At 39.7% G+C, this 1,153,433-nt stretch overlaps 28 protein-coding genes, 6 long non-coding RNA genes and 5 other non-coding genes across 73 annotated transcripts; 22 read left to right on the forward strand and 17 right to left on the reverse strand.

Annotated features, from left to right (window-relative positions):
• The first annotated feature begins 42,022 nt into the window (after positions 1-42,022).
• On the forward strand, positions 42,023-53,463 carry LOC148649712 (endoribonuclease ZC3H12A-like). The gene is made up of 6 exons (XM_088602756.1): positions 42,023-42,211; positions 43,623-44,275; positions 47,381-47,520; positions 49,554-49,788; positions 50,387-50,493; positions 51,024-53,463. The coding sequence occupies exons 2-6, from the start codon at positions 43,818-43,820 to the stop codon at positions 52,091-52,093; spliced, it is 2,010 nt and encodes a 669-aa protein (XP_088458882.1). The 5' UTR covers positions 42,023-42,211; positions 43,623-43,817; the 3' UTR covers positions 52,094-53,463.
• A 12,003-nt stretch (positions 53,464-65,466) lies between these two features.
• On the reverse strand, positions 65,467-77,353 carry LOC148649713 (uncharacterized). Of its 8 annotated transcripts, none has more exons than XM_088602762.1 (9): positions 77,250-77,327; positions 75,919-75,966; positions 75,642-75,760; positions 74,691-74,784; positions 73,757-73,935; positions 72,790-72,925; positions 71,942-72,101; positions 68,373-68,612; positions 65,467-67,277 (listed from the first exon to the last, which is right to left on the reverse strand). In XM_088602762.1, the coding sequence occupies exons 3-9, from the start codon at positions 75,714-75,716 to the stop codon at positions 67,220-67,222; spliced, it is 942 nt and encodes a 313-aa protein (XP_088458888.1). In that variant the 5' UTR covers positions 75,717-75,760; positions 75,919-75,966; positions 77,250-77,327; the 3' UTR covers positions 65,467-67,219. The 8 variants fall into 8 exon arrangements, with proteins under 8 accessions (XP_088458888.1, XP_088458886.1, XP_088458887.1 ...); XM_088602760.1 differs by lacking the exon at positions 77,250-77,327 and adding an exon at positions 76,222-77,217; XM_088602761.1 differs by lacking the exon at positions 75,919-75,966 and having other exon boundaries at positions 77,250-77,353.
• LOC148649714 (uncharacterized) lies at positions 69,492-70,821 on the forward strand. Its single transcript, XR_015925915.1, has 2 exons — positions 69,492-69,631; positions 70,639-70,821. It is a non-coding gene; the product is annotated as an uncharacterized LOC148649714 (long non-coding RNA).
• A 107-nt stretch (positions 77,354-77,460) lies between the features above and the next one.
• Positions 77,461-85,999, forward strand: sf3a3 (splicing factor 3a, subunit 3). Its single transcript, XM_088602758.1, has 17 exons — positions 77,461-77,826; positions 78,636-78,683; positions 79,061-79,113; positions 79,486-79,591; positions 79,735-79,807; positions 80,150-80,241; positions 80,684-80,766; positions 80,906-81,044; positions 81,441-81,509; positions 81,601-81,668; positions 82,155-82,262; positions 82,533-82,602; positions 82,792-82,956; positions 83,395-83,505; positions 83,983-84,073; positions 85,110-85,165; positions 85,668-85,999. The coding sequence occupies exons 1-17, from the start codon at positions 77,731-77,733 to the stop codon at positions 85,743-85,745; spliced, it is 1,506 nt and encodes a 501-aa protein (XP_088458884.1). The 5' UTR covers positions 77,461-77,730; the 3' UTR covers positions 85,746-85,999.
• A 5,575-nt stretch (positions 86,000-91,574) lies between these two features.
• On the forward strand, positions 91,575-102,097 carry LOC148649716 (uncharacterized). The gene is made up of 9 exons (XM_088602768.1): positions 91,575-91,745; positions 95,697-95,762; positions 96,401-96,676; positions 97,109-97,170; positions 98,002-98,100; positions 98,188-98,350; positions 98,890-98,948; positions 99,704-99,802; positions 100,335-102,097. The coding sequence occupies exons 2-9, from the start codon at positions 95,738-95,740 to the stop codon at positions 100,611-100,613; spliced, it is 1,062 nt and encodes a 353-aa protein (XP_088458894.1). The 5' UTR covers positions 91,575-91,745; positions 95,697-95,737; the 3' UTR covers positions 100,614-102,097.
• Positions 102,098-104,250: 2,153 nt separating this feature from the next.
• Positions 104,251-135,539, forward strand: inpp5b (inositol polyphosphate-5-phosphatase B). 4 transcript variants are annotated; one of them, XM_088602769.1, is made up of 23 exons: positions 104,251-104,508; positions 105,163-105,242; positions 105,769-105,866; positions 106,847-106,876; positions 107,052-107,162; positions 110,435-110,599; positions 120,702-120,795; positions 121,210-121,380; positions 123,584-123,685; positions 123,972-124,086; positions 125,002-125,118; positions 125,841-126,028; positions 126,440-126,551; positions 126,865-126,974; positions 127,658-127,793; positions 127,921-128,031; positions 128,549-128,714; positions 129,148-129,383; positions 130,972-131,088; positions 131,532-131,616; positions 132,753-132,880; positions 133,340-133,451; positions 134,524-135,539. In XM_088602769.1, the coding sequence occupies exons 1-23, from the start codon at positions 104,452-104,454 to the stop codon at positions 134,619-134,621; spliced, it is 2,739 nt and encodes a 912-aa protein (XP_088458895.1). In that variant the 5' UTR covers positions 104,251-104,451; the 3' UTR covers positions 134,622-135,539. The 4 variants fall into 4 exon arrangements, with proteins under 4 accessions (XP_088458895.1, XP_088458896.1, XP_088458898.1 ...); XM_088602770.1 differs by lacking the exons at positions 104,251-104,508; positions 105,163-105,242; positions 105,769-105,866; positions 106,847-106,876; positions 107,052-107,162 and adding an exon at positions 108,965-109,345; XM_088602771.1 differs by lacking the exons at positions 104,251-104,508; positions 105,163-105,242; positions 105,769-105,866; ... (1 more) ...; positions 107,052-107,162; positions 110,435-110,599 and adding exons at positions 111,864-111,996; positions 114,952-116,318.
• Positions 135,540-137,558: 2,019 nt separating this feature from the next.
• mtf1 (metal-regulatory transcription factor 1) lies at positions 137,559-158,321 on the forward strand. The gene is made up of 11 exons (XM_088602773.1): positions 137,559-137,831; positions 139,661-140,131; positions 144,376-144,614; positions 147,420-147,551; positions 147,817-147,890; positions 148,535-148,668; positions 148,912-148,989; positions 149,117-149,219; positions 150,264-150,838; positions 151,194-151,260; positions 152,356-158,321. Exons 2-11 carry the CDS (start codon positions 139,709-139,711, stop codon positions 152,823-152,825), a joined length of 2,295 nt encoding a protein of 764 aa, XP_088458899.1. The 5' UTR covers positions 137,559-137,831; positions 139,661-139,708; the 3' UTR covers positions 152,826-158,321.
• A 2,041-nt stretch (positions 158,322-160,362) lies between these two features.
• Positions 160,363-161,658, reverse strand: LOC148649719 (uncharacterized). The gene is made up of 5 exons (XM_088602777.1): positions 161,435-161,658; positions 161,116-161,168; positions 160,966-161,027; positions 160,754-160,861; positions 160,363-160,671 (listed from the first exon to the last, which is right to left on the reverse strand). The coding sequence occupies exons 1-5, from the start codon at positions 161,497-161,499 to the stop codon at positions 160,606-160,608; spliced, it is 354 nt and encodes a 117-aa protein (XP_088458903.1). The 5' UTR covers positions 161,500-161,658; the 3' UTR covers positions 160,363-160,605.
• Positions 161,659-161,678: 20 nt separating this feature from the next.
• Positions 161,679-166,864, forward strand: yrdc (yrdC N(6)-threonylcarbamoyltransferase domain containing). The gene is made up of 6 exons (XM_088602776.1): positions 161,679-161,955; positions 162,658-162,853; positions 163,430-163,544; positions 164,183-164,302; positions 164,826-164,968; positions 165,810-166,864. The coding sequence occupies exons 1-6, from the start codon at positions 161,778-161,780 to the stop codon at positions 165,877-165,879; spliced, it is 822 nt and encodes a 273-aa protein (XP_088458902.1). The 5' UTR covers positions 161,679-161,777; the 3' UTR covers positions 165,880-166,864.
• A 741-nt stretch (positions 166,865-167,605) lies between these two features.
• On the reverse strand, positions 167,606-181,994 carry maneal (mannosidase endo-alpha like). The gene is made up of 4 exons (XM_088602774.1): positions 179,823-181,994; positions 177,717-177,826; positions 171,363-171,439; positions 167,606-170,549 (listed from the first exon to the last, which is right to left on the reverse strand). The coding sequence occupies exons 1-4, from the start codon at positions 180,328-180,330 to the stop codon at positions 169,913-169,915; spliced, it is 1,332 nt and encodes a 443-aa protein (XP_088458900.1). The 5' UTR covers positions 180,331-181,994; the 3' UTR covers positions 167,606-169,912.
• Positions 181,995-198,057: 16,063 nt separating this feature from the next.
• On the forward strand, positions 198,058-199,805 carry LOC148649722 (uncharacterized). Its single transcript, XM_088604929.1, has 2 exons — positions 198,058-198,184; positions 198,486-199,805. The coding sequence occupies exons 1-2, from the start codon at positions 198,127-198,129 to the stop codon at positions 199,748-199,750; spliced, it is 1,323 nt and encodes a 440-aa protein (XP_088461055.1). The 5' UTR covers positions 198,058-198,126; the 3' UTR covers positions 199,751-199,805.
• Positions 199,806-202,121: 2,316 nt separating this feature from the next.
• On the reverse strand, positions 202,122-290,072 carry LOC148649723 (uncharacterized). The gene is made up of 8 exons (XR_015925917.1): positions 289,966-290,072; positions 288,143-288,225; positions 287,475-287,591; positions 286,854-286,898; positions 286,295-286,332; positions 285,697-285,745; positions 285,162-285,236; positions 202,122-202,140 (listed from the first exon to the last, which is right to left on the reverse strand). It is a non-coding gene; the product is annotated as an uncharacterized LOC148649723 (long non-coding RNA).
• LOC148649724 (protein lin-28 homolog A-like) lies at positions 213,354-238,881 on the forward strand. 3 transcript variants are annotated; one of them, XM_088602780.1, is made up of 4 exons: positions 213,354-213,674; positions 215,148-215,323; positions 229,142-229,326; positions 231,684-238,881. In XM_088602780.1, exons 1-4 carry the CDS (start codon positions 213,665-213,667, stop codon positions 231,901-231,903), a joined length of 591 nt encoding a protein of 196 aa, XP_088458906.1. In that variant the 5' UTR covers positions 213,354-213,664; the 3' UTR covers positions 231,904-238,881. The 3 variants fall into 3 exon arrangements, with proteins under 3 accessions (XP_088458906.1, XP_088458905.1, XP_088458904.1); XM_088602779.1 differs by lacking the exon at positions 213,354-213,674 and adding an exon at positions 213,835-214,011; XM_088602778.1 differs by lacking the exon at positions 213,354-213,674 and adding an exon at positions 214,915-215,022.
• Positions 241,878-251,714, forward strand: pdik1l (PDLIM1 interacting kinase 1 like). The gene is made up of 3 exons (XM_088602781.1): positions 241,878-242,285; positions 244,883-245,185; positions 246,968-251,714. The coding sequence occupies exons 2-3, from the start codon at positions 244,901-244,903 to the stop codon at positions 247,706-247,708; spliced, it is 1,026 nt and encodes a 341-aa protein (XP_088458907.1). The 5' UTR covers positions 241,878-242,285; positions 244,883-244,900; the 3' UTR covers positions 247,709-251,714.
• mecr (mitochondrial trans-2-enoyl-CoA reductase) lies at positions 257,709-263,643 on the forward strand. 2 transcript variants are annotated; one of them, XM_088602785.1, is made up of 10 exons: positions 257,709-257,965; positions 258,459-258,556; positions 258,721-258,852; positions 259,645-259,788; positions 260,458-260,560; positions 261,880-261,982; positions 262,205-262,278; positions 262,724-262,784; positions 262,896-262,968; positions 263,266-263,643. In XM_088602785.1, exons 1-10 carry the CDS (start codon positions 257,787-257,789, stop codon positions 263,427-263,429), a joined length of 1,131 nt encoding a protein of 376 aa, XP_088458911.1. In that variant the 5' UTR covers positions 257,709-257,786; the 3' UTR covers positions 263,430-263,643. The 2 variants fall into 2 exon arrangements, with proteins under 2 accessions (XP_088458911.1, XP_088458910.1); XM_088602784.1 differs by having other exon boundaries at positions 257,711-258,043.
• On the reverse strand, positions 264,051-272,080 carry smpdl3b (sphingomyelin phosphodiesterase acid like 3B). The gene is made up of 8 exons (XM_088602783.1): positions 271,438-272,080; positions 269,924-270,137; positions 269,234-269,331; positions 268,150-268,293; positions 267,713-267,882; positions 266,294-266,474; positions 265,911-266,044; positions 264,051-264,978 (listed from the first exon to the last, which is right to left on the reverse strand). Exons 1-8 carry the CDS (start codon positions 271,505-271,507, stop codon positions 264,613-264,615), a joined length of 1,377 nt encoding a protein of 458 aa, XP_088458909.1. The 5' UTR covers positions 271,508-272,080; the 3' UTR covers positions 264,051-264,612.
• LOC148649728 (CTP synthase 1) lies at positions 273,369-284,363 on the forward strand. Its single transcript, XM_088602782.1, has 19 exons — positions 273,369-273,536; positions 274,727-274,907; positions 275,074-275,244; positions 276,078-276,178; positions 276,634-276,750; positions 277,040-277,123; positions 277,895-277,975; positions 278,497-278,648; positions 279,465-279,597; positions 279,955-280,043; positions 280,385-280,479; positions 280,786-280,848; positions 281,559-281,602; positions 281,747-281,843; positions 281,952-282,007; positions 282,637-282,733; positions 283,096-283,240; positions 283,328-283,420; positions 283,952-284,363. The coding sequence occupies exons 2-18, from the start codon at positions 274,742-274,744 to the stop codon at positions 283,410-283,412; spliced, it is 1,776 nt and encodes a 591-aa protein (XP_088458908.1). The 5' UTR covers positions 273,369-273,536; positions 274,727-274,741; the 3' UTR covers positions 283,413-283,420; positions 283,952-284,363.
• Positions 285,860-285,932, reverse strand: LOC148649729 (small nucleolar RNA SNORD99). Its single transcript, XR_015926262.1, has one exon. It is a non-coding gene; the product is annotated as a small nucleolar RNA SNORD99 (small nucleolar RNA).
• LOC148649730 (small nucleolar RNA SNORD103/SNORD85) lies at positions 287,233-287,310 on the reverse strand. The gene has a single exon (XR_015926251.1). It is a non-coding gene; the product is annotated as a small nucleolar RNA SNORD103/SNORD85 (small nucleolar RNA).
• LOC148649731 (small nucleolar RNA SNORA16B/SNORA16A family) lies at positions 287,741-287,879 on the reverse strand. Its single transcript, XR_015926250.1, has one exon. It is a non-coding gene; the product is annotated as a small nucleolar RNA SNORA16B/SNORA16A family (small nucleolar RNA).
• Positions 288,357-288,492, reverse strand: LOC148649732 (small nucleolar RNA SNORA16B/SNORA16A family). The gene has a single exon (XR_015926249.1). It is a non-coding gene; the product is annotated as a small nucleolar RNA SNORA16B/SNORA16A family (small nucleolar RNA).
• A 158-nt stretch (positions 290,073-290,230) lies between the features above and the next one.
• Positions 290,231-296,277, forward strand: LOC148649733 (synapse-associated protein 1-like). 4 transcript variants are annotated; one of them, XM_088602787.1, is made up of 10 exons: positions 290,232-290,881; positions 292,132-292,229; positions 292,622-292,684; positions 292,769-292,817; positions 293,013-293,086; positions 293,286-293,425; positions 293,766-293,896; positions 294,357-294,409; positions 294,526-294,682; positions 295,284-296,277. In XM_088602787.1, the coding sequence occupies exons 1-10, from the start codon at positions 290,719-290,721 to the stop codon at positions 295,409-295,411; spliced, it is 1,056 nt and encodes a 351-aa protein (XP_088458913.1). In that variant the 5' UTR covers positions 290,232-290,718; the 3' UTR covers positions 295,412-296,277. The 4 variants fall into 4 exon arrangements, with proteins under 4 accessions (XP_088458916.1, XP_088458913.1, XP_088458912.1 ...); XM_088602786.1 differs by having other exon boundaries at positions 290,233-290,881; positions 294,523-294,682; XM_088602790.1 differs by lacking the exon at positions 292,132-292,229 and having other exon boundaries at positions 290,231-290,881; positions 294,523-294,682.
• Positions 296,278-296,528: 251 nt separating this feature from the next.
• LOC148649734 (uncharacterized) lies at positions 296,529-299,544 on the reverse strand. The gene is made up of 2 exons (XR_015925918.1): positions 299,289-299,544; positions 296,529-296,852 (listed from the first exon to the last, which is right to left on the reverse strand). It is a non-coding gene; the product is annotated as an uncharacterized LOC148649734 (long non-coding RNA).
• A 523-nt stretch (positions 299,545-300,067) lies between these two features.
• On the forward strand, positions 300,068-310,875 carry LOC148649735 (ras-related protein Rab-39B-like). Its single transcript, XM_088602791.1, has 2 exons — positions 300,068-300,407; positions 303,468-310,875. Exons 1-2 carry the CDS (start codon positions 300,193-300,195, stop codon positions 303,889-303,891), a joined length of 639 nt encoding a protein of 212 aa, XP_088458917.1. The 5' UTR covers positions 300,068-300,192; the 3' UTR covers positions 303,892-310,875.
• Positions 310,876-312,355: 1,480 nt separating this feature from the next.
• On the forward strand, positions 312,356-317,534 carry rab42b (RAB42, member RAS oncogene family). 2 transcript variants are annotated; one of them, XM_088602799.1, is made up of 3 exons: positions 312,356-312,569; positions 312,666-312,910; positions 316,378-317,534. In XM_088602799.1, the coding sequence occupies exons 2-3, from the start codon at positions 312,696-312,698 to the stop codon at positions 316,808-316,810; spliced, it is 648 nt and encodes a 215-aa protein (XP_088458925.1). In that variant the 5' UTR covers positions 312,356-312,569; positions 312,666-312,695; the 3' UTR covers positions 316,811-317,534. The 2 variants fall into 2 exon arrangements, with proteins under 2 accessions (XP_088458925.1, XP_088458926.1); XM_088602800.1 differs by having other exon boundaries at positions 312,358-312,511.
• Positions 317,535-320,043: 2,509 nt separating this feature from the next.
• Positions 320,044-328,178, reverse strand: taf12 (TAF12 RNA polymerase II, TATA box binding protein (TBP)-associated factor). 6 transcript variants are annotated; one of them, XM_088602792.1, is made up of 8 exons: positions 328,019-328,165; positions 327,337-327,412; positions 326,310-326,396; positions 324,569-324,832; positions 324,023-324,100; positions 322,956-323,070; positions 321,522-321,610; positions 320,044-320,652 (listed from the first exon to the last, which is right to left on the reverse strand). In XM_088602792.1, exons 3-8 carry the CDS (start codon positions 326,376-326,378, stop codon positions 320,617-320,619), a joined length of 651 nt encoding a protein of 216 aa, XP_088458918.1. In that variant the 5' UTR covers positions 326,379-326,396; positions 327,337-327,412; positions 328,019-328,165; the 3' UTR covers positions 320,044-320,616. The 6 variants fall into 6 exon arrangements, with proteins under 6 accessions (XP_088458918.1, XP_088458921.1, XP_088458922.1 ...); XM_088602795.1 differs by lacking the exon at positions 326,310-326,396 and adding an exon at positions 326,048-326,139 and having other exon boundaries at positions 328,019-328,163; XM_088602796.1 differs by lacking the exon at positions 326,310-326,396 and having other exon boundaries at positions 328,019-328,163.
• A 1,221-nt stretch (positions 328,179-329,399) lies between these two features.
• On the forward strand, positions 329,400-329,537 carry LOC148649738 (U11 spliceosomal RNA). Its single transcript, XR_015926259.1, has one exon. It is a non-coding gene; the product is annotated as a U11 spliceosomal RNA (small nuclear RNA).
• A 2,412-nt stretch (positions 329,538-331,949) lies between these two features.
• LOC148649739 (discoidin, CUB and LCCL domain-containing protein 1) lies at positions 331,950-357,467 on the reverse strand. Its single transcript, XM_088602801.1, has 15 exons — positions 357,232-357,467; positions 348,944-349,165; positions 347,237-347,374; positions 342,674-342,725; positions 342,349-342,421; positions 341,568-341,701; positions 341,417-341,454; positions 340,776-340,961; positions 339,460-339,581; positions 338,662-338,821; positions 337,586-337,678; positions 336,823-336,916; positions 336,645-336,682; positions 335,913-336,044; positions 331,950-333,675 (listed from the first exon to the last, which is right to left on the reverse strand). Exons 1-15 carry the CDS (start codon positions 357,329-357,331, stop codon positions 333,212-333,214), a joined length of 2,046 nt encoding a protein of 681 aa, XP_088458927.1. The 5' UTR covers positions 357,332-357,467; the 3' UTR covers positions 331,950-333,211.
• A 1,588-nt stretch (positions 357,468-359,055) lies between these two features.
• On the reverse strand, positions 359,056-359,704 carry LOC148649740 (uncharacterized). Its single transcript, XR_015925919.1, has 2 exons — positions 359,565-359,704; positions 359,056-359,272 (listed from the first exon to the last, which is right to left on the reverse strand). It is a non-coding gene; the product is annotated as an uncharacterized LOC148649740 (long non-coding RNA).
• Positions 359,640-371,131, forward strand: gmeb1 (glucocorticoid modulatory element binding protein 1). Of its 3 annotated transcripts, none has more exons than XM_088602802.1 (10): positions 359,640-359,774; positions 362,343-362,495; positions 362,921-362,979; positions 363,841-363,962; positions 364,337-364,440; positions 364,694-364,845; positions 365,439-365,552; positions 366,449-366,586; positions 367,090-367,212; positions 367,635-371,131. In XM_088602802.1, exons 1-10 carry the CDS (start codon positions 359,656-359,658, stop codon positions 368,540-368,542), a joined length of 1,992 nt encoding a protein of 663 aa, XP_088458928.1. In that variant the 5' UTR covers positions 359,640-359,655; the 3' UTR covers positions 368,543-371,131. The 3 variants fall into 3 exon arrangements, with proteins under 3 accessions (XP_088458928.1, XP_088458930.1, XP_088458929.1); XM_088602804.1 differs by lacking the exon at positions 359,640-359,774 and adding an exon at positions 359,832-359,966; XM_088602803.1 differs by lacking the exon at positions 359,640-359,774 and adding an exon at positions 360,256-361,254.
• A 1,604-nt stretch (positions 371,132-372,735) lies between these two features.
• Positions 372,736-379,314, forward strand: LOC148649742 (uncharacterized). The gene is made up of 2 exons (XR_015926229.1): positions 372,736-373,385; positions 378,230-379,314. It is a non-coding gene; the product is annotated as an uncharacterized LOC148649742 (long non-coding RNA).
• Positions 379,315-386,890: 7,576 nt separating this feature from the next.
• On the forward strand, positions 386,891-607,912 carry LOC148649743 (receptor-type tyrosine-protein phosphatase U). 3 transcript variants are annotated; one of them, XM_088602806.1, is made up of 31 exons: positions 386,891-387,175; positions 454,384-454,512; positions 502,047-502,318; positions 513,523-513,604; positions 520,482-520,597; positions 524,149-524,323; positions 532,078-532,371; positions 544,155-544,469; positions 550,047-550,156; positions 553,753-553,954; positions 558,835-558,937; positions 559,461-559,734; positions 565,323-565,359; positions 572,326-572,464; positions 575,293-575,322; positions 575,504-575,661; positions 576,042-576,229; positions 580,549-580,621; positions 580,937-581,013; positions 584,103-584,120; positions 586,623-586,659; positions 588,549-588,646; positions 589,410-589,526; positions 591,261-591,415; positions 592,563-592,698; positions 595,254-595,403; positions 599,470-599,784; positions 600,811-600,936; positions 602,781-602,938; positions 604,981-605,116; positions 605,578-607,912. In XM_088602806.1, exons 1-31 carry the CDS (start codon positions 387,106-387,108, stop codon positions 605,638-605,640), a joined length of 4,353 nt encoding a protein of 1,450 aa, XP_088458932.1. In that variant the 5' UTR covers positions 386,891-387,105; the 3' UTR covers positions 605,641-607,912. The 3 variants fall into 3 exon arrangements, with proteins under 3 accessions (XP_088458932.1, XP_088458933.1, XP_088458935.1); XM_088602807.1 differs by lacking the exon at positions 584,103-584,120 and having other exon boundaries at positions 386,893-387,175; XM_088602809.1 differs by lacking the exon at positions 575,293-575,322 and having other exon boundaries at positions 386,894-387,175.
• A 431-nt stretch (positions 607,913-608,343) lies between these two features.
• LOC148649744 (uncharacterized) lies at positions 608,344-874,136 on the reverse strand. Of its 2 annotated transcripts, none has more exons than XR_015925921.1 (4): positions 873,961-874,136; positions 841,346-841,478; positions 665,573-665,673; positions 608,344-609,514 (listed from the first exon to the last, which is right to left on the reverse strand). It is a non-coding gene; the product is annotated as an uncharacterized LOC148649744 (long non-coding RNA). The 2 variants fall into 2 exon arrangements; XR_015925920.1 differs by having other exon boundaries at positions 841,346-841,502.
• A 46,912-nt stretch (positions 874,137-921,048) lies between these two features.
• Positions 921,049-928,369, reverse strand: paqr7b (progestin and adipoQ receptor family member VII, b). The gene is made up of 2 exons (XM_088602810.1): positions 928,037-928,369; positions 921,049-926,944 (listed from the first exon to the last, which is right to left on the reverse strand). The coding sequence occupies exon 2, from the start codon at positions 926,904-926,906 to the stop codon at positions 925,848-925,850; it is 1,059 nt and encodes a 352-aa protein (XP_088458936.1). The 5' UTR covers positions 926,907-926,944; positions 928,037-928,369; the 3' UTR covers positions 921,049-925,847.
• Positions 928,370-931,488: 3,119 nt separating this feature from the next.
• Positions 931,489-936,502, reverse strand: stmn1b (stathmin 1b). Its single transcript, XM_088602811.1, has 5 exons — positions 936,374-936,502; positions 933,932-933,975; positions 933,522-933,697; positions 932,993-933,184; positions 931,489-931,964 (listed from the first exon to the last, which is right to left on the reverse strand). The coding sequence occupies exons 2-5, from the start codon at positions 933,945-933,947 to the stop codon at positions 931,905-931,907; spliced, it is 444 nt and encodes a 147-aa protein (XP_088458937.1). The 5' UTR covers positions 933,948-933,975; positions 936,374-936,502; the 3' UTR covers positions 931,489-931,904.
• Positions 936,503-953,714: 17,212 nt separating this feature from the next.
• Positions 953,715-985,146, reverse strand: LOC148649747 (cAMP-dependent protein kinase inhibitor alpha). 4 transcript variants are annotated; one of them, XM_088602815.1, is made up of 3 exons: positions 984,854-985,146; positions 955,641-955,801; positions 953,715-955,223 (listed from the first exon to the last, which is right to left on the reverse strand). In XM_088602815.1, the coding sequence occupies exons 2-3, from the start codon at positions 955,780-955,782 to the stop codon at positions 955,141-955,143; spliced, it is 225 nt and encodes a 74-aa protein (XP_088458941.1). In that variant the 5' UTR covers positions 955,783-955,801; positions 984,854-985,146; the 3' UTR covers positions 953,715-955,140. The 4 variants fall into 4 exon arrangements, with proteins under 4 accessions (XP_088458941.1, XP_088458940.1, XP_088458942.1 ...); XM_088602814.1 differs by lacking the exon at positions 984,854-985,146 and adding an exon at positions 976,970-977,396; XM_088602816.1 differs by lacking the exon at positions 984,854-985,146 and adding an exon at positions 958,803-958,996.
• On the forward strand, positions 983,367-995,459 carry LOC148649748 (serine incorporator 1-like). Its single transcript, XM_088602812.1, has 10 exons — positions 983,367-983,540; positions 986,092-986,253; positions 987,021-987,208; positions 988,156-988,235; positions 989,042-989,179; positions 990,119-990,288; positions 990,405-990,495; positions 991,243-991,390; positions 992,079-992,285; positions 992,856-995,459. The coding sequence occupies exons 1-10, from the start codon at positions 983,502-983,504 to the stop codon at positions 992,992-992,994; spliced, it is 1,362 nt and encodes a 453-aa protein (XP_088458938.1). The 5' UTR covers positions 983,367-983,501; the 3' UTR covers positions 992,995-995,459.
• A 13,950-nt stretch (positions 995,460-1,009,409) lies between these two features.
• On the forward strand, positions 1,009,410-1,123,874 carry hivep3b (HIVEP zinc finger 3b). Of its 5 annotated transcripts, none has more exons than XM_088602818.1 (9): positions 1,009,410-1,009,665; positions 1,039,852-1,039,933; positions 1,079,834-1,079,916; positions 1,101,857-1,106,714; positions 1,107,465-1,107,610; positions 1,116,423-1,116,598; positions 1,117,372-1,117,473; positions 1,120,747-1,121,462; positions 1,122,195-1,123,874. In XM_088602818.1, exons 4-9 carry the CDS (start codon positions 1,102,395-1,102,397, stop codon positions 1,122,987-1,122,989), a joined length of 6,255 nt encoding a protein of 2,084 aa, XP_088458944.1. In that variant the 5' UTR covers positions 1,009,410-1,009,665; positions 1,039,852-1,039,933; positions 1,079,834-1,079,916; positions 1,101,857-1,102,394; the 3' UTR covers positions 1,122,990-1,123,874. The 5 variants fall into 5 exon arrangements, with proteins under 5 accessions (XP_088458944.1, XP_088458945.1, XP_088458943.1 ...); XM_088602819.1 differs by having other exon boundaries at positions 1,039,875-1,039,933; XM_088602817.1 differs by lacking the exon at positions 1,039,852-1,039,933.
• Positions 1,123,875-1,139,303: 15,429 nt separating this feature from the next.
• Positions 1,139,304-1,146,236, forward strand: LOC148649750 (endothelin-2). Its single transcript, XM_088602823.1, has 5 exons — positions 1,139,304-1,139,553; positions 1,141,195-1,141,345; positions 1,141,918-1,142,031; positions 1,143,920-1,144,018; positions 1,144,606-1,146,236. Exons 1-5 carry the CDS (start codon positions 1,139,457-1,139,459, stop codon positions 1,144,712-1,144,714), a joined length of 570 nt encoding a protein of 189 aa, XP_088458949.1. The 5' UTR covers positions 1,139,304-1,139,456; the 3' UTR covers positions 1,144,715-1,146,236.
• Positions 1,146,237-1,153,433: the final 7,197 nt, after the last annotated feature.

A 1,153,433-nucleotide genomic window follows, 5' to 3' on the forward strand; every position in this document is an offset into this window, starting at 1 on the left:
ACTCTATGTGTTTCATACAGATCATGTATTTCCTCTTGGTGTAGCTAATCTTCAATGTGGCAAACATACGTCTTTTTTGTGTATGTCATTGAACTGCAACAAATAAATTCATTCTTGAATGGTAATCTTGTGAACATGGTATTTTTTGTTGATGGACACCACAGCTGAATTTGGGATATCTTGAAGATTGATTTAAAACTGTTGCTTGAGCTTCTGAGTTCAACAATCATTACCTTAGACCATTGCACGTTTCTCTGACTTTCTCAGTGAGGATGTGGGGTGAGTGCTTTACTGTTGTTTTCAGTCCTCTCTAGTACCCAGTAGCAATACAGGTGGCTTACAGAAGTTTTTATGAACTTTTTGAAGCTTTATGAAACCATCCATTGACTAGAAAACATTAGATTATTTCATTCACAATATTACTGCTCAACATTATTGCTATATATAAAAGGATCTGAATATTATTTATCTAGAAATGTCATTTTTGTCATAAAATGTAAATAATAAATTTGGAGGGGAACTGTTGTAAGTCTGCATGGCCGAAACATTGTGTTTTCTTTTTCCTCTTTTCAGCATGGAATAAACCTATTACTTTTTCCTTTGCAGCCTACAGTACGCATGCTGAGCCAGCTACCCACCTGTTATTATTAATACTTACATATTTATTAACAAATAAGTAAAAAAAATAGATAAATATGTTCGTAATCACAACTCCTGGACAGGCAGATTGCCCAGGGCATAACTCATTCTTTGAAATAATGAAAATCATCATCGCAATGTTCCTAATTACCAAGCTCAATACCTGCTGATATTATTATTTTTAAATTTGCATGGTCTACTTTGCATATAAATATGAACAGAGCTGTAAGTTGCAACCTTGTGCATCAACCTTAATCAATGTATACTTTAATATTAAAAGGTTTAATAAAACTTTTTGCCTGGTCCATCCAAATTTTGTCTTGATTCAGTTTTTTTCAGTTCTTGCTACAGTGCTCTAGAATTTGAGTGTATACTCTACTATGAAGGCACTAAAGGCGTTTAAATAAGCTCTTGTCAAGATCTTGCATGCATGAAGCCGATAAAACAAGCTGAAGAAAGTTTCTCGGTTTTGAGGGATTGAATCTTTAGTAACTTAAGTAAAAATGAGCCACATACAATCACAAAGCAATACTTCTGTTTAATGAAGGGAATCACACCACAAGAAGTTGAATGCTATGGGCGAATTATAGCTTTTTTTAATTTGGAAAGGAAAATGATGCAGAAATCATGTAGGTAGCATTGAGTGAATGAAGAACTTCCAATTTCCTATGTTCACTTCTTCGACCACCAGATGACACCTAAAAACAAATGTTGCAAGTTATCTATTTTGTATTGTGCCATTACGCAGTTGGCTTTGCCATGCAATCAAAGAGTTGACAAAAAAGGCTGCTTAAGTGCATATGAAGAGATTCACACAAAGAAGAAATTGTGCTTGATTATCCTAGCAATCACACAAATCAGGGTCACTAATTATAATCCCCCTGAAGTGCACACCTTGCACTTCAGCTGCATCTAGGATCTGCAGTGCCTCATTTCAAATCAATTTTGCATCCTTATAACAATCAGTGTTTCACATTTGCAAAACGATGGCTCAAAAGATAGTCACGGCAATACTCGCATAAACCGCAAACTGAAAACGTATAGTAGGGGATCTTCAGTTTCAGACTCAGTTTCAGAGGCGTTCACAGAATTGGTGTAACCCTACAAAACTGAGGTGGAATGTGCAAAAAGAGACTTGTTCTCTTGGCTGGAGAATCAATAGCCTTGTCTAAAATACGTTCTAAATGTACAATGGAAGCTACACACAAATCACAGTATCTCAGAGCCAAGGCGAAGAGTGTTGTGTCAGCGCTGTGCTCCCCACAGCTCCCCACACCCACAGAAGCAGAATGATGCAACTTACCCCGTCAGATGGTCTATACTTACATCCAACTGGGGTCATGCACTGTGTACTATATATACTGTAGAAGCTGATCCAATCCCAGGAAGTTCACAACACAAATACGTAATTCAACAGCGCCCCATTCTGTGACAGACTTCTTAGGTAAGTAGTCTAGAAAAAATCAATTTGGAATGATCATTCTCACATCCTAAATATACTTCATGCACATTATATAGATATAACTTTGATTGTTACACTTGAACACCCTTTTATTGATTTATGTTTTGCTTCATGTGTGAAGCAATTGCAATTAAATGTGTAAAAACAAAGGAAAAAACAAATGTTATGCTAAATTAAACCAAATTAAAAACTACATTATCAATTAAACAGTGAATTATAAGTACAGATAGAAGACCTCATGCTTGGAAGGTACTGTATTTCTGATACAATAGCTCTCTGTGCTGCATACAAAACAATCAACAATCATTTGCTCAGTGCCTCCAAAGTACAAAATAGTGTAAATAGTCTATGTGTCTACGTGATTGTCACTGTGCGCTATGCACGGAATGAAAACAAACTAACATTGCAACCAGTGATTGGATTGTTTTTGCCTTAAATGGCTTTGTTTCCTAGGGAGTTAAGGATTATCAACCCAGCATGGATTTAGTAGCCACCCTAAGTGATTCATTTACATGGCTCCAGCCATAAACAATTAATTACATTGCTTAATTCATTTAACCTAGCAGTTTGTCAATAAATCTGGTCCTTTGCCAAGAATATTAAGTGTCCCACATTGCAAGATTAACTGTCAATCTTCAGCAATAACAAATTGAATAATTTACTCTGCATCAGTGTAAACACCAAGATATTGACTGAAGGGGGCTCAACAAATTCAGATTTGGAAGGCAGCCTATTTAACATCATTATTCCAATACTTATGAAAAGAGGAATCATAAGTAAGCATTAGATTAGCTCTAGCTTTAGCCTGTCACCAACAGCCCAGTAGAACTGCCCATGACATTGACATAGCAGTGAATGATGATCCAGCTACCTCCGTTTGATTGCTTTCTTATATCTTTTATTTACACTCAAGCCGAAACTTGTTAGAGCATTACATTCCGTCTCTCCAGCCAAGGAAAGAAAAATAGAAAATTCCAAAAGGTTAATGCCGAAGAAGAAGAAGAAAGGTTTAACTCCAGTGCACAAGCAATATGGAAATGCACAAAGAAAGCAGTTTTTAATAAAAGCGTGGACAAGCCAAATTTATGATCTAACTTCTCGTTAACCATCCTCCATGAAAACATCTGCTAAGTGACATCTGTGACAAAAATGAAGCAGAATCTGTCAAAATTTAATTCATATGCCCTTTGATTGCAAACATAACCAGTTAATCATTGTGTGGCTACTGTTTAGAAAGAAACCAGCAATATTTCTATAAAATGGAATTGCAATAACGATTCTTTATTACATTAGATTATGGTATTAATATGTAATCATTATTTTTATATTTAGTTTCAATATTTAAGTCAAGGGTTATTGCACAGTCCAATCTAAACCTAGATAGAAACACAATATAAAGATTAGAACAAATAAGAAAACAGTACAGTGAAAACAAAATGGCTGGTATTCTGGTTGGCGATAAGCATCATTTCATTCAAAAGGTGAAGTACAGTACTGCATTTCATCCAAACAATCAAGCACATTGAAGATTGAGAACAGGAGGCAATTCTTTACACAAAGTGAGTAGAGAGTAGGAGGGCTGGAAAAAACTGAAAAGCCATGCTGTTGACATCACTGGGAACCTTTACCAAACTGCTGTGAGAGATCTTCTGTCTTAATAAACTACTCACTCCCAAACAAGCATTTTAGGTGCCTCTTCTTGTTTGTAATTTTCTAATTCCTGATATAAAATCAGGCTCCTGTTTACAAAAATAAATCAAGTTGCCTGTTGAATTGGTATTCTTCTCCTTCATCTCAACCTCATCTGTGTACGTGGCAGCGCTGAGTACAGGGGTAAACCCCTATCCTGTCTTGCCTCTTTCTTCAAACCCTAGGTCCAAGGTTCAACAAAGGACTCTCACAGCTTTTCAAAGATGGTAAGAAGACTTCCATTATCACGAAAGTATAACTTTAAAGCATTAAGCCACTAAATCTTTTCTTTAAAAGCAGTGCTTAGATCTTATTAACCATTGCAGAAAACAGCAGCAGGGTACTTGATCAGAGGTAATCTTTCAAGAAAAAAACTGCTCATTAAACTGTAAAATTAGTTTCTGTTCAGTAATGACATAAGGTATGGAGGAATCTGTACTGTACGTGGCTGGCTGAAACTCAAGATAAGGACAATTCCCTCTGATCCATAAATCTTACAATCGTCCGTACACTCAAACAGTCTCTTTGTGGACATTTCTGCTGACTTAGTTCCCTAAGAGTTTGGGGCAGGGCAGTCATACATAACCCTCTGTTGGAGGTAGTACAAGGACTTAATGAACACCAAGGTAATGAAGCGCAATTTGTAAGGAATCAATGAGCAGATCGCAGGAGACATTTTGCAAGAGTGTCAGGATGCCTTCACACTATGAGTACATGGTGACAGGAATAATTACAAAGCACATTATTCACTAAATTTACTTCTAAAATTGCTTGTTTACAGTACATATCATACCAAAATGTAAAAAAAAAATGAATCACCATGATTTCATGAGCTGCTGAAAATATTGCAGGAGAATGAGTACTTCAAATTACTTTCCATGATTAACAATGACAATTTCATGTGCATTATTTTTTACTTTAAATTTCAGAATATGGAGCCAGTTAGTCAGTTAGCTTAGGCAATTAGCCTGTCAGTTAGCTCATAGCAATATGCCATCTTGTTTTTATCCCAGTGTGAAAGAAAGGAAGCCCATTTTTATTTTTATTTTTCTATGTGGCTGAAGATTACCAGTATTCACGGAAGCAAAAAGCATTCTCTTTGACAACCTGTAAAAATGAGAGTATAAAAAGATATTTAAAAAAAGAATCATTGATCTGAACTATCGAAATCCTGGAGTTTTAAATAGTTGTGAAATAGCAATATATTAGAGAGAGTTCAATTTTGTACCCCCAAAATAAAACACTAGGAATACCACGCATGCAAAAGAATAAAAAAAATATTCTGTCTCCAATTAAACTTTTGATCTACTAAAAAAGCAAATTATCTGTCCCTATTGTGTGCCTTCCATTTCAATTTATTTTACATGAAATTATTGGTTGTACAACACAAAATAGAGAAGCAAATGGTGAAACGTTTTTTCTCAGCTCATCCGACTTTACAGTTATCCTCGCCGTTCAAGTAAATTCACAAGGGCCTTGGGCAGAACTCACATTCTTTTCTTTTCAAAGAAAAAACATTCAAAAGCCAAAGATGGTTAGAAAATACTATAATTACTGCACATTTAGCATTCAGTATAGTGAGAGAAATAAAAAAATGCAAACTTCAAATGGCAGAGAGAGAAGGAAGCATGGTCAATAATATAAATTTGAAAAGTATGATGCCTTCTGGTTTAAAAAAAATCTAGAGCAGTGCCACACCTGGAATTAATTATTCATTGTTTTTTTTTCTTCATTTATTGCTCTTGGGTGGGTAATAAAAAAAGTAAATCTTTCTATATTTTATAGACTGTATTTTTTGTTTCCAGACAGGCTCTTTCCAAACAATGTGTGCTCAAAACAAATAAATCACAAATAAATCACTGAAATATTTTATTGCAGTGGTCTGTGACACAGGTGTTGAAGAGTCAGCATTTGTCTCAGGTTTTATACGATTTATCATTCAAGTCGCTAGAGATCATTTTAATCAAGCCCGTCATGGCAATATCTATTTAACTGAAAAGTAAAAGGGGTTTTGTAAATTAATGGACCCAGGTAGCATTACTGAAAGCAGTCATGGATTGTCTTTTCAGATTGCTACCAAATAGTTTAAATTGTAGTGAATGTTACTGAATCCAGACAAGTAGAAAAAACATACTGTAGTTCTGATACCCGACATCACGAATAAGCATACATATTTGAAGAAAACGGAACTCCCGAAAGAAAAATGCCCCCAAAAAAGTAGAATGAGAAACATACAGATAGGTTTTTCCACATATCACAGGGCTTAGTCACAGGCTCTGGGAATTGGTCGTGGCTGCCGACAGGAATGAAGCGCAATTGACCCTTATTGATATTACAGTCAGGGATAGTACGGGTGCCTCAAAGTTTTGTGAAAAGTTCAGAAAAAGAACGAAAAGAAGAAGATTCATCTTGAATAAAAACAACATTGATTATCCATCCTATTAATCTTTAATGCATCTTGACCTTCACTTTTTTTTCACTCTTCTGTGAACACCAGTACTAAAAGAGAGAAGGAGGATTAAAAGGGTAAGGAGTGGAAGTTGTGAAAAGAATACGAGGAGTACCCCCAATGGTTGCCAGGGGAATATCAGGGAATTCTGAAAGATTGATGAACAGACAGGGGGCCTGGTATTTCTGCCAATCCTATGCCTTCGACATATAATTGGCCGAATCTTCTTTATTCTCCACTTTGCCATAGCAACTGTTAAAATAAGCTGCGACTGAATCCTGTAGCTTAATTACTGTTTTATAATTAATTATTTTGTTTCTCCCCTTAATATACCCAAACTTTTTTTGAATTCTGTATAACGAGACAATGGCCTTGTCAGCGTATACCGAAAGGGCAGAAGACTGTTGCTCTGTGTTTTGGTTGGGGTTATTTTTTTTAAAAAGAAAAAGAAAAAAAACTCAGGCAATAAAAACGTTTCAAAGACTTACAGAGACCCCTGCTGGCCGAATGGGTGAAAAATACCAAACGTTTCATCAGGGGATGTCAAATCACCCGTGAAATCGGACTGGCGTCAGTCCTGCTCTGTGAGTCACATTGAAAGATATCTCTGTCTTTTCTGAAAGGTTACCATCAGAACTCCATGAGAATGGACCCCTTCCCCATACGTTTCTTTTACATTAATGAGGTGATTTAATCAGCAATCAACAATGAGGGTTGTTCTGAAAACTTGAAAAGGACTGGATGTTCCCTTCCTCTGTCGCTTCAGAGCGTTTCAAATCCTCGTTGCCTGTATATTCTTTGAAACAGCCCCTCACTGTTTGTAGGGCTCATTGCAGAATCCAGCCAGCATTTTTACGGTTTATTTTCTGTGCGGTGGCTTTATGATCAGCGCTTATGACACTTCACGCCAAATGTGCACTACATATTTACCAAAAAGAACATACTGTGGACTGATCTTTTAAAACTAATTTTAAATTAATTTTGTCTGTGGTTTAATATAATTTAATGTTATAGTTAGTTTTGCTTCCTTCTATAAAGCTGAAAGCTGTTGTGCAGGAAAACTGGAGAACAAGTTTTGCTTTTGCTTTACAGTAAAATGTACTGATTCACACAGGAATATACTACATAGGAACCCAATATATAAAATATACTGTATGCCTGCTGAGAAATAGATTGTAGGTATTTAAAGAAAACAATTTAAAATTCAAAATAAAATATGAATGCAAAATCCATACCTATTGTCTTGTCAGGTATGCATAAATAGGTGTTAGTTTGTGCATCTTCTCCCAAATAAGCTGTTTTTGTTTAAAAAAAAACAATTTTAATGTTTTTCACTTCTAATCCTGACTACACTTGCTTTCTCTTTGAAGGTTCTCTAGCTACTGAATGTTCTTGAAAATGTATTTATCTCCTTAGGCTCAAATCAAATTAGTTTTATTCACCATTGATTTCTGTAGTTTCTACCATCCATGGCAAGTATTGCTATTAAAATCGATCAGTGAGTACATACTGGCATTTCAATAAAGATTTGTTTATGTTTTTCATTTTATATCTCAAGGGATGACCTGCTATCTCCTGATTATTTTTTTCTCAGCATGGTGTCTAATTAGTAGTCTATTATAACCCAGAGTAATAATTTGTTCAATTTTATGATTAATCCAAGCAAATGTGTTCGATATGCCCCCAAGCATTCTTATTTAAGTTTGCGAGAGATATGATGAGATTTCAAATACCAGTTCCTTTGCTATGCTACACAGATATGTTGCCTGTAGTTTTAAACTAGCAAGATTGAATAATTTCTACTTCAATATCTGAGTATCGAAAAAATAGAGCAATTCATTGTGTTTCACTGTGCTTTTTGTCCCCTCACGACATCGTCAAAGATTTTGACATTTTTCTGAGTTATTTAAAAAATGTACAGTAAATAATGAGTGCCAAACCTAGAAAAATACAGTATACCACCCCCCAATAGAATGGTGTGTTCTATTTCTGTATGAATGTTAAAAAAACATACAGAGAGCCCTCCAGATAACATAACTCTGCCCTTGTGGAGCTACAGATTTAAACAGCCATATTTTTAGTTTTTTCTTTTAAATTCGGAATCATCAATTGATCTTTTAATTCCGCCCGCTGCCACAGCGCTGCAGCTGGAATAGGAGGGGACAATCACCACGGAGACTTTCCTCAGAAACACGAACCATCAGAGTCTCCTCTCTGCTGGACACACTGCAGCTCACTGTCACCCCTGTGGCAGCTCCTGCAGGCCAGGGACGTGTCTTTTTCGCACCACTGCAGTACTCTCACACGCCAAAGGTACGCAGAGGCCATGACACAAATGCCGACTTTTTGAAGTTCATCTCTGTTTTCGGGGTTATGAAGCCCACTCATCAAGCCCTCCCGCTGCAGAAACAGTAAGGAGCTGTCACGTGGGGAATCCCAGTCTAAACTAGGAGATCCCTGCACTACACAGCTCCATCTGAACACTCTGAGGAAGACCCTTCTGGTTGAGCCACACGGGTACTCGCAAGACCTATTTAATTGTCCATACAATCCATGACAGTAAACCAACCTCTCCATTCTGATGAACATGAGGTGTCCATCGCCTTCCCCATGTTTCCTGTAAGTTATGGGCTTTTCACCTATACCTAAAGAACAAGACAAAAACTAGAGCCTTGTTTATAAACTGTGTTCCACATGATATTCCTTATACTGTATCAGATAAAAAAGGGAGTAGAAAAGAGTTACATCCCCCTGCAGCCATATTCTGTAACTTATATAATGATAGAGTAGGGGAATAAAGGCCCATAGAAATACACAGCAATGTCTGCGAAAAGAAACAAAATAAGCACCTGAGGATGAATATGACTAAGTTGTCAGCAGATATCTGCTCTCCTAGGGTTCAAACGCACGCATTTGCCTCATTTCCCCAGATGAGATGAAGGCATCCAGGGAAAGCAGTCTTCCATGATAAGGACACAGATATACAGATCACCTGCTAGTGCAGGTTGACATATCTTTACACACGTGTAAAAGGAAGAGTGGCAAACAGGCCGTCAGTGCATAAGCAGGCATTTGTTACCAAGGAGGTTTAAATCTAAAAAAAAAACCCTGCAACTGCTAGAAGAAATCTGTCAAACTCTCGTGGGATGTGCTGTGTTTGTTATTCATTCTGTGGTCCACATGTACTGAATTGTGAAATACTATTTGCAAGTAAGGAAAATAAAATGCAACAATAGACTTTTAATAGCAGTACTGCAGATTTAAGTGAGCTAAGCTCAAACGTCTAGCTTAAACAGAGCAAAGAGAGTTTTATTTCCCAACAAAAATATATGCGAGTAAGCCCCCTAAAATTATCTCTGTTCTTACAGCTCATTTAATAATATTGTTGATGATAATATATTTCCTATTGGTCTCTGTGGAATAGTTTTTTATTGTGCAGGCAATTCTGAATAACTTAGATTAATGAAGTTTTTTTTGTGTATTTCTTTTAAAGAAAGCTCAAAAGTTCAGTTTTACCTATTTTTGCTAGCTATTTTTTTCTTGAAGTATTATATGGATGGGTTTAGTGGAACGAAGGAGATGAAGATTCCTGTGGAAAAGCCCTGCAAAGCAGGCCCTTAGGCCTTTTTGCACTGTACAGTGCACGACAGTCTGCATACCAATAAAAGTAAGATGAACCACAAGTTCCAGGTTCCTTCTTGCAGAACCATCTTCACCGTCTTTTGAACCGTCTTCAGAAGGGTGGGAGTCTAATATAACTGAGTCCAGAGCTCAGGGGACAGGGCAGGATCCACAGCCTGCATCTATGATCTGCCTGAGACACCAGAGAAATAGAAAGCCACCTGAGAGGCTACACCTATAAGCGGTATTCACAGAGGTCAACAGGGTTATTAATGTATACATTGTGAAAAAAATGACCAGCAGCCATGTCACCCTTCAACTCACAATAGGCAACCCACTGAAGCTCAGCAGGTGTGAGCCTGGCCAGAATCTGGATGGGAGACCTCTTGGGAAAAACAGGTTGCTGCTGGAAGAGGTGTTAGTGGGGCCAGTAGGGGGTGCTCACCCTGTGGTCTGTGTGGGTCCTAATGCTCCAGTATAGTGACGGGGACACTATACTGTGCAAAAAGGCACCATCCTTTGAATGAGACATAAAATTGAGGTCCTGACTCTCTGTGGTCATTTAATATCCCAGGGCAATTCTTGAAAAGGATAGGGGTGTTACCTTGGCACCCTTTGGGTTTTCCATTGGCCTTTACCAATCATGGGCTCTTAATAATGGCCTCCCCACTGATAGCTGGTTAAATAGGAATAGATAGTTGAATGTGTAAATATGCCATAGGCAGTGGATGGGAACTCAAAGTTACAAGGAGCTCCCTGATTGGTCGGGAGGAAGAGGAGGGATTAAGTGGGGCCAGTTAGCATGCACCAGCAGACCACTGGGAACTTGACTGTCCATGTACACTTAATCCGTGCTGCCCAAGGTATTTTTAGGGCAGACAGCCATGGCAGTTCCCCTTTTTGTTTCCTCCATTTTATTTTTAGCCTGTATTTCCCTCAAAGAGGACACATGAAATACCTTCAAATAGAGTAAGCAGATAAATGGAGGTGAATATCTCATCCAATCACAATGCTACGGGAGACAAAACTCTCTCACAACTTCTCATTCCATCTTTTTCTGTGCATATAAAGCCAAAGTTAGCTGCTAACTAATTAGCTAATTAATATTCAGACTTATAACTAATTGAAACTGCATTCTCTTAACACAAACCCTAGCCTGGAAGGGTGTTCCTTCCAATAGATAATGAAACACATTTTTGTTATCTATTCCAGATTGTAAAATGTTTGAATGTAATAGCCCACTACTAAATTAGACTTTATGTGAGAAAGACAAAACCAGCTATTGATTGTGTTCTTTATCTTTCACTCAATCACAGCCCTCAGAAATGAAGTGGCCTACTTCTCTCATTTATATTTCTCCATAGATACAAACAACAAGTGACAGACTTCTATTTGCAAGTATTAAGTAAGCTTTAGCCACACTCACACGTCAGCACGCTGTTATCAATAGCATCGAAACGGGCTTTACCTAGAATTGTCACCTTATTTGGAGGAGTCAGCAGATACCTTGTAGTTCAATTACAGGGCAAGTACATTTGATTGTTAGAAGATGATTGGTATGACAGCTCTAATGATAAGAAAGGAGAAACGTTGTTCAACACAACTTGTTTTCTCTTTTTATCTCCTGTACAAGCAGAGCATCACATACAAAAAAATGCATGAAACCAGCCAATTGTTTTTTTTAACAATTCTTTTACTTCTATTTATCTAAACCCTCAACCCCATATGGGAGGCAACTCAATAGTGACAGAACAAAACAGGCCCCATACTGTACACGTCTTCCAGGGATGCAGAGTTTTAGCACAAAAATAAAAGGAACAGAAAGCTAACAGAAAAATATTAGCTCAAGCTCTACTTGATTGATGTTTTGCATAAAGCACTAAGCTTTAAGTTAACCATCTGCAAGGAAAAGCACATGCAGTAGTTCACTGAGCACTGTTAAGGTTACCTCACGGTTGTACAGATTATCTGATCTCCTGTTATCTCCGCAGTTACTTATAAATACGTCCCCGACAAGACAGGCAGATATCCAATTCTTTTGACAGATTCCTGCGTGGCAAACACTGGCCTGCCAGTTCCAACACCCGTTTCATTCACAGGGGACTATAACAGGTAGGGCAAATCAATTCTCCGCATTCTCTTTAGAGAACTTTTCTCTAGCTTCGCCCCAGAGAGTGGTGTCTTCTCCTTGCACTTCACTGTAAAGCTTCAGACAGATCTCCACAGGAAATGCACCTGTTTAAATGTTTTCCCAGCATGGGATTACACAGATTTATACACAAATCTACTAGAGCATCTACATGCATTCACAATTAGGGATTGTGTCTTAAGCAGCAGGTTAAAGTCAAACATCCTATGATGAATACGAAAAATAGGCGCACATTAATTTTGTTACAAGTTATTTTTTTTTCTTAGAAATGATAGGGCTACACATGGACTTTGTCCTTTAGTACAGTTTTAACAACTTTCTGTAATTATGAGTATCTGTATTTCTTTAAATAAAGTTTTACACGTCTGAACACAGCTCTGAGGCACTGATCTTAATGCCAAATACCAAGGAAGTCAAAAGCTCCTAGCTCTTGTACTTTGTATTCCTTTTCTCTCAGTTATGGCACAGCAACAAATGCCTCTTTCTTAGAGATCCAAGGTTTGGATGTATTTGTTCTTTAAGAATTAAGAAAATTGCTTTTCTTTGCCAAAACTGGTACAACAGAGAATAATAAGACAGAGCAGGTACCACTTATGAGTATCTAAGGTACTCTCTGGAACAATCTAAAATGGATGGCTTTCTTTCCTTTTCTTTCATTATGTATCACTACAAGAAGCATACTTTACAGTACATCCTTTTAAACACAATTACAAAGAAATTTCAGCAGGAATAATATACAAAACAGGATAAAAATACCACAGTGTGTTTTTGTTAATTCTTCATGTGCCAGATTAAGCACAGTTTAGTCCATTTGTTTTCTTTTGGGATGCATTTAATTTCCATTGATTTATGTGTCAGGTCAAAGTTTACCATTCATTTTTAAGTATTTGCACATTTTGGGTTTATTTAACCTGTAAATGCCCATGAAATCCGACAAGAATTGATGTGGGTCTTTCTGATGAGAATTCATTTATTCTATTCATTTGTATCTCATTTCTGCTCCATTTTCAGTTTTAAGCACTGTCTTTATTTATTTACAGTAGTTTGATTAGGTTTTAAATTAGTCTGATTTAACATTTTCCCCTCATCCAATATCTGAAACCAAGTCATACAGCATATACTAGCAATGTTACTCTAAACCAGTTTTACAACTACTAAACTTTCATAAAATATATATGAGATATTCTTAATTCATTAAAATCTCCTGTATAATTGTTTACATGACACATGTCCACATCAGTTTCTAAATCCAAATTAATTATATAAACTACATGCTTGAACTTCATGTTTCTATTATAGAATAACAGTTTTCATTTTAAACATTTAAGACCATAATTAAAAAAGAATGTCTTCCTTCCACAATACATACCCAATTTAATTGCCTACAGTGGGGAAATAAATTGAACAGTCCATGCGAAACGGAAGGAATGACATATGCAATTCTTGCATTTTATATACAAGCAAATGTCACCTATAATCAAGAAGTTTGTTTAATTTTTTTATTTAGCAAGCATAATAATGCAATTCTATTTTAATTGGACATTGTTCAAATGACATATCAATCTGTGAAATACACCAATATTGCATCTTATAATTGCCTAAAAGACAATAACCTGAGATGCAAATAGCATGCCTTATATCTGAACATTGTGCAGAAATAGATTATGTTTTCAAGATAAGCACAGTGGCAGATCACACGGTGCTTATTTCCAATACATGAACTATTACATCATTCAGATTTTTGGAAGAACTGTTGTTTTATTATTTTAGTCACTGAGTCAACTCATAATGAATACAGGTATGTCCACTTTCTAAGTAGACTATATAACACTCTCACTGCCAGCCGGTGACGAAACATTCTCTCGCAATCTGAGAAAAAGTGCCACTTTGTGTCCATCTAGCCTTATCCTGCCAGATTTCAGCAAGACTGGGGCTTGTCTTCAGTGGGATTGGAGTACACTGAAGGAAATCGTGTAAATGCTGTTATCAAACCAGTAGGCAGCAATCTTCCTTTTGGTCCAAAACTTCCAAACCAAATTGCAAAATGCTCCGGTATGGTGTCCTGGGGGAATGTATTGTAGAAGTGACCTTAAACTGAGGTCCTGACTACATTGTCATTCAAGACCCCAAGGTGAGTATTAACTCTACTGCCCAAACTAATTCTGCTCTGGACTTGCAAAATTGGGCCTAGCCATAAAGTTTCCACCTAATGTAATATGGTGAAGAAGCTACTCGTTTCTTTCCATGCTCTACTGTATGGTGGTACTGTGAGGCATAATGCAGCTACAGTAGCTGCTCTGCTTTAATGAATGATGCTGTTCCTCCAACTTATATGTAAAGTGCAATGGGATTCTTGACAAGGAAAAGCACTATATTACCTTATACAAATCAAAGGAATTGATATGAAGTTCCAGAACTATCTTTTTCATCCATTTATTCATTTCTGAACCAATACATTTCAGTAGGACACACGCTGGCATAGATGTATTTTTTAAGACAGTACAATGCAAACTTGGGGGAAAATGCCTCCAATACAATTGTGCTTTTTGGAGATTTTGTTAAGCTTCCTAATAAAACCTTTGTGATTTTTTTATGAACTAGAAATGTCAGATGCTGTCAGGTCACTTAACATGTTGTTGTTTTTCACTGCCTAAGGGGAGTCTTCAACATACCTTTCAAATAAATGTCAAGTGAACCTGAATGTCACAAATAAATCAAATAGGCATGCTTGCAGTGCATGATGTATTGTGGTGGACCTAGCAGGGAATGACCAAAAAAACACTGTGTCCCACAATGACACTCTCTTTTACCTACTTTTCCAAAGGGTTAACGTTTAAGAATTTAGAAATGATGAGGATATATAGGATATTTTTCTTCATCTTCATTCTTCATTTTAATTCTTTGATCTAGAATGAAGCATAGTTATTGATAAACAGTAATTGATTATATTGAAAGCTAACAATACGTCAGATGTCAAAGCTACCAAAATGTTTTGCAACAAAAGCTTGACCATTATCAGAAACGAAGCAGCAAGTCTTTTTCTTGGAATATTTGGCTCCTAAATAGAGTAGCATAGAAAGTATGCAGAGTCAGCAATTAGGAGTGAAAGATGAAAAAGAGGATGCAGGTAGAAAATACTGTATGGGGAAGTGCATTTGAACTGAGAACTGAGGGTACCTATTTTGAATAAGGGGCTGTGTTTGAGTCTGGAACAAGTTATCCAGCAGTGTTGTTGAAGTTGATACCCTGGCATCTTTCAAGAAACAGCTGGATGAAAGCATTGAATCATTTCATGCAACAACACATGTTAGATAGGCCATGTGGCCTCCTCATCTTCTCAACTTTCTTATGTTTCTCTTTTCTAAGAACAAACTTCTTTCACCCAACCTTGTTAAGAACCTTTTTTTTCACTGTGGCTGGAATGAGATACTGTACTCATTTAGTTGCATTTGCATCTTTCTTATGGACAGATGCACAGCTAGGTCACATCTTGTGAAAACTGGGACAGCATGGTAATATGTTTTTTCTTCTCTTCAAAACATGTTTAACTTGCCTGATCCTCTTTTCTTCAATACAAAAAAGAAACAAACACTGTAGAAAGCCCAGAATGTTATGTCTTTTAAAGGAAAACATTTTATGTTAATCTGTTTTGCTCTTGTTCCGCTTCTTACAAACTATTTTAACGTTGTTGACTCCTTGCAAGATTTTAGAAAAGCTCCCCAAACTGCAAAAGCTAGTCCTAAAAGAAACAAATCCTTAAGAAGTCCTCATTACTCATTCCCCCGTCCTGGGGGTTTCCTCTCCTGCTCATCCCTACTCTCTTTTCAAAGTCATCCTGTCCTTTTTGTACCATGAAGATACAAAACCAGAATACAGTGTTCTTTTTGGAACGCAGCAAGGTCACTTTCCATCTTCACTATTACCTCCTCTTGCTTGTACATTATGAATACTTTAAATTAATTTATACAGGAACTGGGCACAATGTCCTAATGTCAGGTTGCTTTTAGCATGCCTTCTCAAAACAAGTAGACATTTCCCTGACTATCATATTTATAGCCTCCCTCTTCGGTTTCTGTTTCTTAAAGTACAATGTAACTATTCTCTTCATTACACATTTTTGGTTGGGTTTTTTTTTTTACTATCTACAAATTTGGCAAACACAGTGAGAATACCAATATTAATAAAAAATGAAAAAGCAGTGTCAGATTCCCATCAGCGAATTGATTATCAAGCGCTCATAAAGTTCGAACATTTTCAACACTCCAACCATCTATCCACTTTCTAACCTCTTCATGTCACGGACGTCCAAAAGGACTAACCGTGGGGAGCAGGAGAGCGGAAAAAGACCCATATGCGTAGCGGCGATACGGGAAAAAGGCCCGGGCTCATAGTGCAAAGAGTTCAGGAATGCCGTATAGAAACCTATGCCCTCAGGGAGCGGACGTGGGGCGCCCTGGTGCTAGGCGGGTCTCAGGACATCCGAACGTCAATGCTGAGCGAGGACAGAGTGCAAGACCCGGAAATATATAGCCCAAGGGAAAGAGAGGGACAGGAAGGACAGAAGACCGGAAACTAGGGACAGGACAGAGAAGGAGCGCCCTCTGGCTGCAGAGGGCGTGACAGTACCCCCCCCTTCATGGGCGGCTCCCGACGCCCATACAAATAAATAAGCTGCACAGCACTGGGGGGAGGAAAAACCTCATTTAACTGAAAGGAAACCTCCGGGAATCCACGGCTGAGAGCTACCCCTTCCTCCGGGGTATACACCTTTATTGGGTGGAGGAAGGGGGGGTAGAGAAGAGCTCCGGAGACTAAAAACAAAAAAGTACACAAGCACAAACCCAACAGACAAAAACCTGGGAAAGACCAGGGAGACAAACCACACTAGACAGAACACAAGCACAAACCCAACAGACAAAAACCTGGGAAAGACCAGGGAGACAAACCACAAAAGACAGATAGGAACCAAAAACAGGTAGGAACCAAAGTTCCGAGACACAGAGAGCAGGGGGGGCCAAAAAGGAGGGGAAACCAGGAAGAAAAAAATCAAAACAAAAAGGCAAAAAACAAGAAAAAAAAACACAAAAACCCCGGGGAAAAATACCGCAGACTGGGCAAATGGCACGTTCACATTCTAACGCTGATATCGGAGTGAACAACCTGAGGAAAGCCAGACCGAAGTCCGCTCACAGACACAGATGCCCGGAGTGATATCCAGCGAAAAGAATGGAGGAACGGCGAATGGGCACGTTCACATACTAACGCTGATATCGGAGTGGGCAACCTGAGGAAAGCCAGACCGAAGCCTGCTCACAGACACAGATGCCCGGAGTGATATCCAGCGAAAGGCATGGAGGAACGGCAGAAAGCTTACCATTCTATCACTGATATCGGAGAGAGCAAGACCAGGAAGAGCCAGGCACGAGAACCCGCTCCAGACACAGAAGCTCGGAGTGATATCCAGTAATGAGAATAGGCAAGCCAGCTCAACATTCAATCACTGATATCGGAGTGATCTACCCGAGGAAAGCCAGGTACAGGACCCGCTCACAGGCACGGAAGATCGGAGTGATATCCAGTGATTAGAATAGAGGAACTGAAAAAAAAAAAAAACAGCCCAGAGAAAAAAGAAAAAAAAACTGCGGCAAGACACACAAAAAAAAGCGCCGCTCGCGGGGTCAGTAGGTGGCTCAGCATTCTGTCACGGACGTCCAAAAGGACTAACCGTGGGGAGCAGGAGAGCGGAAAAAGACCCATATGCGTAGCGGCGATACGGGAAAAAGGCCCGGGCTCATAGTGCAAAGAGTTCAGGAATGCCGTATAGAAACCTATGCCCTCAGGGAGCGGACGTGGGGCGCCCTGGTGCTAGGCGGGTCTCAGGACATCCGAACGTCAATGCTGAGCGAGGACAGAGTGCAAGACCCGGAAATATATAGCCCAAGGGAAAGAGAGGGACAGGAAGGACAGAAGACCGGAAACTAGGGACAGGACAGAGAAGGAGCGCCCTCTGGCTGCAGAGGGCGTGACACTTCATCCAGTTCAGGATGGAGGGGGAGCCGGAGCTTATCTCAGCAAGTAATTGGTGGAAAGTACAGCACACCCTGGGCATGGCACCAGTCCACCGCAGACGCAGACACAGACGCAGGCGTACAGTAGATGCGAACCAAGGCCAATCCCAGAAGCCACTTACCCTACGTAGTGCTCTAGGGTTCACGTGGGTATGCGCCCTCGCCGCTGCCGCCTCAGGTCGGCCACCCACAGCTGGGGACTCGAATCAAGGCTTCCGGTGTCACTAAACAGGGACCCAGCCAGCTGAGCTAAAGGGAGATCTCCCCTCAGCCCGCAGCTGAGGTCCCTGCTATTCACAGGGAAGGGCGGTGACGTCACAGCGCTGGTAAGCTGGCTCACACAACCTGTAAAGTCGGCCGTATGCGTTTCACCCTACCAGTATGTCTTTGGACCATGAGAGGAAACCGGTGCCCTTTCAGTACTCATCCACTTAAAATTATTCCACTGGGGTTTCTACAGGGAAGTAGAGAAGTTTAAAAATGGATTAGCAGCTTTAGGCAGGGAACTCCATTAGCGTGAGGAATATGTGATGGACCAAGTAGAAGTCAATTCAGCATTGCAGAAGAGGAAGATAACAGGTTTCTGCTGTAGAGCTTTCTTCAGAAATGTTTCTTCAAAAAGTTCTACTTCTCACGTGGAATTGAATTCTACTTATCTTCTGTTTTAAAGTTTTCTTTGTACTCAATGAGAATTTAGAGATACATAACTCAATACAAGATACAAACGGAGGGCGTCATTAAGCTCATCTTAACTGGTTGGTAGTAGATAAGCATTCCAAGGAATTTACTCTGCTGTTTCTTGAAAAAAGTCAGGGTGTCAGCAACATGACTGGTTAGCTTTTTTCAGACCACATCTGTAAAAAAGTGCCCAGTTTCAGAAGTTCGAAACACTTTCATCAAGTATGATGAAAGGATTTTGAACACTCTTCACTATTTAACACATACTATAAGTCTTTCTCGAGCTCCACAAATTTATCTGTATTATACAAAATGCCCAATAGATGGCACTTGTGTGCACATTGTTATTTTCTTAATTACACAGCATTACATTTCTGAAGTAATTATTGGGATTAAAATGTTAATGCTCAAATAACAGAACAGACCAAATTATTCTGATGAGATTAACATTTTGGTCTGTGTATTTTTTTTTTGCGAAACAACAATTTCTCATTTTCGGATGCAATATTGTAATAATAAAAAACGGTTAAACTTTGGATAGGAATCACCAGCAAGTCCAGGATATTCGGATATTTGTTTATATGCTTCACAAAAGGGTTTAAAAGCTTGAATTCGGTACCGAGAGATTTTTAAAGGTTATCCCTTTAAAAGAAAACTACAAGTGCTTCCTATGGTAAAGTGAAGTCTGCTGGGATGGAACATTTGCCTTAGGGTGGTGGGAAGATGATGTCTACATAAATATTGTGTCTCCTGCTGCTAACTGATATAAATCATGCATGTCATGTTTTACCCAGAAGCTAAGATGAACTGCATGAGGGCCCTGCTTGATCTCTGGTATATACTTTGTTCCAGTTCTGTTGAATTTTATATGAAGAAGATGTGTTCTTCACTATGGAAGAGGATTCTTTTCCAAGCCCAAGACACCACTGTCTGCATTTGTCAAGAGCCTCTGAGTATACTTCACAGCCTCTATGGTTTTAGGTAATGAATCCTGAGCTTAGGGTAGAGGTGTGTCTGTACAAACTTTAACCGAGCTGAGTGCCCCATCTGCTCTGCATTTAAGATAAACAGCTATAGCTGTACTCAGGAACAAATTCCAAAATGCTAAAATTTCTGTAAATATTGCTCTTGAGTAACACAAGAGTACTTAATTATCCATCGAATATGGCGTTCTAACTTCATTGTGTTTCTTTTATAGCTCTTGTTTTAAACATCCTTAGCCAGTGATTCATACACACGTTACAGCTCTGATTTTGAATGTGAAATAAGCTTGTCTACATAAAGTATATGCCCATAAGAGTCTGTTGGGTATTTTTTAATCCTATTTGTACCTTATTGACTGAAGGAATTAGTTTATTGCATACCAGACTGCAGGCAATGATGGGGGACCAAATCTTAAAGTGATCACAGACTTCAGTAGAAAAACAATTGAGCCAGAACGATAGTAATGGAATGCTCTTATTTTGGTGACACGGGATTCATATTGAATTAGTGTGGAATAAAACTATGACTCACCAATAGGGCTTGTTGGTTTGTAAAAGATTAAGAAAACTAAAAAAATGTAGAGTCAGCTTTAAGGGCCTGAAAGCGATTTCTAACCCAATTTCTTTGTCCAATATTGTTTTCAACCCCATAGTGTGTTAATTTAAGCAGGTCTAATGATGTCCAGTCATCTGGCAATGCATTAGTACAAAGAAACAATTCAAAGTAATAAGATTATTACCACTTCCAGGATCTAAGATGCATTCTGTGCTAAAGGTAGGTGTGTAATTCAAGTCTTGCAAAAATGCATTGCCAAAAGGCCAAGTAGCATACCCTTCGAGACCAAATCAATCCAGGAATTTGCCCTCCTTGACAAGGCTAAAGAGGTCCAGCTTGCTTTGAGTCTTCAGTCTGATTCTGTGATCATCTTGGTATAAATGTAAACCTTTGGGAGAGGAGCTTTTTCAGCATGTACTGAATATTAAATGAATCCAATGGGAATCTGGCAGAAGTAGCGAAACAGATTTTTCTCTGACACACAATTCCATTCAGTCATAAATGTAATAAGAATGTACTGTATGTTCAGAAAAAAAAATCTGTCATGTTTCTTACTTTGTGACAGTTGACATACATATGCTTGATATATACTGTACAGTGTGTATTATTGCTGAAAGAACAACTGGCAGAAGTGAGTTTCATTAAAAATCCAATCAGGAGGAATGAAAACATTTTTTCTATTATCTGATCTGGTTACACACAGTGAGAGGATCAAATTAGAAAAGAAATGATAAAAAGCTTAGCATACTGTATGAAAATGTCAGTTCAAATTCTTCTGTCATATAGAATTTACAGTGTAACCATTAATGCAGTATTCATATAAGATTTCTCAATTTTCTTCTGCCTTAAAGAGTATAGCATTGCATTTAATTGTGTTGGCCACCTAACGTGTTGTCCATTAAAATATAAAAGAGCACTTGTATCAAATCATTCCTTTATTCTCATTTATAAGGGAATATAGTCTGCAGACATTAGAAGTTTTCATATTATAGCTGTTGCAGTGTACCGTTTTATTATACAGTACCAGCTGGATGAGTTATAATTATTTATGAAAATTATAAAAAATTATAATTGTCCCTCTGCTTTTGTCAATAAAGGTTTAGTCTTACAGGTGTGCCTTTCTGTGTATGGAGTTATACATCAAAATGGATTTCCTTTGCAATAGGAATTTGATACACATACACACTGCATCCAATTAAAGAAGACAGAAGATTTTCATAGAAAAAGCCCTACAACAAACTGACATCACTAGTTTCTACAGTGGGATTTGAAGTTAAATGAACATAATCTAAATTAAAGAGGTTGTCAAAAGATACGCATGTTTGCATCTTAAGGGCTTATCTTTAGATATTGTGAACAAATGAGAGACAGGTGTGGGCTTTACCAGTAATCAGCACACCACGACTTTTAATTTAGTCTAGTTAAGACTGGTTTCAGACGAGTAAACACTGCTTACAAACCAAATGGCTTCAATAAAGTGATATTACTTTCTGTGCGTTTAAGCAAGTAGAGATTTGTAGCCACTCAAAAATAATGAGATATGCACTGGTAATGACAACGGCAAGAAGCAACATCTACAAATGGCAAACAATGTAAATGTTTTATGTTGCTCTCGTCTAGACGAAGATCCAGATGGACAGGACTCCCATGTGCACCGCAAGGAACTAGGAAACGCTGGATAGCAGCCATCCTAAAAGTGCTAACATGGCAGGCCAGACATCTTGTCCTAGTGTATTGTCCTAAAGCCATGCTTCAGAAAGGGATGTATTTCATTCTGGAAACAACAACAGACCGCACATTACCATGGTGCAAAACCTTCATACATCACCAAAGAGGACACTTTCACTGCTGGCATCCAGCAGAGTCCTCCCAAAGTGTTGCTGACACCTCATTCTGTTGCATCTATGACGATTGGAGACACTGCCCTGCTTACAATGATAGTTGTACTGTGGATGCACTGGCACGTCTGTTGCAGTGTAACGGGAAAACGATCACGGAAATGGTGGAAGTATGACACTGTTTCGATCTTGGTGATCCTGGTGAGTGACCTGTTATTGAATGTCTTGCCTGGTTAGTAAGTGCTGGATGTGAACACCCCAGACAGTGAGACCTTATGCAGAAGTACTGCATACTTCTATGGGTCAAAGAGTATTGTTCTCTTTGGGCGTATAGGTTTCTCTGTGTATTTTTCTTTCTTGATGTTTGCTAGATTTGGCTTTCAACAGGTTGAATCACCATCAAAGGTGTCCATCAAGTCTCTCACAAACCTGTAACAAGGTGATTCAGTACTTTATGCAACAGTCAAAGTCACATGAAGTTATCACAGTCAGGCAAGAATGACCAATTCATCAAAATGACACTAATACTGAATCAATATCCAAAGTCCATACTTTGCTTTTTTAAAAACATCCATTAAAATGACATTTCTTTAGATCTTCAGTATATGTGTGTTTTACTATTAATGTTGGAACTACATGAGAGAAAAAGTCCAAGAAAATTGTAACCTGTAATTTGGTAAAAGTAACACATCCCAATGATGTTCAGACCAATAATCAAAAAGAGTGTGTGTGTGTGTGGCTGTTTCTATAGAAAGTATATAAAAGAATCTCAGTAATCTAGGCCATATGGACAATCATTTGCCACTAGATGAGTTCAAGTCTTGGTATGACCAGATGTTGGTATCAGAGGGTCTGCAGAATAAATAGCATTTCTCCTGTACCCTGAAACACACCGACCTGCACATATGAGAATGAAAGTATTCATTCAGATTTCTCTATAAGCTGCAAGTAGACAAGGCTTAGAAAACAACTACTACAATAAATCATACACGGATAACGTCTGATCATTTCATAAGGCAACTGTGAGAACATCATTTTCTGAACAGGAATTAAGGTGTCTGTGTGTAGGAAGGTTTGTTAAAATATTTTCTCCAGGTACAATTTAAAGAGAAATAAACAAACATCAGTTAGATGCCTGCAGGCCACTTTCAGGTTGAGTTACAGAGGATCCCACATTCTGTACTGCAGCTGAAGCATAAATGTTAATAAAAAAATCAGATTAATATTCCATAAAGAAAAACAAGAGAAGCTTACCACATTTGACTACAAACAGAAATGAGATAAGAAATGACAGAAATGTGTTAGGATTCCTGCGAGAATACAATCTCAAATCGCTTTAAAAATAAGATTAATAATGAAAAATTGAAAGGTGGGATATGAATCAACAGGCAGAAACCGCATAATAAAAGGATTGGCATTTTAACTGTGGCATTCTAGAGGAAAAGGCAGACAATTACCATTCTGTTAATGCTGGAGTGTCAAGGGTGTTTTTCAGGAGTTAGAATTAACTCTCATAAACTCAACAGTGAAAAAAGAAATCAAGTGTTTGCCACCACACCCATCTTTTTGTACAAACTGTCTTTAAAATGTACAATACATGCTATATCCCTGAATTTACAGCACAGCCCAATCAGTACAATTGTTATTTTTGGCTTTAACCAAAATCAATATCTTAGGCTTTTGTTTCCAAATATTTTACCTTGAAGGGTTATTATCCCCACATGACTCCTAAATGTGCCAGAAATTCACATTGTACATTGGGGACAAAGCTTTTTCAGGGGCCAGCCCCTTGTCTTTGGAATACTGTCCTGACCATAGCTTCTGTTGCACTTCTGTTGATGGTTTTAATTCTTGTCTTAAAAAGTACATTTGGCCTTTAATTCTTTAACTGTTTATTTCTTTCTCAGTTTATACCTGGTTTTATTGTACATTCTTCACACTGTACTGTTTGATATTGTATAATTTTATATATAGTGCCTTGAGAAAGCTCTGTATTCTTATCAAGCACTGTTCTGCACAGATCAATGATACAGTATGTAAGAATAAAATTGATTGACGGATTAATTAATTGAAATAGGGGGTTAGGGGACAGTGATGGGCTGTGTAGTGATTCTCTGACTCTTAAGAGATGTCATTTGGGATCTATCCAGTGCGAAAAGCATCAAGAGAAAAAACAAACTGCAACAGAGAAAGCCAATACTGACAACAATTCAGCCACAATCACATGAATGCCACAAGGCAAACCACAAGGCAGACAGAGTGAAAGGCCAAGAGAGACCTTCTGGAGCCCCAACACAGGAGAATAAATTAATAGACATTTTGACCTGTGGAGAATTACAAAGACAGGGAAAAAAAGATGAAAAGGGACAAAAATAGCAGCAGGCCTTTGTTAAGCATTTACTATTTTAGGTATCCTTTTAAAATAAAGGCATAAATGGAATAATGATTTGATATTTATATTTTATGGAAATCAAAGAGATAGAAACTGCCTGTTTTGTTTCATATCATGTTTAAGCAAGGGAGAAACCTATTACTCAATTCATATTTATTTTCCTGGTGCTTTAATCTTCTAACATCTGCAGGCTTCTCCTCCCTTGTTTCTTTCATTACTGTATGTGTAATCAACAAGGCTAAATATTGCATTAAAATAAGAAGATTTCTCAAAGATGAGAGGTCCAAAATCCCATAAAATGTTATGCTGCCTACAGTTCCACAGTTTCTTGGCCCTGATGACTGCATGTTACAGGTCTCAGGCAGAACTAATGTTACGATTAAATTAAAAGAAAACGCAGGATGGAATTAACCAGGGTGGCTGGTCTTCCTCATTTATGCTTTTCTGTGACTTTTATAGCTCCATTTCTGCATCTAAACTCCACCTAGTGACAAACACATACAGTACTGCAGTTTGTAGTTTTTAACCAGTATAAGGTTCACAGCCGTTTGTCTCAAAATCAAACCTATTGAAAAGAATATACCTTTGTGCCATGCTTACAACCCACATTAGAACTGCATTTTAGAAATCTGGACGTTCTTTTGGAAGAACGGAAAATCAATAAAAGCCAAATCACTTCTTTAACAAATTTAGACATGAACTATATCCAGAAATGAGACCCAAGCAAAATACCCCAACTTCTTTCAAGACCCTTGGATCAATAAGTTAAATCCACAATCCACAGTTTGATCACAATTTCCTTCTCTCATTTTTAACTCTCCTAATGTTCTTAACTGCTTAAATGATATAATTTCTGGTTTATTTGTACACATTAGAGAACTAGAACACATTTGAAACGTGGCCCTCCAAAAATGGAGCAGTGCTCTTTTGGTTATTATATAATTATGTAACATAATACATGTAATGTAATAATGTAAGCTACTGTACTGTATATCACTGAAGACTAAAAATGGGAAAAAAAATGTCCCGCACTCACTGAAAAGCAGGCAATTTAAAGACATTTCTCTTTTAATCTTTTTGACAGCATCCGAAAGGCAGCTGTTAAGGAGCCTTAGCCACAGTTACAATCTTTTGCATTTCTACAGGTACTCTAGGGCCTTATAAATTCAGGATACGTGCGAGGCGTTAAAAATTGAAGCTTCAAAATCAACCGCAAAGACCCCATTTTGCGAGAGCTAGTCATGATAGTGTACTTACACACTTCCACAAGCAGCACTCACAAATGGAAAATGGAGAGCATTTCGTATTGCTGCTAAGAGTACAGCTGTACCTCATGTACTGTCTATTGTACTCAAAATGAGCAAGATCTAATTGCCCTTCTGGAAAAAAATGGTGCTGCCAGACCTCATGGAATTGTACAATTGTGTGCAGGAGTCCTCAATTAAAAGAGAAAGAATTAGTGTCAATGATTCCCGCCTTCGGCTATCTCACTCCCAAAGCGCTGGTTTTAACTTTGACAGCTCTTGGCACCGTGGTTTTATTTTTTACTCCAGGGCTATAATTTGCCATGATAAAAAGTTAAATTAGTATCCTTCCCTAAATGTATAATGTGTGCCCCAATCAGGATCGAGGGCAGTCCTATAGACTCATAATCCGGAAGCTTAAAAACTTGGAAGCAAATTTGTCAGGAGCCGCAGAACAAGGACTGCACTAGGCGGAGCACCTTGGCCAGCAGCCAGGAACCACACGGCACTTCATCAAAATCACAGGCCCAGCAAGAGCAGTTGTCCGAACGGCTGACCCCCTGAACTTCCGTGGGCGAGCTCCGGAGGCAGACCTGCCACCCTTGTTGAGGGGAAGTTTTTATATGATCAGACTCCTGCATAGGTGACATTTTGAAAACACCAAATCTACAATACTAGAGCTTTTAAAGCTCCACTGAAATAACAGAATAAACTGAGTTAAAGAACTTGGTGCGCACACATTCCTTCGTATGCACAGTTCCACATGCAAGTATTGGCCTCTTTATCTCAAGCAAGGAAATGTTTCACTTATTCAAACACTGCTACGTGCGCTTGGCTGCAAAACATGCTACTACCTACATTTGCAACTCTTAAAGAGAACTGTAAGAGTTATCACTGACGGATTAGTATAGTTCTAATTTTAATTATTCAAGTGTAAAAAAAGTTACTTAATTTAATAGCCTTGTTACAATAAAAGGGTACCATTATACAAATTTTACACCTGTAGTAATTTGATGGATTTGTCTTGCACTTAAGAACTGAATGTTTGTGTAGGTTACAAAAACGAAGCCTAGAATTCGGTGTAGAATTCTCCGTAGCAGAAGACCTCTTGGTCTCTAGATGTAGTGGAGTTTGCTGCTGTCTGTAAAAGCTCTGCGTATGCCCTTACTAGCAGCTGTCATCAATTCCTGACAAGAAGAGGAGAGCTTGCATTTGGAGAGCCCACCGTTGCTACACCAAAGTGACATAGCAATGAATATTTGTAAAATATTTATAATGATATCTAATATGTACATTATGCCAGGTTCCTTGAAACACTGATTCAGTGACAATTAATGATGATGTAATGGATCACATTCAGAACACTTACACTTGAGCTTCTGATAAATAAGTACAAGGAAGATGTTGTTTTAGCAGCTGTACAAAGCAGAGCAACTGGACATATTCCTGGTCTGAAGGATATGTCATATGCAGATGTACTAAATGAACTGAACTTTTGTAGTCTCCAGCCGAAAAGATTACATAAGAACTTGATTCAGATATTCAAAATCCTGTGAGGCATTGCCCCACGCCAGCTTCTTCAAGATCAGCAGAGCAGAAAGACCCCGTGGGTGCAAGTGGAAATAAAGTTTCAAGCTCTTTCAGACATAAAACAGGAGACAGTTCCTTACATAAAAGACTGTGGAAGTCTGGAAGCCCAAGTCATTTGACTGAAGCTTCTTTGGATACTAAGTTCCTAGCAAGCAACTGAACAAGATGGGCCAAAATGCCTCCTCTTTTTTGTAAACTTTATTTTTCTTACAATTTAGACAACAATACCTATTAGCTAAATCAAATGTTGTTTCGCTTGACCACTTTTTCCATTATAGGACGAAAACAGCTGAAATATGCACATTAGAACAGCACATTTAGAACTCTTTGGATGACTGATTCATTGGCAAGACAGTAGCACCTGACAAGTCACATTGCAGGCTAATTGTTGGGCAGTATACTGAGGACACCCACTGGTGCCTGGCCCGTGTCTGCATTGTCACAATGGGAATCTCAGTCACAGCTGAAAACAGAACATAATCTTCTAAGCCCTAAAAACATCTCAGGAGTTACAACACATTCACATGCTTCTTTGTCAATATTTGCCAAGGTCTTATGAAAAGCCTCAGGCCGATTCTGGAAGAACAGGTACCTTTCTTGTTCCTGCAGGGTAAGGGAGCATTTCATGGCCAGCTGTCAGTCATACAACAGATACTGGCAAAGATAGTGAACGAGAACATGTTTTATTAATGATATATCATGGAAAAGAACAAAAGCCAATGACTGGAATTAAATCTTAACTTAATAAAGGATATAATAAGGCTTGGGTAATGCTGTGGTAACGTCTCCTCTTTCCTTTCAAAAAAGCGTGTTAATCCCTTCAAACTATGCACTCTGTATCAATATTACAACAATCAATTAACAATCCACAAAGGCGGTAAAATTCTCGTGGTGACTGATGTTGCTTCAGCAGTTTGACATGCAGTTTTGGAAATCCCTTTTGCCAACATGCATTAACAATATACTAGACAGACAGATTTCTATGTAGCCAGTACAATACCCCACAAAAAGCAGAGAAATACAAATACTACACACAAACAGAATGGACAGTTTCAGCACATCTTCTCCACTCTGCTGTCCGTTTGTTATTTCACTCTTTCTGGACACTGAATTTAAAATGAGACACACTACTCCCAGAGTTTCCAACTGTGAGCTCCAGATTGCGAGAGGTTAAATCAAAAACTGACAGCCTTTCCCATCACTGTAACTTGCCGATAGGTTGAACATCTTTTGAACACAGCCTACAGAGAGCACGCTTCTCCAAGCATTTTCATCGTCCTCCATATTATGATGTTCTGTGTATGTAAATTATTCTATAATATGACCACAATATAAGATATGCATTTATGCAAGTTAATAAGAGTTTTTTTCTCTCTCTTTTACTAAGGGTTCCCGTGTGAAAAGAGTGGCACCGGCTTTAAAAAAGAAAAGCAGTGCACAGAATTTCAAGGAATGCTTATTGTTCATTCTTTTGAGATTTCAAAAAAAATGAAGTGTTTTGTTGTGATCTATGTAGGACAAGTGTTGAAGTCAGGAAGTGAAAAATGAACAAGATGAATGCTGTGGATATGTTAATCTGAAAGTCCTCTTTGTGTATGTGAGCCGTCCTATCGCACAAAGGGCGGAACATTCTTGGCTGATTTACTTTAGATTCAAGCCGTGAGTAAATTGGAAATCATGAATCATTTTGACACCGGCAGTCCAAGATGGATTACCTGTGTTAAGGAGCCTTTTCTTTTCTCTTTCAGTGTTTTTCAGAATCATAAGAAAATTAATTTTCAAGACAGACGAGTGATTCAAGCTTACCACTAAAATTAGAAAGAGACTGAATCACAATGCGTGCCTTTGCACTACAAAGAATGTTTATCAATGCTAGGGTCTCCAGTGACTGTGAAATGAACTCACTGCCTCATGTAATGCAAGGGGCTGGCTGAATATTTTATCAGCTGTCGTAAGTTAAACTAACCTTGTAGAATTCAGAAACACCCATGTGCTAAAGAGAGGTTATTTCAGAAATGAAATCAAAGGACACACTCTAGTTCAATGGTTTAACTCATTTAATAAGAAATTGTATAAACTGTACATCACCGGGGAGTGGCTCTGTCTTGAGGTAACAAAATAAGATTTTTTAAATAAACTAAATTGCTGCTTAATATCAAATAGATTCACCTTCAGGTTTTAAAGGCTTTTGATGTCAAGTTAGTTTACTAATGTAATGTAACATCAAAGTTCTGGAGTACCACGTCAATGATCCAGAACAAGGCAAAAAGAGCAGCAGGTAACTTTAAATTTACTGAACCAATAAACAAATATATCAATCTGTCTTCAGAGAACTTGTGAAGTGATACTTTGTTATACCACATTTAATGATTAAGTATTTTCTAGATATATAAAAGGTAAAAGAAAGGAGCAACATGTGGCAAAGAGCTGTCTCTTATTTAACGTCATATACACAGTTACATTACAATGAGCTTTACACCTTTCAGGTGTATTGTGAGTTATAATAGCGCGCAGTTACAATCAAATATTGGAATGTGAATATTAGCTTAAAACCAGAGTCACATATAAAGTCAAATTTGGTGGCCAGTGACAATTGTCTCACCCTGATCAGAGCACAGAAGCAGGGCACAGTCAGAGTTAATTTTTAATTTCATATTAACAGTTTCCAAAATATAAATACAATAAATACAATAATATAATGCAAATATGCATGTTTAAGGTAGTTATTAAACTAATATGGTAAAGAATAATTTAAAAAAACAATGTGTACTATATTTCTGCCTCTGTATGAAGCAGTGGTACAAATTTGTCATTGGGTACAAAGATAGGAATCACATCCTCACCCTGTGCTCCACACACCTGAATCCACCTCTGTTGGGTTGTTCCTATGTGCTGTCTTGTCTACAGCATGTACAGTAATTTTTTTGTTTGATGGTGATGTTTTTACTCTATTTTGATACAAATTATACTGTGTAAAAAAGGAACTTCCAAGGTTTGGACTGGCTACAAAACACATCTCTGAGTGCTAAAGAATATCCCTGTAAAATTGTGCAAACTATCCAAGTTGGCAGCTCAAATCAGAAATAAAAAAGAGATTTATTGAAAGCGCTTTGCATTAGTGAGAAGAAAGAACAATAGGAGAGAGGAGAATTAAAATAATAGAAATAACAATAAATCAAAATATTGTTTAATTCCCAAAGACAACAGTCATGGCAAAACATACTCTTTTATATTTTAGAAGACATCAGAGGGATTACCCTTAATGGCATTTTTATTTATTTTGTAGTAAATTAATTTTGTTAGTTTAATTAATGTGGAAGGCATAGAAAGTGGACTTTTAAAACGGAGGCTTTTTCTTTTGTCACAGCTGGTGAGTTTTCAATGAAACAGTTTTTTCTTTCCTTCTTTTTATATGCCTTTGAACAAACAATTCACATCACAAGGTTCTGTTGTTTAATCTGCTGAATACCAAGTCAGTTCCAAATGTTAATTGGTTCAACTTAGTTCTTTGAACCTTTCAATAAACATACCACATACAGGACCTCCATTTGAAAGCAGTAGTTTTATTTAAATGGGAACACTGTCCTTCATGCTTGAAGGCTAGATTTTACAGCATGTTTTTCTGAGCGCTCCAAGATGTCCAGCAACTTTGCAAGCTACACTTCCTGCATGATTAAGCGAACCCTAAGGAACGTTTATCACAATAAAATAGTCACAGGTTTTACAGTTTATGTGCCAAATTTTACCATGGTTATCCATTCCATTACTTTGCTTTGCTTTAACAAAATGCAATTATTCGTGGCCATAAAACCTACCACGTTTTCATTTTGTTTCACTTTGCTTTTACCACAGTATTTTTTATAAGGTAATTGTTTTGAAAAATGGTTGTGCCTGAGACAGGGAATAAAACACAATGGAAAATAATTGACAATTTGTTATAATGATTGTTATGCGTATAACAATTTCCTGCTTTGGAAAATAAAACATACTCTAGATTTGCTATTTGCTTTAGATGTGCTAGGAGATATTATAAAAGAAAATAATAAACCATAGAATGTTTTCTTTAAAAAGGCAAGTTTACATTCTAAAGCTTGCTAAAGAAGAACCTGTTCTACTCCTGAAAATATAAGCAGTTATTCAAAGATGCAGTCCTATGTTAAATGTCCTAGAAGAACAGGATATTGTAGGACCTAGCTGATACTTGTATATGTACAGTATAAACTGTAAATAAGGGCGCTGAATATTAAAAGCTGGTTAAAACGTAAATGAGTTGCAACAGCGGGATTTGATGCAGATTTCTAAAAGCACCCTGAAGAATAAAATCATCCCTTAATCATTTTACTTTATTTTTTTTAATTCATTAGATTACAAAAACCAAATGGAAACCGAACCTCAGGATACTTTCTTTTCTGTTCTGTACTACTGTACATTCACATAATTAGGACACAGAATGAGAAACATTTGGGGTGATTATTTCAAAATCCAAACATTTGTCTGTTAACACTAACTTTCACATCCCACTGTTCATTTCCACTACAAAGGCAACAGGGGCATCGCTCTACAGCGAGCAATTCAACAGAAATTGCAATTTTTATGACTAATTTGACTAAGTTCATAGTGTGGTATAGGAAATCCACTCCAGCCTCAATTGAAACTTAGCAAGACCCTTCACAGGCACTTTTTTTTACCAAACCCACGTGTGGGCTGATTTGTTTTGGGGATGTAAATTCTTACAATATACCAAGGATAAATAAAAGTAAAGAAAATGTAAAAAACACATGTAAAAGGTAATTCACAGCCAACACACAATTACAGTAAAAGAAAAAGCAGAAACCGTTTGTTAAACAGCATTGATTATCAGGTTTGATTACATTCAGGCGATTTCTTTCACGCCTACACAGAAAGATAGTGCTCGCTTGGCATTTAGTTGGAATAAAGCTGAAAAGCACCATCAGTATGAAAAACTTCATAGACTTGACATTTCTAAAGCAAGGTTACACGCACCTACACACTCCTTAAAGAGAGCATACAACTGAAGGAAAGTGGAAATGACCCTGTCACCTGCTTCCCATTATGAGCTGATGCACCAACTGAGCCAGAGTACACTTTAGTGCTGTTCCAGGTTAGACTCAGCTCAGGGAAATAATATTTCCTTGGGAAGATGTTGAGGTTTTCAAAGGAGCAATTGAAATTTCTCTGACCAGCAGCTTTTTTAAAACGAAAAATTGACTAGTGACTACAAACAATCTGCTTCTTCTGCAAAACAGCCTTTTATTTTTAAAAAAAGAAGGTTTTTCAGTCAGCAATGCAGGCTTTAAAAAGGTGAAGGTTGTGGGACCCCAAATCCAAGTGAAATGTCTTATCCCTAAGCTAGGTACTTGCTCACTCAAGATGATTTGAGTGAGTACAATGTTCAGCCAGAAAAGTGAATACAAATGCAGGTTGAAATGCGTGAAATAATGATCCTAATTAATATGTTTTTGGAAGCAGAACCCCAATGTGCCCAATTGAGAGCATGTTTACCCTGCTGTTGACAAGAGAAAAGATGGTTCCAATCTTGCCTTCCCACCAGCTGTCTTGTGTCTTGTCAATTTACTTTTTGTAGGGAGCTTATTAGCTGTGCAACTAAAGATAGAACCAGCTAACCAGTAATTACCATTGCAGACGCAGACTTCTTTTTGTTATGTCCCCTGAAAAGATAAAAAATCATCTGCTAAGACTTCTCTTTTAAGTATTAAGGCATTGTTCTTTTTTGCCTTTTTATTTTATTTATCCAACAACCTTTACTTTACTGCTAGCATTGCCGATTGCAGCTCACAAATTAGGACTTTTAATGGGGTCTTCAAATTTTATTTTCCTAGAAAAAAAAATAAGAGTAAGAGAGACTGGCCCTGGGCTCAGTTCCGGTCCTGAAGTGTGACGTCTGATTGTTTCCCCCATTTCTGCATGGGTTTCCACTGTGTGCTCCAGTTTCTTCCCACTGTAGGTTAGTGAAAACTGGCCCTGTTGTGTGTGGGTTTGTGTCTGTCTGTGTTCGGTGATGGACTGGCACCCCATCCAGTCTGCACCCTTCCTTGTACCTGCTGATAGTTTCCTCCCAAGACCCTGAACTGGACAAAGCAGAGCTGTTACAAAATGGATGGACGACTAGGACGGTATATACAGTACATCCTTGATAACTGGAACCGAGACACAAGCTACCTTAGGTTCCTGGTGTTCGTCAACTGGGAGTTAAAAAGGCAAATATATCATGAAAAAAAACACAAAAAGGGAAATGAACCGTTTATTCACGTATCTATCTGCTACAAAGCTATTTCCCTGAATTATGAACTTGAGCTTTTTCAAAGCCTGTGTTTCCAGGTTATCCAATCGATATTGATTTTTCATGAATAATATAGTGCGTTGCAATGTATTTGCAGTGTTGTGTTTTTTAAATAAAAATGCAATTCTCATACTTGTACATTATAGGTATATTTAGTGTGTGTACAATATTTTTATATTCTTAGACATTAATTATTAGGATTCTATTAAAAATAAGACAATGAAGAGACGAATCTGTTACATTCACAACATAGTATATATAAATGGTTCAATTTGAACTGTATAGCAAAACTAAAAAAATGGACATTAAGGATTATGAATTTCTGTTTGTTTGTGCTTGCCAACCTTCCTTCATGTCCTGCTCTTATAGCCAAGATAATTATTTTTAATTTATAGGCTAGGACACCATGTAAACATCCTGTCTGGCATTTTTTCCCTTTCAAATTTCAAGGCTAACTATAAACATCTATTTATGAACACACACTGTATACACACATGGTTCTGCAGATGAGACTAAAGTCTCAGTAAAAGTATAAAATGTGTTTTACTTACAAGTATGACATTGTTGAATTAAGGTGTAAATATGAGAAATAAAAGCTCTGCATGCTGACAAACTAAAGGAAAAAAACCATCTAAATAACTTGCTTTGGAGTATTAGAATATAATAACTTTGACGTCATTCCCTTCAGCATAAACTCACAAAGACCGCAGTTCTGGAATCTGTGCTCCCAAAGGTCACAGAGATACAGGTTGCATAGGGCTGTTTCACCTTGTTGAACTACAGAGAACCCTGTTGAGAAGACCCCCTGACTCTGTTTGAGTTTGTTACCTCGGGCTGCAATACCTCTGCAACACTAATCAGGCCCAGCAGGTGAAACGAGGATTTGACTGTGCAATAAGGCCTGAAGGTACTCCCCTGTTCTCAATCTAATTGTGCGCAGAAGTTCAAACTGGACAAGTCAGGCGAAGGGAGGAGAAACTACAAGGAAGTTAAATTTGCTTCTCCAAGAACAGAATGGAATTTTGTCTTATTCCACACTACATCCACACCATAAAATATTCAGAGGATATTCCTTTTGTGCTTCATGTGTTGGCCAGATTAAGGGGTAATTTACTGGCAATACATTACAACCATCATGTTCACTTACAGTGTCCAATGTTCCTGCTTTTCAGGCAGCAATCTGGTACAGTATTTAGATGATTCCAACTTTCTATTAGAAAGAACTTGAGTCTGCATTCCATATACAAAATTGTAGAAGTGCTATATTATTGCTCTATTTCTTAAATGATTTCTTTGATGTCAGTGTAGATAAATGAGTACTCCATCAACTTTAAAAATCTCTTCCTCATCCATCTTGGAGTTTTGGTCCAACATTAGGTGAATTACACTGATTTTCTAACTGCTGCATGAGTGCAACTTTTACCAGGATCCTTCCAACTAAAAGGTCTTAAAAGCTAAGGTTCAGGAGCGGTATACATGCTGTATGAGTCTTTTCATTCCATGCTACCACAGCATATATATACATGATATATATATCGCGAGCAACCAACACAATGGTGTGTTTCATTTCTTACAGAAAATGTTATTTTGTGGAGACAACTAGCAGAGCCACTTCACTGTCTTTCACTGGCAGAAGGAGAAATGATATTGCTCTTCAAACAGCTATACGCTAAAGCAGATGAATAGAAAAGTAAACAAAGTAAAATTAAACCTTGACAGTAAAACAGGCTCCTGGTGTTTTAAAATAAAATACATACTATATAGAGTATATCTTTTAATTGGCCACCAGCAAAAGATTAAACCTTGGACTCCACTAGGTACAATGTAAAGATGAATATATAAAGATGTCCCTGAGTAATTATGGAAGGCTAGCTGTTTTATTCTGCTGGCAACCCGCAGGTACAGCTGTGAGTGTTGACAGAGGTCAAAATGCAGAAAGGTGTACTATATAAAAACTCTTGACTAAATCTTCATTTAACCCTCGTCTCGCAAAAGAAAGAAAATTAGTATCATACAACCGACAGCCTTTGTCCCCCCGCCAAATAATTACCACATTTACAAAGAGATTTCCAATAGTAACCTGGGCAACAAATAGAGGAGTTTGATTTTTCATAGAGGCACCTATATTTTGAATCTTCAAGGACTGCATTTTGGTCCGTCAGTTCTTTCCTCATAATCAGCATTAACAATCAGTCCCAGCATGCTGTGTATGCATTGAATCTGTTCCATTAATAGCAATTTTCAAACCGCAGTGTATAATCTGACTTTCGCATTTGTTGTATTTGGAAGGATATCTTCCTGTCAATGTCTTATATACATCCTATTTGTTGATAGATCACTGTAATATTTCTTTTGTTTGCAAATGTTATTGTTTTGTTTGTGGATTCTTGCCACTTTCAAATTTTTTAAACATTTTACAGGTAAAATTACTGCTGGAAACAAATGTTTTGCTTCCAAGAAATTGCACCATATTCAGCAGAGCTTTGTTCTGTACTGCGACAGCATTGTATTTATTGAAAAGATAAAAAAAACGGTTACATTTTTCTAAGATTATAATTATACCCCATTTTTTCTGTTACAAAATTTGGAGTTCTTTTTTTTTTATTTGCATTAACACTGAAAAGAGAAAACAACAAGAAAATAAATTGCACAGACTGAAATTGCCAACCAAATAAATTACATGTGTACAGCTCTTCATGTACCTTTATAAGTAGCAAGCCTCTTTAGGACGAAACATCAAACTAGACAGGTTTCACCAAAAGGAAAAATAAGATCACAGTGACATCTTGTGGAACATTTGCAAAAGCAGTCACAGTATTTTGAATATTTGCTCAGTATTTCAATTTGCTCATTCACTTGTCATACTAGCCTACTAAATCTCATTATTCATAGCCAAAAGTAAAAGTATAAATTCTATTTAGTTATACTTCCTAATTCTGATAAATTATTTAATGGCCAAAATTATTATAGCACTTAAATTATTAAACAGGTTCTGATTTTATTGATGCTTATCAAACCATTTCCCCTGGCAAAAAAGATGATTTGCCTGCAAGATGTCAAGAAAAAGTGAAAAGTCCTACTTTCCTTATCTGATATTCATTATATCTTCCATTAATTTCTGCCATCTCCCTATTCTTCTTTCATCCTGCCATGAGAATACCTAGGACTCGTCCTGTTTTCAATTGGATTCTCATTCTAGGACTTTCATTCTTATGTGTTCCTTAATATAACAAGCTTGTATAAAAACTTCCAATAGTTTATTAATGTAGTAGATCCCTCTACCCAGCAGAGGGAGCTATTTGGTGAAAACATTTCTTACAGCACCTGTTATTATGGAGTCTAGGAGGGGACATCAAATTCAGGTGGCCCCAGGGTATCATCTGATGCAACCGACTTCATATTTGGTGGGAAATGAGGCTGAGGCTCTGTATGTCACAGCTAAACCCATTTCCTATTCAGAGGCTAAAATGTATTGCTTCGGAGACCTGGAGAGGACACAAATCGAAAAATAATATATCTCATGACCACCAAAATAGAAGCAGCCAAAGAGGTGACTTCTTGCAACAAAGACCAAGCTGTATACCAAAAACAGGTGATAGAAGATATGTTATCTGTTCATTTCTTTCTCCATAGTAAATGATTCTCCATTGGATGGCAATAAATATAGCCACTGGATTCAAATACTCAACTGCCTTAAGTCATTGAACCTGACTCTAATAATGGGAATTTTGTCTTTTTTTTTAGTTTTTTGTGACTCAGAGCAGGGGTCTCTAGCCATTGGCCTGGAAATCACCAATTCAGTTAGAGTAATAGGCCTCTCTTGGGAATACTTGTAAGCTTTTGATGAATTATGTATAGAATGCAGGTTTTCGTGCACACTGCTTTGATGTCAAATTGCCATTTTCATTAATTAAAAAATTAATTAATTTCATTTCATTAACAAACTACAAGGATGTTAATGAGTAAATAAGGTATCAAGAACTCCCATGGTAATACATTTTATTCTTTCAGAGCTATAGATATACTCAATAACAAGGGGCACGGTACTCTTCACTTCGACATTCCTGCCTCCTTTTCAACCAAAGGAGATTTATTTCAAGACCCTTGTTTAATTGTGGTCCCCCTCACTCAAGTAAAACATTGCTTTTTTTAACATAATATTTTTTTCTTTTTGTTCAACAACTTCCTTACCTTTAAAGGGTGTGTACAACTATTTTATAGAAAAATTAGCTGTATTAAATGCAATAAGGAAGGCAATTAAGATTTTGCATTTTAGCCTGGTAGCAATTCTGAATTCACTTCCTCTTAACAGTAAAACTAAGTAAAAAGCACAATGTAAAAATTTCCAGTAAACACCCTGCTGTTGGATTGAAGCAGAGCAACTTTTATAATGAGCTGTTTTGTACAAACATGTTCATACATGTGGAGTTGTGAGCTCTATAAGAAACAGACATTTGTTGAATACTGTGGATCAGTCTTTAGCAGACCTTCTGGTATTGTGAAATGCAACTAACCAGTATTTGGTATTGTATAATGCCATGCTAACATATGAAACCTGCATACATCTTAAATAAGACAAACATCTAAAATAATCGAAACATGCTTAAAATATTTAGCTTGTAATACAATTTATATACATACAATAATGCTTATTTTAATAACCTAATCATCTAGGCATTTCCCCAATAGGTCCTGTAATTTCAGACTAACTCCGCATTTGATATTCCAGTTTTTTGGGGTACAGGTTCCTAAAAATGTGACATCAAATTACAGTTTCTTGAAGTGGCCATTGCACAGTGGCCTCTTGCACTGAATAAATTGATTAACTTCATGAATGGTATATGCTCTGTCATGTCTAGTCTCTAGTAATAGCCAGACTGTCCCCCAATCCCACTCACGTACATATTCACTTCCCCCAGGTAACCAGGATCTCATAACTTCACTATCACTATCCAAGAGGAGCTCATGAGGCCCAAAACCAAATGCAGCATCACATCTTCCAGGGCTCTCATTCTGTGTTCAGGCTGTGGCTGGTCAGACCCTATATATTTTCAAGACTATGACCTGTGTTAATATGTGGACTAATGAGCAAAGCAGTCAAGCTGGTGACAGGCCTGAAACACCCCCAGATAACCGACACAGACTTCAACACAAAGAAGAGAAATGATCGCACAGTGCTCCTTGCTGCACTGAATTAGCACCTAATGTGTGTCCGGACTGTGAGTAACTCTTTTAGTGCACCCCTCACTGTACTGATTGTATTGTATGTATTGTACTATTACTATTATTATTGTATCATTCGTTACACTGTGGCTGTGTTGTCTGTGTTAAGCTGCTGTTGCACTGCAATATCCCTCACGGGATCAATAAAGTATCTATCTATCTAAAGTAGGTGCTTTCGAATCTGACGACAAGACCAGCACAGATGTAGGCTGAAATTGGAGAGAAACAAACTGAGAATGCAACTCTCTGATATTTCTTTCTGGATGCACAGTCTAAGCAGATAAACGGGTCTCATTAGAGTGTTATTGCAAAAGCTTGCACCCACAGAGCATTATCACGTTTGTTTCGCTTCTTGAAAGAAGAATTGACAAAGACCACAGTTATTGAGGGGAGCAGAGTCCTGGGGATGTTCACACTGCTAGCGTTAACCACAGAAGAAGAAACAAGATGACATGGAGAAAATGTCACAGTGTTGTAGTGACATCATGCATCCATAAAGAAATCAATCAAATGACCATGGGAGTTATAGGAATCTATTCATGTTGTGGGCAGTGTTGAAATTTAACGCTTGAAAAAACTAAAAGAGTCTTCAGTTAGATGTACATGTCGGTCTTATTCATCTTAACATCTAAGCTTAAAAATACCAGCACTGTATGAAAGATTTAGTTACATAAATCTAATTATTTGGAACCATCAAATATGCATTGTGATACATCCACTCAGTTTTTAAGGCTCAGATTCCCAGTGGTAACTCCCGTACCTATACATAATGAGGAGAGGGGAATGATGGAGAAGGACCTGCAGACATGTGCCTTCAGCATTTGCCATGCTGAAAACTCTGCGGTGCTTTAAAGGAGAAATATTGCCACAAGGAGGAGCAGCGCCTTTCTCACTGATGTCGCTGCAGGCCTGCAGTGCCTGCTGAGTCACAAGAGCCTCTGGCCCCTTAATGCCCACTGTACCCATGCGGCAATCTGCCAATTGGGCACCACCACCAACGGCAGTAAAACGTTATGCTTAATAAAATGGAGAAGAGTTTACGTTTTTCCACTAATTCAGGACCTTGTCAGCCTCAGAAAATTAGATTAAAACACATGAAAGGTCTTGCAAATAAACCAATACTAAATGAGCTTGAATGACTCATCCACTTGTTTACCACCAGATCCATTTTATTCTCTATTATTATTATTGTTGTTGATGATGTTATCACAGACATTTTTCCCCTTTTATTAAGTTGGCTATTTTTCTAGTGCTATCTGAGTGATGCCCCAGATTTGGGCTCAAGAAGCTCAAATCCATAGCCACCACCTCATAAAGGTACGGTCACAGTAGGCACTATTTGCCTAAAACAATAAATACTGTACATACATACATACACACGCAATGTATCATTACAATTCAGTGTGGAATGATTTTTCTGCTGAAAAACTTAATCTTTAAATGAAATCTCATTCTTGGCAAACACACTGTCGCCTCCAGCAATAGAACATCTGAATGAAATCTTGAGCACCTTTGACAGAATCCACCTCTGTTTTAACAGCTTTTAACAGTGTTAACAGAACTGCTAGTTCAGGCCCTGGAAGTGTTCCCCTTCCAGGTTGGCCAGTCTCCCTGTTATAATCATGCCCTATAACAAACAGGTGAAAGGGTGCGATAGATAGATAGTTCAGGTGGGTAGCTGCGTCAGCATGCGTAGGCTGCAAAGGAACAAGTAATAGGTTTATTCCATGCTGAAAGAAAGAAGAGAGAAAACACAACGTTTCGGCCGTGGAGCCTTCTTCAGGTGTGCCTCCTTCAGCTCCTTTGCCTAGCCATCCATTTTCTAACAACTTCATCCAATTCAAGGTCGCAAGGGAGCCTTAGCCTTCCTTGGCAAACATTGGGAACGGCAGGGTACATCTTGGATAGGACACCAATCCATCGCAGGCCAGACACAGCCACTCCCTCACTAACAACAGGAACAAATTTCCCAAAAGCCAGTTAACCTACGCAAACACGGGAAAGTCCAGGTCCGGAATTGCACCCACAGCCCCAGCACTGCGAGAGCCATGCTAATCACTGTGCCACTGTGCCACCACTACCTTTGTCTAGTCCAGACTAAAACTAACCTGTACTGAACTTGTGACCAATCACCTGTGACATGTAACAATATCATATGCTATTTGTATCCATCACTGCTGTGACTTGTTTAAAGTCTAACAGGACCTACAGTACCTTTTCTAAATCTATACTGTCTACCTCTAAAACCCTGTTACCATACTGATGATGCCCTAGTTTAATTCTAATTCTTGTTTCTATAACCTTACATGTAATAGAAGTCAGAAGACCTATTGGTCTTTTTTTCATCCTTTTTAAGAATAGATTAAATTTCAGGAAATTCCAATTATCTAGTTCATGGCTATTACCCCTGTCCTAAAAAGACAACTGGAAGAGTTTAATTAATAGTCCATGATTAACATCTCTTCATTTTCTAGATTAAATTGGTAGAATATCATCAGGCCCTAGAGATTCGTTAACCTTAATTTCTTCAGATTCCTATAATACATCGGTCTCAGTGCTAATACTATTTTATTAAGAACTTGGTCTTTACTCAGCCTAGAGCGCATTGTCGGTTTCTTTTTTGGTAGACACCTGAGTGAAATATTTATTTAACACTACATTCATTCATTTATTATAAAATTAGCAATAATAATAATGCTCATTTCATTTTAATATGAAAACTGTGACGTGCTGAAGTGTTAGTGTATTTGGCGTTTTTGTGCGCTCAACTCGAAAAAGAAAACGTGTACCTGTAAATCGTCGGCAGTTTTAATTTCTGACAGATTTGTAGAAATTTGCTTAAAACTGATTTTTCCCTCTTTCTATTGCAAGGGTGGTCGTGTCAGCAATATGACTGAAACATATCTTGTTTCAAACAGGAGGAAACCAAAAAGCTACAGACAAGGCCCTTGTCTACATGCTGTACTGTAGAGCTTGAAGTTTCACAATACCTACCCACTCTTTCACAAAAGAAAAAAAGAGAAGGCTTCTACCTTTGCTGTTCACAACGCGGCCTTAATAATTATCTAGCTTACTTCCTTGTGACTTTGGACAGGCTGTGCTTACAGTATTTCAAACCAGGAAGGAGACTGAATTGTTTAGCTTACCTTCCTGGCAACCCTATGATGTCACATCAGCCAGGTATGCTATAAAGGCAGAGAGGCGAAACGGAATAGACTTTATACTGTACTTCGTAACTGGAATGCAAAAACACCTACAAGCGAAAAGAAGTAACAAAAATGGAGTTCTGCCATTCTAAACAGGCGGCGGTATGTGTTTTTGGTTTTATTACTTGATTTATGCATGCCTCAATCAAAAAACAAAAAACATACATAATTAATTCAGGAGTTAAAATAAAAATGTTCGGTTTGACAGTCAAAGGAAAAGATCCGGGTGTTAAAATAAAGGAGGGTGTCGCCCGTCCGTCTTCGCATTAGGTATTTCATAAACCAGTAATATACTACAAAAGCAAAACTAGCTCGATCGGATTTTGTTGAACAGTACGTGCGCCCTAAGTAGTACTTTATGGTGACGTTAGGTTAGTGTTCTTATCCTTCCAGTTGTACTTTAATTTCCGTTTGTGCGGCTTCTTCCATTCTAAAAAGGTTTGTAGTACTCATTTCAATTCAATGACAATTTCTGATTTAAACAAGTATCGGTTAGCTGGACGATTGAGGCTGTGTTTTTATGCCGGCCTGTTTTACCCGAAGTTAAATATTTCAGATGGGTGTTCTGTCTAGTTTGGATTACACAAAACGCCTTATAAAACACCATTCGGCTAATAATGTTTAGTTATTATTATTTCTTAAATTTAAGACAGCAGTTCTGTTGCATTTAAAATAATGCTAAATTATTTGTTATACCCACAGAACGTTAAAAATAGTCCAAACAAGTGTTATTGGTGTTTTCATTTATATATTCGTGTCACAGATTTTCTAGAAACGCTTTTCTCAGGTGGTGTATGATTAAGTGCATACTCCATTCATGTGGAACTTTGTTTAAGTTGTGAAAGGTGTGTGAAGACAAAGGTATTTTTCCTAGTGAATAATTTCTTATTCACCTACTCCCGGCGGCACATCTTTGTTTCACAAGTGTAAACCCCCCCCCTGCAAATTACGTGTAGTGGTTCTTTGAGAAACAACACAGATAAGGCCCAGTAATTAAAATAAATGTTTAATGTATGATAGCTGTATTAACTGGTTATCTGTGTTAAATAGATATTCATCAGATTGTTCACAGTCAGGTCTTGCACTGTGATTTAGAGAAATTCTACTTGAATTGCAGTTCTGCTTTAAGCAGTCAGCACTCTGTCATAATGGGAAATGGTTTAAAGTGGTCCTTTAAATATTTAAAATTTAAGGGAGCAGCACGTATGCAACGTGATATGCTTCTGCTCCTCAGATTGTGGTTAAGTGGTAGTGTAAATGTTTTGACACTGTGGGTTAAAGACGTGTCCAGTACCATCTTACACTGTGGAGCAAAATCCGAGACACATTCTAAAATGTTTTATTTTTGCCTCTTTTAGAAGAAGGTGTTATTATTTCCCTGCCCCCAGGTATGAAGTCAACAGTGAGGCCAAATATTCACAGACTTAAAAAAAATATCTCAATCAGATAGCAATGCAACTGTGCTGGCATATTGTTACTATTTTACATAACTTTCTTCAACCTTTTTTTATAGGAACTAGGTGTTACCCAAGTGATCATCATGAGGAGGAAACCATGAAGCTGGATGGTTCTCAACGTAAGATAAGCCCTTTAGTGGATTTCCCCCAGATGGTCTGGGAATTCAGAAGAAACACAACTGACCTCTGCTGAGACTTGCCTTTCCTTGTGAAACTCAGGTGTTCATGGACCATATGTAAATGAAGATCATATGCTGTCCTTAAACAGCTTCCCGTCTGCAACTAGACATTCCAAAGGCTCCCACGCCATCACCAGGATGGACAGAGGCGTCCACTATCCCTCCAGGGAGGAGAAGCAGGGCAGTCCAGATGTGGCACACCTGGAAGCCAGCGAGTTTCAGATGCAGGTGGACTTCTTCCGCAAGCTGGGCTACTCGGTGGATGAGGTGGTGGCGGTTCTTCACAAGCTAGGCGTCAACGCCGACACCAATACGGTGCTGGGTGAGCTGGTCAGGTGTGGGGCCACAGCGTCAGAAAGGGAAGGGGTCACCGGATCCCCCACTGGCCCCGTCTTAGTTTCTCGAGGGGGCAGCTCAGCCAGAACCCCCTCCAGCCTATCAGCCTCCCCACCGCCACCCCCCGAAGAGGACGAGGAGGAGGGTGGTCACTTGAAACCGATCGTGATCGACGGAAGCAATGTTGCCATGAGGTGTGTAGGTACCCATTAGTCCTCTTCAAATCTTGTTCTTTCTACAGAATTTAATTACACTTTATTTCACAGTGTGGGTGTTTGATTCTTGCCGCGTACAGTGTGGTGACATACCACAGCAATAATAGTGTGAGAAAACATTTGACTTCACAGTGGAATGTGGGAAATTCCTCTCTTCCATCATCATGTGCAACAGTTTGTCGATGACATTTTTAGTGAATGCACATTCATCAGGTTCACATTGTAGGCTGTCTGATCACTTTATTTGCTTCTACATTACTAGGCACTTATTTTGGTTGACACTTTGGGCCAACGCAGCTTAGATTTGTACCATACGTTACTGTTAAACATGCTGTTATAAGAAGGGCAAACAATAATGGCTTTCTTTACAGTTTTACTTCAGAAGAATATAAAGCTGTTCTGTTTGTGCTAGGTAATCAAAGTGATGGGCACCCAGTGCGTTATTGAGAGTCCCTGTTATTTTAGGAATCCTTACAGCCTTTGGCAAGCAATTAGAGTGGACAGGGGTAATTCTACGGTTTTAACAGCTCACAAAATTTGAAATGATTTTAAGCTGTCAGAACACAATATTCAAGATTCCCCTTATAATATAAAAGTGTTTCCTACTGTTTTGGTAGACACACCTCAACAACTTACAGGCACCTGTCTAGAGCAATTAATGCCCTTCTGTAGGTTATTTTATTTTTCATCTGTCACTCAGAGTGCCAGGGTATAAAATTAAACCATCAATCTTTCTAATTCATTTACCATATACTGTATGTCTTTACTCTGTTGTATCTTTATCTCTACGGTCTGCTTTTGAGATATAAGGTTTTACTCAAGTCAATACCCCCAAAAACGATAGTCAAAGGATCAATGATTGAGTTTGTTCTGTCGTAAAGATTCATGAGGTTATCTTCAGTAATAATTGTAAGGTAGTAGCCAAGGGCCGGTCTAAAGGTGAAACAGAACATTACAAATAGCACAGGAAATTTGCTTTCCTTCCTTCATCTTTCCACCTAAAGATTGTTTTTGAATAATTTTCTTGGTAAGCTGTATGTCTGTACTTAATTCAGTGTATGCAAATCTCAATGCAAATCAAAGCACGACTTCCTCCTTTGGGAATTTTCAGAATGGACAGTAATGGCTGAACAGGCTTGGCAGTATTGCCCTATTGTGAAGTCTATAGGCGCTCAAGGAATGAAGCTTGCTGACATTTCTGAGAAGTAGATATTTTTCTGAACATCACTGGTGTATCGGTAATTTGAATTACAGTGTATTTTGTTTTTAAAGACTAGCGTGCGTTTATACAAACATGGTATTCAGAATTATACTCTGGTCACTGAGTTAGTGGCATATTTATATGGTCATATGACATAACCTCATAAGATGTGCATCTGTGACAAATGTACAAATGTTCAAAGATTTATTTTGTCATTATAAAAATACATTTGAAAGAGTGGCCCACGTTCTGTTAACCAAAGCTTTTGGTGACAAACCAGTTTTTTAGCTTTGCAAAACTGAAAATTCTAGTTTGGTCAGCAGTCAAAGAGGAAAATTTTATACCCCAGCATTCCGTAGTTTAGTCAAAACGTTTCAGCTACTGTCTCTATCGGATATCATGTTTGTATGGGTGGCAATCTGGAAGAACACACTGTGAAATGAAGTATAGCCCATTACAGAGAAAATAATATTGCAAAAGAGGATGTTTCAGTGCCTTTAGATTTTTATTAATAGTAAAAAGGTAAGATAAGGCATGTACTGTATATAGTCGGAATATAATAGGTAAAATATAATACTGTAATGGATTTTGTATTATTTTTCAGTGCGAAAGATATTGTGTATATAACCTTTCATGTGAGTTATATTTCTTTAATTTGTAACTTAAAAATCTAAATTAATATTACAGCTTCTTTTTTGCGCTTGACTAAATGTCCATACTCTGAGTTAATGATACTGTGAATTCTCTACATACCATTCAACCATTCATTGATTTCTGCATTCACACAATAGAACCAATGATAGGAATTAAACAAGTTCAGATTTTCATTTAATTGTGATTTAAAAACTAAAACTTTCTTTTTAGACTTTACTTTTAGACCTTACTGTCTTTAAAAATAATAAAAAAGCAATGAAAAGGTGTACAACTAATTCTTGCAATGTTAATTCTTTTCTAAAAATTGCAGTTAACCCTGCAGTATGATACGGGAATACCTTAGGAGTGTTCTCTTCTTTCTGCTTTCTGGTTAACTTTGAATTTGTGATCCATTAGAAACTTTTACTAATTCACAATCTACAATCTACAAAGTTTTTTGTATTTTTAAATTTATTTGACAGATTAATTCAGGAATAGTTTGGTGTTTTTTTTGGTGGTATTCATGTGTTGTTTGTGTTATATTTGGTTTTAATTCAATATAGAAAATTATGATGGTTTTTAGAATTTCATGTTGTGATTAAAAACAAAGAAGCCTTACCTGATGTATAGCATCAAAAAAGCAGAATATGCTAAAGTTGTTTCCTTGTCTGCTAAAACTATACCTTTTCAACTCTTTATTGATGTATACATGAAAGTGGTGTTTTAGGATGATTATGTTTTGTTTTCTTATAACAGAGCCTAAAATGTAAATTCTTAACTTTTTCTTATACTGCTGTTTTTGTTTTTATTAGAATTGACAGTTGTTTTTGTACATTGTGTACCCGTACCATTTAGAAATTGTCAGTTGTACTGGTATGGTGGACCTTCAAGGAAAAAGCAGAAACCTGATCAAGTAGTATTGGTGGAGTAGAGGTTTCTTCCCTCTGCACCACAGTTTCTGTACCAATGCCCTAGTTTAGTGAGCAGGGACACTGTGCTGTTGAAAGTGCTTCCCTTTTGATGAGATATTATCATGAACAAGGCTCAGCCTCACAGCTACTGGATTCTAAAGTTCGATAATCACATGGAGTGAGCACCTTTCCTGTCACACTGGGCCTTGGGCAAAGTCATCCCTACCGTAATTAATACAGTTCTGGCTTTAGACATTATTTTTTAAAATATCTGTTTTAAGACTTCATTTCTCACTAGTCTGTTTCAAAACTAGTAATCATAGGTGTTTTGTTTTTTAGCCATGGAAATAAGGAGGTGTTTTCCTGCCGGGGGATTCAGCTCGCAGTGAACTATTTTCTGGAGCGGGGCCACAGCGACATTACAGTATTTGTGCCTTCGTGGAGAAAAGAACAGCCCAGGCCTGATGTACCCATAACAGGTAAAGAATGGAAATGTATATGGAAAATATGTTTGGTGACTAATTCCTATTTTACATACACTAAATTGATGCATTTGAAAGTGTTGCTCCTAATAGTACCAATTTGCATCCATACTTGAAATTCCTGATCCACTCCACGTTCTATCTACATGCACATGAAAGATTAACACAAATAAGGCTTCTGGTTTTTACCATTTTCTTCATACCATGTTCTTTTCATACCTAATTACACAATGACCATTAACCGAGTCAGAGTTTAGATATTTTCACATGCTAACTGCGTGAGTTGTTAAATTAGGAAAAACAGAAAAGCTGTTTTTTTCTGATCAAAACGCACAGAAAAGATGCTACAAAACCAATTGAAAACTGTGCAGTGCTTGTAATGGTGCCAGATGTAAAGTGAATTATGTATAACTTCTGGATTATACAGGTTACTACACCTGTTAATCTAGGTTATCAAGTGAATCACAAATTATCTCCCGTTACAAGATGGTCCTGTTAATGTGACTCACTGCTGTTGTCAGAAGTCTAAATGTGTACACTCAATCACCAGAGGCATTAAGTGATTTTATTTCTAAAAGGCAGCTGTATTTTTTCTGAAATGACCAGTACATCTAAAAACTGTATTCTTTGCATTTTCTAATGCCGAATCAGGATAATATGTTGCACAACAGAGGAATGAAGGCCTGGATAATTATTGCTTTTCTGATGTAGCTTCACATGTACGATCGGCTTGTTGGTAGTATGCATAGAAAGACATGACAGAATGGCAGAAATGGAAATTAAGCTGTTTAAAACATCTTTTGAAGCCCTGTTATAGTTGTGCAGACTTGTCCATGAGTTTTACTTTTTGAAGTCAATCATTTTTTTCCTCCTGCATTTATTCTTATAAATTGATCCTGTTTATTAACTTGACTCGTTCTGATCACTTAAACAAATTACACTGAAACCCCTCTTCCTCTCCACTGTAAAGATATATATTGTTAAAATGAAAAGCCATTAAAAAAAAAGGAGCCTGATTTTCCATGTGGCAAACTGTAGACAAAGTGCCCATCTAATCTTGATTTATTATAAAATAAGCATGTTGCCTTTAGGGAAGATCAGGCCCAACACATATGCAATAAAACAGTAAAACCTGACTCGCACAGTTCCTGATACATCCTGAAACATATCTTCACACAGAAGGCTGACATATGCATAACTGCTTCAGAATACTGTGCAAAATGTCTGAAGTTAACCTACAATGAATGGCCAGGCACCAGTGTCAAGGAGAGCAAGGCAGGTCCTGGCCCTCTGAGCTTGAAGGCTACTGAAGGCCGCCATCCACTTTGTGTTTTTTTCTACCTGTACAATACTTGTATTCTTCTATTTATCTGGCTTTATTTCCCGGTGTTTTTTCAGCAGGTATTTCCTGCTCTTTATGGCACTTTGTCAACCCTTTATTAAGGGTTGAATGTGTTATTACATTATAAAAGGTGCAAAGATCACAGCAGTACTTTGATAGGGGAGTTGACCAAGCTTTTGAAAGTGTTTATGAACCTTTGAGTAAGTGAATGATAAACCACTTGAATCCCTTTTCCCTGGCTTCTTGCTGCACTAATGGAGATACCTGCAGGTTATGACTGTCTTGTCAGGGTTTTTTGTTTCAATATTAGTTTTCTAAAGCTTCAGCAGCTGGACCATGTAGTTTGGTTTTCCTGCCCTCTGAAATCAAATTCTGTGAGCGAGGGTTTGAAAGGGTAAATGTTCTACAGAACACCAGGAAGAAAGGAGACCGAAACGCAGCTGGGAAAGCCCCACAAGGAAATAGAATTTCAAATGTGATTTATCTGCTGATCGCTTCATACCTACCTCTTCTCTGGGGAATTTTAGTATAAAATCTTTTTCATTTCCTCATTAAAAGGCGACGGCCAGACTGTCCTGAGATGGCATCTTTCAGATGCATGATGAAGAATAAGATCAGGATATGCATAAACAATGTTTTTGTTCCAGGTTTCATGGTTCCACTGTGGTTCTCGTGTTTTTTTTCCTAGACCAGCACATCTTGCGAGACCTGGAGCGGAAGAAGATTGTGGTGTTCACGCCCTCCCGCCGGGTGGGGGGGAAGCGGGTGGTCTGTTACGACGACCGCTTCATCGTCAAGCTGGCTCACGAGTCCGACGGCATCATCGTGTCCAACGACACCTACCGCGACCTGCAGAGCGAGCGGCCCGAGTGGAGGCGCTTCATAGAGGAGCGCCTGCTGATGTATTCCTTCGTCAACGACAAGTGAGCGAAGGCGCTGCCCGCCTTGCGGCCCAGCATCCCCCGGCTGTGGGAAAGCGTTATACAATGTTGCTGATTTGAGCCACATATTCCATTACGTTTTAAACCCTCCACCCATCCAGTGTGTGATTGTGTTGTTAATCAGCTTGTCTCGGCGTTGCAAGCGTGGGACAGATGGTGAGGACCACGCGTGTCTTCCCTCAGACTACCTTAATCGGAGCCAAGCGCCAGTTTATGCTGCCCATTTTTATAGAGTGAATGATTGTGTCAAATACTGTTCAGCCTAGCTCACTGTACTTTACTCTTTGACAGTTTTTGTTTTTTTTTCTAGATTTAAAAAAAATGTTTAATTAAGGACCATGTTTACACCTGTTGCTTTCATTATAAGCCTGCAACACACTGAATATGATAAGTCACCTATACTCTGTTATCTGCTAGTCTCTTATGCTATTTCAACATTTCTTTGTCATTTCGTGATATGGAGATGCTGACTTCTTTTTCGAAAGAGTTTGACCGAGCATCTAGCACATGGTAAATTTAGGATTGTAGAAAATGATTTTCTGTATGTTTGTGAGCCTAAATGTTTCTCTCTTTCACTCAGATTTATGCCTCCTGATGATCCGCTTGGACGCCATGGTCCCAGCTTGGATAATTTCCTCAGGAAGAAACCCCTGGTCCAGGAATTAAAACGACAGCACTGTCCATATGGTAAGACCCTTCAAGAGCACATTTCTGAACACAGCTCAAACCTGATCAAGATGTTAGCACTTGGATAATTATCCCTCGCAAATTGTGAACATTTTGCTTGTAAATTGAATTCTATTGAAAGACATTTAAAACATATCAAATGTTATTGGTTCTAGTACCAAAACATTGATTGTGTTTTTAATTCTTCTATATATAGTTCATTTTTTTTTAAAAGCTACCTAAGTACATTTCATCTATAAAAAGTAGAAACTGAATATTGTTTTCTGTTGCCACCTTTCTAATTTTATTTAACTATTGGCAAACTCTGTTTCCACACCTGAAGAAGGCTCCACGGCCGAAACGTTGTGTTCTCTTTCTTCTTTTTTTCAGCATGGAATAAATCTATTACTTGTTCCTTTGCAGCCTACGCATGCTGACGCAGCTACCCACCTGAACTCTGTTTCTGTTGACTCTAGCCTGACAACACTGCAGAGTATTAAAGTACCAGATCACTTAGTTTGTGTTCATTGTATGCTTTTGCTTCCTTATAGGGAAAAAGTGCACATATGGAATCAAATGTAAGTTCTATCACCCGGAGCGGATCAACCAGACCCAGCGTTCAGTGGCGGATGAACTCCGGGAGAATGCTAAGCTATCAGCTGTGAGGGCGGGGACTCCTGCCAGCTCCCTGAAGGATGACAAGAAGCCAGCCTTGTCCCACAAATCCCCGCATCCGGAACACAGCTCCGTGTTTTCTCTGGAACAGGATATCGAACAGAAGCTGACACTTGATCGACGCAACTCTTTAAGGAAGGGTCATGTGACTGAAAACGTGGTTGTGCTCAGAGGAATGCCCTCCGGCAGAAAGCCTTCCAAAAAGATCCCCTTTAGCCAATCAGAATGGTCCAGCCATCCATCTGCTACCAATATGGACTCCTTTGTCTTTAACTCTCAAGAGCATCTGGATTCAGGCCTGGGATCTTATGAGAGCCAGTATTCTGAAATGTCCAGAGGTCAGGCATGTCATTCCGAGTCTTATGTGACCGAACAAAGAGCACCCTGCTGCTGTCTGGGCAACAGGCAAGTCTATTTGCACTCTAACAACCCAGAGAGGCATGACAGCTACCAGCAGTACAGCTGCTGCTCTCATAAAGCAATGTCAGCTGGTGCAAATCTCCAGCCGTACAACCAGGATTTGTCCAGCTCCCAAAATCCCAATATTCTCGGACGTGGCCAGCACTGCTATTCAGCTTATGGGAGGCCTACATACCCAGCTGCTGTAAGTCGCTATAGCCTCCCGAATGAGTACAGCCCAGGTGTTGTCCACGCTCAGGAATACTGGTCCGATCCATTCCAAGTAGCTCCACAGTCTAGAACGGGCAGCCTTCAGGACCACAGAATGCCTCAACACATAACAGGTCCAGTATCTAATGACCAGCACCAGTGGCCTCAGCCTCATGGGAACTATGACAAGGACAGGGAGGAGGTCCGTAAGAAGCTGCTTGCCATCTTTAATCCCTATCAAGTAGACAAAGTTATGAGCATATTCCCTTACCTGCTAGATCCCCAGAGACTTGCTGCTGAAATATTAACCCTCAAGTCACAGGGTGGATGTTTTTGAACATCGGGTGCTTTGTCTGACCTTGGAATACCCCCTCTGCATTTCAGAGTGTCTCGGCATGTTTTTTTATCATAGTATTTTGAAGCTTGGGATTTTACTAGCATGTGATCTTCAGTTACCCCTTGCTTGAGATAGATTAGAATAGTAGATGCCTTCTAGTCTGAGGATTGCTTGCAGTAAGAGCAGGTCGTTGTATAAGAAGAGGCAATATTAGTGGGGAAATTTATCTTGCCATTCAGTTATATTTGTAGAATGTAGAATTCAGGTGAAAAATCACTTCCTGGCCTGTTATAAAAATAAATATAATGCTTTTACAGGAGCTTTTCTCGTAACCAGGAAATAAGTGGTTACATGTTGATACATATTGTATCTTTAATGACTTTATTCTTCATGAACAGTCACATTTGACTGGCAGAATTGTTGAAAACAGTTTTGGTGTGGTCTCTTTACAACCTGTGTTTGTGTACAACTACCAGCTATTTAATTTGTTCAGAAAAAGAAAAAAAATATTAAAAAAAAAACATTTGTCCCCTGTGTTCCTCAGTATTAAATAGCTAGCATATTTTGTATTATGTAGGAAGGCGGGGATGTTGGGTAAATTCATAGATTACATTTAGAGCTGTGGAAAATACAGTATGCTGCTTCACAAAAAAGTTCCCTTAGTTTTTCCTTTGGGAGGGGTAAATTTCATTTTCATAATAATGTGGTATCAAAACAAATCCTAAAAATTAGACATTTGCCTGTCTGTGAATCAAAGTTCTCTTGGCATAGGCTGATTTGGAGGTAATTAAGGAGCTACAGTATGCAAGACTCAGACTTATTTTGATTTTCGTAGCAAATGTTTTCTGCAGCAGTCGTGGTTACTGGGTTTTTCCTCAAGAATCATGTTGTTCACCTTTATTGGCACTGTGTGTCAAGCTAGAAGTTACCGGAAACAGTTACCTAATGAGGTAAATCAAGTAAATTTGTCAATTGTAAAGCATTACATGAAAGTAATGAGTTCGTATGTGTAAGCAAGCAGCTTTTTAATGTTTTATATACAGTATGTATACGGAGACAAGTGCATCATTATAAGTGTTTCAATGCTGTCAAAAACCAAATGTAAGTTTTACAAATCTTGAAAGAATGTTTTTGGATCATTTTAAAGTAATGTAGCTCTCTTGCTGTAGAGCACCTTATTGAAAACTATGCCAGTTTCTCTCCTTGCCATTGAAAAGAGATGCTACTTTAACATGTTTGACAAAAAGCATGCTCTTCACTTGTTGTTTTCTTTGAGTTTTATATTGATTGCTGACGTTACATGTTTATACATAAATGTTGTGACTTTTTGATGTTTTATTGGGATCTATCAATAAAGCATTAACTTCCCACAGGTGGTTATTGGCTCTACTTTGAAGCTAAAAAATATCATACTGTTGGTGAAAAAAGTTTAAAGTAAATGGAATTCAGTGTAGTGTTTGTATTATTAAACATTCAATGAAGGGTATGGTCATCATAGGCCTTTACAAATCCAGATTCTGCATTTCCAAATGCTTATAGTTGTAAGATTTAGGGGTGTTTCTGTATATTGTGGGATTTTGTGATGAGTACCAAAACAGGAATTCAGACTTCAAGTACATTTCAGCTTTATTACGCTGCTCAGGCATACAACCTAACCACTGATAAAATCCACACAGGTGACATCATTTAAAACAACTTGCAACTAGTTCCAACTAGTTTGTAATGTTCCTAAAATCCAGAACATGCTACAATATTAAAGAATTGTATTTTATATCATTTCAGTGCAGAAATCAGTTTTATGCCCCATTTTTATGTCCCAGTTAAAGAGGGAGCTATGATAATGATAACATTTCTAAAGATTGTTTTGGTGGAGTGCCTTCCTTTTTGAACTGGTTTTGAAGTTTGTTTACGTGGAATCACCCATGTAATCTAATGGATGGTTGTATTTTTTTCACATCTAAGAGCAAGCACACTACTTCATATTGAGTGTAGCAGAGTGACAAAAGACCTCATAAAAACAAATGTTTGGAAAACATACAATATAGACCTGAGGCCAAGGTTTGAACAGTGTTTCGGAAGTGGGGAATTTTCCAGTGCCCCAATGGATTAGTGAGGACAAAACAGCTGTTTTTTCAATGTGTCTCGGCAGCAGGAGTTTGTTCCGGTAGGTGGTATACATTTTGTGAACTCTCCCCAGTAAGGAAGCCTCTGTTACAGCTATAGGTCCACTCGAGAGTGAGCCTGTTTCACTCTAATGCACATGAAGGCTGGAATGTGTCTCTTAGTTTCTGTGGGTCTCCTGGACAGTGTCCAAGTACCCTCAGTGGTTCCTTGACTGCTTGTTGAAAACCCTGCTCGTCTGTCTTTTTCAGCTGGTCATCATTCATGACGCCCTTCACCAAGTAAAGCAAATCGTTCTGTTAGTGCCATAAATGCATGCAGTCACATTTTTTTTTCCAGACACAAAGCTGAAAACCTCTTTCAGCTGCGTGCCTTCACACGCAGACCAGCACCACCTCATGCAAGCACACAGAATAGCTCCGAGCATTACTTGTTAGTGTTCAAATTGTTTACCTTTTCCAAGACGGCAGAGAGAGTCCCAGAAAGCAGCATTCCAGTATCGCACGATTATCTTAGGAAAAGACCAAACTCATTGGTCTTAATAAGTTTTTTCAATTACATTTTCTATTATCAAAATTTACAGTTAATGTGATTCTGTAGATTAATATGATAAAACGTCTGGGTTAGTTTGCGTAGTGCAAAGTTTTCATTTAATATTTTTTATCCATCCTTTTTTTCCCATTTTTTTCACCAGATTTGTTCATTTGCAGTTTTCCTCATCTGATGCCAGGGGATGCTTTGCTAAAATACTTTCACAGAAAATGGTGGTCTTTTATTCCTATTATAGTTTCAGCAAGGAAGCATGTTGCCTTCACTCTGAATTGTACTACCGAGTAAAAACAAGTAATTGCTCAGCAGACTCTTGTCTCCACAAGAATTCAGAGAGACCAAGATGTGAAATGAGCTGTACAACATCTACAACTTCTGTCACATGCAACAGGTCACAAGTTTTTCATTCAGGCCAAGTAGAAGGGATTTATGTGACTTTCTGAGGTCATCATAGCAGGTGTCAGTAGCAAAGGTGTAATACAGTGCCTTGCGAAAGTATTCGGCCCCCTTGAACTTTTCAACCTTTTGCCACATTTCAGGCTTCAAACATGAAAGATATAAATTTTTTATTTTATGTGAAGAATCACCAACAAGTGGGACACAATTGTGAAGTGGAACGAAATCTATTGGATTTTTGAAACTTTTTTAACTAATAAAAAAATGAAAAGTGGGGCGTGCAAAAGTATTCGGCCCCCTTGCGTTAATACTTTGTAGAGCCACCTTTTGCTGCGATTACAGCTGCAAGTCGCTTGGGGTATGTCTCTATCAGTTTTGCACATCGAGAGACTGAAATTCTTGCCCATTCTTCCTTGCAAAACAGCTCGAGCTCAGTGAGGTTGGATGGAGAGCGTTTGTGAACAGCAGTTTTCAGCTCTTTCCACAGATTCTCGATTGGATTCAGGTCTGGACTTTGACTTGGCCATTCAAACACCTGGATACGTTTATTTGTGAACCATTCCTTTGTAGATTTTGCTGTATGTTTGGGATCATTGTCTTGTTGGAAGATAAATCTCCGTCCCAGTTTCAGGTCTTTTGCAGACTCCAACAGGTTTTCATCCAGAATGGTCCTGTATTTGGCTGCATCCATCTTCCCCTCAATTTTAACCATCTTCCCTGTCCCTGCTGAAGAAAAGCAGGCCCAAACCATGATGCTGCCACCACCATGTTTGACAGTGGGGATGGTGTGTTGAGGGTGATGAGCTGTGTTGCTTTTACGCCAAACATATCGTTTTGCATTGTGGCCAAAAAGTTCGATTTTGGTTTCATCTGACCAGAGCACCTTCTTCCACATGTTTGGGGTGTCTCCCAGGTGGCTTGTGGCAAACTTTAGACGAGACTTTTTATGGATATCTTTGAGAAATGGCTTTCTTCTTGCCACTCTTCCATAAAGGCCAGATTTGTGCAGTGTAAGACTGATTGTTGTCCTATGGACAGACTCTCCCACCTCAGCTGTAGTTCTCTGCAGTTCATCCAGAGTGATCATGGGCCTCTTGGCTGCATCTCTGATCAGTCTTCTCCTTGTCTGAGCTGAAAGTTTAGAGGGACGGCCAGGTCTTGGTAGATTTGCAGTGGTCTGATACTCCTTCCATTTCAAGATGATCGCTTGCACAGTGCTCCTTGGGATGTTTGAAGCTTGGGAAATCTTTTTGTATCCAAATCCGGCTTTAAACTTCTCCACAACAGTATTACGGACCTGCCTGGTGTGTTCCTTGGTCTTCATGATGCTCTCTGCGCTTTCAACAGAACCTTGAGACTATCACAGAGCAGGTGCATTTATACAGAGACTTGATTACACACAGGTGGATTCTATTTATCACCATCAGTCATTTAGGACAACATTGGATCATTCAGAGATCCTCGCTGAACTTCTGGAGTGAGTTTGCTGCACTGAAAGTAAAGGGGCCGAATAATTTTGCACGCCCCACTTTTCATTTTTTTATTAGTTAAAAAAGTTTCAAAAATCCAATAGATTTCGTTCCACTTCACAATTGTGTCCCACTTGTTGGTGATTCTTCACATAAAATAAAAAATTTATATCTTTATGTTTGAAGCCTGAAATGTGGCAAAAGGTTGAAAAGTTCAAGGGGGCCGAATACTTTCGCAAGGCACTGTATGTACAAGAAATCTAAGATAAGCAGTCTTATCACTATACCTTTTATGCTTACTACCAATTAATAACACAGATTCTTCTAGGTCTGAAAACTATCATTAACCTCTAACCTAATTTTTTGCTTTGTAAATCTATAATGCTTTCAGCTATCACAGTTTTAAAATTCTTTACAGTACAGTACTGATGTCAAGGCATAGTTTGCATTTTAAGTTACTTGTTACCTGTTCCAACACTAGAACATTGTAAACCGTTTCAGAGGCTTTAGGCTCTGCACATACTGTACAGCAACAATGGAAACCCAGTGAAAAGTAATTAAAGGACATACAGTAAGTGCAAAAGGTTCATGTTAAAGGCTGATGGCTTTTTGAAAAATACTTATGAACAACAGGGTGTGGAAAGCCAGCATAAAAACAAAAAATTGGAATTTTGTGGCACTGAAAGAAAATGCAAAACGTTTTTTTGAAATACTTTTTTTTGTTGTTGTTAGTTGTTGCAATATTTTAACTCAATTGCAATGTGCCGAGGCATGAACTGTTGAAATGGATGTATCGCTTGCCTTTATCTGTTTTTCTTTTGTGCCAATGAAACCATACAAGCCAAAACATGTATGGCTCATGTTATAACTTTCTCTCATTAAGTCAAGTATTTCTTCTCCAGTGTACTGTAGATACATTCTCAGCCATATGTCTGCAGTTTTGAGAAAAATCTTGCCATGGAGTGGATATTAGCTAAATAAAGGTATTTTTATATATCGGTATTACATCCTTCGCTTACTGATAGCAAGTGAGTTCTAAAAGCACTCATATTTTTTTTTCTATTTTCTTTTGTGTTTTTTTTTCTGAGACAAACATAGTCTGCTGGTCCGAGACATTGCTTTTTTGTGAATCATTTCTTATTCATCATTTCATTATTTCAAAATAAAACACGACCAAACTGACACATTTCCTCTTCAGTGGTACTCTCTTCTGAGCATCTTTCAAAGGATTGACTTGTTCCTAGGATTGATGTTGTCATATACTGCAGGTTCTGGGACATTTCCCTGAAATATGTTTTATCATCAAACAATGAACAATATGTTTCACTGTTGTACATGCAAATATCATCTAATACAGAGTTTAATTATTCCATATAGTTCTATTTTAAGTCATGCGTAGCTGTTATTTCTTTGAGTAAGGTATTATTTCATTAGTCTCCTCTTCTCACAAAAAAACAGCGACAAAGAAAGCATCTCACAATGTTTAATTTACATTTTTGCTTATCAGTGATTGCTCTTGATGCCAGGCTTGGTTTATTACATACAGTATACTGTAGTTTTCTAATAGTCATTTAATGCACAGTTTCACTTGTATTTCTGTTGAACAGTATCTTAATTACCTGAGCTTTGTGAAGTATTATCCTTATTTAGTTAAATGCATTAAGCATTAAACAGTAATGTCTACACAATAAAATTTTGAATAACCTCCAGGAAAGAGACTTGAATTTGCATTTTATAGCTGGAAAAAAACAGCTGCCCACAATTCACCGTTTTAATCAGCTGTTTCTAAGTTAAGAGGAACTTTTTATCATCAACAATTTCCTCCTAATGGGAATGTTGAACATATGTACAGTATGCAAATCAGGAAATCTTCTCCATTCATAAACTTCTGTTTGTTTTTCTTCTGATGTTATCTTTATCAGGAAAGTGCTTTTTTTCCTTGTGTTATGATGAAAAAAATAGCACAATAAGAAAAAAGTGATCCATGTGAAATGTAAGGCACAATAAACCACATCATCATGAAAATTAAATCTCATACATCTAAGAGAAAGCAATGCACAACTGCATCTACTCTGTGACAACTCCCAGTTTGATGTTACCTACCCTAAATACAGTATGTGGAGCCTTTTAGTGCAAATATTGAAGAATCTCACTGCAGGACAGTTTTGGAGAGTTGCCTTGTCAGGTCATAATTCTCCTTTTGCAGTACAAGGGTTGAAGAAGTAAGATAATTAGCAATTGCTTTTTTCAAAATGAGCTGACACAAAAATAATCATTAACAATTTGTAATGAAGAAGACAATTAGTTATTTATGGCAAGATATTAAATGATTTCATTGCAATCCATGATACAGATGGTTAAATTTAGTCATTTATGACTAAAATCTAAGTAGCCTTCAACTCTCGAATACCAGAATTCTCTTACTTGATCAGATTATTTTTTTTGGAAACATCAATAACTTACAGGTGTTATGATCTTTAAGATCAGGTGACCTATACAACTAGTTGGATTGTGATAGACTGTGCGGTTAGACCTTACAGTTAGTTGCCTTGCTCTGTGTGTTTTATGGGGTAACGTTTCTCAGAGTACTATCTCTTTTTGTATTTACCATGAACCTGAATACAAAACTACAGTATATAGTATAAAATATACTCAAAAAAATATGTTTAATACAAAACGTAATCGTTTTAAATCCTTTAAAGAAAGGCAGAGACTTGGTATAGAACCAAAGATGGAAACAGGACTTTCTGGCACATTAGACATTTTTCATATCAAGTCCTTTTTTATTATCTATTATTTATAATTATTTATGGAGACAAAAAAGACAAGTAATGCTTTGATAGATACAGTACCTTCACTGGATGTTCCAAAGGAGATACCTCCCAAAACTGTTTGAATTCATAAAGAAATATACAATAATGAGATATAAATAAAGGCCGAGAGATTGTTTGCTTAAGACACACACTGACATTAAATTCCGAGAATTTGGTGTTGGCGAATTTAGATTAAGTAAATGTATGATTTGATCAAAGCCAAAGCTGCAGTTTCAGCAGGCAAACCGTAAGAGAGAAGTCAGTAAACCATAGATTTGGAACAGCAGCTGTCAGAAATATTTACAGGTATATATTATTTAATGTCAAATGATTCTGGTACAACCAAGACATTTTCTGAAGTAGCTGTTATCATTAAGATATGGGGCTCCAGTATCTGAAACCTTTACGGAGTTAAATAGTGTGCGTGATTATTTTGTTTCATCTTGTGGTCAAACTTTTGATCAAGGCAGGGCAGAGCGGTGGCACTGTGGCTAAGGATCTGTACCTGTGGCTGGAAGATTGCCTGTTCAAATCCCAAGGCTGGCAGAGGAATCCTACTCCGTTGGGCCCCTGAGCAAGGCCCTTAACCCCAGCTGCTCCAGGGATGCCGTATAAATGGCTGACCCTGCGCTCTGACCCCCAGCTTCTCTCTCTGTCTGTGTGTCTCATGGAGAGCAAGTTGGGGTATGCAAAAAGACAAATTCCTAATGCAAGAAATTGTATATGGCTAATAAAGTGATCTTATCTTATCTTATAAGTTTAATATGGTGGTCCAGGTTATAAAAATATTAATTATCACATCGCAAAGCAAGAATTATATAGGATTTTTCTTTTAGCTCCTGACAGTTATTCATCAGCATTAGTAAAATATTATTAGTGTATTAAAGATCTTGATGTACTGTACTTGCTATAGAATATTCTGTTGTAGAGACAAGTGTGCCACTTACTATTCCACCAAAACTTTCAGCATTAACTTGGTTTTTCATGAAGATGTTTCATCCCAACACTGACCTTGTTTAGCTCGTGAGAGATGATTAGATCAGGGCAGAAGGTGATAATGCCACATCTGACTAGTGAACACGCTTGCACAAATGAATTTGTCTTGTGCAACTGCCAGTTGAGCATGTTCCTGTGATCAATTTAAAACAGAAGCAATATTTTCAGGAAGGTTACATATTCAGTTGGGGAGCAGGTTGCTTTTAATATGCCATTCATAAGACATACAAAAATACAGTATCTGCCACCAGTGATCAGATTAAATTTGGGGAAATTTAAGATTTCAAAACAGTACTGATATCTCCAGGAAATTACAAGAAGAACACAAATAAGAAATCATTTCTTCTTTTCTTTCTTTCACCTAAGAGTGGGTGGAAAACCAAAAATAAAGCACACTCCTTATTTTCTTTCATCTCTATAAATCAAGCTCCTTCCTCTGTGTTGTGAGAGTTCCTTTTTACTGTAATCACTTTATTGTGGAACAGGTGGAAAAGACGTCAGCTCTCCTGTGACTGGAAGTGCTCTGTTTGCAGTCTTTAGAGTTTTTCAAAGGTTTCATAATTTGGATAGCATAAAGTGACTGACATTTTTATTCTAGAAAAACTAGAGAGGTCTGGACGTGTTACAGCAAGGGGCGTTGAATGGTGCTCAGTGGGTGTGTATTCAAATAGGTCTGCAGGCTAAGTTTAGACTTGTTTGTGTTGATTCTGTGGGAGAGACATGTCACCCTAGAAAGGCTTCTCTTTAACCCTGTTTTTGTATCCAGGTGTTCTCTTACCTTCTGAACTTTAAACAAAGTGAATTTGCAAGGTATTTTTGCAGTTTAACCATATGGATAAATTATGTTTCTATTCTTCTTTCCTCTATGCTCAATTAATCGCCTTTTACTTTTCACCACAATTTCAATTTCTGCACAATTTATTCAAGAGACAAGACACACAAAAACTGAGAAATAAAAAAGCAGGCATGCAACAAAAATTAATCATTTAATGACTCTCAAAAACTGACGCTTCAATTTGACCTTTTCAGGTCCCTTCAGACGGTTACAGAAAGGTTTTTGGTCATATGACCTTTACCCAAGAGGGTGTTGGCTCGTACTAGATAAATAAAAAAAGTATGTTCATCAGAGAATAGATCATTATTTTAAATTAATTTATAACTTTTCCAAGGGAAGAGAGCAGTTGATTGCTTAATGACAGAAGGAGTTCTGTGACTCTTTACTCCTCCAGTCGAGACCTTCTAAACACTTTGGCACAGTACATTTCTGAGCTCTGAAATGCAACACGTGAACATTACGAAAAGAAAGAAGATGTAAATGGAAGAATGATGGAGTTAAAAGTTTGCATATAAAGGTCAAGTACTGTTTAAACAGATTGATACAATCAAAGGGGAAGCGAAGGTGCAGGATTCTTACCTCAAAGACACAAAAGAAGCTTTTATTCGCTTCAATAACACAGCTGACGAGGATGTGACAAGGTAACAGTGTGTGATACACAGCCAAGACACTTGCGTGAATCATAGGAAAGATGATAGAATCATCATTGTGGATTGCCATTAGCCCTGAGCCCTTATATGCTCAAACTGAATGCTCACAAAAAAAATATAGGTTACAATAAATTCCAAAGAGAAAAAACCTAAATATGTTGTAAGTATCGAGACCCAGCAATTGCAGCTGCAAGTCTTTTTGGGTAAGTCTCTACCAGGTTTGGGCACTGACAAGTTGTGTGCTTTCTTCTTAGCAGATCTTTCAAGTTGCTTGGGGATCAATTAGTACAGCATTTTACAAGTCTTACGACATTTTCTCAATAGGTTTCAGGTCAGCAGCTCGACTGGGTCACCCAAGGACATTCACTTTCTTATTTTTAAAACACTGTAGTGTTTTGGGCCGTTGGCCTGCTGAAAGGTGAAATTTCATCTCAGTTTTAGGTCTTTAGCAGACTGATTCAAGTTCCTTCAAGATAGGTTTGCATTTTGTTTCATCCATTATCCTCTCATTCTTGAAGTCACACTTTGCTTTTAGACCATAAAGTTCCAATTATGTCCCATCTGACCACAAAACCATTTGCCATATGTTGACTGTATCACTCAAGAATCACTTTGTTTCCAACTCCATTCAGGACTTTATATGGGTTTATCACTCTCTATGATACATGGCATGCATGTGGTATGGTTGATTCATGGGCATTTTCTCCCATTTCAGCTCTTGCACTCTGTAATTATTTCACTGTTGGGTCATGGTGCTATTCCTAACAAGTTTCCTGCTTGCCATGCTGCTCAGTTTGAAGGCACTGATACAGGCAGTGCTTATAAGTAGTATGATGCAATTTCATGATTGAGTGGACTGTGAGGCAGCATGGTAGTGCAGTGGTCAGCATAGCTGCCTCATTGCTGGGACCCTGGGTTCAGTTTGGGACAAGGGTGCTGTCTGCATGGAGTTTGTACCGTATGTTTTCCCCATGTTCACACGGGTATCCTCCAGGTGCTCCAGTTTCCTTCCACAGTCAAAAACGTGTTAAATGACAGAGAGTTTAGTTAATTAAAGTCAGTTCATTTCAGACATGATAGTGACAGCTTCAACAGACATTTCCAGATGCACCATTTTCTGTCTGCCACATGATTCTAACTGGTTTTAAAGATCCCTGAACACTGCATGCATTAATAATTTTCCCATTCGTTGTTTGACTTCCTTCTTCCAATCTTACTATATTTCTTCACATTTCTTAGCGTGGCGCAGCTTTAACGTTTTTCTACCCAGTAAACAATGCAAATTCTGTCTGACATATATACAGTAGATGTCCTGAATAGATAACCGCCTCCGTTTACCGTAAGATACCATTTCCAATAACTGCAAGGTTTTCAAAAAGCTGTATGAAAACAGGTATGTTGTTTTACATCTCAGCAATGGATATTTTTATTGTTTTCTGTACATTCAGTATACACATGGGGCAGAGGAGCCTATAATTTCTTATATCTCTCTCACGACAAATTTGTCCCCCTAAATACAACAAAGGAGAGTATTAAGTCAATGCTTGCAATAGTGTTTATCAACGAAATGATCAGTTATGTCCTGTTTATTCAGGGGTCCAAACCAAATCACAAATTCAATACAGCCACACATTGCAGACTCACTGCTTGAGTGGGTGTCCATTATGTAACAAAAAAAAATATGATGTACAAAAACCATAAAGTATTGATGGGGTCAAAGATTTAAGTTCACAAAGGCTCAAACCCGGCAACATTTGTCATTTAAAAAAGCAAGAATTTAAAAAAATATATATAGCAATGGGGAGATCAAGGAGTGATGACACTAGTGACTCAGTATTATAGAAACCAAGTCGGTATTTTCAAAATGTTTTTAAAAAGTACCAAGAGCTGGCTGTTAAGGTTCAGACTCCATGAAACAGGAAAAAATACAGTCCTCCTGGAAAGGGACAATTTAGAGTGGCAAATGAGACATAACCTGGCAGTCTTCGAATGTGGGAGGAAATTGGAACCCCTGAGAAAAACCCACACAAAAGTGGGAGGGACGTCACACATATGGTTGCTTCAAGCTGCAATTGGACCCAGAAACCTGGAGGTCTGAGACTGTAGTGTCAACACGGCAGAGGCATAGTGTTAAGTGCCTCTGTGCTGCCCAAGGCATGTCTGCCTACCACAGCTATATATTTGTTTATTTTGTGTGCAAACAATACCATCAAATTTGAAAAACACATTTGAAAAACAAAGGTCAATTAGAGAATTCTAAATGAAATGCATTCATAATGAATACATACACTGATATATACTGCATAAACACATACAGATATATGTGAGTAAAATAATACAAACATCTATGTGTATGCCAAATTACAGTAGTGTCCCTCACAAGACTGGAATTAAAGACCAGCAGATCGGCACCACCATTAGAACAATTCCTCTGGTCCTTCTGCAGCTAGGCTCCAGAACTACCAGTCTCAGTCATTCCCAATGACTCAGGGCCACTGATTACCTTTGGGTGTTAAATAGGTTAAAAAAGTGTGTGGTGGCTATATACAGTAGAAATGTGGTTCTTCTGCCAGCTGAACCACAGATATCTAAAGAGCAACCAAGAGTAACCATGTACTTTATTTGTTATCCCAGCAAGATAGCAAGAGATGTATCTTTAAACATGGCTACAACCCACAAATACTGATAAAGAACATGATAATTTGATTCGCCCTGGAGCTCGAGTAAAAACCATATGTCAGGAGATGGTTTCTAGAACTGAGCTGCCCCATCCCAGAAAGGTGAATTAAAAATGGACAATATGATATATTATTATTTACAGGTTTTCCCTGCAATAGTCTTTTGTAAAGGTTTTGCTCTTATTGAATAGTGATAAAAGTCAATAAAGAAGAGGAGTGTAACCCTCAAAATCTCAGGAGCCACAAGTCTAACACACAAGTAAGAATGTGGAAAAATAAGCTGTGGAAGTCAAAGCTGAAGAAAAAACCCAAGACTATGATGGAAGAAAGCAGAATAAAGACATAAATTATTAGGAAGTATTTCTTATCTTAACTGCAACAGTACAGTTTCCATTTGTGGTTATGTAAATCACAAAGCACATGCACATTTGGATGGAAAATGCAGAATATGGTCAGAATACCCCAAGGGCAGTTTGAGTAATCTCGCTGGGCACTTCCCATGTGTAGTTATTTCCATGTTATGTTATCACAGTCGCTCATGTTGGGGGACAGGGGAAGGCAAGAGGTAAGAGACTGTGTTTTTACAAAAGTTGTCAACAGAAAAAAAGGTCACAAATACCAATGATTCATGAGAAGCAAAGATGAAAAAAATAACCAAACCAGCTGCTCGTTATCTTATGGTTACTCCTGGTTCTGAAGAGCTCCACGTTCTATAGCAACCCCAAACTTTATTGCTAAATACTTGGAAGAAGCTGTAATTAGTCCAGTTAAATCCACAACAGTTCAATTAAGCCATTAAGATCTCAGGTGCAAAGAACACAGCATAAGAATTTGACTTTAAAATAACTAATTCATCAGTTTCATCATCATTATTAAATAACTTTATTGTCCATCCAAAAGGATGAAAATCTGACTCTGGCATTGCCATAAAAACTACAAACACAAATAATGCTCAACATAAACAGACAATAATCTCTACCATGTAACCATACATACACAGATGTCTCACTCTGCCCATATCACATTATCAGTACACTAACCCAATAGCTTCATACAAGAAACAGTCACTTAGCTGCATTTAATATACCGAATGCACAGGAACAAAGTTATAATCCGTTACAACGATGAGAGGATTGCTCTATTGTTGCCCCTCTTTGTTCATTCAAATACAAGACAGTTTAGGATCTTTGAGAAAAGACCCCCACTCCCTCTCTCCACCACAGACACACAGTTACAGTATGTTGCTCAGAGGGGTCCAGGCTTGACTGGCAAAAATGGGAGCAAACAATGGGATCTCTAATGCGTTGAGTGAATTTACAATGTGTGAAGATGTTTTCTTAAGGTACTAGCACAGATAAAAATAGGTACAAGAAATACAATGGGAAACATGTTTAAAATGATTATGAAATAGTCCAATGGTAACAGTTCAACTTTCTTTAGCATTCAAAATCACACAGAAGATATTCTTAGCAAATCATGCATTTATATTACATTTAATCTCACTGATTTACAGGTAGATTATAATCCTGATGCAGATTGCAGAAAACTATGATACCAAAAAGGAATGGAGTTAGCTCTCCATTTTATTATTCTGCAATTAATAAAAATATAACTTTACCTTTTATGTAAACCCCAATTTTGTGCCTATATTATTTAAAATATTTTAAGATCTAAATACCCTAGGCAAATAAATCTAAATAATTAAGCCATTTACCTTACACAGTGATTATATTTTGTATCTTAAATTTATTTTCACATATTGCCTGGAACGATTAATGGACCATTTTATGAGAATGCAAGATAAAAAACAGTATATAAGTCATCATAGTACTGCCTGAGCAGAGACAAAAAATGAATGCAATAGTTATAAATAATAATTTACAGTTTGTATAAGGAATGAAAAAAGTTTATGGGCTTTTATATTAGTTCTCTTTGATTATGAGATAAAATAACCTTGAACTTGTCTGGCATACAGAATGCTTCAAACAGGAAGGAAGTTTTGTTGATAAAGCAAAAGCGAACAGCAAATTGAGGACTGAATAACCTCAACCTCCCAGGGACATCTTGTGTGGCCTACAAAAAGCACAGCTCTGTTCTCATTCTACAAGAAGTATGCATCAGTGTAGTGTGCGGCTTGTTCTAATTCTAACCTCCACAACAAATAAAGCAATTCATAAAGAACTGCTTTCCTCTTCCATTATTTCTTTGTAGAAATTCAGGACCAGACTAATCAATTTGCACGATTAGTGCTCAAACACATCTGAAATATTTTCTTTTTTACTTCATACACATCATGCAAAGCATGAAAAGAGTCAGGAAGCAGACCTGATCAGATATGCCAGAAGTTACTAGAAATGTTGTTGCAGTGGTTAATAACTCCTTCATGTTTGAAAACCTGAATTGCGTTCTAAACTGCTTTCTCCATTTTACATTAGATGAGAAAGAACTGGTTCTAAATCTAGTTAAATGTCATGCTTTTTATCCATCACTACATAAAGGTAGTTTGTTCAATTAAATGTAGCCTTTGTTTGCTACATTGAAACCAGTGTCAGTCTGATCTCTTCTTCACTCTTCTGATCTGTCGCACCAGTAGTGTGAACCCCGATCTTTGCAGCAAGTTCACTCCCAAGCCATCAACAGCTTGTTGAAATTCACAAACACGCCATGACCAGGCTTACTGAAAGAAAAAAAACAGATTACATGCTACATGACAAGTGTTTGAACAATGAAATGTGAATCAACATTTTATTTGAGAAGTTTATTTATTTAAGAAAATGATGACATGTTGTAGAAATTCCCAAAGATCTTCACGGCAGCAACTAGATTTTCACAACTGAATCCTGTGGCTCATCCTTTTGGACAGACAATAACATTAAATAATAATAATGATGAAGCTGATGAATTAGCCATTTTTAAAACTGAGATCAAGGAAAGTCTTCCTCTCATCTGTTAACTGAGGACCTTGGCTAGTTTCTAGCAAGTTTGTGCCAGTGTGCTTATTGCCAGTGATCAGATTTGAAACAACGAATATGGCATCTGAGACACACCAAACATCCGATTTCTTATTTATTCTTCTTTCCTATGTGTTCTATGTTTTCTTTGAAAGACAGCTTTGCAAGAGTACTTCATCCTCTGCCCCTGTGGACTGGGGGACCATGAGAGATCCAAGTTAACTGAGATCAATTATTACTGTTCACATTATCAGGGCACTTGGCAGGGTAGTGATATAGTCAGGGAGTCCCATTAATCATTAGCTATTGAAGCAATGCACAAAAACACAAGGGTCTTCACCCTGGCATTTTGTCTACATGCGCTGTGTTTTAGGTGTTTCTGTATTGTAGCACATTACGTCAGCATCCCGAAACTTTCATGTAAACCTTTCGTGCTTGTTATTCTGTAGGTTGATTTTTCATGTTTAGTTTGTTTTTGACATGCAGCTCATTTATACTGCTTCATTTCAGAATTAACAGTGGCACTCAAGGCAGTAAATCAATATGGTAGAGGCTTGTCTAGAGTCTGTTGGAAAATCATATGGGCTCACCAGTTTCCTGACCTGGACTGGAGGTGTTTCACAACAACTCTATTGTTTTGCTTCCCAGAAGGCTTGGCAAACAGCCTAAAGCTAATATTGTATTATACTGCTGTAAATCTGGAAAGGATTTTTTATTCAGTAGAAACAATCCATGCCTCTGATACATTTAAGATAAGAGTGAAAGGTTAACTTGGATGCTACCACATTCATCAGTATAAACACAGATTTAAAAACACCTACCATTTAAAATAGCAGTGGCCCTCATACACTCCATCATGCTGTCCATATTCTGGTGTCTCCAGCTCTACTCCCACACAGAAATCCTGCATACCAGACAGGTATCCCAAGTACTGGATTGTCCCAGTGTTGATTCTCCCAGAAGGAAGCAGCAGGCGGACCCTGTGTCCGATTTGTAAATCCAAGTGGGAATGAGGAACAAACACCCTGTAAGGCTTTGTGTTGCTTCTTGTGGTTACTAAGCTGCAAAGAAAGCAATCGAAGCAGAAATGACATTTCTCTTGTTTCTTGCAGATTCCTTATGCTCTGCAACCTACTTGTCCTGTTATAAATTAACATTAGAAATGTATAAATTAAATTTAACTACAAAGAATCTACAATGTTCACTCCTTGTTGTCATGTACCAATATCACTGCATGTGTGACGACAGTAAGTTTATAGTGCAACTACCAGCACAGAGAAAAAAGGGAACTGTGACATTTTTCTGTGCATTTCTTCAGTGGTTTTCATCACATATAAGAATGCCAGCCATTCTCAGTACACTCCCCCAGCAAAACTGATAGTCCTAACATGATGTGCACAAAAAATAAACTGTAGGAACAACTGACAAAAGTAAACAGGATACATTCCAACTTTTAGACTTAAGTTCTGCCCCAGTGCCTTACTCCAAGTCAGATTAGGGTCAGATGCAGGATGGGAATTCAAGTAATATTTTGCACCAGACATTAAAAAAGAAAGTTCCTCTGGTTTGTCTTTGTTGCCTCATTTTGTTTACAGTACAGAGCAGTGAAAAGATTTAATCAGTGTTTGTTTTTTTTGGTTGTGGTTCAAGTTAAAAGTGTGAGGGACACAAATTTCTGCCAGGCATGAAAGCAGAGCTCTCTTAACAAAAGGGTTTGGGAGTGATTTATACAGGATTTTAAATAAGGGTTGCAGAAATAAAAAGAAACGTTAAAGGGTTAAAAGAGAAAGGATGTGTACAGGGGAAAGGAGATGAAGCAGGTGAGAAGCAGTTTCATAACAGCAACTGATATCTCTGTGGCGTACATTTTCTTGTGTCGCAATAAGGCAGGAAGGAGTGATAAAGGTAATGATTGCACTGAATTCTTGAAATATGCTACACTGTGCGGTCTACCTCACTTCTGCTTCTAACGCACACTCTATGGGTTTCTCTGCTAAACTGACATCAGTAGTTCAAGGTAGTAACTTCTCTACAGGTTAGTTTTTAACCTTGACAGGATAAACAGAGGAAAAAAAACTAGGTGAGTATGTTCATGCATGGGTGTGGGGGATTTCCAGTCCTAGAGAGTCAAAATCCAACACGTTGTGTATGGTTGCTGTTGTTTAGTCATTTAGTCGAGTCCGACTCCTCGTGACCTCATGGGCTTTAGCATGCCAAAGCTGTCTGTCAACAACTGCTTCTCTGAGCTCTACATATTCAGTACTTCAGTAATGCTATCTATCTTAACCTCTGCCACCCCTTCCTCTGTTCCCTTCCATCTTTCCCAACATCAGAGTCTTCTCCAGTGAATCCTGTCTTACTGGCCAAAGTGTATGTGTTTTAGTTTAACTATCAATCCTTCCAATGAACAATCTGTGTTTATTTCCTTGAGTATCGACTGATTTGATCTTGGAACTCTCAACAATTTGCTCCAACACCACAGTTCGAAAGCATCTATTTTCTGCCGCACAGCCTTACTTATTTTATAATTTATACTGTAATCCAACTATCACATCTATATATTACTACAGGGAAGACCATAGCTTTCACTATACGGCTCTTTGTTGACAATGTAATATCTTTGCACTTTAATATCTTATCCAGATTTGCCGTAGCTTTCCTCCCAAAAGGTAGGTCACCCTTACTGATCAGTTTAAAAAATAATGTCATTTTGCGATCAATTTATAATGCCTTTTCTTCAGTCAAATTGGGAGAGGACAGTTCTGGAAGCATGGTGTTCATATATTCATTGCAATGGATTGCCAAAACCTCTCTTAACATTCATTCAGCATGTGCAATAGAACTGAGCCAGCTTGATCACCTGTGGAGTGTGATGCGCTCAGTTACTACACTGTTTAGTTAGGAGGCAGTTAATCTACTATATGCTTCTATATTGTGTCATCATTAAATGTTGATTTGTGTAGGCTGGCCACACAGCAGACCCTGGCTAGTCCAGAGCTTGTTCTGCAGGGCGCGGTATAGACAATCAGGGATTGTCCAGCAGGAATCCGGCTTTTGCGTCTAGCTGTGTGCCACTCTTTGCAACAGGCTGTGCTGGCACATCTTGGCAGGACATGATGGATCACAGCAAGTGCCATGATGACAAACTGTATGGGCAGGAGATGGAAGGAGAAGCTCTGACAGAGGAACACAACTCTGGCAACCAAGGAAGACCTTCATATTCTTGAGAATATGCACCTTGTTGAATGCATTTCACAAAGGACTTACAGGTATGTAAGCAGTAAATCACCCCTAATTGGACACATGATCTGGTGACTGAGATTGGGTGTCTGTACACAAAAATAAAGAGACTTATTTAAAAAAACTAAATTATTCCTTTTATCTAAATAATACATCTTGCATTGCCAATTTATTTGACAGGCCTAGTGCTTAAATACATTTCAATTGTTTTGTCAGTTAATGAAGTTATATAAAGTTTCAGGGATTTGAGTACGGCTATATACAAACAGCTTTCAGAGGTTGATTTCCTGACAGGCCAAATGCAGCCCTCAAGTGAATTTTGGATGGTGGAGTACAAAGCTATTGGGAGTAGCACTAATACATGGGTGAAAAGTGTTACTGTATACAGTATATCACCCTTCAGTACTTTTGCTCCTACAGGAGTATAGATCCTCTACTGTCCTCCTCTTCAGGGATGTGCTCAGGTAGATCCCAGGTCTCCTTAGTATCCATGCATTGGAAATTTGACCAGTGCATAACAATCATGCTTAGCCTCTTACTTAACGGAAATACTCCTCATGGTGACATGAGTACAAGTTTTCCTATGTGATTATTTTGTTTGTTTGATATGATTGCTTGAGTTATATGATTGTTTGTCTTTAAGAAAAGAGTTCCAGAAAACAGCCGTGAACCTTTTCTGTGGAGGATGATTCTCTGGACTTTTCTCGATAGCAATTTCCATTTATTCTATTTTACATTCACATCACCAATGGACCCCACAACTTCTATGCAAGTTAAAATTCATATAGGTGAATAATGCCATTTTCTGTCAACATTTTCTTCAGGAGACAGTGCACATGTGTTGCATCAAAAAGCACATGTATATGCCAGAATTCTCAATTTATCACCACTTCCTTATCTATGCAAGCACAGCAGTTTACATAGATAACAATGTGGTTTTCCTCCGAATAATAATCCCAATTTAATCTTGTGGTTTAGTCTTTCCCATAGAAACAAAATATACAGTAGGACACTATGCAAAGTGATTACAGGAATTCTAGAACTTCGGCTGCTGTTATTGTTCCTTCTTCTCCTAAGAAACATGGTCAAAATAATTTAATGAATACATTAATTCTAAAATACTGTATTGTAAAACAAACACACAACCAACCTGCTGTTTCTGGAAGTAGACGACGAGGGTCTAGAGCTATTCGAAGAAGACCAGGAGAGAAGGCTCCCAGACAGGTCACGCTTAGAACTGGCAGACAGGTTTTCACTTTTCAGAGAAATCACATCTGTTTTCCTTTGGTGGTGTGGAAGAGGTTCCTCGCCTGAGAGTGATCAAATGCATTTCTCATACAAAAAAAAAAACACTGAACTGATTTTCAGTCAGTCACAAACAAAAACACGGGTGCCTGTCATTTGAAGCTTTGAAATTATTCTGTTGATGAACAAGTGGGTTTAACATACAGCAATGTGGACAAGTGGTTAAGTGTCTGGCCTTTGTGCAGAGACTTGTGGGTTCAGATCCCAGGTGACCACACTGCTGCTGTATCCTTCAGCATGCTCCTTTACCCAGATAGCTCCAGCAACCCTGCTGTGTAACATGGTTCCCCATTTTGTATGGGCTAAACAAGGATGGAAAAGTAGTAGCAGTAAGCTGCTTTGGAAAAAGATTTAGCCTGCTTTATAATAATGCAAGGTTTAATACGAGTCTTACAATGCATCTTTATTGTATTTCTGAAATTGAATCATCTCTCTCCTCTGGATAAATCAAAAGTAAGTATAATCGAGAACAAACACACAGAAGTAGGTAAAATTTTAAAGCATGCATATTTTTAATGGAACTGAAATAGCATATATGCTAAGACAACTGAAAGTGGTATAATTTAATGAGAGTGGACATTTTACATGCAGTGCATAGCATGAAAAATGTAACATTGTGGCTAACATGTTTAATGGATAGATGATTCATTTTACTGTAGTAATGTATGATCACTGTTTGCATTTTAAACTTACTTTGCTTACTTGCACAAGCATCAAGCATGCAGTGATTTTCCAGGTCAGATTTGGATGTCGTTATGTCACTCTCTATGAAGCCACTGATATCATCTTCGAATAGAGCTCCATTTCTTGCCAAGATTTCTGATATGAGCTGGAAAAATTGTAAAAAGTAGATTACTTGCCCATTTGAATGACTTTAGGATCTTGCTGTGTACATTTTTCTATATTGGTGTGAAAGTGTGAAATAGCTGCATGTTGCGGCTTGCTTCTGAACTCTCGCTGCCAAATTAAAAAAATGAAAGCCAAAACAAATATCGACATACAAGTTGATTGTTTTTTGGCAGACACACTGATTTTATTTCCCCCTGCAGTGGTATATAAATGTGTTATTATTTTAAATTAATTTTCCAATGTATTGCATGTTACTAAAACCACTAATGTACTGTAAAATACCACCAATCATTAAACCATCTCTAGGTTATCAATACTTATTAACACTCACAACTAACAACTACAGCAAAGAGTGTTCAAAAGTTGTCATATGAGAAATTCATATAAGAAAAATGGACCCTGTGAGGGAATTCATCTCCGATTTTCCAATAAATCCAATCTTGTATGATCATTTTGACAAATAATGCCTCATTCTACCTTACAGAAGAACTGCATAGAAATATTTTCCACATTTATTTACACAGGACAAGAAAATCTAGAAGGAAACGAAAGTACTTAATCCATCATAGAAGGTGTTCCTAAACTCTAGGTCTTTGGGTCTAGAATTCATTAAGGTTTTTAGTCTCTTTAAATCATCAATAGTATAAGAGTCAAGGGGAAGAGTAACCCTTCATTGGCTTAACCCTTCTCCTAAATATATAGTTGTTTTAACTTAAAGAGACTAAGAATGCATGCTTGCTTGTGAACCTGTCAGGAACCTTGCAACAGTCTTTATGGATGCATATTCAGATACCTGTGGAGAAGGATATACCTGATCTCTCAGTTCCAGCTGTTTTCTCTGCAGCTCCAGAAACCTCTTTTCCCAAACAGCTTTTTCCTTTGAAATCTGTGATTTCAATAGCTGAATTTCACTCTCAGCTTTGGATAATCTCTTGCGAACCAAATTACTGCAGTCATGAAGGTTTGACGTCTCTTCTGAGACTTCAGTATCTAGATGGAATGTTCAATAGAAAAAATGGTATAAGTGCACTTGGCACAGAGAAATGTGTTATTAGCAGACATCCCACAACCTCCAATAGGTATTTCAGTTTTTTTGCACTGAAGGGCCTCTGTTGTTTTACAGGCACTGATGTTTCCTACAATTTTGGGTTTTGTAAAGAATGCAGCACTCTGAAACACTACTCATTCAAGTTTAAAATCAAGATTAGTCATCTCAGACAAATTAATCTCCATTTTACAGAGCTCCAGTTCATGGTGAGCACCCTTTCAAATCACAAGCAAAGGTGGTGGTGTAAAGGTAAGATTTGTTTCTGAAAGTATAGATTGAAATATTGCGCTTTGAAGCATCTTGAAACATCAGAAAACTGTTTTCTGACATGTTATGCGCTCCCTCTGCTGGAAGTATGCGTGCATAACATCCTACGTCAAGATTACACTCGAGAGATAAAAACATTTTTATTTCGCGATTTAAAATTTCACCGTATTGTATTTTATAGTATTATTCCAGACTACATACTACAAAAAACATGGAACTTCTGCTGTAAGGTACATCCAGTAGAATAGTCTGAGCAAAATAAACATCAAAACAGCCTCAAATTAAAATGTTTCATTTCTGGCACCACTATTGAGGGTGTTCGTGGCGTAATGTAATAATTAAAGCCTTGCACAACGTATTAACCTGAAATATTACTGTAATTAAAAACTTTTTATCTTCTCATCAGGAAAAAAAATGATGAACCACAAACCTGTTTTTTCAAGCTTGGGGCTGTGAACTGTAAAATCTACAATCTTTCGCTTTTTACTGAGATAAGAAGACGTGATTGCTTGGAATGGGGTCACCTGGAATGAAAGACAGAAAAGTGAAAAACTTGGCCACAGTATGGAAACAACAGAAACGCCTAGTTATCCCTTCAAAGAGTTCCCAAGAAAACATTAGCCTATTCCGTTAAAATATTTAAATGAGAGTGATCGTGCTACACTTGGTACAAAAGAGATGGAACACATTTTACAAATATAGTACATCGAAAACTCTAAAATAAAACCTTTAGTCCTTTTAAATGGTTACATTTTAAGCAATTGAAGTCTAAAAAATTCCAACGAAATTAAAACTACATCAAGAATTCGTTATTGAAGTTTTTGTTTTTCAGTCTTAAATGATAGGAGGTTGGCAAGACTTGCATATTCATGTTAAAATTTATATAGAAATGCATGAATCTGCAAGTTCTACTATGTTTACTTTTCACATACTGTATAACAGTAAAGCTCATCAGTGAGCTCTGAATTCCAGATTATTTGTTTGCTTGCCCAACGATGTGAATGTGAAACCACAACGTTTGTTTAAATTACTATGGTTTTGTCATTCCTTTCTAGATATCATTTAGCACTGCATGTTCTTTTAAAAAATGTAATAATAGTGTTACTGGGAAGTGCACAGCAATAAAACATAGGCTTTTGGCTATAATTACATCATGCAGTCCTGTCAGCTACAGACTAATAGCTCTCATCCTACATAACTACCATACTGTATATAGCTTTACTTAATATCTGTCTTTATTCTTAAATAAAATCCCCATCAACACACCTGTATCTTGTTAAATGCAAACAGGCAATTAAATAAATACATAGGTTTTACTATCTTCACGTATGCTTTTATTTTGCTACTTTATAGTGTAGAGCCTGAAAGTTTTTTTACTTACCCACATAAATCTCCAGAAACATATCAGTCCTCTAAATGTCCAATCTAACATAGACCAGAACACACAGAAGACCATATTGAAGCCAGCTAGATCTGTGAACTACATACCCATTAGTGGAGCTATAAAGAAAAGGGATACAACAACAAACAGCTTCATCCAGTGGTGCAGAAATGTGGGTTAAGTCAGGCACTATAAGCTTTTAGCCTGCATGTAATTACCATTTATTTTTTAGCAACAACTTTAAAAAGTCAACGCTTGAAAACATTATTTATTTTACCCAATAGAGTCTTTGCTTCAGCCATGTTGCAGTGGTTTAGTTAGAATCCTGCGAGGGGACATATGAAACACAGTCTCTCAATGAGCATTTTAGCTCTCAAGGAAAATGAACATATCTAATTGATTTCACTACATTTACATATGACCAGCATACTGTATGCTGCCAGCAGCAGCCACTGAGGGCTCATGATTGAAGGACAGAGTAGCAGAACACATATAGTACAACTATTTTAGCCCTGCTGTCAGTTCTGCTAAATAATATCAGAAATCAGCATAGCCTAGTACATATTGCAGCTAATGCTACCTTTTAGTTCTGTGTCTTGGGAATCCTTAAAGCCTTTTCTAGAGAGATCCAATTGCTGCCATGTGGTGTGGAAGCCTTTTCTAGGTCAGAATGTAGTTACAGCCCAGGCGTGTTCCCTTGGCTATTGCCCTGTGTATAAATTCCCTGCTGTTGCTATGAGGGTTTGTTGACAGGTGAGAACCAATCCAGTTAATAAATCTAACCTAATCCTCTTAGCCATTGGTGCTGGACATCCAGTGGAACTCATACAAAAGTGAATTTGCCACTCTGCCCTAGTTAGCATGGTTTAAACCGTTCCTCTTTTGGTTATGTTTGAAAAGAAATGCCAGTTCTAGTTTTTCTAGACAAAACATAAAATAAGGTATTTGTTATTCTTGGAACACAGGACTAGTCCCAGAAATCACCCCCAGTGATTTTCAGATAATATACAAGATTTTATACAAAATCAAATCCTCACTGTTTACAGTGTTATTTAGATGCATATACTGTAAAACTGTTGCATACGAACATACTGTATTGCCAGGTTTTAAAAGGGCAAAGGTTTGAGTTGTTATTAGTTGACTAACAGTTATAAAGCAATAATTATTATACGTTCTGCTTGCTTCCACCTTTCTCATCTATACGACACACAAGGGTACAGTTATATTTCACAAAGAAGCAAAAAGATAGCACTGTAACTCTTGGTCTCTACTGTGAGGAACTTCCGTGGCGCATAATATTTAAATGTCATGCTCGTCCAGAACTTAAAAATCACAGTTGCTCACTAATCAACGTAATCAACTATTCCTGAGAACCGAAACGATTTGGTATTGTAACGCTTACGGGTTCGTGCAGGACGAAATTAATCGGAGACGGACTAGACACACAAACACCAATTTTTACTCTCCTTTACGTAAACACAGACTACTGGATTTACGCAAACATTACGGGACCAAGGGAACACGTACTCAGGGTTAGGGTGGTAACTCTTTAACAGACTCTACGCACTAAACTTCAGGGAACACTTTAACTAACACAGGTATATTTACATGAGTAGGGTCAGCTGCTGCTTACGGTTACGGACCCTCGGACTCCCCCGGCCTACAACTCCCAGCCTGCTTTGAGGTAGCCTCAACGCCGAGGTGCACTTCCTTCTCACCACCGGGCGATGTGTTTATTTGATATTGACAGTGTTTCGGATGAGTAAAATATAAAGTATTAAGTGCTGGTTTGAATATCTAAATTGAATTCATGAATTATTTTTTTTCCTGTATTAACTTTTAAAATAGCGGTAATGATTTTGAGAAGTTACGACTTGACCAACACAAAAATGGACATGACGTCCCGGAATCTTTCGACTGCGTTTGTTGTTTCTCAGTTTGACACCGGACACTTTAGGGAGATGCTTTCCGGTAGTCTGTGATGTGGTGCGTGTTGCATTCGCCTCCGTCTGTGTGTTGTGACTGTACGGGAGTGAAGCGGGAAAGGCCACAACTTGTCTTTTGTATTTGTTTCTTGTTTCATTAAAACATGGAGACCATTTTGGAGCAGCAGCGGCGCTACCATGAGGAAAAAGAAAGGCTCATGGATGCCAAGACAAAAGAAATGCTACACAAAAAAACTACGGTAACTTGCGCAGCACCCGCCTTTGAGTTAGGCCCGTGTTTGTGGACCCGCAGATTCCGGCAAATTAGGACAAACCTTTTTTTAGAAAAAAGAAATCAGTAGGACGGTTCTGTGTTGTTTATTTTAATGTTGCAGAATACTTAGTTTTAGACTGCATAAATAAATACTAGGTGCTTTAAGGTAAGAGATTTCAGAGGCGGTTTTCAAGTTGTGGTGCACTGTTGTTTTCAGTGTTTTTATTCACAACCGCATACTTTAACTAATTACCTGTTTGAATGTAAAAAATGTAACCGCTTTCCTTGTTTTTGAGGTATTGGGTTTCTTCTACGCGTGTGAATACGTTTTTTAAACATTTTATTTTTGACCATATGAAGCAAACGATCTGCTTGCAGTTTTTGATTTTCCTTCACCGAGATGGAGAGCTGCTTGTGAACTTGAATAGATGGGCTGATATTGCTTCACATGAGTTATATTCACCCTTTGTATTCTAGTGAAAAATTAGCAATCGAAAGTGGGATGCAGAAATAAAGTAGCCGGTGCCTTTTAACTTGCCCTTTCACCTATTTCTTTATTTAAATTATAGTCTTATTTGGAGGTGTAATTAAAAGTTCTTAGTATTATTACAAATTCTAGTAGTACTTTGGAGGATACAGTGACAGGTAACTTTCTGCTTCAAGCGACATAATTACTGTCAGTGATTTTGTCAACTGTGACGTTGGTCACACTCATATGTGTGCCGTATATGTATGGATTTTGGTAAAGTATACATTCTGATTTGTCACAGAGCTGATTTTCTCTTTCTTGTTTAGTTAAGGGACCAGATAAACTCAGATCACCGGACAAGAGCGATGCTGGATGTGAGTAATGCGTTTATTTCCTATCTTAAGTCCTACAGCCACGTCGGATATTTGCTTGATTTGAGGTCCTTTTTTATTTCATGGGTAATTAAATAACATCCAGGAATTGGATGCTTGGTGAGACAAGCTTGGCTTAACCTGCTTGGTTAAACCCCGTTCAGACCGAGAGAACCAAGGGGCAGCTGCAAGGTGGAGACGGGTTTGAGTTGAGTATATGTAGCGAGTTGTGTCATGATGATGGTGACTAGGTACAGCTCTGTGAGACTGACTTGTCACCCTTCCTACACTTCAGTTAATAACTTCCATAATAAAATATAAGATTGTACCTTGTTAAGTATGTTTTAGAAAATACAATAGCATTTTAATTGCTTTTCCAGAGGTACATGGAAGTGAGTGCAAATCTGCGGGATTCCTATGAAGATAAAGATGGGTGAGTCTGTGGATCCAGCAGTTATTTCTGTTGGTATTGATATAAACACGTCATTGCAGAATGATTAAAAATGCTGCATGAACTCTTACTTCAGATGATCTGATTTTCGTTAACGAGTAGATTGCCAAACTAAATTGTTCTGCTGTGCTCTGAACAAATCACCAGAGAGTACCAGATTCTCCAGTTGCCTGTTGGTAGATTTGTCATACAAAGGAATTAAAACTAACTTGCTTTCACATATTGAGCAGGTAACATTTTGAGATGACTTTATATAACCATGACATTAGTAGATATTTACAAATGCATTTCTAAATATTTGGGGTTTTTTTTTATTTGAATATAATGTTTCTTTCTGCGTGCCTGTCCTCACAGAATGAGAAAGGAGGAGCTCAGTGCTATTTCGGGACCAAATGAATTTGCTGAATTCTACAACCGGTTGAAGCAGATAAAGGAATTTCACAGAAAACACCCCAATGAGGTGAACTTACAAACAACACAACAAGGCATTTACCTGAGATTGCAGTTTAATTATGATCTAACGTTTCATATTAAACATGCTTTTCTGTTCCAGAACTGTTTATCCTTCTTTCTTAATCGTGTTAATGTTTTTTGATCATTTAGATCTGTGTTCCCATGTCTGTTGAATTTGAAGAGCTAATGAAAGCCAGAGAAAACCCCAGTGAAGAAGCACAGAGTAAGACGAAAATCTTTTGAGATTAATCCAATTATGATTTGGAAGGAAAGCAAATCCTTTTTACATGAATGCATTATCTAACTCCTTTCACAGTAAATCTTTTCTTAGATCTCTTCCTAGTCTCTTTCTTTAGTTTATTTTGTGACCTTGTTGACTTTTTTTTTCTAGTGGTATTTCTGCATTGTTAATGTCAGAGATGTAAACTTGATGAAGAAGGCAGAATTATGACTCAGAATAACAGTTATTTGGTGATGTTATCTTGAGTAACAAATATCTTAAGTTGTGTTCTAACCTATTGTTCGTTAAACACTCACTTCTTAATGTTTTTGTAAATATTGTTAGATTTAGTTGAATTCACTGATGAGGAAGGATATGGGCGATATCTTGATCTTCATGATTGTTACCTGAAGTACATCAACCTGAAAGGAGCAGAGGTAAGATCTTGGATTTAGCTTTATTTTGTTTCACTTGTGCACTTGGATATCATTAACTGCTGGATAAGGAAATAAAAATGGGTATTTGATCAGGATTGTCCATTTGGGTACGAATAGATCATTGTTCCTACCAAGAATCTGCTTTATGCATGGATAACTTTCAAGAAGTGCTTTGTGTCTTAGATCGATTTTCATTTAGTTGTCTTTTGTGTTGTCTGGGTTGCAGTGCATTGTAAATCTGAAGACATTGTTGTCCTGACTTTGTCGGTACCTTTGAGAATTTTGAGATTAATGTCTTTCAATATCGCATTCCATCAATCTCAGGAATATAACCACTCTGCATTTGCCTGCTTCCAGAGCCACAACCTTTTTTAAAGAGTCCATCGAAAAAGTACACAATTATCAAAAGGAGGTCTCACTAATGTTTCTTTTTTCTTTTTAGAAAATTGAATATATTACGTATCTGTCAACATTTGATCAGCTATTTGACATTGCAAAAGAAAGAAAAAATGCAGAGTACAAAAAGTAAGTCCAAGTTTGTTGCTTCACATTTTTCTCAGATCTGTAATCTTACATTAGTTTTATTCGTTGTAAAGATGTCATGACCGCCGTAACACAGCTGTCTATTCAAGAAACGCACTCAAATCTTTTTGTTCATCTTTAGGTACCTGGAAATGCTTTTAGAGTACCTTCAGGACTACACTGACAGAGTTAAGCCCTTGCTAGATCAGAATGAATTGTTCAACAAAATACTTAACGAGTTTGAGAAGAAGTGGGAAAATGGTACCTTTCCTGGCTGGCCGGTATGTTTACCAAAGTGCTTGAGTTCCAGAATGCTCACGTTAAAAAAAAAAAAAAAAAAAAAAACTTGGTGTACTGTTTTATTATTGTATTATTTTTGTGCAGTTGCACAACTATGACGGGGCTGCTGTTAAATGTTTTATCACTTTTTGCTGTTAGAGAAATTGCATATTAATGAACTGTAAACTGCTAATAAGTACCATTATCCAAATATACAGTTAGTTAATGGAAATAAAATTAAAGGCAATGTCACATTATGTAGTTTAAAAAGAGAAACTTCGGCCGTGGGCATGTAAATGTATTTGAGCGTCTGTGTGTTCCTGGTTGGAAAATAATTTGGGTTGTCGGCAATTTCCGTGGGAAAGAGTCAGCTCACTTCTGTTTTGTCTTCTTAACAGAAAGAGACTAGTAGTGCACTGACCCATGCTGGAGCTCACTTAGATCTTTCTGCGTTTTCGTCTTGGGAGGTAAGATATATTTTCCACGTGTTAGCATGACGTGTAAGTTGCCTTTTTAATTCCTTTCTTACACACAGTGCTTCTTCCTGTTCCCAAACAGGAGCTGGCATCTTTGGGGTTGGATAGATTGAAGTCTGCTCTCATGGCTTTAGGCTTGAAATGTGGAGGGTAAGTATGGTTAGAAAAATTAATTTGATATCCTAGCCATTTCAATGCACATCTTCGCTTCATTTCTATCAAAACCAAAATGTCATTGGCATGACTTTTCCTACCAGTCAATCAGATCGGAACTCTTTGGCCTCTGGTGAATGCTGCTGTACTTTTTGTCCTTTGATCCCTGGTTCAGACTTTAGTGGACACAAGTGTCATCATCCTTTTGTGTTGTATAAAACGACACACTCGTGCATATCCTTTGTGGTTTTATATATAGTCTTTCCTTGTGTGTGTGTGGGATCTGGTTGGTTTTGTTCCACTGTAGTAGAGCTCACCTGATGCCCCTCCATATTTGATCCTTATCCAGTGGTCTCCATGTCTATGCACCCGTCTCTCTTTATAATATTAGAAAAGATAAAAAAAATGACTGTTAAAAGGGTGTGAAAGTAATATTCTGTTGAGTGCGTTTTTATCAGATTACGGTGTTTATTTCTTATTAAGGACTTTAGAGGAAAGGGCACAGAGGCTTTTCGGCACAAAGGGAATGTCTCTAGAATCACTGGATCCCTCGCTTTTTGCCAAGAATCCCAAATCCAAAGGACCAAAAAAGTAAGAATCTTTACAGTTACCTATTTATTGAATATATCATGTTCAATTTGATATTGTTTCATATCGTATATGAATTATGTCATGGCAATGTAAAAATCAGAAAATAATACTGGTCAGATATTAATCCCAAATTTAAAGTGATTGGTGTGTCTGCTAAAAGCATGTTTTCCCACGATTCTTGACTCTCTTGTCTGATGATGTCTTTCACACCACAATTGTCATGTGGCCCTGTGCTGTTTCTAAAGTAAAAGATTCACATTGTTTTTGTAGGGACACAGAACGTAATAAAGAAATTGGTTTCCTTGAAGCGCAAATCTACGAGTACGTGGAAATCCTAGGGGTGAGTTGTTGATCGTATGGAGCTGTAGTATTATTACCAACACTGTTGCAGTTAAAAAGGATAATTAAATTGTTTGATACAGTTTTGATAGAAGCTGATGAAGAGACCCTTTTCTCACGTATGTTACTGGAGAGAAACAGCAAGTCTGGCAGTGGCCGGCACCTCACATGATCCTCACTGTTTCCGTAGGAACAAAGGCAGCTGACTCACGAGAACGTGCAGAGGAAACAGGCACGCACAGGGGAGGAGAGAGAGGAAGAGGAGGAGGAGCAGCTGAGCGAGAGCGAGAGTGAGGATGAAGACAACGAGATCATTTACAATCCCAAAAACCTGCCCCTGGGCTGGGATGGCAAGGTACACACCCTGATTTTTACCCTGGCCTTTACACTGTCCACAGCAGGTCCTGGTGACTTCCTAAGACAGGTTCCTAAGTCATTCATCTTTGATGTGTAAATGCCAAGCACCCTCCAAAATATGCCACTGCCTTAATACATTGAAAATACTGAAAAATATAGGTTTATAATTAGTGGTTAATATTACACCCACAGAAGCCTGTTTGTTTGGCAAAAAATACACAATTCACTGGTGTATTTCATCTATATTGATATTTTTATAGCATGGCTTACAGACCAAGCACTGAAAAAATCCAGTCCCCAGCTAGTGCAGATGTGCATGCCTGTCATCCAGTTTCTGATTTTAATGAAAGTGATATTTAATAATATCTTTTGAATGATCAAATGATACAGCTACGTGTCCTTTGAATTTTTTGTTCCTGTTTTTTTATGCTTTCAGCCCATTCCATACTGGCTCTACAAACTTCATGGTCTGAACATTAACTACAACTGTGAGATATGTGGAAACTACACTTACAGAGGACCCAAAGCGTTTCAGCGTCACTTTGCGGTAAGTTTTTACAAAAATGTAAAAAATGCCAGTAAAGGTAATTCTTTCTTTATGATGCGCAGTTTAAATTGTAGGCGATTATGTGTGAAATAAGGAAGTATAGGCTTGATAACAAGGAAAAAGATCATCTGCATTTGCAATTTTAAGATTTATTAATTTGTCCTTTCCAGATGCTTTGAATTGCAAATGTAGTAAAATTTGCACATTATATTCAGCGGTCCCTAACACAAGGTTAGCCATTCATCTTTTGTAAAGGAGCAAGTAAAGTTTATTCTTCTCTTTTCAGCCTGGAAAAGAAACACAACATTTCGGCTTTTGAGCTTTCTTCAGGTGTCCGAAACGTTGTTTCTTTTCTTCTCTTTTCAGCACGGAATAAACCTATACTTGTTTCTTTGCAGCCTACGCATGCTGACGCAGCTCCCTACTTGTATATCTTTTGTGTTTTTTAAATCTCCTCACGGTTTCCTTTGCCATCAGGAGTGGCGTCATGCTCATGGCATGAGATGTCTTGGCATTCCCAATACTGCCCACTTTGCCAACGTCACACAGATTGAGGATGCAGTTTCACGTGAGTAGAATATCTCAGTAAATCAAACAGTAAATCTCAGTAATTCTTAAAATCAAACTACATGTAAAGCAAAATGTTACTTTTTAACATCTTTTCGAAGTGGAGCCATTTTTTTGGAAGCAATGTTTGTAGGTGTGCAGATATGTAAATAATAGGTTATTTAGTGTTTTCAGGTATGTTTTTACTGACTCCCAAGTAACTCACTATTCAGAATTGTGCCAGTTCAGATCACTGGTGGCCAGGATTCCCCAGATGGCAGTGTGCCACCAGGATAGGGTTAAGATACTCTGCTTTCTGGCAAATAGTGTCTTCCTGCATCCTTCGTGCTGAGCGTCCAGGTCTTGCATAAATGTACTGTTTCTCCTATCAGAGCTTCTTCTGCGCTGGTTTGCAGTGTAATGCGGCCACTTCTCTTTTTAAGTGAAAAGTGATGAGTGGATGGCACTAGGCAGCTGATTAGTATTCATCATTGACAGGGATTTAGCCCAGTTTGTGCCCAGGAGTCCTTCACTTGATTAACTGGCTGTGCTCTGTCACAAATGCAGGACTGTTTTTATTGCAATTTCTTTCTTTTACTGCTGTTATTCTGCCTGTTGTGGCTTAAATTTTGTGAATTCAGTTCGTCCTTCCAATGGATATGATTTATTACTTGTATGTACTCTCAAATTGTTGTGAGCACTCATTTGAACCTAGTACTCTGTACACCCCAGGTAATGACACATATGAAGATCTAATTCTTTCCAGAGTGGATACAGCCTTTTGCTGGGTGAACGAGTTATAAAAAATAGTGATTCAGCTGAGTAATTTATGTAACGGTTAACATTGCCATTAAGAGCATTATGCAGTTCAATTTCTTTTGTGTTTTGAATGTTAGAAAATGCTCTATTTTCATTTAGATTAGAATAAGATTAATAAAAGGCTTAATTCTTAACTTTAGTGTGTCATGGTTTAATAATGAGACATCAAGCCATTTGAATAGACTGGCATTCTAAAATACATTTTAAAGACGGGATCTGCATTATTGTTTTTTTAATAGTTTGGGCCAAGCTGAAGACACTGAAGGCATCTGAAAGATGGCAACCAGACACAGAGGTGGGTTCATTTTTACAATGTTTTAATACTGATATGAAGAGCTCAGTCAGAGTAGCCATGGTATTGACACACAGACACAAATACTGTTTTTGTAGCCTAGATCAATGAACAGGTGACTGGTGTTGCTTGTTGGAGATTGATGGAGGGAATGTGATAGGGTGGTTGTGTAAGGTTAACATCTTGGAAGTTTGTATTTTTCTTTTGAAGTCCACTATACAGATACAACCCTGTATCCTTTCAGTTCCTTGAACATTTTTTATTTTATTAATTTGTTTTAAAAAAATGACCACTTATATATAGTCATGTATAAGAATAAGGGCACAAATGAGTTTATTGCATTATTCAGAGTCCCAGTATGGTATTCCCCAAATCCTAATTGTGTTCCAGTTCACATACAAGAGACAGAAAATTACAAAATCCAAACAATTCCTGTAACAACAGGATAGTGAGAAAAGAAAATGGCCACAAGATGGAGTTAACGGCTCATTGTTTTTATCTACAGGAGGAGTACGAAGACTCCAGTGGAAACGTGGTCAACAAAAAGACATACGAGGACTTAAAACGACAGGGTCTGCTGTAAGAATGAACATTGTGAAGGAAGTCTGTGCGAGATGAAAGGCTCTACCCTCCTGATTTTATCCCATTTCACAGCTGAGGCACAAATCTCATTGCTTTGCAGGATGTTTTATTTTTTACACCTTAACTCAGCTGTAACATTTTGTGTCATCCAATTACATAACATTGCTTTTGTTTAAATTCTTCATTGGCCAACTTTTGTTGAAAATGATCTTGTCTGTGATCTCACTGTATTTAATAAAATTGACAGGATTTTGATTTCCTGGTTTCTTTGTCGCTTACTATTCCTTGTGCAATGGGATTGGGGTTCTTGTTTTAATTGGTTGCATTCAGTTTAATACACTTCAAGCCAAACGTGTCCATTATAACAAACAGGTCAAATCCTGGTACAGTTGTATGAAAAGTAAAGATGTTTGGGGAAAAAAACAAGTCTTCAAATTCCACTTCTGGGATCCACACAAAATATGAAAACCAGAGAAATACAAAGTGATTTTTTTTCACTTATATGTTAATAGAACGAGCAATGCTTATTTAAAGAAGGAAAGGGAAAAGCATTCCTTTTCCTGTGATTGCAATTTATTTTCCTAATCCCTGAAAGACCTTGATTAACATACAAGAGAAAATAAAATATAGGAGCAAATGTCCCACCCAGTGTCTCAGAAAATTTATTTTATGTTTATATAGGAGAAAGTTTTTGTTTGTGTTTACTTTATCTGCATCATTTTAAATTGTACATTATGAAGTTTTCATTTTTCCAGGTCCCACCTTGATATCTTCAAGTAAATATCAAAATTCAGTTTTTTTTAGTTACTTGACATTTTGTAGTTGTAAGAAATGAACATGGTGCATGCAAGTCGGTGACAACAAGTTGATCAGATTTCTTTAAGAAGGAAATGATCAAAAGATGTTCTGGTCTTAATATTCTTTATCTATTCTAGAGCAGTTTATGAAAGTGCATTGCTGTTAATTTCTCATCCTTGTTAAAAATGTTACATTTTTTTCAGAAAAAGATCTACAGGAAAATGTCCTGTGTTTCTATTTTGAAATAATGTAGCTGTGCATGGTTTTTACAACTGCAGTACATGGATTAAATATCTTGCATTAATTGCATTCATAAATGTAAGCAATTTACTGCGCAAAACCACAGAGCTGTTATGTAGTTTAAAAGATCCCTTTTGTTAACTCAAAATGATCCGATTACCTTTGTTTGCAGTCTTTTCTGCAAATATTTTCTATTGTTCTGGAAGGATGGTGGCATAAATGTGTCATAAAGAACTGTGTTGTGTGTCACTTGTTATGAGTTAGAAATCCCCCTAACCTTCTCTTTACTTGTGCTTATGACCAACATAGGATTTCTTGTCCTGTGAAATTTGAGAAGCTATACAATTTTTAGAAGAGTGAGATATTGGAGGTTTGGATTGTTTGAAATAATGGTTAATATAATCCAGGATCAAACACAGGGTTTATGGTGAAACCCAACCTTACCTAAGAGAATTAGGTATAAAATTCTCTAAACACAATCCAACAGTCACTTTTATGTGGTTCTTTTTTATGTAAAATAGAATCTACTGTCTTATCCCATCACCACCCCCAAGTTGCCACATTCTGCACTTAAAGATTTTATCTTTCCTGGATTCCAATTTAGCACCTTTAAACAGAACAAAAAAAATGTTACTATAGTTGGATGACTATAAGCCTTGATGGTTTTAATTTGTTGCAGCACATAAGGATTACAAGATGTCTTGAGCTACTTTAAAAAGGCTGAAATAATCCCTAAATGAGAGAGCCAAAACTAACAAAGTGCACTTGTCCTTTGTTTACCCAGGAGCTCAAGTGTGGCATGTGTGCTTAGACCTTGAAGAGCTGTGCACACACTGGAGTTTCATCCAGCGGGTTCAGGAAAACCATGTAACATTTTTTTTCTGTTCTAATGAATGGCTGCCAGTCTGTCTTAGATATCGTTTACTTCTGTTGTAGCAAACAGCCTTTTAAAGACTTACATTTTTGTTGTGGCTTACAGCCATTGTTGAGGTGCAATCGTAACATGAGAAAGCAAGCTGAATTTCACTGAAATGTTGAATGTCTGTGACATATACTATGCATACCCTGCTTGTTAAACGAAGGAGATCAGTTTAGCATAAAAAATTGCTTCCTCTCTGTAGCTGAAAAAGCTATCTAACGTTAATATATCAAATCAGGAACTATTTTTGATGAATCTTTCTTTTCACTGAACATTGTTCTGACTAATTAGCATCTGTTGGTGTCTTAGGCCTAGGGGAGGCTTAGCTGTGTCCTCAAAGGCTCTACTGTTGACTAAAGGTAACCCAATCGCAAAAGCCACTATGATAGTGATTAATGGTTGCCATAGATACCCCTTTATGAAACCTGCACTCAGGCTGCGAGAACAAATGGAGTTCACTCAAAGTACAATAAGACCACACATTCCCCCAAGTGTATGGTTATATTCCTGTTTTTCTTTTGCCTTAGAAATTGAAGAAATTGTTTTTAAGTATACAAATCATACATTCAAAACAGCTAGCACCTGCAGGAAAGGTGACATTTGCATGATGATCCAAAGGGTTATCAAGACTGATAGAGTGATTATGAAAAACTCTGGATAAGCAGCGGTCATGGAAACGCCTGTGTGCAGAGATGTCTAGTGAATGCAAATCCTATTAAAACAATAGTCATAGGTGGAAGTCAATAGGTGCACACCACTTAGGCAGAAAATGTTTACATTTTCTGACAGGAGATCAAGTTCAAAAGACAATCTGTCCTGTTGGTATGAACGTAAGAAAATGAGCTTGGCATACACAGGATTGGAACAGGAAATTGATCAAGAATGTGCCTTTGGATTTTGTGCCTTCTGTCTGAGAAGTGCCTCTCTGTCTCCAGAACTTCACAGACAGTTGAGTGCTTCATGGAACTGCTCTGTCAATCTCTCCACCTTGTTCCATTGAAGTTGAGTAGCCTGTCTGCTTCCATCGTCCAGAGCGCCTTAAGGGAAGAGAAAGGGAAAATTTCACCATGGTTCCACAGCAATAAATTACATAAAAGGAAGTGATTCATACCTCCCACGTGTATAGTGTTGATGTTTTTCAATTTTAAGAACAGCTAAATTGACGTTATGTTTATTCTGAGCAAGTGGCCTTCTTAACCTCTTGATACAGTCTGCATGGGAGTTAAAGTTCACTGGATTGCAGTATTTTTTTAAAGGCAATGCATTTGTGACTGCTCATTTGCATTCTGATTTTTTGTCATTTGTAACAAGGTGCTCTGAAAAGGTGGTGTCAGAGCCCCTAATTTTTCATTAACCCACTTTTTTTCTTTGAATGAAAAATGGGTTCAAGGGTCAAAGGTCAGGCAGAGTGTATTCATCCTTTTGTGTTCTGCGTTGAAATTGGAGACTAATACATCCCCTCTAAAACCACAACAATCCACTGGAAACATCCATTTTGTCAATATGTACATTTAGGTAACCAAGTAACAAGATTACAGGTGTTTTAGACATCTTACTCCAACAAAAAGAATGTTGAGTGGGTATTTTTTAATAAGTGTTGATCTAAACTGCTACGTGGTGATGGTCAGCAATGTTTTCAAGTTGCAGTGGTAGTTTTGATTTATGATGAATGAGAAAGAAAGACCATCTACCTCACATCCCAAAACATGGATTAGATTAATTGAAGTAATCCGTTAGATTGTGTCCTGTAGCCTAGCTTCACAAAATGCAACTCTTCATCACTGCAGTGCTTTTCCTTCCATTTCAAGGAACGTGAAATTCTGAAATTGAATCTGCAATTCTCAGGCATTATTTTATTTTAATAATTAACATTTTAGAACATTAGTTAAAATAGTTTAAACTACACTGTTCATTTATGAGCAAAAGTCAATTAAATGTAGCAGTTGTAGAAAAGTCTTAAGTATTTGTCTACAGTATATGTTGATTTACTGTAGGACTCAGGATTACTTAGATTTGTAATGTGTTCTTTTGTTTTGTTGGCCTGTATCTGGAGATTCTTTCAATTTCAAAATGAAACAAAGACCATATCACTTGGAAATAACAGAGCAGAGTCCCGCCAGTATCTAGAACATGTTTTGTGTCTATGGCAAGCAGCAGGCCCAGTTCTAGACTTTTAACTGGAAAGTTCTGAGTTAAAATTCCTGGTTAGAATTCCTGTTGTTCCGTTTTGCAAGGTGACTCACCCAACTTTGCTCTAGCAAAATACTCATCTGTAGAAATGGGTCCTTTGGATAAAAGCATAAGTCAAACAGGCAGAACTTTTTAAACAAACAAACAAACAAACATGTATGACACTGAAAAACAAAAGATGTCCTGAAACAAATACAAGTTTTAGTAATTCAAAGCTTACGTACAGTCCACTGAAGTTCAACCACCTCTGAACACATAAACACACTGTAATAGGGGGTAAAAATTGACAGTGATTTCTAAAAATGCTTAATGCTTGCAATAGATTAGGTGCCCCCTGTGTCTTAGTGTGTGAGGGGGATTTTCACCATTATGTTCAATCTTCAGAGCACCAGGGTAATTTAAAAACAGCAGAGACTTTGTCACTAAGCACCCCTGTCAATCAGTGTCGGGCCCTTGGTGTCTCACATAACAGAGTATAAGGGGCGCATAAAGGGACAATTGTTGTCAAGGGGCTTTTATGTCAAATAAAAAGGTTTTTAATTTCACTTTGTTACGCTGAGAAATCATGAAGTTTGCTCGGAATTTGCTTTTCGAAAGCCTGTCCGCTTGCAAAACTGCCAGAATGTGTCATGGAAGGATTTAAAGCTGCTTAGTGGTGAGTAGTTTTTTCAGGATTTTTCATAACCTACAGACTTAACCGATTGTTAAACAGGAATCTGCTTGGTGAAATAAAGGTAAGAACAGCTCGAGCGTAAGGACAACCATTCTGCACAGGCACTGTCGGTGCGCTGCTTAAAATAAATGATGAATTGTACGGCATCCCTGTATAAGAAATGAAAACTGAATTCATGTAGTAAAGTAAGGTTACCTCAAGAAATGTAAAACTAAACTGAATAAGTTGACATTCGTTTAAAATTAGGAATTTGCCTAACATGTCAGGGTCATTTTGTCCTTTTTTTCATTTCATTGTTGTTGTTTTTTTTAAATTTGATACACACTCGAGCATTTTGTTTTTGTACAGGTAGATCTCAGACCCTTTTCTAGACTATTATTTTTGGCGAAAAAGCCAGGATTGAATGAAAAACGTAAGTTAGGGTTAACCCACTGAGAGATGTTAATATTATTGGGGCACTTACTGTTAAGCGGATGTCGAGAGGGATGCAATTAAAGCTGAAAGTAAATCAATTAATCATGTTTTGTTTTTTTAAATAAGTTTTGTATAAACAGGGATTTTGTTAGGATTAGACCTTTCTTAGGAGGGCCTGTCAACAAAGCAGAAAAATTCTATTACTTTCAAAATGTATTCTCCTATATTCCAAGAAGGGTTTTTGAGATTTATTTACTTCCATGGATGATGATGCAAGAAACAAACCCTCACTTCCAATATTTACTGATGTTAGCGAACTGTACAAACGGTCAGCATTCAGATATACAGTATAGCTGCTGTTTTGTAAAGGGACCTCGTTTTTGTTGACTTTAAACTGGAACAGGCTGCCTAGTTTTAAGCAGGAAGTTCCACTAAAGACAAATTAAAATTAATGCCATCTGCTAAAGAGAAACCAATACGTACAGTAGAGCAACTAGTCTCAAATGCTGAAATAAATGTTTAAAAAATATATAATAGCTCCTGTACGGTGCCCTCACCAGCCCGCCTTGATAAACTGTCTCCACCCTTTAGGTGCACCTTTTAACTGGTAGGAGCCACAGGTAAAGCCTTCTACTCTAATTAGTTTGAATTATCTGGATAACACAGGGCACAGACGGGAAAAGACAGAAAATCCACTCAGGCACTCTGCACACAGCCCAGAACAAATTGTCATCTTATCTACGGATTCTTCCAATACCAGCTCGCCGGTAAGCAGGATTATATAGTTTTGTATAATCGATAGGGTTTTCTGTTAGGTGTTTGCATAGTGTTTATATCCTGTATCGCAGAATCTGACATCTGTTCATTGTGTGTAGGTGAACCCACTAACAAAGTAACAGAACAGTAGAAAAGACAACAGTTAGTCTTTGCTTTTAGTCTCTTTTTAATATTTGTAATGTATTCGTCATTGTACTTCATTGCACAAAGCAGCTGTAGTCTTTAACAAGATTGTGGACTTGCAGAACTGCAGATTGGAATTTAACATTTGTGATATTTAGTTCTGTATGTAATGCATGCTTTGTTATTACAATAAAATATTTGGCTTTGTATTTAGCTGTAGTCAGTGTTTCTGGGAAAATGTAGGTTATTGGCTTATTAACCTTATTAATAATCTTTTTCTCTAGACTACAGAACCATGACGCTATACAGACAATCATCAGATATTTTACTCTTTAAAAAAAAAAAACTGAATTTAAAGAGCCATCTGGAATGCTCTTCCATATATCATGGACTACATTGTTTGAAATTCTTCTATGGCATTAAGTTTGAATGTTTGAATTTTAATTGAATGGTCCATGTATGTATGACCACAATAATTTGTGGAAATGAGTGGGTTCATCATATTTTGCAAATATGAATTATGTTTTTGTCACCTGCCTCATCTAAATTATGAACTTGAAATATACACTGTAGCTATGGTATTTCAAGTGTATTTCATGTAGTATTTTAACAAATCTTAGCTTACAGATAAATGCAAATTCTTCCACCATTGACTGGTTTTATACTGTGAAAAGAGACAGAGGCAAATTAAGTCAAATGATGTATGAAAATGAGCGCAACATGCTTCTTCAGCTTGTTGCCTGCAGCATTTTTTAATTATTATGCAAAGAATCTCCAGACTCTGATGACAGCTCAAGAGTTCTCGTCGTGTTTTTCTCTGAGTCTGCTTTGATGGGGTTTCTGAAAAATTGTTTTGAAATCTGGATTCATAGAAATACAACGTAGTTAACATAAGGTTGTGGCACATTAATCATTAATCGCTTAAATATGTAATGGAACGAATTACGAGTCATAACGTTCCTCAAAATATAGACATTTTCAACAGCAGCTTTGAGGGACTGAAACCTATGGCAACAATCACCATGACAACTGCTCTTGGTATCTGATCCCTGGTGAGCAATTACAGTTGATAAATCCCACTACCTGTATTTTTTTTGCTAGCTCATTGTTGTCAGCGTAGTTTCACACAGGATTAAACATCCTCAGGAGGATGACGAAAAACAAGCTGTAGGTTCCATAAGTGCCCGGGGGACTTTGGTTTGCGGAAAGTAAACAACGTCTTTCGATGGGACAATAAAAGAGTGTGGTGAGAAAGCAAGCTGGTCCTCTTAATTGAATATGGCATTTTCCATGTCTTAATATCAATAAGCAAATCTTACAGATGGCTGTTTAAACTTAAATCCCAATATTAATATCCAAAACCCAAATCAAAGACGCAGCTAGCAGGTTAAAAATCATGTTTAATGTTTTATATGAAAAGTTAGAATGTGAAAAGTCAGCATGTGTAAATATATTCTGAATAGTAGCCACACATAAAGGCTGAGTGGGCTAGAGCTTATCTAGGTTTGTAGATGTAAAACAGTCAGAGAACACATGATTATCCCCAGTCTATCATAGGGCCGACTCTCCACAATGCTGGTTCCCAGTTATACAGCTGGGTTGACTGGCAGTCCATCTGCTGCTGTACTTTATTCAACAGCAGGTGCAACAGCAGTGACTGGAATCCACAACCCACCAGTTGTGCGCCCAGAAATGTATCCATTATGTTACAGCTAAAAATGCTTTGAAAAATATAGGAAACTGACATGTGTGGCATCACAGTTAGAAACTTAATGCTATGGTACATAAAGAGAGGGTTATGTATTCCTTTTAGAACAACTGAAGTAGAATAATTTAAAGTAAAGAATTTAACTTCAGATTTGCTGCTTGTCCATGCCGTGATTGTTCTTTTCTTTGAAGTATAACACCATGGACAAAGCAGAATATGGAGAACCTCCAACTCTTGGTTGTCACAAAACAGCATCATTTTATTAATGCAATAGCACATTCATTCACACGAAGGTCCTCTCCTTCAAAGTCTTTTGCAGCAGAAGGGTTGCTGTGCTAGGTAAACCCAGTTTGAATTGAAGTTTCTGAAATGTTATGCACACTAGCACAAAAAGCTGTCAGTGAGTCAGTATCATACCAATATGCAGCATGACAGCTTCAGACAGATTTCTAGTGTGACCATATAATAAAGTTGTTCTCTAACCAACAAGTGTATATATATAGGCCTATATAATTTTCCCTTTAATTCAACCAATAAAGAATTTCTCGCTCTCTGTAAAGCATTTTGAGATCTGGGACAAATACAAACACAAGAAATGGGGGATTCCTAGTGACCTCTTCAGTCAAGCTGTACTCTTTCCATCAGGTTAAAAATAATTCAGCTTTGCTTTTTTGTGCTAATATTGCCTCTTCTTCCCCTTTTCCTAGTGTCCCGTCTAAAGATCACGACTGTTACTTTTCAGTTTTAGATACAGTATATGACATAGTTGGTGATAAAGTTACAGTATTTACGGCAACATTTTAAGAACTGAACACTGTTGGAAAAGCTTGTTTAAAATTAGAAACCTTTACACTTCATTTTTTATTAAAAAAAACTAGAATCACAACGTATTTGTTCTTTTAACTCACCTGAAAAGTTTGTAATCTTCAATGCTTAATTATTTCTGCTATCTGCTTATTCTCACTCCTCATTCCACAGGTACCTGGAATTGTGGAGGGGTCAGCAAATCTGACCAATAGTATTACACGTCTTTTATGTATGAACATTAAATCCTACATTGCTCCTTCCAAATTCTCAGAAAGTCCCATGGTCATTAATTCATTGTAATAATATATTTTTTTGGATTTGAAGCTAACTTGTTTCAAAATGTGCTTGCCTTGTTTGTTTGGATTTAACAACAATCTGTTAATGATACACATTTTCAATCTAATTCTGCTACCAAGATTGTATGTTGGTAGCAAGGCTTGAATTATTAAACCTTGCATTTCTGTGCTAACATTGCCTCTTTTCCAATCACGTGAAACAGGGCTCACCCTAAGCCATAGGATTGCTTCTCTTCTTAAAAAAAAACACCGGTTTTGCCCTATTTGGATTTAACACCAATGGTCGCAAGGATCTGAAAATGGGTTGCTATCCAGGGTCCTGAAACACACTTTTTCTATTAACACTTGTAATTCTTTTCCAGCAGTATTCTACCTTTACACTTTGATTTGTGTTTTTCCAAAATGTTGGAAAAATATTAGAAAAAATAACCCCATCTCCCCATAAAACTAGAAAACTGATCACTCAAATTAAACAAGTCTACACTTCTTCATTGATCCATTGACCATAATAACTGTTTCAAGCACATTTGTTTAAGAAAAAAAAATGTGCTTGACTTGATTGATTTGATTGTACTCTTGAGCTAAAAAATAAAGCAAAAACATAGATTATTGCACTGTATTTTATGACGATTTTTCATGTACATCAGGTTCTATTATTTTTTGTAAGGACAAAGTGATTTAAAAGGTGAGCTTCATCAGATCCATTGTTGCATTGCTAAAAATATATATTTTAAATCATAATATATATGTATATAATTGAGAATACTGTCGCTATTAGTTTAAATTTGTGTAAGATATGAGCCATAAGACCATTTGTTTGAAACATGTCCATATTCAGCATAAACGAGGTTGAAATTGCTTTTAGGATATTTCATTCAATATTCAATTTCTCTCCGTCTGTAGACCTGTAGTCGTCATGCACTTTAGAAAGAGATGCCTTAGCACTGGAATTGAAAATGGGACCATTATAGCATCATAGCTTGAAACATTATTCTTTTATTTTGCAGAATTGTCTCAGGGCTGTGATTTTACACATACTGGAACAAAAATGGCCCCAAAGCTGCTTTTAAAAGGTATTTTTTAATCTCTATCCTAAGTATCTTCATAAGTTGGGTCTCCACAAAGTTCAGAGAAAAGGAGTCATCCATACTTTCAGCATGTTCATAATGTGAGAGGTACTACATTATCATGTAACTAAAATGTTATACTAAGAACTGTGTGTGTTAATTATATAGAGGAATAAGATATATAATGTAAATTAAGTTTTCAGTTTTGGAGTTAGAGTGCCTATAAAATACATGGTTTATACTGTATGCAATATATGCTTGGGGCACTACAGCTGATACATGTTGCATAGAAATGAAATTAGTAATCAAGCATTATCAAGATATTCCTATTGCAGATAACTGAATAGGTTTCTCTGGAGTGGTTCGGTTTACTTCTGTTTTTATACTAAAGTTTTAATATAAGTATTTAAAAAAATATATTAATACAAATACAATTTCAATATTTAGTATGATCAATACCACCATATAAGCCCCATACATCACAGAAAGTTCTCAAATGTAAAGCAGTATTCAAACACTCTTTTCTCTACCTTAATGAATTACTTCTGTAATGCTCTTTAGTTTTTTAATAGTTTGGCTATACATGTTAAGGCTATAAGTATTAAAATCAGAATTAACACTAAAACTTTGTTTTTCGGTAACAGGCTTTCTTCTGCTTTTAATCACGCTGACAAGAAGCTCCATATTGGTGTCAGGTCAAGAAACTACAACTGCAACATCACTTAGCAACTCTACAGCTGATTCATCTACCCCAAACATAACATCTGCAGAACCAACAACATCTGGAATGAATGACTCCTCATCATCGAATGTTTCATTCAGCGCTACCACAGCACCTGGAGTTGGATCAATGGTCACTACCATTCCAACCAACAGCACAGGAAACACAAGTTACTCTTGGGCCACCACTGTTTCTCCAGGTGCACTTATATTTTCTAATATTAACACATATATAACACCAGCCAACATAGCCACCAACCACATACCAAAATAATTTAGCCTATAATATTGAAATTCTATATTATTCAGACTAGCAATATACAGCATGCCAAGTGTATTTGGTAACTACTGTTGCCCATTTTCACATAAACATTAATAATTAAGGTTGTAGGAATATGTAACAAGCTACTCTGCCACGTTTTTGAAGCCAAATTTACTGCACACAACAGCTGGATGAGTGATCTGACCGATCTTTAGATCAATTGTCTACTAAGTGCCAAACATGCTTGATAAACCGAAGGTCCTTTGTGTGTACTATTTTCATGTTCTTATGTTAAGTGTCATAAGGCATTGCTCTTGTTCTTTGTTTAATATTTTTAACTGAAGTCATTTCCATTTTGTTTTTATGGCAGTCTCTGGAATGACATCAGTTTATGCAAACTCCACTTCTGCAGCGAACAGCATGACTAGTTTGGTAAGTGCAAAATGAACCTATCCGTCCTCCTGTCGTTCCTGCCAAGCACTCATTCTGTCAGCACAGTTCTGTTTTTGATCATCTTTACAGTTCGTTCACCCCACTCTTAACTGCTTCGAAATTTGGTTTTCATTTAAAGGGGAAGTGCAGTCCCAATTTCTCAAACTAGTTTCTAAATCTCAGTAGCAAAATCCATTAATTGATGGTACTGTATCTATTTTTTTACAAATTTCATTTTTTTTTAAATTCGTAAACCCCTGGTCTCGCCATGGGTGAGAGCGAGATTTGAAGCGGCCCTTCCTGCTCACTAGTCACTGTAATGACTAATGCAATGTGATGTACGAGAGAATAAGTGCAAGTTGCACAGCACTTATTCATACAGTAGAAAGTATCCAACGTGATCTGCATGCAAAGTTAACAAATAGAGAATTAATAAAGAGAATTGTTTATATTGGATTAAAAGAGATGTACTCTTTCTAATGCCAAAATATAAAAATAACATTGCCTATTACCTTAAACGTTAAAAGGCTTAAAATTGCCTTTACCTTTAAATGACCTTTAATTTTGGAATTTCTATCTACTGAGTGTCTTTCCAGTTTGTTAGCCATTTTTGAGGTTTGGACGAAAGCCTGAAGGAGCCAGATCTCTACTACTGTGTATAACAGCAAGGAAATCCAAAGCTCTCACATCTGCATAAATTATTTCTCAATATTTACATCTCTTAAGATGTTTACAGACCAAGCAGTGTGTGTATTTTGGTCTTTCACATGTTACTGCACAGTGAAACAATAGTACTGTACTGTATATGAAGCTCAGCTTCTTCTTTTACAGCTCGCCTGTAAGTCTTTCAGCTGCAGCGCGCCAGATTGCTACACAATGTATATGAACGCGACAGCAAGCAACTGCTCTTCTGGCAATGCCTTCTGTGAGGTAAATACTGCCATTCTAATGTGTGTTACTTTGGTAGCCTGCCTCGGATAAGCACAGGATCTGCACAAAGATGCTTGTCTCCCACAGCTCAAACGGCTGAGCAGCAGCAACTACACCACGGGCTGCAGCACCACCTGCAACAGCACGTCCAGCAGGTGCGCGAATGAAACCCAGCTTCCGTGTGTTGTCGAGTGCTGCCGAACCCCCAACTGCCTGAACGGATCCATGCAGCTCATCAGCACCAGCTTCGGTACATCGTTTTTCGCGAGTTTTACTGTGCGCTATTGGTCATGAAGGCTGATGTTCCTCGGACACACACATGAGTGTACAAAGACAGGAACTAGGTTTAATGCTTAGGAAACAGAGGGGGGAACAACTGTGGTAGTGCAAAGTATTCTTAAAGCATTTTTCATTTTATACGGCAGGGATAATTATTAATTAACCAATTATGGTGACATTCTGTTGGCCATAGTTACCAAACCGCATTGCATTACCCAGCCTTCACTCAAGTAGTTGTCTCCACCCTATCTCTATCTAGTACTATATTCCAAACCATACAAAAGGCCAGCGGAATATAACTGATCCCTGAATTATACTCACTTGCTTTTTTAATGCAGTTGTAAAGGACAGAATAAAAAATGGTAAAAGAGGAATAGATTGAAACGAACCCTCATTATTAAATTCTGAAGAGCATAGCAAAAGAAATTTTCATCCATTTTCAATGACCACGTCATCCAGTACAGAGTCACGTTGAACTTAATTACACTTTATTTTTCTTTAATTTACCAGTGACTACACGTGCGCCAACAACCACCACCACTAACCCAACTACAACTGTTGCAAATAATGTAAGACGTTGCTTGTCATTTTTGTTATTGTGATAAGTGGTAGTAACTGGAACAGTCTACATTTTGCTCTGCTTTTTTTTCAACAGTACAACAGCTTTCAAAAATATCTTGTCTGGAAATAAGACCTATCAACATACAATATTCAATAGCATTCCTTTATTTGAATTAACAGAAAGTCACTTAAGAATGAAGAGCTTATTACTGTACATTGCACAAACATAATTCAAGCTTTTTTCTACCATTGCATGGAAGAAAACTGTCCAGACTGCAGGAATCCAGCCCAGTCTTGGCTCAGTTTATGATTACACTGATTTCTACAAACTACAAACTACCCCTGTAAACCAAATTTGATTGTTTTTCTTGACTTTTTGTGATAGACCTATGGCTTTTTTTCAACTTATCATTCAAAGATTTGAGAGCTGTCAAAGCTCTTTTCTGATCTATCTGGGTCAAATGTTTCCGTCTGTGCCAGTGATCAGCAATATTAGACTTGACGGTTTTTCAGGAAAGAACACTCAGGATGTTTATATTCCAGTTAGATGTATTCTTTTGCACTACCAATATTAAGAAGATAACCATAACAGTTTCTTTCTTTAATTAGAGTGCAGACTATCTACACCACATCAAAGCATACTTTGGTAGTTAAATATGAAACAGAGAAAGAGAAAAAAGCTCACAGGAAGTGAATGTATCTGAAATGATAGCATGATTTTTTATTTCTGTGTTCTGAAGCATTTGCTCTCTTAATTCAACAGGGCAAGAAGTGCCAGACCATGACCTGCACTGGTGAAGCCTGCTACAAAACACAAGCGAAAAACGACAAGTTGTGTCCCATCGGATATGAGTTTTGTGAGGTTGGTGTCACTTTTACTTGTAAATAAACATTTAAAATGTACGTCCTTCAACATCAGATACAGTCACCAAAATCTAGCCTGATCACTGACAAGCTTCAGAGACTCATATTTCTCTATCTGAGATGTTCCATTTTTCAAGCGTTTCTCAGGTAGCGTTTTCAGACATTGTCACTGGTTTGCAGGAATGAAAAATATAAAGACAGTCATAATATTACACATGCAGAAAGATATATGATACAACATGATATTACATCTGAAAAACACATAAAGCAGTTATTAAAGGAATATATTTAAGGATTTCTTATTTCTTGACTAAAACATTGATGTGAAAATGAATATAATAGGGACAAAAACTAAAGTTACTGTACATCCAGTTTCTATTTCTTAGCCCCTGCAGTAGATGGCTTGAGGGGGAAGTCTCTGAACATGAATGAACAGTGTAGTTGCAGGTTCACAAGGCAATTTGGAGACGATGCTATGGAGTGTGTGCAGACAGATGATCTTCTGGGGTTCTTGTGTTTTTCCCCTTCAGCTGAAAAAGACAGTTGCCAATGCTGTCATGACCTGGACCTCAGGCTGTAGCAAGGACTGCATCAAACTCCCCTTGATCGTCTGCACATCCACTACTGTGGACTGCCTTCAGGAATGCTGTAATGCAACTCAGAAAGAATCTTGTCTCAAGATGGATGGGTCTGTTAACATGCCCAATGGTGCCAGCACACTTTATATTCCTTCACACTTCATATTCCTGACCAGCTCATTCCTGATCTGGATTTTAAACAGTCAGCTTCAATCCCTCCTGATTCAGTAGGCCAGGAGAGAGTGTCGATTCTTTCTGTGGCATAGTGCGAACAATTCAAGTTGACTGACAGAGCAGGACATGTCCTTTGTACTGTAGTTTCACATGTCTGTTTTATATTCTTTTTTTTTGTTTGTTTCGCATGTTTGGTGAGCAAAGGTAACAGCTAAAGGGCACAACGAAACAGGAGTAGCTTTTACAGTCGCGTCAACGCTTAACGTTTTGCAAGAAACAACTCATGCTAAAAAAGACTTGATCTTTGTTATGGCTATACAAATTACACCTGTATCATGCATATTGGGCATTGCTGAAAAAAATATTGTTACTGTCATTCAAGCACTACTGTATGCATGCTGTCAGTTCTGGGGGATTTCTAAAGTATGTTTTGCTTTAGAAATCTATCTTTTGCTTTTAGATGTAATTTTATAAAATAATATTACATGAAGCCTTTTTTATAAACATGCACTTTCATCACTGAATTAAGAATTTCTGTCTTTACAGAAATATTACTTATGAATTAAAGTTGGGCCCATTGACTGCATTTCAATACTGACAGTAAATATTGAAAAAAAGACTCCTTTCTAGGCACAGTACAGTATCTTCAAAGATAGATATTCTGGCATGTATTTTATAGACAAAAAGACATATATAATTCATTGGAAGTTGGCAAGCAAAGTGCTTTCAAGTTGTTAATTCACCAGATGTACAATGCTTGAGTGCAGGTCCATTTCTATAGTCCTATATGCCCCAAGGTATTTATATCTCCTTCAATGGTAACATCTCATTACCTTCTCCGATGTGTGATGTATTCAAAGGTTTATCAGTTGTATTGTGCTAAGCTACATAAAACATTAATAATATGGTACACAAAAACAGTTACAGATATTGTTATACCTCTTCATGAAGTTCATCTTGGTCTATTGAAACTGCTAGTTTTAGCTTTAAGTATCCAAATGCCTCAATCATTTAAATTAAAATTTGTAAATAGTTTTCTTTGAAAAAATCAGGTTGTAAAAAAGGCTTAACAAAAATCAATTCACTTTTCTGCCACAACATCAATTATGTTTTTAAATAAGATTTATTTCTGTGTACTATATATATGTGATATTGTACATTAAAATATAGCAATATATAATTATATTTTCCCTTATGAATTATTGTGGTACAAAAAAGTACAACAATAAACATTACATTTTCCCCTTAACAATTATTTGAAGAGCAGTTTATTTTTTAAATTATATATCTTGTTCTTGCTTTTACTGCTTTGTAACATACTATACAAAATAAACTTTCAAAGAGATTATTCTATAATAAAACAAAACTGAGTAGTTTGCTTTGTGTGACTGATAAGCATGTACTGCATTGCCAAGTTTTTGTGACAGACTGTATGTGATGTAATACAAAAGACAGAGATATTTAACTATCACTTGATATTAATATCTTTTTAAATAGCATTAAATATAGCAAGAAGCATTCAATAAAAAAATATTCCAAAATTGTATTTTAGCTTTGTTCAATCAATGGGAAAGGTGCAGCTGTGGTCAAAAAATGAAACTCAATTCACTAATCAAATTCACATTCCAGCTCCAGGACTAGTACTGTAAGTGGCATTATACTGTATATAGCAGTGGATATACAGTACAGTATATACTGGGCTTAAGTCTTTAAATGTTATTTCAGACCTTAGTTCCAGAAAGACAGAAACAAGAAACTAAAATTCAGAGTTTCCTTTATTTTTTGTATTGTCATTGTGGGTCTTTATGTATTACTATTAATGCGGGGGCAACATCTGAGAAAACATCCTCAAATATAAATAACTCCTAGCAGAAAAGGTGAGAGGTATTCAAAATGGAAAGGTTTTATGATCCCAAAAGATTTCTTCAAGAAGTGGCCAAACCTATGTGTTTCAGGTCTACGTCAATAGCAGGTGGTGTTTAATTTTGCTGGAGAATAAGATAAGATCATTTTATTAATCGTATACAATTTCTTGCATTAGAAAATTGGTCTTTTCATAGACCCAGCTTGTTTTCCCATCAGACACACAGCCTGGGAGAAAAGCCTGGGGTCGGAGCACAGGGTCAGCCATTGTACAGCACTCCTGGAACAGCTGGGGTTAAGGGCCTTACTCAGGGGCCCGACAAACTAGGATTCCTCTGCCAGCCACAGGATTTGAACCAGCAACCTTCCAGCCATAGGCACAGAGCCACCTGCCTCCACTCAGTATAGAATAGCAAATCAAAATAGCTTGAGGGTCAAAGGGGAGGCCCCACAAACAGACACATTGGTTGGTGAACAAGGAATCCCATTAGCTTTAATTATCATCTAGACCCCCAACAACAGCAATTTCTTTGATTATGTGTTATGCAATCACAAAATCAAGTTGTGTCTTACTGTCTGTCATTCAGCTTTTGATGTCAACCTTTAAGTCTCTGCTTACTGCGTTTTTAAATTTTGTTGCTGTTTTTCATTTCTCTTAAGACAGCACCAGCCTCCTAGAGCTTGAATACTTAGCAATGACATGATTGACATGTCATCATCACACAAAAACAACCTTATTCTTTAACAGTGTCTATCGTTTTTCTGTGCATGAAACCCAGTTTGTTTTGCACAGGTGATCCTCACCAGTAGGGAACCACTTAATTACTCCTGAGTGGGAAGCCAGCTCATGGTAGCATGTAATAAACGCCTTGCCACGTGATTGGACAGGTGCTCTGCATGTACTTTTCCATGATCTCAGTCCAGGTGTGCAATGTGTGTCTGGCAATAATATTTGCTTACTTCAATTACATATGTATTCTCAATGCAAAGCATTGCAAATCATATATGAGGAATATAATAAAGAGTTTAGATTCCTTTCAGATTCCTTATTCCTATACTATTAGTAGTAGTAGTAGTAGTAGTAGTATGCTATTGTTAAAATGTTATGTTTGATTAGAAGATTTAATGTTAAGTTGGTAGACAAACTTCCACTACTGCTACGACTATTTGTCAGTGGGTGTAAACCAAATATAAAGTACATTGCCTTGTTATCTTACAGTTAATGCTTTCATTAAAGTCACACAACTGAATGTGACTCATTTCATTTCATTAATAATTTCATTATTATCTATCCAACTATTTGGCTTCAGATGTTGTAATAATATTACATTATTGTTGCTGTGATTTGCATACTGTTGGCCTAGTCATCTGTTATAAGATAATCATGTCCAGACTGCCTGAAGGCAGTTTTTTTTATACATGTATATGCTTGGTTATATTGATTTAAAACTTTTGAATTGATGACAGTTTCCTATTTAATGTCCTTGCAAAATTCATACTGTTTGTAGCTAAGGATTTCTGAGATTTCTGGTCCGAAAGTGACAGATACAATAGGTCAGAACGACAGTGCCACAGACCTCTAGTTACTTCTATTCTGTTTCAAAGTGATTGTTCTTCATTCTTAAAAAAAAAAACACAAACAGCCTTGACATTAACACCAGTGTTCTTTCAACGCTGCTCACCAACTCGCTATCTAATCACCTATCACACCTGGAAACGCCAACAAGTATTAATTCTCCTAAGCGCGTTTTGTAATACAACAGCTAATCCGCTTCGTGACGTCATACGAAAAATCCGAAATCTCTGCGTGGCAGGCTGGGAACTGCGCCTGAAGGGGAGCGGAACATCTGGATTGCCAGGCTGCAGTGCCCGAGCGCCTGATAAACTTTTACGATCGACTTCTTTCAGTTCTTGCGGTCGGTGCGGGGGGGGTTTCTGAAATAGTCAGGTATTACAAGTGAAACTGTTTCTCGGAAATAAAAAAAGTTCTTCCTCACCACAATAGTTCGCCTAAATTGCATTGCTTCTTAAAATGGATCAATCTGTCGCTATTCAAGAAACCCTGACCGAAGAGGAAAGCTGCATCATAGTATCCTTTGACAGTGTCGTTAAACTGCAGGACTGGAATGCAGTGCAGCATTCTATTGAGAAGCCGGGGCTGACGCAATCCCAAGGAGAAAGATGGTCGCCTTTTGATAGCGATATTGAATACTTGAAGCAGTTGACACTATTTAACAGAGGTTCCTTGAAAAGTTCTGTGTTAGGCCTCGTTGCTCAGCTGTTTGTCAGAATTGCTTGTCCGCTCTTGCAAAGCTATAACCGTACTTCAACCGTTGCGCTTTCAAACAAAATCGGGCGCAGGGAATCTGATTTGCACATTTTGCCGTCACAGTAGGAACGTTTTGCAGACCAACAGCATGGTTTTCACTATTTTGTTTTGTGAAGCAAACACGTTTAATTTAGTGGAAATGCCACTCAGAGCATGCTCAGAACGTTTGAGCACAGCACACTCACATAACGGTATACTGGAAACTATCCACGCGATGGCGATGTTACACAACTTCATTGCTTGCCGCCTGAGCGAGGATCACTCTAATGGGTGCTGTAATTTAGTCATTTGCATTTCTTCGCAAATTGCACATACGAAATAAATATACTTTTAATCACCGAGGAACTGTATTGATTAGTCGGGTGTATATTCCTTTATTCTAAAAGTTTCCCTTAACTGCGAAAATTAAAACATGCTGTCCAATGCCTTCTCATTGTGGACAGCATCACAGAAAGCAGACTTCTGGGTTTGGTGGAACGTGGACAAGAACATGCGTGAGTCTCCAGCCATCCATTTTCGAATTGCTTCATCCAGTTCAGGGGTGTGGGGGAGATAGTTAAACCTGGCATGCAACAGGCACAAGTCCATCAGAGGGCAAACAAAGACACACACATTCACACCATGGCTAGTTTTTTCCAGAAGCTGATTCACTCAGCAGCATGTCTTTGGACTGTGGAAGGAAACTGGAGGACCAGGAGGAAATCCACAGGAACACTGGGAGAACATACAAGCTCCATGCAGATAGCACCCCAGGTCCAGCATTGAGCCCAGAGCCCCAGAACTGCAATGCAGTGATGCTAACCACTGTGCCACAGTGTCACCTGCATGCATGAAACTTTTTTTTTACTGTAATAGTGCTTCTGTGTTACAGCATGAAAATTTTCTCTGAGAAATATTAATTTTATTCCATGCTGGAGATAATGCAAAGAGCACCTAACATTGCCATTTATCACAGCTTACCAAATGAGGATATTTCTTAAGATTTTAGTGCAATTTACCTGTTTGTTTTCATCCCTTCAGGTTATTTTTATTCACTCACAGAAGAATGGCAATAACTGGTGATGATATTACATTGGACAAAGTAGTGCCTATTACTGAAGATTTTGTAATTGAAGAAGGTATGTTGTTCTTTTCAGAAAGTGCGTGTATTTTTATTGCTTTTGGTTCACTGAACGTGGGCAGTCTTCCGTGTGGTCATTAGGTAAGTACAGGAGTTAGTGAATTTTGTTCCATTTTCTATATAATTGCTTGTACAACTTGTATTGGAATAACAAGTTATAAAAATAACAAATATCAAAGACATTGTGCAGATTTATTATAGTACACTAATACTATGCAAATATGTAAAGATTATATTGTGTCTCTGTCAACAATTTATTCTATTATTGAACTGAAGAAAAAAAAAACAGCCTGCACTGCTAAGACAATAGAATGGAAAATCGTAATGGATCTGAGCTGTACTGCACTCCTAATTTAAAACATGGCAATGTCCTTGCTTCAGTAACGGATACTGACAGAGAGCATTACTCTGGCTCTGGTGTGCCAAAATACCTAACGCTGATATCAAATCCAGCTTACACTCACCGGTATTGACCTTGGAGTGAAATCTACTCTTCTCCACATTTTTATTAAACAGTTTCCATTTTTCTAATGCAGAAAAAGATACTTCTAAAGATCCATCCACCCAACCAACTTTTTTTTAACTGCTTTATCCAGTATAGGGTCACAGAAGACATTGGAGCCTATCACAGCAAGTAACAGGAGCAAGGCAGGATACACCCTGGACAGGACACCAGTCCATCTCAGGGCACACACCTGCACTGCCACAAACACAGACACTCACACCAGGGCCAGTTTTCCCAGAAGCCAATACAAATAATAACCCACTAAATCAACTAACCCATAGGCAAAATGACTTTGTATAATTCTGTTTTCTTGAACTCACTGTGGGATCTAACTTTTAAACTGGCAAAACAACTTACAAACTGTGGCCTTAGCAATGTGTTGGTACTGTATATAGACATCTACCTGTAGTCGTGAGCTGCTTCCATATTTAAAGGTACACGAGTGTTGAGTGTTTCTGTTTTTCATCTTACAGTGACTTCTCCGGATGAACTGGCCATAGTTGGTGAGTTATCAGCACTGGTGTTTTTTAAGAACTTTGTGACTCGTACAAAGCAGTGGGCTCTCACATTCTGTCTGTCGTTTCCTCTTATTTAAACATTTAGACGTGCATGCTTTGAGCCTCTCGGTTAAAGGAGTTTGGAAACTCAGTTCTGACCATCTTCTCCACCCTCCCTAAGGCTCAGACACCACAGTAAGGGTTACGCTACCAGGACTGGAGCTGAGGCTGAGGCTGCTCTTTGGCTCCCATTCTCGGTTGTTTTTATACGAAGTGGACAAGGCCTGCCAAGGTAGGCCCTCCTTTTACTCGTTTCTTTTAAGGTGGTCTCTAATGTCAGTGGACAAAGGGCTTACGGGGTGCGGGACTCAGCTCGCTTGCGTATTTGTGTACAGTACGTGTGCTCATTCAGGAACTCATTCACTGCAAGGCAATATGTTTACCATATTCAGATTAGCTGGCTTGCTGATTTTCATCTGCAGTCCTGAGGCAGGTTATGATCGCTGCTATAATCCCTCAGTTCTCCCATCGAAAAACCCAGCCTGACAAAAGCACAGTCAGGGAAAGATGGAGAGTAGTAATACTGTGCTTAGTAAAATGGTGGCAAATTAGTAAGAATAACTGATGGGAAGGGTATTTGTGCCAATACCAAACACTGAAGGATGGAAGAAGAACAGAGGCCATGGTTTCAGCAACTTTGTGACCTAAGCTTTGTATTAAGGCCTTTTTAAAGGTGACCTGATCAGGCATTGTTCCACCTGGACCTCATTGGGTAAAAGTGCACCAAACAAGCCTTCATGTGATTGGCAAGTCGCAATGCCTCACTGCACAACCTGTATTGCTGGTCAGGGGGCTTAAAACAAATCCACAACTTTTTGTGAAAGTAAATAAGCTATAATTATAGTATTCTCATTCCAGAAAATGTTGCATTTCTTTTTTTCATCAGTATATATGCTTTATTTCATTTATTGAATTGGAGAAAACTGCATTTGTGTGCTCACAAACTAGGAAACTAGGCTATATTTTAGGTTGGTTTTTTATATATTATTTACAATGAAAAGAAAAATTCAATTAACGTAATTTAATATTTATTTAACAGAATAAATGGAACCTGTTGGGGGACATTCTTTACACATCAGAATGGAATTTTATAGGAAGGGCAAATGGTTACCTTGGTGTTTTCTACCTGTTCTTTAAACAAGAATTTTCATTGCAAAGTGGCGTTTCATTTTTAATGTTTCTAATATTTCAGAGTATGATTCGGGTACTGTGTTATTTCTATCAAACTGGAGTGTCTGAACTGTGAGCATTATGTATTAAAGCAAAAGCAGACACTCACTCAGGTAAATTAATTATATAATAACAGCAGTATTCAGAAAAAAAACACTTTTCCTGAGCTACTTCATGCCCTTTGAACTGTATAAAACATCTATTGAGTATTCTATGAACAATAAACATTAACTATCGCAGGTCAGCAAAGATAACAAGAAACAACTGTGTAACAACTACATGAAAGAGTTGAAGGGCACACTTATTGCTTGTACTGTTTGTTACTCCTCCTATAAACACCCTAATCTTTTGGACCCAGAGCAACCATATTGATTCATAAATGAAGGAATGAGGAAACAGCTTGTTTGAATTCTTGCAAATTGTCTCATTTACTCATGTCAAGTACCTGCTTAACAAGTTATACTGTATGTTCATTTACAGCACACACCACGTACTGTAAAGTGTTGTATACATATCAGAAAACTGGTGAAACATCATATATATTGAAATATATTATGAAATATGGATATAGTAATTTACCTGTAACAGTTCTTTGGTGGAATGGCATTTATTACTAAATCCTCTATTATATACAGTAATGGAAACTATGCTTAAGATCTTGGCTGGGAACACAACACGTGTTCAGTTTTAAACTTCTGGTCTGAATCAAGCTGACAACCCATTTTAGTGCAAAATATAGTTTTTTTACTGGTGCAACGGAGGTTTATTGGTGAGGAGACCACAGCAGTCAAACTGCAGTGAAACTGAAGAGAACGGACCAGAGAGGAAAGAGGAGAGAGAGGGGGTGGAGTTTTGATTGAAGCTCTTTCTGTTAGCTGCTGAAATACTTTGTAGAACACAGAAAATTTCCAGTTTACAGTTATGTTCTTTATAGTAGAGCTTCAGCTTATGGTTTTAGCTCCGATGTAGCTTATGTTTTCTTACCATTTGTTGGTGGAATAAGCTTGAGGAATCTGCTGCTGAGAAGAGCACAAAGAGGGGGTTGTATCAACAATGTGTTATTTATGACATTGGTACACTATTTTAGACAGTGGTGTACAACTGCACAACTCCTTAAGAAGGTTCCAAGGTAAAGCCTTAAGGTTTTGTTCAACATTTCCTCGATGGTATTCCTAATGGACTCCCACAACAAGGATATTGCTTCAGAAAGTGTGAGCAACAAGACGAATATCCAAAATGCACAGGGTAAGGTTAAGACTTGAACGGCAGGCATTCGTCATTGTGGTCAACTTGAAAAGGCAGGCCACTTTTTAAATGTGGTTTTGCTACTTAGTATTCAAAACAACATATCTACTAGTAAGGGGAAGTCAATGCTGAGTTTTAAAGTTATGAGCTGGCATTTTTGCAGTATACTGAGTATGAGTGTGTATGTGTGCTTGGGTTGTATAAAAGAATAGAGATTGATTACAGCTGTTCTGATATGGCTTCAGAACAGCTGGAGAGCAGGACAATGATCAACATGGTTAAAAGGCGATTTGTTCTGAAGGTTTTTTTTTAAATAAAGGGAACTAAAAAATAATAACATGAAGAGCATAAAAAGGTTACAAGCAAAAGTAGATTTGACTGGTAGCACCAAATATTTCTTCTAATGATCTTTTGAAAAATCAAAGGCAATGAATAATTAATTCAAAATACATATTTTTTTTAAAGTACATGTATCCTTTTTATTATCGACTAGACATCAACATGTAGTGTACTCAGGAAAATTAAATGTACCAGACACTTACCATGGTGCTGCTAGTGTGTATCGACACAACCATTGCCCAATCGTCTGTGAGGCCTGTATCCTTCACTTTCATTTAGTGTTTCTCAGGAAAATATTACAGTAGTCAGTAGTGCAATACCTGCATTTTGTAAACTAGTATGCAGAGGAAAGTATAACAGTTTTTTTCAAAGGCATACCTAATGCATATTATTTTATATATCATATAAAACTAGGTACATGTTATTATTATTATTATTATTATTATTATTATTATTATTATTATTATTATTATTATTATTATTAGGTGTCCAAATTGTTTAGTATTCTTATTCCTCTGTGTTTGTGTTTGTTTTATTAGGTTTATGTTGTCTACACTGTATAGCCAGATAGAATTCTGATGTAGATAGTGGGATTTAACAGAGGTCAATATAGGGAGGTTTCCTTCGTGAGCAGAGGATGTGTGTCAAAGTGTACATAATGTACATAACAATGTTACGTATTTAATTCTGCTGTGCACAGAAGAAAAAAAAACTGCTTCTGAGAATTGCTTTTCTTTTCCTCCAAAAAAGTTTGTAAGCAGTCATCCACAGAGACTCCTAAATCCCAGTTTGTGTGGCTGTCAAAATACTGCAGATCATCTAAGACTGACAATCCTCCCGGAAAGGAACAGGCTATCCAGACCTCAGCACAAAAAGGAATTAATTTCTCTAAAATTGGACCAGTGAAGAAATCAGGCAAGTAGAATGCTTGTTTTATTATCTGTAAATAATACTTTACTTACAGTAACTACAGACCTTGGTATACTTCAATCTCAAGGAGCTATTAATCACAAACAGAATTTATGCATGTTTTAATATAAAGAGCCTTTATTAGATATGTGCTTCTGTAGTTATTGATCTCAACACTCATGTTTGCCAAGCTCTTGCCTATAAGCACTGAAGATACTGTATTTGTTAATTGTTGGGACATCAGAATGTCTTCTGGGTGTGTGGAATTCATGAGGCAGGCGTTAAATGATAGAAAAGAGGCGTGTGGAATTCCACTTTGAGCATCTCAACAACAGTTCATTATGATAAACCATGATTTTTTGTATTTCTTTTATTTTGTAGCATTATGTGTGTTAGCATCTGATTTCAGATGTTTCAGCCTCCTACTGCTGTATGTTTTCTGCTTGTAAATGATGAATGTACAGTATACAGTTTATACTTTAAACTGCAGTTTCCAGAGCTTAGTTAACCTAAAAAGGTTAATATTCTTATAAATATTCAGCTGGTACCTGTTTAATGAAAGAAAGCTATTTTCCAGATCACTGTATTAAGATGTCAAACAGACTTTTAACATTTTTTTATTTGGAATACATACAATATTGTATTCTATCTCTGTGATGAGCTGTAACAGCTAATTCTTCTTCATATACAGTGCAAATATGTACTGTATTTTCACATTAGAGAGACAGTCCCACTCACACCACTTCCAGCAGTAACCTTTCACAAGAAGTCTGCCAACTAGGTACTGATCAGGCTCACACCTGCTTAGCTTCAGTGGACAGACAGTTGTGAGCTGCAGAGTGATATACTGTAGCTACTGGCAATAATCTTATAAACTTGAGGACTAAATAACCGTACATGCAGTGCAGTTTGACCATGTTCTGCATTTATAACATTATTGAATGTCTTTGGAGATGATGCTAATAGCTTTATGTCCGAGACTGCCTTTTATTGGTATTATTGCGTGTGCTATGGATCAGGAAGACGGAAAGGACCAGCAGAATACATTAAGATCCAGAAGGGTGAGGCAGGTTAAAATACCCACAAAACAGGCGTTGAAAAGTAGCTGATGCAGACTGGGGTTTATAAGAGAAGCCGCAGAAATGATCGGATGACACGCACACACTGAGCAAAGACTCTCGCCTGTGCACCGGGTTGCCATAGGTAAGGGAACGCGTTCTCGTGGGGAGTTCATCATGCATCCCGAGCCGGGGTTTGATTGGTCTGGTCTGTTTGAGCTTCATTTAGTCGCGCAACAAGAGAAAGAAAAAAAAAATCTTTGCATACGAGGAAATGGTCTTCGGAGCTTTACGTATAATGCAAGTGAGGGAGCTGGGCAATGTCTCATGCGATCAAGCAATCTGGTAAATAACCATTATGCTTTATTTGTTAGTTGACTTGTTGGTTTCACGGATTGTTTTTGAACAGCGTGCCTAGGGGAAAGTTCATTCTTGTCTGCACACCCTTTGGTCGTCGTAGGTGAGTAAAAAAAGGTGCTGTAGTACGCCGCAGGAGACTGTGAATATAGGTGTTTCGTTTTCATATATGGCATTAATTTGTTTCAAGAGCGCTTTCAGAATTCACTCAGCATTTTCTGCTCTTGACACTGTTAACTGCTTACCTGCCTCATAAGGGAATGATAGAAATATGAAGTTTTTCACGTTGCTGTGTACAGTACAGTACAGTCCAGTCCAGTCCAGTCAGTGCAAGCTGTTTTGATATAAAATACCTAAGAGCATTAGAAAGGTGACAAAGGAGAACAGACGCATCTGGCCACTAGACTCTTTCGGTTTTTGTTTTTAATAGCTAATTGATCCGAGAAAGTCATCCAGCTGTTCAACAACAGGGCAGGATAGCATGTTCCAGATCCCCCACAACCTTTTGAGTTACGAACTGTCTGCTTGTGTCTTTTCGGTCTTTTGTGTCTATTTTGATTTGAAAGTTTAAAATGTTGACTGTAAGGTCTTTTAGCATTTTGAAGACTTATTTTTCCTTCCCCTGTAGTCTCTGTTCTTTTAGCCTGTCAGAAGAGAACCTTCAGATTCTACCTATGCTAGTTTGCTTTCAAATGTTAGTATTTGAATACTGTACAATTATCTTACCTGCTGGTAAATTATGTTGCTATGGTCTTACTTTGGTCAAGTACAAGATAGTAGATATAACTTCGGCCTTGTACATCAGATTTAATCAGCATCCCTTGCTTTACTGTGATATTTATACTTAATATTTTATTCCTCAGGAATTCTTTAATTATATCACAGTCCACCATGGAGTTCTGAAAATCAGCTGTTTAGGAATAACTTATTTTTTCCCTTTTATCTTACAATTTGTCTTGCAGAGACAAGTAATACATCATTGCATTTCTCCTGCCAGAAAACCTGACACTATATCATACGCAAGATACAGATTAATTATGTTGTCTTCTACTGTAAAGTGCCTCACTGGGCTGAGTCAGCCCAGAAACTGCAAGTCAGCAGGTAATCTGTATTACAAAGTGTCTGGAGAAGTGTTTCAGAACCAGCTTAACTATTCTGATTAGGCTATCTTTTATACGCAAAAAAAATTCAATTGACCTTGATTTCATCTCCTGTAAGATGAACATACACTGTATACAGTACAGTACATAAAAAGGTGAAGTCCACTTTTTTTTTTAATAACATCACTTTATTAACCCTTTACAATTTCTTGCATTAGGAATGATCTTTTCGCAGACCCCAGCTTGCTGTCCATGAGACACACAGACAGGGAGAGAGCCTGGGGTCAGAGCGCAGGGTCAGCCATTGTACAGCACCTCTGGAGCAGTTGGGGTTAAGGGCCTTGTTCAGGGGCCCAACGGAGTAGGATTCCTCTGCCGGCTGCGGGATTTGAACCAGCAACCTTCTAGCCACAGGCACAGATCCTTAGCCACAGAGCCACCGCATCGCCCCTTCCAGAGCCATAGCATCTCAATGGGCCAGACCTCATCCTGGTTTCTATAGCGATAAATGGACTGAGGAGCACATGACTCCACCCCTGGATGGGACGCTGGTCCATGGCGGGCTTCACCCCACAGCAATGCTGATCCCCACTCACACAGCTGGGAGGACTTAACGGGGTTATAGTACCTCTCTCAAGGCACACCAGCTGAGTCTGCAGCGGGGACTTGAACCCATAACCTGTCAGTTAGGTGTCCAATGCCTTACCCTGTGCACTGCACCACCCCCATACAGTACATATATTCATATATATTTAAATATGGATGTAAATACCCATTTACCTTTTGTTACAGTGCCAATAAACAAATAAAAGAGAGTGCCACAATAGTCCTTAAGCTTAGCCTCGAGTAAACATAAAGTCATCCACTAAACTGGTATTCTAATTGAGAAGATCAGGGGAACTCCTAGTGCAATAATATTTTTGTTATAACAAAAAAGCTGGTAATTACAGAGACTTTGTTAATTAAAAAACAATATAAATAGGTCCATTTCTGGATTTCGGTTTTACAGCAGGAACATAGTTTTATTCTTTTCTACTTTTCTTTTCCCGGAGAATCGGTATCTTTGTTTCCGGAAATGTTACCACCCGACTGCACTGAAAAGATGGGCTGAATAGCTTTTCCGGTTGGAAGTTGGGGAAAAAAGAATAAGTGCCCGTTCTAATAATTTTTGTTCGTAAGAAGAACGGTCATCTTTGGCTTGAACATACTGTAGCAGCGGTATAAAATCTGAAGCAGATTATCAGAAGTGTTAGTTGGGTGTTTTTTGGTTTAGAAAGGGGTGGGGATCCATAGAGAGCTAGACTGGTCATGATGATCTTTTGGATTTAATCTACAGGTTTTAAGTGACTGCCTTAAAAACATATTCTGAAGTTCAAGGGAAAAAAAAATTCTGAGCTTCCTTAAACCAGTCTTCTCACTGGTATTAATAGAGTATCTTTTCAGCCCATCTACATGGGACTGTAAATTTAAATTTAAATACTTTAAATTGCAGCGATTTGTAGAAGTGTTCCAGCTTGTGTATATCAGCATGAAGCCCACATGATGTCTCTGCAGTTGCCTTAATTAAAGTCAGTGTGACTCCCACATGCAAAGATGTTCAACAAAAATGAAACATCTGTACCAATGAACCAAATGTACAAAGTGGTGTGGTTTTTACATTTGTGCTAAAGACCTGTGGCCTGCACTTGAGCTTTGGAAACTGGATTAAAAAAAACTTAGTCAGGTACTGTATATTGTGTTTTACTGATGAAAGCGCTTGCTTCTTAACAACGTACCAAACCGTTGATTTTGACACAGCTAATGTTTTGGCTATGTCTCTGATTGATTTATTCTGATTTTTCAGCCTCACGATGGCCCGCTTTAATGGCATTAACACTTCCTTGGTCCTCATGTTGAGAGACAACAGCAACAGACTCCAGATGTAAATGCCACTTATAGAATTTAACTCTAGACCTTTTGTTAGCTCCCTTGTGCATGAACTAATGATGCAGCAACAACTGGCTAAAAAGGGCTGTGATCCGTATATGGTTCACCCAATATAGACGTAAATACCCCCCTGATTAAAGCTGACTATTGCACTTTAACCTCACAGTCATTGTTTTATTTCAAATCCAATGTGCTGGAGTACAGAGCCACAACAACAAAAATTGTGTCACTGTCCAAATACTTATGGACTGCACTGTATAAACCTTTAAGGAGATGAAAAACTATTTTTACTCTGCTGAGGAGTGAGTTTGTATTCTTTGCATTGTACTATTACAGAATTGTGCTGCAACCAGTCCACTGATATTTGGTCATTAGTAGATTTAATTCAGTTTAGCAATTCATGTTCTGGCTGTGTGAAAGGGTCCTGCTCAGCTGTGTGTGTCATATTAGCATCAGTCTCACAGTGATTAAGTTCTCAGCTATCTGTTTAGGGTCACTATGTACAGTATTACATAATTGTACAGCTGACCTTTCTATGGAAACAATAATGGGGAAAAAAATAAGGAATAATATTTTTCTGTTAAGCAGCTTTCACTATATTAATACCAGTGGTGCAACAATTTAATAAGGGCTTTCATGCTTCTGCAGTGTCTCTTCTGTAACAAATTCTTTATCATAGAAGGCAAGTTTAAAGTTAGATGACAATAACACTTAGAGGAAGTGGTTTTCAAAAAGAGCTCACATGTACTTACTGATTAATATCTAAATATAATATTCAATTTTCTTTTTCTATTTATAGCAAAAGGAGACAAACTATATATTTTACTGTGAATTCTCAGATGGTAGCTGTTTTTCCATCTTCAGTTTTGGGAACTACTGTATTGTGCAGGTAGTTTAACACCTACATGTTTTGAAAGTAAAACATAGCTTTCTTTTAAATGGAGGAACAATTCCTACTGGAATTACTGGTTAATCAGATAGGTTGAAAATCCTTTTCCCCTAAATAATAAACTATGAAAACAAATGTAAAAGCAACAGGGTGGAGCTGTTTAGCTGCTGAATGGGGCAGCGTTCTTAAGCAGGAAAAAGGAAAAACATTTATTTACAGTGTTACAGTAAAGGGAGAAAACATGTTCAGCAAGAATTATATATCCTTTTTTTTCTCTAAATATGAAGACCTAGTGATACATTGTCAAGCAGAAGTTTCCCTTTATAAGCAATGAACAATGCATCTCATTTCCTTTGTAGAGAACAGGAATTTAGGTCTCCACCTAAACATTCAAGGTCAGTATAATAATAAGTAATAATATTTTCCCTGCTAATATTTCACTCTTATTTTCTTTCTCAGTGCATCCAGTTCTAAATAATTTTTTTATTGGTTTTCTGCTCCTTCAAATCTACAAAATAAAATCATACTTAATTAGATGTCATAAACGGTAAAAAAAGAAGAATTTAAATTAAGTGCTATAATGTTTTGTTTTAATTTTGTATATCTTTAAATTCTCCAGGAGATGGTTAAGTAAGATTTAGTATTAAAACAGGAGATTGAAACCTCTCCACAGTGTATTTCCACTGTGATTTAAGAGCCATCTTTCATTTATTGCGCTCTTAGCACTTGGACATTGTGAAAAAATATTGTCATTAATGAGGAGATGTACTGTGGAATATTTCACTGTTATAAATGCCTATGTTTTGTATGCCATCTCATTCCATTTCTGTGCACAAGGCAATTATACAATAGTTAATTAAGCTAATTAAAAGCATTTGCAGTATGCTAATTTCTGTTTCATACATATTCAGTAGGCTGATATACTGCAGTCCTCAAAATCGTGTTATATGTGTGCCCATATTTATACAGCCTGCAGTGTCTGTATGCATATATGTGTGCATTACATCTATGCACATATTACAAAACTATATGTACTTGTTTTTTAATTTATAAGCCTGTGGTTGAGTTAACCCAGTTGTAAGGCAGAGAGGCATCAGGGCCTCTTCGGAATGTGGATTGCTGAGACAAGGTGCCCATCTCTTTCTCCTGCACTGGGCAGACAAACGTTGGTAATGAACCTACCAGCACATCCTAGGGGGGCATGAGGAAACTGGAGTTCCTGAGAAAACAGGCTTTACAGAGAGAGACAGGCACCCCACCTTATAAACCGAAGCCAGGACTCTACAGCTGTGACACAGCGGTGCTGCCTGTGTGTTTGTTTCCATTGATTTACACACTAAATTTACACACTAAAAAAGGCAATTTGACCCCAAGAAATGGCACCTATCTTATCTTATTAAACAATGGGGTTTTATTTGATGGGTCGAAGGGTTTCTTTTCATTCGTAGATTTCTACATCTTCTCTGTTTATCAGTGCTAACTGTTCAAAATGTATTGAATAATGATTCTTCCTAGTTTCCTAGTGAGTGGTCCTGAAAATTCCACATGGATTCCCTCAGGATGTGTTGGCAATTCCTGTTTTCTGCTTTGTATATTACAGTATATATACAGGATTTAACTGAAACAAAATTGCATTTTCTCGTTTTTCAAAATCTCGGTTGAGGATTAAGTAATGAGTCTAAGATCCATGTCAGCACTTTTGCTTCTCGTGCCCAGCGGAGCTGCTGAATCCCAAGGAACAAACCCCTAGAAAAACAGAAGATTATTACAGCCTGCAGTCTTGCACTAGAAGAGATTGGAACTTCATACTGTGATAAAAGACAATATCAGAAGCTTCTTACAGAAGTTAATGGGATGCTTCTGAGGTGAATCACAGTAAACAGAGCTTATACCTGAACTTTTAGAGGTGGAGTAAAGTGAATGATTTTTTTTTACCTTGAATTACAGTACTCTGAACTCAAACACCAAGTGAGTGTTTATTGATTATACATAGTGTCAAAAGAAAACAACCCCCACCACCTTGAAATTCACTGTCTATCTTGTTTTGAACTTAAAAGGGTTTCTCTACAAGAGAACTGCAGAAACCTGTTCTGCTATCCTCATTTTTTAATGCAATTTCCTTTTTCGATAATCTTTTAATAAAAACGGTAAAGAAATTAATGTTCATTGAGTGTTTAATTCGTGTATACTGTATAAGTTTCTAGTATTTCTTATTTCCTTCATTTCATTCCTAACTTTGGAAAATATTTTTTTAACAGAAAACTACATTTTATATTGACTGCTGTAAAAATTAGGGTGATCCGAATACAGTTCTGTATCCAAATCCAAATAAGGAGGCCAAGAATGAAGAGATAAGGAAAAGTAGAAGAAGCTGAAGAAGCAAGTGATGGAACAACTAGGAGCGACTGATGCCAATCTGACTGAAGTGCAAGCCCTGTTGCAACATTTGTTCTCTCAGCAATAACTCACAATAATTACGTCACAGATTCCACTTGTTGCTACAGTGGATTTAGTTGACAAAGTTTTGTTGCAGGTGGTTTAGAGGAAGTCCTTTCTTTATTAAATATTTATTTCTTTAGTACAGGAACTCCCCACACTCCATTATTAATTCTCAGAGTGTTTTTTGACAGGACCTATCAGAAGGTCAGCATTTTCTCCAGGCCAATTACTTGCCTGTGCTTTTTAGCCGTTCCTCGAGTGTTTCTTGTATTTCTTGTTTTTGTCTTTCTCAAGCCAGTTTTGTAGACGCCACTGTCAGTTTCACAAAGTCATTTCCCAATTTTGTTGAAACTACGAAGGTAGTGTAAAGGGCTTGTATTCTTTGAATGAATCCTGTGATGGAGTATTTTAAGGAGGAAAGGTTTGTGTATGCAACATCCTAGAGGACAAAGGAAGTTAATATCTAACTTAATATACAGGAGTCAATAAAGGTTTCCTTCATGGTTCTCTTTCAGCTTCACTGAATAGTCTTAATTAGCCCCCTTTGGTTATTGTAGTGCCTGTGCTCATAAATGATTTGGATTGAAAGTCAGGAAGACACAGTTAAAAAAAGCGAATAAAACAAGATTAAACCAGATACTGCAGTAAATGGCATTTAACAAAGTTGGAAGAAAATCTGGTAGCCTGCTTCACCAAAAGCTGAAAGACGTCATGCTAAAAGTTGCTGAAGTCTTAATATTTACAGTTCCGGAAAAAAAAGACAGATCGGTTCCTTAACGTGTTATTAATACCCTAACACAGCATTGATAAAAGCGACATTTTGACTCTGACATAAACTTGTTTCACTTCATAATAGTATCTCGGCTTTCAGGTTTCACTACCAGAAAAAAAGTAGGCCTGTTCATAAAGATATACTCATTTCTGAGCTCTTCGGCTACAGTGGAAGCCTTGACTGTCAGAAACAGGATTCTTCGCTCCTTGTTTTATGGAATTCCAACCTGCTCCTTTAGGGAAGTGGAAGTGGAAGATCTGTCAACAAAACATTTTAATTGATAATTAGTAGGGTGTTTTAAGAAAGGTGAATTTTTTAAGAGTAGCTACCCCAAAAAACATATCCTAAGACCTTAAAACACCATGATGCAGTAGGTGTTGTAGAAATAACAGAGTCCTTTGTTACTGTACGACTTGTTCGCAAATCGGCTGCATACTTTTTTTCATTTACTGGTGTCTTCCATTTGGTTGCTTTCATTTTAAAGAGCTCATTTGTGTGCTGGGCAAGTTGAAACTAAGTCACGGTTTCAGCCTCTAACCAGCTTAGTGCATCTTTAACACTTTGCTAAACTGCCAGTTAAGCAGGAATGTGAAGAGATGGCAAGTGGAGATGAAAACAGTTATTAGTTTGTGCTCAGACACACACTGCTTTTCCTCCTGGTGCAGTCTATGAAGGCTTAATCTGTGTGTGGTGTCCTTATTGGCCAGTGGGCTCTGCACTGCAGCAGGGCTTTCCTCATTAACAGTCCTGGCTCTTGCAACCAAAGCTTGAATGTTTGTGTTAATGTCAGTATCTCTTTGCATTGTCCTAAATACTCAAGCCTATATCTAACATGTAACACACAACCGAGAAACTGTGGCATGCACGTGTTAGTGAAGCTGAGAACAAACACATTACTGTTACTTTTTCTCCCGTTGGCAAATGCTTCCTTTTGAAAAGAATGGCACGTGTTGGTGTTGCACAGGGTGAGGAGATGGCAGTCTATCAAAAATTGACAGGGTCCCCAGAATGACAGGGTCAAAAGAGGGTTTCTATTTCCCATGACGTGTTAAGTATCTGGCCTTTTAAATCTGACCATACAATTATTTAAAAAAAAACACGGAACATCCTAAATTAATGAAATAAATATGATAGTATCTTAGTGGGAAAAGCAATAATGAAGAGCTTTGTGAAAGCCAATTTCCTTTTCAATTCTTGCCAACAAAATTAGTTCTAATGCTGAATGTCTTTCCCTTTGCCAGTTCAAGGACAGTGGAGTACTGTTTGCTGTGACTCTCCCCCTGATAGGATGGCTAGATTGCAGAGCTGAGCATGATTCTATCTGCTTTATTATTGGTGCAGTGTTTATTATCAGTTATTAGTGTGTGGTTCCTATTGCATTGTTTGTGGATTTTGTTTGTGCTCTACAAATTCCAGTTCTTATGAATGCCGTCTATCCATTTTCAGTACTCTTGTCCGGTGAAGGTCGCAGCGTCTCCTCAGCCTGTTCCTCAGAAACAAAAAGATGTATCTGTGAGTTTGAAACCTTCATTTGCACATCTCCTGTTTCTGTCTCTCTTCCAATCAGGGAAATCCGTGGTGGATGGTAAAACACTGGGCACTGAAGAATTAAAGGTCATTAACCGAAATGAACAGACTGGGCTGGAGCACAATGTTGACAGGTAAGGCACAGAACCAATCAGCCATATTATTCTCCTTTTAACCATATTAGGAAAGCTTGGTGTCACCGATTTATTTTTAAGTCTTTGTTTTGTGTCATTCATAACTGAGTAACACTGGATATTTCTACTGGATATGAAAATTCTCTTTTTTTCGTGCAAACACTCTGAAACGAGATCCCTTATCTCTGTACCAAGGTTTACAGATAAAAATACACTGCCACTATTTTGGATATTGCAAAACCTGTGATATTTCTTTTTCTTAAGCAGGGGGGAAAAAACGGCAAGTACCAGTAAAATCTGCTCCTGCTTGAAGTCAGGATGCTAAGTGTTGCTGTTATCTTTAAACACTTGGCTTTGTGCAGAGTGTCCTGTGAATGTGTGTGATCACACTTTCTTGCTTTTCTTGTTTTGCAGGCCTGCTAAAGTGAAAGGAGAGGCAAGACACGATATGGTGCGCTCTTCCAGTCACACGCTGTCCAACAAGGCACAGATGCTGGCCATGCCGCGGTTCGGACTGCGCGACAACCTCATTAAATGTGAGCTCCTGAAAAATGAGGAGCAGTACACCTACATCAAAAACTTCAGGTGAGTTTTTTTGTGTCGGCACTACAGCAGCCTCCCAGCAGGGAATGTTCAGCTCAGCTGGAAGGTTCTTTATGTAGTCAGCTATAATACAACTGGAGCTGTTCCACTTGGCCAGAAACTTCTTTCATTAATGGAACACATGCTTATCGTCCTGGGTGCAGCTGACAAGGTATGTGACAAAGCAAAAAAAAGTGTGAAAAAAGACTGAGCCTTAAATATCTGTAAGTCTGAAGCAGGGCTATTTATACAAGCAATGAATTTAAGATGCTCTTTCGAACTAAATGGCCGATTCACCACTCTTTAATAAGTGAATGCATAGTGATCTTGTGTTAAAGGGACTTGACGACAATTTCCGTAATTAAAATTAATTTAATCAAAATAGTAAACAAGTTCTTTGTTACATTATCTTTTCTTACTGCTAGAATATGTTGAGTGTGGTTCTTTGAATTTGAAACGCCTACTGGTTGGAAAAATGGCAAAAGGGGTCAGGTAGTTTTGCGAAACGTTCACTGCTGCACAGTTCAGGGCCAACCCTAGGCAACATTGTGCCCTGCGAGAACTTGTATCCCCCCCAACCCTCTGGACGGTGCCCTCTTTTTGAAGATATGAAATACAGTAACCCTTCCTCGCCTGATTTAGGCAGAAGCATTTAAAATGAGGTCTCATCTCCGAATCGGAGCGTCTGGACAAATATGTGAATATGACAGAGGATTCGACATTGAATGAAGGTGACCCCAGCATTGCCCTGATGGGAGAGTCAGAATTCCTCTTGCCACTCTTGTCTACTGCTTATCTGCTCTCCTTTCTGTTTCATCAAGGCCCAGTTAATCATTACGCTGTGGAGCAACACAGACCTGCATTCTCATGCTTTGAACGGAACCTCTGCTTCCTGTTGGCCTGTTATCAGTGCAGTAGCTGCCTCGGGAGTGTGAAAGAGGTTGAGCTCATTTCATGCATCTCCCATGCCCACACAGGAAGTGATGAAGCATTGCTAAACGTTGAATCTGTGATCATATGGAGATTAGTAACTGTTTATTTAAATAATTATCTTTTTGAATTGAAGTGCTTACTGTGAGAAGCCCAAGTCTACAAATAAGCAAGCGTGATAATATTAAGTTTTCTTTATTTTTCCACAATGTCCTTTGAATGTTCAAGCTCTGCACACTTCTTTTCACAGCTTCACAGTTTGGTTGGGAAATACAGAAATAAAAACAAAAGAAAAACACTTTTACAATATGAGGAAACGTATATCCATATGGCTCCTGTCCCACTGGTCATCCTCTATTTTGATTTCTTAGGTCATCCTTTATGGAAGGAAAAAACAAAAAAAGGTCAAGTAAACCCTGCAGGGATTCAGATTATATGACATATGGCATCGCAAATGAAATCAGTTTTGTGACTCATTTCCCCATTCTGACGAATCTCACCTTGCAGGATGATTGCAAGCCAGCCATACAAACCTCCTGGAACCATTTTAGGAGCAGGACAGGCTTTGGCCTGTCTCTGGCACCCTCTACTGGGGAAAGTGTGAAATACTCTGCATAGCGGGCACAGTGGCTATACAAGAGCTACCTCACTTTAAGTGTGACTTGTGTAAACCAGCGTAATCCAGCTAGCATAAAGGTCATACACTTCAGGTGGAAAGACAGAACACTGGGTTTTAGTCCCTTTGATCGTGATAATGTGTGCATTTCCTGTTTCCTTAGCACACGCTTCCAGTGTCTCTAGTTTATATTTACAGGAAGTGGTTTGAAAATGTATTATTAGATCTGCTATGTAACAGTTCCAGCATCAGCATACCTGATGACACCAGAGTAGGGAATGTGGAAGTGAGAGAGTCTGGATATCACCACTCATTAGCTTTGAAACGCTAAATTTGGACTGATTGTAGAGATGCTTCTCTGCACTCTCCTCTAGGATTAATTTTTTCTTCAACCATGAACCCATAGACTCTCAATTACTATATGCCACAGCTATGCGTATTATTCGCTAATATAGTGTAGTTTTAAATTACATGCAATTATACATGTTAACATTCCACACTTGTATAGCATTCCACTGTAGCATTTGGCATGAGTATGTACTGTATGACACCTGATACTGTACTATAGCTAATCAGAATAGCAATATTAAATGTTGTTGTGCTATAAAATCAATAATGTGTGTGGGTCTGTAACTTCCTACTGCTTTCTTTCTACTTTAGTTTTTTTATAGGCACGTACAATGTTAATGGCCAGTCACCTAAGGAAACCCTGAGACCCTGGCTAAGCTGTACGCCTAACGCTCCGGACATCTACTGTGTGGGGTAAGTGTAAGATCTCCTTTGTACTGTATATGCTTAGCAAGTGAGTTGCTTGTTTCTGTTTTTTTTTTCCCCTGGTTTAGAAAAAGAATGGGCTACTTTGAAAGCCGTTGATAAACGTACAGCAGGTCGCCCAACTCATCAAGGAAATGACACAAAAAGTGCTACTGCAGCTGTCATGACACATCAAATGGGTGTAATAAATTACGACACTCCCGTTTAGCTACTGTACCTGCATTAATTAAAAATGTGATCGGTGTCTGTGTGGGGCTTTTCTCTTACACCCTAGCTTTCAGGAGCTGGACCTCAGTAAAGAAGCGTTTTTCTTTAATGACACGCCGAAGGAGCAAGAGTGGACAAAAGCTGTGAGTGATGGGCTCCATCCTGATGCCAAGTACGCCTTGGTGAGAGAACGCGCTTTCTACATGCAAGCCCTGATTATTTCACCTCTTCTGTTGCCCTGTTAAACCTTGTGAGGGGACATGCGGAATAAGACATTTTTGGTATAAAACAATGTAGAAGTAAGCACTGGTAATTTTATATGACCTTAATGTTTCTGAATGGAGGACTCAGGTGTCAGATTTCTTTTGAAAACCAGTTACCATACTAGTATTGTCCTTAATAAGTCCAATAGTTATTCAGATGCATTGTATGTCCATAATGTATCTTACTAAATAGTGTGCATTGATATTGAATAGATTTGTAATTACCATGTCAGAAAGCCTTGAAGAAACTACATTTGTTGGGATAAGATCCTCATATGGACTCAGAAAAGCAGTATTACAAAAATTTAAAAAAGGCTGCCGTGCCTTCTTTCTTAGAAATCTGAGGAGACAAAAGGTTTTGTCACTTCAAGTTCCATTAAGACGACAGATCATTTCACTGTTAGTTTTTTTTTCCTAGTGTTGTCACTTACAAGCTTTAACAAAAGTGTCATGTGAATAGAAAACCTTCCCATCGCTTCTAGAAATAGTTCCTCATTTTCTTTTTGTAAAACATCACACAGAAAGATGTTTTTAACATCTATTTCAGGGTAATTTGCAAATAATGCAGAATAGAAATTCTTAATTTCAGGGATTCTTGAAGAAGAAAAGATTTTCTATAATTGTTTTTTTAATATTTTTAATTTTTTTTTGTACTTTTCTTATTCTGGCTCAGCATATTTAGTGTTTTTGTCTCCAGTGAAAGATGTGGTGTTGATCTTGGGCCAGGACTATTTATTTAATTTTATAGATAACTGGAATGACTGTGATCAGAAAGTGAATCTTTCTTATACCTCAGCCTGAAAAAAGCAAACATTTTTTTCTCCCTTTTTTCAGATTAAGCTAGCCCGGTTAGTGGGGATAATGCTGTTATTTTATGTGAAGAAGGAGCACGCAGAGTACATCTCAGAAGTTGATGCTGAAACTGTGGGGACAGGCATTATGGGACGAATGGTGAGATGGACTGTACTGACCCTTGTACAATGCAGATGTCACACTTTCCTAGAACATGTGCTTTTGTCCCACGCAGTAAGCGACCTATGCCAGCCTTGCTTTCCTTGATGTGCCAAGTTGATGTATCTCTGTACCCAACAATATCCCTAAAAACCTGACTATACTCCTCACAGTTGGGTGCTTTGTGACCAAAGAGTCATATGCAATCCTCAAAATCTTAAACAGTAGTTCCCAAGGGATTTGAAAAATAAAATGTACTATTTTATTTCAATAGTATTTCAATTGTGCAACATATCAATGCTAGAGATGTATTCTGAACAGTTTACCTGTTAGAAAATACCAAAATTAAGGATGCATTTTCCTGTTAACTCTAATCTTGGTGTTCTACTGTGGCACATGAAGCACCTTCGTTACCACAAATAAGCACAGCCATAGTTTAGGTTGGCTTCCTGGTATCCACATACAGCATTTTTGCAGTTTTGAGAGAGTGATTCCATAAGCTGTGATGTTTATGCAGTGTTGTAGAGCCTGTTTCACATGCCATGGTTTTGTCATGGACAGGGAATTTTTGTGTATGAAAGGGGAGTGCTTGGGGAAACGAAGAGAGAGTTGCTGCAGACAGTGCAATCTCAGTTTCAGTAGTGCACCCTGCTTCAGCATTTACCACGTTGTGGATCTCCTGAAATTTCTCCTTGTCTGGGTGTTGTAATTGTTTCTCTCAGGGTAACAAAGGAGGAGTGGCAGTCAGGTTCAAGTTCCACAACTCCGACATCTGTGTGGTGAACTCCCACCTGGCCGCCCACGTTGAGGAGTACGAGAGGCGCAACCAGGACTTCAGGGAGATCTGTTCGCGCCTGCTCTTTCGCCAGCTGGACACCTCGCTGCCTCCCCTCACCATCGTCAAGCACGGGTGCGTTCAGCGCGAGCGGCAGGCGGCCATGTTTGTGAGCACTAACTGTAACAAAATGAAAGATTAAGCACTGTGACATAACCCTGTTTTGGGTGCATTTGTTTCTTCCCCTGCAGTGTGCTGTTTATAGCTTAGACAGAAAACACCCAAATGTCCTTTCTTTAGTTTTTAGGCAGATTTCCTAGTGATATTGTTTTCTGGAGGTATTTACCAGTAGCACATTTTAAATTACACTTAACTTCCTGTTTAGCCTCTTCTTACAAATAATAACTTGTTTCAGAAAAATTGAGAATATTAATACATACAGTATGTAAAAATAGTCAAAGTGCCGTCCAGCCCCCATGCTGTGTAAGTTTATTTGCTGAAACTTTCATGTCGGTAATTCCTCTCTCTTGCTGTGTTTATTCTCAGGATCGTTTTGTGGCTTGGTGATTTGAATTACCGCATATGTGAGTTGGAGGTCGACCAAGTGAAAGACTTAATTGAGAAGAAAGATTTTAAGGCTCTTCACAGTTATGACCAGGCAAGTGCTAGTACCACATCTTGTCTATCAAGCAGAGTTCACCATTGCAGCTGATGCAGCCTATAGACAAAATGTTTTGTCAACATTTAAAAAAAAATGAAAATCATCATGATTTTAAAATAATTTTGAACTGCAATTCATATACGATGGGCTTAATTGAGATGTTAATCATCATGAATATCTTAGTGATTGAAAGATGGCTACAGGAGACATACTGTATTTTGCAATGGATTTATTTTTTGCTGTTGCAATTCAGAAATTCAGTTTTGGATGGCTGATATAAGAATGTAACTGTACACCTTTGTCTTTGAAGCTGAAGAGACAGATAGATGAGAATGCTGTGTTCCATGGTTTCAAGGAAGGAGAAATTGCGTTCCAGCCAACTTACAAATACGACACTGGATCAGATCAATGGGATACCAGGTACACCGAAGCTAGTTTGATCCAAAACTTTATTTCTATTGTGATGATCATCACCCACTCCAACACTTAATAAGCATGTTCAGGTATTTCAACAGACAAAAGTTTTGTCTTTGATTATATGCAGAAAACAATTTTAAGTTGTCACATATCGAAAATCACATCTCAGTGTGATGGGCTACTCTGTTTTGCTGAAACCTGTTTGTTGTCAGAATGTGTCTGTCTCGAGTAGAAGATCATAAGGGAGGATACAAACTACAGGAAGCCTTTTGGCTCTTTTTCAGCTTTTTAAGAAGGATCTGTGTAAAGAGCTTTAGTTTTTATTTTCATCCATAAGTGTAAAGCCTTAAACAAATTTCTTTTTGTTTCAGTTATGTCCTTGTTTCACTGTTTATTTATCGATACCTTTCAGGATTTTTGTATGTCTATAACAAATTCCCTCATAATCTCTACTGTTGGAGACTGAAATGATTTAGCTCAGGAAGAATACCATGAATGAATAAGAATATGATTTGTGTCTGTATGTGTTTGCCTTTTAGAAATGGTAATTTAATGCAGGCTTTGGTATTTGCTGAAAGATTTCATCCTATTCTAAAGAAAAAAAAAATAGATGTGGACACAAACTGTTTTCTCCCAAAATAAATTACAATTTGGGTTCTTTCTGTGTGTGTGTTTTTCTTCTCCAGTGAGAAGTGCCGAGTGCCGGCCTGGTGTGATCGGGTTCTGTGGAAAGGCAAGAACATCAAACAGCTGGAGTATCGCAGTCACATGGCTCTGAAAACCAGCGATCACAAACCTGTCAGCTCCCTGTTTGAAATTGGGGTGAGGGGTCTGCAGTATAGTGCTGTGTGTGAGCATCGTTGTGCCAGCACCAAATTCTGCTGTGTGTTGCATTTGAAAAAGCTTGTGCATAGTGTGCTTATTTTAATAAGTAACTCTTTTCTCCTAGATAAAGGTAGTGAATGAAGAAGTGTACAAAAAGACATTTGAAGAAATTGTGAGGGCTATAGATAAGATGGAAAATGAATGCATTCCTTCAGTAACACTATCACAGCGAGAGGTAAGGTCGGGTTCCTTACAAGCAGTATTTCAGGGTTATAGCAGTAATGTGGTCACCTTGCTAACCTGTTACGAGGTCGTTTTATAAGGAATGATCAAAATGACTTCTGTTCTCTGAAGGATTCTTTGTTGGGCGGTGGATGAACTAAATGTATAGCAGTGCACTAGGACGGCATGGTAGCGAAGTGGTTAGCATTGCTTCCTCACAGCGCTGGAGACCCCTGGTGCCATCTGTGTGGAGGTTGTAGTTCTCCCTGTGTTGGTGTGGGTTTTCTCAGGTTTCACCAGTTTCCTCCCTGAAGACATACTGGTAGCTTGATTAGCTTCTAGGAAAATTGACCCTAGTGTATGCGTGTGCCCTGTGATGGCGTCCCATTCAGGGTATATCCTGCCTTGTACTCGTTGCTTGCCGGTACAGGCTTCAGCTCCCCTGCGACCCAGATTTTGATGAAACGCTTAGAAAATGGATGGATAGCGAAGCACTATAAAAACAGTAACTTGGGTAATTTTATTTATAGTTCTTCTTCAAGGATGTGAAGTTCATGGAACACCGTGCAGAGACATTGACCATTCACAATGATGGGCAAGTTCCTTGTCAGTTTGAGTTCATTCAGAAATTGGATGAACCTGCCTACTGTAAACCATGGCTCAGTGCGAACCCCTGTAAGGGCTTTCTAGCACAAGGTAAGCAATCGATCTGCACATTCCTTCTGATCAAAATTAACTGAGCTTACCCTGGGAAATTGGACCAAGTCATACTGCTAACAATATTTTTACATGGTTTATTTAATAGCTTTTAAGTTCAAATACTAAAACATTTTTGACGTTTTTAAATATTTAGTAAAACTAATATTTAATGATGAATGCATGTTTCTGACTACAGTTTCAATATTTATTTGTTACATCTTTAAGAAGAATAACAAGCTTAACAACCGATTAACATCTGTATGTGTAATGCAGTAGGTAAACCCTCATAGTCTTTAGAGGATTTAATGGTTAAAATATCTGAGGTTGCATATAAATGAATGCATTTGTTTAGTTTCCCATGAAAAGAGGGACATTTTAAAAATATCCCAAGAGTTGTTTTTTTTAATAATTGTGGGTCCATATTTCCTAGGTGGTGAAGTGCACATTGACCTTGAAGTCTTTGTAAACCGTTCGACAGCCACCGAGCTGAACTCGAGAGAGAAAACTCTGGAGGACATTCTAGTCCTTCACCTTCAGAGGGGCAAAGACTATTTCATTTCCATCACCGGCAACTATCTGCCAAGTTGCTTTGGGTCCTCCTTACAGCTGCTGTGTCACCTGAGAGAGCCCATACAGGACATGCCTCTGGAAACAATACGAGAGTTGGTGAGCCAACCAGATTAAAGCACTTTTTTTTTATTAACAAATTTAAGTGGTGTTTCTGAAGATGTTGGAAGAGCACAGAGTTCAAGAAAGTGATAAGAAGATAGTGGGAGATGTAATTCCCATATGAAGCTGGAAAATCAGTAGAAATACCTAGTCTTAGAAACTTACCATCAGCTGAATATATTTCAGTATATCTGTGCCTGAGATGTCTGAGAATTGTTTCTGCTAAGAAATTTCTAAGAAAGAAAACTAGCGTCTTTCATTGCGATCATGGTTCTGTAGTGCTTCAGGTATGTAATGTTACTCATAACCAGCCGTGATTAACATTAGAGGAACAAGTAAAGGTCAATTCCACATTCAAAAGTAGAAAGAAGAAACACGATGTGTTTGCTGTTGAGCCTTCTTCACATCTGAACAATGTTTTACAGTAGAGATTTTTATATTCTTTTATATATAATTGTTTTCTTAACATTATCCTTTAGTTTTATTCACAAAATATTTTGCTATGCTGACACTGTAAATACATACGTTTTTAACTATGGCATCATACATAATGTGTTTAATTGTAGCGTGTAGTCAGCCTGAATTGACTTTAACTATTGAACTTGAAATAAAGAAGATGTTTGTGTGTTTTGATTCGAAAAGGGACGTTTTGAAAAGGGGCTTTGACAAGCAGGCTCAAATCCAAGACCCCCTGAGTTCCTGCATGGCTGGGAAGCTTGAGTTGCTATGACTGTGCAGTAACCAAGCAAGACAACAAGATGGGCATTTGAATTGCAAAACAGCAGTCTAAGTGCAGCACCAGAATGTTTTACTCTGTAACACATTTTTTTAGAAGTCAGTTTCGAGACAGAAGGGAAGCGTACGCATGTCATTTCCTTAGTGACTTTTCCTGTGCCATGAACACATTCACAAATATGTTGCCAGGGGTATAGATACATGAAAGTGAAACATCTCTCATCAGAATCTTGGCTCAAGTGTTATTCTCAAGATGTTCTGAAATACTTTGAATTTTATACTTTTCAGTGCCTTCATTCCTTAAGGAGAACTTCCCTTCCATTGCCTGTTAAGATTTTCCATTATCTTGTCTATAGAACTGTGTTGCACATCTCTGCTAGAAAGTCCTTCTCTCAGGTTTCTAAGCACCCGGTGCTCATGATGAGTCATGAAGACACATCGTTTAGAGACACAAATTAATTGGTCCTTTGTCTTCTTGGCATCTTCATAGATGAGCAAGCAATCAAAATATTCGGTAACTTCAGGACAGTTTTCCCTAAACTCTTGCTCATCAGTGCATTGTAACTTAGTCTTCTATTTACTCTTGTTGCTTTATTGTCCTTCTTCTGGGCTGATAGCTACTATAGTGACTACTATAACTACTACTATAGCTACTATTCTTTAAAAAAGAATGAAAAAACAGTAAACACAGTTTACACTCAATTAGAGCCTTACGGCAAATTATATGAACATCACTTTCACAAAAAACAGCATAACAAATAAAGATGTTCTAGATTTTCGAAGGCAACAGAATTTGCTCTGATCTCTTTCTTTTTGTTCTTTTCTTTTGTTTTCGTTTTTGTGATTCAAGACCCTGATGTCCCAGGACTCCACAGAAATGAATAGTGTGATTGCTGAACCTCCCCTTGAAATTCCGAAAGAAATTTGGATGATGGTAGACCACTTGTACCGCAGTGCTGCCAAGCAGGTCAGGTTTGTCCTGCAAAAAAAGTGAGCTGCCTTCTATGGAGCTTTTAGGAATTTTGCTGTCTGGTCAGTCAAGGCTGTTTGCTGAACGAAAGAGTGTGTGTTTCTGGAGGGGTTCCCTATTGATTCACCAGCCCTGCGTTTAACTTTCCCCTACATCAAACAAACGTTTTGACTGTTCTTTGTCAACATGTTAATCAGACACTCATCAGACACATGATGCTTGTTGACAGCCAGCAGTATGAAGCAGAGAAATCGATGGCATGTTGTTGTGTACTGCCAAGGATTTCTGTTGAGGATTTTTTTTCTTTTTTTATGATTTAATATCCTTACAGTCTTAATACCTGAATATGGCAGGACATTGATATTTATATATAGCATAATATTGTATTTGTATTTGTGTCCTAATGAACTGTTGATTTCATGTCCAATTATCATTTTTAGGAGGATCTCTTTCAGCAGCCAGGACTGAGGTCTGAGTTCGAGGAGATTCGCGATTGCTTGGACACTGGGATGCTTGATTCTTTACGTATCCTCATTTAACTTTTTGTGTACCTTTTGCATTGTTGGTTGGTCCTCCTTATAATTACACATCTGTGAGAATTTCTTCATAGAATCTCCACACATCACAGAGTGAAGTTACAGCAGTACATCCACCACACTGCTGAGTTACCTACATTTTTATTTGACATCTTCTCACTGGTTTTAAGAGTATGAGTTCAGTGGTAGTCTGGAGTTCAAGGCTGAGAACAAAAATAACCAGTGGCATACAGTTTGATTATTGCATGCAAAAGATCTGCTGCGTCATCAAGACTTCTAAATTTGAGTTGAGTTTAGAGTTTAGTGTTATCTTAGTAACACATATTTCAACATGCAGACATTTCTGTAATGTATAAAAAGATACCTATCTGTACTTCCTCATTCTCCCCATGTGGGCACAGGGCTTGCTGTGATCTGAAACCTAGAGACACAACTGGTGATTCCCATTTGGAATTGATATATATTTTAAAAAATGCAATTGTACCTTTTTTAAAAAATCGGAAAGGTTTGTTCGTCCAGTGTAAGTTCACTTTTCATACATTACATAACTTCACTAGCTCGCCCTTATTCTTCGAGTGTGGAAAGACCATACTGTATGCTGTATGAAACAAGGACACAAGGGGAAATTAATTAAGTGCCTTCAGGACTGAAAATTGGAAAAACTACCAAGCCACTTTGCTGAGGCTGACTCCATGTGATCTTCAGAATCACGAAGAATCAGGGATCACTTTGGCTGCTAGACAACACTTAGCTACTAACAAGCAAGATCTGCAAAAGGTTCTCCTCGGTTTTTATTTTATTTATTTTTATATTCCCATAGTGGTTTTGAAAAATAATTTCTGTTTAAAAACTGATGGTTCACAGTTTGGTCTAACTTGCGAATTTGTTCAGTGCTTTGTGCAGGCCCTTCCACGTAGTTTCTGTGCAGACAATGGTGTTGGAAGTTCCAGAGCATTCACCATGAGGTATAAATATGTCACAAGGGGCAGCCTCTCTAGGCCTGTGCAGTGATCAACTGTTTCTTGAAGCTTGTGGGTGAAAACTTTGCTATACCAAACATGTGAACGTACCTGTCTCTGAGGACAAAAGGTGCCGAATTGTGCCCTTAACCCTGGTGTCCTACAGCGGGCAGTGCCCACTCAGTGGCTGAAGCTCTGCTCCTCTTCCTGGATGCCCTACCGGAGCCTGTCATCTGCTACTCCTTCTACCAGGAGTGTTTGGACAGCTGTACTAACGTTTTAATGTGCAAAAAGGTCAGCTGGCTCTTCTTCTGCTGTTGATTTCACCATCAGTCTAGTCATTGGTATTGTGTAGATCCTCTCCATTGCCCCTTTTAAAAATAGGTCAGACTGTCAGAGTCTGGGGCCTCCAGGCTGGTTGAGCTGGTGAAGCTGTTCACCTGAGCGCGGGTTGGTCTGGATGATCATGGGTTTGATCCCATGCTGTGTGTTGTTGTGCAGCAGAGTAACGTTCGTTGACCAAATCCTAGATATCTGGTAGTTTTGTGTTCTGTAAGAGAAAATGAAAAGTATTGTTTTAGATGTATGATGAACCACACATGTAAAAAAAGAGATTTATGTGTACAGCAAACACACAAATAAGGTTTATTTGCTTTTCGGTGATCTGAAGTTTTGCCGTGTAAACCACTGGGTAAGAGTATGAAAAAAATCCATGTGAGACTAATTCATTTTTATTTGTTGTGATTTCTTTAGGTCATCTCTAAGCTACCTCCATGCCACAACAATGTGTTCAACTATTTAATGGCATTTCTGCGAGAGTTATTGAAGAATTCTGCGTACAATCACTTGGATATCAATACACTCGGTAAGGAGGAGGGAGACAATAGATTTGGGTGTTTTATCTGTGTCATTTATCACAAACCAAAGAGTTTTTTAATTAGTGGATAAAATGATCAATTAAAGTGCTTACCGAAAGTGCATCAATATGAAAGCTTTTTGTACAAGCAACAATATAACACCACACAAACTGCAACTGATATGAAACTGCATTAAAAAAGTATAATTAATTCAAAAATATTTTAATTATGTAAACTACTTATTAATTCTTCATTAATTCTACCACCTTCCCTTGTGTGTTTCTAAGGTTTTATTATCGATTTAAGTCCTAAATGTATTTTGTCCTTGTGTTTTACATGCATGATTAAAACCTTGCACATCTACCTTCTAACATGTGAACTCCTGGAAACATTTTCTCAAGTGCTTTTATACAACACCATTAAAAGGCAACACATTTCACTTTCAAAGCAGATAATTGTCACTTTTGAATATGTGAAGAACCTATTACATTACAATGTGCTTTTGATATGATGAAGACTTTTGGACATAGGGAGAGTATAAAATATATTTCAGTTCTGTGGTAGAATTGTAGCTTTCAGGAGGTTCTGGGTTTTAAAAATATAGAGTTCCCCAGGGAAATTTTCTGGTGCAGTATTGGCCTACCTTTCCACAGTCTGTGCTGTGTAATAATACAAGAACTCAGGAGAGGAAATTACATTTCAAGAATGCTACAAATATATATATCAGTTAATATTTCTCTCTTAGAGCATGGTTATTTTTGTAAGGCAATTTTATTCTTGATTGCATTTTATATTATTTTTAGAAAAATGTATTCTATGGAAGGCCAAGAATTCTTCACTTCTGTAGAGGTTTTAGGTACAGATCTACTTGCAGAAAGCCACAAAGAAAACACTATCTGCACACTGACTTCAAAATATTTCTTATCATGGTTTAGTGTGGCTCAGGTATGTGTTGTTGTCCTATTAGCCAACACTGGCCTATCTGGCTCATTCTGTAAATGCTTGGCATTTGCATGAGGGATCAAAGATGACAGCATTGTAGACATTGATAAATTAACTTGTTCACCTCTCTCGCCCCAGCATCTATTTTTGGTGCCTTGCTGCTGAGGTCACAATCGAAACAAGACATCACGGAGAAGAAGAAAGCCCAGGAGTTCATTGCACATTTTCTCATTTAAGGAATCCTTTCCCGATTCCCTCAACATAGCAGCAGAGATGTGTATCTTGTAGTGCTCTGTACAGTATCTGATTTATTTTTTTATAAAGCAAAATTCAGAAATGCACAGAAGTCATATGTATAGTCCTTTTTTCATACCCGATGTTTCCCAGCCGAGCTGGGTTTTACAACGAGCTGTTTGTGTATTGCTTTAAACAGCGTTTAAAAAACTGACATTTTGTATGTTTTTTGTAGTAATTATTTAAAGGGTAATTAAAAAATGTTTTATTATTCAGTTGTTATTTGTAAAAAAAAATTTTTTGTATAAAGAGTGAGTGTTTTATTATAATATTGGGATTTAGCAGTTTCTCTTAAGATTGTAGAGTCATTTTCTAAATAAACTCTGCCCACAGGATTCTATGCAATTGGGAGATTATGCAGAGGTACCTGTGTGCTACCAATGACATGAACCCTTGTTTTTGGCTCTAGAAGGAGCCTGAAGCTGTGCATGAAAATATCATGTTCTACAGCCAGACAGTAATTATATGCTGTTTGTGTTAATCCCATAATGCAATCAGCCATTCTGTTTGAGGGAGTTATCTAAAGAACAGTTTGCTTACACAAATCCTGAATGGTTATTATATTGTATCATCGGTTATCATTCTATTCATGCCAACAAGTGTCAGATGCTCCTAGGGTTGAAGCAGTGTTTATTTTAACGGGCTCACTTGCCCCTTTTTTAACCCTCAAATGAATTTTAAATGTGACCAGAAAATTTTATCTTCAGTACATGAACATTAAAGATGGGGAACAAATGCTAGGATATTAGGGTTTAGCTCATTTCAAGCTGATAGAAATGAAATGTGTTAATAAACATTTGTGAAACCTAAATCTTGATCTTGGTGCTGTGTCCTACATAAAATTAAAATTGGTGAAGGAAGCCTTGTTTCTTCTGTCAGTGATCGGTTTATTTCATATTCTGAAGCCTGAGCTCTGACTTTTATTTACCTGTAGCTCGTAGAGTGTGACATTTGCTTTCATATCCGTCACAGATATTGCAATGGTAAGAAAATGCATTGGTCACCTACTGTACATCATGAGAATGCCTTTGCTTTTGTGTAAAATACACGTTGGGTGATGTAGCCATGGCTTTCCAGAAAATACCGATTGCGAAAAGAAAACTGCAGTGTTGTTTTTGGCTACCACTAGACTCTCGTCGTAGTATTTAATATCCAAGAACAATTTTTTCTTGCACGGCAAATGTGTTTCTAAATGAACAATATAACAACATACATATAACTAACAAGGCGAGGCCATTAGACCTATTTTGTTCCTTTGATTACTAAAGCTTTCCAACTGCTTCCAGGAAGATGACAGTCAGTTTTTGCACCTTTGATCAGCACTCAGTTCCAAACGCCGAGAGCTCTTGTTTAATGAAGCTACTCCTATTTCCAGTCCAAAATATTTTGTGCTCTTAATCTCCACTTCAATGTCTGTCATTTCATTGTTGATCTTTAATTAATCCCTTGGTCTCGCCAGATATTACATACTAGACTCAAATTCCTTGGCAATCTGTTGAAGACTAAAAATATTCACGTCTGATTCTTTTTTTAATTCTTACCAGGGTGGAAATATCCTTTATATATCAATGCTATATTCAAAATCAGTTCTTACCAGTGGATAGCACAATTTTAGAATAATTTCCATCCAGCCAACCATTTTTTATCAGATTCATCCAATTTAGGGTGCGGGGGAGTCGGAGTTTATCCCGGGCAAACAAGGGGAACAAAGAATACACATGAAATGGAGCACCAGTCCATCGCAGTAGAATGATTTCCTTCTGTTTAAATTCTAAACTTTTTTTCTATAAACCGAGGTATTCAGTCTTTACTGTTCAAATCCCCCCCACAGGTGGTACAAGGGGGAAAATGCGCATCAAATTCTATAAATATGACAAAAATTAAAGTTCTCTTCTGTACAGTATGTTTTGAGATGTTTGATGTCTGTTGTCGTGTGGTCTATAATTTCTCATTTGAGAACATTCAGAATGTTTCAAAAGGGGTTTGGGGAATTTTCTTGTGTGACTGCAATACATTAGTTTGTTGTCTGTCATTTAGTGCTGATTAACTAGACAATTATCATTTCTGAGTAAATAGGGACTGTGTGACCATGTGTTCCCTTTAACTGCAATCAGATTAAATGTAAAGTACATAAGAAAAAAATCATATTATTTTTGTCCTAATCTGATGTTCAAATAAAATGCTAAAAATTGTAGCCATTTTTCTTAAAGCATTGATTACGTTGTAAATTTGGTTGCTATTAAACGGTTGTTTAAAAAAATCCCGTGACCGACCCTTGGGTGAACCACCAAATCACGTGAGTAATGTGACGCAAGAGGCGTTTTTTAGAAAACGTTCAAAAGTCCCCCAGGGGGGAAAATACGTATAGTATTCTGTAAAAGATTAGTGAATATCAATTTAAAAGGTTCTGTTCTGTATGTGTCGAGATAGATACGATCTCTTTTATAGGCCTAAACTGAACTAAATTAAACTAAATTTAATTTGCAGATTAGCAGAGATAACCCTGACTACTTAGTCACATCTTCAGGGAATTGTTTAATTATAGTAGACAGTATATAGTGATAACAGTAATGTAAAACAATAATGTAAAAATAATGCAATTTCACTGAAAGCTATTGAACTATACCACAGTAGTCAGAGATGACTATAATTTTCGTGATAATGTTCTGTCTACAGCTATAGTATTAGCCGCAACATCCTTGCCTGTAATGAAACATGTGCATTATCCATAAACACATTATAGCTCTTTTTGCAATGAGAACAAAAACGTTTTTTTTTCCTCTCTGGCACAGCATGTGATAAAACCTTACAGGTGGATATAAAACACGTAGCGGTTACTATGACAACCGGTTAGTTTATTGGGCAGTGTTAGCCTTCTTCTAAAAAAAAGATAACGCTTTTAAAATGTTTCTCGGTCGATTAACAAACTTTCGGGCGAGTGCAGGGTTCTTTTTAAACGCGTGTTTATTTTTTTAAAGTTTTATTTCACTTGAAAGCGATAGCCTGTCAAACTCGGCCTTCCCAGGATGCCTCTGTGAAAAGGAAGCTGAAATGTGACGTTGTTGTTTTAATCATGGTGCCGCTTGGGAGGGGAAGAGAAGAAATCGCCAGCAATCCGAAAGACAGACCTATTCGGCGTCTCTTGAACACCGGTAAAAATCCTTTGCATTTCTGTAAAAGGGAGGCCGAAAAGGAGAATTTGATTTCTGTACTCCGGTCTTGTTTGTGCCCGATGTGACTCTCACGTTAAACGTCTCCAGCCAAACAGCCACTGAAATGATGCCGTTCATGTAGCCTTATTGGCCGAGCTTTCGTTAGCACATCTACAGTAACAATAAATTGTTTTGTGAAGGGTTGTTTGCTCTTTCTTTGCTTAACCGCCGTTTCATTTAGTACGGAAGTTGAAGTTGTTTCTTGACATCAGCGATCTGTCAGTTAGATTTTTGGATTCCCGCGAGTAAGATCTTCTCAACACCGAACACCCCAGACTAAGTGCACAGAAGGGAGCTCACATTATCCCCGATATTCAGAAAACTGAAACATTAAGCACTACGTCGTTAACAACACTGAATTAAGTAACGTTGCCTAAGTGGGTTACTGTTTGGAGCGTGTTCAACAGAAACTGGAAATACTGTATATATACTATACGTCTTACAATTTGCAGACAACCTAAACCTTCATCCATGTACACTGATGTAGGCTACTACTTCTGTCCAATTGATCTGAAATTCGGTATTTTTGTGTTGTCCTGATAAATGGTTTCTTCTTTTGATTTATTTGGGAGGGGGTGCTCCAAACTTCTAGCATTTTCGCCTGTAAAAGCAATCGTTAGTTAAATCTGGATTCCTTCAAGAGACGTACTGTGTACAGAGAGAAGGCTGATTTTTTCCTAAGCGAAATTAAAGTATTTCGTGTTTTTTGTTTTGGTTTATATTTTTGTATGTTTCGCTCGTGTTTTACGTGGGCTTTGAAACTTAGTTGCGAGTTGTACACAGGCCAGAAAAGCAGCCTTCCCTTTTCACTTTTTTAAAGAAAACATTCGTAAACCGGTTGGTAGGTTGGGAATACTGAGACTGAGTAGGTACTGTTGTACTCCGAATCAGTCGTGAGTACACAATCAAGAGCAAGAAAAAAATGATGACTTATTACGGCTGTGATCTGTTGCTTGATTGATCGGTTGGAGAGTTTGGAGGTCTTCACGTTCAGAGTTAAATAGGAATTTGTGGATCTGTGCGTATATTCCGAATGCATATACTCGAGGATTCGAGCTTCGGTTTACTGTGCAACAAGAATTTGAAATTAATATGGAATGAGAACATGTTCAGTTGTCAGTACTGGCAAGTTCCTTTGGCTGTGTTTTGCAGTTGCTTACAATGTGTGTGAAAGTTGTGGACCAGCTTTGATTTTGCCCAAAGCTTTAGCTGTGGTTGTCCTATTTACACTTTAAATACTCCGCAAATTGGTTCTGTGATTTGCAAAGTCACAATTCTTACACAGCTGTCCTGGGAATCGGTAAAAATGTATGTTCACCTTGATTTTCACATGCTTGATAATGACTACAAAGTCAAAAAACACTAAATCACAATTATGCAAAGTTTTGTTAAGTATGACAGTGAAATGTTCATAAAGCAATTTAAATTTTCCCTCTACTGGAAACTGAAATACTTAAGTAATACTTCAGTTTTGTGTTATTGTACTTATTCCTTCCTCTATTTGCATAAGAAATTTTATCCCTTTTGAGTTAGCCAACCTCAGTGGTATTTTGTAATTCTGTTGAAGTGTTTAATAAATTAAAAACCGAAATAAAGAACGTATTTCTGTGCTTACACCCTGGTTTCTCCTGGTTCATATTGGCATTCTCATGCTGTTTTGATGTAATTATTTTAAAAGGGCTGGATTTTCTTTTCTGGAAATCCTAATAATGCTTCAGATGAAAGTTGACTCCCAGCTCAGTCTTTTCTTCCTTTTTTTTTTTTTACAGAAAATTTCAGCGCTGTGAAAGTCACCTGGCACTGAGCGACTTCAGACCATGGGTGAAAATGGCCCACACAAGGACATCATGTATTTTGAGGTGGAGGTGGATGAGGATGAACTGACGCAGGAAGAAAAGATGGTGGGCTTCGATAAGAATGGACTGATGCCCTCCTCCTCTGGTACAGTTTATGATCGGACCACCGTTCTCATTGAGCAGGATCCGATAAGCTTGGATGAGGAGGAGGAGGATGATGGGCAATGTGGGCACGACAACATGACTTTTTTAGCAGAGGGATCGGAGGAAGGCTTGACTTTCATGGCCGATCATGATGGAATGTCACAAGGATATGTTCATCACACAATCTCACCTGATCAGATCCAGTTTACTATCAACCCAGGTTCTACTCCTATGCCAAGGAATATAGAGGGGGCAACCCTAACCCTGCATTCAGAATGTCCAGAGACCAAGCAAAGAGAGGTACATAAATCTTTTATTCTTTCTGTATCATTTTTCCCCACTTGTCCAAGTTCCCTATTAAAGGAATATGCAAGGATCCCTTGAGCAATGGTATCAACATTAAAATCATGTGTTTTTAATGACTGGTCTTTACAGTATTAATCGCATGCATAAAAAAATAAAATAATGAAACCAATAGGTAATAGAGTGTTAAACAGCCCGTGTAGGCTACAGTTGACTGGATATCACCGATCTTTTATAATTTTCTTAGGGGAATTTATTTAAAATAAAAAACAACTGATAGTCAATATTCAGATGAAGAACATGCTATGATTCCTTTTGTGCTTAGCTAACGCAGACCTGTTTGTAAAATTATGCAGCACTCGGAGTTGTCAAGTCATTTGCTTAAACCATGCCATAGGCACATAAGCAAATTCAGGAAAATACAGTAGCTCTCTATTACTTTCATTATAATGGAGGTGAATACAGAGGACATCTTGATATTAATTGGCTGTGTATTTTCTTGCGTGTTATTGGAGTGTCCAGAATATCAAACCACAAAGAAGCAATAATTAGAATAAAGTCTTACAAAAAGATCCCAGAAAATGAGTTCATTCTAAGGGGATAGTTAATTTGTTTTTGCTGAATGGAAAATGAAAGCTAGTGATTTGCATAGCTTGCTGTACGTCCCCTGGGCCCCCTCTGCTCTGCGAAGGTTTATGATGGATCTTCTGCCACCCTTTTCATGTAAACATAATGAGAAAAGGGATTACCGTTGACAAGTTCTCATACGTTAAATAATTATAAGCTTTTCAGTGACTTAACACTAGACTTTTTCCATGTATTTAGCACTTCACAGGCTATTGTAAATTTACAGTAGCTTTGTCTGTGAAGAGCTATTTTGTACTGTATGTACATGGTGTCCTGTTTGAATGTATATTGTCTGATTTTTTGCTTGGAGATCTTGCAGCATTTGATGATAAGATGTTCGATACCCAAAAAAGAAAAAGGTGTCGTCTTTTCGAGCCAGGGTTGATTGAGTATTTGGTTTTTGTGATTCAACAGTGTGTGCCGACTAGAAAAAAGATGGAATAGTTTTGTAGTAGGGTAATATATCCTACACATCTCCAAAAGAAGCAATTTCTCTGTGTTGATATTGTACAGGGATCATTTGTTTCTATAATTATAGAGTTGGCAGGCAAAGCGCAAATCTGCCTCCATCAGTATTTGTTAAATTGATTGGTAAAGTGTGTATTTCCTCCTCAGATCAGAGCAGTGTTGTTTCTTTGGTTAAGAGGCATTAGAACATTCACAGTAAGTCCTTTTCAGGGGAAACAAATAAGATGTCATAAAGGCTGTTCTTGTACTTAATTATCAGTCCCTCGTGTGTTGAATAAATGAAAATGTAATATCTTGCTCAGGCAAAATAAAAGTGTTTAGCATGTTAATTTTCATTCACCTTTGCACGGTTTTGCCTGGAACTTCATTGATGTTTGACGTTAAGTGTATGTGTTCCATTAAGATTTAAATCCACATTTATTTTTGCTTCTTCCATTTCAAGAAGACATATTGTCATTAATTGCAGATTTATATTTTTTAATCATGATTTTCTACTCATGTGCTTCAAAAATGTGTACTTTCAGAACTATAAAGATACTGATCTACCAAACACTGAATGGTCTGCTGAAGCTGTGAAACCTGATATATAGTCTTCATAACATTATAGGTCTTTTTATTTATTTTGCCAAGTATTCCGGAGATATTACAACACTGGAATCATATTCCGTGATTTACTCTAATTTATATGATCCACCTCTCCAGAATTCACCGAGATCTTTTAGTAGCTGAATTAATATCCATTTTCAATAATTATTTCAATAAAGATAGTCATGTGACCTTCCTCATTAAATATTTGCTTTATTGTCAGGGAAAATGTTATTGTAGTTTTATTACAGTATGGATAAAAACTCTTAGGTTTTCAAACCTACAATATCTTGCTTGTATCGGTTTTCAACATTGAGATAGAGTATATGGTTTAGTATGATAACTTTGATAAATTGTTTTTCTGTTTGATTAGAGGTAACAATTAGAAAGTTGAATTGAGTGTTACAGAATGCATGCACATCTATATTGATCCTACAGGTGCAGCTTGATAATTTGATGTAGATTTATCTAAATTATACTGGAGCATTCAAAGACTCTTAAGATTCATCCATTAGCAAAGACAATTGAGATCTTCAATGTAGCAAAGAAGGTGGGGGCTGTATTTTGTAGAGTAATGTTTAACTTCAATAGTTTCCTCCTAAATGTTACTTCAAACATTCTATACTTAAGATGTTATATGGATCATAGGATTTACAGCCAGTTAAACTGAAAGGAGACTTTTACAGGATAATTTCTTGCACTTTCTAGTTCCTACTCCTGCTTAAGATATATATAATGTATATTATCTGTGAGTAACTGATTTAAACTTAAAATGTCTGAAAGTTATTATTTCCATTTTGGCTTGGAGATTGAAATAGAACCATTTAATTTTGAACACACCTCAAACATTTATAATTATTAATGTATCTGTAAAATGGTCTTCTTGTGTCTTGAAAAGCAGTAGACTTGTTCAAACATGTTCATTGCTGGTTGATCTGGTAGGAAAGCAAGAGAAACCCTGGCATAGGTTGTGTATTTAACATTGTAAAATAGTTGGTTTTGAACCAAGACATTATTTGAAAGAAAAATTCTCTTATTGCTTAGTTGGATTGTAAAAGATCTTTTAGGTCTTCTCTCAAATTGATCTTAGTTTAATTTTAAGGATGTGAATAGTCATTTACTTGTGCTACATACATATAGATTGCATTCCAAACTTAAGAAATATGTCTCTCTAAATGCAAGGCTCTTTTTATTCTAGTGTATTTGTCACCAACATTCCAAATGCCTTAAAGCCTTATAGGATTAAATCGTTTTTTGTGGATTCAACTTTGAAGTTTTGGTTTTCGAGGTTATCCGTTAAAAATCCCCATGCTTAGAAAAAACCTCAACGTGCGGTTTGGGGGAGAATACTTTGCAATGAATCCCCAATTAGTGGAAGGATGTTGTATACTATCACAAATTGAGATCGCATATAGAGACTAAGAACTAAGAAGTACGTTTTTTTGTGTGTGTTGAAGTCTTCGAATACATGCATTAATTGTAGAGTGTACAGCGCAAAGAGTGTGATTTATTTTCAGCCCTGGGGTGTGCAGTTGAGAGACTGAAGCTATTGTTGAGAGCGAATCAGCTGGGTACCTGAAACCAGGCCAGCTCTCAGCAACTGAGCTTTCTGGAAAACTGCTGTGCTCTGTCCCTTTTACTCTGTCGAGAAGAGCTGAGTCATTAAATTCAAGATCTTTACAAATGTCAGAGCAAGTCTGAATTCTCATTTGCAACTGCTTTATTTCTCCTGTGCATAAATGTTTTATTAATCAGTTACTTAACATTATAGTAGGCCTACTGTGTGACTTTAGTCTCTGTACAGAGGATATCTAAAGCACGTTCATACTTTAATTAGACACTTAAGAAGTGATCCTGAAGTGTCCATTTTAAAAGTACTATTGAAATAATCAGGATTTAATATTTTTCAGGAAAGAATATTGTTCAAAACATAATTCTGTTACAGGAAAAGCCCAGAATGTTCTCTTAGGTAACCTACAGTGATAAGGACACGTTTAGGCTATTTGAGCTAATACAGTTTTATGGAAACCAAACCATCAGTTAGGAGTTATGGCAAGGCAGCCTTGAATACCCATTTCAGATCATGAATTGTACTTGATACTTTTTTCTGCTTTTATAATAATTTGATAAAGTTCTCATTATGTGCTGATATGTGTCAAAGGGTGCAGTTTGTTTTGTTTCAGAAACGTTTATATTCTCATGCATGAAGTGAGACAATTTAACCTACATTAAAAGGGCATTTATAATGTTTTACTATATGTTGGGAAGATAGATTTTAAAATTTACTGTTTACTATAGTTTCCTTTTATTTGCTTGCTTTGTCTCCAAGAAGACTAGTGGATAACATGTTTTTTTCCAGCTATATATCGAGTACCTTTATACTGTACTTCTCTGCATTTTTTTTAATACACACCACATTTTGACTTTGACTTTTAGTCCTTGAAAACTTATTCTTCTGAACAATAAATGATTTGTTGAAATTGTATGTCCTGTTTATTTAACTATGTACTATAATACATACTATATGTGAATGTAAAAAAAAAAATTCAAATGTTTTCCAGGTTAAAAGGTACCAGTGCATGTTTGAAGGTTGCACTCGTACCTACAGCACAGCAGGGAACCTGCGGACTCACCAGAAGACTCACCGTGGGGAGTATACATTTGTCTGCAACCAGGAAGGCTGTGGCAAAGCTTTCCTTACCTCCTACAGTCTGAAAATCCATGTACGAGTTCATACAAAGGAAAAGCCCTTTGAATGTGATGTACAAGGATGTGAAAAGGCATTTAATACACTGTACAGGTGAGGCAGTGGTGTGCTTCTGTCTTTGAGATTAGGATTGTGATTCAATGTAGGATGAACTGTACTGAATTCAGAATGCTGCTGAAGGGTGGAAGTGGTGCTTGTGATAGTCTCTTTCTGTATGTCTTGAACTTTTGCGCTTATATAATATTTCCTTTGAGTCTGAATTGGTTTTAGTTTACTGATTGTGAAGCTAAATGTATTGCAACATAAGTTAAGGCTTCATGGTAGGATATGGATGAGGGTTTTCAATCAAAATAAAGACTGAATGTTTCTGAATGCTGTGTCCAACCTGGAAAGGGTTCATTTGCTTTGTTTCAGGTTTTGTTTTGCTTAGACTCTGAACAAAGTTTATTGTACCGTTTTATGTTAAAAATGAATGAAAAGGGGGCCTATTCATTGGTAATGCTTAAGGCTCTATTGGAAGTACCTGTTAGCTTACTCTGAAAAGTGACAAAAACAGCTAATGACTGCAGTCTAAAGATTTCATATCTTTCTGTATAACCACCTATGTGTCTGTTGGTAGTTAATGGTGCGTGGTAGGCGCGTGGCTTTAAAAAAAAAAAGATCTTATCTCCTCGAAATAAATGTTTGCCTTATGATGGAGATGGTTGGTACGCATTTGAGAACTGCCCAAGAAGCAATTCAATCCGAAACCGAAATTTTAACTTCATTTTCCTCTAATGAATATCTTACTTCATCACTGTCAGTTTGAGTGAAAATACGCCAATGTGAGCATTAATGGCATTCTTAAGACTTTTGCTTTTTAAAAAGTTAATGGGAAGAAATGCTTAATGTCTTTATTTAGGTTGAAAGGTAATGAAAGTAGGTGCAGTGGTTTAAAGTGCCGTTGGTCATGTTCTGTACATGGGCACTCTGCAGTCACTTTTTATTTAACATGAAAACATGTTATAAATGATTTATAAACATTGTACAAATCTTTTATCTTCATAACAGTAGTTTATGGATGTTGCATTGCTGCAGTGCTCAAGACTACCATCTGATTTATAGGCTCAGCATTTAATGCAGTTTTAACTTCTAGCAGGAATCCTTGTCATTGTTTACTCTGCAGTCACTGAAGTGACTGTTATATTAAAGGGCTGGTTTAAACTAGACCAGATTTCTATCAGTTCCCTGCTTATCAAAGGAAACAATATAAGCCCTTTCTCCTATTCTGTATTTGTAATATTCTTGCAGAAACAAATCAGAAATTAAAATGCTATTATAAAGTAAAATAAGCCTGAACTATTACATAAAAAGAAAAAATAGTCTTTAATGCTTATTAATTTTTCAGTTTCAATGAATTCTTAATTTAATGTTTTTCTGTATTTTTCTTTTCTGTTTTTTGGAAATACTACAGAACAATTTTTTCCCCCCTCCATTGTTAGTCTTTATTTTGTACTGGGTATTAAAAACATTTCTTCTCTTTGATGCCTTCAGTACTTTAGTCCTAATTGCTTAAAACATTCACAGGCATATATTGGCATTGCAGTAGAGACAGAACATTGTGGAGCAATTGATAATGTGTCAGTTGTAATTCATCAGCAAAATCAGCCAATGCTATAGTGTGTTGTCCCTCTTAATCTCTTTCATTTCCCATATCAGAACCATGCGGAGCTGCAGTGTCATATTTCATTGGTTTTGAAAAGTAGTGATTATTAATTAAGCCTATGTACTTGAATTGGCAACAGTGGGACCTTAAAAGTTTAATAAGATTGAGATTCTTCTTCCCCTAAAAGCCCTTCATTTCCAATCTTGGAAGGAATTAGTCAACTTTTTTTTTTCCATTGGTTGTGAAAAGCAAGAGTCTCACTAGAAATGTACGCTTTAAAGGTTATGGTCATAAACATTGAAACATTGCTCCTAAGAGGGTCAGTAGCTTTTGTGATGTACTTGGTAAGCATCCAGTACTGATGTATGACCTTCAGAGACTGGCAAAAACCTTCAGAGCTGATTACTTCACACTTCATTAGGATGGTTACCTATCGTCATCAGGATTCACAGCCTTTGAATTCTGTTCTGCACTCTAGGGACTTACAGAATGGCATTCCAAGTGAAATAACTGCTTAAAGCAAAAGGGATTCGTTTGATAGTTTTCTTTCTGAAGGGGACTCAAATAATGTTCTTGATTTGATAAAACTGAGGAGGAAATAAAAGAGCTTACTGAATTATATCACTTGATAAAATATAGTATAGTTGCTCTGAAAAAACACATGTAACCCAGTTCAGGCTGTGAGCTTTGCTTTTGTATGCAATAGTGTGGTCTGTACCAAATATTCAACTATCCAAGTGAATCTGTATTGACAGTATAACTATATTACCTTGTGTTTTGTAATCTAGAATAATACATGGTCTATGTACAATTATCTGGGTAACCTTGACTGAGTGTTACAGAAAGCAGTTTCACATTTCTCCTTTAATCTTTGTTTCCCGATAGAATCATCTGAAATACTGTCACACCATTTTGCTGAATTTTACATGTATGTAATCCAAGACTTTCTGATGACTAATTGTCCTTAATCTGTTTGTTTCTACCTAAACATATTTGAAAGCATTGTGTAGAGCTTTGGAAAAGCCACCTGCATTTATGTGTACGTTTACACGATTATGCACAACTATTTGGACCATGTTTGTCGCAAAATGGTTTTAATTTAGTAATTATTTCAGAGGAAGTTAAATTTAATCCCAATTGTACTTGTAGTAATCCTATTTAGTAGCAATCATATTTGCAAGCTTTCCATTATAATAACAGTATTTAGCTGTGTCTATTTCAGAAAAATATGAATCTCACTGGTATGTTTACAGATTGAAAGCACATCAGAGACTTCACACAGGGAAGACGTTTAACTGTGAATCAGAAGGATGCACTAAGTACTTTACGACTCTCAGTGACCTGAGGAAGCATATTCGAACTCATACAGGAGAAAAGCCATTTAGGTAGGTGAAGGTTTGTTTTTGTGTGCTTGATTGAATTCTGCCTGTGTTTGGTAATGAACTCAAAAGAAATACACTGAATTAAAACCCTAGTTTATTGAAGTGTTAGTGAATGATTTTTCTTTTTTGTTGAAGAAATGCCTTATGTGATGGTCGGACAAAGACTATTTTCTTGGTTCGTTTTTTTTCAGAATGTGTGTCTGTTTTCTAAACGTTTGAATGAACACAGTGCCCTAGCAGAGTAATTACCTTGGTGTGGTCTTTCTAGGTGTGACCATGACGGCTGTGGAAAAGCGTTTGCTGCCAGTCACCATCTGAAAACGCACGTCAGAACACATACTGGTATGTTCAAGGGTGCTTTGTGGTGCTTTTGAAAATTGTGGTTCTATGTTCAGCTGTTTTTAGCCATTTCATGTTAGGTTTGAATGTTCTGCTGATCAGTGTACTGATTTAATAAATCATTATGATCTGTGAATTAGGAATTAAAATTGCACTCATCTCAGCACTTTGCCGTGTCAATTTATTTTCAGTACCTTTGCCAGTGCCTGTTTTTGACACATGTTCAAGTGCATTCAAAGCTGAGAAAAATAAGCTTTTTTTTTACAATGTTTATCTTAAAAAAATGTATACTTCATAAAGCATTTGCAAAATATGGGCATTGATTTTGTAAATTATGTTCTGCATGATTATCTGGTCTTAAATATGAAACCAGTGCTGCAATTGCATTCAGTCTGCATAACATTTAAGTCGGACATCATAATCTGCTGTCTCTTTTTCAGAAGTGGAAATTTCCATTTCAACACTAAGATGTTGCTTTGCGTGTTAAGCATTTCTCGTATTTCTGGAAATTTGATTAAGAAAAGGTCCCTACATTTTTGTGATGTTCCAAGTCTCATTTCCTTATTTAACCAATGGCATGTGCACCACTATGGAAGTCTAAACTGTTCTGTAGTGAGGTTTCAGGGTAAATGTTCTCTAACTTGCAGGTGAAAAGCCCTTCTTCTGCCCTAGTGATGGCTGTGAGAAGACTTTCAGTTCTCAGTACAGTCTCAAGAGTCACATGAAGGGACATGATAAAGGACAGCCTTATGGAGGGGCACTCAGTCATTCCTTGTCTGAAGTGAGTTTTCTTCCCCAAAGTTGATAATAGAACACATATTGGAGATCGGTACATTTATATTAGCTGGTTTAAGATGTTACAAGAATATAATCAAGTCTAAAAATTACAGATGCAGTCTTTTTGGCATTTCAATAGAAAAGTAACTTCTTAAACTTTATTTTGAGTTCAACAATTGTGTCTTAAATTGCTGTTGTTTTGACCCATTTTCATGATTCTTTTTTTTACCTTTCTTGGTTGTTACAGGATGCAAATCATTCACTTTGCCTCAGTGATTTGAGTTTAATTTCCACGGATACTGAACTGAGAGAAAATGCGAATAATGTAAGACTTATATTGTTTGTTTAAACTTTTTACAAAAGACTCTGTTAATGCACATAGATGCAATACTAATATTTTTTTAATTGTTTGAGAATTTGTTCGGAAAATTACTGTCCTTTTCTGTTTTCAGTCTCAAGGCCTCGATCTAAACAGTGTTACACCAGTGAGGGTATTTGAACTGATGTTTCAGAGTCCGGAAAACAGTGTTAGTCAAGATGATGCTCACCCAAATGGTAAGTGTGCCCGTATTAAACGTCTTACATTGGATATACATTTTTGATTAACAGTAGTACAAGGTTTAACTAGTATGCTAATAAGACAGTTAATGGCATTATCTTAAATAGAAAAATATTGGTAACTTAATGAAATTAGATTGAAACATCATTTTGAATTTTAAAAATAAAAAAAAGCATGGCGCACACTTTTGACTCCATGATAATTTTAGCAAATTATAGGTGTTTTGTCACAAAACAGCCTGGTGGTGTAATGGACAGCTGAATGCACCTGAAGGGTGATCCTTATGCAGGAGAAGAGGGCTGCTGATCAAGGAAAGCGATGTGAGACTACGGGACAAGAGCAGGCAGGCAGGCAGGCAGGCAGGTCACAGAGCTGTGGGTGCACTGTGGAGAAGAAAGGCAGAGGTACAAAAGGGAAAATCAGATAGAACTGTCAAGCAGGTGAGAGGCCCAAACACTGGAATCGGGCAATCCAGGTGAAACATGGGAAACGAAGCAGGGGGTCAACCTGGAAAAAGAGTAGAAGGCACTGGGGAAAAATCCACATAAGCACAGTAGAGACAAGCACCATGTCACTGACCCAAAGCCAAGACCAAGCAGTACAATATCAGCTAAAAGGGAGTACCCGCTCAGTAATGAGGTAAGTGCCATTTAGTTACAGGGCAGTAGTATTGACAACCTGCCTGACTGTTGCCATGGGAACAGGCAGAGTGGACAATGGATTGCGAGATTGACCGCTGGCCGTGGTGTTACATGAGCTGGAAAGACATGCGCCAAGACATTGACAGACTTCAGACAGTTAAAATGGTGTCAAGAGTGTATGTTCATTTTAGGCATACCAATAGCAAAACACTTGAACACTGCGATATTACATATGCCAGTTTTAGGTCAAAAATTTGATTAGGTAATGGCTTTTTTTTACCCACTGCGGCATGTAGTATTTGTAGTATTTATGTTTTATATGTTACATATAAGGCTTTATTTGATTTTTTTTTTTGCTTGCACTAAATTGAACGTTGTTTTTATTTGTTCTACTTACAGATGCATTGGCTGAAACCTTCAGTTCTGAAAGCGCACCTGCCTCTACTGCTCAGCCTCCTGCTGCAGACTCCAGTTCGCCCATGACTTTTCCCATGCCATATCCGTCATCATTGCAAAGCAATGCCCTGGAATCCTCAAAGCCAACACCTGCGCCTTCAGCACCCCTTCCGAACGCGTCTGTTGCCAACAGCTCACAGCCAGCTGTGTTTGGAACTCCTCCCAACGTGTTGCAGACACCAGAAGTGCCTGTCCAGTCCAATTCACAGCCGTACCCACCAATGCAGCCTGACTTCCTTCAGCCGACGACTCCTCTCTCTCAGCCTGGCCCCCAGGGGCCCCCCGCAGCAGCTGTAACTAGTGCCACCCCCACCACAGCCCCTAGCACAGAGTCGCTGCCAGCCATGGTGCAGACTGTGCCTTTAGCTGCAAACCCTGTCTTGACCAGTAACCCCACTATAGCAATTACACCCACCCAGAACACCACTATTTTGCAGCCAAGCATTATGATGGCAGATCAGAACTTGCAGTGGATATTAAATGGTGCAACCGGTGCACAGCAAAATTCAGAGCAAACGGTAAGTCTTGTGCTGTAGAGCCGTTAGATCATTCTTCTGCACTTGTATTAGAAACTGAAAAATTCCAGCAGAAGTACTCAACTTTTTAATTTATATTCAATTTGAATGGTCTATTGGCAACATTCTGTAAGCAGTTGGTTCTGTAAGAAATTAGTCATTCAAGACCTTAGTCCAAGTTTTAGGCTTAGCCATTGTTTCTTTAAAGAACATCTTGAAAATTTACTGGGCTAGTTGCATCGATTTTAAAACTTGGCTAACATTGTCTGATGGTATTCACAGAACTACAGATGTACAGTACTTTCATGGATTGTTTATATAGTTTTTAGTTTTAATATGCAGTATTTCTCCCCCCCAGCAACATCAAGGCCCTAAAGTTGAAAAAGTGTTCTTCACTACAGCAATACCAGTTGGAGGAAATTCAGGTATGTTCAATTTTTATATTTCTGTATAAATGATTTAGAGTTTCGTAATTACAAAGCGTGCATAGTAAAAAAATGTATTGACATTTTGTACGTGTGTATATTGAATTCAAAAGTTAAATACAATGGCAGTATTAAGTATTAATCTATAATATGAGGAACATAACTGTCATTTATGGCTTTGATAATAAGGAAATGTCAATATACGTTAAACCAGATTTTTTTTAGAGACAATTTCTCATTATACGGCATACACCAATATATTATACAAAAATAAGCCACTGATAACATAGAACTGTTTCCCAATATGGTAAATGAATTACATGTTTAAAAGGTATCAAATACCACTGAAACATTTGTGTTGACATCTTGTCCTCTCTGTACATGTGAAATGTCTTGAAATCCAAACCAGACTGACCCAGCAGTGATATCAGTTAAGCTTCCCCAGTCATGTGGTTACCTCTTTTGCCTTGTCAGTCATCTTAAAAGTGTGCCAGTTCAGCATTCTGCGGCGATGCTTTGTGTTTGAAGTAACAGAGTTTCTGTTCCTAGCCACCAGCTTCATATTCTAAGTCAGGCGTTCCCAGGGCTGGTCCTGGGGAGCCACACACCTGCTGCTTTTTAATATGAGCACTCGATAAAGTAATTGAACCCTTAATAGACCTTATAGGTGTGATTTGAACTTTGATTTCTTTCACTTCCTAAACAGGGCAGGTTGCCTTTTAACTATTGGGTTTCAGAAGTAACTTCAAAGATCTCCAAACCTTGAGGAAAAAAATAAATAAATTTCTTGGATCAAGTGAAGAGCTCTGCTGCAATAAAGCCAGATATATGGCCCACCAGGACTAGGCTTGGGAGTACCTGCAGTAAACTGTGCCTTTTTTCATTGAAATTGATATATCTACCTCTGTACATATTCTACATTTTTAAAACAACCTAGGTGTGAGGTTATTTTATGTACATAAAGGATTTTATGTGCATAGGTCATGAACTTTTCACTACCTTTAAACATTAGGATGAGTTCTTTTTGACTCCAGTTGGCTTTGTATTATTCCACTTCATGTAGCTGAGCTAATTGCTTTTTTTGTTTTGTTTTAGGAAATCCAGTTCAGCAAATAGGTCTAAGTCTCCCCGTCATTATTATAAAGCAGGAGGAGTCTTGTCAGTGTCATTGTGCTTGTAGGGACTCTGTTAAAGACAAGAACTCCAGCAAGAAGGACGGCTCGTCTGCACAGGCCCCCGTGCCAGCCCCTGCCCCTCCCCCCCCGCCCTGCTCTTCTCCTCCACCTTCTTCCCCTGCAAAGAAAAACGAGTCCCCTCAGAGTTCATCGGGGCAAGACAACCCTGCACCTCAGCCTCAAACGTTCCCCTCCACTTCCGATGAGCACGGAGGCCTAGCCCAGTCCCATGATGCCCAGAATGACACTTTGATCAATATGGACATGTCAGATTTCCTCTCTCTGCAAAGTCCCGAGACGCCCTCGAACATGAGCACTATTGAAGCACTGTTGTTGGTTCCTGACGATTTTACCCTGGGTGGGAGCAGCAGTGGCAACTTTTCCAAGTAATGTGTCTGGTTTGCCCTTCGGTGTTTTTGGAGGTGTTGTTCCTTTTTTTAATACAATTATTTTGTTCTCACTTGTTTCCCAAAGGCTAATTTTGTGTAGACATGTTTTATATTTCCTTATACATGAATGCCCATATTACAACCTGGACCATGGTGTTTCATATACAGTACATTCTGATTTACTGCATATGACTTAAATATACAATTTCCGTTAATGCAAAGTGTCACCTGAGGAATGCATTTTCATAGTGATTATTAACATAAAGCATCATCTTAACAAAGGTTATTGAGCTTCTGTAGAATGGAGAACAGGCCCAAGGTGGGAAAAGGTTCAATTCATAGTCTCAGGACTGTTGAACTGTTTTAAATAGAAGCACAAATCAGTCTCAATTTGTGCCTTTAAAAATGCATCGGACAACATTTTCATACTGGATATGCACTTTACCAGCTAGCTTAAATAAGCAGTTGATGAAAACCTTCAGTCAGAACAAAAAAGTCATCGTCCCCTTTCCATGACTTAAGGGAGCATCACTGAAAATGAAAAGTAGATGAGTGTGGCGAGCTGTAACTTGATGAACAGTTCTATATGAGGAGTGCTGAATTTGTGATGGTTCTGCCTGCTGTACTTGGGGAAACAGTCATTTTTTCCAGTTCTGTTATGTATTCTCAGGTTACTTGCAGTAAATTTGGCAATGTATGTATGCAAATAAATGGAATGTACTGTGGGCTTAGTAAACAATCAGCTGTATGGCCAAATTTCATTGGATAAAATATAGACTGGAACAACAATCTAATTTATCTCAAATTAATTTTTCTGTAAAATGTCATATTAAATATTAACAAGAACATTAGCAACAACCCAAAACCAATTCACTTTTTAAAGTATGGAATTAGCTTCTCCTTATTCTTTTGTAGCTTGCATGCTTATACAGCTCCCCACACAGACCTTTTATTAAGAATATGTTCTCAGTTTTCTTTTTAAAAGTTTTTATGACGTTTGGTCTTTGGTCCATAAAAATCAATTGTGTATAAATTAGACATCAATTTTACATCTAGTTTGACACCTGTAACTACAATATGACTTTTTAAACAAATTTCCAAGCCGATACAACCATTGAACAAAGGTGCATATTAAGGTTTCTTGTACATGTTAATTTATAAAGTTTCTTAATATACAGTACAACATATAACTTAAATTAAATCATATAACTTTCTGGACAGTTCTTTTCCAAATTATGGCCTCATCATTATTGGCAAAAGTCTAAAAGGTCTCATTTGTGTCTGAATCTCTGTAATTTTAACTATACCCAGTTTAATATATTATAGTGTTATTTTCTTGGTACATTTACTAGTCATATGATTTGCCCTGCATTCCTTCTATTTTCTTAAGATGGATTCATAGTTTTTATTCATAGTAGAATTTTTCTGAATAGGTTTCCCAGTTTTCTCATTCAACAGTTTCTCACTATATACATATTTATTTACTATTTCAATAACAAATACAAATTGTATTTAGGACATTTAAATGTACAGTAATAGATGGTACCACATACTGTGAGGGTGGCAAAACAAAGTTAATCTGGTGATTTTGTGACCACATTGCATTAATTTGGGTTAGATCCTAGAAATTTACTTTTAACTGTGGTTTTCACAGTTAAAGGAACTCTTACAAGTAATGTTATCTAGTTGGTTATGCAAAGTATGCATTTATTTGTATATGCATTAAAGGTCAATTTGAAATCAGAATACCTTTAGTAAATGTGTGCATTTAACATGCCAATTCACCTCTGGTCAAAGTGTTTTGAGTGTTTATTAAAACGTGTATATGCATAGAACTACTTAGAGTACTTATTATAAGAGATGAGAGCAAAATCTTAAATGAATGTAGAAAGCTAATTGAAACCACAAACTTAACCAGAATTTATAAGGTGAACTCCCTGGATTTCAAAATGTGAATATTAACCTTACTGTACAGTACCTATTTGATAAATCCTACTACAAAAATGTAACCAGTTTGGTTCTCCATTCACTCACCATTGTATTTATGGCACCTCTAAATGGGAGAGCCTTTATTTTTTATTCTTTCAAGGCCAATACATCATGGTATCACATGTATATATTATTTGCAATACATTGCATTACAATAGTGCATAAAATGGCTTATTGATACCAGAGATGTTAATGGCATGTACCTAAAACCACTGTTCCATGTTTTCCATCACTTGAGAACTATATTTGAGGCCAAGAATTACCAGAATTCCTTGAGACCTGATGTGGGACTTTCACATGAATCTGTTTTAAAATACTTCCTAGTCAGATCCTGAAGATAAGATTTAAATGTAGGAATTCTACATAAGGTTTCTGTTTTACAAACATACGATTTGTGCCTAGGATTCCACTTAAGTACTTAAGTGTCCCTTCTACCCATGCCTGATTACAATTTGCCATTTTTAACAATTCTTTATTAAATTCAAGATCTTTGTTTTTCTCTATCTTTTGTACATATCTAGTCTAATGTAATATTTTTAAACCTGGTACAAAGGGGATAAAAATAAGTTAATTGCAATTAATCATTACATGGTAAAGAAGTTTCATTTCAAAGTGCACTGCCAGTCACAATGTAACCTCGCATTTCTCGATAATATTTACGTTTTAACTTGGCATTTGACAAATTGCATGCTAATATTATGAATTGCTGAGGACTTCAGGTTACTGTTCAGTTTCTAAAAACTGTTCATTCCTTTGGTGGGAAATGATGCCCTTTTTATGTTATTTTTTTAAGTTTTTAAAAACAGATTTGCTATAAGAATAATCGCTATGCCCCAGTGTGACTACCAAACTGACCAAGGCATTCTCCTGTTGTTACTATTGTAGCAGGCCCATGCATTGTTTTCTTTTAAGTTATTCTGTTAATTTAACTGGAAACCTAGTCAGTCTCCTCTAGATATAAGAATCTATATAAACAATAGTGACTGTAGATTACAAGTATTGAAGTTTCTCTGATACTCTATTCAGTTTTGTTCTCATACAGTATGTTGTTTCAGAGAGCAATAATCTATGCAACCTTTTATAAACCACCAACTTGAAAGTTTCACGGATTGCATGCATCAAATTGTATGTTTAACTATTTGATACAGAAGTCCACTGGTAAAGAAAAAAATAAAAACAGGAATGTTAATTGGATGTTATTGTATATTTCTAAATATTTTGAACTACCTTTTGTGATAGTGGTACTTGAACAATAAGTTTTAAATGGTAATCATCTGGAAACTAATGAGTGAGTGTATGTTGCCAAACGTTTCATATAATTCCTATAGCCTGGGAAAAAAAATCAATGATGTTTTGTTGCTGACTGCAGTGTTTTCTCTCATTCACTGGAAATTCAAATAGATTGTTATTGAGATGCCTATCAAAGAAATAACGTGTTCTTTGCAAAAACACATTAAGGTTTAAATTTCTTTGAGATGATTATGGATAATTGGAAATTGCATTTGTATTATGATAGTCAAATGCATTGAAATTTGGTTCTAAAATACTATATTTCAATAAAAGGAATAGAAAATAATAAAGTGAGGAGACAGACTCTGAAAATGTGAATATTATAACCCACATTATTTTTTGAGGCATAAAAGTCCTAATACATTTTACTGACTGTGCAGCACTACCAGATTTCAGTCTACATTTTGATTTAAATTGATTCGGCTAAATTAGTTGCACACAGAAGTAATGGTATTCTATAAAAATGTTCTGCAATACATTTTCATGTTTAAGTAATTTAGCAGTAATTAATTAGCAGTAATCTTGATTCATTTGGTAGCTTTTTTTTTTGTCTGCAATTTAAGTTGCCTTTTTTCCTATGCAAATTTCATAATACATTGAATGAAGTGGTCTTTCCATAATGTCTTGTCATCATTATGTGAAGTGAATTACCAGATTTAAAAAAAGAAAGTTGTAAAGCTGAAGGTTAGCTAAGGCCAGTTCAGGAAAATATTGAAAGCAAAACTACACCCAGCACAGCAGTCAAAATACAGTTTTTACAATTCAATTGGCAACTGGAAAACCAAGGACAATACTTTAGCTCATTTGCATTTTTATTAGTTTTTGTAATTTTTTGGGTTGTTTACTTATTTTGTATTTTGTTGAGAGCTTCTGCATTTCTTCACTCTAGGAAAAAAAACAATGTGAGTGAATAGTAGTATAGTTTTGCATCTAAATGCAGATAAACACCAGAAAAAAGTATTACAGACTCAAAATCAGAACATTTTTGCTAGTGCATGTCTGATTCTGTATAATATTAAGCAAGATGTAGTCCACAGATAATGAACACTGTATCATATAAACAATTCATACTCACAGTAAGGCTGATTTTGTGTGAATGTAGGTTTGGACAATATTACGGATGCATTTCTTTTAATAGTGACACTGCATTTAGAAGTTTAAGATGTTTAGGACTTTGTAATGATAATGTGTAAATTACACCTTTATGAAGACTATCCTAGCACTCTTTAGTTTGACAATGTGTTATTCTGGAAAATATTTTCATTTATCTTACCTTGATTGGCACTTTGAACTGAATGAAAGTAAACTCAGATTAAGCTTAGATTTAGGGGAAGATTTAAACTTTATCTTCATTTGCCCTTCTGATCTTAATATTTACATATTCTTGACATTTTTCCATAGCCTTGGGAATATTTAGACATTTTCATAAGACATGGGATCATTTTAGCCAGTTTATAAGGAGGAAACAAGCAAACAAAAGATGTGTGGAAAATGAAATTCTGTTCTAAGAATTGTTTGAGTGTGTCTGAACCTTTTGATAGTTTTGTTTATGCATTTGTGGGACTAGTAAACTCTCCTGAGGAGATTTGTTTTCTATTTTATGTCCTTAAATTCACACATTTTCAAATGTCTTTCAAGTATTTATTGCAAGCCACAAAGTCAACACAATTATACAAAATCTACTGTATAGTCTTCATATTTAATTCTGTGATACTAATGTTTTCAAACCACCATTATTGTTCAGACATTGAGCTCAGTTTAAGATTAGAATAGATATTTAACACTGGTCATCTTGACGTATTCTCTAAAACTGCTGATGGCTAAAGATCATTTGGTTCAAATTGTTGCACATCCCTAATAAGTGGTAATTTGAAAGGGTTTTGCTTATTAATTTCTTAAATAGTTTTCAGCTTTGGAATAAAGGCATGGTGGGTGGCAGTATGTTCACTTCGTTGCTAATGTACAGGATGTGTTCTGATATTTTGAGTATGTCCTCTTCAGGCGTGAAAATAAAATACTTCCAACGGAAGAGAATGTCTCCAAAACCCAAAGAGTGAAGAAAAAAAACATGTAGAGGATTTGTATTTTTAAAGAATGTATAATGTGAAATTGTTTGCTTACATGCTTGTTTTGTATAAAGTAATATTGTATTATGATTTAAATTTAACATTTTTGGAACTGAAAGCAATATAATACTAATTAAATCCTATCTGACTTACCTACCTGTGCCTTCATGTTTAATTTAATTGGAGAATTTGTCTTCAGGCAAGTTTTCAAGAAGCAAACAAGCTGGAGAGCAGTAGCCTTGATAACCCACTGTACAGTCTTCAAACTGATATAAATGAGCTAGAAAACCCAGTGTGTGGCCTTCAAACACACATTCCCCTTCATGACTGCAGCAGAGCAGCACTCTTCTTTAATACTTTAGTGTGGGTTTTAAGGGGATCTGCCGGGCTATTTTTATATTTCGGGGTTAGAATGGTCATTGTTGAGTGCGTTTCAAACAAAGTGTACACAGTAACATATCCAATTTTTGATGTAGATTGGACGTTTTGCATTAACAATTTCCAGGTACACGCAGCACCATAGTGCCGTCATTGTCTGTGAAGCGGCCTTATTACATTGTAAACAAGCCGGCTTGTAATACAATAGAAATATTGCTCTCGACATCCAAGATGCTTTTGCCAAAAAACTCTAGTCACTTGTTAACTCTGCACACAGAGCACGCTGGATAATTTTCTTTGGTGAAATGTCTGCTGAACAGCCTGTACTTATTTTCTTTTACACATTACATTAGTCAGTCATTATGGTAACTAGGGAGCAGGAAGGGCCACTTCACGTCACAATTCTCACAAACCCTCACCACTATGGTGACTACTTTTGCAGTTCACGATTTTATTAACAATTTGGAATTCGTAAAATTTTGCAATACCATCAAATGTATTTTGGTACTGAAACTTGGAAATCAGGACTGCAGTTCCTCTTTAAAGCATGACAGAAGCTCATACCCTTCTACTCAAAATTCAAAAGTCTCCTCTTGCCAAGCAAGGCAGTAGCTTTATTTGTAAATCGAACGCACAGGTCAGGAGTACTGCTGCATCCCCACTGCATGGTCATTATAAGTTCAAGTTTATTGTCATTATACACAGGTACAGTATATGGTATAACGAAATTCTATTTAGCTAGCTCTGACGGTAAGCAGTACAAAAAAAAACCCAATACAATTGTATAAGAAAAGGAAGACAACAGGCAATGTACAAAACAACACCAGGTAACAGGTAATGTACAAAACACCCTCAGTTGTGCAAAATCATATATCAACAGAATGAAATAAAGGATAGAAAATTATGAGGAGTGAACTTCTTGACATGTGAGATAGATGTAGATTTCAATGTGTGAGTTTTGAGATCATAGGTGAGAGGTGAGGTGAAACAGGCTGGGAGTTTAATAGTTTGATAGTGCAGGGGTAAAAACTGTCTCTGAGTCTGGTAGTCTAGGCCCGAATGCTTCAGTACCATTTTCCAGATGGAAGAGGGTCAAACAGTTTGTAGTTGGGGTGTGTGGGGTCTTTGATGATGCTTAGAGCTTTACTCAGGCACCATCTGTCATAAATGTCCTGGATAGATGGGAGAGCAACCCCAGTGATGGACTGGGCAGTCTTCACCACCCGCTGTAGGGCTTTGAGGTCAGCACTACTGCACTTGCCATACCACACTCTGATGTAAACTGTCAGTGTGCTTTCTGTAGTGCGTCTGTAAAAGTTAGTGAGGATCTAGGGCATACCTTAACCTTCATAAGAAGTACACGTGCTGTAGCACTTTCTTAATCACACAGGTGGCCTTGAGAGACCATGTGAAGTCCTCGGTGATATGGACGCCAAGGAATTTGAAGTTACTGACCCTTTCCACTTCAGTCCCATTGCTGTGGAAAGGGGCATAACTATTTTACAATCAACGATCAGCTCCTTGGTTTTGCTGATGTTGAGGGTGAGGTTGTTGTCTTCCCACCACAGTGTAGGGAGATTGACCTCCTCCCTGTAGGCCCTCTCCTCATTGTCTGTGATCGGACCTACAACTGTGGTGTCATCTGAAAACTGGATGATGGAGTTGGTGTTATGTTTGGCCTTACAGTTGTGGGTGTAGAGAGAGTAGAGCAATGGACTAAGCACACACCCCTAGGGACACCAGAGTTAGTGTCCCGGAGGTATGGATTCCAAGCCTGACAGCCTGAGGTCTGCCTGTTGTTTGGTCCACGCTATGCCTGTGCAAAAAAACTTCATACAGCTTTCATAACCCAAATTTGATCAGAAGTCATCAGACTTGAGCAAACAGAAGGCCTAACATTCAATTTAAACAGGACAAAAAAAAAATATATACCTAGAGCCATACGTGTTCTTACTTTTAATTTTGCAAATAAAAGCCAATTATTCCCGACTTCCAAAGCCGTTTCAGTGTTAACATGTTCATGGATGATAACGCTCTTGTGTTATCCTGCGCTTGTCTTTAAGCTGTTGAAACGTCATCTCTCAGTGGCTTAGAAGCTCCAGCAATTTTTTCGAGTTCCTTTTTCTGAAAGAAAGAAAGAAAACGTTAGGCGTCCCCTTCGCCGACGGGAGAGTTTGCGTGAGGAAGGGACGGAGGCCGAACAAACCTCCAAAATGCCCTGGAGACTCCGCAGGTCTTCCACGAGGTCCTGACACACGTCCGTCAACGCTTTCAGCTCCACCAGCCTACCATTCAAGTCATCAAGGCACGGATCCTGAAGGAAAAAACAGGCATCCAGAGGGGACTGTTCTGGCGTCGCCTCTCTTCGGCCGGGAACTGGGCGTTTGTTTCGGAAATTTCTCTGGAAAGGTTACGGACCTTTAGCCACGAAGGGTCGCGTCTCTCGTTTCCACGCAGGTCACTCTCCGCGTTTTCCTCGCCTGGAGAAAAAAACGTGGCAGGTACCTCCATTTTCTAAAGTAAATGTTACAGTGTTTGCATCTTGCGTGACAGTATATTCAATAGTACCTGTTGCCATCGCGTGAGCTTGTCGGGGTTCAGACTTCCTCTTCGTTAGTCTCCTTTTTAACAGGTGATTCATTTTAATGAGCAACTAGTGGAACCAATAATGTCCGTTGATTCTGGACACACAACAGTCCACATCTCAACAAAAATGTAGTAATAATACAGAAAGGGTAGACATTTCTAAACTTTCTGTACAGAAAGGACAACAATGTGCTTAATTCGGCACTATCTTATGACAACGTTCCGAACGAGACTGAACACAATCATAATTGCCTCCCGTTACTACCAGTTCAAATTGAAATAAATGAAAAACTGTACCCACCGCATGCACAAGAGTTGAGGTCCTGAATGCCATAAGATCTTCGATATGCTCATTGAAGTCCACATCAATTAAAACTTGTATGACCTAAGCATGTTAACTCAGCTGTTACCAGGGTTCCGTGCAAAAGCAAACTATGCATAATGTATTAAAGTACTTCTCGGGTTATGCAAAAGTAATCGACGAGCTCTGCCCCCTGCCTCTTTAATTTTAAATTAACAGGGTGCTCTTTTAGAAGGCGTGACCCGGAAATAGCTTTCACATGGTTACATCAGATTGGCGGCGCTGCTGCTCTGCCGCACAGACCATGCTTTGACTGGGGAAAAGCGACGTTTGGGGGGTTTTCATGCAGGTTGTAGTGCGGTTTGCTGACAATATCAAAGCCTCGATACGTTCCTGCGCGTTTGCTGGGAGGTCGTTGGTAAAACCAGCGGTGATGTGTAAGGAGCTGAAGGGTAAAGTGCTGAAACTGGAGCCGCCGGCGAGAAACGGGCCCATGAGTTGCCAGGGCGATCTTCAGCAAGGTAACCTGGAAATGTCAGCATCCGTTTACCGTGGTCTTTATTGTTTTCCGTTTTTGACAGTGCCACTCATGTCACCGATCGTTAAAAAAACTATACAGTAACAGCGGCGAGATCAATTCGTATTTATTGATTTGAAGTTCATGTATTTATCGTCTTATAATTGTATTTGGCACTTCTTTTGTACTTGTCATGTCAGGTGGTCTCTAGACTATTATTTGAGTTTAATGAGCAGTGTATTGTAATATTGCGATAATTCATAGTTTTATTTTGCGTGGGGGAGTTGGAAATATATTTCACCTCCGTCGGCGAGGAGTCCGTATCTGTCTTTAGCCATATTGTGGATTAAACATTTTGTTCGTATCCATAGCTCTGTTCTTTTAAACAGTTTAGCACTGTCGGGTTTGTTATTTTATTTGTCCCAAACATAAAACGCTAAGAAAAGTCATACAGTCCTCAGCCACAACCCCCCCTCGCAAAGAACTCTGGTACATGTAGTTCTAAATTAAATGCTCGCCGATGAACTACCGCTTCTTTCATACTTTATCCAATAAACGCTTTTACTCGTAACATTTTCAGGAGTTTGTGCATCACTAAATTCAGACTTTTCACACACCCTTATCAGAAGGCAAAAACCGATTTAAAGTACTTGCATTTGACAATTCACTGTATAAAACCTATACTAAATATGTGTTTTTATTTTAGACTGGAAAAAAATTCTGGACACCACAGTTCATGTTCTACAGGCAGGACAAGTCGTGGCTGTGCCAACAGACACAATATACGGGTTAGCCTGTCTAGCCCAGAATTCAGACGCCATTAAAAGGGTTTATGACATCAAAGGACGAAATGGCGAGAAACCTCTTGCCATATGCGTGGGAGAAATAGAAGATATTTATAAGTAAGTTTCACAGGTGTCTAATTAATATTTTGAATGGAGAGCCTGTAAACTGTATGGGCATTATCATTTGTTTGTCTCATGACAAACTTAAACTTGAAAACAAAATATGTTTATATATACAATATATACAGGTGCTGTATAATATTACCGGTAAAAAAAAAATAGTTTTTTTGGTAGGTGTGCACTGCTCCAGTAGCAGTTTACTTGTCATTGAGTGTTTTGATTTAAATGTACGTCTTTGCCTGCTTATATTCCACTCTGACCTGTCGGTCAGTACTGGGTCATGTTTAATCACAAGTGAATGAGGGTGCTGTTGTATTTGCCATGGAAACGGGGGATAGGGGTTGTAATTGTATGGGTTATATCAAATAGACAGTAAGGGTGCAGATTGTTGCTGCTGGTGGGAATGTGAATGGAGCAGGAAAGGTCATGGAGTGTGATAGTTAGCATTGTTAGTTATTTGTGCTGTTTCAGAGAAAATACAGACACACTCTAGTCATCCTAATAGAGCTAATGTGAGCTCAGTGATGCATTTAACTTGTTCGTGGACAAGTAACCTGGCTGTTGGATTTTTAGGTACTGTAAGGTGTCGGTTCCTGCCCAGTTACTTAGAGACCTTCTGCCAGGCCCTGTGACATTGGTACTGGAGCGCTCCGGGGAACTGAACATGGACCTCAATCCATTCACTCCGGTAAGACGCACACAGTGTGGAGACCTTGCAGATGCCGTGCTGAAAGAGAAGTGGGGTTGCCATGGTAATTTTGAAATCATGTCATTTTAGCAGTAGAGTTTATTGTAATGGTGATGTTTTTTGCTGCAGTAGTCTTGACTTCGATAACTGTAACCTTTCTGTTAGAGATGTCCTTTTTTTAACAATTTCCTTTAACTACATTTCCACTTCATAGTCAATATTTAAAGGAGATTAAAAGTTAAGGCGTCCGCTGTTTCTGAAGGAACGCGCCTCTCGTTGTCGTTCTCCAGTGAAATTGAGCCTGCATTCGGGAGCTTTTCTCCACCTGTTTCTCTCTGTAACACCAGTATCCTATCTGTAAAAGGAGGCAGCTTCGAAGGAAGAGCTGGTTTTTCATTCTCTGTTCCTCAATAAATATTTTCCCTCAAGAATGAGGCCCACTCCACGATAAGCCCCTTACCTACAATGTGTGAACAGTTTTCCACCTGATCTACCGAAATCAAACGGCAACTCTTGAATCCAAATCTACAGCAAAAAAGGCCTGAGTCATAGCTACCTCCCTGGAGCTGTTGTGGCTGCAGTTGTTGGTTTTGAAGTATATTGTTTGCTCTTTTACTCTGCTTATCTTCCTTTTGCAGTTGGTGGGCGTGAGGATTCCCAACCATGCCTTCATGAGGAAGCTGGCCCAGCTGTGCAGGGAGCCTCTCGCTCTCACCAGTGCGAATGTCAGCACGCAGACCAGTACCCTCGTAGTGGATGTAAGTGCGGGAAGATCTCAGGCGGTGTTTTTAGTTGATGTAACCGTATGGTGTCTGTCAAGGTGATTTCTCTAGCCTGTGTTCCAAAATGCCTGAAGCAAATGAATTCTTGTCCACTGGATTGGTGGTAAAGAGCACTGCGTGTTTATTGGACTGAATTTCAAAAGCAAATGTGAACTCTATTATCCAGAGCAATGCAGCTGATGCACATTCCCATTATTATGACTGTGCACACATGAGAAAAAAGACAGTCTATTTTCTGCACCAGGGATGTCTCGTGCCCTGACGTACCTTTTTTTTCAGGTAATTATGTCTAGCTGTGTAGCTAACCCTAGTTTATATAACCAGTTCGCTGTGTCAAAAAGTAGTTGTTCTTTCTCTTGTGAACATTACCACACTAATACCCCTACGTACTGCATTTTAAGGTATATTAAACACTTGACTCGTTTTCTGACCATTCATCTCCTTTTTATTTGGCTTGTTTTGCAAGTGCTGCAGCGGTCATGTGTTATTTTCTTTGAAGGAGTTTTGTGAGCTGTGGCCCTGGTTAGCCCTTGTCGTGGATGGTGGGCCGATAGGTGACACGATGAGTCCAGAGTGTCGTTTGGGATCAACAGTGATCAACCTGTCTTCTCCAGGACAATACAGCATCATTAGGCCTGGCTGGTATGTAGTATGCCAGTAATACACTCAAATGTTAAATATACCTTATACAGTATTTGTATTTTAGTCCATTTGGAGTGCGATTCCTACTCTTCACACAACTCATTAATAATGCAAAATATCCATTTACTTCAACTGGTGTTGTACATATAGTATTATCAAGGTTTCAGCAAATCTTTTGGTTCCACCCACAATTTCATCTGAGTCAACATTTTCAACAGTATCAATATGTTGACATTTTTGGACTGATTTAGTATGTGGATAATATGTGTTGAGTGTGGGTTATTTAAGTTTATCTACAGAAAGCCAAACATGTTCTTTGGCCCAGTTAGTGCAGGTTTGGGTCTTGGTCATGTCACTGGGTTTCCAGTTACAATGTAGATGTATTGCACATCTGGCAAGGTTGAATTGGGATTGGACACAAAGGGTCTCTGATGTGCAACATTGTATTCTTCAGGTGCCTTTCTTTCATCCTTTTTTTATAATTGAAAAAAACAATTGTTTGTTTTTATTCTGAGAAGGGCTCGCTTTTATTACTGCAGCATCGAGGCTGATGCACTGCAGCTAAAAAATAACCTTTTCTGCTGCAAGGTTTTAAATAGGAGCTATAATTCTTCTCAAGGACTAAATGTTGGAAGCACTTCTTTTAAGTCAGGCAAAATGCTTTTTAACTGATGTATATTGCATTAGTATTAGCATGGGACGGGCTTTATCCTTTTGATGTTAATTGAGCCTCAGTAGGATAGTTCAGAAAAGTAGAGCTCTTTGGATGCATACCGTCTTTGTGAACTGTTAAAAGCTTTTTTTATTCATTAACTTCTTTTGTCTTCCACTTTTTTTACAGTGCACTTAAACCTACTGTTGAAATTCTAGAGAAAAAATACAGACTGTTGTTCGAACCTGCACATCGGTAAATATACCGGATCCACTTGGCTTCCTATGAGATGCAGAAATGACTTTTGCTAAGGTGTGTGCAGACTCTGGATTTCCTTTGGTCCAAACCTGTTGACATGGACCCCAAGCTGGGATACTCTACTGCAAAGATTGACTTCTGGCAAGAAGACATTTCATATGATTTTATACCGATGAATGGCATTACTCCATGTCAAAACGTAATCAGAAGTAATGTCCTCAAGATACTTACCTTGATACTTATCTTTAGAGCAAAATGTGATGTTTTGTGTAGCACAGACAAAATGTTTGTCCTTTCTTTTGTCTAAATATGTTTTTCCAGGGTCGTTTAAGGTATGAAAAAGGGTTTATAGAGCAGACCTAAGGATACAAGCACTCTGATGCAAAGATGAGTGAATACATGAATCCTAAGCATTCGTGGATTTTTTTTTCTGTTCAGTTTTCAACACTGAGCCAAGGTTGCGTGCAGTACTTGAAAGGATTCTCATGCTGCTTCCTAAATGCAGCCTGCTTTTTTTTTAAATTCTGCTGTTGTACTTAGTGGTGCATGGCATAATTCCAGATAAGACCAGCAGTCAATCTCTGAGCTACAAAAAACAGCTTGTTTGTGCCAGAATCTAAGGAACAAATAGATTAAATCCCCTAAAATACAAGTTCTTAAGATGAAAGAGCTTCACAAACACTTACAGTTCTCCTGGGAACTGGTAGTCTCAACCATATTGCTTTTTCATTATCCACTAGTTAAGCCTGTCATTAATATTTTACAGCCAAGGTGTTTTTAATTCAATGTGCCTCCTTTCACCTTTGTAACAATTAATTTGGTTTAGAACTCCTTTGGGATTATTTTCTCTCCCAGACGTTGTGGTTGTCCCTCCAATTTTAAACTTGTAAGTCGCCAAGATGGGTTACTGATAGGAATTCTGTCTTTTGGTAGCATTTGAAAGATTTTTTTATTTTGTGTTTTCCATATTAAAAGAATGACCTCTTTGTGCTGTAGATCATTTCAAAACCAACAGAACTTTAAGATATTTTGCAGTATCTTGTCAAATTCATTCTAGAATACGTTTTCAATAATAATACTGTACCACAGAGAGGGTTATTTGATATTAAGAGGATAATGGTAAATGATACACAGGTGGACTGGGCTAGTGAGACGTGGCAACCAGGCGTGCTGTTCACAGTCCAGTGAATGTTTATCAAATGTAATTGTACTGCAGTGCACAGTTCTTATAATAGCTATTTATATGGCCTACCTGATCTGAGCACCATGCATATCTCTCTTAAAGGATTTCCAGTATCAAATGCTACGTAGCTTTTCAAAAAAACTTGGTAGAATCAATTGAAACACAAGCTGAACAGGGGCATACCAGCCTGTATTTAATACATCTTTCTGAGCAACAGTAGAGTTGTAAAATAAATATACTCTTCTTCCGTATAAAGCTCCATTAAATTGAATTGGTATCTCTATGGTTTAAGTGAACACCAGTGTGTCTCTGGTAGCACAGTACCTACATCTGCTCTCGTAGTAAGAACTGTGCTTTGAAGCTGTTCTGGGTCTTCAGCCTGTAGTATTTCTTACTGGATGACTGGTTTGCCTTATCAGCAGTATCTTTGCAGACCAGTTGTCTGTCAATTATATGCTTGCTGGAGGAATGTACTGTATATATTGAATGACAGGGGGGACTTTATTCCAGTTCTTTCATAATGGTTAACTGACAGCAGACTCACTTTTTATATAGATTTTTAAATGAGACTTTATTTAAACTTTAACTTATTTTAGAGCTTAATCTTTTGTACATATTGGAATGTTTTGATCTTGTAAAATATTTTAATCAGAAACGTGCACATTTACTCCTGGGTTACTTTTCTTTCTGATATCCTTCTTTTTTTTAATGTTTTATTTCTGTGTCTCTTGTGGAGTAAGAATGATCACAGCAGAAAACGTGCTGTTCTTATGTTTTGCATAATGATATTCAGACTGACACATCCTTTTAAAGAACATTCTTGGATTCAAACCAGTGGCAAAATGGCACAAAGCAATATTCATCATAATAATCATTTGCTCTGTGACAGTAAAGTAATCACTCTTTCCATCTTCCTTCAAATATTTCTTCCCCTTGGGACTATCAGTGTTTTACTTGTTCTTTTGATTGATAGAAATTGCTTGAGCACACATCAGCAAGGAGATTGCATTCATCTAATTTTTGAATGCATAGTATATTTGGTCATTGCTAAAGAACAATGTAGTTCCCATAAATTTCATTTTTCATAAATTTCATTCATTCTGACAGCGTGTTCACTGAATATTTGAGAAGAGTTGTATGCTCTTCTCAAAAGTGCATAAAATAAATTATTGTTATGGTGTCGTACCTGTGAATCACCAGCAGAATGTAATCCTTTGGATGCACAAGATCATTAGAAGTGTAGTTGTTGTTATGCTGTACGGAATTTAGAATGATCTATTTTCCATTGCAAAAGTATTTTTTGTTTAATTTGATTGTACAACTCTGCAAGATAGGACTGCAAATGCCAGGAGCTCTACATGGAATCAAGAATTGAAGCTTCTATTTTATTAGCCGAGTACAAAATTGGCTGCATTGTTGTACTGATTTTCTAAAAGCAGACAGATGAGTGCACACTCTTTTATTCTTAAAATAACTACTCTCTTCACCTCTGCATGAAACTGCATATTTTCACAATGCCATTATAAATAGGTTACATACATTATAGCTTGGTTTTACAAATACCAATTTTCACCTCATTTAGGGATACAAGGTAAAGGCTTAGCATATTTTTGAGAAGTAATCAACAGTATCAAAATTCATGTCTTCTTTTCTGTGACCAATATGGCTGCCTGGATAAGGAATCCACTTTCATTATTTGACAGCAATATGAAAAAGAAAGAACACCCAAAAGTGGGTCTGTAAGTAGATGAGACAAAAGTGCAATGCATTGTGGAGATGTCGGGTGTTCTTTCTTTAGATTAGTAGGTAGAGGTAAAAAATATATTTTTTGGGGGGGGCAGCATTTGATGGTAGAGAAAAAACGTACATTTAATGGTTCTGATGTATCTTCTTCATTCCATGGTACTGAACAGATGAGGTGGAAGAGTCTGTCCCAAACTTAAGCATTTTAAACATTTACTCAGGCTTTAAAGCTTTGTTTTAGACTCTTACTCCTGAATCATCCTGCGATGTTCTTTCTGGTTATTCACCTTAATGACAATCTCTTCACCCCCTGATTTCAATTTGTCCTGGGTTAAGTATTTTAAATGTCAAGGGAAGGTAGATGTATATACAGTACATATGCAATGCAGGAATACATTTACATCTGTGTCGATTTCTGAATATGCACAGAATACTTTTTATATGTGTATGCTGTATCCTTGTTCATTTCTTTCCATACATTTCAGTCTTTGTGTTTTCGCCATGTTGCACACATAAAATACCTTGAATGAGATTAGTTGTTGGACATGAGAAGTTCTTATCCTGTGGATCTGATGGCGAGGTTACTGAGTAAACCAATGCTTTGCCATTATATCGCCGTCATTCAGCCAGACCTCTCTCAGTTCAGAAGCAGCAGTGAGAAAGCAACTTGTCTGTCAATATGACTGACTGTGCTGGTGCTGGTGGCTTACAAAGTGAGTTGTACTGCAAGCGAGGAAGAAACTCAGCTCTCAGGTTACCAAGCATTAGATCTGACTGGATATCTGATTTACTTAAGAAATGCAGTAAGGACACAGGAATGGATACAGCTGGATCTAAGTAGCCGCAAAGGCTTCACTTAGAAATGGAAGGTTCTGCAGCTGCAGGAATAAGATTGCAAAAAAAGGCTGGGGTCCCAATTGAATTGAAAACTAGTCCCACGTCATGCAGAGCCAGTTTTTTCCTAGGCTTTGATAAAAAAAGGCCTCCAAAACCATTTTCAATTGCCTGCACAATGCCATACAGCTTCTGTAATGAGCCAAATGAAAACAACGCCACTCTTGGTTTCACAGTGTAGCAGACTGGAGCTGCCCCACCGTGGCAGGATCCCTCACATGAGCCACTGCTCCTTCTCTCTGTTGAACTGCTCGGCCCACTTCCGGGTCAGTTCCAAGTACAAGTCGGGCTTGTGGGGCTGGTAATCCAGGTACATCCGCGTTGCCGTCTTCTTGGGCACGGCCTTCTCGATCTGTGTGCCTTCGTGCCACTCGTTGAAGGAGGTAATGGTGACGATCTCCGGCCGCACCATCAGCGCCGCTTGGAGCGAAGTCTCATAATACTTCCCGTTGACCCTGTTCCTGGTGTTGTGGTTGTTCCACGGCCGGATGCTGGTGTCGATGTAACCGGGGCCGACGCTGGGGATGAACATCAGGTTGTTGGCGTCGCAGAAGGTCTTGATGGCCTTCCAGTTTTGGTGGGAGGAGCCGAAAGAGAAGCCGTTGGACGCGAAGTAGGTGTACATGCCGTCGAAGCCGCTGGACAGGATGTCGTGCTTGTGCCGTTCCTCCACGATGAGGGCGATGAACACGCCGTCGTAGGGGGTATTCCGCAGGCTGTGGGACCCAGACACGGTCAGCAAGTCTGCCCAGGACCCAGGCTGGGTCAGGTAGGAGTCATAAATATAGAACAGAGGCAGGATCTTCCCCGTGCTGGTTTTGAATCTGTACAACGCTCCATGGTTCCCATACCTTTTAATGCACAGAAAAAGAAGAGGTCTATTAATTTAGTCCTGACTGGATAACTAGCTGGTTTCATTTACATACAGTACATGGGGGGTGAGTGCATCTGTGTCGAAAGCAACTTAAAATGTACTGTAAATTTTTAATAGCTTCAGGCAATAAAATTCAGGAGGAAATGCTCTTAAAAGGAAATCGTATTGAACTTGCCTGCTTGCCCAATTGAAGTGTTTTGTGTTTTTTTTTTTCCCCCAAGGTCACCACAAGGTGTTTTGTCATCATTTCTAGTTGGTTTTGATTTCTTTGTCTACCTGGGTGAATCTGGAGGTCAGTGACACACCCAGGACGTTCATGTTGTGCTAGCACAATAGCAGAACAACCAGGGCTTTCTAATTGCCTTTAGTTACTAAGGTTGGGAAAGACCGAAACCAAAGATGGGTTAAGAAGAATAAAACTTCAAACACTTGTCTAATTACATTTTGAAGCTGGAAAATGTAGCAGGCACCTCTTTTCTTATAAAGCTTAATTGCAACATACTGTATACCTGATCTAGAGTATTCTGTAACAAACAGCCTGCAGACTCTACTGATAGTATCAGTTCTACCCTTACCTGCTGTTCTGTTAATGAAATGTCAAATGTGAACCTTATCCATATTTAACCAGCTATTTTCAAAAGCAAATCTGCTGTTGAAGACAGTGTCTTACTTAATTGCTAAATAAGACAAATGAAGCTTATTTATAAAAAAATACAGTCTAGTATTTTTTTTCCCATAGTAAGTAGCCGATGACAAAACAAATAAGGAATCTAATTAAAGATTCACATACTTGTCTATGATGTACTTGATGTTGTCGTGAACAGTACGGTCAGTCCTTCCTTTGTACGGCTGGATGTGAAAGGCTACCTGTAAAGAGATTCCTCAGTGAGAGCTTTGACATAACTGAGCTGGAGTCCCCTGAAGTCCTAACAGAATTCTTTTCTAACTTGCAACTTTTCTAAGACATATTTCTTCTAAAAAAAGAGTGTAATTCCTTTGAAAGTCTTTGCATTTGATTTTTTTACCATACTTCATATTATGCTGTTTTTCTGTATGTGAATGCATCCTAAGTTAGGATTTCATTGGAGATCAGGCTTCTCTTTAAAAATAAATCATCTGCTTCATTTATAGGTAATCAAATCATAACGAGATCCCAGACGCTAGGGCCTATTTCCTAACGATTATATTGCAGTTGCAGTGAATTATGCCAAATATATATATTATTTTAAATGTAGCAGATTGTATGGTAATGGCATTTTGGCCAACCATTGATTACACCAGCTGTTTAACTTAATATCTCAGCTCAAGAGCCTCTCTACAAGTTTCTCAATCAAGTGCTGGGGAAACGCCCATTTGTGTGAATTCATTCTCTTGGGTCTTCATTTTTCACCTATAAAAATGTGACATTTAAGTGTGCATTATAATGAAATGATGATAGTGGAATATCAATTCATAGCTTTGTGTCCTTAAAGTCCCAACAGAAATATGTTTTCTAAAATATTGATCCCAGACATTGCTACAAATTAAAGTTCTCTATAAAAGAAACATACAAATCACAACGGCATGTACAAACAATACCATTTTTCAAATTTTCCACTCATTTTGCTCTTTGTCACTGAAGTTTTTGTTTAAAGGATAGCGCTATGTTCTACCAGATATTAAGAATTTGGTGTTAAAAGCAGAGTTTGTGTAGTGATTGCTGCCAAAAATTGATTGCAATTCTAAGAGGAAACATGGACTACTTCATGTGCTGTTACCTTTTGTCACTTACTGTACATATTTAGTCTTCAACATGCCTCTGTTGTGCTGCTAATATGAACCTAAATAATTCAGTTGCAGGCTTTTAACCTCTGTCTGGAAGCTTTGCCAAATTACCACATTACATTTTCAAGGTGTGTCATCTTTATCTGGGGGAAGTCATATAGGCTCTTTAACCACATCATCAAGACATTGAAATAATACAAATTGAATAGTTTCAAAGCCATGAGATGGGTTTGGGTTTAAAAATATTTTTTTTAATCTTTTGTAGTTTGTCTTATTTTTTTAAATCCTTTTATCTTCTACATTTCTGCTTTTTAACTTAAAACATACACTATACTTTCCCTGTCATCTTATCAGACATACAGAAATGAAGCCACTTTCTATACTGCAGTTTAATAATGCACGCCAGAAAAGGCAGCAACAACCTCTGTTTGATGGCAGGTTTTATTTTAGGGAAAATGCAGCAGACTCATTCATTGATTGTGTGTCAGAGTTTTGGTCTAATGCACATTAGCACAGCATTTGTCTGACGGCAACATTGGAGCAAGTCAAGTAAATGACCCTAAGAATTATTCAACCTTAAATTAAATATACTCTTCTCCCCCGAGGTAGAATCCTCCGGGCGCTGTTAACCAACAAGCATTAGCCTTCAAAAAGAGCCTGAAAGTACTCAAGTGGAATTCAAAAGAGCTGGACAGCAAGTGTGGGAATAAAACCATGTTTGCTTGCTTCCCTGCACAAGGAAACTGCTGTGGAAGAAATCTCAGTGACTGGCTCTGAAACACACTAATAATATAGGTCTGTGTTCAAAATGAAACCTTTTACCCAGTAGTTTGAAAGCCAGATTAATTTGTGGATTTTCTGCTCTTTGTATGCACTGCCTCAGACAAATTTATACCATCCTTGTATTGGGATATATTCAAGCGTACTAAACCAATTACTGTGAAAGATCATTGTTCTTAAACTTTCATTTGCCATGATAGAAAAATACTTGTACATCACTGTATTTATTCTCCTCAAGATGTATTATTTTAATATAGAGTTGGATTTTTTTTAAATGCCATATGTAGAAAAATGTTATGATTCAGAATAAACTGAAAAACAGTCGAGGGCCCACTTCTTTGTTTCTAACAAAGTGACACTTTTTATTTTTGTAAAAACAATCCAAATGCATTCAGAGAAGCAGGGGACCTGAACAATTGAAGTATGTTTTAAAGGGCTGAAGGCTTAAATCTGTGCACTGGAAAGATTCAGAAAGGCCCCTCAGGCTAATGCAATCATAGAAACATGCTGTTACTCGACGTGTTCATGCAGACCTTGAATGTTTCTAGATCTTTGCTCACACAACACACAAACAGATAATATATAATTAGAAGTGTGCCTGGAGACCACACTTCAAATATTGCTTAACGTAAAAAGTGGTTTGCCTATCCATGTTCAATTGAATAGTGTATTTCAAAATTAATGCAGTGGGGAATTCGAATCCCTGTTATGCCTTCCAAGCCAGAAGAAATGTGATTGTCTTTGGTGTAAACTACAGATGAGACAGGGTTAAAATCACACTTGGCTGAAAACAAAGACTGATTACAGGAAAGCTTGTAAAAGGTAGAAAATTGTGTACAAAGAACCTGTGCTTCACAAACAGTAACCGTAGCAACATGTTTTGTGCACGGCCTTGTCCTCGATTTCACAGCGTAGATGTGTAGTGGCTGAGGGAAATACAAAATGGGGGGGAATCTGTTGTGCTTATTTAGTTTAGTTAAATAAGAGTTGGGATATATTTGGAATACACCAAGGCAATATATTTGCAGTGGTAAAAAAGGAGGAAACATTAGAAATTAGGTTTTTGCTGTGGCATCGATAAAATATGGTGACTGGGAAAATGTTAATTTATCTTAACTTCAAAAGGTCTGGTAGGAGTATAAAACAACTCGTGTGGCAGAGATTTGTGTTAAAGATAAAAAAGATTGCACTGCTCTTTGAGTGTGTTATGTTAGTGTAGGAAATGTTTCTAATTGTTTAAAAAACTTAATATATTAATAGTGCCTTTTCGGTTACTGACCTCTCTAGTGTCTAACTTGCCCTACTTACTAGCTTAAGTATAAGCCTGTAGGGGCCTAATTGTTAGGGGACATAGGCAGCTATTTAGGCACCAAGCTTGCTGATAAGAGGCCAAAGCAGATCAGAAAAAACTGTCTGTCTGTGAAACAATTGCAGATCTTGGCCCTCCTGTGTTTTTTTGGGATTTTGCTGTACATTAAGACAGAAGTAACTTCTGCCAGAATATTCTTTAACACAGTAGCCATGTCCAGCCCTGGAAATGCACAGTCCTGTAAGTGTTTCTATGTTTATTTAACTTTCTGTTTCTTAAAAAAGTTTTGGGAAGCAAGGAACCAAGCAGTCAGTTCATTTCAGAATCTGAAAAGCTCAGATAAGGTGAAAACCAGAAATCCCAGGTGCATATGAGCACCAGTCAGTTAGAAATGACTCTTGCTGCTTAATTAGCCTCATGACAGCCATCCAAAGACCCTAGAATTTATTCATTCATTGACTGTTATTCTTCCCAGGTATTTAACAAGTGCAGTGTTAAAGGGAACTAGTACAATCTATTGGAATTTGCATTGCATAAGTTATCATTAGAATATCTTCTCAGAAACCTGAACGCACATTCTCAGTTACTCTTCAGTTCTGATGTCTTTGATGATGATGGTTGCCAAGACTTTGCGGGGTCTGAACACAAGATGAAAAATGTGCTGGATTCCAGGAGAGCAACAGCAGAACAAGGCACTGTGTCTTCCTGCTAATATACCTGCCCCTTCATAATGACTCCTAAGTGATATATAAATTAAGGACTGCATTTTAATTTGCCACCTCTCTAAGTGAGAGAGCTGAAGAGCTACTGAATTCAGCAGGATCATGTTTGCAATTTGAGATGAAAAGCGGACAATAACAACGGACTGTTTACAACATAGTCCATGGAAGAATAATAAACACTTACTCATGTAGAAATACACTTGTTCTCCCTCAGGGTGTTTCTTTGCATACTGAATCGGGACTAAAGGGCACTATAATACACACAGTGTAGATGAATTGAAATTATTACAGTATTTAGCTATGACAAGATAATTATTTCTAGAACAATATGAATAATTTAATTCTAGAATACAATAATGTATAGAATTGGGAATCATGAAATTCACATACACTGTTAGTCGTCTTGTTTCACAGCCTCAAATGAAAACCTAACTGCTTTTTTAAAATGCAATTCCTAAAATATACCCGTATAAATGTTGTCCTTTTTCTCCAGGGAGTGATATTTTAATATAAATTGCATAACAATTAATAACATGGGTGGAATCCAAAGTACCAGCTCAGCTGCACTGCAACTGTATCAGTCCTGCTGGTACTTTAGAGTTAAAAATACGGACGTAATGTTTGCCTTCAGTATTGTTCTAGTTTTATAATGACATGCCTGTGTTGTTTCTTTTTTTAGTCGCATGTCTCGCAAGCAGTTATGCAATTACTTTGTCAAAGATGTGACATCTCTTGACAGATAACAGGTTCCTTGCATACACCTGTCTGTCTTTCTTTCAGAAATAAAGTCTGACTGTTACAGCTGGACAGACAGGGCATCTGTGTTTTGAAAACATTCAGTTCAGTCATTGGCTGCAGCATCTAACAGATTAAGTTCAGAGAAAGGAAAAAGCAGCACATGATTGGTAGTTTTCTGTTACTAGTTGTGGTGCACTTGTCTTAACAAACTGCTTGTCTCAATAGTGCACATGTGTTTCTACATTAGAACCCCATGCTTTTCACCTTTTAGCCTTTATTTTGGGTGATAAATACATATTCAAATGGGGCTCTTTGACATTTCCTTCTGTTTAACAAATGTTTTCAATTCACACTGAGCTCCCAAGATTTGGACATTAAGGTGATTTCCAAAAGTCGGTGGTTGTTGGTGAATTTGTCATTAGAATTTGAATTTTAAATGCATTTTGATATTTGTTACCTTATTTCCTAAAATGTTACATGGAATCAGATGATTAATTATTTCTATCCCCCATGGAGAGAGAAGGAAAAGTAAAGAACTCTGTAATTAAAGTAATAACCAAACCTGCACTACAAACATTTTTCTTTCTCTTTCTCTTAGCTCATATTATAGCACTATTAATTACCATTTCCTGTCCAGCTGAATGCTTCCTAATGCCAAAATCACAATTAGATGTTCTTAATTCGTATCAAGTCTGATGTCGAGTGCCTTACTCTGTCTTTGAGATAATTTACATACTTTACGTCTCTGTTGTTCAAGACTGAAGCTCTGAAGCTGATCCTTGAAAACCCATTTGAAACTCACTTTGAAATCCTTAAAGACTGTAATATGTCTTTCAATGGTTGTCCGGCATTAAGGGAATCACTGCAATGTGAGTTGCAGTTTGAATGAAAGGTTTCAAGTGCATTGTACAAAGGTTTGCAAGGGTATGTTTATATACCTTCCAGTCTGCTAAATATATCTTCTATAAACTGCAGATTACATTGTCCCAGTACATTGTACAGCCCTTTCTTTCAGGTTCATCTGTACAATATGAACTCAGTATATGCTTTGTTGTCATTTGGAACCCTATGTCCTTGGACTGAACTGAAATTGATGCATTTTAAATGGTATGGCAGAAATTCCAGTATGGACTGGAATAATGATTCAGCCCTGAGAGGTATGTGCAAAAAGCAGGACATTTTTGCACCATCTGCAATTATAAACCTCACTGATTAGTTTTGTTTGCTTTTGTTAGATTGGTGTTTGAAAGTACATAGCACATTATACAAGTATTGTACTTTCTCAGATGTTATTTCAGGAATTATGTTATTTAATACCAATTATGGCCATGCACTCCTGGTGCACCTATAGGTTACTGTGATATATAAAGAATAACACTCCCATTTAGAGATGGACATTTAACTGAATGATAGGAAAAGGTTTCAGTGTCTTAGAGTAAATTGGAAACAAGGACTTTAAGTAGTGTTCCTTTGTTTCAGGGATTTCAATTAATTACCAATTGATTTTTTGTCAGCAAGCTGTGTTGCTTAGTCTAAGCAATGATGTCTTTTTGTAAAAATATGCCAAGAGTCACCACATTAACTACAACACTCCAGCTACCACTGCATGTTTTGTTTCCACTAAGAATAATGCATCTTCATGTGTAATGCGATTAAAAAAAAAACGACTGTCTGTTTTGATCAATAAGCATGCAATTGGTACAGTTAGGCCAGGGGCTGCATTCTGCTACAGTCACAACTCCCACCCTCTTACTAGCCCCACAGGTCTGGTGTGTACTTCCCTCACTCGACTGACAGTCCGCTCAAGCATGCTCTCATTCCCTTTATTTACCTTGATTCTGTGCCTCTGTGCAGCGTCCATTACAGCTGGCACCAAGTCTTCAGCTGCTTCTCCATTGTCATCAGCCAAGCCCGGTGGATACCAAGACAAAACCAGCACCCCTAAACGAACACGAGAGAAGCACGTTATGCTTTATGCAAACTGTAGATCTTAGCAGCTGTTCCAGAGTGAAAAAGGGGACCATGTTAAGGATCGTTACACATTCTTCATTTTCTGACTTGGAATGGAGGAATTGCAGCTTGTTAAAGGGAAGTCTGAGCTGTGGTTCTGCACTGAGAATAAATGACTTTCAGTTCAGTCAACTTTAAGACAACTCGAAAATTCCTAAACCAGTTTTACTGGATAAAACTCTGGGAGTGGGGAAAAAGGTTTCAATTGAGCAGGGAGGTTGCTCACTTACTGTAGCTGTACAACAAGGCTTAAACCAAAAAAAGTATGGAATAATACTAACTTGCAATTGCAGTATGCAAGCTCAGGGACACACAATGACTTTCAAAATCTACCAAAAATCTTCATAGAAATAAATCACTGCAAGTATGAATAAGGTGAATCTTGTTCTTGTGTTAGAAGGTGGAGAATCAACCTTTTCTTGGGCTTTACACCAGGAGTTATTTAAGAATGGAATTATCTTTCCTAAATTATTGGATATGGATTTGGAAAGTGTTTTAGAGCGCCTTTATTGATGCGGTTGCTTTCAATACGTGCGCGTTTTTAGGTTTACTTTCTTCAAATCACTCCTCATCTACCATCTGTCAAGACAGGAGTGCAGATCACTCAGCTGTGATCCTGCGGAAATGCATGACTTCACACATGGACAGATAATAAAAGAGTTGTGGCCAAAAACTGCTATTAAGTAAACTGCTTAAGTAAACCTTCTGTTTCCAGCACAAAATTCACTTTAAATTTAAGAGGACCCCCAGCGCTTTGTTAACAATATGGTATGTATCACTGGGCAAATTACTACAGCTCTTTCAATATAAGGGATGACATCTGAAAGAATACCAAGCACAGTGCTAACTCATCCAAACAAGGCCTTTGATATGAGTTCAGTTTACTTATACATGTTTCTGTCCTACAAGCTAAACTTGGCTAGGCTGTAAAAAAGAAATGCTTTTCAAATAAACTAATCATGATTGCAATGTATAAGAACCTAGAATTTAGATCTCTTGACCAGGTACAAAGGTTAAATCGACACTAGCTTTGTAACTCTCAGAAAAAGCGTCGTACTAAGGCACGTATTGTGTTTTTAAGCACTAGTTACGAATCGTACCCGTATTTTAACGAGACACGCAGTTAATAGGTCGGTCTGTAACTCATACACGCATACAGCACGGATTTGGCATTGTAGTGTTTCAGCTGAAATGTGGCGCAGAACACGACTGGAACACGGAGCTGTCCATCAGCACAGTGCTGAAAGTTCACCGGTAGTAACGCAGAATAAAACATATACGCCAAAAGGAATTAAAATCAAATTGATTTGTGCACTTTCCTACACCATTTAGTATAAATATATTAAATGCAAGCACAGAAAATGCAGTAAAATAAAACATTTATTTTTTGTTAACCTACAAAACCCTTGTGACCCTAATTGTTAAACCTTTGCAGTACGTAAACTAGAACGGAAACTCTAGAAGAGTTTCTTTTACTAGGATGTTAAAGATTTTCTTCTTCTGTCCATTACCCATTAATGCCATTTGTAAGTCCACGGATTTATTATGTCTTAGGGCGTGATTAAAAAACATCTCCGTGGGCAGATCCTTCTGGCTTGGTTTCTTCAAACCGCTTTCTCTCAGTTTGACTCCTCTGCCCAGTCTCATAGCGCTCCTGTTACTTTAAGCAAGCTTTTAACAGTCGGATCTAAATGGCGATCGATGAGTAACCGAATCGATGACACAGAGGTGAAAAGATTGCAACCGGCAAAACGTGTAAAGACTCTTCGGGGTCAAATAATGAACATAATCGATTTTACAGTTTTGTTGACATTCAGTCCTAGAATCTTATTCATCTTCTTCTCGTTTGGGATATATTTCTACGATATTTAGGCAAACAAACATAAGCGTCTAGTTAAATCGCCATAGATCCATCCTCATACTTCACCTGCTCCTGATGCCTCGAGCTGTTCCATATGCGATTCCAGAAGAACTGGATCCCTGGAACTGTAGGGTCCCAATTCCGGGTAGAAACTGGAGCCGATGTCTTCGGGGGGCGTGTGTCTTCCCTTCGGATAGCTGGCAGCAACTTTAGGGTCCCAGTGGGGCACTAGCACGTGGTCCCAGTGCAGATATTTTCCGTCTACTTTTGGATTTCCATACCACACGTAATAGAAGATATGGACATCGTAGAATATGCCTTTATCTGGGCTGGAATTCCACAAGGCGGTTTTAGCATTGCCCACCGCTCGCGGCTGAGCTGGAGAGGCGACCACTTCGTTGGAGATCGACCGCCGGTCCGCTCTGTCGCCAGCAACGGGCATTAACTCCAGTCCCGGGGCTAAGTCGGAGAACCCATCGCTAGGCTTCAGTGTCCTCAAGCCCATCATGGTACCGAAAATGAACAGCGTGAACAAGAAAAGAGCCACGCACGCTTTCTTGCGCAACCTGGCCATTCTCGGTCTCGGGAATCCGAGCGATCCGCTCTCTACAGCCCTTTTATCGCATTGGAGTACGTGCGAGCACTCCTTCTCTCTGGAAACGCAATAGCATAACTCGGAAGGTCACTATTAAGTGGCCTTAATATCTCAATTCTTGTTACCCTTGTTTATAAAGCAGCTGGGACAACCAAATTATCGCGCAACCTCCATCAAAAGATCTGGGGAAAAGTCGAGCGCAAAACTCAAGGAGAACGTGGATGGCGTCTATAAATATTATCTGCGGTAGTTTATGTAACGCACAGCATCAGTAGCGTTCGCGCTCGATAGAGGCATAACTTCCCCCCCCAAAATTGACAATATTCATTGTGTCATTCTGTGACATGCACTGCAGTTATCGTCAGCGCCCAAAGCTGAAATGAAAACTCCAGGACTTTTCCTGATGAAGTTACCGAACTTGGCACAGAAAGTAAAGGAGATCAACGGTGTACTGCTGCCCACCAACACAAGAAACGTAAGATCCTCAGCCACACTCTGACAGCATACCAGTTATTCCAAAATACAACAGCTTACAATATGACCTAACGGTGTTTGGTTTCCTTCTTTCTTTTCCACACGCAAAAGCGACGTTTTCGGTGTGTATGGCATCTACAGCTTACACTCTATATCTTTACACGTAACTTAAATGTACTCTTATTTTAAACTGTACTTTAAAAATCAATGGTAATAAAGTGACGAAATCACGCCACTTCATTATCTTGTTTCTGTACCTATCCATAGGTACATGTTTCATGGACCCCAATTAAATTAGCCTTCCATTCGTGAAGCGCCAGCCGCCGTCTAGCCACCTTAAAAAACGTTAATTGGGAGGAAAAAAAAGTCTCTGTGCTATTTAGCTATGAATAAAATTAAAAAAAAAAACTTTCAAGCCGAGAGCACTAGAATGTGTTCGGTGCTGATTTAAGAGTCGGGCAGCGGCCGTTGGTCGTCCAACGGTGCCACTCCGAAAGCCAACGCTGTCATCCACCTGCGTTTCCAGCGGTGTTCGGGGAAGCCAGCCGGTGCTCGGTGCTCGGTGCTCGGTGCTCAGTCCTGCCCTCTCCGCCTCGGCTCCGCGCAAACCTCCGGCACCGACTGCGCTTTACATTCCATCCGGATCCGGGGTGTTCCTTACATGCCTCCAGTTAAGAGCGTTTTGATGTCTGCGGGGATAATGTCGGCGCTGGCGAGGAGCTTGGCATTCGGACCAGCTTGTGTCTTGATGTCCATTTTCTCCACCAGGAAGGAGGGGCCTTTTCTTGCTCGCCGGTTTAGTGTGTGATGCAGCGGAGAGCGAGAGGGGGAAGGAGGGGGTGGGTGGAGATACTGCTTTTTTCAAAGCGCTGTCACGGAGGATAGAAGTGTCATTAATACATTCGATATTTGCCTTTTAATTATAGCTCGTTGAGTATGTTTACTTGTGAAGCTCGAATACCTGTTGTATTCAATTAAAGAGTATTTTTTGTGCCTATAAAAACATTACCAAGCTGCCCACCTTTGTTGTTCTGTCCTCCTCTCCCATGGAATTTCCTCTCTACCTTTTTGTACATATTTGATGTTCACATAAATGTATTTTTACACCACCTTGTCCACCCCCTCCCCCGTAAAAAAAATAATCCTCTAAACCAGCCTGCCAGTTTGGCTTGGGTAATTTCCCTCGATGATCTATTTCTAGCTGTTTAGGCATCGCATACTAACATGACTGTGGTCACATGCCAAGTAACACGTAAGATTAATAAAAGTACCGTTTTGCCAGTGCTCATACTGTAAATATAGACCGGGGTCATTTTAAAGACTGGTCTTAATTAAGTGTATAAATCAAATTAATATAATACATTATTTTTTTTAATCTTAAGTATAATAAATAAATTAAAACCTCTTTGAAAGCATATCTGCAGTCACGTTGTCACTGAGGAATTAGTACACAGATGGAGCACAATTAATGGAGCTTAAGTGCACAAGCTGTATACGTCTGTCATTCAATGTTGGATGATCTCCCATTGCATTCCCACAAAAAAGACATGGAGTAGGATTTTCCTCACATTATCATGTGCTAGAGAGTCCCTAGTAAAAACTTAGGGAAATATCTATCAGATTATTTTTCAATATCTACATCAGAGCTTAACAATGACTTAGTATTTGTGCACTGCAGCACTGTCAGTATCACTGTTCAAGGATGTCTGTCCCTGTGGATTTATAAAAAGAGAGAGACTTGTATATGTTGGTATTGTATTTGGAACTCAAAAACCTTCACCGTTTTTGCAGCTTAAAAATGTCTGGATAACTCACAAAAGCAACTTAATGTTAATGAATTATTTTTATTTAACATTTGATATGATGGATTTAACGGTTTCAAGTGTGCTTCAAACACAGCAAACTAATTTGCCGTTGAAATGATTACAGTCCTAATCAAGGTACATGTGTCATCAGTGTGATAGCATATTAAACGTTTAGTGTTGCATTTACAAAGGTAGTTCTACTCTTTTATCCCTGCAACTGTTATAATATCTCAAAAGGCACAGAGCTAATTGTTTTGAGGAGAATTCCCTTGACACTAGCTACTGCAAATGAGACGTGGGTGATGCAGATTAAGAAGGATATCTTAATGGCTGTCTACAAAGAAACAGCTTTAAAGAAGAGATTATGTTTCCCAGGGGAAATTATAGACATAGTTACCATATATGCAGATTCCCTTTTTAGTTGTACACTACAATTAAGTACCAATTGATCGCTGGGGCAATTAAAAAGTTCATCATAAGTAAGATGGCTCAAGTCAACAGTAAGCACTGGCTTTAGAAATAGTTTAGTGCTTTGTCTACATCGATTGAAATGTGCCTCCTGTGCAGTACTTTCATGTCACTCAAGGAGGAGGCTTGGGAATTCAGCTGCATGATGACACAGGACTGCACAAAAACTGATTTGAAGATTAAAATTGACTATTTACACAGCAAAAATGTTATTCTCATGCTCACATTAGATTTTAGTCAATATATTTTGAAATATCTTCCAAAGAGACGTTACATTTATGGAATTCTGGGAACTCCAAAGCCGAGGAGATTTTTACCATTGGCTCTATGACTGTGGTGAAGTGTTGACACATCATAGGAAACAGATGTCACGAAGCTACTCAGCCTGTCTCTCTCCTCCACTAGTTAGCAGCTTAATGATTCAGGAACCCCCATTAAAAGACTTTCACAGTGCTCCCTGTGACTCAACGTTCACGACATGACTTGTTGGTCCACTCCACACTCCCACAATTCCCCGTGTAAAAAAAAACATTCCTCTTATTCTCTCTCCCGTATTTAGCTACCCATTATTCCTGCCGACTTGTCCTGATCTCTGTGACAAATTTTTAACATTGTCTCCATGTACTGTGGCCAATTGCTTCGAGAATGTTGAGTATCTCAGTCACATTTTCCTGAATTTCATGGAGAGTGCGTTCAAAATAACATGGTGCAGACAGCAACCAGGATTAGTTTTACAAACCAAGGAGGTGCAGTGACAAATTAGTTTAGTATGCATTTCTGGAAGGAACACCCATGCATATCTTTACTCAGCCATCCATTAAAAATTTAGGAAGCTTGAGTTTCAAAGGCAAAGCTGCACAGGTGTAACTTTCTTCTTTTCCAGGACAGGAATCCGATCCTCCAGAGATGTACAGTAAGTTAATCTTCAGGAATGTATGAATATGAGAGTTGTGATGTTATACTTAATTTAAGGTTCAAATGTCTTCAGAAGTCCATACTAAGAGAGATTATTTTTTATGTACTGTATGTGAATGTCATTACACAAACAAATCAAATCAAATCAAAGTTTATTTATCAAATGCACAACAATACGGCATGCAGCAGTAGTTGCTGGCAATGAAATGTCTTTCATTGCCAGCAACAAAAGACAATTTGGTCAATTATACCTCTACAAGTAATGTAACGATACAGTTGCAAATAAAAAAAAGTGCATGCTTCAGAGTTAGGAATTGTTCAGCAATAACACAGTATGTTTGAATAAATAAGGAAGATTAAACATCAACTGTACAAAAAATACATTTCTCATATTTTTCTTTTTTATCATTGCTATTTCGACCATGAAAAGGAAGAAGAAAATACCTTGACCTTTCAATGAGCCAGGTTATATAGGTTTAGACAGGTGAAGTGAGACCTGCAAAAATAAGTGCATTCGATGAACATTTCCACTTTCTGCTAACTACTGTCCACAGTACTATCTGCTTCAGGAGAGGAATACTGTCGTTCAACAAATTCTATTCACAATACATGAAGACTTTTTCCTTGATCTAATCAATCCCCATAAAAAGTCTCTTGCTCCTATCTAGCAGCATATCATATAATATAAGTGAAGGAAATCATACACAAATGTATCTGTCCAGGAGGTTGAGAGTGATACCTCAAAACATCAGCATGAAATGGCTGCTTTCCAGATCACTGAGGAGTCTACAGAATGTGAGTGTGGGTATGCATTCATTCATTTTTCTTCTTAACTTCTTGTGTCATAGTTTAATGACATTATCACCAATAATGATAATAATAATAATAATGTGCAGTGATCGTTGCTCTGTTTTACATTTTTCAGTACGACAAGGACAGTTCTTTTTCCCAATATATGAACTTTTTAAAAGGACATTAAACAAAACACCAACCTGAGCAAAGTATACAGTATGCACACATACTCACACAAACATCTCAGGCTTCTTGCCATAGTGAAAGGGAACATAGGACATAGGATATATATGATGTTGACAATTTTCTATTTGTTTCCTCATGACTTAAGAATGTAAGGATAGTCAATTCATGTGATAAAAGGTACTGTCATTTGGCCTATTTAGACTCATTCAGTGAAGCTCTTAGATTGTATTTCCCTTGAAGGGCACTGCGGAAGATTGTAGCACAGTGCTTCCCAATAGCTATGAGAAAAGGCTGTGAAATGCAGTCATTTAAACAAATTCCACCATATTGTTTAAAGTAATGGATTTGAATATGACATCTACTGTAGCCTCCTTCATTCATATGAATTACTGGGAATGAAGCTGTTCAGAATGTATGTTTATATTCATTTCTATTTTCCAAAACGTAGCACTGTAAGAGCTTTTGTCTCAGCATTATCATGCAGAAAAAATCAGAATAACAACCTATAAAATACTGAAGTTGTTTGCCAGCTCTGCCTGTGTATTTCAGTTGCTTTGGTAGTGTTTAATGTGGTGTTTGCCTTGTATACAGCCTGCACACTAAATTAAACATATCTGATGCCTGTGTAGCAATGTAGCAATATTGTTTTTTTCAGTGGGGTGTATTGTTATTCACATGGAGGTCTTTAAATAATTAAAACGTAATCCCTGTTACCATTTTTGTCCTCCATATCCTAAAGATCTGTGAAGAACTATGCTTGGTTGAGCTGTCAGAATGGATTAAGTTAGCAAAATCATGGTGCTCTTTCAATGGGATCAGATTATTACTTTTTCACAAGACTTTGCTAGTAGTAATGTAGCATAATCCTTCTTTTCACAAAAGCAGTAACAGTTGTTTCAGCAGCGCTAAATGAGTAAATGACAGATGAGGATTTTCTTTAACTGTTTGCAGATATACTCAGAGATTAAATTAAATATATATACATATACATATTTATATAAAATATAAATGTATTACCTGCAGTGTTGCACAGTTTCAAAATGAAGCTACTGCATATGAGTGTCCATTAGTTCAACAGCATAGTTAATCATACAAATTCTTTTTTCATTGTTGTATAGCAAAGACTTCAAATTAAGATTTAAAATGAGTTTGATTTTGTATTATTTGAATTTTGAATTTAAACAAACACAATCTTGCAGAGTGTCGACATACCTTTGGAGTTTTGTTGAAGAAAGCCTGAATTTGATGCACTAGAGTGTGGTGGGAAACATCCTGTCAGAAAACAAGACTCTTCTGGAGCTACAGATACTGTTCAGCTTCTTATTCTTATTCAGAAACCCAGTGATTTGGGTTTTTGTATTCCCCACCAAAAGACATTTGTGTATCATTCTCCAAATTAAAGGCGTCTGTTGCCAAAATTATTAATTTCAAGAAATAGTCAAAGCTATTTAAAAAAGAAAATGCCAAATATTTAAAATTCCAAGACTCGCAATTGTACAACAATCCTACATAATATGGATTTCAGTCCATAACTAAAATATTTATTTTACTTGAAAATATTGACAGTAGTGTAATTTATTTACATCTTTTAGTTAATAAAGTTAATATGAAGTGGTATGTTCATCCATCCATTTTCAGAAAACATTTATTCCTGAGAAAGCTCTGACAATGCAGAGTTTGTCCCATAAGCACCTCGGTCTTCTCAGAAACTGTGTTATGAGTTTTTAAAAATAAATGGGAAAGTGTTAGGCACTCTATTGTCAAAACCCAAATCATATCATATAACCTTAATATCCTGACAGACACATTCCCAAGAGACAGGGCTGAATCAATAGTTAATTTTAGCACATTCTACAACAGCAGTAAACAATGCAGGTCCACAAAAGGTATAATTTTAAATTTTCCCTGACACATCCTTTTTATAACTGTTTGGATTTTTCAGTGCCTGTTTATTATTGTCTTTATTTCACTTTATCCAGGAAGCTTTGCTTTGAAACTTTGATTGGAAGTTGTCGCTTCTTTTCCATCCTCACAAGGCCTTTGAAATGAAAAATAGGGGTTTATATTAAATTCTCAATGAGGGATTTGAACATGTTGTCCTCAAAACTTTCTTCAGCAGGATATGTTTTTGTAAAACATTTTTGTAAAAAGTTTTATAATAAATATGCACAGTAAATCTTACGGCTGAGGGATTTACCAACGCTGTTGAAGAATCTGCCTAATATACAGTATTCCTGCTGAAGCCTCTCTTTAGATTCCTGGTGTCTGAGAAAGAATAATTTTCCCAAGTCTAAGTGCATGTCTGGCAGAGCATTAAGTGTGAGCAGCTTCAAGAGAAAAGCTGTACCTTTCAGACAGGGTTATGAAATCAGACGCAGTATCAGCATGAATTGATACATTTCAATGAAAGTATAGCACTTTAGAACAAATAAGGATGTGCCCTTGAAATATTACCCTATGATAAGGACTACACAAAATAATGCCTGTCTACTTTAGATTGCTTGCCTGGAACTTTTAAAAAGCAGTTTACTTACCTACAGAATTTCCATTTGATTTCATTTCTTACAAGTTTACAAGTTGCATGTGTTGTGTGTCTGTGTTGTTCTGTGTGTTGTCTTTATGTTTGGCACTCTGTTTTAGCTTAGTATGCTGGCTTCCCTTAAAAAACACTTTTTCAGTTTTGCACAACATTCTAAAGCTCATTGATGAAGTATTTTAGTCTCACAGTACGGCAAGTGCATTTCTGATGTGATTCCCCAAAGGATCTATAATTAAACAACATCTACCGTAGTCATTTAAAATATATATACTGTATAAGTAAAATATCATCCAAATCAATACACATACCTGTGTTTACAAATTATAGAACATATTATCTTTATACTGTTTTTTCTCAAAACAAGATTTTTTCCGTATTTCATCATAGTTTTTATATGATCCAAGGCTGACTTTACAAGCAATCTAACAACCCTATAAATCAGTGCTGCATTGACAGCAAGTGGTGCAACATGCAGTGAAGAGCAGGAACACATTTTAAATTTTAATTTGTCAGCCAAAGTGAATGTATTTTTAGATGGTCTTGTACTGGAAAAAGGTAGTTACTGTGGTACAGCATTTACAGGAAAACATGCTGTACATGGAAACTTTAACACTAGAATTGCAAGCAAAATTTTAAAATAGAGGGGGGACTGTACTTCTGAACTACAGTTTAATGCTTCTTTTTGTCAAAAGCATGTTCACCGTACAACGTGTGTGATCATTTCATATGTTATCAACGCATCATTTTATCAGATCTGTATTTTGCCTAATAGTCTTACAGAAAGAAAAATATCAAGACCTATCATTCGTACAGAATCACCTCTAATCTTCCACTTTCCATTTCACCACAGAAATTTCTTTCATATAACATTTTATCCTAAGTGATTTCGTCTATACAGTATATCAGTTCTTTAAAGATGGAACTGTTCAGTGTGAAAGCTATATCCATTACTTCCTGGAAATATTGGTTCATACACTAAGGCTTATTTGTATATATAAATATAGCAGGTCATAAAGGAAGGAGGCTTATAGAATGAATTATTGAATAATTTACAAGGTTAAAGAAAAGCAGTGAATAATTATCCGTGTCTTGCTCTGACTTGGGAGAAAATATGTAAAAACTAGTTTGTTCATGCTATGTATGTTTGAAAAGCACAGATTATTTCCTGAAGTCAGATTGTACTGTGCTAATTTTCAGATGAATATTCAGATAGCCATATGTTGCCAACCCAAAATATATGGCTATATACACTATGTAATATATAGGCAATATATGACAATATATGACCAGTCCAACCATGGTCCTGAAGAGCTACAGTAGTTTCTAGGTTTTCTTCCAGCTCCAAATGACTTAATTGGATCAATCAGTTGGTTAATTAAGATACGTTAATGTGCTGTCCAAGTGTTAACATGCTTATTTTGTCTGTGTGCATAACACATGCACACATCATATTATAATATAACTTAAGTATATTTAACGTAATTGTTACTGCTGAGCAAAATGCAGTTTTTGACTTATGAAAAGTGGAATGCATTTTAAAGATGGAAAAATGTTGTTCCCAGTTTTTTGTGGGGGATAGACAAGATCATACCAGACCAGGCAGGGGTAAGACAGTCTCTCCATTCAAGTTGTTGAATGAAAGGCAATTTTCTATTGTTAATCATTTAGCGTTTTAGAGAGGTATTCCATGGAAAGTAGGAACAGTGCCTCTTAAAGACTGCTACTTGTTCTTAGCAGGGGTAAACCTAAGGGAAACAATGTCAGTATGACCAGGCACAGTTAATGGTGACTTTTTACTTTATTGCTAATCTTGCATTATTCAGCACCTCCAGTTTGTGAGTATGTGCTATGAGCCAGCAAGGATGCTGTCAGCATGACAAATAATTTTAAATTCCATTAGAACCCCTGCAGTCACATCCCCTGGTGCAGGCTGGGTCTTTGACAGGACATATTTAAGAAATTCTTTGTACAAAAACAGAAAACTGCCTTGAAAATTATTATTTGTAACGTTTGGTGCTGGGTTTAATAGAAAGATTTTAAAACATTAAGTTTGGATGTTGGGATTGGGATCTACCAATCTTTTCTGAGGGACAACAACTAAAAGTTGTCTGTCCACTGAATCTCAAATGCCTGTACAAACTTCACACTTTAATCACAGGGCCCACTGAGCTGTAGCACTTTATGCTGGTGAAAGAAATTGTATAATAAAAAGAGAAAAGATGTTGTGTGGTTTCAAGGCATCTTACCACCACTGTTTTATTGAACAAAGGAAAAAACATTTTTATTTCAATCAGAAACAACAAAATCTCACTACACATAGTCTAGATTCTTTGTAAATGTAAGAGAGAATATATCTTGAAGCATACAATATACAGTAATGTTTTTGAAACAGCAAATAAAGATCTCAGGTAAGCGACACAAATAGTGATTTTGCTTGATGTGTCAATAACAAGTCCATACCAGAGCTTGTCCGGGTTTCTGTACATTTAAGTGAAGTAGAGAGCACATGACTCCCCTCTGGGATAGGACACTGGTCTGCCCCAGCAATGCTGGGTTCCACGACAGCTGGGTGGACTGAAGTGCCTCACTCAAGATACAACAGCAGGGGTTTCACCCCTTAATCTCTTAGTTACAGGTCTAGAGGCTTATCCACTACACTACCCCAATACAAAAGGCAGCTCAAGGTTAGTCATCACAGGTTAGTAGCACAGCTATTTCAGAGCTGATCTTCTACAAAACAGGGTAGACTGTGCTATGTGTGTTGTATTTGAAACAGACCATTGGGAGCTTATTAAAGAATTTATTAATATCTTTGGGGTGAAAATAATTAGGAATGAAGATGATCCACCTTGCTAGAATTTGGAAGTCTTTTGAGGTCAATATGTAAAGACCAAAATCCTGATCTGAATTAAACAAAATCAATTAGGAACTATAATGAAGAGGGAAAGTTAGAACACGCACTGTGCTCAGAGCATAATGTACTTTCTGGCTTTTCTTTATATTTTATTTTTTGTCATCAGACTCCAAAATTGTCCTTTTTGCACTCTGGAAGTAAAGATAATTTGTATTGATTCAGTCTCAAAAAACAGGTGGGTAGTATTCCTAGCAGCCTTCATTGATGCAGTAATGTGTGTTTTTTCTTTGATGTGCAAATTTTTTTTTTAAAAGGCCACTGGAAAACTGAAAATAAATGGCACAATCTCCAAGATAAGATGGGTTCCTGCTGGGGATGTGTATTTAATCTCTAGCTTTGGGTATCTAGACTTCATTGTATCTAAGTTTGTAACTAATAACGTGGGCTAACATAATTTTAAATTATGGTCATAATTTAAGGTACATGACATCCATTTTGGGGAAATAGGAAAATGTACTTGCAAATTATTTTCATTACAACCTGAATTTTGTTTGCCAACAACTATTAAGTGAAATTGCAATTTAACTATCATGTTAATCTTATGTCTTTTTTCTTTCTGCATTAGAAAGCAAGGAAGAGGTTAACACCCTTGTGTTTTAACATGGTGTAAAGGTGAAAATGAATAATAACTAGTGAAATTAAACAAAATGGAGAAATTGTTTGACCATAATTGACAGGTTTGAAAACAGATTTTGTATGCTTCAGATTAGAGGATGAAATACTTAGATAAAAGATATGACACAAAAAATCAAATCCAGGAATTGTCTTATACGTACATGATACAATCAATTACAGAATACCTTGTATAGACTGGAGTTTACAGCTACTGTATTCAGCTGGAGACAATGGTCACCACAAAGCACTGGAATGACCTTATGAGCCAGAATGCTTTATTATGGTATTTCTGCATTGGTAATTTTGTTTAATTGTTTTCAAAATAAAGAACAATACAAATTGTAAAAACATTCAATGTGATTAGTCTCTAAAAAAATGATGCATGTACATTTTCCAAAACACGTTATAATAGCTACACTGGTATTTATATGCACCAGGAAAAATATTTATTTTCAGGAGAATTACTTTGCAAGACAGAGGTATGATACATTGTCAATGTTCATTTTAAGATAATATACTGGGTTTATTTTTCAAAAAGAATGTCATTAGAAGATATATCTGTAAAACTGTTTAAATTGTTATTGCTATCTTAGGGGCAGAATTCCTAGTGTGTAAGCTCATACACCCTTCATTGTTTTCCTCCTGATTTAGGGGATATTCTTGGTGATACCATTTCTTAGAGAATACCTTGTAATATTACAGTTCTTTTTTACAACTAACAAATTCACAGTTCTCTGGCATTGATTGAAATACATAATAGAATTAATCATAAAGATTGTTACTAATAAACCAGGCACAGCAGCCTAATAAAAAAATCTACCATGTGTGCTAGAAGAACAAATGAGAACACTAAAAAGTCCCATCTGGTATGTGGAGAGATGAAACTGGTACCCCGGGCTGGGAACAGACAGCTGTATATCATGACACAATGCAGATCAAGGCAAACTAGTGCGTAAGACCAAAGCCATTTTTCAAGTTTAATCCTGAAGTATGTTTCTTTGAAAAAAATGTTATACTTTTTCTATACGTGTTTTTGTCTCATCCACTGCATTCAATGGATGTTTTTTTTTACTTTGTGTTTGAATGTAGTACTTCTCCCCCAGTCTTTGATGGTGTGGTGTTTCTTCCAGATCCCGTTCTGGTGCTTATTAATGTTTATTTAACCATCAGTAAAAAAAAAAAGTCTTTAAACTGGGCACCGATTCTACTCTTTTCAGCACACTGTCTTTTCAGTAAAACTGCCCCAGGTTAAAAAGGCCATTAAAACATAATTAACTCTGCAAAACGAGGCCAACATCAATGGCTTCTTCTTGATTTTTGGTGTATTATGCATGAGGTCATGTAGGGGAAATGGAAATACAATTCTAAAGCCTCCTGTGTAAGAAATAGTGCTTTTAAGTATGTTGGTCTTTGTGTATAAATTATATCCACAGCCACTTAAGCTAAAAAGTAACCTGTAATGTTCTTCGTTTCTATATTGTAAATGTTAACTGAATATTCTGTAATATTGTCTTGATTATATGGACTTCCTGTGGATTCACTCATGGAGTGGTATCTAGGAAGGAATCAATGATGTTGTCCATTAGGAAGCAATGATAAGTTACGTAACAAGCGCCTGTGAACTCACATCCATGGAATTGACAGGAGTCTCTTAACCTTGAGTTTAAAACTGGATGATTAAAACACTGATGTTATGTTGTACTCAAAATGGATTTAAAATCCAGCACAAGAGCTCCACACCAATGAATATCTGTCTCCATACTAGCCATTTGTACAGTAAGTACTCTATGTCTTTGAGTTTGTCTGGGGCTTTTCTTTTTTCCTATCAGTTACGAGAACACTTAAACAGTTAACAGCTTGCACAGCCATCTATGTTAATGTACTCATAAAAAAAAATTGAAAATGAAATGGCTATGTGCCACTCTTAAGGAGGCTCAATCTGCACCAAAGGCGTATATAAAATGGAATGTTTTATTCTGTTGATTTCATTCTTGGCCATGTCTGAGATACTGCAAAGACAAAAATCTGGGATAGCCATTACAGAGTGAACTGTTTCAAAGGAAGAAGCTTCTGTACACATCTCCCGAACAAGAAGACACCTCCAAATACTCACAGCTTGCAAACTGATTATCTCTTCACAATGCTATGATCCCAGTTTCATGTGACCACTCTCTCCTCTGTGACGGATCTGAGTGAGTGCTGCTGGCACTCAGCAGCAGTAGCTTTCAAATGACGGTGACATTAAGCCTTAAGGTGTTGATGCATCAGTAAAACTCAAAGTAATGTCTCAAGGGCCAGCAGTGCTGTTGAAGATATCCTGGAAGTACAAAGGACAGCGCAAAATACCAAACCAAGCTCCTATAATAATTGCAAAATTGCATGGGACTGTGTGTATGCATGCATTTATTATGTCCACAAGCAGATTCACTTTATCACGGCACTTTTGCCCTGCACCTTTGATACATTTTTTTTTATTTACAGAGGACACACTGTCTTCTCATTTAGGGGACCTTTCTTTTGACTGTGCCTTTATGAACTTTAAAAACTGACAGGGTCTAAATGAGACGGGTAAAGAGCAGTGCAATGGTGCCGTCGGTATGTAGCCTGGCAAAAGCTGCAGCCATTTAAATGACGGAACATTCACAGGAACAGCAAAGGCTTCTACCAGAATGTGACACAGAATGATATTAATTCATCTTTCAAAGCAAGCTGTTCGCTTTTAATAATTTTATTAAAAATTAAAAGAAAGTCTTTTGGGCTTCTGTGAAAATATCTAGTTATGGCCACTTCATGGCCGTTTTCTAACACACTTCTAATACAGGGGTGTGGAGGAGCCTGAGCCTAACCCGACAAGCAACAGGTGCAAAACCGGCTACACACAGGATGGGACACGCACACACTCACACCATAGTCAATTTTCCCAGAAGCCCGTTAACCTACGAGTGTGTCTTTGGACTGTGGGAGGAAACTGGAGCAACTGGAGGAAACCCAGGCAAACACAGGGTCAACAGACACGCTCCAGGTAGATAGAACCACAGGGATTTGAAGAGGAATTGAACGAAGGGATCATGACACACATTTACACATTCTCCTGCACAGTTACATACCTGGAGAACCAGCTACACTTTATTTTTTTTAATTCAAACAATTAGGCTCAGTGAGGATTTTCACAGTATAGTTTCCACGTTATGCTATCACTTGTAAGTAATGCATATAATACTAAAACGCACTGATGTTCTTTTCAAATTAGAATGTTTAGATGTGAGGATGGTAATCTTTTTATGGTTATGTTTCAACTGATGTCGTTATTTGTGTCCTAATAAAGTAGTCATTTCTTTTTGAGCCAATTCCCTGTATATTATGCAGGATATCATGACCTAATGGTGATAATACTATTACTGTGACACAACAAGGCAAATTGGTTTGGTCTTGGTGGACTTTCTGCAAAGATTCTAGATAAGTGGTGGGCAGAGAGATGAAATGAATGGTCTGTGGACAAAGGAGCTCTCTCTGAGCATAAGGCAGCTCCACATTTCTGCCATTGCCATTGTAGGTAATGGTAATCATGAGCTTTTATTTTTCCACTGGGCTCCGGAGCGTGGTACCTTAATACCACTATACTGTATAATTGTGGGTGTTACTTTGCTAGTAAAAGGGGAAGAAGCAAGCTATTTGACACAAGCTGGTAAGGAAGGGGGAAAGAAAATTTCTTGTTGTGTGTGACTGAGGTGGCTGGCTGACCAGCAACAAAAATGTATTTTGCATGGAGTGCCTTTTGTTTTGTTTGTTACTGAGTCACAGAATCCTTAAGAGCGCATAGAAAGAAACAACGCCCTGCCTGTGTTCATTACCAGCTTTGTCTGACCTTGAAATCTTCTTCCATTATGTTTTCGCTTTTATGGAAGCATAATTCATTCTTTATAGAATTAGAATTCATCATAGGTGTGCTTGAATAGTTCATAAATATTCAGTACACATTTGCATGAGAAACGGAATCCTGTTCTGGTCTGTCTGGAGTACTGTCAAAACATTTGTCTTCTCTAGTTACAATTTCACATCGGCTTTTCTATTTTTACAGTCTGAACAAGCAATGAGACTGCTGTCGGTGAAGTTAAAGTGGATTTTTCATGTTCTCCTCACCCCTCCTTAAGGTTGGTTGGGTAGAAGATAACAAGATGAGGGAACATGCTGCAATGAAAAGTGAAACCAAGGCTCCAGTGAGGAGTGTTTTGTGTGCCTCTGTTTTGTGGAAGAAGGTCTTTTTTCTACACGTCTGATTCTTCTCTTTTCCAACGTCCTGCTGTGGAACCACAGCCAGCGTCTGAGGGTGGGTGCTGAAGGCCGGGGTGGAACACAGGGAGGGAGCTGTCCTTAACCCTTCTGCCCCAGGAAAATGAACCTTCACGCAGGAGCAAACAGTCCTACAGAGACAGTGCGCCAGAGACCAATTCCCCAGAAGGAGGCCAAAAAATGTACTCAATCTCCTAAATAATAATAATAATAAATCCTTACACTTTTATAGGGCTTTTCTGGGCACTCCAGTCAAAGCAATTTACAGGTAATGGGGACTCCCCTCCACCACCACCAATGTGCAGCCCCACCTGGATGATGCGACGGCAGCCATAGTGCGCCAGAACGCTCCCCACACATCAGCTATTAGTGGGGAGGAGAGCAGAGAGTAATGAAGCCAATTCATAGATGGGGATTCTTAGGAGGCCATGATTGGTAAGGGCCAATGGGAAATTTGGCCAGGATGCCGGGGTTACACCCCTACTCTTTTCGAGAAACGCCCTGGGATTTTTAATGACCACAGAGAGTCAAGACCTCGGTTTTATGTCTCATCCGAAGAACGGTGCCTGTTTACAGTATAGTGTCCCCGTCACTATACTGGGGCATTAGGACCCACACAGACCGCAGGGTGAGCGCCCCCTGCTGGCCCCACTAACACCTCTTCCAGCAGCAACCTTAGTTTTTTCCCAGGAGGTCTCCCATCCAGGTACTGACCAGGCTCACACCTGCTTAGCTTCAGTGGGTTGCAAGTTGTGAGTTGCAGGGTGATATGGCTGCTGGCAATGAATGCTGGAAATAAATCTACAGTATATACATCACCTTTCCAAACACATGCCTGCAGAGACAGAGTAATTTGTTTCTTCTGGGGCTTTGGATGTCTATGTGTTTTGGAACGTCAATGTGAAACCGAAAAACAACCGCCCAATCCAAGTAGCAGGATAAAAGGATTTCTAACGATGTGCCGATTCAAGACATTTAAGAGCAATGATTCATGCATTGCTCACCGACTGAGTGCCGTCACCTTGTCAGGAAAAAATCGACAGAACTCAATGTACTCCACATCGTGCTGTGAAATTAGATGTTGAGCGCTTCACAATTAATTATCGTGAGATGAGCGGAAAATCCCAGCACATAATTAGAACAGAATTAATCATTGCTTAGCATGACAGAACACCTCTGCAGTCCATACTTGTGTTCCACTACATCAGGAGAGTTGGTACATAAAAAATGGTGTTTTGCTATTTAATTTAAAATCAATTACCTACTGTACTCTGTGTCTGTCTGCCATTTTTCCACAAACAAGTACAATTCCTTCTGCCCCCTTTTCAGTATTATTCACTTATTTTCTTGACAGGTGCTTCCTATTTCTGACATTGACACAGTATGCAGTGTTTTCTGGCTACGTCTTTGGCCTCTTGTTATGCTAACATCCTTATAACTATGTTAATTATATATATTTATGTATAATATATGTCTGTGTTAATTATATACTCTTTTTGAACCACAGCCTTTAGCATTTTATATTTTTTGCACATATTAATAGTGTAGCTGATCTCTTAGCGTCCATCTTAATGCACAATTAAAGCAACACCCCAAATATTTAAATACTATTTCTTTATAATATCTTTTTATATGTCACTGGATACAGAAAAAAAGTGGAATACGTGTAAGAACACCAGTGAAATGATTAAATGATTTCAATAATTTCCAAGGGCTCAGGAAACTCGAGTTTGCAGCAGAGCACTAGTGACATCTGGTGCATGTACACCCAGTGTACATGTGGCAATCTAGAAGGCAGGTTGTTATGCAGGAAGAGACCTCCACTGAGGTGTGAACTAGCGATGATATTGTGGATCTAAATTAGGTGTCTCCAGCCCATGTGCTGAAGACCCCCTCTCCAGTAGGTTTTATAGGTGACCATTCAGAGATCAAATTCTAAAGACAATTTAACTGTCATCAGCTAAATAAGTAAGTTGTTAAATGACACAATGGAGAAATCCTTTAGAACAACAACCAGAGGCCCCTTAATGGAATACATTGTTTAGTTGATCAATAATGTACAAGAGATCCTAATCTTTAGAGCACAGTAGATTTAGGGTGATCTGTAAGACCTCCTGGTGGGAAACCCCTAGCATGTTGGATATCTAGCATGTTGTTTAGTTGGAGTGATCTCTGCTGGTCGGCGACAGAGGTGCACTTGTGACAGTGAATATCTTCTGCAGTCCTCCTGCAGTAAGATGCCTGCACTGTAACAGAAGAAGCAGGAACACCAAATAATCACTGGGATACAGTATTTAATAACAAAGTCTGCAAGCAAGAATACAGTATGTGATGCATTGTAAGGAAATTCATATTTTAATTATGATAGCATAAGCAGGGTTTAAGGACAAGCTTTGACCATTTCATTTATTCTCTTTTAAAATCGCCATCATTTGCACACTACAGTATACATTTCTCAAGCTTCATATACTATATTAACCATAGAGACAAAGTAAATCAGCCAGCATTCAAAGCACCCTGCAACTCACAACTGGCTGCCCCGCTGAAGCTAAATGGAGTAAGTTATGGTGTGGTCTTTCCAAAGGCTGTTTCATTTTGAAAATCATCATGATGTCACAATGCATTCCATGATGTCACGGAATGCAGATGATAAAACATCTGATCTCCTAGGAAACCACATCAAACATTCTATTGAATATATTCAAATTGTGGGCAGACAGCTTGGCACAGTATTTCACACACAGCACTCAAGAGGACTGGCCTTTTCAGCCTCTAAAATGGATCACCCCAAAATCTTCACTCCAAAAATCCTTTACCAAAGGGAGGATTTCTCAGGTAAGAGCCTATCGAAGGATCTTAAATTTTTCAGAACATTATTTCTGTTTAAACTTAATGCACATGCACCTGCACCTAAAGTAAATTATGTACCTCCTCCAAACACCATTTTCATTTGCTGGATCATTTAATCAGGTTGTTTCATATGAGTTTATATTTCTGTGAGCTGTTGCCTCGACTTCAAAAGATTGACACTCCTTTATTTTACAGCTTTATGGAAATTAAAATTAAAGGTTAAAATCGGACTCTCGGTTATCCCATTAGTTTAAAAAAATGGCCATTGTTAATCTGCTGTTCACAGAGTGTCGACCTGCATTCCCGCTGCCACGGGACGTCCTGATACCAAGCTGTTGTTCAGCCTTTGATCCCTATCCTAGCAGCCCCAGAAGCCTATGTTCACCCCCTGGGATGTCTCTGCCACTCCAGCACAGTGTCGATAACGCTGAGAGCTGCTCTAAACGCTGCAGTCCTGCCCCCTTCCCAGGCCTGAATGGATCATGCTCTCTTCATCCGAACGACACCCACTTCATCCCCGTTCTGCCTTCTACCCCTTCCGCCCCACCTATCCCGGGAGCCCTGTCCAGCTACCCAGATCCCCTGGTCCCCCCGATCACGGAGGGAGAGAGGAGCCCCCAAAGCCTGAACCTGGATGAGGATTCCTGGATAGTCGTCTGTCTGGGTAACTCTGAGGAGCTGGAGCTTGTGCCTTCCCATGCCGAGTCCATGGAGATGACACCCTGCTCCCTGCCCACGGCCCAGTTCAGCTCCTGGGGCAGCCCTTCCTTCTGGAGTGCGCTGGAGGGTACAAGTCCGCCCTGGAGTCCAGGCCTCCATCAGGGAGAAACAGGAGGTATGTCCCAGGATACACTTGGATTCTCCCAGCCTCCCCTTGAGACCCGTTCCATGAGCGGCCCCGAGGATGGCCTAGCTCTGGGCATACGCCTGCTGGAGAGCGGCTCGGCCCTCTTCAGCCGGGAGAGGCCTCTCGCCTTCTGCTGGGACGGTGCCATCCAGCCTTTCGCAGACACGGACACGAATCTCTCTCCCTCGCGTGGCCTCGAGGAAGAGCCCCGGGAGGCTGAGTCTCTAGCCAGCAGCGTGGAGCTGGATCCTGATTATCCCGGCTCAGAGCATCTCGCTGCCTCCTTCATTCGCCCCCACTCGTTCAGAGAAGACGCGGCTGGCGGGACCTTGTACAGATGCAGCAGCTGCTTCCAGCAGCGGGGAAGCCTGGCTTCCCTGCAGGTGCATCTGGAACACAGCTGGATACACGGCCTCCCGTGTGGCTCTCTCTACAGGCAGCTCTATGAACTCCCCGCGACCGGCCGAGCTCCGGGGCTCCGCCCCCAAGGACTGGCAGCCGGGAAGCGCAGAGCAGGCAGAGGTGAAGAAGCCTCCTGCAAAAAAAGGAGGCTGAGCACAGAGAGGGCCTCCAGCTCCCAGAGCGAGGACAGCCCCCCGAGGAGGAGAGTGGTGAGGAGGAGCAGAGCCGAGAGGGAGATGGCCAGATTGAGGCGGGAGAAATTCCTGACCAGTTCTACCGGATCTGTCCAAAGAATGCCCTAAAATTTGCTTTGGCAACCTTTCTGCTGTTGGAATAAATCTAAGCTATGTAAATGTGCCTTTGTGCGCTTTGCTGGCTGAGCTTTTTCTTTTTGTAGAGGTACTAGGTCACAGGGGAGCTGGGGCAACAGGCACAAGGCAGGATACACCTGGGGCGGGACACTAGTCCATCACAGGGCAGACAAAGACACACACACACACACACACACACACACACACACACACACACACACACACACACACACACACACACACACACAATTTTCTCAGAAGCCAATAAACCTACATGTATGTTTTTGGATTGTAGGAGGAAAGCGGAGCACCCAGACAAATTCCACTGAATACAGGAAAAACATAAAACTCCATGCAGATAGCACCCCAAGGCCCCAGTGCTGTGAGGCAGCAATTGGCGACTGATGTGCCAATCATAACTCCCAATATTCCATCCATAATCAGAAAGCTCATTATTCCTGATAAAGGCAAGAGATGTGCAGACCCTGAAGGAAGGAAACTGCACCCAAGACGCATGCTGTACCAACCATCAGTGTGCCGAAGCCCTCCAATACAGTGAGACCCATTTCCATGTAAATAAAATAAATCATCCCTTTAATACCACAGAGCACGGCCACACTGTTATAAATACTTAAAATGCAACCCAAAGCTCTTTGCTGCATTTTACCTGAGGGGGCAGGCAATTATGCCAGCTAGATTATGGAAACAACCTGAAAGGACAGATTAAAATTTCCATCTTGTACCTTAAATGGGCGGTAAATGGTCAGTGTTAATAGTATGCATATTCATAACATTATACACTCCCCAGTAGAGCACCTCGCAGTCTTAGTGAACCTTTTTCTCTCCATTTGCGACGAGTTTGTCCGTTTGTGTCTACGTGGGATTCGTGTAGCAGTCGAGGAGGAGAGAAAAATAACCTCAGCAAAGATGTTTCGTATGATCTGATAGCTAAATTTCCTCCAGTAAAATTGATTTCAGTTTCACTTTCTGACATTAAGAACATCAACAGATCGAAGATATTCGGAAAATCGGAGAACAGTGACTGTATTTGGCGTCAAGAAACAATCTACCTTCTAACCACGAGAGGGAGCGCTAGACCTTCCGACGGTTTCCGGCCGCGGACCGAAAACAAAAAATATCCTGAATGTGGATGCTATGGTACAGTTACTGTACGTGAACGCCGCTAACTAATGAGGCTAGCCTTGTAGTTTAGGGCTTACGTTTACAGGCCGCTTTGAAGTTCGTGACTGCAATGTGCATACATTAGCTTCTCTTCAACAGTAACTCAACAGAACATGTTGTTGGAATGGAGCGGAAGTTAAACTTGGTCCTTAGTTTTAATTCAGCAGACGATTTTTTTTATCAGATAATAATTATTCATCTGTTCGTGAAACATGAAACTACCAATATATCTTAACTACTGTACGTTGTCGCAATTTGTTGTAGTTTTATCTGACCTCCTTAATTTTATTTCCTCTATGTGCTTGAAATCTGGCATTTTCCAATGGCAACTAGCTCATCCCATGTGAGGAATGTTTTTGTTTTCCACAGCAATGGGTTTCATTTAATTTTTTATTTTAACTTAATAGCAGAACGTCCTAAAGGTGGTTTATTATTAGCACATAACACCTACTGAATGCAATCAAGTACTGAAAAGGAAAAGACTTAAATCTACGTGTCCCTGGGGACCAATGGAGGCAGAGTTGTTCACTGCTGAACAGACTGAAATAGCCCTTATACAGTACTTCTGTAACATGAGAGTGTTGTTTTATAAGTTGACGGAGATTTAAGTGCAGCTGCAGAGAGAAAACATTCGATGTTGGTTCTGTGGGGAGGATGGGCAACGTCGGGCTGGTTGAAAATGAGGCAGAGCAAGCAGTCCGCTGCCCTGTTATCAGACCAGAGGCCATATGTATTCAGAGCTCCAAAACCATCCAAACCTCATCGGGCATGGCGCAGTCTTCTTAACGGTACGGGGGCTGCATGGGTTGTGTTGATCACGTCGAGCGCAGGATGCTCTCAAGAGAAGAAGAAATCTCAAGAGAGGGGGAAAAACTGCGGCTGGGACATGCAAAGCCAGCCTCCCTCAGGTCCTGGACCAATACTGATCTGGCTCATGCCAGGAAGGTCAGGCTGCTCTTCTCTCCCTGCTTCCCTGCTTCCCAGTGCTGTCCAATGTTCTGAAGCCGTCTGTCACATTGATTCAGTTCCCTTCTTGCACTGCGCACGAGGAGTGGTGAGGGGGGATTTTGCCAGTAAGTAAGCAATTGTCTTTTTTCCTGCTAGCTGCCGGAAACACGAGCTGGGGGGGGGGGATTGTAAGGTTCTCAAAAGATTAACTGGCTTCCCTGCTGAGACTGCCTTTTTTTTTTTTTTTTTTGCTCCTTTTCGTACGAGAGAAAATAAACATTGCGTGGCACTCTGGGCTTCAGCTACAGCTGTTTTCAGGTTTCATTGCTGGCAGGGCCAGGGTCGTACACCTCTGTTATCGATCGCGTTTCTCTTCTCCCCCAAACGGTTAGTCACTTAGCAGCATTATGAATGGGACCGGATTTGTTTTTGCATTGATCTGCCAACCAATCCAACAGCCAATCAATCCAGAGAGACGTTGCCTGGAAATGGCAGGAATGATTAAGATCAGGTTAGGCATGCTGCTCTTTGTCAGATCGCGGACAGGACTGGGAAAACCTTAAGAAAAATAAATGGCGACAAAAATTGCTGGCGTATTGCTGTTCTGGCCTATCTAGGGGTGTTTGTGATTGGATTGCTATAAATCCATCCAAGCCACTATCCTCTGTCCCTTATTGACTCCTGTGAGTCAGTGACATTTTAAAAATCCTGCATGGTAGGCCTTTCTGATCTAGAAAGCAAGGATTTTAAAGCCTGGAGGGGTCTGTGGAAGAAGAATCAGATTTGTATTCGAATTTTCAGATTCAAAGAGCTTTATTGGCATAACAGATTGATTACAATGTTAGGAAAGCAGCTATTATAACATCGTTTACAGTCATTGACAATACAAACATATCATTGCACATTTACTTACATCCCCTAAACATTATTGTGAGACTGGATCACCCTCTGCCCCTCCGGCTGGGGCAGGAGATCGCGAACTGGCCAGTAAGCTCTGTTGGATTTCCTGCCCTTTGCCCCCAGAAGATCGGAAGCTGATCGGATTCAGGCAGGTGTGGGAATTCTGGGATCATAGCATAATAGTGTGAGACAAGAAGAGCGCTTTTAAATAAGAGAATTGATCGGGGTACTGATCAGTATATCAGTGTATTGATTATTTACTGGTGTTCAGGGGTGGGAGGGCTTGAATTTGACAGGCTGTTATTCGTGGACGCAGGGCTGTTATCTGTTCTGGCCAGTGTGCTTGCCGGAAAGGGAGGGCTGCCCCTTTACATCGATTGCATAGGGAAAGCTGTTATGTAGTGTGAAATTGTGCAATGTAAGCAGACAACAGCACTCTTTAGCACTTCCTCCTGGCTTTTTTATTCCGATCTGCAGTGACCTGGACCTAAGCCATGCTTCCACACATTACCTGATGGCCACTTCATCATGTAAGACATGGTCATGACAATGTAATGCTATAATGACAGGTAAGCCTGGTCAGATCAGATTCACAGTGTGAGGTCATGGGCATACACATTGCTACTTTTCATACTTTTGTAGGGGGGTCAAACATTTCCCTTTGTTTCTGGTAATTTGTGTGAATCCAAATGACCACAATCATTAAATGTTGCTCAAACATTTTAAAAGCAGAGAAACATTTATTCAGACCTGTGTACAATGAAATTCTTTACCGATCACCAACGATGGGCTTATATTTTTCTTATTGTTTAAGTAAAGAGAAACTCCCATTTGTCCTTTGTAAGCTTTTAGTGAAAGCTTGGTCAACAAAAAATATACATGTGGGTTGTGACTGTTAGTACAAGAAAGGATTTACAGTTAAAGTACCTGTGACTGAAGAGTGCCCAGTTTCTTTCAACAGGCTGTTAAAGTCCTTTAGAGGTAGCTCTGATTAGACACCTAGGGAGACGTTCTCCTGAGCTGTAATATCTGAATCCTCGTTCATTGAAAGTGTAGGTCTTTTCTGAGCACGCGCTGCATTGTTTCCAAGCATCTCTATGTGACAAAGGTCAGGCAAAGGTCACTTCCTCTTTCTATAGGCAAAGAAGGACCATGAGTTGTCATGGAAACTGTTCTAAGCCTGTCATTTGTACAAAAGTGTATTAGTCCTATTTATCTCCCACAGGCAGAAAGAAGCCAGAAAGAATCTGTATGTTATATTAAATTTAAAATATTTTAACCCTTTAAAAATATAAGTAAAACAAACAAATGTAGAAAGAATTTCAGTGGTAGCATAATGCACATTTTAGTATCAAACTTCAATCTAAGTTTTGTTAGCGGATTTAAATGCTTTTAACACATGACTTAAAAAAAAAACCTTCGACAATGTGAACGCTTGGTCCATTGACAAAATAATGCAGGTTAACAGATTGTCTCATCTGGTTCTGGATGTCTGTCGGAATTGTCTTTGTGACTTTGTGACAAGCAATAGCTTGATTGAATGCTTAATAAAGATGCCTAGACAGTATCCCTGTATGCAATGTACGCCAAAAAATATATAATTATATATATTATTATATATAATATAATTAAGCCTCTTCCATTTCTTTCCCCCCTCCAACTAGAAAAAAAAACTAATTTTCGGTCAGCGTCGGTGATTGAAAAGAAATAAACTTTTTTGCAGGGCGAGGAAGCCCAGTGTTTTCCCTACAGTAATATATTTGAAACAGCGTAATATTCTTTAATAAGAAAAACAGATTTGGGCAGACGGTAACCATCGGGCATGTATCCCCCGCGACATCGCGGGCTCTTTGGTTCACGACCAGCAGCTGTGACACAGGTACAGCGGGGCTGACAGAAACGCCACTGCTAGCTCAAAAGTGGTTTCGGATTTGCGGAAAGCTTAAAACTTTCCTGGTCAAAATGTGACTCACGCCTGACTAACACAGCCCTGCGGGTTTCCCTAACAATCGTCTCCTTATGCCTCAACAGGTGAGTTGCAGCTCAGCCGACGACCGCAAGCCCTCTCCGAGGTGACGCATCGCCAGCAACTTACATTTTCCTTCAAAGCAGATGCGGCTTAATTGTCCTTGATTGTCTGAGGGGCTGGCGGTTCTACCTTTGGCACAATGGGGGGTGAAGACGCCATCTGCAAACTCAAACTTTGAGGTTTTACATTAATTAGTCATTAAAAGCGGAGGCGTACAGCGGCAGCAGCACGGGGTTAACGAATATCTCGGTGTATTATTGTCACATCAAATTCAAATCTGCCTGTCGTCTAGCTCGCCTTCTGCAGGTATAAAAGACGGCATCAAGAGACACGAGATCAAGAGAGGGAAGAAGACGGTTCTTCGGACTGGGGGGGAGCGACCGAATTACTTACTGGATTAGCTCTGTAATATTGGACAAGCAATTGCGTTTCCCTTTATATTGGTTTTACATATATTGAAAAACATTCTATTTTCTGTTTTCCCCGCAATGAAAACATCTGAAACTGTAGATTGCGTTTGTCACTGTGGAATAACCTGATCTTTGCGGTTCAGTCCCTTAAGAATCTTCATTTTGAGGCTCTGGTCTAGGTCTCCCCATATATTTTATCTTGCAGCTATGGGCCTGTGCTTTGGTGAGTACGTGCATCGCATATCTGTCTAATCAATCATCTATCTATCTTAACTGGACTGCAAAGTTAGCTACAGGATGGATGCTAACTACGACAACAGAGAGTGGTTTTCTCATTACTCCTCTCGGCTAGCTGTCTAAAAGAAGCGCACAGGCACACGAAGATGGATCGTTTAATCTATGTTGGGGTTTTTTTTTTTGGTTACAGGTTCGCATTCTTGGGGTTTAATGACTCCTGCCCAGGTGTGGCGCTACTACACCGACTCAGGTCAGTTTCTTAAAGCCGCGTTACTTTTATCGTGCGAAACACGCACGCAATCAGCGAGGATCTCGAGCGGCGCGTCACCACGACAGCACGCTCGCGTGCGCTGGGAGTCAAAATGCCTTCACGTGCCACAGCTAGGAGCACCAACATGCGGACGTGTGTTTCCAGGGATACGAGAATTATTCACATGCCCTCTCAACAATCATGAAAAAAAAAAACATCTTTCTCAACTTTGATCCATTTTGCATAGCATACTGTACTTAGGCAATTTAACTTTTTTACACAAAACAGCCCCAAGTAAAATATTTATTCGATTGCGAAAACCAAAAGACCAAAAGCAATTCTGAGTGAAGAGTTAGACGTTTTGATCAGCTTTCGAAGTCATAAAAATTAGGGCGATTTGGCCTTCTGGGAACGAAAGCGTAATTTTAAGTGTTTCATTTAGAAAGCTTCCTATTAAAGTATTGTCTGCAAAGCTGAATCACGAAGAGGAGACGTAGAACAATTGATAGCGCCGCTCGTTTTTCTTCGCGCAGCAGATATGGATTATCGCACTCAAGAGAGTTTGAAGAAAAGTTAGAAATATGTGTAAATATCGAAAACGTAATTCCGTGCCGCTCAAATTGCTGGAGACGTATGTGTGATGATTCTGTTGGCTTGAGATGAGGCGGTTTAGGAAGACAAAATTTGCTCACAGGGCTGTCTGCTCTTCTTCTTTCGCCTACTTAACATTGTACTTACAATGGCTATAGTAAATACGTAAATTTTTACAAAACGAAATGTGCTAAACTAATAATTTCCCAAGACACGACAGAATTAATTAGATTTTGCTTGATAGGCTATTTCTATATTTTTAGATTCGTTTTGTCTAACTTACGTTTTTGTACATATAAATTAAATTTGAAATACCTGAAATGTATTCAAAATAGCTGACGTTTTACTAATATTTAACTCTTTAACGATTCGATTTTACAGCGCGTTTCGGTATAATTTTATTTATAAAATATAATACATAGGATATTTTATATTTTCCATAGTATCGATCATGTTAAAGTAATGTAAAAAAAATCTTACTTTGGGGCTACGTGGTGATTGTCATTCGTTACTGATGTGTGTGTGAAGTGCCTGAATGCTCTTTTTCGGATGTTTGGATTTTTCAATAAATCAATTTATTGATTTCTTCACTGCACTGTTGTAAACATTTTACCATGAACATTTCTTCTGCTGTTTATCGTGCAATCATTATTTCGTATTTTTGATAGATTTGTCTGTAAACGACACCATCAAATAGTTTATTTCGTTTTGGACATAAAACTAGTTTGGATATTGATTTGTGTTTCCTTTTCCCCTTAATTACCATCTAGACCCGAATTAAAAAAGGATCGCATGTCAAAATCAATTGATACGAAGAAGAACATTTTGGCAAACAAATTATTATTCGTGCCAGGTTTTGATTTATTGGCGGCTCATTCTGAAACCGCATATTTTACGTGGGGCTACAAACAATGAATTCAATTTCTTGGGTTGTGATATATTAACTAACGCTTTTATTGTCCCTCATTTTCCAGTTTAAAGCAAAGTTGCATCCTATTTCATTTTTTGTCAACCACAAATATAATATTTTTCATACGATGCGGTAGTCCATTAATGACTTATCAGTTAACTTGTGGTTCTTTCATATAATTGGATATTCACTCAAAATGTTGTCAAATTTAAAAACGTGAGAACTGTGTCCCAATAGAAAAAGCAGGTTTGAGTGAAGAGTATCCCTTTTTGTAATGTTATGTTACGCCATTGACTGGTTTTAAAATGGCAGTGGTAACTGCTACAGCGTATTTTGCTGCAGATTTGAGATATAGCTAGTTGCATGATAATTAAAGCCGATAATTAATTTAGAACACGTATGTTCTAAAGTAGCCGATGAAAAATAAACGTAACAACCACTGCAGCAGCCAGAAGCGATGGAGGTAATCTTCCGTATTTAATATAATCGTGGAGCACACTGCGGTGGCTGTTTTGCAATAGCCTGATGGTTACAGAAAATCAAAGGAAGGATATATTGATTTCCTAGTGGCAAGGCTTAATACTAATCCATAATACTTCAGTACATGGGGTACTTTTGTTTAAAATGTTAAGTTCGGAACGGTCCCTTTTTATTTATTCAGGTACATCAGATTTGGTCAAATAAAAACCACTATTAATCCGCTTTCTTCCCGGGAAAGCAGTTCTCTTTTGGGTAGGTAACGAAATCAGACGATTTTTTCCCACTATGTTCGATTCTCAAAGCTCCTATGTCGTATCGGTAAAATATGTACATGAATATTTATTTTTGTGACGGCACCAGATACCTATTTAACGTCCATAACTTTTGAACATGGGCTTCTTATATTCCGTGAAGAATATACAACCAAGTTGCCCTTCGCTTTGAATGAAATTTCAAAGGTGTAGGACGATAACGTGGAAGGGATCTTGAATTTCAAATTGAGATCCAGAAAACCTGCTGGGTGACGATGTTTGCCTCATTTTTTCCGCAGTCCGTAACAGCGAAAATATTTCTTAACTGTGTTTCGGAAATTCGTTTCGATAAACTTGACATTATCCAATAACCGCCCTAGAGGTGCGATGGATTTATGAGACACCCAGTTTGTCAATGGCAGCACGGATACGCTTTAAAAAGTGATGAATTTGACACGTCGGTGATCACAATATTTAGCCATCTTCGGCAGTATACAGTTTCCCCTCGGAATTTGCTATTGCTGTTGCATAAAATTAATTTAGCCTGAGATTCCAAATCCGCAATCACATAGATGCCCTTACATTCATAAAACTGTTGTGTATCCGATTCGAAAACGATACTGCAAAGTGAGAAACTGTACTTTTCTCATTTTAATGTCTATTTGTTACATTAATATTTCAGCCATCCAGGGTGAAACAAACATAGACAAACGACAGAAATGTGTGTTTAAATTCATCTGTTCGAACAAAAAGGTCTGATCTCACTGTCAACGTAGATACGTACATAACTCACGTATTTCCCGCGATGTAAATTAACATCGAGATTCAGACTCTTACCTGTTACCACTGAAAACATGTTATTGTGTTTCAGGCTACCTTCTGTAGAAAACATTCACCAGTCTGCAGACATAGCCAAGAATGCCGAGACAGTGTTAAAAATGGTAAATGTTAATTGCATGGGACGTGTCACACTTGTCTAAAACACATTGAAAACCGAGACCATACCGACCTTACTCCTGATAACAACGAGCAGAAATATCAATCTCTAAACGCAGGTGCCTACTGAAATATAAGGCTCACGAAATGACCAGTGCTGTGTGAATTCGTAGAAATTTATTTATATTACCCCATTAAAAATTTCATGTGTTACTTTCCACTATTCAGTCACGTTTCGTTTCATGTAACAATTTGATCATTTTGTCGAGGTGGCCCGACTGCTTTTCTCAGTTTTGCATGTTGATGTTCGGCCGGCGTTCGCGTGACGCGCTCGATTTAACTACACAGAATGAAGCAGAAGTCTTACATCCTATTTCTTTAACGAAGTGATTTAATGTCTTACAATCTCAACATAATGTATCATTTGCTCCATCTTTTTATGGAAAAGAGAAGGAAAGGTAGCCTACATATTATGACTCGCCTATTTTTTATTTATAAAAAAAAACTTCATAAGTTAATTTTTGCATTTGGATTTTTTTTCCTAAAACATCAAACTGTGTAGAAAGTTGTGTAACGATCACATGTAGCCTTGTTTGCGTGTTAAACCGCAAAGTTTAATTCTTGGCTGGCGTACGATTACATAACACTTTGAAGTCAATAAACGCCTTCAGTTATGTTAGGTGGAAGAAAGAAATTAATGCATGAAAGGCGATATTTTAAATATTATGATTGTTGCATTAATAATTCCATTGCACGCTGTCAAAGCGTGTTATTACTTTTATTATTTTGCTACAACTTTCTCTGCAGTCTGTTTTAGGCCTAAATATTGGTCGAATATTCATTAAACGCCAAGACGCCTTCAATTCCACGTCTAAAAATAATAAAAGGGTATGCTGTATTGGCTCTCATGTTCTTCAGATCCGACGACAGGTAGGAACGGACGAAGCCCATAATCTTAGAAAAGACAAAATTACAGGTTTACAAAAGAAGCGATGTCGAGCTCATTGGAAACCGATACAACGCATGTTGTAAATCGTCCGTCTGGCTCACGGTGACTAAATGGAGCACCGTCAATCATTTTTAAGAGATTGTATCAAAATCTCTACACTGCCACTCTGAAACTTCATAATGCAGGTGCTGTGTTCTAAAACTCTGAATACTGAGAAAAGGTTACTCTCGCATTGTCTAGATGAAAAAGGGCAGAAGTGGGTCTAGAATTTATAACCTGGTCTGGGTCAGCGAGATACCAGTTTTCAATTTTTATAAAATCCTTGAGTTTCGTTTTTATGCTGATGAAATGCCAGAACATCAATTACTTAAACCATAGATAACAATAATAATTATTGTGCCTTTTTCGAAAAGCACACCGATAATGACTTCAGTTTGAACAGTTCTCAGGTGGTCGTCGTATTTAAGTGTCCACAAGGAGGCGGTACTCATGCACATATTGTCACGCGTGGATCTGATCGATACTGAAGGAGAATTTTTAATGCAGAATAATCAATATCCTATACAGTCTGTTTTAATTCCTCGGCTTGTTCAATCTAGAATTTGATCGACAACAGCGAGTCATATTGATGTATTTGTGTAATGTATGATGACCCTTTTAAAGAGGATACAGTCATTGAGATGCAGAATATTATACAGTGATAATCATAGAAAGTGTTGATATTATTCACTTAGATGTGCATGAAGAGAAATTGTATTAGTAGCGTTTTATCCCGCTTGAACACCATACTCTCTGTTTTTGATGTTGTATTTTCCATCGCTTAACACAATCGTGCATAATACACTTAGCAGTTCCAGATATTAAGCTTTGTAAGAGGATCTCTCTCGGGTATATACTTACATAATTGTTTCCTCTCCTAAATGTAAAGCACCTTGTTATACTTCGTATGAAAAGAGCTATATAAATGCAAGGAATCTTTATTATCGATTCAAAACCAGTCAGAACCAGACGTTTTAGCTAGATGATTTGACCCATTCACACCACATATATCAGTCAGAAGTAAAGCTGGAAAAGGCGAATCCTTGACTGAGAAGAATAGTGCGTAAATATTAAGCTCTTGGCGTTTTTTGCTTCCAGCTTTGACAGATTTCTGCAGAAACGCTGATCTTTTCAAAGCATACTATCAACAGATGAGCTTGATTGCCAAGAAGATACGCTGTTTCCAATGTGGTTTAATAATAATTGCTTACATTTTTATATAGCGCTTTTCTGGACACTCCACTCAAAGCGCTTTACAGGTAATGGGGACTCCCCTCCACCACCACCAATGTGCAGCCCCACCTGGATGATGCGACGGCAGCCATAGTGCGCCAGAACACTCCCCACACACCAGCTCTCAGAGGGGAGGAGAGCAGAGTAATGAAACCAATTCATAGAGGGGGATTATTAGGAGGCCAGGATTGGTAAGGGCCAATGGGAAATTTGGCCAGGACGCCGGGGTTACACCGTGATTTCAGAGTGCCCTCTGCTGTCTCAGTACATTGACTTCTTTGCTGCGGTGTCCTTGCCTGTAATTTGCAGAACTGGAAACGTTCGAGGTGATGGGTTCTGTGCAGCTGCGTTTCTCCCGGAAAGCGTGCACCCGCACCTATGAATATGAATAGATATCATATTCCCGGTTTATTCCCGGCATTGGATACATTTCTAGATCATTCGCCCTGTTTCCATTTAAAATACTCCCCGGAGATAACGGGTCTGGACAAGATGTCTTAGATCGCAGAAGAAGATTAAACAGCAAATCCTCTTTCTATACGCTTCTGTGTTTGTAATTGAGGCTTTGTCTCAGAAGCTCCGCTCTGTCCGGGAGTAGAAAAGTGAAAATCTCTGAGAGTTTTAACATTCTAATGTTGGCATTAAGGCATTTCGTTTTACATGTAAGACAGAAGTAATTTTAATTTAGCATTAAACATTAATTGTTGCAGGATACGTTTTTTTCCCCTTCAATCATTTTAATACGTTGTAAGCAAATCAAAATTGTATATTTAAATTCACAAAATTGTATATTTATTTGTATATTTACATTTAGCCTTGTAACAGCTGATGGTAAGGCCAGTTTTCACAACAAATTTAGTCTGTAAATTCGTTCTCTGTTCTACATTTAATACCGGTTATCCAGTACAAGCACTATAGCTTATATTATTTTGCTTATGAAGAGCTACAGGCGGTTTTTGAAAAGATGCTTCCTTTGTTTTTTCATTTTGCGTTGATCCTGGATATTTGTGTAATGCGATTTATAATCGACTGTTTCAAGTTGGCATAGGTATTTGTTTAGGCGCAATGTTGTGTGTTCATCTATAGATTGTGGCCACCTAATGGCAACCACGGCCGTGATGAAAACTAAGACAGTGATTGGATTTAGGCAGGAAACGCCCAAAAATCCCGATTTTTAACAAAAAATGTCATCTTTAAATATCGCGGTTGTTTTCGCGTTTCGTTGTGATTAGTATCGGTGTGCGGGCTGCGTGTGCGTGCGAGCGGGCTCTCTAATTTAACAATGCTCCTGCGGCCACTGTCCATCTCCAACGGGCTGCAGGAGAAACAGAGGGATTGATGACTTCTAACCCCCACGGGTCAGTGCTCGGCCCCTCCCCCAGAGCACCATCACAACAGGCAGCAGAATTTCACACGACGGGTTAAACCGTAGGCTCGCTGCGTCAGTCGGCGTTATTTTGAAAATCGCAGTTTATGAACAGACCGGACACCCCGATTTGTGGTGCAGCACTGATTACACTCCTGTATACTGTATGTCACCGATTTCCAGAAACAGACCATAGCGTGCAGAAAATATTCTGATTCCCATGTTTTGTTAAATCCGCTGTAACAACGCATTATTCTGTTGTGTAATTATATTTCAATTTTTCTCAAATTGTAGGACGGATTATTTGTTTTTTTTAGAATCACGTGCCGCAATTATATCCCACATTAATCGTCCTCTGACAATTTCGAACCGATTTCCTGCCACTGAGGGCACTCAATCCATCGATTTTTATTTCTGAATTCACGTATTCCGAGAAGCTTTACAAGAAGGATTAAACTATGTATACTTCTGTAGTGGGCAAAAACAAATTCTGTAATCAAACTGTTATGTAACATATTTCAATTTCATGCCCGTGTTTGTGTTCGGAGTCGATTTTTCTGTCTTACTCACACGAATAAGCATACCTGAGTCGACTTATAATGATGTGCTACCTTAAAAGGAAAATTCCTACTATTTATTTAAAAGAAGGAAATACACCCTCCCCTTTAGAAAAAAAAAACGTTAAGGTTTGGAATGTGGAAGGGCAAGGTTTAATTGTTTAAACGGCCTCTCCAGGACTGCCTAACTAAATGACCATCTACATTCAAATTGGTAAAAACTGGTTGGGGGGTGGAGGGGGTTGGTGCTGTCATTTAATACTGTCCGGAGGGAAGGGGGTGGGAGTCATCTCCTCCTCAGCTAGGTGGTCTCCGCCCGTGATTGGTCACTTCCAGATTTTGGATCCTTTCACTTTGGAATGTGTAATTTATCAGGGAAGAGATTGTAATTGAGAATCACGTGGAGCTGGACCGAAAAAGGTGGGGGGTTGGAATGCGCTGGAGAGCAGTGTGTGTGTGTGTGTGTTGGGCGTTGTGAAAGCTATGTGACCACCAAAAAAAAAAAAATACAACCTTTGGAGGAAGGACAAAAAACGTGCTCTTTCTCACAATCGCGTCCCAACAAAATATCAGGGCAAATATATCATACACTGCTGGAAAATTGCGAGGACACCAGAGACTCTGGATTTACTCGGCTATGGCAGAAGGTATCATTTGCTTTGAAAATCTTTATGGTTTGATGTCTGGATCTTTGGGGGAATATGAAAGGGGGGCTGGGTTTCCCCTCATTGTCTTTTAGATTTTGGGATTCTTCTTAAAATCCTCCCCCCTGGCCCTCCCACCCTCTTTTGTTGGGGTGAAGATGTTGCCAAAACCTTTTGTCTGGTTTCCCTTTTTTTCCCATATAACCCCTTTTTGATTTTTAAAGTGGTTTCGGGAAAGTGGAGCAACGATCAGGGGGGAGAGAAGGAATTTGTTCCTTGGGATTAAATTTTACTCTCGGAAAGGGCAGGATGGGCTCTGTTTCCAACCAGCAGTTTACAGGTTAAGTTTCTTATTAATTTAAGTAGGAGAGATGCACTTCAGGATTTTTAAAGATAACTTTTTTTTTTTTAGGAAGCATGATAGAATGAATGCTGGGCGCTTGACCCTAAACTGGGCTGGATTAAATCACCAGCAAACGAACGAATGAAAACGTTTCGTATCAATCACATTTTAGATATTTATATTATATAAATTTGCAGGGGTGACACTGTGTGTGTTCTGTGGATTGTATAAAATTTACCTGATTTTTTTAAAACATTTCATACATACATTAAGCTTTGCGTTGTAATGTATTTGCGTTTGTGCTTGTTTAGATATTTCTGTATAAAAGGGTGTATAATACGATGTGTTAAATGTTATCTTATATAATTTAAACGTTTATATATTGTTGCTATATTAGTACATTCTCAGAAGTTTAAAGTTTTAAACGCCAATTTATATTACATTTATTCAAAAATGTTAGGGCACTGGTTTTTACTTTTTTTTTTTTACTAGCTCAAAAATATTTGATCTAAATTCCTGGGTTGTTTAAAATCATTGGTACATATGATTTTCGTGTATAAATTTAGATTTGCATGTATTTTTTCGCAATCCGTTGTCCCTTTGCGGCGTTTATGGCCGGATTGGAACAATAGCTTCATTTCTACCCATAGAATTAAACAGCTTGACCCCACATGGGAATCGCGTTATCATTGCTGGTGTAATTGTAAGGTATCAATACTGGGAAATTTGGGAACGGGCCAGTGTAGTTATTAACGTTTTCATTAACCAGGTTCTGATGATGCACAATTTCAAGAAAACGTGGTGGGATTTTATTTTGCTTTTGGGATGGTTCTAGGTAATTTTCAACAAACCTCAGTGCAGAGGTGCTATTCATTTATGCCCACCAGCTTTCAATATCAGCCGCATGCTGAAGCTCATGCACACCTCTAGGTAACACGCTGCGTGTGTAGTGGCTAGACTGTCGCATGTCGGGTAGAGTTCTGAAGAAGCACACAAGCCGAGGAGAGAGTAAGAATTCACTATATTTTGTTGATTCAATTTGCAAAATGGCTTCCGAGCAGATGTAGCATTGTAAACCTGGCCTGTCGCGGTTGAAAAATAACGTCGCGTTTTAACCTGTCTGTAATTTCAAGGTGGCTGCGCGAAGACCGAAGACGAGGAGTCGCCGAGCACGGAGGAGGACTCGCGGTCTTTCCAGGGGAGTGGGGTGTGTAAATGGTTTAATGTGCGGATGGGGTTCGGCTTTCTTTCCATGACGAACAGAGAGGGTATTCAACTGGACACCCCGGTCGACGTGTTCGTCCACCAGGTGAGTACACCCCCTCCCAACTGTAGTGGACATAGACGTTGGTAAAACTGGGCCCGCGTACTGTTGTAACCTCCTTCCCGCCTGTAGGGAGGTATGGACTCAAGGTGTCGGAGAACACTAGTTTACCGCTGGACGTGTTATTTTAGGGTAAATCACGCAGTGGATTTCAGCAGAATCTACGAAGAAAAATGTCGGTTATATACCTTATATATGACACCTGAATAGTTAGTGTGTAAAGGGCTGTGTTATCATTTTTTCCCTTTTCACGCAGGCTGCAGTGATGTGCGAATTTGGGGTGTTAAATACAGATTCGTGGTGTTTTTTGTAAACGTTTTATTTTCGGAATGTTTCTTTGTGTCTAAAAGGGCCTGCTTCTTAAAGAAGGCCTTTAAGAATCGCAATGCGTTTTTCGCTCCTGTAGTCACAAATGGCTAACATAGACGTGTGGCATTCTTGTGTCTTTTTTCAAGCCCAAAACATGATTTCAGCGCTTCTCTAGTACGTGTTTAGTGCTTTTGAGTGTAGTACGGTGAGCAAAATTAATCGGATAGAGAACGGAATGCTATCCAGGATTCATAGCAGATGCTTTCCTCCATGAGGTTGTCAAGGCAATGGACTGCCTATCTTACCTGTAATGCTGTTTTTCAAAGAAAGAGGTCACGTTACCCCTCAAAAAGAGATGCATGTGGCTGCTGCATTTCACTGTTGCATTTTAAACACTGAATTCAGCTGTACTTATTAAAAACAAAGTCCAGTAGAGCACAACCTTAAAGATGACTACGTTAGACACTGACTCTGGTTTTAAAACATTTTTGTCTTGTAAGTATGCTTAAGTGGCAGCTATTTAGACATTATGGTAAAATGCATCTTGTGTAATAGACTTTGTTTCTAATTTAACATTTCTGCAAACACATGTATCAAGTAGAATTATCCAAGAGATCTAAATGACACGTGCATTTTTTTGACACTTCTCGTATTTTATATATGCTGTTTACATGTTTTGGTATTCTCTTTATCTTTTGATTAATCCTTCAGTTACTTATTTACTGATGAAAATTTAACATGTACCCTTCTTTTTTGAATTGGTTATGTGCATTATGTTTGCATGTGACCAGATTTGTCAATTGGTTTGAGGATTGCTGTTCCTTGGGATAAAAACAAATAAGTTATTGAAAAGTCATTGAAAAAGATCCCAGTGCTCTGTGTTTGGCAGTTTGAATACAATTGAGTTGCCAAGATTAGATTAAAAATCAGTTATTTCAAAAGAATTTTAATGAATGAAATACCAGCAGAAGGTACGTCTGTGCTCTCTTGACTAATGAAGACAACCTGGTTGCTATCCGTATGATTGAAGGCAACCTGTCTGCGAGAAGTTACCCAGAGAATGAGATGTTCTGCTTCAACAAACAGCAGATGAGTTCAGAATAACTAGGAAATGAGCTCAGTGAGGAACAGGCCATATTTGGCAAGTTAGAGTACCGCCAAACTAGCCCTGGGACAATCCATCTATCTCCTATTTCCTCCATCTGCATAATCATTTTCAGACTGCAGTGGCTACGGAATAAGAAAATACAGAAAACCAATGGGAACCCACTGCTTTGGAGTGGCAAACATGAGCTGGGACTGGATTTTTACGGCTCAGATTAGTTTTTTCACTACTGATGATGTCGTCACAGCAGTAATCTTTTTTCGGGGTGGGAGGAACCACAAGCTCAGACATGGGGTGTCTGTGTTTCGCTGAGAAGCCAGTGTTGTGGTTCACACTACTCCTCTGTGAATCCCCTCTAAAAGTTACGACTGATGCTGAGTGATTGCATGAAAATAATCTGTATGCTTCAAGGTCAATGAGGGGTAATACCCACTGCTGAACTGAAATTGTCTTCTGTGGGACAGACAACAATCTCAGGTGGCAGCAGTGTTTCATTTACCAGTGACTATTTGGCTCTTAGCAGACATGACAAAAGACAGGAGATGGTGAACATTATGCTGACTTTTGAGTCAAGAACACATTTGGTGCTGTTTGAAGGCAAACAAACGCCTCAGTGACAAATTAACAAAGTCCAGGAGCCATTTTCAATTTAATGCAGATCCAGAGGTTTTTTCAACAGGAAAATGCAAGCCCACACTGTACTAGGCTGATGGTGGCAAGACATCCAGAAAACTACGTCAAGGTTGTGTCATTGCCGGTTTTTTCTTTAAACTTGAGTTCAGCAAGTAATTTTTGTGGGGCAAACCCAGCCATCCATTTTCAGGGTAAAGGGGGAGCCACAACCTGTTCTGGGAAGCATTGGACACAAGGATACCCATCCATCACAGGGCACACACAGACACAAACACACACACAAGGGCCACTTTTCTCCCAAACCACTTAACTTACCAGTATGTCTTTGGATTGTGCAAAGAAACCAGAGCACCTGGGGGAAAACCATGCAAGCAAAATCCCCATGCAGAAAGTACCCCAAGAACTGAACCCAGGAGTGGGAGAGAAGATTCCTGTTGTGCAGCCCACTGAGGCAAACACATGAGGCTTCTTTCATTGGAATTTGGTTCTTACTGATTTTTGCCTGAAACAGAACAAGACAAGACACAAATAGAACAAAACGCAAGGCACTTGTTTTTAGTCAGGAGATGCTGGTGTCGTGGTCAGAAATGGAACTCTCTGATTTGAGTATTACCTTTTGTTTGCTTTGGTGCACCGAGAATACTTGGTAACTAAAGGCTGTAATAGCCTGGATTCAATCAAAACTTGACCCCCAATGAATTGTAAATAAGAAGCACAGTGCAGTGCTTAATCTATTGTTACAAATGGGGGGTTCTAAAAGTGGAGAAGAAGCAGGAATTGATCAAGTGGATTAGTCAGTAATAAAATAAATGATCATAACCCCCAATTTGTAAATTATTTCTCCAAAATATACCCGAGTGGTTTTTATAGTTGGAGGCACGTGAATTCATTGTTCTCTGGGACAGCTTTACTGAAAAAAGTAATAATCCAGGCACACTTGGATAAACGAAGATGTATTAACAATAACAATACAAACACTACATTACACAAAGCATAAACATACAACACACGTTTCTTTATATACACATTTACAGACAGGGCATTTCAGAGGCCTAACATCCTAATCACCAAGTATTTGACTCTTAAATAATGCCTACAGTGGTAAAAATAAGAGATAAGCTGCTATCTAAATAAAACAGAATTCAACACAACCTGCAGTTAAATCTCTCTCAACCCTGGAGTAGAGAGACACAAAATAAATGGGAGTCTTTCTACATATTCTAAAAATGCCCCCCCAAGCAGGAAAGGCCATCTTTAGCCGAGGTATCTTTTACTCAAAAAACCCAAGTTCCCTAAAAACACAGAATAACAGGCTGCCTCTAGCAAAGTTCAAATACTTAGTTCCAATCGGGTTTTATCTGGATGATCCTGAAGTTGGATCTCTCGTCTAATGCAAGCTTCAAGATCCAGCTCCTCCTCTCCTCTCACTCATGTGGTCTTTTCCTCTTCTTCTCCCTTTCTTACCTCCTGATCCGATTTTATACATTGTGTTTATGGACTCTTAATTGACACTTAATCATTTACCCTCAAGGTAAACTTTGTGATGTGCTTAAGTCATAGGCTCTGGATCCCAATAATCTCAGAAAACATCCCCCCTGTTTTGAAGCTGGGAATGTTAACACACTTTATCTAAACTCTTAGAGACGCTTCCTGGTCACCTTCAGTATAGCTAGTATTGTTATTGTTATTGTAAAGCAAGCTTTTCCTTCCCTTCAATGGAAACCATCTCATGTAATTGGTGAGTAGCCATCTGTATCATTTGTTTTAGAAAGATGATAAGCATTTATGATAGTAATTTTCAATGAATTCATTATAAAGTGTGGGTTTCGTGCTCTGTTCATGTTGATTTTGTCTGTTTAAGATCAGGAAATGGCTGTCATGCCAGCTCGCCTTGCGACTTCAGGGCACTGGGTTCAATTCAGACTTCAGATATCAATCTGCATGGAGTTTATATGTTTGTAGAGGTGGTTGCTCAGTTCAGACATGCTGCCTACTCTAAATGATGTATTTCTCCATCGGCTTGATGTGAGCAGGTATCCTAGCCAGGGTGTAGTGGCCTTGTACTCTCAGTCCCACCTGTGCCATGTGCTCTGCTGCAGTCCTCGCCAGTAGAAGTGGCTTTCTGAAAATGGATGGATGGAAGATCATAAGAAATGCTCATTGGGCTGCTAGTAACTCAAAAAGGAAAGATAGTGCAAGGTGGATTTATTTCTTATCCTCTAAGGGACATACACAAAAGGTTACCATAAGACTGTGTATTTAAGATGGTGCATTATAACCTAGCCTAGCTGGGACCCTTGACTGGAGTAAATCTAAACTTTTCCCGATTGGGAGCTCGAAACCTTGCACACCATGACAGATCACCGTTGAGTAGAAGCAATCAGAAAGTACAGCATGGGTGCTAGATTTATCACTTGCAGCTGGATAATCATTTTGTTTACATGTTTGAGCGACACTTCTGTTGTATTCAATGTAGTCCAAAATGGTTCTTTTGCCAATTTCTATAACGGCACCCCTGTGAAATGGCTTTTTGTCACCGTGTTACCATTCAGAAGGAAGGCGTGGCTTTGCTCAGTCAATCAATGTAGTTTTGCATTGTAACCATGCTGTCAGTTTTTTCCACTAGCCCTGTGTTCCTCTAGGGTGGTCACATCAGTGGGATGTGGACACATAAATCACAGATAGTGGATTCAGGTGTACCTCTGTGTGTGTGCTTACTGCGTCAGTGTCTTAACTTGGTGGCAGGTGAAAAGTGTTGAATACATGATATTGCTGTACTACTTGGCTGATAACTCTAGAAAATGCAGAATTTAGTTTTTTATATTCTTGTAAATAACTAAAGTGTGTCCATTGGACTTTTGTATTGGGGAACTTTGTATTCAGTCTGGCAAGATTTAGCTTTTAGAACTTCTTCTTTGGATTGGTTTGGTTTTTCATATCTGATGGTACTTAATACAAAAATGGATTTCTTATTACTCAGCCATATAGCTGCCTTGTGTCTATACTTCTATAAAACTTACACAGGCAATGTTTACCCCCTGCTAATTAGATTTTGAAATTTGCTAGTCTTCCATATACAGGTTGCATCACCAACAGCTGAAAGTGACTAATATGAAGGTAGTAACACTTAGCTGTGATGATGTTTGAAGGTGTGATAATTGTAGTCTTTGTTTAGTCTCTGGTTAGCATAATGTGCATGTTCAAAACCAGGCCAATACAAATCCAAATCTAGCATAAGATTACTTCCAAAGATTAACTCCCCAAAAACTTGGAATATGATCTCCAATGCTTTACAAACAAAACTCTGATGTCCTCACTGGAATTGGTTCTGAGCTATGCAGACCTGCTTGTACAAAGAAAGTGTCGTTGGCTGTATGGAAATGAACTCATTTTCTTTACCTTGAAGCAGAATTGATCTTGTGAACGTTGTGATGGAAGCACCATATTAAGTTATTTCATTTTATAAACAGAATAAAGAGAAGTCAAGTGTAATGACAAAACTGAAAAAAAAAGGTTTTCTGAAATTCCTTGATTAAGGCTTGCAATGCTCTCTTTTCCCTGTGTTCTTGTCCCTTGTAGAACTTTGCCTGGGACAAATACTACCGGTACCATTCTTCCCAAACTTTAAAAGAGGATTGGTTCGTTCTGCTGCTTTCAGAACAGTTTTAGTCTGCATCTCACTGCCACTTTTTCCTGTTTATTCTTTTCTTTTGAGGCTTAGCCACACTGGTTTGTCGCATCAACAACAGTAAACACAATAAAAACCCTGGAAACACCCTGATGCCGCACAGTGATGACGGATTGATAGACATTACATGAATATGTGTAGAGCAGTTGTGGTGCTTCCTGGGAGGGTTTGCAGACTGAAACAGGGCCTATCTATTCCACAAAGTAATAAAATGGCTTACGGACATTTTTGGTGTAGTTTAATAACGATTCTGTCGATACTATTTTTGTTTCCTCGTAAATGGGCTTGCCATAGGTCAGCACTTCCAAGGATCACAAGCTCCTGGGAAAAGCACTCTCCACTCTAATAGATGGGTGTCTCCGCTGCGACTAGGAACACATCTTGGGAGTTAAATCCCGTCGAAAGGGATGTTGCGTTTTTCCCCTTCTCTCTGAGAATGAGGCTTCCATCTTAAGAAAGCGTTATTCCCGTCTGATCAGATAAGAGCTGGCTGAGCAGAGATAAAGGGCCCCCCTGCCACTCACCCATTCAACTGGGGTTCCTGTTATAAAGTGATTAAAACATTTCTGCTGCCTTTTGTGAGTGCCCCCCCCCCCCAACACCTCCCACTGGTATCTATATGTTAATGGCGAGGTGGGTGATGATGGCATTATCTTGCTGAAAAGTCCTGAAACTCAGCGGACCTCCTGCAACCAACCATTTGTTTGTCAGCACAGTTTCCATCGCAGTTCAATTCACTTGCAAGTATTTGAAATCTGAGCGTTTGTTAAAACCAAAGTGAGGGGAAAAAAAGCCCTTCTTCTTCCGTCATCCTCGACACATTCTGGAATTAAAAACATTTTACCGGCCCTGTTCAGAAAGTGTCTGAAATGTAGATTCTACGTTTGGATCGTATGTAATACTCTCATTCTGTTAAAAATTCACTAGCTCACAAATAGGCAATTATTTTAAATGTTTCATTTTTAAGAAATGGCCATAATGTATTATGGCAGGAGTGTAAAAGTGTATGTTGTATCGACTCATATATCTTGTGTCAAAGGATATGCAAGTGAAAATAAGACTACATATGTGTAGGAGCCTGTGTACTAAAATTGGAAGGTGGGTATTGTCAATATACCGTGAAAGCTGTTCTTATGCTTCACTGTGATGGACAGCATATGGCTTTGCTGTGCTTCCTTAGATTTCAGTACTTTCGGCTGAAGTCCTTGTGTGATCTCAGTTTTCTGAATGAGCTAGTTTTCTGTGTGACGTTTCTAAGCTATTTGCCGGCGTGTTCTTAAAGGGAAAAATGCACACTTCTTCACAAAACCACGGCAGGACCTTTATGTGCAAATGAATCCTGTGTATAAGAGTACAATAGTAGACAGCTACCATTCAGGGCTGTGTTGCTGAAGACTGTAACCTTCCATGTATCATGTTAAAGAAACATTTGCAGTTTTAGCCTTAGGTTCGTTCTGTAGGTGAATCTAAACACTCTTCCACTATATGAGTATGTAAGGGTCCTCATGGACTAATGCTTTTTTTCTGCTTCAGAATTCTATTATGCATTAATCCTTAATTTACTGATTGGATCTGAGTGACCTATTGATCCATGACCTATTGATATATTCCAAATCATTGAAACATGAAAGTAAATGCAGCTAAGCATTTGTTTCAGACAATTTGGATGCATCTTAACCGTGTGTCCAGTATATAGCTTGCATTTGAAGGTGAGCAAAATGTTACTGAATTTTTTAGATGGTCATGGGTATATTTTTGTAATTAAAGACTTTTCTGATTGCTTGATAATTTTAGTGGGACGCTTTTAAAAAAAGTTGCATTTTTAAACTATGCTTGCCGACATATGAGGATCTGTGAACTGTGAAGATTTCAGTGGGGGGTGGAGTTTAGAAGGATGGTTATTTAGAATGAGATGAATGATTGTCACTTGGTTTCGATTCCATTTTGGGAACTTGCTGCTGTCTATCTTTTCCCGTTTTATCCTGATCATGTAAACCCAGCACAGCTTTCCTGGATATTCTATAGATGTAGCCTATGCATACTGATGCAGCTACCTACTTGAACTACTTTCCTGGTTATGTCTGATTCATCGTTGGTTATATGACGGCTGGTGTATTAAAATAGAAGTTTATCCTTTCCTCTACATTAATAACATAAGTTAGATTGACCGGAAAAGAATGTGAAAACACATGAAACACATTTCATTTCGCATTCAGTATGTGTACATATACCTATATGATATAATGGGTTGTGGGTATTATTTTTCACCTGTCTAAAAGACCAGACCAGCATGTTCTGAACATGTTTAAACACCAATTTTAAGGAAAAAGAAACAGTCATTTTTTTTCTTACCTCCTGCTTATAGTTTAGAATTGTACAATACAACAGAGCCCTGACAAAGTAAAAGAGCTCAATCAAGATTTTAAAATGATAGGTTTAGGTTGATGTTCGTTTGGTATCATAGCATGTATGCAGTGCATCACAGGCAAATACAAAGGGTCATTCAGATGTGTCTAAATATTGACCGAAGGGAAAATGGTTAGTAGGAGTTTGTACATACTAAATACATTTTACAAGATGTGCTCCCAACACTGTACCGTTTGTATTATGTGATGGAGATGTATGTATATATTTAATGTATGAGTCAGCAAAATTCAAAACAGCTATTCATTTTTTAATGAATAGCAGTGCATGACTTGATTGGTCTCCTCGCACAAAGTTTTAAGATCAGTGCATTGCAGACTGGTAGGCACATTGATACGCGTTATAATGGACTTATGAATTAAAGTCCGCAGAAGAACATTAACTCCTTGCATCCATGTCCCTTGTGCACATAGTGACATGCATCTCAATAGCTGCTTGCTGGGGCGTGACGAAACCCATTACTCACAGCCCCCTTTGTCATTGTCCCTTCCAATTCGCCTGCGTTTCTGCCTGGCGCGCCTCTCTTTCATCAGGTGGTTACTGTAGCTCTGATTTGGCATCCGCAGCTGCAGAGAGAGGGTTAACAGTTGCTGATAACTCTTTCTAAAAACGGAATGAATAAAGAAAGGTCACTGTGGTCCCGAGACAGCGGGGCTGTCCGTGAGATAAACCTGAGGTGTAGTAATTAAAGGCTTTCAGGTTCCAGTTAAACCTGAGGTGTAGTAATTAAAGGCTTTCAGGTTCCAGTTATGTGTTTGGCCTTTGGGTTCCTTATTAAACAATTTACTGCCCAGGATTCTTCAAAAGATCGTCTTGTGCCTTCCCACCTCCACTGGCAGCTTTTATTTCACGTTTTTTTTTCATTTTTCAGTGAGGTTTTCAGATGTGGCTCTGAGCCTCGACTCACATAAGAGCATCCAATTCTCACTGCATTTCGAAGACCAGCTGAGCTGCTCCATAGGGTGGATGAGCACTGCGTCCCTTTCCAGCTGCCCTTATTAGCTTCTCAAGTATGTTTGGTTTAACTGGGATATTTTAGATTGCCACAAGGTATTTGGCCTGGTCAACTTTTCTATCTAGAGAGTCATGTTGTCTAGAAATTTGTTACTAGAACCGATTTTTTTTTCTAGGAAAGTGGCACATGGGTAAAGGGGGTGGCATAGAGTTTGTATGTTCACCCAGTGTCTGCATGGGTTTCCTCCAGGTGCTCTGGCTTCTGGAAAGACATACCGCATGGTTAATTGGCTTCCGTAAAATCCTCCCAGGTGTGATGGGTGTGTTGATGTCTGTGATCGTGTCTGTGTGTGCACTGTGATGGACTCTCATCCTGTACAGGGTGTATCCCTTGTGCACGTCACTGATGGGTTAGGCTCTGATTGCCCAAATCAATGTTAATCCAAGTCATTATATAGTATAGTCTAAATATAAACTTTTGAATCTGGCGTGCTGACTCTTCTCTCGGCCCTCCCTTTACACAGCTGGGCCAGAGATGTGCCTCACGCAGAGAAGGGGGATTTGAAAAGGACAGGCACATTGTTGGTCAGGGAGAAGCTGGGACTGTGAGGTAGGCCGAGCTTAAAATTTCCACAATTCCAAATTAAAGAAGTGATCAGTTAACATTTGACCCCTTGGAAACCTCCCCCACTCCTCTTACCCCTTCACTCTCTAACCCCCCCTCCCCACCTCTTTCCTGGTGAGATTAATAATTCTCATACTGGTCCCTGGGAATGAAACCTGCAGGACCCAATGGACAATGCCCTCCATTGTCAGTGTGGAAGAGGAAATCCTGGAGCATGTGATCTGTTATTGAGTGGCAGGGCTCTGAATAAGGAGTGTGTGTGTAGGGCTGGGGGGTTGGGGGGGGGTGTTCATTCACAAAAACACTCTGAAGAAAAGGGAAGGGGCTGTCTTGGGACGTGTTCAAGGGGAATGGAGTTTGGGGTTGTCAAGCAATTGAGTTTGAGTTGCAGCTTGTACTGTGAAAGCACTTCAAAAGCCTACGTTTTCTATTGCAGTCTTGGTGTCTCAGCGCTACTTAAAGCAGGGTGGCTGTAAATTCACCATCCATCTTTCTCATAGACTCTCCTGTTGACACCAGCTTAGCATTAACTCGATGGTCCCAGTTTCCAGCCTTGCTGATCGGGCACATACAGGATTTTACTAGCCAGCAACCCACCAGCTTTTGAATGCAAAGACAAGGCAATGTTACCTTCAATAAAGTGAAGACTGTGCCCTTTAAGCACAGTCAACAGCACACAATAGAAGGGATATTTTTTTAAAAAATTTAGAATTGCTAGTTACTTTTGTTTTACCCACCTATGTTTTTTGCTTTTTGACTATGATGCACACAAGCTCATCCCGAGGCAGAATGAGGAAGCAGACAGGCAGACTCCTGATCTGCCCAGCTTTGTGCCTTTTGTCTTTTAACACATTATGGGCACACACAGTGCAAGACTGGTGGTGAGACGTGTCCCCCTTCTGACAGCACCCCGGGGCAGAAGGAGACTTGTAGGTAGCAGGGCCCTGGTTGACTGATGCTGCTTGAGCAATCCCAATCACAGTCGGCTAGTGACATGACCCAGGCTCGAACCTGTGATCCTACAGCTCAACCTGCAATTGAGAGAGTGTTCTTGCTAGTTGAGGTCCTTGGGAGGCCCCTGTACAGTATAGAATAGTTTGCACCCAGCTGCTAGTGCTGTTATTTCTTGCAAATTTTTTTTTTTAAATATGGACAAGTTTATAACTCACATTCTTGTTTTTTGGATCTTTTGCAAGTGTCTGTTCTAATTGATTTCTCCTAAGACGCTCAATGCCTCTTGTACACCAGAGGACTGTGAATTGTTTTGAAGTTTTGTTTCTCCTCTACTTTCCTCTAAAATCTTTAATTTTTGAGCAGCAGAGCCTTAAGTTTCCCATTTTCCAGGGCTGAAATTGAGAGCAAAATCATTTTGAAGAAAGCAACTTTATTTATAACACATTGTGGTTAATACTTTTCTTCTTTTATTAATTATTAATTTTATATCCAGACCTTTTGTTAATGTGTACTTAAAAGACCTCTGTAAAAGGTTAATTCATATAATGTTAATGGTAAAGTGCAATGTTGTTTATAAGTGAGTGACTTTGGGATAACAATGCTCGGATCGGGGACCCTGATATAAAGTCAGGATTGTATATTTTATCGGGATAGGTAAATTCGTTGTTTTAAAAGAACACCACCTTTCCTCAGATTATAAACAGCAAAAAGAGGATAGATAACTGCATACTACATACTTCTGGAAGTAAATATTCCATCATACTTGGAATAAAGACACATTAATAACAAATTTAATTTGAATAAAATCCAGGAACATCAATTGTAAGTTACTGAAATAAAGAAAAGTATGTGCCAAGAAGTCATTTAAATGCATAGGTTAAAACGCCAAAAATTATGCAAAAATTGGCATAACTGTTATATATATATATTACTGTTATACTGTGTATATCTCCTAGATTTATTCAATTCACTGCATTTTTATTTACGTTAACGTAAATGTGCAGCTTTCAACAAATTAGAATCCTGTAGGAATGTACATTTTCTTTTAAAAAAATGCCACATGCTCTGCTTATTAAAAAAGTGTACATATTTTACTTAAATGATGTTTCTGTTGAGCTGTTGCTCAGTGTAATCATGTGACTGATTCATAGGGAACATGTGGCTATATTAAGAGGAAAGAAGACGTTGGGGAGTGATTGCCAGAGATCATCGTCATCAATCACAAATCCAATTTGGAACACGCGTTTTTAAGCATAGTTGGGGGGAAAATGTATTTTTATCACTTTAGATCTCTTGATCGTAATCCAACAGAACGCAGATGACAACAAAGCCTTCAGTTATCCTAAAGTCTGCCTCAGGCCGATCAAGATTTTCCTGAGCTCAGTCTCGGTATGCCTGGAACAGCTTTTAGTGTCCGTCGTAAACGTCTGTGTGCTTGTCCCATGAGCCTGCTATTCTGAGTCAGCCACGCTGGCAGGACTTCTTCCTGAACAAAAGTAGTTATTATCTTTTTAATTTGCCACTACACATCCTAATAAATGTCGTCCGCATGATCCCCTTCCCCCTTCCCAGTTGACGCATATCCTTACCACCCTCAGATATGCACCAGGCCTGGCTTGAGCAGCAGAAAGCAAGGAAACAAGGTGTTGTACGTACTGTAATACGTTTCCACAGGCCATAGCCTCACAGTGAGCTATGAGACACCTTTTTAGGAACATGCCCAGTCTGAGAATCTTTCACTTGGAGAGAAATCGGCAGTTGAATCACAGAGAGTTATTGGGATTTCAAGATGGGAAAGTAGGCATTATCCAACTGGAAAAGAAACAAAGCTCTAATCTAGCTCTTCAAGGTGGTTTCCTTCTTGCACGTTTTTTTTGTAACGAGAGTATTTCAGGAATGCCCCCCCACCCCACCCCCCCCCCAATTCGTCTTTGTCCCTGGTCAGTTTTGGGCTTGACCAGATGGACTCCTTTTGCAATGAATTGGAGCCTGGTTGTGTGGATGGGGGTGGGAATGCTGCGATTGGTTAGGGGCAAGAGGGGGGAGCTGCTTCCTCAGGTCTGCAGAGCTCTGGAGAGGGGGAGGAGAGGGCATCACTGGGTCCTATTTTCTTTTCGGGACTCAAAGCATCCTAAGGATTTCCTCCTCTTTCATGGTTGGAATTTCATGCACGAGATTCCCGACCTGTACCATTTTTTCCCTTATTCCCCATATGTGAAGTCAAACAAGTCAGTTTGTCCTTTCTTTTAGAACTAATCTTCCTCTTCCAGAACAGCTTTATATTACAATACAATGAATATTATATACGATTGTTTTGCAACTGCAGTGCTGGGTCTTTTCAGATTTTTGATTTTTGTTTCTGGAGAACAGTTAATTCCCACCTCAGATTCTGCCCTTTTTACAGATTATTTAGGCAAACAGATAAATCGGACTGGTGCCTTTGCCTGCCAAGTCCCAGGACTGTGAAATATACCTGGCGTACCGTCTAGTTTGTGTCTTCAATTTGTGCCATGACACACAGGCATAGGCTTGTATAAGAAAAATAGGTAGTTATACACACCGAGAGTCTGATCTCCATCACTATATTGGCCAGGCTCACTGTGAATCTTTATCACTATAGGATGTACAGTAAACACTGAACACTTTTTACATTTATGAGCAAAATAACCCCAGTTTGAATTTTAACCTTTTGTGGTTAAAGTGGTATTGGATTTAAATATTCAAATATTGCATCAAAAGAAAATAAAAGATAACAAAGGAGAGAGACTTATTTTGCCCGTCTAGCTCATTGGTAAGAACTAATCTGGCCAAAAGAACTGATCTTTTAATGAAAGCATGGTGAATTATAAGTTGCGGTGAGAATGTCAAGATTCAGTTCAAAATGAAACATCCATAGCTCATGGAGCTCAGAGTACAGAGGAATCATTGATATGAAATTATGTTCCCTGTAATATAATGTGGTCTTAATCACTTTACCCATCATTCTGTGTACAGTGGTTACAGTAATGCTATTTTGCTTGGTTTAAGGCACTCAGTTAAATCAAGAAAAAAGCCTGCTGTTTTGCCTGCTGCCTGTGCTGGTGACTGACCGTCGTCCTCCTGTGCTTTCAGAGCAAGCTGCACATGGAGGGTTTCCGCAGCCTGAAGGAAGGGGAGGTGGTGGAGTTCACCTTCAAGAAGTCGGCCAAGGGTCTGGAGTCCCTGCGGGTCACGGGGCCAGGCGGGGTCCCCTGCGTGGGCAGCGAGCGCCGGCCCAAGGGGAAGAGCATCCAGAAACGCCGTTCCAAAGGGGACAGGTAACTCCCCCCGCTCCCAGTGTGAGAAACTGTGACAGAGGTCTGTGGGCTCGAGCGGGCCTGACTCCCGCCCCCATGGGACAGCTGGACTCAGGTGCATCCCAGAATTCAGAATGGTCTTGACTGCTCTTTATTGGTCATGTAATATTCGGAAATGGAGGAATCTGTCATTTTTTCCTGTAGGTGTCGAATGGCCAATTTTTCATATTTGTCTACTAAGTGTCCTTTTTTTTGCAAACCCTCAAATCGTCACTTTTTTAAAACGCATGGAAAAATCTCATGTGGACTATTTAAGTGTTTCCTGCAATTGAACAGTTTAGAGATGGTTTGAAATGAATATCCCAGCACCCTGTAGGTCTCATCTGGTCATTGCTGACTTCATTGAATCTAATTATTTACCTAAATTGATCAAAATGCCTGTTTCCCAAGTCTTTATAAAATAAAATGAGTATTGAAGAGTGACTTGTAGGACCTGCCAAATTATGGTTAGCCATCCGTGTAATACAGGTAGGAAAAACTGTGGTACGGATTTTAGGGAGGATTGGTAACAGAAATAACCCAGTTTTTACCTTTTGTGGTTTTTGTTATTTCAGAACAGATTTTCATCACCTCATCCTTAATAAAACTAGGGTATTGATGTCAACAGTATCACTGTGTCGCGTAAATGCAGAAATAAGAAAAGCCGTTTTGACGAATGATTTATAATCATCAAAGAAAATAGAAGCACATTTTTATCTTTCCCATTGTAATATTTAAGAAATCCTTATAACTGCCCCCCGCTCAATATCACAAACATGCTGTGGGTGTCGCAGGTCTCGTTTGAAAAAGATCCTGTCCATTTAATTAATGACAGATGTAGGTGCCTGAGAAAGGTCAGGGGTCACCACTGCCATAGCAACTGCAGAGTGTGTGTGTAGAGGGGTGGGGGTAGTGTGGGTCAGAGTTCAGAGGTCACGCTGCAGTACTGAGACAAAGAGAACTGGTCCCTTCCGTATGCATTCTGATCAATGACAACCTCGCTGCTTTGCCCAGCGAGGAACAAAAGGCAGCACTGAGCAGGACGCACCTAACCTCCATGTGATCAGCACATCACAGCTCCCAGATCTGTGGGCCATCCGTACGGCGAAGAGCTGGCTCCCACAGGACAAGTACGAGCAGCGCATCCTTTCTGTCCACTGCTGACAATTTTATTGAGATATTATTAACACCGGTGAACGCCAGGGTGGCAGTTTAGACTCGCCATGCCATTCTCGTGTACTGTACACCTGACACAGCCAAGGCAAAACAAACTTCACCTCCAAAATGGGTTTTCATGTAGATATACTGTAGATACTGGGCTTGCTTGCACTAATGTGTTCAGATATTCGACAGCCTGATAAATATAAATTCTGCATGTATAAAGACATTAATGTGACTGGGTGGTAGCTTTTATTTAACCAGTAATTAAGATTGTGAACAATCTTCAGACATAAATATGACAACTACATCTTCAAAATTGGAAATGGAAGAGTTCCCTACCCGTATTGTTTTAGCCCCATTTCAAAGGTCTAACAATTTATAACTAAAGCTGCTGTCAGTAATCACTCAGGATCACTGAGGTGTGCCATCAGTCATGCTCTTCAGCTCTGCACCATGTGATTTAGAAGAATAAAATGATACATGCAGTGCATTGTAGAATCACAGCATTTTATTTTCAGAGGGACCTGCACTGAAAAGACTGCATAGGCATTTTATTAGTGAATGTGTACTTCCATCTAGTGGTGTGAAGAAGAAAGGGAGTGTTTAGTAAACGCTGGTGGTTAATGTTTGTTCCTTTTAATGTTGTGTGTACAGTATTTGAAGGTCAGCTTTGCTTTTGTTGCATTTCGATTTTTAATCCTAAAGCATAACTTACGTAATTTGTCTTAATGAATTAGAATGTGTATAATTCAATGATTACTGTAACGAACATCTGATCTTAGAGACTTTTAAACTTAAATGGTACATGCTGAGTTTTAATAACGATTCAGGGATGTTCTAAGATGTTAATCAATTGCAACTACCATTAGTGTTGCTTTAAATATGAAAGCAGAAAAATGGCAGCTGCCCCCAGAATTTTGGCCTTGGGTTCTCTTCTTGTTTGAGGTACCTTGTGTATTGTGTTTGTGTGTTCTCCTATGGCTTTTCTCTGTGGGCTCGTTGTCCCTGTGTGTAGCCTGGTGTGTGCCCTGCATTTCCAGCATGAGCTCTGGGCTCATGACCCTTACCGAGGATAAGCCACTTTCTGACGACGGATGCCCAGTGTCTTCATTTCTGTCTTCAGTCTCTGATCTTTGAGGTTTGCATAACAGGGTCTGGTCTTGGTTCTTGTGTTGCAGGTGCTATAATTGTGGTGGGTTGGACCACCATGCCAAGGAATGCAAGCTCCCTCCTCAGCCCAAGAAGTGCCATTTCTGCCAAAGCATCTCTCACATGGTGGCCAGCTGTCCAATCAAAGCGCAGCAATCATCCCCGAGCTCTCAGGGAAGGCCCGCCTCTCTGAAGGGGGAGGAGGAAGAGCAGGGCCACGCCCCCCTCCCTCCAGAGAGCTCAGATTGAGCAGGGAAGAGCAAGGAGCAGGTGCAGGGCCAAGGAGTGTCAAGGTCCAATGGATGGATTTACCACAGTTCTCAAGAGATGAACACAGAAGAAGAAAGTTCCTACTAATTCTATAGCTGCTTTTGGAACTACCTCAGGTTTTTAAAATGAACAACAAAAAAGTGTTTACTGTGTAATGGTGTAACAGTCAGGAATAACCCTTCAGTCACACACTGTACAATCAGTTAGCCTGTATTCCTACTTGTTTACATACATTTGCTGTGTAGAGGAAGGCCGCATTGATATGAGTTGTCTGTTTCTTGTTCCCTCTGTGCTTCTAAGTGAATTATGTTTACTTTATTTTTTATAAAGAGAAGTTTTTAAACCCCTGTTTTTAGATTGGTTGTTTGTCCTGGTTTGAAATTCCTCCAACGTTTGTAAGTTTCAAATATAAGGTAGAGCTCGGGATGGCTGGAGACCAGAGGTCTTCTGTGCTGGATAGTTGGAAAGTTTAGATCTTTGGCACTGATTTACTTTTAATGGCTCAGTCAGTTCCTTCTGTTGGCACTTGATAGCTTTAAAGGAAACTTCATTTTTGCAGATCTGTTTTGGCACTGCTGTGTGCATTGAATTAGTCTACAGAAAGCATTAAAAAATAGTATTAAAAGCTCTTATTTTTTTTACTTCATTTAGTTTCTCTTCGAGTCAACAGTGTTTTTCAGGGATTTCATCCCAAACCTTTAGGGTACCAATACATTGGGTTCTGTTAACTGAGAAAGTGCACAAAAGAAGTCTTAAACCCAAAAAATTAAATGACCTAAATTATGCAATTTGCATCCAAACAAGTTACAAATAATCCAATTTATTTAAAGAAGTCAGTTAATATTATAACTTTAGACGGTCTGAAGTGTTGTGTACAATTGAGCCGAGATGAGAGAGATGGGCTGGCGTCCCGGGCTGCTGGGATAGGCTTCAGCTCCCCCATAATCCGTTGGGAAATGGATGGATAAAACAGATGGGAAAAATGAACCTTTGGTACACTGGTTTCCCCACTGTACTGTCCATGTGAATAACAGGAAGAGAAATTCTAAAAGGTTATGGTTTTCCTGACTGTTACACCTTTGCGATATGAATGATGAAGGTGTAGTTCGTGGATTGAGACAATTGTGAATGAATGTTTCTATTTTTCTTGGGAGGGGCAGGGGTGGGGAGGGGGGCATCGACCAAAGACGTGCTGTTTGTTGGATTTCCAGGGGCCAAATGAATGTTTTGAATGAGGCGGTTTACCTACCGCATGTGGCATTGCTTTAAACAGAACCATGCACAGTATTGCCAAGACTGGTGCCACAGCTCCTTTCCCCTTCTGATCTGCATTGCTCATCACATGCAGCACACCCTGCAGAGAAGAGCTGTAGGCTAGGGAGCCTCATGCCCTCCATTCACCAGAAAGCTATTGCCGGGCATCACCGGCAGGAGAGTCTTTGTGATTGGATGCAGATAAGCAGCCATGTGTTTTTAGTTTGACAAATGACAGGTATGACCATGGCTGAGTTTTGGCAGCAGACTCCTGAAGGCTGCTTAGGAATCTGACTGGATGAAGCCCTGTCGCATTTCAATTCTGTAATTGAAAGATTCCTACAGAAATCGTCATTATCAACCTGGAATGGGTGGGAATGTGGCAATCAGCTTTCCTTCTGGAAAAAACGTGGAGGAATGAGGCCAGAATGCCAGAAGTGGACAGAACAGTTAATGCCATTGTCCTAGCTGTTCTGTGCCATTAGTCATTCTGTGTATACCTGCTAAGAGCTGACAGTGACATGCTGTGCTCTCCTGCACGAGAAGAGGAAATGAGAGAAGTGCGAATAGTTTAGGATGAAAGAAGGGGTGGTGGCAAAGTTCGTTATGGACAGGAGCTGGGCACCAAGTTTTCACTTTTGTATATTGCCAAACAGCCTCCAGGGGGATTGCTGCATGTTTTACTCTCTGTGTTTTCCTAGGTTTGTTTTCAAAGGGCCTTATCCCAGATTGAGTTTATAATACAGAGCTTGTCTTGGATGGCTGGCTCCCAGTGACTAGGCACTCATTAAGGATAGTTTAGTCTTTTTTAAATCAAGGAGAAGCCAAAGACTTCCCATCTGTTTAGTAAGTATTTCTGAACCATTCACAACTTTTAAGTCATTATTTATTTGCTGCCATGCCTCAACAACTTCTCCTTATGTTTGACCTGTTGTCTTGTTCCACAGTTTGCCTTTTCCACCACATGATGCAATATGCTTGCTCGTGATTCAGAGCGGCATCCATTTCAATCTGTTTTTTACCTTCGATCTACAATACCGTTCTCTACTTGAGAGCATCGGAAAGTCCTTTTATCTATGCTAAAACCAATGCAATGTTACTCTGCACTAATCATGTGTAAGATGCATTTATCTTTTAATATAAAGTATTTGTTCTGTATTTTTGTATATTTTAAGATTGCCGAAGATCCTTATGACTGCAATGATGTTTTGTTTCTCAGGAATCATGAAACGTAAACTCAGGGATATCTCAAATTGGCTTCTGTGGTCTTGGGAGTTTTGGTAGGACTAGAAAGGGTGGATAAGTGATTGTCATACAGCTCCTGAACCTACCACACAACAGGCCAGTAGCTTCCGACTGGCTTTCTGCTAGCTTTCAGTGGTTCAGTGGAAAAATGGTAGACACTTTGAAACTGCCAAACAGCACCAGTAAGATGGAGTCCATATCTGAATCTCTGAAAAGCATAGCCATTCCTGAAGCAAATTAAGTTTGCAGACATAAACCAAGTTAACAGCCCTCTTAATTGGATTTGTGCGACAAACACATTTTGATCAAATGCACAGGTTTTGACAAACATTTGATTTTAAATAAGACAGCAGTTTTAGTTCTTACATGGTGAAACATTAACACCAGACAATTTCTGGATGTTTTATTCTGACACTGCGTGTAGAATATCACGTCTTACTTTGCTCTAATAACTAGGGGACTGGGGACTGCAATTCTGGAGTGTAATGTTTAACAAAAAAGCATGGTCTCCCATGTTTTTTTATGTAGCTTAAGGATGAACTTTGACCTAACCCACGCCATAAACATACTCTGTCTTGAGCACAGCTGTTCTGATTTGTGTATATTTATATTTTGAATGTAGTGTACTGGAAACAGGAATATATTTAAAAATTCCAGTTATTGAAAAGACTAAAAAGATCCATTAATAACTTAACATTTGCTTGGAAAAGCAGGCAAAATCTCCACCAGATAAGAATCGCTGCTGTGTTCTGGGAGCTAGGAGCTGTTGTCAGTAGTAAGATGTGTTTTCTGACATCCACCCTTTCCAATAGTCTCCTACACACAATGGAATCTCATAATTGTTCGGTTTGTATTTTGTGTTTTTGTAAAAAGTTAGGGACAAAAGAACCTGCTTGTATGCCCAAAGATGTGAAAAATCTTTTTTTTCAAAATCATATCTTGGTTGTGCATAGAAAAGTGTTGTTATTGTTTTTATTTTTTAAGAAGAGCAAGTGCAACAGTCAGCAGTCCTCAGTACAGCACACTTGAAAGCAGTGGCTAAAGGACTTGATTATTACAACAGGCTAAATAAGGTTGTAGGTGTATTTTTGTGATTTTGGACATATTTAAATAGAGCTGTGTTTATTAGTTGAAGCACGTATTGATTTGTCTAAGAGTTAAGATCTGTCATCTATTTGTACAGATGGTCCTTTTGTAGATATTCCTTGAAAGTAGTATTAAGCTGTTTACAGGCACAAATTTGCTTAACCAGACATGACAGTGCTTATTTCTTTGTTACAAATCAAATATTGCTGAATAGAAACAACACAATAAGTGCTAAATCTGACTTTAACTCATTATTTTAATTGGTGAAACTGATGCTCAGATCAGCTGATATAATCTTTAACTATGTATGTTTCTTCTCCTTATTTCCAAAATGCATCTTGGATACACAAGGTGTCTGGGGTTATGGTCAAAATGGTAATTTATTTTTATCTGAATGTTGTGGAGTTCCAGTTTCTTGAAAGATTACCAGGATACTTCCTTGGAATAATTTAAGATGATCCTAGTTAAAACCAGATTTAAAATTCTTATTTTAAAATTAAACATATAAAAAATACTCAACTCCCAAATTTGAAATCATTTCAGCTTTTGATGGGAAATACTCACTCTGACCACCAGGGAGCAGTATTTGTCTGTTTGCATAGTGTTCTTCAGTTTATCACCTTTTATCTACAAGTTATAGCACTGAGACATTTGAAATGAATGCTTAATAACCTTTTCTTTTTTAATATAAAATATATAATCTTTCGATATGCCTCCATATAATCATGATGCATTAAGTCCAGTGGATCTGTTGCACTCTGCTCTTGTATATGATTATTGTACAGATACTACTGTTCTATTGTATGATGTTTTTCCTCTTTTGTAATTCAGTCCTTAGGGGGATTAGAGTAGGTGCAGTTTTCCCACAGCGGGACGGAAGGGCAGCATAATTATGACTTGATGACATATTATTGAGAGTTCAGTGGAGACAGAACTAGAAAATATGGCATAGGCTCATCCTGCAAGGTATGAAGATTTTCCTAGCTTGGAAGGCCTTCTCAAATATAAATATGACATTTACAGTAAGATCGTAGTAAGTCTTGTATCAGACAAACTGTGCAGCGTCTTACCAGTGATTTAGGATGATTTAGGAATATACTAAACACCATGCTTCCCGATTCCTCCCGTTGTGTCCTAGTGTTGTGTTGTGGTGGTGGGTTTGTTTTTTTATTATAAATGAAAACAAGATGAAAAACCTTGTAAGCAATCTATACAGGTCTACCTCAGGATATTGTAGTGTGAATAGGGACAAAGGCAATTCCCCTCCATTGTAGTTACCCTTTGGGTTTTGCTGCACTGGGGCAGCCGGAACATTGTCCTTTTTTCCCGTGTAGAAAGTTTTGTTTTGTTTTTGTTTTTTGTGATGTCTGACATTTCCAGAATTGTGCAGCGCGGGTGTCGATGTGTGAATCTTCTTTCCTCCCTCGCGCTGGTGTCCACACACGCTGTGCCAGCTGTGCCAGCGCCGGTGCATGCAGTTCTCTGCCCAGATGGGTGGCCGTTGGTGTCGAGTTAGTCCTGCGTGTGTGTTCTGAGATGACAGAAGGCAGCCAGGTGTGTTCACTGCTGCTTGTGTGGCCAAATGCTGCCAGAGGCCTTCATCCTTTAGGTCTTGCTTGGTCAAGGGTACCCCCCGGGTCCCAGAATGGTTATGGTATTGGTTAGCATAGCTTTGTTCTCCTTCCTCATACCGATCATGAGTTATATTGACAGGAAGGAGGGGTGGTAGTGTTATCACTGCTAGCTTGCATCTCCATGTTCGCAGGCCTGACTCCAGAACTGGCTACCCTCCTGCATGCTCTCTCTGTCTTTTTGTGCTCCTTTTCTGAGCACTCGGATACCTTCCCAACTCCCAGCTGCTTGGCAGAGTGGGACTGATTGGCTGCTTTAAACTGTCCCTTCCAGTATCTGGTTCTTGCTTCCCTTGAGGAAGGGAAGTGAGCACCCCATCTCATTACTAATGACATTACCTTACAGTGGCTATGGAACAACTCTGTCCTAGGGTTTGGAACCAGAGTAGTTCCTTGTGGGGGGAAAAAAGAAAATCTTTCTGGACCTGGAAGGAGACTCGGGGGCTTCTTCCTCTCATTAAGGTTTTGTGGCTCCATCTCTTGTCAGATAAGAATGGTTTATACCCCAGGGGATTGTTCTACTGGCCAGGTCCAAATCAGGATTGTAGGGAATAAGGTGTTCAATGGGTGGTATGTTTTTTCTTATGAGTTAGTCTTAATAAAATATAAAGTTTATCCTGTTCTACATTTTTCTACAGCCTCAGAACACTAATGAAAATACTACCCTCTAGAAACCAAAGGACCCACGACAGCTAGGAAGATCTCATTATTCTTTTTTATCACTGGAAAAATCAGCTTAATGTTGAAAGTAAAGGTTGCGGACCCACAGTCAAAGACTTCATTTAGTGCACATGAAGGGAGTCTTCCTTACATTTCCCTTACTACTCGCCTGCGGCAGTCTGTGCTATAGCCATTTTGGGCTCTGGGACGACAGCTGGGGAAGCGTTCCTCGTGCTGAAGCATCAGTAGGGCTTGTGTGTTTCTCTTCTGGGCAGGGGAAGAGGGCAGATTGCCATTGTTTACAGAAGGAGAGGAGGGAAAAGGCTGAAGCTTGAATACAAAAGGGTTTTTGCTCCAATAGACATATTGGGTGGGGGTAAGGACAGTTCTGCTGTATTTCCTGCTGCAATTGATTGTGTGGCTTTTAAGACTCCTGTAAAAGAAGAAGGAAACCAAATCGCCGAATGCAGTGTCTGTGGTGACGTGCAATATGTCTGCCATGGTATTTGAGTTACCGTTGTGCTTTCAGATCCTCTACTTGCAGGGAAATAGATAACAGCCACACTCTCCTTTATACCCTGCTATCTGAACACCATACACACCAAAGTGTCATCTTCATTTTAAACAATACTCAGGGTTGCATATTAAGCACAACTTAGGAACACGTATGACTTGCACAGAGGCCCTTGTGTACGTGTAACTGTGCTTTTATTGTGTGTCTTTTGTTTTGTTTTTAAATTAGACATTTCATTCAGAGGTGTGCGTTCTATTGGTGTAAATGCCTAATATAAATCAAAAGATTGTATATAAAGTGACCGAAGAATGTAGTTATGTTTACTGCTATAAACCAAAGGTTTATGTGTAAAACTCCAGCTTTGGGGTGTTTTTCCTTTTAAACTCCTTTATAATTACCCACGTGTCAACCAAACCAGGTGGGTTTTGGGATTGTTTGGGTTTTTTATTCTTTTTTTTAAGTATTTGAAGCATGCATTACAAACAGAACTGTGATCACAGTGTTTCGTAGTGTTTAAAAACATCTACAACTTGCTTTCTAGTTAATAAAAGTATGTCCATATAAGAACCACATGTGTCTTTTGCCTTCATTCTAAAAGATCCAGGATATGTACTTTCTGTTTGGTGCTTCTTACTCTGGGGTTTTTTTATCTGCATGGGAAATTCAGAAATGGCCGTAGACTATCCTCAGAAAACCCCGCAATCTTTTCACCCAGGAAGGAAGAGAGTAAGCTCTTGTTTAATTCTCTGTAAACGGTAAAGAGTCCACCCCCTCCCCAGTAGAAGAGACTGAAAGAAGATTCACAGAGAATATTGCAGCATTCTGTTTAAACTGGCTTTCAGAAAGCTTAATTTAAAAAGTATTAAGAAAATAAATGCAACACAGTAAAAAATAAAGCTGTACACAGCATGGGTGCAAAGCAGTAATGTGAGCATCTTGGTGGTGTGTCTCCCATGTCTACAGAACATAAGTGCGCTTATCAAGTTACGGTCTGGGAATTGTTCGAATTTCAGGGATGCACTATAAAGGTGGAAGAAGGAAGCAGAGGAGAGCGGAGAGATCAACAGAGCTGTCTGAACAGACAGCTGGGGCAGGAGGGACACTGAGATTCCAGGAGGAGTGGGAGAGGAGGGCGGTGGTGGAGAGAGGGAGAGAGAGATGACGACAAAAGGGGGAAATGAGACGAAAGGGAGGCCAGACTCAATCAAGAGGTGATTGAAGATGATGGAGGTGCCTCCAGAAGAAGATGGCTGTGAGACAGTAACAGCGGGAGTAAGGTCTGAGCATCATCAGTACAAAAAGTAGACAAAACGTTTTGGGAAGAGATAAGAGGACCATGGCGTAAAGATTTAACAAGTTAACATTGTTGTCTGTGACGCCAACCAGAAGCATAATTTTAACAAGCCTTGCCAAACCAGCTGGCTAGCTAAAGTATCAAGGATATTAATATGTACCTCTCCTCTCATTATTTAAACCAGAAAGTGGTTTAATACTCATGTAATAGTTCAGTGTGTGTTTCTGTCACAATTCACTTAAAATGTATGTTATTTGTCTATTGCAATGTAAAAAATCTGTATACCGTGCAAAAAAAGAACTTGTTTTTATTCTATGTTGTGTGTTTTTAGAAAAAATCATACCGATTTTGAATATTGATTTGATGTTTTTGGCTTCAGTTTGATTAATTGATTATTTATGATTGACCGAGCGATACACTCGAGTGAATTTGTAGCATCAGCACTAAATCACTTTGTGACTGAGAGAATTGATTGGGGACAGGTGATGGGGGAGGGCTTAATGTGTTGAATGTCAGACCTGGTGAAAATCAAGAAAGAAAAACACAGAAAGAAACCAATATGTCCAACTTACCACTTAATGACACTTTCACATTCTTATTGTATAGGAGGCTGGACTATGTTAGTCCAGTGTTGCTCACCGACAGCCATTTCTAACCTGGCAAGATGTTACAGTCATATTCAGTCTGGCAATTACTGGTCACCTGATATGGTGACCAAAGAGCCACAACACTCCCCCAAGACTGATGTGAAGGTTGAAATATTGTAGCCTGGCCAGCAGTGTCTCTGCAGAACTCCACTTGGAGTGTCTCAAAGAAGCCTGACTGCACAGTACTGAGTGCTGGACATCCCCCGCTGCCCTTGCTGTGGGCCCTTCCTGACTTGAGAACCTCCCATTAGGGAAGCAGGGACAGCGCACACCCTCACACAACAAAAACTCTCGCAGCCCTCTCCAGGGAGTCTCCAACCAGTCCACGTTATGCACTACACATCGAGACTGACAAGTTAAATATCCATCCGCTTTCTTTATAGAGCAGGCGGTTCAGAATGAAAACTCTAGATGTTCGAAAAGCTTTATGCGCAGTTTCATCGGGGTAAGAGAGATGCAACGTCGGTTCTCTTGCGAAATGAGAATGTGACAGTTATGACGTGGATGCCCAGCTCACCAGACTGGAGAAGTGGGAACCACCAGTTTAAAAATTGTAATATTGTAAATCCAGGCTCTTTGACCCTTGACCCCTGTACTTCAACCCTTCCTGAAAGGAGAACAGGTTGGGATTGGATCTCTGGTGGGGTGTTTCTTCATTACTTTTTTGTTATTTTAAACATATGGAACGCTGATAGATTTTATGTATAGATTTAAATTGACGATTGAAGATTAGTCCCACTAAACATTTTGTGAACTTCCATGAACCCCTTTTTTAAGACACCAGATCTGAAATATATGTGTCACAGTATGACCATTCCAGTGTACATGAGCTGTTTCTAACATTATCAGGTAAGCCATTTTAGATTGCCTGGGAGGTTTCATATGTTTGTTTCTGTTAAGATTTCCCATTAAAAAACCTAATGTGAACTTTCTGTTTTTGGAGCGGCCCCTTTAAGAGAATGTTTCATAGGGTAAAAAATAAGGGGGGCGGTTGCGTCTTTCTCGTTAAACGTTACTTAATAGGTGTAAAGCAAGCAGCGTTTCTGTATTGCACTTCCTTTTTTATGTGAGGTTTATTGTTATCTATCTATTTAAATGAGGGACGAACCCCATTTTCTTCAGGATACAAACACTTCTTTCTCCTTTGTCACCCTTTTAAAATAAGCCTACCCGTCCCTGAGCCACTTGGAGCGAACCAATCCATACTTCTTAAGAGGGCTTTCAGCGCAATTGTTTTCGCGGAAAGTATATCGTGTCAGATCTTAGACAAGGATAGACCGTGTCATTAAGATAAAAATATTAATTATTACACTATTTAAATGCGGATCTATGTTTTGGGAAAGGATCCTTGAGCAAGGGAGTTCTTGAATGACTCCCCTCCGGACTTATCAGAGTGAGCGATGCCCGGCGCGTGCACCGAATTTGAAAATGGTTTCTTATACGAGCTCTGGCCGTGGCTGCGGGGTGACGTCGCCCCCTGCTATTAAATATACCATTGTAGTGTCTCTTCTTCTCGTGTGTCAGCTTGTCACTTGTATAGTTCAATAAAAAAAATAATATTTGGTCAAATATTTTGTCTTGGAAGGGGAGGGAGAGGGAGGGAGGAGAGATTTGTTTTGGTTGGGTTGGGTGATGGAGGAAAAAGGGGGTGGGGAACCCTAATCTGCTCCCAGATGTTAAATTGTCCTGAAACGTTTCTCTCGTTTTGAGAGGTCACTCGTCAGAAACAATCCTTCCAAAACACTGGGGAGTGGTTTTTTGTTTGTTTGTTTTTCCGTGTGTTTCAGAGCTACCGTCTCCTTCCCGTTAGGGTGAGCGGCGGCGGGCGGGCGGGCGCGCGCGCCGGGACCGGGAAGCTCCTCCGAAGCAGGTCCGCGAGCTCCTCTCGCTCACTCGCGCAGCTCGCTGGCACGGGAAGCAGCGCGAGAGCGAGCGCGAGCGCGGCGGTCTATAATGGCTGCCAGCAAAATCCACAGCGCGAGGGAGAAGGCAGCAAATGATCCCGTGAAAGAGAAAAACGTTTCGATCAGGTAACACCCTTTGGGGCGGGGGGGTTTATTTTTATTTGATCTGATGATTTGCCTTCCTCGTCGTGTGGCAGGTAGATGAAGACGTGCGGGTTATCCCCCACTGGTGTAAGAAAAGCTGTTGTCCAGGGACACGGGGGACAATAAGCAGTGGTTTCGGATCCATTAAGTGTTACACACAGTATTGTGTGCGAAAGAGCTGAGGGGAATTGTAGTAACCTTCGTATTTTTTCAACTTTCTAGATTAACGTAGTGTTCGCACGCAATCCAGGTCCTCGGTCTCCTTATTTGCGGTCTTTGTGAAGAGGGGCTCGCTTCAGTGTGAAGGAACATTGTTAGCAACACGCCTGTCGTCCCATTGTGTTTGTGTATTGCACTATAAAATATTCAGGAGCCACGTTTTGCTGCTCACGGATGGTGGCAGGCCTTATTTTGTCGTGCGGGCAAAACCTTGTTTTCTTTCTCGTTGGATCACAAATGCGCCGGCATCGCCTGGTGTTGTTGTGTCCATGTTCTGAACAGGGGTGCTAGGAGCAGCACTTGCACGGCTCACAACCACGCTCACGTCCCTGGCTCTGCTCGGGGTGATCGTGCGGCATGCTCTATTCTAGCCTGTGGTTTTAGTTGACAGTCTTGCCACCTGCGCGGCTGAGCCCGATCTGGTTCTGGTTCGGGGTGCACACACCGCAGGCGGGAGCTGCAGTCCACTTCGTGGGCTTACAATTCACTCTTCTGTTAATGAGCGGTCCATTACTGACAATACGACTGTGCTGGGTTTAATTTCAGAAACCTGACGTGATGGCTTATGCCTAGCTTACACACTAATATGACAGGGGCCATTGAGGTCGAACATGAGCTGAAGACAGTCTAGCCTCGCCGTGTAGGATACCCTTACCACTGTTCACGAGTAAAGACATTGTGCAGTCCAGTGTCCAGTCGGTGTTTTAGATGGGTAGCCCCAATGATAGGTAAACAGTGACAACAGTAACTTCACCACGTTGCACTCGAGTTTTCTAGAGTTTGGTGCCTAAAAAGGACGTTGAGGCGCGAAACAAAACTGTAGTAACGAGAGTTTCCAGTATTGACGTTTGTCACAAGCGGTGTGTTTTGAAATACGAGACGTCCCAGTGCATTACCACACGGTTGTGCTTCGTAGCTTCAATAGGAGCGGGATCTTCCTGGAACACTCCTGTGTGCGGTACAGAAAGTGAAAGCACTGGCTCGCCCTTTGCAAACTGGAACATTGCAACTGGATCTAGTTGAATAGAAAACAATAGAAGGGTTGCTTTCTGACGTTTGAAAGGAAATCGCAGAGTGTTTGCGAATGGCTGCTTTCGCTTGCATTTTTCAGTCGTGTTTTAAAAATTAAGTGCAGGGCACTGAGCTACTCCGTTTCAAAATCGAGCAAGGGCAGAAGCTGCATGCTCTTTAAGAGACGTTTACAACATCTTTGTGAAGGTTTTAAAGCTTTTAGAATAGTTTCCCCCTTTTAAAACAAAGTACGAGAGAAACCTGGACACAAGTCAGGATGTTAGTGTAGGATGGTGATAATGCTCAGCCTTTGGATAGGAGTATTACAGAAAATACCGTTAGTTCAGATTGTGAGTTGTTTTGTCTATATATATACCTCAGATGCTAAAAGAATTGCATTTTTTAACAGCATTACTGTTGGTTGACTAAATTCATGGGATTAGTCTTTATTCTCACTTGCCACTGAGAGCAGCCTTTGGTTCTATACAAGGTCCCATTTATTTATCTTGAGGCCCAGAACCTTACAGCTGAGACAGGAAGAGACCGAATTGCATGCCAAGAGAGACTGCTCTGCTCAAGTTGCAATCAAGGAAGTAGAGGCTGTGTACATGTGGTTATTTTGTACATCAGGTGCTTTTTGCAACATCACAGCCTGTGGATTGAAATGACAGTCCAGAATGTATCCACGTGCAAAGGTGAAAGCAAATTGTAGAGCTCGGTGTCAGACATAGGTTGAGAAAAGGAATTAACAATCAATAGCATTTTCTCTTAAATCTAATTTTACCATGGTATGAGACAAGCTGTTATAACGTACAAAGCTGGCTTAATTTTTTATTGTTATCCTGTACTGAGTAGCACTATGGGCCTAATATTAATATAATGAGATATGTTTTTCAGCACACTTTTAACAAGAATTGCTGTTAAATATTTTTTCTGGTTGCTTAAGATGAGGAAAAGGATTCTGATTTCACAGTAGGATACACCACAATTAATGCTTTTCCATTAATTCTTATATCTGAGCAGTTTTCTGCAAACTGTGTTGTACCGCGGAACTGTCAGACTCTACAGCAGAAGCAAAATAGTGGAGGGGGAAATACTGCAAAAATTTGATTAACCCAAGTGAACCCAAGAATAAACCCAAATTATATATTAAAAGGTTTAGTGGTTTAGGGAGTTAAAAGGTATATTTGGGATGATACCGTAGTTTAAAATATTATTGCTGACATCATCAAACTTGTTTTATGTACATTCAAATATTTAATGAATTCTCTGCTGCCCCTTTCATACTGCCAACTACGTACTGTCGATTTGGGAGAGCACTCTCCAGCTCTCTGTCTGCTTGGTTTCAGCGAGTGGGTGGCGAGAGAATGGTGAGCAGCCAGCCCAAGTATGAGCTCATCCAGGAGGTGGGGCGTGGCAGCTATGGTGTGGTGTACGAGGCACTGGTGAGGAAGACCGGAGCTCGTGTGGCCGTCAAGAAGATCCGGTGCCACGCTCCTGAAAACGTGGAGCTGGCCTTGCGGGAGTTCTGGGCTCTGAGCAGCATCCAGAGCCAGCATCCCAACGTCATCCACCTGGAAGAGTGCATCCTGCAGCGAGACAGCCTGGTGCAGAGGATGACGCATGGCTCCAGCTCCTCGCTCTACCTGCAGGTATGCGGCTGTTGGTTTTGTTGAGGATCGCCGGTTTCGTTATTGTCTCACGTTTGCCGTCCCCGGTTTAGTTTAAGCCTGACTATGTTTCCGCATGGGTGCCGTGGCACTGAAAACAGAATCATGCTTCCCCCACCGGGATGTGGGTGTGTGGAGTTTGTTGGAGACACCTGTGGGTTGCTGTATGACACCCACTGCTGCAATTTCCTGGGTTTATTCGGGGTCATGTCCTGCAAACATGCAAGGTTGCCGTTAACCTTGCATACAGCAAATGTGAAGATGTGACTCTTGATTTTTCCAGTGTAATTGTTGGAGAATACTGATATTTAATATTAATTGACTATTAAGAGATTTCCTGATCACCAAATCATTGAGGACCGTAAGCACTGCAATAATTTATTGTTTATATATATATTATTAAGATAAATTATTTATTTGATTTTATACAGGTATCTAATAGGCAGGTTTTAGAATCTCACTGAAAGTGTTTTTCCCTGGATGATGGTGTCAACTAAGCCAATTTTAATGACTTTATAAATTTTACCTTACCTTTCAATAGTATTAAATATTATTTATTAAATATATAAGTTGTATATAATCTGGGTCTTTTAATTAAGGGACACGTTTATTTGTATTAACATTTTACTGTGGAATTTCTTTACAGTATGGGTGTTTTTTTTTCCTGAGAATTTTGTGACCTGGACTATTTTTTTGTGTAGCACCTATACTGTACATGGTAAATTGCAGGTCGGAGCTTGTAGGTACTCACAAGCTACCGGATGCTTCTAAGTCAGCAGTTAGGATGCATCTCATTCTTAGCTCTGTCCTTGTTCTTTAGTTTTGTCTGCACTTCATTGATAGAGCACATTCCTCTCCAGTCCAGTGTTCACATGATCAGTGCTAACCACAACATTTACAGAGGAATAGTAGCAGATTTTGGAAAGGGTTTTCTTTTTTCATTTTTTTCTTGCATTCAAAAGGTCTCCACTCCTTGGGCTATTATGTGACGGGTGTTAGTCTGTGTGTCTCTTTGTGCTTTGGCTGGTCACCACTGTGCCCTTAATGTGGAGAAAGGTTGGGCACACCTGTAGGTCCAGCTGTTGGGTCAGGGCTAAATGCGAGTCAGGTGGTGCCCTTTCAGGAGTTACTGCAACGTCCTCCTGTTTAAACTGTTTTATCCTGTGCATGTAGCGTCTCCGAAGTAATAAATACATTGACATCTCGGTGAGAGTGCCTTTTAATTCTTGATTATGAAATCACAGCAGTGCATGAAAGCATTTTAAATAGCTTGTTAGTCACTTCAGTGCTTTGCCATGGCAGGAATTTTGGCAGCCATCCCAGGTTTCTTGGAGAAATGTTTCTGTTGGTGTTTTATGTAACTGCCTCAATTGTTTTCTAATGCAGACAATGCATTTCATTTTGTTATAGGCTTTTCTGTATAAAATGGATGATTTCCCCTCTTTTATCAATCCAAAATATTGAAATCTGCGTGTCCTTCATGTGACCTTTTTCTCTACAAATTGCATAGAATCTACTGTATTTAGCACTTGTAAGAAATAGAAAGCGTTATTTGCACTTCATCCTTTTTTGTGTGAAAGTTGCACAGCGCACTTTCATTTTTTCTGGAGGACTGTCATTGCTTTTTTAGCACAATGACCATGTTTTGTTCTGAGGCTGAGATTCCTTGCTGATAGCACTGCAAGCTATCACCTGCAATAAAATGAAATTCTTATATCTGTACAGGTAGTGTTGACAAATAACATCACTTTTTTTATTTTCAAGCTGGTGGAAACATCGTTGAAAGGAGAGATTGCCTTTGATCCACGTAGCGCCTACTACCTGTGGTTTGTCATGGACTTCTGCGACGGGGGAGACATGAACGCCTACCTGCTTTCACGGAAGCCCAGCCGTAAGACCAACACCAGCTTCATGCTCCAGCTGGGCAGTGCCCTGGCCTTTCTGCACAAGAACCAGATCATCCACAGGGACCTCAAGCCAGACAACATCCTTATCTCGCAGAGCAGGACTCCCACAGGCGTGCCTGAGCCTACGCTCAAAGTGGCAGACTTTGGCTTGAGCAAAGTGTGCTCATCTTCTGGGCTTAACCCCGAAGAGCCCGCTAATGTCAACAAGTGTTTCCTGTCTACAGCGTGTGGAACGGACTTTTATATGGCCCCGGAGGTGTGGGAGGGTCACTACACAGCCAAAGCAGACATCTTTGCTCTGGGTATCATCATCTGGGCCATGCTGGAGCGCATCACGTTCATTGACACGGAGACCAAGAAAGAACTGTTGGGGAGCTATGTCAAGCAGGGCTCAGAGATTGTGCCTGTTGGGGAAGCTCTCTTAGAAAACCCCAAAATGGAACTCCACATCCCCGTCAAGAAGAAAAGCATGAATGCCAGCATGAAACAACTCATTAAGGAGATGCTGGCCGCCAATCCACAGGAGCGGCCTGACGCCTTTGAGCTGGAGTTGAGATTAGTAAAAATCGCCTGCAAAGAATGTAACTGGGATACGTGATATTAAAGGAAACTTCAAGACGCACACTAAATAACTTTTCTGTGACTCCTGAACGACTTGTAGACAATGGAGCATCAGACATTTTCAAGAGAACAACACTATTCTAGGGTTGCCGTCTGAAACCAGGGATTCAATTTAATGAAAACTAAGTTAACAAAACTGTAGAAATAACTGCAGTGGTGGTCCATAAAAAATTGAATTTTCAAGGTTAAGTTCATGGTGGTTATTTGAATTTGCTTGGTGCATGTCTCACTAAGATCCACAAAGAACTTTGCTGCTGCCCTGCCTCTGAGGGCTTTCCCAACAGTGCTTGCTAAGGGTATAGTTTTTAAATGCTGCTAGTTCAAAGGAAAAACCACAGGGAACAAGATTCATTTGGATATTTTGAAATGCTGTTTGGACATTCAACTAGCTTCAGAAGGTTGCATATTGTTGCCTACACAGATGTGAACAGTGTTAAATTATTTTCTTCCTGCCAGACACAGCAGGCAAGCAAATCATTCTTACCAATAGCAACATATACACAACTGCTAGTTGGCAATTAGAAAATCCTTTTCATAGTTTAAAAGATAATCTAGCAACTTCCTATAATACACAGTAAATTATATACATGGTCAGGTTTTACAGATTAGAACATCTTAGTATTTGTGTAAAAATGCTATCTACAATTGAGAAATTAAGAGATTGTGATGCAATCAACAATTTCTGCCCAGGAATGCCCTTTCTGTGGGGGAAATTAATTCATTCCATATTTGTGCGCAAAGGGTTGCAAAATTTTGTCCATTGCATAAATATAAGAAGATGATATTCAGGCTGACGTTATTTGAAATAGTTTTTAATAAGGCTCAATGAATACATATTGAACAAATTAAAAAATATATACACAAATTGGATTCTCTATTGGGATTTTAAAGATCAGTATGATGCTTTTTTTAGCTCTGTTTTTGCTGAGCTGCTGATCTTGGCTAGGAGCCCTCAGGGAGTGCTGCCCTGGCTGTTGTACTGCCACAGGCTTTGCAGGATGAGTAGTAAGTAGTTAGAGTGAGTGAGCAGGTGGGCACAATCTGTGGCCTTTCTCCTGGCATCTTAGTAACATCAAGGACAGGTTTCTCACACAGCAGAGGAGAAAATAAATGACCTCCTTATTTAATTCTCGGTTACTCTTTATCTATTCTCTTAACATTCAATGCCCAATGCCATTTTTAAATCCTGATTTCAGTCCCTGCAAATCCATTGCCAGAAATGTGGGATTAGCATGCTGGCCTAAATATTGTACATCTTTCCTTCAGTCTTAATTTTTGTCTGCTCTAGTGCTGGTTCTGTACATGGGTCAGGTATGTGTAGGGTCAGAACAGGTTAATCAACATAATATGCTCATATTAAATGGGGAAAAAAATTGTTGGCCTCTGATAATTATAAAGTATGACAGACTCTAAATGTAGATCAGTCTTCATTCAGAATGGCTAGTGAGTCTGTATGTCTTGGAGTTTTCAAAATGCCTGCAGACATTCTTGTCATTTTGAAGTTATAGTAAACTTAAACATGCTGATGGTCAGCCAGGGAAGTGCCAATAAGGGCTAATACAGGGCAGGATCTGACATGAGGTTACACCAGTTCTTGTCCATTGTGGCTCTTTGCAAATCATCTGAGTCTTCTCAGAACCACTGTGGTGTATATTACACTTAGACATCTGTTTTATCTGCAATAGAAGGTTTTGATGCTATCTGCATATCATTTCTGCAGACTAGTCTGCTGGTTTTGAGCTTGCTAAAAGAAGAAAACAAGGTTTAACTTGGATATTCTTGACTTGTGTACCATTTCTGTTGATTCCATCGCAGTGCCCTTTACTGGTCAAAACTTAAGGTTACATTTTCAACATAGTAAATTTTACAAATTTACTTTTCTGCATCCTTTTGAAGGATAATTAATGTTTTGCAGATATGAGCCAAGGTATTTGCTTCCAAATGTTGATTTTTGAAGGAAAAATAAATACTTCAAATAGTTTGATCAGTTTGGCAGTCTGTTTTCCCCTGCTACGTGACGACACTTATTACCTATTTGCTCATCCCTCAGTAGTGCTAGAACTTTGTTTTTTTTGGTCCATGATGCCAAACCATTGCTGCTTAAAATCATCACTCTGTTCTTGCCTTTGCTCAGTTTGAAGCCAGTGGAAAACCCATTTCCGACTTAATGAATTTTGCCTTCCCTCAGTGTCACAGCACTTTACCCTGCTTCTGCAGTAGTCTCTCCACTCTCACAGGAACCTTCCACCTCATTGGCTGATTTTTTACATTACTTAGAGAAGCTGTAAATAGTCATTTGTTGTTCTGACATTAAAATGTTTGTAGTGTTTAAGAACTTCTTAATAACATAGATGCATGGATGTAATGCTATGCATAATATATTGCATTTCTCATACAGTGCATATGTATGCATAGGAAGGAGAATGTTGTCAATCCAGGTTTACTGGATACTGCTGAAACATTTAACTTGCATCTGCATGGTTCTGCAGAAGGCAGCTGACATTTATCAAACTCGGCGTAGTGCTTGGCTTTGTTCAGTGTTGGGAGCCTTACAGAAATACTGCTTGGCTCCATTTAAAAAATCCATTACAGAGATGATCTGAAATAACTGGGGAAACCAGTTAAGTCCCTGGGGATTTTTGTTCCATACCATGCAATATGTTTTTATTACAGAGGAGAGTAAGCTATAAGTAGTATTCAGTCATTTGCAAATATTTTGCAAGCACCTGGGTTTCACCTTTTTTCATAAAATATAATCTGTTATATTGTGGAATTTGCAGTCCTTCCCAGCTGTGTATGTGCTGTTACCCGATTTAATTTGTATTCAAGAACTAAATATTTAAGCTACTTTTACGTTCATGGGCAATAATTTAAATCGGATCATCACTTTTGTCAACTTTCAAAATGCCTCTGATGGAAAGAAATGGTCTGTACTGCAGAGTTCACCTTGATTGTCACATTACCTTCAAAGACGTTACGATATTACCCGAGTTACGAGCAAGTACCTTGCACAACGCATCTAAATTAAAGTAGGCAATGGGCAGTATGCACAGATTTTAACAGTGATTTAAGTGGTTTGATGTCCTTCAGCTTTAATGTTCAAATGTTTTTTTTTTCCTCTTATGCGAATCCACTTAATTGTGTAATGGCCAGTACAAAGATTTAAAAAAAATACACCTGTCTAAAAAAAATGCAGCACTAGAGCAAATTCCCCTATGCCCTCTAATTTTTTGCTAGAGTTTGATCAAATATAACTCAGTAAAGTGTTTTAGAACTTCCCTGGTCTTTTCTTCACAATCTACAAGGGTCTTTACATTGATGGTGTACTTTGTGTTGCTCAGATTCTGTGTTTGAACGGTGCTCCTTTGGAAAATAGGTGTATTTTTTTTTTTAATACGGCTGTGGTGAGATGTAAGATAATTTCCATTCCCCCCCCCCCCCGAACAGTCGTCGCCCCTTGAAAAACGAAGTGTGATAAGTTTATTTGAAGTGAAGTTTGTGATGGTGAGAAAAACAACCTTTTTCCAGAAGTCCCGGGGATTTGACTAGGGCTGAAGAGATTCGGTTTTTACAGGATATTGCTGTATGTGCTTTGATCCCGACAGACGTGGCCCCCGTATTGTTTATAGATCACGGCTGTGGAACAAGTCGTCTTCCCCGGCCACCCTTCGTGGGACACAGGGACGACCGTCGTCTTAAGAGGTTGTAACACAGGATTGCAGGGCTGCCGTGGGGAGCTGTCCTGTCCCAGTGAGAGGGAGCTGCCTGTAGTACTCTGAGCCCCAGGAGCAGCAGTGTAAACTGTGTTGCAGGGCAGAACAGCCACATCTCCCGCGGTTTAACTCGACACCCGGTTTATTTTTTTTATTTCAAGGTCATTGTAAAATATATTTTACAGAAAAGAATTTATAAAAAAAAGATGTAAATGATTGTGTAATTTATTGTTAAATTTATGACTTTATTAATAAAAGGAGAAAATCGTATTGTGTTTCTGTCTGTTGGTTGTCAACTTGAAGTGGAGATGGTGGGAGGGGGGCATGAGGGGCTTATAAACAGGGGATGCAGAAAGAATATGTTTTAAAATTGGCACTTGACCTGCTGTGCCTTACTTTGGAAATGCTTTAAAACCGATATATACCACTGGAGTTCTTTTGTGTTCTGACATTTAAGATATTAAGACGGGTGGTAATAAAGGGTAACATTCAACCAAGTACAGAAGTAAATTGTCCCCATAAAAAAAAAAAGTTTAAACGTTTGTCACAAGAGAACACTAGAATCGGAAGAACTCAACACTCTTGATGGTTATTTTAAACAGAATTCTACCACTTCATAGACAATAAAAACATATAAATTTATTCATAGTTCCTCTTTACAGACAGCTGGTTACTTTTAGCTCCCTTAAGGCTGTTTATTAGCAATTCTCACAAATATCAATGTCCTTGGGAGCTTGAGTGCTTTTTTTACCTTCTTAAAATTTGCAGACACTTGGGAACCCGCTTCTTTATTTATTTATTCCTCTGAGATGTCTTTGCACTGCAAAACTGAAATGTTTTGTTTGTCCAATAATGTACCATTAACCTCACTTCAAAGAGCAGCTGTTAAGAAATGTACCTCTTGCAGCCAGAGATAAGCTGCAGAATCGTTACTGAAACGGAGCACTTCCTTTTTCACTAAGAAGTATGGCTTGCAATGTTGATCTGCTGCCACCTGAATGTATGCAGGATAGTACTGGTATTGCTCATATCAGTAAAGAAAATTAAACAGGACGCCTTTAGGCCTTGACAAAACATTAATTATGCAAATCATGTACATAATGTAAAGCTAAGAAGTCTGAGTTTCTGTAAATGAACAAAATGTTAATTGTGGGAGCTGTAACTCTTAATATAGTCTTTCCCACCTTCGTACATCTCATTGGTCAACTAATAAGCTGTTTTGTCAGAAATTAATGACATGCAAGCTGTGGACGTGTGTGTGCCTTTGAAGAAATAAGTTAAATGTCTAAATAAGCACCAGATCATATCACCACTGGAGATCTAAAGCTCAGCTGGAATGAAAACCAGCAGAGCCTGAGTAGGCAACCACTGTCCCGAACAGAACACACGATGACACAAGCCAATGCAACATTTGTTCTTGTTTTAGGAAAAAAAAACACGTTAAAAATAGTTCAGTGACACGTGTTAATGTGAACTGGACTTTCTGAGAAATATTATCATAGATCCAGCTTTATTTCCACCCTGTTAGCTAGGGGGGGTCAGACAGTCACTGTACCAGCTGTGAGTGCCCTATTACAGAAGGTCAGGTAGACGGATAACCCAGTTTAAGCTCTGACTGCGTCACTGGAAAGCAGCCAGGGGGAAAAACGTGTGAAGATCAAAGCAGGACTGTAGTTCTCAACGTGATGGATTTACAGAAAGTTGTTATCCCTGAGCAGCAAGCAAATACAATGTGATGATGAAAAAGAATGTTTGTGGAAAGAAACCCTGGTAAACCAAGTAATCTGTGGTTATCCTGAACAAATCCTCTCCCATAGTAAATCAAACCAGACAATACTACTTGCCATTCATGCAAGACACAAGACCATCATACTCTGCTCTGTACAGTTTCCTTTTGGATTCCTTCCTTCCAGTGTAGCCGCTATAAGGGGCTACACAAGCTGCAGTTGCATGAATATATGAATCAACTGTTGGCTAAAAATTGTGTTGCTCACATCTGAGAAGCTCTACATCCCCCGAGCACTGCTGGCAGATGCTGCCCATTAACTGTGCCTGGAATGATGTTGCTCAGCGTGGGAGACCTCTGCCTGAGCTGTTCGGCAGGCAGCGGCTGTGCCAGCTACAAGGTGAATCAAGTCCAGCTGATTCTCACCACAGGAGAACAGCACAATGTGGAACAACCTGGGGAGATTTAATCACAAGAGCGCCGAACTGAACACCCGGCTCACCCCAAATATCACAAGCGGTGTTCAAATGAAACACTTGATTTCCTCTTCTTTAAAGGGAGAGCTGTGAGGCCCTTTGAAACAGTCCCTCTACATATCTAGATTGAAACAAGTGGAAGTATACAGCCCTTATAGCCCTGGTTTACACCATGCTCTTTACCCCCATTACACTTGAGGCAGGTGAAATGATGGTTGATGGAGACATTAGAGATTCCCTTGTATATTCCCAGAATATACAGTGCCTTGCGAAAGTATTCGGCCCCCTTGAACTTTTCAACCTTTTGCCACATTTCAGGCTTCAAACATAAAGATATCAATTTTTTATTTTATGTGAAGAATCACCAACAAGTGGGACACAATTGTGAAGTGGAACGAAATCTATTGGATTTTTGAAACTTTTTTAACTAATAAAAAAATGAAAAGTGGGGCGTGCAAAATTATTCGGCCCCTTTACTTTCAGTGCAGCAAACTCACTCCAGAAGTTCAGCGAGGATCTCTGAATGATCCAATGTTGTCCTAAATGACTGATGGTGATAAATAGAATCCACCTGTGTGTAATCAAGTCTCTGTATAAATGCACCTGCTCTGTGATAGTCTCAAGGTTCTGTTGAAAGCGCAGAGAGCATCATGAAGACCAAGGAACACACCAGGCAGGTCCGTAATACTGTTGTGGAGAAGTTTAAAGCCGGATTTGGATACAAAAAGATTTCCCAAGCTTCAAACATCCCAAGGAGCACTGTGCAAGCGATCATCTTGAAATGGAAGGAGTATCAGACCACTGCAAATCTACCAAGACCTGGCCGTCCCTCTAAACTTTCAGCTCAGACAAGGAGAAGACTGATCAGAGATGCAGCCAAGAGGCCCATGATCACTCTGGATGAACTGCAGAGAACTACAGCTGAGGTGGGAGAGTCTGTCCATAGGACAACAATCAGTCTTACACTGCACAAATCTGGCCTTTATGGAAGAGTGGCAAGAAGAAAGCCATTTCTCAAAGATATCCATAAAAAGTCTCGTCTAAAGTTTGCCACAAGCCACCTGGGAGACACCCCAAACATGTGGAAGAAGGTGCTCTGGTCAGATGAAACCAAAATCGAACTTTTTGGCCACAATGCAAAACGATATGTTTGGCGTAAAAGCAACACAGCTCATCACCCTCAACACACCATCCCCACTGTCAAACATGGTGGTGGCAGCATCATGGTTTGGGCCTGCTTTTCTTCAGCAGGGACAGGGAAGATGGTTAAAATTGAGGGGAAGATGGATGCAGCCAAATACAGGACCATTCTGGATGAAAACCTGTTGGAGTCTGCAAAAGACCTGAAACTGGGACGGAGATTTATCTTCCAACAAGACAATGATCCCAAACATACAGCAAAATCTACAAAGGAATGGTTCACAAATAAACGTATCCAGGTGTTTGAATGGCCAAGTCAAAGTCCAGACCTGAATCCAATCGAGAATCTGTGGAAAGAGCTGAAAACTGCTGTTCACAAACGCTCTCCATCCAACCTTACTGAGCTCGAGCTGTTTTGCAAGGAAGAATGGGCAAGAATTTCAGTCTCTCGATGTGCAAAACTGATAGAGACATACCCCAAGCGACTTGCAGCTGTAATCGCAGCAAAAGGTGGCTCTACAAAGTACTAACGCAAGGGGGCCGAATAATTTTGCACGCCCCACTTTTCATTTTTTTTATTAGTTAAAAAAGTTTCAAAAATCCAATAGATTTCGTTCCACTTCACAATTGTGTCCCACTTGTTGGTGATTCTTCACATAAAATAAAAAATGTATATCTTTATGTTTGAAGCCTGAAATGTGGCAAAAGGTTGAAAAGTTCAAGGGGGCCGAATACTTTCGCAAAGCACTGTATGTCCACCTTTGTATTAAAACTATGAAAACATCCCACTTCAGACGTGTCCGGTTATAACCACACTGTTTTCAAAGGGGCCTTTTGGACATGCATCCCATGAGTAAGACAGATGGGGTTTTTTCCACACCAATAATACCAAATGTTCACCTGATTGAAAAATAAAAAATAGATGAGAATCTGGATAATGACAATTGTACTACAAATGTTAAAAAACCGGTATTACTCCTACAGGTATCCTGTTCACTTTTTTATAATGAACTACTATTCTGACCACACCACAGCCACTTAAGAAATATATATGTATGCCTTTGAGAAACAGCTGTGACATTTTGTTTGAAAACGTTTGCTCAGACTTCCTGTTGGTGTTACTGTGGTAGAAACTTTACTATCTCTGTAGATCTGGGACATCCATCCCAGGTCCTGGAAAACTCCAGTCCAGTGGGATGTTGTAGGTCACTTCAATGACAGTTTCTTAAGGAACAGTTCTTTTGATCGATTAAACAGGTGATTTAACAGATCATTAAGAACTAACATCTAAGCACTCTTCAGTCTTCAAGGGCCACACTGCTCTTAATTGAACACATTCACTTGCTTGATTCATCGATAGTTTACAGGTGTTGCCAGTCTTTAAATACAGATCACCTATAAGATTAAGTGAATCGGGACTCTTGAAGGCAGGGATACATTTATTTCATAAAATAAATCCCCTTACTTAATGTGGTATTTGAAACCACTTGGTACATTGTTATTAACCAGGAACTTTTCGCTCTACACAAATATTATCAGCGGTATACAAACTGTTCAATGAAAAAAATCAGAAAAGCAAAACAAAACGTGTTTAATGTTTAGACGATAAATGCCAGCTATATCACCCTCCCACTCACCACCACCAGCCCAGTCTGTCCAGTACCTGGATGGGAGACCTCCGGGGAAAGCAAAGTTTGCTGTTGGAAGTGGTGTTAGGGGGACCTGTAGGGGGCGCTCACCCTGCGGTCTGTGTGGGTCCTAGTGCCTGAGTATAGCAGTGGAGACGCTATACTGTAAAAAGGCACCGTCCTTTGGATGACACATGAAACTGAGGTTCTGACTCTCTGTGGTCATTAAAAATCCCAGGGCGTTTCTCCAGAATGAGTAGGGGTTGTAATGGGTGTGGCCAAATTTCCCATGGGACCTTACCAATCCTGGCCTCCTAATAATCCCCATCTCTGAACTGGCTTCATCACTCTGCTCTCCTCCCCACTGAGAGCTGGTGTGTGGGGAGCATTCTGGCGCACTATGGCTGTCGTCGCATCATCCAGGTGGGAGTAAAATTGGTGGTGGTGGAGGGGAGTCCCCATTACCTGTAAAGCGCTTTGAGTGGAGTGTCCAGAAAAGCGCTATTTAAGTGTCAAGATATTATAATAAATACAAGAGTACCGTATTGAATGTTTCTTGGTCTTTAGTATGATAATATCGCCGCCCAGCGGACGTTTGACATAGCATGTACTTGCCACATTTTTCAATGTTATGCAAGTGACGGTTGCTGTTACATCCCAAAAATTGAGGTAGAGGTTATACTCATTATCCCATCTCCTTGCAATTAGCGCGATTAAGTTGCAAAAAATGCAGTTTTTGTCAAAAAGAGTCACCTACATGTTCACCATAATCTTTCAGAGACAGCAATAAAGTCTTTTATTTTTAATGCGCCCATTGCTTGGGTTACAAGTGCAAAAAATCAACCAGGTGCTTTCTGTAGCTGAAGTAAAACGGAAACAAATCCCTAAACACGAGAGGTGAAAAAGCGAATCTCGTTGCGCTTGGTATAGCGTAATACAGCACAACATTTTGCAAAATAGATCAAATACTACAAGCCAGATTCGTGTTCGCCATGTTTTTAAGTACCTGTTTTAATTCGATATTTTATTTATTTAGCTTGGTGTATCGGGTCCATATTGCCAACACATCTCATCTCCCATTAACGCGTAACTGGTGTAAAATACTCGTTATTGTGATGTTATAAAGCACATCAGTGGGTTCGCACGCCTGAAACGCAAGGAACCGTAATTATTATATTTGCGGCGCCTACAAAATTGAAATATAGCGACATTCTTAAATGTCCCTATATTTTGAAATGTACGGTAAAAATGGCTGTTGTCTGACCACCCCTAATATACTCGTTAGCGGATGAGGGCCAATCCTTCTGTAGGAGGCGGTATGGAAGTTTGTTACGACAGGAGGGAGTTTGGGTGACCTGCTCACCGGTGCACCATGGTGTTCTCTGCCTGTTGGAGTTTGTTGTGGAGGAGGGCAGGTATTTCACGCAGACGGAAAATATGCAGATTCGTAAGTGGAGCAAGTGTCTCCGAATACCATGTTTTCCGGCGGAGACAGCTGCCGAACAGCCGGGGCAGCAGCGACCCTTCTCGTTGTCCTCCTGCGGGCTGCAGGTACTCCTCCGCGGCTGCTGGGGTAGACTGCAGGGCGCTGGTCTACAGGAGCCACGGCGATCCTGCGCAGGCTGTCCAGTAAGCACTCATGCGCCACTTATCTGCCCAGAAAGCCAATATGAAAATAATAATCCAATCTGTTTTTTTTTAGGCATAATTTACAGATTTAATAAAACACATTTTAGTGCTCGTTAAAACGCGAAGCAACACCAGTCGGGGATTACACTGTATATACAGTATGTGAAATCATTTTATACAAATCATGTAAAAGAATCATTTCTACTGGCAGCGAAGAAATGAAACTCCTGATGAAATTATGTTGTGCATCATGTGAGAAACCCTTTTATTATCTTAAAAGAACCCGAAGACACGTGTTGAAGTGTTTAACGGGCGAAGTTCTCCCCTATACAGTATTTGATGGTGAGTTTATGATGTATAACCGCCTCCCAGAGACTGCTGAACTGGTGCTGTCGTACATGTTTGTCCTGTTCAGGATGGAGAAAATGAAACTCCCTGCTCTGGGAGACAGAAGTGTCCTAGTGAAGATGCTGGCAGCCCCCATCAACCCTTCAGACATGAATATGGTTCAAGGTAATAGTCTGGTCTTCTGATTTCTCTCTGGCCTTGACATGATTGAACTGGGGTGAAGCCCCTTCGCTGCACAGCTGGTTCTTTGTAAATGTCTGCAGTGCACTGTGTCCATCTCTCTCTCCTGATTTTGACCCTGTTCCCTCACTCACCTGGTCTCTGTGCAGGTACCTATGCTATCCTGCCCCCTCTCCCAGCAGTAGGAGGGAATGAGGGGGTTGGCCAAGTCTTGGAAGTGGGCGGTCAGGTGACCTCGCTGAGAGCTGGTGATTGGGTAATACCCAGGGATGCTGGACTGGGTGAGGCGGGAGTTCCTGTCCTGGGGGAGGGGTCTTGCCATTTTTATGGGCGGATCAATGATGGTGTTGTCTAGCAACCGTCAAGTTTCATTTGTGTGTGAATTTAGGTATCTGTTAATTATAGGATGACGTTCTTTGGAAAATGTCAGCAGCTATATCACCCTGCAACTCACAACTGGCAACCCACTGAAGCTCAGCAGGTGTGAGCCTGGTCAGTACCTGGATGGGAGACCTCCTGGGAAAAACTAAGGTTGCTGCTGGAAGAGGTGTTAGTGGGACCACTAGGGGGCGCTCACCCTGTGGTCTGTGTGGGTCCTAATGCCCCCGTATAGTGACGGGGACACTATACTGTAAAAAAAAGCTGAGAACTCGCTGCTGACTCTCTGCAGTCATTAAAAATCCCTGGGCATTTCTTGAAAATAGTAGGGATGTTATCCTGGTTTCCTGGCCAAATTTCCCATTAGCCTTTACCAATCTAATAATCCCCATCTATGAACTGGCTTCACACTTGTTCTCCCCACACTGAGAGCTGGTGTGTGCTGAGCGTACTGGTGAACACTGGCTGCTTTTGCATCATCCAGGTGGGGCTGCACACTGGTGGTGGTGGAGGGGAGTCCCCGTTACCTGTAAAGTGCTTTGTATGAAGTGTCCAGAAAAGCGCTATATAAGTGTAAGAAATTATTATTAGGAAATTGTTATACCGTCATTTGAGGACAGGGTGTTCATTGACTCTTGAAAAATCAGCGGATGTGTGTACTGAAACTCACAAGTGGCTGTCTGATTTTTGGACAGGCACATGGAGGACAGCTGCTGTGTTCGGTGAAGAGGACCTGATCGCTGTGCCCAGTGATATCCCAGTACTGTGTGCTGCCACTCTGGGAGTGAATCCCTGTACTGCTTACAGGATGCTGTCAGACTTTGAGACCTTAAAGCCAGGTAGTCTAGACTTTCATCACTGCATAGCAGCAGAAAACTGAACACCTCTCCTACCTTCCCAGGCCTGGAGGAAATAGGCAGTTTCCCCAGTTAACAAAGTAACTTGGTACTAAGTAGATCTGATACCCATTTAATGATAAGGTGTACACTGCAACAAGAAACTTCCATTACCTGTATATACACCTGTATACCTGTCCTTTAGGGCTCGGAGCATGTCTCAGTAATGAGCTGCACCAACTGTGCCCCAGTCTGTCAGTGTATCAGGTCCCACAACCGTGGAAGGAGCAGAGAGGGCAGGAGGCAGTGATCATGGGACAGTAGGAAAAAACAGAAATACCTTTCCAGTGAGCTACATTTATGTGAGCTGTGCACGTTTAGTTGTCATGCTGCACAATACTAAGGCGCAGGTCACTGGTCCTGATTGGCGCAGACGCCAGATGCTCGGCCATGTAAACTGCTCGGTAACGGGGCTGCGGATTGCGCGGTTTGCACAGAGGTGTGGGAGCAGTCTTGTTGGCGCAGTCATTTTCTGATATTGAGGAAAAACCCGAAGTAAAAAGGAGGGGGCGAGAGTTTTGTCAGGTTAAGTCCCATTAAACGGGTAGATCTGAAGCCATCAACGAGTCTCGATTTTTAAATCGGGCCACCATGCTCTCTTGCCCTTCACAGGCGATTCTGTGATCCAGAACGCGGCGAACAGCGGCGTGGGCCAGGCTGTCATTCAGATCGCGGCCGCCAGGGGGATCCACACCGTCAACGTGGTCCGAAGCAGGTAGCCCTCGGCTGGGAAGGGAGTTAAAGGGGTAGCTCACGCCTGGCGCGTTCTGACCAAAACGAGGCTCCTCCCAAGTTTTACTCTCAAGGTTGGAATTTTCATTCTGATAAATATGTGCTTTTAAATATGGCTACCTTAAATTGAAAAGATAAATATGTTGTACTTTGGCTCCTTTAACCTCTTTTTCGGAGGCTGTGTGTGAAGACCAGTAATTTAACGAGGAGTATTAATGTCAATGTGAGGTTCATATCATGTCATTTGTATTTAGCGTCATCTCCCTGCCACCAGGTGGTGCGCTAAAGCGTCCTGTAACACAGTAAAGTCTACTGAATTCTTCATTCTTTCTTCTAGTGAATATTGTTTTATTGGCAGACTGCGTGTCCTGTCTTTCTCAAGACAGTCCCATAGTAAAGGTTTATTCTAGGTGTCCCAGATTTACTAACAAATCTGTTTTTGTCCTGATTCTGGAAATAGAGAATGTTGTGAGGCCTTCTCCACAGAAACTAAGACAGAGGAGGAAAATAAAACCTGTCAGAAAGGCAGGAGAGCAACTCTCCCCTCCCCTGTGATTGCTGCAATGGCACCCACACCTTGAAAGCAACTTCTACCCTCTTCTCCTCCCTGCGTGTGGTCTGTTTTCAGCTTGGGGAAATATGGTCCATCACCCCCCTCTCTCTATATATAGATTTTATTTCAGTGAACATTGATGACTCTATCCCCACAGGAGTTTTTACTCAAAGCTTCCTTCTAGGAATGCCATCCAGAATCAGACGTGGTGTGGCCTGTTTGTAAAGCACTTCAGGTGAAAGTCAGTGCGACCCTGCCGTATCCTCAACAGTCCCCTTCTCCCATTTCCACAGCAGTGTCTTCTTTCAGAAGCTCTTTCTGAAGTAGTGGGTGAAGGCAGCCAGTGACTGCCTGAGCAAAATCACCAGCAGGGAAACTTGACAGGACACAAACCAGGAGAAACGAGGACAAGACAGGGAACTGCTTCTTTCCTCTTGGACCCCAGTAATGGAACAGCCTTGCTTCCTTGTCTTTGAATCCATGAGCTTGGTCTGTCCTGGTGTCACCAGTCATTCTGTTTCTTAAGCAATAAAGGGGTCCTGATATCATCTGCGTTTTGTTGGTTCAAATTGGCAATAGAATTGACGGGCACTGCATCTCAATTAATAGTTAAGGGAAACACAAGTGGGGCTCAGAATATATAGAAAATGTTCTACACATTCTTCAATGGAAGAAACTGAGTCAATGGAGTCGGATAGAGAGGTGTCTGTGGCCTAGTGGGTTGACTCGGTGTGTGTCCTCGACTCCAGGCCCGACCTCCAGCAGCTCACAGACAGGCTCCGGGCCCTGGGTGCAGCTCACGTGGTCACAGAGGAGACTCTGCGCAAGCCAGCGATGAGCGAGATCTTCAAGGTGGGCACATGGCTCATAGCCGAGCATTGCGGTTCTTTTAGGTCAGGGAGAAACTGAGTTTTTGCATGCATTCCGCCCGCTATTGTCCTTATTAAATAAATGGCGGATTTGGTTAATGCGTCTGTGTTGCAGGAATTTGAAGATGGATTCATTTATTGTGTGTTTTCGCTGAAGGTGTTGGCATTCTCCTCCCTTCAGTGTCCTCTTTCTCTCTCCCTCCAGAGCTGTCCTCGACCCCGCCTGGCACTGAATGGGGTGGGTGGGAAAAGTGCCACCGAACTGCTGCGCCACTTACAGTAAGTCCCACGGGCACTGTCCACCTCCAGGCCTGGGCAGAACTGGCAGGCCGGGGGGGTTGGGAGCTTGTTAGGGTTCGTGTACTTGTGTGCAAGGGAGAGGAAGTTAAGAAAATCGGAGTAGTTACAGATGAGAGAAGGCCAACAGGCCCATCTAGCCCGTTCGGTAGTTAGTAGCTCATTGAACCAAGAATCTTATTCTGTTTCCTGAAAGAAGCCAGGGCATCAGCTACAGCAACATGACTGGTCAGCTTGTGCCACTCCCACCACCCTTTGTGTAAAGAATGTGTTTAGTGGTTCACTTGAGGACCTAGTTAATATGCTTCTTTTGTTTCCTGCCAATTGCTTGGACTGCTCACGTGCGTCCAGCCTTGTCGCAGTGGCAGCAGCAGCTTGCTGCAGTGCATGGCCAAGGTGACGCGAAGCGCTGTCTCTGTGCTTGTAGGAGTGGAGGTACAATGGTGACCTATGGGGGGATGGCGAAGCAGCCGGTCACGGTGCCCGTGGTGAGTCAGTGCATCGTGGTGTGGGATGGTGTGGTGTGGGTGTGGCGTTCCACTGGTTGGGCTCGAGCCCTTTCTGTCAGCTGATGGCTCCTTTCACCCCTCCCTCCTCAGAGTGCCCTGATCTTCAAGGATGTGAGGGTGCAAGGATTCTGGGTAACAAAATGGAAGAGAGAACATGCTTGCGGTAAGTTGGGCGCTGGTCGTAGACGTGCACAGCACGTTCACTTGAAGAGGTCGTGACATCAGCGAGCACTAGAACGATGCTACAAAATTGCCCCCATGGCGAGGTAGTGAAAATCAGCGAGACCAGCACTGACTGGTCTTGACTGCATATGGCAACGCTCATGCTGTGTTCAAATATGTCATCTGCCTCGGGAGATGGGGAGCCTGGTTGTGTCACTTTTGCCAGTGCAGGCAAAAGCCAAAGAAAAATGAGTTGTTAGCCTAAGCCCAGGTATTCTCCTTTTTCCTGGCTCTGCAGATCAGGGGGCTCTGAAGGAGATGCTCTCCGAATTGTGCGCTCTGATTAGGGGGGGTAAGCTGTCCCCCCCAGCCTGCACTGAAGTCAGCTTCCAGGACTTCCGCACAGCCCTGCACAGCGCCATGGAGCCCTTCACCTCTGCCAAGCAGGTCCTCGTTATGTGATGCAAGGGTCCGGTTCAGCATCCGCACGAGGAGGAGCAAGGAATCCTGGGATGGGCTTGACAGTGCAGGTGCTGGCCTGCCTGACCCCAGAACTGCTCAGACGAATGGCAAATTTGCCATCTGTTGTAATATTGATAGACACCGCAGCTCTGTAACCAACAGGGAGGAGCACAGAAGCACATCGAACAATTAAACCGTGCTTTCTCTGCCCAAACAGGAATGTGCTGTTTTTTTCTATGGGGTTAAGCACCAATGGTAAGTCTGTAATCCAGCCATTAAAAAAGAGCCCAGGAGTTCACTAGTGTTTTTCTCTCTAAGAGTTTTATAGTACTAAGAAACTGACTGCAAAAGACAATGGAGGATGCTCTAATACTGTCAGTATTTCTATGAATTAAATTCTACATGGCGTACATAAAATACCAGGTGTACTTAACCCTGCCCTACATTCAATAATTAGGTTCTCAGATAAATATTTCCAGCCAGTGTGAATGGCAGGTAAGCTGTTGTACTGTACAGTTTACTAATAGGCTGTACTTGAGTTTAGTTCCCTCTTTCTTTAAAGAGCTGTCACTTTTATTAGCTGTTGACACCATCCAGACAAATACAGAGTCAGACTGTGTGTGCCCTCAAAGTATTAGCTTTTATCAGTTTATTGACCAGTCTTCAGCTACAATTAACACGGCACATTTTCACAAGGCAACAGTTCAGATCGCTTTCCTCTTCGGCTTCAGGGAAACGAGAGAGGGATCAAAGGTGAGAGAAGTCCTTATCTCATGTGCAATGTTCAATTTCTGTACTTGCCTTTCAAGTGCACCAGCTAAAGCTGAAATAAAACCCTGATAGTGGAAATAGTCTCTGGTGAACATTCTCCAAAGGAGCATCTACACGATTGTTGAAAGATGCCCTTTGCACAGGAATAAATGCAGCAAAACATTCCAAAATATGTGTTATCTGTGTAGCTGCGGGTGTGGTTTGGGAAAACTGGGAATCAGCCATGTGGATCTTAAGTAATTACATCTGCCACAAACCTAGAGAATAGAAAACTGGAAAACGGGATCCTGGGAGTTGTCTGTAGGCTGTGGCGTGAGATGGGATTGAAGAGTATGGGACTGCAGCTGAACGTACTTGTTTGCTTTGGTATCAGCTGTTAGTGCTGGGGTTCCTACCAGGGCTACCGCCTGGGCTACACCACAGCCCCCAGGAGTGTGACCGGGAGAACCAGCAGGAGGGGCGGCAGCCGCAGCCCCGCCGGAGACGCCCCCTCTACCGCCAGGCAGCGCTCGTACCCCAGGAAGTCCACCTCGCGGATGGCGCAGACGTGGTCGGCCCGGCAGGCCGCGTCGCAGGGCGAGATGTCGTAGCCGACGGAGTTGAGCTCGTGGTACCTCTGCAGGGCGCAGGGCTCCCGGGCCAGGCGCCGCAGCACCCCGTGCATGGCGGCCGGCGAGGCGCTGGGCGAGCGGAAGGCCTCGCTCAGCCGGTACTCCTTCTCCCAGCGCGCCCCGGCCAGGTTGGCGCGGGTCAGGTCCAGGTAATACGTGACCATGTCCTGGGGCGGCAGCAGAGGCAACAGGGGTCAGTGGCGTGACGCGACTTCACAGGCTGTCCAGTCCTGATCCGGGAGCGGGTCTACGGGTTTTCATTTCACCCCTTATCGGACCAATCTCAACCGCTCCTCCAGCTCTGCAGGGAGCTTGAAGACCTGCAGACACACTGACTGTCCCTCCAGGATCAAGACAAGTGTTAAAATCCCTTTTATGAAGCCATTTGGCTTCTCAGATTGCAATTCAAGGTGGAACAGAGCTGTAGAATCACAGACTATGAAGAAGGGGAAATGCATTACTTAAAACACCGCTGATACAACCCACCCTTTAATAAATGTGTAACAGTGTAATATATCAGTCATACTGATGTATTAAAGTGCAATAATAAGAGATAAGAGCGAGTTTATGGGCAAGATCAGGTGTCGGCAAAGTAGTTTCATCCAAGGGGTAGAAGAAGAAAGAGGCAAAAGAAAAATGGTTTCCGCAACATGAAGCACAGTAGTTCAAGATCAGGATCAGTGCAAAGTTTGAACTTCACCGAAACACAGGAACACGGGAAAGATTTCAAACGAGAGGAGGCCCTTTGGTCCATGCAACCCATTTAAAGTAGCAGCTTCATTCACACATGGCTCTTAGTTCCTGAATTGCCCTGACCATTGACATTTCACTTGAGATTCTGATGTAATTCTGAAACCAGTCACAGCAGGTTTGCTTCCTGTATTCATGGGTCTAGTTTGTGTATAAGTCATATCTTTAATTATAATTAATGCAAGGATCTTGTCCAGCCATTTCTTGAACAGTTTCAACCATATGGCAGGGCAGCTTGTTCCACTCTCTGGCCACCCTTTGTGTATATAGAAGGCAATCCCTAAGTGTTGGCTCTCAGCTGTAAATGCACTTCATCACAGTTGTTCCCCTCTGGTTTATGCTGAAATACCTGTACGAGCAGCGTGCTGGGGTCATACTCAAAGACTCGGATCCCTGGGTTGTTGGCACCATTCTTCACGCCGGGCAAAGTGGTCTTCCAGGGGGTGATTCCTGGAGCCAGGAACATGGTGCTGATAGGAGTCCCTGCGTAGACAACAGGAGAGACATGTTTCAGGAGCAACCAGGTCAGAAAAAGGAGAGGAACAGGGGAGGTGTTCTAACTGTTACCACATTGCAACTTTCTTGCTTTATTAAATAATAGTTCTCCAATTAAATTCTGTAATGAACATGCACGACACCTCTTTGAATCTAAACCTAAATCAAACTCCACCTAAACCCTGTCCTTCTTTATAAGAGCCATTTGTAAACAAAGGGAAAGTCTCGGCGCTGTACCATTGGAGTCGTAGAACATGCGGAAACTGTCGGTGTGATGGTGACCGAAGAACTGGCCGGCGATAACTCCGTGGTGCTTCTGGATGAGCTGAAGGTAGTACCTGTTGAACTGGGGCCTAAACCACGCTTTCAGACGCTTCTTCTCGAAGAAGCCCGGAGGCACGTGTCCTAGGATGTAGACCTGCGTGCACACGGAAGCAGGGAAGCAAATTTCAGGAATATAAAGGAATATATGGAGTGAAGACTTTCGGCAAAGATGTGTCCTGAACCTAGCACATGATGGGTACACTCGTACATCAAAACGTTGACCAACCTCTCGTATCTGGGAAGCTAAAGCTTTCATCATGTCCTCTGTGTGTAGTTTCAATTGGCAGAAGTATTGGATTTAATAATATCCTTTTACCTCCCAGAATAGATTCACCATAAACTCCATTCCATGATAATCTAAGCCAGATCTTGCTCTCTTTAGAACAATGGTTTATGTCTAGAAGAGTCTAATGAAGTCAGTTAATTGTTTAAATGCCATGTTAACCAGCAACTCACAGTTGGCAGCCCACTGAAGCTTAGCAGGTGTGAGCCTGGTCAGTACCTGGATGGGAGACCTCCTGGGAAAAGCTAAAGTTGCTACTGGAAGTGGTGTTAGTGGGCCAGTAGGGAGTGCTCACCCTGCGGTCTGTGTGGGTCCTAATGCCCCAGTGTAGTGATGGGGGCACCATACTGTAAAAAGGCATTGGATGACACATAAAACCGAAGTCTTGACTCTCTGTGTTCATTAAAAATCCCAGGGTTTTTTTCAACGTCAAGGCCAAATTTCCCATTGGCCTTTACCAATCATGGCCACCTACTAATCCCCATCTATGAATCGGCTTCATCACTCTGTTCTCCTCCCCGCTGTGAGCTGATAAGTGCTGAGTGTACTTGCGCACTATGGCTGCCATCTCAACATCCAGGTGAGGCTGCACACTGGTGGTGGTGGAGGGGGGTCCCCATTACCTGTAAAGCGCTTTTGAGTGGAGTGTCCAGAAAAGTGTAAGGAATTGTTTTGTTTGTTTGTTTTACTTGCTCTAATTGTGAAATATTTGTAATGCTAATTAATCCTAACTCTGGGGTTTACAGTACTGCCTGCACTTTTAATCATACAGTATATGATTGCTGAACATATTCTGTGACTGAGCCTCTACCAGCTATAGCATCTGATCATGAAACACATTTAACTGAGGCATTCAAAGTCCTGGCAGAGTCACAGTTCAACAATATCATTGTCAGACTCTGGACAGATCACAGAACTCAAAACTAGAGGGCTGCTTTTCTTGGGTCCATCAAAGAAAAATGGATCTGATGACAGTGCGAGACTTTCAAGATGTCACTTAGCAAACAAGCAACCAGTTATGTAACCAAACTTGTACTTCCTGTGCTGACCTTTTCTTGATCAACAGCTGCCTTGGTCAGTACATTGTCCATCCACTTGAACTGGCCAGCTGGGTCCTCTAGCTCTGCAGTCTGCGTGTTTTGGTCATAGTAGAGGTTAGTGTTGAGGATGATTACTCGCTGACCAGTACGGTTTAGCAGCTTCTCTGTGTAGTATCCACCTGATGAAAGAATGAGTTTACAGACAGCATGCTGGGAAATCCACATTTAACTTTACTTTGTTTTTAATTCCAGCACCACCATCCTGGCCCAATGTGCGACGCTAATTACTTAGTGCAACCTAATTTTGTAACACTAAACAATGAAAATCTGATTGAAATGCTAACTCTATTGCTGATACTGATCATTGCCACAACAGTCATTTCCATATGGGCTTCGAATCCCAAGGGAAGCGGAGCAGCTCCTCATGATGTCCGATTTCCTGGTACCTGTCCTGAAGGTGTGCAGAGACTCCGGTTCCAGCCAGGCCTGCCAGAGCTCGGCGGTCCTGTTGTACATGTAGTTGGGCCCCCCAGGCAGCTGGCTCTTGGGGTGGAAGTCATGGTTGCCCAAAGCAGAGTAGACTTTGGTATCTACAGCGGGCAAACAGAGACACTTAGCAACTCCAGGTTCACCAGACGCCATTACGTTTCTGCGTTCAGCCTTCAATTTATGTTCGCTTCAGTTCTCTCTCTGGCGGGCATCCTGACACATGGGAGGAAAGTCCTTAATTGGACACCTTGTGAACCAATGAAATCTTCACAATTACATTGCAATTACTATCTTATCAAGGGGAAGCCGAGGCACCCTACTCTGCCAGAGCAAGCCATGGGAGCTGACGTGGCTTGCTGGGACCCATGGAAAGACGTGCTGCCGAACTCTGATGTTGCCATTGGCTGTGTTCTTGTGCTGGAAGAGGTCAGCAAGTGACTGTGGAACAGCACGAGTATTTTAAGATTTGCTCAGAGGAAACTCTTATGGACCATACTGTGACACTGCTGACCGGGCTTCATAAGCCCTCCATCCAGCACTGTGCTTAAGACAATTGTGGAGCGTACTGTATCTGAGCTGCATTATGGTATGGTCTAGTCTCGCACCATCCATTCATCAATTCTTCCATTTTCGAACAGCTTTTATCCAATACAAAGTCCCGGGAGAGCTGGAGCCTATCCTGGCAAGCAACAGGACTCCAGTCCATGGCAAGATACATACAGACTCAGAGGTGCACACACTCTTGCCAGGATCCAATTAACCTGCCAGCATGTCTATGGACTGTGGGAGGAAACCAGCGCACCTAGAGGAATACCACATGAACACAGGGAGAACATACAAAGTCAATGGAGATAGTGGCCCAGGTCTGCGTCTTGCACTATTCTGTAGGAAATAGATCCTCTAAATAGGTACTATGCACTATGACTATTAACTGTACGGTCCAGTATTCCAGATGGAGGTCCAACAGTGATGTGTGTGTATATATATTGTTCTAGTTTTCCATGTATGGATAGACAATGAAAGCAGTCCTTGAGGACTTACCTGGAAACACTTGCCGAATGATGTCTGTGAGGTTACCAATGATGGAGAGGACAGCTTCTTCCCCCAGCTGCTCGTTAGGCACATGAGGTGTGTCATCCCTGTCAAGAACACACGCTCGTGAAAGGACTGCTCAGAGCTGCCCTTCTCTCCATCAACTGCCTTGCTCTAGTCATCCCAAACTAAAGAGAGAAGATAGAAGGGGCTCAACCCCAGCGATCTCTGCCCATCTGGCCTCACTGTTCCCCTGAGTGACTGTTGACTGCACAGCCGCTCTCGTTTCGTGATGTTTGCCTGTGTGAACGCCCCTGGAAAAGAGAGCTGAAAACGTAAACCTTTTCTCCTGCAAACTTGTTTTCTGTTCTCCATTTTAAACTAAACACATAAAAACAAGGCTTTTTGCTAAAGCCAAATAATGGGCTAACAGGGTCACTGATCGAGAGCTGGGATTCTATTTCAAACCCTTTGAAGTGGGGGAAACAGAAATACTTCCCATGTGCAGAAGGCAGCCTGTTTCGTACTGATTTTATTTTGCCCCAAAAAGTTTGATCACTTTCCGCTTTGCAGTGCCAGACTTCATAGTGCTCATGTGTTTTCTTGGAGAGGACAAAATTAAAGAATGTTAACTTGCTGGAAAGCACTAGGGAAAGACGAGTGGCTATTGGTGATGATTTCTGAAAGGTGCGTCCGTACCCAGTCCAGACAATAAAATCTGGGTCAGGCAGGATGTCTCTCATGGCACAGATGGAGGAGTTGATCAGAGCCCAGGGAGAGTCGCAGAGGTAATCCCCAAACTTCCCAGCATTCGGCACAGGTTGGGAGCCACTGGATGGACAGACGGTCTTGGGATCATCTGTCACCTTGTACTTTGGGTCCCAGTGGAGGTCTGTGATGTGCCAGAATTGACCTGAAAGACATTAACATGCAGAAGTCCCTGAATCCTAACCCCGGGCGTATCTGGTGTAAAGGCCCGTACCAATGGGAGGACAAAACGGGATTTTATTTTTCCCGAGAGTCTAACATTGCAAGAGACTTGTAGTTGCGTCGCTTTCTGTGAGCGGATTGTTCCCCGCCTTCCAGAATTCAGATGATGATCAGATCAGGCACCATCCGGCTAACAATGCAACAACCGAATTAACAATTCAAATGTAAATCAGGTCTAGCCATGTCGGAAAACTTTGAATGTAACTTTACAGGTCTGAGTTTTTATACACAGTCTCTTCATTTAACTTGTTAACGATATAGAAGAGGTGTGAATAAATTTTTAAACTTGTAGGAGCAAAACAGTACCACGTGAGCAACGTCCACATCTACCACGTTTCGCTCAGAGTATCCTTCAGCAAAAGCTGCACAGCTGCCAACTGAAGCGCTGCTGCAGTAATTCAGGACTTCCTGGCATCTCCAGCCATACAACAGAGCTGAAAGTGTAAGGCGAACTTGAAGAGAATTGTGAAAATGCGTCCACCTGTTCAAGGCTTACGCTTACCTATTTAGAAAGGTTGTTATACATTATCTCTGATTAAAGAGAAATATATAGCGATACTGAAACAGAAGTGTTGTAGCAGAGGCTAATACTGGACGTACGAATTGCACGATTTGAAAATAGTAAAACTGACTTGGATTCGTTTTGTGCTCTGAGCAACAAAATAAGAACAGTATATACTGTAGATGAGGCAGAAATTAAGAGACTGCATATACAGTAGCAATGTCATTAGCACACAGTGAATAATAATACACAGATTTTGAACATAATAAGTCTAACATCGACGCTTAGCTTTGTACCATACCGAATTACCGTAACTGACATCGTGTTATCCTGTTGAAAATATGATTCAATAGAATCTCAGTAGCTGGTATTTTAATAGCCAGGAAACAGTGCGTGAAACACCAATGCCCGGCTTATCATTGTTGCTAGCAAGGTGGACTCAAATATATTTAACACATCTAAAGAATATTTTCTCATTGCTTTCAAGATTCAATCCCACCATACATAGCCCTCTCTGGTTGTCCAGTACTCCCAAGAAAAACACATGTGAATATTGGCGGTGCTCTTAAAATACAAAATCCTCGCTTCTCTGTTACTTTCTTTGGGATTCGCACATAACTGCACAACTTGAAAACACAGTTTGGCATCAGGACCCTAATTGTCACTCTAGCTTGGAAACATCTGAACTAATTAGACAAGCAGGCTTTCAGATCTGACTCACCGAGAGCAGACAGTCCCCGACAGAAGCTGAAAAGTAGGCACAAAGTAATGCTTTTCCTCAATTGAGTCATTTTAGCCCGCAATGTCTCGTCCTGCAAAACGGAGCTCGGAGGACAGCCTTTCAAAAAGAAACGGGAACCGGTCGAACTTTTCTCTGCGCTCTTCCCCAGCTGCTATAAAACATGCATATCGAGTTATATGCAGAAGGGAGATAAGCCTCACGTGATTTCGAGTTTGATGTATTACAGCGGAGCTTTTAAAAATTGACTCTGGCCGTTTTCGCTTTATCTGAGCAGAGAAATAAAGTTCGTCTTCGTGACGTCCAGCAATAAAAGTTGTTATTATTTTATCCAGCCTTGTACAGTTTCGTCCCTAGCTAGAAAGGGAAAAAAATAGCTCGACTTAAATAGAACCACTACTTTAAAATTATGTACAGCGTAAACAGAAATGTAGCTGCGACCTTTATGGTTATGGAAGTATCTCCGACCATAGTATGTAGAATAACAGAGTAGGGTCTAAAAATACGAGACATGGTAATTGACATTTGGCATAAAAAATATATTTCTACAAATGTGTAATCTGAGATTCGTGGTTGCTTCGTTTCTCTGAATCCTTAATCAGCGTTTACAAAATCTTCACATTCTAAAAACTAATTGAATAAAAGCGTGACTGCGTAAAGCAAATTGTTACAGTGTCACCTAGCGGCACAGACTTGTGATTACAAGGAGAATTGTTTTCGTGGGAGGCCAGCTACTTCAGCATGTGCTTTATGCCTCTAGTTTCGCAATCGCCTCTTTAGTCCACCTGGATGATGTGACAGCAGCCATAGTGCGCCAGAACCCTCCCCACACATCAGCTCTCAGTGGGGAGGAGAGCAGAGCAATGAAGCCAGTTCACAGATGGGGATTATTAGGAGGCCATGATTGGTGAGGGCCAATGGGAAATTTGGCCAGGATGCCCAGGTGACACCCCTAATCTTTTTGAGTAGGATACAGTGGTTGGATAGGGGGAATATTCAAAGGAGAATTATACCTCACCTGTCAGTAATGTACAAATCCAGTATTTGGTGGCAGCGTTGCATTACTTGATACAAAATCAAGTACTGAATTGGTAATTGTCAGACAGGTCAAAGCAGAATCTTCTGTTGACCAGAAAGACACGTCCTGTCACCTGGGGGACTTCATAGTAATATGATACTGGCATTGTTTTGTTTTGTTTTGTTTTTTTAGAATTTCAGTATCATTTCCCCTGTCGTTCTTCTCATCTATGACTTTGTGTGTCTGTAACCTTTTTGTGCATACAATACTTGTTTTTGTGTGCTTTGTGTACTGTGTGACAGTCTGCGTCAGACTGTGTGTTGTAGGGGGTCCAGGTGCACACAGCGAGTTTAATGAAGAGCTGAGGGACTGTCCTGAAGAGGAAGAACACAGAGGAAGTAAAGACAGGAGTCCAGTACCACAGCTCTTGAGTTCTGCTTTAAAGCGGCTAGCACTTCTGTTTAATAACTTGCCTTTTATTACATTTTTGAAGTATTACTCTGTTTTCTTTATCATTTTAACATGAAGAGTTGTTTAGTGTTTACCTAAGTATCAAATTGTGGTGGAACTGGAGTCTTGCTTTCATAACTGTAAAAGACATGAAAGAAGAAACTGGAAAACACTGGCGATGTTCATTCATTCCTTGCTGGGCTACTGGGGGAAAAAATGTCTTTCCACGCACACCCGAACAAAGGTGGTTACTGCGATGGTGTGTGATCATCTATCGAGTCGGAACAATGTACTGTCGTCGGCTGGCGCTGCAGTTCTAGAGAGACCCAAACCGACCAGGCTCGCAGGTTTCCTGTCAGCGCCTCGCTTTCCCACGATGCCTTTCGCGCTCCCGGGAGAGACGCAGCATCCTGTCCCCCGTCTCGCGACGCTGAGGTGCTCCCCCCCCCCGCCTTCTCCCGCACACGTGGGGACCGTGTCCTCTGCTCCGTGTCCAACACGTGAACCGGGTCGGCCAGCCGGGACCTTTCTTCTCCGCTGTTCGGAGGCCGAGTGGAGCTTTGCAGCGCCCACGGGAGTACTGGTTTGCTGAAAAGCTGAGAGCGGTTTCCCGGTGAGTGATGGTCGTGCATCCAGCCTGACACTAGCGATCGGGACTCGGGCTTTTGTGATCGGGGATAGCCGAGGTGATGGCTGTGGGTTTTGCGGGGGTTTTAATTTTCCGCTTGTTCTACGTTACATTCTTTAAGGTTGAAAATAATGTGATGGTTCTGTTCGCACTGCTATTCATCGTATTTGGTTAACCATTTGGAGCCAAAATATTTGGCCATCTGTTTTTTTACGGCTGCTTTCCCACATTCAGCTGGTAATTATTTTTTTAAACCTTGCTGTCCATCTTCATTTTGCTTTACTTACATTACGCTTTACACACTACAAATAGTACTGATGATTTTTTTTGGCGCATTTTCATCCCCGCCATCTCTTACAACTCACCCACCACCATTTTCGCTCTTTGCTCTCCGCTGCTTATACTCGACCCTCATAAAGACAAAACGTGGGGCAAAAATGTGAGCATTGAAATTTTGATTGTAACATTTGAAAGCGGAAATAAATGACGCATTCTTTGGACGGATTCCGCGTTAAGGCTTTTGTTTTAATTTTGGTTCGCAGTGTAATGAATAAATTCACAGAGCGCTGATAATACCGGAGGGGACGTCCGATAGCAAGTCGAGGGGAACTTAAAAATCTGTATTAAGAAGATCGATATTATTTACTTAACGACACCACGCGAACGCGTGTATACTCGTGTGCCACGAGTTGCATTGTGAGTGTATCTGGCACAGGGAACGGACGTTAGGTAATTTTACTGTCATTTTAATTTTACTGTCGAATATTATGGCCCTGTGAAACATTATAAGACGATTTATGTTGGGGCCGGAGGTGTATTTTGAATTGTTTTGACCGGAACAGTCTGAAACGAGGTGACATAAGGACGTTGGTGTGGCACCAATTGCGAGCGAGCTCCGCTGTGTAGAGCCCGCCCCCCCTCCGGGTCTCGGCCAATGAGCTGCAGGCGTGGGGCGAGGAACCAGGGAGGACGTCCCCGTGAAGGCGCGCGGGTCCGTTGCGCAACGTGTCGGGTTACCGTGCCGGCGCTCAGCTCGGAAATGCGCCCCGGTTGCATTTCTGTCGTCTTCTGAGAGATGCCGGGGTCTTCGGTTTTTCTGGCGCTCCGAGAGACAGCTCGCGTATGGTTCATGCCGAGCGTTAATGCTACATCCCTTCTCTCGTTCTCCTCCCCAGGTTCTGCTGACCAATATGAAGTACATCCTGGTCACCGGTGGGGTCATCTCGGGGATAGGCAAGGGTATCATCGCCAGCAGCGTGGGCACGATACTCAAGTCCTGTGGGCTCCATGTCACTGCCATCAAAATCGACCCCTACATTAACATAGATGCAGGAACCTTCTCGCCCTACGAGCATGGTAAGAGTGAGTGTGCACTGGGGGCGAAGGGAGTGCTGTGTGCTGGATGACCCCAGGGTGACTGCTTGGCGGACAGATTCTGATTGGTCTTCGTGGCCAGAGGGGGGGGGGGGGTGTCGTTCTGTGGGTGTGCGTTCAACGTGCTCTGTCTGCGTTCTCCGCCCAGGGGAGGTGTTCGTGCTGGATGACGGAGGGGAGGTGGACCTGGACCTGGGCAATTACGAGCGATTCCTGGACATCCGGCTCACCAAGGACAACAACCTGACCACGGGGAAGATCTACCAGTCAGTCATCAACAAGGAGCGCCGGGGGGACTACCTGGGCAAGACTGTGCAGGGTGAGAGAGAGGCGGGCAGGGAGGTGCTGGACTGGAGGAACCACATGGGCACGAGTGGCAGGGGAGAGACTGGTGTAGAGGACGCTTGTAGACCGCGAAGGAACATTTAAACCTCAGGGAACACTGGAGACCATGGACTTGAAATAGTGTCTCCATTATTTTTTGAAGGATGTCGGTGTTAATAATAATTCCTTACATGGCTCCTTATATAGCGCTTTTCTGGACACTCCATTCAAAGAGCTTTACAGGTCATGGAGACTCCCCTCCACCACCAATGTGTGGCCCCACCTGGATGATGCGACAGCAGCCATAGTGCAAAAGTACACTCGCCTCGCACCAGCTCTCAGTGGGGAGGAGAGCAGAGCGATGAAGCCAATTAAAAGATGGGGATTATTTAGGGGTCCACGATATGTAAAGGTCAGGGGGAAATTTGGCCAGGACGCCGGGGTTATACCCCGACTCTTGCAAGAAAAGTCCTGGGAATTTTAATGACCACAGAGAGTCAGGACCTCGGTTTTACGTCTCATCCGAAGGATGTTCCATCGCTGCGCGTGTGTGAAACAAGCAAAAATCACAGCCGATCTTTCCTGATACAGAGACAACCTGCATTCCAGAGAGTTCCTGAAATTCGTTCTCCTCGTAAACCTGACTTTATTAATGGTAACTTGATCTTGTTACGAATGAATTGCTAGCTCACGCGGTGTGTGATGGTTTGTAAAGCCTGTTCCCCGAGTATTTAGTCACAGGAGTAGAGGAGTTACCTGTGGGTGGCCAGTGAACAGGGGATGGCCCACACTGTTTCAGGTCGAATGTCTTCTGTCTTCTTTCTTCAGTGGTGCCCCACATCACAGATGCCATCCAGGAGTGGGTGATGCGCCAGGCCAAGATCCCTGTGGATGACGATGGCATGGAACCCCAAGTCTGTGTTATCGAGGTACTGTACCCCTTGCAAGACTCACACGACTGCTCATCACTCAGTATTGCACTGGCCTGTTGCACTTTATTCCTTTATTCCTGCTGCAGTCTTATAAGAGGCCTAACAGATATCCATAATTGGATTGCAGGTAATACCTGTTGGCTCTGATAAACTTTTAGATTTGCGTGTCTGTCTGTTAAAGCATTTCCCAGTTGAGTGAGTTCCACACTTTCTACTCAGGCATAGGTGTGGGAGTTGAACAGCTAAGTCCCAGTTTTGACTGTGATGGGGTGTGTGGGGTGGTTCTGAGTTAGGTGATCCCACTGTGGAGGGCGCAGGTTAGGCTTAGAGGGGTCTGATGTATCTGGATGGCCGGGCTGGCGCTTCAGATTGGCTTTTGATTTTGGAGGCTGTGGGTTTGGGAGCTGGGTGTTTTAAGTGGAGTGTCTCATAAGGGCTGTGTGTGTTTTCAGCTGGGGGGGACGGTGGGAGACATCGAGAGCATGCCCTTCATCGAAGCGTTTCGCCAGTTCCAGTTCAAGGTCAAGAAGGAGAACTTCTGCAACATCCACGTTAGCCTTGTTCCACAGGTAAGAGACCTGCCTCGTCCTTAATAAACGAGCCCTGCTGGCGCCGTTTTCCCAGTGTTCGGGCTCCTGAATCCCCATGTGTAGCATAAGCTGCTTTCTGAGCTGTGTTGTCCTACCGGTTGGTGAAAAACACTTGCCTACCCCTGAAGCACACCAGATTTGATTATTTTCCAGCTCCTTTGCATTGGTTTCGATTCTCAGCTGGTTTTGATGGTTTTGTTGGCCGTGCGGTTCCTCGGCATGGTCAGGGTGTGCTTCAGGGTCCCAGTCTCGGTCCCTCTCTCCACAGCCCAGCGCCACAGGGGAGCAGAAGACGAAGCCCACGCAGAACAGCGTCCGAGAGCTCAGAGGACTGGGCCTTTCGCCCGACCTGGTCAGTCTGTCTCATTGTCGATGCACTTCCCTTTGTTTTCAAATGTTTTCTTCCAGTTTCTCTTTTTTCCCCTTTCTGACGACGTCTTCTGTTGCCTCATATCTTCCTTCTGTCCCACCTCTGTAGTCCGAAGGAGTGCTTTCCCCTCCTGTGATACAGTCATATAACAGTTATATTTAAACAGGCTAGTAAGTTCAAAATGTTTAAAACACATACATAGTTCAGCAGCAGTGTTACTGCTTCATGGCCTGATCTGGGTGGGGTCAGTATTGGACTACTGGCGTGGCAGAACCAGGTTGCTGCTGCGTTTTGGTGGAGCACTAGGAGGCGCTCTTTTCTCTGGACCAGAAAGTCCCAGCTCATGCACCGCTGTGGTGACTGAGGTTACTGGGTTGTAGAACACCATCCTTCAGCTGGGATTAATATTTTAAGTCTCGACTTCTGGGTCATTTAAGCTCCCTGTATCACTGCAAGAGCAATGGAGTTTAACCCCTGTGACCTGGCGATATCATTCAGAACCCATGAAAGAAATGGGTCTCCACCTTTGTATAAAGCTTTTTCTGGGATGAAAACCATTGTACTTCTTTAAGGAATTATTATTCATGTAACTTATTATTAAGGTAATCGTGAAAGTGATTTTTCATCAGAAAAATTCCAAACTGAGAGGATTCCGTTCAGTTCTTTTCTTCTGGGTAACGAGAGGAATCAAAGGGCATCAGGACTCGTTTTCCTGTCTGCAGACGGACATTTCTTTACTCTTGTCTTTTATAGATTGTGTGCCGCTGTTCCACTCCTCTGGACAATGCTGTGAAGGAGAAGATCTCCATGTTCTGTCACGTCGAGCCTGAACAGGTAGGCCACAGTTGTCCTGTTGTTGGTTTTAGTCTATATAATTGAGTTCGATGTTTCCGAGAGGCTTATATGTTTAATGGGATAATAGGTGGTTTCTCAATTTGGGCCTCCATGGGGCTTATTTTATGGAAGTCTGCGCCCACATTGCAGGAGGAACCTTAGAGTTAGGTTTGGCTGTGGCTCTTGGCCTTGGACGCATTAAACTGGCGAAACAGTGCCAAAAGTGCTATAAAAGAGCACTTTTAAAAGAGATAATGCAAGGTCAGCCATCACTGTGCAGTTTTCTAAGACTGGAAGCCTACGCTGTCGTTCGCTCTTGTGTAGTTTTTATTGCCGTGCGGAATGGATTTGAGAGAGGAAGTGAACACCCTTGCTGTTGAGAGAATGCAGCCGTGGCAAAACACCAGGCACAAAACCGAGCAGGCCGAAGCCTGTGTCAAGAATCCGGGCTATGCACGCAACGCAGAGCCTGATGCAGACGGTCGCCGAGAAGGCTGATGGCTGTGGCGTTGTTGTTCCAGGTGATCTGCGTGCATGACGTGTCCTCCATCTACAGAGTGCCCCTGCTGCTGGAAGACCAGGGGGTGGTCAGCTACTTCTGCGATCGGCTGGACCTGCCCATAGAGTCCCGGCCCCGCAGGATGCTGACCAAGTGGAAGGAGATGTCAGATAGGTGGGGTTCGGGGATGTGTTTTACCACGTGCTTGTCTGAATGACTTTCTTCAATAGGGGTGTGTCTGTTTTAAAACCACCTTTAAAGTTTTGGGTTTGTTTTTTTCATATACTGTGTTTTGGCATCTGAAGAATAAGTATGTATTTGATACTCCTTTACCATTAGAAATTATTTTTCTAAATATACAAAATTACAGGTAAGTCCTACTGTCTGGTTACCTGCATACCAGACAAATTTGATAGAAGTACAAAGTAAGGTACTCGGATGTCATCGTTAACATTGGGAGAAAAAGAAGATGAATTGAAACAAATTAAAATGGCAGCAAGGAGCATGTTTTAACCTGTCAGTCTTAAACATTTAAAAAAAAACAGGATTGTGGACTGCTTTGCATGTCTTTCATTATATATTTCAGTTAACAGCCATCATTGCACTTTGTCCTTCAGAGTAAAGTTAGGAGTTTTCTTATAGTCATGTCAGTATTTTGGACACCTTTTCCAGCCTGACATTTCTTGACCTCCTCACTCAGAATACTTAAAAACAGAAAATAGGCGGTGACACACATCATTCATATTGTGTAACCCCAGTCATGAAGCAGCATTACTGGAGAAACAGAAGCTGTACCCCATCTTGTTTTAAATTAAAACCTGCTCTTCTGAGCTGAAAAATGGTAAACGAAGGCATCTCGGTGACCTGATGTAGAGTCTTGAATTGCGATGTTAGGCTGTTTCCTCACCCCTGACCGGAGTATTTGGGATGCGGAGGGAGTGAATCTGTGACGTCTTGGATGTGACGAGAGATCCCATCTTTCTGCCCCAGGTCCGACCGCTTGCTGGAGAGCTGCTCTATCGCGCTGGTGGGAAAGTACACCAAGTTCTCGGATTCGTATGCCTCCGTCATCAAAGCTCTGGAGCACTCTGCCCTCGCGATCAATCACAAACTGGAGGTCAAGGTACAGCGGGGATACTAATTTACTCAAGATCACCTTGTGCCCATTTTATTACATTCTCTTCATGCATGTGGTCCCAGTGATTGGGCTCCTTTGTGTACCGGGGGACAGAGTCTTGCAGGCAGCATTGTTGCATCATCTGCATGCTGATCTGGTGGAACTGGATTGTCAGCTTGTGCAGCCTGTGGAAATGTAGCGCCAGCATCTCCGTTTCCCATAGGACTGTGTACACACTCCTGCGCTAGATGTTTCACGTTAGACCGATCAGGTCACACAGGCCGGAGTTTTTCTTGTTCGCAATGACTAGTCAGTGTTTCCCACCTCTCCTCACTTTCTGTTTCCTCCCTGCCTGTCTTTTAGTACATTGACTCTGCTGATCTGGAGCCTAGCACCCTGCAGGAGGAGCCGGTCAAATACCACGAGGCCTGGCAGAAACTCTGTAGTGCCAAGTAGGTCTCAGCCTCTGGCCTCTTCAGTAGTGTTGCTTTAATTGTCTGAACTCTTTGATACAAGTACACCTTAAAACCTGTAGCACAAGAAGCTATGCATTTCCAGTGTCTGCTCTTCCAGAGTTTTTAACTGTCTTGATATTTTTAACTAAACAAGGCTATGTTTTTGTATTTTTAGACATTCTGTGTATTTCTGTTTTATGAAGGCTGAAAGAAATTATTTTTGTATCAGCCAGAGTAACCGTCTCGCTGCAGTTAGCAGAAACCACTGTCTCGGGACTTGCAGTCCAGAGGAAACACCGCACAGACCCTGTTCTGACCCAAGTGTGTTCTGTGTTTAGTGGCGTCCTGGTTCCTGGAGGGTTTGGGGTTCGAGGGACAGAGGGAAAGATCCAAGCAATCAGCTGGGCGAGAAAGCAGAAGAAGCCGTTTTTAGGTGAGAATGGAGGACGTGGCTCTCTACTGGCATCAGCTCTGTGTCTGAGTGCAGGATGGCAGGTGGCACACATAGAGAGGCACTATGGAGAATCAGCCTGATGCTCGCACCCATCCTATTAAAAAAAAAAAAGTAAAAATCTGTGCAGATAGTATGAGGTGCAGAATTTAAGGGTAATCTGAAGTGTATGACTGTTTCTGTGAGCCTTTTTCTCAAATGCTTTAGTGTTCTTCAAAGTTCAAAGTAAAACACAATGCAAGATGTATTTTTTATGTCATTCTGTCTGTCCTGCGCCTGTGCTTGCAGGAGTGTGTCTGGGGATGCAGCTGGCTGTGTGTGAGTTTGCCAGGAACATCCTTGGCTGGCAAGGTACGTCCTCGAATGCCGCACACTCGGTATGGCTGCAGTTTTCAGAGTTGCGCAACACTTTCTCTCCTGCTGTAACGTCAGTTCAGCAGCTATTGTTTACATAACTCCTTCCAGAGGCTGAATTCTGGACTTGGGCTGGGGGAGGGAGAACAGTCCTGGAATGTAACTGACACATACTGTAACACTCCATACTGCTATCTTGTAAGCCTCCTTCCATGTGTTTGACATAATTCCTTGTGACAAAAAAGGGAATTGGGGAAAAAAATGCAGCCTTCAAAAACTTAATCACACTGAGCTGACAAAGGATGGACTTTGCAGAGCATTTTGTATAGTACTACTATATTAGTTCAGTGAGTCTTGCCATTGAGATTGAAGAGGTTGGTGTGAATTTGTTGTGATGCAGAATTACCCCACCATAATGGGCAGAGGAGGGCAGTGTGCTGGTGTGGATTGCACAGAGGTGGCGACACTCTGTTGTCAGTCTGTTCATTGTACAGCACTATTCAGTGTATGTTTAGCCGGAGTAATCTTTCATCTATGAAATCACAACTCTGGAGATCATAATTCCAGTTCAGCAAATTTTAACAGTGGGTGGTTTGATTGCACTAAGCTCAAGGGAAGCAGCAGTTCTTTTTAAATGAATACAGAATGTTGGCTTTGTGGTTTTTGCAGAAGTTCTTGATTTTTGTTTTGGTATATGTTCTTTACAGATGCCAATTCGACTGAATTTGACCCCGAATCCAAACACCCAGTAGTAGGTATCCCCTCTTCCTGATTCTGTCTTGTCGCCAGAGACCTTTCCTGCACATTCAGATAGCACACTACCATGTGGTCATCTTCCATTTCTTGGCATTTTTTAATTGAGTCATGTGGCTGACTTCTGATTGGTCTCTCCCAGGTGATTGACATGCCGGAACACAACCCTGGCCAGATGGGTGGCACTATGAGATTGGGAAAGAGACGAACTATCTTCAAAAGCACCAACTCCATTCTGAGTAAGAAACACAGAAACTACTATTTGTGCAGCTTGTCTTCCTGCTATATGTCACCTTGTGCTGTTTTAACATTTAAAAATTCCTGGACTCACAGATTTTCTGTTTTAGGAAGGCTGTATGGAGATGCAGAATATGTTGATGAGAGACACAGACATCGCTTTGAGGTACTGAATGATTGGTGCTGGCCCTGCTGATTCCGATTCAGATCAGGGTTTCCTGGTTTAGAAGTCACCATATGGTGAAAATAATCCAGGAAAAGCCTGGAAAAACAATTACCAAATGTGTATAAACCTAATAAAGGGTATGCACTGTTAAATTATCATGAATTGAAACAAAAATACCTTTTTATTTACATTTAGCATATTTATTAGTAAGATATACAGTAAAATTGTTTTGAGGATTTGTAGTCATGGTGGTTATAGGAAACTACAGAAAAAAAATCATGGAAAACTGTCCTTGAATTATTGTGGAATACCTGAGGCCTGTCTCTGTCAGGCTAGGGATGTCCATCCCTTGTCCTGGAGAACCAAAATCCAGCAGGTTTATAAGGCCATCCTTGGAACACATGATTTTTGACACATTTTTAATAATTGGTTCAATTAAGTTACAAATGATCAGTTGTGGTTCTTGACAGCGAGTGTTAGTAAATTTGTGATAATCTCTTAAGGGGTTAATTGTATATTAATCACCTGCTCAAGTGGTCAACTGGAAAGGGGATTGGGAGCCGATGATTTGAGGGTGACCCATGAGCCCTTCGGCTCCAGTGTTGGACACCTCCCTCTCTCTTCCCAAGGTGAACCCCGAGCTCAAGCAGCACTTCGAGAGCGGGGGGTTCCGGTTTGTGGGCCAGGACATGGAAGGCGAGAGGATGGAGGTCATCGAGCTGGACGGTGGGTATTTCCCGTAGCACTCCAAAATCAGAACGGAAGGGAACAGTAGGAAATGAGCTGCAGTCTGCTGTGAAAGGACTGTCCGGCAGTTTGTCTTCACAAACCACTGACCTTGGCTGCTGTGTTGAAGATTAGACTGCCTCCCTTGAGGAAACTGGACTGTTTACTGTGACCACATATTCTTGTGACTCAATGCTTCAAACTCCAGAACACGTTTCCTTCAATGATCTTTTCAGAGTCTTAGAGTACTGGTATTGAATAGTAATTACGAATACTCCTTGTCACCAATTGTCCACCCACAGTGAGGCGCACTGCGCTCTTGGGCTGCGCTGCATAAGCTTGCCTTTTTTCTCATTCCCCAGACCACCCATATTTTGTGGGGGTTCAGTACCACCCCGAGTTCACCTCTCGCCCCATCAAGCCTTCGCCCCCCTACTTCGGCCTGCTGCTGGCGGCCGCGGGGAAGCTGCAGAGCTACCTCCAGAAAGGGTGCCGCTTGTCGCCAAGGTAACCACGCCGCACACCATGTGCACAACTGGGTTGACACGTAGCTGGGTTGACACGGGCTCACGGGTCTCTCTCTGTCCCCCACAGGGACACTTACAGCGACCGCAGTGGGAGCAGCTCTCCTGATTCGGAGATCTCCGAGCTGAAATTCCCCTCCATCTCCCAGGACTGATGACAGAGGTACAGCACGTCCACTGCCTAACCACCCTGACCTGTCGACATGTGACTCCTTCAAACAGTGTCCAAATATCTCCAGCGCCTTTTTAAACTGAGCTTTTTCTATTTTTAATTTAGTTTTTGCTCCGTCTTCATTAAATGTCACCAACCAGGTGTTTGCTTAGTTTTGAATGTTTTTTTTGTCTCATTGAATGTTCCTGTTTGCCAATCATTGATACCTGGTACCTCTGTAATTACATCACCCTAATTTGAATATTTGCCCTTCATCTGTACCTTTTCTGTTCATCAGTTATAAAAAACATGCTTCCCTGAAAAATGCTTTTTTTAGATGGTTCCTAATTTGTGAAGTCATTTTCCTCCCCTGAAATTGCCAGCAGATTTGGTTTGGTGCTACTTAAGTTTATAAAATCTGTTACACAGGAGGGTTTATAAAACTTAATGAGATAAAAGATCCTGCCTGGTTGCTGATTTCTATGGCTCTTAACTATTCCTATTAGTTCATGTTGCACTTACATTGAAAATATTTTCTTCCAGGAAGAAGCTGGGAACTGTGAAAAACCTGACCCTCTGTGATCTTGGTCTTCAGGACAGAAGCCATTTTAGATTTTGTTTAACTACACCTAGCGATTGCACAACTTTATTCCCAAGGAGTTGTGATTATTTTGACTGGCTTGACTAGCCCCCTCCAAGGGATATCCGAAGAGCCCAACCAGTGTCATCACCACCTCCAGCAGTCTTACTCAGCCAAGTTTTGTTGGCACTGCGGGTTACTGGATGTAGCCGCCCTGTTCTGGATAAAACCACTTGCTTTTCATCTGTATGGCCTTGCATGTCTGCAAGTGTTTTGAGGACAGCTCCTGGAATGCTTATACATATGGGTGGATGGATCACCGAGGAAGATTTTAAAATCTTGCCATGGACCCTAATATAGTATTACTGTTTTCAAGTTCTGCAGTACTGCGTGTGGTTTTTTTGTCACTGTTGGTATTCTTTGGTTGTTGCTGGGGAGGGTTTTAATTTAGGGGTGGCTATAATGCAGTAGTCACATGGGACAACTCCCTGCATGGAAAGGTTTGGGCTAGCCCTGGTTCATGTGCTGTAAAAAACTGCTTTAGAGTTTGGTGGCACCTGTTAGATTAAGGTCCAGGAATAACCATGTCCTAATTCTGGAGCTAGGAATTTCCAACAACAGATCATGGTTCTGGATTCTTAAAACATCACAGGAGCATTTCAGCGTAACATGAATGAACTACTGTTTTTAAAATAAGTCTTATCCCCATAACAGTTTAGGGCACAGGTTAAATACCATCTTAAATCACTTCAATTCAGAGTATAGTCAGTACTCTAGGGGAAGACAGAGGAAATAAGTTTGACACTAAATCCAGCAACAGAAGTAAGTTTTATATGGAACTATTAAAAGTAGTGAAGGGCTGTGTTCCCATTAGTGCAGAACAGTTCCAGTTGATCACAAATACAGAAAAAGTAAACTCCTAAAAAGTAAAGAATGTACTCAAGTCCATATTCTACAGACACTGCAAAAAGGGACAATTTTGTTCTTAAGCATTTAATTGCAGCAACACATACATTTTTAAAAGCAATTACATGTTCAGGGACATTTTGTCATGTTAGTCTGAAACCAAACACTTCCAATTATACCAATGATCATTCATTTGCAACATCAAATCCACTGTAAGGAGTGTATCACTAGTTTTCAACTGGAAACAAAAAATCCCACATCTTTTACGCATTTAATTGTTTAATGACAAGTTCCAAAGGTCTCCATAAGTAAGAGCCATATCTTCATATATCACTTCAGAACCTGAAAAAAAAAAGCAATCCTTAAAAGAAAAGTGCAGTCTGCCCTGTCTATACAAACTCATTTAAGAAGCTGCCTTTGGACTTTTTTTCAACAAGCCCCACCCATCAAGAGAAGAATTCCACTGTCCCCCCCCCCCCAACATTAAAAGGCACCTGCTGGCCTTTCCAATAACCATGTCATTCCTGACAGCAGTGTCCTTTGTAAAACCCCTCACCCCACATCAAGATTACAACTAACATTCCAAGGGCACATTGTGTAGAAGCTACATTTTCAAATCTCGAAAATGTAGCAGCTGTTCAAGTTTCTGGTTCTCCCTTTGATTAGAAGACTTAAAAGGTTCTTTAAAACTGGTTATACTTTTATTTAGTCATTTGAATGTGTACCATTGTACATTAATCATGGTGAAATACAGTAGTTACAATCAAATCAATATTTAGAATTGTCACAAGACCCAACATACCTGGATGAATCAAGAGCCTGCAGGACAGATACCTCGACCAGTCTCCCACCTGTACAGAAGAAGCCAACTAGAGTAAGTGAGCTGTAGTGAGCTCCAGAAGAGCACTATTGCCCTTTTAACATTAATACACAGGCTTTCCTGCATAGTCGAAAAGCAGTTCTCCGGCTGGCCTCAGTCCCATATCCGCAACTGTCATTCCTTAGTCCAGGAGAAGTTAAGAATCATCACTGGCCAGCAGTGCCTACAGCTGCAGCTCAAGACTACAGCAGAGCCACCATGTGCAAGTTCATAGAAAATTAAGCTACTCAGCAAGGTCAAACTTCTCTTTAAGTTGGGGGTCTCCAACTCTGGTCCTGGAGAACACCCCAGTCTAGATGGTCTCATTGATCTAATTGACAGCAACACCTATAAACTACTGCTGAATTAAACATCTTTTATAAGAGCCATCTGATCTTTGAGGACTTCAAAATACTTTGATCATTGTCTGAGATGACCTGCTGGGTTACACACTTAAAACAATGGAATAGTCAAAGACAGCCCACAGGACTGAAGATCCCTGTTGTAGGTGTAACAAACCAAAGGCAGAAAAAATGCATACCTGCAGAACCACTCCTGCTGCACATCCATACAGCCAGCCTGAAGTTGGAAAACAAAAATGGAGAACTAGTTAAGACATCTCTACCGTACAGAAGTGACTTCAGCCCAAATTCACCACAGCCTTCTCAAGTTCTTCCTTGCTATGAAAGTGGGCTGATAAGAGAGCTCCGGAGTGAAGACAGAAAATGTCCTTTGGAACATAAAGGCTACAAATAGAGATGAGGCCATTAGGGCCATCTAAAATTTTGCGAGTTAATTGATCCAAGGATTATTTAAGATGTTGGAGAGTAGAGTGACCGCCCCAGACATGTCAGTCCAGACAGTCAAAGACCCCCCATTTCCTCTGGCATGCTCTTGGAGAACCAGGAGCTACGCACACAGCTCTGATCCTTGGAAAACATGCGTAATCTGACTTTTAAACCAGGATGACCACTAACAGCAATGTCATCACGAGTGGTTCTCTGGTCTGCCTTAAGTTTCAAGCCAACCAGTGTGAACAGTTAAATCCACTGTTGCAATCTTTTTTCAACCAACACTTCAATGTTGGTATGAACACTCACCATCTTACTCCTTCCTGATCAGATAATGAAGAGCAGATGAGTTCCCTGGGCAAGAGAAGATGCACAGAATTAATTTCACAGTCAAGCTCTGCACACCGTCTCTACACAGCAGTCCCAGTGCTCCTGTCCCAGGCAAGGTTCACATGGCCTGAACGTCACTGGGATGGACTGTAATAGACCTCAGCTCTCATTCAGGTGCTCATGGCTCTGGGGTTCAAGCTAAAACTCTAAGGGAGAATAACATCACAATCCGAGAAGCTTTACTCCCTGGACTTTATAGCGTGATGGCAACATATTAAAGATAAGCAATAACCTTGCCGAGACAGTCAAGCAAATTCAGTCTATCCGATGCCCATCAAAGTTAACCCACTTTTCCAGACCTGACTCAGTAGAGTACATAAAGATGTCATTATCGAGTCATGCTCTCAGTGAGGGCAAGTGTGTCATCACTGCCAGGCCTGGACTAAAAGGAATTAGCTCCCACTTATAGCCACTGCTTAGTCATGCTGCCCATAAAATGTCCACTGCTACAAACTGAGGTAAGAGAATGACATTCAACACCTCAGCAGGGGTCATAACAGCAGAATCACGGGTGACCACAGTGAAAATGCAGTAACTTACCGAACAAAGGAACTGGGCCTGGTGACAGTCACCCGCTTTCATGGTCATCAGTCTTATCAGCCCAAAGCGTCCATAACTGAAAGGTCTCAGAAATCACCTCCCTCAGCAAGGCTGCACCTATACAAAGAGAAGCACAGTGCCATGTAATTGTCAGGGTCAATCATGCCCTTGCCTTCACTCAAAAGGCTGAGTGAATCAACCAGATTAAAGGTGAGATGCCTGAAGTGTCCAGATCGCTACGCGTCCACAGGCCCCCGGTTGAAGACGCATGTCCTTTTACCACAATGTTGCTGTATCAGTCACCGTCAAACTGAACAGCGACCGTCGGCAGAAGAGTCACTTTCGGCTCCCCTTTGACACCGCCAGCTACAGGATACAGCTAGAGAGCCTTCCAACAGAGCCAGAACACGCACTGCGCAAGGCCCTCTACACACGTGAGGACTGCGAAGTCAAGGTGAGGGCTCAAGTCCCAGCTGGGACTCTGGGGATGCATCCTTGGCCATTGTACTTCCAAGGATACAAGATCAATTGGTCCCAATTGCCTGGCTGCATAAGCAAGTACTCCTATAAAGCAATGGCCAATAGACACCCCCCCCATCTAAGGACTTTTTGGCTGGTGTAATTAAAACCCTCACATCACAATAAACCACATTTTCAAAGGCTCTTACCTGCATCACTGTGGCTCCGCAGCCTGACTATACAACAAGATGACCAGGGACTGATAATCCCACATCGCAGGTCTCAAAGATCCCTGGTAAAAAAAGAATATTCCCGTTAAAAAGAGAATCATTGCCTGGCTAAGATGCAGCATTCAGGTGGGAAATTCTGAAGGATACAATTAGGTCTACAATACAGGAAATCTTAAAATGATAGAACAAAGTGAAGTGTCCTTTTCCAGTATGTTGCTGGTCAGTTACAAAAACTGAGCAGCGACCGTCAGGCAAAAGGTTCACTATTGGCTCCTTTTTGACCGCGTCATCTACGGAGAAAGACTGACACGGCTTCGATCAGGGCCGGAGAGACGAGCTCACAACATCGGGAAGCCCCGATCTCAGGCCGTAACAAATATCCGACCTGCCGCATTAACCCACCGGACAGCTGGGAACCCAAACCTCCCCACTGTGACAGCTGTCGCGTCCGGTAACGTATCAATTTCAGCATCCTCTGGTAACCTTCACCCTCATCCGTAATGCATAGCGCTCTAGGAGACTTCCCAGGGTCCTTAATGATACAGGCAGCTCCTGCGAGCTTGTTTGTGCATCTGCTTGTTCCGATAGATAAAAAAGGAACCCGCAGTGTGTGCATGTTTATCGGTATATTTTAAAAACGATCGCTAGGGATCAATGTAAAATCCGGGGGCGGAGCGGTGGCTCTGTGGGTAAGGATTTGCGCCTGTGGCTGGAAGGCTGCCGGTTCAAATCCCGCAGCTGGTAGAGGAATCCTACTCTGTTGGGCCCCTGAACAAGGCCCTTAACCCCAACTGCTCCAGGGGTGCTGTACAATGGCTGACCCTGCGCTCTGACCCCAGGCTCTCTCCCTGTCTGTGTGCCTCATGGACAGCAAGCTGGGGTATGCGAAAAGATCATTCCTAATACAAGAAAGTGTAAAGGGTTAATAAGTTCAGGAGGGTAGCTGCATCAGCATGCGTAGGCCGCAAAGGAACAATAGGTTTATTCCATGCTGAAAAGAAAAAAATAACGTTTAGGCTGTGCACCCCAAAAAGGCTCCACAATCGAAACGTTGTTTTCTTTCTTCTCCTTTCAGCATGGAATAAATGTGAAAAAAATACTGGTTGCCGCGTGATTGAGATCTTGAGTTCACTTCACCCAAAGGCCATGTGCGTCTTTCGTCCTTACGAGTTACATATAAAATGACTTATTCGTGCAGGATGAGAATAATCAGGGGTGTTGAGATAGGAGGAGGGGGTGCAGATTTCCAGGAGATACTGAACTGGATACGACACCAGTACTCCCAATACGTCCTCGCTTTTCGGTTTTGAGATCATGACGGCCACGATTTAGTGCATTACTGCATTGATATTTCCGACAAGACTTTAGAAAGTGAGCATATTTTCTAGACAAACGGTTATACAACGTGAGGGGGATACAAAAAAAATCTGAGAAGGCAAAGCTGAATCCAGCACGTGAATGACTACAGGGCCACACTATGCAAAATGCACATTTACAAAATGCACCCAGATATATTCCACAGAACATGCAGAAGATATTAAAAGACAAATTGCAGCAAAGCGTCTCCCAAGCTTATATTTAGTGGATAAAACCGACAGCTTTTAGAAGACATACAAAGCAATCATGGGACACTTGTACCTGCTCATCTTTTTACAAAATTAATGCGATTCTTCAACAAATACATACTGGTGATTTACCCTTATAGAGGAAGGAACACAACTATAAAGAAACAATCTAATATAAGCTCATAACACGCACGATGATCGCAGATTACGCACGCATACTTTTACAAAGTCACTCACCATGTCGCCTACGATGCAGCAAGAAGGAAGAAGGAGAGCCTTCCGTTCCTTTTAAAGCGTGAATTCCGGGGCTTTTCCCTCGTTCTGATTGGTCCACCGGTTACATCCTGTCACGGTGCCTGATGGGAAACGTAGTTTTTATGATCTCATGCGCTCCATACTTGTGTGTGTGCATGTGTGGGGTGGAGGTTACGCAATATACCATACAACCCTTTATTGTTAGTAGGTTTTCGCAACACGAGTACAACCGATGCGCAGGAAGTTCAGCCATGTGTGCCATTTTCTTTCTAAGAGCTTTTTTATCCGCCCGTTTTTTTTTAACTAGAAGCGTCTCACCAAATGACAGAAAACATGAATCATAGTTGCAACAAATACACGAAGCTGAAAACAATTAAAAAGGGCATTCATACTTTTTAGAGTTTGAATTTGATCTTACAATGTTGAAAGTATGTAATATTGTGGTAGCATAAAATTCAACACGTAACTAGTTTAAATATACATTTATAACTGTTGTTGTTGTTGTTGTTGTTGTTGTTGTAGCGGTGGTGGGAAATCAATAGTGTAATAGCTTCTCCCATCTTCTTGACAAGCTGGATCAATTTCGGCTGAACACACGTTATTTGAACTGTGCGGATTCGCACTCTTCCGCTGCAGCTGCGCAGTGGCCGGCCGGTCTCTGGGGTGGCTGTGTGTTACTTAGCAGCAGAAGTTTAATCATGGTGCTGGCAGTTGCTGGAGCTGAGTGACGGATAAATGTTCAAGTCTTTGCCTTTCGGCAGCTGGCTCCGCGCCTCCGGAGGAGACGGCCAGTCGGGGTCGGGCGGAGAGACTGTCCGGGGGGATGTCTCGGTGGATGAGCAGAGGAGGGGCGGAACACCCGCCGGAGAGGCGCAGAAGGAACCGAGGGCGATCGGAAGTAAGAAATCCCGTTACACTTTAGCTTGATAGCAGATCGCTTGGTGTTACATAACCACAGTTCTGTCTAAGCTAGTTAACATACACGACACATCATAAAAGCATCTAGACTGAAACATAAAGCATCATAAAGCATCTAGACTGAAACTTTGGTTGGGAACCGTCGGCATAAATAACTTCAGCACATATACTGTACAGTAGGTGTGTACACATATTTTCACCATTATGAAAGAGGCTTTCTTGACCGTGAGTTATCAAACGAAACAAGAAATCTCTGCTGCAAATAAAACCTTTTCAAAATGTTCTCTGTGTGTACCTTTGAGTGAAGAAACACGGCTTCAGTTGTAGGTGTTTTTGAAGGAAATCCTGAAAGTAGGAAGCAGAAATTCGGGAAATGCAATCTGGCGAAGACTTTGTGAGAAAAATTAGGATTCGTCTGTTTTAACTGTTTCGGGTTAATGGTTGTTCGAAGACTTTTCCCTTTACCTGACGGTGTTTTTGTATTTTTTTAAATCGTTTTCCAAAACTATTTTGTAGAGTGCAGAAAGAGATCCAGATGAATTCAGCCAAATTGCCACCACATACTGCACCCAGATCACAGCAGCTGAGGGAGAATGAGGCTGCTTAATACTGAGGAGGGGTTTTTGCAGGTGGTGTTGTGGATCAGTAGGTGGTAATTTGCACTCTGGTTCAGAACATCCCAAACCAATATCCCAGTACCAGGATACTGGAAACCAGGGACACTGGGCTGTAGCAAACATCCTTCAGCTGAGATGTTAAACTGAGGTCCTGACTGCTTGGTCATTCAAAATACCTTTGCATTATTCCTAACAGTAGGGATGTTAACCCTGGTGTCCTGGCTAAATTCCACTCTGGGATTGCACAGCCTGGGCTCCCTAAATGTCCTCTTATTCCAATAGGTGAAGTCATTTCTCACTATTCCACCTGTAGTGGAGTGGGGCTGTAGGTGGCTCAGCATGGCTGCTGCACATCACCAAGTGCAGCACATCAGTGTTGGTAAAGTGGTAAAGCACCTTGGGATGAAAAGCACTATATCAATGCAGTTAATTCATCTTATCACCTTTTATTGCAACCCCCAGTCTTCCATGCCGACAATACGCATGACAGGAAGTGCTGTTTTTCAGTGCTGTGTACTAGACAGTGGAGATGCTGTGCTAGACAGCTCGTTCTGCTTTAATGGACTCCTCCCTCTGACCTTTGGTTTTGGATCTTGTTGTCCTCTCTCCACAGCCTACCTGTTCAGTGCAGCCGCCTTAGCTTCCAGGAAACTGGCAGAGACAGCCCAGAATCTCCGCAGATCTGTGGAGGGACATCCGATCATAGACAGGGCGAGTAGAGAGATCCCCTCGCTGCTTCAGCCGTGCACGCTCACAGACGCATGGGGGAAACTGCAGAAAATACTTCTACCATAAAACGTTGTTTCCTCAGGTTGCGTCTCTGTATGTGATCAAGAAGGGCTTATGGTTGTACACTGCCTGCATTCTCCCCAAGCCAAAGAGTTCAGTTCAGACTCAGTTGTAGTTTTAGTGCAAAAGTAACAGGCTTTGGAGATCTGATGCGGTGCGTGCACAGAGAGATATTGACAGCAGCAGGCTACTTCAGTAATGGCTGCTGTATAGATACTGCATTTGCCTTTGACTTGGGGGTACTGTATTTCTACAGCTGGAAATTTGCATTTTCTTATACCCATTTTGGTTGTGTTGCGGTGTTTGTCTTTCAGACGATACTGGGGGATTTTAAGAAGGAGCAGGAGAGGTTCCTACAAGAAAAACAACAAACCAAAGTAGGTAAGCTTGGACACCACTCCATGAGGCCGCCCCGGGACAAGAACCGCCTGTTTGTCTCATGAGGACTTACCTTCTTCTAGCTCGTTTCTAGCATTGGAAAAGCACGGCTTTACAGCTTTACAGACCCAGGTAGGACTAGATGTTGATGCATGTTCCTACTCAGGATTAGAATTTAGAAATGGGTAAATATTTGGGGGAAAAAAAGCTTTAGTTTCCTTACGAGCCATGAATTTCAGGGAGAAGAAGTGTGTGACTACAGGACAGCAGATTCTTATGTCAGTGAGGCCTGTGTCTGTGAAGAGTCCTGGGTCCTGTGTTTTTCAGAGGCTGCCGTCCCTCCCTGGTCTGGATGCAGTGACGAAGAGACTGTTAAACAGCAGATCCTGGCTTTGTCCCTAGTAAGTTCTCAGATACACTAGCAGGTGTAGCCGTACGTTTAAGTAATAATCATAATTTTCTATCTAGTGAGCATGTGTTCATCCTTAAACATACGACTACCTTGCAGCCAGACTCTTTGCTCTTTTTCCTGACATGTTTCTCGCTCGGTCTCCATATTGTTTCTCCGCCCTCCTCTCTCCTGTCTTCCTCCCCGTCTAGGATCGGAGGAACTTCCTGCGTGACCCCCCGGCCGGAGTTCACTTCCCCTTTGACTCCAGCCAGGCCACCCCGGTGGCCATGGCAACGCTGCGGGAGGACAGCATGTTGAGCAGCATGCGCTTCGAGCTGGTGCCTAGACAGTGAGTCCCTCACACACAGACCATTGCCTACTGTCCCACGCGCACCAGTACTGTTCTTCAGAAGCCAACTCACCGCCCCTCAATCACATTCGTGCTCTAATACACGCAGTCAACCAGGTTGTAATCCTTTCCTGTACTGAGATTCGGACACCGTGCCTAGGGGGTAGTTGGTTTTCTGTTGTTTGTTGTTTGATTTTGGCAGCAGCTACCTTGTTCAATGTCTGATTAAATGATAATAAATACATCTCCATGATGGGTGTTGGAGAGACCAAAGACCTGCACAGTAGTAAGAAGCAGGACTGCTATGAATCTTACCCTGCCTCTCCCTGTGGCTCTGCAGGGTGAAGGAAGAGGTGTTCTGGAGAAACTACTTCTACCGTGTGTCTCTGATCAAGCAGGCAGCACATCTGTCATCCCTGACCCAGGAGCACAGGGAGACTAGGAGGCTCCCAGGCAGCCAGGCCAGCGCAGGTACAGTGCTCAGGGTCTTCACCTTGGCTGTGACTTACACATTCAGACTTGTACCACTGTTCAGAAAGCTCGTTGACAATGTAGAATGTCTTTCTTTTTGTTACTATTGTTAATGCTTCTAGATTTTCTTGATTGCTTTCCCCTTATCACACCTCCCTTTAATAGTAAATGTTAATGTATTTAAATAGGCTTAAGCAAGGAAACATACAGATAGAAAATGGATGATTTTTAATAATCAGTACTGAATAAGTTAGACCAGTGGCATTTAAGCTAATTTTTAGTGGCAAACACCCTGCCATGTAAAAATACTGAAGCACTCTTGCTAGTTATGGAGTCTGTGGCCTCACCAAATTGATCCCACTGGATGAGTTTTTAGAAAGCATGAACTACACTATTAAGAAAACCGTCAACCTTGAGCTGATCCACTCAGCCCATGACAGAAGTGTATTTTCTATTTCAGAACTGCCTCACCCTGTGCCCACAGCGTTTAGGGAGGCAGGTGGTGCTCCAGAGGTAAGGCTGATCAGAGACACAGCGGCCTGTAGTGTTGAACGAAAGGGAGGCCGGCGGCGGGGTTTTTAAGGCCCTGGCGCAATGAAAATATATTATCTTGAATTTCTCTCCAGCAGCCAGTCAGTCTGGACAGCCTGTCTGCCAGCCCTCCTGATGGAGAATTCATCAGTGACACTTTCAGAGCTACAGCCCTCAGCCAGGAGGATGTGATCAGGGCCAGGGAGCAGCTTGGCATGGGTGGCACAGTGGCCAGTCACACTGGCACAGACAGTGGTAAAGATACCTTTGTGTCTCATCGTTTCGATGCAGTACTTTACTCAGGCTTGCCCTCCATCAGGTCTAGCGAAATAGAACATAAGAAAACGTTCTGATGTTAACAGACCATTGAGCCATTCAGTGATTCCATCAAGCATGAACCTTCGTTTTTAAAGATCCCAGTATATTCACAATATACCGTATCTCGTTTATTCAGCCATGCACATAAGAAACAGTCTCAGTAAGCAATTGATATTGTTTACTATCAGTATTTGTTTTAATGATTTTTGCATTTTGTTTTCAATATTTTTCCATCCTGTGCTTAGAAATGTATAACAAGCTTGAATGGCCTGCATTTCCTTTGACCACATGATCGAACATAGATGATACATATTGATTAATGTAAATCCACAGAACAGAACGAGGAAATACCTTTCCCTTTGCACTATTACACAGCCTTGGTTTTAACTCTGTGAACTGATAGCAGCTGTATGTTATATGGCTCTCTTACCATGCACACTTTCGTACAGACACTAATCCCTCTTGTAGCAGCTCTGGGTTTCTTAAGGACTTCTCATGCAGTGGCGCCTGTGGGCCTGTCTGTCTCACCTGTCTGCAGGGGACATCCCGGAGTGGGAGCAGGAGCTGCAGAAGGAGCTGCAGGGCTTCGACCTGGCAGGGGAAGGGGTGCCCCTGGACGAGGACTGGGAGGTGGAGATTGAGGAGATGCTGCAGGGCTACGAGTAGCGATTCCAGGCCTCCACTGCGGCTCCCCGTTCAAGCCACGCACTGCACCTGTCCAGCGCCGGTCTGGACTCCCTGTCTCTCTGCGCTGTCTCCCTGTGTCACTGAGCCCTGAAAGAGGAGCTGCTTGGGAGAAGAGCTGCATTCACTGTCCCCCCACGCTCCGCACACAAGCACTGGCAGACAGGTTTTAAAATTAGACGGCTGCACACTCCTTAGGGAGAGGGGGCTTGGGGGAAGCTCGAACCCATGCAAAATATCCTGATGGTGTATGATTTTGAGGTAGATCAAAATCTTTTCCAGTGCATTTATGAAAGAGGTTCGTGAAGCAGACTTTATTATTTATCCTTATTATTCCACGGTGTTCCACGGTATATTTAGATGTAAACCAGTTAAGCTGTATAGTGGCTTCAGTGCGTTTTTATACACCTATACAATGCTCATTCAGAGTGCACGTATTACAATTGACTGTCCAGGTTTTCATGTATTATTTGGATCTTAATGGTTTTCTGTCATATTTGTTACATTTTTTTAAAATCTCCACTCCAGAAAATATTTTTCCACGGGAGCCATTGTAAATTTCCTGTGACTAGTATGCAGTGCTTAACAGTTTGCAGTTCGTACCCCAGAGACCACCGGAGCAGTTCTAACTTAAACTCCACTGCAGAAATGCTCACCTCTGTTTTTATTATAATACCATTACAGTTTTCTTCAAGAAGCAATAATCCTATCAGCATTCAGTCTGCCTGCTGTTGTGAATTATTTAAATACCTGTCAGTATTTCCAAAGCCTTGGAGTGTCAAATACAAAGTGATGCGTATGCTGTAAATAAACAAGCTTTAAAAATAAAGATTTTATATGAAAGCAAATTGATTCTTGTGTTAATTAAAGTTAAATGTGTCTGTTGATGAGCTTCAGATTATACAATTGCAAATTCAGTTTGATAATGATTTGGTGATAATGAGTTAAAGACTGGTAGCATAATTAAATGTCTTAATTAAATATATATATATAAAACTTAGTTTTAGCATGGTTGTGTTAAGAATTTCTATAATCAGATGGTTTATCTTTGGGATTTTTTTAACTAAAATGAGGCTGTACGTACAGTTTACAATTAATGTTGGTTGTCTGTGTTAGCTTTATTTTTTATGATATCCACCCAGTTTGAAATTGCAAATTGTTGCGTTTAAGGCTCATTTGTGCAGTAGCAGCTCCTGCACTCCTGCAGTCTTCACTGAGAGGTCACTGGGGTCACTGCCGGAATGCTGGAGACCCCTGGTGGACGACTCTCAGCCCTGTCCCAGTGGTGCTCGGATCATTGTGCATCGCTACCTAGAGAGTCCAAGTCATGGTCGGCTAGTGACACGACCCAGGTCAAACTAATGTCGTCGGGATCTCTGAGATCAATCTGCATGAGTCCGTCCGCTGTTTGAGGTCAGTTCTCCTACAATACAGGATAAAAAACACACAGTTTAATTAAAAATCTCTCATTGTCTTTCTTGCATTTATTTTGACCCTTTTACTACCACACTGTGACTACTTTTCAGAATTTGTTACTGAAAAACAAACTGAAACCCTATGCAATATACTCTTTTGTCATGAACCAAGTTGTCAGCCCTATAAAAAACAATCACTCCTCTTGGCAGATTTAAAACAAAACAGCTGTGCTTCATAGTCTTTCACTGATATCCCTAATTCTCCTGTAAGCTGAACAAACTATGCTATGCACCCCTGCCTACTCAAACATAACATTGGCTAATCTCATTCTTAATTAGCAGACAACCTGGCTCACGGCAAAAGAGTAGATTGCGTCTGGTTTTTCAGAAACAGATTTTGAAAAGTAGTCACACAGTTTGGTAGTAAAAAGGTCTGAATAAATGTCAGAGCGACAACAGGAGAGATTTTTAACTTGGGGGGGGAACTGTGTCTCAAGCATCCTACACCCAGATTCTGCCAACAACACTTAATCACCGCGACAATTACAGATTTTCCCTGGAACCTAATGATTTTCCTTGGCTGCTTTTTCAGGTCAGTGGAATAAACAGTAGCAGCTAAGGGCTTTCCTGGTCCAATGTCCAAAGGGCAACACATTCTGCCAAACATTCTGTGTTTTTTCTGTTTCCAGTGTCCATGCGTGTTCATGGCTGTGATTAGCATTGCCAAATAAAAAGACAATTTGTACCGAAGCGTCAGTATAAAGAGCAGAATGTAAGTGGTGTCGTGCATTAGCATTGTCTGTAGCCATATTCTTCCCCATTTGGTGCTTCATTATCTCATCAAAATGAGTTACAGCAAGAATTTTCAATATAATTCCCCTTGTTAAATTTTATTGCTTCTAAGTTGTCATATATATATATACATTTACGTGGCTGATGGGCAACGTGGGACCTGGGTTTGATTCTGTGCTTGCGGTTGTCTGTCTGTGTGGGGTTTGTCTCTCCAGGAAATGGAGAACAGCGACCCCATCTGGAAACAACAAGTGATGGAAGGAGATGAATTTGTGTCTGTACATAATCAACTAGTACCCAGCTGAAGCCATCAATCAGGGCCGACAGATGGGTTGGGGTGTCCCCAGTGTGCAATGGAGACCCATCTGTGAGAGGCGGACAGTCCAGTGTGTGAGCCAGCAGCCAGGATTCTCCATGGGCTCCAGGGACAGCTGCTCAGGAACTGAACTGTGACAGCACAGAAAACCATGGGGCTGTTTCTGTGTGTCAGGTCACAGGGTTAAAGCGTTTTGAAATCTCCACAATATAATCAGAATAAATGTGCTTTAGAAATCATACTCTAAAGTCAGAGCTGTATATCATTCTTCGCTGCACAAAGTACTTTTGATTTGAAACCTCCTCTGAAGCAAGGGTCTCATAGACATTTAGCACTTGAACAATTGTGATCTTTTTGTGGTTTTGTCTGCTGATGAAGGATGGGGCTGTGCTGAGGTCTAGAAAATCGACATACATCCTAGTTTCTGCTCTCTGGCTTCACAGATGCAAATAAATCCTGACTAATCTCTCAGACTAACCCCACTTATTAGGTGAAACGGCTAAAAATGCTCAGTAGTCATAAAATTTAATTTGACAATTGCACATAGCTTTTAACATCTTCTGGGTTAGTCTGCAATGGAAAACAAATGCGCTAATTTTATCCTGTAGCTTGGCTTCCTAGTCCTGGAGACCCAGTATTTACTGGTTTTCATAATTGGTTGCTTCCTTGAATCCTTTATTGCTAAACAAGCAAGCAGATCAAACAAGTCATCAATTAAAACTGAAGATTTAGAGTTCAGGTGGAATATTAGTTCAGAGTGGGGAATAACTGCTTTATAAAATGAATAATTTGATTAGTCCAACATTTGTAATTGTTTCTGCTCGTCTAAAGATTAGGTTTTGCGTGTCACTTCTTATAGGTAATAAAAAATATGTTTTTTTTTTATGTTTGGAACTCAGCAGCAGGAGCAAAGCTAGGAGATACAGAGGAAACACAGGCCTATGGAATCAGTGAAGGATGATGAATTGTCACCACGCTCATGCTGTATGTAAACCAGGGGTGACAAGACACTTCCTAGAAGGTTTAGCATCCCCTGGATTTTATTCCAACCTGGCCTTTCAGCTACAAAGAGGATCTAATTATTGAACTGCATGAAACATGGCTCTGAAGTGTTTTCGAAAAATATCTGTATCTTTAACAAAGTGTTTGGAGAAGTCAACTCTGGAAGACCTCAAGTAACATTCTGTAAATGTCCGACTAAGAAATATAATTAGGTTAATTGTGCAATTGACTATCGAGGTTGGGAGAAACGCTAGCAAGCCATGGAGGAAGTGAGCGTGGCACCACTGACCCATGCTAACAGTCACAGGACTCCGGATTCCCTCAATTTCAGTACCGTGGATAGCGAAGCCCAGTTTGCCTATTGTCAAATCCACAAACGACGCCAAAGACACAGGACAGCTCCATGCACTGGGTCTCCTGAAGGGTTTTTTCTACATACAGCAGGTCGCTCTCACACCAGGTAGGTATGACCTGTAATTGTGTCTAGAAAATAAGACGTATGTGTTTATGCAAGATTAACCAGAAATACTGTTCCTTAATTGGAAAAGTGCTGCTTTATGGGAATCTTTTATATAAACATTCTCTAAGGAACTTCTCTAAGGAAGCGTTTCTTGGAGCAATGTGCGAGAACTCTGTTGAAACAAACGCATAAATGTCAGAGAAACTCCAGTTCACAGCTGCGGGCTACACTGCCTTCTTGATCAACACTGTACCCATGAAACAACACGGCGGCCAATATACAGTAAGCGCTGCGAAGAAAAACACGCCGGGTAATGATAAAAGAGAGATTATACATAAGTAATGATAAAATACAAGGCCAGGAACGGCACTGTGCGTCATACAGTACATGCTAAATCACTTCAATACCCGTTACTATTCTGCGTTATGTGCGCATCACACTCGTGCAAAACCAGACGGCTTTTTCGTCTGTGACTGCTGAAAACCCGTTAGTGTGTGCTATACACGGCCTTGTCTAGCTTAGCTTTTTTTTTTTTCAGAATTGGCGAGGTTCTGTGAGATCGCGCTTCCTGAGCCACACGCACCTTCTCTCAAGATAAGCCCATGCAAGCCGTCACATGACTCCATCACTCTCACACACACACAGACACACACACACGCACGGTAGACTCCCCTTCCTGACGGAGCAGCCGCTGGCTTGGTGTAAACAGAGCAGGTGTGCGGGCGGCTTTGTTAAAGCGCCATCCCCGTCTCGTCACCCGCCTCGCCACAGCCATGCCATGGAGATTTTGTGGCAATATCAGTTCAGGATCATCCTGCTAGGAGACTCGACGGTGGGCAAGTCGTCCCTGCTGAAGCGCTTCACGGACGGCGTGTACAGTGATGTGGCTGACCCCACCGTCGGGGTAGATTTCTATGCCCGTTCACTGGAGATCGAGCCGGGGGTGAAAATCAAGTTGCAGCTTTGGGACACTGCCGGACAGGAGCGTTTCAGGTGAGAGATGCGCTAAACATCGAGCTGCCATTTACAACAGATATAAAAAACGAGTTCCCCCCCTTGTATATGTATTTATTTTAAATTGATCAAATAGCGACTGTGCTATGGGGGTAATTAAGGAATGTAAAACACAATAAAGGGGTATCCGTGCACAATAGGTGATGTGTAGAGGCGTGGTATGGTAAGTATTGAAGAATTGATGCAGCAACGCTCACTGCATATAGACATTATCAAATGAGGTCAGCGGGGATCATCGCTTTCGCTTTTAAATTTGACGTACCGCTGCTTGGTGTTTATCAGAAATTTTAAAATGGTGGTATCAGGATCGATATCACATCTGTGTCAAGCATATGTATTTACTTAGCGTGCTTGTGGTCTAAAATAAACAACGTTACCGCTGCAGTTCTGCTGCACATCGACTGACTGTGTACAGTATGTGCGCTCTGAAGTACAAAGGAGAAAGGATCCCAGAAGGAAGCTTACCTCCGCACACACATAAAAAGGGATCCGTATTAACTTGGTTTGCTACCGCTTCAGACACTCATGATCTCGGATCTAAATCCGCAGCCTGCAAGTAATCCCTAAAGCTCTCGGCTCCTTCAGTCCGTGCCGACACTGCACGCCGAGGCTGGTGCTGCAAACAGAGCGAGCAGCAGCAGCTCACAGCCGCACAGTGAGGTCGGTGTTATCAACGGCTTCCACCACCCAGACCTCTTTCTTCCCGTGACAGTTTTTTTTTTGCGAAATGTGATAATATCGCGTCTGCAGCAGTGATGAGAAGAAATACAGAGAAAGCTGAGTAACACAGTTACACGGATTTATTATTGAATGTACAAAACGTCGCAATTCCTAACATGACATAAGACATACATAACGGAGGCTTCTAGCATACGATATCAGCTTCCATTGGACAATTGCTGGTAGATATTTGGCCGGGACGTTTACAGCTGTCTCAAGCAATTTAAAAAAATGAATATATAAAATCAATTTTATAACATTTTATTTATAACATTTACTAGGTATGAAAAGTTAGCTTCCCAGTGCAACTACTGTGTTATTATTTAGAATTTCGATCCCAGTATTGAGCCACACCCCATGTGAAGTCACTTGTTACCACAAACTGCATTCAGACCACAGCTTCAGAAACACCAATTCTTTCCAGTTACTGCAATGTGTGCCTGAGGCACAACATGTATAAGGGTCTACGTGACCACTATTCTTTCAAATGAATTAGACCTTTTTTGCCGGTTGTGTCCAAAATCACAGCCCTTCATTATGTTCTTTTGGATATGAAGCTGGTTAATTATTTGACGGAATAATGCTTCGTATTCATGATGAAGGCACATTAGTAACTGCCCTTGAGGTTTTAAGTTTAATGCCACAGAGGAACTGCACATTCTGATAAAAATCAAGAGAGATCATGGCTCTGAATGCAGAACAACGTCTTTAGATAAGTGAAGCCCAAGTCAAGTCGTTTCATTGAGCACACTCCTGCCATTATCTACAACATGTACTGTAGAAACCGGCTTCCCCAAGTCTGTTGTCAGCTAAACACCTGCCTCCAAGAGAGAGCTTTGATAGACAGTCAACGCATGGGCCAGCAGCCTCTTTAAATCGCCTCGCTGTGTATTTGGAAGTGATTTGAATTGTGTGGCAATTAGCGTTGCTGCCTCACCGCGCTGGGGCCTTGGGCCCAGTGCCTGGGGTGGGGTGCTATCTGGACCCCAGTTTGTACATTTTTGTGGGTTTCCTCTGGGTGCTCTGGCTTCTTCCCACAGTCCAAAGACATGCTGTTAAGTGAATTGGCTTCTGGGAAATTGACCCTATGTGAGTCCTGATATTCTCATGCAAAGACAGGCTTTACATCAGTGCATCAGTGTGGCTTCTGAGAACGTTGACGTGCCAGTTAATCTCCATGCTTTCTGCATTCAGTCAGGATCAGAGTGTACACTTTCTCATTAGCCAGGACCCTAACTGGATCCTGCCTTTGGTCATTTGCCATGACCCTAAAATAGAGGAGCGAGGATGATAATGTGGAGAGGAGTTTCTGTTGCACACTGAAAGCTATTGCAATAGTAAAGTTCAATTCAATTCAATTCAATTTATTTTTATATAGTGCCTTTTGCAACTAGGCTGCCCCAAGGCGCTTAACAAAGCAAGTGACCATACATGTTGTGAATACAGAACAGAAAAGACCAGAAGACAATGGAGGAGAGGAGAGCAGAGAAAGGCAACAATGTAAAGTGCTCAGTGGAGATGTGATGTGTTGGACACATTAGTGGAGTACATGCTGAAGGAGAGCATTAAGGACAGTGGGGAGAAGAAGCTGACCCAATCAGCATGTATCAGTGAGACATGGCTCCCAAGAGAGACTCCTGGTGTGACCACACATCCAGCCTGTGATGCTGGGGATAAAGACTACATTCACAGGAGTGGATCTTAGTATGTAAAAAAAGCCAAGCAGTACTTCCACAAACTCCAAAAATCTTTCTGACCAAGAGATGACAAATACATTTCCTAGTGATGCGATTTCATAAGAAGGAGAGAAGGCACAGTTGAATGTGGCCCTTACTGTTCGTTAGAAGTGTGTGTTGTGTGTGTTAGTGGAGTAATCCTACAGTGCAGGGTGGACCTTCATGACAGTGTGTGGATTAAATATGATAGATGTTTTCTCGTCAAATGGTCAGGAAGTCCACTTGTTATGTTTGACTTGTGAAGTAAAAATGTGCAAAGCAGTAACATTTGACTACAAAGGAGTTTAAACAAGTGGCTTGGGGCCCCAGCAAGTCTTTCCGTTGGTGCTGTAGAAGATCTCACTCCAGACATTGCAACAGGCCCTGCCATGAAAATGACAGAGCTTGAATTGGTCCCTCTAATTTTAAACAGGCTTACAATCACTGAGTGAAATAAACCGGTAGCAATGAATAACTGTCATTTCAGAGGATTTTAGATAAAACAGGAAAGCAACACGGGGTTAGAAGGATTTGGTTGGGCACCATGTAGATCTGCCATCCTACAGTACGTCTGGATAACGGCTCTCCTCCCTTTCCTCGACAGGTCCATTACCACCTCCTACTACCGCAACTCCGTGGGCGGGCTGCTGGTGTTCGACCTGACCAACCGCAAGACCTTCGAGCACGTGCGGGAGTGGCACCGCGAAGTGAGCGAGCACATCCGGCCCTACCACATGGTCTTCATCCTGATCGGGCACAAGAGCGACCTGGCGGGCGAGCGCAAGGTGACCCGTGAGGAGGCGGAGAAGCTGGCCGCCTCGCTGGGCGTGCGCTACGTGGAGACCTCGGCCAAGAGCAACAGCAACGTGGACCGGGCCTTCGAGACGCTGACGCGGGACATCTACGAGCTGATGAAAGCCGGGGAGATCGCCACGCGGGAAGGCTGGGATGGCGTGAAGAGCGGCCTGAATGCTAAGATCCTGTACCCGGCCGAAGAGGAGCCGAGAGAGAGCAAGTGCCAGTGTTGACTCTCCCCTGCCTCGTTTCTGCTTCCCCGCCGGTTCCCATCTTTCCTCCTTCCTCATGGCCCCTGCCCTCTCTCCTCCGGGACCCAGAGCAGGTCTCCCTGCTGGCACTCCCAGCTCTGGGTCCTGACGTCTGGTCTCCTCACAGTCCAGCCAGCCTGGCCCGTTTCCCAGTCTGGTGTTTTGTGCACACAACCTCTGCAGCACACTGCCACTTGTGACCTGCAAAATGAACTTCGGCATTAAATCGCTTGAATACTGTTTAGCAACACCCTGACACTGGTACGATTGTTGCCTGGATATTTGGAGAGCTCCTTTACGAGTTATATCTGGATTCCCAGGCGGTTACTAGCCTTTTGTGTATTCTTTCACAAACTACTGTGCAAGAAGGAACCTGCATCCTGTCTGTGCAATTGCATCATTGTGGTGTTATTGGGCGTAAGCTGAAGTCCAATCTGTTGGAGTCATCGTTCTGCTTCTGTCCATTTTTCTGTCTTGAAGGAACCTTGTTCATGTTTCCCTAAAATAGCATTTTTCAAAGCAGAAAATATTTAGTTGTTCTGTAGAGGGGCGGCAAGGATACCAGATTGGTGCAAACTCTTTATTTTTGCCAACTCGACTGAATGAGTGCTTTCACATACAAGCCAAAATATCTTTTTTCTTTCATTAATGACCAGATTTCTCTTCAGTCTATGTCTTACTACGCACCAGACAGTGTATGTCTTATACTCCTTCGTATTTATATCCACTTCTCCTTGGGGTTTTGTTAGTGTACTTTACTCCCAGGCAGCCTGGTGAAGTTTGGGGATGTATACATACTGCAGTGGAAGGGGAATTGAGGTCGAAGCTTTACCCTTAACAGAATATACATCACATTTTGAAAACTTTACACCTTTATAAAGATGCTGCCACTGAGCAAAGTCTTGTGTGTGATACAAAAGGCCGTTTTGACTGACAGGAGAATGATGGGATGTGCCATATGAGGTAGTCCTGGGATGCACACCACAAATTTACCACTCCCAACCTCAGGAGCTCTATTTACAGAATGGTATACAATTTCAGTGGAAGACAATATCCCCTCCTTATCTGAATTGTTTCTTGCATGCAGCAGTCGTGTCTCCTCTGATGTAAATCCTCAATATTGGACCTCAATGACTATTACAGTACTCACGACAGAATATTATTAGGTGCTCATAGTATTTAGTTACTCAAGCCAATTAATGAATAGCAAGTAAAGTTCTGTAAAACTGTAAAACTGTTCCAGTAATTCAGGATGAGAAAAACGGACAGAACTTGATGAATGCTCCTGAGTGCAAGAGTCCAGGGCTCCAGGGTTATAAGGTTCTGTAATAAATTAAGCTTGTTCCATGGTCTGAGCTGTGAAAAATGTAATGGTGCCTATAGAATGTGGAGGACTGAAGCTCTGGAAGACGGGAGATGTACAGCAGAGATGTTTTTCTCTCGCCTTTCCAGGATTGCTCTCTGTTGAGTTAAGGAGTCTTGTCATGGAGCTGCTACTGTAGAGGCTGCTGTACTGTGCCTCTCACACCTGTTTGTCCTGCTCGTGTGACCACCCACTCCTGATTACAAGCTCCGTACCAGCTTACATGTACAATTTCACCCCCTTATTGAGTACATCACTCAATTCCCAGAACATCTCTTAAAAATCCAGCAGCATTTGTAATCCTGCAAGGCATAAAGCTTTGCCACCTGGCAATACCAAAATGGCATCCTAAGAGCTACCTGCCCAGTAGAAAACCCATTTGATGACCTAAAGATCTCGACTGTGCCTCAAGCAAGCACTGGTGAAAACAACATTTTAAAATCTCCCTTATACGCAAATTTCAAAGAGACATTACTCATTAACTAAGAGGTCAGTGTGGAAAAGGAGATTTGATGGATGATTGAAAAGGTCAAGTACTGTGAAAGAATGCAGAGGTTGCAACAGCTTATCACTGTTAAAGGATGAAGGGCAGTGATGCACTGTCAGCAGTCATGCATATTCAGTTTTGAAAGAATCTCATGCACTCAGACATCCACAGCCACCACTTGCAACCTAATTATTGATCTTTTATGGTTTTTTTTTCCTGGGAAACATCACATTCTATAGACTAATACCACTGAGATCAGAATGTTCTGTCCATTTCAGTCTGAAAATTGGTGCTTTCTTTTTAGATAGCTGCATCGTACATACTGCACATTATGAATTTCTACAAAGTCACATGGAACAACTGCTCAATGCACTTCTTTTTTTTATTTCTCAACTGCTGCGATACAGCTCAATGCTGTATTGACCCATGGTAATAGGACTGCAACTTTGTCCTCATAGGGGTGTTGGGAGAAAGAGACTTGCATTAGCCACCTGGAGCATGATGTCAAAACTCATGTGGAAGAGTAGCAATCTTTGCCATTCCTGAACTGGATGGTAAACAGCTGTGACTGTGATCATTCATTGTTCAGTAAGATAAGTGACTGCGTGTTCGTATTTTCAGTTTTCGAGGTGGCCAATAGGTGTTCACAGTAAATGTGTCTTGATAGTTAAGCACTGCCTGCACTTCAGTCAGGGCTCTTAGCTCTGTGCACTCGTCCTGAATGTCCTTGATTGTAAATGGACTGGATAGCACCAGCCAAGTGTGCTGAAACCTGGACCCCTCCCCCTTCAGAAGCACAACATGGGAGTTCACCTAAATCCACCAGGAGAAAACCTGCGAACCTCAGCATGTGTGAGGAAGGCTTTCTGGTACTCGACAGTAAACCCTTTTCCACGAGGATGATTGTTTTCTCTTGTGTCACTGCTCAGTCACAGCCCAGAAGTGTTTGTCCATGACAGAATGAGGTTTAATAGAGCACGATCCACAGTGAATTTATTTCCAGTGCTTAAAATACCTTTCTCTTTTCATTGCCTGCGAATTGTTCCATAGGTGCAAAGTCCAGGATAAATCACAACCTAATTTTTCATTCATTTACCCTTCAGTTTAGAAGGGAAAGAGAAATATGACAGAAACGGCAGGTTTTAATGCAGAGGAATTAAAGGGCTCAGTGATCTAGACAGAGGACAAGCCATTTTGATTTGAAAATGCAGAGTCGTGGCTCTCCAATTAAACAAAAATCAATCTTATTCAGAAAAACATGAAATCAGAAAGCCTCTCTCCTGCTGTTCTGTGTTGCTCCGCCTCCTCCCTCAGCATGATCCAAAATCGCCTCTGAAGAACTGGCATCCCTTGCTTCGCTTGCCATGAATTAAATGTAGTAACGGAGATCGCCACTCATTCACTCACCACTGCTCCTCGGCCAGGAAGATCAGTATCCCCCTGAAATAGGAGGAACCAGAGCCGGTGAGAAGCCAGAAGGGAGGCAGTGAACGGGTCGCCGGTGGCAAGGACGCAGGCACAGCATGAGAGCTGGCCGCCCTGTGTCAGCGCTGCCCTCCGCAGAGGGGCTTTCTGCTAGACAGGGATGCAGTCCACTGACTCACCGCCGAGCGCATTTTGCTGTGTTTTGGCCGTCGGGGAGCACACAGAAAGCGCCGGTTGCTTTTTCACTAAGACTCGGCTCTCATTGCCGGCTCCGCCCCGCTGTACCCCCCAGGCCTGCCCCCCCACCCCCGGCCACACGCCGGAGCTCATCCGCGGGAAGGCAGGTGACATCTCCTGTTGCCATGGCTGCGGCCCTCACAGCCAGATAGATAAAGCTCACTTTGCCTGGTGCTTTCAGCTCCTCACCTCTCACCAGCATTTCACAAAGACACCGCTAGGATTGTAGATGTTTTTAAAAGCAAATCGTTTCGTTTTTACTCTCAACGTGAAATCCTTTTCTTGTTGCTTCTGAACTAAAGTGACTGAATTATTTCTGCCCTGCGGGGGGCTTTGCCAGATTGAGGGGCATCTGAATAACTGGACACCCCCCAGCCTCGCACCCAAAAGGACTGAGCTGTTTCCTGAAGCTAAAAGACGTCAGCTGGATATACAGTTTGTGCGGTCACATTTACATGCAATTTATCTGACATTATTCAGATCAGCAGTGTCAAATTCTGCTCACGAAAGGCTGCAGTGTTTCAGGTCATTTCGCTGTTGCAATTGTTTGACCATTTTGAGTAAATTTAAAACTTTACTCCGGACAAAACGTAGTTTGTCAGGAACCTGTACCTCCGTCCTGTTTTCTACCAGAAACATGTAAAGGTCTTGATAATTGTTTTTACATCCCTCAAGAATCAGACTGAGATGAAAATAAAATAAGAGTCTGCAGCTCTCAAGGACGCTTGGTTGACAAGCCATGTGTAATAATGATATATACAGTGTATAGACAGTAACGAACATAACACCCATTGCTGTTATGAAAGACTGGCGGTCAGTTTGCACACATGGAGATGTCGTCAAGCTACTTTAAAGTTAATTTCCAGTCTTTAGAATCTGGCATCATCTTCATACCTCACCTGCATCGTGTGACAATCAGCTGTCTGCCGTGCTTCTTCTTTCACACCCCCTTGTGAAACGTGAGCCCTGCGATATGACAATTTAGCTCCAGAGTGACTACAGTCTCGAGCAGTCAAGTGTAAAAGTGCACATCCTGTGAGATATGACACAAGCGTCAGAAAAAGATCTTGTTCCACACGCAAGTTCCTATTATGTTTCAGTGCAGTTTTGAGACAATTGGCTGGAGCTTGTCTGAATTTGTTCAAATAAAGTTAAAATGTGAAACTGGAACAAAGGGTCTAAAAATCCTCCCTGTGAAAAGTTATATTCAAGTTGCCTTTCAACATACTGTATTTTTAAAACCTGATTTAGAACCGCCCATTGCTTTCTCCTTTGTTATACATTATTCTTGTTGGAAACAGCTGCAATGTCCTTCAGCCTGACTAAGGATGGTGTGATCCAGCTGGCACAGGAGAAGTAAAGACAGACATTCAACATCCTCTGATGCATGTGCTGTCAGATTAGTCACACCTTTTTTAATAATGTGGGCCTGGTGACATCTAATATGGGTGTAGATATATACTGTATGAGGAATTGGGTCTCATTTTCTTCGATATAATGCTGGGGGGCTGGCAAGCCCTGATTACAAATCAAGGTGGATTGAAGAAATGGAATCCAGACTCTCCTGGTTCTTTGCTTTTTCAGCTCCAGATGACGTATTTTGCACATTGTTCTCTTCCTGTAAATTTCGTTTCTGGATCGTTTTGCATGTCTTCTGAAAGAGTAGCTGTGGTTCTCGTGGTCAGGTCTTGTCCATTCCCTTCCCAGGGGGCTGTTATTGTTGTGATGAAGCCCAGCTGAAGATACTACTACACTACAGCCTGTTTCAGCTGAGTATCGCACCCTATAACATCACTTAGCAGGAAATACACTGGCTTCCTATCATATTCTGATTGAAAATGAATTAGCTGTATTACCTGACAATTTAGAAGAAATAATAAAACTATTTGTCCATTCTTATTTGGTGATATCCTTCTTTATAGAAGTGATTAAACACTCAGAAGTGGGTGGCATCTTATTATATTTATAAAAGTGGAGGGACAGAAAAATCGGACACGTGGTACAATTGTGAAGCACTTAAAGTTTTTAGGTGGTCTACTATAGTGAATGGTGTTTTCTCATAGAAAAAGCACCTTCTGATCCAATTATAGAAATTCGTACAGGATGCATTGACTATAGTTTATGCAATCTGTCAGCACATGGTGTTAGGATAACACTTTAATCCTTTAATATTTAGAATATTTTATAAAGCATTCCAAGCTTAAATAATCCTCATTTTTTAAAATCTGGCAATTGATAAAACTTCTTCCTTTAGGACAATAACATGTTGAAAAAGTTTCTGAATATTTAAGAATGTTAAGTAGTACTAGTTCTGTGATTAACAAGTGGCTGGTGTTTGACGCCCTCTTTTGAAATTCTAATAGAACTACAGCACCAAATGCGGTTCTAAATGTCATTGATTGGACAACAAAGATAGTGTTTTTACATGTCACATATAAAAAACACTGTTCAGGTTTACTGCGTGTGTGTCAAGCCGCGATGAAGTATGGGAATAAATATAACTGATGGTAATGAAGTTGTCTACAGAGACTTCTACTTAAGCTTCTTGAGAAACTATGTCATTTACCTTTACATATGGATAAATTGTACTTTATGGGCATACATAAAGGTTTCTGACACCTTGAATCTGTGAAACGACAAAAGCTAATTAATATTTTTTTTCCAGATTTTTTTTTTGAAAAACTCAAAAAGATTTACAAAACTGTAAATCTGTTAGACAGTGTTAACTAGATATTCATATTATCTTGCTGACTGCCAGTTTTTGCTTTCTGTCAATCATCTCTTGCTGTGAAGTGAACTGGCCACTCCCAGCGTTTATTCCACAGTGCTCTCCGTTCAGTGTTTGAGCTTTGTACTCCACTAAAATGATGCTGTGTCTTGCTATTCTCTTTGTAAAGTGTCTTAACATTTACCCTAAATTTCTATATGCATATTTCTTCCAGTTAAAACATTCAAAAGTAACTGCTTTATGCCTGTTAGGTCTGAGCAGACATTGCTTTACAATTAACAGAGATTTGAAACCTGTGTTAACTACCAGCTGATGCCGAGTTTAATATTTAATATTTATGTAAATATATTATTTATTAGCCTTTCATCCCGTATTTTTTAAAAACTGCAGTTAAGATCCGAAGTCATCATGATTTATTGTTATTACGTTCACTAAACTGTCTACATTTTTGTATTTCTATGACCATTTCTAACTCATCTGGCAATGCATTCTGGGATCAGTAGTTCTGAGATTGAAAAGGAGTGAATGGGGGCAAGCCTGGATAATTGATTAAAAAAAATCCCAAAATGCCAGGAACCAATTGGCCCGGTCCCAGAATATGGAAAAACATTTTTATAGGCAGGTGCTTTTTTATCATGTAATCTTCTCTGGGCTCTGTAAAATGTTGAGATACTTGCATTGTGATTTGATATGTGATGTACAAAGAATAAATGTTATTTAAGTTAACTGAATATGTGGTCTTGTATGTAATAAAAGTGGCATGTTAAGTCACCTGATGGCACAGCTTTTCAGCAATAAAACTTGGAAACAACCCTTGAAATAAGGAATAAACAACTCAAAAGTTCGTGACTACAAAACACTAAGCTGTAGACACTAGTGCCAAGTGGCACTAAAATGCAGAAATGTAATATTGGAACCTACAGAATTTGTTACGTTTTAATGCATCTCAGTATACTTTCTTTTTATATGGTGTGACATTAAATGCTATTCCAAGAGAAAGTACTGTAGAAAGAGTTATGAAACACTGTTCCACTGGGAGCAGAGAATTAGACTAATCTGCCTCACCCTTCTATATATAGATGTCAAGATAAGGCAGACAGAAAAAATAAGTCAGATTAGATCTCTAAATCCTAAAGTGCCAGTATCCACATGGGCAAACTAATTATATTTCCTCCTCTGTTTTTAGAAAGCGTGATTGAATCTAGATTTGAACCTGCACCAAATCTGAGTTAAATGTAAGGGCAGCCATGGTCAGAGATCTTGTACTTTCTGCAGGCTCCTGCAGTAATCTCAGCTGCTCAGCTGCACAGAGACGGTTTTCTCCCAAAGTTCAGTTTCCCTAGCGTTAGCAAATCATTCACACTAGGTACTCCCTCTTCAAAGGCGATGCAGTCATGCCTTGATTCAGCGTTTCCTGATTCCTAGTCATGTTGCTAACAGCGAGCCCTGGAGGACAGAGCCAACTCCAGTGACCTCTGCCTTCAAGGGGGGGCAGGCAAAGAAGAGTCTCTGTGGTATTTCAGAATGTATATCAACCACAGATCATTTCATCCTCCCTAAACCCCTGGAAGTGTGGATGGCAGTTTCATCTTCCTCCAAAAGGGGTATATCCTGCCCTTGAAATATCATCTGAGTTATTCTTATATGGCAGTGTTGCGCGATTACATGCAATGATAATTTTTTTTATTAAATCTATCTATCCTGATTAAGAAAGCTAAAAAAAAGTGACTGCAGAGTTTCCCCTTGATCAGAGGAAAGAATTCCCACCCAATAAACGTTTGACTACACAATCGACAGTTTTAAAGGGTCTGATCTGCAGATCAGCAGAGAAAACCTGCCCAGTGAGTCAGACCTGAAAAAAAAACATAATGCTGGAAGAAACCGAAGCTTGTTGTTCATTTCTGGCCAGCCTTGTGACCCGCGATTCTAAACTTCCACATTTTGAAGATACTGTGTAAAGTTTAGAGATGTCTGGAAGTTTGTGTGCGACCCAGCGCTGCCACAAACCACATGCCTTGTGAGTAACAGTTCTTGCTGGCTGCCTCCTCCTCCCCCCACTGCATTCTTCCACTCTAAACCCACTGCTGAGAGCCGGAAACTCTCCTATCTGGTCATGGAGCAGAGCTCTTCTCACCAGTGCAGGGCTAGCTGACTCCCCCCCCTTCGCCCTCTTTGTCCCCTCCCTCTCTCTCAGCGAGTGTCAACAAGTTGAGACAGGAGTACAAGTTTGGAAGCAACCTCCTCTATCTCTCCTCCCTCTCTGTTTTACAATAGACAGGAATGCACTAGGAAAAACTGGGGAATCAGCTTCCTTTTTTTTCTCACACGTATCAGCCCATGCTCAGATACTCTCCACATACTGGTGAGCAATTTAGGGAAGGAATTTCAGTTCTCCCTCCTACTGCTCCACTCACTCACAGGTAGTCATTCATGTAAGGGCGTTGCTTTCAGTGTTGCACAAAGTTGAGTGCCGTGGAGTTCCTGAAATATCAGTTCTTTTTTTCTTTTCCTGGAAGGGACAGCTCCTTCACCCAGCGGCAGCGGGCATGGAGTCACTGTGGCAGTACCAGTTCAGGATTATTATGCTGGGGGATTCCACTGTGGGCAAGTCGTCCCTGCTGAAGAGGTACACCGAGGACGTCTTCATTGAGTTCATCAACCAAACGGTGGGGGTGGATTTCTACGTGCACTTCTTGGAGGTCGAGCCAGGAGTGCGGATCAAGCTCCAGTTCTGGGACACAGCCGGACAGGAGAGGTTCAGGTAAGGGAACCGCTGGCCTGGCGTTAGAGGGGGCCCAGGGTCTAATCTTTTCCACACGGTGGAAATGACTCTGAGACAGTCAGCTGATGGATTTTGATGATGGATTTATATTTGGGAATTGTTTTATAGAAAAATGTCGCTTAGGCATGAGCAGCAAATCTAGCTTAATTTTCCATTGTTAAAATATGAGTCTAAGCATGTAAACAACAGTCCTACTGTTTGTAAACTAGCTGTTTTGGACTAGGGTCATGTAGTGTTGCTACACAGGTTGTTAATGTTGAATCACAGTTGCCTAACTATGCCACATCAATAGCCCTGGACAAACACAGTGCTACTGACAACAAATGCTGTTTTCATGTAACAAATCCTACACATGGTGCTGAGAATGACCCCAGCATTATTTGTTTGTCTGGTCATTATCTATTAATCAAAAACTGAGAACACTTTAACAAGTGCCCGAAAAACAGTCCATCCCTCCTGCTTAAAACAGAAACCTCTAACACTGCAAAACCCAGAAAGGAATGCCGTATGACCCCTTTGAAAACAGGGAAGAGATTTGTTGTGTGTATCTGCAATTACTGCATTATTTATATCAAAATAGAAACTGATCAAACTGAGACCATCATCATTGCCATGACAGTCAGGGTCAGTTTCAGACCCTTCATTTCTATGTTAAGAAACATTACAAAAACCATTGGTTAGATGCAAACATTCATGCATGTACATATATACTGTATATTAAAGTATATGGATGCCTCACTAATTTAATAGGTAGTCAGAAAATGCTAATTATGTGAATGTCTGAAGGTGACCTAAAAATATTATCAAAACAGACCAAACACAGTTCTATTAACACTGAATTTAAAAAGCTAATTCAGCTTACATAGAGCAGGAATACATTATTCTGGTGAAACTGTGTTTTACACTGAAGGGTTCTCCAATTTTTCTTTTTTGCAGTTAAAGGTAGCTGTACAAAATAGCTAAACAGTACTTCAAACCTCTATAGAACATATCAATATGTAGAACAAACAACTGTTTTTTTAAATGCAAACCAGATCTATTTAAAAATCAAACGTAACAATTTGCAAGTCACACAGTAGTCTCATGCCTAGTTTGAGTGTGATAATCCACTCCTGATAAGTGCAATCAATTCTGATTTCACAGTGCACCACCTCAGTGTTTTATGAGGAGTCAAGCCACAGCAAGAAGCAATGCTATCATTTAAGCAATTTATCAAGGTGCTAGGGAACCGGATTTTCAAGAATGTTTTTTTTGTTCTTGCCATTGATCGAGAGGGTTTAACACATTGATTGTAACAAATGATCAACGATGATCGTCATGAGCAGGAAAAAGAAAGCATTTAAAGCATTTAGCACAACAAAGCAGAGAGATCTCATGCTAATGTTCCTTGTTCCTTCAGTACAAAGAACATTCAAAGACATGAACTATTATTCTGAAGGACAGTTGATACCTGCCTGTCTGTCAGAATGCATTTTACATTGTGTGTTACTGTCTGGAGAGGTGACTCAGGGGGTGTCTTGTCTCACCTCTCTACAGTCAGCTCCTTACAGGATCCACCCTTCTCTTCATGACAATTCCTGCCCACTTAATGGCTGTTCTTTCTCTGTTGGGCCATCAGGCTCTCTCACATTCACAACCTGCAATAATGAGATTTTTTTTTGTTCTTATCAACTAAAAAGTGGATAGCATGGTGACATGGAGTTATGCCTCATGGAGCTGGGGGCCTGGGTTCAGTTCCAGACCTGGGGTGCTATCCTGAAGGGGAGTTTGTATGTTCACCCTGAGTTCATGTGGGTGTTCCTCCAGGTTTTCTCTGGGTGCAGTCCTCCCACAGTCCAAGGACATGTTGGGAGGTTAATTGGCGTCTAGGAGAACAGGCCCTGGTGTGAGTGGGTGTGTTTCAGTGTCTGCCCCGTGACGGACTGGCATCCTGTGCAGGATGTATCCTGTTTGTCTCTGTTGCTTGCTGGAATAGAAATAGGTGAGAATTTGGATGGAGCAGCTAAAAGTTATGAAAATAATCGCAAGCATTGGATGAACAACTAAACTATGTCCGATGTCTTGGAGCATATCGAAATCAAAGTTTGAAACAAATCCTTAGGGTTAGGATTTCTGCACTTTTCAAGTTCTTTATTGATATTAACACATGGTTTCCACACAGTCCTCCTGGTTTTTATAGCTCTCTTTAAACCAGCAGCTGCAGACGAGCTGGGAAAAGCTGCTGAAGTGCTTAATTAAGCTAATATCTTGTCCGTTTAGATCATTAGGCTTTCTGCTGCAATGAAAAGCTGCATGACACACATGGCTCTCTGGGACTGGCTTGGCATCTCATGGTATAGACACTTCCGTGCAGCTAGTTCAGATCTTTCTAATTACCTTTTATTTAAATCAATGTTTTCGATGCAGACCTAGTGTTAAGTCACAAGTTTACTGATGGCAATTTTCTGATTCATCATTCCAGGAAAACAATGATTACGATTAACAAATCAATGCAAGGCATTATCAATAACTTCATGACAGCTGATTATCATCATACAACCAATGTGCCAGGGAGCATTCGCCATATTGTTTCATTCCAATATGGATTTGGCACATGAAGTACTGAACTTTAAAACTGGCATACTGCCTTATTGGTAATGCGCTGATAGTGGCCCCTGTAGACAAAAGGCCCAAAACAGCATGAACATCATCTCTGCAATGCACAGTGATGTTGAGGATGCCTGCAGCCAGAGATAATGGGGGAAAGTTCTGTTTTTCCAGCCGACAAGAAAGGCAACTCTTCCTTCCGCAAGCTGATACAATTAAAATGGTTAGGCTAGAGGTGGAGCAGCTTAGATTCAGAAAAAAAAAGCTTTCCCTGTTCTGAGAGAACTGCGATGAGCTGCCTGAGAAACTAGAGCTCAGCTCCTTTCCCAGCACTTCTGCTCCCTGATTCACACAGCCAGTGTCAGGACTGAAGTAGGAGACTTGCTGTATTTCAGTAGGCTGGACAAACAGGAGCCGGTTCAGCTCTCAGGCACAGCTGATCAGGGGCTACCAGGTCGCAGCTGCAAATATGAACACCTTATATACAACCTGCGGGATACCAGTCCAGCTACCTTTCACTCGTCTTCTGTCAGTTTATTTATAATGCTGATTTCACTTCCAGTCTCAAGCCTCAAAAGGACGCGAGTGTCCTCTCTGCTGTGCTGTGCTGGCAATGACTTCTCTGTGATGAGCGATCCTAGCCTGAATTGACGGGGCTAGAGAAGAGGTGGCAGAAACCCGCGATGCGAGAGGGCTGCGATCCTGCTCGCTTTGCATGTTTCCCTCAGCACCTGCTTCAAATCTTTCCTTGTTCCATTTGGCAAACAATCGCACACACGATGGAAAAACTGACGGACTAGGGCTGTGGCACTGTGTTACAGGACTGGGTGTCAGGAGAGCTTCTTGCTTCTTTCCCGCAGGTCGGTGACCCGGTCCTACTACCGCAACTCCGTGGGCGGGCTGCTGGTGTTCGACCTCACCAACAGGAGCTCCTTTGAGAGCGTGCGGGAGTGGCACAGGGAGGTACAGGAGCGAGTGCACCCCCAGAAAATGCTGTTCCTGCTGGTGGGGCAGAAGAGCGACCGGACGGGGGAGCGAGCGGTGGAGCGGGAGGAGGCCGAGCTGTTGGCCCAGGAGCTGGAGGCGCCCTACGTCGAGACCTCGGCCAAAAGCGGCACCAACGTGACGGGGGCTTTCGAGCAGCTGACGCGGCGGATATACGAGGCGCTGCGCAGCGGGGACCTGCAGATCCGCGAGGGCTGGGACGGCATCAAGTGCTCGGCCCCGCGGGCCCTGGAGCTGCGACCCCCCGCAGAGAAGCCCCCCGAGAGCAACAAGCCCTGTCCCTGCTAGCTTCACCCTCTGGAGAAAACAAAAGAGCTAAGAACTCCGATACTCTCTGGGAAAAGGCTCCCGGAATGAAAAGCGAATTCCTCTAGAAAGCAGCAGATCCTTTTCCACCCGAATGAATTTGGACTTCAGTATTATACGTAATTTATTCGTTTTTGTGATATTTCAATCGATCGAAACCCCAAACCGAATCGATTTCATGATTTCGTGCTCCCATCAGTCTCCTCCATCCCTGCCGCGTCCGAGTTCTGCGAGACCTCTGCATGCTGATAATTTCATCAGGCGTCGATCTAAGGGACAAAGACTCGAAAACAAGTGGTAAACTACAGAGAACGAAATATCACGAGCATTGCAAATCTATACAAAAGTATGGAAACCTTCCATTGTGGTGCATTACGTTACTTTTATTTTGAATCCATTGTGAAAACTTGAAAATAAATTTAGCAGTCATGTTTAGAATGTGGAATCAATCTGGGTGATTCTCCAACTGCATCGATTACCAAACAGCTCAGTTTTACGAAACAGCCGGGCACTAGGGGAATATGTTCTTGAAAAGGAAAGAATTACCGTTTTCAAGGTTTTATCCTCACAAACTGACAGCCTGTGTATAATGGTCGCCTTGCAGGTCCATGCATCTTACGGGGTGTGCCCAAGGACATGTTGAGTTTTTATTTAAAGAAATGTTCCACTTCAATAATGAAAAATAAAACGATTTTTTGTCTCTCCACTTGCACTGAATAGTCACTCTACAGATAAAAGGTCTGTATCGGTCTCCTGATATTTGTTTCCAAGTTTCTTCTCCTTAGTGTTTCCTTCTGTGTGAAGTTCTGCAGCATCTGTGAGACTTGACAAAGTCATTAACTACATTAACTAAGCCCCAGGGAGCTAAGGTCTTCTCTCTTCACCATCACCATGAGCATGAAGGTGAAATGGACATAATTTGCCTTATTGATTTTTTTTCTTGAAGTTATTTTGTGTGCTTTAAATTATTTTTACCTTTTGCATTATCATATAAATCACACCTCTGTTATCAAATACCTACTTTTCATGGCAAACAATATGGTGCACCAGAGGAATACCTGTGTAATATGGGAACACCACTACAATACTGTGGCTGTTCAGACTGGGGTACAGCTCAACAGCAAGGGGGGTGCCAGACCTGAGACAGGGCATATATGAGAGACCACTGTGTCAGTTTCCTCTGGAGAAATGATGTCCGGTTGGTGTCTGTGGAGTGCAAAAAACTTTCCAATATTTCAGTGCTAGAGAGGCCACTATTATTTTCTGCAATAACACTTAACGATGCAGCAAAGGATGTTCTGATATGACAAAACCCTCTTTACTCTTACTGTACCACAATGTAGTTGACCTGAGTGTGCACATCTGTTTTCTGAGTGCCGAAACAACAGTGACATTGTTCACACAAAGCAACTTCCCCAACAGCACTGTACCCGCCTGCTACTGTAGTGTTAAAACACCTCTCCCTCTACAGTGATTTGCATTTTATTCAAAACCCAATTCAAGTCAGAGTATGTCTGTCAAACTGCCACAATGTTTAGAGGACTAAATTCAAATTCTATTTTCACACATAGAATAGGGGGCACTTTATATTAACCAAGAAACTCAAAGCATTTCTGTAAAACAGGAGAATTATCAATTGTTTACACATTCTTATAACAAACTGCTAAGTTTGCCTCGTTTTAAGAACATTGTGGAATGTTGGTTGACTTTACACTGTTTGACCACTGACATATATACCATAAATATACACACGCTCCAAAATATGTCTGAATACATTCTTATCATTAATATCAAATATATCCTTGATGCATAAACTCAACAGGCAGAACTTTTGCAAATATATTTCAAACTATTTTTTGTGCAGCCAAGATGGATGGACTGGAGATTAGTTACTATTTAGTAACCCTTCTAATTACACCCGACAGGATTTCCTGGCCATTTTTTCAAAATACAACAAGGACTTTAAACAAACATCCAAACCATCAATATACATACTTTCTCAATTTTAAAAATGAACTTGATACTGGAACCATGGAGACGGAATATTACTTCACCATTTGTTGCTAGCTATAAAACATTTAAGAACAGAACTAAATAAATATTACATCTGTAAATTAGTCTGTTAAGGGGTTATTGACATGCAGCAAAATCTAGCACCAGCTACAATATTACACTGAGATATTTCGGGAAATATTACACGAACGAAAATATATAAAATTGTTTTTCTCTACCTGAATATCAGGGGAGTGTTGAAACCCAATTGAAACAAAATTTCCATCTCAAATTCTGTGCAAGAAAAACTGTAATAAAAAGGCACTTTTTAAAAATTTAATTCCATATTCAAAAATACTCTCACAAAGCAAGAAAACTTGTAATTCCTGTGCACTTATTTTTCTAGCTCAGGTGCAGGTAGGCCCCTTTGACATTCCAGAGTTAGTTTGGAGTTACACTGTTGTTGGAACAGCTCTGGGACATCTACTGAAGACGTCAAACCCTATGATGGGTCAGGGACAACTTGCGTCATCTTACTTGATGAATCACAACCCTGATCTGGTTTTGGAATATCCTAAAATTGAACAGTATAGATAGGGGTATCAAATTGGATAGAACATCTTGTAACAGCACTACCCCATATCTGTACATATTTTAAGATTTTGTCACAATCCAAAAACTAAAATTTTCATTCCCGTATGGTTTTGAAATTCCACAATGCTTTCTTTTTTTTCCTATAGGCCCTGTCCCAGTGTCACACAGTATTTTTCTGTTGCACCTTGGATTAACTGGAGGCACTGCAATGTATGTGCAATATGGTTCAATTTCATATTTCAGTTACACAATGTATACCTATAAGTTCTACCTCTTAATTCTTTCAGCTCTACAGCTCAGGTTGGTGCTGTTATCTCTTTTCCTTACAGGCTAATTTGAAATTCTTCATTTGCCATGGCACCATGCTCTATCTCCTGGAAAGGAAGAGAGGAGGCAGTGCAGGAAAAAAAGGAGTGGCCCTTCAGAAATGTTCCAAAACAATGTCTGGTTATGAAATAAATGGCACTGTAGGAATGAAGGAGGTTCTGTCAAACCAAAAGTGCCGCTGTGATCTCCTGTGGCTTCACAAACAGCAGTGAGGCAGAATAATTCCAAGCACTTGTTGAAACGTTGCACAATATTTACATTGTAACCAGCAGTGCAATACACAAAAAAACATACAGCTGGTCTTCTTCTTTAAGAGTTTATTTAATTATTTTGTTATGTTACATGGAATATGTGGATTTCAATAAACTTAATTAAACTTAATAAACAAAAAGAAACTTCTTTAGGATTAATTCACGTGTATTTTTTCAGCACCAGTCCAAATCCCCTACAGCAGCACTGCAGAGAAGAGCCAAAGAGAGACTGTGATGAGTATGAATGAGGACACCAAAGTAAATGTAACTGCAAAGGAGAGAAAATTCACATTATACCTGGACTAGATTGATCCTTCCAGTAAACAAACCTGTGAGTTAACCTAAGATACCACATTGCTTTCAAAAGACATCTGATGATGAGTGATTCAGATCTTATACAAAGAAAAAAGTTACCAATTCGCCTCCTGCAATGGGGTTGTGCAGATTCACCGACCCCACCTAAAATTTATCAAGGCCTTGACATTTACATATATTTACTGTTTAAATGAGTAGGAAATGTCAGGATTCAATACCCTTATTTCACTTCTGTGTCATAACCCCAACCCAGTCCCCAATAAAAAAACAAAGTTCTGAAAGGTCTTCCTCCAGCTGCTTCAAGTCTTCCTATTTTTTGGTTGTTTTGCGGATCAGTGCCATTCTCTGAAACAAAGACATGATGAAGGATTAGAAAATCTCATCCGAACATCCCTGCACACACTATATGTACTGAACAAGTATTTACATTTCTTCTCCCACACAAATATATTTGTGCCATCCCCATATGTAAAGTGGTCTGAGAACTGACAGGAACCATAAATCAAAATCTTGACTCAAAGTTTGAACAAATATTGCTGAACAGGCATTAGGTCAGATTGTTGACGTAACTGCCTTCTTTTCTCTGAACTGGGAATCAAAAAGCATACTGATCTCATTGGGGAGCTCACGTTTTAATGAATGTCAGCATATAACCCATTCTTTAAACTAAAGAACAGATACTGTATGTCCCCTAAATAGAATTAAACTGTACAGTTATTAGGACAGTTTCTTCAGCAGCATTATAAATGAGATTGTAGTAGTCAGTATTAAATATTGATTACTTCAATGCAATTGTAAATTACAACTGCCTATCCTCCCCACCGATAGCTAATGTGTGGTGAGCGTTCTGGCGCACTATGGCTGCCGTCACATCATCCAGGTGGGGCTGCACACTGGTGTTGGGGGAGAGGAGTCATCCATGACCTGTAAAGCGCTTTGAGTGGAGTGTCCAGAAAAGCGCTATATAAGTGTAAGCAATTATTTTTATTAATATTAACTAAAAATTACAAATGTAAATGATAACTTCCGTGTAATTTTGTTCCCGAGGCTGTGATCAGATGATGAGGATAGGAACAGATATATTAAAAATGTGAGTTATGTGCCTCAGAGGAGTGCCACTTCACAAGTCAGTCAGAAGGAAACCAGAAGGTCTATATTTCTTAAACACTGCTGACACCCTGGGGACTAAAATGTGAGCACAAAGAGAAGCTGACCTGTTTGTGGGCCTCTGTAGTGCAGGCCTTTTTATAGGGCCGGATTTCATCTGATCCAAAGCCTGGGATCCACATGTTCCACTGACGCTCTACAGGGAGAAATCACAACAAAGACAAGGAAGGCATCAGAGCTGAACAACCTAACTCTCCTTCCCTTCCTGGCAATGGGCTTTACAGCGAATTTTCTGATCAAAATAGTCTTTTAAACTTAAAGCAAAATCCAAAGCCCACAAGAGTGGACTAACCAAGGTTACTTTGCTCCAAGCAACAACAAATGAACAAAGTACCGCCAGACAATTGTGGTTCATAGTTTATAATATCTTTAAAAAATATTACATATTTCTAAAATGCAACCTTCCAAATATCTTGAAAGGTCACTTTCACATTCAATACAAAACATGAAAGAGAAGGTGACGCAGTCCGAAAGGCAAGGGTAAATATACACAGCACCCAAATGAACAGGAGCACTGAAGGAAAAGTCACAGCACAAATAGACAAAATATCCACAGAATACAGAAATGCACTTCAAAAACGAAAAGTGTTTTAACCCAACAGGGCCTTGATTAGGGAAGAATGAAGTAACAAACAATATCTGTGTTTTTCTAACATACCTCAGTCAAATGTGTTTGCATTACTCAACTAGTCAAGACAATAGTGAATTACATGGCAATTTTGATGTCAAATTGAAGTTAATACCAATATTATCTATTGACACCTAAAGAAGCCTCCATAGCCAAAACGTTGTCTCTTCTCTTTTCAGCACGGAATACACCTTTACCTGTTCCTTTGCAGCCTACACATGCTGACGCAGCTCCCTACTTATCTACGTTGTTTACTTTAATAACCAAGACACCTGTGAACAGTTATTAACAATTATTTTCTTTGTTAAAATGTAAAAAAAGACATATGGCTTTTAAACCATACTTCAGTCTGTATCCAACTCTGGGTCTGGGGACCTAGAGCATCCCAGAAAAAAAAGAGTTTTACCTCAAACTTGGCAATGGGGACAACTGACACCGTCATACCATGGATTTACGGATTACGGCCCTGCAGTTCTCGAATCAACACTAAATTGACTGTAGATGTATTCATAATCACTCATTTGAAAAAAAAAAGACAAAAGGCTCCATTTTCGTGCTAAAAAAAGGCGCTTATATTTACAATGACTTAACAAGAATGGAAAGATTATAATCCTTAATGATCATTTTCACAGCTTTTAAAAGCTAACTTGTTACAGCAGCATGCTCTTAGAAGGCCCAATGCAGTGACACTATATGTAATATAGTGTATCTATATCTTTCTAGTATCATCAGTCTTCAAGTAATCTGAACCACTGACATGAATAAGAAGGGATACGAGAGGTGATACTATAAGAATAAAAAGCAGGTTGGCACTGTCCCTCACAGTAACATCTGGTGGCAGCTGTCCACTTACCCAAGTGCAGCTGCACATCTTTCACCTCCAGGGTGTTGGACTTGCGATGACGGGCGAGCTGGCAGGCGGCAGTCACTACACTCTCAATGAAGTCATCTGCAATCTGCAGCAGCATCTACGTAATGGGTCACAGAGATTAATCAGTGGCAGTGGCACTTCCCAAGGGCAGTACAAGAGATTCCGGCTAGAAACATGCATTCTTCAACTCTGGATTCAGAGTATCTGTATCAGCAAGAAGACATTTATCATGATGCCCTGCCATTTAGAAAATCTACCAAACCCCTGGTATCTTAATCTAACTTGTTCCATGTATTATCTAAAACCAATTTGCAATACAAACCAACAGAACCAGCATTAAAGACCAAGGAAAATCAAAAACACAATAAGATGCAGTGAAAGCAAAGGGAGCATCTGAATGAAGTTAAGCAGGTGTGAGCCTGGTCAGTACCTGGATGTGAGACCTAAGGTTACTGCTGGAAGAGGTGTTGGTGGGGCAAGTAGGGGGCACTCGCCCTGCAGTCTGTGTGGGTCCTAATGCCCCAGTACAGTGACTGGGACACTATACTGTAAAAAGGCACTGTCCTTTGGATGAGACGTAAAACCGAGGTCCTGACTCTCTGTGGTCATTAAAAATCCCAGGTCCTTTCTTGAAAAGAGTAGGGTTTTTACCCCAGTATCCTGGCCATACGTCCCATTGGCCTTTACCAATCATATCATGGCCTCCTAATAATCCCCATCTATGAATTGGCTTCATCACTCCTCCCCACAGAGCTGATGTGTGGTGAGCATTGTGGCGCACCATGGCTGCCATCACATCATCCAGGTGGATGCTGCACATTGGTGGTGGTGGAGGAGAGTCCCCATAACTTGTAAAGTGCTTTAAGTGGAATGTCCAAAAAAGCTCTATATAAGTGTATGCAACTATTATCACTATTAATATACCAAGACTTTTCAGCTCCACCATCAGCACAAAAGAAACCAACTTTAATGAAACCTGACTGCTAACACATGCAATCTTACAACTTTGTCTGAAACTAGTCTTACACAGGCACATGGATGGGACTCACCTCCTCCACATCTTCATCCAGCTGCTCGTTGGGGTCAATCTCTCTAACCAGGTCCTGCAGCTTCTTCTTGCTAAGCACCTGGATGTAGGACACAAGCACAGCTTTATCATCCAACTGCAGATGCTCCTCATTGTCACTTTGTGACTACATACTATAAAAAGGCTCAGGAAAAAGATGCAGGGACAGTTCTCTAGCCTTTTCTAGTACAGAACACTGAAATTTGATAGTGGGTTAATGCCTAAAAAATAATTTCCAAGACATACAAAAACAATGCAACATCATCATGAGCCAGAAGAGAGATTCCTGTCTGTCATGTCTGTCCTGTTACACAGTGGCTTAAACATTTGAGAACCTCATCTGGCCATTTTTAAATATGCCAGTGGATCATTTCCTGGCAAATAATGATATGTTAAGGAACTTAATCTGAAGGCTGCCAGAAAGATAGAAGAAATTAGAATCCCCCTACACACACAAAAACCATGGCAGAGAAGTATCAAAACCCATGCGTAACACATTAAACAGTGATAACAGACTGGGAAGGGGTACCTGTGTGCCCTCGGGGCTCAGTCTTCCAGGTATCTGGGTACTTGGGACTTTGCCCGGTACCACAGCTGCAGTGCTATTGGCCATGCTGGTGGAGAGAGGAGGGGTGGCAGAGGGCTCGGCTTTCACAGTGGTGGAGAAGTTAGAAAGGTTGGTTAAAGCCTGTGGCTGGTACTGGGTCATAATCTGCTGGGCTTTGGCCTTTAGATCATGAAGTTTCTCGAGGTCTTGAAGCTGTTTGGAGTTGTAAGGACCAGGTCCAATCAGCTGCAATTAAAAATGAAAAAAAAAAATCTGTAAACAGTGATATATCTTGGCTTAAAAATGGGAAGGTCTGAGGCTTCCCAGAAACATTATATAGGTTTAAAGACAAGCTGGTCTAAAGCAGCAGGGGGCAGTGATTAACTAAGAAAGCAGGGCAGTGTAGCATGTCAGCATTTTGCAGTGTTGGGGAGTATATAAAGAGTAAAAACATACTCTTTAGTAGAATAATGTGTGGGTGGAAGTTGGTGTTCCTATTGCGTATAGTGGGATCCTTAAAAACTCATGCTGGAGTCTTGAGAAACAATACAATAAGAAATAAAAGTAACCAGGCATAAGAGAAGACTTTCATAGCTGGTGTGACCATTCTGAAGCCCAATAAAGAAGAGTTTTTCAGAGCTATGACAGCACTACCCTGTGAACACGTGACAATGGAAGGAAACATTTTCTTTACGGTTGGCAAATAGTCATCAGAAATTAAATGACCTCATCAACAGGTCACCGCATGAGTCGAATGTCTTTCAAAAAATTGCTGCCAAATTTCCTAACAAGAAAATAACAAAACTACTGTTGCCATTTAGTAAGGCAGGATTAAAGTAGACAGGAGGTTGCTGGTGAAAGCTGTTCACTTAACAGACCTTTACAATAAATAAGCAAGTAATAGGTTTATTCCATGCTGAAAAAAAAGAAAGAAAACAACGTTTTGGCCATGGAGCCTTCTTTAGGTGTGTGGAGCCTTCTTCTCTTTTCAGCATGGAATAAACCTATTACTTGTTCCTTTGCAGCATACGCATTCTGACGCAGCTACCCACCTGAACTTCTAACAATACATGATCAATCTGTTTTATAAATAATTTTAAATGCCACAAATACCTTATAATTGCTATAAATATCTTACAAGAATACAGAATAACTTAAGGAAGAGACCTTTGAACTTTCTGCTCAAACACACAAATAAACCTACATAAAACTACAAATGAGAGGTTACTATTGGCCCCTTTGTCTTGCTTGGTAGGCTCACTAGTAGATAACCATTCCAAGGTCCAACAAACCATACAGTTGTTTGTTGAATGAAGCCAGGGTATCACCTTCAGAATCACCTGAAAATCATGAAGGTGTGCACTTAGATGGCTTTGTCAATGCATTTCTTGATTTTGAATATTTGTGCCAAGACCTTGCTTAGTCTTCACTGGTCATAACTAAAACGATGTTTTTTTTTACCTGGAGTAGAACATTCCTCTAAATCCAAGAACACATCTATTGTTCTCCTCTGCACTGATTCCAGAGAATCAATAATTTTGAAAACTGTTTGGCTGTTAGAAAAACAAGAGTGAATAATGAATATAAATGCATCCTACAAAGATAACCAGGTAAAACATACTGTATGCTTGGGCCAAGTGAGTGAGTTATGCATTGTAAGCTGATGCTGCACTCACAGCAACCTCACACAGCAAAGGTCAGCTCACACAGCTACTGTACTTACTGCTATCTGAGTGTCTAGATCCCTAATAACATCAGCTACAGCTGAAGGCCCAGTAATAGGGGAGGCCATTTCCACATGCTACTGTACCTGGAAACAAACAGCATGTTACTGTCACTGCACTGTCAATGCCAGAACAGCACACAGGTATATGAAAGGCTACATAAGAGTAGAGACCCTTCAGCGACATGTCTCTGCTCCTGTTCTAAGAATCACGCAGGAATGCTACTGCATGACACTGGCAACACACAGCTAGTTTGCCTTTGGTGGTGGTGGTGATGGGGTCATGTTTATATCACCATATTTTAACCCTTCTCTCTTAACCCAACTGTTTAAGTAACATACAAGCAGCCCTCCAATCTGCCATTGTTCTGTCTGAGGTCTGCTTGGTGATACATTCCTGGCACCTAACTAATCTTTTTAAATTAATCAGTGAAACAAGTTAAGACTCTCAACTCACAGGGCCTCTTTAAAAAATATTTCAGTTGAAACTAGATCCTAACTGTAGCCCTCCTGATGCTGCTCCAGCAAGCTAAATGCAAACCAAAGCAATGCTACTAAGACATTCCGTGAGGGCTGGGGTTAAGAACAGTTGTTTTACGGCTCTGAAGTCTAACTTTGAAACTAGTTACCTTACAAATAACACCTTTTCAAATGCACCGATGGTATTTGAAAATAGTTCCTAAAAAATATTTAAAAGCTCAACTGGAAACCCCGAAGAACTGATTTGGAGAGCTGCTACTCCAACATGTACAGTAACTACAGTCTACCAGTATTTACCTTCCCTTAAACGGACAACATTACAAGCAATAAGAGAGAACTCTGGAGGTAGCAGTGTGTACCACCTGTACTCATAAAAAGTAAAAGAGAGAAAAATAATCAACATACGATATCAAGTGTATTATTGGTCATTTGGGTGCAACATCCCTAAAGCATTTTACTTCTATTGTTTAAATTAGCTGAAATGGAAAATAATTCTCTCGATGTCAAAGTGGAGCCTAATTGCAACGACGAACACGTTAAAACTCACGTTTCTCAACAGTAATAACGGACCGATAAGCTTGTCCAACCAGAAGTGGTAAAGACGACATACATCATAGAAACATCTACGAAAATAACATCCAAATTAAAACTGCAATACACAAAAGAGGCATACATGCACAAAGACAGCGATAGGTTTTAATTGAACAATTCTCCCCATTACTGAAGGATTGCCAAAAAAAGTGGCGTTCCTGTGACATCTAAGAAATGTGCGCTGCATTGTAAATTTGTTCGAAATAGTGGTTTACGTTACGGTACTCTCGACAAATAAAACTATTTATTTCTCCCACATACCAGCGGACAAAATTAATCAAGATCTCCAAACCGCCGTAAACAATCGTCCGTCACACATCGGTCCTGTGTATTTAATGTTTCTACTGATTCTTCTACTGTCAAACCTATAACCAAACCGGACTGAGACAGCTCCGATCATGCGAACTGAGTAAAGCACGAAACACGTCAAACAGACATTTTTACAACGCCAAATGTTAGACTTTTTACATAATTTTAAAAAGGAAGGAGGCATTACGCTCCTTATGAAGCCGAAATAAACACGGGGTCCGCTATTTCGAATAGACGGTTAACTTGTATCTACTTAAAAGTAATTTTCCAAACGTTTCCCGCCGTCCGCAGTGCACACGGATTCACTTCTGAATTCGAATATAACTTACATTCCAATCTCAACTCTATCTCCCCATGTTTCACGCCTTATTTCTGGCTTTTAGATTATTTAGATGCCACCGACGTCGAACACCGTGACTCCCAGTATCAGCTTTGTGTTTCTTTGAACCAACTTCCTGTCTCTCCGGAATTACTTCCGGTGCCACTTGACCTCCCTAACGTCCATTCTGATTGGTTAATGGCGGGCGTTAAGGCTGTATCCTGTAACCAGAAGAAATTACTACGGTGCTTTTTTCGCTATATTATCGATGATGTACTCTTCACACATACTATTGGAAATAGTTTTAGTTTTAAGTGTGATTGTTTGTACGCTGCATTCTCCTGGTCTTTACTCCTTGATGTCCTTGATTTCGTGTTAAACCAGGCATTGTCAACCTTTCTTTCCACGTCTCTTTTTATATCCTCTGAATTAGACATCCAATCAAAACAAAAAACAGAATACATGTTCTGATTCTAATGTGATATAGTTTATAGTGTTACAAAGAAAACGGTTGTTTCTTGGAACTTATTTCAAACTGAACTGCGAGTGATTAGAACTCCCCTTAAGTGCCCTTGGAAGACTCCGCCGGAAAAGATAAACTGTTTAATAAACAAGCTAAAATTCCCCTTGTTTCTAAAGAACTAGGAGGTTTCCTGGACATAGTGTTGCAAACTGGACCAGAATCAACAGATCATTTTGAGACAAGACAGACCTTACATGTTACTTGTTACTGAACCAAACTAACGTGCAAACTAAGTAGAACTACATTTTATTACTTTATTTTTGTCAGAGGAAATAAATCATATCTGCAATTTGGGTGATTGCAAAATGAAACAGTGCAAATAAAAAAAATATTAAGATTCCATAATTAATATATTTATTAACAGAGTCTCATGATAATTAAGCAAATAATTATCCCCTGATGAACAAGAAGGGATAAGAATACTTATTCTTAAGAATTCTTATACTTAATAATATATTTATATTATTTTTATACTATTAATAGTAAGTTATCGCTGCTAGTCTTCATAGTTGTAGTTCTTAAAATGATCAACATTACTAACAAATATAACAGGATCACAAAAATGATAGTTTAAACGTTCACTGATACTGTGCGACCGACAATCTTGACTGAAGCCCCGCCTCAGAATTGTATGGTATCCCATGATGCCTCCATATTTGCATACAACTCTTCTTCGTTTTTTTTTAACAATGATATAGAAATGGCAGTATTTAAGAAAACACCATTTTGGCTTCAACAGCTGTATCTACAAATAGTTGTTTTGCATACAGTGTGATAGAAACACTAGTTTTGAGCTCTCGCACAATAGTCACCGCAAACCGCTTACTCATGCAAGGACAAGGGTACTCCACCTGCGGAAGCATTCGGTAAAAAGGGCTTGTGCTGTGAATTGCACAGGGACGGGGTGGGGATCTCGCCCCGTCTCTGCGGAATCGATATCAAGAGATTTCGGAAGCACAATTTTTGTGAATTTGGGCTGCTGATGATCGTTTTTCTTGGCGCCCTACATTGCTGTGTTAAAAACAGATGGAAGTAGTGTCATTAATTGTACGTAGTTGTGGAGCGTCATATTTATCGTGTCAACTCAACATTTGTGATGTGAGACGCTTTGCTGCTTAACCACATGGTGTCGACATACGCACGTGCAAGTAGAAACAGGTCTTCCTCAACTAATTTCAACCGATAAAAATTGAACTTTTCTAAAATGATGCGTAGTAGTATACACTATACTACTTATTAAATATTCAAGTTAAAAAGTTAACGGACTGCTAAATGCTATTTCTCTGTATAGCAGCACAGGGTATTTGGTAGAATTCCGGTCTTAGGGTGCTAACTGCATGAAATTTGAATGTTTTTCCCATGTTTGTGTGGGTTTTCACTAGTTGGTTTTCTCAGGTCGCTCTGGTTTCCTACCAACAGTCCAAATAAATAATAATAATAATAATAATAATAATAATAATTCCTAACACTTACGTAGCACTTTACAGTAATGGGGACTCCCCTCCACCAATGTGCAGCCCCACTTTAATAATGTGATGGCAGCCATAGTGCACCAGTACGTTTACCACATACCAGCTATCAATGGGGAGGAGAGCAGAGATTAAGCCAGTTCACAGAATGGGAGACCTCCTAATACTCCTCATCTATGAATTGACCAGGATGCCAGGGATACCCCTACTCTTTTCAATCAATCAAAGTTTATCAAATGCACAAAAATACAGCATGCAGCAATAAGTAGCCAGCAGCCATATCACCCTGCACCTCACAACTGGCAACCAACTGAAGCTTAGCAGGTGTGAGCCTGGTCAGTACCTGGATGGGAGACCTCCTGGGAAAAACTAAGGTTGCTGCTGGAAGAGGTGTTAGTGGGGCCAGCAGGGGGCGCTCACCCTGCGGTCCACGTGGGTCCTAATGCCCCAGTATAGTTATGGGGACACTATACTGTAAACGGTGCCTTCCTTTGAATGAGACATAAAACCGAGGTCCTGACTTTCTGTGCTCATTAAAAATCCCAGGGCATTTCTCAAAAAGAGTAGGGATGTAATCCTGGCGTACTTGCCAAATTTCCCATTGGCCCTTACCAATCCTGGCCTCCTAATAATCCCCCTCTATGAATTGGCTTCATTACTCTGCTCTCCTCCCCACTGAGAGCTGTTGTGTGGTGAGTGTTCTGGTGCACTATGGCTGCCGTTGCATTATCCAGGTGGGGCTGCACATTGGTGGTGGTGGTGGTGGAGGGGAGTCCCCATTACCTGTAAAGCGCCTTTAGTGGAGTGTCCAGAAAAGTGCTATATAAGTGTAAGCAATTATTATTATTATTAATTGCTGGTAATGAAATGTCTTTTCTACGAGCTCACTGGGTGGGGCTAAAAAAGTTACAAAATAAAGTTAAATCCTAATCGTGCAATAGAAATTGAATAAGATAAACTCAATATAAATAGAGCTGCTATATGTCCAGGGTGTATGCAATACTTTATGTCCAAGTAGTGCAGTATGCCAAATACAATAAAAACTGTATGTCCATGTCCATGGTTTCCTGAAGAAACTGCAGCTTGGCTATTTAGCAGTCTTATTGCCAGGAGGTAGAAGCTGGGATGACTGGGGTCCCCAGGAATGGACCTGGACGTCCTAAGACATCTAGCTGAGTAGATATCCTGGATGTTTGGTAGCTCTCAGTCGGTGATGAGCTGTGCTGACTTCTCCACCCTCTGCAGTACTTTGCCGATTTTTAATGATATTTTCTTACGAATCATACTGCTTCCAACAAAGTGTTATTTCTCATGATTACTAAGGGATGTGTAAAATTTAGCCTCCCAAAATATCCCCCTCAAAAGCACCGTGTCAATTTTAGCATGGGATTTCAATAACAAACAGCGTCGCTACCGCCATCCTGAAATTTCTGCTGTGGACGGAAATGAAAGACTACAAAACCTGAAGTTGTTTCTGGCAGTGTTCAATGAGTCCAAATTCAGACTTGTCCTTTTCTGTTTTCTCCTTTTCTTTTCCTTCTGCAGAATGGAATCTGCCCAAGGTGCTACTAAACCTTATTAGCTGTTATCCATGTTTTCATATTTGGACAGTGCGTTTTAGAGACTAGTTAAGATCTGTTTCTCTGGGGTTACTATTAAATATACGAAAGGTATGGCCACAGCAAACAAATTAAAGAGTGCCTCTGGGCTTTGGAGATGAATGCAACAAGTTTTATAATAATCTCATCACTTTGTTGAAGCACAGAGCAAACTCTTAGTCATATATAACTCCACAGAACATGCACAAAAAGAGTGGGGAAATTAGGTGTGTTGAGGGTTACATCATCTTAAAAATAGCTTCACACACTGAGTCATTTATTTTTAATAAGAACAGAAAATTGTTTTCAAAACCATATTTTTGTTTAAAAAAAGATCAAACAATCTCACAATTTGCTTGTAAGTCATTGAGATTTATTTTTTATATTTCATTTTTTTTTCTCTGCAAGGCCAGAAAGTGCACACTCTTGCCCGTGTGTCCAATTCAAGTGTAAATGTTGTAAGTGCAGTGTGCAGTGAGATAAAAAAAAAACACATTTTATTGCAGCTCAGCCTCGATCTTTCCCTTCATTTTGTACTGTGTTCAATTATATTCGAGATAAAAAAAATGTTTCAAAATGGGATTGCAGTAATCTCTCATACCTGGGATCGATGCTCGATGGTGTTTAAAATGGGCACATATGAAATGTGATTTGGATATCTGAAGCACTTCATTATACTTTTGTTGAGTAACTCCTAACACTTGTGCTGTACGACCCAGATTGCCCAAGATCTTATGAAATGTGTTCCATAGAGGCTCCCCAAAGTTCAATCTGCAAAGAACCAGACCAGTCCGCAGGCCTGACGGGCCAGTTTGCATGGTTTTGTTTTTGGCTTTTCTGACATGCTTTGGTACAACATTGGTACCGTTTCATGGAAATGCTTGGCACAGACCTTCTCCACTCCAATCCTTGAGGCTCCACAACATCGACTGGCTGTACTTAACAAGCAAGTGCAAATTCAAAGACACCTTTGTGAACTACTGGAATCCTCCTCTTCCAGTCTGGACCTGTCTGCTCTCGATTGTATTCTAGGTGTTCTCTACTGCCACAAAGCTGGGGATTAAATGAGAACATTATTGTGGTGATCCACGAATTACAAAAGCTTAACATGGCCTTATTATGGCACAAAACTGTAATACAAAAACTCTTGTATGCTTTTTGAAAACCCTGACACTTAACTGAACAAGGCATGTGTTCAATGTATATGATGAACAAGTATCTTTTAACCAATGGCCATGATGTGCCATTATAGTCAAATGGTTGCTTAATACAAATTTCATTGTGTGCCTCCTTTCACAGATACTGTACACCGGAGTCATTGAACTCCTGTCTGTGATTGGTGATCAAAGGGAGTCTTATAGTGGATCCTTAAAATAAAGTATAACAGTAACATATTGTGTGACTGTGGCCTCCTAAAGGGACCTTCACTGCTCTCTGATTGAGTCAGTGTATTCATGTTATCAGTATCGGTGAGGATACTCGCTGCACCTCTCTTATCAATTCCTTCCAGATCACAGGAGTGGCAGTAAGTGATCAGCAAGGCTGTGGTATTACAGCACATTTGAAGGTACAGCACATCAAGCCAGATTGGTCCATTACTCAACGTGCTGTCATCACAATGGCTCGTGATACATGTGGCCATGGGAGTCGCTGGGCACATGGCACGCTGGTTGTGGCTCAGCATATACCACGCTGGCTTTACGTGGGCCATTGGCAGAGGTCTGGGGAGTGCAGTAGCCGCTATGTCCTTGCTGTGCTGGCCGGTCATACTGAGGCTCCATGGGAGAGTCATTGGACGGCTCTTGGCTCACGAAGGGCCTAGGAGCCTGTGCTGGGGGCACCACTCGGATCACACAGATGTTCTTCTTGGGGCCCGCGGCGAAAAGGTCTGCAGACTGCTCGCTGAAGGGGGTGGCATATTCAGGCTCGGGGGGCAGGGGCTCAGCGTATTCGTGGATTTTCCCCGGGACGTCGTAATGGTTCAGGATGAGTGGGATTGTGTAGCCCTCATCAGCCGCAGGACGGAAAGTGGAGCCCAGCTTCTGTCCTGCTGCTATGAGATCCGGCTCAGCATAATCTGGGGACAGAGGCAAGGGGAAAAGAGAGGATGTGAGGACAGGAAGAGTACAACATGCTATAACTAATGGTCTGAGAGATGTGTTTCCTTTACAGTTCCATCAGAATAAAGACACATGTACATTTGTAAAAATCCTGACATAGACTAACTTCAGGCAGTTGCAACTTTGAAAAGAAAACTTCCTTGTTGCCTTGTAATGGGGAAGGATCCAAATCCCACTGGAGATCATTTTATCATAGATCATTGAAGCAGTGCGCTCTAGGGTTCATGCTGTGCTTGCTGTGCTCATATCAGCAGCTTGATAATGTAACTGGCACACAAGGCAGCTGAACTTGTACCTGGGCCTGCTGTCAGAGCCTTTGGAACTCAGGATAAATCATTTTAGAAGTATACCTGTCAATCCAGTTTATGGAATCATTTAGCTACACTGCTACCACTCTGGTATCTTGTTACCACTCTATATCTTGATATACTGTACACATATATATTTTATAGATGAGTATTTTGTACAGCTCAACATTTTTACTCAAGTAATGTTGGTGAAATACCCTTGAGCAAGGCATGACAGCAGCATCCCACCTGGGATTTGAACCCACAACCAACAGGTTACGACTCCACAACCCTTAACCCCCAACTGCTGTCAACCGAAGGTCATCCGATCTGAGAAGCTAAGTAAGGCGAGGCCTGGTCAGTATTGGGTAAGCTCATGACCTGCTGCATGACCAGGTTGCTGTTGTAAGTCGTACTAGTAGGTGTCCCTCTGGGTCAGAATTTCCTAACAGTTCCCTGGTATGTTGTCAGGAGGCAATATACTGTAGGAGATGCCATCCTTCACACAGGATTTTCGACTTTGGTCCTGTTTGGTCATTAGAGATCTCATGGTTCTCACTGCTAGGAGGAATTGGGACATTCACCCTCATGTCCTGGCAAAATTCCACCCTTAGATAGAACAGTCAGGGCTGGCAAACATTCCCCTTTAATTCATGGCTGGAGTATTTTTTATTATTAATTCATTTTTCTTCTGCTTTTCAATTGATTGCTCTTAGTCAATCAAGCTTATTGACAAACACTTCTTCACATCTTAGTAAAACTACATTGAGCAGGTACAGCATGTGATGATAATCAAAATGGTAAGTCTGATAGCCCATCAGCTGATACATCACCAGACTTTATCTGCTTTGATCTCAAAGTGGTTTATGTTAAGCTTTTGGTGAACTACTGCAACTGTTCAATTGGAAACCAAAATACAGCACCTCTTCTTGCAGTATGACTGCCTGACAGGCAGCCCCTTATTCCCACTTTACCTAACAGGAAGCCTTAAAGGCTAAGTAATTTTACTTGCAGAGGCTGAGAGAGGGCCCCGATTGTTGTAGCTACTGACCTTCTGTCCTATTTATCATTGCGTCTCTTATTGAGGTCCGAGCCTCTCTCTATACAGCCAGTGTCTGGGGGGGAACACTGCGTGCCTCGTGTGTGTGTCCTTTATTGGGCTCTAATTAAAGGCCCCTTTCAGAGCAGCACTGGGTGAATAAAGAAATGTTTATGCTACTCCAGGGTAATTGACGGGGCTGGGAGAGAACAGGCAGCCCAGAGAAAAGCTGTTCACTTGTCAAACTTCGTTTTTGTCTCGTTCAATGTCCAGACCAGGGCTGGGAGACAGAGAGGTGCTTAGAGTCCAGTCCAGACTATACTGCACGACTTGGCTGCTTTCCCTTGTCTGTCTCTTTCCAGTCCTTACTTCAATACGTCTAATGTACAGCAGGTCACCTTTTGTGACAAGAGCCCAGGTATTTAAGAAGTGACAGGAAATCCGTTGGTATTTAATCCCATAGACTGTCATTCATCAACAGATTGTCAGTAGTGGAACCAGTATTTAATGCCAAAACAACAAAGATCTACATCTGTGCTTGAGTACACATCTTCAGGAAGTATAGTATTCAGGGAGTAGTGTTATTAGCTATTCAGGTGACCTTAAATTATTGCTCATCGTGGCTAATATATCACAATTACCAACACCACATTCATTCAAAGGTTCCAACAGCATATACCCATCTTTCAGCATTGCAAAACACAGTTCTTTGAGGAAGAGCAAGCATTTTTTGCCCCTGAAATGACAGTAGGATATTTCATACTATACTGACAGGTGTACATGAACGTTTTAAAAGGTTCTTCTCACTAGATGATTGATGCCAACGGACAGCTGAGAGGCAATGGCAGCTCCTGAACTAATTCCTCACCTGTCAGAACAGCTTTGGCCAGGTCTTTGTTGGTGTCCCCCCTCTCCAGAGGGTACGCAATGAGCTCCGATTCAGATCGAGGCAGGTTACCGTGGAAGCAGTCTTGAGTCTTTCCCGCTGAACCTTGACAACCTGGAAAAGGAGATCACAGGAAGATGCAGCTTTGAAAAAAAGTTCTTGCTGCCTTGGGGAGGGATCAAAATCCCACTGGAGCTTTGGACAGGATAATTAACACTCTTCTCACAGTAGCAAATAAAAGAACATTTATTCACAGGCCATTATGTTATTCACGCTGGGTTATTAACCCCAGTGTCCTGGCCAAATTTTCCATTGGCCTTTACCAATCATGGCCTCCTAATAATCCCCATCTCTGAATTGGCTTCATCACTCTGCTCTCCTCCCCACTGAGAGCTGGTGTGTGGGGAGCGCACTGAGGCACTATGGCTGCAGTTGCATCATTCAGGTGGGGGTGCACACTGGTGGTGGTAGGGGAGTCCCTATTACCTTGGGAAGCGCTTTGAGTGTAAAGTCCAGAAAGTGTATAAGGAATTATTATTATTATTATTATTATTATTATTATTATTATCATCATCATCATCATCAGCAGCAGCAGCATCATCTTCATCATCATCGCTGGAAGAGCAGTGTCCTTTCCTTCTCTCAGAGGAAATGTAGGCCAGCAGCTCTCCCATGAAATGATTTTACAGGAAATCGATGAGAAAAACAGCCTACCTTTTACTAAGGAGCACTTCACTTCAGCAGCATTTGTTCTGGAAAAAAAAATTAAGAAAGGGTTAACATGAGGAGTCCTGGCAAGCTGCACAGCTGCAGGTAATTGAATCCACGCTGGTTTGAAGTCAGCTGGGAATGTGTTTGCCTGCAGGAATCAAGTCCCTTTCCTTTCCCTTACCTTCTCTTCCAGCAGATGCCCGCCAGCAGCAGACCCACACAGACTGCAAGAGCTACAGCTGCCCCCACCACCACTATCACGGGCCGACTGGACTCTGTGGGAATACTGGGATGTGAGACTGGCAGAGAGCAAACACCAGGCACAGCGCCCACTACGTGACACCTCAGTTGACACCATTCATTTTCCAGCGTGGGCGAGTTGCTGGCAAATCGAACACTCCACAGCAGAAAAAATCAACTGGGCAAACTTTTCCCCACAGTGGAACATCAGGCCCATGGTCTCAGAATACATGCACAGGATCTGATGTGGGTTCTGAGGTTTTTATTTCTATCAATACTGAAGGAAAACAGCTGAAGTTACGCAACAGATGAGACTGTCACTATAGTTTTCTTTATAAATGTTATAAAATGTTTTTTATTTCTAAAACACTCCTTTATTTGTCATTCTGCGAGTACTTTCATATGAGCACGACAGTAAAAATAGGGTTTACCAGGGTTTATCTTTGCCTTTTAAAGATGCACAGAGGGGGAATGAATGTTTCTCTTTTCATGGAAGGTGGTGTCAAAATCTAAACAATTTTAAACCACATTCTCCTGGTTAAATCCAAAAATAGGACACGTTTAGGGGGCTGTTCAATCAAACCACAGCCGTCAAACATCAGTTACTGGTTTTTCATCCTGTCCTTCAGATCTTGTGGTGACAGCATGCGTCCATTCGTCTGGTCTGTGTATAGTACTCTGCTCCAGCAAGACAGGGCTCTGACCTGAGTCTGGAGTCTTCTTGATTAAGGGGCCCTTGGATGTGGTCACTTCCTGAGGTGACATTGCTGTGCTGGTCACTCCTGGGGGGCTGTAAGCTGTCCAGAGAAGAAAGTATGTTAACAAACTGCCCAACACACAACCGTGCTTCTCTAATTCACACAAGCACGTGGTTAAAAAAGTGAGTAAATGGTTAAAATTATTTTTTTCAATGATTTCCTGTTGGGTCTGACTCTAGTCAGCTCTGACTCAATGGGTCTAATGCACAGCAGGTTTAGTCAGATCCAACAGGAATTCATTGAAAAAAAGAATCACCATGTCCTCATTTCATACCTTCCCCTTTATCTAAAATAGTTAAGTTCATTTATATGGCCGTATAACCATCTAAAGCGAAAGAACATTTAAGGGAAAACTGGGGGGAAATTAAGCTTAAGAGGCCCTAAAAGGTTCCAATGGAGTTGTAAACATAGGACCCAAGGTGATTTTATACAACTTCCTGCTAAACTGCAAGTATTTTAACTCAAGAAAACTTTGTTTTCTTGCCTTGTTTCTTACACAGCAGTTCTAATCCTTGTAAATTACTAATGACTGGAGTCTCTCATTATCGCTAATGAAGCAGACATACATGCCAAACATACACAGATAATTAGAATATCAAACGTCTAGGAATGCAAAAGAGTTTTATAGCTGTGGGTACTTCCAGTTCTTGTTTCCTGTTCTCTGTTTTCCACCAAAATGAAACTCGCCACAGCCTGAATGTAAAAACCAACAATTTGGGCACAGATTTAAAAGAAGATACCACTTAGTTCCTAAAAACAAGCAGTTTACATTGCAGGAACACACTTATGCAGTCAGTAAGAAGCTATTCTTTTAAGGGACGTTTTCTCAACCTTTTTAAACATGTCCACATAACAAATGTACTAAAACAAGCACATAAATGCTGTACAGTGCAGTACAAAGGTAAATATAAATATGCTCTAGACACACACACAGGGGACTGGCTGGAGCTAGATTCTGGAGTGGATTAAAGGATTGCGGAGGTGAGCATTCGCACATGGTGGCATCTCTCGGAGAGACTCACCGAAGGAGCGAGTCCGCAGCGCCGGGCACCCCAGCACACGCACCTGCAGGGCGGCCCTCCTGTGCCAGTCTCGAGGCCGGAGGAGAAGGTAGCGTGCCGCCACAGATGGGATGAGGCTGTTCTGCGTCTCGTGAATACTGTCCGAGTTCCCCTCGAACACCTGGCCGGGGCAGGGGGCAGGAAAGACAGCTTAGGGCAAGAAAGGGCAGTTCCGGTCCTTAAAAGCACATTTTGATTCAAAAGGAATAACGAACATGTTTCAGGCTGGGCTATGAAGAGGCCATTAAAGGCTTCTGTTATTGTAAATAAGGGGAACTGTGTGATGATGAATTAATTTTATAATTGGTGATGGGTGACAATTGCTGATTCCCACATGGGGTTTAATTAAGGGGTTTGTCTGATGCATAAACCATGCGCGTGTTGATAGTGGTGGCTGGGTTGTTTGCAGAAGACTCATTGTACAGCTTCAGAGATTCTCTGCAGCTCAAGACCCCTTCACTGGACTGTACATCCTCGTGTGTTTTTGTATAATCCTGGGTTAGGGTCTGCCACAGAAGAAAAACAAAAGGGATATTCAACCTGCAGTTCTGCGAGTTTGCTCCATTGACTTTGATCTTATCTGTAATTGATAACAGATCAATATAGCAATTAAAGTGGTGGTTGCACCCAGGTGCTGCAGGTGAGTAGATTGAAGATGAAGCATGGAAAAGAACCCCTACATTCAAGGAAAGAGTAACGCATCAGGGGGTTTACCGTAGTAGCAGAACCGGGAGATGCCACACTCTCAGCCCATCTTACCCTCTCTTCCTTACTGCCCACTGTCTTATACACTTTCCAGTGCTTGCGGTCTCTGCTGTAGTGGACAGTATAAGACTTCACATAGAAATCATTCCGGTCTTCTGAGCCCTTAGTGATGATACCTAGAAAAAAACTGAACCACCATTAGTACTGTCTTAAGAGCAGTTTTATTTGTACATTTTCAGCTTCGTCTACGAAATTTCAGCTTTTCATTTCATTCTGTAACACTATTCAGACATTTTGTGTTGGAGGCATGATGATTTACTTTCAGACCCGACAGGGTTCACTGTTTGTATTATTACTGCAAACAAACTTCCTAAGAAAGTGCTTGTAATTAAAAGGTCACGATGACTTTTCACACATGCTGCTTAATTTCGTAGTCCGTCCAGAAGCCTGGGGGCTTCTCCATTTAAAGTGATAACTATTGATTAATTAGCCGTTTTAATTTGTGCCTGCATGAGAGTTTGAATTAATTATCAAATGAAAACTTGCTTGAATGACTTCATTTGATCACAGAGGGAGGAACTGACTTGTTTAGCATTTAAAAAAAAGGGGGCTAAAAATTATACATTTAAAAAAATAGTAATGTCTTAATGCACAATAGCTGTGATATCTGTAAAAGGTGAAGGACATACCTTTTAATTTAGAAAGTGCTCACATGTATTAAACAGTTGAAAAGATCAAAATAAACAAATTATCACAGTCCATCTAGATTAAAAGGCAAGTTGTTTATTTGTTTCTTATTCTGAGTGCAGGAAAAATTTAAACTTGAAATCAAAGCACGTCATATCCACGCATACCCTAACCTGCCAAAATATTATGAATCCCCACCAAATAACGAGTATGGTCCCTGTGAGCAGCAGGGGCAGTTTGAACAGAAAGGGACATGTTTTATACCAGGTTAAGGAATACTTTCAGCCCAGTTCCATCCCACTTTTCAAGAATCACCTTCTGTTGAGGATATATGGAACTGAACTGCATTTTCCAGCTTTTCCACCAGTTTTCTACGGGAATGATATGTCTCATAAGTCTGTTATTAATGACTGTTTCATTCTCCTCAAGCCAATAATGTATTTGCAGCCAGTGGGAGAATCTATTCATTTGACTGGGACTTCCCAAATTTTAAGCCAGGTAGGGTTCAGGTGTCAATGATAAAGACTGTAGACTCGATTGCGTGCCTGCTTTTTAAGAGAAGTCCATTGGTTTTGGGCAGTGAACAGACAGATTAATAGAAAGATGACAATACCAGCAGATCAACAGACCAGACAAACAAATTCAACAAATGCACAGGCAAATGGGCAGATGGGCCTTCTGACCTGTGATGTTGCTCCTGTCTCTCAGGTCTAGTTCGAGCCATGGATCTGCAGAATCACTCTTAGGTGCCCAGATGCTACGAGTGCCCTTGTTTGCTGGGGACCACACAAAATGACGGCCCAGGCTGTCTACTTCCTCCCAGTAGGAGGAAGCATTAAAGAGGAACACATGTAGCTCATCCTGGCACTCTGCAGAGAGGAGGTAGGGATCACAGTCACAGTTAGAGCACACTTACACATACTGTATTATAATCAGCATGCAGTGAGTATTCCGGTACTGACAATTTTGTGGAATTGCGTGATTCATTCTGAGGAATGTTCTCATATACTGACACCCGCGCACAATGCTAATGTAATGGTCTCTACACAAGAGTGGGCATTAATAAAAGGACACAGACCCCAGAATAAGCAACCATGCTTGATGTTCACAGCACTTTATTCAGACACTGATTTCCCACTGATGTCCCATGAGGGCCCTTGACAAAAATCAGTTTATCACAGGAATCCACAAATCTCAAATGCTGTATCGACTGTAAGAAATAATAGCCGTATTTGCAGAGTTATGGCCCTCATTTTGGGCAGGTCAGTGTTAACAGTCAAGCTCTCTTTCTTGTGAGGTCTTGAAACAGCCCCTTCAGCCTTACCTCTGCTAAAGACGAGCCTCTTCTCAGAGAGTGAGCCCCTGTCAAGAGAAAGAAGCACCAGGGGTGTAACATTACTTATGATTTGCACAATTTCAGCGTCGATATGGAACAAGCACCTGCAGACTTGCAAAAGCCTGAAAATTGAACTCACGTTTTGGAAAGAACCCCGTTGGCAGAACTAGACTCGTACAGCGTTATGCTCTTCTCTCGGGACACAGTGATGGGACCCCCCAGCGAGTCGGAGATCACCCCCGCATGGACGGCAGCCTTGCAGAGTACGGAGGTCTGAGACAGAGACACGGGGGGCACCAGTGTCAGGGCACCTCTTCAGGTTTGACACACTGCGTCTATCTGCTGGACTGGGACAGATGTCATGAATTTGAACCTATGTATTTTGTAGAAAGTTAAAGTTTGAATTCCCATCTGGAAGGTTGTAGGATTGTGTCCCCTGTGCAAACACTATTCCCCAGAGCATGTTACTCCAATTTCTCCAGTCTACCCAGCTGTAAAAAGAGGTATTGGCATTTCTAGGGGTATATAAGAACTGACTATCATTCCATCTCCTAATCCTGAACTACTCAGCTTAAACATTACAGAAGCCAGGGTTAGGTCTGTCCTGATGAGCCTGTGGGCTAGAGTATGGATTCTTATTAGTTTCCCATGAATGGAAAAGGTTGGTAACACAACACCTTATTGCTGCATATCAAGCCAGTTCTTGAAGGCTGTTAGGGAACTGGGACACTGAGTGATACCCCCCAAAGAAACACTGGACTGTTTTTTTTTTACTTTAAGGAGAAGTTGACAAGCTTCCCAGTTATTTCTTGTATTACTAGCTGAGTATCTTGTCTTGCATGTTCTGCCTCTGCATCTCTTCCTGATCTCACTAGGTAGCTATGGGGAGGTTTGAATGGAAACAGAACTGATGGACTCACATCTCTGTAGCCCTGGACAGCTTGGCCCCAAATGTCCCCACTCACATCCCGGCAGCCCACAGGGCAGAATGCGCTGGAAAACAGCAAGCAACCAGAGATCAGCAACATTCACAGCCTCTCTACTCCAGGCAAAATCAGACTACCATTCCAAAGGGCCCAACACCACCCATAGCTAGGTCCCCAACAATCCACTGGATCCCCAAGAAACAAGGAGGGCATTGCAACAGAAGCACAGCAGTATCTTGACAGCATTTTCCATGAAATTTGAGGAAAAACAGCAGTCGATATGTTTGGTGCTATGTAGAATAAAGTAATCTCCACTCACCTGACCTGCGGTGTGCTTAGATGGGTTCCTCTCTCCATGCAGGAGATGAGGTCTGTAACCAAGCAAAGAGTGTTGGGTCAGTAAGCGAGCAGCTAGTTCAACTGGAAAAAGGAAAATGGTGGATACGTTTTTTCACATGGAAACGTCTGTACTCAAAACAAAGCTCAACCTTTCTTGAACCATGAAGTGGAAAGATGAGGATCACTTGACTCCCAGGTGCCTCTTTCAGCTGGTGAACCTTATTGAAAGGTAGGTGATGTGCCATTAAGGATAGGAGAGCAGTTTTATTTATAAAAGGAACAGCTAGGGGCCAGGACTATGAAAATGTTACTTGCTGAAACATTCTTAGAGGATTATTTTTTGTAAAACTTTTTGGATGAACCTTCAAAATATTGGCAGTAAGAGGATGTGGGGATTGATCTGTCCCGTGACGTATCAGGTCTCGGCTCCCTTCCCCCTTCTCCTGCCCCCTCCATCCCAGAGCTGCTATCCATACAGGGATGACTCACAACCCCTACCACAACCACAACTCTCCCCATGGGCCCACAGACAGACGGAGACAATGTGCAGACTGACACACCGCCCCACAATTATCAAACCTCTTGGCTTCCAAGGCCTTCCCTGATTTTAGCTCAACAGGAAAAGTCTGTGACAATTATTACAGTGCGCTTTGTCAGACAAAACCTCATCAGCAAAGCTGCACGCCAAGTGAATACCCACTTGACTAAGCTTTGAATCATTTGTTATGTTTATATTTTCTAATTTATAGACTGAACACATGTAGGAATGTTTATAGACTATAAATTAGTCTATACATTTGTCTACTTGCATTGGTGACTACAGTCTCCTAGTCTGATCACACACAGTTGGTCGAACTGTTAATGGAGGTCAGGGTTCAGATCTGGTCATAGCGGAAAAAGAGCTTAACCGTTGTGGGAGTTTATCTTGGCCCCTGAGTTTGAAACCTCTCAGTAAAGTATTTGGATGGTGCAACATTAATTCTTCTGCCTGTGCCATCCCCTTTCATTTTATGAACCCCAAGTGAATCCACAGGTCAAACAACATGCCTAGAAAAACACACACATTACTTTTCTCTACACATGAAAGACATGAATTAAGACATAACCGCAGATGTTCCTGACTTCTCCTTCCCTGCTGTCCCGCAGTTGCTGTGTGGATACTTGTGTGTGGTCAGGCAATAGTTAACCTGCTGTTCCTCAGCCAACAAAGTGCACATAGCTTTCCACCCACACAGTCTGGGATAGAGGCCTGGGGCCTCTCTGCATTCAGAGCAAGGAAGGCAGCCGGCATCCCAGATCTCTGTACAAACATCTCCACAGCTAGTTCAGCTAGCTCGGGTGATATGTGGGGGTTCCAAAAACTCCTTTTCCAAACCTTTATACTATAGAAAACAAAACCAAGAATACACCCTGGCTTTTTCGAAAAGGCCAGACAGCATTCCATCGGAATGTAATACGCTATACTGATGTTTTCTTGTATTTATTAATTGTAATGAAAACTTTCTATGATTATATGTGTTTCTTAAATTAAGACGCAGCATTATGGTTGTTGCTAACAGATATTGCTTAGCATTATTGCTTGGTATTCAGCAATAGGTTTTTACAAGGAGACAGGGATTTAAGCAATGAAGAAAAGACATTTGTATATATACGTGTGATGTGATTTCTCTAAAACAGCTCAAAGAAGAACACTAATAAAATGAAAATCAAAACTAAATAAAAGCAAGATGAATTTAAAAGCCATATGCAATTACCCAATGTATGTTATTTGTCGTCATCAGTTTTTAAATGGTGTTTTGGAAATGTTAGAAGCCAAATACCTGCACATAACCATATTCCACTACAGTTATATTAAATAGATACTATTTGATACTAGTAGGGACATGCATTTGCAGTTTGTGTCATTTTGAATTCAAGATTTATGATTCAATTCAATTATTTTTCTTTAATGAAAAATGAAATTAAAAATTGCTTTAATGAAAGGAAAGGTATTTTTCTTTAACGGCGCCTCTATCCTTTGATATAGCAATGCAACAGCCTTCTGACAAATCAGCCTATAAACAGACGAAAACAAAACACACCTTGACCGAAAGCAGAAGGAGCAACAATATTAATTATCATGACACTCTCTCTCTCTCTCTCTCTTTCTCTCCCTGTCGCTGTCTCCCTGGCTTCCTCCAGGCCCACAGTAAACAGGCAGACAGGACACAGCTGAGGACCTGCCCAGCATTCTTCTATCCGGATACCCTTGTGCACATGTGGAAAAATGCTTTTCATTCCAGAACATGGTTAAACACAATGTTGCCAATTGCACTGAACATCGTTTTCAGATACAGGCATGTGGCATCTTTCATACAAACACCAGCTGGACGTTGGCCCCACAGTTTGTCTGTCAATGGGAGAAGAGTCATGCAGTGTGCTCAAAGCGTATGGCTTTGCAGACATGCGTACGGAGGGACACTCCCTAACAACTGGAGATTCGCAGGGAAAACATACTTGTGTTTCCTAGAACTGGCCACATACAGAGTGAATATAGTTTGTTAAAGCTTCCTAATCCTTCTCAAGAAACAGTTCACAAGAATACAGAGAAATAGTTAATTAATTCTACTCTCTCCTACACCCACTTCTTGAAGGGTTCTGGGGTATCAATGTTTATAGAATTTAACAACTCTGTGTTTAGAAAGGCCTCCAGATTTCACTCTTAAAAGCACCTCAGCTTAGTTTCCTCTTGTGTTCCCTGATCCCTTATGTTAATAAAATAGCAGCCTCCTAACACTCCTGGCCCCATGTTACAGCCCACCGGGTCGATGACATCTCACAGTCACAGCACCAACATTTACTGGAGCTATTTGCACAGGTCCTGCTGTGATGATAATAATAATAATAATAATTGCTTACACTTATATAGCGCTTTTCTGGACACTCCACTCAAAGCGCTTTACAGGTAATGGGGACTCCCCTCCACCACCACCAATGTGCAGCATCCACCTGGATGATGCGACGGCAGCCATAGTGCGCCAGAACGCTCACCACACATCAGCTATCAGTGGGGAGGAGAGCAGAGTAATGTAGCCAATTCATAGAGGGGGATTATTAGGAGGCCATGATTAGTAAGGGCCAATTGGAAATTTGGCCAGGACACCGGGGTTACACCCCTACTCTTTTCGAGAAGCGCCCTGGGATTTTTAATGACCACAGAGAGTCAGGACCTCGGTTTTACGTCTCATCCGAAGGACGGCGCCTGTTTACAGTATAGTGTCCCCGTCACTATACTGGGGCATTAGGACCCACATGGACTGCAGGGTGAGCGCCCCCTGCTGGCCCCACTAACACCTCTTCCAGCAGCAACCTTAGTTTTTCCCAGGAGGTCTCCCATCCAGGTACTGACCAGGCTCACACCTGCTTAGCTTCAGTGGGTTGCCAGTTGTGAGTTGCAGGGTGATATGGCTGCTGGCCATATGTCATCATAATAGCTGTTTACCCACATGTATGCACTGCACAGCACATTGCAGGTTATAAGTAACATATGTGGTAAGCAAAAAAAAACCCAAGACAAACAGCAATAAAAATAAGTGGAATCAAAGAGGTAATTACTGAGGGGTGAGGGTTTTACAGTTCATCTTGTCCAAAAGCCAGAAAACAACTGCTTTGAAAAGGCACAGTACATATACACTATGACATCATGGTCTGAAGATAGGAGAGGTGCAAAGTTCTGCACTGTGCAGGTTTTCTTTTGCAGTGCTTGTTGGCAGAACAGTAGCAACACTGCGAGACAAGATAATTCAGCTCTCCTCGCCAACATGGTTGTCTTTCTTTAAGGTGGTAAGCTACATCCCTTACTAGTTAAGGTAGCTTGCCCAGTCCAGACAAACAGCCATATCACGCTGCAACTCACAACTGGCAAACCACTGAAACTCAGCAGGTGTGAGCCTGGTAAGTACCTGGGTAGGAGAGCTCCTGGGAAAAACTGAAGTTGTTGCTGGAAGTGGTGTTAGTGGGACTAGTAAGGAGCATGGTCTGTGTGGGTCCTAACGCCCACCGTGTAGTGACGGGGACACTATACTGTAAAAAGGCACTGTCCTTTGGATGAGACATAAAACCGAAGGTCCTGACTCTCCGTGGTCATTACAAATCCCAGGGTGTTTCTTGAAAAGTGTGGGGGTGTTACCCAAGCGTCCTGGCCAAATTTCCCACTGACCAATCATGGCCTCCTAATGATCTCCATCTCTGAACTGGCTTCATCACTCTGCTCTCCTCCCCACTGAGAGCTGGTGTGTGGGGAGCGCACTGGCACACTATGGCTGCTGTTGCATCATCCAGGTGGGGGTAAAATTGGTGGTGTAAAAGTGCTATATAAGTGTAAGGAATAATTATTAAGAAAACCTTACTCACTTCACACAGTGTGGACCCCCAGCCCCTAGTCAGAGAGGGCGGGGTGCCCCGAGTTTGACCCTGCAACATCTCCAAGGTGCAGTTTTTTGGCACCTTTGTAATCTAAAAGTGAATCTACACCCCCTCAAGAGAGACCCAGAGATTCAGATACCTGGCTGCTGGTCAGTGGCGTAGGACAGCACAAATCCTCGACCGGAGCGATGGATCCCGGAGAGGAACCGCAGTGTCGCCTCACTGGAGTTCAGAGCCACCTTCTTCTCCATCATGTGCATCGTCCCACACAGCGGCCCTGAACGAGGACAGGCACAGGGGCTCAGTTTCTGGATCACAAACACCAAGAGTGATTCCGCAGCACCGTTTGCACTGGGTAGGGCATAACATAAAGAAAGAGACTGGTGCGGTAGTGCATGAAATCTGCAAATAAACTGCAGGGGTGTTTGTAGTGAGCTAGACAGGGTACATATAGTATGTGTCAGAATTAAAGAACATACTATACACAGTATATTGGTTTATGGGAATGAATATGTATGTGTTCTTTCAATGTTATTTATAAGATATATCTTTTCTGTAACCCCGTAAGAAGGCTGATCACTAAAGGATAAATAAATATAATTCAAATAAATTTGTCATAAAATCTCTTTTTACTTTATTGATTCTGGATTGATTCTAGAAAATAGTAGTTTAAAATGGCAGACTTACATTTCGGATGCAAGGCGACAACAGAAATAATCTGCTGCCATACATACTGGAGTCTGAGGCATGTAGGAGCGCGGAGATGAATGGGAACACAATACCAGGAAAATCATATTTCCCCAATCGGTTTCCTGGAACTGTGTTCCCATCAGCTTTTTCGTTTCTTTTCACCTCAAACCACTGTATGTTCCTTTCTGTCTGGAAAGCCACAAGGTGGGCTGCATTCTGTGTCATTTGTCGTCGTTCTCTCTTCATTGTGAACTACTCTTATCAAAACAAATTTGGTCTTTTCAAAACACAAATTCCAGATATGGAAAGAGGTATAACAGCCCTCCTCTGTCCTCATGCATACTGAACACTTAGTCCTGCAGGAAACCGGGGGATGTTCCTACAGTAAATGCTGCACCCCCACAGTGCGATTGGGATTAAACCTATGTGGTCACCTTATTTGACCCTGTCAAACAATAGGAACATTTTGCAAATGTGTGTCGCTGAGGTTAAAGAGTGGGAAACTGAGGTCAGTCTGAGTGTCTGGGAATCAGGGAGGCAGCGTGGGATAGAGGTTTCACGAGGGGATCCCGGGAGAAAGGCAGCAAGCTCATAATCCATCTGTTAAAAATGTGTGCAGGAAATATTTGATGAGGCAAGCCTGTTTGGAATGTCCCTCTGATTGGCACAGCGCGCAGGATCTCAGACACTGCCACAAGTGGCTGTGGTGACAGTCATGCTCCATCTACCGCAGGAGTCATTACAGCAGAGAGCAGCAACGCCCAACACCACTGAAGACTTCAAGACCTCAGCTGCTCAGCTAATCTGCTTCTTCCCCATTAGTGAGAAGTAAGAATTCAAAATGTTTTTTTTCCGGCTACCTCTCAATGTAGTTTGATACAAGTGCGAGGTATCCTGCAAAAGGGAAACAGTTATTTAATTGAATTTGCTACCAATCTGGGTATAACCTGTAGATACACAACTTCAAATTGAAATGCACTACCCTGTTCTGAACGATCAGGATGCTGACAACAGGTAGAGTTTATATCATCCCTGCTTACACTTAGGTCATTTCAGTATGGCACTGTCCTCATATAACAAAACACTTGACTAAACATTCTGATCGGATTGCTGCAGGGCGAACGGCAGCGGAATGGCAGGGCACAGTGCCCCTTACCCAGGCTGGGCGCCCCGTTGGAGGGGATGATGGTGAGAGAGCCAGCGCTGCAGTTGGGGGAGTATTCTAGGTCAAAGTCCCCGAACACCAGGCGCAGCGTCCTCCCCTGTGCTGCCTGCAGACGCCACACGCACTGTGTCCCATTGGGGTAGGTGCCTGGGAAGTTTCGCGAAGCCAAGGTGCCACTCTGAGTGCCAAGCACCGTGTGCCCACAGCCATCGCCTGCAGAGGGAGGAAATGGCAGCTTACATGAAGAATTTCTTTGCATTGCCTTCCTTTACATTGCTCTGGTCTTCATTTTCCTATTCCATTTTTCTTTCCACTGTCATTCTTCTTCTACCATCTCATTCTCCCATTCGAATGAACTTATTGGCTGTAGCAAGTTCACTCCCACTGTGAGAGGAAGAGGGAAACTGGAGAATGATTCAAACTTTACAGAGGAAGGCACCCGAACTCAGAATCAGACCAAGGACCCTGTAGTTGAGAGGCAGCAGAGCTATTTGCCCTGTCACCATGCTGCTCTATTTCAATAACCATTCCATTTCAAGGTCACGGAGACACAGCTATCAGTCAGAACTTTTCCCAACTATAATATTTTTAGACAAAATATTTATGCCCAATTAATAATTTTTTTGAACCGGCTCATTTATTCGGGAACAAGAAATTATTTTCTGCTTCTATAAACCCCAGGTGTCTAGCTCAGTCGCACATATTTAATCAAAGAAGCCAAACTGAACCCTGTAGACTGCACTACTGAACTCATATACACTCTCCAAGAAATGTGGGGATGTTTTTTTGCGGGAGAGACAGCTGGTGCTGCTTACTAATCACGCTGAGTTAAAAATAATGAATCACACTGCTAGCTATATTAACTAATTCTTTTCAGGGTGGCCAAGATACCCGTGTATTAAAAGATCTGGTTAGGTGAGTAATGCTGTATTGCAGGGAAATTTCTGACACGATTATAAAATTACTGTTTATCCCAGTAGTCTGAGATCATAACCTCATTATGAAAAAACAACAAATAATAAGCTCTCCATCCCATTCTTATTTACTTACATATGTGCTGACAATATGGAATTGCTTCTGGCAATTTCACCCTTTGTACTTGAAATAAGTGCTTGATATGATTTCCTGTGCAGTTTATTCTGGATTCTTATTAGCTGTTCATCAACCTTGACTGAAAAATGGCTAATATGAGACTTAAGTCAGCATTCCTGTTCTCAAAGCAGAGTCTTTTTAATTTATCAAAAAGCCACTGCACACACTGCAGACAAACATTCCCACACTTATTATCTGTATTTGGACAAAAACACAGAACCCAGCAAACACCATGCTGTCCTAAAGCAGTCTGCTAATATCTTACAATTACACCTAATCTCTTCCTGGGTGTAACCCACAGTATCTGGCAATCTATCATATTAACAAGGGCCCTCGTGACCTGGTTGCAAACTTTATCCAAGACCAAACAAACATAGTCACAATGGGCTATAGTTATGGTACGGGGCTGTCATACTCCTGGAGTCTGAAGAGTGTTTCGTTGGATGTTCAATCTCAGGAGCTGCTGTTGCACGGCAACCCAGGAGTCCAAAATCACTCCAGCTTTACCCCATCTATTGACCATTCTTGCTCCCTGTAAGAAAAGCTTGGATTTGAACCCGCAATCACCGAAAAAAGTTTGGATGTACTTTCAAATATTTGGCAAATATTAGAATGAATGGGGTCCTTACTATGGAAAAATAAAAATAAAGTTAAGTATTGCATAATGACGTGGTTAGGGTTCAATGGTTTTTGCAGGTGTCTTGTAAGTAAGACCAAGCCAGAGTGTTACAAAACTGGAGCAGATTTTATTTTTGTCTAATAGCCGTGTTGGGATCTCCCTCAGGCTATATAAAGAGGTGCTGCCCTCCCCTTGCGGTTTTAAATAAAGGTGTTGTGAAGCATTTAATAAGTAAAAACTAAGCTGAGTCAGTTCTGTTCTGAGAAAACCCCTTAGCACGCTCAACCTAAATTGTACGTCCCGTCCTGCTGCGGTGGTTTTCAAAACGCTCCTTGTTGCCACCCAGAAGCCATCTATCAACCACTTCCCTCTGTTCAACTCATTAGAAATGCCAGAGCATGCCATCGCTACCTCCAGGTGCATCTAGCGCTTCAGCAAAGTTCCCAAGGTGCTTTACAAGAACAACACACTAGCTGTGACTGCCAACTGTTATATAGTAGGGCTCTACTGGCAGGGCAAACACCATTCTCAAAAATGGTCTTTATGAGTATACAGCAGTTCATAAATGGGTAGAGCAGGGCTCTAACTGCTGTGTAGCCCACTGTACACGCCAGGATTAATCTTTGGTTTAGCATAGAATTGTATATCCAACATAATAGAGGGCAGGGACAATACAGGGAACTAGTGTTCGTGTTGACACGTAGAAACTTGAGATTAGTCTGGGAGGCTTGTTTATAAAATAAGGGCATTATTGAATTTCAGTATCCAGGGAAGAGCTACGCTCAGATTAATGTCTGGACTACAGAGCAATAAAACATTGGAAAGTATTTCAAAGAAACATCTTTTTACAACAGAAAACAAAGAAAGGGGCAAGACTCTGAGCACTCTTCACTTGATCAGACTCTTAGGGACCTGAACTTGAAGGGAAGGGGGGGAATTAAAATTCCAAAGGGAAATCCCAGGGAAGGCGTGAGGAAGGAGTCAAGATTTCATCTCTCCTCGTATAGCGGGTTGTAAAATCTAGCCATTTTGCTACAGCCATGTCACCCTTTTACGGTGCTCTGCTTCATATTGTGTGAGTAATCTTCCACACCACTTCACAGACCATTACCTTCACCAGAGTCTAGTCAGATTAACAAGCGTGTTTTCTCCAGGGACACACGAGTGTATGGGAACAGACTGGTTGCGTTTTCCTGTATAATTGCTTGGACAGGCCTTTCTGCACTAGGAGTGTAATTTGTTCCAGCATGCACAAATGCCATGTGCTCAGCAAACAGGTCTGAGTTTGGGAGTCCGCGAGAGAGGTGGCTAACTGATGTTGGCCGTCACTGATCAAATAAAATACAAGATAAATCTTAGAGTATCTGTACTCCAGTGCGGCATTTGCTGGTCTTTTCTTTACTTCCAAATGAAACTTACCAAAAAGTCAACCAAATTACATTTCACTAGGGACATCGACATCAAAGAAATGAATGCTTTGTGAATGTCTGGAATATTTGGTGTGATAGGTTTAACCCCTTCATTAATGGGTAGCCTCCTGGCCATAGATTAAGAAGGCTCGAACCCAATTCAGGTACAGATGGGGTGGAGGACTGATGCTTGAGACGAATGTGGGGGGGGTGACTGTGTTTGACATACAGAGCTATTTTCATAATGATGGTGATTCGGAACAGCTTTGTGTGAATGACTTGTCATTGTTATTCTTCTTGAACTTCAGTTAGTAACTTCCACTTAGTCAGAAACAACACTTTAAAAATCATTTAATTTCTCAATTCTGTGTTTTTGTAGTCAGCTGCCAAACCCTTAATCCTTGTACTGAATGGTGGGAATCACCCTTTTTATATATTTCAAAAAGGTAGAGCAGGACTTCAGCCACGGAGGATGTATAAGCAAGTCTTCACAAGCTTTTGTCTTTCCCTGACAGGATGGGAGACTGTTTCCTTTCAGTGAAGGATAAGTTCACATCAATCACATTGCTCTAATGCATACTTATGAAGCCAGCTTCCGTAGTTTATGTCTGTGCAGTAATTTCCTTTTATATCATTACATGCTTGTTCCATTCTTTATTTTATCATTCTGTAGGTTTGTGAGAATTTCTTTCTACTTAGCTGACACTGCACCATACTAGCAAACTATGCCATCACAAGTAGATTCCAAACACTGTGTACGTGGATGTTTGGGATGAAGAGTATATGACAAAAAATAGTATCAAACTAGGACGAGAATTCCATTAAATATAAGATAGGCACAAACAAGATGCATGTCAAAACATAACTTCCTGTCATTGAATTTTGTGGAATCTGGAACACTTACCATGACAAAGCGCACGCAAGGAAAAAATCCTGAGGATTTTTTTCATCAAACAAATCAAAAAGGACGTGTGCAAAGAGGATAAACAAAGCCCATTTAAAGGATTCTAAATTAACGTTTGAAAAGACGAAAGAATACTTATGAACTTAAAGGTTTGACTTTTGTGGTCATCTTCTGCATCATTACAGAAAAATGAACACAGCTGGGCTGGCTGCACAAACACATTCAAAGTTCATTTCTGGTGGTGAGGCTGAGCGCATTTTTTCTGGACTAACTCCGTCTGTGAATGTGCCCACTGTGATTCACGACACTGTCTCCTGAGTGTTCTGGCCTGTTGCTCAACGCAATGTAAACATGTTGAGTTCCTGAGCAACCCCATTGTTGCTGCTGTTCCCATTTTTCTGCATGTGCCCAGAACACTGCAGACCAGGCCACTGCACGTTTGTCAGTGGGCTAATTTGCTCATATTCCAACAGTTAACATAATAACGGGACGTCATTGTGACACCTCTGAGGAGAGATTCTACACTCCCAGTCCTGCAGTGGGGCACAACCCTATGCAGAAGCAGTTAAACCACTCTACAACTGAAAGGTGGAAGGAGTTGCAGATTAAGATGAAATTAAGTTTATAATGGGTTCAGTTAAGTCATTGCCTTGGACAGAATGAAAACCAGGAGAAATGGTAAAACGCCAGGGGGGAATATGGACTCGATTCCAACTTGCAGCCTCTGGCACAGCATGCGACTCATTTTATAGGTCTCCTTTGATCATCAACAACCTAATACTAGGATCCAACTGAGCAAATTATCATTTCATTAAAGGACCTTATACCTTAGACTGAACTGAATGGGAAAGCTCCTCTAGTCTTTGAGGATGGGTGCTGTATCTTTGATGTACAGTACTTCAATGCCACAATATCTGTATATTCCAAATAAAGGTTTTACCTTTACTATATAATCCAATTCAGGAAAAAAATTGTTTTCAATTTACCTCATACTCGTGCTCTTGCGCTTTTAATGATTATATACAGTATATAAGGAATGCTGTGGTGTCTCAAAAGCCACATCCTTAGTTGGGTATCCCCATCTTAAAGTATTGAAGCCTTGACTGAGAGGCCCACACTCAGATCTCCTTTGGTGCTCATCACTAGCCTGGTGTCTCAGCTCCTTCACCTGCAGAACAGTCTCTTAAAGCAGTTTAATGTTGGTTGTAAAAACATACCTCTATCATGCACCCCACTGCAGTGATGGCCTAGAGTGGTCTTCAAGTGCCAGACTCCTTTTTATTTTATATCTACTGGCTTCAGTAAAACCTCATTTCTAAAGGATGTGGAACAAATAATAGTTCTAAGCAGCTCAAAGACTCTGTAACACTCTAAACCATAAAAAGGCCATGATCATTCCATGTTTTTTTTCATCTCGGGTTTTTCCCATCGCTGGTGTTCTTGTGAGAGATGACTAAAGAGACATTTTCTTTTCCAGTGCTATCTGGAGCCATCCAACACTCATGACAACCATCCCATAGTGATTCAGGGAAACCAGACAAATCCTGCATCCTGAGGGAAAATACAGCTCACATGCATCAAGAGAAGTGGCAAGACATCTGTGGGGGGAGAAGGAATGTGAATTCCTCCAGGTACAGTAACTTTACTTGTGCACTTCACTGTTGCATGCTGTTAATGAGGACTCTTCTGTTCACAGCTGGCATCGGTGCAACACACAGTCTACACTCACGTCCAAGACCCCACTTCCTGCTCACGGTCTGTGTCCAACAGCCCAGTCCGACATTTTCTGCAATATTTACTACTGTTGAAAATGTGCTTCTTGAAATGATGGAAAAGAAATAGTGCTGTAGCTCATTTTAGGGGGACATGCAGTACGTTGAAAAGTTACATAGTGACTCTGAACTCTTAGCCCAAATTTTCAGAATGAGTCAGAATGACTGGAAATGTACTGTATAAAGATCTAGACAGCTATGGAGTGCGTCATGTGTGTGTCCGGTGTAGGGGGTTGGTGGTGATGGAAGGAGACGTACATTTATGCGTTTGACACTGAGGAAACCAGACTTGGTCAACTTCCAGTTTTAGATTAAAGGTGAACTGCAGTTTCAATTTCTCAGACTGGTTATTAATTGCAAGTTACAAAATAACTTATTTAATGCCATCGCAAAATTTTACAAAATCTGAATTAAACACAAACTTGTGAACTCCTGGTCTGGCTACAGGCAAGAGCGAGAATATAATGTGAACTGTATGAATTGCATGAAGCAGCCCTTCCTGCTCACTAGTCACTGTAATGACTAATGTAATGTGATGTACCAGTGAAGAAGCTCAGGTTGTGCACCTGACATTTCACTGCATAAGTGTTCCTAGTGATCTGCACACAGAGGTAACAAGTGAGTAGCATTTGTCGGCAAAACTGTCTTGAGGTTGAGAGCAATATTGTTATATGGATTAAAAGAGATGTATTCACAAGCCAGCGTGTTTACAGTGTAATAAGTCTGCTTCACCTCACCGGAAGTTTAATCATTCAATACCATTTCTTTTAACAGGCCAAAACAACCAATGAATGTTAAGGTAAAACAACCGATTACTATAAAAGCACCTATATTACAATAAGGCAACTGTCTAATCAAACTTGTTTTTTTTTAACATGCGAGTTGACTGTAATTTTGCTCACATCAAATTTGGCACAACAGATTTTGTGGGTGCACTTAGCACCCAATTCTTCTTGAATGTATTCGTCACACAAGGTCCTATCCATAATTTCTGCGAGATTTTACAGTCAGAGCTCAGCCTCAACTGTACTGAAAGCATGAAAATCATTCTTAATTTCTACAACCATTCTCTTGCGTAGTAAAGGAAACGCATCATAAAAATAATAGTTTTAAGGGTTTTCCCCCATAAATTACTTAAAGTGAAAAAAGGAAAGGACTACAAATGTTGACGGAATAAAAAAACGAATCCCCAAAAATGATGCAATGCATTATGGTGAGGTGTATGAACAATTATCTAATATATACAGAATGCGCGATTAATAATTGCTGCATACAATAGATCGAGTCCTACAAATGCGCCATATATCCAGTTCAACCTATATTAAATATTAGTATTTTTGATTCGTAATTATAACCTGATATATTTTATTAACATTGCACCGAACGATGTGTTAAGGAGTGAATTGTGCATCACTTCAAATCAATACGCGCGTATCTTTGTCGTTTTTAGAAGATCTTACAAAATCTAGTGATATTCCTTGTCAAAACCAGAGAATTCCAAGCAGCGTGTTATGAAGCACTAGAATAGTTATTTGGCTACACTCTTGCACGTCCTACTGCTTTCTCGTTTTGCATTTTTATTTCTTTTTGCAGCTCGTATTCTTAGCAAAACAGCGATACAACATTATATTGCTCTTAGCCCTTGATGGCAGTAACTGTAACTGTTTTGATTGACAAAGCTTTATGTTAATTGGCAATACTAATCAGTTTATGTATTGGTGAAACAATATTCAACTGCTCTGCATCGTCTCCGATGCTCAGAAGTCATTGATATATATTGTTTGTATGAGCCAGGTAGGCCATTACAAATCCCTACAGAATAATTAATAAAGCAATCAATGGGAAAAAAAAGCAAAAGCGCTAAGAGAACCATTCGCGATCTGCAGACATTCTTGGTGGTGAACTGTACTGTACAGTATGTGCTGTTGTTCATCCCCTCCAAACTACAGTTTAGATTCCTCCCCAGAGTGCACGCAGTGCGGGCAGGTGTATTTGTCCTCACCTCAGCGACGCATGATAATTTACAGCTCAGATAAACACTGTGCTTCTGCAGAATATCAAACTCGTGGTGCTTATTTTACTCCCTTTCCTAATTCTCCTGAACAGTGAGAACCGTCTGTAAAATTATTCTCGGACAGCGAAAGGGCTGTTGTCGCTTTGCTATTTTAACACAGTTTTTTCTTATTTTTTTTTGTACTTGGACGCAATGAAAATTGTCTGAACAGTATAGACTACAACAGAAATCATATGTCAGTGGCGAACATACCCAGTATCCGAGAAGCAGTTATTCATTAACAGTACAGTTTAACTGCACTTCCCACAGAACTCACCCCGACAGGATAAAACACCGTACTTTTAGTGTTTGAAAGACGCTTCGGGAGAAAGGAAGAAAAATAAATGCCTGGTTTAGTCTTGAGCTGTTTGCTGACCATTTGAATGTGAAAATCGAGTGATAGGAACGTCCAAAAAAAAAAACGACTTACCTTCTTGCCCGTGAATTCCCTGAGTTTCAACAAATAAAATCAGCAAAAATCCGGTTACAAAATCGACAGTGTCCAAAACGCTTCCAGGTGTCGCATACATGGTGTAGATGAGCTATCTCCAACACCGCGACCCCTGCAAATCAGCCATCAGTTACAGTTTATTCTTTAATACAAGCCAGGTTGCAACTTTACTTGACACAAATCAAACAACCGAGGCGCTGACTACTTTCCATTGGCCGAGCGCGCAGCTAGCGCTCCGGGATTGGCTGGGGACGACGCCAGTCAGGCAGCCCAGTTCCAAGAACCCTTGTCCAAATAAGGTCGAGCCTCTGCGGGAATTTTGCTGTGTTACAAATTATTCCCCCGTTTTTTTTTGTGACATCATGGATAATTAGTCTCCGAGGGATGCGGGGGCAGCATGCGTTTAGAAAACAGTCATTGCTGAGCAGAGCCTCAAGCCCCCTCTCTCCCTCCCTGGACTCTTGAGTACAGTTTGATCAGAAATCCAGACAAACACTTGTTGCTCACTCTGTGAAAATTATCGCTCTTATCCTGCAGTGTAATGTATTGCTTCTCAATGAACTTCACTATCCCGGCTTAGTGGTTGCTTTTCTTTAACATTTTATTATGGTAGAATCGAGTTTATTGGGTGATTTAACTACATAACACCGTAACTTAATTACCGTAGATACATAATACAAATATGAACAATTGTGTTTTCTTTTTTCAGCAAGGAATAAACCTATTTCTTGTTCCTTTGTAGCCTACGCATGGTGACGCAGCTACCCAACTGAACTAATACAAATATTATTACTAAAGCTCGACAGTCTCTTGTACGCTCACATTCCGAAGACCTGCTTTCTTCTGAATTTGAATGCAAATAATATTATTGTTCATCTTCTCTTGCCAGTAGTGAATAACTGCCCTGCTGTACTGTAGATAGGACTGTCTTCTTTCTGTAAATAGCCCACACGCTAGAGCTAAGACCTCTGTGTCAGAGGTCAGACAAGTGCTGTGAGCCGGCCCCTTTATCAATGCAGCTAGCGGATAAAAATTGGCCCTCAAAAGCTGGAATAATGGTTGAAAGTTTGTATAATTTAGACGCATGCAAAATCGATGTGCACCTAAAATAGGAGGAATTTTGTTAAAATGATAGCAAAACTAATAAAACAATCTTGTCATTCTGGGTCCATACCACTTTTGTCTAAACAGTTTTGGCCCGTAATAAACTGGCTGAACTTACCAGTTCTAACACTGTAATGATACGAATTAATGACAGGTTTACGCCTCTCACGGATACTCCACGGTAGTAAAACTGAGTGCTCACAGTGTCTTAAATGAGTAAATTACAAATAGTATTACTTCCATTTAATAAATCTGTGTTAAACATTGATGAGATGGAGGGTGCAACTATTCGTAGTCACAGGAAGGCGTTCTTTGTGTGTAGATTGTTCTGCATGCCTGAATGAACACGGTTCTATCAGGATAAAGTGCTATGGAATACGATTTGACCAGTGCTCAAAGGAGTGCTATGTTTAGTGCTTTACTAACGTGTCAGGTCAAACTTTGTTACTGGAAGCACCTCCTGGAAGAAAATGGAAATTGATGCCAAATTTTGTATCCAAGAGCAAAACCCGAGTCCCACTAAAAATTCAATAAAAGCAACAGTGTGAAAAGCATTAAACAGCATTCTAATTGCATGCCTTTAATTCAGCAGACAAGAGAACACCATTGATAGATATACTTTAATGATAAAATATGCTTAAAAACGTACGTGTACTCCTGTTGATGGCTAAACAGCATTCGTTGAAAAAGCCTGACATCTGGCGGAAGGACTGATCATATTTTATTTGAAAACCAGTACATTCACCGTTTTTAATCGGAAAACGATTACTAATCACGACAGAATGCAAAGCTTGACAATAGTGTTCACATATAGTTAAGGTACAAGCAGTCTCGTCTCAGGCAGGATTAAAATGAAATAATCCACAGCGAAACCTCAGAGTTCCGACAGACGGAACTGAGTTGGGCTCATCTCACGCTATATCGAAAGGAAAAAATATCGATTAGGATTAGTATTACTTTACCTGTCTAACTTTACGTAAGAGAGAAATCAATGCTAACTTAATACTTAAAATTGAACGCGAATAACAACAGGCACTGGCAACATATGCGCGGTTGTATAAGATATTGAGTGATCTCCACAGTACGGCTCGTCAGCTGCAAATAAAATGACCGTAATGAATAACTAGCTATTGCATAAAACATAATGACTTGACGCACATTTTCCCAAGGCCATGTGTGCCTGTCTGGCGTTTCGCAAGCCACGATACCTTTGTGGGCATCCAATGTGCTAATGCGGTCTATTTTTGCAAACTTCACGCCCGCCCGAGCCGCCCAGCGCGGCGGCTGTCGGAGGGACAGATGGTGCACAGCCAGGCGCTGCTCCCTGCCTTCGGAGCAGGAAGTGTAGCCGAGCGGCACGGCGCATGCTCAAAGGGCTCTCCTGGAAGCTCCGGGGATGTGTTCGCAGCTGTAAAACGGTAAGAAAAGACACCGAGGGTCGAGTAAACGCGGCCCCGCCGCCTGCAGCGGGGTGCGAGGAGGCGGCTGCGGGGGAAGGGGGCGCCGGGGGAGGGCGGGGAAGAGGGTCTGTGCGGGGGTAATGCCCCGGGAGCGGCGCGGACGGCCGTTTGGAGCGGAGCAACGCCGTCGCCGCTGCGCTTGTTGTTAGTGTACGTGCCGCCGCACCGGGAGACGTCAGTTAGAGGGGGAGCGGAGGGAGAGAGAGAGGGAGAAGAAAGACGGAGGCACGTTGGCGGCCGGGGCCAGACAGGCAGCGCGCCGTGCGTTGTTAACCTTTGTTGGTAGTGTTACATTGTACAGTGTAGCAGGACGAGGGGAGGGATTGTGCTCGTCTGCCTTTCTCGCCCATTTGCTGTGCAACAGGAACAGTCTCTCCCCCACCACCACCACCACCTCTCTCTCTCTCTCTCTCACATGGGGATCTTGGCGCAGAGGAGGGCAGCGTTGACTAACCCACACAGCCCGGGCGCAGATAAACGCGAGCAATGTCTGGGTTAAAGCAACAAAAAAAAAAGAGAGAGAGAGGAGGAGGGGGGGGGGTGAGCAACGAGCAGCGAGCAGCGAGCGCGTCGTCGCACAAAAGACCGGCTGTTTTGGTGCGCTGCGTGGGAGACGTTGCCTGTTTTTCAAAACAAAAAGCAACAAAGTCACGTAATTTGAAAGTAACTGGAGTCCCCTCCCTTTTTTCGAAAAAAAAAAGCGTCTCTCCAAACTCGCTGTCGATTTTTGAAATCTGTGCCTTTTATGTTACACGCTGCAATTCGTATTGGCGTAGCCCACGGTTAGCAAGCCCGGTCTTGAATTTAGCAAGTTAGCACGGTGTCTTATGCTGGAGGAGGGATAAGGCATTCGAAGGGAGGATTGGTAGTGTTTAGGAGTTAAGCCAGATTCACACAGCTGTGGTGGGATAATAAATTTCACTTGTATTTTTCCTTTCGTTGATCTTGTCACCTGTTGCCCTCTGAGTCTGGTCTGGCTGGCTGGGCTCAGTTGCTGAACTTGGCAGGAGGTCAAAACGTGTTATGTTGCTTGGAGCGTTCTGCTCTGGACATTTGGCTTTAATAACAGCAGAAGTTAAGAGAGTGCTCGCTGGTCACTACAACTATTTTTTTTAATAAACAGAGGCTTCAGCCCATGTATATTGGTCTCCTAATTCCTGTCCCTGCAAAAGAACTGTTATATGTTACGATTCTTTATGTGCTCGACTGGAAAGTGTAAATGGTCAGGGTTTAAAAGAACAGGTAGTAAAGTCTTTTAAAGATCATAAGATCATAAGATATGGCCAGCAGCCATATCACCCTGCAACTCACAACTGGCAGCCCACTGAAACTCAGCAGTGTGAGCCTGGTCAGTACCTGGATGGGGGACCTCCTGGGAAAAACAGGAAAAACCTGTAAAGCACTTTGAGTGGAGTATCCAGAAAAGCGCTATATAAGTGTAAGCAATTATTATTATTATGTTTAATGTAGAAAGACGATGTCTTGGTAAATCGTTTAAAACTAATGAAGTGGAAAAGATGCTATAAGCAGTTCAGTAATGTCTCCATTTATGAAACTGTAATACTGTCTTACATAGTATCCAGGCTACCTGCCTGTTTGAGTTCTTGGAATGCTGTCTTTTTGTGCTTTGATTTGAAAACTAAATTGAAATGAGGCTTTAATAGGGGGAGTAGGGGGAGATAGTGATGCCATTTATGTAATTCATTTGGCTTCTTTGAATATATCACGTAAGCCTATATATATATTAACTGCAGTTGGTAGCTTAATAGATATAATACAAGCATCAATCATAGGGAATTGCAGGGAATACTAGTTAAAAACCTAGAAATGTATAAAATATAAGTCTTTATTACAATACAATATTTTATTTTACAAAAGAGGGTTTGAATGTAACCGACGAAAGGCCCCCAATTTGTCTTGTTTCTGTGAGTAGTGATGAACTCCAGAACAAGAGATGAACTTTTCTTTTCATCTTAGTAGCACGGAATTTGGTGCACATAAGAGCCAAAAGTAATTTTCTGATAAACTGCTAAGCTGAAAAAGAGCTGTTGCCATGGAGCTTACCGTTCTAGTGTGGAAATTAACAGCACTGAATAAACTTACATTCTAACCTGTTCAGTCACACAACACCCCAGTGTCACCTTTTACATCTGAATCTGACAAACCACCAAAGGAGTACTGTGAATAAATTATTTTGAAATAACCTGTCCTTTTTCTTCTAAGTGTGCTTTCATTTCGAACATGCTGAAGTCTGTTCGTAGTGCACTATGAAGTGTAGTGCACGATTAAGTGTTCTTGGACGACTACGGTAGTCCAGTCTTGAGGAAAAAAAGGCCTTGACCAGTATCTTGGCATCTGATTGGGACAGAAAAGGTTGCCGGCGTTGAAATGCTGATCCATTCCCTGCCTTTTGTAGTTCCTTGACGGCATGTAGGCCTGGAACTCTGCACACTGAGCTGCGCCGGTAGGTGCTTGCTGGGGAGACGGGTGGGTTTCACCGAGCGAGTCCTGTCGCTGTCCCCGCAGTGCCCTGCGACTCGGCCAGGCAGCCATGGCGAACACGGAGGTGACGGTCTCCATGGGCGACGTGGTGGTGGTGAAGGCGGCAGGAGAGGAGGCAGACCCCGCTGACAGCACCAAGACACAGGTCATCTTGCAGCTGCAGCCCATTCAGCAGGGGTAAGACACAGCGCCCCTCTCCATCCTGGGGAAGGAGGATCGGATCTTGTCCCAGACATCCACTAACAGTGTTTTCCTTCCATTTTATCGAAAATAATGACTGTGTTTTTTTCTATTCTAGGGGTGCCTATGTTGAATAATTCTCAAACAATGGAGGTTAAGAATATTAATAAAACATGAAGTGTTTTAAATGCCACTCATCTTTGAATATATATTATATTATGTATTTTTTATAGTGTGTACCATGCACTAGAATTAGGAAACCTGTTTTGTTCGGATTTGAGTTAAAACTGGACTGAAGTATGATTTTATTCATCACATGGTGTCAGATGTTCTGCATACAGTAGACCACTCCTAATGGAAGTGAAAACAAGGCACGAGGAGGGTGAAATGGCCTGATTTCATTTCTTGTTCCCCTTATTCAGGATATGTGAAGATTCAGCTGAAACTGATGCTGCTGTTGTGTCTGTAGAGACACATCCAGGTGGGTGATGTCATGGCTCTTCTGATCGGCTTTACTAATCTCATACATGCTGTTTTCCCCCTGTAAAACCCCTGTTTTAAAGAAGACACCCTTCTCTTTCTTCATGCACTATTGCTTTTGTCCTGTGACTTTCCATCTTTCTTTGTTAAGACTTTTGTTATTGGAAAATCCTAGAAGTGGTGACTAATATTTTTGGCTATTGTTTTACTGATAAGATCCAAGCTATTTTTTGGGATCAAATGCAAAAGAGATATTAAAAACAAGAGGAAGCAATTTGACGTATTTAACTATTTGGCTGCTTCTTGTTAATTGATCCAAGGACCTCAGTCACCTGTTTATTGTAGAAAGTTTGCTTAGGTATCAATTTTAACAGTGAGGACGAGACTTTCACAACCTTTTGTATAAAGAAACATGTCCAATTCTATGTCTTTGATTTAGTTCCGTGCTCTTACACTGATTTGATAGATAAGGCCATTTGGAATAATTTGAAACACTGACTACTTTTTTTGCTTCAGCTAAATGTATCAGAGCTTCTGAGGCATTTCCAACTGACCTATAAATAAACATCAAATAAAACATGAACATGTTTTACCTTAGATGCAAAACCAAAATAAAGACTTTGACTTATATGGTTCTGTAGTGTAGCACTTCTGTCTTTCTGATATACTGTAAAACAAAATGTATTATTCTATATCACCTTTATTTATCAGTGTTAAGGTATTTTTCAAACACAAGAAATACATACACACATAAGTCAAGTGATGAGAATGTAACTGGTGGATATAAATGTAAAATAGTCCGGCGGATGCCCTGAGGTGACATTGTGACAGAGCTGACCTTCTGATATGTCTGCTTGTGCAGATGAGCCACCAGCAGATGGGGAGGAGGTGGAGTTTGGCTACCCCATCACTTGTGGGGAGAGCAAGGCCGTGTTATTGTGGAAGAAGTTTGTATGTCCTGGAATCAATGTCAAATGTGTCAAGGTTAGATAAGATGCTGCTTCTTCTGTTTTTTTTTAATATTCTAAAATGGTTGCTATAGTCACAATGTCATAAAAATCAACTTAAATTAGCATTTTTGTCTCTGTTACACGTGAATTGCCTGTTTTAAACAGTGTGGCACAAAATACATATGAAACATTTGTGACATAACAGAGGCATGCAAAAGTGTGTCTTCCAAAACCTTGCCAAAAAGCTGCATCGTTCTCAGTTCTTGTTGGGTCAACAGTTGCAAATAAATATCTGATCCATAAATAAAACATCTGTGGCAGCCGATTGGAGTGGCTGGAAGTGCCTTTGTTGTTGTTTGTCAGATTTGTACCACCCTGCTCTTCTGATCGTGCTTTCTTGTGGTGCAGTACAATGACCAGCTGATCAGCCCAAAGCAGTTTGTACATCTAGCTGGAAAGGCCACACTGAAGGACTGGAAGAGAGCCATTCGACTGGGAGGGGTCATGCTCAGGTGAGCCACTGGGACATTAGCCTTCTTGTGGTGGCTGATCCAGCTACTCTATGAATCCAGGTAGTGTTTTTCCTGTTTTTTTCAGCATTATGTCTTGGTTTCCAGTGTCTCCTTGTCTTACATTGTCTCAGCTTTACCTCTGAAGCCGTAGTATGTCTATATAACTAAAGTCCCTCTATTCTCACCATATTTTCCAGCTCTGTACTTTGTGAAATTGATTCCCTAATGACTTTATTTTCCTCCTTGGCTTCAGGAAAATGATGGATTCAGGACAGATTGACTTTTACCAGCATGACCAAGTCTGTACCAACACCTGTCGCAGCACCAAGTTTGACCTGCTGATCAACAACACTCGGTTCCCAGGGCAGCAGACCAGCGTGGTGCAGACTCCCACCTCCCCACAAAGTAAGACAGAGACTAGGCTTTTTTAAAAACAAGAAGAAATCTTATTTTTGATGAATCTGTGCACTCGTCTCACTGTAATTAAACAGATTCTGAACATGTGTCCTTTCGATGAGGTGGAATTATCAGCAAGAAAAAAATGAAAATAGAAAAAAAGATTGTGATAATGGAGATAATGTTAAAGGTATCAGATGATACAGAGTATCACCAGGCTTGGAATTGTAGGACCTGTCCTTGTCCCATTTTGGGAGTTATTTGTGAAGAGCCCAGTTTGATAAGTACATGACTGTTGCTCATTGTTTCATCTCTTTCTGTGTCCTTTGCCAGCAGGCTTCTCCACACCTTCAAAGATGGTGTTTCAGCAGGTGGGGAAAAGTTATAACCAAGATAGAAACAAGCTACAGTACATGTTTTTCACAAACAAATAAATGGAGCATTGAAACTAACTCAGCCAATGGGCTGTTTTCTTCTTTAAGGAAATCTGTACATTTAAAGCTAGATTCTTTTGGGGATAGAGACCACAGTTCACTCTCATAACTGCTTGGAGGTTGGCCTTCCTTAGAGTTACTGGGCATCTGTCCTCTCCATTTGTGTAGGAAACGGGACCCAGGTGACACAGGAGGAGTCTGTGGAGTGGAGCCAGAGTGTGTCCAGCAGCATGGCTCTTGTCACTGAGCAGGAAAACAAGAAAGACACAGACGATATCTCTGGTGAGTCCACCCAGTCCTGCCCTGTTAGCACTGACTTCTTGAATGAATGCACTGCCAGCTGTTGAGAAACCTGTTAATCTGTATATAATCTGCCCCCACCCAAGTGTTTTTCTCCCTTGCTCTGCATTGCAAGTTTTCCCTGTGGGCATGAATTGGCAGCTCTTTCCTACTGTAAGGCAGCTCATTAACTTCCCAGCCGAATGCCTCATTACATCATGTGATTGTGTGCTGAGATATATATTTCATATGAAAGTCTGTAAAAATAGAAATCATTTCTATAGAACACTGATAATTCTCCTGAAGATAGCATGACAAAGCATATAATCGTTTATATTAATATATAGGAGACAGCGTGGTTCACCTAAATATTTTTTCTATGTGTTAAAGAGTAAAACGGTCTTCAGAAAAACTGAAGTGCAAGACAGTGCAAGCTGCTGAGTAAATACTGACTGTGTTTTTTGCCTATAACTGGCATTTGTAGATGCAGTTAAAAATAATGAATTATGTTGTGTGTACTGTCCTTTGCTGTTTTTTCCTGCTGAAGTCATTTTTCCATGATAATGAAGTATTGGAACCCTCAAAAAATTCCTCGAAAAGGCTTCTCAACAGTATTCTGGAGAAAATGTATATGATGACTTGACACACACAGTCACTTGACAGATGCTGATTTGCATTCCCATGCATCCTGTGTGGGAGTCCGTTACGAGATTGTCTTTCCAGAGTTTTGTTTCTCCTTGGCATGACATGCCAAATGTAAAATCAAACAAAACAACAGCAAACAATCTCTTCCGTCGCTCATTAGCACATGTGCAAACTAGAAATGAAAACCCCGGGAATGTTCAGGAGGTTTTACCTGCTCCTCTGAGGCTGTCGTTTGTGCTGCTCCTATCTCCCAGAGGAGACTCTGAGTTTCTGGAAGGGTATTGCGGACGTGGGGCTGATGGGGGAGGTGGTCACCAACATCCGTACGGAGTTGCTGGCACTGCTCAGAGGCGTGCAGCTGAGGAGTGGTCAGGCGGCACTACAGGAGCCAGGTAGGCACTGCCAGCTGCTGGCAAAAGCTGAAATGTAGCCCACAGTTTGCAAGATATTTAGCTGTTTTGCCAGGTATTGCACTTAATTGCTTTAATGCATAGAAAGGAGTAAGAAAAAAGACATTCTGAAGATAAGTGTGGGGAGATTAAGAAATAATCTGCATTCTATGCTTGTTTTATAATAAAAGGTGATCAAGTAGGCAAATGTAATGAAGGACTTGTTCTGGAATAAATTGCCATTTTTGGTTTTAAAAATATTTTGTGATAGTATATAGTTTTCATTATTTTTCACTAGAGTTTTTGCCTTCCAGAACAATATGAGGTGCTGGTGTCACTGTAGGACTCTGCACAATAGAGGATTTTCCTCAGTAATCCATATTGCTTATAAAAAATAAATGGCCTGTTTGGTGTTCTCGGTCAATTTGAGTTGTGTGCTATCAATGCATATTTGTGCGTGCATTGCCGATGAAAACCTCACTCATTACTCTGTGCCTTCCTGGCAGATGCAGCGGTGCTGAATAATCTGGCCCAGATGTTCGGGCTGCTGGACACAGTGAAAAGAGCTCTGGACAACCGGAGAAGCCAAACTGACGAGAGCCAGGAGCAGGTTCATAGCACACTGTCAGGTCAGAAGCTTGATGCTCACGCTCTGTTGCCATTGTTCAAAGATGTCCCTAGAACGGTTCATAAGTATTTTGCTTTTCAAATCTTATTTTGAAGTTTATTATTACAAGTTAATATTACCTCGCTTCTTGTTATGTTGTGTCCTCTGCCTTTTCTGATGATTCATTCTAATTCACCATTGGCCCAGTTTTTCACAGCTGTGTTGAGTGTTATGATTTACTTTCTGTCTGATAGCAGAAAACCTAGAATGAGACAGTCGTACAGGATAGATGTACAATAACATAATAGCAGCTGAATAATGCAATATCTTCCATAATGATGCTTCAAAAGCTGATACACTGAATGGTGTAATGATGTAGAGCCCAGGGCTTCGTGTTTGACTCCAGGCCGATAGCTGATCGCCGCTCCTCTTCCCCTACCCCAGATCTGGAGCGTCAGCTGGAGGAGCAGAAGAAGCAGACGCGGGAGTGGCGCTTGCGGCCGCAGACGCTGCAGAACGTGGTGCTCATGTCCCTAGGCTCCTCCAAACCGCCCCCCAAGCGCCCTCGCCTCCAGAGGCCAGCCTCCACCACCCTCCTCAGCCCCACCACCTCCCAGACGCAGCAGCAGGGCCAGCAGTCCCAGCAGTTCACCGTTCTCTCGCCCATCACCATCAATTCCATGGGGCAGCCCTTCACCGTGGCTGGCTTGCCGGTGGCCACGCTGGCCCAGCAGGCTACCCCCGTCACTCTCCATACCCTCCCGGCTGGCTCCCAGCTCTTCACCCGCTATACCACAACTTCAGCAGCACCTGGCACAAAAACCTTACCCGCCGACACCATCACCTTCCATCCTTCCTCCAGCCTGACGCTGCTCAGTGCCGCGGCAGTGCAGGACCCCGCTCAGCTTGGGGCGATGGTGAGCCCGGTGGAGCTGGTGGAGCTCTCCCAGGAAGACGAAGGAGGGACAGGGGAAGGGGTGGGTGGGCAGGAGGAGGAGGTAGTTGAAGGGGGAGTACTGGTCCAGGAGGGGATTGAGGAAGGCCTGGGGGAGGTGGAGGATGAGAGCCAAGCCCACACCACTGTCATCGAGATCGACCCAGCGCCTGAGCACGGAGAATCGCAGCACCACTCCGCCACAGTGATGGGGTTGGAGCTCGCTGATGGCACCGGGGAGGAAGGCAGTATAGTGGTCCAGGGGGAGATGGAGATGGGAGAGGGGGAGGGAGCCAGCTTGGTCGTCCAGGGGGAAATGGAGGAGGTGGAAGGAGAGATTGAACACCAAGAGCAGCTGCACGATGTGCAGATCGTCGTCATTGAGGAGGAAAATGGAGAGGAACCAGAGGCTAAGTGAACTCAGTGCTGAAAAGATCAGCAAGGATTACAAACCAGTAAAAACAAGTCCCAGTGTTTGGAGGTCCTTCATGTTCAATCTTTCCTCAATTAGGTGACCTGATTTCAAAATGCAAGACAATTTTAGTGCAGTCACCACCTATGGCATACAACCATACAGTAGCAAGACATCAGTCACCATGTGACAAAACCTTGAAGGAGGATTTATTGGGAGATCAGCTGTACCTGAGAATTACCCAGGGAAAGGGAGGGTCAGGACAGACAAAGTTAAACTGTACTGGATTTAGTTGTCCAAGCTAACCTGGGTTGCTTCTCTATTTTTTCTTATTTTTTTTTCTCTGAAAAAGGAAAAGGACTTTATAAACAGGTTCTCAGTTTTTGTATCACTGTTTTGTTTTCTACATTCTGAAATGTAACACTTCATTTTGAAGAATTGGGAAAGGATTTTTACAGGGCAAGACCATTGTGCTTGCTTAATAGCTTGTCCTCAATCATTTAAGTAACACATGGATATTTTGCTTTTAAGATTCCCCTTTTTTGCTATGAAGGTTTGGGTCAGGAGAGTTTACATGGGACAGAAAGCCAAAACTGACTTGCTGAGTGCATAAAATTACTGCCCTGGTAAAAATATCTTTATACTTATTTTACCATCTTTGTAAATAGTTTGAGAATTCATGTCCTATTTTCTAACACAGCATGAAATATGAGAAGACCTTTAGGTTTTTAGCCCCTTTTGATGGTAGTAAAACATGACATATTTCAAATCAAAATTTGGGATGTCAACCAGTGTTGTATTACACTGAGCTTTCCTTTACTTTTCATACTAAACCTTGCTATGAAATACTTTGGAGTGTAATGTTAAGAACACGTGAAATTAGTTATATTGCTAAGGGGGGTTTTTAACTTCCAAAGTACATTTTGCTACAACAGGCTGAGGCTGAGGCAGAGAACAATAGTATAAAAACGCAAAGTGAATGCTCATCAAAGCATTAGTTATTTATGTAAAATAATGTTCAATCTTTTTTGCTGTAAAGGCTTTCATATGTTTATTTTAATTTTTTTATAAAGATAAGGTTCAAATATGCCAAAAACAAGTACAAGGAAGTGGTATGGAAAAAAACAAACATTTTTAGTGGTGCATCTCTTCTTGTGCACATCTTTTCTGGTTGATTTTATTTAATTTTCATTTACTTTTGCTATTATTTAATCTTAAACCAGAGCTGTTATTCATCTGAAATGCTCAGTTTGTGTTTTTTGCCGGACCCAAAACCACAAGGCCCTAATGCCCTCTGGGACTGGAGCTGAAACTGAAATTTCAGGGATTAGCGTGACAGATAGGCAGAGCTGGATTTGGGAAAGATTCATTCAACTTAATCAGTGTTGCATTTGCACAATCTAATAGCAGAAAAATGCCCCTGTCTGTCCTGATAAAAAACAAATGCACATTTTCTATCATTGTAAATACAATTTTTTTTAAATACATTGGAGGGCTTAACACTTTACCCTTTTTTAAAAAGGGGGGACTTTTGAGTGTTTTTTTAGAAGACAAAAGGCTGGTGTAGAACGTGGCTGTGTTGACACTGCTTGCACTGGAGGCCCATAGGAGAACTGTCACTCATCACAGATGAATAATCACCACCAAAAGCTTTTTGATCAGGATTTGTGAGGTGAGGTGTCCAGTGCTCAGAAACAATAACCGAAATGGGTACATATCCAGAGAAAGAAACTGTGCTGTACATGGAGAAGCCCTTTCATCATGAAATGTAGTTCAGCTGTGTGTTAGTGCTTAAATGGGATCACTGTTTAACATATCCAGACTTAAAAAAAAAAAAGTTTGCTTCATGTCTCCAATTATTATTTTTTCATTTTTGAAATCCCCATTTTGGAATTGGCACCTGCTACCACAACACTGTGAATTCATTCTGCCATATACAGAGCAACAGCATCTTAGGTGACAGCTGGAGAGGCCAGGTGGGGAATTTCTCCAGTTCTGCCCGGCCTTAGGCTGCTGTCTGCAATCAGGAGATGCTATGGCATGATGGATGATTGTCCTTCTGCTTCGCATAAACAAAAGCAGAATGGAGCTGTGTTTATTATTTCTTAAGTCGGATACAGCCTGGATTCGAACATGTGAACTCCAGGTTGTAATATTACTGCACTCTTTGGGAAAGCAGGAGACAGTTTGAGAATATTCAAAATGTGAAATGATGCTTTCAGGGTAATATGGTAGAGTCCACCTCCATCTTTATTCACTTGAAGGAGGATTTATTAGGGAACCAGCTGTATCTGAGAATTACCCAGGGGAGGGTCAGGACAGACAAAGTTAACTGTCATTTACTGTAAATGAAATGCATTTAACATAATCTAGTGCACGTCTGTGCAGAATCTGTTTAAGCAGTAGATAATGTTGTTTCTCCTTGACACTACTATAAACTGAAGTACAGTAGCTTTTCAAGAATGTAACAAGCTTTGTAAGGGAATGTGATTGAGTTGCACTGTATTTGATCATCAAGTGAGTTTCTGTATCTCACAGCTAACATAACAAAGACTTGTTTGTAAAGCTCAATTAAAACCACATAGAGGTAAAAAACTGCATCTGTATTTCATTTAACTAAATTTGCTTAGCAGCTGCGTTAGATAAGGAAAGTTGTAGAGAAGAATATTGTTTCTCCCTTTGCAAATATGGAAATGCTGTTGGTGACAAAATTGCTTGATTTGCACATTAGTTATGTTGTATATGTAAGTAGAAAAAGTATAAGCCCACATTTCCTAAATAGGTCTTAGTCATCCAAGCCTATATACTTTAAAGCATATACCAGATTCTGGCTGTTGTTCCCTTTTTGTTAATCATGCTGTTAAGACTAATGTCTGATCACACACTATGGAAATGAGTCACACTCCATTTGAAGTTCATGTCTAGTCAGTGAACCAATTATTTTGCTAGCGGGGCATCTGATCCATCAAGTTGATGAGATCAAAGAATCTGATCTTTTATCTCTTGTAATTTGTCATAACAGCAAATTACATAAGTTGGTCTTTCACTACATCTTTCTTTCTTCTGTTTCCTCTAACTAAAATTGTTTCTGGAACACTGGCGTGACGACGGCAAATTTATTTTTGTAATGGATTATCTGCCTTTAAAGCTGTCAAGTTGAAGATGCTTCCATTTCTTCATTAATAGTTTTTTTTCTTCATTTCTGATGTATCATGCAGATTTCCAACCGTTCAACTCATGGATTCTCTAAAAGTGTTTCTGCTCAATAGATCTGAGCTGTGTAAATTTGCTCTAAGATATTTTGTACTTCATCTTTATCCGTCTTTAATAAAGATGAAAGATTGAAATAAATCACTGAAATTCCAAGTCAGGAATTCACCACACGCGCATTTGCTGGCGAAGGGCTCATAAAGGGAGAGTTTGTCTGGAGATGCCAGTTGCACTGATCTCAAAACTGAAGCAGAGACAGGCAGGCTGATGGAAGAGCATTTTTAAAATTAGAGTTCGAGATGAGCGCTGATGCAGCTATTTTGTTGCTTCTCTGCATCTTCATCAGTAAAATGCTTGGAAATCAAAGCGTGAGACCAGGTCGGATGTAAAAGGAATGCAATTGTAAACAATTCTTGTGAGCGGTAGATCAGTAAAAGAATAAGAGGAGAATGCTGTCCTCAGTTTAACTTGGCTCAGAAAGATGTTTCACCTACCAGCTGCATGGGAAAATTGGAATCTCTGTTCTTTAATACTCAGATATTTTCACGACCTCATCTGTATACAAATTTCTTATTTGGTTGAATTAACTTGATAACTCTCTCATTGGGTGTTTTCTTCAAAACAGAATTTCATTAGGGCCTCTGAGGTAACTAGCTTGACTGCTTTGGTGTTTGTTCTTAAATACAAAATTCTGAAGCCTCTGCTGAAACATAGTGACAGTTCTTACATTGAAAGTTATAGTGGGATGAATACTTTCAGACCTTTTATTGATTTTAAATTCAGCTTTACAGGTTGTATGGGGAGATATCTACACATTATCAACCACATTTCAGTAACAGTGATCAGGCTGTGCACATACTCTTTAGTAATCCCTGAAGCCAAAGAGTATTACTTTGTCTCTTCACCCATTGGGTTTGGTGTAGCAGAACTCACCTACATCCTACTTACAAGTGTGCAGGATCTTCTACACAGAAGGAGGTGTAACAGCTTGTTCTTTTTCTTGAAAATATGAACTGCAGCTGTATACTTTTACATTTCTTTGCATTTATATCACCCGATTTTTATTTTTTGTGCTATTCATTTTTGGCATTTTAAAACTTTCGTGTCAGACAACCTTGATACTTTTCCCCCCTTTAATTTCCCTTCTGTGTGAAACATGAGAGGCATTCAGTGTTTGAAGGAAAAAGCCTTTGGACTGCATTTGCAGCTTGATGTCACCAGGTGGCAGCACAGATTTACTTGGAAGAGAGGTTGGCAGCTCTGTAATCAATGGCTGTGGAATCTGGAGTCCCTTAATCTCCGTACTGCCATCCCTCATCTTTATTGCTGCGTATTTTTGAGAGCCCTGCTCCAAACTGCCTCGTCTGTCTGCGGGACTGAGCAGCACTGACAGTATGTCTTGGCCCCATATAATTATTTCTCTCTGATACGGATACCTAGGAGTGCGCTGGGGAGGATGCTGCAGTTACAGGGTGCCTGAAACAGTATTTATTTATTTTTTACCCGCGTGTGTCTTTATTAGCTTGCTGTCTTGTGCATCGCACTTGTCAACAGCCTCTGGCAGTCTGTCGAAGCTGGGCTACGGGAACAGGAAACTGCCTTCTTACCCTGGCTCTGGTCCAGCGCTGTAAATTGGCAGGTAGGTGAGGCAGTGCTTCAGTCCACTCCTGTGCTCTTTACAGACCGAAATATCACTAAAGAGAAGATAAAATTGACTATCTACCTTGTTGTGTCAAGCTTTGATACAAACACCCCAGCACCTGTCTCTAAGCATATTCGCTAAGGTTTTGATGTGTAGAAAATACAACAGTCACCATAAATTTAAGAATGATTAAAGATTTGTTTTGTCAGGTTAGGCATGAAACATTGGGATTTATACTCACTGGACTTTGTATTAGGAGCCTCTAATCAAACAGATAGAATCTCAGTGCCGACTGGGCTTGGGAAATAAGGTAGTGCATGAAATAGACGTCTTTAACCTGGCCTGAATAATCCCCAGATTGTGACCGGTCACCTTCATTACTACCTCAACTGCCTCAAAACCTCAGATGCACCTGCAAGGAGGATGAAATGATATGAAATATACTGAGCATCAAATGAAACTGTAACGTATCATAAGTGTCTACAAAACACATATACAGTTGTAACTGTAAACAAAACACACAATTGTAACACACTCTTGTACAAAATCTTTATGTGTAGCAGGTGTAAAAAGTAAAGACTATGAGCTCTGGAGAACACATGATTCCCTTTCGTACTGATGGTACTCTGTAGCAATTAGGGTTGGGTATCTGGTTCAAATTATAACAGCAGTGTCTGTAGCAGGGACTTGAACCCACAACCTCTGACTTGAGTGCAGAGACTTACACACTATTCTATGCCACCCCATGTAGATTGGTTGTTGTGTAGAGAGAAAACTATTATGTTAATGGTATAGAATTCCTTACAATGAGTAAGAATTGACTGGTGATGGAACTACAATACTTCACATATATTGTAACTCTTGATTGTGTCTAAGACTAAACTTCTGTGGTTTTACTTCCCAAAAGTCCCAAAAAGCAGATCATATTAATTCTATCTGCTTAAAGAACAAATTTCCAACTGTGTAATTTTTACTGTGTATATATATCAATAAAAGCATTTGAGTGTACTTGTCTGCTTCTATGCAGACTAGATATGGCACAGAAACTCCGCATTCATTGCTCAGAGATGAACTGAACAGGCAGTACCAGTATGCTCTGTATCTCTTCTCTAAAATCATGTTTGCTTCTTTCTTCTCTATACTGTACTTCATTTTTAAAAGTATCATTAATGAAAGCCAGCTTCTGCTTTCCATTTAAAAACACTGTGATGATATTAAAAAGAAACAATTTTTGGATGCTCGTCTTTTGACAAGCACTGTATATACAGTACTTGAAGGTCAAATACATTTTCTTTCTTAAGTGCAAAAGGTTTCTGATGTCACTGTGATTACTGAATGATCTTATATTTTGTATTTGTGGGGAAAATGTACCCCATTCCTCTACTGAGCATTAATGACTTTGGATTGATAGACATGGATTATGTATTATAACATTATTGAAGTTTACCTTCCAGAAAGAATTAGAACAAGGTGACAAACATGCTGTGGACGTACAGTAAGTGTATCCTGGGACTGACTTTATAAATTGAACTCTAGAGCTGTTTTCAGATGATAGATTAGATCTGATTGAATCGTCTTCTTGTGTCGATAGCAGAACCTACAGCACGGTCGTCTCAAGGCACTCATCTTCCTGCAGCCCTGCGGCTGTTGATCCCTCCTGTATTAAATTAAATCTCTGTTTGCTTTAGCTTACATTTCTGTGATTTTTAATTGAGATTAAATTAAATGATGTGAAGCCTAATTCATTACATTTGCGCCCAGCAGAAAGGAGGAGAAATGAGCTCTGCATAGCTGATCGTGTTAGTGGTGGTAATTGAAACTCCCCATGCAAAAATATGCCAAATCTCAGGTGTGTCTGATGTGCAGAAGGAGCATGCCTCTGTGTCTGATTAGATTTCTGCTCTAACTTGTTTCATATGTGCTCTTATCTGTCTGGTGTGAGTCCGAGCTGCTGATCCACAGGTTAAGACAGTGTACCAGCTGTATAGTACAGTAGCTGCAAAAGCAGCTATAATATCTGTTTAATGTACCTGAGGTCATTCACTCACTTGCTTACATTTATGAAACATGAATTTGACACAACTGTTTACTGAGCTGAACCAAGTTAAAACCAGTTTTTGAAAAAAAAAACACATACAAATTCACTTTTAGTCATCCCTAAACCCTCCTGGATTGCGGCTCATCCGATTGCTGTTGCAGAGCCTCAGTTTAATATTATGTTGTACAAGGGGACAAACTGCATTCCAGTGCAATGGTGTGTGTGTGTCCACTGCACTTTGGAGTGTAGTTGTTAGTGCAGCTGGAGGTTTGCAGAAGAATCCCTTGTTTTGAAATGCTGTTCTTGTATTCTTGCTGGTATAGGTAGTTGGCCTTAGAAACCATAACCCGGAATGAAGCAGTAACAGAGAAAGATACAGAATCACACATGCAGGAAGTCAGAGCATGAAAATATAAGGAGCACATACTGTAGGTCTAGGATTTATGACCCTGATCCCGGATAGCTGCAGTTTCTTTTCCTTTCCAGCTGAGTTCTGAATCTGAGAGCTAATCATGTGCTTGATTTAGTACAACTTTAAAGGTTTTTCATGTCTCTACTGTTACATCAGAGACTGCTTCCTTAAGGCGAAGGCTGCAGCCTGCCTGGCAGAAAGGCAGCGCTGTGCAGGGAAGGCTCAGAAAGGCACCACAGCTCCTCTTCGGACAGCTGCGAAGTGGCTGGGTCTGCGTGGAGCTGAACGTGGGGCGTCCGGAGGGTGGCAAGCCCTTCCCCGAGGCCTAGAGGCAGTGCAGGGTGAGCTTCTCCACCCTGCGGACTGACAGCAGGAGCCACCTCACTGACAGATTAAGAAGGAGATGCCTCCTGCCAAGCCTCAGTCTCTCTGCAAGCAGGGGGGCAGTGCTGGGCTGCTTGGAGTCTTCGCACTTCAGGGCTTCGCAGATGGAGATGGGGAACACTGTGCCTTTGGGTGATTATCCTGGCACTTTCATTTTCTGTATTTTCGCTTTTGGATGTGACAAGCAATGTATGGTGCCATTCGGGTGCAGTTTCATACAAATAACCCCCAAGATCCCTACTTCACACTCTCAAGGCATCTCCTTCTTAATCTGTCAGTGAGGTGGCTCCTGCTGTCAGTCCGCAGGGTGGAGAAGCTCACCCTGCACTGCCTCTAGGCCTCGGGGAAGGGCTTGCCACCCTCAGGACGCCCCACGTTCAGCTCCACGCAGACCCGGCCAGTTCGCAGCTGTCCGAAGAGGAGCTGTGGTCCCTTGAGTGTGACACTCAGCCTCTGCTACAGCCAGCGTCTACCATCGCGAGCGCCGCTTTCCCAATGAGAATGGCCTACCCGCTGTTCCACATGAATAGGTGGGCGGATGTTAATATCATCGGCTGTAAGTCATATCGTTCCTTCAGGCACCTAAGGGAGCAGAAGGATGCTTCACAAGGGCCATTTCAGTGGGAGTCTGTGCGCAGTGGCTATCTCTCTACAGAAGGAGATGAGCTGTTGAAGGCTCATCATCTCCTCAATCTGCCAAGACTGCAAAAAAAAAATACTGTGGCAACTTAGTGAGCTCTCTGCTTCAGAGTCTGGGCCTTGATTCCATCCTCTGGCATCTGTCTGAGTAGAGCTGGTTGATTTTTGCATAGTGCTCCGGCTCCACACCCACGTCTTTTCTGTTTGCAAATTGTCCCTGCCCCTGTACTCCTCCAATGTGCGGGTGTGCCATCTACAGTAGGCAGGGAACTTTTTCGTTTGCCAGATGTGGGCCAACCATGGTGAACTCTGGGCTTTTTTGTCATGTGACTCCGCAGTTGGTGAGCAGCTGGTAAGGACACACAAGAAAATACAGAAAAAAGACCTTGTACTTATGAGGGAAAATCAAGCAGTTTCTGTCCAATATATACTGCAATTATGTTAGAACCTCCATATTATTATTCTCCTGGTAGTTTAATACTTTTAGCAGCAATAGCGGCAGTAACACTAGTAACAATATTTCTGTTAAGGAAAACATAGGATTTTGAAATAGAAAGAAGTGCAAGCATGTTTGTTACGAGCAGCTAGTGGAATGAAGAGTTTAATCATTAATGAAAAATAACAGTGAAAGGGAATATATATTGATAGTTTGCATACACCCCTGCCCACTCACCACTCTTGTATTCTGTTATAAGACTTATATAGAGACCTGCCTGTTTTTTGTCCCATTTTTATTAGTAGTAATAATAAGAAGAATTACAAAATTCACAATGATGCTTGTTTTTCCCTGGTTTAGCACCTATCTTAGAAATTTCCATCTTCCAAAATCTTATGACTTGAAACTGAATGCCGGAAAACAAAAGCTTTACGCCATTTTTATCAGTCTTTTGAGCTATTAGAAAGATTGTACTCTATTGTACATTCTGTATAAACGTTTAGGCTGCCCTGCATTAACCTGACCTATTAAAGCCTGTGGAAAGACACATTATAATTTGCTGATCATCAATTAAATTTAAAAAAAGACAGAATTCAGCTTTTTGCAGCAGTCCCCATAACAATTCTCTTGTACACTGAGATCTTTTTAGCATTTGACAGATATTGCATCAGTGTCTTAAGTCACAAGCTCGGTGCGATCTTTAGATTGTTCTTTTGGGAATGAAAAATGCTCCAGAATGAAAAAGGCCTAATAAGTCAGGCAGTTATCGTGTTTTCTTGTACCAGTTTTCAAACTTTATTTCACCTTCTTGTGAGAGAGAGGAAATGATTCCTCAGAAGTTAATAACTCCCATTATGGGGTGCTTAAGAGGAAAATAGATCGATGAAAAGGAGAGATTAGGATTTTAATTTTTTTTTCTTCCTTTCATTAAGGACGGACTGCCATTGCTCGCTGGAGAGCATCTGCCCCTCTGACTCAGACATGACGACGTGCGCACAGCTTGGGGGCAGAGGAGAAAAAGGCAAGAAAGAAAAAAAAAGCAGGATTCTAATCAAACAGGAAAGGAAGGCCGAAGCCAGCTGAAGTGCGTTTTGTTCCCCTCAGCCGCTGTCCTCTCCACGCTTCACTGACATGTTCAGACGACATCCTTGTCTCTTTAATTAATTTCTGATATCTGAGCCTGAATCTCCTTCTCCTACAGAGAGTAAGCTCTGCCTGTATCTGGCAGGGCACGTGTGCAGACTGCCAATGCCTGGCATTACAGTGTGCTCTGTACAAACTATGGCATTGTGCCACTTTGTGGGGTGCCACCTGGCCTTATTATCCCAGGTCACTGGCATGGGAGAGATGCCACTATCTCCTGTGCTGCTGTATCTTTCTTCTGGATCTCTATAATTAAAGAGCTCGCCTATGGTGAGTATTGATGCAGTGCTATATGAATGGAGAGGCCCCCAAAGTAGTTAAACTGTTCAATTCCCACACATTACTGCAATGTATTTAACAATCTTCTACGAGACCATCTGCATCATAAGTGTATTGTACCTGTTCCATGTTGTGCATTGTGTTCTTCAGCAGCTACGTCAGCTGTCATAGCTGCTCAATTTCATATGGCAGCATGCACACACATTCAGATACATAATTTTGTTAAACCTGAAATCTGAAACTGAAAGTTGTTACTGTGTGAAGACTAAAATTGGGCTTAACGTATCCATAGAGCACAAACCAACAACAATCAGCCCTAGAGACAAATGCTTCTGCTTAAGAGGAAAGTCCCTGATCACAGGAATGCAGCCAGGGCGTTAAGGCACAAACAACAGCCATGAGTCCATCTGACCAACGGGAGGCATCTGTTCTAGCTGAGCCAGGAAAAAAGAGTCATTCCTAACTGGAGCCTACAGACTGAGGCCCACTGTTCCCAAACTTCCCAAACAGGAGTATGGCAGATCTTCTAGTGACCATCGCTGTTCTTCTGTGTGGTCACAAGTTAAAATAAACCCCCTTTTTTAAATTCACACAATGTGTTCTCTATTACCTTCATCATTCTTGTGTGTTAAATTTATTCTCTTCATGCTTTTTACCAGACCCGTAGGGGATTGGTATAATTACTCTCTCCTGCTGTAAACCAAGCTGTTTGAGAAGCTCTTTCTAACAGCGATTACTGCTCTTTACATAAGTAAATAAAGCCACTGCTCTGGCAAGGAGACGTGAAATGGTCTATCTAGGCACTACATTCAAGTTCCCATTATTTTACCACTATGACTCTGAAACACTTTTAAAGAAACTTTCTTTTTCCTAGCAAGGTTAGCCCACATTGAGACTGGTTTTTTAATGTTGAATCAGGAGAGACCCTCCCTAACAGACCTCACAGCTCTTGTCCACTGCCAAGGGGGAGATTTAGCTTGCAAGGAGTACCTCATATGGCAGAATTTATGGTGGCCATAAATTTACTTCAGCAAATAATTCTGTTCTTCTAATAGCAGAAGCTCTGAAAGCAGGCTTGAACTTGATAAATCAGTCTTGGGCTCAAGGAACACGTTTAAAAAGCATGGTGAACCATACTGCATTTATTATTAAACAGTCTGCCAAGGTTATGATTATTGCTGAAACCCTTTTCTGCCTTATGCTCCTTCAGATTTTTGTTTTCTGGCTGTGGTCATGCTGCTAATATGAGCCCTGGTGTTACCACCGGTGCTGTGCCCACAGCAAAGATCAGTCAGACCAGCTTTGACTATCAGTTAAAGGTTGTTGTTTGGTTCTTGTTATGCTTTCCGATAGGTTTCTGAAACCTCTAAATGCAGCCAAAGCACTATTTGGTTCTTTTTCACATTTTAGCATCGGTGGTTTTTCTTCAATTCAACTCAGCTCTGCCGCACAGCGCTGGAGACAGGATGACCACTAGCATGTGTCCCGAGAATCATCTACTGTCAGGTCCTGCTGCTCTCACCCACTGTGGTCCCTGTCCAATGGCAGCCGATGATGCCACTGTAGGCTCACAGGTGGCACTATTGTCGCTATTGCAGAGCAAGCTGATGAAAACGCTGTGCCCTGCCCCAATGGCAGCTATTCCCTGCAGTCCACAACCAAGTGTGCACTGCCTCTGGATCAATCCCCAACACAGCCCGAATGCAACCTGCCTGCTAGATAGTGGTCTTCACCAGTCGGGCCCTCTATGGTACCTGCACTTTAAGACCTGGAAAATGGTCAGATTATTCCAAACAGGTGATCAGCATTCACAAGTGGAATACAAGCAAAAGATTCTGGTGCCTTTAACCAGACACTATTTGTGTCTGGTTTATAAATAGTTAGGGTTGATGAAACAGGAAAATTGGAGAGCAAAGGATCAGAGCTCTCGTGTCCAAAGCAGCCGGATGCTGGTTCAGACACTCCATCCTAGACCTGTGTCTAGCGGCTCTGAGCCAGTGCAAGCCCAGCGTGGCCCAGTGTGGCCCAGCATGGTGTTTCTGGAGGGGAACACCACAGCGAGGGCCCCTTGCTGGTGGTGACAGCTCTGTAGCCTCTCCTTATCAAAAATCAAGCTTTTCACAGCAAGTCACAGAGAGAAAGGCTGCCAGGGAAATAGGCCTGCTGATGTACAGGCTGTGTCGGATGGAAAGAAAGATGAAGTGCCCTATCAAGCTGCTGTACCTGGTTTGCATTCAAATGCATCCTCTAGGCCTCTCTTCCTCTCTGCCTTTTCCTGGCAGTACTGTGCATGCAGGTATGCACATATGGTATCCATCGATATTCCTCTGCAACAGTGCTGTTGCAGCCACTGAAGTGTTGTGGCCTTTCAAAGCTTTCCTGTTTAAGTTTACCTGCTCAGTTTTATTTGTCCAAGTGACATGTTTTGCCTCAGCACCGTGAACTCCTGTATGCAAACGAAGGAAACTGAAGGTTGGAGAGTGTCTTCTGCTCCTCCTGCCCTGCCAAATACCTCCGACCCCCTCCAATGAGGGAGTGCTGTTGCTGAGCTCTTAATCCCTGGAAGATGGCCCTCGTCTGCAACGGAGGTCTTCCTGGCATGGTGAGAATCAGATCCAAACCATTTCCTCTCCTTAGGCACGTGGGCTACTAATGTGCCAAACTGTCGCAGTGACATTTCTAAATTCCTGGGGGGTTGAAGGTGATTTTCAATTAACAGAAAAAAGAGAATCGGAGAATCGGAAGCTAAACAGAGCTGCAGAGAGGCGCACTGCTGTCTCTCGCCACTGGGGCCCTGGGTTCAGGGTTGTGTGTCTCCCTCTGCTCGTGTGAGGTTCCTCCAGGTGCTCTGGTTTCCTCCCACAGTCCGAAGACATGCTGGTGGGTTCAGTGTCTGTGAGAATTGGGCCGGGTGTGTGTGTGTGAGAGAGAGTGTGTGTCTGTGTGTGCCCTGCGATAGACCGGCATCTCATCCTGGGTGTATCCCGCCTTGCACCCCTCGCTTGCTGAAATCTTCCCTCTTCCCATGCGATAGCGTCACAGGATGAATGGATGAAGTTAAATTCAGCGCACAACTCTTTATGGAAAGGTTCTTAATAATAACTGCAAAAGTAAGACTTCTGTGACTTCCAGTTAAAGCATCCCTGCATGTCACTAAGGCATGTCCTCTGTAGCTTGGATCAAGCCATTGTGATCGTTTCAGCAGACATAATTCTGGAAAGGATTACAGAATGCCAGGATGTGTGGGAGGAAAGCAAATCTGTGTTATGCCAGTGCATTAGCAAACCATTAGACGGCTGAGTGTGTGATATACAAATAAAATGTGCCAAATGTCTTGACTTGTCACCATTTCTCAGCTTGCTTTCAGGGGTTGTGTCAAAGGCTTCATATATGCAGGCTCTACTTCAGTACGTAAAATGTATAAAATACTATATAAAATCCTATTCCCAGCAATGACACATAATCTCAACAGGAACAAAAAGTAAAGCAATAGAAAATTGTAAAAAAAAAATTGAACTGCGCCATCAGGAAAATAGACTTAAAAACATCCATCTTCTCCAATTCCCGGTAAGCGAGTATGCCTTAAACGGACACTAGGGGGAGGTGTTTCCCAGACGATTTCACAGCATCCAGGAGGTTGCAAGAAAGAACGTCGTCGCCATCACTAATATTATTGCTAGACTTATTACTCTATAAATAGCTCCTTATAAGATACTTTATTAAACTACCCATTGTAAATAAGAGATTACGTAAAACGCGTTGTCGTTTGCTTTCTTCTGTATGCAGCCAAAAATGGAAAATACTTTTAGAATACTGCACAATTTATATCACTGTTTTCATTCATTGTACAGCAAGCCAATGCTAATAATCTTTGTGAATTTAAAATTTTATTTACTGCAATCATTCCACCTATTCTAAAACTCACCTAATTAAACTGTGAAACGGGAAATATCTAGTTGTGAGTAAATGTCCCTGTTTGCGTAAGTATGTCAGTAAATACTACGACATGAAACATTGTTATTTTTCGTTGAAAATTGTTGCAGTTAAAATGGGTGGTCGAACACGGTGAAGAGCAGTTTTGTTTTATTTATATCTTGTATAGGGATTTCGAGATTTAGAGTTACTTTTTTAGCTGATCTTAAAACATATGACTCATGCATATATGCATTCTTAACAAGGCGGTGTCCTGTGAGAAAAAAGGGGTCAGGGGCGTGATCGCTGAAAAATTAATCCTGCACAGTATTCTCTCAATAATTTAATTTATACTGCTAAGGTTCCTTCTGAGTAATATACGAGAGCAATCACTGGTCGCAGAGCATTATCTCATTTATCTTTCTTAAGCAAATGTAATGTTTGCTTTTTCAGGGTCAGCTTATATTGGTACATAAAAGTTTTTTCTACACTTATTTTGTCCTGTTCCTCTCGGCGCGACGGTGAAGTCGTGGATATATACAGTCCAACTTGAAACAAGGTAAGGTGAAGCAGAAACGGTGAAAACGCATTAATAGTTGAGCAAACAGCACGCCCCTTGGTATAACAGTGTGAAGGCCAAAGGTCACGTGCTTGAACCTAATAGTCAATGGGAGAGAAAACAAGCACTTAGCAAGCCTTATGTCAAATGTCCTCTTGTCGAATATAGTTGACAACATCCACACCGTGCAGACAGGGCACCAGCCTGGGTCAAGAGAACAACAGATCTGTGAAATACTGAGCAGCTCTGTGTTCGGTCTTTATTATGAACACTTGTAATAATGGTGTTTGTAAAGCAAAGTGCAGTTATTGCCGAAGGTTTGTTAACCATTTGCAAATGACAGAGGCCTTAGCCATCTGTGTGCATCACAACTAGCAAAGAGACGGGAATTTGAATTTATTTGCTGATTTACGGTTTGATCCTACCAGCGGTATTTACTGGGCACAGAAATACATATTTTGTCCCATTTTTTTCCGTTGCTCAGAGTTGTGCTGGCTCCATGAAAAGCATCACAATGTGGAAAATGCAGGGAACTATCTCAAATAATGCATTAGAGAAGCAGGGTAGATCTGAGCTTTCTAAATGAGGCATAAAAGCATTTTCAATAATTATTCATGTCTCTGGTTTCACGATGACTGTGGGAGCTATTGGAGGTTCGTGGTTGTGTGTTCACAGTACCTTTCAGTTGTGTGAAAGGGTGGAGTGGTGGCTCTGTGGCTAAGGATCTGCACCTGTGGCTGGAAGGTTGCCGGTTAGTATCTCGTGGCTGGCAGAGGAATCCCACTCTGTTGGGCTCTTGAGCGAGGCCCTTAACCCCAACTGCTCCAGGGGTGCTGTATAAATGGCTGACCCTGCACTCTGACCCCAAGCTTCTCTCCCTGTCTGTGTGTCTCATGGAGAGCAACCTGGGGTAGGTGAAGATGACAAATTCCTAATACAAGACATTGTATATGGCCAATCAAGTGATCTTATCTTATCTTGAGCGGCAGTCCCACTAAAAGAAAGTATCACAGTCTGAATTAATCCTGTGAAGCACAGTGGTATAATGAGTCTAGACTGCAGGAGCCCAGTGCCTGGTACTGACCTGCAAGAAAGCTCAGAGTTTAGCTGAATTCGATTTCATTCTTCAATGGTCAGCCTGCATGACGAAGTTAATATATTACAGCTGCCACTTCTCATGTCATAGAACTGCTCACTCCTACTGGAGTGACCTTGTGCTCTTAGAAGCTTGACCAGTGGACTTGAGACTATTACAAATTCACTAGAACCCCCCATTACCCCCCCCACCTTGTGCAGCAGGGAGGAGTAATGAGTAGGGTTCTGCTCCTGTGACTGGAATGTTGTGGGTTCAAATACAGCTGTTACACCCTGCAACAAGTTCTTTTAGTATGTGGCTCTATGAACAGGTGTAGATGTAAGTTGCTTTGGATAAAAAAGTATCAGCCAAATAAATTAAATAAAATATAAAATAAAGCCAAATTAATAAATAAATAAATCTTTATTCCCATACTCAGCACAGGGGTTCGTGCGTGTCTGTGTGAAACTGGCCCCCTACACCATCTTTTCTGAGCTGATGGGACATGTAACAGTGACTCTTTTCACAATCTATTGAAGGGGCTGTTGATATAGCCAGAGAGGCCTATTTGAATAAGGGCCTGTCTGTTTTTTTAGTGGAGTCATCGCAGTCTGGTTTTACACTGGCATTGTGGTGAGATGTGTAAAGACACCAGCCAAGCACATCTTTCGTGTGTGCTTTATCTGAAAGATGGGCTGTGTTTCAGGGTTCAAGTCCAGCTTTGCGCTTCTTGACCCAGACTCTTAGCAGATGTCATAAGTCCGCTCCACAGCAAGGGAACCAGGTGAGTGATGAGCCTGGAGGCTAAAGTCCAGCCCCACCCCCCCTGCCTACCCCAGCTGTGAAGGTAGCCTAATTTAGGAGAGAGTGTGTGAACTGTAGTCATTCCCTGGGATCAAGGTGTTCTCTCTAGGTCTTTCCAGAGCCTTTCGGGAGAGCATGGAATAAGTGACACCGATATTAAAAAATATTATGCAGCGGGCCAGAAGACTTCGCTGCGTGCCAACAAATTTATTTCCATGATCTTGCCAACAGATGGCGTCAGAAATATATATTTTTTCCCCTCGGGGTATGGTATAAAAGGGAATGCTGTGCTGTGTGTTTATTAAACATAGTCTTTCTCTTAAACAGTGACTATTTATATAAGCTGCCTTTATCTGTTTTCTGTACAGGATTTGGGGGGGGTTCCCATGCATCATGCCAGTGTTGAAGATGATGATTAAGAAATTAGTCTACAGTTTTGCTGATCTGAAACATATGACGTTGACTTATTGATATACGTAAGGCAGGCGTCTCCTATGAGAACAGTGGCTGAACGTCTAAATTCCCTCCAGTCACCCAGTCTCCTGTAGGGCTCGGCCAGACGCCAGCACGAACCTGCACGAACACTCCAGTACACCCCGCGGACTGGAGTACGGTATATAGCGTCACCGCAACCGGGACACGTCAACAGCTCCGCCACCATTCCACACATGACGCAATGGCAGCAGTTTGGCGCGAGGGCCTAAAAAAAAACTGTTTCCAAGAAAAGTTTATGTTTTTACTGCCCCGTTCCCAGCCTTATCGCTTAAGGAAGAGATCATAAGAATAATGATAGGGTGATCAGAACACAAGAACCCAAGGAAGGCTGTAAAACAGGGGAGGCTATCTGCTTGCTGTTCAGTCTCCGTTCTCTGACTGTGACATGCTTCCTCATTTAAGTATTTTACTTAAAAAAAACAAAACAAATCTATATGGCAACACGCACCACACACAATAATGTTACATAGTGATTGTCAGCAGATAAGGGTTATCCCCTGTGCTGTGCTCCCTCCAAAAAACTAGAAATGTAAAATAAAAGAATGCCCTTGGTATAGACACATATGCCTTCGATTAATCAGCGAGCATGTCAATATACTTTATGTAGTCTTTACAGCCCTATGGCAGCTACACCAGCACGCAGAGGAACACGCTTGAGCGCCGGTACGTTTTCATGACGGATTCATCATTAAAGGCTCTTTCCATTTAAATAGGTTCAAGCAGCACCCTTGAGGCATTAGAGACAAATTGAACTCTCCCTGGTCCAATGGGGGTGTTCAAAATTGTGGAGCCCCTACTGCTCTAACAAACCCGGCAAGCTGTTAAATATAGCTAGATTGTCCCTGTTAAATATATTTGCGGAGTACGCAAATAAATAACTATCCTACAGTTTAAAGTCGGCAATAAATTGAATTATTCTTAGAGGCTCCGTTTAAAACTCCCCCTCCCCCCTCTTCCATAATGGACCTATCTATGTTGAACAAACGTTAAAATACTTCCAATTTTTTTTCTTGGGATAATAGTATCCATCCAAAGGGTTTTCCCGATTTTCTTTTTACTGACATTGAACAAGGAAGCTTTACTTTGCCATCTGCACATCTTTTACTTTCTGCGGTCTCCAGGCAGGATCTTTAAGTGCAGTCATGAAGTGATTCAGCCACAGATTTAAAACCAATTGAGCCTGGTTTTTGAAATTGGAACGGCTAAACAAATACACTATACCTAAACAACAAAAAAAAACTTTTTTTTCCCCCCAGCACCATTGGATATAACCACAAGGAGGCGTCGTTTGCTTGTCTTTTGGTCAGCTTTTTGTACGGGGGGAAAAAAAAAGGCAGGGAAAAAAAATCCTCTTTTGAAGTGTTTATCCTGACGTCAGTTTGTGTGGTCCGTTGTGCTACAGCCTCGCTCGCGGAGTCTCTCAATATCGTTTCAGCACGAAATCAGGAATCAATGGGCTCGAGTCCTCAACTTCGCACCAGTCCTGGCGGAGACACTGTAATGATTTCTGCTGAAAAACCGAACTGGACTAAAACCGTACAATGAATACCCTGGCTTTTCTTCTGATACTTGCTGTACGCATCTACGCTGATGGCTCAGAAGCGCCAACAGGTAAGGCATTCGCTGGGTGTTAAGTTTAAACAGTGGTGGGTACTTCAGTTGCAAAGTTATTCATGCGGTTCGGTGACATATGGTATTTCGCTTTAACTGTGGCGAAAATTGTTCCCTTAGAGGGGGAGTGTCCGCTGCTTTTTATTACTGCGGAGTTCGCCTTTTCTTTCCTGTTCGGTCTCAAGAGGAACTAAGGGGAGAGAATTTTTCCTGCGAAGTCACCCCCCACCCCACCCCCTCTGCTTAAAAAAAAAAAGAAAATAACTTTTTGGATACACCGTAGCGCTGCGTATTGACAAAAAAAATGGGACGCAACCTTGCTTTGCGGATGTTGTGCAACTTTATTTTGACATTGAAAGAGCCGGAGCGCCTTTGATAAATACGTGAAGACAGGTCGTGCTGCGCTCCCTCTAGACTGGGACAGATCAGCCTAGGAGTCTCGGCTGAGTTTTCGTACTCATGAAATGTCACTGCATTGGTAGCGTTGAGTGTTTTATCGTTAAACGAGATGGTGTCTAGTTCATACTTCTGCCAATTTAACATATTTTAAGGTGTTTTTTAATATACGTTTAAGTTCTCAACCTTTCTAACCTCACAGGAGCGATTTGTTTCATTTTAATAAGACACTGTAATTTTCGTGCAGCTGGTGTCAGTTTGTATCGGTGTCGCTTTTTATCCTTAAAAGTGTGAATTTTAGGGGGTGTACTTTAACCGTCCAACCGAAAAACCGAAGCTGTTTTTCAGAAATACTACATAAAATACATTTACCAGAGCGAACCTGTGAAATGTGAACATGCTTTTAATGTCTCATTGTGTTCTTTCTACTTTGCACCAGATTTCGGAAGGCTACTTTCACAGTCAATACGTTACTTTTCGGTCAGCGGTCATTACGAATACTATGTTTCTGATGGGGCACCTTTCTTACAATATTTTGTACGGCATTGAAGATGTCAGATTCATTGATGCTAATTTAACCATAAGGAAGGACCAAAGGTAGCCTCAAGCTGTTGAGCGGGTGTGAGATTTGAAAGCTGATGGCCGTTAGCCATACTTCAAGCGTACCAGTGACCCTGTTTGGCAGATTAATTGAATGCTGTTCGCAGAGTTCTGTACTGAATGCTAGGTGCTCTATTAAGGGTGTTTTTTTTTAAATAAAAATTAAGTGTCGGAGATTTGGCGTTTAAATTGAATTCCGAAAGGTTGAAGAGAACAGGGACGATTGTAAATATGGACATTTTCAGTCTGGAAAAATTGTCATTAAAATCAAAGAGCAGTTGTTTTGTGGTTAACAGCTTCATTTTCGGATTTGTACACAATTTCACTGCTCCCCTTTCTTGTGCATGATTTACCATTTGATTATACTAATTCATACCGCTTACTATAGACTTGTGAATCTGTTCATGAGACTTCTTTAGTTACCGTGTTTAACTGTGTTGAACTTGCCTTGTTTAGCTGTGTGCATAATGTTTTTGATTTTTCACACGAGAAGGTGTTAAAATCTCGTGAACTGTGGTTTCATAAAACCCTAGGAAATATGTGACGGCCATACACTATACTTTCAATTATCGTCTAGTAAAATAACTCGTAGAAATTATCTGCTGCTGCCGTTAATAAATCAAAGTCGTTTATGATTCTGTGATTCGTTTTTCCTTCCCACTCATGCAGTTAACCTTCCATTAATCCATCCTTTGCGGATGCTAATATTTAAAGTACCCTGTGATAGTTACGCAGTGCTCCGTCGGCTCCTGACTATTGTCAAAGAGGGCAACAGCATTTAGCCAATAGGATTAACGAGGATCTGATTAATGTGTACGAACTATGTACTTTTTTTTTATCAATGGAGAGATAATGGGCGATTCCTCGTTTCTTTTGTAGGAAACACCACCATTGACAATGCTTAAAGCGGGCTACAGTTAGCTAATACGAACAGGTTATTTAAGAAGCCCTTTTAAGTGCACCTCACAGTCTACAGCTGGCTAACAGTCTTAATAGTCTGCGACTACAGTGATAAACTGTTCACATAGGAACGCATTTTTCAGGACAGGTGACGGAATTAAGAGCGGTTTCATTGCCATTGTTAAGGCATTGGTGAATTATGCTTACACTACATTTGGATGGCGGCCCCTTTATTGATAACCTTTCGATGTTGAAACGATTCAAAGTCGAAAGCTCTAGTTTCCGCGCTCAGACGCCCAAGCTTCACGTCTGCAGTGTAGAGGGAGAGAAAAGCGATGCAGCCACTCGTGAAAACAACTATCCACTGATCTGGCAACATTTGTATAACGTCAGTGTGGACTACCTGCCTGTGATGGAGTAGTTCATCTGAAATTCAGACTGAGACATTTGAAAGAAAGAAGGCTATGCGCGCATGGAAAAGGACTCTGGTATCACAAAAACGCTACTTGCAGTCAAGTTATGTGTAGTTCATATTTAAACTCACACATTTAGATCGTGTATGTAAAATGCTACCGAGTACAGCCTAAGGAGTAATTGACATTGAGTGTTCATTCATAAGAAAACATAGGGTTAGTCTATCCTGTACATATCCCGTTAAGTGACGCAAAGACGGGAAGTATTTTGTTGCAGATAGTAACCGGCAGTCATCTTGGATAGCGGTCGAGGTTCAGTTGACGAAGTGGTCCGCATTTAGCAACCTGTCGCGTCGGGGGGCGACGTGCCCGCTTTTGTGTGCGCGCCTCCTCCCCCGTTCGCTTTGTCCCCTTAAATCCCCGTCGCGAACCGTCCCATTCTGTCTGACTTTTGTGACTATAATCCTGTGTTATTTTGGACAGTGGCCACTTCCTCTTCTGAATCAGCTACACTCGGGTTGGCGACCGTTCGTTCCAAAGCCGTGGCGCGGGGTTTGTTTTCAATTAGGAGTTTATTAAAACCAGACTCCCCCTCGCAGTGTGAGCCAAATGGAATAGTATGTTGAAGGAGTTTTTTTTTAAAAAAAAACAAAAGCCCCTTCCTCTCAGTTCTTAATTCTCGTCCGCCCCATGCTTTGAAAGAAAAGTCATAATTCAAGAAACTTTTTTTTTTGAGGGACTACTTTTAAGTCGCTCCCTCTCTTGTTTGATCTTCCTGTTTTTTGTTTTTTCCTTTGGGGGGAAAAAAAGACACCTGTTCTCCAGGAATGTGTAATAAATGTTTGTCTCATTCAGGGGGTGATCGAGTGTCCCAGAGCGGCGCGCAGCTGTGTTGGGGCTTGAAGATCTTAAAATTCTTCGTGGGGGGCGCCTCTAAAATGACAGAGCCGAAGTACTTGCTATTTGCTTAATATTATTGCGTCCTGTTTTTCTTCCCAGCTCATAGACGTACACAAGCGCTGCGATTTGCCGTTCGTTTGATGGCACTCAACATTCAATATAGTACACTGGGGAACATGCCCCCTCTCACCCGCTTGAAATGTTGATGATAAGATAAAAAGCAACTGAAACGACATTCCGCTTTAACCCCTTCATATCCGTGTCATTTTAAAGAGGGCCGTTAAACGATTCAGGCAGTTATGAACAGATCTTTTTTTTTCCTGCTCGAGGAATGTGTAAATATGATTGATGTCATTGATCTGAACTGAATGATTGTATTATGTAGTGTTCAAAGCTCCAGTATGAAAGGTGTGTATATATATATAGCTCTCCGAGTTTATGTGTTTCTTATTGAGTTTATTCGCTGTGTATGCAGTGAGGCGCTTGTACAGGAATAAACAGTTCTTTTTTTCTTTGTGTTATTACAGTGCGTCATTTACTGCTAGCGATAAGCGTACTGCGTTCCTTTCCTTATCTCACCTGTACCTGACGGTTGTATTGCTGCCTCTTTCAAATGTCAGCTCAGTGCTTCTTTTGAACTTAGAAAGCTGATTTCCCCTCTTGTCCGCAGTGATTTAACAGAAAAGCTATTAGTGGATTTTAAATATTTATTTGGGCTGCCGTACTCAATATCTACATTCCCTGCGATTCGCTTCCTACACGCGGCTACACCAGGCAATGTGCCTATTAGAAATGGCTGCAGGTGGTAATTGGAGAGTTCGGACATCTACAGTATGTTGCCAATGAGGTCTCATAAAGATGGGATACATACTCCAGTTAACGGTGTAAAAAGCGCAAATTGCTGTAACCCACCCGTCTTCATTTTATTGCTCAATCACAACCTGTTCACACAGTGCATTACTTCCATTCACAGAAACGAGCCGTACACCCCGCTGATTAATGAAGGTTAGAATGATTAGGAAATAGTATCAAGCATACAGTTAAGGGCTATATAATGTTAAAAATAACGTTGCGGGAGGAAAAATCGCTTTAAATTTACTTCCAGACACGTTTTCAGACGACTTTGAGATTTCGCTTAAAATATTATTTCTTTCGGAAGTGCTTAAATTGCATCGCTAATTGAGCCCCGTGAGGGGCCAACTTCACAGAGCTCACAAATTGCTGTTCACTCGCTCGATTGAACAAGCAGGATCAATTGACTCGGGCTGTAGCCGTGGTTAAACGCGAATCTACTCGCCATTACTAACTAATGTTTGCTCTGCTCAGTCGCTTTGATTCTTTTATCTTGCGATTCCTTATTCCTTTCCCGCTTTAAAATATTAATCCATATACTGTATTTGCCCTGACTCTTCCCTCTGCCGCAGCCACACATCACCGGAATGCAGGATTATAAATAGATGTAGAAATAGACTCGAGGAAACCTGAGACCTATATTATTGGTGCCAGGAGCGCAGAGAATGAAAAACATATCCGTCTGCTGCAGTCTGACTTAAAAAAAAAATACCTGACCGCACAGTTGTAGCTGAGGCAGGAGTGCGCCGGGAGACGCAGATCAGTCGTTTTGCACTTGAGCTCAGCGTGTTGAGTTTTATACAGGACGTGCAGCGAGGCTGTGACCACAATCACAATAACAGCGTCTAGCGTCAGACGCAAACGATTATCGCAGAAAGTACTTGTACATCTCCTCATAAATGCTCAAAATGAAATACAGATACAATGGTCTACACCATGTTTTCCTTTGGAGTAATGCAACTACAGTTGCGAACACAGGAGCAGGTGTGTGAAATATGCTGTTCATGAATAACACTGCACTTTCCTTCGTTCGCTTAGGCTGCAGTGAATGCTCGGGAAATCTCAGACCTTGTGGTCTCTTGTCTTTTTTTAAGGTACAGTAGGTCATAAGTGGAGGACTACATTCATGTAAAGATGGGAAGGAATGTGTTACCTGAAACTTATGAAAAGTCAGTCACCATTGCTAGCCTTGGAGAACCACAGGACTTCTGGCTTCCATTACATCTGAGCTCTGAATCATGACTTCCAGTTGTTTTCTTATTGAATGTCACAAACTTGTAGGATTGCAGTTTTGCAGCACCGGGTTGAGTTTGCAAACCCCTAACCTAGAATGTCTAATTTTGCTTATGTAAAAAAATACAGAGGAATAATTATGATTGTGTAATTATCTGGGACTTGTAACTTCTTGTGTACCTATGTGTAACATATTTCTGCACATATGCAAAGGAATTAAGAAATGTTTTGAGCAATTGTGCCTTCTGTCACCAGGAGAATGCAGCAAATTATGACTAAATACATGCCTGCAACATTAAAATGAAGATGAATCATTTGATTAAAAAAATAATTAAAACCCTTCCAGGATCATTAAAAATCTTAAATTAAATGCCAGAGTTGCATAATACAATGTGATTATTCTAGTTTGAGAGTTGGTGGAAGGTTAGAATAGTGCTGAGTCGAATTAGCTGTCCAGAACCTATAGAAAAGCTGTGTTCATCAATTGAAATGTGAAATTAAGCAACACTGCCCATTTAGTTATAAAGCAAAACATTTCTTCAAAGTGTGTTTGCTTTTGTATTAGCCTGCAATAATGTTTTTATAGTACATGCAGAATAGCAAACTGCTTTTAACATTTGCTTTATCTTTACTGGATTTTATATGTGTGTCGACAATCTTCTCTCCTTGCAAAAGTTTCCTGTTTTAAAGCAGTAACATGCAATACATGCCAGAACACAATCTCTTACCACATGATCTGTAAGGACAACAGTTGGTGCTGTAAGTAGCACCAATAGAAGAACCAGAATTTCCAGTCCAGTGCCCTGGTGTGCCGACTGGGAGCACTATGCTGTAGAAAGTGTTGTCCTTCAAATGAGACATTTACCAAGGTCCTGACTACTTGCCAATGAAAGATATGTAATGATTAGGTGTAATAATTCTGATATCCTGGTTAAACTCCATTCCCCCTTGAACTGGATTAGTCCAGTAACTTCTCACTTGTGTGTCGGTTGTGCAGTGGGGCTGCTGACGCACATGGTGCGTTGAAGAAAGTTCTGCACCTGTAGGAAGGAAGTCCCCTTAGTGATTATGAGCTTCTGTTCTGGGACGCAGAGCCTGAATGCAGGGGTAACAGAGAGCACATTGCGCCTTGGTTACTTCATTGGGGTCTGACAGCCGACCATCCTTAAGTTCAAATTCTCACTTTTCTTCCTGACCTGTCGTGTCAGTTAAGAGATGCTTTTCAGTGAAACCTCTTGTTTCCTGTTGTCTACAGGTGTCACAGTGTAGGTTATGTCACAGTAATCCACAGAATGACCCACTACTGTCACAGCAAAATCTGGAATTGGATGTAATTCAAAAACTGGATGATTCTGCCTGTAAGAAGATCAAGGCACAGCATCCTCTTCTTAGACCAAAGGGCCCAGATATGGAACTAATGATTTTTTTTCCCCCCGCTTTGAAATGCTTAACACTAGATTAAACGGACACATACATTAAGACGACATTAATGCATCACTTTATTGCATTTCTCATGCTATCAAAAGATTTTGCAGTGGCGCCGCTCAGTTCTCTCGGCAGGAAGGAAGATCCGAAACCCCGATCACTGAGTGACATTCACATCCCGCAGCAGCGGACAATGAGGAGAAGTAATTGAATTTGTGGACCGCCATGTGCACGTGTCCACAGCTCTCAGTGCACCAGCCAGCTAGTGAATAATGTCATGTAATGGAGGAAAGAGGGCTGGCGTGTGTGTGGAAGCCTCCCAGGGCATCTCTGAAGTGAATCCTATTACAGATATGGTAGGCTTTGTTAGCTTTTAATCGTACAGACCCTGATCTCGTGCTTCTTTTTAAGTGGAAATGTTATTGGTATTGGAAACAATACAAGACCTGCCTGGACTGGAATTTAACCAGGTGGCACTTGTCCAGTTTCTGCAATATAATGCCATTCAAAAATTCTAGTGTTGGTAACGTTTAGAGGATTGATTTCGTGTGACGATAGATTTTAGCAGTAGGTAGCTTGAACGTTATTGACAAATTGGGCTCCTGAGTGGTAGAGCCATGGGGATGACTCTTAATTTTACTCCAGGATGAGATTTTTCATCTGAAGTGTTGGGCAACATGACTAGGTGAACATGACATGAGACAATTGCTTGACAACTACAGTAATATGACAGTGGCAGCACACCATTGACTGAGCATTGATTGATGGGGGCAGCGGTGGGATTAGCTAGCTAAGGCTGTATTGCTTTCTGACCTTACAGTGTCTCCTGGAATACATGTAGTGAGGCCAGAGAAATACTGTATGCCCTTCCTCCAGTCAGTGTTAGCTCCTCTGTCAGATTCCGTGGAGTTTGGAGTGTTAGGCAAATGGACTACTACAGCGTAGGCTCTAGTTAAAAAAAATGCAGATTTCCAAATTTGTGGGTATACAGTAATCAATAATTGGTGATTTAAAAAGATTGAAGTTTCTGTTTGGTGAAGCCTTCACTTCTGGGTTTTCATGGAGCCAGAGAGAAAACCCCTCACTCATCCTCAAAGCAAAGTCAGTTGGACACCTCGGAGCAAGGCGGTCAGGAAGGATGTGATTCCTTCACAATTCAAAGGAAAAGGCTGATGCCTTAACATATGAAAGTCAAGACATCAAAATAAGTCCTTCTGGCACAAAATGTAAAAAGCTGTTTTCACATAGTTAATTGCAGGTTTACTCGCACCTAACTGTTATTTTGACTGTGGCTACATTATGCTTCAGCAGTCTGGCTTTTTGTATATAATGGAATGTTACTCATCCTCATCGTTTAACACCATTCCCCACACCCACAAGGCGTACCTTTTTGCAGTTGTCTAACCACCTTTTTTATTTGAAAAGTTATTCTCCCTGTGTATCTCTTTGTCTTCACCTAGTTGAAGGACAAATTCGAGGCGGTATGTGCCTGCATGTGGATGTTATTAACCACAGTTTGCAAAAAAAATGCTTGCTTTTATTAGGAGATCTTTGGAATCGCCTTGCGGGTCTCTGGTTCACACAAGGGGAAACTTTGAATTGATTTGTTTTTTAATTTTTACTTGAAGGAGCCGAGGAGCATCCAGGAATGTCTGAAAATAAGAAGTATAAAAAAGACTTCGAGTAGACAGAATCTTTATTATCTCAGACTTGCTATAGTATGTTTTTGTTTCCTGTTCTTAAAACTGAAGATATTGGAGTGCTCCTGGCCTGTGGGCCTAGACAAGATTTCTTCAACACAAAATTTAATGGCCAAACGCTTTGCTCACCTTAGCAGTTTAGAAAGTATTGTGATTATCGTTGCATACATTTATTTTGCTGTAGCTATGTTGTCTTGGCTAAAGATTTGTTAGTTGAAAACTGGGTTTTGAATAAGCAAAGGTCAACTCAGTACCCCTGTTGTGCATTTGTTTTGAACACTTTACTAAAAATATCAGAGCTGCGGGTTCAGTAAAGGACTCTGTGAACCCCAATCTTTTTCCAATGTGTAGGAATCAGTGGGAGTGTATTTTGGTGTTGTACCATTCTATACTATGGATGGGGTTTTGTTTTTGCACTCTGCCAAAGGCATCCTGGCAGCAGAAGGGTCAGGAGGTTTTTACAGTCCAGTGAGGTTCACTTCCTCATTGACATAGTCAGAATATATTGTGCAAACGAATTTCACCTGTTATCTGGGTGTTCCAGCAATGACCTCTCAACAGGTTGCTTAGAGCTGTAAGAAGACACTGTAGTTATCAGGAATTACCACAGGATGTGACTAATACAAGTAGCGGATTAGTGTTGTATTTGTTTTCTGTTATTCATTTATTCCCAGAAAGCACAGGCCTTTCACACCCTTTTCCTCCTCTGCCACCTTATTTGTCTCACTTCTTTGACGTGCTTTTCACTCTGGTTAAATGTGATTGGCAGCACCATTAATTGCCTCGCCAAAACCACCGTCCAGGAAACTTTAATGCGCTCAGTCCTAATCATTCCCCTTCTCTGCTGTGCTATTTGAAGGAGTGCTGCTCCCGTGCCCATTAAGAAATGCAGGAGAAAATTAAATTGCACACAGTCTTATTTGCATCCAGTTTCACGGCCAAGCACAATCAACAATTTGGATCAGGGGAACAAGAACTGCAAGAAAGTTTTAAATGAGAAGAAGTTATTTGGTGTCATCCAGCTTTCCCATCTTCCCTGAATCTACAGATTCCAGATATGCCACCTTATGTAATGTGCTTTGATTTTTACTTCTTATAGAAATTTCAATAAACAAAAATGTGCCTTTTTTGTCTGTCTGATATTTGTCTATCATCTATTTTTTTAAATGTTTTTAGTTTTTCTATCAGCTTTTCTAAGCTGAAGTTCATTTCTGAAATTTCACAAGTTCACCTTTTACTTCAGGTTAAAAAGATTTGGGTCATTTTAACCCATTCCATTTGTAATACACTTTTTAATCTTGGTTATTTTGTGTTTCTGTTCCCTGGATACATTCCAGTGTGGCAATACATCCCATATACAGCTTGGAGTCAAGAATTGGACATTAAGATCTGGGTAATTGTTAAATTATAATTGTAAGACAAGCACTCTCATAATTTTCTTCACCCTTGGATATGGGCTACTGTAGTTCAGCATGGAAGTCTGCCAGTCTTTGAGTTTATTATTGAACTAAGAGGCACATTAAATCAGACTTATTCATATGGTGTTTTATAAGTTCATCTTAGTGCCAAATGCAGTGATTTATATTCCTGCCCACTAGAAACATTCTCTTTGCTGGAAGATATGACAGTATTGCAATAGTTGTCTTTAAAAGTTTTCATAAAACATTTTATTTCTAAAGCTCTCCTAGATTTTTTTTGTAAAACTAAGTGTGAATTATCATTAACTTTTCAGTTGGAGAGGTTTTTACTGTCTTCTGGGGCTAGCCAGATGTGCTCTATTGTGATAGAAGGAAATCCTTTTCTTTGTGAATTGGTCTTCAGTAATTTAAATTTCTTTTTTTAAATTAAATTTTAAATTGCTTTTGTAAGTAATTTAGAAGCATCACAAATGCCACTCAGCATCAAAATCTTTTTTAGGGCTCAGGATTAAAAGTACTTAGTTATGATAAATAAAAAGAGGCTCTATATTGCACAAGGGTGTGGGTGTCTGGAACAGACTACCCAGCCATATTGTAGAAGTTGAGCTCAAGAAAGATGGGCCTAATGGCTTCCTCTTTTGCGAAACCTCCCCTTGGTAAAAGAGTGCTTCACCTAGGTTCAGCTGAAGATAGTCTAAGCACACCTGTTAAGTTAATAATACTGTACTTTGCTCCCATCACACTTTTTTAAAACTGTCATAACAAAACAAGCATCCGAAAGGGAACTGGCACAAGAAATACACATCTTAAAACAGAAGCCTTTTTTACCATTCTGTGGTGAGAGATGGGGCTCTCCCTGTTTATTCAGAGTACAGATCTCTCTGAATGTACTGTGTGCACAGGACCTGCTGCTGGAGTTCAGTCTCAATACACTGTCCACACACGGAATAGGAGCTGCACATGGATAGGAGTTCTGTCTGCATGAGGCAAATGGGTAATGCAGAGGCAATGGGACAGTGGCAATGACAGTGAGAGATATACTGTACAGTGTGTGCAATGCAGACATTGCGATCTAGTTCTATTGGCAATTGGACTGCAGTCCTGACTCTGTAATAGAGTGTTTGCAGTGGCAGGCCATACTTGTGCTGTTACCGAGTGTCATGTTGCACCGAAGGGAAAATGGCAAATCATTCTCAACTTCCACACCTAAAGAACAGGCAAATAATAATTTAATCAGAAATGACGCCAGAGGACTATAGAGAAGCACAAGTAATGAGGTACCTAAAAAATGCCAACTGAAACAGCAGGATTTGCAGATAATTGATAACCCTTAAGTTAAACAAGCTATACAAACAGCGGAATGAGGAATTTCACTATTACAGAAACAAGGTCTCAGCATAATCCTTATTTGGACATTTTATCAGGATTTACCTGATCCTGACATCACTGGGCTCTGAAAGGGTTAGGAATAAAAGAAGTAGTGTCAGTTGTTAAAAGTAGCATTTAACATCCTTTTCTCACTGTCATTTATTTCTAATTGTTGTTTATCCTTTTATGTGTTTTTACTAACTGATTTGCATGAAAAAATGCAGACATATAAATTTTTCCTCCAAGAAACAATTCTTTATTCCAGTCAGACATCCTAACCAACATTTGGGGTGTGTGAGTCTGCAGTGCTGCTTGTGCACTGCAATTTATTTCAGATCTCTTTCCCAGTGGCTGCACTAATTCCAGTAAATGGACACAGGACCCACAGTGGGGATCTAGTGTTGGTGACCGAACAGGCCTCACGGTCACGGACCTGTCAGGTCTGTGTCCTTACAGCCTCGCCACACCCACCGCTGTTTAAACAACCAGACAGCTTTAAAAAATTCAAAGTGCCATGCTGGTGTTTCCTGAGTCCTAAGTCCTTAATAATGGATTATCGATCTTTGAGCCTTGGGAAGTCATTTCTGGAAAGGAGGAAAGGAATTGGCATCTGAAATTGGCAGCTGGTTCAGTGTAGCCATTTGTGTGTTTTATTAACCCTCTCAGCCTGCAGACTTGTGTTGTGTATTTAGGATATAATTTTACCAAAGTGTCTGGGATCTGAATAGCTGTGTACAGCTCTTCTGCTTTTCAACTCTGACATCTGGATTTTCCTGAATCTGTAAGTAATTATGTCAGTTTCAACAGAGACACAGGTTCTCCACCTCTTCAGTGAACCATAGATGTTTGGAAGCATAATCCACAGGGACTGGCTTTCAGTAAATTTTGTGTGGACTTGGCAACCATACACGATTTTACTTAACCTGTAACTGGCAGCCTGCTGACTATGTTGGGACAAACCTTTCTTATACAAGAAAGAGCAGGCTAGTGTTGGGACTTGTATCCTGTCAAATGAAGCTTTGTGACACTAGCTGTGTGTGAGTGCATCTTGTTCCTCCAAGAGTATTCCTCTTTAATGAATTTACTGAACAGAAATACTGTATGGCATCATATAACTCTTATAAAACCTCAGTTTAGATTCTTCCCATGGGGAACCCCTATTATTGTATAATATTTCTTTGTAGTTGTACTGCTGTTTTGCCAATAAAGAAAAACAAATATCCAAACAGCTGATTACTGCCACAATGAAGGTGGCTTGGCACGACTGCTGTTTTTCTAATCGAAAGAGAAAAATGGCTTCTTGGTTACCAGCAACCTAGAAACCATTTTTACATGCTATGAATTTAATGTTAACGTCACATTGTCCTTAAGAATTCTGCCCTTCTTTTTGATGCACACAGGGGAACTTTGGAGTTTTGTGTTAAGAATTTAGTGCGATATATGCTGGACTGAAATGTTCAGGTGCAGCTTTCCATCTGTACTTTAAATGAAAACAGACTGTGCTGAGGTGTCTTTACTTCTTAGGTGTGTAGGGATGAAAATATCTAAGGTTTGTAAGCCCGTAGATCAATACTGGGTAGCCAGTGTTTGAAATAGTCTGGGAGCCAAAGTCTGGCACTGCCCCAGCCTTCACACACCTCCTCTCGCCAAGCTGAAGTTTTCTGCCTCGGATTCAGATGTTAAACACTCTTGAGCCCTCCAGAGGAAAGTTATCTGCTCAGAGAAATTGGGTCTGCAAGACGGATGCTTCAAGTTGTTTTTTTCTTCCTTCAGGGAAACTCCACTCTGTGTGTTTATTATTAGAATGTTGGCAGATTCGCAAAACTGAAGATGTGTTCTAGATCAAATGTTTTGGTTTATTTTTATTTTTTAATTGAGCATTTTCCAAGAGTAAATTTGCCCCTATCTCCTCTGCTCCAAACTGAAATATCATACCTGTGCCTCAATACTTAAAATCCACATTTGACTAGATGTGGTAGGTAGGGGTTTGTGTTAAAGGAGTTTTCCCTTGTTGAACTTCCTGTGATTCATGCATGTTTGTTTCCTAGCCTGGTAACTCATTCATCATGAGGCCAACAGCTTAGCAAAGGTGGGACATAAAAATGTACTCATAAATGCATCTTCTATTGCAGATGATGTGAGTTCACAGACACCAGCCAGAGTCATTTGAAGAACTGACAACAAATTAATTTTTGCAAATGAACTTTCTATGCATGCTGCTTTCTTATTGTGCTCATCAGGGCTGTGCGATCCTGGTGCGTCTGCATTTCTTTTGAAATCGGCAGCAGCAGCACCTGAAAAGCTGGAAGAAACGGATACAGTTAGGGTAGTAACACCTTGGTTTATCGTGTTGGAATAAAAATCCCAAAAGACACTGGCACTCCTGGAATGGGTTTCGACATCCCTGTCTTACACAGTTTAAGATCAGTAGTCTCACAATCATAGTTGTTTCTTGCCATTATTACAGTATGTCCTTAAATACCAGAAAGAGCATTGTATGTGGACATTGCAAACAATACACATTTTATTGCATGTAATGGGTGCATTTCTCTGTCCCTTATTTCCCCTTAGACTTTGTACATTTTGTATTTTTTAAGGACATAAATCATTCATGTATTTAACAATTAACATATTTTATTTAAGTAATTAAAATGATCGAATATGAGCACCAATGAGACTGAGCAGTACATAAGTGAGTTAATTAATTAGGCTGATTATACTTCTTGCTTTATTAAACTGAATTTTACTTTATAATGCATACGGGGATACAGCCCTTGAATTGTCCAACAGTGAATAAGGACCCTCAAGCACATTGCTAGCATCCTTCCTTTTATCATCAATAAGCTGCTTATCCTGCTGATAGCTGCACCAAGCTGGAGCCTGTTCCAGAAGCTATAGGACACAAGACAGGGCTGTCCACTCTCAGCTGGACTCCCAGTCCGGCTTTTGACCACAGTTAAAGAGAGCACTCAGCACATTCCCATACAAACAACTGTGAGAACACACACAATCCATTAAGACAGTTGCCTGCTGTTGAAATTAAACCTAGGACCCTGGTGCTGTGAGGCAGCACTGCTAACTATCCTCATTTGTACAGATGCTTCTGGAGGTTATTAATTTCACATTACTAGTGAGGAACCAGGAGAGGGTGTTCAGGGAGCGGAAGAACCTTTCCGGGCTGTCCCCCTGTGTATTAGAGGTGCTGGCTCAGATTGCCAGAGCCGAGAGAAAGAAAAGCTCTTAGACAAAGGTGTGGGGGAGCATATAGAGTTCTTTACTTGGGATTTAGCTCCAGTGAAGTCCTAGGACAAGGCGACCTTGCTATTTGTTGCCCCAGGTACCACAGTCAAACCATTAGATGCAGGTTAAAATGGAGCAGCGATTTTCAGATACCAGCAGTCTCAAGAGGAGCAGAGACACCATATCACAACATAGGGGGAAAATACAGAAGAATACAAACGATAGGAGCTGTCCTGTTAAAATCTGCATGCCAGAGAGAGTTGAAGTACAGCATTGATTTCTGCACAGATAAGGGTAATCAGGCAGTGGAAAAGCAGGCGTCTTCTTCAGTCTCTCTCCCTGCTCTGATCGCTCCATAGTGTTTGATTTGCAGAGGTCAGCCGGAGAAAACTGATCTCCCCGCCTAGACAAATGAAGCCCCCTCCCCTCTTTCAGTGAGAGTGAGACCTAAGTGTGGCATGTGAGGCGATTCTGAGTGCAGAGACATCAGAGCTTGTGGAGACAGGGGCTCCAGCTCCAGCCAGGACTGGAGAGGTAGCGCTGAGAAAGCAGAGCAAATTCCTCTTTGGATTTAGTGTAAAGGCCAGTGGTGTTAAGAGCTGCAGAAGAATGAAGGTCTCAGCAGTATTTAACACCTTCAGGTCTTCAGCACTCTGTTTTTCATCTTTGGGGCATTATTCAGTGTCTCTCTTCGTTCCAAACCCACTAAGCGCTGCCTTGAAAGATGATGGATGAGACGCCTGAGAGGGGGGAGTAAATCTCATCTTCCCTACAAATAATGGCAGTGGTACCGTTCAGCTCTGACAGTTTACAGTGCAGCAAAGCATTGCTTTTGCTCTGTCCTGTATTCAGGACAATTCTCAAATAGATTCTTCAGAGTTCTCAGAAAAAAAAAATTCAGTGTAAAATAAATGTCAACAAGCATGTTTTTGCAAATCTTTTTAATAGATGGAAACTGACCACATAACGTTTTTTTTTCCCCGGTTAATGTTCTTCTTTTGTCTGTAAGTTTGAAGTTGTTTTTAGCTGTTATTTCAATATATATTAAGTTATACTGTGAGTTAATAGCTTTGGGTGGTGGGAAGATCTGATCCTACTTATTCAAAAATGCCTGCAGAGTTTGTTTTTTTTTAGGGATGTGTGAGGAGGGGGATTGTGGAATTAATACTTCATCAATCATTATTTAAATGTTAAATATCAAGAATTCTTTTTTATAGATGTGCCGTTTTTTTCCTTTCAGATTTATTTCAGCTTTCATATTGATTTGACAAGCTTTCCTAAAGCTCTGTTGAATGCTTTAGGTAGGTGATAGTGCAAAAGAGGCTTTAACCTTAAGACTTCAGGCATGTGTGGGTGGCCCAGGCTGTATCTGGAGACTTGAACTGTGAATATTCAGCTAAAGAATCATGTTGGGAAGGACAAGTGCAATAAAGTCTTTGTTAAAATCCAGGTCCCTCAACTGGTAAGGGAACTGTTTCAGAGGATATCAAATGGCTGTGTAAATGGAAGTCTTGGTGAGACTAGAGGCTCATTCCAGTTTCTGCAGGGATCAGCGCACTGACAGTAGGGGACTCCCTCCACCCCCTGCACGGGATGCTAATTCATTGCAAGGCTACCCCCACTGAAACTAGCCCCAATTCTTGAAATTGGGCGGATTTTGGTGTAGGAGCACGCAGGATCCACAGTCCTTGCTGTCTTCTACATCGCCCCCATGTGTGCCCTGTGCTGCAGGCAGTTCTGTTGAGAATCAGGGCTAGCTGTGCGTGGAACTCTCCAAGCTGACCGGGCTAAACTGGGCTTCCTGTGTGTCATGACCCGTGAGACGTCTGGGGTGGCTCTGAGCTGTCAGTCAGAGAGCCGGTGGTGAATAAGAAGCTATTAACCATGACAGTCCATGTGTCAGAGGAAAGTCTGCGCAGTTCTCATTCTCCTTGTGCTCCTGTTTAAGTGCTGACTCAAGTTCGTTAATTCCAAGTTGAGCAGGCAGAATTAAAAAAAAAACCTAAGATTTCATCCTTAAATTTCAAGTGCTAAAACCTGTGGTTGGAGTTCCAGTTCTTTATGTCAACTGGCAGTTTGGTTGACTATTAACTGTTTGGTGAATCTTGGCATTGGAGCTAATGTAGAGTAACAGCTGGCAGCAGAGCCTTAGTCTATTCGTTAAAATATATAGCTCTGCCCTTGTACCTCAGCAATGCTGGACAAGAGCTGATTTAGGTCCATGAATTATGGCGGTAGTCTTGAACTAGCGTTGCAAGACAACCTTGGGTCACTTTTATTTGTCCACCATTATATTAATATGCAACAAGGTAATGGGTTAATATTTTCAAAGCCTAAGAGAGCTGAACAAATAATGCCACAGCATATTAAGACCTTTTAGGAGTTTTTATAATTGTTCTTTAATGTCATCTAACACAATCTGCATAAACACAGGGATGTGATTAAACAATCAAGCTCTTGGGATCTAAAAGCAACTGAATGAGCGCTTCTGTAAGAAGCCAAACAAAATTAGTTAACCTCTGAGCGGTAATTTAGAAAATGGCATTGTAGGAAGATGTGGGGGTTCTATTGTAGCTACAACTGAAGCGTAAGTGTTTCTTAAGACTGCTCAGACTTATTAAGCAGCATTGTTCTTGAAGCAGTAGATTCAGGCTTTTTAAGACTGTCCTTTGTGCTCAAATTAGTGTAGGTCGGCTTTGTTCTTTGTGCACTGTGGCCCTGATGGGTTTTTGTGAAGGATTAGATAATGGAGGGGAGGGGGGAGCAAACAATAGTCACCTACCAGACCTACTTGGACCCTGGATTGCTGCCAGCTTTCTCCTTTGCAAACCAAGGCTTCCACAACTACAGTGCCAGATAGCAGGTCTGTACAGCAAAATACAAATGGTGACTGAACCATAGAGCCCACAGCCTTGTCTTTCCTTGTGGTAATTGAAAACTTGCAGGGAAATAGGGACAGTAGGCACTAAGATATAAAGAGAGTTTGAACTCTAATGTTGCAAGTTTGGCCAGATTGTTGCTTACAGTATAGGTTTCTGTCCCTTTTCTAGATGGAAAGTGTTGATTTCTTGTTTGTAAGTGCTCATTCAGTATTCTCACTCACTGTATCCAAATATCTACGATCATTTCTATTGGAAAACACAGACTATGGTTTTTAAATACCGCTTTAGCTTTTATGCAGTTCTATGAAATGTTCTGTAAAAACGAACACAATTTGTCATTTTACTTTGATTCCATAATCAAATTCTTTCATTTTTCTTTGTTTCCACATATACCCTGATTTATAATTGTGAACAAAAGATGTTAAGGTTTGTTTTGCAGCCACTCTCCATACTACATTTGTTATACAGCAGGCACTGCCTTAATTAAAGCTCTGCTGTGTTAATCAGAGGAGAAGTTTGTTTTCTCCCATTTTTTGGCAGATAATTTTAGGGAATAATAAATAAGCAGCCTGGAACTCAGCTTCTTCCTTTTTTTAGTCTGCATTCAAGCAGTAGTCCCATAACCTAACCTGGTCTGCCAGATCATGGTTGTAAGAAGAAATAATTGGAATGGAAGATTGGGAATCTGCCCAAGTGACAGTTTTTTCAATAGGATTGGGAATGAGTGATGGACTTGTTAACCTGTTGAGACACCCAAGGAGGTCTGCCTTCTTCTGCTCTCTCAATCAGCGACGTCACGGGGGGCTCTTTCAAGACGGGGAGCGCTCCCAGCTAAACTGCGCAACGAACTCTTGAGCTTTAATTAAGCAGCGGCTCAAGGGAGGAATTGAAAAAGAAAGCAGGCCGATCACAAAATAAATTGAGAGCCTAAAACGAAGCGCCCTTAATTTCGATTGCAGCGCCTCTTAAATAAGGGTTTGACTGAGAAATGGGCTGTTGGTGATGGAAGGGCTGACAAAGCTGACATTCGGGAGGCCTAGGATGTCTGGAGGGCCTTAAGCTCTCGGGCTCTTGTTTTATCAGCCTGAGTTTTGTAACTTAATTTGATTAATTTGTCTCGTTTAATTGCACATCCATCTATCCATCTGTTATCAGAAAGCCTGTTATTTCTGATACAAGTCTCAGCAATGCAGGCCTCCAGGGTTGCTGGAGACCTGGAATCCGACTCCTGCTGTCGAAAGGATTGTACAGGAGAGGTGTTTTGTAGGCCACGAGTTAAAGCTGCATTGCCCGTTCTCGGCTGTGGATTCCCACTGCGGTTGTGGACGATTCAGGGATGACTTCTAGCTCGTCCTTGCCTCAGAAAGAAGAGGATATGGGATTTTCAAAAGACTGGAAGGCGTCTGACCTTTGCTCAGTGGCCTGCTTTGAAAAACCTACAAGTTAAATTAAAACAGCTCAAGCGTTGCTTGCTGTTAGCTCATTTTAAAGGCTTAAAAAACAGCAATAACATTGACAAGAGAGAGCAGTAATTGCGTCAGGATAATGATAGCAAGGACAGGGATGTTCATGTATATAAGGCATGTAGGCATGATCACTTCCTTCATGCTTCTACTGCTTTTCCTCAAGATATTGAGACTACACAAGTTACTGAATTTACGCATTTACTTTTCTAGACCATACCCATAAATACAGCCTGGGCTGTCCTGCAGTTGTATGAACACATTAAGTAAAACGCATGGTTATGCGATAAACACTCTTACCTCTTGCGATTACTGGCTATTTCTGTTTTTGCCTTGTTTTATAAATAGCCCAGAAGGAACCAGCAACATTTGTTTTTAGAATATTATATAAAAGAACATTGAAAAAGAAATTAATCTCCTTCCTTCAGGAGGCTGGGGGTGAGCAGGGAGTCTTTAAACAGATGCTCAGAAAGTCTTGGGCCATCATTTATGGAGACAGAATTAACTAGAGCAGATTTTCTAATGAGAGAAGGCACTTCCAGTCCATTGGCTTAGATTTAGGGGGAATTTGTGCTCTCTTTTGATTTTTGGGGCGAAGGTCATTCAATGCAGAGACCACAGGACGGGATTATTCCAGACGAGTGGGTCAGAGTGATGCAAGGTTATGCTGAAGGATTTAAACTTGTAGCAGGGAGCCCAAGCAAATGGAAGGAGCATAACCAAGCTCATTCATTGAGAAAGAACAGATAAGAGACTAGAACTGAAATAAAGGACACATAATTCCCCCTTTTGATGTGCTTGCAGGGCTTTTCATGCAACTTTTATTAACTAATGCCCCCCTTAAATAATAATTACTGGACTTTTTTTGCTGTAGGCTGTGTGCTTCTGTTCTGCCAGCTTTTTTGCAGAATCTGAAATGCCCTGTTCTTACTTCCCATCGTTTACTGACTCGAGTGGGAACCATGAAGGCTGAAAGTGGGTGGGTGCCCTCTGATCTCTTTGCTCTTGCAAGATCCTCATCTCTCTTCAGCCTCTGATCATGAGATGTTGCTTGTGAGCAGTTGAGCCCTGCAGGACCCAGCTCAGCTTGAGCCACCTTCACCTACCTGGCCATGCTGCTTTTATCCTCAAACCATGCTGCAGCTGTGATGACGTAGGGGAAACATCTGGGAGCTATCCTCTTTTTTTTTTGTTTGCCAATTTTTATAAAATTTAATTGTTTTAGAAATGCAACAGATGCCATACAGATGGCTTGTATTGCAGAGTGGAGAAATGTGAATGCAGTTACTTTCTAAATGAATTTAGCAATTCTGAGTTGCTAGTAGTCCCAATACTACCTGCAGTAATGCACATTGGGACTAATGGACCAATGGCTGGTACAGGGTGACATTGGATATACTGTATAAACATTTCTCAATACTGTGTGGAGATTTACAACGGTGAGTTGTGTTTATATAAATAGGGATATAAATAGAAGATTGGACAGCTTGCGCTGGTGGGCATCCCTGACAAGTGTTCCTAGAAACCGCAAATGGGGAATATCGCTGAACTCAAGTTGACATTACTGTTGAAGGGCATTGATGAAACATGCTGAACCACCCATGTGGGAATAAGATATTCCCACAAAAGTTCTCAGCATCCAAGGAGTGACAATGACTGTAGCTAGATACAGTACATCATGTGGAGGAGATGGTGAACATTTTCAGAGATACAATATAGTTTTGTATATATTACAACCTACTTATATGTACTATACTGTACATACAATAATGTATTAGATAAACTAATTGTGTCATATAAATGAAATGGATAGATAGATGAAACTTAGTCATACAGTATAAACCATTATGATTGCACCTTAACATATAGCTTAACGTTGGTATAAATCAGAGAGCTGGGAAAATAATTTTGTCTTTTTCCAAAAGCAGGGACAACATAATTAACACTCCCCTTCCAACAAAATGCACCTTTCTCTGTGGCAGATTGTATCATTTCAAGCAGAAGTTGACTTAACTGGTGCCAAAAAACACCCTACTAAACATTTTGGTGGGATGCCACCAATTGTGATCTGTGCCAGGAGACCCGATGTTGCTTCCTGGACTACTTCGTCAGTGCACTTAGTTTTAGGTGTATGAAGAGCTTGGAGAAACATCATAGAAATCTCCTGTTTGTACTGAATGTTCATACTTGTGTAATTTAGAATCCAAAAGGAAAAATGTGGAGTTGATCTTTAAAGGATATGACAACAATACCTCCTGTGCCAAACAGGAAGGAATATCTACAAAGTGTTCATTGCTGTGGAATCTCAAAGCAAGTAAATACCTGGATTGACTGCTAATGAAGTCTTAATTCTGCCATGATTTATGTCTAAGAAATTGTGCATGGTGTCTAAGTAGCAAGTTTAATAAAAAATGTTTAACGAGGTTGATTTATAATGCAAGGGCATTAGATGTGATTTGTTGAGTGTGCTCTGGAAAAGGCAACATGGTTTTTAGTTTAGTAATTTTACAAAGCTGAGATTTGAGCAATTCTGAGGCAAATACAGTAGAGTTGTCTTTATTAGAGTACTGGACTGTGTGCCATACAATACAGGAGACATTGACCGAGTCAAAGAAATCCCTTCATTTTTAAAAAAAAACTACACAGGAGCAATTTTGATCAATATCGATATCCGTATGTTAATAGATCTAGAGGTGGTGAGATCCAGTCATGTTATTTAAAGGAAGGATGCAATAGAGTATGAATAGGAGATGCTCCACCACAGACCACAATGAACATAGTTTAATGCAGACCACAGGTAAATAGAAATTTGAACATCCAATCTCAGTTTATATCCTTTGGTAAAAATTGCCTCACTATAGTGCTTGGTGTTCGTATTAGCTCATTTGCAATTTGTCCCCCAACTAAGATATCAAGCAGTTGAATATAAACATGGATAATCATTTAACAGCTTTTAGACACTCCAAAAAACAACTGCAATAGTTTTTTGAGTGAAAGAACTTAAAAGAAATTTCAAATTGTCCAAGTGTCTAGCATCCTCATGATTGAGGCACAATCAGATGTTGCCCTCGCAAGTGGGTGAAAGTAATGAATGTAATTGCTTGGAGAGTTTTCAAGGCGCGTTTCACAGTCAGTAGCTGTAGAAACGTGATGCTGTAGTGTTGTGGGATTGTGCTTCACATGACAAGGTGGCAGTAACTTATATTTGGCAGCATTTTTAAGGTCGGGAGAGTAGGTGGGAAATTGTTGTGCATGCGCGTGAATATTTATTCAAGAAATACATTTTTAAAATTCAGTAGGTATTGGGATCTGAGGATTCATATAATGTATATTCCACTTATTTATACTGGTTTAAAGTAACATTATTGTCTATGATTTCATCTGGCTTAATTTCTTAAATCATCTGCATCTGCATTTGATGCAGATTCTAGTCCTTACAGGATATTAAGATCTTCATTTTCTTATTTTATAGCACGTTCTTACAGTTAGACTGTAAAGATTACAAATGAAGGCAGGCCATTTGTCCTGTCTTGTAGTGTCTACTTGATCCTAAAATGCCATCCAGCTTGAAATAAGTTGGGGTACTGGCTTCAAAAACATAGCTGGGTAGATTGTTCCGTACTCTCGCATCCTTTTGTGTAATGGAGAATCACGTATTCTCAGTTTTAAATGTACTTCCGCGTAGTTTCCACTTGTATGCTCTGGTTAGTGTTTCACTGTTAACTCTGAAGAAAATCTCTGGGTTGACTTTGTCGATGCCCTTGAGGATTTTGAATAGTTGTATCAGGTCACCCCATAATCTTCTCATCTCAGAGGCTCTGTGTTAAAAACTCAAAAACTCTCTCATAGATGTCACGCCTCACTCCTTAGAGAATGTTGCCCTATCTATTATGTTTGAGAGCAGCTCTCCACCTGTGCGTAGCTCTGCTGGCTCTAACGGGAAACTTGCAGTTTGAGGATCTTTGTGTGGCTGTTCGTGCTGCAGCACCTGGGAGACTAGATCTTGTGGTCTCTGTAGTGTTGACCCTGTAATCCAGGAGCTGATTGAACTGCCAGTAATGAGAGGCTGCTGGTCTGTGTTGATCAGTCTCCCTTCCTGTGTAATTAAGCCCAATGAGAGTTGGGTTCTTCCCCTTGTAAAATTTCCTTGCTGTCCCTGGAGGCTGAAAACTCTTGGGGGGCCGAGGGTGGGGGGGGTGGGGGGGGGAGAAAGTGCACTTTGAGGACTTAAAAGAACCACAGAAAGGAAGGAGACACAAATCATTAATTATCTTTCCATCAGCAGTCAAGAACAGTTGCTTGCGTTTCTTTTTTAAAGTTGGAGTACAGATGAAAGGCAGTGGACATACACCGAATGTTCTAGTAGATTTCTTAAGTGTTCGCTATGGGTGTTGGACGGAGATAGGAACAGGGCTGGACTGCTCCATCATATGAAGTTATAGGACTAGAGATTATGGAGGTGTTCATAATTAGTTCAAAACTAGTACTGTATGTCATATGTTGACGAGAGGCTTGAGAATGTTTTGATGCTAACTAATAACAGGCATGTTGTAATCCAATACTAGTTGTCCCCTCTCTTGTACAACACAATTCTTGTTACACAAACCAAGTGGGTGACCTGCTCGTCTACCCAGGGCACTGTAAGCAGGGGTGCTCTGGGGTCAAGAGAAGAATTATTGTATAAAAGATACGAATATGTGCTTTAAATCTGATAACATAGTTTCGTATGTGACATTAAGGGGGTGGGTTAAGAGAAGTTTAAATCTGAAAACATTATGTAGTAGAGACATGGAGACAGGGTTTTTGATGGTAATTTGTTCCCCACCAAAATCACATGATGTAAGGTTCCTTCAGACCCTCTGAAAGGGGACACTGCCCACAGTGCTGGCTCATGGCTATCGGGGGGGACTACAGATTGGCCCAAAGCACAGTTTTCCCTATAAGGCTAGCCCTGCACTTGTGTCTGGAGGAAACCACACGATGTTAGTGGCGACATGTGGCGTCGCAATGCCCAGGAGCAGCAGGAGGCTTTTGTTTTTAATGACTTGAATATTGCAATTAGGCCACATACAGCCTTTAGGAAACTGTTGGGTTTCTAAGTACATTGGATGCTTTGTGCTCGTGGGTTCGTCAGTCCGCCTATGGTTTGTGGGCTCACAGAACGTACATTGAGTCTGGTGGGATGGCTGTTGGGATGAAACCCAAAGAGGCTTTTTAGCGAAACAATGGCTTATTGATTTCCTTGTTATGTAAAGCTTATTGTAACATCACATTACCCTGCATACATAAAGCAACCAATGGAGGAGATTTTTTAAAAAGCATTTTTTGGGTTTCATGTTTGCACAGCTTAGCCGTCACCGATAAAAGAAACAACAAAGAGCAAAAAGTCCTTTGATACATTTCAGCATTGGTGTATTGATTTTTTCCCCTCTCTGTGCATACATTGTTACAGCGCAGGCTTCTCCACAGCTCTTCTGGTTGGAGGCTGCGCCTGGGGTCTGTGTTGAATTTGGAGGACACTGGTTTAAACCCCAGCTGTGCGGCTCAATGACTTTAGGGTGCTGCCAAAGGAATGGTTTGTGGACAGTCAGCACAGAAAACATTCTAGCACAGCCACCTGATTCAACACAAGTCAGTGTTAGGTTAAGTGGGCGTTGTCAAGAATTTTCAGACCATTTGTGTTGTGCATTTAGCTTTCTCGCTATCAAAACCAACATCTATTAAATTGATATTGCACCACATATAATACTCACAAATAAATGGACCACAAGGATAGTCAAAGATCTTTTCTGAGTGCTTCAGACATTGAGAACTGAAAAGTTAAACCCAGAAGCCAGCTCACTGTGCACTTGCTGGACTGGTGTGCTTACACATATTTGGATGTTTGTATTCAGCTAGATTTTAGTATATTTTATATAAGGGACTTACTTTTGCACTCCCTTGGCTGTTTAATTGGAACAATTCCAGTTAAGTGCTTTGCTCAAGGTACACCCAGCAGTGCCTCACCTGCGATTTGTATTCACACCATCTACCAGCTAGAAGTCTAGAACAGCTAACCACTGCTCCACTCTACTGCTGGGCAGGAGAATGCAGTCAATGCCCTGTCTAGCTGTGGGCGATAAATCTGGTCCATTTCTGTTCTTGTATTTAGTATGGAAAGAGGCAGGACTGGTGTTGCTGTTTGTTTCTGTTAAGTTCTCTCTGGGCAGTACAGGGAGGCTTAATAGAATGAGTAACACATAGCTCTTTCTGAGGATCTCCTTTGGAGATTGAAGAAATGAAAAGCAGTGGGTGACCTAATTACACATAACTGACCGAAAAGAAAACGCTACAAGGGCAGAATTTAACAGATTTTTATGACCTAAAAAAAACTCTTTGCTCCCTTCATCTGAAATCAAGGTGAAAGGAATATGTAAATGTGGGGGGAAACATCAGTGCCAGCTCCTTAAATGGGAAGACTGTGCTATTAATGTTGTCAGGAGCATCTGAGGGCCTACTGAAGATAAGGCTAACATGATTAATAATGAAGCATTTAGCAAATGAAATTGCTGGCCTGCTTTAATATCTCCCCAGCAACAAAAAAGAGAAATAATGGGTGATTATGCCCCTTTGACACTCACTGTATTTATGGCTTAGAGTCATTGTTTTTATTGGGTTGTGACTGAAGGAAGCAGAATTTGTACTCAGACTCTTAGTCTGTGCTTAGAAGAGCTCATAAAGGAAAGCATGTTTGTTTGTTATTTTGCCATTTAAAAGATCCCTTCTAGTTTCGCCTCTGGAGTTTAATTGTACTTTTTTGTCATGTAAAATAGCACGTTCTGGAAAAGATAAAATTCGTAATGACTGGGGAGTTTCCTCAAGCCATCACACCACAGAAAAAACAATGAGCATGTCATATCATCACTGTCTGTTCGTTGTGACCACACATTTGTCCATTCTCCTGTTTTGGAGCAGCCAGGTAGGGGTAGATTTGCGTTTGTCCTGATTTTTAAACTTGTACATTTCATTTATCTTCTGCAGGCGTTCTGTTATTGATATTGTGAGATCCTGATATGTTAAATAAGAAAGCAGTCTTCCTAAAATTAAAAATTAATCATTATGAAAAGAATTGATTAAAGAGTGGGTAAGCAATACTGTACTTCTATTATAGACTCTGGAGAAAAATGTCTGTTGTTGTTATTGACCCACGTACTAGTCTAAGTTAATTGTTTTTCGCTTAATAAAATTAAATATCCTAACTACCTTCAGAATAGGTAACTGAATTCTTCACTCAGTTCTGAGGAAATTGTAACTGACACCAAGTGAGTAAAATGAAGAAGTGTCTGAAGCATTACACAGAAATCCACTCGAGAGGCTGTTTTAAATGGTCCCAGGTGTCAGGCAGACCAAATGGGCGAAAGAAATGAACACAACATCTAGTAGAGACATAACTAGATTCAGAACAGGAAGTTTTCAGCCTGGAAGATGTATGAGTGGCCTCATGTGGCTCAGCTGACAGCCAGAGAGGAAAATCTTGTAGCTCAAAGGCAGGCTAGCTGAAAATTAGCTTTGAAAAAGTATGTGCAAAATCTAAAGGCAAGCAGGAGGACTGTGCAGACATGGACTGTTACACTAGTGGCACATAAGGTAGACAACTAGAGTACTTAAAACAAAGATCCGTAGTAGGAGGACTTGCATTATTGAATTAGGGATAAGGTGACCACCATCACCCCAGGTTGTGTGTCCATTTAGAGGAATGCTTGGTTTCTGGAACTGCCTCTTAACTAAAATAAATTGGTAAGGAATCGGAGTGTGATTTAACAGCTTCTTCATTTATTATTTTTATTTCTGACAGTCCTATTTACTAGCTAACTGCCTCTGGGCAGACCATGTTAATAAGTAAATACTGTTATTTACTACTGGTTAACAGTATGTGTAAATTGTGCATTCAAGGTATGACAATAGCAAATTTGTAACATAGGTTACATAGGCTAAAGACTATTCAAGGGGGCTCATTGTTAATTTTCATTTATATGGGAACAATGTATTGTGTGCGTTCTTGAAGCAATTAAGCAACAGTGTTCATTCTCAGTTTATGTTCTTATTTATTTCAGCCTAGAACCACCTGGAATTAAATTATGTCTGTCAGTGGTTGGGGAAATGGCGGTACTCTATTAGAAGCCAGTGTTTGAGCCTGTTCACCTGTATGTGAGGGCAAAAGATGACCATCACAGGCCCCGCCCCCTTCAGCAGCAGGTCCAGCCAATGGGAGCACTGTTTTAATTAGATTCAGGATGCTGAAACCTTTTCCAGCCATGAGAATTTTACAGACCGTCATGCTCAGGGGCGGTGTTTACTGTAGGTCATGTGACTGGCGCGGCTCTCTTACCCAATCAGAGAGGAGGAGTTGACACGGCGGTGACAGAATTCACCAGGGCATCAGAGCTCTTTTGCAGCCGTCAGTAGCAGTATCTCTCGCAGTTGGAGTCTTATTTGTTAGAAAGGGCACCTTTTACTACTCTATAAAACTCTTCAAAAGACTCAAGCTCCTCTGTGGTTTTCTTGAGCTGACCCAGTAGAAGCCTAATGCATTTTAAAGGGGTTGCACAATAACTATATTTCACTGAGGCTTCATAGCTTTCTTCATCACAGAGGTGCCTCCTGTCCTGCCCCCCATTATTCCCAGCACTGCCCTTTGGTCTTCTTCAGTTTGCTGATCCTGAAATGATCTGTAGGAATTCAAAGACCTCATTAAAGTCTTGAGATGGCACAGTTGTTAACTTGTCTACATATTGTTAAAAGATTTGATAAAAAAGTTCACTCTTGGAGTTATTTTAGGAGATATTCAAAACAACCCTTCATACTACCTCTCGCGTGCTTGTTTTTCTGTACTGTATCTTGGTGAGTGACGTGGGTTTTTTAAATGTGAACCTAATCTGTTACAAACCTTCTTTGGTGGACCAGCAGGTGGAATTCATCCCTCTGGAGCAGAATTTCCTTCTGATGACACTTTAAACCAAAACCCTGACTACTTAGTCATTAAAAGATCTGAGCTTGCACCATCTGGCCAGCCTAAAATTAAACTAAAATGTCCCCTTAGTTTAATTGATAAAGAAAGTTGTGTAGTAGGGCTGCTGGCACAGGCATCAGAGCTCTGCCAGCCAGGCACTTCAGTGCTGGGTGAAGTGGCTGCCCTGTATAATTTGATACAGTTCAGGATGTTTTGTGGTGAAAAAGCCTGATTGTAATCATTCCTTGGATTTAGTTATGAATATAGATCAAACTCCACCCAGCTGAATTGTTTCTTATTCTTATTCTTTCTGAAGAGGCCTACCGAAGTTACAAATTCATGCCTATTTTTTTAAAACAGATTTTTTACATATTACTAAAAGGCTCAGGATGACCTGAGATGATCTTTTTCACTGTAACTCATACAGTTCATTTTAATATAAAGCAGGAGGTGACATTTTCTGAAGAGCTCTTTTACGGTGCCTACCATCTCTTCTCTTCTCTTCTGTGCTCGTTTTATCCTTCCCCTGCATTGTTGTGTTACAGACAAACCATGCAAGAACTTGGTCTGGTCCTGTGTGCTCATTCATTTTGCAGCGACTGGGCACCTTCCATCATTGCTCTGCAGGCTAAGGCTTCCTGCTGCAGGGGTCTGTTCAGAAACAGAGCAGAGGTGGCATGGAAGTCACCCTGAAACACAATATACTGTAAGCAAATATCTTTCTTCATGTGCATTTTGTAAACACCATTAGGTCTATTCATAAACCTGTGTATTTTTTGACTCCATCTCCAGCTTCATATCCTGGCTTCCTTTGTGCTAGCTCTGTCTGACAGACTGTATTATTTGTTGAGGAATGCACAGTCCACACTTAATGCCTTCCATGGTAGCACTGAGGCAGGATGCTCATAGCTTATTAGCAGACAGCGTTGGCCACAGACCGTAGCTCTTAATAACCTGGTCTGTCACAGAGAGGCAGGCTGCAGATCTTTTACACTCTAGGCCAGCACTCGGGGATGCCTACCGTCTAGCCCAGTCCTGCATGCAGCCTTCTAGGACCGTAGCAATTACTCACAGAGCTGTGAGAAAGACAGCCCTGGGAATCAGTCAGTATCTGTGAGCTGGCTTGCTCCTTAGAAGGCTAGTTTTTTTATTGTGAAAGCTTGCCCCAGGCTTGAGAAATCAGAAGATTCTTTTCCTGTTTAACTTAGAACACATAAATGCATTTGATAGAGGTTGGCAGGGGCTATCCTTTTTTATTGAGTGAATTTTATTTTTCAGTACTCATCCTTCGTTTTTTTTTGCCTTGATGCGGTCAGGTCTCAGAAGCTTTTCTTTACTGAGCCTGGTTTGTCAATACTAGGCATCCTAGGAAAAACATCTATTGCAGTTAATAATGGCAATTAGGTTGCAGTTTTTCTCCCTTTTTCTCTGTCTGTGTACCAATGCACGCTGGAGAGAAATGCAGATCACATAGAAGACTTCTTTTAGAATTCAGAATTGAAATTCTTTATTTTAAGTGTTATAATTTGAAACGGGTCTAGAAGAAATAAAAAAAGTGGCTAATGAGATTTTTAAAGCAAGGACTCTCTGAGTCTTCCCTCCCCCTATCATGCCTTTATAAAGGTGCTGTATGTATGCCTTACTGAATTAATCACAGACAAGTCAATAATGCATTCAGGCTGGGGACTGCTTCCCTCGCATGGGACTAGCTGCACTTTCCCTCCTAATCAGTGGCTTATTAGAGCTGTGTTTGTTATTATTGATTGAGACAGGGTGTGTTTGGATTGCTGTGTTGCCCCCAGGCCCCCTCCCGCCATGAGAACCACATATCAGGTTGCCAGTGCTGTAGAACTTTTCATATCAGTGCTGGAATCCATTGATCTCTTTGGAGTGTGGCTGAAGCACAATGCATCATGCACAGTACAACGAAGGCCGGGTTTTGAACCAAAGTTCTGCTCGGAGAAAGTGCGCCACGTTAACGGCCTTCATCCTTGAAGCTGTCACGGTCAAGGGGCTGTGAGAGCTAGTCAAACTGTGCTGGGGAAGGAAAGATTGAGGACCCTCACTGACACTCTCATTTTTTCCCACATGACAGTAAACCTGGTGTTTTCAGTATTAGAAGTAATGCAGTGTTTTTCACAGTGTTGGGCAAAATCCAGTCATTTCAACATTGGGGCTTTTCTGTGTCCGGGGAAACCCCAATATTTCAGCATTTGTAAGAGCCCAATGAGTTTGATACAAAATGGAACCCAGGGATGATTCCTGTCCAGCAACGTCCTTCGCTCAGGAGACTCGCTGACAATGGGAAGACAGAAATGAATGCCACAGAGGCCCCTTTGTGAGGCTTGGAGATGCTGGCTGGATGGCACACACACTGCTGCTCAGAGTGCTCCTCTTCCTGAGGCAGGCGGAACTGTGCTCCTGGCTTTGCGCTGTAACGTGCCGCGACTCGGAAATTGCCAGCGGGAATCAGGTGCAACCTTTCAAGACACTTTTGAGGACTTGCTGGCTCTTCATTCATGGTCTGCGTGTTACTTTTCCTTAATTGACTTCCCCCGTGGCTGCCTGAGATCATTATATACTTGTTTATACAATTTGGGGCAGCAATTATTTTTGTAGCTTCTGATTGGACCCTGTCTGACACACATTAATACTCATTGGCAGCTAAATAGGAAGAATGATGCGTGGAGGCAGTTTTATTTATTCTTCAATCAAAGCAGGATGTAATGTGATTATTGGAGCCTGTTCCACTCATTATTTTGTGTCGCTGTGTTTACTGCTTGGCTGAGTGCGGCATCATACAAATTTGTGTGAGATATTTAAATAAGGTCTTTTATGTCTAAAGGAAGTCAGTGAACACTTGAGTATTCATCTCCAGAGTCTTCCAAGCTTGGCCAAGATTCCTTTTGTAAGTATTCATATTAAGAATATAAGTAATCAATTACTCAATAATTTAGTTTGAGTGTCTATACTGTATGTGTTTTTTAAGATTTGTGGCAGAATTGAAAATCTTTTGATGAGATGTTCATTTTTATTCAGTCACTGGTGTTCTTTCTTTGAAATGTGAATTTAGAACCACCAATACCAACTCAGAAACTGCAGTTCAGGCCGACTCATGAGTGCAACTCCACCATAGCCCAAAAAAAGCAAACAAACTTGTGCGCAGATCATTATGGTGTGGATTTACACTGGGGACATGAAACTTACACAAAGGCAATTGAAGGAGGACAACAACAACAGCAACAAAAAAAACCCCATTCCATTTCATGTTTTAGCGTTTTCATAAAAGTTTCAAAACCTTTTTCATATTGGACTCGTCACATATCTGCCTGCATATTTTTACACATACAAAATGGTTAACATGGGATATTTGGCGTCTGGTAATGTAGGTCTTTACACGAACGTGTAGCTTGAAAAAGGTGGAATGAATGAGTCCTTAGTTTTGCATTTGCATGGCCAGCCAACTATTTCTACTGTATTTGTCCCATATACGGCATATTACAGAATGTTTATGTTTCGTTAGTATTGGAAGTCCTGGCCTCAGATAATGATGGTTCAGGCAGCAGTTGTCTTTCTAACTAAGGACTATGCTTGTACATACATATATATTCTTGTAATACAGCTCAAGATTTCAACAAATGTTTTGCTTTTTTACTTTCAAACTAATAATCTCTTTTTTATTTTGCACAGCAACAGTGCAGTGCAATAACAAAACAGGTTAGCAGTCGATAATTTTAATCAAAATCCACTTACTGGTATTAATAAATCCAGCCTCTAAATGCCTTAACAATCTGCGATGATGATCTTGTTTCCCTTATAGTGGAATTTGCTATCCTTGTAGGAAAGTGCAGGTATCTGGTTTCCAGCGTGAAGTCAAACTGTCTCATCCATCGAATGTGGATTTCAGGTTAGAGATTCTATTGCAATCTTCCCCTTCCATTCAGTGCATTTTACTATGATCAGTTTTGTAACATAAAGGAACATAAAGGTGTTAACCCTTACCACAACCCAAACCAGTACAAGGCGGGTGAATGAATATTCTTCAACAAAGGATGCATAATGTGTAAATAGATTTTAATTTAAAAAGAGGATTTACCGTAGAGGGTAAAACTTTAGTCTCATGCATGTAACACTTTGCAGCCTAGAATTTGTCTGTTGTATTAGTGGCATTGATTGTACCTTTTAAGACTTTTGAAAACCTCAGTGTGATTGAAAAGTATGAGTTAGAGTAACCCTCTAGTCTGTAATTCTACTAGCAGGGAGGATTAAAGCTGGATAATAAGTCAGGCAGATTAGGATCAAGATCGTGATCCTAGCTTTTCCCTCCTATGCCTCCTGTTGGACAAGCCCCTGCTTGTCTGTCCCAGGCAGCGACAGACTTTCTCTGGCAGTCAGGGATGACACAGGTTTGGCCTGGGACCAGCAGTGTCTCTGCTGGCTTGAAAGGAACTGGCTTGTCAGGTTTTGGGTTCCCCAGCAGAAGATGCGAGACCTGTGCGAGAGCAGGAGGAGGTGGTTGGATAACATAGTCCAAAAACATCAGAGAGGCCAGACCCACAGCTGGCAGGAGGAACTGACAGTAAAGTCTGTGATCTGGGTCTTGGAGAAGAAATGGAGAGGTTCAATGGAGCCAGTTGGTCTCTCTGTCTGCCTTATGCAACAATCTTTTGCCCATTGAGAAGTACACTTATCTTGTGATCATGGATGTACAAATCCTGCAGCATCAATTGCACTTACCTGTAGGTGATACAAAATATAAAATGGGCATAAAAAGCAAAAGGTTTGTACCTATTTCTTAGTCATTTGATGGCATCAGCCTTAATGTGGCACGAGAGAGAGAGTTTTAAGACAGTAGCAGTAGCATTGGAAAGAAAATTCAAACTTTTTACTTTTGTTAGATTCACTGTTAACTTTCTTTCAGCCTTCAACAGACTTAAAGGTCTGAGACTGTGGAAGAGTCCTGTTCTTGATCTCTCTGTCAGATTATCAGGCACCAGCTTCTTTAAACTCTCTGCTCTTTGCTCCTTAAAGATTAGCATTGCAATAAGTTTATAAAAAAACTGAATATGAAAGTACTCGTTGTCGATACAAATAAAGTCATAGGCAAAACATTTTCACATCACAGACCATAACCAATCTGTGCACCCGGCCAATGTCACCTTACTGTTAGAGGTGACCCATTACTCCCGATAAAGTTATGAATTATTCCTCTAATCTGGGCTGACAGAAATCTCCCAGTGAATGGAGAGCAGCGTCTGCATTGTGTCATCCGCTAACAGATGGCATAAATCATTGTCTTAAACACCGTATTAAGTATTAATCATTTAAACAGTATCCCTGTCATTTTCCTCTTGGGCTACAGGCATGCAAAGTGTGATTAATAGAGTTTTAACTCCCAGCAGCCATGCAAGTGCCCCTACTTCACTACAGTGAGGGTGCATTCTGGGACTGGATGGTTGACCGTGGTGGCGGGTGGGCAGATGTATCATTTAGCAACCACATAATTAGATCCCCAACCTAAACACTCATCTTTTCTGGCTGAACAAGGCCGCTGAATTAATTGCTAATTACTAATTGTTGAGGTGTGTGTTGGGCCTTACCCAATACTTGGAGATAGAGAGAGAAAGCTGTACAACTTCAAAGATTTTTGGAAGGTTCTTGTTATTATGGAATAGGTTATCCTCTATTTTTTATCAGCGATGTTGAAATGTCACTTACAATTGACTATTATAAGCATCCAGTGCACAAATTGTAGCTGTGACGCAAAGACAGACTGTGTAAAAGGTAAAAGGCAAATTCATTTTTGAAAGCAGACATGCATATAAGCTTTTAAATGCTCAATAGTTTTAAGCAACCATTTATTTTAAAAAAATCACTAGTGAAGATCCTTCTGTTACTACAGTATGAGCAACATCATCATCAGCACCAGCAAATGTTGTTTTAGCTGTTTTTGGGTTAACTTTGTTTCCTGAAAATTGAGACAGTGATGAAAAGCAATGGGAGAAGATCATTCTTTGTGAGACTAGAGATCATGTCTCTGTTATATAAATATCAGTCTTCTGCATGACTGTCTGCTTTAGGCTCTGTGTGATGCACAAAGCCTGGCTTTCACATACTGCTGTCTCTGTGTGTATTCCATTTTGTGCTTAAAATGTCACAGTTGTATTATTTCATTGTCAGGGCTTTTTGTTTTAATAGGAGAGGGCTCTGTAATTTTCAGCATGGGCAAATTTAAATCAGCAGTCTCTCTCCTGGTTACATAGCTGCAGTGACAAGGCCCTCCATCCTGCGTTAGCTGTGCCACGACCCCTGTCAGCTCTGCAAAACTCTGGGCGCCTCCTCGGAGGACTCTTCTAGCTCCGTGGTACTCGAGAGCCTTGAGACGTGCCAACTTGTTTACACTCAAAACGTTCTCCCTCCGAAAAAAAAAAGGTCTCTCTTGCATATACCTTGCGTCCTGCAGCCTCGATTTGTCAGCAGGGTGTGGGAGCCCCAGGCTGCTTCGCTGCTCCGCTTCTCTAACTGATCCAGAGAAGCAGGAGAAGAGCTTCGCCCGCCACCAGGGTCCCCCGCCCCCTGTGCCACTGCCTGCACCACCCCTGATGCTAATAGAAGGCGGCGTGCCCGTCTGCCTGCACCAGCATGTAACGTTACCTCTCCGGCGTTCCTCCGAGCGAGAGGCTGAACTTTGCAAGATCTGTAGACAGGCTGACGTGACTTCAAATGCACAGGGGGATGAAAATATCAAGCATAATTATGTAGTCCAAGCTAGTTATGGGCAGGATGCTATTTTGTGATGAATAGCTACAACGTTGCTATTTTCATAAACACATACTGTAGAGAGGCCAAATGGCCTCCTGTCGTTTGTAACCTAAACACTTTTGGTTGCAGACAGCCAAGTGATCCAGGGATCTCATCTGGTTGCCTATTGAAAGAGCGATGATGGCCGTTTCAACAATGTGGTGGGATTTTATGTTCTAGACCTTCCCAGTTCCTTTTTGTAAAAAAATTGATTTGTGATCTCGGCTCTGAATGGTCTTCCCTATCTTTTCGACTCCTTCATCTTGTGTTTCACTTTTGATTGTGAACAGGTCCAAAACTTCTAATATAATAATAATTGAAAAAATGGGAACCAATCAGGTTCCCTAGGAGATCTTCTTCTCTTAGCCCGTCAAAGTAGGACATTTCTTTAAGCCCAGGAATGTATCTGGCTCCTCTTCTCTGGAATGATTCCAGAGCAACAATACCTTTGGTAATGTGGTGACTAAAATTGTATAGAATCTTCTAAATAGGGTCTAACTAATGCCTTGTAAAATTTCAACATAACATAAATTCTACACCCTTAATTACCCTAGCTCTGTTTGCCTATTTATTGCTTCTCCACATTACCTAGACGTTTTTCTTTTCCACAGGTGGCTTTTGGTATCTCAGTTTTGCTACTGTCACGTACCGAACTCTTCAACTGTGTATGTGAAATGACATCTGCAAATGTTTATTAATATCAGTAATTGCTTGGTGCTGAGAAGGTCATCACAGACTTGATCTGAAAGAGACTGCAACTGTTCTCTAACGAAAGACAAAGAAAAGGCCACCCAGCTTAAAGAAACGCTGTCTTTACACCACCCTTACCTTTTAGAATTTTTTAATCCAGGCTTTTTATTTCTTAGTAAGCAAATGAAAGACATACGTTCACTTCAATTAACAGGGGCATCATGGACAATGAGAAAAAGGAACAGAGGTAAGCGCAGCACGTGAACGTCATTGCACACCCTTTTATCCAATAGATTGTTAGTCAACTGCCTCGTCTGCTTGCATGGGAGACCGGTGATTTAATCACAGTCTGCTCTTGGAATGCTTATTGTCTGTCTAAATATGAAGCACCGTGGGGCCCTTCCCCTCCAGCCTGCTGCACGTTTGCTCCAGATGATAACTTTAACTTGATCACATCACAGCGAGACGTGAGAGAGTTAATGAATAATATATTGGACTGGTTTTACCCTGTGGAAACCTCATACCACATTATTGTAGGATATGTAGGATCAGTTAAATTATAGTACAGAAAATTGCTGTATGCTTAATCACCTGACATGCCTCTCTAGCATGTTATGATAGTTAATGCATGGTTATGGTTTCAGAAAAAATCCAACTCCTTTTCCAGCTATCAGCATAATTCCCTGTAAAAGGATCTTTGAATGTTTTCTCATCTCTGCTTCAAGAGGTTATGATGATTAGGTTTTTTAAAAAGCTAAGTATATATTGTCATGTAAATTTCCACTGGAATGCTGCTGTTTCATGGTACATTCAGTTGACATTTGGATGAGCACATTCAGAAAAAAAAACCTTTACAGGAGTTTGCAGATAGCGTTAGAGACATTTACAAGATATAACTACTCCCTTCTTGAGATATTCTTATTTACCCATCGACGTACTAAAAGTCTTCCTATGCATTTTAGAAAAATTCCACATCTGTAAGCACAAACTGTTTAAGTAATAGATTTAGCACGTGCTCTTCCTGTAAATGTTATTGGTTTAACCCAACAGGCATTGCCTGTGGCCTATTTTGCAGTGTATCTTTGTCTGAAAACATGTTGAATTCTAATTTTTTTTTTCAACACCCTTGATCTTAATTGGAAGTCACACAAGATGCAAACTGCATGCAAATTGTGTTAACAGAGAACATTAACTTGATGTACTGTATTGTAATGTACAACAATACCTCTGTTTTGATTTTGTATAAATAAAAATAGTCTGTTTCCATAGTGATGCCAGTAGTTGTTAATCAGCCTTTTATTTACCTTCTCAGTTTTAGAAGATTTTATTCAAATAAGACTTCCATAGTTTGTGGTTACAAAATAGGAAACTGTTGAGACTTCAGCTGAATGCCTGTTAATTTTACTATATCCTGTAAGAGAGTGGTTACGTGTAATTTGCTTAAAACAATTTCACTCGGTATCTACATCAAGAGAGAACAATATTGTCATTAATTCCCTGAGAGCTCTCATCCATTTTCCTTTAAGTAGTAGTGGCTTTGGATAATACAGTACTAATATGTTATGTTTTTAAAAAAAATCTCAATTGTTAATAAGGAGTATATCTTTTGAGCCCTGTATTGCTCAAGCTATGTGCAAAGCAAGGGCATTTAATGGAAGTTGTGGCAGGGTGGTTTACAAATTTCTCAGCTTGACAGAAGCAGAGCAGATGGGATAAATTGATTTGATTTATTCAATTTCATTTATTTATTTCCTAATTGTATTACTAAACAGATGCTTGTAGGCCTAGATTTAGCACCGCCAGCTGTACGGACTGGGTTAACAGGCAGATTAACAACAGAGACCTGCCCCTGCGTTTTCAAGCGAGATGCCTTTAGAGCAGCTACAGCACAAAGACACAGGTGAGCGCTCTAAAACATCTCGAGGTGGGGGTCGGGGAAAGAGATCAGTTGCCAGTTTTTCATCTTAATGCTCATACAGGCCCTCATCCCACATCCTGGTGCACATTTTTCACCACAAGCTGCATGTCCTGACAGTTTGAGAGGCAAAGGCTTGAAGAGAGAGACCCTAATTTGTCTTGGAGTTGAGTGCAAATATCCCTTTCAGTTTCTGCCCAGACAAGCTGATGGAGGTACGTCAGCCAGGACAAGTGTGGGAAAAGCACCACTTGACAGCTGTCAGGGCCAGCATCTGCTGTGAGAGAATGGTGGAGCCTTTTCCCTGCTCTGCCATCTGCCCAGTGTTTTCCACATTGCCATTAAAAATGGGTAACTCCTGAAAAGTCTGCCTACCAGTTCATGATAAATTCCTACTACGCTGTACAACAATAAAACCAGAATAACATTAAATTCCCCTGTGATCTGTAAGGCTACAAATCATATTAAACTCAGTCCTGATTTTGTAATTTCATTTGACATGAAGCATAGTTCCATAGCGCAATGTATTGCACGTATTATAAAATGTTTGCAAAAAAATTGAAACAGGAAAAAAAAATGTACTGGAAGTGCATTTAAACCACAGAATACATAAACTTTTTACATAAAGTAGACAGCCGTTAAATGGCACGTTAACCACACATTTAGATGCATGCCAACACGAGACGTCCTCCTGCGTGGAGTCCTTTTACACGATGTGGACTTCAACAGGCGAACAGCAAGGGACACCTAGTTAGCCACATTTCTCTGCAGCATGTTGCCTGCACACAGTCTTCAAATCAGCTTGTGGGTTTATCAGATTCTGCATCAATGGGCTGCTGCTGGCAGGGCTTTAGAAAAGAATTCAAAACCCTTCCTTCCAAATATCTAAATCAATTGCAAAACTAGCTGTTGCAACCCAGCCCTAGGGTAGAGCTGGAACACAAGACCATACAAACCTATCAGGAGACCACTCTTCCTTTCCTTAGCTGCTAACTTTGAAATAGCCTGCAGTGGACTCGGGCTTCGTGTTGGTCTGCAAAAAACAGGCGGCAGCTCTCTCAAGTCCAAGTCAAGGGCAAGTCGAGGGTCTCCTGCAGGCAAACCATTCGAGCAGACTCTTACTGTGCAGGAAAAAGGTAGACAGAAGAAAGAAAGAATCTAGGAAGTAAGAAAGGGGCACAGAGAGAGACAGAACAGAAGTTTTTTTTTTCAGTATACAGAAAAAAGTCTTCAATATCACAGGGAAGATACTGCAATACACCCCCAATTTAGGTTTCAGAGAAGGGAACGCCCTCTAACGCCCTCTAAGTGTGTGAAGAACATTGCAATATATTCCAGTTTGGTATTACTCCCCAACTGGGGACCCCAAACTCTCTTTCTGGTGGCCCGCGATTGTTCAGTGAACTACACTGCATGGACCTGCTGCATCCAGCTCTGTTTCAGCAAACGGGAATGCTAGGTGGGTGCAGACTGTGTATTTGCCCCCACTGTGGTTGGAGCCACCTGCTGTGTTTTTCATTTTTTCACCATTCCTCTTCCTCAAAATGCTTGATTGCTAATTGTTAACAACATCAGGGATTGTTTTTAGAACTTTGTCATGTTCCTTTGTATATAACATGGATAAACAGTTTGGTATTTCTAAATCTATATATTGCAAAATAGTAACTGGTGTACATGTGAAAGAGAAAGCACAACTGATACCATTTTTATTTTTCAATTGTATTCTGTTCATTTTTAATGTTTTTCAGAATTAAACCATTGACTGTAGTAACATGTTTAGTGTAGGTTTGAAATTGGAAAAGAGAAGTAGCTCACTGTTTTTTTAATGTTACACAGACTACAGTTACACAGAGTATAAAATATTGTCAGGCATTTTGTCAAGTCTAACCCCACACATTTTGATAAGTATTCAAATATTTCAACACAAATAACATGAAAAAACCCTTAGATGATTTTATACCAAAAACCATAAAGCGAACAATCTATTCAGTAATGCTTAAAGTTAAAACTGTTAATCAGTCAAAATAAAATTTATTGTGCAGTTTGGACAGTAATATTGGGATCAAAGCTCTGAAACAGTCTTTATGCATATCTGATTTAGAGAACTTCCATTCTTGTTTTGACATACAGTATTATGAATTACCTGTGGAACTGTGTTTAATCTTAAACTCCCCCTGGATCATACTGAAGAATCTGTGTGGTTGTGAACCTTTGATTTTGAACCAGAGTTTTTTGAAGGGGGAATGGCTATATTCACAGTTCTGCACCTCCTCCCGTGCCCTCAACTCAAACAAGCCCCCGATTTATTGAACATTTGCTTGAAGACGACAGGAGTCTAAACCCCAACAACTAATGGAGTGTCACATTTTTATGCTAACAAATTTAACTGTTCTAAGGTATGTTCTGCAAAACGGGCAATCCCCTACTGAAATTGTAGCCACTGAAATAAACACACTCTCTGAACTTTTGAACAGACCTGATGTAACGGAGAATACTTTAGATTTTGGTAAATTGTGCCAAAGTCTTCACCAGTTGAGCTGAGGGAGAACGTTACACAATGTCCTTCTTGTTATGGAAAATTGGGAGTTAAATTTTTGTGTCCCATCCTGTTTTCCACACTGCTTCCATACGGAGACCAAGTTTTTTTTTTATTCCACGTGACTGCAAAGCTCATTTTCATTGACAGGGATGCTAATTTTTGAGGCTCGTCTTGGTGATGGCTTATTTGCCATTCTGCTTACAAAAGGCTCTCCATCGTTGTGTAAAAAAAACACTTCTCAGGTGAGAATTAGCTCATCAGTATTTTCGGATTCAGCTGTATAGAGACTGAAAAAAAAGCAAGGTGGTCCTCATCAATAACTTGTAACAGACTGCAATTCTTTCTAAACAATGTGGGCTAATGAGAATCCTGTAACTTCCTAATGTTTGGATACTCTTAAATAAGGTGTAATATTGTCATTGGGTGTCATTGCTTGGTTGGCTGGTTTTCCCCCTTTTGACAGACCCACATGTATGTGTCATTTTCTTCCATTTGGACAGAAATTGGTCTTTTCTGAAAGCTGTAATTGACTCACTGTAGATGGTACTTTGACCTCACTATGTACTGTACATCACTGTCCTCAGGCCTGAATTGAAGTGGGAGCTGAGCCAGGCTGGTATGGTTTTTAAACCACTGCATGTTAAAGAGCCTAGTCTCTCTGATCCCTGATCCAGACATATGCTCGGATACTGAACTCAAACTAGTTTATTACTCCTCCTGATACACCGAAGACGCTCTGGGTTGTACAGGAGTTGGTCGTAAGGCTTTCACCTTGGGTTTAAAACAGATTTATCTGTATCTAGGTTTTTGAGAATAGTGAATGTAACAAGCGCTTTGTCTCTTTATAGATTCTTTAGAAGTAGTACAAGCAGCATTTGAGCATTCAGTATTTGTTTCTTCCCCAGTGTTACTCATAATAAAAATTATTCATATAGTATACAGTTTGTCGGTATTATTCCTGGCTGCCTTTGTGAAATGAAGTAGCCAAGGGTCAGTAGTAGTGATTGAATTCAGCCTGATGTCTTTTTGTTTTCAAAATTTGTCAAAACTAAAAAGTTAAGCAATGGCAGTGGTGTGTCACAATTTGAATAAGAGTCTCTGTTGTAAATGTGTTGCTTCTTGGGAGCAGCAGGTGGCTCTGTCTCTCCCCCACCCACCTGCTCTCTTCTCCAATTCCTGAAATCTAAAACCCAAACCAATGATGGTATATAGGGGGAACTGTGTCTAGATTAACCTGTCTTCTGTACCCTGTGAGATCCATAGTGAAGGAACGCTGATGTCCGATGTTCAATATTTTCATGGAAAATCACATGGGATTGTGGGAAGTGGAGAAGTATTTCCCCCAGTGCCATTGGAAAGACTGGGATTTTTTTAAATATAAGCATAAAAAAACACTTTCATCTTCTTTTCTATTTTTCCCGTTCCCCTTGGAGAAGCAGTATTTTAGTTGGAAGTTCTGGGAAGCATTTCAGTGTATTATTACAGGTTTGACAGTGCTATGTTCAGTATGGATAAGACATTACAGGAAGCAGTGATGAGCACTGTGCAGTTGGAAGAGTTGCCTATAGTGTCAACAATGTCTAAAGCCAACCACACAGTCCTCCTTTATTGTTTCCTTTGCGAAATCTGAACGTTACTTTTTTTATCAGCACAAAGTTCTCTTTTAGTTAACTAAAGTTTTTTCATTAAGTCTCTGGAACTAGGAATTAGTGGGGGGGACAAGGCACAGATGATACAAGTGATTGGAAGAAAAACAAATTGATTAAAAGTTAAAAACAATTTTGGATAAACAAAATGAAAACAAAATGGTTGCTGTTTTTCCCTTTCCGCATGTCTGGTATACAGTAGTTGAAGCTCAAGTAAATGCAAACAAGAAAAACAGCGACAAAGGCCTTGATGTAGTGTCTCTTCTGTGCCTGCTGGGAAAATGTGGGTGGTGATCTCACTCTTGAGGTCAGAGCATTTGAATTATAATTTGAAAAACAAAATCACAGAAAACCTGGACTCTAATATTGACTTTTTTACAGCACACCCACCTATATAAATATATTGTGGCAGTGTTAATTTAACTGTAGTTGCAATTACCAATTGGCCGATGTCCTAGTTGAAAACATTCTGCGGGTTCAGAATGATTTGAATTTGTCCCACAGCACACTTATGAAAAAGAATTGCTCAGCAGCACAGCACTAATAGAGTTCCAACAGTGGGGGCTGTCCCTTTTCATTTGCAAAAAGTCAGCATCTCGACCCCTGTGGGATCTCTCGACCCTGACTCGCATCAGCATCCCCGAGGGCGCCTTCTCAAGCTTAATCCAATTTCGCTCTCCAAATAGCATTTTCTGGGCGAGTGGGAGGTGGGTGTTGGCAGGAAATGGAGAGTGTGCTAGGCAGGTGCGAAATGGCCTCAAGTGTTTGTCTTGCTAGAATTAGAACAATCGGATACCAGCTCCACAAGCTTGGGCCAGCCAATTCCCCATCTCCAAAAGAGATTAGGACTTTTCTTGAACCATTCAAAGTGTGGCTGTGGCCCCAAGTCTAATGCTAATACTAAGTGATGGTGTCTTTTAAAAAGATCAAATTCCCACAGATTTTTGCATTTGAATTGCTGTGGGTGATATTGAGGGCTTTGAGCTTGCTTTTTCTTGTAGTTTAAGGTATTAAGTAGGTACTTGTATATTTCTGTGCATTTTGGAACACTTTCTACAAAGCCTAAGAAATCTCATCATTTGTGCCCACTTGAACTCACAGCATATCTAATAACCAAAGTGTTCCTCCTACGTAATTTCTAAATGACAGTATGCACAAGACCTGGAATGCTGCCCTTATGCTCCCTGCTGGACACAGAATTATTGAATAATTTTCTTTGGACATATTTAAAGAAGTCTCCTAAAAACAGACGTGCCTGGCATTCATTTTTCAAAGAACAAAGAGTCACAGTTTTAAATTACTCATAATATAATGTACTGTATGTCACCCTTACGCATAAAATAGATGCAATTGGTTTGTATCAGAGCCTAGACATGGATTTTGTTATCATTTGCTTTAACATTATAGCTCTTTGAAAATGGCTGAGCAATGTAGTTGCATGCTGCAGTCTAATTATATTGCAGTTTTTGACAGTTTGTGCACTGCTGTGTAACTCGAGCAATTCTGACTTTGAGCCTGGCACATCTCAAAGAGACTGCACAGGGGATGGATAATGGGGACAAAACATTTTGTTTGGAAGAAACAGCAAAAAAAAAAAATCCCGTTCAGCTTTCCGGAACAAATGAGCACACTGTTCCTATAGTTCCATTTGCTGTCAAGCTGGTTTCTCAGAAGAAATTAGATTTAATACACAGTGACTTAATCCACAGCTAAATAACATCATTACTAGGTACATCCTGTGTGAATACACTGTCCTTCTCAGAGATTCTGCTTTCTTGTGTTGTTCGTTTAGAGCTTCATTTTCCTATTCACGATACTTTAATCTAAAATATCTGTCTCAGTACGAGGGGGTTGGGTTCTGCCTTAAAATCTACCCTTATATTTCTTACCAATTTTCAACACCCGGTTCGAAGTGAGGATGCAGGTTCTGTTCTGCAGGATCCCTGCCTAGATGGATCTTTTTTTAGTCACAGTTAGCCTGAACAACACTCTGGGCTCTGGAGATGGAGGAGCTACTTGGATCTCTTTTGCCTCAACGGCTGCCCATTTAGTAATGAGCAAAGTGACATATGAAGGGATATTAGCAGTAGATGGCTTTCACTTCTCATCCTCTGCTGCTTTGCATCCCCTGTGGGTTCCCAGCCAAAATCATCAGCTTGGCACAGCCACTTCTTCAGTCAGAGTTGCGTGTCAGTCTTAAAATCGTATGCATGACATGAGACGCTGGTCTAACGAAGGGCATAATTTTAATAGGGCGGCTGTCAAGTCTAGTACAGTCAAACTTGTTGGATTTTTATGGGCCTTGAAAGGTGTGGGATTGAACTATCTGAGACTCAAACATTATTTATCAGGCTAAGTTTGCACCACATCTGAAATGCTGATCTTTTTTTGAACATATTGATTTAGTCCATGTTGATTCCAGGAATCGAAATGGTCTCATAGCCTTTCAGTTCCAGTGAAAGCTCTCAAATTTTTAAAGGACAACCTCTATGCTTATTATAGTGGTTTTATCAGTTGCTGGTTGTAGTTGAAATTCAGCTCATGTCAGAATAATTCTGGATCACAGAATGACCTTTTTATCTCTGAAGTGAAGCTTTTCTCCACTAGGGGCAGGTATTCATCTCATTTGCAGCAGTACTCAGATTATTTTGCTCAAGTATTACAAAGCTCACTGTCTCCAATGCCAAGTCCTGCAGTGTGTGGAAACAGAAAACATTAATGATGTCTTTAAAATCACAAAGGATTTCTGCCATATTTTAGTTTCTTTGTAGAACTAGGGTAATTCTTGCTAACAGTGGGATAGCTATTAAGTTAATGTAGTTCTTTCTGCATTACATCCATCTGACAACAATCTCTATATTGTGCAAGATTTCACAATTCAAATAACCTAATTTTTGTTTATTGAAAACAAAGGTTTGGGTCAGATGGGACTGAGGGCTCTAGATTTTCCTAACAATAAAGCTCATTTTTAACTATCAGTATTGCTGTTTGTTGTAAAGACCTCCACAGCTGCATCCTTTCATTCTATTCTGTACTTGGTTGCATTGGCAATTTGTATTAGTTGTATTGGCCAATGCAAACATTGTGTTGTGATTTTAATATACAGAAACCTCTAAGCTGTTCTGCTTGAGGATTCATTTGTAACCTGTTCGGGGTATAGTGTAATATCCTGAAAACAGCTTAGCAAGGCTGCACTGTTTTATTATATGTTATGTTATGCAATCATTACACATCGTACAGCAAAACATAGAGAGCTGCAAAACAAATGCATTCTGCATTCAAATACCAGGGATTATTCCCTTTTCATTTTATTTCTTATTTTTCCTTCTTTGTATACAGATAATAGAAAAAAACTTCGGTTACTGATATGTGTTTTTCTTTACTTTGAATGCTGCTTTTTGACCGAGTGGAGTGGGAATCGGAGAGAGAGGTTGTCCAAACCACTTAGTCACTTTAAATCAGTGCAGTGTCAACTTGGATGGCTTTCTCTTTGAAACTACAGTTCTGTTCTGGGCTGGTGTCTCTGATCCCATGGTGTGCCTGATTTTTCACACAAAAGCCTATACTTTTAATTACCACACCAGCAGCAGGCCTCAGACCCAGGTCAACCTGCTGAAAGACTAGGTCACTCAATAAAGACTAGGGGTCCGGTGGGTCAGTGCACTTCAGACAGTCTGCCCACACCCTGCTGGCTTGTGCCCTCTTGTGCTGCCCACTGAGCTGCACTGCTGGCAATGCAGAGGCATCTGAAAGACCCAGCGTATTTCTTAGGATCAAAGCATATAAAACGTGTTGAAGAAATACTGCAGCCACATAAAGATGAAGACGGTGCATATTTAACGGTATTTTAGACAAATTTGAACAATGTGTGCTGATATATAATGGATCAATTATATAGTATATGAAGAAAAGGAATGTAATCAAACTTTATGTATGCTAAAAGAAATCTGAAAGCAGACTGTGACATATTGCAGTGGGGAAGGGAATCTGTGTGGTACAGTAACTCCATTCCTGTTGGGCTGTCACTGGGAAATGAAACCTGCACTATACAGATTAGCTCATTTTGTCATATTCATCACTGAGGAACACGTTTTAGAAGTTGGTTTATTCCTCATCACCAATTAATTAGTGTAGTGCAGGGAAAGCAGTAACAAGAGTCCAAGCAAGCTTGCACAACGCAGTGACAGAACTGAGAAAGAAATGAAAAGAATGGGAAAATCAAACGAAATCAGGGAGAGTTTGTTTGTTCACGCAGGAGTCTAAAAGCCTGTGAAGTGGCACTTGTTAAACCCCAGCCACCACCGCAGAGCTTTAAGGGGTAATCTGATCTTTTCCCCCACTTCTTGACAGTGTTTTTAAGTAGGCCAACAGACATTTTCTTCTATCGTACAGCACTTGATTTAACGGTGCTTATAACAAAAGATTAGCCAATGAGTGAGTGATTTGGTATTCACTGGCTTTTATTTACGATAATGTGAACCTTTAGTTCAGTTCTAACATGGTTAGAAGCCTAAGTGCTTTGAGCATTTGGACTTTTTTACAGTTCAGATTCACGGATATCCGCCGGAATAAAATTTAAAATACATACCTACAGAAAAACACCCAGTACTAAAAATCTTTCAGAAAAATTAGGTTTTATTTTCATAATGAGGATCTAGGAATTGCCTGACACCAATCCTTTCGTTGATTGTCATAGTCACTTGCTTTAAAAAAAACCATACAAAAACTTAATATTCATAGGCTCGCTCTGCTGAAGGGGAGCAGAGAGCAGCTTAAAAGGCCATCTTCCTAATGAAATAGTGGAGCCCCTGTGACTTCCCCGACTTCCAGTGTCTGACACAGCCTGCTCTCTATTTCAATATCAAAGGACAGAAAGCTTTTTATAACAAATTCAATAAAGGCAAGCAGCAGAAAAGGGCACAAGCCACTTGATTGCGCATCAAAGACTTTGCTTTTTCTAGGAGTCATTCATGTTTCTTTTTTGCTGGCAAACTTGGACTTTGTGCATCAGGGATGGAGGAACTCCTCTCTCACTGGTGACAGGCAGACTTTGGCTAGTGTAATGTGTTGAAAAACGTACTGGTGATAACAGTGTTATTTTCCAGGGATTGTTCCCTGTATCTAAGAGAAAGATTGCTTATAGGTGTTGGGTGGGCTGTTGCAACCACTGGAGTGGGTTATGTGTGCACAAGCTCACATGTAGACCTGTGGGCTGTTCTTGAGGATCACGAGCTGAGCAGCCACGTTCACAGGACAGTCCAGTCCTCTCGTGTGCAGTTGGCTAGATGTAGGGCAGATAAAATCTGTGGTAATGGAGTTAAAAAGATAAGTGAATCCCCCTCTGATCTTTTCTCAGAGGCTCTGGCACTGTAACTGTTGGAATGGGTTTTGAAAGAAATGAAACTGACGGGTAACATTAGAAGATCTAATTCAGTTTGGAATTGCAGCAATGGAGAAGCGCTTGAAGAGAAGAGCATACCATTGATCTGTGCAGAGAGTGCACTAGATTGCCTCAGTGAATGTGTTTTGCTGCAATCACTATCGGTATGACTGTCTGTATATTCATTTGTTCCAGCATCACATTCATTTTTCTTGGCTCTAAAACAGCCATGTCTAAGAGCAAGCAATACATCACTGGGACCTCATTTTTTATTTCTCTAACTAAAGCTACAGCTTCTCTGTACAGGTACAATTTTTTTAAACCAACAGAATCGGTCTCCCTGCATTATAATATGTGGAATTAAAAGCAAACATAGACAGCAGTGATTTATAAATTCAATATTCTTTTATGTTTTATTCTGACAACCTTGATTTTTTATTAGAATAGAGGATTTAAAAAAAAAATATAGCTGCTGTTTTGCTATTAGGCACTTAGTTTTGATCTTTCCACGTGTTCTGAGTGGATGTAGTCAATTAATTAAGCTCCAGGGAATACCTGTAAAGTGTGCATGAAGGTGAACAGATCTTGCACTTGATCTAATCAGCCTTCTGTTGCAAGTGATGGCCTATTCCTGTAGGTATTCATAAAATTTCATGCATCTACAAGGATAGGAGTAAATGCTCTAGCAGCACTGCAATGTGAGTCAATTCAGGTTTTGGAAGCAATTGGATGTTGTTTACTAACTTGCAGTAATTATTTTGCTTAATCAGTACCACACGCATACCTATTTATGTAATGATTATGTAAGTGTAATTGATACAAATGGAGCAGGAGCCTTTTTTCTTTCCCTGCAAATGTCCGATTTTGCCCTAAATTTTATTGTTTCAGTCGGTTTTAAAAACAATCTGTTGATTGGATTTGTGTTAGATTAAATTATCAGTACTGCAAAAAACAACAGTAATCGGTATAACAGCATCTGTTCTTGAGCTATTTATGCTATTAACAGATTCATTAAAAATATAGATTGTTGTATTTAACAGCTACAAATTTAAATTTTGCAGGTGCCCAGAGGAAATGCTGAAACTAAATTTTATGAATTGTATGCTAGCAATCAATTTAGGATTTGTCTTGTTTTTTTCACACAAAATTACTTGTATTAATTGACTTATATGTATCTGATGTTGGCAGAGCATTGTTTGTCTTTCTGGGAATATGGGAGAATAATAACGAACAAATGATAAATACGAATGGTTAAGACCATTAGAGATTCCACAATTGATCTGCTAGAAAAATGACCAAATGTGGTTCTTCTCTAAGGATATTTTTTCAGATCCTACACCTCTTTGTCCCTGATTGTGTTTAGCATAGAATTCAAATGAGCTTTAAGATTATTTTCTTACTGTGTTCTCAGCCTTACAGTTTGTTCCTTTTGTAGGAAACAGTGAGCAGAGCAGTGTGCAGACTCAGACAACATCATGCATATCTTGGTCAATCTGTCAATCTCTAAGTGAAAATGAGACTCTAGAATCAGGCATAAAAAACAGTGGCGTGGAACAAAGAGCAGAATGAAAGCTTTCAGGAGTCAAGCTCAAGGGTGTAAAACATTCTTTCCCTTAATGAGAAATAAAGCCAATGAATGTAAAAGCTACACTTCCCGCTGACAGCCTGTAAAACTGTCCATTACTATGCATCACTGCTCTGTTGGAATTACAGTGCCAGTTGAGGAGCCCCCCCAGTGAGGTATCAGGCATGATACCTCCTATTATCAAAGATCACCATAATTTATATGGTGTGCAATATATCCCAAAACGCTCTAATGCAATTCTCCGCGTGGGAAGTTTCCTGTGGATAGTCATGCATTCTGATGGTTTTGGCTGACAATACTGGCACAGGGTTTGTAGGGAGAAAAAATATTGATTTTGAGGTGGGCAGTAAGTTTTCATCTTACTCACTCAACTCGTTGCATGTCGGTGACTGTTCCTGCTCAGTCCTGAAGCCAGGTGTGTGTGGATCAAACACTCCGAGCTCAGCAGCTCCACAACATGAGATGAGACAGGTAAACAATGAGGGACTGATGGTAATGATTTGCCTGGTATGTTATTGCATGTTTGGATTGCATTTCTGCGAGATGGAGAGGAAAGAAGTCCTTAGCCACACGGGAGTCTTGATTTTGTGAAAATGAAATAAGCGATGATCAGCAAGTTCGCTCTCTGAGGGGATTCCAGTCTAGTTATCTAAGTGATAGGACAAGAGGGTGTATTGTAAGAGGGTGTATCTGCAACATGACATGAGTTATCATTGTACAAATTGTGCTAATATTCTAATGATTCAGACTTCTAAATCAATTAACAAAAGCAAACACAATTTGTGGTTAATTATTGCTATTATACAAGTTGTTCACACTTGCTTACATCTATAACTCCAGTTAATGTTTCTATTATTCGTGCCATTCATCATAATTACTGTATTTGTAGGTATTTACCAAAGGTTGTAATGAAGCTGCCAGGTGAAGTGCACTGCAGAGAAGGTGGAGAGAGAGGGCGTTTCTGAGAAAGAGCATATTGACAACAAGGAGTTTTGCCTTGTCAGGGAGTAAGTGTTGCCTTTACCCCTGTACAGCAGGCAGGCCTGTTGAAAGACATCAATGATTCACAGCCAGTTGAGGTGATGGGTGTTTTCAAAACATAGACCAAGCTATGGTTAATGTGATAATGTACAACTTTTTTGAGAATATTTTTTGTTGATGACCCCTTACACTGTCTTGGCTGAAATTCTGAGCCACATGCTGATAGTGTTTGTTGGATCCTGCCAGTGTGGAGGTCAGGAGGAGTTGTATTAGGGTATGCCGCCACACACTCTCTGCATTAGTCTTGGGGATGTCCCTGTAAAAGTGAGACGTATGGCCATGCTGATCACACACCTGCTCTTACTGGTCCCTGTTCTTTGCTGGCATCTGTGCAGTATTTACTAATTGACCTTGAACTGCATCATAGGCACAGCACCAGCTTGCCTGTCCAGTCACAATGCCTGCCACAGGAGCCAGCTTCAGTTTCTCAATTACTTTTATCTCCCCTTACAGCTTGTCACCAGGACCAAGTAAATGTCTACACATTGGTGTCGGTATGAAAGCTTTAGTAAGCTGTTTCTTGAAGGGTCTAGTGACTCAGCCTTTTCAACACAGCTTTGTTTTTCACCCACCCTCTTGCAAAGGAAAAAAGGAGTCCCACCTACCTTCTGACATTTAAATACACATAAATGGTAGAATTATCCCTGCAAGAAAGTGAAACCAGAGTCCATAAAAACAGTCGGATTCAAAAGATACATAACTGCTACAAATTGACCAAGCTATAATGTAGAAAATGAGTTTTCAGATACCGATATCCTTTTGTATGTGGTACACTGAATTTATATGGAACAGACAGGACATTTAATTAAATTGCTTGGGGAGTTTTAACATTTATCAACAGAGTTGATCAGTACTGGGTCTACTGTGTAAGTCACAGGCTAGCAGCCTCTTTGACCACTGTTGGAAGCCATACAAGCTGTACATCTGTGACTCATGCTTTGCATTAGGATGCAGATGCTGTCTTGTAGGATTCTGTCCTATTCTTCTGGTGGAATAGGAGTCCCTGGACAAGCATATGCATTTTCATGGGTCTCTTATATCGACACTTTAGAGTCTAATCTCTAAGATTCTGAGCTCTAGACTTAAGAAACTGAGCTGTAGACATTACCCTTCCTCATTCTACAAATACACACGAACATATGGGTGCTGACACGTCAGGGTGAGCCCACAGGAAGGGCAGTAAATGAAATCTCCGAGCTCAGTGTAATGTTATCCAGTCAGGTTGCCATCAATCCCTTCCGAGTTCTGTAACGACTAGACACTCCTGGCCTGACCACCATACTCGTATTTCCTTATTGATTGGTCTGCTATAGAAAACTGTTTCATTCTCCACCCTTATGATACACACTTGCTAATTTCTGATGCTAATGGTCTATGAAGAACCATGATTCATTGCGAAAGAGGACTTGGCTCTGCTGAAGGTGAGTCTGCCTTAGGCGTTTATCCAAAATACTGTTGTCACAACAATGCTGTTCACTTGACAAGCAGGGTGTGTTGGTTTGTGCTGTATCATGGTCATTGGTGAATGACCAGTTAATTAGAATGATTATACAAAATGTAATAAATTGTCAATGTCCATATGCTTTATATTTCTAAAGCATCTATATAAACAGAGTGATAATTTTCTTTTGATGCTGGGTATAGCAACACCCTACACAAGACTCTCTTTTTTGTTCAAATTTAATGAAGGACTAAAGGTGATGAAGAGGATTAGAATAGCTCAATAGAACTGCAGTCAAACTGCAAAAGGAAGAATCAGCATCAAAAGCAGAAACACTATTTCTGTCCAGTTAGGTTAGATTCCACTCTAAATAAACTTGTCAGTGTAAGCCTTCAGAGGTTTGAAGATTTTCCTTGCAACAGTGTTTGGACACTGGGAAGGGCTTGTCTGATTCTCTGTTTCAGCAGACTAGCTAACACAGCAAAAGCTCTCTTCCCATTTCCCTAGTCATACTGTCATCCTTGCATACATCAGCTCTCTGTCTTGCCATGACATCCAGTGCAGATGAAAGATGTGTATTCACTTAGAAAGATGTTAAAGAAATAGCCGTCAGGAGTGAACACCAGTGTAAACAGTTCACATTCAATCTGTTTTTTTCCTCATTGTTCTCGGGCAAGGAAAATGCATCTATCTCTGCCAGTTCATCTCAAGACCTACAACACTGCTGGATGTCAGGACATGACTGATTTGATTTTGATATTGCTTCAGATTTCCAAGACCAATATGCTATTCCTTTTTATCACCCCCCTGTCATGGTGGAACTATATTCATTATCGTGATTATCTCCTTTAAAGATCTCCTGTTTATAACATAATGTCTTTTTTATTGTGAATAAATGTTTGCTTAATTTACTCAGTGTCAATTCTTAAGCTTACTGAAACCGTTCTGAGAGAGTCCTTTCTTTCCGTCTCTTTTTGCCTTTCATTAGAGTTAAGTTTAGTGCTTTGCTCTGTATGAGATACTTCATCTCATTGATTTGTTTCTTCTTAACCATCATATATATATTTTTAAAAAGAATGCTCCCTGTTAAAAAAATCATCTGCACTCAGTGCCAGTGCCGCAATCTTGTGGTAAAGGGGTGCCCCCACAGCAGCTGGGCTCCGGTCTGGACGTGGAAAATGGTTCCCTTACCAATTCGAGTTATTTGGCTCCCTCTGAGAACTCCTGAGCACATCCTGCTTGTCGGCCAGTTTCGATCAGAAATGGCAACTAGTGAGGCCACCGTGTGCTCTGCGTGATGAATTTTACTGGATAAGCCATGCAGATCCTCTTTCATTTTCCTGTTGTGATGTTTTCTAGTTTGTGACTCTTTGAAATGCATGTTCTGGGAGCGTGGGGGAATGTTATCTTCCTGCCTTAATGTCTGATAGAGACACTGCTCTGTTTGGGGCTGATGCAAAGGGACAGTGTGTACTGGTGTCTCTGTTCTCTCTACTTCAGATTGCTTGTTGTATGTCTAGTCATTTCTCTAGCAATGCAGGTTATGTAAATAGATATTTATGTATGAATTCTGCCTGCTGGTTTCCATCTATGTGTCTGTCCATCTCTGTCTGCGTCTATTCTCTTCCATCTGCCTATTTACAGCTCGTCAACATGCATCAACTGACACAGCTGCTGTTTGTATATCCATCTAGCTGCGTGTCTGCTGTATGGGTGAAAGTGTGTGCGACTTTGTGTGGGTGTTTGCAGTTTTCTGTTGCCCTGCCCTCCCTGCTTTTCTTTCTAATCTTCACCTCCAGATCATCTCAGATGCTGTAAGGGAGAAAAAAAAAGGTGGCGATTTTCCAGGTTAGGTAGTTGCCTTGCTACTTTTGATAGGCGATTCCAGTGTGGAGAATTGCTGACAGGCTCGGCGGGCCTGTTTTTTTTGGGTTAGAGAGAAATTGCGGAAGTGTGAACACGAATGTAGAAGGATCAACATTTTTTTTGATCATATTGCCATATTGGCTAGCTAGTTTTTTAATCACACCCGCGGGTGTATCTTTGGAAAGCGAAATACAAGACAAACTGGATAAGGTAAATCGTCTGTTTTAATAGGTCTTTATTAATGCCCAGCAGCATATGCTTGTCAAAATCACACTAAATGCTTCAAGTAACATTACTCTCTATTTCATCTACAAAATAACATGGAACAGAAAACATGGAAAGTGTTTGTGGAAACAGGAAAACAATGGTCTTTTTCCCTACAACTTTTAAATCTATTATCTTCTTACATCTAAAATGATTACATCCTTTACCATTGTGAGTTGACCTACTGTACCAGTGGCTCCAGGCAACTACCTCGACTTTCATGTTGACCTGTCAAGAAAGAACACCGGTACAGGGACATTTGTAGACAGTAGTTTAGTATACAACAGGATGTGTTACAAGAAGGAAATAGGCAGAGTTCCGTACAATCTTTAGCCTTCTGATGTATGCGTACTGTTTCTCCTAAGCTTATTGCTTTCTTCAAGAAACAGTCTGTTTATGGAGATCATTTCTTTTTGCACTGTATATTTGCCCGTGACAGTCTCAGAGGCTGGAAGGAGCATGCAGTAGGCAAAGCCCAGAAAGTAGTAAGGATGACAGCTGGGGGCTGTAATGACACACTGATTCCCCGCTGCCCAGATGGGGAGGTGTGGGGGCACTGCTGAGCAGGGTGGTGTTGAAACTGCGCAGCACTGGGACGCCGCGCTGAGATAGTGTCGCTGGGAATGAAACACGACAGGATGAGTCACGCTGATCTTATTACTGTCCAGCAGGGTTTGCGAGTATGTGTCTGTGCAGTGGTGTGAAAAAAAATGCATCATGTTCATGTGTGTTTCGCTGGCTACTTTTATTGACTGCAAGAACAACAAATTGACAGCTGGGAGACCCTCTGGAAGATGAGATGATGAGACAGGTCCAGAGTTTTTGCGGTGCTGATGTCTTTACATCATATTGTCCTTTTGCAGCTTCAGCTTACAGAACAGTGTTGGTAGTATTAAAAGTAGGAAAGCAATTTCCTAGCTGAACCAGTTGGCCTTCCAACTGTCCAATTCCTGTCTCTCCTTCAACAGAAGAGGGCAGCAGTTATACCTAAAATAATACTACCTGTTTATCAACATTGCAGAACCTTTGATTTTTGGCAAAAGTTTTTTTTAAAAAAAAGTGGCATATCATTCTGCTAATGAAGAGATATATCTGAGCCAGTTCATTCAAGTGACACCTCCATTTTCATTTCAACTCCACTACAAACCTAGGTCGTATGGCACACTCAGAATCCAGCAAAGGTTGGGCTAACACCGGCTGACATTCGGTTTCACGGACTGAGCTCCAAGTATTAACCAGTGAAAGGAAATCTTTTTAAAAACTAATTTTCACTTCACAATCAAGTTGGAATAGCCTGACTGATAAATTATTTAACAGAAGCACCAAAATACCACCAACTTCCATTCATTTTTAATGTCTCTTGGAAGGATCAGTGCAATATATAATTAGGGCTTCTTGTTGTCTTTAAAATTTACCACACCTTCCTAATACCAGACATTCAATTTCTGTATGGGCAGATGACTATTATGCGATAATCCAAACAGGTTTATTATCTTAAGAGCAGACTGACAAGCCTTCCTTCTTAGTAAATGCATGGCTTTATATATTGTTTACCTACTGTGACCATGCCATGGTAGACTGCTGTTAGTGACAGGGAGCTATTGTCCTCTGATGAGGCCAGGTGAGTGTCATCTGGTTCATCTCCATGAGCAACAACAACTTAATTCACTTAAATCAGAGCTCTAGCCGCTGACACTCGGAGCGCTGAGCCAACACAGAACTAACACAATTATCCAGGTTTCACTCCTCACCTCTAACATGATGACATCAACTATTAAAGCTCCGGACCCATGTAACAGTGTTAGGAAACAGCCATCTTTCCCATGCTGCTTGTTTATTAAACTGTCTCATAAGCTGGAAAATAAATTATCACTTAATTATTGGTGACGCCCTTTCTGGCAAGTGGCAGCAAGTAACAGCTCCTCTCCTTGTAATTTGTAAATAAGCATAAGGCCTTAGCCTGACGGTCAGGAAATGAAGAGCTTTACATTGATCACTCTATGAGGGTATGGGACATGTACACAGCATGTTCCCTTTCACTGGTAGTACAGCTGAGTAAACAGTATATGCACAGTAAACCCAGTTCTCTATGAGGTAATATGGAATTGGCACTGAGGACGGACCAACCCTGGTGTAATAATCTTCTGAGCCCTAGTGTGGTCCAAACCTACGAGTCTTTCCACTTTCCCTATTGGTCTTAGCCTTATGGTGCTCGTAAACTGTTAGCTGACATGTCTCCATGCAACAAAGACCTCCTACCTTCATTCTTTAGAGAGTGAGCTAACTGGTCACAGGTAAACCTTTTCTTCAGCTGCTTTTTTTTAGCTGAGCTGCTGGGTAGGCACTGGATGTTATCACTAGCCCACTTCTGTGTCAGGAAAAAAAACCGACCTAATCAAGGTTCTTTCTCTCTCTAGAGGTCTATTTTCATTACAGGATAAGATATCCCCTACTCTTGTGTGATAAACCTATATATAGGGAACCCTAATGAATATCAGCTGTAGTTGATTCCCTGTTTTCTCTCTCTGGAGACATTCCAAGATCCAACTGTTCTACTACAGATGGCCAAAAATAGATATTTCTTTAAGATGCAAGGATACAACACATAAGCATAGCAAAAACAAAATTTGTCTTTAATGGCTTAAATACTGTACACTTCCTGAACAAAGTAGAAGAAAGCCCTACAGACTAACATGCTGGACTTCCAGTAGGAAGAACAGCTTGAACAAGATGTGGTGGGTGTTCTACAAGGCTTTGAAATATATGCAGCCTAATTCCATCCCATTCATCCACTAAGACTGTGTTCTGCTGAGGCTGTGATCAGGGGTTTGGACCACGTTTCAACAGTTTCACAGCTTTTCAGCAGGAGTGCGATATAGTATATTGAGATATAGATATTGGCCAGGGAAAATTTCGCTTGTCTGGAGGTTCCTAATATACAGCATAGGCCCTTGAGAGTACAGATACAGTTATAAAAAGGAGAGTATTCTATATAGTATGTTGTCTTTAGGTTGTGCTTTGGGGTGGGAGGAGGGCATTATGAAAAGATTCAATTTCAAAAACCTAAGAAAAGAGCTGAATCACAGCTGCAGATTGCAACTTTATCTGTCTGTGCAGGAGCTGTCAGAGGCCATCAATACTGCCCAGCTGGTTGGTTACTTTTGTTACCGGGCTCAAGAATTCAGTACACTAAATAGCAACTGGCAGATAGCAATATCACGTCTCACACCAAGACGTATATCTTAAAATACCTCTGGATTCTCAGCATAATGCATGAACCTCAGACACTGGCCCCATCTTTTTTTCCGGTGCTGTAAAAAGTTGTGTTTAAAAATATAAAAACAAGTTGAATTAGAAATTGTATAGATGCAAAAGAAAAAAGAATTGGACATAAGGTCAAAGTATTCAGAAAACCATATCTCGCAATCAAGTACGAGTGATTGTCCAGCAGGAAGAATGTACAGCAGTTATTTTCAGATTCGCTGCACTCCAACTGGAATTACACCCTATCTAGCAATTCTAAACAGAAATTAAGAAATGCTGTATAGCAAAACAAACTTATAAAAGAAAAGAGGTTCATTGAACACAAAAGCTGACCCTTTCAGAAAAACGCATGCACAATGTCAGACGCTGCACCACAATTCATCAACGGGCTGCATCGGTCCATCTTCATGAAATGCAATGAAATCAATTAGAAACAAACTCTTCTCGACATTCTGATCATCCTTTTACTTGCATGAAGGCTGGAATGCTGCCAGTTCTGGGTAGGTTGAACGCAGATCCTAAGGGCAGATTGGCCAAGGATGTTTTGACAAATTACTTGTCAGTTATCCTGCATTTAAACTATAGCTCTTAATCCATAACCTGGTTTTGTTTTATACAATCTGCAGATGCTTGAGTATGTCTGTATACACTAAGCCATAACGCTTTTCAGCACAAAATGTTTTATTTTCAGTGTGCCCATATTTTTTAATTCTCTGTATGTAATCAATCACTTAATAGTTTTTTTTTTGGCAATTTAAAAGATGATTCAAGATATTACATTTTTGGATAGAGTTTGCAATAAATCATATTCATGTTACAAAGATAGATGTGATGTCAGGGATGAAATAATCTCTGTACACGTCATGTCAAAACCAGTTTTGCCTGGTGCAGTTTTGTGCGCGCTCTTTGAAGTACTGGAAGTCTTTAATTTGGCAAATTAAAGATGGTCCCATAGCCCCGGGTACTGGTCACACTCCATCTGCCTTTTAACAAACGAGAGCACAAAGGCAGGCAATTTTAGCCTGATACTCTCCTGTCCATCAGGAATGAGTTTCCAGAGTTTTATGGGCATGACGCTTGAATAACTACCTCTGCAAACTTGACTGAAGTGAGCTGCCGCCTCTCCTCTGTAGGTTTTATTGAAGCCCCGTGGGAGGAAGCTATAAAGGCAGTTTTGAAAGTAATTTCTGATGAGTTAAAAAGAAGCTGTTTGATTTTTTTTTTTAAGTGTGCCACTTTGTTCTGTTTCCTTACCAGGGGGTGATGTCTGTGGAAAACAGGCTTTATATCCGATCAGGGCCAGGTCAGCTGATGTAAAGGAGCAACTGTGTCAGCATGCTTTCAAAAGAGTTATTCTTTAATTCACTGGACAATTCAGGCTTCTAGAACAGTCAGCTCCAAAAAGCTTTGATAGGGAGACATTGTACAGTCGAAAGTCTTTGGATGCTTTATTAGGCCTGTCTACTCCTTTTTCCTATATTGGGTCTGTTTGCCTGTATCGCTCTGTTTCTGAGTGTGTCTACACATACACTACTGTGCAGAGGTCTAGTACCTCTTTATGTATGAATGATGAATGTGGCTCTGGAGTCACTTGGTTTGACTCCGGAGACCACGATGAATTCCAATATTCCAAAACACTGGGCCTCCAGCTGAGAGAGAATCAATGTTATCCCGATCCAAGTTGATGATTACACCTTTTTTCATAGGCTCAGAGCCTTGTAGCCATGTAGCCATATGTAGTGAGCATAAATGACGTACTCACAGCCTCTGCTACTGTCTTCTGTCGGGACACGTTTGACCATTAGAACTACAGTTTGGGTGAAGCGAAACCAAACCTATTTCCAATTTTGCAATCTTTAATTTACATGATCAGAACCTTTACAAACTGTCACATCACTACACAGCTACTACGATGTATGGTACTACCTCACAGAATCCATCACATTAACCAAAATTAAAAAAATTACAATTTTAGTATAGACATAGAATTGTTTCTGCCTAATGATATACTGAGTGAATATATGGAAAATAGAACCGTATGAGCTGTCTATTAGACCTTTACACAGCATTGTCTGTGTGCAAATGTAAACTGTTTCCATGGGTATAATAATAATAATAATAATAATTATAATAATAATTGCTTACACTTATATAGCGCTTTTTCTGGACACTCCACTCAAAGCGCTTTACAGGTAATGGGGACTCCCCTCCACCACCACCAATGTGCAGCATCCACCTGGATGATGCGACGGCAGCCATAGTGCGCCAGAACGCTCACCACACATCAGCTCTCAGTGGGGAGGAGAGCAGAGTAATGTAGCCAATTCATAGATTCACATGTGCATAATACATGTTATGCACTGTGTACTTATTTGCCTGTCTTATTTACCTGTATAACTGAGAGATATAATGCAGATACCGCATGGCCAGTTTCTTATGGCTCATCAATTTTGTTGGCTTTGGCATCACCTTAAATGAGGGACATTGTTGAGTTTGATCATGAGATATGACATGTGATCCCTGCTGCCCTCTGAAACCACCGAGTCTGAACAGCCACAGATAGTCTCTCCAGGGCTAAGGAATGGCAAACTGTACTTGGAAAAGCAGGTGCCACAGTTGCACAGGCAGTCCTGTTGGCATCTGTCTGTAAGGTATTCATAACCCGTGCATCTGCCACTTGGTATTCTGTGTGTCTCTCTGCCCCAGTTGCATAAAATTAGCAAAAGATAACTTCCAGCTATTCACGGAGGTTGTCTTACCCAAATTGCAATAAGGGAAGGTGTCCCAAACAAAACCACAACACACATGTTTTAAGACAGTGGAAAGGAAAGGCACTTGTGCATAAAACCTGTAAAATCAACCCAACAGATCAACAGCAAAAAAAAGGATGTAATGTTGTTACTCTACTACCTGAAAAGTCTTTGATCAATAAAGCAACCCAAAATAAACTTAAGCTCACCTCTGACAGAGCTCTTAACTTGAGTTATTTTTAGGAAATGTTATTTATTTTGAGTTGAGTTCTACAAATGTTAAGTAAAGGTAGAGAGTCAACAACAATGAAAAATATAATTAATAATAATAATTTCTTACACTTATATAGCGCTTTTCTGGACACTCCACTCAAAGCGCTTTACAGGTAATGGGGACTCCCCTCCACCACCAATGTGCAGCCCCACCTGGATGATGCGACGGCAGCCATAGTGCGCCAGAATGCTCCCCACACACCAGCTCTCAGTGGGGAGGAGAGCAGAGTAATGAAACCAATTCATAGAGGGGGATTATTAGGAGGCCATGATTGGTAAGGGCCAATGGAAGATTTGACCAGGACGCCAGGGTTACACGCCTACTCTTTCTGAAAAACGCCCTGGGATTTTTAATGACCACAGAGAGTCAGGACCTCAGTTTTATGTCTCATTCAAAGGATGGTGCCTGTTTACAGTATAGTGTCCCCGTCACCATACTGGGGCATTAGGACCCACATGAGCCGCAGGGTGAGCGCCCCCTGCTGGCCCCACTAACACCTCTTCCCGCAGCAACCTTAGTTTTTCCCAGGAGGTCTCCCATCCAGGTACTGACCAGGCTCACACCTGCTGAGCTTCAGTGGGTTGCCAGTTGTGAGTTGCAGAGTGATATGGCTACTGGCCGTAAAAATGTGCAGATTATTTTGTTCTTTTCCAGTATTTGTGCAGAACAGTGATAATGTGATTTTAAAACAAGTTGAAGCATCTGCTGAGGGAGCAGTGAAGTCATTCTGGAGAGACTGGGGTTTTCCAATTATTTTTACTGTACAACGTTTTTTATGTACAGCTAGGATCCTTTCCTACTCAGGTTCCCCATTTATATGTAGTGATGCCAAACAGTTCTAGCACAAAACTGATGAAATGCATTTTTAAAAAAGTGTAGTGGTAATTTGAGATATACGAAAACAAAGGTGAAATAAAAAGCAAGTGATAGAACTGGAATAATTTAAAGCATCTCGCTTCAAGCTAAAAAAAAACAAGATTTCGCCTACCAACAAATTGGAGGCTGAAATAATTAATGCCGTTTTGAGTTTTCTTGTTTTTGGAGGCTGGGAGAGTTTTTCCTCCCCCCACTCCCCTGATCTCTGTCTTTAACTGAGCTCATCTTACCCTGTGTAGTTTGAGAACTGTGCCCGAGCTTTATTGAAACAATTTCACACAACAGCTTCTTTCCTCTAGCAATAATCACACCATCTCCTCTACTGAAGACCACTGTCTGACAGGCATCTCTCGGTACGTTTAAAACAAAATTAGAGCGAATTCCATTTTTCCCTTTCACTAATTTTATGGTCCCCCAAGTCTGAAGACACTGATGCTAAAAATGAAGATGTGGCTGTCCCCCATGGGCAGGTGGGAGAGAGAGAAGCACTGTGGTATGACTGAGCAGAAACCTGCTGCTCTCAGGTCTTGCAGTCTCTTGGCCAGGATCTTCACAATGACAGTGTAAAGCCCTCCGTGTGGTAGGTGGTTTTGCAGCTGGGTCTTCAATTGTGTTCTCAATATACTTCTTTGAACCCCAAAATCGAACATCTACAACAAGTGCCAAATCATATGAGCCTCCTTCCAAGCTCCTGATTGGGGTTATGTCACTGTAACATGCTCATATACAGAATTAGCCACACTTTCCACTACCAAATTCAGTAACAATCTCAATGATCAATAGGCATCGATCTCATTGATCTGAGGTTTGTCACCAAAGTACAGTCAGAGCTGGCATTGGTGCCTCTCTGAACCTCATGCCTCATGGCCACAATATGCAGGGAGATTGAAAAGCCTTTTAAGGTCCCAAGTAGCACCATGACATACTCAATTTCTAAACTGGCTCTCTTATATACTACCAACCCACCTCCTAATCTCTTTCCATCCATCTATTTTCTAACTGCTTTATCCAGTACAGAGTTGCACAGGAGCCTGAGCCTATCTGGGGAAGCAACAGCCTCAAGGCAGGATAACCCTGGAACACACAGGCACAAACACGCACACACTCACGTCAGGGCCAATTTTCCCAGAAGCCAATAAACTTAAAAGTGTGTTGTTGGACTGTGCAAGTACAAGTGAAGCACCCAAAGGAAACCCACGAGAACACAGGGAGAACACCCTCAGGAATTAAACCCAGGGCCCCGGTGCTGCTAACTGCTGTGTCACCATAAAATCCCTAATCTCTTTCCAAAGTAACCATAATCACATGATGTAAGACAGTGCCTCCAGATTATTCACACCTCTAATGAAAAATGTATGGATTTACAGAAGGCATTTCTCAAATGGACTCTGAAGGATGTTAAGGGCCTAGGGCAGAACCCCATAGCACACTGCTGGAGGCATGCAATGGCACGCAATAAATGAGGGAGAAGGTTAGTATTAAAATACTGTTTTAATAAGTTAATATGGATATGCTCTGTGAAATGCTGTTATGATTACAGTCTGACTTTTTTAGTGTAGTTTTAAGCAAGACACATTATCTAATCTGTGACTCACTGTGTTGTGAGATGAGTAACTCCTTGTGCATTATGTGATGTTATTTTTCCTATTTCATTGGGGGTGTGAATAAATCTGGATGGCACTTGTTTCTAGAATTGAGAGCCACTTTCCCCCCTCTTATACACCCAGTTTGTAAATGCCAGTTATTATTCAGACCTGTAGTAGCAGCAGTTTTAATCAGCCATAATACAATCTGGCAGTGCTAGCAAGAAGCATGATGATGGGGTACTTTACAAGTGGAACAGGATCAGAACAGTGATGTTGGCACGATGCTCCAAGGCATCGTGTAATCGGAGCACGTATGTAATGTAGACGACAGTAGTGATAATTTTATTAATGAATATGTTACAAGAAGCTCAAAGCAATGCCAGGCTCTAAGGAAAGTTGGCTTTAAATCATGGGGCCCTGACTCCATTCCCAAATGTCTGCAGGTGGTAATTGTTAGGTCTCTTTTTAAATCATCAAAAGCTTACCACCTGTGGAGGAGGAAGAGGGCGAAATTGGCCCAATACTGTCAGAACCCCTCTGGATCTGCCACTGAATTCAACCCTTCTAACAAATCGTAAGCTGTTGATCTCAAGAGAACTAAAAAAAGATTTGCTGCAGTACAGTGTTACTCTAGTACTGGGAATGAAGTAAGTGAGAGACAGGGTTAACAGATAGGGATGTTGTGAAGTGTTTTTAGTGTCAATGATAAAGGATAGAAGGTTTCAGATGTCCAGTACCTGGCAGTGCATGAGTACCAAGAGGTGTAGAGGTGTCTCTGCCTGGGATTAGGTGGAGGTTCTAATAAAATGGCCAGGAAGAACATAAATAGGTTCTGCAGTATACAGCATATAAAACTCAAGAAACAAATCTATCAGTTTGGAAAGAACAGGAGAGAAACTATCAGTTCGTCACAGGCAGTGGATCTTTTGTATTTTTTTCCTTTGTAATCAAGATCGATTGAGTGTTAGAAGTTATTAATGGTGCCACGGGATTGTGAAATGATTTCATTGCACATTTTGTATTGATGGGCGAAGAGATAGCGAGAAACGGTTAGAGTTTTCCCTGCATAAATAAACTTGTCAAGGCTGATGCATGGGCCATGCAGTCTTAATGCAAATGCAGGTGGTGGAGCCGCAGGCCTGTGCCACTCGTGAGGGATGTGATGAGGCATTTCTGGATCAAAACGCCGTCTCACTGCCTTTCGATTTCATCAGAAGCTCAAAAAAGAAGAAAGGAAATCTCTGTCTTTATTTCTTCCTTGGGCTTAATTTTACAAACAAAATTTACCAAGCAGTGCACGTGAGTTTCTCACCTATCGATAACTGCCATGACTCTTTTTGCAGGGTTGAATTGTGCAAGGTTTTTACTGTACCTGGGTAATTTCTTGGAATTGGAAGAACGCTCTCCATTTCATCCAAGACCAAAGCCGTTTCTGGTTAGCTTGCCCACTCTCAATTTATATAGCCTGCATTTTCTTGTTCTTTCTTTGCTTCCTCCCTTTATTGCAATATGTGCTGTGAAAGATTCTCCATTTTTTGTTTGCTAGATGTATTTAGCATGCACCCTGCGAAGTGACTATTTAGTGCGATTGCTGACTACACTTGTTTGAAGGAAAAGCAGGATAATATTGCCCTTAGCTATGTTGTCGAAAAGTGTACATTATGTGTAAGAATGATTTCATTCCTGTCACCATTTTCCATCCATTGACCTTTTCAAAAAGGTCTGATATAATGATTTAATATAATAAATAAATAAATAAATAAATATATATATCGGTCACAACATCTAACAAAACATTGATCATGATGTTTGGAACAGGTAAAAAACAATAACCTCAACAGGTGAGTTATTGATCTTGGTGGCTTCAGGTTATTGTAACTCCACTGAGGTTATTGTGAATGCTGCCTCTATATTTAGAGTGCTCCAGGCTAACTACCTTGATTACATTTTTGCTTAGGTTTCCCAGTTGCACATTAGAGTCTTAATGAAGCTTAATTGGTTCCTAATTATTCAATAATGTCACTGCTGCTTGCAGGGGGCTGCAGGGGGCTGGTCAATATGTCAGTCTCAGTCTAAGGATTTGGATGGAGTTTTTGAAGAAGATAATTTTTGGTGCAGTTTTTGGATCTGGAAATTGTCCTCACCTTTAGTGTGAGTGTTCCCTTTCACTCAAGTTTAGTTTCTATGCTGCTGAGCCATTGTGAGGTAAACCAAATGATTTCCATTGCCTATAGGCAGACAACAGATAGGATCACGAAGTCCGTCTGACCCAGATCCGACCTGATAAAATCTCTGATGTACTTGTCACACAACACCAGATGAACCTGGTATAGGTTTAGAATTCAGTAATTATTGTGGACTGTTTGGAAACCCCATTGACTCTCCAGTGGGTGTCCTGAATCTGGAGCCTATTTTCAGTGAACCTCCTAAATTGCTCGGCTGGGCCTCTGGAGACCTAAGATGGAGGCATTTACCAAGTGCACTCAATGTGATGGCTGGCATTTAGTCACTTCTTTTCTTAACACAGATAAATCCTCTTTACATGCCTCAAGACCTGAAACTCTCCTTGAAATGGAACTAGAAGTGGCATTCCTGTGTTAAAACTTAACTCAGCTTGTTTAACATCCTATTAAAACAGGGCAGTCCTGCCAACCTCCAGCAGAAATATTCAAACTCTGAAAGGCACCCGCATGGTAACAAAACACTTAACGAACTCTGGGAAGGCATGCTGCTACTTAATGAGAGAAATCGCTGAATAGCAGATGGAGACATTTCTTTTGAAACCTATCAATTCTGGGAGGTCTTCAGAAGCTTGCGTTTCAAACCATTCCAATCCGTTTGTCCAGCTCGGGAAAGAAGGGCAGTTAAAACTTCATGTCAGCTTACAAACCTGGAAAGATCCAATCTGTTTCAAGGAACATAAAGAGGAAACTTGTTGCCAGCAGCACAGACTAGGCAGTCCAAGAAGATGACAAAGTCTCAAAGACTAAATACACTTGATCGTATTAGGCCTGCATGAATGAAGGGATTTCCTAAAATTACAATTACAAAGTCACTCTATCACAAAAAATATTCTGGTAAGAAAAACAAGTACTTTTCTTGCCTGACAAGCATGTTCCCCTGTCTTCTAATACTAGAATAAAACCCTATAGTTGTCTAGTTCTAATGGAGTAGATATTAGTACCGAAGAAAGAATGCACAGTTATTTGTGCCTTCACTAAATCAGTGTCACAGTTTGGTTCCTGTAGAATGGGTATTGTAGTGTATGTTGATAACCACATTGAACCATTTTTAAACTCTAACAAAAAAGAGTGTAAGGGGAGTTTTATTTGCTTTAAATAACCACTGACATAGCCAAGGACACTAAGGCAAGCCCTTACAAAAAGCTCATGCTGACCTTTAGCCCTGTAATGATATAGAAATGGGGAGATTTAAACAAATATAATTCTGTTTTTATAAGACATAGTTTCATGTAAAAAGATATCTATTCCACAAATGTTGACCATGACAGAAATATTTTCTCTTTGCAAAGCCCAACGAGCTTGTCTTGTTTGAAAGGGTGCCAGGTTTCAATTTAATATGAACCTCCAGGGGGCAGCAATGTCATCTGGAATAATTGCTATTATAGTAACCAATATCACACTAACCCATTAGTATGTGTGTGGTAATCAAGGAAGATGGAAAAAAAATAGAAACACCATTTATAAGTACTTAAATTGCATTGCCTCATGATAACACTTGCCAGTTTTGTTGATTGATTGCATAGGATTGCAATAGTGCAAATTGGTGGTCAGTTCGCTATTTTTGTTTATGCAAGAAACCCCAAATCACCCTTCATTAATTGCATTGTCACTATAATGATACCTACCAAGTTTAGAATTAATTGGCCAATCAGTTTTTGTCCAAACTACATCCAGAAAGCAAGGTTTCCAAAAATGATTGCAACACCAGTAAGTGAGTGGTATGAGGTTCACTAAATGAACCACTTTCTTGCAATGCAGGACATGTGCTGCAGGACATGTACTTCAGAGGAAGGTGTCAAATATCATGCTCAGTTATCCTTTATTTTGTGAATTTGAATGTGTTTTGAGATGGGCCTCTTGATGTCATTTCATCTATGCAGTGAGCTGCAATTGTCACGATCGCAAACCCCTCCTCTTAAGGGTGCTCCAGCCCTTCCTCGTTGGCCTCATTCCCCGCACCTGTTCCTTGTTCCTACCCATTTCAGTTCAACCTTAAAAGCCAGACGTTCACTTCACTTGAGGCTCTTCGTTGGTTTCCATATTGTGTGAGCCTGGGACCTGGTTGTGCCTGGCTCCGTTATGTTTTTAAGTTTTTATGCCCCTTCCCCTTCCCCTTGCCTGTGAAATATTCCCCTCACAGGAAGCGGGCTTGTGCTTACACTGTCTACATAGTACAGTATTAGTTTTGGGGTGGCATTGACTCCAACAGCCCCCACCCCCTTGTGTACACTGTTGATTAGAAGTGACATGAGAATGTGTCTTCAAGGTCGTCTCGAACCAGTTTGGGTCACCTTTGTCCTTATTATGTAGTTCCTGAAACAAAAAGGTATTCTGTTCCATTCTGATTGCCCATGTTTTCTGCCCTCTAATTTTCACACCACTGGTCTAATGTGAGAGAGGGCAACAGATGCAAGGGGAATAGATGGAGCCCATTAAGTCGGACCTAAAGGCTATAAGAGCTACAGCGATTAAATGTAATTTTGGCAAATTAGCTTGTGGCTTGTGGGATTCGTCAAGTTGTGATGTATTGCAATAATAAAGCTATGCCGAGTGCCTCATCCTTTCAAAACTTTTATTTCTGCGTGTGTGTGTGTGTGTTATTGCAGTTCTGATTGGTGGATGGTGGATGGGTGTTATTAATTGATGTCTACAGAAACATGCCGTGCGAGAGATGGATGCTGCTTTTTGTCTGGAGTATCTCCCCAGACAGTTGTGGAAATGAGATCAGTGGGGTTATCATGGTGAAATACTGCTCTCTTCTTTCCAAGTGTAAATGAGCTGTGGATCCTGAAAGGGACAAACATTGGGGGGTCTTCGTATTTCATTTCAACCTGCCATATCAAGCTTACCCGATGGGCAGTAAAGCATAGCAATTTTTAGTAATGAGCAATAATAGCTGCTCTTGTAATAATAATAATAGCAGCATTTGGTGTGTATATTAATAAATATTGGTTATGAATGTGCCCTGGACTAGTTGTTTAGGTCAGCAATTCCACACTGATAAGACCTTACTTTGGATGTTTTATTTTCTGTAAGCTAAAACTTTGGCTCTAAGTATATAAGCAGAGAGTTCACAGTATTGCACTGCGATATTGCGCCTCATGATAAGAGCTCAGTATTCCCAGCTGTGATTACTTTTGCAAAAGTGTTTGGAACTTGGTTTCTCTATCGTAAAAAAATAAATAAAATGGATTCTATAAGGGGATTAGGGTCATTTTGATGTCAGTTCTTCTTCGTGTTCAATAATTGACCTCGATCTTTCCCACAGGAGGCTGCACCTTCGATGAAGACTCAGACCCCAGCCTGTGTGAATACAGCCAGGGGGAGGAGGATGACTTTGACTGGCAGCTGATGAGAACCTACAGCAGTCCTCACTCAACCTCTGATCTCCTATATGGTAAGGCCTCATCACGTGTCAGTATAGAGTCTTCCACAGTGCCAGGTGATTCACATTGTGGACTCATCGATTGTAGTGAAGAAAGTAGATGCAGCAGGGCGGGGAGTTCTGGAGTATGTTGTATGTAAGACTCAGGTCTGTGGATCTTCTGTAGATTTTCTGAGCTGGAAACAAATATTGCCCACTTATTATTCTGAGTCCATCCACATAGGTTTAACTACATGTCCTTTGCTAATGTGTGTCTGTTTAAGTATTATTGTTCACAAATTATTCTTGCTGCTTTAAAAGCATAATCAATGTATAACAAGGTGGGGATGTGTTGTGAATTGTAAGGACATCTTATGCAGAACTCTCCCCATGAGCTCAGATGCCATCAAAATTAATGGAATTTTGTTGGCTCAGACAGGCAGCGATTCATCAAGGATGTATGACCGCATGGAAATTATCCTTCAGACATCTAACGTACATAATTCATTCACTGTTATCAAATAGTTGTTACCACATTCCCAGGTTAACTTCACTGCGGGGATAATAAATATTGTAATGTAATTTATGGTTTTGGTGGGTTCTCAGGACAAGAAACCCTTAAGAACACGAACCTGATCATCTCAGTGTGTGTCAGTTTTGTACTGCACAAGGAAAGGGAGGGAAGGAGAATGTAACGGTTCAGCTATACTGTAACAACACCTGCATGCACCCCAACCCTGCAGTGACTGGACTCCCCGATAATGGGAAGTCAGTCCCTGGGAGAGTTCTCACTTGCCAAAACTCTTATCAGCCCACTGGTGATCCCACCCACTCACACCTTCATAGAAACCCATGTGTGTGTACCTTTACAGAGACAAGACGGAATAGAACATAGACACATGAACAAGCAAGCAAGGACAACATGTACCTCACAATATGCAATGAACTATACACAGAGTCCTTGTTAGTCTTAAAGGCTTTGTATCCAGATGTTACCTAAGCCTGAAAGCTTATTAAGCTGAAAGGCAGCATTTCCATTATGATATAATGCATTTTAATATTGTGTTTTACACTTACGGGTTTAAATTGAATAATTTCATGGGCTTATCACAACAGTTTTAATGTACAGATGTTATATTTTGTTGGTTGTAATTAGCAGTTAGTATAGAGGGATCTCAGGGAGCACATTTTAATAACTCTAGACTAATTAATGGACAGAAACATTGTATTCTTTGAACACATAGGTGCATTAAAGAATCAACCATAAAATATTGCTGTGACATGGATATTCTTATCATTAGAAACATTTTGAAACATTTGCCAGCATGTTTAGAGAAGAACATAAGAAATGTAATAAAGATGCTGGGGCATTCAATATGTCACTGAAAGCTGAAGTTTATTAAAACTGTCATTGTGAGATTTCATTGAATCTGACTGTCTTATGAACTAATAATTTCCTTCGTTAAGATATTTCCCAGATTTCTTGATATAGTGGCTTTCTCAATCACACCAAAGGCTTTTTTCACAACTTTTTATACTGCTGTATTTTTTTTTAGTAAGGCTTTTGTGGTAACTTTCACTTTCTTTTATCTCCACTCCTTAATTTATGTGAGGGTATGTGTGTAATTAAAAGTTCAAGTGTTCCTGTTCCAGACTTCAAAGGATATTTTAATTCAATAATTGCTTTGTTCTTAATGTAGTGTGCTCTCTATACTTTAGGAGAAGAACAAAATCCTTCCTGGAGATGGCACGTGGCAGACTGAGAATGCCAAAGCCTAAACAAATAATTGTTTGGGAGGCCAAATTAGGCAACTCTTTAAACATTTAAATATGGGATAGGGGATCAACAGTAGTCTGTGTAAAAGGCTACCTTCTTTCTGTGCATTTTCATCAGCAACCTAGACACAGGCTCTTTTAAGCTATGAAGCAAAGATGACTGAATCTCTGTGGTAATTAATAGTCTTTCCCCTGAGTTTAATTAAAAATTCAGAGACTTCTCAAAGGATATTTAAAGGAATTTAAAACCATCCAAAATAAAAAAAAATAGAAACAAAAGTTTGTGTCAATCACAGCTTGGCGCAGACAGATGTAATCCTTTACAGAAAGATGGAGCAGATTGATGGCACCGGGAAGGTTTTTGTGACCTTTGCTATGTTATTTTCTTCTTCATGCTTTTCTCCCACATCTGCTTGTGTATTGGCTCCATATCTCATCTAGCATTTAACCAGTCCCCACCAGTGTAACTGAGCAGGGGCAGGATTACACTCGTACAGATAAGGTTGCTGCTGTCACCAAATGTTACCTTCCAGGGCGAGAATGTGTGCAGCCCGAAGATATGTGAATGAATACGATAGCCGCATCGCAGTGTTGGGGGAAAAATGGAGATTGTGGGCGAGGGGAAAGTACTATGATTTAATAGGATTTCTTCAGCAACCGGATTTAAATTCATTTTCTTGCTGTCCTCTTAGAAATCATTAGTAGCATGGCCCGCCTCTGAAAGCACAGATGCCTTAAGAAAAAGCAAGAAACACAGCTTAAAAAAATCCACAAGGCCTGTTCCTTTCAAGTTGAAAAAAAACAAGAGTTTCCTTAAAATACACTGGAAAAGCTTAGGAAACAAAGCATTGAGGTGCTCCCAAGCGGGTCTTGTTGTAGAAACCCCAGAGGGTGGAGATGGTTTGTTAAATCCCAGCTCTGTTTCCATGTTTGAGGATAGAATGCTCCCCCCCCCCACTCTATACGGTTTTTTGTAGATCCTCATGTTGCATAGATCATTTCACTTGTATTAAAGGCTTACTGACTACTTCTTATGTAGGTAACTTACCTTGCCTCGTCTGTGGTGTCTTGCTGCTGTTTCCTTATTGCTGTGAAATAAAAGTCTGGCCTGTACAGACGGGTTTAGGATGGAATGCTTCCAAAGTGAGGCGACAAGCTGTTTCTTAGCAGAACCTCCATTTTGTTTAATCCCACTTTAATGCATCTCCTGTTCTATGCGTGTGGTTCCCCTGTCTTTGTTTTCTTCTTTCACTGTTTCTGCTGAAATGGCTTTTTGAAAAGACATTTCAAAGAGAAATGAGAGGAACTGACAGAGTGAGGCACATAACTGGTTCAGTGGTTTAAGACGCATGGTCTCACTATAGCAAGGTTACCCAGGTTCAGAATTCCCTTCACTGCAAGGTTTGGCCATGAATGGTTCTTTATTACTGATTTTATAGCATTGAGATGCATCGCAAGATGGAGAGAGCTGGCGGGAGCAGCTTGTGCTTTTCGAATGGGTTGGGATAGTTTGGCTGTCAACGTCTGACTGGCAACTACTGAATAAACCACCCAAACCCACAGAGTGTTAACAGCAGCACAACATGTGGTGGTTGCCTGGGAGAGAATGTGACAAATTGGGCTGTTCTGACCCTAACATGAATGGCGGTGACAGGCCTTCACTCTCTGGCTCTGTGTTAGGCAGTAGGCCCTCATGCAGTCAATGTTGACCTGCAGCTGTGCAGTTACAGGTGATGTGGTTGCTGGAGTTGCACAGGTAGGCGTTGGCACCCTCCACACACACACGCACATAACTCTTAACAGCTACAAAGGTAGAAATTGCACTCGGAGGACTAATATTTCTCTTTTTCAGTGAAGTGAATACATTCAGAACTCAAGCAAAGCAAATGTTTTCTGTTGCTTTATAATAGCCAGACAGTGGCAAGGCTCATTGCGGTTGCTTTCTACCTTGTTTGAATTTAAAGCACAAAAAGATACCCGTGAGCTCATTAGACTTGGACTAGCTGCAGTGAAGATCATATCCCCAAGCAAATCTCCCCCACAGCTGGCCACCTGTGGAAGCAGTGGAGTGGCGATTCTAAATTTTGTTCATGTCACTAATGGCCTCATTATTGTATTGGCAGTGTAGTGTGTAGATGGTCACATTGTGACTATACCTGCGATGGAAACAGACCTTAGCTTCTGCCAGCTTTTTTCAGTGCACACGAATTCTCAACAACAAAAATCCCTTGGGTGGGAAGGCAAACGGGTCTGGATTCACCAGGTTTTTAACAGTGTCGGTCCCACCCGACCGGCTCATCTCAGCCTGAGACCCCCGAGGCCTCTTCTTTCATTTCCAGATGGATACAAAAGGGGGAGAGTGGGCTTGTTTAGTCTGTAGCTGGAGCTGCGTGTTGTTCTGGAAAGTTATTGTCTCCTTATCAGTCCAAGCCAGCTCTCCTCATTGGTTTATTAAAATATTTATATGCGACTTACCGCCGAGCGATGTATAATGCGCAGCCTTATCGGAGCAGAATCGACATTGATGTTCCCTGGAGCAGAGCCAGCTTCCTGTTGCCTGACTCTTATTTATTCAGCCCTGAGCTCTTTGACTTCACTTCCACCTCCTGGGCCAGGCTGAGCTGTGTGTCTGCTGTATGAATGAGGAAAGATGACACTGTCGATGCCAGACATCTGCGCAACTGGATATTTGCTGTTGCTCGTCTGCCCTCTGAGTGGCGCTTTGGGACTTTTTGTTCTGTCTACCACCTTGTGTCCGTGCCCTCTGCAGGTCTCCAATTCTCTTCAGAAAATTCTCCTTCTTTGAATAATGGAAAAGGGTAGCATTGCTTTTTCTCGTCATTTCTGTGTGTTAGTGTACCAGTAAATCATTTGGGCTTGTTGGAAATCATTTCAGCAGGCAAATTCACAAATTTATGGGACTTTGACAGAGTGGAGTACCATAGTACTACAGTATTAATGAGTGCAGTGCAGTGATGTCGACCGAAATAGATGGCTAGTTGATTGTAAAGTTTCTGTGCCAGAAATATTGTACTGAATGCTTTTTGAAGGGAGGGAACAATAATAATGAAATTTTAAACCACCTGTGCCAAGACCAGGGTTTACCGCAGTGGATAGATAATGTGAACTTTATTTAATTCTCATTTCTTTTCTGCACTATGCAGAAGAGCGGTAGAGCTGTACAAAAGCGAACTGGAAAAGGAGAAAAATGGAATTAAAAAATCAATGAATCGCTGGTTTTAGTCATACATATTTAAAACAACATTCAATTTTGTTGATGAATGTTAAATAATCTTATTTAAAATTACAAACATTTTTTTTCTCATTTGGAATCCATGGAGAGTGTACCTGACAAAAAGAATTAAGCTGAAGACTTCTGTATTTCACCCTTTTTCTCTGGTGTGGTAAAATGGCTTTGACCTTCACTCAAAACTACAAATGTTTTGAATAATTTTCATATACAGTGCAGTGATAACTAGATTTCCTAACTGGCACCAGGAATAATATCAACTTGATTTAAACCATCTTGCATTGAAAAGGTAGGGCAGTGTACAGACCTTTCTTCCACAACTGTATCTGCTTCTGTACTAAACCTACCGAGTCCTTGTCTTCTCAAGGGATCCTGTTCATTAGGTTTTCAGTGCCTGAGCATGTAGTCTGAGGTTCACACTAATTCCACCAGACTCTGCAGCAGACCAGGTAATCCTTAGGGGAACCTGAAAGGAGAAAAATGCAGTAGCTGCAGAATAGAGGGAGCTGAACTGGGTTTGTGAGTTAGTCCTGCTGTCAGAAACTGCATTGAAATACTCGGGTGACCCTAAAAATTACATTTGTAGCATGGCCTTGATCAGGAAAAAAGGTTGAAACAGCCCCCGGTTTAACAGTGCTGCACTGTACAGCTTGCTCGTAATGCGTTCAGTGGTGCTAATTAATGCATGGTGTATAGGAACAGTCCGGCACCTGAACTGTCAAATGGTGCTATGGTTTATCATAAAAACACCCCTTGTGCATGATGTCTCTTTAAAAGTGATTGAGGGGGAAAGAGGGGCATTAGACCCTATGAACATGTAGAAATAGAGTATAGCTATACAGTACATGAAGGCTAGAGTCCCAAATCCTTGATCTAGAATGAGTTTTATTCAAATCATAATTATTTGCATTTATATAGTTATTTTAATCCCAAAGTATCACAAAGCACTTAACATGAAGGAAAAAACTTGCTTCATCCACCACTGCAAGTACCTGCCTGGGTGACATGCTGCAGCCATCTTGTGCCAGCAGCCCCACTACACAGGTAGAGAAGTGAGAATTGCTCGAATAGTGACATTACGGGAGAACTTGAGGCAGGCTAGACTGCAGACCCAGAATGGAATCTAGCCAGGACTCTTAATGGTATTAAGACTACAAACTAGCTTTGGGAATAACAGATTAATGCTGGAAACGTAAGCTTTATATTTTTCTTTTTTTGGTTACACATCAGAATTAATACAGTTATTCCATGCTGAAAAAAAGAAGCAAGAAAACCCAATGTTTCGGCCGTGGAGCCTTCTTTAGGTGTGAGCACCACCTGTGTGGTGGAATACAAGGTACGATGTAATGTTTTTGTGCTTCTTTATAAAAAAAACCCTGTTTTTGATCCTGTGAGAAGATCATTTTGGCTTTTTGTCCCAAAACAGTTCCACAGAGTCAAGCAGAATGCCATTACTGGGTATTAAATAAATGTCAATTTACTACGTAAGTGTGAAAGTGTTAAAGGTAGGGCTATTATGAAGCTCCATTAGCACATCAGTGCTGTCAGCAATTCTTTACCTAACAGACAACAGTTTTGCTGATTGTAAAAGCAGTGCTCTATAGGCTGAAGCCCTGAAGCCTCAGTAGCAAGTTATTGCCAATTTACATCTCAGTGATCTCACAGACAGCGAAGTAATAACAATTATTATTATTATTATTATTATTATTATTATTATTATTATTAATTATAATACATGTTGGGGTAAGTTTTCCAAAACATTGAACTTCTGGTTTGCAGTTTTTTATTTCCAGGTAAGGATAAATAGTGTTGAATTACACATTTTTGAAAAGACGGGACTTTGCCTTAAGGGACAGCTTAAGACTCCCCAGGCCTTATGACAGAAATGCCTCTGTTGCTGAAGATAATGTGTAAGGCAGAATTGATCATTTTATTAACGGGTTATGGGAGAATATTTCAAACTATATTGTCTTGATGTTCTGATATTTTATGGGGAAAAATAAAAAAAACATTTATAACATGAGTTTTTCCATCTGCTTTGGTGTCATCTTTTGTTCCATCGTTTAATGCTTGTGTCTGTAGGATGTAAATAAAAGGAACTGCTTAGCTATAATCATAGGAAATGAGCCTCACACAAACACACAGTGAGGAGTGGAGGTGTCTGTGGAGGTGAAAATGAAAACAAAAAAAATATCCTGGCTGCTCTGCTTCAGAAACAAATGAGCTCCATTGATTTGTTAACGGAAAACAAAGCTGGAATTTATGTCCGAGAGTGAGAGAATGAATGGATCCTAGAGAGCTGTGAGATTACAGATTCGGATGACAACCTGACCAGAGGTGGCTTTATCCTTCAATTCTGCCATCCTGTGCCTCTGCCAGGGTGTGCTGTCATGCATCTTTGATGAATGTCTTGAGATCTTGTCCCTTTCGCCTTTCGATTTTGGTTTTGTTGCTCCTACAGATTTGTTACGCTGCAGAGATTATTTTCAATGCATTTGGTGACGCTGTTGATGATGAAATAAAGTTAAATCATACTATATCAACTCAAAAAGGTAGTCAAGTTGAAATAGTTAACAATCTGGTGAGAAAATCTGATTGGGTGGGTACATCTTAATCATGCTGCCTCACTGCACATTAATTATAATGCCCTAGAGTGTTGTGCAAAGGGTAGTGTTCTGCATACATTTTTATTGTTTGTAGGCTCATAATCTTTGTAAAGCTGTACAGGGAGGTCCTGTTTTATATTGATCTCTAGGGAATTAAACCTCATTAGCCTAGAACAAAGACGGCACCAGAAGCTTTAAAAAATCCTGAATCAAAGCTGATCAAAACTAGAGGAGGCCAGAATGCTCATGGAGGCTAATTCTGGACCCTGGATAGTGAGCAAACCATAGAACCAATTGACCTCAGGGGTCAGAGGAAATCCCCTGATAGACTAAAGAAGTAGCTGAAGAGACTCTTGTGAAACCCACAGATATCACATAAAAAGGTAGGAAAGGGTACTAAAGATAACAGGCCATTATTTTCATTCTGCTCATTTGCTTGCTAGTAGAACATTATTCCAAGGACGACAGCAGGCCGTTTTTTAATATTAGATTTAATTGCCTTGTGTTATCAAAGTTCCCCATTGTACTGGGCCAGTATAGCAATGCAGAGTCTGATCTGTGGACAGTGGATCTGTGATCTGTGGATCTGTGAGACAAGTGATTCTTTGTGACTCCTCATACAGACGAGGAAAAGCAAAGTCCAGTCCAGCAAAGAAGGTGCATCGATATACACCCTCAAACACATTCCCTTGTAGCTGTCCTGAAGGTATTTTTGATAGAACAATATCTTTCCATGGAAGATAAGTAGAAATATAAAAGATAACTGCACAGAAAGCATTACAATATTATATGAACAGGTTAGAAGGAAAATACAAATTTAAAATGACCCCATCAAAAACAATGTTGGTAAGCAATCATCCAGTTACTCTTGTAACTGTGGAGAGAGGGATGAGGTGAAGTGTCATGTTCCACATAAGGTACGATCAAGTAGCACACTGAATATAAATGTAAAGACAAAAGCCACAGAATGAAATTAAAACCTGCCCTCCACGTCATGACATGGCATTAATAAATGTGATGGGTTCGAAAATGGAATATTAATGTGACCCCTTCCTACGTAACCAGTAATGAATGTTACTTTTTAAGATGAAGCAGTGACCTATATGAGTCACTCTGTCTGTTTACAGGGAAATTAAGATATAACTAGTGCTTTTTTGGCAGGTCCAGATAGACAGCAAGTCTACTTTATCCAAAGTGAATCAGCCTGGTAATGGCATGTTGCCTTTTTACAAGTAGCAAAGCTCAGCCAGTGATTTCTATTGGAGACTTACCGAGTCCCAGCCAGTCATCACCAACAGCCAGTACTGGTTCCTTCCTAAATGATACAGAAAATAACATGGTTTGCCAGTGCTTTGGTGAATACTTTTTTTTGTCTTTGAATTTTTAAAGGAAAAATGAATTGGATGCAAGGAGAACTCAGTTGTTCTTTTTATGCTTTTTGAAGTGTTGATAGATGGAAACTTAACAGCTTAACTTAACAATACTGGGGGGCTTCTGCTTTCTTTAAAGTGCAAAAGCTTATGGCAACTGTGATTTCTCTGGGATAAGATGAGTCCAGAAAATGTAAACCGGTATGATGGAAAAACAGTTCAAAGCCATGTGTACTAGTGATGAGGTATGGTATGCTGGGCACTACAGAAATACGAACTTCAGTATCCAGCTCTGTATCTACAAAAAAATGTGATGTGAAGCAATCAGGAATCCAGACAGCAGCAGCTGGCCCGTTAGAATTTGACACTTGTGTTGTAAAAAGCCTTTTTGCGGGGTATTTTGACAGCCTAATCGACATCCTAATTACTTTCCTTCCCACTGAATGGTGTACCTATGTGGCTATTATGATTACAAAATTATAGTGAAATCCCAGCCATTCTGTGCCTCTGGGACTACTGTAGATCAACAGATTCTTAAGGGTGGGGAGATGAGATAAATGTGTAATCCCCCCCACTACCATTTTTGCCAGCTCTGTTTTTAGGGGTCCTAGCTCTCACTTTGAGACCTACCCACGATTATGGGGATGAAGGTCATATTAATAACAATGCATTTTATTCATAAGTGTGTTTCAGAAAACCCAAAACTCAGTAGTTCATAGTATTTTATTTTACACAGCAAACACGTATAATAAAATCAATAAGAAGAAGAAAAAAGCAAACCAACAATAACACTAAAATATATATTTAAAGATGTATCAGAAATATAGGTCTTCAAGCAAGTTTTAAAGCATCTCTGATGGATTTGGTGTCCACAGGTGTGGTGCTGCACAAGAGGAAGCTCTACTTGACAATTGTGTGGAACCTGCTTTTGGGAGAGTAAGCAGGCTGGGAGAGTACAGCAGAGCTATTGTAAAATTAAGATGGCTATGCAGTTAGCCTTTTAAATAACGCAGAACTAGACCACTTAAGGTTCACTCTGCATTTTACAGGGAGCAAGTGCAAGTATTTTTTCAGTTAGTACAAAAGCCTCAGAATTCTGGACATACTGATGTCTATTTACTACCTCCATAGATACTCCGGTAAATAAGGCAGTACAATACTCTAAACGTGATTAAATGAAAGTGTGTGTCAATATTTTGGCATCACATACAGAGAAAAGAGAATTTAATGAGCAATGTTACTCAGAGGGAAAAAATACCCTTGTGATGTTCTTAACATTAGCTTCAAATAACAACACAGGGTCAAAAGTAATGTTGAGGTTTCTACCTTCCACAAAGATTTTAGTTTTAGCACAGTTGATAATGACACTGCTAGTCAGCAACATTGCTCACCTGTTATTGGGAGTATTACCTCAGTCTTCTCAGTTTAGCTTGAGAGGGGGTTCTGTTGTGTCCATATCTTAATGTCATAGACTTGCTGCAAGTAGAGAAACTGCACTAGTAGTACTTGGTATGATTTTCATGTATATTTGTCATTCATAACCCAGGTCACCAGTGGCAAATCTGAGCAAGCACTAAATAGTATAGGTCTCAAGATATACCCTTGTGGAACACCCTGAGTAAGTGGGACATCATCAGGTTTAAGGAAAAAAGCCAAGACCCACACTCCTCCTAACGAAATAGCAGCCAGACAAATGAAGTACCAGTGATACCTAGATAAGTTTCTGTGCACACTAGTAGAATATTGTGATTGACAGTTTCAAAAGCTGCACTTAAATTCTGAGAATGTTAAGTGATCTTAAAGAGTCAGAACTCACCAGCTTCTTTATTAATTACCTTAGCAAGTGCTTTTTCGATACTGGTATCCTTGTCTGAACATTGAGTGAAAGATAAGATTGTAATTGAGCATCCACTACCTGTTCCAGGATTTTTGTGAAAAAATGCAAATTAGAGATTGGATGATAGCTACTGTAAGTACGCAGAGTGGCCAGTTTTTTATAACATGTGTGTGATAACAGCAAATGTATGCCTGCAGGTACAAGAACAGATTTCAGGAACTCATAGATGACTAATGGATACAGAGCAGAGAAATTAAATCTCAGCAGGGGCATTGGAATGGGGTGTAAAACATAGGAAGTAGGTCTTAATTTAGATACAAACTCAGTCACATAAGTAGCATCGGGAGCAGTAAAATTAGAGAAGTACAGATTTGTGAAAGCACGAGTGGGTGTAGTTGTCATGACTGCAGGAGGTGAGGCCACCAACTGGTTATTAATATTATATATTTTGTTTTGAAAAACTAGCTTGAATGTGTTACACCGTTAAGTAGAGTGTGGAAAAGAACATTTATTAACTGGATCAAGCACATCATTGATGTTCGTAGCAGCGACTGGCAGATTACAGTGATCTCTCTCAGTAAGAGTGATACATAACAAGGATCTGACCGTCTTGATCTGACCAACCAAACCACTAATTCTAGATGGCTGAGTACTGGCCAGGTCTATTGAAACAGCTTTGTGGTCAGAAATGCCGTGTTCAAATGCTTTTAGGTTAGAATTGCCAACACCACAGGGACTAACCAAGTTTAATGTTCGATTGTTTACATATCCACATATTCACTGTTAGATATGAAAAAGAAAAAACTTCCTAGAGATCCTTGCTAAAGTTTGCTTAGATTTAATGGTGGGTCATCTTGCAGTTTGGGGAAGACATGTTACACAGACGGCCATGATCGATACCATAGCCCCCAGGTGAATACTGACACTGACAGGACCAGATAGTACTAATTCTGTAGTTCAAGGTATTTTTATAGACCTGGCTGCAACCAGAGTTCCTGTGCTGATAAGGTTGTCTGTGTAGAATTCTTTGTTTAGTAACAAAGGAAGTGAGGGGTCATAGACTCAATAATCTTGGGGCAGAATTAGAGATCATGATTATTGATCCATTCACAAATTATAGCATAGGTCTATAAAATGAAAACACAATATCACTGGTGTAACCAAAGTCGCATAGCCTTTCCAGAGCGAATGCAGTCTCTTCTACTATTATCCAGAATTGGCAGCATTAACTGCTGCAAAGATTAGGCCAACGACAGATAACAAATGCCATTAACAGCAGCAGCACAGACCACAAAGCAGAAAGAATCTCTCAGCTAGTATGAGTCGCTCAAGCAAAGAGGCTTGTAGAGGCAGGACTGGGACTGCAGCCTACCAGAGATGATCACAGCACACAGCATGGTGGCAAATGCTGAACCACAGAATTCGGCAGAACAGCAAGTGAGACACACTGAGCCAGGCCAAGCAGATTGCAGCAGTGTGAGAATCCAACAGGACAGAGCGTGGAGGTGACCTCAGCGAGTGAGGGCTGTCCATTCTGTAGCAGAGACTGCAGCAGACCTCCCAGAAAAGAGAAAGGGTGAGAAAACAATGATGAATAAAGCCCCCAGCCAACCGTGTGTAACCTCACCGGAGCTTGCAGCTGGTAGCCTTAAGAAATAACCAAAAGAACTAGTAAAAAAATAAACATAAGGAGGTGTACGAAACGTGTTAGAGAAAATAAACAGTGGAAGAGCAATTGAACAACCAAGTAAGTTAAAAACGTACTAAAGTGGCAGTCAGGCTGTGCCTTGGAGCAGGTGATTCTATCTAGGGGGTTGGCTTAAGTCAGGGGTATCAAATCTTGATCCCAGAGACCCAATGTGTCTATGGATTTTCATCCCAAATCAGCACTTAATGACTTAAAGTAGCTCATTACTGGCTTTATTGAACCAATTTTACAGCTTCTCTCAGCTTTTCAGGTGGTGTAGCTTTGAAGAAACCTGGAAAACATTCAGACATACCAGTTCTCTATGAACAGGCTTGGACATCTCTCTAGCACAAAGAATGTGAGGGAGGAGGGGATTTAAAATCATTCATACTGTAGGTTGTACATATATTTAGTGATGTTTAGTTCAAATACTCCACCGCTGTCTTGATCTACATGGAACTGAAATTCAATATATAAAAATAAAATAAACATAAATCGTATGCTCTTCCAATCTCATGTTCTATAAATCCCATTAACTAGGCATACATTTTCTTCACAGCTGCTTAACAGCTCTCTCCAGGTGGGCTGGTTTTGGGAGTTAGTCACAGCTTTCCCAGATGTCTCTGAAGGGTTATAAATTGTATGTTGTAGCCAAAACGAATACTACTTCTTTTTAAAAAAGTAAGTAAATTAATCAAACATCACTGTAAGAAGACTTACTTATTAAAACTGTCATTTAAATATATACTAGTAGTTTTTTGTAACAGAGAAAAAAATACACTGTTTCTTCAAAGTGCTGAAAACTAGTCACTGAACACAAATCTCACTTGTTATCTGACAGTGTGGACAAGGCTAAGGTCGGAAGATGGGTCACAGACAGATCATTTAAATCCTAGTAGCTCATGAATTTTAAAACAAGGAATCTTCCTAAAAAATGACTCGGTGAGTGAATATGAACTGGCAATATACCAGTGCTTCTTCATTATGTTGCTGTATTTGTATCCAGATGCAAATTATAATACATCATGTGATTGTTCAGTAGAATTTTTCTATAGCTGTTATGGACTGTGAAAATAGTTTTTTTGTTGATCTAATCCTCAATTAGCCTGTTTTTTTTTAATGTTTTGTTTCAGAATGTTAGGTTGTTGCTGCTATCCCTCATTAGGAGCACAGATCCTTTACATTCTCCAAAACTGAAATATGGGAAAAATCTTCTTAAGTGGAATAGAATCAAAGCAGTCTGCGCTTGATAAAGAATGTTTTTAGTCCATTATATGTATTTTTGTAGGAATGCATTGTTTTCTTTATATGTCAAAATACCCCACAAGCACAGTTTTGATTGATCAAAATTTAACTTAGGTTTTTAAAAGTTAATTCATGTGAGTTACATTTTTGGGGAATTTGTATTTCAAAATTTGTCAAAAGAAACAATTTTTAGACAATGCAAACCAAGAATCATGTATTCTAAATTTTGGTGTTTTAAACCTCATCACTTGTGTGATGGAGATCATATTAACCTGCAATACTGGAGTTAATTCAAATGGGAAAACAGCAGTTTGCGATTGCAAGCTTTCCTATGAGATATGAAATGGTCCTGAAACACCTTTGCTAAAGTTTTAACCTGTATGTTCTTTACTCTGCACTGAAAGCACCATAGCTCCTAATGTCCCTATTAATATACTGTACAATGTACATTTAAAGAATATATGCATATTTTTATAAAGTAATCTAGTTCAGCATAGGTATACAAAGTAAGTCTTGCTGGCAATGTGGGTATTGATTTCTGTTTGAAAAAAAACATCTCAGTTTCTTTAAAAATGAAAAAAAAAACCTGCTGAGAGTAATGCATAATCCACCACTTACAGGAAACAGCAATTCATTGGATGGCTAAAAGCGAAGATGATGCAGGATGACAGGATGAGCAATTGAAAGGCATTTTATTTTCTTTAGATTGTTTTTGTTTTTCAGTATATACATCTTGATGGGCTGTCCTTTGTGATTCTGCATTATCATTGCACCATTGGATGTTTTGATGGGCCCATAAAAGGACCATAAATCTCTCATAAATGAGAGAAGAATGTGATTTGTGCTCAATAATCTCCCTGTCTTGACTCCTGACAGCAAGGGGCACAGGGTCCTCTGGTTTTCTGCTTCGCCTCATATTACTTGATAGAACAAATCAATTGCTTCATCTGAAAAATTAAACGTGTGCCTCTGCAGCTCTGTTGTGTAGACCAGAGTGAGAGTGATGCCACTGTGGTAGATGAAGGGCTTTAAAATGGAAATCCAGATTGTGAAAAAGACATAAAATATGAACAAAGGCAACTCAGACACAGGTAGTGATAATAACAAGAGTTTTAAGCAGCGCCTGTAATATCTATGGAACTGTTGGCCTCCAGTGTTTGAATTTCCCCTGTCCTACTTCCTAAACAAGATGTACTTGATAACTGAGTAACTGTTTAGATTAGTGAATGCAAGTTCCATTCATATATCCTTTAGAACCTGTGAAAGACTAGTTTATAGAGCATTAACAGAGTGTTATTAACTCAGTAATAACTGATGTCTACTAATGATTAATAAGGAAGAGGTAAAGGGCCATTCCATGCTGAAAGATAGAGAAAAGTTTCGGCTGTAACGTCTTCTTCAGGTGTCCACAGGTGTTTGTTTTCTCTTCTTCACCTTTCAGCATAGAACTAACCCTTATCTGTTTCTTTTCACCCTACACCTGCTGATGCAGCTACCTTCAAACATGTGGTTAATGATTAATCAGAACTGTTTCACACATAGACATTTTATTATGTGACAATGTAGTGTTAAAAGTTTCTTATGCAGTTCGCAAATGTCGTTTACTGTACAATGCCTAAGCTGAAGGCTTATAGATAATTGCAACATGTGTTGCACAGTGTAAGCAATGTTTCCGCTTGATCTCTTTTACATTTAGTGGTGCTTTGACTTTGTGATGGTGTCAGATCAATGGAGCCCAAACCCACTTAAGCATTTGACACCGGATGTCTGCTCTGGCTCTTTGAACCCCATCACCTGGAACAGCTCAGTCTTTTCACCCCTTGCAAGCTCTCCTGGAATGAGTCTCTCATGGCAGCAGTCTGAACCTTATTACAGTTAACCCACACACTGTGCACTCTGCCAAGGAAACCATCCCAGTGTTTAATGGTCTGTGAGTAAAGGCCTTAAAACAGAGTTTTTTGGAGCTCACAATCATAAAGCCCCATAACCATTAGTTTGCGTTTTAACTCCTAGAAGCCTGTGCAGAGCAGTTTAATCCCGAACAACAGCTCGCCCAGCCTGTGTCAAGGTAGAATTGGGAAGAGAAAAAAAAAACACACTTTGGCCTTTGAAGTTGCTTGATTGTATTCCATTTGGAGTGGAGCAACATAAAAATGTGTAAATGGTTAAATAAATTACATTTACTAAATAAAAAAATGTCCAGATCTAGTCATTTGTGATTAAAATTAAATTAACATGTACAATAACAGGACAATAATTTGCTTAGGGAGTCAGTCAAAGTGAAAGTGAGGTGCCATTGAGGGATGAAGCGTTTTTGTCTCCAGCAAACAGGTGTGCTCTATTTCCATGAAAATTACTATAATAACCTGTGTTTCAAACATCTCTCTGTCAGTGTGATTGATTTGTAGGTTGCTAGGTACAGTCATTTGCATATAATCGCCTTAACTGATATGATAATGAATGCAGAAAGCTTAATATAAGCTAAACACATTTCTGAGATGGATTGGAATTTGAATTATACGCAATACACTATATATTATGTCAGGCTGCATTAACCAGTACAATCTCTCTCTGCATATTTTGCAGTTGCAGATAACACGGGATCCCACAAGCCATATTCGTACCACACACAACTAAAAAGCTGCTTTATCATTGTGATAGATGAAGCTTTTAATTGTCTCGTGTACTCTCTGGCAGGCCACAGGTTAGAAGCTGTCTGATTTGAAATCCTTCTCATTTGCAACAGTAATGCTTTGAGGTCAAGAGAAGAAGTCATAGGGGTGAGAGGGAGAAAGACAGTGTCTGTTGCTTTGATGAGTATGCTGCTTTCAGATGCTAAAACTTCTCTTTGAGGACATTTAAAAGCAAATCAAAATAGGAAGAAAGTTAAAGTTTTAAAAATAGTGGGGACCTTTTCAGCCTTCTGTGGGAGGAAGTATGCTATGGAAGCGTATCTTTGTTGTATACAGGCTTACAAGTGAACCTCTCCAAATAATTGGAAATAACTAGTGAGCATGACAGACATTAAGCAGGAGGCATAGGAAAAAATAGGCCTTTAGATCTACTGCAGTCTACACCACTTTTTTAAACTGACACGGAAACAGACCCTTTTGTTGTATGACAAAATGTAGAATGTGATACAAGGTTTGGATTTATTGTTAAGGGTGTAGAATTTAAATTGTGGGAAGTTGTGTTAAAAGTACTCAACACTTTAGTCAAATCTCACTTGGATATTGTTTGGGCAGGTCACCATACTGCAAGGAAGGTATTGCTGTACAGACAGCACTATGTGCAATATTGAAGAAAATGACACACTTGGACTGAGAGAACTACAGTATGTCTCTTTAGATCTCTTTAATTTAATGTATTCGAAATCTTGAAAGTCCTTGACCACGCCAGCGCAACTAAATTCTTCAAGATCAACAGCAGCACAAGGACCTGTGGACACAAGTGGAAATGACATTTAGGAGCATGTGACAGACTGCAAACAGAAGACACATCTTCCCAACCACAGCTTCCTCAGGTAGAAACAAAAGCACCTTATCCTCGCCACGAGACCATCCACATTGTCTACATTCTCGACTGGAGTTCTAACCCTCTTAGTATTCTACTGCAAGTTCTTATAACCTAGCTTCTGATAATTAGCAGCGCAGGGTCTAGCGCACTTTATTATTTTCCATTAATGTTCATAATAAGCACACTGCTTTTTAAATTAGGTTTTATGGTGGTTCAGAAATGATGAATATGTGCCTATATTGCTTAAAACACCGGTTTGCAGATGGAGGGGGAATAAATGGATAATGTGTTTTACTTTGTTGAATACCTTGCATTGAAAGCCATCTATACCATTTATTGTAAAGGTTATGTGATAGCAGGGTTGCTAATGAAACAAAATGGCCTCCCACTGTGTTTTTATTGATATTATTTCAAGGAGAAAAGTTTGGTTGGTGACACTGGATGTTATATCTTGCCTAGATGGTTTATCAGGATGTTACAAACTGTATTCCATAGGCTTTCATTATTTACAATAGAAAACTGAAATTGTTATTTTTCGTCTTCCTGATTGACAGTAAACCTTCTTCATGAGTGACAGCAAAAGGTATAACAATGTGACACATAGCAAACCAATTTATTTTTTATATATTTAAAATTTTGTAGCACTATATTGCTGTTTTACTTTTTAAGTTGCTATGGAAATAATAAGATACCTTGGAAAGAGAAAACATATTCGTTCTGAGCAGTGTGAACTGGTGTGGCTACTTCAGTATAAAAAGGGAGACTAAAAAGAGTCCAAAGGAAAAAAAAATCTTTCTGATCCTGAGCATAGAAATTGAAATATGGTCACTGAAATGAATCTGTGTAGCTTAGAGCAAAGAGCATTTCTGGGAGATTTCTTTTGAGCTCTGTGAAGTCTCCATCTACTGCTGTGCTGAACTCTTGTGCCTGAAAAATGCTAATGAGACTGTAAAGAGAAAAACTTGAAGGAGTAGTTTGTCTGAAACATTTTGCTTTTAATTCCTTCAGAATTCTGTGGTATGGACCCAATTTTGTCTGGTTATTGTTTATACTAGGATTGCTATTTTCCATATTCAATAACTGTTCCAGCAAACCTAAAATGAGGAACTCCTACAAAGTGTTTTTGAAATCTGGATGAGAGAGAATCTGGCACGGACGAGTAGCAGTGGTGCTGATGGCTGAGTTCAGAATTCCTCAAGCATGGGCTTCTGTGCTGATAATTAGCATCTCCTGTGCACTTAATGACAATCAACTTAACATAGCCTTTCAAAAAAGTGTTTTTTTGCTGAAAAAACACAGAAATGTTAGTGCAATTTAAGCAAAAATCTTCAAGTGGGAGTCATGCAGAATTCATGAAGTGAGATACTGTATGTGTCAAAGGAGAAAGCAATTTGAAAACACTGCCAGTATCAGCTGCACCCATTGCTAGATTGGGTGAATGTGCAATCAGTGCTTTTCATATTTGATTTTGGTTTTATTTTTAACACTGACCTAAGACTTCATGGTTGAAGGGTTAGGTCTTTATAAAGATTAGTTATGATGAAATTGCGTGGCACCAAAATTATGCCGTTCTCCCAGAGTATTGTTTTTCCTGCTTATTATGAGGAAATTTGCTGTGCAAAGATCTTGCATATAATCAGATGCTATATGCTGGGGCAGGCTTTATGTCTTACGCTGTTGGCAAGACTCTGTAAGACAATACAGTAACATTCATAATTATTTATGACCATTGATCCAAAATGCATAAATACATAAGTGGTCATAATACATAGCATCTGTCGCAGCAAAGGGTTTTGATTAGAATGTTATGTACCTTTTATGTTTTCCAGAAAAAAAGTGGTTTTAAATTATTTTGAATCTTAGTGTAGCATGTTTATGTAACATCTGTGGATTTATTAGAATGAATACAAAAGGCCTCATTCATATAAAGCCTTACTAGTGCAAGAAGTTACATGAGAACCAGTAGGGCAAGGTTTGGAGAAAAAGTTATTAGGTTAGAGAAAAGCCAGGGAGAGGGTAGGGGTCAGATTAAGAGTAACAGAGAGTCAAGATATGATGCTGCAGTGACTCTCACAGGAACAGGAGTTCCAGATAGATGAAATTCAGTCCCCAGTGCCTTCTGTCCAGAGTCTTTTCAAAAGCAATAAGGTTTGCAAAAAGAAGTTAAAGGAATAATTCAGTCTCAGTAGGATGACAGTCCCTGAGGCATGTCATTAAGTATGGAAACCTTTTTTAGCCAGTCTTCACAATCTTTCATTGTTTAGCCTACATAGGGCTCCAACAACTTTTTCTTTTCCCTTCTGTGTTTCACACTCATTCTCACATTAAATCAATAGAACTTTCATGAAAAATATTGTTTCTGTAATTCCAGGGACTTTTTATTTGTGAAGTGACTGGTGGGGTCCCTCTACAAAGATGCACGGATCTTATTTTCCCAACCGCGTGTTAATGTGGTAGGATTTTGAATCCCACGTTGGGATTAAAGAATTTGAGACTGAGATTAGCAGATACACGGCTTCAACAAAAAAATAATCTGTGAGAGGGAACAGCTAAGACATACCCAGGAGGTCTGAGCACCACATTGCTCATTATGGATTGTGGAGACTGGATTTCTTCCTGCAGGGTGTCTCATTTGAATATGGGCAAACAATGTCTTCTTCACTGCAGTTGCAGTGCTCTGAAGGGACAGACAGCTGTAAAGTTTATTTGTTGTAGGCCTTTGTATAGATATGAAAGAAAGAAAATAAATAGTAATCATAGCCTCAGGAAAGACATACAGTACTGTATCTATGGGAGGAGGGGAATAAGAACAGGGATTTGATACAATCCCTGTAAAAAATGTGTTGCAAGAATGCAGACAGCTGACAAGATATTAATATATTTGGAGAGTAAATATTTATAATAAGGATAAAAGGAGTTTGCACGAGAGCTCCCTTCTCCTCCTTAAAGTGACAGTTCCTATCAGTAGTTCCTTTTGAAAGCATTCAGCTTTGATAAACATGTAATATGGGTCATAAAACGTGATGTTCTTCTTTTCTTCTCACATATACCAACCTTTCTTAATAATGCCCAGCATCTTATACTTCACTGCATTCTGTCTCTGGCCTTTGTTGGTTAATTCCACCTGTCAACTGATTCAACCCCTCCCATATTGATGAACAGCTCGTTAGTAATGTCACTTAAGTATTTTTAATCAATGACAGTAGCTAGGAATAAAAGCTGTTTTTCTTTATCCCTACATTGATTTGCTTTCAGCTTTCACAATAGCCAAAGTAGGGCCACACCACAAAAGAACATGGACAGGTATTGAATTCAGCCTCCATACTCAAGGGGTTCTCAGTCATTCACTCTTGCTGAAGAAGATCATGTCCTGTGATGTAAAGACTCATTCTTAGACTTTCACTTATCTAAACTGAGGACGTTTCTATATTTAGGCTATATGTCTACTTGCTTTACCCAGCTATATGTAGACTAATGAGAGAAATATTCTTGCAAGGGAGTATCCAGGACATACCCTCCATGGTTGCTGCAGTAAGAAAGATTGAACTGTTTACTTCAGGGCTAGCAGGACTCAAAGCACAGGGTTCTTCATGATTCTGCTCAATGTGATGTTTGGACACTACAGGAAGGGAAACTCCAGGACCCGAGGGTGAAGGTGGGGGTACCATGGGAGCAGGCTCAGCAGCGGCTCTGCCTAGGTGAATTTTAGTTGGCTATAAAAGTGCCATATCATTGGACAAAGTTAAAGAAAAACCGGAAAAGGCATCTGTTTAATCAAACCTGCCTGACTATATTCTAAGGCTGAGGCTCGACAGGCAAGATTGCAGACAGTTTCATTCAGCCCTCTGGGTTCATGGTGGCCTCTGTCATATTGTAATATCTATTGCTTAAGGTGGACCGAAGCACTAGATCTGTGGCTCGTAGGGTGAACCCTGCTGCAAGCACAGGCAAGCATGGTACAGGCAAACACACTGCAGAGCAGTAAACAGGGACAAAGCAGAGTTCAAAACCGAATATTAATGTTGCAAATCTTCAAGACAATTCAAAGAACCAGCGAAGTTCAAACCAGGAAGACAGGGTAGTGAGTCACAAGGGGAATTCAAATGTGCAGTCGGGAACAGAGCTAGATCAGGAATCCAAAGCAAGCACACGAACTAGGAACTTGGGAACTAGAGAGAGGCTCTGAGCGAATTTCTATGACAGAGCCCAGATCCGTTCAAACCAGGAAGACAGGGTAGTGAGTCACAAGGGGAATTCAAATGTGCAGTCGGGAACAGAGCTAGATCAGGAATCCAAAGCAAGCACACGAACTAGGAACTTGGGAACTAGAGAGAGGCTCTGAGCGAATTTCTATGACAGAGCCCAGATCCGTTTCAGAGCGGTCTATAAATATCCTGAACCACCTGAAGCAGGCATGATGGTAAAATAGCCTCCAGGTGGTCTAGGTCTCCTTTTTGATAGGTATCCATGTCAACCAGAGTGGAGTGACAGGTAAGTGGGGATGTGGCTGTCTGTCATGTCAATAGTAGCAGCATACTATCGGGGGCTAGCATAACACCTATATGTGGCTATATTTTCAAATCAATGTCCCAGTACGGTGCCCAGGGCCCTATAATGTTGGAGGTGTCATTATTTGGATATGATGCTAAATTAAGTGTTCCTTAAACATCCCTTGGCACTGTACGTAAATGCAGGGTGGTTATCTTGGTGTCCAGGCTGAATTCTATTGGAATTAGGCCTGCCTAAATTAAAAGGTTTACCATTAATTCAGTAGTTAAAGTAATTTCTCAACTCTTTGCCTGATCTGGGGGCCTGGACATCTCTGATCTGAATTCTGACTGATCTGCATTCACTGATGATAACTGAGAGCTCCTAGTGGTAGTGCTAAATTAGGGAAATGCAACAGATATTTGGTAACAAAGGCACCCTGAAGGCAGATGAACTTCTGCATGCCTGTAAGATGCCCACTAGTGCCAGGTCTACTCACTGGATCCATGTTACTCAAAACGGGAGTACAACAACCATTGTATACAATATAATACATTTCGAAACTTGAAGTAGGTATAGAAAAGTGAAAAATATTTGGACTATTTTCCCTTGTATCAAATGTGAATCATTGTGAACACAATGATTGCAAGGTCCAATTTGGGAAAACACCTAAAACTTTTGCAGCCACTCCAAACTACTGAACAAAATGTTAGTTAAGGAACCCAAACATGGCGGCTCAGAACTTTTAAATGAAACACATTTGCAGCTATTTCTTTAATTCAATTACATGAGGAAAATAAATCTACTCATCCGTTCTGCAGGCTTCATTATTCAGGAAATCTGTTTAGAATTTCAAGAGCTGGAGAATGCTATCTCATGCTATGATTAGAAGAAAAGATAACCAGGATTTATTGGCTAAACTTCCAGACGATTAATTAGACAGTGGGGCGCTGATAATCCTGTTTAGGCTTTAATTGTATTTAACCCACTCACTTGTGGAAGATACCTCAAAGAAAAATGTTTTGGAAATAGACAGGGGAAACAGATTTTTTAAACCATCCAAGAATTTAATAACTGATGTGCGATTTTCCCCAGGTGCTGCAGTTTCCTCTCACCTCCCCAAAACAAGCTACTTTAGACTGGCTGTTTGAAATTGCCCCCTCCTCCATGAGCCTGTAATGATCTGGCACCCAGGGGGAGAAGAGTTGTGTGCTGTCAGTGTCACATTTCACCCTATATTTTGGGGAAAGGGTTTGGCTTGGCCGCCCTTGACAAAATATAAATGGCTTCTCGATAATCGTTGGATGGAAAGAAATATGATAAATTCTGTTTGCAGGAGTCTGGGTTAGTAAAGCTGTATCAGTGAAGGAAGCACAGATCTTTTTACTGCACCCTGTCTTAGCAGTTTACTCAGTTTTATGAACTGAAGACTTGACATGGTACAGGCTTCTCTCTCAGCGCTCAGCACAGTGATCTTCCACGTCTGTTCTGCTTAGCTTCACATAGGCCTTGTAATGCTTACTGTATATCTCTGCTCTGGAGGAGTGAAGACATGACATGGGATTACGAGCTGCGAAAAATGACCCATTAAACTAATAAGACACCGAAAGAAGTTGCTGTCTCTTAAAGTGCTGACCCACCAGGGAAACCAGGGTTCCAAAAAAGAGAAATGGGGATCTTGAAGAAAAGATTCATTTGCTGGTGAGAGGTACAGTATTAGGCACACTGTAGTATTTATGAATATGACAAATTTTGATTTTGGTTTAGACATCTTTTACATTATGTGAGATCTGATATTTTTATGCAAATGAATATATTTAAAAAATTCAGTTGTTAAAACATTGTTTCACTGGCTTCCCACAAACAAAAGTCTGCAACAAAATTAATTATGTATTTGGCTGGATAAATTGAATGGGAGAGTGTCCTTATGAAATCCACACTCTCAGAGGGGTTATCCGAGCATTCTTCCCTGATTCCACAGTGAAGATCAGACTGACATCTTGGCATCTGACCAGGAGGAGGTCTGTTTGAAGTGGAATTGGGATCACAAGCTAGGCACTTTTAACAGCTTTTAACAGACAGAAACCAACATTAAATATGAGCAGTGCCGAGAGCCAGCGATTTAAAAAGCTTTGCTCTTTTCCATTCACTCTCCCACGCTCCCAGTACTGAAACAATTGAAAATGAATTGCCATTGTAAGATTCTGCAAGCAGAAAAAAAACACCCAGACTTTTTAAACTTGTTGAAAACAGTGCTCCATGAGTCTCAGCTGTGCGTGCACACGTCAGGCCAGAGCACTGGATGTGCAAGAGAAGGCAGCGCGTGTGGATAGCAGGGGTGCAGTGTGGGTAATAGGACTACCGCTGTAGCAAGGCAGAAATGTGTATTTAATGGGATTCTCATCAGGAAAGGGCGATTGACAGTAATGTTGAGTGAAACCTCTAGCAAATTGTCAGCCCATCCTGGTAATTTGCCGAGACGAGTCCATTAATGCGGTGAAGCTAAAAGACTGATACCTTAACAGCAGCTGATGGTCCTAAAAAAGGGAAGTGCGGCAGCATGGGAGAAGTGTAAGGTACCAACGCATCAGTGACTCATCAGGGATCCTGTCTTGATCAGGACCGAGCCCAGACTGGTAACGATATCAGACAAAGACATCTTCCATAAGGGTTTTGTATACATTAGAAAGTCATATTACTAGGTTTTTTGGTTTTTACAGTAATATTGAGGTGAAAGGCTAATCGAATTTAAAAGCCTGTCACGGTTAAATCAGTTCTCAGGCTGTTTGTACTCTTCTGGACATGTTCATGCTGTGGTTGTGCCATGTTTTGGCGATTGCTCCATTGCAGTAGATCTTTGATTTCCCCCTTAAACATGCTGAAACAAGTGTGTTTTTGTGGCAGTTTGCAGATGAGAGGCCAGGTTCCAGCCATGAACAATAACAATGGGGAAGCTTCTGCAATCAGACGTGTCCTGTTGGCTTGCAAATTGTGTTGTTTTGTTCTGCAAAGCAAAATGACATGACACGCTGATAAAGTCTCAGTTTTATTTGAAAAAGAAAATTGTAATTCTTTCCTGGTAACTGATTCCCATTATGCCTTCTTTTGCTATATTACATAAACTTTTCTTTTTTTTTTCAGACAGACAAGAAAGCCCGGAGTTATATATTGTTTCAAACCCCAGTATATGTAGTATATGATACTTCATATGTATATAACTCACTTTAATATGCGGTATTTGCAGAATATAATGAATAGAATATCTTCTATAAAATCTTAAATGTTTTTTCAGATGAATTTCAAAGTGCTCTAATTGCCATAGCTAAAATTCCACTTGTTTTTGTTCTTAGAATGATTAGTGCTGAGACACCAGGATTTGCTACATTAAGAAGACAAGCTTTAGAGTCTGCATTCTGGAATGAGATAGAGTACAGGCACCAGCACTTGTCCTTTAAGTGTAGCAGAAATGCACAGCCTAATTCAAAACAAGCTGTGAACCTGAAGCACAAATCAGTACTTAAGCCCCTGAGACAGATTACTCAGTGGGGGTTTCGAATTGAATTCAGAATCGGCTGAAAAATAGTACAACTTTCTAGATTGGACTGCAAAGGTTATAATGGTCTTAGAGTTGTTTATGTTGGACGTTTTTGACCATTTACGTGTAGGGCACAGATATAAAAAAACATACAAACGGTGTGGGCGATGATTTTCGTCTGAAGTTTCTGATTATATAAAAATATTTTTAAGTTTGAAAAAACGTGGTCACCATAATACCACAGAATGCCCTCCACTTCCAGACCAATCAATTTCATTGCTTTATACTAAAGTTTTGTTCTGGATTTTTTTTTTTGCATTGCCACCATTATTTTTGTCATTAACCAAAAGACTCAGATTTTCACACTCCATGCAGAAGCATGACCCTTTGTCATCCTGTCGCTGAGTAATTATTTGCATTCTTACACTCCTAAGGGAGATGCGACACATTAAATTAATTATACACTTGGGCCAGAATGAAAGTGCATGGGTCGTGCTGCACAGAAACATGGTGAGGAAGAAGAAGCTGCATCTTCAGAACTAATTATTTCATAATATGTTTTATAGAGGACGCTTTGCCTGAATACTTCATGCAGAAAAAACAGCAATAACAACTGAAACAATTACACCTTTTATCTGTGATGCAGCCTCTCATTAAGCCAGAGCATGTATCAATGACATTTCTAACATCAAGCTGAGGTGTTCTAATCTCGAGCAGCGTCTGGAAGCACAACAGACATGATTAACGCTCCTTTTTAGACAAATACAAACCGAAAACCATGAATATTACAAAATGTTAGGAACTCAAGGATTCTACAGATGTTTGTTTCAGATTGCTTTGATTTGTTAATATTGTTTGTCATATTGAGGAACAGGGACATTTGAAAGTGCCGGTCTTTCTGCATTTCAAGTTTTCTATATAGTTTTTTGTGAGCAATTTACCAGTAGTCAGTCATCCTTTAATATTCCCCCTAGCAAAGAGTGGACATCTTTTACTTGTAAAGCACCATTGTTGATTGTCTTATTTTTCCACATGATTTTGAAGTTTCTCTACACTAGACATCAATGAGGCACAGTTTCCACAGCGCTGCTATTGCTATATGCTGACTCTTCTAAAAACGATGCACTTCTGTGTGCTGAAGCCAAGCAGTGGCCCGCGCTAGGCAGGCGTGTGCTTTTCTACGGCTTCCATGGTTGGCATCTCTCACGAGAGAGAGATGGGTGGTCCTGTGGAGGATTAATTGGACCCCCTGACCCATATCCATATGGTTGCGTCCCTGCCCCTCCCTCCGCCTCACGGACGACCCGCCCTGCCTCAGCTGGGCTGTGCACACAGGCCCGGCCTGAGGTGGCCTTCTGTCTCCAGTGCTTGTCAACCGCCAGACAGCAACAGCCAGGAACAATGAGTGAACTCAGACCTCCTGGGCTGTGCTGTCACAGGCTGTCACGGCTGTTGTTGTCTGCAATGTGAAGGATGCGGAGAAAGGAAGGAGTACTAGTATTCCCCCCCAGCCTGCGCCAGTGGGAACTCTTATGGCGATATGATTAAGACTGGACAACATTTCCTGCTGCTTGTTGTGTCAAGTGGCAGATTCTCAGTGGCATTTAGTTGCTAACAGGAGAAGGTGAAGCTCTGAGAATGAAATACCCACGAGCAGACAGTACTTAATATTTCTGAATGTTGTTATCCTAGGCTCATCTGTTGTAGCCTATTTATGATGAGTATACATCATCATTGCTTACAATGTTAATAAGCAGATGTGCAATAGGCACACACAGATGTAAAATACCGTGTGAAGGTATAAACTGGAAAATCAGGAAACTCCAGTAGCAAAAGAAATCAAGTTATTTTGAGACCTCTGAATATTGTTTAAACAGCATTTGATTTCTGACATGTTAATTCACTTTATTGACTACTACTTTGATATATGAAATGAATGGTAATTTAATGTACTAAAAAATTCGTGAACTCCTTTTTGACTGATACGGGGATCTAAAATTTGTCTGTGTGTATGCATTACTTATGTGGTCAAGATCTGTTTTAGTGACCTATGTTAAAGGACCTTTCAAATACAATTTGAAAAAAGATGGAATGTTCAGCTCAAGGTTAGATAACTCATTAAAGATCTCATGCATGGTTATTACTGCATTAATGTATTATAGACATGTTTGACAATATGCTCAGTATTAAGTGAACACATTAACTACACGTGAGTTCTACATTAATCTTCAGCATATATAGAATTTCCTCTGATAAGCAGGTCTTGCAAATTTTAAGGTTCTTTGTGACTCGCATACTTTTACAACTTGATGCCAATGTGCTGCACAGTCATCCTGTTGCTTCATGTGCTTCAGTTGTTTTTTATAAGCTTCAGTAACACCTGCCCAGTCTGGGAAAGCTGTACCTTCTGTATTTCTCCTTCCTCCTCTATAGCCATACACAGATTTGCTATATTGTTGTCAAGGTCACCCTCGCACAGGCTGTCAGGAGATGAGCCCACCTAATTAAGACAGAGTAGCTACTGCTAAATTTTGATTGACAGCTAATCATAGGTAAATGAAAAACTCAGAAATCCAAATACTCAGGACCCAAATGTTGCTTAGGCTGCAGGCGGGAATAGGATGGATGTTCAGTCTGGTAAGATATACGCAGTTGCACGCGCCTAACAGTCTACAGTCTTATTTAAACTGAAACCTTTTATAGAACAAACGTCTTTGCTTGAAAAAGCATCGTAGTCACTTGCATTTACTTGCCATCAACAGTTGTTTGCCATTTAAAATGCGGATCTGTGAGAACATCAACTCCATGAGCATCTAGTAGAAACTCTTTTCGCCTAAAGATGCCAATTAGGTTAAAAATGAATTCCACAACATTTCTAATGGCATGGAATTGTGAGGGTCCCTGTTAGTGGATCAGGGGTCTTGACGTGAAGGACAGAAGTATTGGCAGGGTGCTTTAAGATATCAGTCATCAGGGAGAATCTACTCGTTAATGTTCAGGAAGAGAGTAATATTGAAATGGGCTCATAAGAATATTTTTGTCTCTCAGTTTTTCTTCCGACCTCCACAACCCAAGTTAGGTAGTTTGATCTGGACTAACATTCCTGCAATCGTTTAGTCACAGAAGAAGGATAAGAATGAACGGATGATTTTCCATACTGGCATAGTGAGATTGTATGATTTGTCTGTGTAATTTTTGTCTTGTGTTTTACTGCCTTTCTGTCAGTTGCTTTTGCAGTTCGAGCTAGTTTAAACGTCTTCTGATGGTTTCTGTGAATTAATTTTGTTTTGGAATTGGTGACAACATTGTTGTTTGTCCCCTCTCTGCATGATGGTTTTTGAAACTTTCGTTTCACTTTGTTTCCTTGGATAATGTAATCTAAAATGAATTGCTAAATTACTGTAGAGACCTGCAGATTTAAAGGGTAGCTGAAGTGGGTGCTGTACTGTACAGCCTTCCTTGCCCAAGGTTCTAATAATCTGAAATTAATAGTCAGGGCCCGTTACTGTGGCCAGGCAGTGAATATTCTACTGTGCATGCTGTTTATTTGCTTATAAAAAAGCAGCACCTTAGTTCTGACTTTATTGATTTCATCTGTATGCAATGAGATTCAGAGTGAAACAACGAATTGAGGGCTTTACAACAACTCTCCTTGTTACTGCACTGTTTAGGAAGGACAAGAGGGAATACACAACAATATCTATGGAAAACACACCCCAGCTTCAGCACAGTCACTCTATACTTTTTTAGTTTGGCTTTGAAATAACACTTGATATCCAGACAGGAGACGCTGGAGATACAAAATATATTTCAATTGTATTAATAGCCACGTTTTGAAGGTGAAAAAGTAAGTTTACAATACCATGATTGTTTCAGAGTTCTCTTATTCTGATGTCATTGTATTTTTGTTTTTCTCAAAAACACGTATTAGTGCTGTAAACAAACTGATCTTGTCACTGACACATGAGAAGATCAAGAGCTCTTGCTTTTGTTTGTGGAGTACAGATGCCTCATGTACTCATGAAACCTGGAAAGAGACCCCAGTAATCTATAACCTTCAAAGGTAATATAATGAATGCAAATTCAGTTTGAAAAGTCAAAACATTCATATACCAATTCAGTGACAGTAGGCATTTCTCAGAAAATGTTTGTTCACACTTGCCTAGGAAACAATTCAAGATTTGCCCAGATCAGGAGTTCCAAAAGCTTCAGAAGACATCTCCTACCAATTTTATTATAGGGGGCTTCTAAAACTGTCAGATAGCAAGTAACTACTTTGCTGAGTGCCAGAATCTCTTGGCGAGCAAACAGTGATATTTGCACTATAAAAGACCAGAGACAATTGGAATGAACTGCTGTCAGAGTCCTGTGGGATTAACGTTGTGCTTGGCAGTGCCTGTGAGTGTTTAATGTGTGGATTAGTGCTCTCCTGCTGCCCAATTCAAGAGCTCTCTGGCCTCAGAATTGTTCTAAGTGACCTCCTTGCTCATTCACAACTTTCGGTTTCAAACAGGTTGGCTCTGGTTTAATTGTGCCTACAAATCACAACTGTTAACCTAAAGCACATACAGTAGCTACACTGCAGGTTGCTTTGAGTCAGAAAATATGACCCACTGTACTACCACGTTGATCCTTAAATTCACTGCATTAGAGTAAATACAGGTTAGATTCTCTAATCTCATTGTAATTGTCCTTACAGCACAAGTAGATGATGCAATAAAAATAATTTAGAGTGTCGTAATGCTTCTCTGTCTTCATCTGCCTTTTTCTTCATACAATCCGGAAGTTGTGTCCAAAGGTATTAGTGCAGATGTCAAAACAGTGCTGACACTCTTGCATTTGCTTTGAAAAGGTCAGAGGCTGTGGTCTCCTGAGCTGGAGGATATCTAATCTAGTATGGACAGGCTTTAAAAAAAATTGGATTGCTTTTGTATCATCATTGATACCCTACTGTCTTACCATTTTAAAATCCTAATGAAAATCCTCTGGTGCTTGGGTTTCCTCCCACAGTCCAAAAGCATTCTGGTAGGTTAATCAGCTTCTGGGAAAATTGCCCCTAGCTGTAAGTGTGTGTCTGTGTGTCTGCACTGCGTGGAGTGGCAGATGGGAAGACACCGGAGCTCCTCATGACATTCCATCTGAGTTCACCAAGAATTTCAACCCTGATAAATTAAAAAAACAAACCAAAACCTTTATTTCCAGTATTTAATTTGGCTATTCCACGAGCCCTATTCTTTTGCCAGTGGGTTACAGGGTACTGGTGAAATATGAACAAGGTATTCAAGGCTGCACAAAAACAGCTAAGTTTCTAAGAGGAAAAATAAGCACCTCCGGATATTTGTTTAAGAGCCTTGAAGAGTTAAGAAGAATAACTATTTGCAGTTTAGTAGCTAGAGATACATTTCACTTGTTTCACTCCCCTCTTGTAAAAAAAAATGATTAGGGTCTTATCATGATCCATTTTCAGGGGCTAATTTAATGGTCTCGGGGGCTTTCTTAAGATAGGAAAATTGATTCTGAGTCATCTTGCTGTTTTAAATGTTCTTTGCCTAACTTTCTGGTAGGAGATGATCAAACTCAAACTTCTGAACAGCCTCACCTCATGTAACCCAGTTCCCTTCAAATGAAGCTGAACACTGCTTGCAGTTTTCTAACATTGCTTGAAGGAAATGAGTGACTGGTTGCTTAGTAGTTTTCTCCTGGCAACGTCTGAATATGTACCATGTCACAGTATTAAAGAAATACCTGTATTACTGTTTCATGTTGCTTGGAGTTTCAATAAATGTCCAGAGGTAAGAAGCATTATCAGCTGTAGAGATGTTGTCTTGAAAAATGTGTTGATAAAATAGGGGTTTGCCTGCTATATTACAGTACATTAGTGTAGATGTGTGGCCATACTTATGAAGGAGTTTTGTGAGCTTATATTAGTCAGCTACTATATGTGTGGTAGGGATTGAGAGTGTGTTATTTGTACATTTAAGTGGATTGGTACTGTATGCATGTATTGTTTCATGAGTATGTGTTGTAATTATCCATTAAAAGAGCATTTCAGATGAACACCTCTTGCTATTCTTCAGAGTTTTCAAAGAGGTGTAAGGATGTCTGTATTTTCTTTGTATATGATATTTTTTCATGGTACATGGTAACCTGAAAAAAAGAAGAAGGACAAAGAAAATATCCATTTCTAGGAGCCTTTATTTTCACTGGGAGAAAACTGCCTACTCCATAATAAAGGAGTTTGTCCGCAGGTTTTCCCCTAGGAAAAATCAGGCCTAAAATCAACAAGTTTCAGTGGTTTCACAACAGCAAACCAGAAGGTCCACTGGGGCCACTTTACTTGCAGAGAAGTATCTCTGGAACTGACATGATTCCTTGTTTTCTCTGATGTTGCAATTCAGGCCAGCCAGTGCTTATTGGCCTGTTGTAGACTTGCTTTCGGGGTTTAAATGTCACCTGTGAAACCCCCGACAAGGAGACTGAAACAAGGAGAGGAAAAGAGATATAAAAGGCAATAGATTGGGAAAACTCTGATCAGGGCACAGTAATGGGAGAAGTTAGGGGGAAGGAAAGAGTTGGAAAGTGGAAAACAAATTGAGGGAGTGAGAGATGTACAGGTGCTCTAAGGAGGCTCTCAGCTGGAGTAAGTAAAGGCTTGTCAGGTCTACATTGCACTGCAGGTTGCCTGCTAATGTGCTATTGATTTCTGCAATGGAGAATGCACACCAGTCTCCTGTGTTAGACACTCTTCAGCTTCAATCTTATCTTTGACACTGCAGTATTTTGTATGAGTGTTGTGAGAGGGAGAGTGTGAGTATTAGGCTTGGTCTGCGTCAGTGTGTCTAAGTGTCTGCGGATTTATGTCTTTGAAAGTCTGTAAGATTGTGCTTGTGTTGCATGTTATTACTGCACATCGGAGTTTATCTGTCTGAATTTGCATACCTGCTTGAGAAGGGATTTATGTATCCACCTTTTTATGAACTAAAGAGAGCAGGCAAATCTGTTACTCTGACACTGCCCAACATTGGAAGCACCTCACTAAGAGACACTAACCTCACTAACTCCACACCATACTGTGGGGACTGAATAATCTTAAATTACTATAAATAACCCATGGAAAAAAATAAAAACACAAAAGGTTCATTGTTACACATTAGGAAGCAAGATCTACATTGAATTAGAAATCCTTTTCCCTATTTTATGCAGCTGGTGATGCAAGTCAAATATAAAACTGACTAAAAACCCTTGCAAAGAGAAAAAGGGTGAAAAAGGTGTTTGCCGGTCAATGAGTCAATCAAACAGCTCTAGGGAATCAAATATCCAACTGCTTAATTCACCTGCACTGAGGGCTCTTGGTGTTAAGAGATGTGGTATGTCTTGTACTCACACCTGCTCTTTTCAGGCACTCTGCATTCTTCAGTTTAGTTGCAAATTGATTTCAAGCTGAGATGGCGTGTGTAGTACTACACACTCTCTAGGATCCGAAACTTCTGGATGCTTGCAAAGGCAGATTTTGAGTTTGCATTGTGCACCTCAGTCTCCTTGGCACAGTTTTGTGTTTGAATCCTGTGTACACAAGTCCTCTGCTCTGTCTCTCTCCTTTTATTCTTTGCAATCTGTATGGCCTGTGATCTTCTATTAAAATGAAGTCATTGATATTAGTTTTAGAGGTTTTCAATTTCTGGAGCGCTCTTCAGTTTTGCTGCTTGTATGCATTGCCTGTAGGGGAATGGAAGGTAATACTGTATATGATTAGTTGCACTTTTTCTATTGAGAGGCTTTGCTTTGCTGTATTGCACAGAATGCTCCCAGTTGGGCCATTTTGCTTTGTAAGAATTGAATTCAGCATCAGGAATCCACATAAAAGCCTTATCCATAAATAAAAAAAAACATATAAACTTAATTAATACCCCTAACGTTTTTACATTTACAACAGTTACAGTACATGTTTTTATTACATATATATTATTTAGAAAGTATTAGAAACAGTGATTCACAAGATAGGCATAGCTGTATTGTTTCAGCATTTCAAAGTATTTTTCAAAAACCACATTTTGCCACAAAACACTTGATATAAAAACAAAGAGTAGAAGTGAGACATATCTTTGGAGTTTAGTATTCCCATCTTCAAATATTCTTTCATGAGAACTTTATGAAATCTCTTAAAAGGTTTAGCTTTCTTCCTGTGATGGCAGGATAACTACAGTATGTGACTTAAAAAACAGAAGAAAGCACAAAACTCATCAGAAAAAAACAATATGTGGAATAAGATTTAAAGGAAAATAAATACTTATTTGCTAACTCCCTATGAAACCCTTACAAAACCTGACTTGAAAGCTGCTGCTGGTGCAAAAAGAAAAAAAAAAGTCTCTTGGAGATAGTGTGAATTCCCTGGAAATACTACTAAAAAATCCAGCCAATCTACAGCAAGACAGAGCGAGTGGCAGTTCTAACAGAGTACGATCAAGGCCAACTCTGACATGAGTGAGAAATAAACTGAGCAATAGAAACATCAGACACGCACAAAGCACTGCTTTCAGAAAGAAAAAAAAACATCTATTGATCCAAATGTATTCTGTTTCTCCCTTTTTATTATACCTCAACCTCTACGATGTCACAGTGAACAAAACACTGCTGATGGTTTTGGTTATATACTGTATAAAAGCTTTCTTTAAAAGAGAAAAGGGAAAAGAGCACTGACAGATAATGGTGTCTTTGTCCTTGCTATCTCTCTTTCCCTGGCATACATTAGATAGAATCACATGAACCTGAGATATGTGGACCAACATTGTAACACATGGTGTAAATCATGACATTCTGGAACTGTCCTAATCTTATGTATGTTCGTATGTCCTTGGAAGGGTCAGGAGGGAATAGATTTTCCTGCAGGTGATCTTGTAGATGTGAGAAAGTCTTCAGAACAGACTGCTGTTACAGTAGATGCAGTGCATGTTTCTCTCTTACTCTGTATGCAGGCATGGTGGTGTGATTAGCACTGAAATTCTTTCAATCCAAGATTGATGCTATAAATGGACAATTATCTGAATCGAGCTTTAGCCCTGTATTTGATTCGGACAAATATTTGAGTCCTAGTTTTTACATTTGACTTTCCCTCTATACCAAATTCTTCTGATTTTAGCTTTGTTAATTCAGATCAACTGAGAAATTATTCACAGCTGTAAACATATTCTTGATCCCATCCCCACCTCTTAACTGAAAACTTGCCCGCCCTTTAATTGCCAATATCCACAACAGTTCCCTTTCCATGGGTGTGGTCCCTACTGCTTTAAAGACTGCATAAATATCTCCGATATTAAAGAAACCATGCTTAGATTCTGATATAGTGATGAACTACAGTCCAGTTTTGAATTTAACATTTCTGTCTAAGGTTTTAGAACGTGTGGTTGCATATCAATTATAGGCTCACATGACAGCTCATGATTTGTTTGAACTATTCCAGTCTGGATATTTCCTCTAATCATTGTACCGAGACTTCTCTTGTCAGGATTGTGAAAGATTTACTTATTGCTATAAGTATTCTTATGCTCCTTGATCTTAGTGTGGCTTTCAAAACAGTATATCATTCAGTGTTACTCTGGAGCTTGTGCTGTCTTTAATTGGTTCCTCTCATATCTCACTGTCAGGCAGCATTTTGTTTCTCTTGGTCCTTACAAATCCCCTATGGCCCCAGTTAATCATGGTGTGCTGCAGGGTTCAGTCTTGGGTCCAATGCTTTTTGTTGTTTTGGTCAGATGTTTTTCAGGTGATACTCAGTTATGTTAGAACCTCCTTCCCCACTGATCTCCTACCTCCTTCACTTATCTCTTGTCTGCTTGACATCAAACTCCGATTGATATCAAATTCCTTGAAGCTAAGGAGTGACGAAACAGAACTTTTACTGGTGGGCAGCAAATGTCTGCTGGAAAAGCTGGAGAGCTTCACAGTAATGGTGGATGGCTTCCCCCTTCACGTCAGCTGAATGCAAGAATTGGGAATTCACCTCCTTAATCCCCTCCTGTCTTTTGAGCCGCATGTGAAAAATTTGATTAAGTCATCTTTTTTTCACCTTAGAAATATTGCCCACATTGGGCAATTTCTATTAATGCTGCGTAATAGATTCACATGTTTTAACATCAAGGCATGACTTCAACACATTATTCTATGGTGAGTTGCAATATGTCTTAAACTCTGAAGCTAGTGCTACTAACTCACGCCAGACCCTGGCAGCATATCACTCCTAGACTTAGATCTCTTAGTTACCTATAGAGTTACTTTTTTAATGTAAGATCCTGTTATTGAAATCTCTGAACTCCTTTATGTTTACAATCGCTGCTTTCAGTTGAGGCTGGACCTTTGCTCACTGTACCCAGGACTAAATCTCGAACTTTTGGTGACAGAGCCTTTTCTCTGACTATTCAAGGAACGAATTCCTTCGCTCTCTTCAAATATAATCTTCAGACTTAAAATACACCTTTTTACTAGGGCTTATATCCAGTTGCCCTACAGTTTATTGTGTCTGTTCTTGTTAAATTTTCTTTTTCCTTTACTGTTAGTCACCTTTTTTGAGGTTCACCCTCAAAAGAGGCTTCTTCCTTCCAACCCAGTTTTTGACACTTTGTATCCTGATGGTGCCAATGTATATTGGAGATCTTTAAATGTTGTCTTGTGTAGTTGTCTAAAAAAGCACCTGGTGCTAGAAAAGCACCCATGGTGCCAATTTCCTGTTTTTAGCAGTATTGTATTGTATTTTTTGTCTTTATTTACCACTATGTACAGTGTGCTTGGGCTTGGAAAGGTGTTTCATAAATAAGTTATTTATCATTATTGTCTCAGAGCTACAGGGTACATCAGCTTGTAGCATCTGTCGATGTAGAGTTTGCACATTTTCCCATGTTCTTTAGGGTTTTTGTTTGGCATCTTGCTTTCTTTCAGTCCCCTAAAAATAGACACATGTTAGCTTTGATTGGCTCCTCTGAATTGCCCTTTGCAGGTGGAAATTCAGTATAAATATATCCTTGGGGCTTATAGCAAAATGGCCTAAATGCATTGTGGCTGATTTGTGGCTATGCTAATGTTCTGATATTAAAATAATTCCTGTATACAGTGTCTCTGAACACTTGCTGTGCACCGAATAAAGAGAACATAAAGAATGGGATGGGAGAACATACAGCTCACAAAGCTTTCATTAAGAAAATGGAAAAATATTCAGGTACAGTTTGTGCTATTACAGAAAGTGTTTGGTTCTTTAATATCCTGTGTTAAGGCCTATAAGTATATCTATGAACTGTAGGAATTCGTCTTAGCATTTGTGTATTGGTAACAGAAATTTATATTGTGTTTATTGTTCATAGATGCTGTTTGCACAGTCTTGTAATGTTTGCACTGCTTACTCCTCATTCAGTTCACGTAACTGTACTTATCACTAGCCTGGAACATGGTGAATTTCATGGTTGTGAAGACGGAAGTATGATTGAGGGGAGATATGGGGCTTCGCTATATTGATTGTTAATATTGGTAATGTTTTGCAAAGATGAATCCTGGCAGTTTCGCTTGCGGCACTTATTTTTCATACCACTTGAACCCCACAGAGGCAAGAAACAAAGCTGGAGTGAACCTGACACTTCCTTTTTAGCTCTTTTGACCAACGTACACAAAGGTGGTCTGTCTGAATACAAAGAGCTGCTTAATGGTTGGCGTCACTTTTGCTATGAGAACCATTCTGTAACCTGAATGCTGCCAACCATAATGTTTAGTTAGGTGTGATGCAGATTTTGGATGATCCATTTTTCTGAATTCCAGTGTCTTTTCGTCTGGTTGCTAGGAGAGGAAGCAATTAGTGCATGTGAGGCATTTCAAACTGTTCTCCAGCAAAAGCAATCTAAAATCACATGGGTTATTGTTTTTTTTTTGGTGTGTTTTTCTTTCTATTGAAACTCTAAATTACTATACAATGTTTTCAAAAGGAAGCATATTACAAAAAAAGGCCAGCTGTTCACTGCTTTAATAATAAGAAAGAAAGTGGGACGAGGTGCTCATTATTTCACACTATTCCCAGTTCTGCTCAAATTGTAAAGTTTTTGTGAGAGTTCCTCTCTACATTAAAAGGAGCTCATTATTCTGTGCCTGTCCTGCAAGAAAAATAAATTTCTTTGAATAATAAAATGTATGTAGCCTTTGTGTGTTTTATTTAAATGAATGTCTTTTAATAGTTCATCTAAATTCAGATACATATAAGTTAGACGTTTATTCCATATACTGAGAATAACGTTTATGTATATTATAGTCATAGACACTTTTGGAAAGATTCTTCTTCAAAATTAAATCTGGAATAGTGTAGATTTAAACTTGGTAAAACCACTATTAACATTTTCACGGCCTGTATTTTGTTCTAATGTATGTTGAAGATGTACTTTCATTTTTAGCCACTAGATGGCTTTATGTGAGGTCACCTGAGATGGAGAGCCAGGAAGAAAACCAGAGCAAAAATCATTACAGTCTACAGGAGAAAATAAGAGTTTGTGTGCTCTTGAGTATGAGTGTTTCGCTTTTATTTCTGGTCCAAATTCACATAAACATATAGCATTAGCTTTTGTGTATCAGATTATCATTTGTAAATAAAAATATCATACTCAGTGTGTAAATATACTGTAAGGGGAAGATGTATAGAATAGTGCTTAGACCTTTGAACTCATAAGTGCGTTCTTTGAATTCATAACTGACACAGTTCTGTTATACCTTTGAGTAAGGTATAACAGGTATAATTACTCCAGTCTGCCCAGCTGTACAAAGTGGCTTCTGGCATTGCTGGAGTTAATCCATTGCATTTAGTACATACTCTTTGTTTGCCGACTGCTACAGAAACTGAAATAAGCTATGGTCTTATGAGCCTTAAGGCTGGAGGGAGGACTTTTTTCTCTTCACCGAATAAACATTCGCACAATGAACATTGTGGCTGCAGCCTCTTACAAACATGCTCAAGTAGGGAGCCGTGTCAGCATGTGTAGGCTGCAAAGGAACAAGTAAAGGTTTATTCTATATTCTATGCTGAAAAGAGAAGAAAGGAAATGCAACGTTTCAGCTGCGAAGCCTTCTTCGGGTGTGAAGAAGAAGGCTCACAGCTGAAATGTTGTTTCTTTTCTTCTCTTTTCAACTTGGAATAAACCTTTACTTGTTTTCTTACAAACATTATCAACATTAATTGAATATTTCTTTTGTCAAGCCATTATTAATTGGCATGTAGAAGTGAAAAGAGAAGGCATCTGAAATAAATAAATAGATCAGCAGACTGGTTTTAGCCCAGCTGGCTGTACCAGTATCAACACCAGTACAAGAATGTGCATACATAGGTTGTACTGTGCGTTGGAGCTACTGCTGGATGCCTGCTACTAACTCAGTGTTAAAGCAAAACGTGTGCACAGTGTGTGATGCATGCACTATGCATGATCAGTATAGTCATTGACTACAAACGTGCATGCTTATCACATTGCAGGTATATGACTGGCTAACCTTTAGAACAGGTCAGGTTTTGGCCCTGTGTGCACAACAACATGGCCGTTGTGCACACAGGTTTTCTGCTGATGGAAGAAGAATAAGAAATTCTTGAATTCTACAATTATTGATATTTCGAGGGACATCACTTTAGATATATATATTCAGTAAAATCGACATTTATTCATACTAATAAATTTGATATTTATATCGATGAGATAGGGCAACTAATGTCTAAAAACAGAAAGCCAGATAGGATAATATAAGCGTCTTGCTTAAAACAAATAAAAATGTTATATAGCCATCTTAACAGGATTGCACAGAGAAAAGTCTTATTATAAATGAAGTTCAGAAAACACAAGGGTCACATTTATTGACAGCTCTTTAGTTAGTATGACTAAATGTCTCCTGCAGTGTGCTATAGGGGTTCAGGCACTGGAAATTTATTATCATTCCGTCATGTAGAATTAGCTCTAGTTCCTATTGAATTGCCATTTTGAATCAGAATCCAATGTGTTCAATTGGATTTAGAACAAAAATTGTGATGGCCAGTCAAGAAGATGTATTTTATGTCCTGTTAACCTTAGTCATTCAGATGTATGCTTTTAATCATTGTCATACTGAAAATGTCCAACTTGAGCTTCTTGCCAGAAAAAAACAGGTATGTGGCCAAAATGTACTGGTACAGTACTTGTTGGAGTTCATGAGTTCCTCTGAAGCCTGAAACATAGAAACACAGCAATATCATCCTGCAACTCACTGCTGGCAGCCCAGTGAAGCTCAGCAGGTGTGAGCCTGGTCAGTACCTGGATGGGAGACCTCCTGGGAAAAACTAAGGTTGCTGCTGGAAGAGGTGTTAATGGGGCCAGCAGTCTCTGTGTGGGTCCTTATGCCCCAGTATAGTGAAGGGGACACTGTACTGTAAAAAGGTGCTGTCCTTGGATGAGATGTTAAATGGAGGTTCTGACTCTCTGTGGTCATAAAAAATTCCAGGATGTTTCTTGAAAAGAGTAGGGGTGTTACACTGGCCAAATTTTTCATTGGACCTTTTCAGTCAGGGCCTCCTAATAATCTGAATCTATAAATCTATAAATTATCTTCATCACTCTGTTCTCCTCCCCACTGAGAGCTGGTGTGAGGGGAGCATTCTGGCGCACTATGGCTACCGTCGCATCATCCAGGTGGGGCTGCACAGTGGTGGTGGTGGAGGGGAGTCCCCATTACCTGTAAAGCGCTTTGAGTGGAGTGTCCAGAAAAGCATTATTCTAGACTCCCCCACACTATTTCATAGTGTGCATGAGTATTTTCTCAGCATGAGCTTTATTATTTAACTTAAAAAAATGAAAATAAAAAAAAATCAGTAACAAAGCCACACCGGTATTATATGTGTATAGAACTGTTTAGTTCGCAAAAAAAAGAGAAAATTGTCATGTTGTGGAAGTTTGTGTGTTTTCTTTTATTTGTATGAGAGAGAGGTTAAAGAGAAAAAAGTTTAGGTTTATTAAGCCAAACATAATGCTGACAAACATGACTGAAAAGCCATGTTTTCAATTTAATTTGACCATTGTTGACAGTGTCTGACATTGTTTCAGTTATGAATCAGCTTTGATCCTCTTGTTTTCTGGAATCTAGTTATTTATGACAAATAAGGCTTTGCTTTGTGCAGTGTAATTATGATTACATTATAATATTAGAATTTTAATTTATCTTTACATGTATGTACTGTATGTTCAGTTCCTGTTGAAAATAATAATGGGTTTAAATAAAAAATGAGAAGGTTATACTGCACGCATAATTCACCCTCTCACAGAATTCAGGGATGCTAGTTCATGGGTTGCTGCTCGGTAGTGTATTAGTTTTAGAATTGAATGACTTGCTTGGAAGATTGGAAATACCAGGGATCATCACCAGTGCATACAAAAGGACTAAAATTATTTTCACCCCTCATTGACTGTAATATGTTAATGACCCATACTAGAATGGCACAATTTATGCTAATACAAGTCATGTGACAAAGAAATGGCCATTTGAAATAATTAGAGCTGTTAAGATATTCCAGTGAGAAAGCCTTTCCAGTTATAAACGTGTGGCACAAACCTCAGTACCCTCTATAAACACTGGATTCAGTCTTAAACCTAACTCACAAGTGGGAGGATAAACTCACTGCTGTCCTTTTGCTGCATTGCTGTACCGTAATACAGTGCGGTATTTCATTCTAACAGCAACCCTTGTCTTGAATTTGACTACTGCCTGTTTTGTTGTAAATAAAAAAGTAATGTTATTATGTGAGAACTACAGTAAGTGGTTTTATCTAACCACAATAGTTTGAAGTGGTTTAAAGTATGTATCACCTGGACTATATCATTGCATTTTCAGTTATTTACATATAATTATATTGCAGTCTTCACAGTAGGATCATGCGTGTGTACTGTTCCACAAAACTGAACAGCACTGGAAACTCTTTCTTTGCTCAGTGGGACAGACGGTAACAAACACGTACCGCTTGAGCCCATACTCGTGTACAGTACATTGCTGGATTGGGGCTCAGCATGAGAAAACAAAGATTTTTAGATCACAGAATCGCAAACAGGTTTTGAAATACTAACCAATGTAAACAGCGTCCAATACGCTTTTCCAAAGCAATATTTTGTGAGGGGAGCCATTTTGAAGTACTCCGTCTAATGTGGTCAATTAAGGCAATTTATAACCTTCAGTACCTTTTTGAGTACCTTAACGTTTAAATATGTGCATGTCTTGATGGTTTTCTGCAGATTAAATAGTTTATCAATTTTCTTGCATTTCAGTTTAATTAATTGAAAAATCAGATACTTGGTTTATATTACATACTTGATGACATATTATTTATGTTATGTTATTACACGTTACTGTTATTGTTATTGTGTTACTGTCTATTGTCTTATCTTCTGTCCTATTTATACACTGCACCTGACTGACTAATGAGAAACACTTTTCATTATACTATGCACCTGTGTAAGTATAATGACAATAAAGTTGAATTGAATTGAATTGAATATGCTGTTTGTTCCTCCAATATTTCTGACCAAATCTACATGTATAGTATTTAATTCTCAGGTTGTATTTTGTTTTGTTTCCATTTTTGTTAATTTATTAAAGCTAAAGCCCTGTAGAATATCTGTCTAAACAGAAAGTTAAGATTTTTTCCATATGACTAGTTTACAAATTGTGCCCCACGTGTTGTGATGAAAAGACTGTTCAATGGGGAGTTGTGGGCAGTTTGCTATCAGTACTGTCTTTTTTAGTTACTCTGCTCTTGAATAAAGTCACCGCCTCTTTCTGAAAATATGTGTCTGTAGGGGATTTGTCTGCTGTGTTTCAAGCTTGGCTGAACAAAGAAACAAAGTATCTCTGTAATTGTGTGAATTCTGTGGCATATTTCCTTGACAAATACTCCCAGCAATAAATATTTAAGGTAGCTGAATTGACCTTAGGCTTCTCTGTGTCACCTGTGTTTGAACATAGCAGTCAAAACATATATAGAAAATTTGTATTGCAGGGGAAAAATGTAGGGGCTTTCTACTTTCTGGATGAAGACTTAAGCAAGACAAACATGTACTCATACTTCGGAGTTCCCTTGCAATGCCAAACACTGTCCAAAGCGTTGAGAAATGTGTTATAGCTAAGGTTTGCATGATAAGGTATTTGATTATTGTCTTTCTTTTCTCAGTTTACTTATCACTGCTATTGTCATGGTGCTATTGTCCTCTGAAAGAACACCAAAAAACACTTTTACATGTTATTTCTCTACTATAAAACCTAAAAATCTTATCTTGCCGACTGTGTCGTTGGCAGGACAGCTGTGTTCAGTTAATCAGATATTCGTATTTTGCTATTTTTAGAAACTCCATAATGTAAGATCTTTCCCCTTTGAGCTAAATTAGTCACAACAGAATTTCATAGATGAATATCTTTTTTTCTTTTGTGAGAAAATACAATGGGAACAGGGGGAAAAGTAACATTTCTGTCAGGTTCTGGAGCAAGAGAGAATAATTATGTAACAATGGCCTTTTCTTTTTCATTGTGGAAGGCAGCTGATCTTTCCCTTAATTCTTCAAAAGAAAGAAAAATGCAAAATGGGAACTGAAATAATTCAGCAACGTGTTGGAGAGATGTAAATTTTATGTTTTCTGACATATTTCTTATTATAAAATCAGGTTTTTCTGTTTAGTACTGTATCGTTTTGTTTTTATGCATAACTGTCTCTTCAGGAGAAAGACGTGGGAGGCTTTTGTAAAGAACTTTTGGCAAAGCTCCACTCCCTCAATGTAATGAGTGATTGGCTTCAAGGTTGTAGTCCCTCCAGGCTTGCAAAATACTGTCAAATTGGAGCAATTAGAACTCTCCAAGTCCTGTAAGGAGCTCAGCTATTCCCCTCATGTCTGTGGAGTTGTTCTGTTCTTGTCAAAGAGAGGAAGACTGACAGCCAGTGTGTAGCCACTATGCTCAAAGACAGTCTGGAATTAGGGTGATGCTTCTAGTGGGATGGAGATATTTATCTGAAATAATCACCTTATCCAGGAGGAAAATAAAAAAATGTTGGTTAGTAACAGTAATTCTTTTTCTTTCTTCTTTCTGTCAATCAATGCCACTGACCGAGTGGTTGATACTCCGCTGAAGTGCTTTGATTTAGCCTGCATAAAAGTAGCATCATATATTGGTGTTCATTCGGGGGCTGATTGATAGAAGTTGAAATATTGCTGGTGGGTATGGAGAGCTCAGTTTCTAGTGTTTTCTTCTGTGCAATAACTGTAGTCAGAAGCAGGTGTTAAAAGACAAACTACCTACACCTACCTGTTTTGTTTTAAATTGAATTTAAAATCACCGACTGTGTGCCCCCTGTTGTACCCAATACACATGTGCTCCTTTCACTTACAGTAAGTGAGCAGGAGGATCAGAAAGAACAAGGCTTCAATGAGAGACGGTGGATAAGACACGGCCTCCCTGATAATACCAGGTGTGGTGCAGGAGCTGTTGTTGTGTGATGAATTGAGGACCCCCTAGCAATGCTAGAACAGTCTGACATGTCTACCAGACAATCGGAGCTATGGGTGGCAGGGGACAGACTAGTGATTTGAACCAGGGGTCTCTGGGATCATCTTGTATTAATGCTGTCTGCTGTGTGTGTCCCCAGTTGTCATGACCCTTAAAATTCAGAGTCATGCAAATTGACTGACTCACAACAGTGAGGTTTAGGGACGCAATCAGACATGCTAATTAGGAACGTTTTTCACGAAAGCATCCAGAACTATTCTTTGCTGAGGATCAGGCACATATCTCCTGAGTGATTTTAGAAAGAAATTGTACAAATTAACATTGGGATCAATAAGGAACTTTGTGGCTTTGAGTTTCAATAAAACACCTGTGTCTCTAGCCTCAAACAATCAGAAGGTCAGCATTACTTATATTATATCTTGTATACGGCAAGCAGTTTAATGTTAATATTTTTTATTGTTGTTAACTGCTTTTGACTACAGCTCAGAGTCCCATTGGAAAGCAGTAAGAATTTATTAAATGCAAAATAAATTAATAAAAGACAGAAAAAGAAACAATGTACTAGTTGAGCATTTATTGCTGCCTCTCTCCCCAGTAGAAAGTTTGCATCATACATACAGAAGATTTATATGTTTGCTAAATTAAAAATCCAGTGTAAATGTTTTCAGTGAAAGTTCTGTGTATTTTCACATTTGGGACTGGAGGGATTCGGTGACCTGACTTGTTATTTATTTCATCAAAGCCACTGACATCTGCAGCAGTGAAGCTTAGCAGATTACTTTTTTCTTTGTTGTTCTGCTTTTTTAATAGAAAAACTGCAAATATCAAAGAGGTAGCATCCTTCTCATTTTCCAGCAGGGTCTCGTTTCATGTTCAGACAAAATGCCCTTAAAGTTCTTGGCAGCACCTGTTCTGCCAGCTCTGATCTCTTTGCACTGATCTCTGTACAAAGTCAAATGAGTACACTGCTCTGGCTATCAGCTTCCCTCTTCTCCCTGCCTTTCCACAATCTGATGCTTCACAAGTTCGAAGATATGATTAAAATCACAGTGTTTCTGAATGCTTCACCTGGAGCTATAAATAAAGGGTACAGTCAGAGATACCGCCTGGCAGGTATTTCACATCAATAAGAAACATCTAATGAGTGTAAAGTTACCTACTTCTTTTTTTTCAATTCACCTTAAACATCTGCCCCATGCATTTTGAGATTGTTACAGTTGTGTGATATCATCTCTTTAGCACAGGTAATTAATTAAAACTAGTGATAAGACAGTTAGTGGAAGGAACTGGAAGAGCAAAGACCAATTATCCAAATTTTAGAAAATTTAGAAAAAAAAACATGGATTAGTACAGTTTTTTTCATGTTGCTTTAGGTGCAATCTCATTACTTCCTCTATAGACAGCTATACAGTATATCATATTCCCATCACAGGCTGACTTTGTTCAGCAAAACAAAGGCATCAACAAATAAAACTAAAATGCATGATCCACGTTTTACATTGAAACATAGCTGGAGATCAAATGATGCATAGCAACAGCTGCAGCAGCAATCTGTGCTTATGCAGCTGGATTCATCCCAGCCAGTGATCTCAAAGTGCTGGAGAGCAAAGGTTCAGCTGGTACAGCACTCATCCCTGAGGTGCGCTGGACGCAGCAAGAAATACATTTCTGCTTTCATCTGGCTCAGTGCTCCGCCGCAGTGTTGTCTGACCACTGTAAGGTTAGTGTTCACGCTCAAAGCTATCTGCTACAGCAAGTGAACTCTGCTCCACAGTAGCTTGCAATGCTTTCATAAGTCACATTAAAAACATTGTTGCCAAAGCAGTGTTACAGTAGGGATCCAAACCAGGAATTAACACACGGAAATGTACTGAATGCCCTTTTTAATATGCATTTTATAATCCTAGTGGAAAAGACCTTGCTATTTGAAAGTTCAAACTCTGGACTCTGCCACTTACTCATTGTGTGTACAGATACTTAACCTCCTCGTGCTCCACTCTTCTGTAACGGGAGGCGTGGGTACAAGTGAGCTCCATATGGAGATGAGGGCACGCTGTCCTATGGAGGTTGTTTAGATTTTGGGCTGAGCTCGCGTTTCAGTGCTGTAATTAATTCCCACCTCTGCCTCTCCTCTCCGGTTTAACCACCCTCTCTGCTACTGTTATTGTCTCAATGATTAATGCAGGGGGACCCACGGGGGCAGGTCATCCCAGCTGCACAGATTCTAGATTTCGATATACTTCCTTTGGTGTGTGGAGAGCGTGGATCTCGGAATGCCCTTGATCTTCTTAAGAAAGGAAAAAAAGGAAGATTTTTGAGCCTTCACAATTAAATGTATCCAACAATAAAAAGTTGTGATCCATTTTAGATTATCAGACAGAATAAATTAGAAAAGAGGGACATACACATTAATGTTTCAAGTCCAACATTTCTGACTTACGTGCGGTATATACCTTTTGTAAAAACTCAAAATTAGGACTGCACTAAGGCCCCTTACAGTGTTTGATCAGAAATCATCACTTCAGACAGCCGTTGTAAGACCTCCAATTCATCCCTGTGATTTGCACCTACTGTACCAGCTGTTAACACTGGACTCTGGATTACCTGACACCCTGAGTTACAAATTGCATGAAGCAGATTTTTGGCATTTAATGTACTGTGTAATTATTAATTATACTACAAAAAGACACAATTGTAATGATGATGATGATGATAATAATAATAATAATAATAATAATAATAATAATTATTATTATTGTTATTATTATTATTATTATTATTATTATTATTTTATTTGATTGTTGTTGTTATTAACATCCAGAGTTAGAAAAAATATTTGTACTTTCTTTTGAGCCTGTTAAAATGAAAGTTTGCTTTAATATTTTTCCTAGTTTTCAGCTGGGTGGATCCTTTGGCCTGATTTGCTTAGTTAAGCTATACCGATAAATTTGGAATGCAGAACATGCTACTACTCTTTTGAACTTCTCTACATTAATGTTCCCCCAATTCTGCATCTAAGCTTTGAAAATGAACATCTAAACCACATGGTACTCTTACTAAGTCTGCTAAAGATGTTTTCTTAAGCCAGGGCTGAAATATGCTAACTGGGAAAGTCTTCAGATATTTAGACCGCAGACAAAGACCTTTCACATTTGACTCCACAAAGACCAACACCCAGACAAAAAGAAAATGACACAATCAAACATACAGAAATGAGCTGTTTTTCCTTCAATGTACATGACGATTCTCAATCTCAGTGAACCATTTGCCTATTGTGTGTTTTGACAAGGAAGGTTTTAGGAGTATTGACTGCTCATTATACTCACCCTCTGAACCCTCAAGAAAACACTGCTTCCTTTGAAGACTTCTTGGATAGGCGCCTGTTTGTTTTGTTAGTACTGATTAAGCCATTCTTGAAGCTATACTTCGGGACCCAATTCACCCTGGCCACAATCTGTTTTCACCCCTGGGTTCTGGTAGGAGGTATCGCAGTATCAGAACACCGACAAACAGATTCAAAAACAGTTTCTTTCCCCAAGCAGTCCGCGTCTTAAACAGCTCAAATTAGCACCCGCACTATAAGGTACTGCCCTGTTTGCACTATGTCTTGTCTTGGCTGTATTATAATGTCTGTTGTCTAAATTTATTGTCCTTGTCTGTTTCTACACCACACTGGCCTCCATAGATATTTGACTGGCTTCGGCTTTTATGTGACCCTTCTGTTTTGGTTTCTGTTTGCAGGGTCTTATATGATGGTGAACTCTTCCGAGCATGCTGAGGGGCAGCGTGCCCACCTCCTGCTGCAGACCCTGAGTGAGAATGACACGCACTGTGTCCAGTTCAGCTACTTCCTTTACAGCAGGGATGGGCACAGTCCAGGGGACCTGAAGGCATATGTGCGGGTCAATACTGGGCCTCTGGGCAGCCCCGTTTGGAACGTGTCGGGATCCCATGGGAGGCAGTGGCACCAGGTGGAGCTGGCAGTGAGCACCTTCTGGCCCAATGAGTACCAGGTAAGACACCCTTTACTGTTCATTCGGAAAGCAGGGCCAGTCATTACTACTATCAGTCACAGTGCGCTTCTGAAACCATACAGCTGACAGTCTTGGAGACCTTTGACTTGAAACAATCATCTGCAAGTGTAAGGACTTCCAGTCTTACAGTAGCTTCTGTCTTGTTAGTGTGTTCCAGTAGCTCCAGGTTAGAGTGCTAGGCTGCTAATCAGCTCGTTATTAGAGTGTTTGAGTACAGTATGGCAGTAGCTTGATTTCAGGTACAGAAGCTTCATTGTCAGAACTTCGGTGGGTTTCTTTGTCTTACAGCTAGAGTGCAGGGCTGCAGTGTTTTCGGTTGCTTTGTGTCAGAGTGTAAGGCTATTGGCAATTAGTGTTGAAAACAGGCAGTGCGCTTTGCGCTTTGAAAAGTTTATGCTTAAAATGTTCATTGAAACATTCTATACCTTTTGCTGCATTCTGCATTGAGGTGTAGTTGTAGGAGACCCTCCTGGCTCACTGTAGCTTTTTTCAAATACAGGAATTTGTTCTGCAAACCAGTGACATTTGCAGGCCACTGCAGGGTGACCTGGTCGTTAATTATGCCCTGTGCTTCGTTTAATTACAATTGATTCCCGTACAATGTGGGCTAGGTCAGTGCTGAAGGGGTTGGACTTTGTGAGGACAGAGTTCATATTTCTCCCAACAATATCCATCCATATAGATTTTCCATTCTTCACAGCTTGACAGCATTTTGCTTTGCAATGTCTCCATCATAGTTCATTTCATTATTGAAAGAGCTGGGCTGAGGTTATTGATCGAGGATGCCTGTTGCTTTTTCTGTCTGGGCCTCAGGTTCTGTTCCATCATACGTTTGGGTGTGTGTCAGAGGAGTCATCCAACTCAATTTCCTATTCTCACTACTGCCAATTAAAAGCTATTGAAATGAGTAGCAGGTATCTACAGTGCTTTTAATTCGCATACTTAATTACTTCCAAGCTGTAATAAAATACCTATGCGTGTAAACATACAGCTTTATGTAAATAGAAAATGAGCAGATGATATTCTTTTTCAGCATTTTTGTTTCCCTGTTGTACTGACACTTGATTTAAATGCACACAACCATACATATGTGACACAGCACAGCTAGGGTTGTCTCTGTCTTTTTTTGCCAGTGCTAGTATTTTTTCTGTGTTGCAGCCTACAAGTGGGGGAAGTAGACAGAAGCACCTCAATGCTCTTTAATCAAAGTCAAACCAGTCCAAATGAGAAGATGCTGATGCTATGGGGTCAAAGGTGACAGATCAGAGGTAGTCTGAGTGACAGTTTCACACCTTTTCCTAACCTCTAGATCAGTACCACTGCCAGCAGGTAGATACACCAGATTGTTTAGTGTCTGTAGAACAGGGAAATGTGTCTCTGGAGTCTTAATGAAGTCTCCATGAGCTACAACTTTAGCTTTTCCCTTAGAAAAGTTACAAAACTTAAGAAATATAATTAGATGGAGAATGACTGTTAATAGATGGTTTTAATGTTGTTTTTAAGGATTACTTCCTTTTAGTTATACATTTGTTTAGCTTTATATTTACATTGCATCCTTTTTTACAAAATAAACGTATTCCTGAGATAGTTCTGGGTTACCATATCAAAATGAGCACCACACACAGTAGTCATTACTATTAAATGTATCTGGAGTATGAACTTGCAAATCAATTAAGTAGAACTTCCTTTCCTTCTAATAGTATTTCACATTGCATGAATTCATTTTCACACCCCAGACCGTGTTTGCTTTCTGAAACATTAATGAAGAATAAATATCTGTAACTAAGAGAAGCTGGCATGCGTTCAATTGACCTCAATTTCGGCTGACTCGTGCAAAGTGCTCTTGAGGTTGGCTTTCATAACCTTATTCCACACAGGGCCCTTTTCAATAAATCAGAAGCCAGGTAATGAGATTAGACACTGCCTCGATCAATGCAATCGTTCTGCGTGTTGACTCCCCCCGATAAGCACAACGCCATCACTGCCTTTCTTTCAGAGTTAGGACAAACAATTAAAGTGATTTAGTTTAATGATTTTACAATGACGTTAAAAGTGCTACTGTGTCAGTTTCATAGTATCATTGCAGCGTAGCAGAAACAATCTATAAACAACAAGGTCCAGAAAAGAGCAATGGGAGATGCAAGTGTGGAAATGCTAGACTAGAGGTAGAGAGGTAGGAAGTCTCAGTGTTCTGTATTTCTACTGTACTGTACATGTGAGGGCCTTGATTCTGACACTGCAGTGTACAGACATTCAAATCACTATCAAACTATATTTACGTGTACAAAATAGTGTTTTATATTCTATTGACAGCCATATTAGTCTGGGCCATTCTGAGTTTCTGTTCTATCATTATGGGAGGTCTTCTGTTGAGATTTTCAGTGGCGAGAAGGGTATTTCTCAGAACGAATGGATTTACATTTTTTACTACTCCCTCCTTGAAATAGCAAGGCTTTACTGTCCAGTTTTAGGTTCCTGTTCTCGTGAATCTTTTGGAAATAATCTAATAAAATGTAATAAAATGAAGTTCTTTATTAAAATCTTTGACCTCTGCAATATCTGTTAACACTGTGTCACATGGTCACCTACTGTATGATCAAATTATATATTTGTGTCAGTAGTTAGATGCAAGTGTTCCAATTGTAATGGAAAATAATTTTTTGCACATTTAAGCTTTTTATGCTATTTTAATTCTTCTCAAGAAGCTGATGCTTTCCGAGGCCTCTAGACCAATTCTAGTATGATTCCCGGATTCCTTATTTCAGGGCTGCTCCATTCTTGGCTGATGTATTCCTGGCTAATGTATTCCACAATGTGGACCCAGAAAATGACGGACTTTCCTAAGGTGGTTTATCCTGCAAATCCCAGATTCACTCTTTCAGCAGAAATCAATAGTGAATGATAGGCTGTTCTGCCTCATAATGTGCTGCAGCTACAACTATAGTGAAAACCATCAAAAAGAATTTGGAAGCAGCCCAGACACACACAACAGATAAACAGGACCTTTTTGGCAGCTATATCTAAACAGCTACCCAGTAATGTCACAAAACGTAATAAATAGCATTATGCTGGCAGGAAAAACTGAAATTTGCAATCATGTTTTCGCTTTACACAATTCATATCCATATGGTTCTCACAGTATTCACTGCAGGCTCTTACAAACAAAGAGAATTGACAACACTTCGTGTGTTTTTAAATATATTTTATTTTGCTGCAAACTTGCAGATCCAGACGCTCTGACAGCTTGTGGTTTTGGAAGTGATATGGGAGAGAAAGTGGCCAAATGCCAAAGAGAAACTGAGATCTTCGCCTGCCTGATTTTCACTTTGAAATAAAAGGGCATCCTCTGACCTGGCTCCAAATTATCTGTCCATCATAATTCTTAGTAATACACAAGTATAACTATAATCACATGTATAAATAAAGGTAGGCGTCCACGTACCTGACATTGGCTAATTCAGGCCTTTCTCAGTAATTGATAATAAGAAGAGTTTAACAATTAACAATTAATTAACAATTAATTTTGCACTGAAGTGTTGCACAGGACCGGAAGGTTTGCAGTTTGAGAAAGCTCTGTGACTGTGACTGTCACTTTCTGGAATGAATTAGTGTTCTGTAAACTGTTCAGTAAACTGTTAAGTAAATACAAAACTTAACAAACAATATCACACTGAATATATTTGAAAAAAAACTAGTAACAGATAGAGAGTCCCCTATGTACCTATATTTCCGCCTGTAACATTACATTTGCATATACAGTAGCTTTACAGTGTTATTTTTTCACTTATAACCAATAATAGTTATTAACAAGGACTTTACAATTCAGTGTTTCAAAAACACAATTTAACAGGATAAAAGCACATTGATTTCTGTAGGTTAGAAAATGTCTACATATAGTGACATATATGATATAGTATAGACATACAGTAAGTGAAGTAAGTCAATAGGACTTTATTGTTCAACATTTACAGTGCACAAATCAAGCATTTTTTAATTAACAAGCATGCCTACATGCATAAGCAATTTTCCCAATAATCATTAAAAATATATTATTTCATATAATATCATTTGTGAGACTAACATTGTTCTTTAATTACAGTTACCTGCTGGCGGGCTCATTTAGCTCAATTGGATTCAAGTATTATTGAGCATATGTCTTACATGGCTTATTTGTTTTCTATCAAGTCTCAGAAAGGAGCAACTTCAGTTTAAAATAACTTCTTGGGCACTTCTGTATAAGTGGAAGCCATAAAAACTTGTTGGACTGAAATGATTTAAAATACAGTTTGAATATTAATATTAAAATATTGTTTGTTTTAGATATCTACCTTATAGGAATTTGTGGATGTAATTTAATTTTCTGAGAACTGAAACAATTGGAGGGTTAGCAGTCACACACATATCACAGCTTATTGGTTAACCCTGGAGGTTTTTACTCTTAAGCATAAATATTTAATGTCTTTTGTGTGGAATTTCTTTGCTCATGTTTTGTGTAAATCAGATTTTCCCCCTACAAATGTGAAAGTTTCTCCTCCATCATGCACAGAGGAAACAGCAAATGGGATGTTCTTTGTTAGTTCCACATACCTGTGCCTCCTGTGTTGTTTTTAGCACTAACCTCGCCTGCCATCTTTCCGCGGCTTATTGTATCACAGAGGGGAAAAGAAAGTGAAGTCAGAGTTCACCTTGAACTTCAGACATTTTGCTTGATGTTTCCACTCTCTGTCTTGTGCTACAATGCTGATCCATGTGTGATTGGTGTAGGTGTCGGAGATAGGGAGACGCTTATCAAATATTAAAGATGTTATCGGGCTATGAAAAGACTAGCCACAAATGCAAGATTGTGCTCCTTCTTTTCCAATCCATTCCTTTGTCATGGCTTTAAAGCAAACGTGTGTCTTACTCCACGTCTCACGTGGAATGCTGAAGTGGCTGGAGACGGGATTAAGGGTTAGTTATATGTTTATGAATTTTCTACTGTTTATACATGTGACTTTAGTGTCCATGTCTCCATCTTGCTTTCAGGCTTTTGGCTGTGTCAATAACTCAGCTTCTTTTCCAGCCAGAGGGCTAATGGAAATCAGCAGGTCTGTGAATGCCTTGCTGGAGATGAGCTGTAGTTTAGCTACAGAAAGGCAAGTGCCAGGCAGGTGCAGCTGTACTGCCCATCTTTCCCTGCTCTTATGGGCCTCTGGTAGCATTGCTATAAGATTAAAAGTCATTCATATAACTTAATTGTATAGCTAAATGATAAAAAAACAGAAACCTTTATAAAAAAACTTCTTGATTATATCTGAAGTAATTCATAACACTGATTAAGTATGAGTGTGTGAATACTTGTTTTTGTGGTTATTGGTCTGAAAGATAAGAGCCTTTCCTGGCCCATAAGAACATAAAAATGGCCTCCTCTCATTCGTAACTTTTTAATTTCTCCAGCACATTTGTTAGTTCACAGCTGATTGACCCAAGGGTCTCAGTTCGTCCCCTCCGATTCATAATTCAGTGGAATCCGTAGAAGTCCACTTGGTTGACTTTGTCAGTGCTTTTAAGGATTTTGAATGCTTGGATCAGGTCTCCCAGTCTTCTCTGTTCAGGACTAAAAAGGCTCAGTCTGATAGTGTAGGAGGCTCATTACAGAATCTGTACCGGGAAATCTGGTATTCTGTATAAACGCTGTACTCAGGTGTGTGTATAGTGTTTTGCAAGCTTAGTCTTAATAACAAAGATGGAACCAGAAACTAAAAAGGCTTTGGACTGTGAGAAAACAAACCTAATTATCCATGTCTGCATTCTCAGCTGGAATGGGGTGTACTCTTTTTAAGTAGAACAGGAGAAGAATATGCATGTGGCAATAGGTGAGATCTGAGGATGCCTGAAACGCTTTTATTTGTATTCTGATATTTTTGTCAGGTTGAGAAGCCTTGCATTACCCATCTTACATCACTAGTCCCTTGAGTCAATAATCAATTTTCTTGCTTCTCTGAGGAGTGTCTCTCTGAGGACCTCTGTACAAAACATGGCTTCTAAAAGAAGCTCTAAAGAAGACCGTTTTAGATGTTGAAATGGAGCCATATTCTAGTATCCCCTTCTGCCGTTGATATCCACTTGCAGAGATGGCTTTTCATTAACTGACGCACATCTGTCAGACCTATAATCGGCCTGTCAGAGTATTGATTATTGCATTGTTGGCTGTTGAGTGGAGCTGATTGAAGCAGGGGGGAGAAAAAAGGGGGGCCTGAATTATGCCAGCTCTCCTGGGGACAGGTCCAATCCTCTCTGTTCTCCAACTACAAAACCTCTTTCCAAGTGTTTCATTATCTGGACAAATTGAAATTGACTCTTGTCTGCAGTCTTTTAATGAGAAACCTTTTCAGCCAGCTGGCTTGGCCTGACTAGAGCTTCCATCAAGATTGAACTGGGTTTTCTACAAGCTGGCCAACCATCACTTAGACTCACAGCACTTATCATAAAATCTGAGAACGTTTAAAGCCCCATTATCGTATTTTCATGCTATTCCGAAACAGTAAATGCAGGTCTCAGGCATTAAACGTTTACAGTGGGTCCAGAGTCTGCCATTAGGATTTTCTGGTGTGTTTGGATTTTTAACTAAATCATTACGTTTTCAGAACAAAACAGGTTTACAAATGTTTGGTCTGCTCTCTAATTTAGTTTTAATTGCAGTCATCAATCACAAATTTATTTGATCTGTTGTTGCCTCCTGTCCACAAAATGCAAAACATTACAAAGTATTTGGTTTAAAAGTACACATTCTGCATATAGAATTATCAAAGGGAAATTGTGTCCTTCTCTAGAACCTTGAAATGTTTTTTTCTATTAAACAGAACTCTATTTTACTGCTTTAGCTGTTTTTGTTTTTACAACCTGTAGCTATAATAGCCAAACCCTCCCTCCTACATGAAAACATACTATTAATCTCTCATTCTGTGGTCCCAGCCATCAGAACAAAAATACACTTAAATTCAAGCCTTTATTGCTTCTCTGCAATTTTCTTTTTTTTACCTGCAATTTCTTTTTCAATCATCTTGAAGGCTACCCTCTTCAAATAAAGTTTAAAAATAAAAAACCATGGTTGCATTAAAGGCCATCAGCTTTTTTTCTTACTCAACGAAGCTACAACAGTCAACAAAAGAAATTAACAACTAAAAACAGAACTGATGACCTAGCACAGGAAATACAAACACGAAACCAACTGAGAAAAAGCCAAATTAGAAGAAAATCAATTGCTTTTGTAGTTTAACCCCAATCAATTAAAATATTTATAGACCAAGAAATACATGTTACATCTTTATATTTATTATGTTGTCTGTGCCTGTCTGTCCCAGTTGTGATGTTCTTGGCAAACAAGTAATGATTAAATACATTTGAGCCAGATTAATATGTTATTTTTCCTTTGCTGCTCGTTTGCTAATGTCTGCTGTATTATGAGCAGGAAATGGGAGATGGTTTTAGTATGTCAAAGCCAAAAGGACTGTGGAAGGTACTGGAATTGCTTCTAACAGATTTTGTTAGAAGCTTCCCCCCAAAAAATTTAAGTACACAGACGAGCAGTGTGACAAAAGCTTTTTAAATCTGTGCTTCAAATCCTTGTTCTGCTTGACCCCTTAAAACCATTGGTGCTCTGTTTTATGGCAATGAAACGTCCCTAACTGTTGACCTTGGGTGTTCTGAGGTGATTTGGTTACAGTTGGCTCAGAGCATATTCGGTTTGTGTTGGTTTGTTGTTTGCTTGTGCAACCATCTGTGTCATGATACAAGAATGATGCATTTTTACCATTTCTAACATAGTAGCAAGTGTGGGTTTGTTGTCACTTGCAGTACAAATCCAGTTTGAACAAATGCTTTCTCACACTGTTGGATCAATGTCATTGAGTCCTGACTGGGGACCTGTGGCAGACGAAGGCAGTGTTGACACGACATTCCAGAGTTTCTTACTTACCCTTTTTGGATGCCAGCCCCAGTCATCAGGAATATCAAAAATAACTGAATTAACAGTCTTTACACAGTATCATGATGTGATGAACAGCACCTGATCAGCAATGAAGTTGGGTACAATACAGTTCAATACAATACTACCATGCACATTAAAATTGGAGACTGCTTATACGAATGTAAAATTATAGCATTTGGATGAATGCTTTTATTTACAGTGGATGCAGAGTGCTGTTAATGGTTTCACCTGAGATTTCATTGTAACATATGTGACTAGGGTATAGAACAGCTTCTGGAGGATCCCTTTTCTATAAAGACATTAGTGTGTGCCACTGCTGTCCTCTCTTGTGTCTTGTTTCATCATTTAAGGATAATCGGATGTTCCAGACAAAAAGGTCATTCTCCCTTATGGCATTATCTCCTGGTCCTGTTGCACAGAGAGACAGATGTTGCAGTAGACTGCACAAAAAGTACATTTGGGTATGCCACGCATTTCTGCGTGCAGGAGTTAATTGTGCATAATAAATATGCTTTGAAAACAGAAGTTCGTTAATTAACCTTGAAAATCTCATGGCTAGCCTTTCATTCCTTAAATATGTATTAGTTGCTGAAGAAGTTGTTAATTCCCTGACTTGAAGAACTTTTGTTTATTAGCCTTTACCACCCTGTTGGACCATTCTTACTTAACAGAAAACATTTTTGACTGAAATGTCAAACTCTGAAAAGAAATGAAGGCACATCTTGGTTCATACAGTCACTGTTTTTTATGTAGAATCAGAGGACATCTTCCATTTAAAACATGGCAGTTTCCAAACATTTGTTTCTCATTTGACTCCAATTATCCCTGCTTATGTAAATGCCTCCAAAATGTTCGTGATGCATCCATTCTCAGTGGGGAGAGCTTTAATAATAAATCCTTAAATTTATATTGTGCTTTTCTGGGCACTCCTCTCAAAACGCTTTACAGATAATGGGACTCCCCTCCACCACCACTGGATGATGCGATGACAACCATAGTGGACCAGTACTCTCGCCACATATCAGTTAATTACACAGAGCAAATCAGTTCTAGAACTAAAATGGAGAGCTACTTTGTAGCTCAATTCCAGTTTTACTTAACCTGGAATTTAGTAGATCCATTTTCTCAAAACTTTTAAAAAGCAAAAACATCACACGTTTGGATAAAGTATAATAGGATCACAGTGGATGGTAAGTAGCAGACAGTCCTTTACACTTAAGGAATTAAGGGTGGCAGGGCTAGACTGCAATGTGTTTGCTGGTACTTTAAAAATCCATCAGTTGTTCACAGGATGCGATGGTAAAAAGCCTCGTCAACAAGAAGAATCAGTGGTGCCCTGACAGTCAGTGTTCATGTGGGTGTTAATTTTACAGACTGCCTCTCTATGGCAAACCTGATCTCAAAGAGCCTTGCAGTAAGCTCCCTCCCGTAAACCTCAAGCCAATCGATCGCACGCGTGTCAGCCTGTGATGTATTGCAAAGCGAATCAGTGGGATGACTCTAATGGCTACCCATTAAAGTAAAAATACATTTGCAAAAGAAAAAGAAACTGTGTCGATCATCAGGGGCCTGGTGTCATGAGGATTCTTGGAGTGCAGTTATAGGCTGATATATTGTCAGCAGTGTAAGGTGTTGCCTGTTTTCTCCTTTGTGGTAAATCCTGAAACAAGCCATCTGTAGTGTAGAGCTGGATCCTTTCTGCCTGAGGCAATAAGACGTTTACATGACTGTGCCAGCACATTAACTTTACAGACTGGAAAATGTTATGGAAACTGGAATAAATTAGCCATGTCTTGCCAGATAAATTCCTGTAGTTACAGTATTTTTACAAGTATTTATGCATTACTGTTTTGTTTTCCATCATTTATAATTCTAGGAAGTGTTTTGTTTATCCTAAGCCGTGCTGACAAAATTCTAGTATTCCAAATGACTTTTACACTTTACTGAGGAATCTGCTTGCCTTCCCTTCCTGATAGAATTAGATGCAGGGTAGTGTTACAAGACCAGAACTACACTGCCCATAGTTAGGTTTATTTAAGGGTAGCAGTTTAACAAAATGCAATTGTAGAAATCCACTCCAGTTCATAGTACAGGAAAATTCACATTACTTATGTAATAAATTCAGACTTACTCTCTTTGGCAAGAAATTATTTTATATTGCATTTTGACATCATATATAAGCTGTTCATTCTTAAAAAGATGCACACTGATCTTAACTGAAAACATTCTTCTTGGATTGTTAGTGATATTGGAAAAAAATTAAAATAGTTAAAATCTCTATTTGAAGATACCACCTGCACCTTTCCTTTTTTTAATGCTTATCTAGCCCCAAATGATAATTTTTAGGGGAAGCAGGTTAAAGATTCATAAAAATTTGCTCTCATCTTGCTTAATCAAAAAAGCATTTTTAAAAATGAAAGCAATTTGATTAAATGTCTACAGGGTAATCTTGTGAAAGGTACATCCCATGTACATCCCACCAGGATTATAGTCACACAGCAGTATATTCTGATATACTGAATTAAGATGGAATGGAACTGAATAACTGAATTAAGTAATCAGAGGATTAAAAAATAGCATGGAAACAATGTTAAATTAAGGGGACTACAAAGAACTATATACAATATTAGAAATCAGGTCAATGCCTGCTATTTAGTTTTTTTGTTCCCCCATTTTAAAAGGTTTATCACCTTGTGAGATAACATGAAAGTGCAGTTAGAGACGAGTTCAGACTGGAGTCTGGGGAGTGCTTAGGTCATGGATTTGAACTGCATTTGAAATAGGATTTGGTGTCTGGGTGGCACATCTCAGTGCCGCTGCCTCAGAGATCTTGCTTCATTAGGAACTACTGTGTGTAGATGCGTTTATAAGTTCTCTTTCTATTTTCCATGGGTTCTCTTCAGTTTGCCCCCAACTTCCAAAGACATGTTCACTAGACAGACTTCTGTCTCATCCAGGGTGCAGTTCCGCATTGCGCCCTGTTCGTTTGGAAAAGCCCCTTGATATTGAGATCCTTGCCAGGAATAAGAGGTTTTCTGATAATCGTGGGATGGTTGGGTTTGGAACTTGTATCTGATGCAGACCTCTGATTGAGGCAGCATATCTGAAATGCCAACTACGTTTTCTCTGTGGTCACAGGGGCTGCATCTCAAATCCTATTCTGTTGTTCTTTGGCTCTGAATTTATTCTTCTTTTATGTCCGCTGTTTACATAGGTCCTGTTTGAAGCGACCATCTCAAAGGAGCGCCGGGGCTACATTGGGATGGATGATATCTTATTGCTGAACTACCCCTGCTGTAAGTATGTGCTGTGACCTTTCAGGAAGGAATGAGAGAACAGCAGATAAATTTCCTGCTGAAAAGATTGTCTGCAGTGTCAAAACCCACAGGGCTCATGAGTGGAATGATAACATGTTAACCCTTTACACTAAAGCAGCTTATATTCAAATATCTCATTCTAACACATTACATGTTCATATTATAAGCATCAGTGTGTGATTCATGATTGTTCATCCTGATTAGGTCATTTTCATTGTTAATGACCAATTCCAAGAAAATCGATCTCTAAAAATGCTTCTTGGGGCTTCTTTCCAAGTAATCTTGAGGGAGTGTAAATCTGCCCTTCTGTGCTTCTTTCTTGTGTTCAGGTGTGCTGCAGTTTGCAGTGGTGGACACAGTGATGTCCTCCCATTAAGGTAGAGAAATCCTGTTAGAAATTGACTGGCAGAAGGAGTTTATCGTGGCACATGAAAATTTTAAAAGAACACAAACTAGTAGAACACATAACAGAATATGCAATAAGAAAATATTAAAAGAAAATACAGGCTACAATTCCAAAGCCATAATCTTAAAGACACTGCTTGTTTAGTTATACTAACTTTAAATTTAACCAGCAAAGTTACGTTTTAGATTGACTTCAGGTGAAATTACTGCTGCTTCAACAAACAGTTCTTCAGAAGAAATGGATAAGAGCACTATAAAAGGTTATGTCATATCAGGTGAACTTAATCTGCTTTTACGTTTTGGTTCTAGATTGTTGAAAGATCACAGTGAATTGCTATCTAGGAACTAGCTTGGCAATTTCGTCTTCTGAAATGGTAATGAAGTGTGGCCTGTTCCTCACTGTCCGCGGACACCACAGTACCTCACACGTTATCCAACTTAAATGACACGCGTCCACGGATCCATTTTCCTGTCAGCTATCTAGGTAGCTATCTCGCGAGGGTGCACACTCGGGGTTCGGCTTGCAGTTTCCCATTCTATACACGCAAGAACCTGACCACATTTTACCTCGAAATCACTTCCGGTTATTCGTAGAAAATCAGACAAACTCACGGATAACGTTACGTTTTCTGTTTATTTGTACTTAGCTGTGTTCGAAAGTGCTCTGTTCACCTGTCTACTGTAAATTATTTCCGTGTTGTGGTCACTGTGCTTCCTGGGCAGCCTGACTTCCGGGTATGGTGGCCTCATAGGTCCAAACCCAGCCCCTCTTCTCAGCTGGGCTTTATGGTGTCAATGCTGAGTGGTGCATGGGCACATCTTCCGGTATAGGAAGTACCATTTTGTGCAGATACCAGAGTAACATATTTTGTTCATGATTCTTTGTTTTATTTGTACATTTTGTATAGTCTATTGTTAAAAGTATAAATTATAAGTTTAATGATATGATAATGAGATGATAAGTTTAATTGTAATGTGAGAATGGTACGGTCCGAGGGGGCAGGGCTATACTGTGCCTATTTAGGAGGTTCCTCCGTTAGTCCTGGGGAGAGGTAGTTGATAGGTTCCAAGTGAGTTTGGATGCTTGGTTTATATCTCTTGGAGGAAGGGTTTGTGTATTTTTGTTCTATTTTGTTAAATTTTTTTTTGCACTATGTATAATTATTTTGTTGGTTTGTGGGGACCACTGTCTAAGTTAACCACCACTTTTGCACCTAAGTGCTATTGTGGCTGAGCTGTTATTCTATTTTAAAAGAGCACTTGGGCACCCCTCCAGTTCTTCCTGTGACACCATGGTTATATAAAGTCTGATCATCTGTGCTTCTTGGGATTAATTTTGCATACTCAGTCACCCTAATTGACTCAGATTTTTCTGAAGAGCAAGACTAAATTGTACCAGCTGTATATCCTAGACATTCCTAGACAAAGTTGACAGATCAGAGGTAAATGCATAACCTGCCAGTGCCTACTTGAATGAAGGGAAAGCTGTGTGGGGTTTTTGCAACTTTAGCATGCTCATTCTGTGCCATTAACAAGACTGAGCAATATAAGCAGTTTTGCTCTGTATGTTTCATTTTAACATCTACATAGGACTGACCTTGTCCTTCAGTAAAATATCTTATGAAAATCTAACATGATAATATTTTACAAATGTGATGAGCCCCTTAGCCTGTCAAACACGTTTGATTTTAGTGGATAAGTGATCCAAGGATAATCCACCAATTTGATTAAAAAAAAAGCCAATCAGTTCTAACTACATGGCTGGGCAGCTTGTGCCAAAACCCTTTATGTCAAGAAGTGCTTCTTGATCTCCATTTTAAATGCACTTTAGAACTTGTCTTGTACAGTGCCTTGCGAAAGTATTCGGCCCCCTTGAACTTTTCAACCTTTTGCCACATTTCAGGCTTCAAACATAAAGATATACATTTTTTATTTTATGTGAAGAATCACCAACAAGTGGGACACAATTGTGAAGTGGAACGAAATCTATTGGATTTTTGAAACTTTTTTAACTAATAAAAAAATGAAAAGTGGGGCGTGCAAAATTATTCGGCCCCTTTACTTTCAGTGAAGCAAACTCACTCCAGAAGTTCAGCGAGGATCTCTGAATGATCCAATGTTGTCCTAAATGACTGATGGTGATAAATAGAATCCACCTGTGTGTAATCAAGTCTCTGTATAAATGCACCTGCTCTGTGATAGTCTCAAGGTTCTGTTGAAAGCGGAGAGAGCATCATGAAGACCAAGGAACACACCAGGCAGGTCCGTAATACTGTTGTGGAGAAGTTTAAAGCCGGATTTGGATACAAAAAGATTTCCCAAGCTTCAAACATCCCAAGGAGCACTGTGCAAGTGATCATCTTGAAATGGAAGGAGTATCAGACCACTGCAAATCTACCAAGACCTGGCCGTCCCTCTAAACTTTCAGCTCAGACAAGGAGAAGACTGATCAGAGATGCAGCCAAGAGGCCCATGATCACTCTGGATGAACTGCAGAGAACTACAGCTGAGGTGGGAGAGTCTGTCCATAGGACAACAATCAGTCTTACACTGCACAAATCTGGCCTTTATGGAAGAGTGGCAAAAAGAAAGCCATTTCTCAAAGATATCCATAAAAAGTCTCGTCTAAAGTTTGCCACAAGCCACCTGGGAGACACCCCAAACATGTGGAAGAAGGTGCTCTGGTCAGATGAAACCAAAATCGAACTTTTTGGCCACAATGCAAAACGATATGTTTGGCGTAAAAGCAACACAGCTCATCACCCTCAACACACCATCCCCACTGTCAAACATGGTGGTGGCAGCATCATGGTTTGGGCCTGCTTTTCTTCAGCAGGGACAGGGAAGATGGTTAAAACTGAGGGGAAGATGGATGCAGCCAAATACAGGACCATTCTGGATGAAAACCTGTTGGAGTCTGCAAAAGACCTGAAACTGGGACGGAGATTTATCTTCCAACAAGACAATGATCCCAAACATACAGCAAAATCTACAAAGGAATGGTTCACAAATAAACGTATCCAGGTGTTTGAATGGCCAAGTCAAAGTCCAGACCTGAATCCAATCGAGAATCTGTGGAAAGAGCTGAAAACTGCTGTTCACAAACGCTCTCCATCCAACCTCACTGAGCTCGAGCTGTTTTGCAAGGAAGAATGGGCAAGAATTTCAGTCTCTCGATGTGCAAAACTGATAGAGACATACCCCAAGCGACTTGCAGCTGTAATCGCAGCAAAAGGTGGCTCTACAAAGTATTAACGCAAGGGGGCCGAATAATTTTGCACGCCCCACTTTTCATTTTTTTATTAGTTAAAAAAGTTTCAAAAATCCAATAGATTTCGTTCCACTTCACAATTGTGTCCCACTTGTTGGTGATTCTTCACATAAAATAAAAAATTTATATCTTTATGTTTGAAGCCTGAAATGTGGCAAAAGGTTGAAAAGTTCAAGGGGGCCGAATACTTTCGCAAGGCACTGTAAATGTCAATTAGAAATCATAAAGATAATTTAAGTTTTTTCATGGTTTTCTTGCACTTGTAGCATGCACTTAATTTGGCTTATGATGATGTCCCCTGGTTTGTTTTTTTCCTTTTTCACTGTTCCTTTTGCTTATAGTATTATTTTATCAGCTGTTATCATGGTACAATTATGTGAGGGTACCTACATGTATAGTGACTCTTTTTATTCACACTGGGTTGAACCTCCTTTAGTCACCTGATATGGGCAGAGACAAATGTGTCTGATCTTCACTCCATAGTAGCCTGTGCCTGGTACAGGGTTGATCGTTTTCTGAATTGCCAGTGCATTGCAGATGCTTTCTTTTGAACCCTGCTGTTTCCATTAAATAATTAAGAATCTCATTAGGGCACAGTGAGTCAGTAGATGGACCTGGATGAACTGTGTTGAGTGGCAGTGTTCCAGGGTGTTGAAATTACCATTTGGCCCACAGAAAAAAAAAAAGAAATCATCTCCTGCTTTAAATTCAAACTACACAGCTTTGCTGAGGAAATATGCATGACATTTCTATTGTGCTCTCCTGAGCCCACGTTTTTATTTCAAGCAAGCATTCGAGTAAAATAAAATATTTATCATATTATATAAGCCTCAGGACAAAATCTGACATATTTAAATAACAAGTCGATCGTCAAAGGCAGACCTTTTTTTCCATATTTTTTGTCTCTGCACTTGTAAAGACGTATGAATTATAAATTAACCAGGGGTCCCTTAGCGGGATTGTGTCCATAGGAAAAGCTGAAATCTGTAGATTTCATGAGAGTAGCATCCCTCCTGTCTGTTTGCTGAAATAAGACCAACAAATTGCCAGTTCCCTAGCCAGAAATTAGCAGCAGGCTCAGAACCTTAAGGCAAAACTGGCTGTCTCTTTTCATTTTCAGCTTAGCTTCCATTGCAGGTTATTGTATTTCTGTCTTTCGACAGCATTTGGCAATGTGGACTAGATTCTGTTATCACTAATTATAGCATTAAAGCATAACAAACCTGCTATTGTGTTCTAAAAGGTTAGGGATCCCATTTTCCATAATTAAAAGACTGGACACCCTGCTTAGGAAATTCTGCAATATGCTGGGAGGCTTCTCATGAGATATTAAAGGAGAATCTGAGATTTGCATTTTTCTGTCTGATTATTTCTTTCTTTTATTCCTTTCTTACGTGTTCCTCTGCGATTGCAGTTTGCCATGCTAGAATGCAGCACAGAATAAACAGAGTGAGGATATCTCTCAAATCCATGTTTGAAGAAGTATCTTGGGAAAGCAAATTCACAATACACCATTGCATGGAGATGGTGCAATGTAATTTGTTTTCCCTTTGCATGTATCGGTGTTGATAGGCAAAATAATAATTTACATACAGTATGCTTGTCTTTGTTTTTGTGTGCATTTTGAATAAGCTAGGAAGTAAAATTAAAACAGCAAGAACTGAAATTCTTACCATGTACATTTTAAATCAAACTTTTATTTAACCTTTTAAATCAATAGTGAGCAACTAATAATAATTGACAAAGATGACCTATAAAGTTAGGCCGGTCTTGCTGTATGAGTAAATCAACTTGCTGAAGGAGTCAATAGTGTTGTCCCACCTGGGATATGAGCCTATAACCTTCCAGTTACAAGTCCAGAACCTTTTAACTAATCCGCAGTGCTGAGGCCTATTATGAGGAAAACATTAAAAGGTCACATAAAATTGGGCAGCATGGTGGAACAGTGGTTAGCTTTACTGCCTCACAGCACTGGGGCTGTCGGTTCAATTCCTGAGGTGCTATCTGTGTGGAGTTTGTATGTTTCTCCTTGTGTTCGTGTGGGTTTCCTCTTGGTGCTCCTGTTTCCTCCCACAGCCCAAACTCAGACTGGTAGGTTAATTGGATTCTGGTAAAAGTGCCTCTGGGGACATACTCCGGCTCCCCCACAAACACGACATATAATGCAGTTAGATGAGGGGTGGGTGGACACTTTAATTAATTCATCGATCTGATGTTCACCTCTCATCACATCACATCCTCTTCTTCAAGAAAAGTTTATCATTGTGTTACTTGTATACTTGTTTGCTTTACAAATATTTTTGAATCCCAGTGTCAAACATTGTTACACCTACCAATATGACACCTAAAGCAATGTTATAAAAATATGCAGTAAAAGTAAGATAACCATCTCCCAAAGCCCATTAGAGCTAAAGGAATTGATGGGTCAGGAGAGCACACACACAGAAGATCATGTGGAAAGCTCAAGCCTCAGAATTAGTGGAGTGAATGTGAAAGGACGTCAGAGATTGGAGCTAATTTGAGATGAATTTTTGAGAAAGGCTCAAAAGTGAGTGTTTTTTCCAATGCATAAAGAACAACACTGACAATTCTTCACAGCTATTACTTTTACCATTGCTTTGGAATACTGTATATTCACTTTTTCATTCTCTACAATGAGCTGCACATTCAAAAGCCTCTGACGGAGTCACGTTGCTTTTGTAAATAAGTTGACAGTAAATAGCCTGCATTCACTGTTTAGGCTTTTTTTTTAGCCAATTTCAGTTTCCGATTCCAAACAGTGCACTATTAACTGTGAGCTGGACTGAGTGTTCAGACAGATTCCCTCAGAGAATTGAAAAGAAAACAAGCTTGCACGTAGCACACTGCCTTTCAGATTGGAAAGCATAATCTATGTTGTATGCATATCACTGTATTTTGTAAATTGTAGGGGTTTATGTTCTGCACCATTAATAAACTTAGTGTGTGTATTTTAGACCGAAAATATTAGGGTGCAATTATTAAGTCCTTAATTGTAACGGTAAAGTTATTTTGTATTTACAGTAAAAAGGTTCGCAGAAGGTTTTCAAATTCAATGGTCCATCACCTGAGCTGAATACTTATTATTTCAGTACACTGCTTGAATGTAAGTTCCTATTGTGCTGTGTCAGTAACCTCTGTTCTCCTTCTCCCCCTCTCCAGATAAAGCCCCCCACTTCTCTCGACTGGGTGATGTGGAGGTTAATGCTGGGCAAAATGCCACCTTCCAGTGTGTGGCATCAGGGCGGGCGTCGGAGACTGAGAGGTTCCTGCTGGAGGTTAGTATGGAGCAGAGTAAAGCAGGCTGTCTCTGTTCCAGCACTAAATACTCTTTAAAACTGTGCTTCTGTGTAGAATAATAATGAAATAACTGTTACATGCTGAATTTGTTACAGAAAAAAAAAATGAAATCTACTGTAGGTGTACCTAGGTGTGCATGATTACATTGCTATCTTTTACATAGTTCAGTGATGCACTTTTTTCATTTTTAATCTAGAAAAAGCTGATTCTGTTCTCTATGATGTACAGTACAGGAGGTACTCTACAGTATACACTGCAAATGATGGTTTTGCTCAGAATAATAATTCTGCACTGTAGGATGTCTGGCTGTAAAGAAATATATTCTGAAAATCTTCCTTTAAGTAGATTTTAAAGGCATGTTTAAATCTACATAAATCCTACTTAAGTCTGGTTTGACTCTGTGAGTTAGCAACAACAGCGGTGCCGCAGAATGGGAGCCCCCATGGTGCCTTGCAAAATCTTGGGTTGGTTTTATTTCACATGATGTCTAAGGTGTATTTGTGGGAAAAAGTGGCTCATATCCTGTCGAGGCTTTAAGCCGAATGCATTATTCTAGCAAAGTGTTCAGTCTTTTCGTGACTAGTAAAGAGTTTTTACAAAAATGAGATCACAGTAATGCAACAGCAAAAACTCTGAACGTAACCCATGAAGGTTCTGCCTTGTTCGAAATATGTGTTGGCTCTTTCCTTGTTCAATACGCATGTGTTTTTCCAAGGAGGAAGGCTTTTGTATGTAAATTTCCCCTTTGTAAATTAAAAAGGCTACTTTTCATCACTCTGAAAGAACTGCCCTTTCTGTTTTGCTTTTTACTGCAGGATGAAATACATAAAGAGAATAAAAAGAGAGAGTTTCCAAGCCTCCATTTTCCCTCCACTATCCCATTTGAGCTTTTCGTTGTTCAACCTCTGTGCATATCAAGCTAGAAAGCTAATTAGATTGTGGGGTTATGTTACTATGATGATAACCTTGCTTTCAAAAAACATATTTAGTCTAAAACTGAATTCCTGGAAGGAGTACATTATAATATCCATCTGTACAGAAACACAGATCTTGAGGAGCCTGTAAAGGAAAGGTGCTTGGTAGTTGTGACATTTGAGTTACGTGTTCGTTATACAGTATATTAAGTCATGTATAGCTGAACATTGCCTCATTTTCTCTGGGCTATTTAGACTGCACAGGTAGAAGTGACAGAGCACTGGAGGGGTTGGCTCAGCCTCACTTGACCTTGCTTATCACTCTGTAAGAACAGAGTTAATTCTTTATTTCATCAGTTCATTATTCTCATGTTCTCCTGCTGTCAGCATCTTGGTTGAATTCCAGATCAGGCCAACAGGTGTTACAAGCTTGCTTGCTTCCCTTAATTAACTAATTAGGGATCAATATGAAAATAAAACGTTTGGGCTCATAAACTATTTTCTGGCTGGAATAAGGATGTTAGCTGTGATAGACGGAGGAAGTGTATCACTTCATGGAGATAACCCTAGTCCAAATCTAGCAGCATAGTCCTGTAGTTTTATAATAGTCTGGTATGAGGGGTGTTTCCCTTCCTGGCAACTGGGTGATGCTAGGCAGATGTTGATTCTGCCATGATCTGCCATGTTAAATAAAGCCATGATCTGACAATATTTTTCTTATTATCAAGAATTACATTAAATACATAATTTTAAAACACATTCTTCAGATTTCAGTCAAATCGGTGTGTCCGAATTGTCCCTGTATTTGTGTCCTGTGAGGATTTCCAGGGTGTAGATCCATTTTACTATATGCCCTCTGCTTCCAGGATTACAGGAATAACTCTGACAATGGATTGGCATTCTGACGATGGATTAGATAATTTAACAATGTTTTACTCTGAGGTGAAAATCTCCACACGTTTTAATGAATGACATTAATTATTGAACATCTCTTATATTGGTTTGATTTATGGCTAATTAATTTGCTTCTTGACCGCAGATATAACCGGGTTGCTTTTTTTCATTGATCGTTTCTGATTGATTTATCATCAGACAAATACTTTTTTCTGTGGTCTTCAATTCTGCCTTCTATTAGCCCCCGGTTTTATGTTATTTAATTGTCCTTTTTCCAGATTCCTCTTGGATCCTGTTTATATTCTGAATTATGCACTCCTGCTAATTGTTTTCTCAGTTTCTTGGTATTGATTTTAAGAGCTAATGAAAACATTGTGATGTTTCTGTATTTCCATTTCTTAAAGATGTTTAATTAAGCAAAAAAATAATATTGAGGTCAATGATTTTCACATTCATTTAATGCGAATCAGGGCTGGAACTGGCAGGCACTAAAATGATAAGGATACAAGAAAATCAGATTGATCTAAGAAAGGGTTTCAGTTAGAATAGATTTGAAATTCCAACTAATGATCCAATATGAAGGCAGAGGGCAATGTGTTGCAGTATGTCCCTTGTGAATCACATACTGTATTGGTTTGAGATCCTGTCCACACTGTGGACAATGAAGGTCTCGAAACTTTAAAACAAGATTCTGTGACAGTATCACAGTCAAACATGAAAGAAACCAAATCTACCCCCTTAAAAGACCTCTTGCATTAATTGGGTTCAAAGTGGGTTTCCTGCTCTAGAACCATAATTTCAATGTACAGTTTGTCATTTAGTAGTGGTTATATTGTAAAATGCTTTTGGATCCTAGAATTGGACTACATAAGTGCCATTAGTTAGACTTTTAAGATGGAACAGGCAGACACTAGACATTGCAAACAGTCTAAGGAATCCCTACTATACTGATGTACGTTCATCTGTTTCAGAAATGCCGCCAGTGGAAATGCCATGCAGTGTGAACAAGGCAATACATAAAGATGATAAGAATGGGATGCAATGATCATAGAGGTTCATTCTGGAAGATTCTGTCGATAACAGTAATCAGACAAATCTTCAATAAACACATTTTGGTCTTAATAAAGATCTGTCTGGAAACTGTTGTTCATTAGTATAAATAACTTGCAAAACCATAGTTATAGTTTTATTTAGATAACCATTTAAAGAAAGTGTATTCAGCATTCTTCTGAATCATTAGGCAACTCCAAGAGGTGGTTTAGCTGCTCTAAATTATGGGTACCAGCTATGTTGAATGTGAAAAGGGATATACTGTACTGAACTGTCAGTAGTCTTGGAAAGAAATGTATGATAGATCACCTTGCACACAGAATGCATCCTGAACCATGTGTAATTCTGCATAAATAATTTTTTAGAATAATGGATTACTAATATTTGTCGTTAATAAAAACAAAATTCCAGATCATTAATTTGTAACATGACAGATGATGAAAATGGCACATGTGCTTCAGGGCTCCCTTCTGTTTGAAGTGAATGTGAAGATTTCACCCTCTTCAAATTTCAGGTCTTGACAAGGTTGGATTACAAAGAGCTGTGCTACTTGGGTTGATATTGATCCTGAACTCTGTTCTCTGCCTGGGTAGCCAGTCGTTCTTGTTGAGAGAGTGATGGGGTAAGTGGTGCTGAGCTGGGTGTCTGACTCCCTTGCGTTTCTCCAATAGCGGCACAATGGGGACGTGACTCTGGCCTCATCGGTGAAGCACCTCAGTCACCGGCGCTTCCTGGCCTCCTTCCAGCTGGACATGGTCCAGCGGGGCGGACAGGACCTGTACCGTTGCGTTACGCAGTCCTCCCGCGGCTCAGGGGTCTCCAACTTTGCAGAGCTCATCGTCAAAGGTAAGCGCCCCAAACATCCACACTGACCTTTCACTTCCCTCTGACTGTGAGGTGCTTACGACGAGCACCGATTCGGGTAAGGATGAATCCAAAGGCACCTGCAAATGGGCAGACCAGATCCAGTACAGTAATCTGTGCTGAGATAATTCCCTGTCCGCCCTGTGTTTTCAAGTGTCTTTTCATGCTTTGAATGGAGTGCAGACACATGTGCACACTGTGCGAAACCCATTGGGTGTGTTGTAAAGGGATTCTTAAAAATAGGAGGATCTAGGCCAACAGATGCACAAAACACCCAGCCTAATGGGTAAAAAAAAAGTGAATTTTTATTTACAGTGCAAGGAATAAAAAAAAGCCTAAGATCCTTTTTTAACTACGAATTCAACTTCTTCTTGAAGTCCCTCTCTATTACAGCAGAGCAGCTAAACTTCTTACTGGCCTCAAATAAACTCTCCACTGAGACTCTTCACAAAATTGGCAGGCTTTCAAACATCCACATGCTCAACACTACTCACTCAGACGGTATTCAGTTCCAGCAGTATTAAAGACCTCCAACAGTTTCTTGGGCCATGGTCAGTCCTTCTCCCCCTGGTGAGTGCATCTCACAAGGGTTCTGCCCTCTACCACTTCCGTGTCCCTGTACCCACACTGGGGTACAGCGCATTCTGGCTCAGGTCTGCAAAGGCTTTCGCCGCCCCATCTCTAAATCTGTGTGCTCAGCAGAGCCCCCAGTGCGCCCTTCTCTGAAATCCGCTGAAGGGAATTGCCTGGAATTCTTTGCGGAACGGTGACGTTTCACTTTCTAACCTATCAAAGCGGAGAGAAGATGCCACAGAGAATAAAACACTCACATGTTAGTAAATGTAAACGTTTTTACCATTTTAAAACTCGTAAGATGTTGTGTAAAAATAAAATATTATATGGCTACTTTAGGTTCATACTGCATGTATTCTAGATATGAAGTTTTGACATAAAGCTTTTATTTCGTTTCCACATTTTTGACTGATGAATATTCGTTTACCTGCGGTGTGTTTTGCACAAGGAATATTTAATAGTAGGCATATTTAATAATACAAAGCTTTGAGATATTGCCAAGGTTACCTTATATAGTTTACATTGAATGACCGTGAAAGTACACAGCTTTGAATAAACAGTGGTATTGCCAAAGTATCTGTAGTTTACTTCGCCCGTACTGAGTCGAGCCTGCTCAACGCGAATGAACACGATGTGTTTTTTTGTGCAGGGATAGACGAGATGAAATTCAATTTAATCAAACTGCCAGCTGAGAATGTAGAATTCTTTAAAAATAATTTGCCTGCATGCACTTAGTCCCTGGAAAAGCAACATCAACAATAGACAGCATTTTGACCCTGAGCCGGTAACCAGCGAGAGAGACTTAGTGCCGTCATGCGAGGGTGTCCCATTACTCTATATACCGATGCGCCCTCGGATACTCGCGCACAGAAGTGCGGACTTGGAGAAAGGGCTTAATGCGCAGTGCGAGAATTGCAAGACGGCCTTAGACAGCACATTCACTTGTACAGACACAACCAGAAGGCGTCTGCTTCCTGCTTTTTAAACAGTCACCCGACCAATTGTCTTCCTGCAACTGGTCAGGTGACTTAGACCAGCGGCATCTTATTCCCCCAGTAGTTTCTGGGGAATGTTTTCCAAACAGGGCTCTTCTCTCACTAAGCCAATGGAAAATATACAGCTTACGATCCTGGCGAGGAAACTCCCTTTTCCATGCAATATCCTGCCCAAGGGATTAGCTAAACGGCCAGTGTTACCGTGGTGGTTAGAGTTTGTTAGCCCCGTAGCTCAGACAGGCTGGGGTTTTCTTCTGTAGCAACACTGATGGAGTGAACCTTGGAACCAGAAAGTCCTGCTCCATTTCCCTTTCACTGGTGATGGGGCACCATTCCACCAGCTCTGCATAGACCACCTGTTTGAAGAGGAAGTCGAGTGAATGCAAGCAGAGAATTAAATAATCCCTGGCTGAGATGATTTATTTCTCTCTTCAATCAAGTTATGGATGAAATCATCTGTATCTTCCCCAGTGAATGCAGAGGATTTCTTCAGATCAGTGATTATCCTGTGCAATATAAAATGCTTCAGACATTCTGCGTCAGAAATAGTGCTTTCCTGTAGTGTATTTATATACTGAATGCTCTAAAAAATAGTATAGGAAAGCTTCTGTATCTGTTTTTAAGATATTTTAATTGGCTCTTTTACCAATTAACTTTTGATGATAATTCTTTTTCTAAGCTGAAAAAAGCAGGTTGATTAAGTCATCGATTTTATTGTATAACAACCCTAATTTGAAATCACCAATTATTTGTAGGCTATATTATTTTTCTGGCAACCTTTACTGCTTGGTAGAGAATGAAATATGTGGTTATGCTTATATTACTCTAATACAGCAGTACAAGATTAAGTAATTAAAGAAATACAGGTATTGATCAAGTGTGCAGTCTTAACAGGATTCCCTTATCCCTTATTATATATTTTCACAACTAAAATAGTCATCTTGAATTCCATGCAACATTTACAGTCTATATACAGAAATATAGTTTTTGTGACAATTAAAAACATTATCTTATGACCCTGAAACAAATTAAAAAAGCATCAAAATAGAGTCAGCAAAGACCAAAGTGAATTATCTCAAGCTATTCAAAAGCCAAATCTAGTAACTCTGAAACAGGTGTCCATTCACTGAGAACAAATCTTATTACTTTTCAGCAGATGGTTTTGACAGAGGTGGCCTGTTCACTCTTCCCACTCACATTTCTAAGAAGAATAGCGTCTGTTTCTTTTTAATTACCTGATGAATTAAGCCATGATGTTCCTGTTCAAGCATTAGTGCTAAATAGAGTTACGAACAAGTTATGAACGGTAAATGATGCACACTGCCGCTTGCTGTGAATTCTGCAATTAATAAATTGTGGAATATAAATGTTTTGGTTTTCTGCCAAGTGTTACCTTTGTTACTTTTATTCTGAAAAAGAAGGACGCTGTTTAACAATTATAAGCAAACTTAAAGTTACTTATGCTTTATCTAATCTTAAACAAAGATGATCTAATCTTAAACAGGTTTAACACTGATCAATTTCAGTGACTCTACAAGTGATGACAAAAGATTAAAGATTACAAAACTGATTTCTGAAGTTACTGGAGCTCATGTAAGCTCTCGTCCTGAACCTGCTTCCACTTTGTGGCCAGAGACATTGCTGTCTTGTAATATGATTACATATTAATATTTAGGTGCAAAGCATGCCTTTCAGTGCAGGATTACGTGAGTGGGTCTCTTTTGAACTATTGTGTTTGACCTGAAGGGCATCCTGTCTGCTTTACAAAAATAAGATGAAAAATGAGCTCCCTGGTGCTGGCAGGATCTCGGGGATTTCCAGGCTGGAAAACTATAATGTTTTGATATTATTTATCATATTTTTCTTTTTACTGAGGAATGTGTTAGCAGTGGAGTGCAGTAGAGCCATGTTAGTATCTCTTTTAATTAAATCCACCAAGAAAGCTACATCGATTTATTGTTTGGAAGCAGAAGCTTGGTTTTTCCTTTTTAATGACTTCAAAACTTGACCTCCCACTTAACCTTTCTTGAGAGCTGCAGGTAAGCTTCTGTTCTTCCTGGGGACTGTTCTGGAGTTTATTAAACTACTTCTAGTTTGTGAGAATACACACTATCTACAACCACAAAATTACATTGAAAGCAACCAACAAAACAAACAAAAATACTGTAAGAGTCAAAATGGCCACGATATAGTGTAAGAAATGTACTAGCAGTCATGCACTTTGGCGAATTTTCTGGATTGATAAGAAATGGTAGCACCCTCTGAATAAAAACTGCTCCTTCTTTTCACTCTGGTTCTTTCTGCTGTTCCAACCCAAAGTCAGTTCAACTCATATTGTCAGTTGAATTTCAGTGATGATTCCCACAAAGGGCCAAGTCTGATGTGGCTGGAAGGAGAGCTTATTACTGTTCCCCACTCCGCAGCCACTCTCCCTGCTGCATGCCTTCTCTGACAGGAGCCTGGAAGATTAATCAGAGCCCTTGACCCAGCTGCCATTCCAGCCGGACCATGATGCTGTGCGCTGCCGAGTTTCCCACTCCTTTTCCCTGGGGGTGTGTTTGGTGGCGGTGAAGGCACCGTGCCCTAGGACAAAGCAGCACATGACAGGAGACCCGGTGCAATTTTTCAGATTCGCTCCCTTTCCTTTTAACCCTGCAAATTCCATACTAGAGGATCTTGTGGCCAGGAACATGCTTACCCGGTCGGCAATTGTACTAGAGTGGATTAGACTGATGATTTGAATGCAGCTGCTCGTTATATAGTAAAATTTGAAAAGTCACTTGTCTAGTGGCTAAGATAAGCATGGCTCATCAAAAGCACAAATTCTCAGATACTGTAATGCATAAAAATAAGTGCAAATTGAAATGATGTGGCAACGTCTTACTTAGATGTAAATTCATAGTTCTATTAATATTTTAAAGCCTAGAGAACAGATGCATGCTGGAGCCCCTCGCTATGCAGAGCTTGTGTGTATGAGTGTGAGAATTAGAACAACATGACATGTTCCACTTTGTGGGAATGCTATGGCAACAACTGCTCGGTTACATACCTGTTATGCTGTTACCAGAAGTTGTGACAGGTGATAATGAGGGTGACATTCTTTAATGAAAGGAAAACTTCACTGAGCTGGTGAGTGTAGGATACAGCAAATGCTTTAGTACATAAGGCACAGAGCCTTACTATGTTAAGGGGACCCACATAGTACAGTGATCCAGTGTTCCCTGTGGACTATTGCAGATATCGGAAGTATCAGATTTCTATGTCAAACCGCCACATATTTCAGTGTTTTTTCTGCTCCATTTCATGGCTCCCCTTGTGTCAGATACAAATTAATTCTTTGAAAAGGCTCATTACTGCAGCAAAACGTTCTTGCCCTCGTTGACTAAGTTTCTTGGAGTGCACTGCTAGATTAAGTGTCGAAAAGCGAATTTGTATGGGAGTTCAGATCCCAAAACTGGTGTCTTGGCTGCATTTCTACAACACCCAGCAGGGAGAGCCTATTTAAAACTCGTTATTAGTTTTCAATTAAACAAGGAAGAAAAGTCTGTAGTTTGGAAATGAGCTGGAGGTCTGGATATGTGTGCCGGTGCCTTGAGAATGTTTATTTTTCCGTGGCTGTGTTTTCAAAGGGGGATTGCAGTGATTGTGCCTTAAGCAAGCAATTTGCAAAACAATTTACACTCATCTTGGAGTTTAGCATGGGTTTTGTTGGGTAGAGCAGCAAAATTCCCAGCTTTTTTTCACTTCATTTGTAGATATTGTTATCTTTGTCTGTCCAACCTCTCTCTCAATCTCTCTTTGTTGTGTGAGATTTTTTAGAAAATATAGATTTTACCATTCAATCTTTGAAAGCTGTGCCTGCAAACATGGAAATTCGGTTTGATGTAATGATAAGCATCTAACCTCAGCCTTGGATTTCTGCTCTGCTGACAGGCATGTATTAAATATCAGCCATTAGTATAGACCAAAGAGTATAGAGATACGTTTGTTCATGAGCTGACTCAAAAAAGAGCTTGGGCTAGTGATGCAAAGAAATCTTAAATTCATGCAACATCTATAACATTACAGAGCAGTTACAGTGCTTGGAGTGCATGATGGGAGATATCACGTAGCCCAGAGGTTGCAATCCACACTTTGTCACTAGCTCATTGCATTAATCATTAGCCATAGCCTGCTAACTAAGCAGGTCTGGATACTTGCAGGTCTCAGTGCTAGTCAGTGAGGCTTGTCCTCTGTCCTTCCTAAAATGCTGTTGTTGGTGCCAAGGTGTGAGAAGGTGAAGCATTGACAAAACCTGTATAGAGGATGTTTGCTGCATTAATTCCTGCTAAACTGGTGTGTAGGTTGCAGCTATGATGTAGTTTCAATAGGAATTCAACATCGTAGGGCGTAAAAGATGAGGTATCAGTGCTAATAATTTTTCGAAGCAGAGGTTGAATGTTGGGGACCTGAAGAACAAAGACCATATAGCATCTAGCATCTATATGCTGTAGCATCTAGCATCACAGCCATGGGCCTTGTTTTGGAGGTCGTTCTCTGGGGGAAAAATACCACAGCAGCTTGGATGAAAGTCAGAATGTGTTGACAGTACAGTCTCTTTGGAACTAGAGATTTATTGTGGAAAAGATTGCAAATATTTTTTTCTAATTGTTTTGTTCTCTATTTTTGCTCTTCCCTCACTTATTATCTTGCCTTCTGTGATTTGTGATTTATATTTAAATGAGTCACATTTTAGTTACAGTTCTAATGTTTTCTAAGCTTTCTACAAAGCCTGGCTTTCTTTAGCCAATACGTTGAAATAGAAATCATTGAGCTTCAGTCATTTTTTTAATAATGCCTTTTGTGGTGGGCATTATACACCATTTTAATACACTTTACAAAGCACTGCTTTGAATTTAATACAATTGGTTGATGTTATCCAAGTCTTATTCATAACTAGGATAAATAAATATATATTCCTTGCTTCAGACACTGCACGCTAATTTATGGGGAAAACAGTAGTGATTGGAACTAAACCAATCACATCCCAAGCCAGTGTAAATACTGTATTTCATGAAAGGAATCTTGTCTGCAAGTAGATTTCCTTCCTTTTGCTTTGTTATTGATGCTGAGATAATTTAATCAATAATTTATTGCCCATATCTGCAGAAAAGAGATTCAAGCTAAGAATTAAAACAACTTGATCAGTGTTGCAGTAATAAGAGATCCTGCTATTTCTCTTCTCCGAGCTTTTAGTTTTAATCAGTCTTCTCTCTCTTCTGTCATGAAATGCTTTGAATCCAATAGAATATATTGGCCACTGTTTTTTTTCTTCTTCCTGCTGATATAAAGGGTTTGAATACAGCAGTCTTCCAAAGCAGAAGGAGAATTAAACAATAATGAGACTCAAAAAGTGATATTATTTTCATGTTTGGCAGTAAGCTTGGTTTCTTTATCTTTATATTTTGTGCATTTGTACAATTGTGGCTATGAGCATAAATTGAGCAGAAAATAATTTTGCCTACCTCTGTTATAACCGTTTTATGTCTAGAAATGTGTGATAAGCATGTTTATTGCCATACATGTTGGTGTGCTAAATCAGCTAAGAGAGTATCGGTGCAAATGTGCTTTTCAAATTGAATCTCTTCATTTTCTGCTTGAAATCTATTTTTATGTTCTCAGTGGTGCCCTCTTACTTGTACTTCTTTCAATCAGCAAGGTGTTTGCTGTTTTTAGTCCACCCGAATGTTAAACACTTCAGTTCTTGTAAGCTTTGTATTTTGACATTTAGAAAAAAATGCTATATCGCTTAACACCCAGTGCTGCTCTAGAAAAGCCTGACCCCAGTCATGGTTCTTTAAAAAAAAACATTGATTTTGCCAGTTTGATTTCTGAAGGTGTATTCTTTTTCTTTTCCCTCCCAGGAGGCTCCAAACATAGCTCGCTCACACCTGAAAAACCGTAGGGGGTGCCACTGAGAAAAATCCTGAATAAACTTTCTGCGCTGATCTCATTAGTAAGCAATGAGAAATATGGTACGAGCAGAAAACACTGCAAAAAAAAAATGCATAAACCGAAAGATGTGTTGTGGAAGACCAGGTGAAAGTTAGAGTAATATCAGCTGCAGTTGGAAAAATCTTTTTTTGGGGGGATTTGCCAGCCTAACGTTGACTTGTCTTTTCCTGACAGTACCTCCATCACCCATTGCACCTCCCCAGCTGCTGCGGGCAGGGTCCACCTACTTGATCATACAGCTCAACACCAACTCCATCCTTGGCGACGGGCCCATCATCCGCCGGGAGATCGAGTACCGCGCCAGCCAGGCGCCGTGGTCAGAGGTGCACGGCGTCAACATGGCCACATATAAGCTGTGGCACCTCGACCCCGACACGGAGTACCACATCAGTGTACTGCTGACCCGCCCAGGGGAGGGGGGCACGGGGCCGCCCGGTCCGCCCCTGATCAGCCGTACCAAGTGTGCAGGTGAGTGCGGACAGGCAGTGCAGGGAGCTGAGGCAGCCATCAAGTACTGACATGCTGATAATTTAGGAGGAGAACTCAGTTCAAGATCAATGGATCGTCCATTTCCTACCAGCCCCAGTGCTGCCCTGAAGACCTCTGCTCTATAAATATGATGAAATAAGGAAAGCTGCATATACTGTACCTGAGTTTCCTGCAGCCTTCCTGAAATATTTTAAACGATTAAGCTTCTCTTGCACTGGTTTTAACGCCTGGAGTGCTCTCCTTAGCCTATGTTCATTATTCCAATTTTAAAAATCCCACTTGTTCAGAACTCCATAAATGTTCTATCAGCTAATCTCATGTAAAGTACTATGTGGTACTTCAATAGTAGGATTTCAGATCCCAAACTCCTTTGAAGCTTTATTCACATCTTCCACGTGACCTCTGCTCACCTTCCTCATCTCCAATGGACTCTTCTGAATTTTTTGAGGTGTTCTCAGTTCTAGTCTCCAGGGATCCAGGATAGTGATGCAGCCTGCTATGAATTTATAATTATTGACACTACATATGAAACAAGTAATGCTTTTGGTTACATGTTATGTAAAAAATATGAGGATATCATAATTTAAGAATATCAGAATAATATACACAATATTAACTATTGTGATCCTGGTATATAGCACAGTGGTACAGGAAAGATAAAGGGCTGGTTTATTCAGATTGTTATTTTTGTATGTCTTTAACTGTACTTTGTGTTGTTCCTGGCATACAGACTAGTTTTGTGAAACTTAAAAATGGGGATCATATTCTCCTGCCAGACCTCCCACACAATTACCATTTAATTAGCAAATAACCATTATCTCAATCTAAGTGCTTCCCTCTCTTTTTGGAATATTTTGATTACTGATTGATTATGGCAATTATGCTGGAAGCTGGGTCAGTACACATAACTGATCCTTTTGTTTTGTTATGTGCTTTGGTCTGATTTCAAGAACAAACCCCCTCCAAGATCTGTTAGATAGACATATGCTGTTTTATTTCCTTTGGACATCTGATTTATTTAAAACATGATGGTGCAGTGAAGCACTCCAGCGATGGAAACAAAGAAATGGGAGAATCTGATATAGATTTCCTCCACCTCAGTAGTGGCCCCATTATTTTCTTGGCACATATCCCTGGTGGAGCTACAAAAAACCTGAAACTCAATGTTGGCAGAAAGCCGGATTTGGATAAAAATGCATAGTTGGTAGGAAAAACAAGTAACCTATGATGGTTCAGGGGTTTAGTAACAAAAGTACACCCAATTGTTTAGATAAAGCTTTTTTCGAATGAATGCAATTAGTGATGCTGCAGTATATACAGTACCACACCGATGAGCAACAGGCATCATTTATAATAATACCTTGGTTAGCTTTAACATGGGTCGAGGAGTATTAACAAATTACACTTTTAAAGGTTTAATATATGACCTGATATGCGAGTGAGTTATTGACTGAATGGTAAAGATGCATGTGCAGGAAATAATATTCTACACAAAAGTGCAGCCATAAAGTACTTCCAATTATCACTATCATAATGTTTGGTTATGAATAGAGTATAGAGTGAATACAGACATGCTCATAGTAAAAGCGTAGTCCTGATGAAGCATTGGACATTATGGTAAAACACTCATGACCAAACCATGGAAGAACTGCACAAATATAGTGCAATGTTCAACTTTCATAAATTTTGTTTTCTTTAAGCCAAATGAAGAATTTGCTGCAACATTTGCCAAGGCTTCTAGTTTCCAGCATCTCCCTTATTCAGCATCACACCCCCATTCCCACTTCTGATTGCCTTCATCATCCATTTTGTCTGCGCCACTACTTCTGGTGCGTCACTGTTTTCACTTGCCATAGCTCTGCTCCTTGGATCTCTCGGCTGTCACATGTCAGACGTTTCCTCTCTGTCGCAGTCTGCAGCCAGGAATCATTCATCAGTGCCTTACAATGTGCCCACAGCCACTGGATAGGAAGAGGAGTGAAACTTTTTTTCCACTGCACAGTCGTTGTATAATGGGAATTTCCACAGGATATCATCTCATCACTCATTACTAGACGAGTTTTGTGTGGATAACAGGCATGACATCAGTCAGTGACGGATATCATCTGATAGTATTCATTATTCCACCTTTTTAATAATTCTACACAGTTAATCTTCCCTTGAAATGCTGATGTACCACAAGATACCAATAACTGGTGTGTGGCAGCAAATACATTTCTAAACATGATTTCTTTATGGAAATATTTGAATGTGAGCAGAAAAGATATACCCATATATCACATTGTTTCTGATTTGTCATATCTTGCAATTGCTCACTCAAAGGTTTTGCAAAATGTTATCCTTTCAAGCGATGAAGTGCTGCACCTCTTAAGAATGAAAACTGTCACGGGAGTAAAGAACATCATTTTCATTTCCCGATATACAGCTCTGGCTTTTAATAAAAATTATTTTCTGTACTGTTTGCTCTGTGCATGTTATTTTTTCTGTACCTTCAGGGATGACATTTTACCATGAAAATAGCTTTTATTTATTTTTTTTCGAGGAGGTGTAGCACCCACAAGTCTCCCCCAGCAAATTATAACCTGCAGTATGAGCTTCACCACGGAGGCTATTAGGCGCTCTGGTTCTACCATTAGTCAATTTCTGTCTGAAGCTCACAAAGCATGGTGGCCTTTGCTTCACAACATGGCGGTGCAGTCAGGCTGCAGTGAGTCTGAGTGTCACCTGTCCCCTGCCTGGCACAGTAGCATTGGAGACTGCTTTCTGGGGACATGAGGTGTGTCCCCCATGATTGTACGGGTCCTGTAGCACACCGGCAGGTTAATTATCTATTGCCCGTTCCATGATGGTAGACTTAACAGGGAAAATGTAGTACGGGAATTTTAAGTATCCATAGGAACTTAGTCCTTATTTAAATGGATGTGCATAGAAGTGATACAGAGGGTTTATCATTTTTTTCAGGCATGTGCACTCTAGCATACATCTTGGATAGGCTGCAAGTAATAAACTAACAGGAAACCAGAGGAAAAATACTTTGCCCCTTTCAACATGCCTTACAGTAGCTGTTTTGTACAGCACAAATTGCAGATTGTTTGTGAATTGAATAGAGAGAGAAATCCATTAGAGTGCAGACAAAATGTGTTCTTTAAAATTTTCATTTTGTAAAGCCACAGTTCAGACTTCACTCTTTGACAAGACTCACACTGAGTGATATTTATCTTGCAAAGTGCTCAGAGGCATTCTGTCTATTTCCTGGCTATGGATAAATGTGAGGCCAGATTGATTGATTATAAGGTGGCAGCTATATGAATTCTAAAGCTGCATTGATGAAATTGGAACTTCTGATTGGTCCAAAGGCTGGACTGAAAACAGTGAAGTTAAAGTAATGAGTGATAATGGGCAAAATTTCAAGTCTGAATCTAAAATAAATTATGCCAAAATGTAGGATTATAGGGAAAGCCCTTAAATACTGTCTTAAATTCAAATTGCTTTTAACATTTGCTTCAAATGTGCACGATTGGGGAAAGTCAAATGGAAAAAAAAACATATGGCAAGCTCCCAGGTTCTTATTTTCCAGATTGTCAAATATTTTATTTTTTGAGAAGCCTTTTAGCTAATAACGCAATAGGTGCTTCTGCTGGTATCCAGTTTGCCTGGCTGCTGTCTCTTGGGGCCTGTGCAGTTGGTTTTCTGGGGAGCTCGTGTTTTCACTATATATCTTGATACTACAAAAGCTTGCCAGGGACTTAATTATCCTGTGTGCTCTTTAACCACACTGCCCTTGTATCTGAATGAAGGCGTGCTCACTGGACCTTAAATCACCAATGATCTGCTTCTACATCTCCAGCTCTTTATTGCTAAAACCCTCCACAGACCAGTACTTCATCATTGTTAAAAAGCTCCTTTGCTTCTATGTGTGTGTTGAGGTGGGGGAGGGGGGGGTTTGACATGTCTCATCAAATGCACCAAGAAAGCAGGCCGGACACAGCTAACAGATTGGCACTTTCAAACACGCCATGCTTCTCAGTGGTTGAGTATCCCACTGCCTCAGCCACACTGGCTGAGCAAAAGAAATTCTCCATTTGTTTTTGTGACATAACTTATAATGTACATGTTCTCTCAGACTCCATTATTTTTGGCGCAGAGTGTGATCACAGGTCTTTGGCTGGGAGTGTCCCAGTCACATTTATATTTTTAAAAGGCTGAACAGCTGCAATTTCTTTTTGGTACCCAGTCAGTTTGGAATCGACAGTTCATAGCTTACTGACATAACCTCTCTGCCACACAGAGTTGCTGTGAGAGACTCCTTTGTACTTTTCTACCTCCGCACTGAAACCCCATAGACAGGTGTACGTTAGCTGTTTGGTTTTGGTACAAGCCTATTATGTTGTGGTGATCCCATTTACTTATGCAGTTTGGCAAAGACAGACCGGAGAGGGTGAGTTCAGGCCCACATACAGATTTATTCTACGAAAGGGCATGCTAGTCATGCCATTGAGACAGATGAGAGGCCAAAGAGACAGAAGAGGTACAGTATCGCATACATACATGGCAAAGCAAGGAGAGAATAAGACCTCCCCCCATTATATAGGGTAGGAAGGAGAAGTAGCCAGCTTTGCAAGGGAAAAGGCCAGGGGTATTTGAGCTGGTCCACTCCGGGGGTGGGTGGAATGCTACAATATCAAATTTGCTATAAAAGTACAAACAATAGTTTTTCATTATTTAACAAAGAAAAAACAACTGTAAAAATGTTATGAGCTTTACTTTCCCTGGCATTCCTATTAACTGAATACCAGTTATCTTTCTTGATAACTAAACCGTTCTTAGCCATCTAGCATCAATTCTAAAAAAATATAAATTAAGGAATTATAACAAGAAGATTAAGATAAAATTGAATTTAAATGTAATGCTTTACTCTCAACTCTTTCCTGCTGTGATGTCTTCATAAAATCTTTTCGTGCTTCAAAGATGTATACCGTTGTCATCTTAATTGCTGCTAAAACAATCTTGACTATATAATAATTTCAGCTCGATGAAAGTACTAAAAATGCTGAATTCTCTGCATTCCAGCAATGTCACCTACCCTTAGGTAGCCTTTCTTCTCGGTGTGCATTGAGGTGTGCTTTGCTAAAAAAAAAAAAAAAGCTGCAAGACTACCACTTGTCTCCACTGGTGCAATCTGATGTAAATTAGCCAGCTCAAGCAAGTGTGTTTTTTTCATATTAGAATTTAAGCTATGCAATCACACTGGCACTCCTCATATTAACTGGAATTGAATTCCATTGATGGGGTGCTGTAATAACCACAGTAAAATATAATTTAATGTCATTAAAGCACTCCTTTGTATGCATTTATAACATGGATTCTCAGAGGATCACAATGGATGGATCCTGGAGTGCTGCTGGAACACAGTATTCCTCAGCTTCACTGCTGGCTGTGACCCATCCAGACTAAGCCCAGCCATGGAGTGTGACAGACAGGCTCAGGAAAGAAAAGCACTTGTAAGCTTGATTTGCTTCACACAGTGGAGTGATATGGTACCAAAAGAGAGCACATTACTCATTAGTATGTTGGTTGGAGACAAGACCGGGCAGGTGTGCTTGATGAAGCATCATTTTAATTATCTATGTGATTCTGTGCTGCAATTAGCAGAGCTTGAAGTTCTTTAAGCAAATCAACACCGAGGCCAGCCTACACTAACAGCAACAGACAGACTGCAGGAGGTCTCTTTTGAGTGTGTGTGTGTGTGTGCCAGGGTTGTTCTGGTGTTACTGTTCAGTCTGTCTTTATGTAGCTATAAGTTTAATGCTTGGGCGGTGCAGTAGCTCTGTGGCTAAGGATCTGCACCTGTGGCTGGAAGGTTGATGTTTCCGTATCCTGCGGCCGGTAGAGGAATCCTACTCTGTTGGACCCCTGCTCCAGGGGTGCTGTATAAATGGCTGACCCTGCGCTCTGACCCTGTCTCCCTGTCTGTGTGTCTTTGTGTCTCATGGAGAGCAAGTTGTGGTATGTGAAAAGAAGAAATTGTATATGGCCAATAAAGAGATCTTATCTTAATATTTAGCATAGCGTATATATTTCAATAAGCATTTATGTAGTCAGGCTTTGTGGAGGTGGACTCAAAGCCTCCACGTCTTGACCTGCTCTAACATTCAGCGCTTGCGTATCCCTTGGACCTAATAAATGTGCCAAGTAACCTGCATCTTTCTCTTAAGGAATTAGTGAACATCTGTTTTCCGAATCCTGAGGACATCAAAGTCTTCTATATTTTCCTAATGGGATACCAATGTACCATGAAACAAACAAGGAATTCAGCCTTGTCCCGAAACAATACCTATTGCATGTGATAAAAAAGCATTGTTCAAAAGTAGTGTTCTGCCATAGCGGGGGACAAGGCACTGTTTCTCTCTTCTAGATGCTGGCACCAGTAAGTGGCACATGGCTGCAGCTAAGCAGAGCACAACAGCATGAAATGCAATTACCCACTGGTCCAATATGCTACGATTGGAATGTTCACAGGCACATTCATGTATCAATATTAGCAAATGTAATAAAGTGGAAACTATCCATTAGAGCACACATCTGCCCTGGTGTGTTTGCATATGGGATTCAAAGTCCTGCCACATTATTCATACGGGAATCCAGCAGAAAGGATTGCTGTTCTGTGGGCTGACGAATGTCCTGGCAGGGAGAACCTGGATGAGGCCCCTGAAATCAAAATAAAGCCAAGGCAGCTTCTGTGGGCAACACGATGAGCTGAGAACAGCATGGCAGCATGGGCAAGGTCAGGCTAGGTCTGAGCTTTTGTTTCCATTGTATTGGTGTTTCCATTGCACATAGAACAGGCCCAGCATAATGTCATGGGTAAGTCTCTGGACTCACAACTGAACTGAACTTTCCACTGTTCTCTAGTCTGCCTAACTCTACAGTACCCACCACGAGCTCTGGCCCACTAAGCTGCAGTGTCTCGGATCTGGAAATGACCTACCCTATACTGTATAAGAATGTCTTTACATACTCTGCTTTCAACGCTTTTTAAATTATATGGATTCGGAAATACTGCATAACATTTTTATTGGTAGGAAACATTTCCACTTTGACCAATTTTCTCTATCAGTGCTAAGAAAACAGAAGAAAAGTAAACAGCTAAGGGCTATGGTGTTCATGTGTAGTTGTAAATGTGTGTGCTTATGACTGTGTTCGTAAAGATGTGCATGCATTTCTGTATAGGATTCTGAGAATTGTCATGCCTAGTCACAAGCTGATTCAATGACTGCAGCATTAAACAAGAAATATTTTCTGTCTGAAAAAGAATTGCTGGAAATGTGAAATGCTCTGAATTTCCCCTGTGTGCTAGCCACTTGTTCTGCTGAAAATTGGTTTGCTTTCATGGAAATGGTGTTGTGTTAGTTGCCGTCTCACAGGAACCGTCTTCCTAGATCTCTCTCCAGTGGGGAGATACTATAGCGTTTTCTCTGTAAACTCACAACACGCAGCCCAAGAGGCTGTGATGGAACTCCTGTTGCCCTTTATGAAAAAGGTCCACTGTAATGTCAGCACTGTCCTTAAATGTGCCAGTCCAGCAACAGCTTTGCATAATTAAGCACAGTTCTTCATGACCTGCTGTCCATCAGAATCAATTTACATGTGCCCTGTGGTGCCATCATCTTTATTATAGGTGGCAGCCATCCTCTGCCAGTGAACCTTCTCACACAATATAGTGGACAACTCTGAAGAACAGAAGAAAATATTAGATTGAGATTAGGAAATTAGAAGAATTCAATTTGATATCAGCATTATCCTGTTCAATTCCTATCTTGTCAGATCTCTGTAGCTAAGCAGGCCTTGGCCTGGTTAGTATGGTGGTAGGAGATCTTTAACCTTTAAAAATCAAGTTGTTGCTTTGAGTAGTGTTGGTGGCCCTATTTTTTCTGAACCAGAACATCTAGACAAGTGCCTCAGTATGATGACTATGGACACAGTACTATACTGTAGGAGCTGCAGTCCAAGGTTCTGGCAACTTAGTCATTAAAGTTCCCAAGCATTGTCCCGAACAAGGATGTTAGCCATAGTGTCCTGGCTATGCCCCACTTTGGGCAGAATACTCTGACCTCTCTACATGCCACTCTTAATTCAAATGGTGAACTAGTTTCTAAATTATTATCTGCTGTGATGTAGATGGGCTGCACATCACCCAGGTGAGTGCTACACTTCAGCAGTAGATAAATTGAGGATCCTCCTATGTATGAAGTACTCTGGGATCCTTTAGGAGAAAGAGCGTTATATAAATGTAGTAATTATATTTATTTGACCTGTATGGGATGAGGCCCCGATTATGGTTATGATCCCACGAGCACAAATAAGAGAACACTGAGATCTTTAAAGATCCCAAAAAAGAGCACCTCCAGAAAACCAGTGCAGCCTTTCACAATACAAAGTCATTGCTTTAATAATGACATCTAATAATGGAACAATGGAACATCTAAATGTTAATACATAAAGTAGAGTAATGCTTTACAGAAACACATTGCTTCTATATTAGATGAGCATGCATGCTTTTTCAGTGTTCTTCACAGGTCTCTATAACATATCATTTGCTACAACAGAGGTAAAAATAAATGGTTTTACATCAGTGGAGAGTATCACCTGTTTGTCAGTTTTCCCACCCTTGTTTTTCCTGGTTATGAGCATCCATGGACCATGGAGAATGTGCAGGGGCATACCTTCTACTCATGAGCTGGAAAGGGTTAGCCAACTATGGCTGTAACAGTTGAGGTTTCTAAAAATATCTGACTTGTCATAATAACCCTGCAATAATAGCAATGGCTGGAGTTGAATGCCCTTGGACTTTAGATTGGATTTTTTTATCTCCCTCTGCCCTCTGGGCAGAGGAATAACTGGCCGGTCAATTTGCTCAGTGACACAGATGCTGAGAAGGGGGGGACATGCGTGACTGGAATGGGATTCTGACAAGGTGATGGATCGTGGGATTCCATGAGCTGTGGCCTGCTGGACTATTCAAATTGGTAGTGTTGCCCATGCAGGCTATGCCATTGCAGTGGGCTTCTTGGTGTGAAGGCAGTCAGGGCAGTGAAATGTTGAGATACTGTGAGAACTCAGGCTGTGCCAATCTTCCCCTGCACCCAGTATTTGAGGTCAGTGCTTGTGGCCTCTCTGTTGTTCCCCTAACTAAGCAACAGAGCAACAGATATATCAGCTTGTCTTGACATGAGAAGCCATACTGTAAATCGTCTCCTCCATTGCCGAGAGAGTTGGGTAATGGCAAGGAACAAAAATTAATGATGATTGTGATGCTGCTGCCTTGTTTCAACTGCACTACAACTGAAAAGTCCTGGTAGTCCTGACATTTCAGAAACTATGTATATCACTGGTGAATGTGGTAAAAATGGTACTTTATATCCCCTAGACACAGTTATAAACATATGCATCTGCACTTGACATCCTAAATGGATTAATTATTTAGATACATTTTGATGATTTTGATTTTGAGGAGCACCTACTGTAGGCAAGTAAACTTAGAGAGGTACGCTGACCAATAGGGTTTGTGTGGGGCCCAGCGTCAGCTCCTGCAAACAAGTTGAGGCTAATTCCACTCTGAAAATGAAGAAAGTAGGAGTACAACTCCCAGTGTTTGGACTATGGAGACTTTTTTAGGTATGGAAAGAAGTAAGGGGAGGGCAGGAAGAAGGGAGAGAGAGGTAGAACAGGGGAGGGAAAGAAGCCTACAGTGAGCAAGATAGTTGAGCAACAGGTGGGAAGAGGCCAGTATCGAATTTGCTTCTGTAAACATTCTCTTTAAAAGGCCATATCTGAAAACAAAAGATATATATCTCTCATATCTCTTCTCTCTGTCCCATTGTCCTCAATATAATACATGAATCCTTGAGCACCGGCATTGTACCAACGGTCCTCAAAACTGCTGCTATTACCCCAGTGCCAAAGAAGCCTAACATGGCTCTCGACAATCTTAACAACTTTCGCCCCATCTCCAACTTACCCTTTCTCTCTAAAATTCTAGAACGTGCTGTCACACTTCAGTTACATAACCACCTCATGACAAACAACCTTTTCGAACCCCTCCAATCTGGCTTCCGTCAACTTCACAGCACAGAAACCGCCCTAGTCAAAGTCACCAACGATCTCCTAATAGCTTCTGATTCTGGTTCTCTTTCCATACTCATCCTTCTTGATCTCAGTGCTGCCTTTGACACTGTTGACCATAACATCTTGCTTTCTCGTCTCGAGACTGTGTTTGGAGTCTCTGACACTGCCCTCAAATGGTTTAAGTCTTACCTCACTGATCGCTGTCACTTTGTCTCTCTCAATGGGTACAGGTCTGAAATTGGTCTTGTCAAGTCTGGTGTCCCTCAGGGCTCAATACTGGGCCCCTTGCTCTTCAGCATTTACATGTTCCCACTTGGTCAGCTTTTAAGATCACATGGCCTCAGCTTTCATTTTTACGCTGACGATACTCAAATATACATCCATACCAAACCCGACACTGATGTGGCTGTCTCTATTCTATCTAATTGCATCTCTGACATAAAAATTTGGATGACTCAAAACTTCCTTCATCTTAACTGTGACAAGACTGAAGTCATGCTTATTGGTACCCCCCATCAACTTCGTAAAGCCAGTCCTGTAACCCTGTCTGTAGATGGCTCTGTACTTGAGCTCCAATCAAAATTGAAAAACCTTGGGGTTATATTCGATTCTGGCTTAACATTCGACCCACATGTACAGCATACTGTCAAAACATCTTTTTTTCACCTTAGAAATATCGCAAGACTACGCCCTATGCTATCATTAACTGTGGCTGAAAAGCTGATCAACATATTTGTATTCTCTCGAATTGACTACTGCAATGCTCTGCTCCCTGGGGTATCTAAATCTACTCTGAACAAGCTGCAGTATGTCCAAAATTCAGCAGCCAGAATCCTGACCAGCTCTAGTGCAAGTGTTCACATTACTCCTATCCTGGAGTCCTTGCACTGGCTTCCGGTCAAATTCCGCGTAGACTTTAAAATCCTCATGCTCACCTACAAGGCTTTACATGGCTTGGCACCTCAATACCTGTCTGAACTTTTATCGCCCTACTCCCCACCTCGCAACCTCCGCTCTTCAAATTCTGCCCTCCTTACTGTCCCCCAAGCCCGTCTACATTGTATGGGCGACAGGGCCTTCTCCTGCTATGCCCCCAAGCTCTGGAACTCCTTGCCCAAGGATATTAGAGAGTCACCTTCTCTAAACTCCTTCAAATCCAGACTCAAAACCCTCCTTTTCAGAAAAGCCTTTACTTAACTGGTTCCATTCTTCACCCCTCTGCTCTTCTTAATACCATCTTCCACGGTCTCCTCTATTGTTATTGTTGTATTGTTGTAATTATAATTGTGTCCTGTCTTGTGAAATTTTCTTATTTATTGTTGTAGTCTTCTTATTTATTGTTATTGTCATCCTGTAAAGCGCTTTGAGAAGCCACCTTTAAAGGCGCTATATAAAATAAAGTTTATTATTATTATTATTATATAAATGTTGGCCATGACTCCTTTCCATGTGTCTTTTATCAGTAGGATTTAAAATGTAAGACTGCTGGCTGATCTTGAACAGCCTGGAATAGGGAGTGCAGGCTTTATGGATACGTGGATACGTTTGGATACGTTTTTGGATGAACAGCTATATCGTCACTCTTCCTGATGGGGGTTAGCTCACAGCCCTGGGTGTTGGTGTGTTTCTCTTCCCAGAGCCCATGCGGGCCCTTCGTGCCCTCACGGCGACGGAGATCCAGTCGCGGCAGCTGTCTCTCCAGTGGGAACCGCTGGGCTACAACCTGACGCGCTGCCACACCTACTCGGTGTCCCTGTGTTACCGCTACGCCGGGGGCAGCGGCGCTGGGCACAACACCACCGTGAGAGAGTGCCTGGCGGTGGAGCACAACGCCTCCCGCTTCGTCCTCAGAGATCTGCCTCCCTACCGCACGGTCCACGTCCGCCTGGCCCTCTCCAACCCCGAGGGCAAGAAGGAGAGCCGGGAGGTGGCCTTCCAGACGGAGGAAGATAGTGAGTGTCTACTTCCTGCATGAAAAACGCAAGAGAATCCATTCGAAATCAGAAGAAAAGGAAAATGAAAGATTTTAACATGAAAAAAGTATAGAATGCAAAAGTCCATCTTAGATTTAGAGATAATTTAAGTAGTAAACAACATTCCCCAATAACAAAATAATTCTCAAATAAGTTGCGTGTGTCTTTCGGAGTCTTTCCAAAGTGCATTTTGGAATTTATGTATAGGGAAAACATTAGCATTTATGAGAACACACCATATTATTTTTAAATGGTGAATAAAATGTTAATGAAATGCATCAGTATTGCTTTCAAAAGCCAGAAAATAAACAATCTAACAGCCATGTGTATCGATGCCCACATGCAATACAGGATGATATATCGTGTAATAAAAATACACTGCAATTAAATAAACTGAAGGACAAATTAATCCACCTAATACCTAGCTTTTGACTTAAAGGCATTCGTGACACAAAACAGCAAGTGCTGCTTAATTGCAACACATTGTTCAAAGGCCTTGGACAATGCAAAAGAAAAACTCTTGCTTTAGAACACAAGTAAAACTGAAATGAATGCTTCTAGTTGTCAGTTAATTTTCTCTCTCATCTCTCATCAAGGTTCATGGCAAGCGAGGGCTCTGCTATCAAATTTGATATAAAAACTAGAAATCAAAAACAAAACTACCGTATCTGCTATGAAAGTGCCGTGATTCTTGATGCATGGTGTTTTGGTAGCTTTAAGCATAAAAAAAAACAAAATTCTGCAGTTAAAAAGAATTAAAATATTGCAGTTTTTTCAAACTAGTTGTTTTTTAGTTTCCCCATGGATTGTCTAGTGCCCTTGTTATTGCTAATGTTTTCAAGTCCACAGAAGTCCTCTTTAATTCCTTTCCTGTGCAGCTGTGTCCGATACCAATCCAGCCATCATTTCAGGTACAAGGAAACGTTCAGCCCTCTCCCCATCAAGCAGCTCTCAAGCCCACCTACAACTTCAAGACAAAACACCTCATTAGTACAGCAATAGGCCTTTGGCAAAAAAAAACACTCAAATAGACAGCTTCTCCAGCAGGACTGAGCTTTTCATTAGAGCAAAGCCTTACAGCAGGCAGAGGCACAGTGAGACAAGACAGTCACCTCCACTGTGAAGAACACCCTTATCATGTTAGGAGCTCTGTTGCATCATCTTGACAATCTACCTTTCTTCTCAGAGGTGGCCTTATCAAAGATCTGAACAGCGGTCTGTAATTCAATGTAAAAACTTTGGTTAATGATTACTCATCTTTAGGACATACACCTGTGGACTCCTTTGATTGGTGCTAGAAAAATAAAACGTTTCCCCAGTAGGTATTAGTCAGTAAGCTAGTTTGCAAGGAGGGGCTTATTGCTTGAAAAGAGACATGAGACTGGAAAGAAGACGATGATAATTAAAGCAGCTGGGGGTTGTCAATGTTAACCCTCAGTCACCTTCCTGGAATATTTATAAAACATACATATTTTAAAAGATACGGGACAGTTCTTTAAAACATGTCTGTTGGGGTAGTTGTGGTTTCTGGTTCAATAAGGAAAAAAATGAACCAAAAACAAGATTGTGAAGCTTTAAACAAAAGAAGCCCAGCTTGAGCTTGATTAGACAGCCAAAAGTCTATACACGTCATGCAACTGGAGTACATCCTATCTCCAAATCACTCATCCAGTCAGCCATTTCCTGTTCTGGTCCCTTCTGTTGCTGGTGCCGTCAGCAACACATCCACACCGACAAACATCCCTGACCAGCTGACTGATCAATTGACTTGGCAGACAATAACCCCAGCGGAGCAGGTGACAGATAATCACATACAGTAGGACTGCATGTGCTAGGACAGACGTCAAAATAGCAGCCGAAATCAAAAGCCATGGGCTTTCACATGGTATAGAAATTGCAGTGATAAAGATGGCTAGTATGCACTTGTGCAAAATGCAAAGCAATTACAATACAAATACAATCACTTTTTCAAAAATATTTTTCTAGTTGTAGATTCCTGTTGTTCACTCCCATATTTTTTATCAAAATATTTTTTTAAACATGTGTACTGTATGTAGTGCAATTAAAGTAACAGTATTTAAAGATAACCTTTTTTCTTTGCTCCCTGTCTTGCTTTTTTCATCTTTTATTTTTCTGATAAGGCCATTTCCCTTCTTTCTGACACCTTGCTTCACTCTAGACAATGTGACCTGTCTTGCTTGTGTAGATTTAAAGTCTAGAGCAAGTAAATAGACTCTCTGCCCTGGGGCCATGGCACAGTGTTATCAAAACAGCTTATCCAATGTGCAGCAGTAACTGGCCTTAAGGATTGCTACAGTTAAGTGAAATTGCCCCTTATGGCAGTGATAGACCTGACCCCTCCTATTCTTTCTCTGTATTCTGTGGTCTCTCTCCTTTCTTCCTTCCCTCTCTTTATCTCTTCTCCCTTGTAACAAAAGAGTGAATATTCTCCATATACTGTACCAGCATGGGCAGCTCTCCCTGGTCAGTATGAAATCATGATGATTGTCAGTTTTCAGGACAAAATCTGTAGGACACTATTCTTTACCATTAGGGTGTTCTTAACTGGATGATGAAGTCTGCAAAGAGCCACATTGTTACATTTTTTAACACTATAGTTACATTTTAATATTTAATACCTTTTTTAAATGCCTCATGCGAAACAATGGATGTATAGGAATGCTTATATCTGAACTTGGACAAGATAACAGGAAGTCATGCTGATAGGTTCTTTAATGAGCATAGCTTTGTTTCACTGTTGTTAGACTTGGAATCAGCCTAAGTACTCTATACAGTGCCTTGCGAAAGTATTCGGCCCCCTTGAACTTTTCAACCTTTTGCCACATTTCAGGCTTCAAACATAAAGATATAATTTTTTTATTTTATGTGAAGAATCACCAACAAGTGGGACACAATTGTGAAGTGGAACGAAATCTATTGGATTTTTGAAACTTTTTTAACTAATAAAAAAATGAAAAGTGGGGCGTGCAAAATTATTCGGCCCCTTTACTTTCAGTGCAGCAAACTCACTCCAGAAGTTCAGCGAGGATCTCTGAATGATCCAATGTTGTCCTAAATGACTGATGGTGATAAATAGAATCCACCTGTGTGTAATCAAGTCTCTGTATAAATGCACCTGCTCTGTGATAGTCTCAAGGTTCTGTTGAAAGCGCAGAGAGCATCATGAAGACCAAGGAACACACCAGGCAGGTCCGTAATACTGTTGTGGAGAAGTTTAAAGCCGGATTTGGATACAAAAAGATTTCCCAAGCTTCAAACATCCCAAGGAGCACTGTGCAAGCGATCATCTTGAAATGGAAGGAGTATCAGACCACTGCAAATCTACCAAGACCTGGCCGTCCCTCTAAACTTTCAGCTCAGAGAAGACTGATCAGACAAGGAGAAGACTGATCAGAGATGCAGCCAAGAGGCCCATGATCACTCTGGATGAACTGCAGAGAACTACAGCTGAGGTGGGAGAGTCTGTCCATAGGACAACAATCAGTCTTACACTGCACAAATCTGGCCTTTATGGAAGAGTGGCAAGAAGAAAGCCATTTCTCAAAGATATCCATAAAAAGTCTCGTCTAAAGTTTGCCACAAGCCACCTGGGAGACACCCCAAACATGTGGAAGAAGGTGCTCTGGTCAGATGAAACCAAAATCGAACTTTTTGGCCACAATGCAAAACGATATGTTTGGCGTAAAAGCAACACAGCTCATCACCCTCAACACACCATCCCCACTGTCAAACATGGTGGTGGCAGCATCATGGTTTGGGCCTGCTTTTCTTCAGCAGGGACAGGGAAGATGGTTAAAATTGAGGGGAAGATGGATGCAGCCAAATACAGGACCATTCTGGATGAAAACCTGTTGGAGTCTGCAAAAGACCTGAAACTGGGACGGAGATTTATCTTCCAACAAGACAATGATCCCAAACATACAGCAAAATCTACAAAGGAATGGTTCACAAATAAACGTATCCAGGTGTTTGAATGGCCAAGTCAAAGTCCAGACCTGAATCCAATCGAGAATCTGTGGAAAGAGCTGAAAACTGCTGTTCACAAACGCTCTCCATCCAACCTCACTGAGCTCGAGCTGTTTTGCAAGGAAGAATGGGCAAGAATTTCAGTCTCTCGATGTGCAAAACTGATAGAGACATACCCCAAGCGACTTGCAGCTGTAATCGCAGCAAAAGGTGGCTCTACAAAGTATTAACGCAAGGGGGCCGAATAATTTTGCACGCCCCACTTTTCATTTTTTTATTAGTTAAAAAAGTTTCAAAAATCCAATAGATTTCGTTCCACTTCACAATTGTGTCCCACTTGTTGGTGATTCTTCACATAAAATAAAAAATTTATATCTTTATGTTTGAAGCCTGAAATGTGGCAAAAGGTTGAAAAGTTCAAGGGGGCCGAATACTTTCGCAAGGCACTGTATATATCTTATCAAATTGCATCATTGTTCAGGAATCCGCTGCATACTGTTGATCTGAACTGCATTGTATGATCATATGTATCCTGTTTAAGCTTCCTGGCACTGGCTGTACATGCATTTCAGAATAACATTTAAAATACAGCTGCTCATATGTAAGGGCTTGAATGTTTTGATGCCTGTCTATATCTGTAAACTGTTGTCTCTAAACTTGCTGGTCCTTTGTTCTTTTTGGATTCTAACCTCCTTTAATTTCCCCAAACATGGCTCTAAATCCTAGGAAACAGTGCCTTCTGTTCTGCTTATCTAAGGCTAAAAAATAATCCCTCAGACTATATTAGATTTTAGTATTAAATGTAAATGGATGGCATGGTGGTGCAGTGGTTAGCATTGGTGTCTCACAGCGCTCGGGCCCCAGGGTCAATTCCTGGGGTGCTATTTTTGTGGAGTTTGTATCTCCCCGTGTTCATGTAGGTTTTCTCTGGGTGCACTGGTTTCCTCCCACATTCCAAAGACACACTGGCAGGTTAACTGGTTTGTGGAAAAATTGCCCCTGGTTTGAGTGTGTGCGTGTTTGTGTCTGCGTGTGCCCGGTGATGGACTGCCGTCCTGTCCTGGGTGTATCCTGCCTTTGCTCCCCTTGCTTGCCGGAACAGACTATGGCTCTCACGTGACCCTGTATTGGATAAAGAGGTCAGAAGATAGAAAAATGAATAGAATATAAATATTTCTTCAAGCTTACTTGATATTCTGGCTTACAGTACATGTTAAATTAATTGTATTTAACTTGCTTAAACTTAATTTAATCAAATGAATTGTATTCCAGAGAAAACCCATGTGTGTATTCGAGGGGTTTTAATGTTTTTGCTTTTTTCTAATATAAAGTGCTTTAAATCAATGTCCCAAAATAGACTAGATATAATAAGGATGATTATTTTTAATGTTTTACATCAGTCCCATACAGAAGAACATGAGGAATAAATCTCTGAAACGGTGTTTAGTGTTTCTCAGTAGTCTCTCACAGAACAGCAAAGTGGTCCCTGTAAGGGAATGACGTGAAATTACATTTTTTCATGTTATACAGTATATTTTAAACCATTTGATTTTCCCCCCATTTTTTCAGTTCCTGGTGGCATTGCATCAGAGTCGCTTACCTTCACCCCTCTGGAAGACATGATATTCCTGAAGTGGGAGGAACCAGTGGAGCCTAATGGGTTGATCACACAGTATGAGGTAACTGTTCAGTTCCAAGATATCTAAAGAAGATGGGGGTTTCTTTTTCATCTCGGTTATGAAAGTCAAAATGCACCTCACCCTCACACTTTCCTTTTTTATCATTTGTAAAGCTTTTTAGTAATATCAAAATTTTACATATAGTTTATGAACATAAAACTAAAGCATTCCATGCACTCAAGCATACTAAAGTGTCAAGAGGTTGTGTCTTTATGACAGAAATAGATATAGTAGTTCTGCTGTTTCACCAACTGTATTGATTACACAGTTCGTGGAATAAACATCTGTAACCTCGCTTTCTCCTGATATCTGTAGCATTGTATTAAACAGAAATATGACCCACTGTTCATCATCTCTATTAGGGCTGCTGGATTTAACATGATCTCATAGAGGATTAGCCCTTTCATATCCTTTAGACATAAAGCCCCTGTTTGAACATTCCTGTCATTTATCTCTGATCATTTTTAGATTTTGCACTTCCGGCCTGAGCAAATGTGCAATACCTTTGTTAGGTTCTAAAAGTCTCTGCAACTTTGGTCTATTTAACTGGGATCTGGAATTATCCCTGCCCTTTTCTGACAGTGTTTTCTCAGAGGGGTAGCTAAAGGGGATTAAAAGATTTCAGTGTTTAAGGAAATCTTCAGAAAAAAACTTTCTAATGCAGATACTGCTTTAATTTCATATTAGAGAACTATCATCGCGTGAGGACTGAGTAATACTCAATGTACTCAGTTTAATATGCAGTGGATTGTAAGAGTCCTGAACATACAGCTGGACAGAATGATTGTAGGTGAGAAAATAACTCCGTTAGGACCTAATGTGGTATCTGTTGATTTTGATAAGACTGTGCTCCTGTCACTTGCCTCCAGTTGGTATCCACCAATGATTTTTATAGCAGCAGGTGTTGATTGTCCCTTTCTATGGGTAAAAGAAAAATCTTTAGAAACCAACAGTCCTGCCTTACTTTTGCTGAGCAGCTAGCCTGGAAGTTGCACTTTCTGCCACACTGTCTTGCACATGCTAAATAAATCAATAAATCAAACATGACCTTTCAACTTGAACACAAATGGTCAATCTAAGCTCACAGGCTCCAGCAATTAAACCAGATATCGCTGCCCTTCGATCTCAATAGATCTAGTTGAAATGAAAAAAGGTCTAACAAAGATCATTAATGCTATTTGTATCCAACCATACAGAGCAATTGGCCAGAGCCTTTCTCTGATGTAGTAGGAACTATGATTGAAGGGATAGTAGCAGGCATAGTGGTGAGAAAATAATTGGAAACTCTTAGATCACTTAAGTCACTGGAGACTTTATGATTGCACTTCTGAAGGGTTATTCTTTTTGAAGTCATGATGTCCCTGGACTGACAGTCACTGTGAGTGATGGTTGGAACCTCCCTCTGAAGGGAAGCTAGGCAGTGCCTCCAGCCTCCAGTGCTGGAAGGCAGCTGGGGAGGGCTCATTAGTGGCAAACACTGGTTTGTAATTGCATAAGCGATCAGCAAAGAGGAAACATTAACGAGCGTTCAGCAGGAGAATATTTCACTCTGTTCATTAATAATCCCTGTCTGGGAGATCTGAAGTGTGAATTGGCCAGAAATGAACTACTCTTTATGTGACATAGTCTTTGACGGAGTTTTGATTGATCCGTTGGACGGTCTATTGTCTTGACTTGGTTTTGCATATAATATGTTTTAGGAAAGGGAGACATGGTGGTGCAGGGGTTAGCATCACTGCCTTGCAGTGCTGGGGACCTGAGTTCAATTTCTGGGCTGCCATCTGTGTGTAGATTGTACGTTCTCCCCGTGTTTATGTGGGTTTCCCTTGGATGCTGTGGTTTCCTTCCAAATTCCAAACACATGCTGGTAGGTCAATTGGCTACTGGGAAAACTGGCCCCGGTGTGCATGCGTGTGTGTTTGTGTCTTTGTGTCTGTGTGTGCCCTGCGATGGGCTGGAATCCCATCCAGGGTGTATCCGGCCTTGGCCCCACTGCTTGCCGGGATAGGCTCCAGCTCCTCCATGACTCTGTGTTGGATAAAGCAGTTAGAAAATGGATGGATGGTGGTCTGTGTGATGTAATTTCTAACATCAACATAAAGAACTAAAAGCCTGTGAGTTTAACGTAAACCGCTATAAAGTTTAAAGGGAAAATCATTTGTATTTGATGTTCATGGAAAACTGGCACATTTTTGTTCTCCTGTTAAGGTGCACGCTTTCAATTTATTTCTCTTGTCTTTAAAGTAACAAGGCTGTGTTGCTAAGATCTGGGATTTTGCTGCTTGAATGTTGACATGGAGATAAGAGTTGATTTAAGGAAGATCAGACCTTCAGTGCACCTGAAAAAGCCTTACTGTAGAAACAACAGTTTATTAAAGTGGGCTCACTTCAATCTGTAGCCCTCAGTCTGTGTGTGTTCACCTCGGTTACTAATGCCATCAAGACACAGCTGGTTGAAGATCTGGTACTCATGTCTGGTGAGATTTCTGGGTGGAAGTCAGATAAAGAAACGTTCTTGCCCGAAGCTCTGTTCTCAAATGTGATCAGCCATGTGAAAACTGCCTTATTTCTGCTCTCTTTGCAATGCACAAATATGTATTAAAAAGTCAAAGTCTTTTTAATTATTGAGTCGATAACATAATACATATAAAAATAAAAAGTACCGCTTGCATTCATTTTAAGAGTTATGAAAATAAATAGTATACTGTACATGCAGTGAAATTGCTCAAGCTAGGTTTAATACGAAAACAGACTGGACTAAAAAGCCATTTTCAAGGATTATTAGACTGTAATGTTTCTGTGGTTCAGCAAATTAAGTTGAAACATTTTGTATACTGTTATATCAGCCAGCGTATATGTACTGTAAAAACACTTTAATAAGCTACAAAATCATTTGAGTCCACTATGCATTTTTATTGAAAGCTACATATTTTCCATATTTTGCCATTTCCAACCACCCTGCAGCAGCACTAACACACTTAAAATAAAAATAAAAATGCAATTCAAAATGTAGAGATCAAAAAAAGGAACGGTCATTTACTGCTCCTCCTACATTACAGGTACTTTCTGTGGTCTCGCCGTTGCGCACTGCTGTTACTGTTCTTCATCCCACATTTTGCCAAAGGTTCAAGGTGATGCTGTCGAGACAACCGTGGGTTTTCTGTACCACACCTTGGAATTGAAGGCACTCTAAAGAAATAAACAATGTACTCAAACATTCAGGCTGTGTTAAAGTAGCACACAGAATTGCCATGTTTGTAAGCAGGTCCCTTGGCTGTACCAGTAGTCAAGCAATCATTCCTGCCATTAGTTCTTTTTTTCATTAAATGCCCAAGTAGACTGCGGTACTGTAGAGTAGTGGGAATTAGGAAGGATTAATAATAATAATAATACTGTAGTTTGCAATCGGACACTTATTCGGATTTATATTACTTGAAAACCAAACTTTCAAGTTTTTACAAGTTTTCAATATCAGTAGTGTTTAACCCCTTTACTGCAAGGCAGCAAAGGAATTTGAATTGTATACTAACTTCACTACTCCCACCTCCTGTTTGCGCTGCTGGTAATGGATTCTCCTTCTTGACTTTGGCTTGCAGATCAGCTACCAGAGCATTGAGTCTTCAGACCCCGGCATCAATGTTCCAGGACCCCGGCGTACTGTCTCCAAGCTGCGCAATGAGACCTACCACATGTTCTCCAACCTGCACCCAGGCACCACCTACCTGATCTCTGTGAGGGCCCGGACTGGCAAGGGGTTCGGGCAAACAGCCCTGACAGAGATCACCACCAACATCTCGGGTATGGCGCTGCTCGAATATGTGTCGCTGCAGTGAGAATGGGGGTTTTCATTCTTTATGCTCATTTTACTGTGGCTGCAATGAAGGACTGCATTGATCAATAGTTAAATTAGTGATGACTCCTTTATGGATCTCAAATAAAGTACCATGTCTACCAGTAAAAAATGCAGTTTTCAGTCACTTTCAGTGCTTGAGCCTCATAAGCATGATGTTGAATTGTCACCTGGCTTGTGATGATGTTAAAAGTGCTCTGTATTTGCTGCTTCAAAATTAACATAAAATTAAAAATTGGCCTTAAAAACTATGCTTAGCTACAACCATTAGGTATAATTTTGTTGATAAATCTGCTGGGCACTACTTTTGTTGTAAGGATCGGAGAGGGCCCCAATCTTCCAACATTAACTGCTGTATAATTATTCCACTGTAACTTGTCTAAGGAACTAATTGGTACATGGGAGGATGGAAATGTTGAATAGTATATAATTACTCATCATTACTGTGGGTGAAAAGAAAAGTCTAAATTAACTATTAAATACATGACATCTAGTTCACAGGTTTGCTACCAAAATAACACTATAACATCGTGATAAGAACACACGATGCAGGGTTAAAATGGAATTTCTTTTTTCAATAACATACTTATTGCCAAAGAAAACTTTTTCTTTCTCAAATCTGCTTCTAATCTAATAATGTGAAAACTCACATCTTAAAAATTTTACACCCATGTGTGATTATGACTAAAGAAAACCTTCATTAACAAACTTGTCATTTTGACAGTTTTTAAAAGAACTCACAGAAATAAATTAAAGACACCAGATGAATGATTTATTTGCCAGTATTTCATTGACTCAGTTACCCTCTTGTGTCCAGAAAGATCCTGTCAAAACCTCCACTCCAAAGGCTTTTGATCTTATATCATATGTAAAATGCCTGCATGCAGAGGCAAAATGTTTCACATTCAGTAACAGGCAGAGGTGATTTCCTCTCTGTAAAGTAAAAGGAAGAAAAACAAAAATGCCTTTTCCTCTTTCTTTGAGCTGTTCAGCGTGGATTTAACCTCTACTTCTTCCTTTGCAGCTTGCATGCTGACACAGCTCCCACTCATGTTATTTTATTTATTTGAAGCTGGGAAATGTACCAGTTTTTTGTGTGGGCAAACCTCTGGCTTTTCTTAAAACAGTGAAGGATAAATGTGAGCTCCTTGTATTTTGAAACACTTGAGTTTAGCTTATTGAGCTGAATGTAGAGCTCTCCATTTACAAAACTGATTACAAAGTGCTTTTAAATTTGTCTTTATTTCCTCCAAGGTATTTTCAGGGATATATTCATGCTATTAGTTTATTTTCAGACAATTTAAAGCATCTGTCTGAGACCTCTAGGTTATGAGAAAATCAGCAGTCCCCCTGTGTGTGAGAGAGACAGTCAATGTCAGACTATACCCAACCATCTTATCTCAGGGGCGTGTGACGGATTTTGCGCTTTTCTCTGAGAAACACATTCAAAGAAAAACTAATTTGATGCTTGCCTTTTTTTCTGAATGGTTATTCTTTGGGCGAACATTTTGAAATTAGAAAATCACTCTGTATTGAAGTTTTTGACACCTCTGACCCCCTCATGACAATTTTTTTATTACAAATCTAGAAAATGTTTTGGGCTTTTGAGAAAAAAACAAGGATTGACTTCGCTAAATGAGATTCAGGTAGCAGCTGATAAATTTCAGTCGATGCTCCCCTTATTCAGCTTTACGGGCTGCTGAGTTCATTACTGACTAAATAGGGAGAACTTCGATGGGTACAGAGTATAATAAGAGCTTCTGTATGTTAGTTTTCTCTCACAATGGCTTGATTTGGTCCCTTGATTACTCTGCTTTGTGAATTTGGGAATGAAAAAAATCAATATGTATCTTGACTGCTAATGGGTACAGTCTCTTTGCTAATATTTCTGAAATTTGTGGAGCTGTGCCGTGGTTCATCATTATTTGCTTTGTCTGTGACATTTTCTGTTTCTGACAGGCAAAGTGCTTGTTGCAAAGCTTATAATTAGATCCTTGAAAGTTAACTTGTCCTTCCTAAGCAGTAGACCCTGAGGTTGCTTATTATTGTGAGGTAACCTGTACCACATGATATTCTTCTCATTAAAGGACTAGCAAGGCCCTACCCTTCTTATCTGTTGAGTTCACTCAAGAGTAGCTTTATCAGGGTCTTGTTGGTGTTGTGAGAAATGAAACATAATGCCTTCTAAACAGCATAATGATGTATGACCTCTAGGTGTGTAAATATGCTGAGCATCCAAATAAACATATTGCTCTGTGCCAGCATGTTTTAAAAACAAAAGGCCTATGGATTTTAACTATTGATTAAATGTTTTAAATGTTAAGCCTGGGGAAATACAGAAAGAAAAACATGGACTGGAACCAAAACGTCCAGTTAGAGCAACACCTTCACACCATCAGTATGGTTTGTACAATGACATGTCATAGGTGGACAAGAGTGAAACCATGTCTACTTTAGTGATAGATCATGGGTTTGTGCAGACCTCACTGAGTTTGGCACAGACATGCGGAATGATGTTCTGATTTTTGTGTAAAACAAGGACAATATCTCATTTGCTCTGACAACCTGGAGAGTACTCATTAATACAGCAGATACTTAATATTAATACTGTAGCAATCGGAATGAAGCAACTTGCTCAAGGGTACAACAGCAGAGCGCTATTTGGGATTTGAACCCAGGACCCTCACATCACAAGATCTAACCTTTACTCCACACAGATTGAGGGTAGCTGTGCTAATTAAATTATTTTCAGAAATGTCAATTGGTTTTAAGCCTCGAGTCTTTTTGCAGCTGTGAGCATGTTAATAAAATGAGCATACAAACAAATAGAATGTTTGTTTAGAAAACAGTTTCATAACTGACAGCTCACATGGCTGGAACAACCAAAGCATTTCTTCTTTGTTTTATAAAAAAATATTGATAGTGCGATGTGGCAGTGGTTTAGAAGAATACTTAGAATGATTAAGGTCATGTTCTGAAGAACATCAAAACAGTCACTTCTACAGAGAGAGACACACTTATTGTGTCTGTGCTTGATTTCAGAAATAAAACATCTAGCACTGAATAAGATTCACAAATATGATGAGACGGTAAAAAAGAAAGTTGAATTGATTTTGTTACAAGGCTTTTATTTTATTTTTGCAATAATATGAAGAAAAAGACAAGAAAACAAATATTTAATTTGATTTTGTTTGTCCACCTTCCGGAATCTTAACTAAAAAAGGAAAGAAGCCAGTGGGTCAAAATTAGAATCTTATTTTTATTTGGCTAATTTTTTGTGAAAACAGTTCTATTGTCAGATACCAAATCTTTGTTTTCTCAACAGTAAAGGTATATTCAACAGATTCAACAAGAGCTCTTTACTGCAATGGAATTAATTCGACCATACTCCTTAACTATACGATTAAATTGCCTTTAATTTAACTAACCTTTATTTCACCAGGAGGTGCCTCATGTTTTCAAACAGAGACAGCTAGCAGCCAGCACTTTGCAAAGGTTTAAACAATTACACATACACATAACCCCACCTACTGTAGGAGCCACAGAGCAGAATACGAATGTGCTGGAGATGTGTGGGAGAACTGTGGGAGTTTGGCAGTGAGATGGGGAAAATGAAAGAAGCATCTTCTTTGCTTCCTTTTTAATGGAAATGTACTTGTGTATGTATGGTTCTCTGAGTGTTGAGTCTCAGGGTTATTGCAACCCCTTGTTAATATAAACCTTTCCTGCTGGCATGACTCCTAGGAGCTCTTTTTAATATCCTAATCATCGATTCCCATATAATTGTTTGCTTTTCGCATCTCTCACTAATTGACTACAAATATTAAACAAAGATGAGAGCATGGCAGTTATTGCTCACTGGGGTTTCTTTATAGTGCTGTGTCTTTCTGCTCAGATCCCTTTTAAATAAGATCCTCAGTGCTTGTTTGGGTAACATTTTCTTGATGTTTGCTTTTACTCGTTTTAATTGTATTTTGCCTCCTGAGCAACTAGGACCTTTGGCCTGGCCTTACTTTGCTGTGCTTCAGAGAAGCCTGAACAAATCTTCATGTAGTCCTTAAAAATTAAAGGAGTAATATTATTGCCAGTTTTTCATGGTGCTTTATTTTTAAACATATGTTTAATACTGGTATTTGCATTCAGCGAGATCTGTGTTGTTGGTTTTGTTCGTAATGATAACAAAGATTAAGGCTTCTTAAAGCTAAATGTGTTGGTGGCAAGAGAAATATATTAGTCTTGTATCTCCCTTGGTGCTCTCAGTTTAATTAACTAGTGCGCAGGTTATTTGCTTCCCCAATGCACTTCCTGATAATGAGCTTCACAGCAGCATGCCCTTTCTGAAAAGCGTTACTTCATGTAGACAAGAACGGTTTCAGATGCAGCAATGCAACAGCACAATATGCATCTAATAAGATAAGAGGAGGCAAGATGTGAAACAACAGGAAATTACAGTCAGTAGAAACTGTGTGTTGCAGTTTGGTTTCACGCTGCTGCTTGTCACTTTTAATCTGGCAGAGAGCCTGTTGCTCAAACTGAAGTTTCAAAGTGAATGGCATTGAAATCTCTGCAGCTTTATGGCAAAATGGGATTTCCAGTCACGTGGTGTGTGTGTGGAGCCCCCTGCATTCATCCCACAGTGTATTCCATATATATCTGCATCAGCTGGCAGAACTACAGGCTGCATCATTCTCCTAGGAACTGTACTTTTACAATCTGAATACGTTTAGTGCAAAACATCTTGTACGCTTTTTGAAAACTGCTACCTTTTTTTTTTCTCTCTTTGTCTCCATGTCTCCATCTCCTCTGTCTCGCTGACTGACACCTGCAGCCCCTATGTTTGACTATGGAGATATGCCCCCTCCTCTGGGAGAGTCTGAGAGTACCATCACAGTCCTTCTTAGGCCAGCACAGGGCCGGGGAGCCCCGGTGAGGTAAGTCTGCACAGGCAAGCAGAGAAAGGGTAGCACAGGATTTAAGAGACTAGGTGCACAGGACACTCTTCCTCCAAAGGACTTGAATAGACTCTGCCTGTGTTTTGTGAGAAACAAGCTCTTTGTGTAATTCTAAAACATTACAGTTCTTATTATATTATTTAATTATTCAATGAAGTTGTTGGAAAATATTACAGTGCCTTAAAGATGTACCTTTGATGATTTATGGATATGTTGTAACTTCTTACTTCTGTAAGCAGCACTATAATGTAAAGTATTACCATTTTTATTAGCTGTGTTTATAAGGGCTTGGCATTTGGTGTTTAAGGTAAACTTTGATTTTTGAAAAGAACATCATCATCATACATGAGCTACAAGTTCTGTGGATTACTGCAATTTTTTGCTGCTGAGAGCTCTTCAGCAACGAACATTGTACAAGTAAAATGAGTGTATTTACACTTGTGTGTTCTGTGATGGAAGCTGTACTGGACATGTCCTTCTCCTACTCTTTCCTCTGTTTTAGTACCTACCAGGTGGTAGTGGAGGAGGACAGGCCAAAGAAGGTGAAGAGGGATCTGGGCAACGTGGATTGTTTCCCCATTCCCACCACCCACAACGAGGCCCAGGCCAGAGGCACACTGCACTACTACACTGCTGAGCTGCCACCCAGCAGCCTGCCCACAGCTACACCCTTCACTGTGGGAGACAACCAGACCTACAGAGGCTACTGGAACAGCCCGCTTGACCCCAGGAAGAACTACCTCATCTACTTCCAGGCCATGAGCAACTTCAGAGGGGTGAGTTCAGAGTGTGCATTTTTGGGTGGCTGTCTTGGAAATGGACCACTGGTGGGCAGAGCGACTACATAGTAAGAAAGGGTTCAGTTATCTTTAGGTGTTTTAATGTCTTGGTTTTAGACTAGTCTATCAATGTTAAAGACCTTCTGTATTTTTTTCTAGTTTAATCTAGTTGCTGAGACTAGTCCAACACCTTAGATTTCTCAGCTTTTAAGAAGATAATTGCTTAAAAAACTTGCTGTACTCCAGCTGTTTTGGGCTACAGCCAGCCACCCCCTTTCCTGTGAAAAGCAGTGTGCAAGACTGTCTACCACTGCTCCTGAACTCCAATAACCCTCTCTCTAATGTACTGGATACAGAAGATGTTTTTACACAAGCCATTATTAGTGGTTGTAAGCGAATGCCAAGTGATTATCTTGGATTGTTCACACGATCAAGACTGGAGGAATGGTCCTCCCATTCATCCCAGAATTCCTCAGACTAGTAATTTCTGAAACAAGTTTAGCCAAGGAATTAGGACCATTCTAACTTAATTTAGAAATTAAGTAAACACAAAATGATTTAAACGAACGATCTTCTTTACGTCAGGTGATTTGTGTTATTTTCTCATTGAAAAAATTTCAGGGCTGCTACTCCTGATGCTGTTTATTCCAAGCAATGAGAGTAGTAATTGGTGTGAATGTGAAGTTAAACACGTGTAGGTAATTAGACAGCAGAACCTGTCTCCCTGCCATGCACCTACAGGTGTATCAGGGTACGATTTCTCAGGGTTTGTGACTGTAAGCTGTTTGTTTTAGAGCTACTCCTCCCATGAAGTCCTGAGAGTGACGGCTCTGCTTCATCTCAGACAGGAACTCTTCACGCCCACTCACTATCAACCGATCCACATTCCCGACCTCTTGCACTTCATTAGCAAGGAACTGCTCTGATGTTAATGTCAACGGTTGAAAACAATTAGTGCTTATTTGCTGTGGATTAAATTAGGATGCACAGCTTCACTAAAAATATAATAATGGTTTAAAGTGAATCTGGGAATACACAGAGAGCTCTGGCCTATAACAAGCAGAGGTAGGTTATGTTTACATGGAGATGTATTATTAGTACTGTTAATATCATTACGTCTCTACAAGACAGGAAGGTGTAGAATTTAGGGTCGTCACCTGCATGCTTAGTTTTGGAATGCTTTGATTCCATACTGCACATGTCTCTAAAAAAGTACAGCAAGCCTTCATCTTGTGCCTAATTGATATAATAAGTTAATTACTGAGAGGCATAAAGATATTTATTCATTTCACATGAAAATATACGTACTATTTTATACTTTTTCTTTGTAAAAAACAATTCTGTATTCAGTTTTTGGTAGTTGATATATTCCCACCGTTTGCACAGAGCACCCCAGTTAAACCAGTAGCCTAAGTATAATCTAATGTTGCTGGGTGTACAGTAGATCACTGAAAGGAAGCTGAAGACTTGGCATCATTAGACAAAATTATTAAATGAGTTAACATTAGTTGTTTTCAGGGACGTGTGATGAATTTAAAACGTGCTTAAAACTTATGAAAATGCAGTTTTCCCTAGTCGCCGGGCAGTTGTTGAACATTAACACACCTGTTACTTAGTACTCAATATCACAGGAATTATCATATTTTATCAGCTTTTGAATGCTTACAGCATGCATACTCCGTACATGTAACGTATTGTACAGTACCTCCTGTATCAGTGGAAAAACAGTTATGTTGCTATTTGTATTGAAATAACTGCAGAATTATGCTGGAGGCCCTGCATGTCACACTTCATCACAGGAGAAGAAGAAAAAGTAGCTAGCTGTACAAATATCTGGCTTCCACTTTCACACTCATTGCTCCCAGATACATGTTCCCCTGCAGAGCCCATGTGGATGTAGCTAATTTTTTCTCACCGCTGGGAATTTCAGAGCTCTTTAGAACAAACCCCCACTTTAATTGAGTCACCGATGCAGTGTTCTAACATTAAGGATGTGCTTCTGCTTAAGACATCCGATTTCTACTTGAATACCTAACATGACTGCAGGAGGGTGAAAGCACACACCCCCTTCCCCCAAAAAGCGATCTGTCGTCATTATTACTTATTTTGACAAGATAATTTGTGTTTGCACATGGATAATAGGATAGAGAGGAGGCCATTTGGCCCCATACTCAACATCTGGTTGTCAGCAACATTTTGATCCAAGAACAACTTCAGGCTCCTGACTGAGCGATCCCATCAAATCAGCATGCACAGCGTGGCGCGGTAGTTTGGTTCAAATGCTTGCTTACACACATGGCACTTCTGAAGACAAATGGGCCTCACAACTAAATCAGTCTTATCGAGGTATCTGCTCTGTTGATCTCATCCAAAAGATAAATGGGGTACAAAATGTTGCTTGATTGGGGTTATAGAAGTGATACGGGGTACTAATGAAGATTTTCACTACATCGTGTAAGAGGTGAAGTATTGCATCTAAGCATTTCATTTTGTAAGAAGCTTATTCAAATTAATGATTTTTTGTGTAAATGTCCTTGTGCCCTTGGTTCAGTAAAATGAGATTTGAATTTGTGTAGCAGGTTTGGTGTGTATCTGGAATCAGCAGTTTCATTGCAGACATATCAAACATAGACAAAATGTGGTCATCACAGCTGAAACATGAAGCACCCCGAGATCAGGTTCCCTGTAAATCCCCGCAGCTGAATAACTTAAGTGGGATGAATTGCTCCAGCCTTGTGATCATTTTCATCTTGAAACCCTCCTGTAAGCATTGTTTTTTTGAATCAGTTGGATATTTACAGGTAGCCTTCAAAACATAAGACTTGCTTAAGAATAACTATTTTGGTAATAATTCCAGTTAATTAGCAAAAGACAGTCTTAACATGTTGTGGAGTCTCTTTGGATTTACCCGGTAATTGCTTTGATAGAAATATCAAAGCCACAGCTTGAAAAGAGAAAGGCTTTTACTGCTACTCCAAATACTTGAGATCTTTCATTAGTTCTTTACAACACATGCAGTGTAAATATTATGACTACAAAGAAGATGCTCTTTTTGTTCTTGCAATAGTATGGTTTTCAGATGCTGTACTTTTCATTATATTATATTACTATTATATTCTGCCTGAATATACTGTAAGTGTGAATTTTCTCAGTTTTCAGTGATAGCTGCATGAGAGCCTGCCACCTCTTCATAAAAATCAGTTGACAGCTTGCAATATGGATTGTCTGGCCAAAGACAAACTGTATGAACAACAGCACACACCTGTTACAATTGTGTGACGTCAAAATGAAAAATTAAGAAAATTTTTCATTCTGTGTAGGGATGCAAGGAGTCACAGCGCAGTCTGCTGAAAGTTTGAAATGAGTTTAGTTATGACGCAAATGTCCATTTCTGGCAACACTGTGAGGAGATACACACACACAGGGTGTATTTCCCACAGTGTCCTTAATTACAACTGTGTTACAGACAGTTTTAATTTCCTAGTCCAGCCATTTTATTGCCACAAATGGGCATTTTAGAGTGACCATTCCCCTTAAAGCCTAGTGATGATGTTATACCATCGTATGGTATGATATTTTGATGTCCCAGCTATTTCTGAGATGTCACATGCAGTGGCAGGTGTCTATTTTAAATTTCTTTAAGCCCAGTCAGGCACAATGACCCCATGCCAGAGTCACATTTCTGCACTCTGTGACTGATAAATACCTACAGTACCTTAGCTCTTAAACATTTTAATTGCCACTGCAGGGTTATTTGGCTTTTGGGTAAACATTCGCAAGTGTTTTTAAAATATAAAATATTTCTAGGATGCTGGGTAAGTAATATTAAATCAACAAATTGGGGGAAAAAAAGATTTTAGCTGTGCATAAGATTTGAATAATTAAACTATACAGAAAGCTCACAACATAAAAACCTTCTTTTCCTTAATCAATTATTATACACCCTGCACTTCAATCATCTCTATAAACATCTCTCCATCTACAGTATGTGATGCTGTAAACCAGTTCTGATGCAAACCTGTGCTGAATTTACATCCACACGCAAGTGTCTTGGCCCTGTGCACTGGCGATCCTTTCCTGTTGTGCTATTTCAGAACAGAAACAAGAGAGCTGTAGTGCCCTGTCACTATGTAACAGAATTTCTCAACAGTTAGTCTGCCTTTTAATTTGCTTCTGCAGACTCTAGGTAATATGTCCTGATGCACAGTCATATAGAGTTGCCTCAGAACACACCTAAGGGAGGCCCACGCTTAGCAAATTGTGTTGTCCTCGTTATTTTGAGTTCTGCTGGCTCACTCATGCAGGTTCATATTATTACTTTCTCAGGATACGTCCCCGGCTGTGTGCAGCCGAGAGTATGAACATGAATGTGTCCTTTTTATCCATTGGCATTGATGGTCTCATTTTGAAAAAAAGGAACCAAGCTAAAATGTATTGAAAGCAGGAGGATTTTGAAATTTCAGTGCTTTGTGTTCTTCTGCTTAGGAGATCTCTGCATTCAGAGTACACAAAACATCAGAGTTTACTGTTTCATAGGTTTGACCCATGCAGTGTATTGTTCAGTTGTTTGTTTCTATATATAAAAAGTTTGATTTCTGTACTGTTTATATGTATCATATATAATTTATACAATACTTGGATGTGGCATATTAGTTTTTCTAGTTAATAGGAGATTCTTCACCAATACAGTACAGATTAATCATATTAATAAACAGGTTTATAGCTCTTAAATGGAATACGAATCTAAGAGAAATGTAATGTGCACAGTTTTTATTATTTGAAGCAGTCGGTAATACCGTAAACAAACTTTCTAAATCTAATCCCATAATTCAGGATACTGTGTGGAGACCTTAGGGCCATCATGCCAGAGAGGGAAACCTAGAAAAACTCAGAAGACAGTGCAATAAATGGAAAATAGAACTGAGTTTCAGCCTGTGAGTCTGCCTGCAATGGATTTTCAGTCAGAGAAGCAATTTACCAACAGTTTAAGGAAATGCCTCTTCTAATTCTGATCTGATTTACATAATTGTCCAAAATGCCTGAATTAACATTCACAAATCTTCATTTGATAATTATTCTTCTTATGAATGTGCTGAAGATGAGTTGGATTACGGTCAGGAACTCATTAAAGATGTTTGACGAAGAGCCTCTTAATTACAGTGCAGCAGACTACTGCATGAGATCTTTAAACCAAATTATTGTGCGAGACTTCGTGGAGGGGGAGAGTCAGGAGCTGAGGCTTCCACACTCACACCCCTGCAAAAATCCCTTCCACAGATTTTCTAATTCTCATGTCTTCTTTGGTTCAGAGAGAGAAATCAAACCAATAAAAAGCACAGGCAAGTGATTGGTGACTTTCAATGGTTTTGTGAGACACAGCTAGCACATTACATGAATTCATCATTGTCTGGCAGCATCACTGAATGTAATTTTTGTATACTCTTTTTTCCTAAACTTATCCCACACACTGGGCGGTTCCAAATGACAGAGCTGCAAAGTTTGCCAAAGCTGCCTAGTGTTTCCATAATCCTGATCCATCTGCACATGGCACTGAACTAACTCATCCCATTCTGTTTCTGTTTCAGGAGACCAGGATCAACTGCATCAGGATTGCCAGAAAGGGTAACAGAAATGTTTTTTTTTCCTTGAAAATAAATAGGAATACTTTTGCCAACATCCTGGGCAGGGCAAACACAGATGATGGACTTAAACCTTTGTCTTCTTTAAAGTAGATCCTGCAGAGTTTGACTAGAATTGATGCTTGTTACTCCTCCACACACACTATGGACACAAGCACTGTGCTCTGGGTAAAAAGCTGTTTGCTGATGGATGAATGGATTTGTTGAGTCTCCAAGTCCACACCTGGGAGGAAGCTTTGAATGGATTAGACTAGAATGTCCCTTAATGTGCTTGCAAACAGCCCTATAAAACTAATAAGGTCTTTAAACTTAATTGTATTTAGTAGTTTGTGAGAAACACACAAAATTAACATGGTGTACTTGATACTAAAAAGTTAATGCATAGTTCTAGTTTGCTGGAAAACAATAACCCAGTGAGTTGTGCATTAAAATTAAAGTGAAGGACCAAAGAAAAAAACACAAATGCTGTTCACATGGCAGCCTTCTTCAAGGTCTTCACAATCCATCCTCAGACACTAAGAGCTGCATGTAGGATCCATTCTAATGCTTGATTCCACTCTTGAGACATGATTTTAAAACCAATATGGTTCCTGAGAATACAATGGTTACCCAGTTTTACACTAGTTGTAAAATTGCTCTGGAAGTTTAACAAGGTGTACAGATGTCTCTATTTATTTTAAAGAAATAAACGACTATTTTAGAACGTAATTAATGCCCACTTCATTAGAGCGGTAAAGGCCATTATGCTGGCTTTATGTAATTTTGTGTTCCTGCTAACAGGAATGCCACCTGTTCAGGGGGGATCTATTATTTATATGCATTATACTGTAAATGCCACGGACTCCACAAGACATTTTGAGAGTGTCTGTAACATTATTAAACCACTGTTATTGGTGTTTCTGACAACTGGGGAGATACTGTAGCTTATTGGATGCTACCAGTCTTGGTGTAACAGTTGATCCTGTGGCATCTTAACCAACATGGTTGTGCTTTCAGTCATTTCTTCTATCCTGAAAATTCCAGCAAGGAATTTTTGAACACCACTTGGTAGTCTGCAGATTTTATTACTGGAAACTCTTATCAAAGCAGTGCTGAGCCAGTGTTGTATTGATGTGGATCTGAGTGCACTAATCCAGTCCTCAATCTAAGGGTTTAATGGCCATAAGCCCTGCCTACAGTATATGAGTGTGTGTTTCAGTTCTTAAACACACAATAACATTTAAAACCTAGATCTTCTCACTGAATCAGGTCTTGACCTCTGCCAGACTGCACTTTTGTAGGCAGGTTAACAGATTTTACTTTCCAGTTTACGTGGACACCAAGGAAAGTACAATTTACTATTGTAATCTAGCTTCCATTAGTTTCAGGATTAAACACTCAGATAATGATAGAATTATGGAGATTTTTTGTTTTGTTTTCATATCATCTCAAAAAAGATGATACTGTATGATCAGAATATCACCAGACAAGATCCCTCGATATTTTACAGACATGTTCTGATATCAGTTTCTTTCTACCTTTTTCCCCCATAGTATTTTTCGCATTGCTTATAACAATTGATTTCAGTGTTTCTTTACATGTATTTTTGTATTTTAACTTGATTACGGTTGAGTCATAAAATGTCAACCTGGTGAGGAATATGATGTTCAGCTGTATGTTGTTGGTTCTAGCTTGGGTCAGTACTGTAACTGAGTGTATCTGTGACCAAGTTTACCGAAGTAGCAGTGCATGATTGACAAAAGGTGCAATCAGGGTAGGGTGAAGTATTAGTTGGTCAGGGACTCCCAGCTTTTGGAAAAAAGCCATTCCAGCAACTTAATGGGTGACTGCAGGCTCACAGGGGTGTCTTTGAGAAATCTGTTGCTTCTCCATGCAACACTAACTCTCAGTGTAGCTTTTATTCAGTATTGTAAGATTCATGGATGCATGGTTCTGACGTGAGTGGGTCAGTGGAGCACATCTGCAGGACCTTATTCTCCCTGTTTTGTAAAGGAGTGGTAGCCATGAAGCCAAGTCTTAAATAGCCATTCCAAAAGAATTTGTAATAAAAAGACAACTTTCACAATTTTGGAATTTCACAATTTAGACAGTCACAATTTAGGAAGGCTAGTCTTGTAACTATCCTTTTTTCAAGGGTTCCAAAAATACCTGATGGCTGTTTTAAACGTTTCAAAGTTATGTAAGATAAGATTCCTATGCACTCATTATACATGGTGAAAGACCCACCGTCTGAGTCCCAAAGTGAAAATGACCTGTTTGAATCAGACGCAAAAGAAATTCTTCTTTACAACCTCTTTTTGATCAAATGTACTTTATTTTTTGGAGCTCAGAAGAGTGTAAATTAAATTCCTCACTCGCATATTTGAAGTTTTATGACTTCAAACGGTCTCACTCCCCCATTGTCTGTTTTAATAGCTTGTTGAAATTGGAAAAAAAAAATGGCTTCTGTATTTGTTGCAACTATTTTTTAATGTGCTCTGGTACCTGCCCCTCCAGCTACATTGAAGTTGTGTACGTATTTTCCAGTTAAGGGGGAGCAGCCTTAAAAAAGGGCTCTTCTTCTGACTGAATAATGAAAACGATGAAGAGGCTGTCAAGCGTGAAGCCAAAAGGCAGACAAGTCATTTAATTTCATGTCACACTTCAGGTGCTCTTAACAGACAGTGCACTAGAGTCTGATTAATTACTGCAGAACATATCAATGAAGATAAAACATCCTCCTACACTGAAGTTTATACAAAAAGAAAAGTAGTGCAGTATAAACATTCCATGGCAATGAAGATCCACTTCAGTCAGTCAGGTGCACAGTGGCCTACACATCCTGGCTACTGAATAAAATAAGCTACAGTGTCCAAAGGACACAAAAAAACCCTTTCCATTTCTGGATTAGCTATTTTTTTTTTAAGATTTCACACCTACACTACCTGATTTGTGAGAAATCTCACGTGTTTTAACCATCCATTTGTTAATTATTTGGACAAAAATATACAAATTTACGTACACATTGGAGACTTCATGTATTTTCTATGGAAAGAAACAATCTTTTTAGCAAGGTTATACCGTCAAAAGCTACTTAAAAAAAAGTGACAGAAAAGTTGTGTGTTCCAGGCAGAGAGAAAGCTAAGAACTGGATTCCATGTTGAAGGACTATAAAACTTGTTTGCAACAGCTGTTTGATTGTTCAGAGCAATTGCATCTTCCTTTCCCAGCTTGATTCCACATCCTGGGGAGCATGGCTCATGCAGAGCTGCTTTGCACAGAAAGCCTGCTGAACAGTGGGAGAAGGGCTTGAGTTCACAATGTCATTTATTTCATGAAATGAGCATTTAATTAGCGTCCGTGTTACTGGGTTTTCTTAAAAAGCAACAAATCTGAATCTATTAAGAAGTAAGTTTAATGTTTATTATTGTCAGATGAAAAAGTTAATATACATATGGCAGGTCTATGATGTAAGTTCACGAATCAATAATTTAAAACTTTTTAAGTGCAGATACTACATGTGAAAGAAATTAAGTGAGCATGTAAATGGAATGTGTGCATTATCCATCACATGTGCTTCACAGGTAGGGAAAGACATTTTTAGGGATTCAATTAGGGATTATTACATTATCTTTTATAGTGCCCCTTCACATCCACATATATTTTATGTGTTTCTACAAGATACCTGTGTACCTGTAAAGATCTAAATCCTACCAGCTGTGGAACATCCCATCTTGATTGGGTATCCCATGATATCCCAGCAAATCTTGCATCACATGCAAGTACATGGACATTAGCAAGGATGCTCCACAGTTTCTAGGACCTAGATCTTCAGATCTTAAAACCATTGCCTGCATCTTGACTCTGAAATGGATTAAAAAGGAAATTGTCCCTTCTGTGAGTCTGGAAACATTGGCACTATGGTGTCATCTCTTTTGTTTTTGACATTTCATCTTTTTGACAATGACAATGTTTCAGAGGCTTTTATTTCTGAAGTTAATGTAATGCCTTTTGCCTGTTAACTGGTCAAGTGTTTTAAAGTTTCGTTTCCAATTACTGTCGCAGGTTTAAGAGCACTTACTGTGTCTTATTTTTAGCTGTGTCTCATGTGTAGATGTTAAGTAACCCACTTTCCCCGGGACATTGCTGACTTTAGTTTCTTCAGATCTAAAATCAAGGGATACTTTTTTATAGATCAACACTGCAGGGTTCCCTGTGGTTGGGTACAAATAAATAAGCAATAATAATAACTATGATACCCATAAAACTAGTGTTGAAACCCACAATAACTTTGGTTTCAATAATTGTGCATACACTAGGTACTTCAAGCCCTATTAGTTATTGTATGCACTTTATGATGTTTTATCATGAAGAATGATGAGATAAAAATGTTCCTTACATTGAAATAATGCATTTTTAATTTTGTCAACAAACACGACCTCTCTTATTTCAATTAAGCAAACCCATTGAATGTTATGCTGAAACTGGCCCTTATTAAAATCTGTGCCGGATCTGTCTAGCTGCTATTTGAGTTAGTGCTGGACCAAACGGGGTCTGTGTTCTTCTCTTTTTTTACCATCAACTTATCAATTGTGCCCCTCAATCAGCATAAGTACAGTACCTGTCAGATCACATATACCAATTATGGTGAATTGCTCAGCTCTCTTGTCATAGTTATTAAGGTTGTCCTTTCTTCAGACTTTCTTCCTGTAGGTACTGTACTGGTACATTACATACTCCAGTATATAAATACTGGAACCACCATGGTCTCTCCTGTCTCCCAGAGTCACAACACATTTCATATCCAAGCCCTGTCAGTGTTAAGGGTTACATCATACAACAGCAAGGCTGCGGGAAAGATTAGGGAAACAAATTTAATTTACTAATGTTTTTAATGACCTAGCAGCCTACATGGTAATACAATGTGACAGAAATTATCTCAACATTCTCCCATCACTGTTTTAAGCAATATTTTACACTGTTATATACCTTAATGCTTTTCTTTTATTTTCATACAAGTGGCTTATCACGTTCCTTGTTGCTCATCCCAATGTCCTCACTGTGGTGCAATAATTATCTGAGAGGCAGGTTACATGTAATGTATAGTGTGATGACTTAAAAAGACTTCCAAAAACTGAAGCAAAATTATGTGGCTCATTGTGACCCTCCTTCATTATTTAGTGTGAGTGGCAAATATTTATCTTATCACAAGCAAAGACTAATAACTGCTAGGCTAAATACAACCCCTTGCAACCCCTTGCATTTTATATTGCGCTTTGACACCTGGCAGTTCTTGTACCTGTTCTTGTTCTTGTGCAACAGTCCACTCTACAACAGTTCAGAAGAGAAGTCAGGAAATGTTGCACCAAACAGCATTCAGGGATAATGTTATGTAGACTAGCCCATATAAGCACAAAGTGTTTTTAGCCATGACATCAATGTAACCACCTCCACTCTTACAGGCTGCACCATGGCATTAATCAATGACCAAATAGTCATTAATAAAATGGGACATGCAACCACAATTAATAAAATTAGACCCACGTTAGTGCAGTCTCTTTAAGTTTCTCCTCTAAGGTGTGATGATTAAGTACCTAAATCCCAGGCAAGATGCAAATGGCATCAGAGATCTATGTAAGAAACGTAACAGTTCCATTTCTATTTTAAGCCCTTCCTAGCCCTTTATTATCACGAACTGTGAACACTGCTCAATCAAGTTTGGCAGAGTAGAATATAACTGCAGCTAGCTTTGTACTGCTGATTGACACATTATTTTTGTGCCAAGAACCAAAAATATTCTATAATAAACAAAACAACTTGTGTGAGTCATGTAGCACAGTGTTCTCAAAACTGTTTCCAAGTACTTGGTAAAGAAAGAAAAGAAATTACTTCAAGAAAAAAAGTTCTGGGGGAAGAAAATTAAATTTTCTTCTTGCTGTTACTCAAGTTAAATATGTCTCCTAGTTAGCTACATTTTCTTTGGCACATTTGCATTCATGTTACTCTCACTCACAGGAGATGCAACTCCGATCCCTTGAGTCCAGATTTTTTAAATTCACATTTGCTTTACATGGACCAGACTTTAAATGCCGTTAAACATTTCTAGCGATATATTAATTGTACAAAAACAGATGTATTTTATTTATATCTGCCTCTAATATCTTAATGGCACTAACATATGTTGTACAAGCTTACAAACCTACTCTCAGAGTTCCCTGCTGATCTGTGGAATTTAAAGTGACTCTGGGACTTTAAATGCCTTTTGCACAGTTAAACAGTTTATTTTCCCTAACATTTACGGGCTTAGTGGTTCGCTACTGTTTCAAAAGGTTGTAAATTTGTATTACACCGGAAGGCATTAGGATTTGAATCTCCCTAATTTCAATGGAGTCTCTGTTTTGAATAAACCTGATGACAAATTTCCATTTGCACAGCGTGAATATATTTTCTGTGGACAGTCACATAACAACAGGTACTGTATGTTTACAAGTCTGGCTTTTGAAAGAATTGCCCTTGTTTGAACAGTACATAATTAAGTCTTGTAATAGAAGTACTGTAGATAGAATGAAATTTGACAAGAGCAAACATACTCCTAGGTCTGCAGAACAATCAGGTTGTATTGGAAACAAATGTCACTGTTGTATAATACTTGTAATGCCGTATGTATGGCAGCTATACACTTTTGAGATCTTTTTCATTTTTATAGGAATCTTTATTGGGGGGCATAAAGGGGATTCACTGGGGCTCTTTGCGAAGGTTAAAGATTGATTGATCTGCCTCTCCCAGTCATGGAAAGGATTTTTTTTTGTTAACTAGAATTTAGAACGCTCCAGGCAAAACACCAAACCTGTAAGCCAACCCACAAAAACAGCAGAGGTCACACAGAGCACATGTAATAGCACGCGTAATGATGTAAACCTGTCATTTACCTCTGTCTCTGGGCTTTTCTTCCCCATGTGCTGGGCCTCAGCGGCGTGTAAGGATGCCAAACGAGCTCTGGAAGTGACCCAGCACTCAGAGGAGATGGGTCTGATCCTGGGAGTGTGTGCAGGAGGGCTGGTCGTACTGATCCTGCTCATGGGGGCCATCATCATCATCATCAAGAAGGGGTGAGTAGGGTGCACCTGCCTATCCACACAATCAGGCTGCTTGATCTGTTTATATACTACATTGCTGTAACACATGCAGTCACGCTGCAATTACACTATAACAAACTTTTTTTAACCAGTCCTACATAATAAAAGTGTCAAAACCAAACCTGAAGAAAAACAGATCCGACAATCCAGCATAGTGATGAAACAGATGTCTGAGGGTGTTTTAGCTATTTCATTAGCAACAAGTTTACAACCACTAAAACGTCTGCCCCCTCTCATTGGCCTAGTAAGAAAGTAATGTAGGAAAAAGTAAAAAGGGGCAAATAGAATGAAATGGGAATACAAATCTTTGAATGAGAAAAAATAATAAGTCCTTCCCTGGTAGGACCCAAATAGTTTTGATTCACTAGGGCTGCATAATATTCTCAAAATGTTTGAAATGTAAGCACAGTATTTTGCTCTTCAAAATCACCACATTTGAAAACCATTTGGAAAATAGAAAGTATAAAATCTGCCCTTTTGTAGTGAACGTACATTCACTCTCCATTCTCAAAGGTTGTTCAGTGGAAATACTGAAGAAAAAATAAATTAAAAGGAAAAATGTGGAACGGAAAGAAAGACCCTTGTCATCTTCCTGTCTCACGGTCCACAGAGGGACCAAGCAGTTTAATCGAAAGAGCTTATCTGGGTGTGAAATATTTAATTAAGAAGGATGCAATTCAATTACTCACTTAATTATATGGCAAGAGCAGTTGTGTGACCCTTAGATTAGCAGGTAATTGGATACAAAAAGGTGTGCTTTGTCAATGATTAGCTTCGCCTTACTCCAGTCCCATTGGTTCCCCTATCACTAAAACATGGTGTGATGCTCTTAAAAGACATAGACTACTAGATGACATCCATTCCCAATGGAAAAGTTCCCTTCTCATCTTAAGGTTGGTTGGGATTTGATTTATCATGCTGCAAAAGGTTACTGCAGCACGACCACGTCATGTGACATCAAAGCAATGGGACAAGCCAGTCGAACAGATCCAGATAATACAGTATGTAAAGTAGTGTCTCCCGTTTTCTGTCTTGGGTACTAAACTAAATCTCCAGTCATGTCCCTGGGTCTTATTGTATTGTTGTTGATCTTTAAGAACTCCCCTGAGTTCAGTTGGTCAATGCCTTTCAGGAGTCTGAATAAAGGAGTCCATATAATCGTCTGTGTTCCAGGCTTCAAAGCTTCAGTTTCTTATACAGTATGTGAGTAGGGCATTTCCTTCAGACCAGGAATTAGTCTTGTTGTGCTCTGTATTCTAGTCCTTTGCACATCTCTAAACCAGCACTTCCAAATTCACACCTTTTATAATGGTAATTAAAAGTTTATTTAGCAAAGAAAATACAGGTGCACATTGAATGTTTTCAGCAAACTTTAATTACAACAATAACAGTTAAGGATAATTTACAAATCCAGGGTTCGCATTAAAGGTATTTGTACCCTGTGAATTTGTTCAAATATGGATTTATAAATATGGAAATCCACAAACGATGGATTTCCAGGGTATGATTAAAATTGAACACTATGCATTCAGAAATGCATAACTACATGTGTCAAATGTCATGTTTAAACATATACATAGAGAATCACATGTTCCTTCAGTTTGTGATTAGTATTGAAAATACTAAATGTACACCTGGATTTTAATGCTAAACTGCAGTTACAGTTCATAAAGTGACTGAACAAATTTGTAGACTGCTTTACGGATAACAAGCTATAAAGTACTTACAATGAAAGACGTATAGGAACATTGGAAGATAATAAAGGTTGCAAATGAAAGAAATCCAAGTGGCTAACCTAGCAAATTGGGCTGCTAGGACCCAATTAATCTAAAGCATTCATCCAGGTGATTCTTATAAAAAAGCCAGAGTATTTGACAGCTTGACTGGCTTGTATGTTCCAGACTCCCATGACTCATTATATATTATATAGGTGCTAAATATGAAATGGTCCAAGGGTCTGTAGGCTGACCACGGAGTATTGTAGCTGAGCAGTTTTCAGTGCTTAATTACCTCAAATCTGACTGGTCCATTTAATGACAAACAGCAAATAGCCTGGATCTTTGCATAGTGTGTCTTATATACTGTAAATGACATATAGAGGTGTGCTTTCACTGTGGTGTCCAGGTTTTCATAGCTATGAGCTGTGCATTGTCTGCTCTATTGTTTTGATGTATGCATCTGCTGCAGGTGAGTAGTTATTTTGTTTTAAGCTAGTCTTAGCTAATTATTGGGATCTTTAAGATATTGCACTTATCAGCGCAGAGTGGGAGACTAGGGCTGAGGAACCAAAAATGCAATATTGTTCTTGTTTTCCACATGATCACAGAGCTCCTAAAATGGAAGTATCTTCCTTACTTTTTGTAATTTGTTTACCCCAAGTTCTTCACCCTATTGAGCATTTCACCCATCTGCAATCCAAGATTTCAATCACTTGAACAATATATGCAAGTAAAAATAAATACAGACTGTGCAGGGCACAGACTCTCTGTGGTTGTTGATGCACATAACTTCAGCCAGGATTATCTACATAAAGAAACTAAAAATACTGTTAATTCAAAATATTGTTTTAATTTGAGAAGCACCAAGTTTAAATTGCCATTGATATTAGAATCAAATTTTCCACAATGTCAATAAGTTTGTAATATATCCGTCCCGTGAAGATGGCTGTACATTGGTCCATTTTGTCAAGGAACAGAAAGACTGATCAGCAATCTGGGCTACTAGCAGTGTAGACTTTGAAAACGAGCTCTGATTTCTCTTCTCCCTCTTGCTCTCTTTTCTCCTCCTCTCATGCTTTCCAGAAGGGACTACTATTCTTATTCTTACTACCCGTAAGTGCTGACACTTTCTCTATGTCACTTCTCCAGCCACGATTTCAACCCTGTTTGCCACCTTCCCCTGAGTGCTCCCCCCTCTGAGGCCCACCTGCAGTAAACAGTGTCCCCCCACCTCTCTCCCTCTCTCCATGCCCCTCTCCCCTCCCCTCCCAACTGCTCCTTGCCCCATTTGCAGGAAGCCGGTGAACATCAATAAGACGCCCATCACCTACCGGCAGGAGAAAACGCACATGATTGGCTCGATGGACCGCAGCTTCACTGACCAGAGTACCCTGCAGGAAGACGAGCGCATGGCTCTGTCTTTCATGGATGCCCACAACTGCAGCAGCAGAAGTAAGCTGGTCGCCTGTGGCTCTCCGAAGGTTCAGTTTTGATTCTAGGCAGTGAAGATAATTTTGTCTGGATAGCGGTTAGTAAAACGTTGGCCGTTACTGAAGAAGGATAATGGGAAAATCAAATTTTATTTTGAGGAACAAAACAGTATCTTGCTGCAAATCATTTCACTTTTTTATTACGTTTTTAGACATTTGCAAATCACTTCCATGTGGTACACTGCGTTGAGAAATGGAATTTATTTTCTGCAGTCAGCATGCGCCATCCTGTGCTTTCCTATATCTGCCCTCACCCTACTTACATACAGTAGCGTCTTCAGTGCTGTGCAGTACTGGGGCTGACTGCGTGTGTGTGTCCTGTATGCATGTGCACACGTGCAGGTGATCAGCGCAGCTCGGTGAACGAGTCCAGCAGTCTGCTGGGAGGCTCTCCGCGGAGGCAGTGCGGGCGGAAGGGCTCCCCCTATCACACCGGTCAGCTGCACCCTGCTGTCAGGGTGGCTGACCTGCTCCAGCACATCAACCAGATGAAGACGGCTGAGGGCTATGGCTTCAAACAGGAGTATGAGGTGAGCCATCAGAGCCCGGAAAGGAGAGACTGAGAATATTCCTCTGGGTTTTACTGCAGCGACAGATTTTGACTCTTCATTTCGGCAGAGCTACTAGTCAGTTTTGTTAGATCTGCTAACAAAATGCATGATGGAGCTTTTAAGCTTGTGGAAGACAAACAGAAATCTTGGTTCCATTCTGTTTAAAGGATCTCAGCTGTTGGTTCTAATGGCGATAATCCAGGAGGTTTTTTCTATCTGTCGAAATCATTATGTCCTAAGGAAAAAGGTTAAATTTAACCATTCCCCACATGTCTCATGCCATTGTTGAGTGACAGAATGGCATAGTGAAACAAAGTGTTCCTCTTGAGCTGTTGCCTTGGGGTGTTGTGACCTAGCACTGCCAGTGACACGTGATTAGAATAAGGTTACCAATGAAACAGGACTAAGCATTCTGATTACACACCATGGCTAGAGCCTCCCCACAATGTAAAGGTGGCTACTTCGGTAGTTCTGGACTCGAAGCAGTTGTGTTTTATATTAAACAATTCTAAGTGGAATTTGTGTAGAATGACAGTTAATTGCAGTGGTTTGGAAATGTGGGCTCTACAGAGTGCTATGGTCACTGTAGATGACCCTGTTCTTATGATGCAAGGATTAAGTAGGTTCCACCTCATTTAATAATTTAATTCATTTTTCTCATTTAATTCAAGTTACACAGAGGTAAGACAACCTTGGTACAAGAGTGTTTGGTTTTAAATGTGAACTTTTGTGGTCAATACGTGATGCTGATAAACAAGGGGAGGCAGTAGCACATTGATAAAGAACTGACCATACAGGATTGAGTTTCTTGTTATTTTAAGATTCATTGGAAGGGTTGGAGACGATTTGGAGACATCCCCACATTGTAAACAACCTTTATTGTGAAAATGCAATGATTTCTCTCTTGAATCTGATAGTTCTAAAAACAGTTGTTCAGGGTCTGTTTTCACTCACTGTGTGTAAAATACTAAATGAAAGTATAAAATAGATAAGATATAAAATAAATACAATGCCCACTGCCCCCATGAAGATAGAAATGCTGGTGTGTGTGGAAATGGGGTTGAATAATACTGAATGACACTGTGATGTGCCCTGTGTTTAGCAGAGTGATGTGAATTTTCCAAGCTGACCTTCAAGCCCTTGAGGCATGATGATGTCAACCTGTTGAGTAAAACATTGAGAATTCAGTGTGACAAATGTGTAAAACTGCAAAAGGACTCTTAAAAAACAGTTATCATCTGGAATCCCTAATGGCGAGCTTGCTGTGTAGAAGAAAAGCACTCTGGGGGATTTTGTTTTCAATATTTATACATTTAATAATTTATTTTTGCTATCACTGCTGTTATGGGGTTGCTATAGAAACCTCCCTGTTTTTGTTGACACTCAACCATCAGAACTGTCTCCTTTGCGGAGCAGTCTGCTCTGAAAGATGGGGTTTTCAATTACTTTTTTGTGTTTGCAGTTTTATGCCAAAAAAAGCTTTTTTTTTTTTTGCTCTTCTCTGCTGTGGTATAAGGTTGTCTCTGTGGAATACCGGCATACTCTTAGATTCATTAAACTGTCCCCTGAGGAAAAACAGATTCTTTGTAAATCTATATTTTTTTCTGAAACTGTCTGACTGTAAAAATGTATAATAAGATGCAGAGTATCAGTGAGAGCATTCATGTCAAACTTCATAACCCCCGTTTCCCAGTGGAATGCTTTGTGGCAATTGATTAGGTCCCTGGAGTGGATGGTGGATTTTAAATGCACTGGGGAAGATGTAAAACACCCAAAATAGCACCTTGGAGCTCAGTCATTACTCTGACCTGAGACACACACACAATAAAGTGTGAGCACTGGAGCAAATCATGAAATGTTTCAGGGCCTCTGGCCTGAAAAAGGTAGGGCTATTGCTTTTCTATGTTAAGAGTAATATAGAAGAGCAGAGGTTCATTAAGGCCAACTGACACTTATTAATTCTGTTACTGGTGTGTCTGGGAGGGTAGGGAGCTACTTTTTAAAATGTGAGAACAGTGGGAATGATATGTCAAAACCTAGAATCAGGGAAACATTGAAGAAAGGGAGCTTGAAAAGGCTGTAATAAACCACCTTGAAGTATTATTCATAAATATCAATAAGAATTTAGACAAGTTTATAGCTCTGAAACTGGCCTTGTGGGAGATGATTGACTGTTAAGTGGCCTTTAAAATTGTTTTTCTGTCCTTAATGTTACTAGATTTCATCACTGAATTAAGTACAATAGAGCGTGATATACAGTAAATACTTTTGAAAAAATACATAATTTTTGCAGTAGTGTGAGGCTTTCATATAAAGAGATGAAAGAAAACAGTGCATTGGAATACAATCAATGTTATTGGGCCAGTTATGCCTTGATATCATTGGTAAGGTATAGTTTGTCTCTATGGCACATGCAGCTAAAGCTCAGAATTGGTTTTGTTTGCCACAAGTTCATATGGCTCTGCTAGCTTACCCTGGCTGGGGCAGCCTCAACAGTTTGTGGGTCTGTAGTTCATATCCAATTTATAGACATGTCACTCTTTTGAAACCTGCTGTGAAAAAATTAATCGATGTCTTCCGCAGTTTACTCATCTGAATTACCCTGCATGTGTTTAAATTGGAAAACCAGATAAGGCAGCACACTCCAGATATGAGAGTGCCAATGATATTGAAGAGAAATGAATTAATCTTGGTTAGGATTAGAAACTGCATTATCTTGGCTTTGAAAGACATTCCTGTAATCCTTATTCAGCATTCACTGACAGAGTTTGACCTATCTCTTGTGGATCATTTGAAACCCTTTTCATTGATGTATTTCGACCACAATTTATGAGTTAATGAACATGACATTCCATGTTTGGACAAAAGGCCACTAGAGGTTAAGAGAGAACATAATCCATAGCCTGAGTGGAATATGATCTGAGTGTACAGTATGTTACAATCTATAAACCCTAAATCTGACAGTAAACATTTAGAGTATACTCTAATTTGGCACAGACGTCTCACCCCAACAGGCTGTGTTGTGTCAAAACATCCTAATTAATATTTTAAGTTTAAAAAATGGTTTATTAAATAATTATAACTTTCTTCACACATGTTTTATTTGGTAAAAGATATTAGTATACTAAATCTGTTTTCTTTTGTTGGCTTATGCCTATGGAATCAAGAGTTTGATCCAAATGATCTTTTCAAGTGCATTTCAAACAGCTAAAAGATATATTTACCACTATCCACTCAGGTGAGCACTCACAAACACCCCCATGAATTACCACTTATTCAAGATGGTGAAATGTATCCATTCATTTTCTCGTGTCTTTGAAGATGACAGGTTTGAAATGGGTTTGATGACCTAGAGGCGAATGATCTGAAAATTATTTGAAAAACATTTGCAAATACTGTCTAAGATAGAAATATTAATAACACAGCTAAAAACCTGCCATCTTTAGAGTAGATCTGACATCACCAGAGATAGAGCCTCTCGTCAAATGTTGTTATCACTTGCATCATGTTTGTTGGGATCTTTGATGCTCAGGAATACTGCTATCGTGGCATAGTCAGTCATTTACGACACAGAACTAGACATTGTGTTATTACAATGATAATTGAAGGATACGTGTAGTCAAACCCTTATGTTATTATGTGCTATAAAGTAAATTCTCATATTTTTAAGAGGAGAAGTTAGAATTTGTGCACTGTTGTTAAAGGTCTTTAGTTTTTATAAGCTTCACAGAGTGTTTGTTTGCTTATGTAGCCAGGTATATTTTTAATAAGCAAAAACAACAAGAGAGCTTAATCTGTAATTGGGTAATTGGGTGTTTATGTAGTGGAAAATTAAAGGTACTCAAAAAAGTGGCTGGTGATAACTCAAAACAGCAAGGCATTTTTTATTTGAAATTGGACAAACTAAAGTAGGCATTTCAGGAACAATCCAGCATTGTAAAGGCTGACCGTCTTTCTGTGAACTTTGTGCAAAATGGCAACGCTTGGTTTTAAAATAAGTTGACCAAGGCCTAATGGAATTCCACAAGCCTTGGTCTTATCAGGCAGTATAAACGATCATTTTATCTCTCGCTGTTAAATTGTCCTTAATGCTCTTGAAAGGGCAGGTTCTTTTGCAGTAGTGGCTGCCAGCAGTTCCTTACAGCTGATTCCTATGAGCTAAAGCCCAGAAGGAACGAGACCTTCAAGGCAGGGGTCAGGGCATCTGACAGAACTATTATCAGCTCCATTTCTGCTAGGGCACCAATCTCATCTCTTTGTTACTCCTGCTAATTATTTTTCTTGTCTCTTATTTCCAGAGTTTCTTTGAGGGCTGGGATGTTTCCAAAAAGAAAGACAAGACCAAGGGAAGACACGAGAGCCTTCTAGGTTGTAAGTTAACTTTCTCTCCATCTCCACTGCAGCTACATTTATCCTTTAAAAGTAAGTGGCAGAGTGTTTTGTATACACCAGAGCCTACATTGTGCTGTAGTAGAGTTTTACAGATCTAGGCCAGCCCAGCACTGTGTGCATTTCAGATTCCAAAGGAGTAAAAGGATAGGATTCTAGAAAGACAACAAACTGAACACCACTCACTCTTGGAATCACCCATGAGCAGGACAGAGGACAAGATGATGGTGGCACTCAAGTTAGGCAAACTTGTGTTACTCTGCATTTAAGAGTTTCTCTCTGTCTGATCTGTTTCAGATGACCGCCACCGGGTCAAGCTACATCCATTACTGGGGGACCCCAATTCTGAATACATTAACGCCAACTATATTGACGTGAGTTCTGTGCTTCTTCACTGCGAGCAGCGGCAGATATTTATCATGTTAGTAGGAAACTATCAGAATAGGATTGGAGGTTTTGTGCTAACTGCCTATGCCACAGGAGACAACAGATGTTGTAGTTATTGAATATTTGTTAAATATATTTGAATTCCCTGAGAGCCTGATACAGAGCTCTTAAAAAATTCTGTACCAGTAAAGCTTTAAACAGCATGTTTAAAGGTCTGAATGAATTAACAGAAACACCTGCTGTGGGAAAAGTTTTCTTGTTTTATCTTGTTTTAAACTTATCAAGAGGCTTGAGATGCAGGTAGCAAACCTATAAGACAAAGGGCCTCACATTCCTTTTGTTAAGAGGGCTGAACTGTTAGAATAGTTATGGGTTGATTTGAATTTATTTAACTGAATAATAGAAAAATAAAACTATTGGAACCAAACAATATCTATAAGCTGATGTGCCTTGTAATTAATGTATGTGAGGTTTTTCCAGGATGCAGTCAAGGTTATATTGGAATGTTTTAATAAAAAAAATCAATACCGGATCTCAGTGATAAACTGTTCTACATGTACAATATCCCAATGAATTAAAATAGACTTGAGTGTAGTTATTCAATCTCTGTTTGGACAGGCTTTCACTTTTACGCTGACATAAGATCCCTGTGCAATGTGCCTTGAGACTCGGGATTTCAGCAGAATTACTGTGAACTATGCATCAATCTCTTCTCTTTTCCTCATTTTTATAGAAATTGAGATTTATTCTCTCTGGCAAGTCCTAATTAGGGAAGGTATTTTATAGCAGTAGAAAGGATGAGTTCCATTGGAGACGAAGGCTAAATTTACATCAAAGTAAAACGAATAAACTTAAAGATAAATCATATAGAAACACCTTCACTTCTATATGTTGTACTGTATGTGGATTTGAAACAGCTCTAGGCCTTTTATGTTTGTTTCTTTTCTCCATTTGATATTGAACATCAGTTTTTTGACTCCAAAAATCAGACAGCTCATCTTAGGATCCTTATGAATTTTGATGGACTAATACAAAGAAATCTGAAGCAGAGATAAGCTTTCTTTTTTCAATAATCTTGCATCAGTTTTAGTGCTCATTTGAAATGCAGCGTCTTGAATAAATATCATACAATAGATGTGTAAATACTGGATATGCCTCATCTGGTTTTGGGAGCATGGTGTTTTTTATTGTGTATAGTGGCTCCTGTCAACATGTACAATGTGTAAACACAGTTTTAGTGTCACCATGAAGTCACTGTAAGTGCAGGGCCTTAGGCGTAGTCAAGAGATTTATAGCTATTTGAGTACTCATGTGGAATTAGAGGTATTTCCACCAAATGCTATTTCACTTAATCTGAGTGTTCCAAAGTTGGAAGAATGGAAAATTGAGCAATGGTGGAGCATCATTTCCTGTTAAAAGTGCTACCTGTTTCCTATGTGAGAAGCCCAGTTATGACTCACTGCACAATTTTGCCATTATTTCTTTTATAAGAAATGCAATCCTAATAGCATGACTGAAGCTAGTGGTTTTTCCTCAGAGCAACAGGCTGCACATGTGAACCACCAGATTCCAACAGCAGACCCTCTTCAAAAGAATGCTTTCTAAAGTTTTTTTTAACAAAATTATTTTTTGTTCACAATATGTTTATCCTTGACCAAGAAAAGGTAAAAAAAACACCCTATATGTACCTCTTATTAAATCTGAAACCTTTTGCGAAAGGTTAGAGGCTTCATTAACTTTACAGCAGTACCAGGCACTGTTCTTGTTTTACGTTGTTTCTTTTGTTAGAATTCTATTAAAGTGTGGGGTATGGGGACCGATGCATCATTAAGATTACATTCAACATTTATTTCTTACATATAATGTCTGGCCCCTGGCAGGTGAGAAAGGGCTGTGAATGATGAATATTGTGTGCTTGCGGGCATTTTAGAGCCTATTACCATTCACAGAAGGTTAAATGAAAGAGAAGCTCATTTTTGTGTAGGTTTCTTTTAGTATTTCATCATTCATTTCTCTGCTTTAATCTATGATAGTAGGAATTCTGGTGCTATACCATGTCTGCTTTGTACTGTCTTTAGCTGTCATGGAATGGATGCATCATTATATACATTAGCCTTGGCATTTACATTTAGTAGGCTTTGCAAATAGATTTAAGTGTATTAAATTATGACTTTACCGTAAACAATACCTTAAATTTTTTTGTTTATACATTCTTATTTCAAATCGTGTGATTTTAAAATGGACAAAGATTTGTGCACTTAGTGTATTGCCGATGGCTTGTAAAATACCTCTTGATAAATATGTGCCCTGTCCCTGCCTTTCCATATGAAATTTGGTACTTACAAAAAGTAAAGAAGATTCAATCATCCCTTTTGATCATGACATTCTTCTGTTTGATCATGTTTCAGTTGGGATTCACTGGTGATGTTCATCATCATAGTTATTATCAAGGTGTCTTTTATTTATATCTCTCTCACTCTGTGAAACCACTGTTTAATACCTGGGCAGACTGAGGTTTGGGAGTGAGACAAGCTCCATCCAGTTCCTCCCAGAAACACTGACACAACTTCACCTGGAGTGAAAACCCCGGCAGACTTCACATACATTTCTCCAGAAACAGAGCCCTGATAGATCCCATGTTGTGGCCTGTTTTCAGACTACCTGTAATTTAGGGTGAAGATAGAACTCCTGCCCTTTTCTGACTGGAAATAATAAAAAAAATGAAAAGGCCTGCTTTGTTCACTTTACTTTAAATATGTCATGTAGATATACTACATTAAGTTGAAAATGAGACCCTGCAACCCACCTTTATCTTTTTGTTGCTAGTAGCTTATCGATTAGAGAATTTCACGTCTTTAGGGATCCCATGCAGTCAGCTTCAATCACATGCCTAGGGAGTTTGTCCCAGACTCCCATAATCCTCTGTTTTCTGACTTGATTGCTCCAGAACTCAATTTCCTCTAGGTTTTCTGTATGTGTCTGTTACTGAGCCCTTGTTTTACTCTCTTCAAGAATCTCATTAATTAGCTTCTGTCTCTTTTTTTCCCTTCCTTCCTCGACTCTGTGGACCTTTTAGATTCGGATAAACAGGGAAGTAAGTACTTCACTGCTCTTTTTTCTACCTTTTCTTTCCCCTTTCTGTCTCCCTGCCTTGTGGGATTGTCAGCATTTGGCAAGTGGTCTACTGAGCTTGGTTCATGTAGCACAGCAAATGTGTGCTGTTGGCACAAAGGGAACTTTTGGCTTAAATCTTGAAAGGTGATAAGAATACTGTGAAACAAACACAGGTTTGCACCAGTCTGAAAACATAGGCAGAACATACAATGAAAACCAGAGGAATCAATGGTCTCAGATGTAGTTGGCCAAAGTATTGTGATGCAGCAATATGTATTTTGTGCCAACGTTTATAAAATCTTTGCGAGAGCAAATAGGAAATCATTAAATAAAAACCTAATTTCACTGTCACCTTCTGGCAAAGAATATAAAAAATTACACACATTAAAATGATCGTTCAGGTGAAGGACACATTTTACAGCTTACAGTATTGAGCTACTGTTTTTTTTTCTTTTTAAGTATTAGCAAGATTTGTGTTTGCCATCACCATCTGCATCTCTTCTGGGGTTTTTTCTGTCTGAGTTGGGGTGTTCTCTGTCTGAGTTGCACAGTCTGTATGCCTTTTCAGTGGGACTATAGCTCAGACTGCAGTGCAGGATAGGCATCTGTAAATGGGGAAGAGTCATCAGAAAGGCCAGTGCACACTGCACAGTTACTGTCATCTGTCTCCATTCCACGCAAATGTTCCATGTCAACTCGCTTGCACATCAGATAAATGGTGCTTTTTGGTGCCCTCAGTGCTGAAATGACTGATTTGTCAGTAGGCAAAAGTAAAAGTGACGAGTGGTCTTTTTTTCACTTTTGAGTGGATTACATTCAGAAAGGCTTTTAGCTGTTTATTTCTAACCCATTCTGCATTACCGATATATAAAAATACAATAAAAAGCACTGTTGTCATCTTAATATCTGCTTGGAAAAAAAAGGTAGTCTGGTATATACAAGTGCTTTCAGCCAGCAATTCTTGTGACTTAAATATTCAAGTTGAATATGTCTGTTGAATACACAAAAGACACCCACATACTCCACTTAGCAGAATTTATGTTACAAGAAAAATTCAGACAGTTTGTCAAATATCCTTGTAAACACAAAGCCTGATTTCCATACATTTGTGAACAACAGCAAAAAAGGTTATGGAAATGTACTTATTTTTTAAAAGTTTTAAATCAGTATGGAAGCTTTTTTACGTCATCTGTTCTTGAAAACAATCTTTGATTAAGCTTTGAGCTGTGATTTGAAAAGGTTTATGTGGAAATACTGTGGTGCTAATTATCTACATGGAGAATAATATCAATGGTGGCCAGATATGGTATTTCCATTCTGTCTCCACAGATTCATGAAAATCAGCGGTAATAGTAACATCACATGTGATTCGTCAAACTAGCTGCGTGTTGCTCCTAGTTGCTCTCTGAAAACCTCGGGTGTATAAAGGACAGACCTTGACGTAACTGTGAAATCATGCAGGGTTGTTGCCATTAGTAGTGCTGGAAGTCTGTTCTGCCATTGTCAAAGTCAGGTGGTCTTCAGGATTTGGTCATTGGTTCAAAAACAAAAAAAGCTGTGTATTTAACATTTGAAAAGCCAGCCATTCAATAAATGTTTAAAATAGTCTGCATTTACTTAAGAAAAACCTTCAGGTTATTTTCAAAAGAATTTAGTTTTTTTAGTAAAAAAATGACCAGCAGCCATATTGCCCTGCAACTCACAGCTGGCAACCCCCTGAAGCTCAGCAGGTGTGTGCCTGGTCAGAACCTGGGTGGGAGACCTCCTGGGAAAAACTAAGGTTGCTGCTGTAAGAGATGGTAGGGGGTCCAGCAGGGGGCGCTCACCCTGCGGTCTGTGTGGGTCCTAATGCCCCAATATAGTGACGATGTAAAACTCTCTGTGGTCCTTAAAAGTCCCAGCGTTTCTCAGAAAGAGTAGGGGTGTAACCCCAGTGTCCTGGCCAAAATTCCCATTGGCCCTTACCAATCATGGCCTCCTTATAATCCCCATCTATGAATTGGCTTCATTACTCTGCTCTCCTCCCCACTGATAGCGGATGTGTGGGGAGCGTTCTGGCGCACTATGGCTGCCGTCACATCATCCAGGTGGGGCTGCACATTGGTGGTGGTGGAGGAGAGTTCCCATTATCTGTAAAGCTTTTGAGTGGAGTGTCCAGAAAAGTGCTATTTCAGTGTAAGCAATTATTATTATTATTATTATTATTAATAATAAAAATAACATATTGAAGGTAAAAAAAAAACAGCTGAAGTCTATTGTCTTAAGGTTCTGGACACGCATTTAACCTCTGATAGTTTTGTACTGTATTTACTGTTTCAATGGGCAGATAAAAGGTCAACATTTAGTCATATTGTCATCTTGTCCTTACCCTGGAGCTCAGGAATGTCAGATGAAAAGGGTGTTGATGCCAGGGTTAGCGCTGCACCACAGTTCACAGCCTTGTCTAATCTGGACTGAACATGAGTGTTTTCTTCTCTTTCAGGGCTATCACCGTTCAAACCACTTCATTGCCACACAAGGTGAGTAGCACACCTGTTGTACAGAGTGTGGGTGATGTGTCTAGTAAGTACTCTTAACAGGCTGTCTTTCAGAATATCTAAAAGTTTACACATAAGAGAATACCCTTTAATTTATTTAGCTCTTTAAGGTACCTATAATATTAGTTATATTCTTCAGGTCTGTGGCCTGTTCAATAGCAATTCTCTCTGACCGGGGCCTACAGGAGTGAACTGTCTAGGTGGACAGTGAGATTCCACGTTTAATCTTAATTGTCATTCTGGGAGTTAACACAGCAGTAAAGCTTTTTTTTTTCTACCCAAAAAAGATTCAGCGGGCAAACTAAGCGACTTGCCTTTTGTTGGAGTGTGTATGTGTGTGCAAGGAACCTCTTGAGTAATAATACTTGTTCAAAAGTGGAGAAAGGTGACGGGATAGAATGGATGTTGTAAGCATGTTAAAAACATTGGAGAAATGCTACAGAAATATCCCATGGCTTTTGAAGGGGTGCATGTATATGTGTATATGTAAATGTGTATATGTATTATTTAACCGCCCCATTTTCTTTTACAGTTGATTTGTTATCCCTCCCCCCATTCCATTCATTTCAGTCTCAGACAACTATTCATTTCTCATTCTCTGAAGGTCCCCTGTCTCCTCCTTTCCTCCACACTCCCAGGTTCCTCTTCACACGAATCAGACTCCTAGCACCTAGGGAGTGGAACCTCTAGGGCCCAGTTGAATTAAATTTGAGGAGTTGAAAATATCTTTCCAGTAGCAAAATATACATATGAAATCAATGCAAATTAAATTGGCTGTTGCTTCATTAAGAGTGTTGTAAAAATCTGAAGGAATGCAGAGAAGGAATAATTGGTCTTGTGTTTCGGAGGGCCTTGTCTTACTCCAAAGAACAGTGTCCAAGTAATGAAACTAAAATATGCAGATTAATTCGTCACATTCCAGGGATCAGTGATTGCAGATCCCGCGTTGCTGGTTAGGCCCCTTTGGCAGTATTCTGACGGACAGTATTAAGTGCAGAAAAAAATATGTAAAAAAGAATTATGCAGTGTGCAGAAATTGATGAAGGAGGGCAGAGGACTTTCTGTAAAGGCATACTTAAATCTACTTGTCTCCGTGTTTAGCAAACAGATTGAAAAACATTTCTTTGCACACCATGCCTCATGATCACAAGATATACCTGATGCTTTCAAAAGACATCTGTGAGGGGTTTCAAAGTGACAGCCGTGTTAAAAGTTGCTAAAAATTAGATCTTGCACTTCCTGCTTGCCTTTCTTACAGCATTCAGAAATGTTAAAATATCTGATGCTTCTTGCAATAAATATAAACCTGCTGTTATTAGAAAGGATAGTACGGCAATACACAAACTGTGTTGAAACCATAAATGAATTGACTTTATTTTGGATAGCTTTCTGGTTTCACTGGGACTTTGTTTTTTTTCTTTTACACTCTTCTGTGGGACTCCACAATTCTGGGGCTTTGTTGTGATGTTTACCTTAGTATCTTTTGTTTTGTTCTTCAGCTGTTCTCATCCTTGCAATTCACTACTCCATCTTTATCTGTGTTTTCCTTTGATGTTGGATGCACTCCTTTGTCTCTGCAGGGGGCGCCTTTAGAAGACAATGCCTCATCATACTCCTCATAGACCCAGACTGCTCTGCATCAGTCCAAAATTTAATTTGGCTGATATGAGGGGTGATGTCACCCCAGGCACAACATTTGTCTGATCCCAGGTTGGGGAGCGAGAGAAATATCATCATTTAAATGGGAAAACATAACTGATGGCACTTTGCATACTTATGACTGCCTTATTCAACCTGACACTGAGGCATGACTGCACATTCTCTAAATATGCGTCTCTCTAATGCGTTGCTGTATTTTCTTATCTCTCCAGGGCCTAAACAAGAGACGGTGTATGACTTCTGGAGAATGGTGTGGCAGGAGAACTGTTTCAGCATCGTCATGATCACCAAGCTGGTAGAAGTGGGAAGAGTAGGTGCAGTCATTACACCTCATATTGAATGCTTCCCTTTCATCAGATAATTTTCCCAGTGCTGCCAAATCAGTACCGTTCTTTGTTATCGAATCTCCAATAGAAACACCTCTCTTCTTTTTTAATTTTCTTCTAATATGAAAATATTTTGAAATACTTGTCAATTTCAGTGATGTTGCCAGATTGTGTATATTCTGTATCATTTTAAAGGCAGAAAAATGCAGTTATCCCTATACAATCAAGGATCTTGATTTTTAAACTATTGGAACTGGAATGGTGTCCTGTCTCAGCTATATGTGCCCTCTAAGACTGGACCCGAGCCACTTAGTGTGTCTAATAAAAAATGAAATGCTTCCAAACTCCAGCTAATGAAAGAATATCCATTCTAAAGACTTGTATGTCTAAATTTGACATTTTCCACCACAGTATTTCTGAATAGTAGAGTATTTGACCAGTGTTTTCTCAATAACATCAGAAGTATTATACACTAGAAGGTTACCCCTTCCCCATATAGTTTTTATTCATCTAATAAAATTATCAGGGCAGCTCTTGAAGGATTCCAGTGAATTAGCTTCTGTAGCAGGGGTTGGTAGTTTGCTCTAAACACCTACTGTAGATCTCTTAGTGTAAAGAATTATTTCTTGTTGTCAATCCAGAATTTCATTTCTTAATTTGTGATTCTGAATAGTGGGTGGACTGACTTTTTTAGACTATTTTGTTTTTGTTCCCAACTAAAGAGATGAACTGCATTGTTTTCTGAAGGTAAAATGTTGCAAGTACTGGCCAGACGACAGCGATATGTATGGTGATATCAAGATCACGCTTATGAAGACAGAGACGCTGGCTGAGTACACAGTCCGCACCTTCACTTTGGAGAGGGTATAAATTCTTTTATTCAGCTAACATTGATTAAATCCTTTTTTGCAGGACAAACATGATCTTGATTGTTTTCATAACATGTTTAGTATTTGAAGAATTGCTAGAATTGCAGTTTATTTACTTATGTGTTTATGTATTTTGCTTAGAATTGTATTTCTTAATCACATTAAAATAAGGATTCAGATAAACCATCAAATTATTTTTCTACCTGTCAACAAGAAGGTAGAACATCAACAGAAGTATAATAATGTTAAATGTGCTGGAGAATTGAGAAAGGTACCACCTGCTCACAGTTGTCAAAAAATTGAAAGCACTGATGATACATTATTCGTTTAAGTGTTTTGTGTTATTCAAAAATATTTGGCAAAAATGAGACAATAACAGATAGTTATATTCTGCTCTTGCTCAGATTTATTTAGGGCTGGTGGTAGTGACTCCAGGTTCAGTCCTGGCCTCAGACATCAGCCTGAGTTGGGGTGACCCCTGGAGGTTTTCTCCAGGTATTTGCTTTCTCCTACCTGCAAAAGACATGCTCTATAGTGTCCCTTCCATGTACAGCTGGCATATCCAGTGGTAGACCAGTCATGTACAAGAGAATAAGCAACTTACTGCTAACAAATGGTTCGATACCCTTATTTAAATTCAGTAGTATGGTGCTTTCAATTTATCTCAAATTATAGCTCACCATTGTCTGTTTTTTGCACTTACAATATTTCCAATGTAGCTGTAACAGGATATTAATAGAAGTTCTGCTTACCTTGAATGTTTCTGAAATAAAGACATTCTGAACTGATTGAACTGATGATTCTATGGTGGTATGGATGTTAATACTGTTGCCTCTCAGGTCTTAGGTTCTGGCTTTCTTCTCACTTTTCAAAGACATGCTGGCAATTCAGTTCAAAGTACTGTACTTTATTCCTCCCCAATATATAATGTATCTAAATTGTGTCCGTGTGTCTCTTTGTGCTTGTGCCCTGTGATAGACTTTCTAGATGTAGTCCTGCTTTAATTCCAGGATTACAGGATAGGCATCTGGCTCCAGTGACCTCACCAGGAATAACTGGTTTTCTGATAATGACCTGTTTTAACCCACCTGCAAAACAGTGTTTCCAAGATTTCCATATTGCTCTAGTATCCTGTTATCTAGTCAATGGGATATTCAGCCGCAGTGTTTGACAGGATTGCCACAGCACACTGAGCTGATGAGTGCGGTTACAGAGATGGTGCATTATAGTGTCACAATTGTACACCATCCATGGAGCTTAACATGAAATATCAGCATACGATTCAGGAAAAAATAAATCCTGACAGTTTATTTTTGTGGTTTTCATTGTGTTCTTTTATTCTTCAAATTTTTCTCTGCCACTTCATGTTATTGTCTTGAGTTTTAAAAAATACTAATGTCGTGACACAATAAGAAAACGTCAAATCCCTGCAGACAGTTTAAGTCTCACTGGTATTAAATATACCCATACAATATCAGGGATAAGGGCACGGAGAGACAGGTCACAGGGAAAAGGATGCAGAAATTTGAGGCTGGCATAGATTTTATTGAAGAATGAGAGCAAAGTTTTAAAAATAGAGCACATCTTTTTTCAGTCTATGTAAGAAGCAGCACATTACAGCAGATGCTTGGAAAGGTGTCTTGAACGAGTTCCTGTCTTTAGCAGACTGCTTTCTTTGTCGGTAAGGCTGGCTGCTTTTCCTTTTAAACCAATCTTCTCTCGTTTCCAGAGGGGTTATTCCGCGAAACATGAAGTGCGCCAGTTCCACTTCACGTCGTGGCCTGAGCATGGGGTGCCGTATCACGCCACTGGCTTGCTGGCCTTCATTCGCCGGGTCAAGGCCTCCACCCCTCCTGACGCAGGGCCAGTGGTGGTGCACTGCAGGTAGCCACCCCAGCAAGGCAACACAGACCTGCCTGCAGGCGTATTTTACCTCTACCCCAGTTCACACAGGGAGACCTCGAGAGACCACCCTCAAGAGAACTTAAATAAGCTGGCATATTATTAATTGGTTCTACTGTGGGACATGGGTGATGGGGAAAAAAGCTGCCATGTAGATCAATCTGACTTTTCGATAAAAGTGATTTCATAATAATAATTTCTTACATTTTTATATAGCGCTTTTCTGGACACTCCACTCAAAGCGCTTTACAGGTAATGGGGACTCCCCTCCACCACCACCAATGTGCAGCCCCACCTGGATGATGCGATAGCTGCCACAGTGAATGAGTAACTCTCTGCACACGTCAGCTATCAGTGGGGAGAACAACAGAGTGATGAAACTAATTCATAGATGAGGCCATGAAGGGTAAAGGCCAATGGGAAATTTGGCCAGGACGCTGGGGTAACACCCCTACTCTTTTCGACAAATGCCCTGGGATTTTTAATGACCACAGAGAGTCAGGACCTTGATTTTACATCTTATACGAAGAAGAGTGCCTTTTTACAGTATGGTTTCCCTGTCACTATACTGGGGCATTAGGGGCCCTCATAAACTGCAGGGTGAGTGCCCCTTGCTGACCCCACTAACACCTCTTCCAGCAGTAACCTTCCCAGGACTCCCATCCAGGTACTGACCAGGCTCGCACCTGCTTAGCTTCAGTGGGCTGCCAGTTGTGAGTTGCAGGGTGATATGGCTGCTGTAAAAGACCTCTCTGTCCCACAGACAGGACATAACTTACTAAATGTATTACTCATATACTGTTGTTACATTCTTTTCTATTTTGAATAACGTGACGTATATGCAATATGTACTGTATGTGGGTATATACAAGTAGTGGAAGGTAAATTTGCCTAGGAAAAGATGCTGTCTCTTTTTATCTCCGTCAGCATAGTAGAGACCAGACTTGTGTGCTGACACTTTGTTCTCTCATCCAAGTAAGCCTGGAAGTGATCTGTTCTTGAGAGCAAACTCATCATGCTGTGTATTGACACTGCATTTTCTGTGTGCCTATGAGTGTAAGCTGGTCAGAAAGCATGTGGCAAGAATGTGATGCCCACTGACTCTGTTCTCTCTTCTTCTCTGTGCCAGTGTGGGTGCTGGCAGAACAGGTTGCTACATTGTCTTGGATGTCATGCTGGATATGGCAGAGTGCGAGGGTGTAGTGGACATCTATAACTGTGTGAAGACCCTGTGCTCCAGACGCATCAATATGATCCAGACTGAGGTCTGTCTGATAACCTGTCTCTCTCTGTCTAATTAATCCATCTTTCTATTTTCTAATCACTTCATCCAATTCAGGGTGTTGGGAGAACCAGAGCTTATCCTGGCAAGCTTCAAGTGCAAGGTGGGATAAGCCCTGGATAGGACACCAGTCCATCATTGGGTACACAAAGACACAACCACGTACACACTCGCATGAGGGCCAGTTTTCCCAGAAGCCAGTTAACCTACCAGTATGTCTTTGGACTGCGGGTGGAAACTGGAGCACCTGGTGGGAACCCACACAAACCCAGGGAGAACATACAAATTCCAGACAGATAGCACCCCAGGTCTGGAATTGAACCCAGGGCCCCAGTGTTGTGAGTCAGCAATGCTAACCACTGCAACAGCATGCCACCCCTCTGTCTAGTTTATGCAGATATTCAGATGGACATTTTTGGTTGGTTCATTTTTGTAAAACAAATACAGTATAAGTAGAATGACATGTAATCCATATAAAAGCATACTGAAGTTTATTTTAATACCAGTTATGGATATAAATGTTAGCTTTTTGTCCAATTACAACAGGAGACAACACTTGTGTTGTGATTGGACAAAGAGCTAATTGATATTCATAGACAGTGGAAATTAAAATTGAAACAGATGGTCTTCAATCCCACCCTAACCTTAAGGGTGTTTGTTCTATTATCTGCCTACCTGCTTTTGTGATGCTTTCACTCCACAAATATCATGCTGGACAACTGAAGACTCAGCAGTAGCTTGTTCTCCCCAGGTTTATGCTAATCATTTCCAAACAAAATGTAAATTTTTATGGCATTTGTGCTTGTTTCCATGGAAATCTGTATGTATACCTGCTTAAGATTTGTTTTAAATGAATGTATTTAAATATATACAGAGGAAAAAAATGGAAACTGAAAGATACAATAACTTCCAAATATATTCATACCCTTGATGAACTGCAAATAAAAGTTGGTTAAGTAAAGAAAGTGTAGGCATATATCAGTATTTTTCTGTATTTATGAATTATAATGTGATGTATGTAAATGCATTCTCAATATGGCAGTAGCATAACTGAAAAAATATACTGTATATTTCCAAATAGACCTATAATGTCCTATTTTGTTAATTCCCCTCAAGTATGTTGAAAATATTGGAAATCCAATCTACTTATGTTTTTTGTAGTTTTGTGGTTGGTTAGAAACTCCCAGAAATTTCTGGAAGTAACCTTCATTAAGGCCTTAAAAGGAGGCTTAATCCCTTGATACCACATCATCATCGGGGAAACTGAGATTTGCCCAAAGCCATAAGGTAAAAGATTATCAACTTCAGCAGCAAGTGACAGCTTTAAAACGAATGCAAGTCTTCCCAGTTTCAGCAGTAGGAGGTTGAAGGCTAATGGTTCAGTGGATGCTACCTTACCAATGTGTGGTCATGAAATGATGCAACCTGGAGGAGCAGAAGAGGGTCTGGAGAAGTGGATGAATATCTCTTACAAGGCGTTTAAGAACCAGATAACTGTTCACAAGGTAGAAACTCCATGAGGCTTTCAAAGCCAAAGCAGGGAAATACTGATTCCCCAGATATGAACAAATGTGGGGAAATGTTTAATTCTGAATCAGACATGTAGGTTATATGGAACTGTTTTCCATTTTACTTTAACTTAGGCAGCACTGTGAGTCTTTAGATTGTGTGTACACCTGGATTTTCATGATAAATGAACTTTTAGATAGTTCATAAAGGGTAAATAATCTAGATGCTTTGGTACAGTACATTAGGTCCTTATACCTAATAGACATACACTATCAAATCTGGCAAACAGATTTACTGATTTTATGCTTTTTATGCCACAACTTCTATTCTTTTGATTTCTAAAGACATCTACAAATTACCATGGTGATCCACATTCTGAAACCCTGTTTCTTGGTCTGTTTCATTATGATAATGACTTTTATTTGCAGGAAATAGATTTAATGAACAATAATATAAATTGTAATAAAACGTAATAAACCTGCACACATACAGAAATAGGTAAAGGTTTATTCCATGCTGAAAAGAAACATTACGTTCTGGTAACAACATTTTCATTTTGTGGAGAAGACTCCACAGCTGAAACGATTAAATCTTTAGTTTCCTTGCAGCCTGTGCATGCTAATACAGCTACCTACTCGAAGGTCTTTCACATGGCAATGCAATGTTTCTCAAAATAATCAGATGTTATGAAGCAATATTATAATATTACTTTGTGACAGCAGTGTGATTTTGATCTGTGAATAATAACAGTAGAATATGTTGGAAGCACAGAGCTGATACTTTTAGTACTCTCCCAACACTGTTGAACTCCTTTAGATCACCATGAAAATACTTCATTCACAGAATCCAATATCTCAAAGGCTTTCTTCAACAATTTGTCTTAAAGTATTCAAGGTGGGTGCATATATTAAATCTGACAGGCAGCGGTAAGTCTCATTGTGTAAGGGAATCAGGAATGAAGTGGTCTGTGTGTATTTGTGTGTTTCTCTGAGGGGTTTTAATACATGACTTTCTCTTCCTCCCCTCTAGGAGCAGTACATTTTCATCCATGATGCCATCCTGGAGGCATGTTTGTGTGGAGAGACTGCCATCCCTGTCAGAGAATTCAGCCTCACCTACAAAGAGATGCTGAGAGTTGATTCCCAGAGTAACTCCTCCCAGCTTCGTGAGGAATTCCAGGTCAGGTTCCAAAACACAGATCTTGCCACATAGGCAGAAAATTCTAAAATTCTTGGTTGGGCAGTTGTCCTCCTGCCATTCAGAGAACATAATGTTTTTCCATATCAAAAGAGCTTGGAATTGGGTGATGTTTTTTCAATACTTTTTGGGAAGCAAAATGTGTATTGTGAAATTGTATATTGTATGTGTATTATTTTGGGTTTTACAACAATCAACTATGTGTGTAATTCTCAGTAATGTAAAAAAACAAACATTTCACCTTAATATGCAATAAGATCACACCCACTCAAGTGGCTGGTGAATGTCAAAGTTACTGCTCCCTTGATCTTAATCAATTGCAGTGTCTTGCTCTATGCTAATCATGAACCTGGTAGTGTTTCAAATGTAGTTTTTCACACGATGATGGTAGGAAAAGCTAGCTAACCCTGGGCATCATAAAAGTGAGTCCAAGCATGCTGTTTCCTAGATTTATTCCTTCGTAATGGACAGGTGGCATGGAATTTTGGCTTTCTTTATTTTCATGCATTTTACATACAGCCAACTCTGTTGTCAAGGTTTCCTTGCTAATTGTTCTATTTACGATGATCAGGTCCAGCTGCCTTTCCTTAATGATTTTAGCTAGTGTTTCCTGGATTCAATTGTATTGAATGGTGCTTTTTTCTTAAAATTGTTCTTTGATTTATTAGCAATACCACATACAAAACTTCCTTTTAGTATACTTATTGAATGTCTTTGTTGACAGCATGTTCGCTCAATGTAACATGGTTATAGTTCTGTCTTGGGTACTGTGGACTTTGATTGTTGGAACATACAGTATGTTACTTAGTTCCACAAGTGCAAGAAATCTTTCCTTCTTGTTGACTTAAGTTTTTTACATCAAGAGATATGAGAACAGAAAGTTAAGGCTGGAAATTGTCATCATCGTACCATTCATGTGACTTCCAGTCATGAGCTGTTTTCAGAATTGTTCACCAAATCGGCAATAATTAACAAAATTGTGATGACTTTTTAGCACTACAGATTCACAACTCTGTCATATTTCACTGGGAGAACTTAAAGAAACAGCCCACCCATGATATGTACCATTCTCTAAAGCTTCAAGGATAGCAAAGATAGATGGCTCATCATATTCTGAACTGCTCCATACCTGTACGTCAACATTCTTGTTATCTAGGATAGGAAACATCTTTGCATTCCAAATGCATGGTGCAATTTTACTTATTGGTTGTTCATTATAATCAGCTCATTCTGATGTCTTCTCCAAACACAGCCGAAGGTCTCATTCTTCTTAAAAAAGCTTTGATTATCGTATTATCAGTTGCTCTCAGTTCCATTATCTATAAGAAGTTTAAATGATTTAGCAGTCCCATCCTGAGCACAGACATCCTGATTGTCTGTTGGCTCACCCACAGACAATCAAACTTTAGTACACTTCTGTTTCCTTCCATTTGCCTGTAATTGTTCTGAATTTATTTTGGAAGCCACCACACTATGAATCCATGGCTAGGTTACATACCTAGATGTCCTCTCTTTTCTGACTGGGAATGAGGTATCTGGTTGATTAAGTTGATTTTTCCAACAGTTTTTAAATCTGTACATTACATCCTTTCCTATAAATTTCTGCATTGCAAGCTTTTCTGTTTCTTCTTAGCTTTGAGCACCGGTAATTTTTTGGCATTTCATAAAATATGAATTTAAAATGTTAATCCATTTAGCCATTAAATAACTTGTTGACAAGTCATCTCCTATGTCATACTTTACTCAGTAGTATTATTATCTTTCTGCTGGACGTGGTTTAGCCACAAAAGAGCTAACCACATGCGTCTATAGGTCGACCTCATGGAAATTCATCCTAATTGCATGCAGTAGTTTAATTTGGAATAATTCATATGGATATGCAAGAGTAACGTTTGTACATGTGCAGAATAATCCTGTTCATTTTTATTTTTAATTTCAAACATTGTATTTTATTTGCCTTTTTATTGATTATATATTTTATTGAAACATCTGTCCTCATCTGGACAAAAAAATGGTTTTAAATCCTAAGGTGAAAGGCTTCCTCTCAGCTACTAGCCATCCATTCAATGCAATATAGCCAATAAGCTTTACAATGTGCCTATAAACACTGAAAACATATATAACTTCATAACAGACTATAATGAGCAATGTGAAAATGTTCCCCCAAATGTATTATTACAGTAGTGCTTCATTTATGTGAATATTCTTTTTATACAGTTATAGCTAATTGGCAAATACACATTATACTCATCAAAGAAAATAGGTGCATAATTCTCATTTGAATTACATTCAAAGTCTAAAAATGTACTTATTCATAATGTATGAAGATGGCCCATATTTTTTCCATGAAATCCTCTCCAGAAATGGATTATATTGAATACTATTCTTTTTCCTAATTTAACTATATTAATAGCTTCAGATAATTGCATCTGAAATGGAGGTGGGCATTCTCTGGCCCAGTTTTGGTATTGAACTGGACATTTCTTGGTTGATGTATAATTCAGTGAGAAGTGTGTGGGCTTGATCTAGTGATACAGGGAGGAGGACCAGCACTAAGGTTTAATATTAATCTCTGAAGTCCTCCATTGCTCCTAGATACATCAACAAAAGAGTTCTATAGATATACTATAAGTGAATTATTTATTGCCTGAATAAAATATCTCAAACCCTAACCATAACAAAGATGAGGTGAAGTATTTCATATGCAACAGCAGCCATAAACTTGCACACACCTAAAACAGAAGTACTTATTGGAACCACAGTTTGTAAATTCTGAATCCTGGTTTTACAATTGGTGGTCGATGATCTACCCATTATTCAGTTAGTCTACTGTGCTTTTTTACACCTAATTCAGGGTTTTATAGATTTTCTGTTTTGAAAGTCATCTTTACAGAAGGCTCCAATAAGTATCTGTTCAACTGTAAAATAATCTGAGAGGCATGCAGGTTTACTTTGTTTAGTCTAGTCTCCTAAGCAATACGTCCTATTCTTTTTCAGATCACATGCACTGTGAACAAAAACATGATATAATGAGATATGTTTTGATTTGGTCAGCTTCCATCAGAATGAAACAGGGAGCCTACATGCTTGTTGAATAACATGGGCAAGTGTTCCCTAGTGTGCAGTGAGCTTGGGCAGTCAGCTTTGCTTCACAATCTCTACAGCACAGCTTTAGCCACAGGAGGATGTTTGTAAAGCAATACAGCCTGCAATAAAAAATCAAATTCATGCGTCTTTAAAGCCCTACAGCTAAAATCATTGGAGTTGTTTATTTTAAGATATTAATTTTTATGATGGTCATGATTGCTACTAATAATAGCAGGCATTATATTGAATTATATGGCAAGTTGTAATATTGAAGCAATTCAATCACAACACCATACAGATAGTAAAGTCATTAAATTCCCATTGTTCTCAATTTCATGTTTAAACGTTTTACTTTGCTGGATATTTTATATTGAATTTTTGTATGTCTGTTCTGGTTTACAATGACAGGGAAGAGAATATTGAAAAAGACCAAAAAAGAAAAGGGGAACTATTTAACATGTTCAGCTTATAGTTCCTGCACTTGAATAATGTATTATTCTTTGTAGAAGAACAAAATCTATATCTCAGTAAACAAACTCTCTCTCGCGCGGTGAGAGGTGTTGTACCCGATAGATTTGGAAATGTAAAACATTTTCAGATTACTCTAAAATTTCCAAGTCTATGGTACTGTAATACAATTTCTGATATTAGAAACAGGGTGTTACCCCTTACTTCTTATGTGTTAGATCAAGGGTTATAACATTCGTCTTCTGTTTCTTCTTTGGGTTCTCAATAGTACATACTGTATGCAGTGTGTACATTCACCCGCTATCCAAAGGGCCTATTCAACTGTCCCCAACCAATCTGGCACTGTCAGAGATCTTCTCTCCGGATTTTTATCATGTTGGACCTTTTGTATTATCTATATCTCATGCACCCCATTTCCCCACCTACCCACACCACCCGTTCCCAAGTACTAGAACGATAGTAACACCCCACCACCTGCTCCTTTGCCCCCCAGACCCTGAACTCGGTCACCCCTCACCTGGACGTGGAGGAGTGCAGCATCGCCTTACTGCCCCGCAATCGCGAGAAGAACCGCAGCATGGACGTCCTGCCGCCCGACCGCTGCCTGCCCTTCCTCATCACCACCGAGGGCGAGAGCAACAACTACGTTAACGCCGCGCTCACCGACAGCTTCCTCCGCTCTGCCGCCTTCATTGTCACCCCCCACCCGCTGCCCGGCACCACCACGGACTTCTGGAGGCTGGTCTTCGACTACGGCTGCACCTCCCTGGTCATGCTCAACCAGCTCAACCAGTCCAACTCAGCTTGGGTCAGTCACCGTAACCGATCCTCACAGAGTGACAGCTGAACTTTGGTCTCTCGGTCCCCCATCTGTAGGTTCTCCCACAGCCTACTTATCAGGGCTTTGTGAGATTCATCCCCATCACCCTCTCAGGATTGTTATGCAGAAAGTGGCATTTAATCTAAGCAGCAGTGGTGAAGGATCACAAAACACATCATTTAATTTGAAACAAGAAACATAATGATAGATGCAGATAGTCCAAAGAGTCTCTTTCACAGCTGTATTTTTAAAAATGACATTTCTGCTAGCCTGACATACAGTACTTGGAAGTGATTCTCTCTCTTCCTTTTTTTCCATGTTCCATGGTGCTTAACGCTCATCTATGTGTGTGTATACTTTGCAGCTTTGTTCTCTCTCAGGCCCTTACATGTTTCAAAGTTAAAATATGGCGATAAGGTGAACTAATACATGTCGCTCTCACTTCTGAGAAAACATTAGTGAAGTAATCCTTTCCTTGCTGCTGTAATCAGAACTCATGTGCCACTTTGCTAATACCTCCACTCCCCCTTACTCTCTCAAACAAATTCAGTATGCCTTAATGTTTCTCTATCGCTGTTTCTCAGCTCGTTTGTTAACATTTTAATACATTTATCTCTTCCTAAAGCCCATGTGGTAGTGTGTTGGTACCTCCTCTCTCATTCCTGCTGTATCAGAGCTGAGGCCTGCTTGCATGTGTATTAGCATTTATCACTCTGTCTAGCAGGCCTGTGGTACTGTGCTAATACCCCTCTTTCTCTTAGGCTGTGTGACAACACATTATCAGTGTTCCTCTCTCTTTGACATTATTTTCACTCTGTCTTACAGTCCTGTTGGCATCATATTAGTAACACCCCTTTCACCTCTCTAAACATTGTCTGCATGTTCATATCCTTCTTTTTCTGACTATACTGTATCTGTCTTGTTCTCAGATTATAATAAACTCCCTTTATCTGTGAATCTCAGTGTTTATAATGTATAATTGTGAATGTATTAATATTCATGTCTCCCTCTCAGCCCTGTGTGCAGTACTGGCCTGAGCCTGGCCTCCAGCAGTACGGCCCGATGCAGGTGGAGTTTCTGTCCCGATCTTCTGATGACGACGTTATCACTCGCCTCTTCCGGGTCAAGAATGTGACCCGGGTAAGACTGGTCTTTTGATCACCCCAAACAGAACACTTAGTATTTTGAGCTCCTTATATTTAATTATTTCCAGTGTAAGGAGCAGAATGATTTCTGATGTTAATCAAGAATTTCATAGGGAAGTTGTTTTTAGCAATCCTACGTACACCCACTGTTCAGATATTACTCAGCTGTGAGCAGTGTAGCTCCTTGACACCCAGCAAAAATTTAAAGCAGAATTATTTGTAATAAAAGAACTTTACTGGGGCAAATTCAGACCTCTAGATGTCAACCCACATTGACTAGAGGGGTTTATTCAAAACCTAAATACTCAACCTAAAGACTTTGTAAGTGTAAGATAAAAGATAAGTTAAAGCAAATGCCTGCAATAGATTACAAGAAAAAAAAGTGTTGATTGCATAAGTATGCTGACCAGGAACTCCACATTTGATGACAGCACCTTTGGCATGACATCTTCAATAACGAAGTCAGTGAAAACTACATACAGAACTTACTATTCCAGTACAGTTGGTCAAGAAGCATGCAGACCTTCTCCTAGTCATAATCTTGACCAGTCAAATGTGAAATATTTATCATGTGTATACAGCCTTCGGTGATATGAAATACAGTACAGATTTGTCTCCCTAGATTCTCTGCTACTCATTCTGTGAATAATGCAGCTGCACAGTTTATTAGTGCAAACTGCCCAGTCAGTGTGAGTACTCTGTGCCAACAGTATGCCTAACAGTCCCTCACTCCCACCCCCCAGCCTGTATCCTCCAACACCTCCAGTTTCATGCCTGTTCTCAGAAAACTGCCATATCAGCTGGTGTATCAGGACTTCCTTGTCAGCTTAGGGTCTTCTAGGAGGCGTCCATCAAACCCACAGAGAGAGGCTTAAGACATGAGAGTATGAACTCTGCAGCTCCTTCTGATTAGATTTGGAAGAAGGCTGTTATCTCACACACAGTACCACCACACAGCTCCCTAAAAATAGAACACTGGAGAACAGAAAATATCTAAGGAAATGTGTACTGTGGGCGGCATGGAGGCACAGTGGTTAGCATCACTGCCTGTCAGCACTGGGGCCCTAGGTGGTATTCCTGAGGTGCTGGCTGCACACAGTTTGTGCTGTATGTTCTCCCCATGTTCGCGTGCGTTTCCTCAAAGACATTTGACATTCTGGTATGTTAACTAGCTTCTGGGAAAATTGGCCCTGGTGTGAATGTGTTTGTGTTTGTGTTTGTGTGTGCCCTGCAGTGTAGTGGTGTCTCTTCCAGGCTATCCTGCCTTGTGCCCGTTGCTTGCTGAGATACATTCCCATATTGGGTAAAGTGGTTAGAAAATGAATGGATGTATATTGTGTAATAAACTAAAAATCAGTATGGGCTAGCTTAACTGCTGTAATTAACCTACTTTATCAACCTGATAGACAACACTTAGAGATGAAGTGCCTTTTCATTTTATTCACAACTGGAAAAAAGAATAGAAAATTAAAAAATTGGTCCCGTTAAAACAATTCTTCTTAAATATCTGGATTGAATATTATTGCTGTGAAAATATTACTTCCCTTAGTCAGAGTGCTCTGTTTTACTGTTCCAAGTGTTCAAAAGACTGAAATCTGTGCCAGCGGTCATGTTCCACCAGATGGCAACAAGGCAGATACATCAGATCCCTGAGGATATGATGGAAACTGTCTTTGATATGAAAGCATCGCTGAGCAAATGTGCAAACATGCTTTATGTTGAGTTAAATAAGTCATGAACACAGGACGTCATAGGGCGTCGGGCTGGGGAGGGCAGGTGTTTGATGAATCTAAGGTACAATAACTCTTGGTGCACTCTGACCCCTGTCTTCTCTCCCAGCTGCAGGAAGGTCACCTGATGGTGCGGCAGTTCCAATACCTGCGCTGGTCTGCCTATCGCGAGGTGCCTGACTCCAAGAAGTCCTTTCTGAACTTGCTGGGCCATGTGCACAAATGGCAGAGAGAATGTGGGGAAGGACGGACTATTGTGCACTGCCTGTGAGCACCTTACCTTATCTTACACAGACACCCATGAGTACTCATACAGTAAACACTGACTGTCTTCAGTAAATTATAATCCAGAGCAGCTGTTCACTATTCTTGCCAAATATTACAGAGAGTGAGCAGTTTATCAGTGCTGCAGATCTTTGTGAGAGGCTCACGTAGGAACATTAATAAAAGCTAACTAGTTTCTTCATCACACTAATAATTGCAAAAAAATATATATTTACAAGGAAAATAATATATGAGTGTTTTTGCTGTTCTTATGGATTTTTGGTGGGTAAGAAAGCAATAGTTGACAATTTAACAAAGTTGTAATTTTAAAAAGTTAGTGTTGTACTGTTTCAGGGCAACTTTCAATCATCATAAACACAAAGTCATACGATCATTCTCATAATACTGAGCCTAAGGGCCATATCATTGACCACAATACAGTCATAACATTGATTTGCAATGTTCATTTTCTCAGACAAGACAAGATGTACAATTTTAATTCCAACTGTTATCATGCTACTTACATTAAATCACACTGAAAATACTCTTCCACTGTTCTTGCTGGTTCTCACACATGCTTAAACAGATGTTTTTATTGATGTTGCAGACTCTCACGCTGATGATAATGAATCTTAGCAACTCCAAAGGCTGTTATTTTCAAACCACTTACTCAAATAAAAATCATTACGACTATAGCTTTAGCATATGTTAATGATATATTCTTCTGTCCAGTGGTTCTCTCAGAATCATGATACTGTCAATAGAGAGTCTATCATTTTCATGGAGAGTCTTCCTCATAGTTAATTCTGGCTGCACACAAGCAGGATTTATAAAGAGGCACATTTCCTCTCTCTCTTAATAGAGACTGCTGGCAGCTGCCTGCATGCTGCATCCATAACATCACAGATAAATTCAAACACTTCATTGTCCACTTCCAAACACATTAGCATTTTGTTATGACAAAGATAATTTAATGGGGAAAAAAAACAGAAAATTGGTGATTGAATAACCTGCACTTTCAATATCAAATGCCATCTTTCATCATCATGAATCCTGAATTGCGAAGATAGTGCTGGAACTGACATTTTAATTTTACTTTGCTTTGCTTTGGAAGTTGTACTATGTGCACTCATAAATACAGCTTTTGGAATTTTTCAGTGTACCTCAATAAGGGAAGATCTTACCGAGAAGGTTACACAACAAAAATGCTAGAGGCTGACAGTGCCAGTGATGAACATAAAAGGCAACATGCTGTTTGTGCATAATGAGGAAATATAATAATAAGTGGCTCACAAACAGCTCTAAATTATACAAAATGTCAATGATAAGAAGAAAATAAAATGTAACGAGGAATGTTTATGCTTATGGAAACAAGGAGGTCTTCTAATTGAGTGTTTATGAGAAAGGCAAATACTCCCATTATTTTAAAAGGTGCCCAGATACTTGAGCATGATTGTTTAATCGCCCTCACAGGCACCCCACATCAATTAGGTGTAACTCCCAGAACACTGTCAATTCTCCATTTCACACACCTTTCGAACATGTATTCACTCTGCTTATTATACACAGTTCATCTTAAACAAGACCTGTCTTTCACAGGTCATGCTCTGTGTCCCTGATCTCAGACACTCAATCCAGAGCCCCAGAGCATTAGCTATGACAAGCAATAATAACTCCCCTACTTCAGCAATCTAGGCTTTACCCATCCCCATTCACCAGTTTGGACATTCAACAGCCCTCACACCCTTTATTTCTTCAGCATTTCCTATGTTAAACATTCCTTCAGTTTTAAAATAACATGGGGCTGGGGGGGATTCAATTAAAATAATAATGACCAACTAAAGACATTATGAATGTTATTCATCATCCATTTCCATGACTGTTTATAAATGACCTTTGTTATTTGACCACTTGACTGTCCACTTTCCTCTGACCTGAAACAGAGGAGCACAGGGAGATGAGTGAAGGTGGAACAGATGAAAGCATGTGTTATGTGTTATGTGTTATCCTGGACTGAGTCTGGCTGTGCTGTTCTATTTGCTCAGGAATGGTGGGGGCCGCAGTGGGACATTCTGTGCCTGCACCACGCTCCTGGAGATGATGCAGTACCAGAGCATGGTGGATGTTTTCTACGCTGTCAAAACACTGCGCAACTCCAAGCCCAACATGGTGGAGTCCTTGGTGGGTGTCCACGTTTTTGCCGACTGAAAGACGCACTGTTTCTCTTGTCAATGATTCAGTTTAAAAAAACGCCCCCCCCCCAATTATTGATGTTATTTAGTACTGTTCCCATAAAGCTGCTTCGGCAAAGGTTCTGATCTTTGAAAACAAAATGTACTGAAACAAGATGCCATTCATTCCATTTGATCCAAGGATCTCATCCAGCTCTTTCTCGAAAGAAGCCGAGGTATCTGCTTCAACCGCATGGCTGAGAAGCTCGTTCTAAACTCCCTCAACCCTTTATCATTTATCTACCATTCTTTTCTACAATGAACTTGCACATAATCTAGATTGGAAGTGTATTTAAAACCAATAACAGAAAGCATGTCTTTACATTTCTTTACAAGAGTCAAAACCAATTGGCCCCATACAAACTCTAGAAATGTGCCTCTGCATCTTTAACATTCCTTATTCTTCCACAGGAACAGTACCGCTTCTGTTATGACCTGGCTCTGGAGTATCTAGAGTGCATGGAAGTAAGATAGCACTCAGCCGCACGACCCTGACCACAAGGACTCGAGACTACTGGCTGTGCCAAAATCAGAAAAAACACACACTTCGTTGTTTTTGTTACACTTGGATAATGGGCTTACCTGCAATTTCAAATGTGGAAAAAAATGAAAACAAGACATTTTTAGAGCCTCGCCTTCTCCTGTTCTCACCGGGCATCTCACCAGTAAATCGCTGGGATTTCCTGTCAGTGAAGAATCTTTGCAACTAATAACTGCCTTACTGCTATGTGTTGTTAAGACAAAAGAAGACACTGTACAGAACAGATGATTCCTAACAAAAAGTGACTTCTTTTCTATTATTATTATTACAGAGCTGTCCAGAGTCATGTCAAAGGTCTATTTCGAACCTAAACAACTTCTTGGTGCTTTGCACAGTTCACGTGTTTGTTGTGTTGCAGTGGACCAGACTCTTATTTTCTGCTTAAAGGAGGTGAGATGGAAAGCTTTTTTTCTGAGGGGAAAGTTTAACTTCCTGTCTTCTGTTGACAACAATATGGACATAGAAGAACCAATTTTGATGGACCCAGTTTTAGATTTTCCCCTCTTGTTTATAAGTGTACATAGGTATTTGCAGATGTTTCTAGATGTTACCGTCTTTAGTCCTGATCATCTTTTGTGTGTAAGTAAAGGACCATGTTCACAAGACATCAGCATGCCACTTCAAAAACAGGACATATGTTCTTTTTCTTCATAACACTAGTTTTGAAAGAACCAGTGTACTGTACATGGTCTTTAGAAAGACTACAACATTGTAACATCAAAAACACATGAAAAATTCCAAAGGGGTTTGAACTTTGCTACCTGAATCTGCCATACTGTATATTTGGCTTTTTTCTAGTCAAATAACTTTTCTTCTGCAGTGTCAAATAAGGCTTTGTGAATTTAAACGCCATATTGAACCCTTGATTATGTTTGGTCATTTTGTATTTATTTATTTGCTTGGTTAGATGCCTACACTTTTTGCTGTCCTGCTGGGGTCCCATCTCTCCATCTCTGCTCCAGGTGATGGATGCAAGATGTGGAACCAGTCCAAGCCTTTCAAGGCTTGATTAAATATCAGGTTTACTCACCTGTCTCAATCCATTAAGAAGTTCATTAGTTAATGATATGACTTAAGCTCTCTGCACAATGGATACTGGGTGTGCAGTGTTTTCCTTTATTAAAACAAATTGACAGACTGGACTGTGTCTTTTTGAACAAATGGGACTGCCGCTCTGCTCAACACAATTGTGAAAACAATGAGCAGACCTCCACCTTGACATCAGATTCACATTCCAGTGCATACGATTATGAGAATAAATGCGACTGGGCTTCATGAATACATTAACTAGCACTTGTACACAGTGTTATCAGTATGTAAATCAATTACCTTCCCATCTCCTAACCACCACTGATTGAAAAATCTTCTCTTTTTTGTGTAGTCTTAATTAACAACTAATGATGCTGTCTTGACATGAATTGATAAACAAATGACATGGTTCAATAAACAGACTGCCCCTCTAAAACTGACATCTTGATAAATTGATATACACTATAAAACATACGCAGTATACAATCTTACAGAACCCCAAAAGCCCAGGTCTGTCGAAAAACCCCATTAGAACAGCTGCAGTAGAATTCGCTTCTCACAACATTGACAGGCAAACCCCACAGATAAGTACAGACACATTGTTACCTTATTCTTTTGTGCTAAATGTGAAATAGCTGATTTCACGAAAGGGTTCTGAACCTTTTGTCAGGGGGAGCACAGGTGCGAATACTGCATAACTGCCAACTGCTAGCAAACCTACAGAGAAGACTATACTCTGTGTGCTTCTTTCTGATATAGTCCTACCCAATTATTTGCACATATCTTGTCAATTATGAATGTTTCCTAAAAGTTCTCCTTTCCAAAGGTCTGCCAGATAGAAATACAAAAATTCCAAGATGATCTTGATCTTTTACTAGTAATCTACCCATTTCATTCCAAAGATATTTTTCAATTTAACAGTAGATAAACAGTGATGACAGAATGTCAGCAAACCGTACTTTTTTTTCATTCCAAAGGTCTATTCATAATCCGGGTCGCACTAACACTGTAAAGACTTATTTCTTGTGGGTTTATGTATTATATTGAACCAATGAAACAAGGCTACTGTGTGTCCACTGATGTAATAATGAGACTTGGTTCAATGCTTTGTCCCTCATGGTCCAGGGAGAGAGTTCTTTTCTTAAACCAAGAGACAATAAAATGTTCAGAATCTGAGATGGTGTCTGTGTGACTGTTGTGTGTAGACACAAGGAACCATAAAGTTACTACATATTTAAAAATAAAAATTATTAATGCATTCCACTGTGGGTTCATGATTATCATGATTTGTTTTTGGTAATTTACTCCTCACTGAAAGTATATATATATAGTGCCCTCTTGGGTGCTTTCTGAAACTTTCTCTGTGCAATGCTGTTATGATAACATTGTAGTAACAGACAAATCAGTTCTGGAACATCTTGTATCTTTCTTCAACATTTTTAGAATTTTTAAGCAAAACACACTACCCAACCCATAACTTCCGCTGTTATATGTTATGATAAGTTTTGGTAGTGTACACAAAGATCAAATATGAAATACTTTTCTTTCAATACAGCTGAAGTAGTAATTTTGTCCAAAACATCACAAAAATTTTCATCACTTAAACATATTGTTTGCTGTTTTAGTCATTTACACAATTCAGCCTATTCTAATACATATACAGTGTGTACACTGCTGCACAATGAAAATGTCTTATGTTTCATGCCATTAGCTCATTTGCCAAAACATTATTTACACTTATATATTGTATAATGGTGAGCAGGTTGTAGATCATTTGATTGATATTGTTCCTTTGTATTTTGGATAACACAATACTGAGGCCAAGTCATACATGATTTTATAAAAATGTCCAGTGTTTAGTAGTGGAGTTAAAATGACAATAACGAGTTAAGAATCAAAATAAACAGCCACTAAATGTACAGTGTATTATAATTAATACTCACAGCAGGATGATCAGATCCACGTGTCAACACGGACAGGATTGTGTCAATGTTCAGGCAGAACATATCCAATGCTAATTTGGTCATATATATTTTTTATTTTCATAATGTCATGTTTTATCATGATTCTTTTATCTGGATTTTTGTTTGTAATTCTCTTTGATATCTGTGTTGACATTTTTATTTGAATCTATTTAAACCTGAGAGTAGAGTTCTATTATGCATCAGCATGCAGTGCATGCTTATACAGTATAAATTAAAAATACAAAATCTGGATTGTTGTTTGGATTTGGTACACTTCAGGTTATTCATTTGTATTTCAATAACTTAATGGAGGACAGTTAACAATCTTAAATGTTGGTCTACACACTGACCCAGCCAATACTTTATGGTTAAGGTATTAATCACCAAAGACTAGTGCTTTTAAAGAGCTAAAATCACAATATGCTCTAACCTGTGTAAGATACATGAAGAGAGACTAGGATAACAATGACTCTATGGAGTATGGATGTGCGGTTACGTGTATAATACAGTCTGTGAAAAATAATGAGAGTTAAATAAAAGACATAATGGGATGGGATTCATTCCTCCAGTTTAACATCTGAGAGGAACTTTTTGTTAACCAACTTAGTTAATAAAGAGTTAAGGACAAGAACTAGCAGAAGAAACTGTCTTCAATTGGCCAGCACTATGGGTCACTAATTATCTCTTGTGCCTCCAAAAGGAGCCTAGGACTCCTAGGGGCAGGGGCTGTTCACACTGTTTCAGAGTCCACATTCGGGCAAGTGGTAACAAGTGGTAACAAGTGGAGCTTCCACAGTCCACTGACATCACAGACCTGGCAGGGGTAAAAAAGAAAAGACAAATTAAGCTGTACATCAGGAGGACATAACCTTATATAAATTCTACTGGCAGTCTCCAGGAAAACCTAAAAGTTTTTTTTGAAAGTTTTTTCTTCTCTTAGAGACACAGGAGGGGTGTAATTATTATTCTTATTCATCTTACTCATACCCCCAAGAGCAGAAATTACAAAGGTCTGCTCACTTAAAGGGTAGCACTGGTGATATTAAATTAAATTTTGTGGTTTTTCAAATTAAATTCTCCTTGCCAGAAAACAGCAAAAACAACACAAAGACCTATTAAAATAATCATTTTTCACTTGTCAAGGTAATACATGTTATTCAGAAATATAATTTTACATGCTGTGTGACAGTAACTACCCTTACAAACATTTAATATACTTATATACGGCCATTTTCTAAGAAAGAAATGTCAACTTTTAAAATTTCAGATCAATATGTTCCAAATAAGACCAAACACTTAAACCTAAATTCTCAACTATAAAATAATGTACATATACTGACATAGCTAATCAGACACTTAGATCAGAAGGAAAGAACATCTATTGAAACTAATGTACAGAATCTGGATATGGGATATTAGTAATGGGTAAAGTGTACTGAGTAAAGAACAAAAACTTCTCAAGATCCATTATAACATCAATAGCTGATTAAGACATTTTAACTCTGCAGCCTTGCAGCTCAAATTTTCTGCAGTGAAGAAGTTAGAAAAGTTAAAAAAAGAAACACGTTAACTACCTGTTAACTTCTGTTCTCCCAATAAAAGCTTGCTGCACTGAGGCATTTATTGCCTGCCTGAAAGAGCCTGTTATTGCTCAGCAATAAGCAGGATATCTGCCTTCATAGCCTGACAATCTTGACCATCTATGTTTAGGAATGGCCTGGATGCCACAAGTCTGCTCATAACTGCAGAAAACTGGTGTCATGGTGACAGAAGTGATAATGTCTGATGTGACCTTTATTTGCTGGATCATGTAATTGCCTGTACACATGATACTGATGTTTCCAATTATATATGCATGAACATTTAATTTTACTGGCTTTATGAGCAATGGATGCAAATCTATCAGACTGTGCATGTAAATACTCAATACATCTAAGGCAAACTCCAGAGGCAAACAGGAAGCACCTGTTGTACAGTAAATCCTCGCTTTAATGGATTTCACTTGAAAGGGTTTAATGGACAAAATGTCTGCAAAAAGGTCCATTAAAGGACCATTATTTTTCCTCAAAATATCACTGCATTATTCCAGCCCATGGCATGAAGTTAAACGATATAAGCAATATAAGAGGGCAGCGAACACTGGGAAATCTCTGGAATAACAGAATGAAATCTGCTCTCAGGAATTTGGGGGCCTCCTGAAAGGCAGTTACAGTTTTAACACTGGTGAATGGATAGAGCAAAACTGCTTCATATCCTCAATCCTGATTTTGAGTTAAAAAAGGCATGCAAGGATAAGATGAACGAAGAGGACAGATTAGTTTAGGTTCAGTAAGCATACACTGTATATAGTACAGTATATATAATGTTTTCTCATAAACGAGTGGTTTTTGGGTCAAAATATCTCATTGGTATTTAATGGACAGCTAGCCATTTCCCTTATTATTCTGGTTAAGTGAGGGCTTATGTATTTTCATGCCTGCATAAAGGCTACCCTCCAGTTATTTGTCATCCATTTTTGTGCAGTGGTCATTCATAGCTTATGTGTCTATTTATCTTTAATAATGAACTGGAATGCCACAAGGAAAGTTACCATCTGACATTTAGTATTCCAGAAATATGTGGAAATGACATCTGTGGCTTTTAAAAACACTTATGTAAAACCACTGTGGCTGAGACAGATATAGCTAACAGCCATATCACCCTACAACTCACAACTGGCAACTCACTGAAGCTAAGCAGTTGTGAGCCTGGCTAGAACCTGGATGGGAGACCTCCTGGGGGGCACTCACTCTGCAGTCTGTGTGGGTCCTAATGCCCCAGTAAAGTGATGGGGACACTATACTGTAAAAAGGCGCCGTCCTTCGACGAAACATAAAACCGAGGTCCTGACTCTCTGTGGTCATTAAAATCCCAGGATGTTTCTCAAAAAGAGTAGGGGTGTTACCCTTGGCGTACTGGCCAAATTTCCCAGTGGCCTTTACCATTCATGGCCTCTTAATAATCCTCATCTATGAATTGGTTTCATCACTCTGTTCTCCTCCTCACTGATAGCTGACAAGTGGAGGGAGTACTGGTTCACTGAGGCCGCTGTTGCATCATCCAGGTGGGGGAACACATTGGTGTTAGTGGAGGGGAGTTCCCATTACCTGTAAAGGACTTCGAGTAGAATGTCCAGAAAAGTGCTATATAACGTAAGGATTTATTATTAGGAGGGGCTTGTTCAGTGTAGAGGTGGAGCCCTTGTCTAAGGGTGACGCGTTACCTTGACAACCACAGCTGAGGTGGCTAATTCTGGATTAGCAACAGCTGTGCGAGCTGATTAAGAACAGACTGAACACTTCCATGGAGGGACTAGCTAACAGGACTCTTGTCCTGAACCCCTGCAAGGGGAGGCATTACAGCAACAGTCCCGGAGGGGATTGTGAAGAAAGAGCACAAGGCCGTCTTTTTTTGTTTTTTTCTCCTCCCCTGTCTTTGGGCCTCACTCTCTTTTTACTCAAGTCTGGACCCCGCTAAATAGGGACAGTCCAGCCTGGAGGCCACTGTTCCAAGTGGTGTATTTTTCTTTTTCCTTTTCTAATTTTTTTGTTTTTCATTCTTTTTGCTGACCTCACACCAGTGCCTCAACCCCCCCCAACAGGGCGTTAACTTTTACCAGTGTTCACCGTGGCCCCTCCCAAGAACCCACATTGTTGCACCACGTATGATCCAACACCTAATAAGGTAGAAAAAGACCAACGATTCAGTTAGCAAGAAGATACTACATGATGTGAGGAAAAAACTGTTGGGCTCTCAGCACAAAAAGCAATATCAGGATAATTTTTAATTAAAACACAGGAGCACTTTGAGTTTGGTTACTGCATGTTACTGACATGCGCAAATGTCATTATTTCCATAGAAATGAAAGAGAACTGTGCTGGAAGTTTGTATTCCAACACAGACAATGGCAACATATTCACTCACAAGGAGTAGTATCCTAATCAGCATTACAATAATATACTAATATACTATGCTGACACATACAGTACTAATATTACATTAAATTTACTCCAATACAGTGAGCTTCAAAGTGTACATCTTTTTCCCACAAAAGGTTTAGGCAGAGACAGAAACCCTCCATTTCAAAATTAAAGCAGTTCAGCACATATGACAAGTATACTGTATATGTGGAAGATTTTTATGACATTAATTTTTTGTCTTTATGATTTTAGTCTAACACTAGCTTGCACTAAAATGCAAATATATAAGAGCCTATAATTCGTTAGGATTGACACATCTGCTTCATTGTGTAAAAAATTCTGTATGCATCCAACAAAGTACTGCACTAAACTTCCCTAAAGCCCATCCCTACAGACCAACATTACCTGAGAACTGATTGCTAGGTTGGGCATAACCCCCCTAATTCACCTGCCTGGCTTTGATTGATAGAAACCTGTGCCAAATGACAGACTGAATGCCAAAGCAGACAGCTAGCAGCAAACCTGCAGGCGATTCTTACAAATGGCTTCCATGGATCTTGATTAAAAACTCCCTTTGGTCAAGGTACAATCCTTTTCCTTTAACACATTCGATGGCAGAGTAGATGCACTGTACCGAGGCTGAGCTAAAAAAAAGTGCTGAGATAAATGAGATCATTTAATGGACACACCAACCTCCTGCCTTTATACTGCTTATTAGGGACCTAGTAGAGTATATCCATTAATAATATATTTTGAAAAAAAGTGTACAATATACTGCTTAATTCTAGCAAATATTCAGTCTTCAAACCTTAGAAATAGTCGAGTATGTCAAGACAACCCATTCAGAAGCATCAGAGCTCTCTTGTACTGTATGTGAATGTAAGCGACCCTAACAAAGTTTCTAACTATAAACTCAGGGACTCCAATTAGATTCAAAGTTTTACAAAGTGTTTCAAGGTCTAATAACTTTATACAATTTTACCTTATTTCATATTTCCATAAATACCCCTTTTTTGACATTCTGTGTGAAATAAGGAAGAAAATATCCACTGTGCCTTATTATTGTCAAGTCTAGTATTGTACCAAGAACAATAATATCTCCTCTGGCTGGTATAAAGTTAGTAACTTTTTTGAAAGGCTATGAAATACAATATAAGGACAAAAAGTAATAGAATTTTGAATGGAAAAAACAAAAACATAACTTGATTAACTTATAACCAATAAAAGAGTCTTTACACTGGGAAGAATACTGTGCTTTTTCCTCCAGGCTGATGTGCAATGCATTGGTTCAGTTCTCCATGCCCTCTGATTCCTGCACTGATCAAATACTGAAGATTAGAAATGCAGACCCCACTTTCAAATGGAGGATGGTGGGGTCTTCAACTGGGCAGGTCTAGGCCATTGTTGGCTCAATAGGTGATCAAAGGCCCCAAATTAATGACAGTGGCAATAAGCATCACTTTCTCCTCCTGATTTCTGTTCAAGAAGATATCAAACTGCAGCTATTACATCTCCATTTCTTTACAACAGGTCAGCGTGAATTATTCAGAGGGCTGCAATGTGACCCTTTGTTTGTGCTGCAAGGTGAGCTAGTTTAATTAGCAGCCTAAGCCTCCTCTGTCTCCCCTGGGTAATGGGGGTATAGGTCTGTCTGCAAGTGAAACCCTCTTTCCAGGTTGGTGACATCAGCTTCCCGCTGTAACTTTCTCTAGAGATGTCTTAGGTGAGAAATTTTAGCTGTGAGCAAACCATTTTTTATTCATATATTTACATGACCTTTAAAAAGAGTCCTTTGATTGTATGCATCTGAGTAGCAATGATTATTGCCCATCCATGTCTTTAGGATAATATTTGGGAATTTATGTTGTTGGTGCATCTCCTCTTTTATCATTTTTATCATTATTTACCACTTCTTCTGTACACCTAGCTAATTCCTTACTCCAAGCAGATCATATGCATACTAGTGAGTGCTTCACAATCACTAGCGGTTACAAATTTGCAATTAATCATTAACACCCATAATACAAGTTCCATATTCTAAGATGAAGAGCATTTATGATTCCTTACTTCAATGAGCTGTGATAAAAGCTATCACAATGCAAAATGCATTTGATTTAATGGATGTAATCAGTGCTTCAAGTCTGAGAGTAAAAAGATAAAAGGTTACTTTCCAAATTAAAAATTACATACAGTATGATAATACTGCTATAAACAAAATAAAAGCAGACCCCTAAGTTAGGATTTATACATTTGCATCTCTGCTTACAGTTGAACACCTAATCAGCGACCCACCAGGAAAATTCTATTAAGGCTTTAAAAAAGGCTTTATTCAATCTATTGATAATTATTTGTTATTCAATTGGCCATGCTGAAATCTATGCTGCCCATAACCAGGTCTTATAGGTCTCCAATCATCCTGGCATACCATCCAATCTGTACAGTATTTACTGCCGCTAACAGAGCAGTGATATTTGCAAGAGGAAACAAGAAACAAGAAGCCACTCATCGTATTTCTGTTGATTGCCAGTAACGTATTCATCTGAAGATCTTGTTCATGTTTACTGGAAAGATCCCAAGAAGTTGGCTTCACAAGAATGGCTACACAGCTTATTTCAGACACCACCGACCCTTAGCAACAGACTTCCTCTTCCCAGTAAGCTGTAACTGCACTTTCTCTTACTTCCGGTTGTGATAAAAATATCCACGTGTCTGGTTAGGACTTGAGGATTAAAGAGGATTCAAGCACTGGGCAGGACAGGTTACAGATTCCAATCATATTGGAATAATGCTCTACTTAAGCTATCAACAATGCAGTTTAATTATTACCTGGTCATTGTTTTATACACTGATACTGTACATCTCCAAGTGCACACAGTGCTTTTACTCTGTCACTGTGAAGGTGGTATGTTAAGTGCTTTTTAAAGACTTTATATGATTAAAAATATGATTTAAAAAAAGAAAAATACACTTTCATCCATTTAAAGGATCATAATGAGCTTAAATGACACATGCACTACGACACTAAAAAGAGTGAAATAACATTAATTTTACATACATTAACCTAACACTTTTAATCAAGACCAACAGAAATACAAGACAACACAAATGCCTATTTTCCCAAGAACATACCACAGAAAGTAGTTCAGATAAATAAACAGACTAATTTGAATCTCAGTTTCATTTGGAGGTGTAATAGAGGATCTTATCATTTAATTACTGGCTTGGGTGATCACTTTTTTAACCCAGCACTATCATTTAATTGGAACACCACAGTGCTTTTGAGATTGTACACTTTTTGTCATTCTGCATTTATCGATTGCGTGATGATCACTCACTTTTTCAATCCTTTTGTGTTTTCTTAAAATACCTACAGTATGAATTAGTGTACTAAAGCACAGAGTACAGTTTAAGACAGCCTTAAAATATGTACATTGTATATACTGTAGAGCAACATTGATATTTTAACCTCTCCTTCACCTTATTTATGTGAAATTCATACAGCAGACTTAAGCTAGATCACTTAGCTAACCTTATAAATTAAAGTAGAAAGAAGGGAGATTCACCCACACTTACCAGTATATAAAACAAATGAAACATGAATGAACATGAACAGGCACGAAACTACTCTTTGAATGCCTGTTAATATTTTGCAGCAGACAATGAGGAATGAGCCATTCAGGTTTGTCCCACAGATCAGACGCCCAGCTACATTATGATGTTCCTGACCTATTCTGATGACCTAATATCTGGGAGCAACCTCACAACATCAGTGACCTTTGGTGCACTTGGAAACAATCCCTGCCGTCATGCCTCTTGACAATGTTATATGACCTTTGTCCCTCACTATTCAGACCATTTCATTCACGATTTAGAGTGGTGCTGCAGCGACAGTTTGATGAAACTGCATTGATAACCTTTAAGATTAATAACATGTAATATGTTTTTTTGCTTGTGTTACAATCCCCAGTCCTCATCACTATCCCCATATTCTCATCAGAATAAGTAGGTAGGGACATAATGCTTACTGTACCTTTGCAAAATTAATACACATGAAAGCAGTTTTGGTGCAATTCTCAATCTAGGTCAGAATAAAAGAGCTTGCAATCCCCTTATAAAATAAATACACAAGAAAGACTGTTACTTATGGCAAATAATTCGAATGTGCATAGAATTTACCTTGAAGCTGCTCTCAGCAAACAAAATTGTTTGTGCACAGTAAATTGAAAGTCATAGCATATAGTCTGACTGAAAGGAACATCAGTTTGCTAAGCCCCATGCTCTCACAAAGTGTACATATTCTTTTGCTCGCCTCTTAATGAAACCAGCAGAGCCACACATGCTGTATGCTCACAGTAAAACACATCTGGGCTTATCAAGAACTGGAAACTCCTCACAGACAATACTGGACCCTGAAACAGCCTATATTCTACAGAGAAAGGAAGACTTGGAACAATCAGTTAAGCATCTGTATTCTTCTGATAACACAAATGTGAAAATCTGTCATTTTCAGTGTTATCCAACCGTTACTGGACGAAGCACTGCAGGATGCATATTTTTGGAATCTGTCTCTGGGTTCATAAACATCAAGGTAACAACATCATATTGTACTGTCAGAAAAAGAGCTTTTATTTGGTCACAAAAGCATATTCAGAGCCTGGCCACTGCAGGCAAAGCCAATATCTGGTACAACAAAAAAAAAGGAATTTCTGGAATGTGATAATCTTAATGAATCACCAAAGAGTTTTAAATTAAAATAACTGGGCCCTTTTTAGTATTGAACAGAGAAAGCTATGAGGGTCCTGTTTGAAGTATTCAAGATCCTCCAATTCATTGACAAAGACAACTCACAGGTTCTTGAGTTCTCTTCTTCAGAGTCAAATCAACAAAAACGTTAATAAAATGTAAGTAAAAACAAGAATTATGTACATAAAAAGTACGTTTATTGAAGTATTAAGACTACTGTAAATCTAAAGCGCTTTTTCGTGTCTTTGGTGTTTGAACGAGTAAACGTTGTCCCTCAGATTTTGTATTAAGAAATCTGCTGGGTTGACTTTGTCAAAGCCTCAAAATGGCTGGATGAGATCCTTACATCAATTATCTTCTAACTACCCAATGGGCTGGATGGGTCAAATGGTCTCCTCTCATTTGTAACCATTCTAATGTACTCTGCTGCTGTAACACTTAATACGCTGCCGTGTGCAAATGCTCATTAACAACAAGTTCCTGCCCAGAGCTGAAAGGCAGGTGACTGTAAATAAACATAGTTCCTTTCCAATTAATGCAGATCCCTGTACTTGTTCCCCTGAGATGAGCCTGCACGCCTCCTCTGTAATCACACTTGCCACCTGTTAGCTGGAAAAGCGAGAGACAGCATTGCAGTAGCTTCAAAATCACGGTTTCTCTCCGCCACCATCGCTTGCCCCTTCCACAGAGCTGCACCAGATATAGGTCCCCATGGTGCTCATTTAGTCACAAAACCAGTGGCCTATTTTCAGGAAAGGCATGCCTTATTGACAGGAGTTGTCAAAGAAATATTGAATTCCTTAAAACACCTAAGGCTAGGTGTGCAAACAATAATAAAAATTCAATGAATACACTGATTTTTTCCTACAGGGATGAAGAGTCAAAAAGATTTAGGATTTAAAAAGACTTAATCCCGGTCTTTTAATACAGATGTAGGTCTGGTATTTTGAACTGACCATGTATCACAGTCTTTCATTTTTAACTTGTGAGAATACAGTATGTTAAAAGTTTAACTCAAACCTGGCAGCAAAACAGGTAACCTAGCCTCATTGTGCATCACCCTACATAGTATACAACAGACTCTATGTCCATAAGATAGCAAGTAATGCAGAATTTTCCATTAACTTGCCTAGTGTCACATCTACCAAAATCTGAAGCCTGTAGAGGTCAGATTCTGGGAAAGACCTTCTACGGTATTTAAAAAAAAAGATTTACTTTGCTGTCTCTGATTAGGATACCCTTTTGTAGAACAGAAACTCATTAGAAAAAAATGAAAATGATAGCTGTGTGTGCATATTTGTCTGGGCTGTAGTAGCAGCCAGTATTGTATCACTATTATGTCCTGAGCTAATGATTTAGTAAACACCACAGTTCACATAAGATTATCATTTTCTTGGGTATGCAATACTGTTTCTGAGGGGAGAACCTCCTTTTTCAATAAATTATTAGTAAGGAAGAGAAAGTGGGGAAGATCACATGCTGAACTAGAAGAACAATTTGCACCAAAAGAGTATGAAGGACAGGAATCACAGATGCATGAGAAGCACTGTGCAATGTGACTGTCAAAAAACTATCAAACCTATCATTTAGAGAAGGTAGAAGCGTTGCGGTTGATCGGGCTAGAGCTATTCTGCTGTATCCCATTTTCAGGTGAGCTCTAATATATGTACTCATTTAGGCTAAGGAGTGCAAAATCACTAATGAGTTCTATAATAGTTCCAGTTTATACATTTTATTTCTTATGCGCCCTGATTTCTTTGCCACAGTAACAATGAACAAACAGCCCCAGAATCTAATCAGCTGATCTACGGAGGCCTATGAGCAAATACATCCTTTGTTCATTACTATTTTGTGGCTTTCCTTCAGAAATGCAGTGCCACAACAGTGAAAGGCTCTGTCAGCTGACTTATATTTACTCAGATGATCACACAGCTCTTCTGTGTTTTATCTTCTCTTCTCTTACTTAAACATGACATAACTATACAATATGCATTAATCCAGTATCAAACCATCTTAAATACCCTTGGGAGCAACTGAACAAGGCTCACTTTGTGAAAACTGCATTTACAAGGTAATGGAAAAGAGTCAGGCTCTTTATTGTGTATTTGTTATCCTTTGCTTCTACTGTATGTGTACAGCACATTGACTTGGGTTTTATCGTGTGAGAGGCTAACTGGATGCAGACTGCAGTTCTTAAATTTGGGATATCCTTCTAGTTTAAATATGAGAAAGAAGGTATAGACATACAGGAACTGTTTAGTCAATTAAAAAACATTTGAAAGCAGCTTCTGTGCTCTTTGTGAGACCTCTTTGTGCATTTACACTATTAAAAAGACAAAAGACTTGTTAAATATTTAAATATAATATGTATTTCCCCAGAGTCATAGAATTAACTGATGGGTTTAGTCAAGCCATGCTCTTTACAAACAAAAAGTGACACGTTTTAATATAAAATAGGGAAGCTGATACTAGCAATATCGTGGACTATGATGCTCTCCCTGTGGAAAACCTGAACATAATGTGTTATGTAGATCCCTGTGACCAGAATTTTAAGGTAATGTACGCCTTAGACTAACATCAAAGCAAACTAATTTATGTATTTTATTCGATCTCTGTGTTCTATACTGTATATAGCATATGACTGGTATGCATATGCATTATATACTGTTCAGTACCCTCCATATTTATTTACACCTGCAATACAATAGAAACACAAACATAAACATAATACAATGAGTTATTGGACAGTGTCTTGCTTACAAAATTAAAAATAAAAACACTATACCTATGCATTTGGGCCTGGATTGCAAGGAAGAAACTGAGAGTGCAGCATAAGAAAAGGTGACTCAAATTGCCAAACTACAGTACATACAGTATGCATGACAACTGGAACCAGGGTCACCTACAACAATCTGACATTTTTGGATGTGCTTATCAGTTGTGTGTGGTAATAGGAAAAAGTAATATGGCAGAAGATTTATTAGAAAGTATTTTGGGCGGGTGTTGCATTTAACTGTTCTGGAACCCTTGTTTATCTAGGGGGAATTATGAACTCTTACAAACCCAAGGATATCTTGGCCAAATAGCCAGTTCCCTTTGCATAGATGCTCAAGCTTGACCAAAAATGGACATTCCAGCATGACCTTGTTATAAACAGTTTAGATCGACAAACAAACGGCTAACTGCACACAAATTAAGTGTTCTCTGCGTTTTCAATTGGCCTCCATTCCTACATTGGTAAGGAATGATCACAAAACTCTACTCAGCGGTGCCAGGGCCTATTAGAATAATCCATGCTAGAGGAGAATGAATAAAATACTAACAGGGTGCAAATTAAGGTTGTGACCTTAATGTTTTCTGAACTTAAAATATTTTAATACATATATTAGTACAATGCTGATTACAGTATGACCTTTTACTTTTAGATGTTTTTAAATTCTGAATCACAAATCAGTAAAACATACTTTTTGTTTTTATTTCAGTAGAAGTAGGTGTACACACATAGAAGTGAATCATTCTTCAAAATACTTTTCTGCTTTCTATATAACATTTTTAATTCAATAGGATAGTGTCCATACCCTTAATATCTCTCTTACAAAATAATACTTACACAAATCTGATATGTTCTTGTATAATAGAAAGCTGTGATAAGTCAAAATCCAGTTTTTAAACCACCTGAAATAAAATAAAAGTGGGCCTACAGGCTCAGATTGCACACAATACATTGATCAGATATCCCATGAGTTTAGAGTGATTTATTCAGTGGGCTTAATTAACACAAAAGCCAGACCGTTATCTCACTATTTGTTGCCTTTTCCCCTCCTCTGAGTCATGCAAATGTGTTAGATGATACAAAGCTCCCAAAAGACACTATCACTCTTTCCTGCACTAGCTAGCTATACTGTGTTGATTCTCCCCTCGAGTCCTGCACATCTCTACAAGATCCAGCTCTCAGACACTAACATGCTGTTCCCACACTCTACTAGATTACACAATACCACCATAAAACTACACTTTCTTAAGTAAAGGTACAGTACCAACATTACAAAAACAGTATATATTGTAGGGAAGCAACATCAAAATTCCAGCAGTATTAAAAGCAGCTTTGAATTACATTCATCAATCACATTTTCTATCTGCTTTATTCAATACAGGGCTGGGGAAGGAGGGCAGAGCCTGTCCCAGCAGGCAACAGGCACATGGCAGGATAAACCCTGGATGGGATGCCAGTCAATCTCATCTTTGAATTACATGTGCTATTCAATAGCAGTCATAAATAGAAAACTTTTAACTTACCCTTTAGGGGAGTAAACTTTTCTAATTTCTGCTTTCTTCAGAGAAGTATGTTAGGTGAAATATTGGTCAGTTTCAGGAAAATGTCAGATTATACAGTTACTTTTGTCCTGTACTTACTTTGAACTGATCTCATTGCTGACAAATGCCCTGTCTGGTAGTGGATTTCTATTCCTGTCTTCTCCAATGTTGAAAATCACGAAGATGGGTTTTCTTGAATTGTATGCGAATATGAACATTGCATGAGATTCTATCAGCTCTCTCCTTGCCTGAAATATCATTAGGTTATATACAGATATTCAGTGAAAAGTTTATCCTAAACCAGTTGTGTTAAATTATCTGGAAAACAGTCTCTGAAATCAGAAATCAGACCAAGCAGGTATTCCTTCATCAACAGCCACATTCCATTAAGGCTTTAGTTAGTTTTCAATCACAACATTGTCCACATTCAAGGATATTTGGAAATTACCTCAACCAGTGTCTGGAATTACAAATTATTTCTTCACAAATGCTCTCATTTTGTTATGAACAGTACCTGAATTATAATTGGAACTGTAGGCCAACACTCAGTTATTTCCCAATGGAAGTCACTAAAGGAAATTTTCAGTCAACTACTGCCTGTATAAAATCCAAATTCCTTATTGAAGTTCTACCCACACTTAAAACTTTTCCCTAACTAGAAATATGCCAGGACTAGTTTCAAACCTGCCTGCAGCTGTAATTACTTACTAGGTTGTCCATCACCTATTTGGCTCAGCCTCTCTTCTTGTTTGTCACATGAGCTAAAATGGCTACTTTCTACAGAAGCCTACAATGGACATTTCAGCTGTACAGTCCAGTCAAGAATACTGATTACTTTACATTACACTTTACCATAATCTACCCACCGTTACACTTGGATTTTAAATTTTGTAAACAACTTTTAAATACAAATTTTTCTAAACAATTCTCACACTTTTCAGGTGCAAACAAAAACACACTTCAAGATGGTGAACCTGTTCAATGTTTTAAGTTTGAGAGAAACCTGTTCTTTTCTGGGTTTACTGGGAATACAGTATTTACACTAACCTGCCAGAAAAAAATCAGATCAGACGTTTGATAAATATAGATGTATGATTAACCAATGAAAAATGTTAAGACAGTAAAGTAATAAAAATGGCACCAGACAGTAATTCCTCTGTGATCAGACTGTATTATTTAAATCATATTGGAGATGGAATTAAAAAGTGAATTACAGCCTGCTCCAGAATTTGCTACTGCTGTGTGAGTTGAGCCTTCGGGACACTCATATTAATAAGATGAGGAGGTGTTAATCAAAATATTTTCTGTGCCAAAGTCAAGCTCATGCTTAAGGGCCCAATTAAGACAAAGGGAACAACTTAGTCCCTATGTTCCTTATTCCCATAGCTTTGCTTTGCGTCCACTGTATTCCATGGAACAATTCTGCACTGTTTGTAATGGACTGTAATGCAAAATAATGGACTTGTAGAGTCAGTCACTGATGACTTTTCTCGGATATTGTGTCTTGGCTGCCACAGGGCAGGATGAGGTGGGACATTTTGTTCTTTAAGCTTAAGATGGATGCCTGAAAAAGCACAACCAATTGCCATGTGTTCTTGTTTGTCACTTATGTTTAAAAGCCCAGAGCTCACCTCTTTTAATCAATGAAAAGATCCACAGTGGCTTGAGAGCTCTCATACTAAAAGCTCTTGGGGGCAAACGAACCGACATTTGGTGCCTTAGCAGACTGGATGATGAAAACGTAAAGAGAAAACGTGGCAAAAAGTTGCTGGAAGCAACTCACTAATGGGCCCATATTAACCCAAAGGCTTTCATTTGATAGGAATACCTTCCCCTTCCAACCCCTTCATCTTTCTCTCTGACAGACAGCTCTGCACAGAACCCCAAGGGCCAAATCACAGCAGTCTATCTGTTCGAAGAAAGATGACTAATGTCATGTTCCTGGAGAAATGCCTGCTCTGCATTGCGATTTTAAAACTAAATAATTTGAGTGTCTGGTCCAGTTTGTTCTTTGCTGCACTAGGGAAAAGCCGTTTTCAAAATTTCCAATGCAATACAACTGCATCATTTTAAATATTATTATTTGCTTAGTGAACGCTCTTATCCAGAGTGAGCTATTGTTGTCTACAATCAATGGATAAATGGATAAATAAATTGGAATAATATAGAAAATAAAATGGAATAAATCACATACTTACAGTATATCAACATGAACATACCATGCAGGGACAGATTACTGAAGGTGCCCAGCAGTATGGTAATTACAAAACAAGTATAGAAGGAGGAATACTTAACATCAAAGTAAAGTGCAAAACAGATAAAGGTGTGTAAAAAGATAGCCTACAATGAAAAAACAGTATACAGTACATGGTGCAATACATAGTTGAGAGAAGATTCCAAGTGTGAGGTAGGGCAGTTAATTGGTAAGCATGATTGAAAATGGGAAGTTACAATATACAGTATGAAGTTTAAGGTTTAATGTCGCTGACAGAGGAGACAATCGCAAATGCTGTCATAACAGGTGAGTCTTGAGGAGGTTTTGGAAGAAGGTCCAGATCTGCGCAGTTCTGATCTCAGTATGTGTGCCCTTGTACTTGCATGTTCCAAAAAGCAAACCAAAAGGCACATCCTTTCTCTCACAGTAGATGTTCCAATCTGAAGACGAGCACAATTCACCAGCCCTGACCTGGATGTCACTCAGACATGTTTGTACCATCAAAGCAAGGTGGGTAACTAAGGCCCTTGGTGCAATAAAAACTTTTCACTTTTCAGGCAATCAAGCAGGATTTGGCTTTGCCCAATAAATATGGATCAACCTGACATGAAACATTTGGCAACTGCAAAATCAATTTTCTCCAACGTTGTTCAACTCTGCCTTGCTCAAGTAAACGAGAAGCATTTAGTTCACAAACACCCTGCTCATTCCACCATCAGCCTCTTTGTTCAGTGTCAAAATGAATGACTTTTGACAAATTGCTTCCATGGTGCTATTACAGCATCCTGGGCCAATTTAAAAGCCTCACAGTTTCTATCGACATTTAACATCGCTCATCTGCTAATTCTGAGAAAAAACATCTTTTCTCTTTGCTAATTTTAATTGCTTCCCAGGACCCACCTTGGCCCAGTGCTTTTAATTGATGCCAGTGCTGTTTGCAGGCAGACAGAGTATTAGGCATTCTGTCAGCATACACCTTGCTGTGAGCTGGAGACTTGCAGACATGAACTCTTTAATATTTTATTCTGCAGGTTACACTAAACGCTTGTCTGTAACATGAAAACTCTTTGTAAATGCGCTCAGAGACTCTTGTCAGACAGGATTAGAGGAATAATTCATAACTTTTTTCCTCCCTCTATTTTCTCTCTCTCTCTGGCAGACAAGGATTGGAAGGTCACCCTTAAGAATGAGGTGATATTCACCAGTGACTGTCATGTAGGGTGTGTTGGCTTTAGACAGCAGCTCTCACAGTCTCTTTCTCTCTATCCCTCCTCGCTCCCTGCTGTCATCATCTCACTACTCTGTCTTGCGAAAAGGGTCATGGTGAACTGTGAGATGACATGCTTTTGATGTCATCGTGCCATTCACACTTTAAGGAGCTGCTGAGAATCCAAACACCATTTTCAGAGGTGTCCATTTTAGCAGATTAATCCAAAGACGACTCCATCTTCTTTTTTAACTCACTAAACTACCCACTTTTGAAATGTACACAGATTAAATGTTGCCAGTTTGTACTGCACTGTTAACATTCTACTCAATTAAAAATACTAAAAATATAAAATTTATGAGTCAATACTCCAATAACCGTTCATGTTTTTTTGGTGAGGAAGAAACATTTAATGTATTGCACAGCCAACCTTTACAGTAAACTGATTCATTTTGTCTTTAGTGGGCATGGAGGTAATTTCAGCAGCACAAAATCTTTAGTTTTTGGCAGGAGGGGGATATAAGACAACATAACTGAAGTAAGAAAAGGCTTAAATCTTACATTTGAAGCTTATATTTGCTTCGAAGGATTCCTCTTTCCCAGGGGTGTGAAAGAAGGCAGTACAGAGAAAACTTGCATCATTATTGTTAAGGTGAGATAGCTCTCCAAGACTGCAGGCAAAGGGTTATTAACCCTTGGGGAAAGGCAATAAACAAATCCAGAAATGCTGAGCCACTTCCCACTGTACTCTTCTATATTCAGACATTTAAGGTTTCTGGTATAGTAGCCACCCAGCCAGGAAGAGGAGACTAGTGTAGTTTAGCCACAACAGGTTATGAGACAAGTGGTTTGGGGGCAACCATAAATTCAAAGAGAGCTCTCTGCGGCATTTATGGTCAGGTTGCCTGAATCAAGGCCATCATATAAGACAGACGAGTATGGTGTTGTTGTATTTCAGGAAAATACCAAGGCTTCAACATATCAGTTAAGAACTGTGTTGTGATGACTTTGTTAGTGAAATGCTCTGCATGAGCCTCAAAATATAGACATTTATCCCGTTTAAAATTAATTCCCAAGGGCAGAACTTTCTTACAAAGCTACCATACTGACACTTTTCAAGAAGAAAGAGAAAACAAATTAAAAGAAGGAACTGTCTTGGTCCTGGTGAAGAAAACAAACTTGCCTGTAAGTGCTCAGCTGTCCAGATTTGAGAAGGAAAGCCAATTAGGAGACTTAAATAGTTCAAATGTTTCTATATAAATATGCCTTTACAGGGAACTTTCAGCTCCAACTCAGAGGGGTCTCCCAACAGGATGTTTAAGAGAGATTTATGCCTGATCTCCTTATTATTTGTCAATTACATAATTAAAAAGTCGATCAAGACAAAAAAGGGAGGGGTTTACATTTATAATTGGAAGATAATTAATTCAATATAGAGTAATTTAATAAACACCCTCAAATGCATCGAACTCTTGTGTGCCATTATTGCCTGTGAAATTCTATTTATTCCCATTGTGTTTTCTAGGGTTTTCAGAGGATTTGATTTGATTTCTAGGTATAATGAATTAGTTCAGTAACCTTTTACTACTTGTCTTCCACAATGCAAATAAAACACACCCCTTTTACTTTTAATCTTGTTAACTAATACCGTTCCTATTCTCCTCAGGGGAATGGCATTCTTCTGCACAGTCTGGGTCCCTCAACTCTCTGTACTCTGTTATACTGTAGCTACAGTGACCTGCATTGCCTCTTACTGATACAATAAAAATAACCTTCCTTGTAAGTAGCATTACAATGAATAATGTGTTTTAAAATTACGTGGAACATATAAATTAATAATGAAGAGCCAACCTTCTCATGAAAAGGGATCTACAAAGGAATTGATGCATAGTTTCATGGTTTGTTATCTCACTTCATTTTAGAATTATTAATCAGCAGATAGAACATCAATATCAATTCTTCTGGTGCTGTCAAGTTGTAAATTACAGTGGCTTTTGAGACAAAGGCATCAAACTTCACCGTACATTTACAAAATAATTTCAAAATCAGAGTATATTTTAAAATCAGTGAGAATAACCAACAATTCTTGTGTCCTGTCCCTGCTCTCCCAAAATCAGATAATTTGGGGTCTTTTCTCCATGATATTCTATTAACTTTTGTGACAAGGTTAAGGGGGGACCACAAATAAATCCTTTATTTTTTGTACAGTCTTAGACAGTCAGAACATAAAAAAAATAAGCTTGCCAGAATCAAAACTTTACCTTGAGGACTGACATTGAAAAGCATGTCAAAAACATATGAAATGGTATGGAAATTGATCAAACAGCCCAGCCTAGGCACAGCATGTAACATTACAATCATCTACTCATGGCCAGAACTGGGAAGCACTCTAGTTTCAATTCAGTCTTATAAAGAAACACTTTGTTAGAATCAAGCTGTTTTCAACAATACCATCATTAATTATAGTTCACCAAGGGTGCGTTTTATGTCCTGTTAAGCTGAAATCTCCTAATCAAACTCGCAGCAAAAACACAGAGGAATGGCTCAAACTAAAAGAACTGGAAGCGAAGCTTAAAGCAAAGTTTCTTGAATAACAAGTCATTCAGATAGGAGGAAACTTGTGGCTGAGTTTCAGTTGGTGCTAACCACACACAGTGTGGTGTGTTCGATCACTAACACCCTCCAGATGGTATGAGGTAGCAGTACAGGTTGAAGAGAGTTTGTAGAATTAGCTGGGAATCTGCCAGGCATTATAGCCACTTGTGTCTTCCCAAAAATCAATGCGACTGAAATACATCTGCATGGGAATTAAAGCAATAATGTTCACATCCAGACTTAGCTATACAGCTATATAGCTATACAGCACATTTGCTGGTCACTCTGTTAGAACACATTTGCCTTTTGGAACTAACGCTGTACTGATACAAGTACAAATTGGTTTGATCACATGGTTTGGACTGAGGACCTTTCAGAACTGTACAACCAAGTACCAAAATTGCATATAGTCAGTTGGAGGTCTGCAAAAGGCACAGAAAATAAGTTGCACATCTAAAACAATGTCAATAATGGCAAAGAACATCATAAATCAATTATTTTGAGCAATTAACAGCTGCCTCAGATGATGATAATGTCAGTTACTCCAGTGTTTCAGTAAAGATTTTAGGGTCAGACTAAGTTGAACAGCTCATGACTGAACATCTTATGTGTTTTTTTACACAACTAAACACTCATAGTATTGTGAGTCCTCTTATCAAGACAGATGAGATAATAACACAACTTTCCCACTGCTGACAATTTAAGGTACAATATAAAGCAGAAATCAATGTTTCCAATTTTAAAATGTGGAGCAGTGTCAGAAAAAGAAAGTGGTAAAATACAATCCGATAATAGAAAGCCAAATTCACTGTGTATGACTCATCAAAGAGTTCATACAGAAGAAACCATCTTAAGTCCTCAAAGAAGGGGCAGTATGTCACCAATTTTTAAAAAAAACAAACATGTGTTTATCTAATTAATACATAAAAAACATAAAGACAGAAGTGCATCAATTAAAGTAATGACAAAACATAAGAAGCAAATATGAAAGGATCCGAAAATATTAGAATATTCTACATCGCTCAACCTACTTAGACAGCATATCAATTTGTTTTCACCATGCAAGCTTTCTTTTATATAGAAAAAAAGGCTTGCAGGTCAAAAAACATTAGAAAGGTCAAGAGATAAATAGAAAATTATACTTTAATGGAGGCTACAATAAAAACATTCAGTACTACAACAGCACAACAGAAAAGGGCGAAGTATTTCAGAGATAATAATGGGAAACCTTCAGAGGATGAAAGGAAAATGACTGATGTACGAAATGAATATTTCACTCAAGTGTTTATTAAGGAAAACAAATTGACGACATGCCCCAGGCTGAGGAAAGATGAGGCTCTATAGTATCAAATAGTATTAGCACAGAAGAAGCAGACGTGTTTCAGGTACCAGAAACACTTGAGATAAACAAATCTCCAGGGCCTGATGGTATTTTACTAACTGTACTTAAGGAAACAAGAAATAGTATTAAAAAGCTTAAATAAAAACCCTTTCAAAACGTACTCAAGACAGGAGTAGTACAGAGTGACAAAACTGAACCTAGTAAATAGTAGACCAATAGTATGACTTCTATTACAAATAGGTTTATGGAGATGATAATTGGAACTTGATAATTAGGTATATCTTGTATAACTATAGTTCCTTGACCAAGTAACCGTGGCAAAGAACATATAATATTATTTAGATCTGCACTATTTGATAAGGTTCCACATAAAAATAATTCTTAAATTGAAGACTATAGGCATGTATCTGAACTGATATACAGTATTGTTTAAGGACAAAAAACAGTGTTTGACATAATAACTGGCGTACCTGCAGGGATCTAGATTATACAGGTCTTCATAATTTATATAAACTGTCTAAATTATAGTGTAGATAGTAAGCTAATCAAGTTCATAAATGTTAATAAAACAGGAAATTAATGAGTCAAAAAGTAAATGAAAAGGCTTGAAGGAAAATCAAGAAGGTTCAGACAAAATTCAAGACAGATGACATTTAAAGAAGGTACGAGCAGGGTTTTGCATGTAGAAAAAAATAATAACAAGGGTTACACTGATGTGGAAGAAACTATTAAGGGTGATATTTACATGTAATAAGGACAAACTAAAAAGGGCTAACAATTGCTAGGATATATACATTTGCAAATTACACAATTTAAATCAAGGGTTCTATTAATAAGACCACATTTAGAACACTGTGGATGCTTTTGCTCACCACATTACAACAAAATAGTACTTTTTCCTTGGAAGAAAAGTGATGAGGACCATTCTTGGGCTTAAACGAGTGTCCTACAATGACAGGTCTTAAGAACTGAAAGTTTCTAGTCTTGAACAGAGAAGACCCGATTACAATATTCAAAATCCTCAAAGACACTGACATTGCAACATGAACCAGGGAACACAAGTGAAATCTAAATGGAAGTGCATTGAAAACTTGAAAACTGAAAATAAAGATTGTCTGGAACAAACTTTCCTGTCATTTGTCAAAGCTGATAGATTGGCTTTTTTCAATAAGCTACTTGTAATGAAACAAGCTCTTGTTTGGAATGTCCTTTTTGCGTTCTTAATAAGGATTCTTGGTCAATGGTCTACATAAATGCTTCACTTGAATTGTTCTATGTCTTCTGAACCTTATTCTATATAATCCAATGTGTGCTTAAGTGAAGATACTCAAGGCATGCTTATTTTTTTACTCCCTTTTTCTGATAAAGCCTTACAGTGTGTATTGATTTCCAGTTGCGTTCATTGATGGCTCTGTGTGTGACAGCATCATTTTGCCTTCTTGTCATGAGACCGGCCCCTCAGGTACTCGCTCCTGGGAGCAGTGTGGTACAAGCTTTAAGATTCAGAGAGAGATCATGCTGAGGGAGGAAGTGACATGAAGCAAATGACACATACTTTAAGCTGTTTGGAATCTTTGGGGGTGCAGAAGCTTTTTTCTTGTTGCGGGTAAGAACAATCTAAATTAATTCAGTGTCAGTTAGATCCTAAAGCTAAAATGAAGAAAAATAAATAACTTCTGATGAATAATAATCTTAAGAAGCAGCAATAAATGACAGCTGACTAAGTATAGGCCAGGACCAAGTGGAAACTGGGCTGAAGTGGAACATTTTGTTTGAGTAAGAAAGACATATTCTAGGTTTTTCACTGCACAATAAGTAATAGAGATTAAATAAAGTGTGTATCGCTGATCCATAAACAAGTTGATGTTACTGAGGAAACTGTTTATGACTGAGAGCTCTCCTTGCCACAGACACTAAGGGCTATATCTTCACAGTGAGTAGCGCACGTTAACATTAGTGCCCTGTGTTAGTGTTCGATCTTCATCCACTGTAATACCTTCTGACAAAAGTCTCTGAAGATAGTGTCACAGGCAGTTCCTTGATTATGCACTGCTGCAGAGAAGCATCTTTGAATGCCCATTTTGTCGATACTTCTAATACAACAGACATTCACCCACTAAGGATTGCTTTGCCCTTGCACACAGATGCTCAAACACACCTCTCAAAGTTGTGTCTCCTAAGTATAATATTAATAATTATAAATAACTGGAAAAGATGCATACAAAAGGTGAGACAGCCGTTCATGTCAGTCCTCCAAAATATAGTCTTAATTAATCTTAACGGAAGCTCATTGAGGTCTTTGTCAAATAAACAATTGATAACCTGTCACATGCAGACTAGAAGAAGTCAAAATGAGAAAATGCCAGATTTCACAAAGCTGAAATGTTTGTGAAATGTCTTTGCATGATGGTTACTATGGCATTGCAGAGTAACATTCTGAAAGACCCCAGGCAAACAGTTACCATTTACCAAACGCACTTTGAAATATCATAACATTGCAGGAACCTCCGTGCTGAAAAACAGAACATTGGTATTACAGTACATACGGTATATGGTTGTAAAAATTGTAAATAATGTATAAAAAATCTACCATTTTTCTGGAAATACTTTTTCAAGTTCTCCACAGTACAGTTTTACATTTTGGGAATATACTGTCGTTTTAAAAGAAGGGTTCAATGATGCAGCAATTTATAATGATAATGAAGTTTGGAAGAGAACTGCAAGAAACGTGTCATGGCCTTTTCTCAGCAAGCTGCAACAATGACAGCCAGCTTGGCTATTATCACAAAACATGCTGTGATGAAGAGATTACAGCTTGGAGACAATTATTAAATCCCAGGCAAAACAAAGAAATGGAGTCCCATCAGGCAATGCTGAGGTCTGGCCTTACAGATGCACTGTAATAACTGACTTATCAACAGAGTTCTAAAAGAACAACAAGCCTTCGGGAACCCCCATAAATGATGGGCTATATTATCAAAACTGTTCATCACATTCATCAAGTTTATTATTACTTGGTACAAGCTATGATTAAATGAGAATAGGAAAGGCCAGGAAATTGAAATTAAGCATCCGAGTGCATTAGTACTGGCTAAACAAAGGGAAAGTGGACACCAACATAAGATGGCTGTTCTTTTTTTTGTTGACAGAGACAACAAACGCACACAGAGCTTCTGGTTTGTCATTGTCACAAAGCATCTAACACTCCTCGAGGGGTTTAATGAATAACTCAGCTTCTCTATTTATTAAGTGCTGGCTAATTGTCACTAATCCAAAGTTATTATTACAGAACATAAGACGATGCATAGCCACTTTTTATACATGTTTCTATCTTCTGTCTTCCGGATTTGGCACATTTACTAACCTACAGGTATATAAGGGTCAATCATGTGAATCTTTCACAGCAGGTCTGCTTACAGTTTAAGAAATGTGTCAGCTAGTTACCATGTGACCAACTGAAAGAAACCCCTCCTACACATGAAATCGTAAAGGATGCAATGGGGCAATCAACATCTTCCTCTTTTTTTCTCTGAACACATGCCGCTGAGCGTGGTTTTCTTATTTTTTCTTATTTTCTTAGGAAAAACTGGAATAGGAAATCTAAAACATTCAAGATGAAGTCAGCATTCTTGCTCAGAACATGTAGAGGTCTGATTTTCTTTCTGTATTTTAAGACACTTTTCAGCAGCTTTTGAGTCTGATCCATCTAATTTAGAGGTCACAGAGGCAGTCGCATCTCAGCATTAGGAGCTGTAATTCTCCAAAAAACAAAGCTAGTGTTTGCCCCATAGCAAGAGACAAGAAATTCAGAAATTGGACTTCGACTCCCATCAAGGAGCAAAAGGAAGAAACATGATTCTGGCAGCTGTAGGCATGAAAGGACAGACCACAAAAAAGTCATCAGAAGCAGGAAATAAACACGACAAATACTGAACATCATACAACACAGATAAAATTCAGCTAAGTAAAAACTACCTCAGTGTCTTTTAACAATAAAATAAAGTTCCTGTACAAAACTTTCCATCTGCAAAAGCAAAAAAATTGCCCAATTTTCTAAATGTTCCAATTTTGTAAGTTTTTAAGGAGGAATTCATGCCATATTAATGCAGGAACTCTACTTATATGCTGGTTGTTAGTGCTAAGTAATGCTAAGCATTGAAAAAGCAGCAGGACTTAAACCATCCACATTCTTCTGTTGCATTTTAATAAATCAGAGGTACAAAACCATCATAAAAGAAGTACTTAAAGTCACTCAGGGCACCACTCAAATCTCATTTTCTGTCACAGCACATTTACTGCATTTTTTGAAACGTGAAAAACAACCTCAGGTTGGTAGAAGAAGAATTTATGCCCATACGGAGTCTGCATCCTGAAATATGTACTGTACCTGTTGGTTTGTAATACGACTGTGCTGCTTTCTTACCAGAAAGTATCAAGTGTAAACCATACATTTTATTAATATGATCCTTAAACATTTTCTTTAATTACAGTAAGAAAAAACTGAAAGATAGTGTGAACATACAGTAGATGTTATTTATTGTTATACAGAATAATATGGACTACAGCAATTATGTAAACAACTGCATACATACAACAGTAGTGGAAGATCCATCAAAAGCAATTCTCAGAGATGCTTTCTCAGTATTCCATCTTTACCATTCTGACCAAGGAATTTGTACACATAACACTAGACCAGAACCAGGCTGGATGATCTATTCAGAGATTAATCAGTGTTGCTGCGTTGATCATCAGAATAAATTAATCCACCCTACCTTGTACATTTCTTTTCATTGTTCACATGCCGGATATACCTCAGAAGTGACACTCATAAGTTGTCACCCGTTTATCTTAGTTCACTTGGCCAAGGAGAAGCACAGCTCATTCATATACAGTATTTCATTACAAACACAGCAAGATACAGTACACAGCTTTTCTTGCTCTTAATATAAATACATTTTCTAGCTAATTAGCTTTGCATTCCCATTCACGTTAGACTGCACACTGTTTTTGGGACTGAATGACACATTCTTTCCCTATAAAACATACAAGCATTATAATGAAAACTACGAGAAAGAAGGAAAATGGAAAAGAGAGGAGCAGGTGCATAAAACAAATTAAAGGAAAAACGTCTACTGGGGTAACTCAGACATTTCTGAAGATAATCCAGTGATCACCTCACATCCCTCCAAAATCGAATTAGGAATGTCTATAAAAATGTCTGTTTACTGTAAATCAGTTTAAGACAGATTATATTACTTGGGAGTGAGAGGATATTAAAATTAGAAGTGGAACTTAAATTTGTACATGTTATTGTTGCAATATATCTGGTGATTCCTTGAGCTGTAAAATAGAAGGATTACTGTATGTTAAAAAAGCGCAGGAGTACAGGACAGGAAAATTAGTCTTGCAGCTCACTGTAAAAAATGTTCAGTCCTGTTCAGTGCATTGCAATCATCACAGCCATAGCAGAGGAACAGCTAGACTACGTGGCCAGACATTTTAAATACTGAGGATCACCAGATACTGTATATGCAATATGTCCCTATATAACTTTGAATACTAGGCTGATTTCTAGTCTACCATTGCTGGATGATTTTAACGTTTGTAAATGAAGATATCTATCAGCTTTCACAGCAAAATAAAAAATGACCACATTACTATTTCAATAAATGATGAATTGTGTGTGTGGTTTTCTGCAGGTTGCCTATTAGAACCTTTAATCAAAGCTTTCTTTACACGAGTTAATTAGCCCCCACCTGCTGCACACTGTGGTGATTTCATGCGCAGCGCATTATTTAGACAGCAATATGCCTGTCACTCTTCAGGTACCGGATGTATCCAGTCTTTTCTTTTTTTGTCATCTCTGGTTGGCTTTCATTATGTTCATGAGAGATGAGCAAGCACATAATAATAAGTCAGATTTCTTTGTTCAAAGTTTTTTAGGTGCCCCAGGCAGTGAAAGAGTAATTGATGAAAAAGTGAGAAGAGAATGGTAGACATTTTCACAAAAAAGAAAAGGTGTCTTCAGCTGTGTGCTGCATTTCTCTAAAGACCATAAAGATACACAGGGCAGCTAACAATAGCTTTGTTTTTTTTTTGCATCAAGGTAGCACTGCCAGTTCCCTTCCTTTTTTCTCCCTAACTAGAAGCATGCTGTTAAGCAGATCATAAAAAAGGTTATTAACGAGAAAAGTGTCATTTGCTTTTTTTTTTTTGCATGTCTGGATGCTATACCTTAAGCTTGAAGATTCACCTATCTATATCCACAATGCAGCTTACATTACATACTGTAGGTCCTTGATATAAGTACTGAGATATTATGTTGTTTCACAAATCAGCTGAGATTCCTTTAAACTGTGCTATATTGGCCAATGGTCAAATAAAATGACGAAGATGATGCTAACTTTATAACTTATAAACTCAAAAGTGTTGTACAATGGCACATGTAATGCACTGAAATAAAAGGAAGGAAAAAAAATGGTAAAGCTAAATTAAATACAATTTGTGAAAATACAGACCTTGAAGTGGGTTTTAAAAATGTCTACAGTCACAGTCCCTAATTAATTTAAAATTGCACTGGAGAAGATGTGAAACCAGGCCTTCAGCAGAACACGCAGACTTGAATCATCAGGATTGTCGAAAACTGGACTATACACATGCATTGAAGTCCTTAAGATAAAATGGACTTGGAGCTGGTCCTTTCAGCACCTTATTCTTAGAAAATTAAAACTGGCATCATGAGATACAAACCTCTGATTTCAAAAAAATAACTCCACAGTTGCTTAAAATGTCCAAACAAGAAGGAAAAAAAAACAATTCACCTTTCTACCCACAACAAATCTGTCTTTGTCAGCCCCTATTCACAGCTCCCTTAAATAACTTTTCGCTTCTCCCCTATCCATCAAATGTAACCTAATCCCAAAAGATCACCCACAGAAGTCAATACCTTTGCTTGAGTATGCCCATTAACACTCTTTGAACCTTTTGCTTCGTCTTGCTGCAGTACTGAGGGAGGAACCTGTTTTTTGACTTGGCTCTGTGTTTCAAGGTGGCGGCATGATACAAACTATATTGAAGTCCCAGTGATTTGGAACAGGATTTGCTGCCTGGAGAAGTGGCGGATGAGACTACAATCAATGTAGAGGCCACAATGCTTAGAATGATCTCCCTATCTCATTGAAGTGTTTGTTTCCCACCCACTCCACAGCTGCTTGAACCATTGTAGGTGTGACCTTCATTAATCTGCAGAGCTGGCTCTGAGTAGTTCAAACACTGCGAGTTGCTTTAATTGTAAGTGACATTTACCAAAGAGGGTCTGTGGCAAAGAGCTAAACTCAGGCCCATCCACAGATCAAATCCAGTGTTAAATCTCACTAGACATGCACCTTTCAGTATAGACAGAATATATCTCAGCTGCATAATCATTATCTGATACATCCTTTAGAATTTTTCTTGCATGAAAGGTACTGCTGTCAGAGTAATCAAGGAAAAATGGCACTTAAATTTTAGACATACAGTAAAGAATGACTGATATAATGCACTGCTTTCTCCAGGCTGTCCTATTCCCAGAATAATCATTAAAGGTGAAACTTCAAAGAAATAGCAGATGGAGTGCGTCTTTGCTTCATTCCTATATAGACCTAACCTCCATATCTCTATGCTACAGCCTGTACTCTCTAACCAAGTGTTTGTTACCTTTTCAAGACTATGTCTCAAATCATACTGACAGATTCTTTACAATCCCTTCAATCTATTTTTTACTGTCTGTATTTCTAACCCACAGTTCATTCAAGAGCATAATGCTGGATTTGAAATTTGAAATTTTTTCAGTCTTCTTTTTTTTGGTTTCTGGAATGACTGCAAAAAGTCCATCTAATGCCATGCTCCTGTTGTCTACAGAAATCAAACAGCTGTAGCCAGTGGCAGTTATTGCTTGAGCTTTGATGCTTCACTTCACCTTAGCTGTGGTGTGTTTGAACAGTTGCCTTCACCTGTGTGTGAAAAGTTGACACATAATTTGGGAACTGATGTGCACATTCTGTGTGACTGATGGTGCTGTATTGAATAGGAAAATAATTTTCCAAACCATTAAGTTAAAGGATTCAAGGAAGCCAGGATTTTGACTGTTACTACAGAAAGGCATTGAATTTATTTTCTTGCGAGTCAGTGAAAAAAAAATGTTTGGGGCCATAACTTTACTGGGATTCATTGGAAAACTCACTTTCACTTGGCTGTTGAACAGCAGTCAACAGAGGAGCATGACCAGCTCCATTGCTTCTTGTGCTCAAGGAAATACAGGATCATGACACAGTGGATCTGTGTGCTGCTTTTAGACATTTAATCATATGTAACAATAACAATAACAATAATATTATTATATTTAATAATATGTATGCCCTGGTTTTCATCGTAGAATATTCCAAAAGAACATTATATCTAGGATTAGGCCCACTTCAATCCACCACGTAAGTGCATGGGGTGATGGGTGCTGTACCACAGTCATCATGCATCCATGTCCCCATTACACAGCAGATCAAATGTTAGAGACATTCAATAGAGATAGTTAGAGATAGCATCACCATGAAACAGTGCCATGAATCTTTAATGACCACATATCAGCAGGGGTTTGGTCCTTTTCCAATTTCATCACTGGGACCTTGTTTTAACATCTCATATGGTCACCACACTGGGGCATTGATTTTAGAAATTCTGAATTTGAGGGAAGAACGCCACCTACTGGTCCACCAAAACCACTTACAGCTCTAACGTGGTTCTGTGTAAAGGTCTCCTATCCTTGTATTGACCAAACCCTGTCTTGGCATCTGAGGCTCATTGAGAACAGGCTAGAAGGTTGTAATGTGTTTATACATTAATGATGCTGTTTTCAGAACACCCAGAGCTCAATAATTCTGCTTATAAACCCTTTTTTCACTAGTCAGGTCCTGTCCACATCAGGTTATGCGCTAGCACCGACACCGACAGCGACAGCAGCAGGTAAGTACGTATAAAAAGCAATTATAAAAGGGGCTCTTTGGCAGAAGAACTATAGAACAATAAAATTATTCTGTACAAGATCTGCCTCTGATAGAGTCATACAGGGATGTCCAGATTTACAATTATTAATAAAATTTGCAAATATGCCTGGGGGCTGAGATTTAGTACGAGGTTCCTTGATTAATACTATAATATCCAAAATGTGCTTAGAGCCTCAGGAGGTGTCATTATTATACAGAGAGACATACATTTCCTCACAGTAGTGATCAACCTTAACCCAGAGCACCTTCCCTTTCAACCCTTTCAGTGTGAATTAAATGGAACAAAACAAAAGACAGCGTGTCCTGCTCTGATGGATGACAGTACATCTTCCTTGAACAGCGGCACTAATTTCTGCGCCTACAAATGACATTTAAAGTGTAATTAAAAGGGTGTAAACACAGTGGGAAAGCACTTCATTCTTAAAGGTGTATAGCTAAACTTGCTCTTTCATTATTGCTATTTCATTATGTTTTTTTAAATGATCTCTCCACAGTGTACTGTGTAATGTGGCCAGAAACACTAGCTTTAGCTTTAGGGACAAGCAAACCCTGTCCGTTGAGCAAAGATTGCAAGGAAGAGAATATACTGAAAAAAAATCACAGATAGAGTTGTGTGCTGAACCATACAGCGCCTTGAACTTTAGAAGCAGAATTTTATATTTAACTCTGAACTCCACAGGAAGCCAACACAGCAATGGTAAGACTGGTGCAATATATTGATAAGATTTTTTATTCTAGAATTCAGGTAGCTGAATACAAACTAGTCAAGGCTTCAATGATTGTCATATTCTACATGAGTTGGACAAATGAATCGTATGACACTTTAACAAGAGAAGTGTTGTGCGCAGTCATGTGTTTAACGTGGCTCTTAACTGGGCCACGTTGGCAGACTGTGCAGGATCGACCTGATTTAACTGCTTAAATAAAATCAATAGCCAATACCCAGCCACACTTCATAAAACCAGCAGACAGGTGATTCTGGGTCTACCAGAGAGTGGTACAAGAACTGTTGTGATGCAGGCTGTTAAAAGACCAAAACTTCAATCCGGCACTCCTGCAATCTCAAATGAAAGTAAAAGGAGAAGGAGAACTGCCTACACCCAGCCAGACCCTGATGGATGTTTGATCGAAACAGAATTTCGCACCACTGCATATACATGTATAATCCCAAGGGACCCTGCAGTTATCCTGAGATTAGACACAAAAGAAGGGCTCGATTTTTATCTGTCAGCCACCAGGTAGAGTGTGTGTTTGTATGTGGAATGGGAGGGGGGTGTGGGTACGAGGGGTTGCTGTTGTAATAGGCTTCAATAAAACACAAAGCAGGATGCAGGGGAAAAGTAGGCTGGGAGGACTTATTCCTCAGTAGGTTAAAAATGATCAAATGTTTCAGCAGCAGTTATGGCCCAAATAAAAGCAGATACTAGTTATAAGATATCTTCAGATGTGGTGTGAACACAAACGTTTTGTAATGCTGATAGATCTCACCAAATCACTCTTCATAAATGTTCTTTTAAATGCTAAACCTATACTTAATGAAGAAAATGAATATCTTAACATTTTTTTAATCTAATATCAGAATAATTATTTTTAATAATAGGATGTAGGTCAAAAACACGAAGAATACCCAAAAGGTCATAATAAGAGACAGACACACTCAAAAGAGTGCATACGTTTTTTGTTTTATTCAAATAAATGTCTGAATACTGGCGAAAGCAATGTGTACTTTTTAAACAATAGTAGTAAAGAAATGCCCTTATTTCCTAGGAAAATGTTTAATATGCCACTGTTCTTATTCCAGTGACCCTTTTAGCTCTAGTGATGCTGCAGGAGCAGTCTGGTTTTAAACACTTCTGATCAACACGGAGCTCAGAAAATCTAGACAACTGTTTACTTGGAAGACTTCTTCAAACATGTACAGCATTTTTGGGAGATGCATGCAGTATATTTCATTCAAGAGAAGAAAAAATAGTGCAATATTTATCTTGGCAGAAGGATAGAAAATATATCTCAAGGAGTTCAGTCCTGAGACTCACAATTCAGCTGTGATATATTAAGAATGGGGAGCTGATCAGCCCCATATAAACTGGTATAGGTCCGAGATGTCACATACCATTACATTTATGGACTTAAGCCAAGATGTATAAAGTACTTAACACTAGAGTGCACGTTGTATAATTATTTGATGTTTATAATGCCTACTAATGTAAAAATTGACCTTATTATGGTTCTAATACATTCTTCAAAGAATTGTCACATTAACCAATTTCTCTTTCATGAACAAAATATGGGGAAAAATTACTCTTTGGTGGAAAGGCCTTCATAAATCTTCCCTCTAAATCACTGGCTGCCAATTCACACAGTGAATTTTCTATGCAGTTTTCGCTGCCGGTTTTAAATAGGCCCCCATTTTTCTTTCACATAGGACACAAAGCAATGTCAAAGCATGTTTCTTTCTTTGAGTCCACAATTTTCACAACCCAGCATTGATACGGGGGAACTGACAGCGTACAGGTTACTCACTGTGGTCTTTTTGTGTATGAAAACAAAGCATAAAACGCAGAAAAAGTAATTGGAATGTGGATTGGGGAGGAAACAAAATTAATTCAGTTCTTACACAGAGTATCAATCAATCAGTAGATCAAATATTTATTAAGCTGGATCTGAACAGTTTTGAAAACCATGAGCTTCCCAAGTTTTAGGGAATCATGGCTAAAATACAATTGACAATTGGGTAATTCTATCCAAAAACTGAGCCGGTCCGATCTAAAGTCATAACCGAGCCTTATTTAATGTCATTCTCTTGCATAGGCTTTGATCACTGGTCTTGATTGTTTCCCAATCAAAGTTAGTGGTTTGGGGAACATGTCAAAATCTGATGCTTAGAGAAGTTCATATGTAGAACGTGGAAATGCTCAGTTGACAGCCCAGGTAGGGTTAGGGTTAGCATTCACACACCACGTAGAGAATTTTTAAGCTCAGGGCTGGATTTTGGATTCAAATCAACATTACGTCCTTGAGATGAAGTGAGTGGGTCTGGGGCTGCAAACAAGCTGCTCTGAAATATAATTGGAAACCCTTCAACTATGTCACTAACTGGCACTGCATTCTTCACCAGCAGTTCCACTACACAGTGCAGAGGCCATGCACTTGGCTAATGTTAAAATGCTTTGAATGCTGTTACAGACACAGCCGAACCCCCGCCCCCCCAACACCACCACCACCCCTCCGGGCTAGAGGGAGCTAACTAGTTTTGTGGCTGCACTGGGAAATGTTTAGAATCTCAGTTCTCTGCCTCATAAATGCTACGACTTTCCATCACAGAGGCCTGGTCTCATTTCTGTTAATGTGGCCTTGGATCTCATTCACCTGTGCATATACTGTGCTCAATGCACATTTTACCAATTTGCAGAACAAGTGAGAGCTATCCTGTTTGCCATGAAGGCCAAAATGTATTGTGGAAAATACACAATGTTAAGTGTTATTCATCACAACAGAATTAAATTACCGGTCAGGCACGACATACAGTGCAATCTGTCCGAAGAAGCAGAGCTAGAAACAACAAGCGGTATGGTACAACATTCTGAGTCACAAATTCAGCTGAGATACTGGGATATCTCAGCACAGGATCAGTAAGAATTCTGTAATGGGTCATTGTGTTTTGGGGGCTCAAAACACATTGGGCACTGACTGAGACTGTTACCTCAAAAAAAATGTAACTTAAAACGGAAAAGTAGGAACAATAATCTGGCTAGCAAAAAATGCCCGTTTATTCTTGTCAAAGCAATTTGTTTTGAATGTCCTATCACATGTTGCCAGTGGCACAAGTATGTTGTGAATATCCACAGAAAACATGAACTCTGAAAAGGATAACTTGAAATATCTTCCAGCGCCACCACTTTGATTTATTTTTATGTGAAAAGCAAGTAGACCTAATAAAGGAATTTGCTTGACAAGAAATATACAGTAGTACAAAAATATTGGAATGAAAACAGAAAAACGAGGAGATGACTAATATTATTATTCTGCAACTGCATTCCACCTATACAGTATATATGGAGTTCTGGAGCTCAATATGCAAGTAGTGAAAAAAAATCAGGCTAGGTTCCTTCCAGTGATGTTTCATTTAGGCCTGTACACTGACAGTTCAATAACATTTGAGAAGTTATGAATGGCAAACTGTATAGGTGTATAAGTGGAAACACAGAAAACGTCAAATTATAATGAAATTATAGTTTACTATCATTTAATAAACCCAATATCAAACCCAAATTAACAGACGTACATTGACATCGGTTTATTATTATGGAATAAATTATAAGGCTGGTGGTATGATTTTCATGCACTACCATGTTCAAAATTGTGCCCCGCACAAATTTATTGCAAAAGCACAGGAAGATTGTTACATTAAAACTCATTGTGCTTTTGCCCCTTTTTACCCTTTAGTTTCTTACTATAGCAATTAGAAACTCCAAAAGCCGTTTAATCCATGTGAAAGTGCACTTAGTATTGTCACCCTATTCAATACCTAACTGCAAAAATGATTCTGCGAGATGCTTATCATGCCGAGTACAATGCACACGTGATTTATATATTTGTGGACTAGAAAGAGCACTCATGCTTTCTGCAAGCTCTACACAACCTGCATGCACATTGTACGTCTGACAAAATAAGAATCCCGCAGATATCACCATGCTGATAGGAACTGTAAGAGTGTCAGATGGGCTTGATCTCTGCCCTGACTTGTCTTAGCAATTTGCCCCAAAGCGCAAGACCTAGAAAGTTAAAAAAGAACAGTGTACTGTTTGCAAGAGAAATGAAGTAAAAATGCCAGGTCTTCATATACAGCTTTTTCTCAAGTGTTTGCCGAATCCTGAGAATTGTAGAAGCAGTAAATAGCTTAATGCTATATGGGCACAGACTTCCATAGGTAAGTAGGCTTTGGCTTTAAAGGCTAAAGAAAACATCCATTTTGCATTCTGCTTACGGCTGTTTTATGAAAATGACCATGGCTGCATGGTGTAAATCAGTACTCCATTATTTTTTCCTTTCAAAGAAATACCCTCAGGTCCCCTGTAACATCCTTGAATCTAATTTCCCAAGATTCCCATTCTACTACACAGTGAATAATAACCAATTAGGTGACCAACAAATGATTCAATGGTAGATACAAGCTCTTTGTTTTGTAAAAATGGGAGCAGATGGTTACATCTGTAACATTTCTGACCTGTTTCCCTTAGTCTCTTTCCACATTTTAACACAGATTTGGGACAATATATTACCAAAAACTAATCTCCCTCATCTGTGATCCACCTGTTACACAACTGTGTTTTTCTGAATCTGAACTGAATTTGGTTTGCTGGTCACACTTGCAGATGTTTTGCCAGTAAAGTAGTGAATGGAAGTAAAGAATAAATGTTTTACTGTGCATTAAGCTTTCATTTTCAAACTTTCTCGCCCTCATTACCTTATTTATATTTTCAGAAATCCAAAAGCACTTGAATTTGCTCTAATTACCCTGGTGTGGGTGGATTTATTACAAAATAAAAAATGGGTATTAGAAAGGATTGACAAAGCTACTCAGCATTATTATTAATTTGTTTGCAGATGGGATCCAAAAGCTAAATGCCACTTTACACAATTAAAGTAGAGCTGAAATGGAAATGAATATTAATCTATTAATTAAGGATTCATTACAAATGTTACTGTTTCATTGCTACTATCAAAGTTTCATATTAATGATCTAATTGGACTTATGGTACTTACTGTAGATATATTATTTTCTAACAGGCTGGACAGAGGGTCAGGGAGAGCTTCTACATTAAAGAAATATTTTGCTTTCAAATTAATTTAGCTTTACCTCTGAATATGACGATAACAATGACGTTTTGAGTAATGCACAACAACAGTGAATGTTTTGTTAAAAATAGATGCAAGTAAGTCCAGATCTACATGTACCACCAAAATGAATGATGGAAAAATTAAATGTAATGAGAACTAGGTGCTCCGTGAAAAAAAAAACGCGACAATGTAGTTCCCTTAGTGGTCAGTGTTTCTGGGGTGTTCAATTCCTGGGGTGCTATCTGTATAGGGTTTGTAGATTCTCCCCATGTTTGCTTGGGTTTCCTCCGAGTTCTCCAGTTTCCCACAGTCCTAAGAAATACTGGTACTGTAGGCCAATTGGCTTCTGGGAAAACTGGCTCTGGTGTGAGTGGTGTGTGCCCTGTGATGGACTGGTGTCCCATCCAAGGTGTATCCTGCCTTGTGTTCATTGCTTCCTAGAATAAACCCTGGCTCCCCCACGACCCTGCATTGGTCAAAGCAGTTATCAGAAAATGGATGACAAAGAGGCTCAAAAAGTCTGACAAATAGCTTTCCAGAGTCATGTGACTTGCTTATTCCACATTCCTCTGGTCTGGCCTAATTATACAGGGATAAAGCAAGCTAATGCTAGCAGTCTCCTTACGGAGAGTTCTCACAGAAGTAAATAAGACTCATTAGTATTTCCTAGGTATATTCTGCATGTGTTATAGAATAATTGACTAAGGCAGGCCTAATGAGGTAACCCTCTCAATTTCTGATTCACTGAGCAATTCCATACCTTTCTACAAGTTTACAGTTTACAGTTTCCATGTACTGGAAGTAGAATCACAAGTATCACAACTAATTCAAGAACTTCACTAAGTGCTAAGATAGTGTTATTATAACAATTCTAAATTACAATTAAATCTCTCTGAAGCGCATAACATACTGGCTCACAAAACACACTGCTTAGCCATAGTACGTTGCTAGGAGCCTTTGAAAAACACCTTGAACATGATTTAGGATCACTATACTACCATGAACAGATCTAGACTGAGGATACATTTTCAAGGCAGCGTCTATTCACAATTTCACTTCACCAGCAGAAACTTTAAAAATGGAAAAAAGTTCTTGTCCAAAATTACCTACACATGGACAGCATATACAGAACACACAATAGCAATATCTATCTCAGAAAACATAGAAATTCCTGGTAATGGTCATGAGAACCCAGAGCCTGTTGGGGAAGCACAGGGTACAAGACAATTATACAGTAGCTTTGCCATGCCATGGAACGCAAGCTTTGCTTTCTCATTCTTTACAACAGATTTTCTTGTTTTTTATGCCTCTCTGCACTTCGCCATGATTTCATGTTTTTACACTTTGCTGTACTTTTACAATGACACACCCCAGTAGACGATTGCATTATAAAAGGTGATTAGTATTTTGGAAGTGCTCTCCAATGACTTGCTCAATGAGCTCTGCCTTCATCTTTTTGTTAATACAGTTTTGTTAAATCTGTAAACTTTACTCAAATATCCCTTTTCTTAAGAGAATCAAATGTCGTTGTTAATGTAGCAATTCTCTTCTGTTTAGAAAACCACAACCTTGTCTAGTGTGACCTTAGTTTTAATCATTCCACAGCAGAAAGACTTACCTCCTTTGCATGACAATGGCACAGTGACTATGACCACACACCAAAGTAAAAGAAAATGAAATCCATTCACCTACAGTATATACCTGCTCATGAAGCAGTTTATTTTTATTTGTATTTCAATGCCATTAACAAATAAGGCAAACACAATCATCAAAAAGATTAAAATAATCAATTTTAGCTTCTTGTAAAGCACTAATTAAATAACCTGACCTTCTAATATACAGTATGTTGTTTATAAATATAATCTTGCAAACTCTGTGTCAGACTGCAAAAGTATAAACCGTGTTGAAATATTGGCCTATTGGTTATGTAAGTATCTCCTGTGATTCTGGACAACTGATTCTAATGTCTTCCATTAATATAAGATTTAAAGAGAGTACAGCAGCAGACAATATTCTACCCACCACATTATAAAAAAGCTTTTGTCATCTAGTAGTAACTGCCGTAGTTATACAGTAGTATATACAGGTAGTAGTTACAGTATATATTAAAAAGAAGTCTATAGTCTATATTTCAGAAAACCTCATATAAAAAGAAAAAATTAAACTTACCAAAAGCTTGAATTGGGAAGGTAATGATGCCTACAGCACATGCAACAGATCAATATCACCTGCAATGCTGTCAATAATAAATGTCAAGACAAGGGTACCATTTTGCCAGTATTCACCCATGTCATCATGGACTTTTTAGAGACTTGAAAGAAAGCAAATACTATACAATGCAGTGCAAAGGAAAAGCATAGAAGCATCACTGTAGTGTTAATGAAAAGGTCCTAAAAGCACTCAGGTTCTTGAGCCAAAAAATAGTTAATGAAAATTGTCATGTGGATTATACTTTAGTTGCTTGCCATATCGTAGTTGAAAAGATTATTATGCAATTTTAAAACACCCATTTTTTTTTAGTTGAGCTCCTGCTGTCTCACTGCTTGGATGTCTGCAGCATCATTGAGCACAGGTGTTGTTGCTTTCAAAGTTTCACAGTTGGAATTTGGTCATTTATAACCCATTACTTGATGTATACTAGGTAATGATCTTTTTTCCATCAATGTGCTTCAAGGTAGAATTCTTCTACCTTTTGCAACTCTGCATTTATTTTGAAATGAATACAAAAAAGAAATGATGATCTACTGGCGTTTCCCTAGGAAAAACATACTGTACAGCATGTGTACAGTAACAGCACAACGGCATTTCAATAAAACAAGCAATAAAGGAAAGGAAGGGGGATAAAGCCAATTAAGACTCAAAGACTAGGCAAGCAAAGCAAGAAGAATATTGATTTAGCGCTAATCTTAACAGCATGGTGCTGGCAGTCAATCATACCCAGAGTGTCCAAGTGTTTCAAGCTTACCATTTTTAACACAGGCATCTGAGAGAAAAATGTTAGCACAGAACCTGACCTTTTCACTCAGCTACTTAAAGTTTGGCAGAACAAAATAACCTCCTACTTATCGCTGCAAACGTATCATTTCCTACAACATTTATGCTGTATTTCAGGGATCATTCTGGGTTCTCATTTGGAACATGGCCCAAACTCATGGATTGCAAATTGTGGGAAGAAAAGTGCTGCATATGTGTGGATGGACCTTAGACCTGAAACATCTCAGAAACACCTGCAAACAACGGCCTACTGTAAATGAACATCAAGTTGTTGCCCTGAAACATCAGCTTACTGCCAGGTATGCAGGTTTGAATTCTTGAAAAGCATGGAAAAGAGTTAACAAAATTCAGTATATTTCAAAATCTCTAAAATGTCACTGTTAGAGGACTGAACGACAAAATATTGAATTGGGATCATTCATTTTGTTAAGAATATGGGCCAAAGTTATAGATTATAGGCCAGTTATAGGTTTAAGGCCTTTTGTGAGCTAACCATCTTTACTGGTTGTTACCTTGTGAAGTTTAATTTCGATTAATTAATTAATGCTAATTATATGGACACCACTTGGATCTTAAAATTACAAAGATGTCATAGCCTGTATTTGTTTAGAAAAATTAATCCACAGAAGTGGCATGCTCAGACAATCATATATCAGGGGTGTGTGGGCAAGGTATAATTTTAAAGCTTTTACAGGATGATAAAATCCAAATGATCAGACCTCCTGCTGGCAGGGTCACGTGGTCATTAATCAGACTTTGCTATAAAGACCAGCCCAATTTTGTTGCCGTTATCTCACTCAATATGTCTGAGTAACACTGACCCCAAATTGCACCTGCAATTTAAAGTAAAATTGGCATATATTTGCCCTTTTAGAAACAATTTTAAAAAGTGAGTGTAAATGTGCTTCATGCCCTCTTGTAAACTTTAAAAATAAATCAAAAATTTCTGATGGCACAGATGGGGGAGACATTAAAGATCACCATTGTTTATACTAGTTAGTATTGCTCTACAAATAGGAACTCTTTCAGATAGACTGCATTAGAAGGTCTCTACCCATTCCTGGAGGTGAATCCACTTCTGGTGTAACAGGCATAATTGCATAGTTAAGAGCTTTTGGAGCAGGACAAAGCTTGAAATGAATTAACAGTATAATTCAGGACAAAGGTTTAAGGGACCAGAAAGCCTGCAGGTTGCTGAGCTATTCCATGCTTTGCAGATTATTGGGGGTAAAATTAAATTGGACATAATCAGTCAAAGAGCACATCATACTCTTGATAATTAAATCTCAGCTGTCGATAAAAGGCCCTATACTTAGGTACATAACGTGAGTCAGTACTTGCTATAAAACACATAGAATCATTTTTCCTTTTCGCCTGAGTGACAGGCTTACATAGTGTAAACATTTTTCTACAAAGAGCACTATTACTCTGGTAAAATTCCAGAATGTCATCTTGAGCAGTTAAGAGCACTTTTGCTCTTCTTTATTTTAAAGTAGAACATCATTTACTGCTTAGGCTCCTGCCAAATGGCCTTTAAGGTGAAAGATATTGAAATACTGAACTGCTCATTTTATAGAATAACACACCAAGCAATGTTTCAGTGTCTTCAAAGATAAAAATAAACTTGTAATACAATCTCCTAAACTCACAACTGGTGGATATCCAAGAACCCACTAACACATAGATGCAATGAAAGGAAGCAAATATGCTTTCAGCATTATAATGTAATGAGTATGCTGTCTGATTACCTAGGAGCCAAGCTCTGTCAGGCCGCTAACAGACATTTATACTAAAGTCAATTCCTTGCAATTTCTAACAATATTTTCAGTAAATGGATGGATGTTGAGTTAACTAAAGTTTCCTTTAACGATAATGTTGTGTCAGAAAGTAAGGGGTCTATCTGTTTTCAGAAATAAAATGATGGCTACCCTTTGCTGTTCTGAAGTAATTCACTGTTTTTAAACTCCCAATGGCACCATAATTGTATGTTATCAAGGAGACAAAAACTGAAAACTAAATTCCTTATTAGGTAAATGAAAACTAAATTCCTTATTAGGTAAAGTAATGTCACCATTGAGACATTTGAGTTTCAGCACAGTACCACAGTGATGTGGTGGTTAACAGTAAAATATCTCACAGCTCCTCGGCTCTGGATTCAATTGCAGCTTGGAGTATGTACTGTACCTGTTTGTAGTCAGCACATTTCCCTGTGTTCATGGAGGCTGCTTTGGGTGCTGCAATTGCCTCCCAGCATGCATGTAGAGTCTGTTCCTAGTGGGCATTTTAAGGGTATTTTATAGCTGGTGGGGCTGTTCCCAGTGCCACAACTTTTTACCTGTGACACCTGAAGAAGGCTCCACAGTCGAAACGTTGTGTTTCTTTTCTTCTCTTCTCAGCATGGAATAAACCTATTACGTGTTCCTTTGCAGCCTACGCATGCTGACGCAGCTACTGTAACTACTTGAAATAAATCTTAACTGCCAAGATACCACCGGCAGCCTTGTGATAGTATCGCCATTTATGTGCATAGCACACCAGAAGGAAAATTATTGAAATTTCTAGCATTTAAAAAATATATATATATATTTACTTGCTTTCAAGGAGAAATGATTTCCTTCTCTTGAATGCAATGTTCTTACATCCTGTCTATGCTATTATACTTTATGCATTTTGTGTTATTTTCTGGTATAACTGCACTTAGTGCTGTAGTTATACTACAGATAAGTATCATTGCCTTAAAAATATGTTTTAACAAGATCTCTCAAGGCCTGATACAGAGGACGTCAACTAGCGTCAAACAAGTGATTTTACACGCTGATCTGACAGAGAAGTTTGAGTTGGTGTGTGAGTGTTACAAGGTTTAACTCTCTTCAAGAATCTCTTCAGCTGTGTGTGGCATTAATTAGCCTCCTCTGTGTATTACCTGGCAACCTGACTTTGAGTCTTGCTCGGAGAAGCTATTTTGGATAGTTAATTTAGTGTGACAAATGATAGTATAAGTTGAAAAATGAAAATACCACAGGAAAAAAACTAGAATATTTAAACAAGAAATTACCTGAGAGGGAAGACTTGGCAACTTACTATTCTAAAAGTCAAATAGGAGTTTGAATGCTTTTTGGATTAAATATGATGCTTGTGATATGTTCTTTCATGCTTGCTGTAGCACCATCTGAGAGAAATGTTGTATTTTAAGAATGTTTTGCAGCAGCACCTGTCCTCCTGAATGAAATCCTTATTTTTATGTTTTGTCATCCTGTGAGTCACATGCGTTCAGCATTCATCAGAATGTCAGAAAGGCTGCAAACAGAATTAGGCCACTGGGACCGTCACAAACACATGGTCCCATTTTAGTAATACACAATATTCCCTACTGTTGCACATTCAATGCCCCTCTAGACAATTATGGATCACTCAGATGACATATTGTACCTCCAGCAACCTTATGTACTGTATCTCTTGCAGAAAATGCCCAGCTATCTACATTGGTGAAACAGGAAGGTGGCTGGGAGACTGTTTCAGGTTACATGTCAGGGCTGTGAGGATCAAAGATCTCTCCAACCCCATGGTCTCCCATTTCACATCTAATGGCCATGATCATACTGATCTCTCCATCTGCGTTCTCAAAGAGGGGTTTCAGAACTCCTATTACAAAAAGACATTCGAAACCTCCCATTGCAGAGACATCCAAAATTATCCTGAAACTAGGATCACACCTTCCCCCTTCTCTCAAAGAAAGACTCGTTTCCTTCTGATCTTCTCTATTCATCTGCAGGTTTTGACTTCACACGTTTCTTCGCCTCTCTCGACTCCACACCAATCAGTGTTGATTCTGCTTCTCTCCTGTTGCCGCATCCTCTCCACTCCCAGCTTTTGTTCTCCCATGCTTTATCAACTGCCAGTTTTCCTCTCTCACACCGTAAGAAGGCTCTGCAGCCAAAATGTTATGTTTCTTTTCTTCTCATTTCAGCATGGAATAAACCTTTGCTTGTTCCTTTGCATTCCCTACTGCCTATACCGCGAACAAGAGACAAAAATGAACACTCAGCGAAACCTCAGCTGAAAAGGGACAATTCAGAGCCAATGAAACCTAAACTTGCAGTCATTATATACCAATCCAAATTTGGAATTAGCTAATGTTATTTGCCTTGGCTCTCCAGTAAGCCCAGTGGACATTCAGTAATCCACCTGCATTTGAGTGTCAGAGTACTTAACCCAAGTGGCACCTCCCCCACCATGGAGAGCGCAAGTCCACAAGGGGCCAACTGATCCACCAAAAACCTATAAATCCTAGACAACTAATCCCAACACCCAAATCCTAGCTGGCTGGTGACATGACCCAGGCACAAACTACTGGCAACAGAGCTCAACCTGCAAGCTTGATTGTTAAGCCTCCAACCATTTATAATGTGAAATTTGACCTCCTGAATGTGATAACAATGTTAGATAGAGATATAAATTGGGCAGTTGATAAAAGAGTTTAAAACGTATTTTGAGGACAGAACCGAATCTGAAAACATTCCTGAAGAGAAACAGGAGTACTAAAAGCTTATAAAACTGGACACCCCATGCAAGCTAAATGTACTTTTCCAAGATTGCTCAGGCAGGGAATTACATTATCTACAATTTCCAAATCAAAAAAATACCCTGGTATTACATGCATAAATACAGTAGTACATTTAAATCTGTATAAGCCCTATGCAATAGCAATACATTTTTGTAAAGGAGAATTCCAAATGAATTCCAAATGAACCTGGCCAGTACACCAAGTAAGGAGTTTGCAAAATCTCTTAAGATCATCACATTTCCTACAAAAATGTTATATGGCACAGCAACAAACTCGTCCAGCAAAAAACATTCCATTTATTAAATAACACTGAAGCACCATGGGAATTTGAAACAATATCATGGTACATTTTATTTTATTTCATAGAGAATGAACAAATCTTCTCCCCCCTGGAGATTGTCGAGCACACAATCTGCCCCAGATGAAAATTAAGAATCATGTTGCAGAAGAGTGGGAGAAAATGACAAAGTATTAGATTGAACCAAACTCAGACCCCATAAAATAAGTTTCTTGGTCACAGAACTAATCATTTAACAAGTTCATCTACAGTAACATGCTTAGGACTCCAGGAGTAAAAAAAAATGACTTTTTATGAAAAAATTTCCAGTGAAATTACCAGAACAAAGTACGGCCATCAGAGAATATCTTGCTGGTCACCCTTCCTAATTAAAGTGCCATTTTATACAGTGCCTTAATACATGACTTCCTGCAGGGATCTAGGTCTAACTCAGGTCATTCACATTAGGTTGATGCAGGTTTTCTTGAGGCTGTAGACATTAATTTACAGTACCTTGGCAATATCCTTGCAATCAACAAGACCTTCTTAATAAGGGTGCAGACATTTGTGATGGTTATAAAAGACCTAGATAGGATCATGCAGTGTATATTAAATATAAAGTACAGGACCTACTGTAGCTTCAAGAAGGTTATAGTGTAAAAAAGTATTTTGACACTCATTCATTCTCCTTTTCTTCTTTCTGCTTCAGTACAAAATGCATGTTAGGGGTTTGCCTCTCACTTTCTCATCCCATAAATGATTAATCATTTTGTAACCAACAATCTAAATTTACATCAATTGTTACAAGCACAGAGCAAAAATGGGCCACTGCAGTACACAACTATTATTACTGTACATACTACAGCTACAATTGCTGAGATTTACATTTGCAGCCCGAAGCTAATCAGATGCAGGAAAGGTGCACTAACGATGCAAATGGACTAAACATGTTTCATGTACATTTGCACCCATAGGACAAATGCATAAGTTTAGAGGCTTGCATTCTTAGCTCATTAGATTTCTCAGGGCTTGCCATCCCTTGGCACAGCTGGCCTGATCTCTGCGGCACGCCACCTGTAACAATCCAACACTGTCTGATTACAGCCTCAGAGCAGATAAGTGTTTCATACAAGCTCATCTCCCTGTCAAACACCTCGTGGTAGCACTGCTTTAATTTGCTTCAGCCTGACATTTCACTTGAGCCCCCAGGGGCAGCCAAGCGCGTAATTTGGTTTGGATTCTGAAAGTTAACAATTGGACAGAGTGCCGATGAGCACGCTGGCCACTGAGACACCTCAAGAGAGGCTCATAACTTAATATGAAGAAATATGGAAAAATATTTTAAAAGGCCTGTGAAATTCTATCTCCTGGTTCCTTCATCACACACAGCCTTTTTACATTTTAACCCCAGTTTACATAATGTCCAACTGTCAGCTATATATAGCTATGGGCCAACCTTGAAGAAATTGAGTCCGATCACCCATTTCACAACATGTTCCTCATTCACAAAATGGAGGTTTAAAAGCTAAACAAGGTGGGGCTGAAGGATAATGAATATGCATTAATACAGGATAAATCCTCAGATGATGGTTTATGCTTGTTTGCTTCAACAGAATATGTGCAGTGCATGATTTCCCTGAATCTAAATGAACATGAATCAAGTTTATTGTAAGTGACAATTTGATTGAAATTTGATTGAAATCCAATCTATCCAAAATATTTCAATAGCCTCAAGGGTGCTGTTAAAATGAAAATATATTCCTAAATAAATTAGATACCTTAAAACGGAGAAATAAGAGGGTGCCACCCCTTTCTGAAAAAAAGTTGTTTCTCATATTAACAGATATGTAGTCCCAGTACCTAATATACAGTACCTACTATGTACTTATTCACTGGTCTGTCTAATAAATGGTCAGAAATGTCGTTACGATTTACGATCAGGAATAATACATACACCAAAAGATTCAAATTCTTGGAAATTAGGGAAAAGCAAACAGAGAAAAAAGCATTTTTCAATAGCACAATTCCTCTACTATGAATTTCCAGGCTCGGGATAGTTTTTTGAGGAACTGGGGAAAAGAAATAAAGCAGTCGCATGTCTGCTTCCTCTTAAATTAGTGGTTCCATTTATTCGGAAAAATTCTGTTTAAGACAGAACCTGAAATAGTAATCAGGAGCTATTGAAATAGTAATCAAGAGCAAACCACTTTAGATGGATTAGTTGAGTCAGAGGGTAACAGAGACTGACCAATATACTTGTAGATCTATTGTTCCTACTTCTTTCTAGCATAGTATGTACATATAAAGTTAGATATTTAATTAACAAATAGCAGTGACACTGAGTGTTGCAAAGTAAAACATTGTTGTAATTAAGGGTACTCAGCATATGCAGGGTTTGTCCATTTCCCTCTTTTATTAAATTTCACCAGTGCGAAATGTAATACTTTCATACGATTGCTACCTTCAGGCCATGGGTTATATAAATATATTTCAATATATAAATGATTTAAATAGAAGCTCTGAGATAAACATGGAAATACAAACATATAGAATTGTTTTATTATTGCTTTTATCAACAAATACTGCCTCCAAACTTAAAGGATTAATTAATGCTAAATTTCAAATCTTGGCTGCAAGCCTGCTGGTGGTTTACTGCTTTTATTTAAAACTCAAATATAATCAAGTATTTTTTATTTGCTCTTGTTTCCTAGGGGCTTGTTTTCCCCCTTTTATCAAAGACATTTTGCATCCAGATTAGTATCAAATCATGCATGCACTGCTCAAAACAAAGTTAAACAAGTTAAATTATAGGAGTTAAGGAGAATAATTCCCTTTTTAGTTAGACATTCTTGAGTTCATACTTACAAATAAAACTAAAACTTGACATTTTCAATACTTATATCGGTACTTCTTCATTTCTTTTGAATAGTACACTAATTAATCACTTAATGGAGTCTACATGTATTTACTAGACACCAACATACTGCACAATACACAATTTCAAAACTGATGCTGAACTCCTTAGAAAATCGTATAGGCCTGCAATTCAGGGAAAGTACAGAATAAGGATTACAGGTCTGTCAAGACAGCCAAGATCACTATTGCTGTCTTGAAGTACTTGTAATTATCATTATTAATTTGCTTAGTACAGACAACTCTCTCTTATTCAAGGTGACGTCTGAGACAGAAAACTCACATTTACAGTGCCTTGCGAAAGTATTCGGCCCCCTTGAACTTTTCAACCTTTTGCCACATTTCAGGCTTCAAACATAAAGATATAAATTTTTTATTTTATGTGAAGAATCACCAACAAGTGGGACACAATTGTGAAGTGGAACGAAATCTATTGGATTTTTGAAACTTTTTTAACTAATAAAAAAATGAAAAGTGGGGCGTGCAAAATTATTCGGCCCCCTTGCGTTAATACTTTGTAGAGCCACCTTTTGCTGCGATTACAGCTGCAAGTCGCTTGGGGTATGTCTCTATCAGTTTTGCACATCGAGAGACTGAAATTCTTGGCCATTCTTCCTTGCAAAACAGCTCGAGCTCAGTGAGGTTGGATGGAGAGCGTTTGTGAACAGCAGTTTTCAGCTCTTTCCACAGATTCTCGATTGGATTCAGGTCTGGACTTTGACTTGGCCATTCAAACACCTGGATACGTTTATTTGTGAACCATTCCTTTGTAGATTTTGCTGTATGTTTGGGATCATTGTCTTGTTGGAAGATAAATCTCCGTCCCAGTTTCAGGTCTTTTGCAGACTCCAACAGGTTTTCATCCAGAATGGTCCTGTATTTGGCTGCATCCATTTTCCCCTCAATTTTAACCATCTTCCCTGTCCCTGCTGAAGAAAAGCAGGCCCAAACCATGATGCTGCCACCACCATGTTTGACAGTGGGGATGGTGTGTTGAGGGTGATGAGCTGTGTTGCTTTTACGCCAAACATATCGTTTTGCATTGTGGCCAAAAAGTTCGATTTTGGTTTCATCTGACCAGAGCACCTTCTTCCACATGTTTGGGGTGTCTCCCAGGTGGCTTGCGGCAAACTTTAGACGAGACTTTTTATGGATATCTTTGAGAAATGGCTTTCTTCTTGCCACTCTTCCATAAAGGCCAGATTTGTGCAGTGTAAGACTGATTGTTGTCCTATGGACAGACTCTCCCACCTCAGCTGTAGTTCTCTGCAGTTCATCCAGAGTGATCATGGGCCTCTTGGCTGCATCTCTGATCAGTCTTCTCCTTGTCTGAGCTGAAAGTTTAGAGGGACGGCCAGGTCTTGGTAGATTTGCAGTGGTCTGATACTCCTTCCATTTCAAGATGATCGCTTGCACAGTGCTCCTTGGGATGTTTGAAGCTTGGGAAATCTTTTTGTATCCAAATCCGGCTTTAAACTTCTCCACAACAGTATTACGGACCTGCCTGGTGTGTTCCTTGGTCTTCATGATGCTCTCTGCGCTTTCAACAGAACCTTGAGACTATCACAGAGCAGGTGCATTTATACAGAGACTTGATTACACACAGGTGGATTCTATTTATCACCATCAGTCATTTAGGACAACATTGGATCATTCAGAGATCCTCGCTGAACTTCTGGAGTGAGTTTGCTGCACTGAAAGTAAAGGGGCCGAATAATTTTGCACGCCCCACTTTTCATTTTTTTATTAGTTAAAAAAGTTTCAAAAATCCAATAGATTTCGTTCCACTTCACAATTGTGTCCCACTTGTTGGTGATTCTTCACATAAAATAAAAAAATTATATCTTTATGTTTGAAGCCTGAAATGTGGCAAAAGGTTGAAAAGTTCAAGGGGGCCGAATACTTTCGCAAGGCACTGTAGTATAGACACATGGATCTAATTGAAATTCATAAATTAGTAAAATGACAATGAGGTTAATACTCTATTGTTATGAAAACCTTGTTTACAATGAGTGAGTGCAATTACCAAGCTACAATACCAGTTGAAGAAGTCTGGAACAAACTACCTACTCATGTTGAAACTGTTGAAACTGATACCCTGGTTACTTTCAATAAATGGCAGGATGAGATCCTTGGATCGCTTAGCTACTAACAACCAACTGAGCTGGCTAGGCTGAATGGCCTCTTCTTGTTTGTAACATTTATGCATTCTGAGATTTTTCTGGAAAGGGAACGCCACACAGGATAGAGGGAAGTGTCTGAGCAAGATGGAAATTCATCTGGAAGGAAAAGAACTCCTCAGAAATACACTCCAAAAAAAGGAATGGATACCTTAAGAACCCTGAGCTGATATGACAGCTGAACCTTGTCAAGCAATACTGAAAAAAAAAAATCAAAGCTAGAAAGAAAATGCCAGAGAAGAGACCTCTAACCCCCCCTCCTCTTCTTCAAGAATAAATTACTTCAGTTTGCACTGAAATAACCGTCATCTCTGGGGCTTTGTACCAGTCAAGGAGGCTCAGTGATGCTCTGCAGAGCCATCAAGGTGGAAACGAGGGCATTCCAGGACATTGCCTAGAACCTGAGACATGCTGATTCAGAAGTTAAAGATGTTACTTGCTGCCTCAGGGATCGATTCTAGTAATGGGATGAAGGGGGGAATTTTTTTAATAACTAACGTTACTAAGCACTGTGAAGGGAAGAAACCATCTTCCTGACAGGAGCGATGTGTGTTCTACCTGTTGGAGTGTATTTTCAAACAAGTGGTGAAAGCGCTACATCCCTACTCTAAAACTAATTAAGGGAAATTGTTCCGTGGGCAGCCAACAATTGGCTGGGACGCAGCAGCTTTCAGGGAAAACAACAAAACAAAACAATTAGAATTATCCTGTGGGAATAAAAGGAAGAGGAGAAGCGGAGGAGACAGACGTGGTCGAGCCTGATGTAGTAATCCAGGACTGAATAAATGCGAGATAACAAGAAGGCTAAGCCCGAGTGAATTAGCTGTATTTCCAGAGCTAAATTAATTAAAGGTAAAGTAGGCTCAGAAGAGAAGCCAGCCGGAGTTATTGGATTTTTGTTTGCAAAGTCTCACTGTAAAGAGTTCTGCTTCTGTCTGAAATGCAGGTTTCTTTTACACCATTTAATAGAAAATAAATGCAAATATGCAAAGCTGCCCTGCCCGTTTGGTGATCCACCCTCCCCAATCTCTGTGCTGGACTGGGCACCTTGCACCCCAACTGATATTCCTAAATTCACATACCGCAAGACACTGCTGCAGATCTGAAAACAAACAAGCTGAAAACATTTGATTATAAGTATACATGTACAATTGTGGAGTGGGAGTGGCAATGAGGACTACACACTCATTTCAGAAAAGAAGATTGGATTTTGTTTTTAGCAACCTCTCAACAGGTCAAGATCTGCTTTTCAATTTGCTCAAATCTCTCTATTCAACTGCAACAGGAAATGTTAACAGCAATTTTCCTGTCTGAGCTTCAAGTAGGATGAATAGTATCACTCAAAAAGTTTGCATCTCAGCTGGAGGAAATCCTGACTGCCTTTCATCAGCTTTGACAATGAAAACTGCTGTAAAGCTGTCATGAGTCTTCAGCAGGAGCCCTGCTGGAGGAGGAGAAATGATGCTCCCTATACCAATATTAGTATAAGGGTTAGAATTATTGTGTTTAGAGGAAAGTACCACATGATGGGCGAACACAATCTTGGCTTCATTTTCAGATGAAGGTGCACCAATCAAGTGACTGCAGGAGACGCAGGCTGGAAGCAAACAGTTTATTTAAATAAATAATTGTGGTTCAAAATTTGAAAAAGGTCCCTTTTCCCTTTAATGGAAACCTGTGGACTTGCATTATCTTAGTCCCTTACCTCTGGAGCACCAGTTATCTCCATTTCTTTTCAGTTCATTGAAATGAAATGGTCTCAAAATAAATTTCCCCTTCTCCTTTGAAAAAAAAAAAACATTGGCGGTCTTTAGTCCTTTGGGGAGTATTTAACATAAACAGCTTGAGCTGGTATGAAGCTCAGTGCATACAGCTCTTTCAATCTCAGGGTTATAATGGCTTTCACAAACATCATCAAAAACCTTGGATTGAAATACTGAGCTCTATTCAATTTCATCCACTCTATTATCTTCTACGTAATGATCTCAGTCAATGTAGCCCAATCCCCCCGCCCCAACCTCAACAAACACACATTATCCCACACAGACAGGCATAAACACACATACTCACACTCACAAGGCACATTTAGAGTCACTTGGGCTTGGTTTCTCAAAGTCACATACACCTGAGATGAGGAGTGTAAAATCCTGGTTCTGGAGAGCCATAATCCAGCAGCTCTTACATGTCACCCTTAAATCATCAGTTTGTAAAGACTTGGAACATATGTGAGTTTTTTCAGTTTAGTAATGCCAGCATTACACTACACAAATTTTCCTAGGATTTTCAGTCGCAGCCTTCATTTACATAACCGTAAGAAAATCAAACTTGATTTTCTCGTAGCAAGTCACAAGTTGTAGGGGTGGGCAGTGAGTCAGATGTGTACTTGTGAGATAATATGCCCATTGTGTTATAGCGCAATACTAATTTGTTTACATATCTGTTTTAAAGGTGTTTATTTTTTAAGATGTTTATTTGTGGAAAACAATGCCTGTGTTGCACTTGTCAAGATGTTTTCATGCTTGTTCTCCATGTTGTTTGTTTAGTTTCCTGTGCTGTTCCTCCTCCGGCTCCTTATTTCCGGTGTGCTCCATGTTGATTGGCTGCCAAAATGAGGCGACCTCGCGGTACACTCTCGGCGCAAAACGAGCTTTGGAACTGTGATGAAAAGTCGTGAGGGAATCGTGTATTCACCCCCTGCGATCCCTAGTCGTATAATTTGACACCCTCTAGGACAGAAAAGGCAGCGAGATTCAGCAACTGTAGTTGTTAAATTTGACATGCTCTCCGACTAGAAGTCGTGTCGAGTCATGTAGTGTGACGCCGGCTTAAGTTGATCTGTTCCTTTGAAGCATAAATGACCAGCTTTGATTCTTGAGAGCTACAGGGTGCTGGGATTTTCATTTCAAGCAATTCCTAAATGAAGGGTGACACGAAAGACCTGCTTGACTGCGCCTCTCTAGGAAACAACCCTTGGACTAGATACATATTCAAAAGTATTGTTAATCCTTAAACAAATACAAATAATACTTTATCACTCATGGACTCTTAACTCATTTTAGTATTTCAAACTCTGATGGAATTACAATCTTTCCCATGTGTGTGTCCTGTCCTAGTGGTAGACCCATCTTGTGCCCTAAGCTTCCAGGACAGGCTTTGGATTCCTGTGACCCTTAACAGGAATAGATGACTTTCTAAAAATGGATAGATGGATGGAATTATTCATTTCTGATAAATAAGTTACATTCAATTAACTTCTGTTAATGGAGCCCTGTTCCCGCAGATGTCTGACTAGCGACATGGTTCAACTGTTGTTTGACAAGGTGAGGTTCAACCAACCAATTCTGTCTCAGCCAATCCCAGGGGCACTAGCCCAGTTTCCAGCAATTAGGAGCTTTCAAAAAGTCATAAAGAAAATATAGATTATAACAGGGAGTATGCCTAGAGTGGACATGGTACTGGCTCTTGAGCCGTTGTTCAAACAGGTATGATTGTTTAGAATGAAGCAATCTGCAAGTAATAATAATAATAATAATAATTGCTTACACTTATATAGCGCTTTTCTGGACACTCCACTCAAAGCGCTTTACAGGTAATGGGGACTCCCCTCCACCACCACCAATGTGCAGCATCCACAGTGAAAGGAAGACTTTGCAAAAAAAATATATATATATAAATGTTTCCAAGACCAATTTCAATTTCAGTTTCCTATTTTAATTGGGGGCATTAGACCACAATAACAAAGGAATGAACCAGGTGCCTCTGCCTTTAAAACATCAGTAGTCCGTGGTTCAAAATATATCTTGCTCCTACAACCTGGCTCCAGTGGCAGTGCGTGCAGTAGAAGATACATTGAGGAAATTAATGTGTATGTAAAGGAATTGTCTGGGGAATAAATAGATGCTCAGATTCTTTGTAACTTTGTCATAAGTTATTTTAACAGCATAAATTGTGCATTATATGTAAATGCTTTAGAAAATAATCATGTTTATAACTAAGGAGAGGTACAGTATATGTAATTGAATAGTCTTTCCAGCTTCTAGGAAAATAAGATGTTGTTTGCTTTAAAAAAAGCAGACTATTTTCTGGATATTATACAGTATGTACAGTATGAAGAGAATCTCTCCTAGTCTCCATGGTGCTAATGGCAACATCTCAAATGCCTGGACTATTGTTGACTCAATCAATCACGATACACACTTACTGTACACCACTCCCCTCTTATGCATGTTTTTGAAAATGTAAAGAAAAAATCCTCTATTTAATTATTTATACAAAATCTGATCTGTATGCCCTGACACATACAGTACTCCATTCGAAGTAAGTACCCATAGCTACACGTTTGCAAGACTTTCAGCTACTAAATATCCCACAATTCCTTTTATGGTCACAGATCACATGCACTAAGATTGCTAAGAAGAATCCCATTTAGCATCTGGTTATATACATCTGCTTATGAACCTGTAACAAAGTAACTCACATCTGTCTGATAATTGAAATGGCCTTAGCAGCACTAATGAACTCAATGGTTCTTATTTTCCCTGTGGGCAAACAGTGGGCAAATTGCCCACTCCACAGCAAATAAATCAGATGGGTAATTTTCCCACTGTGGTTTGCAGGGAAAATCAGAGCCAAGTTTGAATAATGAAAAACGTTCGTAAAGCTTGGTCAAAGATAAGAGACCGTACCCTCATCAGGCTGAGCAATAATTGGTCTGAGCAAAATTAAAAACATACAAAATGCAAAGTCAGTCAACTGAAAAAATCTGTCACCTTATTTTGTTCTCCTTAATGATACTTTGAGAAGTATGCCAAAGTTCTGGTTGTGTTTCAATATTCTGAAAGAATGTGCAAGTGTCTGCCTGGTTCGAAATCTTACATTTCTAGTGTCTGCAAACAATTCTCTGTGCTTTCCAAGTGGTATCACTTGGTCAGCAATGTTCAGTACTTTCTCATACACCTGAAGGGGGGCAACTGTACAAAGCACTAGTGATCTCAATCTTCAATATTCACAAAATTGCAATTTCTCTACAAAGCACATTACAAGTGACAGTGATTAGCATACGTTGACAGTCTCGCCTAGAAAATTTCTACAGAATAAAAAATACTACCCTTTTTGCCTATGTGCTCCATTCAGCAAAGAAAGCAACAAGGAAAATAGCCCTTTTTACCAGATTTCACCTTTCTGCTCTAAAAACATCAATGAGAGAAATTCTTCAGCTGTCTAGCCAAAAAAGCTGGATGTCTGTAACATACAGTATCTATTGTACTAGACAAGTACTCAATTTTCCACTGTTTATTTTTATTTTTTTCACTCTGGTAACATTTAACATCAATGCATTTTTTTAACTCAGTAACCTCATTAAACCTCCCTAGAAACTTCATTACAAAGTGAAATTGCTTTATTCTGCAATAACCTTTTTGCTTTTATAAGTTAAAAATGCCATTCTGCAGTAATGCCTTATACTATTCTGCTGTGTCTACTGCATTATTGCAGGAAAAGTATCAGACACACTTTATAATGAAATATCCTCTCGCAGTAATAAACAAAGAGCAATTCCCTTCAACCTGTATCATACAATTCCAAATTCTAAATAATGCGTAAAAAGGGAGCTTATGAAACACTGTTAACAAATACATACATTTCAATGAAAATGTGTGCTATTAACTATTAATTACAGCATTAGCGTAGCACGGCACAGTACAACATATCATTACAGTGTCATTGCATGGTCTGTTAATCTCCATAAACAGTCAATTGGCTTTTGACCTTTGCTCTTTGAGGTATTCCTTCTCAAAAAGAAATGTATCAATGTCTAGAAAGATGTTTGGACTGATTTACCCCCTCCTCCCCTCCCCAGAAAAAAGGCCAAAAAACAGGGGGAGTCTAGAGAGATGGGAAATTCAAATGTACTGCAAGATGCTTTGAGATAAGAGAAAAATAAAAAACTTCCTTGTGTTGTTCCGAAGCACACACACTTGCTTAGGATGATTGTTCAAACCATCTGCCTCCAATTAACAGATTCCATCAAGTCCAGGATATTTCAACCTTGCTCTGCCACTGATCTGGTGCTCTGTCATTCAGCATTACTAACCTGCATCTCAGAAGAGCGAGTAGCCTGTTGCTTCCACCAAAACAACGCCTCAGTGGACTGCTTGACTGTGCCTCTCTAGGAAACAACCCTTAGAATAGATACATTTTCAAAATTATCCATAAAAAAAAATTAAATAAAAGGTGAATCTGTGTTCAGGGTTCTTTCAACACACTACTCATTAATTTCTCCTATCCTATCACAATCCAATTGCTTAAGATACTGTACCAAGGACAAATAACCTTGCACTCATTTAATCTTGGTTCAGTGCTCTACATAAATATCAGGATTTAGCTTTTGTTTACTCCCAACTGCTAATGAACAGCTTAATTATGATGTGCTTTTTAGTATGTTTAAAAAATGCAAGGCGCAGAGCACATCAAAGCTACTCTAGAGCCACACTACATTGATCCTGCTTGGTCATTTTAAAACACTCAGAGTAAGATTAGGCATTTTACCACTGAACGAGGAAAAGGCTCTGTTATTTTGGTGCTGATGATGAATTAATCATTAAGATAACTTCAGACTGATTTTTTAATAAAAACTTCTATTGTGTCTGTTGGATTTTTGCAGAGCTGGAATGAAAACAAAAGAAAATATGCTCCTCATGTGTTATATGGACCACTAGACTAATCTGGACTAGTTACTGTAACGGCAACATATTGTATTCAATACTTTACTCAATGGAAGAAAAGTGATTCCCAGGCACATAAATACTGGGCAGTTATGATGACTGACAGCACAGGATAGCATTATTGATACCTATCAATCAAGATATTATGGCCCCGAGGTACACATTGTGATAAGTTATCAAAGTACAAAGCAGATGCTAATGCACATATTCTCCAAATGCACTCTAGTGCCAGTATGACACTGCAGCACTGAAGGCACCACTTCCTTAGTCACCCTTACATTTCTAAGTTACGTGCTAACCATCATCAGGCATCCAGAAAAGTGATGGTTCAAGCAGAAGATTTAGTTTTTAATCTATTCACATAGAGTGCCGGAGTACCTGCTGTCATGGCTGAAAAATTAGCTTTTTTTCCACACAGCTGACACCAGCCTGCCAGGCAGTCTAACTGCTTGTCAATTAAGATAGATAGCATCTGATTTAACGTCATGTCAGACTTTTTAAAAAGACGTTTAGGTCCTGAATTTCTTTGATGCAATCTGGCGTTTCAGCTGTATATGGCATGGGATCAGTTACAATACTTGCTGAAGAGCCTTCAGGCACAATGAAATTGGAAATACAGTCCTCCCTCTATATGAAGTACACCCGGGTCTGGGCAGTGATCAATTCTGCATTACCTTTGGAAAAGTGATAATAAAATGGTCAACCATACAATGTTGCCAAAAAGTGCAAATATGCAAGGCAAGCTTGATAAACAGGGGTATCATAAATAGTGACAAATGTACTGCTATGAAAAATCTTCAGACTTCAACAAACTGCTTTGGACAAATCTAGATTTGTCCAATTTCAGCAAACCAAGACAAACACGCTATCAGGCACAAAAACATTCCTCTGGTTTTTGTAATAACTTGTAAATGTATGGTTTAATGTTTCTGTTAAGTTTATAGCAATAAAAACAATGGGAGACATTAGGGGATATTCACTGTATAAAATATAGCCCTGTTAACATTGTTTGCTTTCTGCAGGGGATTCAAAATTCCACTCTGACACTGCAGAAATGATATTTCAAGGGAGTACTGATTTATGCTGATGGCATAACAACCTGCCACACACTTTTCTGCAAAACATACAGGATACTATTATCTTCTAAAATAGATAAGTGACACCTTCAAAACAAAATACGCAAAAGATAATGACAATAAAAATCCTAAGACATCCAAGTACAGACAATACATTTCCTGTCCTTCCATCAACACTTCAGTCTGTAAAATTCAGTTACTGCACTCATGTTTTGAACAGGTATTTCCTATAAATCTTCATATGAATTGATAGGTGATAAGTAAGGTCATTTAAAAATACTATTTTTTTTAATAATATGCTGTATATGGCTGAGTGTTGACCTGAAGGAGGAAGTAGCTGAGAAGCACATAATGTGGTTTTGTTAGTTACTGGAGACCTTGATTTATCAAAAACAAAATATCAAATTGCAAGAGTCTAGACTGTGGTTCACCTGCACTTTCTATTTTCTGCCAATCTTAAAATCAGTAAAGGAATTGAAGAACTGTCTACATCATATGACCCTTCATTTTAGTTAAGAGTGGCAGACAAAAGGGGAAGAATTTTCTACCTAGAAAATGTACGTATGCCTTGAAATTACTTTGGCACAACAGATAAATAGAGGATTCTATTCATTTGTAAAAAGGAGGGAGAATGTGCCTTAATTTATCAGCTTTTACACACAAATTTCAACAAAGTGAACACACTGGACTGCTGGAGATATAGGAGAGGTCCAGGCTATGAGTCCTGTTCATATTCTGTGAACTCAATAAGATCGAGCAAAACAACTGGAGATGCATTCCTTTTACAAGATCTACCATCACCATGGTTGTTTCTTCCCAGCACTCAGAATTCGGGGGGTTCACTTTCATCTATCAAACTGAAGTTGACATGCTAAATTAAGAGAACATAGCTTACTCAGTTTCATCTTTCATGCTCCAAGGAACTCCGGAGGATGTTGGTTAGAGGGTGGCTTTCTTGTGCTCTGTGCACCCCAGAGAATACTGCCAAGCAGGAGCCTGGAAGACAATAGAAGCCTTGCTCAATTCAAAATAGGGTCTACCCAGCTTCATAAATATAGCAACACCCACTGTCTCCTTATCATCAGGACTGAGACTTGGATTCATGAAGATACTGTTCTCGGTGTGTTGGTTGTCCGTAGTGTCCGACGATGACGGTTTTACATTGTGCAGTTCATCTGTTTGGAAGATGAGCTGCACGGAGAAACCTGTGCCGGAGAGCTTTTTGAAGTGAGAAAGCCGTTGCACTGGGGCAGTCCCACTCTCTCGACCTCAGAAGTCTGGGTCCAGCGGTACAAGTAGTCATCACGACTGGAGACTTCCTTGGTTGCAGTGGATGGCCATGATACCTCTCTGTGCTTTGTCATGCCTTTCACTTTCCACAAAGCTCATGAAGATACTACAAATGTTTTAAATGGTTTGCCAGCAAGAGACTGAATTGAGCTTAAAAATCTAATTTCCTAGAGTGCACTTGGTGAGTTAGGACTGGTTGTCCTAATTCTCTTTCGATTAGTTTTACCAAACTGATCGATATCATGACTTTTGACTTTTGTATAAGTTTTGAGTTTTGAGTTCTGTCTTCTGTGCACCACATGCTGGTGAGCAAGACTGAAATTAAAATCTTACTGCTTACCTTAATGGCATTTATAGGCTTCGACACATTACCTACTGTACCATATCTGACCAGTCTCTACACCCCCTAGTCAATGCTTTCAGGACACAGAAGAGCAGCTAAGCAAGGTCAGTGTGTAAGTGTGTTTTATTTAACTAAACATTTAAGTGAAATGCAAACATATTTACACACAAGAATGTATTATATCATTCACACCCCATCCCCTGGGACTATTACAGCTATAGCATTATAGTTAAGTAGAGGGATTTAGTTCAATTTAATCCAAACTTCAACAAGCTAAATCCAATAGCTATACCCAAAGATATAGAGCCAAGATCTGAGATTTCTTATTGACATAAAAAGGACTTTTTATTACATTGCATCTATTGCACAGGGCTATGTCACTCCCTCCCACTATCTCACAACAGAAATAACATAACGTCTTTCCATGGGAAGCAAGGGTAATAGGATCAGAACACAACATTTCATACCTCCAACAAATCAAAAGATTTTTGAGTGGTGTGATTTTATTTAAGGAAAATACCCAAACAATAAATTGTGTGTCCTTAGATATGCATTATATAAATCTTAAATCTCCACATCAGTTTAGTATTTACCTTGAAGATTTCTCAAACTAGAGCTGTAAAGAGCCCAACCTAATACTAATTTTATTAATAAGATAGTGTATAAAATGTATATATGAAAGGCAATGCCAAAAATATTTATTATACACAACAATGATTGTCTTCAAGATGAGTATAACTCTAGTTAAGTCCCTCCAGAGGTGTACTATTGCAAATTGTGAAGAGGCTCCAACACTCAAATGCGTGACAAAAACCAACCATTCAAACAACTTTCAAATTCCTTGTGGAATCTGAAAACAACATTTTTATAAGAACTTTTCTTGAGACACAGCAAAAGTACAAAGCTAAAGTTTCTGAGCAGCTTCACAAACTAAGCAAAGATTGTTTAACTATGTTTGTCATAGATAGCCTTCTAGGTTTGCTGAACACCCAATCACTCTAGCAAGTGGCATACAATGTGAGGAGCAAACACTTATAGTACATTTTCACATGAATTATATTACTGTTTTGATAAGATGTAAAACTTATATTGATCATTCAGGAGCCCAATGAAGATATTGTCATTGAGTTTCTAACCAGAGTTCTTTGCACTTTACAGTTTTGATAGATGGGACTGTACTGTTAACTACTGTTGAGTCTCTGATGAAAAGAAGAGTCGTTTTATAAGTGTTAATCACTGTTGTTGAAAGATGAAACCTGTTCTTTTAGTGCCAAACCAAACCCCGGCTACTCAGCATGATTAACCACTTAAATCCACAGGTGATCCCATTATATACAGTAAGTCTTTCTTGAAATCCCCAAACTCAAAATTAAGGCCATTTAAGGTTTTACAGTTTCAGGCTTGACTGGATCTTTAAGAAAAAATACAAAGCTACCTGAATTCAAAATGCTTTGCGTTTTGAAAATACGATATAGAACGATTTTGGACAAGTGTATGGAAAGCCTTAAATAAAGCATCACTATTAAATGCTACGTACTGTATACATACAGTGGGTGAAATGGAAATTTTATCATTCTGTAGCTTTCCTTATACTAGACTTCAGGAAAAAAAATCTTAAAAGAGAATTTGTGGAAAAAGGGTTATATGTTTATAAACAGGTACTGTATAATGTGATTATACTATTAATCACATCACATTATCCTAAATGCAACTACAATTTCCCCCAGAGAAACATCTAAGAACTGCTTTGTTGAAGCATTGCAGCATTAATATACCATACGAAAATGAAGGAACTATATAAGAAACCTCTAAATAGCATTATGTTCTTATTAAGAAAGCTATTCACATTACGACTATAAAGAACATGTACCAAACAGCAAATAGCCTAGCTCATCACCAACAACCAGAAATCTTTAATTCAGTTGTCCCTATCTTTATACCACCTTCACCTACTATTGAATCAGAAACTTAAATTGAGCCTTGTATTATTCGGTACACGTACATCACGCCTGCTTAATTTCAACATTTTGGATTTTTGCAGTGCTGACACAGGAGTGCATTAGGAAAGTGAAGAACCTTGACTATTGCAAGAAGCATGTTTTTCCTTTGTATGTAATAATAAAACTGTTTTTAAATATGTCATTTTACCTATTACCAGACAGATAGGTATAAAAATACTAACGTCACTTCAAGCACCATTAGAAATATTTGAATATACATTCCAATGATCCTCTGAGTATACTTTATACAGTATTTATTTTTTTCATATCACATTTCAGTGGTGACTAAACTGCATTCTGTCCAGCATTAGGTACTCTTATTTCATTTTCTAGAAAGCACAGTACATTTGTGGATCCAAATTAATTCTCTGCTTAATCTCCCATTTAAATCCTAGTATCTGATACTATCAAACACTCCTCTGCACATTCTGCTAATTAGATCTTCTCAGCCAGATGATTTCTTTAATGGGTGATAAGCTCTTTTTTTCACAGATCTGACAGTGTGGGTAGAAACTAAAAGTGTAAATGTCAGAACTTGATATTAAGAAACTGATTCCTGAAAGTACTTTCATCCATCTAGTCACACAAATAATTGAGTTCGTTGTCTGTGATGTCTACAAAAGTTTCACAGAAATGTAGGACAACACCAAAAACCATATATGTCCATAGCTAACATGTAGTAACATAACATTACACAGAAAAGTTTTCAAAGAACAAAAAAACAAATACAAAATTAGACAAATATAAAATATGAAAACTTTGCACATATGGAGCATTGCCCACTCCATTCATCAATCTTTGGAAAAGAAAGGAACAGATACATATTAGATATTTCCCTAAATCATTTCAAAAGCGGGGTTATGATGTTTCTGGCATTTGACATTGTACTGGAAGCTAAATGATAAGAAACTGGGAATACTAACAAAGCTCTTGAGTGAGCTTACCTAAAATAGATTACTATACATTTGCAGAAAGTATACATATGGCAAGTCCACTGCTCAAGACAGTGCTATATACTTACGACAACATCTGAAGTAAGACAATGGTGATAGCTTATCATTTATCCTGCTTATCTTGTCTCTCATACTGACTGTATATGCCTCTTGATGTAGACAGGATTTAAAGCACAACATCTGAAATTCAGATATTACATACACTTGAGAAAGAATGCACAACAGACTACAATATTTATACAAAACAAGTTATGTCTTTTAATATATCTTATCAAAATTCTGTTTTCAAAAAATCTAAATCATCTTTCAAAGCATATGACCAGATGCAGCTTTCCTGAAAAGATATTTCATTGCATTTTGACACATTTGTTTTGCTTAGAATAAATAAGCATTTTACTCAACTTGTGCCTGTCACGCTGAAATGAAATAGCTGATATATACTTCAAAATAGTGAGGCAACTGAGAAAATTTAAAATATAATCAGACTTATATGAAGATCCTCCTCCAGTCTGTGGGAGGATTTTAACCTGCTTGAAATGTTAAATAATGTTTCTGAAGACATTTTTTCTTTACAGCATTTAATGGAAACATTGTCCTTGTAACATTTTTTAAATCCATTTCACCATTCATTGATGAAATTTAAATAAAGACTTAGCTCAAAAACACATGCTAAAATAAACCATATAAACGGTAATCCATTTCTATACTTTGTGTTTCACATATGCTAGGGAATCAGCATTTAATTTTGTTTTCTCATTTTGTTCAGTTATGCTTAATAGCTCCCTGGAATTTGTGTTTAGGCTGCCAGTCTTTTTTTCCCTAGTAAACCTCTATGGAGATCATCTGATTAGGTTGTCTATTACAGCTTCAGCTTTTCATGAGAGAAAATTACAGCTAACACACTGCCATCAGTGTAGGGCCATTATCCAGGCACATCATTTCCATGTTTTGTGCTACTTTAAATTAGATTGTACCTAGCAGTGACTTTTAGAACTGAATGCAGTCTTTGCCAAGAAACGACAGGCATTAGTACTAGGTTTGTGGAAATTGAAAAAATGCAATCAGTTCATACGGTAGATACCAGGGACAGTAAACAGATTTAATCAAATTTAAATATACATATTTGGAACCTTGCTTCTCTGCTTAGTTTAAGTTTTGTATTTGTCTCCAAAGTTTCTTCCAAACGCATACTATTTTATGGAAATATTTCCACAGTATCCCTTGCAAATGACCTTTGCTTATTACTTTATATTGGGAGTCGGTTAGCTCTGGTTGCATAATGGTTTAGTCCAGTTCAGTCTTGATGGGTAGAGAGGGCATTACCATTGCACATTTCGTGACGAGAATGTCCAAAAATCTGATGCCCACAACAGCAGAGCTATCAAACAGCAAAGTTATCTTAACTGGATAGCTGGCAACTTTTCTTGCTATTTCACTTCACATTCTTGTCCATGAAAAACAAATGTAAATTACATAATTCCCAATACTACACACTCCAGATTTGCTCAACGTTGTGAGAATTAGTCAGTTTTAAAAGAGCTGTCAGAAGCACAACGTGTCTTTTTTTATTCTGAGTCATCTCTAAACTCTTCAAAGAGCTATCTGATTTTCATCCAGTGATCGAAAATTACCCTCACCTTATACTCTGCACAAACCATGATTCACAAAGGGGAGAATGAATAATGCAGAGTGCTTGGGAGGTCAGTCTATTTCACTGTTCTTCAGTCCTACTTCTAAATATTCACTCATAGGCTTGGCAAAAACAGACTATTAATTTACTCAGTGAGGCTACTTTATAAGAGCTTGTATACTTGATTTGGTACCACCCTGAAACAGAGACGTAAATTTGCTTGATAATGTACTGACATTATAACTAAGCTCAGAAAAGCTGGTGCAGCAGCCCAATTGCATCTGTCAAGGTTCTGGCAACTACTGGGTCATTACAGATCAGGTGTCTGCTCTGTAGTGGGGCTGCTGGTGCAGAATGGCTGCTGCGCATAACCAGTGTGGGGTTTTATACTACACTAGTGAATGTAGTGGGTTCCCTCCTACCTGTATAGTACTGACACTTTGGAGTAAAAGAGATAAATTCAGTAAAGTTGCTTGCCCAAGTGAATGTTGTGCTCTCATTAATGCAGGGAGGGGGAGCTGGGTTTGAGATGATGTCACTAGCCGACTGTGACCGGGATTCACCAAATGGTGGCGTATAATTGGCTGAACCCCATCGACAGTAAGATGGGAATAGTCGGCCAGGGCTGTCTCGGCTCTCAGCAGCACAGTGACCCCTGCAGCCCTTCAGGCAATAGCAGACATGTGATGCTGTTGATGAGGGACACTCCTCTCATCCGAGGGGAGCTGAAACTTTTCCACAGGAGCTGTGTATCCTGTCACGTGTGAGATGTAAGATGAATGGTCTCAGGTTGGTGGAGTCTTTCTACACTTACTCATTCTCTCCTGTGTGAAGTCACTGCATTAAAATTGTTAAGGTAGCATCTCATTTTTTTTAAAGTTGCATCAGGACACCTCAAAGAAAATTACAGTGAGATACAGCTCATTTTATGACATAACAATGCAGTAGGGGTGAATAACATGTCATGGGGGAACTATTTTTTTATTTTAAAGAGTACATCTAACTCAGCCATTTCTTAATTTCTTTCAATTGCCACCAATATGAACCATTAATTCATCACCCATATATGTTGTTCATTTCCCCTATCAAGCGGAGTGGCACAGGACATTTTAAACAATCACAAGGCATGTTCCTAGGGCCTAGCTGTTGGTGTCATTTCTACTTCAGCCAAAATACACGAGAAGTTAATAAACATTAAAACATAGGTTAAATCAGTCTATGAAATCTGTTACAATGTGGAAACATTTGGTTTACAGCTCATTTAAATTAATTTTAAGTTTTCAATTTGACAAAAAAAAAATGAAGAACTGGGTACTGATGTCTAGCATGGTGATTGATTTCAAGTGTCTATCAAGTGTGATGCACATCAAAAAGTTTTTGGAGTGCACTATAATTGTGCTGTCATGCATTAATTACTGTGCAGAGTCTGTAATGATTAATGAAACTATAATTAAATTCAGTTAATATATTAGGATAAACATTGACCTTAATTTATTTGATAAGCTATGCATTGTTCAAAGATATTCGCTTCCGTTTCGATCTCCCAGAGATAATGGTGTTTAAAATTAAGAATGAATGCTCATAATAATTTAAATTGTTTCCTTAAAACCCAAATGTTAAATAGTAATTACATCCTAATTCAAATATCACATATACTTGGAGATTTTAATTAAAATCTGAAGCTGATTAAAACATTTAAGTAGCGATAGTGCTGCTTTTTGAAAAATGAAGATATAGTACTGTATATACAGTATATCATCTTAAAACCCTTTCTCTTCTAAAAATAGATCATGAGTGGCACTTAAAAGTGATAAGAAGCAGCAGCTTAAGTTGGGTTTTTGATTGAAATGATGCAAAAAGTGCAGGGAAAGCAGGTCTGAAAAAACTCTTATCATTAGAAGGGTGAAAGGATTGATCGATTCAAGGATCTCATCAGCTTCTGTAAAGGTCCCAGAGTGAAGCCTTCCACAACATTACTTGGCCAATTACCCAACAATTTTGTGTAAAGATTCTAATGCTCTTCGTGGAGATTATTTCTGTTTGCATCTTCTGTTTCTGGTGTACATGCTGAAGGACTTGGACTTGGACTGATTTTATAAACAGCTTTCAAAATTTCAGATATTTTTAATGAACTATTGGCAATCTTCTTTGTACTGGGTAACAGAAATTAAGCATGTTTGATTCCTGCATGTTTCCAGCAGCCTTCTTCACAGCTCTTAAATGTCCTACTGTATAGCATTGATACAGAAATGTTAAAACTAAAGACATTTTAAGACATTTAAATATCTCTTATTTGAAACATCAGATGAAACACACGGTCCTCTTTGTAGCTAACTTGTTGTTCTTCCAGTATTTTATACAGTATATTTTAATGGGGAACCGCAATTTTCATATTTTGGGGTTAGAAAGAATCAGCAGTGATGAATACATTTCAAACCGCAGTAACAGTAAAATTACTTGTAACACCTCCAATTTACACCACAAAATAGACTAAATTTCCTGGTATTTACAGCACCATGTTCTGCGATTCAGAATGACCCGATAAAACTTCCAGTGTCTGTGTGGCCCTATGACATTGTAAATAAACCGGCTTGTGAATACAACTCTTTTAATCCAATAGACGTAATGCTTTCAACATGGTTTGCCAACAGATACTACTGTTAACTCTGAATGCAGATCACATTGGAACATTTCTGCTGCACAACCTGTATTTATATGCTCATACATCACATTCCATTAATCTTTATGGAGGCTTTTGAGGAGGAAGATCCGCTTCATGTTGCATTTTGTGGGAACTCGAATGCAAGTTTGCCTCAACATGGCGACTTACAGTACTTTCACAAAGTTCGTGATCTTGTGCTTAATTTGAATTTTAAAATTTTAATGTCCACGTCAATGAATTTATTTTGTTACTGAGATTTGATAACCGGCCTGAGAAATTGGGACTGCACTTCCCCTTTACATCTCATGTTATTGCCTGTGATGGATTTCCTGCAAATGTAATTCTTTGTGTCTGTCCAATAGCCAAGAACTCGTAAAGTGGGAACACAAGCTTGTTTGCACAAAGATAAGTCTCCAGTATAATTCCTAAAGGAAAAAAAAAACAGGATAATTTGCAAATATCTATTCACAGACTTCACCAACTATGAGGACAGTTTTAATGCTTGTGACGTGATGGAAACAAGCATCGCCTCAGTGTCCTGAGAGGTGGCCCACAGCTGATAGTGATAATGTGTCTCCTCATTTCTGGCACCAAAAGAAAGGTGAAGAAGCACACAGTTCTATCGCCATGGTTAGGAAACCTTATTTTGTCATTTTCTTCAGAGACTTAAAGAAGATTTTTTGGAATTAGCTCCAGCGGTTAGATGCACTTCACTGTAATGTAGATATGAAGGCAGAACCTAAGGGTATGAGGCCATGAAATTAGAGTGAATTGAAGGGTGTCAAAGAAAATGGTTGAAAGCCACAACCATCGTAAACATCAATTTGTGTGAAGAATCCTCACTTAACCCAACTCTCAAATATGTAATGCAACATCATAAGGCAGTCTATAGCAAAGAGCTTCTGTGTGTGGTGCATTACTTTTCCCAACTTTTCCTCTTCACAAAGCATACAAAGCATTAACTTCAATGCTAAATCTGAACTTTTTATTTCAAAAGAAACCGAAATTGTAAAGCAATACTTGTCTAAAATCAGAATCTGTGATTTTGTCCCAAAAGGGGTGGTAATGTCAGTGTTCAGAGAAAGCTGTGTGAATAAGAATGCTTGGGGGGGTTAAGAATATATCTTTTGCTATTTTTCTTTTGAAAATAATAGCCCCAGGAGCCCAGTGTCACCCAACACAACCAATGCATCAACTTTGAAATTATGCTTCTGCATGTTAGTTTAGCTTCTGAGAAGTGAAAATTGATTCTGCTACAAGTGAATAACACATAATAATAGGGTGCTGTGAAAGGAGCGTGTGATTGTCAGGACAATCAAGCACAATTTCCTTCCAGTTTTCATAAACGTCAATGGCTGGTTATTTATTTATTTTACTGTACTACTGCTTACATTTCATCAGAGGTTTTCCGTTTCTTAATAATTTAGCCTTTCAAGGTTCCTGTAACCCCAAAGCATCTTAAGAAAGAAAGCATGATGTGGGCTAGTCATCTAGATTATGGGTTTCATACTTATTACCTTAATTATATATAAACAGGTTTATTTGAGAGTTCAGAATTATTCAGGGATGCTCCATCAAACAATTGTTTTAGATTGTCAATAAGAAGCGCCTTTAATTGGCTAATAAATTTGCCTGAACTAACCTGACCCACCTGCTAACTGTAAATCACAAACACAATCCAATTCTTTTCTCAAAGGCTCCCTCATTCTTAAACAGTATACTGTAATGAAAGTATGCCATTAAGCCTGATATTGCAAATGGCTGATTGCTACACTACTGTTTCATTGTCACAAAACATTCTTGGTAAAGAGGTTGGAAACCTTTGGAGGCCATTTGGCGCAGGTGGATCTATATTCACTTGATTGCGTATAAGTGATCCTCACTTGCTACTCTTCCTGAGAGCTCATCCTGATGTGGCATCATTGCAGAAGGACAACACACCTCCTCCTGCTACTTGTGCAACAGCAGCTTTCTTCTAGGATGAAAATGTGGTCGTTATGATGCAAATGCCTTAATTGACAGACCTGAGCCCCACTGAACATTGGTTGAATAGGCTGGGCTTACATACTTTTAGGGCTCAGAGATCAGTGAACAGGCTCATGATTGTCCAGGATCTACAAGAAGAACAAGAAGAACAAAAGATTAGCCCACAAGATTCTCATCCTGGTGCAAAGCATGTGTTGCCACTGTGCAACTTGCACTGCCTCCAATGGAGGGTCAAAAAAGCTACTAGTCTACTACTTTCATAATCCACCAAAAAAAAAAAGTAAAAAAATTATTTGTGTCTGCTTATTTCTTAGTGGCAGCTATATTTATCTTGCATCAGTTCTGAACATTAATTATGGAGTTAGCATTTAAGGAGATGTCATGACATCACTTTCCTTAACAGATTCTTCTGTATTTCATCGTTAATTACAGGGAATAACATACTTGGTCAGCCAGTGAAGAAAAGTAGCGTTTAAAATTATCTTTAATAAAGCAGTGAAAGGGCTAATGAAATGTATGTTATTAACTGATACGATGAACTCCCTCGCTATTGTGATGCTCAATAAGATTCAGCACATTACCCAGTAACAGGTTTTTAAAAATATCCCAAAAGTTTTTGAGGCATGGAAAACATCTATCTGCTACATAAACTCCAGGCATATATACACCTTTAGCAAACTATTGGCTTATTCTACCATTTTGTGCATGAAAATACAATACATTCCTGCATATTTGTTAAGATACGTAACAAATATACATTACATTATGTATAAACATCACTGCATATTTGCTATTTCATGTGTACTGTTGTATTAATAAACTGGTTTTATCATGAAATTATAAAATGCCTTTTTTGCTCACAGATGTTGCTGCTTGTACAGTAAATTTTATTTTTTATAATATTATCTATATTTAAATTTTGCTTTAGACTAAAATAGAACATTTATTTCAGCAGACAAAAGAACCTGTCAGTATATATTCATTATACAGATTGTTTGAACAGCACTCTTGCAGTTTACGTGAAAAATGTTTAATCAAGCATCAATATTAAGTTATCTTAAGAAGCTGAAAGTGTGTTTATTTAACGCATTGGGGGTATTTTAATAACAGCTTTTTTTTATAAGGCACAATGTTTGTTAGAAATACACAGAAATAAAATCACAGTGAATATTTTTCTTTCAGTTCAGGTAAAAACATTTTGAACTCATCTGAGAGTTTGTTGCTATAATACTGTGTAACTATAGGCTTGTATATCTGAAGAGCTCATACATTGGAAATCACATTTATCTTTAACTTAAACAAAGAACAGATTACATCTATAGAATGAGATTATAGAATCAATGGAATGAGATAGTGTTTCATTCCTTTTAACTTTCTATGCAGGGGAGGACAAGGTAACAAGTATGAACTTATACTGAGCTGCTGCCTCTGCTTCCCAGAAAAAGATGAAGAGATCACTTCATGACTGGGGGGTTGATAGTGAAAACACAAGGTGCTTTAAAATAAGTGTTCTGCTCTGATGATCTGCCCAAATTTCACACACTTGTCAGAACAGTTGTTATGTACTCTTCTCCTCTCCACAACTGAGCAAAAATGTTAGCATGCTGGTGGTTTGGCTACAGGACCTACCCAGACAAAGGTTCTGGCACAGAATCTCACAAGCCCCAAGCTCAAGTCTCACACTCTGCCTTCAGGAGACCAAGTGGAATCGCAGCGCTGTCTTTGAATCTAGTCTTCATCCTGCTCTTAAAGTCGTTTGTTTGCCAGTAAGCATCTGTCCACCTTATGGATCACTTATTACCTGAAGCTGTTTGAAGAAATCCAAAGCTGTATGCCCCTCAGACATCTGGTCATGCAGACATGTCTGAAAATTTCCATTCAAGTCTTGTTAGATTTTGTTCATGAAGTTTGAGTTTTTCTATATATTTTGTTCTTATTATTGCACTTAATCTCACCATGTTTACTGCAAGTGGCCAGGCTGGAGATAAAGCTCTCTATTGTTGCCTCTGGGGCTTTACATATTCCAATAGAAGCACATTTTTTACATCATCTCCAATAAGACCTCTTATCAGCTTACTCAATACTAGCTCACAAGTTACCCCACTCCCCCAGAAATACATTCAAGTCTCCCCTGAATGGTGAACTGAGCCATTTAAAGTGATCTGACAGTCAGACTGAGAGGGTCTCTGACAGACCGAGTCTAACAAACATGGTGTTTGATTAAACACAAAAGGTTAATTTTTTTTTCTGACGGCTGTCAGAAAGATGTGATAATATGAGCAGGTTTAAGTTTATTCCGTATTAGAAGAAGAAAAAGTTGAGAAAATGTTTTCTCAGAAGAGCTTTAGAATTTTATTTCCACAGCTATAAACTTTTAATGAAATCCTTTCTCCTTTTTCTACAAAATGTAAATGCAAGATTTAGTTTAAAGGCCTCAAAAATTGTACAGCTAGAAATTTTTCACCTTACACTGACCTACAGTAACTTCATTTGAAGTAGGGTCAAGCTGTACCATATTGCCTTTCCAGATAGATAGACTTACTACCTTTAACCAGACGTACAATCTGATACAGAAAGCTGGCCACTGCAGGAGGATTGTCAGAGATGAATTATCCCCACCTTACGTCCACTTTGTTTAAACCAGTAAAGGCTTTAGAGGAAACCCAGTGGAGGTGAGCCGCGAGTTATAGTTGACTGCCTGGAATAAACCTGCCCCAAGTTTGATTGATTGGGTATGAGGCTCGTATGCCTATATCTCCCAGCACTCCAGCTCCAAACAAACATCTCTTGGGGCGGAGCATGGATGATTTTTAACTTGATGGCTGACATGCACCACTTCCTCTCATACAAGTGAGTCTAATCAAAGTTATATATCATCAGGCAGAAAACAGAGCTGCCTTTCTGGACTTATCTGTTTGACCCACTTTGCTGTTTGGAGCTGTGCGGGCATGTGGAGCCCACTGGTTACTACTTCTTCCCAACAGGCAAACACAGTGTTTCATGCACTGCTGCAGAGACAGATTCAAATGCAAGAACCGAAGACAACTGCACTAGCTTTTGCACACACCAAATAAGACCAACTTCAGAAAAACATAAAACTTAAATCAAAGTCACACACTATAGGTTTAAGGGAAAGATGGGCGGTAGAGAAATTCAATATCATACACTGAAGCATTATTCTGACTCATGTGGCACAAAATACAAGTGCACACATTGCTTCTCTACTTGAAAGCATTTTTGCCTCTCTGAAACAGAATACTGTTGATTGGAACCCCCACAACCACAATCATCATTATCAATCATAAATATCATAATGTTGGCATAATGTACTGTATATACACCAATGCCGGGAGCGTAGGCAGTATTTATTGATTTGTGCATCGTTATGGTTCGTTTAACAAGGAGAACTTTTCAACAAGCCCATACAAAAATGTTGCACTCTCCCCCTCAATGTTCCGGAACGTATGACTGGCTTCAACCTCATTAATTTGAATCACTGCATCAATGTAACACTTAGGATTGTGCTCCAGCCTCAAAGTGCTGTCACAGGCATATCTCCAAAAGTTCCAACTGCACCGACTGTGGGAGGGCCAAATGCATTACATCAAAACACTGGACTTCTGCTGCGAGGTGTCTAAATGCTCTGGAGAGTCCTGGTGAATGAAGTCACCATGTCTCATTTTGTGCTGTGTGAGACCTGTTATACTCTTCCCCTCCAGCTGCTTTACCTACAGTATGTCTTCTACAGTATGTCTTGAGAGTTTATGGGAGAAATTATTTTTGACAATGTCAAAATGCCTCCCACTTAAAAAAAAAACACAGGGGAAGGCATAGCAGGTAAGTCTCTGGTCTCAATACAGGTGGGTTGTGGGTTCAGGTCCCCACTATGGAGCTGCTGTTGTACTGTGAGTGAGGTACTTTGTCTCAGTGGCTCCAGTCCGCTAAGCTGCTTAAGTGGAGACCAGCACTGGTGGGGGTAATCCTGGTGATGGACCCCCAACCAACCAGGGGGAGTCACATGCTCTCTCATCCGCTTAATGCCACGGTAACCAGGATGAGCTCTGGCCTGTTGAGCCGGTGTAGCTGGGACAAGGAAATTGCCTGCCTAAATATCGTTGTATGTCTTCTAGCTTGTTATGCCTATGAATGGGTAAAAACAACTTTCATTTCTTACTGGACCCAGAGTTGAACTTAAACCTCCAGCTGGGAAAAAAGCACTACAGAACCTAAAGTAATTCCATTCATTTATAGACGTTTGTCTCTCACCTTTACTTTTCAACATCTACTTCTTTGTGGTCCATTCATTACACATCTCTCACGTTCACTATAAATCTTTGAAGTACCTTGCCCCCATTTGCCCTTATTCTGGCAGATGTCTAGCAGCACATAACCCATTCACAGTTTTACACACAGAATACAATGGACAGTCATATCTGGCTCTGACATTTCTCGGTTTAGTGCATTCCTGTGGCGTCTGAGAGAGATCATCTATGGGTGACAGCATCTCTTTTCTTTTGATTTTGAACAAAATTGCTTATATATATATAAAAAATCTCTTTCCTGGACACCAGGGGCCATTATATATCCCACAGGGTTCAAACAGAAACAGGATAGAAATACCTGTCAAGGGAGATAAGCAAAGCTGGCTGCCCTGAATATAAAAAGAGTTCCTAACCCAAATGGAGGATGCCATCTCTCATCTACAGTATGCTTCTACTACCAATGCATTTGAAAGGGACATACAGTATGAACTGGAAGATGGCACTCCTTTAAAACCTAGAGCAAATTTCTGCTTTCCCATGAGCCTGAGAGGACTCCCTAAACAAACACAGGTACAATATGCACTAAGCTCTTGCTTGCCTAATACATAAGGACAAGATAACCGTTAATTCCATGCCATGCTAATGCCATCTAACTATGAATTGTTGCCACATTAATTACAGAAAATGCTTATTATGGGACAGCCAGACAAAGTGTCAAATTCAGAGAGGTGCAGATTCTCTTGCTGTAATTTTGGCTCTGACGTTAAGTTGTCATGCTGACTGTTCCAGTAAAAAAAGCTTCTCAAAGATGACAGTTAGGAAACCAGTCTGCACCATGAAGACATGGACATTGATGGGAAATATGCCCCTGAAGTGTGCAACACTAAAATACTCCCAAACAAAAACTCTATTTGCACAGTGCAATGTGGTCTCCTTCCCCCATTTTGCAATCATGTATTAAAAAGAAAACTAGTCAAAATGAAGCTTATGAAACAAGATGTTAACTACATTAATTACCATTAAAAGAGTTCTTTTTAAAAATGAAACAAAGTAAGTCTGGTGAATTGCACCTCTGAATTTTGCTTGTTAATTTTCTTTTACAATTGCCCAATTCACTCTTTAACTTCAAAACTCATCAAATAGTGATGAAAGTGCATGACTGCCAACATGTCAGAACATGCTCCAGACAGGCAACCAATAACAGCAAATAGGCTTCCAGGAGTGGTATGACAGTACATTTTATTAGAAAAGCCAGAATTTCTGGCTTCTCATTTCAAACTCAACAAGATGCATGAGGGCTACTGAGATGAATGTTTGATGTGTAAAAATGTGATCTCTTCCTTATAGTGTTAATTTTATACCTTGACAAAGAAATAGAGAAGTTCGTTTTTTATTTACTAATTGGTTACTTAATGGCTGAATTCCTAAAGGCATCAGTACAGTATGTCCTAAATGGAGACATCATGGAAAAAAATTATATTGGTGGGAAGCTGTCAAGACTTTCAAATTCCACTATACATAAGAAATTATCTAACATTAATTCTGACTAATAATAATCTTATCTTTAGTATTTTGTGATCATAATAATTGCTAACACTTATATAGAGCTTTTCTGGACACTCCACTCAAAGTGCTTTACAGGTAATGGGGACTCCCCTTCACCACCACCAATGTGCAGCCCCACCTGGATGATGAGATGGCAGCCATAGTGCGCCAGAACGCTCACCACACATCAGCTCTCAGTGGGGAGGAGAACAGAGTGATCAAGCCAGTTCAGATTATTAGGGGATTATTAGGAGGCCATGATTGGTAAGGGCCAATGAAAATTTGGCCAGGACGCCGCGGTTACACCCCTACTCTTTTCAAGAAATACCCTGGGGTTTTTAATGAGCACCGAGAGTCAGGACCTTGGTTTTACGTCTCATCCGTAGGACGGCACCTTTTTACAGTATAGTTTCCCCGTCACTATACTGGGGCATTAGGACCCACACAGACCGCAGGGTGAGCACCCCCTGCTGGCCCCACTAACACCTCTTCCAGCAGCAACCTTAGTTTTTCCCAGGTCTCCCATCCAGGTACTGACCAGGCTCACACCTGCTGAGCTTCAGTGGGCTGCCAGTTGAGAGTTGCAGGGCAATATGGCTGCTGACCAAATTTGTGGACAAATTCTGTGATCTACTGTAGGTATCACCTGAAACAGTTATAGTATGATGTACGATGTCCTCCAAGTTATTCATTCTCTTGAGCAATAAAAATCAAATAACAGAATTGTTAAACAGAGGTGTTAAGAAATGTGACCATCTTGATGTCTGGATCCATTTTTTTTTTACAAATATATCTTTTCTCTGTGGAATGCTATTATGAGTACAGTATCACTATGAGAATGTTAGTCAGACATTATTCAGTCTTGAACATATTCTGTTACATGATGTTTTTGTTCCAGTTTCACTAGGGGATAAATAAATCTGGAGGGCACTATATGATTTTAAAAGTCCATGAAAAAATGGTCAATATATTACTGTTGTAACAGAATATTTTGATGGTCTGCAGATGTTTTATAAATTTATTGACTTCAGCTATGCATAAGATTTTGTAATTATATCTCCATGATACACACATCTTGAAGAGAACTAAAGAACAGCATTCAAGTCAGCTTCATACTATCCATAGTGCCTTGCTTGAAGAAGGAAACTCAGGAATGTGACTGGCAGTCTTTTGAAGATTTTCTTTTGCGCAAGATTAGATTCTGCATACGTAATATGTACCCACCACAATTATCAGTAGTATTACCACAACACATTTAGCACAAAGAAAGTTTTTCAAGGATATTATGAGTCCAGTCCTTTGCTGTGCTAGTGCTGGCAATTGAGGAACACATTGGCGTACAAGAGGTTTATTCTGACATAAAAATCATAACTGAAGAGCTAAGCTCTGGAGTGAGTCAGTGAGCCTGTCTTATGGAGTTAGATACTTTTACAGTGTTTGCAGGAGTTTGCAATGTGAAATAAAATTCAATACAGTGCTCAACGAAAGCGTAAAAGCCACGTCCTGTGTTTTCTGTTGCAAAACGCTTGAGATGCAGATGCAAACGCTCTGTGCTCGAGTGTCTGCTCCGTCGATATGCCTGAGGCACAGCAATATAGAAAGTAATCAATAAAAAACAATATAAATTTGTCAGTAGAAGCAGTCTTTATTGAAAAGGACATGAACTAGATTTAAAAATGACATCGTGGAAGGGTGCATAATAGCTGTGGAACAAACATGGAGAGTTACTGCAAGGTGTTCCAGAAATATATATTCATAGGTACAAAACAAACACCACAGGAAACACAAGCATAACTTACACGGACATGAGAACAAATAAAATCAACACTTCTTGAACATTTCTAGCCTATTATACCTCTGAAACAAAAACAAAGTAGTAGAATTTTAAATATTATTTCTCAGTGAATACTATTTAGGTTATTTATGTTTTCAATAAATATAAAAAATGCTGTAAGACAAAATAAGGCCATCCATCATCTAAAAGATCTTCTGCACTTTGTAACCTCAGGTGATCAGAACACACTGATCAGTAACCAGCAGATTCAAGAAGGATTCTACTGTAATGGAGCTGATGAAGCTGCTTAATTACAACGTTTGGGGGGTTGAGGTTTAATTTTCTTTATGGAAAAATTGGCTTTCTGACGTCCTCCCATTAGGTCTGGCCATCATTTACTGTATGCCCTCAGAGCAGCCTGTTCGGAGTGCTGGCTGCAGCAGACACGAAATGGGCAAAAAACAAGTCCCAAAACAGCAGTAACTTCAGAACATGAGCTGGTCCTGTAGTCATGGGCTTTTAAAGCCTGAGATGCTGCAGTCTACACCAGCATTCAAGAAAAGATCAATACAACAAGAAACCTGATTCATCCAGACCGTTGCTAAGCGTCAATTCTATCCTGTTCCGCAACCACAAAGTGACTCCTTGCAGGGACCTCTCACTCAGAAGCCACACAAACAAACTTGTCCCGATTTTTTTTTTAATTCAGCTGCATTTGTAGTGCTCGCATGCTTTGTTCACAGGCCCTAATATCCATGTCTGTCTCTGGAAAAGAGCTTAGTTTCCTCCTTACCGAACAGAACCAAAGAAAAAAAGTTGCAAGAGCAAAAAAAAAATAATTTTCTCTGAATTAGTTCTGCACAGCTACACATCAGAGGCATTAAACAAACTTGGCGGGTAATCTGGTGGCAGGCTTCTTTATATTTTAATTAAGGAATTTAATGATGTACATGTGTATCGTACAAAAGAGCTTAATTAACAACCTCTATATTAGGGCCTCATGAATCAAATTACAGAGATCTTTTTTCTTTTCATTTTAGCCTTAAGTTTTAATGTTAAAAATAAATATTTAATGACATTCACTTAAAAAATGACAGCTGAGTTCTAGGATTTAACACAAGGGCAAGAAGAGGAGTTGAAAATGTCTGCAGGACCTCTTTCTATGAGTTCAAAAGTTTAAACAGTCTTGATGTAATAATGTCGATATTCAATCCAGTTAGAGATTTAATAAATACATACTGTATGTATTTTGTGGTATGAACTGCAGGCTATCATGGCCAAACTTTCCATAACATTTTTTCCGGCTATATGAATGGGTGAGAAGGAAGTTGATTACAAATTATTTATTGTACATTCAGTGTGGTTCATATATTATAAAAAGTGTTGTACAAAAATAATATACTGTATTACATAAAGAATAAGGTATATCCGGTTATTCTGTTAAACCATATCAACTGCATATCATGCACACTGATGACTGCCTTGATTGTAAATAAATTCTGGACAATGTTTCTCAAAACATGTTCCTTTTTTGGGTGGATTAAGAACTGCAGACTCATAATATAGTAGGATGATTTGGTGGAAATCGCACACATGATCAGAAGGAGCTAGTGAAAAGTGTGCCAATTCTCCCATTCACATTTCAAGCCAGGTCTTCACCAAGCAAGACTCCTTAAAATGCATCCACTTCAGATGGAACTATTGCTGACAAATCAGCAGGAGGTCTGAGGGATTCTTGCTGTGAGCTTGACCTCAACTGGAACAACATAGGCAGATGAAAAACCCTTCAATGCAACACCCCTACTATCTTTCTATTGCTGGCTGACTGAAGGTTAAAAGTGTCAGATAATGGAATCTTGAATGTGGTTGCCTCACTGTGCCACAGAATAAGATACCATACGGGATGTATATGATATGGCATATATGATACGAGGGACAAGACCGTTAACGACTGATACCTGTCCTTTTACACTTTTGAAGGACATTTGATTTGCTGAATGAACAATAATGTGAGCAGGAAATCTTCAAGAAAAATGAAATGGAAGACTACTATACTGAGCATAAAAAGAAACATCACACCATTCATGATTTTAGAAAAAAGTATATTAAAGTGTTGATTAATTGATCGTTCATGACCGACTGCGATATACTTGATTGGCTTTGATTGTTCCATAAACTCTAAGCAAGCTCAACAGTGACAAGTTTTCAGGAAGCAAAGTGATTTCACCTGTTAAATGTCAAGCCAGTGTCAGCTTTATTAATGTATAAATGAAGCAATAATCTATACTTCCCAACAGAAAAGTGCCTTCTGCATTATCTCCTCAGGCAGTAATGTCAAATCCTCTTTAGTGATGGCTTGTGTTGACCATCGTGATGGACATCAGAAAGTGTCCTAGAAAACAGACCAGTTTATGAGGAAGTCCAAGTATGATGACCTAGGCAGGTGTGTCTAGTCACTACAGAATTCCACTGGTAGTGATGATGACCTTTGTATAACTACAGCTTTCTTGCAAGATAGAAATGTGACAGCTATTTGTGGATGCCCTACATGCCAGACCATCATTTGTGGAATGAGCACATGCTAGTCCCAGCTCTACAAGAGGAATGGGATAGAGTGCACCTACAAAGAATGAGATGCAGATTTATAGTTTGTACGCTACATACAGTATGGATTTCACATGGGTTGCTAGCCTTTGACTTTCTCACTGTACTCCATTTTGATAAATGCCTTGGATGACAATATCAACATAATAAATTTACCGATGTCATGGAATTTTCAATAAAAGCCCAGTGCAAAAGCTACAAAATGAATGTATCATGTTCCTAATAACTTTGTGAATTTATTGCAGTTATAAGTAATTTCTTTTGATGCTCAAGTATAAAAACTCCTCAGTCAAGGATTCCTATCTGATGCTTAACCCGGAGTTGAGCCAAGTCAATTTAAGGCAGATTATTTCACTTTCTGTGCTGAATAGCAAAAGTCAATAAATCATCTAGTTGAAGATGTGTTTGTAGTCAAGCAAAAAGACAAAGAAAATCTTCCCTAATTATTTGCAAAGTAATCAATGTGAGACCTTTTTATGTGTGGAGCCTGTGGATCATTAGAACAAACACAAAACGAATTGCCCTTGCACGGTGAAGGAAAAAAAGAACAGATATATTTGCATGAGGTGGAAATGGAGAAAATAATTTGGATGCTGCACAGCTTGAACACAGAATACATCAAAGCTAATGAAGAAAACAAGAGGTGGCTCAGTCTCTGTGCCAGGTTCTCTGGACGCGGTTGACTGGAGGTGCTTGAGATTGGGAGATTAGTGAAAGGATGCATACCGTTTGTGAAGCAGCCCTGTTGGGAACACAGAGCTCAGTATCTGATTTGGCATTGGAGCATGAGCTGTGTTCTTTGTTGGAGTTAAAACAAACAAACCTAAAAAAGCCATTTGGTGTCTGATGATAAAGTGGGATCGGACTGTGCAAATGAAAATAACTGAACTGCAGAACGATACGCCTGCTGTCAACACCTGTGGATTTTAATCTGCTTTAATCACTTCTCTAAAATCAGTGCAATACTTGTAATGTAATCACACTGAAGCGAACAGGTAATGAAACAGAATCACCACCATTCAAGAGGGAAGGCTAGAAGGTTAAAGATAAAGGCATGCCACCAAAAGGATCTGAGTGGCTCTGCCACTCAGTCACTGCAATAAGCCTTTGTACAATTTACTGGAATACCTTCTTCTCCTTCCCTAGCATAAAGCCCAATGCTGAGGTCCTCTTGTAAGTGACTTTGCAACAGCAGATCTCAATGCATAGTTCACCTTCACTGCAAGCCACTAAGTAAAATGACATTTGCTAAAGGACTAAGATTAATATATTAGGATACAGTATATACTGTAGTACCAGTGGATTTCAACCCTTATCCTGGAAGAACACTGTCTACAGGTTTTTGTGCCAGCCAAATTTTTAATCACAGGCTAATTGATTACAGTTAATTAAAGCGCATTTGTCTATTTTCTTAAAATATCTTATGGGATTTGGTATCAACACTGTACTTATTCGGGGGTGCTGCCTTTCATGTGTGACAAGCTGGATGTCTGCAGGACATCAGCTTGATCAACAACTAGTTGGGTCAGAAATAATGGCAAGCGAGATGAGGAGAGGAGAGGCTGGGTGAAGTTCTGTGCACTGGCATTAAAGGAAATAATAACCTTCAATTCTAGTATTATCTAGTACAATATGACAACCAGGGCCAACTGAAGAAACATGTTTAGCAGTCTTAACAAGCCAGCAGATCAAAGTCCTCAATTAGCACTGGAGATGTCTGAAAAGCAGCAGACAATGTTTCTCTAGGAACAGGGATGGTAACCAGTAATATATAATGGTCCACATTAAAAAGGAATTGTATTTTTTTCTCTTAATGCACTAATTACCTTTACATTCATTGTATAGGTCCATTACATCACACCCATTTTTCTAAATTATCTAGACATCCCTTTGTACCACTACTGTTACAGCAGTTAATACCTAGATATTTCAACCTGACATATATGCTGTCCTAGAACTATTATAAACCTTTGTCTTAGAAAAGTTTAAAATGCTTTGACTGAATTTATTTTTTGTTTGGGGCACTTTTTTGTACTTGCAAACTGCATTTGTCCAGATGAGCTCTTAGAATGTGACTCGTATCTTGTGTAGGATGGAAGGCTTCCCACAATGTACTTTGTTGTTTTATCTGGTGTATGTGTTTGTTGCAGGTTTTCTTTGCCAAGGGTTAGCCGTGAAAAAACATTATGAATAATGTGAAAGATTCGTGGTTCACGATTCTAACCTAAATTCTCTTTTGAAAAGCGAAATCAAAAATAATCAGAATGAATCAGCATGAACTTGCAAACTAATCATATTTCCCAAATTGCACAGAACTTTCTGAAGCTTAACTTAGTTAGAAAATGTTTTGAGTCTAGGCTTGTATTAAAAAAATGAATGGTATACAGGAAGACCTTAATTTAAACTAATTATTGTGCATCCTTTTGTGAAAATAAAAGTGATATGTATAAACACCCTTTTATAAGCTTGTGTTTCTAGCAGCAAGGATTTGACAACCATCTGTCAGACATTCTCCCAGTCCCCAAGCCACACAGCTCCTTCAACAGCAGTGAAATCCTCTGACTGCCCATAACAGAGAATGTCTGCACTATCAAAACTTCTAGAGAGTGACAGTCCCATGTCCCATGAGCACTGTTATATTATCCCCCTTTAAATGCTCATCATAATTTATCATCATGGTCATGGTGGCACATGCAGGGAACCACCAAGGTTCAAAGCCCACAACAGATGCGCAGCCTCCTCGCTCACCAGAAGATCACTCCTCATCCTGGGATTTAAACACCAGGGGGAAGTGCCAGGGAGGGACATTCCTACAATGTTCTTATGTGAATGCGAGACCTGCTACGCATTATTAATAACGGTGAACTAACCAATCAACAGTCCATAACTAAGCGGAAAAAAAAAGTTTCACATCTGCTTTTAATTTAAACTTGTGTAGATTATTTTTTTGTTGTTTTCAAAGAACGTCTCAAAGGTGATAAATGCTGCTGCATGGCCTTGTTTTTTTTTCTTCAAAAAATCAATCTCGATTGTCATTCCACTGCAAGGACTGAAATACTCGTTGAGCAGAGGCTACCGGCTCAATCTGCAGATGTGTCCTTTTGCACAAAGCACTTTTTCTCCCTACAGCCAGCACATCAAGAGAGAGAAAGGCAGTGGTCTCTCTGTATTAGGAACAAAACTTCACTTCTCCTATTGCAATTAAATGGGTGTTCCATGTGTTTTACAGTCTTTAAGTTTTACTATCAGTGTTTTGGATTTTTCAATAAAAAACCTCTCTCTTTATTCTAGGAATTCCCTCAAAGACTGACACAAAAAGTTAATTTTGTACATCTCAGACTAAAGCCTATTAAGAGAATTGATGGGTATACTTCCATAAATTAAAATTACCACAGGATTTTTAATAAAGTCATGACATAATACTTTTCAAAAATAATAATACAGTTACTTGACATACAGTACAATCACATTATACTGGCAATTTATTTAATGGAATTCCACAGATTTTGTCTTGTAAGAACAGTTTACCTTGTATCAGAAAGTGGCAACCATACAACATTTATAAAATAATGGAATCAAAAAGCAGGTGTACAAAAACCTGTTCAGTTCACAAAAGCTAGGCTAGATAATGCTTTACATCTGATCAAGTATTACCTAAAATTTTGGCATGTTTCGCTTTCATATGTTCTGCAAAGATGCAGTAATCTGAATTTAACTTAAGTCTATCTAGACTTATCTGAATGCCAACTTTTTTTTTATTTTGAAACACTAGAAAGAAAGCATAGCTTAAGAAGAATAAAGCTTTTTTGCCAGCAATATTCTACCTCTTATTTCATTGGACAGGATTTATCCCTGAAACTCCTCCTACTGTTTTCAGAAATTACAGTTCTGAGCACTTAGAAGGTAGTTTTGTTTTGCTAAGTGACATACCTTAGAGTGTGCTTCAAACTCTGGGTGGTTCCTTTGTTATGTCATAGAAACTGGCAAGATCCTGCTGAAACTACAGGATGGGATTAAAAAAAGAAATTAAAGCAGTATACAGTAGATATACAAGATATAAAAGGCTACATATTAAAACGTAACAAAAAAACAAACCATATTGCATACTCTTTCCAAACAGCTATTTATCTGTAGTATTTATTCTGTCTGCTCAGTCCCTAGGTAGCTCATTAGAGGTAAAAAAAAATGAAAATAAGAATATTTACTATTTATTACTAAATAGGAAAGAGCAAATTAATTGTTGCAAAAAATACTAAAAAAAAGAGGAAAATTGAGAGGATTCAATTCACTTATGGTAAATAATATCACACACCCAGTGAACTTCTATTCCCGAATTAGAAAGAAAGAACAAAGCTGAAAGGCACAGTCGTTAACAGCCTGTTCAAATTCTTTCGTTTTCAAGAATTTACAGAAGAATCCACAGATTTAATTCATGTCATTTTCTTTTTTCCTTTCTTCCCCATTTGTGTGGAAATGCAGTTTTCCCCCGGCAGAACTGAGAGAGGCCATGCTGTTTGCTTTCCTTTAGGATTTTTATTTTTTCTGGCGGAGATAATTGCTCAGAGCTTATCAGGAATATCCAGCTGCCGACGGACAGTCCACCGAGAGGCTCTGGGCTGGAACAACTTCACTATGGAAGCGGACGCATGTTTTTGTTTTCAGTTTTATTTATTTTTGCTTGTTTTCTGCTGTCCTTGTGTGAAATCGTACCGATGCATGCGCTACATGCATTGTGTGTTTTGCTACAGAAAGCTTATCATTATTGTTACTAACAACATTAAAGTAGCAGTAGTAGAAGTAATTTACGATGATTAAATTCGCTTAGGTATGGAAGACTCAGCTTCTCGCCTTATCAAGGTTGTACGTAAGGTAAAAGCTATCGATAAAACAACATACAAATGGAACTCTGATTCTTTGGCCAGTAAGATGTCCTTCAATTACACAAAGAAATCATTTACTACTGGAACAGTCAGCCATATTAAGACTTCACAAAAAGATTCATCCTGGAATAACCATGGACATCAAAACATTTTCTTTAAAATCCACCGTGATTTTAATCATTTGAAGGAGGCTGAAGGTCTGGGAAACAGAGGGAAGCAGACGACCCTCACACTGTGTGCTTCCAAACAAAGTGGGACACATTGCAAACTCCTGCAAACACTGTAAAAGTGTCTAACTCCATAAGACAGGCTCTCACATTTGGGGTACCTGTGAGTTGAGTAGCAGTGATCTGCAGTCCCAGAAGAGCCATATGTGTTTGTTATCTGTTGAAATATTATGAGAACACAGCATTAGATCTTAACTAAAATTTAAATACATGTACAAATCTCTCCTTTTTTAGCTTTCTTGCACTGGTTCACCATTAAGTGCTTAAATGGTTTTAATGATTATAGTTTCTTTTAATTTAAAGGACCCCGAGGTTAAGCATCATGAAAGGTGCTATATAAAATTATTATTGGTGGGTGTTGTTGTTCAATACAATAAATAATAAATAATCTCAGAAAACACTGTAGTTCTTCAGAACGGGAGTTGGAAACCAACATTTTGATTATAAAATAATAAGATAATAAATCTTCCAGTATCAATCGTCTGGGGCTCTGCAAATGTTACTCACACACAAAAGCTTCACAATTCATGTGATGAGGGAAAAAAATTTAATCCAAGTTCCCTATACATAATCATCTGCAACTCTAGGGAATAACTGTACATTGCTCTAGCAGTGTGGGATATTGCATTGCTCAATATTTGTGTCCTGGAGGGTGCTGTCCATGAACACAGCCCTCATAACTGCAACGTGCAGAAACCTCATCTACACACAGAACTGCTGTGTATAAGGAAATACCCTAAGAGCTCTGAAGAGATTCAGAAGCTTAAATTCCGCAGAACAAGGCCAGAGTATTTAAACAGGTCACTTGTCAGTTTTGCTTATAGATAATCATGTGGGGTAAAAGCAAGTGGGAAAATAATTCTTGTTATTAAGATGAAGCTGTAAGCTCATTGTGTAGCTGCGTATTGGGCACTCCCCAGTTAATATGCTTTCACTTACTTCAGTAATCTGCTTATTAATTAAGAACCAAACCAGGTGTTTATGCTCAACTTTACCGTCTAGACATGAGCATGTCTGTATGTTGCATTCTGATAAGTTTATACATGCAGCGAGAGGCTATCGGGATCAGCCATGTCCGCAGTGACATGAATAAGAAAGCACTGTGGGGCTTTGTCTCTTGCTATGAATCTCTTCCTGACAATGCATCCTGATGGCACACTTCTTCTCAGAGACGTGTCTCCCAGTTTGCACTGGAGGAAATATCTGTAAACAAGGCCAATTTCTGTTCAAATGAGGCTAATTCAGAGAGCAAGTGCCTTCCTTTTGTGTTAGTCACTCTCTTTTTAGGTATTTCTCAGTACAGGAACTCAAAGCTTTTTTATAGAGATATAGCCTTGGACTGAAAAACCAAGGAATCTGTAAAGCTTTGCATGATTGGTAATGTTGTAACCTGAAAGGGGACAATCATTTGTACATTTCAAATGTAGATTTTTTATAGTTCTTCCCTATACTCTAATTGTTATGTTAAGCTTTGTTATAGAATTTCCAAAAATTATATGAATAACTGTTTAGTTGTATTTGTAAATCCTTTTTTTTTTTCAAAATCATATCAGAAAGAGATAAGGGGATAAAGTCAGACTCAGACTTAAGATAGCTCATGATGATTAAGAACATGTCAGCAAGCACATAAAAGCATTTACAGACTCTTTGGAAAAGTGGATTACAGGGATTTGTTTAAGGAGCAGATGGAATGATATATCAGTATTCAAGACTTTAGAATTATAGACATTAAGTGGGAACTGAACTATGACTGCTTGGCCAAAAAACCCCAAAGGAGCTAAATGCCAGAGGCAGTAAGGTAATCTACAGACACACTGCTCTTTACAAACTGCTAACACTTTGTAGAGAACTGATCTATGAGATCCCATACACCTGTAAGCAACACTTTCTAATTATTCTACAATAAACCTTCAGTCTAATGGACTGATGGGGAAGGGGTGTCTGTTATTGCAGAATGTTGGTTAAATCATTTTTTCAGCCCCAAAATGCCCTCTAATATGAGAAATATATATTCACTATATACTATATATGTTTGTCTATGTTCTATTGGATGCTTTCTGTATCTTTTGATATTTTTTGAAGAACTGCAACCAACAAGGTGAATACAAATTGTTCCTGCATTTTTATGATGAATATATAAGCTATTTATTTCATGTTGGAACACAAGCCACAGCCATTGTAATCAAGTGACTTACCCCTACAGGGGTAATTTGAATGTTAAATATATGCAGCATTTATTTTTATCGATTCAATTGAACCCATTTGTAATATTTATTATTTGTGCATTTTACAGAGCTTTTTTACATATTGGTAGCATTTAAAAACAATATTTTTTGCAAGCAATCTGCTTACCATTACTGCCAGGAGAGTCAAGCAGTTCTGATTTTACAGACAAAATTAGCAGATTTTGTCTGTTAAATATGAAATCCACTGAAGATTGACTTACAATCTTGACTGCTCATCGCCCCCTCCTGTACAGATGGTAAACAGCCTTTGGAGTCGGAACACAAATAGCTGCTTGCAACATGCAGAATAACATTTTAAAAACCAGAACTAAAACTAAAATGATTTATCTAGGTTTAGAACAGAACCCCTTCATCCAATTCAAAAGGGGCATCTATCAGTTCAATTGTGGTTGTGGTTGTTCTTGTGTCAAAACTATACCTATTCTCCCAGATTTGTGCAAAGCTAAGTGAAACTTGAATAAGTCCAGAAACCCTTTGAAATACAAACCAGCATAAAACTGTTTTAATTGTGGTCATTTCTTTTTCATTCTTTACAGTTTTGTTATTTTCTGGGCCTATGATGCAGAGAAAGACAATTTAAACATTTAAAAACTTAAAGAACTATTTTTGATCATTGTTTTAGAAAAGGACAGAGTGCAAAGAGTCATCTACAGAAAGATCCCATAACTGAGTTTTAAAAAAGGAGTAAAAAACAGTTTTAAGGGACATTGCGTCATGCCATCATGCCTCCAAAAGGGCAGCAGGGAAAAGCTAAATAAATACAGACATTTCAGTCTACACAAAGAACTTAATGCAGCACTCTAAATTCACGACAGCCAGCTTTCTTCTTTCGAACCCACAGGATATGTTACCATTCAACCTCATAACATATCAGAAAGAAGGAAGCTGCATCATTTAGCAATTATATCCACAAAACTATGAACACTGGGATTTCTTTTGTAGAGGATACAATGTTTTACTGGAATACAGTTGAGAGATGTATACGTTTTTATAGTGTTACACAAAGGGACAAGGCTTCACAATGGATTGATATGATAACAAGAAGCTCCTTTAGCCTTCACATTTAGCAGTTTTATTCCACTGCCATTCCCACACAACATATATACTGTACTATACTGAATGATTATTGCAGGGCACTTTAGGAAAGCTTGAAGCTTGTGATCGAAAGTGCTCCGACTGATAGAAAAGCACAGTAGATGTATGAAACATTGAAATAACACTCTCACGCCGTGAGGAAACTCTCTCTTCCATTTCTCATTCCAGGTGAACACCTCAAATGTTGCTCATGCACATCACCAGCAAAACAAAATATAAAGAATGATAACTGTATACATTCTTAGTACATGACGACTCTGTTGAATTAATCTATATACTGCACAATCTTAGCTCTTTTGTATTTTTGCTAACATTATAAGATCTGGTGCAATATGGAACAAATTAATTCCAGTTCTGTCTTCAAAAATGGTGTTAGGCTACACAGTTATCTATACCAGGAATCGCTTACAAATCTTTTTTTTGCTTTTCTTAAACAAAGGCATGGATGACACTAGAGATGTCATGTTTAATTACCTCCCTTCACACAATGGATCAGACTCATCTTTTATAGGTATATAAAGGACACTCATCGTGGTGACAGATGACTGACAGTCCCCACTGTTTGCTACTCTTCTGGCAAAATGGTTTCAAAAGATGCAGGCAGGGATTGTCTTTCTAATATACCACCTGTTAGAATTAGAAAGATGAAATAAAGTAGTTTAAAGAACAAGATTACCTCTATAATAAATGCGAGAAAAACAAAATCAATGTTTGAGGGGGGGTTATGAGTGTTGGATGATGATCAGGAATGTATCCAAAAAAGCCTGAATGGCTCTTGAACACACGTGCGTCAGTGCCAATTTGCCATCAGGTGGTAATTACAGTACACAATCAATCACAGCAAAAGCTGCATTACATAATGTGTCATCATATAGAGCTGCTTTTTTCTCCTCTTATTCAGCATTAAAGAATGGAACCTACTATTCATGTAATTACAAGCAGTTGATTTTTATTTCAGTATACTGCTCTTCAATTTATGTCAAGAAATTACACTCTTCAGAATGCTTGAACAGTCATTTTTTTGGTCATTCATTTATTCAGCATTTACATTTGCTTCAGAGGATTAGTCACTTGCTTGCTTTAGTTGAGCCAGCAGTATCATTGTTTTAGAATTCATGCAAAGGTTGCATATTCTTTAAAATCTCCCACTATGGAAAGGCTTTGTTAGAATTCATGCAAAAGGTTACAAATCCCAGCAGAACTTATATGGTCTGAGAAAAAAGTCCCTTTGGAGTCCCAAAAATAATTATTTAAACATTTTATAGCTCTTTTATCAAAAGTATTTTACTTTTCTTTTGTCTGTTGGTTCACTTCACTCAGTCAAAAAGACAAAAGCTGCCTTCAAAATGTTGTAAACCTCAGCTCTGAAATTTTCTGTTCCTGGGGAAGGCCTATGCCATCATTAAAGACCTATCTCATATCCATCATCAGTCTTCCGAGCTCTTGCCTTCAGGAAGACTGTTTCACTGTCCACAGTGCAAGACAAATAGAAGGAAATCTTGCTTCATTCCAAAGGCCATCAGGCTTGAAAACAAGGACTGTAAAGAAGTCTCATCAATATTATGTTCATTTTAAAGAGCCCCCCTCTACAAATGTGCATGCACTAATACCTCCCTAAATACTACACACTGTTACCTTCAATCACTTTTATGGTCTGTTTGCCATTTTATTTTAGCAATGTTGTTTGTTGTGTGCTGTATGTTGCACACCATGCTGTTTTAATTGGGGGTGAATAAAGTATTTTAAATTGAATATTCTTAAATATTTCCAATCTCTGAAAGGCTTTGTTAGGACAATAATGAAATGTCCCATTAATAAAATGATGAGAATTGCAATCAAATATAAACTGTGCTCAAAAAGTGCATCTGCCATCATAATATGGAAGAAAAGCATTTTAAGAATTGGTAATATATTTTACATAGTTTAAAATTCAGTTTGATTTAAACAATGCAATAATGGAAATAAAATCATACCCATAAATCATTTACCTCCTCTAAGAAAATTCAAAACAACAACCTTTTGCGCTATAAAAGACAGGTTACGGTGGTATTTCAAAACTCCCATCACATATTTCAACAACACACCTGTAGTCATTTTTTGTTAAAACATGGCACGTTCTCACAAATCTGAAAGGACGTTTACAAGGGAAAATCCAGGATATTCCATAGTGCCTTTCACAGTTCACAATATCAGTGATTATCCCCGAAACATCAGCCTGGGGAGGCATCTTCCATGAACCATGGAGCCTTCCATGGAGTCTGAAGAAGGCTCCATGGCCGAAATGTTGTTTTCTTTCTTCTCTTTTCATCATGGAATAAACCTATTACATCTTCCATGCACTACACCACACAAACAAAATGAAAGGCATTTTGCTTTATTTCTGCACAGTACTTAGTTCTCATTTTCAGCTTCACTGTAGTAAGTTGTAGACTAATGCCGTGATCGTATTTATTTTTTATTTTATACCACTTAATATAAATGTAGTGTAAGCTGCCACAAATAGTGTAAAGCTGCTACGTGAAGACGAAACTAATCACAAAAAAAATAATTTATTCCAAAATATATTCTAAAATTGCACAAGCAACACTGAGGACACACAGCCCCTCCAGCTCAGAGGAGAGACAATCCATGACATGGAAGAAGAACAATCTAGCTAACTGATTAAACATGAAAAGTAGGGTACACACGACAAACTAAAGGAGCAGCATTTGAACACATGTAAAACACTGCAGTTATGAAACTATACTGATCTGGACTGTGATGTCTGAAAGAGCCATTATAGTCTTCTGTACTTACATCTGTGATCTGCAAAGCCTACGGTAGCTCCCTTAAAATACAATACTGTGATAAGACACCCATATAACAGGAAGTATAGTCATCAGTTGCAACCTGGCAAAGTAAACTTGCTTTATACATTAATACTGTATCACAAGGCTTATCTTGGAGAAGTGCTACATTTTAAAAACATCCAAATTCTTGTTTGTTTGTTGGTAGGAGGAAATTATGAAAACCGTTTATTTTGAAATGCTGCTGATCATTTTCCAGAGACAAAAAAGTGAGGTTGATGCTTAAACTCTAGAAAACAATTCACAACAAATGAATATCTTCCACACCATTTATATCTTGTCCCATGTTTGTCATGCAAAGGGCCATTTTGTTGTGACATTATTCATAGCAGAAAGCAAGCAGAAACCAATTAGCATTCAGTATTAGGTTAAAAAGGTATGAAGATTTGAGGCATCAGATCTTGGTTTAAGAGCTAGATTATACTCATGTAATAGGTCTTTCAAATAATCTGGAGCTACATCAGTTAATGCTTTATATGAAGACCCTTCAAATCCCCTACATTTCACTGGAATCCATTACATGCAACATCAAAAGTTACAAAGGAAAGCCATTCTCCCCATCTGACTTGTTTAGTTCCTAATCTCATTCAGATGTCTCTCACAGAAGGTGTTTGTTGAGTAGTTTGTTCCATGAAGCCCCAATTTTTTACTCAAAAAACTGCCTACTGTTTTATTTTAAATGCACTTTAGCATATTTTCCATTTGTGTCCACTGATTTGAGTTTTAATGCTAATTTTAATCAAGTCAGAACTGTGTTAACTTTGTCAATGCCTTGGGGGATTTTGAACACTTGAGCCTTGAATTAGTCTTCTCTCTTCAAATCTGACAAGGTGTGTAACTCAGTGTTGGACATTCCATTTGTTTAGAGTGTACTGTACATAGTTAGACTTCTAGGACTTATTCCAGAGCAGCAAGATCTCTTCTGTAATATGGTATCCAAATTTGTACACAAAATTCTAAATGAGGTCTTAATAGTGCATTATACAATTTGAACACAAGACCTCCTGATTTCAATTATCTACCTTTAACAGTCCATCCTTCCATCTGGTGCAGCTCACTTTATTAAGCATTAGCTCAACATCTAGGCCTGTGGAAGCCAGGCCACTACACTGCAAAATTCACTTGCTTTAGGATTATCTTAGCATGAGTCTTTGGCCAGAAACTTATTTGGCAAGTGGTTCAGATCATACATTGACAGTGATTACTGCCAACTGGTGCTATTTTCAAAGGCTCTTACATACAATGTAAAGATTTAAGACAATATGTTAGGAGCCTTACCATGCTGTGTTACTATTTTCCTACTCAGCTGTAGGATAGGTTTCACATGGTATGAAGAAGGCGGCAAATGCATTTCCTTAGCAATATTTCACTCAGCTGGTACAGAAAAGTGGAAAGGGGACTGTGATGATTAATGTGTCCTTAATATTCTTCACAAAGATGCATGACAATTTCTTACACAGAGACGTGACTGGCTGAAGGTAATGCTAATGTTATTGTGATACTGCTCTTTCTGAAGGTGCACATTCACTATCTTGTCCTTCACACCTGTGATCAGTCTTGCCTTTCCTCATATCTGGAAAGCAGGTTCCAACTGTGCTACACAAATCAGTGTATGAAGTCTTATCTTTAATGACCACCGAGGTTAAACAGCAGTTGTCTAGGAATAATATTCATCAGTAAGACACAACTGTACCAAACCACTAGTGTATATAGTACAAATCTAAATGTTGCAGATCTGAATGATTAAATCACTACAACAATCAATATAGAGATTTAAAAAAATCTCAATGCTAAGTGTGAGAAGGGAGAGAACCAAAGTATTTCGATACACAAGAGACCTGAAAAACAAAGTGATATGGATTTGCACCCAAAGTTACAAATAAACACATCCTACATATGTTGGTGCATCCTGAGAAACAGCAATCCTTTGATTCTAAAAACTGTTGCATTCCTCATCTGTTCACTAATAACAAAGTGAAGTATGACACAGAAAACTAAACCAAGTCACAGTGTAAGCGGTCACCATCTGAAGGTTGCACTAAGCATAGACTTTTTTACATTCTCTGTTCATTCCTGATTTTTCTTCAGCCTTTGTCCAAGGCCCACAGAGTTTTCCAGCACTCCATTGGCATAGGAAAACCTCACCTGGCAATGTCACACTTCATCCTCTCCCAGAGGTTCTCTGGGATCCTCTCCTCCAACTCTCTCACCCTCCACTTGGCGATGTTCTGGATGAGAATGCTCCCCACGTTCCACAGTCCTTGTTTTGCGAGGGACACCAGCAGGCATTGTGTCCTCTTTCGTTGCGGTCAGTGCCATCCGCAGAATACTGCTTTGCGCTGTTCTTTTGTGCATACAGCCTATTTCACTTGGTCCACTAGCAAGTAGGGGTTAGAAGTTTGAGCCCATTAACTGAGCATGAGCTCTCCACTTTCCCTTTCGAGCTGGGCTGACTGAAACACCCAAAGGGAAGCATATCGCTCAGGCAACACTACCGACGTGAAAGTGGACTGGCAGCCCGCAGTTAATGCGGTTAAAATTCTTACCACTACTTCTTTGCTTCCACATAAATGGATGGTACACTCTCAGTTGGCTAGTGACAGTTAATGCACAGTTACAGTAATTGTAATTGTGCTCAGTGTTTTAAAAGCATTAAGTGATACAGTGAAATTAGCATGCCAATAGAGTACCTGTATGGTCTATAAATATGATCCCTGAATGTGTCAACAATTTTGATATTAAACATTCCTATAAAAAGACAAGTGCTACAGTCATAGAAACAACAGAGTGCCTTATGACTAAAATCATAACATGGAATAAATACTTAAATACTCACTTGAATGGATTCTCAGGTGACATTGTAAGCTCCTTGTGGCAGCTACAGGACACAGAGGTCGTAAAGGAAAAGCAAATCTTTGGTCTGCACCGATTCTAACAGTATTTGAATAGAAAAATATGCAAAGCCTATCTATGTCAGAGTACTTCCTGTTTTAAAAAAATATTCAAACAAATTCACCATTTATAAAATGAATAACAACACTTTGGTAATGGGGCTATAAATTAATGTGTAACTATAATACATAAAGAGAACATTAATACTGCATTAACAGCCTGAAAGTAACACAGACTGATAACTTAAAAGGCCAAATAGCCTTCTCTCATTTGTATCTTCACATGACCCTTACTAGCAATTGCATGGATATTAACTAAAGTCAGACATGTGTCATTTATAAATATTAATGGCTACTTCAGTATTAATAATTGTGTCTGCTATGCGCTTAGGTTGCACATCCTAAAATAAAGTGCTAGCAAATAAGTGCCAGCTGTTACGTACTGTATATTGACTAACACAGACATATATAATTAACTCTGATTTTGTCCCGAGTACATGTCCTTTCAAATTTAAAATGAATGATGAGGCAGTAGAATTCTGCTATAACCTTCAAGTATGAACAATATTCAGCAAGAACACTGGAGAAACCACACTGCTTACTTATGATGAATCATACTTTAAGTGCACAGGTGCTGTCGTGATTTGCTTTATGGTTTAGCTAGACAAGCAGCATGTGGAGATATTATTTAATGCAGTGTTTTAGAAATAAAATAGTGCTGTAATATAACACAAAAGTTGCTGTGCTTACTGTTATGTGTTTGCAGACATAAGAAATAGGTGTTGGTAATAACTATATACCCATAATTACACTCATATACATGATATTGGAGTCTTGCATCCCATTTGATGTGCACTCATCTGGCCACAATGTGTTGTTTTAATAGACTGGGCATCTCTTCTGACTGTTCGTGCCAAACACAGAGGTACTGTACAGAATGCAGAATGCTTTTAGAAATATATTTTAATAATGGTGTTTGGTTGTTAAAAACACCATTATAAGAATAATAGAACGGTGTACATTTTAGATATCCTGAGCACAAAATCCACCCTTTTTACAAAAATAAACTGTGCAGTGGGGGTAATGTGACCCTCCTAATCACCCCCAAAATGTACAAACATGTTACATTGTGTCCTGCTTGGAATGTTCCAGGTAGCTACGACTCATTCACTGTGAAACAGACCTAAGGGTTACGTTTGTAGCATTAGGACTACGTGCATTTAGAAAATGATGACTGTTTCTTCATCCTTATCTGCATCCAAGTTTGAAATATATGAAAAGTACTGTTTTGCAAATGGAGTCTACTTTTTCATAACAGGGGTCTAAGGTGATTCATATGCGCTGTTGAGAGGGGATGTCATTTTTAGACTAAGAAACTGCTCAGCAGGAGCCTCTGTTATAAAAAAAGAGGGACCTAAATTGCTTCCTTAGAACTTGATAAAGGACCTACAGGATGGATTATAAGTGACAAATAATAAACTCAAGCCATGTTTTACAATGGGTGCCCTGCAAAAGTGCACCGAGACTGTCAAAACATGCTAAGCAGATCTGAGGACCCATGCTGAGAGCCTCTGCTGTGTGATAGATGAAGAAAGGGGGAAGGATATTACCCAGCAAAGGATAATTAGCATTCTAATTTTAACATAAGAATGGATGCAATAACCATTTTTCCATTTGCAGTTATTTCAAACTTCTTTAAAACAGGTGTTGACTCTTGCTTTTCATTTGCTAATCAGAGTGGATATAAAACTAGTTTTACTTTATGGAGAAGGCTCAGGAACTTAATCTTCACATTATTATTTTTTTTTCTTGTTTACTCTTTGACGAAAGAACTGGTACATGGCTACAAAATCATAAATCACAGATGAAATGCATAAAATAGGTTCCCAGTGCTATGCAAAGACCATGGCACTTTATAAGACAAAGGATTAAGGGTTAAAAATTCCAGAAAGATTCCGAAGTGTCTCCTGGGCTTTGCTAAGGAGAGGAGGGTAAGTGTCATTCCTGACAGCTGAAGCCTGCTCTGGCCATGGATCAATTCCACACAGAAAACCACATTGAAGGAACAAGTCTATACTCTGTTGTATTTATAATTTGACCACTTCTCACACAACTGAGAGCTGCAAAGCAGGGACATTATCCTTTATCTATTATTTATAAGTCAATGGATATCTAATGTCTTTGCTCAAACTTGCTGACTCCAGAGGGTTTTATAAGACAGCATTATTGGAAGCTAAACCTTCTGCAGTCTAATTCTGAAAATAAAAGCTTTAAGACCATGAACACCAGCTTTTAACTCCCTCAGTGGAACTGCTGAGTTGTCAGGGAAGCACAAAGTCACCTGAGAAATTAACAAGTGATACTGGCATGTTTTTGGCACCCTGACTGCTTCTTTCAAGCTCTGTTTTTATTTCTTTTCAATTCTATCGATTTAATCAAAGAGCTATACTGTAGGTCCAATATGACTCCTATTTTCAGCAGTGGTCCTTTGAAACTATAAAAAAGTGATAGCAGCAATCATTTAAGACACCGCACTGCTGAATGAAATCCAAGACTCTCCCCCCTGCCAACTATTTGGTTTATTGAACCTTTCATTACAAAAAATGCAATCATTCACAAAATATTCAGGACTTTTACTGAATTGCGTTGAAGTGGGGGAAAAAAGTGTTTTCTAATTACCTGTTTATTTTTATAGAACTCAGTGATCATTTGTTCTCCCAACTATGGGAAACTGTAACATCAATACATTAATCATAAAAAACATCTGTTTATTTTGGTCAGAAAAAAAGGAACAAAAGATATTACTAAGTGGAAGTGAAAGATTTTGCTAAGCATTTTCAATAAGCATTTATCCAGTTCAGGGTCATGGTAAAGGTTGTAAAAGAAATAAACAACCTATTACTTGTTCCATTACAGACACATTGCAATCCTACAAGTAGCAAGGAGACTTCACACATCTAGACTTGTATAGCAATACCAGTTCAGAGTGCTTTACACCTAGCCACTGTACTGGTTTTAAGAGAATCTTTAAAATTATTCAGAGCTTTTATTTCAGTAACACAAAATATATTTCAGTGTGGCAAACCTTAGAATATAAAAAAAAATCCATCATAGACAAACAAGCCATATTTCACTGTGGCGAAACTAAAATAAACAAAAAACAATCAATTCCAAGCAAAGGCTATTTTACTTTTATAAAAGTAAAGCTATTGTAAATGAGGGAAAATTGACAAGTGTAATAATTATAGTAATTCTGGCCAGAGAAAGGTTATATGGAACAATCGCATTTTACATCAGAGACAAGCAGTGATTCACAGCAAAAAGGCTTGGACTGAAAGAACATGAATGCACTTTTAAGAGAGAGCCAGAACTGCAAACACTTTAATGCAACTTGACTTTGGTACGATATGATTATATAACTTTAAAATATATATTATGAGAGACAAAAAGGGGGTTGGGAGGCATTAAATTATAATTACAGTGAGATAACATAAAATGCTTCTATCTCTTCTGAAAAACAATTGACCTTTCCCTGGTATCCCTGTAAAACACATTGTAATTATAGAAGGAGATGGTATCACAGGATTTCAGTGCTTAAACAAATGGATTTCAGTGTTTTACAAGAGGGCTTGCAATCTCAGAATTCTTATAAAAGCCATAACCAATCAAGAAAGAGGCCGATGCTTTTCAGAACACCCTGGAGTCAAACAGCAGTGCGTGGCACCTTATTGTTAACTTGTCAAGGACAATCTGCATGTGTGACACTGAGAGCTAAAAGAAACAAAATGCAGTGTCTTCCCATACAAAATGTATTAGGTTATCTCAATACGTGAGCACCACCAAACATCTCTCGCCACAAACGTGCCGTAGAAATGAGTCTCAGTAAATATCACCAAACTAAGCAACCTCTATGTATTGTTGATATACAGTACATCTGCACTATCAATCATAGCTTGTAGAGAAAGAAGGTTTTGTGCAGTGGTTGGAATAACACGCCCCAAAAATACCAATTTTCATATTGTCCTTCACGTCTTAAGGCAATGAGGTAAGATTGCTGCAGGTGACAATGTGATGTCACAACATTCCTGAAATGTGACACTGGACCGAACATAACCTTTGACATTTACTCGGATTTTATTTCATAAAAGAGTCACAGTGCTTCAGCCATTAGGTTTTTTAGCTGGAAAGCATCCACCTAGACAACAAAAGTTGGATTTGGATTCGTTGAGGCTTGGAATTAAATGTATCCAATACATATTGCATTATTTTATTTCTGATGCCAATTGTATTCATTCAGAGAGACAGAGAGGGAGACAATAAGGTGCTCAGCTTCACTGACTAAAGACACGATAGCAATCCACTGGTGCTAAAATGATCATAATGAGGTGCCAAAAAGCATGAATAAAGTGTCAGAATTTCCCATTAGTGGCTGATTTCTTTTGCTGAGAGGAAAAAGCATTTGCATATGAAGTTATGATGACAATTAACTTGGAGTAACAAAAGGAATAAGAACAACACAGTACAAAATATAGACCTTTAAGGGGCCTCTGATGAAATTCCATTGATTTTAAGGGTTTTTTTTGTATCCCCAGCTTCCATGCAAGACTGGCCTCCAAGAAATGACTTGTGGTGTCCTGTCAGGATAAGCAGAGGGACAGAGAAATTTTAACAGCAAGGCATGAGAAGAACAGACTTTTTGCATTCATAACCTTTGTGCTGCCCATATTTTATTACCATCATCAGCTCTAACTGGCAGGTGAACATGGCTTTTATTTTCAGAGGTCACTTTGAGCATTGTTGCAGGCTCAGCAACCCCACACCACTCAATTTAATTTGACTGCAAGGCTTCCCTAATCTGCCAAGTGCTCTTTCTATTGGCTCTTACTAATTGCCCTTGCTGCTCAGTCACATATTTCTGCTTACATTAATACAATATTTTAATTTGCAGCTCATAGATTTGGTTATCTAATTATGCTTTATTTTTAGTCGCAAAAAGAAGAAAATCCTTTGGGCATCAAGTAACAAAAGCATAATTATCATCATCATCCTGTAATTTAGGGCTCTCTTACAAGTTTTCTTTTTATAGACTTACACCATTAAATGTGTATGTCATACTTAATGCTGGAATCACACGGTCCAGATACTTCTGAAAAATAGTGTAGGTAGCAATTTCCTTCCTCACTCAGGGCCTTTAAGCTCTTTGAGTAGTATAGTTACAAAACTTTTTTGAAGTTCTCTAGTTTCACATTGGGGTAGGTTTTCACATTGCTGATTGGAATTGATACCCATTAAAATGCAATTTCTTGTTGTGCACCTTTGAGTGTATCCTTATGCTAAATTTGTGTTTCAATAGACTGCTATCAAGACAAAAATGGGTGTCCTTATGGAACTTGTGCTCCCATCTTTTTTTGCCATGTGTTTTCCATGCATTACTTTCACTCTCTCGTGGTAAGCAATGTCTCTTCTGTTCCACTCTTGATTTTGCCTTGCCATGTTTTTCCCGCAGTATATACCCCATGTTTTTCTACCTGGGCATATAACAGTAATATTTTATGTATAAAAAAAGAAAATGTAATAAGGACATAGGTTATAAAGGTGCATTGACACAAAGTAACTATATCAAAACAAAGAGTACCCTGTTCAATATGACTGATCAATTTAAATTTTTCAAAATCTAAACACAAAGATTTTGTGTGCAAAAATGAATAAAACAGCTGAAATATTCAGTACACACAAAACGTGTGCCAAAGACTTTTACCTTTCTTTAAAGGTAATGCGCGTCTTAATAAAGCACATGAACAAGGTATACCTATTGGATATAGTTTATTTTCTTGGGTAAAATAACATTTTTTTCTAAACCATAAAGTGGAAGCATTTGTAAAAAAAATAACATTATTATATCTCATGTAATTAACATATTGAATTACTTACAGTACTACGCTTCTTCCTCATCATCATTATCACTTGCTCCTCCCCTCTTTTTGTAAAGCCATTCTGCTGTAACAGTACTGTCATTCTTTTTATTACTTTGCAAATACTGCAATTTGTGCAGGCCTGCTTAGGTAACCAAATCCATGCAAGGCCAGACTTCCTATCAATCTTAGGTCATTTAGGAACACCAACCCTCACACCACCAGCTAAAGCTTCTCTCCGCCATTTTGTTTCTGCTCAAACTCTCGCGTCATTATACACTAGCCACTTCAGCAATATGTTAATACTGCGTTTTCTGTGATCAGTCAGTGCAAAAAGGGCTTACGAAGTTACAGTATCTGTATCAATTTTATTATGAAACCTATAATTGTAATTAAAATTAAAATTACCGTCAACCATGAAAGTAATGAATTTATATCGATTCATTCAATGAATTACCCAAGCACTTATGCAAACCGTGGATTCGCTTCATTAACGGATAATGCAACAAGAGCGAACCCGGTTAAAGTCCCCTTTCTTTGAATTGACTTACATTTAAACATAGTGTGCGTTTTAAACTACCGTTTTCAGATAATTTCAAATCACCCCCAATGGCCATCGGTTTCGAACCTTTTGATATGTCTAATTGACATTTTACACTTTCATCCCTTTGCAAAGATGCAGAAGGTGTGATCAGGCTGAAGGTCACAGATTATGATAATACGAAGGCAGTCACTACTGCGAGAGACGCACTTATAAATCAGCGACCAAATTGACAATCAAACGAAAAGATGGTTTGTGTCTGCAAGACCTTCAAAGCCATTGAGCATTTTTTTTCTTTATTTTAAGAACACAATATCTGCACTCATGTAGGGTGTTTTCTGTTCCAACAACCAAGTAAAGAAAAAGGTTAAGAATTTAGTTAATGCTCTTATGTTTTGCTAATCATATATTTCCATCTTCGAATGTTCAGTTCTTGGCGATTGAATATGTTCACCTTTCGTCGTATTAGCGTCTGTTAATTTTCTATTTATTACTGCAAATTGCATTACAGTTTTAAATGTTTTTATCCAGTAATTCCTACGCAAAGCTTTGTTTATTCCAGCGTTCTTCAGGAAATATAATGGTACAAATTCGTTTTTTTTTCATATTTATTTCCACAACTAATAATAAAATAACACAGAAAGTTTATAGTACACGTTTTTTCCACAGTGCTCTACGGTGTGCATCAGGTTTACCGAAGCAACCGGTGATGAAACAAGCTAGCAAATTTAAATTAAATTAAACGATGGTGCTGTCACAGTAAAGGAAAAAATGTCCTTAATCCATCTGAATTTACAATATGGTATTTAAAACGTGTCAATAATTTAAAAAAAAACACGAAAGGGAGAAATTAATGCATTAGTCTTTAAAGAGCTTGTACAAATCTTGGATTGATTCCAGTGATTGCCTGTATCTGTACAGTATACTGTATTTAGTGAATACTTGTATCTTTATACTGTATGTAGTGAATATCTGTATTATATCTGTATTATAATGCTGTATGTGGTGATTACCTGTACCTGTATACAGGTATGTAGTGACCTATTTCTCTATATGCCAGAATCTGAATCTGGTACAGGTGTAAATGTTAAAAATAAAAACACATCTTCCGTGATTCTGGTAAAACATTGGAACATGCAGAGATAAACATGTGCAGTGCCTTGCAGAGTGATGCAAAGGCAGTCCTGCTGCTTACAATGAGCCACTTTCCACTGCAGAATCACAGATGTTGTGCTTCCTTCGTTAGCCTTCTTTAGTCCCAATCAGGCAGATTTATTGTTTTGAAGCAGTGTGCAATGAAGTCAAGAATTTAAACTGTAGAAAGTTATCAAAATATAAGTCAAACTCAATGGCCAAAGACCTAGAATGGGGACAAATTCACTGTTCTAATCTAAAGTTTGTTCATTCCAGATGCAGTAAATTGAGTGGAAGGTTTCAGCAGCAACAAATCCAAAAAGTTAATCATGAAGCAATGACCTGGAATAAAACTGGCCGAGGATGAAACTGCCTTTGGTGAGGGGGACATAACTAAATATATTGTCTGACACAAGCCACATCCAGATCTGTTGCATTACAATTTAATCAGCTTTGGTGATTCCATCTTTCTTTTCGCTCTTTTTAAGTGTACTTTTGACACACGTCAGATTAATCCCATTGTATTTTCATTTCCTAGCTGCGATTCCGGACCATGCAATTTACAGTAATATCACTTTAACATTAATTTTATTTAAAGTTCTGTGCTGTGGCTCCAGCCTGGAGGCCCAAGTAACAGTGTGACCAGCTTCCAATTTCAATAAAAGCAGAACCAGCTAAGCTGATCCTCACATTTCACTTCAGGCAAAGCACAAAGATCCCATACTACACTTTTTTACTGAACTGCTGGCCATTATTTCAGAACTACAGGTGATTGGAAAGCTCACTCAAAAGCAGTGAAGAAAACAATAAATAAATGAAAACATTTTAATAGTTTTTAATTTGGCAGTACTCTCAGGCTCTTATGATTTTGCAATGTTGATTGAAGGTTTAATATAAGTAAATCATGAATGATTTTGGTTGCTTCAAATTAATTTCATTGCTGCTCAAAAGATAACACGTCATTTCACAAATAATTAAATGACTGCGTACCTGATGACTGAGGGTTCTCCTTTAAAAATGCCATCTAATAAATCAGTGCCCTAGGCTGTTGTTTGTTTTACTGTCACTGCCCATCATAAACCATTTCACAACCTAGATAGCCTCTCTTTAAAACTGTTAGCCGATTTAGCTGAAACACAAACACGGGACTGAAATGAATTTCACATGTATAAACATCGGTCCATGCCAAGAACTACACAGTTAATGTTGACTGCAGGTTTCGGTTAGAAACAGGCATGCTTTGAAACAGGACAATCAGTGCCGTTTCTTCACAGGAAGGCACAGTGATCTATTCATATACTGACACCAAGATTTGCTTGCTTTCACCCAGGACAGTGAGTTAACATAAAATGTCATGGCTATGCTCCTTTTTGGGAGTTGAATTTAACGTCAATCAACCATGTGTTGGAAAACATCTATAACTACTATTTCCTTAATATCTTAATGTCCTGTTGAAAAATGAAGATGATAAAAGATAAACATTATGAACATTTTGTGGATAGCTGATATTGTAAAGCTTAATTTTGTCTTTTGCTTCACTTATAGTTAATGTATTGATCTTCATTGTCAAGCACATCGATATTCAAGTCGGGCAAGTCTAGACTCTAGAGGATAGGGTTAGGATTCAATGCAGCTTGGCAGGTGAAAAGTGGGACCGCTAGATAAGTATTCTAGGATCATTCAATGACCTGACCCAGCTAGAGGCAGCAGCCCAAACAAGACATCACATAAAACTGATTTTGAAGTGATGTTAGTGTAAGTGGATTTGCGGGAAGTCATGTCTGTATGAATAAGCAATTAAATTAGAACTGAGATCAAACATATCACTTAAACCAGCTACTGCAAAGGGTATAACCAATAAATATGTACTTAGTGTATTATATTAGTAATAGTGATAATCAATTTTTAGTACTGTAACATTCCTGATATTCCTTGTGTATCGATTTTCCCAAACAGTCCCAAAAGATCCCAAAATGAATCCCATTTTATTTTAATTTCCTCCAATTTCATCCACCACCTAAACTGCAGATGATCAGGTGGAAAAAAAGAGAAATCACAGCACCAACTATTATAAGCTGATATGGAGTGTATAACAGAAGTTCAGGAGGAATGACAACAGCCGTGGTCAATCAGAGTCAGCTGTCAGTTTTTCACAATCACTCTTGGCATCATTTCCTTTAAAACCTTATAAATACTGTATGTTATCCCCTTCTCTCCCTCACATATGTCTCCTGCATCCCTCTATCTCCCCATTTCTCCGTAGCTGTTCCTTGGTCACTCCTCCCTCTGCATGGGGGCTGCAGTTTCTTGTCCTGTGGCCCACAGCCAAGCGGGTTAAGCCAAATTTTGACTAAAACTGTAATGATGGGAAGTTTAGGACCCTGTGCAGACGTATTAATCTGGAAGTGACTGGAAAAGGGCTACGGGGAAAACACGGTGAGGAATGGAAGGGATGGCACAGGGGGAGGTGCCGACAGTGAATCCAGGTGCAAGGGGGAAAAGCAGGCAAACAAGTCCAGAAAACGGTCCAATGTAGAATATACCGGCCGCAGTCCAAAATCCAGGTAGTGGGAAGATCAATCCAAGACAGACAGTTAAAACGGGAACTGAGTCAGAACCGGAACAGGGACATGGAACAAGGAGATTAAAAACGGAGTGATGAGGCCAGGCGCTCCGAGCCCCGGACTCAGCTGGTCAGGATGCCGTTCAGAAGCCTATGCCCTCAAGCCGCAGACATAGGGCAACTTGATGGTAGGCGGGCCTCTGGGTGTCCATCTTCCAATGCAGAGCACTGAGCTTCCGGAGCACCGGGTTTAAATAAAGAACAGAACAAGGGGGCAGGTGAACGTGATAATGAACTTAACACAAAAGGGTTGGAGCGCCCTCTAGAGGAGGGATGACGATCGTGACAAAAACAACCCATGATCCTTTCAGTATGCTTAGTTCTGGGGTGTTATTATTCCTACTGAACTGTTGAGAAAAATATATTGGAACCTTCAACTGTGCCCGTGTTTGTGCCATAATTTGCTAGTCAAACCCTGGTGTCCAGTGTACCCAAGTAGATAGAGTAGATGGTGAATGAAGGAAGGATTCTAAAAAGGACTGTGCGCATCCCTGTTTTTTGAAAGGCACATACAACACCTCTTCAAATCATAATCATGTTCAACATGGAAAAGGGAGGTTAAATTATGTGTTTTAAAATGTGTTAATGGCAAGTGAAGTCAAATAAACCTTTGCGTTGACTACATTTAAAAAAAATCATTGGTGCTTGTGAAATACGGACCTGCTGTACAATGGGTGAAAACTTGAATTCTTCCCACCCATTCACAGTTCTGCCACATCAAAGAGCAAAGAGAGAGGACCCAGGCACTGAGCATTTCTTTCAACCAGCAGAGAACGTTGTGACAGAATCAAAATAAGATTCATTACAAGAATCATGTTTCCATCTGAAACTGAAATCCAGCCTGCTGGACACTCCCCCTTAATTCAACTGGTGTCACAGTGTCATATCTATCTACAGTAATTGAACTGCTTATGGGTAGAGCAGTGTACCCTGCTCCAATGTTTAGATGATGAAGTGGTCTCTTGTCTGCATGTAAAGAGCTTTGGGGTCCTTTTGGATTAAAAAGCACTGTATAAATGCAAAAACTTATCAATTATTAACCAAAGAGATTGAGTATTTACATGAAAAAGTCTGATGTACATTAATTCAATAAAAAACATAACCGCAGAAGTTAATTGTCTAATATTGAGTCTTGGTGAGAGATGGAGAAAAAAAACATTTTGCTTTAAAAAGGAAGAAACAAAATATGTATACACAGTTTTTTATGTTTCTTTTCTCCTAATAAGGATTTATGAAGCCATTTCACTTTCAGAGGCAAGAATATTTGGTATGAAAAGAAAGAGACAAACCACATATAATATGATATAGGTCTCTTCTGAAAAAGCAATCTAAAGGACTTTGTAGGCAGCTAAGCAGCTTTAAAGTGATGGACTGACTGGAAGTGTTAGATGTCGGTGTAATCTGTTCTCTCTCACTATCAGCCACTAGTGCACAAACAGACAGCAAACATCAAATGCAGCTATTTGGGATTTGCATGTTATACAGAAGTCCTTAATGTAAATGTGACGGGATAGTCATTCACTCTAGTGTGAGCAGAACATCTGCCTTCAGAGACCTGACTTTGAGAAGGGGCATAATATGTAATGGTATTGCTTTATTTATGTCATAGCTGGGAAACCCTTTGCTCTCCAATAGCTTTGTTTTCTTTTTGACGTTACTTAGTCTTAGAAATGCCTTTTGGTACAAGCACAGGATGGATGTGAACATTTACAGTATATCACCGATCAGGGTGCACCCCTCAGAGTTATCAGTCATTTACCAATCTATCAGTGCCTATAGAATAGTTATCATGGACTGGAGGACTGATAGGACCCTTGCTGATAAGACAAGCACACAGTCACAGCAGCTCACAAGTCACAAAAGTCTCTGCTGCCAGTAAACTGTGAAAACCCTGGCTCACATTGCACCCTGTCTTATTTTGTTGTAATGAAGCACTGCTTGCTACTTTCTCACTTCTATGTCTTTAATGTTTTGTTTTCAGATAGAAAATATGTGACCACAAAACAGCCAGCACTTCACCCACTATTATGAAGCATGGCATTGAAGTTAATGCACCATTTTATGGGAATTCTGTTTTTTAATAACATATAATAAAGTGTGAGTAAAAATGAAGCATTCAGAAGATGTTTATGTTAAACATTTATCAATGAATAATTAAGATTAATTAAGTGCATGGACAAAAGAATAATTTAATCAATCCAAAAATTGCTCCACAAGAGTCCAGTCTAAGAATCACATCATCTTAAAAATGAAAGTTCTTTAAAGATTATGGCATATCATTTTCTTTTTTTCATATCTTTTTGTGTGTATTGTATCAAATGTGTTATGACTGTCTGTGGTTGACTCACCAGAGGTTATTATCTTCCATAATAATAAGCTATTTAAAAAAAACAGCTTCTGAGAGATCCTTTTTAACGCACTTTACCTTGGAGTGCACTACAGACATAAACAGTGTAGAAAGCCGAATAAAAGCAAGCTGAATGAGTGAACTGGTGAAGCACTGTACTGGGTAGCAATCTCAGTACCGTCCAATAGATTTTTCATTTCTGCTTGACATTAATTAGCTTCCTCCTGGCAATGAGGTCTAAAGTGTGCTGATACATTTATTGGAACAGTTACATATCATGAACAGCTGAAATATAAGGCAATTCAACAAAGGCAAATGCAATCCATTATCATGCAATCAATTGCATCATGAGGTTTTCAAGTCACATCAGGCAGTGTATGATGCTTTGAGATACACTTTTTACAGGCTTGGCACAACAGGCTCAGTTAGCTACAAATTTAAACATGCTTAATAGGGTGCAATGTCATTTGCTCTCATGAGATAGCTGATGGGCAGGACAATGGGCCATGGACAAAACAGATATATTCCAACAGGCACAGCATTCTACAACAGAAAAGGGCAAATTATATATACTGTATATATATTCCAATATAGAGCTATAATAACAATACCTCAGCAGAATGGATGATCACTTGCTTCAGCAAAGTTAATGGAAAGTTGCAACCATTCTGCATCAGTGTATCAAACTACAAAATGACCATCTACACTGTGAAATCAAGGCTAGAACCTTTCCCGGGTATCGACAGTGACCTTTTTAGTCACAATGGTGCAAAAAAAAAAGAAAAGTAAAGAAAGGTGGCCTCTGGTCGTTGGTGCTATAACTCTGACACTTTTGATTTCTAGCCCATACAAAATAGTTTCCTGTACTAGTCCATCAACACAACCTCATAAAGTGCAGCTGCAATCAGTTTAGAAGTCTCTAGTGACTATGATGCTCTTGAGCTATAATGGTTAATGAGAGGACTCCAGAATCAATTATTATTGACTGCAGGGTTCCATTATTAGCTTGTAGGACATTAATGTTGTACCATTATCCTTTAATTATATTGCAAGTAGACAGACGCTCTCAATCTGTTGGAGGAAATCAGTCGAGCTATGTATTTCTATCAGCCTCTTATTGACGTTCTCTTATTGGAGTTTCAATAAAGCGAAACATGTGTCACCTTCACTTGCCATGATGGGTCACCACTAGAAGAGTTTGGCAAAGCAAGGCACTACTTTGAGAAATAAGTGTCAGGTCTTAGCAGTGTTTTACATCCAGAAAGAAAAGATGAAAACGAAAATGTGAAACTGTAACAAAAACAGATCAGTTGTGCTAATGCTAGGATATATGGCAATATAATTTAGTAATAGCAGTAGAACTGAAAAACATTTCTTGTTCCCTTAGAACTGATGTTGTGTTTGACTTTCAAGGATGTGTGGATATTAACTTTGTTTTTCTTTGCGTTTGCCTAGGGTTTGGGTTAGATTTCTGTTGGCCATTCCAATAAATTAGGCTGGGAATAAATTTCATAAAGGACCTTTCAAAGTCAAGGAGTTGCTCAGGGGAAGCAATTTGAAAATTCTATCTACAAAAGCAGCACCTAATACTGCCATGCCCAGGAACTCTTTCAAACGTCCTGTTTTATGGGACACTCCATCAGCAAAGGCACAATAGAATCAGAGACACCAGAAAAGAATTGCAATTAACTACAGCAGTGTGTACTGAAACATGTAATTAACAAAATGTTTTTGACACAAACCCATTCCAGAAAGCAAATACTGTAAAGACAGTGCAGTATATGCTTCATATATTTACCTTTTTTTGCTTTTTACATTTTGGAATATATTTGTTATGCACAAAGCCCCTTAAATATTTAAGGTTGGGCATCTCTTAGAAACTATGAGAGAGTAAATTGGGAAAGACTGCCACATTCAGGCTAGACTGTTTTAAGCTGCAGAAAGTAGGCTGGTTTCCCAAGCAACCGTGAAAAAAATGTACTTTCAACTTTGTATTGTTAATACTTGTTGAATATTCTACAGCAGTTCTGTTGCCAATAAACCCTCCCAACAGCCGTAACCTTTTCCTGCTCCTGACATCTGCTGTCTAGCTACTACATGTGCTGCTTATCCATATAACATAACTACTCCTTCTTCCATGCAGGGAGGTGACAATAAATGTTTTGTAAAGGGCCAGGACAATCATGAAGGACCTGTCCATGTCTTCTGCATAATCTTGTTCTGTCTTGCTATTCCTCCTGCTACTGTACAACCTCAGTGGAACAGAACCGATCATATGTTCAGAAATACGAAAAGCAAACTACCAGGAGTCTTTTCAGTTACAGGGTTATCACCCAAAATAAGAAAACAATGCCAAAAAATTTTTTTTTTTAGTTACAAATAATTGACACATTTTACACACTATTAAACTGATCTTAGAGGTTTTGCCACTAACATGCACAATACTAGATTTAACATCTACAAAGGTGACTATCATTAAATGCCCCAGTTCCTGAAAGGGTTAAAGTTGCAAGAAGGGCTTGGCTGAGATAAGATGCCTTGGGTGTCAAATGCTCAGCAGTGTGCATTGCAGCCAGAAAAGAAAAGCATTGCACCAGAGGAGATCTGAATACACTGACCAGCTTTGAAATAGCCTCACTAAAATGCAGATTATGGTTACTTATAACAAAGGCATTCAAACCCACACCTACTTGTAACACAAAGATTGATGACAAACTATAGTAAAAGGGTTTGAGGAAAGCATCTTTCATCTTAGGATTTATGATCTCTGAAAGACTGATGTACAGTATCTTGAGAAAGCAACAGGATCTCTGTGAGAACTTCAATACTGACTTTGTACAGTCAGAAAGCCAAAAACCCAGATGGGAAGACAGATAAACAAAGACTCTTAAACTAATGCTGTAGAACACTGGGCCCTGCCAGTGTAAACACAGGAAATCCCTTCTTCGGTGCAAACTCAAACAAGCTCCAATAACCATGCATAGTGAGCATCAGAAGATGCTTATCGCTTTTTTAACATCATGGAAAGCTCGTGATGGATTTCATCAGGCTTGGTATCATCAAAAACATTTAATTAATAGTCTTACTCAATATAATTTATTTTTTCCCTAAAACATACGTGCAAAGATAAGAGTTTTTTTGATGTTCAGTATAGAAATGAAAAAACAACTGGGCAAGATGGCAATTGAGTTACTAGAGTGAGGCTCACTGCACAAGGGCTTAATGATACAAACAAGGGTGATGACAGACTTGAATTGCTAGTCATACTGTAGGACAGTGCTCATACAAGAAGATGCCTCTATCTGAAAGCAGTGCACATTATGAAGTGGCACATCATGCTATTTGTTTGTGCTCCACCGAGGATGCTATCTTCCTCACGCTGAAATAATAAGCCCCCCTCCCAGGCACACCACCCTGCCTTTCACAGGTGCCGGCTAATCAGCCAGAGTAATGCAGCAGACGGTGGCAAATCAGTCTGCCTGCACAATTGGAACACATTAGAAGTCATTTTGTTGTTTTTTTTTTTAATTTCACAGCTGCAGGTAACCCAAATTTCATCTTCTTTATCACAGCAAGACGGTATTAAATCGATGACGCACCTGAAGTCTTTTCTGCTTGAGTGAGCACTGAATAACGACAACCGTGCTTCACAAACAGCAGGAAGTGCCTCTTGGGTGGGATCTCTTCCTAGCATACCATGCATCGCTCTGCCTTATGTACAGTAGGTGTGAAATGAGCATGTGTATAGTAACTGCTTGTGTACCGCACAAAGCATACATGCTTCCCTGCAATAATACAAAGACCTGGGGATATTAATGAACATTATGTTAAGGGGCAGAGGAACTTATTCGTTCCATGCTATGTTTTGGCTGTGGATCCTTCTTCTTCAGGTGTGAGGGTGAGAGGGAAAGTTGCAATGGAATAAGGCGTAGGTGAACGTGGTTCTCTACAACAGTGAGCAGAAACAGAGTTTCTTTTCTTTACCTTTCAGCTTGGAATGAACCTTTACATGTTCTTCTGCAGCATACGTATGTTGACGCAGCTTTCGAATCAAAAAGTTTTGTTTAGGTCACTCAGGGCTCAGGAGACACTTCTTCACACACAAGATGGCGGATCATCGCCATGCAAGTGAAGCTGACTCCATGGGACCCTTTAAGAAAGGAATTCTTTGATCATGCAGGTACTGGTGACCCACTAAAAAACAGGCTGACCACCCTCATCTTACGTGTTACCTTTTTTTCGTAGTGAAACTACATAGTGAAACCACAATGTGGCCTCATTAAGAGGAAATATCCAATGATTCATCATGAAACCAATTTTAAAAGTCATGCAGGAAAATAAAAAATTAAAAACAAACAATGAAGAGTTTGTAGATTAGAGGTTCATGTTTAGAGCACTTCACACTTAATCAAAATCAATTCAACCACTGAGAAATATATCCAAGCACTCCTTAGTGTCTATCCATCCCAGCAGACACATTTGCATTAATTGATTTAATTTACTTATGATGTACAGTATTATCTTCATGAGCTGAAGGGAAATGAAAAAATAAAACTATTGTCAGAATGGAGAGCATATGCAAAGCAAGCTCCTTGTTGTTAGCTATAGATAAGCTTCTCTATTAAGAAACCTCACATACCGCTCACATTTAATGCTTTATAATTGACACGGCTGAAGGTTCTCAAACAACCAGCAGGCTGAATCAGTTAACATTTGTGGTAAATAAATCAAATGTCTTAATGAAAAGATTAATTGCAACTGATGGTTGTCATTATTTTCCTCGCAAACGTAATTCTACTTAAATGTGTAAAAAAAAGACCAAATAAATGAGACAACAGCCTTGCCAATACAAAAATCCATAGAAATTCTTTCATTCTTTCTGTGGTTTGTTTGATTTTTTGAAAATAAAAACTTTCTACTTCAACAGCTATGCGGCAGCTGACAGTTCTTTCTCTACCTTACAATTAATTTTTTCTCACGATCAGAAATTATTTTATTGTGTGTTCTGCTGTTAAGAAAACAGCAAAATGTCTTTTTGGATGGATAAATTAAGTTTTTGTGTATCTTCACTCATAATCATGACTGAATTTAATGACACGAAGACACGAGTTCAATAAACACCTGGCTTCACCATCCCTGTCAGGCAAAACAGGTATGTAGCAGCAGAAGGTTCGACTGCTTTGTTTATTTATAGGGTTAGCAAAGGGGACAAAAGAATCCCTTTTTGCATGACTTCTAAACCTGTAAGAAAACTTCAAAGCTGAATAAGAAGAAAAGGCATCTGGAAGCATGCAGAAATCTGCTCCTTTAATGCACTTTTCAAATCCTGAGCCTGAATCTCTCTGCCTGGCTGATAATGAGAGGTGCCCCAGCTTCAGCACATTTAGGCAGCTGCTTTAGTGCATCTTTCATATTATGCAGTTTCTGACAGGATGCCTAGATGTCACAGCAGATTAACACTCCATGTGCCACGGCCCTTGAAACTGTGCTTACCTTATTGCTCAAAGTAGAGCAGCACTTACAACTGCTCAGGGAGAAGAGGTCACAAAGAATAGAAAGCTATAAACAAGAAGTCCAGCTATACAAACATTTACAGTAAAGGTCAACAACATTCCTGTTTCTGCATAAACTACACAGCATCCTTTCAAACAAAGCCACAGAAATGTTTGTAATGATGGACTTCAAAGGAACTCACAGTGAACAGTGAAATCAGTAGATTTTGGGAATACACACAACATAATGGAAAAACACAAGAAAGAATTTAAACAAGAGGAGAGCATTTGTCTCATCTTGCTTATTTGGTAATTTAGTAGCTAGGTGAAATTAAAATGTCTTCTTTCAAAAGTATGCAGAGTTTGAGGCTTAATCACCTGAGTGGGAACCCTGATCCAGATACATACTCTTTAAGTAAAGAAATGTTGCCTATTCTCTGTCCTAAGTGAATTGTTTTTTTAGTGTCCGACTGTGATCTTTTTTTTCTTATTTCATATTATATATTACATTGTGTAATTATATTTTAAATTCCCTATTCTTTATTTTGCATCGTTTATCAGGAAGAGTGAAATTTGCTGTATCAATTTTGGAATAATAATACAATCTTTGGTTTCACAATTAGATCCTTCCTTGCAGAATATGGTGTACTGTAGGTACTGTAGGTAGGTTAAGTCCCCTTTTCAGGCCATAAAGGCCCATGGGGGAATGGGGGGCAAGGGCCATTTTTTCCAACCATCCAACACTGGAAGTGGTGATGTGGAAAGCAGGCTGAGTGGACCTGGGAGCCGTCTGGAAGGAATTAAAGCAAGCTACATCGCTGGCCCTGGATTGAATCAGGGACCTTCCGGTCAAGATCTAGATGCCCTTGCTGTCTGAGCTACCATGGCGCCGCAAAATATACTGTATTCTACAGCATATGGTGGTGGTAGGGGTGGTGGTGCAGTGTTGGGACAAAAATACCTTGTGTCCTGAAAGATTACCTTCATAATTGATTTTATTATTCTAGTCCTCTGTCCATACAGCTGACAGAGAGGACAGAGGTTAGAATTACCTTTGTTTTTTTTTTTAAATCAAAAGCTAAGGTGATGAGTGTACTGTATGAGGAAACCTCAGTGAAAACTGAATAACTTTGACTGAGTAATTTAAACATTGTCAGTTTAGTGCAGATTGTAGGGATGCAAGGACTCACAATGCAGTTCAGTGAAGGTTGGAGATGAGTTTTAGTTAGTGACAAATTCCATTATGAAGAAGACACTCAAGGTGCATCCCCGACAGTGTCCCGAATTCCAGCAGTGTTACAGAACGTTTTGCAGGTGACCAGCCATGCTCACCTTGTGTTACTACCATGAATGGGTGTTTATGAGTGACCATTACCAACATTTTGGAGTTATAGAAAATATTTCCACTTATGGCACACAGTGGCAATTCCTAATAATATTATCGCTGCATTGTTATGTTATTTCTGGCATGTTCTCCTGACCTGGCACTCAAATGATTTCAATTCTGACACCCCTTGTCAAACCAACACTTTGCTGAGAATATGTCAGAACAATGAATTTTTAAACCAAGCAAGATGTGACACCAGATTCTTCTTGAAACCACCAGATGAACTGGTCTGTACATCAATATGATAAAAAACAATATTGCTTTGGAACCTGAGATAAGTAACTTACAGACAGACACAGGCTCCTACCTGTATACAGTATGCAAAGTAAAGTTTAATTATTCAAGCAAAGGAAATGCATTTCTGGACACAGACTAGATGCATGGAGCTAGTCTCTTGGTTTTCACACGTACAGTATTTCTCAGCATGTCCCATGTTGATTGCGATACTCTGCAAGGATCTGAAATGCAGACAGATTCCATTTTCATAATGGGTATGACTGAGTGTAATCCTTTAACACCAATGTACATTTCTACTGGGTGATTCTCATGAGTTTCATTCACATTCATGTTTCTGAAGTGTGAGGTACAGTGTGTGAACCAAGGCCAGTTATAGATGTCTATCACAATATTTGCATTATTACAGGTCTGTTCATGGTATATAAATTAAACAGAAGGCTTCAGTTTTCAAGACATGTGCATGATGTGAACAGTAATCACATACTGTATGTGCAATGACAGTCCATTACATTTTATTAAGGTAGGCTATAAACAATATGCCATCAATATGCATTGAAAAATGCACAATTTCATTTCTCTCCTTTCAAACCCTGATAGCTATTCATTATTTAAACCATCTATGCCTGCTCAATTGTGCATGATCAACACACTTTGGAAAATGGATGATCAGGAATTCCATATACACAGGGTAGAAAGTAAACTTACCCTCTCTAGGCTAGATCAAAGAAATCTTAAAGTCTTTAAGACTGCGAAGTTAACCTTTAGCTCACATTAATATTCACAGGGACAAGAACTGGGAGAAATTTTAATTTATTTGGAAATCAAGTATAAGGAGATTTATCTTAGGAGGCATTTGTTTACACAAAGGTTGCATGGAATAAATTAGCAAGACATTGTGTGAGAAATTAAACTTCTATGTAAAGAATCGATGAAGCAGAGAACTACTTATTTCTGTAAGCTTTTCCTGTGTAACAGCACAGTGAGTGGCAGTCAGGTGGACTCCATTCTGATAGGGACAAGGTACAAGGTAGCATTAAGTTTATGAGATGCTCAGAAGAAATGACAGTGCTGTGCAGTCATTAAATAGTTTTACATTTTCTTGCAAACAGACCCCACTAAAAGCACTTTTATTTGTTTTTCCTCAACAAAAACAGCTAATGCCATTTTCTAGTATGGAGGATTAAAGACTAACATGGCTGTGAGAAGCCTATAAAACCCTTCTGATTTTACAGGTATACTGTATAGTTTTTGGCCTTTTCACTACAAATTGAAACTCTCAATCGAATATAATAAATTTGACAAAGATCAATCAGGTTTCCTTGATAGAAGGGCTTTGGCTGAGCTTACGCTGGCTTTGCAGAATGACGAGGAAGAAAGCCTTTTGCATTGCAAGTTACTACCAGTTTTGATTACTGAAATGCTTAACTGAGCAAACCTGATTCAGTGGTCAAAATGAAATGTTCCAAGAGCTTATAAATTAATTGTTCAAAAGTGAGTAATTGTGGTTCTCCAGGACCAGGGTTGGCTATTCCTAATTTAAACTTCAATATGTTCACAATACGCAGCCAGAATCCTGACCAGGTCACAGGCCAGTGATCACATTACGCCTGTCTTGGAGTCCTTGCACTGGCTTCCTATCAGGTTTTGAGCTGACTTCAAAATCCTCATATTCATCTATAAGGCTCAATAGAGCTTGGCTTGGCACCTCAGTATTTATTATCTTCCTACTTTCCATTTCTCAGCCTTTATTCATTTGACTCCGGAAACTCCTGTTTGTCCCCCAAGCTTGTCCCACCCTCTCCGTGGGTGACAGGCCCTTCTCCTGCTGAATTCCTGAATTCTATACGCAAGGATACCAGAGAGTCATCTACACTGAGGGTATACAAATCCAGACTCCTAACTTTTCAGAAAGGCTTTAACTTAATTGGGGGGTGTGTCGGTTTCATTTTCTAATTATCATGTTTTTTTCTATCATTCTTCTAACTATATGTGTTTTGTTACACCAAGTGTTTTAGGCAGGGACTTGTTACACCAAGTGTAACAAAACACATATGACACAAAGGTTTCATATGTGACACAAAGGTGTTACGAACCAAGAGCTAGGGCCTCACAGTCCAGGGGGAGTGGCTGTCTCACTGTAGCTCTGGGGGTAGAATAGGGTGAATCTGAGGCAGATCTGCCCAGAGCTCAAACAGGCAGGCTTCAGGAGCTGGGGCCATCCAGGGTACTGGGCTCTTCACACTCTCCAGATTCCTCCAGAAACAGGGTCTGTCAGAATTGCCCGGGATGCAGGCAGGCAGGGACTTGAACGCAGGGATGTGCCAATGTTGGGTTGAATGGGAAGCTATCTGACAACGGGGTACTTCATCAGGGTGGACTTTGGAGGCATGCTAGAGAGCGAGCCGTGAGTCATCCGCTGAGTCCAGGTCTGAAGGGGGGTCCTGGCCTCCCTTCCACCCTCAGCAGGCAGTGGTCCCAGGCGAAGCACTGAAACTGGAAGCCAGGATCAGGAAGAGGTCTGCAGGCAAGCTGTCCAGTGGCTCAGGAGAAAAGTGGTGTTAACGTCAATGCCCGATCACCGAGGACAGACCAAGCAGAGTTTGAATACCCCAGAGCACCTGGTAGTCAGTGACATTTCACAGAAGCCAGGTGCTCTACGTATTCTGTCTCTCCGGCAATCAGGTGGTGTTCTGTGGAGGTGTGGCATGCTTAACATGCTGATTTTATAATTTAATATTTTATAAACTGATTTTTTTTGTTTTAACTGTAAAGTGCTTTGCGATGTTTTTTTTAATGGTGCTATAAAAATAGTTTATTGTTGTTGTTAATATTATAAAACTATAATGTATTTGTATTTATTAATTTATTCTGTTTATTAGTTACTGGAGCTGTACAGTGTAATTCTATGATCCTCAACAATGTCATATGTCTTCCATGTTTCATTGAGAAACATTTTCCCCTGGACCTTTGCCTAATCTACACTTCACGTCACACATACGTACTCATTCCTCTTCAGCTCGTTTACCAGTAATACTTTAAGGAGGAGACATTACTAAGAAGCCTATAAATTTACTAGCAATCTCCAGTAATATTGAAGAAATAAAAAAATGTTAAATCGTGTGGAAGGTAAACTGCAGATTTATTTCCCATGCCTGACATATGTGAGAGATATACAGGAGGCAACTGAAAGTACACTTTATCCTGCCATCTTTTTTCACCTCATAAAATCAGCGCAGGGCAGAATAAGACAAACAGTCAGGTCCTAGCAAATTTCTAACAACATCACTTTTGCGTGTCTTTTTCATCAGGCCTGTATCCATTTCCCTTTGCCTGTGTGGCTCATGCATCTTCCTGGCACTCATTTCAGTGAGTTCAGATGAAGATGCCCATCAATCTCACTCTGAATTAGTGTTTGTATAGTCCTGCAAAAATGACAAGGGCTTTTTCACATAGTGTGGTAGATGCATGATGCAGAGCTGCTAAGGCTGACAAGCGTCATTTCAGAATACTGTCTTTCATAGCCTTTGACGGCTCTTGTTTTATTCCTGGATTGGAAGAGATCAAGCACTACTTTGAAACACTACTGTGATGGTATCTCAGAACCCGGTATAGGGTAATGAAACAACACTGGTCTAAAATTATTTATTGCTTGAACTGCATTGGAAACTTTCTGCAGAGTGTTCTCTAAATGCAATCTCTAATAAAGTCTAAAGCCCTATACTGTAGTGTACAAATGCATCTAACACAAATGTCATGTAATTTCCCTCAGACTGTCTGTGGAAAGCAATCTGTGTGTAAAAGTGTCTGTGTAAAAGTTATTTTTGCAATTTCAGTTTTCTTAGTTCTTAATTCACATACCCACACAAATTAATTTTCTTGTCATCTGCTATCAAGGTTTATATTGAAACTAGGATAGATGGAGCACAAACTGCTTTAGCATGACATTAAAAGTGTAGCAATGTGGGAGTGGGAGGAGCTGAGGAGAACACCCGTCTGAAGGGGCGCTGTGTGAGGTTAGAGAAAACCGGAAAAAACAAAACAAAAGGGGAAAAGAAATGCATCACTGTGTACCGCGGTGCCCAGGCTGGACTTACCCTATCTGACAGGGTCCAGTCTGGGAGAGCAGGCAGAGAGCGAAAGGCCAAAAATAAAACTCAGCGTGTGAAAAAGGGTCAGTCTGTCCCGGTAGACATGTATGTAGACAGGACAGGCAAAAAGAAAAAGAAATTAAAAATGACACCCTTACACTCAGGCACAATACCCTCCGGGACTGCCAGTGGAAGTTCCTTCCCTTCTGGGGAGGTGTTCAGTGTGTCTTTAAAGAGCCCTCACAGCTGTGGCTCGTCCTTGATCAGGAAGTACAGCTGTGGGTACAAAGGCGATGCGTCACCCTTCCACCTCCACACTGAACCCCCCCCCCCATCAATGAAATTCCCAGGCCCAGTTTAAGACAAGAGACCACTATATAGCCCATACTGGTATAATGAGCTGTAATGGGGGATGTTATAGTGAAGGGGCCAGTTTGCATAGTGCTTAGCACTACTGCCTCACGTTGTCAGAGTCCTGGGTTCAATTTCCCACTTCAGCTGTTTCTGTACTGTAGTTGAATAAGGTTCCTCCCACATCCCATGACGAATAGCCTTTGTTGACTATTTTAAATGGTCTTTCCTGGTGTTTGACCCCTGGTCTCCATGAACAACATAATTGGACACCTCTGCACTATCTTAAATGACTCCTGTTCTGTTCTGCCCTTGAAATTGTTATGGTTGCATAAACAGATTGATTATCTGTCCCATATTTCTCATCCAGATCCTATTAGTTTACTGTGCCAAGAGTGTAATCCAAACATCTTTAATATCCTAGTGGGTCAGCATGTATATTGTCATTTAACAGTGTTAGTCTATGGTGTTAAGGTGCACTTCCTATTTTTAGTTCTAAATGTACTTCAACTTAAATTCAATTCGGTTTGAGTTTGCTTTGTCACTGCCTTTCATCTGAAATATTCTCTGTTAAATCCTTCTTAAGACTTTTTTGTTCCAAGCTAAACAGCTTCAAGTCTTCTAATCTTTCTGTAAATAACATACTATTCAGTCTTGGAGTTATTCTGATTGCTTTTCTCTAGACTCACAACTGCGGCCTTTTATGTCATAGTGGATCAATAACTCAATCAATTTTTAATTTATAGATTGCCTTTTCATGAAGAGTGCCATCTCCAAATTCCTTAAAAAGCCAAGCTTCTTTAAGTTATAAAAAACAACAGAAGAGCAATATAGAAATCAATTAATTGTCAATTCGAAAAAGATAAACGCACAAGGCATACAATTCAATCATTTAAAGGAAAGTTATCACATTCATAAGGAGCAAACATTTAAGCAAATCATACTGTCACGGTAGCCGGGTCAGACTCCTGTGAAATGCGTTGTTAAAGACCCTACGCATGACGGCCTAATCCGGAAGAGCCTGGAGAAGGACATCAGGGGAAGATACAGCAGGGTTAGGATGAGTTGACAGACAGGGGGCGATGACTGTAGTGCTCCTGTGGATGGGGGAAAAGCAGAAGCAACCAAGTTCAGGGAGCTCCAAAAGGATTGTCAGGGCACAGTCCATATTCCATAAACTGGGGGATCCATCTGGGACAAAGACAAGTTAAAATCCCCAAGATGGGGAACCAAGACCAGAAACAAAGAGAAATAAAACTATAACGGGACCAGGCGCTCCAAGCCCCGGACTCAGTAGGTCAGGACGCGGGCGTTAAGGCCTATGCCCTCAGGCTACTCCAGGCGTGGTGAAAGGTGGGCCTCGGACGTCTGTCTTCCAAAGCCAATCCCGGAAAAGCGGAGACACTAGGTCTATAAACCCAAAACACTAACAAGACACACCAGGAAATAATGGGACTGAATCAACAACAGAAATGGGGAGGAGCGCCCTCTACAGGAGGAATGTAGAATGTAACACAGACTGCACAAAATGGAAAAAAAAATGAAAGCAAGATTGATTTCCAATAGAAAATCAGTACAGACTATTTACTGATCTAATACTTAGTGTGTGCAGAATCCAATCTTCTAATAGTTGTTATCCAGCTAGAATATAGTGTAGGCTGAGCCACTTAAATGTAGATGGCTGTCTAAGATTTCGGATTTTAATAAGTATTGATTGTCAGATGTTTTTTTCTTCGTTTTTTGCTCTTATGAATATCCACTCAGCATGTACCTGATCAAAGGATTTCTTTGACTTAGGCATAGAGACTTCAGAGTGTGTTTGTGTAGGCTGGGTGTCTTTTCCTATGACTAGAAGTCTTCAGATATTTCTTGATCATGCTATTTTTCTTTTCAATTTCAGTCAAAATTCAAGTAGCATAACTTACAGAGCTCTTTCTGCATGAAAAGCCTCCTGAAATTCCTGACAATCAGAGTACATTTAATGTATAGTCTTTTCTTCTGGAAACAAGCAAGAGGATTTCATATGCATTGCTGAAAATGGTTCTAGTTAAAAGGTTGGTTCTCTGTCGATCCTCATCTACAGGTTTAGAGTGACAACAGACAGATGAAAGCATACAAGGAATCAAACCCCCAAAACAAACTGGCAGCATATTTCCCACATTGGAAGTCTGACAAAACAAATGTAGCTGATTACTGATACTGGCCCAGCTGTGCTCTGTTGACTTTGACTGTTTGACTGTTTTGGCCAATAAGATAACTAAAGAACATCTAAGGGCAATGGCCTGAATATGTTGACAATGTCTCAGTAAACAGTATTTCATGAAACAGCCCTGTCATGCCAGCAAAACGTGTTGGGACTCCTTCCTCTTTCTGTGAAAACCTTATTTTGGATGTATCCATCTAATGAAAGAAACTTAATAAGTAGATAGGGAGGAGTGAAATGAATGAAAACCATATATTATTCAAGGGGATGAAGTGGAGTGGTTCCGAGGTCAAACAGCACCTGTGAGGTGAGGTAAGGCAGCATATTCTTTTACCACATACTGCACAGTACCACACTGCAACACTTTTCAGCCACACAGCGTGTCTTACCTCGAGAAATAGTAAATTAGTTGTTAAAGTAGAGGAATTTGGTTCAAACACCTACTTTTCTGCTGTAGTGTACATGTAAATTACTACATTAACAAATATTAAGAAACTGTATGGTATGTTCTGTGGGAACATTCTGTCTAAAATAATAGCTCAATAACTGGTACAGTACATTCCATGATTCCTGAAGACTGTGAAGTAGCAATAGACCAGAAATTTGTTTCCATGTCCTGTGCTATGGGAAAGGTAGCTGATACAAGTGAGCTCCCAACTGTCATTGCTGCACTGGTGCATTGTTGGCCTGACTAACGTGTCAATTCAGACAGCCTAAATATTTTTAAACTGATTTTTTTAATTTAACGGAATAAAACAAAGATCAATTTTGGCTACAAATGACTGCGCTACTCTGGCAACATTGAAGAACTGAAAATGACCTGAAAACTTTAAAAAATTGTCTACAATTTTAAATAATTTGACTTAAATTGACTTAACAGCCTCATAATGAACATGTTTATGCATCTAGAAATATTCCCCAGCAATCCTATGCATGTAACTGCTACATGTATAAACCATGTCTGCTAAATGATTCAGTCAGAGTTTTTAGTTCTAACCTATAAAAGTTTTCATTGTCTTTGCCCCCAACTGTCTGATCTGACGAGAATTTAATGCCAGTGCACAAAGTATTGCATCTTGAACGCACAATGTTCAGTGAATTTCTTTCAGATTACCCATGCGTTCACTTGTTATTTTTCCAAACTGTAGAACATTTCTGTCACCTGTCAAAGATTGTGTGTATCTAATGATGTACTTTAAAAAGAGAAAATGTGGTGTTACTGAATATTTTGTGTTATCAGGTAAATGATTCACCTCCATAATGTGAATATCAGCTTTACTTTAAAAAGTCTTTTAAATCTGTTTCCTAACGCTGGTGAAGTGACTACTTTTGATTTTTCAGTATCACCTACATCTCTTTCTTACAATCACACTGACCATAATTGACAGAGCATTTTTTTAAAAGAGATGTGAGGACGCAGGAGACCTCTTGCTTATTAGATCTAATCTCTTCCCGAGATCTCCCTTACTCCAGAACAGGTCTGCAGAGCATTGGAGCTCACCAGGAATTTGCATCAACTTTTTATTTAGCCAAAGTTTCAAATTGAGCAGTTATGGATTGTCTCTGCCATGCAGAATTAATAGTCTGAAGGATTTAATATCACAATACAACCTATTAGTTTTTTTGTTTCTTGTTCTTTAAAAAAATAGAAAAAATAATATACAGTATAATTTCTTGCTTCTGACTGTCAAAATATCAGCTAATAAGGAGAGAAAGTGAATTCTTATTAAGTTTTTTAAAGGGTTCTATGTTGACTGTTTTTTTCAAGACTGCTGTCTGTTTTCCCTTTGATATGAACTGGTCATAATACAGCTGAGCTGCCAAGTTACTTTCAAGCTTGCTTCTCAGTTCTATCCTTTTCTGCATTGATCATTCAGTATTCAACTCATCTCAGTTCAGTTACAAAAGTCTTATACTGACGTACCTTTGCTGATGGAGAATGTTTTTTTTTCAAACAAAAAGCCTCTCATCAACTGTACTAAAAAAAAAAAAAACAGACTTTTAAACCCCCCCTGTATGCCTGGGCAAAGATTCCATGCTATTCTTCTCCAGCATTTCTTTGCTGTTTTCTTATATTTGAGCAAAAGGTTTCACATTTTGGGACATTTACTAAGCAGCAGTAGTATCGAGTAACAATAACGTACATACATTCCTCCTTTCAGCATTCTCAATTCTGATTATAAGAATGGATTTCTGCAATTAGACCTGTATTTACAGTTCCTTCTAAACAACCTTAAAAAGAAATCCAGCGCTTAAACGAGTATGATAATGACAGAAAATGAAATCAATCAAGAAAAATGACACAAAAGTGCGAACAGCATTGTACATTATGTTGGATCATCTCCACTTCACAAAAAAATTGCTCCGATCATTCATCTGTTATGTACTGCCAGTAGCAATTTGCTTATACAGAATATGAATGCTTTAATGATAAAAAATACAAAATGCTTCAATTTATTTTCTATCAGGACGAATAATGCTGCAAATGATTACCATTCATCTCTAGAGTTGGCTTGAAATCTGTATGGGATCTTTGGATGAAATTGGCACAGATTGACTTCCACCCCCAGATAAGCTTTAGCAATGGAGAATGAGAGATAAATGCTCCTCATAGAAAGTAAAGCCTCTCACCTTTTTTAATAATTAAATCCATTACTTTCAACTTATTGCAATTTGTAATCAACACCATTCACCATTCACCATCCTTTTCTTAGTTGAAGTTGCTATTCTTTTCTTACAGCTTTTACAGTAGAGTGAGAGAATTGCAGAGGATTTTGAGTAATGTGCCAGTTCACCTGTGTGTTTATGTGATTACTGATCATTGATCACAAGTCAATGATTAGTTTCTAGTGTTACGTGATGACAACCAGGCAGTGCAAAATAGATGTTCTAACAAATTTTGTGAAAAAAATAGCCATCATGTCACAGTGACCACAACTAAGTTACCATCTAAAAAAATCCAGGATTCAATTTTAGCTTATTGCATCACCAGATTGTCTACGTTGGGTTGACTGCAAAATCTTTCTTTACTGTTGTTTTTATGCAACAGATAACTGATGCTGAATGTGTATCTAAAATATTACAGCCAGCCTTAAATTCCTGTTTATCTGCATTCAGGACAGCCATGAACACGGAGCTACAGTCCCAGCATGTCCTTTGTAAATCCATCAATTTAGGATTTGTTCACCTAGGTTTCAATAAATACTGGTAAAGACAAGGAAAAGTAATCATTAGAAGTGCAGGATATGGGACAGAATCACTAATGACACTCAGGCAGCAGGAAATCACAGTAAAAAAAGGCATCCAGCAGCAGTCATATGCATTCCTATATTACTTTCTATAAGATACCCTGTAACAAAGCCTTCACTGTATAACCTGAATTTATCTTAGATTAATGAATCACTTTCCAGCTTCATTTTTGTCATAATTCTAGGAAACACAGTATGTAAAGAAAAGTGATTGAATCCCTGTATATCAACTTTCATTGTTGCTATTAATCTCTACATTTTCCATACAATGTTTTACTCGTTGTGGATCCACAGTGTTGTCCTAGTGTCCAGTCTGTTCCACCACCTTATTTTGGCTGCGTAGCCCGTCTCACTCCTGGTTTAAATGGAGGCTTACCTGTCTATCAAGAGGATTCAGGGGTGGAGCTCAGAATATTTAACCCAGTACTCACAGGACAGCAGTCTGTTAGCCTTATCTTATGCTTTGTGTTAAATGTATCCTTGTCCAAGTGCTGTGACATGGCTTGGGCTGTTTGTTGTCCAATATGTCACGATCGCAAACCCCTCTTCTTAAGGATGCTCCAGCCCTTCCTCGTTTACGTGATCTCCTGCACCTGCATCCTGTTCCGGTTTCCCCTTTAAAAGCCAGACTCTCCCATTATTCCAGGCTCAGCTTTGGAAGGTGGACGCTTGGAAGCCCACCTACCAGCGAGTCCAGGAGAGGCTCAACGGCAAAGGCGTCCTGACCATCTGGGTCCGGGGCTGGGAGCGCCTGGCCTCATTACCCTTTTTGATTCCCCCAACCCTTCGCCGGATCCCGCTCCGGCTTTTAACTTTGTCTTGTCTCCGTCATGGATGGACCACCCGGCTCTGGACTTTTGCTTTTTCAGGATATTCTCACGGACTCCCTTCGGACTTGTTCGCCCCAACCACGCTCCCCCCCCCCAGAATACCAGCACACCTTGGACACGCCCCCTGTACCTCTTCCTGCCCCGATCCTAGTCGTTTTCCCCATGTTTGTCTCACTCCCCTCCCTCTGCACAGGGTCCTGAAAAATGCTTCGTGACACAATAATCATAAAACTGCTAATACCATAAGAACATACCTGGAGGTACTGCTCCTTGTTGCATGTTTTGTTTTTTTCTTTGTAAATATGATTTTTTTTAGCACCAGAACACTTCCCGAAATGCATCCTGGTTTGCACTTAATTTTTGAGTCTAGCCTGTTTTTCATTGCTTCAATAACAACCCTAGCACTTAGGTCATCTCCCTAACAGCTTTCTGATCAGTTTTCCCCAGAAAAGGAGGGAGTGAAGTTTTAGCTGATGTGATAAGATCCTTAGATAAGATCTTGGATCTCGAATCAATAAGATGTGGAGAAAGAGAATGCTCTGGTGTGATACTCTGTGAAGACTATTAGATGAAGCCACATAGCTTTAGCAAGATAAAGCTTTCAGATAAAACTCAAAGCCAGCTCAGTGTCATACAGAATCTTGCTGCTAGGATTCTGAGCAGATGCCAGTGAACATGTCTCTTTGTAGCATACCTTCCTCATCAAGAAAAATGCCTAACCCCATTACTGTACTGCAATCTAGCTCTTAATTAGGATCAATCTTCAGGTTCCTTTGGTTTCGCTACTAAAGACATGAAAGCTGGATGAGATGCAAAACCAAAACAAATATCTAGTACCTAGTTTGACATTAAATTATTAAATGCAACTCAACATCAAACATTTAGATTTTAGAAGCACTCCTAAAATTACACAATCAATAAAATGACACAATTCTGTTAGGTGAGATGTTAAAAACATCCCGAGTTTTTAAAAAATATTAACATAAAATAAATTAAGTTAAAGATAATGCTTGCTAATGCAGTTAATGGAATTCTAAAAAAATACTGTAAGTGCACAGTTTCTCTTAATTCAATGTGCCATTTACTGTATATGATCTTCAGAATGAATTCCCTAAAGGATTATAAAGCATTTAAAAAAAATAACATAGCAGTGTCCAATAGAAAAGTGAAGGGACTATTATTATAGTAATAGAAAGAATAGTGTCCCAATAGTATTATTAATCCCAAAACATTATGAAGACCCTATACTGTAGCTCATAAAAGTGCAGGCGGGGGAAAAGTGCAGGTCATTGTGCAATATTTATGTTTGGGTTGTGCTGAATTAAAATGTAACATATTCATGTTATATTATTGTTAATGTCATTGTGCATTACAGCAGGGGAAACTGTATAGAGATCTGTCTTTAAACATCACCTCACCATAAACCATCTCTTAAAATTTGTTCAATTAAAAACTTAATTTAAATCAAGAAGCCATTAGATTATAAATCCACAATAGGCTTTAAACTTGGCACCTTTATATATTTGCACAATATACATACTGTACATATACATAAAACTTGAAAATAAATAATTACAAATCATATATGCACTAGAAGAAAAAAAAGCAGTGTCGAAAACATTAATGTGAAGTAGATATGACACAACAAATTCAGAGAAAAAAGCAGACTGCCTAATTTATTCAGTTAATCAGTTAGGGGTGACAGAAAATCATACCAAAAAATACATTTGTTTTATCAATTCAGAATTGTAAATAAATTGAAATAGAGCCTAGCAAAGCCTAAAAATGCATACACATCATTATAATAAATATTCTGGTACATTGAAATAGGAATTTCAGGTTATGAGTTGGTGTCAAAATCATTCAAGTACCGTAGCTGTTTTTCAAAACTTAAAATATTAAATCTGTGATTAGTATCCCAAATTGTTAGGTATATTAAGTTTGTTACATCAATAGCCTTCAGAATATTGACACTGAAAATTGAAGATACGTGATACAAAATTCCAGAAGAAACTATAGTAGATGAAAAATTCTGAAATCAAATGATGAAATATTGAATACTAGCTGAAAATCACCGAAAGAGACAAGCTTGACTCTGAAAAAATAAAACCTGTCATTAGAATCAATTTTACAGTTTTTCACTCATGAGAAAGTCCGTTTATCTGTGGTTAATAATTCCTTAAGGAGTTACTGAACATGTAACTGCCATTACTCTGGGTTTTAATGTGAAATCTGCAGTATGTCTTTCTCTTTTCTCTGTAATTTAATTAGTGCAGGCTCTGCGGCTATTATGAGGTCTGATTTTCTATATTTTTAAACATGATGAAACGGTCTTAATCGTTCTGCACTATTTACAAGCTGAGGAGATGAGTACAATTAGACAGAAAGGGTGGTAATCATTCTGGTTCTGTTGGGGTCAAACAGAGTTTGCATAGAGCTTGGATTGTAAAGGGCTTTGGTATGTCTGGTATGTTTTTGCTTGTATGGGAGATAAGAACAATACTCAGAGAAGGACAAGATTTTGTGTTTGTCTTTTGTTCTAGTTCTTTTCAGACCAGCTCCTCTTTGATCACTGGAGAACCATAGGTTACAGAAATTGGAGAAACGTCACTCAGGGTACCTAAGCACACGCAAAACATTTCGAGGTCCTCCAAAAAAGTTTGTATTTCTTTTCACAAGACTTCAGAATTTTATTGAATCGGACTTACTGCAAGTCAGTGTGTCCCCAGAACACTACATAAAAACAACATCTTTCTCTTACTTTAATGAAAAGTAACAGAACTGTGTACACTCTTTTTTAACAAGAACCTTCTAAATCCTAATAATCTGAAAACCTTTTTTTGTTCAACAAGGATGAAAAATAAGTTAGAACATACCATGGACATGTATGACCAGCAATCTTTTTAATTTGTTTTGTCATATCCTTGTTCTTATCTCCAACACTGTTATTTAGGCTAAGCTGTCATATGCAGGTAACATTCATGCCACTGTTTCTAACTGCACAGTCTTTTCTACTGGTAGGGTCATTGCTGGACATCTAGCATCAATTTCACCAAGTGACAACAAAATGGCCAGATCTTGATATGACAACAAACAGGATAATAGAAAAAAAACACAATTGTTTTGTTTTTAGACTAGAAACATGGTCAACGTAATGGAGTTACAGTACAAATTATTAATATTCTTGGCAGTAGCTACATACATCTTTTAAAGTGAAATAAACCTTACAATGTTGGTTTCAAGGCTCCACTTTATATATCCTTGCTGAGTTTAGTGAAAATCTTATTAAACTTTTCAAAAACCCTAGCAAAATGTTTGAAGAGTAAAGCCAGTTTTTAGGCACATCTCCTTGTTATACACAAAAGCTGCAGATGTTTTTGAATAGTTCAGCTGGGTTTTTGGAAAACAGTCGCCACTCCATCCAGGGTTGGTGCATCATTTTCTGCAGCCAATTGTACTAACACTTGGCCGGTGGCCTCACGCAGCCTACCTTGCCAATAGCAGAACCAACCCAATCAACCCGAAACTTGAGCTTGTGCAAGCTGCATCGTTGTTATGGGTTCCTTTGATCATACTGACGTCCCCACAGCCTCATCCTTAAGGTCATGTTCCCAGGCAAGGTATGCAAAATAGACTTTCAACACTTTATCCTAAGAAGTGAAAGTTATTTAATGAAGCTAGGGATAACAACGGCAAGTCAGTCACACACAGCTGGTCCTAACCAGCATCAGTTTGAAATGAGCTTCGTGTGCTGTATCTGACTCAAACACTTTCCTTCTCATTGGTCTCAGGTATCGCTCCTCCACCCCATCTCCACCTTGCAGCTGCCCCTTGGTTCTCTCAGTCTGAATCGGTTTTGAGCCATCTTATCCTATGGCCAGTAGGCTTCCTATTAACAAAGTGATTTAAGACTAACTTTACTGACTAAGCATTCACGAAGCATTCAATTCTTGGATGTTGTTGTCCCAACTGAAACGTTTTTGGTGGTGATATATTAATTAGGATTTGACTGAACTCCTGAAATACATTTGGTGGAGTACAAATGGTTCTGAATTTAATCTTAATATGCAAGTGGGAGAACTTTGTTTGCACACAGACGATCCTGTGTTCATAAAACTGAATGAGAAAAATTCCTTTAAAAGTGTGGTGAAAGTTACACAGTGAAGTTCAAGCAGCTTTTGGAAATGAGGAAAAGCATAATGAGATGAGTCTTATTCTATTTACTGAGGATGTTCAAAGGAGCCTCAGTTGGCGTCTTTAATGGTAATAGCTATTGGAGGAATCCGTCATATTGAAGGACATTTTCATTTATCCATGCAGCAATATTTCCAAATTCTATTAACGTCTATAAATGATTTAAGGCAATTGCATTTTTAAACGATAGATATATCTTATCATTGCTGGAAGAGAAAAAGGCTTTTTAAAAACAATTGCAATTCATTAAACTAATTGGAATTTTATAATTTTACATTATGAAAAACTACATGAGTTTTCTAAACTTTTTAATTAAATGTCCTTCTTTATACATTATTATTATCATCATTTTCTTTATAGCTTGTTTTAACCTAACAGATTCCAATGCAGTTTAACACCTGCATGACTGCCGGATGCACTGCTTAGAATAGCAATGGTTATGTTTTAACTGCATTCTAAGACACGCACGTTGGGAATTAAAGAATCATTTTCCTTCAGTTCCTCACATAAAGTAAATTTACCAGAAAGAAAAAGATGAAGACAGCTGTAATGAAAGAGAAAAGAAAATACATTCTGTCACTGCACAGGATACAAACAGAACCACGGATCTTAATGGATTTGAGCAATTTATGATACATGCAAATGCATGTACAGTATTTGTATGAAAAATGTATTTGGCTGAATTAGCAGAGGGAAGACTGTCCTCCAAAAGGACACAAATACTCCTCCAATCTCCAAGGGGAAATGGTGAGGACTGTGACTAGGTACAGTAAGGTTAAAGGGTGCCAAAGTATAGGACATCGGCATGGGCGTGCTATCAGATGATATTTATACCTGTACATGAGGTTAATTCTGTGGCATTAATTAGTTATAATCTCTCCTGAGCTTTTCCACAGAACAAGAAAATTGGTGTGCATAAGCAGGGAAATCTCCTCCTATGTCTAACTAAACAGTTTCAACTTGTGCTTACCAGGGAGGTTGTGACTCGTAATATGATAAGAGTTCCTATTTTTCATTTTCTTTATACATTCCAGTACAGTTTCTGCCTCCCTATCTTGTAATCAGCCAGCTAGCAGATAAGTAGGAGAACCAAAAGAATAGAGACCAGTTCAGCATTTCTGCCGTATTAATGTGGTTCAATTGTTATTTGAATCATTATGTTGAATACATTACCTCTTACCATAGTTTTACATGTACTGTATATGAAATTAGAAGAGAAAAAAGACTCTACAAATGCCATTGATTTAAATGTTAAAATGTTGTGTTTTGAAAATATGCTGAGCATTTTTTATTTAATTGTGTGGAAAATTATAAATTGTTATTACTACACTTGGCAGAGCCGTAAGAAACTGCTAGCTTGTGGAGATCTAAGGCACATGATCTTATCCACCTGCGGAAGACCCCTTTGATTTTCCAGCATTGAGTGTCTGCGGTGCCTGTAAGATTAATGATCTGATTCAATCAAAGCAAATCTACCAGGATTCTGATATGCTCTTCAAGCTAACATTTACCTGTCAATCTGACACATGGACCAAATACAACTCCTGATATATTGTACCCTTGAAACTGTAAATTCTTGAAATCTGAACACTATGAAAGAGGCTGTTGTTGAGAATTGTTGAGAATGTTGTTCCATCGAAACTTTTTCTACTGGGAAGATGCAAGGACCTGTTTTCTTGTTCTTGCAAAGAGTTGAGAGTGTCTGAACAAAACTACCCAAACACGCTCTGGAAGATGACCGTTTCAGAACTTTGGAGAAACAGCTGAATGAGACACTTGGATCAATAAGAGCCTAACAACCAAGTGAACAAAATGGGTGAAACGGAGATTTCTATCATTCACAATATCTCATTTATAATATTCTTGAATGTGTATGCCCCAAAGACTGTGCTTCAGGTGTGGGCTATGACAAAATAAATGACAAATTAACTCTCCTTACAGTCTGCATGTTTCTCTCGTTTACTTTACCATTTACCATTTATTGTTATAGATGTCCTCTTTGCTAACTTTCAATATCATGCACATTTACAGTAAGTCTAAAAGTAAACAATGGATAAACTTAACACTTGGAGATTTAATTTGCTCTTTGATTAATTTTCTAGATTTTCACTTTAGAGCAAAAAGGTAAAAATGTATTACCATTATTACACAATAAAAGATAAATTACATTAACCAGGACCCTGACTGGTACTCTCAAAATATACACCCAATTTATAGATAAAAAAATGTCACTGTCTTTTTCTCCTTTTCCTTGATCATTTTTACATATATTATGAATCAATTGACTGATCCACTGGCAGAACATAAAGGTCAGGATGATAAAATTCGGAATTGGATGAGACATAAAGTATGAAATAAAAATCCCTGTGAAGATTAAACTGCGTAATCCCCTTTTCAGTGGATAATTTTACAAGCGACTAAAGGAGAAAATCCCTTTGCAGATCGGAGATTAAAAAAATAGGAATATGCATCAAAGGATTTTCAATGTGTAACATTGTTATTTAAATGAGGTATATAATCTTCAGTTTTATCTGTGGACAGCCAACCCCCTGGCAATCAGAGAGGCACATGTCTGTCTCTCAATGTCGTGAGGCTGTTGATTCATATTGCATGGGGATGAAACCAAAAAAATCACCTTGTTACACATTTTTTTCCATTGTTCTCTAATCTCACCTGGGATTATGCTGTTCATAAACAAGACAAACACAATTTCCAGGCTAAATTATTGGAAACTGACGTCAACAAGACCAAATATGATAATGCAAATCATAAGAAAAGGCATGATACATCAAGAGAATTGTTCCATACCATAAAGGTGAAATAGGGTTCCTGGTACTGGATATATTTTCCTTTTCTATAATTGCTTGTTCTATCTCACAGGAATTTAATCCCCTGATATTTTTTTCCAATAAAAGAAGCATGAGGGTCACCCATAAAATGATGCCCCACTTTAAAAAAAAAACATAATTCCTATAGCAAAACAACAAAACTTTAAATCTTACAGCAGTGAACTTCCCCACTTCTTGCAGAGTCCAGTAACAATCAATCACCTATGACATTTTGACCAAGAAAAGTGGTGCAACACTTTCTGGGCAAACATCATATTATAGTTTTTTCTGTTAGAGAGTAGGTGGGACTGATTCTACACAGGGCGAAGAATTCAGACCTTATATAAGAAAGACCCTCTTTTAAGAAAGAGAAACATGGTCAAACATTACAGATTTACACAAGAACACAAATATTTCATCTCAGGTCTTTAGAAATCTGACTGACACTGCTCCCACAAGCATTTTAAGAATATGTCTATCTCATTTCTGCCCAACTAAAAGACTTAAATCACAATGTTCTTTACTAATATTTTGTTTTAGGCATCTCAAAAGTGTTTTAAGATTTCTGTGAGGTATTTAAGTTTATGTAGGATATCAAAGGAAAGTTCTAGAAACCCTCATTCTCCCACACTGGTGGAATTTACTACTTGCTGGAGAGAAAAAAAGATGGAGGCAGAAAAAATAATAATTTGTTCCATATCAGTAAGCAAACAAGAACACAAAGCTTTGCTCTTCCAATTTTTCTGGAAGAACAATCCCTGCTGAGAATGGAGTTTAAAAGGTCATTACTGATTTGGAAAGGCCACAGTACACATCAGTGCTCCTGGCTGAGGTATGATCTTTAGGAATGGGGAGGAAAACTAGAAATCTATTACATTTAATTAAAGGGTCTCTTTCCGTCAAAAGGAAAAAATATACAAGGCTGAAAATGCTGAATGAGAGAAGATAAACCAGAGTATGAATTTGTACACTGTCATTTTCACTTACTGCTACTGTATATGAGCTTTATACTGTATTTCTGGAGGCCCCACAGCTTGAAAAACAAATTGATGGTCAGGGGTCTGAGCTGTGATTTTCATAAAGTGTTATTGGTCATTCATGTGCATATTTCAACAACAGCCTGTGTAATTTATCACCAAAGAAAATTAAATAGGATGTCAGCACACACTGGAACTTGGCACCTGATAATATAATATACTACTGATACTGAAACATGAAAATGAAAGTTTTTTTTTTTCCATTAATGGCATGGTCGGCGAAAAATTGTTTTCACATATTGTTTCTTTCAATATTTTTAATGTTCTCCATAGTAGTAGACTTTTTTTACAGGTCATTTCATGGTGGTAACACTAATAAAAACCAACACATTTGGTAAAGTCAACAGCACAAATCACAAACCACAAAGATTGTTTCAGACTTCTTTCTAACACGTTGTGTATCCATATGCAAGGTTTTGAACCTTTTTTTGGATACTGAAATCTGATTTTTTTTTTTAAATCTGCTTTTCCCTGGTTAGGTTTAGGCTAAGTCCTTCATGTGCTACAGGATCACTGGGCCAGAGCATAACAGAATTTCTGATTACATTAAGTGGGTGATCATACAAGATTCCCCTTGAACAGGAGGCCACTGTATTTAATCACAGGATCACAGGCTGTTCATACACCTGAATAGACCAGAGCAATTAGTACAAAGCACTTTATAAAGAAGAGAACCCACAATATGACATCAATGTGAAGGCCCTGTGTTGCTACTGTTGTACGGTACTTCTGAACATGGAACTTCGCTTATAATACTCTAGGAAATGTCATGCTGTATAAATTGTTTTCATCCCACACTGTGTCTCCTGGTAAAAGTTGAACATTGGCAACCATACTGTGGTAAAATATGCTAGGTTTCTTTGGAGAGAGGCAACCCCGATCTTTTCTAAATGATAACACAATCAGTTTCATCATATTTGCCACACAAGACAACGGATAACTTGTTAGAGCTTTCTTTCTTTTTTTTTTTGTTGGATATGCATTTATTAAACAAGACACAGTCAGTCTCCTGCTTCACGAAGAATGGAAAAGATAAAGAGTGTGTAGGGAGAACAGGAGATTTCATCAGAGCCATATTCCATTTCAGATATAAAACTACTAGTTACAAGAGAAACATTACACTGATTTATCAGCGTCTTGGAACTTGTGGAATTGAGACAGAATGTGGAACGGAAAGCAGTGAGACCCTCTTTTACCCAGCTGCCAGAATAACACATTACTCAGCACAAGCTTACTTCTCAGCTCACGAGCCTCCCAATTACTCAGAGAAATAGGATGAGCTTAAAATGCAACAAAAACAGAACGAAAAAATGACAAGTGTCTTCCCCCCCCCTGCTAGTCAATGCGGCCTTGTCAATGATCAGCTAGAATATCAAGAACATTAAATAGGGTCTTCTTGAGTGGAAAAACAACAGCTCCGTCAAGATCACTGCTGGTAAAGATAGCCATCAGAGATTAGTAATTGCATTTCTGTGTCGATAGTAAAGTAATTGCACTCACCCCCCTTCCAAAGCTCAGGGTTATTAGCTTATCCATCTTACTGGTCACACTGTATTTTTGAGGTTTGGAGGATAATTGTGTCTTGAACAGCTCCTGACTGCTTGTCTTACTCTACCACCAAGGCTGTCTTTAACTGTCAGGCAGATGCATTTATATTGTTTATTTGCAGGATATCTGAGAACTGATTTATGTAACAGAAGAAAAATGCATAAAATGTGCATATATCTATGGTTTCTATAAAGATTATATCAAATAATCTTTTGTAGGTTTCAAAAGTTACAGTTTAGCTGGTTGAAATGAAATGTAAGATTCGATAAGTTAGAAGGTGACTAAATTTTAAAATGTAAATCTTTGAGTTAATTGCATGAATTTCAAGAGTTATTTGCTATTTGGCTTTAAGGATTATACTGTACAGCAACCTGTAACTAGATAACAGTTAATGGGCCATGTCTCAGGGTATTCTCAAAGGCAGAAGGAAAAAATTGAAAAAATATGCATTGCTGAAACAAAGACAATAGCTGATAAAATGCTTTCAAACTGAAATTTCAACTAGCTGCTACCTAAATACACATTATGGATTGTAATTTTGTCTCTCACAAAAACAAACTAAAATTCATATTGTATCACAAATACAATGAAAACAATTCTGTAGATTCATTTAATGGATAGAAATATCTTTAAGATATTCCTGAATTTAACTTCCCTTGTGAGGGTCACAAAAATTGCTGAATGGGTTTAGCTTAAAAACCAATAACATCTTCCACCATCTGCTACCAATTTATATTTTTCTTTTCATATTCTGAAATATGTACTGTACAGTTCAAATGACTAACCTCTGAAAAAAGCTACAACACTAACATGCGAGTGTCTACATAAACAATTGGTAGCATCCAATTCCATTCTGTCATGAACCGCACTAATCGCATACCGACTCTGAACAAGTCCTGTAATCACTGGTGCACGACCTACTCGAATTATCCAATCCTGTCCATCGCCCGCACCAGGCCTCCCGCCAAACACTACTTAACCGCTACTCACGAGCTCTTCAGTGCTCAGCTCAGTTAATAATAATAATAATAATAATAATAATAATAATAATAATAATAATAATAATTGCTTACACTTATATAGCGCTTTTTCTGGACACTCCACTCAAAGCGCTTTACAGGTAATGGGGACTCCCCTCCACCACCACCAATGTGCAGCCCCACCTTACAAGTTCTCCTTACCTGCTGTTCTGAGAAACCTATTGTCTAGTGCTTCTGGCTTCGACCCTCCCTAACCTGACCACGAATATCGTCTGAACGTCTAGGCTAAGTAATTCGACTTGTGTTTACCTTGCCTTCTCGACTTCCAATCCTAGATTAGCACAGCACAGGGTCCTAACCCCTTTGCTGAGTAAATCTGTCTTTAACACATTCCATCCATTACCAGTTGTATATTCACAACCTGGACTGTCTCCCTGATGCACTCGATACCAATCCATCGCAGGACACACCCACACCCACACAAGCATACTGGGATACTTCAGGGGCACCATGTCATATTTGCAATAGATTATTGCTAAATATTATGCATTGTCTCAGTGCATTTCTGAATTTCCAGATGCTGTGTGTAGGCATCTGTAGATAGTTTTACTGTCTTCTTCAATTTGGTATGTGCTTGACATTAAATGGACATGCCTTAATATCTGAATATCACCACTTAGAACACAATATTCTACAAACAATGGGTGATGAAGTAAAAGTGCAGATGGAAACCGATATATACTGTAATATTTTGTATTATTATTTAACTTTTCCACTCTAGCGTCAATGACAATACATGTATGAGGAAGAAATAAAAAGTCCATTCAACTGCTGAAATTCCTACAGTTTTTGAAATCTAGTAATTTGAAAAGAAAATACAGAATTAGAAAAGTAGACTCCTTGTAGGCTGGGGTAGAAAAAAAGATGTGTAGAACAATTAAATATTGCTGGTAGAGATTAGGCCCCTATGGTGGTCAATATAAAGAGTGGAATCTCAAAACGGTTTGAATCATGATGTGATTAGTAGCAGATGGGTTCAGACTAAGAGCATCTACAGTATGTAGTGCTTTGGAAACCGTGTTGAGTGCAAAGATGCTGTTCATTACACCATTTCTTGGACAGAAATTAATTAGCATTGTGTCAGAATTGGAAAAAGGCAGAAACATCTCTTGCTACCTGCAGGTATTGATTACCTACCTGTATTGCTTTAAACCAATTAAAAGTCAACACTGTCTAAATTCTTAGAGTGCTTCTGGGTATACAGTAACTGTAGAATGTAATCAATAATGACTTACACATATCTAACAGTTTAACAGAGCCCTGTTATAGGGTGCACTTGATATATTCGAAATGTATTGGCAATTGTATTGTTAAGCGCCTTGGGGCAACCTTGTTGTGAAAGGCGCTATATAAAAATAAATTGAATTGAATATAAAACGCATTTCTAATTTAGGACTTAACAAAAGCAGCAACACAAGTACTAATGTATCTTATTATTGCAGAATGCATGAAGGGGATATTCATACCTTTTGAAAAATGAAAATTGCAGTGACTTACAGTGTTGAAAGGGAAGATTACAGAAATTCTATGTCTGATGATTTGTTTTAAGTCAAATTATGTTTTAAATAGAACAGCAATATTGTATTTGCCAGGAAATACACAAACGTCTTTTCATCAGCCAAAACTCCATGGAAAAATATTATGGAGTCAAGATGTTTCAGCACAGTTGAAGACAGTGAATGTGATTTAAAGCTATTTGTTAATGATGAATGATTTAAACAAAAAAAATAACATGCATTGATTGGATTTACTTTGGAAGCCTGTCATAAACTAAATCCTTAAATCCTTAGCCCTGCTATGAAATGTCTTCAGTCCTTAACTACAAAGGGTGGCATCTAATCTAACTGGTCAGGTTTTCACATTAGACTGATAACTGGACAAGTGTATAGTGCAAAGCTTTGGTGTAGCTGTTAGCTCTTTGTTACCACTTAACGAGTATTGCATGTTGAAAACTGCGTAGTACACTATGGCTGTTGCTCTAGGGATTTAATCTTTCATCATTCAGATCTTGCATCACTGAGAATATTAGCTATAAAAATTCATGTTGCCACTTTTTCCAGGAGCATACAAAACCAGGAGAGATGTATACACAACCTGTGCCAACTCCTGTCCATTGCTCTATTTCCAGTTTCAATTATGCTCCTTTTCAAATCACACAAAAATCAACAAAATCATAAAAAGTTGTATAAATCTGAAACTGCGTTAATAGCGTATGAAATACAGCACTTCAAACGAATCACTTGTTTGAATAAGCTGCTGCATTAGATGTAATTTCAATTCTCCCAGGAAGGCTTTGGCTTCAATGCTCGCTGCATCTTGGCAAATGAACGCAAAACAGCACTTCCTCCTCAAATGTGTTAGTAACCCAGAAAGGGATGCAGCTTTGAAATAATAAGTCTCTCTGCCAAGATGTTCTGGACCATGCTGGTTTCACACCAGGCTTCATATCTGCAGCAGAGCTACATGCAAATTAGTTTTGTGTATGTTTTTAATGACATACAATAACAACTCTTTTTATGCTTAGTAAAATCATATAAGAACTGGATTGGGAATTGTATGGAATCTCATGTGGTAAAATATCTTGCTATCTTAAAGGTGGAAGATAGTAATGCCGGGTCTGGTTGGCGTTTCGACTTCTGAGGGGTGATCTGTTGAAGGGCATACAGAGATCACAGGATGAGAAGGTGGCACGTCCCACTCTGCATCAGGTAACTTATTTAGCAGTGCTATTTGTGTGTATCGCCTTCAGAACTGTGTCATTTTCACTGAAGGCAATCCATATTATCTATACCGTACGTATAAATGATCTGTATACAACCCAAAGTCACCCTTGAAAGAAGTTAGGTGCACACCCCAGTGTTGAAACATGCAATGCAGTGTAAGCTATCAAAAACATGACTATTCTCCTATTAGGACCCTTATTAGTCAGATGATACAATTTCTGATTCCAGAGCTACTGTACTTTTTAGACCTTGCTACATTCTATGTGTTTTATAGTGCAGTAAAATTATTCAATGAGCTCAGCTCACCACCACAGCTTTTGTACCTGCCCAGAAGGAGTGAAGACACTGCATGCTTTCCTTCAAGTCATGCACTGGACGAGCCTAGCACTTCTTTCACACTTGTACCCTAGTACCCGGAGTACAGGTCAGAGGAATGATGGGGCTGTCGCTGACAGCTCACAGCCTTTTAATGCACCTTCCAAGTGTCTCCCTACCTCTATGGCATATCTTGGTGGTCTCTTACCCTAGTGCTTCATGATTCCAGTCACATAATGACACAGGATTCATTCAAACTAGCAATGATCTCTGGACTTTACTGGTTGAAACTCTCCAGTATCTAGTATAGAGATAGCCAAACCTGTTAATATTCTGCCATACTGTATTATATTTAACATTTCTTCCTCCTGTGTAGTCCAGAACATAAAGATTTCAAATCTGAAAAAAAGTATTTAATTGTTTGTTATTTTCAAACAATTTTTCTTTTTTTTCTTATAATGTGTCTCCCCTGCATGGAAAGAAATGTACATTTCTTAATTTTGCTTTCAAATTTGAAGAATGAGAAAGGCTTCTTTTACAGTACATCGAGTGGTGAGTTGAAAGAAGATACAGGTTACCGTGTTTTAGTAAAGGAACACAAAACACTCACAAAACAGTTCAGTACCTTCTTAATGCCACAAATGCAAATGCCCTCATCAAGCAATCCAAATGGGAGGATGAGGGAAGGAATGTCTTACTATTAACCAAATCAGATAATTACTGTATAAGTGAAGCATTGTAAGCCAGAACGTATAAAAAGGAAACTAAGTGAGGATCACATTTGTTTTGCTGAAATGACCATGTAAGTTTATGTTTTACATCTGAAAAACAATAACTATCCACCACCAATTACTCTGTATTTCCTACTGTTACATCTTCCAGCTTCAAATAGTCACATTAATTCTATCTATGTGAAACCATCTGAGGAAACCCTTGAGTATACTACCAGTACATGTGACATCATTTATTTTCTTGATAAACAACTGCAGTTTTTAAAATTGTATGTAGAACCTGTTAGGAACCTCAGATGCTCCCGACACAAAACTCACGTACTGTAGGCACTTTAGTTAAGACCAGCATGAACAGTGCTTATTCAGATAGCAGTATAGACATGGCAGTATTCAACAATCACTGTGCCATATGAGCTTCCAGAAAAACACTTGACATGATTGCAGTCCAACACAACTGCTACTTCCTTTCTGTGCACAACTTCAATGCTGCTTTGAAAATCTGTATAATCACTATGCTTTGAGTGTTTCTTCACTCCAACTTTGTGCGGGTATGTTCCAAGCTTATTTCCTTACAATAGATCTTCCACTCCAGAATGCCTTAATAGAGTGTGTTGCATTATGCACAGAAACATGTCCTGTTTCAATTACGTTCCTAGAACACAATCACTCTCGGTAATATAAATATAAGCTGCACTATGTTACTTGAAATGTTATATTTACAAACAATCACAGGCTTTAATAGGCACTTGCATTAAAGTTAATTTAAATTCCCTAAGGGAAATGCACGCTTCAGCTCTGCTTTTGTCTAAGGGAGAAAAACAGTTGCAAAATTTGTACTGGATAGAAATACATTCCATTTTGGTGCCTAATTTCCATAATACCCTGTAAGCCTGTGGAATATGAAAAAGATCTGTTGACTTATAAATGCATTTTATAATGGCAAACTCTATTTTCCTATTAATATTCCAATAAAAAACATTTGTATAAACATAAACAAAACTACAATAAATTAGTGTAGCTCTGTCATAAACATTTACCGTATTTATTCTGCCTAAATGCTACTGATGTCTAGCAAGTTAATATCAGGACTGCATTCTCTCTAATTTTATTTTGTCAACTCCTTAAAAGCTCACCCTTTAAGATATTGCTGTTCTGGAATCAGTCCAGAGAAGAGAAATCGGATACATTCCTTTGCTTAAAGGAATGTCCTGCACTGTGGGGATGAAGGGCCTGAGTCTCCTTAGTCTAGAAGAGAGAAGGTTACAAGAGAACATGATTACTGTATTCAGAATCTACAAGGGCACTGGCAAAGCCAATCAAAAGGACTTTGTACGTACTGTATTAACAGTGGAACGTGCACCGGAAGACAAGTGGTAACTACAGATAAGTACATTTAAAACATTTAAACAGGTAGCATGTTTTTTATAAACCTAAAGAGCCATGGGAGTCTAAAACACCTTTCAGGAAACAGCTGAATGAGAACCTAAGATCAATTACATACTAGAAAAAAACAAGCTATTGTAGATAGGGTTGACGGTCAGAACAGTATTTGAAACCTTACCTAAGTATTTACCGGTTCACTTAAATATGTAGATAATATGACCTGCTTCCACATTACATTGAAACCTGCCATTTGAGTTAGCTTCAGATCTTGTGTTACACTCCATTTACTCTAGTATCTACTGTATATCACTGTACTGCATCGTACTGTGTGCAAAATTGAAAGATTATACTGTAACAGTTGTAAATTGACTTGAATAAAACAGTCAAATGATTATAATAATAATTGCACAAAACAGCAAACATTTCTGCTTTCAAAAACCTTCAAAGGCAATCCAGGGTCTCATACACAATCTCAGTGATTGCATAAACTAAAATCATGACAAGATGTCAAACCTGGGAACTTATCTAGGATGTTTAACTATTGTGTGTTTTAAAACTTTTCATTTCCCTTAAGTCTATTTTATTTTGATTTTCTGGTATGGTACTTTCATTAGATTACTGATTTTTGTTGCTACGACATTATGTCAAAATATGAATTCTTGATAAAACAGCAGAACATGCATACTAAATAGCTTCTAGCTGGTCCCGGCTGAATCAGATTCTGTTGTGGTTACAACAAGTGGTTTTTAACATTTATCAGTTAGCTGTGATAGAATGGAGCACATGAACTTTTATGATGGAGTGCTACTTTTTATCTGTTTAGTGAATATAAAGAAAATGATTTAATATACAACCACAAACTACACTAAAATAACATAGCCAAGTAACAGCTTTAAAAGGGAACTATTTTTAAGAAAGGTGAAATAAATTAATGATGTCACAAACAGACAGAATGCTGAGTGCACTTAAAATAGAACTACAAGTATAGAAAGAAACATGCAGAAATTGTGAAGAGTGCTTCCCTATGGGATTGGCTTGGTAACGTGTTTATTTGCACTGTTGCTTCATGGATCTTGGTTTCTGTGTTTGCTTCTCGGCTAAATAATCTTCGGTGTAGAGTTTGCGTGTTTTCTCTGCTTGCAAGCGTTTGTGTTCTAGGAGGTTCTGCTGCCTTGCACACTGTGCTTCTGAGATACACTCTGGCTTGCAATAACCCTGACCAGGAATAAGCAGCTTTGTGATAATGGATGGATGGTTTTCTCCTCTTACAACTGAAAACACAGGGCTAGTGTTCTGAGAGGATACTCAGCCAGCTCAGCAAAAAAAAAAATGTGCATGTTTGGCACAGGTATATAGAAGTGCAGACTGAGCAGCAATTTGGGACCTGGTGCTGTACTTGAAAAGACTGATGCTGATGTAACCATGTAAAAAAAAGGGGGACAGCTCACAAACTCTGGAGAATCATTTCATATTGAGGCCCTGGTCAGCACCACTGCAATGTACAGGGAGCATCAGTGTTCCACAAAATGGACACGTGGTAACAGTCATAGTTTTTTTCTTAGATGCTATGGATATCAGCAAAGAGTCTTGTTGCTCAGTTACATAAAAGGGCCTTTGACAGGCAAGGTACTGAAAATCTGTTATCATACCAGACTAAACAGAGTGTTCATTTTGTTCATAGGCATATGGAAAACATGTTAGAAAAGAACTCTTGGTAATGATTTTGAGGGATCCCCATTTCAAATGGTCTTCCCCCATATCTTTTTGTGAACAAATGATTTTGCCCAAAAAAATAAAATAGAAAAAAATAACCAATCCATACCCCACTGGAACCCCCATCAGTAGGGTGCTGCCCCATGTTTCTTCCACAGGACCATTAGAATAAATCAAACAACTACACTACAGCCACCCAGACAACAAAGAGCTGTCTAGCAGCCGATCTTCAAACCTCTGCCATCCCTTTCTGGCACCATGGATCCTAGCTGTTCAAGAATTTTATCACGCTCTCATTTCGAGGTAGTTGGGATTTTTCATCAAGCCCACAAATGATCAAAAACAGTGATAACTCCTAGGTCTAAAAACAATTTGTGAGAGTCATAATGAACGAGGTTAATTATGCACACAGTGAGTGGTGTTTAATGGGAGGTAGATGGACTTCACAAGCTGCTAGCTCTAGTGTGGTTGACCAGGTCTGGATCAGATTCCCTTGAGAAGAACTTAATATTGGACTCACTGTGCCACTGTGACCACTGCGTTCGCATGTTAAAGCTCCCCTGGCTAAATTCACTGAGAAGAAGCCCCTAATTGGATTCACCGTTTGATAGAGACACAAGAATTTAATGAGTAATTTCTAAACAAGTAACAAAATAGCAATATTCAAGTACTTGTACTGTAGGTATACAGTATATTACAGCTAAATTGTGCCCAATGCATGCAGTAGAATGACCTGATCCACATTGTAAAGGAAGCTCTTTTGACTTTTCATCAGCAATTAGAGGCTCATTTTTGTAGTCTGGCTTGCCATAATTGGCAACATAATTGCTTTAAATTCTGTTATAATGCTACATTGTCACCATTTTTTTTCTTTTTTACTTAATTTTCTTAATGATATGTTATATCTTTCTGTAATACATTTGTTCACTTAAGAAATTTAGTGGAGCAATCCTCAGATTCAAATTGTGGAACAATTTCACCAAAGTGTGAATGGGATCTATTATAAATGGGTATTTAATAATAAAAAATATAGATATTTATAACTATAGATCATTTATAACTATAAATATTAGATGTCATCCTCTTCTCTTTCACTGGTATTCATCTTTTGCGTCCCATTTCCTGCCAAATTTACTCAATAAATCCTTGTATACTCTTAATTATTGCGTGTTGTTATTATATTGTATATGTGCGCACAGAATGCTGAACTTAAAATGTGAAAGAACTGAACGGAACAGAAAAAAACCCAGGAAGACAAAGTCCTGGTTCTGTTACACGACTCACTGGTTCTCCAGTGACACAGATGTGGCAAGTGATAGTTCTGATTTATTTTCCTTCGGTGCGTGTTTATCCAAAACCGATGGCAGAGCTGGTGTGTACAGAAGCTGTAAATGCAAATGCTCTTCATGTCTGAATTTGGAGCGCAGGCGTGACTTATCTGAACGACACTTAATCTTCAGCTTTCTCCACCTGACTGAATCCTGGCTATGAGGGGTTGATTCAGATAACTGCCTTGAGATGAGATGTTGAATAAAGACAGCGTGGAAGGGGGTCTCCTCAAGACAGAAACTATTGAGGATTCTTGGTCAGATGGAACGGCAGCTGGGAGGTAAACTCCTCCTGTTTGCCTTAGGCCTACTTCATGGAACCCCAACTTTTTAAGCCTTCCATCATAACCTCATTTTATATTACCACAATTATCTGCTAATCAGCGCTGTATATTTATGACTCTAAAATATGTTTAAAATATGCACTTGTATCAGTATCATTGCTGCATTTTTCCTCTTCTTACCTAGAGGTGTTTTATGAGCCTGATTACTTTATTATTTTATCATTGTAAATAATTCAAACCTCCTGGGTATTAAAATTACTGCTTGTCACCAGTGACACATGAAATTGGTAGTTAATTGGAAGGTATGAATACTAATGATCCAAAGAGGACATTTGACAGTTATTGCTAGTGTTTTTGCATATTTTTATTTTTTAAAGATAATTGTTAGTCTATTAAATATTTTGACTCATAAATTGAACATTATAAAGATGGTGCTCAACCACTGTGCTTACAAAAGGACCCCAGGTCAGGTGAATTCAAATGTAGAAACATCTTTATCAGAGCATGCTGACATGTAAAACATAAGTTTTCAAAGTGTACTGTATTTGCAAACATGTCAACAAATCTGCTTTCAACAATGCCTTCTAAATTCAATAGAAATCTATAACTAGGCATAAGCCAATAATTAAGACAAACTGTTTGTTGTAGGACATTTGTTGTAGGAAAACCTGCACATAAAAATGGTTTTTGAAAGTATCACAGCTATTATGAAGTACATTTTAGATCATGATAGTTTTGTGTGTATCCTCTGCTCCGGTTTTTAAAAACACAAAACGTTTTAGCAAAACTTTATCTTTTGATCTATATACGTGACTGTAATTGAGCAACTGTCTCTGAGTCATCTGTAATAGTCTGAGATGAGGATATGCAGCTTGGAGACCAGTCAGAGAGAGAAAAGGTGTGGGAATTTGCACAAGGTGGAGAGAGAGAGTAAGATCTCCTGTAGCTCTGTATGATCATGCAGTTACAAAATACAAATAGTGAGCTAGATACTCTAGTGTTCAACCATACTAGTCAATTGGTTCCAGAAATAATTTGTGCTAAATGCTATTGTCTATCCTTTTAGCTCAAATCAGTCCCTTCCCAGTTATGTTTATATGAACTAAACAAGCTGGATGGAAGTTTGGGACAATTCTTTCTGGTCCAGTACTTCGAAAACTGTAGTACACTGGCAGCTATTATACCTACATGTAGAAAGCACACAAAACTATACCAGTAGTTCCAGAAGGTATACTCAGTATATATCTATCCGTGTTGTAGGAGTGTCCTGGGGCAGGTTCATTTGGGTGCATGGGTCCACTCTACTTTTGGACATGTATAAATATACACCTAAGCTCTTCATTGTTCTTGCTCAATAACATCTTTTGTATGTGGATCCAAACTGCAGCCATAAAATCTATTTTACAAGGCTGGTTGGAAACTGGAATACCTTTAAATTGCACTTGGTTGCATTCATTTACGGAAATTGTTTATATGGAAAGACGTGAGGCTAATGTACAATTGGCTTGTGTCAAAGCTGTGAGAGAATGCTCAGCTGCTTTTTGTTACCTTTAGCACTTGTTTAATTAACCTTTTTTTCCATTTTATGTCCTTGTGAGCTCCCATTCTTTGTCTTTTTTGTGTGTGATGTCGATGTGTGTGATGCAGTTTTGTTCTTAAAAGAGATCCCATCCAGCCCTGACCCTTGTGAGTTCAATTCCATTTGAGCATAGAACTACTTAATTCAACCACATATTGGCTTAATTAAAACATAATGCTAAGTTACTGACTAAAATCACTTCTTGCACCTGAAGGACAAAGGACAAAACAGGAGGTTGAAAATTACCTTTCTGGACCTCAGAAAACATGTATCTGCCCCCTACTACCATTTTTTTCAAGTGCAAAGACATTCCATTTAGAGAGAATGTAGCAAGAACGTTTTACTGCAGGCATACTAATTAGGAGACAAAACATTGTGGTTAAATGAGTTAATTGTTGTTTTGAACTAAACAAAGAATATGAACACGATCTGGAAAGCACTTTATTCAATGTTGTCTCTGTTAATTAAGATGCAAGTATAAGGTCCCTGTCTCCACCCATTTGAAGAGATGGAATAGAATGTTTAAATTAAAAGTACAGTCTCACATTTAACCTTTCATTCACTAAATAATGCAAATTATCCATGCTAAATAATTCAAAGAATTGAAAGAATAGCTCAGAAATGGCGGGTCATTAAGGCTAGTGCATATTGAAAAAGCCTTTCTTTTCTTTAATAGCGTGGCATTTCATTTGCTTATTGGTTAAGACCAGAATTTTTTTTACCGTGGGTCCTGTATTAAAAATCAAAATTGCAGTCTGCTCTCAGAACTCATTTAAGACTTTTTAAAATTCCAAGTTAAGAGACGTTTTCCAATGTCAGTATTAATTACCAGACATATTATTTCCTGAGACCAGGTAGGCAGGGGCATTCATTCACATGGGTACAAAGTGTCTTTTGGTCATAGAATAAAGTCATAAAGGGCAACAGTTTTTGTTTTTTTTTCTATCAGAAGACAAAGTTTATAAAAGTCTATTTGTTCTTTAAAATAAGTTAAATTCACACACTGGGAAGAAAGCTTTGTCACGAACAATGCTTAATTCCTGATTCCTTTGCCATTAACTTTTATCCAAGTTAATTTACCAAATCCATTAAATTCACTGCAATAAAATGTAGGCAGACTTCATGGGCTTGTTCTTGATCTCTTGCTTCCACCTGCTGTGTCTCAAGGCCAGACGTTAGTGAGAATTCCATTTACCAGCCAGAACTTATGTGTGAATAACAAATAGTGACAACATGCAAGCATTCCCCGCACTAAAGATATTAATCAGACTGAGCGCTTGTGCAATAGTGTTATAAAATCGGAGGAAAAACAGTCACTGATTCCTTCAGCTGGGTATTTTTTTTAGGAATACAAGAAAAGAATCAGAGAAACAATGTTAGCCAGGATTGCTCATCCTGGTGTTAGTGTTTTACTGATCCATCCTTAAGAGAAAATGGAGAATGACTGCTAAACTCCCCCCAACCAAAGCTGGTATTTTGTGTGCCACATTGGTAACTCAGCTATAAGGGAGTGTCTCTTTTTCTAGGCCCTTGACCTGACTTTTTGTCTGATAATGTTGTCTAACCCTGGTTTGTCATGGGCTGGAAGTAAGGACCTGAGCTGACTGTTTCAATCACTTCCAGACTTTTGAATACCACAATACCAATCTCAATCTAGCCTAAAGGAATTCACTCTTTTTACGTTCAGCAGTACAGTAAGTCCATACTGGCAGCATGGTGTAGTGGTTAGTGGTTTGGACCCGTAATAAGAAGGCTATGGGTTCAGATTCTAGGAGGGGGCTGCTGTAATAAGACCCCGAACATTCAACAGTGAAAAACAAACATGAGCACACATCTGCAACTGTGGGAAAGTGCCCTCAAAATTGAGAACAGAAGCCATTAGTGGGACAACGGAACAAACTGCCCAGTCATGTTGTTGAAACTGATCACGTTTTTTCATGAAACAGCTGGATGAGATCCTTGGATCGACAGGCTGCTGCAAAACCTGATGGACTGAATGGTACTCTCTTCATTGTAAATGTTCTTATTTTGTCATGTGCAACAAGAAAATAGTTCTATCTCTGTCAAACTATAGCCCTCTCTAAAGACTAAACTGCCATGTGATTTCATGACTTTGGTTTAAGATTTGTTGTTGTCACTAAAGTGAGCAACTTTATCTGGAGAAATCCCCCTTGTTGCTACTTTTATTCCTAGAATAGGCTGCATAGTGTAACAAAAATAGTTTTCTTAATTATCCTTGTTTTCTTACACTATTATATTTTTTAACATAAACAAGTACACGTGCTTTCATAAAAAGACAGTTTGCAAATAAGAAACCTTTTTTGATCTCTGAGCTCTATAGTCTACTGTATATGTAACAAACATATCTAGGAAAGAAATTGAAGACTAAGATAAAAAAACTGTATAAATGAACGTTTGCCTAATCCCTGCATAAAGAAAAACACCTCATACTTGTCTGGAAACCAAACATTTTCCTTCCCTAGCAAACCAAATGCCAATATGATCATTTGTAAGATTTGTGCCTTAATTAAAAAAAATCACCTTATTTATTCCTTAATGCTAATTACTGTACATCTAAAACATCTGAACAGAGATTGAGAAAACATTTCAGTAATGAAAGATTATGAAGCAATGAGAATCTACATGGGAATAAAATAATAAAGTTAATAACATTTCTAACGTGCATTGTGTTGTAGCTCTGATTATTTGTCTTAAAACTGTACTTAGGGAAATACCATATCAATCGATCAATCGTTTATTTATCAATGCACAACAATACAGCATGAAGCGGTGGTTGTCGGCAGTGGACTGCATTATCCACAAGCTCGCCAATGAGAGATAGGACAGAATTTGATAGACGGTTACAAGAAGAATACAATCAATTATACATTGACAATTTCCAAGATCATGCAAAATACATGTAACTGTACTAAATTTGACTTTTCAAAACAAGACTCAGAGATTACAGGTTCTCAGGATACTGTTGTTAAACACTGTGTCTGTCAAAATACAGAAAACAGAATTCTGCTGTATATGAGGCAGGACATCATTTCAAGAACACATTGGTTCTTTTCACTGGCCGCCCAAGGGATCCCAGGGTAGATTTGAATATTTTAAAATAAAAAGGACACCATGTACCCACTAGACAGGCTATTTTTATTTAAAATCCTCCTGCCTACCCTTACACCACACAAAAGGCAGTGGGAGATTACATATTCCTACAATTTAAACACGCCTTCCAAATATAATAAATCAATTGTCAAGAGAAGACAGAGCGAGCAGGGCAAGAAGAGAGAGTAGGGGAGTAATGACTGGGGTTACAAATGAGTGAGGTTACTCTTCATTTGATTTCTAGTCGTTAATGAATCTAATTGATTGTTGCTGGGAGAGGCGCGAAAAAAACAGGAATTTCTTATAATCCATCCTCCCTTTCACCTTTTCAGACACACAGCCAACAGGAAAACAATGTCACCTATTCTCTGCAGAATACTCCTGCCTGGACAAACACACAAAATAATTATAGGCAACTCAGCTGGAGAGGAAAATAAAAGCAGAAGGATCTTCAAATGAAGGACCCAGGGAAAGAAACAAGTACCTGAGGGTACAGATAGAGATGCAATTTGGATGAAGACAGGGCAGATTTTGTTTTTGGACAAAGGGCAGTGAGTGTTGGCAACAAACAGCCCTGCCAGACTGTTGAGCAAGGTGCTTTGTGACCTTGAGCTGGACGATTCCTTCAGAAACATACTGTGAACTATTAACATCTAAACAGGCCTGATGGCGTCAATGACCTTCTCGTATTTGTAACCTCTTAATTTCTTACAACCTTTTAAAGATGCACATCATACCTGTAAAACCTTGTACCCTAAATCCTACAATCAGTGCTTCAGCTGAAAATAAAAGAATAAGGGGAAATGTGTACAGTACATGCAGCAGGGTAGTTATTGACCTGAAGAGTGGCGGCTTTTCAATCAGACTGTTGTTCCCTTTTTCTGAAAGGGGCATATAATAATAATAATAATAATAATAATAAACTTTATTTTATATAGCGCCTTTAAAGGTGGCTTCTCAAAGCGCTTTACAGGATGACAATAACAATAAATAAGAAGACTACAACAATAAATAAGTAAATTTCACAAGACAGGACACAATTATAATTACAACAATACAACAATAACAATAGAGGAGACCGTGGAAGATGGTATTAAGAAGAGCAGAGGGGTGAAGAATGGAACCAGTTAAGTAAAGGCTTTTCTGAAGAAGAAGGTTTTGAGTCTGGATTTGAAGGAGTTTAGAGAAGGTGACTCTCTAATATCCTTGGGTAAAGAGTTCCAGAGCTTGGGGGCATAGCAGGAGAAGGCCCTGTCGCCCATACAATGTAGACGGGCTTGGGGGACAGTAAGGAGGGCAGAATTTGAAAAGCGGAGGTTGCGAGGTGGGGAGTAGGGCGATAAAAGTTCAGACAGGTATTGAGGTGCCAAGCCATGTAAAGCCTTGTAGGTGAGCATGAGGATTTTAAAGTCTACGCGGAATTTGACCGGAAGCCAGTGCAAGGACTCCAGGATAGGAGTAATGTGAACACTTGCACTAGACCTGGTCAGGATTCTGGCTGCTGAATTTTGGACATACTGCACCGTAGGGCATTGTGAATATTGTGACTTCACAGAAATCACATCTGTTGGAAAATGGAACTGCTACTTGTAGAAGGGCCAAAGGTTGACCCCCCTCCCCCCACGAATATTAGTAAGAGACGGACCTGCTGAATAGACTTAACCCAATCTATGTGCAAGTCATCCCTAGGGAAAATAGAAGCTCAATACTCTCCTGTGAAAATGCTCTTCAGTGACATTTGGCCTTTGCATCTGTTACTCCCTGATTTAAAAAAAAAAACACAATGTATTATTTTCTTAATTGTCTACCAAAGCAGATTAGATTGTGAAAGCAATGGCTGAAAGGGGAGAAAGAACAGGTAGAAAAAAGAATACAAGGACAGAAAAAATCAAGATCATGGATTTTCTGTTCCTGTGAATTTCATTTTAATATTCCGAACCAGTCTCTGGCAAAACAAAATCTTAAAGACCTCCAAGCCCACGTGATACAGCAAGAGAGTAATCATTTCCAATCACACTGTAACTGCAAGGAACGGTGCTGTCATTTGACCCATCGGTATATATTCTCAAAGGGAAGGCTAGATACAAAACAGTACATCAGCAGTGACAATATGACTCAGAAATCCCAGAATATATAGACCACTCTATTCAGTATATTGCTTTTACTCCAAGTGCTCTTAATATTCAGATTTTTCATTTTCTTCATGTCTGATCCCACCATTTTGTAACTGAGGAACCCCACAGGAACAGGGAATGTGTCATCAGACATACAGACTGCAACTAAGTATAAAAAAAATCTCAATTCTACATAAGGCACATACTGTATAAATATTTAAGGCCTTGCTACTGTATACATCGTTTTGTCTTTTTTAATTATTTCAGAGAAGATTTAAATAAAACAACACTTTGATTAAACAAATATTTTCCACCAGATGTGATCAAACAATTAGGCAGACAGAGACAGAAGTTTGCACGCGTGTTTAATTTTCCAATCTTATTAGAAAAGAAACTTTAATTATCTGAAATTGGTGGCCAACTTTGTTAGGTTCTCCATCTCTCTTTTTACTGTACGTGTCCTTTTACAGGTACAAGCCTTCTAACATCTGAGGCTGTGATATGACACCTGTGGTTTAATATTGGTGCTGCACTGTTTTCCAGCTGAAGACATTGCTCTTTATTCTTGGCTTTCTTTATTCCATCATTCTCCCTAAGAACCAGACAAAAAGGATGTTTGGACTCTTCTAAATGAAAGCCTCTGTCAAGAGTAACCTTTTCAGTTCAAAAAAGGAATTTCCTGGTAAAAAAGATACAGTATTCAGTTACCAGACTATAAACCAAAGCCATTAGGCCTAAGCAGGTAACTCTTTGTGCTATATCAAATCCAATATAAAACATAAAACGTTATGAGCACCGCCAGATCTGTTGTGGATGCTATATAAATCATTGCTGGACTTTTATTGTATACTATTATTATTGCTATAGCAGAGAAAAGCCCAATACAATGGTTTCTTTCACCATTGTATAGCTCTGATAAGATTATGATGATGACAATGTTTGTGATAAGTGTTGCTGGAGTTATTAGTGGGGAAAAGGAAAACCTGCCTTTTGTTTATTCTGCCCTGGGGACTGTAGCAGAGTATGTTTCATATTGGCTGCATGCAGAGCACAGCACTGTGAAGTAATAACAGTTGTACTTCAGGATTACACAGACTGGAACCCACCATTTTTCCATTGCTACTTTTATTTCTTTTATTTCCTGTGTGCTTTGTGATTTATGAAAGGTGACAGAGGGTTTTGCGGCACTATTAAACACACCTCTGCCGCTGACTGAGTTCAGAGCACACTCGCCTGGGACCTATCGTAGAATCAGATACAATAAAACCAGGCATCCTTCATCAAGCTTTGGCCTGCTGCCGTGCCTCCAGCCTTCTGAGACATTAAAGCAAGGAAAACCATAATTCTGCTAATTATGTAGCTAACCATGTAGGACTGCCATCAATGTTTTGACACCTCCTACATCTACACGAAAGCAGTCTTTGTTCCAGTGTTCTCCAGTTTTGATAATTTCATGAATTTATGCATAAATTCATATGAAAAAATACTAAAAGGTAAAAAAGCTATCAATGTTAGAATATTGTGAATTGATCTGAGATTTCATTGTACTATATATTGAACCAGTGGGTCTCATTCACAAAGTTTTTATAAAGCTCTAAAAAAAGATGGATGTGAGTAGTATTCTTCGAGATGTGTGTAATAGCAAAAGTACAGTAAGTTTGTGTTCACAGAGCTAACTATCCTTAATGATGATGCATGCAATGGAAATCATTAATATATCATTAGTACAGCACTAGATGAGTACCTTAAGAACACCCGTAATGTGAAGCTCTCTATTCAAGGGTGCTCCTGAAGATGTGCTTATCTATGGGTGATAATACTGTACATATACATCACTTATTGTATTGGATTGGGCAGAGATGCCACAGAAATTAGAAATGTCAGAAACAGGTGAATTTGCACAGGCTAAAACCAGACAGAGAAGTCAGAATTTAAAAGATAAAAAAGTGGAGCTGCTACTGATTGAGGTGATTTCCCTCTACATAGCCAGCTCCGTGTTCATGTTCAATCCATATGCGGTGTTCTTTCCTCTGACATTCCTAGGTGGGTTTACCTTGCCCGATAGACTCTGGAGATCTGTGCTTCAGGCTGTAGCCTATTCTTCTTCCACTCTCATTTTAAAATGCTGCCTTTCCCAGTGTGCAAGGAGTGCCTCCGTGCTCAGATAAATTGCTCTCACGTTCACGGCATCTTTTTTAAAGAAGGATCTCAGGTCATTAGAACTGCTGCTTTTCATCTGTGCAAACTAGCATGCAGGGTCCTGACGTATAATAGTTAGGAAGATGTTGTGAATACTGAGCGCATATCATTAACCTTCTATTTCTTGCACATCATTTGCATACTCTGGCAGGCATTTAACATTTCCAGCGTGTATAAATTTAGACTTGAATTGTAGACGTTTGTTTGCAAGTATAAGGTGAAAGGCTTTCAGGCTCTCCAGAATGCAATTCAGGAATGAAGCTTTTCTCTACACACAGTTTTGATTTTGCTTCTCCCAATTTACATCAGAAACGTTTTGTGAATGAAGCCCAGATTTTTTTTAGAAAAACCTCATGCAATGCAACCAAGAAGCAATGACAACAAGCAGCATTAATGCAGCTGATTTGTGCTTCTCAACATTTTGCTACTATGGTAGCAAGGTAATAACCAGAAAACTAGGCTCTTTGATGCAATACAGTATTTCAAATTTCTAGAGGCTATGCTTCTCAAAGCTAACATAGAGGGCCACTGGTTATAAACTGAATTTCTCTGCTGTATTTGAAGTCTTCACCAAGAGCCCAGTTTCACTTGTGACGCACCTTATCACCTTTTCCCCTCAGGTAAATAAATATGGATTTAGTGTTATGGACCCTTTATTAAAAGACAGGTACTGCACCATAGTTATTCTGAAATGTACACAAACAAGGGGATACTTCACAGAACAGTTACAGAAGCATAACAACAGTAGGATATTTATACCCGAGGCAAAGGCTGTAAAACTATACAGTTATGCTGCCTGGAAGCAGCTGAGTGTTTTGCCACAGGAAGACAGTTGCTGCAGTTTTAACAATGCTTTAAAATGTTAACACAGGATCTCTGCTGTATTTAGAGCAAAAATATTTATCTCATTCAATTACCAGATCTAGGTCTAATGTTGTAATGTGTTAATGCACAGGCAAAGCTATATCATTTTATTTTGCTTACTTTGATGTTATCATCCCAATTCCTTTAAAGGTTTCATTGTATTTTAATTACATTCAGCAAAATGTCATCTGGTTTTTAGACAACTTTGTTTTTGCTCTTAGGCATTCATCCAAGCAATTTGTCCCAGTCAACTGTGTATGTATTTCTGTAACTTCAAAATCGTAGCTCTACTACAGTAAAAGCAGATTTCTATTCATTTTTTATAAAGCACAGGGTACAGAAGACAGCGGTAAAGAAATATAGCTGAGTTCACTTAAATGTCATATGAATCATATTTTACATTTCTATTTATCTTGTCTATCTGAATAATAAATCTGAATCTTCAGAACACTATAATTTCCAGAAAGCTAATAACGGTCTAATCTAATTTTCCTTTGTCTTTGGAAAACCTGTTTAGGATGATCCAGGGATTGTTCTTCCTAGTCCTAGCATTGATACAGCATTCAAGATCTCATTCAAATTCTCCATTTTAATCTATTCCATGTACTCCACTAAATATTTATCTCTCGTTCATGTGTAGAATGTAGAACTGTCACAAAATATGACAGAAAAAAACCCTGCTGTCAGCTTGTCATGTCATTTCAGCATTGAGCTACCATCACATGAAAAAAAAGCTTAAGAATGACACTTGAATATTCATGTTGGTGCCTATTTGGGTCCTTTTAAGAGACAAGCCAGGCATAAATGCTACATGCTTGTGTTTCACATTTTGAGAATTTTTTTTTTCTACATTTCTGCCTACAAATAGTGTTCAAAGTAAACAATCAGAAATGACGCACTAAGCTGGTGGGCCAGGAATTTAATGAAAGATGTGACTGAAAAGAACAGGTATGAATAATCTTCAGCTGTTGTAAACATCTTCCAGGCAAGAGGGTCAACCTGCCCCAACAAAGGATTATTCCGAGTTCAGTTAGACCTTGGGTTCCAGCACATATGGTTCTGTAATATCAGAGACTAAGAAAGTGGGGCATTGCTCATTGCTGGTGATGAAGTGTTTTACATATTTTGAATGTAATTGTAGCATCATGCTACAACCAGAGGAAGGAAAAGACTTATGAATTATGGATATCCTTCTATTCACCTTTACATTACATTTTTTTTTTTTCACTCAAAGGTCTGCATTTCAGTTCCTAAGAAACAACTTTTCTTGAACAAATATTAAAAGTTGAAAGATGTTTCTCATTCCTATACAAAATGCTGAGACAATGCACCTAAGTGTGTTCACATTTATAGATCTCTGTGCATCTGTGAGAAGGAAGGAGGAACAAGTTAATTTGCAGGGTTTGTTTTACAGTTTAGCATTAAAATCTGTTGCTACATTATGAATACATGCTGGTACCTTGCATAAGAGGATAACCTCCAACTGGGGGTGCAAATACAGGGAATGCATGTACGATCTATACAAACTGAGGCAGAGGGTCAATAATGAATTCTGGACCCGGGAGCTATGAGGCAGTTGTGCTAACTGCCACACCACCTTACTCTCCTGTGCTCATATACTGTACATAGGAATATACTGTACCCTTACTGTATGCCAAATAAAAAACACATATTCTGTTGTAGAACAAAATCTTGAGATTGGGTTATCTAGTCTCCTACAGGCATTCAAACCAGATTCGGCCCCTGTCTAACCTACGGGACCTCATGGAAAGTCTTCCCTGTTCTTGATATCCCTAAGCAGGCATGTTAGAATCTCTTATCTGTAACAGGTAAACATGCAATGATCCCCCTTTACAGCTCTGTATATCCATACTGTCACTGCCTCAAACACCTAGAGTGCAGGTCTGGAAATTAGTGTAAACAGCTCTGAAATTGATGGCTGGTCACAGGACAGAAGCTAATGGCTTGTAAAAACGTTTTGCAAGGCCTGAATTAAAGTCGTGTCCTTTGCTATTTTTCAATACTATATTTTGAATATTTTTCAACTTGTGTACCCAGTGTTCCAGCTAACAGTGTACTAGGCAGTTCTGCTATACTCAAACCATTGGGAGCGCATCATTTAGGCTTTGCACATAACATTTGACAGCTCACTGAGGAAAGACCGAGGGATGAGTCTCAGACTTTTTGCTGTATAAATCCAACATTCATTTCAGCTGTCATTTGCTTTCCCCTTTCTACTTAATCCTAAATGTGCCGCTTTTTGAGCTCATTTGGAAGGAAAAGCTGCGTGTCCAATTTAGCCAGGCACATCACATGAGGGCGCAACGAGTGATCGGATTAGGATGGTGTGTGCTCTGACACAGGTGAATGATTCACAAGGTAGTCCTCAATTGAAAGACAGACACATGTTCTGTAAGTATTTTCACAGAGATGTGAGTTTCCATAAGGCTAATGGTGTTTTGCGGCCAGCAGTGTTTGTGAAAGACATGTGCAGTGAGTCTGAATAATATCGTATACAGCTTTTCTCTACACTTGCATCCAGGGCTTTCATCAAAGCCAAATGAGATATCAGAATGAAAGATGAGTATACACAGGGTGGGCTGGTGACATAGTGGTAAGCACTGCTACAGTACCTTACAACACTGGGGCCCTGGGTATACTTCCTAGTGCTATCTGCTTGGAATGGGTTTATTCTCCGTATTCCATATGGGTTTCCTCCGGGAACTCTGGTTTCCTCCCACAGACCAAAAACATACTTACAGGTTAATTAGCTTCTGAGAAAATTGGCCCTAGATGTGAGTGTGTGCGTGATTGTGCCTGTTTGTCTGCCCTGAGATGGACTGGCATCCTGTCCAGGGTGTACCCTGCCTCACACCCATTGCTTGCCAGGATAGGCTTTTGGCTCCTATGCAGCCCTGAATTGGAAAAAGCAGGTTTACATCATTTAAGTTTAAGTGGATGGATGAGTATACATGAGACTACATATTGACTGGTAGAGCTGTTTTGTCCTAGTAATTGAAGCATTTTGTTGTTGTTTGTTATGCAGTCCAGTGTGTTGAGATGCAATAAAAGGTTGGAATGAATTGATCAATTAGGGGTAAAAAAATGCAAGTTTTAAAGCACAGCAGCACAAATCTCTTAACAATACAGCACAAAGGAAAGTCTGTATGTAGTTGTCTAATCTCTGGTTTCTTTGAAGATCCAGGGTGTCACTGAAGATGTTGGTTGAAGTAAATCCTCCTGACCTTATCTCTGTATTTCTCCTTTTTCATGGTTTTTAGTTTATGTGGTGTTGAACCTTTGCCAGCTTCTGCTATTGATTTTCATCCTTGAGGAAGCAATAAGACCCAAAACAGATGTTAAATTGTTTAAGGACATTTTGATCCTCTTTTAATGACAGGATCTGATGAAAATGCCACCCACTGCTCTTACAGGGACAGCTTTATTTCTATAAGATTGCTTTCACACTGCCTCCAACAGACTCACATAAGCACAAACAGACTAGGTTTACAAACAATTGTGAGAAGCACAGTGTAAAAGTATAGGCATGCTTTGCAGCAAACTGTTGAAATTCTAATAATTCAAATACAGCATCAGTGCCTACTCTTAGACCTAGTCTAGTCTAGTAGGTTTTATAGGACACCCTAAATCAATTATATGCTACCTGTAGAATGGGAATGCTTCTAAGGTATTTATAATTTAAACAATTGGCTTAATTTACCCCATCATGTGCTTAATTTATCACGATAATATTGTTCCTCAAGCTCATGATTTATGGTTTAAGGAAAACCTATAAAACCTGCTGATTTAGGGTTTTCCAGATCCAGGAGTAGCTACCCCAAAATACCATGTCCCTTATGGAGTGTCTTGCGAAATTTGTGTGCCACAAATCCAACACATACTGCAGCGAGTTTAAACCACTCCCTTTTCCAAACAATTTATTTCTTCTCGAACCTTCTGACAAGCTAAAATCGCTGTAACTATTCCCAAGGGGTTGTGAACCAAAACTTGGTCTAGTCAATTCGCCTCACCATGCCACACAATCACCTTATTAGAAATACAACCAGAGAAAGCAAGAGGATGAACTCAGTTGTCAAGGACATAGCAGTTTATTGAATGATAAGAGGATATTAAGATTGAAAAACACCTGATCAGAGTCTCCTTTATATCTGGGATATGCAACTGAGCCTTCCAAAAACATTTACAAGCAAGGACCAAGGAGCTGAATAGCTGTGAGCACTTTGTATCTCCTGCAGGCTGCAAACAGACTCTTGGGTCTAAGCAGCCAGGCAATAATAACAATAATCCACAGTTTGCAAATTCTCCATGTCCTTCAGTCTCTGAATCCCCACAAGGGATGGCTGTCAATTTCAAAACAGATGTCCTTATTAAGGGCTACAAACACCAGGCAATCCCGAAGCCGGCACACTGTGGCAGAGCGTTGGGGAATGTAAGGTTTCTGTAACATGATGACTTTACACGTGCTTACAAAATTGGAGCAGTCCCCAGGGCCCGTGCTGTGAAAACAGCAGCACTAATACTCTCAGGCTATGTGCAGAAATAAAAATACTTTTGTAGTCTGCAGCACAGCAATGCTCTCACGTTGTTTAGCGGCACAGGTAGCACAGGCGGTTTTTAAGGAGGTCTTTCATAAATGGCAGAGAACTTCCTGCTGGCCCTGACATTATGACACAGAGATAATGGGATCTCCCTGCTCTAGCACAGCATGAAAATGAGTAAATGAATGAGAGGCAAATTGTTATAACCAACAGCACAGCAGTGTAGTTAGAACTACAAGTTTAACTCTGGGTTGTGAAGTTAATATGCCCATGACATTGACTATCATTTCTCAGCATAAACACAATGTGTTAGGTGTGCCGTACAGGGTTAAGATTAAAGCTACAAAACCACCATATTATTATTTTACAAAAGCCATGTGCGGAAATATTTTCTTCTTATTTAATGTTATGATTATTTTAGGGGTTTTACCAGCTCAGACTTCTATAGTATCTTTGTAATATCTCCACATCTGGTTGACAAAATGCATCTTTACAGATATAACCCTCTAAAATCCTACCTTAATTGTAGTCATTCCTGTATAGAAAAGAAAAATCATACAGTATCTACTGGACCTGAAAGTCAGTTTGTAGTCTTTTCTTTCTGGTTTGTCCTTGGCTGACACACATACACTACTGCATGTGAAATATCTTTACTGTTTCAATTCTGAGACAAACAATTAATGGGATTGAAATTCCTGTTTACACACCTTCCTCTACTGAATTTCCCCAAGGTGTCTCACAAACACAGCGCAACAAAATTAACCCACACCTATTCAATTGCTTTCACCTCCCCATGGATGCTGCAGTCATTGTGTATCAGCACTCTCCACAGCAGACTCAATTGTTTGATGATCTGGGGGGCAAGTTAGGGTAAATGAGGATTTGATTTGATGACAATTAATTACGGGACATTTAGGGAAGTCACGTTTCCCGGCTGATTCTCGATACTTTCTAGAAGATTAGGGTTAAAACACAAAAATAGTGGAAAGCTACATCTGTAAGAGGACTATTCCTGTTTTCCTGCTTCTGCCAGATGCAAAATATTTGCTTGTATTGGTGAAATCACACTGAATATTCAGTCCAATAAACTTCAGAGAAGGACACCAAAGGTTATTAGGGAATATGGCCCATATAGCAGTTTTGGTAGCTAATTGATTCAAGGATCTCATGTGCCTGTTTCTCTTGAAAGAAACCAACGTATTGACTTCAACAACTTGGTTGGGGAACTTGCTCCTCTTTTCCTAAAGAAGTGCCTCCTGTTCTTAGTTTTAATGCACATCCTGTCATGATACATCATAATCAGTCACTTCACTAAAGCGCACTAAATAATCATCCAATCACGCTTGAGTCTTTCACTGATGTTACAGTATTTATACTGTACCAGCCTCAAACCACACTTCATTGCTTGGAACTAAACAGCCTGCTGTTCTCCTTGCTCATCTCCCGTTTAGAAACTCTTCTAAAGATTTCTTCTCACCTCAGTGTTTGGTACCCGACTCTGCCTGCTTCATAGACACCGTTCTTGCCTTGCCCTTTGGATTGATGAAAACTCTCTCTGCCTTCCTGGTTACCAACTCTCAGCCTGTCCCTCCGACACCAGCCTTGCCTAGCCCAGTCGTGTTCATTTGCGACCTGCATAATCCCCTGGATTCAGAATGCCCTGGAAGATTCAGACTACTTGTACCATGTCCCCTCATAATCTTCTTTACTTAAGACTTTAAAAGTTCAGTTCCCTACAGCCCCAGAATGTACTGTACCAGGTTTCTCTTCTCTGAAGTGATTCCAGAGCAGCAGTATAGTTTGTTACATACTGTATGTACAGTATATAAACTTATATACAGTATATACAGACTCACTTCCTATGTCAAATGAATGTTTGCAACACATGTTTCTGTAGGTGTTGCAGTAAAATTAGTAACAATGCAAAGTGTGAGCATTTATTTCACGGTATTCATGCTTACTTTGGTCAAGTTAGAAATGTTGGGATTAAAAGCTATTGTTTAGTTGACATGAAGTATCAAAGGGCATATTTGCACCTGTCTATTTACTAAAAGTGAAAAATGCTTTTAAAGACTTTAATTGTACTGCAGCTCATGCCCACTGTCCTTAAGCCATTCAAAATATTGCCCTTGTGCTCAGATGCTCATCAAAATTCACAAGAGTGTGCAAGAAAGAAAAGCCAGAAGAATAAAAATATATCTATATCGTGGGCAACCAACCTACTTCCTGATACAATGGGAGCATCGACCTGAATAGTCATAATGTCAGTCTCCAATGAATTGAAAAGCCATGTTTGCATAATTATATAACAAGAAATTGATTAAACTACAGCTACAAGCAATGTTTAAAAACTGCAGAAGAATTCAGACACTTGAATTTGAACAGATTTTTGTTCCCTACAATATTCTACAACTTGATTGGTTGGTTGGTTTATTTTGCAAAGACAGAGAAATGTCATTTAAAGTTTTCATTGACGATTATTTAATAAAGTAAATTAGCTATTTTGTTTAATAAAACATTGCACAGATAAACAAGTGCTGTACTGGTACTACACGGACAGTTTAGAAAGAATGACATAAGTAGTAATGCAGAAAAAAATCTTTATCCAAAAGGGAAATGAGGCTTTAGGCATTAATCAAATGTAAACATGATTTAAAGCCTGTACTAAAAGCTTTTTTTAACGTAAGTTAATAACAAGCTTTCATTTGCGGGTAAACTTTCATATTGCACTGTAATTTCAGATTGGTTTGCCCATGTATCACTGTTTATCTGGCAGTTAGAGGCAGACACAAAACTGTGTGGATGTCTGTGTGAAAGAGTGCTCTGTGTGTGTGTGGCTCTTTTTGTTTTGAGTAAATGGAACATTCCCCAAAGAAATGCATATTGAGAACTTGCATTTAAAAAAGAGGCTCTAAACCCTGTTTCAAGAAATGACAGAAGGCAACAGCTCCTGTTGAAGCTGTCAAAAGCTGTCTGAAAACACAGGGTTTTTACAGCCTCAGAGAGGAGGTAAAAATAATCAGAAAACAGGGAGGAAAGGAGCAATGTTCTCTCTTTTTGTGAGCTGAGATGAATTGTCAAAGAAAACTGGCGTTGAAAAAAGTGCCTCAATAATTCAGTACATACAGTATGTCTATGAAATGTGAGAATGAGATTGGAAAACAGATGGCTGCGATGCAGTACTTCACACAGCAAGTTATATAAAGCATAACATTAAAACATGCTTTGGACGGCTCAGGCTATCCTTCTCTGTCTAGAAAAAGAATATGTGATACATGATTAAAATGTTCACAAGATATAAGTTCCTCGTAGTTTCATAGAACTTGCTAAACTGGACTGCAAGAACAGAAGAGAAGATCAAGAAGAAAATGAGAGGGGGAGATATTTTTCATACTTTGGAAACCCAAAATATTTTTTTACCCCTTCCATTTGGGATATTCAATTACTAATAACCCCAACTTACTGGATTTTCCCAACACATTCTGTATTATGCCAGAATTTTTTTAAACGGAAGATGGACTTATGAATGTTTCATCCATCCATCCATCCATCCATCCATAAATCAATCATAATCTATACAGCAACCTTTTGATGTTGTATATGATCTTAAATAGTTGTGCTTAGTTAGATCTTTGCTGCTATACACTGTATATGTCAACTAAGCTAAGCAATGCTCAATCAATAAGGCATTGTCTATCTGTGATTTCAGACACAGCTGCTGTGTCACACAGACTGGATTCGAACCAGCAAACTCCTGACTATGACCCTATCATCTCCAGATAAAGAAGTGCCTCAGGAGAGACACACAAGAGCTCATCGAAGAGAATAAGTTGTCACTATACATTTCAGTTGGAGGAAGGTGATCTTATCATTTCTCTTACTGTCCACTCAACAAAGATTCAAAGACATGGGTCAGAGGGGCCTGCCTCATATGCCTTAAACAGCTTAATACTTTCTCCATAATGCATTATTTTCTGGTATTACTTTGATCTTGTGTCCTTGAACAGGGCATGATGTGTTTTGATACAGTAATAACATAAGATTATTGACTTCCCCAAATCCTACTGTATTGAGTACCCACAAAATGTTGATATTAGTACAGTATATATATTTTGAGTGCAATAACTATGCACCACAGCACATCCTGTTGAAAGCCTTCTTTGTTTTTCAGTTTTCCACTGCACAAACCTTGTATATTAATATTTTAACACTACAAGCAAAATGGCAGTCAGCCTCCATTCTTTCATAGAGCTGAGTAATTCTCTTCTTAGTTTATACAAATATTTCTAAAATAAATCCTGCCTGAATTAGTATTTTCAAATATGGTACTGTATACTATGGCAACTAATGACTAAGCAATAACCTGTAAAGCTGTGTGAATCCTTCACAAACTTCTCACAGTTTCTGAAGTGTGAAACTTAATCAATAGTTTCACACTGCAGAATAATAGATTAAAAGTAAATGATTACATATAAAATCTAACATTTGTTAACCTGAAACCTTTGACAATAAAATGTTGCTGCAAACAACAATTACTTAGTTATTAAAAATATGAGAGATTTTAATTAGTTTCTGGCTTAAACTATATACACTTGCAGTATTGATTTGATTAAGACTAAACACAAGATGAAAATAGGTGACTTGGGTAGCCAAGGCAACTAAATATTCATAAAAACATCTACACAAAAGACCCTCAGTAACCACTACAAACAACTGAAGGCAAAATAAACTAAATTATTTATTCAGTGATGTTGGAGTACAATGTTAAGAGGCTCAATTAATATGAAATTACAGATTGCAGGACTGCTAAAAACAACAGTGGTTGTTAAAGATGGCAAAATCAGCTACAAGCTTTTATCTCTTTCCAGAATTTCTCAAATCAACACTCATGGTTTTCACTTCAGAAATTACCACTACCTTTCACTGTGTGATTAAGTAATAACCATGCATAACAGATCTGCAATAAGAACAGCTTCACAGTAGATAAACCATCAAGATTAAAAATAAATCAATTTATTTTTCCAGGAATTCTATCCGTAAAGAATTGTCATTTTGGATGGTAGTTACTGACCACACAGATAATATGCCTATATTATCTATATTATAATATAATAAGTGCAGAAGATAATGTTCTGTTGTAATATTCTACGCCTATCCCTTTTATTCATTGATGTCACTTATGTGAAATAAACCAGGATCAATGTGCAACAAATTTATATGTGCATTATTCATATTACTTTTCTATGATGTTCTTACAAAATATTTTGTCTCAATGTTACCAAGGATGTTTGGTATAATCAGGTACTTTCTGTGCATATTTTGTACAATAACTTATGCTAGATTATCACTAAAGGACTTGTTTCAGTGCAGTGTATAAGAAATAGACAATATACAATAGAATTGGAGTCAAAAGAACTTTGAGAGACAATTGGATTTCTTCATACTAATCTGAGGTTAAAATAGCATACTGCTCATAATGCTGGTTGTTTTGTTTTTGAATCCAGTGCTTAAAAACGGTTAAAAACAAATGTATGATCTGCAGTTCTTGCCAGCATCTGCAGTTTAAAATTCAGAAGCTAGTAGTGTCCTTTCTGATTCAGACACAGAGACAGATAATACTGATGCAATCCCCAAAGAAGTCAGTAAAACAACATTGAACAAAAAATATTCATGAACTGAAATACCCAGTAAATGTGGCCAGGCCAGGCTAGTTAAGGTAGACGAGAAGCTATAAACAAAAGTGGCCTGTTACAAATCACTGAAAGGCAAAAACAGGTTAAAAAATGTGAACAATTTTTGTGTATATGATTTGGCTGTTGCACATTAATTTGCAATTCTTTGCACATACTGTACAGAACTTTATTTGCTATACCACAAACAGTTTACCAAGATACCAATAAATAATGTTTGGAAGGCTGCCACAGCTTTGAAATAGTTGGAAATACACTGATAGTGCTGTATTTGATTTTATTGCTGTGTTTACAAGATTTATGGAATTGCTGCCAAAAAAAACAACCTCATTGTTCCTATTTGCATCAGAGAGGTTGCAGTAGAGATGATGTTTTGGAAGGGAAGGAGATACTGATTTGCTGATTTGCAATCAGATCTACAAGACCATCAGCCCACAGAGGTCACACAGAACACAAACGCCCATGACCCTTTTCTTGTATGAGTTTTCTTGTATGAGACAGGGAGTTACCACTGTGTGATTTTACATAAAAATATATATTTCTTTGGTATTATTTTATGATTTTGTTTTTCTTTTTGTTGGTAGAAGCGTTGTTCTCTCCCAGTCACTTCCTATCAGAAATCTCAAAATTAAACACCTCACAAACCTCAATAAAATAATTGTACACATGACAAGACATTCATGTATACTGTATACTGTACACTAAAAACTGATAAACAAACACACACAGATATGCCGTATATATTCGTAAGGAACATATTTTTTTTATGTCACAGGGTTTCCCCTGGTTGGTCAAGTTTCCTCCTACAGTCCAAAGACATACTGGTAGATTAACTGGCTTCTTAAAGACCCCTGTCTGTGTGTGCCCTGCTATGGACTGTCCAGGGTATACCCCACCTTGTTCTATTTGCTTGCTGGGTAATGTCCCAGCTCTCCTGTGACCCTGGATTGGATAAAGCTGTTAGAAAATAGATGGACGGACAGACTAACAGGTTCTCTTTTTCCCTCATAGCACATATATTGCGTTACTAAATTTCCTCACTTCAACCATTTATCAGAGTCTGTCAATCATAAAAATACAGAGAGTGAGTTGGATAATCATTAACCAGTTAGCCTGGACACAGCTGTGAGAAGGAAAGGGAATTGGTGCTGGGGGTGGGGGGTGGGGGGTGGAGAACAGAAACAAAAGATGAAACATGCTGAAATGACAGCAGAGGGTTACAACAGCAGAGCAGATGTTGCTGTCAAATGCTGTAAGTAGCAACACACTACACAAAATCCCTGAACAGAATGTGGTACAGTATAGGGGTGCCACTCACAGAACACTGCTGTCAGTGATATACTCCAGGCATTTCAGCCAAAGAGAATTGCATTCTTTAATGGCTCCACAGAGTCCTTCACTTATTTTGCACAGACATAGATCAACATTTTGACCTACAAGAGACCTCTCTGTGGTTTGAAACTGGCTCAATGCACCCATACATTGACATGCAAAGATGTACCTTCTGGGATGGGTTCAATAAGCAGAGCTCTACACAGAGTACTGCGAATGTTTTCGAATGAATACCCTGTTAGCCACTTGCATGAAATTCTACCTCACTGGATGTGCCAGAGAGAGGAGAGGGAGGTGACAGGTCCAGTGGCTTTGTGTTTCATACAGTATGTACCACCAATGTATACAATGTCTACATGCCTTTTAATTTTAATTTACTTTGGGTCATACAGGCATTTTAAATGACACTACTAATACCATCAGATCTATGTCCTAATTTCTTCATTCTGGTTCATTAATGTTGTGTTTTCCTTTCATCATTGCATAAGTAACATGCTCTCACCTTGAGTTTTGTTAGTGTTTGAATGGTATTTTTGAAAACGTTTTCTCTCCACCATTCCATAAGAGCTAATGTCTGCCTTGGAGAACCACTGCTGAGTGTGAACTTATAGGCATACACCCATGTTCTCAGTTCTCACTCTGCCTTGACATCATTTACATTTGTGTGCTCAGGGACAGATTGGTGGGAGGACTCTGAATGACCCGTTTGGGTTGACTTTTTGGATTTTGAAAACGTAGCTCCAACTTAATTTTTTTCCATTCTGTAACTGATATACTGTAGTGGCTTTTTTAAATTCTTCTTGTTCTTATTCTTATGCTAACCCAATATGAGGAAATGTTTTTTATTTCTCTGGCTATGACCTATATGCCTGTCTGTGAGAGAATGAAATGCTCAGACAGTACTTTAGAGCCACAGTATGTTAGAGCCCAGCTGTAGAGCCACTCATCACTTGACTTTAAAGTTCCACAGAATGCAAGAGAAGAGTTAATGCTGACTACAGGAGAGATGGCACTGCTGGTGTCAGCCAAGTTGCAGGAGTCAATAATTTTGCCAAAAGAACATTGTGAACAAGCACATTGTGAACTCCGGTCTCAGTCAGCAGGTGATCCTAAGTACAAACAGAGATGTCTACTCATTTAGGTCTGCCTGTGTTCCTACCAAGATCCTTTGTGGTTGAGCCACATGGGAGTCTCTTGGATTAAGCTGTTTTAATATGTCCATGACATTATGACATACAGCAGTGCTCTGAGATGATAGTAGCCTATTGAGGCAATATTTATGGGACAATATCCTGTTTATATCACAGAGAAAATCACAGGATATTATATTTTGCCAGGTCACATACAATAAAAAATACAATATCGCTTGGATTAGAATCAGGGACTTTCAATAACATATTCATATATTCAATGAGTTTCTGGATTCCTCATCTACATGGCGTTATGTACAGTATGTGGTTTGTTTCCTATCTCAAAGTAAAATCTCAAAATATATACCAAGCTGTAGGACATCTCAGAAACAGAAATTTTAGGGCTTAGTTTGTCAGAATAAAAACACAGACAAACACAGATTCTTGTTTTTAAACATATATGGATGTATTTATCATATATAAAATAACCTTTCAAGTTTTCTCCTGCCACTGCAGCCTGCATTGGAAGATGTAGTCTGAGTTGTGTGAGGGTTTATCAACCAAGCTTCCAAATCACATCCATATCGTACTGTGAGATGAGATCAGTAAATTGCTGGTGGTCTTACTTTTCTACTTCCCCCTAGCCATAAAATTAATGTCAATTAGATAACATCACTAATCATATACTGTACTGTACATATGTGAATGTATGTAAACAACAGATATATGGTGCTATGTAACCTTTCTCTTTGCACTGACAAGATTTATCACTTATGCTCATATGAACATGTGAAGACATGCAATATGAAAGAAAACTGTAGTTTAATAAGCAGATCTGTTCTTCCTAAATATGAGAACAAACAAGTGTTTACATGATTTAGAACTTTATCACACATGAAAACCTAAAAAACACACTTTTAAATGGATCACTTTATGAATTCATTATCTTAAAGCAATTTACTGCCTTAAATTAAGACACAGCACATGAAAGTGAGATAGTTGTATAACCTACTATGTGTGTCATTATCTTTTGGGCTGCTACTTCAATATTGAGTGTTATTGGCAGTTTTATCACCAAACAGCTTATAGTCTGGAATACAATTTTTTTTAAATGGCCTTTTTCTACCATTGTCAAGATCAGTTAGATCTTACACCAGGATTTGATAGTTTTGGAAATTTGAAAAGGAAGGATGCAATATCCAAAACAAACAGCTGTGAAATTGCTTTCAATGAATTTAGAAAATTTCTCAAGTTTAACATGGAAGGCCGGAATTATTACAGATTCTGTGGATGCTGAAATAAAACATTTAATAGTGCAAAATCCAATAAAGAAAACAGGATTATCGGAATTATAATGCTCTGATGCCATAGCCTGTTACATAAAGGAATGTGAATTTCATACAGGCAGAATTTTGTATAAACATTTTGTTTGTCATAGTTTTATATAAGTTCAGAATTTCATAAATCTAATGGAAAAAACACATTTTATTCTACACATCTATGAAATGACCTGATTGCATTTTATTTTCTGATCCATTCTCTTGAGGGATATTAATATTATTAACTATTATGATAATCATAATCATCAATATTCTCCATATTCTTTTGACAAGATATGTATTTATAACTGGTGAGATGTGTGGTTTGATTCAGGACCATGCTGCCATCTTAAGTTTGGCAGTCACAATTACAGGGTTTAAAGTCTAACAAAGTAACAAAAACATTTTCTTTTCTCACCTTAGGATTTAATTGACTAGCTTCTCTCTCTCTCAGTCATTTAATTCAATTCACCTGCCTGTTGGGGTCTCCACCTCATAAATTTTACCCTAATTTTTATACCACATGGAGTGAGGAATAGAAAAGAGAGAGATGTCTCAACAAAATTGCATGTTGTAAAGTCTCTTTTAAGACTCCAACATATTTCCTAGCCGCATTTAACAATAGTCAGGATTTATTATTTAGGACTGGATAAACGCCAAACTAAGTAGTTACAGTAGCTGTGTCAGCACACATAGGCTGCAAAGGAACAAGTAAAGGTTTATTCCATGCTGAAAAGAGAAGAAAAGAAACACAACGTTTCAGCTGTGAAGCCTTCTTTTCTTGAGATTATACAAGGCAACCAAGTACTGAACTCTGGAAATGTCAATATATTTTGTGCTCTACTTGCAACCATCAGAAAGTAAGTTGAAACAGGTTGACATTACTACTATGGCTGCTTGGGGCAAGATCCATTGCATGTGTGGTCGTAGAAGGGGTATTGGTTGTCATAATTCTGGACTTTGTAGATGCTACTGTGTGTTCCATAGTTTATTTTGGTAGGCAGGCTGTGTATGTTTGTATAGGCTTCTCAGCCAGTGTTTCATTTGTATCTGTCGATATGTTTTGTAAATACAGTAATCCCTTGTTATACAAGCTTAATCTGTTCCTGGAAAACTGCGGGTAACGTGAAAACTTAAATTTCCATTACTTCCCGTGTTTTCATCTCCAATTGGTTCCAAACTCTAAAATATTCCCTCAAACATCCAAACTTCACCTGAAAACTGCACAGAATGGTACCTAAGTAAAAAAATAAAAATATATCAGGTAAATTATTTGAGTAGCTTGCTTAATGTCATTAGCTGGTACATAAACAATACGTAGGAAAACAACAACACTCCTTCTCATTTACGGTTTAGAAAATGCATAAACATTAGGTACTATAATGTACTAAATGTACTTAACACACATAAGCTTTTATTATAAAAAAGTTAAAATGTAAAAAGTAAATTCCTCATCTGAGAAGGTGCATAAAAAAAGAATCTAGGCAATGCTTTACAAGAGCCCAGCTTGGAAGAGTGAAAATCTGCTCCTTAAATGAAAAACAGGTATGAAATACTTTGTCATATAAGCAAAAGCTCATGTAGTAGTTGCATGTACTGTATAGCTAGGGATTACTCTACATGTATCTTACAGAGGTGAGATTTGCCCATTATATTTTTATTAAATTCAAACCACATTGAATTAAGTGCGCCCTGTGACCATTCTAAAAGACAGGTTGCAAAAAATAAAAAAAACTACTTAACTTATATCTAATAAAATAAAAATGCAGCTCACGAAACATAAACAACTGGGCTCAGTCATAAGAAGGAAAATGACACACAAAAACCCACCTTAAAGCTGGTCAAAGAAACAACACTGCATTTCACAAGAGAATAGAAACACATGGAAGATGCCCAAAGAAAAGAAATAGCAAAGTACCTGCACTCAATTCTAATATAAATGTCCTTCATTGGAAGCATTTTAACAAAATACTTTTGGCAGAATGAGGGAAAGCAACGCTTTTGCTCTCAGATGTAAAACATTGCCTTACTATATTTTTAGCTCCTTAATTAGAAGTCTGTGCATGTAATTGCAGCACCATTAACAAAGTAGAGAATGGTTCAGCAATTTATTGATAAAACTTATTAAAAGAAAATTAAATGCAGTCAGTAGCTTTTCTGATAGATTGTTCCCCTAAGGTTAGAACATGCCTGCAGGAACTTGATGGCACTTCTGAATTGGCTTGGAATATACAATTATATTATCTAGCAACTATAACACTATATTAACTTCTGTGTAAATGTCATATTTTCAATAGAACTTCAACAGAATTGTGAGCCTTTGAATATCATTTTATAGCAAATACACTCTGCATTTGGAATTCCAATGCGGTCATGATGCTATACTAAAAACAGCTAGTGGTGAGTGTCACTGTTCTCAAATGTGCAGTTTTGAAGTGACATCCATTACAATTTGCCAAAGACTAATTAAAAGGCCATCATCTGCTGATCAGCATCAAATGGCAAACCCAACTGGAACGTAACTGCAGACAAAGAAAGTTTCAGTGCAGATGAGATCCGTCCCTGAGAACGTTTAAATGGGTTCATTCAACACATCTGTCACGATTGTCATCATCGTATTTTAGTTGATTACGTGCACCTGCCTCCTGTTTTGTCTGCCATTATTTAAGCCTGTTGCTCCCGCTATTCCTGGCTCAGAACTGGGAGATGGACGTCAGAAGACACCCAGCAGCATAGGCTTCATCACGGCGTCCTGACCATCTGAGACCGTGGCTCGGAGCGTCTGGCTTTGTTACCCCGTTTTTAACTCTTTGTTCCTGTTCCGGATCCCATTCCGGATTTTAACCTTCGTATGTCTTGGATGGATTTCCCGTTGTCACATACACAGACTGAAATCCGTGTCAGGTCTTGTAGTAGACCCCATGCGATGCGGTGAGAGTTGGAGAAAACAGGAGGCGTGGTAAAAGGGAACACACAGGGGTTTAATAGTGCACAAAATAATAGTGACAATCCATGAGACAGTGAACGCTTCACAGGAGCCTGGATCAGCTCCCATTTCCCAGTGCAATGCTTGAAAATTCCAGTTCACACTATGGCAAGACAATATTCCACATATTTGACTTAAAAAACGCAATTAAGCATGATTAGCAAAATAAAGTTAATGATAACAGTGCATGTATATCAGAAATACGCAATGTTTATATAGATAGTTTTGTCTTTCATTAGGACAGAAGTTTCCGCGAGTCAAAACCAAAGCAGGTCTTTTCAGATATTATTCAATTTCCTTGAATTATCACCAGTTTGTTGCTCTTTCGAAGTACTTATAATTAAAATACTTAAATTCACACTTAATTCTTAAGATTCTAATTTAATTTATTTCTATAATGCTATTAATTAATAACAGCATTTGTAATTAAGCAAATGAAAGGATGATAAAGCTATCCCGACATGCTGGTCCTCATCAGCATTTGATGTAAGGCTTGATTCTTTCTCCACAGACAACACAAACACTTGGCTCCAGACCTGTCTTTGACCTGACCTGGCTCTAGACCTGACTTTGCTGTAACAGCTAGCCCTCACTTTTTATAGTGGACTTAAGAAAACTGTTGCTACAGTTAAGCATTCCTGCTCACTCATGACACCAGTCTTACAATGTGCTTTTTTGTGTTGCAGTATGAAAATGAAAGGGGCAGCGATTAAGCAGCTCATGCAAAGTACAGCATGTCAAGAACAGTCCTCGCAGTCATCAATTTAAATATTGGTGTTTTTGTTGAGCAAGCAGGGCAGATTAAGCGCCACCGTTTTGTTCAGAGAAAAGCATTTCAAGACAAGCCATTACTTATGCAGCAGTAATTTGATTAAAGGACTGCCTGCTCTGGGCAGGATGTTGAGTCAGGCAGAGGGGAATTATCTAATTAATAATTGTAATTGACAAGCAGACCAGGTGTCAGACAATGAGCAAGATCTCCACACTGATCAACCAAATACATCATTCACCAAAATGAGCAACAACTGAGTTCTCTGTTGTCATGTGCATTCTTTTTTATATGTATATATAGCCTTATTGTCATAAACTGCAGTAACCTCTAGTAGCCTCTTCTCTATTTTTTCACTGTATACGTGTGTTCAAGTACAAGTCCGGGCCCATCGTTAACATGACCATCTTTTTTCCATCAGGTGTTTCTCCTATCATTTTTACCATTATAACCCTCATTCCTTTGGAGTCTAAAATGTATTGGCCTTACCCCGGTGTCTCTTTCCTATTATCTGCAGGTGCCTCCACCTTTTAAATACCTCAATGACTATATGATTTTGTTTACTTAAGCTTCAGCCTGTCATCTTCTGTTTTTGTACTTCAATGTCTAGTTTTTTTGGACAGTAGTAACTCTCTTTCCTCCTATAATACTATTTTACTGTCTTCCCTGTTGGTGATTTCTGTCTTCCTTGTTGGACTGTTGTATTGGACTGTGCCGTGAAACAGATTTCCTTCAAAGGATAAAGGTTGACTTGAATTGAATTAGGAACCAAGGTCCAGCCTCTTCCAGCCATAGGTAAGCATGAGTGAACAGTCCTTTGCCAACTCTTTGCTTTGCATCCCTGCTTCCAGTCCCATCATAGCCATTCCAGCAGAACAGCTCATTCCACCTAGCACAGTGACTTCTGATGGCCAGCCTGTCATTCCCAGAGCCAAGTGGGTTACAGCCAAATCAGTATCTCAACTGCAGTCACACTACATCTCTTGATTAGGTTAGGCCACAAACTGAACCCCTGTTGTTTTTAAATCTCAACAGTGGTTAATCAATAAGCATATTAGCTGGTCTAAGTCTATTCTGCAAAACTTTGTTTTTGGTTGTAATTTTTTAATAAGAATGAAATTGCTGAACGGGCAATGCATTACAGAAACATATTTCTGTTCTTTAGTTGTGGAAAGAAAGAAGCTGTACAAATGTAAATTGCATGCTAAAAGGGTATTAAAACAGGAATAGGAATAATATCCTGCTGGCATCCAAGATGTCTCCAAATTAACCTCAATTACTTTAAAATTCAACTCTCTTTTATCTTGTCTCCTGTATTCTTTAGATGAGGTCTTTGGAGCAATAAGCTACTAGCAACCAAATGAGGAAGATTGACCAGTTGGTATCCTCTCATTTGTAACCATTCTTAAGTCCTAAAAATCTTTCTGAAAATGAGACGTTAATCCCCAATATTTAGCCGAGATATCCAGCTTTTAAAAAAAATATTGGTCTTATGTGTAAGTGCTTACAGTTTCTTGCTTGCTCCCACTATAAGCTGAAGGAACTTAAAAAGAGCTTTTAGATTTTTTTTCAATAGAACATGAAAGAATCCGATGTATGGATAACTCAAAACAAGTCCATATATATAAGTATATTAGACTCTTGCAGATCAATTTTCAGGAGTCATAAGGGGGGAAAACACACTATAGAGCACAAGTTTAATTAATCTACAATGTGATAACCATACATAATCAGAAATCCACTTATTCCTAGTATAGGTCGCAGCAACTTGAAGCCAGTATGTGGCACAATGTGGGAGTATAGTCTGGATGGGATGCCAGTCCATCTCACATCCATATACAGAGCCATTTAAGAGACACTAGCATGTCTATGAAAACTGGAAAGAATCTGAAGTACAGTACCTGAAACAGCCAGTCTAGCCATCATGACACAACATGTGACACCATTACAATTCTATTTGTATTTCAATTATTACAAATATACAATATGATAATAGGAATATCTAATAATTATACTAACAGCATTTTATTGAGACATTGTGTGCTAGTGTATAATAACAATAAATATATAGATTTTTCCTGGACATCAGTATTAAGTCAGTAATAATTAGGATATGAATAGAATATTTTGGGTTTCATTCTAAGCTTTGCACCTCCTGCAAAGGCCAAAAATGCAAACACCACACACAACATTTTCTCAAAACGTAAAAAAATTAAATGCAAAATATCTTCATTTGAGCGGAATATTTGTTAATGTTTCTCACAAAGCACAGAATAATCTCTCAGCAACAGAGCACATGTTATAGAAGGGACTGTTTATTACATTCAATTAATTCTTTTTTAAAATTCAAGATCCACAGAAAAAGATGACAGCACAGAGCACTGAATATTGTTACTCACAATTTAATAAAGAAACCATTTAAAAGCACAGCATTGAAAAAATATTAACGCAGACAAAGAGAAACACAGACTGGGAACAAAAAATGCAGACACACTTAGAAAGAAAACTGCTGACAGTTACAAACAATCCCGAGAGAGTTGTTTAATTAATTATCATAATTGACATCAATAGCATCTGTCTGCCTTAATGACTGAGCAATCATACTGCCAATAACAGCGTACCACTCATTCATTTTGGAAATTGTTGCATTTCAGCACCTCTGGCATCATGAGAACTTATAAAATCTTAATGTGCAATCCATAGGCAAAAGGTAATTGACTTTATAAAGAACCATCAAACAACTTTCAAATCAATTAAAACATGGAAAGAGATGTTAACCCTATAACTCAGATTAGATCAGAATGGGGACTTCCCAACTTGCAATTTTGACCACTAAGACAAGGAGGCAGGAATCTCTGCTGATTTATTGATATACTGTATATCAGATGCTCTTGAAGCCAAGCCAAGCATTTCTTACCAAGCTGACTGCATCTATTCATTTGACTGCAAGAACCTTGTAGTTTGGCCCAGTGAGTGTAGAAGCAAAACTAACATGTGACAATTTTGCTGTCTGACATTCTTTATTACTGTTCTGCGTTAGGATTCTTGGAATGTTTCCATTATTGGCCAAACTAGACTGGGGGGTAACTTAACTTTGTGTAAGTGTGAAGAAGGGAAGGCATAGCCCCCTCCCCTCATCTTTCACACTCTTTATTAGCAATGTTTATTCTGAATTTGAACACTCAGTAAGTTCAAAGACGAAATTTCTAAAGATGAAAAAATATTTCTGGAAGACTTACAATTAGTCCTGCACTTTGAAAGATTAATGACGCTGTGTGAATCCTGAGGCAATCACACACTTTTAAGGATTGGACACTGTAATATCACACAGATTAAGACATTCTGCTCAGTTTGCAGCATAGTAAACTAATTTATTGCGTAAAAGAGTTCAATACATTTAAAAGGAAAGACACTGCACTGTGTGAATTAAGGAAGTCAGAGCAACCATCTCGTTCTCCCTCCTGCAGAAACAACACTTGTGTTTATCATCACTTCATAGCTGCTGGGAACACAAACAATTGTGTTTGTACTTGTATTTGTAACTTCTGCTGCTAACAGTAATCTCTTTTGCAAAGTGCATGAGTTTTAAAGAGCCCTGTGCTTCACCACAGTTTAAGCAAAGAAAGTGCTAATAAAATCAAATCTACAAATTGGCACAAAGGGATATAAAGGGCAGTAGTATGGAGCAGTGTTTAGAGTTCTGGACTTTGGAAGATTGTAAGTACAAACTCAAGGTTAGACTCTATTGTTGCAACTTTATACAAGGTATGTCCTCCAAATACAATTGTAAGTCATTGTGGATAAAAAGGTCAGCCAAACAAATATAAGTTGAAAATCACAGACCCTTCCACTGAGAATGTTCCATATACTGTATTAACACATCAACTCTTCAATTGTGGACGTTCTGCTGCACAGAATGGTGACTGAATAGATTTGTTTGTCTCAACAGATTCAGTCAGATTTTCGGCATTTAAAACTAATATGATTCTGTGACATACAGAATAGGGAAGGTTTACTGTGAGAACATGTATTGTACGTGTATTTGGGTTGCGACACATGAAACACAATGTCATCTTACAGTCCCTATTCCTGCCATGTTCTATTGCTTCTTATGGGAGAAAATGGCTCACATTGAGTCACATAGGTGAAGTCTACATTCTAACAGTCCCTGTCCCTGTTTTTTCCATATAATGTCTTTCACTGTAAGTAGCCCATTCATGGTACCTACTGTACCACAGTCTACAGTATATCAGAGACCCCCCATACAGGTTAGGTTTCCCCAAGCAAGTGATGACTCAATATGGGCATAAGAATTACTGCTCCATCATGTGAGGTGCACGTCTGAAGCAGATTTGGGCATGAAGAACAAATTCTCCGTTGATGTATCGTATTGTCATTAGAATAATATTGACAATGTTTGGAGCTCATTCTCTGAATGGTAATTGAATGGAGAAGCAGCTGTGTTTCACCAAGCAACTGATGACCCTGTGTGGGTGGGGGAAAATAAATTGCAGCAACTTATAGGTGCAAATTATGGCAGCTTTGCTTTTCATGAAATCTGCCAAGTCTCAAATCAGTTGGTGCAGTGCCTTGGGAGAACAAAATGGCAGTCATCTTTTTATATAAAGAAATAAGAGTGCTCACTAGATGTACAATAGGGATTAGTGTTACAGGCTACTGTACATATCAACATAAAAGAAAAACAAATGGCTGACAGACACATTTGATTTACATATTTACAATTATATGCTAGAATTATATGAAGTTTAACTGGGCAAATAAGCTTTTCTGCAAGAGCAGTTTGTGTGATGGCCACATTTTTAAAAACAGTTTAGGACCCATTGCTGTTAAAAAAAAAACTTCTTGAGTTTCCCCACACACAGTGCAACCATTCATAAGAAGAACATTTGGAAAGGGTTCTTGAATACATGAGTTAGGCCAACACCTTGGATGGCCCAGAACTCGAAATGTTATCACAAATTTAATTGCTTGTGTGTCCTAAGTATACCTTGCTATATAGAGCTGCTAGGCTACCTGGTCTCTGAAGACAAGCAATTTCGAAAGTATGAGAAAAAAATGCTTACAATCACTAACCATCTTCTTATATCTGAAAAGTAAAATTTATATTATCTGCCTTGTTATTATTTTTTCCTATTTGCTGCTTACAGTTATTCCTGTTCTCTCTGGTATTTGTCAGCTCTGAAGTGTCAAAAAGATGAAGTGTTTCTATATGAAAAGCTTACTGAAGCAGCATTCTTTATGCCATTGAAATACTTTCCCCTTACATTTCCTCTCTTTCAGCCTTAAGATAAGAACATATAAAGGTCTAAACAAGAGGAGGCAATTCGGCCCATTCACCTTGTTTGGTTGCTAGTAGCTAATTGATCTGATTATCTCATCCCATTAAAAACCTGGTTGTCAGCTTCAACAACATTGCTGGATTGCCTGTTCCTTACTCTCACAAGTAAAGAAGCTCCTTCTCTCCTGTTTTAAATACATTTCCACATAGTTCAGATTAGTAAGGGCTCCAGGTGACTGCTCTCTCCAAGGAGCCAGTTTTGAAAATAAGGGGGGAGTCCTGTGGTGGAATTAGGAACTACAACCACTGCTTCTGGATAAAGAAGCTGTATGAAGGTTTTGATAGACGAGGAACCCAAGTTAGCTAGTAGTGGTTTATGGATCATGTAAAGCATATGACCCATGTATGGTGAGAAGGTGATTTAATTACACAACGATTGGTCCAATCATCTGCCCCAGTCCAAGGATTCTCTGTATGGTTCTATCTGTAATTGCTTAGGAGTATAAGTGATGCAAAGACCCATCTAAATCTCTTCCACCACACTACTGGTTAAGGAACATCAAACAACGCACTTGAATTTCATGTGTTCGTCTAAGAGGAGCATGGAAAAAGGAGAAGTATTTAGGAGAAGTATTGATTTAAAAATCAATCACAAAAGCCTTAACTGAACAACCAAAGCTCACTTTATATTTATATCAGGTCCGGACTTGAACCCAGTGCTAACATCTGCGCCACTGTGCTGCGCTGCTTTCGTTTAATGGTAGAAAAAAGTTTGGTATTATTTCATGGTAGACTGAAGATGTACAGTAAATTGTATATTTAACATAATATTACACTTGGGTTTGCAGCCTACATAGAAGTGAGGAATGTGTATAAACTTCTATTTCCTAGATGTTTAACACCTTACCTGTTTTGTATTTGGTTGTGTTGTCATTTTCAACTGTAAAATACATAAGCTACCAAATATTTTTTCTTAGGGTAAACAGAAAATGTGACAGTATCTACTGTGTAAAATACTCCTGCTAATATGAAGAAATAGACAAGGTACACTTCAATTTCACTGAAATCCACAAATTTGTTAAAGTTGTAGTCAATTGTCCTCATCGGTTTTTAGTATGCTAGTAGCACAATCCAACACATTAAGATGTCTTTAAATCTATGGATTTTAAAATTATGAATGGAGTATTCAAAACAAAAGATAGGATTAACATTTTGTGATGAATGAAATAAGCATCAGCATGCAATTTTCTATAACATGAAATGGATAAATACGAGTATTTTTAGTTTAGATTACTTCAAAAATCTCACTGATATTTCTATTTAAAACTCAAAACTGTGTAAAACCTAAATACTTTTACAATAGCAGTATTTTCTATTGACTCATTTTCGTTCAAAACTAAGCTATTTTGTTAGAGATTAAATCCACTTTATTAAGAGGCATCATATCCTATAGCATCTTACCATCTACTTGTGCAATGCTGGCAATAAAAATCAGCCAGTTTTGTCTTTCCAGAACTCTTACTAGAATGTAAACATTTTCTCTTCATTTTTTATTAGGTTTATCCTTTTTTGCACCATCCTTTTGGTACAATAAGATGCAGCCTATTTATCTATTACTGTTTCTCTTTGCTTCTGCATGCTGCACGGTCTAATCTCAGCTGTTCTCTCATTCATATCATGTCCTTGAAATGCAAACTGCTGCACTGTTTGAATGTGGATAATTGTGAAGAACCTGCCTTGCTCTTCTGATATGACTGACATTTCTTTAAGGTAACCCGTGGAATTTAGTAATGAAAGTACGATTATTGATTGTCATCGAATATGGAATTCTTTCACACCTTGTTATTCAGATCTCTGAAACATTTTTTATGAGATTTTTTTGCAGGCATCAGCTATTTTTACACAAGACATTTTATTCCGACTTTGCATGTTCATGCTAGCTTTTGATGGGTGCTCAGATCACTTCCTACCTCCCAGCGTCATGTGCATGTGGTCTGAATGGCTACTCTCAATTTTTCATTTATCTCCATGTGGAAGGCAGTTAGGCTTCCCACCTCATTACTTGTCCACAAGCAGGGTTACTTTGGTGTCAAGGTGCCATAGGACCAGTTTTGCTCATTTTACTACACAGCTGGATGAATTATTAAGAAGTGAATATGATCTCTTATTATTCTTGTTTATGTCCATCATTATTATTTCCATGTACTGTACATTTACATGCACTAATATTAACTATCATGTACTTCAGGTGGGGAGCTGCGTCAGCATGCGTAGGCTACAAAGGAACAAGTAATAGGTTTATTCCGTGCTGAAAAGAGAAGAAAGAAACAACATTTTGGCTGTGCACCCAAAGAAGGCTCCACAGCCGAAACATTGTGTTTTCTTTCTTTTCTTTTCAGCAGGGAATAGACCTATAAATTGTTCCTTAACTATCATGTATATTTATTATATAGAGATAATCATGCAATGTATTAAATATGGATTATAATAGTAACCACCAAAGCTTTTATAAAAGTAGGGTGTGTGAAATTGTTGATGCTCGTAACACGCATACTGTATTTCGTAACTCCTGATTATGTCTAAGATGTCTTAAGTATTTACAGGTACAGTAGGTCAATTCAAGCTACAAAAGCTCATTAGGCTAAAGCTTATCCTGGTTTCCATAGTGCTGAATTAACAGAGAGCACTTGACTCCTCCCTTGGAATGCTGGACACTATTCATAGCTGGTTACACTGGAGAAACTGGGGTTAAGTATTTCATTGATGGTGCAACAGCAGTGTTAGCAGCACAACCCAGCATTGATGTGCTCAGAAACTTCCCCCCTACGCTATGCTGCCCCATTGCCTTTTGCAGCGTGGTGTATAATTATAAAATATTATTGAAATATCAGTGCTATAGTATAAATATATATCTTTATGGAAATCGTTCTGTTTGCCCTAGTTAGTTGAATTAATTAAACTGTTTTCTAATTCTTAGTCAGAGAAATAGAACTGTTCTGTTATATGTACAGTGCATAATACTCAACAGGCACGTACTGTAGAGATGTGTATACATATTTCCACAACAATAATAAATATTTGCACTGGCGAACACAATACTTTCACCATTGGCAAATAATTATGGTGGAAGAAAAAATGTTTTTAAGAGCACAATATTTCAGCCACAAAATTGCCTCTGGGTTTTATCTACAGGCTTTTTCCCATTGGTGATAACAAGGCCACAGAAACTCTGAATGGACATGACTTGCAAGATCAAGCCTTCAGCTTGAATCTAAAGAATCTAATTATAAAAGTCATTACTGCATACTTTATATTATAATGAAGCTAATGTTCTGTTAAATTGTGTAAGCACTACCTTCTTTGAGATCCTTATCAAGCTCACAGTTGTAATTTTTTTCTTCTCAGGGACACAACCTTCAATGTAAATTGACTAATAGCATTTTATCTTATGCATTTATTTTTCACTTCTCCCAACCATATCGTGATTCATTATTAACACTGCATTATCGGGAACTGGGGGTGGTGGAGAGGCAGTTATTGTTTTTGTGTTCCAACTAATTAACCAAATAAATCTTGCAGTCAATTTACACTGCTGGCAATTTAAACAAGTTTGTTTCCATTGATCCTATGCAGATCACAGAGTTGTTGTCTGGCTGATATTCACTAGCGAATAGAAAGATATTATCAGAGTGAAAATCTCTGCATCAATGAAATTCAATTGCCACTGTCACTGTAAGCAAGATGCACATACTGTAGGCTGGCCCTGTGTTAAAGAAGCATTCTGAAGGTAACTGAAACAGAATTGTTTCCCATCTTTGTAAATGATTCCAATATTATGTTCTGAATAATAGCTCCTTTGCGATAGTGTGTACCTACTGTATATGACATTCGCTGTGTGAAGCCGTAGCTTCTGCTTATTCTGATTCAAAGTGTTGATGAGCAATTCAGATCACTTATTTTTTTATCCTTCTCCAATCTCCTAGAGTGACAACATTCAAAAGAGAACTGCGATAGAAATCGCTGAGCATACAGTATGTTCTAATCAAGTGAGCCTGGTAATTGAATTTTGCCATACCAGAAGTCAAACAATGCTGCCTGTTTTTCATATCCTCTGCAAACTGACTAATCAATAATATGAGATTTGACTCTATGCATTTTTTGCAGCTTCAGATTTGTTCAATTGTCAATTCTGTCTTCTAATTCTCCCTGAATTTTAGCGCTGCACCATTACCTTCGAATTCCTTTCAGATTCAGAACCTGCCTATCGATCCACATGGAATATCAGCACTTTGAACACTTGTGAAGCCCAACATTAGAAATATTTATTACGAAAGAAAGCTGTTTTAAGATGATATTTAATCAGTTTTTGAAATATAAAATATTTGATATAAAACCAACCAGATTATTTAAATAAAATAACCTTTCTACAAGCCTTATGAGAAGATTAAATTATTAGAAGATAACAATATGACTGGAATGGATTGTAAAAAGAACTGAAGAATTTCTGCAAGAAACATCACCAGACATCACCAGACTTAAGCAAGTGGAACATTTGTACAGACGATACCTGATATAGGTTGCAAGATTAACCGCAACCACAAACTCAAATAATTGTAAAACACACTCTTGGAAGGTGTTTCTGTCTTTGACATATTTTCTTTCTTATTACTTTTTCAAATATCATAAATACAGGATAATAAAGCAGCAGATGGGAATAATAATTCAAAGTACTTCCTGGATGGATTCTTCCCGATATCAAAAATGTCTTCATTACCTTCACAGTTATGTACTGTAAATATAGATATACTGTAGCTACATACAGGTACCTCCCTTTGCTGGTGTTTGAAGTAATGTATTACAATACCATTTGCTTATTTCTCTATAAGGGCTATTTGATCTTTAGCATTTGTCTAGAAGCATTCGATCTATCTTGTACTCGACAGGATTGTGTTTGATGTATGCATTAACCTAGACCCTTCTGTCTTTCCTATACAGTTGGCTGTGCACCTAAGGGTACTTCATCTTCCAGGTCATCTCAATCACATTCACAGCATGCAGTCCAGTACCTTTCCCAGTATAAAAAACAATGGACTTTCTCCAACCCCATGTCTGACAGGTCTCCAAGGTGCAGCTTTACTGGAGATTAAGTTCCTCAGCACATGCTGCTGCATCTGCAAATACCAGTGTGTGCAGTTTGCCTACATTAGGTTAACTGAATCCAATTTTCCTCTACATCGTTTGTCAAGCCATGGGGTTAAATGAGTATTTTTTTCTTACTGTTCTTATTTCTCTGTATTTTTAATGGCGTGACACCTATGGAGCTCTTAGAATACAAAACAAGTGGAATGTGCAGTCTGTGGAAATTATAACACCAGCACCCTGCCGTATGTGATGTGGCTAGAATAAAGAGTGTCGAGAGAATATGGACTTTTGTCTAAGGCCATTAAAACAAGTTTGGTATTTTGGGGGCAAGGATTGATTTCATTGTTGTACTTTTAAGGACAGAGATGACATCATACTTTAAGAGGTTCAAAACCTGAATGAAGCTGTTCCATTAAGAATCAGTATAGCAAAATGGCATTTGGAGTTCCTTTTCTTTATTTCCTGGCTTTAGCAAAATAGATTATAGTATATAATTGGGGAAAAGGTCATACAGAAAAATATATAACATTACATTTTTTTCATTTTTTAAGGAACCAAGTACAGTACATACCATACAAAGTACATCTTCTGAGGATATATTTGTGTTCAGAAATTTACAAAAATCATTTTTATAAGTTAAAAACGAAGAGTAACTTATAACTAATTCAGAGTGTTTCCTGGGTGTGCACATCCCTAATCCTTAGCATAAATAAACATCCACTTCAGAGATTCACACTGCACAAGATAACTCCTATTGTACCAGCATGCCTTTGGACTGTGGGAAGAATCCGGAGCACCTGGAGAAAACCCACACAAACATAGGAGTACATGCAAACTCCATGCACATACAGTATAGTAGCACCCCAGGTCTTGAATTAAACTCAGCAACCCAGTGCTGCTAGGCACCCATGCTAACCACTGCGTCAAAGTGTTACTCGCTAGGAGAAATATTGTAAACATCAATATGGAGTCATATGTACAAGTATCTGTAAATCTTCTTGTGAGCTCTCTTTACTCGAAGAAAACAACAAGCATGAAGACTAGAACAGGTGCATTGCAGTCCACCTCCCCTTATTAAGGGGGTGCTGTAGACATCAGAGTTTGCCCCTCCAGGGAAAAGGGAGTAAAGAGAGGACAAGCCCTGCACACCCCCACTCAGTCAGGAGAGACAAGTGAAAAACAAAATGAAGACAACAGATCAAGGCATTAAGTGTGTTTTTAAGAACTCACACTTCACAAATATAATCATTTCTCAAAATCAGTTTCAATGACCTACCTTTTCTTAGCCATTAAGAGAAAATGTGCTAGGTACTAGGTCTTTACTGCATATAACTTCAACTGCCCACTCCCACTCTCATTATTGAGCCCAATATTAGTTACAACAGCCTGTTTTGTCTTGCAATGTTTACCTCACGCTACATGCTAATCTGCTGCCCTAAATTTAAAGGTTTAAAGTTCTGCCAGTGTTACTTCTATTCAAGAGTTCCTTTGAGACACATGAATATACAGTACTTCCAAGTATGGTTTAAAAACATTTTGAGGCAGAAAAAAAATGGAACAGTGACAAATTGGACATAGTCCTTGTTTCTGCTTTCCTAACTCTCTGCTTTAATAACCTTATCTGAAAAGAATTAGAAAAGCAAAACAGACGAACATTAAAGGCAATGATGTTTTAATGTCTATAATTGCTTCGGAACTGAAACCATCATCGTTTAGCAGTTCTCCTTATTCTGGCGGTCTTCATGAAGGGACACAATTACCTGGAGAATGAGCCAGGGTTGGGCAGGGTCATTCTGTGGCACTGTGTCATTTGAAATGTTCACAGGAAGTCATTTTCTTTGGCAGAGTCTCCAGCAGAGGAGAGACAGCATGGTGTCCCGGGTTAAAGGTGTTTCTGTGATTGGGTGAGGGATTCAGCTAAGGCAGCAGTGTCAGATTTGGGGTCTTCTTTTCTCTTCACAGATCGAACTGACAAAAAAATGTGAGTGTGATTAATTGCCAAAGTAAAGAAAGCAAAAAGCAACGTTCTTTCAAACAAAAAGAAAATACTCCCCCCCCCCAGCATCACATGAGCTGACGGCACTTTAATTAACTTATTTAAATTAAATTAAATTTGGTATTCATCCAAATCTTTCAGTTCTAGTCGTTGCTGTCTATGGCTGCTTCCAGAATTTTCCAATCTCCATTTTTTCTAATGTGGTGCACTGGATCACAGCATCATCTGCAAATTAGTTTTTGGTAAGGCTGAGGTAATGTGTCCCAGTTCTCACACAGTGACACAAGGTGTGCATTGACTTTCAAATGAAGCATAAAAAACTGTCCTGTTTCACACAGTGAAAACTATCAACTGCTGACATTGTTTCTAAGACAATTCTGCCACTCAGGGGGCCTATTATCAGAGATTCAGGCTATTTTCCTAATCAGCTTTTCATTGTTCGGCAAACACGATTGCAAAAATGAGTCAGGTAATTAAAGATAATTAACTACGTCTTACTGGTCTGTTTCCTTAATGGAAGATGTATGGTAAGCAGAAAAAAACTGCAAAAGTACTATTTCACTTTCCCTAAATGGACACACCATGTGTCCAATTAAAGAATATTTGTAAGCTCTGCACAAAACATTTTACTTGCTGTCAACTCAATTTTAGGGAAAAGGTAGAATCTTTATGTCGCTCAATTCAGATTGGGGTCCCTTAATTCACATATTGGCCTACTGAACATCATAACACAACCTAACCTCAGACACATTTTAATTTAAAGCTGCAACCAATTTGGTCCATGGTGCTGTCTACCTTGAACTCGATTCTGTATTTCTGGATTAGACTTCAAGTTGCCACAACCCTTACTAGCTCTGATTCAATTTGATTCGATTTGGATTAGTACCGTATATAGACAGGTTCTGATGTTCTCTGCTTAATTGGTGCATGTTTGGTTTAATGTGCCTCAAAATATATACAGTATACAATTCCTTAATTTAAGATGAATCCGTACTCACTTTAACTAAATAAATCTATGAAATGTCTGTCTTAGTGTGTACCTTTTGCTTACAGTATATTGTATAAAATAAAATGGTTTTCTTCAAAAATGGTTTTCTACAGAAATCAACTGTAAAACCATTTGTTCTTGAATGAGGTCATACTGGACACCGTTCGTACATTTTTAATAATTTTCATTTTTTAAGCAACTAGACTGCATGCCATTTTCTGGCACTTTTGGAAACATCACTTACATTACCATTATGGCTTGATAAAATCACATTTTATATAAAGGCATGTGCTCAAAACACATTCAAATCTAAAGTAAATTCTCTATAGGAGAATCTAATGGAACAGGTGTAGGCTGCAATCCTTCTAAAGCAAAAAACTACCATACAGATGCTGTTCTTGCAATTCTGTTCTTGTAATTTAATTCAAAGAATTTGTCATTTATTTTTTTCTTTATTTAGAGTCATTAAAAAAGCAATGAATAACAAAATATCAAGCCTTGACATTCAATTAATAAACAAATAAAACAATAATTATACAAATAAAATAATAACAGTCTACAATAATTTGATTAAACCCTAAATAATGTTACAACTATAGGAGAATATGGAAGTGTCTTTAAGGATCTAGATAAATGTTTACCTTGGTTTATCGTATTTAAAAACATTCCAGGTAAATGTTTAATTTGAAGTGTCAATCAACAGTTCAGAAAGACAACAGGAAGAAGAGACAAGAGATAGAAGGAAGATATTGAAGGTGAAAGGTCCTTGTTCAGATCACCTGGAAAGTGCAGACTGGAGTAAAGTATTTGAAGCTTGTTAAGAAAGCTTGCTATTCTGGGGTTTTAAGGGAACTCTGATTTCCTGTGTAAAGAATCCCTCAGTTAAAAACTGTCTTTCCTGGTTAGTGGGTGCATTTTTAGATTAGGGGAATTGGTTCCCATTCATTTTGTGACATCTGGGTTTACAAGGAAAGAGATTTAACTTCAAGCTGTATTCTATTTAGTTTAGAAGGCAGCTTATTTCTCTTATTTTGGCCTTTGTAGCCACTATTTAACCGTTGAATGGGTAGTTAGTATGTAGGCCTCTGTGTACATTTGTACATAGTGTAACTTGTATGTTGTATGTAGTTTAGTGTGTGTATTGTCATTTTTAATAACTATTTCATTTTTTTTTTTATTAAGTGGCATTTTCAGGAATGCCTCTCCAAAGTTAATCAACAATTACCTGCACCTTTGTTAGTATAATTTTAACTGAAAACAAATTGAATAGTTTGGAGTAAAAACAAGTCTCATTTTAGCCATACTAAAGGTTTACCACACTCTTCTAGCCTGTGTACACATCTGTTTCCCCTTGTGGTTGCTAACAAAGACTTTCCTTTGATTGGCCTACACCAGATAGAATGTCATTTAGTTGTGCTCCCTAATGCATCAAACCAACTGGAGCCCAGGGAGGAAAAACGGCTGCTTGTTTCTTTTGTTTTGGAGGAAAATATTAAACCAGCCGCAGTGAGTCTGGTGACGATGAACACATACAACATTTTCCCGGATATTTCAAGGACTCACAGTATAAAAAGACCAGTAAATGTGAGGGTGAACAGGATACCCAAAGTGACTGTCCTGTTCCTAATGTCCACTTTGTTGATATGGAAATTCATTTCAGTGCACCCTGAGCACTTCACATGAGCCTATATACAGTACAAGTAACCAGAGTGTGCCAATATAAGCTCAGACACACCAATGCATTTGTCATACATGGATTTGTTTTAGCTACCTTGATATGTACAGTACATGTGATAGTGTAGTCAATCTCTCTGCTCACACCCTAATCTCATACCATTCCAAAAGGACTACACGATGTTTTACAATTTGGCTTTGGATACCTTCATGGAAACAAACTCTTGCTCTGCAGCTTTCTCAAGCGTACGTGTGAGAAATACATAAACAACGAAGAATTGTCTTTCAATGTAGACCTATAGACATACTGTTTGGGTTAACAGACATACTGCTTTTACCTACAGTATCTTGCCTTTGCTATTTGCTTTGGAAAAAGCAGAAAAGAACCTAAAAGAAATATTTAAAAAAGCTAAAAAACTTTCACTCTGCACTCTGTGCACTGAAGTTCTCTTTTAGCTACAGTATTTAGCATTTAGCTATCACTCTCGAAGTTTTATTTTATTGACAAGTTGATAAACCCAAACACTCAGCCACTGGAGTCAGTAACTAATGAAATTCAGATATTCTACAGACAAATGGTGTTTCTGTACTTAAAAAAATGAAAGAGAAATGAAATTTATTATGTAAATTGGCATTTAACTTAATGGAAAGTCATTTTTTAAATAAAAAAGCTTAAGTATGTTTTTTAGGAAACTTTAACGTATGCACTGTACATCACGAGGACAGCCCAAAAACTGAACTGGTAATAAAGAGAAAGAAGACAAATATATTTTAATACACCATAAGCAAATATTTATATTATACAATTTGTTTTCCATCAATAGAGAGACTACCTTAGAAGTAGGAAAATGACATGATCGGTTGGTGCTTTTATATGTTCAGTGAAAAGCAAAACAATTATTTTGCACCACTCACTTTTCAGGTATTTTAAACAATCACTACAAAGTCTCATAAGGGAAATTCATTATTGTTCATATTTAGAAATAAAAGTCATTAGGAAAGCAAACGTTTTACAATGTAATACAGATATTTAGTTCCACCAATAAAAAATAAATTATGTCTAACATTTCTGATTATTAATGGCAGACAAAAAATATAATCATTCAAGAAGCTCTGCCACATACTGCAGTTTCCTTATGGCACAAACACAGTAACAGGTCTTCAATAAGAACAGTTTGGTTTTACTAGCATGGATTTTGTCAGATCACATTAAGCACTTTCTGAAGATGAACAACACAATGTTTTCATCCCTAAGATAGTGAGGGTGTTTAATGTACAAAAGAGATTGTTGTATGAGGCCCGAATTCTATTATTATGAAAAAAGGCCATATTTTTTTGTGATACAGGTACTGAAGTTCTCAACTAAATTAGTGCATGTTTGGTTCAATGTGCCTCAAAATATATATATAATTTCTTAATTTAAGATGAATCAGTTCTCACTTTAACTTCTCTTTGTCACGTTTACTAAATAGATCTACAGTATGAAACGTCTTTGTCTTTCTCAGATAGGAAATAGTGCAATATTTTTAATCAACATATCCTACAAAAAGGTGAGTAGTCTTTGTGATAGAACAATTTAAAATAAAGCACTAACCTCCCTGGAAAAGTTAAATTTGTTCAGACAATATCTTTATCAATCAGTAAAATACTTATGAAATACACATTTTTTTAAGTTATTTTAAGGTGCATAAAATAGGTGCAAACACTAATTCATTTCTATAAAAACTATGCTTAGCTGTCTTGACTGTGACTATGTGGCCCTGGATGCCAAACTACACTAAACTGGAAATCCAACAAATTGTTTAATGGATCAGACAATTTAGGTCTTCCACTTTCTGCATCAAAAATATTCTGATTGTAGAATTCCTTTTATGAATTCACTTACTTATACTGTTTTGAAAATTGGATCAAAACAAAACATATTTGATTTAACAGTAGAAAAGAAAATTAGGCAAACAGGCCTGACGTTGAAGGATGATTTTCACAGGTAGCATCCATTTCCTGACAAACCCAATCATTTTCAATGGGGAATGTATGCCATAAATCTTGGACAAGTATAGAAAATTCTATTTGCAATCTATCAGAACTCTGTGTGCCAAACTCAATTATAATGAAACAATACAATTGTCTTTTAGTGACAAAAATATGGTGGTTTTTCTATGGACAGAGGAAACGAGGGTTTTAAGGTATGTGTAGTAACTTGCTTACTCTGCTTAATCTGATTGATTTTTCAGGAAAATTAGATTTAACCAGGAAAGTGGCACTTCTTATTTTCATGACATCCCATCAGGAGTTTTTGTTTGCAAAACTTTTCCACCTGACAGTGTTTGCTCAGACGAAGTTGCCTGACAGCTGTGCTTTCTTGCAAAGAAGTGCCTTTTCTTAGGGACCATGTTTTTACCACTAACATGCATGCAAAGGGAAAAAAAGTGATTGTTATTTTTCTATTCACTTTGTACAGAACAACTTCACTGTCGTGATCTGGAAAGTTTTGGGAAACAGAATCTTCCTCCAGCTTCAGGTTAACTTACTCCCACTGCATTATCTAACCCATTTTTATTTATTCTGCATTGCGGCTCAATTCTTAAAAGAAAGTGACAAATAGAGGTTGCCAAAGGGTTCACACTTCTCTAACGCAAATTCATTGGAACATTTCCCTCAGCATTCTAGGTGAGTGCCACTTATTATTTTTTTTATTTTTAAGCTACTATTGTGTGAGAGTCACACTCTTTTAATATCACTTGGCTTCTGCTTTTTTCTTTTGCTTCGTTTTCTTCACAAATGGTAGATCTCAGACTCATGCATTTCTTAATTTGTTCCCCGGAAAGTCACATCATGTTACAAACTCTCTTGACAAGCTTATTCTTGCAGCAGCAGTACTTTGCCAGTGTGGTCCATTTCACCAGGAACCTTTGTGCTCAGCTGAGCTCCTGCCAACTGTATGTCCAGTTTGAGAAACTGTTACAGTGAAGACAGTGATTATGCAGTGATTATGCAATGTGTCATATTTTGACTGATCTGTATAATAAATGATTTATAAAACTGCACCATTCGCAGCTTTATAAATCAGATTCCCATTTGCTATGATACCTGTAAACCTGAGAGAAATAAAGTTTTCTCCAGACACTGGACAAGATTAGGTCTATTTTTACATAGATTTATGACAGATTGAGGAAAGCTCTAAGCATCATCAAAGACCCCACACACCCCAGCTACAGACTGTTTGACCCTCTACCATCTGGAAAACAGTACTGAAACATTCGGGCCCGGACTAACAGACTCAGAGACAGCTTTTACCCCCACATTATCAAACTGTTAAACTTCCAGCCTCTCTCACCTCTGATCTGAACCCTTAAGGTGCCTTCTCTCTTTATCAACACTCAAACACACATTGAAATCTACCTCTACCTCACATGTCAAGACGTTCACTCCTCTTAATTTTATATCCTTTATTTCATTCTGTTGTTTTATGATTTTGCACAACTGTTGCTGTTTTGTACAATAATCTGTTGTTTTGCACATTGCCTGTTGTCTCTGTCTTTCTTTTCTTACACAATTGTATTCTTGTTTTTTGTACTACTTGACATCTGTATAGTGACAATAAACTCGAACTTGAATATATGCACCTTGAAGTAATGAGAGAAACCCTGTGTTACATCATCGTAGATTTAGACTGACTTTTAAAACTCTGTCACCTTCCCAGGAGAAAGGAACAAGTAATAGGTTTATTCCATGCTGAAAAGAGAAGAGAGAAAACGCAACGTTTCCACTGTGAAGCCTTCTTCAGGTGTGAGGGATAAAGTTCCCTGGATAAAGTTGTGCTTTTGTGCTGCTATTCTATGACACTTGGAATATATGTATTCATCTCCACAGGATCAAGATTGTTCAAGCCCTGTGCTATTTTATTAGTGAATCTGGGTTGTCTGTCTGCTAAGTCCCTCTGATGCATACCGTACTTCAGCCTGCGGTGGTATTCCGTTACCATAGGGGACTGTGTTGGAATGACTATGACCTGCTTCTGTTTCTAATAATGTCCTCCTGTGTTGCTCAGTACAGTTGTTCCCTTTGCACATTTTAAAAGCTGTACTCCAGCAGTTTTCTGGCACTTGGGTCGTTGTCTTACACAAGAGTAGCTTTCAAGTCACAAGATTCTGTACACTCCGCAGGACGGCACTTTTCAGGGTAAGTTAAGATACAGTTTTATAGAGAATTGTGCTTTTATGCAGTGGACAAACACAGCAGTTTGTGATTTTCATTCATTCTATAGAATGAAAATGTATGAAAATAATCTATTATCACTCATAACAAACAGAAATTATAATGCTTCCAATGTGAAAGGGGAAACCAAGGCCTTTCCCAATATGCACACTTGATGTCTTGTATGCTTCATGTGCACTTTCCCGCTCAGGTCTGTAAAGGCTTTTGGGGGTCCCATTTCTAAATACGTGTTCCAAAGGGTACTCAAGGAGCACCCCCAATGCACCCTTCTCTGAGATCTGCATCGGAGCTGACTTCCCTGAAGGGAATCACCCTCAGTTCCTTACGAAATGGTAACGCTTCAATTTCTAATTTACTGTATCAAAGCATACAGCAGTTTTAGGAGTGTACTATAGACCATGTAATTCAGACATCAATTAAGATGCACTCTTGAATGACAGCATCAGGGATGTACTGTATACAGTAATTGTATACATAAATGTAGAAGCTGCTTTCATGGGAGATGTTAACTTTGTTAACTTTCAAAGGGTGAAATTATAAAAATTTCAGTAGCTGAAAGTGAAATTCTAGACTTGGCTGCTGTTACTGGATTTAGTAGAATAGTAGCTCTACCACTTTCTTAGTATTGCAGAGCTCCTACTAGGGGGACTGCAAATGTAGAAATACTGTTTTTAGAAAATCAAGATAGAGTGAGAAAAGCAGAGGTGACAGAACCTTTAAGAGACTGTGATCGTCATACAGTATTCTTTGAAGTATACTTTGAAACTATACACATAAAGTCCAAATTAAAAAAAAATAATTTTCAAAGCAAGGAAAGCAAGGGTCAAAGTTATTAAGCATTAAAAATAATGTTTATTAAATACAATAAACTTGTATTAAATGAATAGTTCACTCAGGTGTTAACCAAGGTTGATAAAGACACTATGACTCGGGCTGAGCAAACAAAGTTCTATATCAAATTTTATGAGCAGAGAAGAGAGAAAAGTGTACTAGGAGCACTTATGATAAACAAATATCCAGGGCCTTGTGGTACTCTACCATTTGTGCATAAAGAAACAAGAGATGCTATTAATAGGCCATTACCATACTCTTCCAGCACTCTCTCGAGACAGGGGTAATACCCATTACAATTATATGCTACTGGCGTTGCCGGAGGATAAGAGGAAAAAAAGGGGCTCTGCACTTAAAACTGAGATCAGGAGGGAGCTTTATGCACAAACACTTGTGGGAGCCGTGCTGTTGAAGCCGACACCCTGATTTCTTTATGGAAATATCCTCCTCAGATAAATTAGCTCAGAGACCAACAACCATGGTCCTTAAGTGTTGGGTTCCTGCTGATATGAGAGGCACATTTCAATTAGCATCAGATTAAGCCTAGAAAACACAGGTGATTCAAATATTTATCCACTTATTTGATTTAATTAATTCATCATGGTGTCAGATGGAACGAAAACCAAAAACAAACGCAACACTTGAGGACAATCTTTGCCTGCCGCTGAATTACCTCCTAAAAACCAAAAGAGCTTGATGCACAGAATAGTTCCTCTCATTTGTATGCATTCTTATATTTCAGTTTGTACCCCACAACGAAACAAAAAGCTATCAGCAAGAAGAAGCTACAGTATAGGGAGAATTCAATGAGCACCATGGACTTAGCAATAATAGGAAAAGATACACTGCAAGTCCGGGTGATCGCTTTAGAGACTTGCCAGATTTATTTTGGTAGCCATAAAGCTTATTGGAGAGCAAGTGCTGCCTAGAAGGAATTAGTTTTGCAAATCTTCTGCAACTGTGCTTTAATTCAAAGGCACACTCCTTCGCTTCACCGTGCTACTGGTATTTTTATGTGCCACACAATGTAGTATAATCCTTTCTGTACAAGGGACTCCAACAGCAACCAGCAACAGAGATGGCAGCAGCGTTCCAGGATTTCAGATTAGAGTTGCTATTTTTTTTAAAGATACTTCTATTTTTTTTCTCAATCCCTCTTCTGTTGATCAGGAGCAAAATAAATTTTAACAAGTCATTAAGTGCTGCTCCCCCTGTGTAACGTCTTGCATTCTCACTAGCTATCAAGGGGTGACAAGCTTTAACAATTTCAAACCGTCTGCTCCACAGCTGCATCTGTGTAGTGTTAATTTTCTTTTTTGAAATGGACTTCTTTGCAGATTACTTTAAATGCTACCAGGTATTAAGTTATAATGGCTTCCTACAATTTACAATTCAAAGTCAGGAAATCATTTATATTAAACATAGAAGTGGATTAAAAAAATGTTTCAAAGCTGGTGCTGCATATTTTGCAAATTCCAAAGACCTGCAGAAGAGCATCCTCAATCATGCATACAAGGTGATGATAGGACTAAACTTGGAACTTGAAAACTAAAGACTAATGTAAAAGAAACAGATTACATTAGCAGTAAATACCGCAGGTAAATACCAAAAAGGAATCATGATATGATCCCCCTCAACACAGACAAATGCCTAGACAATGGTTGAGTACACAGGATACTGAAAAGTCAGTAAGCAAAATCAAAGACACTGCTGTAGCTGACCTGTGCACCTTAGAGATGCTTGTGCAGCACTGCTCTTTGAATTTCACAAAAGACATTGTACTGTAAAAAGATATCAAAGAGCATCCAGAAGATTTCACTGATAATATCATATAAAGAACACAATGACTAAAATGCCAAACAAACAGATTGTCGTGTTTGTACACTCTAGGGGGTGACCAATATTAATACCAGTCACTTCTCAAGTGTCACACAAATAGGCATGACTACAATATGGAAATAATCAATATTTTCTAGGACTCATGGTGTATTTACTATAATCAGTGGTTTAATGAAGCCATTACACAGTCATATCATTGCTGCACATATTGTACAACCAAATCAAATAAATCATTTAAAACCAGTAATAAACCAGTACTGTTTTCTTGTTTTTAGTAATGATCACTCTGTTAACTATGTATTACTTGCAACTACAGGCAATGCAAGAAGTCACAATATAGTTCAGTGGAGTTCTTAATTATGTTAATTAAGGAAGCTGCCAGGGATCTGAGGACAGAGACACCTACTGAATCTCCGATGCACAGGCATTTCCGTGTGCTCCTTATACATTAGGGTTAGCTCTAAACATGTTCCTGTGTTAGCATAAATGCAGTGTTAGGGAACATATGTTGGCAAACCTCACAAAGTTCCAGCTGTTATGCATTTCCCAAGGGCTTTAGGAGTCTGAATAAAAACCTAGTTATATCAAGTGGGCTGTCTTTTTAACAAGAAGGAATTAAGTCCAACTCTACTACTGAACTCTACACAACCCTTCAGAAAATATACTGTAGGTAAATACATTGGATTTGCAGTGTCCGGGCAGATTACATTAATGTTGACAGCTGGTTTAGTCTTTTTTTCCATGTAGATGTCCTCTTACTTTTTTTTTTGTCACAATCTCTTGGGTGCCTACTTCACAGTCTTATCTGCGAAGTCATTTCCTTTCTTATCTAACCCTTGATGTTTCACAATGACCTTTTTAAATAGTTATTCTGCTTGCTTAAAAATTAGCTGATCTTTAGCTCTGATAGGATCAGAAACGCTCTCCTCCTTAGCCCCTAGAGTTTTCCACACTATTAGATTTCTGAAATGGAAAACATGCAGGATAATGTTTAAATAATTAAAAATTCTGCATGTCATTAGCTCTTGCAGTTTTGTACTTGGTTGGAATCTGCGTGGTATTTAATCAGGTAAAAGGCCAGTGTACAGTATATGGCTTTCCTTTTTGAGAACAAAATCATTTTAATGATGGCAATAAAATGATTTTTTTTTAAGTACTACAAAGAAGACCTGCCAAATTAGTTTAGAAAAAAAATAAGTTAATTATAATACAAGAGATTGTAGACAGCAGCAAAAAATGTTTTGCAGCGCCTAAGGATAATAAAGCCGAGTGTGTGGGAGGGTGAAAGGTGAGAAGAATACCATATTTTTCAGCATTCTCCAGTATGCTTTATCTTGGTTTTTCAGCACCACATCTGAGTGAACAGCTCTTTTTTGTATAGCTGCTAAAGTACTGTACTTAATCATTGCATTGTTTCAGGAAATACAGTATAGACAAAACAGCTATGCTAATAATTGTAATGTGATCAACATAATTTATTATACATTTAAAGGCACATTTGGACTCTAATCTTCTCAGCTTGAAGTAAGATAGTAGCCTGAGGTTATAGAGACAATTTATACAGTACTTAATGCAAAGGAGGATTCTGAGTAGTTTCACTGTCAAAACAGATCTCTCAGAGTTCAGGTTTACACCTATAGTCAAGGAATTGCTGGTAGGCTTTTAAAAAAACCTCAGAAATCAAATCTCAACCTAGAAATTAGGTGTCACTGATTTACTAAGAACTACAAAAAAACATTCATTATTTGATAAACATTTTCCCGAGACACCAAATTTAGCTATTACACATATAGATATGCCCTTTAATCTAAGGCAGCATTCAGCATACTGTTTGTCAGATCTGCCAGAGCTACAAGAATCACTTAGACAAATCGGACACTGTAATCTATTCTTTTAAAAGGGAGATTGCTGTATTCCTTTGTCTAGTTAACATTCTTTGCTGCACATTTAAAATTCCTCCCTGTGGTCAGAACTGGAAATCACAAAATGAGTTTAAATTCACAAAAGAATAAGAAATTCTAAAATCTCATAAATGTACTAATGTTGTACTGAAGCAAACAGCTGTTCTCATTTTGATAACTGTTCATAGTCACCTTTATTAAGTTACCTTAGAGAACTGAAGTGTTTTGTGCATTCTTTTCTGCAAAGCTTTTACTGATTTCCTTTAGATGCAAATATTGTAAATGCATTTTTTATTTACAAAAACAATAAATGTCTTAATAGAGTATTAATCTGACAGTAATAAACAGTCCAAAAGCAACCAACCTGCATGATTAATTTAACCAGCAAAATTGTAGAGAGGGGAATTAACAAAGCCACAAGGATTAACTCACATACTATAGTGTCTGACTTGTAGTTTGACCACTTAGCTACTGTACATGCTTACAAATCATAATCAGTGTGGTAACAGCTTGTTTAAGAAAGCACTGTACTGTATGTGTGAATTGTTCTCTCAAATCCAAGCTCATCTAAATTGCGACTTTTCTCCTCTGCATTTTCCTAACTGTACAAAATCATATTTGTAAATGTTAAACAGCTAAGACGTTGTCATCAAGTCCTTTAAAACATTCCTTTGAAGTTATTTTTGAAAGGGAAAACAGAATTTTAGCTATTATGCAGACCATCACCAGCCAGAGAGATTTCTAAAAGCTTTAATTGCACTCAGTGGTAGTGTTTCACTCCTCCAGGTGCTCCTGTCTCCTCCCACAATCCAAAGCCCTACTGGTAGGTTAAGTGGCTTCTGGGAAAATTGGCCCTAGTGTGAGTGTGTGCGTGTCTGTGTCTGTTTGTGTCTTGTGTTAGACTGCATTCCCATCCAGGGTGTATCCTGCCTTGGGCCCGCTGCTTGCCAGGATAGGCTCCGGCTCCCCCTATGACCCTGTACTGGATAAAATGGTTACAAAAAGGGTGGTTAAATGGATTGTGTCACGTTCTTTTATGGAAAAAAAAAGTCACACGCATGACCTACAGTACATTCTTTGTTATTATAACATAATATTTAAAATGTAAGCAAAACAACAAAGACTTTACATTGAAAATAACTGACCATTTAAAGTCAAGTTGTCAATGTTACAAAAAACAGTATAAGAGGATGTTTATTTTCAATTAATTCAATGTTGGCTTAGAACCCCCAAGATGTACAGTACCAGTACCTTGACAGTTGTTATTATATGTTAGACGCACAGTGAAAGCAGAAAAGAACGGACCTGCAGAAAACCAGGATCCAAAGAGTGCAAAGCCATAGAAAAAGCATAGAATTGATACAAGCACAGCTGGCACCAATTGACCCTCATCATTCAATCTCCTCGTCCCTCACTATGTAAGCCCTCCGTCCACTCCTAGTCCTCGCTCGGTATTACCTATCTATCCGCCATCTGAGCTTGCATCGTCCCCAAGCCTCTGGCTACCGACACACAGAGCTTTCTAGCTTTGGACCTTTTGACTAGTCTTTCGTCTCGCCCCTTTTTGGAATTGTCTCGCTGCCTTCTCTAACCGGACTCGGACCTCTAGCCTGGAACTACCGACCACTCTACTGCCTCGCTCCTCTTTGACTCGTAAGTGTCGCTCCCTCTGCAGCCAGAGGGCGCTCCTTCTCTGTCCTGTCTCTAGTTTCCGCTCTGCTGTCCTTCCTGTCCCTCTCTTTCCCTTGGGCTATATATTTCCGGGTCTTGCACTCTGTCCTCGCTCAGCATTGACGTTCGGATGTCCTGAGACCCACCTAGCACCAGGGCGCCCCACGTCCGCTCCCTGAGGGCATAGGTTTCTATACGGCATTCCTGAACTCTTTGCACTATGAGCCCGGGCCTTTTTCCCGTCTCGCCGCTACGCATATGGGTCTTTTTCTGCTCTCCTGCTCCTCACGGTTAGTCCCTTTGGACGTCCGTGACAGTAAGCCATCGGACTCTCTCAGTAACCTGCACAGGGTTCATAACTACTCATCGTAATGAGTATGAGACTGAGGTGTCCAGTCCTGGTCCTGGAGGGCCAGGGTCTATTCAGGTTTTTCAAGGTCTCTTTAAATCAGCAGCACTCAAGAAGCAGCATAAGCTTCATCATGGCATCCTGACCATCTGAGTCTGGGGCTCGGAGCGCCTGGCCTCGTTACTGTTTTTATCCTCCTGGTTCCCTGTCCCTGTTCCTGTTCCTGTTCATTATCCCATTCCGGTTTTAATCTTGTCTGTCTCGCATTGAATCTCCCGGCTCCTGGACCCTGGACTGCACCCCGGTTTCCTCTTTGGACAACCTTAGGACTGGTTTGCCTGCACCACGCCCCCTGAGCACCAGATCACAGCCGTCACACCCCCCTGTCTGTCATCCCGTCCTGCTCCTTCTGTGTTTCCCTTGAAGTCCGGATTATATCGTCTGCATTGGGTCCAAAATACACACTACTCGGGAGTCAGGACTGGGTCCTGTGACATTTGTATAATTGCAATGCTATAGTAAAAAACAGACACTGGAACCTGTTTATTTTCAATAACCTGTATCAGTAATAGAGATGGTTGTGTTTCATATTATATTAAAAACTGTCTAGAGTACAGATTCCAGTACAATTTTGACAGCTTTACTGTCATCAATCAAATGTATTATGTCAAAGCAGACATAATTCACTACATAATAGTCCCATAATATAGCGTTTCTGCTTCTGATATCTAGATACTAATAAGGGTGAAAGAAAAACTTCATTTGAAAACTCAGCTTCTTACAGTTGACAAATGTGCCCTTGTACTCTAATGTTTGTACAAGTGCAATGGCAATTCTCAGCTTTTTCCTGCTCTTATTATGTTTTGCTATTGAATGTTGAGTGCCTACTGTATGAGGCCCATAAAAGGCCTTAATTGTTTGTGCAGAGTTTCATCTTGCAATCAGATTGCAAAGTTTTTTCTGTTTCTTAGGGTCCCTTGGCTCTCTAAGGAACAACAAGGTTCCCATTCTATATAACAATTGAACTTTCCACAGTGCCAGTCATGAAGACATAAAAATAAGAAAAAACATTTAATTCTACAAAGAAACAGTTCTTCCACAAACATATGCTATGAAACCACCAAATATGATATTTCACCTCTAACGTTTTGGAAACGTTACTAGGGAAAAAAAGGATATTGTTCTATGTCATGATTATATTGTCTTTTTGGAGAAATGTGAAATAACCTTTCAACCTTTCAAGAGTATATGATTGTTCATTGGTGGCTGAATGAGTTAAAATTGTTGAGGAACGTATTGTTTTTTCTCATAACAAATACAGTAATTTTTAATATAATTAATATGGTCTTAGAAGGCTGGATTATATTACTTTAGGCCAGGTAGTTTCAGAATTAGGTCTGAAATATACATACTGTAGATTAATATGTCTAGACCAGCAGTACAGCAAATTTCCAACTGACTAAAAATGTCCTTCCTGCAATTTATACGTTTTAAGTTCTTTTTTTTTGTTGAGTATTCTACAGATATGACTGACAAGAAAAAGTCTTAGATTTCATGGCATGGGTTACAACACCTGACTGAAACACATGCCTGTAACGTTCAAAATACATACAAAGACCTTTGGCAACTTATAAACCAAGTTTAGTTAAATCGTTTTGCCCCGTTCAGGGTGGCCAATGTCAGGGTTCTGTGGTGTTTGTGATTCACAAACCTGCTGTATTGTTAGAGGGCGTAATAAAAATTACACTTTGTATTGGGCCTCATTTCTTTTCGTTTTAGATGTGATGGTGATGATACTGCCTAAAGGAGAGAGAGAGTGCATTGTTTAGAAAATCAATGCTTCCAACACCAATCAAACAGCCTGACTGAGAGCTGAAGATGAGGAAACTGGCTTAAATGGATCTTAATTATCAATTTAATCTTTAAATTACTCTTTGCCCTCCAGCACCTCAGAATTTCACTTGAAAATCCCAGCCAATAATGTGTTTCACTGCGAACAAGCCTGGGCTTTAATGCCATCTGGCTTGATTCTTTTCTTTCTAATGAGAAGATTTTTCTTCCTGTGGCAGTGTCATCATATTCTGTGTGGCAGGGCTGAGCCCACAAGCGCGAGCAGGGGACTATCAAAAGAAAGCCGTGAATCGAAGGATTATTTTCCAGCCGTGATTGATGTGTCATCCTCCGCTTCATTGGCTGTTTGTATTAAGGCACAAAGACATTAGAAAAGTAGCGCAACTTACAGGTCGTCCATGCACTCTGGCAGAACAAAGTTGGATTCTGCAGGCTGATAACACAGCTGGAGGCATTAATTCCTCTAAGGCTTTAGATCTGTTCACTTAAACAAGGCAATATTGTCACAGAATTACTTTGCCTTGGTTTGGAGATACGCTTTCAAAGCTGAAGTATGAAAGAAGTCGATGAGCAAAAAATGGGGGAGCCTCACTGTATGTCACAGTACAGAACACCAGCTGTTGCTCTCCCTGATGAGATATTTCTTCCAGGCTTGCTCTGAACTTTTTCAAGTTTGATATATAGTTTTGGGCCAGCAAAGTCAAAACATGTTTTTTACAATCAGGCAATTTGTGTGTTTTTTTTGTCATACAGGTAATATGAATGAAATGGACAATGTTGTTATATTTTGGAGTAATTTTACACATGAATCTGATTATATAAGTTTCAAGTGACCATAAATATTGGGATACATTCACTTTAAGTACATTTCAGAGTTCATAAATCAGTAATTGGTTGCATATCCCTTTGAGGCAATAACTGCATGCAGTCTGTGGCTTCATTCAGCCTTGAATTTCAGCAGCTTCTGGGTATGACACAGCAGTCATTCTGTGTCATCAGCTCCCTACACGTCGTATACAATAGAAGAAAATCACTTGGTCAATTCCAGCTTCAGAGGGAAATGTGTGGAAGATATGCTAAGAAACAGGGACTAGAATTTGGCTGGTAGGCTGGGGTTAGAAGCTTTCTCCTTTGAAAAGTTTTACAGAATCACAAAAAGTGCCTTTCAGTGCCTCATCTGAGAAATATTACACCTCCTACTGTTAACTGCTTCATTATCTCTTTACTGGGGCATGGGCTGCGGATTTCTTGTCCAGAGGGAAGAGTGCCACCTGCTGGTCAAGCGGCACTTCTTCCACCTACAACCTGAATTTTCTCATGTGCCTCTATCCCTCCAGCTGCAGTACTGAGCATCTTGATCAGCTTCTGAAACATGCAGAGGCTTCAAAGAGGTGTGGATTTTGCATGTGAAAAGGGCACAAGTCTTCATTTTAAATCCACTCTGAACCCTCTGTACATAATATGCATGGGGAGCTCTCTTCTTCCAAAAATACTACAAATTAAAGAAAATCTGCTTTGCAATTTTAAAGGGTAGAAATAAAAGCTGCATTTTAGCTGCTCTGTGTGATAAAAGCTGCATTTTATTCAGGTTCAGTCTGGAATACCATTGCTAATCTATTAAGATTTCTAGGTCAACCTAAATCAACTCAGATTTGGAAATTGTTATAAGTAACCAAACAATTAAGGCAATTATTGAAGACATTCTGGTCCCAGAGGCCTGAAGGGTATTCAGAGTTTTGTTCCAAACAGACCTCTTGTTCAATTTAACAAATCACAAATAATTTGCCTTGAGAAACAGATGATTTAATAGTTCCCTACAATATCTGCTGCTTTGGACGTCTTTATGAACAGAGTAGGAGACCTCTTTAATAGCAAGATTTCCCGGTGGAAGTGTGGGAAGACTTTGGTCATTGAATATCATCAAGCCCCCATTTTTCATTCTAAATCGATTAATTAAATCAGTTTATGTACGGAGCCATTACAATTTTAAAGAAGATGCTATTCCTCCTGAATCAGAACCAGTTCTCCTTGGAAGATAAGAAATGCTATAAATATTTCCCATCTCTTAATTTACTCCCTTGGGCAGCTGAACGCTTACTACAAGTACGTGATTTGTCAAAAGGTGGTCAGTTAACGTGGAGTAAATGAGAAATGAAAACGCAATCCAAGTTGACAAGAGTCATTGGCATTGATATAGTTCATTCAGCGTCCTATTGTGTGCACTGAACTATCGGTGTTGACAGGTGGAAAGGAGTGAGAGTGAAAGAATGGGAATAATGGCGATTTGTTCACCAGGCTCCAGATGAAACATCTGAAATCTTTTGTGTGTGGTGAACCTGTCAGTAACCTGGTGTTTGAGTAGTTGTTTGTTTGATGTAAGGAGCAGACACAGATCATCTCCAATAAATACACCCCGGGCCCAGTAAGTGTTTAATGCACACTGACATACAGTATAGTTCACTAGTCTCTACCTTCATGTAAAGATTTCTTTCTGCCAGTTTCAAACACTAGTAAAATGAACAGGGAAGTAATACAATTTTACAACAGTTTGGTTTTCACTTAAGAAGGATTTCTGATGGACGGTCCACTTGCAGTATATAGTGTGATTACATAGATCATCAATACAGAGGATACATAAGTTGTTCAGAAACAATTATACAGTAATAATTAAGTGTTCCTTTTTAATTAAAATACTGCCCCATATTAAGAAAGATACAGCAAGAGTAATCTGAAAATGAAATGAAAATGTGTTCAGTGCAAACTAAACATTTCCCAATTACTGTGATACATTCTAAGGAATAAATATTTGCCAATGGGATGCAAGAACTTTCAACTTGCCTGTTTTGTGATACAAACTGCATACATAAATACTTTTGTGTTACATTTCTGTTTCCAATTATTTTAGGGATGTTCAAAATGACACAAAACAGTATTGAAAAAGCATATTGATGTACAGACAGTGTACACTGTTTCTGGTTAAGCCTTTAAGGACATCCTCTTTATTCTTGTTTACAATTTAAATATTAAACTTTCATCGCCTTTATACTTCACTACAGAGGCAAGTATCGAAGAAAGCCGATTGTTTCCCTTGAGGTCCCTCTAGTAAAAAAGGAATCCTTAAAACTCTGCTAAAGAAGAACAGCTGGGAGCCGGCTCCAAAAGATCAGAAGGCTCAAAATCATACTCCAAAGGCTATCTTTTGCTAACTTGAAAGCATAATCCCACAGCTGCTCCTCTGGCCAATCAGCAGGTTTCTAAACATGAAATCCTTCTTTTCTTCACATTCAAAACCCGAAGCACCAGAATTTTATTCTGTGCATCTAGTGACAAGATTAAGCTACTCAAGCTTTTAAACACATAAAAGAAGGTGGCAGATGAGAGAACAATATTTGGCCAATCTTGCTTGTTTGGTTGCTAGAAGCTTATCAATATAACGACCTCCTCAAGGAGCATATTGAATAATATGGGAGAAGTAGCTTCTAAGACACATCACATTTAGGCCCACTCAGCTCAGGAAGTAATTCTTCCTGTTTTCAATCATGAATACACTTTTATGCCCATGGCTATCCTGTGTTCTTTGGTTTTAACCTGCTTCTTGAGCAGTAATTAATTAATAATTACTTACACTTATATAGTGCCTTTTTGGACACTCCACTCAAAGCACTTAACAGGTAATGGGGACTCCCCTCCACCACCACCAATGTGCAGCCTCACCTGGATGATGCGATGGCAGCCATAGTGCGCCAGAACACTCACCACACACCAGCTATCAGTGGTGAGGAGAGCAGAGTAATGTAGCCAACTCATAGATGGGGATTATTAGGAGGCCTGGTTGGTAAGGGCCAATTGGAATTTTGGCCAGGACGCCGGGGTTACACCCCTAATCTTTTCGAGAAACGCCCGGGGATTTTTAATGATCACATAGAGTCAGGATCTCGGTTTTACATCTCATCTGAAGGACAGCGCCTGTTTACAGTATAGTGTCCCCGGCACTATACTGGGGCATTAGGACCCACTTGGACCACAGGGTGAGCGCCCCCTGCTGGCCCCACTTACACCTCTTCCAGCAGCAACCTTAGTTTTTCCCAGGAGGTATCACATCCAGGTACTGACCAGGCTCACACCTGCTTATCTTCAGTAGGTTGCCAGTTATGAGTTTCAGAGTGATATGGCTAGTAATTGTCTTGGTCAGGTTTTTCAGTCTCTTTCAAGATTTGTTATACTTCAGAATGAAATTCTTGCAAAATTATTGTAAGATGAAGGGATTCTTTCAAATCTCTGGGTGAATTGCAAAATAATAATAATAATAATAATAATAATAATAATAATTGCTTACACTTATATAGCACTTTTCTGGACACTCCACTCAAAGCGCTTTACAGGTAATGGGGACTCCCCTCCACCACCACCAATGTGCAGCATCCACCTGGATGATGCGACGGCAGCCATAGTGCGCCAGTATGTTCACCACACATCAGCTATCAGTGGGGAGGAGAGCAGAGTAATGTAGCCAACTCATAGAGGGGGATTATTAGGAGGCCATGATTGGTAAGGGCCAATTGGAAATTTTTAAATATTCTCATGGTTCTATGTGTCCATAAGTGAGCACAGACTCAAAAGTGCAGTATATTTTTTTAACATGACCTCCCCTAAATGTAAATTCAACATTGTATTAGACTCAAACACACTACTGATTTTGTCATTTCAATGCATTTCTGAGAGGAAGACATTGGCATTAGTGCTCTTCTGACTTAGACTTTCACCAGTAAAATATTTGGGTGTTTTATTCCATAGCCACCCAATTTGGAATAACCTATTGCTTCTCTACGTCTCATATCATAGCAATAAATCCTGTATTGTACAGAGTGGCTGAGGATGGGCAGATTTGTTCAAACATCATCTTATGACATGCCGCAAGCTCTGTCCTGAGAGTTAGTGCTGTTGGCAGGGTCTCACTAATGTCACTGCAAACCTGCAGTCACCCAGGAATTTATAGGAGTCTCATATTCACCGGGGGCAGAAAGAAAGCCCAATCTCCTTATAATCCCTTAGAGTTCAGTTACTAAGAGAGTCGTGGTCCCAGTCAGCCGGCAACATGTCACAGGCTTGAGCACATGACATCTGCCATAGATCTCAATTGAACTTGAACTGGTAGACCCACTCATGACCACACCAGAAACCGGTGGTAATTTGCATGGATATGATTACACACAGAGTACAGCTAGTGCATTGGCCTATTGAGTTTTCCATATAAGACAGATTGGGCCTGCAAGTGAGAATGACAGTGAGCTATATCAGCATCGCATTGTACTCCATTAGTCTGGCTAAAGATACTTTTATTCAGGACAGTGTAATTCATTTGATTTGAGAAAATGTAATAAAAAATTTATCAGACTCTGATCTCAATGTCTGAAAACCATACCAATCCCCGCCATACACTCACACATACCTATCCACTCCTAACTATAGGAATTAGTTCTTGCAAAATAACTAATTTATTCCTAAATTAGAACCAAAGAAACAAGGCAAATTTGACGGAAGAGATGACGCTGGTGATGCATGCTAGTATATCTGCAAAATAATGTGTAAGACATTTCCAAGCGATGCACTGAATGACTCCTTAGCTCCCCAAGATGTCTGAGAGATTGTTCCCAGAAATGTACTAATGTATTTTGCAAGTGATACAATAGAAAGGATACTAAAACTGAATGTGTTAAATTGTTGCATTATGCTGTCATCAAAGTTTTAACAGAGAATAAAATAAAACAACCTGAGAAAAGTCAAAAAAGAGAGGCCAACGAGTCTACAGTATGGTCATTTATTGGCATTTTTACTGTTCTGTATATAATAATAATAATAATAATAATAATAATAATAATAATAATAATAATAATTGCTTACACTTATAAAGCGCTTTTCTGGACACTCCACTCAAAGCGCTTTACAGGTAATGGGGACTCCCCTCCACTACCACCAATGTGCAGCCCCACCTGGATGATGCGACGGCAGCCATAGTGCGCCAGAACGCTCACCACACATCAGCTGTCAGTGGGGAGGAGAGCAGAGTAATGAAGCTATTTCATAAATAGGGATTATTAGGAGGCCATGATTGGTAAGGGCCAATGGGAAATCTGGCCAGGACTCCAAAATATAATATAATGTGGACTACAGGCAGGTGCAACTGTAATGTTACTTCCATGTATAATGGCTTACAACATTTCCAGCCAACCTCATACTGTATTTCAATTCCCGAGAATTTTTTTAATTGCTTTTTAGAAAACTATTTTCCTGATAAATGTGTTTCATAGAGATCAGAGACTGACAGTAGTGTACTGTAGATAATGATCTTAATACCTATGGCTTAATACTGTGGCAGATGACTTTTGTTTTTTGACAGCAATTAGAGGAAAAAAAACAGCCAGTGTGATATAAAGCAGGTTTGACTGTTGCTTAATGAAACAAAGTCTGCACTAAATAACTCAAAACAACAGTTCTTTCGGTAATTAAATTATTCCTCTTCTGTAGCAGATCACTTAATCAAATCCTCTATCAGAGAAACAAATTAAGTCAGAATTTTTCTTTCAGATCTTGTCTTTCCAAATGTAATTGCGTATCCATTTTAGTAGCCAAAGATTCAAGGATTGCATGTAAAAATGTGAAATAATTTTATACAGTATGTCAATTGAATCAACTTGCATTGTGCAACACACCTCTTTTAGAAACATGGAATGCCCACTAGAGACAGGAAAGGTAAGAATTTTATGTATTCTGCTCAAAGACTGTCATCTATTCCCAGGATGATAATGAAAATCAAAGTAATTCCTGCACCTAGTAAATAATTCTTTGCAACTCTGGAGATAAACCCACTATGCAAGCTCAGCCAAACATATATAATCCCTAATGGACATGGAAAATCCCTCCCAATCTCACTGCATTCAGTTGTGCCTTGGATGTGCTAACGCTCAACAAAGAAGCTTAACAAAACTGTGAATGCTGCAGGAGCTGGGGAGAATACAGTCATTTCAGAATCCCTAGGCATGTTTTAATTCCCATTCAGGCCACTGCAAAATCTTGCTCCTGTAAAACTAGTTAAACATTTACAGGACAATACCAACAGCATACTGTATCTGCTGTGCAATATTACAATGGCAATGGTGATTTTAAATTGTGTCGTGGGGCTGAAATTCACGTGAAGTTAACCATATGTTTGCATTGAAGAGCTAAAGTGAAGAATCCCACTAGTCTATCGGAGTTGGCATTGAGCCACACACATTGTAGAACTGGCTCACACAGCACTTTAAGAGCTCGTAGGTGCTCGTAGTTTTGGTACTCTTAGCAGTAGGAAATCAAATTCCTCATCAATAGGCTGCGACCAACAAGACATGGGGTCAAACTCAGCTATTGCATCAGCTGGTGACTTTTTTTTATATTATTTTTCCCAGATTACAGTTCTTCACGTTATGCATGTATCATATTTTCAAAGTGATGTTTCCTGGACTGAACACCTGAAGAAAGCTTCACAGCTGAAAAGTTGTATTTTCTCTCTTCTCTTTTCAGCATGGAATAGACCTATCATTTGTTCCTTTGCAAACTGCGCATGCTGATGCAGCTACCCACCTGAACGTTTCCTTCAGAAAAAAGAAGGAATGAGTCTTCTTGTTAAGACACTAGCAGTACTGTTGGCAATGTGTTTACTCCCTGTTAAAATCCTAAATATCACAGATTTTGTAAAGGATGTGTGTTCAATTCCCATGAAAGAGGAAATGGCTGTTTTGAAAACATATTTAAAGTAAAAGACTATTTTGCTTATATTCAATCTAGGTGTTGACACGTCTGCAGAAATTACTATTTGGCTTGTGTTCAGATGCTGAATATAATTGGATTCATCTATCCATCCATTTTCTAGCTGCATTATCAATACAGGGTCGCAGAGGAGCTGGTGGCTATACCAGCAAGTAACGGGCGCAAGGCAAGATACACCTTGGACTGGCAACCAGCCCATCACAGTAATAGGATTCAGGCAAAACCTAAAGTATAAAACAGAAAATCTTTTTAAAACCAAATAAACACAATACAGTAGATCATATAGTAGCTCACTGTACTAAATCCAGAAGAAAAATATTTTCAGGATTGTTAAAGTAGTGAAGGGCCATGTGACTGGAGAGTCAGGATAAGAACAAGGACTTAAAATCATATGTTTGTTATGGATGGAAAACCCAGGGACATAACACTATAGTAGTATGTAAAATAAAAGTAGCTATGACAAGGCAGAAACAGCTTCAAAGCAAACACACAGGTCACAGGTTTCTGTGTAATCAAGGTGGCAGATTAAGGAGAACAGTGCATCAGACACAACACATACAACAAAGCTGGAAATATTGTGCATTAAGGTGAGAAAAAATATACTTTTTACATTCAGTGGAACCAGATACACTGCAGGCACTGAATATAAGTACTTCAAAACTTTTAAAAGAAGCTGCATTCAGAACAGGATTCATTCATCTGCCCTTCCGTTTTCCTCTTCTCCTCTCTTTCCCCTTTCCCACAAACCCAACTAACAAGACAGTGGTCAAACATGAGGGTATTTAATTGAATTTCAATGAATTATCCATTTGTACTACATTAGCAGAGCTGCTACTATATTTCACTACGAAATACAGTACTGGAAGTAACATGCAGTACAAATTCTCTCACCTAAAAGTGGACAAACCTAAAATCTGTGACCCCACTAGGTGTCCTCACTTAAAGAAAACAGCATGATCACTTTGTTAATATGAGTGGGAGATTAAACACGGTCAAACTGTGGCTTCCAATCCAATAATGTCAAAAACAAATTAAAGACAAGCACTTGAATCCCAATCATTTAACTCAGTCTTTCAACTGAATGGAATGACAGGGATTAAAAAGGAGGCATTCTTTTCCTGTGGTTTAAAGCGTGATGCCCATTTTAAGGTAGAAATTCAGCTTATCGACCAAGCACCTGGAATTTGCATTCCAAGCATTTTCATTCAAGCCAAGTACTGACTTACAGCTTTTCCATAGTGCAGTTTATTGGACAATGACAGTGTCAGCAAAAGCTAATGCAGACAGAACTTTGAGATGATATTGTACCCAGCTCTAGGAACTTAAATTGACTAGAAGATTAAAAACTGATTTTAAAGTGGAACTCATCAATATGGTAGAATCAATTCCAAACCACTTTTACAAATATGTCTTTGAAGTGATCTCATGAAGATTCCACAAAGCACACTCCCTATATCTTCTAAAGAAAGTAATGGATTTGCTTTTCATCAAAACTTTCTTTATTTGTGCACACTATATGGTTTAGACAGTCAATTATTTAGTTGCCAGGTAACATACTTAAAGGCATCATTTTCTGTTTTTTTCAATTTGCCTGTTTTTTTGTGATCCACAAGTAAGGAAATTAATTCATATTCCATTCATACAAATCACCATTCATGTACATTCTTATATTTTAAAATAAATTGAAACATTAATTTAGCCTCTTAATTGTTCTTATGTGTGTCCCTCTCTAAGAATTGATTAAATAAATATTTTGCGCCATTCCCGATTTATAGAAGCAGATGTGAAGAGAACAGAAATGTGAAAAACAAATAAAGCATCTGAGTCAAGCCATCTACTTGCTGAATGCGTCTTTTAGACATCCTTCCCTGCCCTGCGTGTTCTTGATAAAAAAAAAAAATTTAAAATCCATATCTTTAGGCTACGTCGTCTATGAATCATGAATACTTGCTGAGCTAAATTTAGCAATAAGTGTACAGTATCAAGATTTTTGCAAGCTTTAAATAAAAGCAAGTATGCAAGGAACTAGATCCATGCTGGAAGCAATAATACTGTATTAGTGCATCATAAAAAGGGTCAGACCTACTTGTGAGCTGACCTTTTATCCTTTTCTTGATAATTGAGTTTTAATTCATGTCAAGGACAAAATAATAAAACATTTTATCCAGTAGATATATGACTATATTGGAGTGTATAAAACTGTTTTACTGCATCACCTACATTTTTCCCAGAAGATATCTTCATAAGAAACTTTCCTTCTTACCAGACATCACAGAACAAACAACTCAAACCCTCAAACCCTCACACTGCTCAGACAAGCTATGCCACGAAAAGCTGATATAACTTACTGGAAAATCTCCACCAACTGAATAACAAAATCACAACCTATAAAACATTCTTTCTTTGGAAAACGTGTTCCTTGTCATTTTCTTGGAGGTGCTGTAGGTAGTTGAAAAATCAATTCCAAATATTTGTGTTTGTCATTGCTTAATCTGAATATTAAAAATAATAACAATCTAAATATATTAGCTTTGCATCACTCCATAGGTAGAAAAGCATTAACCTTACTGTGCAGATTGCAGCATGAAATCTGTTCTCAAAATCATTTTTGTTTCAAAATTGCTCAGGCTAAGACACGGAAAAAAAGTATTGTCAATGAACTTTATGTATTTCACCATTATTAAATTCCAGAAGAATAGCAAGTTAGCATCTGATTTGCCTCACTGAATACCCAAGGTTGCTGTGATGAAGCACCAAGTACCATCTTATTTTGACTCCATTGCCCATAACAAAAAATACATTGTTCTCTATGGATAATAATCACAATAGATTGGTTGTCAGCAAAATTCCTTTTACATATGCTTCACAGGAGGTGCAGTCACCTCATGTGCCACTAGGGACAGACAACCACTCTAAAAGACAGAAACTAGCAGAAGAAATTAGTCATTAATGCTGCCAGAGTTATTTATGAGAGTAAATAACATCTCTTCTAGTTAGTAATTACTTAAAGAGTACACTTCAATTAGAGTAGCTAATTAGTATTTATCATATTTATGTTTTTTTTTAATCTGTTATCCAAGCATCTTCAGTCTTCCAATTGCCTTCGGCTCTAACATCTGCTAATGTGAGCTCATCTTGTGTAAGTCTACACTGCTGTTTAAATAAGGCTGGCTCATATTAAATATTAACAGAGACGCTTTGATCTAAAGTGGTCATAAGGTTTTCTCTTTGCTGTGCCTATAGGAATATGGGAAACATGACAAAAGCTGTTCACTCAAGAATGTAACTTGTAAGAATTAATTTCAGTTCCTTGTTACTTGCATAAGGGGTTACTTTTTAAAATTAATAAGAATTGAGGAAAGTAGCCTTTCAGAGGTAATATATTACTTTAAACAGTAGCTTTGCTCACACTACATGCATCACTGTACAGTAAATGGTGACTTTTTAATATGATTTTCTCTTAGATTCTTATTTATATTTAAACTAAAACCCTTACATTTCAACTTATTCACATAAATGTAAATAATTACTATTTAAAAGTGATATTCCACAACATGGACATGAGGCGTCATAAAATGATTTGTATTTTGAAGTTCCATTTCAATTCAAAACACTCAATTTTAAGACCCATAATTTTATGCTTGTCTAAAATAAACAACATTTCTTGAATAACAACAACATCGGAACAAAGAACCATTGCAATGTACATCACAAAAAATGTATTAGGTTTCTGTAGGCACATTTAAATTAGTCAGACAAAAGAACGCTCCTTACTCTTACGTCTGCCTTGCATAAACAAGAAAATCAATTTAAAAAGTCGATAAACCATATGAACTCTCCGTATTAAAGAAAAAAAAAATCAATATCCCCACTCTCTATTAATATGGGTTTAATGTAGAGAGGCAGATAGCAACATTTGAAAAGTTTGTGTAGAGACAGATTAAGTCATTTTCATACAGGAACAAAAAGGATTATAATGTGGCATTGTAGCAACCTTCAATCTTCTCAAGACCTTGAAATATTATTTGTGCACAGAGAACATAAATTAGGATTGAAATGAAAATAATAATACAGGCTTGTTTGCTCACTGTAGCTCTAAGGTAACTGACAGAGTGCATTATGTTCAATTAATATTGAGATCATGCAAAGAAGTTTGGCATTGGCTGTCCCACTCCCTCAACTCCCACTACATTTCTCCTTTTTTTGCTCTGAGGTCACAAGGAAAGCGCCCGGAGTGAGAGCTTTTTTTCCATAAAGGTATAATAACAATAATAATAACTGCTTAGACTTTTCTTGGAAACTCGGACTCGAGCTGCAGCCATAGTGCTCCAGTACACTAACCACACAGCTATCAGTGGGGAAGAGAACAGAGTGATGAAGCCATTTTAGAGAGGCCATGATTGGTAAAGGACAATGGGAAATTTGCCCAGGACGCCGGGGTGACAGGACATTTACTGTACATTCAATGACAGACTTTCCACAGTTTCAGTATCCCTATGGCAGCTACAGGTGATCAGATTGTTAAAAGCAGGATGACCTACTGTTTGCGAATGGAGCATTGGTTACTTTATTTTTCCAAAAATTGCATTCTCCAATGAGTTCTCCTGCTTCATTGCGTCTCACATAAGAAAATGCAATTTTAACCCAATTTAAACATACAGACCATACAGGACAACACATACAGTATATAGACATGAGAATTTAAAAGCATTGTTGATCACAGACAGTGTAGTTTAAGTACCAGGCAGAGTACAGTGGAGTGTCAGACTGCACAGATTCCTAGCCTGCTGGAATTGGGTAAAACAAGGAAACATTGCAGGTAATTTATTTAGCACTAACTACTCATAAAAAGTTCATTTGAACTCCACCTTGTTGGATAAAACCTATTTTCTCTTTAATTGTAAACTTTCGAAACTGTTCAAATAAATAATAGATTTCCCCAATTATTGTAAACATTTTTACAGGTTATGTAGGTTATAAAACCAAGCGTAATCTTCACTTTTATGTTAACAATATAATTTTGTTCAACTCTTCAATCTGTCAAGGAAAAATGACAAACATTTTGATACGTTCTAAATTGGAGCAGGGCAGCACAGTGGTTGGCATAGCTGCCTCAGAGCTCTGGGGCTCAGGGTTCAGTTTTGGATGTGGGGTGCTATCTGCATGGTATTTGTATGTACTCATGATGTTAATGTGGATTTGCTCTGGGTGCTCAAGTTCCTTGTGTGTGTTATTTTTTTAGTTCCCCTTGAGCCTGAAATATGAACTGCAAAATAAAAAACTGAGATTTTAAAATAGAAAACTGAGAGTTTAAAGTAACTATTCTAAAATCAGAGGATCTATACAACACCGCTACATAGGTTGTGTTAATTTAACCCACTTTTACTTCTTATACTGTAAACCCCTCAGAGCTAATATTCTGTATGTCCAGTAAAGCTAAAGACACCACATAAAATGACGTTTTCTGTGCTGCAAAGTCAAACACTCCATTTGCTATATGATACCAGTAATTCCTAAGACTGTATACCAGTATTATGAAAATATATTTTAAGACTCCATAACTGTTACCCGATTCCTGGATTACATTAAACATTTGCTGGAGGCAGTCAAGAGATTATGTCAGTGAAGTACTTTGCCAGTAAGTCAGCATTGCACCAAACGATTGTCAGAGACACAGTGAACACTGGTCTAATGATGGACTTGATTCCTTGCAAAGTATTTTCCTGAGACAGGCACAGGGCTGGGATTCACTATCGCACATACAAAGGCACATTTTAGTACTGGATAACTTTTTTAAATTAATCTCTCAATTCTGACAAGTCATCAAATTTATATGTGGAATCCAAAATTAATACCTCTTCCAGGATATTGAGATTCAAGACAGAACATCTATCAAGTATAAGATTATAAGCCTCAGGTCGACAAATTTGATCTTGATGTTTTTCAGACTCAACCAGGACATTTGGCATCTCATCCTGAGAAGATACGCAATGTGTATATGAAGAAATGAGATGGCAGGGGGCTGTAGCACAGTTAGCAAGCTGATTTCCTAATGGGAAACTACTGACTGGCAAGAAATAAAACACTTAGATGGGAAAATGAGTAAGAAACAGCTATATTTTCAAGATTCAATAACACATAATCCACAATCTATTAAAGTTGCAGGTAATATCAGCAACAGAGGCTCTTCCACCACCCACAATGATGACTTTTTCTGGCTGACTGAGCACTTGTATATGCTAGGTAATGTTCAACATAATTATCATTAACATTGCTTATGATTTCAGAGAACAGACACGATTAACCAGCTGGGTGCATCCCATAGAAAACAGATATCAGAAAGAGTTATAAAATGCTACAGTGCTTAACCTGACCCTTCACATTTTATCAGCAGTGAGTACCTTGAATGCCATACTGTACAATCACATGGAGATCAGACCATGTTCTGTGACAGAGGTGGCCAAATCGTGCCCTTGAGAGCCACTGTCCAGCAAGTCTTTCTTAAATTGTCAATACCTAAAGGTTGAAAAGAGTTTATCTCTGATTTGTTTACCAAAGTAATTTGGTGATGCTTTGGACTTACAACATGGACACCCTACAGCATTTTAAAGAGCATTTTGCTAGAATTGTCCAATCCCAAGTTCAGTGACCAAACATTTTGCTAAACTGGTTCAAAATGCATGTTTGATTGAGAGGATGGCAGCTCAGAATCACGGTCAGTTCAAACCAAGTTTTTGACTTGGTTGGTTGTTCAGAACCTACTGATGGCAAACACTCTGATGTACTGGACCATCAAGTGAGTCAAGCATCAGAAACATAAGTTGCAAATACTGGACTGTCCAGTTCTGCTGGACTGTCCAGGAAGCAGAAGTGATTCTAACATTCCCCAAGGGCAGGGGTGGGAATAGTTAACTGGACTGGATTTAAAAAGGAAAGTTTTTTTTTCATGGTCATTCACCCCTTCCACTTTTTACACTGATCTGAATCTGATATTTTCCTAGTTAATGTGAAAAAAAAGAAATTTGAACTCTATAATTGACTCACTGGTGTACTGTAAATTAAAATTGACTTTAAGTATGGATTTTTGATCACTTACGGAACACAGCGCATTAGCTGGGAGATCCAGACAAACTGCAGGTGGACTTTAATTATAGCCAGAGCAAACAAAACAAAAGTTTTCATTAGGAACAATTTCTCTGGTGCATTCTTGTTTGGGATTCCAGATTTCTTTTGTAGGTTTTTTTTTGTTTAAACACATAAACGGGAGAACTAGCATCCGTAAAGCAACTAAGTTTTTCTGGATTATTCTTGATAGGGAAGGGTGGACGAACAGCTTTTGTCAAGAGCACTTTCACCTCATAGTTTCAATTCTTCCTGAAAGAAAAATAAATAAACTGTTGTGTTTCGTGACCTCAGGGTTAGAAAAATCTATATTTGCTCCTGGGTTCCTCAGAGAAGACACCTCTATAAATCACAGCTACCCCATCTGTCCAAAGTGACATCTACCCACTCAGGTGTCAGTTATCTCTGCTCTAGTGATACATCTCTGTTTTTTGTTTTTTGTTTTCCTTTTCAAAGTCCATGCTTCAGACGTGCTTAAACCCACTCCCAGATTCAGCATTGTTAGAGACACTCCAAATTGCTTTCCTTATGGCCCTTAATAACACATTTCAAATCATTTATCAGAACAGTTCAAATGTTTGTATCACCTTTCTTTATCACCCATTTTCAAAGCTGTTTTTCCAGTATGTAACAGAACCCAAATATGTTTACCATCGTTATCAAATACAGTATGCCAGTGATGGGACAAAGCTCTCAAGGACTAGGGGCTGTGAACTATGGGCTGTAATATTTACATTATATTATTACTGCCAAGATGGTAACATTTGTATTTTGTCAACATTGTAGTGACAGAGAGACTTAAATTCTTTAGGTTCCAAATTCATATGCATGTGAGGTCGTCCTGTAAGAAGCTGTATTGTCTAGTCTATTTGAGTGAGGCGTTTATGGGCAGTTGTATGGTATTTTATCTCTATCAACCATATATTCTATATACTTTAATTAATTTGATGCCATCTGGTAGGTAGGGGAATACATGCCAGATGGCACCAAATGAGCTTATTCAGTGAACTGCCCTGCTGGTTTTGAGGCCAACAATGTGCTGCTATTGGAGTTCGCAGACATCAGAACAAGTCACTGGTACGAAGGTATTGTGTTCCCGTTTTCTGTTGTGAAGCATTTACTCTCCCAAGTCACCTGATGCTTGCACACTGAGAAAATAAATGGGAGAATGCAAGGGCGAGGGGAGTTTTAGATGCTTAATGTGAGGTGCGTTAGGAGTGATCTAAAAGGCAGCCACAAGAATGGTTTTGAAAGAAGAGCTGTCAGACAGTATCAGGGACAATTGCTGTCAATCTATCCCACAGTAACTGACCAGCATTTGACACTGATGCCTTGTGAGTGCTGGGCACTGGGTCAAAGAGCAGGGTGCTGCAGTTTTCATGACATCCTGTCAGGAGATGCACTACATCAGCTCCTCTCCTCAAACTGCTTAACTTGCATTCACTTTACTTATGGTTGGCCCTTTCTTTTTTTTTTTTTGCTTCTTTATGCTTATGAACACATGTACACAACCTCAAGGCATTTTTTGTTCATCTTCTTTTTGTTTGTTCCACTCTAGAACTGCATGGTTGACAGAGCCAGGAGCTGCAGAGAACTGCTGAGATCAGACTGAGGGCAGACTAACAGAAGACTTCTAGAAACAAAGAGACATGGCTTATGTGAATGTTTCCTTTTATGTGTAGTGTCAGGTTATACAGAGTGCATACAGAGCGGGAAAAAAATTTGAAAGTTTGAATGCATTACGGAAATGCTGTCAGCCAAACCACACTTACAATACATTATGAAGTCATCTTTTGAGTTCCTTGTTGAATCTTAGTACTAGCCTCAGCACTAATTCACAATGGCAGTTACATTGGAAAAATCAGGTTAATCTAGCCTACAATTTGCTGAATTATGTCTTGCACTTCTGAGGTACTGTGTCTGCTTTTGGTGAAAAATTTTCTTATGTCATAAGAATGCCTCAGAAGATAAGCCTCAAACCAAAGCTTTTGCAACACGAAACCTCATCACAAAGCATAACAGTCAGTGTTAATTAAGACTGAAACTTGCCTCCAAAACCAGAGAACTGTATGCAGCATAAAGAGATACAATGATCAGTGTGACAGTTCCTTCCTTTTGGTCACTAAGCACTCCATGTTTTAAAGACAAACTAGGATTTTTTTTTAAATGTACCATGCCATTGAAAGTGATCATGATAATGTTAATGATGCTACATGGATAAATTCTTCCCTAAATTTATTGATAAACATTTAATAACATCATGAAATAAACATGAATGGGTTTCAGTACGCGCATGGTGTACTATATATCATAAAGTTCACTACATGAAGAAATGTTTTGAGTGATCAGGGTTAACACAGATCAGTCCTTGTTAACAGTATATTCGATTTATCTCACAAATCAGCTGAATCATGTTACTACAGAAATGAAAATAGGGAAATTATGCTTCACTACTCTAAGTTATAAATGTTGTCATTATTATTAAACAATAAAAAGAGGAAGCAGAAACTATTAGTGTCACAATGATCACTGCTGTGAGATTGTTATTTGTGTACACACTATTAGTAGTGTCATATAGGGATATTTAAGAATCCTGAGAAAATTAAAACTTGAGATGTGAAGCAATCTGTAACCTCTAGAGATATATTTTTAGCCAGATGGTGCAACAGGAAATTTATGTATTAGGAAGTTTTATTAGCAGTATAATTCGCCTCCATGAAGCTGCATTTAAATCTCAAATATTGACTATCTGCTTTTCAAAATATTATTTTAGCATTTGAGGAATGCCCAAAGTCACCAGCATTCAGAAATTGATGAAAGTAGAAAGAGAACATAACTGTAAAATGTAGGTGTTTTGCAACCTACTGTAAGTGTATTCATTCAGACACTTGGTAAATAATGATAAGATGAGAAAAATAATTTCTTAGATGTGTCCCACCTCTAATCTAATCACTGTCTCTGCTCCATCTTTTCCTGGGTCAGTCTCGTCTTGCACTCTGTGCTTCCAGAATAGTCTATCAGGATGGCTTTGTATAGGCTTTCGGTAAATGGACAGAAGGACTTTCCATAAGGATTCAGTGCCAGAATCATTCTGACAAGCAAACGGTATAGAAACATAAAACCTGTTACCATGATATTTGTTCACTTAAACGAGATGCATTTCTATTTTTGTGCTGGTGCTTCCAGGACTTTCCATATGTCTCTGAAGGGCACTTTCCTAGCCAAAACACTTGATTCACAGAGACAGCTGCAGTTTCTTTTGGCTTGTTTTTTCCACGATTCCATACCTGTTGGCGAGTTATTTTACTTTCTGTCTTTTGGGATAGATTTCCCACTGAGATATAGCTGTAGTAAGATATACTGTAATCCTCAAGGCATTCTTTGATTCTAGGGTGAGCATCCAGCACTGGAAACTGCCATGTCTTAAGCACCACATCCACTATTAAATTGGCTTCTAACTTCTAATTCTATACAGTAAATGTATTTGAACCTTTACCATTTTATGAACATCTCATGGAACATTTCCCAGTGGATATTTCTTTGTGCTACCATCTGGACAGCGAACAGGATTGCCAGGGAAGGGCAGCTGCATTTCTATTCATCAAGGAGTTGGAGAACTCTATCAGGATATACAGCTGTACATGGGGATCAATTATACAGGGCCATGTGTGTCCAAGTGTGTGATGTTCGAGAGATGATGACTAATGTGCTGATAGCTGATGTATAGAAAACCACCATATATAAAAAGAGGTCAACAGTAAAGCACTTTCACGCTATTGTGGTTCGCTGAAGAGTGTGCCAACCACACACCTAATCAAGTTTCCACATGGGCACTTTCCATTTTTAATCAATGATGTCACCCCAGTTTGACTAATGGCTGTGGTCTGGGGGAGGCAGTGGGTGCTGCTAATTACGTTAACGAAGAGTCAAGAACACTTATGTTTGAATCTCTGTTTAGACATATTATGACTTTGTGTGAAAAAATAATATCCATTTAGTAGAGTCTGCTTTTGCTTGCCTATACCATAAGTGTAAGAATTGTCACGATGAAAGACACCTGCTGCAATAATACTGCCATTAAATCATAGAATGTAACAAAAAGGGAGTCTTTTTTCCTTCCGGGAAAAACTTGGAGAAATTACCCTTCTGATGTATATGATTTGGAAAGGGTTGTTTTGCAAAAAAGGGAAGATACGACTAATACAGTATAAACATATAGTACATTTCATACATCTTAAAATTAAAATCTCTAATTAGAAAGAGTATTACACAAAGAGAAATATATATTTTAACTTTCCTGAATTGAACACTGATCTAAGACTTGGGGTATTTTTCTTGTTTTCAAGAACCAGTAGTCCTTTTCCCCTTAAACAAATAGCCTTCACAGTATAAATTTCATGTGTGTGTTTAATGCTTAAGTCTAGGGGCTGCAAAGCCATATTTCTAGATTCTTTGTAATCAGTAATAGTTTAATAGAGTCTTAAAGTTAATGAACATGTATAAATGAGTTAATGAACTGGCAGAAACTCTCTCCTCCTATTGATTTAGACGATCAATAGGGGGAATGAGCTCCAGAGTTAACAAAAGTCAGTCTGCTATCACAGATAAACACTTTATAATACAGTACATAACTCAGTATTAATAACTTCACTTTGTATGCATTTATAAGATGCTATTTTCAGTCCCAAAACATTCTGTGCTCAGAACTCCATCCATAATGCATTATCAATGTCCTCTGTGTTGTTCAAAAGAATCAGTCCTTTCTTTGTTCATGGCAATACTGCATACTTCCTAAATCCATCTAAACAGAAAGTTTCTGATCCTTTGCAGTATGGACTGCCCTGTCCCCCCTTCCACCTGCAGGCATAAAATGTTAAAACATGTATTAACCCTCTGGGTTTCAGCAGCATGATATACAGTATACTGATGGAAAAAAGAAACACAACATTTTCTGGAATGAGAATACTATAGATATAGCTTATTTACTTTCACAAAAAGTTGTGGATTTGTTTTAAGCCCTCTGACCAGCAAAACAGCTTGTGCAGTGAGACATTGCGACTTGCCAATCACACGAAGGCTTGTTAGGTGCGCTTTTACCCAACGAGGTCCAGGTGGAACAATGCCTGATCAGGTCACCTTTAAAAAGGCCTTAATTCAAAGCTTGGGTCGCTGCAAGAAAAAGACCTCACTTAGTCAGTTTTCTGTGCATTCCATAATGCCTCGAATGTCACCAGAAGCAAGGGAGAGGGCCATTGGCATGCTGCAGGCAGGCATGTCATGTACCAGCATGGCCAGACACTATGGAGTAAGCTGCTCCACTGTGTCCCGACTGCAGAGAAGGTTTCAGCAGACCGGCAGGACAGATGACTGTCCAAAATCCGGTCGCCCTCGAGTGACCACACAAGAGCAGGACCAACACATTAGATTAGTCCATCTGAGAGACCATTTCAGATCTGCCACCCGTACTGCTGCTGAACCTGCCGGCAGACACAATGCCCACATCAGTGACAGGACAGTGAGGCTCCATGCTGCTGGCCTTGGAGCAAGGCGACCTGTCAGAGGCCCTCTGCTCACACCTCCTAGACGTCACACCCCACTGGCTTGGGCCAGACAGAGGCTGTGATGGACTCGTCAGCAGTGGCATCAGGTCCTCTTCACGGATGAGTCACTCTTCAGCCTGTTCCACACAGACGGGAGGGCCAGAGTGTGGAGGAGGAGGAGGAGGTGTTGAGTTTCTTTTTTCCATCAGTATATATGAGTATTTGTTTAGATCATGCTAAAACAAAAGACAACTACCTAATGGTCTTTTATAAAGAAGACTGTGTAAATATGCAAAGGAGAATTTGCTGGTTTCCGTTTGAAATTCAAATTGCCCTGATTGAACTTCTCCTAACAAGATCTTGGAGGCAGGGAGCCAACAGGGCACAAAATTAGAGGAGACATGAGTAGTTAAGGCTCCAACTGAAGTCTGTTTAACTAATCACTTATCCTATGTCTGCGTCTTTTCTCCCCTTGCTTTAGATATTTAATATATTCTGCTGACGTAGTTAAAGCAGAATTTAGAAATTAGGAATATGCGAGCTCCGAATTTATTTTATCAGCTGGAGTGAAATTAAAGGCACACAGAGCAGGCGTGATATGAAATCTCATCTTGACTGCGCACATCCTTTAAGGAATTTAAATACCAGCAAGCACATTTCAGCAATTATGATAGCCCTTCTGATCGTCTTTTAAATCAATAAAATGGCTAGTATTCAATATGCTCTTCAAGGGTGCTCGCTGGAGATAACCTTATCTAGGACAGAGCAAAGAAAGTGTGGCTACTTATTCTGAGCTTCACCTGGCACTAAATGGTCTTTTATCTTTCCTGTTCCTCACAACACACCAACTTCCCTTGCAAGAATCTGGGTTGCTTTCATGTGCCTCTTGTTCATATTTTCCTCACATTCCTGAGCTGGGCTTTCAATGATTTATAAATATGCATATGTCTTTTTAAACTGGTCCTTTTCCAGTAGTGTAAGCTGGTTCAGCCATAAGCTTGTCCCTCAAGCATCACTTTTGCACTGGCTATAACAGAACACATAACACATTCCCCAAGGAGAAGAGACAAATGGAGGCAATCCATATCTGAATTGCTTCACGCCTCTCCATAAGCACCTGTTGACACCAGCATTGCTGCAAATACAGTATATCTGTCACCATGGAACCATGTTGGCAAACACATAATAATAGCTTCCTTGAAAAATGTATTAGATTTTAAAACAAGTAGCCACACAGATGAACCACATCACAGAGTGCAGAAAACTAAAATAACTTACTATAAACGAAAGCATTTTAAAATAATTATTTGATTTAATCTGTATAAATATCATGATTCCAGAGCATCCACTCATACAAAGCTTGCATCTTTCCCTCTGCCGCATTATGAATCTGGCAGTGGCTCCTTGGCTCATTCCTCATGAACAAAAGGGGGAGGAGTGGTTCTGTCATCTTCCTGCTTATATTCTAGTTTTGGTTTCCTCAACCAGGTGAGTTAAGTCAATGAAACATCTAATCCAAACATGCAGCTACTTCACATTAATTACGGCTTAAACTGGAACATTAAAAGATAAATTCTGAATGATAAAAGGAGCATCATCTTTAGAAAATGCATGTTCATCTGTCTTTTTTAAAATCTTTTCATTAGTGGCTTTTGGATGACTCACAACAGGAAGCCGTATGCTCAGATGTGTGTATGCAACAAGTTTTGTTTTGAAGTGGACATGCATTAACTGTCTTCAAGATCTGCACTTATTTTCCTTCACTGCGACTTTGGGCTACGTCTCAGAACAAGGCTTGAAAGTCCAACAAGCCAGCACTGAAACATCTGACGGAGAACAATGAGCTAGCAGTTGTCCCTATACACACTGAAGGTTTGTTACTCACTTAATCACAGCCTTTATTAAGCCAGCACAAATTAAAAGATTTTGCAGTGAAGCAACAGTTTCCAGAATTATTTTTCTTGCTGAAATATCTTTATTTCACTGAAAGAAAAGTGGGTAAGGAGTTAAACAAAGATTTAATGCAAACATCCTCCTCACAGACTCCAGTACTTCATAGTCCATAGAGACAGCTCTTGATGTCGCTGTGAGCTTCTTGCTAAGTGCACCTGAACGCATCATTAAGTTTTATGTTAAGAGATTAGTCTTGTTTGTAATGTTGTTTCCAATCATGTTTCCCTGGTTGTGTTGTTAGCATTCTTGTTCTGCTGCAAAGAGGAGCACAGGTGCATTATTACATTTAAAACTGAAGAGAACATTGTACAGTAGGTAAATGTTAATTAGTATGTATAGTAGGTCCATACTAGTTAGTATATAGTATATAAATGTATAAGCATTTACAGTATGTGCCAATTAAGCAGGTAAACCAGACTTCTGTACAAGCAAACCAGAGTGTCAAGATGTCTGAAAACTAAAAAAATAAAACCTCACTGATCGATGAGTTATATGGTTTTAGGAATCCTATCATCATGATGTTATGGAATAAATGTATTCTTCCTAGTGTAGATAATTTATTCATCATGACCATAACTATCATGTCTGCAGGTCAGAGGGAATTGGCTTGCATACTCTGGATCAGCAAATTGGCCTCATGTCATGGTCTTGATGGAATGGCAAATGGACTGTTTAGAAGCAAAAGCCAAGTTTCAATCAAAAACATGTAACTGAAATTTGAGTGATTTTTTTATCTGAATTTTTTTTTTTGTCAGAACATGTTCAGTGCCTGGATGGCACGGTACACCACTCGGTAACTGTATCCCAAAACTGAGTCGGTCGGATCAAAAGTTGCAAGCAAATAATACAGTACTGTATATTTCAATTTCAGATTTCACATTCATACTCTTTGGATTGGAGAACATATCAAAATTGGACGGCTGGAAGGCTTCAGATATTGATTGCAGAACAACTCAGTTGGCACCCCAGCTAGGGTTAGGGTTAACATTCACACTTTACTTAGACCATTTCTAAGCTCAGAGTTGGACATTTGGGCGCACGGTAGCTTTAGGAAAGGTGATTTATTGCTCTTATCCGAAAATTGTTTCGTCTGAAACTTTTCGGTGCCTGGATAGTGCGGTGCAGCGTTCAGTGATTGAATCCCAAAACTGAGTATGTCGGATCAAAAGTTACAAGCAAACATTATAAAATCTAAAATATTTGCAACAGCTTTTATTAAAAAATTTGAGCGTTTCACATTCCAAATGTTAGTTGGTGGAAAAAGTCAGAATCTGTTGCCCGGAGGTCTTTAGATATTGATTGCGAAACGGCTCAGTTGGCACCCCAGCTAGAGTTAGGGTTAACATTCACACTCTACTTAGACAATTTTAAAGCTCAGCGCTGGATTTTAGGGCCCTAGTCAGGTGTAGAACAAGTGGTTTTTTGCTCAATTCTGAAATTTTTTTTTTTGAAACTCTCTGGGGCCTGGATGGCCAGTGCTCTGCATGGTAATTTACAGCAAAACTGAGTCGGTCGGATAAAAAGTGTTACCAATCATGATTGAATCTCATTCTCTTGCATGGGCTTTGATCACTGGTCTTGATTGTTTCCCACTCATACTTCTTAGTTTGGGGAACAAATCTGATGCCCAGAGAAATCCAGATATACTGTAGATCGTGAAAAACCTGGATGGTGTGTTGCACTGATCAGTAATTGTATGACATAACTGAATCGGTCAGATCAATACTTTTTGCTTTGGGGAACATTTTGAAATCTGATGAGTGAAGGCCTTCCGAGACAGATTCTGTAACTGCTCAGTTGAAACCCCAGCTAGGGTTAAGGTTAGCTTTCACCTCCTACTGTACATAGTCAATTTTTACACTCAGCACTGGATTTTTGGGCCCAAGTTAGCTTTAGGACGAGTCATAATTTTCTCTTATTTCCAACTTTCCCCTGCTAGTATTGTATTCTGCACCGCTTAGTAATTGAAGCCCAAAACTGAATCAGAACAAAAGTTGCAGTTACTGTAGGGGACCTGTAGCTTTTTCAAGATGTGCTGGATTTAATTTGAGGTTTTGTGTACCTTAGTCAACTCTATCAAAGTCACATTATATAGGAGTCCATTGTCTGCTGAACTGTTTGAAACATTTAAATGAGACCTTCTGTGGCCATGGACTGAAATATTTATAATGGCTCTGGTGGTCTGGATTTGGAAAAATGCAACTTTATCTTCCACCACCTGGCATCATTAAAAATCTCTATTCCCAGTCCAACAGCAAAAAACTGCATTTGCCACCTGAGCAGCCAGTTTATTGATGATCAGATCTGAAAGATTAATGTGGACATCTGCTTTTGTGGGCATGCAGCATTTGTATGCAATTGATTTTTAAATAACATGTACAAGGCTCTCCTGTTGACTGTGTTGGACCTACTGTAAGTACAAACGTGAATTTTGTTGTAAGAAATGTATCTCCTTAAATACTTATTTATAAGGCATGACTTGTAAAAATGTAATTATTACATAGGCCACAAACATTTGTTTTGTAGGGAAGAGAAGAGTTGAGACACCAATATCATCACACAAAATGTTTTGCTTCATTAAAAAGTTTAGTTTCTGGGGATCAGGATTTGAAAATCCCCTGCTGGCTAGTACTGTGAGTTTTTTTAACTCTGTGCACCTCAGGTTTTACGTTTGGGATTAATATATAAAATTCACATGTTATTACTAGCATTAATAATTGCTTTCCTAAAAAGTAGGAAAGTTATAAGTAATGGAACAATTGAATAACATTACTGTGCATAGTCATAACCCAAGGACTATTCACAGACTCAGACCTGAGAAGTAAATAATACATTTTTCCCCAAAGATGTATTCAATATAAGACATACTGTACAGTATATGTAATTATGTTTGGTCCTTAATAAACCAGCATCTTCCCCAGAATTGTTTTATAGTAATTGTTAATGCACAAGTACAGTTCATGCACTGTAAACACTGCAACATATATGTACACGTATGTGCATTTTCTTTCTTTTAATGACATAATGTACATGTTTTTCTAATGGAGAGTTGTTATTTTTCTATTTTTGTATTTTGTTTGCTTGTTTGGACCAAAGCTTTTATTTCCCTGTTGAATGTAATGTTATACTTTTCTGACAAGCACACAGCCTTTGTTATAAGGTTGTTTTATGTTTTTGAATTCCAATACAATTGGAAATTATTCCAGAAAAAACTTTTTTGAGTAATTCTTTGCATTAATGCTATGTAACGTTATATGTTAAGTTAGCAAAAAGATAAATTCACTTTTTTCTTCCTAGAATTCTGCATAAATTCACCATTTAAAAACTGAATTGTTTTAGGAAAACAGATTTAGAAAAGCTTTTTTTAAAAATAGGTTTTATTCCAGGGCACTGCATTTCCTTTCAGCAAACAAAACTAAATCATTTATATCGCAATGGCTTCATTTTTTTCTCTCTCTCTTCACACCCCGTAATCCAAGCATATTACGTAATTGAATGTCTCGAATGAAACAGAAAGGCCAGATTAGATATGATTATTGTGCAAAGCTGATTGCTTTGAAAGGGCTATCATTACATCAGTGAGAGAGATGAAGCCGCTGCACCTGCAATCGCCAAGGGGTTAACGACTTCCTGCTTATCTGCATTAGTCCTGCCGCTTAGTGACGCGCAAAGTCTGAAGCGAATGCAGTTTTCCCCACGCTACATGTGAAGGCATTTTCACATAACTGTTTCAAGAGCCATCGCATAGTCTTAATGGTACTGGACGAGTATTATTTCATTTTAATCGCACCAGGTGCCTCACTGATTATATTTAAGGCAAAGAATAAAGAAGAAAAGTTTGAGGTATCTGTTTTTTTTTCTACCTACAAATTCTTTTGTTTCTCTCTGGAATATATTATGCTATGGCAGATGATTGCCCAATTTATACAATATATGCTTAGACTGTCACATGCACCAAGTACTGTAGCTTCAGAATAGACTGCATAGAGGTTCTTGGGTAACCAAGGCTTATCATACTAGAATAGTTTTCTTTTGACATTTTGTGCAATCGTTAATCCAGTATTCATTTTTTTTAAAAGTAGAAAAATTTCCTGACTATTAGCTGATCTACTTTTACTTTGTTCACAGAACTTACTTGACTATTTGGAGTTTTGGACACATTTCCCAATGATTCCCACTGGCACACCCAAGTGTGCTCTCTGCCATCATGGAGTACGAATTTGGTTCCTAGTGCCAGTGTATTTGAGAATTGAGAACAATACAACAGCCCTGCAGTCTTCTCCATTCAAAACTAAAGATTTGGTTCTTTTAGCCTGCCAGCATAGGACATTGTGCTCAGTATTCTTAAAGAGGTTATTTTAAAATTTTAAAATAACATTTTGGTTAAATTCAAAAGGTTTTTGTTGGCATGCATTTAAATGTTTGCCTTTGAACCTGCCGTCACCATTGGTTAAACCTTTAAGGTTGTGTAAAAGCCTCTAAAACCATACTTTACAGAATTCACTGACCTGTAGTTAACACATGCAACATGTTTTTTTACAAGGCCATATGTGAAAGAAAAAGCTATCACAAAATCTGAGAGTCCGATTCCTTAAACGATTGCAATGTGATACTTAAAATAATTTTATTCCTGCACATCTGCGAGCATTTACTGTAGAGCTGATCTGGACAGATGAGGTCTAGCATAAGGTGCCAACTAAAATGGCCTAAGTACTGATGACTACTTGGTGGACTGTGCCTATTCAAATGCAGAAAATTGAATTACATGTACACATTAATTAATGGGTTGAGCATATGCCTCCCCAAAAAGACACACAAATAAAAAGCTCCAAATATCTTAAAAGCATATGCAGTTTATTTGTCCTGTTATACTGTATGGCACTGGTGGGACCCATATGTACTGCATAAGCAACTGCCGTATGTCCTTCACATGGACATTAAAGGCACTTGTGGCTACTTCAGTACACAAAGTGTCAAAAGAACATCAGTTATACTTTAGTTGATTCATTAGTTTTTATTTTAAAGTGTTTCTTTTCACACTGGGAATCATTATATTACATTATCTTAGTGTCATGTTACCAAACAGAACTTTGCTGCTTTGGTCAAGAGTAACCAGTAAAGACCAATCAGGGAAGTGTCCAAGTTTAATGTGATTTCCTACAATGTAGTCCTAAACAAAGAAGATTAAGTACTTAAGTAGTCAAAAGACTTCATCACAATCACCTGTGGAACATGAATCAGAAGACACAAGTCAAAACTAAGTAGAAGTTCTGAAGTTCTAGAAGACTGAAAGTAGAAGAGACTTTTTACAGCCAGGGTTGTGGAGTCTGAAACAAGCTGTTGAAGCTGTTATCATTAGCACCCTTCAAGGGACACCTGCATGAGATACTTCAATCAACTATTAGCAATCAATCAAGCTAGATGGGCTGAAAGGACAGCTTTGTGCATTTTCTTATGTTTTTGACTTGCTCTGCATCATCCTTCCACAATGTGAAGCTACAAAACACATTATACGAATATACAAAGGAAAATCACAAAGTTACAATATGTAGCAAAAAAAAACACACGTATCAGCTACATCCAAAAGTGTCAAAGCAATTGAATTTCAATTAAAGATACAGAACAACTCTTCACAGCATTCCATGCAAAATGTTCCAAGTTAATAGTATTTTATGCAGCAAAGGGGTAAATTAAGAAAACAGCTGCTACAGGAATTACTTAACAGTAACACTAAATAACTTGTGAATTTTAATTGCATTCCAATGACATAAAACAGTGTGCATAACAAGTTATAGTGGTGGGAATTGGCAGGTTGATCATTGAAAGACAAAGTCTGGTTGATCAAGATCAGTAACTACTGTCTAGAATTCTGCTGGTTCAACTGGCAACAGTGGCCAAATTTTATTAGGCCTTGTCAGCAAGCAATGGAAAATAAAGTGTTTCATAAAGAAAATTTATGGCATATTAGCAAACGGAGCCAGAGAACATTCGTCTATCACAGATGGTTTTGCTAAAACTGTCACATATGGGGTGCCTTTATGTCCCACAAAGCGCCTCTATTTATAAGCTAACAGTTTCATCTCCAAATGGGCAGAGAATGGATTCCAACCAGCATGTTAATTGCTCTCAGGCAGTTACACAGTTTGTGCCTGTGTGATTTTCAAACAGAACATTGTCTGAGAGCTTCAGAATAGCTGAGGCAGCATGCACAAGAGAGCATCGATTAGATTAAGTTTAGATATTGAGCTGAGCGCGTTTTTCTTCACATAAGAACCTCACCTCAACATTGACATTGCCCTTTCCATTCTCTTCAGATTCACACCTGTCTTTTCTCATTTTTAAAATGTTTTTTTTTTGCATTCAGTATATACTGTAATAACAAAAACAAATGTTCAAATTGCAGTTGCTTGAACTGAACACACCAGTGGAATAAAAAAAAACACTCAAGTAGGTATAAATTGATAAAGATTCTATGTACACTGATGCTTCAGAACTCAAGGAAGTGGCTTTACAGCTAAGTAAAAAGCAAAAGTTCAATTCTTTTTCCAATTCCCATTTTGATGTCTGTCTCGCTCTGATAAAGCCTTGTCCTCCTTCTTCACTAGCTTATTTTGAAACCTCTTTGTTTCCTACAGTGTACAGGCAAAAGGTAATTAAAAGGCATTTTCCTGCTGGCTATGCCTCTGTGGAGTTCATTATGGACTGTAACTAGTTATGACAAAGCAGGTGTTACATAAACAAAGGTTTGAAAATTATGGCAAAGAATCTGACCAGGTCATTTCAAAGCAGTATTTTATTCATAGCTAGAATCAAACAGTTATAGCTAGGAATAGAATTTTACAGCTGAGCATCCATTGGAGATTTATTTTATGTTTTTTACGAGACAAAGAAATTCAATTTCTCCTTTTTGAAGAAGCACTGACCTGTTGTAATTTTTAAAAGAGGAAATAATGTTTGGGGTATTGTGGCCAATCAATTCAGCTAGAACAAAACAAAAACCTTACAAGTGGTCTCAGAAGTAGGAAGAACAACTCACCTTACTATGGCATGTACAGTAGTTATGAAGGATTTCCACATGGAAGCTCTAACCAGTGGCACTCTCAGTAGTACCTCAGCAATAGTTAATGCATTTCAATTAAGAGAATGATCCTCCAAATATGTCAGCAAGATAGGCTTGTTAGGGTCTCAATATGCAAGAGTACTGTAAAAGAGTATATTGAGTTTACTCAATATAAACTCAATTGAGTTTTTACTCAATATACTCATGTATATGTAAATAGTTAATGGTTATGAGATGTCTCATACTGTACATAGAAGCAAACATAAAAAACCTTTAGATAAAAGACAATTAACATAAAAGATAAATTAATACAGTTGCAGAACACATAATAGTGTTTAAACTTGGAGAGTGAAAGAGCAGTGGGTTCTCTGCTTTGCTTAAAACAAATTAATCCACTACCTTTTTAACTAAAGACTGTACAGCTCAGTATAGTCTCCATATGCCTTTTTATAGTACACATTGCAAACAGTTGGTATTCTAAATACAAAAACAGTCTTTTAACACGACTAAGCCACTGGCTTATCAAAATGATGTCCTTCTCAGCACAGGCTGGTGCATTTCTTTCACCAGGACTGTACCATTCCTAAAAATGTGAAGACAAGAATTTGCAGCTCCAGTGCGCTTGTTAAATCCTCATTGCTGGCTGTATAAAAACTCCACTTAGCATGTGTGTAAAACTACATAAAGAAATTAGTGTTGTTAGTCTGTGTTTGCCAACTTCTCTACTGCCAGAGAGAGAGCTTCTCAAATTTTGCATTTGTCCCCTGCTAGCACTTTACAGCTTATTTTATTTACTTTTTTCAATATAATATTCAGGTTTTCCTTTCTTTAACGTGCCTGATCAATGTCTTTTCAAAGAAGAAACATGGTGAGCAGCTGTTTGTTTTTTTAGTGTTGCATTTCATATGAGATTATGTATTCTGTTTTTCTTTTTTGCTACTGTATGTTTAGATTTTTCATGCAAAGGTTATTTACTTCACTGAATAACTGCTCTCTAGCAAAATAGCTTCTGGGAAGAACAATATGAACTGAAAAAATGAACAAGAGGAAACAAATGAATGAACTTCACAGTCTACAATAAAGTCATATTAAGTCAGCATTTCAAAGGGCCCCTCAAGCCTCAGTGCCCAGTCCTGGAAGGCCACTGTACTGTATCTGCAGGTTTTCATTCTATCTCATCTCTTAACAATCATAATTTAACTAATTATTGGCTTAATTGGAGCTGCTTAACAACTTCTCCTGGCCATTTAGGTGCTACTGCTTTAAACAGGCCTTAAGGACTGGGGTTAGGCATTCCTGCCTTAAACCAAATGCATTTACCTCGACTTAATTATTTGCCTGTTGCCATGAAAATATTTTTCTTGGGGCAGAGAGAGAGATTTCCTTTTAACACACAGTCTTAATGACCCGATCCAACTCTAAAAATAAAATCCTTGACACTTGGTACAGGGAGTTCTGTCAGTGGCTGACATGCCTGCTTCATAATGCTTTACCAAGGGCTTGTAGAGAAAGATTGTTTATCTGCACTCTTTATCTGCAAGCAGTTTTGCAAGGTCTCTTGAGACGATATTCTTCATTTTTTTAAAAACCTTAATGAGGATGGCAAATCAAGTAAGACACTCTCACAGAAAGTGTTCCACAGGGTGCTCAACAGGTAAGTGAAGGAAATTATGAAAAACTGCTGATGCTGTCAAGTGTTTTCTTAAGCAAAAGTACCCAAGGGACCTCATTCAAGAAACTGTTACCCTGCTTTCAATGAAGTGTGTGTAGATCGGACAGAAAGTCAATTCTCCAGTTCCTTAAGTCAGGCACCTCAGAGATTCTGCACTGAAGTCTGTTAGAGACTGATAGTTAGACAGGTGCTGAATGATGACTGAAAATGTACTTTGCAAAAGTATAACAGATAGGAGGTCCTCAATTGTTTCCGAAGGCCGCACAGAAAGATGGGAGATTGAAGGAGAGTGTGAGAACAACAAATAAAGCTCTAGATAATGTAACTGCCTGTATGTGTTATGCTTGACGAGGAAGCAATAAAACTGTGACAGGCCTCTCCCAAGAACACAGGATAAGGAGCTCCTGGATACAGTCTCCCTGTGCATCCAATCTATGATGCAGTAACATACACCTGCTCCTCTAATCTCCTGACTTCAGGGCTATAAATTACAGTCCTCAAGTAAAATAGACAAAGTGTACCGCACAACTTCTTTATTGACTAAGCATAAAATCACTGACATTCTGAGACAGAAATTAAACACTTTCACACCCCCCCCCCCCCCCCCAGATATTCAATCTGCCTAACAGAGAAAAATATTTAATTGCCTAATTTGTAGTTGCAAGGAATAATTGAAGATCTAAATAGAAAATAAGCTTGATAAATTAATGGATAAAGCACAGAATCCGGTATCAGGTTTGATCCATAAATCCCAACTGATGAATATTTCTTTCTTTAAAAAAAACTAAAAAACACACTCCACTCAAATACCTCAATGGCAAACATATTTCAGCACAATCCAAACAGCATATTTCCCCTGGAATACTCAAGGGCCTGCTGGCTGTATGTTCTCACAGGTTATGTATTTTAATGCTGAAATAAAAAACAGCAACAATTTGTTAAATTGTGATATCACTGTCATATCACAAAAACTCATGCACACTGTACATGGATGCAAATAACTGCAAATTTAAACCCTAGTATTAGACGTCAGCTTTTTAGTGAAAACCTTCCATCAGTTACAGTATATACTGGTTTACCAATTTACAATTGGAAGTAGGTTGAAAGTTTGAAGGTTTTATGACATTTAGGCTCTTATCTTCAAATAAATGCATACATAAACAGGTGACCCATTAGCCTAATACTGTGTGGAAAGAAGAGATAATAAGAGAAGAAATACTGTAAACCTGCAGCTTTCAATAACCACAGTAGTGCATCACTGATTCTCATTTGTTTGTTTCAATGCTTTCTTCTTGAGTTTAAGGCTCAACTATAAGGGGTGGATGTCTTATGCCTTGGGAAAACTGCATTTTAGGTGCAGTTATATAGAGTAACGTCAGGGGCTGAGAATGAGACCTACATTTGAAACAAGTTTCAAATACCTACAATCAGACTTAACCTGTCAATAAGCCAATGACTGTACTTAACGTGTTGGAATTGGCCTGGATAACGCTGACAAAAAACCTACATTATGTGTTACTGTCTTGTATGCTAAGGTCAGAATACAACTGGGCTAACAAAATACAGCTCATTTGCGAATATGTTTTCAAGTTGAGTGAGAATCAATGTTGACGTTTATCCAAAGCTTCCTGGTTCTTCACTTGACAATTCATAGGCTACGATTATAATTTCACAGTTGAAATTATATTCACAGACCCATATTCAAATTCTCTTGTTCATCAAATAGACAATTTAATTCCTATTAAACAAGCGTCTCCAACAAAGCAAAATGTGTAGACTGTACCAGCTGGGATCCTGAAACACTGGGACCAAGATACCAAAGCTAGGTTTTTCATAGTGCTCTGCGCATCATGAGGAGCAAGATTGAGAAAAATTCAGAAACTTTCTACCAGCAAGAACAGGTTTGTACTACTCATGTGTCATGCTGTGCTGTGATCATCATAAGTGATGTTCTGGTTTTGTATGAAGATAAAGCTTTACCCTTTCTCGCTACATTGAAACAGAACAATGCAATGAAAATCTTTTTCAAATAAACTGTGTCAGAAAATACAATTGCTCTTAGAGGAGAAAAGGGTTCTCTCAAATAATCCCATCCCTTGTGAAAAGCTGCAAAAGGGAGCATCATATTGTGTTCTTATGGAGGCACAGCGAGCCTGTTTCATCAGACACAAAGAACTTTGCAATTGTAAAATACAAAAAAAACGTCATACGTGAAGTGATGACAGAGGTACAATCAAAAATGCTCTCTAGACTACCATGCATTATTAAAAAGTAAGCATGAGACATAAGTGCTCTATGACATTTCTGTACATAAAAGGCTTTTGTTCCACTTTTAGAAAACGTGAACAGGTACTGTAGAAATATTGCTCCATGCAACAGAATGATAAATCAACAACTTTCTACTCCAAACAAAATTTTGATGAACGAACACAGTTTGTTCAGAACATGGAAAAGGCATGTATTTGTATTGAGGATCGGTTAAGGAATAAAATAAATAGTGAATGTTGAGGCTGGATAGTTCATTATTGTGGTACCACATGGACTGGTAGTAGTAGCAACGGGCACAAGACAGAATATTCCCTGGATGGGATGCCAGTACATCACAGAGACACAAATACAGTATGTGTACACTTGCATCTAGGGCAAATTTTCTCAGAAGCCAATTTACTTACCAATATGTCAATGGACTGTGGGAGAAAACTGGAGCACCCAGAGTAAACAGTAAGAAGAAAAAAATATTTGAACCAGAGTTTGAACCCAAGACTTCACTGAAAGGCAGCAATGCTAACTACTGCACCATCATAATGCCCTGGTATACATTTAAAAGCCTGAATTTAGAATTTATCAATACAATAGAAAGAACTCATTTAGAATATTGTGCACATTACAGTCACCACATTGCAAAAAAGTTTTGCTGCCCTAGAACTTGTCCAGAGAACAGTGACCAGATACATTCTTGGGCTTAAAGGTAAAGATAAAGGAAAAACAAACTTCTTAGCTATTGATAGCAATTCATTTGGCTTTTTTTCAAAGTAACTCACAAATATTCTAATTACCTATTTGTTAATATAAATGTACTGTATATCACCCTGCAGCTCACACCTGGCCACCCACTGAAGCTCAGCAGGTGTGAGCTTGGCCAGTACCTGGATGAGAGACCTCCTGGGAAAAACTAAGGTTGCTGCTGGAAGAGGTGTTAGTGGGGCCAGCAGGGAGTGCTCAGTCTGCGGTCTATGTGGGTGCTAATGCCCCAGTATAGTGAAGGGGAAGCTATGCTGTTAAAAAAAGATGCCATATTTAAAATGTAAAACCAGGGTCCTGACTCTCTGTGGTCATTAAAACTCCCAGGGCGTTTCTAGAAAAATTTCACTCTGGCCTTTACCAATCATGACCTCCTATTAATCCCTATCTTTAAATTGGCTTTATTGGCCTGTTCTCCTCCGCATTGACAGCTGATGTGTGGTGAGCATACTGGTGCAATATGGCTGCCGTCGCATCATTCAGGTGGGGCTACACATTGGTCCCCATTGCCTGTAAAACGCTTTGAGTGGAGTGTCCAGAAAAGAGTTATAAACCTGTAAGTGTGAGGAATTGTTATTATAATTATTAATTATCATTGTATGTTCTCCCTGTGTTCATGTGGGTTTCTTCAAGCTTCCACCTCCAGTTTCCTCCCAGAGTCCAAATACTAGTAGATGAAATGGCTTCTGGGAAGAATGACCCTGCTGAAAGTGTTTGCATTTGTGTCTGTATCTGCCCTGTGATGAATGGACTGGCATCCCATCTGGGGTATACCCTGACTTTCTCCCACTGCTTGCTAAGATAGACTCCAGCACCCCCACAACTCTGGATTGGAAGCAGTGTGAAAATAGATGAATGGATGTTGGTACCAGGTTACACAACTGGATTTCTGAAGAAATCTGAATTACCCTGCTCAAAAGCCCCACTGTAATCCCAGAATATCAACCCACAGTTCATTCAGGCATCCTGACCCATTGCTACTGCTACACACAGACAGTTTTAACTGTGATTCATACACATATTTAAACCAGCACAAATTGAAAGAAGTCTACTCTTCAAAAAGAGATATTAAAAATTAATTAATGTATTTTTTCTTAGTCACCAGCACTATTTTACAGTCCTTGCTGGAAATCAGTGAATATCCTGAGTTACTTTAAGCAGACAGCATTTATCATGTTCGGTATTTTGAGTACAATTTATTGCCAGATTTGTTAGCAAGGCTTGTGGCATTTAATCTTACCCAGAGCAAGACTTCACCATTTTCTTGCTGATTTATGCCATCATGCTGGCTATTTATTAATAGTAATTAGAAATCATTCTGCAAAAATATTGCACAATGTAAATGATTAATGTAATAATTTGGATTTTTACAGAAAAAATATCACAGTTCTATACTTATTCAGCTTATCATTCACACACAGGGTGCCCAATGTAATGATTTATGAGCAAACGTTATCTTTCTACCTCTGCAACTGTAGTCCCAGAGCAGCATCTACTGGATGCCTAGTGACTGGTTAAAGAGTTGTCCAAGATTTGGTTAATAAATAATGATGTGCCCATTGTCCTCTTTTCAATCAGACTTATTGCCGTTTACTGGACATGCTGTACCTTTGAAAGTAAATAAAGGTGCTACATGTTGGTGTATGAAAGGCAAGGTACTGCATATACTGTACCACTTAGATTTCCCAAGAACTAAATTAACGATAACTAAAGGAGACAAAGTTTCCATTTGTAGTGGTTCTTCCAAGTATAGCACACGTGCAATTGAACAATACAATGCTGTCGTCTTACTTAAAATCTTCATCTCTTCCAGTTTATTTTGCACAATGTACAGGTTTCCCAGCTGTTAATTTTATTTCTTCTCATCAACAAAGCATAATCTTATGAGCTTTCCTCATATAAATCAGAACTCAGGTGGAGAGGATATAGACCAACATTGTGAGAAGAAATACCGCAGTTGGAAATGTTTAGCCATTGAAGCCAGCATCCAGCAAAGACATGATACCGTATACATTCAGATTATTAGTATCTAGTTTTCTACGTCTGAAACGAATATCTTGAGTCAATTAGCTGCACGTGGCGGTCAAAAGACACCCATTCACACGGTCATTCCCGTCCTTTTCATTCTTCTTTAAGAGCTGCGGCTTTTCATTTCTGATCCCTGAGCTTTGAGAGGGGATATTAAAAAACATCCACCCGCCTTTACTCATCCATTCTGTGAGAATTTAACTTAATGTATTTCATGCTTGTGTGTGATGAAGAGGTCAGCTGGGAGAACGGTTTGAATAAGTGCATTAATGATCCTTCCTTTAATTTAAAAGGCTTCATTACCTACCTCTCCAGCGCGAGATGACTTGTTGTTCTGCAGTCGGCGCAGACAGCAATGGTCCATTGGGGAATAGTCATCCGGAAAATAGAGATGGAGTTGGCCTGGGTTGTCATGTGCAGGAAGAAACTTGGTCCGTCTTCTGAAACAGAAATGATCTGAAAATCTGTAAAGAAGTAATTTGTTACTTTAAAGTCAATTAAATCTCAAACCAATGGGATATTTGAAAGCCGGAGAGGATTACACGAGCTCTCTAACTTACTTGGGAGGCACATATATCTATCATAGACATAGATTATAACCCTTTACTTCAGATAGTAAGTGACAGAATGTACCTACAGCTACACCTGTATCCTCAACAGCGTTCCATCAGATTGTGATGGGAATTGAGTAAATTAAAACGACAATTTGTGAATCTTAGTTTGTCACTGTCATTTTGGAAGGGTAGGACTGTTAACTCTATTGTCCTGGCTGAATTCCATTCAGTGCTAGCACCAGCTGCTCTACCTAAATGCCCCGTTAATTCAGATGTTGAATAATATTTCATTGCTCCACCTGACCTGCAGTCCAGTGGGGCTGCCATGTGAAATGAGCTTTTTTGAAACGCCTAACAAATCAAGGAATTGTAATTTAAATACTTGCAGTATGTTTGATTATCAAATTATGCATTTTGTATACATCCTCCTGTTTCATTTATTTCTTCTTGTTAAATGATTGTCAAATGTGAAGAAACAAGGGAATTTTATTCAGTTCTATATGGCAGAAGGCATTACAAAACTGAGCTGAGTATTTGTCTGCATTAATTTCATTCTACCACCTTTTTGCCTTGCTGTGATCTTTGAAAAGGGCACAAAACACATAAAGGAAAATAAAAACACATTTTACCTGAAACACACACAATGGTGCAATGCGCAACAGATGAGCAGGGAAAAGTGATGTTATAAAATAGTTCCTCGAATTGCTCTACAGGATGAAGGTGCACACCATTGAAAGTACTCAGAAGCACTCAAGAACACTTCAAATTTAAAATTAACAGTCAAGAACATTTTAAATGGCAGTTTATAAAATACCAGTTTTCAAACACAAAATAGATCACTGCTGGTACAGTATATTTAAATATTGTCAGGGATCCGATCAGTGGAATAGGAGGATCCATATGCATAACAGCAAAACCTGAAGAATGTGGAGTATCACAGGGAAAATCCAAAACACATAATCCAGGGGCTCGGTCAATTGGAGAAGTAATGAGTCTGGTAACCAGGGAAATCCAAAAAAGACAGTCTGGGAAAACCAAAATCCAAAGAGTGTGGAAGCTTCTCAATAGTAAGCATGGGCTTGTGTGTGAGGGAACTTTAAATACTGAAGGGAAAGGGAAGTGGTTGGGTAATTGGTCTGGGAGTGAGAATGTGTGGAATCTGGTGCATGTGGGAATGTGATGGGTTCAATTAGGAATGAGATTGTTAAGCAGTGGGTTTGGGAATGTAATGGCGTTTGCGAGGGAGAGTGTGGGGCGTGACAAATGTCACGCCCGTCACTCCTCGTGGTGTTTCTGTCTTTTCCTCATAGTTGCAAACCCTCTTGCTTCCCCTGTTGTTTTGCTTTTGTTTCTGTGTGAGGAAGAAAACCAGACCTTGGGGCAGTCTGAAAGCAGCCACAAGCAGGTCTCTAGCTTGCCTGAGGACACAGGTTCCCTTTCAACATTTAAACAGGGCAGCAAAAGAAGGTAATTGGAGGTATTTTTTAAATGCACACATATCAAGGCCCACTTATTGCTACAAAAAAAGCAGCAAAAAAAAAAATGTACACCAAACTTACACAAGTTAAGTGAATTTTTAATTGAGAATGGGATTTTATTTGAGAACTTTTATATACCAACAGATGTGGGAGGCTGAAACAAATTACCTTGATGATATCTGGATTCCTTTCAACAAATGGTTGAATAAAATCCTCAATCAGTTAGCTATTGGCAAACAGTTGAGCTTGATGGGCCGAAAGCTCTGCTCTTCTTTCTCACTGCAACTGTATGTTCTTTTTAAAAAATACTGACTGTGCTTTACTGGCACAAAGCAATGGGCCACAGGCAGAGCACAGCAGGCTATTCACTTGCATGAAAGACGTAGACCCAAAAGAACCACGATTGGACAGCATTTGTTCATTTTTCCTAACTCAATGCAATGACCGGAGAATCTAGGACACAAATCAGAATTAGACACAAAGATCTTTAATGTTAACTGTGGGCAAACTTTGGGTAAATGGCCTTCTCCGTGTTAAATTGATTACATGGGGAACTGGCCCACAGTTGAGAGCAGTGTATTAGCTGATATGTTATTAATGCCAGTTACTGAAATTTGTTTAATGCTCTGTGATACGTAAAATATAGGGGAAAAAATGTGAACAATCACTTGAAGCCCCTGCATTCCTCCTCTCTTAGTGATCTTCATTAGCCATTCTGCCAGGTTACAAGAATGCCATTTTACAGTAACATGGGAGGTAGGTCCCTTTTCAGGCCATAAAGGCCCATGGGGAATGGGGAGCAAGGGCCACCCACTTGACCATCCAACACTGGAGGTGGAATGGTCAGTATTTCTGGCCAGCCTATTACCCCTGGAGAGATTAACCCCCAGTGCTCACTTGGGAAGCAGGCAGGGTGGAGCTGGGAGCCATCTGGAAGGCATTATAGTAAGCTACATCACTTGCCCCTACCTGGGATTGAACCTGGGACCTTCTGGTTAGGAGTTAAACACCCTTGCTGTCTGAGCTACCACGGCTCCAACAATAACATGAGATAAAATAAATGCCATTGTATTTACAGTGCATTTGATACAGCCTTATATTTCAATACTACAACCAGGCTAGTTACAAATACATGTACAGTATATGTGTATATTTTGTTTTCACACTAGTAGTAAAATGTCTGATTCCAGTGTTGTATGGTCTTCTGCTGTCTATTCGAATTCGAATGTGATGTGGCTCTCGTACATTGTGAGTGAGAGGAGTCGAAAGAGACTTTTTGCTCTTGCAAGACAGAGTCTAAGGATGAAAGTTTCCCAACACAGTTTAACATTGGCAGCTAGCACAGAAAAGCGGCACGGCAAGACTTTTTCCTCTTCATTTTTCCTTTCATAAAACCAATAATTCTCTCTTTTGATGGCACATGGATTAATACAGAGTTCTCCAGCTGAGCTAACAAAAGAATCAGGAGACGTTATGGTCCTTGGCACAGCAGAAAAAGAAAAGCACCAAAGGAAATCAACAATATGCACTTTTTCACAATTTGATATATTGAGTATAACTGTGCAGCAGTCAATTACAAAAACCCGTGAGTGGAGATTGAGCCCCAAGACATTTTTTCCTCTAAAGATGTATTTGTATGGATTTGAAACAACATCTCATAAGTGGAGTCAAACCTAAATGCCTTTCGTGTGAATGCAATCAGTGTTTGTTTATTGTTGTGAAATCTGTGGTATATAAAAAAAAGCTTTTCAACAAAGATGAAGAAACAGAAAGGCCATGCAGTGTTGTTCATAAATAAGTGCTGTTTCTTGCTTTCTTTTGTAGTAATAGAAAGAGCACATACAGTGTCTTTGTATTGCCAATGGAATAGACTAAATGATTCGCTAAGCAGGGTGGTGATTCCTGGTATTGGCATGCTCAAGCAAAATGAAACCTCACTTAATTTCAAACTCATCACCTTGATTACTGACCAGTGTTTTGGGTTTTTTTTAATGTTCTCATAATTGCTCCCACATATCAGTCTAATGACATTGAATGCAGCACCGTGGCTTTTAAAAAAGCCTCATTAACGTTCGTACAATTATCAAACTGCAAGCAGCTTCAAAATAAAAAGAAAACTCCAAAACGTTGTGTCATTTGTATAAGCAAACCTGGTCAACCTGATTGAGGTGTCATTACAGTTAACACATTACATTTTAAAACAGCTTAGAACTCAATTGAACACCATCCAAATGACTGGAGCTGTATCATCTTAGGAGAGGTACCAGGTAGTACTAAAGCACTAAAGCAGTCTTTTCAAAAGTTTACTGCGGTTTGTCATGGTAAAATCAGAGCTAACTATGTTTAAACTAAGTGAAATCATAGCAAAAAGAAATTATTCTATATTTTACAATATAATAAGACAGAGATTTTTCAATAAATTATACAAAACATGGAGAACCTAGAAAAAGAAAATGAGTTTTAATTACAGCTAAACCAAAAGGAAACTGAAAAAAATATGAGACTAAATTATATTTAGACCACAGCTGCTTTCCTTACAATATTTGAGCCACTAATAATCATGATGTCACTTATGAATGCTGACCAGGATTCTAGCACTATATGTATTTGCTTCGTTATGTTCTATATTGACGGTCATAAGCAGCTTAAAGGCAATAGCAGCAGCACCACTGCTAACAGCACAGCCTGGCACACTGTCACTGGTCTCACACAACAGGGCCTAGAACCTAGTGCCTCACTACTTATCTCACACAGAGGTTCTGAGCCTAAGATACAGTGTTCCACAGAAGGTCACAGGGAGTCACAGAACATGCACAGGAGAAGTCTGACCAGCCCTTGTAAGTGCTACATCAATAACTATTTATAGTAAACTCCAACATCCCCATAATCCTTTGATAATTTTGCATACAGTGCCAAGGAAGTGGACGAGCACCCTGCTCCCAAGCTGCAGCACCAACTGTTCAGTTTTCACTTTGGCACTACATTCTAGTGTTTTCTTCGTACCAGTTCTTCTCATGGAAACACATTTTTCGGGTTAATGAAATCCATAGATGTGTCATCGTATTTCATAAGGGCCTCAAGGGAACCTGGATGAACACCTGAATACATCTGTCTGAGTGCATATTACTATATGTTGCTTTCAAATTGAAGTAATCAAATTACTACTGGAATACTGGAGTATTGGATCTGATGAAATTAGACAAAATATCGATAAAATTTATCACTTTATTCTTTGTTCCTGTAATCACGAGCTACTGTAGATTGTTTTATAGGTGGGGCTTTCAATGTATTGTTCAAATTCTTTAGTCTGCAAATCAACATTCTTCCCAGGGGTTTGTTGAATGTACTGCAAATTAAACATAGATTGTGCAGAAACACAACTACATTTTGTAAAGTGTAATCAAGAATGCATGCTTTATACCAGGCAATTCCAGTCCTACACTGTCAAGATTCTGTAGGTTTTAGAGAAAAAATCTTATTTCAATTCTTATATATATAATTGGTCCAATTATATTTTTTAAGCAGTGAGATGGAATGAAAACAAGAAAGTCATGCTGCACTTAGACTGGAAATATCTAATATAAAAATCTTATTAACCTGGATAAAGTACCTAAAGTAGATGACTAGCCAACCTTTGTGCAAAGGAAATCTGACTAAAACAAGTGAAATGCAAAAGCAATGCAATACATGTACAAGGCACATTGAAAAGAGAAACAGCAATAAATCACATTCAGCACACAGCACTACACCCTGGTAATGGAAACCACATGAGGAAGGAGAATCGGATGTCTTTGTAACCCTTCTAATCTATTTGTGTTCTTAAGCCATACCTGTAATTAAAACTCCATGAGCAAGTAGTGTAAAAGAACCTATATACTGAATAAGCTGGCAGCGTTTCTGGATATGCAAGAAAGGCTTCTCTTGCTGCCTTGTGCCCTTGTATCCTTGATATTTTCTTAACAGCTGAAGACGTTCAGCGACTAGAGGCTATCGGGCTGCCACATCAATATGAATATAAAGCCAGTAAATTTATTGGAGGCAGCAAGGCCATCTGGCAAAGCTGCTGGACCTTTGGCAATAAAGTATGAAACACCACAAAGAAAGTTTGCCCCAGCCTCTCCTCTGCACTGGAGATGTCTGACAGGCTGAAATGACAAGTATATTTTGCCTGGATTTTAATGAGACTGGGACTGAACATTAAGGTTTTAATCTCAAACAGAGAGCAGGGAGCATTAGGAGATGTCTGCTATGATTGAAAGTAATGGGATATTGTAATGAACTGACACAAAGTGATATTAATGGGGGATATCATCAAAAAAGGGGAGTTTATTGTGCACATGGGTACTTAAAGGCGTAGTGGTCACATTCAAATGAGTTACACTGTGAAATGTATGCAATTACTTAAAAAAAATCTTAGATGAACCATTACTTTCCCAGTGTTAAAGCAATGTCCTTTACTGTTCACATGGACCCCTGTTCAGATTGATCAGGAGGGCTACAGGGTATGTTTGGGACATTGCCTGAGTTTTGTCATGGGTGTCTGCATGACACACATTTATAAAATGCTGTCCCAAGGGTCAGTTCTGTCTGTCATTACTTTGGCTTTGGGCATCTGAAAAGAATCGCATGACTCAATTACCTTCAAACTCTTGCCTGGCAACACTCAACACCACATTGAAAAGTTCCATACTGGTTTCTATAAGTGTCCCATTGTCCAACTCTTTGTCATAGAATGAGATGAGCTACAGTAAATGTTGATGGTTTATATTTAGCAGTTGCACATGAAATTACAAAAGATAATAATACAATAAAGAATAGCAACAGTACTCCAATATATTCACCCCTTTTCACCCCAAAAACATTGTCAAAAATATTTTATACAGCATATATAAAAAATCGAGCTGCAGAACTTTGTGATTCAAGGTGCTTCATTGTCATTCTCGAAAATGAAGAGAATTAACCCCTTGATCATGCGGCATCAAAGACTGAATTTTACAAACTTTTTACAGGCATGTGCAAATGGTACTAACACTTCCCCTGATCTCTCAAAAATGCACTGAAATAACTCACTAGGGCTGTTTGGAATGAAAGAGCTCTCCATAACATTATTTTATGGCATCGATGAGATACGTTAACATCGATGACATGAAACTCAGACTGAAACTAGAGCAGACAAGTAAGCGTAATTAATACTATAAAATGCAGAAATGGGCCCACCCCAGGACTGTCTAATTCAGCCCATAGCGTCTGTCGAACCAGCATGCCCCCCAATAAATCCTTTGTGAACTTAAAATAATGAAACAAGAAATGCTAGGAACACACCCTTCAATAATATGAAATTTTTTATGCAGCCCTAACAAGTATTTTGACTGTTGAGAACAGATGGGTGTGTATTACTTACTTAATTACTTACCTGTAATGTATGTGACATGAATTGTCCAAGGAAGAAAGCAGAGCAAGGTACAGTGTGACCCCACATTTCATAGAAAATGGGCATATATGCAGTACAAATAATATACTTCTTGTTTCTGTAACACCTAGTGTTTTTGCTGAGATTTATGAACTAGCAGATTTCCCAGGTTAGATGTTTACAAAGCTGAGAGAACATCTGTGAAAAATAATGAATGTGAATGAAAAAAAACATTTAAAAAATCAGAAAAGTATAAGAAACAATCTTACTTTAAATCCTTTTCGTCTCCCATAATAATAAGGACATTTGTTTTATTCATCAGGAAAAGCTGCAGTCGCAGCAATACAGTTTTTCATGTTAAATTTGTACATACTATACTATAGGTCAGGAAAGGCTTTTCTCCACCATATCACATACATACTATATTTTTCTTTCACCATGCTGCTGCTGGTAAATCCAGCTCTCAAATTTCGCTCTCACTCGACAGATTTCAAGCTGCAATGTCTTAGGAATGAACTGTACATTCGCAGTCTGTGTCCCTACATTTGATATGTTTAGTGCTGTCAGCCATGGTCAATCGAAGCAAAGCTTTTTTTTTAATTAATTAAGATTAAGGCATGATTATGGAACAACGGTTTGCACACCTTCATAATTTACAGTATATGGAAAGAAAGTGTTACGTGACACTAAATTTATCAAACATTCGATTGCAAAAGCTAGAACTGTTTGAATTTATAATTCTATATAACAGAGTACATCCAGTATGGCAGTTGCATTTTAACTGAGGTACAGAGAATAAATAATGTTTTTATAGAGTTGTCATTGCTGGTCTTATTCCCAAATACAGGATCTGTATATTACTATAATATTGGAAATGAATATATTTCTGTACTTACAGTATTTTATGTTTTTCGAACATTTCCATGCAAATAATGAGACATAATAATAATCTGATTTATAGAATAGTATATTGCAAGAAACCAATATTTCAGAGTTCATTTACTAATACAGTTATCCTACTAACTAAACAGGCAGTGTCAGCAGGAACAAACTCCTGCCAAGGTGTCCAAGAAGAATTGCCAGTGCACACTAACCACAAGCATAAGGGCTTTTGATTGATTAAAGAATCTTGTAAAGCAATCAATAGTAATACATGAGCTCACTCTGAAGAATCAATACCTCACAAATATGATTTTTTAATTGATTCACAAAGAAATTTCTAAATAAAGATTTTCTTTCTACAACCTTACATCCAAAGTGCAATATTGGCTGTCAAAAAAGGTTTTAGTCAATAAGAAAATTGATCCATTGTATTTTTTTCCCTTTTTTTACATTAGGAATCTTTGTTACATGAACCATGCACGATGGACCTGTCATTTTGCATTCATTTGCTTTATTTGATTGAGTGCTGGCATTCCATGCACAAGACTCATAAGAAAGCTAACAGCTGAAAGAACTTCCCTTCCCCTCTCAGCACACCTCAGTCTCCTTGCAGGTGTATCCTCCTTTTGGGGGTGAATTTTAGGAAGCATGTGCATAAGATCATTCTTGACCTCTGACCCTTGTTGAGGTCAGAGCTTTTGTTGGGGGATGGCCTGTGTTGGTCCATTTTGTTGGGGGATGTGAGTAGCAAGGAAAGATCAGTCACTCCTCTCTTCTCTGCAGTCCAATTCAGAGACAGCCCGGTCAGCTGGGAATCCTTTTACTAGTTCTGTACACCGCAGTAAGCAAGAAATGACTGTGAGGCATGGTAGATTTCACAGGCAGAAAGGAAAATGAAAATACAAATGGACGTAAAATACTTTTTGAATACATCCATATCGGTGTTAGTAGAGAAGAACATCTAGATGTGATGAACATTCACATATTTTCATCTCTTTCATCAAACTCTTTCTCAGAGATTGTAGAGCGTTAGCAATATACTCACATACTCAGCAAATCAGAGGACGTTTTCTACTCATCTACTTACAGATCTATCTATATGTACTGTATATCTGTCTTTCTAGCCATCCATTGACACGTGCATCATTTAGATATGCTATATGTAGTACTTTTAACAGTGTAGTATCATAACAGATACCACTCGCAGTTCTTCAAGTTTGAAATTTGTGATTTTATTCATGTATCACCATGCTAGTTGCTCATTTGTCTTTGAAAAGCAGAGCAGGAATTTTACAGAAGGGAAGCCAAGTATAGCAGGTACAAGCTCAAGTAATTGTCTCAGTACAGCATCTGACAAGTTCATTTGTATATAATTACTTACACTGCTCGGGTATGAAACAGACATTTGTCACTGTGACACTTGCATTTCCATCTCAGATTAATATATTATATCCCCTCTTCGTAGTACCAGTCATTAATTTTTCTCCACTCTTCCCACACAGGTCCGACCTGTTCAGTTCTGGATTATACAAAACACCTTGTGAAACTGTGGGAACTCTTTCTCAAAAAGAGACTTAAATTAAAATACTGTATCTCTGCACTGCTACTATAGTCAATGAGCTTTACCCAAGCTCATATGTCATGTTTTAAATCAGTAATGGGCAATTCTAGTGAGAAGAGCTGTCAGGTCAGGGATGGCTTCAGTCAGAGTGAGTACATTTAGTCTGCTGCAGTATAAACCATAATTTTCTGACCACTGTTATTCTGGTACTGAGAATGAAGAAACATTATTCCACTCAAGTATTGGCTATGAAAGCTAAGTGATCTCTCTACAAAGTGCGTTTTCAGAAACAGTTAAAGCAAGAGTTAAACTTTTACAATAAAACCACAGGCTTAGAATTACGTCTCAATGAAAACCAACTGCATAGCTAAATAAACAAACTACTGTAAATGAAATAATGTATAGAAATATTACCCTTTAACAAGACTGAATAGACATCTGTGTATAATCTGACTGTGTACTGGTATGCTAAACATTTTTTTGAAGACTCCAAGTATAATGGTGAATTAAGCAAATATTAAAAAACGAAAGTAGATAAAAGACAAAAAAGAAAGCAAATGCAGTGAAAATTATCACACATTTGAGCTCACAAAAAGAGGACCAGGAGGAACAGGGAAACAACCTGTTTCTAGTGGGCCTTTTTATTTCATCATCAGATTATATACGATCACTCCTTTGATTTTGACTGGCTAAATACAATGAATGAATGGGAAACTAAAATGTTACGTTTAAAGTAATTATAATAATGAATTTAAATTACTACATTCTTTCTACATCCAGTACTGTCGCCATCCTGCAGCAATAATGGGTAAGAAATAGAAAAGTCTTGACGATACAATTATAGCATCAGTGTGTTTTTCTTCAGATGACAATTTCACACTCTAAACCAGAAGTGACCGAAGGCAATATAAAACAGTATGAATTAAATCTGAACTCTTCTGTTAGGAATTTGAATTAGAAGGATAAAAGGAATCAGTTAACAATGATATAACAACCATTTTTTTTATAATCTAGCCTCCTTTGATACACTTTGTACTGTGCTTTTGAAATTAATTCGTTGTTTTAATTTTTTTTTCTGCACATGAAAAAAATGGATTCTCTTCAGCACAATCACTTCAACCAGTCCTGCAATAATTTAAGATGTGTAAAACTGTTCGGCATCTAAAGTTCATTAAACACAGTTCTGAAACGGTGCCAGTGATTACTTTCCTCCAGCTCAAAATCTCTGGCTTGATTGAATGCCCAGAATCAGTTAAGTCTTGTTAACCTCTGAGCCATTCCAGCTTTCATTAAGTGAAACTGCTTAATCACTTTCTAATGGACACTGTTCTTGGGAAAGATATGATTAATACAAGTTTCAAGCAACAGTTACTGTGGAAGACCGTCTTTATAACGAAGCAAATATACAGAAGCTTCATAAATTAAATACGCACAGTACACATTGCAGATTGTAAAGATACCAGTCGATAACAATGCACTGGTAGCAAAAAATGCAAAACAGCCATATGTCAGAAAGAATGCCACTTGCTCAGAAAGCTGTCATTGCTAGAAGCAGGATTCATACCCAATTAGTATTGCCATCATGCAGTTCATGTTTTGGAGGAAATGACTGTCACCAGTAAACAAGTTATCCAGCAGCTGATAAGCATTTAACTTGGGATTCCAAGATGAAACCGACAAACATAAACATTAGGCACTAACTAGAGTTTTATCATAATGATCCTCTACAGTAGATGTGGAAAACAGCAGTCCTTGAAGGCCAGATGTCTGTACGTTTCAGAGATATTGTGCATTTTTCTCTTAACTAATTAAAGGCTTGGATAATGACTGCAAAATTATACTTTAGAGTTCTAACAAAATATAATTTAAATCCTTATCCAGATGTATTTTGACACCTAGTGCAGGGTCTTGGAGACCCACAGTTCTGCTGGCTTTCATTCCAGCCAAGTTTAATTACTTAACTGAAGCCTTAATCGAACTAACAAGGTAAGTTAAGGTAAGGTTCTACTCAAAGTTCTGGACTTTTACGTTACTTATGAAATGCTCCAATTAAAAAGCTCCAACTTGTTAAAGAGCTGAGAAAAATCAAACAGTTTGAATAAATCCTTTTTACTGAGTCAGTTAAGGCTTCAGTTGTGTAACAGAGCTTGGCTAGAACAAAAGATGGTCAATGTGCAGTTCTTCAAGAGCAAGACTGGTAACCCTGGCTCCAGCACACTGGACAAGTCTTCTTGTCCGGTTTTCTTCCTGCTAAAGATCTTTAAAAACTTCCAGTAATATATCACAGCAACAGTGATTGTGAAAGCCCAGAACTACAAAAAAAGCAAAAGAAAAAATAGCAACTCCTTTTGGAGGACTAATTATATGTTTCCCGAATCCCAATTAAATTAAAAACACTCTTTTGTCTTTAACTTCTCCAATTTAAAAAAGCCTTATTTTTTCTTTATATCCTTAAGTCGGTGAAAATGCCAGTTTACAGGGAAACCGCTTGGTATAGAACAGCAGACACCTGTGCTCAATTAACTCAAGAAAACTTTACAATTGGTCTTAATTACCTCATGGCCTATTGTTGGGAAATGTATTCCCAGACCCATTCGATAAGCAATTACAACTTTACCCCATATTTGGTCACAGTACGCTTAATGTATTTAATTTTTAAGGGAAGCTTTAAATTTCTGTCTGGTCTGAAAGAATCCTGGCAAGGACTCTTAGCTCATTTACCCTGTTTCTGGCTATACAAAATGCACTAAGAGGATGAACTCTGTACCATTTGTGATGCAGAAAAGTGCATGAACTATGGTGAATTGGACAGAAAAGGATATACTGTTGTGGACATGAATAATACGTCACTGCTCTTTCAGTTTTGCTGAACGGATTCAATGCAGTGTCCATGGCTACAAGAGGTTTTCTTGTTTTGTTTGTTTTCTGCTTTGCTTTTGGGCAACATTAGTGTTCCCTTCACGTTTCCTCACCAAAGCAAGGCGCAAAGAAAAACAAGTCTTTTGTATATCATTAATCAGATTCCCTGCTTTCCATTAGATCTGGCACAAAGAAAATGACTTTAGCTGTCACATTAGCAGGAGTATTTAAAATAACATTGTCATGCGTAAGTCTTAATGGAAACTGAAATGCAGCTTGGTGTTCATTGGACAGAATAAAATTTACATTAAGCACATACTGTGTACTATCTCACTTATTTAGATAAATAGTATAATAAAACCAATCTCAGATTTAGAATTTTTACTTCCATTGTACCAAAGCTAAACGGTAAGATGTTTATCTTTTTTCCAATATTTTTTTGTACTTGGGATTTTTGCCATCTACTTGGATCCATCGTCTATTCCTACCATCGATGTTTGTTTAAATGTTCTCCTTTCTGCTCATGCTTTTATACCAGAGATACAGTGCCTTTTTGTGATTTTTTTTCAATTCATCAACTCATTCCAGAAGAATGTTAAGTGTGACTGCTCTGTTCTGAGGTAGGTGTCACGGATGTCGGAAGGGACGAAACGTGGACAGGCAGGAGAGCGGAAAAAGACCCATATGCGTAGCGGTGGAACGGGAGATTAGCCCGGGCTCAGCAGTTCAGGAGTTGTATAGAAACCAATGCAGCGGACGTGGGGTGACCTGGATGCAAGGCGGGCCTCAGGACATCTGAACGTCAATGCTGAGCGAAGGAGAACCAGTGACCCAGAAATATAGCCCCAGACAGAGAGACACCAGGAGGACAGCAAAGCACAGGAAACTAGGGACAGGACAGAGTAGGAGCACCCTCTGGCCGCAGAGGGCTTGACAGTAGGTTAAAGGGGTTGGCCTGTGTGCATGTCATTAATAGACCCTCCTGCATAAAGATTCATAATCGTCTTGCTCGCATATTGTCTATGTAAACCAACTTTGGGTGTTGAGATCGATTGCATGTTATTGCAATCAAGTTTTACATTTTATACAATGTTCTTTATCACTGTAGCGATCCTGTGTAGCAATACTTGCTGTGAATCTATGCATCATGACCAGAGCCTTCTGTGAGCATTTCAATTCATGTATCCACCCCAAAATTGTAGGGTTGGGTGCACAAAGCTCATGGCAACCAAGAGTTGACTTACTGCACAGTCATGTAGCTGTAATATTGATTCACTCAATCCATGTGTGAGCATCCGTATTGTTTTCTCACTGGTCTTTTCAAGGGAATTTTACCATTTTGCTTTTGATACAATTCTCAACTGGACAAGTGAAGCTAAGACAATGAGGATCCTCTTATCCGCGTCATTAATATTTTTTACAATTAACTGATTAAATTTGCTGGATAATTAAAACCCATTTTCTGCTTCCCAATCTCCTATTACAGGAAGAACTGGAATACTACTATGGTGTTAACAGCTCATCCTCTGCCTGATTTTGTCTTGTTGTCCCTCAGTTCCTCTCAGCCCTGAGCCACACAGCAGCAGCGCTCACCCTGTGGTCCATGTGGGTCCTAATGCCCCAGTATAGTGATGGGGACACTATACTGTAAACAGGTGCCGTCCTTCGGATGAGACGTAAAACCGAGGTCCTGACTCTCTGTGGTCATTAAAAATCCCAGGGCGCTTCTCGAAAAGAGTAGGGGTGTAACCCCAGTGTCCTGGCCAAATTTCCAATTGGCCCTTACCAATCATGGCCTCCTAATACTCCCCCTCTATGAATTGGCTACATTACTCTGCTCTCCTCCCCACTGATAGCTGATGTGTGGTGAGCGTTCTGGCGCACTATGGCTGCCGTCGCATCATCCAGGTGGATGCTACACATTGGTGGTGGTGGAGGGGAGTCCCCATTACCTGTAAAGCGCTTTGAGTGGAGTGTCCAGAAAAGCGCTATATAAGTGTAAGCAATTATTATTATTATTAACCCACAGCAAATACTGTAGAAGGAGCACAGGAAGATGTAGCACAATGGAACTGTTTGACAAAACAGGAGAATGTTAACTGACCTCTGGTACAGTATCCTGCCAGATTCTGCTATTGCAATGTAGAACCTCTCCCTTATACTGTAGGCACTAAGACGTCCATTTGAGACTCAGTCACTTTTATTCAGTCATTCTTTTAAAAAATCATCTAAGCTCCCAGCTGAGGGACCAATTAAGACAATAAGTGCTATATTGGAAGCACAAAGCCTGTTTTATTTAGTTTCTTTTTAAATGTTTCTATGGTGTACCCCTGATGCTCACTTAAAATCACTCTATTTCTGTATGAGAGCTGTACCACTGTTCCTTAACCTGCTGTTCTCATAAATACATTTCATTTAGTGACTACAATGAGTTTAGAAAGAACCGAAGCGGTCCAAACAATGCTGATAAAGGCAGCCATTCATACACATATGTTAAAAATAATTATTATACAGTATGTGAGAATTCAGATTCAAGTTAGGTATCCAAATAGGTAGTTACTCATATGCAAGCTCCCTTCAGTTTATCTTGAAATTATTCCCTGTGCTTTTAGGCAGAAATCTGTTCAGCTTATTTGAGGTTAGATGAGGCCAAAACAAAATGTATGTGGTTATGTTGACAATTTTTTCTTCTTAATATTAGGCAAAGTGGTTACAACACTACACATTTAGAATATACAGCACTTGTGGGCAAACTACGGCCCACGGGCCACATCTGGCCCGCCAGCCAGTTTTAACTGGCCATTCAAGTAAAAAGTAAATAGGTCAGTATTCACCATATTCCATTTTGTTTGGTGTTGTTTTTTCTTACATTTCATTATTTGTGCCTGGCACGTTGGCACACAAACGCTTTACCACAGTGATTCCAAATTGTGCATCGTGCCACCTTGGGAAGGCATCATTGTCGGTCAGAGGCGTCTCTTTTATTACGAGCAAAACCCCCTGTTTGTGCACACAGAATGTACAGTATGAGGTTCACACTACCTAGCGAATTTGAAGGTGCTAGATTGTGTCACATGACACTGGCCACAAGAGCCAGCAGTCTGTAAGCAGCGTACCAGTTGACCGCGTCTTCAGTGTTTCATGTTTTCAACCTTGAACTAATAAGCCTACTGTATGTTGGATTTTAAACTTATGTAGGCCATAGGCTATCTTTAACAGCAGCCTGAAGTAGCCAGCTACAGTATACTGTTTCAAAATGTTATGTGGCCCTTGGGCCAAAAAAAGTTTGCCCAACCCGGATATATAGTATACCAAAGAGTCCAAAAATTTAAAAAACATTAGTAATCAAGAATCAGTCCAAAGAAAAGTAATCAGGCACATTCTTGGGATCAAAGTAATGTCAAAAATTAACAAGTTAAAAGAAATGAAACTCTCTAGCCTTGAAGAGAGGAAACTAAAAGGGGACTTAATTCAAGTCTTCAAAAGAGGTGACAGGGGCAGCTCTGCCCTCTCTAGGATTCAATCACAGCTGCACAGGGGTTACCCATGCTTCAAAGCCACACAGCACTACTCCAGAGAGAAGAGAACTCTGCTACACCAAAACACAGGTCTCCTGCTGTGGGAGACTTCAGAGCTATTCAGGTTCTAATGTCACCTTCTGAAGCAACTCAAAACCAATGAACTAGAACAATTATATTGACGGGAGCTCAAGCCACTGAAATTCTTCCAGAACACAAGTGTAAACTAAGGAAAAGTGCATTGAAGAATAAGACTTAATGGGAGCCTGGAATAAGATACAGAACTAGTTAGTCAGAGTTTCAAGCCCCACACCTCATTGTCCCAGGTTTTTACCTGCTCAGCCCAAGAAAGAAACAGCACCAACATTCCAGCACAATTAGTTGTATTGGCCTTATCAGCATGCTACAAAAAGTGCATCTGAGCAGATATTTTTTGTACTCATCTTTTAACTGCCACTGATGAGCCATTATGTTATTTCATAAGACCACCTGTTTAATGACTGGTGCATTAATAATGTGTTCTGAATCACTCTTCAAGGTGTGGCTTTCACAAAGCACCATTTGACGTAAATATACCGTAGTACTTGTTTAATTAAATGAGCCTGAAATGAATTGGATCAATCATATATATATATTATTTTACAGAGATCAGGGCAGCATTGTTACTCATGAAATGAGAAATTACAGAAAGACAATAACTAACTTTCCTTAGTTATGAAGCAAAACGCTGTTATCTTTATTTTTGAAACAGAAGGGAATTGCTCATGACTCAGAACAATTGTGTGACTCAGTTTAGCAAAAACGTATGAAGAAGATGCCTGACAATTCTGGTACTAAGGGTTGACTGTTAAGCTGGCAATACTATTAACAGCAGTGATTGCAGTGACGCGATAGAGAGCACATTCTTCACAGTTCTTAGAAATATGCAATGTTGAACTTACATGTCACCAATGTTAACATCTCTCCTTTTCCCTTTACTATTTGCCATGGAATTTGTATTTTCCACTTAAATACGCCAGGAGTCGATTTCCTGAGTGTCAGTAGGCTGTGTTCTAGCTAAAACAGCATCAACAACCTTTAGATAGATGGTTTCACAAACTTGCACATACTAGAAAAAATGAACACTCCTTGCCTTAATCTGGCAGAGTGTTATAGAACATAATCCATCACCAAATTCAATTATCTTGGCAGCTCATAAGTGATCTTGAAAGATTACCCACCCTCATTTTTCACACTCCGTGAAAGATCCCCATCTTGGATAGTGTAGCTCAAGGACCTTTGCACATGAAAACATTGCTTCAGAATAGATGCACCGCAAAGGCCCAGCCTTTTATGCGATCCTGGCTTTAAAACCAAAACAAATCTTCCTTAAAACAGAATATTCTCACAGCACCAACCCACTCCTGACAAAATCTTCCCTACTGCCCATTGATTCACACTTATACATACAAAAAAGACGCTAATCAAACCTGTGAGAGTGCGTTCTTCAACACTACCCAATTATATAATTATAGAACCCATGACAGGCCAAGTGATCTACCTACTGTACTTGTATTTCAGGCCCTACTAGGTGCCCTCTAGTGGTAAATCCATGGAAGTGACAAACCTCAAGCCTACCCCACTCATCCTAGCGTTAATCCCACATCAGCAGGGTCCGCTTGTCGGCTCCACTCCATTTGGTTCAAAGAACCTCAGCTCAAAGATTTTGAACCAAATCTTTCAGTTGAGGTTGCCATTAAATGCGACCGAGAATACTCCAACTGGTGCGTCGCTCCGCCTGCCGTCGGAGGGGGGAGGAGAACAAAGTAATGTAGCCAATTCATAGAGGGGGATTATTAGGAGGCATGGGAAATTTGGCCAGGACACCGGGGTTATACCCCTACTCTTTTCAAGAAACATCCTGGGATTTTTAATGACCACAGAGAGTCAGGACCTCAGTTTTACGTCTCATCCGAAAGACGGCGCTTGTTTACAGTATAGTCCCCGACACTATACTGGGGCATTAGGACCCACATGGACTCACTAACACCTCTTCCAGCAGCAACCTTCGTTTTTCCCAGGAGGTCTCCCATCCAGGTACTGACCAGGCTCACACCTGCTGAGCTTCAGTGGGCTGCCAGTTGTGAGTTGCAGGGTGACATGGCTGCTGGCATAAACCTCCAGCCTACCAACACACCTAAAAACATGTTTGGCTTTTGCAAGTTTCTCTTTCTATAGACAGATATTGTCAAACTTGTTCATGAGATATCAGTTTTACCTGGAGGAAACATGAAATACACATGCTGTAATTTTATTTTGTGTTGTTGTTCTTGTTGAAAATGTAGGAAAGTCAAAGCAAAATGCATGCAAGAGCAGAGCAAAATTGTTTTGTGCTTGTATAAAGTCGCTCAAACATGCATCCTATCTTTCACACTTTCTGGCAATGGTTCCAACTCGAGAAAACAGGCCCACAAGTGAGTTTACAATCCGTCTTTCTCAGTCTCCTGGTGTGATTCCTAAAATAATCATCATCTATTTCTGACAGTTTTAAGACCATACAATTTTTTGCCTTTATCTTTGTAAGGAAGCTATTAGCTTATGTGTTCACATTTCAGAACGTCTGTCACTGAATATATTAATTTAGTCTCTCAACACCACAATTTTTGCTTTATCACAAAACAAGTTGTGAATACAGTTCATGAACACATGCTGGTTGTATACAAAAACATTGTACAGTACTGTATGTGTCCTCCTCAGAACCTTCATGATGCTTTGCAATAGAATGTTCAATGATGTCTGTATGTAGTGTTCAGAGACCTAACAGCCTCTTGCTTTAGATATAAAACGTCAGTGTTGAGCAACACTCACTATTCAGGAAACAGCACTATTCAGAAAAAGAAGAGACTGACTAAAGTGCAGTATGTTCATCTCAATTTGGATTAGGGTTAAAGTTGCAGTAGCCAGTAAACAACATTTACAACTGTGGTCACGTTTATTTCACACAAAACAGAAGACAGATACCAATTCTTAGCTTTGAGAACCGGAGTATTCTATTGATCAATTCCTTTCAGTCTATTCAACAAACAAGTTCACAGGCGAACACTGCCAAGCTTTGCTGTCATAATCAGGTGGGTGATATCCAGTTAGCCTCTACTCTGGCATTTGACGGAGAAGAAAAGTCACAGGGGGATGTCCAATAGCTAGAACTAAAGCCAAACAGTGACCTCTATTGTAGTATATCAAAGGACAGGTGAAGACTACCATAATAGTACAGTCATACTACAGTAGATGGTATCCTTTTCATAAAAGGATATGAACCTCCGCTCATTAACAATTAACCTCCCCTTTCTCAGAAGTGAAATTTCTGTTCACAGAAATTTGGACAGAGTAATCCATTACAGTGAGAAGAAAAGTATAAGTACCTGCAACTGGTCATGCTGCAGTTATACTGTATATTGCAAAACCATACCCTTGCTTTTTTTACCCGAGCTCTAAGCCTTGAAGAGAGCTGACTCAGGCTTTGTAATAATCAAGTCTGCAGTAAATGAACCCATTCTGCGCTCAGCTCTACTACAGAGCATGGCCTCACCTTGTCAAAGCACACAAGGCTGCAATGTGACATGGGAAATATTATGGACGGAAGCTTCAGGGGAGAAATCAACAATGACAAATATCTTACATGTTTAATAGCATTCAGCATAAAGTAAGCATACAAAAATCCATGAAAAGTAAGACCAGCCTTCTGGTCAGCACAGACATCAGCTGAGTGAAGTCATGACGGTTTTCCCTGCTCAACTCTGTGAAAGAAAGTGGAGCCAGTTCATTGCTTTTTATAGATCCCCAGCAAAGATACAGTAGCTAAGGTACTGATGTCATGACAGCCTTCCTCAATAGCTAGGATGGGTTTGTGACATCATGTGGGGATGAGAAAAAAAATCCACAGGCAAATCACCCACCAGAATAAGGCACACCAGAAATCAGCCCGCTGAAATAAAGCACACCTCAATATATCCCACTGGAATAAGGCAGAAATGGTTAATAGTCCACTGGAATAATATTAACAGGGAATAAAAGTCAGACTTATAGCTATGATTAGATTAATATAGGTGCTTCATTAATCTGATGCATATACTCAATTATACAATGGTGGGTTTTTTACTTGGCCAGCTATAGTTCAGGATGTAATTTTCTGTGGGGCTCTTACACTCAGTTGGGTGACATGCTTGTGTAATCAAAGCACACAAAACAAGAATAGAGCTGGTAGAATTCAATTGCATCCTGAAAAGTAAAAAGATATGTTATTTCTTCTTTCATTGAACTGTTCCGGATGGGGTTAATCTCTGCTTTTCCCTTCACAGCTTCACACCCATTTTTTAGCCATTTTATCTGTTACAGGGTCGCAAGGGAGAAGGAGCCAATCCCGGCAAACAAGGGAGGCAAGTCAGATGCACCCTGGATGGGATACCACTCCATCACAAGGCACATATCGCAGGGGCAGGTACAAGCTCCTACTCCAGGGACAATTTTCCCAGAAACCAATTAGTCTACCAGTATGTGTTAGAACTGTGGTTGGAAACTACTGTAGCACACCCAAAAAGCACCCACATGAGCACAGAGAAGAACAAACTCCAGGTCTGTAATTGAACCCAGCGCCTCTGTGCTGTGAGGCCCCAATGCTCACCACTTCACCAATATGCCACCTGATTGCTATATATAAATATAATTTATATACAACCATTATTTTACAGCACTAAAAAGATCAAATGGAATCCTGGACGGGAATGAACAGGGACATTTTTTAAACAGATGTTTGTCATACCGCAGCACTGTGTTGTTTTCATACTGCATCACGTCTTGTTTCTGTCCCGCTATCTCCCCCTGGTGTGGGCTTGACGTAATGACACCTACAAGATCCAGGTGGTTTTTACAGGAATTGTTTTGCAAAACGTTCAAAACGTTTTCGAACTAAGCTCTATGAATAACACACATATGATTATCAGAGAAAGTTACATTTTAATGCTGTTCCTTATTTGACTGTTTTCAGTTAAAATATTAGTTTAATGCACTACAGATTTCAGAAAGAAGGAAAGTAGAATGATGAATATAGGATCACCAGGAATGAGTTTGTCAGAAACAGAAAACGACAGAGGAGTTAAATTCAATGTTTATATTGATCCATTTATTAGATTTTAAATTCTCAATATGAGCACTTTAGCATTTGACTCTTCCGATGACAACAGCGAATCCAAACTCTTCAGAGTCTTCCTGTACCATCGGACAGGCAGCTCCTGAACTCTAGTCATCTGCCTTAGAAGGGGAATTAATTGCTCATTGCCCACCCACCTAAACTCTGCTGAGCACAGGGTCAGAGTGTCCTAAACTCTAGAGGAGGGGAGCTCTTGTCTGAATTCACATGGGCTATTGAATAATCACTGGGTTAATACATGGGCTGATCCCTGGTCATGAATCATAAGAGAGAAAAGGGCCCCAGAGGCAGCAATCAAGGCCACCCCAGACACTCCTCCGATGAGCCTCGCCCAGTTTTTAAATTCAGCACCGAGCCTGGGGCAGACACTCCATTTATGTGCCATTTCCATTTCAGATTTCTTTTTCATGGCTTATTGGCTCCATTTTCTTGTCTTCCACATCAAAGGCCTCTTCAATCATCTGCGTCCATTAGCTTACCTGCTCCTTGGCAAGGTACTGCTTTGGCCAGAGGCAACCCATTCTGTTCGCAGGCATCTTTGTATAATACACAAATCTGAAATTGTGTTTTTGTCCCACAAAGATCTTGGGAACCTGGATTAATGAGCTTCTAAAAGCCACCACTGACATCGTCTTCTAGGTAAAGCTTTCTATGATCATGCTCATTGTCGGTAGAGGTAAACCCAAACTAACATGTTGTGTGAAGGCCTATCTCTCCAATAGAGGCATCCGAATATAAATCTTAGCCTTTCACAAATTATTACTGTATAGAAAACATTCTGTATTTTTTGTGTTCAAAATAAGAAAATGTTTCAAAGATCAGCAGATCGGGACATTCATTTTCCATGTCAGTGCACGAAGGAACTAATACTTCTCACATAATGGTATCGTTTTACTTGTATGAGACTTAGAGAAGAAGTACTCCTAACTGTGGGGCTGGTGCTATAGAAACACAATGAGAGAAGTGCATTCATTTTCTCTTTAAGGAGTCTATGTGCAAAGAAATGAAGACTTGATACAGTTTAGATAAACATTAATTCAAATTCACATTCAAATTTCATGAAACTGCAAAGATGTGTTCTTCTAGTACTTATTGTCATTATTATTATTCAAAAGCTAATGATGGGGGTGATGTTTACGATGTTATGTTGCAGTTCATCTATATCCTACAGACTAATTGAATGGTTTCACTCCTTGAGTTTAAGCACCACCAACAATGCTTCATAGACTGCATAAACTCCCAAGCTTCATGCAAAGATCACCTGTCTTTTAGAATGAGATTTGAAATGGATGTTGTTGATGTCTTTGTCAACACATTTCAAAAAGGATTTCAAGGCCTCAATCAAAACTCCAAAGTACAAATGTCATTAAAACACATAAGCATATGAAGGTTCCCTCTTTCTAGTGAAGGTATTTGCTCTTGACAGGGGGGATGACTCGAACAAATCTTGTTTGTAACAGATGACGTTGAAAAAAGTAAAATCTCTGTATCTTGACAATTAGATCTAGGTCTGTCTCATTAAACATGCTCTATACGTCTCCAAAGAAATTATTTTTCCCCTAAAGTTTATTAGTGATGCTGTGGTAGATATATTTATCAGTTGAATTGCACACCACAGATTGCACCACGCTTTTTTAAACTTGTGTTTATGCTTCAGTATTGCATTCAGACAGTCATATACATTTTTGTTTGTTATTCAGAATTCTGCTCCAGGTGCAGCTCTGGGTCAATCTTTCACATTGTGCATAGTGTGATTTTACTTACAGATTTAAAAAACAAATGAATCGTGCAAAAGGCCTGAAAGGTAAACTTCCTTAAACTCTAGAAAACTAAAGAAACATAACAGAAGGAAAGGGGTTTACAGATTTTTTTGTTTTGAAGAAGTGACAAATCGCTTAAGGCTGAAATGTCAACTCCAACAGCAGTACAAAGAATTTGAACTGGGTGTTATTTCATTGTGTTTCTAGACACATGAGGGATCTGAGCACAGTGTGTTTTCATCAGCCAAGGCCTTTCCACTCTGCCAGCCTGCCAAGTGCAAGACATGCTCTGTATAACTGTGAAGCAGACACGCTGGTTCCAATAAGCAGCACAGGCCCACACTGACAAAGTTCTTGCTGACTTGTAAATTATTGAGGGACTAACTTTCACTGTGGCACCTTGCAAAGCCTGAACACTCTTGCGCACGCCTGGTGTTTCAGTCTCATCCCTCGGTATCATATTCAGAAACAGAACTGCTAATATGAACAGATAATTAGAAAGCATTGCCATTGAATTTAGTGAATAATACACTGCATTTAATTAAAATAATCACCGTGAGTTCTGTAGTATAAGATGGGAGGAACTGTCAGTTATTACAGAAGGGGGATGACACAAAACTGCCATCAGGTCCAGAAATACAATGTCTGCTGAAGTCAATGATTAGGCATCAAGATATTCAATAACTATAATTGGCTTTCAAGATGCATTGATGGCCACAGCGCATTTCCTCAGCTTTTTTTGTAGCCGAGGGGATAATTCTTAGTGATCTTTAGGCTATTAATGCAAAATATACACAAACACTTTAATTCATAATTGATTTTTAATAAAGCGGACTTTTAGATTGTGAGCATCGAATGCCCTTTCCCTCAACAATCATAATGTAACTGCACCTTTGACACGATTTGATATTGCTCTTGTAGGGGGCGGCGATATTGCAGGAAATCGCAAATCGCATTGTTGTTGACTTGAATAGAGCATTGCAGTGGCGATCATTATTCATTCTGGAAAGTCACCTGCTATACCACACGTGGCATAATCTTACACGGAATATTTTATTTAATCTGAGTTTGCCTGAGCTCATTTCATTGCACTACAAGTAGGGAACATGGAGAAATGAACATGCAGGCAGTTTAATCATACAAAAGCAGTAATAATTTTCCGGATGAAATGATGTATTATATGGCATCTCCTGCAATCCAAAACTCAAGGCTGTTCATTAGCCTTCAAAGTATGTCATATTTATGTTTTTGTGCTTTTCTATTACTTGTGACTTATAAAAAACTAAAGATTTTAATTGTCCATATACATTTGCTCATAATGGCTTGCCAGGTTATTATCAGCACACAGCAGAAGTATATTTAAAGATTCTGATCCTAACTTTAGTCTTAACTCTAATCCTGACCTTAACCTTACCCTAAAAATAAATTATGTACTGTATAGTGATATTAGATTAATTTACAAAAAGTAATAAAAAAAATATCAGCAATACCAAATTCTTTCAATTGCATATTGAAAAAGAGCCACCATCACATTTTTTGGTGTAATATAATGTTGCATTCCTCAAAAAATCAAGATTGATTCAGTTATTATTCCCCCAGATCACACAGAGGAAACTGAAGCATCTGGTCAGCACTATTTCTCCTTCATTACATCAAGTGATGTTTTCCTACAGACATACTAGGACGATTTGTACAGGAAATTAAAACTGACTGTGTAATGAATTAAACTCACACAAATATAAACAAAATCCAAAAGGTATTCAGATAGCCTATGGAAAAATACTGTAAAAGACATTCAGACCTGAAAGCAGCACAACAGTGCAATTCTGTTTTCTAAACAGAAATATGATATTATGTGCTGTTCCCCTGATGAAAGGGATTATGTAAAATTCCTTTTCAATGCAATTGCCTGCCTTTTGCAGACATTTCACTCTTCCCTTTATGATTGTACAACATTTAAGGGAATAACTGAAACATCAGATGAAAGATAAATGTATAATTAATCTGGTTATAGTTCTGCAAGGTCCTGTTCTGCTAGTGTGAGGATATTTGCTCCTGTATATTACCATTTGGAGATGTTTATCTGTGATACATTCAAATCCATCTTTTTTCAGATCTGGAAAACGTGCCTTCCTCAGGCACCAGTACTGCACACAATCTGCTGTTGGATGGAGTTCCATATTAGCAGTTGCTGCCAGTGCAAGACAGCCTCTATGAAGTTAGGTGGAAATACGCATAGCAAACAATTAACAACACACAAAACTGCAGGGCAATGAGATAATGGAAGAGAAAGCAAGGAAAATTAAAGGTTTTGCCCACCTGCCTCACAGTCATGAACACTCAGGCTGAAACACACCACTGTTGTCATCTACTGTACAGTATATGAAGTGCAACAAACCTACAACCTACTGTATTATCTACTATCTCCCTGCATAGCTGTGGCAATGATGACTAACAATGTTTACATTAACTATTTTGCTGCCTACACCGAATAAAACAGAATTTTTTAATTTTGTTTATTAGCCCTTTAGGTTAAGTGATTGCAATTTTTGAGCAGTTTAAAACTCGTGTATCCCTTTGGGAACAACATTTGCTATTCAAGTTTTCGCAGTGCACTCCGACAAGTTTTATGCCCTTTTGTCATGCCTTCAGGGTTGATCCAGAGCCAGAAAGAAAGGCTCTTGAGTCACAATGGACACTGGAGGTTGAAACAGCTATACAACGTTATTTTAAAATGTGAGGACAAAAATAGGGGAATATTTGAAACTACTGTAATAACCTTGTCTTGGTAATTTGAACAGAAAAAATAGAATATTACTTCTGAGTTATGAACAGATCTGTTTTCCAGAGTATTTACAGTATGTTATTTATTATATTTTATCTCCTGGGTGAACAATTGTTTACCATATGTTTTGGAGTTTGAAGAATCATTTTTTTATGCATTCAATAATTACAGAATAGGGGAGGAATAGGGCTGCTGTTAGTCACAGACCCAACATATAGCTTACCTCCTGAGATACATCCCCAATTACAGTGGTGCACCTGGTGTTCCTATTGTATAAAACAGATGATGCAGTGGGGAATATTATTTATAAAATAGTACAATAAGCAAATGGTTCTACAGTATGTAACTCAGGAAGAAAAACACTTTAAAATGTAAGTGGCTTTCTATGCCACACACTAATGTACACAGCCCTGCTTTGCTATTATTTCAGTCCTGTGCTGGACAGTGCTTCCTAGGTTGCACAAGGACAACATATGCATAATGTTCAGACTGTTAACAACAATCTTTTAATGCTTGCAGATAATTTTAACCATATGCATACCTTATGAAAAATTCATTTTCAATCCCCTTGAGCTGACGTAGTGCAAACCCTTATCACTGTCACACAGCTCAGACAAGATAGGTGTTTTTGAACTTATATCTGGGGGACTAGTGCAACAAAATACAAGAGCATTTAAATAGTGACAAGAAATTACAACCAAGCTACAAGAGTATCATTTTAGCTCATGGTGCACCTTGCTAGTATAGCAAAGTTCGCAGTATGAGCCTTAAAAAGGTACTCTTTTCAAGCAGTCCATTAAATAATCTTCTGTTTTTAAAACTCCCTGTTTTTATTATATTGTTCGTTTTCATGTCTCTTCCCTGCAGATATCAGTTAAAATGAATTCTCAGAGATGTAGTATCTCATTTGCTTGGCTTGACCTGCAGCACTAACTGAAATCAGTAAAGAGGCACTGCAGATTGAAAAGAGAATACAATGCAGGTGCAATTAATTACGTGTAAATTACGTCCACAGTTATTTTTAGGATGAAGCACAGGCTCTTAATTTGCTCCCAACTCATTTTTTCCGATTTGCCAGGCTTATATTCCACAGAAGAGCGTTAAACGTCAGGAGTAATATGTGGTTAGGGAACAAGGGTCTCTTTCAAATCACCTCTTGATATCTATTACCGTACCGTATGTGTGTATCACTCTGCTCAGGAATAAATCAGTCTTACTGACAACCATGTATTAGCTTTCCAATTCATTTTGAACGGCCAACATATATGTGGCTTCACAGAGCCATGACCTTAAGGTTGATTACTTGTGATGTATACGTGTCAGGGAAGGTTATTCAATTGTCAATATTTAGTCCCTCTTCTCTCACTTAATGGACTGCTGACAGGCACAGAAACAACTGGCTTACCTGGCATGAGAGAACAGGAGTGGAAGCCTTAAGGCAAACAAATGAAGAGGCTCTCTGGACTAAGGATTTACCCTTCATCTCCCAAATCATGTGGGCTATAAGGAATTGATTCATTGAATGTACATCCATATTGATGCTCTTGGGCCTGAGCTTTAATAGGGAAGGAAAATTTAGCTTTTTTCCTCTAATTCTTCCAACTTGAGTGACAGTTCAAGGAATTAAAAGTCAATCTTTCAGCCACCTATCTTTTCATCAATAAAAGTTTAAATAAGGTATCATTTAAGAATTATTTCCTGTTAGCCAAATGACAAAAGTCACTCTGTTCTGCACATAAAATAGAATGCAATATACAGTACTATTTTCCAGGTTTTCTCTTTGTTTTTTGTCTCTGTGGAACATCAATCGGTAACAAAGGCTGAATAAAATATTCTGTTAGTTTTAATTCTGCTTGCAGTTTCCAAGACCTGGGGAGCCATAAGTGATCCATATTGCAGTGAGTAAAACAAAATGTTATCAAACAAAGCCTTCAGAGAAGGAGATGCACAGATTTAATGACATGATCTGGCTTTAACATACAAGTACTTTTCTTAAGGTACTGTACAACAATCTTTTAAATTGAGCCTGAGATTGGTGGAGGGGCGCTTGAGCGGGCAACATTGGGAACTAAAGTGGAAAACCCTGCATTTATCTTTTGACATTTGTTCATCAGAACAGTTGTTACAAATGCCCTTGATATTACAATGTACTAGGATTATGATTGCACTTGTTGATAAGGAAGAGGCTGTAGTCAGTTACAATGGTGAAACCCTTATTCTCTAAATCAGAGATGACTTTAGCTACGGAGATCAGCCTGCACTCTAAACAATCAATTTCACTACTTCAGCCACAAAGAGAGGCCGTTAGATAACAGATTTAGAAAACAGCTTTCATAATTCACAAAGGCCCTTTCATTTCTTTAACTTTATTATGCGATCCAAACACTTATTTTCATTTATTGTTGCAAATTCGTACTAAAACATTACATTCCAAGTGGAAAAGACTGGCAACTCAAAGGCATCTCCGCCTCATTCATTACCACAGTACCTGGGTTCTGTGCTCACACGATCTGTCCCAGATTGATTACAGTGTGAAGAAAAACAGATAGCCTTGTATATTAATTAAATATCTCTTTAATCCCAAAGACAAACTAATTATACTACAAGGGCACTATTTCTTTTCCCAGAGTGCGCATGCATGTTAAGGATACAAGTGGTACCATTTGAGTTCTGTTAGAATTTGGCTCCTAGCAAGTTACTGTACCCATTCCCACAATTGTGCAGAAACAGAATTCCGTGGAAGGAGGAAGGAATTCTGAACTATAATATGCTGGTTGCTGTTAGTCCACAGAGAGTTCTGTTTCACTATTAAGCCACATTTGCATTCTAATTCCATTCCCTCTCTGTGTGTGCACTTTACTACTTTATGATTGTTTAATGAGCCTTAGTAAAACGAATGCACAAATTTGTAATAAACAGGGGCATCATTATATGAATGTGGGAGGAACAACTCTTGGATCGTAAAAATGTCTTGGTGGATTTTAAAATACACACAATGAAATCCTGCACAATACACACACACACACTCTGTCTCTTAGCTTAACAGTAAATACTCTTATTAGGATAGGTAGTGCTCTTGTGAGCAACACTGTAATGGATTGAGAACAAAGTATTTTTAGGAATTAGAATGGAAGTTAAATAAATAAAAACACAATGGCAGAAGAGATGGTGATACAGGTAGGTGAGAGTTGGTTTATTTACTGTATCACCTTGTTGCATTGGTTTGGAATAACTTACCAGTCTTCTCAAATACATGGGACTTTAGCCAAAATGTTCACAAAATGATAAAATCTCTAATCTGGTGTAATTTAGCAAGAATTATGCGCCTCTACAGGTGGTATGCAAGAAGATCCACAATGCTAAATAAGAGTATAAAGTAAACTGTCTTTGCTCTCATACTTAAAACATTCTACAAGCCTACAAATTTGTTCTTCTGTTGCCCTCCTGTACACTTACTGGTTCTCTTAGTTTTGGACAATACTGCACTGGATGACGCTAGTATGGCACTATCATAGACACATAGACCATTTAGGTTGTTTCACCATTCATGTGATTTGCTATAATCATTGCAAGTTCCTTTCCTGTAGCTGTGATTATGTGGCTCCATCATCCCATGAAGGAATCCCTACATTACTGCAGTAAGAGCAGATGGAAAACAATTACATTTGTCCATCTATGTATAACTCAAGAGTTACATCACTGGAAACTGCCCTGAGGGCACTTTTATAATGATTTGGGTCCTTGTGGATAAGACTGATTGCAACCACTAACCAAATTCATCATTGCCAAAGCCAAAAAACAAGCTTTAGGAAGCACATTGTGGTATTTGGAGGGAACAGAAAGCAAGCCTTGTAATAAGTGATGCAATATAATGTTCAAAACAGCTTTTGAAAAACAGTAACGAGTTTATTTATAGACATCTTCTCACGCTAGTATCAAATACCTAGATATAGAGTACTTTAAACCATCCTTTCCACACACAATATTCCACACAGTACTTCTCCTCTGCATCTTAGCAGTCTCTGGAGCTTTTAGAATAATACCCATTATGAGAACTAATTGATTTCAAAATCTTTTTTCTTTAACAACATTTAATTTTCAAAGAGCATTCCAATTGTTATTTTCTCTTTTTTATGCTTCTGTTTACTCTCCAACTTTGATTGATTACTTTTGTCACGCTAAAAAGATCCTGTTCCATTATGTTTGATAACACTGCTGAGATTCTGAGCCCTAATTCTTTTTTTTTAAAGGCACATTGTTGCCACGGAACATTCATGTGGGGGCCGCTAGTTGCACATTTCGATATTTATTTTTTATCTATGAGAATTACACGCTTGCACATGTTTAAACAAGGCCATCTACTGTTTTGTCATTTTCTTGTGCATGCATGCTGGTTTTTAACAGTTGTTTGATCAAGGTTCCCTGCACAAGAACATGTGTCAGCTGAGAAAGGGAAGCTCTGCAGAACGCGCGGTGCTATTATTACGAAATATACAGCACTTACTGTACGTTTCATGTTATCGTTTGCCTGACTTTGTGGAACATTCTAACAAGAAAAATGACCCATGGCAGGCAAATTATTTTGCAACACTGAATTTTTCAGGCCCGCTTTTTTTGGCTTTGTTTGAAAATCAAACTCCCATCCAGAAAACAGACGCTTTGCTTTTTTACTTCAGAACTGGTAGAGTTCTCTGTACTCTCAACTGCGATTCGAAGCCTGTGGCCACTGTGGGCCTACTTTGCTATAACAGCTTCCTGCTTCTTTCAGATGCCAAACTGTTGATCCTTATCAGCTCTGTGAATAATGCATTCAGACTGCTGCAGTGTGACCATGCACTGCTGTCTGAGCATACACACCCTATGGACAGCTGTAATAGTACATTTACGTATTATAATCAAAGATCTTGAGATTATGGTGTACAACTAAGTTTATATGCATGTGTAGCATTTCAGTCATTGCACGAAACTGGCCACTTATTATTAAACAAGTTATGTCATATATGATAAATTAGCACATCATTTACTAAACGTCCTGAACCCACTCTCCTATTAATGTAAAGCAATAAAATATTAAAAATAAACACTCCTTGTGTGTTATAACTACAGGGGAGTTTTTACAACACTTTTATGATAAGTAACAACATTTATCATGTAATTACAATGGAAAAACTGAAAAGTAAAGAATACATTTCCTTCAAGCAACTATGCTGGCACTTCTTTGTACATCGCATCTAATAAGACAGATGACTTCACACTGCATGGAGTCTCAGACCTGATTTCTGTGAAATGAATATGCTAATCCTCTATTGTTTTAAGTTTCTCTCCAGCTGTAAATTACAACGTGCTCTGCTTTCTGTAGCATTTACTGTAATCTAATCAATTTGTCATAATGAAGGCATGCCAAGGAAAAATTCTGCAACAGAGGCAATAGAATTCAAACCTGACTGCACAGTGAGATTGGTGCAGAACTAAGTTTTCCTTAAGATTTGCTTTTATCGGCAGGAAAACAATATTGCAGTTATGTAATGCTTTAAACACTGTCAGACAAACTCACAGTTCTTTAGCCATATCAGCTTCAGAAACATTTAGATCTGAATTTCAATTTAGAAGCTACTGACAGGAAAAAGCCTAGACATTAGGACCACATTAATGATGTGAGATGAATCCAATGTGAGACTTCAAATTTTAAGCACAAAAAAAGGAGGGCAGCGTGCTGGCACAGTGGTTAGCATTGCCATCCTGCAGACCTAGGGCCCTGGGTTCACTCCTGGACCTGGGACACTATCTGTGTAGAGTTTGTATGTTTTCCTGTGTTTGTGTGGGTTTCCCCCAGGTGCTCCAGTTTCCAACCACAGTCCAAAGTAGGTATGTTGGTTCTGGGAAAACTGGCCCTAGGTGTGAGCATGAGGTGGCATTTCTGTGTGCCAATTGCTTGCCAGGTTAGGCTCCAGCTCCCCTAGGACACTTAATTGGATAAAGCAGCTAGAAAATGGATGGATAAACAAAGAGTAAAGAAGAATCATGATTCATGATCTCATCATTTGAAAAAGAACCCATGTGAGCACACAGACACACAGACACTGCGTCATAAGACCACGCTAGATGACAGCAGGAACCCGCTGTATTCCAGATGATTCTACCTGATTGCAGCCTAAGATCTGTGCTTTGATGCTTTGGATTTAACTCCAACAACTGACTTGGTACGCGTCGGTTGACCATGGTCTACATGATAAAGTGTTTCCTAGCAACGGTTTTGATTCTACTCTGAAAGGGCTTCCACAGATGTCCACTCTCTGTAAACTTGAAATTACTGCTGAATTCAGCATTATTTATTCTTTTCCAGTTTTTGAAGACCTCAATCAGCCTCTCCTGACCCACCATCTGTTGAAGCTAAAAAGATTTACCTCTTTCAATCTTTTCTCATATCCCATACATTAGAGCCTGGAAACATGGCTAGTTGCCTTTCTTTGAAGGTCCTCTGAGGTATCTGTATCCTTTTAATAATGAAATGCCCAGAACTCAATGAAGTATTCCTGACATACTGCCAATAGGTTATTTTACATCTTTACTCTAACCATTCTGGACTTATATTCTGAAGTCTGTTATAGATTGATCATGAGACCTTATATCTCCTACAAGAAATTGGGGTTACAATGTAGTTACTAGATAATTTTTTCATTCTCTAGACTTTAAAAACGTTTTTGTAAGACACTCTTGTCTGCATGATGTTACATATGTTCCTCCCCAGATATGCAAGCTTGAACTACATGTTTTAGACTATACAGAAAATTTTAAGGGAAGATGAGTCAATCAATCCCTTTACAAGCAGATAATAGCTTCCTGCTCACTATAACATAAAGCCGATGTGAATAAATAAAGATAATCCTTTTATTTAACCAGACAGTTTAGTTAAGAACAAATTCTCCTTACCAATGTTGTCTTGGCCAAGGGGGTCACACGACTGCAACACAGAAAGCAAAGCAGTGGAGTAAAGAAAATAATAATCCATAAAAAAATAAATCACATAACACAGTATAGCATAACAGGAAGCGGCAGTATAAACAAGGGCAAGTGTGAGGCACCAAAGATTTAATCTTGCAACTCAAAACACCATCCGATATGAAAGTGGACAGTTTAAGCTAACTCTGGCAGCAGCAAACTGAAATGACATCCACCCAAAGTCAATAGTTGTTTTGGGGGATGGTACAGAAAACAGTAAATTCCCAGTGCGAATAAAGATACTCTGATGAAAATAAGTCACTGCTTTTTAACATAACTTTTGGAACAGGGCACATTGTTTTAGGTATCATCTCAGACCAAATTAAGTAAAAATGAGTTTATAACAGAAGTTCAGGAGGAATGTTAGATCCTAAACTCACCCACTTCCACTCACCTGCACTAAGTATATAAGTCTCGCACCCAGGCCCTCCTTTCACATCTCTCTCTCACATCCCCCTGAAGCTTAGAAGCCAAGTAAGAGGGTGCTAGAAAAAATGATTGTTTTGCAACTACTTTTAGCAACCATTCAATACAACAAGTGATGATGTGTAGCACGAAATACACAGAGCCAAGAGCTCTGGTAACAGCCACTGATGTACAGTCTCCAATCAAGAATACAACGTGATTTTAATGATGATAGGGGGGAAATCTTTTCATTTGCCCTTCTAATGTGTCTGTGGATTACACCCAAATTAACCTCAACCACCATATTGTTTCCTGGAAAACATGTTCAGTGCTAAAGTCAGATAAATACTGCTTAGATAGGTCAGAAAGTTAAGCACAAACCTTAGATTTAAGGAGGGAAAGGTTTTTATGTGTTTTACTTACAATAAATCCGTATCAATGCCATCCAGAGAGTTATATTTAACCACAAGAAACACTAGCAAAATTGCAGAGACAAGAGGGATCTGTTGGGGGAGAGAAGATCCATTGTTTATGGACGACAGAGTTTTAGAATGAAATGAAGGTTTTGAAAGGAACCAAATGATAGATCACTGTACTGCATTAGAAAATGGAAAAGATTTGCCGAACAAAAATAGTACAGTCCTAAAGCAGATCCCTGGGAGGTTTCTAGAGTGTGTGTGTTGCTTGACCCTGTTAGGATTCTGGCAGCATTCTGAGCAAAATGAAGACAAATGATAGTATGACCCAAATATACAGGGTTCGGCACCAATAGCCTACAAAAGTAACCAGAGTAATATTTCAGCATTAATCCAGCCTGATTTAACGAGATTCCAACCTTGATGAATGTTCCAAAGTTTCATAGTAACGGAGGTGCATGAGAAAACTGAAGATTTCTACAGTTAAAAAGGTGAAGAGGAAGCTCTAAAATAATTTAGAGAATCCACTAACAACATTGCTTGTGCTGAAAATTGAATAGGATTGAGTCTTTTGCAGTGCAGTGAAAGTCCAAGTCAATTCTCTGAATTCAATTTTCTTTATAATAATGTGTCATCAGAAATATTGAAAAAAAAGTTCAGCTAGTTGAGATGAAAGCAGAGGTCCTTAAAAATGTTCTTTAATGAGCATCTCAGTTAGCACTACAGGGCTTGCGAGAGGTGATGGAGATGCCCTGGCCCTGATAGTCATTAACTGAATTACCTTGTTTGGACAAATGGTGCTGTATGTTTAGAGTAATGCTACATGTGTATTATGAGACCACCGAAGATGAGCATCCTGAGACGGAAGAGGTTTAGACTGATAATTTGTGAAAAAACATTAGCAGATTTGGTGTGGGATGATATGTGAATAATTCAGCTTGCATAATCAATGCCCACTATTTGCATAGAAAGAACTGTTGCAGTATTATTCTGTTACCTTGTTATTAGTTGGCTACTAATACCATTTGTAAAGATTTGGCAGATCTCTGTCGATTATGGTTCCTTTGTCCATGGATAAGAGATACAGTGGATCTGACATGGGTCTGAATAGATGGGGAATCTTTTCAGAAATAAAGAACAAAAGTTGCTCAATGAGACCATGGTCTCTGTATTCCTCAGCATTGTTCAAATTGCATTTTAAGAGTATGGACACTGATAAATTGTTTTTCATGCTAGTTTAACAAGTTATATCCAATCTAATCCACCACCGATAAAAAATGCTAATGTCATATAAAAAAATGCTCAATATGTACAAATCTGGACACAGTGCAAGGAACATTTATCTCAGAACTTTAGAAATTGAAAAGAATTGGATCCCCTATCTTTTGTTAAATCAGGAGGAGATCATGTTGTATTGGCATGACCTTGAGAGAATCTATCATGAAAAGCTAGTCAACCTTGTCTGTGCTTTGTAAGACATCAAGATCTGAGTGTCGCAGTTGTATGTCCTCTCCGGAATGCTAATGTCTCAGGAACATCTGCAAGGATGGATTTGAAATTGTTTAAAGAAGACGGTAATCTGCAACTCCCTGGCAGCCCCCAAAAAAATCACAGTCCAACCTGCTTTCCCTGCTGTTTAAGATAAGTAGTAAGTAAGTGATTTGTCTTTGTCCGTGCTGCTGGCTCAGCTCATTTCTCCTTGCGGATATTAAATGAACAGCCAAAACTCTGTTGCCTGTCATCTTGAGTATTTGTCAACATTTAATATTGTCTTTCCTCAGAGACCCCAGTGAGCAAAGGTGGGAAGCGCAGGATCAGAAATAAATCAGATCAACCGCACATTAAAATCTATTAGCAAAAAAGCTGTGCGCTCCAGTTTCATGAAGAATGCCCTTTAAAATTTTAAATTAAAAAAATACATTATTCAAAGGAGCAATTTTCCCATTATAGTGAAAAGGATTTAGGAGTTATCATTCTTAAAATGTGGGAAAAGCCACATATCTTCTTGTTAAACAGAAGTTCAGTAGGAGGTCAAATTATCATTTCACATTTCTGCTATCTTGCATACAGAATGCTTGCCAACCTTCTCCACACCCCTCCCTCTAAACCGTCTTGTAATAGGCTCCCAGTTCATTCCTTGTTAGGGACAGGGGCCATGGGGCTGTCATTTCCTCAGTCAATTGAATTAACACCAAACACAAAAATATTAAGTACTGTATACTAACCCTTTATATTTATTGTCTCATCATAACTAGAATTTAACTGATTCTGCTTGTTGTCTATGGAATACTCCCACATTATGGAGTCTCGTATTCAGATAAAAATGGACTCAAATATGGGATCAATTGATTGTACTGATTACTAATTCAGTACTATGTAGAGTCTTCATGTGTGGTGCTGGTACAGTCAAAGAGAAAATGTGCATGTTTTCTTCCTAGCTTATTTAAAGATGTTCTCCAACATTGATCAGGTCACTCTCGAGTAATGGAAACCACTTGCACTACATTGGAGAAGGAGGACAAATTTAGTCAGTTTTCTCTTGCCAAGTTAAAAAACAACTTTCGCATCAACAACCAGAAGTTAAAACCAGACATACCACTCAAAAAGAAAGGCAACATAAGAGCATTTTCATATGAAGAATTGCATTGAGATTGTGTGGGTTTAGTTGGGACTGAGACCCTATTGTGCAAAGAGCGATAGCTGCCTCAGTGCCTCTACGTTCACATACTGCATTAAAGGAAAAGTTTGTATTATCCGCTCTTAGAAAAAAAAAGATGCGAGCCACTTAGATGGCATATTGTTTGCAAAAATACATTAACAGTTGTGAAGAATCTGGCAGCCTTGTTAATTTGTTTCATAACAGCCTATTGGGGTTTTTTGCCTTGTCATCTTTTAGACGTATTTTATTAGATTATGCAAAACCCTGCCTGCTCAAAATTGTTCATTTTGATTACTTAGCTCAAATTTCCATACTACACATCCTGCTAGTGATCTGGTAATTGCCTGCATATCTGCAGGCCCTTTCAGGTCCTGCTTATTTTTTCCCATTGAAAAACACCGCTAGGACTTTGTTCCTCATTAATCAGAGGCTCAGAGAAAAAGAATTTCACTTACAAACCTCACGACTGCGGTCAAAAACATTTTTTGTACTTACAGTTCACCAGGGACAGCATGTGTAATCAATCTTGCACACTTCTAGATGTTATTTCCCTGGAGAAAACTACAGAAAGGCCGAGAGGCACCTACCAGGGGCAATGGGAACTTGTCATGTCATAACGGCCATACTAGATGTTTGAGTAAAAAAAAAAATCAATCTATTTAAACATTTTATTTTTCATCCCCTCATTTTTTTGCTTGATCTCCAAAGGGTTTGCATTACAGTCAAGCGTTATGGATAAAATGAAGTGGATTATAAAAATGTTAGTAAAAAACCTTCACAACTTCTACAGTTCAGGACTCATTTGACAAGATGGCACTGTTCAGTAATGCAACAAAAATGGACCTCTAGAGAGTTCCCTTAATTTCAAACCAAGCTGTGATTCCACACAACTTGAGCTCTTTCTAGGTAGTTCTTACAAAATAACAAGCAAAAGACCAGAGGATCTCCATCCTGACTGTAGCTGTATTTTCTGTGACAGCAGCGTTCAGCAATCTGTCCATATGGGAGCAGTGGAAACTGCTGAAAGTCCTCCAAACTCAAAAAGAAGATTAAAAGAAGGTGACCTTCCCTTCCCTGTGAAATACATCTGTACACAGGAACATGAGCAGGCCACCAAACACTTCTGATTAATACAATGTCATTATGACTGATTACACAGCATGGCAGTGAATGAGCCTGGTCTCTGAGAGATTAGGCAAACCTAAATACATACCAATGAGAGCAAACATTGTATTTCAATTACGTGGTGCATATGGTCATGATGCACACAGAAGGACAAGAAAGGCTACTGAGTGCAACATAATTGTACAATGAATCTAGCCCTAACAAGAAATTAATAAACAACAGTATCTTAGAATGGAAATTTTGAGATTCTGTATCAGCACACGTATCTAGATGTATTTCCACTTCAGGGACATGAATGCATTTACAAGCAGTTACAAATACTCTCTTAAGCTATTCAATCAAATTGCATTGCAATTACCACAGCAACTCTCCTTCTAATGGACATGTTTATAAAGCTCGAAGCCTAGGAACATTTCCATCTTTACATTAATGACTTTCTGAAACGTATTGACATTCACTTTGAATTGTTCCCTTATGCTCTAAATCCACTGCTATGAACTCTACTATAGATCTTACTTTCGGCATTTTGTGCTGTATTCATTCACTAAGACTAAATTGTTACTGATAAATTGATAAGACATTTTCATCCTACAAACTCTTGTTATGATTGATCAATTCATATTCACCACAGCAGACATTTATTGTTTTAATTCCCCAGCAAAGGGAATGTTAATACTGTTAACGTACAGGAGCCATACAGCTGGGAATGTAGAAATTTGTGATTCAGACAAAGCACAAGCTTTCCCAAAAGCTCTTTCAAGCAGACACATGCTCCCTACCTTCCCCACGGGAAGACACTTATTCTCCTCTTCAGGAGATCTACGTGCCGTTCAGGCTCATGCATCCTTTTATTGTGTCACACACGGGTCCTCCAAAAAATGAAGGTGGTCGTGCTTGCATTTATCACGAGACAAAGGCCAAATGTGGTGTCACTAGTACTGCAATACTGGTTGGACTAACATGCTAAAATACACCAGAAATGTTTCAAACATTTTTATTTCCGTTACACTAATTGGGGTGGAGCAGTGGCACTGTGGCTAAGGATCTGTGCCTGTAGCTGGAAGGTTGCTGGTTTAAATCCCACAGCCGGCAGAGGAATCTTACTCCATTGGCCCTTAACCCCAGCTGCTCCAGGGGCGCTGTATAAATGGCTGACCCTGTGCTCTGACCCCAAGCTTCTGTGTGTCTCATGGAGAGCAAGCTGGGGGTATGTGAAAAGACAAATTCCTAATGCAAGAAATTGTATATGGCCAATAAAGTGATCTTATCTTAATTGTAAGGCACTTTCTTGGCTGTAAAAACACTTTTGTGTCACAGAAGGACGCACACTGTACAATACACTGTACAGTACCTGTCAGTTTCTGTGTATGGCTTAGAGAATTTTAAAAGTGATAGATTTTTGTGTGAAAGCCTGGGGGGTAAATGTGATGCAGGATGTTAGGAATATGGGGAAAATACATATATTAATAGATCATCTATCTTTGATTCCTGCTTACTTACGGCACCTACTGCTGAAATATGCTGAAAAGAACTCAAGCTTTAATTTTAATTTCTAAGATTATTTATTAGAAAATAACTGAATGTTCTCTTAGTTTTACAGCTTAACACACTAGTCCAAAAATATTATAAACATTAAAACAGATGCAAATCTGGACAGATTACTTTAACATTTACCTTTAAGCAATCTGAGAGTCTTGCATACAGGTAGCATAAGTATAACCTTTAATTATGAGAAAGGAAATGTTGAGCTCAAAACAACCCCTGAAATAGAACTAGGTGTTAAAAGATGTTGCCACATCTCATGTGGGGAAGCAATAAAAAACAGAAAGTTAGGAGGCATAATTATTTTTTAAATCAAAGGATGTTATGCTAAGATCATCCAAAAGATTCCAAAAGACTGAATAAGCTCATCAGGAGAGCAAGCTCTGTCATTGGGTCTGACCTGGACCCCTTGGAGGTAGTGGCTGAGAGGAGAATGATGTCCAAACTAGAGGCCATCATGGACAACTTCTCCCATCCCCTCTATGACAGGCTTGCAGGAATGAAGAGCACGTTCAGCAATAGACTGATTCATCCACGGTGCGACAGGGAGCGCTACAGGAGGTCATTCTTGCCGTCTGCCATAAGACTGTACAACGCATCCACCTTGCGTCTTGGCAGAGGCAACAGCGACAGTGACCTGTTTCTGGACTAAACGCATATACACATCTACTGCTACATCTGTTCTCTTTCTTTTTCTTTTTCTTTTTCTTTTTCCCGTTTACAACCACTTTTGTGCAATATATGCCAGGGACCTGTGCAATACATTTATATTTATATTTATATCTATGGTTACATCTATATTTATATTCATACGTGTGATACGATTTTCTGTGTACTGTTCTGTTCTAGTTTCCTCTTGTGTGTCCGGACTGTGAGTAACTCTTGTATTGTATTGTATGTATTGTACTATTATTAGGTACTGTAAGTCGTTACACTGTGGCTGTGTTGTGTGTGTTAAGCTGCTGTTGCACTGCAATTTCCCTCACGGGATCAATAAAGTATCTATCTATCTATCCGTCGAATTAATTAGACCTCTCGTACAGTAGCTCACTGCATATAATTTTGGTCACCAAATTACAAAAAAAAAATACTGCTGTAGAATCGGTCAAATAAGAGCAAGATTCCAGAATTCAGAAAATCAAAAATGCATTCACATAAATTCATCCCAGTGGATTTTATTAGGTCCAACGGTGACATGGTAAATAAGGAGAAGTGCACTAAACACTGAGAATGTGAGGCAAGTCTATATAATTTACAGGGGGTTGTGAGAGATAACTAGAAACTACCCAGCCACACTACAGATGTCAATAACACAGTTTTCTTTAAGAAACAGTTTAAAGAACACTGCTAAAACATAAATCCTGATTTGACTGTTTAAAACAAGAACTGCAAACTTTTTCTAGAGGAACGCATTCTGGTTATTTTGTGCCTTTCTGAACAGTAAATCTTGCAGAACATTAAAAATGAGTCAAATCCTTTTCCATAGTTCATAGTAAGGAAGTTCAGGCAAGCAGTATGTTTATCTTAAATAGCGATAAAGCTCAAGCACTTTTTAAAGGTTGTCAACAAAAAGATCGATTGCCAGATGAAACAGAACACGTTTTTTAAGATTTTTCCTTTTAGTGAAATATTTGCAGAGCTATTTCCCTTATTTTTATATAAAATGAAAAGTAAAAACATCAGTGAAAAAGAAACCAGAGAGCAAGAGAAAAATCTGTTTTCAGTACTGCCGTTTTAACAGTTAATCAGTCATTGTGATCCCAGTCTGACAATTCTATCCAATAACTCTTCTTCAAAATCAGTAGAAATGATCCTCGCTAGATGTGAATACACACTGCTATGTATTCCCCCTTCCTTTCCTGCTTTCTAATGTAACATAAAGAAAATCTGAATCTTTAAGTACAGAAGCCTGCATTTCTAATGTTTCACTTGGTAATTTTGACAATTGTTTCTCAATGTGTCAAAACTCGCATCCCAGCTTCGCAAAGTCACCTGTGGACCGTTTGTGCAGAAAAGAAGATCCTGATCACATTTTTAAGGTTGTTTTTTTTTCAATGTAGCATGGCAGTGGTAAAAATCCAGTGTAATATGGCCCCTTCTCACAAACCTATAAACTAATGACATCTAATTGATCTCTGAGCCATAGAAATTAAGCCTGGTATTCTCATAGTTACCAAATTTCATAACCGTGTCAAATATTTTCTCAGTATTCTATACTCAAAGCCATTCTATGTATGCCCTCAAACTGGCACAGAGAAAAGAAAGTTTTATTGAAGCATTACTTGTTTTTTAGCTCTTAGGATCTTCAACAAACACCTTTCTTGTATGTATAATCTTACAAAGAATGCAGGACTGGACTAGTTTTAACATTCCTTTTTCCAGACGATGCGGGCCATGGCTCACGTTCTCATCTGTCCTCCTTGCCCTCACATTGTGCACTGCTGACCACGCCTCAGTCATTTTTACAGGAAAATGTATTGCATCCCATCATGGGTCGACTTCCAGCTATTTCTGATTTTGCTTCAGCGCTGTGATCCACAGGGTTATCCTGACTGCGCTGGACAGAAGAAACAACAGTCCACATGAACAGCAATAAGAATAAAAGAGCACCAAGAGCAAACTCTTGTTCTCCAGAAAACTTTGCATTGAACATGTCACTGGCTTCTTAAGCCTCCTTCCAGCCACTCATATGGGTATTCTGGAAGCAGTTCCCAGCATGGCTCTTGGACTCCTCATTCCATACAGTTTTAAGAACACCTTAAAAAGACAATGCATCATTAACACACTTTTTCACTGCGTGATCCATTTCAAGACTCCGTCCTTATCAGCCTCATCCAAGGTTTCATTAAGCCATCTGTCCGAGAGCCTCCTTCTCAGGCAGTTCCTGTCATATGCATCAAGCCTGTGTCCTCTTGTGAGACATTACACTGCAGTACCTCTACACCATATGCCAGTGTTTTGCAACTCAGGGGCTCAGTTCAGGTGATGATGTTCCAGAGGGCCACAAGTCTGGATTGCATTGATCTTACACATCTGTTAGCCTAATATCCCGCTGTGAGCAAACAGGGGTTTTAAAAGTGTTGCATTCCTAGTTAAAAACTGCACCACTCGGAAGTCGTACATTATTCCTATTGACATAGGAATTTATTTTTATTTAGTTCATGTTAACCATGTCTCTGCCCTGCCATCCACATGGTCTAATGCCAAAGACATTGAAGGGTAACTGTAGTCCCAGTTTCTCAAATCGGTTATTAAAACTCAGTAACAAAATAAATTGATAGATTGATAGATTGATATTACTGAAAAATTGTAGACATTTTGAATTAAGTACAAAACTGTGAGCTTTGTGAAAGTACTGTACGTTGTCATGTTGTCGTAAAACTCGCATTCAAGTTCCCACGAATTGTGATGCGGCCGTTCCTGCTCACTGGTCACTGAAATGTGATGTATAAGCGTATTCAAGCATGGGTTGTGCAGCAGACACTTCACCGCAGAAATGTTCCGATGTGATCTGCATGAGGAGTTAACAGGTACTGTAAGTAGTATTTCCCGGCAAAACTGTCTCGAAATCTATTGGATTAAGTATTCACGAGCCAGCTTGTTTACCACATAAAAAGGCCGCAACACATCACTGAACATTTTGCTGTCTCATTTTAATCTCAGAACATGGCACTGAGCATACCTGGAAATTTTGTCAATTTTGTGATGTACATTGGAGGTTAAACAAGTTACTGTGAATCAATGCTGATTCTTTGTAACATTTAAATATAAAAATAGCATTGCAGTTCCCCTTTAAGAAATCTGGAATGATGAGAGCAAGCCTTTCAGCACAATTTATGGATTTCACTTGAGTTACTTAATGATACAGGAATTTCATCCCAGGGAGGCAACATCAATGGGATGAAATTGATTAGGTAGTACTGTATGTTCCAGACATCCAAAAAGATCATCATGCTTTCTAATTTCAGTCTTCAACTTAATTACTTCTTGTGTCCTTGAGCCCTTGTTTTCATTTCAGAGCCTGAATTAGTTCACTGGTTTGACTTTGTCAGTATCTCTTTTTATATTTCTTGAAAATGCAACCTGTTCACTAGCTGTGCCAGCTCCCCATCTAGGCTTTAAGTGAATGCTGGCCACCTGTCTCAAGACATCTCTAACTTCTGCTTTTAAGTGTTCAGAGTTAATAACATGTCAAAGTAGCTACTGTATAGTAGATTGAAACTGAAAATACATAATAAAAAGAAAATCAATTAACAAATGCAATCCAATTAAATGTTACCTTTATACTTAGGTTTATGTGTGCAGTCTTTCACAGCAATATATTTTGGTACAGTACTTTGCAGGATTTCTGCAATTGATAAGTGCCATCATTCTTTCAGATTTTTTTTAATGCTGCTTCGTAGCATTTCAGAGACTTTAAATCTTTGTCCATTACTCAGTGCTACTTATTAATTCGTTTTCATTCTCATGTCTATCATGAACAGCTGCCAAGTTAAAATGGTCAGAAAAGCTTAATTGTTCAACTAATTTTTGTTTGGTTATAGCAAATATTAATTATAATAATAATAATAATTGCTTACACTTATATAGCGCTTTTCTGGACACTCCACTCAAAGCGCTTTACAGGTAATGGGGACTCCCCTCCACCACCACCAGTTTGCAGCCCCACCTGGATGATGCGACGGCAGCCATAGTGCGCCAGAACGCTCACCACACATCAGCTATCAGTGGGGAGGAGAACAGAGTAATGAAGCCAATTCATAGAGGGGGATTGTTAGGAGGCCATGATTGATAAAGGCCGATGGGAAATTTGGCCAGGACACCGGGGTTATACCCCTACTCTTTTCGAGAAACGCCCTGGGATTTTTAAGGACCTCGGTTTTACGTCTCATCCGAAGGACGGCGCCTGTTTACAGTATAGTGTCCCCGTCACTATACTGGGGCATTAGGACCCACATGAGCCGCAGGGTGAGCGCCCCCTGCTGGCCCCACTAACACCTCTTCCAGCAGCAACCTTAGTTTTTCCCAGGAGGTCTCCCATCCAGGTACTGGCCAGGCTCACACCTGCTGAGCTTCAGTGGGTTGCCAGGTGTGAGTTGCTATCACAGATTAAAACTCAAAGGGGGACATTGGATCGCGATGGCCGATTCATCACCAACAGTTTTAAAAAGTCTAAATTAGGAAGCATATTGTGCCACAGCATAGAGTATACAGCAGGTAAATATACTCTGTCATCTACAGTGTGCAGTCTTGACGAGGGAACAAGCAAGAAAGCAGTACCAGAGGATCAGGAACAGATGTAAATGAGTGTAATTTGCTAGGGAGTCAGAATTAGAAGCATGGGAGGGGTTCTTCATAATCCTAAAAGTCAATAACAGCATCCAATTGTCTATACAGTGCAGAGATTTCAATTCAAGGGTCATATTTTGCCAGAATGAAGCCCTTATCTCACCTCTAGCTACTAGCTTGGATCATGCTGAAGCCTTGTAAGGTGTTTTTTGACACAGAAGTCAAATGTCAAATGGGAATGAAACAAAAGCAATTACAGGCTGCAGCATGGAGTAATGGTTAGGGCTCTGAACTCCTGACCTAAGATGGAAAAAAAACACACTTTAGCTCTCATATGGTGCAGCACTTTTTCAGAAACTTTTAGAGTTTTGATCTATCTTCCAAAAATTAGGCTTCAGAATTGCACTCCATTGTCTCATTTTTATCTCTATGGCTTTTGCAGGTGTGGATCTCTAAAATCTGAGTATTTCCAAATATAAATTTGGCTGTATTATTTATAAAATGATGGGAATGATTATCTGTTTTTTTTAAATAGATTTCATGGGACATGCACTGTTTTTCTGAAGAACACCTTACAGATTGTTGTGGATTTCTATAAGTGTGATCCTTTTAATCTTACGTTACCAGTTCCTTAACCTGAAATGTTCTTCTAGACATTAGAAAGTCTGGATCTGTAAGCTCGTGGAAGAGTGCCAGCATGCCCTTGAGGGCCCCACACATTAATACAATGTGAAGACTAAATCGCAGCTCAGATTAACATTCTGAAACTATGATCTCAACTAGATTGTGCCAAAGCAGTTAGGTACCTGACAGGTTGGTCTTTTGAAGCTTTGTCTGAAAATGTGAAACAAAAAAAAAATACAATAGTAGCAGAACATGTACATGCTGAGCACGTTCCCCCAAGTTATTAGCTGTGTTAACTGTGAACACAGTGCAAAAAGTCATTAGGATTTTTGTATTCATTATTTTTTTGGCTCCAGACTGTCATATTTAATATATTTCCTAACAACGTAGAGCGCCATCAAATTGTCAAACAGCAAAGCACCTTACTATTTTCATGCATACAGTAACAGAGGTTCTGATAATTAATTTCTACCTGAAGTGTCTATTGTCTACCAATATTACTCTTTTTAAACACAGCTGTAGAATGCACAAGCACATTTAGAGATCTATAATTAATACTGGAGATTTTAAATTAGATCAATTACTGTGCTGCAGGTATTAATGCTTTTACTTTCAAAAAGGGTGTGAGAAGGATAACTTTGAGGGCTGTTATTTTTATTGATGCATTGATCTCCATTTGTCATGAAAATGTCATGAAAATGGGTGATCATTATCTTGCCTTGAGCCTCACACGTACTTATCTAGCCTAAAACAAGGATTGAATAAAATTGACAGGACAGAATTGGAACAGGATGAAAATTTCAATTTATTCCACAGAAGGAGTGTTCATGCCTATACAAATTACACCAAGAGATGGATTAATAGAGATTTCAGAAGAGTAATGCCCAGTGAACAACTAAAACGTACTATTGATTTTTCATATGGGTAATTTTTCAATTCTATATACCTCAAGGGAGTGTTTAACATTTCCTTCATAGATCAATCTCAATAAAATGTTTGTGCTGAACATTACCTAAGCTTACATTTAATTTATTCTAATCACTCTTTTGATTCCTGTCCACTCAGTAATGGAGACAGCCGTTTGCAATTCTGTTTCAAAGCAGCATTTTGATTTTTATATCCCTGTTTGCGAAAAACAAAAGAAAGACATGTACTTATTAAAAATGACAATGTATTATTCAGTGGTTTAAATCAGGTCAAGTTCATTTTCTTCAGATATATTTGCTTTGTTCGTCTTACCACCTGAACTAATATTACTTGGCATAATGTGCTTGCTTAGAGAATACATTGTGGACTCATACCTTCTCATGCTGTCATTATCGTAAAGGAGTAACCCTGAAACTGTAAATTACAGTCAGCTTTAGTTGCAGAGAGATGGAACTCCAGAGTGAGCTTTATTTGCTTATTTAAAATTAATTCACATCATGAATGTATTTTGCCTTAAATTTGCAAGAGACAGATTTTTCTTTCCATAATAGGTTGACAAAACATCCTTAAACTGGAAAAACAAAGAAAGATGAAAATAAATGAATAAACATTATCTTCTGGTCAGCACAGTGACACAGTGATTAGCATTGCTGCCTCTCAGCATTGGGGACCTGGGTTCAGTGCTATCTGCATGGAGTTTGTGTTCTCTCCAAGTTTGTAAGGGTTGTCGCTGGGTTCTCCCAAAAACAGTCCAAAAACATATTCTTAAGGTATTGGCTTCTGGGACACTGGTCCTGGTTTAAGTGTGTGTGTTTGTGTCTGTGTGTGTGCCCTGTGAGAGACTGGCATCCCATCCAGAGTGTATCTTGCCATGCACCCTAAATGATGTCATGGAAACCATTGTCGGTCTCTTACTGTATATACTGTGAAAAAAACTTCTAAAATGCCAGCGCACCCAAACAGTCATCCCACAGCTGTCATCAGAATAAGTCCAGTGTGCAGGGCTGGTTACCCTGTGCTTGAGGGACAGATCAGTCAGCTGGCTGTTCCACTAGGAGAAGAAATGTTCAGTGTGGAGAGGCTTGGTAACACTGACGCACCCTGATCATTTGTTTTGCCTTTTCAGTTTCTTATTTGCTTTCCAGTTGCTCAGTTTTGATCCTGTGTTTCATTCAATCAAGAATGGGGTCTTGATTGTTTCCCATTCATACTTTGTGGTTTAGGGAACACGTCAAAATCCTATGCCCGAAGACGTTCAGATATAGATAGAAGAAATACCTAGTTGACACCTCAGGTAGGGTTAGGGTTAGCATTCACACACTTCTTGGACAATTTTTAAGATCAGAGCTCGAAAGTTTGGCCCCATGTAAGGTTTAGGAGGATGTTTTTTTGCTCCTATCTCGATTTTTTTTTAGAACCTCTCTGGGGCCTGGATGGCGCTGTGCACAGCGCTGTAATTGTATCCCAAAACTGAGTCAGTCTGATCAAAAGCTGAACCAAACATTATTGAATCTCATTTAATTGCAAGAGCTTTGATCAACGGTATAGTTTGTTTCCCACTCAAACGGTATTAGGAATTTGTCTTTTTGCATACCCCAACGCTCTCCATGAGACACATAGACAGGGAGAGAAGCTTGGGGTCAGAGCAGAGAGTCAGCCATTTATACAGCGCCCCTGGAGCAGTTGGGTTTAGGGCCTTGCTCAGGGGCCCAACAGAGTAGGATTCCTCTGCATGCCACAGGATACAAACCAGCAACCTTCCAGCCACAGGCACAGATCCTTAGCCACAGAGCCACCGTACATATCCCAGGTAGGTTAACTGAGTGAATATATCATAATGGACTTATACTTCACAGATAGACACAGAAATGAGTATGGAAAGCAGGATTTTTTTTTTGTTCTTCCATCATCACATTATGTGTCATTGAGCTTTGAAAACATGAAGCACATATGCACTACCTTTGTTTTTCCACCATCTCTTTGACACAGAATTTACAGTTTGCTCTTCCACTAAAACATGTTTGAAACAGCCTCTTGGGGCTTGAAAACCTCCACAAAGCACATTGATTCCAACCATTACTTTTACACAGAAAAATAAAGAGCTTTCTTACTTGATCTTAGTTTCGTGCAAGACACATGGACAGTGAGGTGAGGAGTTTCATCCAAAGTAAAAGGAAAATAAACAGTTTATGTAACCTGTACAAAAACTCTAAAAGCAGTGCACCTCAAATTCTATGAAGCTTTATTGTTGTTGAATTTATTGAACAATATTATTTATGTATTCTGTATAAATTCTTAAGCTTTATTATCAGTCTTTTTTAGCCCTTATCTGCGTGACAGTTTTCTCTATAAATATTTACTGCAAGACCACTGAGCCTCTTGAATACAAATTCAAAATGATGAACCCTAAGACAGGGAGGGAGAGCACAGTAAGCAAACTATTCCACATGGATTTGGAAAGATAGAATTAATCATGCACTGTGGCAAGTGGGATTGTGCTTTAAATTCTTTTAAAGCAGCATCATACAGGACCAATTTGTAAAAGGTTTTGCAGAATATACTTCCACCACGTTCTTCGGAGGCACAATTTCTATTTCTACATCTGTATTTCTATTCTACACTCTGGAAAGGCTCCAATATTAATTGTCTTTACAGTAGTTCGGCATTGTAAAGTTTTCTTGTTGGCACAGTCTTGTTTTGAAAAAATCTAAAATAGCAGGTTATGAGTCTCAGAGTGCTCTTTTAAAATGAGACTCATGAACATATACTGTATAAAATTGGCACAACTGTGGCAAAGTAGCCCTCAAACTAAAAACAGTAGATTCTCCACAGCTTGCAGGTGGTACTTTTAAGTTGTACTGTCGATGTTCTTTTGATGCATGTAGTCATGGCACTTCATGAAAAGTGACAAATCCATTATTAAAACGTGAAGACTTAACTATTGCATGTTTTTTAAATAAAACATTCAGTTTAACTTAATAAAGATCACTTGCACAGAGTATATGATCAAACGTGTGCAGCAATCCATTGCATTTAAAGGTTCAGGACAAGCTACAAATGTCAAAGAGGCATGTTGTACTCACTTATGGCAGGGAGATAATACAATATATACAGTATGAATCTCTCACTCTGTGGGATTTTCATTGTATTTTTATGTGACATGAAATCCAGTCAAATGAATCATAAGTCAAGTATTAAATAACCCAAGTCTGATGAAACATTAGTTTGAGTCACAAGCTACTTTATGAAAATGCTGTTGAAACCTCATAGCCTATGATCAGTTCCAGAGAGGAGTTGACAAGGTAGTGTCATACTATCATATAGAGACTCTGTCATAGTCAAGGGGCATACAAACCCACATGTTGTAAATGGGGATTGTAGCACAAATGAAGAAGCTGAGTCACAACACCTGATTATCATAAATAGGTAATATCAATACAGTTAAAGGCGATAAGAGCACTTCAAAACATCACAGCTTGATTAAAAAAAAACTTCCCCACTCATTTCACACAGAGCTGGTAGTAGCAGTAAGCACTGGACCCTTGAAACACATATTGAATCCACACTAGGCAAGAGGCCTGGTCTTCAGGCATATTGAAGTTCTCCTCTGTCTGCAGTGTCTGTGTGGCACTGTGGACCTCTGGAGGTAAAAGAATTGGTGAGTGACGGTTTTTAAATCCAAAAGCTGCACGGACCACTACAGTGAGGGGCATCATGACATTTATTGCACTACCCCCATTTATGGTCTGGTTCTCATTCCGTACATTTCTGAACGTTCCCCCATCTTTTAGTTTACAGGACAAGGTGTACTGACTTTATACCTGGCAAATGTGATACAATTCTAATTAAAGTTAGAAAGTGGGAGCATAGTTCAGTCTCTGTATCTATCGAGCCTTGGATTCATTTCTGGATTAATTAGATCAGTGTTTTGTTCCCAGTTGGACTGTAGGCTCATTCATTACATTACATGACTGACAATCATTTTGTGTCTAGGAGAAGCCAAGTCTAGACGTTAAAACTATTGTCAACAATAATTTTTAAAAATTAAAAGAAAACTGAAGCACAACAATCAGAAAATTACGCCTAGATGTACTAATAACAAATTATAATTCATAGTGTCTATGTAGAACGGCACAACGGCGCAGTGGTTAACATTGCTGTCCCTCGTGATTATGTTGGTCTCCTCCAAGCCCTCCCACAGTCTAAAGAGGCAGGGGTAGGTTAATTGGCTTCTGGGAAAATTGGCCCTGGTGTGAGTGTGTCTGTGTTTGAATCTGTGTCTGCCCTGTGGTGGACTGGCCCCTGATGGTTGTCAGGACCTGCTCCAGACTCCTTGCAACTCTGAATTGGATGAAACGGTTAGAAAATGGATGGGTGTATCTCTATGCTGCAGCACTTGTCATCCCAGAGGATCCCAGGGCAGTGTTAAAATGTGAGGTGACCCTATCCACCAATCACTGATGTGCAGCACCCACACTTCACAACAGGTTAGGAAGAGAAATGAAAAACTTCACCATCCGAATTAAGATGAAGCTCTAGGAACTCCAGACTTTACAAGCCCAGAATTTAATTTAGCTAGGACATACAGTAGGATTGACATCTCTTCTCTCACAAACAGTGCGCTGGGATCTATCCAAGGAACAGGATCCTAGAACTTGATGAATATCTCAGACTAAAAACCTCGGTTTAATGTATTTTTTGAAGGATGCCGCCTCCTAGAGCATAGTGTCCCTGTCCAAATTGTGTTTTCGAGGGAAGAATCCCACATACTGGTGCTCCAACACCACTGGGCCCAGTCCCCCAGTACTGCCCAGACTGCCCAGCCTTGCTTAGATTCTGAGATCTGATGGGATCAGGCTAAAAGAGTTAATGCTGCTGCTCAGATATGCATCTTGGAAATTGTAGACTTAACATTTAACAGATTAATAATTTTACTCCCAATATTAACTTAAGTTTAAACTGCCGCTGTCAGTGGTAATTTAAATTCAAAGTATGGTAATACAAACACCTGTTCAATTTTCCATGTGGAATAGCCTGCAAAATAGTGGGAAGCACTGTCTGTATTGCATTTTACTGTACATCAAAACTACATGTTCTGCATAACAATATACCTGTTTGGTATGTGTGACATATTTCCCAACCACAAAACAAACAAATTGTTTATCTTGGAGGCAACCTATCCGAGTGTTAGATATATCTACACTGCTTCAAAGAGCAGCATATCGGCCTAGAACTGTCGCAGTTTGGGGAGTAAAGCTGAAAGGGAGTTTGAAGCCCATCATTTTGTTTGAGACACATTAGGTTCACTCGGGCCCAAAGCCATCCTCCTGTGAGCAGGAGCTCAGAAACTTCTGACTTGAGATCTGTCTAGCAAAGTTGAATCTGGTTCAGATAGTTATTAACTAAAAACAAAAACTCCCAGGGATCACGAAATAGCAACAATACAGTCTGCATCTAATTTGTATATATAATACTTATATTTTTAATTATTTTCTTCTAGTACACTGGAAGTAATTAATATTACCATAGACCTACTTCCAAAACAAAATCGATCAAAGCATGTCTATAAAATGCCTTCAACTAGTAAATAAGAGACAGCTATCCTCTTGTGCATTGAAGTATTTCAGACTTCAGAAAAGCATTCTGGCATCATCTCACTGTTGCATAGGCTTTCTAATTTGACAGTGAGATACTTTGACATTCCTAGCAACATAAACCCCTTGCATTACTCCCATATGAGCTCTTTCCCGGTGGAGTGACCTTGATCTTATCCTCTCCTGATTGCAATTTTAGTCAGCTCTTCAGGACAGGAAATGTCATTTTGCTCTCTACACACAAGGTTAAGTTTTCAGTGCTGTGTTGAGCAGGAACACATGGGAAGACAGTTGTTTGCAATCTACAGGGAATGGTACTTTAAAAAAAAAGTCTTGATAGAACCTATCTGAATTTTCTGAATTCTGTCATCGTCAGCCTATCCCTTATTTGCTTATTATGTTTTACGCTTAGTACAATTGTAAACTGTGAACATGCTGAGATCATATCATGACATTAATATTTGCTATTATCATGGTTTTTGTATGTAACCATATTCAATTCGATGTGTCCCGCGTGAACATGTCCTGTTCAAACTTTGAGTCAAACTTTCCTGTTCTGCAGTAACGTAATATTGCAGTAAGAATAGCGAAGATTGAGAAAAAGGTAAGTCAAAACTAGCAATGATGAGGTGTGAAAGAGAAACACACCAATGTCAAATAAAGTGGAAGAGGATATAAAACAAAGAGCAGGAGTTGGTATAACACTGTTGTACTTCTTATCATTTTCTCTGTGTATACTCTATATAGAAATAGCATTTAACATTTTGCAGTTCTAATTTCCTGCTCTCTGCACACTCTCTCTCTGTGAATCTAATTTAAGAAATGTTTCTTGGCACATAGAGTACGGTTATCACGGCAACTGTTAACATTAGAATAAACAAAAACAGAATCATGTGGATTATATATCAAGATAAACAACAGGTAAGAGGTGAATTAAGCTGCATTAAGTACAGAAGGCTCTGTGAAGGTTAATGGCAAATGAGAATCACAACTGACAAGATTTGGGCTGAGCCAGAGTTTGCAGCAAAAGATGTAAAAGATGTTCCGACAAAAGCTAACACCCTCTGACAACAGACTTTTAGCATAACTAGTGATATATCATTGTGATGTACAGTGCATTAAACATAAAGAACATCTGATAATGGAGTTATCATATCGCTTAGCAACAGGCGTCCTTTTTATCTGTTTTCTAAAACAGAAAATGAACATTTCAAAGCAAATCCTATTTTGACTAAATGAATAACTCGCCCAAAACTATTATTCCGAGTCACAGAATTTCTTTCTCTCTTAGCAATGTTCTTGACTTTTCTCTGATAGAGGCCAAACATACTATGCGTCCTGACACAATTGCACATTTTGAGTGATACACCACATGGATAAATAACATTTTTGAAAGGGCATATGAAACAGTGGCAGAAAATTCACAATAACTTGAGCCTTTCAGAACAAAAAATATCATGCACATACTGTAAGTAACCATAGCAGGTCACAACTTTCTCAACTGTATTGTTCACATACAATTAGTTAAATGTTTTTATATTTGGTACTGTATGTAAAAAGGCATAATAGTGGTTTGTACATCATTTGGACAAAATGTTACCAAAATTTGCACCACTTATTCATGGAAGCGATAAAAGCCAATGTATGTTTACAATTGTAAGTACCAATACCAATTTCATTTAATTTAAAAGTTACCAATTACATGTGTATAATTGGTTTAGACAAAATGTATTATAGAAACAGGAAAGCTGTATGTAACAAATAGTGTCACCCAGAAACAACATTTTCGTGATTCCTGTGCAAAATCGTTGTGGCTTCCCAATGATCTGCTTTTTTTTCTTGATTAACGTACGAAATGTCTCAGAACTGCCTATATACCTTCCGAAAGATGGTGGTTAAATAAAAATAAAAAATTCAGTAATCTTCCCATCCAGTCAGACCAATTTGACAGTGTGGGGAGATTATCACTGGTTTCCCTGCAATGACTTAGAATCCTGCAACAAAACCATTCCAACTCTTGGGTGATTCATCAGTCCTGCTATTTATGGGACTCTCCAGTTCAAACCTCAGCAATTGCTTTTGTCCGTTTTTGTTTTCCCTGAGACACTTCTATTTAGATTTTGTCAAGATACACACAACACATTACCCGTATTGTTTCAAAAAGATATGGATAAGGTTGTCTGTCTCTCTCTCTCGCACCCACTCTCTTTTCAAATAGAAATCAGATAACATCTTAAACATGTGCAAGCAAATTGTGAATTTAGGGGAAGTTTACAGCTGTGGAGCTGTTAATGGCTGCTGTCTCTGGACTACTCCAATTCTATGTTCTCCTGCTTTATTGACCAAGATTATGTCTGTAAGCAACATAAGCATCTAATTCAGACTCAAATGAACTGCTAATTAAATTGGTGAAATAACTACAATGCCACAATGAAAATACAACTAAGAAAAATTACCCTCATCTTCTCTCCTAAACAAGAAACGGAGATTCTCTGATTTGGTCTGAATTGCTTTTGGCATTAAAATAAAAATGTGTTTTATCAAAAGGCCTTCTTTGATATGTCTTTTAAGTTAATAGATGTCTGAGTATTCTGATTATTTTTGTTTTAGTATTTATGTAGTAAATAGGAAGTATTAAGGTGAAAATAACTTACACAGAGTAAAGTCCTGGTAACCCTGAACGTCAAACAAAATAATTTCTACATTTATTAGTCTAATAAATGTTGATCATTTATCATTAATCAATTAACTGTATCTATTTAAGCATTGTTAAATAGACAATTTGTCACGCCCTCTACAGCTAGAGAGCGCATCTACTCTGTCCTGCCCCTAGTTTCCTGTGCTCTGCTTGTCCTTCTGGTGTGTCTTTGTCTGGGGCTATATATTTCCGGGTCACGCTTTCCTCCTCGCTCAGCATTGAGGGTTCGGATGTCTTGAGACCCGCCTAGCGCCAGGTCGTCTCCTCCGAAGCCTGAGGGCATAGGTTTCTACCCGACGTTGTCTGACCAGCTGAGTCCTGGCTAACCCCAGTCTCACCACTACACATAGGGTCTTTTTTCGCTCTCCTGCCATTCCACAGCTTGTCCCTTCCGACATCCGTGACACAATTATACCTCTCCTACGACTACTGAACACAAAGTCACCCCAGCAAATGATCTTTTGGATTCAAAATAAATATGCAGGTTATACCAATACGTCTATGTACAATGCTATAGATTTTTCAAAAAAGAAGATCATATTGAAATAACTTTAGTGCAATTAAGATTTTGAACTGTCACAAATAACTTAAGGTTTCCGGTTATTTGTGTTTTATTAAAAGAGAAAACAAATCTCTGATGTTGAGAAGAAATTCTCAAATCCTATCTGCACTTAAATGTCCAGAGACCACTTAGGAGTATTTGTTATACAGCACAGTGCTCTCCAGTATATTCTGTAAGTGCATGGAGACAAAAACTGCAGTCTGTCCGCAGCCAGCACTGAAGAGAGGTCTGCTGGCCTTTTAAAGGACAAAGCCATTTATATTGAACATTGAAGAGCATCTTTCATTGAGCTTTAAAGCCAGACTAAATGAAAAACCCACATAAAAGACCAAGGTTACTTCCAGCTAAATGGAAGGCCTGAACAGAACAGCCAATTCTCTGCTGGCATTAAAATAAAAAACTCTAACAAGAAACACTCATGTTCCTCACTTGAGGAGAATGAGATGCTCGTACAAGGTTGTGAATTTGACCTTTTCAGTTCCGTGACCATTTCTGAGCACATAAAAGGCCCAATTCAAACAAACTATTATGAATCTTTATAGTTCATTCATTGTTTTGAATATAAGACACATTGGAAAAAGGAATCACCTAAATAATAATAACAGTAGTAACATAATGTAATGACAATGCTGTGTTTTTTAAAGAAAAAGTTTGGGTTTGCTTTTTTATTTACAGTTGCTGAAGACTGCTCACTGGAACAATTTCACTTTGTATGAAATTAACTTTTTTGTATGAATTACCCTTCCTCCTACTGTCCAAAGACAGTAGGTTAATTGGCTTCTAGGAAAATTGGCCCTGGTGGAACTACTGTATGTGTGTTTGTGTCTGTGTTTGTGCCCTGCAATGGACTGGTGTTCCATCCATGGTGTATCATGCCTTGCTCCTGTTGCTTACTGGAATAGGCTCTGGCTCCCCCCTGACCCTGCAATGAATAAATGTTAGACGATGTTAACCAATGAGGTTAGACGATCTTCTCGCTAATCAGTGCCAAATTAATTCCTGGAAACACTTTAACCAACATACAGTATAGCTTTTGGCATTCTAATTTTAATAGTGCAACTCTTTTGCATATACTGTATATGCTAATAGTTCATAGTGCAGAAGCTGCAATATATATTTATACACTTTAGCTCTTGCATATTGAAATACATGTCTTGAAAAGTAGTTATCCAAGCCAGAATTCCTGGAGATCCCCCAGGGATCAGGTCACACCTCAAATAAAAAATATCACAACATCGTGCACCACAAATCTGCATTTGAACAGTGACTGTGACTTGAGTCAGGCTTAAAACCAATGAAAAACAGTGGGAATGTTTCATGTTTCATGTTCTGATCATCATAATGAAACCTTTTGTTTTCCAGGAGGAACTGTTTTCCCCAATGGGAACAGAATTGTCTGTTGAAAAAAAGTTCATTACCTTTTATGAAGGCAGGAGTACAGAACTGAGAAAAAAAAACATTACAGCTGCCAGGAGACTAGAAGGCTGAAACTGAATGCTTGCTTGTGGTGTTTTGATGTGTAAAGACAAGCAAAAAAGCATAAAGGCAGAATTCAAGAACCCAGTGGGACTAAAATTTTGAATTGGCGCAGAATGATGATCTGCATTTTTTTGCTTTGTCCAGAAAAATGGAATAACAAATTGTCATCCTTTGAAATAATACAAAAATAACGCAAACAATGAACGTGGCACCAAATTCACCTTCTCAATCGTGCGAGATAAAAGTGAACAAAGTCTCGTAATAAAGTGTACTGCAAGGACATTGTGTGCAAATCAATTACAGGTGGAGAAAAGGAGAGCAAGAAATCAATTTAACTGAAGGACGAACAAAAGGAAACTTACTGTAATATGACATTGGCAAAGATTAAGAAAAATAAGAAAGCAAACTTTATTCAACAGAACCTTGAAACAATAATTATGGACTGGTTATCGCATTGTGAAAGAAGTTTAAGATATTGCAGTAGACTCAGAAAACTCCTGATACTTCGTACAAAAGTTGTAGAAATTTTACAAGAATACCTTAAAGAGAGTGATTAAAGCAGAAGAGTTTACTGACCTCATATCTTCAATGGACTCAAAAGAAGGCTTGAGCTTGCCTTTTACTGTCACCACCAATTATGTGTGGGGCTCTGTCACTACATACTGTATATTCACCACTCATTGATGGATTTCACTAGGTATTCCATTTTTTCTAAAATAGGATTTAATAAAACCTTGAGTTACAATCACACGCATGCTTTTAAGAGTGTGTGCCTTACTTTTGCAATTGTGTTCCCACCAACATAAAAATATTATTTTTAGTACTGTATACAGCCATGAGGAACCAGTTCTAAATGGACAATGAATGTTAATCCAAGCATAGAGAAGAACAGTAAATCAATATGTCTCTACAGTGTCAGGGCGGTGGACAAGAACCTTATATTATGTGCTTAGCAGAATGATAGAAAGATACAGTACACCATACAGTACTTATTGTTTTTCACATTCTTTCATGAGTATTCAATCACAGGTGGGAGTATAAGAAGTCTGGAGACCATTTTTGGTTTGCTTTGCATCTGTATCCACCGAGGAGCTATTTCTAATCCTTTTAGATTCAGCTTCGGAGGCTTAACTGTATTCTGTGCACTCTTCAAGAATGATAGCTTTATACAGAGTGCATCCGTGTATTAATTCATTTTTATTTGCACCACTGACATGTTGATGATAATGGCTCACAGAAAACAGGCAAAGCTTTGCATTCCACAACGTTTGACACGAGAGCACTCGACCACAGAAACATTCAGGAGCCCTGAATGTTCCACACTTTGATGACTACCCTGGTAACGACTGAAGATTTCACTTTACTTCACTTTCTTTCATAATGGAAGCAATGGGAGACATATTCCAATCTACATTGACATCCACAGGGCTAAAATACAAAGTTTCAAGCTCACAGTTACCTATACCATTGCATTGCTGCTTCACAACATTCTCCTTTTCAACAAATATAACAATTAACAGGTAACAGACATGAAGCAATATTTTTTTCATTTTTAAATTAAAATTAAGACATTCTAAGTTAAAGAAATCCCTGCAATTTGTCACATCTTTTACCAGCTTCAGTAACAAAACAAACACAGGAATGTTGGTCACATGAAATTCTTGATTGCTCAATTTATTTAACCTGTTATCATGGTTTCTATCATACCAGATGTAACTCACAATGTAGAAATAACTGCTCTAGAATTAAGACATTTCTGTAGAAACTTTTAGGACCAGTATTTACTTATTTCCAACAAATTACTTTGCTTAATAAGAAAGGTTTTGGGATACCCCGTGAATGTCATTTCACAAAATGACAGGGCTGCAAAGATTGCTCTGGGGTGCCTTCCCTTATGAGATTGTTTCTTGGGGATTGGATGGGTGTATAGTCCTTGCACTACATTCTTCAATTCCCCTTCCAACTTGTATTGCTCTTCCTGAAATCTTTCATAAATCACCTCCAGTCATTTACAGCTTTCTCCATGTTTTCACCTGCCAGCTGATGGCTTGTGGCGGAAAGTGAGTGGAGGGGGATATGAGGAGAACAGGTGCCCTTTAAAGCTTCCCCCGCAAGAAAATCATGCTCGCTCCTTTTTTGACAGTCTCTCTCCTCACAAATTGTTTGCCTGCATTAAGGCATGGACATTTTGCCAATGAAGACGCATGCATTCAGATAAACAGGGCTGAAGTATTTGTTATCTTTAAGCAGTTGGCTGGCTTGCCCACGAGGTGACCTTCACAAAGAGTTTACATGTATTGTGTCTCTTTGCCCTTTCGAGGCTGATCGGGGATGTGAAGTGATGAATTACCCTTTCTGGAGACAAAACACCTCATTAGCACTGCGAGCGACCTAACCACTGTACTATTCAAAAGGGACAGTTCAGCACCTTGTGGCAACCATATCCATTTAGTTCAGCTGTGAAAATTCCATTTTGCAACAAATTAAATTGTCATTTTACAGAGCTTTGATAGCCCAAACGCTCTCCCTCTCTTTTCAGTTCTGCAGAAACAACATGCTCTATGCATTAAATCTGTTGTACAGATCACAGGCAGGCTCTTGCAAATGGAAGTCTTCTGGCACTTTTGTGACTAGCATTCAAACAAATTAACCTTCTGTTATTTATATCAATCAGAGCTGATTATGAAGTGTTGCACGTTAATGAAAAGATCTGAGGTCCCCTAACCTAAATGGATGCACAGCATGGTAATACATTTGTCAGAAACTCTCTTTTCCACTAATTAGCAAGTTTTAATTGAACATCTTCTCAAAAAAGACATTTGCATTTTCTTAAAACAACATTCATTAAAGTTATTCTTAGAACAATGAATCATGAACAGCCTAAATGTGTTTTTAAAAGAGGGTTATTTTCAAGTAAAATCCAAGCAGGAGAGCACAAACAACCTTGGCTTTATAATCGATGTCATTTCACAAGTTCCCCCAAAACAAACATTTCAGAAAGAAAGGCTCATAAAGGAGTGTGAAGGAGTCATATTTTTTTTAACAATTTTAATCATTTGACTTTGTAATCATTTGAATTTTCATTTTAAATTTATGTATTTTACTGAATAATGAACAACATTAAATTAACAAAGACTAACAGCGGCAGCCTGTACAGAAGAGTTGTACGTTTTCCACATCTCAGCACTACTCCTGCTTGTTCTTCTACATACATTAAAAAAGCATAGAAAGGACTGGAAGCTGTGCTATTTTCCTGGTCAATAATTTAACAAAAGCTCCTGAAAACATTTTTTGAAATCTGTGCAACACTAAAAAAGTCCTTGAACTTTGCGATTCCTTATTTATTGTTCTAATTTCTGAAATTTCTTTATTTCAAACAGGGAACAGTCTTGTTTTTTTTTGTCAATGTGTTGTGAACACCCTCTGAGTCCTGCACAATTCTGTCTGATTGAAATATGGGATTAATGTTGAAAGGGTAGAATGAACTTTTTGAAGTAGCAAAACCTTCTGACACATTTAAAGCAGCTTTCTTGAGTTGCACACATACTGTATGCTTTCTTCTGCTCCATACTGTGAAAATTGGGGATTTATATTCACACAAAAGCATGTGCCCCCTCTGTTCACATTAAAGAATAAAAGAACACTCAACCAAAATGACATGAAAAACCAGCTCTCGCAAATCTTCATCAATCTAAAGCAATCACTGCCTTTCAAAATGTATTTTTTATATAGTTTTAGAAGTACAAACTGTATTCTAAGCTTTGATGGGATATTTCTATTTCAACTTAATATTAAAGTAATGGTCATGTTTTAAATTTATATTTTGTTCAGAAGCATTGTTCCTATTCACATTCTTGCAAATAGAAGTTCATCTAAACAACAGACCTCTATGCTCCTTAACTACCTTGAAAGCAATGAGTTTAGCTTTTTACTAAACCATTGGTATAAGAAAAATCAGTCAGATCCCTTTTGTGGGTCCCTGACCTTGTGTGCTGTTTGGGTTTTCCTGATAAATGGGATTTCATTCTATTAATCATGGAAACACTTTTCAAGACTAATTGAAAATATATGGTTGAAATAGCAATGCTAATTCTGGTGAACTCCAACAGTTTTTCTAGTTAGGAAAAACAGTTTCACATCTTGCTATTGTAGCAGAGCTAGTTCGGACACGGTGACGTCATCGCCCTCCCTGCGCATAGCAGGTACCTCGGCCGAGGGAGGTCTCCTTTAGCTCACTCGGCTGGTTCCCTGTTGTGTTACACCCGAGACCTGGGTTCACACACAGGTGTTGCCCAGGATTTTCCAACTACCTGCACACTCTGTCCTGTACACAGTATAGTCAACTCAGGGTCTGCCAGTCTGTGCAATAGCCCGTTTGTCCAGCACATCAGCTGGACAATCCTGCACTGGCTTTTTCAGACAGCACGGGGGTTATGGTGAAGTAGGACCAATAGGGTGAAATTAGAGAATCAGAATAATGCCTTTACTGAACAGAAGTTTGGAAGGGGGTCAAATCCTTCTCTTGCACTTCCACCTACCTGCTCCCTGGATGGACATGGCACCCTTCCCTCCAACCCATCATTGCTGTTGCAGCAGTACTCTATTAACTGGGTTCATCATTCTGCTCTCCTCCCCACTGATAGCTGATGTGTGGCGAGCATTCCGGTGCACTATGACTGCCATCGCATCCAGGTGGGGCTGCACATTGGTGGTGGTGGAGGGGAGTCCCCATTACCTATAAAGCGCTTTGAGTGAAGTGTCCAGAAAAGCCCTATATAAGTGTAGCAATTATTATTATTATTATTATTATTATTATTATTATTATTATTGCCTCATACTTCATAAGTGGGGGGAGGGGGGGGGTGACAGACCTGATCTCTGAGTAGCAGCACCATTTCCTCAGCTCAGAAAGTTAAAGCCACAGCACTACCCCGGCTATCTCTTTATATACTGTACTGTACGTCAACTCTTTTTCACCTTTATTAGAGTTTCACCGTACAATGGGACGTTATATCAATTAAGTTTTCAGAAACATAGCCGTGCACCTTCAACGCTTTTAGGTAAAGTAGTTTGCTGATAAGCAATAAGAAATATGTCATATTTGCTCTAGACAGACTACCAAGACAAACATCCCGGCAGCCATGGCAACAAACAATCCTGCTGCTCTACCTGCCAATCAATGTGTTACCATGACTACGAAAAATGGAAGGAAGTCAGTCCCACCTGAACACTATTAACCCAGCACTAACCTTGTTTCTGTTGATATTTGAAACCCGGTTTTCTTAGTATTCTCTGCTCTGTCTTAGCGAGCCTTAGTTCCAGTTTTTGACGTTTGTATTCCCATGCACTCCAGACATTCTCGGATTTAGAGCTCGCTTTTGCTTTTGGACTCTGCTTTGGATTTTTCCTGCGCTCTGCTTGGTTGGTAGCTTGGCTGGTTGGCTTTGGACTTGAGGCTGTGCCCTGGTTTCACTCGTGGATTTTCCTTTTGTACTTTCACTTCCCAACGGGCTACGAACTCTGCTTGATTAACTGACTATGACATAGATTGTACTTTACTGACACCTTCTTGCCGGATTATCTGCTTACTCAACCTTGCATGTAGGTTCACTGTACTGCCTATTACAAAATGTCCAACAATATCCACTCCACCGCTGTACTTTCAAACTCCTGCTATATTGATCTGGCTAATAATCAATTAAATAACAAAGGAGTTTGTTGCTAATATTACTACTAATATTTTTCATCACCTTTTACACATAGAAAGAGACCCAATTAATTTACGCTGATGTTCAGCATCCACCTAAGAGACACACAGCAGCCATTTTACATGAGCAGCTTCACTACGTAGCAAATCAGGTAGAGAAGTGATAAATGACTTTCCCAATTGAATTGAGGTGGGCTTTAGGAAGGCCAGAGTGGACTTTAGGCTAGACAGTGGGGTAAACACCACTAAACTTTCAAAATGTGCCGTAGGATCAAGTACTAAGAATCTCGATTTTAACATTTTCCGAAATACAGCACCTCCTCCAGTACAGTCTCCCCAGTCACAATATTTTGACACGTTTGGAAATTCTTGTTCCATGGGGAAGAGTGTCACCTACTGGTTCCCCAATATCACTTGGAAGTATCCTACTTCCTTGTACTGGCCAGGCTCATCATTACATAGTGTCTAAGATCCAATGAATTTAGTCTACAAGGTGGTAATATCGTGTGACGCAGTGGATCTCAATGGCCATAGGTTGAGTAGGCCTGATATACAGAATTCAAGGTCATAAAGAGAAATACATGACTTCAACTCCAGTTACTGTATATGTCCAGTTTTTAGCCAGCTGACATAAAACAAGTCATGTGAAAGTCCTTGTTTATACTGTAAACTCTGCTTTTTAAATAACTAAACACAAGTATCTGTTCTCGTCATGAATTATAACATTCTGCTGGAACTGAATTTATGTGTTTGAAAAAGGAGTACACACCAGACATCTTTTGGCTGCAACATCTTATACACATCTCATGTTCTGCTTGTCATTTTTTTATTTCAGATTTCAATGACAAATTACTACAGGAATCTAACAATTTAAACAATGCAAAAACATACTGTACCTACCAAGCAACTGCAAAAATAAAAATTGATTATATGTCCTCTTTCTTGCTTGCAGCGCTTTGGGTATTTTAAATATAAATTAACATTCAGCACCTATTCACACAGGCCATTTGTGTGATCACACTGTTTATTTTATCTCCCAGGAAATTATACCATGCTGGATTGCCACATTTCATTTTGGAGTATTTTGGAGTATGCTATTGAAACACAAATCTAATTTAAAAAGGGGGAAACTGAAAATAAATATTTGCACACTGTGTTATCCCTTTCAAATGCAGATCATGACTGGAATGGAGTGGCTGAAAAGCTTAGAGTTTACCTTCTTGAATCTTAATCTGGCTACAGTGTTTAGAATTCAGCAATTTCAAGAATGTATACTGTAGATAGTATGAACTTATCCTTTCTTTTTTTCTATATACCAAAATGTAATGGTAACATCTGTTGGCTTTGTGAGGGGACTTGCAGAGAAGTCCATGCCTGGTCTTTTAGGTTGGGGAGAGAAAACTTAACGATACACCTTATCTTCACACTACACAGACACTACTGAGGTGGTTTGGTATCAAAGAAAGACCAAATGATCAAGGTAATAAAGGTGTTAAAGCAATAGAGGGCATAAGAATTAATAATACAGATTACAGACAAGAGCAGAAGAAATATTACAAATGAAATGACGATATATTCAAGACCTAGAGCTTGTTTGGGTGCTAGTATCTTATTAAACTGGATATCTAATCAAGAGTGAATCTGTTTAAACAGTGTGGTTGTGCAGTTTTTTCCAGACACCCATTACCATTTGTATAAAGAACTGCTTTCTATTCTCAGTCCTAAAGACAGCTCTGTCTAAACTTTGTTCCATTTATATTTTTCAGGTATGAATTCCCCTTATTATCTCTTGCTCAAGAGATAAAGAAATTATTTCTGTGTGCAACATTCAATTTAAGACCTGATATAAGTTTGATAGGAACTTACTTTAAGGTTTAGCTGTTTTAACACTTTTTGTTAGTTTCTGCCTCCTATAGGGTGAATCTGAAGGAGTGCGTAGAGACTCTGATAAAGTCATGCTTCAAGCTGATAAAATCTGAATAAATGTAAAATCATGCAAGAAACCTAAAGTGGGAAAAAGTTACAAAAGCAGACACAGTTAATGAGTCACAAACAATAAAGATTGAAAAAAGTTTGCAAAAAGATTTGGATAAATTAAATGACCAACTTTAACAATGCTCGAAACTTTCTTTTGCACTCTGTATATCACTTCTTTAATTTTGCCTAAACTTTTAGTGGTGTGTTTACCGACACAGTACAGTGAACAAAAAACAGGATTTAGCAAGATCTACATTAGGACCACAAGCAAAAGATTCACAATTGGAACACATTCATATCATTAAAAACACATTAAGCAATTGTCCTTTTATAAATCTTATTTTTTACTGCATATTCTGTTTTTGAAAAAAAAACGCACAATATCATTCGTGAGGCAAACTAAATTTTTCAGTCAATGAATTTCTTCTGAAAGACTTTTAAAAAAATGCCAATAAGTATATATATAGACTTATAGAGGGCGATAAAAAGTGTTGCAACTGACTGAAATTGTATAGATTCAAGCCTTTTGGCTGGTGGAGGAATAATGTACAGTACTCCCCTGCTTTGTTTCCGACTTTCAACTGGAGTATTAATGTGTTTTCCATCGTGATGCCCTTTCAGCTGCACATGGAAATCTTTGGCTTCCCCTGTTTGGTATCTGGCTATAATTTGTCAGATTGTTTTCTCAACCTGTATCTAAACAGAACACAGTGTTATGAGGGCAAGTAGCTGTGTAACAAATGAAATAGAAGTGACGACAGAGGAGCGCACCAAGGGAAGTGTGAGAGAGGCTGCTAAAAAAGACAGAAATAAAGAAACCAGGAAAGCATAAATGACAGGCGCTACTTTGTAAATCCCAGGGAGAGTTCAATCTAGAGGCTGCAATATCGATGAAGGACTGCCCTTGAAGTATGCAACAAAACACATAAACTTATGTTTTTTGTCTATTGAGTGGAACATTGTGTTATTGCGCTTCTCATTTCAATCAAAAATGATTGCCTGATTCTGTTTAGGCACACCTAACAGGGGCTCCTGTGATCACACATGTACATTCAATTCAGTGGAAGAAAGCAGGAGCAGCTCATCGGTGTAGCAGGGGAAGGGAATCCATTTGGAAAAAGCATGACAACGGCAAGAGACCGTGCTGAAGTCAGCGCTTGGCATCCGTCGGTACGCACATACAGTGGGTGCAGATGACTAAGAGTCATCACAATCATTTTCTCATCTCCGTTTGAATTGCGGTGCGGGTCAAATGGCTGTAACTATGTAGGATGATCATTCAAATCCCATTCAGCTGGTCCAACAGCTCTCTACAAAAGCACAAACTTCAGAGGTGAGTGCAGCTTCTTTTGAAAATGGCGCAGACTTTTTACGGCAGCTTTTAAATTGATTCCTCCATCACTCTGTCACCCACAGGCCTTTTAAAAACTGTCTCCCGAGGACATCATTAACTATGATTTCTCTGGGTGGAAAAAAAAATTAAAATCCATTAAAAAACAGCTATTACATAAGTGTTTCGCACAGAATTACTCACTGAGTTAATAGCTGATGAGGTGGATTGATCTCACTTATTAGCTCTTGAAAACTGTTTGCCTGTCGCCTCCACACAATTTGGAGGGTGTAAGGAGGGGACTGCATTTCATGTTGGTAATTTCTTTGGTTCTCTCTTCTTGTACATCTTCATTTTATTGTGTTTCTGTTTCACTTTTCATCTCCACATTCTGAAGTGAATTGATTTTTTCATGCAAAGGACTGAAAAAATAGAAAACAATATTGGTTACTGGGGGGAGTGCATTGTGAAAGCTGCCCCTTTCTGTCCTGAACACACTGGTCATTGCTTACCACTGTGGACAAACGTATGAGTATACAGGCAGTTTGCCCATACGAATAGGCCTGAAAGAAAAGGGATAATGCAATACACTGTAACAAATACAATGTAACCTACCTCATCCCACTGAATGTCATTGTCCCATTGAAGAGAACTTGTAATACATCCTAGGAAACCAGCACAGTACTGTATGTAACACAGTTTATGCTGCCGTTTTGGGATTTCTACAAGTAAATGCCAGTAAATACTGAACCCGTGACCAGTAGCATCCATAAATAACTGGAAGAAAAACCTCTAAAATACCTTGCTCACACTAGAATGTGGCCTACCAATTGGGTTTAATGGGCCCATCCTCGTAAATTACGTAGAAGCAGATGGAGAATGTGTCAGAGCAATTTTTAATTATACTCGTTCTCCAGCGGTCATTACAAGTCTAAATACCTGTAATGCTTCAATTGATCTTCTGAGTGTAAGAGTGCACTCGCCATGTTAGACAGTATATCTTTCAGGTATCGATTGGGACTGTCAGGGTTTTAATCTCTTTTCACTTAACGAACCTCCAGCATTAGGGAGTTTGACAGTTATGGCTATATAGGTAACTAAGCCATTTGGTGCACAATTTTTGTGCTTCAAGTTTTCAATGTTTATTGAATTAAAAAATGTAGCAGTGGAAAAGAGAGACCAGCTATTAAACTATTAATTTCATAATGCTACTGAAATGTTTACCACTACACCTTCTCAGGAGGTAGAATAATTTGCATTTTTGAACATAATGTAACATTTGAATGGGGATTCTCAGGGCTCCAAAAGAGAATATATTAAAACTTCAGCCAAAGTTTCATAGGATCAACTGTTTTATAAACAATCACTTGACATTTTCAGTCTTCTTTATGGCAACTTCCTCATTGTCATTCACTGGAAGATCAAATTTTAATTATCTACTATTCCTGAGATGGAATAACTCATTAGAAGAAAGGGACCAGTTGAGAAACAGCTTACACAAATTAATATCAAATACTTTTGCCATTTTCCCAGTAGGAGCACCTTGCAATAACAAGACTATTTAAAAGCCCTGCGGTTTTGAAGTCAGCTAGTCCTTTATCTAAATCTCAGTCAAGGCTTAGTAGTGTTTGATCTTTGATGTCAATTAATAATGTTTTATTAAAGTAAACTTGCAGATCCCATTACTGCCCAGTGAGAGTCCTTGAAGAGATATTTGAAATCCATTCTTGTTACAGAGCAGTACAACCATATTGCTAACTAGCCTGGGATCTTAGGGCCCTGTTGTGTCTAACAGCTTTTAATTGAAAATATTGCTCAGCATTACCAGTCCAATGATCATTGAGACTGGCAGTGTTTATCTGTAGACCATTAGCACAATTTCTCTTCAGGTGAAGGATGCACTTCCTAGTTTGATATTTGCAAATCATGACAAACATTCCTGACAGTTTGTTTCTTTTCTATAGAGTGCATAAATCCCAGGGCTGCTGTTTTCTCATCCTCTGCATTTCAGGATTACGTGGGCAATTCTGCAAAGCCATAGTTCATCTCCTGTAGGAACTACAGACACGGCTACTTTCCATTCACTGCATGTGTTTCAGGTATTCATGAATGTGCCTCAAGGTCTTTCTTGGTTTATGGTGCTTACAGGTAAGGAGTTACAATTACACAGATCTGTCCAGACTAACATTTCACTTCCCCTGCGTAATACTCAAACAAGGCTCGGGAAAAAATTTTCAAACCAAAATTAAAACTTCTGATGGTTCAATTAAATTCCTATTGTAGTAATTGTAGTATTTTTATCTGTCAATACAGAACATTTGTTCTTATATCGTTAGTTTTCAAAGTGTCTTACTTCCTGAATTTACATACACCATTCTGTAGTTAAAGCCACCACTGGCAATGTGCTATGATCCTTGCCTCACATCTCCATTGGCTGGTTACTGAGATCAGTTTTGGCTGCAGGTACTGGTCTATGTGGAATTTGCATGTTCCCTCATGTCAAATTTCCTCCCACATAATGATTAGGTTGATTGGCAGCTCAAAAAGTCTCCTACCTCATTAGCTCACTGCGCATATAGTGTCTTAAATATCTCTCTGGCCTAAGCCCTATTTTCAGGGTAAGGGACTACACAAACACAAAGATTGAGACCTTGATGTAACAACTTGGAAGCCATAATCAGTTGTCAAGGCTGTCTTACTGAGGAAAACTTTTCATTTTTGTCAAGCACGCAGCCCGTGCTGCCTCAGAAACCATTAAACTCCTCCTGCCACCTCTCACCTATGAGAAGAGACGATTAAAATAAATTTGACACCAGAGAAAAAAAAATAAGAACATCACGGGGAAGCTGTCCTGAACATATGGGTGATAAAACTGATTTTATAGGTATAACGAAAATACATCTTCCCTCATCCTGTTTAGTACTGTGAGACTGCTGACAGTGAGTAAAGGTTTGCAGAGCAATTGCTGACTGTGAAAACCCCCGTTGTGTACACTAAATTATGAAACTATAAACACTAGTCTATAATTGGGCTCTAAATCACACTTTCATTTATGCTGTTAAGTGTCTGAGGCATCTATGTGTTTCTGTTATCAGCATGAGCTTATTTAGGCTTATTATACAGAAACTATATATGCAACAAGTTACCTGTTTATGTAACTCATTGTTTGCCACAAAGAAACCCTCCACACAACATTATCATCTTTACGGAGTTTTCAACCACAGTTTGGAAGGGGTGGCATCAACCAAGTTCTCTTCGACATCCCTGACATCATTTCCCAAATACAATCATTAAGTCTCTGCTCCTCGTTTTCATCTCATGCCTCTTCCACCTCATCTCCTCCTCTGCAGCTGCCTCTTGGCTGACTCTGGAGCTCCCAGCTCCCTTGTCCAGGGGTTTAACCCTCAGTTAAATGGGCTGGGCCAAACCTTCTCAGCCTAATGCTCTGTAAGCATTCAAACACATTTAATTCTTGAGTTTTATTACTTGTGAAATAACGAAATTTGATATATTATTGATGATATTCAAAATACGCACATTTTTCTTCTGCCGAAAAACTGAAAAATGTCCAGATCAATTTGATATTTTATGGCTCTGCTCCAGAATGCAGGACTGCAGGATATGGATGACAATGAACAATCTGGTATAAAAGCCCCTGTAGTCAGACCACTCTGTAAAATGAAAATAAAGGCTCCTACTTTGAAGGTCCTTCTCATGGTGCTGTGTCACGACTTGGCAACACTTCGGCTTAGACTTCTGAGCTTGCAGATGACACTTTATGAATGTGAAACAAATAAACAATTAACGCTCCTTTTGTCAGCCTCTTTATGCTGATGCGATCTTAATTCTTTTCAAAGTGTGTGTTTGTTAGACAGTCAAAGGTTAACGTCCCAGCCGTGAAAAGTACAATATGTTTATCCTGGCCTGATAGAATGGAGAAAGCAATGTACAGTATATATTGCTTCTATAAAATGTTTTGAGTCAATCTTTTGACCAGCATTTAGGTCCAGTGAAATGGTCAACAATTCCTGACCACTTGTACAGTCATTTCATACTTTCTGCTGGTGATTCACCGCTTTTCTAGGACAAACTTGCAGCTCTCTATAAATTAAATCATATTCCTCCTCTCACCAATCTTATTGTACTTTTATGTGCTGTGACAGATGGTTTTCTGAACTGTGGCAGATCCTTTATTACAACACTTGCATTTTGCCATCAATAAAGGCTCCTTTGTCTACAATTACAAGCATAAACATTAGATTACTCTGTACCCATTGTAGGTTAATATCATTTTGAGCATTGCCATTAGGCCTGAGGTGTAGTGTTTTATGTACCCCATTACTATCATATTTAAGAGAAGAGCTTTTATCATGCTAATGAGATTGTTTTCATATTTTCTTTAACAAGCAAGAGTATTAGTGAAAAGCAGTCTATGGGGGATTTTTTCATACAAAAACATTTTGCATTAAACACAGCCTCTGGGCCTTTGGAGCTTTCATAATCTGAACAAATCTATTGGAATCCTTTTTTGCTCGAGAAAGAACACAGCAATTTACAAAGAGTTTCCCGATGGAAAATTATAACTGAAAAAACCTTCAAGTGTCTAAATATTACAATGTACTGATAATGAAGTGTCACACAAATGTGCGATAGGAATGAAAAAGTACCAGATGCACTTTTCCAGGATGTCATTTGTACAGTCGAGACATTTCTTTAACAAATTCATACAGTGAAGGAAATTACAGTCATGTCGCTCAGTTTCAATACAGATTGCCTACCCTTAATAAACACAAAAAAGTTACCAGCTATAGAAACATTTGACATATCAAATGGATTCTAGGCTCGTGAGCAAGCATATTGTTTTCCTCTAAGACCTCAATTCCGTCCTTCCAGTTTCGAACCACTGTATGCAATACAGGGTCACAGGGCAAGCGATGGGAGCAAGGCAGGATACACCCTGGATGAGACACCAGTCCATCACAGGGCACACAAAGACACTGACATGCATACACCAGAGCCAATATCTCAGAAGCCAATTAACCTACCAGTATGTCTCTGGACTGTGGGATGAAACCAGAGCACCCGGATGATATCTGGGCAGAGCGGTGGCTCTGTGGCTAAGGATCTGCGCCTGTTGTCTGTTGCCGGTTCAAATCCCTTGGATGGCAGAGGAATCCTACTCCATTTAGTTCCTGAGCAAGGCCCTTAACCCCAACTGCTCCAGGGGTGCTGTACAATAACTGACCCTGCGCTCTGACCCCAAGCTTCTCTCCCTGTCTGTGCGTCTCATGGAGAGCAAGTTGGGGTATGCGAAAAGATGAATTCCTAATGCAAGAAATTCTATGCGGCTTATAAACTGATCTTATCTTATCTCTCTTATCTGGATGAACGCAGGGAGAACATACAAACCCCACACAGACAGAACCCCAGGTTCGGAACTCAACACACTGCACTGCGATGCAAAAATTATCAAAACCCCAATTATCAATACTTGACTCTGAATCACATGAAACCAGAAATAAAATCATACTGTTGGTCTATCTCAAACAAGAACAGTTCATGCTTAAATAAGATAACTCAAGTCGCCACCCTGACAAATAAATATTGAATTCAATAACTGCAGTGAAAGCAAAACATCAAATCCAAACAGGGATTTGAAAAGTGAAAAACTTCAGAAGCTGAGGCAGAAGAAAATGACAGAATGCGGAGCCAAATTGTATTCAATTCCAAAGAGGACGTACTAAAATAAGGAGTCCTATTATGCATTTGTACCACAATTTTTGTCTTTGGAGCATGAAACGTTCACATCCTATAGTGTAAGAAGGCTTTTTTTCCTTATCTTGAGAGCAGATAAAGCTGCAGAAGTAACCACAATGAATATTTTAAGAGTCTAGGCAACAGACACAAAGAAAAAAAAACAGAGATGGAGCTAAAAAAAGAAAGAGTCTCCTGTGTTCAAGTCAGGAGTGACAGAAGACAGTGTTTAATAACTGTCCTGAACTCTCCAGCAAGTCCAATCTTTAATTACACTGCATGATTGGAAACGCACGCCGACTGATATTACCTTCTCCCACTTGATACAAATCACTGACTGACAGCGCAAATGGAACATTTAAAAGAGAAAAAAGGATAGTGGTGGAAATGTGTGTGTGTAGGGGGGGGGTGTTTCAAGACCCTGGATTTGAAAATTGATGGAGACAAGAGCAGGAATAGATTGTTTGAGGACAGGTAGCAGCTTGCGAGGTGATTATCACTATCTTGGGCGTATGATTTAGGGCTCTATAACCGTATAATGTAACACTGGGGAATTCATCGGAACAAGATTTATGGGCCAGAACCATTTTTCGCTTTAACTCGTGATGATTTCTTCTCCGTTTCGCTAAGCACGAGAACTTTATTTCAATCTCTTTATTGGAACTTTATAGATTTTCCCCAATCTATATGCGTGTTTCACCAAGACCACTTCCTCATGTATCACGACGCTGAGCATCTGAAGTCAGAAAGTGGAAACCGCTTCCGATTTGTCATCGTTAGACTCTCTTCGCTGCCACCACCCCCGTCTCCCACACACACACTCGCTTTTCGAATCGCCGTCGATAGTGACACCAAACACAAGCCGGCGGTCTGCAACTGTTCTGTTTCACGATGAAGCTGCCCAACAGGAGGTTTTAGAGATCTTGAAAAGCTGTACTGAATAAAACAACTCAAACTCAATGCTAAATAAAGAAAAAGCCAGGCCAAAGAAGCTCAACCAGATGGTTTTAATTTCAGCAGTTCTCATTCTGGTGTCATGGCCACCGACCTGTGAAGATCTTTAGTCAATAGCTGAGATGTTGGCTTACCCTGTTCTGTACCTGTTCCCCCTGGTGTTTGCCATTGTGTATATACAGTACTGTATATGGGTGTGGGTGCACAGACACATACCTCCTAGGGGGTGGTCCGGCCTTTTCTCTTGAAAGGAGATAATGTAAATGGAGGATCTTTCATTGGGCAGATGGAGCTCGGGGAAGTTGGAGCCTCTCCCATCTTCAGGAATCCATCTTCCCCCAGATTTCCACCTTCATGAGTCAAGTAGGCATCCTATTTTTGCACTGTTTAGGAAGAATACTGATTAATGGGCACATTCTCTCATTATTGCATCACAACATTCACCTCTGTTCTGTATCCCCATAAATGTAATAAGTACGTTGATCCTAGATATATATATATACATGGTTTCACCGCATTAGACTCATTTTGATTCATTCACAATTTATCCAAAATATCTACCTTCTATGGCTCCCTGAAGATAATCTCACAATTAAAATACAAAACCACATCTTTGCGTGACGAATTCCATTGTGTTGCAAAATTAAAAAATCTATGCTCTGCTGTCCTCTGAAATTGGAAATATCCTATGAGCATGACTACACAGAAAATATGTATTCTACACATACAGAGCACCGGCACTCTTTACAATGAACAAAAAAGGAAACTCAAATTTCAAAATCTCTACACAGAGGATATCAGAGATATAACATTATGTCACATTGATGGGAGTGACTGCAGATTAACATGATTAATGGAAAAGGAGTAAGAATTTTCTCTTCTGGAATTCTGATCAAATCAAAGTTATTCCTTTTTTAAATTCCCAAACATATTCTTAACAAACTGAGCTGAATACCCCTGCTGCTAAGAAACTGTAGACAGAGAATCCACTGTAATGAAGCCTACCTGTATATTACCAACAGTGAACCAACTGAAGATACCCGTTTTGAACCAACTGAAGACATGTTTTGTATAGTGAAAGATTGCTTTCAGCTGGGATAGAGATTAATAAGGGTAAATGGACACTAAAGGCAAACATCTTTTAACAAATTCATGGTGACACACCCTCTAATGATATGAAATCTAACAGGTGAACTCCCTGCTGGCTAAAAGTTAATGGGATGAATGTGTCACAACTGTTCTCCTAACAGTCACATCTGTGTGGGAGTAATTAACTAAGGTATAATTATCCTTAATCTCTGTTAATTTAACACCTGTCCAGTTTTTTTTCGCATAGATTGAGTGAAAAGGTAGACACAATCCGATTTTACACAATCTGGTTCTTATTTCTTTATTAATTAGATGAAATCACAGAGAAAGAATCAAGTGACTTTATGTAGTCCTAGCCTTCCAAAGCAATGTTTGGAAGACAAGACATACTGTAAATAAGCTGGTAAACAATGTGTTTCGGCAAAGAGAATGGCCTGATTCATAAAGCTTTATTATCAAATTAAATTCAGACAACTGAACGTGCTCTATTGCTATGTTATCAGCTTGCCACATGCAGAAATACTGCCAGGCTGATGCTTTTACATGCTGTAGAATGCTAATAGCCCATTATGCTAACATGACTTTGCAAAGTGCCTTGAGATGGTGCCTTTATACTGATCTACTGTATCAAGCTTTGTTGCAAATGTTGTGGAATAAAGGAAATGCCTAAAAAAAACTCTCAGACTGTCACCTACGAGCTATTCAAAATGATCTCTATAACCTTGTAACCCAAGTTAATAAACAAAATACACCCAATCAAATTCCTGATTCAGTTACTTTCAATTCCATGAATATGTAATGTACTGTATTTTGTCTACACCTATGTTTCGACTGCGGGCATCATGTGGCACAGAATGCAGAATACTTCATTTTGTTTAGAATAGATACATTGATAGCTCTTAGACAGATGAACTGGAAGTTTTGCTTTAAAAAAATAGAATTTTAGATTATGGATTACTTCCAACTGTTAATCTCCAATCTTGGTTTTGCCTCTCAGCTCACAGTATTGACTCATTGTAACATTGTGCAGGAAGTATGAGGAAGGACACACGGGCTCCTCCAACCTGTAAAACTTTAGAGCCTTTCATCTTGACAAGGTACAAGTTCTGCAGCACCTGACTGGAGGACTAATGCCAGTTGGAGGAGAGGTACAGGAAGGGTTGATTTGCTGAGGGCCAAGTGAGCCCGGACTTCAGTGATCCCAACCCCTCCCCAGGCAGCACATGCTGTATGCATTACCACTTGGTAACTCTAGTCACAGTCGGCTACCCATATAACCCAGTCTCATACTCCCCACGTACCAGTCACTGACCTCAGCCAGCACTCGAATTGAGCACCTTTACCGGTTGAGTCACAGGAGATTCTGGAGACACAGTACCAGTCTCCCACAACTTTTCAGGAGCAAAAGCCTGGAAAAACTTACCTCAACATCTCTCCAGAGTGTATCCTGGCCTGGATGCAATCCAATAAAATGTATTCATCTATCTGTTTTAATACTGACATAATTGAATTTCATCAATAAAAGGATTGCACAATAACAATAATCTGTCCTCATTTACTGTGTTTCCACTATGCAGAGACAATAGATGCAAAATATGAAAGCCGGCTATTCTTGGCCTTGAAACTTGAGAAGCAACCTTGTTTAGTGTATATCCAGCTTTTTGCTCATGTCCTTATGCTATTAAATTTCATAGTTTATTAAATATACAAGATTTAACACATTACTTGCTGATAGATAGGGCTATTTGTATCATCAAATTAAAGCAGATCAAACTTTTTGCATATTGATCACAACAACGATAGCAAAAGGTATGTATCAGGAATTTATTACACCTGCATAGTTCTAGAGAACTATGGATCAGAGGTCTTCTTGTTCAGGAAATTGTGTTGCCATTTGAAGCAGTTATCCAGCCAAGAGATGGCGCCATCCTGAGGAATGAGGAGCAGTTAATTAACTCTTGGAGGGAGCTGTGAAGAGTGCATAGGGGACTACAAAACACAAAATAGCACTCCTCTTCCACTGAAAGAACAGTAACAAAGGCTTTCTATATGAGATGTGATTCAGCATTATGCAAAATACAACTCCTTCCTTTATGCTTATGCTAAAGCTGCCGGATTCATCCACATAGCAGTGTATCAGCAGCATTCTCCTGACTCGCTGTGTAGCCCAGTAATCAGCAGCACACAGAGCAGAGGCAGGTACTGCAGGATGTGTAATGATCTTGAATGCTCATTTAGCGTCACTCCACTGCCACTGCATGGCTGCCTTTCAGATTATACATACAGGTGAGGTTCTTTCAGCCACTGGAGAAAAGGGAAATCAGTTGTCACCAACGACCTAATACCTGGTGCACATCAGTAGTGCTCTAGTTGCTGTTCCCCCTGAATTATCCAGTCCTAAAAATTATCCCTCTTATCTAGCAATTGTAACGAATATGCTCCTGCGTATAACAGGGATCTCAGCCGCTCGGGCTGAGGGAGGTCTCCTTTAGCTCAGCTGGCAAGTTCCCTGTTGTGTGATGCCAGAGACCCGGGTTCGTGCCCAGGCAGTGAGGGACAAACTGGCAGGGCAGGAGTGGCAAGGGCAGAAACCCCAAGAACTGTTACACAAGTAAGTGAGAGTAGCCTGTCCTTTTTTGCTGTATGTACCTGCAGCTTAAAGAGAGGATTTAATTGGAGCATGACAACTGTTTTTTGGCCTGAAAAAGAGTTTTCATATGCAGACCAAAACTACTTAAAGCCAAAAGAAACACGGTCTCTTCCCTTTGAGTTTCCCAGCATCCATGTTGGATATGTTGGCCTTTTCTGCTAATTTTGCTTTTTTGTTAATTTGCTCATTTTGCCTGGAAAATCTAAATATCAATAAAAAACAAAAACACTAGCAAATTCATTAGCGAATTAGAATGATCTGATTAACATGCAATTCAGTTCAAAACTTTAAGCTTTCCAATCAAGTCGCTCCAATTAAATGGATCTGAAGGATATCCAAGTAATTAATTTACCAACTAATTAGTATTTTTCCACTGAATTCTAACAACAATCAAGGCCATTCTATGAGTTCTATTTTGTGAGAAGCCTAATTACATAAGCCTGACACCAGACTATAAACATCAACACTTGACACGCTCAATATCTCAGAAATACTGGGAAGACTGTACTGTATACCCTAAAATATGACCTTTTACCTTCTACCACTATTCCTTTATCCTTTAAAAATTGATCTTTTTTAGCTAAATACTAAGTCAAAGACAGGAAAAGGGTACATAAACATTTTATATACAAACCATTTTGGATCCCAATTGGGAATGTAGCTCACAGTAGTTTTGTTGTAAACGAAAGAACAAATCTTCAATGTACAACTCCGCGCATTTAAAGGACTGATTGGGTTTTTAAATTGACCTTCTCATTGAGTTATGGTGGACAATAACTTTAATGTATTCCTTATTTCTTTTTAAAAAAGTACTACGAATCTAAGTTTGCAGTACATATTCCCTGAATTTGACCATCTCCAGAATCCTCTCACTGATGAGGAGGCCGCAGCTCAATTAGGCTGTCCTCAACTTACAGTACATTTGCTCAGGCCTCAGGCTGTACAGTTACAGTGTTTTCTGAAGTGGTGTTCGGCCGGTAAAGTGTTAAGAAGAGGCTGAACACCACTGGCTGATGACACACTGCTCTTGGGAAGAAGACCTGTGAAAGGAGGCAGGCAGTTACCCTGGAGATGGATTTAATCCCCACACCACTCCTCTGCCATCCTCCACACAGGACCCCGTGCTCCTCCAGAGGTGTGGAGATGAATCAGATTCCAGTCATTCGCCAAATAAAGCCGTCAGCACTCATGCTTCTGTTTAACTGTTGAATGAACCTTATCAATTTATGGCATTACAAAAAGCTCAGGCTACACCTGAACTACTAAGGAACAAGCCAACTGAAAATGTTATGGGTCTTTAAAGGCTGGAGGATAACAGAAATGGATCTGAGGATGGTGGCAAGATGCAGAGTTTCGAACACAATAACAGAAGAGGGAACCACATGACACTGATTAAACTTACCTATCCTAATATAGACAGTTGCTATGGTGTTCAATTAAGCATGTTCCCTAAGCTAAAGTATATTTTGCAATGACTAGTAATAGTTCTAAAGAAATAACTGGCTAATAAATATTGAAATTAAAAGCGGCGTTTTAAAAGAAAAACTCAGGGGTGCAGGACACACTTGATCGTGCTTTCTCTGAGGGAGGGTAAAAACGACCCTGTAGAATGAACAGAGCACCTTCAGACTATAGCAACAAATTTCAATCTCCATATTTTCGAGTGTCCTAATCGAGTTCACCAATTAAAATGGTAATTTTCATTCCATTGCATAATTGCAATAACGCGTGAACGTATGCGTGCACTTCTGCGCATACCGTAGAGTTTCTGCGCGTTTATCATTTCCATCTCCTCTGGTTAAACTGCATCTGTCCGGTTACCCGCCAGCCTAGAGGAGACATTCGTTTTAAAGCCGGAATATGACAAGCAAGGTCAACAAACTATTCAATCTATAGCTGGGTTGTTGCAATGACCTACAGCATTCTCGTGGAAGAAAAAAAGTAAAGATATAAAGGATATAAGAATAAATAAGAAGTGCTGAATATTACAAAATAAAAGCATTATGATATATCATGTGAAAAAAATCCCACCGGTGAAATGACAAAATAATTAGTTACCAGTAAGTGGATTTGCTTCAGCCGAATTCTTAATCACAAGTTAACTGATTTCAGTTTTCTATTTGTGGCATATTTGCACATTTGGTTTTAGCACTTAATTGGCATCAAGCCTGTATCAATATCTGAGTTTCAGAACTGGCATAATTAATGTGTTTTGCCTGAATCAATTGATCAACTACTAAGAACTGTTTTAGTCAGACATTATAGCAAACAATTTATTGGAGGAGATGTAGCGTAAGGTTCTGTGTAGTTATTGCAAACAAAATACCTTTAAACTAGAGGATTTTTGACATTCAAAAAAATTCAAGAGAGCCAAGCAAGGTTATAGGAAAGTAAAATAATATCAAGCTCAAGCAGCACAATGAGGTGACAAGAGCCAGTTATTGATTTACCAGAAGACAGGCCACGAATTGACGTAGTTCAAAAATGTTCTACCCCTTACCGCAACATTTAAGAAGTCTATTTTAAAAGGCAATGCTTCCATCTAGTGGTGTCTTTCATTACAGCACTAGCGAGCTAGCCTGGCTGTATAGAATGCCGTTCTGAAGACATCTGCCTTAATTCCGATGCTGTAGTGACACCTTCACCATATTCATGTATGCACAAGACAGAAAGAATTAAAGGATGTCTGTGCACAGTGATGAGTTACAGGGCTGTGGCTGAATGAAACCTAACCACTCAGACACAGGACACAAGAGTACACCCAGTATACAGTATATTACATCACGGGGAACAGATACACATTCACTTACACAAATGAAGGATAATATAGAATTAGACACATTACCTGGAGGACAGAATATCATTGCACCATGGGAGGAAAGAAGATTAACATTGGGTGAACATTCAAACTCCACACAGTAGGCTGGAATCAAACCCACAACCCAGGAGCTGTGCCACACCACCCAGAACTGTGCTTTCCTTGTTATCCTAGCAAACGCAAAAAGGAGGCTTTGACACGACCCCTTCATTTTTTTATATGCAAGTCCTGATACACTGATGTATGATGTACTGTACAGATATATACAGTATACTGTATATACTTTACTGTTCATCAGTTCACAGATATTGGCCCAGAAATTCAGTTATTGCCAGACTCATGCACTAAAGTCTGGTTTGAGGAGCCAATTTGACATTTATTGTTAGTTTTAGGCAATGAAGATATTAGAGAGAAAGAGTGAAAGTCGTGTCAGTGTGCATACTCAGTATCCAGCTAACTGAACAATCCTTGCCACCTTCTGCTGCAACAGAAGGCTCTGTATTACCTGCAAATACGGAATCTGGCAGCACACATCCTCCATATCCAGCCATTGCAGGATCACCTACTGGGGCATCGTCATTGAAAGCATGTCATTTCCTGTACATTGGTGAAGCAGGAAGACTGGCAGATCAGTTCAGAGATCACATCAGAGCACTGAGGGCTAAAGGCTTCCCAGGCCTATACCAATCCCAGATATGATAGCTGCAATGGACAGAGACCCAATCTGCTCATTTGATATGTGCTCCATGTAATACAAGTACTGTTTCTGAAGACCATATGTGACTGTCTTAAGATTTAAAGAGGCTACCTGGAATTTTGGGAGCCCCCTTCAGCAGAAGTTTTCAGGACACTTCATCTCTTTATCAGTCCCCATTGATAGGAAGAACTGTGAAGCACAACAATCAGACTCACGGTTTAAAGAATTCACTCATTTTATCCTGCTCACATTCATTAATCAATCTGCCAATGCCTCCACTGCTACACTGGATAAATTACTTGATTAAACACTGCAGACTTACAACCGCAGTGACTCACCGGCAACCTGTGGGATGCCAAAAAAATAGTATATCACTTTTTTTTTAAATTTAGCCCTCAAACATATTCATAATCTTTGGAGGTGTTGGGCAGCCCCAGATAAAGATCCTGCATTGCAACCCCAAGAGTGACCTGCTGAAATGTAGTTCCCCAGTATGGCCATTCCTGAATTAAAGCTGCTTACACTGACGCAGCGGACATTCCAATTATGGCCATTTTTAACAAGATGATAATTATCAATGCTTTCATTTCAGCTTCGAAAGCACAAAAAAAGCCGGAACAGGCAAGCTAATCAGTCATACTGAGGTATTTCCAACTAAACAGCTGCACTTGTTGCTGATCTTGGCATTCCTCTGTGCCACAATGAAAGACAGTTCTACCAAAGTTCTGATGTAGCATTATTAGTTTATTCACTTAAATACATCAATATAATAACACACAGTCAGTTTTACAGTGGGTTTCTGTTTGAGCGCATCAGATGAGCACATTATCTTTTTTTGTAACTCAGCAAGTACCAAGTTTGCATGAATACTGTAAAAACATTAAGTACACCTCAATGAGTCGCCTGTTGTGTGGATGCTATTTGCTATCTTTGCACCGCTGTCTCTCAGCAAGTGACTGGTCACTTGTGAACTTGTTGCAACCTCCTCTCCCTTCACGGCCCTGTGCAGAAATACAAAAGCCTTCACACAGCGCTGACAGACATCAGCAGAAATGTTCTGAGCAGCACGCCACTTGTAATCTCTCAACGAACCCCTGGAAATCATTCTAAAAACCCAGGGTCACAAATCAGATATCACATGGGTAGACAAACAGGACACAACATGAGCCCAGCCAACTCAATCGTTTGTTCATAATTGGCTATACGGACAGACGCTGTGCTTTTGAAGAAATTCAGGTTTAGCATGATCATTAGGGAGCAATCGCTGTAGAAGCAGGTTTTTACAGTAATAAAATAAAACAGTCCTGAAAGGATTGATCGCCACTGAATCATATTAGATCTTTAGTGCAAGATACAGAGCCAAGCTTTCAAAGACAGCAACATTATTTTCTGTAAACCTTTGTGATAAAGTGCTTAAATTATATACAGTATAGCTATATATAATGTCTAATGCATAAACCTATTAGTGCAGAATGCATACAAAGTGTTCAGGCATTATCATTGCTGTGCCTCAGGAGGCATCCCTGTGACATACAGTGAACACTTGTGTCTTGGCACAAACATGCTGGTGTTCTTTTCACCTCCCAACAGAACATTTGGGTTTGAACCTGCCATCGGCAGCTGAAGTATCAGAAGACAGAAACAGAATAAGCCCAATAGAGTGACAGGTAACACTACTCTGCGGCTTCTAAATATTGTGAATACTGCAATCTCAGGTGTTTCCATATTAAAAACATTAATGACATCTTTGTCTGTTGAAAAAGCCAATTAATGTAGCTAACTGCAAAGAAAGTCTCAATAGAATCCTTGTGTGCCTATGTGTGTGTTTATTTTGAGGTCAGTATAGGAAAGTAAGGCATGGCTGCCTCAGTATACGTTATTATCCTCAATTTCCCTTCGGGATCAATAAAGTCTTATCTATCTATTACACACCAAAATCTCACAGGCAAGTATATACTGTTGTGTTCCTCTCTCAGAAATGGTTTAAATTGTAATGCATTAACTTTACATTCATGTTTACCCCCTTCACCCCCACTGAAGCTTAAAAACTATGAACTGTTTTGTCCGTTCTTCCTCTTGAGAAGAAGTTGTTTTTAAAATATTCACATTCAAGTGTAGTCATAAACTGTACATTGGAACCTTGTATCTCAAACAACGCCTTTACTTCCTTAACTATACTCATCCTATCAAGTGGTACCTACAACGCTTCAGTGGATACAAACATTTCAGATATAGGATGCCTGTACTTACATATCAGCTGTGTGTTAATCTAACAAGTAATGCATTTGAAATCTTTATCCAGAATATTTATGTAAAGTACACAGTACAGAGTATGAAATAGCTAAAACTGACACTAATACTTCTCTGGTTTGATAGCTAGGCACATATGTCTTGTTTTGAATGTCCAATATTCAAATTCAGGTCTGAAAATAAGCACCTCGCAGTAATCTAGTTTTTTTTTGTAGCATCTGAATCTCCACTTGCTTGCAATGACAAAGAGAGCCTGTCACGATCATGGAGCAACCCCAGATGTACACTGCATCCTTAAAAGTTTCTTTGTGTGGCATAACCAGACAAATAAATCTTTTTTTTTCCATTATTAATAGAAGCTTTATTCCAAACTCTTCCTCTTAAATGTAATGCCCTATGCCTTATTATATATTTATTATGTCACACAAACAATTGTGAAATATGGATTTATTATCATTGCAATACAGTTTTAAACAGCTACTCTGATTAGATAAATAAGAACTCAAACCCGTTACATTTACTTGGATTTTGTAACAAATTAGTTCAATTTCTAAAAACAATAAGCACAAGCTTGGCACACAATATAACTGCAGCCTTGTTTAGAGTAACTGTCTTCATGTCTATATATTAATCACCCTAGAAAGAAAGCTAAAATAGATATCTGGTTTCTTTAGCTACTATTTACATTTAGTTTCAAATTAAATGTCAGATATAATCCAACTTTATTCATACTTATTTGACGGTCATTTGTTTTTTGTCTGGTCGTGAAAATAAGGCCCACTATAGCAATCAGAAGAGATCATGAATCTGGGGCAGTTCTGTGGAGACACTGGGGTCACATCACTCAGACAGACAATACTGTTGTACTGAATGAATGGGCCTCATACAGGCTGCTCTGATCCACCCAGCTGTACAGTGGTTAACCTGCAAGGAACTAGTGTCCTAAACATGGTTGTCCATCAGCCTGCTTGACAATACAGGAACTGGCATGAGTGCCAGCTCTATGAACTATTTACACCACGAAGGACTTCCTCTACAGTATATAAAAAACACGTAGACTTTTAAAAGGGACAAAACGAAATAGGAAAAGTTGTCAAGAACGATGTGGTGGCTTAAGACAGGTCAGACCCTAGAACCTCCACATCTGCTGGTATTTGTCATCAGCTGACCTCTCAGTTACATAATTAAACACGTCATTAAACTATTCATTCATGTGAATTCATCTTTAATTGTTTTCAGTGCTGAAACATGTATCAGGTTTCCCCTGAACTACTGCATTTTATAAGTAATTCCCATTTTCAAAAAAGCAACTTGTGAGTTAGTTCAGGTGTATAATTAAGTTATTTTACAGTATATAACTGAGACCTTGAATGGAAAAAAACCAGCAAGCACATGGGCTGTCTAGGCCTGGAACTGAGGAAGCTTAGCTTACCAACACAGTACAGTCCTGGTAATCAGGGCTTCCCAATTCTGGTCCTGGAAACCCATAGACCTGCTGGTTTTTGTTCCACCTAAGCACTTAAATACTGTATAAATAATAAATAATTAACAAATAATTTACATTTATGATTAATAATTATAAATAATCAGACCCTTAATAGACCTAATAAGAAGTTTAATATGAACCTTTGCTTTCCTATTCATGTAGGAGGTTACCTTTTAACTATTGCATTTCTTGAGTAACTTAAAATCTCAGAGATTTGAGTATGAAAAAATTGCAAAGGTACCAACCAAGTGACTTGTGGATTCAATTAAGGGTTTGTTTTAGTAAATGAATCCTCAAATGCTTGGCTGCCAAGCAAACCAACAGGCCTGCGAGTCCCGAAGACCAGGACTGGGATCCCCTGCTACTAACAACAGCACAGAGCTGTACACTTGAATAACTACATGCAAGTAGAGCTTTTCACACTTCTTGCTAACTCAATTTAAAAAAAGGCAAAACGTGAAAGCCTATAGTGAGTGCACTTCTGCATCACCAGACCACGTATTTCTCTGTTGAAGTCCATGAACGCCTAATTTTTTCCATCGCACTCTCCAAGATAATCAGTTATTTACCGTTCTGACTCCATTTGTTCAGTATCATTCAGGTTCACCTCTTTTTCACCTCTTCAAAGAAATGAGACAAATGCTATTAAAGCACAACAGCACCACTAAGAAACACACTCTTTCAGATATGGTATTGTTTTCTATGCACTCACAAAACGTTATACTTATTTACAGTATCTTTTTATACTCCATATTAATACTAATTGCATGTATAGCAAGCCGATGTGGCAGTGTCTTCCAATGACATCATGCCTTCACCATGTTCACTATAGCTTCTGTGGCACTCTTTTGTAGAACTGCTACTGTTCCTATCTGATTTGACTGACAATCTGTATTGATCATTTATCTTCACTTGCAGTTTGAAATGAAGTAAGACAACCTCTTCAAATAGCAGTGACCCTACATCGGGGATGTCCAGTCCTGGTCTTGGTCCAGCGTAGCTCTTAAAAAGCTAAACCCGCTGGTCACTTGCTTCAGGTGACCCATTTAACAGCTTCTCCCAGCTCTTTAGATACTGCTGCTTCAAAGAGACCTTGCAGACCAACCAGATATCCAAGACCAGGAATGGACACCCTTGTGGCCTAAACTCTCTCAGTCACCTGCACCTTCTGATTTTATTTTGTAAGTGTGACAAAACACCTGGTGTTGTTTAATACTGTCCTTGCAGTACTCTTGGTGCATTGTGGAGGCGGGCCTGAGATTCAGCATAGCTTTGTCACGTGTTTCACTAGAATAGTAGCAGACGTGCAGAAAAGCTGCTGAACTTTCTAATCTTGCCAGATTTGCATACTGTTCCTTTACTTTGTTGAACACTGGTAATATGTCCTCAAGCATTCTGCGCAAGCTCACTTCAGTGATGCAAAGCATGGGCTTTGCATTTTTCCTAAAATAATGTTTTGTCTTGTAATGTCTTAATTACCCTATTCCTCACTGCCCCAGGTAAGGCTTTTTTCTGCAAGAAAATTTCACTGCACATCAAAAAAAAAGTATCTGTAAATGCTGCCGTGTCAGAAGGACATGGAGTTTTGCTTAACACTTTTTTAAATAATCCCAGATAAAACTCTGTTTTATAAATACTTTTTCTCCTCTCCCAGTATCCATGTGAACACATTGCCTCCCATGTGCTGTTTGCTTGGCAGACAAAGGAAAAGAAGGATTCTAAATGACAGGACTGTTTCTTAGTAATGACGTGAAGGCTGTTTTGATTGTTTGCCCAAAGCTAAGTCTTATTCCTCTTTCTCCTTTATCTGGGCTCGGACTCTGTTCCTCATGTAGAATGCGGTCAGGGCACTGCAGCAGGCTGTGAACACAAAGAGGGCGCTGAAATCGTGGGTGGAGTCCCCGTGCAGGCGCTCGTACAGAGTCCGGCGCGCGACGTAGTCTATCTTCACCGCCTCGATCTGCGCCAGCGTGCACAGTACCAAGAAGACGTGGAAGATCTGGTGGCCCTGGCCTATGAAGTCGCACTTCCCCGGGAACCACTTCTCGGGGTGCGGGTAGGCGAAGAAGTAGGCACTTACGAGGAAAAACAGCACCTGGTACTGGTGATAGGCGACGGCCTGGTCCGTGCAGCCTTGGGGAGAGCAGGCCCAGATGCGGTGCAGCACCGGGCTGATGTCCAGGCAGTAGGCCAGACCGGAGGGCACGACCTGGAAGAGCTTGTGGACGACCTTGGGCAGACGGCAGCTCATGTACTTCCCATAACAGCACCCGGCACAGGACAGCCAGGCCAGGAAGGCTGCCAAGGGCAGGAAGAAGTGGCGGACGGAGGCGTGCCACTCCTTCTCGATGACGTAGTAGAAGTGCACCAAGGCGCTGCCGTACTGGTAGACGGCCACCCCCACGTAGTCCAGGAAGAAGAAGGTGTAGTGGGAGAGCTCGGACCTGGCGGACAGCAGGTGGGCCAGGGCGCTGCACGACAGGTAGGTGAAAGAGGAGAGGAGGATGATGAAGAGGGGCTGGGCGTGGGGGTCCCTCAGGAAGTCCACCGTCTCGGCCAGCTGCTGGAATTTCACCAGGATGACCAGAGCAGCCACCAGGTGGGTCCAGACGTTGACAGCCTCGTTATGGCGCTGGAACAAGGTCAGGCAGTAGTAACGCCAGCTCTGGTGCAGCGGCCGGTAGCCGGTCCGGATGTGAGGCTCTCGGAAGACCCAGGGCACGTCGACGTCCTGGACGGTGCAGGGCAGAGTCGGGAAGGCGGACTCCAGCAGCCTCGGGATCTGCCGGATCTGCTGCACGTTGATGAACAGCCGGCTGATCTGCTCCATGACGACGGTCGCCATGGAAGCGAGAGAGCTGTACCGTAAGTACCTCCTGGGGTCTGAAGAAAGAAATGATGCTGACTGAGACGTGAGATTAATAAATGAAGCAGGGGAGGTGGTTTTATTCCACCAGTTCACGGCCAACCATCATTGGCATTGGCATTGATTGTTAAACATCAAGTTTTGGTGCAACAAAGTTTAAACGGCCTGAATCCCACACTACATCAATGCTTCCAAAGGTGTCTTTGCTGTTACCCAACTTTGTTAATGTAACAAGAAATTAAAAATTGTAGTGTTATATTCTGGCGTTCTGTGCATACCACATCAACAATTTTACTACAAGTACGATATTATGCTTTCTCTAACAATACTAGTAGCATCACACATTTGTATTTAATTGCAACCAAAAGGTCAGGTAGATTCACGCAGATCAGCAAAGCGCTAATTATTACCCCAATAATGACGTGTATGAAGAATGTACTGTTATAGATTATCACTGGATTTTCTACAGTCTACGAAGGATATGTTTAATGATATTGTAGCGCTATGAAATTTAGGAAATGTATTTGTGCAGCCAAAAGGCAGACGAAAACTACGACCCAAGACCGAAAACCAATATATTAAAGTACTTCCAAAATTATTTTTAAAGGGTTATTATCTGTTAGAAATAGAAAAACTGCATTTCAGTGATGGGCGAGAAAGGAACAATACAAATTAACACTTAGCTTTAGTGTCAAGAGCCAAATAAGGAGCGTCAGACTGTCGGAAAGCGCTTAATAATGGATTTCTAACGCGTAGGGCACCGGATCACGTGGTCCCCGAATAAATTCGAGCCTTTTCTCTCCTTCACCTTCCAATTCTGTCGCATTACAATAAATAAACTCGGCCAATGACCAGCCTGATGCTTTTTACTGAATGATATGCTCCGGTATACTAAATTCTAATTGCAAAGACCCTAAAGATCTATTGGTAATTTTAGACATATACCAATTGTAAATGATTATTTTTTGTATTAGAAGAGGCTTATCTGTACCGGCAAGCAGGAGGCCGGTCTATAGAATGCACTTTGTGCAATAGCATCCCAATGCACGCCTTTGCTTAAAGCAGGTTTTAAAAAATTGCACACAACTAGAAAGCATTTGATACGTTACCTCTTAAAAAAAGCAGGACCTAGAGAAAATGCAAATGATTCCGTCAGTAATGTAACTGTCCTCTGGCAGTAATCTCCGCAATTCCCAATAAAAAAAAATCCTATTCCTGTGCTGGGGAAGCCGCCGCTCGCCCAGTACCGCTTGCTAAGCAAGGGAGAGGCTGGTCCGCAAACTCCCAGCGCCGGACAGGCAGGCAGCTCCACCAATCAAAGAACGGTCCAGGGCGAGATCGCTCTCGCATCCCAACCAATGAGGCGCAGCTCAGCAGGTCTCTCTTGGCACGAGTCAGCCCGGGTCGGGCAATGTGAGCGAAAAAGGCTCCGGGTTGCGTTCGGAAAATGTGAAAATGCCCATCCCACACCAGCGATCGTCTCGGATTGTGTCATGCTATTCAAAGAGGTCTGTGGGAGTGTGGCTGTTCTGTTGCGTAACATAACATCAGGCAAGCCTAAGAATCTAAATTTCAAATTCCGGGCAAAAGATACAATACGTAAGTTGTGCCCTTGCTTTTCTAACAACAACAACAATAATAATAATTCCTTACACTTATATAGCACTTTTCTGGACACGCAGAGGGTCAGTACACTCAGCACAGATCAGTGGGGAGGAGAACAGAGTGATGAAGCCAATTCATAGATGAGGATTACTGTATTAGGAGGCCAGCTTTAGTAAAGTCCAGGGGTAAATTTGGCCAGGACATCAGCGTAACACCACTACTCTTCAACAAACGCCATGGTATTTTTAATGACCATGATGAGTTAGGACTTCAGTTTTATGTCTCATCCAAAAGATGGCACCTTTATACAGTATAGTGTCCCCAATACTATACAGGTCCCACACAGATCACAGAGTGAGCCCTCCCTACTGGTCTCACTAACACCTCTTCCAGCAGCAACCTTTGCATTCTCAGGAGGTCTCCCATCCAGGCTCACACATGCTTAACTTCAGAGGGTTGCCAGTTGTGAGTTGCAGGGTGATATAACTACTGGCTACATTATAATAATACAATTTTGGTTAAACTTAATAACACTCAATGCCTCTGTTGGTATAAATACGCAGTGGACTTTATTACAAATAACTTCACAGTTGATTTGAAAGCACACACTGTAAGAGTACTACCTGGACTGGGGCTTTTCCTGTTCCCTTCATTCCCTAATATCACAGAAATCACATCAGCTGCACCACACCACTGATACAGATTAGCTAGGAGCTAAGGGTCTCACACACAGGGCCAGCAAGTCTAGTTTTTCAGGCCTTTTTATAACAGCCACACCTGAGAAGCAGTTAAACCTTTCTACTTACGCCTGAGACGTACCCTGCTAAAATCCTACAGACAGGAATCCAAACAGGACATGATTTGGACACCTCTGATTAAAACAAAGCACACAGCCACTCCTGGGTACTCCCTACCTCCTCTCCTCCTTCATTGACCTAATTGGGCTTATCGTTAACTTAATCAAATCAATTTAACAAAGGTCTCCAGCTGCTGATGATTTAGAAACCTACACTACAAACCTGGTCCGTCCCTCAAGGACTGTAGCTGTGCACCCATTATAAATCTTCCCTGGAAAACAAGTCGTTAAAGACAGACTTGTGGATTTCTCATGGGGATGTAAGCCGGCTTTTGTGCCTGGCTTTTTCACTTGTGAAAAATGGAGGTAAAAATACATTTGCATTTGTACTGCTTTGGGCACAGGCTCTTGAGTCTCTCCCTGCCATGGAAACACCCCAGCATTCCAGTCCTCTCTCGGTGCGTGGGAGCGGCTGGGATAATATGGCTTTGTGAGCACAATGTGATCGATACCCATGAAAGAACTTCATTGTTCATTCAAAACCAGCAAAGGCGTGCTGAAATATTCACCGGCCCGCTCAAGAACCTGTTCGGGTTTTCTCGTGCATGGTACACGTGCGTTTAAAAAACGATATCCAGCACCTCAAAAGGAGAGCTGCTTCAACGAGAGACTCCGGCACCATCCTTTTGCTGACTGCTAAGGACAGCGAGCGTAGTCCATGGAAACGGAGCGATACTCCTCCAGTCAAGCACAACACGAGGTCACATGGGCACACGCATTCTTCATACCAGAAACTCACCCCCAGAGCTGGAGCTATGGAGCAGTTAGGACAGCATTTGCAGAAGCTAAAACAGTGCTTTTAAGCACTGCAAGGTCCCAGTTGTTGTAGGCTGCATCAGATTATGGTTCTGTTAAGAATGGTTTCAGTGTTAATTCCTTACACTTATACGGCACGTTTCTGGAGACTGCACCCAAAGTGTTTTACAGGCAATGATGACCCGCCCCACCACAACCACCAACATGTAGGCTCCAGCTGGATGATGTGACAGAGACTTGCCTACCTGTTTTAGCACAACACAACTCCAATTGATATTTAAAGATTGAAGAAACAGATGAAGAACAAATGGTCATGTGCAAATGCAGATCTAGCGCAAGACGTACTTGGAAAGCAGAGCAGTACTTTCAGGCCAAATGGCTTCCTAATCTCTGAAGCCCCTGCTGGTGGAAAAATAACGAGCATCTCCCTGTTCCACTTCCCAGTTAGAACAGTTAAATTGTACAATGCACTCGCAAAATGCTATCATATAAAATACGAAGTAGGAAGCAATGCCAGACAGCATGGTGAACAGTGAATTCCAGTTGCTAGTAACCAGGAAAACCCATTTATGCAAGAAAAAAAAATTTAGGCAAGCAATTAAACATCATCTTTAGCCTTACATCATAGTTTAGAATTAAATGCATAATCTAAATAAAACTGCATTTAACAAACGGAGCTTAAACTTCTATACCTACAGGTCTCAAAAGTGGATGACCTAATCTTATGAAAGAGGTATTTCACGAATTATCCGTTTTTCAACTTTCTCCACTAGATGGCGGTACAGCACTAGCTTGCGTTAAGTGGAGAACTACATTCCTACAAACCATGCGAGAACTTTTCAGTAACAAACTAAACAAATCCAAAACACTGAGACCCTCCAAGTTTGTTAAATTTATTTTCCTCAAAGAATAACTATCGTGTCCCCTTAGACACCAGTTGTTCCCTTTTGCCCGTTCATGCAAACCATCTTCAGAACAGCAAGGCTGGGACAAACTGTAGGTACCCATTCATGTAGCAGCTACTCAAGAAAGGAAAAGCGTTTGTATGTTCCTGCGTTTCTGCGAGTTTCCTCTGGGTGCTTCGGTTTCCTTCCACAGCCCAAAGGCATGCTGGTAAGTTAAATGGCTTCTGGGTAAAGCTGGGTAGCCCTAGTGTGAGTGTGTTTGTCTGTGTGTGTGTCCTGCAATGGACTGGCATCCCGTTCCGGGTGCGTCCTGCCTTGTGCCCCTCTTTGCCAGGATACGCTCCGACTCCCCCTTGGCCCTGTATCGGATAAAGTGGTTACAAGACTGACAGATGGAAGAACATAAACATCCGTTTAGAAATGAAGGCAGAGGCAGGACTAAACGAACAAACTGTGTGCAACTTTATTAAGCTTAAGGAACAGCAGTTCTGACTTACACAGATACAGATTTCCAGCTTGCGCTATGCAACAATGTTAAAGACCCAAGTGTAATAGAGACATGCTTTCTTCTAGGTAAAAACACTGCTTATTTCAGAGATCCAAAGCCGCAATTGGACAACCTACAAATAGAAAACTGATGCAACAAGGAATAACTACAGCAAAAACCACTGCAATTACACTTATGTGGGGGTGGGAAGAAAAATGGAACAATATTCCAGGTTTTCCCTTAATCCTTCAGTTAACAAGGTAGACAGTGAACAAAACCATCCGGAAAAAAAAAAAAAGATACTGGCCATGAAGAAAAAAAAATCTTTGGATACGTAAAAAAACCCTATATTCCCCAAATTTTAAAGTTCAGTTCTCGCCGCCTTCTTTGGTTTCCTTATTCTTTCGAACTTCTTCGATTTTCTTGTCCTACAATAAAGACAAGCCAGTTAGTTTTCAGCACTAACCAAATACATCACAAACGCATCATCTGCACAACAGCTGGTTGCAAGAATACTTCATTCAGGTCTCTGAAATGGGTCTCAAAGCTCTTGCTATACTATACAATTTAAAAGCCTCATCTTCAAGAAAACTGGATATCAGGATCCCCAAATATATGCTGTTCTGGACTTTATATATCAAATCGTGCATTTTTAAATGATAATGGTACTAAATCCAATTCCTAAGCATTATTTAAAAGCAAACCTGTGAAAGATTTACCCAAAACCTAATAACAGTATTAAGTCAAAAGCATTTCATTATGTAAGCAATTCTAAAAAAGACTCAAAAAACACTGTACAATAACACCCATTACATTTAATACAAGGAAGCCCTCAAATTTTTAAATTTGGTGAAAGCACCTTTAAAAACTATAGCGAAAGGGTGGCTCTTGCAGGAAGTTGCAAGAATGTCCAGCTGCAATGGATGTGGGCACCGTTCTGCCACCACAAAACTACACAAAAGGCTCCAGCATCCATCCTGCGGAGCCAGGTCTTTGGCAGGGTGAGGTGACCTAAATCGGCAGTCGACTACCTAATGCAATACCTCCTTAAAGCAGCCAGGAGCCTCGACCTCCCAGTGTCTTCTACAAGAGACAGAAGATCTACTCTGTATGGTATACACAAGGAAGCCAGTGCTCGTGCTGGCTGGCCAACACACACGTCCACAGGACAGGAGCTGTGTGCTGAAGCAGACCGCTTCATGTACATTCCAGCTCTTAAATGTATAGCAAGACAAAGGCTGGAGGACCCTTGCAAATGAAAGAACTGGATTTTTCACCTACTTCAATGACACCAGTTCTGAGGCACGCAGGCTGAAAAGCCCTGCAGAGACTTACCACACTACCGCTAACACCTCTTTCTCTCACAGTCACCGCCCAGAGAGAGCGCACAGAAGCGACAGGGAGCACAAACACAGGAAGCGGAGGCCTCCCAACCTCGCGTGCTGCTCGCGTTTACCTTTTCTTTGAACTTTTCGCTTTTGGCCGCCAGCAACGCGGTGCGATTCTCTTTGTTGGCCTCCATCTTCTGGTTCAGCTTCTCCTCAGCCATTTTGCTGAAGTTGTTGTTCTCCTCCATCGCTTTCTGCAGGACTTCCTTCTCGTGCTCGCGCTTCTCGGCGAGGTGCTTCAGAACCTCTGCTTCGTGGGACTGCGAGGAGGGGGGGGGAGAGAAACAGCGAGTCAGAAGAGAAACTGCTTTGTGGAGGTGTAGAACCGTTTGGATTTAGCTTGTGCTTCATCCCCAGACGTCGGGGCAACAGCCATTCCTCGGCTTCCAGACACTCGCTTGCTTCTGCTTCAACCCAGCACAGCCTGTGGCTCCAACACCACACACGTGTGCCGATGGTATCCACCCTTGATCGCTCGCACACGCAGCAAAACTGCACAGCAACCGGTCACGGCTTGCAGAGGGGGCTGGCCGGCCATCTTCCATCGAGAACCCTCGCCAGCCCCAGCCCCCGGCCCCCAGCGCCCGAGGGGGTTACCTTGCGCCTCTCTTCCGCGGCCTCCAGCTTCCTCTGGATCTCCTCCAGCGAAACATCCTTCTTCTTGGGGGGCGAGAGGTGGAAATCGGCCTTGGGCTCCGGGGCCGAAGGGCTCAGGATGACTTCGAAGGCCTGGCCAGAGGCACGCTTGTCCAGCTCCTTGACCTGAATATCTGCTGCAAGAGCGAGATACCGACTGCCCAGTTCAGTACCCAGGCCGTGGAGGGGGGGTTTATACAAACGAACCAGAAATATCATTCAGACGAGGACATTACAGAAGGAAACGGGGCGTTCCCGATTCTGAAACCTAGCCTGAGATTCGAGCATTTCCAGATTTATTTCTGCAGGTTAGAGGACACTGGACTAGAGAAAAGAAATTTATCGGGCTTGAGAAAAAAAAAAGAACTCACCTCCAGAGGAAGCCATTTCACTGCAGACTGAAGTCTGGTAGACCCTGGAAAGAAAGGCACAAAACTAAAATCCAGCCATTTAGACATTCCCAAACAGCACAACACCCAGAAATGCAGTTTGTCAGAGCTCCTAGCTAGACTTGCTTCAACCCTTTGGTGTGGAACTTAGTATCACATTTGATGTATGAATTAAGGTCTTTGTTCCAGGCCAGGACCACTGAAGCTCAAAGAGCTAAATAGCTTAAATGCTGACAGAAAAACCTGCACTATTCTGCACTGTATAGGAATAAGGTTTTAAAGAGGCATCCCAATCAATCCTGAAGCGGCACCTGTAACGAACTACTGTCGGAAGCTCAGGTGAGGGGTCAGCACGGTCAGGAGAGCAGCGGCTTTCCCACCCACCTGCGCTGCGCCCCCCTGTGGGCTGACGCTGCGAGTACAGGATCAACGACAAGTGCGCTCGCTAATCACAGCACAGAAATCAGGAGTGAGAATGAGCCACAGATTGCTGGACTCCAATTCAAGGGGGGGAAACAGGCTCCCAGCTAACGAGTGCAACGGCGACGCCACTTGAAACATCTCAGAATTAAACGAGGCACCGCCCTAGCCCTAAATACACAGCTCCCTCAGTGCCGTGCGTACGAATTGCCGATTGATTTAACAACTTCGGGCAAGAAATGATCTTTTAAAAAAAAAAAGATTCCCTTCTAACTCATCTCTATCTGAATTACTATGAACCGATCTCTACGTCCCCAAACGCCTTGCAGACGGATTGACATCACCCTTGAGTGGAGCTTTTTAAATCACGAAGACACACGCACTGCACGGATCTAAACCAATCGTGTCAACAGGCGAGATCCTGTTGCCGACGATGAGCAATTATTGAACTACAGCAGCCGCCCATAGGAGGACCAGGCGACGCTCTGGGGCTCAAAGCCTCTTGGCGTTTCGTTAATATTTGCATGTCATCATCCACTCTTGCATGCATGGAGACCCACGAAAGATCCTCTCCCCAATTTGGCGTCTGTTTGCATAAACCGGTAGAAATCTGTCAAGCGAGGATGAATTCACAGCAGGGGGGGGGGGGTGGGTGTGAGTCTACTGACGCCCGGGCGCGGCTGGTGACAGCGAAGGTGACCACCAAGAGCCACGGGCTGATGGTTGGCGAGCATCTTCGCCGGGTCCAGCTGTAGTTCTCCCGTTACAGAACCCGCTGCCAGCCGGCAACAAACCCGGTTTCTCCCGCGACAACGGCTCTTTTAACACACGGGGAGCAGGACGGGCAACAAAGAGCCGCCGTCACGAGGAGGGAGGAAAGCGAACAAAGAGACGGGCGCGTGCCTCTCCCCCCCCCCCCCCAAGACCCTTCAGAGAGAGGCAGAGGGGCCAAGTTCACCCCCAACAAAATCTACTAACGATGTTAAAATCCGAATATTACAGCGGGATCCGGAGTGTCAGAGCGCTAAGCACCTGAAACGGGCGCGCCACAACTATTAAAACGCCGTCTTTGTTTTGTTTTTTTTAACCTGCCCGCCTATTTATTGTTTGTTACGGTCGACCCGATTCGCTCGCAATTTCCACACCCCGCACCATTAAACTCCCCCAGAGAACAAAAACGCCTCCGTCCAGACAATGGACAGCCCAGCCGAACCCAGGCTATTCTCTCTCTCCTTAGGGAGAAACAAATATATATATATAAGATGTAGGCTGATAAGACAAGCCTTCGACCCGATTATTCAGATCATCTCGCAACCTCAGAAAAAAAAAAATCCAGACGCGGCTATCGAAAAGAATCCCGCACATGACAGGTTAGTTAGGACGAAATGCACAGCTCTCCGACACACAGACCGCCGCCGCCCAGGACTGTGGTAATATTGACAACGCTTGGAGCAGCTAAACCGGACTAGTTTTGGTCTTTTTTTTTAAACAAAAAAAGCCCCTTTCCCCCCCCCCCCACCTCAGCACGCTTAAAGAGCAGAACAAAGAAACGGGACTGGGCGGCTAGACCCAGCCTCTGGAAATTTCTAGGCTCCTGTGCTTCAGCCCCGATCCGCCGACGAGCCGGGCACCCGCCTTTATTTTTTCCTCCACAAGACAAAAGGTACAGCCGCTGGTAACGCAGCGATGATGCCATGGCGAGGCACATATATGATCGTCGCCCAGGGATGAAAACGGTCCAGCTCAGCCAGCCCTTAACCCAATGCAAAAAAAAAAACCCCGAGAAAATCCCGCAGTAAACATTCGCGCTACAGGTACGACCCTCTTTCCGAAAAAGAGCACAATACACTTGATGCTGCAGAACCACTCACCTTTTCCAACAAGCTTTTTTATTATCGAGGAATTCTTGCGCTACCCTGCGTAAAACATATTTTGCAAATGAATATACGATAGGGAAAAACCTCGCTGCCCCCCTCTTCACGGCATCAATAACACCCAACCCACCTTTATTGCAACACGGCTGACAGATTCCCCACACCGCCGGCGTTATCGCGCCCAAGTCTTTCTCTGCCTGAAACTGGCTGTTCGCGCAAAAAAGGACCAAAGCCTTGACGTCATCTGCCAGCCTTGAACGCCATTGGCTGCCGGAGCAAAACAGCCGCTCCCCGCCCCGCTCGCCTCGGACGCTGGTCTTTGTAGTTCTTTTACGGAAACATACAAAACAAAACCACGAGGTGATGATAGTTCCAGGTGGAGGTGTTGCTTAGGACAGGTGTCTTCGAGGGCCTGTCGCTTTTAAATACTCCGGCACGTCGAACAAAAGATACAATGACATCTAATCTCATCAAGATTATTTCTCATATACTCTTTCATGGGTGCCATAGAAATGTATTTTATTCTCGGGTTAGTTAGCTAGGAAATTATCTCTCTCCAGTTTGCTAGCTAACTGTCCTAGGCTGCTGATGAAACTGAAAGATAAAAGCAGGCTGCCTAGTCCTTGAGTTTTAAATGTGCTCAGAATGACATGTTTTTATACGCCCCCTGGTTTGCACGCTGTGAAATGAGTGTAATTCTCTACCTATGTTTCCACTTGAATTAAATGTATATGTATAGATATACTGTATAGCACTGTAGTGCAGTGGTTAGTATTGCTGCCTTGCAGTGCTGGGGTCCTGGGTTCATTTCTGGATATGGGGTGCTATGTATGCATGTGGCGTTTGTATGCTCTCCCTGTGTTCACACAGGTGTCCCCCAGGTGCTCTGGTTTCCTCCCACAGTCTGAAGTGGCTTCTGGCTGGAAGATTAATTGGCTTCTGGAAAAGCTAGCCTTAGTGTGAGTGTGTGCATGTCTATGTCTGTATGCCCAGCGATAGACTTATATGCCTGCTGCTTGCTGGACAGCACAAGCTCCCCTGTGATCTTGTATTGGATAAAGTGATTAGAAAATGGACAGTTGAATGTTAATTGACAATAAGGTCATCCAGTGTGATCAAGCATTTGTCTTTTTTATTTTAACAGGGATACAAGCCTGGACTTGTGAGGTTTTGTAAACCTAATGCCTGGAATACCTTATGAAACAAAGTGACTGATATCTTTCTGTCTGTATTACATCAGATCTCTGCCCCCTCAACTAAAGAATTGATCCTTTAGAGGTAATATGTTGCATAAGATGTAAATGTTCATCTTTCAACATAATTATGGTAGGAGACCTGATTTATTCCTTGTGAATTAGTAATAGAGTTTAATCCCAAATGGCATTGCTCACTGCAAAAGTATGTTTTAAGATCTACACTGTAAGTATTTTGTTACTTGCAAAAATAAAAGGCTACAGACTGAAATAATAATAATAATAATAATAATAATAATAATAATAATAATAATAATAATAATTGCTTACACTTATATAGCGCTTTTTCTGGACACTCCACTCAAAGTGCTTTACAGGTAATGGGGACTCCCCTCCACCAACACCAATGTGCAGCCCCACCTGGATGATGCGACTGCAGCCATAGTGCACCAGAATAAAGCTACACACAGCTACACTAATAAAGCTACACACAGGTTTTAATTTCAATAGACTGTCCCACCAGATGGACGTTCCTATTTTTGACACCTACATCATGAAATTGCATTTCAGAAGGCATTGAAAGGCTTTATACAGTGGGGGTTAGGGGTGTGTGATTACGTCATTGTGTTTCATTACATAATCATGTTCTGTAACCTTGCTAGTAGGCATGAAAAGAAAATTGGCGTATTCCCTGCTCCATTATTCTTTTTCAAGATCCTACTGTTGTTTGTCTGATGGAACAATGATTGTTTTCCTTGGTTTCTTCTGTGCTCTTTCCTGGTGTGTAGGATAAGTGGAAATTTCCAGTGCTCTTACAGATGTGGCGGAAGCTAAGATTAAGGATCTAGATTAAGAAATCGTGATCCATCTATAGTTCATTGCTGTCAGTTCCACTTTAATCAAGAACAGAAAGGGCTGAGTACACTGCACAGAGCAATGGAAGTATGCAGGACCAGGTGTTTCTCTTACAGGGCTGTTATTTATTCCTAACTGATTTTGTTTTTTTTTAATTTATAAAATACTAGTTTGTTTGTGATGTATTGTACTTAAGAGATGGTAGAATAGAAATCTCCACTCCTCACTAGAAAGTTTAATAATGAAACTCTCATTTTCAGGAGGAAAGTGGAGGAGTGTTTCTTGTTTTCTGACAAAATACAGATGATAAAAAGTATTGGTGAGGCGGTCACACAGGGATAATGTTAGAAGTCCTACTAAATTCTGCCACACAATGTTATAATCACAGTACCTTTAATTTCCAGTCTAATCATGGTGAAATTGAGAAAAACAAAGCATTTTTACATAAAGTGTCTTTTCCAGAAACGTGCACATGGTCTTGCATTGTTTCTGTTTGACTGATAACTCTTGTAGGCTTTAGAAGAAAATTAACTGCCTTCTGTGCCAGTGGAGCAAATTGAGTAGCGTCTGTCTTGAGAGGAATAACACATGCTAACTGATTACATAAGGCTTTCGAGTGTACAGAGCCAGACCTCTGTGAAATGAGTGTGGCTTTTCCGGTTACGCTGAGAGAGAGGATGGTGCCCCTGTAGTCACGTTTGTGTCTTTGTGCCTGCAGGAAGCCTGTTGTGTAACCCTCTGTAGTGGCTGGTAATGTGTGTTGGAATGCTGGAGCTCAGCTCAGTCCCTGCCACTCTAGGGCACATATTTGTAATGGGCCTTTCTTTCACTGAGCTCAGGTCTTTAAAAGAGTCAATCAAAACATCACATCTGTAAATAATGCAATAGAGAGCAAAGAGGTCCCTAACATGAGACCTGTAGGGCTAATGGAAGGTTAAACTTTCTCATTAGGTAACTAAACCTCCGAGAAGAGCATATAATCTTCTTTAATCTGAAGAGCCAGGCAATGTAATGTGATATTTTGTCTTGTATCCACATTACCAATACACAGCTGTTCAGTGGTATAAGACTCTTTTAGCACTCAAGCATGTTTTAGCTTGTTTCAGGTTGTTTGTCATGAAATGAGAACGTTCCGATGAAGTGGTCAGTTATCAGCCAAGGTGAGATGCCAGAGGTGAATGGAACAGAATCCATTAATACGTTTTATTAAACATAATCAATAAAAACGGTATTTACAAATTTGTGAATTTCGGTATTACTGTAATAATTATAGATATCTTTTCAAGGATGGATCTGTGACTTTCTCCTTTTCAACAAAATCACACATATATATGTATATGATGTCTACATAAAGTATCTCTGTACTTAATAAGGTGTAAAGTTGCTTCATCATTATAGTGATAAAATGTGTCATCCTGAAAAATCATCTGAAATTTAGCTGGTTATACTTTCCTTAGATGGACAAGGCTGTTCAATAAGCAGGTTAGCAGCTCATTAGACAAATTATGTCATTTCTGTACAGTGCAGCTCTCCAGAGACCGGAGCAGTTTATAGATTGCCCCTTTCCCGTCAGTGTGGCCCTACAGAGGGGGGAATGCTATTAAGGCAACTGGCTATGAATGCAGAAACACTGTCACATAGAGTAGCGTCAGCACACGTGCTCAGCAGCAGCATCAGAGACAATTGCTAGAAATAGCATCTTCTGCACCAGCAGCCAGAGAACAGTCAGCTAACACCTGGCTGACACTTCCAGAGCCGGCACGCTGCAGGGAAAACACAAAAACACCATTAAGAGGAATGTTTAGAAATTTCACACTGGCAGCATTTCGCTTTAAAAAAGCACTCTCTAAAACAACATATAATATGATGCTTACTGGCAGATTGTTTAGCTCCTGCTGTTTGTATGATGACAACATATATTATCATGCTGTCGTGGTAGGAGAGGTAGTCTGAACTGTGTGGTTTCCTTGATCCTGAAAAATAGAAAAATAAATGTGTGCAGGTATGCATTACCTCCCTTACACTGGGGTGAAAAAACACTATTATGATTTCTTTTATTCCTGCTGCCCTTTAGTTTTCTACCTGGGGCTGTTCTTGTCTGTTTGGGTCACAGGTCCAGGTTCCACCATGCACTTTCCCTGTGGTGGTCTGATATACTGTACATGTGGCGCTGTGACTGGGACTTGCAGTCTAGTCACACTCTGCTTTTCCTGTATAAACATCCCATTGAAGAAAATCACTGCACTTTAAGAAAGGATAAGCTAATCAGAATTTCACGATGCACATTTTACAATGTAGTTTGCATTGCATTTTTTGAATTTGAATGTTTCTGTTTCTCAATGCATTGGTTTCTCCTGTTTTAACCAATAATGTTTGCTGACAGGTTTTGGGTAAAGAAAATAATTATGGACAGGCACATACTGTAGATGTGTGGAATGAAAAAGTACACAGAAAGAGTGAGTCTAGGCAAAATTGTTGTATGTGTGAATTTTGCAGGTATCAACAAATTTTTTCAAGATTGTGGGCACTGCAAATGCGCTGTTATAAAAGACAGGGGTGGTACAAACAGTGTAGTTAAGCAGTTTGTTTCCAGAGCCACAATTCTTGTTGCAAATATATTATTACATTCTATATTATTATATATAAATTCTAGTTTTTGCACCAATTGCTGTCTAATGTCAGTTTACATGTCCAGCTACACAGACTCTGGTTACAAGTTATCTGTAATCCCAGCTGGAATTAAACAAAAGTGAATCTACCCAAGTCCACACTAATTAAACACCTTTTTGTATTGTTCTTGTGTGTAGACATCCTTTCCAAATCCTTGCAGTTCTCTTTCTCAGATGGTTCAGTTCACCTGTCATCCTGTGTCAGCATCTTGCAAACTTACCAGCAGTGATATGAACATGGCTTCAGAGAATGTTTCTGTGGAACATTACGTAATGCAGTTCTATTTCTGGAAAAACGCCTTGCATTTCATCAGTTACCAATACTGCGTCATACTGTGATGATCACACCACTGGGAGAAAAACTGGGAGAAAACAGTAGCCAAGGATGGAACACAACCCATATATTAGTCTTTAGTGCTATGGTGCATTTTTTCTTGAATGTTGCTCCTCTCAGAAGGATATTCCAACTGTTCTGCACATTCTGAAACTTTGGCCAGATAATGTAACACAAAGCATGCAAAAGTGAACAGTGTTTTGAAAAACTAGCTACTGTACATAGGACAGCATGACTTGAAGTCATGGAATTGAAACCTCACTGAGAAACAGAGTCGTTTGGATCCCATCTTTAATGTGTCTTTAGAGTTGTCTTTGACTAAATATGTGAATAGAATTCATTGCTTGTCATTAGGAACCCTTCATGGCAAGATGGAAGTACATTCAACATATAGTATCTGATTAGTTCAATTGGTTAAGATTGCTTTAAATGACACACTCTGTTGTTTTTTACACTTGTTTTACAATCAAGAGACTTTCTGTAAGTAAGAATTCCATTGTACCAGTACCGGTTACATATGGCAATAAAGTTCAAGTTCAAGTTCAAGTTCTATCAAAATAAGGACATTTTTGTTCATTACAGTATATTTATTGATATATGGATTATTAGCATCTGACTTTGATAGAAAGGAGTACGAAAGTGTGACAAAGACTTTAAAGAAAAAAAGCTTCATTGTGAAGCTTTGACAATTGCATTGATATTTTTAGCAAGTCTTATTTCTCTCATGCTTCAGAACACTGAACTTTAAAATGGCAGCAGGGAAAACTTTTGCTCAAGGGAAATAACTTAGTATTCTGAATATTTTAGATCAATGCTGTTTTTTTCTTGTTTTTTCTACTTTGAAGTTGTCTTGCTTGAGGAATTGACTCATATTTTGTCCACTTAATACAGATATCCAGGCTCTCTCCATAATTATCTTACCTTTCCAATTATTGTTAGCCATTCATTATTTAACTTTAAGGTCTGTGTTTCTTTGGGCATTTCATAAGACTTGCAAGGAAGGGTTCACAATGCAGCCAAAAATGATTGATTTCCACAATATTCTGGGAACAACTGATGCACATTTCCAAGTGCAGTTTTGGAAACCTGCTGCAGAGTCTGTGTGCAGCACTACCCTACTCTCCTACCCCCATTCAAATTAATCTTATTTGGGAATGTAAAGCAGTCTGTGTAACACCCTGGGGGATTGGAGCAGATGGCGCTGGCTGGTTTTCTGTCCAAGCCTCTCACACTGACACCATCATGGGCAGACACCAGGACAAAGACAAGGAAATAAAAGAGGGGCTGTGCACCCTTGCTGATTGGACTGCAGCATTTTCAGACGTTAGGTGCAGATGTGTGGTGTGGAACTGTAATGGCGCTGTGGGCGGGCTGTGGGTTTCTTTTATTTTACTTTCTGTTTCGCATCTGATGTGCTCAGCGACAGAGCTTGGCAGATTTGTTTTTATTCAGACCAAGCAGTCTCTGACTTGCGAAAGGATTATTTGATATGCTGTGGATGGAACCAGCAGCTGGTCCCAAAAAAGTGCCTAGCCAAATTTAGGATTTCCTAATAAACTAAATCTGAGATATATGCAGCCCTGCTGCCAATGTTGAGGAGACTATTTAATTATTCTAAAGAGCTTTCCTTGGAGGCTACACAATGACATCTGGGCTACTAATAGTCAGTCAACTTTCCTTACACAATGTATACTTAGATGGACTTTTCAGACACACAGAAACATCATTGCTAATAATCTGTATTACTAAAGTAAGTTATAAACTATAGTATTTTAGACACCAGTTTGTAAACATGTATTCTTACCAATATAATTTTAGGGGAAAAAGTGTGGTGTTAATAATGTACCTCTACCTTATGTTTAGCAGAAAAAAAGATCACAAAAGAGAAACTGATAAAATCATCCAAATTAATTTCCAGCATCAAGAGTCTTCTTTAGCTACGATGTTAGAGGAGTTCATTACCATCATATTGAGGCATTAATGGATATTTAAACATTTAATGAGATACAATTGTTTTAATAAGTGCCTTGGGTGATTAGCAGCAATCACAAGACTGTACGAGCCTGTGTGTGAGCACTTACTGTATGTGTCTTTCTGTATGGGCAATGTGAAAGCACGTTTTTTGCTTTATTCAAAAATCAAACTGAAGATACAAGTTAGAAACAATGATACAACTACATTCTGCCTGTCTACACAACATGTAAAACTGGAAAACATGTCTAAACAAAGTGGTTTATTGTGATTGCCAATGGTACAGTAATGCAAACTGAAGACTAGGTTCTGACCAGTGTTACGAAAGACAGAGTTATCTTTATAATTCCATCATTTTTGTGTTGGTAAACATCAGCTCTGCTCCACAACTGTGAAGTTATGCAGGGGTTTGCCTTTATTTTGTTTGTCTAAGAAGCCATTCACCCCTATCCCAGCTCTCAACTTGCGTTGCTAGGAGACTCAGTGAGGAATACCTTGTGGAGCTCTTGTTCAGAGAGGAAAGATGATGTCGTTATTACTCTCCCGTGCTCGTAATCTCAGGCGGCAGACAACGGGCTTCAACTGTGAGACCACATTTCCATTCCTCTTAGGTATTGCATTATGCAAACAACAGCTTTTTCAGACACCGATGGATTGACTTTGCCAGCAAAACAAGTGATTCAAAACTGCCACCATAACAGGTGAGTGCAAACCAACACATATCTGAATGTATAGTACATCTGACTCTGGGAAGGACAGCTTGGAGCTCGGACAACACCCAGTGACTGCCATCTTGATCCATAATTGAAAAATGTATCAATATTAACCATAAGTGGCTGGTTATTAACCATTCCTAGAGCCGAGTTTGAGAATTTGTTAGGGAATGTATAATTGTTAAAAGCATCCATTAATCCGAGCATAAATATTAGGCTGACCTCTGTGATACTCAGTGATGTCATGGTATTACCTAATGCTTCACCTTTGTTATCTCCATATGGGCTGGCATGTTGGCTATTAGTTACAAGAAATGCTTTTACAATCCCCTCCCTCAACACCACTGCTTTGACAGCATCAGGCAATAGATTTCCCCACTTGACTTTGTACAGTATGTGCTACTGAGACAGTGGAATGGGATTTTGTTTCTACACAGGAGCTGTGTAATTTAATAAATTGACTCCAACAATATATTCTCTGTCCTTGAAAAAACGATTTGAAGGGAATCCAATGAAAGCAAAATGGGATCATTACATGTCATTCTTGTTCAGACAAAATGATATTTTTAAAACAAGCAAAAAAAAGAATGGCCTTGCAAATTGGACAGCCTTGCAGTCCAATTTTCAATTCTATTTTCTGTTATTTTCCTCTTATTTCATTTCTTGCCTTTTGTGTGGTTCCATCGCTCTTTCTGTTCCTGCTAATACTTACACTAGTGACATGATGACTTACTACTGTTCCAGCCAAATTAGTTCTTCTTTTGTTGAGAAAGTTAGCAAGGCAAATGAGTTTATGTTGAACAATGCTCCAAGGTCCATTCAACTCTTAAGTCTTGGCATCACAGATTCCTGCCACACTCCTGTCCCCTTCAGTCAATCACACAAAGCTTTTTCTTTGTTCTTATTTCCATTAATCTGAGGCTTCGAGAGCTGAACAAACTTTATTCTTCTAGTTTTGCTATATCAGGTAGGAACATAAATGGAAGGACGACAGTCTTCTCCTGAGATGGTCAGCGGGGCTGTTCTTTGTGGTTGCCACAAGAAAGCAACCAGTTTCCTTCCCTTAAATCATGCTTCTTCCCCTGACTTGCATCTTCTCATGACTTGTTCATTTACTGTAACACAGTCACTGCAGGAGAAGCTCTGGTCACTGAATGAACAGCACAGATCAATGCCGAACTGTGAACTTCGACTCATGCAGTGGGATAAACTTTGTACCACTGTTTCTGAAGATCTGTGAAAGGAGGTCTGTTAGCCAGTGCTGACACTTGAGGTATTTAAAGGCCAAAAACAAACTTGCTTCTTCAGTATCCATTGTCATCGTGGACCATTAGATGTTAAGGATGTTAAGCATTCTTGTATGTAACATTATTGTTAAAGAAACAGAGTGACTCAGCCAGTAAATGCACTTGTTCAGAGGTCAAGCCCTTCACCACTGGTTCGAGTCAGGGTCATGGCATACGTCGGCTGTGACCATTTCCCACCCAGCAGCAGCTTAGACTTGGCCAAGCGCCACTGAGAGGGCTTGATTCAGCCAGGCATTATGAGACAGAAGCAAACTTACGGTGTTGTCAATGAATACTGATGAGTCCTGCTTTTGATCCTAACTCTGGGTGCGACATTTGTGTTAAAAAGGCAGATGGCTTGATAGTGCAGCTGCAGAGGGGGGTGTGCACAGTTTTCATGCCTCCCATGCTGACACGAGGGGTGAAGCAGCGGAGCTTGATTGGCAGCTGTTGATTGCAGATTGAGGTGCTGTGAAAAAGACAGCTAATTGGCTGTTCTTATTATTCCAAAAGAAAAAGAAAACTAATTCAGTACTGTATAATAATCCACGTTGCCATCACTATTGCATAAAATGAACCAATCACTCTGTTCATTCTTTGAAATTTAACAATGCATTCTGCAAATACCAATCTTTGTAGATCCTGCTTCATGTTGTTAAGAAGTACTTTGTATTTCCTTCAGAAGCACCAGCTAATTTTATACCTTGTGCTAGGAGCACAAGTACACCAGAAAATAACTGAGATCCTTTTTATAGAAATGGCAATATTTTAGTTTATTCTTATAACCCCCCTTGCTACCATTCCAGTTTTACTGAAAGCACAGCCAGAGCTGTTTTGCCATTGTTCTGCCAGTGAAAAGTATAAAAGAATCATTACAAGGACGATGAGGTGGTGCTGATTGAATGCCATCTTGTGATGCATTCTGCATCTTTAAACACACAAAAGAGAGGCCAGGATCAGCTGCCCAGCCTCCCTGGGCCAAGACAGCTTGCTACTAACAAAAGAGACAATTATTACCACAGCAAAAACAAAACCCTCCACTGAATTACTCAGGCGCTTGGTATTCTTTGCTGTTTAACACTGCTCTTGCTGATTCCTCAGCCTCGTTATCTTTCATTTCTATTTGCATTATTCAGTTAATTCATTTCCATGCATTTTTTTGTTATACAAGAAGATGCACACTTCCAGGTCTGGTGACCCAGAGTGCAATAATTAAAACGTATACCATACCCTGATCATCCCATGGTTATTTCTCATCCAGGCAGAAAGCAGTAACCCCATAATATACATCTAACAGTAAAATGAAAAATAAAATAAAATATAAGGTATATACAGTATACTGCCATGTGAAAGTGTCCCAATTTATTTAATTGCAAATAATGCACATACATTCACATTTTTTTTATTAATATCTTTGATCAAAATGATGAATGGGGTGAATACTTCTGCAAGGCACTGTAGCTAGATAAGAGTAATCTGTGGTTATCAAAAGTGTATATCATATTAACGTCATTCTTTTCACTCAATTATTTTAGTTTTCAAAGTGACTGAGTGTCAAAACAGTGATTTAATTCTGACCATTCCCCAGTCTCCAGTCCATATGAAAGAATATATTTAGCCATGGCTGAAGTCAGTTTAATATGGTATGAAGACCTTTCTGAAAATATTAGATTGATAACTGAAGGCTTTGTAATATTTTTGAACGGATGTGTCTTTAAATTCTTTTGTTCTGTTGTCAGAGAGGCCAGTGTTTTCAAAGAATTCGAAGCCGCCCCAGTCTGCCACACAGCCAGGGCCCAGAGTTCAGCTGCACACTGGGCGGAGCCCAGAGACACTGCGGGGATGGGAGTGATGTAGGAGATGCTGAATCAGGGCCTGTTACCATCACGCGACACCGCAGGGACGGTGACATAAGGACCGAGCTGGGGGAGACGCAGGAGGAGTGGATCAAGGAAAAGGGAGAGGTGTGGAAACAAGAAGAAAGAAATGAGAAATAAATAACGAAAATGATAACTGCATGATAAGACCATGTTGTCTGAGAAAATAAGGCAGTGAAACACAAGGAATGAACCAGAGAATTGATATCAAAAGACATGTGAGGACTGGAAGGAACGAGAAATTGGAGCAGAAGACAAATAAGAAAGAGGGTGACATAGACAATGTTCTTGATTCCACTTGCAAGATTGCAATCTTATTCTCCTTTCCTCCCTGTCTATTTCAAAGAAGAAATGAGGATTCTTTCACAGTGCCTCGTACAGTGAGCTAAATATAGAACCTTCTCTCCCCTGCCGTTTCCCTGGCTGAAATGCATGCAGTAGCAACAGTCTGCTGGCATTGCTCAGACAGCCAAGAGCCGTGGAGTTAAAGGGAGAGCAACAATTCTCAACAGGAAAACAGCTGCTATCCCCTCCTTCTAATGTTTCACTGTCTACATGGAAGCTAATTCACCGTCTGCTGACCTGAATCAAGACACCTATGTGCTTTTGTTTTAAAGCATCCACTGACCTGATCTTTTATGATTTAGAAAAAAACTACAGTATTATATATATAATTGAACAAGTAATAGGTTTATTCCATGCTGAAAAAAAGAAGAAAGAAAACGGTTTTGCAGCCTACACATGCTGACACAGCTACACACCTGAACATATATATAATTGTATGTTCACACAAAGTGTTTTAGAGACACTACGTTTTTCTTTGTTACAGTACTGAGTGGCATTAAAAATGCAACATATTGGAATATCAGAACCTTTTACATTAGTCATGTTTATGTCTATTAATATAGTGAAGCAAATGCTAAGTATTCATGTACGGAACATGGAAGATAATTGAAAGAAAGGTTTGACAGAAATTCTAAATTATTTATATCAAAAATCATAGTCTATCCCTCCTGTTCATCTCTAAGCTTTCCTGAAGATGACTAGTGGTACCAAGCATAGGAGCAAGTAAAATTCTGAGGGACAAAGTAAACATCACACTAATATTAGCTGTGCTACAACCACATCTCCAGGATTTCTGTCAGTTGCAGAGTCTTGGTCTGTTTTCAAACACAAGAATAAGTGTAAAGTAAAGTCACTTGTATAGTGTTGTAGGATTGCTTAGTCCGATTGTTTAGTCAATCACCACAGGTACTGTATGGTGACATCCACCTACATCAGAAACTTTTGTCAAGTCAAACACTTGAGCTCTTCTAACAAAAGACATTGAAAGATGGTATTATTCAATGAACTCATAATTCTCTTTGGGGGAAGGTGAGGCACAGTCTAGGTGGCTGTATTCACAAAACAAAGTCAATTTGTACCACTCTAGCAGTTGCTCACAAGTGTGTGTAGTTGTGTGCGAAGGAGACAGTGAAAAGGGTGAACAGAGCTCCAGAACATGGCTTTGGTGAGCTCGTCCGGCCAGGGTCAGAGGTCATACATAAATAGGGCATGGCTGGTGAGTCCTTACAGGATGAAAGGCAAGTTCATTAGGATTTCGAGACCAGAAGGCGTTTTTGTTGGTGACACTCGGGAGTGTGGAGACCTCTTATTCAAAGGTCACTGAATATACATAAGCACACACGGAGGCTTGGGGCACCTTCTGGTGGGTAGACTGTCCCAGAGGACACGAACACATGCTCAGGAGTCACTGTCAGTCCCTACAACAGTTCACAGTGAGGTCTCCCGGCTGCAAGGAAGGAAAAGCACAGCCTCTTAAATAAAAGATCACTCTTACATAAGGGCTTTAAAGTGCAGTCTAGCAAAGCAACACCAGGGAGAGCTTTGAAATGATCTGGCCTCGTTCTTGTCTTTCATTCTCTCATGGGGACAGAGCCATGATGACACGTTCTCCCGCATGTGATTGCAAAGCTGGGAGCAGGCAATGTAATCCAGCAGGGAAGGAAAACCCCCCTTTCGGCGGTGTCCTTCAATGCAATTGCCTGATTCAATTTGGCAGCAGCGAGGAGCATAGGTTAGGGGCACAGGGTTTGTATCTGGAAAGCTGTGGGCTCAGATCTCAGATGTGTCTTTGACGAAAGTACCTCATCTGAATTGATCTAGGGAAATACACAGCTGTATAAACGTGTGCAAATGTAAGTCACTTTCGATAAAAGCAACAACCAAATAAATGAGTAAGTAATATGATGCACCTATTCTCATTATTTCATGTGCTGTAAGAGTTTGTTAATCAGTGCTGGAACCTTTCCCCTGTGGAGCATTCTCTGGTGTGTTTGTTAGATTTTCCATCTACTGTATTGCTGATATATTCCACTCAAACAACACATATTAATTTCATTATTAACATTGCTAGTTATATTTATAAATGTTCTTCAAATAACTCATAGGATAGCACATGAATAATAAACTTGATGGGAGTAAAAAGAAAGACAAAAATGAGCACAGTAAATTGACCCACTACAAACCCAAAGTAAAACAAAATTGCAGAGAGCCTGATATCTTGGGTTTGGGCAGTGAGCTTCACAGACTGCGCACCGTGCAGGAGAAGGCTCTGTCTCTGGCTGTGTGGAGCCTGGTCTTCAATATTGTAAGAAGGCCTCAACTTGGCCTGTCAGCTTCCCTCTCGAAAAATAAAATTCCATGAAAACTCAGAATTATTCCCTTCAGAAAAGTCAGTACCATTTGCTCCTTGGTTAAAATGCATCCTAAATGCATCTTTTTCCTGGGTGTTGTTATTCTTATTGTGTGGCTGATTCACGCCAATATCATCCTGAACAACATTTTCACTCCCAGCATTTTCTGGCACAGCACATGTGGAGGCCTGTGGCCAGCTGTGGAAATGCAGCTTATTTTAAGCACTCGTTATTGCTTTAACTCACTAACCCTTCTTCCGTCGCCCACTTCTCCTTCCTGACACCCTCACTTATTACGATCACACTCTTCCAGTTTGGGGGCGTGTTGGTATCTTGAGGAGAAGCTGCAATATTTGTTCTGTAAAAGGCTGTAATGGTTTCTGGATGTAAACACATATTGTAGGTAACCACCATTTCCTTAAGGATTAGCCACCCTAGTAACAAGTTACTTAGCAACTGCACCGGCTCTACCTATACAGCACAAATGTTGTTCCTAACGGCTCAGGTATAGGCTCTGAGCTTTTTGGGTGGGAATAATAAGGCATATCTGGAGCTGGTTGCCATGGAGACAAAAAAGGCTGTCTGAAAGTCGGGCTGAAATGTCATGATTAAGAAGACGCCCATTCCATGGCTTGAGTGAGAGAATTTAATCCCTGCCACTGACTCTGTGTATCTGCTCCCTCTCTTCCCTGCTGTAGAGAGAGCATGGTTTCTGCGGGAAACAGTTCATGACCCAGGCAGACTCAGCACAGTCAGCAAAAGAATATGATACAGGTACATCCATTTTAGACAAATGCATATTCCTGTAATACATTTGTAATAATGTTGGGGTGTTCATAATATTTATTAAACACATACTGTATATAAAGCTGAACAGAGCTTATCTGAATCAAAGCTGATTTTGGGGATAATGATTTTAAGTACTAATGAAAAGCCTTTAGATCAATGTTAGAGCTATTTTTTTTTAATTGGGAACAACAGGAAAGATCCCCGTTTCCTATATACCAATATAGGTATTTGCTGAATCAATGTAGCTGTTATTTATTACTTGGGTGGCCATTTGATTGCTAACTTGTCTGGTCACTAACATCTGATTAATTCAAGAATGCAGTGAAGTCGTTGAAGGTAGATTTTTTCCAGCTAGAAACATAGCATAAAAACATGATTCGTGTGAAACTGGATTCTTTACAGCCATTCCAATCCAACGCATTTTTGCCTTTAAGAGCCAAGAAATGTGAAGGTATACTGTATATCAAAAAGTCCTCCAACCTTCTGAGAAGAGGCCTCTCACAACCCAGTTTTTAAAAAAAATATGTTTCGGTACAGAAATGCAATAAGACAACGTGCCTAAACACAATCATTAAAGCTGTGAAAGGGGTATTCTGAATGGTAACAGCAGCTGATTTATCCGATAGTGTAGCGTGTCGAACTGGGGATCATTCTCAGAATGTGTTTGACTGTCCAGTGTTTAAAAGCACAAAGTTTGGACGTCAGCAGGCAATGTAGTCAGCAGCCTTCCTTTTTTAGGTCAGAATCCAAAAGTACCAATAAATGGATATTACACATGTGGTCTTTTCCATCAGTCCATCCATTTTCTAACCGCTTTCTCGAATACAGGGTCTCTGTGGAGCCAGAGCCTATCACGGTAAGCAATGGGTGCAAGGCAGGATACAGGATACACCCTGGACAGGACTCCAGCCAATTACAGGCTGCTGTGTTCTATACAGTAATTGCCAATTGCTGTTAGTACAGTAAGTGCAACGCTTCTCATCCCAGAGGATCCCTAAGTGCCTCAGATTTAGGGGGGGATTCTCATCCAACACTGAAGCGCAGCACCCAGCTCTGAGATGAGCAGGACCCATCATGGGCCAGCACCCCTCTACAAGACAGAAGAGGTCGAGAAGCGAGACATTAATTCACTCAATGAGCTGGGGGAAATTTAGGTTGTACAGCACTGAAGTAGGCATTAGCCAGCATGGTAGGGTTGTCAGACCTAGTTTAACAAACACTGTCAGTGTCAGGTCATCTTTAATGCCCAAGCAGTCTGGCCTTCTGCAGTGCAGTGTCCCCAGTACATCATGAGAGGCCTTTGGCTAAGGAGATCTGGTTCGCTATGCTGAGTACTACCTATTCGTCCACTAACACCCTTTATTCTTCATTTGGGTGGCTCTATTATGAAGTGACAGAAACCAGGCTGAAACAGGTAACTCTCTCACAATGACTCTCCAGGGAGTTGAGATGGAAAGTTTGGTTGCTGGAAATGTTCAAGCGAATGAATGCTTTAATGTCAAAAGCGCTTTTGTGTGTGTCTGAGTAGATGGAGGACAGCTTCGAAGCAAAAATTATTACTGTCATTCCTTGGGGCATTGTCTTTGATATGACAGCACAAACTCTTGAAATACTTTGATTTTATTCTAGTTTGTATTCTTAAAGCTGTCACACAGAAGCAGTCAACTGTTTTCACTGGACTCTCTGGAGGGAACTGTCCTTAGCTGAATCCAATTTATTTTTGGCATGAGATTGTAAAAGCTTTATCTTGGTGATCTTAGCTCATTATCTTCTTTGCTCTTATCAGACAGGCTGAAGTCATATTAGAAAGTACTTTCGGAGTCTTACGTTTTAAGAGTCCATTTTCCTAGGCTGGCCAAATTTACTTAAAAAGCAATGCAGACGTTATTATTATTAGTTCAGGTGGTCAGCTGCGTCAGGATGCGTAGTCTGCAAAAGAACAGGTAATAGGTTTATTCCATGCTGAAAAGAGAAGAGAGAAAACACAACGTTTTGGTTGTGAAGCCTTCTTCAGGTGTGAGGTGTTCAGGCCTTCTTCATTATTATAATTATTACACAGAAATGCCAGCCCAAGCTGCCAGTGCAATACAGCTGTTGTAAATGGGACAGATAACTGTGTCTCTCTTTTACCTCCAAGTACTTCTGTCACAGTCTGGATTCCTCTTGCTCTTAACCTGTTCATAATTCAAATTGATTTCCTTCAGGACTAAAGATTGCAAAAGTTGCATCATGAGTTATGTTAAACGTCTGAAATGTTTCCCCGAATAGTGGTATTTGAACACTAGGTAAATGAAATGACATTCATTTTTTGCTAGCAAATCAATCATATAATTAATTTTTATCCATTATCATTAATGATGATCCATCAATTTCTAACATATTAGATCAATTTGAATGAAATGTGCACATAAAGAAGATAGTTTGCTTCCCACCAGCTTGAGAAGGTTCTTCAAAAGCTTGCCTTCAGGACGTGCTGCTAAAAGCATTCCAATGTCTTGTGGAGCATATTTAGAATATGTCTCCACCTAGTGAGTAGCAGTGTGTCTAAGAACTTTGTACTTTCTTTCCCAGAGATAATATTTGTAATGTCTCTATCAGGTGCTTTTTTGAACTGAGAAACTCTAAAATAATTAAATCAGCTAGTTAAGAACAGTCACATACAGTGTTTTTATACATTACATATTTCATGTGTTAACAGTGTTCCATTTTTCAGCACTTATTATAGGTAAAATTGATGCTAGACGTATGTCTTTATTGTCATTCCTTTTGATATTTAACATCTGATTTAATTTAATTCTGAGCAAATTATTATGGAATAGTAGCATTGTGTAACTTAAATTTTGTTAAGGTTGCGAGTTTAGTGTACATAGCTATCCGCTGATAATCTTCTTTGGTATTGGTCATTTCAGATTCTGGCAACATTTAATAAAATGTACATTTCTTTAAAACACCAATCTGTCTGTTTTGGGCAGGAAAAGTGGCTGGTGAGAAAAATGAAAAATAACATAAAATGCTTTTGTGTTTTATTGTATCACACAACAGGACCAGCATTTTATTTTATATGAAAGGAAATAAGTACACCATTAAAAATAATACAAATAAAGGCATTTATTAGTTTCACAAGTGTTCTGGCAGTCTGACTGTTCTGTCTAGATTTGTATGTGATGAAGGTTCACTTGAATGTTACAATGCCAGGCCATGAGCGCTGAAGGTGCTTTTCCCAATGTGTTGAGGAGAGAGAACAAAACTATTTCAAGTTGTATTCCTCCCTTCCATGTATTGTACTTTACATAAACAATCTATATACTGTATCTTATATATAAAACATGTATACGCTTATACTTGTTCAAGTGGATAAATTCAATCTAATATCAGACACATACAACAGTATGTACAACTCAAGCAGGTGAACTGTCAGTATTTGTTGTTTCTCACCAGGGGTTTCAGTTCATCGTTCACTAGCAAAAAACACTTGTCCCTCTTAGTGCGTCTGTGATTTGAAGATTGTTCACAAAATCTGGACGTCTTGAAGATTCCTCACCCCCTCTGTGGAATGCCATTACAAGATTGTGTAGCCACTTCTTTGTCTAAACATCAAAATTGTCTCAGAGAAAGTCTTGTTTTTTACACTAAAAAGCCAGACACTTCTTTCCATTCATTATGGTGAGAGAGACAACATTGGATTCTTATTATTTCCTATAATTCAAAAGGACTGTCAGTGATTTTCTACTTTTGGGCAATGGTCATGCTCCAGTTGTTGGATTGTTGCCATGGAGAGAAGCTATCCTTCGTAGCTACTGTATCACTGTGGAAATCCTACTGGGAATGCAGATGTGGGCAGGATAGATTAAATATAAGATTTTTCCCCAAACCATATTCCTAGGAGAAACACGGATTCGAAGAAATTGAGAACAAGTCTGGAAACTCGTTCAAATTCTGAGCCTTCCTTGTGCATGACCTTGTCAGCTTTCTGGGAGTTAAAGATCTCATGTTATCTTTCCCCATTTGGACATCTTCTGGGTGGTGCTAGCCTAGGCCAGAGTTGAAACTGTTTTGCTTATGCAGAAGAAAAATGTCAAATCCACAGGTGATACTCATTCCTTCTTAAAAAAACGACAATACAAAAACTACCTCAGGAGTGTTCATTGGATAGTCCAGCAAAGCACGGAAAATGAGGTTTTTCCTTCCTCTCACCTTCCTGCTGAGCTCAGATTGATTTTAAAAAGGAAGGTTTTGTCCGCTGTTTGAGTTCAAAATAATTGTTTAATTTCTGTCTTCAAAGCGTGGGGAAACTGACACCCTCTCTCCCCCTCTCTCTCCCTCTCTGTCCCTCATCTGGTCAAGGTAGGGCTCCCAGGCCCCACGCTGCAGCCAAACAGTCCCCCCAGAAGTGGCTGTCGGTCACGGCAACGTGACGAGTGACTAAACGGATTGGCTCCTGACAGTCCATCTCTCTCTATCCCCTCTGTACTGACACCCCGCTCCAGGCATATTCCAGTGTGCCCCCGTGTCTCTTAAGATCCATCCTTCACCTCGGAGCTCTCCGACGGTGGAGGGGCCTCCTCCGAGGTGGGGGACTGCGCACCTTCTGACCCATCTGGGGGAAAAAGAGAAAGAGGTGGTCCTGAGCCTTGAGTGAACCAAAAACTTCCACCCACCCGCCGACTGCTGATTCCAAACCTGCAATGTTTTATACCCGACGGTTTTATATTTGTTATATTTCAGACTTCCAGGTTGTCCCCGCTACTAAATGAAAAACTGCCATCTGATGGGCTTGAAATTTGTTTCCACCAGGAGGACACAAGTATGCAGGATCCTTTTTTAATGGAGAGCAGTATCTGCATAGAACTTTTAAAATAGTAACACGCATACTGATCAATAAAGCAGTGCCACTCCTTTTAACATGTCCCCCTCCAGTCGAACGCTGGTGACAGAAAAGACAATTCCAGAGGCGAACGTGAGCAAGGGGAAGGAATGTGTGCAGTATATCCCCGGACCAGAGCCGGACACAGACCTGTAAGGGAGAGCTCAGCCAGTTTGAGGGGCAGGTCAGAGGGGCTGACCCCAGCGGGAGAGCCCAGGATGTCTGGCAGGGCGTTTCTGCGGCCCGAACGGCCCGAGGAAGCAAAGTCCAATACTGGCTCCACCTCTGTCATCGCAGGTTCCTTCGCCAGCCTAGCACAGACGGGAAGAAAGGGAGGGCTCGTTATTAACACCCCCTGACAAGAGACTGATCCAGTGTCTTCCACACTCCTGCAGTGGCTGTCGGGGCAATGGGATTAGATTCAGTCACACAGTGCCATGAAATGATGTTCATAAAACTCAGAGGGATTTAAAAAAGAAAATGATACTGTACACATACAAATACACACATACATACAACATACACATACCCACACCTATACTAGATACACATATATGTAAAGGAATAAGTAATAGGTTTATTCCATGCTGAAAACAGAAGAAAGAAAACACACACATATATGTACTTTCACATACTTACACACATAAAAATACATACAAATAAGTAAACATACGTGCAAATACACCAACCCATACTATACACACAAAATTTACATTCACATACTGTACAAACAAATAAACACACTGTCATACACATGCACACTTACACAAACAGATATACACACATCCATACATATACACACATACTCATCCATATACACATATACAATGACATACACACATCCATAAACATAAGTACAAGTATATACAAACATGCACACATACTGTACATTCAGATTCACATATATACACACACATACACCTACATATTCACATGCTCATTACGTTGTCTCAGAGGGATTTACAAAAGAATATCTAACCCAGAAGGGAGCAGGTTTCTAGTTAGCGATGCCCAGAAGATGTAGGGAAACATTTTCTTGTGGATATAAATCTATAGCATGCAAAAAGAGGGGCCCAGTGCTGTCACTGTCTAATGAGGGGCTTATCTGTGTTGATAGAACACTGGTGTTCTCAGCACAGCAGAACAAAACAGTAATGATCCATGGTAATAGCTAAGGTACAGTCGCTTTTACACATGTGGCTGTGTGATTTCTGACAGTCTGAGATCTGATCTAATTCTTCCTGTCACATTCCATTCCATCTCCCCTAAACTACAGCTTTCAAAGGCTCTGTCGAAAATTCTGCTTTCTTGAAGCAGGAAATTCAAAGCTGAGCAACTAAAAACCAACAGTAACATCTCAAACACTAGTTCAGTAAAACGCATCTCTTGGATTTTGGGAAAACACTGAACTGACCTTAGCATCACAGTAAGAATTAAGTTTCAGATGAACGATTAAAGGTTTATTCCATGGTGAAAAGCGAAGAAAAGGAACACAATGTTTCGGCTCTCTCTAAATCTATTCATTTCTCTTGGTCCTTACACGATTCATAGGTGAACAGGAGTACTTGCAGTTTCCAGCAGAGGGAGCTCCTGTACTATTAACAGCACAATCAAGAGACGTCTTTGTAGTAGAAGGGACTGCCTATATCATGAGGCCCCATAGACGTATTTTAAAATACAATTATGTTTTATGTTTTGTCCAAATATGCTCATAGCCACAGATATCTAGTCCCTCTAGTTGCAGAATAACCTCATAGTATCTTAAGTATGCAATTAAAAGGGCAGAATTTCAAGAATTGGCAGGGAGTTCCAAAACCTTAGGGTAACTGAGACCATGTACAGTATGTATTGTATCCTATTTCTTTTTACATAAGTGGCATAGATAAAAAAAACAGCAGTTTCTGTAGCACAAAATATGAAACCATATCTGACACAGCAGCACATGGGTATTTCTTTTTCCAGTTCCTGAAATACACTGCCTTCACTGTATCAATTTTGTTTCTGCAGTTCTTTAGTATGAAAAAGGGTGTGTCCGATGAAAACCTGCAACTGCCCAGATGTAATAATTTATTGTACAAGTCTCCCTGCGAACTCTGAGAGGCTATTTATGCCTGCATTTTCACATCAATGCCATCTTTTGAGATTCAGGATGCAGGTTAATAGCATATTGGAGTTACAATATACAAAGGGCATTAATGATATTCCTAATATGTAATGGAAATGTAAGGAGGGACCAATTATATTTCTCAAGAAAAACATTTCTAAATTTATTTATGATCCTGTGTAAATATCCTTAGAATGATGTGTTTAAAAAGTGCACTCTTTCTGCTGTGCCAAGATAGAATCTTAGCAGAAAAGTATATTAAAAAAGTAATTCAATCCTAGGGAAAATCTGCAGAAATTGGAAGCAATCCATTATTGCCACCAAAGGAATAATACATCAGTATTTCACAACTTGTTCATGCTACATTAAATGTAAAAATACAATTTCATTGCAGGTGATCCAGTGAAGGAAATTCTAGATTATTTTCTTTTTACTTTTGATTGAAAGTTGTTTGAATCGTACCTTGGTGTGTCTGACTGTCTTGATGATGTTCCTAGTTTGTCTTTTACTTGCAATTCTGCACTCTTGTTCATTGCATTCCTGCAGAACATTTAAATGGGAAGACTGTTCAGCTTTTGTGTGCACATTTGCATGTATTTTCTCATTGCTAAGAAGTTGCACTGACTCTTATTCATATGGGACTGAAGTATGGAAGATGCATCTTAATGTTCAACAATTCAGATTTAATTCAAACAAGGCAGCCACTTCGAAATATATACTTCCTGGTATTTCAGTTGTTATTCCTCCTCTTAATATCGAGAAGGTTGACATTTGTCTTTCTATTGACATTTCCAACAGTTCCTGCCTAAAATAAACTTACAGCACAAACTCACAGCATGTCCAGGCTATTTGCTTCATGTGAAGACAGTTATTTTTATGTCAGTCAAAGCCTAGCTGTATGTTCTACAATGCAATAACAGCAACTTGTGTAAGGAATATAAAAGAGATCTTGAGTTTTCCCCACAAGGAGCAAATAATGTTTCTGTAGGTTGCAAACTGATATTCCACCTGGACAACAAGGCAGTAGGAGTTAAAGCTATGATCTGTCCCAGATTGCTCACAGAGAAAGCTGTGTGATGCATCTAGTTCCCTGACTACAGGGTGAGTTCTGAGGTTTTTTAGATCGCCCACAAAATTTGTTCCGCTTTTGAACAGATTCAAAATCTTTTAAACTGCGATTAAGTGAAAATTAAATGATCTGAACTTACCTCACCCGTGCATGCCTTGTGTCTGGATAATTTAACTTTTTTTTCCTTTGATGTTCACCAGGATCAGCCAATTGTGCAATGAAAGAAACACAACCATAAATTGCTTTTAGGATCAACTGTCTTTATTCTCTTTATCATCATCGTAAGACCAAAAGCCACCTACTGTAAATATCTTGGTTCTCCTTTGCGTCTTGTGTAAATAAGAAAAAAATGAGACTCTTCCTCCGAGTCATGCTCTCTAAACAGAGAGCACCAGAGTGCAACCCCTGCGAACAGCCCATCTGTTACAGCAGGACAATTCAATGACATGCACTGTGAGTTGTGGCAGCCAGAATTGAATGCTCCTCACAATAAACGTTAAGGAAAAGTTAGTATAGAAAAAAATGTCATATCAAAGCAATATTGAAATGAGCCAAGGGCAGGAAAGCCCAGTACAGGCCACCCACGATGAGGTTTTGATGTGGACCATCTCCTGAAGTAAACAGACCTACAGTATACGGAATAGGAGGCTCTTCAGCAAAAGGCAGGAATTAATTCCCAAGCATTGATGCAGAATACAGAATCTACAGTACTTTATATTTTTTGTCGAGTCCTTTGGAGGCCAATGGCTTATTTACACACCCTGGTATGTACCCACCTACAATATTTCTAGAGAAAAGCCGTATTCTTTGGGCACTCATCTTTGCCATGTCATATCTCCTCCATTTAGGTCGCTGGTGAGCCATTTTGTAGACCACTGCTCTGCTCTATCACTAATGTCGGCCACTGCACACCTGTCTCAAACCTAATTTCAGGTTTCTGTGGGATTTCTTTAATGTATATTTTATTCAAGGCCATCTGTATTTATGATTAATGCATTTTGTTGTACGAAAATAGATACTGACAACATAGCTGGCCCAGAAAAGAGTGCAACAGAAGCACACTGAGTACATGGAGTGTTTCAGCCCCTCCCCATAATGATGATACATCACGTGAGCAGATAAATCATTGAAATGTCTCTAGCACACGCAGGTGTCCTGTGTGATGTCTGCGAGACAGTCTGAAGGTCACAGACACGCCATCAGACACTGGAGTGTGCCAGTGATCAATCTGATCAATGTCTTCAGCCACAGATGCTCCAGACAGACAACGCTGAAACACCTGCATCCCGCTGACCCGTCTTGCTCGTCATCCTTTCTCTCCTCCTCTCTCCCCTGCCTGCCTCTGTTTTCCTACGGTCTGTTTCCAAAATGCACTCTTACTGTCATACACTCAGGAGGCGGCGCAGTTGAAAAACACCCACTCCTGACTTCAAAGGCTTAAGGGCAGTAGAGCAGCATTTGGTGTGCCAGCAAACACCATTTTTATGTATGCACACTCTACAACACTCTTCACCATACGGTAGGAGTGGTGAATTCCCAAGCCCATTTAAGGTGCTTAAACTGATCGTACAACAATCAAATCTATTGTTACATCAAGAGATGGATTGCTTTAATCCCAGGTTTCGTTGCTGTCATTAGTGCCTAAAAGCTCTCTTTGCATAAACTCAGCCAGCTTTGAAAGTCAGTGTGGCAGGGGGAGTTTGTACCCTGCATTCTATTTCAAGGAATATTAAAACACAGCCTGTCAGAAGATGCACGGAGCTCCCACTGCCCCCTCTTATCTCTTCCACGCTCACAGCTTGAGCGTCAAAGCGCTCTTTGTTTTTCCCTTCAAGCTCACAAGACACAGGGTAATTAGCATCCGACAGGTTTGCGGTTGGTACAGAAATCGGAAATGAGAGACACAAAGAAGAATTAAGCAAAACAGACGAAACTTCTGACATTGCTGTCTCGCTGAACACAATGACAGTTGCTGCTAACATGCACCTGTGGAATGGTCCTGTGATTTCTCCTTCACTGTTTGAAGCTGTGGATGGATGGCAGCCGGTTATAAGCCCTATTTAATTATCTCCTGAAATGATAGCCCAAGCAGGTTAGATGCAGGTTAAGCTCAGGAAGCTGCAGCAATTCAGTTAATGAATGCTTTCCAGTGTCAATACAAAGGGCAGATGCAGGGATTATATATCTTTTCAGGCATAGTAATGAAATGACTGGAACCATGTAAGGTCCAATTTGAAATTGCATCTGGAGACTTGTATCAGAGAAGGACAAATGTACTTCAAAACTGCCTTTTCTGGAGTCCACAGCTCTTTTTACAGCATTTAACTTTGCATGTGCCAGTTCTATGTCTTAGGCTCAGCACATTCATGGTGTTTGTAAGGCATTAAAAAGATCATTTTGCAAGTTGTGCTTCATGAAAGACTTGCCTGGTCATATTTTTCGTTATCCCTCATTGATAGCAGTGACATGTTTTTTGTTGCTGTTGACCAGCTTAGAGCTTCAGCTGAGGGAGTGCAGATAATTTTGAATGTAGTAGCACAAATCAAGTGGTGATTCATGCAGGGAACTATTTCTTTCCCCTTGACATACAGCACAAAACAATCACCACACTTCCCTTACTCCATACATCATCACACGGCCAGATGAAGAGGTAGCACTCGTTCTCTAATAAAAAAACACATCCAATTAATGGCAAGGAAGGGATTCTTAATGCTAGCCACAGTTACAATATATGGTCAGTCTTTGTCTTTTAGATGCCTCCTCCTTAGATGCCTTCCTCTGTTTTCATAGTCCTGTCCACAGTGGGCAGCACAGTGCCCATCTGCTCTGGGATGACAGACGGAGCTTCTCAGGGCTGCTTAGGAAGCAGGGGCTCCACGAGGGACCAAATAAAATACAATGATGTACTGTAACACACCTAACGCCACTTGCATGCGTTTTCATGACCAAAATATTAACCAGGATTTGGGTACGAGGCCATAACACGAATCATTCCTAAAGATCTCCAGAAGATTGCTTTAGAACTCCCTCACAAAGAAGTACCTCGTCTGGCACCATCTTATCTGTCTGAATTTCTTACAGCTCATACGTCTTCCTGTATCTGTCAGTCTCGGACTGAAATATCTGTACTGTAGGCATGATCAAGCTCCCTTCTAATGGAAGTTTCTCCTGAATTATGTGAGCAACTGTGCATGTTTCCAAATCCAGACTCAAGAGGTATCTGCCTGAGACAGCAAATGCACTTGACTGACAGCACTACTACATCACTTACCCTTAAAACTTTTTTGCATGTTTTTTTTTGCTGTTGTTTTTATTTGCAAATAAAGGCTCCCACACCTTATGTTCATTTAAAATCAAAGTCTGCCTTTTTTTACACATTCACAGGAGGAATAGTCAGGTGTGAGACAAAATATGACACCTTTTTACAGAACATCTAGGGTGACACATGGGGTATGTTTTATCTAAGGCAACAGATTGCAAAGCTCTTTATGTCAATACCCAGCTAAATCAGGCAGAGGTGCAGGCCACAATGTGTAAGCACTCCACATAAAACTGACAGCACTTTGTCCACTCATATTTGACAGGCAAAGTGCTGGCTACCTGGTATGACATATTGCATAGGACGGATGGTTCAAATGTGCAGGGTTAGAGACAGCCTGCATTTCTTTGAACCCACAGGTAAAATCAGAAACTAAGAAGCATCATTATGGGACTGTGACAGAGTGGCAGGAGCTGAGGAAACTGCAAATGAGATCACTGAATCCCAGGGGCTCCTCGTCTCCCATCCCAAGAGCTGCCAAAGCGAATGTGTTTCAGACACTCAGTCGAGTCGTTTTTAGAAAGTCAATTTCTTCCCTTCTTTCTTTTTCAATTTTCACTCCTGAAACAACACAGGCAATCTTTCAATGTCAATCTCAGGTCTAGGCTGTTACTGCAATCGGCACACCACCGGGCTTTACTCTGTGAGCTTCGGTGCACTGTGAGCGTTCATCTTACACCTCTGGGGCTTTGTCCTCTGTGCCTGCGGAGGAGACACACTCAGGGCGGCGTGTCTTTGTGATGAGCAGTGCCCTCACAGAAAAGTTCCTGCAGGGTGTTCAGACAGGTAAGGACAGGCCAGCTCCCCCAACAGGCAGAATAAAAATAATCCCAGCAAAGATCACAAACACGACTTTTTTGTTTGAAACAAGGGGAGGATCAGAGTTCTGGGATGCGGAAAGCTCTGAGTAACAGCTGTTGGACTGTAGGTTTTGGGGGCTGGACAGGGACAGGGTGTCGTCAATATCAGTATGAGCTACATACAACACAACAGCAAGAAATTTCTTTCACTTTCAATCACCAGTCAATGTCTTCTGTCACATAAACTATGACTGCACATACAATCTATAGTGAAACACACTTCTTGACACTGAGTAATTTCATTTGTGATTGAATGGGCAGTCTTAAAGGCATTTATATTGCTCTTGAGTTTGTCTAAATGTCACACGACGAGCTTGTGTGGGCTATACTGTATGTATAGCACACCTTGGGCCAAAACCCATGCAATTATAAGAACTGCTCTTCTGTTCGCCACTCACGTTATAATTGTGAAAGCTATACTTGTTTTTATTTTTCACTGAACCTGTGGCACTGTAGTGATCATCAGCTGTTTTTCATGAAGGTGAAGGTATCCTGCAAATGTAAAACAAATGACCGATTCTGCAAAACAGTTAAGAAAATAAAATCATTTGCAAGATCTGGCAATGAGGTGCTACGAGTTTAGTAATATAGTTTTGCATGGATACTGGCATCTTAAAAAATTAAATAAGGTCAGAAGATGCAGCTACAGTACAAATGGTGCCGATTACAGTAAGAACAGGGATAATAAGAAAGATTCTTCCTTTGTGTGTAATATCAACATAAATTGACTTTTCATGCATGGAGCACAGTCTGAGCTGTAAATTACTTAACAAACAGGCATTGTGAGATGTCTGTTAACTTCACGGTCACACTCCTTTTCACTTTTTTATTTTTAATAAAATCAACAGCCCTTTTTACCACAGTTCATCAACCGGACACCAGAAATGAAGCTATAAAAAACGTGTTAACGGCTCTGTTAACGAATGGAATTAACCACAATGTCACTTTAACAAACAATTTGCTACACTGCTTGGATGCTTGAGGTACAGTAGGAATTTTCTATAATGGGACGACCTGGTGCAAATTAAAAAAAAAATCAAGATAATGCTGAATTTCTCATCCTTTTTATTTGTCCACATAGAGTATGTGAATGTTGCCATAAAGCGGGAATGTACAGTAGCTATGTAGCTGGTTTCCATAGTGATGACATTACTTTGGCAGCCCATGCATGAAAAAAAGTACAGAATAATTTCATATATATCATTTCAAGTGAATGGTTAACGCAGTGTATGATTGCTAGTACAAATTGGAGGGGGCTGCTACAGTACATGGATAACTTCTGTCTGATCCGTGTGATAGTAGTATGTTTTTTAGGAGGCCTAAGCTGAAAACTCTCTACCAGCTGCTTCGGGTGAATTTCATCAGTGTGAAATCAGTGAGATCCACAGACACCAGTCTCCACATCAAGGTGACATTCTCTCACAAAAAAGTGTGACTTTGTCGGGCTCTGGGAAGCCAAGCAGGAGCAATGCAAATGAGTGTAAAAATAGCCATTTATATAGCTGGCTGCTCCTGGAGCAGAGTCTGCACAGGGAGCTGCACTGACGGAGCCAGCAAAAGTCCCGTTTACACCAGCGCTTGTCCTTCCTCGCTTGTCAAGCCAAACCCCTAACCTGGACTGCACTCAAGCTAAGACATGCTTGATGGCTGGGGCACTGTGCTGCAGTTGCATCAGCTTGGAAAACAACACAAATCTGCAAGCATGTCTGACAATAACCACATTGAGAAAAAAAACACACAAGATTAACCATCAGCCATTTCAATTCACCAGACCTTAATTAACCATCGGCCCTGTTAGCCACCAAATATTTTATTTTTTTCTCTACCTCTATTTCGTCCTGCGTTTCTCTTACGCACAAAGAAATACCGACATTAATGTGTAATATTGTGTGTTAATTGTGAAGTTAAAGCTTTAACAGAACTGGCAAACGTAAATCTGTGGTTACTTTCATTTTTAACTGATAAGTGTGAAAATGAACACAGTCATTTTGGATCAATATCAAAACATCTCATTGGATCTGTTGAAGAATTTTGTTGGAAGGTGTTACATCACGTGGGAATACTGGATATAAATGTGTTGTACCAATATGTCTGGATATAACTTTAATATCCATACTGTATGAGCAATTTAATGATTTAGGATGTTATGGTGTTCCATTTATTGATAAAAGTTGAATAGTTAAGGCTTGAAAATAATTTAGGCTCCAACATTTTTAAAAACCTTCATTTCTGAAAAGAAAAATATGAGTTAATATCATTAAGATTGAAATTAAATTAGGCTCAGATTTAATTTTCAACTCATTAATTCCTGGCTACTCTTTTTTACTTAGAAAAACAGAACCTATAAAAGTAATAGTAAAGGTGTCCCACTTATTCCAGACTAGAACAAAAGACCTTCAAGTCATTTTGCATAAAAACAAAAGTATATTAGTGTGTGTGACATACATTATATATAATTCTTGTGTGTCATAGTATGGTTTTTTAATTTTATACTGAGCACAGATACTGTATGTGGCTAATGATCTAAGCTGCATCCAAACTTCAAACCCTCAAAAGATAATGAATTCTAAGTACTGCATATTGGATTTTCATTAGAAAGACACAAAAAAATAGAAAACATCAACTGTTGACTTTGCAATTTGTAACTTCTGACTGAGGCCTGGATTGTTTTGGGTTTTTTTTTACTTAATTTGGGCTCATTACAATGACTCTGTTGCTGTGAGAAGGGTACAGGTACATTCCAGTGTGCTGAGATTTAACAAAGTGCCTTTGTTACTAAATTTACTAAATTAAAAACACACAAAACAGGGAATTTGCATTCGCCATGAATTCATCTCTGTAAATATTACACAATGCTTAGAACATGACTTTTTCTGTCATCAAGTGATGAATGTATGCTGAATTAACTTCTCCCTGATATAGAAAGTACAGTACATGTAAGATACTGACAGGATTTATTGGCTGTAGTGCTTTCAAAGAAAATTCCTGAACCTGGGCATAATTGAGCAGAAGCTATAATTCACACTTTGCTTAGAAAAAGCTGTTGGACATATTTTATATCTACATAATTCCTAACATCTGTCGCTGTGTCTGCAGCACCCTCTCGGCACCATGTGCCCACTTCATCAGTCAGGTGCAGAAAGTAGAGCAGCTCTGCAGGATAATACAGAGGTTCAGCTTCGTCAACTAGGGGCTTTAAAAAAGGGCTTGTTCCGGAGACTAATTAAATCGTAGCAGTTTATATGGAAGTTGACAATAGGATGTGGTTAAAATGGGCTTTATATTAATGAAATAAACAAGCTCATTAATAAATATCTTGAGGTGGCTTTTGCAGAACATCTCGGCATGCTTCAACTGGAAAGACATCCAATGACACAAGTGGTGAAGAGATTCTGGGTGGCACCTCTCCACATCCTGGCCCCCTCGTCACACCTGGTAATCTTAACGCAATTTGTTCAGCTCTGCTCTCCTTGCGGTGCAGATCAGCAAAGCCCCTAACACAGAGGCATTGTTGTAATGCTTTCCGTTTCGCGAAACCCAGCCCTCGCCCTGTCTCGAGAGGGATTTGACAGATACACTGCTTTGCACAGCTGCCTCAGCTACCCTACGGCACCTGCTCAGGGATGTATTTATTTCCTCCTTCTGCTTGTGATGCAGCTTCTCGCTTTCATGTCTCTCATGTTGGCTGGCAGTAAAAGCATATATTCACTTTCAGTAAGAGAAGAACATTTAAAGATTAGAACTGTATCCATATATAAAGACTGCTAGCTCAACACAACAGTGACAGGCAGAAGATCAAGAGAAAGAGGTCTATTATTTTATTTTCTCAGAATTATATTTTATTGGCTTTTTACTGTGGTCCTTCCTGGACATTCATCTCTTGCAACCAGTACATGACTGATCACCTTGAAAGGCGAGTTAGAGAGTATCATGCAGTACTGTTTATTGTCCTTTAGATTCTGAATTACAGGACTGTAATTATGTTAGTCCTCTCCCCTCTTGCTCCAGAACCTCATTGTACAGCATGTGAATACTGCATTGCCTGCCTACAGCGAGGAAATGTGATACTGAAGTAGGTCAATTGTACAGTGCTCTGAATCCTATTGGAACAGCACCATGCAGCTGTTACAACCAGACCTACTGTATGTCTAGTAGGAAGCTGGAATAGTTAGGAGCTGACAAACAATGGTTCAATCAACAGATGACAGAATTTGTGTAATGTCAGGCTCCTTTTCATTGGGAACTCCATATGGTGATCTATTCTATCACATTAAAAACAGTTCTGTTTGGTGAAGCTACTCCATTATTACTTATATGACAACCCGTAAGAAAACACAATCTATACTCTTTCTTCTGCCTCTTTTAAGCACTGCACATCAGTTCTGCTTCTCGTCACTCCGTTTTCCAGCAGTATTTATAATCCCAATTTGCTTCAGTCAGCTGCTGTGCTCAGGGGGGTGCCATGGTGAGAGCACCTCCACACCAGCAACACCTCACACACACACTTCGCTCCCCCTAGCAGCGCATCTGCCCCCTCCCGCCTGACCTCTGCTGCCTGCTGCGCACCCCCACCACAGCCACCCCGCCGCCGCTCTCTGCCTCGGGAATATCCTGACACCACTCTGCCTGTCGCAGCCAGGGCCTCGCTAATCCTCTTATATTCTCCCACTGATGACTTTTTTTTTCCCCAACAAATAATAAAGTCTTGGTTCTTGTTGGGGGGGGGAAGCAGAGCTGCTGTGGATTTTAAAGGCTCAAACACAACGGAAACGTTTCCAGGAACTCTTGAGAGAGTGCAGGGAAATTGATGGCTGTCATAGTCTGCGGGTAATTCGACTTGTGCCCCTTTCTGTGGATCACCGGTTCACAGGATTCTGCTGTACTTCCTGCAAATCGAATCAGTTTTATTTCGAGATGTGAAGGATTATATTAAGAGTTGAGGCTGTCCTGACCACCCTGTGGTTGGTGAGAGGTTATATTTAAGCTGTTGCTTGGGGGTAAGGGACGAAAATAAAATTGAAAATGCCTTCATTAATTAGAAAAGATTCGCTGGCTTTTTAAGTGATCAACCTTGATGTTCAGAATGCATGAAATCAATTACATGCAAGTATCTTGACTGCCATTCTCTCTAGGCTTATATAATTTGGCCTTCTTAAGAGTTCTTAATTAATTCAACTGGTGAAGCAATTTCTTTCTTCTCCACCCGATCTCTGTGTTGCAGAGCTGCTGGTGCAGAATGGCTGCCACATCTCCCAGGTCAAGGCTACACTTCAGCCGTGGACGAAGCAGCTCCCCTTATATATGTAAAGCTCTTTGAGATGTATGGGATGAAATATATAATAGAATTGCAAGGAATTACAGGAGGAATTGTCTAGCTAAAAGAGCAAAACTAGCAGAGAATGGCCGAGATACAGAGATATCCTGGGCGGCGCAGTGGCTCTGTGGCTAAGGATCTGCGCCTGTGGCTGGAAGGTTGCTGGTTCATATCTTGCAGCTGGCAGAGGAATCCTACTCCGTTGGGCTCCTGAGCAAGGCCCTTAACCCCAACTGCTCCAGGGGTGCCGTATAAATGTCTGACCCTGTGCTCTGACCCCAAGTTTCTCTCCCTGTCTGTGTGTCTCATGGAGAGCAAGCTGGGGTATGCAAAAAGACAAATTCCTAATACAAGAAATTGTATATGGCCACTAAAGTGATCTTATCTTATCATGTCTTAAAGAAAAGCTGATTCTAGCTTACGAGTACTCCTAAAGGTGAAAACAGTATGCAGATTCAAACAATGCAGTCTTGGGAGACTGATATTTACATCATTCAGCAGTACCGAGGCCTCAGCAGCAAAGTACATGAGCAGATCACTGCTCCTCAGCAGAACTCAAAAGTGAGTTAGTTCAGCCGCTGTGAATAAAGCTGTATAATCCATATTGCGTGAGATCTGAGGATTATGTAACATAAGGCTTAGAGGAACTTCTCTCTGACCATAGCTCCTCTTTGTTACAGTATATGCTGTTTTAATGATTTCCACTTCCCTCATTAGGACAATGAGCAGTGTATTATAACATAAATTACTTCGAAGCCAAATATGAATACACACATTTACTGTACATTTACAGTAGGATTGAACATTTTCTGCAACCACTTTATTTTTAGAGGGTCTTGGTGTACCAGAGCCTAAACCAGGTGTCACAAGGCAGAACTATACCCAGAACTATACACTGGATGGGACGCTAGTCGATATGCAGTATATAATTAGAAATATGTATGTACATGCTGACTCCTTTTGTTAGAACAATTCATGGTGAGCTGTGGTTCACAATATACTGTAAAGAAAGATACACACAGAACTGCAGAGTTAAACCCAGCGAAGTGTGTCTGAGACAATCCTCTGATAACCTCCCTCTGGTTTGCACAACTTCTGAGAGCTTCTTTGTAGGATTTTCTGCTCCAAATGGATGGCTGAAGTGTAAGGTAAGTGCTCAGACATCAGGCTAGGCTTGCAAAATCTTTTGTCTCAGCTGACCCTTTCAATGAGAAAGAACCAAACAAGTTTAATGTAGACTTTCTCTTTTCTGGCCTCTGGTGTGGGCTTGTCTCCTCTCCTTGGGTTCTCTTTGGAAGAAAGCAGCCATACCATGCGACATTATCACACTGGCAGTCATACTCAGAGTGGGAACAGTGAGAAGCCTAGGATAGTGCACTGAGGCAGAGAGGCACAATGAAGATGAGGTGTTTTCTTAAACAAATTACACTTTAATTTTCCAAATATTTATCCATTGCCATTCAAGATTAAAAGACCCCTAATACAAGAGAAAGACATAATGTATCTGAAGTATAGAAAGAGATCGTGTGATCATTACACTGCATAGCAAAGTATTCTGGACACCTGAAGAAGGCCCCACAGCCGAAACGTTGTGTTTCCTTTCCTTTCAGCAGGGAATAAACTCGTTACCTGTTCCTTTGCAGCCTACACTTGCTGATGCAGCTCCCAACTTAAAGTATTCTGTTAAAGAGTTAAGCACATTCTACCGTAACAGTACTACCTAAGGGGAAAAATCCTGTCTGAGGCCCTATACTGTATGCATACATCCTTATTTCAACTTAAGTACATAGTTTTGTCAAACCCACTGTTTTTAGGGTAGATAAGACAAAGCACAAATTGTAGGAAAAGCTGCAGAAGAAAGGCAACATTCTGAGACTAGACAGCTCTTAGGTCATAAAGCAATGTGTCCTGTACACAAAGATCTGACTGCCAGCACAAGGAGAGAGACGTAAGTGCAGGTTTGTTAGTGAGCTAATTAAAACATGCTCTTTTTACTTATTTATGTCAAACTAAATGAGTAGTTTCAGGTACAATACTGCATTGTGTTGGAAGGTTTCTTCATAACAGGTAGTATGGTGTGATCATGGTGGAGTTTCTAACTCCATTGTAATGGAGCATTTGCAATGTGGCAAAGGTTACAGTATTTTATTGATTAAAGGTGCCCAGACTGGTGTCCAATAAGTGCAGACCACAACTGCTGCAGTGTGGATAGTGCATATTTTTCACAAGAAGCGATAGGGACAACCAAGCTACACAGATTGATACACCTAGAGAGACAAAACTGAGTTTTGGGCTCCTGCACACTGACAAGATAATAAATGGAGGCAGCTACTGTATGGCAAAGGGAGTGTCAGCAAAGGTTTTGGTATCTATGCTTGCTTTTCAATTGTGTGGCAGTAACCCCTGGGGATCCCTAACTGTTGCATTTCTGCAGCATTGTCTCACATCCGAGACTTCCCCAATAAAAAAACATGCATCCAGCTTCTCTGTGGCGTATCTGGTAAAAAGGCAAAGGTTCAAGGCTACAGGTCATGGGTTTGAATCTAGACTGTGGAGCTGTCATTGTTTCCATTGCTGTAAAAACCTATAGAAGAACAGGAATTGCTATTATTACCACACATACAGGTACAAAACTCATGGGTACAGGAACATTCCAGCCTCGAAACACACTCAGAATACAGCAAGCCCCAATCCCACCACATATTCCCTGTGCTGTGTGTATCACACACACTTGGCAATGTATATCAGCTTGTTAAGAGCATGAAAGAACCTAAACTGATGTGCATTAAAGCTGGAACTGTCCATACAGTGCAAGACATATGGTAAATTCACATAACATCATTTTATTTCTGGAAACATGAAATATGGATACATGCCAGTCAGGCACTAAATATTAAGCAATTGCCACAGACTGGCAGTACAAGTACAGCTCATTAGAACTAGGCAAACATTTGCTTTGATGGCTAAAATTACATAAACAATTCAATATAAAGCAACCTATCTGGCAGCTGTTGAAAATTTAAGCTTTCTGCTTTTTTGTGAAGAGTCAGCATTTTGTTGTTTATGAGACATCTGCGGAATTGGTTGAGTTTCTGTTTCCGCTTCATTTGGCACTGGCTGTCCTTTGGGTAGCCATGCTTGTAGATGGCTCCTAGTGTACAGTAGCTGCACACCTTTACTGGAAAGATGTCAAGAAATCCATATGCATTTTCTACCCACACTTGCACATTTCCAGATACTGTACCTGTTTATCTGATGCACCTGGCCATTTCCTTAACAACGGCTATGCCCAAGCGATAAGACATCTGGGGAATACCCACTACATTAACACAGACACTGTTATTAATGTATGAGTGGTGGCTAAAGGGCACTGTGCCACTTGGATCCCACCAGACTGGCAGTCCTTCATTAGACAAATGAGTTTCTTTGAAGACGACTGTTAACCGGGCACAGAAAGGTTCATTTTAGAAGTTAAAAATCCTTCAAAGCTTTGGTAAAAAGTTCATTAAAAATTCATCTTCCACCAAACCACAGTGGAAAAGCAGGTAAAGACTGCGAAGTAAGTCTTATTTTTATTCTACATTGTCCTGATGTGTAATTTCTTACCTACTGTAAAACCTGTTACATAAGGTCCTGTTATGTGTGCACTGCTTGCTCTTTTCGATCCCTGCCGAGATTATGCTAAAAATGACTGTGACGGACGATTGCAAAGTTGATTGTGAGAAGTGTGCTCAAGGAGCAAATTAAGGTTGCATAATGCACTCCCCAGCTCTGGTCCTTGAGAGCTGCAATCCCTAAGTAGCTTTTACAAGGCGTTATCAAGAGCTTTAAAACTTGAGGTGAAGGCCTAACTGGTTCCAGCTAAGCTCAGTTGGAACAATTTAACTATTCTCCAAAGGCTTTGAGCTCCTGGTGATTTAAAAAAAAAATCGAATAAACGTCCACTGTTGAGTCAAACATTGCTTATTTTCTGTGTTCACACAAGAAATGGGATCGGAGATTCCTACTCTAAAGCTTTCCAATGAAGGCTATTACTGAGACTCGATACACATCCCCATCTCTGTTTCAGCCTTGAGAAATCTTTTCCTTTACACTGAAATAGTACACAGGGGCTGTGAGCCATTTTTATCCACAACAGAGGTGGAAAAGAGGTCACTGTTTTCTCTTACGTTTCCAGCATATTGTTTTACTGGACATTCTCAACATCCTTGACTTCTGAGAATGAATGACGATTTTCATTTCCGGATCACAAGCATTACATAAAAATGGCCCTAATGAGTTTCCTTACTGAAGTGGTTCTTTACTGTCTTTGCCTTTGTGTAGCCACAGAGGCTAACATACAGTACTATAGAACAATGTAAGCTGGAAATACACAAAAGAGCTACAGGGACAATAGATCATGGAACATGTTAACAACAGATATATTGTGAAGCAGAAAATGCATGCCACACTGCCTAAGATGAGAACAATTCATTGCGGGAGAGACCAAAAAATGGGAAAAGGTCTAAAAAGGTCAAAAACAACTTCAAGCCTATAATCATGCATAGCATTAAAAGCATTATTTAGCATATGACACAGAAACACTGTAGGAAAACACATACAGTATACTGTAACTGCTTTTCACAACAGACTGGTTTCGTAGGTTTCTACAAAGGTCCTGGGATAGCATCGGCAGACTTTGAAAAATGATGACACAAATGATCTTGCATTTGTGTTTTTCATTGAGATTGCTGTATATTCCAGGCAGAAAAGAGAAGCTGAAAAATAAGAAATACTAGATTATTTTCTCTTATTCTCCAATGGGAGAATGAGAGAGGAGTGAAACATGCCTGTAAGGTTAAATCCACATACACATTTATAAAAAGCAACAGGGTACCATGCTTTTATGTTTTCTGAAACGTGGCGATCGTTTGACACTTTATCAAGAACAGGTATTACTTCATTACAATTCTTGCAGTCATCGAGCAATAATGTGGAAATCAGGTCAAATATTTAAACACTACATATACAGGTGCCTTCTTCAATAAAAAATGTAACGAAAGGCAACGAGACTGGAAAAGCATCCAAAGGGAAACAGTGGTAAACAGCCAAATAAAAGAGATTTAAATGGTATGACAGAGAAGAATGAAAACGTTTCGCTTTTACATTTTGTACTTCAGTCAGCACCTCAAGGTGAGAAAGACAGAAGAGAATTAATGGGTAGAGTTAATCAGGAATGTCAGCCATCCAATTTCAGACATCCACACAGTCCACACAAGAGTGGTGGTGTCCTGCACCTTATCCAACTGCAGTCTGTCATAGAGCACACACAAGCAGAACTTACAGCTATTAATGGGAGAGGAAACTAGAAGACCTAAAGGAAACCCATGAAAACATGAACAGAACATGTAAATTCCACACCTAAGGCACCCCTGGCAAGACTCAAACCCAGCACCCAAGACTCAAGAGACAGCAGCAATAAGCGCCATGCCACTGTCCCACCCTTACCCAGAAATATTGGTAATAACCAATTAATTAAATAATCAATTTGGGTGGAGACCAAGGCATTTACTATTTATCTAGTTTCTTGAGCATCAAGCATTGATTGAGCAGTAAGATCAGAACATGTAAACCAGAAACGTATCAATAACAGACTGTTCTATGTTTCTTGAAGTGCGACTCTCATTGAACTTTCATGTTCAAAATCTAAATGGGAAACCTTATAGATAATCACTATGATATACTAATGGCAGTGATTCAAGATGTAAATGTTGCTGATGGACCTGGAGGCATCATCCTTTGAACAAGAATTTCCACTTGGTGTCACGAAGCGTTTTTCAGGACCTTATGCAGACGATAGAATCTGGAAGGGAGTGCAACAAACATGGGGAAATGAGACTGGGAATAGGCCTGGTAGACGAACAGGGGGGCGTGTCGATGGTGCACTGGTGGCGTGGTCCAGGCAAACAAGTCCAAAGGGAGTGCGAAGGGAAATCCAGAGTGGGCGAAAGTCCAGAGCCGGGTGATCCATCCATGACAAAGAAGACAAAAGTAAAAAGCCGGAGCGGTATCCGGTGAAGGGTCGGGGAAATAAAAAGGGGTAACAGGGCCAGGCGCTCCCAGCCCCGGACGCAGATGGTCAGGACGCCGTTGCGAGGCCTATGCCGTCGGGCCACTCCTGGACCCGCTGGTAGGCGGGCTTCCAGGGGTCCATCTTCCAGAGCTGAGCCCAGATTGGTAGGAGCGTCTGGCTTTTATAGGAAGGGGCTGGAACAGGAGGCAGGTGCAAAGAATGAACAGAAACGAGAAAGAGCCGGAGCGCCCTAAAGAAGAGGGACTTACAATCGTGACACCTGGTCATTAAAGGTCCCATGGAACTGTTCATAAGACTGGGGATGTTAACCTCAGGTTAACCCCGGTTATGCTTCACACTGGTCTTGTACAATCAGGCCTCCCTAAAGTTCCCTCTTAGTTCAATTGGTGGTCAGCTGTGTAGACAGGCTGCAGGCACATTGACTGTCAGAGGGGAGTCCTGTACATCAGTGGTGAAGTAAGCAAGTGCACATATAACACAGTCCAGGATTCTCTGGGATGAAAAGCAGTTGATAAGATCAATGAATAAATATAATGCAAAGTTTGGAAAAAAAGATAGATATTGTGTAAAGTTAAAGAGGACACAATTTAAATGTACTCAAGGTGTTTAAAGTTATAGCCTTTCTTCTCTAGTTTGCTCCAGCTGTGAAAGAAATCAGTGGATATTTTGGTTTTTGAGTTCCAAGCAAATTACAGATTGTAGGCAATAAATGCAAAATACAAGTCTTTTTGCGGATGTTTTTGTTTCAAAGCAACTTAACAGGAAAAAGTAGGAGAACCATGAATCGACCACAGCTGCTGCACAGCCTCTGATAACCTGAGCTCTTCCAGAGGTAGAGCACAGAGCACCAGGAGGTTTTGCCCATGTCCTTCAAGTCAACAACGAGTCAGTCGCAGTGCCAGAGCTATTAAATCACATCTCAATTATCTCCCTGTGGGATATTGTCTGTTTTCTTTTCCACTGCACTTACAAGCAGCAAAGGGAAAAATCAAAACAGACTCTGCATGTTTTACAGTTTAGAGCTGAGCTGTGTCTTCTAAAATATTGTCACAGATCTCCTTTCTTATTAATAGTCATGAACCAACAAACACACCTTCCCACTCCCATCTTAAAATGCCTTAACCATTTAGTGAAGAACCAAGTGCAGTGAAGAGGTTTTCATTTTCCTAAGTGTTGTCAAGGGCTGTCTTAACTCCCAGTATTCTTCACAGAGACATTACGGGTCATTAACCAATATGCAAACCAGTAGTTTACTGAACCACCAGAATTACAATAATACCCACAAGACCTGGTTTGCCATCAGAATATGAATCTGTGTCTGACTACTATAAATCCAAAAACCTGACATACAGTCAGAATCCACTACCCACCTTTATGCCAATCGGCAAATTCTTGCGAGTCTCCTACCGGTAAAAAAAAAATCGTCCCTGCTGTTAAAGCAAGAAAGTAATGTGCAATGTGAACCTTCAGTGGTACGTACATTATGGATCAAACAAAGCTAAAATATTTAATATAAATATAAAATAAGGCAAAACGCCTTGGGGGCTTACTGTATCTGTCCCGAAGAATGATTTACAAATGAGTGATGCAAGAGGATCCATCCATCCATTTTGTAAAGCTCTTTATCTAGTACAGAGTCGCTGGGGTAGCCTAACATGGCAAGCAACAGGTATAGGGCAGGACACACCCTGGGTGGGACGGGTGGGACGCCCACCCATCACACAGGCAATGGGATCCCCCCTTGTCTAATGCCGTGTGAGCTCAGAAAATAAGCATTACAAGAACTCATCAGATCAATAAGTCATTTTTTTTGGAGGACCCAAAATGTCCACGCCAGTCGACTGGTAGAGGACTAACACTGCAGTCCCCGTTCCAGTGAAGTGAAGGCCATGGAGCTGAGCGCCAGTCCTAGCTGTCATTTAAAACCTTTGGGGGGGAAACCTCACTGCTTCAGTGCCAGTTAAGAAATCTGCCATTGCAGAAGTTCAAATGTCTTTCAGGGAGCACCACTTCCAACTCCCCTTCCTATCTCACTTTACAAAGAGGCATACATTTTGTTTACACTCAAATGAATATCAGAGGTATGATTTTGGGAATAGCACAACAAACTGGGAGTATATAGAACAATAATTGAGGTTCAGAAGTAGTTTTCTCTTATTAATGAAACGACCTTCAATGTTTTATAGATTATCAATTCTTTTCAAAGCTCCTTTAACTATATTTCTATAATACAGTGCAGAGCCCGTTTATTAGCAATAATTACAGTATGACTATAATTGTTGTTTATTATTGTTAACCAAATACAACGATTTGCAGACTATGTGTATATTAAATTTTTCAAATATAATTAAACGCTTGACCCCTAGGTGACATGTTTAAATGATCTTAGCATTTCACAAAGCAAGGGTGAACTAAAAACAGTGACGGATTTCCCCCCCTCCTTTGTCATCCCGTTTTCTTATATCATCGTATATATGCGTGCGGGAGACTTTACATGCATACCTGAACGGACACATCACGGGGAAAATAAACGCTATTCATCTGGTTGTGACCAGCAATGTTCGCACACAACACTGCTAAAACATATCGGCTGCCTGCTATTGTCCAGGCTCCTGCAACACCAATCAAATGTTTATGCCCGGAGCACCAACACACTTAAAAACACAATGATGTTGTTAGCCTTGTTTAAAACCACATCCCAAGAGAGAGAGAGATAAATACGAGGGAACCCAAGACTTACCAGAGATGAAATCAACGCGTCTGATCGAGAACCAGAAAAAATCCGTTTCTATTTTTGACCTGCGATCATTGTAACAGGAAAACGCCGAGCAGCCCTTTTTATAGTTGAACCAGCTGGCGCACGGATTCCAGGCTCTACAGCATCTTTACACAAGACGGTTCTGAGTACTTGCGATTAGAGTGTGTTCGGGGTACCAGGGAGGCGACGGTACCAAAGCGGACCAAGGAGGGGTGGGGGGATTAGGAGCCGGAGAGGGGATGGTGGGCTTGCCTTGTGCTGTAACTGCGGTTCTGTGCCCAGCCGTTAGACATTGGTTTTACCTTCTCAGGGGGGGGAAAAAAACGTTTCTGCTTGTCTAAGTGGTTATGTAAATCACGACTTGTGTCATACGACGGGACACGAGGTAGACAACCCGATTAAAGGCGATAGTTTTCTTTACCCGCAAAATGGTACGCGCTCAGCAGCTAGTTCAAGTCCTGCTCTGGTTTTAGCATTCTGCTAGTGTGTTGCTAGGATCGGTACGCTTTTCCTGCCAGGAGAAGCAGTACTTTAGTTTCCGCCTCGCAAGGTGATCAACAGGTTCTGGACACGCAAACAAAACGCGTATCACGCCCATATTAACAGAATAAAATAACCTATAGCTCTTTATTATTGCGCTTCCTTCACTTTTAGTATTCAAAATACATTCTGTTCTGTATTCTTCATCTTAATACAACATTCCTCAAACCATACTTGTTTTAATCATTCATATCTCAACAATAAAAAAAGAGTCCCGTCCTACAAAAATGGATTCCCTGATTTCCTTTCATGGACATCAAGGAGAGTTGTCTCTTTTGCTTTAGAAATCAAGCATCGCCAAATGCCACGATGACATTAAGGGAGTTGCAGCTCAAATCGATTGTTTTGTATCTTAATAGAAGTAATCCCTAACACCCATGATCATGAATTAAGATGCGCCCCCGCTGTTACAGATGTATTAACGCTTTTCTCAGTACTGGTCCTGACGGTTGCAATAGTCTAGTTACTCATCATGACTATCAATGTATGTCATTACTCGTTTACAACAAGGACACCCATTAAAGAGAGTGACCTTCAACACTACAATGTGCGAGGATGAATAGAGCCGAAAATATTTTGAATGATCAAATGCGAAAACTATAAGCTTTCTTCTGCACACGAAGCCCGCTTGCAGACTGATAGCACCTACGGTACTATACTGCATTCTTGTAATTTTGATAACATTTTTTATCCACATTTTGATAAAATACACTTGCACTTTTTTGAAAAAGTTTCACTACAAACACAAATGCATTAACAGTAAGAGTAGAATATTTCGGGATCTTTTAATTTCATATGCAGTGGTATTGGAAAAAAAACTATTGGAGTTTAACGTGTAATTTTCTTGTCTCCCTCTTAACAGAGAATTATTATGAATGAGCGCTGAATCTCATGAAAATGACGTGAAAATGACATCAGTTTGCCTGTGCCGAATGTTGATATGTGAATCACAACCCTTTTATTCAGTAAAAACTTTATTTGAGGCTGCTGACACCAGTGAGAAATGACAGGGAATTCTCCTCTGTGAGCATTCCAACAGGAAGGGGGAGTGTGTACTGGAGCCAGTGACAGACTGGCCATGGTCATGTGTCATTGTGAAAGTGTGGGTTTCAGTCTAGTATCAGGTGATAATATCGGGTAATAAAAGAAACATTTCAGCATGTGCAGTTTAAACTACAGTGTAAAAAGGTGGAGTATCTTCAGGTGTATTCTACCAGTCATGAAAACTGTTTTGCCTATCATTGTACACCCTGCTGTACCTGTTGCACCAGGTTGTATACAGTAGCTGTAACTAGTTTATTGAGTAATCTATAACATGGACAGGCCATCCACACAGGAAACAATATTTTCATGCACCTTAATTTTTGTGCATGAGAATTGCAGCAGTAAAAAGACAGAATAAAACTAAAGCTGCCTTTTATGTGTAAAAAACAACACGTTATGGATGTCTCAAGGGAGATGTCTTAATGACAATGGTTTAATTCCCAGCCCTGGCTGAGTAACAGTACTGCCCTGGTGAAGAAGACTCAACCCGAAGTTTGCAGGAGGCACATCTGTTATCCATGAAACTCACTGCATAATTAGACATCAAGCCCATTAGGGAATATAAAGCCTTTTTAAGCCTTCCTCCACACCCACAGAGAACTCCCCCACCACACTGAAGCTCGTAGAGTGAAAGTCAGGGAAGACATTATGTGTTTCTACACCTTTTGATGTTTAATTAACAAGAACACTGCTGCTAAACTCAGAGAAAATCCATGAGTCTTGAGAGCAAGGAGACTTGTCAATTCACCTTGCACATTTCTCTCCCCTCCTCTTTCCAGTCTTACAAGGCCCTCTTTATCTTAATTAGATTTTAATTTCTTTAATTTTTTGACAACCATTCTAGGGCAAAGGTAAAGAGAACTGGGGCAGTAGTTTGGAGTAGTATTAAGGGCTCTGGACCAGAAAGATATGGGTTCAAATCCCCAGAGTGGAATAGCTGCTGTATATTTTAGATTAGACCCAGACTGCCAGAATAAATACCCTGCTGCATAAATGGGTACCCTCAGGCTTGTCATTGCACACAAGGCTTTGCTCTCTATTGACTTCAATGGTTAAATAAAGAACCAAGTGTTAATAATTAATTAAGGGTCCATAATGTCAATAATACTTGTTTTTACATGTAAGAGTTTCAAAGTCAACTTTCAAGTCTATATGAAATAGAAACTACCAAGCAATACGGATGATGACAACAGCAGAGGGCAGGGCCAAGGAACTATTGGAAATAGCAGAAGGTGAATCAAGAGCTCATGGTAGTCTAACGGCACTACAGACTCCTCTGCAATACTAGAAGAACACAGAGGAACTGCATGACAGAAGGGATTTTTGCAAAAAGATTAAAAACCAAATTCCAGAATGTGTTTCTTTTAATGGGGGGGTTGGAGATCAACATGACACAGTAAATAGATTGTGGTATTATTATACAATAATAATGAACAGTAATTCTCCAACATTACTTGTATGATGTAATGAACCTTAGGTTTACAATAAAAACATGAAGGTGGCAGAAAATATTTACTTGAAAATTGTACTGTAGGGGGTGAACATAAAAGACCACCTGTCTGTCAGATGCAATAAAAGTCAGAAAGTAAAACTTTATTCTTTATTTGACTACATTCATGAGACACATATGATACAGTTGCCAGTTGTAACCTCTCCATACAAAAATCAGCAAACCTGGTTTGATGTACTTATACAATTAACAGGCAGAGTAACAGAGAACCAGGATTTGTTTCTGTTTATTGGGTAATTCTGGGCTCTTATCCAGCTTATAATCAAGGTAATAGGACCATTCAATATGAGAAGGGGAATTAGCAAGTACAAAGAGGTTTTCTATATTTCAGACAGTGTTCTGATCCTTAGTACTTTTTTCCTGTCCAAAAGAGATTCTGAGTTTATAGTTTCACAGGGTAAAAGTGTATCACTTGGCTTTTTGAGTCCATTAGCATTTTATTCAGTGTTCCTGGGGTGTTAAATCAAGTAATCTATTAAAACAAAGCAAAGTTATCTCACATATAACTTTAAAACATAATTATGGATAAATGCTACATGGATTTCAAAACTGGTGGACAGTTCTCCCAGCAAAATTGCTAATACGCATCTGCAAAAAAGAAACTATTTTCTGACTTAAATGCAAATTCAAAAGAAATAATCATTTTGGTTCCGATTATAAAAGGAACAGAGCTAACCAAGAAAGACCAGTCGAGTGCAGATAGGTTTAGGTTAACTGAATCGACTGTAATTATGTTATTTATTAGGTTTATTTCTTTCTTTTCCATATCAGCAATTATCAGTTGAAAGTCAAAAGGAACAGAATAATTTCCTATATTTCTATTTTGCTGATAATCATTCATCAATGTTTCCTTTGTTATCAGTGTACTCCTACAGCGTTCTTTTCATCCACACTGTCTAGAGATACGTTTGTTGGCAACATGCAGTTAGCATTTAGCAGTACAATGTTACTACAGCGTTACAAATTACATCCATTTCTAGGGATAATTATGCCATTTTAGAAAGCCATTGTTAATTTGGGAGGGCAAGGGGAAGTATAAAAAATGCCTTTCATGGGATCATTATTCTACATACATATAAATTGTGTTTTGCTGATAATAATCTGCCATAATATTCATCCATATTTTAGTTTAACACTACAAAAATATACAAAATAAAAAATTAGAAGTATCAATTCAACAGTTTGTGATTTAACTGAATAAATATAATTGTTTTGAAACCATCTAAGCTATCATTCGAAGTTTCAGTAAGCTAAAAAATATTGTACCTGTCTTAAATCTCTGAGACTTGATTCTATAAAGGAAGGTATTTGACTGTTAGATGCCCACCATTGAAGACTGCATTGTCCTGACTAAGACGGACTTCTGATCCAGCTCAAAACAGGGTCTTTCTGAAGCACAGTGTGAGAGTGGTACCACTCTTCATGAATAGTAAAACACAGAGGGCCACCTTTATCCCAAAATCTCATTGCCTTAAAGAAAGAGAACAAATCAGAAGAGCTATTCTGTATCTCACGAACCACACTGAATGGGACTTTTTTTTGTAGGCACTCATCCTTTTGTAGACAACATTTATTTATTTCCGTACTAAAGCAGAAGGAAAATACTTAACACGCGGGGATACTGTATATCGTCTTGTATCATGTCCCACTAACTGCAGGACCAGAAGGTGGTGGCTGGAAACAGTGAGGAGCAGCCCGCTGAAGCAGTGTGTCTAATGTACTGAGGAGAAGCTCACAACTGTCGGCCTGCACAGCCTGACAAGTGAGTTATGCCTTCCGAGGGCACCAGCCGGGCACTGCTGAGTTCATCGCCAAGGCGTGAGCAGCTGTGCCTCCTTGTGTGTGTATCTACAAGCACCTCTGAGGATTCCTCCGTCCCTCGCTCTGTCGAGGCGACCACGATGTCTTAATGCTGCACACGCAGAGAAAAGGCTTGGTTTCTCAAGAGCGGTCAGAAATATATTCCGTATGCTGCCTCAGGTGTACTGCGCAAATTCCTCCTGTACCCTAGAGCAAGGCGCTTCTCCCCTAATCCTTTCAGACAGCACCGCGGTTTATGAGGGCAGCGGCACTGCTGGAGGCTTAACGTGGCGGAGGAAAGAACAGTCCCGGGCTCACCGTCAGGGTTTATATAACCCTGCTGAAGCCGGAGCGAGCTCCAGCCTTGAGGAGGATTTGGACTTCAACAATCCCCTCGCGCAAGCAACGTGGTCACCCTGGAAACAAAGTAAAACGAGGGTCGTGGTGTGGGGGTGACAATGGTTGTGTAACCGCGCGGCCGTGGTAAATTGAGCAGTCCGAATGGAGAAAATACAAGACCGTTCAATTTTATTGGACATACTCAGCTTGAAAAATGCAATGGGCTGAGGGACAGATACAGAGCACTCTGTAAATAAGTTTATAGGCAGGGTTTCTCCAGAAAGTGTGGACCCTAATAATGGATAATATAATGTCTCAAAGTATTCTACTGCACCAAAGTTCATGTATTATTGGTAGTGGTATTATTATTATTATTAATAATAATAATAATAATAATAATAATAATAATAATAATAATAATAATAATTGATAGCAGGAATAATGTGCTTACTTATTATGCCATCTAGCGGTTACTTTTTACCTTATTTTTTATTTTCACTTTTGTATTATAATTGCATATCGCATAACTGCGCTAAACGTTTAATCCCTGCTTCTCGTTATCCAGTCTTAGTGTGGCCTGATAAAACTTCATTAAAAAAAATATTCAATGATGCCAGGCAACACATTCTGAAGGATGGCGTATATTCAAAATTGTCTTTAAGAAGTTAAAATAAATAAAAGTTAGTTTGTTAATTAGTTAAATTACCGTTATTAATATTTTAATTTTACCGTTTAAAGTACTGAACGATACTGTTTATAGTGTGGACGCTGAGCATCCTTAAAATTACACCCTTCAGAAGATGTTAGACTATTAAAATAAATAAAAGTTAGTTTGCTAATAAGTTAAATTAACGTTATTAATATTTTAATATTATCGTTTAAAGTACTGAACGATACTGTTTATACTGCGGACGCTGAGCATCCTTAAAATTACACCCCTCAGAAGATGTCAGGCTCTTATATTATACTAACTTCAAAATGTTGTACCAAAATTTTTATGATAAAAGTCGAAGTAATAAATCGTGAAGAACTACATACACGCAGATTCACATGCCCATAAGCCTCAGGGATCCCATTTGCTCCGGAAATATACGCGAAGATCCGAAAAACGCCGAAGTCCGTCAACCGTGTTGCATTACGGATGTTATTTCGTCAAAGAAAGAGGCGTGTCCGTACAGTCAGAGCGTGAGAGACCAGCTGGAAGCTGTGCCTGTTTTCTATCTTTTTTTTTTCCATTTTTGTTTTAAACATAGCTGATTTTGGGGAGTCTAAAAATCAGAAATGGGAGCTTGTTTGGCCTTGTGTTCCGTAGCCAGCTGCGTAAGTTTTGATATTTTCCGTTTCTTTCTTTCTTCCTTCCTCTATCCAGTCGAGTTTTACAGCATATTTTCTTTTGTAATCGTTTTGATTAAAGGCGCTTCAGTTTTTAAAGTTAGTAATGCACACAGAAGCACTTGCCCTTGTAAATCTTTAGTCGGATAATTTACAATACAATTTGGATACAGGGTGACTTGTTCGTTGGTGGGTTTTGCTCAGTTCATGCTGATTTGCCTGTATAGGCCTTTAATTAACAACATCCCAAGAATAGATAATTATTCAGTCATGGGATATTTTGTAAAGTACGTCGAAGCAAAAAAAAAAAAACTATCCGTGGTTTATCTGCCAAGCAGTAATAAATATTATCACCTGCAGTGCGTGTATTAGGTATTGGTAACCCGCAGTAATATATCATGTGATACAGTGTAGCTCTTGTCGGTATCTCTTGCACAATCGTGTGGAAACGAGGAAGTCGTGGTAGCCGATAACTTTGTGTACATACAGTAACAGCCCTTTCTTTTCTTACCATTTTAAAAAGAAACGTTTGACTCTTATCCAGCTTTGCGTTCAAGATGGTTTCACCGTCCCACCTCGAGATACGTAATCATTGTAGTTGTTACAGCACGCTACAAACCATCAGAGGTATATGCATAACCAGAGGTAATCTCTTGACGTTAGGCACCAAAGCCGAGGTTAGGCAAAACAATTGCTAATGGCATTAGTTTCGTAGAGACTAAATTCGACCACATAATTAGAATTGAGTTTTTTTTAGTTCACGAATTTGGATTGGGCTCGTTCCGAGTCAATTGTGTCAATGTTGTCATGTATTTAGGTCAGTTCCTGTTTGTTCCTGTGTTATTATTGACGAGGGGGGTAATTATTCTGACCAGGAATAAGTGCTTTCTGAGGATGGATAAATAACTTCTGAAAAAAGTACCTTATAGCCACCAAAGGCCTTACCCCATTCCTGACTAAACAGAGATTCGGTAGGTCATCACGAGATTTCTTCCAGCAGTGTCAGCAATTACAATAAAATGTGCTAGAGTAGTTTAGCACGGGAGAGAGACATAACACCAATCTAGGTGTAATTCTTGATATATTTGATTTTGCAATCTTTATTCTTTAGATTTAAATGATAATTTGAGGGGGGGATGCTTTTATGAAAAGGCGTTTTCAGAACTTTCACAGTTATTGTCAGTAAAGTAATTTCATGCCAAAACTCAAAATAAGCTTTTGTTAAATATCTCCGATCCAGTCTTATCTGGATTCAAACACATCATTCCACAGTAAGAGGGAGTTTTAGGAAGTGAACTTACCTTGATGTGTTCCCAGTATCGGTCACATGTTGTTATGCTGATGACAGCCTTGTCATACTCCTACCACAGTACTGGATCAGGGTGGATTTGCATGAAAACTTATCTGTCTCTATGATTGTTGTCGACCAGTTCCAGTGAAGGCATCAGTGCCCACGTGTCACAGGCTGTTTTAGACTTGCATGAATCGGATTCTGTACCCCTGGCAGTCGGTTATATAAGGCCCCTTTAGGAAAGAAGGGCTAAGCACAGTGAAATCCAAGCTGCTCTTTATTAAATCCTCCACTGAGGCTACCCAGCTTGTAGCTGGTAAGACCCTAATAGCAGTCTTTTTAAAGTTAGTTTGGCAGCCCTTCCTGGTCCAAAGTCGACTGAATCTCCTGGCTGCAGTGTGTGAGAAGCAGCCATTACACTTTCTTAATTTCCACCCCCTCCTTTGGTTTTAAAGGCCCATTAAATGACCATGCACCAGGAATCTTTCACATACTGGAATGAAGTCACCAGTGTTGTCATGGCGTTTATTTCTCTTTGGTGTGTGTGTGTGTGCCAACTTTAATTTACTAGAGGTCTTGCAGACTGTATTCATTTTCCAGTGTTTACATTCTTCCATATTTCAGCTCTAATGAGGTTTGCCCTGTGGTCTCCTGTGCTGGGATTTGAGATTGAATTACTGTTTGTCATGCTAATAAAGCAGAATGACAGCAAACATCACTTTTTCCAAATCAAGACAGGAAAATTTCTCGCAGTCATTGTTTAGTAACTTTCAGAAGGTAGCCTCATGTTTAAATGGGGATCCCACTACCACCTATTTACTGCTGTCAGAAATAATGGAAATGTGGGGATACTTCCTTTATTGTCCCAGATCGGAAGTGTGCATTGCAAGACTTCACACAAAACATTTAACACAATGTTTCTGCAAATCTGTTTGACAATAACAAATACGTGCATAAGATGACAAAACAAGTAAGCAGCTTAAGTAATCTTTACAATTTAGAAATAAAAACAAAGAAATTGGCACTAATACAAATGGTGAGAAATTTATAAGAAAAATAGAAATGAAGATTATTTCAGTTCATCTGTGTGTTAGATACATCAGGACTTACTGAAATAGCAGCTGTGAGAGCCCCTTTCTGAACTATCTGGGCCTGTCGTTTTTCATTTTCATAGTTCTTGTTGTGAAGCAGAAGGTTGTGTACCAAAGCCTGTCCTGCTTTCTTTCTGCCCCCTCCTTCTCTTGCCAGGTGTCATGTCTGTGCGGTTCTGCCCCCTGCCTGCTGTGCGGCTGCTGCCCCTCTTCCAATAACTCCACCGTCACCCGCATCGTCTTCTCCCTCTTCCTGCTCATGGGAACCATTGTCTCCATCATCATGATCCTGCCGGGCATGGAGGCTCAGCTCAAGAAGGTACCGTCTCCACGCCTCCCGCGTGCTGTGCAGTCTCACGAGCATGAGTCAGCGTCTTAGCCTAATGACGATGGCCCTGGAGTCTGAACTGGCGGCAGTAAGTTCAAATCATGGGTGGGACTATGAGCCAGTTCTGATTTCTTCAGTAAATGTCCTGCTGTATGTTTCCATTCAGTCTTCAGGTCATCATTGGAATTGGGAGTCTGTTCTCAGCAGAGTTGTGTGGTTAAGTAACGGGTTTAAAAAAATAAGGTGAGCTCTGCACCAGTTGTTAGTTTGGTCTGCAACTGGATTGTTAATATTTTATTAAATTAATATAAATGTTAACGTTATTTAATATTGCATTTGCTATTCCATACATATATCTTTTTTTATACTTTTACTGAAGTTTTAAGATTACCTCAAAGGCTGAAAATTTCTCTTACATGATCAATTTAAACATTGAATAATAGATTTTTTCATCACCATAACAAACCAGAGTCCCCGTACAGAAAAAGCTTTAAATATATGCATATTTTTGCATTTAGGCCCATGACATTGAAGTAAATGCCTTCAGGAAAAAAAAATCTAAAGATTAGTACAAGAATATATTTACAAGTCATATTGTACAGTTGAAAAAAATGTCACAAAGCAGATACTGGATGTATAAAATTAGTTTATAATTGGCTATTAACTAATTTCAGTAAGCTTACTGCAGTGCTGTTGTGTGGCTGTAGTCTCCTTTCTCTTACATGTTCCGTGGTTTTGTTTGTAATGGCTGTCTTCAGATCCCAGGGTTCTGTGTGGATGGCACCTCCATCCCTGGCATACAGAACAAGGTCAACTGTGACATCGTCGTGGGCTACAAGTCGGTCTACCGCATGTGCTTCGCCATGGCCTGTTTCTTCTTCCTCTTCTGCGTCATCATGATCCGTGTCCGAAGCAGCAAGGACCCGCGAGCTTCTATCCAGAACGGGTGAGTGCCACTGCTGCACTTCCAGGTCCGAGAGCAGCAGTGGGCAGCCGAGGCAGCAGTAGCAGTAGTTCCTTACACTTATATAGCACTTTTCTGGGCACTCCAGTCAAAGCAATTTACAGGTAATGGGGATCCCCTCCTCCACCACCAGTGTGGAGCACCGACCTGGATGATGTGACGGCAGCCATAGTGCGCCAGAACGCTCACCACACATCAGCTATCAGTGGGGAGGAGAGCAGAGTGATGAAGCCAATTCATAGATGGGGATTATTAGGAGGCCTTGATTAGTAAGGGCTAGGAGAAAATGTGGCCAGGACATCGGGGTTACACCCCTGCTCTTTTCCAGAAACAGGTTTTTAATGACCACAGGGAGTCAGGACCTCGGTTTTACTTTTCATCCAAAGGATGGCACCTTGCTTGGTACTTTGTTCTTTGAAGCATTCAACTCAATCACCTTATGGAAAAGAAATTATTGCTCTGGAATCAGTCCAGAGAAGAGCAACTAGATCCATTCCTTCTGGGTAAGATGCAGAAATTCTCTTGGCATCACCTGATGTGTGATGATAGGCCAAACCATTTTTTATTTGTTTTCTTTTTTTTCCATAAGTAATGTGAGTGCTGAAGCAATCTGGCACCCCCGGTGGCTCTCCAGCTGTTAAATTTAGCAGCTTAAATTAATTTTTGGATTTATTAAAGTAAAACATATTTCACTCCACAGCAAAGCCATTTTTTAAAATAGTGGAAATTTAGCTGAAGATGTTATCATATGTTTTTAATGTTTGGAAGTCTTAAACTAGAAATTATCAAGGTGTGTGAATAATATCTCAAAGGCACAATAATAACTAATTGAAATGAATGATGTACCTGAAAACTGTTGCATATTAACTACTTAATAGACGGTCATTTTTTTCTGTACTTCTCTCACAAGACCATTATTGCATTTATAGGTTCTGGTTCTTCAAGTTTCTTGCCCTGGTTGGGATAACAGTGGGGGCCTTCTTCATTCCTGATGGGACTTTCAACACAGGTACTGACCCAAGTGTTGAGGTTGTATGTTTTGAAATGGACATGCCTTAACGTCATTTTTCCTTTAAATTTGTCTTGGAAAAACATAATCCAATTTGGTTTTAGAAATAATTACCCAATCAAGGAAAAAATAAGAGACCTTGTAAAGGTTAATCTCCAATAGGAATGTTAATAAAGTCTGTGTATCATGTTCATTTATGAATCCATAAAAAAAGCATTACCTTAATGTACATCAGAGAACATAATTCATGCCTGGAAGCACTGTGAATGAAATGTGACTTCTTTTTTACAGTGGATTTAAAGTAGAAAATAATTGTGTTTCATCAAAAAAACCTAGATGTGTTTTGGCTTTGCTAACAAACTGGCGAACATAATGAGATTTTGAACTGTTAGATGAAGTATAGCCCAAGTGTTTGAACCTATTTGTAAAGAATGCTTCACACTCCTTACTTTGTACTTCAGGCTAGGATGGATGAGGCACATTACAATATTTTTTAACTCAATAATACTTGCATTCTTGCATTGTCAGGAGAAGTTGATATATGTACTTTCTCTGACACAGAAATATATTATTTTTTGGCTTGACTGATTATACTATACATTCGAGTACAAAATTAAAGGCGATTGGGCAAACTCTTTTTTCCACATAGAAGCAAAAGGAAAGCAGTGGTTCATTTTATAAGGAGCAATAATGGAGCAGCTAAGCCTGTCTAGGTCTGGGTGTAAACGGCCTCTAGAGTTGTAGCAGCCTCTCTAGTTCGGTAACTTGCTTCCCACTGAGGGGCTGTGTACATCGTGTCATTGCAGTGTGGTTCTACTTTGGAGTGGTGGGGTCGTTCGTGTTCATCATCATCCAGCTGATCCTGCTGATTGACTTTGCTCATTCCTGGAACCAAGCGTGGGTGGAGAATGCAGAAGAGGGAAACCGCAAGTGCTGGTTTGCAGGTATAGGGCTACACGGACGGTCTGTCATTGTGCGTTCCCGGAGGAACTCCTCCACGTGGACATCTTTGCTCAGGAAGCTGGCCTAACCAAACCTAAAAGCAATAGAGTAAATTAGAAATTAAGAATGAAATTAGAAACAATCAGACACCTGATAAGGCTGGAAGCTTTGTAGCCCACTGTCACCATGTTGTCTATCTTAACAAAAATGCTTTTAATAATCTTCTAATTACCAAATACCTAACCCCGTACCCTGTTATTATTTTTGTATATTCTGTATCTACTGTATATTCATCATCATCTTCCCAAAGGGATTACCTGTCACTTCTTGCATACATGTACTGATGCTCGCCTTGGTCAGTCTATGTCTTGACTATTGCTGTTGGCCAGGAATCAATGCCATCAGATGGAATCCAGCTTTAATCAGGCGTTTCCACCCTTTGTATGATGTGCAGTTCAAATAGTGATCTTTATCGAGGTAACTTTCCTAGCAGAGGAGAATGGAAGAACCTGAGTGGGGGGGCCCCCTGCCCCCAGCTGGGGCTATTGGAACACCCTGCTCTTATAATGAGGGCTGAGGTGGGAAGGTCAGAGTAAAATGGTGAAAATGGGGTGGAAGCACACGCAAAACATGAGTAAACTGACGCACAGTTTACACACAGGTTGGAGGAACGTGACGAGATTAGGGCTGGAGCTTCCTCTTAACTTCTGTTTAAATGAGTTAAAGCATTTTTTGCCATCATTATGATTAGAATTGGTTTGCACACAATTGATTTTAAAGTCAAAAGGCTGGGAGCCGCTGTTATGCCAGTGCTCTGAACTTCTTTGTTGTTACTTTCTGTCACCTGCTTGTACCTCAAATACATTCCCAGTTCCTGCCTTCATCACCTTCGTTGTTTTGCTCCCCCAGTATGTGACCGCCCCTCTGTTGCTCCCCCCCAGGCCTGCTGACATTCACATTTTTGCACTACGCCCTCGCCTTTGCCGCTGTGGTGCTCTTTTATGTGTATTACACCAAGCCTGATGACTGCACGGAAAACAAGGTGTTCATCAGCCTCAACCTGATCTTCTGCATCATCGTCTCCATCGTGTCCATCCTCCCCAAAGTGCAGGTAAGGGGGGCTCTTGCTTTCCGCCTTCCAAACGCCCATGAACGCAATGTCTGGAGTCATGGGTTGGTTTTGAGGGCTGGGTAGAGTCTGTTAACTTGTGTATTTTATTGTTGCAGGAGGTCCAGCCTCAGTCTGGCCTGCTTCAGGCTTCCATCATCACTCTGTATACCATGTATGTCACCTGGTCAGCCATGACCAACCAGCCCAGTAAGTGCGTCCACACAGCTCCACTGCTAGGGCCCCTTCTTGTAGTTTTTCTTGAGTTCTTCTGGTAATCCTCAGAACCTGCAAAGGAAAGGCAGTGGAAAACCAGGGATGTTCACCTTAATTATGTTCTTTGGGTGAGAGCAGTGCTTATAACACTTGTTTTCTTTAAAGTAGTCTAAGCAGTTGTACTAATACCCTCACAGTGCAAGGTTAAGTTATTAAACCTCTGGTTCTTTTGTGTCAACTTCTAGTTCTGCTGATGGATGCGTGAATTGACTTTGAGACATTTTCATTATTCTTTACCTTTCCTTCCTATACCTTTATTGAACCGTTAGCTTTCTTCCATACTGAACTTGCCTGCGTGCTTTGCTTTGAAAGGCTGTGTCAGTGAGTAATGCTCTCCGTCCAGTGGACCTTGAGTTATGCAGGCCTGCATTTCTGTTATTTGTGTGTAATCTTTTTTTTTTTCAAACAATGTTTTTCTCCTTTAAACAAATGCTGCCTCGTTTTGCTTGGGGGGAAAAAAATAAACATTGTGAGTATCTGTCCTTAGTCTCGTAGTGACCTCTGTCTCTTTTTTTTTCTCCTAGATTTAGACTGAGATACATGAAAATGGGATTTCTAGATGGTTTTCGGTGGACAGTAGTAGTGGGTAGATATGTAAAAGTAGGGAATTGCTTGTTTTGACTTTCCTCATGTGGTGAGAAAGGTGATGAGACATGTCTCATTCTCCCTCCCTCCCCCCAGACCGCAACTGCAACCCCAGCCTGCTGAGTCTGGTCACAAACGGCAGCACCACATCGCCCACCAGCACCCCTGGGCAGACCGTGCAGTGGTGGGACGCGCAGGGCATTGTGGGTTTAGTCATCTTCCTCTTCTGTACCCTCTACGCCAGGTAGCAAGCACTGCTGGTTTTGTTTTGTCAAGATTTATTGAACATTTCTTTATAAAAATAACATTTCACAAGCACAGCTGGGGTCAGACTTTGAAATAGGACATATTATGGGAATGCATTGCTAAGTGACATCTTGGGGGGGGGAATCAACTTGATCCGCTCAGTCCTCACTTATTCAAGCAAGTCTGGGGCAGTGAGTGCTTGAATCCTGTATGTTTGTTTTTTGAGATTTCAGCTGGTGCATCTTCAGTGAGTAAGGGCATAGAACTATTCTGCACAGGACACTCTTGGCATGAGATTTATCAGTGCAGTCTTAGAAATTCCTATGCACAGATCAAGGAGTTGAAGTTGGATGTTTTCCTGTAACTATCATTTCCTTGCATCTTTTATTAATACATCTTTTAGAATTCCGGGGTGCCACAGCTAAGAAATGCTCATGAATGAAAAGTCTCATTTATTAGCCCTTATTAGCAAGGCAGTGTTTTGAAAAGCACTATTTTTCTTTAACATTTACCCACAATGATAGTAATATCTTTTGGGAAGTACAATGGTAAACATCTTATTTTTTCAGCAGTTAATATATGCATTTAGGCCTTTTTTGCTAATGGACACTTGTCCATGACCACAGCCCAAGGCTTGACGTGACTTTCCTACCCTGTGCTCCATCCCCTCCCACTCTCTTCCCCAGCATCCGTTCATCCAATAACACTCAGGTGAACAAACTGATGCAGACCGAGGAGGGGGGCGGAGAAGCCGCGGCGAGTCTCCATGACGACGGTCAGGCGCGCGCAGTTGACAACGAGACAGAGGGCGTGACCTACAGCTACTCCTTCTTCCACTTCTGCCTCTTCCTGGCCTCCCTGTACATCATGATGAATCTCACCAACTGGTACCAGTGAGTGTCTCATTGTCAAAAACTGCTTGATGAGAAACCCAAAAGCAGCAAGCCCAAAATCAGTCTTCGTAGGACCATTTGTCCTACAGTATCCAATTTTTTTGGCAGCCTCTTCTCTTTGGACTGGAATGAGAATCTTTGAAAGAGAATTTTAAGTGACAGAAATGTATAGGAACTGTGTTCCTTACAACCAGATTAGAGTTTCAGTACAGTAATCACACATAATTGGTGGATTGTGAGGTTTCATGTGGAGGTAAAAAAAAAAACGATTTTTAAAGGGACAAAAAGTTTTGGTTGTTGTCTTGTGAGTTTGTTGAATCTCTAGCAGACAGGGTCTGACCCCTGACCTGGGGAGCTGTTACCCAACAGTTTGTTTGGGAGTGCCATTTCTAAATCACCAGAATCTTTAAAAAAGGAGTTTAGATGGTTCAGTTAGTGTGGTGTGCGTTTAAAGGGAAACTAGATAACCTCCCTGTCCTTCAGGAGCAGGACTGGGACAATGCTGGACTATGGGGGGTTCTCTCCCACTCTTCATCTCTCTCCTCTTTCCTGTCTCTTCCTTGTCCACAGGCCCAATGCAACCTACCAGGCTATGGTCAGCACTATGCCGGCTGTCTGGGTGAAGATCTCCTCCAGCTGGCTGGGTCTGGCACTGTACCTCTGGACCTTGGTGGCACCACTCATTCTTACCGACCGGGATTTCAGCTGATTGGCACCGGGGTCTTGACCCACTGCGGGGAGGGGTCACTGGGGAACTGGGAAGTCTTGTAGGCTACTTTGTTTGACTTCTTTAAGATGGGTTTTTATCTCAGGATCTGCTGCTTATGTTGTTTTTCAAAGTTAAAAGTAGGCCCAGTATTGCTGTGGTGTTTTTTAATAGGACACTCTATCTTCTATATTCTACAGCTGTAAATGGCTTAGATGACCTTCGGCCTTTTAAAGGTCATTGTGATTTGGTGGTTCCATAGTGTCTTCATAAGCTCAATGTTTCTCATATTGTCACTCCAAAGTACTTTTTGAAAGTGTGTTAGGGAAATCTCCTTTCTCGTTTTCCCTGGGCCTTTTTGCTTGATGATTTTTTTTACAAGCAAAGACCTTATTGAAATAGTTGTTTGAGTGTGGACAATAAGGATTTATTGGGAATTTAAGTTTTTTTCTGTTTTTATGTTGTTTTTTATTGAGTGATCACATAGATCAGAAGAACTATAGGCTAAGGTCTTTCACTCTAGGTCTTAGGTCAGATCAGAGTAATTGTAGGTGTTTTTAATCCTGACTTCTGTCTTACTGTAAATTAATTGTTTTCTCTTCTTGTCGATTGCTGGCTTTGAACTGACAAATCTTGACATTTTTCTTTGTGAATGTGCTGATTATACTGTAGGGATTAAGAAAAGAGTTAAATATTTTTATCTGTATGAAGCACTTGAGCAGTTCTTTGTTGCTCTGAGACATTTATATGCTTCAGAGATTGTCCTGGTAATGATAATCAAATAATAAAAAAAGTGTTGGATAAACAGTCTGCACAATTTACAATTAACACTCCATTTAAATAGTGAGTTAAATGAAAGGCCTATTTTGTCTGAACACTTCCTATTTTTTTCAACAGGGGACAAGTCTGTCCTAAGCAGATCCCCATGAAGGCAGCGTAACTGTGCTCTAACAGAAGCACACTAGGCACTGTTTCACTGTGACAGTACAGCCCTACCTATTTCTTTCTACCTCTCTTATACCTGCCCTTCTGCTCCACTGAGAACTCTTACACCATCCTGCCATTATCCAGCATATGCAAACTTACATTTTGTGGCTAGTGTTTTTAGCTGCTCCACCATTTTGTTTTTTTATTTGTGGAAGAATAAAGTCACATGGCATTTATTTTGCTGTGAATCTTGGCTGATTCATTGAGGAACTGTTCAGACCAGACCCTGGTGAAACACCCGGTTGCCTGCTAATGTGTAATATAATTTAGAAGGAAGCAAAAAAGAAGGGTTTAGTTTAGGATCACCAACTGTATTTTCATTGTATACTTCTGGAGGACAATGAGGAAGTGCAGACAGGGCCCTCCTGTATTTGAGGGAGTTCCTCATGCATGATGCTGTTCATCTCTGGAGATGTTACGAACTTGGCAGTGATGTTCCGGAGGCTCAGAGCAAATTAAAGGAGAGGTGTTACTCTCATTGATGTCACTGCAAGGCTGCAGGTGCTAACTAAACCTAGCGCTTCCCGGGATGGGGCTGAGCCAGCTGTGCACTTCCGTAGGGGCAATCCTGGTCACAGCTGGACATGACCCAGGCTCGAACCCACGACATCGGGGTCCCGGCGCTCACCCGGCGCACCCTGAGCCTGCACCTTTGCTAGTTGAGGCATTCAGGAGCCCACAGCAAAAACCCATTTAAAGTGTTAAGAATTTTGTGACACACTAGCAGAGAGTGGTACTGAATTACTGTTATAGTCATTTGTTTAGCCCGTATTTAGTTTTTTCCCTATCTTTATACAGACAATGTGCATGGCTGGAACACTACTGTTTTCACCTTTTGGCCTTGCCCTGTGCACTCTGAAACCTGATGACTATGGCAATTGATTATCTGCCTCATATTTTGATTCCTTTTCCGTGCATATTAAGGGAATGGGAATGATGCCGTTGGTCTTGTGTTTCCTGTTGAACTGTTGCCGACAACATTCTTCACACTCAGCCGGTTGGGAATATTTTACCTTTTGTCTGGGAAGACCTGGAACATCCCACACCTGAGTAACAGATCAGTGGGCTTTCCTGGGAATTAACATTACTGCATGTGTGTATGTGATCTCCTTTTAAGTCAAATTATAATTTTACTTTGTATAGAAGATTGCAAAACAATGCTTACTAATTGGGCATGTCTTTAAATGTATCCTCTACTATAAGCGCATTGGATTTCAAATTAATTTGTAATTTGCTCAAAAGATATTAACAAAGGCATGGTATTCATCATGTATTAATGCTGTCAATATCCTATAAATGATGGAAAATAATACAGTATGTGCCTTTTTGTATACACTTTTAGGGGATTTTTTGTATTCTGTATTTTAGGTATTTTACAGTTTTCACTTATGTTTTCAATAAATTTGTATTTTTAATTTTCCAAAACTTGGGGAGTTGCATCCTTTACAGCTTTTTATGTAATAAATATATACTGTCCTGTTTTGGGGGTGTCTTATTTTGAATTCTTCAGGCACAAAGTAAAGCAAATGTGTAAGTGTACATTTAATGTAGAAGAACATCATCAGATATCAGTTTTCTCTGTGGTCATGCGTATGAAGCTTTTTTGTTATATCATACGACCATCTCATAGCTACAGGTTTTTGTCTTCAAAATGGAAGATAATTGGTCTGCAAAAGAAATTAAATCCAGGTCACACTTCTGTGTCATTTAAAATAGGGTTCAATGAAATTTGCTAAGCCTCCTTTCTTTAAGCTGTAAAGAGTTAAGCCTACACACAAACAATTTTTAGTTTATTTTATTCAGGAAATTCAAAAAAAAAACTGCAATAAAATTCCATAAGTCTACAGTCTAAAGGAAAGAGGCATGTTTTATCCTGCGCTTTTGGCCCAATTGCTCAGAAAATTACTTTTCACACATTGCCCACTAGGTGGAGCTGTTGTTTTTTTGCACCTTATTACTACTTTTGGGTAAGGTATTCAGGAGTAGCATTTGCTGATGAGTATTTAAATAGAAATGTATATACAATGAAACTATTCATGGTCTATCTAATTTAATAAATTAATTTTTATCTCTGGAATGTATTACTTTCCTATTTCAGTGCACATAGATGGACTTTTCACTTCTAGGATCTAGCCCTAGCCTGACAAGACCAGCCCCTAATTCCAGCTGTAGCAATGATAAATATTTCATGTTGTGCAAGTGTTACTTCCTTCTGATTATACGGTGCATTTATAACTTGCCTTCTGGCTTGCTTGTGCTTGGTTTTGAAAATGTGTTGTCCTAGCACAATGATTGTTCATTTACTTTGCATCCTAAAAGCACAAGGGCAGATTAATGAATGCTACTTAGCTGCTGTGATATACAGTACGTCTCAGAAACAGATTAAATAGCCTCCTGGGGCAATGATACAAGAAACTTTGTGAATGTTGCATGCCATTACACTTTATTCTAGCCGTGCCTGGTAGAGTATCGTTTGCACTTAATGAGCATGGGGGGGCTTCTCCGGCTCTCAAGAACCTGCAGTTCTGGGGGCTTAAAGGGACATCTGTGCAATAGCTTAAACTATGAAGGAGATATTTAATTATTGACAGGTTGAGCAACAAATCAGTACAATTGAATTAAATAATCGCCACCGCAGGCAGAGTGATCTCCAGCAAGACCTATTGATCCACAAGGACCAGAGCTGTCTGGGTTTTTTTCTGGCTACTGTAGTCAGGAAAGCAGTTGCAGATACTGTACAGGCACGGTAGTTCCTTCGCTCATGTGTATGCCTGGATTGAACTTGTACTGGGGTGTTGTAAGTGAAATGGGGTCAAAGACCTTCCCTGTAACCAGGGCCGACACGCCCCCTGCTCCACTGGCCTGCCCGCCAGTCTTAGGAAATCGTCCATCCCTAGGTTAGGGGTGAATTCATTACATTCCCAGAAGAGTGTGCATGTCTGTAATGGAGACCACAGGAATTTGTCTCAGCAGAGGCCCAGAGCGAGGCCAGCGGAGCTGCTGCTGAAACTCCCCCATGTGACTCAGCATTTGCAAGCGGGTGCGCGACACCTTTCTATTGGGCCGTCTTTCATGAATGGAGCCAGTCATGCTTTGCTCCAGCCAGATAGCAACTCGCCACTTGAACACATTCCTGAAAACAAATGGCTGTGGTGCCGTTGCTCAGACCCAATTCAGTGATCACTCCAAGACCTTCCGAGCTAGAGCAACATATGGTTGCTGGTGTTATATGATGACATATGCCACATGCCACTAATTTTTTTGTGAAAAGATCGCCATACTCTCTACAGCTTCGGGCTGTTGGATGTTTTTCATAATCAGTTCCAGCATACTGCATTAGAATAAAAGGAATTTTCCTTGTCTCTAAGAACCTCTTACATTATATTCTGGCCTGTGTTTCCTTGCTGTGCCTGTTATAAATTCTGTAGTCTGCATTTTTGGATTGTAAGGGCCATTAATCCAGTATTCCAGCTGGACTGTGTATTGTGTAAGGGGCTGGAATCCCCAGGACTACTCTGTTTTCTGTGCTTCTAATGGACACTGTCTCCTAGGTTATACCTTTATGATTCCATAGACTATGCAGAAATGGCTTGTCGCTGATTTCATACTGATTTATATTTGCATGTCGAATGTGCGGCCGTGGGCAGAACTTGATGCGTTGAGAAGAATTTCCCTTCCAGTGAGTTCAACAGGGTGATGGCCGTTCCAGCAGTCTTGGGTTTGGCGCAGGTTCCCTATTGCCTGGCCCTAGTAGTGCAATGTAATTTCTCATTTACTGCAATTACAACAGAGAACCATTCTTTCTTGGCAAGCAGTTGGGAAGAATGTGTTTTCTATCACAAGATCGCCTTGCAGAAAAAAAAAAGAAGTGCGACGTGTTTTGGGGAAGGCTGTGATTTGAGCTGGAAGTGAAGAAGCACAGCAACAGAATCTCCAGTGCGGTTAGTTTGGATTGCATGACTTCAAAAACCTGCTTTATTTCATTTGAAAGACAATGCGCTCTTGCGAATGTAATGAGCTCAGAGATGCATTAAATAGTTGATTTGTTGTGAACAGAGTGTGTGTGTGTGTGTTGAATTTGCTTCGAATAACTGGCTCATTCCATTATTAAATGCTTCCTTCAGGTATGTGCTCTTGCATGATCAGCAGTCTTTGCAGACTGTCACACAGACAAAGGAAAACCCTCATGTCCAGAGCCGTGCAAACCCAGTGATAGTCATTAATGAGCTTTGCGCTCTTCATTAGGAGTAGGTGATTAATCCCTGTGATGATGGCAATACGTTAATTGCAAACACATGCCTATAATACTTTATGATTAATGCTGCTGGATTTTTGGCTGATTAATGTTATTGTTCAGAGCTTCTTGAAGAAGACTTCAAAAGAAGGTGACAAACTGTTCGGCAGTGCAGTACCTATGGTGTGTTGGCTTCCTCTCAGTTCCAGCTTTGCAGCACATTGTTCTCACAAATATACAACATTTCCTACCTCTGAGGTACACAGCACTGCATGGTGGTAAGTAACATGAACTGCAGTCATTGTCCTTGATGTCTCTAGTACAAATGGCCTTGTACCGTATAAATTGCTGTATATTAAATTCCCAGTAATTCCAAGAGTTCATCCATGTTTAACTGAAGCTCTCTTAATGGTTGCCCCTCCTTGAGCTATGTGTGAGAAGCAGTCATCTCCTAAAATACTCTACAGATGACACTGGAAGGGTGTACCCAGGATGCAGCACAATTAGCTCTGTGGCAGGAGGAGTGACCCTTCTGGAAAAGCATCTGTGAGCTGGTGCATGTGTATCACAAACAGAAGGGTAACTGCAGTTTTGGCAAGCTGATACATTTGGCGATATCTGGGCAATCTGTTGAGGTGCTGGCAGAGCTCAAGGTGTTTTCTGTTCTTCCTCTACACCCTTGCAATACTGTGAACGATGCTATCTGTATGGTATAAGAGCATCAGAAAGGTTACAGACAAGAGGAGGCCATTGATTGTGAGACAGTGATGCACCAAGGTAAAACACATACAAATGATATGTAAGATACAAAACTAGTGCTCTTTATTTACAGTGCAAGAAAATAATCAAAACCCCACCAAAAGGGGAAAAGAGGGAGAGCCTCTGAAGGACAAGGAGCTGATGAGGAGATAGAGGAGGAGGGTGAAGAAGGTGAGGAGGATAATGATGATGATGAAGATGAAGGAGGTGGCACAGCAGAGGATAAGGATACTGCCAAATTGCCAGGCATTTCACAACGATAAACCTAAGATTGTCTTTGACCTCTTAGCTCACTCTGTTCCCTCACTATACACACTGGTCAACTAATCTGATTGCCAGCCTCCACAGTAAAGTCTCTCTTCTGAGTCTCTTGTTGAAAAAGACTCAAAGTCAGTTTTGTGCAGGTTTCACAATCCCAGTCGGGTTCTTCCTCTGGTGGAACTGTAAATCATAAGACCTGTCCTCTGTCTCCAGATGGCAGTTCAGATCAATCTTGAAAGCCTTTGCTTCCTGGTGTGTAAATCATCACTTGACCAATTGTTTTCATCTGGTCAGGTGATTGAGAGTGGTAGCTTAATTCTCACAGCATTCTGGGACATGTGGCTCAGATGAAGATCTCCATCTAGCTGCTTACAGATGCTAGTAGCTAAATGATCCAAGAACCTCATCTTGAAAGTTTCTTGAAAGTAGCCAAACCAACAGCTGGAACAACAATATTAATTCCAATCAATAAGCAGATTAGATAGTTGATCGCATCCACCTCAAGCAGGTATTGGCAGAATTGGAAGGGACGATAGATTAAAAGCATTATAAAAAAAACAATCATGAAATGTAAATTCCAATACGGTATTCTTTCTTGTATTGAAATAGAGGTGTACAACATTAAGCAGAAATACAGTAAAATAATAGGAGGATGCAATTTGCTTAAAAATTTAACTTTGTTTTATGACTAGATGAATTATCTCCCCTGAAATCAAGCTTGAAGAAAAACCAGGAAGCCAAAAAAGGTTGGTGGAGCATGTTTGCAACTCTATGTGTGCCAAGGAAAAAAAGGAAAGAGAAGCTGTTTATTGTATTTAGCACTATGAACTGCCAAATGATCACACTGTGCAATCTCTCGAGTCCCCTGTCTTATTTTAGCAATAACACGGGCTGTGGTTGTGTCTGCCCTTCGTATTGGAAGACAATGAGGAGCATTCACCTCTAATCCCCCTTTAACTCTTGCTGGCTCTCACTGCTTGGCAGCCTTTAGCTCGGCTTAGAGCTTTGCTCCTCTGTGTGTGGAAGTGCACAAGGGCTGACAGACAGGTAATGATGTCAGCTGAGTGTATAACCTGAGCCAATTGCACTGTACTCCCTTCTCCGTATCAGTAACACACACAATCCCAGACATCCAGTGCAAGGCCTTAGAATCTTAAGGGATTCAGTGTTTCTTAGTCTGCTGATGAGCTGGCTTTCCTCTGCACAGCCTTTAGGATAATTAGTAATGGCTTCAATATGTATAGACAGCTTTCAGGTCTTCGGAAAACTGAATTTCCACTGCCCAAAGAGACATCACACATCAGAAATGGAAGACGCAGACACTGGCTCTCTAGTACAGATGGCTAGAAAACTGCTGTCTTCAGGTTTTTGTAGCGAATTCTCAGATAACTGAGCTCTCAGTTTGCAATAAAGAAATACTTAATTCTCTATCGTTGTTTTTAGGTCTTAGGTGGCTGGAGATTTCAAAATATTACATTTTAGAGGAGATTTAAAACAGGTTTACCTTTTGTTACTGAAACAATTTCCATCCATCCTTTTTTAACCGTTTATTTGAATGGAGGGTAACAGGGGGCCGGAGCCTATCCCAGCAATCAACAGACACAAGGCAGGAATACATCCTGGACAAGTCACCAGTCCATTGCAGTGCAGACACACACACACACAAAATACTAATTAACCTACTAGTATGATTTTTTTGGCAACCAGGGCACCCGTTGGAAACCCACACAAACATGAGGATAACATACAAAATTCCACACACATAGCACCCTAGGTCTGGAATTGAACCCAGGACACCAGCACTACAAGATCCCCTGTGCTATCATTGTCACCCACTAAAACACTTTAAAAAAAAATTCTGAAATTTGTCCTGATTTTAATAACATGCATTCAGCAAATTGGGAAGGCACGAGTACGGGTTCACAAGTGGCCACACTGTACAGCATGTAGTGGCTAATTAAGCAGTGAGGTTAAGCTCTCCTGGTACAGAGCACTGTTTTGAAGTCAACCTGACATTTTGTTTCTTTGGTGCATTGTTCAAAAAGCCCCATTCCTCATGAAAGAAAAAAAATCATTAACTAGATTGCCTGTTTGTGTTCTTTCTAATTGAACTTCATGATTTTATTTTTCCTGGCTTCATTTATAAGTCTGTTGTCCAAGAAAGCATACAAAACAACATCTTGATCTGTACACTGTATTAATTTTTAAAAAAACAAAATGTTGCTTGTCTAATAGTACTTTATTAAAAGGCTAAGGCACAGTCACTATTTTACAACAACAGGTTTTGTTTAAAGTAAACATATTAAGTGGTTTAGTTACATTTTGATAGTTACAGAATTTTACTGCAGCTCTGTTTGTGAAGCCCATGATTGCTCTTGTAAGAGCTCTGGTCCATTGCTGAAAGCAGCGCCAAACCTGGCTAATATGTCAATTCCGACAGTTGCAAGGGTTAACATGCAAGTTTCTGGAGGATAAAAAAACACCAACAGAAAACGAAAAGATGGTGAGCCAAAGGGACAGAAAGTTTCACATCGCATAAGAAGATACTGAGTGGTTTGGTATTTCCATGCATATCTATTAACATCTACTGGAATCGATGCTCCAAAATGGTTACAGCTGGCAATGGGCTGATAGCTGGGGTACTCAGTAATATTTTGTTAGAGTATTTTATGTAATTTATGTGTGTAAGGCATACAAATGCACCATAACAGGCTTACATTCATACCCAGGCATTAAAGTGTCATGAGGCTTTTAGTTTTCTACCTCCTAATCCAGAGGAGTAAGTTGCTCTGTCTGACACTAACTGAAGTCTACGATCCTCTACAGTAGTTGCCTGAATGGCCTCAGTGACCTTCATGTTCTGTCATTCCTTACTGCTTCGGTGCAGTCTGACTTGCAGGCATTTCTGATGCATGTAATTAATGTAATTTGTATCTTAAAACTAGAGATGCTTTGTAAGGGATTAATAATGAACTCTTCCATAGAACTCCCCGACGTGCTTGCCTGAACATTCCAGGAGTGTTAATTACTGGCTGCTGTGTTGCTGAAACCCCAGAGAAACTGCCTCCTTAACTTGGTAATTAGTGCGACTTTCTTTGCTTTGCCAGTTCTGTCTCTTTGGAGTTCTCCAGAGTTCAATACTGGCTTCAATAGGAATGAAGCTCTCCCATCCTTCTGGGAACTATTGGTTTAGTTGTTACCTGATGAAACATTTACTTTTCAGTGAAAGACACTGGAAAAATTCCTGAGGATCATCATCTAATACCATAAGCTGTGATTTATCATCTATTGCCACACTGTACACTGAATGGACCGTCCATAATACTGTCTATTGCTGCTGATCTGTAACACCCATTTGCCACTATGTGCTATACATCAAAGCAAATCTGTTTATTTTAGGAAAGAAATGTATCATTCAGCCTCATAGATTTCATCATGCTACAACAACAATTTTAGTATATGTGTGTGGAGTTTTATATAGTGCAGATGAATAGTGCAATGCGTTATTTAGAATTGACCCATTATTTAAACAACATTAAACAGAAATCACATATTTCTTTGTAAAGTGTAATTTTGATGTCAAGTGTAATGTTGAATTCAACGACTGTTTGCAACATTAGGGGAAATTATTTGCGAACCCTTCAAATTTGTGAAGAAGTGTCTGTACCTCTGAGTTCTGGAGCCTGTCAATGTGTCTTCACAACCCTGACCACCTACTTAAAAAAAATGAAGAAGCACTTATTTCCTGGTGACCATCAAAGCTTGGCAGCTCTTGAGAGAAGGGTGACACATCCTGACAAAAAAAAGCTCAAGAGACTTTTTGATGTGGAGTTTCCACCTGAAGTGAAGCTAAATCCATCCTGAGCTGAGCTCTGGTTAAAGCAGGCTGCGGTAGTTACTGAAAGATTGTATCACTTCCTCCTGCAGTGCACTGTTTAATACGCTTAACATAGAAAGAGGTGTACACACAGTTTCCACTGGGCAATCAAATTCTCTCCCCCAGACACATTTCATTCTAGTTCACATCAAAGTTTAGAAATACTTAATAAGAAATAACGTAAAAGCAAGGCAAGTGAAGTTAGAAAATGTAGACGTTGTAATATCATTTTAAAAGGTTAGCTATTCTTTCCCCCAATATAAAGGTGTGTCAAAAAAAGAGACAAGAAGGTCTGAGGACACTTTAATTTGATCACCATCCTGGCTCATCGAATTACAGTGTGCCCAGACCAAATTGAATTTAGCTGTTGTGTGGAAACGTGGCCTAACTCATTTGGCTCTCATTACCTCCCAATTAGATGGAACTGGACAAGGGACTTGGTGACTTGGAGGACCTTAATCCCAGCAGGCGTCTCTCACCCCTAGCGTCTTGTCTTTATCTCTGAGGAAAAGGCCAATTCATCCTGACAGCAGGCTGCGGCTATCTGCCTCTTTTGTGGTGCGTCAGGCATCTAAGACTTTGCCAAGTCCATTTTAAACGCAGCCTCGAATCAAATTAGGCCAGTGAGAATCAAGATATCAGCTCTGTCAATGAAAGAGGAAACAGTTACTTGTTTGAATTTCTGTGTATTCATGAGGCCACGTTCTTTAGGGATTGTAAGACAATTTAAGTGGAAAGAGATATTTTGTTTCAGTGTTTCAGTGATCAGCACCCCAGGACTAGAGGTGTTCTTTAAAATTGAAATGGAATTTCTTAGGGATAACCTGACTGACATACATTTTTTTATAACATGTGCTAAAATACACATTTTATCAGAACAGATACTATAGCGTGAAGTTAACTGATTTGAGACTGTATACTGTATTGTTTTGGCGTGTCACGTTGAAGTTATGAAAAGGATCTCATCAGATTCTTATTTATAGCACCTGTCAGAAATACACATAGCAGCTCAATTGAAACAGGAAGCAAAACAATCAACAACTGTACACTTATATGCACGTTATATGTTGCTTGTTTTAGATTAAGAGTTCATTTAGAATTTGGGGGTGTTTTATGCTGGGAAATATTCCAGATACTAAAATTGACCTGACTACATATTTGCGGAAAGAAGGAATAATTCTCAAGTAAATGTATACGTTTGTGATCTGCGTGTAGAATAAGGCTTCTGTCTATGTCTCAGACACAGTTCGTATCTACTGTGTACAAACACTATCAAAATATTTACAGAAGCCGAGTTTAACTGGAAAACGGTGATTTTCTCCTTTACTAAATGGGCTTGTGAGGAGAGGCATCACTGCGCAGCAGCTCGCAAAAACAGAGGGGTCAACATCGGCGCCTTTTCAATCCTAGGGTACTTGTTCAACAGATAGTGTTTTTTATAATGAGGGAGTCGTCGGGGATCCGCGGCGTCTGACACCAGAATGTGGGCTTTGTGCTCCAGTCTTTCCCTCCGCTCCCTTCTGGTGGCGAATGTATTTTTTTTAATCCTTTCCGAGAAGCAGGAGGAGAGCGGAACTAACGCGGTTATATAAGAGGGAAGAGCCGCGGCGCAGTTTTCGCGAGTCTTGAGATGCCGCGGAAGAGAAGCAAGCGGTTCAGGGCAGAGCAGTGGGTTATGTAACCGTGTTAAGATCATATTGTTGCTGCGCCTCGGTGCTCACAGCCCGGGCGTCCACCTTCATGGGGTTACAATATGAAACACTGCCTGCAGACAGAGGTAGAGGGGAGTTAAGTTGAAGGTATTCAGTGTGTCAGTTCGCTCTTTCATTTTTGGGGGGAGGTTTTCTTTTTTTTTTAGTATATACGTCCCATGGAAACGATTAGGCCTTGCTCCAGCGTGGCTGTTTCTCTTTCCAAACTGGCCTCTCTTCTGGGTTTGCGGTTTGCCTATCGCCACGGAGACGGGGCACCACTACCACCACCACCACCCCCCCTCGTGATGTCCACTCTCCTGCACAACTGTGTCACGGTCAATGAGTGACGTCAGCGCTTGTCAGGGGAGGTCAGCTGAGGCCCAGGGCTTCAGTTAAGCGATGCTACTAGTTACAGGAAAGGGTGCACTTCGGTTGTCATGGAGTTGCATCTTTTTCTATTTTACCATCACGCTCTGTTTGTCTCACTGGCCTCTTTGCTAGCCCTTCCTGCCATTTTCATTGGTTAACTGAAAATTCCTCCCATACACTGTTTTTCAAAACGAAACTATAGATATTTAAAATTAAACAATAATACATTTTAAGTGAATTAAAGAATAATATTCTTTAAGTGAATTAAATTTTAAGTGAATTAAAGAATAATATTTTATGACAAGACAATATAATAAGATAAGATCACTTTATTGGCCATATACAATTTCTTGCATTAGGAATTTGTGCATAACCCAACTTGCTCTCCATGAGACACACAGACAGGGAGAGAACCTTGGTGTCAGAGCACAGGGTCAGCCATTTATATGGCACCCCTGGAGCAGCTGGGGTGAAGGGCCATGCTTAGGGACTCAACAGAGTAGGATTCCTCTGCCAGCCGCAGAATTTGAACTGGCAACCACAGGCGCAGATCCTTAGCCACAGTGCTATTGCTCGGCCCATACAGCACTCATAGAGTACATGTGAACTTTTGCTTTAGTAACTTTTTCAGCAATTTCAGTGGTGCAGCTGCTTATTGTCTCCCAAGGACGCCTGTAAGTAAATGATTATGTATACTGATACTGAATGAACTATAGGATGCAAAAGAGTCAAAATGCAGTTACAAGGCAAACTTGTAACAGAGCTCAGAGACTGTACTGTCTGTACTGTCTGTCTAGTCTGAGAAATTTCACAGTTTTAGCATCAACTATTATCAACAAAAGCAGAGTTGAGAAGCACCAATTTTAATAGCTTTTATAAGGATAAAGTACATGGAATGTCATAGCAAAAGTACTATAGTAGTCAGTAGCAAATATCTGCTGCCAAAAACTCCTTCTAGGCAGTAACCCATTAAATTCCATAGTTTCCAATTATGTTTGAATCATTTGGTGGACGTTTGATAAACCTGGAGATCTTATTAACATGCAAGTAGAGCTGTAGGGTTAGAAAACTTTAAGGCTGATATTTAATAACGCTGCCTTGCAGACACAGTTGGTTGCTATTTTCCCCCTTTTTGCTGAAGTATGTGCAACACTGATACACTTGTCATTTCCTCACATCCTCCTTTTCTTAGTGTGTGCAGGAGCAGTTATTTATCAAGGAAAACAGCAATCTGTGCAGTGAGATAACAGGCCATGGAGAAAGTATCAGAGGTAAATAAACAGGAAGATCCAAATGGTGGGCAGTTTTTTCGAGAGTTGAGATTCTTGGCTGTAGCACGTTGCTTTCAAATTGCTCTTGTATCGAGCTGTGCCTCATGTTCATGAAGTTCATAACAGACCAAGTCACACTTCCTATCGTTAGATGATTTTATTTGCTTTCACAGAATTGGTCTAGTTGGATCGTGCACTCCACAGAGCTTTTGTCACCTCGGTTCTAATATGGATACCAGATTAAAATGAATGATCAAAACTGGAAGAGAAAGAGAGGTTTTGCGGCTTCAAACAGTGAATCTGTCTCAGTTTCTTTGGACTGAGGAACGGCCCCTGGGCACAGGAATAAAATACCAGGTCCAGGTCATAGTGACTTAAAGATCTCAACTCCAACCACCTACAGGTATCTATCCATCCATTTTCTAACTGTTTTTCCTCCAGTTCAGGGTCATGGGGGAGCCAGACCCTCTGCAGGCAAGCAACAGGCACGACTCCAACCAGCCGATATGATGTGACCACCAAGATAGTCTCAGCTCAGTGAGATCTTAGAGCATGGGGAATGAGCATGAGTGAAGGAGATAAGATGCCAGCTTTACAGCAGGTGAAAGCACAATGTTGGAATCAGACATAAGCATCAATAATGGTCACGGCCATTGCATAGCAGTCATAACACATTAGCAAAAACAAACCCCGCTGTTCCTTTAAGAAGCTATCCATTTAAGAAACTCTCCGGCTCATTGCTTCTCTACAATCCTGCACTCTGACACTGTAAATATTGAATAGGACGGGCCTCCCTGTGGTGCTATGAGTTGCTGTCATGGGGTGGGGGCTGAGTTAGGACTGAGTGACAGTACAGGCATTTATTGCATATTGCATAGCAAATGAGAGAAATAGGCCAAACCTCGGATCCCACTACAGTTAAGACAAAACAGCTGCGGCATGTACAGTATATTTACTGCAAGCCTTGAAAAACAAATGGGAAAAAGAGAGAAATTATACAAGGTGGCAAAGGTAAATCATTGTTCTATGCTAATTATGTAATGATTCCTTCCTTTTGTCAAGTCCGCTGCAAATATTTTCCCATTACAGATATTACAGAGTTCCTTAGTTTGCATTTTTGAGTCTCAGAACCTGACAGCTACCAAAGGGCATGAACAAGTGGATCCGTGCAATTCCAGCAGTCTCACAGGCAGTTTGCTCTTCTTCCCAATGAAAACTACACTTCACTAGATACCATGATTAGACACTAGGTTTGCTCAGTTATTTGCTTGCTTCTTTTGGGAGAGGAGTGCGCTCAGAGGTGAGAAACAGCTCATTACACTGCAAAAGGCAATATACATTTTATCTGTATGTACAGTATTTCAGGCATTCACATTTTTCAAAGCTGCTCTCTTTCCCCAAGGATAGGCTTGATTGAACTGAACCCTTCGCTTGTGTTTAACCCTGATAATAGTCCCCTTGTGGCACGTGTATCTTGCTGCCATTAGCACAGTGCTAAGTGATTTAAACAGTCTCAGAGCCCCCAGGGGTTGGGGAAGATTAGACTTGAGTCTAAGTATATGAAATGCTACAGAAGCAGCTGACAACAGCAGCTCCATTCTGTGTAAACAGGTACAGTATATGAAGTAACAGCGGATGGTTGTTCAGAACTGACAGTGCAATCTACACGTTGGCAGTGAACAGATTTGAGTTAGCGATGTAGGTACAGTGTTAACAATGGATTCTCAGACAATAACAGTCCCATGTTTGTTGTGTTTATGGTGTCTTTTGGGATATTAAGAAGACTTTTCATCGAGGAGCAACCTGCAACACAATAGATTGATTTGCTTTCACAGGGCGAGGACTGAGTGATAGTACAGGCATTTATTGCATATTAAGAGGAGATGAATAGATCGAACCTGAGATCCCACTACAGTTAAGACCAACACCTGCAGCATGTTTCTTTTCATTAAATCAAGCAGGTCCTTAGTTCAGTTCTTAGCTACATGGTACACTCCTTATAGTTTCTCTACTTTGGGAATTACAACAGGCCAGACAAAGTTATGCTTTGCATTAGTGCTGTATTATTGTATGCTACGCAGTGCGTGCAAGAATATAGCACTAACGCAATGCAAAACACTTCCTTTGTTGTATGATCTGATTGTCAAAGATACTTTCTACCTGTATTTAGAAAGCCCAGGCACAACTACTCTGTGTGGGCTCCAGTATCACCACGGCCACACTTTGGGACTCACAATATCCAAGACACACAACTCATGTCAGCACACCCTGCCGCTGTGACGATGAAGATGAAGACCAAGGAAGACTTCTTGCTGCTTAATCCAACACACTTGTGCTACAAATGCAGTAGAGTAATACCATTAACTACAGTACTTAGTTAAATTAATTAGGTTCTTAGTTCAGTTCATAGCTGCACGGTACGGTGCTATAGTATCAGTTCTCTGGGAATGACAACAGGCCAGACAACCAAGTAAATAAACAAAGATGGTTAATCTCTTCAAATTCCTCCATTCAATTTTAACGTGTATTTTCGTTGCTCTTTTAAAATTCTCTGCTTCAGTCAGAGAACGGCAGTCAACCGAGCTTTTAATTCTTCTTCTACATCTACACGTCTTGCAAAATACTGAAAAGCCCCATTTTATACGATCTGCATTTCCCCAAACGGACACTGGAGGGTTCCGAGAATTGGAGGACCGCGCTACAGCGCCTCTTGCCTCCTGGGGCCGAGCTGAATGCAGCGGCTTGGAATTTTCGGAATGTTCCATGACGTCATCCGGTAAAACTCTTGTGCGGGGGGGGGGGGAGCAGGGGGGGGGGTCGAGTGAAGGATGAGCGGCAGCGGCGGCAGCCACTGGCGAGGAGCGGGTTCCGCTGCCTCATGAATATTAATGAGATGCAAAGTGACGGGCCAAGGCCAATGGGAGACAGAGAGAGGGGGCGGGGCCCCCCACCGCGGGGGGTGGTGGGGGGGGGTGCGGCGCTGCGCGGCGCGGGGTGTTTGCGTAGCGCGACACGGTGTTTTTGTTGTGCTGATCAGCTGAATGTGGGATTGCAGTTCCAGTTTGACAAGGGTGAGGGAAAGCCCCTATTCGTCCCAACCTGCCCTGTGTGTTAGCGCTGCAAGGATCCGCACCACACACCATCTCCATTCCCGGGGAGATGCGAACTCCTGCCCTCGTTGCATTGTGGAATAAATGGCTTCAGGCACTACAGCGCTGTCAGGTAAGGCAACTGCATTTGCGATGTTACCACTAATATTGTTGTGACATCTCCAGGGTAATAAGTGGGGGGAAAAAATAAAATATTTAGGGTGGCGTGTTGTGCTTTTTTGGACGGGGGGACGGACGAGTTTCGGCCAAGCAGCAACTGAAGTTCGGAGGCTTTGAACCCCGTGATGTGCTTTTCTTGACTTGACAAAATGTATAATTTTAAATTTCCATGCCATGTATATAAATATAGGTCATGAAATGCAGAAATGACATTCGCCACGGGTGTCATATTTTACAGTCCCTAAAGAAATATATTTCTTTTTAAATGAGTGATAGTCTTGTGATTCTGTGGACAAGTAGAAATATTAGTGTTGAGTGTTAGGAAGTCGTCACTTTGCGCTGTACGGCTATGCAGAAATTCGCCGTTGTGCGTGTTAATAGACTTGCAATTCCGATATCTCCTGTAGTGGTACTGTTATGGTACGGCGCTGGCTTACTACAGTATATACAGTACGGTGTTTGTGGCTATTTTGCAAAACAAAATAGGTGAACCGTCATATTTTCGTTAGGCTGCTGTCTTCCTCCTGAATGAATTGCACGGAAATTTACTGTATTCCGGTTTTAGGACAATGCCTATGAAAATAACATGCAGATAGTTTTCATCAGTGTGGTACATAATTACGGCAGATTGAATAATGCGAGGGACTTCAGTATCGCCCCCCTGTAGCACAGAGAGCGGCACCTTCTGAGTGAACGCAGACCAGTGGACAGTGTGTGCTCGTCTTTCCTCTCATTTCTTGGAAAGAGTACAAACCGGAGGGATATAACAGGTCGCGTTAGCACCATTCCAAATCAGAGACGTTACGAGTATTGAAATGTGTAGGGTGAAAGGAGTTTACGACAGTACCCCCGGCGTAAAAGATAAAAAAAAAGAAGCGTAACTTCAGCTGGCGTGGATAACAATTCAGGTTTTATTTAAGGCTCTGCTTTCATTTTCGGTGAAACCGTTCCACGACAATTAAGCAAGACGCTTTTTATAGAAAATTACTTAATGCATGTACCCCCAGTTACAGAAAATACCTTAATACACCGATGGTATACAACACAATACAGAATAGCGGAAATACTTGAAGACGCTCTAACGGCGCTACTGTGTGCTGCTAGAGAGCTGCATTATATACATCAGAAGTGGCAAATCACCCCGGCTGCTCCAGTGTGTTTTTACAGGCTACAGCTGTGAATGTAGGAGTATGCGTAAAATTATTCCATTCACCCGCGCCAGTCATCTGCCGTAGTACCGTAATGACTGTCATTAAAGGGAGGGAATGACAAGCGAGTGAGGATGGGGACACGGCGCTTGCCGCTTTGTTGCGCCGAGTACGAGCTTCTGACAGGCGCTGCTACAGACAAGTACATCGGCGGAGCCGCTGCCTGCATGACGCCCGCGGTGTGAGCCTGCCTTCTTCTGCGGCCGTCACGGGAGAGTGGATTATTTTAAACCCTTCCTCCAGTTCTCCGGTTCTTTCGCGAACCGAACAAGGAGGCATTGCCTTAAAAAAAAAGAAGAAGAAGAAGAAGAAGAAGGTGCGATTGGGTACTTCCTTTCACACGCCTGCGCTGCCTTACCGGGCACCGCTGAGCAGCGACACCCGCTTGGGGGCTGGACCCACCGTCAGCCTGCGTGGGGCAGGACTCTTCGTGAACGAAGAGGAGGTCATCCCTGGACAAACCAGGTCGCACCTGACAGTTGTGGGGGAAATGTCCTTCTGCCTCGCGTCGCTGACGTTTCAGGGTGTTCTGCAGTTTCACGGTTAGTTGGTGCATTCCTCAACGCCGTTTTCCTGGATGTAAAAACAAAACCAACGACTTACCGCATTGACGAATACTACCCCCAGCAATATTTAGACCGCAAGATGATTGAAAAAGATGGATTGTCATTTTTTTTGGGGGGGGAGTGAGAATGTGTTATGTGAAATGCGATTTGTGTCTAGGAAATTATATCTAATGTATTTTTAACAGTGGTTTGCCTGTCTTTTGTGTTAAATCCCTTACACTGAAGTCATGTTATGAGTTTGCGAGTGTGCAATTAATTGGCCAGTCTCCCCCCTTCATGAGAAAGTTCTCTGGAGGTTGAGGAGTGGAAACTATTTGAATATTTTCCTCCAATCAGTTAGAAATGGACACGTGATCTGAATAAAGTGAAGACAAATGTGTCCTAAAGTCATCACCTCCCTACGGTGGCCCTCTGTTACTAATTGGACCCTTATTGACTGATATCACAGCTTCATGTGGCTGGTTTCTGTTCCCAACTTGGCTGTTTTGGATTGAGGGGAAATGTTTGGACATGACAGCACTCATCTAAACAAAAATAAAGCACCTTTAAAGAACATGATGTCCTGTCTGCAGAATTAAAATACTAGAGAAAATGTAAACTGCGCATAGAAACACTTCCTGTCTGAGTATGACACCTTGCCTGCGTGAAACATGACATGTTAAGTAAGTTGCAGAACACCGCTGTTGTCTGACCGTACCAGTGTCATTGCTCTTCCCACCATAAAAGCATGTGTCAAAGATGGTCAGATGATAGAAATAATCTTCTGACGTCATATCTGCCATGGTAGAACCTGTCATTTGCATGAGGCCTTCCTCATTTCAGAGCGCTTTCCCACAGCACCGATCTCAGAATGAACCCGGGGAAACTACATTTGTGAGGGATAGTCTTTAAATGGCTCCTGATTTAATGGGGATTCCCCAAGCGGCCCCACACGATTGGCAAAGCTCTGCCAAGGCTGGCCTTGGGACTGGGTGGTCAGGGCTCTCTCGGCTCTCGGCGAATGGCAAACGCCTGGCATGTCTGGGGCACTGACAGGCTTTTCCAAGGGCCGTGCCCCTCCTCCTCCTCTTGGCACTGAATGTCCTTCACCCCTGCTGTGCTGCTGGGCTGGGGAGCTTGTAGTGTGAAGCTCTGTGAGCAGCTGGTTATTGCTGTCCAACGCGGTAAGTGATTCCCAATTGGTTGGATATACACTGTAATAAATACAATAATTGGCGACTCTTAATTAATAAGAGAAGGGCTTTTTACACTAGCCTAGCTTGTGTCTTTTTCAGATACTGTACATGTTTCAGCTCAGAACTGTCCGAGGAAGCTCAACAGTACCGCCTATGAGCATTTATAAAGCTTCTTCCATTGTCAGTGCCCTGAGTTGTGCCTGTATCTTTCCTGATGGACTTCATTCGTAGAGCTATCAAGTCTCCAAGGACATTCTGTAGCATGTGTTTGACAGAGTCTGCCTGTATTGCCTGTAAAGAACCCCCTGCAGCCTGTCAAATTAAACCATGCTTTCCTGGCCTATGCCAGAGGGTATAGTCCAGTATAAAACCCCACGACTCAACACAGTGTGACCCTGGCTCACACTTCAGTAGTTCAATAGTTCAACTTCAATAGTTATATGGCTCATGTGTCAGCGCTGAGATGTCACAAAAGTAAGGTTTTAATTCCTGGCTATTACATTAAGTGTTGCGTGATGTGCAAGGGGGTGGCGTTTCTGTTGTTGTTGATGTTTTTTGACCATGGGGTTGATTAAACCTTCTGCTACTAGTGGCTTCTTTTTCTGCTGTAGAATGGGATCGTAGGTGCGGTAATGGCTATAATGTTTCAGGCTGTCACTTCAGGGGGAGCTTTTCGGCTGTCGATTGTGAAACACATGGCCAGATCTTTTGGGGAATTCCTCTATTGCCACGCTGTCCACCACGTAAATGAGTAATGCAGTTTTCCCTTCATTTCTCGGAGTCAGTGATGTCATGTACATGAAATTTTTCATTCAATTACAATGTTTGACTGTCTTCAGTCCACAGAAGTGCTAAAGAATCCCTGTCTTTGGTACTGAGCAGAAGCAAACACTTCCCGTCAGTTTGCCACAGCACTCTGTCATTGTCCTTGTCTCAGCTGTCTCTGCATGTCCCCAGTGCCTCCTTTCCATCTGCAACCCGGCGATGAGTTCAGCAATTCACTTTCACCTCTGCAGTCTGCTCTGTTATTTTCTTCCGCAGCTCTGTAGGCTCTACGGATACTGTACCCAATGCTTACAGCGAAGATCGCAGGACATCCAAAGTCAGTGCTGCGAAGTAACCCTTTCTCCTCTCTGGAAAAAAAAAAAGAATAAATGAGATTGTTATAGTTTTCCTGTGGACAGAAAGAAGAGTTTGTTTTTTTTCTATCCACTTATGTGCTATGAATGGATTGGCATCCCCAGGTATATACTCCAGTCTTGCTCAGTCGAAGGGAAGTTGCAAAGAGCTTTCATGCGGTTCCTGAGCTTAAAGATGCAAATTAAGGTAATTATAGATGTTCAGCAGTTTGTGCTCTGTGATAGCAAGGGAAGAATTAGTTCATCTAAGTGATGATGTGTTAGCGGAGCTATGGGAGGATTATGCCTAAATCCCGGTCTTTGTCTTTGGTATTTCCAGAGTAAAGTGATAAACTTCAGGTATATGGCAAGCAAGTAAAGGCTCCATTTCTGCCTAAACCCTTAATTTTGCAATTGGTCTGCCTACCCTTTTCATAGATTTAGAAAGCTGATGTTTTGAAGCTAGGATATTTAATATGCAAAATCTGTAAAACATTGTGGCATATGTTCTAGAGGACAAGATCTGTGCACTTAAGTCAGTCATTAATTAAATTAAATCTGTGGTGAAACGGATGGCAAACGATGCTCTGTCTCTCGAACACTGGAATCAACCTGCTAGTGTGAAATCTCCTGAGCCATAAAAATGATTTTCCAAGAACATTTCCTTTGACTCACTCTGTAGGGCCTGTTTTAGTTTTGTGGAAACTGGAAGTATCCTTAGGTGCTGTTCCCAAGATTGTTTTCTGACAAAGATGCCACATTGTGCAGGACGTATTGTGATTGACGTGAAAAGTCCTCTCTCTGTGTTTATCATCTGATCAAGAATGACGTAAGCCCTCTGAAGACCTCTAGAAATAATTAACTCAGTACCTCCGGTATACAGTGAACATGTAATCAAATCGGGGCTATGAAGGGAAATGTTTTTGTTCTGTACCTGTTTAGAGGAAGAATGGGAGAAATCGTCATAACCCAACAATCTGTATGAAGACGTGTCAGCTCTCTTCCAAAAACAGTCCTCAGGTTAATGAAGAAAAAAGTTTACAGAGAGACTGTAAAGGATTAACACGATTATGTTTTATTAAATCAGCTTGAAGCTGGAAACTCAAAAGGGGTCTGTTATTTACAATGTAAAACTGCCATTTAAGATGTTGAAACAATAAACACCATTCTGGCATGCTGACGAAATGTTGCTTTTTTTCTTTTTACAATCCAAGACATTAAAATGATCATAAAAGCAAAAATAAAAGGCAGCTTTTGAACTTGTAAAGCTTCCTTCAATAGTTATATAGGAGACCTCACATTAAAAACATTAGTTTTTTGCATTTTGTTTAAAGCATTCTTTGGACCAACCGGAGGTATTGAGGTGCTTTTCTGGTATATTACATTTTCAATTATGAATTAAAAAGTTAAAATCAAGAAAAAACGGATCAAGGACTCTGATGGTCGAAGTTCTAAGTGATAAGAAAACAGCAGGGTGCCTCTGATCAATGGAGCTAAAGTCAGATCATGTTTCTGAATCAATCTGCTTGATTTGCAATATTTATGAATCTTGCATCATTCTTTTTTCCTAATTAAAAAAGTCAAATAAACACCAATGTATTTCTTTTAAAGAAATGAGTTGTCCCTCATTAACAACCAGCACCCAGCATTCAGTGTTAATTTGTAGGCTTAAGTGGTCTTGAGACTTTGTAATTCAAGCTTCAGCACAATTGGTGGATTGATTAATGTTTTATTGCTGAATGAAAGTCACAGTGATCAATAAACAGGGAGTTAATTAATTCTGGCAATACTGGTGGGTTACTCCCTTGCTGAAGATGCTGTGGCCCTGATTGACCATGTCTGCCTTAAGAAGGCTGCCAGGCATACTTGATAACTCCCAGGAGTAGCGTATCGATGACTCTGTGCTGGACAAAGTGCAGTGAGATAGATGCAGTGCTTAAATGCAAGTGGGCTTCAATAAAAGTCCTGGCTGCAATGATTGTGCTCAGACAGAAAACCAGAAGCTCATTTGCCTCAGGCTCTGCACTTCCCTGTAAGATAGAAATATTAAAACTTTATGGACTAAATGCAAATAGCTCCGTAATGCCTGACAGCACTGTTGTTATGTAGCGTGCAGACGCTTTTCCTGTTTGGTCATTATAATGCTGGTGTACGGCATTGAAGAAGTACAGCGTTCATATTTTACAGACAGATCAGCCTCGTATTCCAGCTGAGTTTCCAGCTCGAGATAAAAATAGCGCTGGACGGCAAGCAATTCTGCTGGTGGGACCGTCTGTCCTTTCCATCAGTGCAGACTAGCGGCCACCACCACCCCCCTGCTCCGATTTGAGATTTCACTCCAGGTAAGATCTCGGGCCAGGTGTCTCCTGGAGGCCTGGAAGACTGTTTTTCAATCACTGCAGCGTGCCAGCCATCCCTGCTGCCTTGGAGCCCGTTCAGCCTGTGGCCCAGGAGCCAGGGAGCCTTTCCACTCACCTCCCACATTCCTTCACCTTTGATTGTCTTGGCTTAGGGATAGCTCCAGATGGGAGCTGCTGCTTCCTGCCAATTAACACTGTAGCATTGCAACTTTCCCTGGTTGTTTAGCATAATAAATGTGAGAATGCTTCTGCTTAGGTGGAAACATGCTAATTGGAAAACATGAAACAGCACCACTCTTCAAACCCAGAACTGTGCAATTGCATTATAGTGCAGTAGTGCAGCATTGCATTTTTTGTGTATTGTGTCTTAAGGATGGATGTTTGAAGGCACTGTTTGTGAGTGAATACAGCAGCCAGTATCATAGTATCATTGCAAGTGCTTTTGGAAACATCAAGCGATTTTATCTTTTATTTTTTCTTAACAAATATCTGCTGGTGCCATTATTTTGTTCCCCTTATATTACAGTACATGAAAAGGACTGATGATCAGTGAGTGTTTATTTCATTACCTGGCCAGATTGAGGAATGGTAAAGAATAGGGTAGGGGCAGAAGAGGTTGGGAGGTTGAATGAAACATCTGGTCAAATGATGTTCATTCCGAAAAGCTTATCGATCTTCATTTGTACAATGCTGTTCTGTCTCTGTAGCTTGTACTCAGTGCTGGGGTAATTCTGGAGATTCATGCTTTCATAGTGGGGATGCTCATGTGGACTGGGATGTAGTTAAAAAGGTTTAACCGAAGTATCGCTCACCTGTTGTTATGACATGAAGCAGTAGTTAAATATGACTAATATCATTTTTAAGCTGCTGCAATTGGGATTAAAGTTAATTAAATTTGTCTGTCATTTCAACAGTATTATACAGTGAAACCTCAGCATTGCATTTGATATCAAATTATTATTGTGAAAAATACTACAATTTATCTTTATTTCATTCACAAATTATTTTTGTTAGCAATATAATTATTTTAAACCTATAGTAGTAGGTGATCTTAATGGGAAAAGTAAATATCTTACATTTCTTGTGAGTTTGCAGTTTGACAGCAGAGTTGTGAAGTGTTGTGTGTGCTATTGGGGTTTTTTCTTCTAAAAAAAGAAGAAAATAAGTGTACTTGAAGGAAGCACTTCCTTCTTTCCTGTGAAGAAACTGATATCAGGAGATTCTAATTTTGAGTGAGTGGGCAAGAATATGCATGGGTGGTTACCATAATATTCTTTTTCATTTTTAATTATTTGAATGTATTTGCCTCCCTTCTTCAATGTTATATATATCATTCTTCTTTTTTCTAATGATTTCTTGTACTTGTGTTGAGCATGTCTGACCGATGGGTCTATAATATTGACCAGAAAATTAATATTAATCACCATTTTGCACACTTTTGTAATAATAATAAGAATTATTATTATTGCTTATACTTATATAGCGCTTTTCTGGACACTCTTACTCAAAGCGCTCTTACAGGTAATGGGGACTCCCCTCCACCACCACCAATGAGCAGCCCCACCTGGATGATGTGACGGCAGCCATAGTGCGCCAGAACGCTCCCCACACACCAGCCATCAGTGGGGAGGAGAGCAGAGTAATGAAGCCAATTCATAGATGGGGATTATTGGGAGGCCATGATTGGTAAGGGCCAATGGGAAATTTGGCCAGGATGCCATGGTTATACCCCTACTCTTTTCGAGAGTTTTTAATGACCACAGACAGTCAGGACCTCGGTTTTACGTCTCACCCGAAGGGTCACTATACTGGGGCATTAGGACCCACTTGGACCGCAGGGTGAGCGCCCCCTGCTGGCCCCACTAACCCCTCTTGCAGCAGCAACCTTAGTTTTTCCCAGGAGGTCTCCCATCCAGGTACTGACCAGGCTCACACCTGCTGAGCTCCAGTGGGCTGCCAGTTGTGAGTTGCAGGGTGATATGGCTGCTGGCTGTTTTTCAATAGGATATATGGAAAATTAAGACGTGAGAGCTCAGTGGCCACAAAAATAATCTTTTCTAAATTTTAAATAGTAGGCAGATACAGTAGGTCTTGCGACTGTTAGAATAATATTGTTCCATGGGATAAGAAATAACAAATAACAGCTCAAGTCTTGTTATTGTAAAATACGACTTGCTTAGTATTTGGAATTTGGAGTTGAGTTAGAATTACCAGAACAGGAAAAGTTACAACCATATCCTGCTTAGGTAATGAAGGTCCACTCTTTGCTCTTGGCATGATTGAAGGTGATCTGTTCGTGAGAGAATTTGCCCAGAGAACGAGAATGTTCGGTTTCAACAATCAGAAGACAGAGCCACAGAAAATCCAGGAAAAAGCGCTGTGAGGGACAGGCCACAACCTGGAAGGCCGAGAGTCACCACGCCAGGCCAGGGATGTCACATCTGTGGAGGCTGCACGAGAAAGTCCAGGAGGAAATGATGCATTTATAAGCATAATGGCTGTAGATCATGGTCTGCATGAAAATAATCTGCATGTTCAGAGACTGTTCTGGAGTTCTGGAGTAATAGCTGAGAGGTTACATCACTGTGTAACAAAGAACATCTGCAGTAGCAAAGTGTTTTCTTCACCTACAGAGAGTATTAATTCATCCAAATCATTTTATTTGGTAGAGCATCCTTTGAAACACTTTACTCTTAACTGGTGAATGTTGTTTTGCCCTGGACAGCACATTACGTGTGTTGAGGTGGGAATTGTTTAGCCTGCTGTTGCATTGTTCAGACCTACCAGCTGGCGAAATGTGGGGTGATTCCTTGCTTAACACAACAATGCCTTTGGCGAAGATTGAGGGAGACCATTCTGTACAGCAATATATTGATGAACTCCTTGAGCCAGCAGTTTTATGTTCTGAAAAATAAGCAATAGCTTACTTAGGCCTGAAAGCTCAGCGCACCTGCACCTAAGTGTGCTTTTGCAGTCATTCTGAAAAATAAATGGGAGACACATGAGAAAAATTTGTGGAAGTGCATTTAATGCCTTTACATTTTGTCATAGTGATGACTAGGTAGTAGGATCAAGGATTACTGTCTTTCCCAACAAGTCTTTGAGTCAGACTGGAGCTTTTCTCTTAAACTGCACTATATTTTGTAAAATGTTGAGAGGGAGGGGAGTTTCCTCTCACTCCTGTTCCATCTGGCTGCTGCTTAGTATGAACACTTCTTTTTTTGTCCATGGAGCAGACATTGCTCAAGCACTGAGAGCTTTCCTGACAGTGTTCAGTGTCTGGTTTCATAGAAGCCTGTCCTGGATTGGCCACCCTTCCTACCAAAGACATGTAGTGGCAAATGTATTATACCCGTTCTGTCCCCTTCACAGTTAATTACCACAGAGACAGCTGTGCCGTATTCCTCTCCGTTTCTCCCTCACTCCCTCTTTCTCAGGTTGTCCCTCTTAAATATTTTCACATTCTTTCTCTTACAACCTTCCAAAGCTACGTAGGCACATTAACTGGTGTCTCAGGGTTATTCCCGTGTGCATGTGTGTGTGAACTGTGAAACTGTGCTGTACTGGCATCCTATCCAGAGTATGGTCCCACCCTTATGCCCTGTGTCTGCCTGGTTAAGCTCTGGCTTACTGTGATCCTCTGTAGGTTGAAGGTGCTCTTGATAATGGATGGATGGACATTTCTGCAGTACTGTATGTATGATTTAAATCCGCAGATGACAATGCACAGAGTATCGCAGTGCCATGTACAATGTGTCACTATGTGTATAGTATGCCTGGAAGCTCTGTATTTACATTGCTTGGTAATATCCTTGATAAGGTCACTCTGTCCCTGCTGATAACATTAGCTTTTTTTCTTTATCCCCCCACTGGTGCTTGCCTGTTATTTGTCCTGTAGGCTGGTGCCCTTATACGAAAGTGTATAATTGTTTATATTCAGTCTGTTACAGTGAGGACTGAAACAGGAGTAACTTTGCAATTTAGAGCTGCACTGGTCTATAGTTGCATGATTTTACCCAGACTAACACCCTTGAATAACATGCATCGGTGTTGAACTGTGGATCTGTGTAGAGTTGCTGGAATCTGAACTATAAGCACTCAAACTAAACCTTTTAAAACCTAAAATGCTGATGACTTAGAAAAGACATGGTAATGGATTTGATAAAATATTGTAGATATAGATATCAAAGAAAGAACAGATATCATAGAAAATACTTTAATTAAAATACAGGTCAACGAGTCATGAGACGTTCATAGTATGAAACATGACATACTGGCAAGATGAAAGCATTGCAAAGTCAGTATTGGATACAGTTGTCCTGAACATTTATGCAGTCCTGACAGTGTTGATGCATAGACCTCATCAGCCTCTGAATAGATTGCTGTGGGCTTTTGCTCCAATTTGTCTAGCAAGGCTGCCATCAAATGGTGAAGCTTGGCCAGTCACGGTGGTTTCCAGAGGATGGTCTTGGCAAGGAGGTTACGCCATTGTAATCCTAGAACTGTGTGTATGTTGCATTGTCCTGATGGAAAATCAGCTCTTCCAGAATAGTTTGCGTGGATGGAAAACTATTAAGCTCATATCAATATATGACAGAACAGAAAGGTTTCCTCAATCTGTGTGTTAGAAGAAACCCCTCCCTACATAATTGCAAAGTGGCTAAAAATATTGCAGCAGTCCATGTCATGCTCTCCATGATATTTCCGCACAGATTGTCTTCTGTCAGGTCTGTCAAGAGTAAAGCAGGATTCATCTGTCATTAAAACACTTCACCACTCTGATTGCTACCATGTCAGATGTTCCTGGCCCATCCAAGATGATAGTTTTGTCTCTCAGCTGTCAGTGTTACACCTGATCGGCCTCCAACCATGTCGATCTTTTTAATGCAGATGATGAGCTACATTCATTCGGCTGATGTGAAGATTGTTCTTCCTGGGGTTTCTCATGCCGTGGTCACTGTGGGCTGAAAATGATTATCTGCATGGATCAGTTGGCTGTGTGGGTGCTGTGTTGATGAGGTGACCTTTTTCATTCTAAGACAAGGCCTTTCTCTCTGCCGTCTCAGAATTAGTCTGCTGCTGAAATTTAATTCTCTGGGCAACTTTGCTCACAGACGGGCTACCTTTAGTCACGTTGACCATGTGATCATCATTACTCACTCTCGGGAATGGAGGATTTTTTACCATTAGTGCAGTGATTACAAATCTTTTTTAATGGCTGTTTATACAGATCCTCATCAAACTCATTCTGGCAGTCTTAATTCGGCTCATAACCTGGCATTGTCATGAAATTAGATTACCCAATGAGTTCAGTATTTTGTTATGCCAAGGAACAGTGGCACTCAGACAGTCAATAGAGCTATCTGCTCACTACCGAAAATGGAAATAACATTCTGGACATTTTGAATGTGTCCAATGAGCTGTTGATGTAAAACTTAAGACTGATGCTTTTTCACTGTACATCAGTGTTCGGGTTTTTGAAGTTCTCCGTAATGAATATTTTTCAGTAAAAATAGGGAAGGATAATGGCGCTGTTGTGGGACCAAAAATGGAATCGGCAGTTGGCAAGCTCGAGCTCAGCTCACATGAGGAGGCACACAAACCTGAGCTCAGCAAGAGACTGACAGACTGGAGGTAGCAAGTATCCCAGTGATGCGAGGAGGGAAAAGGGCCTGTCCTCTGGTACAAGTACTGGAGGTTGTCTCTCCTACTTTTATCACCAGGCCGGCCGCATCTGACAGACTCCTCCAACCCCCCCCCCCCCCCCCCAAATTTGAAGGCCGTTGCTAAGCAACTAGGTTTAACTCTAAGACTCTGTCGAAAGGTGAGCCAGTTTTGAACGCGGGGTGTCGGAGAAGGGGTTGAGGGGGGGCGTCAGGCCCACTGCAGGCTTCAGCATTCCCCTGGGGAGATTGTCTGAGTGGCAGAAGAGATTAGATTCATGCAACTTGATTGCCATGGAAACGTGAGAGTCGCGTGATGATGCGGTTTGGCAGCATTGTTGTCAGATTATTCAGTGGAGGACGTAGCCGCACTGTACTGTACACTGTGTCCGCGAGGCATCACTGAAACGTACTTCAGATGTTAAAAAAAGAGGCTTTCAGTCTCACTGGTGATGCACAGCATAGAGTGTAGCATAAGCTTTTAGAGCATGTACAGACATCACCTCAACAGAACAGTTACTCTGCTACCACTGTATTTGATTTACTGCATGGGTTTTTAAAGACACAATCTTAAAAAGTGTTTAACAGTCTGCTCAAGCATAATACTGTTTCACTGCAAGCCCATAAATCATTTTTGTCTTTTCAGTTTTCTATTGTGCTGCTTTGCGTTTTAAACTTACTAAATTTGAAATGAATATATTTTCCGGGGTTTATGCGTTTGTTAAAAGTGTTAAGTCAAAACCCTAAGAGATTCATGCTATGAGATGGCTTGTATAGAGCAAAGTGCATCTGTTACACTCGGCGGTCAAGAGTGTGGAGCTGTGGTGAGGGCTCTGGGCTCAGCTGGAAGGTAGCCGACTCCAACCCCAGCTGAAACGGAGGCTGTACCCTTCGGCAAGGTCCGTCACTCAGAATGCTTGGGTAAAAGCTTTAGCTGTGTAAATGAGTACAAATGTAAATCACGCTGGATAAAAGCATCATCCACAAATGAAGAATAGCAAGAGTCATCTGTAAAAGACAACAGCACTGTCTGCTCCATAGAGTTTAGGCATCATCTAAAGGCATTCCTGTTGGTACTCTTATTGCTGTATGATCACACTTCGGGAGCTTTTTATTGACCTGCTGCCTGGGACAAGGTTGAGTGGATATTCCTCTCGCCGTTTCTCCAGAAAGAGTAGCCAGCAAAAACCTGCAAATGGATTTGTAGTGCTGTGGAAGTGAATCAACGTAGAGTGTAATTAAAGGCTTTATTGTTGATGTGATCAGTAGTAAATTAAAGGAATTTTTACACTGACGACCACAATTATTGTGGTTACATTTAGCTGCCAACACACATTCCAGTTGATGCTGTTTATTTAAAGAGAGGAGTAAACTAATATTGGTTTACTGTGTTGAAATGGGTTTTGAATACATACAGTATGTATGATTTTGTCACAGTTTTGCTTGTTGCGGTAACTGTGTTCTAGTTCTGATCGTACAATAGGCAACAAATATCAGGAATGCAATTTGAAGACCAGAGTAATTTTTTGACAGACTGAGACAGAAACAGTTCAGAGATTAATTTACTTTTTTCAAGAGAGCATGGTCTAGTTTTATTAAAGATTTAATGACAAATTATAATTTGAACTGATCTTTTGGTCTTTTCAGCATCCCAGCCTGAGTTTGCTGTATTTAGATACAGTGTGAAGTTGGTGGTTTGCCTGAATCTGTTTTCATTGTTTAAGAAATGATGGTCCAGTTTAAAGCTTGGTTTATAGATGTGGCTTTACAGCATCCCTTGCAATTTTCTCTCTGAAAGAAGTGAGTAATGCTCACTTTGTGTGAAGAAAAACCTTCAGAGATGTCACTTCACAGAGACTGCTGCTAGAGGCATGTTCTGGGTCAAAGAGGAGTTTTGTTTTCTTCTTGTAAGAAACTATTAAATATGTCCAAAGCTGAATTGATGAGAAGTGATAAAAAGCAAGTTTTTTATTGTCTGAATGTTGTTCGTGTTAATAGCTCCCCAGATGGAAAGTGTCCAGTCATTTTGGTCACCAGGTTACAAAAAGATACTGTAGCAAGATATTGTACATGCCTAGGCTCAGGGGACATGAAGCAGTTCTCAGGCAATGGGAGCACAGGCTGGGGGTCTGAACAGTACTGAGGTCACAAAATGTTTCATAAGGGACAATTTGCTGAAGTAATGAGCTCTAAAATAGTTTTTTACTTAATATTAAAATTGTGGAATAGTGAAATAAACTCAACATACGGTATCTATGCTTGTTGCTTCCCATTAACAGAAAGAGGTGTCTTTGGAACCACTTACTGTGTAGCCCCCAAACAAGATAAAAAAATCTAAGTTTAACTACAGTTTTTCTCAGTGTTAGTTATCTGTTGCAAAAAGGGGTATATACTTGCACATTAGGGGTTAGGGGTTAGGGGTGCAAAGTGGATTTACCCTGGAGGACTGTAGCCTCCACATTCTAGGGTTCAGTCTATGTTTGCACCAGTGAGGGAGAGGACTGGGTAGTGCACCTCATGACCTGCCCAGCAGAAGAGTCTCTCTCCCCTGCTGCCTCAACTGGGTGTGAAATTGTAGATGCTGCAAAAAGAAACCCAGAGAGAACCATACCACCACAAGGCTTTGGAATGGTTGACAGTGATATAATACACGGTAAAAGGCATGTGTTTTCCTCACAGGCAGGTCTGTAAATGGAAGTCCAACTAGGGTTTTTGCAGTTCAGCACCAGATCTGCTGAAATATGTTTTGCAGCAGTATTTCTTTTCACAGGCAGTGAAAGCCCAAAGGAGGGAAAAAAGAATCTCTCCGTTGTGCTGCTGGAGTCTTGTGCATGAGGCGAGATGGTTTCAGATTACGAAGAGTTGGGGTTTTGGAGGGCTCCCTGTAAATGGAATTGATATTTGACTTTGAAGGCCTCACAGCAGTTGCCAATTAAATTGAAAAGAACCACTTTACAATTTTCACACTGCCAAGAGTCCCTGAGCATCAGCTGACGGGGCCATTACATGTCAGCTAGGATTTAAAATGCAGAAATACACCCTGATTTCTGCAGTATTTGTAATTGTTCGGAGGTTTTGCAGTAGTTGCTGTATAGATTAAATTTTTTATAGCTTTATTAACTCATCCACCTAAATGTGGTTGAAAGAGTATGTACCACTTCTGAAGTTTAAAACACCAGAAAAGCCCATTAAAACTAAAGGGGAAATTATAAGGAACTGAGAGTGCAATGCACTTTCTAAAGTTTATTTATACTTGCCTTCAGTGCAGAACACATTTGATGGTGTTTGGTATTTTGTGGATGCTCTCCAGCAGCCGATGGCAACAGTAATAGTTTACTGAGGAACTGGAACTAGTTCCTGATGGAGATCATGCATTTCTGTGACTTGGAAGGTGGCTTCATTTTGGAAATTTAACAGAAAATGAGCAGGAATGGACTACACTTTCTGCCCTTTGATTAAGTAAAGCCCGTGACTAAGTAAAGCCTAATTAAGGCTCGATTGTGTTTAGGTTGTTCTATCAAAAGCTGAAATATACTATAGATTCCTTCTTGATATCTATTTGAAAATCTCGGCGTACATAGTCTGGTAATGTGGTTGCACACATAGACAAAGCCATAAGGCATTTAACCACAGAGGGTCTGCTGTGAAAGATCAACACTTATGTTAAAGGACAGGACAGAATGTGCTTAAGCTTTGCTGCTTCCCTTATTAGCCTGCAGAGCAAGCCGGCTGTCGTGCCTTCTGCAGTCAGGGGCACTGGAGGTTACATGTATTCCAATAAGTCCAGAGACGTCACAGTGTCTTGTTCCCCAACGAGGCTTTCTAGGAATATTGCAGGATGTGGGTTATTTTGTCAGCAGTTTAATTGACCATATTCTTTCTATATTGTGTTTTCATGTCATACATATTTTGCATATTATGTTAGGGGTGCAAAGTTGTGATCCTGGAGGACTGCAGCCTAGCAATTTGGTTTTTTTTGTTATCCACAACAGCTGGAGACCTGGAGGATGAGGGTTTAATTGGTCCAACTGAGCAATTAATTAGTTCAGTTAGGTAATTAAGCACTCAGCTCAGATGGAAACAAGAAAACCCTCTGGCCATAGAGAAACGGGGATTGTGCACCCCTGGCTGTACGTCTTTTATGCTAAGATTGTGCAGTAAGTACTGTATTGTGGAACCACAGAGGTTTAATAGTCTGCAGAGAAATCTGGTAAAATGCACGTGTCTTCCCCTTACACTGTTCCTGGCTGTGGCATTTTGTTGGGGCTGGAATGACAAATGCCAAAGAAGACGAGAACGTACTCCCAAAGTTCTCTGTGGGATTCAATCAATAATTATGAGTTGATCAAGTAGTGTGTTGATCAGTTATGTTCTAATTATATATCATATTTATCAAATGTCCGTGCATGAATTTGGTAAGTCACTGCTTGATTGTTTGAGGGGGAATTCCTTTCACAGGCAGTAGTACGTTCTCATCTTATTAATGTTGTGATGTCAGATCTACTGGATGTGCATGCCCTGATTCAGGCTGTTGTGTGCTGAATTCGCTGACAGGGTAGTGCATTTTGATGACTGAGAGCTTGTGTCCTGCTCACTTTGTTGTTTTGATAGAATAGCAAATGGTAATCATAGTTGGAAGAGCTATAAGGACATAGAAGAAGGTTTACATCCATTGAGAAATTGAAGAAAATAAAGAACAAGGTTTTGATGACACCTTGTTAAAGATTTGAAATTAAAATGTACGTCTTATTTCAGAAGTTTAAGAAATACAGACATTGAGGTGCCTGAATTCTTTTAGTTTAAGGGGGCCTGCGTTTTCCACGGCTTGTCCATGAGAACACTGAATCGTATGAGTTGCTGATTTTGTTTTCTTTCATGGATATTGCGAGTTGTTCTTTTCTTTTAACACTACGCGTTCTGTGGTGTTTCGGGCTGGCCAGAACGAAGGCCCCAGATTGAGTTTTTCTCAACAATTGTTTTTCAGCAGCCAGTGTGTCACCAGGGCTGGCAGGATGAGCCTGAAATCCACACCCCAGCGCTCCTGCCTCGGCCCTGGGAGCTCCTCCGTGGTCTTGCCATGCTGAGCTTGCGGTTTTCTTTGCTCTTGTTTGGCCTGGTGTCAGGAGTCTGTGTGTACTGCGCTGTACTGTCTCTAATTTGCCGTGCAGTGTTTTGCCCAGAGTGACGTCTGGGCTGTCTTGTTGATGAAGACGCCCTTTCTTTCACGTCCTCAGACTAAACAGATCTCCCCGCTGCTGCCCCGCGCACCAGTGTCATGGCCGCCAGTCCAGCGGAGACAGGTTCGAGTGGGCCGGATTTGTTCAGCTCATCCTTTTCCTTTTCTTTTTTTTTCTTCCTTCCTCTTCTGTTTACTTTTCTTCTCCTCTCTTCCCTCCAACAAATACCATGGAATTGATGCCTCTTTTGCAAGCAAAAAGGATTTTCAAAACCAAACCAATCTTTCTATTTCAGAACAGGCAACTCAAAAGGAATAAAGTTACAATTGTATGTTTTGGCATTTGATTTCCAGTTTGAAGAAGCACCCTGAGATTCCATGAAAAAGCTCATAGTGGTAATACCACACTTAAAGCTCAATTAAGTCTATTTTAATAAGTCCTGGGAAATCGAAGTACATAAGGGGGAGATTCAATGGAGTAAACAGTGGTACAGGATAAACTGTTTGAAACGGGAAAGTAAATGCTTAATAGAAGTGCCAGGACAAAAATGTCACTCCATCTGCTAAATTATTATAAGGGATCTTTATAAAATTATAAAAAATAAAATTACTAAATGTTAACATCCGCTACCCCTCCCTAGACATTTAACAAGATTATCATTAATATATTATTGTCAAATGAATGCACAGTATTGTGAAGTTTGTTCTTTATCTATTTTGTTCCAAATCAATATATTTCTTTCCATTGAACTACCAAAAGGCTCCCACAGATGCATGCCTTAGATTTAAGAATGTAGAGACTAAAAATTATAATGACTTCAGATTAAGATTAATACAAAGATTAATGACCGCAGCTGCTACTCAGCGGTCCCTTTGGGTTAAGGGGAGTGAAAATGGGTTTGCGCCAACTGCCGCAAATGTGCAAATGAGGGTTTACTGCAATGGAAACTGCTGCCCTGTTGTTTGTAAACTGTCATGGCAAGAAGGATCTTATTTCACAGTGCTGTGAGTTAGTTATCAGCCCCTTTCCCTGCTATATACTGGATCTACAGGAACATTGGAATGTATTAGGTGTTTTTCCTGCTTCAACAATTGGGAATAAGAATGTTATAACAGAACACAGTCTGTGGTGCTTTTAATATAAGTATTTGGACCTTTATTTTCTTCAATTTACCATTTGTCTCCTGCAGCACACATCCTGACATGTTTATTGGGCAGATCAGCATTTTGCACAAAGTGAAAAGTCACTAACATTTTTACTTGGCTCTTATTTGTCAATCAAAATAATATATTTACTATAATTGAAAAGAGCTATATTCAAATGAGCATCTGTTCAGAATCCATACCCAAAGTGTTTGTGATTTAAAGAGGATATTGGTGCTTGTTTGACTTATATTAAGATCTTCCTGTAGATATTTTTCAACCCACTGTTGAAACAGGTATTGCTTTGAGCCTGACATACACAGAATAGTCCCCTTCCTGACTGCAATATCAAAATACAGTCTCCCCTCCAGAAAAAAAAAAAAAAATTTTTGAGAAGCTGTGATGCTTTATTGACATTTTTTTTAAATTTGGATGTCTGCATTTACTGATTGAACTTAAACAAGATTGCAATGTTTATTTATTCTACACTGTGTAATAATAATGCAATAAATGTACTGTAATAGTAATAAGAATAAAAAAAATACCCAATAAAATGTCTCTCTCTGAGGCTTCCAGCAGGCTGTTGGTAAATCGAATGATTTAATTCCTGTTTAAATCCTCATTTTAGTCCTAAAACACTTATAAAGGTCTTCTGTTTTTCCACCGCAGAAATGATCTGAGCTGGTTTTACTTTTTTGGTGAAGTGAATGCCTGATGTAACTGATGAGTAACAGACATAACATTTCAGTACAGCAATATGAGGACTGGCTATCAGAATCCCACCATGAGCTCAGTAAAACTGAGTAAACTGACGCACCATTTCAGTGAAAGTCCACCCATTAAAATGAATTGTGATAGCTGGAACATCTCAGGGTTGTTTTCTATGTCTTTTACCATTCTACTCGGGAAAGCAAAAAGACAATGAAGAAAGGCGGAGGCTTAGTGCTCATTTTTCAGCATGTACCCTCTGGCTGCAGTGGAATATGGAAAATGTTCCACATAGTACAACCTTCTGCACTAAAGCAGAGTAAAGGATGGAATTGTTCAAGTGTCTTAGTGCATTTCTGGTGCGTGTAATTAAGGTTTAAGACTTATTTTGGTTGAGTAGCATGCTCGGTGATTATGGCTTGTGGCAGAGTGTGTTTTTTTGAGTTTCCAGAATGTCTCCGGAGAACCCATGTGCTGGTGGCATGGGTCTTTTTCACACATTCCAGACATACTGCAGATCACTTTGTACAGTACACAGCCAAGTAACCACACGCTGTCATTGTGCTGCCTGCTTTAAAAAGCGGTAACACAGGGCACATCCTCAGTGAGTTCCCTGTGCTGCAGGATCCAAGTGAAAGTGATGACAAGTTCTTTGAACACACAAGGTTACAGTAATAGTGTTCTCAAGGACTCTACCTCCTGCTACAACATATAAAGTAGTCTACAGTGGACACTGCCCAGGACTGTACTAGAAAGGTTATATATTTGTTGGTTACAAGAAGTACTCTTTTGCTGTTGTGCAAATCACGTACACCTGACTATTTTAAAATTCTTTCTGTCATCTGCTTGCGCCTTTTGTTTCATTTCTAGTCATAAAGCATACAGAACACTAAAGCTACGCCAACCACCACTTTCAAGACAGTCAGACATTTCTGAGAAGTTTAACCAAGTTCATTTGGCAAACTTCTGCTGTTTTCTTAGTCTTGAGTGCTAAATGGATTTTATTCTTATCATGAATGAGGGAAATGTATTTACTTACTGTATCTATGAAGTGTTCACGGTTCCAAACTTTTCAAGTTATGCAGTACATCAGTTCACCCTCCAAAAGGTTTTGTGAGATTATCCAATTCATCCTTAAATACTGTACCTTGATACTGCTCCTCCTGAGTTAGCAGCCTTCTGTAGAAATAAGTGAAATAAGTATGGGAATATAGCTATAAGAAGTGGACAAAATTGTGACATACTGTCTCTCTGTGGTTCAAGTTTGGGTTCTGTGAGTTGCAAAATCATTGAAATCATTAATTAAAATAACACGTTCTATACTGTATGTTTGTGGTTTGAATGTGTTATTGTAGTGTTAAGTGTGTCCTATGTATAGTTATGAACCATAATTTTATTGGGAGTGCAGTATTGCTACATATAGTATATTTTTTTAGTTTTTTGTGGGCATTAATGTTGGCTGTAATTATGTCTACAATTTTCCTCTTTGCAAAAAAAGTTTTTTTAATTTATCTGCATATATAACGGGGGTGCACACCACTACATAGTTCCTGGGGAATCATATCTACAGCCTCTACAGCCTGTCTGTCTGTGTATCTCTTATCTCTGTCAAATCTGTCTGTGTAATCTGTTTCCAAGTGTCCCTTTCTTACATTGAAATTGACAAGAGTAACATTACAGTATTTTTCCTCTTAGTGCAGTAATGTGCCTGAATGTTAATAAATGCGTCGGGCCTTTGTTTTACAGGACTTATACTTAAAAAATGTTTTTCACCCCAATCGTAAAAATGTATAAAAAGCAGAACAAAGCTTGACAGTCCAGCAGAACTAACAGTCTCTGATGGCAAGTGGGAGATTTTCTTTTCAATTAAGCAGTGTTAGTGTTTATTTAGCATCATGAAAAGTTTGGCACTTTTCTTCACAGTTTTCCAATAACATATAAAGCACTCGTTTTTTATTCTGGCAAGTTGGATCCACTCCTGCATTATTTACTGGCCCAGTCTGTTGGCAGCAATTGGCTGCAATAGGTATGCCCTGTGGTTCTCGACTGCTTACATGCCTGTTTTCTTTGCTAAGTTGATTACCTAAAATATGTCAAAGGTGACTCTCTCTCTCTCTATAAGCACAAATTAGGAATAAAAATTTAGAAATGGAGGTAATGGGCACATGGCCTAGATATACCATTTGCCACAGTTTCTGTGAAATCAGAGGTCAGGAAGGATGCTTAATTTCAATTTAATATGGGTAAACTTGTCAGAAAATGATTACACAAATCTTGTGTTTTTCTCGTAGGCCTCTCTGAGTTCTTTTGTTTCCTCTCTGCTCTGGTTAGTTGGTAACACAATATGAAATAAGCTCTATCTAAAAGTACTTTGATTTCTAAGAATGAATAATTGCTTGAGTATACAGTGCAGACAGACAGATAAACTTAGTAATAAACCGACAGATACAGTATGTTATTTTTACTGATGACATATCCCCATTTTTTGTAAAGTAGTCACTCATTTCTGTCTCCAAGCCTAGAAATGCATATGGTCTGTTTAATGATATATGTTTTTCTTCTGTCTGGACTTGTGATGTGAGGTGTTGAATTAAAAAAAAAACTGATGTCAATATACTGTAGGCTGACACCAAGGCATGCTACAAAATATCAGTTTAATACCAATGTGTTTTGAAATGTTTATGAGCTCTTGAGGTCGTGTTATTGAGAAACATCTGCAACTGAATGGAATCAAAGATGAGCTTCCAAATCAGAATGCAGTGAAAGTCAAAATTAGGTTAACAACTGACTAAAACCTTCATTTTGAAGACTAGAAGATAGTTCAACACAGCAAAGCATGGTGATAATAATACATTAACATCGGCTATTGGCGAGGCTCAGTGTTAAACTATGGAGGGGGTCCTTTAAGTTAGAGGCTGGATATGTAGAAACGCTTATGGTCTCAGGGTTGTACAGTATCTCCCATCATTTTTGTTCTAGTGATGAATTGATCTTATCCTTCACAAAATTCTGCTTGCATTTGCCACCTTTCCCTTTACTGCCCCTGACTCTCTTACCGTTTCTCCGTGCGGAGCTCCACGTGTCTCCGTGCCTGGCTGGTCTTGTACTCTCCCTGTCTGGGGGGGGAACAGAGGGAACACGTTGAGCTTGTGTGTGTGGAGTGATGCTCTCTGCTTGGCAGCGAGCAAAACAAAGAGAAGACAGCAGCCTGTCAGAGACCCCGTCTCTCTCTCTGCCTGAAGTCATCATTTAATAAATAATTTGAAGATCGATTGGATGAAATGGAGCACCTCTTTCACTTACTCGGGCCAGCATGTAACAGAATCAATTCCATTAGGCAAGAATGGGTGAATTTCACCATCTCTCCATTAACACACTTACTGTACATGTTTTACCATTGGCAAAACTCTATTTATCTATTTAAATAATAAAGATCTATATTATTGAATGTTGTGTTGCAACTGTAGAAGCTCAGCAGCTCAATGGAAGCTGAGATTAGCTGTTTTTAGTATATGGGGAAAAATAATGAAATTAAAATGTATTCTGTCTTTGTCTTTTATCACGGCTTGTATTCAGCAATTAATCTATAAACAAATTGAAAGGACCTTAAACAGGTTTTGCCGATATTTATTTTCCAAAATGTTTTTCAGGAGGTCTGAAAAGACTGAAAGTTTGTTTCTAAACATTAACCTGATTGTAGCCACTTTCAAGTGTACATGGTTAAAAATATAAAGGTTGTAACGTTTTGCGCCTTCACATGTGCAGTATTCTTTGTAGTGAATGTTTTCTTAAAAGGGTGCTAAATGTTGCTCTCTATATATAATCTATATATGAATGAAATGTTTGCTAATAACAGCTTATGGTTGGAACCAGGCCTACAATTGAGCCATGAAAGAATAATGTGGTAGTGGAACAGTTTGAGCAGTACAGTTCAATATGTCAGGTGATGTGCTTCACTGCAGCTCACTCTTGGCTCAGCAATAGATTCAGCCCTAAACAGAGCGCCCAGGACCACTGGTGTGTCTCTCTCCGACTGGAGAATGACTGCTGGAGGATTTGAGCCAGAGGCTCCAGATGGGCTTCACCTCCCTCATGAAAACAGCTAGCAGAGCGTCTCGAATACTGAAACCTCAGCACATCTCCTGCCACACCGGCTTTTTCCCTGGATTGTGTTGGAAAACCTGGCTTCTCACTTGCAGGAAGGGGTCTTTCCTGAGTGAGGAAGACTGTTTTGGTGCCCAGTATTGCTGGAAGCAAGATCACCACATTGTCTTCAAAGAGCTTTTTGTCTAACTGTCCTGTAGCTTTGCAAAGTTTTAGTGGAGAATCCTAAAATGATACAGGGATCCGTTCAGTACATCTGAACAATGGAAGAGTTAAATCCTGCTTTGTCATTAAAGTAGTCTGTCAAAATTTTGAGAACCTTAATCTATGACTTTGTGTGTAACCTTAATGTATTGAGTACTTTGTAAGCATTTAAAAAAATGTTCATTTGCATATCAGTGTTATGCCGATATTTGTTTTTTTTCAACTATTTTTAAAAAGACAGTAAAAACAATTGCTTAGAAATAGCAAATTGTGTAGGGATTTCTTAATTTGCTACTGAGCTGTAGATTCCAGTGGCTCAAAGCTGCAAATAACATTTTAGAAGCAAGATCTAAATGCAGAAAATGTGTATTGTCTGAAATAAAATTGACGTTATTCCACTGAAGACAACTTTAGTTTTCACGTTAGTGACACTGTTCATTTGGCTTTCAATCTACAGTAAGATGCATGTGCAATAATTTTGTTGCTCTAAATAATGACCATCACAATGAAACAATAGAAGTTTTGTTAGGCTTCACAGTCTGCTACTTATGTTAAATGCACTGTTAGCATCCTTTAAGAACACAGGTCTTTATTCTGTCATTGGCAGATTAATGTAAAATTGGCGAGTTTAATGTAGTGATTATTTTACCAAGTGTGGTTACCTGATGACAATGATTCTCTCCCTTCTGGCCCCTTCATGTTGCATTTGAAACTTCAAATTAAGATCCGTATTTCAGCTGAGGACCAGTGACCACACTCCGTGAGGAATGTTTGGAAAGAGCAATTCCCTTAGTCCAAGGGTCCTGTCATAATGAGTATCTTGGGTGAAGGAATGGGAGAATTGCCCTGGAGTTTTGTGTGGGTTGTGGATGAATTGCAAATTCATAGAAACTCAAACCTACCCATGAATTATGGGTTGGAAGTTTATACTATAGGAATTCCTATGGATAGCTTGCCAAGCATATTTTTGCATTCACAATCTTACCTACAGTGTTTCTTTTATAAAAGTGAAAGCACTGCTTATTGTTAATGGGATACACTTCTTTTAAGCTTTTCAGCTTATATTTGATTTTTTCTGTTTAGTGCCATTGCCTGTTTTGAACAGCATTGTGACATCTCTGTTTTTTAACCCAGTCAACACAGAACAAAGAGAAGGCTATTTACGATTATTACAGTATTCAGCAAGAATTCTTGCATTTCTAACTGAAGCAGTTGTGGAATCTCACAAGCTAATTGTTTTTGGAGAATTTATTTGGTAAAAAAAAACCTTAGCAGGGTAACATCATAAATTCTTTATGATTCCAATGAGGTAAAATTTTGGCCGAAAATGAGCTGCATATTTGGATTGGTGCACAGCAGATCAAGAAGAGGTGTAAAACACATGAGATACAGGACAATCAGCAGGTGTTCTCTGATACCTGTCCAGAAGTACTGTTTTCCCTTGGACAGATTGTATAACAGTCAGGAGTGTGCTCACTACATTATTGCAATCTGGTTTCCCTATACTCTCTGATCTTTATTGCATTTGGAAAAAAGAAGAACAGTAACTGAGCTAATTGTTCGGTGGGTTTCACCTTAAACAGCAAATGCAGCACTAGCTATGTTTCTCTTCTTAAGACCAGTTCTCTGTTCTCAGCATGATTAGTGCTGGCGAATTCCTAAGCGCTTTGGTCTAGTCTGCAGGATAGCACCACATAGGGCCTTAGGAGCCTTCCCATTTTTCTGTGGTAGGAACCAGCACGTGCTCTGCTCAGGTACTTAAACTCCTTGGTTGTTTCCACAATGCACGTTATGTTCCAAGTCTGGTCTGGGTCACTTGTCTTTCTTTGCTCAGAAAAATCCTGCATGCAGAAGATTTTTCAGTGACAAAAAAGGCACATATATCCGGTGGACAAAGAAGCACTGTAACTAGCAAGTGTTAAACCTGCATGACTGTGCCAAGTGGGACTGTGTGAACCAGTGTGAGTGAGGGAAGAACTGGACTTAAAGAAGATAAGGAAGCCAAACTGAGGGAACGGGGAAAGCCACTGAAATTCAGCCAGCAATTTAATTTGTAAAATGTGGCGTGTTCATTGATCTTTAGAACTTTGTTGACAGCTTGGGCGTTCATTGGCTAACTTTTTGACTTGCCATACATACAGTTCATGGGATATTTTTTTCATTCAAAAAACTGGTAGTCTCAGGTTATGAAATTAGCAAGTGGCAATGGTGACAGCAGGTTGCCTGGTTTTGTGAAAGTGGAAAAGTTTATCTCCAGTGAAATCAAAGTCCTGTGGGCACGTGAGGGAACTATGGAGATTTGCGTTTAGGATTGAAATCAGGAACCACTTCTTTATTCAAAGGCTTGCTCAGGTCTGGAACAAGCTGCACAGCCTTGTTGCCAAAGACAGCTTGTTTATTCCCAGGGGTCCTCCAAGAAACAGCAATATGAGGTTCTTGGATCAATAAGCTACTAGCAATCAAATGCGCAAGACAGGCCAAAGGGCCTCCTCCGATTTACAACCTTTCTTATATAGGTGTGTTCTTAATTACATGGTTGTTCAAGAATAAAATAAAAAATACTCTTGCAGGAACACTGAGAGCATCTGTGCAAGGGAGAGACAAGTAAGCCTTTTTTGTTTTGGAGAACACAAACACAAACTCCTTCTTGGCACCAAATACTGAAAATAGTCTGAAAAATAAATAAATTATGGCACACTGCAAATTTATATTTAAATCTATCTGGAACATTTCCAGAAGGCTACTGAAACCCCTGCACAGTAGTGTAATTATATATGACAACACTTAACCACACCATTTCTCATTCCAACAACAGTGTCTGTTTTTCACCAAGATTACCTAAGGGAAAAGGGGGTTGCAAGTTAGGAAACAACCAAAAACACTCTTTTGCCATTAAAAGATTGGACACTGGGAAAAAGTAAACAAAGTAAGACTGAAAATCACTTGCAAAATAATGTACTGTGAGACAGGAAGGCTACAACGCTGGGGTTGTATGAAATGTGCCCCATGAATTTCAGTATGTACTGTATAAGATAAAGTTCACCATGCATGCTAGATTTGATCTCAGACCTTTTTATTTTTCTAGTCTTAGTCCAATGAGTTTCTGTGAGTGTGCACGTATGCTATATTGTACCGTATATACCTGTATACTGTATGTAGGATTTCATATGAGGACAAATGGCACATTCGAAGAATTATCTTATAAAAGCTGCTCAGTTTTACAGTGATAACTGTAACACACGCAGAAAGAGCCATGGTGTTTGTGTGTGCTCTGTGACAGACTGGCATCCCATCCGGGGTGTATCCTGACTTGTGCCCATTGCTTGCCAAGATAGGCTCTGGCTCCCCTGCCACCCTGAATTGGATGAAATGGTAAAAAGTGGATGGCTGGATGGTACTCTACGTCTTACACAGGATGAATGACTTACATACTGTAGATCCTCAACTTTAGAAATGGGAACACTCAACTCAGGAGCAGGCTTCTCTGGTCTTGAGCAACTTGAGTTGAGCAAATGTGTACAAGTATCATTAAGTGTATGTACCTGCTTGTACCAGAGCAGATGGGAGTAAAATAAGTTGCAGCACATCAAGGCTCCAAAAATAGTGAAGGAATCTGCCAAGAACTTACAGATGTCTTGCAAGTTAATCAGTAAGTTCTCCTTAGTAACAAAGGCCTGACTGGTATATGATTACAGAACATGTGGCCTGTTAGCAATATAAGTAAGTTTATTTTTACTAGCTTGGATTTACTTAGGCATTTTCTGCCAGGGCATTGTGATTTGATTATTTCATCATAAAATTTTATTACCTTCATAATAAAAATAGAATTCTCAAAACGACAATATGTGGCACGCTGTACATTAAGAGCTATAGTCCACACATTGGCAGTTTGAGTGTGAAATTTATCATGAGTTGACTGTGACATTATCTCTAACAACACATAGCCTGCCAGGTGTCACCAGATTTGGGCTGGGCTGGTACTTGAGCAAAACCAGGGCTTCTTGAGTTGCTTCTCAGCGTCTATCCCTGTGACTTGCTGTGTGCTAATGAACCTGCAGCGCTACTGTACAGTACTGTATAGTAGTAGGCTCTACTGTGGAGCCTTCTTCACACCTGAAGACAGGTATTGTATTAACAAGATGGTTACGTCTGGGTAGATAATGTTTGCAAGTTGCTTTATGTAAGTTTATGCTAAAACAAAACTCAGAATTAAGCACAGAATCCCAAACTCAAGGTGGCTCCTTCATCCCAGATGGTTGGAATTAATAATAAACTGTGAAAGTAGAAAATTCACCAGACCTAGATAAGCATTGAAACCTCTGTACTGATTATTGTGATGGCTGTCATTATGCTGCAGCTCTGGTTTTGGCTTGGGCAAGAGTAACAGATTAAGTCCCATCTCTTACATTCACTTTTTTTCCACTCTAGTATCAAAAGCTACTGTATAACACGCATAGAAGTGAATGTGTTGGCAAGTTAAGGTGAGTTCTTCATTTTGATTATAATTTTTTTTCTTTTTTCCTCTTAGCATGTTGAATCTTTTGTTTTTGCCCTCCCTGTTGCTGGGCTGCCGGCATGAAACCCCAGCCCTGTAGTGTGGAGGGGTCGGGGGGCCAACGAGAGAGGGGATGCTGGACGAGGGACTGGCTGTCAGCCAGTTGCACTGCGCTGAGCAGGGGAGCAGTGTTGGGGCAGAGCTAATGTGGTTCTCTACCCACTGTGCAGTTCTTCCATGGAGGGCTATTGAGCCAGCGTGCTGACGAAAAAGAGCCACACAGAAGCAATGCAGCATTTTTAAGAAGGCCTTGGCAAATATGGGTTATCAAGGCGTTTGCACCTTTCTTTTCCCTTATTACTAATCGGTGGGGCCATGCACAGATGTGCCCTGCTGAGAATACTGTAAGAGCAGCTCTTATCAGATCGGATTGCCTGGCACACTCTGCACCTATTATAAAATCCAACACAGTCATTACAGGTATTAGTTTTTCAGTCAGCATTTTATTTGTTGTTATTCATTTATTGTACCTTCATCTCAAGGAAAAATGAGATTTCGCCAAAGCGTTCTTACATTTGGAATCAGTGCTTGCTGCTTTTTACTTGTTTTTTGTTTAGTCGGCGCAGATTTCATAACACGATCGACAGTCACTTTCTGTGACAAGTGCAATACAGTATAGCCTCAGCCACTGACTCTCATAAGACATCCTTTGCACATCTCATTGCTTTCCAGATCCGTTGAAGAAATATCCCAAAACGGTGGTACAAATATATTTTCTCTCCGCTTTGTGAATCCTCTGTTTTTCACCTTTGCATGTGACTGCTATTTTTGGCCACTGAAGTAATCCTACCTTTCACGGCCACCTCATATGAGCCAGAGGCTGAAGTGTCTCTAGAGTTAAGAACAAGGTTGTGTATAGCTCTGAGCTTTCCTGCTAGTAATTCATTAACATAGTCCTCCGATTTATTTGTCAGGATCCTTGAAGCTAACAGAAAGGCTCATAAGCAATGCCATTTCAAGTTCTGTAGTACAGGCAGGCCTAAAAAGAGAATCTTGCACTGGAGTAGGTTCGTATCTAAATATTTAAATAAAATTTAATATTTTTTTATTTAAATATTGTCATGTGAAAAGATGGAAGGAAGTGTAGTATGGACATGCATGGGTGTTATATAAGGCCAGAATTGAGGCCCTGCTTTTGTGTGGTACTACAGTATACTGACATTTATGAGAAGATGCAACATTTAAAATTACAACTGGAGTGCTTTTTATGTACATATTGGATGCACATATTACCTAATATAATCATAATTCCTTGCATTTTTATAGTGCTTTTCATCTGGAATGAAAATTGGGTAGTCAAAAGGGGGAATTTAGATTTTAGGACACTGAGGTTAACAGCCCTGCTCTTACTAGACTGTGCCATAGGATCTTTAATGACAAAAGCAGTCAGGACCTCTGTTTCACATCTCATCTACAACACGGTTAATAGTTACAGTGCTGGTCCGAATGGAACAGTGCTCCCTATTTGTCTACCTGCACCACTTACAATAATTATCCATCTTTTCCTTATTTGCCTTCATTCCCAGAACTGACCAGGCCTAGTCTTGCATAGCTTCTGCGGCCTGATGAGATCAGGTAGTAATAATGCAATAGTCCAATGCGTTATACATAAGGGTAGGAAGTGAGAGTATTTCTTATTGTCAGGTCTGATTTCTTACTTACTATGGTGAAAATAGGGTCCCTATTGCATAGAAAATTGATGTCTAATTAAAGTGACTTAGGACATCAGCTGTATGGATTGATAAAATTTGTATACATTCATTTCCAACACTCAAAATGAAGTGCTACCCTGCCTCTTGGCTAAAGCACCTTTCACAGCAATGCATTAGAGTGATGGCATAGCTCTCCGTGTGATGCAGTTGTACCTCAAAGGAATATGTATTACGTTCAAGATTGCTCTGTACTGTTATAGCACAGAATGCACTATTCAGTATATCAGTCTGATGGAAGTACTGTAAATGTTCTATTTTGTGAGAGAAAAAAAAAACTAGACAGCTGCCATTCTCCACTCAGCTGCCTGGTGTGATGTTTTTCATCCCTCTCAGTAGCTATGCACAGTTTTGTGCTTCTGTGTGTATGTGAGTCAGAGATTGTTTTCTGCCTCTCCAATCAGCATTCCTTCTTTCTAATAAATCCTGTGTGTGACTGGGTCACATCAGGGCCTTTGTGTATTTATCTCTAGGCCTCCCCCTGGCCAAGGCATGACGGGATGTCTGTGCACAGAGTCGCTCCCAGTGTAAGGTAAATATTTGCACGTACGGCTGAGCCATTCCTGGAAAGATTGCTTCAAGTGTGTAAAGTGCAGTACTGTACTAGCAGTGCTGATCCTGAGTCGGTTGTACAGAAGAAATTCAGTGGGCGGTTGATATTTCATTCACGTTTCCAGGGGATATTACCCAGAGAAATTTATGACAGAAATAAGCACCAAGAAAATGTCTTGTAATTTGTTTAAGTCAGTCCAATTTCTCAATGAACAGTACTGACACTCAATACATTGTTTTGGAGATGTGTATTGTGCTGGTAGCTCCATTGTTAAACCTTTCATAGGCTCGGCTCAGTTCTTCTAACATCTGAAAACTGTGATCATGATTAAATCGGCATATCTAGCCTTTGGATTCTCAGAAGCCAATTGATGCCAGGATCTCATCCAGCTGTTTCCTGAGAGAAGTCAGGGTATTGGCTTCAACCACATGGCTAGACAGCTTGTTGCACACTCCCACCACCCTTTGTGTAAAATAATGCCTCCTGTCCTGATGGGAGGATCTCATCCAGCTGTATTTTGAGAGATGCCGGGGTTCAACCATATGGCTGTGTAGCTTGTTTCTCACATCCACTACCCTTTGTGTAAAGTAGTGATTGGAGGATCCCATCCAGCTGTTTCTTGAAAGAAGCCAGGGGATCATCTTATCAGGTAATCTGAGCATTTTATCACTTGTAATTCCTTGATTGAAGAAATTGTTAGATTTAAATCCTCTCCCACAAAGCAGGAAGTGGGATTACAGGGCTATAATGAGAGTAATTCTAGTTATTGTCCCCAAACATTTTGCTAAATTGGTAGCATAATTAAAGAAAGCAATGGCAAAAAGGTTCTGTCCTCTCTAAACCTAACCTATCACTGAACACTCTGAGGTCAGTCATCTAAATAGTCATAGTTCACCCTCGCACCCCGTTTTAGACATACAAGCATGAGCCTGCTGCCCAGATCTTGTCAGAGAAACAGGGATCACCAGTGCTGACACTCTGGGCTGCACTTACAATGAATTGCCTGTTTGCACACCGTTGGCAGCAATCCTGCACTTTCAGCCAAATACAGATGGTAGTAATGTTGTCTTGTACAGGAACACTCCACCCTCTGCTCATAAGGCAGCCTTAACAGCGCCTCCATTCTGAAGAGCTCTATCTAAAGAACAGGTTGCACACTGTAGTGCTTGGCTCTCAGGAAAAGCAAACACATAGGGGGGAAATTCGCTAAGGCAGATTGCTGGCCAAAATCTTTAACTACAGTAAAAGTAGTTTCAAAAACTGCACATAAAATAGCCAGGGTTAATTGATTGCTCTTGTAGCCAAGGTTATTGTTACACAAAATAATAATTATTAATAATAATTATAATAATTTGAAATTCAAATCAAATAATTTGAAATGAAATACTGTCAGTGTTCAGTAGCCTTGTTATTTAAATGTGTTTGCAAGATGTTCGCTCATTAAGCTCATTCAGGGTTTGTGTTAAAAATGCAACTTAGAATTTTTTGTCCATTTAAATTAATATGATAGCTTTTTGTAGAAGGTTAATGTGTTTCTTTTATCTTCTCATAAATTACATAGAGCATTTATTGAAATCAAGCATTGGCTAAACCAGGTGTGGAGTGCTTTCCTAGTAAAACAATCTAGTTTTTTATTTCTCTAATTGAAAATATGTATGCTCTAGGTAGTGCATGTAAGTAAGATTAAGAAGCTTTGACAAAATAAACACTTCAAGCATGGCTGAATTAATCTTGTTGTTCAGTGTTGACTTAACTTGACTGCTGTTGGTTTTGGGAAATTTAGACATTTCCCACTGAATGGATTTATTCATTGTAAAAGAAACGACAGAGAAATTCATGTGGAAGATGGGCTGTCATTCATGTTGGGAAATGGCCTGTTCAGAGAATGTGCTACCTGTTTCTTTCCTTGATTAAATAAGCCCAGGAGTAAGAGTTCAGAACAAAGCCTTCGATAAAGCAATTGTTTGTTGGATGTTAAAACAACAGGATAATAAAGAGAGTAGTGTGGGTATCTTCTCATGCTGCTATTATAATGACGTTGCTCATCGTTGAATGTGTTTGTTTATTAGTGTCAGATTAGCTCCTCTCCTCAATGCTTTGCCCGTATCCTGTCCATATTACTGTGATTCAGGAACAGGTAGAAACTTGATGCTAAGTTTGAGAATCACATCATTAATGCATGCATACATGAAATGACATCTCTCGGATCAGGCTGGCCGGGTCTAGGGCAGCAAAGGTGAAAAGAGATAGGATGTATAAATGTTAAAGTCTACTTTCCTCCTGAGGTTAAGGGAAAGTGAGCCAACAGGGGTTTCATAAAAAAGAGGAAATCTTTCTGGGACTTAATTTTTCTTTAATTGTCGATAAATACTCAAATGATAACAGGTATGAGCCTTGTGCCAATGCTCAGTGCTGAAACTAATTTATGTCTTTGTTTCTGACACTCTGTCCCTCATTAGCATATTTGTTGCCTACAGTTTGTTGTGCAGCAATTTAGGAATGCGTCAATCAGGAATTTATGTAGAGAAAAGCAAAGAGTGAGCAACTTCAGATTAAAATGCTGTTATTCAATTTTATTTTCTGTTCTTGTTTCCTCTGTGAAGCCTGTAATTTCCGTTCTGATTCATACAGTTTAGAAACTCAAGAATGTGACATTCATACTAAGGTTTGTGAACGTTGCAACAATAAAAAGTGCTGCATGAGACCTTGTAAAACTGCATTATCTTTTTGGGAACCATTGTCCTTGAACCATAATTTAGATGTAGTTCAGAGAGAATTCAGAGAAAATGTGTACTTATGTATAAAATGAATGAAGAGAATTGTGTACTTTAGATTCATTTTATTACAGCAATAAAATAATTCAATGATGAGAGTAAAATATTCATTCTGTGTATTTTAGTTTTTCGTGTACCCATACAGACAGATGCTATGTGCGTTAACACACAGTCATGCCAGCAGTCATATCACCCTGCAACTCACAACTGGCAACCCACTGAAGCTCAGCAGGTGTGAGCCTGGTCAGTACCTGGATGGGAGACCTCCTGGGAAAAACTAAGTTTGCTGCTGGAAGAGGTGTTAGTGGGGCCAGCAGGGGGCGCTCACCCTGCGGTCCATGTGGATCCTAATGCCCCAGTATAGTGATGGGGACACTATATGGTAAACAGGCGCCGTCCTTCGGATGAGATGTAAAACCGAGGTCCTGACTGTCTGTGGTCATTAAAAATCCCAGGGTGTTTCTCGAAAAGAGTAGGGGTGTAACCCCGGTGTCCTGGCCAAATTTCCCATTGGCCCTCACCAATCATGGCCTCCTAATAATCCCCTTCTATGAATTGGCTACATTACTCTGCTCTCCTCCCCACTGAGAGCTGGTGTGTGGTGAGCGTTCTGGTGCACTATGGCTGCCGTCGCATCATCCAGGTGGGGCTGCACATTGGTGGTGGTGGAGGGGAGTCCCCATTACCTGTAAAGCGCTTTGACTCCCCTCCACCACCACCAATGTGCATAATAATTGTAAGCAAATATTATTATTATTACAGTAAGTATGTACGTTTGTATTTCTGCATTTGAGAGGATTTCCCATTTACTTTCATTTTGATTTTATTTGCTGTTCCAAATTACAATGCAAACTCAGCTTGAAGCTCCACATGGGGTGAAAATAGACAAGAAATTAAACTTTTTTTTAGATTTAAAAGAAGATGCATTTTGGAAAAAAGGTCTTTGCCACTGTGAGAACCTCCCCGCTTCAGGTAGCAGCAATGTATTGCACCTTGTCTTGAAGTCTTGAAATCTTGTCATTGCATTACAATAACTCTCGCACTGCTCTTGGATTGTTCATACAAGCAGGGAGCAATGAGGCACGAGTTGTTTTTCCGGAGACTGTCTTTGAAGAGACACAGACCGGACAGACAGATCCCGTTACGAAGGACACAACGTGCCACTTCAGTGTGGTGATTAAACAGCGACCTTCTGCGTTTCATCCTGAACACGGACTAAAATCTTGTGCTTTTGTGCCAATGTTTAGAGTTGTCCTTTATGTTTATCTTGAATACAGCTTCCATTGTTTTTAGCACTTTCTCCTACGAGTTGGAAACACGTTTCGTGTTCAAATCTGATTGTTGGAAACCTTTTTTTTTTCCTGTAAAAATGAAGCCTATGAGTCATGGTGAATGTGTGCTTCAAGCCTTCATGTGGACGCTGATGTCTCAGTTTTTGTTTACTAATAATTTTGCCTTTTATGAATTCAGATTGTATCTCATTTAAGATTTAGACAGCAAGGGAGGGCTAGGATAGAGTGGAAAGCTTTCTTTCCATACATTTCATTCTCCACCATATAAATCACATTCTTAATGTACAGTAGACACTGCGGAATTTTCTGTAGACAAGGAAAGCATCCTGCTGCTTGTCACGGGGGATCAAGTCCTTGGAAGTTACAGGAAAATGATAATGGAGAGCTCATGTACCCTTTATAAGGGACTTATCCTCTCTTGAAAGAATCCTCTCGTAGTCCATTTGGAAATTGTTTCCTTCTCACAGATATTCTACAGAAATATGTGCACTGTAAGGTGTGATAATTAGCCTTATTGCAAATAACACCCTTTTTATCCTGGATTCTTGGAATAGATGGCAGCCTTTTTGCATTGCATTGGCTTGGCTGGTTTCTCTCCAGGCTGACTTGCCTGTATCAATCTGAAACCTGGAAACATCTTCTGTAATTAAGGGAGGTGTTGTTTCAGCATGGCTGGTTCCTGGCTATTGTTTCTGCTTTTCACGCACATCCACGCGCCGCTCTGTGACTCACCTGCTGCTATTTAATAGCAGCGCTCCGTGCCAGGGAAAGACCTCTTCCCTTTGTGTTGGAAGAGATGTTGACATATGAGCGGCCAGCCGAGCTGACAGCCAGCGTTGTTAATGGGGCGCTCGCAGCAAGAGGCGAGAGAAAGAGGGAGAGGAGGGAGGAGGACTAAAGATTAGAGGAGAGGATGGGAGGCACACTGCGAAGAGGTGAGGCTGAAGGACTGGCAGGAGAGGAGGGGAGGAAAAAACCCCAGAAAAGAAACAGAAAAGGCATGGATGGGGGCAGAAGAAGAGGAGGGTGGTTGGAGACAAAGAGAACCGCTGTAACAATGCAAAGTAGTGGCAATAACTTTAGTGGTAGACACCTCCATGTCTACATGGTAGGCACCTCCATGAGCAGTTGTGCTGGACAGTGCCCTTCACAGTATGTTAAAGCAGCACAGCTGTTTTTGTCAAGATGGGGACATTGTTCAAAAGGCTGCTGTTCACAGCCAGCGCATTTCAGCATAACAGAGAGCTTTGCTCTAGTAAAGGAAGGGGGGACACTCAAGGGAGAGGAAAGGAGCAGAAAGAGGTGAAGCTGAAAGATGAAGGTGCTCTACGTCCCGCGAGCGCAAGGGAAGAGCCGAAGGGCGAGGAAGAAAGAGAGACAGCAGAGAGAAGGTGAAGTGTGGCTCCGATCTCCGCTGACCAGGGATCACACCAGCTGAGCCCTCGCTCCAGAACATCCGGGAGCCTGATGGGAGCAAACTGCGTACCGGTGAGGCAGGGAGCAGTCAAGTCTTACAGAGCCCACGGCCATCTTCCAGGTGGAAAGGGGGCTTTGGATGGGGGGCAAAGTCCCTCCTAAATTAAGCTTTTGTATTAAGCGTGGGGCTGGTTTCTGCCTCTGAATAGTGTACTTTAATACGAGCGGGTGGACTGGTTTGTTTTTTATGTGTCTGGAGACGGGCACGTTGCCACTTATAAAGGATTCCTTATCTTCGTCTGTGGGGGTATACAGCCATTTTTAATACAGGGAAGTGATCCAGATGTGGATTAGATTCATTACACATGACGATAAAGATTTATTCCGTTGTTTTTTTTCTGTTGTGAACACCTTTCTTCATGCTGGCTTGTTGCCCAACTTATTCATTTTTTTAAGCACCCATGTGTGAGAAGTGGTTTTAAAGGGGAATGTATCCAGTACAGTGTCACCAGGTGTCCCGAATCCTAACTCGGCAAGCAAATGAGCGCAAGCTGGGATACACCCTGGACACAAGCACACTCACTCCAGGGGCCAGTTTTCCCAGAAGCCAATTAACCTGCCAACATCTCTTTGGACAGTGGGAGGAAACCAGAGCACCTGAAGCAAAGCCCGTGGCCACAGAGAGAACATGCAAACTCCACGCAGACAGCACCCCAGGAATTGAACCCAGGGCTCCAGCGCTGCAAGGCAGCAGTGCTGACCACTGTGCCACCATGCTGCCTAGTTTTAACTTTATTTAATTGAAATTTGTCATTAATATCTATACATAGAAGTGCTCATAAAAAATGAGTGTTATTTCTGTGTGTATTCTGACTGGACTGACACATCTGTTACATTCTGCCATTCTACCTTGTAGGAGTGCTGTACAAGGTCAGAAATGGTTCATTACAGCCTGAATATGTTCATTTTTAAGTAAGTGATACTGGCACCCTGACATTATAAACATACATAGTGTGATGGTTTATTGTTTTCAGCCTTTCCTGCCTTATTTCAATATAAATTCCACCAAAAATAGCTTGAAAAAAATTAAACTCTGAACTAAAATTAATTTACTAGACCAGTAAGTTGGTATTGCTTTACTCCATGTTACCATTAACAGTGCGACAAGATATAGTGTTTTGTGTCACTTCTTCTGTATATACTTTCATCTTACCAAGTCGATTCAAAAGGACATTTTTTAATGAACGTTTAATGAAGGTGAAAGAGCAGCGCAAAAAGAATTTGTGGAAAACACTAAAGGCACAAACCAGAGATTATTAAATACAGGAAAAAATGCGTGCAAAAATCAGTTTACCCATGCTGTGACCATTGATGTAAGCTCTTTTTTGCAATAAGTTCTAGGGTGAAAAAAGTAAGGTTGGTAAATGTGCAGTTTATTGCATGTGCTTTTACTTATTTTTCAACCAGATTGTTGGAAAAGAGATACCTCTGCCATGTACTGTGTTCACAGACTATACCAAATGGCTCTATTCGATATATGTTTCAACAATGCAAACCTAATGCTGTTAAAACAGGATTGAAACAAAGTTTTAAAGGGTTCTGAATATCTCCGAGTATCGTGGTCACTGATTTTACGTTGAGCTCCAAAAGTCTCTAGCCCAGGCTTTAATTTTTGCACACCACACATGTTGTTTTTCTCTGAATGAAACTGTTTATTGAAGAATTATTCTGAAAATCCAAAGGTCAGCCTGATGCTTTTTCTCCATCAGGACTGAAGGACAGAAAAAAAACAGATTGTGAATCCAGCCTTGCCTTTTAAATTTGGAATCTATTCAGTTCTGAAAGAGGGAAAGATGCATATTCCGAACACGTCCCTGTTTACCTGTTCTTTTGTTTAGCCTTTCAGTGGTAAAGCTTACTAACCTTGGGCCCTACTGCGTTTCATGAAAGGAATGACTAATTTAGGCTTAGAGGCTCAAAGCCTGTGTTTTTTCACTCTCTCTCACCCACTCTGAATTATGGAGGACAATACATTGGCTCAGTTCTTATATTTCTGGCAATAGTACTTGTAGAATCCTTTTGTCCCTAGAGGAGAGGACCTGAATTGATTTCAAATTACATGGTCACCTTTTTTCTTTTGTTTGATCCCTGGTTTGTAAGGTCTAACTCTGATCTCATACTGCAGCATTTTATTTGTTTTTGAAAGCATTAAAAGAGTAAATGTGCTCCTACTCTAACTTTGGTGTACTTGCTATTAATAGCTTTGTGTTTATGTAGTAGTAGCGGGACCATGCTGTTCTACTACTGTTTGACAGTACTAGGTAGTAGATCGTGGATGCATCAGTCTCTTATGGGGAAGCTACAGTATTTCTAACAAGGACCATTTTTCATAGTATGAATCCCACGTCGTTATCTGCTGGTCGAGAAAAGCAATTCTAAACAAAGTCTGGGTTTGAGTGCAGAAATTAAATAAGAAATATGACCAGCTAGTACCTAGTGAAAAATGCGACACAAGTACCTCTAGTTTTTTTTTTAACTTGAGTTTCGTTGTTTAAATTCCAAATTGCCAAGTATTATTATTATTTTTTTATTTCCCTCCTCCATCCCTCCTGCAGTCTGGAGTAGCCAAAGATTCACCACCATCTGGGTTCACCTTCTCGGGTACTTACAGTACTTGAAGCCAAAAATGGCTGATGAGGACCACATACACACCCTGCAAAACAGACAGTGTGAAAGCCATCTCTTTCCTGTTCAGTCTGCACCCCTGGCAGTGCCCACAGCAGATAACTGACCCCCCAAACCCACTCGGCCAATTAATCAGCACTCGGGGTACAGTCAGCTGATGACAAGGGCCATGCCAAACCGCCACTGTTACCGAAGATAGGGTTCTTTCAATTTCATACTGTGGTCTTCGCTGGAGTAATGAAGCACCAGGCAAGAACTGTGGGAGGAACTGAGCAAAGCATGGCGCCACCTTCTGTAGGCTCCCATAATCCCCGAATCTAGTAACTAATCTGTTGTCCTGCGGATAAATGGAAAAGGATAAGTGCCAGCCTGGATACAAGAGACAGCTCTTTTTTATTGTTGTTAAGGGCTGGAGTATGCAAAGCCTGTCTGTTTGAGTCCCCTTGGGAACCCACTGGATTGAACACCGGAGATTTAAAACTAATGTCTGGGAGCTGGAGAGGATCCAGAGAATTTACTCTGCTGTGTTTTAAGAGGATAGTTGGATGGGATTGTTGGCGCCATGTTTTCCAAATGTCGACTAGTAATGGTGCTCTTTCCCATTCCTCACCTCCCCAAGCTTATCTGCTCTCTTGCTGTTATTACAACACACCACCGTTCAGAAGTATTTATGCTGCCTTGGAAAAAACTCACATCAGACTGGTCGACCTTACCAACCCTTACCGCGGTGAATTATGCAATCTACAGGACTGAATTTATCAACCTAAACTTAAATGTTTATCGTTTGGTTTGAACATTGGTTGCTTTCCTTAAAAGTAAATGAAAACGCAAACAGAAAGGGTATGACCGATTTCCCACACTTTTAAAGCAGCTTACCTTTGTGTTGCAGATATGTTGTCTTCCTCCTCTGTTTTCTAGTATAAGATCGGCTTATACCTCAGTTCCCATATTAAATGTGCAGGTCGGACAGTTTGAGGGAAATAATGAGCCTTCTTCACTGGAATTCTTCCAGCTCAGTTCTCGGGGAAAAATACCTCAGGGATTGTAAGACTTGCTTCACAAGACAGCATTCCATATTGCTAACCGAGTAACAAAGGAGAAGTTCAGAGTAACAAACGAATGAGGTTAGGTGTTCTCCAAGCCTGCACAATAAAGATAATTCCAAGCCTACCTTTATTTTATTTGTCCCTACAGTACCTTTATTTTAACATATATTAATTGAGAATGTGCTGACCCATTTTTATGTCATGATAGGAATATAAAAATGCAGTTTTTAAATTTTAAAACGTTTGACACTCTGCACCCACCATTGTACAGATTACTAAGCCGTTTGGTTTATTTCCTGCCTTGTCTTAGACAATAATGTCCTTCGCAGGCCACATTGAGACCACCATGCACAGTTATTCATCTTTTGATTCAAACCTGGATCTCCAGAGCGGGGAATTAGTCCCTAGTAACATCTACTCCTGGGTAAGATGTCAACAGTGTCAGGCCTGGTTGCTAAGGACTGTACTTGGGGAAGGCAGCACTATTGCTTATGGAAGGCAATATTGCCTGGAGCTGTTCCTGCTGATGAAGAGATTACGATCCATTCCTTTGTGTCATCCTGTCCAGGCTTGGCTATCTCTGTGGTGTGTGTGGAGTTCCTGCATGCTCAATCAACAAACTCGCCTCCTGAAAGATTTTTAAGTGCTTAAGCCGACAAGTCACACCATAAAACTGTCTAAAAAGGACATTTAAAAACGAATACCTGTTACTTTGTACATCTTGCGATTGGTTTGGTCTCCTGCTAGTCTGTTCCTGAGTGGAATAACTGTTCTTGCCTTAACAGCACTTCATTTTGAGGGAACACTATTTGCACTTGAGCTTGTTTGTGGAGTCCATCAAAATGGGATTTTTCTGTTTTTCAGCACTGGCATGAGTGCTGTTGAGTCTTCCACTTGGATAACAGTAAAGCCTCAAGAACTCACTTTTTTGCACCAGGCGTATAAAGTCTTTGAAGCTCAAGTGTGACTAGCACTAAGAAAAAAGTGCCATTATTGCTGTACAAACACACATTTACATGCTCCTGTTTCCTCACTGTCTCTCCATATGCTTTTTAGGTATCGTAGCCACGAAGGGAAGACTTGTATCGAACCTTATGACAGCTCCATTCACACCAATGTCTGTGTGAGCTGCACACTTGCAGTCAGTAGCAGTTCAAACAGTATTTTGTTGACTGAAAGCGTTTTTCCCTACTAATGCAGATTATTTATTCAGTGGCGAGTGAATTGTGCTTTAATCGGGCTGTTGCTTTGGATCTGCCTGCAACAGCTTGTGTAGAAAAAAAAAAAGTTTGGGTGCTTGGTTATTCTTTTTTTCCTCCGTGAGCAGCCATGTCATCTCGAGCCAAGTTTTTCATAGTTCAGAATTCTGCATCGTCCCTTCAAGTCATTCTCCTTTTAAACGTGAGCTTGTGCTTTGTGTTTCACTCCACCCCGTGCCTTTTAAAATCCCTCTGTGCATCTGCCAGGATGTCAGAGGATTTTTTCGCTCTCCTGCAGCTGTGCAGATGGTGGCAGGCACACAGTGTACTTGAGTCTGAAGTGTTTGGCGGAGCGAGACTTGTAATGCGGAGATGCTATTTTATATTACTCTGGGTGCAGCTTAGCCTGCTGAGAACTTGTCTTCTCGGCGGCGTGACCTATTTGGTGAGAACTTTTCTGCCGTGGTGTGAAGAATACTCACTTGTATAGTCCCGCCCAACCCCCTCACAGGCAAAAACAATACCTTAGCTTACATCATTGTGTGAGAGATGGTGATTTTTGGTTTTTGTCAACATTATTCAATTTTCTTTCAGGTACAATTCCGTGAACCGCGGCAGAAATCGGATGTGGATTCTGCAGGCTGCATGCCGAGCATGCCTGTGACATTTGGATCACGACAGCATAAAAACGTATCAGCTGTTGTGTGTGGAGGCAGGCTCACGCGTTATCTTTCAGGCTGTGTTATTTTGTTGTAGTAGCTAGATGAGATTATGGGGCCCGAGCGGCGATGTGACAGAAAGCGGCGTCCCCGCGGAGTATTGACAGCTGGCTCGCGATTAGACAGATCACTCGGCGCGGGGAGAAAGCGCGAGAGCGCGTGCAGGAGTGTCCCTCCGATCAGCCCGCGGATAAATCTTATCGCTGACCTCCTTTTGTTTTTACACGGAGTGGCTGAAGTTGATACTCCTCAGCTTCGGGCCAGCTCCGAAGATAGGATCAGTGTGAGCACGGCAGTCTGAACAAGCACTCTTTTCACACCTGACACGGATTCAATTGACCGCAAAGGCTGGACTAATAGAATCACATACCTCCGCGTGTGGCGGAGTTTCTTAGACACGCCAGGCTAGCCGCTGCTGCAGATAATTACAAAGAGGGACTTTATTTGACTGTGACTTGTTATTTTAGTGCTGGCTTGTACAGCCCATCTTAGAAACTTGGCAGGGGTACCACCGAAATTAGGAATGGTGGATTTATTTACTTGTTTGGGAGACAGACTTTGATTTTTGTGCATATGAGGTACAGCATATTTTGTATTTGAATAGTATCGCAGTAGTCCTATTAATAATTCTGCATCAGTGCATTGTAATCTTCAGTTTTCAATCTCATCTCATCGCTCTGAACTCCTTAAATACCATAGCTCTGGAGGAGAGAGCTGGAACTTCCCTCAGTATGCAGACAACTTCCTTTCATGAGCTTATTTATTTGTGCCATGAAAAAATACATTTATTAGTAAATTACCCTTTTTAAATTATGAGTTCGCTAAGTTGCATGTATTATTAAAAGCCTATGGCCATCTATATTCTATATACTGCGTTCATGTTTCACTTCTAGTCTAGAATGACCAGTTGCTCTTTAATGAACACCTTTAGGAGCTGGATTGCTGAGGCTGTGTTAGCCTGTTCTGTGCCCACAACAGTCACAGCTGGCTGTTGTGTCCTGGTAACTTTTGTACATTGTAGATTTGTCATATACTGAAGTAACCCCTCATCAATTCAGTCCAGTCTGCAGATTGTTTGTAGTGCTATTAAACAAATATCATCTCTTTTCTTTTTTAAAAATAACCAGTCATGTCATTTCACTCTTCAGGAAAGAAACCATATGACCTCCTACCACTAAACGTTTTGAGATTATTGTATTTCTCAAAATATATTTTTTCTTCTTGCACATTATATATAACTCTAAAAAAGTACAATAGAGAAAGGGACCTCGGAGCCTGATTGAGTGAGAACGGGTTTCACATACTGGTCCAGAGTGAGAAATATCCACATACTGGAGTTCTCAGATTGAAACAGAAATCATGCTCTTTACTGATGGTTCTTGTACAGTGTCGGAGAGGGCAGAAACGCACAGATTCAGGTTCAGTGGAAAAGCCACGTCCAGTAACTTGACCTACTTGCAGGGCTCAGTGTTGGCGCAGACTGGGACACGCATGAGGTACAGTGCATGTCTGTGTGCCAGGGATCTGCAGTGTGTAGGCATCTTGAGATGCAGGGGCGTGCAAGGACAGCCTGCATGCGTATGTGCGTGTGTGTTTGTGTGCATGTGTGTGTGTGCGCGTGTCCAGGGCTACTCCCAGCCTGTGAGTTTCCAAGCGCAGCGATGTGCTCTGTCACCTCTGTCTGGCAGCAGAAGTCAGGACCAGCTTGCTTCTTTCTCCCATGTTCATTCTTCCATCTTTGACTCCCACATGGCCTTCTGCTTCTGCCAAATGAAGCACAGCTTTTGTTCAGCCATTCCCCTCATGTCAGTGACTTGATTGATTGGATTCAGCATCCACATTGTTCACAAAGCATTTTAGATTCTTCACCTGGATGCAGCTGTATTCCTATTTGGGCACCATTCCGATCATATCATACTATCTTAGGATAATATTTTGAGTCACCTTTGCATAGGCGTGCCATGTAATTTTTAAAAGGGTTGAGAAACTGTGTGCTTGTATGACTTTAGTGTAATCCGGGTAATGTGGAATGTTATAGGCTTTAATGTAAATTCCTGAAAACATCACCCTCTTTTGAGAATGGTGATGGCAATGATAAAATTAAATTAAAGAGAACAGATCCTGTGAAATTTGCAATGCAGGGTTCTATACAAAGCATTGCAATAGAGCTGTAAGGAGCTCTGCACGAGCAGGTCTGTGTGAAGATCATTCAAGGAGTTACTACCTTCTGCGAGCAGAGAGGACTTCTGCTGTGTGTGCGTGACTGCCCCCCACCCCCACCCCCCCACAGCCAGCTCCCCTAGTCCAGGCAAGTGGGGAGAAAGGGGGAAGTTAGCGAGAGAGAGGGAGCGAGCACAGTCGACAGTGCCGAATAGCGTTTCTTTAATAAAGTAGCTGGGGCTGGGAAGCAGCAGCTGTACAAACACTAACAGAGGGAGCTGTGTGTGCGAGCGCGCCTAGGGGAACCGGCGTGGAACTCTTGCGCTCAGAGACGGAGCTCGGCGAGGAAGAGAATGAAAAGAGCTCACAGAACTATGATGCGTTTGTGGAGTTCCTGCCAAGGCAGCTCCTGCCTCATCTACTCCGGTCTCTGGTGGAGCCTGGATTGAGCTCAGGGCACAGACTGCCCACAATCTTCTCCAGAGCACGGCTCATCCTGCCGGAGAGCTAGTCTTCAGACTGCTTGCACCAGAGACCCCCCCCTACTCCAGTTCGAATGTGTCTGCTAGCTGCCTTAAGACATATATACAGTATATATTACAAGTAGAAGTGGGGGACTGGCTTTGTCTTTTTATTTTTCCGTGTATTCCATGTCATCCACAGAGGTGATGTTTTGTTAATCAATAAGCTTCAGTTCTGGGAATAACTGACCGATTTTTGCTGACTGATATTTTGGGGTTTTTTTTCTTGCTCAGCTCTGCATGTAAGTGGTGCTGGCCTTCAACTCTCTCTCGCCTCACTGTATATCTTGCTGCTGTTATTTTACCTCAGGGTTGACTCATTCCTGCTTACTGTCTGCAGAACAGTGCAAGCTCAGGGCAAAGAGATTTGCTGTAGGGATTACTTGAAGGATTAGTTATTTTTTCTCGTTTTGATAGCTAATTGTGTTGCTGTCTTTAGTTCGGTTTTAAAATGCTGTTGAAAGACTTTACATAAATGGATGTGTGCATTATGTGGGTCAATTTCTGTAGATCTTAGTATTTCTGCAGAGCTGAATTTCAAAGCTGAAGAGTAATGTTACTGAATTCTGGCCAAGAGTCTGCTGATTTTCTTATTAAGTACATATACAGCAACATCATGAACTCAGATAACCAAGTTTGCCAACTGTGCAGTCACACACCAATGCAGATAAGTGAAGTGTAATATATGAGTGTAAATACAGTATAGTGGTGTAACAGACTAGAGGGCTCAGTGTTTACACTCTCCATCTGCCATTTATTTATGGTTGAAAGGCATTAAAATGGTGCTTGTAATTTAGGTTATAATAATTTGTTATACTGTATATGTTATAGGCTGCTGTTAATTCTTATCATGCAAAAGAATGAACATTATGTGCATTATATCCAGTGAAATCTCTCACACCACAAAGTGACACTTTAAATAAATTGGCTTTCCGTGCTCTTGTGCTGTTTTGTTTTTTGTTTCTGTGGCTAGATGTAGTTCAGGAATCTACAAAGATTGCACTTCATTTCATCCATAAACATAGTGCAAACAAAAAACAACACAACAGTGACAAAATAAACCCTTTTGAAAGCGTGAAATAAAGGATAAGGCAAGTGTTGCTGGAAATTGGAGGGTTCAGTTGATTTTTTTTCCCCTTTGCAGAAAAAACAGTCAATGCAGCCGTAGAGGAAACAGTTTATCTAGCAATTAGCGGCTTCCTTGCCATCCATCTTGGTCAGGGGGCTGGCTGTCTCCACGTTTGGCGAGTCTGACTTGGCGTGAGCAGATCTGGGCAGCTTTTCATCCAGCGAAGACCTCGAGGGATTGAACAGGGTGTGACGTTGCACGGTTGTGTTGCCCAAAGCCTGGACTGTTGAAATAAAAAAGCCCCCTCTTACACGGCTGTGGCACATGAGCCATTTTACTCTCCCCAGCAACACTTCATCATCGGTCGTTTATCTAGGTTCGACCATGAGGTTCTCCAATGAGTGCCAGTGGATAGTGCGTGGCACTCATCAACATGAGGATTTTTTCATCCTATTTCTTCATTTTTTTACATATGTTAGCAAATATTGTTTTTGGCTTGCACTGCTCTAAGTATGTACCCAAGAGGTCATTTGCTTTACACGGTGGTTGATAGACTAGATGTGGACGTGATCAATAAAGTTACAAAACAGCACATGCATGTTGTAGTGTGGCATGCCAAGGAATGAGAGTGCATGTTGGCTGGGGGGATGGTTTAGACAGATTGTCATTTCCTTCCTTTGGATTTCTGGCTTCCAGCTTTGTAGACAGACTTACTGGAGAAAATATTAAAGCCCTGTTATGTGCAGCGTATTGGCCCTGCATAAGCAGCAAGAATGGCTTGAACGGGATGCAGATATTCACAGGGTTTTAAATCATTTACTGGCCAATCCCATGCCCTTCTTCCAATTAGATCACCTTCAGCCGAGTTTGTGATAAGAATAATGACAATTAGGATTGAGCTACACAGGTCTGATTGATTGATGTGATTGGAGGCCCTTTAGTCTTTTGACTAGTGTATTTAAAACAATATTTTGTGCATGTATGTGCATGTTTTTGGTGTTTGGTGTGCATTTGACTCTACACGCCACTTAATTTGAATCACTGCTGTTATGGCAAAATATGACTGTCAGCAGACACTTCATAATCAATATAATCAATGGACACAACTCTGGTTGAGTAGATTGGAATGGACACAGCAGCTTTTTGTATATTTGTCTTTCATAGTCAGTGGCTTTTAGTGACTTTCAGAGTTTCGGTGTCTTGCTTTGATTTCCTTTGGTGTGACTAAACATTTCTTTTTCCTGGCTACAGCTCTGAAGGACTGGCAAAATTAAGGCACTAGGGGTGTTTCAAGGCCTTGGGCTGACTTCATTGCTCACTTTGATCTTCCTGTTCTCCACAAACAATCCTCTGTAGAGATTAAACAAGAGTATGACATTACAGTATGTGGGAGAAAAAAGTTTAAGAAGGAATGACAGAATCTCCTAAAAACAGTTTCAAAATGAGACTGATATGTAGGTTCACGACAGAGGGTCATATTCATTAAACATTTACTTTTAAGCTAGATTTACACCTTTTTTTAATCCTGGTGAGAAAACAGCAAAGTGAATTACACAAAGCTGTACATAGCTCCTACAGAAATCTGATTTGTCACTCGCAGTAATTTCTAGTGTTTGTAATATTGAAGACATTGAAATACAGCTTTTTAAGGACAACCAATATGCATTACACAAAATATTTATAAGTAATGGCTGATTAGTATTGAATGTAATAATAATAATGTTTCTTTATTAGCCCTATACAATTTCTTGCATTAGGAATGCGTCTTTTCGCATACCCCAGCTTTTCTCCAGGGAGACACAGACACAGACACAGAGACAGGGAGAGAAGCTTGGGGTCAGAGCGCAGGGTCTGCCATTGTACGGCGCCCCTGGAGCAGTTGGGGTTAAGGGCCTTGCTCAGGGGCCCAACGGAGTAGGATTCCTCTGCCGGTCGCGGGATTTGAACCGGCAACCTTCCGGTCACAGGCGCAGAGCCACCGCTCCGAATGTAGAATATGTATTTCTGAATAAAGGTGGGTAAATTTGTGTTTTGGAGCACATGTGCAGTTCATTGATTATTGGTCTTTGAATTCAAGTGCTTTTAAATCTCACAAGGACATACGATGGTGGTTTATGTGTGACCAAATGGAAATGGAGAGTAGCAGTAAGCTGAAAGGGCTTGAGAGGTCCAGCCCGTTTATTGATACGTCCAGAACAACGTGTCTCTTTCCTTTGTGTTCGCTGGGATTTGAACAGCAGACAGGATCAAACTGAGCACTCTTTCACACATATTTGCCGTGCCAAGCGAATCTTTGCCTATTAGTCATCATCAGAGCACTTTTACTTGGGTAGGATATAGGATGATCTAATTTGCTTGGTAAAAGGTCTGATTTTTTTCGTAGGCTTTTAAAGCAGCTCTTGCTGTGTGGCAACGTGAAAATGGATTCACCGTAATTTTCCTTTGAAAGCACCTACAAGCAGGTAGATATGGGCTGTAAATGTGTGTACCAGTCCTGCTTTGCAGTTCATTGTCGTTTTAAAACATTTATAATGGTAACTGTTTAGGTGGACTTATTTGTATGTGATTTGTTTGATAATGTGTCATTTTCTTACAACTCCTTTCGCTTTCTGTCTGGCGTTTTGTTATATTATTCCTATAGCAACCTGACCCTATCTCTGTTTTAGTTGCAATCTCCCCTGGCTAAATGATCAAATATTTCTCTAAAGGAAAGTGTTCTCGTTGGTTAGATAATAAACAATATACAATATTCCAGACATTTATAGAAGAACTCAGTGGTTTGAACTGCCCGGATTGCTTAGTTTCAAGTTAAATGATAAATAATTCAAAGTGGCAGTATTTTGTTGTATTGGGAGGGGGAAAAAACTGGTACCAAACTAAAAATATTAATTCTAAATAAAAGTTTCTTATCTTATAGCCATCCGTTATCGGCAAGCCACTTGTTCCTGGTAAGTTTTACAGTACCCCTGAGCCTATCCCAGATGCCTAGGGCAGGTGGGGTCTGAACTCCTTGACTGCAGCTTCACACATGGCCACACACATGGACAATTAGAGACGCAAATTAACCTAGCCAGCGTGTCTTTAGAAGAAAACCAGCTCAAACTCCACATAGACAGTACCTCAAGTAAGAATCAAACCCAGGCCCAAAATGCTGTAAGGCAGCAATATATTTCATGCCAACCCACAGCCTTCCTATCTGTCAATGGTTCACACTCCTCACTGCATGTTCATCTCGCTGATGTGATAATTGCAGTGATCGTTCAAAAAACTCAGCCCCATGATGCAACTGCATAAATAAGAAAATGCTAAAGATTTCCAGAATGGCTTTGGGTTTTTACAAATTTAAGAAGCCCTGTGATTTTGGTGTTGAAAATGTAAATGCTTCACAAATCGCTCTTGTACAATATTACTGGAGCAGCAGATAAAAGCCAAAAGTTAATCCAAAGTAATTGCAGCAGTCCTGACCTCATTTCCAGATGATACCGAAGGAGGGGATTGCGGAGTTTTTTGTAAACGCCTTTTTAAAAATGTGGAAGTCAAGAAGGAGGAAAATAAGAGAGTAAACTCTAGGAATGTGATCCCTTAAAATCCAGCCTTTCACCGCTTCTTTTGTGATCCAGCCAAAATCAAAATGCTGAAGGTGGAGTTTTATACGAAAAGACCCAGCCACTAAATTCCCGTGTGAAGACTCAGATTGAGAATTCATTGTTACAGTGATGTTAAACTATAGACCTAGGAAATTGTGTTAATAACACAAGGCCTTTTTAATGTTGTAATATTAAAAAGTGATGAAGAAAAGCACATTTTAAACTTGCATTGTTAGGTGTAAAATGGCTTTTATTAGTATTAATTTATTTTCAGGTGGGTAGCTGCATCAGCATGTGTAGGCTACAAAGGAACAAGTAAAGGTTTGTTCCATGCTTAAACGAGAGAAAAGAAACACAATGTTTTGGGCGTGGAGTCCTTCAGATGTCTTATCTTCTCTTCCTAACATGGAATAAACCTTTACTTGTTAATTAATAGAAAAATTTAATCTGTGGTACAGTGAAGGAATGATATTTCTTAAGGTTGCCATCCATTGGATGTACTGTACAGTGATTAAAATGTATATTTAGCTAAATGTGCTTGTGCATCATAGTTGCCATTAAGCGATATTGCCTCCAATGAGAACAGTGCTAAGCCAGGTGTGCTTACTTGAGGTAGTCTGTTTAGTTAGGTATCTAGAATACAGGATCCACACTTCCCAGACTCATTAATTACACTGCTAATCTAGATCAGTGCAATTCACATGCAGTGTGTAGCAGTAACCCTTTAATGGCTCAGCCAGTGGAAAAGCTCCTGATATGATCTTGTCCAGATGTTTCTGTTCCTATGGAGTAATATGGAGTACTGAGTGTGTGGAAATGAGTATATTGTATTCAAATATTATTTCTGGTAGTAGGATTAAATGCAATTTACATTTATATTTTTGAATTATTGGACAATTTGTTACTTTTGGAAAGCTTGTTTTCTTGATATGCAAATACTACATGTGAAGTCTATGTTTTACAGGATCTTAACATGAACGATGTGCCTATCTACAGTATTTAGTGCCCAGTAAGCTTTTCAGTGATCAGTCAATTAAGTTACAGGTGGGTAGCTGTTTCCACAGCCGAAACATTCAGAGTTTTGGGAATGGGATGCTTTGTTTCTTCATTTGTGTGAAGCATGTGTGCGGTCAGTCAGTACTTGCACTTCACACATACAGTGATGTCATGGGTCTCCTGTACTGCACTGCCCAGTGCCTTCAGCTCTGCTGTCAGTGGGTGTAGTCCATACTTTCAACTAGAAGCATTCAAGTAAAACCAAATTGAGGGGGTGAACTGATATTGGCTACAGTGAGCTCTATGCAAGTCCAGAGTGAGGAGGACCAGCAGGAGCTGGACTGGTACAGTAACAGTGAGCCCTAGGCAGGTCTAGAGTGAGGCAGACCATGGAGGAGCTGGACTGATACAGTTACAATGAGCTCTTGGCAGGTCCAGACTAAAGAGGATGATGGAGGAACTGTACTGGTACAGTTACAGTGGGTCCTAGGCAGGTCCAGAGTGAGGAGGACCAGTGTACAGTAGTTCAGTAGGTAGGTGGGGGAATCTGCTGTGGAACAGTGTGGGAAGGGCTCCCCAGATAAATGTGAAACATGGCCTTGTTAATTCATCTGTGGGAAACAGTACTTCAGCTATTACAAATCAGTAAAGAACATTAAATAAATAGTTAGTATCAATGTTTCTTTCCTTAGGGTTACAGTGCAAAATCCCCCTTAAGTTTGAAAAGTTGCTTTTCAATTTTTTTATTTACATATAGGAAACTCAAACTTCCGTTTCATGGAAGAGCCGTTAATGGTTTGAGACTTTTCTTTCCATACCAAGTGCTATTTTATGAGTTAACAGAGCTTTGGTAAACATTTTAATTCTTAATATGCAGGTTTTGTAGCACATGTGTTAGCTGAAGGAAGTTGTTATTTAATAGCTTTAGGCAGTCAGATGGTTTACTCAGTGGTTGACTTGTTATTAAAGTGTGCAGGTTGTTTGTCGATCGGGGACCGGAGCTCTGCATGTTTCTGGGGAAGATGTGCATGGTCAGGCAGGAGCAGAGGTTACAGGGTTAAACTCAGAAAACCAATGTAACAAGATCCTTCTATCCCAGCTGTTAGTGATGGGAACTAAGTGATGGCTACAGGATTGGATTGCTCCTAAACAGCTTTTTATGAGGCACTGACAGGCATAATAAGGTGTCCCTAATCCCCTGGAGGCCTGGGTTATGTGGTCTGCAGTTGAGTTATCTGTGCTGGTGACACTCAATTAGCTCTTCTAGTGAGGAGTTGTGATGTGAATTTTAGAACAAGGTTTCTGTGCCAGTACCATGCTTGATCATTAATCACAACAACTATGTGTTGAAGCTTTGCAGCGAGCAGGGTTAATTACTGTCAGATTATCCCTTATATGTACCAGGAATGTGGTCAGTTATAATACATTATACTTGTTGTAAGCTACAGTTACCAAGATCACTTTCCATTGAATGGTCAGTGTAATTGTAACTGATAACTGACTCAGCAATATGGGGTAGCATAATTGAGCTAATTTTTTAACAACACAGCTCCTGTATAGAAATGAAGCAATAACCTACATTGTATGAAGTATTCCGCTGTCTTTTAAAGAGTCTGCAATTTTGAAGATAAGATCACTTTATTGGCCACGTACAATTTCATGTATTAGGAATTTGTCTTTTCACATACCCCAGGTTGCTCTCCATGAGAGACACGGACACACAGACAGGGAGAGAAGCTTGGGGTCAGAGTGCAGGGTCAGCCATTTATACGGCGCCCCTGGAGCAGTTGGGGTTAAGGGCCTTGCTCAGGGGCCCAATGGAGTAGGATTCCTGTGCCGGATTTCGGATACAAACCGGCAACCTTCCAGCCACAGGCGCAGATCCTTAGCCACAGAGCCACCTTTTTGTGACCAATATGAATCTAATGGATTACAGTGAAGCATTCTAACCCTTTGGCCCTCATCTGCATTCAGACATATGCTTTTTTAGATGTTTCCCATGAGACGTTATGGCTAGTACAGTTGGAAAGTTATTTTTTCACAGCTGAGAATGTTGACTTTTCTGCTGGAAAGAGGGAAATAAAAAATGATAGGAGAGAAAATATTATCCACATGGAACAAGCAAGTTAATGATGAATGCTTCATGAAAACCCTATGCAGTATTTTCACTTTGATCATTTGGCCTTTTGTAAGTGGCATATAGCTACTGCTTTCAGTAGTGTCCCTTAAGGTCCATTCATTTTTACAGTGTTAATGTATTGTCTGGCTTATAGTGGTAAATATTGTTAAGAGACATAGAATTGATGGGAATGCACGTGCATTTAACCTCTGGAGACCCAAGCTGCTTATAAAGAAGGCTGGCTTCCAATCTTTTAATGGTCTGTGGATGAAATGCACTTCTGAAGTTATTCTGGGGAGGGCCAGGCGCGGTGACCAGACAGTTTAATAGCCTTTGGAGTGTTTTATCATTTGGTCTGTGGTTGCAGAGAGTTACAGTTTTCATGTTGTCAGTTGGACACCAAAGGGACAATAATCGGCTTCATTATCACAGAGTGTGGAGCAGTTGAGGCACTTGCAATTGGTGAAGACACAGCTGTGTAAGTAAAGAGGTCTATATTCTGTCACGACCACACATAATCAGACACGGGACCTTTCCAGTTCCCGCAAACGCAGACACATTAAGTAATTATCCAATCGCACCCCTCACTCATCTTCTGCTTCCCAGAATACTTAAGGGCTCGCTACCACCATCACAATGCTCACTATTGGTCTTACCAATGGAGCTCTCAGTTCTGGTCTTCGAAGCCTTCTGTCTAATTCCTGAACCCCTGGCTTTCCATCCTGTGTTATGGCTTTGACTACGATTCCTGATTCCTCGACTTGGCTAAGTACACCCTGCTTTCTCTCTTAAATCCGATGCCTGAAATTCACCAGCTATCGCAAAGGGTCCAGTAATTCATCATTTTGGCAACAACGTTGTTACATATTCATGCTCTTGTAGAACTGTTTGCATCTACTGGCATCTTGTGTCACTGTCTGTAGGTGATTTCATCAATTTCCCTACGAGATTAATAAAGTATTATCTATCTATTCCATGCTCTCTCACCTACTACAAGTCTTACATTAAGACTTGAGATCATTTTTAACAACTAAGAGACACGGTGAGTGGACTCTTTAACAGCCATCTGACTTTCTGCTAAAGCAAACCGGGTAGTGTCGATAACTATTATATTTCAGAATTTTCATGGAAAGGTACTCAAAGGTTATAAGCTTGATGTTTAAATTTTTGGTTCTGGTGTCAGCCTTCTTCAGGCCCATAAGGGGGGATTTACTATATCACTCTCCAAGGGATGTGATCATTTACAGCTTTACGGTTTTGCACAGTATTGTGTGTAGTTAATAATTATATCCCAATTAAGTACTGTTAATTGTTGTTAACCCTTTTGAACATATCATAATTGGAAATCAATTGCTGGGAGTCCAGCAACTGTGTATTGACCAAGTCATGAGGTACTAAATGTGCTAAAACAAACAATCCTAACCACACAACATGTGGTTAAAATCTGAATGATTTAAAAAACATGCATCTGTTTCAGGAAGAAAATTCAATGGCACAGAAGTTTCCCTGTTTGGTGTGACTTGATTCCACAGTGACGTAACGTAATTCCACAGGAGGAAAATTTATTTCCCCAGAGTGGGTGGACCTGAGCCCTTCAGTAATTTTTTTTTTGTTGCAAAATGTATAGTGAAACACAGAAAACAAGAAAAAGAAGAGAAAGTTAATCAAGGAGAGACGGAAAGTGAGGCCTTCGGGGACGGCGAGCTGTAATTGTTTGTTAGCGGTGACGGTTATCACTGCCTTTGTTGTGGTTGTGTCGTATCCTCTCTGAGAAGACTGTGGAATACACGCAGGGTGAAATAAGTCACAGGACTGTCTAGCCCCGCTTAAGATTAAAACAAAAACAGTTTCAGACACAAAATGAATCGTTAAATCACAATTTAAAAGATTTTTTTCCCCTGGCTTAAAAATCTAAAACTTGAAACTTAAATGAATCGCCCTCTGCAAATATAACCCTACTATTCAGCTGTTAGTTAATTCATGAAAGGTTCTTTTTTTTGTCCCCAGTGGGCTAAGGCTCCAATCATTGTAGAACAAAAAGAGTTTTACCTCAGAAATATACATCATTCCAAATGGTGGGGTCCATTCCACTCAATTTGCATGTTTTTGTTTGATATCTTATTCATCCAAGAACCCCATCAAGTTTCTTTTTGAAAGATGTAATTGCCCCAGAACTCTCTTCATGCAAAGGGACAGTTGCACTGAACTGATAGTGTCCTTGGGTCTGAATTTTCTTTGTTGACTTTGCAGTAGTTCTTTAGGTTGTCCCCGGCAATTCTAATGGTTTCAGATTAAATTATCCCAATTATCTACTCTGTTTCAGGCTGAAAAGGTAAGAGTTTGCTTAATGTTTTATTTAATGGAGTCTATTCTGGCAAGCAATGGGTGCAAAGCGTGACTGCAGTCCATCTCAGGGCAGATACACACACACACACACACTCACACCAGGGCCAATTTTCCCAGAAGCCAATTAACCTACCACCAGTCTGCGTACTATGGGAGGAAACTGAAGCACCCAAAGAAAACCCACATACTTTTCAGCCCAGGACTTATTCAGGTTTTGAACAGTCATTCTGCTGTTGAATACTACATATACAGTGTGTGAGGTGAGGGTGGAGGGTGGAATTGAAGTTGGGTAGCCTCTCAGTCTTCAGTCAGTGAATCTGGCTTCTGCTGGTTGTGATTTCTGCTGGTTGTGGGACATTGTTACAGGAGTGTTACAGCAGGATCATTTTGCTACTCACTGTGACAAATGTGCACATTCTAAAGTTACAGAGAATATATTTTTCCTCCTGCTCCACTATTCACTGTCTTTGGATACCACCAAATCCTTTGGAAACAGGATTGACCAAATATGCTCTCTCCTGAGTAAAGTGGAGAACTTCTGCATTCTCCTCAGTTCACTAGAGGTTGTAAATTAAAATAACTTATTCATGGATTCAAATAATTTTTCATGGAGTAAGTTTAACATCTTTGTTGTGAATTTCCTGTCTGGGAAGCAGCGACTAGTTTCTGTGTTTAAGTTTATTGTCTACAGTTTTCCATTTGGTTAGATGAGTCGAACCATGTGTAGATAAACCCTCTTGTGGCCTTACTGCATCCTTGGACTAAGCCTTTCACTAGGGCATGACAAAGAAAATGCAAAAAATACATATTTTATATAAATTGTTTCTATTGTATCAGCAACCCTCAAACCCACAACTGAGAGAGTGCCCAGCAATAACCCCTGGTGTAACTGAGCACTAGCCCGCAGATCTGGAAGGACATGAAGTTACGCTGTTCTTGGTGGTTTGTGTTTGACAGATGGGTGTAAAAATAGCAGGGGGACTGGGTTTCTGTGTGCCCACGCCAGCGCTGTTGTGGAAGGAAGTTTTTTCGAACCCTGTTGAGCTGTCTTTTTAGGGCAACGGAGAGGGCTTGTGGTTTGGCTGGGTCTTTCGGAATTGCACCTTTTTTCCATTATTCAGTCTTATTTTTTCAAAAATCGTTTTCTTACTAAAAAAAAAAGAGAGAAGAAAAACTGCTTAGCCACTTCCTAGCGAAAACAGGAAATGCAGTCATGCTTATGTGCTTGTGTTTTTTCTGAAACTGCAACTTGGTCCTCAACTCTCCGCCAACATTACCAGCATTACATGTCTCCAAAACTTCCAGACTTCTGAATTTAATTACGTTGCAAGAGGGGAAACAAGTGAAATCACTTCACACCAGACAGAAAAATGTAGTCTACCACTTGTCATCTAACATCTAACTCATCTAACGAGCTGTTAAATGTCATATGATGTAAGCTGTGTGATTACTTCTGATTTTGCCTAGACTTCTGTTTGCATTGTTACTTAACTATTGAAGTATGAATTTCTTCTGAAAAGACCTCTAACTGGTCAGCAGGGAAGCAGATCAGTGTTGCACAATGACCTTTGTTGGGAATTCAAGGTGTGTTTGGAACTTGATTCACGAAACAATTAGGGAGGATCGCTGTGTCACTCAAGTCCAACTGTTACGGGTTTTGGTTATTACAGTAGCTATATTATTTTCCAGCATGTAGACCACATTGTTTAACCCTTTACATCTTTGCACGTACAGGATTAAAATATTATACCAAATGCCCAGCTTTGTTTGTGAAATGAAGTTAATGCTGTGATCATGACAGAATGACAGTCGTGCACCAGGACAACCAACAGTCCAGACTGCTGTGTTAGTCCTCGCCCCCTGGAAATAAAACTGATGCTACAGTTCAACATTTCGAATCTTTCAGCTGCAAACAAGCGTCAATGTATTGACAAGGTCTGGCTTTATACTGTACGGAGGGGCTCAGAAGCTATATGGTACTACAGGGGAACAGGTGGGCTTGGCTCCATCAGGGTGGAGCAAAACTGCAACCATAAAAAGTAGGCTGCTTTGAGAGTGAGCCGTGTTTCTAGCTGAAGAGCTTTGAAACACTTGTGGGAATCAGGGGATTGTCTGCTGTGTGGGTATGTGGTTTTGTTCCTGCAGGGTGTGTTGGCACTATTATCAGTAATGCAGTATTGATCATTCCTTCTGAATGTGTGTGAAGTAAGTGTATGTTTAGCGGAGTGTAGATTTTCATTGTATGTCCCTGCATTTTTCTACCCTGATGTCCCCTGTGCTTGAAGACCTTTTGAAAGGTTATCTACAAAGTAATAAACGCGTGCAATAATTTGATTTAAGTTGCTCCCATTGTCTGTCAGAGGTAATTAATTAAGCAGAAATAGTTGAGGCTGAAGGTAAAAGACAACAAAAGTTATCTTAATTATGTATTTCTGAGATTAATTCGATATTTCTAGTGTCTTCTTGAATTCCAATCTGATAAAAATATATATTCTTGGTATCTGGTATTGTGAAACTAAGGCAGTTCAGACTTCAGAACCTAACAGGTGTTACAAATCTGAGATCATTCAGTCCTTCTAGGTCATGTGGTTGATAGCAGAACTTCAGTATAACAGGTTTAATAACACGATTATGGGTAAGTCACTTGTTTCAGACTCCAGCAACCCTTTGCATAAAGTGCCTCCGGTACTTTGTCAATCCTTTTTAAGAGTTTGAACTTTGACTTTAGTAGCCTGTAATCTTCTCTTTTCAAAACTAAAGCAGTTAAAATCTTTTAGCCTGTAAGTTTAAGACATTTCTTTAAGACCTAGCAGTTTTTCTCTGGTCCAAATGCACAATCGCAAAAATGTTAGCCTGTGTACAATTGATTTAATGAATTGAATGAATTTTATTTTTCTATTTTCCTTTATCAGCTGTAATAGTTGAAATACCCACCCCCCAGATTTAGATCCAGTGATCTTAACTCGACATAAGGAGCTCTAGGAGTGAAAGCCACGACTTCACATTTAGACATTCTTGGGCGGTTTTCATGGTGCTTTCTGAATAGAGCTGTCCTGTGGTTTTGAGCCAGACGATCAAGCCCAAAAGAGGAGTAAGACTGTGTGAGGGTGTGAAAGTCACTATTTGAGACAATGTTTGCATGGGTGGAAGCCTGTGTTAGTGTGCTGGTGTGAGTGTAATCTACTCTATGGCCTAGGAAATGTGTTTTAAGTCACGTACAGCATCATGTTATCTAGAAATAAAAACAAAATGAGTGATCTTTTTATAAATAACCCAGATAAGGCTGCGGGACTAGACAGCTCTGCTTCATCCTATGCAGGACATCATGTTGTCAAATAAACTTGTTTTAAGTCTCCAATTTGACACAGATTTTTCTTTGTATATTTCAACCAAACACTCTTCAATTTTCAGTGTTCTTTGTTTTTTGTTATTTCACGAATGTGTCGGGGAGCATTGATCCCTTCTTGAGCTGTATTGAGCCATAGTTCGCATGTGGGAGTGCAAAATCCGAATTCTACAGTGTTGTCACCCCCAGCAGTGTTGAAGTCTTGTTCATTGGGGTGGGCTGCCTTTGTGGAGTAGTGGGCTGGCCTGCTGTTTGTGTAGGCAGTGCGTGTCAGGCACGCAGAGACCCCTGGGAAATGGCACATCAGATCCTGCATCCGACCCCACTGGTACAATGTGTAAATGGGGGTTGAGGAGGGGTGGAGAAGGTGAGCAGGCCCGAATGCGTGTGCTGGTGTGAGTGTGTGTGTGCGCGTGCGCTAATGAGGGTGTATGTGTTGGCACGACATGCTGAGAGTGCGTGTTGTTTCAAGTGCGTGCATGTGTTTGCCTGAGTGACTTTGTGCAGGAGTGTGTGTGTGTTCGTGTGTTCACCCAAGTGAATTTGTGCAGGAGTGTGTGTGTGTGCTAATGAGGGTGTATGTGTTGGCACGACATGCTGAGAGTGCGTGTTGTTTCAAGTGCGTGAGCGTGCATGTGTTTGCCCGAGTGAATTTGTGCAGGAGTGTGTGTGTGTGTGTGAGAGAGAGAGAGAGGCAGTGGAGCAGACAGGAGCGACGGCCAGATTACACAATCCCAGCAGTGTCAGCCTGGCTGTGAGGATGTGCTGAGCTCATCTCCCTGCCAGGATCTTTCCTGTCAGTCAGGAGCCTGGCTTTCCAGGAACCTCCTGGGACTTTCCTCACATGCTTCTCTGCTTAGCTTACTTCACAAAAAATCCTTTTCTTTCAATCGATGATGATGATACTAAAAATGAACAACAATAATAATGTTTGGGGCTCGATGAGAGTTATACTTCTCACCTTTAGTTACAATAAAACTTCCAGATGTTTTCTGAACATTCCTGGATCAAAACTATCTTATTTATTCCTCTTCTCCAGCCATATTTACTGCAGATTTTTATGGCACAATTTCAGGTTGTTGTTTTTGATTTCACAATGGCAATAAAATCAATCAGAATGCACATGGATACATGGATCAGGTTTCACACCTGATTATTTTATTAGTTTTCAGAACGATCCACACTTTTGTTTTGGTTTTGCTGCCTGAAGACTTCTTCAAAACACCTCCGTACAGAAAATACAACCTCGCTGTCCTTCCCTCTTTTAAATCTTGGCTCAGTTTATTTTTATTGAAAGTAAATAACCATAACTTACAAAATTGTGTTTTACAAAGCCGTGACCTGTCAGTAAATAAATGGAGGGATAATTTACAAAAATAATAGAAAAGGGTTAAATTCTGAATTTATTAGAATTAGCTATATTTAATTATATTAAATACAGGCTTCCAATTTAATTTTTTTAACTGATAACAAAATAGACCAATGGGTAAGCTAATTTACACATATGTCAACCTATAACATGCAGAAACCTTTATTAGGGTATACTTCATGTATGTGATTGTCAAAATAATAATAATGGCCTGTAACATGATTAACTTTTTAATTTTATTTTAAAATAAACTAGAGGGAGTAATATGCATAATTGATTAATTTATTTGCTTTCTATATAACCAACATTTCTCAGTAACTCTTTGCCTTTTTATCATTTTTGACTGTAGAAGACAGCACATTTCCCTGTTTTCCATATTTGGTTTGCATTTTAAGTGCTTTTGTAGATCTATGCTCAGCCTTCAATACTAGAACAGCACTTTTCACTTTTTTCCCAAGTGTTGTTAGTAAAATTAGGCTTTTAGTTCTCCCAAATGGTTTTCAACGTGTAACTTACCCTTTTATTTTTCTACATCAGCAACTATGCTTTGTTAAAAACAAGATTTAAATTGTGTAACGAGCAGGCTCAATGAATCGATTGGAGAAATCTGAAGGTCCTTTGGCATGTGGGTGGCAAACATATTTTTGTAACCTGTTCTGGCACTTTCTAAAAACTTTTTATTTTTGCCTGGGCATACTGCGCAAACATATGTGCAGAACATCTTGTATTCCCTAATTCTATTAGATTCAGTAGTTAGCTTGTCTAGGAAAACCCTTGCATTGCCACTATCTTTATTGCTAACAGGGCCCGGGCCTGGCGTTATTCTCGTCCGCTGGAAAGAACGTCTCATTTCCCGTGCCCCGCTACTGGGGAGGAGTGTGTGAGTGTGGGGAAGTGACTGAACGCGAGATGAGGGTTTTTTTTTTCTCTGCCTCTTTCGTCCGCCTTTCTGATGCCTTTCAGCCTCACTGACTCGACGGCACAGTGTCAGATGCAGAAACACCACCTTACTGCCGACTTCCTCCTACTGGGCCACATCCTGGGTTCCTCTCGGTGTCATGACTTGTGTGCCAGAGCTAATTTTAGCTTCTCTGCCCACACAGACTAAAATATGTGGGCGCAGCGAGAGAATGAGGGGGCAGTGGCATTTTCTAATTTTAACACTTCCTCTTTCTTTTTCTGTCTTTTTTCCCTACACTGCGTCACGGTCCTTCCCTTCATCTTCGCCGCTTTGTTTTCTCTCTCTTTTTCTCCGTTGTGTTTGCGTCGGGTGTTGAGCTCCGTTCACGCCCTCCACAGCGAGCAGAAATTGAGGCAGTCTTTCAGGTTTTTTTTTTTTCCCTCCAACAGAAATCGTTTCTCGGTGTTTGGTCAGTTTTATTTCGTCCTGCTTAGTGATTCCTTGAAGATTCAGGATTTCCTTATTTGCCATATACAACAAGTGTATTGGAATGCTTACTCGTTCAGCTGTACCCAGTAACATTAGAGAAACAAACATACTATAGGCACAAAAGACAAACACACATGGACAATAAATTTAGACAATAGACATTATAATACAGCAAAGACAGGACCTTGAAGTGCAGGTGCTAATTTGAGCTGTTTAAGATGCGGACTGCTTGGGGGAAGAAACTGTTTGTAAATCTGTTCGTCAGTGTTCTGATACTGTAATACCTCCTACCAGAACCCAGGGGTGAAAACTGATCATGGCCAGGGTGGATTGATTCTACAGTGATTTATTTGCCTGAAAGAAATTTCAGTGCCAAGAGATGACGCATCCAAATCAAATAATAAATACGTGCTTGTGACACACAGGGGTTAAATTTACAATTTAAGTAGAGGGGTCAGGTGGTGGGGCAGTGGTCAGTATTGCGGCCTCGAAGCTCTGGGGCCTGGTGTGCTATTTGTATGTTTTCGTGGGTTTTCTCTGGGTACTCTGCTTTCCTCCCCCAGTCCAAAGACATACTGGTTAGTTAATTGGCCCTGGTGTGAATGTGTGTGACTGTGTCTCTCTGAGTTGTTGTAGACTGGCCTCTCCACCTTGTGTGCATTGTCTGTCAGTGTATGCTTTTGTCTCCTCCATGACCCTGAATTAAGCAGAATGTTCAATTCAGATCTTTTACGGGACAGCCAGTGGTAATTCAATGTGTTTAATCACACAGGCTGTTTTGGGAACAAAAATGAGCAGATTCCAGTAGAACATCCCAAATCAACACCAGCAGAAGTCCTTAAAAATTAAATGAATAAATAAAATAAGTGCTGTTATGATTGGCTCTCTTGCATGGGTCTGAAGTTGCTAATGGACTATGGAGACCCACCAAACATACTACTGCCCATGAGGACTGCACTTAGTGAGCCCTGGAAGTTGATAAAATGTCTTTCAGGTGCCTCTGCAACTGCTTTATATATTTTAAAGACACAGATTAAATGTACTTGAAAAGACGAAGCAAGTTACATAGAGCAATCACTCCTATACTGCACATCCTAGGAGAGTCAGTTAATTGCAAGATTGGACCTAAGTGTTCTTTAAGACACTTTGGTCAGTGTCCTGTTCTATGTATAGGCTTGAGAGTGCCAGCCAATTAATAAAATCAATAAAACTATAACAGAGGGGTTGTACCAAAATATAAACACATATAAAAAATTATGATTCTGAAGTAAAAAAAAACATATTTCTAGGCTTCATGAATTAAAACATAAAAATACAGTAATTGTTTTGTCAGTTATCGAAAGTGTATAAACTGATGAGCTGTCCATAATATTCATAATATAATTCATGTTTTCATTTTTACTTGTGTAGTGCTACACATTTTATTTGAAATATTTAAAGTTTTGGATGAGATAGACCCAGAACTGAACAATAGAAATGCCCAAGGATCTCTCACTCACAGCAATGTCTTGACTCATGATCTATTACCAAAGACCTGACATTCGAATGTGGGTGTTCTGAATTGTGAATAATGCAGAGGCCCACTTCAGACTATGGACAGCCCGTGGAAGCAGTGAGCGATCTACCAACACCGCTCTGCTGTTTCTGCCTTCCCCTCAGAGAAGTCAGGCCGAGCGTGACCTTGTGCTGTCACTCTCTATGTACGGCTGGAGGGAGGAGGAGGAGCTGGGCAGAGAGGTTGCAGGAGAGAGAGACAGGCCAGGGGGACACAGGAGAGAGGGGAGGAGGTGATCGCCAAGCCCCGGGAGGCCCGAGAGCTTTTAAGATTGTGTGTCATCCTGGCGGAGGTGGATATTGATCTGTCTTGACAAAAGACTTTCATGACTACTCTATTAGCGAGCTGACTGAAGGCTAGGACACCCTTTTTGAAACTCAGACTCTCCGTTTGCTTTTGTTAGTCTCAGAGAAAAACAGCATGGACCGCTCGGTTGTAATGACCAGTGTCTGCGAGCTTTTTTGATGGGTTTCTAATTCAAATCTGTCTGATGGCTATGAATGACATACAGTAGCGTCACATACTGTGTGTGACGGTGTATAGTAAGCTAATGTTCGGAGCTAAAAGACTGGGGGCAGGGGCATTTAGTTAAGAAGCCCAGGACAAGTAAATAAATGTGTCATTTCTAAAGTCTCCCTCTCATCTCGTCACCCTGTCACACTTTAATGTTCAGGCAGTTCCCATGATCAGCCTGCCATGTGATCTGCTGTAGAATGGCTTCTGCTTTCGTATCCAGTGGTGCCTCCAGCTGTTCTCTGTGTGGTGGCCAATTCAGCTGGGAGACGAGTTCCCTGCATCACTGTCAGTGTCTTACAGGTCTTTCGGCTTCCCCACCTTGCCCCCTAATTTCAAATACCGTTGCATGTGTCTTAGCTTCCTAGTCTTTTTTCAGAGGCCGTGTTGTTCATAATGGGAATCTTGGTTTTGCGTGAATTTGAAATGAGATAATGTGTCTGTCAGCTGCAATACGTTTGCAGACTGATATCCCTGTACTCATCAGCCCCTATGGAAATTGTGGTATCTCCAATAAAGAGGCTTATAGTCAGTAGCCGTATTGATATAATCAGCAGCGTTTATAATCCAAAATACTGCATGGATGCTGTTCAGCCGGGATGAGCTGAATCTTCCTCATGTATAACCCTTTTGAGAAGCTTGTGAGGGAGAAACAGGCTGCCGCCTGATGAGGGTTCGGAGCACAAACGCGAGCTCCAGGGCTTGTGTGCGCTCAGGTATAGGTTGACTGTTCTGAAGACCGCCGCCGGGGCACAGGGCAGGCGGCCACTGGCAGGGCTCCGAGGAATCCCGGCCGGTCTGTCCCGCCACTCTCCACCTCTGGAGGGCCGTGATCTGTGAGCGGTATCTCCCGGGGAGCGGACGGCAGCGCAAGGGCCTGCCGTCGCTCGGACAAAGAAGCTTATTGTCTGTGGCTGAGAGAGAGCTGGAGCAGCAGAGCTCAGGGGCGTACTCGCAACACAGAGCAGGCCCGCTCCCCGCCAGTCAGACACACGGGCTCGCTCTCTCCACCAAGAGCCCCTGCCGGCACTGGTGCGCTGGAAGAACCCCACTGCTCCCTCACCCTGTGTAACCTTCCCCGATAGCTCTTGTTTTTCTAGCTGGCTTGTTGTGAATAATTTAGATTTAATACCTTGGTGAGATCCTTGTGTGAGCTTTGCACGTTTTAATCGTAAACATGTCGATTTCATTGTAAAGGTTTAATATTAACACATGCATCGGTTCCTAAGCCACTTTAGAAATGCTTTCTTTGACACGGAAAATGTTGGTCACTTTTAATCACTAAAACAACCAACTCATGTAATGGTAATTTTCCAATTAGTGAACATTTGGTTCTGATTTCAAGATTTATGAGCTGCATCTTTTACCCTCTGAGCAATTATGATTTTTAAAGTCAATTTTTAAAAAGCACATTTAAAAATAATTTTCATTCGTGAAAAACGGAAGCCATTTTTTTTTGCTCCAGTTCAGAGGAGTAGTGCACTGTGAAGGAACTGTTTATAGCATAGAATCATGAGAGCATAGAGCGTGAATAGGGAAGACAAAGACTACTGGAAGTATGAATAAAATTCAGTGAGTATGGAAACTGGTCTTTTTAAACGTACGTACAGTATATAAAGAATAATTCATGAAGCATGTTCATGTCCTTGGCAACATCTTTCTCATCTGAAGGACACCACTTTCCAAGGCACAGTGATCTCGGTCACCATACTGGCGCGTTGCAGGGGAATTCCTAGTCCAGGAAAAGAGCGCCACCTTATTTCTATTGTTCCTTCAGGCATATATTTTTTCTTATTGCCGCTAGCAGCGTTGCTGTCTTGTATCCTGATCTTGACAGACCTCAGAAGCTGAGCAGCGTTGGGGCTGGTCAGTGCTGTGAAGGGAGAGCTCTGGAGGAAAACCTCATTGTGGCTGGCAGTGGTGTTCCAGTAAGTAAGTGGCACTCTTCCCTCTGGTCAAGAATTTCCAGACCAAATCTCCAGTATGGTAACAGGAAATAGTGCTGTGCTTCTCTATCCTCCAGCTGATGTGCTGTGTAGGAGGGAGACTGGCGTTTAGCTGCTGCTGTGCATCACCGACGTGGTGGAGGGACTGCACTTCAGTGCTGGATGAAGTTAGTCCCCTGTTACTTGTTACACAGTTTTGAATCCTTCAGGATGCAAAGCAGTGTGCTATAGAAATGCAAGCAATAATGTCCATGTGGGTTGTGAAATGGGAGCGACCCAGACTCATGCGTAGCGATGTCCGTTCTGCTATGAGTGCCGATTGCCGTTGCCTTACGAATCTCTGAAGGGGCCACAGTGGACAAAGCTAGCGGTCATTACTCTCTCGAGTTCCATCTTAGCCAGCTAGACAAGGGCTCTCACAGCGCAAAGGATGACATAAACAAGTAAACATTGCCGGGAGGCATGCCAGTGCTAGTTAGGGTTGCAGAATCCTATAGAAAAATAATAATCAGATCCTGTTGGTTGCTTTCACTGAGCCATGCAACACTGAATATTGCCTGATGTCGCTTGTACTGTAACAAGGTCATTACCTTCTCCTTTGCAGTAAACAGCTATCGAGCACAAGGATTGACCAAGAATGACTCAAAATGCATTACAGTTGTCGGATAAAATTACAGCTTGAGCATTGTTAGTTTTTTTTTAAGCTTTGGCTGGTCAGGATTTTTTTTTTAAAGGGAAGAGAATAGAATATTAAATATTGTAATCACTTTATTATAATAATAATTATTGCATACAGAGGGTTAATCACTGCTCTTATGAGCAATAGAAAGGTTACACGTGAGTCTGTTTGACCCGTTGTGCTTTGTTGAGTGCGAGTAGCTTATTGATCTGAGGATCTTGTCTGTCCAGGGAAATGGTTTCATCAACATTACTTGGCTGCTTGCTTTTGAAAGTGTCTCCTGTTCTCTATCCTAAATACACTTCTCTTTAACTTCTACAGTATTAATCCTTTGGCATCATTTACTTCCATAAATACACACATACAATATATACAGTGCTGTGTTTAAATACTCTTTAGCTATGTTCACAATATCAAATATTAAAACATGATTTAATTCTTATGTTTTCATTCACAAAAACTTGCACAACTCATAATATTGGTGTATCTGTCAAATGTTGTGGGATTTTGTTGTGGAATTATGATTTACTCCTTTGTGAGTGTTCATATGTTAAAGAGTAATGAACACTAATGTTCTGTGTTGTGAAAATGGAAATGTTTTATTAAGAGACTAGGTGAATCTTATTCTTTAAATAGGTCAAGAGGATAGCAGCTCGAATATTACACACAATAGCAGTCCTTATACTTCCAAACATAATGTAGATAGAGGAACTTTTCTTTTCCACATTTTATGTTAATATTTTTAGAGTATGTAAAATTAAGCACGTGTATTTTAGTCTGTGTAGTTTATTTGTAGGGTGTTTCTGTGACTGGGGCTTGGGCGCCAGAGAGCTGTGGCTTTATACCATTAGCCTCTCTTGCACACCAATGGTCTGCCTTGGTTTGTCAAATAAATACTTACAGTAAGTGGACTTTAAAAACCCAAACTCGGTCATAGCAGGACCTGTCGTAAGAGTAGATTTCACAAAGTTAGTTAAAAAGATTTGAAAGTCTGTTCTTTCATTAGCACTACATTATCGTCTCCTTATTGCCCGTTCTTCCCATTTATAATATGGAAGATATAGTTTCCATTTTAGAAATTACAGCTGAAGGCATTAAGCGGCACCCAGAAGACGGTGATCAGATTTGAGTCCTACAGCTGGAACTATTTCATAATGGAAAATCAGGGGATTCTTCTCTGTTCTATGAAGTATTTAAGGTTCATTTATTGTTTCATAACTTTACATGTTCCAGACAACCTCAGCGAAAAAAGAAAAGATTTGTAACGTTCTGGATTCTTTAATTGAAGCTTTGAGAGCCTTTTTCCATCCCACTTCATTTGTTTGGATGATCCAAAAGAGAATGAATGTGCTTTTTTCCAATTTTGTTTTCTCTCAAATTCCAGGAAAATGGTTCTACGGAAAGTCAAGCTGCAAAATATCAGTAAGAGGACTGTTTTTTTTTAAATATATATATATAGTTTAGTAAAGGCAGTGAGAAAAGTCTTTATCTCCCATGGCACCAGGTTGTAAAAGTTGGGGCTGTGGTTTGGGCACACATGTGGGTGCTGTCATGCTTCGTTGCCTGAGGTGGGACTATTTTTATCCAGGTTCCCTTTCTCAGCAGGTGGGTGATGTGACCGAACAAAGCCCTCATTTTGTCAGCAGCGGTCTCGGCGTTCGAGTCACTGGTACTTCGCGGAAGAGAAAAAAAAACAAATGCAGGAAACAACACACGCTATCTGAGCTGGATCTTGAAGAAGTAATCATACTGTAGTACAGTTCATTGACCTTTAGCGTGCATACCGATGCAAGTAGACACACACGTTCGCACACTTGGGTCATTGGATAGACTCAAGAGTGTGAGAGGATCGTAGGTCAGCTGTTGTTCCCTGGAGTTGGACTGTGCAACACCAGAACCATTTCTCATGCTATCCAACAATCTATCTTTTAGAACTGTAAGATTGTAGATTTTCTTTTTGTTTGCACCAGAGGGACATTTACACACAAAAAAAGCTCACTTTGAAAGTGGCCTTCCTTTGACAAACAAATGTACATCCTAAAGATAATGCCTTTGCACAAAAAAACTCCATCCTCACAAGTCAGTGTTGCTCCCAGTCCTTTCAGATGCCACTGCATTGTTAAATAGGCATAAAGCAAAAATTCAGCCTTATTAACTCCACAGTACCCAAGGAAGAGTAGAGAAACCCATGCTGTAATCATATGGTCATCACTGGAGTCAATAAACATGTGGTTTCAACTTCCTTTACTCTGTAAAGATCTTGACTTGATTTATTCGGCAATTAGAAGAAGTCTTGTGCAATTGAATTGTGTGATCAATACAACCTGATAGCATTTACAGATGTAATGGTCAGTTTGGCCACATTGTTCTTTAATTATTGCCTTTAAGCACAGTCCATATATTTGACAGAAAAAGATCCATTCCTGTAGTTACATAACCAATGGACACCTCACTACTTTGATTCCGTACTTGCAGAAAATAGGGATGGTCAAAAATAGAAGTGTTCTGAGGTACACATGAATCTGTGCCAATGATTTTATTTTACAGTGTCTTCAGTGCTCTTTACCAAACTGAATCTCTATGGTTAATATATCTGGAAGAAAAAATATTTTCACTTATTGTTGTTGAACATTCATTCAATTAAAAATAGTGGATCTTGAGGACACACTCAGCAGAGACCCTTGACAAATTAGGAGTTATAGAACATGGTGGTCCAATTAAGGCTTAAGTCTTATGCTTCTGCTGATTTCAAGAGACCCCAAAATACTTTTGGATTGCGGTTTATAAAGTTTCTGGGTGAAGACCCCTGTTTTATTTATAATCTGTCAGCTTCAATTTAATCATAAAATGAGCTGGTCTGCATTGTAACACCATAAGAAAAGGTAGAAGAGGAGGTCGTTCTGCTCAGATAGTTAATTTGTTTTCAGGTATATGATGGATCGGAGAATCTCCAACATTTCTTACAGGAAGCTGTAGCTGGCCATCCTAGGAAGGAACTGCAGTTAGAACTGATCTGCCCGACTACCAACTTGTAAATAGTCTTGCTGGGCGTGAATTTCATAGTTAGGTTATTTGCGATGGGTTGAAACACACATGTGAAGAAGTGCCTCCTTTTCTGAACCTTAAATGAAAATTGTAGTTTCTATCTGCGTCTCCTGGCTTGTTTTACTTCTGAAACTAAAAAAAACCTTCTTGGTTGACCTTGTCAATATACAAACTCAGTGCTCTGTGGTTAAGTCCCCGAGGGACACACCTCAATAGGCTAATCTTTATAAATGAACTGAGTCCTTCATTGAGTCCTTAAACAAAACAACGAGTTCAGTTAAGTAATGAAAACTTTTAATAGCAAGTGAAGGGTTTGTTGCCATCCAGAACCAGTGTTGCTGTATTTAGGGAGCAGAAATTCGAACTTTTTGATATGCAAAAAGTGACACAGCATCTCCCCTCCTCTCACATTAAATATGATTATTTTAAACATTCCTGTATGATTTGTTCTGCGATAGACTGGTCTCTGGTCCAGGGTGTAATCCCAACTCACACACTAGGCCTTTGGGAAAGACTTTATGTTGCTAAGACTGCCCAGGAGTGAGAGGCTTTCTGATAATGGAGAGGTAGATATTTCCTTCGTTTTCAGCACATTGCATGTGCCAATTGGACGCCGCGATTAATACTTGCTTTAATCTTGTTTACTTTAAGCCTGCAATGAACTCAATCCAAACACCTGAAATTTCCAAGACTGAATAGTATGTGCAACTGTGAAATTGTGGAGTGTGATCTTACTTCTAAAGAAAAAAATGGAAGTACAACTGCAGAGTAAAATAGTTTTTTTTTAATTAAAGAAATTGGAGATGTGGATGCTGTTTTTTGATGAGTTTCCTAGATTGTGTGCTAGCTGAAGTTCCACTCTACTTCATTGTAGAGCTTCCTAATGCTACACTGGGGCATTGGCACATCTGCCTAGATCTCTCATTGCTCCCCAAAACATCTGCCTCGTTTCAGCACCTACCTGGAATAGAAGCCTGTGCAGAAACACTTTTCATAAATTAAGACTTCTACAGCTCTTCTTCACGGTGTTGAATGACAGGGCTCCATCATTGCATTCCACAGCCTTTTAGAGTAAGGCTGCAGGTTCAACTTATTGCTACACTGCAGTTATTTAGTGATCAAAATACTCTGCTGTGGTAGTATTGTTCGTGCTTAATATGCTGTTATGCAGACTATGGCATTGCTTCATTATTTAGAAGATCAGCATCACACTCACTGGGCTCACTGGGCTGAGGGATCAAGGCTACAGTACTTTGAACCATTTGTGGGGAAATCATATCAAACAAGATTAAGAAAGGAAATCCTTCCCAAATGGGGATATAAGGAAATTGCAAGTTACAAGTGAAGAATACATTTCTGCTTTTAGAATATTGTACAGTATGCCCATTCTCTTGAACTGAAGCTTAATGTGGAGAGGTGAGTAACTGTTTTAGTTTGGCAAGCCTAATTCCCAGTCCAGGGGTGCAGTGGGGTCTTCTGATTTTCCTCCTGCTTGAGCTCTTAATGAATTAATTCAATCAGTTTCAGTTCTTTAATTACAATTATTTCCCCATCTGTAGTCACTCAGGTTTAATAGTTCCCCGCAGTACATTATCATTAATTTACCTGGCTGGCGCTTTTAACCAAAGTGACTGAATTTTGGACCCTTTCATGTAGCTTAGTAAATTTACTGCTGTGCAGTAAACTGAGTAAGGTAAAGTGCCCCAATTGTGGTTCAAACCTATAACCTTCCAGTTGTGAGTCCAGTCTCTCAAAACTCTGTGATCTCTGCAGTGTTTTAAAGAAGGTCTCTATAATTCCTGATTTTCTTTTGGCATTTATTCTTCCTGCTTCTGATAATACTCTTACTCCCGTCTTATTGATTTTTTGTTTTATTTTTAGTTGAACAGATTTCTATGGCAAATAGTTCGAGGTAGAAATGCTTGTGTAACGATTGTGACCGAGAGGAATAGAACTGGGGAAGTTTGTAAGCGTTGCACTGGAATTCAGAAGAGAATGTTAGAGCTGTGAGCTTAAGTGCCCTGTGCAGAACTGTGCCTGTATTTGCTTCAGTTTCTGTTATTCAATTAGGAAATTAAATATTAAGGATGTTTTCTTTCCTTCACAGATTCCAATGTAGCAGAGCCCTGAACCCTAATCCCCATTGTTCAGCATGAACCCAGCACTACCGTAGAGACACGCCTTCCAACAGTAAGTTTTTCTGAATCCGTTTCTAAAATGATGGCATAAATTCACTGTTACTGGGGTTTGTCTAGTAGTTGCAGAGTACTAGATTTAGACGCTTTCACAAGATAATGCCTCAGAAGTTGCTGAGAGGCTACAGCTGAATGATACAACTGCCTTTATTTGCCATTAGATATGCACACACCAACATGCCTAATCCTTTTTGCTTGAGCACTTACATCCCAGAATAAGAATGAACTCTCACTTAGTGTCCTGAAGCCTCAAACATGGAGTTCTCTGGCACCTCACTAGTAAACACAAGCTTACAATTCTGCTCTGGTAGTTCTTATGCAACAATAACAGCAAAAAAAGCAGAATTCAACACTGGATACAGAACACAACACCTTTTAATAGGATTGTTTGAAAGACTGGCACAAAAACATTTGTTTGCTTCGTCTTGAAAATCTATATAGGTAGAATGGGTTAAGGTATATTCAAAATTCACTGTGATTTGAAAAATCAGCTCCCGATAGTGCAGTTCTGTTGTATTATATTTAGTGCTTATCCTATCATCATTATGAGTCAAACACATTCCAGCCTGTGTTGCATTGCTTTTTGTTTTGCCTTTTTTGTGACGTGCTATCACTTAAGGATTAGTACTGCTGACAGCCACATACCAGGGGGCTTTAGAATTTGATTGTGCGGGGTTCACGTCAGTACACCAAAAGCATCCAAATACCCCGCCCTTGGAAGTTGGCAGGAAGGCCAGTTCCAGGCCACTGCTGGGTGCTCACAAGCCCTCAGCCCCCCTCTCCTTTTCCTTGCTTGTGTGTAAAAGGCTGACAATCCTCTGAACCTCTCAGGGGAAGCAGTTTTGTGCTGATCAGTGCAGCCTGGAGGAGCAGCAGGGAAGCCCTGGACTCAAACAGGAATCGCACTCTCTGCCTGTTTCCATCGCGCTCCGCTGCCTGTTGGCCTGTTCATCATCGCAGCGGGACTCCAGCCTGGTTACCTCCCTCCCTGACCCCGAGTTGCCTCCACTGATGAGGTCCTCTTTCCTTCTTTTCCCCACTCTGTTTACACTGTCCTTCATCCGCCTTATCATCTCTCCTTTATTTTCTGGCGCAATCTCTCTTTTCATGGGGGATCTGCTGCAGGGGAGTCCTAACTATGCCTTGATTGACAAACCGTGGAAGAGAAACCAAAAATCAAGTCAAAAGATATTTTAAAAATACCATTAATAATAGTGATAGGAAGACTATACTGAGTGATGCTGAATAATGTAAACTGAAGTCTTGAAGCTTAAACAGTAATCTTTGTGAAACTCGTTAGTAATTGCCTGTGTTAAGTGATGCCAAGATCTGCTGTCATTTACTCAAACAAATATGTTTAGAACAAATTTTCTTAAGGTGAACCATTTTGCTACAAAGATAGCAAGTTGAATGTATCCTTTCTGCTGCATGTTGATTGGATACAAAAGACTGCTTACTGTATATTACTGCATATTACTTAGATAACAGAGGCAGATTCATAACTTGGAGACAAATTTGATAAGGCTTTATTGTTACCTCAGAATAATCCTGTCAGTGAGGGCATCGGTTTATGCACTGTAATATATAGTCTGGTTTGTATTTTTGTGTTGTAAGTACAGTATAGTATACTCTTACCAAAGGTGCAGAGTACAGTATGTCTATACAATATATAAGCTTCTAATATAATGTATATGCGTTTTAAGAAATTTTCAAAAGGACCTCTGTTTTTAATTCCCTTTCTTTTAACCAAAACAAAAAACAAATAAGAGTCGGATGTTAGAAATCCCCAAACAAGGGGAGTTTTGAGGATGTATTCGTATCTGGCTGAGGTCCTGTGGTTTCACATGGTCTCTATACTGGGCTGGGGAGTCCAGATTACAAAGATCATATTCACTGAGAGACAATACAGCTGCTAACAGCATGGCAGAACAATACCATCCGAAGGTTATCTGTAACAACACTCTCATTGATAGTGTATTGAGGGGTTCGCGTTGGAAACTGTTTTTGGTGGTGGCCAGTGGAGAGAGAGATTACCAGAGAGAGAGAGGCTGAGGGGGACAGATCTTCCAAGGGCGGCTGACTTCTGAATGTCATTGTGCTGTGCTTTACGTGTCCTGCAGTCATTTCAGCTTCAGACGTTGTCCTGCAGCAAATATACATGGCTAAGAACCATAATGGAAATTGCTAAGCAGCTGTGCAGTAAGAGCTCCTGTTTTTGCTCACCCTTGTGTCAGCTGATGTAAAGCCAGTTCTGGCACTTGCTGAGTGTAACCAGAAACCTCTATCGATACGGCACATTTTGCACATACTGTATATGCGATGATGTGCATCAAGTCTAATTTGTTTGCCTTATAAACATTTTTATTGACTTGCTGCACTGACGTTTTTAAAGAGAAGATGAAATTTCCTGGAGTTGGTAGTAGAACAGCTTTGAAAAGTGACTCAGACCCATGTGACTGTGAGCAAACGGAGTGGTGAGTGTGCAGGGCTCCTAATATTTGCGTGACTTACTAATTAACACCCTAATCTCCACACCTCCCATCAAGCCTGTCTCCCAAATGATGCTTTAACTCTTCAAAGTCGGTTTTCAAGCTTTCGCTTGAAATGACCCCTTTGCCTAGAGACAGAAGCAATCGAAGTTTTCGGCACCACCATCGTTATCTCCCAGTCTCTCAAATGATCTCTCAGTGACCTTTGGATCAATACAGTCTTCTGCAGTGAGTTGACGTGTGGTAATTGTGAGAGGTTCCATTTTTAAAACATGACTGGGGTGGATTTCACAGGGCAAAGTTACATGCTAATTAATTCATTGATTAATTAGGAGTGTGCTGAATACTCAAAGATGTCTTTTCCCCTTTTTTTATACTATGCATTTGAAATGTTTTTTCTTGCTACAGTTGTTCAGGTCTAACCTGTGTCATCTAGATGAGTTTTAATTGGTTATATCACCTGTATCAGTTCGCTTTCGTTTTTACCTGGCAGCACCACAAATTAATAATAATAATTAATTAATTAAAATACAGTTTTGTAGAAAAAAAGAATGCAGAGCAAAAAATATTTCTACATGTACGAACAGTTGACATTGCAGGCAACAAATTGACAAAGTCTGACAGTCTTGCTGGTCTAACAGAATGTATTGGTATGTTACGAGAAGCCATCTTTAGAAAACAATAAAACTTTTCTGTCTTGGCTGTTCTTGCATGTTTCTTCAGTCAACATGGAGGTCCTTGCTAGCACATAATGTGTCACACATGAATGTACAGTGAGCTGTATGTTAAAATAACCAGTTTTGCCTTTAATAAATCAGAATATTTTATTTAATATAGTTATTTAGCAGGGATGTATATGTGCACACCTGCTTCTAACTTCCTTTCCCTTACGCTCAACTACACAACTCATGGTAGCCCAAAACTGAGACATTTCTAAAGATATTGTCTGAATTTAATAAAATCAAGATGTTGATATGTCAGTTTTGCTTAGCCAAAGAAATAAACAAAGCTGTGATCTTTTGAGCCAAGGAAATTCAAAATCAGTTGGAGGGAAAAACACAGAGAATACAGTTTTTCTGGTTCTGTACTCCTATTAGTAAGAAATACTTTGTGGAGGAAATGTGTTAGGTAAAAATCATTCGAAGCTACTTAACTCAAAGAACTGGAATGTGGGTCTGTAGTTTTGAATGGTTTTCCTTGGTGTGTCAGAAGGATATATCTTCTTCACTTTTTTAAATTTGCACCAGTCTGTTGTCATGGTTGTCTTGAAACCCACAGAGCAGCCCGTGAGTTCAGAGGAACTCACTCATCTTTGTGCCTGTGCTCAGTGTGAAATATGAGAATTACCAGCCTATTTTCCTTTCGTGATTAAAAAAAAAAGTGACTAGATCTTCACTGAGATGTAAACATGTTTACTTGCTCTCGATCTGTCTCCAGCATCGCATCGATGGCTGTGGGATTAGTATTGCTGCCTTGCCTTGAACCCCATCTGAAGCCTCAAGGCCCTCTCAGAAAGGCGTACAGCAGATCTGAATTCAGACTTCAGGAAGGACTTCATTATGCAGTAGTCCACTGTTCTTCAAGATTTACTGCATGCATGCGCTGCCTCTTGAGGTGATGCGTTCGATTTTGTTTTGCTGTCCACAGTGTCAATTTCAGTTTTTAAAATCTACAGATTTTGCAGGCCTTATGGCGTGCCGTGATGTGTGGTTGTGGAGATTTCAGGGTTAACTATCAATCCTGTGATTGCAGAGGAAAAGACAGTAGAAAGGAACTGTCCCCAGGGCTCTGTTCTGGTCACATACCATTCCTTTTGTCTGCTTTTTTTTATGGTTTAGCTCCATTTTTGATCCTGTGCCAGGGATTCCCTGCTTTCAGCGTGTCGATAACCCCAGCCGCTTTGCAGACGACAGGAAATGTGCTGTGGCGGATAGCAAAACAATGTCAAAAATGCAGGCTCCCCCCCCACCCCGCCCCCCTCCATCTCACTCCCTTTTGAGCCAGCCCCTCCCCTCAGCTGCTGCGCTTCCACGCCAGCCCCAGGCAACTTCCCGTGATGTCACTGCCCAAATAAGGAGCTCCCCGATCACTTTTACTATCTGCGAGCCACCTCCGAGTCAGACGAGCCCCCCCCATCCCCCCCCTTCCACTGCCCTCCCCGCCCTTTCTGCACAGACTAACGCTGACTTGCGAGAGCTGTCACAGGAGGGGATCTGCTCCTCGGGCTGAGAGAGTCACCCAGGCGCACTGCCTTCCGCCGCGCTCACTCACACAGAGCTCGCACGTTCGCTAGAGCGCCCAGCAAGCACAGCGCAAGAGGCAGGCAGCCGTAGCATCGCCACTTGACACGCTTCTCCTCTCTCCCTTGAATCATCAGCAGTCGCACAGACTGAGCTTTTTTCTTTCTTTTCCTGTTACCTTGCGACCATTTCTCCGTTTCTGGATGCTGCTTTCCACATGGACTTGAGAGGCTCGAGTGCCTCCACTACCTGCCTCTTGGAGTGGCACTGAGCAGAGTCTTGTTTCGGCTCCTCCAGTTTCACAGTCATTCTTGCTCTTTCTCGCGCTCATTCAGTCTCACGCTCTCTCTGAATCACACACACACACACACTCATGCACACTCCCAAGGCTAAGATCGGTAATCAACACCACCGGACACCTCTTGGTTACAAGGTAAAGCAGATTTGTCATGTTTTTTTCGGTTTCTGTGGTTATTGCTGTAGCTGACCATGTCTGTTGTCTTTGTGCTCTGCAGTAATGTGCTATGTGATGTGCGTATTACCTCCACTTGAGATCCTATTGGGCAAGGTTTTAATGAATGGACTCTTTGGATGCTTCACAGGCATCGGCAAAGTGTAATTCACAGGGCTTTTCTGAGCGGGATTTCTGTCATATTCCAGGGGGCTGTTCTGTGTACAGTGAACGCCAAGGAACATCTTTTAAATGCTTAGACATGGCATGTGTACCAGACAACCTACAGACCTGTGATCACATTTTACAGTTGCAATGGAATTGTTATCAAATGATAAAGATGCAGGTGTTGCTTTAATAAAGCTTATTTCATTTCAATCAGTGAAACATTAAAAAGAACCATGCCCTGTTTTAAATGTTAAGAATCTGTACATACAACCTTGAATGTGGTTTGGAACAAATTGTGCGAAGTGTTATTTTGAGAATCCTAACACAGTATCTTAACACAATAGACCACTTATATGACTGAAAGAAATTGGCGGTACTTTGTTAATAACAGCATGGGGATATTCAGTGATGCCTAGTATCTGATATCTGTACCAAGTGAGAATGGCAACAGTAGAAAAAGGTTAAATGACTTCTGATCAAATATGAAAGTGCTGTTTATGTTGATATTATTGCTCACTTCAGGAGGTAACACATACACTCTGGATCTTCAAAAGGCCATTCATTTATTAAAATATCTGAAATATTACCAATGAATACACTATCATTGGTAACATAACGATGACATTTATTTTGTGCTTGTGTATTCAGTGCTTTGCAGACTGCTGATATCTGTAAAAGTACTATGGAAGTGTGATTCACATCTAAAGACATTTCAGAATGAATTAATGCATTTTCACTTGGAGCTCTTCTAGTAGTAGTTGTTTCAACGCTGTTGTTTTATTAGGAGTAAACACTATATAGCCCCTGCAGTGCTAGACCCTTCTCGCACACTTAACAGCCTTCAGATTCTGCAGTGAAAGGTCCTATTTGTTGACCAATTTTTTGGTAACGAGCAAGGAGGTTTCCCTCACAGAACGTTGGAACGTCAAAATATGTGTTGTTTTGAGAGCTATATGAGATATACTGTATATTTTTCCATTTGTTATCTGGAATATGGACAGAACACATACTGTATATAATTTAGAGCCCTGATATTCATAAGACTACTTTACATTTAATTTCAAATTACACTATATATAATCTATATGTGCGATGTTTCATAATTGGACAATTAGACATATATTTAATTAGACATATATATATATATTTGCCTATGAACCTTACTTGAAGTATATTGGTTATAATATCAGTAGGATAAAATGTTTTAGAAGATATTAAAATATTCCATTAACTTTTTATAAAAAAATGACTTTTTGTTAATACATTTAAAAACATGCAATACCAAGTACAAAATTAGAAATAATTAAGATACCATACTGTATATATCTTGTTCATTTACTTTGAATACTTTGATATTGTTTTTCTCCGAGATGTGTTATGTTTTACCTATAATGTTTTTTTCTCTGTAATACCTGAAAATACCTGTTTTTGTTCTTTGGTGAAGAACCATACAATAATCAAAGTCTTTCTATTTATCAAAAGAATCCTCTTGGTATGATTAAAGTCTTCAATCAAAACGGCTTAAAAATAAAAGCAAACAGGCAAATGCTTGATTTTGCGGAGAAACGCTAATGTTAACTGTGCAGTGCCGTGACTCACCTAACAAACAATGATGCTCTTTATTAATGAAACCATATTTCAAATGGTTTCACAGGAAAATTGTACTATTCAATGTTTAAACAGAACTGGAAACAAAAGATGTTCTACAGATCTCTACAGGCTTACTGAACAACTCTGCAGAACTAAAGCGTATTTAAGTTTTGTTTTGTATGAAATCCAAGCCACTCCAGAAAGCTGACTTTGTTTCAATCAACATTTTTACCCAACTTTGCCCATGTCTTACCTTAATGTCTTAAGGTATTAAAAACCTACAGGACTGTGGTTCTTAAGGATCATGGAAGGACATCACTGTTCTGTCCTGTTCTGTTCCTGTGTTCGTTTAACGCGGTTATCCTGATTACAGTTCTTGCTATGCGACTAATGTGGACTTTTTACCCTGAATAAAAAAAAAATTGAGGACATTCTTGCTATTCATCAAAACTGAAGTGAATGTATCTTTTCTGCCTGGCATAGATTGTTCTCTAGCAACTTTCAGTGCGGTGGACATCTGTTCTTGTTTAACTGAGCTATTTGTATAACATACACTGGCATAGACTTCTAACTGTGAAGAAGTACCCCCTGCTCGGTAGCAGGTGGCATGTTGCTCGACATGGCAGAGTACTGGATGTACTTGAATAAAACTTGACTGCAGTGTCTTATTACTTCTGAAAAAGTTACCTTTTACATTTGGCACCGGAGAGAAGTGATGCATGAGTGTGGCTTGCGTTTTCTGCATATCATGGCTTTTGTTTGTACGTTTTTTCGAGAGAGATTAAGAACGGGTGCTTTCTCTGATAATTAGGGACATCCTCTGTGACTCTGTGGTGAAACTCTGCTGTTAACTGTGCAGTGCCGTGACTCACCTAACAAACAATGATGCCCTTTATCACACCAGATAATTGCTGCCTTACATTACGGTCTTACAGCTGATGTTATCTATTCAAAATAAATAGATAACATCGGGCTTTGTTAACAAAGTGCACTTTCCTATATGCGCTTTGAGTGTTACAACTATGATGCTGAAAGATAGATTAGATAGACACAAGAAGACAGAGATGGATGGATAAATAAAAGTATACGCAGACATAGTTTTAGGTAGATATTGCTCTCTAACATGGGAACCACCCTGCTCAGTTTCCGTTCTGCTGTCTGTCTGAAAGCACTACAGTCTGATTGAAGATCCCCCAAACCACTGCGAAAACATTGCAAAGTAAATGTGAAATGATAATTGGCAGGAGGAATCTGGCAGAAAACTGTAGCGAAAACAAATTGGATAAACAGCAACTGAGCATAGGCGCCCACCTGAGATGCTGCACTCTTGTCTTGATTAGTTTGGTTCCGAGACCTTTCTTTTCCCTGTACTTGGGATCTGAAACAATACTTTTCATCACCTTTAATCTGACGTCCCCCTGCCCCCCAGTTTATGTTAAAAAAATGTGATGCACTCTTTGACATAACGATTTAAAACAGCATTTAGCTGCAAAAAATTGACCAGAGAACTCAAGGAGAATAGTTTGGGGGAAATGGCTGAACATATGTCTTGCTGCAGAGCTTGTTGAACTAAGAAGGAGTTTCAGAGAAATACTGAAATGCGCCATTTTGTTGTATAATAACACTTAACTTTACAAACAAACAGAAAGAAACAAATGTCAGTGACAAAAAACACCCGAGCACACAAGTCCTTTATACTTATATTTAAGTTGTATAACTATAACTATGCCAAAAACTCTTGAATACTTTGTTTTCTCAAGGTTCAGAAAGTTTTAGTGATGAAACATCAGCTTACTTAAATAGAAGTTCAAAGCTGCAGCTTTTTATATGGACGTCTCAGAAATCTGTTAAAGATGTACGTAGCTTTTGAGACTAGTTTAAAACGAATAGTTGAAATGTATCGTGGTTACCTTCCATTTACAATAATATATAATTTAAAAAGCCAGAATAAACATGTATCCGTATTAATACTGTTGTACCGTATCATGAGTTGTTCATGCTGCATTTCACTACAAAGTCAGTCAATACTGGGAGTGATCTGAGAAATGCTTTCAAAATTCAGCTTTATGAGTGCAAATGAGGGTGGCACAGTGGCACAGTGGCTAGCATTGCTGCCTTGCAACGCTGAGACCCTGGGCTCGCTTCCAGACCTGGGGTGCGTAGAGTTTGTATGTTCCCCCTGTGTTTGTGTGGGTTTCCTCCAGGTGTTCCAGTTTCCACCCACAGTCCAAAAACATACTGGGAGGTTAACTGGGTTCTGGGGTCCTTGGTGTGAGTATGTGTGTGTGTGTCTGTGCCAGTCTGCCCTGCAATGGAATGCTGTCCCATCCAGGGTGTACCCTCCCTTGCGCCCGTTGCTTGCTAGCATAGGCTCAGGCTCTCCTGCGACCCTGAATTGGAAAATGGATGGATGGGTAAGTGCAAATGAACAGTATTGAACTGAGACCTGGTGAGTTCAGTTCGTGGGGTAAAGCAGAACATGAAGAAACAGGAAAAAAAGCTTAAGTGGATGGAAAGCTATCAGTGTAGGATAACCAGGATTGGGAGTTGATTGGATTGTGCCGTGATATACAGTAGTATCTGGTTTGGAAGTTGACTGGATTGTGCCATGGTGTTCAAGTTTATTTTTAGGCTTCACGTCTGTATGCTGTTCAGGTTGAGTTCTTTAGCACATTGTGCAAAGCCATTCACCTGTATTGCAATGGTGAAGGCTTTCACATAAAGGCAGTCCCCCAGTTCTCCTACTGCTGTATATTCCTACACAGGGACACTGCTAGAAGATAAATTTAGATCCCAAGCTCTTGTTCTGTCCTCTGCTGTTCAGTTTAGGCAGGTTTCCATAGAAACCAGTTAAGGTTTCTCATAAATGAGAAAAGGAGAAAATGACAGAAAATTTTAAATGCGTTTGAAGGGAGCTTTTTTAACAAATGAAAATTTTGTTTTCCTTGAGCTCTTTTTTTGCCGCTTTAACCTTTAAGAATTTCTTCCATGGATGCGGTCAGAATGTAGTTTTGCCTAGCTACACACCTGCAGCTGCAGGTCAGTCCTGTTTAATCGTTTCATAGCAAAGCTGTGTTTTTTTTTCCCATTTTTCTCCTTCGAAGGCCTGTGACAATTCTGAGTTATTTTAATTTAGAATACTTTAAAATAATAAAGTTGTCTGTGGCTGTTAAATCGGTTTTTAAATAAAACCATGTTAACAGACCATTTTAATATATGATTTGTATGCGTATATACTGTATAGTTACATGCAGAGGTAACTACAGTATACTGTACATATCTATATACATGCTTTATCCACATATACTGTATATAAATTTAACCAAATTCAGGAGAAAAATAAAAATTTGATGTTAAGGTCAAACGTAGGTTAAAGTAGTTGTACGTGCATCCACTTTGAAAATGATCTTCGGCTCACTCACAGATTTTAGCAAAAGTATTTTTATTTAACTTGTATTTTGAAATTTTGGTTGAAACAATGTACAGTTGGCCTGCTCCATGCTCTTCAAGTGCTGTAGAGATGATGAGCATTAATTCCTGTCCGATAGGTAATTACAGCTTCCAGACGGACACCCCTGAATCGTTTTGAAATGTAGCCTGTCACATTGAGAGTTGCTAGGAGAAAGGTGTCGCATTCGGGCCTGTGAGGTGTGAGGTGTGGAATAATCCCCCACTGTTTGGTCATTGTGCCCTGTGTAACGTTGCCACGGTGAGGTCATTTGGTAGCGGCTGTGTCGTCACACTGTTATTCTTAGATAGGCAGCAACCAAGTTCACCACAAGGAATACACAAGGCAGATTTTTATTTCTGCTTTATATGAACAAGTATAAAACAGTCAGTGTCGGAAATATAAAAATTCTTCTCAACATTTGCAGTTTTCAGTACTGTTAATAACTGTTATGTAACAAATGCCTTGCCCGATGATTAGTGTGATTGAGCACTATAGGAGCTGAGAGCAAATTTTACCTACAGCGTATACATGTTCCCCAAGTGGTAATAATATCAGCATGAAGTAAATCTTTTTACATTGATAGGATAGAAGGTTCTGCGACAGAATCTGAAAATCTGCTTGCTTTGCAGTCCCCTTATTATTAACGTGCGCCTTTTATTAAGAGCCTTTGTAGTGTTTCATGGTTAATGATAGGGGGCATGGTGCCAAATGTGAACTTAATGCGCAAGGCTGGCTTTTAACACTACAATTTCTGACAAATGTTGAAAGATTTCTATGTGACTGGCACTAGAAAGGTTCAGTAGATGGATATGGTAAAGTAATACCTTTTAACAAAGCTAAAAATGTAGACTTCAATAAGCAAATAAAATTCTAAATCTACTTCAAGCAACAAGGGGGTCAGTTTAGAAAAACACTGCACCATACTTTTAGTTTCCTTGTGCTTTCTTTTCCCACTTTAGACATTATCGTGCATAGATACTGTATCTACTAAATATGTAGTAGAGTACAGTGACATATATAGTAAATATACTGAACCTACTTTAGATATGGTTTCTATATCTATACACAGTATATGTGTGTGTGTCTTGACATTTACTGAATAAAACTGTGCTTAAATTTATTTTTCCCCTTAAAGTTGGCTATTGTGTGGGCTTCCCTGATCTCAGCTGAGGCTCTGCATGTTAAGACTTCACTTGTTCTTCCTCCACAAGGCCTCACAGAGTACGCCCCACCTTATCCCCTTTGGCTAAGTAGTGCCTGGCTGTGTACGCGTGAGGCCTAAGGGGGAGAGGAGGGTCAGCAACATATGCCAAGCTGTAGATGGCGCTACAGTTGACCGAGAGCCAGCAGGTCCGAGCATGTTCAGGTTGAGTGAATGAGAACTGGCAACTCTCCGTGCAGAACAACACTACACGTGTGCACATGGGCCTGCAAAGGCTTGGCTATGTTTTTGGCTACCCCTACACACACAACATGGTCCTGTTTCGTCAGCAGAAAAACATCATTTAATTAAACTGTATCCTACCTGTAGCTGTGAGGTTTAGAAACCCTCAAATGATTGTGTGACTGTGTTGTGTATGTGCTGCAGATATGTGTGTTGTTTTCATGTACTAAAGAGCTAAGGTAGGGACTTTACATGTTGCTTCCAGACTGCCCTCTGTCTTTTTAGCTTTTAATTACAGGAATATATTGAGTGATTTTTGTTGTCCAACAAGGAGAACACGATAACGTCAGTGTCTGACTCTATTGGACTGAAAAACCGAAGGTGAAGATGTTTTAAAGTTGCTTTCGATTCGTCAGACTTAAAAGACTAATAATTAAACGGAAAAATAAAAAAATAATTGTATTTCTCACCTTTGCAATGGTGAGTTACTTAGTGCAGTACAACAAAAACAATGTTTGCTGAAATGAATTTGGCTTGCTGTCCCTCCCTGTCTCAGCTGAGATTTAATTAGATGAGCTGTGTAACTGCGTGACCTATTTTTCCGCCTCTCAGAAACAAGTTTGAGGTCGAATGTGTAAAAATGAAGCGTGTGTGAATTTTCTTACTTATCCCACCCCACCCCCCCTTTCTATATATTCCAATTTACACTGAATTTGTTATTAAGCCATCACCTCACACCTTGTCACAAGACTACAGAAGCACTAGCTTCCCTGCTGGGCTGGTTTTTAATCAGATTTTACATGTCTAGCATTTATCCTTAGTGTACCAGATATCAAGTCCAATATGAGAACAAATATGGGCGGAAAAACATAAATACTGTATACACCTGTTCAGCTTTTCTTGAAGTGCTAAAAAATGCTGTTTGCCTTATGCATTTGTTTGTTTCCTTTCAAATGCTTTTCTTCCTCAGAATTTCATCACCAATTAGTGCCGGCCCCAGTGAATTGTAGTGCACGTGTAATTTGATGTATGTACGCCTTTAAACCACAGAAATACAAAAAAGATTAAGATTCCATTAACTGAGTGATGGCAGAGATCTTGAGAGTCAGGTGGTTTGTTAAACACTAGATATTTTGCTAACATTACAGTGGGAGAATAGAGAGCCTGAGAGACAGCAGGCAGGGGAGCTGTTATTCCCCTTATCAGAGTAGATGAAACAGATAACAGCAACGAAAGTTACTGAAACCTCTTATAACAGGAAGGATCCCTGGATAATATCCATGCGAGTCTTGATTTCAGCTGTGTTTCCTAAGCATTTCAAAGTAGAATGATTTATTGTCAGTTTATTGCAAATTACGACAAAATAGTGCTAGTTCCAGAGGGATTTACTTCACACCAGAGCTGAAATAGCTCAGCCTGAGCTGGCTAGACTGATCGATTGATTGGCTTGTGAATGAGTAGATTCTCAGGAAGATCAATCAGATAGCGAGGCACATCAGACAGTCATCTTGTTCTGCCTGTTCAGACAATGGCCCACCATACTCTGTTTTCTTGTTGGCCTGGAGGCCGCTTCTCTAGTATTCTGTAGTGCTGCTTAGCAGTGCTCAGCTAGAGCAGTGCACATCAGAGAGCTTTCCCCTGGATCTCCTCTGGCTCCAGGCTTGTGCTGACTCTGCACACTGCTCCTCATGCACACTTCCGCCCTGCTGCCTCGAGCACAGATCTGGCTCCCAGCCCCGACCAGGGCTCTCCGCAGGCTGGTGCCAATCACGGCTCAGGGAGGGTCTCCAACGGGCTCTGGCTGTGAAGTGTAAACAGCTTCATGAAGTACATCATGGGGAAAGGGAAGCTAACGGGACTCTGGAGCTCAGCTTCAGACCTGAGGTCTGCACAGGGAGATGCAGTCATTTCTTCTCTGTGGATCCATGAGCGAGAACTCTCCCTTGAGTCCTCATAAAAGCAGGCATAGATCTTTCACTCTTTGAGGAGGGAACAGTGACTATGTACATACTAAATGATTAAAATTTGTTTTATGAGACTGTTTCTTGCATTTTAATTTTTTTTATCAGTCAGGAAGTGTGGTTAGGTTAGAAATAATGATAGTGTAATCACAGCGTGAAATAAATGCTTCTGTGCGAGGCCGTGGGGAGGTCTGAAGTTTTTCACATTGTTCTTCAGCTCAGCTGATAAACCTGTTCTCTGGTTAACCCTGCAAAGCAATGTACTATGCCCTCCCCTGGTTACGAAACACTTACTTCACATAAAACCATCATAGATTAAGTTCCGATTTGCATAAGTATTTACAGATGTGTATAAATGGTACCTACTGGCTGTGTAGCCCTCACCTAAATAACTTCCCCTATTTAATCTGTGAATTGTTTCATTTTATTGCTGAACGCAGTGTATTCATTGTAATGTAAGGTCTGTTTATGTAAGTTAATCAGGGCATCAAATAGGACAGGATAGGAATCTACTACCTTCAAAGTCTAAAATAGTCAAATAAAATAGTAAGTCTAAAATGCACATGGCTCATGGGTGAAATCAGACTGGCATAACATTTGACAGATGGAACAGTTTCAGGATACGAACTCTTGACGCAAGTCTGTACTGTAACCTGGGGGGGTATGTATGAGAAACGTAAGCATGTGTGAGATATGTACCAAAATGTGAGAATGAAATGTGCTGATTCGGTCAATTTTTGTAACATCACTCTTCTGCTTTCATGTACGTGAAGACTGAATCATTTATTCGCCCAAGTGCATTACCAGAAAGTAATAGATGCATATTCATATGGCGTATGCTTATTCTAGGAAAATCCTTGATTGAAAGTGAATGTTTGTAATGCAGTAGAGATTAGAGGAGACCATTTTATTTTACAACCGAGCGGCAGCCTCCACCTGGCTTTTAACGCTTGTGTTTCTCACTGGGAAATGGAGCAAAGCTGGACATTCTCTGTGTATCGTATTAGTTCACTAATCATGGGCTCACCCATCCCACTGATCCAAGCCTAGTGAATAATTAATCGCTGTTCTTACTCTGCTTTAAACCCATTGTAACCGCTCTGTTTAAGAAGCACATCAGTAGGATGGTTAAGGTTGTTAAGCCCCTGGCTGTGCCCCTGCTTCATGTTCTGCCTGTTGTCTGAAGTTTCTCACAGGGAGTTCCTCAGCTGAAGGCTGCAGTGTGGCCGTCACTCTTCATTACCAGTGCTATTGAGCTGCATTGATGGATTGAGAGTCACTTCCAACTACTTAATTTCATTTTGCCGCTTCCTGAAGGATCTAGTGTAGAAGAAGACAGTTATTGCACCAGCCTGCTGTTTACCATAATGGATGTTCATGACTTGCACTGTGATTGACACAGTTAAACATCTTGGCATGAATGCCTAAGTAGATATAAATTGAACCTTTAATGCTGAAGTACAGCATAGAAGTAATATTAACTACATAACATGACAGTCAGTATAGTCTCTCAGCCATTGGTTTATGCAGCCAGAACTTTCCCATTGTTTCTGTGTGGAATGTGGTGTGATTACTTTTCGTTGCCACGCTGTCTGACTATTCCAGCAAAATTTTTCCACGTCAGGACTTTTCAGAAGTGATGTGCTGCAGAGGCTTCATAGCATAATTCTTCACAAACAGTCTTTAGTTTTCTTTCTCCCTCCTGGTCCTGGTTAGGCACGGATCCAAGGTCTTTACAGGGACCATCAATATGGAGGGAATTTTAATTCATACCTGTTGAGTCAATAATTGATTCAATTAAGTCATTAAGAGCTCAGACAGAGTGAAAACTGGAAGACCCTTTGACACTGCATGACCAGGAGTGATGATCACTGCTCTGCTTCAGCTTAGTGTCTTATCACACAGTGACTTTGTAAGAATATATTGCCTGGCAAATATACAGGGATCTGCCAATTTTAAATTAGCGGTCTTGAACTGTTAGTGATGTGAATATGACACAACTATAGAGAGTAGACACAAACACTGCAGAATATGGTATCAAGGCCCTGACTTGATGTATGTGAGTATACTGTGTGAGTGTGTGAGTATACTGAGCAAATTCAACTGTACTTGCCTTTGCTTATTTTAATGTCTGAATGTCTGAATCAACATGCAATAGTGCCTTATGTAATTTTCTTATGTTCAAATTCTTTTTGTTGCAGAGGAGGTTTTTCAAGGTTGCATCTTAAGTAGTAATTTTCACATTTGTTCTAATCAAGAAAATGCAGTGTATGAGTACTACTTCAGAGATTGGCCAAACCTTGCCATTATCAGACTTCAAGGTACTAATATGGTTTTCACTTTCCTTTTCTAATATTTGTGCTGTAAGGAAGCATGGTTTTTGTATGCTGTATGCTACAATGCAATTGGAGATTGATTAGCTTAATCCTCGTTTTTTTGGTCTCCTAGAAAGTGTTATTCGTTTGAGTTCAAGAACTGGCATGAAAAGCATTTTATCAGTTTAAGATAATACACATGTAGTAAATGCTTACTGGAAAAAAAGTCCAAATGCACATAGAGGAGTTATTAGTAAGAGACAAAACATTTGACATATAGTACATGAAAAGACTGTTATAAAGTATTCCTCTGATGGCTCATTAAATATTCTCTTCTTTTTTCATTTGGTGTAGTTTGACATCTATCACATTAAATTTATTTTGTATACAAAAATGACATGTGGACAGTCTGAATAGAAAGTAGATGAGGAAAATTAATGTTTTAATACCTTTCTCTATCTATATTTTTTAGCATTGCGTCTAATCATTCTTGATGTATTAAGACGTGTTATTCCATTGACTGTTCTTGTTCAGTCCTATTCTACAATTTTGGGAGAGCAGTTTGACTAGGTACTGCTGTCCTGGTACTGATCAGTGTGTGGCTGTACAAGTGCTGCAGCACTCTGTACTGTACCAGACACCATGGCACATTGAACACAGAAAGTTCCACCCATCTTCAGGAACCATTCGATTACCATGTAAAAGTGCTGTCTGTTGCACCTTGTTATTTTAGCATTGTCTTGTTGGCCATCATGTTTGCAGGCTACCAAGTGGTTCAGTGGGAGAAGACAGCAAGGCCTAAGAAGAGACTGGAGGAGAGAGAGAATGAATGCATGTGTTAGGACAGTGTTGGGACGGTACTAGTCAGACAGATAACTCGCTGAGGAAGCCACCCTCATCTACAGTTAGAAATTCCACTGGGGGCAACAGGACTTTGTGATGCATTCCAGGAAAAGTCAGATAGGCCAACTAATGAATCTGAACATAATTTTTCAGGATGAGATAGTATACGTCTTTGGAAGGAAGAAGGGATTCTTTCTTGTCTGTTCTGTGTGTTTCAAATTCAAGATCACATTGTGCTGTAGCCAGACTAAAAAACCCTTGGATAAATTACCTGCACAGACTGAATTAAGGTTAAAAATGGATTCTTGTTCATTTTAAATAACCAGGTGGTGGAGGAACATAGAGCATCAGGAGGTTCTGGTGCCCTTGTCTTTAGTGCTGCACACTGGAAATTGTTTTATATCTTAAAAAAGGTTTTGCTTTTGGCATCCGCACTGTACAGTATGTTCAAGAAAGATTTTTGATTATTCTTTTGGCTTGAAATTGTTAGTATATTTAGTGACTGCTTACACAGTATGGCAATAACTTGAGTCATATTTTCCTTTCTGAAACAGATCTTTGCAAAATAATTGTTAATGGCATTAAGCACCAATCATCCTGAACTTAAAACCCTTTGGTGCTTCAATTAAGTGGAATTCTTGCTGATAAATTGTTCGGCATTATTGAAAACCTTCAAGCACGGTGGCAAAATGTACAGTAATGAGATTATTTCGATGATTTCACTGTCGGATTGCATTCTGTTCAGCATTGGCTGCAGTGCAAGTAACAGATAACACCCCATTCGTTGCCAAGAAGATGTGTTCATTTTATTTTTAAGCTGTTGTTGCTGACACATTCCTGAATGAGTTTTTCTTGGCCTGCATCTTTAGTTTTCTTTATCCTTAGACACTGTGGAGAGACAGACAAATAAAACTGAGGTCTAGAGAGGGGGTGGCTGCTGTTTGGGACCTTTTCAAGCCACAGAAAGGATCTTTGAAGCAAAAGATTATTCATATCTGCCTTCTTCTGGAATGATTGTATTCATTGACTCATCAAAGACCTTTAACAGCATGATCAGTCAGAGACATTAAAATCATACACTTGGGGGTGTGATTTGCACAATGTATACTTGGAAATACTAAAGGCTTACACTATGCATTCTGTTCTGGTGGGGTTTATTGACCCTGGTTTGTCCTAGCATTAGTCTGCTATGCCACATGGCCACATGGGGCATTTCTAGGGCAATCCATAGAGAAGAGATTGTAAAATGTGTTCTTGTAGAGTACTTTCTTAAATGACTTGAGACTGATTGGGTAGTTCTATAGTACAATGTGCCATGCCTGCTCTTTAGATAAGTAGTGGCCTTCGGCAAAAGCACCAAAAAATCATATTTAAAGCATCCAATCTGTATCAAACACTCTTGGTAAAGTTCTTGCTTATCTGTTTGCCTTTTGTCAAAATTAATTGAAAGGAATTTTCAAATCTTTGTGTCAAAGTGTCCACTTTAAGAAACCAGGATAAGCTTGTAAAATGAAGGTTAAAACAGTCTGGTGAAGACTTTGAATCGTTTTCTTTTCTCTGTGCTCTGGGTGGAATCCTGTGCAGATGACTGACAAGTACAGACATTTGGAAGAAATCAATGGTGTGCAGATGGACTGAGGGTGAAGATGATATTGTTCACTGTTCTTCACTGCGTTTCCTGTCTTACTCATATTTTGGCTTTCGTGATAAGATAAACACATCAACTTTAACGTCAAACTGAAGGCAATGACAGAAATGTTTCATACAAATAACAGCTGCTTTACGGTCCTTTTTCAAGCAAGTTATACAGTGGTAGGGGCTATACAGTATGTGTGTTTAAGTACCTACTCAGTGCTCTCTTAAAATCTATTATTGTCTCTGTTTTTAAGAAATATTTAGGATTTCTTCACATTGGTGCAGTGCTTCAAGTGTGGCCCTTTTAGGGACAATTTTAAACTGCAGACCTGAATGTTTCCTGCAATACAAGTAGCACGTTTCTCGATGGCGATATTTGCAAGGCAGAAAACTAATAAAGGTTAAATCGTAGCTGTGATTGCAACTGCACGACAATCACTACTTAATACTAGGTAGTGAAGTGCTGCCTTGTAGTCTGACCTTAACAAATCTCCGACACTAGCTAGTGTGATGAGAGACCAGATTGTTGCTATAAGTGAGATTAGTGCCAGTGCCAGTAGGTGGCACTCTTTAGACCATCCATCTATTTTTTAAATGCTTTATCCAGTGGGGGGGAGTCAGAGCCCATCCTTGCAAGCAACAGGCACGAAGCAGGGTACCCCCTGGATGGGACCCCTGAACATCACAGGGCGGACACACAGACACAAGCAAGCACACACTTGCACCTAGGGTCTTTTTGACCAGAAACTCTAAAACCAATGCCTCAGTATGGCGATTGGCAACAGTGAGCTATAGACGGATGACATGTTGCACCAAAGTCAGACTACTGAATTTGGTCATTAAAGATCACATGAGATTGTTCGTAAGAGTAAGGGATTCCTGGGGCAAAAACTGGTGTGCTGGCCAAATTCCACTCTGGGCTTTCACTATCTGGCTCGCTTAAAGTTCCCCCTTAATTTAATTGTCTAAGAAATTTCTCACTACTCCAACTGGTGTTCTGTGTTGTTGTAATCAACAAACTACCAGCAACCCAAAGAGCAAGATGGCCCAAACTCTACTTCTCAATTTTTTTAACATTTATTATGTTCTTCCATCATGAGAGTGAGAAAATAAAGTCTCTAGGATGAGGCTCCGTACAAGATTTGTGTCTGTATACAATCTTTATAGGCCATCCTTCAATTTGCAAAACAAGTAGCTGAACCTCAGTGTTATAAACCCTCAGAGTTAAAATTAGCATTGCGTGACAGTATGTGGCAGGGCTTCCTTAGAATTTATGTATCATGGAAGATAGCGGGATATCATTTGGTTTTCTAAATGAAGACCTGTTTTTTTAATACTTATTGCTAACTGCTTCAGTTTTTACTTGAAAAAAATATTTTGGAAATGAATGCAGTATTGACAGACAAAATATTTTAATCAGTTTAATCTCTAAGGTCAGCTGGTCCTCTGCCAATTATTTACGAGGTTGTGCAATTTCTAAGTGAAGTCATTTAACTATATTTTTCCAGATAGATACAGTATGTGGTCAGCAAATTGCCAATTGGCATAAAACAACAATAAAAATAAAGTGTCCAAACCCTAGGATGTTGTACATCGATAGAGAAAGAAAGAGAAAAAATACAAAAGAAAAAATCAAACAAGAACATACAGGATAAACTGTAGGACAATCAGACATCTAAAAAGGTGAGTTCTCAGGTTAGATCTGGAGAGAGTAAAACAATTAGTCTTTCAAAGGGACAGAGAAAGGGCATTCTATTATCCTAGTAGAGTAGAACTGATGCCATTAAAAACAGCATCCAATTAAAAATGTTTATAAAATCCTTAGTAAATTATGACAATTTGCTGAGAATATTTTTATTGAAAGGTTTTCAATATCTTGCTGAACACCCCTGCCACTTAAAACACTGTTCCCTGTGGTTCTTTGGCAAGTCCAGTGTCACTTCTTCAACGTATAGCATAACGTTTGTGTGATGACGCATACTTTGTCATGCTCAGGAGCTGAAGTGATTTAACCGGTTCTCAACCTGCCACAGTGGGGGAAATTGAATAATAACAACGGCTGTAATTAGGGAATGCTATAATAACTTGTAAAAAATATCCTTTTATGTTTCCTGTAGCTTGTAGCTTGTTTGCTGCTCAGTTCCACTTGCTTGCTTGATTTCGTTCTTGAAGCAGAAGTTTGGAGCCTTAATGAACTCTCTTGAAAAAGATGACTGTGAGTTTAAAGCAGAAACTGAAATAAAGATTTCAGGATTAAATTTAGGAGCATGAACAGCATTTGAAATTTTCGGACATCTGGAGAATTTGGGTATTCCCTGTTCTCAAGATAACAGCAGTTCACTATATAAGGATATTTCTTTCTCATGATTTTCTGTAAATGGAAATGTTTTTGTGGGATGAATAGCATCACCATAAGCTCCACTCACTTACCTAACAGCCTAGTAATATGTTGCTTTGTTGTTATGCTGAAAGACACAAAAGTGCTGTTTCACATTTGTCCCAACAAGGCTCATCAGCCAAGTGTGTCTCGTCAACACCAGAGAATCAGGTCTTGAATCTCTGCAGCGACTGGACTACACCCTTGCTAGGGTAATCATTTACTGGGTAACAATTATACAGAACCAGATGGTTTTGCCTTAACATGAAGCATGTTAAAAACAAAGGGCACTTATCTGGAATTAATAATCCAGTAGTAAGAATGTTAAACAGAATATGCTCAATTTGGTTTAGTTTTCGTCTAATAACATTCATATTCCTTTATATACTCTATATATTGACATTTTCTTTGATCCACCCTATATCAGCATTAAAAGGGCACTATTGGTCGTGATATAGATGAAAATGCTAGATAACAGGGGCTGCAGAGTGGCAAAGTGGTTAGCATTTCTGGAGTTCTGTATAGAGTTTACATGATCTCCCCATGTTCATGTGGGTTTCCTCCAGGTACTGTGGCTGTCTTCCACAGTCCAAAGACATGTTCTAAAAACATGGTCCTGGTGTGAGTGTGTTTGTATCTGGCTGTGCCCTATGAATGTGCAGGCAGCAGGAGTCACTTCAGGTGTGTCACACCCGAAGAAGGCTCCACAGACGAAGAGTTGGGTCTCTTTTCTTATATTCAGCATGGCATAAACCTTTGCCTGCATATCTGTTCCTGTGATAGACTCTCATCCAGGGTGTATCCTGGGTATGTGCACCCATTGCTTCCCTGGATAGGCTACAACCACCACAATCATGAATCGGATAAGCGGTTATTGAAAGTAATGTGTGGCTTATGCTAATTATGCTAATTAGTGATGCTAATTAACAGCTATAATTTGAGTCTCTTTTAGTACAGATTTTTGTGTGTGTCGAGAGAGACTTCCTGCTGAAGAGACTCACCTGTTATGTCTTATTTGCGTGTCCCTACAGGTCTTGTGAAGTGACTCCTGCTATCCTAGCCTTCAGAAGAGAGAGCAGCAAAAACCAGGAAGATCTACGGCATCCAAGGGATCAGTGGCCCAGCCTGGGCCCTGTATCCAAGCAAATAGGGAAGAATCCCAGAAGACAGTTCACCAGCTGCAGGAGTGCTGGCCTGGAGGCCTATTAGGCTGACCATGGGAAGATCAGGGTGGTCAAGGAGGCTGTCAAGACAGTGTGACAGACCTGAGCTCCTGACTTGGGTGCTGCCTCTTGTTGCTTTCTGATAGTGTCTTTAAGAAGGGGCCTTCATTCCAGACATCTTTGCCAAAAAAAAAAAAAGAAAAACCCTGTTGGTTTTTTGTTTTAGGTGACAACAAAACAAGCACTTTTTTTTCTTACAAAATAAACCCCTACTTTGCATCCTCCTGTATACTAAATGTCCCTATTTTCAGAGAGAAGGTGGCTCTCTGGCTTATTCAATGTGGCCCCCTGCCCTTAAACAGACAGAAGCATTCCCAGTGTGTATGTAAGGCCTCCTCCCCACCCTATGGAGGCCAAACACAGTCAGCCGACTGGTGGGGAGCGGTCCGGAGGCCCGGAACAGTCTCTGACAGAGCCTCCTTTGGGGGGCAGGTTACCCCAGTCACCGTCCGTACAGCATCAGAGGGTATTCCCTTCCAGGTCCCATCACACCTCCCATGGTAGACACCATCATCGGCAACCAAAACGAAGCAGTCTGGAGCGCCATTATCACAGGCTACAGCAGCAACAGTCATCCACTTTTCAGCTGGCTGGGAAAGCGGAGACTGAACCATCAGCTGCAGGCCCTGTAAACAGGGCGGTGTGGCAGTTTACAGAGGCCCCGGGTCCTTCTGGGGGTAGTTACCCCTCGTCCTCCACGTCATCCTCTTCTGCTTTACATCCTCAGATTGTCCCTCCCCATTCCAGCAAGGAAGCCCAGGAAGGTGTCCCTAGACGGGAGCGCAAACCCCAGAAACCTGGGAAATATGTGTGCCAGTACTGTGGGCGGCCCTGTGCCAAGCCTAGTGTCCTCCAGAAACACATCCGCTCCCATACAGGAGAGAGGCCATACCCCTGTGTCCCATGTGGTTTCTCCTTTAAGACCAAGAGCAACCTTTATAAGCACCGGAAATCCCATGCCCACAGGATCAAAGCTGGGCTTGCAACAGGCAGAGAGGGCTATGCTTTGAGTGGACCAGAGAGCGGGCAGCCAGGAGAGGAGCAAGAAGAGCCAACGGAAGGGGAAACCACAGACTCAGAGGAGGAAACAGGCCAGCACACGTCTTCCTCTTCCCTGGATACATACGGAAGGCTGCCATCCCAGAAAAGCAGCAGCGTGGAACTGTCTGCAGCAGAGGAAGCCCAGCGCTCTGAAGATTCACAGGCCATCAAACAGAGACTAGCCATGCGTTTGAGTGAGAGAAAGCGTGCACCCGTGGTCGTGTCAGACGATCCCCCTTCCTTCTTGAGCCCTGGAAGTAAGGGCAGCACAGAATCTGGCTATTTCTCTCGCTCAGAGAGTGCCGAGCAGCAGCAAGTCAGTCCTCCCAATGCCAATGCCAAAAGCTACGCAGAAATCATCCTAGGCAAATATGGGCGATTGGGGCAGCAGCAAAGGATTACACCCCAACAGCAACAGCAGCAACCTTCGTCTTCCTCAGCCTCAGAGGAAAAGGGAGTTCCCTTCACTGTGCCCAAGACCCAAGTCATTGAACACATCACAAAATTAATCACTATTAATGAAGCCGTGGTGGACACCAGCGAAATTGATAGTGTCAAACCTAGAAGGACCTCTCTCTCAAGGAGGAGCAGTATAGAGTCACCCAAAGTTTCAGCTCTGAAGGAACCTTTCTTATTCGACACAAAGGCTGAACTCCCCAGCTCCGGCACGGGTGGGAGCATGAGTGTAGGCTTTCCGGGAGAGACTCTCCATCCCCAGTTCCCTGATGTGGATCTACTGGCAGGCCAGGCCTCCACAGTGCCTCTTCTAAGAAGCCACTCAATGCCTTCCTCTGCGGGCCCCGGTGAAACTGCTGGTAGTTCCTCCCGCGGTATCCGTCTCAGCCACTCTTTTGATGAGCGACAGGCAGCGGCAGCAGAGGTGCGGGCCGGAGCTTTGCTGCCACCACACCAACGCCTGCTGAAACGCCAGCCTGCCATTGAGATGCCCTTAGGAACTGAGTTCATTCCCGAGGAGGCTCCTTCTTCCTCGGCTTCTAGCGCCATGGTATCGGATCCCAGCAGGAAACTCCGCCGGGGGCCCAGGCCTTATGAGTGTGAGGCCTGTGGTACCCGCTACAAGAAGCGGGAAAGTTATGAGACCCACCGTCGTACCTATTGCCCTGCTCGATTGCCACAAGAAACTGAAAGGGAAACAGGGACCAGTGCTTACCGGGTAGACCGTCCCCAGATGATGCACTACAAGTTTGGAGCCACAGCAGCAGCAGTGCGGAAGAGAAGGAAAGAAAAAAGCCTGGGGGATGAAGAGGAGCCTCCTGTCTTTGAATCTAGTCCAGCACCAGCAGCTACCTCCTTTCCTCCTTCTTCCACCTGTATACCACGTAGGGAAGAAAGTCGACCAGCTGCTGAAACCGTGAGCAGGGAGGGTCCTCTTAGTACTTCGTCACAGACAGAACAGGACAGAAGAACCACATGGAAGGAGATCTCTGTGATCCAGCACACCAGTTCTTTTGAAAAGCTGGACGTATCTGTTGAGAGTCAGGAAAATGAGGAAAAAATTGTCATTCCTCCTCCACGGGAGGAGCACCAGCAGCAAACACAGCAGCAGCCATCAAAACCGCCCTCCTTTTCCAAACTGGTTCGTCAATCCAACATCCAAGTGCCAGAGATCCTGGTTACAGAGGAACCAGACCCCGATGTTGTGTTGGCATCACCTCCAGCAGCAGCAACAACAAAGGAGCCAGAGAAGGTTGAAGAGTTTCAGTGGCCCCAGAGAAGTCAAAGCCTGGCTCAGCTCCCAGCTGAGAAGCTGCCACCAAAGAAGAAGCGCCTTCGCCTAGCTGAAGCTGCTCAGTCCTCAGGAGAGTCCAGCTTTGAGTCAATCTCTCTGCCCCGTAGCCCTAGCCAAGAAAGCAGCTTGTCCCATGCTTCCAGCCGCTCAGCATCCTTTGAGGAATCAGGTAAGCCTGATATTGAGACGCAGCCAGCATCTACCAGAACTTCCCATGTGACACACATGCTGACTGTACCATCCGGGCATCATCAGCATCACCAGCCTCACCGAGAGATGCGCCGCTCAGCGTCAGAACAAGCGCCAACAAGTGCTCAGCACCCAGCCCAAATTGCAGAAGTCCGAAGCAAATCCTTTGACTATGGTTGCCTTTCCCCCCAATGCTCCTCTGCTGCATGGAGAGAAAGGCGAAAATGCCTCCTAGTTAGGCAGGCCACTCTGGGAGAACCTGAGCCTGAAGACCAACCACCTGGACGGCCGACAAAAGCCACACCACAGGTTTGTCTGTCCTATCATAGCCCAGCTGCTCCCCCCGTTGAACCAAGCACAGCCTCCTCACCTTCTGTACCAGAACCCATGTCCAAGTCCTTGCAGCTTTTCCAGCCCCCACTACCTCTCTCCCGGGATCTCCAGCCTGTTTTTCCCCTCCATCCACCAGTCCCTGTTGGCATCACACAGGGACAAATTCCTCAGCTCTACCCCACAGCAGGTATCTCTGAGGTTCTGTCAGCTCAGATTGGCCCTCACTCTTTTCTGCAGACTGCCCCACAGCTCAGGCCGGGCCAACTCCACATAGCTGAGCGTTTAGGTCTCCCGGTACAGCAGTACCCCCCACTCCTGCCACTCCAGTACCCAACAGGTGCCGCCCAGGCCCTCTACCTCCCAGTGCCATCAGGATTAGCCCTGCAGATGCCCCCAGAGCCCTTTAGGGAATCAAAGCCATCCCCTTCCTCACAGGGCCCAGGTCCCCAGCATCCTCGCCCAGTCATTGCGCCTAGCCTGGAGCAGCTAAGGCCAGTAGTGTCCTTAGTGGTGCCTGTCCGCATCCAGACCCATGTCCCTACTTATGCCAGTGCCATGTACACCACCCTCTCCCAGATCCTTGTCACTAGGGCCCAGGAGTCTGCCCGCTCTGCCGTAGTGCTTTGCAAGCTAGAGGAAGAAAAGCTACAAAATCCGTATTTGAAGATCCCCACCCCTGATTTCAAAAGCTACTTGCCCATGACATTGCCACTTGAGTCGGTCGCTGGCATGGGATCTGAGGACGTGTTAGGGCCTTCTCCTGCTGGGGGAAACAAACGCATGCTCTCCCCAGCCGGCAGTCTGGAGCTAAGTGCAGAGGCACAGCGGCAGCAGAAGCGAGTGAAGGAGGAAGAGGAGGAGGAGGAAGGAGGAGGAAGGCAGGAGAAGGGTAGAGCTGGGGCTGCCATGGAGCGGGAGCGTGAAGACAAGGAAAAAGCAGAGAAGACGGAGGAAACAAAAGAGGAACAAAAGGCGGCACTCGGAAAAGGAGATCAATTCAAGGAAGAAGAAGGAGAGGAAAGCCAATTGAACATCCCAAGAGTCCGGAGCCCTGACAGCCGGAAAGGTCCCTCATTCCCCAGCCTCCACACCACGACATCTGTCAGCTGGTGCTACCTAAACTACATCAAGCCAAACCCTTCCACGCTGAGGGACCCCCAAACCTCTGTGTACTCGTCCTGGTGCATCAGCGTGCACAATCCCAACCTGCCCGGCCTGTCTACCAAGACAACTCTTTCCCTGCTGCGATCCAAGCAGAAGCACAGCACCGAAACCTACACCATGGCCACCACTCACCGCACAACTTCAGGCAAGCTGGTGCCTGCCAACTCCAGGAAACCCCGCATGGCAGAGGTAAGAGAAACACCAAAGCACTCTGCCTTTTCCTAAAGGATACATGAATGATTTTTCCTTCTTTGTGACCTTTCAGCCCATCTTGTGGATTCGCCTGCTGGTAGCTTATTGAGCCTGTTAAGTTATTTCTTGAAGGATGCCAGGGTCTCTGCATCACCAACGTGTCTAAATAGCTGGTTGCATCTCATAAGACAACCTCATGGTATTCAGCGTACTTAAAAATAAACACATAATTATTCAGCATTAAAATCACTTTCAAAGAATATGATTCCAATGAAAGGTGGCTGGACAAGGTTGAAGTGTTTGGTAAATACCAATATCGGTTAGCACTAAATCTGAACTTCATAGAAGAGATTCGTTTTCATGTGTTGTTCAGGTGGCATAGAAAAGGTAAGATTTCATTAACATTATCTGAATGTACGTTTAAGTATTTTGTTTTTTTTTCTTTTAAAACTACCGTTGCTTTCGGTTTAACATTGGTTTAAGGTAGATTATTTGTACTTTGAGGAGCCTTTTGCATTCCCTTCATTTAGGACTTCTAATAAAATAACTTTTTTCTTCCTTCCTGCATATACAAACCAAAGATCTAATTTCTTATACGCATAACACATAAATTGCTGAATAAATAAGGTTGCGGTGTTTTTTGTCCAAACCTCCCACTCTTGACATGATGGATGACACAGTGAAAGATGAATTTTCTTGATTATTAACAAGTCTTGCTCTTCCCTGTGTCCGTCCTCCTCCGTGTAGATACGCGCCGCACCTGTGAGCAGCTCGGCAGAGGTGAAGGAGACCGCAAAGCCGGAGAAAGAGGAAGAAAAGAGGAGCAAGAGGGAAGAGGAAGCTTCCACATCGAAGCGCAGCGAGCCGTCCCGTATCCGAATCTTCGAGGGCGGGTAGGAGCAATTCCAGATCTCCCTTCCCTCCCTCTTAGTAGCTCAAGCGCATACCTTCCCAATGTAAAGACCCAGGACAATGCCACTTTCGGGATCACAGGAATATTGTCGTTGTCTGCTTGCTGTGTTAAAAGAGAAGCCTTAGGCTATGTTATTGTTAAATATATCAGGAAGCTGGCTTCCCGTATCTGTGTTTGTTTTGAAGAAAGACAGAAATGTAGTAAGATGAATGTCTGTGGCAAGAGCAGCCTTATTGTGCTGAGGAAAAACAGCCTCCTCAGTTCTGTCAGTCTCCTTGGCACAGTTTACTCTGAGGAGCCACTCTTTAATAGCGCTGCCACTGCCTGCTCTCATTAGGCAGCGGCCGAGGAAAGGAAATATCTGGTATTGAGCTCTCATACACCAGGGTAAAAATAACCAGGCTAATAAATGGGCCTAAATAGCACTGACTGGAGGTGTCGTTTGTCAGGTTGTTGCAGAGCAGAGCATCGCTTAGGGGATCCAATTTAAGGGAAGGTGATTCTGTGACACTTATTCTCTGGATGGCTCACATCCTCTTAGCCACTGGCATTCTCACACACTGCCCATCACTGTCATGGTATAGATTGGTGATATTTTCTGCTCGAATGCTCAATACCATTGCTAATAACTTTGCAGTATATAGTGTTAGTATATCTTAAATATTCTGACCATATAAATTAACCCAGACTTTGAGTGTTAAGTGCGTAACCTGACCATTTAAAATACAGTATACTGCATTTAGCATTCTTTTGCTGTCTGTTTTTTCAGTTCTTCTAAGTCCATGAAGCTTGCAGTACTTTATTTTCTGCTGATTTTTATGTTCATATGTTTTGGATAAGTCAGTTTCTCGCTGGTTGTCTCCCTGCTCTGTGCACCAGAGTAGCTCAGGTGAAAAAGTGCTGTTTCAGAGAGGTCTGTAATTCACTTTGGGTCGGGTCCCCAAGAAAGAGTGCAGCTGGACGTGCAGCACAGAGATCCTGTGAGGCGACTCCTGTGGCTTTCTGCCCACCTGTGATCTTGCAGTGATGCCACTGTGAGCCTCACCACTCCTGCAATGGAGGAACTGCATGAGTGGAAAATGGCAGGTCCCTGTGACAAATCGGTGTTCTAGAGGGAAGCACTCCCATCTCCCTCTCCTGGTGCTGAAGCGAGCCTCGTATCAGTAGGGCCCAGTTGATTAACAACTGGCAGTTTGCAATGAGAGGACTATTAAAAAAATGATGGCAGCACTTCCAGATTATTTTAAAACATCTTGATTTTTATTCCAAATACCTCTGGTCTTCATTTTAATTAGACTAGTCACGTCTGTTGGTATGGTCTCATACACTAAAATCCCATAAAGCCATAAAGTCCCCTATGAATATGTTGTCAAGCCTATACTGTACCAGAGCAGGTGAATTACTGTATGGTTCCATCTGTGTGAAATAAGGGCCTTTTACATTACCTCAGTATCTCGTTTTCTTTCAGTTTTCGAAGCGCTAAAATTTGGCTCCAACTGAGTAATACTGAAGTGATGTTTAATAGTGAATTTTTACCTGAAAGTGATGGGTAGACAGTCCAGCACAATGAAACCACAGGGAAGCTCCTTTCAAGCACAAATAGCAAGTCTCCCATGAGGCATGGTGCAGAAAGTTAAAATAAATGCAAGATTGCGGGGAAGAAAAAAAGTAAAAAAAAAACAGGCAGTTACTTTTTGTTTGTAAAAGCCATTCGAGAAAAATATGTTACACAGTTGTACCCAAAACCCAAAACCCAAAAGAGACCCAAAACGTCTCTTCGGTGGGTGATTTTATAACCTTCCATTACCAGGGTAAAAATGATACATTTCGTTCCCCTTTTGTCAGACATGATACACAGCGAGAAGCTGTTGATCCTGGTAGTTGTTTGAACAAGTAGAGGGCTCAATGTTTGTCAGATTTCTAAAAGTGCTAGAAAACATGGTATGCTGCAAATGGAATTCTTTTCACGGTTCATGATGTTCACAATGTTTCATACAATCCTCTGCAAAGTAAGTTTAATAATCTTTAAAAAAAGCAATATTCTTTATTGTTTATGTTTTTCAGAAAACGCTCAACATTGTTTTAGCAAATACTTCACTGGAGGCCACACTAATGAGGTTTGTTCCTCAGCCCTCTGCTGTAGTAGGTCCCATGAGGCATAGAGATCACATTTTTACTTGATAATAGCACAATACAATCCCATCGTGATGGCTGAGCTTATTATACAGAATGTATTACCCTTCCTTCACTTATCGCAAGTGTTAAGAATGGGACACACACGAGCATACTTCAATACTGACAATTGAGACATTGTAGTGATAGTCAGGACTGAAACGTTCATTTTAATCCCCATTGTTTGAGGTGATTCATTAGTAAGTCTACACATTCAGATTTCTAACATATTGATGTGTCAGATTTTGCCTGAAAACAGCCCTGCTTCAACCAAGAAGGTTTCTGTTTGAACCTTTAAAAGAGAAGATGTAGATTCATAGTGAAGTTTGATAAGTGTGAGACTTAATTGTGGTGCATCTTTGTTGCTTTTTTCTGAGAAGGACTTGGAATGTATACAGTAATTAAGAACCCAGATTTTGTTTCGGTGTCACAAAAGACATTTTTTGTATTTGAATTTTCTTATGATTAGTGGAATAAATCTGAAGGCAAACTGGAGGTATTTGAGTAGCTAACAGCTTTTAAGAAGAGACACTTCTCCTGGACTCCAGTTCATGTAATATAAACTGAAATATACATCTGAGACCAAAAAATAAATTAAGTCGCATGGAGAAAAAAAAATCAAAACCAAGCTGTGAAGCTGAGACAGGGCTGATTCGGTGTGGAAAGGTTTTCATTTTAATTATGAGTACAGACAAAGAGCTGGGCTGCATCTTTACCAAGAAACTAAGCACCTAAGGAGGAGGGGAAAATGTAATGTGAAGAGAATGATGACAAAAATGAAGCACTGGCATTAATTACACTTATTTATCATGGGCTCCAACGTGGGCTCATTATGTGAAAACTCTACTTCCTTGCAGACAGGAAGCAGTTTGCTTCTCCCCTTTTCTGTTGTTTGCTCTCTGCCCTCATGTGTGAGGTATCAAGGAAGCTGCTGTTCCTTTTTTCTCCTCCATTTTAATTATGTTCTTAGTCATTAGTTTCAAGAGGGAAATAGAGGTACACTCGCAGATTATTTGAATATTTCATATGAGCTTACTTGGAGTAGTTTAAAGTGGTGCTTATTGGAATTACCCGGTACTTCAATCTGAAAACCAGTTATTTTAATTTTATTGGTTGCTACATTTATTGTAAAAAAAAACTGAGGGGAGAGAACACAGGCTGTTCATCTGTCTCAGGTGCTGTGAGAGCTCTGAGTTTGCAGAGCTGTGTTTCATTTATTCAAATGAGTGCTATGACACGTGCAACAGCTGTTAAAATTCCTTACCTTGCATCTTAATTAAAAGTTTTAATCAATCTCCATTATGTACTAAACACCCCTAAGATCTGTATCCTTAAATTACCGGAGCTAAGAGCCCTTGATTCTACTGTTTTGATTCCTCCAAGGGAACTCAAGCAGGGAATATTAAGACTTGATTAAAGATATACAGCAATACAGTATAAAGAATCAGGTTATTTATATTTCATTAATCTTTTCAATGCATTACTGCAAAGGCAGACAGAGTCTTTAGGTCTGTACCTACCTGAAAGATAGTGCTAAGATAGTGGTTCTGTTTTTGTTTCACAGCAGATATACAGTACTGTAGAGGATGCTAAAAGTCACAACACAATTCAGCAAAGGTTTGAAATGAGTTTCAGTGATAAAAAAAGGCAGACTCCTGGAGAAGACAGACACAAGGTGTCTCCCCTGAGGCCCTCCCAATCCAAGCAGTTCTGCAGGAAGTTTTATAGCTCTGGTCAAACTCTTTCATCACAGTGAATGGGTGTTTAGAAGTGATAGTTACATGTACAGAACTATACAAACACTTCCACACATGGTGCAAAGGCTATTTCTGCTAATGTTATCCCTGCCGTACGTATGAGGAAAGTTTTGTACATTTGAACATGTGTCAGTGAGGTGCAGTGAATGGACATGCAAAGTTAATACTAATCACCATGGAGCCATAAGGCAAAGTTAAGAGAAATATAGAGGTAGAGCTGTGACTCAGGCATGAGCTTCATTACTTACAAGTAAAGTAATGATTAATAATAAATGGGCTGGCAATGAATTCCTGTTTTTTATGGTACTAAACCCTCCTTAGCATGCAAGTATCAAGAGAGAGTTAAAGTGTAGCGATTAAGAAGAGAAAGCCTGATCCATTAATTAAAGACTAGCAATCCCATTAATTAAAAATGACAGGAATTCCTTTCAGATTTTACATTTGTCCAGCACAGTCCTCGTGGAATGAACATGACAGACACATTTCTTTTTAAATATTTTTGCAATTGACCTAATTTAAACACAGACCTATTTTTGTAAAGATATGCTATTCAGTTGAATGCATTGGTTTTTTTCTTTGACCTAATACAAGAATCAGAACTTTTGATATTTTGGTTTTTTTCACTACCCTAAAATACAGACATTGCAGTGGAGGTACTGTAGTAACTGTTACACATTTTCAAAAGTGGCTTAAAACAACCTTTTGTAGCTAAACAGGATTATTGTTAAAAGGCTCAGCTACCTTTCTTATAATGTATTAAGTTCAAGAGGCACTCATGGCGATATAGTTTGAAATCAGTTCCTATTCAGAAGTAAAAGCTGTTTCATTAAAGGTTGAATTTTTATGATGCCTTATATTTTTACATTGGACTTACTGTGTTGCTCTATTCTTGTATAGGTTTCCCTCCATTCTTATGTCTAGTTTTATTTATAATGGTCAGTTCTTGTTACAGTTAAATGCAGAGCTTAAAGGATCATGAATATAATAATTCCTTAAACATATGTAGCGCTTTTCTGGATGCTCCACCTAAAGCGCTTTACAGGCAATGGGGACTGCCCTCCACCACCCCCCAACGTGTAGGCCCCACCTGGATAATGTGAACATTAATAATAATAATTGTTTACACTTATATAGCGCTTTTCTGGACACTCCACTCAAAGCGCTTTACAGGTAATGGGGTCTCCCCTCCACCACCACCAATGTGCAGCCCCACCTGGATAATGCAACGGCAGCCATAGTGCGCCAGAACACTCACCACACAACAGCTCTCAGTGGGGAGGAGAGCAGAGTAATGAAGCCAATTCATAGATGGGGATCATTAGGAGGCCTGCTTGGTTAGGGCCAATGGGAAATTTGGCCAGGACGCCGGGGTTACACCCCTACTCTTTTGGAGAAACACCCTGGGATTTTTAATGACCACAGAGAGTCAGGACCTTGGTTTTACGTCTCATCTGAAGGACAGCGCCTGTTTACAGCATAGTGTCCCTGTCACTATACTGGCGCATTAGGACCCACGTGGACCGCAGGGTGAGCGCCCCCTGCTGTCCCCACTAACACCTCTTCCAGCAGCAACCTTAGTTTTTCCCCGGAGGTCTCCCATCCAGGTACTGACCAGGCTCACACCTGCTTAGCTTCAATATATTGATCATTATATACAGATCCAATAGGTCAGGGCAGAGCCGCTTATGGTCTTTGTACACATGTCCTAACCATGATCTACAACAGGAATAAGAATGTTTCAGGAGGCTGACTCAAGTGTGAGTCAAGAAATTACTAACCAAGCAAACAAAGCTCGCATTCACCAGTAGCACAAGGTTCCACACCAAAAGCCATGTTACTCATCTCATGTAACAGACAAATAAAGAAAGAAAAAGGCCAATATTGAGAGATTGATCTTTCGGGCGCATTCTCTCCCTCTCTGACAGTACGCATGCATAGTGTTATTCTCTTATTGAGGGTTCAATATATTTTTTAGTTTAGAATCAACACTCATTTTTGATATATTCACCCAATCCTGTGATGGACAGGCCTCTCCTCCAGGGTGTAGCCTGCCTTGTTGAGTTCTAACCCTATTTGTGATGTAGCGGTTGGCAGCACTACTTAATCAGGCAAAAATGGATGAATATTCACCCCCCACACACACACACACATTTATAAAGGGCAGAGGGATGTGAAGGAGAGAAGGGAGTTTATAAAGACTGACTGAGGAAGTGAAGTCACAAAACTGGAGGAACAGAACAGTTGCGGTAAATGTTTGGAATGACCACACCTGTCAAGTTCACAAAGGTCAAATCAAAGACCAGTCTTATCTGGCCTTGTCCTTCTTGAGAGGTTGAACTGCTGTGTGTTTGCTTTGTTAGATAAAGTGATGGAATCATTGTGATGGAAAGCAAATTGACTGCACAGTGATTTTATTGATTTTATTTTAATTCTTCTCTTCAAAATGTTTTTATGTGAGTACTTTCAAATGTAGTATAAGTGACACTGATAGGTCAATAGTACTGTGGTTTCTTTGTGTGCCACATATTATAAATACCTGGAGAATTCGTACATTTACATCATATGAATCCTGTATACTGTATTTGTGAGAGGAATATAAACTTTATTTTTTGACTCTGTACAAATCAAATGATTCACGTCAGTTCAGTACAGTGATGCAATTCTGAGTTTTCAGTTAGTTATATCTGATGAATAGAATGGCTGTCCATCACTTGGAAATCTGCACAATGTCTCTTTAAGGTGGTATAAAAGAGAAACCTTGTCTCATTTGGCAGTCTGCCAAAGGAAATGCATGTTTCGTGATCAAAAAACGTTTCTCTCGCTGTGGCAAGCACAGTGAAGAAGTCCCATGGTGTTCGTCAATCACTGACTCACATCTTCAAGTTGAGGCATGGTAATGTTCACCACAAAGAATAAAGACATAACCTTAATAGATTGCAAAACAGACACAACTGTAATCTGAGTCATTGATAGAGGTCATATGATTTCTCATGAACTGAAAACCTAAAGATGATTGTACAGTGCAAAAATCCTCACGTTGAGTTGAACAAAGCCAGATACTTGTTGTCTAAAGTCTGCAATGCAATACGTTAATGTAATAATTAATGGGGAGTCAAACCATACAAATAAATGCATAACCCAGTATGCATTGTACTTATAATACATGTTCAGGTGTATAAATCTAATCTTATATTGTACAAAAGGGTAGAGTCCATTCGAGAGCCACAACAGCTTACTGGGACAGATCTCATCCTGTTTCTATAGCCTTAAGTGGACTTAAGAGCACATAACCCCCCAACCCGGATGGAATGGTAGTCCATCACAGGAAACACACCTCCTGTACAGCTGGTGGACTGGAGTAACTGGGGTAAAGGCTAACTTGACTACGCTATTTTTCCCCCGTGTCATGGGGCGGAGCGGTGGCTCTGTGGCTAAGGATCTGCGCCTGTGGCAGGAAGGTTGCCGGTTCAAATCCCACAGCCGGCAGAGGAATCCTACTCCGTTGGGCTCCTGAGCAACTGCTCAGCAACCCCAACTGCTCCAGGGGCGCCGTACAATGTGTCTGTGTGTCTCACGGAGAGCAAGCTGGGGTATGCGAAAAGATCATTCCTAATGCAAGAAATTGTAAAGGGTTAATAAAGTGATGTTATTATTATTAAAGTCAGTCATATTTAGTCCACTGCAGGATCAGGGTGTGCCTGATCATAAAGGAGAGCATAAAGGAGAGATAAGTGGTTGTATTTTTCAAAGATGACAGACAGCTAAGCCTGGGGGTGTTTTTCGAAGTGCGGGTGAAGTGTTGAATGGGGAACCAGAGAAAAGGAATGTCGCAAGGATGCTGTTCTTACCATGATCCTTGGTTCTGGATGACAGTTGGGTCAGTGGGAATCCTGTTTCATGAAGGCTGTGTTACAGCCTGGGAATGACTTAAAAGCCCAGTTTGGTCTTGACAAGAGGAGAGGTGAACCAAAGAAACAACAACAACAACAACGACAGTGTTTAGGCGTCTGTTGTCAAGCAACAGTTTGGAAAGAGGGCTTCAGAAATAGCATCTGTACTGGGAGGCCCAGTGCAACACTGCTAGATGCCTCCAGGTATCCTAGCGAGGGGCCGTTGCTGGTTCCTCTTCAGTGGTTGAAAAAACACTGGTTTTCATTTAAAATAAGCAGCTTTGTTGATATCTCTAAGAGACATGTCTCCTTCGTGAAATTGTAATTTGGTTTATCAGCAATATATTTCTTGCCAAAAATAGTAATCACTTGGCATGAAAATTTGGGGTATTCACTTTTTTGGCTCACGTATGTTGTACTTTTGTAAATGAGTTTTGGTCTGGAAGGGCAGTTAAGAATCTGTCTTGTGTTAAGGGTGTTCAACTGCTTTTTGCTCTAAATGTGTATTTAAGATATTTGAACGCTGTCATTACATTTATGCACTGCCAAATAAAAGTCTGATTCATGCTTAATATTTTAAAAAATAGCAGAAATAAAGAACTCTTTCCAAGATCATTATCTGGCCCTAATGGAAGAATGTATTTCTCTAACAAAAATTCTTGTTATATAGCGTTTTTACAATATTGTTTTAAAACAACAACAGTTTTGATGTGATCCGGTCCTTTATTTCATTTTAAAATGCATTTGTTTTGGCACACAGGTAATGATCTAAGGATTTATCATGAGCATTCTGAATTGCTCAGTTAAAAAAAAAAACAGAGTTTTTTCATCCCACTTCATTCCTCTTCCTAAAGGCTCAAACCTCAGATCTCTGTCAGTCAGAGTCCTCACAGCTGCCCCTCTCCTACTGCTTGCTCCGGCCATTTCTGAACTCTCGCCCACTGTCTCCCCCTTTTCTGTCTCTCCCTCTCAGCTACAAGTCCAATGAGGAGTATGTGTATGTGCGGGGACGAGGCCGGGGGAAGTATGTGTGTGAGGAGTGTGGAATCCGCTGTAAGAAGCCCAGCATGCTGAAGAAGCACATCCGCACCCACACTGATGTCAGGCCCTATGTCTGCAAGTACTGCAACTTTGCCTTCAAAACCAAAGGTGAGGTCTGGATTGGTGTAGCGTTAGACTGTCTGCTGTTTGAAATGTATGGCTTCATAACATAACGTAAGAATGGTTAGACCCATCTAGCTAGTTTGGTAATTGGTAGCTAATTGGTCCTTCAGCCGGTTCTTGAAAGAAGCCAGGGTATCCTCTTCAGCAACATGACTGTGTAGCTTGGATTGTTCCAATCTCCCACAGTCCTTTCCATAAATGCAGCAAGGGTTTCCTTTTCCTGCTTTGAATGCACTTCCCCATCATTTCCACTTGTGCATTGCTGAGGAAGTTCACCAGGAATTTTTTTGGGGAGGGATCAGGGCTACTCGTAGGCATCTCTGTTCAAGAGAAACTGACTTGAAAAAATGTGATCTTTCAGCTTTGTCTGGATGTGTTACATAGATTCCAACACTGTTTAGCACCAAAGCTGAAATTAAATTGTAATGGGGGATATAGCCCCCTTCTGTGCTTTTCAAGCAGAATAGCTGGTCACTGAATTTGCCACTGTCCACTGCTCAGTGTTGGACAGAGATGAACATCCTTACTGTACTTTACCAACTGATAGCAGGAAAAACAAGCGGCACTCTCTCCCAGAGCGCTATTCCAAAAGCAATGAAACCTTGTATCTGTGAAAAGGGTGTGACACACTCTTAAGCAAGAACAAACAAGGTGAGAAACAGGAATCACTTTTCCAGGAATCCTTTAGTATCAGCTGAGGGTGATTTTATTTCTTTGATAGGCGGTTTTATTAATTGTCACCCAATATCTTTCTGCAGGGAATCTCACTAAACACATGAAGTCAAAGGCTCATGGGAAGAAATGCCAGGAAATGGGTGTCTCTGGTTCCTCCCTTGATGAACTAGAAGCTGAGGAAGGAGGTGGGACTTAGTTTTTCACTTTATATATACAGCATTTACAGTATGCAGTATATACTTATATGACTGGCACTTCTATCCAGAGTGACTTACATTTGCACCCATTTATACAGTTGGGTATTTTGCCGGACCAATTCCAGTGAGGTACCTTGCTCAAGGGAATAACAGCAATGTCTCTTTGGATTTGAACCCACAGCCTTCCAGTTACAATTTTGGTTTCCTAACTACTGCTCCACACTGTCACTTACGATTTATTGAGTTCTGCATTGGAAAAGTAAAATTAGACATCAGATGTAACTAGTAAACAGCACATCCCTTAGGCCGGGGCTGGTGATGGACAGAACTCTCCTCCAACTCGCTCCGGACCCCTCTAAGATTCCCATGTGCACCTGTAACTCAGCTCTAGAAACTGTCATGTTACCACACATTCTCTGACCTCTAATGATTTTATGCTATGTCCTCCCCAGCCTATATGTCCTAACCAAAAATATTCCATTCTCTGATGACTTTAATGCTACAAGTTCTTGTTAAGAATCTAAGAACCATGAGATCGCTTGGTGCGTCTAGCTGGTTAGGTTGCTAGCAGCTAATAGATTTAAGAGTCTCTTCCATTCATTTCTTGACTGATACTGAGGTACTATATCTGCTTCTATGGCATGGTTACATACGCTTACAGGGTTTTTAATACTTGAACCCTGCAGTCTTCTTTTTTTAAATTCAGATTGAAAGAGCTTCAGGTATTTTAACCTATGAGGACACAGTATTCCTTCAAGTCCAGGAATGTACACGGTGACTGTTTTGGGACCAGTTCCTGAACAGCAAAATCTTTTTGGGACAACCAAAATTTGACTGGTGTTGAACAGTACCTTTGCTAGGGTAGCACGTTAAACAGTCTGTAAAAAATCTGCAAAATACACTGCTCCTGGTTTTTATTGATCTCTGTATTAGTGGAAAAAGGTTTATACAATTATGTTCACTGATTCTAGATGATTTATTATATGCTATTTATACATTAGAAGCAGCCAGAATTTTTTTAAAAATGCGCAGGCACAGACTGGATTTTCTAGGTTCAGATGATCGGGGCGGACCAAGGGGGGGAGGGGTGGTGGGTGATGTGCTGGGGTGGGCTGTACCCACTGTGTCTGAGGAGCTGTGTGTGTGTGGAGGTGAGGGGTTGGGGAGTGGTCAGATGTATGGGGATGCAGGATACAGGGACAGACAAGGGGGGAATTCTTCTGGCGGAGAGTAGGTGGGAGACCCTGTGAAAGGACACCTTGAATCACACACGCCTTGACTCACATACGAGTGGTATGCGATGCTATGGTTAATCTTGACTGTATCCTGTCAAGCTAGCTGTAAATCCCTCTCTTTATTTAGCTGGCCTTAAGCAAACACCATGGGGATAAAAAAGGGAGACTTTATTCCAATTAACCCTCTTTGCAAAAGGAGGGCTTGTGAGACTCCCTTAACAGGAGGCATAGCAAAGCAGTAATTTTTTAACAAAGAGAGGTTCATTTTCCAAAATGGAAAGAGGTTGAGTTTTGAGTTCATGATTGCACATGCGTTTTTAGTTTAATGTACACCTTTGACTTTGCAGCGTGTGAGTGCATGATATTATATATGTTATGCTGTGGAGTCTTGCTGGAGAGATACTGTGAATATTATGGTGGCAGAGACCAGCAGAAGTGTTTGTTCAGGTTGGAGTCGAATCTTGTACAATTGGACTGCTGCTGTACTCTTACAAGAGAGCCCAAAGACCTACATGTTTCCTATATGGTTATTTTTATATTTTAATGTCACTTCTTTCACTGATTGAGACTAGTCATCTGTCAATCGGATCTGTCAAGTGATCATCCTCCTTGGTTCATCTTGTCCAGTTTAAAAGGATCTAGAGAGATTATAACTGGTATCTCTGAAATACTATCAATATCAGAGGCTACAACTCCTATTATTCTCTTGTACCAGAATGACACATCTTCCATTTTCGTATATTGCTGTTTCTAAAAGAAGCGGTGAAAAACTTCAACATTTAATCCAACGGAAATATGGCACACACACACACAGATAGACAGACATGGGTTCAAATCTCATTAATTTCTCTTTGTAATTTCAGCTTGTCATTTCTGAATAATCTCTGCAATAAAAGCCCTCTTTAATGATGGCAATAACGTCAAATCCTGCCCAGAGATCATACTGGAAGAGTCACTTTTATGAATATTTTACAGCTGCGGCTCAGTGAGGCATAACGGAGGTTGCATAATGGCAAATAATTTATTCCCTCTCCCTGTTGAGAAAACAAAAAAAGTTGACAAGCTGTTTCATTGAGTTGTCTTCCAGGTGCATTCTGGGTAGAGCAGGAGGTATACAATGCAATCAAGGCTGTGCAGTGAGATGAAAGGTTTTCTGCTATAAAAGGAACACTCAGGCTGCTACAGACAGACTCTACCTTCTCTCCCAAAGTAAATATAGTGCACAAATTGATTGCTGCCTGTCGCATTCTCACCGCCAGACTCTTTTCTTTCGAGTTCAAGCAACAAGAACTCGCTGCACGACTGCACAGAGTCAAGGGCAACCTTTCAAATTGCTTCATTCAAAAACCTATAAATATTTTTTGTGAATGAAGAATCTGAAATTCTATTAAAAGATGCCTTTTTGTTTAAAAAAGAACAAGTTGAGCTGTGTGACTCCAACGCAACTTTGGGTTGAGCGAAACCAGGTTAACCCATTACTGCTCAATAGCACATGTAGTTCGGTAGATGATTGTACAATATGATCTTCAGATGTGTAACTCTTATGCATTTCATGAGTATTTCTTTGTGGTTCTTTCTTTTTCTTGTTTTTTTCCTAATGTAATTACAATGATGTGAATATTTTTGTCTCCTTTATCAGCATTTTGTGTTCACACATATTTATGCACCTCTAGAACTGATAGAACAACATGCGCTCACATGCAAACAGATTTTGTTTTTAGTGTATAAAGAATGTAGTGTTTAAATACTTAAACTTGTCAGATTTAGCTTATATTATGGGTTGTACAATTGTCAACTACAGATGCAACCCAGTTTTTTGCCTTAACACAGCCATATGTAGTAAGGAGCATAGTAAACAACTTATAGTTTATGGATGAAAAGACTGGACTGTGTCCCTGTGTCACTGAGGTTATTAAGTTCCCTGTGTGTGAGAGCTGGCGTTCCTTTGCCTGAATTGCCCCCACGCGTTGATTTGATTTTATGTTGATGTGACACTGATAGCAGCTGTAATGCTTTTGGCAAGCAGGAGGCAGTGAGGAGAGGGCAGGAGGTTCAGAGGACCAAGAGGAGCACCAGTTCTCCGACGTGGATGACTCCGAGGATGATGATGAGAATGAAGAGGAGGAAGAGGAGGAGGAGTCGTCCTCCCATGAGGATCCGCCTTCCTCCTGCTCCCCGGACACGAGACACTCCACCGGTGGTCGTTCTGACAGTGGACAGCAACCCCAACATGATGCCCCTGAGTCTACTCTCCCTCCAGCCCAGGAGAAGGAGCCTGTGGCCAGACAAAAGGACTACCCGTCACCCAGGAGGCACTGGCCTACCACTCGGGAGGCCTCCCCCGGCAGCAGGAGAGCCCTGTTCTCTCGCAGGCGCTGGGAGGCTTCTCCCAGAGCCTTCTCTCCCAGCAGCGAGGGTTCGCCACTGCGCTGCCTGTCCCCAGGCCAGGGCCTGTCCCCCGTGAGGCCAGTGTCCCCAGGCCGAGAGGTCTCCCCCTTGCGCTGCCTGTCTCCTAGGCTGGAGGTCTCTTCCCCGAGCCGCCACCTCTCTCCTTCCCCCGAGAGGGGCCCATCGCCAATCAGGCCCCGCTCCCCCAGCCGCTACCTGGCGCCCCGCGCCCTGCCCACACCTGCACCGACTGAGATCCCCACTTCCTTCCAGAGGGCCCACAGCTCCACGCCATTCCCTGCTGGACAGGCCCCTCGGGACACACCAAGCACAGAGGCCAGCCAGTCTAGACTGGTGAGTCACCAGACCACTTCTGACACATTTCTGAGGAGAGTTTTGTGTTGTTCTTGTATAAATTTAGTATTTACTATCATTCACAAATTGAAAATAAACTCGGCTACACCAATGTTTTTTTTTGTACAGTATATGCTATTTTCCTCATATTTTCCTGTGGGATAGTGTACAAAAAATGGTAGGTTTGAACACAGGGGAATTCATTTTTTTTCTTTTGAAATAAAAAAAATGGATCTTTTATTAGCCCGTCAAGTTTATCAGTACACATATCTTGTTGAACGTTTACATTTGTGTAAATACGGGGCCTCAAGACAGAAAGCAGAATTGTGGCCAGACCGCTGCTGAGGTACGACACAAATCGCAGCACTACACTTCTAGAATAAACGCAGCCTCACACACAGCCCTCAGTGTTATTTTAAGGTGATACGTTGAAAAAGAAAACAAATGAGTGTCTGAGACAGTGATCTCTTTATTCCTTATTATTAATTGGATGTTGTTGGTAATGTAGGGCCACCCCCACCCCAGCACTAACAAAGATATAGCACGTGAGCGTACTAACCTGTATCTATTTTCAGCGTCCAGACTGGGGGAAGGTGCTGAGAATAATATTTTAATATTTCTAAATATAATGTGTATAACATTCACATTCATGCTTCATATTTCAAAACAGCCCTTTAAGCACATGAGCCAGCCAAGTGATGGTGGCGTTTCTTTCCGCTCTGTTTCTCCCAGGAGAAGATTTACTTTCCCCGGGAAGGGTTGAGCTCCCCGGAATGCTACTCCTTCCCGCCGGCGCCGCGGCTCCTGCACTCGGCCTCGGACTTCCCCGGGCACGCGGTGGGCCGGCCGGGCGACCGCGTGTTCAGCCACCTGCCCCTGCACTCCCAGCAGCTGTCCAGGACGCCCTATCTCATGATCCCCATCGGGGGCATCCAGATGGTGCAGCCCAGGCCCAGCTCCCACGCCGGCCTGGCCCAGGGCCCGGCCGCCGCCCTGTCCTCCCCCCGGGGCCCGGCGGGGGGCGCGGGGCGGCCGGCGGGCACGAGGGAGCCCGCCCCAGGGGGGTCCCCCGGCCCCTCGACGGAGGCTCCCGCGCCGGGGGACCGCCGGACGCCGGAGGACGACAGGGTACACGAATCCGCAGCTGGGACCAGCCTTTCGGGGCTTTGCACAGGTAGGCAGGGCACCGCCAGTGCCGGCCAGGCGCCCCAAGAAGACGTTTCACAAGCCGGAGGGGACGAGCCCCCGGATGCGGGCACAAAGCAATATGGCAGCTCACGCACTTACTCCCCGACTAGCACTTTGGCCGCCGCGGCGGCCGCACAGACAGCGGACAGAGGCCCCGGGGCAACGAGCCCTGGGGTGCCCCCGGCAAGCCAGCCGGCCAGCTCCACCCCCAGGACCCCCCAGCTCTCTGGGGAAGAAGGGCCCCCCGCGGGGCGGCACAGGAGGCGTGGCCCGGAGCTTGCCGGGGGAAGTACTGCCGGGTCAGCCCAGAACAAGGACGGCAAACCAGGAAGCACTTAACAGTCTCCGCCCCCCGATTCCGTGTAGGGGATCAGTACAGCTTTTTGCTTTTCTTTTTTTTTTTTAGAATTTTGTTGGTTTGTATGTTTTTGTTTTATACAAATTCCAACACTATTGTTTACTCGTTTGTTCTTTTTTCTGCGGTGGCCTACTTAGGATTATAATAAGATGCACCTTTTGTCTCTCTATCTATGCCTATTTGTCTATCATCTGTCTTTGTACCTATTTATCAATCTTGCTATCTATTTAAATATATATACATATATAAATATATTTGTAAATGACCAAAATCAATATGGAAACAATAATAATTCCTACTCTGTTTGTCCCTTGTCCAGTATTAATCAAATGTACAGTTTCTTGTGCCTTTTCTGTATGAGATTTGTTGCTTGAAATGTAGACAAGAAAAATGTTTAAAGGCTGTGAATTTTTTTTAGAATTTTTGTGTATGGGACAGGGAGGGGTGAGAGCCAAGTAATGGCTGATTCCTTTTTTCTGGACATTTATTGAGCAGTCGTGGTCAGGGTTTTAAGGGCAGTGAGTAGGGAAAGGAGGATAAATGAAGAAAAGCTGAAAGCTTTGCAAAGATAATGCACTGAAGTAATATTTTTTATATTAATAAAACTTAGATCTTACGTCTGTGTACAGAAAGAAGTCTATGGTCTGTATTTATTGCCGTATTTAACTTTATTAAATTGCTTCTTTTATTTTTTTTCTTTTCTAAAACATGCTGTTATCTATGTCACTTACCTGTGTGTCTTCTTTTTGATAACGTTCTTATGACTTGAAATTGAGGTACTGGGAAAAAAAAACAGTCATTTGCCTGCAGATTTGTTGCAGAGCCCATTTCTAGTTTCTAAACCAATAAAACTGCACCAGACTTTGCTGAAGTGTCGTGCTTGTCCTGTTATCACATTCAAATACATGTTTAATTCTTTCAGAATTAAGGTTTCAAATGATGCTTTGAAGTCCTGGATGGTTCACTAGTCTCTCCTGCAACAGATGTTAAAATGTTGATAATTTTATTCCAGCAACAAAACAAAACATTTGTTTGAGCACACGGCAGTGAGGGCATGTTAATTTATATAGCAAATTCAGCATTTTACGGCTTTTATTTAATAGTCCTAAGGCAATAATATTCTTAATAATATAAAACATTTAAAGTTTTTTAAGATATTGTACGCACTGTGCTATTTTTAAACCTTTTGTTTGAGTGGATCGGTACAAACTACCTGTAGGTTGTGTTGACTACACACATTATTTGAATTATATTGAATACTGTAGGCTTTATCTTTTAGAATAACTATTGTAAAGTGTAATATATTGTGTTATTTGTCTGCGGTGAGTTCGAAAAGGTTTATGATAAGTGCGTACTGTAATGTTTAGGGCTCTATGGAGTTGCTCTTACTAATTTTGTGTTTCTTAAAGGGAAAAAGTGCTCAACCTTTTCCTCTTAAAACTATAGATGTGTGGGTGTGTACAGTATATGTATGTGGGTGTATGTATGTATTAATTAGAATCATACACGTATGTATCTGTATGTATATACCAATCACAAGCACACTTGTGTGTGTCTGAACTGTACGTACATATACTGTATAGTACACATACTGTATATAGCTATATATGTGTATATATACTATATACTATATGTATATGTATGTACAGATGTGTATATAGCATGTGTGTACATATTTTCTACACCTTTAGAAATAATAGAACATTTTGTGTGGACCAAAAACATTGAAACATTATATTTTTGTGTTTCATAGTTTTTTTTATTTTATTTTCATACATTTCAACTACATCATTTAACTTTGAGTACATCATAAAAATACTGTATAATTTGAGATACGTCTTGAATGTCAAAAGTCTCAAAAGTTTTTTTTTTCTCATTATATTTAGAAATGTTAATGGTTCCATTAGGAGCAGATGAGAGTATCATCCTGCAGAAACAATGCTTCACAGTGATTTGAATGCTCTCACCTTTTAGCCTTGGCCTTGCCATCTTGGAAATGAATAAGGTAGACCAAAGTATATCATATATACAGAGCTGGTTTTTACAACAGGATTGTAATTCTAGCCTTTATGCATTTCAGTTTTTATTATGAAATGTTATCTCAAATTAAGTCTCATCCAGAAAAAAAACTCTCCTCACAGCACATTATAACAGCTTTTTTTCCCTTAAGTGTTAAGGCTAGTTGCTAAGCGACCAAACACACTTGTGTTCCTGGCAGGAGCCGGGTAACATAATTTCTCAATGAATCCCAACAGGTTATAACACTAACATTGGCTCTCTGCATGATGTAGTGTTACATTGGCCTGAACTTGAATTATGACATGGGTTCATCATAGGGGAAATGGTTACCAAAATCACAACCGCACAAGTTATGTTGCAGCACCAAATCCTTCCAAACTCTTCTCTGTTTATTGGTGCTGTGTCTGTCTCCACACTTGGGTGTCAGCGGCATTTGCCAAGAAGCTGAATTAAACTCCAGTTAATCTAGTGACCAGATTGGTGTCATGATCATGAGAAAGCTGTCCCGCCTGTTCGTTCTTTTTTGTTTAATCCGTAATGAACCATTAGTCAAATTTTTACCATTAAGGTTCAGAGTTTCCAGCGGTTGATCAGCTCGGCTTATGTCCTGAACAGAGAGAATAAGCAAGGCAACTTCCATGTGTTGCTCTGACAAAACCAATGCTTTTTTTCACATGCTGCAGACTCCACTGTTCTTTTCAGGAGAGTTAGCCCTGATGTGAAGGGCACAACATGTCTCGCTGCTGCTACTGCAAGGTTGCCAGACCTCAATGCAGTGGTTCCCAGACCTGGTCGTGGTCCTGGTCCTGTTGACCCACACTACTGTTGTTTTTTTGTTCCAGCCGAGCCCGCAGGTACACAATCAAACCCTTCTTTGACTTCATAATAAGATTAATCTGAGATGTGTTCCGGCTTGAACATCTTTAACTGTTGCATTTTGTAAGTGAAGTAAAATCTCAAAAGAGAAACAAATTGCAAATATTCTAATGAAGCAACTATTTAGGTCAATCAAGGTTTCAATGATCTAATTAAGGTGAGATGGACTGAAAGCCAGCAGGTTTTGGGAGCCCCTGCTCTTGTGGACGCTGTTGCACGGCCTGGTGAGGAATCTCTGGTGCCCCCTGGTGGTCCAAGCCCAGCTTGACATCACTGCTTCAGAAATCCCAGGCACAGTGACATTCACAGGGATCTACATACCTGCTCCCTGAACAAACACCTGAAGTGGGGAATCATGGGCCCTTGTCTTCTGTTCTTACAGGCTGAGGAAGTATCTGATTCTTCATCTTCGAGCCCAGGTAAATTTGCATCCTCTTTGCATGGTTTTATCATATAGCCTAAATCCACATTTTGCATGGCCTTCGTCTCAGATCTGAAATGTGGACAAAGAAGAAGAATTTTGTCAAATACGCATTGTGCTTTTGAAGAGCTCAGTCTAATCTATTTTGATTTATTTTTAATTGGACCCAACGTAACCAAACCTTTGAAACGCGTCTTTTCAGAATGCTCCTGTTGAGGGCCTCTAGCACTCTCAAAATAGTTGACGGATATTAAAAATAAATGGACTCCATTGAAGTACTTTACTTTATAAAGTGACTGAAGCGATTCGCCAACCTCTCTGGAGTTAACCACCTATCTTTTCTGGAGCTGCTATCAGTGTCAGTCTTCATCTGTGGCTTCTTACTTTGCAGCCTCAAGTGAAGAGGCAGAAAGGTGTTGCATTAGCTTTCCCCTTGAGAAGCCCCAGATGATGATGATGATGACGATGATGAGGTAAGTTTCTGTGGAGAAAATTCTGCAGCACACCACAGGCTCCCTTTATAGAGGCCCACAGTGGGAGCAATTTAGATGGAGCTAGCTCTCACTTCTGAAAGTGATGCAGTGTAGGGCAGTCTAGGGAGACTGGATGAAAACCCCTTCTGCATTCCAGACTCAAAGGCCAACTTTTCAACCTACCCTTTATATTGTAATTTACCCAATAAATTTGCATGTGTTCTGTTTTGCTACATTTGTTCCCGTGGTAGTCAGTAGAGTAGTAGTTCAAAGCTTGGAACAATTCATTCAAACTCTTAGATTCTAACACCTTCGAAGGAAACTCACTGATCTGTCGGACAGACTGAAATGAAGGGGGCAGAAATGCAGCCATCGTATGCAAATACACACACACACACACACACACACACACACACACACACACACACACACACACCTCATGGAAATGGTGTCTTGTATCTTCCTTACCCTGCAGGAAATCTGCAAATTGCACAGATATGATGGTGCACAGGCTGGGTTTCCCCCAAGCCACCGCGATAATTACTCTCAGCCGAACGTTTAGCACATTGTCTGCCCATGCATAGCAGAGGGGCTTAGCTGGAGTATCTCTAAACTCACATCAGCTTCCAGTCGAGGGCTCTCTTTCCCCTTAATTGGCTCTCCAACAGTTAGCAAGATTCATCTCCGATGAAAAGATTCTCTTCCATTCTTCTCTTTGCAAAATTAGAAGGCTTTGGTTTCCTTTTAATTTGCTTTTTTCAGGCAGATCTGATAGTGCAGCATTTGAAGGTGTTTTTTCATTATATCCTCCTTGGTTTTATACTGGTTTTCCTGCTTGAAGTCATTCTTTACCTTATTTCTCAACCATTGTCATGCCTTTACCATGTTCCCTCCTTACTTTGATTTTGCTGATAATAATAATAATAATAATAATAATAATAATAATAATAATAATAATAATAATAATAATAATAATAATTCCTTGCATTTACATTATGTTTCTTGTGCCTGAAGGATCCCAAAGAACTTTACATATAGAAAGGCACCCATTTCATCTACTGCTACAGCTAAGTTTAAGATCTAAAAATGTGATGCAATTTTTTTAAATAAGTGCTCTAATTCATACCAAGTTTCAGTGACGTTTTGTTTGATCAGTTTGCTTCATGTAGTTTTCAGCTACGATTGTCTTGAGAATTCTATTTCAAAATGTGAATATTTATAAACCACATATTTCAAAGATGTTATTATTGTGGAGTTTGCATGTTCTCTCTCTGTTTGCATGGGTTTTCTCCCGGTGGCCTGGATTCCTCTCACCCTCCTGAGACTTGTATTGCATTTGAACACATGAAAATAATAATTGTTTTTCCCTTTGCATGATGTGTCCAGTCTAAGAAGGAGATTTGTATTAATTTGCAGTTTATAATAATAATTAATAATAATTGCTTACACTTATATAACGCTTTTCCGGACAGTCCACTCAAAGCGCTTTACAGGTAATGGGGACTCCCCTCCACCACCACCAGTGTGCAGCCCCACCTGGATGATGCGACGGCAGCCATAGTGCGCCAGAACGCTCACCACACATCGGCTATCGGTGGGGAGGAGAACAGAGTGATGTAGCCAATTCATAGATGGGAATTATTAGGAGGCCATGATTGGTAAGGGCCAATGGGAATTTTGGCCAGGACGCCGGGGTTACACCCCTACTCTTTTGAGAAACACCCTGGGATTTTTAATGACCGCAGAGAGTCAGGACCTCGGTTTTACGTCTCATCTGAAGGATAGCACCTGTTTACAGTATAGTGTCCCTGTCACTATACTGGGACATTAGGACCCACATGGACCGCAGGGTGAGCGCCCCCTGCTGGCCCCACTAACACCTCTTCCAGCAGCAACTTCAGTTTTTCCCAGGAGGTCTCCCATCCAGGTACTGACCAGGCTCATACCTGCTGAGCTCCAGTGGGCTGCTGGTTGTGAGTTTCAGGGTAATATGGCTGCTGGCGACAGTTTATTTAAATGAACAATAAGGGTCTATGAGTGTGTTAAGTGCCCCATATGATTCCTGAACTAATATGAAATGTTTACCTCGACAGTGCTTCAACTGCAGAAATGCTTAATTGTAGCAACAGCAAGCATAGATTAAATTATACTTTTGGGTCTGGGAGAGAAGTTTAAAAAAAGCCAAAGCTAGCTTCAGCCCTCTGCATTTCCATTCTCTGCCACTAAGTGACACTGTTGCACCACAGCAGACTAATCTGTTGCAGTTACTGCTTTTACTACCTTGACACCTACATCGAGACTGCAAGGATGGTAGGAAGAAATTGAATTCGATTAGTCACTCCTGTTTTGTCTGTCTATTGCATATAAGGTTTTTTTTTCCTGAAATAATTATTTGTTTGTTTGCTTTTTCGTTAATTGATTAATTTCATTAAGTGGTGTCGGTATAAATGATTAGATTACAAAATGAAATTAAATAATCCAGTCTCTTCACTGTCATCAAGATGCAATATTTGAAGAGCAACACCTAGGTCACAGGTGTTTAAGGCTGGAGCAGGATGTACAGTAGACCATGGTGACTTAAAGAGCTGTCCTCAGGGATTCCAAAAATGATAGGATTGGGTTTCTTGTTTTTTTTTTGTTAACTCCAACTTTTATAAAATAAGATCACTTTATTGGCCATATACAATTTCTTGTCTTAAGAATTTGTCTGTTTGCTTACCCCAACATGCTCTGCATCAGACACACAGACAGTGAGAGAAGCTTGGGGTCAGAGCACTTGGGGTCAGCCATTTATACGGCTCCCCTGGAGTAGTTGAGGTTAAGGGCCTTCCTCAGGGGCCCAACAGAGTAGGATTCCTCTGCCAGCCATGGGATACAAACTGGCAACCTTCCAGCCACAGGTGCACAACTTAGCCACAGAGCCACCACCCCAGTTTTAATGCCTTAAAATTTATATTTTACACTAGACCTACTGTGTTTCTTTATTCATGTATAATTTCCCTCCATTTTCTTTCTGAGAAACTTTCTTACATAGCGCTTTTCTGGACAAACCACTCAAAGTGCTTTACAGGTAATGGGGACTTCCCTCCACCACCACCAATGTGTAGCCCCACCTGGATGATGTGACAGCAGCCATAGTGCGCCAGTATGTTCACCACACATCAGCTATCAGAGCAGAGGAGAACATAGTGATAGTTGGCCATGATAGGTACAGGCCAGGGGAAATATGTTCACTTGTGAACTGTACCCTAAATCTTGCTGATACTGTTTGTTGGCAACATAAATGGCCATGAACCCTGTGATTAATATACTCAGTAACTCAGTATACTCAGCATGACTTTGTAGTTTGTTCTATCCTTGCTTAGTGGAGAAACACAGGATGAAGTGAATTAATGCAATTCTATCTTCTTCTCTGCCCTGTGTTGTGATGGAACTGGGCCCAAGAAAAGGGACTATCCATCCATTCCTTTACCACTTACTGCTGGTGAGGGCTGACCAGACTTCCTTCTCCTTTTCTTCATTCCTGGTATGGTTACCCTTGGCAAATTGCTCTAAGGCGAGGGGCCAAACAAAGATTGATTCACACTAGACTCCCATGATGGTTCTATAAAGAACTGAGTGAACCCCACCTGCATCAGGGACACTGGAGCCCAGCCCAGGACCCAGATCTTGGGAGTGGTGTTCAACAGCGAAAAGAAACCCTGATCACTATCAGAGGAGCAGGAGTCCTAAGGGTTGGTGATTGTGGTTCTGGTTCGGGATTCTGTTCTGCAAACCCAGCATCTTTCGCTGAAATGATAGAAATCAGTATGAGCCCTAAATCTTGCTCATACAGTGTGTTGGCAGCATATATGGCCACGAACCCCATAATTACTTCTTTTCCGTACTTAGTGACTCAGTATTCTCAGCATGACTTTGCAGTTTGTTCAGTACTTGCTTAGTGGAGTACGTTTCTTCACTTCGAGTAGGGTTGGGTTCCTGGGGCAGACTGGTCTAAGGCGAGGTCCCGGACAAAGAATGATGCAAGCTCCACTCCCATGATAATTACATTGAGAACTGAGAGAAAAGTATTCGGATCAGGGACAGAAGAACGCACCCCTGGAGCCCGGCCTGAGTGAGCGCCCACAATACCCTGCTGGGCTCACCCTGAATTGGCCATGTGCAGCCATCATGTAGGCACAAGGATGGGAGTCAGGTGACGGGCACGAGTGGAATTACTGTGCCACACAGTGGCATTCTAGAGGCACGTTCGGAATGTGCTGAGCTGAGTGTGAAGCTTGCAAAGATCTTCTATTGTGCCGATGAGAGGGCTGGAGGATGAGTTGTGGAATTCCTGCGATTAATCCAGCTGGAGTTAAAATGGTGACATTTGCCCTGATTTTTGCAGTAAACAGTGCTGTGGTGTGGAAAGGGTGATGCAAATTTTTAATTTATCCTAAAAGAAAGAAAAAGGTCAGAAACGTCCCCTTACCCAATAGTCATGATTCATCAACAGGAATGGTGAGCCCGCATGTTTGTGTAAGACATATTCTTTCTTTGTTGAGAACATGCTGTCTGTATAAATGTGATGTTGACACGTAACGGATGCAGGCATTCAAGCCTTGTAAGTGATAACAGAGTATGGTGTCATGCTTTTCCTGAGAGCTGATGGCACCCAGGTATTTAGGTGCGCTTCTCTGTTGGGCTGATGGAGCCCGCTGATCCTGAGTGCTGCTGAGCCCAGTGCAATCATGAGGATCAGGGCTCACCCTCTTCGGTTGCATACAGATCCAGCTTGGATACCGACGCAATCACCTGTGGCCTCAAGGAGCAACACAACGAAATGACAGGCAAGAATGAAGGACTTACCATGCTAGTGTTTATCCTCTGCATTTTCTGACCTTAAAGTAAAAAGCACTGAACATTAATGTGTTGCACATGAGTGAAAATGCTGATGGGAAAAGAGGAGCTTCCATTCCACAAAAAACTGTGGCTTCACCGGTCTTCCATGGCCTTGGGTCACACTGCGACAAATGCCATAGCCCAGGATTATTGCATGAGCATCATTGCTTTACTATGGACCATAAAGTGAACCTTCACGAACCGTCTATATTATTTATTTCTTAATAGTGACAAGGAAGGAACTACATAATTTCTGTCTGTATGAATTGCACAAATAATGATTTTGTGACTTCAGTCAAACAAGAATGATTTTTTCTAGTGGTGATAGCTTACATGAATACTGTAGCAAGAACTTTTGATTAAAAAAAGCAGGCTCAAATAAGAAACTAAAAGGAAAAGACAAGCTACACATGTGAGTAGTCAATCTGGCCCAGTGGCTAATTGATAACTACATGGTTCAGTACCTTGTTCCACAACCCCATAGTGTAAATGCCTCCTGTTCCCAGTTTTTAATACTGCACACTTAACATACTGTAGGTTACACTTCTGTCTTCTAGTTCATTATTCACTGCTGATTCTGAAGAAGGCTGTCTTTGTTCTTTTAAAGATTATGAATATTTGAATCAGGTCCCTCCATTGTATTAAAATCATTAATTATTTTAAGCTTTCAGTTTAGGACATTCCTTTAAACATCAGGAATATATCTGGTTGAACTTCTCTGAACTTATTCTAGAGTAGCAATATTTTTCTTATATCTTGATGACCGAAGTCAAAGACAGTATTAAATTAGGTCATACCAATGCTATAACATACTGTAGCACCCCATAATTTGAAATTTATGCTTTTTAGTTCTGTGATTTACACAAATGGTTAAACACAAAGACAGTATTCAGCAGATTGTAAATAATTTGCGTAATTTGCATGAAAGATAACATTGATATCAGAAGTGGTAAAGGTTTTAACCAACAAGATTAAATTTATGGCGTTGATAATACTTGATAATCCTGCAGTTTTAGTGCCGTCAAACCCAGTTGTTTTGTTTGGTGGAACCCAACACAGTGAAGCAAAAGGAAGCTTTTCTGTGAATAGTCTTGAAACCTTGGCAACATCACAGGTACCCAACAGTCTTTATGGTGAAAGAGAGTCAAAGGTGTGCTCCATGAAACCTTGAGACAGGCACTGAGGTTGCTTAACTTGGATGTGAAACTCAGCTTTGCTTTAGCTGCAATCTTTCTGATAAAACCACCGGAAGTGTTCTGTTCCCACATTTTACAGGCTCCAGCACAGACCACTATCGAGACGTCTTCTTAAGTCTGTTTACATACTTTCTTATTACCGGTACAGACTCATCCTTGAGGAATGAAGAGAAGGACAGGACTCTCACCGCAGATCGAGAGCAGGTGTGCTGTTCCAGTGTCTTCGGCGTGAGAAAAAAGCATGTGTCATAAGGTGTGAGCCTGCCACTGCAGTTCCTCTGGACTACAAAAGGAATTATTTTGATTTGTCCCTGAAATCGGAACTGGTGAAGCCATAGCACAAAGTCTGGTGATGCCACTGGCTGTGGCATTTTGCGGTTTGTCTCGCTCACTCCCTCCACCCCTGTGAACTAGCTGGTCCTCATTCCCTTGTAATTGTGAAATCACAACAAGCTAACCATTCGGATTTTAGTTTTCTGCCTTCTCCTTCACTTTTAAGCATTGCATCATTTAATTATTAACTGCTGTGTTTATAATAAAATGACACACTATTTCAAGGACAGCATGTTGTGCTGCTGCCAGGATGGACTTTGTCTTAGAAAATTGTCTTAAATAACTGCTTTTCCCACCAACATAATTTTAACTGTCCTAAGTGCCCAGACGCTTTCTAATTTTTATACTGCTTAAATTCACACAAGAATTCATGTTTCAGTAGTATAAGTAGTATTATTAGTAGCTTCAGCCTTAGTAGTTTAGGAGTTCTTTTGGGACTCTGGGTTAAAGTTTCAACCTTCCCAGATACAAATTGAGTGTGTGAGGAGTTTCACCTGAAACATGAACAAACTTCCATCCTGTGTCGATTTCTTGCTCAGGGGACTACTGTTATCAGCTCTGTCATGGTTTCAGTCCTTGATGACCTCCAGAGCCAGAGTATTAACTCACTGAAGCAACAGAACACATCTCTCCGGTGCTGGAAATATGCCACAGGCTGTGGCCCTTAAAATTGATTTCAAAGCATTGTTCTTGACCTGGACTTATTGATATGTTCTTCGACACCCTCTCTGTAGATTTCTGTCTAGTAGAATTCTTAGCTATGGTCTTTAATCCTTTAATTGCTTCTCAGAACAATTTGAACAGAAGACATACTTCTATACTGTGCTGCTACAAGGACTTTGAGGTGGCTTTCATCCACCACTGACCTATGAAACCCACCCCAGTTCCACACTGCAGTAATTTCACAGTAGACCAGGTAGAGAAGTGAGATCTTTCTCCACCAGTTGAGATAGCCCAGGTATGAACAGAGAAATCAGAACATTTTCCTGGTTGAAACATTTAATCCCCACAGTATGTACTGTATGCCTTTTGATCATAAAGGATTGTACTTTTTCTGTAATGATCAAGCATAAAGCTATTATTGAACAGAATTATATTCAAGCTGCTTAAAATATCCATCCATCCATTTCCAAACTGCTTTATCCAATTCAGGGTCGTGGAGGGGCTGGAGCCTCTCTCTCCAAGGATGGATGTACTCTGGATGGTACCCAGTCTATTCAAGGGACATAAAATAACATAAGTAAAGGATACAAACTAATCATTAATAATGAATAATGAAATCTCACACTAAATTCCTCATTCTGATCCTAGTCTCAGATGAAAACACATATCAGCACAGAGCTGATAGCCAAGTAGTGTGGCCATTTCCATGGTGGTCTGGCTGGATTAGGGGGTGTAATGACAACTGGGAGGCCACAAGAGGACGCCAAAAGCAGTCCAAAAAAACTGTAAATCATTAACCTTCTGTTTGTAGTTAATTGAAAGATTGTAATTCAATTACGTGTGGGAATGTACACATGGATATTTTATTCGGGTATGAACCATCAGCTGTCAGAGAGGTTTAACACACATATATGAGAAAAGCAGTGTCTCAGTTTCGGCAGCTGGTGTGTGTTAGTAGCAGGTTGATGGTAGTGTTTGTTGGTCTGTGCTCTCTCAGCCATGTGGTATGAACTGCTTCTTTTTAAAGTCTGGAATTTGGGAAACAGATTAGTATAGGTGGGGTATTGGTAGTGCACTAACAGAGCTCTGGTTTTTGGATGTTTTCAGCAGCAGGTGTTTCATTTGTTCACGGGTGCTCTGAATTGCGATGCATATGGCAAAAATATGGCATATGCAGCCAGCAGCCATATCACCCTGCAACTCACAACTGGCAACCCACTGAAGCTAAGCAGGTGTGAGCCTGGTCAGTACCTGGATGGGAGACCTCCTGGGAAAAACTAAGGTTGCTGCTGGAAGAGGTGTTAGTGGGGCCAGCAGGGGGCGCTCACCCTGTGGTCCACGTGGGTCCTAATGCCCCAGTATAGTGATGGGGACACTATACTGTAAACAGGTGCCGTCCTTCGGATGAGACGTAAAACCGAGGTCCTGACTCTCTGTGGTCCTTAAAAATCCCAGGGCGTTTCTCGAAAAGAGTAGGGGTGTAACCCCGGCGTCCTGGCCAAATTTCCCATTGGCCTTAACCAATCATGGCCTCCTAATAATCCCCATCTATGAATTGGCTACATTACTCTGCTCTCCTCCCCACTGATAGCTGGTGTGTGGTGAGCGTTCTGGCGCACTATGGCTGCCGTCGCATCATCCAGGTGGGGCTGCAGATTGGTGGTGGTGGAGGGGAGACCCCATTACCTGTAAAGCGCTTTGAGTGGAGTGTCCAGAAAAGCGCTATATAAGTGTAAGCAATTATATTATTATTATTATTAAAAGAACCAACTGGCTGTGCATCATCTACTGCACACCTCGGAATTGATGAAAAGGGCAAAAAATGTTGTATTTCCATTACAAAATAGCAGCAGCTGCTGAAGAACATTTTTTAAGTTGGCAGAATATGATGTATCACTGCACATTTTAAAGCTGCCAGTTGGTGGTTTGGTCTGGCACTGCATGTTATTAAACTGTGTGAGCCCCGGCTCTTCACACGCTTTTCTTTTCCTGGGGAAATGTAAAAAAGACACTTGATGCAATCTTCCAAATCAGAGGTGTCGTGGCAGCTAGCCCTGCAGCCTCACAGCTCTCGATCCAGTAATGGACTTGGGCTTTGCAAATAGAGTTTCAGTGTGTCTTTTCAGTGACACTGTGGGTCTCCAACAGGTGTTCTGGTTTCCACCCACCTTTCCAAAGACGTGCTGGCTATGGTTGTTTGGTTAATCACTAAATTGTCTCTCCGTGCTTGGTGTACTAGCATTCTGTCTAGGGTGTAGACCCCCCTTGCACCCTAACACCTGGGTTAGGAACCAGTTTGCTGTATCTGGTACTCAGAATGAGTGGTTTTCTGATAATGAATGGATAGATTTGCTCCTATCATGTGATATAGAACAGAGTACTCTTTCACCCTACTGGTAATATAGCTTTAGAAGAAAGAATTAGTGAGTGACTGCAGTGAATGCACATTCCATTGACAACTAAAGCATCCAAAATAAAGCCTTAATTTACAGTAGATGACATTGACTTAGAAGGCACGGTCTATTTTTAACCTTCCTGCCTGCTACGAGGACAGTGAAATAATTAGGTTTTCAACTCCTACATGGCTGGAGATGAAATTAAATCTTGCAGGAGAAGCGGGGAGTTTGGGTGTGATATAATTAAAAGCAAATAATTTTTTGCGGAACGGCTGTTACATACAAAATCTCTTCAGAGGGAATTTGAAATTGTTCCGCTAAAATTGATGTATGTCCAGCTGTGTTTGTATTGAAGTGGGTTCATTAGTTGGTTGTGGAAAGGTGTGTCTCTGAGGTGCGCGATACCAGGATTCAAGTTCAATAGCTTTGGGTAAGAGGAGAACAAATATCCCTTGTTAATTAAAATCACTGAAGCTTGAGCTCTGCCACAAACAGGAAACTCTTTCTCAATCACATAGTTTCCAAACTGTTTCCAAAAACGTCTCAAAGTTCTGTCAGTATTTGTAAACAGTTCTACCTCCAATACTGTCATTACATTTTGATTACATAAAACTTGTCATGTTTTTTGCTTTTCTGTTTTTTGCTTGTGACAATGACTATTTCAAAGAACGGAACTTAAAAGTTTTAAAAGTAACTTTTCCCTGAGATACTTTCTAATGGGACATTACTGCTGAACTGAATGTAGATTTGACATTTCAGAAGGCTTCCTTCTCTGTAGAGCACACCTTCCCAAACCTTTTCAGGTGGCAGCACACGTGTAGTGACCCAAATGTTCACACCAAGAGATTTTAAGTAATGAGTACTAAAACTACAAGAATTCACTTCCATTTCAAAACGCAACATGCACCTACTTTTAACGAGAAACACTGTACTTGACTTAATTGTTTCTTCAAGAAATTTGAACTTCTTTCAGCAAGCATAACTGTTTAAGATTTAGCTCAAATCTCAATTCTGGAAAGAAGGACAAACCTCCTGATCTAACACTTTTCAGACATGGGTGCCTTCCGAACACCACGACACATCTGAGACACCCGAGCTTGGGAAACAGTGCAGGAAAACAAACTTAATCGAAAACAAAATAGGGGAGAAAAAGGCTTGTTGCTATGTTGATTTCAAACATATATACTGTATGCTTATGTTATGCTGCATGGATTTATTTATGCAAGTATACACATTTCGAGTCCTACAAACAGCACTGCTTACAGGAATGGACAGTTAATTTGCAGTTCCTTTTTCTCCCACATATGGCTATATATGGGATTGAAGAATAGTCCGGTCCTTTAGCAAAGCCTTGAGGTTCATGTGACTAAAAATAAATCCCTTTTTCACAATGAATCCTCTGGAATTTAAATGATGTAGTCTCTCCGTCTTTCTGATTAGTCTGTCACAGCATTCTTTTGTCTGTCATACCTCAGTGGCAGTGCAAGTACTGTAAATCTGACAAAATAATGAACTATGTGCTGACTCACTTCTTATCCCTACTGTTAAATAACTCAAGCGCTCTTAGCAACAGCATTTTTCATTGCACAAATATTTGCACAGGTATTTTGAAGGTTATTTATGCATCCAGGCATTTCCTCTTTTCTTCTGAGGTCATTTTCCCTTTTTTGTGTGTTTGCCCTTCTTTAAGGACTTGGTGAAGTAAGCAAGATCGCTATGTCAGACCACCTTTGATTCTCAAAGACAAAAAAGCATTTTAATATGAATGTAAATAGCAACAAAATAAGCAAAAATCAGCCTACCTTAACTTTTTTACATAATAGAGTAGGAAGCTCTTCAGACAGAAAGAAAAATAATAAAAATAGCAATTATATTAGTGGAAATAATACTGCTGTATTTTATACTGTAGAATGGTACTTTGATAATTGAGACTTTCTCATTTCATTTGCGGCCTACACACATCTGTGACTGTTCAACACCAGCCCACAGTTAACACCTGTCCCCTACAGCTTTCTTTTGTAGACAGGACCCCCAATGGACGGAGTTTGTGATCTGATCTGATTTAAATATCAGTGTTATATTTAATTTCTCTACTGCCTCTTTCAAAATATTGAAAATAAGAAGATTTGAAGGTTTGCCCTTTATACTGTATACATACAGTCTAACCCTCTATTGTATCTTTGCTGTGTCCTGTTGTAACATGATGTGTAGGGCATTTTGAGATGGTGTCCACCCTAAAAAGGCACTCCAGAAACAGATCGATTGATGGCGTGACTGAGCGAATGATTGATTGATTGAGCTGGAACAGAGCATCGTGTATTAAAAATATCAATTGCCTGGGGCAAAAAAAAATCTTTCTCTTCATATACAGTTGGTTGCCCATGAGGTTTGGGTACTGTTTTGTCCTCAGCAGGGTGTAAGTCAAAATTCAATAGTCACATTTTTCTAGAGGTTTCAGTCAAGAGCAAGCACATAATGCCAACTGGGTGTGTTTATAATAGTAGTTTCCCTGTAACAGCTTAGGCTCCAAAATGTCTGTGCCCTACACCAGTATTATAGAACATGTAGAAATGATAAACTCTTTGCATATCTACTGGTAACTTCATAGGTTACTGTACTGTATGTTGCATTCTATTCTTAAATTTGTGGGCAACATTTCCTGACACAGTGTGAGCATTCCTGCGAGATGATCCTTGGTGAACATCTGTGTCTGCAGTGTTATAGCTCATGCCAGTGACAGTAGCTCTGTGATGGGCAGAAGGCACCAAATGTTGATGCATCATTTCCATGAAGTTCCCCCCGCTTCCACTCCACAACTTGGAAAAACCCAGATTCCAGCTCCTTACAAAAAAATGTTTATTTCCTTTTGCTTCCTTCATTGATGGAAAGAGTGGCACACAATGGAATCTTTCTGGTGACTATTGTACGTGTTTTCTGAATGCCCCAGTGACCTGCAGTTGTTTGACAAACAGGGAGAAGGGGAGTCCTGGAATGTGCACAGCTGTGCTCTGCAGAGTGCGGTGAGGCAGGAGGAAGTGGGAGACCAGGGGGCGTGTCTAAGGCCATGCTGTCAGACAGAAGGATTTATAAATACAGGGCAGCCTCAGAGAAGTGCTTCAGAGAGGTACCTGTTTGCAACCTCACGAGCTGAGAGAGGATTACTAACCTCCTTTTGCACCCTCTGGACTTCATGACTTTGAGCACAGCTAGAGCACAGCCAGTCATGACTCTCTCACTGCATGGGCTCCTGGCACTGGCTGTAACCCTCTGTGTCTCTCTACAGGAAGGTAGGTGCTGGAAGAGAATAAAATACACTTTTATTTAGACTCTCTGTGTTTCTATAGAAAATTAATGTTTATGAAATGAAATTACATTTTTTAAAAGTAAGTCAGATTTTCTCTTTTTTGGGCCCGTTGCAAGGGTTGAAGATCAATGAATTTAATTGTAGTTTTTCTTTCTTTCAGACTGCATGTGTTTTAAAATAGTGATCTATTCATGGTTCTCAATTATAAAACTCACACACATTTTTATTATTGAAACATATTTAATTATTAATAATGCACATGTCAAAATGCTTTATTTTATGCATGTATTTGAATAAATGCAAAATGTTAAAATCTGAACATATGGACATTTCATCATTGTTTTTGTCTAATTCTTTAATTAGACTCATTTTTCATGTTGGTTTTGGTGATACATTTGATCACTGGTCGAGCTCTTTAGAACCTTTTTCCGCTGTACCATGAAATTAAAAAAATATCAGAACAAATCTGAAACCTTTTTACTCCTATTACTCAATTATGTTCCTTTTTTCCAAACTTGGATTATTTAACTCTGTTGCTTTTAAAACTGTTCTGGAAGATGAAATATTCATTTCATATTTCTTTCCATGTCTACATGACTGCAGTAATAGTGTTCTAATAGTGCTGCTGGACAGCTCTGCTGAGACTGTGAATAGTGTGATTGCAGAGGAATTATATTGGAAACCTGTCATTAATGGCCCTAATAATTACTATTAGCAGTGATGTTTGGTCTTATTTGCTGTGTGACAGCATAGCATTTATTATGGCTGTTAAAGTGAAAAGTTAACAGGCTGTGTCTGAGCCTGGCGCTGAAAGTGTTCCCACTGCAGGTGAATTGAATCTTGACAGAACCATTGCTGTTTCTGTCTTCTTGATAAAATTACGTGATCAAAGACACTTTATATCCAGTTTTGATAAGGATCTATCAGAAAGATTACACCAAACAAAGAAACATTAAGGACTCATTTATTTCTCTGTCATAAAGCACTCAACATCTTCTTCAAGTACACTATGAAGCACATATTTTAAAGACTGCTATTTGTAGAATGACTTAATTATAGTGAGATAGTTTTTGTTAACATTAGGGGTTTTAGGTATTTTTATCTATTTCCCTGGAATAACATCACGTTAATAGCTATACAAGTGTTGACACTCCACCTTATTTGACTTCAATTGGTTAAATATGAGCCATGATAACAATGTTTACACAAGAGTACAGTGAGCCCTGAACCTATAGAGGCTGAACAGAAACAAAACTAAAAGGCAGACGACGAAAGTCAAACAAAATAGCGCCGGCATTGTCCAACTATTTGTTTGTGAGTTTGGTTGTTGAGATCTCACTCATCTGGTATGATACAGTGGAATTCAATTGCTTACTGTGGATTTAAAGGAATCAGCCATATACCACAATAATTAGAACCTAATCTTGTTTAACAACAAGGTGTGTAACAGATGACTTAATTCTGATCTAGGCCAAATTTTTTATGCTGAAGTGATTGTGTTCTTCAGTGGACTGTAATGTGGAAACAGGATGGAATGAAATCTATCCATCTCAGGAGCTGAAGGTGGAAGTAATTTCTTTTTCTTAAATTCCAGTACTCAGTTTCTCTTCCTCTCTCTCCTCAGGACTGGGACTCCCAACGTCCAGACTGCCAGAGCTCAGCCCACAAGTACCCCCTCAGAGGCACCGTGTGAAACGCTGTTCCTGCAGCAATTGGATGGACAAGGAGTGCATCTATTTCTGTCACCTGGACATAATCTGGGTCAACACTCCAAGGTAGGTGCATTGCCAAAGAGCTAACTGGACAAAAAAAAAGATTAATAGGTTGCAAATTACATCGAAATGCCTATGGCTTTAAACTTGGCAGCAAAGACGGACAGGCGTGATTCTCCGAGTATCCTAACTGTCACACAGGGGACAAATGCAAACAGTAAAGCAAGTTAATTGATGACTCTTTGGGACAGTGCAACATTGATCTATGCATCAGGCAAACACAAACAAGCAGGGCAGGTACACATGAGTACATGGAAGATTACATAAAGTGTGTAACGTGCGATATACTGCAAGGGCATGTATTTAACTGACCTCGCACACTTGTATACAAACATAGCTGACTAAGAGCCTGTGATAAGCTGGCCAGTCTAAGATTCCTGAGAGGCAGCAGAGAGGGGCGGGAGTGTGCGCTTTGACTGGTGGGGGGGGCGAATTCCAAAAGGGTCGTATGGCTTCCCCTGATCTGCAACGCCCTATCCCTCATGACTCAGAACTTGGAAACGGCTGAGCAAAGTCTAATGCGGAGGAGACTCAGGTGCTGAATATCAGAGCCTTGTTTTTTTCGCCCGCTGCAGCAAGCTCACACCCTACGGCCTGGGAAGCCCACCTCTGCGGCGCCGCCGATCGCTGGAACGCTGCCAGTGCGTTGACGCCAAGGACCCGAAGTGTGCGGGCTTTTGTAAAGCCAGGTGAGCCTGTTCTCTAGCCTCCTCATAGACATCCCTCCTCTGGTCATCATAGAAGAGTTTGCTGCTGCACAGTGTTCCTTTATTGCCGAGGTCCACATAGAGGTCCTCTATCACACAAGCTGGTCGAATGAAAAACACTGAGATCTTGTCCTCCAGAGCAGTCTAGTAGTTGCAAAAGGGGTTTTAAGTGATGATCCACTTCTGTAATGTGTTATTTTTCTGAAGAAGTAGGCCATTTTCTTAAGGAGAGTCGTGAAGATTTATTTGTTGTTGACAAGCTTTGTTGACAAAGAAGTAAACCCGGCATGAAATGAAAAAGGTTTCAAGACTCAGTTCTTCTGAGATGGGGATGCAGCATTTCCTAAGTGGAACAAATGGTGGTTGCACAATTTTGACTGCAAAAACTTAAAAATCCAACCGGTTCCAGTCGAAACAACCCAAGACTGCTTGTGTGGTTCCAAGGACGCCTGGAAGAGGTGTTAGTGGGGCCAGCAGGGGGCGCTCACCCTGTGGTCCATGTGGGTCCTAATGCCCCAGTATAGTGATGGGGACACTATACTGTAAACAGGCGCCGTCCTTCGGATGAGACGTAAAACTGAGGTCCTGACTCTCTGTGGTCATTAAAAATCCCAGGGCGCTTCTCGAAAAGAGTAGGGGTGTAACCCCGGTGTCCTGGCCAAATTTCCAATTGGCCCTTACCAATCATGGCCTCCTAATACTCCCCCTCTATGAATTGGCTACATTACTCTGCTCTCCTCCCCACTGATAGCTGATGTGTGGTGAGCGTTCTGGCGCACTATGGCTGCCGTCGCATCATCCAGGTGGATGCTACACATTGGTGGTGGTGGAGGGGAGTCCCCATTACCTGTAAAGCGCTTTGAGTGGAGTGTCCAGAAAAGCGCTATATAAGTGTAAGCAATTATTATTATTATTATTATTATTATTATTAAACATTTATATTCTGAGGCTTTAGATCAGTGCTAAAAAGCACAGTATTACTAATGCTTGAGCAGTCCGAATGTAGAAGAAAAGAAAAGCATTTTACATCACTTTGGGAGGAGTACACAGTAAGAGTTTTTTAACTTTTTAAGCTTGCACAGTAAAGGTTTGTCATCTGTAAAGATGAGATTTGCCCAAGAGGTGCTTCGTGTGTAGCTATTATTAAATTAGGTTTTGCAGACTAAATGTTTTCTTCGGGAGTGTAGAGGAGTGGTAGGTAATTGAACGTCTTTTCTAAGAGTTTGGGTTTCTCAGGAAATTAAGGAAATCAGCAGCACCACACAGCGAAAAAGACAACACTGTGATTGTGCTTGGATGATTGATAATTTAAGAGATTTAGATCCAGCAGTTTGTAGATGGTTGGAGAGTTACACAACAAACAAGTCAGAAATGAGTCACAATTTTCCATCGACTAACAGCAAACTTTACCTTGAAAGGTTACTTCCCAAACAGCAGCGATACACACGTTTTTGTTAACACTCTGGTTATATTGGCTGAATCACAAATTCCAAGCGTTCCTGTGATTTAGTTGTTGTTCAGTCTATGTATATCGGTGGGTCTTGGTGATAAATTCTTGATAAAGTGGAATAAAGGTCAAGGATTTGGGAAAAAACAGAGTTGAGGAAGCTTTACAAACAAATGAAAGGAAAATGTTGGAAATTCTGCTCACGTTAGTGCCTGCATCACCTGGGCGAAGATAGTAATCTGATGGAAAAATTCAGCTCTACTTTGTCACTGAAAAGTATCCCTGTTTGGCATTTCATAGCACCAAGTTGCAGTTTAAAGTTCTGTACCTGCCAATTCCCTGGGGCGTGATTGCTGTGACATCAATTCTTCTTAATTAGAGGGCCCTGTTTCTAAGCTTCTTTCTGTTTAATCATGTTTACAGTTCCAACAACATTTCTGGGCAGTTTTTGAGCACGTCTGCGCATTCCCTGGACAACGATGATGCATACAAAAAGAGTTTGCGCCTACTGAGAGTCTTCAGGTAAGCATGCAGCATTGCAAACAGCTATCCTCTGTGGTAGAACTGGAGCACTGCCCTAAATATTGAAGCAAAAATGAGGGAAACTGCAGTGTGAAGTAAAATGTGGTGAATGTCATAGGAGAACAAATATAGAGAATGAAGAAGGATTCGCTTTGAAAACGATCCTATTCTTGACAGAAGAAAAACAGCCTTAGAAAATAACGAGATCACTGTGAAGTTTGGCAGTAAAGAATAGGTTCACTGTAAAATAGATTGGTAGAGCCACAAAACTTGTGTTATCAAGAGAAGTTCTATTTTAAGATTAGGAGACCTTTAGCAATGTACAAATAACAATGCAGCGTATAGTGGCCCTAAAAATGGAGAATCTTTGTGCATTTCCCCCCTGGAAACTGCATGGAAAGGCATTTAAAAGTCAAATCATGAGGCTCCTCCTTAAGCAAAGGGTTGTGGGAGTCTGGAACAAACCACCCCACCATGTTATTGACTCCAATCAGTTACCAATAGCCAAATGGGCCAGCTTGGTAACTGTTTTTCTTTTCTAACCAGGTGTGCTTTACTGTAAGGTACTCAAGTCGGTTCTCTTGCAGGGATGTTATCAAGGCCAACGCTGAGGCTGCAGAGAGGGGCGTCTCACCAAGAAAGAAACCCTCCAAACCCCTGCGGTCGCACAGGGCCCACAAGATGCACTACAGATAAACACCGGCAGTCAGAAGAGTGAGAAAAGGCAAGCGCCGGACAAAAGAGATCCAGCCTAGCCCGACGTGGCTCAAGGAAGCAGAGCCCGGTGAGGGGCTGCACCTCAGATGGATCACAAGACCGCTGTTCCCATACAGCCTTAGAAAGAGCAGAAAAGGGAGCAGAGGGATTGCAGAGAAACAAATTCCTGAGTCACTGGATTCTGAAACTGGAATGAACTGTAGGCCTGAAGGGGTTCCTCCTGTCTCTGTAGCAAAACCCCCTCTGGACTATATTGAATTTCAAGGCAGTGCTGAGTTCTTAGGCAGAGATGCCTGCACTTTGGTTCACCCAGAAACACGTATAAACTACGTGTTGAATTTTGTCTCCCTTTGACTTGGGGCTGGGTGGGGGGGGGGCAGGGTGAAACAATCAGCCACAGCTGAACAGTGTTCAGTTCCTAAGAAGAAGATGGTTATGCCTCTTATTATGTACAGTAAGGGTGTGTGGGGAGGAGGGGGGAGACTATTTTAGTAATGGCAAAGGACTGCTGATCTTTAGTATTTGAGGTATTTCAGCAACCTGTGCCTACAGTGAAACACCGATATGCACATACTTAACTCTGCTCAGGTGTATGGCTTGGAGCATCTCAAGGATTAAAGCAGATGAAGCTGACCACAGATGTTCATCCTGGAAGATCCCTCAGACAGAATACAATCCTCTGTATCAGAGAATGAGAGAATGACAGTAGAAATACCTAAGCACTCCAGTGAGGGAGTAATAATAATATTAAGAAATCTTTATTTATTCACAGTAAAATGACTTGAACCTCATTGAATGATGGATCAGATTTTTAAAAATATTTTTTATTTTAGTTGTTCATATGGACAAGAAGGAAATTACAGATTTCTATAGGTATCTACCTTTAGTTTCTGTTAGCAAGAAACATCACATTTCTATCTCAGATCACCAGATGCTGTATTTTTTTCTGACTGAAAATATCCTCCTTGCTGCTATTCATGTATTATAATGTTTTTATAAACAGAGATAAGACATTACATAATTGATTAAGATTGTATACATCTAATGGCTCTTTATGTTTTACACTGAATCTTTTCAATGAACTACTGAAAAGCAGCTATTGTTCTGTTTGTTTTGCTAAGGTGTATGTGCAACATCACCAAGTCTTTTTGTGAACTCCCTCAAGTTTCTGTTTTAAAACAATCTTTAATCGTGAGGGGACAGTGAGTAGAATAATATTTCCACGCCCGAACTTGTGTGCTTGATGACATTGGAGCCATCATCACAGATAATGAAATTACACATTCCGATATTGAAGTAATTGGGAAAGGCTCCAAAATTGAATTGATACCTTAAGCTCGCAATCATGACTTTGTTACCCACTGCACTGAGAAGTGTCTTTTAGTAAGCAATTTATTCCCTACCGGGCTATGGATTTGAAAATAGACAGTGTGATTACTGACTGGAATGGTCTTGTTTCGGACTGCTTTCTGCCTTCCTGAACTCACAAGTGCTAGACATTGTTTGCATTTAACTGGAAGGTGTGCTGTATTCCATTCTGAACAGCCATGGAAACCAACAGAACAATGGGCCTCTGATCTCTCCCTAGGCACTGAAAAGAAAAGTAAAGGCTTTTGTGATCCCGGAAATATTCCATGCATAGCTCTACTATTTTGATTATCGAGACTGACAAGGGGTTTCAATGGCAGAAGCACTGCCAAAAAGCTTTTAATTGTTTTTCTTTTATACATTTGTTTGTGTTTTGGTTTTTTTTATTGTGTTGGCCATATGGAAAAGTAATGTCCTCATTAATGGCAACACAAAAGGCAACAATGCTAATTTGCTTATGGAATGTGTTTTCAAACAGAGTGCTGCTGTATGGAAAATCTTGTTCAGGCTTTTGTAGGCTGTTGAAAACAGAGTATGAAGTGTGCTGCTTGCTTGTCCTGTTTAAGATGTTAAGATTGCTTTGTAAGTTTCATACCAATAACACCATTATCCTTAAACCACGATCATACTCAAGAGCCACTTTTCTTTAGAAAAGACAGGCCAACTGTCTGTATACAAGTGACCTTTCATCTGTAGAAGAAAGACTTATCTTTAATATACTGCTAGTCAAGAATTAAGAATACTGCATTGCAATAAGCACTGTACCTGTATTTTGTTATTAATTTACTCATTTTCCTGTAATTTGAACATTAGTCTTGTCATGTTTTTATTTATTTATTTTATTTATAGTTAGACGTTATTTTATCTGATGATGGATTGTGCGAATGCATTTCTTGTTTTGTATGCCATTTTAATAAATTGATAAATTATTTGTCAAAGAATAGTTTACTGTATTTAAAAAAAATATATTTTGGGACTTATGCTTTTCAACACAATTTGGAATTGCCAGAGATGCAGATTTCTGAGCATGGTAGCTGTACCTAAGAACATAAGAACATAAGAACATAAGAAAGGTTACGAACAAGAAGTGACCATATGACCCATCTAGCTTGTTTGTATTTTCAATAGGTCATTTATCCAACGTTCACATCTAGTCATTTATTCTAAAGAACCCAGGGTATTGGCCTCAACCACACTCTTGTTCCATAACCAGATAACCCTTTGGGTGAAAAGGTGGCTTCTTTTTTCAGCTTTAGTGTTAAATTCACTTCCAAATGCACTTGTGTCTTTGGTTCATGTTCACTGTACATTCACGGGGGCGAATGAAGTCCTTCCATGAGAGGCCTGTCTGTCAGAGCCCTTCCTCTAGTGAAGTGTTGGGAGATCCACAGTTTCTCACGGAGTCTGGCAAACCTCAGAAGTCACAGTTTCATCAAAAACCAACAGCACTCACTCATCTCAGCCCTTCCATTCTGATGCTCTTCCTCTTGGGTAATGCTGACTGCAGTGTGCTGGAGGGCACAGGTATGCTTTACAGTTTGCCTTGGTGAAGTGTGAAAATACATTCTTGTCGATCCTGCAGTTCTGAAGTGTGTGTATGTGTCTTCTGGTTTTGTACGTACTACAGCGCAAACAGACATCTGCCACAGTCTCTGAAAAATAGATGGAGATTGTCTACCACAGTCTCTCCCAGCCTGAAGGAGATCACCTATGACAATCCCTGAAAAACAGGCAGGGATCCTTGGCCACAGTCACTCCAGATCTGACTGAGAACATTTGCCACAGGTTTTGAAAAACAGCCCGATGCAGAGCTACACACAATCTGACACCGTCTCCAAAGATCTCATTTGTAAGGGCAAGAAAGGAAGTCTCTTCCCACTGTGGCTAATCACAGCAGCTTGCAGGTGAGGCCAGCTGGGACACACAAAGAAAACAATGGAGTAGATGGATAACAAACACACTAATCACTGCAGGTTGTTCAACACGTATCCAGCATTTGTTTTGATTTTTTGTCAGAGGCACGGTTTCGTAATCGCTCCTCCCATCCCAGCACTTTTTTCATTCTTTCCTCAAACGTGTTCCAGTAGATATGTCCTGTGCAGGTGGCCTTGTGGAGGTCTCACGTGTAAATATCCTGTTAGGAAGTGAACTGCATGAAACATTCCTGTCGTGTAGAACCTGAGGGTCTTTAGGAATAGGTTCTGACTAGACTAAAGACAAAAGAGCAGAGGTGTTGCAAATATGATGCCTGGTGTCACTCTAATGACGATTTCTGAATTGACTCATTGGACATATTTTCTGAAAACATTTCACAGATAAATCTAATGCTTTCACCGTATGTTTCTTAGATATAGACACAGTGTCACTGCCTTTTACATGTATAGTTTATGTTATATCGGCGAAGAAAGACGATCGCAATCTCACAACTGGCCCAAGGCATAATTAATTCCCCATGTACTACCCACCTCACTTTTTGCAGACAGAAACTACTGTAGTAGCCTGTTACCTACATGTCAGTAGTGCAGCCAAACCCTAATACAAGGTGGAGTACAGGAGTGATTTTCGTTTTTGTGCTTCATTGGTGTAACTCTCCAGGATGAGGGGAAAAGACATCCCAACCCCAAGGACAAGCCTGTCAGAACTCCCTCTTTAATAAGCAGTGACCCATAGAGCTGGGGAGGTGTGTGAAATAAAATGCACTAGCACGTATGCTAGTCACATGATATTTCCAGTATATTGATATTTATCTGTTGATATCTAGTACAGTGATATTTATAACAATGGGATTTGACCGCCTCCCAGACTTCATTTCAGTAACACCTCCAAACCGTAAATCAAGGAGGAATGAAGGAGCGATGTGACTTGGTACAGTATGCCTTAACTTCACTGGCTGAGGAGAACAATAACCAGATCATGAGGAAGAGACCCCACAAAAGAAGTGAGAAACACCCCATAATGCCAATGCAGATGAATAATGATTGCCAATGCCAGTGGGGTTAGAGCTTACTTGGCTCTCAGTGATACTGTAACTGTTGCAGCCTTTGGGACACTTCTAGGCTGGATACTATCAGTCAGGGACACCTATCTCTTCTAGTTGGCATTGAACCTCCAGTACAGGGCTCTGCTGCCTGTGATGTTTTTAAAGACAAGGGACTCAAAGGCAGGCAGGAGCAAGGATTCTGCCTAAACGTCCTCATTCGCCCGGTTTGTTTCCTTGATCCGGGAATAGATGAATAATCATGGTCAGCTCGGTATAATAAACATACATGTCATATTTGCAAACTTGCAACTCTAAACGAAAAGAGAAGCTGGAGGCAAAGAGACCGTGACGTGGACCATGCTTCTGTTTTTGGGAGGTGGGAGGAAACTGAAAAACCTGAAGAAAGCCCATCTAAAAGCCCCTGTGATCACTGGGAAAACAAGAGGCTAAACCAGGATTATTTATAAATGGTCAGAAATATGACCTGAATTTTTAAGGAAAAGCATATTTTGTCTTGAACAGAATGAGTGGATGAATGCAACACATCTTTTTTTTACCTTAGTTTGTGCACTTGAACACGGCATTATTAAACCCAGGATGTTTTTTCCACAAGAAGTATTTGAGATGAAGTCAGCATTGCTAGTCATGTCCCCTGTTATTCATACAGGAGGAAGGTTTAGATGTCATTGGTTTTGTTGGGGTTCAAGAAAACACTGTTTGGCCCTTGTTGGCTTATATCCTTGGTATTTCTCAAACGTTTTATTCAGTTCCCGCTTCCTCTTGTGGAATTTTTCCAGGTGGAATCAGCAATTGTAGCGGACACAGTGAGTGTAATCTCGGGACATGAGAAGCAGTGAGCCATGTTTATCAAGAACTTGGCACTGAAGTGGAATAAGCACTGCTGAAAACTAAAGGCAATCAGACTTGTGGATCTTCTGACACAGACCGTGATAATCAAAGTCTGTGAAGAAAAATTAGAATGTTAGTAACTTAGTGTTGGAAAGAAAGACAGCTTAAATTTTACGTCAATGTATCCAATGGCATTACCAACATAAACCATATAGCCTATGCATACAGTATGTAAATCTGTAAGAGATCTGAAGAATCTGCCCTTTCACAGTTGGTCAGAGAGGGAAAGTGGCTGAGTATATAATGAGACAAATCCTTTCTTTTTTGTCTGATGTCATAGAGCTGTCTGGTGCAGTGCACTATGGTATTTTATCTGTTCAAGGTGCACACTTATCTCTGTTGTTGTTCTTTGTTGTTTACTTAAGATTGCATTCACATTGGAGCTCCAACTTGGTTTTTGGAGATGTGATTGCTGCAAAGTCTTGAAGGCAGAAGCAGACAGTGCCTGAAGTCACAAAAAACAGATACAAGGTACGATGGTGTGACCTCATTCCCAGTCTGGAACTGAGCCTTTAACCCTGAGCATTGTGAAGCCCTGAGGAGAGTAACCACCTGACTGTGTAATCATAGTCTTGTATAAAAGAATACACAGTGTGGATATGTCTTCTCCTTAAAGTACGTAGTTTATCGTGGTTGTTTCATTAATACTTTTGTGGGACATTATTTTTTTCACTGCGTGCTATTATTAGCATACCTTCATGAGCACAGTCTTAGTTACTCTGTTTATGGGTCTTCATGTTTGTTGACGGGCAGCACAGTGGAGCAGTGGTTAGCATTGCTGGGACCCCCGGTTCACTTCCAGGATGCTGTCTCTGTGGCGTTTATTGTTCTCTTCCTGTGTTCACGTGGGTTTCTTTCAGGTGCTCTGGTTTCTTCTCACAGTCCAAAGACATACTGGCTGGTTAATTGGCTTCTGGGAAAATTGGCCCCAGGTGATGGGCTGGCGTCGTGTCCAGGATGTCCCACCCTTGTGCTCGTAGCCTGCTCCAGATCCCGCAAGACCCCGAATTGGAAGAAGTATTTTGAAAATACAAAGATGGATGTTTGCTGATACAGTACATCAGGAAACCTAGCAGGTGTTGCACAAACGTCCTTTTCACTTATACAAGGCAGATGGGTGAAGCCAGGACACCACACAGACTCTTGTGCACCTGAGTTTCACACATGGGCCAGCTTCTATGCAGGAAAAAAAACAGCTCTCTTTTGCAAGTTCTATTCCCGTTCAGTGTTAGTGTCTCCATCAATCTGGGAGAAAAACAGGATGCTTTTTTACATTCCTGTTACATTCCTGGCTTTACAAAAAAAAAAAGAAAGGAAAACAACAAAAAAAAAAACTGTTGGAAAAATCCAGGCGTGTCGCCTTTCAATAAAGGCAGCTGATACGCTGCGGATGGTGGTTGATAATGAGGTGATTAATCGCTGGATTGTCATGCCATTCTTTTTGTCTTTGTTGTACAGTGCAGAATGAGTGTTTTTGCCGTTATTTTGTTCCTGCGAACATGGCCTGCTGAGCCTAGTCTCTGATTACAGTAGAAACGGTATCAGAACATTCCGTCTCTTCCTGGTTTTGTTTATGGGGAACTGTGCAAACGTCTCTTATTGCCTGAGCCAGATACAGTATGTGATGCCTTAATAGTCTGCAGACATGAGGCTGATGAGAGGCAGTGGGGATTGACAGGAGGGGAGAAGTGCTTCTGTTTGCTATCTAATCAGTAAACACTTTTGATGGGGTCAATCTGAGGTTTCAATTGGACAGCACTGATGGGGGTGAGTGTATGCATGTGGCAGGGAGGGGGTAGTCTTGAAAGGGGGTCATAATTGCAATTTCTGCCATGTGCTTCATGGCCAACAAAACAAATTCTCGATCTCCTGACCTTGTTGACCACCACACTTAATGTAAGAGCGAGCAGAAGAGTCAGAAGCAAGGAGCCACTGTATCTACAATTAATTGCTTTTAAATGTGTAAGGAACATTACAAGGGTGATAAACTGTTCATATATGACTTTTAATTCTTTATTTCCAATATATTCCATCCTATGTAAACTGTGTCACACTATGTAGTATTAAGCCTCTTTGCATGCACTTGATCCTAAACCCTTTTGAAAAGTTCCATTAAACATTTTTAAGTTCATTTCCCTTTGAATTTCCCTTATATAATCTAAGGCCATTACACAGTGATGCTACTGAATAAATTGCAAGCAATGCCCTCCTAGATATAGGAAAAACTATTTATATCTAATATAAAGGCATTGAGTATTGAGTGTACCCATTTCACTCGTTTCTTCTCGTACTCCTCCCTCCGACCAGTATTCACCTTTGCAGCAGCTCCCTGGCTCATTCCTTAAAAAATGAGAGGAGTCCTTTCAGCCTTGTCCTTCCAGTCAGCCTGCCTTTCCCTCAAACAGGTGAGTTAGGTCAAATTTTAATACTCTGACTCAACTTATACTGTCTGAACATCTGAGCCGTAGAGCTCATTTGGCGTTCCGACTGAGTGCATTTACTCGTTGAGCCAGGCTGAAGCCTTTAAAGGTTTTGATATTCTTTCACTTTTCCCTCTGCAATGAAGTGTAAGAAGGCTAGGCGATCTATTAGTTAGATCTATTATTAAGGTTAAAGGTCTGGATCAACCCCTCAACAGACTCAACAGTTGAATTAGGAGATTCAGTATGACTTAACTTGACCATGCAGCACGTAACCTCTACTCTATCCACAGCCTGTTTTTTTTAATGATGCATCTCGTGTTAATGCACCTTCTGTAATAATCTACATAACATGCTTTGTAAAAAGGGGCTGGCTTATGAACAAACAAAGGAGGGTGTTCTGCCGAGAATTTATCAGTACTAGTGAAAAGCAAAAGTTTTCAGTGAAATGGAAAAATATCTTTAGGTGTGAATGCCACCTTTCAAATTGATGTTTATATGGAATATGTACAAAATTGTGCATTGGGTTAATGTGTTATTTGTAAAAGTACACGATTGTATCAGTTACCTTGTTTGCATGGGGTAGTGCCTTCTATACACTGTATGAAAGAAATAGACAAGGCAATCAGAATGGCAATATATATTGTTAAAAGTATAACAATCAAATGAAATCAATTCATTAGTAAGATCTCATTTAGATTACTGTGTACAATTTTGGTCACCAAGATAAAAAAAAAAGATGTTGATGCTCTGGAACCAGTTCAGAGAAAAACAATAGGATACGTTATGGGCGCAGAGAAATGTCCTTCACTGACAGGACTGAGAGTTAAAGAACTGAACCCTTCAGCCCTGAAAAAAAGACCATTAGTGAATTCAAGTATTTAAAATCCTCAAAGACATTGACAAAGTCAACCCAATGGACTTTTTCAGAACCAATAGTGAAACGTCATCAAAGGACGCAAGTGGAAACTACAGGAAAGTACATTTAAAACTGAGAATAGGTGGTATTTTTGGATTTACG

This window comes from Lepisosteus platostomus, chromosome 13 (assembly GCF_059453375.1).
Source record: "Lepisosteus platostomus isolate fLepPlt1 chromosome 13, fLepPlt1.hap1, whole genome shotgun sequence".
Lineage (NCBI taxonomy): Eukaryota > Metazoa > Chordata > Actinopteri > Semionotiformes > Lepisosteidae > Lepisosteus > Lepisosteus platostomus.

What these genes read in the sequence shown, in the direction of transcription:
- LOC148649712 (XM_088602756.1), top strand. Translation starts at nt 43,818, where the DNA reads ATGCTGTCCTTAAACAGCTTCCCGTCTGCAACTAGACATTCCAAAGGC. An exon ending in GCCTGATGTACCCATAACAG is followed by an intron (nt 47,521 to 49,553) that starts GTAAAGAATGGA and finishes TTTTTTTCCTAG; the next exon opens with ACCAGCACATCTTGCGAGAC. An exon ending in TATTCCTTCGTCAACGACAA is followed by an intron (nt 49,789 to 50,386) that starts GTGAGCGAAGGC and finishes TCTTTCACTCAG; the next exon opens with ATTTATGCCTCCTGATGATC.
- LOC148649713 (XM_088602761.1), bottom strand. Translation starts at nt 75,716, where the DNA reads ATGGTCTTCTGTGTGTTCTGGTCTATGTTAGATTGGACATTTAGAGGA. An exon ending in GTTTCTGGAGATTTATGTGG is followed by an intron (nt 74,785 to 75,641) that starts GTAAGTAAAAAA and finishes CTTTCATTCCAG; the next exon opens with GTGACCCCATTCCAAGCAAT. An exon ending in TGCTTGTGCAAGTAAGCAAA is followed by an intron (nt 72,102 to 72,789) that starts GTAAGTTTAAAA and finishes GATCACTCTCAG; the next exon opens with GCGAGGAACCTCTTCCACAC.
- sf3a3 (XM_088602758.1), top strand. Translation starts at nt 77,731, where the DNA reads ATGGAGACCATTTTGGAGCAGCAGCGGCGCTACCATGAGGAAAAAGAA. An exon ending in TTAGGCTTGAAATGTGGAGG is followed by an intron (nt 81,669 to 82,154) that starts GTAAGTATGGTT and finishes TTTCTTATTAAG; the next exon opens with GACTTTAGAGGAAAGGGCAC. An exon ending in CGTTTCAGCGTCACTTTGCG is followed by an intron (nt 83,506 to 83,982) that starts GTAAGTTTTTAC and finishes CTTTGCCATCAG; the next exon opens with GAGTGGCGTCATGCTCATGG.
- LOC148649716 (XM_088602768.1), top strand. Translation starts at nt 95,738, where the DNA reads ATGGCCCCAAAGCTGCTTTTAAAAG. An exon ending in GCTCATCAGCACCAGCTTCG is followed by an intron (nt 98,351 to 98,889) that starts GTACATCGTTTT and finishes TTAATTTACCAG; the next exon opens with TGACTACACGTGCGCCAACA. An exon ending in CTACAACTGTTGCAAATAAT is followed by an intron (nt 98,949 to 99,703) that starts GTAAGACGTTGC and finishes TTAATTCAACAG; the next exon opens with GGCAAGAAGTGCCAGACCAT.
- inpp5b (XM_088602769.1), top strand. Translation starts at nt 104,452, where the DNA reads ATGGATCAATCTGTCGCTATTCAAGAAACCCTGACCGAAGAGGAAAGC. An exon ending in CTCTTCACAGTTATGACCAG is followed by an intron (nt 126,552 to 126,864) that starts GCAAGTGCTAGT and finishes TTGTCTTTGAAG; the next exon opens with CTGAAGAGACAGATAGATGA. An exon ending in CTTGGATATCAATACACTCG is followed by an intron (nt 133,452 to 134,523) that starts GTAAGGAGGAGG and finishes CTCTCGCCCCAG; the next exon opens with CATCTATTTTTGGTGCCTTG.
- mtf1 (XM_088602773.1), top strand. Translation starts at nt 139,709, where the DNA reads ATGGGTGAAAATGGCCCACACAAGGACATCATGTATTTTGAGGTGGAG. An exon ending in GCATTTAATACACTGTACAG is followed by an intron (nt 144,615 to 147,419) that starts GTGAGGCAGTGG and finishes GTATGTTTACAG; the next exon opens with ATTGAAAGCACATCAGAGAC. An exon ending in TCAGTCATTCCTTGTCTGAA is followed by an intron (nt 148,669 to 148,911) that starts GTGAGTTTTCTT and finishes TGGTTGTTACAG; the next exon opens with GATGCAAATCATTCACTTTG.
- LOC148649719 (XM_088602777.1), bottom strand. Translation starts at nt 161,499, where the DNA reads ATGTGGACTTCAATGAGCATATCGAAGATCTTATGGCATTCAGGACCT. An exon ending in CCTCAACTCTTGTGCATGCG is followed by an intron (nt 161,169 to 161,434) that starts GTGGGTACAGTT and finishes CCTGTTAAAAAG; the next exon opens with GAGACTAACGAAGAGGAAGT. An exon ending in GCGACCCTTCGTGGCTAAAG is followed by an intron (nt 160,862 to 160,965) that starts GTCCGTAACCTT and finishes TTTTTCCTTCAG; the next exon opens with GATCCGTGCCTTGATGACTT.
- yrdc (XM_088602776.1), top strand. Translation starts at nt 161,778, where the DNA reads ATGCAGGTTGTAGTGCGGTTTGCTGACAATATCAAAGCCTCGATACGT. An exon ending in ACCTCAATCCATTCACTCCG is followed by an intron (nt 163,545 to 164,182) that starts GTAAGACGCACA and finishes TTCCTTTTGCAG; the next exon opens with TTGGTGGGCGTGAGGATTCC. An exon ending in CCAGTACCCTCGTAGTGGAT is followed by an intron (nt 164,303 to 164,825) that starts GTAAGTGCGGGA and finishes TTTTCTTTGAAG; the next exon opens with GAGTTTTGTGAGCTGTGGCC.
- maneal (XM_088602774.1), bottom strand. Translation starts at nt 180,330, where the DNA reads ATGGCCAGGTTGCGCAAGAAAGCGTGCGTGGCTCTTTTCTTGTTCACG. An exon ending in GCTCGAGGCATCAGGAGCAG is followed by an intron (nt 177,827 to 179,822) that starts GTGAAGTATGAG and finishes GTGTTCGTTTAG; the next exon opens with GGGTGCTGGTTTTGTCTTGG. An exon ending in ATCAAGTACATCATAGACAA is followed by an intron (nt 170,550 to 171,362) that starts GTATGTGAATCT and finishes GTGCATTAAAAG; the next exon opens with GTATGGGAACCATGGAGCGT.
- LOC148649722 (XM_088604929.1), top strand. Translation starts at nt 198,127, where the DNA reads ATGGATCACCCCAAAATCTTCACTCCAAAAATCCTTTACCAAAGGGAG. An exon ending in CCAAAGGGAGGATTTCTCAG is followed by an intron (nt 198,185 to 198,485) that starts GTAAGAGCCTAT and finishes TGCTGTTCACAG; the next exon opens with AGTGTCGACCTGCATTCCCG.
- LOC148649724 (XM_088602778.1), top strand. Translation starts at nt 214,980, where the DNA reads ATGTCGGGTAGAGTTCTGAAGAAGCACACAAGCCGAGGAGAGA. An exon ending in GCACACAAGCCGAGGAGAGA is followed by an intron (nt 215,023 to 215,147) that starts GTAAGAATTCAC and finishes TGTAATTTCAAG; the next exon opens with GTGGCTGCGCGAAGACCGAA. An exon ending in TCGACGTGTTCGTCCACCAG is followed by an intron (nt 215,324 to 229,141) that starts GTGAGTACACCC and finishes CTGTGCTTTCAG; the next exon opens with AGCAAGCTGCACATGGAGGG.
- pdik1l (XM_088602781.1), top strand. Translation starts at nt 244,901, where the DNA reads ATGGTGAGCAGCCAGCCCAAGTATGAGCTCATCCAGGAGGTGGGGCGT. An exon ending in GCTCCTCGCTCTACCTGCAG is followed by an intron (nt 245,186 to 246,967) that starts GTATGCGGCTGT and finishes TTTATTTTCAAG; the next exon opens with CTGGTGGAAACATCGTTGAA.
- mecr (XM_088602784.1), top strand. Translation starts at nt 257,787, where the DNA reads ATGGTGTTCTCTGCCTGTTGGAGTTTGTTGTGGAGGAGGGCAGGTATT. An exon ending in GATCCTGCGCAGGCTGTCCA is followed by an intron (nt 258,044 to 258,458) that starts GTAAGCACTCAT and finishes TGTCCTGTTCAG; the next exon opens with GATGGAGAAAATGAAACTCC. An exon ending in AGACATGAATATGGTTCAAG is followed by an intron (nt 258,557 to 258,720) that starts GTAATAGTCTGG and finishes GTCTCTGTGCAG; the next exon opens with GTACCTATGCTATCCTGCCC.
- smpdl3b (XM_088602783.1), bottom strand. Translation starts at nt 271,507, where the DNA reads ATGACTCAATTGAGGAAAAGCATTACTTTGTGCCTACTTTTCAGCTTC. An exon ending in TCGGGGACTGTCTGCTCTCG is followed by an intron (nt 270,138 to 271,437) that starts GTGAGTCAGATC and finishes AATGTCTTTCAG; the next exon opens with GTCAATTCTGGCACATCACA. An exon ending in TCTGCACACCTTCAGGACAG is followed by an intron (nt 267,883 to 268,149) that starts GTACCAGGAAAT and finishes TTCTTTCATCAG; the next exon opens with GTGGATACTACACAGAGAAG.
- LOC148649728 (XM_088602782.1), top strand. Translation starts at nt 274,742, where the DNA reads ATGAAGTACATCCTGGTCACCGGTGGGGTCATCTCGGGGATAGGCAAG. An exon ending in CTTCTCGCCCTACGAGCATG is followed by an intron (nt 274,908 to 275,073) that starts GTAAGAGTGAGT and finishes TTCTCCGCCCAG; the next exon opens with GGGAGGTGTTCGTGCTGGAT. An exon ending in TGGGCCTTTCGCCCGACCTG is followed by an intron (nt 277,124 to 277,894) that starts GTCAGTCTGTCT and finishes TGTCTTTTATAG; the next exon opens with ATTGTGTGCCGCTGTTCCAC.
- LOC148649733 (XM_088602786.1), top strand. Translation starts at nt 290,719, where the DNA reads ATGTTCAAGTCTTTGCCTTTCGGCAGCTGGCTCCGCGCCTCCGGAGGA. An exon ending in AGATCCTGGCTTTGTCCCTA is followed by an intron (nt 293,087 to 293,285) that starts GTAAGTTCTCAG and finishes CTCCCCGTCTAG; the next exon opens with GATCGGAGGAACTTCCTGCG. An exon ending in TTCGAGCTGGTGCCTAGACA is followed by an intron (nt 293,426 to 293,765) that starts GTGAGTCCCTCA and finishes GTGGCTCTGCAG; the next exon opens with GGTGAAGGAAGAGGTGTTCT.
- LOC148649735 (XM_088602791.1), top strand. Translation starts at nt 300,193, where the DNA reads ATGGAGATTTTGTGGCAATATCAGTTCAGGATCATCCTGCTAGGAGAC. An exon ending in GCCGGACAGGAGCGTTTCAG is followed by an intron (nt 300,408 to 303,467) that starts GTGAGAGATGCG and finishes TTTCCTCGACAG; the next exon opens with GTCCATTACCACCTCCTACT.
- rab42b (XM_088602799.1), top strand. Translation starts at nt 312,696, where the DNA reads ATGGAGTCACTGTGGCAGTACCAGTTCAGGATTATTATGCTGGGGGAT. An exon ending in GCCGGACAGGAGAGGTTCAG is followed by an intron (nt 312,911 to 316,377) that starts GTAAGGGAACCG and finishes TCTTTCCCGCAG; the next exon opens with GTCGGTGACCCGGTCCTACT.
- taf12 (XM_088602792.1), bottom strand. Translation starts at nt 326,378, where the DNA reads ATGGCCTCCCCTATTACTGGGCCTTCAGCTGTAGCTGATGTTATTAGG. An exon ending in TGGATGAAGATGTGGAGGAG is followed by an intron (nt 323,071 to 324,022) that starts GTGAGTCCCATC and finishes CCCATTACGTAG; the next exon opens with ATGCTGCTGCAGATTGCAGA. An exon ending in CTACAGAGGCCCACAAACAG is followed by an intron (nt 320,653 to 321,521) that starts GTCAGCTTCTCT and finishes TCTTTGTTTCAG; the next exon opens with AGAATGGCACTGATCCGCAA.
- LOC148649739 (XM_088602801.1), bottom strand. Translation starts at nt 357,331, where the DNA reads ATGTATGCGACACCTGGAAGCGTTTTGGACACTGTCGATTTTGTAACC. An exon ending in GGGAATTCACGGGCAAGAAG is followed by an intron (nt 349,166 to 357,231) that starts GTAAGTCGTTTT and finishes CTCCCTCTGCAG; the next exon opens with GCGATGGCTGTGGGCACACG. An exon ending in GCTGCGGACTCGCTCCTTCG is followed by an intron (nt 337,679 to 338,661) that starts GTGAGTCTCTCC and finishes TTCTCTGGACAG; the next exon opens with CTTACAGCCCCCCAGGAGTG.
- gmeb1 (XM_088602802.1), top strand. Translation starts at nt 359,656, where the DNA reads ATGGTGCACAGCCAGGCGCTGCTCCCTGCCTTCGGAGCAGGAAGTGTA. An exon ending in CTGCAGCCCATTCAGCAGGG is followed by an intron (nt 362,496 to 362,920) that starts GTAAGACACAGC and finishes CCCCTTATTCAG; the next exon opens with GATATGTGAAGATTCAGCTG. An exon ending in GTCTGTAGAGACACATCCAG is followed by an intron (nt 362,980 to 363,840) that starts GTGGGTGATGTC and finishes CTGCTTGTGCAG; the next exon opens with ATGAGCCACCAGCAGATGGG.
- LOC148649743 (XM_088602806.1), top strand. Translation starts at nt 387,106, where the DNA reads ATGAATACCCTGGCTTTTCTTCTGATACTTGCTGTACGCATCTACGCT. An exon ending in TGGCTCAGAAGCGCCAACAG is followed by an intron (nt 387,176 to 454,383) that starts GTAAGGCATTCG and finishes TCTTTCCCACAG; the next exon opens with GAGGCTGCACCTTCGATGAA. An exon ending in CCACAACTGCAGCAGCAGAA is followed by an intron (nt 575,662 to 576,041) that starts GTAAGCTGGTCG and finishes GCACACGTGCAG; the next exon opens with GTGATCAGCGCAGCTCGGTG.
- paqr7b (XM_088602810.1), bottom strand. Translation starts at nt 926,906, where the DNA reads ATGGCGACCGTCGTCATGGAGCAGATCAGCCGGCTGTTCATCAACGTG.
- stmn1b (XM_088602811.1), bottom strand. An exon ending in CCGCGGAAGAGAGGCGCAAG is followed by an intron (nt 933,185 to 933,521) that starts GTAACCCCCTCG and finishes CCCTCCTCGCAG; the next exon opens with TCCCACGAAGCAGAGGTTCT. An exon ending in GCGAAAAGTTCAAAGAAAAG is followed by an intron (nt 931,965 to 932,992) that starts GTAAACGCGAGC and finishes TCTTTATTGTAG; the next exon opens with GACAAGAAAATCGAAGAAGT.
- LOC148649747 (XM_088602815.1), bottom strand. Translation starts at nt 955,782, where the DNA reads ATGACAGAGGTGGAGCCAGTATTGGACTTTGCTTCCTCGGGCCGTTCG. An exon ending in GGCTGAGCTCTCCCTTACAG is followed by an intron (nt 955,224 to 955,640) that starts GTCTGTGTCCGG and finishes TTTTTCCCCCAG; the next exon opens with ATGGGTCAGAAGGTGCGCAG.
- LOC148649748 (XM_088602812.1), top strand. Translation starts at nt 983,502, where the DNA reads ATGGGAGCTTGTTTGGCCTTGTGTTCCGTAGCCAGCTGC. An exon ending in TGTGTTCCGTAGCCAGCTGC is followed by an intron (nt 983,541 to 986,091) that starts GTAAGTTTTGAT and finishes TTCTCTTGCCAG; the next exon opens with GTGTCATGTCTGTGCGGTTC. An exon ending in AATCTCACCAACTGGTACCA is followed by an intron (nt 992,286 to 992,855) that starts GTGAGTGTCTCA and finishes CCTTGTCCACAG; the next exon opens with GCCCAATGCAACCTACCAGG.
- hivep3b (XM_088602818.1), top strand. Translation starts at nt 1,102,395, where the DNA reads ATGGAGGCCAAACACAGTCAGCCGACTGGTGGGGAGCGGTCCGGAGGC. An exon ending in ATCCGAATCTTCGAGGGCGG is followed by an intron (nt 1,107,611 to 1,116,422) that starts GTAGGAGCAATT and finishes TCTCCCTCTCAG; the next exon opens with CTACAAGTCCAATGAGGAGT. An exon ending in ACTAGAAGCTGAGGAAGGAG is followed by an intron (nt 1,117,474 to 1,120,746) that starts GTGGGACTTAGT and finishes TTTGGCAAGCAG; the next exon opens with GAGGCAGTGAGGAGAGGGCA.
- LOC148649750 (XM_088602823.1), top strand. Translation starts at nt 1,139,457, where the DNA reads ATGACTTTGAGCACAGCTAGAGCACAGCCAGTCATGACTCTCTCACTG. An exon ending in CTGTGTCTCTCTACAGGAAG is followed by an intron (nt 1,139,554 to 1,141,194) that starts GTAGGTGCTGGA and finishes CTCTCTCCTCAG; the next exon opens with GACTGGGACTCCCAACGTCC. An exon ending in GCGGGCTTTTGTAAAGCCAG is followed by an intron (nt 1,142,032 to 1,143,919) that starts GTGAGCCTGTTC and finishes TCATGTTTACAG; the next exon opens with TTCCAACAACATTTCTGGGC.